Source organism: Triturus cristatus, chromosome 7 (assembly GCF_964204655.1).
Source record: "Triturus cristatus chromosome 7, aTriCri1.1, whole genome shotgun sequence".
NCBI classification, from domain to species: Eukaryota; Metazoa; Chordata; class Amphibia; order Caudata; family Salamandridae; genus Triturus; species Triturus cristatus.
This window is the reverse complement of record NC_140590.1, coordinates 824799033-825916401: the sequence shown is the minus strand read 5'-3', so window position 1 is coordinate 825916401 and position 1117369 is coordinate 824799033. Positions and strand designations below refer to the sequence as shown.

At 46.3% G+C, this 1117369-nt stretch overlaps 1 protein-coding gene and 1 long non-coding RNA gene across 6 annotated transcripts; one reads left to right on the top strand and one right to left on the bottom strand.

Annotated features, from left to right (window-relative positions):
• Nucleotides 1–240005: 240005 nt before the first annotated feature.
• RNF130 (ring finger protein 130) lies at nt 240006–1038970 on the bottom strand. 3 transcript variants are annotated; one of them, XM_085617744.1, is made up of 9 exons: nt 1037999–1038970; nt 823691–823882; nt 658822–659075; nt 596032–596103; nt 551472–551554; nt 393669–393765; nt 391921–392125; nt 383052–383145; nt 240006–242798 (listed from the first exon to the last, which is right to left on the bottom strand). In XM_085617744.1, the coding sequence occupies exons 1-9, from the start codon at nt 1038246–1038248 to the stop codon at nt 242783–242785; spliced, it is 1263 nt and encodes a 420-aa protein (XP_085473870.1). In that variant the 5' UTR covers nt 1038249–1038970; the 3' UTR covers nt 240006–242782. The 3 variants fall into 3 exon arrangements, with proteins under 3 accessions (XP_085473870.1, XP_085473872.1, XP_085473871.1); XM_085617746.1 differs by having other exon boundaries at nt 823691–823879; nt 1037999–1038957; XM_085617745.1 differs by lacking the exon at nt 383052–383145.
• A 136-nt stretch (nt 1038971–1039106) lies between these two features.
• On the top strand, nt 1039107–1052062 carry LOC146810671 (uncharacterized). Of its 3 annotated transcripts, none has more exons than XR_014965712.1 (4): nt 1039107–1039227; nt 1051293–1051388; nt 1051548–1051628; nt 1051837–1052062. It is a non-coding gene; the product is annotated as an uncharacterized LOC146810671 (long non-coding RNA). The 3 variants fall into 3 exon arrangements; XR_014965713.1 differs by having other exon boundaries at nt 1039130–1039222; XR_014965714.1 differs by having other exon boundaries at nt 1039163–1039342.
• The last annotated feature ends 65307 nt before the right edge of the window (nt 1052063–1117369 follow it).

Here is a 1117369-nt window from a genome sequence, read left to right as displayed (position 1 = left end):
TAAACGGGCCATCGATTCTGCCCCTGGTACAGGTGGTTCGTGCAAAGCTACTGCCAACAATTACCTATGGCAGTGAGGCGCAGAAAGGAAGAGTTGCTAAAATACTTGACACTACAGTAACAACTACATGCAGGGTCATTTTCGGGCTGCCCAAATATACCTCGCCTGCGCAAATTAGACTTGAGTTTGGTGTACAGCAAAAATCTCTTGCAAGAAAAGGGTCATACATCATCACCGAGGACAAAGTGCAGAAAGCCCCTCAGGGAACTCTAAATGAACAGCTATGGAAGGAGCTACAACAACATACCGCTTTACCTGCTGCGAATTATCTTAAAAGCAGCTTACATAATATGGGGCTGAATCAGCTTTGGGAAACACCTACAACTACCACCACGTTAAAAAAACTGGTTTGGTAGACAGCCAAACATGTATCATGGCTGGGGGACAAGGCATCTCTCTCGGAAAGGGCTCACAGATGGATGACTCTGAATACCTACACGGAGCCATCTGTTCAAAACTACTTTAACCTGAGCTATGCTAAAAATATAAAAATCAATTTCTTGAAGTATAGACTTGGTCTGTTACCCTGCATACAGCATCTTTCACCCTGGCAAAAGGAGAAAGCAGGCTTTATGTGCCGCTTATGCGGTTCAGAGCCAGAAGATCTGCTGCATTTACTATGTTCTTGTAAAGAACTTTTACAGGAACGGAAACAACTGTTAAAACGTTTATTTAATCAGCGTGGGGTACGCACCAGGAGGAAAGCAGTGCTGGCATGTTTTGCATCTAACGACCCACAATTGAATTGCTCCTTAGTAAAGTTCCTAAGGCTATGCGAAAAGAAAATGCCAGCAACGTAGTTACTAAACAACCTAGTCATATGGAATAAATGAAAGATCACGAGGAGGCTAGAAGAAGTCCTTTCCATAGACCTTCTTTTCCTGGTACTAAAGCACAAAGCACTTTTTCAAAGTTTAAAGTACTTCTAACTGAACATGGGCATAACTAGGGAAAGGAAGTAAGGACTGGAATTAAGTACTGTTTGCTTCTAATGAACTACAACCGAGCTGTTGGCCAGTATAGTTGCTGCAGTTGTGTCAAAAGGAACTGCCAGTACAACAGCTGAAAATGATTACAGTTGGTTATAAACAGTTGCAACCTAAATATGAAGGGCTGAAGAGAATGCTCCCTGTTTGGCACTAATGTACTTTACTCAAGCCGAAAGCACTTTTTCTGCACGTATAGAACTCTGATACAGTCAATAAAGCAAAGCACAGACTGGAATCAAGTACTTTAACCTATCAATTATATGAGCAAAGTCGAAAATGATGTGGCTAAGAAATTTGTCCCCTCACTTGTTTAATTATTGCACAGTTTTTAGAAAGAATTTTAAACACAAGATATATGAAGTATGGAGTTTTATATGTATATTTTGATTTTAAATGAAATATTTTTGTATTGCAAGGGTTTTAATCAACTATGCAAATAAATAAAACTTGATGGTTACATTCCCTTAGTCTGGTCTGGAAACCAGACAACAGGGCCGGACTGGGAACCCAAAGCAGCCCTGGCAAATTTTGTAAGACCAGCCCGATGTGGTGCATAGAGAGTGCAGCTAGCGAGCCTGACCACTACAAAGGGAGGTTTAGGGGTTCCCCCCCAAGAAAATTTGGGAAGAAATGGTGCATTATTTAATACCTTTGTCATTATATATTCAATTGTATTAGCTTTTAAAGCATCATAAATGATGACCTTACTGTGCACCAGGATACAACAATCTTTGGTGGGGCTCTTCAATGATTCTTTCACTCTCACCCTCCAACAGTGCCACTCCTCCCTCCGTAGCCTCTCTCTCACATGTTTTTTGTTTGATTTATAACACTTTTCATACCAGTATAGTGTGTTGAAGCACTTTACATCACACACACATACAGAGACAACGAATCGTACATGTGTAAATCAGTGTACATAAAACGTTACAGAAGGCAAAGGGGGCTACAAAGTGTAGGATTCACATGCTGTCCATACTAATAGGCACTTTTTAAGAGTGCTTGCTCTGGAGAAGCATACAATCAGGATTCAGAACATTACACAGTGGTTAGGGTTGACTTTAATAATAAGAATTTATTTCTAACCAAACAAATCTTCTTTAGCAACAGGTTTATGAAAGACTTTGGAAAAAAACATAACTTTCTAACCTGTACCATGCAGCTTGCGTACAGCTCTTTGATGGCAGTTTATAGCTCACTGTGCTAGATTACGTTTGTAATTTATGAACAACATAGTAACAAAAGAATCTCTTTGACAAAAGCAGTAACCCAATGACCTATGCACATAAAATATTAATCTTTGATATGTATGGTACGAGTTCTTTACAGCAGGCTACCTTAGATAAGTCAAAACTGTCATAAGACAAAACTCCCATCTTACTTCAGCAGGTACATTAATCACCAGAGTACACTTGACTCATAAGAATATTGTTTGTTTATCTTCTCCTTTCGTTCCAAGTACACATTCCACAGAGCGTCAGTATCCAAAGGCGCAGGAGGCAAATTGTCAAATACTGTTCGACTGGCTAACCTCAAATGATTAAATAAAAGCAGCAAGTTCCTAGGAGGTTATATCGGCATGCATCAATAGCTGTCAGATAGGTTTCGAATATTCGCAACAGGTGGTGGTTGGACAACTCCTTAACTAGTTGCCTTTGTAAAAGATGAACTCAGAATAGCAAAAATAGTACTTGGGCAAGTAAGTAAGAGCAAAAATAGTACTTGGGCAAGTGAGCAAGCGAGAAATGTACACAACAGTAGTCACCTAAAGGTAAGTTGAAGACCTTACCACCGAAACACCCCAGAGAGGAGCCGAGGCATGGCAAAACATCTGATTTGTATTGGGATAGAGGAGCACTCCTGTGATTTTCCTACTTTCTTGTTAATTACAAATAACTTACATTTGGTGTGCTACAGGGTCTGGCATGCTGTCTAGTCATGCCTTAGTAAGCATCACAACATTATTCAAGTTTAGAAACTTGACCTCTGTGCACAGTAGCCTATGTGCTGTTGCTGTATTCACATTACAAAGATTACTTATAGATATTCACATAATCAATCCATACTATGATGCTAAAACACCATGAAAATAAACACCATAAAATGTTGACATGTGTTCGAAATGCACACGAAACATTTAATCTGTTTCAATCACAGAAAAATCTTTTTTTAAATGACATTTCTTTTTTTCAATTCAATCCATAAAGTTGTTCTTTTTGATGCCCGCCCAATACATTTCGGGCCCTATTGGCCCTTCTTCAGGGGCTAATTTCTGTAAACAATACAAACAATATTCTCATTAAATATAACCTGCAGGGAAAAGATGTCTTCAAATTTACAAAGAATTCCAAAATTATTACTAGAAAAACGAGTGTACTACATTAGAGGCAAAAGAACATTTAAAAAACATTTCCAATGACAATATCTGATTTGGCCATAATGCAAGGCATCAGTTAATTATCACAAGCACGCCAAGTTGAGCCTGAAAACACAGCGCTACAGTGCTATTACTTGAGGAATATTTGATGCAGCTGTAGTACAAAAGCAACAGTCCAAGATGACAAGCGTGCTAGTTGAGCTCGTAAACGCTACGCTAAAATGCAATTACCTTAGCAAATCACCCAGAACAAAATCCAAGATGGCTGCACGCTACATGTGTGGCGCAGTGATGTCACACGCTGGGGGGAGTCACTGGATAGGATTAGGACGATAATGAGCTCGCGCGACGACCATTGTGACGTCACCTTCTCCAGCGCACTCCAGAACTGCTTCTCACATCAGCGCTTCACTCAAGGGAATCTCGTGGTCAGAGGCAGCCAATGTACACTGATCCTTGCAACTGTGTAGTGCGTGCACCGTTCAGCTGTCGTCCAGGTAACCTGAACAATGACCGTTGGTTCGCCATTTATCGCCATCATATAATTGATGCAGAATAATTGGTAGATTTCCTAAAAGTTTTCAATTTTCTTCTGAAATTTAACCACAAAACCGGGATTTCCCAGAAAGTTGTGGCAATGATGAGTAGAATACGGTTGAGCCACTACGCAGCAACGTCTGTGGGTCCTTCCAATGAAAACGGGAAAAATCAACCCCACTCCTGGTACCAAAATGTGGGAAGCACAGTCCTGATAAGAATGGCTTGGAGGAGGTCCAGGGAAAGATCAGGAGATTATTAGTTTAGGACCCATGACTGCACCAACCTCCAGACAGGTCCTGAGATGACCAGGCAACTGACACAAGCCTGTGCATTCAAGAGCCATCCCAGTGCTCAATTTCATAGTGGCTCCAACAGAATACCAAGCATATTAAAAGCAACACACAATGAATAAGTATATAAAAGAAACACATAACGTAAAACAACCAATACATGTGACTACTACAAGGAGGACCTAAATAGAGGTCCAGGAAGAAAATGCATCAAGAAAAGAACACTTGTTGCTGAATCATCTAGTAGTAAAGGAGCCCAAAGCGGCTCAATAAGAGTTGGGGTCTGAAGCAGCACATAGAAAAGTCTTTTTTACACTGTAAGTGGTTTTGATCCTAAAGAGGAGATGGAAGTGCCAGACGAAAGGTCTATTATGAATGAATATATCCTAGACTTAGATTATATGAAGAGACTGGAAGAGGAAAATGAAAACAGTAATAAATATAAGGAGAATTATACATTAGTAAATACTTTGGGTGAAAAGTTATTTGATCCTATAGAAATTAGACATCTCAGAGGTAAGGAGTGGTGGCTTTAGACCATGTTTCTTAATTACATTGAGTTTAGATTACGAAGACCCTTAGAAAAGGAAGAGAGACATTTTAGGAGGGCAAAATGCTCTCGTCCTATGATTGGTGAGAAAGTGAAAATGACACCAAATCTAGACCCTAAACTAATAACTTTTCTTTTTTCAGATGGGGAGAGATACTGGATATCCTGGCTCATTTGACTAAAATGTTTGTTTCCGTAGAGAATGCTTAGTTAAGGGTATGGATTTGGATATTAACTTACTGAGAGGATGGTGTCAGTGTGCCATTTGTTTTTTGGGCAATGCTAATGCAGGCCAATTGGCGGAAAAATGCAGGACTGGGCTTATACACATAAAACCAAAAATAATTGCCTGATTATGAGTTTGGCGGACAGGGTTACTCCGTCACAAACGTGACAGAGTAACCCTGTCCGCCAAATTACAATTCCATTATATCCTATGGAATTTGTAATACGGTGGATGGAATATCCATCACGTTTCTGATGGAGTATCCCTTCTGCCAAGATCCAAATCTAAGACTAAGACCCTAAGTGATTTAGCCAGGAAGGAATTGCACAGTGAGGCAAAGGGAATGGACTTCGGAGATGGGATGGTGAAATCCTTAACTAAATATGTACAAACTTTCACATTCTATTCGCAGAATGTTTACAGGTGTTTACAGGTACTTTTTATGGCAGAGCAGCAGGAGAGGACATCCTTTCGGACAGACAAACAATAGGTTGCACTATCAGAACGCAGGATACCAGGGGTATGAAAATTACAGAGGGAACCAAGGAAGATCCCAATTTTATCCCCAGAAGAGGAGAGGAGGACAAGGTCACTCTAACAGAGGAAGAGGACAAATCCCAATCAAAATCATGGTGAGTTTTAGGGCTGTTTCTGGTTCTAGCCCAAAAAGAGTGGAAGGAAGGTTGACAATTTTCAAACAACAATGGAAAGAAATAACAAAAGATACATGGATATTACAGGCAATAGATGGTTATCAAATAGAGTTCGACACAGAACCATACCAGTTAAAAGATCCAAACAAGTTACTATTTCAAAAAGATCTTGAACAGATTGTACAGGAGGAAATATTACAAATGATAGAAAAAAGTGCGATAGTAAAGATAAGAGAGGACGAGAAGAGATTTGTAAGCACATTGTTTCTAGTGGAGGAAAAAGACAAAGGTTGGAGACCGGTGATCAATTTGAGTGCATTTGAATAAATTTGTAACATATTGACATTTCAAAATGGAGGGGATACATTTACTGAGAGATATGCTTCAGGATTAGGACTGGATGGTGAAAATGGATCTCAAGGCTGCTTATTTCACAATTTCAATAACAAAGGAGAGCCAAAGATATTTGCAGTTCAGATGGAAGGGGCAGCTGTAGCAATTCCAATGTCTCCCATTCAGACTGTCGGCAGCGCAATGGTGTTTTGCAAAGATACTAAGGCCAGGTGTAGGCTTTCTAAGAAAAAGAGAAGGCAGGATGATTATTTGCCTAGCCGATATATCAATAATGAATCAAAATGCAGGAGAATTGAAGGAACAGATGAATTTGGTGAAAAGCTTATTACAAGATCTGGGTTTTGTGATGAATTGAGACGAATCTATTGTGATTCCAAAGATGGAGTTTCTAGGGTTTGTGGCAGACACAGTGGTGAGTCAATTTCAGTTACCAGAAAAGAAAGTGAAAAAGATAAGACAGGAGGTAAAATTACTGTCAATGATGAACAAAGTAAAGTTGAGAGAGTAGGCTTGAGTGATTGGTCTGTCGTCATCTTCAATACAAGCTGTATGTCCGCGACCACTACATTACGGGGCCTTCAGCATTTCAAGACTTTAGGTGCGGAGAAAGGTTTGTGGGGACATCATGTCTCTGAGCAAGGATGAAAGAAGGAAGTAGTTATGGTGGAAGGAAAATTTGGAAGCCTGGAATGGGCGGTTATTTTTGGGACAAAACCAGATTTTGTTCTGGAGACAGATGCGTGCAATTCAGGATGGGGCGCCACATGCTCAGGTCAGGAGACAGATGGAGTTTGGAATATGTTAGAAAAAAAGGAGCACATTAATTATCTGGAGATGTAAGTAGGTTTGTTTGCTCTTCAAAGTTTCAGGAAAAAATTGAGGGCTAATTGAGTTTTATTAAAGATGGACAACATGACTGAGGTATCATATATAAACAAGATGGGAGGAAGCAGGTCCAAGAGATTATCGGAATTAGCTAAAGAGATGCTGGAATTTTGTTTGGAACGCAAAATAGAATTGAGAGTGGAATATTTACCTGGGTGACTGTAATAGCGGACTGGAATACACGAAACATGACAGATTACAACAACTCCAAAATGAGGGAGAATTTTTTTTCAGAGAATTCTGGAACTAATGGAACCTCTAGTAATGGATTTGTTTGCTTCCAGACTGACTTTTCAGTTACCAAATGATATCATTTGGAGACCAGATCTGGGGGAAATAGCAGTGAATGCATTTACACAGGAACGGAAGGAAATGAGAGGGTATGCTTTTCCCCCATTCTTCATGATTCAGAGAATAGTAGTACAGGTGAGGAGACAGAGATGTCAATTGGTACTAGTCACACCTTTTTGCAAAACACAAGAATGGTTTCCAACAGTAATGGAAATGGCGATAGAAATACCATATTTGACAATGTCATGCAAAGGTCTTTTACTAGGCGTGGTGAACAAGGAACATCTTTTGGTGGAATTGGGTTTACTCAACCTTCTTGTGTGGAGGATAGCAGATGTTCAGGTAGATTCCCAGGATTTTCGGGAACAGCTATAAGCATACTCAATGAGTCATAGGCACCAGGAACAAGGGAAAGGTACAGAGGAGCATGGGAAGTTAGGTTACATTGCTGCGTGGAGAGGGACTTGGATCCCATGGAAGCAGATGAAGTACAGGTGGCAACATTCTTAGCAGGGCTATTTGAGAAAGGGATGTCTTACAGAACAGTGAATTGTTACAGGTCAGCGGTTGCTGCAGGTCATTCATTAAACAAAGATTGTCAGTGGGTAGAAGTCCATTGATATGCAGAGTGATGAAAGGGATTCGGTTAAAGAGACCACCTAAGGCGAAATATCAAACATTGTGGAATGTGGATTTGATATGTACAATTATTTGTAAATTGGCCGGGCAATAGACATTTAGAGCTGAGAGAATTAACTTGGAAATTAGCAACATTATTATGTCATATTTGTTTCAGAAGAGTTTCAGATGTTAAGGCATTAGAAGTGTAACATAGATTCTTTCAGCCAGATCGAGTAGTTTTCAATCAAAGACTATGTCTGGATCTATTTTTTAACCTAGATTTGACAATTCAACTAATTTGCAGTTAGGTGTTTAAAAGAGTATGAAGGTAGAATGTTGGATAAAAGATGTGCTGGAGACGATCAGTTATTCGGGGCGGCTCCTCCACTAAGGCGGAGGAGCAACACCCACTGGTTTTCAGCAGTGAAATAAAATAAAAATAAAATGCTAATAACACAATGGTTTTTTTTTCAATCCTTTATTATTTTCTCGAAGCAAAACATTGCTCCCTTTACAGTCTTCAGCAAGTTAGCCATTATATCGTAACACATATTACAGCATAATTTTTGTTTTGTCGCTTATTTACAGCTGATTCAAGCATCTTGGTCTACGGCTGCAGAGATCATGTTTCCAAACTCCCAGTTCCCAGCTCCTATCCCCTCCCCCCCGCCATTCTCACCGGCTTCCTCTAACTGCTATTCAATTAGATACAGTGGGTGTCTTCTTGATAGTCTTTGTTCGGTTAAGGCTCAAATTCCAACTCTGTCATTCGGTCCCTATCTGGGTGCTTTTAGTTCGTTCGTTCGCTCCCTGGGTGTCCTTTGGATTCTGCCTCTCCTCCTGATTTGAGCCTTGTGTATGCGGGGTTAATCCTACTACTTCTTGAATCATCGACCCCCAAGCCTGGAGCATCTCTGATAGTTTCTCATCCCTCCTAGTTTTCCTCATGTGCTCTTCCTCTGCCGTTGCCCATTCCTTGAGATCAGCCCTCCATTTATATATTGCTGGGCCCGTTGGGGATATCCAATGTATAGCTATCCACCTCTTGGCTACAGTAAGGCCTAGTATCAAGAAACGCCTACTAGTTTTACGTTTAGGGTTCCTGGGTATCAGCCCAAGGAGACATCTCCTTATTTTCAGCAATCCTTCCCCCCCTGTTGAATATGACTCGTTATTTCGCATGCAATTAGTTTGCATGCCATTACTACGCGTTTTTTTCTTAGCATTAACCGTTACTACGCACGTTTTTAGTTCGCATTCCAACCATTGAAAGTGTTAATGTATGCAAACTAAAAACATGCCTAGTAAAAAGAAAAATCAACACTACATACAAATACACTACACTACACATCCAAAAGTTAAAAACACTACTCAAACCCTCAAAAAGTACACTACCCTACACTACTAAAACACCACTACACTACCCTAAACCCTAAATCACTACCCCCTGCACGACACTTCCCCTAGCCCCAGTCCTGTCCCTACTCCCAAACACTACCCAGCACGACCCCAAACACTACCCTAAACCCTTAAACACTACACAAACTCCACAACACTACCCTAAACCCTAAAACACTACCCCAGCACGAACCTGCCCCTAGCCCCAGTCCTGTCCCTACTCCCAAACACTACCCTGCACGACCCCCGACACTACACTAAAACAATACCCTACACTACACAAACTCTACAACACTACCCTAAACCCTAAAACACTACCCCCAGCACGACCCTGCCCCTAGCCCCAGTCCTGTCCGTACTCCCAAACACTACCCTGCACGACCCCCCGACACTACCCTAAACCCTAAAACACTACCCTACACTAACACCAGAACACTACCCTAAACCCTAAAACACCACCCCCAGCACGACCCTGCCCCTACCCCAGTCCTGTCCCTACTCCCAAACACTACGCTGCACGACTCCAACACTACTCTACACTACACAAATACAAGTACAGTACCCTGCACGACCCTACACAGCGCCTCTTACCTCTCTCTCCTTGTGGTTCCTCTCTTCACCTCCACGCTTGGTTCCAATCTTCTCCCCATTCCTGCTTCCTCCGGCTTCCTCCGTCGTGGGCAGGCAGAATAATGAGTCCCGAGGGTAGGCGCGCACCCTCTCAACGACTTGCGCACGCAGCAGACCCTCTTCCTGAAAATGGACGCCCTCTTACCGACTATGCATGCGTTGTAACAGCACATGCAATGTAACAACTTGCGTACTAAAGGCTACGCGTTGTTACATTGCATGCGTTGTAACGATTGCGTAGTAATGGTACGCAGACTAATGGGTGCTAATGCACCCTGTTAAGCTGTTCCATTATTTTCGTCCAATAGTTCTGTTTTATGGGACAATACCGTACCATATGTATAAAGTCGGCCTCCTGGTGTAGACACCTGGGGCATCTTGGGTCCCGCGCAGCATTTCTAACGTGAAGTCGCCTAGGGAAGAGGTAATGCATTTGCACAATATTGTATTGTATCTGTCTAAACCTGGAGCTTATTGAAACTTTAAGGATTTATTCTTGTATTTTGGTCCAGTCCTCAGGCGTCAATGGCTCTTCACTTGCATTTTGCCATCTCTCTTCTATCTTAAGTGGTTTACGTTGTTTGTCCTCCGTTAATGCCCTGTATAGGTGTGTTACAAATATCCGTCCCCCTGCCTTTGTAATCATAGTGGTCAGCGTTTGTGAGTGTTCAGGGGCTTCTGGTAATGTTGGCCATAGATGTCAGGCAGAAGCTGCCATCTTTGCATACTGCAAGAATTGTCCTTCACCCAATGCAAATGCTTCCATTGCGTCCTGGTAGGTTATGAACCTATCCTCCGGGTATAAGTCTGTCAGCATTAGGCAGCACCCCTCTTTCCATTTCTCCACCGACATTGTCTGTGCTACGTGGGCAAACTGCGGGATGTTCCAGACATCTGCATCGGACGCATAGGGTGCTCTCTTTAGGACTGTTCTTACTGCCCTATCCCATATTTTAGCAGTTAATTGTATAAGCGAAGGGTACGTTTTTTGGATTCCTCGCCCTTTCATTAACAGGGCCCTAAGTTGCTGTCTTCCATAGGTGCCTGCCAGCAGAGTTCTCTCCCAGGAGGCGTCTGTATCTAGCCACTGTATTGCGTGCTGCAACTGTGATGCCAGGTAATATAGCTCTAGATCAAGGATCTCTAGTCACCCTTTTCCCCACTGCCGTTTCATCACTTCTAATGCTACTCTGCTACGCTTCCTGTTCCACAGCAGCCTTATCAACAAGACATCCAATTCCTTAAACACTGTTGGAAGGCGTTCCCCGGGGGAGGCTGCGGAATGTGTTCCTGACCACCCTGAGGCCCACCTTTCCCAGAATTAGGCCGAGCAAGAGCAGAGAGGCCCTTCCTGGAAGGGTCTCGCACCTAGGATCGCACGCGCTGCGCTTACTCTCTCTTCGGATAGAGGGACACCACACAGTAGGTCGTTTATAAGGCAATAAGCTTTTATCGGTAGTTGTCAGGGATCTTTATGATCCGGCAGGCAGGTGCAAAAGTAATACCACAAGCGGCAGCGATCTCGTGATGAGGGAAAAGGGGTAGCGGGACAGTCTTTGAATCAGTGTCTCTGCGAGGTATCCGGCGCACAGCTCTCAATCCTCGAGCTGAGGGGATGTTGCTTCTCTCGGCGATCTCTGTCGATTCTCTTGGAGGAACGGGCCGCGAGTCACTCAGCAGGCACCGGAGGGTCTTAGTTCAGGGAGCCGCGACGGCGTCAGCAGGGCTCAGATGGATCAGAGTTCGGGGAGCCGCGACGGCGTCAGCAGGGCTCAGATGGTTCAGGGTTCGGGGAGCCGCGACGGCGTCAGCAGGGCTCAGATGGTTCAGAGTTCGGGGAGCCGCGACGGCGTCAGCAGGGCTCAGATGGTTTCAGAGTTCGGGGGGCTGCGACAGCGTCAGCAGGGCTCCGGTGGTTTCAGAGTTTCGGATAGCGATCTTCTGTTCGGTGAGCGATCGAGCCGCTACCAGGTCAGCAGGCTCTCGTCAGTCCAGGTCTTCTTTGCCTCTCGTCCCTTCAGCACCCCTTGTTATACTCCCCTTCCTCTTTGAAGTCCGGAGTCCTCGCGGAGAGGGGTCTGGTGCCTGGGGGGCGGTGTGTCGGGGTTTCCTGTCGCTCAGCCCCTTGATCTGTTCAGATGTGTCCGGGAGGGACTCCAGACGCCCAGTAGGAGAGGCGCCCGCTCACCGGGGGCCTGGTGGCCGATCGAAACCTCCCTCGGGGAAGAGACCAGAGGTGTGACAGAGTCGGCGCCTCTCGGTCTGGTTTGGGGGGGTGTCGTTCTCCCTCGGCCGGGCATGCGTGTTGGGGATCTGGTCGGCCCTCGGGATGTCGGTCCACGGAAGCCGGAAGGCCGTGCCCACGAGGTTCGGCGTGTTTGTAGTGTGACTTGCTGGTCGGGAGGGCCCACGCCACGAGGCCGGTCTCACACGTGCCCCCCCCAGCTGAAAGGCGGGGAGAACTACCCATCCACTTGGGAGTTCTCCTCGCTGAAGCGGAAGAATCGGGACAGGCCGTCCGCGTTGGCGTGGTCAGTCCCGGGGCGATGTTCCACAGTGAAATCCATCCCCTGGAGAGAGATGGACCAGCGTAGCAGCTTGGGGTTTTCCCCTCGCATCTGCATCAACCACCGCAGGGGTCGATGATCTGTTTGCACTCGGAAGTGTGTTCCGAACAGGTAGGGCCGTAGCTTTTTGAGGGCCCAGACTACGGCGAACGTCTCTCGTTCAATTGTGCTCCACCGCTGTTCCCGGGGCAGTAACCTTCGGCTGATGAAGGCTATGGGCTGATCTATGCCTTTGTCGTCATATTGTGAGAGGACTGCCCCGATGCCGTGTTCCGAGGCGTCCGTCTGGACCACAAACTCCTGGGCGTAGTCGGGTGCTTTGAGTACTGGAGCCGCGCACATGGCGGCCTTTAGGGTGTCGAACGCCTTCTGGCAGGCGGGAGTCCAGTGTATTTTCTTGGGGTGTTTTTTGGAGGTTAGTTCTGTGAGAGGGCCGGCGATGCTGCCATAGTTTTTAATAAACCTTCGGTAGTAGCCGGTGAGGCCCAGGAAGGCTCGGACTTCCGTTTGGGTTGCAGGGTGTTCCCAAGACAAGATGGCGTCGATCTTCGGCTGGAGGGGGGCGACCTGCCCACTCCCCACCTGGTGCCCCAGATAAGTTACGGAGCCGTGCCCAATTTGACATTTGCTAGCTTTGATGGTGAGGCCGGCTCGGCGCAGAGCCAGCAGGAGCTCGGCGCAGAGCCAGCAGGACTTGACGGAGGTGCTGGAGGTGCTCGGTCCATTGGGAGCTGAAGACTGCTATGTCGTCAAGGTATGCTGCGCTGAACCCCTCTAGTCCGGCCAGGACCCTGTTCACCAGCCGCTGGAAGGTGGCCGGGGCATTTTTCATTCCGAATGGCATCACTCTAAAGCGGTAGTGCCCATCCGGGGTGGAGAAGGCGGAGCGCTCCTTGGCTCCCTCGGTGAGGGCAATCTGCCAGTACCCACTGGTCAGGTCGAAGGTGCTGAGGTAGCAGGCGGCCCCAAGGCGGTCAATGAGTTCGTCGGCACGGGGGATAGGATGAGCGTCTGCTCGGGTGACCGCATTGAGGCCTCGGTAGTCCACGCAGAATCTCAGCTCGGGGGCAACACCCGGGGTAGTCGCTTTCGGAACCAGGACTACCGGGCTGGCCCAGGGGCTGTCGGAGAGTTCAATCACCCCGAGGTCTAACATCTTTGCCACCTCGGTCTGGATGCAGGTCCGGACCCGATCAGGGACCCGGTAGGCCCGATGTCTCACTGGCGGGCTGTCTCCGGTGTCCACGTCGTGGACACACCAGCTGGTGACCCCGGGGGTCAGGGAGAAGAGATCCGCGAACTGCCCTAGTAGCTGGCGGCAGTCGTCGGTCTGTTGGGCTGTGAGGGCGGTCGACAGTCTCACTCCTTCCACGGATCCATCGGTTTCCTTTGCCCCCAGGGGGTCTGGGAGGGGCTCGGTGTCTTCTTCGGCCCCATCGTCGGTGGCTAGGAATAGACTTAATTCGGTCCGTACAAAGTGCGGCTTGAGGCGGTTCAAGTGGAGAACCCGGAGGGGGTTCCGCGGGGACTGCACATCGATGAGATAGGTGACTTGGCTCTTCCGCTCGATCACCTTGTAGGGCCCAGTCCATTTATCTTGGAGAGCACAGGGTCTCACCGGGGCCATGACCCAGACTTGTTGGCCCAGCTGAAACTCGACCAGCGTAGCATTCTGGTCATACCAGCACTTCATCTCTTCCTGACTGGCCTCGAGGTTTGCTTCTGCGAGTTCCCTGAATTTTCGGGTCTGGTTGCGGAGCGCCAAGATGTAACGGAACACCTCCGGAGGGGTCCCTCGGGGGGTTGCTTCCCACCCCTCTTTGACCAGGCTCAGGGGTCCTCGGACGGGGTGTCTGTATAACAGTTCGAATGGGCTGAATCCCAGGGATTTTTGGGGAAACTCCCGGTTGGCGAACAGGAGACATGGGAGGAGGACGTCCCACCTCCGGCGTAGGGGTTCCTCGAGGCCCATGATCATCCCTTTCAGTGTCTTGTTAAAGCGCTCGACTAGGCCGTTTCCTTGGGGGTGGTACGGGGTGGTGAATTTGTACGATACTCCGCACTGCTGCCAGAGGGACTTCATATAGCGGGAGATAAAGTTTGTACTCCGGTCACTCACGACTTCGCGGGGGAACCCCATGCGGGAGAAGATCCCCATCAAGGCCCGGCCCACCACGGGGGCCGTCACGGTGCGGAGAGGGATGGCTTCGGGGTAACGGGTGGCATGGTCCACCAGGACGAGGATGAACCGGTGGCCCTGGGCGGTCTTGGGGTCCAGGGGTCCGACAATGTCGATTCCTACCCGCTCAAAAGGGGTACTGACGACGGGGAAGGGTTGGAGCGGAGCCTTGCGCTTGCCCCCACTCTTTCCGCTGGCCTGGCACGTGGGGCAGGACTTGCAGTGGGCCTCCACATTTGCTCGCATCTTGGGCCAATAGAAGTGGGTGACGAGTCGCTGGTAGGTCTTATCCTGGCCTAAGTGTCTGGCCAGGGTTACATCATGGGCCAGGCCCAGGAGAAGACTTCGGAAGCGTAGGGGTACTACTAGTACTCGGGCCGATCCCAACTCGGCCGACTTCTGTTCGCTGTAAAGCAGTCCGTTCTCCCAGTATACCCAGTGGGTGCCAGTCCGGTCGCCGGCTGCTTGGGCCTCGGCCTGTTGTCGGGGTCCAATGAGGGACGGGCAGGTGGATTGTTCTTGGCAGAACTCTTCACGGGAGGGGCCCCCTTCGCAGGGCCACGGGGCCAGTTCTGTCAAGTCCCCGAGTTTGGTCAGGGCTTCGGGGTCGGAAGGCCCGGATTCTTCGCCGGGAGCGGTTGGTTCGTCCAGGAGGGGGTCGTTGGCCTCTGGTGGTGTATTCTGGCTCTCGGGGATAGTGGCGGTGCTCAGGGGCCTGGCCTCTCCCCCCTCGGAGGAAGGCGCCCGGAGAGTCATCGAGCGCGTGGTGGCGCATACCCACTCGGGTAGGCCCATCATCTCGAGGTGGGCCCTTCGTTCCACTTGTCCCCACGGGGAGTTCTCCAGGTCGTTGCCCAGGAGGCAGTCCACGGGCTGGGAGGTTCGGACCGCTACTTTTAACTTGCCGGTGACTCCCCTCCATTCGAAGGGGACTAGGGCCATCCGGCAGAGGCTCTCGGAATTGTCTGATGATATGACGGGGCAAAAGGCGTCAGGTAGGATCTGATCCTCGGAAATCAGGTGACAATGGACCGCCGTGACACTCGCCCCCGTGTCCCGGAGCCCCTCGATGCGGTGACCGTTGACCGTTACCTGCTGTCGGTCCTTCTTCGTGTTGGCGGGCAGGGGCGTTCCGGGGACCATCTCCCGGTCCCCTAGGGAGACCAAGGCCATGGCGGCTGGTTCCCATTCTTCGGAGTCTTCCATCTCTTCCCCCAGGGCTACAGAGGCCATCTGTCGAGCCGGCGGGGTGGTGGTGGCGGTCCGCTGGTACAGGGGACACTGAGGGTCACTGGCATAGTGTCCGGTCTGTTGGCAGCGGAAACAGGTGATCCTCACTCGGGGCCCCGGCCTCCCGGGTGGCCCGGTGCTGGCCGGAGGTGGAGCTGGAAAGGGTGGAGATTGTCCTCTGGGAGGGCTGAGCGGGGATCCCCCCGGGAGCTCCCTTGGCCGGCCTTGGTTCCCTCCGCCCCTCTGGCGGGGGGGTCCCCGACTGTGGCGACCGTAGTCTCCCACGGGGCCCCGGGAGGTCCGGGTGTTCACCCACCGGTCAGCCTCGACGGCCAGTTTCCGAGGGTCTGTGAGTTTGCTGTCCAGGAGGTGCTGGCGCAGCTCTACGAAGCAATTAGCGGCCAAGTGTTCCCATGCGATTAGGTCGAACAGCTCCTCAAAGGTGGAGACCTTGCTGCCCTTGATCCATGCGTCCAAGGCCCGGCTGTAAAAGTTCACGTACTCCACCCAGGTGGTACCGGGTATCTTTTTGCAGTCTCTAAACCGTTGCCGGTACATTTCAGGGGTGAGCCCATATCTGGCTACCAGGGCCTCTTTCATGTGACTGTAGGAGTTCATTACCGTCGAGGGCAGGTCCAGCAGGGTATCTCTCCTCTGACTCAGGAACCGGCCCCACAGCCCAGCCCCCCAGTCTTTCTGCGGGACTCGGTGGGAGATCATGGCGACTTCGTAGGCCTTGAACCATTGCTGAATGTCGTAGTTCTTATAATATTCTTTCACCACATCTTTAGGGATGTGGACCTTCGGTTCCACGGTGGAGGAGATGGGTTGGGTTTCCGAGGGTCGGGCCTCCGCCCTCTTGGCCTTAAGCTCGATCTCTTTTAGGCTACGTTCGTGCTCTAGTTGGAGTTTCTTTTCTTCGTGTTCTCTCTGTCGTTTCTTTTCCTCTAGTTCTCCTTGTAGGCGTAACTGTTCCACCACCAGTTTTTTTTCAGCCAGTTTTATCTCTCCTTCGATTTTTAGTTTTGCTAGTTCCAGTTCGTGGTTGCGACCTCTTTCTCGGTCCGCTAGTTCCTCTGGGGATAGGCCCCCCTCGGGGGCACCGTTCCTCCCCGGGCTGCTTCGTGGTTCGTTGGGGGTTTCTCCTTCTGTTTGTGTCCGGGGTGCTTCTGCCTCGACCCAGGTTTTTAATGCCCCCTGGAAGTCCTCTTTCGTGCTTAGTCCGGTGGTAGCGATTCCAAAGTCTTTGCAAAATTGTTTCAGTTCTCGGTGCGTATAAGATTCTAACTGGTCTTTTTGAAATGCCGTGCTTGGGTTGGTGCCTGCGGCACCTAGGGAAGTTTCTCCTTCCATTCTTCTCGGTAGTGCGTCAGCCGTCTACTGCACGATCTCTAGGTGTTGGCTCGGATCCCGTCGCCTGCCACCAAATGTTGGAAGGCGTTCCCCGGGGGAGGCTGCGGAATGTGTTCCTGACCACCCTGAGGCCCACCTTTCCCAGAATTAGGCCGAGCAAGAGCAGAGAGGCCCTTCCTGGAAGGGTCTCGCACCTAGGATCGCACGCGCTGCGCTTACTCTCTCTTCGGATAGAGGGACACCACACAGTAGGTCGTTTATAAGGCAATAAGCTTTTATCGGTAGTTGTCAGGGATCTTTATGATCCGGCAGGCAGGTGCAAAAGTAATACCACAAGCGGCAGCGATCTCGTGATGAGGGAAAAGGGGTAGCGGGACAGTCTTTGAATCAGTGTCTCTGCGAGGTATCCGGCGCACAGCTCTCAATCCTCGAGCTGAGGGGATGTTGCTTCTCTCGGCGATCTCTGTCGATTCTCTTGGAGGAACGGGCCGCGAGTCACTCAGCAGGCACCGGAGGGTCTTAGTTCAGGGAGCCGCGACGGCGTCAGCAGGGCTCAGATGGATCAGAGTTCGGGGAGCCGCGACGGCGTCAGCAGGGCTCAGATGGTTCAGGGTTCGGGGAGCCGCGACGGCGTCAGCAGGGCTCAGATGGTTCAGAGTTCGGGGAGCCGCGACGGCGTCAGCAGGGCTCAGATGGTTTCAGAGTTCGGGGAGCCGCGACAGCGTCAGCAGGACTCCGGTGGTTTCAGAGTTTCGGATAGCGATCTTCTGTTCGGTGAGCGATCGAGCCGCGACCAGGTCAGCAGGCTCTCGTCAGTCCAGGTCTTCTCTGCCTCTCGTCCCTTCAGCACCCCTTGTTATACTCCCCTTCCTCTTTGAAGTCCGGAGTCCTCGCGGAGCGGGGTCTGGTGCCTGGGGGGCGGTGTGTCGGGGTTTCCTGTCGCTCAGCCCCTTGATCTGTTCAGATGTGTCCGGGAGGGACTCCAGACGCCCAGTAGGAGAGGCGCCCACTCACCGGGGGCCTGGTGGCCGATCGAAACCTCCCTCGGGGAAGAGACCAGAGGTGTGACAGAGTCGGCGCCTCTCGGTCTGGTTTGGGGGGGGTGTCGTTCTCCATGCGTGTTGGGGATCTGGTCGGCCCTCGGGATGTCGGTCCACGGAAGCCGGAAGGCCGTGCCCACGAGGTTCGGCGTGTTTGTAGTGTGACTTGCTGGTCGGGAGTGCCCACGCCACGAGGCCGGTCTCACAAACACTTTGCGTGGTATTTCATAGAAGGACCCTGCATAAAGTAGAGGCATCTAGGGAGGACCACCATCTTGATCAGGTTAACTTTGCCCATCAGGAACAGTTTCAGTGTGTTCCAGAACTGTACGCTTCCTTGTAGTCCCTTTACGACCCTGCCCATACTTAATTCATAGAAACGGTCTTCTTCTCTGGTGATCTGTATACCTAGATACCGAACACTCTCTATCTCCCAGGGGAGTTCTAGTCGCGGAAGCTAAAATGGCGTAAGTCTCCTTGTTCCGCCTACCGGGAATAGTTGGGATTTGAATTTACTAACTCGGCGGCCCGATGCTTCTTCAAATTTACACAATGCATGCATTAGCACTGGGAGAGAGTGTGTATGTCGATTCAGGTACACCAGGGCATCTTCCACATAGAGCGTTACCACGTGTTCAATACTAACACAATGTTATTATCATTTTAGGTTTCCCTGCTGAAGCCAGTTTTGGGGCGGGGCTTGGCTGTCATCACAGCCAGCTGGGGGAGGAGTGGTGAGTGCACTTAAGTGCACATGACTGTTTGGCCGGCTGTCTTGGGCCGGCCAAACAGTCATGCGCACTTAGCATGCTCTCCACCTGGTTGTAATGCACAGCCTGGGTGGAGAACATGCACAGGCTCCCACTCCCTGTCTAAGAGCCGAACCTCTGTGCTCAGACCTATCACGACGCTGCTGTCATGCTGGTGACAGCAGCATCGTGATTGGTTAGGGAGTCTGGGAGCCTGTGTGCTTCCTGTTCACAGAAGGAGAGGACAGAGGAGAGGTGGCAGCTGGCCAGTCGGCCGGCAGGTAAGTGATCTTTTTTTTTAAACCCCCCCTCCTCCCTGGCTCACCACTACTGCCTGGGAGCAGCCGCCACTGAATATAATTTTGCTTTAATCCTGTCTATTCTAACAAGTGTTTTTCCTTTCACGTTTTAGGATATACATCGCAACATTTTGGCCCCTCATTACACTCCAACATTTATATATCTGAAGCTAAATGCCCAGGATATTCATTCAGAATTCAATGCAATACTCATCTACAAAGGCATCAGCATTTTTGCAGGGTAAAGTGCAAAATAATAGTTCACAACCAATAAACGTCATGACAGCAAACATGCCTCAGCCTATTTGTAGCTGCCATTAAACTTTAGTGTGCTTTTGCTCTAATGCTAACCAGATGAAAAGTAAATTCTATATTTCTGCGTTGTTCCAACAAAAACTTACCCCGGAGATATCTCTTTCAGAGAACTTTTAACTGAATTTACTGAGCTCTTTTAAAGTATGCTTGTGACTCCCAATATTACTGGAAACTTTATTGCTTCTCTTTCTTTGTATTAAGCTACTATCTCCTCTGTAAAGCATGTTAATAGCTACTCGGTGCTGCAGACAAGGAATAAATAAAAATACGATACCATATGAATTTTGTGGAGGATATTTTATAGCACATTGAATTACTGCCAAGCAGATACTTAGTGCTGGCTGGAAAAGATAATTGATTAAATCCCACTATTATATTGTGCATTCCAGTAGTAACAGTTTATCTAAGCGTCCGTGATAAAAATGCGCAGGATCTGAAAGAAGCAATGGTTACCCCACATACATTTGGATAAGTAAACAAATATTTTTGAACCCTCCTGTGAGGGGTGCACAGTGAACACCTGCATAGATACTGCACAATCCGTGAATGTCATTTGTATCAATCAAGCAATTCCAATACCTGAACCCTCGTCCTTAGCCCATGAACACAAACACATTGTTCGATGCCTGCGTTTAATACAGAGCCCATCCTGCTGACGTGCACATACACAATTAGAATCTCCCATGGATTGGCGGAAACCCTTCACTTAATTCTTTGTCCCTAAACATCTGATTGGCACGCTGATGCGCAGTGTAGAGCGAGACAGTGAGGCTTGTTGCATTTACGCACTAAATGCATATTGAGGACATACTGAAAGGCTTCCAACATACCTACCAAGGACTGGGAAACCTGAAAGGAAAACCTATTCAATTGTACACTAACCAGTGGCGGCTCCTCCGCTAAGGCGGAGGAGCGTCGCCTCACGGCTTTTGAGCAGTGTAAATAAAGGAAACATAAAATGATAATAACGGGTTGTTATTATCATTTTATGTTTCCCTGCTGTGGCAGCACTGCGGGCGAGGCTGCTCTGCTCACAGAGCAGGGCAGGGGAGGAGTGGTTTGCCCACTCCAAATATGCATGACTGCTTGACCGGCCCTGCCAAACCTGCCAAACATTCTTGCACACTTTGCATGTTCTCCAAGAAGGCTGCATTACAGCCTGCGTGGAGAACATGCCCAGGCCCCCATCACCTGGCTGAGCGCCGAACGACGGTGCGCAGACCAATCACAATGTTGCATTGCAGGGTCATGATTGGCTAAAGGGAGCCTGAGAGCCGGGTGCTTCCTGCATACCTGTACCGGCCTGAAGAGACGGCGGAGGAGAGACAAGGAGGGACGCGGAAATGAGGTCAGTTTTTTAAATTTAATTTAAAATGCCTCATCCCCCCGATCCGTGCCAGTCGCCACTGACACTAACTGTTAAATCTGCCCCACATCCTTGACAAACCGTCAAGTCCCTTTCTACCTCTGGTCCTTGGTGGAAGAGGAATTGCACAAATTAGAAGAGCGTGATGTCATTGAAAAAGTGTCAGGTCCAACTGCATGGCGTCCCTCGTGTTTTTGATTATGAAACCAAAACAACCAAGGGCCATGCTACTGATCTGTATTTACATGATACTGGCCAAGAGGGTCATAACGGGGGAATGCCACTTCACCACCATGATAGCTAGCATACTACATGACCTGAACAGGGCACAGTGGTTTTCTAAGTTGGACTTGAACAGAGAGTACTAACTGCTTAAATCAGAAAAAGTGAGTTACTACATAACAGCATGTTCTACCCACATGTGTTTGTGCAGAGACAAGCTCTTCAGTTTTGGAATCTCCTCAACGGCAGAGATGTTCCAGAACACAATCAGGGAAGCCCTCTTAAGTTTAGTGGGGTTCCTAAATATAACAAGCATTTGCAATGCAATAGGTCTCGCATTATAAAAGTGTGAGCAGTTGGCATTGCTAATAATAATGCAACACTAGCTATTGGCATTGTAAATGATAATGGCATTTATTTATGTGTTTGTTTTATAAAATAGATAAAAAAGGCATTGTCATGAACAATGCCAATAGCTTAATCTTATGCAAATGCGAGACCTATTGCATTGCAAATGCTTGTTTCAGTACTGCAGGCTTTTTAAAAAAAAGTTTTAGTCACTACTCAAAATGAAATCCATTTTATCAGCATTGCCAGTGCTCCTTTATGTTTAATGCCATAAATGAAACACAATGTTCTAAGCAGATTACTAAATAGCATCTCCAGCCCCGATCACAATGTCTCACTTCATGCTGGACAGTGGGCACCCTGATTTCATGCAGTGCCAAGACGGGGTGAACTAATGCACAGACTGAGGTCTGTCAGCCTCCGAGGCTCAAAGCATTCCTTGCAACAGTCCGCTGTGTCAAGGTATTGCCATGTGTACAGCACACACTCTGCAACAACAAGTGGTTTCAAAGTTGGGGGGGACTTCCCAAACTTTCCCGAGGTGTTCATCGTGTTTGGTGACAGCGTATTTATGCTGACAGCCCAAAAAAACGTTTGTGGTTGTGTGTATGTGTGTGTGGTTGTGTGTGTGTGTGGTTGTGATTGTTTGTGTGGTTGTGGTTGTTTGTGTGGTTATGTGTGTGGTTGTGTGTGTGGTTGTGTGTGTGGTTGTGTGTGTGTGTTTGTGTGTGGTTCTGTGCATGGTTGTGTGTGTGGTTGTGTGTGTGTGGTTGTTTGTGTGGTTGTGTGTGTGGTTGTGTGTGGGTGTGTGGTTGTGTGTGTTGTTTTTGTGTGTGTTGTGTGTCTGGTTGTGTGTGCATGTGTGTGTGTGTGTGTGCTTGTGTGTGTGCTTGTGTGTGTGTTTGTGGTGTTGTGTGTGTGTGTGTGTGGATGTGTGTGTGATTGTGTGTGTGTGTGGTTGTGTGTGTGTGTGTGTGTGGTTGTGTGTGTGTGGTTGTGTTTGTTGTTGTGTGTGTAGTTGTGTGTGATTGTGGTTGTGTGTGTGGTTGTGTGTGTGTGGTTGTATGTGTGGTTGTATGTGTGGTGTGTGTGGTTGTGTGTGTGTGGTTGTGTGTGTGTGTGTGGTTGTGTGTGTTTGTGGGTGTGGTTGTGTGTGGTTGTGTGTGTGGTTGTGTGAGGTTGGGTGTGTGATTGTGGTTGTGTGTGTGGTTGTGTGTGGTTGTGTGGTTGTGTGTGCGGTTGTGTGTGTGGTTGTGTGTGATTGTGTGTGCGTGGTTGTGTGTGTGGTTGTATGTGTGTGGCTGTGGGTGTAGTTGTGTGTGTGTGGTTGTGTGTGTGTGGTTGTGTGTGCGGTTGTGTGTGTGTGTGGTTGCGTGTGGGGTTGTGTGTGTGGTTGTGTGTGTGTGGTTGTGTGGATGTTGTGTTTGTGGTTGTGTGTGTGGTTGTGTGTGTGTGGTTGTGTGTGTGTGTGGTTGTATGTGTGTGGTTGTGTGTGTGTGTGGTTGTGTGTGTGGTTGTATGTGTGGTTTTTGTGTGTGTGTGGCTGTGGTTGTGGTTGTGTGTGTGTGGTTGTGTGTGTGGTTGTGCATGTGGTTGTGTGTGTGGTTGTGGTTGTGTGTGTGGTTGTGGCTGTGTGTGGTTGGTTGTGTGTGGGGTTGTGTGTGGGGGGGTGTGTGGTTGTGTGTGTGTGGTTGTGTGGTTGTGTGTGTGTGGTTGTGTGTGGTTGTGTGTGTGGTTGTGTGTGTGTGTGTGTGTGTGTGTGGTTGTGTGTGTGGTTGTGTGTGTGAGTGGTTGTGTGTGTGTGTTTGTGTTAGTGTGTATAGTTGTGTGTGTGGTTCTGTGTGTGTGGTTGTGTGCATGGTTGTGTGTTGTGGTTGTGTGTGTTGGTGTGTTGTTGTGGTTGTGTGTGGAGTTGTGGTTGTGTGTGGTTGTGTGTGTGGATGTGCGTTTGTGTTATTGTGTGTGTGTGGTTCTGTGTGTGTGTGGTTGTGTGTGTGGTTCTGTGTGTGTGGTTCTGTGCATATGTTGTTGTGTGTGTGTGTGTGTGTGTGTGTGTGTGTTTGTGTGTGAGTGGTTGTATTTGTTTGTTGTGGGATGGGAAGGTAAAGAAACTGAGGTTTGTTGTATTTCATGCCAGAGAAGTGTAGTCAGAGCTGATGTAGCACACCTAGAGTAAATATCCTGGATGTATGCATTTTGAAAAGAGTGAAAATGAGACAAGGTAAGCTAGAGAAATTGAAACAAAGAGGGTGAGGAGGGGAGAACACGGGAGTAAATGACGAAGGGGGAACGGAGAAGGAAGGGAGAGGTGAAGAGTGTACAAAAGAAGAAAAAGATTAGGCCATAAAAGAGGGAAGTTTAAAGAACTGGACGTGAGGGTGCATGCATTTAGGAGAGGAAAGGGATGGAAGAGTGCAGAAGGGAAGAGGACAAATTATAAGATAAAGAGGAGTGTAAACTACAGGCAAAAGGCAGAAACGCGCCAAGACGAGTTCAACAAACAAACGGATTAAAGGTAATGAAGGGCGGGTCAAAGAAGAGATAGAAAGGGCGGCGATGCGAAGAAAGAAAACCGGAAGAAGCCAGATGGATAGAAGAGAGATTCCGCGAGGCAATAGGAACGAGTAAGAAATCAGAGGGTGGGCAGTGTCTAGGGTACAGCAGAAGCCAGTAGGGAAACGAATTAAGTAATAAAGAAGGGAAGTAAAAAGACAGTGGATGGGATTAAAATAGGAAACAGGGTTGAACGCAAGAAAATTCAAGAAATGGTGCATAAGTACAGTAGAAGGAATCAAAGAAGAAAGCTGAAATTTAATTATGCAAAGAAGGAAGCGAGCTGGGAAAGGAGTGGGGGTAGGAAGACATTACAGAAAGAAGAGGGCAGAGACCAAGAAAGAGAGGAGGGTGCAGAAAAGAGAAAGGTGCAGAAAAGAGGAGAGAGAAACATAAGAAAGGAACGCAAAGGAGTGGAGAGAGAAGGAAAAAGCGGATGCAGGAGATTTTGGAAGACAACACAAAGCAAACACCCCCAACAGCCGCAATATTAGTCATGTAATTTAAATCGAAACTGTATATTAAAAGAAAATAAAAAAATTAAATGTAAAAAAATAATGATTAAAAATTTACCGATTACATACGTAAGTCAATGTAGTTAAAGAAATAAAATATATATATATTTATATATATATATATATATATATATTAGCTAAAATAATGTAAGTAGCTACACTAAAAATAATGAATATCTGAAATCTAAATTTAAAAAAAACGATCACTTGCACAAAAGACACATTAAACAATGACGTTAAAAGGGCAGCGCGGAGGGGTACGCTAGGGAGGCCCAAGGCATGATGGATGCGCCCAAGGTCCAGCCCTCACCTCTCCGGGCATACCAAGATGGCAGCCCTGACCCCATGACGTAATCGGATGGTACCGGAAGTGCTATTCGAGCAACAGTAACCAGTGGAATAAAAATCTGAAAATATTAGTCAATATAGGTATTAAAAAACTTTTGACAGAAAACCAATCATGTGTCTATCACCATCCTCTTAATAAAAATGGGTGGTGCGTCTAGTTCACACCTCAAAATAAATAATGAGACGACACAGCTTTTCTAACCACCAGAAAGCAAAAGTGTCGAGGTTTAAAGGTTTAAGCTTTTTGCCTTCAATGCATTTAATTGTACTGCTAAGTCACTGACCTGTGTCCCAGCAAGGGGTCGGTCTTATAAGGAGCGCAGACATCCTCGTTGCTTCTAGCGCCCCGAAGCGGCTCGACGCAGCGCTGCATCAGCGGGAAGTCACCAGTTGGTAGCACTATCATCATCGACTGTGTGATAAGAGCCACGCCCCCTGGTCCCGCTAGAGGAGGGGAATCCCCCGAACCCGTTGGAAGGACGGATACCGGGGTAGAGCGGGGGGCAGCACAATAATGGTAGATGAGAAAAGGGGCACCGCCGGTCACGTGTGGCCGGCAGAAGAATTAAGAAAGGGGGAGGGATGAGTGGCATACGTGCCAACATCTGACAACACCAAGTAGGGGAATTTAGAGAAATATTAGCTTAAAAAGCAGGAGTCTCCACTCAAAACAAGTAGGGAGTGGGATAAGGGAGGGGGGTAGGGTTCATCGCGCGCACTAAGGCGGAGAGAGGCACGCAGGCTGGCAAATGGTGTGCCCTTTCGCGGCCGCTTTGATGTTCTCAGTGGCCGCGCGGCTCACTGAGAACATCAAAGCGGCCGCGAAAGTGATCACGCAGGCTGACAAATGGTGCGCGCGCCCGGCGCACATGCACTGTACCTGATCCGCCTGCAGCCTTTGGGAGCACTTTCAAAAGCCCCTTACTAAATGTCTCGCAGAGCATCGCTTACGCGATAGCTCAGGCGAGACCTAAAAAATGACACTATCATTCATGTCAGATCGACTCCAGACCATCACCAGTGTATGGTGGCTGTCCTCCAGATGACTTCTGACTGTAGTCTCACCTTGTACTTCCAAAAATGTGTCATTCTGATAGACAAAATTGACCTCTATAGGTATGTCTTCTCCAGACAAGCTGTAAATGTGGATCCCAGAAGGCAGTTGACATCAGGGAGGCCAAGGCCCCCTAGTATTCATTGGCAGTGAGGAGCTTTCTTCGTTTGGCCACCTACTCTGGGCAGTTCATCCCAAACTTGACGACCCTAATAGAACCTCTTAGATATCTGACCAAGAGCCATTGTTAGTGGAAGACAGAACACCAGGAAGCATTCTTTAGGATCCTGAATGCCCTGCTTAGTGAAATGGCAATTAAATACTTTGACCCGATATTGAAGATGCAACTGTTGGTGCAAGCCCCCTAGGCATATGGAAGAATTGCTTCAATGACAGCAGGAGGACACGTAAGCGGCTGTAGTGTTTGGAAGCAGAGCTATCGTAGATCCAGAGTGTAGCTAATGGCAAATTGTGAAAGAAGCACTAGCCATCAAATGGGGAGGCACATATTTTCACCATTCCTTCCTCCTTTCTGTATGAAGAAGACTTTGACATAATTAAAATCCACACACCACTTATAAACCTCTATCTAATGTCCTCACATTTGTCTCAGCTAAATATATATAAATGGGTTCTCCAACTCAGCGGTGGTTCCTCCATAGGAGCGGAGGAGCATTGCCCCCACACCACTGCAGAAAGCATGAAAAATGAAATGGTAGTAAAATTATTTTATTACCATTTTATTTTGTACTCTCTGCTGAACGGAGTGTGGGGTCGGGACCAGTGTGTCATTGCTGCTGATTGGCAGCAAGGAGGAGTGGCCACTTTACTTTGAAGTTCACATGTAGATTTGGCCAGCTAGGTTACTACGGACAACCTGACGTGCAATTCAAACCTCTCCAACCTGGCTGTTTTAGACAACTGGGTTGGAGAGCTTTGAGCCAGTCTGCTCCAGCCAATCCAGACACTTCACCCATGCTGCTTAACAGCATGAGAGCAGCGTCTGTATTGATAAGGTAGTTGGCTGTGTGATGTCAGGGATTTGTGGGAAAAAGAATGGATGGTTGCATGGGAATGCTCATGTAACACCCCCTTGACGCTAAATAACGCAAAGCAGCACTTTGCGCTAGTTTGTGTTACTTTTAGGCAATTTCCAGAGCAAACCAAATTTTGCGCTGGAAAGTAAATAACAAAAAACATATTGTGCCGATTAGCTCGCTTTTGTGATGTAAACACAGTGCAACATGTTGGTAAATCTGGCCCTATGTGAGTCTGATCTTTTATGAACATTTTGCAACTAAGGGGTCAATTAGAATGTTGGGCGGATCGCCACCGCCCGCATGGCGGTGGCGATCCGCCCGACATTCTCTCCCGCCCGCATTCCATTTCCCCCCGCCATATTACGATGGCGGGTCTTTCCGTCCGCCGGTTTTCCACCCGGTCGATGAGTCGACTGGGCGGAAAAGGTTTTAACCCCTTCGACGCTTATGACGGAACGGTTCCGTCATGCACGTCGGTTGGGCTGTGCTTATGACGGAACCGTTCCGTCATGGCCCCGCCCGCGCTCAGAACCTTCAGCACTGCGCGGAAAATCGCGCAACGCTGAAGGGGTTAATATGGTGGCGGTGTCTGTTAGACACCGCCATTCATATTACGATACATGCGGGGATTTGCCTTTCTGTGGCGGCAACGAAAGGCATGCGGTCCTTGCCATTGGGGGCCTGTAGCGGGCCACCAGGAATTCTGGGGGCTGGGGGTGCACATGGGGGTACCTATGGTACCCCCCTGCATTTGCATGCACAACATGGCAAATGCACAACATGCATTTTTGGCATTGTGGCGGGTGGTGCTGAAAGCACCGCCCGCCGCAATGTTAAAAATGCAGGATGCGCCCACCAGTGTGGCGGGCGCATCCTAATCACCCCCACAGGACCGCCGCACCTATGGCGGGCGGTCCCTTTTTACTTTGTCCGCCCACCATCCTAATGATGCCTTAAGAGTCTTGGCCCCAAAAAAAGTCTCACTTGCCTTCTAAAAACAAGATGGTGGTCTTTGTAGTGCAACCATATGCTAAAATAAATAAAGAAGGAAGTAAAGAAAAAAATATAGCAACTAAATGTGGAGGGGATGTGCGTCAATAAACAAAATTAAAAAGTAAAGTTTTGAAACAGTAGAAAATGATAGAGGATGCAGAATACTTATTCAAGATGGTGGCATGGTTTTTAAGCTGGCAGCAGTGATGCCTGGAGCTCTGCATAAGAAAGCTCTGGTCCAGTAGAAATGCAGCAAAACTTCTGGCACTCGCATTACTCAACAGTATGCATTTGCAGGGAATGAACTAAAGGAAATATCTCTTGAAGTCGGACTCCTTTGGATACAGAGTAACCCAGAGTAAGCAGGAAAAATGCAGTTACTCAGACTACTTGACATCCTAAAGACTAACTGTTGTCTACTAGGCAGAGCCAAACATTGGCTCAAAGCCAGTGGCTGAAGAGGGCTGAAATTCTTCCAAATTGTATGTGTGCTGTTCTGAAAGGCTCTACTAATGTGTGAATGACACTCTGCTTGATGAATAACTGAAGTGGGCTTAACTAAAGCCCATTTTCTCTAAGAAAGGTTATAAAGTTGGTGAGACAATTAAATATAGTCTTTTGGTCAGACCTAAAACATACAGAAATAAATGGAGCACAGGGAGCAGAAGCACAGAGGGTCTTTGGCTCACACGCATAAGACATACTGCATTGGTCAAGAGCATCAAAATCTTCCTTGCTAGGCATGGAACAACTGGTACTGCAGGAGCAGTACAAGTTTCCTTCAAAGATATGAAACAAGTGCAGTGCCAGGCAGTGCAAGCTTCCTTCAAAGACATGGAACAAGTATGCGACAGCAGAGTCAGGCAGAGCAAGCTTCCTTCAAAGACATTGTACAAATATGGTACTATAGGGCAAGTACAAGCGTCATTCCAAATTATGAAGCAAGTGTGACACTGCAGGCTTGCTTCAAATACATGGAACACATTTGATACTGCAAGGCCAGCCAGTGCAAGCTTATCTCGAAGATATGGACAAAGTCTGGTATTCCAGGGCCACTGCAATCTTCCGTCAAAGACACGGAACAAGTGTGGCAATGGGCAGCACTATTTAATGCCTCCTGTAGCTACAACAAACATGCAGCATTTCAGATTTGGTACAAGTGTGAGGAAATGCACTGGGGTGTATGAGTGTAAGCTTGACTCGCACACATAGCTTGATTTCCACACACAAAATAGGTACAGCACTTGGAACGAGTACACGATTCCCTCACAGCCGTTAGCACATATTGAGCTGGTTAGAAACATCTCTAGCAATCACAGCATCTGCAGCAGCAGTCCAAGTGTGTGTATAAACGCACACACACACACACAATGTGAAGCATTTGGCAACAGCGTACGTTTGCCTCACACGCAGCATAGGTATAAGATGGTTATCAGCAGTGCAAGCTAACATAATCTCACATACAAAATAGGAATCACACTGGCAGCAGCATCTGAGCCTATTTCAGTCCCAAAATACCCAAACTAAAGAAAATAGGTGGGCAAGTCATTGAAGACTCGAGCCAGAAACTAGGCTCTAGCTCAGCTCAAGGTCCTCTTGAGCCCTCTATCTCAAAATGAGGGGAGCTTTCTTGAGCTTCTCCCTGCTACCCACACTTTAACCTCATGCACCAAGAATGAAAGACAAAGCATTAAACTTTGATGTCAAACAGGAGTGAGAAAGCCTGGGATCAATCCTGGCATGGTCACTCAACCAAATTGTGTATTCCTAGGCATTTGTTTTATTTTATTGTGTGTCCAAATTCTTTCATTATTGCATATGAGGGAACCTTGATATACGTGAGAATATGTGCTGTACAAAAATCTCTCTTGTGTTTGACTTAATAAACTAAACATATTTTGCTCCGGGTAAAATAAGACTATAACCGGCTGGTTCACTTACAAAGTAAAAGAATATTGATTAAAAAATATAGAATGCAATAATACCGACTCCCTATACTTAAACAGGGAAGTAAAAAAATATTGAAAACAAATATCGATGTTAAAAATATAGTTGTACAAAATATCGATTTTTATACATATATATAGAAAATAAAATAATAAATATTACATATATTAAAAAATAAAATTAATTTAAAAAAAATAAAGTGGATTTAATATACATTTTAACAAATTTAACAAATAAACTTAATTAAAAAAACAAACATTCATAATAATCTATATGTAGATATACATATTTACTTTAAAACAATAAACTATTAATTTTAATTTATTTTATAATTTTATATAAAAATATACACAATGACATAAATCTATTAAAAAAACACATTCTATTATAAATTAAAACTATTTAAAAATCTTTAAACTTAAATTTACCACTCCAGTCAGTGCAACAGTAGGGAAGTGTTGGATAACGGAGGGGTAAAACTTACTATTCCCACTCCAGTGAGTGTAACAGTAGGGAAAGTGTTGGATAGCAGAGAGGTAAAACTTACTATTCCCACTCCAGTGAGTGCAACAGTAGGAGAAATGTTGGATAGTGTCAGGATAAAATGTACTATTTCCACTCCAATCAGTGCAACAGTCGGGAAAATGTTGGATTGCAAAGGCGTAACAATTAATATTCTCACTCCAGCTAGATCAAAGGTAAAAACAAGCAAAATATTAACAAAAATATTTAAAAAACAAAATAAATAAAAATATATATAAATATATAAAAAATTAAAATACAAATATATTTAATATTACAAATTTAAAAAAAGCATATTATAATGTTAAATGCATATGACAAATACCTACAAATATTATATTAAATAAATCTTTAAAAAAATTCAAACAAATAAATATTTTTTATTACAAATTATTTAGCATCAATTATTACATAAACTTACTTTTTTTTATTTCCTACTCTATAACATCACACAATTCACAACCCACATCTAAATTTTATTCCCCACAAACCACTGGTACAATTAAACTGTAATAAAAAAATAATTACACAATTAAAGCTTATTTTCTATTAAAAAACTAATAGCATATCAGAACTAATTATAAAGTAAGTAAAATTAATTCACTCCCCGCCCTTTACCCCTAAAAAAGTAAAACCCACACACAAAAAAATATAAACAACTACCCTAATTAAATATCAATTAATTAATTAACATTAATGATCAACCAATTATTAATTAATTAAATATAAATTACTTCCCACACTTTACCCCTATAAACCCCATAACTCACACCTAAAAGTAATTGCACAAATTCCATATTTAATTTTCAATTAATTAATCAAAATTAATTAAGGACGAATTAGTAATTAATTACGAATAAATTACTTCCTACCCTTTACCACATAAACCCCACAACCCACACCTAAAAAATCACACAATTACCATAAATAATTTTCAATTATTTAGTTAATATAAATTAACAACTAATTATTAATTAATTAAACATAAATTACTTCCCACCCTTTACCCCTATAAACCCCACAACCTTCACCTAATGTTATTTACACAATTTCCATAATTAATTTTCAATCAATCAATTAATGTAAATTAACAACAAATGATTAATTAATCAAAAATTACTTACTTCCCACCCTTTATCCCTATAAACCCCACAATCCACACCTAAAAAATTTACATAATTACCATAATTAATTATCAACTATTTATTTAATATTAATTAACCCCTTCGCTGCTAGGCCTCCCCCCCCCCCCCTGTGCTAAGCCTTTTTTTGGCTATTTGGGTAGTGCGCGCTTAGGCCCCTGTAACTTTTTGACCACATAAGGTATCCACGCCAAATTTGTGTCCTTTTCTTCCAACATCATGGGGATTGTAATGGTACCCAGGGTTTGTGGATTCCCCTGGAGGGTCCCAGAAATTAGCCAAAATACAGCTAAAATTTGGTTTTCGGAGGAAAAATTGCAAAAAAGGGCTGCAAATGAAAGCGTCTCGGTTTTTCCCTGCAAATGGTATCAAAAAAGGGTTTGTGGGGAAGAAATCACCATTTTCCCAGCTTTTAGAGAATGACAGACTTTTGTCAGAAAACCAACATTTTTTACACAGTTTTGGCATTTTTCTGGGACATAGCCTATTTTTGCTATTTTTTGTGCTTTCAACCTCCTTCCAGTTAATGGGAGAAATGGGTATGAAAGCAATAATGGATCCTGGAAAGCTATACACTTTAGAAAAGTAGATAACATTCTGAATTCAGCAAGGGGTCATTTGTGTAGATCCATCAAGGTTTCTTTATAGAAACTAACAGTTAAATATAGGAAAAATTTAAAATTAGTTGAAAAAAACAGCCTTTTGTGTCAACGTTTTCACTTGTAACTTCTTCTAATTATGACAGCTCTTTGAAAGCAATATACCGTTACATCCGCTGGACCTTTCTGGTTGTGGGGATATATAGGACTTGTAGGTTCACCAAGAACCCGACGAACCCAGAGTCAAAAACTGAGCAGCAATTTGCAATGGCTTTTTATTATGTACCGGGTATATATCAATTATTGTGGGAAAATGTATACATGGAAAAATCGGTATGAAAGACACCTATGCATTTCTGAAATGGGAACAAATTATAGAGTTTAGAAACAGTAGATATTTGCACATTTTCGAAATTGGGAATACTCATACTAGCATGAGAATTATCGGTCTTTTTTCAAAATGACTTCTTCTTTACACAATGGTGCCGATTCCGATCGGGTAAAATATTTTCCCGTACGACTCGTATCCGTATTTTTTTACGTACGAGTCGTACAAGTCCCGTACAAACGGCGAAGTACGATTCGTACCGTAAAAATACATACGAATTGCTTCGGGAAAAGTCTTCTAGACGTCCCCTGACAGATTTACGTACGAGTCGTAAAACTTAAGTCCGAGCGCACAAGTCCGATCCGTACCGGCGTCCCGAATACACAAGCGTATGGAAAACGTCCCGTACTGAGCGAACTTTGTACGACCACTACCCCGGGTACACTTGGGCCCGGGGTACGAGTCGTACGGCCCCCCCACCCCACCCGCGCATGTACGCGCTGTACCCCAGCACCCGCGTATGTACGCGCCGGACCCCCCACCCCAGCACCCGCGCCTGTACGCACCGTACCCCAGCACCCGTGTATGTACGGGTCGTACCCCCCACCCTAGCACCCGCGCATGTATGAGCCGTACCCTAGCACCCGCGTATGTACGCGCCGTACCCCCCCACCCCAGCACCCGCGCATGTACACGCCGTACCCCCCACCCCAGCACCCGCGTGTGTATGCGCCGTACCCCAGCACCCACATATGTACACGCCGTACCCCAGCACATGCGTATGTCCGCACCGTACCCCCCCACCACAGCACCCGCGCATGTACGCGCCGTACCACAGCACACGCGTATGTAAGCGCCATACCCCCCACTGCAGCACCCGCGTATGTACGCCCCGTACCCCCCACCCCAGCCCCGTACCTGGACGCACCGTACCCCAACACCGTACCCCACCACCGCGTATGTACGATTCGTACAACACCATTGCATATGTGATCACTGTTCAACAACATAGCCATGGACGCACCTTACATACACAAAAAAGACTCATACTGAACCAGGACACTGTAAAACAGCACAAGGACCGTCAATTCGACTCGCACAACACCACAAAAGACGTCTACAGGATAAAAAACAACTATAAAGACTGACCTGGCACATCCAAACAGTCAAACAGAGGCCCAAACTCACAACCACCTCTTATAACACACCCACCAAAAGTTCAAACACAGCCACACCCACAAATGGACCAATAAAAAGGGCCCACAATCACAAACCATGAGCCTTTGCAACAGACCCATTGCTGACAGACATCACACACAAACAACTGCACCGATACACCTTAACTTACACACCTTCACACAACCTCCTTCACACAGACCCCCTCTACACATACACACACACCTACACATTCACACCCACACACCCACAACCATCCACACCCACACCCCACACCATGCCCACAGACAAGAATCCAAAGTTCACAAGGGAGGAGCTGGACTTCCTTGTCAACGAAATCATCAGAGTCGAGCCACAGCTCTTTGGAACATTGGTCAGACAGACCAGCATATCCCAAAAAACTAGCCTGTGGCAGAGGATCGTCGATCGGGTGAATGCTGTTGCGCCCATCAGAAGGACCAGGAATGAATGTCAAGCCAGGTGGTACGATCTGCGCAGGGCAGTCAAGCGCAAAATGAACAAGGAATACGCCCAGAATAACATCACAGGAGGTGGGCTGCCCCGCAGACCGGTACATTACCATCCCTGGGAGGAGAAGGTGATGGCCCTGCTTCCGCCGGTGGGAGTACACGGAGTTGAAGGAGTTCGAGAGCCTGGTGAGTACACAAACAACTCACGTAACATGGGGGGAATGGCATCCACACCCCAACTACAACAAATGCACTCACCTACCCCCAAGCCCTCACCTGACACAACCACACTCTAAACAATGCTCAGGCCACTAACATGAGTATGCCCCATTCACAAAGCAAGGCCATGCCATGTCCCAGCCTACACAAACCACAAACCCATGACAGGATGTCCGGGATGCTGGGAGGGTGGGGATCACTAAACATATTGTACAACTCATAAACAGACACCATTGCCCTCAGCCCATATGGCCCAGGTACATACCCATGCACTATGCGCAATGCACAGGGACTGGCAAAGTACTGACAAGGTAGCTGACACTTGGCCCTGCTGTAGGCAGCACAAGGCCCTCCTGTGACAACTGCAAACTCGAACACAAACACAACAAGCTCAGAAATCTAGGGCAGGAACTCACACACACTGACATGGCAGCATGCACCATGGTGGGACAGATACATCCCCTGGGAGACCCACAGCCAAATCACACAACACCCACCAGCAGGCAGCGTCAATCAATCAACAATGGATCAGGGTACTTGTAAGGCGCGCAATTTACCTGTCAGGGTCTCAAGGCGCAGAGGGTGGGGGGTTCCATCAATGCCCGAAGAGCCAGGTCTTGAGGAGTCTCCTGAAGGCAAGTAGGTCTTGGGTCAGTCGTAGGTGGGTTGGGAGGGTCTTCCAGGTCTTGGCGGCGAGGTAGGAGAAGGATCTGCTGCAGGCGGGCGTACGTTGGATGCGGGGGACAGCTGCGAGGGCGAGGATGCCGGAGCAGAGCTGGCGGGTGGGGGTGTAGAAGCTGAGTCTGATGTGCAGGTAGGCTTGTCCGGCGGTGTGGAGTGCCTTGTGTGCGTTTCAGAGGAGCCTACAGGTGATCCTCTTGTCGATGTGGACCCAGTGCAGGTCTCTCAGGAGGGGGGTGATGTGGCTGTGGCGGGGGGTGTTGACGATCAGTTGTGCCGAGGCGTTTCAGAAGCGTTGTAGCCGCCGTTGGTGTGTGGATGGGAGTCCTGCGTAGAGTGCAGTGGTGTAGTCCAGTCAGCTGCTGACGAGGGCCTGTGTCACTGTTCTACTTGTTTAAGTCGGGATCCACCAGTAGATCCGGCGGAGCGTGCGTAGGGTGTCGCAGCAGGAGGAGGAGACGCCGTTGACCTGCTTGGACATGGAGAGGGAGGATGCGAGGATCAATCCTAGGTTGCATGCGTGTTTGGTGGGTGTCGGTGATGTCCCCAGAGCGATCGGCCACCAGGAGTCGTCCCAGGGTGAGGGTGTGGGTCCCAGGATGAGGACCTCCGTCTTGTCCGAGTTCAGTTTCAGATGGCCGCTCCGCATCCAGTCGGCGATGGCCCTCAGACCCTCGTGGATGTTTGTCTTGGCGGTGTGAGGGTCCTTGGTGAGGGAGAGGATGAGCTGGGTGTTGTCGGCGTAGGAGATGTCTTTGAGGTTGTGGTGGCGGGCCACTTGTGTGAGGGGGGCCATGTGGATGTTGAACAGCATCGGGCTGAGTGATGATCACTCACCCCTCACACAAGCACACACCCCCGGGGCAGCCAATGGAGCCACACACTCTCACAATGGACATGTGACATAACAAGATCAAGCCACAGCCAAAAAAGCATCCAAGGCCAAATGCGACATGTCAAAGACCCTGGATAACATTTCAATCAGTCCCCTGCAACATACCCATCCACAAGTGAACATTGATGTGAAAGCTAGGCATCATACAACTACCTTGAGGAACTGTGGCAACCAGAACATGTATGAAACATGGATGTCGCATGAAACAGCATTAACATTGTCTCTCTCTCTCACACACAGGGCAACGTCATGGATCTCCCCCCAACACTGGGGGGGATCAATCACAAGCCCAGGCTCGGCAGGAAGATGATCCCACCGGCAGCGACGACTCTCAGCACTCTGTGGATGACCTTAACCAACCTGGACCCTCTGGTGCCTAAGCCCCTGCAGCACCTGCGTCAGGTACATCTGTGCCAACCACCACCCCCATTCTTGCCACATCCCAGGAGACACCCAGGAGCCCTGCCCGCACAGAACAACTGAGCCAGTCTGACCTGGAGGGACAAGGTTCTCCGGCCACCCAGGAGGAGGCAGACAACCCTGCAAATGCCATCCCTCAGGGGTCCCGTAGACCCGATGTGCCCACAACGGCAGGCCAGGCTCGTGTGGGCAGGGGTGGTGGGAGTGGAGGCAGGCGGAGGCGCGAACCTGACCAGTCAGCTGAGGGAACCGGTATGTCACACATACGCCACATCTTGGAGACATATCGGCGTGACACCAGGGGCATCAGCCAGGTAGTGGGGACCCTCAACGAGATTAAGAACCAGCAGGCCGAGCAACACGCCAGTCAACAACAACAACAAGGACGGATGGAGGCAAGACTGGCTGAGCTCCTGGCAGTGCAAACGGACAAAAGCCGTTCACTCCGTCGGATCGCCGACAACATGGGCAACCCTCCGTGTGCCACCAGGCGAAGACCAGCACCAGCCACAGGGAGGGAGGAGGAGGAGGATTCCTCCGACGGAGCGTCCCAAGCATCGTCAAGGCCTGCATCTGAGGGTCCCGCAAGGAAGGTGGGTCGTCCACGGAAAAGACCGTGAGAGGCAGCGGACCATCCACATCTCCCAGGTCACCTGGCCTGGCACCTGGCCCTAATGTGCAACAGCAGCACCTCATCCAATGACATTCTCTGCCACATGGACTTGCTGGTCACAGTCTGACCAATGATGACCAACACTGTGGTCTGGACTCTGATGACTCCAACTGATAAGGATGCTATCTCCCCCTGTGAACTTGGATTCCATGCACACTGTATAGCACCTATTTGTCCACACTAAACAGGCACCCCACCGAGAATAAATCTTATTTGCTACAATTACATGTTGCATTCATTTTGCATGAGTACACAACCTACGTGTGGGGAAATGTCAAACTATGCATGAGTGTTGAACTAACTCCAGCCATCCATACCCTGGAATCTGAGTCTGGGACAGGACACACATGGGTCACAATGTATCATACTATACAGACATGGAGCACAATACTCAGCCGTGATGGCCTCAAGCTGCTGAGGGGGGGCATGCATTACTGTGCGGACAGACCAATTGGGAAGAGTATCCTGAAGGCGTAGAGGTCATGGCACATGTGGATGTTGCCGGGGAGGGAGTAGCAGGTATGTCTTGCCAGGTGGGAGAACTATGTCCTGCATGCTGGAGTATGGTGGATGTGAAGAATGGTGGCCAGGGCAAGGTTGGATGCACGGAGTTCGCACAACGGGGTCTCGGATGACAGACGGGCAAGGTTGGTTTGGGGTCTGGGGTTGTGGCCTGCCTCCTGAGTGTGGGTGAGGAGTCTGAAGGTCATCCTGCAGCACACAGTGATCCATTGCAGCTATCTCTGGTGGACGGTGATGTGGCTGGGGCGCGGGATGTTGAAGCTGAGGTGTGCACATGCAGCCTGGATGTGGACTGGTTTCCCGGGAGTTAGGATGTACTTGCTCCGTAGAGGGCGGGGCAGTAGTTGACACGGCTGGTGTCGTGGGCCTGGGGCATGGTCTGTCTTTCCCTGGAGTGGATCTATCTGTAGATCATGTGCATCATGCAGAGGGTTTCGCACCCTGAGGTACAGATGCTGGTGATTAGCATGGCAAATGTGAGTGACAAATCCATGATGCACACCATCTTGTGTGCGTGGGCACTGGGTGCATGTGCAGGGCTCTTGCGGGTGGGACACAAGCAGTTGACCCACCTGTAAGGGGACAATCCTCAGATGATTACCTCAGTCCTGTACAAGTCCAGCCTCAGGTGGCTGATGTTCAGCCATTCATCAATGGATCTCATGCCTTCTTGAATGTTGGAACTGCCAATGGCTGCATCTTTGGTGAGGAGCACCTGGCTGTCAATGGCATACGAGCTGATGATGAGGTGCTGTGTGCATGTGATGCCGGTGAGGGGGACCTGGACACATTGAAGATTGACACGCTGAGAGATGATACCTGGGCCATGTGCCAGATGATGCCACTATACTACATGCTGAAGGCTTGAGTCCCACTCCCATTGCCTTGCTGGTGTACGGAGCCGGTGGGGAGTAGGAGGGACATTACGTGGTTGGTGTGACAGGGCCTGGAAGGCGGGGCAGCGCTGTGTAGGCAGTTGGAGTTGCACACTCATCATGCAAAGGTGTCGTGTGTGCGCCTAGGGTATGCCTGAGAGCAGGCGGTAGCTCCTTGGATGGACAATGCTTGGAGGGTGGCTGCAACATCAGACTATAGTGTGATGTGGGTCATGTAAGGACATGAGGGTCGTGAAATGTGCACGTTGCATGCGCTGACGGTCCAGCCTTTGGCACCGCGTGGGCGCAACAGTGGCACAGACAAGCTGATGCCAGCCAAATGAATGGGTCGAGGGAGGAAGGGAGGAGCATCTTTGAGGTGTGTGTGTTGCCGAATCTGTAAACTTTGTGTGCCCTTCCTGCAGGGGCCGCAGCAGCAGGCGGCATGTCCTGGAAACTATGCTACTAGTTGCACACAAAGACAAGGATGTCAGAAAGGACTACTGCAACAGGGGTATGTAAAGGAAGGAGTGTCCGGTGTCCCATGGCACACCCAGAGACAATGGATGCACAATCACCAAAGATGACTAACAACGGATCATGAAACTGAAGGACGAGCAGCGCACAGGATACACACCCTCAGCAGGTGTTGCCGGCCTGTTGTGGTCACCAACATGCCCAAATACATACACAACCATGGACATCATGCACAATGGATATTCAAATCCCTGAAGAACTGCATGCATGTTGCTAAACTACACATAGACTCATATGCACAATCTTTGACAACTATGCCAGAGATGCCGCATGCAAAGTGGCAAGAGACCTGCATTGACAGAGATGAGGCACCTTGGAGGGTGAGGAACATCTTTATTACTCAGGTTCACACCTAGGGAAATGCATCAATATGAACAGACTCACAGGTCATTTGGCAGAACATGTGGGACCTACACTGGACACCCCCTTCACAACACAGATGCTGTAAATCCATTGAACTGGCACACAAGTGAAGGGTGTGAGCCAAACACCCCCTGCTGCAATTCCCCATTTATCCTCTCATGGGGATGTCCCACACTATGTCCACCCGTAGCATCCCGTATGTTTCAGAGGGAAGTTGTACACACATTTATGCCTTCATCAGAATCCACAGTCCCATCACAGATGACTGTTACGAAGGGTGACTATCAATACATGGGAGTCATGCAACATGTCATGTGCCCCATGGTGAGTCAACATGTATGTATAGTAACACAACATGCACAGGAGCAGTGCCCACACATTCCAAACACCTACCAACACCAATATGCCGTGCAGCAATCCTTAACCAAAAAGACTTTTCACCATGTCCGTGCATGGGACGCTGATTCAGCACACGTTGCAATACTCATGAGGAATAGCGGGAGGCCAACGATGACACGAGCAGACAGCATGCAAAACTACCTGGGGATGACAGACACACAAGAAGTCAGGGAAAAGATTGTCATCTGCATGCATGGTCATTTAGTCTACAGGAATAAGTGTGTCACCATACTATATTAAAATTGAGTGTCTAAGCTAAAATGTGTGGAAGGACATCATCACTCGATCTGAACACACATCTAAGTCACTTAGCATACAGTCAGCTGGACACACACATTGCAACACATGCCACACAAGGCTCCAGGCGTGCACACTCAGATCCATGGACTCACCATTATGAGAAGAAGTTGCGTATGAGCTGACTCCGGATGTCGTCGTCATCCTCCTCCTCCTCCTCACTTGCCTCGTGACCAAGCCATTCATCCTCCACGGGTGGATGTTCCTGCTCATCCGGATCCAGGATAAGTGGCACAGCAGGCCTTCACCGGTGCATATGGGAAGGACCCGCCTGTCTTGTGAAGGCACCGGAAGCTGCTCTTTAGGAGGCCAAACGTCCTCTCAATCACTCGCCTGGTCTGCCCATGTGCGTTGTTGTAACGGTGATCTGCAGCGGTTCTGGGGTTGGGGAGGGGCGTCATCAGCCATGGCATGTTGGGATAGCCAGAGTCCCCTACATGGAAACATCATGTAAAGAAGTGGGTCAGGAGATGCCGTAAGATACAAAAATAGCGCTAAACAAAGGACAAACAGAGTATACCCACCAACAAGACATGCTCGTTCGTTGTGCAGCCCCAGCATCATTTCTGGCACCCTGCTACGCCTCATGATGTAGGCATCCTGTGCTGACCTTGGAAAACGTGCACAGACATGGGAAATCAGCATGTTAGCAAGACACACCACAAGGTCATTTATGGAGTGGTAATGTTTACGGTTGCGATAGGCGACCTCCTGTGCCTGTGGTGGTACCAAAGCCACATGTGTCCCACCAATAGACCCAATTACATGGGGCATCCCTCCCAGGGCATAGAACTCACCCTTGACACCTGTCAACTGGTCACGAGTTGGAAAATGGATGAATTCATCCAGGTGCTCCAACATGGCTTCTAAAAAATCATGCAGGACATGGCTGAACATGGTCTGTGACATGCCATCCACATCAGCTATGGTGAATTGAAACATACCGGTGGCAAAAAAATGTAGGGCTGCCATCACCTTCATCTTGGGGGTCAGCGCAGTAGGATACCTGTGTCGCGGTTGGAGGTGTTGTTCAAGCTTTGCGGTCAAGTTCTCAATCAACTGTTGCGAGAAGCGGTAACGTCTTATGCAGTCACGTTCACTCATGGCACCCAAGTCTGGCATTGGTCGGGGGAGAGGCGGTGCCCTGCAGAAAATTGGAAGGAATAACGAAGAGTTAGTACATAACAACATCAATGTCAATGAACTGAGCACATGCTCAACTACTACTACACATCTGCTAAATACAGAGTCAGGTCTGTGCAATACATTCGGGACATGTATGCCAGCCAGGTGATACTCCTACGACAAGCCAGCTACACCCGTTGATAGTCAGGTTCTACATGACATGGCCCGAAACTAGCTGTGGGCCAGTGTAAGTGAACAGCCAGAGACATCACAGGAGTGATATACATCCACATATCTGCATTTGAAGGATGTCATCTCATACAGACTGCTGGCGGCAAGCTAGACGCACAGGTCACATGTCATTGGAAATGTACAGATCACACACATAGCGATGAAGGGGTACACGTGAAAAACAAAAACACGGACATGGATACGGCGCAGATATGTCCTCATGTCATAAAATCATCTTTGAAGCATCCAGACACACGTAACGAGTGAATCCACATGTGGCATGGTGTGCGTATATGTGTGCCATGCCCATCTACACACAGACACATGTTGGATGCAGCAACACGGAACACCAACAGCAAGCTCATGGGAACACATGACACACACAGGACATAGTCACATCGGGGCACGCTGGTACTTAGATGTCAGGTGTTAGTGTCCCTGTCCCTGGCATCAGGGGACATTTGCGGGTGTTGGTGACTGTGCCATACCAGTGATGCAGTGCTTGACACGTTTGTACTACATGCACACATGTGCAAAGTGGGAAGGGGAAGTGTGCCACATACTGCCCTACAACACATGACATGTGTACACAGGTCATCACACATCTATTGTGCTAAAACATGAGGAGACATGTGCCATATCACTGCCTGACACACCTAGGCCCTGCACATGAAGGACTGAAATGACAATGACTTGATGTACAGCCGTGCATGAGTCTGACACCTCCATTCCATTAGTGTGCGCCTCCTATCACCTGTGTAAGCTGTGAAACGCACCGTACACACGCTCTGAGGGCGTGTGAACGGTCCGTATCATCACATTGGTGTTCCCGCCGGAGTACAGGTGTGTGTACAGACCGAACACACGTACGTGTACTACCAGTGTGTACACGTACGTGTACTACGGCAGGGTACACACTGGTCGTACACGTACGTGTACACACTGCTTGTACACGTACGTGTCCACACTGCTCGTACTCGTACGTGTACGACCAGTGTGGACACGTACGTGTACGACCAGTGTGTACACATACGTGTACGACCAGTGTGTACACTGCCGTAGTACACGTACGTGTCCACACTGGTGCTGTTCTTCCTCCACTCCCCTCCTTGACATGTGTTCCCTGGTCTGTGTGTAATCACTATTGCACATGGTCATCTAGGCTGGCAGTTAATCCAAGTGCACATTGCTTTCTGCATCATATGGGGGGGGGGGGTTTGAGACATGTGTTGTTACCTTGCCTGTGCCCTGTCCTGTTCAGTCATTTGGGGGTCCATATTAGTTGGCACTGATGCTGAGTCTCAACATAGGAGTGTGAGTTTTCAAATGAACCGACTTGCAGCATGCATGACCGATGTTGTGGCCTCAGACATGATGTGCATGAGTGGGAGATATGCATAGTGCCGGGACGGTAGCTCATGTTACAGTCAGATAATTCCAGGACCATGGAGCAGTGTGCCCACTACAGTCCCCTAAGACACCCTTGCCTCGGAATCATGTGTGTCATCCAACACTGTGCCCATTCTCTGTGTGTTCAGCATAGTTTGGCCTCTGTGGCATTCTTCCCTGGCCTCATTTTTATTTATCTAAAGTGTGCTACATGTGCACATTGTACAGGCTGACCCCATTTTGCTTGTGCATCCTCACACTGGGCAGTGCCTGTGTGTCTATGTACAACTATCTGTTGATGGTTGTTTGTCACAAATATGTGTTGGCAGCCTCACAAGGTGATGTGGAGTACATTTAGGAATTCTTGATGCACATTTTAGTAAACCCAGATTAAGAGGTGTAACTTCTTGATCTGTCTCAATAACATTGTCTCAGGTATGGGGGGTTTGTGCGGGCAAGGCCTACATGTCCAAACCTTATGTCTCCTTGCCAGGTGTGACCTGTGTGTGATAATTGTCTGGACAGACACTCAACATGCAGTGACCCAGTCATGTTGTGCTGGGTTTAATGTTTGTGCTTTGCAGCATGTGTCAAAATTTAGAATACATGGCTCATGCTCATCCATTTTTGCCACCAGTGTGTGGTCGAGATGCTACGTAGTTTGGTCTGTGTGTGCTGACATCTGTGTGGACATTCTTGCTTGCCATGAGGGTATCTCCTCAGTGCAGTTGCTCCTTATCCCGACACATTGCAGGCCCATTAGCTAATGCATTGTCCTGTGTTTGGATATGTGTGCCACTCCATATGACAGGCAGTGGGTCAGATGTGTTGCCAACTGTGTCAACATGGTACGGATGGCCATGTGACAGGTGGCATGATTCAAGTTTTTAGTCAAGAAATATTGTACCTTGGTACTCACTACACTTGTCAACATGTCTCAATTTATCATATGCTTCATTTTGCTAGTTTGTTGTGAAGGACAATAATGTGCCTGCATGACAGATGTCTCCCAGGGAAGTGCAAAATAAAGTACTTTTACACTTTCCGTGGACACGCTGGCACATTTTACAGAAAGGCACAGTTCGATTACCACTTGTTTTCAGATTATACATATCCATGTTCACACAGTGTGTTTGCATTTGGGTAAGTCCTTGGTTGTTGCTGATACCAACTTACGGTCAAGTCATCCAGACCACCGTGGGGCCATGTATATGTACTTACTGATACCCCATTTCTTCTTTACAGTGGCTTATTAGAATTCCGCTGGCAGCTCATACAATGACTGTGTAAATGTATTTGTGTGTGCACCTCATTGTGTGACTTCTGTCATACAGGCAGATGTGTCTTCTGTTCACAACGTGGCACATTCACACATTCTAAACATGTACATTGTGTAAAGTGTTGTGAGTCCCAAGGGATCGCAATGTTTTTGGTTAGGGTTTCCAAAGTACTCACAGGTCTCAGAGTGTGGGGACACCTTCAGCATTGAGGTGTGTTATTTGGCCTTGGGTGCACCAATACAGTTTCGTTCACAGTGAACAAGAGGTGGCATGCCTTCATAGTCTTGCTGTGCTCAACTGTCCCCAGACACTAGCTTCTCAGTATAATTCGATATCAAGTTATTTGCTGTTGTGTCATAATCTCCATTGTTTCCAAGTGGCATGGTGGGTCAACCAACTGGGGAGTGCAGGGTTACATATGTGCGGACTATTCTAGATGTTACTCATGATGTATTTCCTGATATGCACTGTGATATTTTTGTTTGGACTCATGTGTCTGTTGTATACAGGTGACTGATTATTTTCTGTATCTTCACCTTGCCCACAGCATCATCGGAGGACACCAAGGGAGATACCTGAACGGACGTGGAGGAGGGATCCAGCACCGCTGCCACCACTGCTGCCGAGTCTGCTGGAGCAAGTGGCACGGAGGGCGAGGGGAGTCAGGCAGAGGACCTGTCTAGTGACTACACTGACTACGACGCTGACGGGTCCGAGGCTGAACTCCTCGAGGGGGCGGAGGCTGCTACAACACCTGGCAGCAGCACTACATCTGTCACCGCCCCCTCCATTCCCATCGCCGCCCTCCCAGTTGCTCCGGTCCCTTCTGTCTGTACTAGGCAACACCGTGTCTCCTTCGTGCCAGGCACCGCACCCCCTGCCCCTGTCCCCCCTGCTGCCCTCACTGCAGAGTCTGTGGACATTCTGCGGCAGTTGTAGGTTGGCCAGAAATCGATGCTGAATGTCCTCCATGCCCACACCCGTATGATGACACAGATGGTGTCGTACATGGAGGGCATGTCATCAGCGATGTCTGAACAACGGATGTTGCTGAGGTCCATGGACTCTTCACTGACGGCAGCAGTGAGTCTCCTGCAGTGCTTCGTCCCCCCACCCCTGCACCATCCACACTTCCCACTCCCATACCTGTCCCAAGCACACACAGACATTCCCAAGCACGCACCCCACCAGACACAGGCAGCACACCACCACGTAAGGGCAAGCGCACTCCTCCTGGCACGCACACTCAGGGGGATGAAGGCACACCCACTGGGTCTGGGGCACACAGGCATACACGCAGCCACAGTCCGAGTCCGCATGCCGCACTACCCAGTCCCTCCAAAGGCACTCCCCTCGGCTCCCCTACCACACAACCTGACAAGGAGTCCTACTTGGCTGTGCTGGGGCTCAGCCCCTCTGTCTCTCCAGCCCGCAAACGGGAACGGCACTCCATGGGTAGGGGAGTTGAGGCCCCCCCCCAGTAGCGCTGCACCCCATCACTCTGACCCCCCCCCTCCTTTGAGCCTATGTTTTCTTCGGGTGCAGGGGATACGCTGGACAACCTGGCAGCAGTGTGCAGCGCCGAGCTGACCTCCACCTTTGGCGCTGCCCCACCCCCTGTGGTGGAGGCGTCCGTCCCTGCACCCACCACACCTACCCTTACACCTCCTGTCCCTGCGGTGCATGGTCCTTCCCCACATGATGCCCCTCCCCCCAGTCGACGAACCTGAGGGTTCTAATGTGCAGGCAAGCTAGGGGAGACGCGTGGCCATGTGTCCCCCCCAAGGACTTCTGATCTGGACTGGCCATGTGCCTTTGTAAATATTGTCCTTTTATGAATTTTAATTTAATGCTGAATAAAGCATTTTCTTTTCACTATGAACACTATTGCATTTCAGGTATTGATGTGGGTGCTGATGGTCCCGGAGTTGGGGTTGTGGTAATGTGTTATGTTTCAGGAAAAAGTTGTAGTCTGATGCTCATGGGGTGGACCACGGTATCTGCATGCCATCACAAGGTCTCTGCAAAGTATCTTTGCTCGTGTGTGCTATTTGTGTTTAAAGACATTGTCCCAAGGAGTGTTCCTTCCTCTGTGGCACCTGACATCTTCCCTGCAGGGAGTTGCACTTTTGTTGTGCTGACCTGTGTTTACATTTCCTTGGTTGGAGGCGGATCCCTTCAACTATGGCCATGCCTGCTCAGCAATGTCTCCGGCTGCATCGTCTGTGCCATCCTTGCTAGTCACTGTACTTGTGTATTGAGAATGTTGTAATGCCTTAATGGCGACATTCACCATTTTCCGCACTATGCATGTGTGTTATCCCAGCCTAGCATACAATTGGTACTTGTTCTGCAGGGTATTTGGGCAGCTGACTGACAATTGTGGCATTTTATCTGTGGGAACTCCACCCTATTCCTTCCATGAGAGGCAACATCTTGGTGGCTGTCCCAGCACCTGTACATTCCTATCAGTCTTGGGATGTGCGTGACAGTGTGTGTTCCCTTTGGCTCTCTTAGTTTAGTGGGCATTGACATGAGTATACAGTCTTGTGGCATGATCTCTGTGTGTGTATTGTGCTGCATCCGCCAGGGGTGGGTATGCATGTGTCATTTGTCCTCACACCCACATGTGTTGTGTCATGCAGTGGGGGAAAGACATCCATCCTCATGGGAGTGGGACACTGCTGTCAGTGATGTGTTGTTATGGCACTATCAACATAGTCGAACATTAGGGATGCGTACATACACCCATGGAGTTGTGCTCATCTGATCATGATGTACACACCCCCATGGCTCTGTCCACTGCTGGGAGTACTCTGCACCCACCCCTCACATGTCTCTGTCCACTGCTGGGAGTACTCTGCACCCACCCCTCACATGTTTCTGTCCACTGCTGGGAGTGATATGCACCCACCCCTCACATGTCTCTGGCCACTGCTGGGAGTGATATGCACCCACCCCTCACATGTCTCTGTCCACTGCTGGGAGTGTTATGCACCCACCCCTCACATGTCTCTGGCCACTGCTGGGAGTAATATGCACCCACCCCTCACATGTATCTGTCCACTGCTGGTATTCCTCTGCACCCACCCCTCACATGTCTCTGTCCACTGCTGGGAGTGATATGCACCCACCCCTCACATGTCTCTGTCCACTGCTGGTATTCCTCTGCACCCACCCCTCACATGTCTCTGTCCACTGCTGGTATTCCTCTGCACCCACCCCTCACATGTCTCTGGCCACTGCTGGGAGTGATATGCACCCACCCCTCACATGTCTCTGTCCATTGCTGGTATTCCTCTGCACCCACCCCTCACATGTCTCTGTCCACTGCTGGGAGTGATAGGCACCCACCCCTCACATGTCTCTGTCCACTGCTGGGACTCCTAGGCAGTCACCCACCCACCCACCCGCACCCTTAGTGCTGTACACTGCTGTCCTGGCCATGAACACACCCCAGTATACTGGTTATATGCTGCACCAGGCCCTAAGCCAACATTCGTGGCGTGTGTACGCCTTGTATCACTAATGTACTGGTGCCCTAGAGGTACGGGTGATGCGGTCCTTACCCCCGCTCTGAGGGCGTGGGTACGGCGCGTACACCTACATCACCACTCCAATGGTGGTATGGCCCGTACACACGCTCTGAGGGCATGGGTATGGCGCGTACTCCTACATCACCACTAAAATGGTGGTACGGGCCGTACCCACGCTCTGAGGGCGTGGGTACGGGCCGTACCACCATTGCAGTGGTGATGTAGGTGTACGCGCCGTACCCACGCCCTCAGAGCGTGGGTACGGCCCGTACCACGCGTACCCCTATATCACCACTCCAATGGTGGTACAGGCCGTACCCACGCCCTCAGGGCGTGTGTACGGCCCGTACCACCATTGTAGTGGTGAGGTAGGAGTACGCGCCGTACCCACGCTGAGGGCGTTGGTACGGCGCGTACCACGCGTACCCCTACATCACCACTCTAATGGTGGTACGGGCCGTACACACGCTCTGAGGGCATGGGTGCGGCGCGTACTCCTACATCACCACTACATTGGTGGTACGGGCCGTACCCAGGCTCTGAGGGCGTGGGTACGGCCCGTACCACGCGTACCCCTACATCACCACTCCAATGGTGGTTCGGGCCGTACCCACGCCCTCAGAGCGTGGGTACGGCCCGTACCACCATTGTAGTGGTGATGTAGGAGTACGCGCCGTACCCACGCTCTGAGGGCGTGGTTACGGGCCGTACCACCATTGTAGTGGTGACGGGTATGCGTACGCGGGGATTGGTGGACACGCCCCCCGAAGTGACCAGACCCTGGAGGTAACGTATGGCCAGTATATGGTATTTTTAAAATTAGGTAAAGGTTATGTTTCCTGCCCCTCACCCCCCCTTTGCCCCTGGGTGTTGTGCTGACCTTCTGCGGCGTACGCGGCGGTTTCGGTGCACCAGGTCGTAGGCTAGGAGGGCCGGGATGACACGTAGGATGGGGTCCATGGCTGTCCGTCGCGTAACGCTGCTCCTTCTTTGCGTTGTCCTCAATTTCCCAGGAGTTTTTGGCTGCCGTAAAAAATGATCCGTGCGGAGTGACGTAGGCATGAATCGTACTTGCTGGTCCGTAGAACGCTGCCTGACTCCGTCCGGACGTCACGTACGCGATGTCCCGGATCGGAATTGTGGGTATTTTTTTCGTCGCACGTAGTTTTTTACGATTCGTACGGAAATGTTATTTCTGTATGAATCGTACTTGCTGCTTTGTAAGGAGGATTTCCCGGGTACGAGTCGTACGGAGAATACGCTCCGTACGACAATTCGTACCCGGGTTTTACAGGATCGGAATCGGCACCAATGTCTTTCATTTGGAAGGCAGAAATGAATCGAAAGTCAATAGGTAATAACAGTTGAATTACCCTAAGTCTCCCGATAAAAATGGTACCACACTTGTGTGGGTCGGCCTAGTGCCCGCGACAGGAAATGGCGCAAAACGCAATGTGGTCACATCTCTAATTTCGCAGTGAAAAATGACCCTTTTTTGGCAAAGTGCCTAGCTGTAGTTTTTGAACCATAGCTCTGCCGGCACCTAGGGAAACCTAGCAAACCTATACATTTTTTAAAACTAGACGCCCAGGGTAATCAAGGATGGGGTGACTTGACTGCCTCCCACCAGGTTCTGTTACCCAGAATCCCTTGCAAACCTAAAAGATTTACAAAAAAACACATTTTCCCCACATTTCTGTGGTGGAAAGTTCTGGAATCTGCGTGGGTCCACAAATTTCCACCCACCCCGCGTCCCCCAAAGTCTTCTGAGAAAAATGGTACCTCACTTGTGTGGATCTACCTAGTGCCCGCGACAGGAAATGGCGCAAAACGCAATGTGGTCACATCTCTAATTTCGCAGTGAAAAATGACCCTTTTTTGGCAAAGTGCCTAGCTGTAGTTTTTGAACCATAGCTCTGCCGGCACCTAGGGAAACCTAGCAAACCTATACATTTTTTAAAACTAGACGCCCAGGGTAATCAAGGATGGGGTGACTTGACTGCCTCCCACCAGGTTCTGTTACCCAGAATCCCTTGCAAACCTAAAAGATTTACAAAAAAACACATTTTCCCCACATTTCTGTGGTGGAAAGTTCTGGAATCTGCGTGGGTCCACAAATTTCCACCCACCCCGCGTCCCCCAAAGTCTTCTGAGAAAAATGGTACCTCACTTGTGTGGGTCTACCTAGTGCCCGCGACAGGAAATGGCGCAAAACGCAATGTGGTCACATCTCTAATTTCGCAGTGAAAAATGACCCTTTTTTGGCAAAGTGCCTAGCTGTAGTTTTTGAACCATAGCTCTGCCGGCACCTAGGGAAACCTAGCAAACCTATACATTTTTGAAAACCAGACGCCCAGGGTAATCACGGATGGGGTGACTTGACTGCCTCCCACCAGGTTCTGTTACCCAGAATCCCTTGCAAACCTAAAAAATTGACAAAAAAACACATTTTCCCCACATTTCTGTGGTGGAAAGTTCTGGAATCTGCGTGGATCCACAAATTTCCACCCACCCCGCGTCCCCCAAAGTCTTCCGAGAAAAATGGTACCTCACTTGTGTGGGTCTACCTAGTGCCCGCGACAGGAAACGGCGCAAAACGTAACGTGGTCACACCTCAATTTCGCAGTGAAAAATGACCCTTTTTTGTCAAAGTGCCTAGCTGTAGTTTTTTAACCCTAGCTCTGCTGACACCTAGGGAAACATAGCAAACCTATACATTTTTGAAAACTAAAAACCCAGGAGAATCCAGGATGGGGTGGCTTGACTGCCTCCCACCAGGTTCTGTTACCCAGAATCCCTTGCAAACCTAAAAAATTGGCAAACAAAACACATTTTCCCCACATTTCTGTGGTGGAAAGTTCTGGAATCCACGTGGATCCACACATTTCCACCCACCCCGCGTTCCCCATAGTCTTCTGAGAAAAATGGTACCTCACTTGTGTGGGTCAGCCTAGTGCCCGCGACAGGAAACGGCACAAAACGCAACGTGGACACACCTCAGTTTCGCAGTGAAAAATGACCCTTCTTTGGCAAAGTGCCTAGCTGTAGTTTTTTAACCATACCTCTGCCGGCACCTAGGGAAACCTAGAAAACCTATACATTTTTTAAAACTAGACACCCAGGGGAATCCAGGATGGGGTGACTTGACTTCCTCTCACCAGGTTCTGTTACCCAGAATCCCTTGCAAATCTACAAAATTGTCAAAAAAAACATATTTTCTCCACATTTCTGTGGTGGAAAGTTCTGGAATCTGCGTGGATTCACAAATTTTCACCCACTCCGCGTTCCCCAAAGTCTTCCGAGAAAAATGGTACCTCACTTGTGTGGGTCGGCCTAGTGCCCGCGACAGGAAACGGCACAAAACGCAACGCGGCCCACCTCAATTTCGCAGTGAAAAATGGCCCATTTTTGGCAAAGTGTCTAGCTGTAGTTTTTGAACCATAGCTCTGCCGGCGCCTAGGGAAACCTAGCAAACCTATACATTTTTTAAAAGTAGACACCCAGGGAAATCCAGAATGCGGTGACTTGACTGCCTCCCACCAGGTAATGTTACCCAGAATCCCTTGCAAACCTAAAAATTTTTTTTAAAACCCACATTTTCCCCACATTTCTGTGGTGGAAAGTTCTGGAATCCGCGTGTTACCACAAATTTCCACCCAACCCGCGTTCCCCAAAGTCTTCCGAGAAAAATGGTACCTCACTTGTGTGGGTCGGCCTAGTGCTTGTGACAGGAAACGGCGCAAAACGCAACGTGGACACACCTCAGTTTTGCAGTGAAAAATTACCCTTTTTTGGCAAAGTGCCTATCTGTAGTTTTTTAATCATAGCTCTGCCGGCACCTAGGGAAACCTAGCAAACCTATACATTTTTGAAAACTAGACACCCAGGGGAATCCAGGATGGGGTGACTTGACTGCCTCTCACCAGGTTCTATTAACTAGAATCCCTTGCAAACCTAAAAAATTGTCCAAAAAACACATTTTCCCCACATTTCTGTGGTGGAAAGTTCTGGAATCTGCGTGGATCCACAAATTTTCACCCACCCCGCATTCCCCAAAGTCTTCCGAGAAAAATGGTACCTCACTTGTGTGGGTTGGCCTAGTGCCCGCGACAGGAAACGGCACAAAACACAACGTGGACACAGCTCAATTTCGCAGTGAAAAATGACCCTTTTTTGGCAAAGTGCGTACCTGTAGTTTTTGTACCCTAGCTCTGCCGGCACCTTGGGAAACCTACAAAACCCACACATTTATGAAAACTAGACACCCAGGGGATTCTAGGGATCCCCCAATGTTTCCTTACCCAGAATCCCCTGCAAACCTCAATTTTAGATAAAAAATGCACTTTTTTCACACATTTTTGGGTGTGAAAGTTGTGGCATCCCCGGGCTGACACAAATTTCCTACCACCCAGCGTTCCCCCGGTCTCCCGATAAAAACGGTGCCTTACACGTGTGGGAGGCACAAGTACCCGTGACAGGCAAGGCCACAAAATGTAGTGAGGCAACATCAAATTTGCCTATCACAAAACGACCTGGTTTTGCAAAGGGGGTACCCTGGGTTTTTGGCCCGGTGCTCGGCGGCCACCTAGGGAATCCTACCAAACCCAAATATTTCTGACAACTAGACATCCGGGGGATTCCAGGGAGGTATGGCTTGCATCGATCCCCCAACGTTTCCTTACCCAGAATCCCCTGCAAACCTCAATTTTAGCTGAAAAAATCACTTTTTCCACACATTTTTGTGTGGGAAAGATGTGGCATCACCGGGCTGACAGAAATGTCCTACCACCCAGTGTTCCCCCGGGGTCTCCCGATAAAAACAGTGCCTCTCACGTGTGGGAGGCACAAGTACCCACGACAGGCAAGGGCCCAAAACGTAGTGCGGCGACATCAAAATTGCCTATCACAAAACTACCTGGTTTTGCATAGAGGGTACCCTGGGTTTTTGGCCCGGTGCTCGGCGGCCACCTAGTGAAACTTACCAAACCCACACATTTCTGAAAACTAGACACTCGGGTGCTTCCAGGGAGGTATGGCTTCCGTGAATCCCCCAACGTCAGCCCGGTGATGCCACAACTTTCCCACACAAAAATGTGTGAAAAACTGGATTTTTTCAGCTAAATTTGAGGTTTGCAGGGCATTCTGGGTAGGGAAACGTTGGGGGATCCACGCAAGCCATACCTCCCTGGAATTCCCCGGGTGTCTAGTTTTCAGAAATGTGTGGGTTTGGTAGGTTCCCCTAGGTGGCCGCCGAGCACCGGGCCAAAAACCCAGGCGACCCCCGTGCAAAACCAGGTCGTTTTGAGGTAGGCAATTTTTATGTCGCCTCACTATGTTGTGGGCCCTTGCCTGTCGCGGTTACTTGGGCCTCCCACACGAGTGAGGCACCGTTTTTATCGGGAGACCTGGGGGAACGCTGGGTGGTAGGAAATTTGTGTCAGCCCGCTGATGCCACAACAAAAATGTGTGAAAAAGGTGTCTTTTTTGCCTAAATTTGAGGTTTGCAGGGCATTCTGGGTAAGGAAATGTTGGGGGATCCACGCAAGCCATACCTCCCTGGAATCCCCCGGGTGTCTAGTTTTCAGAAATGTGTGGGTTTGGTAGGTTCCCCTAGGTGGCCGCCGAGCACCGGGCCAAAAACCCAGGTGACCCCCCCTTGCAAAACCAGGTCGTTTTGAGGTAGGCAATTTTCATGTCGCCTCAATACGTTTTGGGTCCTTGCCTGTCGCGGGTAATTGGGCCTCCCACACGAGTGAGGCACCGTTTTTATCGTGAGACCCGGGGGAACGCTGGGTGGTAGGAAATTTGTGTCAGCCCGGTGATGCCACAACTTTCCCACACACAAATATGTGAAAAAGGTGATTTTTTCAGCTAAATTTGAGGTTTGCAGGGCATTCTGGGTAAGGAAACGTTGGGGGATCCACGCAAGCCATACCTCCGTGGAATCCCCCGGGTGTCTAGTTTTCAGAAATGTGTGGGTTTGGGAGGTTTCCCTAGGTGGCCGCCAAGCCCGGGGCCAAAAACTCATAGGACCCCCTTTGCAAAACCAGGTTGTTTTGTGATAGGTAATTTTGATGTCTCCTCAATAGGTTTTGGGCCCTTGCCTGACGCGGGCACTAGGCCTACCCACGCAAGTGAGGTACCATTTTTCTCTGAAGACTTTGGGGAACGCAGGGTGGGTGGAATTTTGTGGACCCACGCAGATTCCAGAACTTTCCACCATAGAAATGTGAGGAAAATGTGTTATTTTGGACACATTTTTAGGTTTGCAATGGATTCTGGGTAACAGTACCTGGTGAGAGCCAGTGAAGTCACCCCATCCAGGATTCCCCTCGGTGTCTAGTTTTAAAGAATGTACAGGTTTGCTAGGTTTGCCTATGTGCCAACTGCGCTAGTGCCCAAAATCCACAGGTATGCACATTGCTAAAAAAATTCCGGAGCCCAGTGGCCTTTCTGCCGCCCTGGGGGGAATCGGGGTAGGGGGTTTCATCCTGATATGCCCCTAAAGGGGCAGAAAGACTGTGGCTATTTTTTGTGGGGGTGGGGGCACTGGTATGACCATTTTGGGCAGCCCCCACCCCCACACATAAAAAAAGCCTGCGTACTCGCTGGCGCCTGGTGGGCTTTCTGCCCCCCCAGGGGGCAGATCAGGGGCCACTGCCACCATCTGCCCTCCCGGGGGGCAGAAAGACTGGAATTTCTCTGGGGGTGGGGTGGGGTATTGTCATGCCCATTTTGGGGAGCCCCTACCCCATCACTAATAAAACAAAAAAATCCATGGTTTGTAGTGGGCATTCTGCGCCCCCAGGGGGGGCCAGATTGGGGGCTACAGCTCCCATCTGCCTCCTGGGGGGCAGAAAGACTGTCATTTTTGTGGGGGGGAGGGTGGGGGCATTGGCGTGCCCGTTTCGGGCAGCCCACACCCTAAAAACAATTGCGCAAAAAAAATCCCTCGTGTTTAGTGGGCTTTCTGCCCCCCCCGGAGGGGCAGATTAGGGGCCAATGCCCCATCTGCCCCCCGGGGTGGGGGCAGAAAGACTGTAATAATTGGGGGGTGGGGTGGCGGCATAGGCCAGCCCGTTTTGGGCAGCCCCCACCCCTATTGTTTTTTTTTTTTAATTCACTGGTGTCTAGTGGTCTTTTTGCCCCCCCGGGGGGCAGATTGGGGGCCAATGCCCCATCTGCCCCCCAGGGGGGGCAGAAAGTCTGTAATAGTGGCGGGTGGGTGGGGGCATTGGCGTGCCCGTTTCGGGCAGGCCCCACCCTAAAAAAAACTGAAAACAAATCCCTGGTGTATAGTGGGCTTTCTGCCCCCCGAAGGGACAGATTAGGGGCCAATGCCCCATCTGCCCCCCGAGGGGGCAGAAAGACTGTGATAATTGGAGGGTGGAGTGGGGGCATGGGCCTGCCCATTTTGGGCAGCCCCCACCCCTATTTTTTTTGTTTTTACATTTCCCTGGTGTCTAGTGTTCTTTTTGCCCCCCTTCGTGGGGGCAGATTGGGGGCCAATGCCCCATCTGCCCCCAGGGGGGCAATAAGGCTGTAATGGTGGTGGGTGGGTGGGGGCATTGGCGTGCCCGTTTCGGGCAGCCCCCACCCTAAAAAAAAACTGAAAACAAATCCCTGGTGTATAGTGCGCTTTCTGCCCCCCCGAAGGGACAGATTAGGGGCCAATGCCCCATCTGCCCCCCGGGGGGTGCAGAAAGACTGTGATAATTGGGGGGTGGAGTGGGGGCATGGGCCTGCCCGTTTTGGGCAGCCCCCACCCCTATTTTTTTTGTTTTTACATTTCCCTGGTGTCTAGTGTTCTTTTTGCCCCCCCCGTGGGGGCAGATTGGGGGCCAATGCCCCATCTGCCCCCCAGGGGGGCAGAAAGGCTGTAATGGTAGTGGGTGGGTGGGTGGGGGCATTGGCGTGCCCGTTTCGGGCAGCCCCCACCCTAAAAAAAACTGAAAATAAATCCCTGGTGTACAGTGGGCTTTCTGCCCCCCCGAAGGGGCAGATTAGGGGCCAATGCCCCATATGCCCCCCAGGGGGGGCAGAAAGACTGTGATAATTTGGGGGTGGGGTGGGGGCATGGGCCTGCCCGTTTTGGGCAGCCCCCACCCCTATTTTTATTGTCAAAAAAATTCCCTAGTGTCTAGTGGGCTTTTTGCCCCCCCGGGGGGGGGGCAAAAAGACTAAATGTGCCCAAAATTATTTGGGGGGAACAAAGGCCCTTGCCCAAGGGGCCGCTCCCCCCTCCCTGGTGTCTAGTGGGTGGATCCCTGCTTGGGGATCGCCCTCCTGTGGCGATCCCCAAGCAGGGATCCACTGTGGAGGGGTACCATTGGAAAGGGGAGATTCTCCCCTTTCCAACGATACCTCTCCCATCTTTCTACGTGCTCAGGGGGCTGAGACAGCCCCCTGAGCACGTACAAAGTGAAACCTGAAATGAGCCTCTTGGCTCATTTCAGTTTCACTTTCACTGTAATGACGTCGGTGCGACGTGCGCGCCGATCGTGATTACAGTGAAAGGGGGGGGGGGCCTCGGGAGCTGGGGAAGCTCTTCCCCAGCTCCCGAGGCTATTTTGGTTTAAAGGGATTCCCTAGGGAATGCCTCATGACGAGCTGGACTCGTCATGGGCACAGCGCGACTGTGCTCCATGAAAGCCATAGAAAACAGCAGACAAATGAATTATACTGGCAACAACATAATCGTCACGTCTTAGAAATAAATGGAGGGCGTGGAACATTCACTTCATGCTCCCGTATCCCATTCAATCACACTCTAAATGTGAGGCTCCTTGGCCCAAAGTACTGTAGGACCCTTAAGCCCCGATCCACAGTAAAACAATAATGCCTCCAATACAAATGTCAATATGCCAGTCCCTGTGGACACACTGTGCGAGGCGAACAGCAGATAGAGTGTTCGGGGAGGTGGGAGGAGGAAAAGAATCACTAGACTGAGGAGACAGCGCCGCCCCCCCCCGCAAGAACCAGACAGGACGGCTTCTCCTACAACAGGAAAGTTCCGGAAAGCCATTAACTAAGAATCCAGGACTAAGATACTCGGTGAGCGGTTTGGAGCACCCTTACCTCACCAGTGCAAGATCGATGGTGTTCTTCCTTCGCTGCCAATGAAAAGGGAATTTCCGACTCTGTTCCGTAGTCCTTCGTTCGTTTTCTAGGTGTTCGTCAGCACGCCACCGTCAAGTTACTGAGGCTCATGGGAATCGAAGTCCCGCAATGTTCCAGGTTCCTCGTATCTGTACGGAAGTCAGATACTCTGTACGCTGTACATTAAAGAGCCCAAGATTTGTGGGGCACGCTCGAGCAGTTCGCAACATGCACGTTTTCAATGCCAAATGTTACAATGGCTCAGCTCGTGCCTGGCCTGTTAGAGCCAAGATAGGCTCTTAATGCCAAGACAGACCCTTATCTTGGCTCTCTCTGTTAATTTGTTGGCTCACCCACCTCTGCTACAGTGCTGACTATAACAGCTGCTTGAGTTCCATTTATCTCTGTATCTCGCTCTGGGAGCAGCATATTTTCTGAGGTTCTGTCCGGTTTCCATGGATCTCAAAAGGATAACGATTCCTATTTCTGGTTTTAATAAGGAAGAATTGTGCATTACTGACCTACGAAGTAGTTTTACAGTTAGCTGGGCATTATTTTAGCATAAAATTAAACAAACCATGTGCAAGTTCCAGCAGAAGTCGAAGTGAGTCTATATTATTTTACTAATTGCCATTGTTTGCCCTCCACCCGTCAGGCAGAATGCAGTGATTACTGTGACTAGTGGTGGCTCCTCCGTTAAGGCAGAGGAGCGTTGCCCCACCGCTTCCGCTTAAAAGGAAAAATAAAATGACAATCCCTAATCGTTATTATCATTTTATTTTTCCTATTGAATTCAGCGGCTCTCAGTGCGAGGCTGGCCAAATCAGGGAGAGGAGTGGTTTACACTCCTTAAGTCCGAATGACAGCTTGGCCAGCCATCTCAGGCTGGCCAAACAGGCCTTCGCACTTTGCATCTTCCCCACCAGGCTTGCTTTACACAGCCTAGTGAGGAAAATGCAAAGTTTCCCAGTCCCCGTCTGAGCACCGAACCACGGCGCTCAGACAATCACGGCGCTGCTTCACAGTGTTGTGATTGGCTTCGGGGAGCCTGGCAGCTGTTGTGCTCCCTACTGCTACCTGTTTTCAGCAGAGACAGGAAGAAGAGGACGGAGGAGAGGCGGCAGTCGGCCATAGTAAGTGTTTTTTTTATCCATTTCCTTCCCGCCCCCCTGCTCCACAACTCCCAATGGGTAGCAGCTGCTACTGACTGTGACTGTCTTATCTTCAGAAGCCACCCACCGGGTATACCTTCCTATGTGATATCTGCTAGTGGAAGGCAGCCAGGGCTAAGTGGGGTACTCTGCATTTACAAAAGTGAGTACGTTACTGCTCGGCCATTCAGTGCTCGTACAAATAGGCCTTTGCAGTGCCCCTGTAGGTGCTTCAATAGATACAACCACTAGGAGTCTGCCTCATGCAGCTGATGGAATTGGACAGAGCTAACACCAAGCTGTCAGTGCTATAAGTGCTTCTGTGGCTAGTAGGCAGTGGTGCTTGTAATGAAAGGTCTCAGATCTCCCCTGGACCAAGGTATGTACCGTCATTTTCCCAGGGAGAGAATATCAGTTCCAAACTTATGGAATATAACATATACACAGCACTTCCTAAGGTAGGCAAACTTTCAACACTCCCCAAAAGGCAAGGCAAGAAAACAACATCACGAGTCTCCTCTAGACCAAGGCAACACACACAACACTTCTCTAGAGCGAGATATACTTTGCACATCACTTGCCAGGAGTAGAACAACTTCCTATAACACAATTACCTGCTAGAAGGGAATTCACCCATCCTTCTACACCAGAATACTTGGCCAAGAAGAGTCCACACCTCCTGCTACAAGGAAAAGACGAATTGATATATCTGGGATATATTTATTAGTAAATAGCACCACACGGTAAGCCAAATGCAGCTATCAAAGCAGACTCTAACATATCAATAGTATGATTGAAACACAATCAAGGCAAACATATATGTAGAAATATATACATGTATATAAATGTATGGAACCTGAAAATAAAGTTATAGTAAGCAAGAACAGTAGGAAAACTAGAAATTAATGGAACACCTCACCAACTGTCTGTCCATCCCGTTTCCACTTCGCCAAAGGGGAGTCCGGTTCTTCGGCCGAAACAGGAGACAGTAGTGACACTATATGCCCCACTGTCACAGCTGCACGTCTACCCTGTGATGAACTTCCACCGAACAGAACCCAGACACCTCCTTTAGTACAAGTGGAGACGTAAGACGAAGCTCCTGGTGAGCCTCGCCCCCTTTTCCCATCAGAGTCCGTACCACTCCGCACCAAGGCCACAGCTTCAGCTGGCCAGGCGTCTGTTATGGCTTCAGAGCAGAGCAAGCACATTCCTCTGACAAGATCCAGTTTTTTCTGGTCAGTAAAGTGCGAAAAACAAGTGAAAAGGAAAACATGCCCTTCTCACCTAGTGAAGCTCAGAAAATGGCGACAGCTCAGAAAATGGAGTCACTCAAGCATAAGCCTCTATTCACGCAAAAGAGCAAAATTAGTACGCAAGATGACATAAGATCAGGCCAAAGCCAATAGCTAGCACTGCCGTTAAGCAAGATAAAGTCAGAATCTGAAAGAGACATAATCAAGCCCTACTTCATAGGTTATTCTTACTAGGCAGGCCTACACATCACTATTTTATGTTATAATATGGTAAATGAGACTGAAATGGTGATGGGCGACGGTCATTATCAGGCTATTTATCCACATAAATGGCACATTCATTACATTCCACCCTTGACCATCGTCCAACACCATCAGACATACAAAAACTTTAAACAGTATGCAAACCATCTCTTGAATAATAAGAAACATAACGTATAGACTGAGCATAGGTAATCCGAGGACTGATCATATTAAAAAGATTAGGCACACATTGAATACAACAGTATCAGGATTACAGGACAGAAGAGAAGCAGGCATATGCAAGACCATCCTACAATAAGGCTAGGGTAACATAACACACTAAAATCAGTTAAAATGGTGGTGGTTGAGGGTCATCATAGGGTGTCAGACCACAAAAGTGGCTCATTCACTACAGTGCTGGAACAATTTTCAGACTGGTGGTGCTGCTATCAATGTTAAATCACTGAACACATATGGATTCTAAACATCCATTCATCACAGAAAAAAATTGTGCCACAAATGAGCCATACCCATTCCACAGGAGAGGTTTAAGGGTGTAGTATGTAGCTGGCATTGCATTTAGGAGAATACTGTCACAAATATAGTACTAATGCATTGTGTAGTAGCCACTGTCATTTACAGACAGCACATTTTCCATTGAAATGATCATTACATTTGCACAGACATACAATTTTACTGTTTCAGTGAATATTTGTCATTTGCAAATCACAAAGTAAAGTGTCTTAATTTGTTTTGATCCTATTATCATTTTTTTGTTTCCATAATACTTTAGAATTAGAAAAAAGAGCTTAATTTGTGCTTTCCTGAGAATTTATTTTGAAATATTTGTACAGTTCAATTATAGGTATTTACATGTTGTTGTGTGTTAGAAGAAAACAAGAGTCATCCAGCCTTCACTTTCACTCCAGCAAGATTTTAAAATAGTACACTTTACAAAATCTGATACTTTGCACTAAGTGAAAGAAAAGTAAACAACAGTCTCTATGTTAAAAGAATACGCTGCAACTTCTCAGAAGACAAGACTGACATTTGACCTTTTTCTTTGAAAGCACAGCAATTGTAACAAAATAAAAACAAAATGTAAAGTAATCTTGAATGCTCTTTCACCTTCGGAACTCAAGCATGGTTATTTAGGTGCCATCTCAGGGCTCAAGGGGCTGTTGTATTTGGGCCCCCTCCCACCTTTGGGCCCAGTGCATTGCAATTGATGCACCACTGGTAGTTACACCCCTGAAGTTTACACCAAATATCCAGTAGTGGAAATTGTGAAGACAATGCCCTTTTAGCAGGAACAGCCAAAGATGGGAAAGGTATTTGTGGCATTTGACATCCCCAAATCAGTGAAGATGGACAATGGACCCCTTTTCTTTTTTTTTAGTTTAATAAGCTTTATTAAGTAAGTAACAATTACATAAGAATAGGCCATGAAAAAACAAAATATCTATAGTATAATAGAAATATAAAAATAGACAATAAAGCAGAGTAGAAAGCTGTTTTCATTTGAGCAATAATAAAGGAAAAAGGGGGGAAGAGGAGAAAGGAAAAGAGGGGGTATATAATACAATAAATTAAAGATCATGAGATTAAATTATAGACTTATTAAACCTATTCAACTTATTAAACTTATCCAAGAGGCAGGCAAACACTCAAAACATAAGAAATGCAATATACGAGAAGGGGAAAAGTAGTGTAGGGGAGAAAACAGTGATCAAATGATCTATGGAGGCTGGAAATTCTCAGAACGATTACGTGATACATGAATTTAAATCTTAGTTAAATAATTGGTTGATGATAACCAAAATAAATCCCTATTTACATATGGTTTAACAGAAGAAGCAAATGCAATGTCTAATCTATGGTAATGACAAACGTTGGACCCCTTTTCAATCCGCCGACTTCAGAAGAAACATGACTGAGGTTGGCATATTGCACAAAAATATTACCCCAAGTTGGCCACAGGTGAACAGAGTGGTTGAAGATGTACGTGTGCACTGAACAAAACACTGAGAATAAGGTTAGAACTACAAGTCATTATTGAATGGCCATCCATCACCTCCTGTGAGTATACCAACTCACCCCCCATTGTACTGTAAACTGCACCCCGGTAAATCCTTCGCTCTAGAGACCCATAGGGGTGTGTGTATGCTTGTATGTATCTACGGGAACGTGAATGGCCTCAAAAACAAGGTTAAGTGAGGGACTGTTTTTTATTATCTTAAACAACATGCTCCACACATAATCCTCTTGCAGGAAACCCCTCTATTGTGTAATAAGGGCATGATTCTAACAGCAGCAGCTATAGTATACCTTACCACTCTGGATATACTAACATTTCTCGAGGCACAGTGATCCACATTCCCAAACAATTCCCTGTTCAGGTCACCAACATTCACATTGATGAATTAGGGCAGAACTCCCCAGTGGTGAGCACACTGGGGAAGTCCATATGGATATTTGTTTTGGATATATATCCCACCGCTACTTTCCCCCTCTCCGGTAGACGGCACCTCGAAGTCCATGACTATGCTGTTTCTTCATCTGCCAATAGGAATTACTGTGGTAGGCGGTGACTTTAATTCAGCCATGGACCCTACCCTGGATAGTAGGGGCACCCACGCTACCTGCATGTTCCATAACTGGACTGAATGGGTACAATCGCTGGGCATGACCAATATCTGGCGGGTGACTCACCTACATGATGAGACATTTACACCACTCAGCAGTACACAACTCAGCAGCTAGAATAGATTATTTCTTTCGACCAGCTGCCAATGTTGGTTACTTAGATGAAGCATGTATCTTGCCATATGCCCTGGCGGCTCAGCATCTAGCACGGGGGTCAACTAGAGTGGAAGGTGCTAACAGAGCTCCTAGTGACTTCGCAACCAACACTCAACACTTTGCTGAACACATGCAGACCCTAATCACTGACTAGGTTCAAATAAACACTGGCTTAGTGCTCTACTCAATACTCTAGGAGGCCCTGTAGGCAGTGCTGGGTGAGAAGACTATCTCATACTAATCTAGGATGAAGAGGCAAAAGAATAAAGAGGTCCAGTCACAAATGGGACAGGAGGATGTGTTAACCCTGCAGCAGAATTTGCTTGAGCCCACTGCCATGGCATGTACAGTCTCAGTTTGGCAATAATTCCAGGGAACTGATATACTGGCTTGGCAACAGGGACTTGGAGCTGAGGCTGGTCTGAAGGCCTCGTCGGATTGTGTCATTGCTGACCCTGATCATATCGCTGAGGGGATTGCCTCTTATTATAGCTCTCTCTACACAGCCAGCCACCTCTGTTGGCCAAACGTGACTATCCTATTATACAGGATCTGGTGATCCCTGGATTGACTGACTTAGACTGTCTGGCTTTACAAGCAACCCTGAGCAAAGATGAAATATTGGAACAATTAGAGACCTTCCATCTAGCATGGCCCCAGGTCACAACAGGTTTCTATCTGAATTATTTGAAAAATATGCCTCGTACTTAGTCCCTCCACACAATGTATGATGAGTCTGAACAAATAGGGGCGCTACTTCATTATCTCAGAGAGGCTCTCATATTGGTGAGTTTCAAACAGCGCCCTCCTCTGATTGTGCCTCGTATTACCCCATATCATTGATAAACCTGGAATCCAGATTACTGGCTAAAGTGCTGGCCCGAATGCAGACCGGTATAATTCGTCACCTAATACAAAACAGATATATGCCAGGGTGAGGCACACAACACTGTCTTAGGTGACTGCATGTAGTTCTCACTCGGTACAGACAGGCCGGGACTGACAGGCAGTGTGCTGGAGCAATTTTCAGAGTGGGGTAGCTGTCACGCCATTGAATGCATAGGGATAGTGAAAAATCCAAGTATCACGGAAATAACAAGAGTAGCAAATGAATAGTAAGGGAGTGGAATGTGGAAGTTGGTTCATTTTGGAGCACACTGTTGCAAGTGTATTACCAAAGCATGGTGTGGAAGCGCACTGTCATTCACAGCTCATTTTCCATTGAAATGGCCTTTACATTTGCAGACAGTCATTATTTCTCATTTAACATCTACATGATACTTTTTTAATCATATTTGGTTTACCCCATTAATAAAGTAGAAATGTCCGAAGGTGTATTCCTCAAAATATTTGTATATACTTGGAGCCCTGCAATTGTTCCGTTGATTTCATCTGAAATCCGTACATACCCACCTTGGTGTGGACAGGTCACCGACGATGAAGCATGCCACAATAAGTGAGTGAGGTGGCCTATCAATATCTTTTGAATATCTGCAGTCAACCTATGATGCTATTACATGTCCTTTGTCATAACCCAAGCACTTATGGTGTGATCTATTATTCTATGTGAGGCTGTGGTTTTATATTCCCAGTCTCTCCAGGTGGATATATATAAATCTATCAGACCTCTGTTTATTTTTTGATATATCGCTAACCTACAATTATGCAAATATCTACTTACACATTTTTCTCTGATTCTTATATTAACAAGTTGTATTCACTATTTAACATCATAGTGCATTTCCACATAATAAAGAGCATATATATCAGTACGGCGAATGTGCTGGTCTAGAATTTTGATAATGTTGATATAAGGTAGTCGACAGTATACTAATTATAACAATGTGGGCTCTTTACACTAAGTTTAATAAGATTTTTTTTTTTTTTTTTTTTTTTTGAAACCGTTTATTACAAAACTCAAAAAAATATACAAAGATGGGCCTACAACCTTCCGGCCGGCCGCTAGTAAACAAAAGGAGCATATGATACACATTGTAGAGCGCGCGTTGCGGCTAAGGAAGAGGCACAGGAGTTAGCAGCGTTGATAGCCACACCATCCGGACCCCACTGTACGGTTTCATTTTAAACTGAAATAACAACCAGAAAAAACAAAAACCACAAGGCAATCTACAATCAGAAATAGCAGCATGTGCTCCCCTGAGAGGGGGACCCTACCAATCCATAGGAGTATCAAGAAGGGGAAGAGATCAGGATTAGGGCTGGGTAAAACTCAATGCCCGGAACGGGGAAGATGGGTCGGCTACGGGGATGGGGCAGGCGACGGATCGGGCAATAACGGTGGAGTACAGATTCCCCCGCGGTAGGCGTTCCAGGGGCCCCAGACTTTCACCCATGTCCCAGGCTTACCTCTCGCAACATACACCACCTTTTCCCGAAACATGCACCAATCCATATGTTCCTTCCAGGCCGAGACAGTCGGGGACCTCTGAGATCCCCACAGTTGAGCAATATCACGCTTAGCCACCATATATCCCAGAGTCACCCACCACGTCTGTGGCGCCGAGTAGTCGGTAGGTTCCCACACATTCAACAGGCATCTCCTCGCTTCGGGTAGCAGCGCCACATGCGTAACCACACGCAGGACCTCATGCACACCACGCCAGAATCGCTCCACCTCCGGGCATTCCCACAATATATGCAGAAAGGTCCCCAAAGCGCCACACCCACGCTTACACAACCCGTCCACAGCATAGCCCATACGCAGAAGCCTCGGCCCCGTCATGTAGACTCTGTGGAGTATCTTGAGCTGGACGAAACGAAGGCGGGCCGGTATGGCCACCTCTTTCGGGGAGGCCACCGCAAGGGTCCAGTCCTCGTCGTCCAGCTCCAGTCCATCGGCAACCCAAGCCTCACGAAGGGCAATCAGCAATCCCGTGCGGTCATTGATCAGTTTTTTGTAGATCAGTGAGATCGTACTGTCCGGAACGTGTCCATCCAGCACTCTATCCTCAAGGGGGGAACACTCCGGGATGGATGCAACGTCCGGGAAGACGGAGCCCAGTGCATGACGGATCTGCAAATACCGAAAGTACTCCCTGCCATGCAAGTGGAACTCCGTCTGCAGCATCTCGAACGTTTTAAATCCTCCCCTCGTCCAGAGATCCCCCACCTTGCTAATGCCTATCATGTCCCACTTCTCGAAGCCCTTCGAGGTCCACAGGGAGCCCAACTGCTCGGACGCGTATAGTGGTGACGCCCGGGTCAGACGATCCTTCCACCCCATCGCCACATTAGCCGTGTGCCACACTCGCACCATGACACGCGTGGGGCCGGTCAGCCGAGCGTCGGGCGTGCTGGAGTAGAGCGCTCGATTATAGTCCCCACCCGGGATTAGCATCTTATCCATTTCGAATGCCGGGTTTAAAGCGGGCCCATACAGGCCGTGATTAATCGCAGCCAGCTGGGAGGCCCAATAGTATCGTTTGATATCCGGGAGGGCAATCCCGCCGTCATACCATGGGAGCGTCAGCTTCGCCAGGGCGATACGCGGCCTCCCGTCCCAGAACAAGCGGCGCTTCAAACTCTCCACCTCACGGAAGTAGCGCGCTGGGACGGGGTCCATAGTATTCTGCAAAGTGTAGAGGAAGCGCGGCAGAGACATCATCTTAAACAATGCCGCCCGGCCGAGCGGCGAGAGCGGCAAGCGCCGCCAGCGCGTGACATCTTCCTTCAGGCGCTGGAGTGGGGGGAGCAAGTTCCGATCATACCGGGCCTCCGGGTCCAGAGTAATGAAGACGCCCAGGTACCGAAATCCCTGCGGGGCGATCTGGATCGGACAGCCCCGCGGGAGAATGGGCGCCTCCCCAGAGAGAACATACACGCACGATTTAGCCCAGTTGATGACAAGGCCGGAGTTACGACCAAATGAATGCAAAACATCAACCAGTACTATAAGTGAGTTACGTGGGGAAGCTGGGTACAAGAGGATGTCATCGGCGTATAGGGATACGCGGTCCTCATGCTCGGGGGTCCAACGGAGACCACGGATGGAAGGCTCCCACCGCAGCCACTCTGCCAGGGGCTCCAAGGCAAGCGCAAAAAGGAGCGGCGATAAGGGGCAGCCCTGTCGCGTGCCCCGGCCCAGCTCAAACGGAGCCGATACTCTACCGTTCACCACCACCTGTGCCAATGGGCCCGAATACAGCAATTTGACCCAACTGATGAACCCTGCGCCAAAGCCAAACTTCGCAAGCATCGCCCAGATGTATGGCCATTCAAGCGTATCAAACGCCATGGTGGCGTCCAGGGATGCCAAAATGGCCGGCTCCCGTATGTACTGAACACGTGCAAGCACCCCATGCAAACGCCGCAAGTTAAGAGCTGTGTTACGATGGGGAATAAAGCCGGACTGATCCTGGTGAACCAGTTCGCCCACCACGCCGACCAGCCGATTGGCCAGGACCTTGGCGAGAATTTTAGGCTCCGCGTTCGGTAGCGAAATGGGCCGATAGGATGTAACCCGGTCCCGAGGTCTCCCCTCCTTGTGGATAACCACGATTGTAGCCAGACGCTGGTCCAGCGGGAGGGAGCCCACCGAATGGGCCTCCAGGAACATCGACCGGAGATGTGGAGCCAGCGTATCCGGTCTCAATTTGTACAACTCGATGGGGAGACCATTAGGACCCATGGCCTTGCCGGAAGCGACCGAACGTATGGCGAGGGCGATTTCGTCGGAGGTTGGAGCGGCGTCTAACGACACTCTGTCCTCCTCCGAAAGGGAAGGCAGCGCGATATCCCTGAGCAGGGTACGGGAATCCTCTTCAGAGCAGGAAGACACCGGGGAATACACCCCACGGAAATAGTCCGCGAAGCAGGAGACAATTTCTTCCGGCTCAGTAACACACACACCGTCTGTTTTCTCAATCAGCGGGACTACACGACTCGCTCTCTCCTTTTTGTCCAGCCACGCAATCAATTTACCAGCCTTATCACCCACATCATACAATCTCCCCTGTTGCTCTCTACTGAGGCCCCTGGCTGCCTCCGTGACGAGGGCCCTATAGGCCGCTTGCTTGAGTTGGAGGACATGCAATACGGCATCCGTCACCCCACTTTCTAGATTACCCTCCAACTCGGCTATCTCAGCTTCCACCCGGGTCACCTCATCCCGCTCGCGCCTCCGGGTGTGGGAAATGAGGGACAGGGCCTCTCCTCGTAGTACTGTCTTGAATGCCTCCCACAGTGAGACAGCCGAAGGCACGGACCCCACATTCTCGTCAAAGTAGCGCTGGAGGGATTTAATCAATTCAGCGCGAATAGTGGGGTCGCGCAAGTACCAGGGATTGATCGGGACCACCCTACCCTCACCCCTCGGAAAAAGGTCCAGGTGTAACAGGAGCGGGGAATGGTCCGAGATACCCCGTGCCAAATGGCGCACCTCTCCCACCCTCCCAACATAGGCCACCGGGACCAGGACATAATCTAGTCGTGAGAGACTACCATGGGCCCCCGAATGGAAGGTATACTGTAACTGCGTGGGATGTTTTAAACGCCAGCAATCCACCAATCCCAAAGTGTCTAATAGACCAGAGAGCCACGCTTGGGCCCGGGGGAGGTCCCTAGGGGGGTGACGATCCACAGTCCCGGAAACCACTGCATTGAAATCCCCCCCCACCACCAGAATCCCCCCCGGAAGGCCAAGGAGGAGGCGCCCCAGGTCCGCAAAGGTATTCGACTGCAGCCCCGGTGGGACGTATACTGACACAAAAACCACCACTTTGCCCTCCATCCTTCCCACCAAGACCGCGTAACGTCCCCTGTCGTCATGGAGCACCTCATCAATCTCCAGCGGAAGCGAGTTCTTAACCATGATGCCCACACCCCTTGAGCCAGACGTAAAGCCCGAATGGGCCACTAGGCGATAGCCACGCCGATTCATGGCGCAGAAGGAGTTGCCAATGAGGTGTGTCTCCTGCAGAAAAACTACATTGGGCGAGATTCGCTTCAAGAACTGCAGGACCACCCCACGTTTAATCCTGTCCCCCAGTCCATTCACGTTCCAGGACAAAAGAGTTAGTTCCCTACCCCCCATCATAGACAAGAGCCACCATTCGTCCCCCCGAGAGCACTATAGAGCTAGCACAATGATACTGTTGCCTTGTGGTGAAAACGAACAACACCCCCCCATCCCTACCCACCCACCCCAACAAAACTCCCCCCTCCCTGCACCCCTGCATGAGCCCCAACAGCCCCCCCAACGTGCAGTGTGCCTGTCGCCCCATATATATAATAAAAACTAGCTAAGCCCCCTAGAGGAGGAGGGAGAACCCCCAAGAGACCCCACACAACCTCCATAGGAGGGGAAATTATACAGACAGATGCTTAATCGAGAGTGGCAACATTTTGTCCAGAGTGAAGCCCAACGTCACCCCCTCAGTCCCGATCCAGGGTGCCGTCTCCCCCCGCCGCCCCCCCCCCCGCCCCCCAGATCACGATCCCCAGACAGAGTGTCCAGCCAGTCTCCGGCCGCTTGGGGGCGATCAAAAAAGTGCGTGCGACCCTCTACCTCCATTCGCAGCTTGGCTGGGAAGAGCATTGCGTATTTAAGGTTCAAGTCCCGAAGACGGCGCTTGACGCCTTGGAAGCTCAGTCTCTGCTTCTGGACCGCTGGGGTGAAATCCGGATAAAAGTTCACCTCCATGTTGTCAAGCTTAACCGGCCCCAACAGTCTGGAGGCTTGCAGGATAGCGTCTCTGTCCCGAAAGTTGAAAATCCGGGCAATGAGGGGCCGCGGAGGGGCCCCGACCTTCGGCCTTCCCCCGGGAACCCTGTGGGCCCGCTCCACCGCAAAGAATTTACTCAGCCCCCGTGGCTGGAGATGGGTAGCGATCAGGTCCTCCACAAATAGGTCCGCCGCCGCTTCCTCCCGTCCCTCGGGTACTCCAATGATGCGGATGTTGTTTCTCCGGGCCCGACTCTCGGAGTCCTCCAGGCGCCGATCCATAAGCGCGCTCGCCTGACTAAGCCGGAGCACCTCTGTTTGTAGCGCCGCCACATCAGTAGTGAGGCCCGATGCGGTGTGGGCCAAAGAATCAACTCGGTCGTTGGTCTTGGAAAGATCGGCCCTCACCAGGCCAACATCCACGAGGACCGAGTCGATCTTCTGTGCCAGTGTGTCGAACCGCTGGCCTACCGAGGCCTTCATCTCGGCAATGGCGCCCATGACATCCCGCAGAGTCAAATCCGTGGGCAGGTCCGGGGCATAAGGAGGGTCCTCAGGGGATTTGTGCGGTCCGCCGGGAGATCCCTTCTGGAGGGTATAGCGGTCCATACTGTTGGCCTGATGGGTGGTGCCACGCCGGGTCGGCTTGGTCTTTGCCCGGTCTCCATCTTGTTTGGTGGCCATGGCCACTAGTCTCCCGGTCACACCAGTCACGTCGTGAAAGGCAGGCAATCAGGGCCACAAGCTCCGGGGGGGGCCACCCCCGATCGGCGGGGTGGGTCACAGCCGGCGGGCAGGCCAAGTCTCCCAGCGAGACCACACCAACACAAGGAGCCCCGCGACCCAACCCTGCAGTGATTGCAAGGGGGTGCGAAAGCGAAAGCGCGGGGTGCGCGACTCGCCAGGCCCGGCCCGCCGCTGTTGTTCACTTTGTTACTGGGTCACCCCTCAGCGCAAATGCGGGGTCTGGCGAGGAGAAGGCCGCAGACTTCAATCGGTGCTCACTCCGGTGTCCGAGGTCCGATTTGACAACGGGAAACGGGTGCCACCTCAGCTCAGGCTCACCAACACATTCCCCTCATCCGAGACAGGATAAATTAAGGATAGTCGTGGGAGGTTGCGGAGGTCCTCGGGAGCCTCGCACCTACGCGGCCATCTTGGTTGCGCGCTAGGCTCCTCCTCAAGTTTAATAAGATTTGATTCATGAAATTGTGATGTGGTTCTATATACATGTTTATGTATGCAGTTTATTATGTGGAAATTCACTTTGTTATGTGAAATAGAAAATATCAAATAATAAAATAAGAATTGGAGACAAATGTGTAAGGAGCTATCCTTACTATTCGTCTTGTACTTCTTTTTAAAACGGGTTTGCTGGCGATAAGACAAGCAAAGTCACCAGCAGAGCAGATGAATGATGGGAAAGTAAGGTGAATTCACTTCCTGTACTGATGGATGATGGGAAATTCAGTGATATCACATCCTGTGCAGTTGGATGATTGGAAAAAGATGGGATGTAATACCAGCTCCCCCATACTGTATCTCTGCATAGCCAGACATCCCACACGCACAGCATAAGAGTGCGAGAAACCATGCATATACCAGGCAGGCAGGGGGAGCAGAGGTGACCCAATGACAGTCTGACGGCAGGGTGCTCGTGCAAGACCATTCACCAGGAAGCACATTGAGGACACTCTTTGAATGTGGTCCAGGGACAGTGGTAGTCACACGGGACTGATGGTGATGGTCGTGAGGACATGAAACAGTAACCATAAACATTTCAGTGTTTAAGAGGAAGTGATCTCTGAAGGGCCGACAAAAGTCTCGAGTCAGCAGGGCCGGTGGAAATGAAACCCAGCCCAGGGCCCCAGTCAGCACCTCTCAGCTGATCGACCAAAGTGCGGTGCTGACGGGGGCCGAAAGGCTGTAATACGACGGATGCCCGTAATTTCCAAAGAGATGCAAACTTGGAAAAGGAAGAGAGCGTTGATTAAAAGTAACTGAGCGTGAATGGGTCTTCTTACACCTCTGAAATCATGATTTCTGTGCTGAAAGCTATTGCACTTCCCCTGCTGCCTGGGCCCTGAAGGGAGTGTAATGAGAAACTGGGCCTCATCCCGAGACATCACCTGGAGCCGCAGATGCAGTTTACTGGGCCGTGGAAAAGAATCCACGGAACACTGAACACAAACATGGCTGGTCTGAGGGAGCGTGACAGGGAGGCCTCTTACAAAAGTGCTTCACTTTTGTTCAACTTGAGAAGCTCAGACATTACACGGTCACCCTTCACACACCAGAGCCACCATGAACGCAATCTGCAGAGTCCCTTTGGCCTGCACACGGATACCTTTCTTTTCTGTGAAAGGCTTTATACAATTTTATCTCTTCCTGTGATGAGGATGTAGAGCTCCTGCTCAGTCAGGCATGTCAGAAGCTTTGGTGGGGATGGGGCCTAAATTCTTGCGGGCCCTTATCTGTTTCCCATCCAATTGTAGTATTTTTGGGAAACAAGTATGCTTGGAAAAGGAAACCTCAGTGTTTAGTTAAATTAGCTACATTATACGGGCCAGGCCTATTTTTTATTAGATCTCACCAAATTAATCCATCAATCAATCAGGGAATTGTGAGGCGCGCTACTCACCCGTGAGGGTCTCAAGGCATGGAGGGGTGGGGGATGTGCAGCTCCGAGTAAGCAGAAAAGCCAGGTCTTGAGGCACTTCCTGAAGTTGTGCAGAGTAGGTGCGCATCTGATGTTGACCGGGAGCTAGTTCGAAGCCAGAGCCATGACGTAGGATAAGGCTGTTCCACCCGCTCTGGTTCTGAGGATGCGTGGGGTTTCTGCTAGGGTGAGGTCGGCGGAGCAGAGGATTCTTTTGGATTCGTGGAAGAAGACTCTTTCGTGGAGGTATTTGGGTCTGGTGTTGTGAAGAGATTTGTAGGCGTGGATGAGTAGCTTGTAGGTTACTCTCTTCTCGACGGGGAGCCAGTGGAGGTCTCGCAGGTGTTGGGTGATGTGCTCATGTCGTGGGATGCCGAGGACGAGTCTGGCTGCGGTGTTCTGGATCTTCTGGAGTTTGCTTAGCAGGTATTTGTTGATTCCAGCCTAGAGGGCGTTTCCGTAGTCCAGTTTGCTTGTTAGGAGTGATGGTCTTTCTGGCTTCGGGGGGGAACCACTTGAAGGTCTTGCGAAGGATGCGGAGGGTATTGAAGCAGGTGGAGGCGATGACGTTGATCTGGTGGATCATGGTGAGGGAGGAGTCGAGTGTGAGGCCGAGGTTCCGGGCATGGTCCGTGGGGGAGAGGGGGTTGCCGAGGGTGGTAGGCCCAAGGACGAGGACTTCTGTCTTCTCCGTGTGATCTTCAGACAGCTGCTGCTCATCCAAGCTGCGACTTCTTTTATTCCTTCCTGGAAGCTGAGTCTGGTGGCTTCGGGGTCCTTCGTGTTGGAGAGGATGATCTTGATGACCAAAGACAACAAATGTGCTGTCGCTTGTGAGACATTTTGTTTGCATTCAGGGAGGTTAGATCCCAGCTATTGCTTACCGTTGGTTGGCTTCATTGTTGCTCTCATTTCCTTGCACCTCTTTGGTCAGAGACTGCCGGCTTCACTTCCTCTTTGAGTGTTTGTACCTCCCCGGGAGCATGGCCCAAGTACTGCTTCCTTGCCCAATGTCCTTCCAATGCTCAAACTTTGGGAACTACTTTTTTCTTTTAGTTGTAGCACTCCATAAGAGTGCATGTGTTTAATGGCCTTGTTCCTCCCCTGTCCTGCTCTGTGTTGTTACGTACCCTCTTCCACCCTTCCGTCCTTCTCCATGTTGCTGCTTTCTCCTCACACTCTGTCCTGTGTATTTGGTTGACCCCTTCCACACCACTCCATGTTGTTGCTTGTTCGCTTGTGCCTTACTTCCTCTTTCTGCATTGTTGCTTTTTCACACCATACTGCGTTATTGCTTTCTCTCACTCTCACTTGTTGTTGCAGTTCCTTTCTTCTAACCTCATACATTGTTACTGCTGCTTTCTCCCAAATCATTGTTGCTACTGCCTTTTGACCTCCCTTCTACCCTTCGTGTTGTTGTTGCTACTTTCTCCTTGACTCCCGCTCTCCTGCATTGTTACTGCTGCTTTCTCCAAAATCTTTTTTGCTGCTGCCTTTTAACGTCCCTACTACCATTCTTTGTTGTTGTTGCTGCTGTCTCCATGACTCCCACCCTCATGCGTTGTTGCTGATGCTTTCTCCCTCACTCCCATACTCTTGTATTGTTGCTGCTGCTTTCTTCCTCACTCCCACCCTCCCGAGTTATTTCTGCTGCTTTCTCTTTCCTGCATCATTGCTGCTACTTTCTCCCTCGTGTGTTTTTGCATCTGTTTTCTCACTCCCACCCCACTGCATGTATGTTGCTGTTTTTTGCATCCCTCTGGCTCATGTTGTCCCTGCTTCTTTCTCTCACCCTCCCGCTTTGTTGCTGCTGCTGCTTTCTCCCTACCTCTCATCCTCCAGAGTTGTTGCTGCTACTTTGTTTTGCTGCTACTGGTTTCTGACCAGTAGAGAAGGTCAGAAACCTGGGGGTTCTTTTCGATAGCAAGCTCAACTTTGCTGCACAAGTCAATAGCCTTGTGTCTTCGTGTTTCTTTCTTTTGAAGACGCTGAGAAAAATGTTCCCCTTTATACCTCAGGAGCTTAACAAAACCGTGATGGTGGCTCTTTTTCTCTCGAAACTGGATTATTCAAACGCCCTGTTCTTGGGGATCAATAGGTTTTAATTGTTGAAACTTCAATCACTGCAGAATGCTGCAGCCAGGCTGGTACCGGGCCTACGTAGAGTACAACCCACTTCAGATGGGATACGATCCCTCCATTGGCTGCCTATAAAGCAGCACATAGAATTCAAAGCGCTTACATACGTGCATAAGGCAATTTATGGGGGAGCTGCTGAAGATTTGGAAAGTTTGTTTGTACCTTATGTCCCACTGCGCACCTTAAGATCGCCCACCCAAGGTCTAGTCAGAGTACCTACGATGAGAAGAGAAGGCTGGGGGGGCCGGACGATTACATACTGCACGGCTAGACTTTGAAATAAGCCGCCCCAGTCCATGAGGCTCCAATACAATCTTCAGATGTTCAGACAAAACCTAAAAACAAAGCTTTTCGGTGCTACATAAGCCGCTGACTCCCGTTTCCCCATGCCACTACATCTCCAGCGCCAAGACGCTTCGGCATTCGAGCGCTTTAGAAACATATAAACATAATCAAATTCAATTAACAGTGCAACCCATTTGGCTACAATGTGGACCAGGAATCGGTAGCTTGGGTTAAGAAGGTTTATTGCAAATGTAAAATTAAGTTTAAATACACAACTCTTAAAACCGTGCTATAAAGATACAGAATAAGAACTGGGCAACCCAATCTCCTAAAGAAGTTTAGGTGTTCAAGTATTAGACATACCAGGAATTTAGTCACAGTAATGCAAAAGATAATAGAAGTAGCTGATTCTCAGAGAAAAGTAGTCTCATGTTTTTCTGTCTATGCATAGATAAATCTAGAGTCACTAAAACTTAGGTCCACGCTAAGAGGATGATTCTGTTAACCTAAAGAGTCTCACAAATCAGGAAATTCCACATTGGAAATCAGAGTCAAGCAAGAAAAATTAAGTTTAGAAGCTTGGTCAAGAGTCTTCTATTGGTCAAAGAGAAAGGGTTAGCCTAAGCCACACTTACGGAGGGATCAGAAAGGCATTGAGGTCTAAACCTCTCAAGGTTCAGGGGAAATGCTTTAAGTATTCAGGAGATAAAGTATCAGGAGCTGCAAAGAGGGCATGGAAGGATTCAATAGAGAATCTTAATCTGAAACGGGGTGAACACTAAATTATAACATACAAAGTTCACTAGGTAACACTCCCTTTATTCGCATCATCAGGGGTCTATTTTTCATGTCAGTTTATTATGTGGCAGACTGCAACATCCAGAGAAAATTTTACACTGGACATGGGAACGACATCAGGTTCTCATGTACAAGCTAAGTAGCAACATGGCTCAATAAGTCTTTCAGTTGACGCTCTGATTCCCTATGTTTCTTCATCAAGGTCTTCTTCTCAGGCTCTTTCTCTATCTCTAGTCCAGTAATGTATCTATTCTACAACTAGCAATGCATGTGAATGCCTGCAAGAAATGTCACATTAGCAGAAAATAAAATCAGCTTTATGCAGCATGGTGAAATACAAGCCTACTTAGGATAAGTTAAACATGAACTCAACGGTGCCCATTTAATATGAGTGTGCATATTTAAACACAAATTAATATAAGTTGAAATGCATTAGATTCACACTACATGTAAAATTTAGCAAGTCTTCAAAATAATTATATGTAAGTATGGCTAAGAACTACATTTAAATCAAATATATGAAATACAAATGCACACAATACAATATTACTTTATCATGTTAAGTAAAATCTCATCCTACATAGGTGAGGATGGTTTCTATTTAGTTTTCAAATCAATAAATGTTATTCACAGTATTAAAACACACAGTATGAAAATTGAATTTCATCTTTATAGTGAGTACATTCTCTACTAAATGAGGATGGGTTACTTTCTCATTGGATTCAGTTAAAACACATAATATGAGTAAATTCTCTAATCCTACAGTGAGTGCACTCTTTAATACTGATTGTCTAGTGCAACACTTACATTAGTTTGCTAAATCATATAAAAACATGTGCGAAGTACATGTACATACCGTGTTTCTGTTAAGTATCTGTGACATATTTGTGATGTGGAAAGGTGGGCAATTTTACGGTGCACCAGGGTGGGGAAAATGGGTTCTGTGATATACAGAGATGCCAACAGGGGTGGTAGAATAGACAAACAACAATATCTCAACCGGTATTATTGAGAGAACTAGTTATCAATTATGTACAATACATTACAAATAAAGAAGGTAGGGAGACTCATAATTTGTTTCAAATGTGCTCAAGGCATCATGTATTCGAATGAGTACAAAAAGTTAGTAGAACAATGGAAAACAATGGTTGTTGAAAACAATTGTATCAGCACTGTAAGCAATTATTGAATAGGCAACCCGAAAACATTGTGCACGCAATAGCTCATGACACTCAAAGGTGGATGGCGCGGGTGAGAAGTGGAAATACAGCGGCGCCGCAATGTGAAAAAGTGACAAATATATACAGAGGGGCTTATGGTCCACAGTGGATTATTTACATAGATTTAGCATATTTTCAGACATATTTGGTGAAACATAGTAAAAAGGCGCCGGAAGTTGCGCTGGTATGTCGACGGCGTTTCGATCCTAGTGATTTCAGATCATCATCAGGACCAGGTTACCAATTGAAGGTGCTGAAGGGTGTAGAAAGGTAAAGGCAGCAAGGCATGGGCCAACAGGAGGGATGTCTGTCAATGAAGAGAGGATCTGGGAGTGAAGTGCGACAGAGGGGAAAGGCTTGAGTGGGATCAAGAGCGGCTAAGCAGGCAGGGTCCTACTGGTGAAAGGCCCAGGATTGAGCTGATCCAAAGAATTTAGGGGTGCCCAGTTGATGCGATGATCAGATAAATCAAACGTCCGGTTCAGAAGGAATCCGGAATAGGCAAAGCCGATGTTGGAGTCGGAAGACGGAGGCCTGGGGGTGAGTGTGTGTGTCACCAGGGTCGGAGCCCCGATCCACAGGTAGATGGCCGGAGGTCCAGGTGGAGGTAAGCAGCCAGAATGCCCAACCGGAGTAAAGAAGAAACAGCCGGGGCCCCGGGAGAGGCTGGAGTGCTAGTCTGTTTCGCCTGGGTCGGGTCCCCGATTCTCAGGCAGCCGCCACAGTGGTGATCGGCTGAGCTTGAATGGGTGGTAGGCCATTTCCTTCTTCCTCTTATAGAGACTGCGAAAGAGACGTAAAGTTCGTAATCATCGAAGAACAGTGGCTCACAAATTACAAGTGTTTCTCTGAATGGCACCGCTTCGTGTTCTTTAAATATAGGTATCTGACATATTATACACTGACACTCTTACACAAGCTGGGGCTTAGAGAGGATGACAAATGCTGCAGATGTGCAAGGCTAGAGTCAGATTTTGTAAACCTAGCATGCTATTGTCCAAGCATTGAAAAAGTCAAAAAGTTTAAATTGCTTAGCACAGTGATTGGAGTGATGCTGGCACCAGTGCCTTTCATGGCCTTATTTTGGTGGGTGACGAAGGCATCAACCAACAAAAGAAGATATGCCTGTCTGGCGCTGTTACTGGCCAAGAGAAAAATCTCCATATGTTTTGGGGTTGAGAAACACACTGACCACTACGCAAGAGCTAGCAGGTCTGGTATTCGGTGCGGAGTATATGTAAACGTTCTTGTGGCCTGCCCTATGCCACTTATTTCCAGCACCAGAGATACAAGGGGTCCCCCTTGAGATGTTATCTATTGTCTTGTGAAGAAGTGGCTATCCGGACTACTGATGTGGACCCTAGCATTTAACTCCCACAAACTTGTACTTACCTGCAAACCGTTAACTTCAATTTTCTCCATAGGAATACATTGACTGTTTTCTCTTAATACATTGACTGTTTTTCCTTGAAAATTGTTCTAAGTGTGGAGTTGGTTTGTAAGGACCTTTCAAAAACTGTGTATGTACTAAAAGTGAATTACTTACCTTTTGTATAGGAGATGTCTCAGTGTGATATCTAGACATATCACACTGGCTGGCAAAAGTAATCTGAAAAGTAATCTAAAAAGTAACATATATAGTAATCTGAAATGTAACTGAAAAATAATTTTGAAACAGTGACTTACCTGTAATTCATTCAACTGCATTTGAACCTGCATTTAATTGTAAAACATTGCATTAGATTTGCAAAGCATTTATTTCACTTACCTGCACCAGGCTTGTCTTGGTTCTATGAAATAAAATAACTTAATAATATTTTTTATACAAACAAATAGTTCGGTCTGTGAGTGTGTGACATCATTTGCTTCCTGAGTGTATACAACAAATGCTTAACACTACCCTCTGATAAAGCCTTACTGCTCGCCCACACTACCACAAATAGAGAGTAAGGTGCTCTTTACTTTTACCTCTGCCTACCTTTGGGGTTCCACTGGACTCTGTGCACACTATACAATAGTATATACAGAGCTAGCTTCCTTCAATGCTACCGTGTAGTTGTATCTTCCTCGTGTGATGGTTAGATGCATATACTATTATATATCTCAAGGTAAATGTGCATATGCCTGAAGTTACTAAACGTAGTTGTTTCCTTTACTACTCGTAATATTGAATAAAGCTTAAAAAAGCATTCTTCTGAGCTCTGAATGATTCTCAGTAACTCTGAGCCTTTCCGGTAGGGAATTTCGAGTTTGGCGGTTTAAATGGAGTAAGTAGTGCCCCCAACGTTTTAATTCCTGTATGATGGAATTTTTAGACTCGGTGCCAGTCTGGAACATATGTTCATAGGCTGGAAGTATTTGATAGTTTTTCACTGAAAGAAGTTTGGTTCTTTGCCATTTACTGCTCAGTGATGCATAAGAACTTGAAAGAAGCTCATCTTGTGGTTGGAAGCCGATGGAGATCCTTCAAGACAGAGGGATGCATGTTTGTCTGATAACATTTAAAAGTATTCTTGCTTCTGAATTCTGAGTTCTCTGCAGTCCTCTCTTGAGGGTGGAATGCCATAGTATAGTCTGTTAGAGTCATCCAGTTTAGAGAGGATGAGTGATGTTGTTGCTTGTGCCTTTTGAGGAAATCCGAGATGTGAAAAAATATGTCAAAGTGTTCCCATTGTGCAGAAAGTTGATTTAATCAGCTGGTCCACTGGCCATTCATGGAAAGTTCAGAATTGAAGACAATATCAAGATTTTGTATTCTTTACCTATTTTCGAGGGAGGTCCATGCGCACCCTGTCAGAAAGATAGAGGATCATAACTTTTCTATACACTGCAAGTCAGTATTTAAATTTTTGAAACATTTAACCTTAGTGATTCCATGTCATTCACTGGTCTATGACTATGAGGTAGCTTTTGATATTTGATTTTTCTGTGTCATTAGTGTTTTTCAATTTGAGAATTATTTGTGTATGTGTAGCACGGAAGTTCAAGACTGTTGAAAAGGTCTGGTGGAGGTTACGTGTTGATTTTTAATAGGCGTGGTGAGATAATATAGCCTTGTAGAACTCCTGTTTTTAAACTATTAGTATTTAGTAGAAAATGGAATATATGAATTATGTAGGATTTATTGTGTAGGAACAGAATGGCAGTGAATTAAACCCATTAAACTAGCAATGTAGACAGGCAGTGAGGAACAATGTGTGAAACTAATCATGCCTATTCATCACGGTTTACCCAGACGCACTTTTCTGAAAGTCTTCCATCCATGGTACCAACCTGGAATGGGCATCTTAAATGACTTTGGTTGTGTTTCTCTTTTGTGGCTCTATTGTTCATTTCTCTTTCAATTATTGATGTTTCACTGTTGCGCTACAACATGGTCAGTTTACCTTGAACCTCATACATTGTCATCATGCAGACCATCCTACTCATTCATTTGAAGGTCTCCCATACTGCCAAGTTGTCCTCCACTGAGTGTTGAAATAATGTGCATTGTCTTCTTTCCTTGAATGCGGGGTCCAACAAAGCTCCGGACACATGGGTTTTTCAACCATGTCTCAATCAACATAAAAAAGTACTGTGCCGGTATCATACATCATACATATTCATTGTTTTGGATATATGTATGTGTTCCTTTTCAGTCACTAAATGTATGATTGCCCTACTTTGTGAGCAGTATGAATATACCTCCTTCCTGCATATTGAGCCAACCTAATGTGCGGAGTTTAAACCTTACATCACTTTACCCAACATTCTCAAGGCTCTCAACTAAGGAATTGTGTCCAAGAATGACCTATCTAAGTCAGAGTTTAAGATACAGTTGAATTTGCCCCACCAATATATCCCATACCACTTCAGTAAATATGTGATCATTGTTGACATTGCGGGCATAAACATTAACCAAGCATGACTCACATCTCACTACCTTGCCTGATACAAGCAATAATCTCCCTTTCCTTCATTACATTAACCTCAAGGGAATCCCAATGGCTATCCAGGTTTCCGCTCCCCATGCAAAAGTGAATAAATATGCAGAATAGATTTGTCTCATCACCAACTTCCCATGCTCTTCTCCTCTAAGTTAGTTCTCCTGTAGCACGACTATCTACACATTGTGTCTCAGACATAAGATGCAAATAATATTAAGTCTCCCAGTGACGTTGTTGATGCCCCTCATACTTAATGAAATCATGTAGTATTGTGTCATTAGTCCTTAATTCTTCATTCATGCCAGGGATCTTCTCTATGGACAGTGCCACTCATTCAGAGTGTATCCATATTCGGGGTCCAGGTCCAGGCAAATGAACTCTGATTCATCTTGCATCTGCCTCTGCCACTCTTTGCCCCTCCTCCCTAAGCTTGTCAACGGGACCATTCATTATACTTGGGGAGAACTGCCTAACCCCAACTGCTCACTCTTCCACTTTTACTACTTCTCTCTCACCTACAATATATAGAATTTCATATGAACTTAAATACTCTCAAGCAGGAGAATGGGAGAATGGCCATTACCAAATCCCCTCCTTACTCTTTCCCCTCCCTTTCATTTCTCTTACATGGACTGCCCCCTAATATGGCTTGCAGTAAGAACTGCAGATTCAGCATACTGTCAGCTGCTGGGTGTTAGTCTCATGTGTGCCAAGCTCTTTGGTGGGATGTTTAAGTTCTGCCTCTGTCTCTTGCTGCAGTTCTTCCACTTTTGGCCACAATGCTGCATTTCCTTCACTCTTTATTAAGGTACTGTCCACTGCAATGGTCAAAATAGGCTGGGATGTCGATTCTCCGCTAGCAAACTCCTGATGACCTACTCTGGGATCACCAGTTCTCTTGGTTGCTTCTGTCTCCTTTTCACCTGAGCTACCCTAATTTTAGTTGCCCTCATCTGGTCAATCACTCGCAGGTCTACTTTTGGGTAAAAAAAAGGACTTTCCCTTATCCATCACTTTCGGCCTATTCCGTAGGCATGTATTTAATGTTGAGTGAGTGAGAGACACATTTTCTAAATTTTACACCTTTAGGATGTAGTTCAGAAATGTCATAACTTGTAGTCCAATGCTTATAGGTGCTCTTTGTTAAGACATCAACAGGATCAGGTTCATATTGCCAAATGTAAACATTTACAAGCTAATGGTTCTCAGTGGCGCTGCAGCTTGTGGTCTCCTGACTGGTGCTGTATGCGTTCCCTCAGTTTAAAATAACTTTAACATACCTTTGTGTATCACACGCTTTAGCACGTATTCTTCCAGAAATGGGCCTCTCCTTATTTTCAGACAATCTAACTTGATGGTAGTTTGGCAGGATCTTCCCTCAGTGACGTCTCGCGGTCTTCCAGAGCAATAGTTCTTCCGGTAGGTCTCTTAATGTGAATCCTGCAGTCTGACCAGGGCCATCCCATCATGTCAATTTTATTCTCAGTCACCTGCACCGTGAGCTTTTTGAGGTCGCACCTGATCGCATTGGCTCCAATGCCCAGTCTGTCATCTTTTATGTATTCAAGAGCAGTGCCCATGGGCTCTGGGATTTTGTTAGTGTGGCCACTTTCCTGTCTGTTACTCTGTGCCTATGCATTGTGTACAGAGACTGGACGGTGTGTACTTCTCAATTGTAGTCTGACAGTGTTGAGGGTGCATCTTTCTTCATCCCTTAAGCTTTGCAACCTTCTTAAGGATGTAGGCTTACAGGCCCTGGTTGTTTCAGCCTCCGCTGTTTTCTTTGCTCATAGCTAGCTAGGCAGTTATTCCTCTGTGTTGCTCTTGGACTGCGGCTGCGTGGTCCGTGTGGAATGTGCCAGATGGATAGCTGTGAAACCGTGGGGTGACCGACGCGCCTCACGTGACTAACCAATCTCACTTCCACCAGACAACAGGATTGCTTCAACCTGGTCCAGGCTGGTTTATTTACAGTCTGAGGGCTTGACTCCCTTTGGGTTAGTATCTTCCTGATGCTCTCTACTCAAATGCTAAGCTCTTCCCTGCCTCAATTTCTGCATGCTCTGGAGCCTTTGCCTTGTCTGCACGCGCTCAGCCGGTGCCGCTCAATTCGTGCAGGAGTCCTGTCAGACGCCTTATTCTCGAATGTGATCCATTTTTATTATGTAACACCACTAGAGTCAATTCACATTCTCGTTTTTCCCACTTTTTAAGTTTTCCCCATTGTCTCACAAGGATTCTACTTGTCTAGTCTCATTCTTCTCTCCCAAGCCCTTTATTCTGTCTGTGTCCTTGTTACTTATAAAGACACCAGTAGGCACACCATAAATATTTTACCGATACGCTTTTCGGTTTGCGCTGGTTTACTAGTTAGTCGCTGAAACTTCCTCCCAACATGCTTTGATTTCATCACACTGGCTTGTAAGAGGGTAGGATGTTACTGTTACATGCAACAGGAATCTCAGTACCTAGTCAATGCAATCTTGCTGGTGTCATGTATGCGCTGTGGATACAATTCTCATGCTCCAGTACACTCTTGTGGTCGACACGCCAGCTGCCTGCCCGTTAGCATCAACCAGTTCAGTGTTCATGCCCATGCCCAGAGCATTGCCAGTCTTCAACCAAGGTCTGCGCTTTCCTGGTGTGAAACCATCGGATGCAGAGGGTTATCTTTGCAACCATAACCATAGCTCCTGCAGCACTCACCTTGGCACTACTTATTCTTTCACACCACGTCAGAAGTGATATCATCAATTACACCTCTTTTGGGGCATGCAATGATCTGGGAGATATAGGGTCTCCTCCGGTATTACTATAGGGGGCTTTTGATGCCTCCCTTTGAAGGGTGAAACCTGCAGGAAAACCTGGGGTTTGAGGATTAAACAAATAGGGTTTGTTGAAAGACGTGTGTGTGGATCTAATAGCATATGGTGGTTTGTATTTGTTGGTGCATTCTGTGCAAAAGTAACACTGCTTCAGCTGATGTGGCTATGATCCAGCATTGCAGAAAGATTGTTTAAGGATGTCAGAGCAAGAAGAACCTTCTACTGTCTCTTTTCAGAACCTTCAAGCTTTTTACATTCAGTATATTCATGCTTTAGCATTAATGGAGGTAAACTAATTAATTGGAGTTGAATCTCCAGTCCGCTGCCAAATCTAGGACACCGGGAAAAGAGTCCAAAGGAGGGTTCTTCCCCGCTGTCCTCCACGCTGGTTTCAGCAAGCCTCAAGTGAGGGTGGGAAGGGTCACAGGCGGGCAACAGGAAGCTTCACAATGAGCATCCTCACAACCAGGACCGCCAAAGGCCCCCACAAATCAGAGGTTACGCCACACATCACCACCAGGCCTCAGTCTTGGGTGCCAGTCCCCAGTGGCAGCCCTCAGGATCCACGTGGCACCAGCACTCGTCCAACGCCCCTGATCCAGGGCACTGTGGGCCCCGGCCAGTGTCCCTCGTCAGACAGGGCCAGGAGCAGCTAAGGCAGGAGATCCCATCAGCAGTCCCGCTACATATCAATGGGTGGCCACATCCGGATACCGGCAAAGTAGAAGTGACCAAAGAAGCTCACCTACTAGGCAGCCACCTTCAGGTCTGGCAAGCTCCGCCCGAATGTTTTAATTTTTAGTACATGCATGTTTAGTGCCCAAAAATCAATTTGTCATGTTCATCCAGAATTCACACGTACTGCCACTACACATGGATACAATTTGACTTGCATTATGCCGGGGCTAGCACAATTCCAGAGATGGACATCAATATGCCATAGATGGACAAAATATGCCATAAATACCACCATTACGTGAGGCAAGCAAATCAGTGTTGTAGATGCCAGTACATCATTGGTGCCAATTAAATGCAATAACTGCTGCTATTATGCCATGGCCAGCTGTGTCCCAGGGTAGACATCAATATGTCATGGATGCCCACAATATGCCAATAATTAACATAATTTTCTCAGGCCAGCGTTATTCATGGTGTAGATATGCCAGAATGCCATTGGTGTCCTCTAAGAAACACTACTGATATGCCACGGCCAGCGCAGGACCAAGAACCATCAGATGCCATCATGCGTGGAGGCTCAGTTATGGCCAGCGCTATCCCAGGGGTGGCCACAATATTCCAATATTTCAATAAATAACACTGTTATGCAATTGCAAGCAATACATCAGGTTTAGGCATTAATAACATGGATGATAACAATATGCCAAGAATCCCCACCATTATTCTAAAGCCATCATGGCATCAGGGGTGGGCACTAGCATTGTCCCAGTGGTGGGCACCATAATGCCCAGCATGCCAAATATTGCCTTCATTATTCCCGGGCCAAAATTGTACTACGTGTGTGCAGTAGGCACATCGCTCGCACACGTTTGTGCACTCTTGCACCAACACATCCATCAGCACTTAAGATGATTTAGACTGCGAATGCCAACCCTGCATATCTGAAGTGATCTGAAGATTATAATTTCATATTCTGGCAAGGCAGACTCAGCTCTTCATCCTTCCGAGGTCAGTAAATTGAGTATCATTAAACTAAGCAATTGCAACACCTGTTATTTGCAGTGCTTAGAAATAATTGTTGTGCAATATGAAGTGCTATATAAGCATTCATTTATTATTCAAGACATTTCTTTTAATTTGTGTGGTTTTTTGCCATTTTATGCAAAATATGTCCCAACTACAAAGCCCCCCTCCCCCGCCCAAACCCTCTGGTCAAAATTCAGGCTCAATGTCAACTTACCAACTGGAGCCAGGGAATACAGGGGACTGTAACCCAAGAATCACTGGAGCATTTCATGAGGATGATGTGTTCTGGACAATGATCAGTTCTGTTGAACTTCCAGGATTACTTCTTTGCTAGTGAACTCCGAACTCCGAACTCCTTTCAACATGAATGGACACAGAAGAATCCACACTATATATTTATAAGACTTTATTAACAAGCATTGTGTCAAGAATTCCTGTCATACAAGGGAAACACGCCCTTATGTAAACAGGAGAGCTGTTACATAACTCAAGGGAAACACGCCCTTATGTAAACAGGAGAGCTGTTACATAACTCAAGGGAAACACGCCCTTATGTAAACAGGAGAGCTGTTACATAACTCAAGGTAAACACGCCCTATAAAGGGAGGAACCGGGAGGTACAAGGCTGTCGGATATTGTGTTTACACCGACGTACCTGCTTCGTGAAGAGCAGTGTTCCGGAGTGGTGCTCCAGTAAGGCAAGAACGGAGGTAGGTCGAGTCGTTACTCCCTGGGCCGTGTCTTGCCCCATCGTCACCTGTGAAGGACCCGGAAGCTCTACCGGTCAACCATTGAGCTTCGCTTTTTGACTCGGCTGAGTCCAAGCGCAGTGGCGCTTTTGCTGGTTGGAGTCGTAACTCCCAGCCCGACCAGAGACACAGGGACTGCCAGCTGTAACGCACACCAGGAGGTGTTTGCCGCGTTACAGACTCGGAAGTCCACAGGATCGATCGAGCGGCTGCTCTCGGTTCAGTCTTCTTGCTTGTGATTGGGGTATCGGTGACGCATCACCAGGAGGTGACTCCGTGTCCCGGTGCAGTCTGAGGAAGAGGTTGAGCGGCTGCTCCCTTCAGGTAGAGACCCCGGCTGGGTGTTTCCCTGACTCCTCGATTCTCCCCAACACTCTTCGTGCCCCTCACAGCCTACCGATTGGCATTGTCGGCCATTTCATTTCTGCCCTCTGTTGGCATACGCCGGGATCGGCGTATATGCAGAGGACGGTTAGGACCATCCGTGCTGTGGGCTGGTAACGTACTTAGCCTGGAGGATTCCAGTGACTATAACTTTTGTTTGTTCTTTGTATTTTATTTGCCTTCATTAAAAGAACTAACCCTTCACAAGTGGTTGCGTCCTCATTGTCGTGTCTGTTAAACGATCCTGAGACGTTCAGGGCGTTACAAAATATCCGACCTTAATAACACTAACTGTCTCCCGGTCGATAACAGACATGGCAACACTTGATGATGTGCTGGCTGCTTTAGCGGCCATGCAAGTTGAAGTGGCTGCCTCTAGGCAAGAAACAGCCGATGTAAAAGCCAGACTGGATGCTATCCAATTGGACCCGCTCACGCCCAGCACCTCCCTCACGAACCAGACCCCTGCGGTAGTAGTGGAAATGCCGGTAGCCATCCCCTTGGCAACACCAGAGAGGTACAGTGGGGATCCTAACACAGTGCAGGTATTCCTCACACAAGTGGCGCTACATTTATCGTGCAAACCAAAGGCGTTCCCCACGAGTCAGGCTCGTGTGGCTTTCCTTATATCCTATTTGGCTGGAAACGCGGCACAATGGGCCGTACCTCTGGTGAGCAGGGACGACCCCCTCTTATGTGATTGGGGTGCTTTTCGCGAGGAATTCCTGAAGGTATTCGACAGAAGGGCTGACTCGTACACGGCGGACCGTGAAATGCTTGAGTTGAGACAGGGATCCAACGACCTGGTGCAGTATCTCAACGCGTTCCGAAGGCTGGTTGCGGAAACCAAGTGGCCTGTTGCTAAACAGACGGCGCTCTTCCATCAAGGGCTGTGCGATGAGCTCAAGGACGCCGTGGCTCATATTGACCCTCAACCCAAGACATGTGAGGGCCTTATCAACCTGGTATTACGGCTGGAACATAGGCTAAGTGAAAGAAAGGGGGATCATGGGAGAAAAGGAAAATCCCTTCCATCCTATGTGACGGTGGGAAGTCCTGAAACTTCCACCGCATCCAAGGGAGAACCCATGGACATCAGCGCAATACGAGCGAGCCTCACAGCCACGGAGAAAGAGTCACGCCGTAAACAAGGATTGTGCCTATATTGTGGCAAAAAAGGCCACTACGCACGTGAATGCCCTGCCAAACCGAAGACGTCACGTTATCGGGCCAACCGGTCGGTAACAGCCGTGGTGGACATACCGGCGGAAAACTAGAGGACTCCAAGACCAGAGAAGGGGCATCTCGGAGTCACTCATCCATCCCTTCACTTTCCAACTCGGTCACTAAGGGACAACGACACCTGTTTATCACGGTGCACGTGGGAGTGCATGACCAGTGGATACCCGTTGTGGCCATGGTGGATTCAGGGGCCACTGGCATGTTTATGGACCACAACGAGGCATGCAGGCTAGGGCTAGTGCTTCTTCCCAAAGCAGTACCCGAAGACGTCTATGCGGTAGACGGAAGGCGATTGGTGACGGGGCCCATCGGACAGCACACGGGGGTCCTTCCGATGAGATATGGGAGGAACCATTTGGAACAAATCGATTTTAACATCATCCGAGCGCCCCAATATGGCGTCATATTGGGATTGCCGTGGCTACAGAAACACAACCCCTTTGTGGATTGGCCAACACATCGCATCGAAATGACGTCACCGTATTGCATCCTGCATTGTGGAATAAGAACGGAATCCCTTGACGCAGATGAGAGCGGGAGTCAGACGGTGGCTACAGCGGCAGAAAAAGATGTGGCTCTCCCCCAGGCTTATCACAGTTTTGAGGATGTATTTGATGAGGTGAAGGCGGAAGTGCTACCACCACATAGACAGTTTGACTGCCAGATCGACCTGGTGCCAGGGGCCAGCGTTCCCAGCGGCAGGCTGTATGCCCTGACGGAGCCTGAAAACGTGCATCTCCGGGGGTACCTGGATAAACTCCTCAGGCTAGGATTCATCCGCCCGTCCAAGTCTCCGGCCGCCTCGCCACTCTTCTTCATCCCGAAGGCTAATGGGGAGCTGAGAGCCTGTGTGGACTTTAGGGCATTGAATGCGATAACCATAAAAAATCGGTACCCCTTGCCTCTCATCAGTGTACTTCTGGAACAGGTCAAGAAAGCTCGTATCTACACCAAGTTGGATTTGAAAGGGGCATACCATCTGGTGCGCATGAGGGACGGAGACGAGTGGAAGACCGCCTTTAAGACCAGGTTCGGCCTTTTTGAGTACCTCGTCATGCCGTTCGGTCTGTGCAACGCCCCGGCAGCCTTTCAGTACTTTTTGAATGAGGTATTCAGAGAGGAGTTGGATATCTACGTGGTCGTATATATCGACGACATCCTCATCTATTCGTCCAGTGTGGAGGAGCACGTACACCACGTCAAAGCTGTGCTCCAAAAGCTGAGGGAAAACATGCTGTTTTGTAAACTCAGCAAGTGTGACTTCCACGTCACATCCGTGGAATTCCTCGGAGTGATGCTGAGTCCAGAGGGACAGGAGATGGCAGAACGAAAGATCAAGGCGGTGAAAGAATGGCCGGTGCCCCAAAGCGTGAAGGACGTCCAAAGTTTCATTGGCTTCGCCAACTTTTACAGGCGGTTTATAGATGGATTTTCAGGAGTGGTGGCCCCAATCACACAGCTACTGAGGAAGTCCAAGGAGTTTGTCTGGTCCCCTGAAGCGAACAAAGCCTTTGAGGCCCTGAAAAGCGCCTTTGGTAAGGCGCCGGTGTTGGCTCACCCCGATCCGGATCTCCCCTACGTGGTGGAAGCGGACGCGTCGGATGTGGCGCTGGGGGCTATCTTGTCCCAACGCAACCACGACACAGGGGTGCTTCATCCCGTTGCATACATGTCCCGCAAACTCAACGACGCCGAACGCAACTACCATATTGCGGAGAAGGAGCTTCTCGCAATCAAGGACGCCTTCACCGAATGGAGGCATTGGTTGATGGGGGCAAGACATGTGGTATCGGTGTACACGGACCATCGGAACCTACAGTTCATGACGGCCACTAGACACCTTTCTCCCAGGCAGCTGCGGTGGATGATCTTCTTTGCGGGGTTCAACTTCCGCATCACATATCGGCCGGGGACGGAAAACCGGAAGGCGGACGCCCTGTCCCGTCAATCTGAAGTTAAGGAACCATTGCCTGCAACCGAGCGTTCCATCATTTCCCCGAGGATGGTATTGGGGGTTATCCAACCGGATACTTTCCTGAGGGGAATAAAGAGAGGGATCAGGTCATTCGCATGGCGGAGGTGGCTCCTCAGTCACAGAGAATGGCAGCTGAAGGACGGGATACCCCTGAAGGGCAGGTGCCTATTGATACCCACGCCTAGGCTAAGGAAACAAGCATTCATCTGGTGCCATGACTCTCCATGCGCAGGTCATTTGGGCTTTGAAAAAACGGTGGCTAGCATGGGACGGCATTTCTGGTGGCCAACCATGAGAGTGGATGTCAGGAGGTGGGGACAGGAGTGTCCTACGTGTGCTACCATGAAGGCCGACCATGGCCGAACCCAAGGGCTCTTACATCCACTTCCGACCCCGGATAGACCATGGGATAGCATATCACTGGACTTCGTGGTGGGCCTACCGGTAGACCAGGGGATGACGGCAATACTGGTGGTGGTGGATTACTTGACGAAAATGGGGCACTTCATCCCCTGCAAGAGAGTCCCTACGGCCGGGGAATTGGCGTCACTACTCCTAAAGAATGTGGTACGACTGCATGGATTACCTGGGGTGATCGTGTCGGACCGGGGGTCGCAGTTTACTGCGCAATTCTGGAAGACTTGGTGCACTGCGCTGCATGTTAAGACCGCCCTGTCCACCAGCTACCACCCTCAAACGGACGGCCAAACCGAGCGCCTGAACCAAACGCTCAAACAGTATCTGCGATGTTTTGTGGACCAGGGCAGGGAAGAATGGGTCGACTTGCTATGGGTTGCAGAGATAGCCTATAACAACGCCACTCACAGCTCCACACAGTCATCTCCGTTCTATAGCAACTATGGCCAACATCCCAGGTTCTTGCCATTTCTACATCCGTTCAGAGAGGACAGGATTCCCGCCACAGCGGACAGGGTGGCACACATAAAAGACACGTTGATGCGCTCAAGGGCTGTCCTAATAGAGGCCAAGAGAAGATACAAGGCTGCGGCAGATAGGAAGAGAAGGCCCGGGCCACTGTACCGCACTGGAGACTACGTCTGGATATCCACAAGAAACATGAGGTTTCGAAAGAACAGTGTGTTCCATCCCAAGTACATGGGCCCCTATCGAATTACCAAGTGTATGGGTCCCGTGAACGTGAAGGTGTGCTTGCCCCAGTCATTGCGGATACACCCTGTCTTTCATGTATCATTGCTCAAACCAGCACCCTCCAAGCCGTCTGGGACACCTAGGCCGGTATGCGTGGAGTCGGAGGTGGAGTATGAAGTGTCGGGCATACGGGCGTCCAAATGGCGCAGGGGGAAGCTGTGGTACCTGGTTGCGTGGAAAGGCTATGGCCCGGAGGAGCATTCATGGGAACCGGCTGAAGGGGTTCATGCTCCGCGCTTGGTCTCCTTGTTCCATCGGCGTTTTCCTGCCAGCGCTGGACCCGTGGGGAGCCGCTGAGAGGGAGGATGTACTGTCAAGAATTCCTGTCATACAAGGGAAACACGCCCTTATGTAAACAGGAGAGCTGTTACATAACTCAAGGGAAACACGCCCTTATGTAAACAGGAGAGCTGTTACATAACTCAAGGGAAACACGCCCTTATGTAAACAGGAGAGCTGTTACATAACTCAAGGTAAACACGCCCTATAAAGGGAGGAACCGGGAGGTACAAGGCTGTCGGATATTGTGTTTACACCGACGTACCTGCTTCGTGAAGAGCAGTGTTCCGGAGTGGTGCTCCAGTAAGGCAAGAACGGAGGTAGGTCGAGTCGTTACTCCCTGGGCCGTGTCTTGCCCCATCGTTACCTGTGAAGGACCCGGAAGCTCTACCGGTCAACCATTGAGCTTCGCTTTTTGACTCGGCTGAGTCCAAGCGCAGTGGCGCTTTTGCTGGTTGGAGTCGTAACTCCCAGCCCGACCAGAGACACAGGGACTGCCAGCTGTAACGCACACCAGGAGGTGTTTGCCGCGTTACAGACTCGGAAGTCCACAGGATCGATCGAGCGGCTGCTCTCGGTTCAGTCTTCTTGCTTGTGATTGGGGTATCGGTGACGCATCACCAGGAGGTGACTCCGCGTCCCGGTGCAGTCTGAGGAAGAGGTTGAGCGGCTGCTCCCTTCAGGTAGAGACCCCGGCTGGGTGTTTCCCTGACTCCTCGATTCTCCCCAACACTCTTCGTGCCCCTCACAGCCTACCGATTGGCATTGTCGGCCATTTCATTTCTGCCCTCTGTTGGCATACGCCGGGATCGGCGTATATGCAGAGGACGGTTAGGACCATCCGTGCTGTGGGCTGGTAACGTACTTAGCCTGGAGGATTCCAGTGACTATAACTTTTGTTTGTTCTTTGTATTTTATTTGCCTTCATTAAAAGAACTAACCCTTCACAAGTGGTTGCGTCCTCATTGTCGTGTCTGTTAAACGATCCTGAGACGTTCAGGGCGTTACACATTGGCATAGCCAATAGGTCTCGCTTTTGGAACCTTATAAGTGTTTAGCCATGCAACAGTTGATGTTGTTGCACCAAGGATATTGTGCTGCATAACTAAATACTTATAAGGTCCCAAAAGCGAGACCTATTGGCTATGCCAATGCTTGTTGAATTTTGTTTTAGCCACAATACATTGCATCCACACTGCTGTCCAGCATGGCTAATAAAAACATTGCCAAAAGCAGTAGCTTTCATAGGAGAGAGCTATTGGCTTCGCCAATGCTTGTGTTTTTTTTTTTAGGTTAGCCACAGGGAGATGTGCCTAATTCGTCTAATTGCCCAGAATCACAGGATGTTGAGAAGAGGCCGGGAACTGCACCTGGCTCTCCTACTCCAAAGTTTGCAAGTCGGGCCTTTAGGCCACATCCCCTACCCTTCTTAAGAGCTGCTGCCTGTTAAGGAAAGAATGTGGCCTAAGGGGTAGGGCGGTGGGTCTTGGAGCAGGGGAACCAGGTCCGAGTTTTGGCAGGGACGCTCAACGTTATGTCGTTCTGGGCAAATCAGTTAATGTCCCCGTACCTAACAAAAATGAATGTGTCAGCAAGTAACGTAACTGGTGCTCATGTAAAGCGCTCTGATACCTTCGGGTCTAGTTCGCGCTATATAAAACTCCACAAGATAAAAATCAGTTTCTAGGAATTAAATGCCCAGATGTCGAGTTTACTGGATTTGTAGTACGTCACATCCTTGCCAGAAAAGGTTGGTAAATGTGTTTCTCTATATCACTTTAAAATATGTGTTTACTTACCAACTCTGTTTTTTACAACAATCACGTTTAATGGATAATAATGGCAAACCTACCCGACAGCAAAGGCAGAGAACAGGATCCCTCTGGAGATAGTAATCAGATACTCGCCCACCCCATTTGAGTAAACAACAGGCCGCATTTACAATTCATTAATTGTGCGCTGCATTTTCTGAAAGCATGAAGGGATGTTGCTCAAACAACGATATTTTCTTTACAGCCCCAGAGAGGCAGATGCGTTTGTAAATTGAGCATCGTTTTGTAATTCTTCTTTTTTACAATTTCCATCCTTAAGAAATTCTTACATTTTTTAAGACAGGAAAGACTCACGGGGGGTGTTTTTGTTTGCCTCCCTGAAGCAACCATCATCAAATACAAATGGAACTTTTTGTTTACAGACATTTACTGGAAAGGGTTTTTTTTTTTTTAACAATTCTTGTCCTCAAGTGCTGCTTTGTGTGTGCATGCGTGCTTCAGTGGAATGCAGCTTTGTGTGGCTGTGTGTGTTTCATTTCAATCTGGAATTTAGCACCAGTGTGGAAAGGGCAACAGATTTGATTAGGAAGATGTCTGCCACATGTTGATAGGAAAAATAACAAGCCCGGCGGAGCTTGGCGCGCGTGCGCTTGACGGGGGCGGGGGAGCGCATTCGAGGAAGGTGAGCGGACCCTTTGAAGTACGAGTACGATGCCAAAAGCGGATTGCATGGCAGTACTAGGAAAAATAACAAGCCCGGCGGAGCGTGGCACGTGCGCGCTTGACGGGGGCGGGGGAGTGCATTCGAGGAGGGTGAGCGGACCCTTTGAAGTACGAGTACGATGCCAAAAGCGGATTGCACGATGCACGTGATTGTGCGCGTGCTCGCCATGCAATCCGCTTTTGGGAGCACTTTTGGGAGCCCCTTACAATAGTCTCGCCTTGCGATCGCTTACGCGATAGCAAGGCGAGACCTAAAAATCAACGTCCTAATCCAGTGCATATAATGTGTGTAGATGTAACAAATAAAATAAAAAAATCTAGTGGCAAAAATGCAATGAATAAAAAATATAATCAAAAAGATTTGCATGCGGCGAGTGCTGCGATGGGGTGGAGGGGTCGCTTGACTCGGGCGACGCCGTTGTATGCTTCCGAGCGGCTGGGTTGTTTGTGGAAAACGAAAGGCTTTGAGAAATGGGATATGATTGGTATATGTAAGGTGGGTGACCTTTGGGCGAAGGGGTCTTTTAAAACGTTTGAAATGCTTCAAACTGAATACAAATTAAATGATAGAGAGTACTTCCGGTATGCACAAGTCTACCATGCGCTGTGTTCGGTCTTTCCGGACGTTGCTGCTATCCCCGAATATTCCCCGCTGGAGGATAGAGTGTTAGATGGCTATGTGCCCGACAGCACTATTTCTCTGATCTACAAAAAACGTATTAATGATCGCGCGGACTTGCTCATCCGTCTGCGGGAGGCATGGACGGGCGACGGCTTGGAACTGGACGATGAGGACTGGGTAACGGCGGTGGCCTCCCCGAAAGAGGTGGCGATCCCAGCCCGCTTACGATTCGTACAGCTGAAGATCCTCCACAGAGTGTATGTCACGGGGCCCGGTTTGCTACGTATGGGTTACTCGATGGATGGAATGTGTAAGCGTGGATGTGGCCTGTCAGGTACCTATCTTCATATCCTATGGGAATGTTTGGAGGTTGTGCGATTTTGGAACGGTATCCACGCTGTAATGGAGGAGGTCACGCACGTTGCTCTGTTGCCAGAGGCTAGGAGGTGTTTGTTGAATGTCTGGGAACCGAATGACTATAATGTGGCACAGACGCAGTGGGTGACTTTGGGGTACATGGTGGCTAAGCGTAACATTGCACAGCTGTGGGGTTCCCCGAGGCCGCCCACGGTCGCGGTATGGAAGGAGAATATGGACTGGTGTATGTTTAGGGAAAAGACGGTGTATGTGGCGAGAGGCAAGCCTGGGAAATGGACTAAGGTTTGGGGTCCATGGAATTTATATCGTGGACATATCTGCACCCCGCCTCTGCCGTTAGAGGTCGATATTGCTTTGTCCCCCTAGCCACACATTCTGCGGGATTGTGTGAGGTGTGTTCCATGCTTTGTCTCCCCGTTGCCCCCCGCTACCACTTCCTGTCAAGAACTGCTTTAGACGCTGTCCGTTGTCCCCTGTCCTGGGTAGCGCACGTTGTTATTTCGGACTCTCATTGCCTTGAGTGTGTTTTGTATTTAACAAAAAATAACACTGTTTTTTTTTTTGGATTGCTCTCGGCCTATAGCCACGGCCTGTTACATGTGCTCTCGGACTGCCGGGAGCTTCGCCTCTGGTTCATTTGAATGTGTGGCGTTGCATTGCGGGCCTTCGGGCTCTGTAGCGGCCGGCCTTGGTGGTTGTAGGCCCTTGTATGTATTTTATTGTATAATAAAGGTTTCTTTAAAAAAAAAAAAAAAAAGATTTGCAACATTGTGACAGTATTTAATATGTTTATTTCATGATATGATGGAAACGGAATCAGTCACTGTTCCCCAACCCCTTGCCTTGAAACTCTTAGCTGAGCTGTTTCAGTGCAAAGAAGTGTCAGTCTGAGGTTCCCAGTCTGACTCACTGAGTTTCTGAGTCTCTGTCCCGCATAGCTCCGAGTACTGATCTCCTGTACTTCAGGAAGGGTGCTTATGTCTCCATTGTGACGTTTCCTAACGAGCTGATGAGGTCAGTCTGGCTCAGAGTAAAAGGGGGCCTTCCCTGAGGATGGCTGCAGCTCATCCCGCACAAATCAGTCTCCCAGGAAGTTGAAGTTTCCTCTGCAAAATACATGTCTGTACCAAGCTTAAATAGGCGTTTCTGGTTATTTTGCAAAAATTAGCATATTCATCTTGTTGCACCTTCACTGAATTCTGTCTCGTATTATGAACCATATGAATAAATATATGAATGATTGTTATGCTATCAGACTATTATAAAGCAAATGTTATATGTAATACATGTGCAATGAAACACTAAGTACAACACATGTTCATAAATAAAAATGCAGACTCAAATGAATTTATGGATATATGAAATGAAATGGGAGTACATAAGCAGGAAAAGACAAGCTCTTACCTCCACCCTGCTCTGGCTGCTCACCCGCCTCCTCTGCCTTGCCTCCAGTTCCAGCTGACCTCACTCTATCCCACTGCTCTGAGCACTGAACCCCTAACTTCACATGGCAGGCCATGCATCACACTTGCGATCCATTACAAGTCGGACAGCAATTAGAGGCGGAGATGGTGAGCCCAGAGATAGACATTTTTGAAAGGAATCTCATCCCCAAGTATCAGCCATTAGGAATTATAGGCAATAAATTGGGGATAGCATGCAGGGCCGGCATTTATAGGGTTCAGTTCTGCGTGCTTCCCCAATTCTGGGCCTGCTTCTGTGCATATATTCCTTCTACCTTTTTAGCAAGGGCAACATGTGTTCAGAACCTCATTAGGTTTATGAGATGCATTCCATTAGCTGAGTAAAATGTGTAATTGTGTGAGGTGGTACCCCCATTGATGTTGCCCGAATTGCCTTAAAATGAGCCCCTTAGTATGAGGGTGAGCTCTAGACTTAATTGAAGTCCCAGTCCTGTAAACCACACTAAGTACAACATCGCGCTTGGAGCTGGTTTCTGAACAAATCCTTTTTTAGCGTTTGCTGAGCTCACCTCTGTAACAGGATACTTGTTCTCTGCAAAACAAACTGTGCCCGCCTGAAGTGCCGAGCATGGACCTACAGCCCATCAGGCATGCAGTTTGTTTTATTTGTCCTTCCACTCCAAGGGTCTGGACCAGCGCTAAAGAGGCAGAGCTAGAACTTCAGACCCTCTGAGTAACTAAGGGGCATATCAACAACAACCGGCGATAATTATCGCTGAGCGCATTTAGCGTTTGGATAATTATCACCGGCTAGCTCCGATTTTTATCGCTGAGATAGCGTGCTATTAGCAACGCTTATCTCATCAGCGATAAAAATCCTAGCGCTAACTGGCTAACGTGAGATTATCGCTGGAAATCCAGCAAATAATCTCACGTTAGCTTGTTGATAGGGACAGACAAACTTAGCCATGATATCCTCCTTCCATAGGATATCATGGCTAAGTCAGAAAAATACCAGACGTAAAAAAGCAGCGTTAACCGCGGTTAGCGCTGCTTTTTTTGTCTCCAACAGGGTTAGCGATATTCTTGATAATAGGAGAAATGTCGCTTAGCGACATTTCTCCTATTATTTTACTCTGGAACGCCCCCTTTGCATCTCATTAGAGATGCAAGGGGAAGCGTAGAGTAAAAGGGTGCTAACATGCAAATTTGCATGTTAGCACCCTGTTGTTGATAGGGTGCTAGTTTTATCTCTGCTTTTTGGCTTTTAAGGCCAAAAAAGCAGAGATAAAGCCCTTGTTGATATGCCCCTAAGTAACAAGCATTGGCATGGCCAATAGGTCTCGCCTTTGGGACCTTATAGGTATTCAGTTTTGCAGCACAATATCCTTGGTGCAACAACATCAACTGTTGCATGGCTAAACACTTATAAGGTCTCAAAGGCGAGACCTATTGGCTATGCCAATGCTTGTTTTAAATGTGATCCGGCCGCGGCGCTTGGCACCCACTCACTGTTGACTGATGCTTAGCTGGCCACTGGCACGAGAGTTGCGTAGGTAACAGAAGCCATAGGCATATGCAGTGCGGAGGCCAAATAAATGTCCGGGATCAGTTTGTAAAAGAACTTTTAGAATCAGTGAGTGCCTGCATTCGGGGTGTCGCGCTGAAGCAGTTCATTAGCTCCTCAAGGGCTGATTGCACTGTGTTGTGACAATATCGCAGTCCACGATATATAGGCCTTGAAATTATTTGCATAAGAAGAGTGAAACTCAAACAAAATAGTCGTATTTTTAAAAATAAAATGATTTCTAAAAAAAAATAGTTTTAAAAGTGCATTATCACAATTATTACATATGCCAGTGAAACATTAATACCCATTGAAACGTTAAGGTATATTTCAAAAATGAATAGATTAAATAGTTGAGAAAAAGAAATCTTTCTCAGCCCAAAGTGTCTCTGCCAATACCAGTACTTCTTTCTCATGAGTGTTCGTATACTCTCTTAAGTTTCTTTGTGGTTTACTTTACAAAAAAACAAGGAGAAAATCCTGCAGGACTACTGGGCGATAACTTGTATATCTCAAAGCACATTAAATACTTGGGCTAACTTAATAGCCCAAATCTTCCAATCATGTATTAAAGGAGTCTGCCATTTACTTCTGAAAGGATGATATGCTAGAGAAAAAAATGGTCCACATTTTCCAAACATGTCTACACTGAAAGCGCCTTTTTCATTTCTTATGGCTGATATTTAATTGCAATACCTAGGCAGCGCTGCTCTAGTTTTGAGGCCGCTGCTAGATGCTCCCATGAACTTGGTGATATATTTTAACTCTGCTGTGAATTTTAAATGTTTTAATCTTTTTTATCTGCTTTAGAAAAGATTCGAAGTTGACATTTGTTTGCTCTACATCTTGCCATTTTTGCACATGTTGTACTTTGCACACTCTTTTTAAAATTTAATTGAATCATTGCACTCACATAATTTGTTGTTTCATCCTGGTTTCACTCTGTATTGGCGCCCCTGACCTCGTTCCGTCACGGCTCGTGCCGATTGAGCGGAGGGTCATCGGGGTTGGTCCTCACTTCCGGTAGTTTCCGGAAGTAGAAGGTTAGCGCTCTAGCCTGCACCCCTCAGCCTATTTAGTTCCGGCCAGGGCGCGGACGCGCGCAGCGCTGCTCTAGTTTTGAGGCCGCTGCTAGATGCTCCCATGAACTTGGTGATATATTTTAACTCTGCTGTGAATTTTAAATGTTTTAATCTTTTTTATCTGCTTTAGAAAAGATTCGAAGTTGACATTTGTTTGCTCTACATCTTGCCATTTTTGCACATGTTGTACTTTGCACACTCTTTTTAAAATTTAATTGAATCATTGCACTCACATAATTTGTTGTTTCATCCTGGTTTCACTCTGTATTGGCGCCCCTGACCTCGTTCCGTCACGGCTCGTGCCGATTGAGCGGAGGGTCATCGGGGTTGGTCCTCACTTCCGGTAGTTTCCGGAAGTAGAAGGTTAGCGCTCTAGCCTGCACCCCTCAGCCTATTTAGTTCCGGCCAGGGCGCGGACGCGTGCAGCGGCGCGCCGGCGGCGCGCCAAAGGCGCGCCAAAGGCAAGCCCGTCTGCGCCCGTCCGCGCCTGACCGACGCCAGACGCCAGGACTGCTGCACGTTTGTACTTCGATTTTATTCTTTTGTACCCACCTCATGGCTTCTATTAAATATTCCCGCAAGGAACTCATTGCTATAAATGATAATAATCGTACCACCAATTTATTAAATCATTCCTCTTCCCCCTCCTCCTTTATCAATATCGCAGCCATTGCACCACCATTGCAGAGAAGGTGCCTTCCAGTTGTACCCACCAACAGTGAGCCCCCACCTACTGCATCGCGGCCCCTTTCCTGTATATACTGTAATGCCCGATCACTTCCTAAACATGCTTTAGAAATCTGGGCACTCTTAGATTCCGACAAACCTGATCTCCTCTTTATCACCGAAACTTGGCTGTCTAAGTCCTCATTACCAGATATTGCAACTACCATTCCCCAGGACTTTAAAATTGCTAGATTGGATAGGACAGACAAAAGAGGTGGAGGAGTTGCCATTGTGTACAGAGCTCACCTAAAGTTACACCTTGTCAATTTGCTCGCAGCAGATTGGGGTGAGATCTGTACCTTCACGCTATCATTGGGGAATAAGGAATCCTGGAAAGGAGCCCTTTTATATAGACCTCCAGTAACTAAAACTAATTTTGTTAATAAACTCACCGAAAACATAGCATCGCATGTTTTATCCTCCTCTAACTTCTTTTTATTAGGCGATTTTAACCATCACTTCGAACTTGCACAAGATCCCTACACTGCTGAACTTATTTCCAGCATGAATGCGCTAGGTCTAAATCAATTAGTGACCGGCCCTACCCATTCCGCCGGACACACCCTAGATCTTTTATTCACTAATTCAAACAAATTAAAGATTGACTGCTCTGCATCTGTTCTGTGGTCGGATCATTTCAAAATTCATTTTCATATTCAACGTACCTCACTTTTACCACGGCCCAGGAAAGATCCCATTATGAGTAGACCCTGGAATAAGATCAGTCCTGAAGTATTTCTCTCACACTTTTTTCCTCCTCCCATTGAATCCCATAACGACCCTAACCAGGTAGCCAATAACTTAGACCTAGCCATTACGACAACTCTTGATATAATTGCCCCCAGCAAAATAAACCGATGCCCCGACAAATGGTCTCCGTGGTTCACTTCAGAACTTAAGACCACGAAACGGGCGGTAAGAGTCTATGAACGCAAATGGCGACACACCAAAGATCCCAGTGACAGACTGCATTACAAAAAACTTCATCGACAATACATGTGCGATATAGCTTCAGCCAAAAAAGTTTACCTGGGGAATAGAATTGACCAGGCTTCAAATTCGCACAAAGAACTTTATAAAATAGTCAAAGAGTTCTCTAACCCTTTAACTTGCCAACCTATCACAAATGCGTCTAGGGAATGGGCTGACACCCTTTCGTCTTTTTTTTACAATAAAATAAATGACATTTACAAAGCATTTATTAATGTTTCTGCCCCTCTTACATTTTCTGAGTCGTCCATCGTTATACCCTTGCCCTCCCCCGTCACTACACTAAATCAATTTCGTTCACTTACAGAAGAAGAAGTTATTCTTACTATGAATAGAATCAAGTCTGGTTCCCCCATTGATCCAGCTTCCTCTCCAATTTTATCAAAAATTGCGCCCATTTTGACCCCTCATTTGACCAAAATTTTTAATCTCTCACTCATCCACGCTACAGTACCCTCCCACTGGAAAGAAGCCATTGTCAGACCAATACTGAAGAAGCCCTCTGCTGATCCATCCCAACCTCTAAACTATAGGCCGATCTCCCTTCTCCCGATGTTTGGTAAGATCATGGAATCCTTAATCAACACTCAACTTACCAAACACCTTGAATCTAATAAACTCTTGGACCCGTCCCAGTCAGGATTTAGGGCGTTCCACAGCACCGAAACTGCCCTTCTTGAAATGGTCGATAACATTAGACTGGCTTTAGATGCAAAACAATCAGCCATTTTGATATTACTCGACCTATCTGCTGCCTTCGACACCATCTCACACAGCATCTTGATTGAACGGCTGATGGAGGTTGGTGTCGAGGGCTCAGCTTTGGCATGGATCAAAAATTACCTGACTGGTCGGAGTTCTAAGGTCCAGATTGGCAAATTTACATCGGCCAGTCAGGAAGTTGATAAAGGGGTACCACAGGGCTCTATCTTGAGCCCCACGCTTTTTAATCTTTATGTTTCTCCTCTCGCAAGATTAATTAAAGCCTTTGGATTTGATACCGTGTCCTATGCAGACGACACTCAAATCCTCATCACGTTTGGGCCTAATCCCATTAGAATCAAACATAGGTTCCAAAAATGCATGCTAGCAGTAAAGGACTGGATGTCTAACAACTATCTTTTACTCAACGCGGCAAAGACGGAGATTGTGCTCTTTGGATCTGCTCATAAGCACTGGTCTGACGAATGGTGGCCATCACCACTGGGTGCCTGCCCTTCTCCCAAATCGGCAGCCCGCAATCTTGGGATAACGCTTGACAATAAACTTACCATGGCAGATCATATTTATAACATCTCTCACACTAGCTTCGGACTTATGCGTAACTTAAAGAAAATTTTTAAATGGATCCCTCTCTCTTCTCGTCTACCTTTAATCCAGGGACTAATTATTAGTCGCCTGGATTACGGTAATGCCCTTTTTGCTTCCATAAATGAGAACCTCCTTAACAGACTCCAGGTTCTCCAAAATACTGCAGCCAGAATGGCCTTGGATTTACCTATTCGTACCTCCTCTGCCCCTTGTCTGAAGATGCTTCATTGGCTCCACATTAAGAAACGCATCACGTTTAAAATGTGCTGCCTAGTTCATAAATCCCTGCACGGCAATGGCCCAGTCTATTTAGCCAACAAACTGATAGAATACCGCCCGGTCAGAATGCTCAGATCCTCTAGCTTGCATCTTCTAACGGTCCCTAAAGTGCGAACTGTTAGAAATGGAGACAGATCATTTTCGAAAATCGCTCCCGTAAGCTGGAATACTCTCCCTCTCCACATCAGATTGGAACCCAGCCATCAGAAATTTCGCAAGCGTTTGAAAACCTGTCTCTTCTAAATTCGGCGCGTCTTATCCTTACCATCTGAGCAACTGCTGGCGCCATGAGACCTTTGGGTGATATAGGCGCCCTACAAATACCAATACATAGACATAGACACATAGTAAAACAAGCAACTTACACACTTTCCAGTGTATAGTTCACAGCCATCTATAATCTGTAGTCGTGGATGACATCTTAACCTTACTAGAGGCTCTGATTATGTTCACAGAGATACATAGGGTTATCTTTATCTCTCGTTTGCTTGTTAGTGAAAGATTCATTGAAGTAAACAGGAAAGGGTGGGCTACTAAGGACAGTGTGTACTGTTGGATCAGGAGTTATTTCACAGTTGGCATGAGCCATCAGGCTTAGTTGAGGTATTTATACTTTGTTGTTTAAATCTCAGGTCAGGCTGTGTATTATACGGGGCTCTACTTAATGAAGCATGATTAGGTTGGAGGGGGGCGTGGCTTGGAGCCGCGGATGGCAGCCGTCTAACTCGCGAGCTCAGCAACTGAGCCCGCAATTATCCTGCAAAAACGGTGCCCAGAATCCCCTGACCCACTCAGTCGGTGGTTGAAGGGGCTGAGATCACTCAGTGCCGATCTGGAGGGGATTGCTTGCCGACGGACCGAGTTCTGTCGACTGAAAGCCTGGCCGGGGCAGACAGAGACGTATCTCCCAAGATGGCGGTCTGACGGGAAAATAGAGGCCCGGAGCCGATCGGAACACCAGAGCGCTGGCGCCCTGCTATAGCACTCAGCGGGCGGCAGACTGGAGGATCACAGGTGTCGGGACACGGACATATAGCTCCTAGCGAGGAGGGCGCGCGGAGCGGGACTTACCACCCCCCCTACCTCGCAGCCGCCTTGAGCTGCGGAGTCAAGTGGGACGAGGGGCCCGAGATCGATGGCACTGAAGCGGAAGGGGGAGTGCCGGACAAGCGACCGCAGGTGAGCGCTCCCTCGGGCACGAACGAGGTGGTTAGCCCACTGAAGCGCCCGAAGCCCGGATAAAATCCTGTCCTGCGAGAGCCCGCAAGCTGGCGAGGCCACACCCGCTGTAGTCCCGGGGTGCATCTGTGGCCCTTGCGTGGCCCCAGGCCCGAGGAACATCGGAGCCCTGTTGAGAGCAGTGGCGGTGGAGAGAATCGCAGCTCTACATGAACCGGGAGAGACGATCGGATTCCCTGGGACCCGACTCCCGTACATGCCAGCGCCCACATTGCATTACGCCAGATGCCCATGGGGACCCTCCCAGATGAAAGGCCTGGACTGAGGGCAGAAGCGCAGTGACGGCGAGACAATGCACGGCCGTGGTGAGCTGGTGCCTGTTGCAGGAGCTCCTCGTCCTGGTGTGGAAGCGGTTCCTAAACGCAAGCGAAGGGCCCACTGGAGAGCTGGAGGTCACTGGCGCCCTGCGGGGGGGAGGAACGGATAATTAACTAACGAACCCGGTGCGGCCAGTGGACTGGGGGACCGAGCGATGGACCCCAGGAGGCCTAGAACCAATATAAAGCTGCTAGCCATGGCCTGCACCTAACCCCATTGTACAGCACTGCACGAGTAGGGACTGACAGCCGTACATCGCCCTCCCCCCTTGGCGGTGTGGCGCGAAACGGAACCACGCGGGAGCACACCGGCCCCCTTAGATACTGGCCTGAGGAGCTGGATGGCACCCCACAAGCCCTGGCCCCACGACATGCTGCCCTGCAGATTGGGAGTGACGGGGACAGACCCGGGAGTGGCGGCTTAGTGGCCCACGGTGATCCGCGCAAGAGAGGCATCAGAGGAGAGCTGTGGGAATTGGCCGACGCCAGCAACATAGCGGAGGTGAGGCCTGGGGAGCTTAGAGGACGCAATTGTACGGCATAAGATCAAAATTGATTGGGAGTGAGCGGACCACCGGCTTGCCCACTGGGAGGTGTTTGGGCACGGCCCCTCTTAGTGTGTGTCCCTAGCAACCCTATAGATCGGACGAGGAGGGGGATTTACCTCTGCGGTGACGCAATATGGGGAAGCCAAGAGGCAAGAAAGAGGGGACTCAGCAACAGTCGGACACTGAACTCTCGGGTCATGGCGAACAAGAAGAACAGGACCAACTTCGCGACCCGCAACTGCAACAGCAGCTAGACAAAATCCTGGCGGCGATAGTGGACACCAAAGCAACGCTGCAGCAAGATATAGCGCAGGTGGCGACGGGCCTCGGGCTCCTGCGGGCGGACCTTGGCAAGCTTGTGGACAGAGTTACAGAGGTGGAGAATACGCTTCAGACCATGGGCCCAATGCAAACTGCCCTCAAGGCTACTATGTCTGATGTCCTAGATCGAGTAGGGGCACTGAAGAAAAGGGCGGAGGAGGCAGAAGGGCGCAACTGCCGGAACAATGTCCGCATAGTAGGGCTACCTGAAAAAACGGAGGGAGATGATATGGTGAAGTATTTGGGAGAATGGCTCAAGACTGTGGTGGCTCCGGAGGGCCTATCGACCTTCTATTCGCTGGAAAGAGCTCACAGGGTGCCCGCTAGACCTCCCCAGCAGGGGCGACCCCCACGACCGGTGGTGGCGAGGCTGCTACATTACCGGGACAGAGACCTTCTGCTCCAGAGAGCGCGTATGTATGGGCCCTACCAGGTGGGAAACAGCAAGGTAACCCTGTTCCCGGACTACACATATGAAACCCAACGGCGACGATCCTCCTTCCTATCTGTTAAGAGAGGACTGCGAGAGGAAGGCCTCCAATACTCGCTGCTATTCCCAGCCAAACTGCGAATCATTGTAGATGGCTCATCGAACTTCTTTGATACGCCGGAGGACGCCTGTACGTGGTTGGAACTATACAGAGCAGGAAAAGATGGTACGGAGCGTAATGCACGAATCCCCGCAGATTTTCTGCAGCAGAAGAGATCACGAAGGCCCCGACGCCGACGAGGGAGGATGAGGGGGCCGCTCTCGCAGGAGGCAGAGGCGGAGCGGAGAGATGCGCTTGATGCGGTGATGGCGCTATCAAGCTCCCTTGTTCACCGATCTCCAGGGCGGACAGACTCGGACAAAGAAAAAGATGGCTCGGATGATGAACAGTCTGAAGCAGACAGTACACACCTACCACCAGTCACGCCGGCCACGTCGGACGGAATGCTGGACGAGGGTTAAGGCGGCTGTGAGGCTGTTTCTAGAGAACCACCCTGAACTTACTGGACTCGCCACTGCAGGTTTGGCATGAGAGAGGGGGGTGGAAGGCAGTGGGAGGCAGGTGAGTGCAGGTGGGCATGGCGACAGGCGAGCCGGAAGAGACAACCGGACCACGGACCTGGTAATGACATAGGCCCCTGAGTATAGCCTGTCGAGAATGTTAGCTCCTACGCTGAGGGGGGGAAGGGGGGATAACGGGGGGGCTTGATCATAATGGGCTACGCTGGACAATGCAACTTAGAGGAACTGAGGCGGCTGCCCGTTGGTAACCAGTCCCCCCTCGTTGCCCATAAGGCATGCCCACAGTGTCTGCTGTTGAGCCTAACAGTTGTTTGACAGAAGTCATGGTTTGGATGGGAACTAGATGGGATTTACTAGGTCCTGTTCTTGGGGGGGTGGGGGGATTGGGACTGTTGGAGGGACGTTGGGGAGGGATCTTCACCAACGCAGAAGCTGAGAAATGTTATCGATTCCGCAGGATGCTATGGGAGAATGGCTGATTCAACAAATTTGAGATGTATAACCTGGAATGTGAGGGGGCTTCACACTATGATGAGACGACATAAGGTTCATGCCTACCTAATCCGCAGGGGGGTACACATTGCACTACTCCAAGAAACACACTTAACAAAGGCAGAAGGGATAGCGCTGCAGCGTAGATGGAGGGGCCAGGTATACAACACCACATACTCTGCATTTGCTAGAGGGGCACTGATCTGGATTAGGGCGGGAGTCCCTTTTCAAGTGGCTAGACAAGTGGTTGATCCTGAGGGTAGGTACGTAGCTGTTGAGGGGAAGCTAAGAGGCAGGGACATCGCCTTTTGCAGTGTATACGCGCCCAATGTTGATCAGTTGGGCTTTCTGGCGAGGATGTCTGGAGCTTTGGCCCATTACTTAGCGAGTCCACTGGTGATGGGGGGGGACTTCAACTCCGTTGCAGATGTTTCCCTAGATAGATCTCACCCTCCCCTGGCAGACTCCCCGGTGCATCGCTTGACCAAGGGTAGACTAGATTGGCAGGTGCGCTGGGGACTGATAGACGCTTGGCGTGTGCAGCACCCGGGAGACCGAGACTACTCCTATTTTTCTGGCATGCATGAACTACACGTTAGATTAGATGCAATACTATGCTCCCCGACAGTAATGCGAGCTATAGTGCGAACTGAATATCTAACCAGAACGATTTCAGATCATAACCCCCTGTTAATTACCATGGATTGGATGGCTGGGGTCTCGTGCGTTCCTACTTGGAAACTGCGACCCGAAGCGTTAGATGACCCACTGTTCCATGCCACGCTAGAAGAGGGAATAACACAGTATTTTGCGGAAAACGCGGGCACGACTGCGACGAGGGCGACAGAATGGATTGCCTTCAAAGTGGTCATCAGGGGACTCTGCATAGGGAAACATACGAGTATACAGAAAACACTCCTGGACAATCTGGACAAAGCGGACTCTAGTCTGCGGGAGGCGGAGATGACGAGGCCTGGACACCCTGAGCTACAGGAAGCGGTTAGTGCAGCTAAAGAAGCGGTAGCAGTTGAAGTGGAGCGTTTGCGCAGCTTTGACCATAGAGCCTACATGATGAGGGCCCATGCGGAGGGAGATAAGGCGGGGACATTATTGGCTTGGTTAGCCAACCCCACAAAGAGGAGTTCCCCCATCCTGGCTTTAGAGACGGCAGAGGGAGGAATGGTCTACACCCAAAACGAAATTATGCAGTGCTTCAAGCGCTATTATGAGGCACTTTTTAAAAGTAGATTAGAGGACGGGGACCCTGCCATCAACACTTTCCTGGATGAGCTGGAATTGCCAGGACTGGACCAAGAGCATGCGAAAGACTTGGGGAAAGACAAAGAGCCAGGAGAAATTCGAAATGCCATTAAGCGCATGGCCCGCAACAAAACACCAGGACTAGATGGATTACCCATAGAATTCTATGGGAAATATGCTGACTTGCTGGTGCCGCGCCTCCAAGAAGTCTATAAAGAAGCCAGAGAATCAGGACAGTTGCCCCAATCAATGCGCGAAGTGCTAGTGATCCCGTTGTTGAAGCCAGGGAGGGAGAGTGAGAACACGGCCTCCTATAGACCTCTGTCGATGTTAACCACCGACTATAAAATACTGAGTAGCATACTGGCGGCCCGCTTGCTGCAATACATGACCACGCTAGTCTATGAAGACCAAGCTGGTTTCCTACCAACGCGAAACACAACTGCGACCATCAGGAGGTTGGTGCGACTACTAGACGATGATCACCCAGAAGCACAAAAGCCAATGATACTATCAGTAGATATCGAGAAAGCTTTTGATAGCTTAGAATGGGGATATTTATATAAAGTTTTGCGACAGTTTGCATTAGGAGAGGGTTACCTACAATGGACGAAAGTACTATATACTTCGACAGTGGCCAGAGTGAGAATGGGATCGTTGATATCACCGAAATATCCGGTAGAACGAGGGACGAGGCAGGGATGCCCGCTCTTCCCATTACTGTTCGCCTTGGCGGTGGAGCCCCTCGCGGTTAAGATTCGGACAGGTCAACACTACGGGGGCCTGGATAGCAGAGACGTACAACAGCATATATCACTTTACGCAGACGACTTACTACTATTCCTTGAAGACGCCGATAGGGCAATGGCAGAGCTTACTCTCGGACTTTGGGGACGTCTCGTGCCTGAGAGTTAATTGGTCCAAGACATGCCTGTTCCCGGTAAGACAAGGAGAGACTAGACCGGACATGAATCGAGCAGTGCGCTGGGAACCCACCTGCCTGAAATACCTAGGCATACACATCTATCACACGACGGCAGATATACTGGAGGGGAATGTGGGCCACAGTGTGAGAGCGCTGAGAGGTAGTATGGCCTTTTGGGCGACCCTTCCGTTGTCGGTGACAGGCTGCATATCCCTCTTGAAAATGGTGGCACTCCCTCGTTTGTTATACTATTTTAGGACGCTGCCGGTGTGGATACCCAGCTCCACTTTCAGATTACTGAAATCGATGGTGGTATCCTTTCTCTGGGGTGCGGGCAGGCGTAGAGATGCACAGGCGACGCTTATGCGACCCAAGGCCAAAGGAGGACTAGCGGTCCCAGACTTTGAACTATACTATTTAGCAGCTCAATTGCAGATCTTCACACAAAACGTAGCGAGGGTATTCCGAGGACCGGAACACAGGAGGAGAGGGGGAACGCCGCGCCACGTCCTTTCATATATTGCTTTGCAGCAGAAACTAGACCCCAGGGACCTTCTCACAGAGGAGACAACGATCAGACTCTGTTGGAATCATTCCCAACGCAGGGCGGGAGTGCTACATCCGTATGCGCCCGAGATACCGCTTGGGATGCTGACGGCATTACCGCACGGCGGAGATTGGTCGCAATTACAACTCTGGGAAGAAGCAGGACTGCAAGTGGTAGGGGATCTATATGAAGACGGGGCTCTGCTACCCTACCAAATTCTCCAAGAGAGATTTGATCTCCCAAGGGGAGGTTTCTTGCTACACGCAGCGCTTACTAGAGCGATTCAGGCGCACTGGAGGGAGGGGCTGCTGGAGCCTAAGACGTCGATGGCCTGCCAGTACACCATGGTGGCGGCAGGGACCTTCAAGGCGGTCACGTGCCTATATTCTAGAATGCTTCATGAAAACCTGCCACCCCTGGCTGTATTGAAGGGAAAGTGGGAAACTGGTCTAGGTAAAAATATCCCTGAGACAGCTTGGGCGCAGATAGTGCGACGAGCCTGGAAGAGCACGAGGAACGCAAGGTTTCAACTAGTGCACTTCTATATCCTCCACAGAGCATATTTGACACCTGGGAAAATCCAGAAATATTTTAAGGTAAAAGAGGCAGCATGTCCCAGATGTACGAGAGCGGGGGTGGAATTGGAACATATGCTGTGGTCTTGTCCAGCGATGGGACTTTACTGGAAGGAGGTGGGGGATACCCTGAATGAGGTGACAGAGAGACGACTGGAGTTCGATATGGCCATTAGTATACTACACTGGTTCCCCCACACATCCAAGAATAAGATTACGAGTAAGTTCATAGATATGGGACTTCTATTAGCAAAACGAGAAATTACGAAACGTTGGAAAGCAACAGTGGGTCCCACCAGTAAAAGATGGAAGGGCGAATTTCTCAAATGGGCCACCAGTGAAAGCGCGCTGCGTTATCAGTTGGCGCGCAGGCGAAACGACGATAAGGCGCTAGAGGCGGCGGCTGCATGGGTGGCGCTAGTACAGGCATTGCGAGACTATGAGTCATACGACAATGAAGAGGGGCAGGTCACGGATGGGGGGATAGCCCCGGAACAAGACGGGTACATCGCATAACTCAACATATAGCTACTCCTAGGAATGTATGGTAAAAGAGGACAGAGATGGCTACCTGCGTCGTTGGTGGGGAATGAGGGAGGGGGGAGGGAACTTACAGTTTTCATAGTGTTTAAGTGTAGGGCCTAAGTTACAAAGGTTTCCGTTTTATCCGATGCACTGCTCGTGAAGGGCTTACATATCCTCATACCATATACTGTATAACTGGTGGGGGGCTTTTGATTAATCCTCAGTGAGTATGTTGATAAATATCGAGTAAGGATTTGTATGTGTTTGTACAAAAAACCAATAAACTACGTTTTCAAAAAAAATGATTAGGTTGGACAGTAACACATTTATAATTTCTTTTTGGAAGTGTGTGGAAGTGCAGGGGTTGCCTTGTGAAAGAGGGTCTGGCAGTGGGCCCAAGGATCTGCGAGGGAGGCGCACGTGGGGCTGTTGGTGTTGCTGTAAGACACAGTAGCAGGAAGGGCAGGAGTCGTGCTCAGCACTGGCAGCCTCTAGTGTTTAGAAGCATGTCCGAACGGTGAAGTCGTCTCTGTATCGGACAGTACAGGGGTGCACGCCCGTGTGGTTACAACAAGGCCGATTGGCCGCAGAGCTATGCCTGAGAGGTGTCAGTAGTCAGTGAGACTCGGATGATCCGACAGTGCGGCTATCGGGCATTTTGATTTGGGTAAAGAAAAAAGGACGTTCTGTAGTTTAGAGACCATATTCGTTCAGTTGTACTTTGCAGTCTATAAGGGCGAGGTTAACCCCTTATTAGACAATTGGCTTTTGACAACTGGCAGCTTCGTCAGGTGATTTTAGGAGATTGTGTTTTTAACAAGTGAGGTTGTATTACCTGTGGAATTTTAGAGGAAATTGATGTTTAGTTTGGCAGGGCCTAGTACAAGTGGGCTAACTATGGAAGCGCCTGGGTGCATGGCATAATAGTGGCAAGGAGGGTTAAGGCAGCTTTCGTTCCTAACCCATTAACTAGCGCGCGTGCCTCTGAAAGTAAAATTTAAAAAAAGCGTGCAGGCTGCAGCAGTAGGGACGTCAGAGAGGGAAAGAGAGGCGGAGGGGTGCACTTGTGCTTGTGGCACCATCCGCCTTGCGGGAGCGAGCAACAGCCAATTAGCTTGCGCGCCGCTGCTCACTCCTGCAAGGTGGATGCTGCCACAAGCACAAGTATGTGCTTCAAAAAGTGCAGAGCAGTGGCTAAAGGCCCACCTCTGCTGCGCATGCGCGCTGCGTAGGCGAGAACTAAAAAGAGGTGGGGTAGGGCTCAAGTCCCTTTATAGTCAAGTTGCCCATGCTCGCTATCTCCCTTCAATTTGGCTTTTCTCCTCTGCATCTCCCACATCTGTTCACCCTGATCTTTCTGTCTCATGTCTCTCCCATACTCGATCCCTCACTTCTCCCATGCCTTGTCTCTCTTAGCATTCTGCCTCTTACTTCATGACTCCCTACTCTGTCTTTGTCTTGCTTGTCATGTTCTCTAGGGGCGTGCCAATTTGTGTAATTTGCTTTTGCATAATTACGTGAAATTTTAGAAAAATTATGTGAAAATGCGCGTACTTATACAAAATACAAAACACAAAAACGCATCTGGTACTATATTATAGTGCAAAATGTAACGGTGTGTCCATTTTGAATGTTAGGTGTCATTTTGTGCTAGAAATAGCACCAAAAAAACAAGAGCCACCAACAGGAAAATCTCTAGTTCTGGTTGTTTACATTGTTCCTGTGCGCTCATGTGAAGTTTTTATTGTGAACAGAGCGTAATTACACAGCATGGCGCAATAGCGTAATGCTAAATTACCAAAATTATGTGAGAAACTGCCAGTGTAACAGAAATTCCTCCTGGGCCTAATTTTCTCTTCTCTTCCCTTTGCCTCCTATCTCCGATTGTCTTTCTTCTCTCCCTTTTCTGTTTCACTTCTCGCTCTTTCCCTTTCTGACCTGTGTTGGTATCTAATACCTTTTTCCAAGCTCTCTCTTTATTCCACTGGCTGTCTTTCCCCTCTCAGTTGCTTGTAACACTCTCTCACCTCTGCTTTATTTATCACTCTGGATCTCACACTCATGCACAGAGACCTACTTAGATGTCTCTTTTTTAACTCTCTCTCTCACACTTCTCTGATGGTGGTCTCCTCATTCGTCTTTGCTCTTTTCCCATTGGTTGTCCCCCCTGTTTTTCATATCTGGGTCTCTCACTCGTCTCCTCCGGCTCGGCATTTTCCCACCTGCTGCTTCATATCCTCTTTCTCCTGACGCTCTCTCTCTCCCGCCCACTTTGCCATCCAATTCCTCTTTCACTTACATGCACACCCGACACTATAACCCAAAGGTCTTCAACCTGTGGGGTGGTGTTAGACCCGGCCCTCGTAACGTAGTCAGACCTGAACCCTGCACCTCACACCAGCCCCGAGCCCACGGCCTAGCCGATCCTTCCCACCAGAACACACACACCCGACCCGGACTTCCCCCGTCCGTGGCCTTCCCCCTTCGGCCATCCCGGGCCCGCGTGCCCACTTCATGCACCAAGATGGCCACCCGGCCCCAGCGCGACCCTAGCCTATAGGCGCCACTCCGGCTGGAGGACATCGCGCTCCCCTTGGGATGAGAGAGGGAGGAGCAGTTTCCATCACACCTCTGCGCTTCCCTGGGAAGGTGGGTTTCGATCGACCCGCCGGCCTCCCCGAGGGCTGGCTCCACGCCTGCTGGGTGTCTGGGACTCCTCCCGACCCGGCCCTGAAAGGATCAAAGGACAATGGCAGGAAACCCCCAACAAGCGACCCCCAGGTGACAAGACCCCTGCCTGCACAGACTCCGGACATCAAAGAGGAGTCGCCCTATAACAAGGGGTGCTCTGGGACTGTCCGGCAGATTCGCCTTGGAAACACCTGAGCCCTGCTGAGTGACTCGCGGCTCCCTGAAGATCGTAAGACTCCGACTTTGTGCTTGAGCCCTGCTGAGTGACTCGCGGCTCCCTGAAGATCGTAAGACCTCCGGACTTTGTGCTTGAGCCCTGCTGAGTGACTCGCGGCTCCCTGAAGAACGTAAGACCTCCGAACTTGTGCTTGAGCCCTGCTGAGTGACTCGCGGCTCCCTGAAGATCGTAAGACCTCCGAACTTGTACTCGAGCCTGCTGAGTGACTCGCGGCTCCCACGGACTCTCTTGGTCCCGCCGGACCCCACGACGACAAGCGTATCCCCCAGCTCGAGGATTGTGAGCTTGTGCGCCGGGTACGCTCCTGCATTTGATCCATATCCCCAAAGACGGTCCCGCTACCTCCTAACCCCTCTCCAAGACTTTGCGAGCCCGCGCTCTACTTGTATATATTTTGCCTTGCTGATCATAAAGATCCTACCACTCCGATCTGATAAAGATTTGCTCTTAAGAACTCCTCGTGTGGTGTCTCTCTGTCGTGTGGTGCCGAGTGTGCGATCCTAGATACGAGGTTCCTCCCCTGAGGAGTCTCCCGCCAGTGCCCGGCTACGATACCTCGAGGGTGGGTCTCAGGGCAGTCAGGGCCCCCTCCGGGCCCCTCTGAGGTCGCCTTCTAACATTGGTGGCAAGCGACGGGATTCGGTCCCATAATCTAGAGATCGTACCGTGAACGGCTGTCGCACTACCGACAAAGATGGCAGAAGGAAACACCGTGGTTCTCGTAGAAGACGACGCCAGTACCGTGTTCCAGGTGGAACAACTGGAAGAGTACACTCACAAAGAACTAAAGCAATTTTGTAAGGAACTCAGAATCGCTACCACTGGTCTCAACACCAAAGAAGATATGCAAAAGGCTCTGAAAGCTTGGGTGGATTCTGGAGCCTCCCGCCCAGAAGGAGCGGGGGAGCCCCACAACGAAGCTGGACCCTCCCAAGGAGAACGCAGCAGCAACCAGGTGCGAGGCTTCGTACCAGACGGGGGCCTATCCCCGGAGGAACTCGCAGACAGAGAAAAAAGTCGCCATCACGAGCTCGAATTAGCCAAACTCAAAATTGAGGGCGAGTTGAAATTAGCCGAGAAAAAGCTAGCAGTAGAACAGTTGCGAGTACAAGGAAACTAGAAGAGAAGAAACTCCAACGAGAACACGAGGGAAGGAGACTTCAACTGGAAGATGAACGCAGCTTGAAGGAAATAGAACTGAAAGCAAGAAGCGAAGAAGTGCGGCCCCCGGGGAACCGGGAGGCGGCCGCCCCGACGGAGCAGAAGGTCCACATCCCCAAGGATGTGGTCAAAGAATATTACAAAAATGATGACATTCAGCAGTGGTTCCAGGCCTACGAGGTCGCCATGACCTCCCATCGGGTCCCGCAGAAGGATTGGGGGGCGGGGTTATGGGGACGATTCCTGAGCGAAGGGAGAGACACCCTGCTCGACCTACCCACCTCCATGCAGACCTCCTATGAACACATGAAAACGGCCCTCCTCACAAGGTACAGCCTCACCCCGGAGATGTACCGCCAGCAGTTCCGGGACTGCAGGAAGATCCCGGGTACCACCTGGGTGGAATATGTGAATTTCTTCAGCCGCGCATTCGATGGGTGGATCAAGGGCAGCAAGGTAACCACCCTGGAAGAACTAACCGACCTTATGTTGTGGGAACACCTGGCTGCCAACTGCTTTGTGGAACTACGCCAGCATCTGCTCGACAGCAAGCTCACGGACCAGAGAAATCTGGCTGTCGAGGCGGATCGCTGGACCAACACCCGGGTCTCCCGGGGCCCTGTAGGAGAGTACCCCCGAGCCAGTCAGGGACCACCCCGCCAGAGAGGGGGGGGAAACCAGGGAGGGCAGAGAGAGTCCCAGGCTAGTCCCCCAAAGTCCCAACCTCCACCTTTCCCGGCACCCCCACCAGCTGTATCCGCCCCCCCCCTGAGACGGGGGCACCGGGTAACCATCACTTGTTTCCGTTGCCAGAAGCCCGGGCATTACGCCAACGATCCTGAATGCCCCATGGCCCCACGCACCATCCAGGCAGCACCCCCCGCTAGACAGATAGCCAATGTAGCCCTAGGGAGGAGGTTGAGGAGGCCGAGGAGTGGGAACCAGCCGCTATGGCCCTAGTGTCCTTAGGGGATAGAGAGATGGTCCCTGGGAGCCTCCTGCCCTCTAACACAAAGAAATATGGGCAACTCGTAACGATCAATGGCCACCAGGTAGAAGCCCTCCGTGACACCGGGGCCAGCATCACCGGTGTCCTCAGCCATTTAGTCCACGAAGACCAGGTCCTCCCCAAAGTATTTTGCCCTGTCATTTCAGCCGACAACACAGAAAGCCTATGTAAGGTAGCCCTGGAGCCCTTCGAGTGGGGAGGGGTGGTCGGTAAACTGAAGGTCGCAGTGAGAACCTCCCAGCCCGTCGACTGTCTCCTGGGGAACGACCTGGAAAGTTCCCCCTGGGGACAAGTTGAGCACAAGACCCACCTAGGGATGCTGGGCCTCCCCGAGTGGGTGTGCGCCACCACTCGATCCATGGCGGCTCGACTGACCCCCCTGAGGGACGTCGACAGACAGTCGTAACGTAGTCAGACCTGACCCCTGCACCTCACACCAGCCCCGAGCCCACGGCCTAGCCGATCCTTCCCACCAGAACACACACACCCGACCCGGACTTCCCCCGTCCGTGGCCTTCCCCCTTCGGCCATCCCGGGCCCGCGTGCACACTTCATGCACCAAGATGGCCGCCCGGCTCCAGCGCGACCCTAGCCTATAGGCGCCACTCCGGCTGGAGGACATCGCGCTCCCCTTGGGATGAGAGAGGGAGGAGCAGTTTCCATCACACCTCTGCGCTTCCCTGGGAAGGTGGGTTTCGATCGACCCGCCGGCCTCCCCGAGGGCTGGCTCCACGCCTGCTGGGTGTCTGGGACTCCTCCCGACCCGGCCCTGAAAGGATCAAAGGACAATGGCAGGAAACCCCCAACAAGCGACCCCCAGGTGACAAGACCCCTGCCTGCACAGACTCCGGACATCAAAGAGGAGTCGCCCTATAACAAGGGGTGCTCTGGGACTGTCCGGCAGATTCGCCTTGGAAACACCTGAGCCCTGCTGAGTGACTCGCGGCTCCCTGAAGATCGTAAGACCTCCGACTTTGTGCTTGAGCCCTGCTGAGTGACTCGCGGCTCCCTGAAGATCGTAAGACCTCCGGACTTTGTGCTTGAGCCCTGCTGAGTGACTCGCGGCTCCCTGAAGATCGTAAGACCTCCGAACTTGTGCTTGAGCCCTGCTGAGTGACTCGCGGCTCCCTGAAGATCGTAAGACCTCCGAACTTGTACTCGAGCCTGCTGAGTGACTCGCGGCTCCCACGGACTCTCTTGGTCCTGCCGGACCCCACGACGACAAGCGTATCCCCCAGCTCGAGGATTGTGAGCTGTGCGCCGGGTACGCTCCTGCATTTGATCCATATCCCCAAAGACTGTCCTGCTACCTCCTAACCCCTCTCCAAGACTTTGCGAGCCCGCGCTCTACTTGTATATATTTTGCCTTGCTGATCATAAAGATCCTACCACTCCGATCTGATAAAGATTTGCTCTTAAGAACTCCTCGTGTGGTGTCTCTCTGTCGTGTGGTGCCGAGTGTGCGATCCTAGATACGAGGTTCCTCCCCTGAGGAGTCTCCGCCAGTGCCCGGCTACGATACCTCGAGGGTGGGTCTCAGGGCAGTCAGGCCCCCCTCCGGGCCCCTCTGAGGTCACCTTCTAACAGGTGGGACCCCAGGTGGGCCCTGGAGTCTTGGAAGGGGGTCACACATTTCCAGGCCTCACTTCCAAAACATGTGCTCTTCCTTTTGGAAAAAAACAAATGTCTGGGATGCCTCATTCTGATACTTAAAATGCTTCAGCTGAAGTTAATTGAGTCTCCTGTGCTGTGAAACAAAGAGGCGGGGCAGACAGGTGAAATAATCCTTCGTGCCAGGGTGGCTGCCTGCTTGAATGAAATGCAAATGCGCACTAGGGGGTATATTCACAAGAACGTGCGATAACTACCGCAAGAGTAGCGTAATGCGTCAAATGTCAGCGTCAAATTCGACGCCACGCCGCAAAAATGCGACATGCGAACGCAAAAAATCATGCGATGAGGACAATCGTGGTACACAAATCAGCGAAGACGAGCCACAGGCCTGCAAATCCCACGGGCCTGGCGGGAAAAAGCAACATAAAAGCAAGAAAAAAAAAGCCAAAAAGACATTTCAAAATGCGTAGCAACATGGATAAACCCGGACCGAGTGCAGAGGACAAGCCGAACACCACAAGTCCCACGGAGTACCAGCCAGGAACCCCGCATTCGTGGAAGGGCAAGGACAAGAGGAAGAGAAAAACGGGGTTCAGTCCGCAGGAATATCGGATCCTCGTCACAGAGGTGACTGAACACCATCAACAACTGTTCGGCACCTCCACTGTGGCACGGGTAACCCAAACCGAAATTGGCAGGCCAACGTAACCAACGTCAATGCAGTCCGAGTGTCCAGGAGGTCACCGGAGGAGGTCAAGAGGCGCCGGCATGATCTGAAAGGCAGACCAAACATAAGCTTGTCACCAACAGGGAGGCAGCAACTGCGCATGGAGGTGGGCCTCCTGCGACACAGGAGGAGCTGGATGAGCTGGAGCAAATGGTGGCCACAGTCATCAGTGGGGAGACGGTGGCAGGATTGGTGTGCCTGGACATAGCATGATATGACCTGACACAACAGCAACAGGGTGAGTAACGACCAGGGACGGGGGCGAGGGGAGATGGGCACAATGGCACACATGCCCAAGTATGCGTAGCACACTGCACACCCAAAATGACCGTGGAACATGTCCCTGATTGTCTTGGCACACTGCAGCACACATAGAAACGCCAAGTAGGCCCCCATCCACAATGTGCACAGAGGGGTTCCCCCTATCACCAATATCACCACCGAACCATGCACATGTGCCGAATCCAGCAAAGCAGCGGGTCTGTGTCCCACACTGACTATGCAAGTAACACTGCATGTCCGATAGCATGGCAGCAGCCAAAAAAAATGACATGGCCCACGAATCGACATGGAGGTAACCCAGTGCGGATCACATCCGTAAAGGAGCAGGTCACACCCTGACATGTCCACGTGCACCCACAACCCATGCCTTACAATACACGCAGCAGACGAACAATGCACCAGGCCACAAAATTTGTCTGAGAGCACATATGACCCAAGTCAAAAGCAAATCAGGCCCCGAAAGGCACACAATTCAAAGGCACTCCGCCTCAAAGGCAGTGGCGGTGCGTCCATTGGGGGCGTTGCCCCCCCCCCCCCGCCCGCACCTCCTTCGGCGTTTCTGAACTTAAGTAAACTCTTATTTTATTTAAGTTCAGCGGCTCTGAGGGAGAACTGACAAATCAGGACTGTCAGTCAGCATGACGTCGGACCGCCCACCCCCTTCAGAGTCTGAAGGGGATGGGCGGTCTGGCGTCATGTTGACTGACAGTCATGATTGTCAGGGGCAGGCAGCAGCACAAGCACAAGTGCGCATGAGTGGGGATGGTAGGCGAATTTTTGCACCGTGCCCAGTCGTGCGCACTGGTGCCTGCTCAGGCTGGCGCATGCCCATTAGGAGAGCGAACCTCGGTCTACTAATGGGCAGGCGGGCGAAGCGTAACACTGCCGTGGCCTGCTCTAAGTCAATCCTGGTGCTGCTCCAGCGCCAGGATTGGCTGAGAGGGGTTTGCTACTTCCCAGCAGTGATGCGGCTGTTCCACTGTTGGCGCCAGAACGGACCCGAGGCCGGCGGCGCGGACCTGGTCAGGTAGGATTGATTTTATTTTAAAACTCCCTCCCCCGGCCCCCTCCCCCACGCGACACACCCTCTTCTCCCCTCACGAGCCGCGACTGCTTTTATATACGGAGGTTTCCTTTAACAGAACGTACACATATGCCACACACAAAAATACAGAAACTGTCATCTTGGAAATAGCTATACTATTGGGAATGTAAGATTAAGTAAAATATGTGAAATATAAGCAGGTACTAAATTGCTGCTATGAATTTTTTTACGACGACTTTTCGGACAGCGGTCAGTGTTTCTGCCAGTAAAATTACGGACATAAATACCCGGTTTAAAAATGTCACTTTTTAATTGCTTCTGGCTCTGAGACACGGAGGGACCCGGCCTCCTTCAAGATCTGCCTCAGACAGTCTGAATAATATTGTGTTTGGGGTAATTGCGCCCAGGATAGGAGACATTCAACAGGGGAGCGGGAGGGAAGAAGTCACAACTTCCTTTGTCTCTGATTACACTAATTATTTTCCACATTTCCTAATCGCTAAGTACTCCACTGTGTGACATACAATGTAATGTGTGGTAAAGGTGCTGTTCTGGGTGAAATTCCTGGTTGAGGATCTGTGGGAAGGGCGTGTGAGAGGGGTTGATTGGCACAGAGCACACCTTCACAAAGCTGGCACGCGCTGACCAGGGCAGCAGATGTCACCCCAAGAAAATAGGAAGCGTCCAGCATCTGATGAAAGAGGCCGACCTCCTTTCATCTCAGAATAATTGAAATACAGAGTAAACGGCTCGAGGCTCAAAGAGGCCTCTCTGAACAGCAAGGCTCACCTCACGACGCCCTCTCCTGAACACTTTCACCTATCTGGAGTCTGGAGGTTGGACAGATGCGCTGGGCACGTAGAAAATGTAAGTTAAATTCATCTCTAAAACCACGATTATTTATTTATCGACGGAGAGTAGAAATAAAAAGAATCGAAAATATACACACTCTCTACTACAGTTCACTATTAGAATCACGCTTGGTCTTGTCAACATAGTGAAAGTTTATATTTGACATTTTTTTTGCATGGCGCAGTCTTGACAAGTGACTGGGCTTCTAGGCGCTGTTCAGAGGCTGGCCAGTTCGAGCCTTTTGTGTGTTGTGGATCATTCCAGAAGAAAGTGCAGAAGGTGCTGGGGAGTAGGAAGGAAAGAGGAGGGAAGGAAATAATAAAAGCGATGACGAGAGCACGAAAAAAACTAGAGAGAGTTTGCGAGTCCTGAAACTAGAGCATCATGAAGATACATTCTAGTTTTTGTTAAGTTTGTGATTGGACGTTCCACTTGACACACCAAAGGAAGCACGTATCTCATGAAAACACACTGTTCATGTCAAACACAGACTTAATGTGTGTTTCCATTTCCCAGTAATTTGCATTTAAGTTTAAAGATCTCTTTCAGTTTGGGAAACAATGCATCATCAAGGATGGGAAAAGAGAAGAGGTCAAAATCAATTTGTTTTCTACAGTAGTTGATTCCGTGCTTTATTCGTTTTGACATTTCTTAGCTATGAACCAAATGTTAGCTTTGAAAAGCCATTATCTCCAGCTCTTTCCTCTGCTTTTCGGCCATCCCCCTGACCTGTCGCTTTGGTTGTCTTCCTCAGCTCAGCATGCAGTAGCATTTGGCAAGTGAGTGGGCATTGTTTGCAGCTCAGTTTGACTGTACAATTCAATATTGCTCATGTTGCAGGCTTCACTATGGCATATTTCATTACCTATTCCTCTGTCAAAGTACAGTACGCGCCATGCTTGTTTATGTACAGGAAGAAGGGCAAACATGGTGAGAAACTGCTGCAGCGGCATTATCCAGAACATAACCTCTGTCTGCGATTGTGTCACTATACCTATGCGTACCTGTTTGTGCAGTATGATATATGAGTGTATGCCAACGTGCCACTCACCCTGCAAGTGCTTATTTGTCCTTGGTGCAGTGTGTCATGTGTGATTGTGCTGGACTCTTCCGTCGCTTTTAAGTGCCCTTGGTGCAATGTGCTGTGCGTGAGCGCGTGGTGCTGTGCTTGTGTGTGTGTGCCTGAAGCTGGGCTGTCGCACCCTGGGCCTGGATCTCCCAGGAAGGCCTCTCCGCGACAGGCGGCATAGGACGCCATTGAACCCCATTGAACCCTGTAGAGTACACCGTCTGGCCGCGCCACCCATGGGCGCACAAGCCCGGCTGCAGCTCTGCACACGTCCAATAAATAAGGAGAATTAATATGTGCGGAGGTGCTGCTGTCAAAGCGGGCAGCCTTTCAGATGGCGCTTCCCAACGTCCAATGTCAGGAAACAGGGAACATTTACTGCGCGTAATCTCGTCAAGATTAATGCAGATTGAAAGGCGCAGTGTTGCGTTCTCCGAGCCATGCACTGCCAGGGAATACAGGCGTCCTGGGGTCGTCTCAACCTAGATCACCGTCTGCATTGCATTTAAAAGGTATTATGAACAGCGCATCGTGGTGAATGAGGTGACGTCATATTGTAGACAGTTACTGTAGTGTTCATTGTGGGAAAGAATTCGCCGCATCTTCCCGCTGAAGTCATCGCATGAGTCCCAGAGAAGCTCCTCCAGACAGCCAGCGCCTCGAATATTTGTTTATTTACGTACTTAATGCAAGGATCGCCAGGGCTCTCAAAGCCGAGTTAAGTGGTATTCTTTGTAGCCTCGCTACCAGTTATACAACAAACATATAGAGGTATGGAGCCCACTTTATACAGCCTAAAAAGTTAGCATAACAAATAGCAGAAGGCAAATAAACAGCACTGTCACTCTTAACATTGCTGCATTCAAATAGATGCCTTAATGAAACCAGGGAGATGGGGAAAGAGGCTGCGTTGAAAGCATACATTTCTGCTTGGCATAGTTTATAATCGTGGGGTTTTCACCAAGTTATCTGAGTGGGTTGAGCAAGTGGCTACAGACAGTTCCAACACCAGAAGTGTTCCGTTCACAGACCCTTGGTGCTTGTTTACAGTCAGAGATGCAGCTCTGCTGTTCGGGTTTGCTCACAGATAAAGAGTAGCTTTGACCCCAGTCTCCCGATCACTCCCACCAAGCGGCAACACTGCCAAGCCCAGGGCTGTGACAAGGTGTACGGCAAGTCTTTGCACCTTAAGGGGTATGCGGACAAACAAACCTTTATTCTTCTGTTATGTTCCTTGTTTTATCTGCACTGGATATGAAAAATGTCCTGTGCGCCTTGTGGCTTTTTAACTGTATTTATGGCGGCCGCACCTTTCACAACGCTTGATGTTTAACGTTCATTCTTGTTTTGTGGGCACTAGATGTGGAAAAAGTCCTGTGCGCGATGTTTTACTTTAGTTCTAGTGTCACACGCGCTTTATTTGTTAATATGGCGGTTGTGCAAGGGGGAGTGAGTTGCTGGCTACTCTACTTTCTATTACCTTCTGTGTGGGGCCAAAGCTTGACTTCCTGATCACAATGGCTTTGCTTTTCCTTTGTCACTTTATTTTGCACTTTTTACAAAGAGAGGAACAGAGAGAGATGGAGCTAAGCAGAGCCAGAATGAGAGAGTGTGGCAGAAAGGCATAACGGGTATGTTGAGCTAGAGAGAGAAAAAGAGGGACAAAGGAAGTAAGACAGATATAGGTATGAGCATACGTACACAGTTATCTCTACTATAATCAGACACTGAAACAGACCATTGAATGTTGGAATGTAAAATCCTGTCCCGCTTTGGGGTAACTTAAAATTTTGTCTGCTACAGGAATTTTTAAATATGAGAGAATGTTAATTTGCTTTGGCAAGTCATGCATTGTAGTCTGCACTTAACCCACATGAAATGACACATGGGAGGCCTGCTTTGGCAGTGAATTGGATCTGGAATTTCTGAGTTTGAGTTGCATGGTCAATATTTGTGTGTCACTTTCATAGTTATTTATTTAGACTGTGTTTCTGTTTTATACTGTTTCTGCCTACATATTGAGCCACAGTTTTGGTTGTTTTTGATTGCAGTGGCTCAGTTTATTTGGTGATTCACAATTCCAATCATGGGTAAAACATGGCTTGTTGAACATAGATGAGATGTACTTGCAAATTGTTGGATTACGTATTGCAGTTCAGGTTTTCAATTTGACCAATCTTTTGACTTCTTACCAACGAAATATGAGTGCCTTCCTGGTCGAGGACCACACTGCTTTTTCTCTTATCTGTCTTGTATCAAGACCCTGCTGGACTATGGGGTGAAAGAAAGCTTGAATAAGCAGCTACCTATGTTATTTGACATCTCTTTATTAATGTAATAACTGCACTTTCACAATTGCTTTATTAACCTTCCAGCTTTCTCAAATTTGCTTGAAAATGCACCATTTGTCCACTCGTTTTTTTTTCCCCCCGAACCCCGCTTAGGTTGTTCGGGCTCGCTCGCTCCGCTCGCTCGCTGCGGTGCATTATGACAATAATTTTACGCTCACCACTTTCAAATGTCACCAGCCGCCACTGCTCAAAGGGAGAAGGTCACACAAAATCAGAGCTGCTGGGGCAACTCCCCCACAATGCAGCACACACACATAGCAATCAGAGGACATCAGCAACGACGGTAATGTGGTACAATGTGCAACACCACAGGACAGAGCCCACAACAGGTTCCGCTCGTGTGTAGTAACAGTCCACTCACATCTGGAATTAAAAATTTGCGAACATTCGTGACAAGAATTTTCAATTCTATTAAGGACATGGAGGCAAGGATTATGCTTCTCTATTTCTTTACTGAAATACTCAGCAGCCAATAAAACTCAGTGATAAAAACAAAAAACTACAGTACCCATGAATACCATATGGGTCACATGCATAAACATAGAGTCTCTGCCTATAAAACGTCCATCCACCGGAACTGTGTCCTCTTTCTTTTGCAAACTAAAATCAGATAAGTCTCTGTACCACTGTTTTGAACGAACACATCACAGCAAGAACTCCTCTTACTTGTACCCTCTGAGGACCAACAGGACCTAACTTCAACCAGGGACGTGGCCCGAAGAACACCGACAGGACCCTGTAGCCAGGAAGAATAGTCTTCACCATGGAAATTCAAGCTTTACTTGGAATCTGCACCTGAAAGGAATAGAGAGAGTACCCGTAACACCATTCCAGAACTGTTTGAATATACATCAACAGAAGAAGGGCCGGGAAAAGAGAACATGAATTCAGTGCAATACAGACATTTTCAACACAGTATGTTAAATAAATGATAACAACATTTTGGGTGGGATAATCCTCGCCTCCGTGTCCTTAATAGAATTGAAAATTCTTGTCACGAATGTTCACAAATTTGTAATTCTATGTTAGGACCGGAGGCTCCGATTATGCTTGTTCAAAGCTTAGCCACCACAACAGAAGCAACATCCACAACTGGTTTGTAATAAAAGGCTTTAAATGTACTCTCCCTTGACCAATCGGCCGCACTCATAATGTCTGACAAAGTGACACCAGCTGAAAATGCCATTGCTCCTCAAGCTGAATGGGCCCCAAACTTTGAAACATAGATACCCGCTTCACCCATTAGCCAACACATCCATCGTGACAAAGTGGTTGGAGTCACGGGGCGAAAGGATTTCTGAAGGGCAATCAACAATTGACCCTGCATATCTGCTCGAAATTCGGCCGTACGTACCTCATAATCCTTGACACACTGTACAACGCACAACTTCGGATTATTAGGAAATGCTGGATAGGAGACTGAGGAAGTATTACACTTGGTTCTCCGTGAGATAGTGAATGACACCCCTTCTGGGGAAAAACGACGCCCTGCTAAGTCTAGGGCTCAAACATCTGAGACTCTCTTGCAAGAGACAAGGCAAAGTAACAAGTGAGCTTACCCGATAACTGTTTTCAAGAAAGATATTTGTTAGACGGCCAAGATTCCAGAAACCTCAGGACAACAGAATCGTCCCATAACTGTGAATACTTTGGGCACGGGGGTTTAACCATCTGAACGCCTCTGAGCAGTTTACACACCAACGGAGGCTCACCAAGTGGCTTGCCATCCACGTGTACATGCCCTGCGGAGATGGCCGAACGGAAGTTGTTCACTGTCCTGTAGGCCAAGCCAGAGGATGCCATTGAAACCAGAACATTTGCTGCTAAAGAGACATGTGCTATAGCGGGATCCATGTCCCGTTGAGAGCAACAATCACACCACCGTTTCCAAGAGGAAGCATATCGTTTGTGGGTGTTGGCCAACCAGGCCTCGTTGATGAATTTGTCAGCTTCTTTTGAAAGGCCTGGGACTTTCCATCTGTCCCTGAAACCCGCCAGGCTACCAGAGGAAGTTGGCCTGACTCTACTAATGGATGAGGGTTCTGTAGAGGATCCAGCAACAAGTTCCGTAATCTCGGAAGCAGAATTGGAACCGCTCAGAGCATTTCCCGAACCACTGGGAACCATGCCTGTGCCCTCCAGAGTGGAGTGATTAGAATCAATTCCGCTTGATGACGTCTGGCCCGCGCCAGAACCCTGGGGATCATCATGAACGGAGGGAAGGCATAACACAGGACTGTCGGCCATTCTTGAAGGTACGCATCCGTGGCCAGAGCCTCCGGGTCCGGACACCAGCTGTAAAAACTGGGGACTTGCCTGTTGAGACGGGACACAAACAGGTCTATGTGACAGGGACCGCAAAGGTTGTTCGAGCTCTGGAACACCCGAGGGTATAGCATCCAGTCGCTGAAGTCCTGCAAGTGACGGGAGTGCCAATCCGCGACCTCGTTGCTGTATCCCGGAAGATATTCCGCCACTGCTGAAATTCTGTTCCGGAGGCAAAAGTGCCAGAAGTCCTTGGCAATCTCTGCCAATATTCGGGACTTCGTGCCTCCCAACTTGTTCACATACCGTACCGCCGAAATGTTGTCCATCCGAAGGAGGATACAACAATCTGTTTTCTGTGATGACAAACAACGAATCGTAAATGAACCAGCCAAGAGTTCTAGGCAGTTGATATGCAAAGTAAGTTCTTCCGGCGACCAACGGCCACCCGTGGACAACTGGCTGCAACGGGCTTCCCAACCCCACCGACTGGCATCGAATTCGATCACTATATCCGGCGTCGATCCGAAGAGGGCTCGGCCGTTCCAAGCCTCCATCTGAGTAACTGAGGCCTTTTTGAAGATGCCGTATCTTCAGCCGTTGAAGGGCCCGGTAGTGGAGAGGACCCAGGAATATCGCCTGAATTGAGGGGCCAGTAATCCCACAATCCGGGCTACGGATCTCCAAGACACTATTTGCTTGTGAAGTGTCGATCGCAATTCCCTCTTGATGGACCTGATTTTTTGCGTAGGTAAAAGGAGCAGGCAAGTCAGGAAGTTGTCAAGGAAACCCAGGAACTCGATCGATTGAGATGGGATCAACATTGATTTCTGTTGGTTCACAATAAACCAGAGACTCTGTAAGAGATTGATTGTCCATTCGAGGTGTAGGATGACTAGTTGGGGACAGTTCGCCATTATGATGATGTCGTCGAGATAGACGATCAGACAAACTCCCCGCGCTCTCAGAGATTGTACCACTGGACGGAGGAGTTTCGTGAAGCACCACGGTGATGACGAGAGGCCGAACGGGAGAACCCTGTACTCGTAACAGATCCCCTGTCAAAGGAACTGCAGGAACCATCGATGAGGGGCGAAGATAGGAATGGATAAAAACGCGTCCTTCAGGTCCAGATGGACCATCCTGTCCCCTTCTCGGAGGAGATTGCGTAGAAGATGGATGCCCTCCATCTTGAAGTGACGGTAGACCACCCAGGCATTGAAGTCTTTTAAGTTTAAGACTAGTCTGGAACCACCCCCTTTCTTCTCCACTAGGAAGATATTGCTGCAAAAACCGCGAGGGTGGGGAGTCGAGACCACTATGGCCCCTTTCTGAAGCAGAGAGTCCATTTCTGTGGAGATAAAGGTCTGATCGTTTTGGAAATAAAACATCTTTGGAGGGTGTGTGGTTTGTGAAGGGTGATCGTTCAGTTCTAACTTGTACCCCTGCACGTTTCCAAGACCCATGCATCTTGAGAGATCGTGCGCCAATTGTCTAGGAAAAACATCAATCTGCTCCCCAAGATTACCTCTGAACAGGGAATCAGTCTCACCTGTAGAACCGGAATACTGTTGTCTGCCTGAAATGCCTCCAAATCTACCTTTGCGGAATCTATTTCTGGAGCGACGGGTTGGATAGTAGGAGGAGTTATTGTTTGAGTTGGAGTCTTGATAAACTCCTCGTTGCTGACAGCACGGGGTGCCTTGATTATAACCCCGGCCGAACGAGCGCCCCCAAAATCGTCCGGCCCTGCCGAAAACTGGGCGGTACGCCCATCTCAGGGACCCCTGGGCTTTATCCAGACCACTGAAAGTGGCCACAAATTTCGTCAATTCCTTTAGGAACGGCTGTCCGAAAAGCAAGCCTTGGGCCACTGGTCCCGATTCAGATGTGGAGAGTTCTGTCAATTTGGGATCTAACTTCAACAAAATAGAGCGACGACGCTCCGAAAATAGTGCACAGTTGGCATTGCCGAGTTGACAGACTGCCCGCTAGGCCCAACCAATGACCTCTTCTGGATCAATTCCCAGTCTGGACTCTTTGGCCCTAAAACCTAGCTCGAGGATCTTCGTCAGGGGTCCGGTCATGTCCAGTAATTTATCCTGGCATGACCGCCAAGATCTATCCAGGCCCTTTTTTGGGTCCTTTGAATACTTCTTGAGGTAGGTAAGCATGGAGGGATCAACCTCGGGAGTCTCCGCCACCTTACCTGCTAAGTCAGGTCTAGGGCATTCCGACCGAAGTCGTGCCCGTACATCCTTGTCGAAGGCTTGACGGAGATGAGCTTGGACATAATCAGTCACTTCCTTGGGTGGCAGCCAGGCGGAAGAATTGGGGTTGACAATTTCGTTGGGCTCAAAGTTGAGTACCTTGGGAGCTGAAGACTCATTCGTGTGTTTTTCTTTTCTTGCTTTCTTGGCGGGTCTAGGAGCCTCCTCCTGATCAGTGGAGGGATCCGAGGATGTATCCTGGTCATCCTCCTGGGTGATCTCAGTAATGGTCGCCTTACTGGAGGGGGCGGAGTACTCTTGCTCCTCCATAGACTTTGCCAGTTTGGCGAAATCCGCAGCGTGTGGGTTCTTAACCCCCAATCCCCCAGACCGAGGGCGATTACCAGCAGTGGGAAGCCAGCATTGTTGCTTGGCGTATGTACAAGATGATGTTTTAGGGGTTCTATGGCTTTCACCAAAGCCTTATTAACAGAATGCTGGACTCCTGCGTCCAGGGCCTCAACGAGGTCTTGCTCCATCGACCCTGAGGGTTCCTCTTCGTAACAGTAGTCCTCCTCATAGTAATACTCAGCCATCGTAACACACTGGGAGTGTAACTTCTAGGACCCTGGAGGACCGTCTATGGAATGTATGAGTAAACTTGTAGAATTATAGAAATCAGGGGGAGTGGCAAGAACACCAGGTAAGCTTAGTACAATCCAAAGGATGAGTAAATAAGTATCAGATGTGGAGGGAGGAAGCTTGCTCAAAAGCCACTCTAGGCAGAGCCTATGCCAGATTATACAGCCCCAACACTTATTTATTAGTGCAGGGCGTCTGGGGAGCACAACGAGTGTATTTTCGCTGAATTGCTGTGAAAATTCGGGGTCAGGAGCAAGAAAAAACGCTGCTCCGGTGTTCACTCAAGCCCGATGATGAAATCCGGTCAAAGATGGCCGCCGCGCATGCGCGGTACCGGCCGCTCGCTGATGGTAAAAAGAGGACTGCGCGTCAACAGAGACGCGTGTCCCCGCTCCCCAGCACCTCCCGCTCCACTACGCAGCAACCCGAGCAACTGAGGAGATGCTGACCGCCCAACCACGTCGGGACCTTTGAAGCACGTGGACACCAAGAGGCGCACCGCTCTAGTCAGCGATACTCAAGCAAAGAAACGAATACCAGCGGTAAGCTAACACGCTAGACACAAAGCAGTATAATGAACATTAGCAATAAGCCAACACGCGCGTACAACGTTAACAATGTCCAAATATAAGGCTATGATAATACAGCCGCTATAGCAACCTTACAGTACAATATTTATTAGCATTAAACAATAGACAAATCAAGAGCACTTAACTGGCTACGGAGCAGCAAAGAAAGAGGACACTGTTCCGGTGAATGGACGTTTTATAGGCAGAGACTCTATGGTTATGCATGTGATCCATATGGTGTTCATGGGTACTGTAGTTGTTTTTTGTTTTTATCACTAAGTTTTATTGGCTGCTGAGTATTTCAGTAAAGAAATAGAGAAGCATAATCGGAGCCTACGGTCCTGACATAGAATTGCCTGACACAGTGTGATGATAATGAACGGGTACCACCACACATCCGTCATGTATTGGGAAAACACACTGATTGCCATCGAATAGCCAGCTCCCCCAAAACATTCGTAATGTACATTTGCATGCAGTCTGAATGTAAGCATATGCAAATCAACAACTTACATGTGAAGCCCTGTTAACCTACATCTCCCCTTAACATTGCAGAGGTACAATCAACACTTACTGCAGAGCAGAACACAAACCCCATCATTGATGATGTAGAGGAAACCTGCATATATGTCAAGATACCCTCCAACGGATACTGGACAGCCTCTGCACCCCACCTCCAGAAGCAGGGCAGGCCAATTGCCTCGAGGTGACCCCACCACCTGCACAGACCACACAGCACGAAACACACACCACCACGGCTGTCTCCCAGGACCCCCTTGACCAATACATGGAGCACATACAACGTGTGTGGTCTTCCCAGGTGGAGTTAGCTGAACAGCTGCGGGTAAGTTTCGAGCTCATGGCAGCCAAACTCGATGCCATACGTGGGTGTCTGAGTCCCATCATGGACCACGTACAGTCCGTATCGGACACCCCCTGTCCGCACCATGCTCCGCCACAGACCTTGGCTGACCGCGCTGGTGCCATGAATCGGACACAAGAACTGTGTGGGCAGACAGGCACCAGCCATGACAGCACAGAGTTGGGACAAATGCGGAGGTCAGTGGAGACCATGGAGCGGATGCAGGCTGGAAGGATGTCGGACACGGATGGACACCAGCGAGTAGTAGCTGGGGACTTCAGTGCCCTTCAGTACTTCATCTTGCCATTGCTGCCACTGAGCCATTCCCAGATGACTGAAGCGGGATCATCGACACTCACAGCTCCGACCCCTGATGTGTCCGTGGCACATAGTGATGCTGCCCCATCACCTTTGCAGTCTGATGTATCAGTGGCACACAGTGATGCAACCATCACCCCGCCACACACACCAGACACACCGGACACAGAACCCGTATCAGGGGAGTAAGAAGGTGATGTGAACTACTGTGTGGAGAAGGAGGCAGTAGTAGCCATCACCACTGTATGGCCTGTTTCTGCCTGGTCATGACCTATGCATCATGGCCTGGGAAACACCTCATAGTGACCCCCGGAACACTCTGCGACTTTCACCCGGACCACTATACGGACTGCCATTTCTTCACCGCTAGCCAATTACACAGCTATCCTGCTGCGGACTGCACTCTCCCTCTTCCCAATCACTGTGCAGTTCCCGACGGACTCTGGTTGGCACGCCACTGGGCTTCCATGTGATGTGGGCTTGGATGGCCATGTACAGCCCCAGCTCTCGCAATCACCTGAATGTGAATAAAACATTCTAAATCATACAGATGTGTCATCACTATGTTCACTCACATATGGAGGTATGGCTGGATGTAGATACAATGATTGCACATGAAGGTACACCCTGGTAACTGACATCTATGCACATGTGTATCCCTGAGACACATGGCCAATTGGATGACTGTGAAGGTGAGTACTAGCTGTGTCCCCATTGCACATCAACAACAATCTCACAACCCCCAGAGTAGGCACACATCTATGTATTGAATAGGGCTGTGTGTAGGTCTGACCCAAATGAAAGCAGGCCAGGAGTGGTGTCCTACAGCACATGTGACACCAGAAGTTCACGTCGCCTATCTACTCACACACATCTGTGTGGACACATTCTGTTTTGATATATGACATTGCTCCACATGGTCAGGGGTTGAACACCATACTCACATTGCTGAAGTCACGCAAGTGCACATGGCGTCCAGCACCCATCCAATAACAAGGTATGGCTCATAGAGCTGGAGCTTGCCAAAGGGACACCCCCCCCCCCCCCATTGCACATGCATCAATCAGTTCCTCCCTGTGTAGGGACGATGCTCATTGTGGCGCAAGAGTGGACAATCCAAACAACACACCTCACAGTTAGACACCGGTGGAGTTGCATAGACTTTATTGGCATGTGCGTGTCAGTAAGGGCCACAACAGGCAGGGACATGCTTAAGACGCTTACACGCATCATGGGTACATGTCTAAGTTCAGAAAATGTTGGGGATAAATGAGCAAGATTCATCACGTATGGCAACGCTCTCAGCCCACCTTGCCTTGCTGGATGAGTCATGTGTTGTTTGGCGTCTGCCCATTTCCCCGTGTGAGGGGGCATGACTCACTGCCCATGGGATCTGCATAGTGCTCTGTCTCCGGAGTGCGCCGATTGTCTGCTCTACTGACAGTGATCAGGTGAGGGGGTCCGACAGGTTCACATGTCGTGCTACATTGACATGTGTGTGCTCTCCCCCAGCAGTGTGTCCGAATTGGCAAATTTGCCAAACGACGCTGTGTTGCACTGGGCATGGACCTGCATCACCTTGAACAAGTGTGTGTACACACGCGTTGTTTCACGCACATGCATATAGAGCCCGGACAAAGGCAGACGTATCCTGTGTTGTGGTGGGATGTGTGAGCTATCCCCACAATGCAACATGTTGTTGGGACATGTGCTGTGGGTGCCAATCAGATGTGACTGCAGGAACGTAGTTACTCGTCCATGAATGCCCGTGCAGCTTCATGTGCAATGTGTTCTAATAGTACGTCGTTGTCGTGTTCAAGGAACCCCAGGGTGAGCCAATCCATTAAGTGGTCCGGGCAGGTGTGCTCAGCCCACGCCGTTTCACCAATCCGCAACAAAGCCCAATAGGGGAGCGCCTCGATGTAGTCACTGCACACGAGGAATTGTGCAATCTCCCATGCACAACTACCAATACATACGCAGTATGTCAAGGCATCCCATGCACGGCTGTCTCGGTTACACTCCTGTTCGTGATCCAACAGGGGGCGCAGACACAAGTCATAGTCCACTTCATCAACAGTTGTGTTGGATAGGCAGACATCCATGGGACACTCTAATGTGCATGTCCGGCAGTGGAACCAGGTCTGGACGAATGTGATGTAGGCAATGCGGAAGCTGGGCCGGTAACTGATACGCAGCACTGCCAGTGGCACTGCGTCCAGTAAATGCAGCATCCATGCACAGTACTGTTCCACGTGACGGGGGTCGTGCATGTGCCCGGTATGGCCTGCCATTGTGTTGGTGCGTCTCGTGGAACAGGCACTCTTCTGAACTGCGGCAGTTGTGTGGAGGATATGCCACAGCTCTGAGCAATGATTCGGTTGTGTGTGCAAAGTTGGGGAGAGTGGGTTGCTGTTTCCGTGAGTGTTAAGGGCATGCCATGCGGGGCTACCACAGGCAGGGGCTTCTGTGTGTGGGGTGCGGATGAGTCGGATAGTTCATTTGGGGAATGCGTGGTGTGGGAGTCGTCCCCATCTGCCATGGCATCTCTCTCAGGGTTTTCCAGGTGCGTGCTGGACCAAGGTCAGAGGTGCAGGTGTCCTCCCGCCTTCTGCATTGGAACAAAGGAGCTTTCATCCCTGATGTTTGTCTGACTACTACTTGTGTTTTCGGAATGTGATGTGGCTTTGGCGCTGAGATTGGGCAAGGCCTTGGGCTCATGGTGTACGGATGGCGATACACACACACACATGTTGGCATTTGGAGGCAGATGCCCGAGGGGCCTTGCGCTGCTTGTGCAATCTCACTCCATCTCTCTCCCTCGCTCTCTCCCTGTCTTTCTTTTGTTGGGCGCATGGCACACCTTCTTCTCTTGGATTTGGTGTTCCAGGCTGTGTGTTACGGATTATCCAGTGAGGAGCCGCTAGGACTCATCCTACGGGTTGTCTGGGCTTTTGTTTGTATGGTGTTTTGTGGCGGTGATTGCATTGCTGTTTGACTGAGTCTCCATTTCCTGGCCACACGTCTGTTGATTTTCCGGCTTGTGCGACATCAGGCAAAATGTTTGTATTGGGATTCGTGGTGTTGGTGTGCAGTTTCATAGTCCGGGGTTGGAGGTGGTCCTGGGTGGGGGGGTGTTGCGGGCCTGGGTGTGGTGTCGGAGGGTGTTGTGACCCTCTCGGGTGTCCGGGCCTCATGATGGGTGGCTCCATGGTTTCTGTTGCCCTTCGGGTGTGGTCCTGGGCTGGTCTCCCTTTTGTGGTGCAGGCTGCCGTCCAACTTTACACCAGGTCAGAGCAGGTGTAGATTTCCTGGTGCTAACGCGCCTTATCGCCTGTTTTGTGTTTTTATCGCAGTTGTGTCTGGTCGTTGAGAATGTTGAGGTGTGATGTTGTCGCGGATTTTGGCACGGGAACGCCCACTTTGCATCTCATTAGCGATAGTTGCGGTGGGCCTCTGTGGCGATGTTTTTTGCGGCTGCTATAGTGGGTAAACTGGTGCTGTGGGCTGTTTACAAAGGCTTGTGAATGGGGAGGTATTTTTATCACGACTTTGGCTGCGATAAAGTGACGTTAGTTCGTCGATAGTTTCTTGTGAATATGCCCCTAGGTGTAGTAATCTGCAAATGTAAAGGGTGCTTGGGACGGTTCTGGCTTTAATTACTCGAATCACTCCAAGCATTGTGATGGCAAAGATTATTTTATTTTTTGTTATAGTACAAAGAGTACTAGACTGTGAAGTGCATGCTTTTTTAATCATAATTTACACAGGGCTTAGTACCACTGAGGAGGTGTTGAAGGGACAGTTAATGTGTGTAATGCAAGTTTAAAATAATGACTTACACAATTCACAGTGCCTTCTGTCACAGGCTGTGACCTCGTTGCACTAAAAACTACACAAGTCACTATTCTCCACTGCACCAACCAAATTTTATTTTGTGGCTCTCTGGTTACACACAGACCTCTGCAGTGTATTAACTAATAGAGGTTTCATAATGTACTACAGTGTATTTTCCACTGAGTAACAACTTTTTAAGATATATTTTTCATTTAAGCTACCCATTATTTATAAATATCTACCTGATGGTGAAAGACCTAAAAAACAGACAAAATATTTTGGGACTGATTTATGAAAGGCCTGAGCTGCCAGAGCGTCACTTTTTTTGAAGCACAAGCTTATCAATCATATCTATCAGGTGACGCAAAATCACCCCGCGTGACTTTGCATGGCATCATAGATATGGAATAAGACAAAGCAGCGCAAGTGGCTGCGATGCCTTACTCTGTCAAGTAGGCGTTCCATGGGCATTGCAGTGGGTGTTCCCGTGCAACATCCATGGATTTTGACGCTGCCCCAGATTTACAAAATCATGTAAACCTGGGGCAGCGCCAAAACCTTACGCCTCCCCACAGCAGGCGTAACGAGGAGAAATGTTTCCTTTTCTCCTCGTTTTTTTTCTCTTTCCATGTATGTTGCATTCTGCAGCACACATGGAAAGTGGAAACCCCCTCTCAGGATTGTTTCTGTTCAGGAAGGTGCTCCTTCCTGCACAAAAATATTCCTGCCTCTCTTGGTGCTAGGCAGCAATGTTTGCGCCAAATCAGGGGGAAAGGATAGGGATGCACCATATTTTTAATAAGGTGCATTCCTGCCCTTTTACATTGGCGAAGGGCAGCGCAGTGAGAACACTTGTGGCGCTGCCCTACGCCAATTCCTCATAAATGAGATCCTTTGTTTTTAGCCAAACCTTTGACCACGCCCCCACACTCACTGTCCTTTGGTTTTCTAAACACTGTTTAATATAATTTCCCCACTGTAATAATGATTTGCATGGGAATTGGGGGCGTTTATGGTTGTTGATGGTTGTCAATGATAGGGATTACCGAGTTCTAGAAATTTTTGTCCGGAGGGGATCCTCTGCCTAAAAAAAAGTCTGAAGACCTCTGCTATAACCTCTCCTTTTCCTTGCTCTGTAGTTGTTTATTTCTTGTCCTCTTCGTTTCTATTCCCCTGTTTTCCCCTCTAGTTCACTCTCTGTTTTTTCTCCCCCTCAGGGAGAGAGTCGCAGGGGCACCTTCTCGTCCGGTCTCGTATATTGCAACAATAAATTAAAATTGTGCAACTTTGTTGTTTTTTTGTTTACTGCAGAGGACATCTCACACAGGCTGCAGTCAGACAGCAGAGGCCAACTTTTCATATCTATCCAGATTATACTGTCATTGGATATGTGTTTGCTCCCACCATAGGGAAGACTGCCCTCCTCCTCTCCCCCGACAAGCACTTTGTGGGCACTGTGTGGGTACTGTGTGGGCTACAGGTCCTGCCCCTGCGTTGCCTCTTAGTGTGAGAAGAGTGTTGCCTTCTGCCTGGCAGGCGCAGCACTGTATGACAGGACCTAAATCAGTGAAAAATATGTTGATCCAAGCAAACTAGAAGAGGAGCAGGAGGGCAGCGGATTGTATTCACTCACGCACTAAAATGTACTTCCTGTTTGCGTGGGTCAGCCCCGTTTCCACTGGAAACAGTGTAAACAAGCATCTTTAATGCAATAGGTCTCGCATTTAAGCGAATTTGAGCTATTGCCATCGTAAATGACAATGCCTTTTATTTATATTTTGGTTTTTAAAACATAACTAAAACGCATTGTAATTTACAATGCCAATAGCTTAAACTCTTGCAAATGCGAAACCTATTGAATTTTAAATGCTTGAACCTCCTCCCCTCCTGCAGTAAGAGAAACTCATTAAAAAAATAGTGCTTACAGACTAGAGCAGCCATACAACCAAAGTAAAAGGGCCAGTCCTCAAGGGAGGTTACAAACGAAGACAAGGCGGTACTAAGGAGGGACTAACAAGCCTAATAATGAATCAGAAGCCAACATATACGAAGGACAATGACACTAGCCAATGACAAATATGTGCAGAGAGTGGGCGGGGCTTCAAGTACATACTCTCATACAGCATGGCTCGTAGAGCAGCACATGCACTGCCCAGGGTCGACCTAAAAAGGTTTCACCAAATCACATCAGGCATAAATGATGCCATGAATGTCTCCCGCCCACCTCCGTAGTGTTGTAATGCATTACGTAACCTATATTAGGGAGGGTCGATTCTAGAGGCAGTGGAAGGAAGGAGGCCGCAGAGCCTCGTGAAGGAAGTTTAGGGCCATAGTTTACTTATCCATTATGATATTTCTCTTCCTGATATTAAGTAGTGCTGAATGACTTGGTGCCCATGCGAAGTCTATCGTCCGATTGAAGCTGAGAAGGCCACATGGCTCTAGGTGGGAGGAAAACTGTTGGTGAGTAATGTTTCAAGTGTCTTTGCTGCAAATGATAAGCTTGGGATGGGCCTGTTTGGTTGGCCGGTGATGAGAGGTACAGTGCATTGAGACGTAGGATGATCACCCTTGCATTCCAAACATCCCATGAGTTACCCTTCGGGTAAAAGCACGGTAGTAAATCCAATAAATAAAATAACTACAGATGTATTTTTGAAGAACATCAAGATTTATCTAATATCACAATCAGTGACTGATGAGAACTCAGAGAGGTAGAGCAGAAAGATACTGTTGAGTGAAGTCATCAAACCAAGGGGCGGTGGAAGAGATGCTTTCTCTTAGAGTAGCAATTTTTGGGTGAAAGAAGACAAGGTGGTTTTCACACAACTTGTTTCAGTGAACCCAAATGCTTGATTTGAAATTAGGGCTTACTTTCTTTACAGATATAAAAATGTCCTTTGGTTGAATTATTTGCGTCAGTAATTGCCTTAAAAGTGTTCTTTTTCTAGATCTTGTACAAGCTGATTTGTAGCTCCTAGAGTGTGCTCAGCAAGTGGTACAGTGGGCGTAGCTGAGTTAAATCATAAACCGGGACGGAGGAAAAAAAGTGACCGTTTCTACAATGATATTTTGCCTGTCCAAGTTGGAAGGATTATCTGCCGAGATATTCAGCAATAGCCAGACCAGTGGTTCTTCACTTTTTGACTTCGGTGAACCTCTACTTTACCGTTATTGGAATCCAGAGACTCGCACTGAATCACTATTGGAATCTGGGGACAACCACTGGGTCATTATTAGAATCGGAGGACCTCGCCATAAGCAATTTTGATGATTTAAAATGCATAACAATATACAAAGCTACCAAAAAAATCATTCATCAAAAAAATACATAAATGATAATATATCTTTTTTTACTTCAATCAACAAATATAGATTAAAAACAAAATCTTAATTTTAATAGGAAAGTTGGAGCATTTCTAAATTCAATTGAGGCCACCTTTAGTCCATACTATATTGTGTTTGATGAACTTGAACTGCTCTCATGAATCAATCTTAGGGGTATATTTACAAGGAGGTTTGTGTCACGTTTGCACTATGTAACGTGGTACATAGGTGACACAAAGCTTAAGTAAGATTTATGAAGCCACGCAAAGCCACTTTGCGTGACCCTCAGTGGCTTCATAAATCTGGAGTAACACAATGCTGCACAAATCGCTGCATTGCATTACTCTGCCCTGGGAAGGTGCTCCATGGGCATTGCGTGGGTGTTTCCACGCAACTCTCATGGTTTTTTATGCATTCCCAAATTTACCAGAACTGGTAAATCTGGTAGTGCACCAAAAAGTTACGCCTTACCAGGGGAGGCATATCAAGGAGAAATATCTCTATTTGTCCTTGTTTATTCCTCTTTCTATGTGTGCTGTATTCTGAAGCACAAGTAGAAAGAGGAATATGCCTCCCAAGATTGTCTTTGTGCAGGAAAGTGTCCCTTCCTGCACAAAAAAACAAACCTGCATGTAACGCAGCCAAGCAAGGGTGCCTGTTTTGGAGCTAGGCACCCCACTGTGCGGCAGCACATTGGAAAGTATAGAAATGCGCCGTATTCAATTACATTAAATTCCTGCCCTTTCCCTGTGGCGCAGTACAGGGAGGTGACTTGCTGCTCTATGCTGCACCACATCCTCGTAAATATACCTCTTAGATATCCGCTTAATTTTGGCCTCCGGTTTCAAAATTTCTTAGTTTATTCAGAACATTTTTAAAATTTCAGTTTTCAATTTTGCTTATTTCTTTATATGTACTATATTAATCTGCTAATAAGATTTACTTTTATGAACAGTCATAGACCCCCCCTGAGTAGCCATCAGGAACTCCAGGTGTCCCTGGACCATGATTAAGAACCGCTGGTAAAGACTATGCTACATTATTTGTGAGCCAGTAATGACACACTTTGCTATTAGTGAACTGCACAGTGGCATGGCACGGGTTCCATGGGCCTCGTATAAGTAAAGGGTATCAATCCAACACTGAACTTCAGACCGCCTACCTATCTCTAATGTCATCCCTTAAACCTACTCTTTTACTTTCTTCCCCATTTGTTACGTCTTCTTTTACTTATCGCCATTTGTCACTCTATCTTCTGGGTTCTTACTCTGCCTTCCTTACCCTCATCTCCTCTTTCTCCGCTTCCCTCTGCCATACTCGCATTTAGGATTGCAAAGGTTGTTTGTTTACAAACTACTAGGATGAAAAGAAGGGGAAAGCAGGTGAAATGCTACACCACTGACTCCCTCTTCCAGGATAGCCTGGGCTTTATGTTCATGCCTTAGGTGCCAGAGTCCCACACACCTGGGATACTGACTGGGGAAGTGTCAGTGGGACTTCTCCCCAATGTCCGTGGTAGCCAGCCACGGACAGGGAGGGGAAGACGAATAACAATCATATGGCGGCCTGCAGCATTCTTCATGCAATACGGTGTCCCAGTTCTGAATAAACGTAGGTCATGCTCACTCCCATTGCCACTACTTATCATTTTCTTGGAGGGGGGGGGGGGGGCGAGGTGGCTCTGACAACAGAACATGCATTTCATCTCTAGGATGGTAGCAGTTTTGGGAGCTGTGGTGACTACAGGCCACTTTGACCTGTGAAATATTTTCTGAGAATGAAATCACCCAAATACTATAATACTATAATATCCAGACTCTGGGTCATGTTGTCTTCTTGCTCCTCCAGCCCAGACTCATCATCTGCTTGCCATTTTCAAGGGCTTGCAGAGTTCAGACAACTATGACCTGCTCTGCTCTGTTGAGCAGCTGGTGTCCAGTCCATGTGCAAATGACTGGTGCTGTTACTCCTACACCACACTCGATAAGTTGACATTTTACTACATTCATGTACGTGAGTGAAGGTTGCAGTCTGATTCTAAGAGAGACAGAAGAAGAAAGGTATTGTCTGCTCCATCCACCCACATGCTCTGCCTCTGATTTCCATTTTCTAAAATGGCAGCGGTGGCCCACAGCCACCATTATAGAGGATAAAACAGAGCACATGTCAGGACTGGAGGGCTGTGCGACAGACCTCTTAACCTTGGAAATGTTTCCGTGGGATATCTGACCGACTAGAAGCGCGGTTAACACTCCTTCGGAAAGTAAAATCCCCAGATTAAGCTCCTGGAAGTGACACACACCTTTGCAGCACTCTTTCAATTAAAGCAGTAGGTGCACAATTAAACACACACCACTGCCTACCCATACTTGTGTTTCTACTTACCACTTACTACTACAGGTTTGCAGTTTAACAGCATGACTGCTGCCCAACTCTCTAGTGGTTATTTCATTCACTCGAGATGGATGAAAGGATGAGTTTGCATCACCAACAAAAGAGTTACTGTTACCCAACTCAGTGGTGGTTATTTTATACACCCAAGAAGAATGAAATGCTGAGCTGGCAGTAACAACAATCAAACCTTCCATCTCTAGGTTGACTTCGGAAAATCACAGTAAAAACATTGACCACCGAGGTGTCTCACCAGGTATATTAGCTGACTGAGTGTATCTACTTGGAAGCAGGTTTCAGGGGTTAAGGCACCTGCAGCACAGCTCGTCTGTGTGCATTTAGCGCCTCTTGCTGTATGCTACAAATATAGCTCATGTTGTTAACGCACATCTTAAAGGGATATGTGTGTATGCTTCTGTTCGCCAGTATGAATAACCATAACATATCTTCCTAATAACATGGAGCCGTCACCTCAATGCCTGAGGCAGACACTATCAGTGTAAAAGTGGGACCAGGACAGAGGAACGGAGGGGGATAGACTGAGAATCAGGAAGGTACATGGAGAACGCTATTATCCCTTCCAAGGCAGAGTTGTCAGAGCAAAGGAAAGTTGTGAGGAGAAAAGCAGGGCTATGTTAATGTTTAATATTTTGATAGGAAAGGAGTATAAGGAATTTCACTACTGATTTCCCTAATATTATAATGTGTCAAACATTTTCTGTATCACACACAAATGCGTGCCCCCCCCCCCTCCCCTCCCCTCCCCTCCCCTCCCCGAAAGCATGTCTCAAAACATTCGGAGCTGTTTCGAATTGCAAATGTGCGCCACCATAATTACAACTCGATCCGCACATGGGCCGCTTTTACTTGGTACCCGGGCCTGTTTACTGTCCACGTCCAACGCCGGAGGTGGCGCCGGAAGTTACAGAAGGTGCTTTGTTGTCTATTTCCACAAAAATGCGCTTCCACTGCTAAGCATCATGCTGCAATTCATGCCCATCTCTCCTTCCTTCGATTGCACTGAAGTGTTGCCTGGTAGCCATTTCAGAGCAGACTGGAGTCATGCACATTTCACTATGCAACTTCACCAAAAGGTTCACTTTATTGAAAAGCACAGCAAATAAGCAGTCTTGCAGTGCATGCATATATATTTTTCTACTATTTTCAATGAGAACATCACCAAATAACCCACTAAAATGGCTGTGGTTTCATTGTATTGCATATATAAAAATAATCCACCCCGGAACTTCCGCACAAGATACATTGCACGGTAGCCGCACGGAGCTCTGCAGCTCCAGCTGCAGTGTGACTGACTTCCCGTGCCTGAGCCACGTTCTGCCTGGGATGACGCAATCCTGTTGAATAGTACGTGTCATTTTCTCTGGGAGCATGTGTAAAGTTCACAGTCAACCATTTCCTCTCATGAAAAACAGAAAGCAAAAATAAGCACAATGATCAGTCAAGAAAAAATAATTTAAAAGGGAACAAAGAGAGTTTGGCTGCACTTATGTAACATATGACATTTTCCTGGTGTCCATGGTGGTCCTCTACACAGTAGGGTAATAATTGCAGATGTCCAATGCTTTGCATATGAGCCAGGCAACTGCCGGCGCCGCCTAATGCCCAGGTGCCTTATAATACCAGGTGTTGATTCCACCTCATGACGCTTTCTTCCACCACCCTGCACTTCCGGTCTCTCCGTCTCATTCTTGTAAATTCTTCCACCACCCTGCACTTCCAGTCTCTCCATCTCATTCTTGTAAATTCTGTTTCTTCTCACCTATGTTCCTTTGAAACTGTTTTCTGCTCTTTTTCTTCCTCTTTCTTTCTTTCTTGTCTGCCTTTCTCGTGCTCTGGGTCAAAGTCTGATGTTGGAAAATGAATAAAAGATTTGCTAGCATCCGCACCAAGAATTTTCAATTCTATTAAGGACACGGAGGCGAGGATTATGCTTTCTCTTTCTTTTACTGTCAACACAGCAGCCTATACGAGCCATCAACACGATCCCATGAGCCTTTTCCTTTGCTCAATCAGTAAGTCCAAGTGTGAATAATGAGCTTGTAATTTCAAACATTGTCCTCCAACATAGAAGAATTAACCAAGAACCATAACGTCCTCCAAAGCCTTCAACTCAAAGAGTTTCTTATTTGGATTTCTTTTCAGAACCTAAAAGAAATGAAATAAACAACCCGTAATCTCTGTATACCAGAAAATCCCATCACATACGAGTGGGTAGTTATTACAATCATATTGAAATACAACCGGGTGGGATAATCCTCGCCTCCGTGTCCTTAATAGAATTGAAAATTCTTGGTGCGATTGCTAGCAAATGTTTTATTCTATTACAGGACCGGAGGCTTCGGATTATGCTACTTTAACGCTTATCAAACACAACTGAAGTTATATCACCCACCGGTTTATAATAAAATTGCTTAAACATCGATTCAGACGACCAATCAGCACATCGCATAATGTCTTGAATAGTTGAACCTAACATAAATGTTTTAGATGCCATGGCACCACGTACAGAATGTGCTCCAAACATTTGAATATCAATACCAGCTTCTTGCATAACAGATCTCAGCCATCTGGCTATAGTAGTCACTGACACCGGCTTAAAAGCTTTATGCAAAGCAATTAATAACTGTGTGTCAAGAATTCCTGTCATACGAGGGGAGGAAAACGGTAACCGGCGAAAACGGACTACATCTCCCAGGATGCTTAGCGGTTGAGAGGTTATGTAAACAGGAGAGCTGTTACATAACTCAAGGGAAACACGCCCTTATGTAAACAGGAGAGCTGTTACATAACTCAAGGGAAACACGCCCTTATGTAAACAGGAGAGCTGTTACATAACTCAAGGAAACACGCCCTTATGTAAACAGGAGAGCTGTTACATAACTCAAGGAAAACACGCCCTATAAAGGGAGGAACCGGGAGGTACAACGCTGTCGGATATTGTGTTCACACCGACGTACCTGCTTCGTGAAGAGCAGTGTTCCGGAGTGGTGCTCCAGTAAGGCAAGAACGGAGGTAGGTCGAGTCGTTACTCCCTGGGCCGTGTCTAGCCCCATCGTCACCTGTGAAGGACCCGGAAGCTCTACCGGTCAACCACTGAGCTTCGCTTTTTGACTCGGCTGAGTCCAAGCGCAGTGGCGCTTTTGCTGGTTGGAGTCGTAACTCCCAGCCCGACCAGAGACACAGGGACTGCCAGCTGTAACGCACACCAGGAGGTGTTTGCCGCGTTACAGACTCGGAAGTCCACAGGATCGATCGAGCGGCTGCTCTCGGTTCAGTCTTCTTGCTTGTGATTGGGGTATCGGTGACGCATCACCAGGAGGTGACTCCGCGTCCCGGTGCAGTCTGAGGAAGAGGTTGAGCGGCTGCTCCCTTCAGGTAGAGACCCCGGCTGGGTGTTTCCCTGACTCCTCGATTCTCCCCAACACTCTTCGTGCCCCTCACAGCCTACCGATTGGCATTGTCGGCCATTTCATTTCTGCCCTCTGTTGGCATACGCCGGGACCGGCGTATATGCAGAGGACGGTTAGGACCATCCGTGCTGTGGGCTGGTAACGTACTTAGCCTGGAGGATTCCAGTGACTATAACTTTTGTTTATTCTTTGTATTATATTTGCCTTCATTAAAACAACTAACCCTTCACTAGTGGTTGCGTCCTCATTGTCGTGTCTGTTAAACGATCCTGAGACGTTCAGGGCGTTACAAAATATCCGACCTTAATAACACTAACTGTCTCCCGGTCGATAACAGACATGACAACACTTGATGATGTGCTGGCTGCTTTAGCGGCCATGCAAGTTGAAGTGGCTGCCTCTAGGCAAGAAACAGCCGATGTAAAAGCCAGACTGGATGCTATCCAATTGGACCCGCTCACGCCCAGCACCTCCCTCACGAATCAGACCCCTGCGGTAGTAGTGGAAATGCCGGTAGCCATCCCCTTGGCGACACCAGAGAGGTACAGTGGGGATCCTAACACAGTGCAGGTATTCCTCACACAAGTGGCGCTACATTTATCGTGCAAACCAAAGGCGTTCCCCACGAGTCAGGCTCGTGTGGCTTTCCTTATATCCTATTTGGCGGGAAACGCGGCACAATGGGCCGTACCTCTGGTGAGCAGGGACGACCCCCTCTTATGTGATTGGGGTGCTTTTCGCGAGGAATTCCTGAAGGTATTCGACAGAAGGGCTGACTCGTACACGGCGGACCGTGAAATGCTTGAGTTGAGACAGGGATCCAACGACCTGGTGCAGTATCTCAACGCGTTCCGAAGGCTGGTTGCGGAAACCAAGTGGCCTGTTGCTAAACAGACGGCGCTCTTCCATCAAGGGCTGTGCGATGAGCTCAAGGACGCCGTGGCTCATATTGACCCTCAACCCAAGACATGTGAGGGCCTTATCAACCTGGTATTACGACTGGAACATAGGCTAAGTGAAAGAAAGGGGGATCATGGGAGAAAAGGAAAATCCCTTCCATCCTATGTGACGGTGGGAAGTCCTGAAACTTCCACCGCATCCAAGGGAGAACCCATGGACATCGGCGCAATACGAGCGAGCCTCACAGCCACGGAGAAAGAGTCACGCCGTAAACAAGGATTGTGCCTATATTGTGGCAAAAAAGGCCACTACGTACGTGAATGCCCTGCCAAACCGAAGACGTCACGTTATCGGGCCAACCGGTCGGTAACAGCCGTGGTGGACATACCGGCGGAAAACTAGAGGACTCCAAGACCAGAGAAGGGGCATCTCGGAGTCACTCATCCATCCCTTCACTTTCCAACTCGGTCACTAAGGGACAACGACACCTGTTTATCACGGTGCACGTGGGAGTGCATGACCAGTGGATACCCGTTGTGGCCATGGTGGATTCAGGGGCCACTGGCATGTTTATGGACCACAACGAGGCATGCAGGCTAGGGCTAGTGCTTCTTCCCAAAGCTGTACCCGAAGACGTCTATGCTGTAGACGGAAGGCGATTGGTGACGGGGCCCATCGGGCAGCACACGGGGGTCCTTCCGATGAGATATGGGTGGAACCATTTGGAACAAATCGATTTTAACATCATCCGAGCGCCCCAATATGGCGTCATATTGGGATTGCCGTGGCTACAGAAACACAACCCCTTTGTGGATTGGCCAACACATCGCATCGAAATGACGTCACCGTATTGCATCCTGCATTGTGGAATAAGAACGGAATCCCTTGACGCAGATGAGAGCGGGAGTCAGACGGTGGCTACAGCGGCAGAAAAAGATGTGGCTCTCCCCCAGGCTTATCACAGTTTTGAGGATGTATTTGATGAGGTGAAGGCGGAAGTGCTACCACCACAGCGACAGTTTGACTGCCAGATCGACCTGGTGCCAGGGGCCAGCGTTCCCAGCGGCAGGCTGTATGCCCTGACGGAGCCTGAAAACGTGCATCTCCGGGGGTACCTGGATAAACTCCTCAAGCTAGGATTCATCCGCCCGTCCAAGTCTCCGGCCGCCTCGCCACTCTTCTTCATCCCGAAGGCTAATGGGGAGCTGAGAGCCTGTGTGGACTTTAGGGCATTGAATGCGATAACCATAAAAAATCGGTACCCCTTGCCTCTCATCAGTGTACTTCTGGAACAGGTCAAGAAAGCTGGTATCTACACCAAGTTGGATTTGAAAGGGGCATACCATCTGGTGCGCATGAGGGACGGAGACGAGTGGAAGACCGCCTTTAAGACCAGGTTCGGCCTTTTTGAGTACCTCGTCATGCCGTTCGGTCTGTGCAACGCCCCGGCAGCCTTTCAGTACTTTTTGAATGAGGTATTCAGAGAGGAGTTGGATATCTACGTGGTCGTATATATCGACGACATCCTCATCTATTCGTCCAGTGTGGAGGAGCACGTACACCACGTCAAAGCTGTGCTCCAAAAGCTGAGGGAAAACATGCTGTTTTGTAAACTCAGCAAGTGTGACTTCCACGTCACATCCGTGGAATTCCTCGGAGTGATGCTGAGTCCAGAGGGACAGGAGATGGCAGAACGAAAGATCAAGGCGGTGAAAGAATGGCCGGTGCCCCAAAGCGTGAAGGACGTCCAAAGTTTAATTGGCTTCGCCAACTTTTACAGGCGGTTCATAGATGGATTTTCAGGAGTGGTGGCCCCAATCACACAGCTACTGAGGAAGTCCAAGGAGTTTGTCTGGTCCCCTGAAGCGAACAAAGCCTTTGAGGCCCTGAAAAGCGCCTTTGGTAAGGCGCCGGTGTTGGCTCACCCCGATCCGGATCTCCCCTACGTGGTGGAAGCGGACGCATCGGATGTGGGGCTGGGGGCTATCTTGTCCCAACGCAACCACGACACAGGGGTGCTTCATCCCGTTGCGTACATGTCCCGCAAACCCAACGACGCCGAACGCAACTACCATATTGCGGAGAAGGAGCTTCTCGCAATCAAGGACGCCTTCACCGAATGGAGGCATTGGTTGATGGGGGCAAGACATGTGGTATCGGTGTACACGGACCATCGGAACCTACAGTTCATGACGGCCACTAGACACCTTTCTCCCAGGCAGCTGCGGTGGATGATCTTCTTTGCGGGGTTCAACTTCCGCATCACATATCGGCCGGGGACGGAAAACCGAAAGGCGGACGCCCTGTCCCGTCAATCTGCAGTTAAGGAACCATTGCCTGCGACCGAGCGTTCCATCATTTCCCCGAGGATGGTATTGGGGGTTATCCAACCGGATACTTTCCTGAGGGGAATAAAGAGAGGGATCAGGTCATTCGCATGGCGGAGGTGGCTCCTCAGTCACAGAGAATGGCAGCTGAAGGACGGGATACCCCTGAAGGGCAGGTGCCTATTGATACCCACGCCTAGGCTAAGGAAACAAGCATTCATCTGGTGCCATGACTCTCCATGCGCAGGTCATTTGGGCTTTGAAAAAACGGTGGCTAGCATGGGACGGCATTTCTGGTGGCCAACCATGAGAGTGGATGTCAGGAGGTGGGGACAGGAGTGTCCTACGTGTGCTACCATGAAGGCCGACCATGGCCGAACCCAAGGGCTCTTACATCCACTTCCAACCCCGGATAGACCATGGGATAGCATATCACTGGACTTCGTGGTGGGCCTACCGGTAGACCAGGGGATGACGGCAATACTGGTGGGGGTGGATTACTTGACGAAAATGGGGCACTTCATCCCCTGCAAGAGAGTCCCTACGGCCGGGGAATTGGCGTCACTACTCCTAAAGAATGTGGTACGACTGCATGGATTACCTGGGGTGATCGTGTCGGACCGGGGGTCGCAGTTTACTGCGCAATTCTGGAAGACTTGGTGCACTGCGCTGCATGTTAAGACCGCCCTGTCCACCAGCTACCACCCTCAAACGGACGGCCAAACCGAGCGCCTGAACCAAACGCTCAAACAGTATCTGCGATGTTTTGTGGACCAGGGCAGGGAAGAATGGGTCGACTTGCTATGGGTTGCAGAGATAGCCTATAACAACGCCACTCACAGCTCCACACAGTCATCTCCGTTCTATAGCAACTATGGCCAACATCCCAGGTTCTTGCCATTTCTACATCCGTTCAGAGAGGACAGGATTCCCGCCACAGCGGACAGGGTGGCACACATAAAAGACACATTGATGCGCTCAAGGGCTGTCCTAATAGAGGCCAAGAGAAGATACAAGGCTGCGGCAGATAGGAAGAGAAGGCCCGGGCCACTGTACCGCACTGGAGACTACGTCTGGATATCCACAAGAAACATGAGGTTTCGAAAGAACAGTGTGTTCCATCCCAAGTATATGGGCCCCTATCGAATTACCAAGTGTATGGGTCCCGTGAACGTGAAGGTGTGCTTGCCCCAGTCATTGCGGATACACCCTGTCTTTCATGTATCATTGCTCAAACCAGCACCCTCCAAGCCGTCTGGGACACCTCGGCCGGTATGCGTGGAGTCGGAGGTGGAGTATGAAGTGTCGGGCATACGGGCGTCCAAATGGCGCAGGGGGAAGCTGTGGTACCTGGTTGCGTGGAAAGGCTATGGCCCGGAGGAGCATTCATGGGAACCGGCTGAAGGGGTTCATGCTCCGCGCTTGGTCTCCTTGTTCCATCGGCGTTTTCCTGCCAGCGCTGGACCCGTGGGGAGCCGCTGAGAGGGAGGATGTACTGTCAAGAATTCCTGTCATACGAGGGGAGGAAAACGGTAACCGGCGAAAACGGACTACATCTCCCAGGATGCTTAGCGGTTGAGAGGTTATGTAAACAGGAGAGCTGTTACATAACTCAAGGGAAACACGCCCTTATGTAAACAGGAGAGCTGTTACATAACTCAAGGGAAACACGCCCTTATGTAAACAGGAGAGCTGTTACATAACTCAAGGAAACACGCCCTTATGTAAACAGGAGAGCTGTTACATAACTCAAGGAAAACACTCCCTATAAAGGGAGGAACCGGGAGGTACAACGCTGTCGGATATTGTGTTCACACCGACGTACCTGCTTCGTGAAGAGCAGTGTTCCGGAGTGGTGCTCCAGTAAGGCAAGAACGGAGGTAGGTCGAGTCGTTACTCCCTGGGCCGTGTCTTGCCCCATCGTCACCTGTGAAGGACCCGGAAGCTCTACCGGTCAACCATTGAGCTTCGCTTTTTGACTCGGCTGAGTCCAAGCGCAGTGGCGCTTTTGCTGGTTGGAGTCGTAACTCCCAGCCCGACCAGAGACACAGGGACTGCCAGCTGTAACGCACACCAGGAGGTGTTTGCCGCGTTACAGACTCGGAAGTCCACAGGATCGATCGAGCGGCTGCTCTCGGTTCAGTCTTCTTGCTTGTGATTGGGGTATCGGTGACGCATCACCAGGAGGTGACTCCGCGTCCCGGTGCAGTCTGAGGAAGAGGTTGAGCGGCTGCTCCCTTCAGGTAGAGACCCCGGCTGGGTGTTTTCCTGACTCCTCGATTCTCCCCAACACTCTTCGTGCCCCTCACAGCCTACCGATTGGCATTGTCGGCCATTTCATTTCTGCCCTCTGTTGGCATACGCCGGGACCGGCGTATATGCAGAGGACGGTTAGGACCATCCGTGCTGTGGGCTGGTAACGTACTTAGCCTGGAGGATTCCAGTGACTATAACTTTTGTTTATTCTTTGTATTATATTTGCCTTCATTAAAACAACTAACCCTTCACTAGTGGTTGCGTCCTCATTGTCGTGTCTGTTAAACGATCCTGAGACGTTCAGGGCGTTACACTGTGTGGAACCTTCCGGTTTCAACGACCGAGTACATACTTCATAAGCCTTCAAGCATTGTACTACACACAATTTGACATTACCTGGAAAGGCATTATACTTAATACATCTTGATAAAGTCCTTGTCCTCCCTGTAATGGTAAATGAAACACCTTCCGGAGTAAATACTCTACCTGTAAGTTCCAGTGCACGTTTTTCAGAAGAACGTCTGCAAGGCGATAGGCATAAAAGCATTGCTAACGTAGCTGACAACTGCTTCCTGGACAATAAGTCATTCACCGGCCATTTGTCAAATAAAGATATAACCAATGGCACATCCCATAAACATGTATACTTAGGTTTGGGAGGATTTGCCACTCTGATACCCTTAAGTGATTTGCATACCACTGGATGCATACCAACAGTTTTCCCATCTACCTGAGAGTGACCTGCCGAGTTAGCTGATCTGAAATTATTAACTGAATGGTAAGCTAAACCTTCAGCGGCCTTATCCGAGAGGAAATTCATAATGTGGGGTAACTCTGCCACCACGGGATCCACGTGCCGTTCTAGGCACCAACATACTCAGCCTTTCCAGGCTGAAGAGTATCGTTTTCTGGTGGAAGGTGCCCAGGCTTGTTTGATGAATGCTGAAACCCTATCCAAAATTCCAGGCATTTCCCACTGTTGCCTGAAAGCCTCCATGCCATCAGGGACAACTGTCCAGAGATCACCAACGGATGGTGCTCGCTGTGAGGGCCCAGGAGTAACGTCCGCCACCACGGAAGCATCCTGGGAGGTCGCAACTCATCTCCAATAATATTGGGAACCAGGGTTGCGACTTCCACAGGGGGGTCACTAGTATCACCGCTACCTGTTGTTTGAGAATCTGGGACGTCACTCTGGGAATTAGGATAAGGGGGGGAAACGCATAATTCAGACCCCAAGACCAATCCCGAAGGAAGGCGTCCGTCGCCATTCGCCAATGGGTCCGGTCTCCAGCTGAAGAATGTTTGTAACTGAAGAGGCAGTCTGGATGCAAACAGGTCTATTTGAAATGGACCCCATAACTCCTGTTGCCACTGGAATAATGATGGTTGGAGTCGCCAATCGCTGTAATCTTTGAGGTACCTGGAATTACAGTCCGCTACAAAGTTGGTCTGTCCTGGAATGAATTCTGCTACTACCGATATCTGCCGATTCAGGCAATAGTGCCAAAAGTCCTTGGCTAACTCCACTAGTAGAGACGACCTCGTACCTCCCAACTTGTTGATATACCTCACCGCTGAAATGTTGTCCATCCTGAGAAGGATGCAACACGAGGCCTGCTTGGGAGACAATGTTCGGATTGCGAAGGAACCTGCTAGTAGTTCCAGACAGTTGATGTGGAGTGATAACTCTTGAGGAGACTACCTTCCTCCTATGGAGATATCTCCACAACGTGCTCCCCAGCCCCAGCATCTGGCGTCTGATTCTATTATAACTTCGGGCTGTGATCCTGAAGTTTGTCCTGCCGTTCCACGCTTCCACGTGGCCCAGCCACCATTGCATCTCCTCTCTTACTTCCTGAGACAACGGAACTAGATCCGTGTAAGACAGACCTTTCTGGAGATGCTGAATCTTTAGGCATTGAAGAGCCCGGTAATGAAGCAGGCCCGGAAAAATTGCATGAATGAAGCCAGAAACCCCACTACTCTGGCAATCGTCCTGAGTGAAACCAAATGCTTGTTGAGAATCTCTATTATCTCTTTCTTGAGGTCCCTCAATTTTATCCTGGGAAGCCGCAATTGGGTGGTCTGTGAAACTATCACAAACCCCAGGAAGTCCATTGTCTGTGACAGACAAAGTGCAGACTTGGGTCCGTTGATCATGAAACCCAAGCTCTGCAACAGAGAGATTGTCATTTGTAAATGCCGTTGGGCTACCTCGGGAGTCTGAGCCATGATGAGGATATCGTCCAGATAAATTATCATACAAATACCCTGTTCTTGTAGGTGTGCTATCACTGGTTTCATTACTTTGGTGAAGCACCAAGGAGCTGAAGAAAGCCCAAAAGGAAGGGTCAAATACTTGAACCATTGATTCCTCCATTGGAACTGCAGGTAGCATCGATGGGGAGGAAAAATGGGGATGGACAGGTAAGCATCCTTCAGATCTAGTTTGATCATCCAATCTCCCTTTTTTAGTAAGTCCGCTAACAGATGGATACCTTCCATCTTGAAGTGTTTGTAAATCATGAAATGGTTGAACTTCCTCAGGTTCAAAACTAACCGGTGACCGCCACCCTTCTTCTTAACTAAGAAAACTTTGCTGCAGAAACCGTGAGGCCCCCTGTCACACTGAGCACTCGCGTGTTTCCGCAGCAATTCACCTATTTCTGCGTCTATAAAAACACACTTGTGCTGGGAAAAACTGAGCTGTCCGGGGTGCGTGCCCTGAAAAGGTGTACGATAAAACTCTAGATGAAAACCCTGAACAGTTTGTAATACCCATGCATCTTAGTCAAAATTCTCTATTTGTGTACGAAAAACTGAGTCCGACCCCCCAAGAGTAAGGGAGAGATCTTGGCCACTCTTACCTGCTGAATTCTGTGCCTGGAAGCCTGCTCTGTTTCCGCCTCCATGGAAATGACGTCTGTTGAAGTGTCTACATGTGGGATAGAATGTACCTCCTCTGGTCGAGTCCCATTCTCCTCTACCGCGGCCATAGTCACCTCTCTGGGGACCTTGATAATAGTAGTGGCCTGACGAGCGTCCCCTGCCTTGTCCGGCCTAGGTTAAAAAGGCCTTGCTGGAAAAAACACTTAATCCCTGACTGGGCTTTGTCTAGGGTTGTGAAGGTCCATACTTACTTTGAGACATCCTTGATGAAATGCTCATCAAAAAGATTGCCCTCTGCAAGCAGCCCAGGTTCCGCAGAAGCGAATTCTGTAAGGTTGGAATCCATACGCATGAGCAGGTATTTGCACCGTTCGGTGGAGATGGGGGAGTTGGCGTTGCCGAGAAGGCAGATCGCCCTCTGTGCCCATCCTGCCAAGGTATCCGGATCCTCTGGTGAGGCAGAATCTTTAGCACTAGAGCCATTTCTAATATCTTGGCCAAAGGCCCTGGTACATCCAGGAGCGTATCCTGGCAACCGTGCCAGGCGTGGTCAATCCCTTTCTTAGGATCTTTCGCACATTTTTTGAGAAAAGTGAGAAGACTCACATCAATTTTCGGAGTCTCGCTACCTTATCTGGGAAATACGGACAAGGACACTAAGAACGAAGTCTATTGCGGACCTCCTTATTAAAACCTTTCCTAAGGTTTTCATGTAAATATTCAGTCACCTCGGGGGTAGGAGCCCAATCCGAAGAACGAGGGTGGGTGCACAATATCACTTGGATTGAATGTGAAAGGGGTATTGACTGGCGGCACATCAGATGCCCTAGAGGCTGTCTTCCTCAACATGTTCTTGGGAGGTATACATGCATTACAGAATATTCGAATCGCGTTGATGAAAGGCAGACCTCCTTGTGCATTAATTGAATGACCTTGAAGTATTTGGTAAATTGCTTTATGAGGGTTTATTGTGACTGTCTGAATGTATAGGCATGACCTATAGCTATTTCTGAATGAGCTTTACCATGATGTAAATGTTCTACAGTCCAATATGGGAAGGAGAAGCAATCCCATTTTAGGTCTCGCCTGAGCTAGTGCATGCGCTAGCTCAAGCGAGACCTTTAGAAAGCGGGTTTTTAAAGTGCTACCAGAGAGGCTTTTGCTGGCCTGAAGCTTGCGTGCACGTGCGCATGGCCATCTGGCTTTTGTAATGGCTCATCATGCCCCTCCACCCCCTCTCTCTGCTCTCACTCCCCCTCTAACGGTCACTGAGGATTGGCTGGCCCTCCTCTGTGTAGCTTGTGTGCAGCCACAAGCCGTCCCTTCTCTGCCCACTCGCTGCTTCTATCAGTCTCTCCCCCTCCCCAAATCTCTCCCCTTCAGTGTTTTCTGTTCCTTCCTCCTTGAGTGTCTCTCCTCCTCTTCCTCCCTCACAGTCCCTCGCCCCTCCCTCTGTCGTCCCCTGCTACTCAGCCCCCTTCAGCTTCTCCTCTGTTTCCCAGACTCTGTGCATCGGTCTCTCTCTTCCCCTCCCCTCTGTCTCAGCCCATCTCAACCTCTCTCATCTTGTGGCTCTCTTCTTTTCCAGAGTTTTCTTCTTTCCTGTCTGTCTCACCGCATCCATCCCGCAGTCTGTCTCATGTTTTGTCTAATCAGTTACTCTTTCTCCTCTCTGTCTCTCCCTCTTCCTCCGTCCCACTGTCTTCCACTGATTTGCCCTCACTCAGACTTTCTTACCCAACACTCTTTTTTTTCCCTCTGTACTCTAATGCCGTTCCCTCCTTCAGCCTGTTGCAGGGATTCTGCTTATGCACAGAACTATGCGCAGGAAACCAGGACCTCAGAGAATTGTGGTGTACCAGAAACTCCCCTCAGAACTAAGAACCCCTATCCGACTAGCTTAGTGTCACATTCGTTATCCGAGATTTAGCTCGGCGGTCCCAATGTATAGACAACCCAGAACAAGCGACTTAGATACTCTCAGGAGTGGTGGGAATCCGAAGTACCCGTTGGTAGCTATATATCAGTCCACAACAGAATAACAAAGACACGGTAAAGTTTAAAGAGTTTATTTTATAAACCTCGCGTCCTAAGATGCAGTACTTTGGCTAACACAAGCAGACAAATGGTTAGGATCAGCACCATCAGCATTGTTACAATACCATAGAAAATGAAAGGAGCAATCATAATAATAATGACAGTGGAAAGCAACCACCCTCCTTTCTCTAGCAACTAATAAGGTATTATTAGACTAATAGAAGGTCTCTTAGGCTTGCATGGGGGACCCCATACCTTATAGATCAGCTTAGTGGAATCACATCACAGGATCAGCTAGGCTCTCTCCTGCAACAGCCCTTCGTTTCGAATGTAACAGAAAACATGCTGCTCTGTAATATTAAAGGGCTCGTCTTTCATGTATTGGCAGCTGTATGTATGTTATGGCTAAGAAGTGGTACGATCAACCTGAACACAACAACCTGCCCCGTCTAGTGACCCAGACTCGTTCCTTACACGGTGTACAGACCAAGGTCACAGCTCGCTGTTAAGGATGTTAAACAACAGACGGTTCTCATGTGAAGCAAAGTCGAGTCAGCAGTTCTCGAATGAATAACATGTAACAACAGTGTCGCGTGCAAAAGCAGCAGAAGCGGCAAGCTGGCTTTCTAACAGCCATCGAGGTTATGCTAACTTAGCGTTGTACATAGGGCGTGGTTAACCCACACTACACCCCCCCTTTGATCGGACTACTAACCACTAGGGGCGCACTTATCAAGAACGCAGCGTTCAAGTTAGAAAGAACGGAACCAAGGGCATGAACTATAAGTCCATATAAGGTAAGTGTAAAGTTCGAAAAAAAAAAAAAAATTCAAAAACAGAAAAAGATGTCAGGTGGAAAAAAAACATGAAAAAATGGGAAAAAACGACATTGATCGATACATCAAGGGTCGATCAAGATAAAAAGTCAATCCATAAAAGTATAGGCACAATAAGTTGCAACAGCCTCCAAGAGGAAATCATTGGAGCGTTCCGCAAAAGTATCTGCCATCCAGTTTAACAAGGGAAAGGAACACACGTGGTCACTCACAATAGGAGCTTCCAGCACCACACAGGGACAACAGGTAGGTTCCTCGATATAACTTCGTTCCAGAAAGTCAATCGCAGCCTCTTCAATGGCCCAATTTCCAAGGACTCCATGTGCCGCACCCAAGGCCATAAACCCAACACCAGAACATTCATACTCATGAGCCGTTAAGGGGCCCATCAGTTGACCAAAATCCGGAACAGTTGTGACACCGAGGTTGAAAGACATAAATCCAGAGCCCACTGGAATGGACAATCCAGGCAGTGAAAGACGGGTTGCACACAAGTAAAGAAGGGAAACCGGAAGGATAATCCATACGCAACACTTAAAGTCGCCAGAGGCAACGTGCCATAGTATTCAAGCATCCGGTTACGCAGATGAAACAGCCGGGGCATGTTGTCTCTGTACGCAAGTTGCGCAGCCATTGCGCAGGACGCAAACCAGCAAAAGTATTCCAGCAATAAGGGCAAGAAGCAAAGGAAGACCTCTGAAGACGCTGGAAAAAATAGAATGAAAAAATGTGGGAATCACACCAAAAATAGTCTGAAAGGAGGTCACGAGGCCGGAGCCCACTAGTTTAAAAAAATGAACTATGCCTCGCCGTAGACGAGGCATTAAAGATAGTCTGTATCAATGTTCCAAAATGGAAGGGGAGGTTAGTATTCAAAAGCGCCTGCACCTCCGTGCGGGTGTTTGCCACGTGAAGAAGAAAGGTTTCACGGGACGAAGTTAAAGCGACCTCCCTTTGAGACAAAAGGGCCTTATTCTGCTCATCTGGTTGAACTCTGCGCTCAAGGTTGGAATCGAAGGCCAGATAGAAACATCGAGCCGGCCATGCGGGGGCGGGAAAAGGACATTATTACAGCAAACTACACGCTGGGAAACAGTGACTATGTATGGTATGCCCTTTAGCATCCCGCAGCAATTTTCATTATTTAAAAGCAAATAACTACCGTTTGCAAGCAGTGTGAATGAAGGGGTTATAACTGGCACAGGTACACCTTTCAAAACGCAAGCTAAATTAGGAGCGTGTACATTGCAAGCACCATGTAATTGTATGTGTCTACACACCACAGAATGATCAGGAGCAGAAGTGCATTCCTCACCCTTCAGATAAACCTCTGTGCCCTCCCGCATGCATCTATATGTAAACGGGAGCGACCAAACTTCGTGCAGGAATGCACTACCAAGTTGTTCATATCTGCCAAAAGCATAATGTTTCATGCATGAACTAAATTTAAAAAGCGAAAAAGGTAAAGTGATTACGCCATGGATAAGCCACACGGCTGAATTTAACTCAGCAATAGAAAAAGGCAATGGTTCTAACTTCTCAATGTGCAGTAATGAATAAGTCGCATCCTTCATAGACATAAACTGTTGTTTGGCAGTTAAATTAAAAGGGAGGAACAAAGAGGAAACATTCATGTAATTCCACAGGACCTTCCCTGCCTTTAACGTTTGTAAAGTCCATGCAAACTGCATAACAGAACGCAACTGATTCTGGCCATGGTACAACACAGACAAATCATCCTGCACAATGTCTACGACAGATGAAACAATATTATCTAACGTGTAAATCCTAGAAGACAAGGTGTTTATACTATTATCAATCACAGCCAGCACTTTTTCCATATTGGCCTGGTCAATAGCACGTAATCTGGATGCAGCCTCAATTTGTGACGATTTCCAAACTTCGTTGTAAATAGCATATACCCATCTCTTGGACCTGCCTACTGCATGACCTTTAATAAAATCATTCAAATCAATTTTGTCGTCTAAACGTGACAAATGAAGTTTAACAGACGCTAATGTGGAATGTTGCAGCCACGACTGGCATAACTTACCCACAGAGTAGGTAGTTACAGTGTGAGATGACTCAAAACGAGGATCTATCCTGACTTTGGTGTACCCAGGTGCCAAGGCTAAAAATCGACGTTGACAGGAATCCGAACCAGTTTGCCATACCAACCACCCCTCAGGATTAAACGTCGAAACATTAAAGGAGGTGTTGGAAATGAGGGACTGCAACTTAACGAGGGATAGATCTGTGAAATTACCCCAACCGGGGTAAGCACCCAGATCCGGGACTGTGGGGGAATTCAGTTTTTTAGACGTTGCCAAACCAAAACAAGTCGTCTGAAAAATAGATGAATTCAAAAATAAAATATGGTTTGGGATAAGACAGGCGCGATGCAAAGCCTCTGTTCCCTGAACCTGCCATGGTTTAGTACCCCAAACCGATTTAAGATCAATAGTAGCTTTCCATAGCTCATAGCCTCCGACAGCCAATTCGTCCATAAAGGACTTTGAATATAATAATTTGGTATGTGTCAACCTCACCTTCGAGGCGGTTTCAGGCGCCATCTTAAAATAAAAGGAGGCCGGTTTTGACACACTAAAATCCGAAAAGTATGTGAACTTGTTCACTAACGTTGTAGAACTGCCCTGATGAGGGGCCGGACAATGTTCCCATTGTGTGTAATTAACAAAATTTCGAAAGGTATTAGCTCTATGTAGGAAATGTGTGCCATAATGTTGATAACAAAATTGTTCACCATAATTAGCAGAATTTAAATATAAATCTTCAGCATCAAATGCAGCATAATATTTTAGATCAGAAAATAGTGCTTCTATTGCTTGTACATCCCAATCATCAGATCTGATATTCTGTTTAACTACATCACCCATAGAAACACGAAATACATTTGGCACATTAATCACTTCGGTAGGTCCATGAATTTGAAATTTAACAGCATCCCAAGCGATCCCATCACGCACAGGCCAGGCAGTAATGTTCACAAAAGTCTGGTCCCTTTTCATAATGTGTGAGGAGGGATGGAGGGCCAAAGCTCCAGCAATTGATCCAATTGTAGATCGTTCAGTCAGGTAGTGTCCATTTATAAGTTTAAAAAACACTACCACAAAGCCAATTGTCATGAACAGAAAAATACATATTAGCACCAGCCAGATGTAAGTCCATGGTGCCACTAAAAAATGTCTCTTGAACCAGGCAAAAAATATAGCAATTTTGGAAGGGGCAGTGGAAGTCATTGATTCAGTGTCAAAGGAAGAACGGGACTGGTTAATCGCTGTTGAATGTAAAAGAGGCAACGGGACACTTGCAGGATAAGCATACTCAGGATCATCAGGCAAACCACCATCAATAGGCGGTATAGGAGGGGAAGCAACAGCATGCATCTCAACGGCAACCTCAGGCATGATGGTCGAGGGCGGCATCACAACAGAATTTCGCAGAATGGGAGGGCAAGAAACTGAAGGCGTCATACTATGAAGTATCGGCCACTCGCTGTAGCTTGACATTGTCAATCGAGATGTACCTGTTTTCCTTGCGACCAGGAAGTGGTGGTAAAATAACTGTACGTGTACCCCGGACTCCAAGCACCGGAACTGGTGCACGATAAGAGGGGCCAAACTCTTTCTTGTTCTCCACCTTCTCACGGACCAGATCACCAACTCGAGGTAGCCAGCTGACTACCGGAATCTGGAGCTCAGCTTCGCATGTAGAGGGTACGTGTTCCTTCGCCAGAGTCTCTCTTGCTTCTTGTAGATTCTGCAATACAGCACAGTGATCATCTAGGTCAAAAGGCGCGGCAGCCGCCGCCATCTCTAGACCCTCAAGGTCTGGAACAAACATTCTTACTCCAAAGAGCATCATGTATGGGGTCCGCCCACCCAGAGACCTTCTAGGGAGATTATTAAGTTCACGTTGCACGTCATACAAGTGGGTTAGCCAGCTTCGCCCTGTACCTAAAACCCTTGCTGTCAAAGATTGCTTTAGGTCACGGTTCATTCGCTCCACAACACTATTGCCCTCAGGCCGGTATGGAGACGAAAATTTGACTTGGACCCCCAAACTTCTCACGGCTTCTTTGTAAGCCCTAGAGGCAAACGCAGGGCCCTGGTCAGAATGTAGGGTACCACATGCAAAACTCCCAATAAAGACACGCAAATCCTTGATGACCGTCCGGGCATCAGTACTCCTTTGCGGCCACACCCACAGAAAACGTGTGCACGAATCCACTGCAACCAAGATGTACTTGTACGCAGTATCAGAGGAAAAAGGACCGCAGTGATCTAAATAAACACACGCAAGTGGTTGATTAGATATAAACAGCTGCGTTTGTGGTGGACGCGCGACAGTAGAAGGTTTAATCTGCTTGCAAATGTCACATAAAAGAACATAAGCTTGCGTTTGTTTGTACAAACCATACCACCAGTAACGTTGCTGCAAAAGAGATACAGTCGCCGAAACACCGGCGTGCGCAGACGCAACACCTTCGTGGGCAGCTGTAATCAGAGATGGTCTGCAGTCCGCGTTGGGAATCAATCTGTCACCAACGTCGTTAATCCTCACTAACGGGACGTTATCAGGACTTAAACGATAATGGTAGCGGGAAGGGAATCCTTTCGGAAAGCCCGTCCCTGTCTCAGACGCAGCAATAGCTGCCAAGATGTCATCATCAATCCTAGTTTTGGACCTTGTAACTGCTGCTACTAAATATGTCGCCACTGCGGTTTTTGCTGCCTCGTCAGCCAAACTGTTACCGACAGCATGGACACCAACACGCTGGTGACCAAGAGTGTGAATTACATTCACGAGGGGCAGACCTTCTTTAAGTTCTGCCACTCAAACTCAAAGCGTTTTGTGCTTCACTGTGCTACCTTTCGAATCACGAAAGTCATTGTGACTCCAAAAGTGTAGATTCTCGTTGTACGATTGAACACAATAGAATGAGTCACTCACTATAAGAGTGGTGACTCGAGGATCAGCAAACTCCAGTGCAAGCACCAGAGCTTTCAGCTCAGCCAACTGCGCGGTACAATCACCCAATGACTGCGTATGCACGACATCAGACTGGAACTCACCATTCACGAAAGTACCCACAACAATTGCGCAGGCCGCTGAATAGGCGTGCTTTGATCCAGTTGCGGGTTGCGCAGACCCATCAGTGTAAATGACACAATGGTACTCCTCGAGCGGGCGCAAAGTCAGAGGAGCCGGATGAACAAATTCATACTCCAAGAACTCCTGTGTCTGTAATGCCGCGTCAAAGATATATGTGACGTCAGGCGAAGTCAAGGAGGTTGCCCATTGTATCCACCTTGGATGCAAAGCCTTAGAATTAGGTACACTGGCTTAAGTGACCGCCTCAAGGGCAGGGTATGGTGTTACCACCAGCATGTGCTTCCCCTGTGATAGCGCTCGCTCTTTCAGGATCGCCATCTGAACTGCTGTCAGTACTTTCTCGACAGCGGAGAAGCGCAGCTCAGCCGAAGTGTACAGATGAGATTTGTATGCGATGGGGACGGTGTCGCCTTCATTGAATGTCAAGTAGGTGAAACCCACTGCACCCGGGACGATTCTAATGACTAGGTTAGTGTGGTTATCACGAGTTTGTAAAAACTTTGAAGCAAGAAGATCAGACTGCAAAGATTGCAATGCAGCCGAATGCTCAGGCAGCCAGCAAGATTTGGTAAAAGTAGGTTGTACCAAGGCATAAAGCGACTTGATACGCTGTGCATAATTAGGAATGTAGGTACGACCGAAATTCAGAAAACCCAGCAAAGATTGTAATTTCTTCAGTGTCGTAGGAGTACTGAGGCGTGCGCATTTCTCAAGGAACTGCGGAGCCAAGCCTCGACCCTCATGATTGAGCTCGTACCCCAAGAACAACACTGTGAACTCGGCAATGTGGGACTTGGCAAAGTTGAACTTGTAACCAAAGTCTGCAAACATAGTTATTATGTTATCCACACGAGCAAGGTGTGGAAGCAACTCGTCGTCCGTCAGGTAGATATCATCTACATACGAATATGCTTCCGGGTCAATCATCTCCAAAAGTGAGACCACACGAGCAGCAAAGACTCCGGGGCTGTTTTTATAGCCCATCGGGAGCCTTTTGAATCTCTTTTGTTTGCCACCCGAGGTAAACGCCGTCCACTCATAGCTGTGAGGGGACAGGTTGTGGCTATAAAAGCCATTGGAGATGTCAAGAGTAGTTTTAAAATGTTTTCTCACGAGACTATCGACGAGAGCCGAACTGTGTGTATTCTGTACCGCACATGTCCGGCAGTGCGAATTTAAGTGCCGGTAATCCAAAACTAGGCGGTACGATCCGTCAGGCTTCGTCACAGTGAATAAAGGATTATTCATGGGTGACACACATGTTTCAATTACTCCCTGATATTCCAATTGCTCAAGGATAGACACGACGTGAGATCGAGCTTCACGACGCATCGGGTATTGGGGTTGTGGCTGGGGTTCTGACCGCAACGGAATCGTATGATTGGGAGAAAATTTGTCCCAGCCCACCTGAGTACGGTACAACTTAGGCGCGAGCACCTGCGCCCACTCCCCGGCTAACCTATTAGAATGTTCCAGAGGCACTGTGTGCCCAAAGGACGGGAGGATTACCACCTCCCCTCTAGGAGCCTCTAACACGAAAGCCGGGGGCCAATCCGCCTCCGCCAAAAGGATATCATAGGTGGAGGTTAGATTATCCCAAAAAACCACCTTAATTTTACGTTGTATGTCACCCTCAATTAAAAGGTCAATTTTAAACATTCGTTCAGGGGGAGCTACGCGAGTATCAGCAGTTTCAACACTTACAAATGTATCAGTTGCTGTCGCCGCCAGAAACGGACGCAGCGCTTGTCGCACTACTGTAACTTCCGCCGCGCTGTCTAGCAGCGTTAGCGCCCATGTCTGGTTCAGAAGCTGTGTCCGTACCATCTGAGGCATATCTCGCAGTCAGAGCAGCACCTTTCTTCTTTTGAAACGGGGGTCTTTGACGTGCAGACTCGTCCTGTTTGCCTTTACTGTCAGTCTGACGGGGCTGCTCACGACCTTGAGCACCCCTTCCCTTCCCACGATCTCCGCCACCGGATTGAAAAGCCGATATTTCCTGTGAAGAACGAGGAGAGCATTGTTCAGGAACCTGAAATCTATCAGGTGACTTAATATTAGAACGATCGCGCAAATCATAAGTGCGTTCACTTTGTATCTGCACCGGCGACTCAGAACGAGACCTCCGTTTCTCCTGCTGCTTCCCCTGTTTTTTAGCTCGCCAACTTTGTTTTGGAAAGTTGGGCTTTTCGTCCTTGGTAGACGAACTCACTTTAGGCTGCTGCACTGCAGTCGGAATGATCACGGCGGGTTTCACACCCAAGGCGCTACGACCCACCATTCTGTAGACTTTCGCTATAATTTTAGCGAATTCCTTTGGCCTGTCGCCTGGATCCACAAGTGCCAACATATTGCACACTTGGAATTGCATGGCATCTCCTTTGAGGTTGCCCATAACCATGGAACAAACCACATCGAAGCTATCGACAAGCCTCAATCCCAACTCAATTGCTGCCTCGGCACCATGATTGTCTTGGACCTTCTTGATGACCGAGGGCAGTACAGACATAGACGGAGTGCCGTAGCACTTCGCATAGGTTGCAGCAAAGACCTTGCCCCAATTGTCACAGTCGACAATATCCGGGACCAGGTCCTTCGGCAAAGTTATAGTGAGGATCCTGTGTTTATCCACAGGAGAAGTATTTGGAAACACAGCTTCAAATTGATCAATTTTTCAGCAAGCCAGTAAGGGAATTCATCCCTATTTTGGGGGCGCTTGCCGACAACCGAATTAACCATAACAGGACTGATGATCGTCGCATGATGGTCAGTCGTGTGGCCCGCAACCGCAGGTGCCCCTACCTGCACATTGCGAGACACGTACTGCACTAACGCCCTATGGACCGTAATCAGGGCAGTGTGTAGCACTCGTAAGTCCGCCACCGCCACAGTCATGTAGCGGGGATGGGGTGTATAACCGGCCAGCACCGGCCATGTGGCCTCTGCAATTGACAAAGGGCCCATTCTCGCCGGGACTACCGCATGGGGAAGGGCGCCATTAAACCAAATAGTATGCTGCCAGGCAGTAAGGGGAATCTCGAGTGTCCGATAAGGGGCATAGGCTGCAGGCACCGCGGTGTGAGTATATTCGTGGAACAAATTGTCATTTGCATCCACTTTCTCAAACGTTACCCAAGAGTAAAACAACTCACACGGGAACGCCGCATCAGCACCCACTACTAAAATTACAGCCAAGCCATCATCCGGGACCCCATAGACCCTCAAATGTGCGGTCAGGGGAACCCTACTATGCGCTGCAACATTGACCGCCATCGGAACACTCAGACGAACAACGAAAAGCTATACTGTAGCACTGGGGTTCAGAAAAAGAAAACCTTTTTAATTATCAAGCTTGAAAGAACCTTTAGTCGAAACCTAGGTAGGTTAAGCCGTCACTCCCGTTGTCCGGAAACCAGAGTGAGGGCGTTGTGGACTAATAAAAGCACTACTAAGGCGTTTCAGATCAAAAGACCAAACGTTAGGTGCGCCATGTTGCAGGGATTCTGCTTATGCACAGAACTATGCGCAGGAAACCAGGACCTCAGAGAATTGTGGTGTACCAGAAACTCCTCTCAGAACTAAGAACCCCTATCCGACTAGCTTAGTGTCACATTCGTTATCCGAGATTTAGCTCGGCGGTCCCAATGTATAGACAACCCAGAACAAGCGACTTAGATACTCTCAGGAGTGGTGGGAATCCGAAGTACCCATTGGTAGCTATATATCAGTCCACAACAGAATAACAAAGACACGGTAAAGTTTAAAGAGTTTATTTTATAAACCTCGCGTCCTAAGATGCAGTACTTTGGCTAACACAAGCAGACAAATGGTTAGGATCAGCACAATCAGCATTGTTACAATACCATAGAAAATGAAAGGAGCAATCATAATAATAATGACAGTGGAAAGCAACCACCCTCCTTTCTCTAGCAACTAATAAGGTATTATTAGACTAATAGAAGGTCTCTTAGGCTTGCATGGGGGACCCCATACCTTATAGATCAGCTTAGTGGAATCACATCAAAGGATCAGCTAGGCTCTCTCCTGCAACAGCTCTTCGTTTCGAATGTAATAGAAAACATGCTGCTCTGTAATATTAAAGGGCTCGTCTTTCAGGTATTGGCAGCTGTATGTATGTTATGGCTAAGAAGTGGTACGATCAACCTGAACACAACAACCTGCCCCGTCTAGTGACCCAGACTCGACCAAGGCCACAGCTCGCTGTTAAGGATGTTAAACAACAGACGGTTCTCATGTGAAGCAAAGTCGAGTCAGCAGTTCTCGAATGAATAACATGTAGCAACAGTGTCGCGTGCAAAAGCAGCAGAAGCGGCAAGCTGGCTTTCTAACAGCCATCGAGGTTATGCTAACTTAGCGTTGTACATAGGGCGTGGTTAACCCACACTACAAGCCTCTTTCTTCCCCGTCCCACGTCTGCCCCATTCCCCGTTTCTCTTCTCTCGACTCTTTCTTCCGGATTCTCCCCCCTTCCTGTGTATCCTTGCCTGCATTCAGCAGTCTTTCGCTAACCATTTGCTTTTAAGCTTCCAATTACCCTTCCCTCCTATCGCAGTCTGCCCTTTCCCATAAGTCTTTCTTCTCTGTGTGCTCACTCTGCCTCCTCAGTTTCCTCCTCTGTTTCACTGTCAGTCTTTCTTTTGCGACCTTCTCTCCCTCCCTCTTTCCTTTCAGTCTACACACTATTTACCTCATCCTCATTTCTCTTTCGTCGTGTGCCTCTCTTGTCTCTCTCCCTTCATTTCTTTCCTATTCCTCGGCCTTGAACCTCACTCCATCCTGTCTCACTTCCTCTGCCTCTTTCTTAGTCACTCTCCGTTTCTCCCCCTTCGAATTCTGGAGTTTTGCACTTCTTTCTCCAAGTCGCCTCCACGTAACCTCTATTTAATTTTTTCATTTTTTCTTTCTCTCTATTTCATCTCTCTTGGGGCCTCATGTAGGTGGGCTTGCATTTACCACTTCATAAATACCGAATCATACCGAATCGGTATTTATGAAGTGGTAAATGCTATGTAGGTAATGAGTCGGTAATTATTACCGATTCGCTAAAATTCGGTAATTACCGAATCGGTATTTACCGATTCGGTAATGAGGCATACCTTCCCATTGATGGGAAGGTATGCCTCATTACCGAATCGGTAAATACCGATTCGGTAATGGGGGGAACACATGCAAGGGTGGCAGGGTGTCACATTGACACCCTGTTGCACCCCTGAATCGGCCATGTGTGCACATGTGGCACACATACATGCCCTAAGGGCATGTATGTCTGCCACATTGCACACTTGTAGGCGCTATGAAATGCATTTCCACATCCATTCATTATTTACCACCAACTATTAGTTGGTGGTAAATACCGACTCATAACAACACCCACACACTCCCCCTACATCTCATTTCTGTATTCGGAATTTACCGAATCGGTAAAATTACCGATTCGGTAATTATTACCGATTCGGTAAATTCCGAATACAGAAATTGTCCTCCTACATACCAAAAGCCTAAATACCGGTCGGTAACGGTATAATTAGCGAAAATCGGCCGTTACCGACCGGTATTTGGCTACCTACATGAGGCCCTTGGTCTCATATTTATTTTACTCTTTCTGTTCCGGCCCACTTACGACTGACTCTTTAACATCCCTGCCTCGGTATATTCTATGTTACTGCTTTTACTTATCTCTTTTGGTCTTTCACAATGTTTCACCTTCCACTATCTCCCGCTCCTTCTAGGTGCGGTAGTTATCCTCTATTTCAGTTGTCCATACATTCTCTCTTCCTCCTTAGGACGATGGGCACCAGTCCTGTCACATTAAGGTGCGTTCCTACTACCCTGTCGATAGGCAGCAGCCCTGTCGCAATAATATGCACTAGTTCTATCACGACAATAGCCTCCAGTCTTTTCATAATATGCACTATTCCTCCTATCACCACGATTTACTCCAGCCCCTTGAGGATAAAGTGCACCAATCCCAAGCTGACAGTAAGCGGTACTGAGGGCACAGTGAGGCGTACTGCTCCTAACACAATCATATCCCTGCCAGAGTGCCTGAGAGGACTGCAGTCAAACTGGTGTCCTGTCATTTGCTTTGGCTCTTTTATCACGCTCATCTAGCGTGTATGCAGAGGCCTAGGCGTGTAGTTAGTAATGGGAGGTCCAGAAACTGGTCTGTGACCCGGAGGGATCCACACATCGTGCCCTGATTGTGGGCACTGGACCAGAGACGTTTTAAGGCATGAGCAAAGGGCTCTGGCCTAGGGTGCCATCCTTTCAGGAGGGCACCTGATTGGACCAGCTTTATTCTGCAGAGGGCCTTGCTCTGATTACCTTGAATAATTCGGAAACAGATTGTTTTAAATGCCGTTTTCCTTGAATGTTTTTTTTGTGGGTAATGCATGGGAGTCTATTACAGATATTTTGCAGAGAAATGTTCATGTTTTTTAACATGATGGAACTTACATACAAGCATTGGCATAGCCAATAGGTCTCGCTTCTGGGACCTTATAAGTGTTTAGCCATGCAACAGTTGGTGTTGTTGCACCAAGGATATTCTGCTGCATAACTAAATACTTATACGGTCCAAAAAGCGAGACCTATTGGCTATGCCAATGCTTGTTCTTCCTGGTTACAGGAGCTATGTTTTATCAGGACTACAAGGAGCCATACAAACCTAGTTTAGGCCTGAAAAGAAATACAGTAAGTCAGGGTAACACTTTGTTTCAGTAGTTCCTGTGGCTTTTCTTATAACTGGCTTCGTTCCTGTGTCCCTCTTTGAGCATTCTTGAAAGAGTGTTCAGTTCTGATCTCATATATTGTTCGATTTTGTGTTGCCAAGTCGCTAGTTAGGATCTGCATTCTTAATTCAGCAAAGCCAAGGCTTTATTTCCTTTCTGATCTTCAGATGGGCTTGCTTGCTTCATATTGTGGCTGGTAGAGAGTTCGAAAGTTTTGCCACGTGTATAGTGAATGTAGTGCTCAATCTGTGAAACCAAGGGTACCGGTGCCCGAAGCTGTGCTCAGAAGCCCGCGGCAGGTGCAATCAAACGTCGGTGTGTGGAATACCAAGGCTGGTAGTCTTAAATTCACCTCTTGCCTCTTTAATCCACTACCAGACACTCCCTGCCCCATTATCGTACTATTGCAGGTTCCTGCTTTCTCCCTTCCCCCATCACCTCAAATTAGGCACTGAGTGAATGGATGCTGCACCAATGGCCTTTTATTGTAGAAAGCAATTGGTAGATAAGGTGCTAATCTTGATCACAGTGTTCTTTCTAGACATATAATTTGAATTTCACAATTTTGGTCCTTTTAATAGGATGGATCCGTAGATACAGATATCTATAGGTAGGCAGTGGCGAGCAAGAAACATCAGAGTGTTGCGTTCCCTTGGATTGAGGCGTAGTAGCAGAAAGGTAAGAAGAGAGAAGCGTGAGTCAACCGGTGACACTCAGGAGTGAGAATGGCCTTTGGGTTATGTTATGCTAAATTTCATAAAGTGCTCTTTCAACAGAAAGGTCTCTTGGCACTCTTCTATGCAAGAGATTGACAAAGAAGAGATTCCTAATTTATTCTCCAAAAAACAGGGTCTTAAAACTTTCCTGCTTTATAGTTAATAATTTTTATGCGTAGAGAGAGGAAATTTGAGTGTTTCAGGGCAAGAGTAAAATATTCTCTTTCCCCCATATCAGGACTTCCTGAACGATGGGATATTGCGTAAATGACTAAAGAATGATTGGAAGTTAAGTTATGATTTTAGCAGCTGGTTGTTAAGAGAACAATGCCTGGAGGTGATCCATGTAAGCATGTGTATAAGGCAGAGAACCTTAAAATGCACTTTCTTTTGTGTCGGTGAATATTATATGTATTACTGTAAGCATTTGAGAATGGGTTTGGCTCTGGTATATTGAGGCACTGATTTTGAATAATTTGTAGATGCTGTATTAAAGACTTTTTTTATGCCTAAAAAGAGGACTTTGCAGTAATTTTGCCTAAATCCAACTGGCTGCAGAGATTGTTTGTTGTTTTACTGCCTTCTTTTTTTTTTTTAAACACATTTTATTGGTCAAGCAGCACATGTACAGCAGAGCCCTGTAACCCAGAGGCGTCTGTACAATCTGAGCATACAGAAATGACTTTGACATTTTTCGAAACTATACGCAAAAAAAAAGACCTTATAGTAAATACAATAGCAACCTAACTCCCCTCCCCACCCCCGATTGCACCATTCATCCACTCTAAACAGATCTATTCGGATATTTACAGTCAAACTACCCACTGGGGTCGCACCCCATCACCCCGCACCCGGGATCCCCCCCAGCAAGTCTAACGTTTATAATCGCGGGTCCTGATCTACAGGAATCAGGTGTAGAAGCAATCCCCGATAGTCTGCCCACCAGGCCATTCTTCCATGCGGCCACAGCAGGGGGCCTCGGAGCCCTCCACGCCCTCGCTATGTCCCTTTTTGCCAATGTAAGACCCAACAGTAATAGATGGCGTTTATAGACATTACCACCTATCCCTACCAGGACGTGTAATAAAGCTAGTTTCGGCGAGCGGGGAAGATCTCAGCCCAAAACCTCTGACAAGCAAGAGTAGACCCCACCCTCCAAAACCGATCCAGGGAAAGACACTGCCAGACTGTGTGCATCAGCATACCATCGTCTCTGTTACCCCTGAGATACACTGGGGAGGCAACCAAACCGGCCCTCCACAACCCGCATTCGTGTGTAGTAGACCCGTGCAGATATTTAAACTGACCTAGGCGCAGACGCACCGCTATGGCCGCCCCGAGCGGGGCCGCCAGGGCCTCCACCCAGTCCTCCTCTTCCAACGGTCCCAGATCTCTCTCCCAATCCTCACGAAGTTTCTGTAGCGTGGAGGAGCAATGGGTAACCAGGGTCTGATATATGCTGGATATCTTACGGTCCTGGAGTTCACCCATGAAAACATTCGCCTCCAGGGGGCTGAACTCAGCTACTGACTCCAATCCCACCAGACTGGGCAACAACACATGCCGGAACTGGAGGTACTTGAAGAATTAGGACCGTGGCATATGGAACTCCACATGAATGTCTTGGAATGATTTCAGTGTTATACCCTTCATAACATCCCCCAAGACCGAGATCCCTATACAAACCCACCCTCTGAAACCTTGCAAAGCCGCTAATTGCGGCAAGCGCCAATTATCCCAAAGGGGGGTTTCTCGTGTCAGCTTGTTCCACCACCCCATTCTACGCAGTGCCTGCCTCCAAACCTGGAACACCACCTTGGTTGCCGGAGGCAGTGGGCCCCGCAGCGGTGCCGAATAGAGTACCGCATGCAGTGAATGATCTCCCATAAGTCGCCGTTCCACCGCGTATGCCGTGTCCTCCCGATTGCCATACCACCATTCGTTTAATACGAGTAGGTAAGATGCCTGATAATAGGACAGGATATCGGACGACGCTAGTCACCCCACAATCAGTGGATAAAAAACACGTCCGCTAAGCCACACGTACCCTGCCCCACTCCCACAAGAACTGCCCAAGAGCCGCATTTACCAGCCGGAACCAATGGGGTGGGATCGGATACGGGTGATTCTGTAACTGATAGAGAAGACGGGGGAGTGCAACCATCTTGAATATGACTGATCTGCCATAGATGGTTAGTGGCATACGGGACCAAGTCTTAATATCGTCTCGTACTCGCTCCCAGACCGGAACTAGATTACGCTCCCAGGCGACTGCGGGCATATGTGTTATAAAAAAACCCAGATATATCAGTCCTCCCGTCGCCATCCGGAGCGACGAAGCCCAGTCGCCCAGAACACTCCGACCCCGAAGCCTCCACAGCGTAGATTTGCGGGGATTCATATATAATCCAGAGGTTTCCCCAAAGATCTGCAGAATATGCAGGAGCCGCGGTCCCGTTCTATCCACATCGGTGAGGAAGAAGAGGACATCGTCCGCGTACAAGGCAATCCTGTACGACAACCCCTGAGCCCATTCAAAGCCATGAACCTGCGCATCTACACGCACCCAAGCAGCCAGTGGCTCCATTGCGAGTGCGAACAGATACGGAGACGGGGCAGCCCTGCCTCATTCCCCGACCTATAGAGAACACTGACGAGGCTGCACCCGCTACCCCCACCGAGGCAGTGAGGTCGATATATAGAAGGGTCAAATACGATAGGAACCGCGGTCCAAAATTCAGCCGATGTAATAAAGCAAAGAGGTAAACCCAACTAAGGGAGTCGAAAGCCCTGTCCATGTCTGCTAGCAGCAATGTCGCAGGTGTGTCCAGTTGTTGGATGGCTGCCACCGCAACATTTGCTCGTCTAATGTTGTGCCTAGTCGCACACTGAGGCATAAAACCAGCCTGATCCGGGTGAACCAGTGTCGCCATGTGGGGTAACAGGCGATTTGCTAGAGCCTTCGCCAAGATTTTGGCCTCCACGTTCAATAACGAGATGGGTCTATATGATGCGTGCTGATCCAGTGGTCGACTGGGTTTATGGAAAACCACCACCTCTGCATGCCTCCTGTCCGGTGGAAGGAAGCCGCGTTCCTGCGCCTCCTCCACCGCCGCACTAAAGTGAGGACCCAACTGCAAAAAGTATCGCTTAAAAAATTTGCTAGGAAACCCATTGGGCCCAGGAGCATTCCCGGAGGTGAGTTCCCCTAATGCGGCCCCCAACTCCTCATCCGTCAGCGGGAGTTCCAACTCCTCTCTCACTGTATCCGATAGGGCCTTGGGCGGGAGCTCGGCCAGAAACCGATCAATCATGTCAGGAGACAGACATTCTTTAGGGGCATATAACTCTGCATAATATGTAGCAAAGCTCTCCGCCAGGGCCTGTGGCTCCGAGAGCGGCTCGCCCGCCGCGCCCAAGATGCCCGGAAGGGTCTGCGGATGATATATCCCTTGGCAGAGCCTGTGGAGCATCTTACTGGATTTGTCACCCCATTGATACACTCTACTGCGCGTCGCCAGCCATGCCTGCCGGGCCTCATCCAGCAGGAGCGCGGCGTAATTCTGTTGGGCAAACAGCAATTGCCGCCTAGCCTGCCCGTCCCCGACTCGAGATCTTCAATGTCCGCCTCCGCCTGAATCAGCGCCTCCCCACGAGCTCTGCGAGCAGCCGCGCACCAAGAGATGTCTCTACCCCTCAAGACAGGCTTCATCGCCTCCCACACCGTAGCGGCACCAGCAACGGACCCCAACTTCACTCTCAGGTATTCATCTATGGCGTCACCCATATGTTCCCTATAGTCAACATTTTGCAAGTGCCACACCGACAGGCGCCAGCGAAACGGCTGCCTCCTCCGTCCCATCTGTAGGGTGAAGGCTATTGGGGAATGGTCCGACAAATCTCTTGGCAGAATCTCCGCTGCCTCTACTTTGCCCACATGCATTCGAGGGACAAAAATGTAATTGAGTCTGGAGTAAGAATCATGCACAGATGAGAGGTACGTATACACACGATCGTCTTGATGCAGGTGTCTCCATGCATCTACCCAGTCAAGTCCCGTCACTAAGGAATGCATCTTCATGGTGCCACCACTCACTGGCCCCCCTCTCCCTCCACCAATCCACAGCCATGTCCATCACATCGTTCCAGTCCCCTCCTACCACAGACACCCCGTCAGGCACGTCCACCCAGATGGTCATGAGACGCTCCACTAAACTCCATTGTAATGGAGGGGGGGCATATACGCTGCCTAGCACTAGGGTTTCCTCCCCAACCTTTCCCTGTAGGAATATGTATCGCCCGTGGGTGTCGGTCCATTGCTTAATATGCACGTATGGGACCCTACGATGAATCAATACAGCCACTCCTCGCGAACCCCTCATGAAGCCAGAGTGAAACACCTGGTGGTACCCATACCATTGAAAGCAAAGGGCCTTGTTCCCCAATAGGTGTGTCTCCTGCAGTATGAGGACATCCGCCCCAGCCTGCTTGGCCTGCTGAAGTATGGCCCCACGTTTAATTTTATAGAGGGCCCCTGTAACGTTCCAGCTGATGAAGCGAAGCGAACCCAGGGTCCCACTCTCACCACGGGGGAATTCTGCCAAGTGGTGCTTTGTCCGTGATTGCCAGGATGTCGAAATGCGCCCGGCGGGAAAATGTAAACCTACTGTCCGTGTGACGAAGTGCAATCAACCAACCCAACAACCCCCCACCCAACCAACCCCCCACCCTATACTTCAAGAACAATGAAGCATCTGTCGCGGTGGGAACGACCCGCGACCCCCAACGGGGAGGCCCGACCCACCTCAACCAATGGATCCCCAGCTCACAACCCATTCAACCCTAGCACTCTCTGTTAGCACAGGTCCACTAATTGAATCCGGCCCATCGTAAAGTCTCTCCGATCCGAACAGCTGAAACTGCTTTACTACCACCCCTCATTGGTGTGTCAGTCATGGCGCAGGAGTCCGTCGGCCTGGGGCCGAGCCAGACTGGGACGGCGCATCCCGGAACATGGATCGGTGCCTGGAGCGTGATCTTCTGGTGTTCTTCAATTTCAGCGGGGACCCCGCCGAGGTGCCCCCGACGATGAGGAATCAGACTCCCTTCCAGGCGGCGTATGGGCCCACACCCTTACCGTTTCATCACTCCATTTGAATACCTCTTCTGGCAAGTCAAAAAAAAGGGTGCGGGAGCGATACACCACCCGCAGGCGAGCAGAGTGTAGCAGGGCGTAGGAGAGCTTAAGCTCCCGCAGGCGGGCCTTGGCTGCCAGAAACGACTACCGTTGCTGCTGGACTAGCTTTGTGTAGTCTGGAAAAATGAGGATACGAGCATTATCATATAGTAGGGGTTCTTTGAGCCGTGCTTGCTTCAGGATAGCATCGTGGTCATGGTAGTTCAAAACCTTCACGATTACTGGCTGCAGACGGGCCCCAGGCGAAGGCTTCTGAATAAGCGCTCGATGGGCACGCTCGATCACAAAGCAGCGAGACATAGATTCAGGTGGGAGCCAACTCTCCAGCCAGTGTGTGAGGAACTGTTCCATGTGTCCCCCTTCGCATCCTTCCAGGAAGCCAACGAAGCGGAGGTTGTTGCGTCTCGCCCTCCCCTCCGCATCCTCCACCCGCAGCGCAAGGCCCCGCTGGGTGGTCTCCATGGCTGCCACCTTTTTCTTCAGCGTGGAGAGATCATCCTCGACTCCGGAGACAAGGGTCTCAGTCTCAGTGATACGGGAGGCGGTGTTCTGCAGATCCTGCTACAGCAACATTACATCAGAGCCGACCTACCCTATCTTCGCGTCCAGCATGTCCCTGGACTGCGTGATGGCGGCCATAAGCGCTGCATTATCCGGCATGGCTCCCTGTGATCCCACAGAGGATCCGGCCGCAGCGCCTGGGCCCGTAAATTTATCAATGGGGCCCTGTTTAGATGGTCCACTCCCACCCTTGTCCCGCGTCATAGCAGACCCTGGGCGGGTCTCAGCCCCTGCCCTATCTGATAGCGAAGATGCCAAATATCAGGCCGAACGCAGGGGGCCTGCAATCAGCAAGGCTCCCTCACTGGACTCCCGCAGCCCGACTAGACCGCCTACCGGGAGCTAATGACCGCTGGCGAATAGGTGAGGAGAAAGACAGCTACGCAGCTCGATCAATACTGTACTCATATCACCCCCTTCCCACCAAAGGAACCCCTCGAGACACCTGTAGCCCAGTGACAGCAACACAGTCTATGGCCACAGTATAGAGCTTCGACCAGGATCCTCCTGCAGCAGTGGGCCCTCAATGTTCATGACTCCAACACTGGCAAGCAGGTCCGCTCCCCTCTGAGCAACCGCTCACAACAAAGGTCCCATCCAGTGGCCCCCCGGATTCATCCACGCACTGCTCTGCTCCACTGTACGAAACCCCCTCATGGCCCGACAAGACCGCCGGGTGCCGCACCGGGGGGGGGGGGGGGAGAAGGATATGGAGGGAGCCTAGAGCAACTACCGTGATCGTCGCAGGAGGGGGGCGGCACCCCAGCTTGCAATGTTCACCCCTCCAGAGAACACCCGCGCAGCCCGACACCGCTGCAGGCGTGCCCCCAGGGCCCAATAAGGACCCCCAATGCAGTCCAACCAACCGTAAATTACACCTTCTCAGATTCTATGATGTGGGGGAGGGAGAGTTCTGTGCCACCGCTGGTTCCTCGATACCAGATCAGCCACCGATGCAATGGGTCTCCCTCTGTGTATCGGACAGCGGCTGTGCATCCATTGGGGCGCAGGGGCGGAGCCCCACTTAACGCACGCGGTGTGCTTGCAGCAAATCCAGCAATGAATATTTATTTATTGGTAGCTCTTACTGTGTAGTGGCCGCCGGCCGGGAGTCGGGACATGAAGGGGGTGGGGCCGGGGGCCGAGCACTAGAAGGTTGAGTGACAGTGTGTTCAGTTGTTTCAGTTTCACCCTGCCATGCACTGACACTGACTGACAACGGCTCACAATTTATTTGCGCATGCTCGAGTTTGGCTCACGACAAGCACGGGCATGCGCATTCGCCGCACTGTCTGCCAGCCAGCTAGGCACTACTATGTACTGAGAGGGAGGGGGCCGAGAGGCCGAGGGCTGCCTCATGCAGCAGCCCCGTCTCTCGGTATGGGAGAGCCCTATCCGTGCTCTTTAGCCAATCCAGGGCAGGCGCTGCTAATGCAGCGTCTCTGGATTGGCTGAGAGCCTGAGACAGTCTCAGACCCCGCGCGGCAGCCTATGAAGAAACTGCATTGGGTGCCGCACAACTATGGCCAATCACTGTGGCTTATGTCTGAACACAGTGACAGTGATTGGCCATGAGGTGCGCAGCGCACTCTCTGCAGTCCGTCGCGTCATCACGCACGGTGCCACTGTCTGCATACACACCTTGTGGCGGCGGTGTACATACAGTGTGTGTCAGCTCTCCCGGACCCGTCGTGTGACTCGTGTCGTCGACTCGTGTGGTGGTGACTGACGTGACTGCCAGTGCCATCGTGTTTGTTGTCAACAGCAATTCTTGTGTTGTCCCTGACTCCCGTGACTACGTCGGTCTACGGTTGTCCATTGGTGAGTACTGTAGTACATAAACATCTTTGGAGTAAAACGCAGCGAGGAAGGCAGCTGCTTCCCCTGCCCTTCGCTCCGCTGTAAAACAGACTGCTATCTTGTCACTGAAGAGTTCAAAGTTCCAAAGGGGAACATCTCTGATGAGTGCAGATCCAGAAAATGTGCAAGGTGTGCAGAACTAGGAAGCATGCAACACTGATCGAGGGCTCAGCGAGGTCAGAAGAGTTCCAGACTTTAAAGTGTGCTCTTATATTAAACTTTATAGCAGAACAAATTTCTATCACCTCTCCGCCTTGCATTTCCTTTTGCTACCTCAGTATCAGTGACTCGCCTCAGTTATTATTATTTTTTAAAGTTAAAAGGGTTTTATTAGAGAAAATATCTCAAAATCAAACAGTACAGAATAAATGCCACGAAGGTCCAAATGCAAAGTTAAACAGAATAGTAAAAAATCTGAAATCATTCTAAACCTAAATGAGCAGCAAAATCAGAAAGAAAAATGAACAGCAACCCTAGTACAACAGGAAGTCTTCAAAAATCTCTAAGAAATTGGACAGTATCACTAATAGAATGAGACAGACTTCTGGCTCACCCCCAAAGTCTTTTAATTTTGTTTTACATGCTTTATTTCCAAAAAGAAGCAGTCCCAAAATACATACAAAAATCATCTCAGCATTATAACAAATCATTCAGCACAGCTCATTATCATACATCAATGGTTGCCCAAACACATAAGTGGTCTGAAACATCAAAAATGAAGACATCAATTGAGCACGAGGTTAGTTCATCACAGTTATTGTGCCAGTATATCAAAATTAAAAGGTCAGGCTTACTAGATTCGCCCAATTTTAACACCACCTATGATTAGGCATTCCGATCTGGCCCATTCCGTAGACTCCTTCCCATGCCATGGCACTCAGTTATAAGAACTGAACGTGCTAAACAATACACGACGTGGCAGCACTATTCCAGACTAGATCTTCAATGCCAGAGACTAAGGTTATACACTCTCAGGTTGGGAGTAGTCCCCCAATGGGGCTGTACCCGACCAGCCTCCACCTTGGCCCTTTACAACATTCATTTTAGTCTCTGATAACGTTGGGCCTGACCGCTAGCCAATCAATAAAGCCAGATTGTCGGTTATCCAATCTGTCATTGGCGACAAATCATCCTTCCTGCCTCCTAGCACACCTCCCCTTACAGTTGTAGAGGGTTTTCTCTAAATTGTACATGCTTAATAAAGGTGCACACCACCGTAGTAAAGTAGGTGGTTCAACACTTTTCCATGCTGTTGCTAGGAGGAGACATGCAACAGCCATAGAGATAAAAATAAAATACAGCTGCCCCAAATCCCCTGAGGAACCCTGATCAATGCCAAATAACATAATTTCTGGGCTGATATGAATCTCTGTTGTGAACAACTTCCTCCAAAAGGCCTCAATCCCTTCTTTGACTACCTGCAACCTCCCACAATCATAAAACATATGCACAATGTTTGCAGACCCCCCCCCCCCCCACAGCGGGGGCACTCATCATTCGCTCCCTTACCCTAACTGAACAATTTGGCACAAGTATAATACAAATTAAGCATAGTATTGTAGTGCTGGGTTCTCAAGCTAGAGGTAAGGAGCACTTTCATTCCGACCTCAATTGAGGCTTAAAGATCTATATGCCGTGTCCCCAACTTTTCTGCCCATCTTGCCTCTTGTGATTTCAGATCAACTGGTATCATATCGGTCAAGGTTTTATAGATCTGGCCAATCTTACTTCCTGTATGCTGGGTTATGTCCAAAAGGGGAATTCTTTCAACCGATATGGACTCAAGCCATAGCTTGTTCATAAATTCCCTAACCTGCAGCTTTTTAAAAAAGGTCTTTGCTCCCAACCTAAAATCCTGCAGAAAATCACCAAACGAACAGAGTTGCCTTTGAGAGAAGAGGTCGCCAGCCTGCTCAGCCCAGATTGCTCCCATTGCTTAAAAATTCCATCATGAAATGTTGCAGGAAAGATGGGGGATGGCTACAATGGGGTATACTAATTATACCTTTTGCTTCCCACCTTTCTCTTAACCTTATTTCAAATGTTCCTGGCTGCACCCACGGTTTGAGCCTCACTTTCTTATAGTAGCTAAGCTTGATCTGTCTTAACAGGCATCCCCTTGCCTCCTCCCCTAGGGATAGTTCACTGATGGTTGGAAGTTCAATACATGGTATGGAATTTTCAGTCAAACCCCTCCTTGTTGAAAAAAGATCCCCCATATGTTGCAGGAGGGCTGCACTGTAATAGAACATAAAATTGGGTACTGCCCAAACACCCCAGTGCTCGGGGGGTGTGTGTGTGCGTAATAATTTAGAGCCTGTTGTGTCCTTTTATATTGCCATACAAAGTTGGTGCACATGGCATCAAATTTCCTGAGCAACAGCCCTTCTAGCTCAAGTAGTATGGCTCTGAACAAATATAGCACTTTTGGGAGCACAGACCGGTTTATCACGTTGCATCTTTGCAGCTAGGGTAAGATGTGATCCATTGACTTGCCTAAGGTCTCTATTGACTTTACGTAAGCGCAGGACGATGCTTAACTTGTAGATGGAGCCTACCTTAGGCAATATTCGAATCCTTAAGTAGGTACAATTCTCTACCCTACGGCTCACTAGCATGTCCATATTGACGGAACATACAATCTAGGTGTTTTCCTTATTAAGAAGGTATCCTAAAATTGACCCAAGTTTTTCCACTGCAGCCAACCCAGTTCTGCGGATTGCAGTTAACACAGAGATGTCGTCCGTATATGCTATAACTTTTGTTTCACAGCTGTTAACTCTCGCTAGCTTAATGATCTGGCTCCTTGATAGTTGATTCACCAGTGGGTCAATATGGAGGGCAAACAAGATGGGGGAGCTGAAACATCCCTGCATGGTCCCCCAAGCTATCACAATCCTGCCTGACTCTAGGCCCATGATTTGAAGTTGAGAAGATGGAGAGTGGTACAATGCCCTTATATCCTTAATCATCCCTGGGCCAAACCCCCTACACCTGAGTGCTCCCCAAAGATAACTCCAGGACAATCTATCAAACGCCTTCTCTGTGCCAAGGAGGACCATAGCCACAGGGTTCCCAGTCACCTCAGAAATATCAATTAATGTGATAGCATGTCTGATATGTGATCCCTCTACCGGGTATAAACCTGTGCTTCCAGGGCAGAACCATCCTGGCTATGACCCTCTCCATGAGCGTCGCTAGCATCTTCAAATACAATTTGTCATCAGAATTAATCAAAGAAATAGGCCTCTAGGAGTCCGGCTTGACTGGTGGCTTACCATTTTTTTCTGAAAATCACTATATTAGTACAACCCCAACAGGTTGGTGTAATCCCCTCCTTTCGAACCCCAAGGTGCATTTCTACCAGGGTTCACTGTTCGATCCCCGGCTCCGTCCTCAGCTCAACACCATGATGTGACACTGGCCCTGGGCAATAGCTCACTTAATCCACGACGGTCCCCAGCACCTCGAGAGTAGTTTGTGCTTTACAAATATGGATTTATTTAATGTGCGAGGGTATTTGTATTCGTGCCTGCTTCACCTGACACAAGCTCGGCCTGTCCGGGGGCTGAGCTCGAGCTCTCAGCTGAGGCTCCTCCCAGGCTACTCAGGGTTTCCACAGTAATCAAGCCGGAGATGACTCGATACCGGAGGTAGGGCTTGTTGTTCTGTCACAACAACAGTCAAGCAGAATAAACGCGCTTTCGAAAGGGTTTAGGGCTCTCCCGTTATCGGGCTGGGAAGTGTTCATTTTAAACAAAAACAGAAAGAATTTCCAGAGAGAGCTCAAATAGTGTTGTCAGAAAGGTATCTATCATATCTTGCCAAATATGAAGTGCCAGGGCTCTGACCGAGAGGCCACTCCAGCTCGCACCACCCATCATCGCCCCTTGTCATCTCTGCCAAAACAACTACTAATCGTCTCTCTCGCATGTAAATGCGACAGTTCAGATTATTCCAGGTCCCCAAAGCTAAAGGAATGGCTGGGGAGGCAGGTATTGGCAATGTTAATGTACATTGTATTCCTAAACAACTGTGGTTCTGCTCATCTCTAAATTAGATGAGCAGCGCCACCATGTGGTAGACTTCTCTAGGTATGGTGTTCACACTTAGGTGCCGGTGCCGAGCACTGGAAACCAATTAAGTGCCGGTGCTCGCCTCAAATTAAGCACTTAAAATCGTAATAAAGTAGTGGATTGGTTTTCCTAGAGAGAGGCTTCATCTGTAATCATTGAAGGCGAGTGGCGGGAGTAGCAGAGGAAAGTGTTGCCTTCCCTGTAGCGGTACTTATTGCACACCAGAGGCCAACAACGATTTTTTTTAAAGCATGGTAACAGCATGTCCGTGTAGTTCCAGAGTATTTGTTAACTAATACAAGTAATATAGTTCGTTACCCATAATTATAACGTGAATGAAAGGCTGAGTGCATGTGACGTGAGAAAGTGAGCGCGTAATGCACACAGTGGTTAAACAACTGTGGCAAAGAATGTCCCTGACAGAACTTACTACTGACTGCACAGTTTTTAGCCCCGAAATGAAAGCAAATTATTATTTAACAAAGGTAGGCAGCAAAAAAAGCTCAATCATACGCCAGGCATCCGGAAATTATTAAACTCTTTTTTTTTTAAATTGGAAAAACTATTACGTAGAGTGGAGGCAACCATCATCTTCCAGATTAAAGAAGGCACCCAAAATAAGACGAAGCTGGGGCGATACACCCTGCCCCCGCCAAACTCCATAACACCCCTAAGCAAAGCCCACGACTGTTTGCTTTCATAATAACGACTTTTTTTAACTAAATAATGGCACACCCAAAAAAAATAGAAATTCCACGATGATATCTATTCATATTAGCATTAACGTATGCATTTATTCATTTACAACTCCAAGATTTTCAAGTACTTGCCAACAGGCTGGGCTGTGATTACAGCAAATGTAACATAGATGTTTTTTAAGGAGTTGACAGTTTTTTAAGTTGTGTCTTTTAGATTTAGAGGGAGTTTGTCCTATCCGTTGGAACTCAGAAAGCTTCTGCAGTTTTCTCCATTAACATTCCTGTTGATTTCAAGAACTGTGTGGGTTGAAAAACATTTTTTAAGGAATAATGCTCATGTTTTTGTAGCTGCTGTTTCAAATATAGATGCACGTCCACCACGTTAAAGCCACTTGGCTTTTCTTCCTTTAGTCTGTTCAGTTCTCTGCTCTACATCCCACATCAACGTACTCTGTAACTCAAAGAAAGAAATTGTCAAGTACCAGGAAGAAGCTTAACACATCCATCACATATTTTAATAAATTGTTTCTATTTTTATTTTCAGCACCTTCTAAAGCTTGAAAACCATTACCAAATTGTTGGTCATATTTCCGGCGAAGAACAAGACCTCCTTTGCTGCTCTTTCACCCCGGCTACGACCCAGCAAACACCAGAGTTAAAGGTAAGGAAACTGATGCTATTTTTTTTTTAGATTGGAGTTAGGGCTATCTGTGTGGTCACTGTACATGGTGGTTGGGATAGGCACACATTCTGAACATTGTACCCTCAGTGGATGGAATTTACTAACAGCCTTAGCCCTGTGATTTGGGCAATAACGGTTGTTAACAGCACTATCTATCCCTTGCCTTGTTCAAGGCCCTCAAGCAGTGTCTGTTTCAGTGCCTTCAGCAACCACTATGGCACACAGAGGCAGCAGGCAGTAAGGCTGTATTTTTAGCAGTCATGTTGTGCAAAGGGGAGCTGTTGGAGATTTATTGCGATACTGCACAAGATATATGTATTTATACTGAAATTTGATATTATTGCACCGCACCTTATATGTTGTACTTTGATTATTGACAGGTTTCTTTAATATATATTGGTAAGGCCAGCATCGGCATCATGAATACAGTACAAGAGCGGATTACAAGGTCATTCCAGGCACGGCCACTTGAAGAGAAAATACATTTAAAGCAAGTGGGTCCTCATCGGCCTGACCTAAAACTACAGCAAACTTCCCAGGACAGAGGAAAAATGTCCACAAGTACATTCTCAAACGCCTGGTACACAAAAGCTGATTGGCTTACAGGGTACCCTTTAAGAAATTCTCTGTTCTGCTTCCCCTGCTTGCTGTTTGGTGGTGAGTTTTCTTGGACAAATCAAGGAGTAACAGACTTGAAGCATTTGTCTGAAAAAAATAAAGAAGCATGAACGCACAAGAAAGCATATGGAAAACCTGACTAGACTGGGAATGTTGGGGGAAGATGCACCGATTGAGCAGCAGATAAGTGATGCATACCGCAAAGCAATACAGAAACACAATGAAGCAGTTGATAGGAACAGACAGATTCTATCCAAAATAATTGATTGCATTCGTTTCTGTGGTGCTTTTGAACTGGCATTGCGAGGCCATGATGAATCAGAAGGTTCCCCAAATCCTGGAATATTCAAAGGCCTTGTGCATTTAATAGCAAGCATAGACAAGGATATGGAAGCACATTTAGCAAGTGCTACAGTCTTTAAGGGCACCTCTAAAACAATACTAAATGAACTTCTTGAGTGTATGCTCGAAATTATGAGAAGCCATATTGTGCAAGAATTGCAAAACACAGACTTTGTGGCTATTCAGGCTGATGACACCACTGATGTGGCCACTAAAACACAGTCCGTATTAGTGTTTCGATACATTGACAATGACAGACAAGTTGTGGAGAGGTTCTATGGTTTCACACATTTAAAGGACTCTAGTGCAGAAACCATTACTGCAGCTATACTGTGTCAACTGAGCTTAATTTTTCCAGAGCTGCCTCAAAAAAAAAAACCTTATTGCGCAAAGCTATGATGGTGCGTCCGTAATGAGTGTAAGCCTTAGTGGAGTTCAGAAGAGAATTCGAGATGTGTACCCTAACGCTCATTATGTGCACTGTTACGCTCACCAACTTAATCTTATTATGCAACAGGCAGATCACCGAGACACACATTTTCTTTCAGGATATAGGAGGCATGGCAGCATTCTTCTCACGTTCCCCCAAAAGAACAGAAGCACTTCATGAGATTGTAGACAAAAGCGTTCCAAGGGGATCCTCAACTCGTTGGAACTTTAACATCCGTACAGTCAACCTAATCTATGAACATAGAGAGGACCTTCAGAAATGTTTTGAAGCCATAGAAGACAATGATGAGTTTGATTACAAAAGTCAGATTGAAGCCCGTGGCTTTGCTAGAACACTACAAGACAGAGAGTTTCAGTTCTTACTGTTTTTATTTCATGATATAATGGTAGCTGTTGACCTGTTATACAATCAGTTACAAGCACGAGAGATAGATACTGTCAAAGTGCAAGTATATACTACTATGTTTGTACAAAGCAGAAGCAAAGTGAGAGATGGGGTTGACAATTTAGACAGCAAACTGCCAGAGCAATCTACTTTCTCAAACCACAGGAAAAACATCACCACTCTGGTCCGAATTGCAAAGGAGATCTGTGACATTGTAATTATGCAGGCAAAAGAGCGTTTTTCTTTCACAAAACATTTGGTGAGTGCCACATTATTGCAAAGTCAACAGTTTGCCAAATATGATGAATCCTTCCCGGAGCGTGCTCTGAATGAGGCTGTGGGAGCTTATCTTATGCTCAATAAAGAAGAGCTGAGAGCTGAGTTGACTGTACTGTACGCAATGCCTGTGTACCGGAAGGCTACAAGTGCCTTGTCTTTGCTGGCTTTAATACATAAACTTAATATGGAAAAGTCACTTAGAGAGACAGTGGCTTTACTTAAAATTGTCATAACCACTCCTATGACAACAGTCGAGTCAGAACAATGTTTTTCAGCCTTAAAGAGGATTAAGACATTCCTGAGAAACACCATGCTTGAGGAAAGACTCAATGCTTTGGCAATGCTCTCTGTAGAGAGCAAGCTAGTTCAGAAAATCCCGGACTTTAACATTAAGGTTATTGAAAAGTTTGCTGCTCTTAAAGAGAGACGTGCTGATTTCATTTACAAAAAGTAAACAATGTTGAATGCTGCTACTTTGCAACCAGTTTAGTTTGTTAAATAAAAAACATCTGTGAGTGAGGTACTCAGAAATGCATTGCATCTCGAAGTCTGTTATGAAGCTCTGTGGTTATACTGAATAAGCAGCTACCTATGTTATATGACATCTCTTTATTAATGTTATAACTGCACTTTCACAATTGCTTTATTAACCTTCCTGCTTTCTCAAATTTGCTTGAAAATGCACCATTTTTCTTCTCTTTTTTCAAAATGTTCTCGGGGGGAGAACCCCCCCGAACCCTCCTTGTAGGGGTTCGGGCTCGCTCGCTCGCAACAGTGCAGTATACCAATCACTTTACGCCCCACCATTTTCAAATGTCACCAGCCGCCGACACAGCTGCACCGCCGCCCCACGCTCCCCCGCTGTCCGGTATGACCGCCGGTACCACCCAGATGCGTGAGTAGGGGGTGGGAGGGGAAGGAGATGGGCCCCCCCAAGTCCTTAGGCCATCGCTTCTACTCCTGACGCTGCTTGGCCCTCACTCCAGAAAATCCGCGCCCGGGCACCCGGCCCCATACCAAGCTAAGAGGGGAAGCCAGGAGGGGGGGGGGGAGAGAAGCGTGCGCCCCGTCCTTACCTACCTGTCCGGATACCAGCCACCGCTGCAGAGATGGCGGCGGCCAGATTCTCCCTGCTACCACCGCGGCCCGACACGACTGCCGAATTGCGGCCCTGCACCCACAGGAATCCTCCGTGGAAATTGTCCTTCTAGGGGCGTGCGCCGGCTCCGACGACGCCCCCGCTCCGCTATGTGTGGGCCCCTCTGCCGAGGCTGCGCAACCTCCAGTGAGCGAGGGAGTCAAGCAACGCCCCCTGCTTCACCCAAGGCCGCTCCGTCTACAGGCCCCAAGGCTTCACTCATGCACACTCATTTCCCACGGCACCCACAGAGCCCAGAGTCTCCCAGGTGAGGGGCGCCGATGTCCATCAGCAGTAGGTTACGAGATGTCTTCAGAGAGACAGGATAATGGAGGATAATTGGTTGGGCTGGACGGAGCGCTTCTAACCCATGTCTGCCATGCCGGCTTGCCAAGCCACGCCCCCGTTTTACTGCCTTTTAATGTGAGATGTAGCATAAACACAACATGTATTTGCAAAGTGCTCAATCATCCTGAAGGGTATCTTGGCGCTGAGATAACAAGGGTTTATTGTTACCCATCCAAATGATACTTTCTATCTAATCAGAAGGATGAAAGACTGGGTGGGCCCACTAGGTTTTGAACCTATGACCATGAAGTCATGCACAGTTCTGTGGAGTGAATGCATTAGTCCACTGGACAACTAGGGTCGACATGGTTTACCGATTTGATAGGATTTAACTTGTTCAGATGAAAAAACAAACCAAGACTACTGACTGTGTCCATATTCAGGAGGGACTCAACTTTGGCTTCCAAACATTTTTCATTCTCATAGGGAAATGGAAAAGGGCCACAAGCACTAGACATAATTGTGAAGGACAAGAAACAATATCAATGATCAATAAAGGCTTTTTTTAAAATCAAGGTTCATTTCATATGCACACTTCAAAACTTGTTCCTGTCAAGAATTCCTGTCATACAAGGGAAACACGCCCTTATGTAAACAGGAGAGCTGTTACATAACTCAAGGGAAACACGCCCTTATGTAAACAGGAGAGCTGTTACATAACTCAAGGGAAACACGCCCTTATGTAAACAGGAGAGCTGTTACATAACTCAAGGGAAACACGCCCTTATGTAAACAGGAGAGCTGTTACATAACTCAAGGAAAACACGCCCTATAAAGGGAGGAACCGGGAGGTACAAGGCTGTCGGATATTGTGTTTACACCGACGTACCTGCTTCGTGAAGAGCAGTGTTCAGGAGTGGTGCTCCAGTAAGGCAAGAACGGAGGTAGGTCGAGTCGTTACTCCCTGGGCCGTGTCTTGCCCCATCGTCACCTGTGAAGGACCCGGAAGCTCTACCGGTCAACCATTGAGCTTCGCTTTTTGACTCGGCTGAGTCCAAGCGCAGTGGCGCTTTTGCTGGTTGGAGTCGTAACTCCCAGCCCGACCAGAGACACAGGGACTGCCAGCTGTAACGCACACCAGGAGGTGTTTGCCGCGTTACAGACTCGGAAGTCCACAGGATCGATCGAGCGGCTGCTCTCGGTTCAGTCTTCTTGCTTGTGATTGGGGTATCGGTGACGCATCACCAGGAGGTGACTCCGCGTCCCGGTGCAGTCTGAGGAAGAGGTTGAGCGGCTGCTCCCTTCAGGTAGAGACCCCGGCTGGGTGTTTCCCTGACTCCTCGATTCTCCCCAACACTCTTCGTGCCCCTCACAGCCTACCGATTGGCATTGTCGGCCATTTCATTTCTGCCCTCTGTTGGCATACGCCGGGATCGGCGTATATGCAGAGGACGGTTAGGACCATCCGTGCTGTGGGCTGGTAACGTACTTAGCCTGGAGGATTCCAGTGACTATAACTTTTGTTTGTTCTTTGTATTTTATTTGCCTTCATTAAAAGAACTAACCCTTCACAAGTGGTTGCGTCCTCATTGTCGTGTCTGTTAAACGATCCTGAGACGTTCAGGGCGTTACAGTTCCAGGCTTGTGCTTTCCAACTCTTTGGTGATAAGATCCCCTACCTTTGCTGGCCCAGCTGCAGCCAGCCCACTGTATTTAAAGTTCCCCACCGCTGTTGCAGAGCATTACTGCCAACAGTGCACCTGTCAACGAAATGATGAAATGAAAATACCAGGTAGGCCTCCATGTTTTGGAGGCCAGTTTGGCATTGGTTTTGTTTCTCAGAAACAAAAGTCAAATGTCCCTGACTGCTGAAAGATGTTCCTCATTGGTTTGGGAATAATTTCTGCTTCTTTCTTTTTTGCAACAGCTACGTTGTTCATGGCAGTTGAGAAAAAGAAAAAACAGTGTCAAAAAGGTTTGTGCTGCTGAACAGAGCAGGACTTCCAACATGGGCGGCCCCAGGCCATTTAGTTGCTAGCATGGAGTTTCCACCCTTGGATCCTGCTGATGTTCCACCCATGGTAACTAGGCTGTTCATCCACCCCTAATTGAGGAGGGGAGCGCCAAGAGGTGGACAGAATAAGACACCCACCTGTTTACAGCAGATGTTCCGTCCCCATCCTCTGCTAACAGATCTCCCAAGTCTTTTCTCTCTTCGGATCTACAATCCTCCGGCCATTCCAATCATTCTAGCAAGACTGGGTGATGGTGACTTTCATTTTATTGGCCCTCTTCAGTTTAATGGTGTCCCTCTCTAAGTTTTCTTTTACTCTGTAGGGTGATTGGTTGTGATATGTAAAATATATCACATTACCGCAATATGGGTAAAGTTTCATGGTGACTACTACAAAAATCAATTTCTAATCTGCTGCATGGACTCAGAGATTTTCCACGAGCTTGAAGGGAAATGGGTTTTGTTAAGGGGACAAGGAAGACATTTACTTAAGAGGGACCTACCTCATAATGTTATCTCTATTACATTTGACAAAGCGCACATTAGTTTTAGTATTGACTGCATGAATTTTATTCAATATGGGTGCTTAAAGAAAAGAGCGAAAGACTTCTGGAACACTTTCCTTCACAGCCCATCAATGTCAGGAACTCTGCCTGCACATCTTGATTCAAACATGGGAAGATGTTTAATTCTGCAACAGCAGAAGGCAATAGAGAGGGGCGAAAAATTAAAGTTGCTGCACGTGAGGCAGCAATAGGAGAGAGCCTGAGAAAAGCAATTTCTCAGACAAGGATTGGGTGAAGAACTGTGCCAGGATATTTGTAGCCACCAATGCTAGCTTCAGACTCAATCCGTCCTATCTAGTACACCGGGCATATCTGCTTTGCTACCTTTAAGATACTTGCCATATAATGACCATCAGTATCTGTTAGAGATGATTCAGGGTGCTCAGAGTTAACATAGTTGCAAGAAGCCAAAATCAGCTCTGCCTGGATATCCGACAATTTCAAAAATTTCAAAGCAGGCATTTTAGTATTCCATCTTGAATGATTTTTAGGAAACCTTTAGAAAAACAGGATTACATTGATTTTTCACTGACTTTTCACTATGCTGTGTGATTAGGATCACTTTTCAGTTGCCAACAATAAAGCCCTTAATAAGAGTTGTGGGCTGACTTCTTATCCACATGCAGTAGTTTGTACAAGGATGGAAATCCCGAGTTGTGCGTTAGTCATTGTCCCACAGTTATTTTCCCCAGACAGATTTTAGTAGGTCAAACTTACTTACATTTATCAGCGATAAAGCCCGGAGTCAAGGTGAAAAATGTTAAATATGGTACAATAAATACCAATTCCATTTGTTATCCCCATTTCCAAGTGGAACTTAAATAGGAGGTGTAGATTGCACCCGATAAATAACTCCCCTCGGAGTACAGGTAGTTAATCCCACCTGGGGCACCTGCATATTTTTTCCTACTGTATTTTTATTCCTGTTTAATTTTCTGGATTTGTTTGATAATGATATTTTCCTTTGCTCAAAACTTTTTGTACAACATTTCCCTCGTAGAAGGAGAACATGGCGGCCGCAGGTTAGGCGGTGCGCGCGTCCTTGTTCTCGCCTTCGCCCCTTCTACATACCTCCTTTACCCTTTCATGTTAGAGTAGTGAAGAGGTAATGAAGAGTTAAAGGAAAAAGCTTTTATACCGGCCCGTTTCCCCAGGTTCACCGGTACTCATTCCAATACTTACGCCGCGGATGTGTCCTGGTACGGATTTGCAGCCCCTCCACCCCGCCCCTCTGCCGCGGTGGGAGCGTGCAGCCGTGGAGCTGAGGCGCGGCTGCAGGGTGGCGGCTCGTGGCCTCTTCCGGGGGATCATCGGCGGTGATAGAACAAGCTCTGCAGCCGGCCGGCGCCCAACGTCTTCCACCTCCCTTTTCGACTTCACGAACAGCTCGGAGACGCCGGAGCTTGGGGATGTTGAGGTGGTGACTGGTAATAACACCGTCGTGGATGGCGTGAGTAGGGCTGGGGGTTTAGCTTCAGAAACGGTGAGTGTCCCCCCGATTATTTTCAATTTTCAAAGTAAGAAGCAGACTGTTAGGCAGGCAGCAAGGGGTAAAACGCGGGGTAAGGGCAATAGAGGCTCGAATATCCAACAGGGATTGGGGGAGCTCACCGGTTTAGGAGAGTGCTCTAATTCAGCGGCAGACGAGGATTTGGTGGAAGAGGTGGTCAGGAGGGGTGCTCCCCGAAGGCAAGCACTCAGGAAGGTGGAAGCAGATACAAGCGCAAATTTTTGTCGGGGACCCCAGAGAAAAGGTGCCCAGAGAGGGGAGAAAAAAGACCATACTGTAAGAAACGCAGTTTGTATCACCCCCTCGCTGCGATCCTTCTTTAATGGACTCCCTCAGGTGTTAGACATACACCCCCGGTCCTCCATGGTCCACTCTATTGCCCAAAATATCAGTATGGCTGAGCCTTCCCCTGTTCCTTTAGCCCCTCTGGCTCCTTCGGTTCTACCTGTAGAGGTCATAGATACAGGGGGATTGTCCATGCAGGGTGAAGGCCCCTCTAGTTCCCGACCCAAAATAGGCGACTCAGTGAGTCCTGAGGATGGTATATCGGGAGATGGTAACTCTACGGCCCTAAGTTCTGCCTCCCCGGTTACTCAGGCGGTCTCAGGTGGGATCGAGGTGGTAGAGATGGAGGCAGAGATTGGGGGTGGAAACTCGCTTGAGGCTCTTCTTACTTCTATGAGGGAAGAGATTAGGAGCGGTTTTTTGGTTTCTAATGGAAATCAGAATGAGATAAGGGCTGCATGTGAAATTCTTGAGAGGAAGGTAGATGGTCTCTATGCAAGAACAGAATCGCTAGAGGGCTCGGTGGGGTCTCTCAAGACCAGTTTGGAGATTGCTGAAGTAAAGATCCAAAGTCTTCACAGGGAAGGGGATGCTCTGCGGGAAAGAGTTGAATCATTGGAAAACTACTCTCGACGTAATAACCTTCGTCTCCTGAAGGTCCCAGAGGGGAAAGAAGGTAGTGACTTAAAGTCTTTTGTGTTTTTTTTACTAAAAGACTCTTTAAATCTTGAAGAGGCATCCGATGCCCTGCTGAAAGACATCCAGCGGATACACAGGGAACCCTTTCGACTGAATCCTGGCAGAACTAAACCTAGAAAAATTCTAGTTAACTTTCATACTTATACTCTGAAAGAGATGATCCTAAATTTAGCATTGAAAGCTAAATCATTAAAGGGTCCGGATTTCACTTTTGAAGTTCGGTCGGACCTATTCAAATCCACCCTGGAGCGGCAGTGGGAACTTGGACAAAGGATGGACAAATTTAGATCATTGGGTGCTACGGTCCGAATGAGGTTCCCCGTATTCTTGCGGATCATGTTTAACAATAAAATGTACAATATTAGATCCCCCTTAGTGGCAGATCAACTGCTGGAGTTCTTCAGGGGCTCCTCGGGTGGAGCCAGCTAGTCTACTGTGCAGTATAAGATTGGTACAAGATTGGTACAAGATCGGAATAAGAACCGCATTATAGACGGGGAAACACTCAAAAGCCTCCACCCCTTGTCCCTGTTCCTCTTTGAAGGTGAAATAAAGACTTAAACCTAAAAAAAAAAAAAAAAAGAGAAAGATAGGGAGAAAAGGGGAAAATAATTAAAAAAAAATGGGGGTGAATTACAAACAGACAGGAGGAGAGAAAATAAAAGAAACGAATAGGAGTATTTGAGAAAATATAACCATATAATAAAACAATATGAGAGAAAAAAAACAAAAAAACATGAAATAGGTGTTATAATTATTCCGAAGTGTTTTTTTTTTTCTCTCTTACCAAACTTCCCTACACCTCACTCTCTACTCTTCACTTCCCAGATAGGGATGTTTAGTAGCGTTAGGTGTGTAAGGGGGGGGGGGGGGGTGAGGACTGCCAGAGGGCGTAAAACTGGCCATACATCTAGCCAGTGTAAGAGAGGAGGGGTTCTCTAGGGGAGGGGAGGGGGGGGGCAGTGGATTGGGGACACTGGGTGTATTGGGTAAAGGGGAAAAAGTTAAAAATAATCCTCACATGCTAACCCTCTTTAGTTTTTTGTTAGGGTCGGGCAAGGGTGGTTTTCCACCCTTATATTGTCAGAACTTGCTATTTTTGGAGGTAGGGTTGTGTGATTCTGGGTCGTTTTGCTGGTTGGGCGGGATGGTGAGGGGGATGATCTGATATGGACTCCCTTCATTATTTATCCTGGAACGTCAATGGCCTGCGCGGTAAAGGTAGAAGAGAGTGCATTTTTCAATACCTAAGAGACTCTCCCGCGCAGGTCATTGCCCTACAGGAGACACACCTTCTCAAAGTAGAGATTACGGATATTTAAAAAAAAAACAGAAATGGATTGATAAATTCGTAGCCACAGATCAATCGGTGAATATAAGAGGGATCGTTCTTATATTTAAAAAGCGTGCAAAGGCCCAAATATTAGAGCATATAGAGGACCAGAGCGGGAGAAGGCTTTTATTAAGAGTCTCATTAGGTGAGAGGATATACTCACTTGTCGCCTACTACGGCCCAAATCAAGACGATCCCTCCTACTTAGATATCATTCGGAATCACTTGATAATCACTAATGACCCGATTATTTGGTGCGGGGACTTCAACATTGTGTTGAATCCTAAACTTGATAAGTCTCCAAATTCGAGAGCTTGTGTGGCCTCTAAATCACGGCAAACTTTGCTGTCAATAATGGCACAACTGGGACTAGCTGATATATGGAGGGAAAAGGCGGGGGACAAATTGGGAGTCTCCTTTCGGAATCTCAAATATAAACACAAATCAAGGATTGATTATGCTTTGTTTCATTTTTGTCTTAAAGATCTATTAGTGAAGATATCATATCTCCCCTCTCATCTCTCCGATCATTCAGCTATCTGCTTTATGTTGAAATCCGGCCAGCAGATAGGACACGCTTCCTGGTCATTTGATCAGTCTATCCTATATGCAGACGTCGAAATCAGTTTCTTACTAGCCGAGTCTACGTTTTTTTTAGAAGTAAACCTAGATTCTACTGGAATTGCCATAGTGTGGGATGCTCTGAAGGCATTTTGGAGAGGCAGTATTACCAGCAGACACAAAACCAGGAGTACAGTTCCTCTGGGAAGGGAAAAGGAAGGGGAGGGGAGAGAACTTTATCTCTATATAATGCCCTCACACACCTAGCAAGGTGTCATGCTTCATCATAGGGCTATGCTCCTCGTCGGGCCGGCGCTGCAATGCCCGACGGGCTCCTGCGAAGGGGCTCTTTATCGGAGTTCTTTTTAGAGATAGCCGTATGGGTGCGTGGGGGTAAGTGCAACAACTGTAGTGAGTGTGAGTGAAGTGAGTATAAAATAGGTCTGGTATTGTCAGGCAGAGAACAATTTTATTCTGGTGGTATACCAGCCTAGTTAAAAAGATAGGCTCCCGTAGGGATTATAATGCTCCCTCGGGAAGTAAGACGGTCGACATGTTTCTTGCCGTGTGCCCAGAACGGGTCAGTGGCAATTCTTCAGGACCAGTGACAGACAGTGCTCAGGTGAGTGAATATATAGTTTCTACTACATATTAGGTGAAAGTAAATTTATACTTCACCATGTGTGTCCATAAGATCCCACAAGGGGGAGTCAGGGAATGGACCCACTGTTGTCACACCTAGATAAGGGAAGAAAAACAAAAACAACACAACAACCAGGGAACAAAACGGACAACATTCAGTAAGGACATAGTAGTCAAGAGTACACAATTGGTAGTGATGTGCGATGCTAGGATGGCGGTGTACATCGAAGGCATGCTGAAACACCATGCTAGGTGGTGCCCAATACACAAATAGTAGCTCTAAAGTGCCAAAGGGAGGTGGACTGATATGGGGTATATGCCGGGGTGCCACGGTGTGTGAAAGCCGGACGGATTATCGGTGATATAAACTGAAGGTTACAAAAAGCCCACTGATAGTCACAGTCCACTGCTTTTCAGCAGTTTCAATCCCAAGTCCTTACGTAACAACTTGCCATATGGACAATACCTCAGACTCCGGCGCAATTGCAGCACATTGGAGGATTTCAGAATACAGGCACACGACCTAACGGGCCACTTAACGAGAAGAGAATATCCAAGGGCCATCACACAAAATGCTTATAAAAGAGCACGCAACACTAACAGAGAAGTTCTGCTGACCCCCACAGTAAAAAACATTTCTGAACAAATTACATGTGTTACCACCTTCACACCGGAATCTAACTCCATCAAAAAGATTATCAATAAACATTGGAATCTACTGTCGGTTGGAGATTGGCAAATCCCCAAACCCAGATTTGCTTTCAAAAGAACTGATAACATAAAAAATCTATTGATCAGAACCAGACCCAGACCACTTCCGTCTTCTAGCCAACGGCTGTGGGACCTACCACCGGTAACGGGCCATCATCCATGTGGACAATGCACGGCATGTTCGCTGACAACAACAAGTAAGAATATCAAACTTTCAGAATCCCTAATTTGGCAACAAAAAACACACACTAACTGCAACACGCGCAACTGCATATATTTGATTCAATGCCCATGCGAATTGAAGTATATAGGGATGACGACACGACCAGTCAAGTTAAGAATTTCCGAACATCGAAGCAACATCAGGTGTAGAAAGGCTAACACCAAAATGTGCTCCCACTTTCTGGTAAACAATCATACTGTCAATGATCTTACATGGACAATCTTGCAAGCCTTCCCTGCAATTAACAAGGAGGCCTTGTTCCGCAAGGAACAACAGTGGATTTTCAGAATTTCCAGTCACACGCGTGGCCTGAACGATGATATACCATGGACAACTCTCAACAACTCAATACTCACGCCACGTCCATGAGCTGAACCGTTTAATTTATAACTCCCCCTCAGGTCTGTGTTCTTTAACCAAGACCTATTTCCTCCAGTCCTGCAAAGACTATGAATACAATAAGTGCCTATGAGCTGAATCTTCTATTTTATAACTCCCTTTCAGGTCCGTGTGCTTTAACCAGGACCTGTTTCCTCCAGTCCTGCGAAGACTATGAATACAAATAGTGCCTAGTCCTTAAACCATAAGAAAAGTTAAAATACACTTGCTCCTCCACCCTGGTTTTACCCACACTTATGATTAAGGTGACGCTCCCAATACCTTCCTCCGTTCCGTTTAAAAATAATTTAAAAAATAATTAACCCACCCTTGTTCATCAACTCCCCCCAATTTGGGCAAAAAGTTTTTCTGGTATACCACTGATTGTATGCCCTCATATTCAATCATGACGCTCTATCAGCGTCTTTTTTCACTTTCCTTACTAATAAAGTTACAACCATACTACCAAGATGGCCGCACGACATTACGGTCTAGTTTCGGGTCTAGCTACTAGCGACGACTTCCGTTATTTAGATCTCGTCTTCCGTGTTTCATTCACGGAAGCACAAGCCACAATAGGTGAACGGCAGTGAGCGCGCCCACATTTGTAAGTATTACCAATACGCACGTCGAGATTCTGATTTCTTTATCTCGACTCCAACGGCAGTAAGCTCACCTTAATCCGTAATTATTAAACGCACGTCGTGATTCTAAGTTCTTCATCACGATTCTAATTGCATTTTTTCCTTAGGGCGAGCCCCGTTTCTCCCGGTCTTGATGCTAACCCGTACAGCAAGTGGCTGTACCCTAGGGGTGAGTTCTGGTCATAGGCAGTATACATCAATACTTTCCTGTGTCCACCGCCATGACAATTTCCAGGCCCCCTTTAATATTTAGAGTACACGACCTAATTCAGTTCACCATAGCACCAGGTCCGTGGCATATTACCTTGAGCCCCACCCGGCACTGAAAATCCGTCCGGTTTCCACACCTTGTGGCACTCCGGCACTTGGGGTCTGTAACCTTCAGTTTATATCACCGATAATCCGTCCGGCTTTCACACACCGTGGCACCCCGGCATATACCCCATATCAGTCCACCTCCCTTTGGCACTTTAGAGCTACTATTTGTGTATTGGGCACCACCTAGCATGGTGTTTCAGCATGCCTTCGATGTACACCGCCATCCTAGCATCGCACATCACTACCAATTGTGTACTCATGACTACTATGTCCTTACTGAATGTTGTCCGTTTTGTTCCCTGGTTGTTGTGTTGTTTTTGTTTTTCTTCCCTTATCTAGGTGTGACAACAGTGGGTCCATTCCCTGACTCCCCCTTGTGGGATCTTATGGACACACATGGTGAAGTATAAATTTACTTTCACCTAATATGTAGTAGAAACTATATATTCACTCACCTGAGCACTGTCTGTCACTGGTCCTGAAGAATTGCCACTGACCCGTTCTGGGCACACGGCATGAAACATGTCGACCGTCTTACTTCCCGAGGGAGCATTATAATCCCTACGGGAGCCTATCTTTTTAACTAGGCTGGTATACCACCAGAATAAAATTGTTCTCTGCCTGACAATACCAGACCTATTTTATACTCACTTCACTCACACTCACTACAGTTGTTGCACTTACCCCACGCACCCATACGGCTATCTCTAAAAAGAACTCCGATAAAGAGCCCCTTCGCGGGAGCCCGTCGGGCATTGCAGCGCCGGCCCGACGAGGAGCATAGCCCTATGATGAAGCATGACACCTTGCTAGGTGTGTGAGGGCATTATATAGAGATAAAGTTCTCTCCCCTCCCCTTCCTTTTCCCTTCCCAGAGGAACTGTACTCCTGGTTTTGTGTATGTACCTTGGAGCGTTGTACAGGACCTCATAAAAAAGCTCTTGGTTCCTCCACCCTTTTGGAGTATTACCAGCAGAGCCTCTCAGAGACGGAAGATATATAGGGAGAAGATCACAAACCTAGAATTGGATATGAAAGCTATTGAACAACAACTTAGTACCTCCATAGGTTCTGAAAGAGAGCATGAAAAATTGTCCGACTTAAAAAGACAACTAGAGAGTATCTTACAAGAGAGGGTTGCCAGGAGATGGGAGACAAGTAAAATTTCCCAATTTGAGTTCGGGGAAGCAGCGGGGAAGGTTTTGGCCTGGAAAATAAAATCAGACCAATCAAAAAAATATATCAGAGAGCTAAAGCTGGAAGGCGAACAATCCCCCCGAATCTCAAATTCTGATATCGGGAGAGCTTTTCAGGATTTTTTTCAGGCCATCTATAAGGAGGACATCATAGATGACAACTCCGTAAGAGATTCGTGGTTGGATAAAGTATCATTGCCAACTCTTACACCTGATCAAAGTAGATGCTTGGAAGTTGAAATTTCAGAAGCAGAGATCAGTGGAGTTATTCGGCAACTTAAGCAAGGGAAGGTGGCTGGCCCCGACGGTCTACCAGCAGAACTATATCGTGCGATGAGTGAAGCTATTATACCAACTCTGTCGGTCCTTTTTAACAGCATCCTTCTAAGAAACGATGACCCTCCAAAATCGTGGAGTGAAGCCACTATAGTTTTGATCCTTAAACCAGGGAAGGACCCGACTGAGTGCGGTTCCTACCGGCCGATCTCACTCCTCAATAATGACTACAAAATATTTGCGGCCATTATGTCCAATAAGTTGGGGAAGGTCATCGGCTCAATTATACATCAGGATCAGAAAGGATTTATTAAAGGGCGTCAGTTGGCAGACCTCACGCACGATTTAGTCGGGGCCATTGATATCGCTTCCACCTTCTCCCTTCCCTTAGCAACTCTCACTTTAGATGCAACCAAGGCCTTCGATAGGGTGAGTTGGCCCTATTTGGCTGCGGTTTTGAAAGAATTTAAGTTTGGAGACAATTTTTGTCGGATGATCTCCCTGTTGTATAAGGCCCCAGCTGCTAGACTTTTAGTAAATAATACTCTGACAGAACCCGTTAAAATCACAAGGGGGACAAGACAGGGCTGCCCCCTCTCTCCCCTTCTCTTCGATTTGTACATTGAGCCGTTTGCTCAGGTACTACGAGAGGAGGTCAATATCCCCCCCTTTAAATATGAGGGGTGGGAAAGGAGGGTAGCCCTGTATGCAGACGATATTCTTATCTTTACAGCAGATCTGGTCTTGGCATTCCCCACCGTCATCAAGCGCGCAGAGGAATTTGGGCGGGTATCCGGATACGGGATAAATGCAACCAAAACTGAGATAATGGTGTGGAATATTAATAATACACAACTTGATGTGACTTCCTCCATGCGATACCTCGGTATTCGTATTACCCAAGAAGTTGGGAATATTGCGCAAAACAATCTAGAGCGGGTCTTCAAAGACTGTCAGAAAAAATTAAAAGCTTGGTCCTATCTCCCTTTATCCATATTGGGGAGAGTAAACTCAGTGAAGATGTCTATCCTTCCTAAGTTTACATTTATTTTTAACACCATTCCCCTGGGCTTTGACTCTAAACAAATTGAGAAATCCCAGCGACAGATTAACGCTTTTATTTGGAATTATAAAGCCACTAGATTGGCATGGAAGAAACTGAGAAGGAGGAGGGAAAAGGGTGGGTTGGCTCTACACGACCTGCAGTATTATGCTTGGGCCTTTTTAATTGTCCTATTCCAGAATGCTTTTGAAATCACCTACTAGCTCTTCAATAGGACTAATGTTTCAGGCCATGTTAGTCAGGCTGTACTACCATCGCAATATTTTTTGTTTAAGTTTGGAGATCAAAAGTTCTTTAAGAAAGTTAAACTAAAGAGTCTCCAATCTATGGCCAGACTCTGGGCACAGATTAAAAAGAAAATAGGGCTGTCCTATTTTTCAAACTATGCACCTGTGTGGGACTCCCCGGGCTTACCAATGTGTTTGAGGGATGGGTTGGCGTCTCCCTTGAATTATGCTGGAATTGCTAGATGGGGAGAGCTGTTGGTAAAGGGCTCAACGGTGACATGGGACGAACTATGGGACAAGGTAGGCCCCGGGATATCGAGGTTTAAATATATGCAGCTAGATAGTTGGGCCCGGGCTCTGGGTAGGAAAGGTGTCCCGCTGGGAAAATTTAGTAATTTGGAACATCAGCTTGTGGTCAGGCAGGCGGGTGGTAAAGAGGTGGCTTTTTGGTACTGGAGTATCCTGGAGGAGGTGGATGGAAACTTTAATCTGCCTGATCAATTATGGGGGGGGGGGGAGATGGGTCAGTGCGAGCAATTATGGGTAAATTCATTTACCCTTCTACATAAAATTGTTAAACCTGCATGGCTAAGGCGCAACCACCTGTTTACTGTCCACCGTGCATACCTCTCGCCTCTAAGACTCTCAAAATTTCTGCCAGGAAAGAGGTGTAACAAATGTAATCTCCCTGAAGCTTCCGATATACACATGTTCAAGGACTGCCCTTCTATTTGTATATTTTGGGAGAAAATAAAGGTGACTTTGGACGCTATACTCAACACCTCCGTGTCCATCACCCTGTCACTAGTCATTTTTGGCATAGATGAAAACATCCTTGGCCACGCAAGATCCTTTCTTTTTTATGCCATCCTTCTGGCAAGAAGGCAAATATGTAGGTTTTGGGTTGACGCCGTTGCTCCTTCACACGAAGATTGGTTGCCATCCCTATACGAAACATCTAAGATGGACATGGCCAGAACTGCTAGCAAAAAAAGTCTGGCTTTCTGGGACTTATTGGTAAAGTGGAAATAGGTGTGCCGGGGTTTTTTTTTTTTTTTTTCCCCGGTTCCTATGATTATGCTTACTTTACTCCATGGACCCTGAACATTGGTCTTCCCGCTTAACGATTCGGTCCAACAGGTTGAAAGATACTTTGATGGAGTAACCCTGCCAGCTTCCACCCCTCCCCGTGGACTTGTCTTCCGCCATTCTGTAAATTGTGTCCTGGATCGAGAGATAACTACAAAATCTGGTGTAGTTTTCTCAGTTCGTGACACACAAGGTGGTTGGCGTTTTCCTTTAAGAGGGCAATGGCAAATGAGGACAAAAAAAAACCAAAACAAAGAACATTTCCCTGGTTGATGAGTGCTAACATTCACAACCTTAAATAAATTGGGGGGAAATGTAGAACTATATTACGAATATTACATGTTGTGCACTTTTCTGCCATCTAGCGCTGAATCCGGAATACTACAATTTTTTTATTTTTTTTATTTTAGGCTGCAGATAGCACTAGAACGACTCTTGATGTCATCTCTGCTGCCCCAAATGCACCCGGACACTCCTCCTCAGACTATGTCAGCATGTCCCCATTGTTAGAAATTGGGTCTCTAGTTTGCAGAGGTTTGCCCCCTGTCCAAGAAAGGACCAAACCTAGTCAGGGTAGGTCAGATACACAAGCTAACTGGTAGCTTGGCACAGAGCATTCACTCTTAACATAAGAGGCAATCTCTCTGTTGATCTAGTGTCAGTGTATGGGAGAAGCTCAGACCCTCCACTGACCCATCCTGCTCCTCGGATGATAGGAGGTTGGAGAAAGATTCCACCCCATCATCAGTAAGCAGGAGCATGTTAATATCAGACCTCTTGAAGTGGGGTTTGAAGCGATTAACATGCAGGACCCTCAAAGGATTCCTAGGAGTCTTGAGGCATAGTATTCTGGTCATACCAGAATTTCATGTCCTCCTGGCTAGCTTCCAGATTCTCCTGTGTGAGTTTCTGGAAGCGGACTGTCTGATTGGTGAATGCTTGCATGTAGCTCACAACATCCTGGGGGTTCTTATTGGGAGCTTGCTCTCAGCCTTCCTTAACCAAACTGAGAGGTCCTCTCACAGGATGCCCATACAGAAGCTCAAAATGGCTGAAGCTAATTCCCTTCTGTGGTACTTCCCTGTAGAGGAACCAAAGACATGGCAGAAGGACGTCCCACTTACGCCTTATGGGTGTGGCTCAACCCATAATTATGCCTTTGACACCTGGCAGGTAGGACAGGACCTACAGAATGCATCGGAGGTCTCCTTCATTTGAGACAAATATAAGAGGGTGACAAGCCTATCAAAGGACTGGTCTTGCTCCAAATGACCTGCCAATGGCACAACATAAGAGAGACACAGTAGGAAGGCTCTGAAGCGCTGGGGTACCCCCAACACGCGTGTTGCACCAGGCTCAGGAGCCTTAACCTCACTATACAGGAGATAATTTTCCCAGTAAATCAGGTGCTTGCCAGAGGTGTTACCAGCTGCCAGGGCCTCAGCCTGCTGCCGAAGACCCACAAGACGAGAGCACTCCTTCTGTACCTTGCGGAACTCTTTCCTGAAGGGAACACCCCTTTCCTGTTGCCAGTTGGTCAGCTCTTGCAGGTTCCCTAGTTTAGCTACATTTTCCCCTGTAGGTACCAGAGGGTCCCCTCGGGATCAGCCTCCTCACGGACCATGTGAGTCTCAGGAGCGGGTTTCCTGCGCCCCTGTCTTTAGCAGATACCTGGGTCATTCGTCCAGTCCCCAGGTCCTTCTGACTACCCTCGCAAGCTTCCATGGACTGCGTGGTCAGGCACACCCACTCAAGCAACCCCATCATCTCCAAGTGTGACCTGAGCTCCACCTCCTTCCAGATGTTATGCTCCAGGTCATTGCCAAGCAGACAATACACAGGCATGGATGGAGTCACAGCTACCATCAAGGAACCTGACACCCCCCCATTTAAAGGGAACCAGAGCCACTGGATAGTGGCTCTCACTGTTGTCAACAGCAACAACTTTGTGGAACACATTTGGGACTACCTGCTCTAAAGACACATAACGGTGGTCATGCTGGCTCTTGTGTCGCTTAGAGCCTCCACCCTCTGCCAATTGATGGTGACCCACTGACTGTACTTCCTAGAATTGTCAGGCACGTGAGTTCTCTGCACCATCGATCCATCACCCAGGGACACTAGAGTAACCTCTACACTTGCCCCAAAACTATCTGGGGCAGTCTCCTCCCCAAGCGCTAAACTAGCCGACCCTAGTGTCTGCCAGACTAACTACAGGGGGATATGCAGCTTTTTGTATGGGGACAGGTACAGCTCAATTCAGGTGCAAGTGGCAGCTCCCCCCTCCCATCCTGCCTAGGATGACCCATCAGGAAGTTAATGGCCCATCAGTATGTGAATGGCCCATCAGGAACAGCTCATCTCCCTTTGAGTCTGATTGTCTAGAGGGAATGCACAAGCCCAAGCAGTCACTCATCCCAGATGTGTATTCAGAGACAGGCAGAGGCACAGAATGGTTTAAGTAAGAAAATACCAACTTTCTAAAAGTGGCATTTAAGACTTGCAATTTAAAATCCAAATTCACCAAAAGTTGGGATTTTAAATTGTGAAAAATTGTTTGAAAGAGGATCTGCCTTGAATCAATCAAATGGAAGCATTCAGTTGTCTCCTTTAGGATGTTAAAGACCTCAGAGTAGGCTCCCCACAGCTTAATGCCAGATATTTTAGGGAAAGGTCCTCATTTTTTCCCCAAAATTAGATCTGCATTCTTACCTCAAACCGTCATATTTCACACTGAAACCAAAATATAGGACAACTGACTCTATGTAGGCTTTTCTTTCCACAACCAAATCTCCCTCATATTTACAGACGTTTTCTTACATAGAACTTTTGTGAGAACATCAAAAACGTTTGTCAGAACACTTTAAGAGATGTAGCCATATCTTGGGTCTGAATCCAGACACTCTAAGCCAGAGATCTTCAAACTGTTTGTTGCCGAGATCCACCTGTCAAAATCTTTCACGTGTAAGGACCCCCTCCTGACAAAACTTTCTAGAACTTAGTCCTCCTCATCATTTCCAACTATCGACAACCATAAATGCCCCCAATTCCCACAGCAAATCATTTTTACATTGGGGAAATAAATTAAACAATGTTCAGCAAACCAAAGGTCAGTGAGCGTGGGGGCATGGTCAAAGCTGTGGCTAATAACAACGTGCCTCTTTTATGAGGCATTCGCGTAGGGCAGCACCGCCAGTCTTCTTGCTGCGCTGCCCTACGCCAATGTGAAAGGGCAGGAATGCACCCTATTTATTAAATAGGGTGCATTTGTGTCTTTTCCCTCTGAGTTGGCGCACAAATTGCTGCCTAGCGCCAACATAAGTAGGATTGTTTTTCTGCAGAAAGGGGCACCTTCCTGCACAAAAACAGTCCTGAGAGGGTGTTTCCTCTTTCTATGTGTGCTGCAGAATGCAGCACAAATGGAAAGAGGAAAAAATGAGTAGAAATTAAAAGATTTCTCCTCATTACACCTGCTGTGGCATAAGGTTTTGGCGCTGCCCCAGGTTAACATGGTTTTCAAATCTGGGGCAGTGTCAAAACCCATGTGTTGCGTGGGAACACCCGCCGCAATGCCTATGCAACTTGACATAGAGTAAGGCAATGAAGCGACTTGCACTGCTTTGCCTTAATCCATATCTATGAGGCCATGCAAAGCCACACCGGGTGACTTTGCATCGCGTCATAGATATGATTGAGATGCTTGTGCCGCTGAAGCTTAAAAAATATGACGCTTTGGCGGTGCAAGCCTCTCATAAATCAGCTCCAAAATATTTTTTCTTTTTTTTTTTTAGGTCTTTCACCATCAGGTAGCTACGTATAAAATAATGGGTTGCTTAAAATAAAATTACATTTAAAAAGTTGTTACTCAGTGGGAGATGCACTATATTATGAAAGAGCCACAGAATTAAATTTGGTTTGTGCAGCGGAGAAGAGTGACGTGTATTTTTAGTGCTATGTGGTCACAGCCTGTGCAGAAAGCACTGTGAATGTGTAAGTTAATATTTTATACGTGCATTACACACATTATAAGATAGACTGCTACAAACTGTGCAAATGGTTTTAGGATAAAATGGAACATCCAAAATGTAGATTTGAGTAATATCAGACCATGAGTAATGCATTTTTTTGCATAACTGTCCCTCAACTCCTCCTCAGCGGTACTAAGCGCTGTGTAAATACAGTTATGATTTAAAGCACATACTGCACATTCCAGTTGTTAACCACCATGCAAAATAAAAACCACACATCTTTTCCTTCATAATGCTAGGAGTGATTCCAGCAATTAAAGCTAGAACCCCTCCCAAGCATCCTTTACATTTGCAGATTAACTCCTAGGGCACATTTGCATTTCATTCAGGCAAGCAGGCATCCTGGCATGAAGGCTTGTTTGAAGGATTGTTTTACCTATCTGCTGGGCCTCTTCCTTTTCTGCAGAACATGAGACTCAATTTACTTCAGAAGAAGCATTTTAACTATCACGGTTGTCTTTGTCCAAAAGGAAGAGCACATGTTTTGTATTCCAGGCAGAAGTTAGGCCTGGAAATACAGGACCTCCTTCCCAGGCCTCCATGGCCCCTGGGGGTCGCGCCCCACAGACTGAAGACCTTTGCTCTAAGTAAAACAGGGGCATCATGAACCCCCCACATCAGCAGCTTCAGTGGGGATGTGCGCCCCTGGGTACTTCTGTGTAACATGAACCAATTACATTAATGTTTGTATCTCCTTTCACTTTGATCAGAGGCTCATAAATGCCAACTATTGCAATGGAAGGAAAGAAGGGAGGGATGGAAAGAGAGGGGAATGACAAGGATGGGCAGAAGAATGGCTGGAGGGGAGGGATGGAGAGGCGAATGGAGAAGAGGATAAAAGGGTGTACTGAGAAAAGGATGGATGAGAGATAACTGTATGGATGCAGAGAATGGCAGATGGATAAATAGACAAAAGGCTCAATGGAGTGATGGATGGTAAGAAGGAAGAAAAGATGATGGAAGGAAAGATGTATGGAGGATGGTCAGAAAGAAGGATGGGTGGATAAAGGAAGGAGGGGACATACAAGTGATGAGAAAAGGAAGGCTAGATGAATAAAAAATTAAGAAGGATGGCGAGAAGGATAGATGTAAAAAAGCACAGAAAGGAAGGAAAGGAGGCAGGAAAGCAAGAAAGAAAAAGGAAAATGTTAATTATCCAGTAAGCATCTGTTCTTGGCATGTAGAGCTGTAGATTCATATTCTTTGCATACTCCTGCTATCTAGTGTTGTGTCCGGATGTTTGCAAGTTGTATTTTTTCGAAGAAGTCTTTCCAGTCACGAGGTAGGTGACTCCTCCCTTCGGTGATATTGCGCATGGGCATCGACTCCATTGTTATACTGTTTTCTCGCAGAGGGTGAGAATGGAGTTAGTAAAGGAAGAATAGAGATGTCCATGCGTATGTCGTATAGGTACCCGGGGAGGTGGGTGTGCGCATGTAAATCTACAGCTCTACGTGCCGAGAACAGATGCTTACTGGGTAAATAACATTTTCCGTTTAAGGTATGTGATCTGTAGATCACGTGCTTTGCATAGACTATACAGTAGTATTCTCCCAAAGCGGTGGCTAACCTGTAACTGTTGCAGTTGTTTGAAAAAGTGTTTTAAGTACTGCCTAGCCTACATTAGCTTATTGCCTCGCTAACACATCTACACAATAGTGTTTGGTGAATGTGTGCGGCGTAGACCATATTGCTGCCTTACAGATGTCAGCTAAGGGAATATTCCCTAAGAAGGCCATAGTGGCCCCTGTTTTGCATGTGGAATGCGCTCTAGGGGGTATTGTCAAGGTTCTTCTCAAGAGTCTCCTAGCCATTCCCCGCTTTCGTAAGTTCAGGACGGGGGGGGGGGGGGGATGAGAGCCTTTGCGGTTGGAACCTCTAAACTTTGGAATGCCTTGCCACTCTCCATCTGCTTATCGGAGTCTGAACTTACTTTCAGATGGACCTTGAAAACCTGGTTTTTCACCAGCACCTAGTCTTATTTCTCTTTTTCTACTCCTACCCGTTCTGCCGCCTTCAGTCATCCTCAGCGCCTGGACACCCCCATGGGGGGTAGCTGTGCACTCTACAAACTCCATAAATAAATTATTTTGGCTTTCACATAACATGTTTGGATACATTTCACGATCCATCTTGCAATGCCTAATTTAGAGATGGTATTGTCTTTGTGTGGTGGCGAAAAAACAACAAAAAGCTGTTTTGTTTTACGAAAATATTTTGTTCTTTCTACATAATATAGTAGAGCTCTTCTAACATCTAGTGTGTGTAGAGCTTGTTCTGCTACAGAATCAGGTTGAGGAAAGAACACAGGTAGCTCAACAGATTGATTGATGTAAAAAGCAGAAACCACTTGAGGTAGAAATTTGGGATTGGTTCGATGAACCACTTTGTCTTTGGGAAGTTGAAAGAAAGGCTCTTGGATAGTTAGTGCCTGGAGTTCACCAACTCTCCTTAGGGAAGTGATTGCAATATGAAAAGAAACCTTCCATGAGAGGCATTCTAATTGAAACCTTTGTATTGGTTCAAAGGATGGACCCATTAGCCTTTTAAGGACTATGTTCAAATTCCATACTGGTGCAGGTGGAACTCTTGGTGGTATTACTCTCTTTAGTCCTTCCATAAAGGCTTTAAGCACTGGTACTCTGAATAGAGATAAGTGTTGTGTCTGTTTTGTAAGTATGCAGCTACTGCTGCTAAATGTAGTCTAATGGATGTATAAACTAATCCAGATTGCTGCAAGTGTAAACGATTACATGATGTTTTGTACTGAAGTATCAAGGGGATTGATATTGTTATTGTTACAGTATGTAACAAAACGTTTCCACTTTGCTGCATAACACGCCCTAGTAGTAGGTCTCCTAGCCTCCTTTAGGATGTTCATACAGTCTGGTGGTAATTGTAAATAACTAAACTCTATGACTTCAGGAGCCAAATCGCCAGGTTGTGTTCCTTGGGATTTGGATGCCTGATTTCTCCATGGCTCTGAGTGAAGAGACTGGAGTTGAGATGCATCATTTGGTGTGGAACTACTGAGAGCTGTAACAGGGGGGTGAACCAAGGTTGACGTGCCCATGTGGGAGCTACGAGAATAAGTTTGAGGAATTATTGTCTGTGTTTCGGAACTACCAGCGGAATGAGTGGGAGAGGAGGAAAAGAGTAGGCAAATATCCCTGACCAGTTCATCCATAGGGCAGTGCCTTTGGAGAGCGGGTGTGGGAACCTGGAGGTGAAGCTTTGGCATTTTGCGTTTCGATCTGTTGCGAACAGGTTTATGTGAGGAAACCCCCATTCCTCAAAGTAGGGAAGAAGGATTTGGGGATGAAGTTCCCACTTGTGAATTTGCTGCCTCGGTCTGCTGAGAAGGTCTGAAATTTGATTGTTTACTCCTGGAAGGTGTTCTGCTAGGAGATAAATGTTGTGATGTATGGCCCATTTCCAAATGGCTTGTGCTAGGCGTGACAGTTGGGGAGAGTGTGTCCCCCCCGTTTTTGTATGTAATACATAGCTGTCATGTTGTCTCTATGGACTAGGACAGTTTTGCGTATTAGGTGAGTTTGAAAGGCTTTGAGCGCTAGAAACACTGCTAGTAGCTCTAGGTGATTGATATGAAGGCTCCTGTACTTTAGAGTCCACAATCCTTGGATTGTGAGACTTTGTAGGTGAGCGCCCCAACCAGTGAGTGATGCGTCTGCTGTTAGCACTATCTGTGGAACAGGGCTGAGGACGGGCCGCCCTTTGGACACATTTTGAGGGTTCCACCACTGCAGAGAGCAATAGGTTCGGCCGTCTACCAACACTAGATCGGTTAATCAACACTGCGACTGGTTCCACTGACTTGCTAAGCATTCTTGAAGGGGACGCATGTGAAGTCTTGCGTGGGGAACAATTGTAATGCAACTGAATACTGTGAATCCTGGCTGTATTGTGACAGGCTAGAGCTTTGTGAGTGTCTATTGTGGCTCCCAGATAAGTTTGCGTGTTGGAAAGCTGTAGATGAGACTTCAACGCATTTACTGTAAATCCTAGTTGGTGAAGTAAGTGAATAGTGGTTTGAGTGTGTTGGAGACACATTTGGTAAGTACAGTCGTCCAGGTATGGGAAGACATGGATATGTTATCTTCTCAGATGTGCTGCAATTACTGCCAGGCATTTGGTAAACACCCTGGGAGCAGTGGTGACTCCGAACGGTAGCCCTTTGAATTGGTAATGGTGACACGCTATGATGAACCTGAGGTATTTGCGATGAGCGAGATGAATTGGAATATGGAAATATACGTCTTTTAAGTCTAGACTAGACATGAAATCGCCCTGCTGTAGAAGCGGGAGCACTTGCTGAAGTGTTACCATGTGGAAATGCTCTGACAGTATGTAGAGGTTTAGTTCTCTGCGATCCATAATAGGTCTCAAGGAGCCGTCCTTTTTGGGGATGAGAAAGTACAGGGAGTACACACCTATTCCTTGATGTTGTAATGGCACAGGTACTATGGCTCCTTTGGAGAGGAGAGACTGTACTTCTTGCTGAAGTAAAAGTAAATGTTCTGGTGACATTTTGTGAGAACGTGGTGGTTATGTTTGGAGGATTGTTGGTAAGCTACAGGCAATAACCTTGTTGGATAATTCCATTTGTCTGTGGTGATAGATTGCCAAATGGGGAGGAATTGTAGAAGACGTGCCCCGACAGGTGTTAGATGATCAGGGGGAAGTGCAGGCAAGTCACTGCTCTTTGGGGTAGGGGGAATTACCCGGTGCGGAACCCTTGCCTCGACCTTTGTTGTTGTTACCTCTATATTCTCCTCTAAAGAAACCCCTTGTAGAGGAAGATTGGATGTTGCCTTTGTAAGAGGTGACAGTATTCTCTGAGGACATGGTCTTCGACCCCCCACGATAGAAGGAGCGACTAAAGGAGCCCCGATTAGAGGGAAACTGCAGAGCTCCCATAGACGTGGCTACCTCTGTGAATTTTTCATTTTTTCTAATGATTTATCTACTTCGGGCCCGAAGAGATGTTCCTTGTGAAAAGGAATATTTAAAATAGACTGCTGGACTTCTGGTTTGAAACCAGAAATCCTCAACCATGCATGTCTTCTTAATAACACACTAGTGTTGATCTCTCTAGCTGGGGTGTCTGCAGCATCTAAAGCGCCTCTTATTGAGGAATTGGATATGAGCTTCCCTTCCTAGACTAAATCTTGGGCTTTTACTTTGTGTTAATCTGGGAAGTGTTGTAGCAACTGCTCCATTTCGTCCCAGTGTGCCCTATCATATATGGCAAGCAGGGCCTGAGTGTTGGCAATGCGCCAATGATTTGCTGCTTGGGCAGCTACTCGTTTACCAGAGGCGTCTAATAGTTTTGACTCCTTGTCTGGAGGGGGAGCATCACCTTTAGTCTGTGAATTGGCCTGTTTACGGGCATTAGAGACTACCAGAGTCTAGTGGTAGCTGACCTTTAATAAAGACTGGATCGGAGGGAGCAGCTTTATTACTTTTATCAATCCTGGGGGTGAGAATGAGAGCCTGCATTGGATCTCTGAAGATGTCATCAGCATGTCTCATCATGCCTTTAAGCATAGGCAGAGTGTGGCTAGCCCTATGGGTGGTACTGAGCGTTTCAAATAGGAAATCTTCCTCTAAAGATTCCCTGTGTAACTGCACCCCATGATATTCTGCAGCTCTAGAAATTCATTCTGTATGTCCTACATTGTCGTCAGGAGGGGAAGGCTTTGCAGGTTAAAGATCGAGGTCGTTATCTGTAGGTGAATCTATGTGATAATCCTCCCAGGGTTCTATCGGTACAATATTGTCCCCTCCATCATCATCATCATCATCATCATCATGTGGTGGTAATTGTGAAGAGTAAGTTGGTGTAATTAGTAAATGACGCAAAGGTGGAGAGGTTGGTGTTGGGGAATGTGGTAAAAGAGGAGGAGGGGGAGGGTTAGTACCCACATTCTTCCTCTTGAAAGGAATAAAGAAAGGTTCTTCTTCTGACTCAGGTTTGTGTTTCTGAGGTGACTTAGTAATAACACTTCCTGTATCAGGATTTATGTAGAGTTCCTTCTGTTTTGGGTCCGATTTGAGTGTTGGGGTGTCAAAAATCGGATCCTGCCGCTTTGGAGGCATAGTTTTAGGTTTCGGCGCCGGGGTGGAATCACTTTTGGGCGCCAAAGGTTTTGGTGCCGAATGAGGCTTTGTCTTCGGCGTCTAGAAGTTCGGCTCCGAAGCGGTTTTCGGCTTCGAGCCTGAAGGCTTCGGCTTGATGCCATCTTTGGCCGACTCGATCCCGAGCTGGAAGGCTTAGAGATGTGTTTCTGTGCCGAGCCGGAGGGCCAGGCGTCGGAAACATCTTGTCGGTGCCAACCATGGCCCGAAGGCGGGGGTGGGACTGAAGCCTTTTGTTTTGGCTGAGTTGGATTTTGGGTTAAGGGGCGTTCAGTACTCATGGTATGTTGACCTTGTGGCAAGTCTTTTTCTGACTCGGAGTCTGATTCCGGGATGGAGACAAGTTCCTCTTGTTCTTCCTCTGCCCCTTGTGCGTCAAATTCTTGCTCGGATCCTTCACCGAAGATGTCCGTCGAGCAATCGATGTTTAGACTCTGCATCTCGCGACGTCGAGCCCGACGATCACAGAGCGTTTTTTTCGATCGGAATGATTTGCATGTATCACAGCCTTCTTCGTTGTGCTCCGGAGACAAGCACAAGTTGCACACTTCGTGCAAGTAGGTGCGCGTATACTTGGCACAACACAGAGGGCAGAATTTAAATGGAGTCTGTTCCATGGACTGCGAAGTGGACCGACGTGGTTAGGCCGGATGGCCTTTCCAAGATCTTTGATCGAAATAGAGGTTTTCCTCGATGCATACGATACGCGGAGAAGTGGGATACACATTCGAAACAATACCGACGTGGGTAGAGTGGATTGCGCGCCAAGAGGAACCCGAAGAAACAGTTTGGAAGCGAAGTACAGCAATACACGTCCAAACCCGATGGCGGAAAAAAACAATCTAACAATGGAGTCGATGCCCATGCGCAATATCACCGAAAGTAGGAGTCACCTACCTCGTGACTGGAAAGACGTCTTAGGAAAAAACAACTTGCAAACATCCAGACCCAACACTAGATAGCAGGAGTATGCAAAGCATGTGATCTACAGCTCACATGCCTCGAACATACAGATACAAGCAAGGAGAGATGAAAGGACAAAAGTCTGAAGGAAGGAAGTTTCAGACTATCAGAATTCCCATGGGGAAGCTGCCATTCAAGTGCAGGATTCGCTCGACTCCCTCGCCCTCTTAGTGCCTTTTGGGATATGGTTCGACGAGAGGGCATATTTTAATTTTCTGGTTACTCTCTTGAAGCCAAGCATGTTTGCTTATAAAGGCTAGTGTTAATGTGCCAGCATTTATTGTCAACTCATTTAATGCTTTGCATATGGCAACGTTCATTGATTATTTTTCCAACTTGAACAATTTGTTGGCTCTTACTGGACTACAGTGAAACAGGCCATAATGGAATTTATTGTGTCTACCGATTAGTGCCTTTAGGCTGCTAATTTCTATCCTTAGCTGCCACTTTGGCTACTCTGTGTCTACAGCATTCAATAATTTACTCTCCACACCGAGAGTTGCCTTGTCTGCTGCCCCTGGAATCATGGAGCATTTATGTGCGGTATGAAGAACCATCCAGTAGGACTACACATGCCTGTGAGTATATATTCAGGCCTGCGTTTTCAGCCTTTTATTTAGGTTTCAACTTTTGGAGTTAATTACCTAGTCTTCACAGGGGTTGCCCTATTATCTTTTGATGAACTGATGACAATTTTCAGCATTGTCAAATATTGGTTCATTTTGTTCTTGCTAGTTAACAACGCAACCTAGAAATGCTCATGCTGCATAGTGACATCATGACGGTGTGCAGCTTCCCTTAAAAGTATGTGGCAAACCGATGTTTCTTCCTGGTTAATGCTGAAATCAAATATAAATCCACATCTTTCTAATGGGGTTAGTCTTTTGTAGTTGCTCCAGTTACAGGCCTCTGCACCTCTTTGTATTATATTCACAGTCCCACGGAACTCTCTCCTCTGTCTCGGAATCCAAAGGAGGTGCAGCTGCTGGACAATGAGGTAACACTCCTGCGCCTATTGATACTTGTGGCTTTTTGGGTCACTTTCTTCCTTTAAGGATATTGGGAAATGGCCAACTTTCGTCTTCTTTGGCAATGTTTATGTGGAGTTGATGCAGAACACGTGGGTGGCTGGACTACTGTCTCTGGGTGAGTACGAGCTGGTTTCTGTCCAAGACTGGCTTTAGGCCGAATAGTGTCTGTTTCACTGTCAGCTCAGCTGGTATGATCATAGCATTGCCATTAGCTCTTGGACTCATTTTAAATAATTAAGCCCCCTTTTCAAGATTAGATTTCATTTCAAGATTGATCCTTAGTTCAAGGCTGATCCTTTTTGGAAGTCAGCTCTTTTCTCTCAAGTCAGATTACCTTTTCTAGACTTATTTTTGTAGATGGTCCGGTGTCTTTTTCGATGTTGCTGTGTTAAATGTTGCCGCCAGGCAGGGATCTCCAGTATGGCTCTTTCTGTTGGTGTGGTAGCTGCAAAGTTCAGCAGACTGTGAATTTTTTGGGGTGTCCTGCATTATACAGCACTGGGGGATCGAAGGTCTCAGTGAGTTGCACTGAACATTGGTCCTGGCCATCTTCATCCAGAGACACAACCAAGGACAGGTCCTCAGACAAAGCTTCACCGCTACCTTCAATACCATTTCCACGTCTTTCCTGCGGGTTCCTTGAGGGGGCTCACTCCCGCGCCAGCATGGTGCAATAAACCCACGGCACAGCGGCACACTTGCCTTACCTGTGTCTTTTGACACTGAAAAGTTAGGCATGCCAGACTACGAATCATCGTGACCCTTTCACAGAAAGATGTTGCTAATCTAACGGTCGTTCCAGGGATAACTTGTATTTGCAGTGATGACAACATTTAATAGGGGTATTCCACTCAATGTCATTCTCAATCGCCCAAAGTCCTCATGATACTGGTCTGAAGATATTCCTTCTGAGTAATCCTCTACTGTTTCTGTCTGTTTGGTGCCAAAGAGCTCCAGCCATTCTCCATGTGTCGAACCCCATAGCCTCTGGTATCAGGTGGTTATACCTGCAGTATGCATAAAACATTTTCAGAACCAACTGTGGAAAACAGCTGTGTAAGGTGGAGTTTGGTGTCCCAGCGCATGATGGGCTTCAGGGCGGCACTTGATCGGGAATTGTTCTAGTCACACCGGATGCCAAAAACAAAGACTTTAAAAAGTAGTAACATGCTGAACTCACGGCACGAATTTTGGGGGCGGCGGCCGCCTTCCGCTCATATCTGTCATCTCAGGGGCAGCAATCACCCCCCACACTGCAGCCATCGCTGGGGGGCAATCGGCACTGAATCTCGCAAGCACGCCCCCGCTCCACAATGCAGTCGCCGTGACACAGAGACCACCACAAGTGGCCATAGGGCTAGCTACGCCACTGCTTGCAGAAGACTGCGTAACATCAACTTGCAAAAGATACATGCAGGAAACAGCAGCAGCTCGTCTACTATGGTGGAGGAGCATCAACCCCCTATCACAGCCTCAAAACTTGTCAAATAAAACAATATTAAAATGGGTGTATCATCTTTTTATTTTTCAGGTTCTAACAACCGGTGAGTCTTGGGGGCGGGGCCATCGTGGGGCAGTGCAGTCATAAGAGGGAGTGGTGCACATGTCGGTTTGGCCAGTCGCCTGAGGACGGCCAAACCGACATATGCACTCAGCTGTTTCCAACCCAGCTGTGTTGCCAGGTTGGAGACCGCAAGCACAGTCAGGGCCGGACTGGGAACAGAAACCGGCCCTGGCAAACTGCTCAGCCGGGCCCCCGTGGGGGGGGGGGGGTGGAGTGCAGCCGAGCAGTTTCCGAGGGTCGTTTTCGGATGATTTTGTTACCGGGGGCCGATATTGCCGACCCCCGGTAACAAAAACGGCCCCCCAGGGGGCCAAACCGGCCCCCACCCTAGCGGCCTACAGGGGAAACACCCGGTGCCCTCTATGGCCAGTCCAGCCCTGAGCACAGTCCCCCAGTCTCCCTGGGAGTGCAATTTCACGGTGTTCAGGCCAATTCTGACGTTGCTTGCAAGCATGAGAGCAGCATCAGGATTGGCTGCAGGGGACACTGGGAGCTTGCGTGCTGCAGCGAGGACACGGAGTAGAAGAGCGTTGGGCGGCAGGTACGTTATTTTTCCGCATATTTTTAAAAATGTTTTATTCATTGTACGTCCCCCCAACCACCTCATCTGTCGTCAACCCCCCTCCCACCACGCCACTCTGCCCACAGACCAGCCGCTACTGGTTGTAATAAAGACATGAGAGCTAGTGAGTCTGAGGTGTGAAGCTTCTGGAAGTTTAAATTGGTGTTTTCAATAACTTGTTATTGAAATGTATTAGTTGCTAGACCATGTTATTAATTTTAATTTATCAGTGGTGGCTCCTCTGCTAAGGCGGAGGAGCGTCGCCCCACTACCGCACAGCAGAAAACATAAAATAATAACTTACAGTGTTGTAATTGGCTATCAGAAGCCTGGGAGCCGGGTGCTTCCTGCTGCTTCCTGTATCCTGCTGCAGGACTGGAGCAGGAAGAAGAGGATGGAGGAGGCGGCGGCAGCTGGCCGTCAAAGGTAAGTGTTTTGTTTTAAAGTTTTGTTTTTACCACCCTGCCCCCACTCACCACCCGAGTCCAGTAACAGCCGCTACTGCATTTTACGTGAGCGTTGTTAAAACGGCTACACTCGAAAATTTCATTAAATGATTGGTGCCACATTTCTAAAATATTTAATACTCTCGATACAATTTCTTGGGACTTACATGGTCAGTGATAAATATAAAAGGGCATCTCTAGATAATTAAATAATAGAACATTATTTTTAATACATACTGAATGGTGGGAAGGATAGGACAGACCACCTCGCATGTGCAGCTGTCAAAACAATTATATTTATAATTATATGCACACCTGACCTCCTGTGGAGGCCCAGCACACCTGCCCTCCTGTGGAGGTCGTGCACGCCTGCCCCCTATGGAGGCCCTGCACACCGGCCCTCCTCTGGAGGCCCTGCACACCTGCCCTCCTGTGGAGGCTCTGCACACTTGCCCTCCTGTGGAGGCCCTGCACGCCTGCCCTACTGTGGAGGCCTTGAACGCCTGCCCACTCGTGGAGGCCCTGCACACCTGTCCTTTTGTGGAGGCCCTGCACACCTGTCCTTTTGTGGAGGCCCTGCACGCCTGCCCTCTTGTGGAGGCCCTGCATACCTGCAGTGCCCACTCGTGGAGGCCCTGCACACCTTCCCTCTTGTGGAGGCTCTGCACACTTGCCCTCCTGTGGAGGCCCTGCACGCCTGCCCTACTGTGGAGGCCTTGAACGCCTGCCCTCTTGTGGAGGGCCTGCACACCTGCAGTGCCCACTCGTGGAGGCCCTGCACACCTGTCCTTTTGTGGAGGCCCTGCACACCTGCCCTCTTGTGGAGGCCCTGCACACCAGCAGTGCCCACTCGTGAAGGCCCTGCACACCTGCCCTCTTGTGGTGGCCCTGCAACTCTACCCCTGAGAATACAATTTCTTCCAGGGTGGTTGACTGCTTCAATCCAGCACTAGTTCTCCTAGCTGTACTAGTATGAGCTGGGGCAACTATGTAAAATTACTACTTGCTTTGTTTACCACTTGCCTCCAAGTTTGCCATTTCTCCCTTTTGGGTAAAGAACGCCTATATCTGGTTTGTCACTTTGGGTTACCTTATTCGGTATTTGTTAACTTTATACATAATCTTTTTCATGGACACATAGCAAAGAATACACTTATTTTTGATTACAACAGGCCCTATTTCTGGATTTAATGTAGTCTGCCTGGATAGAGGCAAAGGTGGGATGCACAGGTTACAAGGAGAGGGAGAAAAAGAAAGAAAGAGAGAGAGGGACAAAAAGAAAGAGAGAGAGAGTGTGGGCGTGCCCGATCTTGTAGACACTCTTCATCTGATAGTCACTAGTGGTCACATCTTCAGAGTCAATGCAGCAGTGCAAGAATATTTTTTTCAAAGCAGAATCGGAATTTCAGAAACCGAATCCCGCCTCAAGGAACACCAGCTTTGTCCCTTTTCTGCACCTCTCAGTAATTTGTTTCTTATCCGTTATCGTTTTAGATTTGCATTACAGGGACTCATGAAACCCCACTAAAGAGCTCTGGGATGAGCACCTCCTCCTTCGCACCGGACCTCATGATTTAACTACACCATGTTGTTTTACCTTCTTGGGTTCCCTCAGCTTAGCTATCCGCCTGCATGGGTTTGGGAAGGGTTCCATCTTGGGTGATTCTTTCAAACAACGTTGTGCCACGTCTGCTGCACTGAATGAAGATGCTCCCTCCCGACTCATGCTGAAGCCTCTTGGCATTCACTTCAGGCTGGAAACAGCCAATGATGTCACTGGTGCGTAGGCACTGCTAACCCTCGTTTCTACAGTATCTTGTGTTGTACCTCTACCTGTAAGTGCTATAATGATGAATATTGCATGGATTAACTTCAGGAGCGTAGGTTGCTTACACAAGATAACGTTCTAGAGGAAGAACAAAGAATGGGTTGGACTGGAATTTCAGGCAGTTTGTCAGTCTGGCACAATCAGATGGGTCAGCCTGAAAGGACAAGTGTGTGTGGGCTGTTTTTTTTCTTTGTCCCGTCACGGCCCCCTGGACCGAAGCTGCATCTGCCAAACTAAACGGCATCCTGTAATGTTGGTACATGTGCCCTTTGGTGTCACAAATGCAGTCGTGTTTTGATTATTCTTGCCATTGGATCCAGCATGGTAAAGACAGCAGTGCCAGCTGTTGTAAATTGAAACCACGATGTGATTAAGCATTTACTAAAGACATGAATTCTCCTGCCTTACACATGTCTCTTTCGTTATGTTGACTGAAGTTTGGACTCCATTTTGTATTGTCATGTCTCCACGTGCTCAACACGAGAAGAGTCCTATCTTCGTGTTAGTTGCTCTTGTAATCTGCCTAGTAACAGTCTATAAATAGTTCCTTTGTCCGCCTGGCGCATGCCCAGGCTTGACCACATCTGTTATCAGTTAGTCCCTGCTTGACCATGTTTTCGCGGGCTCAAGGAGTAGGTCAGCTCCGCCCACATATTGATCTTGTATCGAAAATGTCCATAAAAGGTAACATTCCTTGCCTCATGTTGTATCCTCCCACTTATGAGCCCCTCTGTTGTGTATAAAAGGGGACTGTGTACGCAAGTTCTTTGTGCTACTCTATGCAATACTGAAGGGGATTGTAGGACCACCCTTAAGGGTTAATAAACCTTGTCTTTGTACTTTGCAGTTTCCGTGCCAACTTCCTTATAGATTCCATTGCAGGAGAGCGAACCCTTGTGTCCTGCGGGCCTAGCTGGGGCCTGTATTCATCAATTGGCGCCCGTCACGTGGGGCTCATCGGCGACTCGGATGCTCGAAGGATTGGTCGCGACGAAGGTGAGGAATTTGGCCGGGGATGTGATCACTGCCAGAGGCACTTTAGTCCTGGCATCCCGAGGTTTTTCTTCCTTCCCTTCCGACCTGACCATCTGGGTGGCGCCGGTCCTCGACTGAGACCTCTTCTGTCGGTCCTGCCGTGACAGCCGTTTGGGCGAATTTTGGAGCTTGGCAGTTGGAATCTGGACTCTTGATTGGTAAGAACCGTTGTACGGTACTTGCTCCGAGTTTTTGAAGCCTGGTTTGGCTATTTGAGTTTGATTTGTGATGACCGGTCATATCTTGTATTGATTATTGTGAGAATATATGCGTTGCAACACATATAGGCAGGTAATGTGGAGATATTTCTCCGGAACTGTGTAACTTTGAACGGCACAACGTTTAAGTGCCATTTTTTTGATAATACTGCATATTCTGCATTATTTTTGAGCATGCCTGCTTTTAGCGCACTCCGTAAGTGGTGCTGCTGCTTTGGAAACCGGTTAAACCTCGAGGAATCTGCTCCAGCTCCCCCAGAGGGGACTCCTAATAGGGATATGTATGTGAAGCATGGTCTTTCTTCCATAATGTACAGCACAGTATGGAGGAAATATACCAGAAAGGATCCTGAGTTACGGTGGCCGTTGTATGGGTCGTTTGATATGCGTAAGATTGAGTATGTGGAACAGTGTATGTGTAAACGGCGTGCTCGTCAAGACATGTTTGAATGTGTGCGATTATGGGTGAAGGAAGTGCGTGAGCGAGAGAAACGTGAGAAAGCGCTGTTTGATAAAGAGCAACGAAAGAATGATCATGTGAGAGCGCAGGAAGCAAAGCGTCGGGAGGAAAGAGAACAGACGGAGAGGCAAGAGAAAGAGCGTAGGTTACAAGTCTCGGGTCAATATGCTGTTCGTCAGTCACTCTATCCTGTCCTTAATAATCATGACGATGATTTTTATTTATTAGATCGTTCTCCGCCTCCTTATGTCGGCGCGTCTGCCCCGAGGCCACAAGATTCTGGATCGGGTTCGGGTAAGGTAGACACGCGGTCCATGTTTTCGGCTGAGCGAATGGGTGAGCTTCGGCAAGTTTCCTATCGTGCACTTAAGGGCAAGTTATCCCTTGCTGAGTTGTTGGATTCTTGGGAGTTGTGGCAGGATAGAGAAAGGTTGTATTTTTTGGGCCACTTTTCTGAGGAAGTGATTGCTACTTTCCGGAAATATTCCAGTGTCTTTGAACCTGACGATGTGGTATTAGATGCTAAAGCATTGCGTAATGGTGTTTTCTCTCCCTCTAAGGCGCCTGATGCGGTTCGGCGACTGTTTGCGTTGCGGGATGCGGCGAGGGACCTTAAAGAGAAAGCACGCCAACAAGTTGAGGAGGAGAAGCGGTCGGATTCGCGTACCGGAGATGGCCATTCATCCACCTCTCAGTCAGATAAGAGCGACCTAGTGCATGCTAAACCAATGCGAGAGGCGGCGCCTTTGTATGTTCCTCCTAAAGGAGCGGGGACTAGCTCGGATACTACCTCCGCCGATGCTAAGGGATATTTTGTGTATAATTGGGTTTATACTCCCTGGCACAGGGCTGACGTCATGGCGTTAAAGAATGCGTTGCCTGATCCCCGCAAGAATCCAGCGGCCTTTTACGAAGAAGTCGAGGGGGCCTTGAATTCTTGTACTATGACCTTAGCAGATATAGATTTGTTCTTTGGGCTTATTTTACCACCAGATATGTGGCGATCTGTGCGGAAGGTGGATGATGCTGCCGCTTTTAAGGCTCGATGGTCTGAGCTTGAGGATGAGGATAGGGAGAGGAAGCCCGCGCAGAAACCACCTCAGATTATCTTAGATCTCCCTGCTGCTATTCTGGCTAAGTTGAAGACAATCATTCCCCCTAAAAAGATTGACTGGAATATGCTAGCCTCGTGCAAGCAGAAAGTCGATGAATCAGTTGCAGATTTCTTTACGCGCTTTGAGGAGACGTTTCATGATTTTAGTGGTCAGTCACTTACGGACGATACGGGTCGACACCTCTTTGCTGATAAATATGTGGCGAATTTATTACCGGCGATCGCAGCCCGCCTAAAAGCGAGTGAAAGTTCTTGGTCCACTGCGACCCCGACAGCCCTCCTGACTATAGCTCAGTACTATGAGCGCCAGGAGCAAGAAGCGAAGGGGCAGGAGGAGAAGAAATCGAGGGATTTGAAAACGAAGGTGATGTTAGCACAAGTATATGGTCCGCCCCGACGGGGTGTAAATAGAGGTAGGGGAGGATTTTATGGTCCTCCCTCGGGCCGATCTGATTTGAACAGGAATCAATGTGCGTATTGTAAGCAATCGGGACACTGGGCCAGAGATTGCCCGGCGTTGCATGCTTCGCGTCAGGGACACAATCAGGGTGGCCCGAGAGGTAGAGGGGGTTTCTCGAATTTTAGAGGGAATTTTAACGATCACGCTCGTTTTGACCCTGCCGGGCAGCAACGAGATAGGCCTAATGTTTTCGATCGACAAAACCAGTATCAAGTGTCGGGGATTGACCGTTCTGGGTACCATGATTCTCAGCATGCATAGGAATGCGTTGGATGGGGGTTAGAATCAGTTGAGGTGCCGGTTGATCAGAAGGGTCCTTACGTATCAGCTGAGGTTTTGGGTTCTACTGATCAGTTCCTAGTGGATACAGGAGCAACTCGTAGTGCGCTGTCTAAATAATTGGTTCCGAGGGCTCCCCCATCTGGCTTAATGGTTACATCGGTAGGGTTTGATGGTACACTCTCCCGAAGCCCTCTTTCACGGCCCCTCACATTTCAGGTTGATTCCTTTTCTGCACCCTGTCCGTTTTTGCTTGCCCCGAACACGCCGGACAATATTATGGGCCTTGATATGCTGAAGCACTTCAGAGCTACGATCCGCTGTTCCCCTGCTGGAGTGCGGGTGATATTGAATGACAATTACCCCCTGTCTGAACGGATGTGTGTGGTTGCAGAAGATGCTGTGTTAGCTACCCTCCCTTGTGCTCTGTGGGCCACCTCGGATACTGATGTGGGACAGATGGTGATTCCGCCTGTTCACATTAGTGTCCAGGAGGGGGCGGTGTTACCACGCCTTCCACAGTATCGTATTTCGCAGGAGGGGGAAGAGGCTCTTATACAGATAGTGCAGGATTTGATTAAGGTGGGAGTAGTGGAAGAAGTTCCCTATATCGTCTGTAATAGCCCGATTTTACCCATTCTGAAAAAGGATACGGATGCCAAAGTCTATCGGTTTATAATTGACTTGAGAGAAGTGAACAAGATCGTGATACCTCAGTACCCAGTAGTTTCTGATATCACGACGTTGCTTACTTTGGTCCCGCCTACGGTGACCACGTTTTCAGTTATTGATTTGAAAAATGCCTTCTTTTCAATTCCTATTCATCCCGATAGTCGATACCTCTTTGGTTTCACTCTAAATAATAGGTCTTACCGATTTTGTAGAATCCCTCAGGGTTACACGGAAAGCCCTAGCATTTACAGTCAAGCTTTGAAAAGACAATTGGACTCCTTTGTTCTGCCCGAGGGCGTCACCCTCATTCAATATGTCGATGACATCTTGCTGGCGGCCGACACTCCGGAGTTGTGTGAAACGAGTACGTTGTCTTTGCTTTCCTTTTTGGCATCCCACAATCACAAAGTATCTCGGAAAAAGTTGCAATTCTGTAGACCAAAGGTGACTTATCTGGGTCACCTTTTGTCTAAGGAGGGGCGTGCACTCACACCAGATCGTGTCCAAGTAATTCTGGACACGCCGACGCCGTCCACGCAGAAGGACGTGCGTGCATTTTTGGGTCTCGTTTCGTTTTGTAGGCAATGAATACTAGGGTTTTCACACATAGCTAAGCCATTGTTAGCCCTTTTGACAAAAGACACACCTATTCCGCTTCCTTGGACGAATGAGTGTGACACTGCCTTTCAGAAATTGCGACAGGCTCTCTGTTCAGCACCAGTGTTAGGGACTCCTGATTATACCAAACCTTTTTCGCTGTATGTGCATGAGAAAGATGGATGTGCATTATCAGTTTTAGTGCAGATGCACGGCGACAAGCAGCGCCCTTGTGCATATTTTTCTGCTGTACTTGATCCTGTTGCCCGAGCATTGCCTGGTTGTTTTCGCTCGGTTGCGGCGACAGCTGTGTCAATACGCCAAAGCGAGGGAATTGTGTTATCTCATAAGCTGTTGGTATTAGTCCCCCATGCTGTTGATGCCCTGCTTAATCAGACAAAGACGCAGCATTTGACCAGTGCCCGTTTAACGGGATATGAGCTGACACTTTTGGCTCCTCATATTACGTTAAAGAGGTGTGTGACGTTAAATCCGGCCACATTGTTGCCATACCTCGAGACTCAGTCTGAAGCACGGAAAGCACATGATTGTATTCTTGTGACTGAGGAACAAACAAAGGGTCGTATTGATCTCCAGGATACGCCCTTTCCAGATGTAGATGGAGAACTGTGGGTGGACGGGTCCTGCCTGAAGCTACCAGATGGTACGACTTCAGCAGCGTATGCAATTACCACATTGCAAACAATAGTGGAGGCAGCACGCATACCACAGAAATCAGCTCAAGCAGCGGAACTGATAGCATTAACACGAGCATGTGAGCTCAGTACAGGATTGTGTGTGAATATTTATACAGATAGCCGGTATGCCTTCGGAGTAGCGCACGATTTCGGCCTGCTCTGGAAGGAGAGAGGGTTTTTAACGTCACATGGAGTACAAATAATGCATGGGGAGTTAGTTCATAATCTTTTAACTGCATTGACATATCCGAAGAAAATTGCCATCATTAAATGTAGCGCCCATAGGAAAGTAGTCGATAAAGTTGGAGAAGGGAATGCGTTAGCAGACCGGGTGGCACGGGAGACTGCGATGCAGCCTGGTGCTACTGCCATGTATGTAGTGAAGTCGCAAGTAGAAAGATGGCATGATGCGAAGGAAGAAGTGCGAGAAATACAGAGGACCGCTTCTGATAAGGAACGGGAGCAATGGTCCAGTGAGGGAGAATTGGATGATGAGGGTTGCTGGAGAAATAAGCAGATGGATAGATGGAAATTACCCACGGCTTTTGTACAACCTATGGTTCAGATGGCACATGGGCTAGCACATGTTGGAGCTTCCGCAATTGTAAAATTGCTTACCCAAGTCTGGGAGCATCCAGAGATTGCTAGCACGGCAAAGAGGGTGGTGCAGACCTGTATGATCTGCCTGAGGTACAACCCAGGAAAGGGTACTCGAACCCCAGCAGGAGGATTTGTAACACCTACTGCACCCTTTGAGGTTCTGCAGATGGATTACATCCAGCTTGAGCGCTGTAACAATTTGAAGTATGTTCTAGTAGTGGTTTGTGCCTTTAGCAAATGGGTTGAGGCATACCCTACGAAAGACAATACTGCAATGACTACCGCCAAGATGCTGTTGAAGGAGTTCTTCCCTCGATATGGCGTTTGTAGACTTCTGTGGAGTGATAACGGACCCCACTTTATAGCGGATGTTATAAAGTATGTTTTGAAGGGTCTGGGCATCACCCAGAAGTTCCACGCAGTATTTCACCCTCAATCTGCAGGACTAGTCGAGAAGTATAATGGTACACTGAAGCTCAAGATCGCTAAAATCCAAGCTTCAACGTCTTTGACTTGGCCAGATGCTTTACCACTGGCGTTATTGTCAATTAGGTCGGTACCGCACTCTCGAACCGGTCTTACACCGTACGAGATTGTCTTTGGACGCCCAATGAATATTTGGGGTCCACCAAAACCTAAGACTGTGTATGATGTACCTTGTGTAATGATGAATGATTATCTGGCGCAGTTAACGGATAACTTGGTTTCTATTCATCAACAGGTCCGGGAGGCGCTCCCTGATCGGTCCACCGGTGAAGGACATAGTCTCCGGCCTGGCGACCATGTCATGATAAAAATCTTTGACAGGACGAACAGCCTGGAGCCGAGATGGGTTGGTCCTGAGCAAGTCTTACTTGCAACGAGGACGGCTGTGCGAGTTTCCAACAGAAAGAATTGGATCCATTCCCTGCACTGCCGCAAAGTACCGCCCGGATTGGTGGAGCCTGCTGTATTGACCGATCAACGAGAGATTCTGACCACAGAGAAAGGCCGTGCTGTGGAATCGAACGACGCTGAGGAGCTCTTTCTGGACCACGCGACTCCTGGAGGAAAGCGATATCATCTGAGGCCAAGAAAGTGAATCCTTCAGTAGCGGGACATGTTGTCAGAACGGCCCTTGGGTTAGTGAAACGGAGAGCCAATGAGGCAAGGGGGGGGGGATCAGCCCTGCATTAGTTTAGCGACACCCGTCTTGGCCCGTTGGTGAAGAAATCGACCGCTGCCTAAGGGGAAGAGTTCTGACAAACCTTTTTAGTTTCAGGAAGATATTGATTCTTTATCTTGACATGGAGGAAAAGAAGATCCTTTGTGCAACAGGTTTTATGCTCACAGTAGCTATTGTTGGGATAACCACATGGTTTGTGGAGGATGTGACTCCTGCTCGAGAGTTACTTGTGTTGACCACTCCAGTGCCTGAGGAGCACTACTTCTATACCCTTCCGTATCAAGAATTGAAGCATCGTCAGTCTTATTTGAATAACACTTTCATCCAGATGTTGCATCATACCCACGTTGCCACGAATGCTACGAACTGTTGGATATGTGGTATGATGCCAGCTCATCAGAAGAAAGGAGGAACGCCATTCATACCTCTTCCTTTCTCTCATAATGGCTCTTGTAGAGCATGGTACACTTTGCTTTTTGCCACCCGGAAACCCACAGTGGGACGATTACTCTTCAGACTCAATAAAGAATGTCATCAGGATAAAGATGGATATCCGCAAGCGAATGGGACAATTTGGGAATGGGAAGAGTATCGACCAGACAATGAATCGATTCCTTATATTTTCACGAACACCAGAGACACTGTGGGAAAAGACAAATTTGTGATTCAAGTGGCACAAGCTCAAGCGGACCTGTGTGTCCAGAGTGTGGGTTATATTCCTGTTGGTGTTAGTGATTGTATTACCATATTAAACATCGACGGGTTGAATAACAGTACCTTCTTAGCATCCCATAATACATACTTCGTATGCGGGAATAAAGGTTATTACCGTTTGCCAGCCGGTTGGTCCGGAGTATGTTATGTAGCATTTCTATTGCCTCCTGTATTTTTGGCACCTGCATCCTATCATAAGGATTTGAAGTTGTTAAATAATGTGACTGTAAATAGGTATAAGCGTACTCTATCAATTGATGACGTGGATCAGACTGACACCAGTCTGCAGCAGTACATTGATTTTAATTTAGGATTGTTTTTCTTCGTTGGAGCTGCTCTAAATAGTAGGAAAGTTCGAAGATTAACAAGAGTGGTAGAGGCTGTGACAAACCAAACCGCTGCTGCTCTTGGGAATCTTACGGAAGAATTGCAGATTACCAGAATTGTTGCATTGCAGAATCGTATGGTGTTAGATGTTATGTTAGCTGATCGAGGTGGAGCTTGTAAAATTATCGGGAGTAGTTGCTGTGTGTTTATCCCTGACCACACACCGTCAGTCTATAATGCAATTAACAGGTTGCATAAAATTGCAGCTGAAATCCATACAGAAAACGGCACCTGGTCCTTTTCTGGATGGTTTTGGGCATTGATCACTGCTTGGGGTTGGAAGGTTTTAACTGATCTCTGTATAATTATAGCAGTTCTGTTTTCTTGCTGCATCTGTGTCCAATGTGGTCCTTTGCTCTGTTCCTTATGTGTATCATTCTGTATTCCCGATAAGAAAGCTATTGCCAATGTCACTTATCAGAAACGTTTAGCTAAAGAAGTAGAAGAAATGATGACAATTGACATATACGATGATTATCCTAACAAACCGGATGTCTTCAGTAAATGCTGAAAGGGTCGTCTGTTGTAAATTGAAACCACGATGTGATTAAGCATTTACTAAAGACATGAATTCTCCTGCCTTACACATGTCTCTTTCGTTATGTTGACTGAAGTTTGGACTCCATTTTGTATTGTCATGTCTCCACGTGCTCAACACGAGAAGAGTCCTATCTTCGTGTTAGTTGCTCTTGTAATCTGCCTAGTAACAGTCTATAAATAGTTCCTTTGTCCGCCTGGCGCATGCCCAGGCTTGACCACATCTGTTATCAGTTAGTCCCTGCTTGACCATGTTTTCGCGGGCTCAAGGAGTATGTCAGCTCCGCCCACATATTGATCTTGTATCGAAAATGTCCATAAAAGGTAACATTCCTTGCCTCATGTTGTATCCTCCCACTTATGAGCCCCTCTGTTGTGTATAAAAGGGGACTGTGTACGCAAGTTCTTTGTGCTACTCTATGCAATACTGAAGGGTATTGTATGGATTGTAGGACCACCCTTAAGGGTTAATAAACCTTGTCTTTGTACTTTGCAGTTTCCGTGCCAACTTCCTTATAGATTCCATTGCAGGAGAGCGAACCCTTGTGTCCTGCGGGCCTAGCTGGGGCCTGTATTCATCACAGCCAGTACTGAAATCTTGTAGCTTCAGAAGGAGATATAGACCAATTTGAAGGGTGTTATTTAAGCTGTGTAAATCAACTCATAACCTGAGGCCCTCACAACCTTTTAAAGAGATGACAACAGGGCCACCCAACTAGAGGACATAGCAGGTTCAATAATTTTCTCTCTGCATACGTTTTCAAACTTGTTTCAATTTATCCCTAATAAATAAGAGGAACATTCCTAACAAAATGGTGTGGAACCCTCTTAACTCAAAGCAATGTTTGAACCCTTGACTTTCCCTAGTTTATCTCTAAAAAAAAAAAAAGTGCTGAATATATTTTGAGCCTCCTAATATAATCATCCAATACAGTGCTACTTCCGTAGTCTCCAACCTAACCAATATTACCAATGGACGGAACAGGAGGATCTTCCCTAAAATACAATTTAATGCCCCTCTCTTCCTCAAGCACCCAGTCTAAAATGGATTCTCCTTTCCCTGCTATTTAAATCATTCCCCTTGCCTAACTCCCTCTGAACTCCATCTCAGCTCAAAAAATACCCTACAAGGGAAATTTTGAGACTTGTATATCTCCCCGGATGTAAATCTGTGGTGCACAAATGCCCTTAGCTTGTTGTGTAATTTCTTTCCCAGAAAATAAACCAAGCACACAAGTCTACCATGGCTTCCACTTCCTTACCATCCACCAGAATCGTATATTTCAGAAGACGCGTGCATTTGCTCTTCTCAGCACCCACTTAAAAGACAACAGTAGAATTTAGACAAGGATCTTCCTCCGTAATCCCCTCGGCTATCAAATTTACTTTGTTACTCTCTAAAATCCTACATTCTCACTCAAAATAGCCTAATTTCTTACCTTACATCTAGGGCATATTTTTCCACAAAGGGGCACTCTTTTTTTAAAATCTCCTAGATGGCTCGAACTGCTAGACCTTTGACACCTTACATTCCAAGAATGTTTTTCTTTTTTTACTCTTCACACTTCGGATGTAGGTTAACCTCTAATTTCATGTACAAAATGTTCAGATTGCTTCACATCCTTGGAAATGTTTTAGCTGCGTGCAGGGTCAAGTCAGAATCAACCCTGAGCCTTCCTTATATTTCTTGCTCTAGGTGTTCAATAATATGTGGTCCCTTAACCCTGACGCTGGACAGATATTTCCAAAATCACCAGACCTTAGCACTGCTACAGACCCCTAAGTTCTTTCCCCTGCCTATTGTTTTCTTGAATAAATGTTGTACCTATCCATGAATGACAGTGCTCTTCCATTTCTCATCACAAATTCCCGTTTGATGGCCTGAGAGAATACATTCCTCATCGGGGGTTTCTAACAAAGGAAAATTATTGCACTCTTTGAGATCTACTCCCCATAGATAGTGCTTCAGTGAAGATTACTTTCTTTGGGCTAAACATTCGTTTTCATCCAGGATTTCCACATAAAACAAGAATAATCCCGACCACATCTCCCATTCCATGTGGGAATAACCATGAGGTTGTAAGAAAGGGGAGCTGGAACAATATTTGGCTAAACAAGAATAAAATAATTACTTTAAAAAAAAAAAGTGGTCATGATTGTCTCACAGGAATACAAATAACTAAAATGAAGAAGGCAGTCTCCATAGATCTTGAAGAATTTCCTGGGATGACTATTAGTAGAAATTTTCAAATGACTTCCACAAAGAGATCATACTAAAACCTGATGCACGAGAAACAGGAATAATTCTGTTAAATAAAGTTAAATAAACACAACAACTGTGGATTATTCAAGTTTGTCAAGTAAGGGGACATTTCCAGGTTTGGCATTCGGGACAGTAAAGAAAAACAAAACGTGGCTGCTCATGAGCGTCTCTTCTGGCCACGTAGAGACACGTACAAGCTTTACTTCCATTGTTACCCTGCAACAGGACACCAAGAGTGAGAAAACAGACAGCGTGAACATTGGAGTCGTATCAATGCATCACTGGTCAGTCACATCCTCAAAATGACTCACCATGTTGTCATCTTAGTGACGTTGCATGACACAGGGTAGGGACATCACCACCGCCAGAAGGAAGTTGCCCGACCTTCATGTTGCAACTCTAAGCGTTTGACCAAAGGGCTCTATGCTCGTAGACAACCAACTGCCCTATCAACCGCAATGGACAGCAGGATTCCCTGAACAACGTGGTAAGCCGAGAGGATGGTGTCCAGCGACATTGATTTCTCTGTGCACTTTCGGTCCTGCGCTGCCAGTTCTTTGCTCCAGACCAAGCTTGAGGCCTCATTGGTTCTCCGTTAACCTGATCATTACCAGTGTTATAATGACAGAGATCACACTGCTAAACTCCATAAATGCACGTTTATTACATAAGATAACACTACAGGACTAAGAGGGAAGAGGTGTGTTGACTACTGCCTAAACTCCCAAATGTCTCTTCAACCAGTTTCACACTCTGCCATCCAGTGTTCCAACAAAATCTCCTCATAGCACACACCACAATGCATTCTATCCATGCGTGCAAGAACCCAGAACAAGATAACCAGACTAACCAGCTAGTCTCAGACATTCTCTATATCAATGAAGGGTATGCTGCAGTAATCCCTCAGGTGTTAAAGTATTCTCTTTGATCTGTCCCTTTCTCTTTTTTCCCTGTGTACCCTGTGCCATTTGTTGTGGGTATATTCCAACCCAGGTTTACGAGAAAAGAGAGATTTAGGGGACACGTTAATAAAGCACATTTCGGACCCCTCACACTACACCCCAGGGAGCAGATTGACTCATATGAAAATCTGTGCACTTGTGCATTTTACGAGCATTAAACCACCTTTTGTGAATTGCAAATGTGGTAGCAAACTTGTCACAAAAGATTATGTGCACATGGTAACCTTAGCTAACAAGTGTGCACATGCAAATAGCTTTGTGTGTCTGGCCCAACATGCATGAGCCTTAGAAAAGTGTGACTAATGTGAAAGGGGGCACTTGCTCCACAGAAGGGGACAGTATGAGGCAGAAGCCGAGAGTCACTAAAAAACAAGCATCGGCATAGCCAATAGGTCTCGCCTTTGGGACCTTATGTGTTTAGCCAGAACTTTTGGCTATTTTGTAAAGCATTATGGCTGCAGTGCATCATGTTGAAAAGTTATAATAAAAAGTGTTAAGCATTTTTGTTACCTTTATACAAACAAAGACGACATTATATACAACTGAAAAACCTGTTTAAAAAAAGATTTTAACATAAAAAATGTCTTCTAGTTTTTTTTGTACTTGCACTGCTGGAAACTTCTTCCTGCCTGTTCTCATGCTTGTTTGTTATATATTTTTTCTGTTATGGGGAGCGGGACATAAATAATGGGGGAGTGGAGGTTGGAAAACAGTAATTTAATTAGAACACGAGCAGCGGACAGACACTAGGGGAGAATCAACAGTTGCCAGATTCCAAGGGCAGACGGACATGATGCTTAGATGGTGCGCTGATGCAAAATTGTGGTGCTGAATGATGTTTGGTGCCCAGGTGGTGACACTATATGGTGTGGATTGTAGGTACGTTGTGGATTGTGGAGTTCTGGAGTTGAAATATTTTGTTTGGTGTGTAATTATGCGGTGTGTATTGGAAATGTGTGGAGTTGGATTGTGTGGCCTGGAACTGTGGTGAGTGAAATTATGTTTAGTGAAATTGTGTCATGGTGTAGAGTGCATTTATATTGATTGGTGGTATGTGGTATAGAGTGCATTTATGTGGAGTGTATTTATGTTACATTGAGTAGAGTGCAATTACGTGGCGTGTAATTATGTGACACTGAGTGGTATTATGTGGAGTGTATTTATGTTGCATTGAGTAGAGAGTAATTATGTGGCGTGTAATTATGTGGTACTGAGTGGTATGTGGAGTGTATTTATGTTGCATTGAGTAGAGTAATTATGTGGCGTGTAATTATATGGTACTGAGTGGTATGTGGAATGTAGTTATGTTGCATTGAGTAGAGTAATTATGTGACGTGTAACTATGTCGCACTGAGTGGTATTTGGGGGAGGTGTATATGTTGCATTGAGGAGAGTGTGATTATGTGGCGTGTAATTATGTGGTACTGAGTAGTATTATGTTGAGTATATTTATGTTGCATTGAGTAGAGTGTAAATATGTGGCATGTAATTATGTGGCACCGAGTGGTATTATATGGAGTGTATTTATGTTGCATTGAGTAGAGTGTTATTATGTGGTGTGTAATTAGAGTGGTATGTGAGGTGTATTTGTTGCATTGAGTAGAGTGTAATTATGTGGTGTGTAATTATGTGGCACTGAGTGGTATTATGTGGAGTGTATTTATGTTGCACTGAGTAGAGTGTAATTATGTGGCGTGTAATTATGTGGCACTGATTGGTATTATGGGGAGTGTATGTTGTATTCAGTGGAGTGTAATTATGTGGCACTGAGTGGTATTATTTGGAGTGTATTTACATTAAATGCAGTGTAATTATGTAGCATATAATTATGCAGCACTCATGTTGAGTGTATTTATGTTGTATTGAGTAGAGTATAAGTATTTGGCATGTAATTATATGGCACTGAGTGGTATTATGTGGAGTGTATTTATGTTGCATTGAGTAGAGTGTAATTATGAGGCGTGTAATTATGTGGCACTGAGTGGTATTATGGGGAGTGTATGTTCTATTCAGTAGAGTGTAATTATGTGGCGGGTAATTATGTGGCACTGAGTGGTATTTAGAGTGTATGTTGCATTGAGTGCAGTGTAATTATGTAGCATATAATTATTTGGCACTGTGTGGTATTATGTGGAGTGGATTTATGTTGCATTAAGTAGGGTAGATTGTAATGTGGTATATGGGGTAGATTGGAGTTGGCTAGAGTGGGGTGGGGTAGATTGGTGTAGAGTGGAGTAGGGTAGACTGGTGTGGAGTGGGGTAGGGTAGATTGAGGTAGAATGGAGGAGAATGGGGTGGAGTGGAATGGTGGGGGTGGGTAGAGTAAGGGTATGGTAGATTAGAGTGGGGTAGATTGGTGTGAGGTGAAATGGGGAAGAGTGGGGTAGACAGAGGTAGAGTAGATTGGGGCAGTTTAGGATAGAGTGGAGTGGGTTGAGTGGGATATATTTTAGTGGAGTGGTGTTGATTAGCGTGGGGTTGAATGGAGTGTGGCAGATTGGGGTGGAGTGGGATAGATTGGGGTGGGGTACATTGGAGTGACATGGGGTAGACTGGAGTGAGGTAGATTGGAGTAGAGTGGAGTAAATTGTGGTAGAGTCGAGGGGGTAGATTGGGGTCCACGACATACCAAAACATAGGGTAGATTGGGGAATGGTGGAGTAGATTGGGGTTGGTAGATTAAGGTAAAGTGGAGTGGGGTACATTGTAGTGGACTGGGGTGGAGTAGATTGGGGTGGGGTAGAGTAGAGGGGGTAGATTGGGGTACAGTGGGTTAAACTGGAGTTGGGTCGAGTAGATTGGGCTAGAGTAAAGTGGGGTGGGGTAGATTGTGGTAGGGCGGGATAAATTGAAGTGGGACAGATCGTGGTGGAGGAGCAGAGTGGAGTAGATTTGAGTATAGTGGGGTAGATTTGAATAGGCTAGATTGAGGTAGAAAGGAGTGAGGCAGATTGGAGTGGGGTGGAGTGGGTAGAGTGGGGGTACAGTGTAGTGGAGTTGGGTAGAGTGGAGTGGGGTAGATTGAAGTGGGGTAGTTAATAGTGGAGTGGGGTAGATTAGAGTACACTCTAGTGAGGTAGATTGGGTTAGAATGGAATGGGATAGATTGGGATATAGTGGAGTGGGGTAGATTTGGGTAGGGTAGAAGTGGGATGGATTGGGGTAGAGTGGAGTGGGATAGAATAGGGTAGAGTGGAGTAGACTGGAGTGGGATAGATTAGGGGAGAGTGGAGTGAGGTAGATTGGAGTGGGTAGGTTGGAGAGGGGTAGATTCCTGTAAACTGGAGTGTGGAATGGTGTTAAATTGGAGTGGGGTAAATTTAAGAGGGGTATATTGCAGTAGATTGGAGTGGGGTAGATTGTGGTACAGTGGGGAAAATAGGAGTAGGGTAGATTAAAGTGGGGTATAGTGGAGGGGGTAGGTTGGGTGGAGTGGGGTAGATTTGGGGTGGGGTAGATCGGGCTAGATAATAGTGGAGTGGGATAGATTGGAATGGGGTAGAGTGGCATAGAGTGGAGTAGATTTGAGGTGGGTAGATTGTAGTGGGGGTAGAATGGGCTAGATTGTAGTGGAGTAGGGTAGATTGGAGGTGTGTAGATTACAAAGCGGCAGCGGTCACCGTGGAACATGCACATGGGCCTCGTTCTTGTTAACCGTTTTAACTGCATGAAATGGCCAGGTCACATAGACCAAGCTGGTCCTACCAACAGGGTCCCTTCCAGCGACCCTGTTGTTTTTCAGACAGTGCAACGCAGTCTCCATGTCGGGATTTGTAATGGGAACAGTGAAAGCACACGGTTAGCAAGATTATTGCTGCTGTCTGAAGCCCAGCCACAGTGGTGCATTAATGGCTCAACAATTGCAACAATGGGGGACTTTGGCTGAAAAAACGCAAGTCGTGTCGCCTCAAAATACTGTCATTCTGAAAAAATCCCTTAAAATCCCTGCATAACAAATATGAATGTTAACTTGTGCATTGTAACTGGTGCTCATGTAAACTGCCCAATACTTTATGGTCAGGTCGTGTTTGTGCTATATAAAAAAGCCAAAAATAAAATAGTACCTCAATTTACAGAAGGAGTAGTGGACGGAAATTAAGTTAAATCAATCTGTACTTTGTCCATGCTCCACACAAATACAAGGAGGTCATGCAGTAGGTGATGCCTTGCAAGTGCTATGGAATTAGAAGGAAGCAAAGAAGAGTGACACAGATGTCAGTGAAATGTAAGTAATGGGCGAGATTAACATTAAAGAAACTTTTTAGAGATTTTTTTTAGACATTATAGGCCGTTGCCAAGCGACAGCGCATGCCCACTACCCGCAGACTTGACCTAAAAAGAACAATGACCTCAGTGTTGATATGAACTTTGGAAGGATGCATGTTTAATTTGCTAACTCAGAATTACGAAGAACAACGTTGAAAATCAATTTTATGGAATTTAACTATTGATGAAATCAGGGCTACCAGCAGTGACTTTTTATCGTCGCATAATGGACGTCTTGGAGAGGATGGACAGCTACTGGCTCAAGTTAAACTCAGATCAAACACAGAGACAGGTAAACTTTTGGTCGACATCCCCATGGCCTGAGGCCACGGTTTCTATCCTAGTCCTTATAGAAAGCAAGGAATTCAGGAGTTCTGACAGCAACCTCTGCCTTACTACGTGGTATTACCTCAGCACTGAGAATTTGTTACTTGAAAAACGCAGAGAAAAGGCAAAAGAAGACGAGGGGAAAAGAGAAGGAAAATTAAACCAGCATTGACAAATCCTCTAGGTCTCGCCCGCAAGAGAGTTATTGGCTTTGTGAATGTTTTTCAGCCATGTTGTACAGCAGTACAGCTATTTTTTTTTATAATAAAAAAGACGATATGATGCGGCCAGTGCTGGCCATGTCATAGCACTATTTTCTTTGTTTTCAAATGTGATCTTGTACAACGTGGCAAAAAATGACTGACAATGCTAATAGCTCTCATGTAAGTGAGACCTATTGGCTTTGTTAATGCTTGCTATTGAAGCAGGAGCAACACCAACAAAAAGTGTGCGCGTGGCACCTGGTGTCTGTTGAGACCGGATTACAGAGTGCAAACAGGATGTGATGAGGGAAGGTAGTGTACATGGGAAAGCAAAGTAAAACCTGAGTGTTTTTGTTACACTTTGACATGACTGGCGTAAAATCTGAGATAATGAAGAACTAATTTATACTGCAGCAACTTCTACAGGACAAAGAGTGGTGGTGGGGCCGTTTAATGAAGTAAACACGCCTTGAACTGGTAACAAAATACTGCATTGTCTGATCTGTGACATTTCCGTTTAGATAAAAACAACATTGGTGTCAATTATCAACATCTCTGAACGGCTGTACACGAGGCTTCCTGGCGGCCTCTGCAGCAGTGCAGTTGCCCTTGGGGCGGGAATATCAGAGCGCCCGAGGCCATTGCTCGACCGGACGCTTACAGTACCCTACAGGCCAACGTCATAGCTCTGAAGTGACCCCATGTCACACCAGACACTCTTAGATGTAAATGCAAACTACGAGTCCCAGAATGTAAACTGATTCCAGCAGAAAACAAGCATTCAAAATGCAATAGGTCTCGCCTTTGATTAAATTAAAGCCATCTGCTTTGCTAATGGTATTGTATAGCAAAGCAAAGGGCTTTAACTTAATAAAAGGCAAGACCTATTGCATTTTTAATGCTTGTTTTTTTTTTTTATTGCTGTTCGTCGGGCGGGGTGTAATGAAGCAAAGAAGAGCGGGAACACCTTCAATTTGAATTCCTTTAATACATTTCTTCTTTGTAATTTAAAAAAAGAAGTACATGTGGCACCCGATGGCTACTGGATAGTTTGTTACGCGTGGTAAGTGACTGACAGGGATTATGCTGCTCTAATCCCATTTTTCAAAAGATGCTCCAGGCTGCATTTATATTTTACTAAACCATGGATTGCGCTGTTATGTTTTGAGAAAGATACATTCTGAACAGCCTCCAACTCACTAGGCTCCCGCTGCTGCATGGCCAACAGCTCACATTCACATTAAAGGGGTTGTCACACGCTAAATCCAAGGGCTGTGGTACAGTTTGGAACAAGCTACTATGTTGCTGGCGTGTAATTGAATCTAAATGATGAAATATAATAGGAACATCTCCGTTTTTCTAGCCACTGTTCCTAATCCTTCCTCTGTTGCTACACCCTGGAAGTGTTTACCCGCTGAAAGTGGAGGCTGATGTAGCCAGGCTGCTGTTATTATTTCGGCCAGTGTTTTGATGGGAACCACAATATTTAATTAATAATGTGCTAAATTGAACTGAACAGGGGGGGTGTTTGCTATTAAGAACCCACTGCATCGCCCCCACGGCCGCAGCGGGCTGGAAAATACAACGCCTTTACTTGTACCCCCTCGCTTGTTCCAAACAGTGCCAGCTGAGCTACAGAGCTTATTTTTTTTTTTATTGCAGCCTGCTGTAGCCTGGCACCACAGCTCGCCCGCTAATCCAGCTTCTCGTTCCATTGTGGGCTGCAGGCAGCTCTACATGCATGGGAGGCGGCGGCAATAAGCCACGCAGATATACTCCCCCCACCCTACCAGTGAAGGTTTTCGCCCTCGCCTTCAAGGACGTCGATAGTCCAAGAAGAGCTGGCCCCAGACACTATGTGCACTGACTCAGGGGTACTCTATAATCGGTGTTTCTGCATCCATCTACGGATAGGCAAGGCATTTGGGCCATACAAGTAAATTCTTCACAGTTGCCGCATCAATATGCCAGGGTCCTTAACGCTATAAGCATTAGTGAAGCCTTCCCGCGCTTACCTTAACGACGCTTCTCCTGTATTTGTTGCCGCGCGATACTGGACGGCTCTTACCCTCTGCATGCGAGTCAGCCGCCCCAGGTTTGATCCCTGGTTGCCCAACGAGTTGCTTCCACCTTGGGCGGCCCCAAAAGTCACCGCTGTGCTGGTTCCCGCTGCCTGTGGGGGTGCTTTATATCGCGTGCTGTTCTGGGGATCGCCTTTGCTGGTCCCGCTTTGCCGACCAGACTCACGTCGCCAGCTGTGGCGGTCTTCTTCTGTTGGCTACCCATTGGGAGGATCTCAGCCGTGTTCTGTGAAGCGCGAAATTCGAGACATGGAGTGGTTGAGTGCAGCCAGAGAAGGAGGTTCTCGACCCATGAGCATGGAGTCGCTGCAGCAGATGCACCACTGCTCCTGTGGTCCCTTGTTGTTGCGGTGAATTCCTCCTTACTGCCTCGGTGATGCTCGACCCTCGGGGCACCGTGCCCCCTTTCAGTCGCACACAAATCGCTGCTCGTCCGGAGCGTGAGGCCGCAGGGGTGGCCGTTTTACTGGGATCAGGAAGCAGCGTATTTCGTGTCCGTGACACAAAAACCCGGTCTTCAGCTTCCAAGGTAACGCGGACGCTTCCCTCTCAGCACTGCATACTGAGCTGGTAGAGTTCCACCAACATGGCGCAGTTGTTTGCCAGTAAGTTTCCTCCGCACTCGAAGATCCTTATGCGCCGCTCCACGATGTAGTAAAGACGGCACTCGCGATTTACATTTAAATATCAAAGAGCGGGTGCCGCGATAGCTGCAGAAGTAAAGCAATCGGAAAAAAGTGTGCATTTTTCGATTGCTTTACTTTTGAAGCCAACGTGGCACCCGAGCTTTAGCTTTACATGTTTTAAGCCTAAAGCGGGGTGCCGCGGCCACTGTAAAGCAAAGTAAAACAAGCTGTAGCCTCAAACGTCTACTAAAAAGATAGCATATAATCAACAAAATGCATTCCACACGCAACACACCGTCATTGCTGAAGTGTGTGCCGTACTGCTTTAAAAAAATGGACGCACAATGCCAGCATAAAAAAAAACAAGCCGAGAACAGAGAAATGAAAAGCGCATCAGCCATTGTTGAAGGCAAATGAGTAAAACAAAAAAGAAGTGCTTAGGGGCTAATTAAGAGACACTGTCTCCAGCCACAAGTAAAAGATCAAATCACTGTCGGCAGGGCCAAAAGCGGAGAGGGTGGCAACCCTCAGTGTAATGATTGCCTCCGGTGCAATCATTACACTGTGATTTGCATCATCCATGACGCAAAACGACCTGCACCAATCAAAATTGTAGGAGGAGCAGCGACACGACTTCTGGAATCGTATTGATTCCAAGAAGCCCTCGTATGGAGAGAGCAGCACATGCGCGCTGCTAATGCCAGGCGAGACCTAAAAAACTACAGGACTAGCTGAAGAGGATACACAACATACGGGAGCCTTCCTGCGACTATAGCCGGGCATCAGCCAGCGCCGTCTTAACGCATCGGCATTCTGGGCATTGGGGCTCCATGCACAGGGCCAGACTGGGAACATAAACCAAACGTGGCAGTTCTGCCAGGCCGGCCGGGGGGTGGGGAAGGGTTGGGGGTTGGATGCTGGCGAGAAGCTGCAAAATCGTCCCCCAATAACAAAACCAGCCCCCACCACTTGAAAACCGACCCCCACCCTTCCAGCCACTGGGAAAACACCCGGTGCCTGCTACGGCCAGTCCGGCCCTGACCATGCATACCAGAATTTAACACTAATTTTCCATTAAGCTTTTTTATTCCCGTGAGTGGTTGAGTAGCACACTGCATTCCCTGAGTGGAATTATGCCTGTGAAAATTAAGCGGCAGCATGTCCAGCAACCTACAACCTTTTCCGTACTGATGACGGAGGAATTCAGAAACACGTGTCTAGGGATACGTGATAACAAATGAAGGCATTAGCCTAATAGTACTACGAACTTTGTTCTGAACTGAAAATGATGCACTACATCGACCAAGATGCCCAGAGGTAATGACGCTGATGACAGTGTGCTCCTACCCCCTTTCACTGTTTAAAAGGCTCAATGAGCTGCCTGAGCAGACGAGCTTGGGAGCGCCTGCATGCCCTGAGTGGAATTATGCCTGTGAAAATTAAACGGTAGCATGTCCAGCAACCTACGACCTTTTCCCTACTGATGACGGAGGAATCCAGAAACACGTGTCTAGGGATACGCGATAACAAGTGAAGGCATTAGCCTATTATTACTTCGTACTTTGTTGTGAACTGAAAATGATGCACTACATCGACCACGATGCCCAGAGGTAATGACGCTGAGACGTGATGACAGTGTGCTCTTACCCCCCTTTCGTTGTGTAGCCCACTGATCTGCCCGGGGGCCTAGCATGTAGCACGTGCTGACCAAAGAGAAGCAAGGAATGGAGCGTGACCATGAAGCTAACTGATTGTACGCAAAGGGTGGGCGCTTAGCCCCTGTAAGTTAACAAAATGCCTTGCAAGCGACAGTGTATGCACTGTCTCAGGCGAGACCTAAAAAGGAGAAGGACATAGAGAAACAATACAAGAAATGAGCAAAGCCAAGAAGTGGAAAAAAGGAGTTCCAGGGCATTTTATCCAGACAAGGAAAAAACGACAGGTGGGGAAACAGAGGCAATAAGGTAGAAGGAGGCAGGGACAAAAATGTAACGCAAAACATCTTACAAATTCAAATGTACACATTGCAAAGAGGAAACATTTTAGGTAGATAGTACAATTAAACAAAAAAGAAGTAAAAATGCAGAAGCAAAACAAACTAGAAGAAAACATTTAGAATTTATGAAGGTATTTCCCCCCACTCAGGTGTCTGCCACAGTATCCGCCAGCGTGGTCACGGGTTTCAAGCTTGTGTGAACTTTAAGGCTTCTTCTGATATTCATAGATCTATTTAGAACGACGCTCCCCACTTGAATAGGCTCCTTGTACTCTTCTCTTCTGGTCCGACCCTTCCGTTCACTGACCTTTCAAATTTCTGGCTTCCCCCCACTCCAGATTGTACGGCAGCAGGTTCTCGTATACGGTTCAACTCTTTGGAACTCCCTGCCTGCCTGCTAAAAACATTTTTATTTGCATCAATGACACTTGCCTTACCTGGCATTCAGACACACAAATGAAACTGACTCACGTGGCTCTCAATAGGTTTTTATTGAAATGTTAAACATTAGCAAATCCTAGCTCACAGGTATACACACTAGTAACATATTGGCATATACCACACAAATACAATACTGTATTATGCGTAAACCAGAACACTTGGACCAGAAGCTGTCCACGGTTATTTAAAGCTACAAGTTGACAAGAGCCTGTAAGTTCCGATTGTCCAAGAGCCCCAGTCCTCTGCACCGAGGTACAGTTTAGCTCATTTCCTCCACGCCGGAAGTCAGTAGTCCAGCACGTGAGTGACAACAAAATAAATACACGCACCGCTCCTATGCAGAGCGCGTCCTCAAAACCCCTATGAAGTCGGCAAGTCTTAAAACATACACCGCAAATGTTTGCTTTTTACAGCTGTCCACAATGGGCGGTGATGCTACGATTGTACCTTAAGGACCACAATTTAGACATTCTGGGTTTGTGCATGATTCAGAGATTTCCTGCTGAAACTAATAGGTCTCCAGCAGAAAACGTTTCTTAATTAAAACGAAAGCTGGGGATGTCTGGCTAACTGCCCCTTGACCCCCTGTTCTACTGCCCCCCCCCCCCAAAAAAAAAAACCATCGCTGTAGGCCCAGCTAGACTCACGTATCAGTTTCTCCCCTCTGTAAGATGGCGGTATAACAATGTTCTTTGCCTCACTGCTTCAGATGAACAGGGTAAACATGTGCGTTCTAGTCTTTGGGCCACAGGAGGTGCTGTGATGCGCATGTTTGGAAAACCGGACCAATGCTATGGCAAGCATCAACCTATCTATCTCAGGTTTGGGTTTAACCCAGACATGTCTCACTCATCTGGGGCTCTCCTTAAGTTTCTTTACAACTCGTAAACTAAAGAATGCAAACAGCGCTGTGTGATTTGTATACTACCACACCATGAGGCACTGCCACACTCTAGCCTCTGAGCTAAGGGTGTCGCTTTTCTTCCCTAACGATCTCTTTGACCACAGGATTTCCTCAGTTTGACTTCCCTTGCTGATATCTCCTTTACAGCACTGCAGAGTATTTTCACAGTCTGTGCATTGCCATTTGGTGGTGCTCATTACACACTTTAGAGGGCAGCAGATGAAACAGACTCTAACTATCCATCCACTCCCTCACTTGTTCCAGTGCCTTGAAGCTGAAAATTGACTTCCTCTCTCGTTCTACTCCCGCTCACTACCTCTTGGGGACACAAGTAGGTATTGGAGCACGCAGAGGTAGTTAGCTTAGGACTGAGAGAGAACCTCAGAGAAACATGGCTAAGTCAGATAAAAAAACATATATAAATGAGGGTCTGCAGCAGCTTCTGGATACATCAAGTAACAGTAATCAGGCCTGTTTCAACACCTCAAATGACAAGGTGAAGGTCCAACCAGTCCCAGCAGCTTTTCTCAATGTTTTCATTAACCTGTGCAAAAATGTCCCGGGCATTCCCTAGACATGTGTGTCATTTGACAATGAGACACACACATGCAAACACGGTCTTGAGGAACGTACGGAGAACACTCTTATGGCGTGCCCTGTAAACTGTTATGAAGTCACTTAGTAGATTGTGGTATAAGCAAACATGTGAACCTTATCCAATGAACATTTCACAGCCTTCCATTCCAAGAATATGGGAAAGTAGTTTCTGGTTATATCCTCGACTGATGGCTACCTTCCTCCTACACACCATACTCACCAAAGGTAGCCCAGCTATGTCAGTCTCCTTGATGCCTAAATGGCGCCTTTCACCATTCTGTGTGTGAGGACAGAACATTAGGACTAAGTGGCATGGATTGTATGCACTTAGTGGAGTCAGAGTGGAGTGTGCAAGGTTTTGGCCTCCATACAGTCGGTAGACGCCCAGTTCCAACGCCACCTCTAGGACTATTATCCCCCTGCTTTCAGGAAACTGCTTTCTAGCTTGGCAATTTCACCAGGTGGCCAAAGAGAATTTAAAAGTGGGAAGCCATAGATATTTTCACACTATGCATCATAACGATGGCTCTGGTACCACAATGATGTCTGTCAAGCATAAGGTAAAAACAACAGCGCCGAAAAGTTTCAACAAAAAAAGATATTAAGAACTGGATACAGAGCTTCTCCATTCGGTCTCTGCGGCATTTCTCCTCTTGTGGGTACGTAGATAATTTAGGCATTTCAAGCTTTATTTTAGATTGTTTGAATTGCTATTTTATAAGATGCGTGGAGGCAGTTAAGACAGTGAAGACCTGGTTCTAGACCGGTTGGAGGCTGGAGTTGTCATATGGAATAAACATATTTCCTCGTCAGTATCACCTGGCTGCTGATTTCTTTGAAAAGGATCCACCGTCATCCATCATAACCATGTCACAGTATGCTGAGCAGGATCTTGTGCTTTGTAAATCTAAGAGTATCATATACAATGGGTAAAGATGCAATGGCAGGATAGGGGGTAGTGCAATGGCTGTTCGGCCAAGCATAAACAGCTGACACTAACTATTGCGGGCCCAGAAAGAAAGTGAGCTTTGGGTGGAGCATATGGATTCCAAGAAAATGTAGTTCTACAGAAAATCCCCTAGTGCGGCTGTATAAACAAGCAATAGCTGCAAAAATCTCAATGTTACAAGAGTGAACACTGCAGACATCTTCTAAAAGGCACTACGGCTGGAGGTCTTATGGCCTGTCCATCCGAAAAGGAAATCCCAAGATGTTCCAGTTGTTCAGCAGTGGGTCTTGGTCCTGGGAAAAAGAATGTGAATGTATCCAGAGATGCAGAAGTGTGGTGTGGTACAACCTTATTGTGTGAAGAACCAGATGGGTAAATGTTAGGCAATCTTCCCTCGGAGAAAAAAACAAACCCCTTGGTTGCTTATTTCAAATAAACACAAAATAAACAACAAAGGATTGTTTTCTTTTCCGAGGGACGATTACCCAACATTTGGCCAAATGCAGACAATAAGGTTGCAGAATACATTTAAGTGCATTGTATTTAGTCATTTGGGGAGACAGTTAAAGTCCTCAACTTTTATCTCCATTTCCCAGACACGAAAACAAAGTTGTAAGAGGTGAAGTGTGCTGTGGGCCATGTGGCCATCCTTGCGCCAAGGAGGTAGTAGTGATTACCCACATTTTTTTTTTGTCAAGCAAACAACATTTATAATGTGCAAGATGACTTGACGCATTCACATGCATCCTGAGCCGGCTTATCTTGACTTTGGGAGGCCTCGACTTAGTTGAACTCAACTTGGTGGAGAATGCACTGGATCAAACATATGTTCAACAAACTTGCCAACAATAATTGTTCCTCTATTCAGAATGATTTGATTTCTTGTATTTGATATTCTTACAGTGATTTAATCTAAATGTTATTAGGTATAGGGGCTAAATCATAACAAGGCTATGAAACTGGCCACAATACACAAGGGGAGATGGCAACTTACTATTGCTTTGCTTCAAGATGTCGTCCTATCTTTAGCTCCATATGAGTTAGCCGTAGATGGATACATCTTTGGGAGGTGCCACTATATCCGATCTTACCAATGACATTTCCGAGGCCAAGATGTGCTGGCTGATCCAAAGTTCTTGCTAGAGCTGGTTTTTTGCAGCTTTACTGCAAAACCTACCCCAATTCTCCCTTTGTTGTTGCTTTTTTCCAGCGATCATGCTTGAAATTAATGTTTCTTTTACTTTGCCTCATTTTGGTGATGGTAGCCTTCTATAAAAGACAGTATTATCGTCATCCTTCATACAATGCTATCCGTAACGGGCAGTCAACAGCAGGTGTTAGCGTTACTTCAACTCACGGGCACGTATTATCGACCTCAGAAGACTGACAAAAAAACGTTAGCCACATTAAATGTTCAAGCACGGAGCCAAGTCCAGTGGGCAATAGTTTCCTCCAGGATTAACGTTGGTGGTGAAGATCTCACACCACGCTAATGGATTTTAGTGCCTGCTCCAATATTTTAGGGCAAAAGTTAATTAATTCATGCATTTGCCAATCAGAGGGGAACACTAATGCTGTTGGTGAAACCTTATGTCTTTCAATAAGAATAAGGTCACTGATGGACTTTTATTTAAAAACAACTAAAACCCATAATAGCAACATTCAACCACGGGCCTTGATAGCAGCTGTACTCTGTTCTGCGCCAAGTGTTCACTGAGGAGCACAAACTCACTTATGCGCCAATGGAATCATTGATTTCAAGGCCCTCAACTACATTGGCTGACTATTCAAACATGGTCCCAATGCCAACATGGCTTGATACCGAACCATGCTTGCATCCAAACAATGCTCAATGTCACCTCTTCAAAGTGGATGCAAAATCTGGATTTTAAAATGGTTTTCAAGGGACTTGACAACTGTCTTTCTTCCCCATATTTGTTCTGCTCACATCACTTATCTTTACGAGTAATCGTCCATCAACTCCTATTACAAGTCAAGAGATCCATACAGATGAATGACGGATGCAAGCACTTCCCTAAGGTACTGTGTCGATAGTACTAGCCTAGTTACACGTCAAGTGTTTGTAGCAGGTGGATCACCTATGTTAGGCAGATATTGCTACATTTTAGCTAACAAGCCACTGTGTTTGAATCCCAAAGTCTACTCTGCAAGAGAAAGTCACTACTGCACCGCCCACGTCAAATTCCCCGATTGCAGAGATCATGAAGCCCCTCCCTCAATAATGGTAATAAATAGCAACTTATATTCTGCACATCTGTAGATATTGTATATGCCCTAGTATTTTTTCATTTGTACTTGTTTTAACAAAATATATTTATTCAAAACCAGGATGCAGGGGATTAAATTTGTGCAGTGAGCTAAAATCACGCTGTCTATTTAAAGAATAGTTTTCCTGAGTAAACTAAATGATATTTGCTGTCTGTGACACAGTAAAGGGTGTTTTTCTTATGCCAGTTTTGCTGTACTGTGGTAATAAACTCTAATTTGACTTTTGCACTTTAGTAATAAATGCATTTATTAGTGCAATTGTTCTAAATAACACGTTTTATTCAGCCACATTTATTTTCACTGTCATGGCATAGATATAATATACCTGCATACATACTTACAGGCACTTTCATTCAGCCATCTTTATCCATTGGTCTGTGTCAATCATAATTTGGTTCCACCCACTGCAGCATACAACATGATGCAATGGGTCAATCCACTTCCGCCAATGGCTGTCTTAACTGCCAGGGACGGCATTTTGAAAAAATGTGCACATCCACCTAGAATGTAGCCCACTTCAGTGCCAAGGCTCTTGGACCAATCTAAGCGTTAATTTCTTCTTTGATGTCATGTTTGTGTATGTTTTGAAGGGATCTTATTAGCTTCTTTTTTTTGCAAATATATGCATGACACTTATAGACAGAAGCCTTTTTACTTTATATTACTTTTTATGCCAATTGCATGTGTTAAAAACATTAAATAAAACAACATTCTAGACATGGCAAGTTCAGATCTGTTGGCTTTACCAATGCGTGTACTTAGAAAGGGATAAGTGCTGACACCTTCCACAGGCTTTGGGAAGAGGAAACCGTGGTAGCTGTGTGCAGACAGAAGAGTGGGACATCGCTGCATACCACAGGCTCAGTGAATCCACATAAAATGTCTTGACTGCATATTCCAGATGTGGAACATGTTTTTAGAATGTTCCTCTCAGGGCCCCTCTGGGTAGTCACTGTTGTTCGCATGTAGAATTGTGCATACTCATCACTTACAGGCAATGCCGTTAGTGAAAAGTGAATGCACTGCTTACGCAATGAGAGGCGGGGAGGATGTACTTCTTTTGGAGGGACAGGATAATTCAATAGTTTTGCATGGACAGTTGTCTGAAGAATTGACCCGAAACGAGAATGTATTATTTATGTCTAATGCACCCTGTAACAGTCCATAAAATGGGGGAATATACCCCTCCTGTTGAGAGTTAGGGATGTGCCTCTCTTGTGGAGTGGAGGTGTACCACTCCTTCATAAAGGGGGTCTGTGTATACACTGCTACTGCTTTATGGGTGGAGATTAGCCTTATCTCCAGAGTTTCAGCCCACATCTGTAGAGAGGGCAAACACACCTTCCATTCAGAGAGGAGGGATATCCTACTGACATCATACAGAGGCTTGTATCTATGTTTGTAAAGGATTGATTATCAAAGAGAACACCGAGCCGCACCTGTCGAGAAAGGGCCCCACCATGCAGAGATAGGACTGAAACACCAATGCAAAGCCCGGCAAATCCATTGTAACCTTAGGCTGGCATAAAGGAATGGGAGGCATACTGATGTGAAGGGTGGAATGTCTATTTAGTATCAACGTAAGATCCAAGATCATTAAGCCTACCCCAAGCCATTACATGCCACAAACAAATATACAAATGGCAAATGAAGACAACCACAACAGTGAGAGGATTCACTTACCCCATCCTATGCACCACAAAGTGAAGATTCATTCATCCTACCCAATGCCTCCATCAAGTTTGTACACGGTGCTTGAAGATATCAATGACTAGGTATTCCACTAAGCCCCATGCTTGAACCACATTCACACACGCATCAGAAGTCACCATAACCAGGTACACCCTAAACCCACCTCTGCAACATCTCATTAATACTTACACACAACAACTGAAGGCCAGCATGAGAAAGAAACCCCTAAACAATTACTGGATTGCTCAATCAGAAATACATAAGCCATCTGAACTTCAGCGTGCCCAATGGATCCCAATAAAGGAAACCTTGTCTCAATTCAATAGACACGTGGCTTTGCGGCAGTGTTCTCATAACATCTTGCCCTTCCTGCACAGGATGTAACAGCATGGCTAGCAAACACAGGAAAGATGATCTCAGCATTCATAAGCAGAGAGCCAAATGCACTATGAGTAAACTCTATTTACTTCTGGTACAAGGTTATCGGATGAAACTAGACTATGGCTCCAAAAACCCATTCCATCCGTGCCTTGATGGTGAAGTGTTATATAGTTTGGCTTTTCTTTCCAACAGTGCTTTGCTCTCAGAATGAACATTCCTGTTGAACAGTAGAGTGTCAAAGAGCAAGAGTGCTATATAAATTCGCATTCCTTTCATAGCAGAATTAAGAAATATTCAACAAACATAACAATTAGAGATTTGTGTTGGTTTTCCTTTTGCTGTATGTCATTATTTTACTGCCTCAAGCTACACTTAAAGTCAGACAACATAAAGAAATTCAAATGCAAATATAATGCTTCACAGCAGATAAAGATGGAGCAAGCAGGATCCAGGATGTTGGGAAAGCATCAAGAAAGGACGCATTCCTAATGCTGGGTAATAAGGCATGTCCTGGGCAGCAACCTGCTTCCAACAGTGGGCATTTTGCCCAACAGAACTCTGCTTGTGACAAAGCCAGCTGCTCAGAACAAGGGGAGTTATGCTCCCAATGGCAACTTCCTCTGCTTTAGAGGTATTGTCAGGCACAATTGTAAAGCAAGTTTAATCAGATTCTCTGCATTTGGAGAAATATTCCTTTACCGACGTACATAATTAAGAGTGCAGAGCTACCCAGCGTGTCAGAGAACAGACCGAAAACAGAATAAGGAAAATTCTGAGTATGTGCAAAGCAGTCTTCTCACCACACACAAAAACTATGTATCTGTTACGCTTCAAAGTATGGTCTCAATGTAAGGAAATGAGGCTCACTTTTTTAAGAGTTCAAATAGACCTCATGTAGAGACGCGTTTGGAATCACAAATCAGCATCTGGCATGAAAGCAGGACAAATGGTCGGCACACACATGGGTGAGGTTACACCGTCAACCATATATAGTTTTTTTTGTTTTTTACGGAGATCTCAATTTGGACACACACCATTCTTCCACACTTGTTTGTTTCAGAGGGCGACCTTCTTCAATCCTTCAACATATTCTACATTAGCCAACATTGGGGCTTGACTGTGCTTGGGCATTTCCAACGTTTGCTAAGCTCTGATTCGTACACTGGGTGTGCGACAGGAGAATATACGATGGGAATGGTGGGCACTGGAGGTGGACAGAAAGGGAGATTGGGCAGAAAGAGGGATGCAGTCGGTTACATCATGTCTTGTTTTCGTCGAACATGTCCAAGGAAGGCTCAATTGTTGATAGTTCAGTTTCGTAGCCCAGGCTCCGAGGAGACAGCGAGTTGCGGTTAAAGAAGAGGGCACCTGAAAAGAGAACATATATGGTTATCAGCAAATGGGAAGGGCTTAACCAAGCAACTATTTATATTTTAGTCTTTATAAAATAGCCTCACCATTAACAACATAAATCATTAACTCCTTCGTCGAAAAGTAATTTTTTTTTACGGTGATGTGACAGACCTGCAACAAAGGTTATGCAACTTTTTATTTGTTACAGTCTGGTGTGCCATATGTGTCCAGTCATCTAGAGGTTATAGGCGGGATAGTCATATAAAGCTTTCAAAACAACTTATAACTACAAGAAGAAGGATCTCTGAATCAGACTCTGATTCTGTGATGAGCCTGTGAGATTATTTTTCTAGCCAAGTGGCTTCAATGGTAATTTGTTGCTACTATCATCTTTCCCTCGTGGATAGATTTGGTGATTTGTAGGTGAGTAAGAGTAAGACCTCCGTCCCTTGGTCTAGGTCCACTCTCTCCCCGCAGCTCCACTGTGCCGTCTCTTGCCTCCAGACCCTGACCTCCTCCTTGGGAGATTCGAGGCTGCTGCCCGCTCCTGCGCCTGCTGCCCGCTCCAACTGGGACCAGACTGCCTGCAACCACCGTAACCTTTCTCAGACGTCTGTTACTTAATTTTTTTCCTGTTGTGTCCCTGTTATTGTGCCCATCTGTGTCTTGCTCTAATTCCACCACTGTTTTTATTTTCATGTGCCTACCTGTTCCTTTCGCCGCTGCTGACCCTGCCGCCCCTACCCCCCGGAATTTCCCCGCTCCCGCCTCCCAGCCTCTCCTCCATCCCACCTCCCCTACTTAATGGCAGCCGCGTGCAGTGGGTGCGCCAAAGGTACACCAAAGGCAAGCCCGTCTGCGCCCGTCCGCGACTCGACCGCGGCCAGCTCCAGGAACCCGGAACCTCCCACTACCCATCGCTACGACACCATGACTCTCCTCGCACTCAACCCTGGAAGACTTAGAGAATGCCAACAGGCCTCGCCGAACATGACCCATGGCCAGTTCTCCTGCCTCCACTGACGCCAGACCCTCACCGCCACCCCGGCCTCCAACACCGCCGACGCCAGCACCGGCGACACCCTAAAATGCATCCTCCTCAACGTACGCTCAGTACACAAACACGCCATGGAAATCTGGAACCTGCTCGACTCTCTCTCGCCAGACATCGCCTTCTTCACAGAGACCTGGACTAACGCATCTTCTGCCCCCGACATCAGCACGGCCATTCCAGATGGACACAAGATCCAGGAGGGGGCCTCGCCATCGCCCACAAGAGCACCCTGCGTCTCACCACCTCCAGCGAAACCTTCCCCTCCGCCAAACACCTGCACTTCCAGATCCAGACCACCTCCAAAGCCACATTCCGAGGAACCCTCATCTACAGACCCCCCCAGCCCGAACACCCTTCGCCACCACCATCACGGACTTCATTGCACCCTACGCCGTCGCCTCAACAAACTACATACTAATTGGAGACCTGAACTTCCACCTCGACAACCCCAGCGACCCCAACTCCACTATCCTTCGTGACAACCTCGCCGGCATCAGACTTAAACAACTCGTCAACACACCGACCCACAGAGCAGGACACACCCTCGACCCCATCTTCGCTGCAGGAAACAGCGTCCAATTCAGCCACACAACGCAGCCGCCATGGACCGACCACCACTGCGTACATTTCGCCATCAACAAACCCAAGGCACCCAAACCAGCCCCACGTCCACCACAAAGGACCTGGAGCAAGGTTACCGACCAGCAACTTAACTCCACCCTCACCCGAGACAACCTCACTTGGGCACCCGACGCAAACGACGCAGCCAGAGAACTCCACATCTGGATCTCCAACTGCGCAGACGAGCTCGCCCCGCTACACAACCCCGACACACAACGCCCCAGGAAAGCTGCCTGGTTCACCACCGCTCTCCAAGAAGCCAGACGCACCTGCAGACGCCCGGAGATGAACTGGAGAAACACCAACACAACCGAAAACCACACCACCTACAAGGACGCCATGATGGATTACCACAACCAGATCAGAGCCACCAAGAGGAACTTCATCCACAACAAAATCCTGGCCAACTCCACCAACTCCAAATAACTTTACAGTGTCATTCAAGAATTTACCAACCCACGCAGCGAAGCCACAGACATCACCCCATTCCAAGACATATGCGCCAAACTTGGAACCTATTTCCACCTCAAGATCAAAAACCTCTAAAACAACTTGATCGACCATCCACCAGGCGCCACAGAAGGCTCCCAGCCCCCCAGAAACACCAGCCAGCCCACCATCTCCAACTGGACACCGATCACGGCCGAAGACACCGCCTCGACAATGAAAAGCATCCACTCGGGGGGGCCCCACCGACCCTTGCCCCCCTCACATGTACCACAGAGTCGCAGCCGCCATCGCACCCTAACTACAACGGACCATCAACACCACCTTCAAAACAGGCACCTTCCCAGACGACTGGAAGCGCGCAGAAGTCAGACCCCTGCTCAAGAACCCCACAGCTGACCCCATCGACCTCAAGAACTATCGGCCCATCTCGCTCCTCCCCTTCCCAGCCAAAGTTGCAGAGAAAACAGTCAACAGGAAACTTGCACGATTCATTGAAGAGAACGCTGTCCTCGACTCGCCCCATCCGGATTCGGAAGCAACCACAGCACAGAAACCGCCCTACTCGCCGCCATAGATGACATCCGAACCCTCCTGGACCAAGGCCACTCGGCAGCCCTCATCCTACTCGACCTATCAGCGGCCTTCGACACCGTCTCCCACCGTACACTAGTCGCCAGGCTACACGACGCAGGCATACAAGGAACAGCCCTGGACCGGTTCCGATCATTCCTCACCGGAAAAAGCAAAAGGATCAGACTCCCACCCTTCCTCTCTGACCCCACGAAAATCACCTGCGGAGTCCCACAGGGTTAATCACTGAGCCCCACCCTCTTCAACACCAACATGGCCCCCCTCGCAGCCATTGTCCGACAACACGGCCTCAACATCGTATCCTACGCTGAGGACACCCAGCTCATCCTCTCCCTCACCAAAGACCCCCCACTGCCAAACTCAACTTCCAAGAAGGAATGCAAGATGTCGAATTCTGGATGACCAACAGCTGTCTGAAGCTCAAGGCCGAAAAGACAGAAGTCCTCGTCCTCGGTACCACCCCTTCTGCATGGGACAGCACCTGGTGGCCGACCGCCCTCAGAAGCTCACCTGCCCCCTCAGACCACGCCAAGAACCTCGCCATCGTACTTGACTCATCACTCACCATGAACCGACAGGTCAACGCCGACACCTCCAGCTGCTTCAACACCCTCCGCAAGACCTTCAAGTGGATCCTCCCTGAGTCAAGGAAGACAGTCACCCACATACTCATCACCAGCAGACTGGACTATGGAAACGCACTCTACGCCGGCATCAACAAGACCCTACTCCGCAAACTCCAGAATATACAGAACACCGCCGCCAGACTCGTCCTTGGCATCACCCGACACGAACACATCAGCAAACATCTACGAAGTCTCCACTGGCTCCCCGTGGAGAAAAGATTTACTTTCAAAATCCTCACTCATGCCTACAAATGCCTACACAACGGACCCAAATACCTCAACGACAGAATCAACTTCCATGTACCCAAAAGAAACCTCCGATCTTCCAACCTCGCACTCGCCGAAACCCCATGCATCCACAGAGCCGGGGCAGGCGGAAGATCCTTCTCTCACATTGCTGCCAAGACCTGGAAAAAGCTACCGGCAGACATCAGACACGCCCCCTCCCTGAACACCTTCAGGAACACCCTCAAGACCTGGCTCTTCGGCTAAACAGATCTGCAGACCCCCCCCCCCCCCAGCGCCTTGAGACCCTCATGGGTGAGTTGCGCGCTTACAATTCCCTGACTGATTAAATCAGATACCCCACTGAAGTGCAAGTGTTACAGGTAAATAACTCCTGGATTAACTTGCTTTGTACTGGATGGCAAGCAGCACCTTTAGAAAGAGGATGGAACTAAGTAGAGAGAAGTAATAGTGTTTTAACTCTGCACATCTTGTTATCCACCAGAATCTATGATGTGCAGCCTCGTGAATTGAGCTACAGAGCTCTCTGTCTGCTGTTGGCTAAAGTAACCACTCACAATAGTGCCACAACAGCAGTCTTTCTTCTTGTTGGGCGGGGCGAATACACCATACAATTCATAACAACAAATATTACAATACAATCTTAACAAGTGTCACTGGTCCAAAAGCCACAGACGGCCAGAGTTCAGTGACTATTTTCTGTTCTACAAAGCTTTTGTATACAGAGTGTTTTGCTCCTAATCAAGGATGTGAAAATGAACCTGATCGAGATGGACTGATAGATGTGGAAACCTGGAACAACCCTAAATGTAAAACAGGTGTGGCCTGAGCATCGCAACACCCGGTGATGCACAGTCAGTTGTTCGTCCCTACAGGGCTGGCCATGTATTAACGCTACAAAGAAAAGTTATGCGATAGTCAAGGCGACCATTACTGGGTAAAACCTAACGTCATATTTATGGACCAATTCTTTCTCAAGCAGGACCACTGGCAGCATGAATGAACAATGAGCACACCCCTGGTTTACTACAATGGGCTGCCAAGGCTGATCCAAACACTCTGAAACCACAACTGAAGCCTTCAAGCAGCCAACCGAATACATCGGGTGTAATGACAAACACAACAAGAGTGAAATACCCCATGCTTGACACAATACACAAAAAAACACCACCTCAAAGCACAATACTTTATTTATGTAGGCTTCGAGCGCTGCCTGAGACGACCCTTAGTCAGGTGGCAAATTCAAAGTGTATTCCATAAAAGACATGCTGCTAATGTTCGACTAATACGATTTGGAAGATCACGGTTGCCTTTTAATCCAAGAAAGTACGTTTGTTTTTTCCAGCAGCATCCCTGTGCCAGGCCAAGGCTTGCAATAGCGGGAGGGGAGGAAAGGAAAGGGTCTGTCACCACGTGAGAGGCCCTCATTTCCAAGGCCAATCTGTGAATCAGAAGCAAACCATGATAAGCGCGCAAGCACGCACGCACGCACGCACACGCACGCACGCACGCTTGACCTTCCAGTCTTCAGATTGTGTCCCACATCCGTGGGGGTTGTGGCTATCACACTCCAGCGGGAAGGTACTGTGGCTCTGAGACGATTGAACTGGTTTAAGTCGAATTACTGTTGGAGGCATGGAGCTCTGAGAAAACTCTTTTGGACAATCTTAGTTGGGCACTTTCCTTACACCAGCACCGGTGGGGGAAAAAAAGATCCTGGTTTCAAGCTGGTGCCCTGATAGATGTGATCTTTTCTGTTTTCATCATACAAACCCTGCTCACGATGACTCAAAAGGCATGTGCGTCAGTGATGGACTATCACCACAGTGGCCTGGACTATGGCAACATCCGTTATATGGGATTGCCACATTATCTGTTGCACCAGCCTCAGTTTATCCAGCAGCTCTCCAGATATTGGGCATTAAAAGGCTTGAGTTGATTCACAGCATCTCACACTAGTTTCCTTTACGATGGCCCATTCACTTTGCAGATACTCATACTCAAAGGTTGCAGATGTAATGCACGGCGTCAGATTCTACCCTTTTAGGGAATGAAAACGTAAGGGGGTATATGTATTAGCTATCTTGATGATCTGGGTGCCTGGGGCTCTACGGTCCCCTTAAACAAGCATTTGCAATGCAATAGGTCTCGCATTACTGGAAGTTTGAGCTATTGGCGTTGCATTATTATTAGCAATGCCAATAGCTGAAAGTTTCAGTAAAGCGAGACCTATTGCATTGCAAATGCTTTTGAGACGGTTGCCTTGTCTTGCGAAGAGGGTGAGGGAGAGAGAGGAAGCATGAGAGGGAGGGGGAGAGAGAGAGAGAGGAAGCATGAGAGGGAGGGGGAAAGAGAAAGGAAGAGGGATAGAGGGCAAGAGAGAGGGAGAGGAAGAGGGCAAGAGAGAGGAAGAGGGGAGAGAGAGGGAGAGGGACAAAGGGAAGTTGGGAGGGGGGAGAGTGGGAGCGGAAGAGGGGTAGAGGAAGAGGGGAGACGAGATGTAAGAAGAACCCTTTAAAGGAAATGAGAAGGAGGTAGAATTTTGAATGCTTTTTACTCTCCATTGGAGGGTACATATAAGATTGAATTGGTAACCAATCTTTCTTCCTTTGGAAGCACCGCTTAAATTATAATTGATTTGTGTACTTATACCCGTGATAAGAGCTGAGTGCATAAAATTCTTAGGCACTCAAAGTTTTGGCAAGTTTAGGAAACCATTCCATCTTCATGAAGCTTGCAGACCAAGTTCACCCTGTCCTTCCTTTGAAGCACTAGACGATGTTTCTTTCTTAATACTTATGTTTTAGTGAGTACGGTTTCTGAAGAAGAGTCTGCTTTCTTCCTTAAAACGTGTTCACATGCATCTATACTGGTGTGTATTATTTGTTTTGACTGCTAGGTAGCTCAGTGAGCTGAACACCTAGCTGCTGAAACAGGCAGTGACAGCGAGTCAGGAGTTAAAGTTTCAACAATGTGAAATCATTCCTCAGTCCTTTCGAGGTCAGCAAAGGGAGTACCATTAAAATAGATAAAAGTAACATTTGCTGTTTACAGCTTATACAACTGCAGAAATGCGTATACGGTGTTAACATAAAATATATTGTTTTTTTATTTTACTCTAAAGTGAAGCTCGCTGGTGAAAGGGCTGCAGATATTTTAAAGACGACGAGCAAGGCCTATTATCTATTGCAGGCCCATTTACAAAACAGGCTCTTTTCCACCGGTGTCAAATTGTTGTGTGAATACACAAGGTTGGACGAAGGGAGTATGCTCAATGGTGCCCAGCAAGCGTGCAGAAATTCCACAGACAAGAGAGATTTACAGGATTACCTCCGAGGAGTACACAAGTTTCTTTAAATGCAATTTATCTTATGTAGCTAGTATCCGGAAGGTCTGGCATGGATTCTCCCTCTTGGATGCTCGTCGGTCTCCTCTGGCTTAAAAAGGCAAAAAACATCCTGATATGGAATGAATACACAAGACTGCTTGCTACTTACTGACATTTTTCCCTGGATCTTGGAAGTACCGGCACGATCCTTGCTGCCCTGACTGTTTGTTGCCCTTTGTTTCCCCCCGCCGCCGCTGCTGCTGCTGCTGCTGCTGCTGTCATTCCCGCGCGACCGCCGAGTGGGGGAAACTACATCTCCCGGAAGCTCCGCTGCCCACGCCCACACCAACGCGCCCGGTGGCGCATATAGTTGCGAGAGCTCTGCGGAGGAGCGGGTGACTGCTTGCTACTTACTGGCAATTTTCCCTGGATCTTGTAAGTACCTGCACGATCCTTGCTGCCCTGACTGTTTGTTGCCCTTTGTTTCCCCCCGCCGCCGCCGCCGCCGCCGCTGCTGCTGCTGCTGCTGCTGCTGTCATTCCCGCGCGGCCGCCGAGTGGGAGAAACTACATCTCCCAGAAGCCCCGCTGCCCACGCCCACACCAACGCGCCCGGTGGCGCATAAAGTTTTGAGAGGCCTCCCCCGTCGCGGGACGCGCGCGGGCGACGCCAGGCTAAGACCGGGCAAAGGGCGGGCCGTTTGTGGCCGTCCGGGGCTGGCCAAGGCTGGGCTGGGCTACCCCCCTTGGCTCCAGTATCCAGTGGACAGTGAAGGTAGATCATACATAGTTTGTGTATTGGGTGTCGTTACCTTTGGACATTTGGTTATTTATGCATGCTAATCCAGCTGTAACACACAATATGATCACCAGGTTACAAACTGGTAGATCATCGCTGGCGGGTGGGTTTGTGCAAGGGACTCTGGACCAGTTCATCGCAAGGGCCGCTTCAGTTTTAGAACACGAAATTGCGCTCACTGAGTGGCGCTTGTCTGCCGAGCTGTCAAATAAACGTTCCTCACTGGGACACCTCCAGTTAGCGACTACACCACCTAATCATGTTATTATTACAGAACAAACAAGCGCGATAGGTATTCCCCCACAGTTACAAGATTTAACAGAGCCATTTATTAGTAGCAGGGAAATGAACCCCATAGATACCAGTATAGGCTCTCAAATTGACATCTCCAATGAGGAACATACATTAGGGACACTTAATAAGCCTTCTAACAAGAAGGCTACTGCAAAAATACCTGGCCCGGTTTTCCCAATAAAAAGGAAACGTGGTAGGAAAAATTCAAAAGGAAGTCCAGTTAAAACATCTAAATTACTCTCAAACCCCAGTAAAACCACAGGTCCTACAGACAGTAAATCTGCCCAAGACCATTTAACTGCTCAGTTTCAACAAGATCTAACGAGCAATATAGAACAATTGGTTAGATCCCTACTGTTACCTCTCATCGAAATAGTAAAAAGAATGGCGGAGCTATTGGGGTCCATTCAAGATACCGGCATTACCAATACAAACTTACTTAAGGAACTGTCAGCAAATAGGCCTAATTTAACTCACCCCGCCCCGACGTTAGTGCCAAATTTATCTAAATCTGCACAGTGTACAGTTATCACCTTCTGCACACAATAGCACTTTAGCTAAACAGCCTACGATCCTAAATTCGAAGCCTACATCATTCAGGGAAGTAGGTGATAGAGGGCAAAGTAATAAGCAGCAGGAGATTGAACAAGGATACAACACTAGGAGACCTAATCTGGCTAAACATCTTAAAGGCCCAGTTCACCACATAGATCTTCCACCGGAGGCAGTACCTTATGTCATTGTACTCACAGGGGTTCCAGAGTTAACAGAGGGGAAATTTGAAGGTCACCAGAACCTTAAAAATAAGGTAGTGCACTGGTTACGAGCGAATAGACCGTTACCCTCCAATATAGACGGAGAAATCCTTCATGTTAGGCGACTGGGATGGGTGGGCCAAAGACCCAAGGCTCTACATGGGGACATCATTATTATTAATTTTAAGGACTTTAGGGCGACCAATTACTTAAGAGATTGGTATTCTGAGGGCCACGAGAGTGGTATATTCACCCGAGACCTAAGTTATTTTTACCCAAGGGCCCTAGAAGGAAATCCCCTGAGACCAAGACATCAGACGGTCAGGCCTACGGTGGCGCCCACGTTAAACATCGCCACCTCTAATGGCTACGCCTCCCTTTCTGGCTTGGAGGGGGTGGATTGACTCTCAACCAAGACCATAGAGTATGTGAGGGAAAATAAGAGACCTGCAAGTACTGGTGACGATAGAATATATAAGGAAGATTGTCAAACCGAAACCAACTCCAGAGAGGGCCAACCTGATACCCCTGCGAATTTGTCCTATAAGGGCCATTTGATTATTTCCTGGAACTTAGCGGGACTTAAAGATAAGGTGGCCCGCCCAGAATGGTTGGAGATTGTAAATAAACACAACATTCTGTGTTTTCAGGAAACCTGGATGGTCCACGAGATCCATTTATTGGGATATCAAACTTTCAACACTCCTGCCGTTGTTAGTACTCACGGTAGAAATAAAGGGGGCTTATGCACTTATATATCCAATGCATCAGGGACTACAGTGAGGAAGTTTATTTCGGCAGAATGCTACCAGATTTTATTGGTTAACTGGTCGTGCTTAAAGAATATGGCCATTATAAATTTTTATAACAACGCCCATGCTTTGCATTGGGAAGAGTTAATAACTAGCCTCAGAAGAGCATTAAGGGAGCTAGAAAAAAACGGAGATGGGGATCTGGCCCTTTTATGGGTGGGCGAATTTAATTGCCTTCTTTGCACCAGTTATGTTACCGGTGCTTGTCATCTAGCCGAGGATACGGAAGATATACCAACTCATTTCGGTCACACTAGGTTGGGATTTGTTAAACTCCTTGATATGTGATTTTGATTTGTGTTATATTAATGAAAGTTGCTCACCAGTGGCGGAATTCAAACCAACATATAATGGGAGAGGGGCAAACTCTACAATTGATTTTGCCCTTCTATCCTCCAGATATCGATCATTAGTCTTGTCATGAGAGACACTTGATGCGGCCTTTAGTGATCACTATCCCCTTTCTTTTTGCTTGGCAAAAAGGGGATTAGAACCAACTCTCGAGGTGATTTATAACACCTCGATAAACTTGTCTAGCACTAATGGCTATAGCATTAACTGGGCTAAAGTGGACACAAAGGTCTTTACGCATAAACTGGTTACTAAAGTCTTTGATCAGTTCCAAATTTGTCTCTCTCTGCCTGAAGACAAACAGCAAGTCCTTGATGCCTTCGGGGTAATAACATCCGAAATCAAAATATTGTTGACCAGAGAATATAAATCCCGTACCCACAAAGTGAAGAGCTGGTTTGATAAAGACTGCTCTAAGGCGCATCAAAATTTGAAAGCGGCCCTGCACGAAATTCCTAGATCTCCGTTACTGATAAGACAAACCCTGAAACAGTATAGGGCTGAATTAGTTAGAAGGAAAAAAGTGTTAAAAAATGAAATCTGGCAGAACCTCCACGGGGCTTGTATACAAAAAGATAATGTAGCCTTCTGGAGGGCGGTTAATGCCCCTTTCTTGTCAGACAGAGAAACAGATATCATCAATATTGCTATATCTGGGGATACATGGGTTAAGCACTTTACTAACTTGTACAAAAACCCTAATGCCCCTGAGACCGATAACATTGTAGATAAATGGGAATGCCTAAAGTCATTCCCATTGGGGGTTGTTTTCGAACATGTGGAGGTCATCAAGGCAATCAAGGATAGTGCACCCGGTAAAGCACCGGGACCTGACGGTGTCCCGATTGACCTATACAAATTCAAATTATCTTTATGGTCGCCCCTATTAACCAATGTTCTAAATTGTGCAAATGCGTCTGGCTTTATCTCCACATGGCCAGAAGCGGTGGTCGTACCTATTGTAGGAGAGTAGGGTCTGCTATCCTATGGTCACCCCACATTTTTGCTTTTTGCTTCACTGGTTTTCGACGTATTGAGGCTGTGGGCCTGCCAATCAGACCCCCAGCCTGCTGTTCTCTCTGCTAAATTGACACTATGCACTTTAGGTGCATGACCCATTGGAACTGGATCACCCTGTGAGCCCCTGTACTAGTGTACCCTAGGTACTCAGGGCATTGGTGTATCTGAGGCCTACCAGGGGCTGAAGCATGTATTGTGCCACCCATGGCCTGGCCTAGCAATTTGACACAACTGGCTGATCACTCAGCTGGGGTAAGTTGGTGTATCCACCTCTTACTTAGGTGTAGTATGCCTATACCTAACCTTAAATGGGACACATGTTAACCTATAAGTCACTCCTATGGCAGGCCTTAACAATCCTGAAGGCAGAGTGCTTGGTTTCATGTGAGATGGTGCTCTGGCATGAGCTGAGCCTGTCTACAGTAGTCGGAATAACTTCCTTCAACCGTTTCCAGATGTCGCCATACCATATACTCTTAAGTGCATTATGAACCTCGCGGTTAAATGCTATCTTTGGTTTGGCTTTATCTAAACATGTCGAGTAAGGTGTCATACGAATTGGAATACTAACCCCTCGCCAATTCTGGCGACGGGGTTAGCATTCCACCCTCCTAGAGGGACACGACATGTACAGAACCTGAAGCCCGGGTAAAATCAGACATAGCCTCAGCTCCACAAAATGGACGCTGCCACCACAGACACAAGTCTGCCCTCCTGCTGCTGGGAGTCCTTCCAGCTTGGGAGACGTGGACAAAGGGTTTCCTGCCAGGGGAGGTGCGAGCACCACCCCAGACAGGATTTTGTGTATTGGTCAGGTAGGGCTTGAAAGGAAACAGACATGCCTGAGGCTCACAAGGAGCCTCGGTGCATATGCCAGTTCAATCCGGTCCTGGGGCACACCAGCCCCAGACCTGGGGCGAGCTGGACAAAGGATTGGGGGTGTAACCACCCCCCTTCCTGGTCCCACCCTTAGGGAGGGACCTAGCAGGTAGTCCGGCCCCTAGAATCCGCTTAAAGGTAGGAGCTGTGTCCAAAGACTTTAGACATCCTGGAATCAACTTGTAACTAAGAAGAAGACGGGAACTTCGACGTTCTGCTGCACAGAAGACTGAAGGAAATCTCCCCTATGGTCAGGGAGTGACCATCTTGCTAGCGCAAGCACCACCCAGCGAATCGACGTCTGCTTTGCCGCCGCCTCCCGCCGGAGCCCGAGCCCGAGCCCAGAGACCGACAAGGACTGGACCTCCAGACCTCTCACCGCCCGATCCACAGTCCCTGCAAAGAAGGAACCCGTGGAGGCACCGAGACACGTGGAGCCAGCCATCTTGGAAGACACCCGACTAGCTGAAAGCGCGACAACAGAGGCTCCCTCCAAGTTGTGCTTTGGGTCCTGAGAAACCCAACATCCGAGCAGCATCTGCACCAAAGGTGAGCCCTCCAGCATCTCCACGAACTGCGTGGGGCCCCTCTGCACTTCGCGACTCGATGCGCCTAACCGGTTACTGGTCCGTTGACTAGTGGCCATCTTGGCGACCATCTTGAAAAACGACGACGCTGGTCTGGTTGCTCCAGACTGGCCCCTGCTTCCCTCCAAAGGAGCAGCCCCTCTGACCTTGCGGGTCAGAGCTAAAAGCTTTCTTCACTTCCTGCGACTCCTGCTTTTGCCAAGGCTTGTTTGCTTCTTCTCAGTCGCCGACACCACCGACAGCGAGAGCCTGCGTGGGACAGCTCGTGAACCGAATCCTGGACGTCGTCGACCTTCAGGGACCACGTGGCTGCAGATACAAGCTACACCTCTTCACCTGTTTGCACCCGACATCGCCTGGTACCTACCTGGTGCCACGCCGGTCACTGGCTAGTGACTGTGAACACTGTCCCCTCTGCTTACAGGTCTTCTACACTTCCGATCCATCCTTGGATCCACCCCATCTCTTCTGGACCGACCGCCTGCAGCATCTTTGTCGTCAGGCTCCATTGAACAGATAGACGAAACCCGACGCACTTCGAGCCCTATGAACCCGCTTCCTGTGGGTGAGGTAAAGCTGGCACTCCGGTGCACAAGTGTAGAGTAACATCTCTAATGTCTAGGTTTGAAGTCTTGAATTCGTAGTCCAACCAGAAGACCCTTCTAGCAGTAACTTTTGAACAATTACGCACCCATTAAAAACCTATGGGCGCCCGCGTGTAACTTTCCTCACTGCACACGCGACCCGTGGACCTCCTGGTCACTAACTAAAGTTAGCTCCTTGTAGGCCCAGCGATTCTAGAGGCCCTAGGCCTTCTCCCTTTCCTGTTCGTGGTACTTATACCACTATTTTAGTATATGGTTTGAGCGGCCACCAGGGCCTATCCATATAAAGTGCAACTTTCGTATATTGTAATACTTTCTTGTTTAACGATTTGTGCTCCTGTGCTCATAAAGAGTCTAGGGGATGCTTTGAGTAATAAATACATATATATTTTGAATATATATCTGTTTGGTGTCCTTTCATTGGTATAAAGGGGGGTTACATATGGTAAAACAGCTTGCTTAACACGCCTAAACGAGTTTAGCCTCAAAGACTGCTTAGCCTACGCTACCACTAGGGCAGCTGGTCCGAAAAGGTTGACTTACAACCACACCATAAGGGTTGCTTAGCATGGTACAAGGTGGTCACTTTAATTAGTGAACATCATATACCAGGCCAACTTCCCACACCTATCTTCAAAAAAGGGGATAGGAATAACCCCGTTTGTTATCGACCAATATCCCTTCTGGATGCCTTAATGAAGGTCGCGGGCAGGATTATTCTCAACAGGCTCCAGATCTGGGCAGAGGATAAAAATATCATCTCAAACCTTCAATATGGATTTCGTAGTGGTAAGGGCACGATAGAACAGGGCCTAAATTTAGCACTGCTCACGGCAAAGCATACCCAAGCAAAGAAAGAATGCCTATTTATTACATTTGTGGATTTAAGTTCAGCTTTCGACTGTGTTGATCACTCCACGTTATGAACGACGCTTAGTAATATGGGCGTGGACCAGCAGATCCTTCTATTCATAAGAGAATTGTATAGGGAAGCGGGGGCCAGGGTGCGTTATGGAATGGGGGGGGGCTTGTTCTGACAAATTTAATATTAAGAGAGGGGTACGACAAGGGTGTATATTAGCACCCTTTCTTTTCACCCTATTTATTAACAGCGTGGGTCAACATCTTAGTGATTTCCAGTATGATTACCCCGCTTTCGGGGGAACCCCCATCCCCGTCCTTTTGTACGCGGATGACGCAGCAATAATCTCACGCACCATTATTGATCTACAAAGGGCGGTGGTTGAAGTCTCAGCTTATATGAAGACCCGTGGGCTATCAATTAACGTTTCTAAAACATTTTCCATGTCATGCAGTAACTCACAGAAACACAGTAAGGCAATTTTTCTGGGGCAAGATAAGATCAAAAACACGGCAAGTTTCTGCTATCTAGGAGTAATTTTTTACAGCAGGGGGAGATGGAATAAGGCTTCGTTTGCTAGAAAACTGGCCATTAGTAGGGCCAACGGTGTGTTGATTAATTTCTCCAGGAAACTAGGTGGGCGTCCAGTCAAAGAACTTATCCAGATTTATAAAGCTAAATGTATCCCTGCTGGCACTTACGGCGCGGGGATTTGGGGGATTGCCAATGTGGATCAAATACAACGAGCTGAAAACGTTTTTTTTCGTTACTTACTGGCAGCACCCAAGTCTATGTCCATTTATTTTAGTCACAGAGAATTGGGGACATCGTTTGTATAGGATACGATTAAATTATCACCATTGCTTTTATGGCACAAAATCTGGGTAACCCCAGAAACAGCACTAAATAGAGACGTTGTGTTAGACAGCTTATCACTAGATGGAGTTGCAAATATTAAGTGGCTACATTATGTTAAAACTTTGGCATCAGACATAGGGCACATAGAATATTTTGTAAATCCAACGTGCATGGAAACAGTTTCAAAACGTGCACTTAAAAAATTGATTTTGGATTTCTTACTCCATAAAAGGTGACTTGTGGAAAAAAACAAATGTACAATTACTGAAAACCAGTCATCTATTTTTCACCTAGGCATACAACCATATTTATTGCTGGAAGCTAGTTCCTACGCGAGTATGTTGTTGACTAGGTTTCGGGCAGACACTTTTTTTCGTCTGATAACTTATCCGAATTGTAATGATTGGTTAAAACCTTTAGCGAAGTGTCCTTGCGATGACTCATCGGACCAATCTAATATTCACTCTATTCTGTTTTGCAAATATTACGCGATTCCCAGGAGAAGGTTTTTGAAGCCGATCCTTGCAAATTGGGGAATCAGGAGTTGCAGGGCAGCTTATTATAAATTGAAGCAGATAGAAACAGTATTTGTGGTAATAGCTGTCTCCTCTTATCTGAGATCACTAATTGTCATGAGGAACACTATGGGAACGGGGTAACTCAGGTTAAGACGCATTTTATTTATCTTGTTTTATTCCTCTTCACTTTTTTCATTAAACTATGGAAATTTTTCTTTTTAAAGCCATGTAAATAATTTGATTAATTTGGTTCAATCTCTTAGCTTAAGGAAATTTAGAGGGATAGAGATGCGTATCACTCCATTTGCCTTACTCCAACCTTGGGGCCAGAAGAGAAAATTTCGATTATTTTTTAAACTGTGTAAATACGTGGCGTTTGCTTTTTATAAAAAAATAATATATACTTAATGTTTTTACTTATTTATTAAATGTATTTTGTAATTTGTGCTTTTATGATTTTGCAACAAAAGTCGAATAAAGCTAACTTGACTATGACACAAGACATCTCTGGTTTGGGATTTCCTTAACCGAGCTTCACGCTCAGTTGCTCGATCGTTGAAATAAATAAAAGGGAAATTGCACCGACACTATCACCACAAAGGACGTGTGATAGATCACTCCCCACAGTGAAGAGAACACTTCCCTCACCCTCGGATCCTAATGAAAGCAGCCAGGCTTTAAGTTACAGCTTGTTTGATCCGGCCACGAAGAGTGATCCGGCCACGAAGAGTGAAGTTTAAACTCCGGATGCTGCAGTCAAGAAAATCTGACAATACAATCTTGCATTTTTACAGCAATGCTGACAAAGTTGAACTGTAGTTTGCGGCAAATCCATCTGCGAACGAGGACCCCGCAAAATCAACCTCATCTTCTGACTGCACAAAACCGCATAGGTGGGTTTTAAATAGCGTGATATAAAGCAGCATGTTCGACAAACCATTCAGCAACAGATAACCTATTATCAGGGCTGGTGCTAGATTAAGACTACTGCAGACAGCAGCCTTCTAGTGCCACCACAAACAGCCAGAGTACATTAGTTTGCAAATGTCTAAAAAGGCGTTGTTTCTATGGGAACGGGAGTACACAAACAGTGAAGCTATATTTTACCTGCCCTCTTAAGAAATGGCAACGGTGATTAATAGCAGGATCAGAAATTGATTATTGTGCAACAGTTCATGGTGGACTTCAAAAGCAGGTGGCAAACAAATCAGGAGTATGTAGCCTGCGTGCAATTAGAACTGATGTCCCTCACCCCTCCAAATAGAAAACTACATTGGTTGGCAGGGACTGCCAGAATAAGGCACAAAGTTGACGCAGAGACAAAGCTGAGCACCATGTGACTTGAAGAAATGGTTCACAACCTCTTTCCTTCCGTTGCTTCCCTGTGAAATGGGTCCAAAAAGAGAACAATCCCGCGAGTGGTGCGCGCGCGCCACAGCGAGACATGTGCTTTCAATTAGCCTGTGTCTGGGCATGATAATTGAAAGCACATGACGGCCGGTGCTCGTAACAGACACCAATAGGCCGTGGGCGGAGCGAAGCGCCCGCCTTTGGCCAATTGCGTGCTGTCTTTTATAAAAAGACGCACGCAAAGACCAATAGCGGGCAACAAAAGGAAAAGCACACGCACGAGCGTGTGCGATTCCTAGGTCAGCTTGTAAAACCCCATTTTTAGCTACTAAATGTCTCTCGCTGCGCACTGCACGCTAGGCGCGAGACCTAAAAATGAAGAAGTGCCCACTAATAAGGGAAAAAATCCTGGTCAATATTTATTGTGCAACATCTGATTGGCTACAGCCCCAACCCCTTACCGTATCCAGCACTCTTTATCGCGCCCCCCTCATTATCCGTGGAAACTGGTGGGATGGGGGAGGGTGTGGGCGGTAGTCAAAGGCAGGTACACACGGAGGCCCATGCCCTCTCTTGAGAGCCATCACCATCATTGCCACTTCCTTTGACTCCGAGGAGACTTTTAGAGCATTGATACACACTGGGTGAAGACAGATGACTATTTATGATCGAAGGAGATTTAAGGCTGTGGTCGCAGCAGCCAGCTATGGTCTATATTGCAATATGTCCGTTGCTTTTGCAAGTTCATTCTTTTACAGTGCTTCTTGCACTTTTGTCACAAAAAGTCATGGCCATTGACCTGCAGATGTGCTAGATGTGTTCCAGCCTTGATACCACCATTGTTAGCCAGGAAGGACAGAACAATGTGATGCACAATGTCAGCTGCCTGGTTACATGGCCACCCGAACTCAATGCTTCTCCAAATGCTCTAAGTGGACGCTTTAACGCTGTTTAGGAAATAAAGCCACAGGACAGATCCACACGTCGGTCATATCCTGCTATTGGAGTGTGAAGCATTAGCAGCGGGTTGATTAGGCGACGATGCTCCTAATGATACGGTGGCAACACAATTTGAGTTCAAGTTTCATCTTCCTCTACAATGGATCGTTTGATTTTCCTGTGTATTTTTTTTATATTCGCAGAGCGGCAGCTCACGCTAAAATTAGTTAAATTAAAAACAGTATCGTTGGATGGATCAAAGAAATTTCAACAGAAGCAGCATCCACTGAATGATACTCGTGTTTCCATTATAAAGATCTTTCGCCATCTTTAAGAATATTAACCGGTGCCACAGGGATAGGCTGAGTATAGGCCAACATGTCTAGTAGAAATGGATCTGAAGAGAATATATATATATATAACTTTAAAAGGGATACCGTGCTTTTGTTTTCTCATGCAGTATTGGAATCTATGTTCTACGCCCACTTCTCTACACGTTTCTCTTGATTGTGGTGTTATCTCGCTCACTTCCTATCCTTAGTGGTTTGTTTTTTTAAACGTTTTATAACATTTCCACTTTTAGCCACCAGATGGCAGGAGCACGCAATCAATGGAAATCTAAGCAATGTTTGTACATTTTTGTGTGCAGACGGTATGCATTCACTGGCATGGTATTTTGTATATTCTAGGCATCTGAAAAAAACATTTGTATGTAAACATTTGGTCATTCTTGGTGGCTCATCGAGATCGTTGGTGGTTTCTCGCCGAAGTCCGCAGTACCTTCCTTCCAGCGAACCACCGGAAAATAATAAATGTCCACACACAAAAACCCTATATGCAGTTAGGTAGAAAAAAGATCTTGAAAGCAGTTTGGTTGAATGAAGAATGTTACGAACATTACTCTACCCAATACTGCTTCTTTACATTCCCAGAACTCGTATCTCCTTAGAAAGGAAGTGTTTAAATTCGAATAATACACACATTTCTTCAAGACAACACCACCCCCCTTTAAAAGGCTTTAAATGAGCTAAAATATGAACTTATTCACCAGTTGTGATCTCTGACTATTGGAACAAATGAAATGACTCATTTTATGAATTATGATTTGTATAAGCACTTGCACTTTATGAATGTCGATCTTTAATTGCGTTTTGCTTTAAAATAATCTAACGTGCGGACATATTTTATTTTATATTTTTGCGCCCTCACAATTGATTCAAAAAAGTCCTAAACATATAACAGAATGCATTTGTCCAATGAATTTATATGCTATAAGATGGCGCACGAAAATGCAACAGAGAAACCGTAGTTACACTTTTGTTAGTTTCCATGAATTTTTTGTTTGGTCACTTGATATAAACACTAGGAGTAATGGCGCTCACTTGTTGCTAACAAGGTTGTATGTGACAACTGAAACGTGTTGACTTGCGCTCATCCCGTAATAAAATTAAGAACCATGTTGGAGTGCCATGCTTGTTTTCATATATTGGAAAGACGAGACTACTCATATATATGAGGAGTCGCCGGACAAGTTTTTGCAGCGGCACCACCCGCGTTTTGGCAGCATGCCAGCATCTGCCAAACGGAGGACGAATGAATGAATATATATATCACTTTCTTCCGTTTACAGCTGGATAGCACCAAGAACGGACACGGACCCAAGGTAAGTGCAAATAATTTTTTACTCCGTGGTCATCATAACGCGTTTTGGCTCACGCGAGCCTTGTTCACATGACATGATGGTAAAGTTTGAGCGCATTTTTAAAGTAACAGTGCAATTGGTTAAAACATCACATGACCTAAAAAATGATAGACAGACAAAATCTGTATATCTGATTGGAATACTGGTATATCAAAGTAAAATACATCCTAATACACAGGCCAGTAATTTGTATTGATGAACCTGTTACTTACATTCGGTAACGATGTATCTGTAAGTAACATTAGTAGTGATAGATTCCTTACCTTAGAATTACCCCCAGGCGTCAGGTTGGATCCGGAAAGTTTTCATCAGCAGAAACCCTGCGCATCGGTAGGTGGTGTCATGCAACTCTGCGTCTGTCGTCGGCGTCGTGATTGCCAGGATGACGTCGCGGGCCATACTTAGCCGCCGCCCACGCGTGCTGACGTGAGTTCTGTACACGACTTTCCGCGGCAGGAACGCAGAGCCATGCAAGATACTGACCACTGGTGACTTGAAACTAGGGCCCTGAAAGGGATGACCTTAACCCTAGAAATCAGTTCGCAGAACGGGGAGGTTGGGTGGGGCGGTAAGGAATCTATCACTACTAATGTTTCTTTCAGATACATCATTACCGAAGGTAAGTAACTTGTTCAACTAAAAGAAACACGTAGTGATAGATTCCTTACCTTAGAAAAAATACCCTAGCAATACCAACCCCGGTGGTGGGTCTGCGAAACCAAGATCACACCAGAAAGTCCTGGAGAACAGAACGCCCAAAGAAGCCGTCTCTCCGGACTTGGCTGTCCAGGCAATAATGTTTTGTAAACGTGTGCAGCGAGGCCCACGTAGCTGCCTGACAGATGTCTTGCAGGGGAACACCCCGTCCCAATGCAGTAGTGGCTGCAGTTGCTCGAGTGGAATGAGCACGCAGCCCCACCAGAGGCTCATTTTTTAGCCAACGAGTAACAGGCTTTGATGCACAAGACAACCCAGCGGGAGATAGTCCTCATGTGCACCGCCCGACCTTTCTTGGTGCCAATGTACCCAACAAAGAGTTGGTCGTCCACCCGGAACTGTTGTGTGCGGTGGAGGTAAAACTAAAGCGCACGTTTTTGGTCCAGACGGTGGAGCCTTTCTTCCTCTCTGGAAGGATGTGGAGGCGGGAAGAAAGTGGGCAAGTCAACAGTCTGCCCAATATGAAAGGCCGTGACAACTTTTGGCAAAAAGGAAGGCCGGGGCCTGAGCACTACCTTGTCCAGATGAATGAAAAGGAAAGGAGGCTTACAAGAAAGAGCCTGGAGCTCACTCACTCGCCAAGCGGAGGTGATGGCAACCAGGGAGGCAATCTTCAGAGTCAAAAGACAAAGAGGACAGTTGTGAAGAGGCTCGAAAGGAGAGCACATCAGATAAGTTAGAACTAGATTTAAGTCCCACTGTGGCATCACAAACGGAATAGGAGGGAAAAGGTGTGTAATGCCTTTGAGAAATCTGTTTACAACAGGGGACTTGAAAAGAGAGGGCTGATCAGTTAGTCTGAGAAAGGCCGAAATGGCAGAAAGATAGCCTTTAATAGTGCCCAGAGCAGAGCCCTGCCGGGCCAAAGAAAGAAGGAACAAAAGGACCTCGGTAAGAGGGACAGAAAGGGGATCCACAGCCTTTGCTGTGCACCATGCCACAAATTTGTTCCACCTGCAGGCGTATACCACTTTAGTGGAGGGACGCCTGGCTGCCAGAATGACAACACAGACTTCAGGAGGCAAGTCAAAGGAAATCAACTGCTGCTGCTCAATCTCCATGCAAGGAGGTGGAGACTGGACAGGTTCGGGTGCAGGACCGTCCCCCGTTGCTGCGACAGAAGACCCTCCCGAAGAGGCAGACGAAACGGGGGATCCACGCTCATACTGAGTAGCTCGGGATACCAAACTCTTCGAGCCCAATCTGGCGCCACAAGAATGACTTGGGCCCGGTCACGTCTGATCTTCTTCAGCACTCTGGGCAGAAGTGGTATAGGCGGAAAGGCATACAATAGAACGCAACTCCACTCGCGACGAAAAACGTCTCCGAGCGAGTGCCGCCTTGGAAATTCCAACGCACAGAACTGCTGACATTGAGCGTTCTCTTCGGTGGCGAATAGATCTAACCAAGGCTCTTCCCCACTGTTGAAAGAGACCTTGTGCCACCTCTGAGTGAAGATGCCACTCATGATCCATCATGCACCTGCGGCTGAGCTTGTCCACCCTGGCGTTCAGTGAACCTGCCAGGTGTTGAACCACCAGGGAAATGCCCTGATGTTCCAGCCATGTCCAGAGGCGCAAAGCCTCCTGACATAGGGTCAACGACCCCACCCCGCCCTGCTTGATGCAATACCACATGGCGGTGGTGTTGTCCTAGTACACCTGCACTACGCTCCCCTTGACAGAGGGAAGGAATGTCTTCAGTGCAAGACGGATCGCCCGAAGCTCCAGAAGGTTGATATGGAGCTTGGACTTCGCCGGAGACCAGAGGCCTCTGATCTCCGCCTCTCCCATGTGGCCATCCCATCCCAGGAGGGACGCATCCGTCACCACCATGCGCTCCAGTTGGGGAAGGGAGAGGGATCTGCCGCCCACCCAATGTTGGTCCATGAGCCACCACTGCAACTGCTGTGCAGTGCCCTCCGAGATGTGGACGTGTCCTGACAGGTCCCCCTGATGCTGCGCCCACTGGAACTTCAGGTCCCACTGCAGAGCGTGCATATGCCATCTGGCATGGTTGATCAGCAGGAGCCCATGAGGCCCAGCAGCCTCAGGGTCATCCTGACCGAAACCCAGGACAAGGGCTGGGAGATCGGAATCATAGCCCGAATGTCCTGGACTCGCTGTTCGGGAGGATAAACCTGAAACTGCGCCGTGTCCAGAACCGCCCCAATGAAAAGGAGCATCTGATAGGGTACCAGGTGTGACTCGGCACATTGATGGAGAACCCCAGCAAATGCAGGAGGTCAGCCGTAGTCTGGAGGTGGGGGACGACTGCATGGGGCAAGCCCGCCTTCAACAGCCAGTCGTCGAGATAGGGGAAGACTGAAACCCCTGATCTGCGCAGATGAGCCGCAACCACTGCCATCACTTTCGTGAACACCCGAGGGGCGCTGTTAAGGCCAAAATGGAGCACGGTGAACTGAAAGTGCTCGTGGCCAACCGTGAACCGCAGGTAACGCCGGTGGACTGGCAGGACGGGAATATGAAAGTAGGCGTCCTGCAAGTCCAACGCTACCATCCAGTCTCGCGGGTCTAGGGCAGACAAGACCTAAGCCAATGTGAGCACTTTGAACTTCTCCTTCCGGAGGAAGCCGTTGACATTCCGAAGGTCTAAGATAGGATGCAGGCGCTTGTCCTTCTTTGGAACCACGAAGTAGTGGGAATAACAGCGACGACCTACTTCGGGGGTCGGAACGCGCTCGATGGCCCTCTTGGCCAAGAGGGCCGCAACTTCCTGCTGGAGAAGTGCCAAGTGATCCCCCGACATGAGGTGGTACTGAGGTGGCATGGCTGGAGGGGTAGTCTCGAAGGGGAGGGAGTAGCCCCTTCGGACAATTTGCAGCACCCACTGGTCAGATGTGACTAGGAAGGCTTAGCAGTGGATGCCGCGGGGGTGGAGGTGGACTGACCCGCCCACTGGTCCCCTGAACCGCCTCAACGGTTCCCACGTCCGCAGCGCGCTGAGGTTGTTGCTGCGCCGGCCTGTGGGTCTGCGGACGTTGTGGGGCGCCCATTACGCGGCCAAGAAAGGAGCGAAAGGCAGTAGGTGGAGGAGGCCGAGTGGCCGACAGGCCCAAGGACTTGGCTGTAGCCCGTGAGTCCTTAAAGCGCTCCAGCGCACTGTCTGCCTTATTGCCAAAAAGGCGAATGCCATCAAAGGGCATGACCATCAGGGTATTCTGGACATCCCACGAAAAGCCAGTTGTTCTCAGCCAGGCGTGGCGCCTAAGCGCCACTGTCTTGGAAATCGCCCTGCCCAGTGAGTCGGCGGTGTCAAGCTCACAACTAATGGCGAACTTAGCTGCGTCTCTCCCAGCAGCAACGGCTTGGGTGAGGACTGTCTGGACCTCCTCCGGACAGCTAGGTAGCACCTGCGCAACCGTGTCCCACAGAGAGTGGGAATAACGGCCCAAGAGGCATGTGGTGTTCACAGATCGCAGCCCTAAGCTGGCAGATGGAAACAGCTTCTTGCCAAGTTGCTCCAGCTTCTTGGATTCCCTAGCCGGAGGCGCGGAAGGGAACGCGCTTTGGGACGCAGAGGCCTGGACAACCAAGCTCTCAGGGGTAGGGTGTTGAGAGAGGAAGAGGGGGTCGCCTGGAGCCGGGCGATGGCGTCAGGCCACGTTCCTGTCCACAGGAGCCCCTCTGCTGGGCCTGGAACAGGTGCCCAAAAGAACGTCCAAAAGTGCATCATTAAAGGGTAGCAAGGGCTCCAAAGAGGTTGCCGCCGGTTGGAGCACTCCTGTCAGGATGTTCGTCCTGACGGCCACTGTAGGGAGCTCGAGGTGGAGGACCTCGGCCGCCCTACGCAACACCACTGCGTAACCTGCTCCCTCCTCCGTAGCCATGGTAGGAGGAGACAGCATGCCAGGGTTTCGGCAAAGTGTCAAGACCACTGGCTTCCCCCGAACCCTCTGCCCAGTCCGGATCATAAGCACAATCCTGAGCGAGAGGGTCCTCAGACCCCTCCCATGTCTGTGGAACAGGCTGAAAATACAGAGGACGGACATAGGGAATAAATCCCATCGGCGCCGGAACCAGCGTCGATCGACCCCGATCCGGCTCCATGTCCGGTTCAGGGCTGAAACCGGGGACGACGTCGTCCCGAGTAGCGGGCGACGTCGGAAGCGGTGCTGGTGGAGTCAACGTCGGTGGAGGCGTAACAAGGTCAACCGGCGTAGACCGGGGTCCGATCCCGGATCCCATGAGGGCCGGCGACGCCGGAGCCCGCGGCAATGGAACAACAGGACCTCCAGTCAGGCCCGCGGGGCCCAGAGGCGCACCAGCGGGGCCAGGCGGCCCAAAGAGTCAGGCCATGGCAGCAAGAAACTCTTGCACCTGGGCTGGCGTCACCACCGGACCCGGGAAGGATGGGTAGGCCGGCGGCGACGTCACAGGCTCAGCCAGAGCCGCGGGGGTGGCACGGCCCGCACCCTCAGCCGCGTTGCGCGACGGGCGAGGGGAAGCCGAAGAGCGACGACGCTTCTTTGTCTTTTTTTGAATGCTTCAACTAACCTGACCCCGAGTGCGAAGACTTAGATCCAGAAGAATGATGGTGACGACTCCGCGACCAGTCCCTCGGGACCTTGAACGGCACGGAGCTGACTGCCGGACTTCCAGCAACTTTCGGGACCGCTCCTGCAAATTTTCGGCACCATGGCCCGGCAGTCGGGGCACGACTTGGAGTCGTGGTCGCGCCCCAGGCAGTAGAGACAAATGCAGTGTGGGTCCGTCACCGACATCATCATACGGTGACAGTCCCTACAGTTCTTAAGCCCGGGCATCCCTACGGCACCAGGAGTCGATCGACTAGGAAAAATAGGAGATAGAAAGCCTAAAAAAACTCAGTCAAAAAATGACTGGGGGTACTAGCCGGATCTGCGCATGCTGGCGCAGAAAAAGAAAGAACTGACGTCAGCGCGCATGGGCGGCGTCTAAGTACTGCCCGTGATGTCATCCCGGCGATCACGACGCACAGGGGTACTGCTGACGAAATTTTTCCGGATCCAGCCTGATGCCTAGGGGTAATTCTAAGGTAAGGAATCTATCACTACATGTTTCTTTCAGATAAAAGAAGTTATCTCTAATATTGCCTAATTATTTTGCAAAAATTGCTGGCAAAACGTGATTGATATAAATATTGGGATATTCCACAAATAAACAATACAACTTTTTTTAGGATATACAACTAAATGAGTAAAGGCATGTCTATGATTCCCGTGACTTACTGAGGCATATATACTGAAATTGATTAATAATGAGGAAAATCCTCTTCTAATATGTTATATGCCATACAGTAGAAATGGGCTGGTCTTGTAATTCATGAAAATTGCGAGTGCAAAAAGTGCTAAAGTGCTATAAAAATAATATATATGAGTTTCATAGAACAAATTTGAACTGCAAGTAAAGTAATATAGGCAAATCATATCTCAACATAGTGACAACCATCAAATATACTCCGTACTAATCATTTGCCATAACTTTACAATATGAGGAACTGTAGCTTTTTCCAATATTTCTAAAATAGATGGTGGCAAATACCCTCTAGGATACCATCTACTGAGTGGAGGTATATCTGTATAAATAACCAGTAGGGATCAACCATCTCCAAGTTAGGTTTGACTGATCTGATGCAATCGACATGGGCAATAGTAACCTGGGTAATGGAGTTCTAGGGAAAAAAATATGCCAGATGATATTTTTTGTTGGATCATGCGGGAAAATCCAAAATTGAGGTGCAAAATGCTGTGCAAATATGCTGTGCAAAGATGCTCATACCATAAATCACATCAAATATATAAAATACTCTATAAATACATATATAAATATATAATAAATATATCAATAAATACAGCTAAAATACATAAAACAGTGTGAAAATTGGTGTGCATCATAAATCTGTCTCCAAACTTGTATGGAGATCAAGCCTCTAGGTAGTAAACAGCAATGAGTAAATAAGAAAAATAAAAACCCTTGGCATAACTTTATAAAACCTCCTTATAGACACACATACAGATCTTCAGTGACATTGAGACCACCTGGGTATTTGGTATCTAGTTGTAACCAGGGTGAGCTTTCAATAATCTCAGGATTGGTTTTGAATAGACTGTCTCTCTTTGACGGTGCTTTGCTATACGTGATGGACACCCTCTGCGGTAGCAGGGGTCCAATCACGGGGTCATTCAAGACCAGTGGCCAACTGGATTGTACTATCCTGTGGATGGATTTGTGCTGCCTGCTGAAGCCTATAATCATTCTGAATTATTTTATAGCGTGGTCGGTCCCTAATGTAATCTGTTGTTTAGAGACATTATCGATTTGTTTATCCCTCAGGAGTTCTTCTCTGGTCATAGTCATGGATTTAGATATGGCTCGAATTATGATGTTGCGAGAATATCTCCTATCCAAAAACCTAGATTTACTGTGCTCCTGAGCTCTTTTCAGATCAACCTCATTACTGCATATCCGTCTGAGGCGCAGCATCTCGTCATATGGTATGCTGTTGATCAGATGTTTAGGATGTGAACTGTCTGCATTAAGGGTAGAGTTGCCCGCTGTCTCCTTCCTGTATAGGCGGGTCTCTATCATATTATTGTGTATATATACTTGTGTGTCAAGAAAGTTGACTGAGATCTCACTGATAGTTGCCGTAAAATGTAAGTTTAAATCATTAAAGTTGAACTTGGTAACAAAGTCTTGTGCTTGTTCCTTTGTACCATGCCATATAACACGGAGGTCATCGATATAGTGGAGCCACATTTTGATATTGCTTTCAACTAGGTGCCTGTGTTCAGCGTGGAGGACCACCTCCTCCCACCAGCCCATGTGCAGACATGCATAGCTGGGAGAGAAGCTGGCCCCCATGGCAACTCCCCTTATCTGTTGGTATAATAAGTTGTTAAACATGAAAATGTTATTGTTCAGACAGAACTTCACCATAGCAACAAGCATCTCACTGTGCTCTTTGTACTGTATGGCACGCCAGGCCAGATAAAATTGTATGGCATTAATCCCATTTTCGTGTCGAATGCTGGTGTACAGCGAGGTAACGTCTATACACAAAAAATAAGCGTTTTGCACACTTCTGTCATTGGGCTACATGTGGGCTACATCTGGGTGATATTTGTGCTGCATTTGAGCTCTTTTGTCTCTGGTGGCCATCTTGGGAGATTTATTTGTTATGAAGTTTCCTAATTTCCTCATTTACTACAGTCTCCTCAGTAGGAAATACTTTCAGTTTTTTACTTTGATTCCATCAAGAAGGCATTCAGATGTGTCACACATTTGCCATAAATTCAGAATGTTAGCACTCTAGTTGCTTATTATATCACTGTAGTGAAGCTACTGCTCACCAGGGAAGTCTGCTGCTGGTTTTGAAAGTGCATGTTTCAGTCTGCATGTCAGAATTTTGTAATGAAATAGAAGAGGATTTGAGAAGTCACTCAAAATGTGCCCTAATTTTTCTTTCTGCAGCACTAATCATACTTTCTATGGCAAAATGAACCCCCTCATGTTGTTCCTTTTTAAGTTAAATGTTTTAAGAGTTACCACTTTATTCCAATCAAGATGGCTTCAGGTGTGCAATACGTTTGTCATAAGTAGGACTGTTAGCGCTCTAGTTGTTCTTTAGAACACTCTGGGAAGCTGCAGTAGAACACAAAGGAATCAACTGACAGTCTCTGCCCTTGTTGGATGTACATGTTTTACTGAGAATGTCAGACTTCATTCTCACATGACTGAGAAAGATAATGTGAATTTACGGAAAATATGCTCTCAGTTTAGCTTATAGATCACCTTCCAAACCTCTGTGGGAAAAGCATGAGAAAATAGTTTTCTCTCTAACATGATTCATGATATCACAGCAGAAGGCTTTTTCACATGGTAAAATCACCTTAGAACACACCACAGTTCCTAAAATGAGTATGGTACCATCAACAAATGATTTATAATGTAACTAAAGTCTTAAAACCTTCTGTTAACTGCAATGCTTTTTAATGAGGTGCTATCATGAATATTGGTCCTAAGATGGCTGCCAACACTTCTTGGATGAAGTACTGACAGCCAATCAGATCTCACGATGAGATGTGTGGTTAGGCTCCGCCCAGATATATCTATCTTTTTAACTCTAAATTTCTCAGGAACTACTGAACGGATTTAAACCATTTAAGCAAAAGGCACGAGTGTGAACTGAGGACTACCTCTTTGCCAAATTTGGTGTAATTCTGTTCAGCAGTTCGGGCTGTAGCTGCGTCAACAGGTCCTATGGAAAATGCATGGGGAAAACGCATTTTGGGACCCCCCTTTTTTCTCGGCCCCCGCTTGACGAATTACCGTGAACTTTTCAGGATAGGAGCGGACCGGAGCTGGCCAAAAGTTTCGAAAATTTCACGAAGATTTGTCAATTGGCGCCAACGTTATTCCAAATAGAATGTTGTGGATTTCCTATGGAAAATAGGTCCTAACTATAACTACCTACTGGCGACTGCCAGTAGGATATATATATATATATATATCTTCACTGAAAAAACCATAGGTTTCAGGCACGTTATAGTTAGGAATTACATTTGAGATGTCATCAGTGATGTCATGAGTGATGTCACTGACCATGTGATGAGTGATGTAATATGTGACGTCATCAGCAGTGCATTGCGGGCGCGCGAGTTATAGTTAGCTGAACTAACTATAACGGGGGAATTTCAATGGTTTTGTACGAGTGAAAAGTCCAGCTAACTAGAACGCCCCTTGAAACCTATGTTTTTTTCAGTGAATTTCTAAGGTTTTTTAAATGCTAATTCCTAACTATAACGTGCCTGAAACCTATGGTTTTTTCAGTGAATTTAAAAGGTTTTTTAAATGCTAATTTCTAACTATGCCTACAGAGATAGGCCATGTGAAGAAAGAAGAAAAAATGCACAGAAAGAAAAAAAAGAAATGCAGAAAGAAGCAACAGAAGTCCTCAAAGACGAAGAAAAGTGCAGGAAGAAGGATAATGTGCAGAAAGAACAAACAGAAGAGCAAAAAGAAGCCTTGTTGCAAAATCATCCTGTACCCTCAACTTTTTCAGACGGATGCTGGTGGTAACTGAGTCTGACTAACCAGTCCTAGAGCCAGTGCTATGTTAAAAGACACTCAGAATACAGTGAAAACACCTACTTACACTAGGGAACACTATGCGTTGGGGTCTCCCTGTGATCAGCATGACCTCCTCTGCAAGCCCCTAGTATATAATAGGGCAGGGGATTAAAACTACCTCTTAAAACGTGCCACAGGGCGTGTTTGCACACGTCACCTCAGGCCCCGTCCCCTCACTTCCCCACTGTGTAAACACGCCCTGTGGCCGTTTTAAGTTGGGAGATTAAGTCCCTTGAATCCTGAGGGTCCAACTAGACCACTAGGTACCTCCAGTAAGCGCCACAGAGCTGCGTTGCAGAGAGGTGTAAAAAGGGGCGTGGCCTCAGAACACCTGTCTGCAACGCAGCTCCCTGGCGCATACTGGAGATACCTGTTGGGCTAGTTGGCCCTCAGGGACCCTCAGTATTGAAGGGGAATTAATTCCCCAACTTACAACTGGCCAGGGGCGCGTTTGCAGAGTGCTGCAAGGAGGGGGCGTGGCCTCCAGCGCGATGCCGGTCTTTTATTTATTTTATTAAGAAGGAGGGCTGTGTGGCCCCCCTTCTTTTTCTAATTTACTGGCCCTGGGGACCCCAACCCCCAGGGCCTGCACCCTATTTTTTTTTGTTGAAAAAAATAATTTTGGCCCTCCCAAGGCCTGAATCGGCCCTGGGGACCCCAAACCCCCGGGTCATGGCCTTTTTTTTTGTAATTCTTTAGGAGGGGGCTGCGTTGCCCCCCTCCTCAGGCCACTTATGGCCCCGGGGACCCCATCCCCCGGGGCCGGCCTTTGTTTTTTATTATTTAAAAAAAATATATATTTATAGAAACACCTAGGACATGCTGGACAAACCGTATGTACCTATCACCATGACGATTTGCGTGATATTCATTAAAAGGCGACTATGCATAGAATGAATCCACATGGAATGTATTTACACCGCTAGTGAATCTCTGACGTGTCTGACACCCTACCGTGCCTAATTCCGGCGCCCCCCGCCGGTGGGTACTCTCCAAGTAGACACCCTTGTCGTTTATTTCTACAAACATGGGTAGCTACTGACGGGCACATTTAATATACACGCACACCAAGCCATTCAAAGGAGATTCGATAAAAATTCGACCAAACTATGCAAGAAACCCCCCTCACTGTTAATAAAACACACATCCACCGCCGGATGTGTAATACTTTTTATTTTACTCTCTGGAAAGGAGACGAACCTCACTTGAGAGTCACAGCGTGCTCCTGGCTGAGCCCAATGCTGTGTTACACCCACCAGTGCCCGCCGAGTGCCTCACACCTCTGCGTTGTATTCCACCAGCTAGTGCGTATGCTATGACACTCTCTAGCCCATTTGCACTGTAACACCATCCCGTGAATATGTCATGCCACACTTGCCATCGCACGGGTTATATTGCCCCATCTAACGTGCCTTCCCCGATGCCTATGTTATAACGCACAGCGCTATGCCATACATATTACAATCTGGGATACATATCTTTGTCACAGTACATATGCAACGTTACACTCCCCAGCACATATTTTATATTACAACTTTAGAGACTAGTTAGGTTACACAACACTGCCCTGTGCATATTAGACTCCAAGGCGCATATCGCATAGCACGCGCTAGTGCCTGTGCTATCTCGCGCTCTCCAATGAATCTGTCATTGCGCACAATGTATTGCATATTATATTTCACGCCCGGTTCATCTTATATCACACTTTTTGGTGCATAGTTTATACCATATACTATATCTAGTATTCAATGTCAATCGTGCTCTCAGGACTATGTTCTATATAACACTGCGTCCACCTACCCTTTTCACGGGCATTACATTTTGCGATGGGGGTGGAGGGTCAGGGGGTGTTTCTGCCAAGTGAGCCCGGAGTCACAGTCACAAACGTCCTCTTCTTCCTGAATAAAAGTGAGATTATGCTGCATACTTGTTCATATTTTAAGTAGTTCGCACAGACACACATTTTAAAAACAATAAAGTTCTTAATACCCACCTTCTCTGAACAGTTAGCTTGCTGCCCCATCCACCTCCTCCCTATCCTCTGTTGTCTGAATCCATGGACTAGCCTCCTCTCTCCTGTCATGCATGGTCTGATGTGCTGCCACTGCCCTCCATTTAGCATGATGTACCAGTCCACTCCTCCTGCCCTCCATTGCCCAATTATATGGCCCATCATTGACCTCCTGCTTAGCCTCTGTGCTTAGCTTGCTGCCACTATTCTCCTTCCCACTGCCCTCTGATGTCTTTGTGCATGCCCCTGCTCCATCCTTTTTTCCCACCATGTTCCATGGACCTGCCACTCCTATCTACTCTGAGTGTTCTGTTGAGCTGCCACTCCCCTCCCACCTGCCTAGCATTGTCAGATGACTGTAACCTGTCCCTGCCACCTCCACCCTGCCTGTCCACATGCCATGCCCCTATCCCCTTCCTCCTGTCCTCCATGGTCCATTTTACTGCCACACCCTTCTGCCCTCTCTGGTCTGCTGTGCTGCAACTGCTCCTCCTGCCTGCCCCGCGCGGTCTGTTGTGAGGCCCCTTACCCTGAACTCTCTTGTCTGTGCCCAGGTCCTGACCCTCCCTTCTATCCTCCATGGTCCTTTGTGCATGCCCCTGCACCCTCCTTCTTGTCCATCATACCCATTGTGCTTCCACTAACCCTCCCACTTGCCATGCATGGTCTTCTGTGCTGCCATGGCCCCTCCCACCTTCCCTGTGTGGTCAGCTAGCTGCCCCTGACCCCGTCCCACCTTCCCTCTATGGTCTGTGTGTATGCCATCATAGTCTCATTGTTGCTCTCCATGGTGTGTCTTGTTTCTAGTGCCCATCCTGCCTGACCTCCATGGTCATCTTGCTGCTCCTGCCCTGCCCCCTTGCCCCCAGCCCTCTGTTTCCATGTGCAGACCTCTATTCCCTCCCTCCTGGCTTGTCTGTTCCATTGTAATGCCCCTGATCCGTCCCTCCTGCCCTTTATGGTCTGTTATGCTGCAGCTTTCTCTCCTGTCTGTCCATTATGGTCAGCTAGCTACCATTGCCTCTTTCCCCTCTGTTCTCTGTTGTCCATGTGCATGGTCCTGTCCCCTCCCTATTGCTTTCTATGGATTGTTGTGCTGCACTCCCGTCCCGCATGCACTGTGTGGTGTATTGTGCTGCTGCAAACCCTGATACCTGCCCTGTAGGGTCAGTTTGGTGCACCTCTCCATGTCCCTCCTGTCCTCTGTTATCCGAGTCCATGTCCCTACCCCAATTCCTCCTGCCTACCATGATCCAATGTACCATACTTGCGAACATTTTGAACTTGGTAAGAGGGAGATTTTGAAAAAAAACTGGGGTATTGATTTTCCCCTTTGAGTTACATTGAAAAAGAGGAGATTGTAGACAGGAGACAGATCAAATAAAGCCCATTTGAGCGTAAAAACATTGGACGTTTCCTGGCTGAAACGGGTCTGTTGGCATGTATGGTTGTACTACCACTGCTTTCTGCCCACAATGGTCTATTATATTGCCACAGCCTCTCTTACCAGTCCTGTATTGTTGGTTTGTTGCCCCTGCCCCCCTTTCTACTGCCCTCCATAGTCTGTTGTGCTGCCACTGCCCTTCCTGCCTGCCCAGTGTGGTCAAATTGTTGCCTCTGCACTCTCCTACCTGCCTTCAATTTTCAGAGTCCGTGCCCCTGGCCTCTGCCTCTCAACAGTATCTCAATGAACAACTAGATTGCTAACATTCTATATTTATTGCAAAAGTGTGGAATGCCTGACGTCATCTTGATGTAATCAAAACTGTAATACCTAGAGTATTTCCTTTAGAAATTACATATATGAGAGGGTCTTATTTGCATCAAAATTATGGTTAGTGCTCTAAAAAACCTAAAATGAGGACATATTTTCTGAGTAGCGACAAAGAACTTTTAAATTATTTATAATCTTTATGTTTTTTTATCCAGTTGACCACTTGATTAAATGTTGCACCTAGGGGAGAGGATGTGGTGTTACTTCCAGAGCTGCAGACTTTTGCAACTGGGGAACCAGGTTGGAGTTTCTGCTTCAGCTCAACATTCTGTGATTCTGGTCAAATCACTTAATCTCCCCATGTCTACAACCAAAATGAATTTGATCTTGTGTGATGTAACCAATGCTCATGTAAAGGACTCCAATACCTGACAAGTCTGCACTATATAAAACTGCAAATACACAAAAAATAAGTGTTTTACACACTTCTGTCAAGGGGCTACATGTGGGCTACATCTGGGTGATATTTGTGCTGCATTTGGGCTCTTTTGTCTCTGGTGGCCATCTTGGGAGATTTATTTGTTATGAAGTTTCCTAATTTCCTCATTTACTGCAGTCTCCTCAGTAGGAAATGCTTTCAGTTTTTAGGTCTCGCCTAGCTATTGCGTTTACGCAATCACTATGCGAGACTCTAGTAAGAGGGGCATTTCAAAGTGCTCCCAAAAGTGGATTGCATGGCGAGCACGCGCACAATCACGTGCTTCGTGCCGCCATGCAATCCGTTTTGGGAAGCGCTTCAGCCCACTGGCGCGTGCACGTGTAGCCACAGCCTCGGCATCATTACTTCAAAGGGTCCGATCTTTACTGCCGATCTTAAAGCACTTAATTATCTTGTCCTGGTTTTGTTTCTCAGCTGGCGCAAACAGGCTGAAACTTCACACTGTACCAGACTTTCTGTCTTTCTCTTTTTCACATCCAATTCCCAATTGCACGACAATGCGAAGTGGCTGCTTGGGTGTTGTATGGACGCGGGTAGAACACACTCGTGTTATGGTGTACATAGGTGTAGCGCTTTATGCAGTTTTACAGTTGTTTCCTGTCTCTTTATAAATTTATAACAAATGGCACGCCATGTCCTGACTTTGTAACAATAGCAGGGTGATTTAATGTCTGAATTAAGTCTTGTTCTATAGTGCCAACCTAATCAGAAGGCTACGGGCGCTATGAGCTTTCATTATTCTAGCAATCAGTGGCACTTAGGAGCATGGTTTAATGTACTACTAAACTGTACCGGTGGCATAATTCCTTTGGTAACTGAATACTGGCAGAAAATGTTCACAACGAAGATCTAAATTATGAACCTCCCCAAAGAAACTAAAAGACCCCAATCATCTGTAAAATTGCTACACAGAGTCCACTGGAAAAACGCATTCCAGGACACATAGAAAGCTGCCCTACAGCCCACACACCCCTGCAAAATCACCTTCTTTAAACTAAAAATAGCAAAGCAAATACCAATATGCTGTGCCTCTGGCTGAATAGAACTCACAGGAGGGGGGGGGGGGGAAGAGTATGGGATATTTAACATAGAACTCCATGCTGCCAACAACCACTGCAATCTGCCTGTAGCCAGCCGCTACAAAAATAAAGAAGGTCTCACAATGTACTTTGGGCATTATTAAAAGTCATTCATTAATTACCAGGGGTGACAACTTGCAACTATATAATTGTGACAAGTCGAACCTGTTGAAATGGAATGGAATTTCAGGGGGAAAGGCCCAGTAATTACTAGTAGGCGTGAATTTAGAAAGTGGTTAGCAACAAAATTCGCATGTTATTCCTTAAGAAGTCGGAATAGGTGAAAAAGCAACCCCCTTCTCCCCCCGCGATAAATTATATTGTGCGTGGCCAATATCTATTCCAACACATTTTTTTAGGTGAAGGGCCAGGCGCAGAAGCCATTCTGGGGCATGACTATCATCTAGTGGAATTTGCAAATATTGCTTGGAGTTCAATATTTTCCTATATTTCGGGCCCGTGACTTGCAGAAAATAAATTGCTTTTTTATGCAGGTTTGCATCGCGATTTTTCGATAACTGCGAGGTTTCTTAGGTTTCTAGCGTAACGCTTTCTTGAAGATATGGATTTTCACACAACTGCGAAATGTTCAGCTCTTATGGATAACCCAACAGGGCAGCGGACACGCAAATTTCTTCAGCAGAATTATCAGTAAACTGTCCAGTTTATAAAGAGTGACAGATCCACGTGAAACAAGTGCATATGTTTGTAACTTTAGACTTTTTTATGGCTCTCAAACAAATGGCATTCTGGTGTTTCATAAGTGTTTCAGTATACTGAAGATGGGTGAACGATATGCGCATTTCAATGTAGAATTGTGATACGTGCGAAACAGAATTGTCAACACTTTTTGCTATCAGTTGGTTCCCATTTTTTTTTCGAGATCACCCAGTCATTTATATATTTGCATATTTACGTGGTGTGCAATTAAAGTCATAGTACTACGCCACTGCATTTGGGGATGAAAGCCCTTCATTGGATTTCTCACATAATTATGTACATCTCGTGTTTTAGGTGCTGGGCGTTAAACTGGATCCAAACACTCCGTCCAGCGCACTCTACTTTGAGAGGAGGCGCTAACAGGTGTTTATACAATACATTGTCTGATAATGTTAAAAAACAGATTACAAAAGGACACTTGCTGACCATGCCATGACGTGAGTATTGCATCCCCTCATATTTATTGTACGACCTGAAAGTATACATCGTTTCATAAGTGGTCCCGGGCTGGGGAAGGGGAATGGACCACCGCCTCACTTGAACGCTACGGAGATACGCCGTGCTGTAACCATTTGAAATAAACGGGCGTGCAGGTAGCACAGTTTTGAATTTTACGGGTAGCCATAACTGGTTGAACTACTTTCATGTCTTGGCGAACCCTGCACAACAAAACCCGGTTCACAGCACTTGTACCCAAGATGGTGGTGGGGAGAAAGATTACTTTTAAGCACTGTAAAGCCGGGAATCAATGATTGGCGGTTACTCCACACCGCCCACCGCGACGTGCCATGCCTGAAGTCCACCCCAAGCACAGATGAGTAACAAGCATTTGCAATGCAATAGGTCTCGCATTTACAAGACTTTAAGCTATTGGCATTGTAAATGACTATGCCTTTTATTTAGGTTTTGAAAACAAAAATAAAAGCCATTATCATTTGCAATGTCAACAGTTCAAACTCGCGTACATGTGAGACCTATTGCATTGTAAATGCTTGTTTACTTTGATTCCATCAAGAAGGTATTCAAATATGTCACACATTTGCCATAAATTCTGAATGTTAGCACTCTAGTTGCTCATTAGATCACTGTAGTAAAGCTACTGCTCACCACAGAAGTTTGCTGCTGGTATTAAAAGTGCATGTTTCAGTCTGCATATCAGAATTTTTTAATGAAATAGAAGAGGATTTGAGAAGTCACTCAAAATGTGCCCTAATTTTTCTTTCTTCAGCACTAATCATAATTTCTATGGCAAAATGAACCCCCTCATTGTGTTCCTTTTTAAATTAAATGTTTTAAGAGTTACCACTTTATTCCAACCAAGATGGCTTCAGGTGTGCCATACGTTTGTCATAAGTAGGACTGTTAGCGCTCTAGTTGTTCTTTAGAACACTCTGGGACATTCTGTCATTGGGCTACATATGGGTGATATTTGGGCTCTTTTGTCTCTGGTGGCCATTTTGGGAGACTTATTTGTTATGATGTTTCCTAATTTCCTCATTTACTACAGTCTCCTCAGTAGGAAATACTTTCAGTTTTTTACTTTGATTCCATCAAGAAGGCATTCAAATGTGTCACACATTTGCCATAAATTCAGAATGTTAGCACTCTAGTTGCTTATTAGATCACTGTAGTAATGCTACTGCTCACCAGGGAAGTCTGCTGCTGGTATTGAAAGTGCATGTTTCAGTCTGCATGTCAGAATTTTTTTAAGAAATAGAAGAGGATTTGAGAAGTCACTCAAAATGTGCCCTAATTTTTCTTTCTGCAGCACTAATCATACTTTCTATGGCAAAATGAACCCCCTCATTTTGTTTCTTTTTAAATTAAATGTTTTAAGAGTTACCACTTTATTCCAACCAAGATGGCTTCAGGTGTGCCATACGTTTGTCATAAGTAGGACTGTTAGCGCTCTAGTTGTTCTTTAGAACACTCTGGGAAGCTGCAGTAGAACACAAAGGAATCAACTGACAGTCTCTGCCCTTGTTGGATGTACATGTTTTACTGAGAATGTCAGACTTCATTCTCACATGACTGAGAAAGATAATGTGAATTTACAGAAAATATGCTCTCAGTTTAGCTTATAGATCACCTTCCAAACCTCTGTGGGAAAAGCATGAGAAAATAGTTTTCTCTCAAACATGATTCATGATATCACAGCAGAAGGCTTTTTCACATGGTAAAATCACCTTAGAACACACCACAATTCCTAAAATGAGTATGGTACCATCAACAAATGATTTATAATGTAACTAAAGTCTTAAAACCTATTAACTGCAATGCTTTTTAATGAGGTGCTATCATGTATATTGGTCCCAGGATGGCTGCCAACACTTCTTGGTTGAAGTGCTGACAGCCAATCAGATCTCACGATGAGATGTGTGGTTAGGCTCCGCCCAGATATATATGTGATTTTACTTTCGATTTTCTCAGGAACTATTGAACGGATTTACAACATTTAAGCAAAAGGCACGAGTTTGAACTGAGGACCACCTCTATGCCAAATTTGGTGTAATTCCGTTCAGCACTTCGGGCTGTAGCTGCGTCAACAGGTCCTATGGGAAAATGCATGGGGAAAACGCGTTTTGGGACCCCCCTTTTTTCTCGGCCCCCGCTTGACGAATCACCGTGAAATTTTCAGGATAGGAGCGGACCGGAGCTGGCCAAAAGTTTGGAAAATTTCGCGAAGATTCGTCACTCGATGCCAACGTAATTCCAGATAGAATGTTGCGGATTTCCTATGGAAAATAGGTCCTAACTATAACTACCTACTGGCGACTGCCAGTAGGTAATATATTGCCAATATATTGGCTGTTGCGGTTTGGGGACCCGAGGAGGCGCTTTTGTTCCTTCAACAAACAGGAGAATTGGGCTGCAACCCGTGAACTGTACTGCCATTCCCACGACACCATTTCTCCCCCTGAAACACCTACCTGGGCTCAACAGCTTGCATTCTGGGTGCTGTGGTCCATACGCACTGTGTGAACGGAATACAGGTGTGATGACAGCGCAAGGGGGCGGAGCGGGCCCTCGGCCAATAAGAGGGCGGCAGGATTGACACTCGCGATGTTGGAAGCCTCCTGGACACTTGGGCGCTGACGAAGGCTGACAAATTGCCGAAATGCATTCGCCATACAAGGAATAAAGTTTGCTTCCAAGGTCTTCCCCTGTGTGGTCTCTGCTCTCTCGCAAGTTTGAGGTTTGTTGAATCTAATTCCGTGTCGGCCAGAGACACGCTACAGAGATCCCCGCAACGCAAGTCGGCCCTGACATCACTGGCCTTGCAGCTGCGGCGGCTTTCTTGTGCATCCATGATATTGGAAGGTTTGGGCACGCCTTGGACTCTGGGGATAATTTGAGTCGGTTTTGAAGTCATTGACCTCATGCTGGGTGGCATGGATTGCCATACCTACCCCCGCAGGAATGTTCCCCGGTTGCCTGAGGCTGTTGCGGTTTGGGGACCCGAGGAGGCGCTTTTGTTCCTTCAACAAACAGGAGAATTGGGCTGCAACCCGTGAACTGTACTGCCATTCCCACGACACCATTTCTCCCCCTGAAACACCTACCTGGGCTCAACAGCTTGCATTCTGGGTGCTGTGGTCCATACGCACTGTGTGAACGGAATACAGGTGTGATGACAGCGCAAGGGGGCGGAGCGGGCCCTCGGCCAATAAGAGGGCGGCAGGATTGACACTCGCGATGTTGGAAGCCTCCTGGACACTTGGGCGCTGACGAAGGCTGACAAATTGCCGAAATGCATTCGCCATACAAGGAATAAAGTTTGCTTCCAAGGTCTTCCCCTGTGTGGTCTCTGCTCTCTCGCAAGTTTGAGGTTTGTTGAATCTAATTCCGTGTCGGCCAGAGACACGCTACAGAGATCCCCGCAACGCAAGTCGGCCCTGACATCACTGGCCTTGCTGCTGCGGCGGCTTTCTTGTGCATCCATGATATTGGAAGGTTTGGGCACGCCTTGGACTCTGGGGATAATTTGAGTCGGTTTTGAAGTCATTGACCTCATGCTGGGTGGCATGGATTGCCATACCTACCCCCGCAGGAATGTTCCCCGGTTGCCTGAGGCTGTTGCGGTTTGGGGACCCGAGGAGGCGCTTTTGTTCCTTCAACAAACAGGAGAATTGGGCTGCAACCCGTGAACTGTACTGCCATTCCCACGACACCATTTCTCCCCCTGAAACACCTACCTGGGCTCAACAGCTTGCATTCTGGGTGCTGTGGTCCATACGCACTGTGTGAACGGAATACAGGTGTGATGACAGCGCAAGGGGGCGGAGCGGGCCCTCGGCCAATAAGAGGGCGGCAGGATTGACACTCGCGATGTTGGAAGCCTCCTGGACACTTGGGCGCTGACGAAGGCTGACAAATTGCCGAAATGCATTCGCCATACAAGGAATAAAGTTTGCTTCCAAGGTCTTCCCCTGTGTGGTCTCTGCTCTCTCGCAAGTTTGAGGTTTGTTGAATCTAATTCCGTGTCGGCCAGAGACACGCTACAGAGATCCCCGCAACGCAAGTCGGCCCTGACATCACTGGCCTTGCTGCTGCGGCGGCTTTCTTGTGCATCCATGATATTGGAAGGTTTGGGCACGCCTTGGACTCTGGGGATAATTTGAGTCGGTTTTGAAGTCATTGACCTCATGCTGGGTGGCATGGATTGCCATACCTACCCCCGCAGGAATGTTCCCCGGTTGCCTGAGGCTGTTGCGGTTTGGGGACCCGAGGAGGCGCTTTTGTTCCTTCAACAAACAGGAGAATTGGGCTGCAACCCGTGAACTGTACTGCCATTCCCACGACACCATTTCTCCCCCTGAAACACCTACCTGGGCTCAACAGCTTGCATTCTGGGTGCTGTGGTCCATACGCACTGTGTGAACGGAATACAGGTGTGATGACAGCGCAAGGGGGCGGAGCGGGCCCTCGGCCAATAAGAGGGCGGCAGGATTGACACTCGCGATGTTGGAAGCCTCCTGGACACTTGGGCGCTGACGAAGGCTGACAAATTGCCGAAATGCATTCGCCATACAAGGAATAAAGTTTGCTTCCAAGGTCTTCCCCTGTGTGGTCTCTGCTCTCTCGCAAGTTTGAGGTTTGTTGAATCTAATTCCGTGTCGGCCAGAGACACGCTACAGAGATCCCCGCAACGCAAGTCGGCCCTGACATCACTGGCCTTGCTGCTGCGGCGGCTTTCTTGTGCATCCATGATATTGGAAGGTTTGGGCACGCCTTGGACTCTGGGGATAATTTGAGTCGGTTTTGAAGTCATTGACCTCATGCTGGGTGGCATGGATTGCCATACCTACCCCCGCAGGAATGTTCCCCGGTTGCCTGAGGCTGTTGCGGTTTGGGGACCCGAGGAGGCGCTTTTGTTCCTTCAACAAACAGGAGAATTGGGCTGCAACCCGTGAACTGTACTGCCATTCCCACGACACCATTTCTCCCCCTGAAACACCTACCTGGGCTCAACAGCTTGCATTCTGGGTGCTGTGGTCCATACGCACTGTGTGAACGGAATACAGGTGTGATGACAGCGCAAGGGGGCGGAGCGGGCCCTCGGCCAATAAGAGGGCGGCAGGATTGACACTCGCGATGTTGGAAGCCTCCTGGACACTTGGGCGCTGACGAAGGCTGACAAATTGCCGAAATGCATTCGCCATACAAGGAATAAAGTTTGCTTCCAAGGTCTTCCCCTGTGTGGTCTCTGCTCTCTCGCAAGTTTGAGGTTTGTTGAATCTAATTCCGTGTCGGCCAGAGACACGCTACAGAGATCCCCGCAACGCAAGTCGGCCCTGACATCACTGGCCTTGCTGCTGCGGCGGCTTTCTTGTGCATCCATGATATTGGAAGGTTTGGGCACGCCTTGGACTCTGGGGATAATTTGAGTCGGTTTTGAAGTCATTGACCTCATGCTGGGTGGCATGGATTGCCATACCTACCCCCGCAGGAATGTTCCCCAGTTGCCTGAGGCTGTTGCGGTTTGGGGACCCGAGGAGGCGCTTTTGTTCCTTCAACAAACAGGAGAATTGGGCTGCAACCCGTGAACTGTACTGCCATTCCCACGACACCATTTCTCCCCCTGAAACACCTACCTGGGCTCAACAGCTTGCATTCTGGGTGCTGTGGTCCATACGCACTGTGTGAACGGAATACAGGTGTGATGACAGCGCAAGGGGGCGGAGCGGGCCCTCGGCCAATAAGAGGGCGGCAGGATTGACACTCGCGATGTTGGAAGCCTCCTGGACACTTGGGCGCTGACGAAGGCTGACAAATTGCCGAAATGCATTCGCCATACAAGGAATAAAGTTTGCTTCCAAGGTCTTCCCCTGTGTGGTCTCTGCTCTCTCGCAAGTTTGAGGTTTGTTGAATCTAATTCCGTGTCGGCCAGAGACACGCTACAGAGATCCCCGCAACGCAAGTCGGCCCTGACATCACTGGCCTTGCAGCTGCGGCGGCTTTCTTGTGCATCCATGATATTGGAAGGTTTGGGCACGCCTTGGACTCTGGGGATAATTTGAGTCGGTTTTGAAGTCATTGACCTCATGCTGGGTGGCATGGATTGCCATACCTACCCCCGCAGGAATGTTCCCCGGTTGCCTGAGGCTGTTGCGGTTTGGGGACCCGAGGAGGCGCTTTTGTTCCTTCAACAAACAGGAGAATTGGGCTGCAACCCGTGAACTGTACTGCCATTCCCACGACACCATTTCTCCCCCTGAAACACCTACCTGGGCTCAACAGCTTGCATTCTGGGTGCTGTGGTCCATACGCACTGTGTGAACGGAATACAGGTGTGATGACAGCGCAAGGGGGCGGAGCGGGCCCTCGGCCAATAAGAGGGCGGCAGGATTGACACTCGCGATGTGGTAAGCCTCCTGGACACTTGGGCGCTGACGAAGGCTGACAAATTGCCGAAATGCATTCGCCATACAAGCAATAAAGTTTGCTTCCAAGGTCTTCCCCTGTGTGGTCTCTGCTCTCTCGCAAGTTTGAGGTTTGTTGAATATATATATATATATATATATATGTGTCTGATAGCATGATTTCTGACAAATAAATGAAGTTACCAGTAGAGTTTCCAGGAGTGCAGCGTGATGATTCATCGTGGCAAGCAAATAACGAGGGCTGTGGTCTTAGCCCTAACGCTGGCACCAGCAGTCAGAGCGCGCCGCTTTTGAGACCTTTTGCTGTGGGAGATACATATATATATATATTTAACTTGCCATGTGTTACTTTATCATGATGAAGAACAGGAATTTCAGTGGAGGCCCAAGACACCTGGCCGTCAAAGCACCAGATTGTTAAGAGCAAGTGTTTTGCAAACAAACAGAATGCACATGCAATAGAGTGATGAGAGCATAGGCACTTCAAACGAGAATCTGGGTACCACTGTCTTTTATCCCTACCAACCACATCCACGGTAGGGGCAAAAGGACTGATGGTATGACTGGGCAGTATGAGAAAACCACAGAGACCTAGCGGTGATGCGGCTCTTCCAAAAGCGCTTGAACACCGTGTCAGTTTAGTCACCAAATAGACGAGAGCCATCTAAGGGCATGTCAATCAAGGACGAGTGGACATCCACTGAATACCCTGTAGACGGAAACCAAGAGTGACGACGCAGCACCGCCATGGCTCTACCCACGGAGTCCTTGGTATCCAGCCGACACCCGATGGTGAACTTTGCTGCATCCCAACCGCTCACTAAGGCTTGGATGGCTCAGTCTTCCTCCGGAATCTTGGGAAGCAGCTGTGCAGCAGAGTCCCACAATGCATGGAAATATCAGCTCAAGAGGCATGCAGTGTTCAGCAACCACAAGGCTAGGCTGGTGGAAGAGAAAATGTGCTTTCCAAAGGTGTCCAGCCTCTTGGATTCTCTGTCATGTGGCGTGCAAGAGAATACATTTGGGTTGACCTTGGACTGTCGTATGGTTCATACTAGACTGTGCATTTGGACAACATAAACATCAAAAATGTGAGACTGAGTGCACCCACACCATTAGGATATGTTGGCCTTAGTCTTGGATAGTCAACAGTGCACCACCTGGGCCTCTAACTTTACAAGGTACTGGATGGTATGTGCAACCTCAGAACATGACAACTCTAACTCTCCAAGGAAATCGCGGAAACAAATCAGTCCCTTTCAATAGTAACTCATGCATGCCCAAAGGGAGACACAAGAAATACATTAATTGACATTTTCAATCATTTATTGAATCAATATGATTCTTGTGTAAAATACACACGCTGCAATGATTAATAGAAGGAAACAGAACAGAGAAATCAGCATTATGAGAATGGAAAAGAAGATAAACAATTCAACCATTGTGCTGTTACATTAATTATATGCATGCATATATAATCTTATCTATACTCCTACCTAGCACTTCCTAACCTAGTGGACTTAAGTGGTGCCTATATGTGCGTGCATGCAAATGTGTGTCAAAAGTCAGCGTTTAAGATATCACCTTTAAATGTGAACATGTAAAATGGTGGTGTTCCCTATCCGAGGTCTGTTTAACCACATGACAGATCGTTTTGCACCTCCTGCCTCACAAAATAACCGATCGTTTAAGAAACCCTCCGCCCCATGGTACACCCAAAACCTGAAAGAACTATATAGCCACTGCAGGAAATTGGAACGTAGATGGCGACAAAAATACAAACAGGATGAACTAACCAGGTTCAAAGCAGCTCTTAACTACCACCAACAAATTAAAGCTGCCAAGAAATCCTATTTCACCGAGATGCTTAAACTAGCCTACGCAAATCAAAAAACTATCTTTCAGACAGTCAACTCTTTCACCTACCCAATAATCCTTAAACAAGAGATTCCCCCATCACAGTCTCTCTGCAACCGCTTAGCAGACTATTTCGAACAGAAGGTCCAGTCATTACAACAAGATTTCCCAGTACCTTTAGTTTCTCCCGCTACTACAACTACCGATCTAGGAAACAACAGACCATCCTTTCGAGCTTTTCATGCCATTAGCCTAGAACAATCTCATTAGGCTACTCTTGCAGTTAAATCAGGTTCTCCTTTTGACCCGTGTCCCCCCTTAATTTTATATGCCATTATAGATACTGTCAATCCAGTCATCAATAACATAATAAATGCCTCTCTTTCACTAGCAGAAGTCCCCAATGAATGGAAACTTGCAGCAGTCAAACCACTCCAAAAGAAACAACTTGCTGATACCACCACTCTTACCAATCTTCGACCCATCTTTCTACTCCCATGTCTTAGTAAGATTACTGATAAACTAGTTAACTTTCAACTTATGACCTTTCTGGAAGGAGCTACTATCTTACACCCTAATCAATCAGGTTTGAAGCCTGAGCACTCTACGGAATCGCCCTTCCTGTACACCGCTGAATCCACTAAAGCCGCTTTAGACCAGGGAAGGAATGCTGAGTTGGTCTTATTAGACCTATCAGCTGCTTTCGACAAGGTCTCACATGTCATTCTCCTGGACCGTCTCGTGTCATATGGTATCTCTTATCTCGAACTGGCCTGGCTAAAATCATTTCTACAAAACCGAAGACAAGTCATTAGTCTCGGACACTACGAATCAGCAGAAAAACTCCTGCCTTCCAGGGTTCCACAAGGGTCCATTCTCAGTCTAGTGCTCTTCAATGCCTATATGGCTCCCCTGATTAGTCTGATATCGTCCTTTAACATCGAGACTATCTCATACACGGATGATACGCAGCTAATTCTGGTGTTAGATAAAAATACCACACGGGCTGAGGAAATTCTCCGTCAATGTCTCACAGCAGTCTTTCATTGGATGAAAGCAAACCACTTAAAATGTAACTCAGAAAAAACATAAATCATGCCACTAGAGAAAGCGAACACCTTCTACCCTAGTCTATGGTGGCCCTCCGACATAAATTACAGATGGTACAACATGCATAAGCCCAACTACTACTAAAATGTCTTAGGAGCTCATCAGTATCGGCTGCACTGGAAGCACTGCATTGGCTACCCATCCACAAAAGAATCCTGTTTAAGATCTTGATAATTACCTTTAGAATCTTTCATTCCTCAGGCCCCACTACCTTAGGCCCTGGTTAGCACGCTATGTGCCATGCCGAACTCTCAGATCGTCTAACGCAAATCTATTAAAACCCCCTGCTTTCAGATGAGTCTCAAAAGAGGGGAAATCAATTGCAGTGCTTGGGACCAAAGCCTGGAACCAACTCCCCAATCGCCTACGCTTCATCCAATCAGAAACCCTTTTTAGGACAGCTCTGAAAACTTGGATCTTTATGGCCCCCGATGCTCTATGCAGATCACTTATCTAAATCTTTTCCCAGTCTTAGTCACCTATGTCTGTTAGGGATCCGCTCAGCGCCATGATGCTCCTCGGAGTGAAAGTTTGCGTTTTACAAATTCCTAATAACATAATCGCACTCTATGTGTTCACTGTAACTCCAGTGGTTGTTCAAAAGTTATATGCATGAGTGTTGGAATGAGAGTACACAAGTGAGTCGTCAAAACTTCCTTCTCAGCATTTTCTGGTATCCCTGATAGATCTCATCTCTATGGCTTCTGACCTCCAAGTCGATAGTCTTTTTAGATAACATTCACAATTCCGGGTCCCATTTTGGCTAGCTTCCAATCTCTTATCAACATCCATGATCCTGCTGTCTACCATCACCGGTTATTTTTGGAATTCTGTAATTTCTCCTCTAAGGGACTGTACTTTAGTGGTTATTGATGTCACAGCGGCCTTTGCTGAGCTGATGGAACTTTAATGCCTGCAATGTGCAGACTATAACAACTCTGACAAGTCTGACATGTCCGCTATTTGAGTTTTTGACTTTGACTTACAATCTACTACTTCAGAAAATAGGAGATGTCTGACGTGTTTTGCCTTCGACCTGCACCTGGAAGGGATGTAAACTAACCTATGAAATGAATAACAACGAAAAGGGAAAAGTGTGGCGTAATGTTCATGTTTATAACTCTGCAGGAAATATGCCTTGATTAACCAGCCTGACCGGGTTACATGCCTCTAGCCCCCGTTTATCCAGCAAATGAGGTCTTGTTTATAGCACAAGGCCATATGAAGGGCACTACATTAGTAACGACCTGGGTAGGCCATATATAAGATAATAAGGTTCATTTGCATGCACTAAACTTGTATGTGCAGTGGCCCCGTATGGCAGTTACTCATTAAGTTTTTGACTGTTCAGCACCTCTCCCAGTTTATAAAACCCCTGCATGCCACTGCTATAGTGTCTGGTGAGTCCTCTCTCTATTTTTAGGCCTGTCTAATCTTCAGCAGTGTTCCTTTTCGACCCTCCTCACAGCCCCTCACACCCTCAGGTGCTGTCTATATTATCTGACGGGTCTTAATTCAACGGAACGCATTTGCGTTGAGGTTTCAGCCCTTATGAATCTTCCTTAGGAACAAGTGTACCTGTGGTCTCCAAACCGGGCTGGCAGGGCTCCAGGGGGGTAAGACCTTCCCTCTAATGGTGATCATGTTCACCAATTTGTCAACCACCCACCTCGACCCCGGCTTCCAGACACTGCTGCAACACCTTCTATCTCGCAGACATGCAGCAGCCCAGAGGGCCCTTCTGACGCAGTTACGCTGACCCCGCTTTAGCTGCTTCCGACAAAGAATTCAGCTCCCATCTGGTGCAGACGCTCTCTTTCGTCCAATCTGCAGCTCTAGGCCTACTGGCACAGCAGGAGTTTTAGCCCAATGCTTCCATGCTCCTTAGCATCCAGCCACACCCGGAAAATGTCACCTTTTAATGCAATAAAGTCAATAGTAAAAAGTCTGATGTATTTATGATGTATCTGTGTAAATCCACTAGAACATTTCAGTAGAGAATTCACAAAGCCCACATGCCACGCTTTAAAGTCAGTAATCTTCATGCTTCATTCTAATAGGATGGTGCACAATAATTCAGTAAATGATAGTTGGAATGCATTTAATGTTTTCTTTATCTATAAATAAATGTGTCTGACCCATTGCATTAACTATGTGCTTTGACAACCAAGCCTCTAATTCTACTACCATATTGGAAATAAAAAAGGGAACATTCTTTAAATTGCCGCAGAGTCTCCTGATTCTATTTAATACATTTCTAATTTGTTCCTACACTCTTTCTTGCTTAATTGGTTTATGAAGGAGTTAGTCATTAATGTACAGTGTTATGTTAAAAACACAGTTTTACACTAGGTTCTACACCAGAGTATGGGGGTAAAGTTTGCGCATAATTAAAAACCTACAGACACAATATCGACCCTCCTCTATGCCTTTCCTCATTCGGTGAATACTCTTATCATCCTAAATCTTCAGTTGAAAGCCAGTCTGAAAAGCCCAATTCGAAGTCTCCTGAAGCATAAGTAATGAAGTTCTGCACTCAGGACTGGGCTCACAGCCTTCGAGAGCCTGTGACCATGCTCTTCCAAGTCCCAGATCCCACTGATTTCCAAGAAGCATTCTAGGATTACTATTTTTGCCTGTTTAAACAAACCTCCGGTGATTTGAAGTATCTGATTTCCCACTTTTCTTCAAGTTTATACCATAATCTCCAATTATACACTTTTATTTCACTTTAAAAAAAGCTTATGAAATATTTGCTAATGTCTCACTTTTGTTCCTCATTTGGTTATACATAAAGCCTACAATAACTCAAATCACTGATATCCACCATACACAGTGTCAAATGCGCATAATACAAACCTACATACACATATAACCATAGAAAAGGGTAAACGACCGTGAGATGCACCCATGTACGAATGCAAACTAAGATGAGATTCAAATCATATAAGAACACATATCAATGGCATATGCAAGCGAGGGAAGCTTGCACAGGCTGTATTCTTTCTATAAGGGGGAAGACTGCACTCCTACTGTTGGCACTGTCCTGTGTACCTGATAGAGGAATAGACTCTTGCACTGTTCTCGAAAGGCTGTACCTATTTCTGTACATGAATGTAAACCTGCGACCGTGATCTGCTTTATGTATTCATATAATTGCACTGCGGACCATGTTTGAGGGATGCTTGCACAGCTGACATCCATGTGTATGAGAGACACCTGAAGTACTGATGCCTATCTGCTACCTCTCTTGCTAAAGGCTGAAACAACCTTTTCACGATTTAAAACCAAAAATGACAGGCATCATTGATGCTTTATGCGGTGCTTTCGCCTGACAATTTCACAAGTGCAGCTGTGAAAAGTTGGCATCTGAGTATTCCCAAAAGGGGCCAGCCCCATGCATGTCTCAGGTTGGACCCTCACCTCACAAGACACTTATCAGACACATGGGTAAAAAATAATTGACATATTTCCTAACATTTAAGGAAAGAATATAAGTACACCACAGTTCTAGCCCACGAGCCTAAATGCTTTTTAGTCTTCTGAACACGAGCTGAGGTGAGAAAACGAATATCCTCCTGTTAGGAAGGAACTGGGGTAACCGATATGGTATTTTCACCAAAAGAGCAGACTGAAAACCTATGTAGAAGGCATGCACAGTATCTAGTGAATCACAGTATTGAAATGAAATGACTCATTTGTACCCATCGGCAGTCCCACCGCTGATACTGGCGCTGCAGACTAAAGATGGAAAGTTTGATAAATCCGTGAGGATGTATCCAGAGAGAACAAAGCCATACAGCACCGAAGCTGCACAAGCAGGTTCTGTAGAGAATGGGGAACCATGAACCCATGTCTCACCATCAACAAAAGAACACCAGAGACCTGACAAGGAGAAGGCACGTTTTATTCAGTCGCTCTTATAACGTATTAAGTAATACAAAGCTTTGGCTAAATTCATTTTATGAAAAAATACATTTTGTGATTATAATAAGCGCAACATGATCGTTTAACAAGCCAGCACACAAATATGAGACTCCATCCGGCTCTGAGTCCTAGACTTTTTCTTCAGTACGATTCAGCCCTGTACAGCCAGGAGAGAGAAATAAGAGGCGCAATGAAGGCAACATGCCCATTCAAGACCACAGTGCTGCAATGTCTGTCTAGCTGCGATGGAGAGAGATGCCAATCAATCAATCAATCAGTGACACTTGTAAAGCGCGCTACATACCCGTAGGGTCTCAAGGCGCTGGGGGGGGGGTGCCGCTACTGCTCGAACAGCCAGGTCTTCAGCTTCTTCCTGAAGGCGAGGTGGTCTTGGGTCAGGCGCAGGTCGGTAGGGAGGGAGTTCCAGGTCTTGGCGGCCAGGTAGGAGAAGGATCTTCCTCCTGTAGTCGCTCTTCGGATGCGGGGGACGGCGGCGAGGGCGTGGTTGGCTGATCGGAGGTGGCGTTTGGGAGCGTGGAAGTTGACTCGGCTGTTGAGGTAGCTCGGGCCTTGGTCGTGTAGGGCTTTGTGTGCGTGGGTGAGGAGGCGGAAGGTGATTCTTTTGTTGACGGGGAGCCAGTGAAGGTCTCTCAGATGTCCGGAGATGTGGCTGGTTCGTGGGATGTCGAGGATGAGTCTGGCTGAGGCGTTCTGGATCCGCTGGAGTCTCTTCTGGAGCTTGGCGGTGGTACCGGCGTAGAGGGCGTTGCCGTAGTCCAGTCGGCTGGTGACGAGGGCCTGGGTGACGGTCTTCCTGGTCTCGGTGGGGATCCACCAGAAGATCTTCCGTAGCATGCGTAGGATGTTGAAGCACGCCGAGGAGACGTTGTTGACTTGCCTGGTCATGGAGAGGGAGGAGTCCAGGAGGAAGCCCAGGTTGCGTGCATGGTCTGTCGGGTTGGGTGCGGTGCCCAGGGCGGGAGGCCACCAGGAGTCGTCCCAGGCGGAGGGTGAGGAGCCCAGGATGAGGACCTCCGTCTTGTCCGAGTTCAGTTTCAGGCGGCTGGTCGTCATCCACTCGGCTACCTCTTTCATCCCTTCGTGCAGGTTGGATCTGGCGGCGGCGGGGTCGTTGGTCAGGAAGAGGATCAGTTGGGTGTCGTCGGCGTAGGAGATTATGCTGAGGTTGTGTTTGCGTACGATGGCCGCGAGGGGGCTCATGTAGACGTTGAAGAGGGTGGGGCTCAGAGATGATCCTTGAGGGACGCCGCAGGTGACTTCGGAGGCCTCTGACTTGTACGGTGGTAGGCGGACTCTCTGTGTTCTTCCGTCGAGGAAGGAGATGATCCAGTCCAGCGCCTTGTCCTGGATTCCGATGTTGCTGAGGCGCCGTACTAGGGTGCGGTGGCAGACCGTGTCGAATGCCGCAGAGAGGTCTGGGAGGATGAGGGCCGCTGTTTCTCCATTGTCCATCAGGGCTCGGATGTCATCGGTGGCGGCGATGAGGGCGGTCTCGGTGCTGTGATTGGCTCGGAAGCCGGACTGTGAGGGGTCGAGGGATCCGTTTGTCTCGAGGAAGGCGGCCATCTGCTTGTTGACGGTCTTCTCGATGACTTTGGCTGGAAACGGGAGGAGCGAGATGGGGCGGTAATTCTTGAGGTCGGTGGGGTCCGCTGTAGGTTTCTTTAGTAGGGCGCTGAGTTCGGCGTGCTTCCAGCTCTCAGGGAAGATGGTGGTGTCGAAGGAAGTGTTGATGATGTCTCGCAGGTGGGGTGCGATGACAGCGTCGGCCTTGTTGAAGACGTGGTGAGGGCAGGGGTCGGTCGGTGATCCGGAGTGGATGGAGGTCGGTGATCCGGAGTGGATGGAGATGCCGCGTGTCTGAGCTTCAGTGGAATAAAGGAGGAGGAAAATGCATAGGCTACCCTTCTTTATCGAAAGTCTTTATTACACCACTCTGCATCCAATCAGTTTAAAATGCTAAGGAAATAAACATTTCAAAAACTGCAGTAGAAACAAGAAAGTATAGGAAGAAGTGAAGTCAGATACCAGAACCTGTGCCGCATAATGCATTACACACAGATTACAACAAGCATTTGTAATGCAATCGGTCTCACCTTTGGGACTTTATATGTATTTAGCTATGCAGCACATTAGCCTGGTTGCTGAAACATCTACTGTTCTTTAACATGGAGGGAAAGTAAGCACCAAACTGCGTGACACGCCAGGTATGGGAACACATGGAGAGAAATATTGCCTTTCAACAGGAAATAGTATAGTCCAAAGCTCTGTTTAGGTCTCGCCTGGCGAGATTTAGTGTTAACAGGTATTTTTTGTAAGGGGCATTAAGCCCCGCCCCTCTTTTCCATTGGCTGGCGTCACCGTTTATGGTAAACGGTGGCCAGCCATTGGAAAAGAGGTGTTGGTGACGTATGTGCTTGGCTTTCTGAACCGTCCCACTTGGACGGCCTCGCCTGCTTTGCGTTCGTTCGTCGCAAAAGGTTTCTTAAGAAACCCTTTAACAGGCAAGGCCGTCCAAGTGGCTCGGCTGAAAAAGCCGAGAAAATACGTGATGGCGTGCGCTTGTTTTTATTCAAGCTCCGGATGTCCCACTCGGCTCTGCGCCAGTGTCTGGACGAGGGCTTCAAGGCCACATCACTCCTTCGGTGTGATTGCTGCCTGCTCGGTCCTGTTCCGAAGCACTGGGAACAACTTGCAGCAGCAGGAGGACCACAGAGAGGAAAGGGGCGCCTAGAAGCTCCTCCGCCTCGCGGGATGGAAAAGAGCGCGGGCGCCCCCGTTCTTCCTCCAGACAGCCCAATAAACCGGCACCCTGGAGACCGGAGCCGCCTGTACGGAGGAGGAAGGGGTTGGGAAAGGTAAGGGGGCGGGGCTGGGAGGGGGTGAAGAAGTGGGACTCACGAGGCGGAAGAGGAAAACAGTTCTGTCCTCTCCCATTAGAAGATTCTTCCACAAGACCATCCAGTCCTTCTTTCGAGCTTTCATCGACTTCTTAAAAAGTCATGATGTTACATTTGCAATCTCTGCCTTAAGCTGGCGTCCTATTCGAAGCTAAAGGGTTTGTTCCCAGCGATGCGTGTCTGTTCATCGCCTCTACGTACACCCTTGGAGAAAGGCACTTTAAACAAAGTCGATGAATAAGTGGTGCATGAACCACAGAGGGAGACGGGGGCGTAATGTCTAGGAGGTCAGTGACGCTCGGGCCCATCCTCGCATTCAGCAGAGAGGCCCATCATTTTGTATTCCGTCACTGCAGCATAGTTGAGTAGGGAGGGTCTGGGCTTCAGACTAACCAACAATCCCGCTGGGTAACATACATTAGATAAGAAGCAGGGCAGGAGGGGCATTTAAGGAGCAGTAGGAAGGGAGAGCAGGGCGATTCTGAGCAGCCCGGCCCAGGAGGGAGAGGCATGCAGGGAGCTGAGGGCAGGAACCCGGCCTTTGGGTAGTGGACTGAGGACGGGGAGTAGCTGATTACTGGTCTTGAGGGTGCAGAGAGCCGGTGAGTCAGATGGATCCAGAGGCGAGGGAGTAGCTGACAAACTGAGGGAACCAGTAGGATAGCTCAGTGAGATATACACCTGCATAGATTTTCCATAGAAAAGCCATTTTTTTCATAATAACTATGATGCTGATCGACAAATAGGGTCAAAACATTCCAATAAAGGTACATTGATTTGGGGTTTTTCAAGGTAAGTTTAATGCAGATCTGTCAAGCAGGGCCAAGAAATAGGGGAAAGAGGTCCCAAAAGTGCCACAGCCTCTTTAATTCTATGGGGCTCTTTATTCCTCTATACAGTAAACTAATTACACCAAATTTGCCATGAAGGCTGAACTTTACTCAAGGAACTGCCTTTGGTTGGTTTTATGTAAATCCGTTCAATAGTGTTACAGAAATTAGCGTTTAAAAGGGTGGTCGGTTGGGTATGAAGAGGCTGCATTTTAGCAATATCTGACTGTTAATTCATGGATCCTCTGTGGATTTGTGAATCCAGTTCCAAACCTAAATCACCCCATTAGACTAAGGTGCTTTTTCTCCCATCGACCACTGCGGATTCGCATATCCGGCTCCATTTGCAAATCTGCCACATTCTAATTGGCTGCTTATCACAGAAGCATTTCTGTTAAGGCTGCTATCACCCAACTCAGTGCAGTTAGCACCCTGTTGAGAAAACCTTAAACAACAAGCATTGGCATAGCCAATAGGTCTTGTTTTTGGTAGGCACGGGGAGATTAAGTGATTTGCCCAGAATCACAGGATGTTGTGGGGATGCCGAGACTCCAACCTGGTTCCCAGCTCCAAAGGCCGCTCTGACCCTTAGACCACATCCTCTCCCTATAGATTGTTTGTTTTCTGTGTCAAAATTTGGTTTTGTTTTTGTCTCTCTCATAGACAGCTTCTATCCTTTATTTGTTTTTAAATGGCACTACTTACTAGTTTATCATGTGTTTTGCATTTGCAATGCAATAGGTCTGGCATTTACGAGACTGTACGAGCATTGTAAATGACTAGGCCTTTTATTTTTGTTTTAAAAATGACTCCTGGGGGTTGTAAACATCAAGGGGCCTTCATGTCAAGCTCAAAGATCTCATAATAAATCAGGTCTTATCTCCGGGAAACTCATTCCTTAGCTGCCCTCTAGGCAGGGACAGGAAGGCAGGATTACAGTTCCAGCATGAGACAAGCATTTTCAATGCAATGGGCCTCGCATTTACGCGAGTTTAAACTATTGGCATTGTAAATAACAATGCCTTTTATTTCTCTTTTAAAAACAAAAATAAAAGGCATTTCCATTTGCAATGTTAATAGCTCAAACTCTTGTAAATGCGAGACCTATTGCATTTTTAATGCTTGTTTTAATATAAATTCAAGGCCTTCAGTGGTCATATCACTGAAAATACAAGATTTGAAAAAAATATTGTCGTCTACAGGTGCTCGTGGAAGACAATTTCTATGGACTGGAATCTAGAGAATGCTAAAGTGATTCTGGTATTTAACTGACCTCTGCTGGTCGTTTTCTATCAAGAAAGTTAAATAGAGGCAGTTGCCAGAAAAATGTAACAAAGAAAGTCCCTCAGCAGAAAGCAATTCAGGTATTTTACTGACCTCTACTGGTCGTTTACTATCAAGACAGTTAAATAGAGGCAGTTGAACAAGCAGAAAGCAATTCTGGTATTTTACTATGCAGAAGCAGACAAATTCTAGGGCTGATCTTCAGAGCCCACAAAGTACATACACATATTATAAGTATAAACTAAAGTATATAAAAGAGGTCTTGAATGCTCGACCTAAAAACTGCAAGTCAAGACGCTGGATGTAGTCAATGATTTCTATAGTTTTGATACTGTATTATCGAATCCCACATTAAACGATTGAGGTACCTGGTTTGGAAACCAGACACTATTTACTTGTAAAACCAAGTTTACAACCACATTGACCATTTTTAGGGCAGGCAGGAATTCATGAAGGGAATGGAATATGGGTATGCTGACGCTTTGTGGGGTGTAGCTAGCTTTAGAAACTTGGGAAATCTCACAACTATGCTAGCGCACTTTCACAAACTCCTCACATTCCGTCTTCCAGGCAGGAAAGAGTCAAATTTTCACTTCAGCATGGTGTTAGCATAAATCTTTTTCCAGGGTGTTAGGAGAAGTGAATCACCTTCAGATTTGATTGGGGTTTTGGGGAATAGTTTTTTTCTCAAGGAAAAATAATCTACCTGCAAAGAAACAAATGTGCATTTGTAGAGGGGATCCTTTTTTTCCCAGCAGTGAGTTCTCTGCTTAGGAGAACTCCGAACAGCAGGAATGAGATCCCATTGGGAATATCACATGGCCTTCCCACGAATTCGCATGGAAACCTGCACCTGCAGCAGTTTTCCATGCATATTGCTAGTAGTTTTTGTTAATCTTAGAAAGTGGTAAATCAAAATTCAAATGTGTAGGAGCGTAGAGTTACTAAATTATTTGCGAATCAGCCCCAGTATTTGTCTGCTGCTTACACAATGTACATGTCTCCTGGGACTTAGAATATTTTTGTTGCATGCTAGTGGGAGGATATTGGCCGATATTTGAATACCTAGGGAAATTGATCTTCCATACTGCCTACCACACCCCCAATCGTGTCTGACGTACCCCTGAAAAGGCACCTTGTATGTTTACACTCTGCCCAAAGCAAGGCATATGCAACAATAATTACTGTTATGGAGATTGAGCTTAAGTGGTGAGGTCATGAAGCTCCAATCTTCTGAACTGTGGGGTGACGCTTGTGTTATTTATAGGGAATTGCATTGTTTTCATGGCATAAAATATTTGAGTAAATAATTCTGCCACAGATCTTCATGACTTGCATTTGCATCTTTTTAGAAATGTTTTAATGCGCCAATGACATTTTCGCATTTATTACTAAGTGTTTCATTACAAGCTGTCTGGAATAATCCCTGATTCCGCCCCCCTGCCCCTCACCAAGAAATGGTAAATACGGTATAACACGTATTTGGGGAATAACAAGCAAGAATCTACGTTCTCTCAACCCATGCGTTTTTACCCAGGGTTCAGCAGCGGGGAGTCTCTGTAATTCTCCACTACTGTACAACAAAATGTGTAGTAAGCAAAATGCAGTTTTTGTGTCGATTAAGCCAGAAAATGAACTTTTTGTTAGGTTTGTGATCAATTAGCCAGTTGTTTACGACACTTTATAGAGTTTGTTCTGCATAAACTTTCATATGTGTGGTTCAGTTTTTAAGTGGGAATCAATAATTGATAATCTAGTATTGGCTGTACAGTTGCTGCAGTTCTCTCTTTCACATCTTGTGTAACCCCGATATCCCTCTAAGCTACTTCTGTTCTTGTTCTGAAAGCAGAACAGTTCAAAGGAAAGAAAAAGCCCCAGGGGTATTCCAAGCTCATTAAATGCAAAATATTTAACTGCTGCCGTCTGCTTTAGTTACAAATAGCGGCTACATTCGATGAAAAAGACAAAATAGTGGAGGAACTAAGACCATCACAATAGCTGAATTAAAAAACTGAAATTTTAAAATGTCTTTAGCACGAAGCACCACTGAGCTAGTCGGTAACTAACTAAGATAACAAGTGGGAGGGGTGGGGGGAGTGCACAGAATAGAAGAAACGTCTTGGGAATGCTTCCGAATGCGCACGCACGAAGCAGCAGCTGTTTGCTCTTTTTGGAAGAACATGCTCGTGCTTATGGCGCGTCACTGCGCCCTCACGCAAGGTGAATGCCGCCACAAGACCGAGTATGTGCTTCGAAAAAGAGCAGAACGACGGCTAAAGGTCCTCCTATGCAGCGCATGCACGCTGCGTAGGCGAGACCTAAAAAAAGGAAACGAAAATGCAAACAAATAAGATGATAAAAAACAATAAAAAAAGAATAGAATCCAGGGAAGGGAAGGGAATGAGAAAAGAACGAGCACGAAAAAATGAAAAAATGAAGTAAAAACAGAACCGAGGAAAAACAAGAAAATCGCACCATGAAGACACTATAAATGTGGTTGCTGTGAGTGAGTATGATAGAAAAATATAATTCCAGCAAAGAAAACCAATGTGAATGTAAATGTAATCCTCTTTTTACATTACAAATGTGATAATTGCCTGTGCCAACAGTTCCCCTATAGCCACATCATACTGTATTTAAGAAAATTACCAGAGATCTTGAAAACTTTCCAAACATTACAAAATCTTGCAACTTGTACACTAAATCTTTTAGGCTCTGCTAGAGTAAGTACAGCTCCATACTGCCAAGCTCCAAAGAAGCCTCATCAATTCATCTAAAGAAAATGTTACTTACTTGTAGTCCTAGTTCGTCATCACACAAATCTTCATTGAAGTCATAAACCTTTGAATAATTCTGTGCTGTGTGAATGGACCCTAGAGGGCACATAGTTTATCTATATAGGGTACCAGAGTCCATATGAAGAGCACACTTTAGGGGCCTAACAAGGCAAAACGTTTTCTGGAATTTAGGGGCCATGCATCAAGCCTTTTTCCGTTCGCAAATGGTTTGCGAATGGAAAAAGGCCTTTCAAGAAGGCATGGAAGCCGTCACCAAATGGATGAAGAACAGCTGCCTACAACTGTACACTAACAAGACAGACGTTCTCATCATGGGCCCAAACCCTGATGCCTGGAATGACACCTGGTGGCCTCCCGCCCTCGGAAACCCGCCCACCCCCTCGGACCATGCACACAACCTGGGAATCATCCTGGACTCTGAGCTAAAAATGGACCGCCAGATCAACTCAGTCTCGGCCTCCTGCTTCCACACCCTCCGCCTCCTACGTAAGACCTTCAAATGGCTCCCCCTCGAATACAGAAAGACTGTCACTCACGCCCTGGTCACCAGCAGACTCTACTACGGCAACGCACTCTACGCCATAATAAACAAAAACCTCACCGCAAGCTACAGAACATCCAGAACGCCGCCGCAAGACTGGTCCTCAACCTGCAAGAGTCACCTTCAAGATGCTCACCCACGCACACAAGGCCCTCCACGACACCGGACCAGCATACCTGAACAGCCGACTCAAATTCCATGCACCCCAAAGGACCCTATGATCTGCCCAGCTCTCCTACGCTGTGGTCCCACGCACCAGAAAAAACAGATTGGGAGGCTGCTCCTTCTCCTACCTTGTGCCAAAGCCTGGAACGCTCTTCCGCTACACCTCAGACAGACAACACTTCCCATCTTCATAAGAAACCTCAAAATCTGGCTCTTTGACGGACCCCCTGCTTGCTGATATAGTGCACGTTGGAGTTGTTGTATGTCTGAATCCAGATTGATGTCTTCTTGTGCAGGGACAGAAGGGCATAAATCTGTTTCAGCTCTAGGAGGTTTGAGTGATGTATTCTGTGTCAGGACCGGAGGCTCAGATTATGGTTAGCTCTTCCTTTATTTTCCGCTCAGCAGCCTCTACAAATCCCATGAGTCTTTGTCCTAGAAGCAACAGCAACAACCATAGAAGCAGTCCCATATACACAATAGCAAGAAACAGAACAGCACTTCCTCTTTCTTTGCTGCTCAGCTGCCAATTAATTGCCTTTGCTTGCGATTGCTTATTTCTAATTTGTCTGTATGCGTATGTACTTGCCTACTTTGTTGGGTGTTATTATTGGGGCCAGGTTAGCAAATACGTGCTCTCTGTTATTCCGGGATTCCATTGCTTTGAGGAGCCAGTGGTTATTAAACAGGCCGGCCCCATCTCCTCAGGAGAACCTTTGCCGCAATAGTCCTTTGCCCAGGACTACCGTCAATGGCCCGGAGCAAGGCAGCGATTGTTTTCGTTTGGCTCAGGAGACACACCCGGCTGCAGAGGTGACAGGCTGTCTCCCTTTCTCCTCACGCCGGCGCTGCAGGAGTTCTGCGGGCGGGGCACTCGCATGCCCGATCTCGAGGGATGGAGGAATTCCCCTGTCGAATTCCAGACATTCTGCAAATTCCTTGATGGCACGCAGAGCGACTTTTGCCTCGCACGCATTCTGCAGTGGCCGCAAGTCGGAGGCAGCAGTGTTTTTCTTCACCGTAGTACTACGGAGGATATTATTCTTATCTGCTCCAGAGTGTGGTTATTCCACTGAGCTCTTTTTTTCTCTACTCAAGCCCTCACACGTAGTGAGTGCACATAAACCTCTCCAACAAACAAGCCTTGGCTAATTCACGGGATTTTGGGTGTGTTTCCTCCCCTGTCTGGTGCTCAATACCGCTCAACCTTTTACATAACCTGACCATGGCAGGTGAATTTTCTGACTGGGAGCCCGTGGAAGAGGAACATTAACTGCTCCCTATCAACGTGGAACTTGTGGTTGCGATTGATGCTTCCCTAGAGAGTGCGGCCTCCTTGGCTCTTGAACCCTTGAGCTGACATATTATTGAACTTACGGTCAAGAGAACCGTGGAACCCTCATCAGAGGAAGGCCAGAGGGAGCCCTCTTCTGGCACAAGAGGACCCTTGAAGGGCAAGGGCCAGAGCAAAGCGCACTCTGACGCCCCTAAAACTGGTGCTTTTGAGAGGATGTGCTAAGCCTTTTTAAAAAGTCCCCTTTATGACAATGCTCAGGAGGTTTCCCGGCCGGGCGATACCCCCGCCAAAGATTCCTGCTCCTAGAATGAGTCCGGAGACAATACTGGGGGCTATACCAACCCAGATGGGGACTCGCATAATAAGCCAGGTCTGAGCAGACCCTGGCGCCCGGAAGGGGGTGCCTAGAAACCCCAGCTGGATGCACCTCAAACTAACAACACCCCAGATACATCAAGGGTGGTGAATCCCGAAGACATCCAACACCCTCCTCCATGGATTAGATACCGGCGCCTGTGGTGGCGTCTTACGTGGCCAGTCGCATCAGGAAGCCTATGGACCAAGAGGTCTGCGGCCGACTGAAGGCAGTGTCTCCTCGGCCCACCCTAGCAGATAAGGTGGCACACAATCCAGAGATTGACACCAGAATGGCAACTTTTATTACAAAGTTTATCAAAGACCCTAAGAAGGTGCTGGACGTCCTGGGGCCACTCACTAAGATTCTGGACATGGCGGAAGATGCCAGAGAGACTGGCCACTTGATTGACTCTGTGATCCTATAGGGTTGTGCCCAAAGAGCCCTCTGCTTCCTTGGGAGCGCAAATTGTGCGCTATCAATGGAGCGTAGATGTTTTCCAGTTGATTAAGAAGGAGCCCAGACTTGGGGAACTAGGCCCCACGGTAGCTGGCCCGGTGGCGAACGGGGGCCTTTTCGGAGAACAGTTCATAAAAGAACTGTCCCGGTTCGTTAATACTTTCTGCTCTCTAGATAAGGCACAGCAGTCTATCAAGAAAGTTTTCAGTCAACACATTTTTGGAGAGGCCGGAAGAGGTAGGGGGCGCTCCTCCAGCCGTGCATTCAATTCCAACCACCACAGACTCCAGACAAAACGTTCCATGCAGTGGCAGGACCAGTAGAAGTTCGGGAGCTTCTACGCCTCAAGAGGTCGCAGCAAGGGACGTGTCAGAAAGTGCAGTTTACGCGAAGCCAACAACGCACCACTGGTAAGGAATTCCCCTTCTTTCCTACCAGAGGTGGGGGGAAGGCCACAGTGGTTTAAACACAAGTGGGCAGCTGTTACGCAGGATGCTTGGGTACTACAGACCGTCACTGGGTTTCACATAAAATTCCACGGAACACCGCATCAATTGTCTCGACCACAACCTCTAGTCTTTTCATGGGAAAATGCACAGGTGGTAGACAGGGAGGTACTAGACCTCCTCCAAAAAGCGGCCATCGTACCTGCAATCTGTCACCCCAGAGGCTTCATCAGCAACCTATTTCTGGTAAAAAAAAAAGATAAAGGGTTCAGGCCAGTGATCAACCTTCGGGATTTCAATCAATGGGTGGTTTGCTGCCACTTCAAAATGGAGGGTGTACACCTTCTCAGAGATGTCCTACTACTGGGCGACCGGATGGTACGGCTAGACCTAAAATATGCCTACCCGACAGTACCAATCTCCCCCCCCCCCCCACAGATGTTTTTTTCAGTTTCAGTCTCATTTAGGAGTTCACTTGTCTATCGTTCGGTCTGTCCTCAGCACCCTGGTGCTTTACTAAGCTGTTAAGACCAGTCATGGAATGACTCCGAGTCCGGGCTGTACGCCTCATAGTCTACCTGGCCTACATCCATCCGAAGCACCAGGAAAAGGAGGTGTCACTTGCCCAACTTCAGATGACGTAAGCCCTTCTGCAAGACCTAGGGTTTATCTTGAACAACTTGAAATTGGTGTACACACCGGCGCAACGCATGAGGTTCCTAGGATTCAAAGTGGACACCGTGCAGCAATGCCTTCAATTACCCCGGCAAAAATATGCTTGATTCACAGGGAACTGCGCCGTACGTTGGCAAAAGAAAAATTTTCCCTGCAGCACTTGGCTCAGATTTTCGGCCTCTTGTTGTCCTCAATCCAGGGGATTTTCCCCAGCCCTCTACATTATCGGGCTCTACAACACCTGAAAACGCAACACCTACATCGGGGTCTGACATATACCCAACAGAGTGCTTTCTCTCCGGAGGCTCCCTTAGAGCTGCTTTGGTGGCTAGAGCACATGCAAGCCTGGAACGGGACAGCCATCTTCGGCTCGGGACCGAAACTAGTGATCAAGTCGGATGCCAGTCGCCTCGGCTGGGGCGCACGTTGCCGGAACATCATCACAGGCGGGCACTGGTCGGAGCACGAGAAGTCTCTCCATATCAATTGTTTGGAGCTCCTGGAATGATCCTTCACGATTTGGCGACTGGCGGCCAACAAAGTATCCTGAGCCATCTCACTAAAGTTGGACAATATCTCCGCAGTGAGATATATCAATCGTTTGGGTGGCACGAGATCCAAGGTTCTGGCAGATTTGGCCAAAGATTTTTGGAACTATTGTCTGAGTCACAATCTGTCCGTCACAGCGGAATATCTTCCGGGGAGTCTCAATCAGACAACGGACTGGCACTCCAGACACCTGCAGGACTTCAGTGCCTGGAAGTTGGATTCCTTGATCTTTTAGAGCCTCATGGCGCACTGGGGTCCGTGTCAGGTGGACCTCTTTGTCTTGTGTCTCAATTACCAACTACCTCATTTCTTCAGCTGGAGACCGGATCCGGTCATGGAAGAGAAGGATGCATTCCTGCAGGACTGGACACCATTTCGGGGGTATGCGTTTCCCCCCTTCTCCATGATACCCTGGCTCACGGCATTACTCAGGCGGCAGAAAGCGGAAGTGATCCTGGGAACGTGGCTCTAGAAAGCGCAAGTCTGATTTCTAGTTCTACTGGAACTTTCTATGGATTTTCCAATCCGACTACCCTAGACTCCTCATTTGTTGACTAACTCGAGCTGCAACTTGCAATCGCAGGTCTTTCGGCGGGGGCTTCCTCTCTTTTCATGGAAACATGCGCGGACTCTACTGCCAAACTTTACAAATCGTCATGGAGAATGTGGTCACATTGCTGTCTGCGTGGGGTCAGATATAGTTCACATAGTGAATTACTTATCAAAATTGATCGATAAGGGCCTAGCCTACTAGTCAATTAACGGCAGGCGATCTGCAATTTCGGCAGGGCATGTTTAACTTCATGAAGTCCTGGTGCAGGGGTATCCACTGGTTTGTAGACTGATGAGGGGTATTCTGTTGTATTTTCCCCCACGTTTAAAATATTCTTCTTTATGGGACATTAACATTGTCCTCAGGCTATTTCAATACTGGCAGGATAATCGCTATCTTTAACAAAAGGAGCTAACGGGAAAACTAGCCATGTTTCTGTGCCTGATCTCTTGTACACGACGGTCAGATGTACGAGCGCTGGAAATCTCTTCCCGCCGGAAGGCGTGTCTTTTACGATTGCCCAGCAGCCAAAGTTCAATACCAGAGTGGTTCATTATCCGGCATTCCCAGATCACCCAAAGCTGTGTGTGGTACGTTGTCTCAGGGCATATGAGTCAATGATGGAAGAGTATCATCCCCCTGGTACCTCACAACTTTTCCTGTCATTAAAGAAATGTTTCAAAGAGGTCTCGTCCACTACGATCGCCCGATGGGTGAGATGGATACTGCAGGAAGCAGGGGTGGATACCTCGACCTTTGGAGCAAACTCCACCAGGGGTGCATTGCTTTGGAAGCTTTTTCATTAGGGAGTCGTCTAGAGGACATCCTTAGAGAAGCGGACTGGTCCTTGGACTCCAACTTTAAGGCTTTCTATTTCAAGCCTATCTCGAGCATGGCCTCGTTAGTGGTCGATCAGCTTTGAACTAGCATACTCTGAGCCTCTGGTCCTGACACAGAATAGAAAATTTCCTAGCTATCATGAAGGAAAATTTCAATTCTATTAAGGACGTGGAGGTGAGGATTATCCCCCCAAGTGGTCATAGGTGTTTAATTGTACCCTCCCAGGATTTACACGACTTTGTCTGTTGGATAAGTAGAATTGCCTTACGAAAGTTAATCATGTTTATGTCTGACATTTACCGGGGTACATTGATACATCTATGAGTGGTTTGGATTGGTTTCTTCAAAGCATTTTCACTAAAGTGTATTCTTGTCTTATATAAAGTGTGGATTGACGTTTTTTATTTTTTTTAAACAAATTTTGTTTGGTCATATTTCGATACACAGGGCAATGGCCCTTCAATGGTACAGTGAAGCAATTGAACAATGTGTGCATCGATAACCATTTCTATGTGAAGAAACAAACCTTGCAGAACGCGCAGGGAAAATAATAATCTAAACATTGTGCAGACAATGGACCAGTGTCTAAATGAAAATACATAATTCAGCAGATGCACAGCAGACAACCCAGTAAAATAATAAAACAGGCCATCATTACCACCCTAAGGGACGCATGCCGAAGAGCGGGGAGGGCAACTCAGGGTTCGTCCTCAGGGACAGGGGGCAAATCAATTTCGCGGTAAGCTGCCCATCGCGCCCATTCTTTGCGATGTTTCCTTGGGCAGCCCCTAGCCTCAAATACAGCCATCTCAGCACCCATACACGTATACAATTCGGACTTACATTTGCTTATAGTCGGGGGAGAGGATGCCTTCCATCCCTGAGCTATGTCCCGCTTGGCTATGGTAAGGGCAAGGAACAGCAGGTCCTGTTTGTATCTGTTCCCCCCCTATGTCGTCAGTGGAATGTAACAAGAACAGCCGTGGGTCCAGTGGAAGCATCCACCCCAGCACCTCATTAAGACACGTCCTGACTCTGTTCCAGAAGGGCTGTAGGGCTATGCAAGTCCAAACCGTATGGAAGAAGGAACCTTCCTCTCTAAGACACCGCAGGCACTCAGGGGACTGAATGACCCCCATTCGCCACAATCGCACCCTCGTGTAGTAGACTCTGTGTAAGTATTTGAATTGGATGAGTCTGAACCGGGTGGAAACGGCCGCGCCCCGCGGACTGGCGATCGCCTCCGCCCAATCGTCATCCGTCAATTTGGGAATGTCTACTAGTAACAAGATTGGGGAGTGTAGAGGGATGGCCCTTCATGGGCTTCAGAGATGGATGCGTCCTCCACTTCAAATTATTTACTTAACAAAAAGATCCATCTCTTACGGGGAGAAAAGAAGGAAATTCAAACCTGGGTTATATGGGTGTAAATGTCCCACAATGGTTGGACATACACAAAGGTGTTTAAATACCCCTCACACACCAAGAATGACCAGTGGTGTCATGCTTCATCATAGGGGTCTTCCCGCCCCGCTGCGGGACGGGGCGTGCTACGACCTACGAATACGTGGGAGCACTGATAATAAAGTGCTATGTGTAGTGCAGTGGGAGGGTCTGGGATAGGTGTGAATGTGAGTTAAAAAGGACCTGGCCCCTAGGACAAAAAATTTTAATAAGTCGGGGGGGCTGGTACTAGTAAAAGGGTGGTGCGGAGACTTCCTACTCAATGTGTGGTGTTCTCCTAGTATGTTGTCGACATGTTTCGATGCTAGGCATCTTCTTCAGGACAGGGTTAAGATCCCTCCTATGTGCGCATATTGGTACTCATGATAAGTTTATCAATGTAAGAGAAAACATGCGTGAGTATACAGTACCTAATGGTATTCGTATTTATTTCTGTAAGAAAAATAAAGCAAATTACTCGTTCAGATTCCCAGGAATTGTGAACATCGTACCTGCAAACAAAAGAAGTGTGCCACGAAGGTGACAAAAAACGTGATAGTTTTAGCCTTAACTCTAAATGGTTGCAGAAGAAGGTGCAGTGACCTGTAAGAAAAGTAGAGACATACAAGACACTACAAACAAAAAACAGAAAACACACACTCTAAAATAATGGACGTTACTCTTATCAGGATAAGGAACCAACGGTATATTGAAAACATACTTAAGTGTATGTGAGGTATTGCCTCATGGACCTTAGGGTTGATGGAAAAACAATAAGGAGCCTCAATGCTGAAAAAGATAATAAAAAGGAGAGATGCCTGTTATCTACTGACTACTCCTAGAGAAACGCCGTTATCGGTGTCCTCCAGCGGCTAAGCCGTACTCACGTATCCTTTAGCAGCCAATCGCTACATGTGCATCCATCCCGATGTCCGGTCGTACTGTGGGGAAATCCCTACTGTGCTCAGTTTAAATACAGCTGGCTTCTATCAATTTGCGGGGAAACTAGTTGCACCTGGTGAGTTTCAGGAGACTTCCGGTTTAAAGGGTGCCGGTAGACTAGACCGGATCGAGTAAAAGATCTATGTCAACCGGAAGTGAGGACCCAATACGGGTATTTTAAGTGGTACGATCACATGCGCCCACTGGTAAATGTAAAAAACAAATAATAAATCAAAAAATGAGGATAGAGGTCTCCCAAGTGTATTGCCTCAAAGCCTGTTTGACGGATCGAAGAGGTACGTGCTTGACTTAGTGAGAGCGAGAAGCGTCTCTCGTATGTCGAGAGGTGTGATAACTGAATTGGCTCTCGTGTGTCGAGAGGTAGCTGAATCACAACGGGGAGAGAAAGAGCCAATGCTGAGAGGAGGTGGGACTTATCCGAGGGCGGGGGTAAAAGGGTGTCAAAATATGAGGATTGACACATGGATTAGTAATCCATCCTAGCCCTTCCTGTCATTTAAAAAAAGACAGAAGAAGTTCTTCTGACGGTAGAAAGGATGCTTTGGTGGTTTGTTGTAAATACAAGTACAAGCATCCAAATAGTGCCAGGAAAAGAGTGTCATAATTGATCTCGTTGGTCATGAATGACAATGAAAGGGGTGAGGCAAGTCACTATGACAGCTGTGACCATGGTATGTCATCGTTCAGACCAAACACGTGAGTGCCCAGACGGAACACCCAACGTTGTTCCTTCTCGAAGAGTCCATGCTCATTCTGTAGTTGCTCTATGACCGTCCATCTGAGATCATCGACCCCATGATTCTCAGTCAGGAAATGCGTCGCCATCTTAGTCGTGCTTTTCTTGCATCGAATGTTACTCTTATGTTCGCCCATTCGCACCTTTACTGGTCTGGTGGTCATACCCACATATTCCATTTTACAGGGGCAAGTAATAAGATACACAACGTTTTTGCTGTTGCAATTGGTAAATTTTCGCTGTTCCCAGACTGTGCCGTTGGCAAAAGTGATACTGGTACTTTTCTTAGTGAGTGTGCAAGTGCTGCACATCCCGCAAGGATGGTGCCCTTTGACTGGTGGTAGAATAACACTCACGATCTGTTGGGCAGGTGGTTTCCGTGGTCTGGTGTGAACCAGAATGTCCTTTAAATTTCTACCCCTTTTGTGAGAGAACATGGGTTTCGGTAGATTGAGGCCTCCACAATTCAGAATTTTCCAATTCTTATTTATGATCTTGGAAACCTGGTTTGAATGTGTATTGTAGGTTGTGACACAGATAGGCCTGGTTTCCTCTTCCTGTGGTGGTCGATTTTCTAAAAGAGAATCCCTATTGTTGTTCCTTGCTCTCTTGAAACCCTTTTTGACAACTGCCTCTGGGTAGTGTCAATCCAATAATTTCTTCTGCAGGTCTTTTGCCTGGGCCTTGAAGTCTGTCAATTCTGAGCAGTTCCTACGGAGACGTAGGAACTGGCCATAGGGGAGATTATCACGAAGGTGTCTGGGATGGAAACTGTCATATAGCAACAGGCAGTTCTTGGCCGTTGGTTTAAAGTGTGTGCTGGATTTCAATCTGCCTTCATCTGCATAGATGTTAAGGTCTAGGAAAACTAGGTTGCTGTTGGATGATGTATGTGTAAACTTTAGAAAGGTATTTTGTTCATTCAACCAACTCATGAAGGTGACGACTGAATCAGAGTCTCCTTTCCAAATCACTAGCACGTCGTCAATATAACGTTTCCACAAGATGATGTTCTGTTGAAACGGGTTGTGAGGGTTCAGTATCTTTTGAGACTCCAGATGGTGGACATATAATCCCGCTAGGCTCGGCGCAAAGGTACTACCCATGCTGGTACCGTGTTTTTGGAGGTAGTGCACATCATGGTACAGAAAATAATTCTTTTTGAGGGCCAGGGTAATACATTCCATCACGAGGTTGCGAGGGGTATGATAGTTCCAAGGGGTGGAAAAAAGAACCTCCTCAATGATATCCAAGGTGTCGTTGTGCGGTAGACTAGTATATAGGCTTTCCACATCCAATCCTATTAATAGGTGTTGGGTAGGATCAAAAACCAGATTTTCAAGAAGTTGTAATACTGCTTTTGTATCTTTTAGATAGGTATCCGTACCTTGGACTAGTGGTCGAAGGAATGCATCCGCAAATTTCGACAAGGGCTCTAATATTGAGCCAATCCCAGATACAATGGGACGTCCAGGGGGATGTTCCAGGTTTTTGTGGATTTTTGGGATTGTATAGAAGTAGGGAGTTCTAGGTGCCTTCTGTACTAGAAAGTCCGCCTCCTTTCGAGTGATCCAATCATGTGCAGTGGCCTCTTCCACCATCCCCATTATGTGAACCCGAATGCTCTCTGTAGGGTCATCATTGAGGACCTCATAGTTCCTCTGGTCACTCAATAGTCTCTTACACTCATTGTCATAGTCAGTAGTTGTTTGTATAACCGTTGCTCCGCCTTTATCGGCCGGCTTAATGGTGATGTTAGTGTTGCTGGCTAGTTGTTGTAGTGCTTCCTTTTCTGCTCTAGTCACATTCTGGAATGCCTTGTGATCCTTCTGGAGTACATTGTTAATATCCTCCATTACTGCTTTTTCGAAAGTTAATAGTTCGATGGGTAGAGTGGAGTCCGCCGGGGTAAATGTGGATTTGGGTCTTAATCCCGTGTCAGATACCTGGGTGGGGACTGTGATTTGGTCAGAGAAAAAGACTTTGAGTTTGAGTTTACGCATGAACTCCTTTATTTCTAAACAAAGCTTGAATTTATCAACTTTGTTGGTGGGGACAAACCCCAATCCTTTCTCCAAAGCTGTCATTTGTTGATGAGTTAGGGAAATGGTTGAAAGGTTGACCACTAGTTGTCCTTGCGGCTGGTCGATGGCTGGTTCGATGCTGCTGTCATACTCCGTGTTGATACCCTCGTTGGGTCCTCTTGGTCGCTGCTCCAATGGACCTGGTTGCCTCTCCGGTTTCTTCCCCTTTGTGGTCCTGGACGCATCCCTAAAAAAGGAGGTGGGCCATAATAGTTGTAGTCTTGTGGAGGGGGATTCCAATGTTGGAAAGGTACTCCCATAGGTGGAGGTCCAAAGGGATATTGGGCATATAGTGGTGGGCCCTGATAGCCACCCCAACCTCTGCCTCTTGGTCTGTAGGGTCTCTGTTGATAGCCTCTTCCTCTCTGACTTCTTGGACCACTGTTTTTGCTGGAATAGGAATCGTTGGACGCCGTGTCGGAGAGATCACTGTCCGTGTCCTGGTCGCTGCCTGTTTTGCGTTGTATGTAATCGTCCCTGATGTATGGGTATACGCGTTCATGGCTGAAGGCTGCGGTGTCTTTCTTCAGTTTCTTATACTTGCTCTGTTTCAATGAGATTTCATACTCACTCATTTCTTGGTTCAGTTCTTCAAGTCGTTTTTTCAAGACAGAGGTTGATTGATAGCTCTTCAGTTGCACCTCTATCTTCTGTATATCAATCTTCAATTCCTGAGTGAGGCGCGTAGCTGTCTTAATAATCAGGACTAACCAGTCCCTTGTGCAGTGCCATGATATAAGGGACCAATCTTTTTTAAAGGTTTTGTCGTGCTGGAAGATAAATGGTTCATTACGAACTATCAATCCTCTAGGCGCTGTATTGGCCCTGAGGTATTCCGTCATCAGGAGACCGTGTAACGCTGTCTTGATCTGTGTTCTCCGTAGGTTCACCAATTCATCCCAATCGGAACTATTAAGTCCAGGGTCTGTGTTGCTCAAGCCCTCGAAAGGGTTGAGGGCTGCCAGGATCCTGTCGACCTCCTCATCATCAAATGTAAGGCCCGCAGACTCAGCCATTGTTGTGAATTGCTGGGGTTGTGAGTGTATAAAATAAAAATACAAATAAAACTAAAGGTAGAGAGTGTATGTTTTGCAATGTAATCTGTATGAGAGTGATTGCTAGAACAAATTTTTAATTAAAGAAAGCACACTGGCTTTTTTATCCCACAAGGGGCAGGAAAACTCCCACAGCTGTACGCTGTCGAAATAGCTACTAGTAACAAGATTGGGGAGTGTAGAGGGATGGCCCTTCATGGGCTTCAGAGATGGATGCGTCCTCCACTTCAAATTATTTACTTAACAAAAAGATCCATCTCTTACGGGGAGAAAAGAAGGAAATTCAAACCTGGGTTATATGGGTGTAAATGTCCCACAATGGTTGGACATACACAAAGGTGTTTAAATACCCCTCACACACCAAGAATGACCAGTGGTGTCATGCTTCATCATAGGGGTCTTCCCGCCCCGCTGCGGGACGGGGCGTGCTACGACCTACGAATCCGTGGGAGCACTGATAATAAAGTGCTATGTGTAGTGCAGTGGGAGGGTCTGGGATAGGTGTGAATGTGAGTTAAAAAGGACCTGGCCCCTAGGACAAAAAATTTTAATAAGTCGGGGGGGCTGGTACTAGTAAAAGGGTGGTGCGGAGACTTCCTACTCAATGTGTGGTGTTCTCCTAGTATGTTGTCGACATGTTTCGATGCTAGGCATCTTCTTCAGGACAGGGTTAAGATCCCTCCTATGTGCGCATATTGGTACTCATGATAAGTTTATCAATGTAAGAGAAAACATGCGTGAGTATACAGTACCTAATGGTATTCGTATTTATTTCTGTAAGAAAAATAAAGCAAATTACTCGTTCAGATTCCCAGGAATTGTGAACATCGTACCTGCAAACAAAAGAAGTGTGCCACGAAGGTGACAAAAAACGTGATAGTTTTAGCCTTAACTCTAAATGGTTGCAGAAGAAGGTGCAGTGACCTGTAAGAAAAGTAGAGACATACAAGACACTACAAACAAAAAACAGAAAACACACACTCTAAAATAATGGACGTTACTCTTATCAGGATAAGGAACCAACGGTATATTGAAAACATACTTAAGTGTATGTGAGGTATTGCCTCATGGACCTTAGGGTTGATGGAAAAACAATAAGGAGCCTCAATGCTGAAAAAGATAATAAAAAGGAGAGATGCCTGTTATCTACTGACTACTCCTAGAGAAACGCCGTTATCGGTGTCCTCCAGCGGCTAAGCCGTACTCACGTATCCTTTAGCAGCCAATCGCTACATGTGCATCCATCCCGATGTCCGGTCGTACTGTGGGGAAATCCCTACTGTGCTCAGTTTAAATACAGCTGGCTTCTATCAATTTGCGGGGAAACTAGTTGCACCTGGTGAGTTTCAGGAGACTTCCGGTTTAAAGGGTGCCGGTAGACTAGACCGGATCGAGTAAAAGATCTATGTCAACCGGAAGTGAGGACCCAATACGGGTATTTTAAGTGGTACGATCACATGCGCCCACTGGTAAATGTAAAAAACAAATAATAAATCAAAAAATGAGGATAGAGGTCTCCCAAGTGTATTGCCTCAAAGCCTGTTTGACGGATCGAAGAGGTACGTGCTTGACTTAGTGAGAGCGAGAAGCGTCTCTCGTATGTCGAGAGGTGTGATAACTGAATTGGCTCTCGTGTGTCGAGAGGTAGCTGAATCACAACGGGGAGAGAAAGAGCCAATGCTGAGAGGAGGTGGGACTTATCCGAGGGCGGGGGTAAAAGGGTGTCAAAATATGAGGATTGACACATGGATTAGTAATCCATCCTAGCCCTTCCTGTCATTTAAAAAAAGACAGAAGAAGTTCTTCTGACGGTAGAAAGGATGCTTTGGTGGTTTGTTGTAAATACAAGTACAAGCATCCAAATAGTGCCAGGAAAAGAGTGTCATAATTGATCTCGTTGGTCATGAATGACAATGAAAGGGGTGAGGCAAGTCACTATGACAGCTGTGACCATGGTATGTCATCGTTCAGACCAAACACGTGAGTGCCCAGACGGAACACCCAACGTTGTTCCTTCTCGAAGAGTCCATGCTCATTCTGTAGTTGCTCTATGACCGTCCATCTGAGATCATCGACCCCATGATTCTCAGTCAGGAAATGCGTCGCCATCGGATGCATTCCTTCGACCACTAGTCCAAGGTACGGATACCTATCTAAAAGATACAAAAGCAGTATTACAACTTCTTGAAAATCTGGTTTTTGATCCTACCCAACACCTATTAATAGGATTGGATGTGGAAAGCCTATATACTAGTCTACCGCACAACGACACCTTGGATATCATTGAGGAGGTTCTTTTTTCCACCCCTTGGAACTATCATACCCCTCGCAACCTCGTGATGGAATGTATTACCCTGGCCCTCAAAAAGAATTATTTTCTGTACCATGATGTGCACTACCTCCAAAAACACGGTACCAGCATGGGTAGTACCTTTGCGCCGAGCCTAGCGGGATTATATGTCCACCATCTGGAGTCTCAAAAGATACTGAACCCTCACAACCCGTTTCAACAGAACATCATCTTGTGGAAACGTTATATTGACGACGTGCTAGTGATTTGGAAAGGAGACTCTGATTCAGTCGTCACCTTCATGAGTTGGTTGAATGAACAAAATACCTTTCTAAAGTTTACACATACATCATCCAACAGCAACCTAGTTTTCCTAGACCTTAACATCTATGCAGATGAAGGCAGATTGAAATCCAGCACACACTTTAAACCAACGGCCAAGAACTGCCTGTTGCTATATGACAGTTTCCATCCCAGACACCTTCGTGATAATCTCCCCTATGGCCAGTTCCTACGTCTCCGTAGGAACTGCTCAGAATTGACAGACTTCAAGGCCCAGGCAAAAGACCTGCAGAAGAAATTATTGGATCGACACTACCCAGAGGCAGTTGTCAAAAAGGGTTTCAAGAGAGCAAGGAACAACAATAGGGATTCTCTTTTAGAAAATCGACCACCACAGGAAGAGGAAACCAGGCCTATCTGTGTTACAACCTACAATACACATTCAAACCAGGTTTCCAAGATCATAAATAAGAATTGGAAAATTCTGAATTGTGGAGGCCTCAATCTACCGAAACCCATGTTCTCTCACAAAAGGGGTAGAAATTTAAAGGACATTCTGGTTCACACCAGACCACGGAAACCACCTGCCCAACAGATCGTGAGTGTTATTCTACCACCAGTCAAAGGGCACCATCCTTGCGGGATGTGCAGCACTTGCACACTCACTAAGAAAAGTACCAGTATCACTTTTGCCAACGGCACAGTCTGGGAACAGCGAAAATTTACCAATTGCAACAGCAAAAACGTTGTGTATCTTATTACTTGCCCCTGTAAAATGGAATATGTGGGTATGACCACCAGACCAGTAAAGGTGCGAATGGGCGAACATAAGAGTAACATTCGATGCAAGAAAAGCACGACTAAGATGGCGACGCATTTCCTGACTGAGAATCATGGGGTCGATGATCTCAGATGGACGGTCATAGAGCAACTACAGAATGAGCATGGACTCTTCGAGAAGGAACAACGTTGGGTGTTCCGTCTGGGCACTCACGTGTTTGGTCTGAACGATGACATACCATGGTCACAGCTGTCATAGTGACTTGCCTCACCCCTTTCATTGTCATTCATGACCAACGAGATCAATTATGACACTCTTTTCCTGGCACTATTTGGATGCTTGTACTTGTATTTACAACAAACCACCAAAGCATCCTTTCTACCGTCAGAAGAACTTCTTCTGTCTTTTTTTAAATGACAGGAAGGGCTAGGATGGATTACTAATCCATGTGTCAATCCTCATATTTTGACACCCTTTTACCCCCGCCCTCGGATAAGTCCCACCTCCTCTCAGCATTGGCTCTTTCTCTCCCCGTTGTGATTCAGCTACCTCTCGACACACGAGAGCCAATTCAGTTATCACACCTCTCGACATACGAGAGACGCTTCTCGCTCTCACTAAGTCAAGCACGTACCTCTTCGATCCGTCAAACAGGCTTTGAGGCAATACACTTGGGAGACCTCTATCCTCATTTTTTGATTTATTATTTGTTTTTTACATTTACCAGTGGGCGCATGTGATCGTACCACTTAAAATACCCGTATTGGGTCCTCACTTCCGGTTGACATAGATCTTTTACTCGATCCGGTCTAGTCTACCGGCACCCTTTAAACCGGAAGTCTCCTGAAACTCACCAGGTGCAACTAGTTTCCCCGCAAATTGATAGAAGCCAGCTGTATTTAAACTGAGCACAGTAGGGATTTCCCCACAGTACGACCGGACATCGGGATGGATGCACATGTAGCGATTGGCTGCTAAAGGATACGTGAGTACGGCTTAGCCGCTGGAGGACACCGATAACGGCGTTTCTCTAGGAGTAGTCAGTAGATAACAGGCATCTCTCCTTTTTATTATCTTTTTCAGCATTGAGGCTCCTTATTGTTTTTCCATCAACCCTAAGGTCCATGAGGCAATACCTCACATACACTTAAGTATGTTTTCAATATACCGTTGGTTCCTTATCCTGATAAGAGTAACGTCCATTATTTTAGAGTGTGTGTTTTCTGTTTTTTGTTTGTAGTGTCTTGTATGTCTCTACTTTTCTTACAGGTCACTGCACCTTCTTCTGCAACCATTTAGAGTTAAGGCTAAAACTATCACGTTTTTTGTCACCTTCGTGGCACACTTCTTTTGTTTGCAGGTACGATGTTCACAATTCCTGGGAATCTGAACGAGTAATTTGCTTTATTTTTCTTACAGAAATAAATACGAATACCATTAGGTACTGTATACTCACGCATGTTTTCTCTTACATTGATAAACTTATCATGAGTACCAATATGCGCACATAGGAGGGATCTTAACCCTGTCCTGAAGAAGATGCCTAGCATCAAAACATGTCGACAACATACTAGGAGAACACCACACATTGAGTAGGAAGTCTCCGCACCACCCTTTTACTAGTACCAGCCCCCCCGACTTATTAAAATTTTTTGTCCTAGGGGCCAGGTCCTTTTTAACTCACATTCACACCTATCCCAGACCCTCCCACTGCACTACACATAGCACTTTATTATCAGTGCTCCCACGTATTCGTAGGTCGTAGCACGCCCCGTCCCGCAGTGGGGCGGGAAGACCCCTATGATGAAGCATGACACCACTGGTCATTCTTGGTGTGTGAGGGGTATTTAAACACCTTTGTGTATGTCCAACCATTGTGGGACATTTACACCCATATAACCCAGGTTTGAATTTCCTTCTTTTCTCCCCGTAAGAGATGGATCTTTTTGTTAAGTAAATAATTTGGGAATGTCTGCAGTCCAGGCTATCCGGGTATTGGCTAGGGTGGTGGGGGTGTGCGTCGTCAACGTTTGGTATATTTGCCTGATTTTGTGCAATCCGAGGTCCCCCATCAACAGGCGACCCTCAAGGGGTGAAAATTCAGGGAGGGCCTCCAGATTACGGATCTGGGGTGAGAGTGCGTGTCGGAGCTGTAAAAATTTATAAAATTGCGACTTGTGGAGGCTAAAGTCGGTCTGTAGTTGCTGGAAAGATTTTATGGTCGAGCCCTTCATAACATCACCCATTGTAGAGATCCCCACCAGGTCCCAACCCCGGAACCCTCTCAACGTGTCAGCAGATCTCAGGTACGTACCCTGCCACAGGGGAGTCTGTCTAGTAAGACGCCCCCTCCAACCCATTTGTCTGGTCTTGGCCCTCCATAGCTGGACGGCTTGTCTACTAGCAGGCGGTAAATGATCTAGCCTTGTGTAGCTGTAGAGTAAATGGAGCAGGGGGACCCGCTCCATTGAGGCCTGTTCGATAGCATAGGCCAGATCAGTGGTAGAATTATACCAAAGTTCGTTGATTACAAGGATGTGTGATGCGACGTAGTATGAGTAAATGTCTGCAGCCGCAATCCCCCCGCAATATGTAGACTGAACGCAAGTGTGGAGCGCCACGCGAACAGCTCCCCCTCCCCATAGGAAATTATTTTGTATGGCGTTCACCTGGGCAAACCACGCGCGAGGAATAGGATAAGGAACATTTTGGAGGCGGTATAGGATCCGAGGCAGAGAAACCATTTTAAAAATAGCTGAGCACCCATATAGGGATAATGGAAGAGCGGACCATACCATCGTTTCATTTTTAAGGCTGGCCAACAGAGGGGTGATGTTATGAGCCCATGAGATCTTGGGGCACGGGGAGATAAAAATCCCTAAGTATTTAAAACCCTCTGAAGCCCGGGATAATTGTACTGCCCACGATTCGCGGCCTTAGTGCCCATATACTGGGAACAGGATAGATTTAGCTGGATTGGCGTGGAGGCCGGTGGTACCACCAAACACCCTGAGGATCTCCAATATACGAGGGCCCGAAAACCATGGGTCCGTCATGAAGAAAAGAACGTAGTCGGCATACAACGCAATCCGATCCGATCGTGAGCGGGACCACTCGAATCCCCTGAGCACTGGGTCACTCTTGACCCAGGCCGCCAGGGGCTCAATCGCCAGAGCGAACAGCAGAGGAGACAGTGGGCATCCCTGACGTGTACCCCTCTGTATCGGGAATGGGCGAGAGCGGTGTCCTGCGATTCGAACCGATGCCGTCAAGTCGGTGTATAGTAGATGTACATATGACAGGAACAGAGGTCCAAAGTGGATTGCTTCGACCAGCTGGAAAAGGTAAACCCAGCTCAGCGAGTCAAATGCTTTATCAATATCGGCTAGCAATAGGGCAGCTGGACGGCCTAACGTGGGTGCGGCCGCGATAGCATTATGAACTCTTCTGATGTTATGCCTAGTGGCCCTCCGCGGCATGAAGCCCGACTGGTCGGGGTGAATCAAATCGGTAATACACCCCCGAAGGCGGTCAGCCAAAACTTTCCCTAGCAGTTTAGGTTCGAAATTGATCAGCGAAATGGGCCGATATGAAGAAGGATCTTCAGGGGGACGGCCTGGTTTGAGAAAAAGCACGATTTCCGCGTGCCGCCAGTCTCTAGGAAGCCTTGCCTTGTCCGACGCTTCAGCAATGGTCGCCAGCAGATGTGGTCCCAAGAGAGGCATATGGGATCTAAGAAATTCCATAGTGAACCCATTGGGACCCGGGGCTCGGCCTGGCTGGATCGCGCTAAGGGCGCCGGTTAATTCCTCTAATGTAATAGGAAGCTCCAGGCGCTCCCGGACGGTGTCCGAGAGCTTATGAGGAGGGATATCCACAAGGAACTCTGCTATGAGTTCCGCCGAAATCTGCTCCTTCCGGGCGTAGAGTGACGTAAAGTGATTTGCAAATTCTTCTGCTACATCCACCGGCGATGCATGCAAGGACCCGTCCAGGCCTCGGATGACCGGCGTGACGGCCGGGGCACTGTTCGCCCGGCACAATCTATGCAGCATTGTACTGGACTTATCCCCCCACTGATATATCCGATGTTGCGAAGCCTCCCATATCTCTTTGGCTTCGCTAAGCAAATACTGGCGCAATTCCTGCTGGGCGAGGACTAAATTGCGTCAAATAATGGGGCAGGGATGGGCACTGAGTTGGGAAGCCAAGTCCTCCTGGCGATTTCAAGGGTGTTGAGCTGCGCACGACGTGTACGTTTCTCCTGCGCGCGATAGCTAATTTCGTATCCACGGACAGTGGGCTTGAGCGCCTCCCAGAGGACAATATTCGAGGGAGCTGAAGGGCTGTTTTCTGCTAGGTAAGTGGTAATCGCTGTATGGAGCATCTCACGATAAGCCGGATTGCGGAGGTGCCACGGGGACATCCTCCATGGCTCCTCATCCAGAATCACTTAAAAAACCCACTAAAACAAATGCGATAAATTGTGTTGACGATTGAAAAGGTACTTTAGACACTCTAATGGACTGCACAATTTGTACAGAAGCACGATACATGTGCGTGTGTGTGTGGAGACCATAGAGACCAGAACATGTTTAGCAAGCAGCAATGATCGCTATTGTAAAAAAAAAAAAAAAAAAAACAGTGTTGCGCGCGTCACAGCGAGCCATCTGGTTTCCATTATCGCGCCCATGTCTGGGCACGATAATTGAAACCACATGGCCGGCGGTGCGCGTAACTGACACCAATAGGCCATGGGCGGAGCAATGCGCCCGCCTTTGGCCTATTGCGTGCTCTGTTTGAAAAAACACGCAATGAAAGCCCAATAGCGGAAGCCAAAAGGAAAAGCACACGCACAAGCGTGTCCGATTCCAGGCTCCGTTTTAAAACCACGGACAAAAGGACTCTCGCTGCGCAAGCAGTGCTACGCACTGCATCGCTAGGAGCGAGACCTAAAAAGGAAGCACGTATATATGAGGGCAGGTTGACAAAATAGTACAGAAGTTGTGGAGAGTACGACCATCTTGAGCAGAGCACTCTGTCTGGGATGGACAGGGGCAAGGTCTCCCAGAATGTCATCTGGGCACGCAGCAAGGTGACAGCACGTGTCAAATTACCGTCAAGTAAATCTGCAGGTAAATGATAGACTTGGATTCCCAAATATATGAATGTATTGGGCTGAGGCGCGAGGGGGGGTGGGTAACAAGTAGGTCGATTCCCAGGTTAGGAGTGGTCGGGGAGAGTAGGAAAAAGCAAGATTTGGCCAGGTTGACTTTTAGGCTAGAAAGGTCAGCAAATTGGGGGAGTGTGTGGGTAATCTCATAGGAGATAGAAGAAATGTCCCTCAAGTAGATAAGAAGATCATTTGCGTAGAGGGAGACAGAGTGAACGCCATCTCCCAGAGGTATACCCTACTCTGTGTCCCCCATATGCAGGTGAGCTGCCAATGGTTCCAATGCAAGGGAGAAAAGCAGTGGAAAGAGCGGACACCCCAGCGCGTGCCTCTGCCTATGAAGATGCGATCAGAAATTAGAGAACTAGCTTCACCTGGGTCGATAGCAGTGTATATAGCCAGCGGATGAGCCTCAGAAACCTATCACCAAAGCCATATTGGGGCAGCACCTCAAACAGAAAAGGACAATCTAAAGAATCAAAGGCCCTGTCAGAATCAGGACCCAACAGCCTGCTTGTGGCCATACGATAGGGGCATGTTACAGAGTACGGAAAAACCGCCGCTGATTAAGTGAGGTTGTGGGGGCCGGGACAAACCCGTTTTGATCCGGGTGTACTAACTTTGGGACAAATAGCACCAGTTGGTCTGCCAGAATTTTCACCAGGATCTTGAAGCAGGATCTTGTAGCAGTGCTAATGGCCGGTACGAACCCAAGGTCTCAGGATCTTTGCCCGGCTTTGGCAGAGAAATGAGGAGCACCTCGCGTAGAGAAGCTGGGAGCCAGGAGGTCTCAAATGCTTCCGCATACATCGACTGCAGGTGGGGAATCAACAGTGAAGTTTAGGCCTTATAGAAATCCACAGACAAGTGGTCAGTACCAGGGGTCCTGCCAGTCGCCAATACCCGTATTGCCTCCCGCGTCTCAAACGGTGTGATGTGGTTGTCCAGCTCTGCCCTCTGGTTTGGTGTAATGTTGGGGAGAGGCACAGTGGTCAGGAAAGAGAGGATATCCTCTAGAGTAGCCGTGGTGACTAATTGATAAAGAAAGGTGTAGTGACATGCTAGCTCATCCTGATTTCCACGCTGGGTATAGCGCATTGGGCCAGCAGCAGAGCGCAGCACAATGATAGAGCCACTGGACCAATCCTGATATATTAGCCATGCTAGAAGTAAGCCGGCTCTGTCAGCCGTAGCATGGGTCTTTGCTGAGTGGGCGGCATAGTTGTGACACCGTAAGCATTCTAAAAGAGCTGCACATTGAAGTTGTGCTTCCGCCAGTCTGTAGCTGCCAGCCGGGTCCACCACAATTGTATTCTCGAGGCAGAGGGGTGGTGCTCTATGCACAGAACGTCAGTATCTAGTTGCGGGCCAATGTTCCAGCATAATCCCATACAGTGTCCCCGCAGCAAGACATTAAAGGCATCCCACTCAGTGGATCTGGCAGTACTAGAGTCTGCATTTAGATCAAAATAGCCTTCAATAGCTGTGGCGATAAAGGAGCGAAAGGGCGCGTCCTCTAGCACTGCTGGCTGTAGGCACCATGTGGGGATTGGGGAGGGGGGCACTGGTATCTCACTCGAGCTGCAAATATTGGGGATTCTGGTTGGAGTGAGTGCGGCACAGGTAGTCAATGAGGGTGACACAGGGAGCGGCAGAGCTCTTGTCACTGGAGGATCAAAGTTAGTCTTCTTCAGGGCTCAAGTGTTGTGTTTCCTATGAGAAGGGAGGTGGCACGTTCCAGCACACAGTGACGTTCCGTAATGATTTGGTCCAAATCAGGGGTGGACTTGGGGGCCGGGGACTGGCAAGGTCCAGGGTGACAGCCAACAGTCTGTGTCAGACCCACCAAAGCGCGGGCCGCGAAGCGCTACTAGCATGGGGGGGGCCATAGGTTTCCACCAGTGCCAAGCATTGTCTGATGAGTCGAAGAAGTGCATGGCCCCATTTGTGACCACACAACAGCGCAGCAGGAAAAGCACAGAATACTTCAGGTCCAATTCACGGAGGTGTCGCATCACCGCCAGAAAGGTGCTCCATTGCCTCTGGACCGCTATAGTATAATCTGGATAGAACATAACGTGAACATTGTTTACCTTGATCGCAGTACGTTTTCTGGCCTCACATAGGATCAAGTCGCAGTCGTGAAAATGGTGACAAGAGGCCAGATCCAGCTCTGGGCAGTTGCACCAGAGTGGCAAACAAGTGACGTCTCTTAGAGGTGGAGGCCGCTGCGCCCGCCGGGGATCCTCACAGCAACCTGGGGGGGGGGGGGGGTTGGAGAGCTTCAGGCAGTATCCAAGCGCAGAGGCAATCCTGCAGGATCTGGTGCTTAGAGCGGAAAGGAAGACCCAGGATGCACCAAAGGCAGTTGTAGCAAAGGTGGGGGGACCAGGTTCGGCACCAACACAGGGTGTATGTATGTGACCCGAAGCGCAATCAGCGTGTCAATACTGGGGAACTAGGAGGCATGTTGCCATGGAGAAGCAGCTCTGGGCAGGGTACTCAGGGCCAGAAGAGCACCACAACAAACAGGAAGCGCGTTAAGGCACATTAGGGCCTCACCCAACAACTGGGTTCAATCCGCTCCAGGGGCAGCCAGGGCACCCAGCACCGCCAGATGCTGGCTGCGGCAGCATTGTGTCCACAAGCAAGGCAGGCACAGGAGGTAAGCACTGCAATCAAGGTCCAGGGCAGCTGTGAGCAGTCCTTTTGAGGCTTCAAGGTGGCGGTAAGGGCTGGGTCTGAGTCGACCACCGGTTACACCACCCCACCCACCAGGATCAGGGAGTGACAAAAAGGGCCCAGAGCAGTACAGGGAGATCCAAGGGTAGTGAGCCCAGCAGCGACAAAACTGAAGTCTCATTGGTTAGGGGGTACGCAGTTAGCTAGAACCAAGATTTGTATTTCCTCTGTCACTTGGACCCCTTTGTTAACCTTAAGAAGCCAACAATTCAGTTAAGACATTGAGGCAGTGTTTGGATGTGCACATCAACAATGTTCAAAGAATTAGTTGACATCTATAATTTTAAGCGTATTCCTGGTGAGGCTTATGGAGCAGGCATTTGGGGCTACAGTAATATGGATAGTCTCCAACGTACAGAAAACAGCTTTGGCTGTGGATTACTGTCGGTTCCAAGGAGCACAGCATCCATTATTTCCTATGAAGAGCTAGGCTTAACTTATTTGCAAGATATGATTGGTCTTGCCCCTCTAATTTTATGGATCAAATGCTTCAATCTTCAGTTTGGTAGCACCAAGACGCCCTTGGGCATCAGTCGCGCTCTAAAAATCTCAAATCAAATCAATTTGCTAGGGTAAGCCGGAAGGAGGCTTGGGGAGAGATTACCTTGGGGACTGTGACTTGACATTCTTCACCAATTCCCATTGTTCGCTTATGTTAAGAAAATGTTTCATTTGTTGGGCATGCTGGGATTATTTAATAACCCACAGGACATAAATCTAAATTGTGAAGTTAGAATTAGAATTGCTATCAGGAATATCGTATGTTGCAACAAAGAGAAATTGCTGTATCTATGTTTTGTATACTAGGCACTCAGCTATTTGCACATGTCCAGGGCTGGAACCTTATTTAACTTTTTAGAATTAATCCTTCTCATTATTTTTATTTAATCTGTTTAAAGCTCAGCACAGTGCACTTCATTGAAGCTTTTCCACTGCAGGGTACTTTTTTTTAGGACTCTGCCATCCTGCCCTTTTGCAATGTTTCCGGTCAAAGCACATGCCACTTTATGTTGTTTTATAGATTATATTCTAAGCCCTGAAGTTCTTATTTGGTCCCTATTGTACTCCGCGCTAATATTAGATACTTTGAGTTTGCAATGGTATTTTTACAGTGATTAGAGACGCAGACTATCTGCAATGCAACTTTAAATTTTATAAGAAGTGCTATTAAGGAACGGTACGAATCATGATTCTTAAGTTGTCATGACACTTTTTAGACAAATGGTTCATTTCACCCCTTAATTGTTTTAGATCCTGTTCATAGAGAATCAAGATATTATGAGGAATTAACCTGTATAGTTTTATGAAATTTCCTCATGGTTTGGTTTTACTATATGCTTTCAATAATTAATATTATGCTTTTTTGACGATTTGTATCATAAGTGACTAGTGTATAAGCGGTTTTGCTCTTTGTTCTTTTATGGCTTTTTAAGCTGAATATAGATTGATTGACTGACTGACACTGGCACCATGCATTCATATGAAAATAAGGAGTGTGCAGTTCCTGTGTGGGGATCTAGGTCTCCTTGTGTGGTAAATCCAGGGACGTTCAGGGGAGTACTCCTAGTAGGAACAAGGTCCTTCACACACCCCGAAAGGTGTCATGCTTCATCATCGGGCAGCTCCTCGTTGGGCCGGAGCTGCAATGCTCAATGGGCCGCTCGGGGGCTCTTTGCCGGATTTGTTTTCTTTTTAGCATACGTGAGAAGGGGGGCTGGGATGTGGTGTGCAGGTGTGAGTAGAATGAGAGGAGGGTGTGTGTGTTAAAAATGAGTAACAGGATACAAAACTGTTCGAATTGTCGGGTCCTTCTGTCATGGTAAAAAACATGAGTTTGAGCTAATGATAGATATAATGATCTATGTAGGCTTCGATTAATATAAGTCAATGATCGACATGTTTCATGCCTCTTACTGTCCACAAGGATAATGGCATTTCATCAGGACCAATTCAACTTCATCTACCCAAACAAGGATGGATTTGTGAGATATATGCAAACCATGCCCTGTATAACTTGCATAAATATGTAGTGTATCTCCTGGGGACAGAGCCAAAATTAGTAAAGTGTATGGCCCCGGTAGGGCCGGTCAGGGTAAAACGATATTGTGTGTGCCGACGGTCGGTAGTCGTTGCGTGATTCGGGCTTCCGACCTACCTCTTACTCTGCTGGTCCGGAAATCCCTGTGTTCATATTCATGGACAATATATATACAAAGTGCTCTAGGGTTTGCAAAATTATTTAAGTATTTATGAATATCAGTGAAGATCCTATGATGAAGAATTTACAGATAGGTTTGTGCTCAAAAGACGTTTGGACAAGAACTTGCAAAAAAAGTTCAAAGATAAGAAACAACAAATAGAAAAAAATTGAGTAGTCTCTTAAAATACACTTGATAATTTACAATCTGCAACAAAACACACTTTCTATGAGTTCCTTTGCGGACTAACAGTACCAATAATAGCTGCTGTAATTAATTTCAATACCAGAATAGCCAAGTATGAGACAAAGTACGGAGAGTGATCATCTATAGAGCACACGGGACTTGAGTCTTTAGAAAGAGTCCAATAGCAGACGTTGGGCTACTAATCCTTATTCTACCATTTGGTATATGTAATCCTCACTGCCTGTATGATGAACTTGAGTCCCTCCCAAGAAAATCTGAGGTAACCATAAACTATGTCATCAAGAACTGAGCATCTAGGTTCACAGATGAGATTGATGGATGGCCAACCAAGTCCTTGTCCTGAGACAGTGGATCCTCCTCAAATAAGAGGATGGCGGCATAGTTTTTCTGGGATGCTCGAGAATCCAAAGCAACTGGGATAATGTAGAATCTTCAAAATCATGTGGCAATTCTCTCCCAAAAAATAGCACTCGGCAAATATGTACAGAACTAGCCAACTAATTCGATCTACCGGAAGAGTGTCCTCATAATGAAACTGCTCCTCAAAGAGGTGAATAAAGAAAGCTTGCTGTTGACTTCCGACTAGAATTTTTTGTATCCCCTGAACCAACTATCTGTGGCACAAGATAGATAGTAAGATCGGTCTCGTTCAATCAGAAAGTGTGTAAAGAAGAATACCACTAACAGCAATGCAAGTAGCCAAGTCTACTCGAGTAGCACCATTACCAACTGAAATGGAAATGATGGGTATCCAATTGCATGTAGAAGCCATCTTTACTATTGAGGTCTAGTCTAGCAAGTCATCAGATTTACCAAAACACTTTTGTGAAATATAATGAAAACCCAGTAACAATTCAATTAGGAACACAAATCTGCGATGTGTCTCTACATTAGTTATATTGAAAGCGAGAAGAGAACTGGAGCCCTCGGATGAGTCACATAAGTAATATGTGCAATATCCATTTTGAGGAGTCACACTTTGCTGAAGTCCTCATATTAAATCATAGACAAGATATACTATCTTGTGCATTTAGTGGAACATGCATGCACATTTATTAAGACAACCCTTACACCATCTGTGTGGCATTTCCTTACGTCACAATCCTCAGTAGTGTGAAATTCCGGAAGACACAACTCTTTGTTCATCATTGTAAGATGTGTTTCCACCAAAAGGGTAGGAGGGAAAATATCAACAAGATTAACATTTGGAAGACTTGCCTAAGAGGTCTAAGGCAGAAATAAACATAAAATATACTGTCCACCTTCAGGAACAAGTGAATTGGATAACAGACAGCAAACGAAGACATACAACCAAGGCACAATACTCATTTTGAACCAGTAATCTGGTGGGAAATAGGCCTATAAAAACCTAAATAAGCACATCCCTATTTATAGATCCTTGTTCCACAGAGCAGAAATAAACTCAACTGCCAGGACGCTGCATTCTGAGACAGTGGAGGTGTTAGATTCCTTAAAGGAGCAGTATCAAAACATTTATAGCCACTGGGTGCTGTATACATGGCCTATTTCAGCATTTGTTCTTTTTTGTGTTAATAATTTAAGTGAGCTTGCTAGCTAAATGTACGAAGCTGTGATTAAAAGCAATTCTAATCGCTCTATTTAAAAAATATAAATACTGATAGAAATGCTGCCTTTTGTAGGTAGGTTTTATTTATTAGAACAATAGATAATCTATGAAAATGTGTTCCAGGATCCCGAACATAGGTGAAAGACATTCCAATGTTTATGAATATCAGGGAGGCTATCATGACAGAGAATAGTCTATCGTACTTTTTAGGTCTCGCCTGACCCAGCGCTTGCACTGGTCTGGCGAAACTTTTTGTTAGGGCTCAAAAAAGTGCTACCACTGTAGCCTAGAGCTACAGTTCATGTGCCCGGGCGCGCGCCCCGCTTTGATCGCGATCACTTTCACGGAGGCTTTGATGTTCTCCGTGAGCCAGTTTTTTTTTTCCTGTTTATTACTTCTATGTAGTAATGCTGGCACCCGTGCGCCGCCATTACCACAGAGCAGTAATAAACAGAAACAAGCATTGGCATTTTGGGACCTTATAAGTATTTAGTTATGCAACTGTTGCATGGCTAAACATTTATAAGGTCCCAAAAGCGAGACCTATTAGCTATGCCAATGCTTGTTATGTGTGGAAATGGGAAGACCAGAATGTCTGCAAATCGTTGCTGCCTCTGTCTGTGGCAGGTCTGTCATGTCTTACCATGCATTTTGTGAATCTTTCCCATGCTGGAAAACACCTCAATCTAACTGGCTTAGAACGAGCAGTCAAGAATGTAGAGGGCTTTGCTGGAGGTTTGGAAAGATATTGCTATCTTCAGTACAGCTTTTTCTTTAATGATCTCATCAGAGGGGGAGGTTGTGAAGAGCTCCTTGCTATCAAAAGGCAGATCAATTTTTAGGTCTCGCCTGACCCAGCGCATGCGCTGGTCTGGCGAGACTTATTGAGAGGGCTCCAAAAAGTGCTACCAGGCCAGCCTAGAGCTACAGTGCATGTGCGCGGGCGCGCGCGCCACTTTTACCGCGATTACTTTCACTTTCGCGACCGCACGGCCGCTTTGATGTTTGATCGCGATCACTTTCACTTTCGCGGCCGCTTGGCATAGCCAATAGGTCCCGCTTTTGGGACCTTAAGTGTTTAGTTATGCAACTGTTGCATGGCTAAACACTTATAAGGTCCCAAAGGCGAGACCTATTGGCTATGCCAATGCTTGTTTTTTGTGTGCCTTTGATGTGGAAGACCCTTGCCTGACTTCATTTTCCAGCCCCCAAAGCCATCTCTCTGGCACCTGTGATTTGGCAACGAAAGGAGCATGGATAAGGATTGGTTTGCCTTATACAATCCTGCAGAGAACTTTATAGTCTATGGGGAAGGAGAATAACTCCGATATCCTTATGTTTGTCTTCACCTAGAGTGTATCCACATTAGCATGATAGAAGAGCAGAGAAGTGCTATGATAGCTGCCTACACCATCACCATTATTACCTTCCCATTGAGTAGTACCATCGTAGATGCCACCACACTCTTTTTTTACTATGTGGGAGCATGCAAGGCACCATAAAGAGGTTCCCCATGAGTGGTTTATATTTTGCATCCTAAGTCATGGTACAGAATAGTTTAAACCTAATGAGCAGATCTTCAACCAATTATTCCTCATTATGAGCCTTGTCTGCCCAAAGTAACTAGATCAACTACAGATTCTGGTTGTGATGGGGAGGAGAACCTCTAAGGTAACAAGCATTTGCAATGCAATTGGTCTCGCATTTGCAAAACTTTCAGCTACTGGCATTGTAAATGACAAAGCTTTTATCTATGCGTTGATTTTAAAAACAGATAAATAAAAGGCATTGTCATTTACAATGCCAATAGCTTAAAATTTCACAAATGCGAGACCTATTGCATTGCAAATGCTTGTTGTTTATGGTAGGATGCAGGGGTTGACTGGGTTGGACTAGGAAAGAAATTAGACCAGAGCATCAAAATAAAAGAAGCCCCCATTAGGCAATCAAATCAGAGCAGTTCTAACTTGTAAACATAAGCTGTATTGATGTTTCGCAAGGTAGGGGAGAGTGCATGCATTTTTGCTTGCTGCACACAGTGTTTGTGGCAATATCAGGCAAATTAACAGTAAAAACTGTTCTGCAGCCCTAAAAGAAGCACACAAACCGCCAAAAACCATCCCACACACTAACCTGCCAGACCAGCCCATCAGGCTCTGCCTGATTGCCCTATTGTCCAGCCCAACACTGTGGGGGGTTACAAATTCGGATAATATAGTTGTAATGTGGATCAAAGTAAGCAGGTTACAGACCAGCCATATGGATGGAGAGAGATAAATGACAGAGTGCGGAAGGAGAATATTATATACACACACATATATATATATATATATATTTTTTTTTTACTTGTACAACATACGTATTTTGTAGTACTGTAAGTTTGATTACACATTTGTGCAGCAGTAGGCGTGATTTTCAGCAGCGCACAATGATTGTTGTCTGCAGCAGTGTCTGTGAGCTGCACATCGTGGCTATAATACATGGTTTCCCTTTCACGCAGCAAACTTATTCCAAAATCAGACTGCATGACCCAGTGTGTAGTAATTGTTCAGCTCTTCAATCCCTGGCAGCACAGCACCAGGGATAATGTGATGCATGGCTTAAGACTTATAAGGTCCTAAAGGCGAGACTATTGGCAATGCCAATGCTTGTTTGAATCGTTAAGAAACAATCTATGTTCTTGTTTATGTGTCTTCAGTTTTTCTTTCATTAAGCCCTAATTTCACTGCCCCTTTTCCTTAAAAAATATAATATATATGATTTGAAAATAAAAATGAGAAGCACGGTTTGATTCCTCCTTTCTACTATGTTTGGTCGAAAAGAAAATGATCTATGCTGAATTGCCAAGAAACAGAAATCCTGTCAGAGCAGTATATTCACATCTGGATAAATGTGGTGTAATGTGCCCAAAGGAGTCGCAAAGTGTGCCCCTTGGAGGTGGGAATCTGGGAAATAATGGGACATGGCAACCCTACCAGACCCCTAAATGCACTGGGTATGTTCAGATGTGAAGCTGATCTACCAATTATCTTGGTACTCCATTGTTTTCAAGAATCTGATTCGATCTGGGGAGTAAATTGGACGTTTTTTGTTAAATTGGAAGGTTTCATGCATCTCACCCCGAATATTTCCCCAACATTGTTTGCAAAGACACCAAGACACTTTCTCATGATGGTGGCCTTTAGCTTCTGCATGTTTTTTGTGCCGCCTGTGCTTTGCATGAGGGAGCTGACAGTTTCACTTTTTCTTTACAAGTATGGGACTGCGCCAGTGCGACAAGTCCCAGATCCCATAGTTCTGTTGATTGAAAATCCAGCACTTGTGCTGCCTGATCCACAGCCAAAAAATGGGGGTGATCAGGGCAAAAAGAATACCTTTCCTACTATACTCAATATTTAACCAGCAATCAGTGGTCTATACCACATTGAGTGCCTAACATGAAAGACCTCATATAACTGCTCGAAACAGTCGGGAACCCTGGAAAAATAAATGTGACAGGTTGGAAACAATACAGAGTCCTGGATGAGGATGCAAATATAGTTCTAAGCAGCTGGGCTGGCCGGTAAATCAGGATGCAACAACAAGGATGAAGTCTTAGGGCTTCTGGGACCTGAGTCATGAAATCCCTGTAGAACAGAAAATAAAACTAAGAAAACCGAGAGATATCATCTAAATTAGAAAGAAAACGAAAAATTAATACAATAGCTTGTAGGATGATATATATATATATATATATATTACCTACTGGCGGTCGCCAGTAGGTAGATATAGTTAGGACCCTGTTTCCATAGGAAATCCGCAACATTCTATTTGGAATAACTTTGGCGCCGGTCGACGAATCCTCGCGAAATTTTCAAAATAGGTGGGGCGCTCCGCTCCGCTCCTACCCTGAAAGTCTCGGGGGGATTCGTCAAGCAGGGGCCGAGAAAAAAGGGGGGTCCCAAAACGCGTTTTCCCCATGCATTTTTCCATAGGACCTTTAGACACAGCCACAGCCCGAACGGCTGAACAGAATTACTTGAAATTTGGCAGAGAGGTAGCCATAAGGTCAAGGAAGTGCCTTTTGCAGGTCTGGTGTAAATCTGTTCAGTATGTCCTGAGAAAATAGCATTTAAAAGCATATATATATGTGGGCGGAGCCTAACCACACATCTCATCCTGAGATCTGATTGGCTGTCAGCACTTCATCCAAGAAGTGTTGGCAGCCATCTTGGGACCAATATACATGATAGCACCTCATTAAAAAGCATTGCAGTTAATAGAAGGTTTTAAGACTTTAGTTACATTATAAATCATTTGTTGATGGTACCATACTCATTTTAGGAATTGTGGTATGTTCTAAGGTGATTTCACCATGTGAAAAAGCCTTCTGCTGGGATATCATGATTGAGAGAAAAATATTTTCTCATGCTTTTACCACAGAGGTTTGGAAGGTGATCTATAGGCTAAACTGAGAGCTTATTTTCTGTAAATTCACATTATCTTTCTCAGTCATGTGAGAATGAAGTCTGACATTCTCAGTAAAACATGTACATCCAACAAGGGCAGAGACTGTCAGTTGATTCCTTTGTGTTCTACTGCAGCTTCCCAGAGTGTTCCAAAGAACTACTAGAGCGCTAACAGTCCTACTTATGATAAACGTATGGCACACCTTAAGCCATCTTGCTTGGATTAAAGTGGTAACTCTTAAAACATTTAATTTAAAAAGGAACAAAATGAGGGGGTTCATTTTTCCATAAAAAGTATGATTAGTGCTGCAGAAAGAAAAATTAGGGCACATTTTGAGTGACTTCTCAAATCCTCTTCTATTTCATTAAAAAATTCTGACATGCAGACTGAAACATGCACTTTCAATACCAGCAGCAGTTTTCCCTGGTGAGCAGTAGCTTTACTACAGTGATCTAATGAGCAAAAAGAGTGCTAACATTCTGAATTTATGGCAAATGTGTGACACATCTGAATGCCTTCTTGATGGAATCAAAGTAAAAAACTGAAAGTATTTCCTACTGAGGAGACTGCAGTAAATGAGGAAATTAGGAAACTTCATAACAAATAAGTCTCCCAAGATGGCCACCAGAGACAAAAGAGCCCAAATGTAGCCCAAATATCACCCAGATGTAGCCCAAGTATAGCCCAATGACAGAATGTCCCAGAATGTTCTTAAAAACAACTAGAGCGCTTACTGTCTTCATTATGACAAAAGTAAGGCACACCTGAAGCCATCTTGATTGGAATAAACTGGTAACACTTAAAACATTTAATTTAAAAAGGAACACAATGAGGAGGTTCATTTTGCCATAGAAATTATGATTAATGCTGAAGAAAGAAAATGAGGGCACATTTTGAGTGACTTCTCAAATCCTCTTCTATTTCATTAAAAAATTCTGACATGCAGACTGAAACATGCACTTTTAATACCAGGAGCAGACTTCCATGGTGCAGTAGTTTTACTACAGTGATCTAATGAGCAACTAGAGTGCTAACATTCAGAATTTATGGCAAATGTGTGACATATCTGAATACCTTCATGATGGAATCAAAGTAAAAAACTGAAAGCATTTCCTACTGAGGAGACTGCAGTACATGAGGAAATTAGGAAACTTCATAACAAATAAATCTCCCAAGATGGCCACCGGAGACAAAAGAGCCCAAATGTAGCCCAAAATCACCCAGATGTAGCCCAAATATAGCCCAATGACAGAAGTGTGCAAAACACTTATTATTTTGTGTTTTTGCAGTGTTATATAGTGCAGACTTGTCAGGTATTGGAGTGCTTTACATGAGCATTGGTTACATCACACAAGAACAAATTCATTTTGGTTGTAGACATGGGGAGACTAAGTGATTTGACCAGAATCACAGAATGTCGAGCTGAAGCAGAAACTTCAACCTGGTTCCCCAGTTGCAAAGTCTGCAGTTCTGGAAGTAACACCACATCCTCTCCCCTAAGTGCAACATTTAATCAAGTGGTCAACTGGATAAAAAAACATAAAGATAACAAATAATTTAAAAGTGCTTTGTCGCTATTTGAAAACTCAGAAAATATGTCCTTATTTTAGTCTTTTAGAGCACTAACCATAATTTTGATGCCAATAAGACCCTCTCATATATGTAATTTCTAAAGGAAATGCTCTAGGTATTACAGTTTTGATTACATCAAGATGATGTCAGGCGTTCCACACTTTTGTAATAAATATAGAATGTTAGCAATCTAGTTGTTCATTAGGATACTGTTGAGAGGCAGAGGCCAGGGGCACGGACTCTGAAAATTGAAGGCAGGTAGGAGGGTGCAAAGGCAACAATTTAACCACACTGAGCAGGCAGGAAGGGCCGTGGAAGCACAACAGACTATGGAGGGCAGTGGAAAGGGGGGCAGGGGCAACAAACCAACAATACAGGACTTGCAAGAGAGGCTGTTGGAGGGAAGATCTATTACGGGTCAAGGAAGCTAGGGGCGGTCCCCAGATCCCCGGGAGCCACCACAGAACTGAGCAGGAAAGTGAGTCAGGGACAAAAGGGGCACCTTAATTTGAGCCGGGGTGCCTAGGAACGCTTGCTCCAAAAATGAAGAAAACAGACATATGAGACATGGAATTGGAGGCAGAATACAATGGCAGTTTAATGAGAAGATGCAACTTCAAAGAAACCGCAGAATAGAGACATAAAGTACAAAATACAGAATCCAGATAATCATACAGCTGTCATAATATTCTCTGTATCTCAATTAATGTACTGACAGAGAGAGAGAGAAAACACATCTATAAATGCATCATGAGAAACAAGTTACACCAAGGAAAATGTTACCTAGGAACACTCACGTTTACTCTTAGAGCAAGCATTCCTGCAATTACAATACAAAATCTTTTAAATGCAAAAGTAAAGAGAACAATGGTTAAACATAACATGACATTTCATATAGGTAAAATAGAATAAGATACTTCAAGCAAAGCAGAGCAAGACATTTTAAGCAAAGGAAGACAAGAGCTCCCAGCTCTTGGGGAAAACCTGCACTGCCTGTTAACCTACATACAGACGGCGAGGTAGTCCGTCGATATCTGTGGGTGCTCCCTTTTTATATCATTTTGTGGGCTCCTTTGCACGCTACATCTACCTACGTATGCTACCCAAAAGCTTCGTCTGCAGATTTTACCAGACATTTCGTCATTTACCCACTTAATGCTGACAATGGACTGGGTGAAAAGGTCAGTCTCTCAGGCCAATCGCTTATCGTAAGTTCCATAGAGCAAGCAGAAAATAATGGGTATTGTACGGGAATTCAATATATTCATGTATAAAAATCTCCTCAGTTCTCCTAACTTGACGCTCTGCGGTTGCCACTTCCTTAAAAGCGGGAAACCTGCCCAGGAAGCAAGTACCAGTCCAGGATGCAGCCTACTGTATGTCGACAGCTTCAGGGGGATGTTGAACTTTGATACCGAGCACGGAGCACTCGGGTAGGGTGGGGGCTACTAGTTTGGATCAGAAGGCCTCGCAGACCTGCCTTCAGACTGCTATACACTAAAATTGCAGAGCTATGGTCAATTTAACAAAGAGGCCTACATATTGAACAGAAGGGCCTACACAGGGGTTTTATGCTGGCTGAGTGGTAAGGATGTCTCAGGATAATTATATAGCAACACAGGACCCGCTGGTCAATTTAATACGGCCTACAAATGCAGCTGGCAGGGCAAGGACAAGGGTCTCATACTTCAGGTGTGGACAGAACGGGCCAGGGGCCCCCTGTGATACAAAATCTACCCTCCTTCAAGGCTGTGGCAATGTAATAGACCATTGTGGGCAGAAGGAAGAGGCAATGGTAGTACAACCATACATGCCAACAGACCCGATTCAGCCAGGAAACGTCCAATGTTTTTAAGCTCAAATGGGCTTTATTTGATCTGTCTGCTGTCTACAATATCCTCTTTTTCAATGTAACTCAAAGGGGAAAATCTATACCCCAGTTTTTTTTCAAAATCTCCCTTTTACCAAGTTCAAAATGTTCGCAAGTATGGTACATTGGATCATGGAAGGAAATGGGATAGGGACATGGACTTGGATAACAGAGGACAGGAGGGACATGGAGAGGTGCACCAAACTGACCCTGCAGGGCAGGCATCAGGGTTTGCAGCAGCACAATACACCACACAGGGCATGCAGGACGGGAGTGCAGCACAACAATCCATAGAAAGCAAGAGGGAGGGGACAGGACCATGCACATGGACAACAGAGAACAGAGGGGCAAGAGGCAATGGTAGCTAGCTGACCATAATGGACAGACAGGAGAGAAAGCTGCAGTATAACAGACCATAAAGGGCAGGAGGGACGGATCAGGGGCATTACAATGGAACAGACAAGCCAGGAGGGAGGGAGTAGGGCTGGGGGCAAGGGGGCAGGGCAGGAGCAGCAAGATAGCCATGGAGGTCAGGCAGGATGGGCACTAGAAGCAAGACACACCATGAAGAGCAACAGTGAGACTGTGATGGCATACACACAGACCATGGAGGGAAGGTGGGAGGGGGTCAGGGGCAGCTAACTGACCACACAGGGAAGGTGGGAGGGGCCATGGCAGCACAGAAGACCATGCATGGCAAGTGGGAGGGTTAGTGGCAGCACAATGGCTATGATGGGCAAGAAGGAGGGTGGAGGGGCATGCACAAAGGACGATGGAGGATAGAAGGAAGGGTCAGGACCTGTGCACAGACAAGAAAGTTCAGGGGAAGGGACCTCACAACAGACCACACGGGGCAGGCAGGAGGAGCAGTTGCAGCACAACAGACCAGGGAGGGCAGAAGGGTGTGGCAGTAACATGGACCATGTAGGACAAGAAGAAGGGGATAGGGGCATGGCATGTGGACAGGCAGGGTGGAGGTGGCAGGGACAGGTTACAGTCATCTGACAATGCTAGGCAGGTGGGAGGGGAGTGGCAGCTCAACAGAACACTCAGAGTAGATAGGAGTGGCAGGTCCATGGGACATGGTGGGCAAAAAGGATGGAGCAGGGGCATGCACAAAGACATCGGAGGGCAGGGGGAAGGAGAATAGGGGCAGCAAGCTAAGCACAGAGTTTAAGCAGGAGGTCAATGATGGGGCACAGAATTGGGCAATGGAGGGCAGGAGGAGTGGACTGGTACATCATACTAAATTGAGGGCAGTGGCAGCACATCAGACCATGCATGGCAGGAGGGAGGAGGCTAGTCCATGGATTCACACAACAGAGGATAGGGAGGAAGGGGATGGGGCAGCAAGCTAACTGTTCAGAGAAGGCGGGTATTAGGAACTTTATTGTTTTTAAAACATTGTGTCTGTGCGAACTACTTAAAATATGAACAAGTATGCAGCATAATCTCACTTTTATTCAGGAAGAAGAGGACGTTTGTGACTGTGACTCCGGGCTCACTTGGCAGAAACACCCCCTGACCCTCCACCCCCTATCGCAAAATGTAATGCCCGTGAAAAGGGTAGGTGAACACAGTGTTATATAGAACATAGTCCTGAGAGCACGATTGAAAATGAAAACTAGATATAGTGTATGGTATAAACTATGCACCGAAAAGTGTGATATAAGATGAACCGGGCGTGAAATATAATATGCAATACATTGTGCGCAATGACAGATTCATGGGAGAGCGCGAGATAGCACAGGCACTAGCGCGTGCTATGCGATATGCGCCTTGGAGTGTAATATGCACAGGGCAGTGTTGTGTAACCTAACTAGTCTCTAAAGTTGTAATATAAAATATGTGCTGGGGAGTGTAACGTTGCATATGCACTGTGACAAAGATATGGATTCCAGATTGTAATATGTATGGCATAGCACTGTGCGTTATAACATAGGCATCGAGAAAGGCACGTTAGATGGGGCAATATAACCCGTGCGAAGACAAGTGTGGCATGACATATTCACGGGGTGGTGTTACAGTGCACATGGGCCAGAGAGTGTCATAGCATATGCACTAGCTAGTGGAATACAACACAGAGGTGTGTGGCACTCGGCAGGCAATGGTGGGTGTAACATAGCATTGGGCTCTGTCAGGAGCACGCTGTGACTCTCAAGTGATGTTCGTCCCCTTTCCAGAGAGTAAAATAAAAAGTATTACACATCCGGCAGTGGATGTGTGTTTTATTAACCGTGAGGGGGGTTTCTTGCATAGTTTTGGTCGAATTTTTGTCGAATCCCCTTTGAATGGCTTGGTGTGCATGTGTATTAAATGTGCCCGTCAATAGCTACCCATGTTTGTATAAATAAACGACAAGGGTGTCTACCAGGATTAGGCACGGTAGGGCATGAGACATGTCAGAGCTTCACTAGTGGTGTAAATACATTCCACGTGGATTCATTGCATGCATAGTCGCCTTTTAATGAATATCACGCAAATCGTCATGGTGATAGGTACGTACGGTTTGTCCAGCATGTCCTAGGTGTGTCTATAAATATATATTTTTTTAAAATAATAAAAAACAGTGGCCGGCCCTGGGGATTGGGGTCAAAAAAATATAATTAGGAGACTGGCCCTGGGGGATGGGGTCATCAGGGCCAATAAATTAGAATAAGAAGGGGAACCACACAGCCCCCCTTCTTAAAAAATTAAAATAAATAAAAGACTGGCATCGTGCCGGAGGCCATGCCCCCTCCGTGCAGCACTCTGCAAACGCGCCCCCAACAGGCATCTCCAGTATGCGCCAGGGAGCTGCGCTGCAGCCAGGTGTTCTGAGGCCAAGCCCCTTTTTACACCTCTCTGCAACGCAGCTCTGTGGCGCTTACTGGAGGTACCTAGTGGTCTAGTTTGACCCTAGGGACCCTTAGGATTCAGGGGGACTTAATCTCTCAACTTAGAACAGCCACAGGGCGCGTTTACACAGTGGTGAAGGGAGGGGACGTGGCCTGAGGTGACGTGTGCAAACACGCACTATGGCACGTTTTAAATTGGGGATATAATTTCCCTTCAATACTGAGGGCCCCTGGGGGCTAACTAGCCCACCAAGTGCTTCCAGTAAGCGCCACTGAGCTGCATTGCAGAGAGGTGGTCCAGGCCGTGCCACTTTTTACACCTCTCTGCAACGCAGCTCTGTGGCACTTACTGGAGGTACCTAGTGAGCTAGTTGGACCCTAGGGACCCTCAGGATTCAAATGAACTTAATCTCCCAACTAAAAATGGACACAGGGCGTGTTTACACAGTGGTGAAGGGAGGGGACGAGGCCTGAGTTAACGTGTGCAAAAACGCCCTGTGGCCTGTTTTAAGAGGTAGTTTTAATCCCCATGCCCTATTATACACTAGGGGCTTACAGAGGAGGTCATGCTAATCACAGGGGGACCCCAACGCATAATGTTCCCTAGTGTATGTAGGTGTTTTCACTGTATTCTAAGTGTCTTTTAACATAGCACTGGCTCTAGGACTGGTTAGTCAGACTCAGTTACCACCAGTATCCGTCTGAAAAAGTTGAGGGTACAGGATGATTTTGCAACAAGGCTTCTTTCTGCTCTTCTTTTTGTTCTTTCTGCACGTTATCCTTCTTCCTGCACTTATCTTCGTATTTGAGGACTTCTGTTGCTTCTTTCTGCACTTCTTTTGTTTCTTTCTGTGCATTTTTTCTTCTTTCTTCACATGTCCTATCTCTGTAGGCATAGTTAGAAATTAGCATTTAAAAAACCTTTGAAATTCACAGAAAAAACCATAGGTTTCAGGCACGTTATAGTTAGGAATTAGCATTTAAAAAACCTCAGAAATTCACTGAAAAAACCATAGGTTTCAGGGGTGTTATAGTTAGCTGGACTTTTCACTTGTACAAAACCATTGAAATTCCCCCGTTATAGTTAGTTCAGCTAACTATAACTCGCGCGCCCGCAATGCACTGCTGATGACGTCACATATTACATCACTCATGACATGGTCAGTGACATCACTCATGACATCACTGATGACATCTCAAATGACATCACTGATGACATCACTGATGACATCATCCTTGTGATAGAGTGGCAGACCTCCTCTTCCCCTAATATAACCTTTGATACACACATTCAAAAATAGAAATTAAAATTTTAAAAACAATGGACATACCAATACCAGTTACAACAACCTATACAGTAATTCTAAGATCCACATACACATCCACTCATTCACCAACAGTCCTATACAGTCACTCATACATGTACTCACTCATCATATGTACTCATACACCTATACATCCTGTTACACAATGCCACTCATCCATAGAGGTACTCACACACATAGTCACTCATGCTAATAAAGAATCAAACATACATTTACTTGCATATACAGTTATACACACACCACCACACTTACTTCTACGGAAACTTACACATACTTAGTCTTTTAAACAATCACTTATAGAAACACATACTTATTCATATAGGAACTCTTTCAATCTCTCACTGTCACATATACTCGCTTATATACACCAATAGTCACATATACTAGTTTAAAACATATGTAGTTACTCATAAAGACACTATTGAGACAGTCATTCACTCACTAACACACCCATACACTCACTCATCCACCCATAGAGTCCTGCACACATGCTGTCTTCAACACATACAAAGAGTGAGTCATTCATTCATGCACCTATGCACTACGTAATACCCCCACCGAACCATGCAGACACTCAGACTGATACTCAAAAAACCAACTAATAACCTATATAAACACCCATGTAGCTACTCACCAACCCATGCAGCCACTTATACACAAAGTGAGAGACTGATACAGATATTTACATATTTAAACATTACTCACTAAGCCATGTATTCACTATGATACACTTAATCAGTCAGTTACACAATCAATTTTTCAAAAGCAAATCATCCATTTAGACACTTATATACCCATTTATTCTTCCATCGACCTTGAGATATACATATATAAAACATATTTAATTTTCAGAAAAACACACATTCACTGGATGATGTCATCAGTGATGTCATCAGTGATGTCATTTGAGATGTCATCAGTGATGTCATGAGTGATGTCACTGACCATGTCATGAGTGATGTAATATGTGACGTCATCAGCAGTGCATTGCGGGCGCGCGAGTTATAGTTAGCTGAACTAACTATAACGTGGGAATTTCAATGGTTTTGTACAAGTGAAAAGTCCAGCTAACTATAACACCCCTGAAACCTATAGTTTTTTCAGTGAATATATATATATATATATATATAAAGACAGCCTAAAAAAACAAGTGCTTTGCCTACTAAGTCTAGAGTGGCCTGGCCCACGTCCAAAGACAGGTAAACCACTACAGAACGCCCTGAAAGATACACCACACTTATCACCTACAACTCCTCAGAGTCAGGGGAAACATGCAAGCTATGAACAAAATGAAATGGACATGAAAATGAAATGAAATGCGAGTGATACTGGGGGAAGCCTCCAAAAGCGAATGCATGACTGTACTACTAAGAAATCAAACTATGGTGCAGCTGAGGTGGAAGGGTTCAAGCATTAAAGAAACCACCCTGTGGTAATAGCCCCATCAATGTCTCAATATGAAGACTGTAGATGACACGGAGGTGTAAACTAACGCATGGGTGTCACCACCTCACCGGAAGGATATTGTACCTTGAAACGAGCAGGGAAGGCGTTTGGCAATATCCTGAATCAAAATTTAACAAGCCAACACTTATCCTACATAACGCACATACTGCGCCGGAGCCCAGCTGCATGTGGGCAGACCAGGGAAAGCGTACGCGTGCAAATATGCTGTCCACGCACGCACATCTCAATGGAGACAGGGAGGGAACGAGCAAGAGGGAAAGCGAAAGCGTCCACTTGTGGGAGCGAAGCGAAAGCGCGCGTTGTGGGAATGCTGCAAGCCTTCCGCGTGCACGGCTGTCTGGGCCGAAGCGCAAACAGACGCCGTGAGCGTGCACATCGCCTGTCTGGAGGAAAGTGCACACCTCCTGTCCCACTTCCAAACGAAAGTCGACAACAATAGATCTCGCTAGCAACAGCGCTTCGCGCTGCGTCGCTAGGCGAGCCCTAAAAAGGGCAGTAGCAATGAAGTGCATGGCATTGGCAGAACATAAGAAATCAACAGATTCATAGCAGGTCGATTGGTCAAGGTAGAGCTCTGCAGCACAGTCAAGAGTCGATTAGGAGGACTGACACTTTTAAAGTAACAGAACTTATGCAATTAAGCCTAAACAGTAGCCCCTCATAACATCTAAAGATAAAGTTGTGAAGCAACTTCAACGTGTTTAATGAAGCTCACACTTAGTGCAGAGCCACTGACGAGAGAAACGTCGGCGATCTGAAATACCAGACTAAGGAAAGATGGAATGAGTGTCCTAGGTAGAGTCTGCAAATAAGTCACTGAGGTGTATTGACACTAAGAAATTGCACCTAAAACATCCTGTTCCTCTACATCAGAACAGAAAACAGCTGGTGGATCCCAAAACAGCCTTAGAAAACGTACCAGATAAAAGCAGTAAAATATTGAATCCATAGTACAGTGAACATAAGTGGGCGAAAACTATGGGCTTTCTATACAGAAACCTTCACCAGTCAAGTTTAACATGCAGTGGGATAAGCTGCCAAGAAGTGGTGTCGGTCTTAAACATGTTCATGAACCCTGCTATTACATTTACTGGCTTCTACGGTTTCCCATTTCCATGAAGTGGTAGGTGATATGTTTTGAATCCCAGATCACCATTAAAGTGGATTAACAAGGATATACCTTAAGCAGGGTTCTGGAATCTTAAGCCCAGCACTGACCATACTCTAGCAGACTTTGGCCATGGGGGCCAACTAGGCACTCAGTATTTGGCTAGGGAGGGACATCACAGGGAATTCTTGATGATATATATATATTGGTGAATCTTTTCCTTGCTGGGGGCTGAACTATCGGCCGGGCTTAGCTCCGCCGCTTGTTTGGCCGGGACTCTCTTCGTTGAGCCTCCATCCTTGGTCGTATCCTGCAACAGCAGAATCCGGGGCCGGGCTTCGCTCCGCTGTCTCCATTGGCCGGACTTTGCCCCGCCATACCGAACTGCAATTCCCATCATCCCTGTCTGCTGTGAGGTTGCTGTGCACGTCATCTGCAAGCGCCAGGAGACGCATAAAGGTCTGCCTAGGGCCGAGTCCTCTGTGAATCTTTTCCTTGCTGGGGGCTGAACTATCGGCCGGGCTTAGCTCCGCCGCTTGTTTGGCCGGGACTCTCTTCGTTGAGCCTCCATCCTTGGTCGTATCCTGCCTCAGCAGAATCCCGGGCCGGGCTTTGCTCCGCTGTCTCCATTGGCCGGGCTTTGGTCCGCCATACCGAACTGCAATTCCCATCATCCCTGTCTGCTGTGAGGTTGCTGTGCACGTCATCTGCAAGCGCCAGGAGGCGCATAAAGGTCGGCCTGGAACCTCGTCCCACGGGACGCGCGCGGAACGCGCCGGGAGAAGTTCGGGACAAGGGCGGGACCGTCTTAGGCCGTCAGAGGCTGGTGGAGACTGGACTGAGCAACCTCTCTTGGCTGTCTAAACGTGGACTGGTTCAGGTTACGTACAGATACCATTGTGGACTGTTTTGTGCTCTTTGTAGGGTGACTTTATAATCTGTTTTATTACTTTTGTGGGCAACTGTGTTGGCTAAACTGGTACTATAATTGAGGGATGCTATAGTCCTTGTGGGTCTCTTCATTAGTTGTTACCTTGTCTTATTAGGCGTGAGACAATGGGCAAACCTAAGCCAGCGACTAGTCGCCCCCGCACTAGACAAAATGCAGTCTCTAACACTCCTCTTCCTAGTCTCACTGCTATTGATAAAATGTTGCAAAAAACTATAGGGGTGGTGGCAACTGCAATTGAGAATACCGAGAGACGTCTCTCCCTTACTCCAAGTTTACTTTCTCCCCCAATATTTGGGAACGCCTCCATCCTTTCAGATAATCATCAGGCTTCGTTACTTGTGCCCTCATTTACCGAGCTTCCCTGTGCTCAAGTGAATTTGGCAGCTAGTCCAGGGGCCACTTCACCTAATAACATATCACCACTCCAGGTTCCCCAAGTAACTCCTAGGATTCAAAAGCCTCGCGGCAAAACTAAGAAGGTAAAGCCAACTATTAAACCCTCTATAAATAGCTCAGCACTCAGAGCATCTTCAAATTCAGGACTAACCCAATCGTCTGCTTCTCCAGCACCTTCAGTATGGGCTACCCACCTATTAATTGATCTACAAACCCAATTGGAACATCTCATCACTTCTCAATTTAAAAACTTGATGAGCAAAATTGATAGAGTTGTATCCTTAATTAATAGCAAAACAGCTGGGCATTTATTTGATTTATTTGCTCCTCCCGGGAGTGGGATTACTCATACGGTTCCTGTGACTTCTATGCCTAGTCATCAAGACACTCGTCCTACTGTATCTGTATCTAGCCCTAATGACACTGGGGCGCGGGTATCAGCTACTACGAACATACTTCCTCCCACTATAAGCTCTAATGTACTCGATCTTTCCTCATTTCCCAGGCCATCTGTGTCTGTGTTCACCTTGCCCCCACCCCCCTCTTCTTTTCCTATTCTAGCATCTGGCAAGAGGAGAGTGGACTGCGATTTCATACCCCACTCTACTGATGGGAATGACCATAGTATTGGGCAACTATTACCATCACTTCTTCCACAGTTGCCTTTGGAGGCTTCGCCATATGTGGTAGTCCTTTCAGGCGTTCCCCCATTGTCTGGTGCTCACCAGGAATCTTTCCCTGAGTTGAAGAACAAGGTTACCCACTGGCTGAATACCTTTAGATCTTTACCAAGAGGGGGTCATGGGGAAAGTTTGTTGGGGGTGAAGCAAAAAGACATTTAGGGATCCTAGAGTAGTCAAATTCATTCTCGAATGGCAAGGCTCGCACTCCCAGAGCTCGATTTTGCCTGTACCTTTGGGATATTTCTACCAACGGCCGGCCGGTATGGTCAGGACCGCCCCAAGGAATTCTTATTTTGGCCCGCAAACGGCTGTCTACAATGTCCCAGTTACCAACTCTTTTGGCATTTTGGGCAACGAGGCTTGACTAGTCCCTTCTGTGGGGGCTATAGGTTTATTGCATGATGGGGCCAATGCCACCAAGATGGTGGGGGAGAGTATAGAGGCCAGCCTTTCCATTGTCTGTCATTCTAACACACCTATGATTTCCTCTGGCTCAAGTATTGGTATTCTTACCGATGATGCAGGTCTGATCTTGGTGCCCCACCGAGGCCTCTCTTTAGGGCCTGAAGTTGCACCCTGTAGTTCCTTCAGGGCCGTCAACTCTGGCTCTCTAATTGGGTCCTGGAATGTAGCAGGGCTGGGCACCAAACTTTCTAATCCTGACTGGGAAGTATTGGTAGATGACTATGATCTATGTCTCTTTCAAGAGACTTGGATGACGACTTCGCCGGCTAGGGTTGGTTTCGCTTCCTATAGCACTCCGGCGGTGCAGGGCCCTAGGGGGCGACCCTCGGGGGGTTTATGCATTTGCGTGGCTACCCACTTGGGGTGTACAGTCAGAGTGATCGACTCCCATTCACCAGATATCCTTCGTATTATTTTGAAGTTTGGGGACGGTACCTCGGTACTGGTAATCAATATCTATTTACGCCCCACTCCATTACTATTGGGACTTACTATTCTTAATGCCCTCGACGACCTTTTGACCTGGTTTTCTGCACTTGCCTACAAAGTAATTGGGGGTGATCTTAACTGTCACTTTGAACCCCTGGCTGGCATCCCCTCTATTACTTCTGAGGAGGATTCTAACTGGGATATTCAGGATTGCCTTATGTACTCTGCTATACGCTTAACACCATTGGCTATTGAGATCAACAAGCTCTTACTTATTCACTCTCTTCGAGCTTGTAATGGCAGACTTGCTCCTGATACCCCGGGGAAGCGTACTTATAATAGATTGGGCAAAAGCTCAACTATCGATTACATCTTGGTAAACATGGAGTTTTGGCCCCATCTCAAGTCTTTCACCATAGTGGATCGGGTTGACAGCGATCACAATCTCCTAAGATTGGAATTTCTGCACCACTTGGACCCTAAACGAGCTCCAGGGATCTCGGACCCCTCTATAGCACCTAATTTAACAGTGGTGGCAGGCGGTCGCCGCATTAGGTGGTCAAAGTTTTTGACAACTCCAGATAAAATCACTGCATTGTACTCCCATGTGGCTAACCACCTAGATGAAGCGTTTGTTCTTATGGAGGGTAGTCAGGATCTATCATATTTTCAAGAGTTAGAGACTATTCACACTAAACTCATTACTATGGCCGCCAGTTTTTTTTATGTTGCGGTCAACCCCAAGTCAAATGGGGCGAGGAAACAAGCTAACTGGTTCAATTCCAACTGCAAGGATGCTAAACAGGCACTCCTGCGGGAGGTGAAAAGTGGTACCCCGCACAGTATTAGAGGAGCCAGATTTTTGTATAAATCCATAACATCGGAATCTAAAAAAGACTGGGAGGCTGCCAGGTGGGATAGTATAAAGCATGCCCTGGATAGTCATGATTCCACGACCTTCCGGAACTTAGTCAGGTGTGGTAGACAAGAAGGATCTTCTGCTATAACCCCCGGTTTAAGTGAAGAGGTTTGGTTGAGGCATTTTAAGCCTCTTTTTTGTCTTCCGACAAATGATATTGCAGTTGAATTATCACCACTTTTGATGGGTATATCTTCTCAAGTGCTTAATGAAGTACGGGTCTCTGACCCATTACTCTGCACTTCCTGTGAAATTCAGGCTGCCTTAAAGAGTCTTTCCCCTGGTAAAGCTCCCGGTTTAGATAGGATTCCTGGGGACCTATTCACTAGTGAACCGCTGGTTTGGGTACCATACCTATTGCTATATTTTAATGCAATCCTCCTGGGTATGGACATCCCTTATACTTGGAAGGGCGCAGAAATCATTCCCATCCACAAGAAGGCCTCTCCTCTAGATCCAGCAAATTATCGGCCAACCAGCCTTATTGACGTCTTACAGAAAGTGTTTGCCCGCATTTTATTAACTAGGCTTGAAAACTGGATGGTAGATTACCATATCCTATCACCCTTTCAAGCGGGCTTTCGCTCTAGGGTTTCAACAACTGACCAACTGTTCAGGTTACAGTTGGTATACTGGAAGACGGTACTCCTGGGGAAGGGTTCCCTCTACCTGATCTTTGTGGATCTTAGATCCGCTTTTGATCTGGTTCAGAGGGATAAGCCCTGGTCAATCTTGTTTGAGATGGGTGCTCCTCCATACCTCTGTGACCTCTGTGACCTCCATTCTGGAACGTTTGCGAGGGTTCGTTATGGTAGGAATGGTGAGCTCTCTGCCCCCTTCCCGGTAGATAGGGGTGTTAGGCAGGGATGTGTGTTGGCTCCCACCTTATTTTCCCTATTCATTAATGGTTTGATTTCACATCTTTTGGGGATAAAGGATTTAGATTCTCATCCGATTCTAGCAGCATGCAGAGTACCTGCCCTAATGTTCGCTGACGACACCCTTCTACTTTCAAAATCTCCAATGGATGCCCAGCGAACTTTGGAGGCCTTCTGTTCTTTCTGCCGCTCTAGAAATCTGGAGATAAATCTCTCAAAAACCAAATTTATGGTTTTTAATTCCAAACCATCAACTTACCCCCACCCACACCTGGAGGGATGCACTTTGGAGAAAGTCTCCACTTTTGATTACTTGGGAGTCACCCTGAATGACAGGATGGAGTGGGACTCCCATATAGTTAAGGCTAACCTTAAGTTGATTCAATCAACAGGTGGAATCCTAAAGGTTTTTAAAGAATGCTCCTATAAACCTTTAGGTTCCCCAGTTGAAATATATAGGGCCCAGGCCAGGGGTGCGGCACTATACGGTGTAGAGCTCTGGGGCCATGTTAACGCCAGCTCTATGTCCATCACAGAGAATAATTTTATCAGGCGTCTCTTAAACCTCCCCAAGAGTACTCCTTTGACCCCCCCTAAGGCTGGATTTGGGATTGGCCCCTATCCAGGAGATCATCCTACATCGACCTTTGTTTTATTGGAGGAGACACTGGTCCACTCCAGAGCTGCTAAGCTATAAGGAGGAGTTAATCGATCTACTGTCTATTAGGGGATCGGGCAACATCTTGTGGCTTAAACATGTAAAACAGCTCTGTTATGATTTGCATAGGGAAGATTTGTGGACTTTGCCTGAAACATCTTGTCCTCTGATTAGTAAGAGGGCGTTGGGGGACATTCTTAAACAGTATCACCTGAATCTCCGAGATCTGAACTCTAGCTTGGGCAGGTTTTTCGATTTCTGGAGGTGAAAGACCATTAATTTTTTGAAAAATTTCTGGATGACATCCAGCCCTCGTTAGCAAAAAAACTATATCTCCAATTCAGACACGGATCTCTACCACTGCGGGCCCTGTCAAACAAATGGTTGGCCCCTTCCTCCAGGTGGAGTCTTTGTCCCGGTTGGGATTCTGTAGAAGAGACCGATTTGCATGTTTTGCTCTTTTGTCCCTCTTACATCAGGGCACGAACCAAATGGTTTGTTCCCCTTTGTAAATCAAGAGGTCTCAGGGACTACAGGGAGGTCTACAGATTATTAAAATATGATACGACCCCTGTGTTTGTATTCGCCACTTCGAGATTCCTCCTTTCCATGTGGTATGCAAGAAATGCAATAATTAAGCTAAAAGATGTCCAGCCCTATGATGCTTTACACTGAGATTTATTGCATTCAAATTGATTTTTGATTATCTCATTGTTTTATCTTTTTAGTACATTTTATCTCTTTTAATTAATGAATTGTGGTATAGTATGATCTATGAATCCCTACCAATGTGCAATAAGCATTGTATATATGTGCTTTTATGGTTTTTAACCGAAATAAAGCTTATGAAATGAAATGAATATATATTTTGGGAAGCTTCTGTAGCATTAGGGTTCTTGGAAACCGTTGGTGGAGAGCCTGCTACTAGGAAAAGCCTTCAGGGCACCATGGTCTTAAGCCCCACTCCAGAGTGTGGAGGAAGGAGAACTGGAGGAAGGAGCACTTTGCCCATGCTGGAGCCGACTAAAGAGAGGATCTTGACCTGAAGTACCTGAAGTCCGCATTTCTAATAACATATTCCCAGAAGAAGAGTAGGGCTAAACAAATGTAGAGATCTTTATGCCAAAAAAAAGTCTTACCCCGTCTCACAGCACCAGATAGGTGTCCCTTATGTCCCAGTGTGTCAGACTGACATATTGTAATTGCATTCCAGTACAAACACAGGGTTCATTTTGTGACCCCCCCTATAGTTCCCAGATGTTGTCAAACCCGCTGGCGTCAAATAATAAGAGGGCTATTAAAGGAGGTTGGCTAATAATCAGGAGACTGCAGGGGCAATACAATGTACATCAAAACCTTTGTTACTGAAAATACAACGCCTTTTCTTCTAGGAGATACTATTCCTTCTGCATAAAATAAGATGAACCACAATCTACCAAATAAAACCTTATGCTCTGGCACCCAAGTCAAGGTAATACCACTTTATAAGTGATTATATAAAGACCAAGTGGCCACCTTATTAATATCTGGCAAAGCCATTCCTTTCAAGAACATAGCTGTGACTGCTCTACTCCAAATGTCCAATTATTACTTGATGCAAAGCCCAGCTGGCTGCCTCTTGTTCTTAGCAATCTTCGATAGTGTGTGACACTACACACCCAGAAAGTATCTGTTGAGTTAAAGCCAAGACCCCAAAGGACTTCCATAGGCAACACAAAATTGCTTGGCCTTCCCATATGGAGTTAAGAGCCCGATGTGGTAAGATTACATTCACAAAAAGTTGTTGTAAATTCTGCAATGACGTTTTGTGAATGCAATCTGATTTTGCGAACCAACGTAAGTGCTGACTGGTCAGTTTACAAAATACCGAATTGCAAGAGGTTGCAGAAAGATCTGTCTAACTAATATTCATTACGCAGGTTGCAAATTGAGGCCCGCTGTGATTGGTAGATCACAAGGCAAGGTGACCTGAAAGGGACAGTAAAACACCATCCCGGTGATTTCATTTCAAATTGATTAATTTTTTTAAAGCAGCCTGTTAAAGAAAACAGGGACGCTTTAAAAAGAAAGGTTTTGTGGTTTAAAAAAGTTCAGTGAGAGCAGCCAGTGTTCCCCCCGAACCTGCTACCATCATTCCCAAAGTGAAGGTTACTTAATGGGTCATTTTTTGCAAATCAGTTACCGCCTCAGCTTTGAAGTTGGCAATTAGTTGATTGTTTTCAACCAGAATTCTGGTAGCAAACCACTGATACATCAGAGCCCAAATTGTTATTTGGAAGGGATGACAAAAAAACGCCCTTCCCAAATAGCGATTCAGAAATAATTTATATAAACTCAGTAAGCAATTCAGAAAACATTTTCTGAATCACTAAATGGGTTTAGTTTATTAGAAAAAGATTTTAACCGGTCACAAACCCTCTGATTTAGTGAATCGGAGTGGTTGTGACCAATAAAATATTTTGTACATCGTGTCCTATGTCTTTCTCAGATCCAACCCATTTAACGAATCGGACATGTTACTTACCTTCGGTAACACCTTATCTGGTAGAGACAAATCTAGTTGCAGATTCCTTATCTTGGAATCCTCCCAATGTGCCAGACTGGATCTGGAATTTTTTCAGCAGTACCTCTGCGCGTTGGTAGAGGACATCGAGCGACTCCATAGTGACGCCGTCTCCCGAATGCGACGTCAACGGAGTCCATATAAGCCCTCCCCCCGAAGCGCTGAAGTCAGATTCTTTTGTGACTATTTTCATGCCAATAACTCAGAGCCACTTAGGGCAGTGGTTCCCAAACTTTTTTGACCTGCGGCTCCCTTGACCTATTGGCCATTGGCCACGGCTCCCCATTATATTACTTTTTTTTCGGGTGGAGGGATGCAAGCCCGGACTCAGAAGTACTTTCATTTTCCGCCATGAAAATATTTGGGATGAAGCCGATGAACATATTATAATTATATTTGTAGCAAAATAAAAATTAAAGCAGTCGTTTAATAATAAACTTTAAGTGGTTAAGTGACTGTAAGTGCATTGAAACATTCCTGCGTCTTCAGGTGCCTGTGTTAATCTCACTGTGCCTGTGCCGTGATCTTCTTGACTCTGTTAGTGCTTTAATTCACTTCCTTTATCCTCCATCTGTTTTAGTGCATCTCTCTGTTTGTACGTATGTGTTGGTATTTTTAGAGCAGAAACCTAGCTGGAGCACAATGGAGCTCTGAAGTGTGGACTTACCCTCGTGCCTAAGATGTTTTGATTCAGCTCAATATCCCTGAACATGCTTAGGGGCCCATCACTCTTGTAAAGGCGCCTAGATGCTCCGTTTTATCCCTAAAGATGCTTAGATGCACCACCATGGTCCATAAGGAAACGGTCAAAGGTACTCACTGTCTTTGATTTGAAATGGCTTGAATGCCTGACTACTCTGTCCCTAAAGGTGCTCTGATGCACATCCTAGTCTGAGTCCCTGGAGGTGCTCAAATGCACCCTTATCCCTGAAGTCAGAGGTACCCTTCCTCTCTGTGTCACTACCAGCTGTGACAACCACCTCCCCCTGTGCACTCCTTCTACATTTGAGATATCCCCTTCATGTATGCTCCTTTCATATTTGAGACACTCTCTCCAATGGTGCTCCTGCCGCCAGTGAGACTCTCTCTCCCTGTGTGCTCCTGCCATCTGTGAGGTCCTCCCCATCTGTTCTGCTACCACTTGTGATACATACACACTTCATTCAGTGTGACGCTGCCAACGGTGAGAACGCCTCCCTGTGTGCTTCTTCTGTTCGGCCTCTCTGGTGCTCGAGCTCTTGTCCATGGGCAGCTGTGTTATAATATATTATGGGAGGGTGGGTGATGCAGTGCAAGCCTGCTGGGAGGCAGCCGCCGTAGAGCTGCAGTGTTGGTGTGTGAATGGGACACAGTGCTGTGCTTTTCACACTAATTCACTGCTCATTAGTGCCTGCTGTGAGGCGGACGCACTAGAGCTGTGTGTGAGTGAGATGTTTTCCAAAACTGAGTTTTGGGGACTTCACAGTAAGAAGGCAGAGGCTCGGAGACGACTCAGGCAAACCGGCAAAGTCCAGTTTGACGAGATCTCTCCTCATGGATCTCAAGTACAATGGGCGTATACAAGTACTGCTATTTGGCGTGCGGTTCTGAGACTTTCAGAACTGTATAAAAATAGGAAGAGGTGATTCACTTCCCAGATTCTCTTTAGTTTAAATTTAAAATGGCAACAACTAGTTTGTGTAATTGTTACAAAGAATGTTTGGTGTAGAGTTCAGGGGAATCTCACATGATTACCTGATCGTAAGTTTCACATTTCCTTTCTTCTGAACCTTCTTCTAATGACGATGGCCTCGAGCCGCTGCAGAACATGGGCAGCAATAACGCTCGACATCGCTCCTGATTGCGCCTGACCCCACCAAAGTGGAGGCCTTTTGAAGCACATTACGTGCAGGGGCCGGGCCAAACCATGTTCCAGAGTAGACGCTGACAGGGGTTTTTTCTTAACTCCCCCACAACAGTCCCAAATGAGTTATTCAGCGCCACAAAGACAAACTACAAACTTTTCACATTGCAAAAATATTATTCCAAACCTGCTACCTTTTCCACTTTCCCAAGCTGTGCGTGGCGCCCCTGGCTACTTCTAACGGCGCACCAGGGTACCGCGGCACACAGTTTGGGAACCACCGACTTAGGGAAACAGTATCTGGAAACTGTGTGTTCAGAGGGACAAATCGTGTATCTACAAGTACAGACTGAAAGAACTGTAGTAGTATGCAAAGAGTGATCTTGCAGACCACAGGGCCCTCAGGTCGCAGAGCGGGGAGGATCAGTAGGTCGATATGCAATCTGTGGCTAGATCTTGTCTCTACCAGATAAGGCATTACTGAAGGTAAGTAACTTGTCCATCTGATAGAGACATCTAGCTGCAGATTCCTTATCTTAGAATCAGATACCTATGCAATACCATCCTTGGAGGAGCAGCTATGAACTGACCTCACCAAAGATCTCCAATTACGGGAAGCCGGTCCAAAGATAGAAAGGGACCAAACTTTCCAAAAATTATAGGTGAAGCAAGATGTTCACCGAAAGGATTGATCTCCAAGAAGGACTATGGAAAGCCCATAGGGAGCAGAAAGCTATAAGACCGTGAGAAACACGGTATAGATCCAGTGAAAGAGTCAACCCCAAGGGGGATGCAATCAAATATCGGGGAAAGCAAAGGGACCAAGGACAACAGTCCACAGAGTCCAGGCTAAAAACCAAATGGAAGGAGCATACACAGCATGCTCATCTGCAGTAACACATACTACAAATATAGAGCACCCACCGATCGTCGAGGAAACGATCCTGAGAAACAGCTTCTGAAAAAATAGACCCCCAATGATAGAATGATGGAGAAAAGCGAATAATGAATTCTGAAGAGCATCACTAGGAAAACAACAAGAACTGTAAAAGAAACTGCTCTTACACTGAGAACCTTGGAGATATATAAGGTATCCACCGACATAATGTAACGGAGATGCTCACTGAAGAGAAAGAAGTAAAAAGAGGAGTACAACCAAGAAGACTGAACCAGGTCACCAAGAAGGGTATAGAAGGTCAGATGCCTATATGTGCAAAACAGACACATATATATACCTGAAGTAAAAGACATCTACAAGAGATCCATTCAAGAGATAGGTATATACAAGCAGAGACATATACATCCAAAGATAAATGTATACAAGGATAAATCTGCATATAAATAACGTAGAAATTCCAGTAGACACGCGTCATACAGGGTAAGCTAAAGTATTTCCACTCCATTGAAGGTAACGCACGTCCGATGCCAGTGAGCAGGAGGACGAGAAGTGGAGGAACAAAGGCTACTCAAAGAACAGAGGTAACCAAGGAAGGACAGAGATAATACATCCTACTGTTGTAAAAGAAGAAGCTACAACAGTATCTGTGGTGGAGACAGAAAGGCAAGGCGGGAAAACAACAACACAATGCCGCATAAGAGTCGACAGTGGAAGGCTACATTACAGGAAAAAAGGGCAACCGTCCAAGAACCAACGCCACCGGCAGAGCAAGGGTGCCAGCAGGCGGTAGCTAGAGAAGCAAAGAATAAAAAGCATGTGGAAAGTTCACCATGAAGAGAAGAAGAAGACGACCGCCGGGATGAAACGAAGGGCTGGCGGAAACTAAGGGCAACAGATAGCTGATTTTGATAATCACACACTGTCCAACTTATGGAAGCAGAGAAACATGTAAGAAACCTGACCAGCGCATCATGGAAACTGGAGAAAAGATAGGCTACGCGCCAAGAAAAAGTAATGAACTACCCTCACCAAAGAAGGGAGTTAAATGAACCTCTCATATAGAAATAGGGACGCCACGAAGGCGGGAGTGACGGGAGGAAAGATACAGCAAAGAAAGGGGAACTCAGCCTCTTGTGAAATATGGATACCAGACAAGGATCCAAACAGTCAAGGGGATTGGTGTCCCAGGTGAACAAAACTTACAGAACAGCAGACACCAGCTACCCCACTGTTACGATGGTAGGTATGTATAAAAAACCCACGTAAAAGGCAACAGCAGCAGCTGTAATCCAAGTAGGTAAGTAGAACAGCGAAAGGGTAAAAACACATACAAGAACATTAGACTCCCGAAGATAAACAGCATCAGGAGCACAATAAAGTAGAAAACGGCCTGTCTACACAAGAAAGCAGTGCCCAGACGCAGTTCGAAATAATACGCCCAGAAAGATGCCGATACCACAAGGGCATTAGGGAGGTGGAGTAGTGGAACCCTGGCCCGAACCAATAGGAACACACATAAGAGTAGGAGAAAATCCATGTGTCCCACAGAGTAAAATGGAACAAAGAGAAGGTCCACACCGAAGAGGATCGAAGACCGGAACGAAAGTAAACCAGGCGTAGAGTGTGCCTGCCTGTAGTAACAGTTTCCCATATGGAGGGGGCAGAGAAAAGATGATGTCAAAATCCCTATAAGGGACATTACGTGCACAGGCAGCTCAAAAAATGATTCTAAGGGATACAAAATAAGGTCCCTGAAAATGGGGAACAAGGCTATAGTGTATTTGCACAACATAAACAGAATACCCGCCACAGAATACGTTTTCTGGAAGGAAAAAAGCAAGCAGCAAAAAGAAGCTGTAAGGACAGACTCCCACGAGACTGCAAAGCAAGATATGTTCCTGATGGCTGGGAAAAAACCCGTCACTGACAGCATAAATGAGAAGAAAATTACCTGAAGAAAGCAGCAACACCACACCAGGTTTAACCCTGGAAGGGAGAGAGTAGGGGGCGGGGACATGGTGCAGACTCATGGCCCGACACTTCAACAGAAGAGTGGGGACCAGTGGTAGGCAACAAAGGTGGGAGGCGACGCACCTCTGACCGCCAACGCAGAGACTTACCACCAGACGTCAAAGGAGAATGACGCCCACCTGAACGGCTCCTAGAGTGGATGGATGGTCGGTCCGTAGAGTGCGTATGAGACCGAGGACGACAAGAACACTTCAATGACTGACATCCGCACCACAAGGAGCTTCATGTGACTTTCCCTGCGTGCTTTCGGTCGGAGCTGGCGACAGGAGTCGTACTCTTTGGAGTCATGCTGCTCACCCAGGCACCACATGCAAACCGAGTGAGGGTCTGTGGCGGACATTTGTCGTCCACAGGACTCATAAGGCTTGAACACAGAGGACATTCAAGAAGGGTAGAAAAAAGGCACACTGCTTCATCAACGAAAAAACGTCAAGTAGGCTGAAAAATGGCCAGAGGAACTGCAATGTGGATCCGCATTGCTAGTTCAGAAAATAAAGAACTGATTTCAGCGTGCCGGGGGAGGGCTTATAGGAGTCCGTTGATGTCACAATCTGGAGACGACGTCACTACGGAGTCACTCGACCCCCTCTATCGATGCACAGAGGTTCTGATGAAACAATTTCCAGATCCAGTCTGGTGCCTGGGGAGGATTCTAAGATAAGGAATCTGTGGCTAGATGTCTCGATTAGATCTACTCTTTCGATGGCTGCTTGGCGGTGGTGGAATGGGGGGGGGGGGGGGGGGGGGGGGGGGGGTTAAGGGGGAGGGAGCCTCCAAGCAAATAGACTGGATGACAGAAAATTACGAATCCACATTTGGAAGACGAGGTAGCTTATCTCCTCCAGGCACTTTATATGGATACCAACAAGCCTATTAGACAGAGAAATTGCAGTGGCTTAATTGACATTAAGTGAAAACCAAGAAATCAGCTCTTATACTTTAAATTGCCCTACAAACTGAATACTTCTGCTAGGCATAGGTTTTGAATCTGGATGGCTCATGGATGTTTATCCATCTCATGCACTAAACCAGTCATTACTTGAAACGCAAATAATACGCTTACTTGGCTGACATCTTTAAGGAGGTAGTTGTTCTGGTGAGGTATTGATGTGAAAAGGTAAAAGCCTTATATGAAAATGGGTGACTTCTATGTAGTGCAGGTGCTTTCTGCGGGCTGGCAGAATCGGAAAGTGTTATGCATGTCCAGTAAGGCCATCTAGTCTTCCCTGCAGCAGTGCTGCTATAATCTGCACAAAAGAGACCATCCTGAACTTTTTCTTTCTGATTTATATGGTTAGCGCTGATGTGCTCCTCAGGCCAACATACCGGAAGCCTTAACTGCATCTTTGGTTTCATTTGACCTCTGCTCTTAGTAGGTAATATTGGGGGTGGCTCATAAAGGCAGGCCAACAGCACACTCAGGCTTCCATGGTGATGCATGCATTGAAATGCACTGCAGTGTCGAACAGGCTAGGTTAGATGTATCAGACAATCCAAAGACCTGGACTTCTGCATGGACTCTGATTTGTAGGTTCCGCGGAACTTAACATACAAAGGAATGTTCAAGAATTCTGATCTGGGGAAAAATCCAATAACCTTGATTAACAATGTCTCCTAGCTGAAGTCACCATACATCAAACAGCAGAATACACACATTCAAGATAAGGTGTTTAGATGCATCCTAATCAGCAGCTATGATACGTTTCCAAGCTTCATGTCTGAATATGGTCAAGTAACCTCAAGGTTAATGAACTAAATAAAATGAAATGTGGAAGATGCATTACGCCTTGTCCTGGCATAAGGAACAGGAACCACCCAAAAGTCTGCCACTGAGTCAACTAAAAGTGTTACAACTGTAGTTGTTCAAATTAGCCTAATAACAGTGGAAGCTGGCTTCTCGAAAATATCTGCAAAGGGATATTAAAAACACATTACAAATGGTAGAAAAGTGATCTAATCATACAAAATCTCAATTACTTGATTGTGCACATCAACTACCTATGTAGTAGCAGGTTTCAACCCAAGTGAGAGCAAAGTCATCTCAGAAAAGCAATGCATAAAGCATAATATCTGGAGGAGTAACTGGCACAAGCTAATTAACACAATGATCTGTAGAAGTATCTAAAACATTTGTACAGATCTTGGGTCCATTCAGCCAATTCACCTCCAACACCTGCAGCCTAGGTACAAACCTACCTGGGTCCATACTAAGTGATGTTTTAGCCATGGCGCACCTTCAAAGAAGTGTGCTGGTGCAAACAGGGACAGTGCACCCTAATACAATCAATGTGCTGGACGTAGGACAGCCACAAACTCGTGGCTGCCCTGGCGGGCATGCAATAGTGAAAGACAAGAGGATGCCTGAAGCAGTCACTCAGTCTATCATGGTGCGGGTGGCAACCGCCAGCACTTCAAAGGAGGGACAGAGATCCCCCTGCAGCAAGGTGCAGAGAATGGCTGCACCCGCCTTTGAAGGGATTTCTGAGGCTTCCATCTAACCCCCATTCCCCCTCTAGAGGGGTGGACTCTGGGCACCGCATGTTTGTGACAAAATATTTGCCTCTGTGCCCATGTCCATGATATGCGCTACGCAAACAAACCATGGACAGAATGCTGAATAAATCATACATTCACTCCCAGTCAAGAGATCTTTTGGTCACCATGCCACCCCAGTTTAGACCCAGCCATATGCAAATCAGTCTTGACCCTGTGCCTCATAGGAACAGTCCAGACCAAACTGCCAAGTCAGGGCCTCCCTGGACCGGAAACAAGCGTCCTGGGACCGGTTTCTGGGTATTACCCTTCATCAGACAGGCTAGCTTGAATCCTGTGGCACAGTGAGCAAGCGATCCAGGTCTGGGAATACCCATCCCACTTAGGATGAAAAGTGCTACGCAAACAAATGATGGACGGAATGCTGAATAAATCATACATTCACCCCCAGTCAAGAGATCTGGGTTAAATCCATCATTCATTTGCTCACCATACCACCGCAGTTTAGACCCAGCCATACGCAAATCAGTCTTGACCCTGTGCCTCATGGGAACAGTCCAGACCGAACTTCCAAGCCAGGTCCTCCCTGGACCGGAAACAAGCATTCTGGGACCGGTTTCTGGATATTATCCTTCATCAGCAAGGCTAGCTTGAATCCAGTGGCACAGTGAGCAAGGGACCCACGTCTGGGCATAACCATCCCATTTAGGGTGATAAGTGCTGGCTGGGTTCAAACTGGAATGGCATGGTGATCAAAAAACCGATGGATTTAGGCCCATATCTCTGTACTGGGGTGAATGTATGACATTGTTCTGCTTTCTGTCCATCAATTGTTGTTTTTGCATACGTCACCCCGAGTGGGACAGGTATGCCCAGAAATGGGTCCCGTGCTCTCCTTGCCACTGGAGTCAAGCTATCCTGGCTGATGATGGGCGAAACCCCGAAACCGGTCCTAGGATATTTGTTTCCAGTCCAGGGAGGACCTGGCCTGGCAGTTTGGGCTGGACTGTTCCCATTGGGCACAGGGTCAAGACTGATTTGTATATGGCTGGGTTCAAACTGGAATGGCATGGTGAGCAAAACAACGATGGATTTAGGCCCAGATCTCTGTACTGGGGTGAATGTATGACATTGTTCTGCATTCTGTCCATCAATTGTTTTTGCATATGTCACCCTGAGTGGGACGGGTATGCCCAGACATGGGTCCCGTGCTCTCCATGCCACCGGAGTCAAGCTATCCTGGCTGATAAGGGGTGAAACCGTGAACCCGGTCCTAGGATGCTTGTTTCCAGTCCAGGGAGGACCTGGCCTGGCAGTTCGGGCTGGACTGTTCCCATGGGGCACAGGGTCAAGACTGATTTGCATATGGCTGGGTTCAAACTGGAATGGCAGGATGAGCAAAAACACGATGGATTTAGGCCTAGATCTCTGTACTGGGGTGAATGTATGATATTGTTCTGCCTTCTGTCCATCAATTGCTGTTTTTGCACATGTCCATGATATGGCACAGGTGCAGAGGCAAAGTGTGTTCCTCATTTGAATGGGCACATGCATCAGCAGCCTCGTCTGCAATACAACAGTCCGCCTGGGGCACAGAAAAGGGGTGCAGGCAACCATTGCGCCCAGAGTGCATTGTATGAAATATATTCCTTGATGTTAAAAACATAATTCGTTGATCTCCTATACCGTAATAAACTTAAAAAACATAAATGTTTAGAGCTCTTTGAGTAGGCATAACAATCTCTGAAGCTTATCTAATCTTTGATTAAGGGAGCAGTAGTCTGGGTGCAGCTACAGCTGAAACTGCACAAGGAAGAAATCCTATCCTGACTGCCAGACACTGCAGTGCCACCTCACTATGTTAAGCATAAGAAAACCAATGTGGGTGCTAAGCATTACCATGCTGTCTATGCTGAAAAACAGGCTAAGAGTTGTTAAAGAGACCGACTGCTCCCTCAAATAAGTCATAACAGACATAATTTCCTCTTTAAGACACTGAAAATACATAATGGGCCGCATCACCTGCGTTCACGATTCACTTCACAAACAACTCCAGAATTGAAAACATCTTCAGTCACAACCAAGGGAAGGAGTCCTTTTTTCCTCTCAGAGGAAGGTCTGTGTCTTGACAACTGATGTTCACGTCTCAACTTGTAACATGTCCTGTAGTATTCTGCTTTAGAAATGGTCTAAGGTGATGTCAAGACCGATTCCCATGACCCACTATGTGTGGTGTTTCAGAGTTCAGCATAACCAGAGAAAATGGAATGCATGTCTTGGTCCGCTTGATTCAGGATTGCTTGTGTAGAGAGAGAGCATAGAACAAGAAACTGTTCAACTTGGTGCCAAATAGATTACAATTTTATCCCATCTAATAATCAAGAGGGAGAGAATTCCAAAGTCTAGCCCTTAGCATCTGATCCTCCATCACCCAAAAGAAGATCATTTATGGGCACAAGGATCTGTTGTGAAGATCAAAGCTTCCTAGACGGTTGTTAAATAACGTCTTGGGTCTTTTTAGAAAGTGAAACCAGACGATGTATCCAGTTGAAAATAATTCTAACACACATAAATAATACACTATCCTCAACCAATAGACTGCTGAGAACTGAGTGCTGTAGAGACATGTCCTCGCTTGGAAAGCCCTACTGCCAATTGGACTATCACATTTTGAGCCCTGTGAAGTTGAATGATATGCTGCTTAAGTGTGCCCATCAACAGGCTGTTCCCATAACCCATACCTGCATTAATAATAGCAATTTAATGGAACTTGTCTAGTTAAACAATGGGAAAGGTACTGATGAAAGCTACGCAAGAGCCAAACAATACAACCTCCGTTTTACCCCCATTAAGTTGGAATCAGTTCTCTGTCATTCGAGCGCAATAGGAATCAAGTGACTCAAAAGCTGATCAAAGTCTGAACGGGGACAGTCAATTTCAAACTGTATTTGCATAGCATCAGCATTTAAGAGTGAAACCATAGACTATGATTTCTAATGATGTGCATTGGAGACATCATGAATACATTAAAAAACACAGTAAACAGAGCAAAATAATAGTCTGCATTTTAAATCACTATCAAGGAACAAGCACCGACCATTGACTACATTTGGAAACTGCAGAGTATGTCGTGATTGTTGCCAAAATTCAATATGGTAATGGCTACACCGCACGCATGTTGGGCACAGAAAAGAACTGCCCCTCGAATTAAAAGAACAAGAAAACACAGCCATCCGATCAAAAAATAAAGGATTATCCAAGGCCAACTAGAAAATATACATAAAATAAAGGCCTATTTGTCCAAAACAGTCTTTTCTCTTCAAAGGACAACATTATTAGCTGGCTATAAATTGAAGAAAATACAAAAAGAAGAATGAGAAAATTTAACAGAGGAAAGAATTTGTAAAAATCCCCAAAGCAAGTGCAAAGGCCTTGAAAAAAGTCTAAGTAATAATGTGAGTTACCTTACAAGTCATTGTGGGTTTGCATACAGGCAGAGCTTGGAATTTTAAATACCATTATAACTGCACAAACGTCAGGACTCTTTTCGATCGATTCAGTCTCTTAAATGTATAGTTAAATTACTGTTTGAAACGTGCTTTATGACTTTTGCAACTTCAGGGACAATTTTATGAAGGTAATGAGTACTAGAAGAGAAACTTATATTGAAGAAATAAATGACACCCTACTGCCCAAATGAAAACTGCTAAACAGGCTATTGTCTTGTCTTTATTTGATAAAACTTACTTGACAGTGAAACCTCTCTGTCACTGCTGAAAGTATCCCTGTGCTATATTCAAGATCTACAAACAAACACAACCACATCTCTACCATACTGAGAGGCTTGCTTTAGTTATCTTATGAAGCCAGAACAAAATTTACGATTGGATGCCCAATTAATTTAAAGGATACTCCCTACTTAGCCAAACATTGGCAAAGCTAACAGGTCTCACCTTTTGGCTGCCCATGGACAGCTTATGGCGTTGACACTGCTTTTACCAATGCTATTCAGCATCTGCTAAAAAAAGAAGCGAACACCATGCTTTTGCCACTACTGAGCAGCATCGTCCAAAAAAACAGAAAAGTACAATAATGTATATTTGTGCATGTGCCTTGATGGAATGGCAGCCCACTGTGACCTACTGTCCAAGGCATGGATCAATAATTCAGTGTCAAGGAGTTTAATCTATTATAGTCCTCTGTAGTGGGTTATAATGCTTTATTACTGGAAAGCAATGACAACAGGTCTGCCTGTGACATGGCAATCAGCCCCCTAAAGACCAACTCATTTGAAGGCAGTGTGGACTACCAGGGAGTCAGAGGGACATGACCCCTCATGTAGACAGGGTCGCTGGGAGAGGGTATGCAGTTCTTTTCGACCTGTGCTGTCAACACTATGGTTTGACTAGCTTTTTGATGGTATCAGGGGGCAGATTTTTTAACATGTGCTTTAGCATGGGCAGGAACTGGACTCTCCTTTCGGTTTTAGATAGTGTCTCTACGTGGAAACTGTTTTCCTCCCAGATGACATCCATATTCTCCTAATAGAAGGTAGCTGCCCGCTGATGCACCTCATGGTATGCCATGGTGTCATCCGAGGGCGGTGCCATAACAGTCTAGTGGCTGAGATCCGGATTTCCCATAGGGTCAACGTCATAGTCATCCCAAGGTTTATCTGTGCACCCTGTGTTTCAGGTTGCCTCATAAGGGTAGGCAGGGTCAAAGCTCTGCCTAATCCATAAGAGGAATGTGGGTATCCCTCAGGTGACTGTAGATGCAGCTAAGATGGAAAGCGAAGAGGTAGAGGCAGCAGAGTAGCAAGTGGGGAAGTAGGAGGAAGTGGAGGAGGAGTAGGAGGTGGAAAATAGAGGAGAGGGCTAGTACCCCTGTCCCTACACTTTATAGGCTTGGGAGCTGGAGTGGGGTCTGAAATAAGCTCATCTTTGAATGCTAGCTTTTACTTCCGATGCAAAGACTCATGGGTCTCCATGGAGTTAGCTTAGTTGAAATCTTCCTAGTCTGAGAATGAATAAAGAGTCTCTTTTAGCTCAGGTTCAATTCATCCTGTAGTCTTTGGAGAATCAGTAGTCCCAAGTCATAAGCCCCGATCGTCGAGTGAGTCTTTGATTTCAATGGAGGCTTGGAAGCTGGTGATGCCCTAAGTGCCGGCAACGAAGGGAGCCTTCGGATTTGAATAGAGTAGAGGCTTGAGAGAATCTTGGGACTCAATGCTATGGAGAATCAAAGCCCACGGACAGGACCTTTGTCAACTTAGAGGTCAAATGCAGCAGAGGCCCTGAAGGCTGCAAAGACTTTGATTCAGGACTCGACACCGGACCCACTTGAGGGCAGTGCTCTACCTCCGTGTGAGGTCTCTTTGGAGGCTTGGTGTGTGTGTTGGCGCCGTCCATACTCACAAACCTGGTGGAGGTCTTCATTCGAGGACCAGTGGTCACTGAGGTCGAGGGAGCCTCCTCTTCTCCCTCTTGGTGTCAGTCGGTGAAGAATGCTGCTTCAGGACTAGTTTAATGGCTGGAGGGGTAGAAAGGGCCTCAAAGGGATGGTGTTCTCACATTCCTTGACATCAAATGGTGCCTATTCTCCCAAGATGTTGGGTGTGTCATGGAGGATTGCTGCTGCAACTTCTGATGTGCCTAGTGCATTTCTCATCTGTATCGGAGGTTCATATTTGACAGGAAGATGAGCTAGGTTTTGCATTTGATGTCATCATGGTCGGGAGAGATGCAAAGGTTACTGACCTCGCCACTGACGAACCACAGGTACTTCGCTTAGCACTGTGGACTGTACTGGAAGGGTATCTATTCCATCATCCTCTGAACATTCTCTGTGAAGAAGTCATTAAATATGAGGGGCACACAGCCCTAAAGAAAGCCTGGGGCCCTGCTGATTGGGAGTCAATTGATGGGTGTTCGTCTCTGAAGAGCATTGAAGGTTTTGTCCAGACCATAGGTGTTGAAATTAAGTGTGGCAGGAATGCAGCTCCAGGTACAAAAAAACTCCTTCCCACAACTACCCTCCCCCCCAGATACGCCCCTATCCCTCCCCCCTCTCCTCAGGCGTGTCACATACATTCAGGGCTTCAGTCTATAGCAGTGCAAGTCTCCAGTGTGTGTGCGGGCATAATCTGGGTAGTACCATAGGGGATCCCTAGCCTACCAGGGTGCAGGGCATCTTTCCTGGTGTCCATGCGTCAGTCTCCAATCCTCCCACCTCTGTCTATTACTTAGCCAACTACCTCTGGGGAGGCTCCCACGCCGTCTTCATTCTCAAAGTTCGTGGGAGATTTCAGTTCTGCAACTAGACTTTCCCAAGCTCTTGCTGCCTCTAGCACCCTCTCATTTCCTAGTCTTGTAGCCATCTGCAGCCGGACTACACCTTCACACTCAGCCCATTTAAGTAGCTCTGCCTTCCATCGTGCAGTACTTGGACCCTTCTTCGCCTTCCAGTTCATGGTGATATTCAGTTTTGCTAAGAGCAGCCCCAATTTACTTGTGACTTTGTTTTTAGACGTGTGTGAAAACCAATGACGTATGCAGTATTTCTGAGTCTGTGCTACGTCTCTGTCCGTAATGGCAGGCAGTAGTGTCGTCACGTCTTCCCAGTAGTTGTCCAGGAATAAGCAGTCCCATAACATGTGCTTAAGATCTGCGCCTTCTGTGCTGAAGCGCGGGCACGCCCCGTCTATGTCGGGAAGTACTTATTTATTTTTGCCGGGCTGAGGTACTCCCTGTGTAGTATGTAAAAGTGCACTAACTGGAATCTGACATTCAGGGTACTCTTCCACGCTCTCTCAACTAAGTCCTCCCAGGTCTCTCACTTGAGCTTCAGCGCGGTTAAGGGGAGTAATGTTTCTTGCGTTATGCGCTTATACAAGCACGTTACCGCTTTAAATGTGCCTGCCGCCAGAACTGCGTATTGGCAGCCAACTGACGTTGTTGGCTTGTGAGGCCCTCTCCCCAGTGTTTCCGCACGGTAGTAGTCAGGGCTATGTACAACAGAAAGTCTACACAGGCAGGTCATATCGGGCTTGTAGGTCATTAAACGGAATCATGTTCCCATCTTCATAAAGGTATCCCACACAGGTCAGTCCCTGGTCCGACCAGGTCAACAGTCTCTGCCAGTTGCCACCATGAGGCAAGGCCTCGCACATGGTTAACGGAATTTCCGGCGCGTAAGGATGCTTAATTTTGGCCCTCTTCAGGTACCTATTCCAGCATCTATGCGCCATGCGCAGTTCCGTGGTGAGAGAGGCAGCCGCAAAATGATTCGGGATATTTGGTTTAGGTTCACAAAATCCTCCCTCTGCTCTTCGCTTCCCCTACTAGCACTCGCCACCCACTGCGTTAGCCATTGGAATTGTGCCGACAGGTAATAGGCCTCAAAGTCTGGCACCGCCAACCCCCCCTCTGCTCTGGATCTCATTAGGACAGTAAGCGCTACCCTTCGCCTGCCCGTTCCCCATAAAAAGCCTGTAACCAACAAACGGAGCTGAACAAAGTACTTTGTTGGGATCCAGACAGGCAAGGTCCCAAAGAAGTACAAGAGTCGCGGGAGAGTAATCATTTTAAGGAGTGCCACAGGGCCAGCTACAGACAGTGGCAGGGAGCCCAGAAGGTAAAGTTGGTTTTAACTCCCCTGATGGCCTTCCCTATGTTACCTTCTAGTATATCTTCTGGGTCGTGGTATATGTGCGTACCCAGGTATGGGAAGCACCTATCTTCCCATTCCACCCCCTACACCATCTGCGGACCTGCTCTGCCCTTTTGAAGGAAACGGGCAGGATTGGGCCCAATTTACTTTTAACCCTGCAATTCTGCTAAGGTCCTGAAGGAGGTTTTTTTCCCCCACAAGCGCCGCCCCCGAACTAGCCAGAAATAGGAGCAGGTCGTCAGCGTACAGTGCAATGTGGTGGATCCGCCCATGTACATTAAGTTCCTGGCAGGCTCGACGAGACCGGGCTTTCGCCTCTAAGGGTTCCACCGCCAGGACAAACGGCAAGGGGGAGAGGGGACACCCCTGTAGTGTCCCTCTTCTCACATGGCAAACGTCCGATAGGAGTCTGTATGTTCAATGGTGTATAAACTGTACATAATGTTTGGGTTGTTTGTAACAATGTACAATTTAGATAATCATAGAAGCAAAGATGCTGTATGATTAATGGTGCAAGAAATTATTTACATATGTAGAATTGTTTACACTATTGAAAAGCTTTAATAAATGGTTAACCCTTGATGAAAATGAATTTTATATAACAGATATCAACTGTGTGCGAGGATTGGACACAAAGTAAACTATTGATACCGAATAAGGGGGGTGATAAATTATTTAGATAAGGAGATTGGCAATTGAAAGGCCAATCCATTTTTCTTTCCCCATAAGGAGTTTATCAAAATAATTTTCAATCTATCCCTTAGGAAGTACTTTTTTCAGTACTTTGAATTTGATAGTGTGGGCAAACATGGAGTTGGTGCACATGCGCATTTCCAACTAAGGATGGAGTCACGATGCATCCTGTGACTCAAAAGCCTTTTGTCGAAGAAAAACAATCTACAAACATCTGAGCCAACACTAGATAGGAGTATGCAGAGAAAGTGCCGCTCGCTGAATTTCCGCGATTGCTGAGACTCACGGAGGCCAAACCTGCCCAAACTGTGTTTCTACGGACCTGTGGACTCTCTGCTGCTGAATCTACTTGGCGGCGGGACTGCGAGGACCAGCCTGCAGAGCGCTCCCAACACCGCTGCAGCTGGGGCCTCTTCCTGCCCACTCCTCCCACCAGCATATTTAAAGACTCGCGGCCCCCGCTTCGCGGGAGCCGCTCGCTGCATTTCCGCGATTGCTGAGACTCACGGAGGCCAAACCTGCCCAAACTGTGTTTCTACGGACCTGTGGACTCTCTGCTGCTGAATCTACTTGGCGGCGGGACTGCGAGGACCAGCCTGCACAGCGCTCCCAACACCGCTGCAGCTGGGGCCTCTTCCTGCCCACTCCTCCCACCAGCATATTTAAAGACTTGCGGCCCCCGCTTCGCGGGAGCCGCTCGCTGCATTTCCGCGATTGCTGAGACTGACGGAGGCCAAACCTGCCCAAACTGTGTTTCTACGGACCTGTGGACCCTCTGCTGCTGAATCTACTTGGCGGCGGGACTGCGAGGACCAGCCTGCACTGCGCTCCCAACACCGCTGCAGCTGGGGCCTCTTCCCGCCCACTCCTCCCACCAGCATATTTAAAGACTCGCGGCCCCCGCTTCGCGGGGGCCGCTCGCTGCATTTCCGCGATTGCTGAGACTCACGGAGGCCAAACCTGCCTAAACTGTGTTTCTACGGACCTGTGGACTCTCTGCTGTTGAATCTACTTGGCGGCGGGACTGCGAGGACCAGCCTGCACAGCGCTCCCAACACCGCTGCAGCTGGGGCCTCTTCCCGCCCACTCCTCCCACCAGCATATTTAAAGACTCGCGGCCCCCGCTTCGCGGGAGCCGCTCGCTGCATTTCCGCGATTGCTGAGACTCACGGAGGCCAAACCTGCCCAAACTGTGTTTCTACGGACCTGTGGACTCTCTGCTGCTAAATCTACTTGGCGGCGGGACTGCGAGGACCAGCCTGCACAGCGCTCCCAACACCGCTGCAGCTGGGGCCTCTTCCCGCCCACTCCTCCCACCAGCATATTTAAAGACTCGCGGCCCCCGCTTCGCGGGAGCCGCTCGCTGCATTTCCGCGATTGCTGAGACTCACGGAGGCCAAACCTGCCCAAACTGTGTTTCTACGGACCTGTGGACTCTCTGCTGCTGAATCTACTTGGCGGCGGGACTGCGAGGACCAGCCTGCACAGCGCTCCCAACACCGCTGCAGCTGGGGCCTCTTCCCGCCCACTCCTCCCACCAGCATATTTAAAGACTCGCGGGAGCCGCTCGCTGCATTTCCGCGATTGCTGAGACTCACGGAGGCCAAACCTGCCCAAACTGTGTTTCTACGGACCTGTGGACTCTCTGCTGCTGAATCTACTTGGCGGCGGGACTGCGAGGACCAGCCTGCACAGCGCTCCCAACACCGCTGCAGCTGGGGCCTCTTCCCGCCCACTCCTCCTCCTGCCCTCTCTCTCATTAACAAGGCTCCGCCCATACGCGCTAGTGGAACGCGCGCAGGTCACAGCGCGGGGCGAAGACCGGGCAAAGAGCGGGCCGTTTGAGGCCGTTCGAGAACGGGCGAGCTAGGGCCTGGGCCACCTTTCTTGACTCTGGACTCCCCAAGGAACTGTGATTCCGAGCCCGGGAAGATGACCACAAGGGAAACGAGGAGTAAAACATCGATGGCCACCGGAATGCCTAAAGGTACTTTGGATACGTATTTTGCCAAGGCGGGTTCACTTCTCATCGAGGAAATTACCACACTAGAAAGGCGTATCTCGCAAGAAATTGACTGGGTTAGGAGGTCCTCCTTGGGACCCCTCAGTCATGCTACTACCCCAGAACCTATGAGTGGCTGCACAACATCAGACGATGGGGGAACAAATGTTATGCCTGATCATTCTGTCCAATGTAATCTCAGCACTCCCGTTATTGATTGTGATATTTCTGCTCCTGTAGATTTTAGCATTCTACCTTTCCCACCATCTAAGCTCTTACTACCTGCTAATACTCCTAAACCTAGTGTGCCTAATAGGGACGTAATCATCACAAGGGCCCACCAGTCTGTTTAGACACCACAGCGTGAGCGGGAAGGAGCCATCCCGAAAAGGAAAAGAAGGGCCCAAATTACTGGAGGACGAAAGCCTAAGATTCTAAAACATAATCCCATGTCTGAGGGCAATTCATTCGGTACATTCAAAAAGGGCTCAAACCGACCACCACAATTAGGGGCATTATCCTCTAACACTCTGCCCCAGATAACCCCCAGTTCAAACGTCACAGAGAGGGAGGAGGGCTTCACTTTATCGGATATTGGCACCCTTTTGAAAGAAATGCTTATTCCCTTAGAAAACCGGTTAGTAAAGATGGAAACATCTTTAGTGCACCTTCACAAGGGTATCTTACAATTAGCCGAAGCTTCAAATAAAGTTACCCAACTCCCAAGTGGAAGATTGACTCGCAGTGATAAGACCTCTCAATCTGTGCCTCCCACGGAGGAAGGTTATCTGCCATCCAAGCCTATACAAACACAACAGCCCACGCCATTAACCCTACAAATTACAAACTCCGAACCCCCAATGACCACACTAAGTACAAGTTTACAAGACAACCTAGTTGCACCTGTATCGGGGGCCCATGGCAATGTTCCAAATTTTAGATCAATTGACTTGCCACCGGAGGCCATACCATATACAGTCATATTAACTGGCATCACTGAATTAAATTCTTCCACACGAGAACCAGTGGAGGCCTTGAAGAACAAGGTAATCCACTGGCTCTCTACTCATAGGCCCCTCCCGGCAGAAATTCACAGTGAGGTGCTTATGGTGAGGAGAGTCCCATGGATAGGTAAAACCAGGAAATCAATCCACGGTGACTGCGTCGTGATCAATTTTAGAGACCCCCACACTGTTTCTCATACATGTAGTTGGTCACATTATGCACAGGGGACGACCATACAATCGCTTCCTTTATCCTTTTTCTACCCACTTTCTAGATGTGAGCAGGCAGAGGAGGGGTGGGAAACAGTACCCAGGCGGGGAGGCAAGTGGGCCCCAAACGATAGAAGCGCCTACCCTCACCCTAGACTACCACGACACAATTATTTTCCCACACACAATAGGTTCAGCAGCCTTGAAATGGTGGATTGACCAAGCAAGATGGTGGGTGCGGAGGATACTGCCCAAAATGGGACTCTCATAACCATTGCACGACAAATAACTGCCACAGAGAAGGTTAAATCCGGCCAGGAACATCCAAATGGAGTGTCGGGGTCTATGTGTCCTTCCCTCCTGTGTATCACAAATGAGGCGACTGCTGATCAAGCTGACAGTTTAGCCAACATCTCATCTGAAGGGATGGACCCTGAAATGGTTGTGCCTCCAAATCCAACAACAGAGAGAACTAACTGTTCCTCTATCAAGATTCTATCTTGGAACGTGGCGGGCCTGGGCAATAAAGTGAATTGCCCGGATTGGAGTTCCCTCATCGAGGACCAGGATATTTGCCTGTTCCAAGAAACCTGGGCGAGGGAAGAACTCGCTCATATAGGTTTTGCCACATTTTCCACAAAAGCGAAATGGGGGGGTAGAGGGCGCCCATCGGGAGGTCTCGCTACCTGGGTGGCTAGTGATTTGGGATGTAGAGCTGCCATCCTCCCATTAAAAACGGAGGACATTCTAGCCGTACTGTTGGAGTGGCCAAATTCAAACAGCCTTCTGCTGATTAATGTATATTCTAGGCCTACCAACATCTCACAGGAGTCCCGAACGATCGAAGAGCTGGCACTAGCCCTAGATGAAATTCCCTGTCTGGCTTTCTGGAGGGCTTGCTCCTCGAGGAGGACCTGACGTGGTCTGTGCCTCCCTTACAAGCCCCGGCCCCAAGAGCATGGACACCTCTGGCTTTGCAAATTACATCTTTAACATTGAAACATGGGCTTCGGGCCTGTAATGGGAGGATTAATTCTGATATCCCCCAAGATGCACCTACAATAGAGTGGGCAGGGAGTCAAGACTTGACTACATTCTCGTTCCATTAGCCCAGTGGCCGCATATTAAAGACTTCCGGGTTACATCTAGGGAAGATAGCGACCATAATGCACTGGAACTGGAATATGACCACCCTGGTCTCGTGCCCACTGCGAAACAGAGAGGGACAGCTGAGGTGGGGCTTTGTCTTACGAATAACAGACGCAGAGTGTAATGGGAGAAATTAGTTTCTCATCCAGAGAAGATACCCAAGCTCTATGCTCGGGTAATTCCCACATTCGAAAAGATACAAACACTCATGGCGCACGGCACAACCCAGAGTGTACAAAAACAATTAGGGCAGCTTCACATAGACCTTACTAAATCGGTCTCCGAAATCCTTACTAGCAAACTAAAAAGGGCCAACGGAGGCGCCGCTGGTCCCACCTGGTACAATAAGGCATGCCGCAAGGCAAAAACAGACCTAGTGACATCTATTAAGGCAGGTAAGGGAAGCTCGGAAATCAGGGCTATGAGAACTGCTTATAAGTCCCTAATTACTAACGCCAAAAGCGAATGGGAATACCAAAAATGGGAATCACTTACCATTTCACTTGCACGGGGGGACTCACGCAAATTCTGGCGTTGTGTGAACACAGGCTCCGAGGAGCTGGTCCCAGCACTGGAGCCTAATATTTCACCTAGGGTATGGTCAGACCATTTCCAATCCCTATATAAAACCCCTGAGGGGGAAACACCAACTACCACTCAGATCACAAATAATACTTTGGAAATGGTGCGGTTTACAATAATGGAGGTTCGAGGAGCTATTGCTGGGCTGGCATCAGGCAAGGCACCAGGCCTGGATGGCCTGCCGGGTGATCTCTTCAAGCAAGAACCGGACGTCTGGGCACCCTATTTAACATTTTTATTCAACTCCATTTTAGGGGGAAGGAGGTGCCTGATACTTGGCTGGGCGCAGAGATCGTCCCTATATATAAGAAGGGTTCGCCTCTGCTCCCAGCCAATTATAGACCCATCAGTCTCATCGACGTCTCACAAAATTTTTTCGGTAGACTGATGCTCAACCGTCTCCAGGATTGGATTGATGATTGCGAAATCATGAGCCCCTACCAAGCAGGGTTTAGGAGAGGAGTCTCAACCATCGACCAGATTTTTCGTCTGAATCTCCTATACTGGAAGTCTGTCCTAATCGAGGGTGGCAGCCTGTAAACGGTGTTCGTGGAGGTGCGAGCGGCCTTCGACTTAGTGCCCAGGGACAAACTATGGGCCGTGCTCACGGACCTAGGGGCTCCCGCCGATATCATGATAATCCTGAAGAAATTACATCAGGGAAATTTTGCTAGGGTAAGGTGTGGTAGAGGAGGAAATCTTTCGGATGGCTTTCCCGTTGACAAGGGGGTCAGGCAGGGCTGTGTGCTTGCACCGACCCTTTTCTGCCTCTTTGTCAACGGGGTCATTAGCCATCTTAATGGGCTAAGCAACATCGATGCCCCCAGGTTGGCCGGCAGCAGGGTTCCAGCCATCATGTTTGCAGATGATACCCTGCTGCTTTCCAAAACTCCTATGGGCATACAAAAGGTGCTGGATGGATTCGCGGATTTCTGTATGAGCCGCAGACTGGAGATCATTGCCTCAAAAACCAAGTATATGATCTTCAACCCGCCCTCTCCAACACGACCGAGTCCCTTGATAGGGGCGTCTAGACTAGAGAGGGTTTATACGTTCGAGTACTTGGGGGTCACATGCAATCAGTTCATGACTTGGGATTCCCATCAAGTAAAGGCAAATTTAAAACTGACCCAGATGACGGGCGGCATCTGTAGGATGGCAAAAGGTTTGTCCTATAAACCACTTGGCCCACGCCTACACATTTATAAAACCCAGGCTAGGGCGGCTGTGTTATACGGGGGCGAAATTTGGGGGCACACAACTACCCAGAAACTGCAGGTTACGGAGAATAACTTCCTAAGGCAGTTGACAGCCTTACCAGTTAGCACTCCGCTATTACCATTAAGACTTGATTTGGGCTTAAGACCTATTGCTGAGGAGCTTGGACTCAAACCCATAACTTTCTGGCGCAAAATTTGGAGCACGCCAGAACTCCTCAATTACAGAAAGGAGCTCCAAGAGATTCTGCGCCTTGTAAAAGTTGCCCAAGTTCCATGGTTAAAGTATGTCAAACACTTATGTGAGTCATTAGGAATACCAGACCTGTGGTTAGACCCAGTAAAAGCATGCTGCAGGATCTCCCGTGAATCCATCTCCAAGGCCTACTACGAGCACAGTTTATGTGTCTTAATTAAGAACGTTCGGACAGGGTCTTTATCTGATCATTTGCTGGGGTTCAAAGATTCATACCATCTGGAGCTCGCTCTTGATGATATTGCCCCAACGCTAACAAGGAAATTGTATATGCAATGGCGCTATAGCACTCTCCCCCTTAGGGCATACACAGACTGTTGGACACATGCACAGCCCGCAACACAATGCCCAGCCTGTGCTTATTGGTGTGAGTCTGACTTGCACATTATTTTCTTCTGTCCAGCCTACAACAGAGCTAGGAAATACTGGCTCGTCCCATTGCTTAAAAATTTGGGTTTCAGGCACCATATCCCCGCTTTTAGAATTTTAAAAACAGATTTATCGGCTCCCACAGTATTTGCAGTTGCAAAATTTTTAACAGCAATGTGGTTCAGTCGCAATCACTGCATAAAGTTAAATACTGATAACTGAACATTTTTATGTCAATTATGGACTATTGTATATGATTCATTTTTGATTGTACCATATTTTTCTCTTTTGTATATTTGTTTTACTCTTTTATGGTCCGAGTGACCGAAATAAAGCAGATAAATGAAAGTATATCTACAGCAACACATGCTACGTACAAGTATTTCTGAGAAGGTTTAGGTTTATTATCACAGTCTAAAATGTCTTCCACAAAAAGAAAAAATATTTTAAAACTTTCGAAAGAAAAAAAAAAAACTCCTGCACTGGTACCTTAGGACACAGTGACCTAATACCCTATAAAGCAGTATTTCAGCTGTTCTTGACCTAGTGTATTTTACAAACAAACTCCTTATCCACTTCCAGGGATTTACCAGAAAGGTGAGAATGATGTTGTTGGCCACAATGAAGATATCCAAGATAGAGAACCAAATTTACAAATATGTAACTTTGCTTCATCATCACTCTTCGGTTGTGTATATTTTATAGGGTTTATTGCGGTGCGCATGTTCACCCACAGGCTTTGTGGAGCTGGAGAGCATCAGTAAAAATTAAGGGGGAAAGGAGAACTACAGAAAAAGTGTTCATTCCCCCTGCAGAACAAATAGAAACATTTTCATCGTGGATTGCTGTATCAGTACGTTTGGTATCATATATTTAAGTGGAAAAGCAGAGGAAAAGACAGCTACTTGATTTATCAAAAGAGTATTTCCATCTCACTTCTAATGTTGGTATGTGTGCACAACATTTTGGGATTTTGTGCTACAGTCCAACTGAGGTTCGCTCTATTGATAAATTAACTCACAAAGAACTAACTTCCTTGCTAATAACTGATTCAAGATTTTCTGTGACTGATGTCCTAAAGTTATTTCTCTTGACATTCAGGTCCTCTGGAAGATAGAATGTTCCTCTGGAATCCTCCTGAGTGATCAATCAATCTTAAATGACCTGCACCTACATTGAGAGGATACTGAATTTAGTTCCTGTTTGCGGAGTGCAATGCTATTTTGTTGCCTGCCTGAATCCATACCCATTTAGATGTATCAAAAGGAATACGGCTTTTAGGGCTAGCTAGACTTCCTTCAGCATTAGCATTAATGTCACAGGAAGATTTGTTTGTGGACCCCTTTTTTGTTGAAGGAGAGCCGTGAGGGTTCCTAAACCCCATCAAATAATGGCCTTTTACAATGGACTGTTGAGGGTGGTGTGATAGATAACATACCGTGGTAAGCTTTAGACTGGGTCAGTGGACTAAGGAACCCGGGAATTTGTGTTTGCCCTCATGGTGATGGGAACAAAACCCAGCAGGTCCACTCACCTGTAACCTTCAGAGGTCAATAAAATGAGTTGAATAACAATAAACAATGTTATTCAGCACAAAGATGCCGTAAAGGGTGAATATGCAATTTACAAATACATATGCTATGTAATGTTAGATATTAGTCTTTCTAGTGTCCGGGTCTTAGGACGACTGGTTCTACAGAACTTGAAGAGATGTCTCATGTGAAGATGTGAATGAAACACCATAGAATATAAGGAAGAGAACATCAGACACGCTAACAGAAGAGGTTTTAATCAGAGGAAAACATTATTTTGAGTATAGCTCATCCCTCTTGCACTATTACCTTCTGTGTATTTTAATCCTAGAACTTCTGCAGTGGGATTAGAGTAGAAACTAAGTGACTGATTGGATACCCCAAATTCTGAAAACCGATGGTTGCTTGTTGACAGCATTGTCCTGCCATTCAGTAGCCAATCATTTAGTAGTTTCTTTCTCAGGTGTGCTGCCACTACCACCAAGCAATTGTGTAATGCTTCCGGTGCTCATTTCAGTCTGAATGGCAGAACAACTTACCTGAAGTAATTATTATTTACACGAACCTCTAGCATTTTCTTTTACTTTGGAATTTTAATGTGAAAACATGCATCTTGAAGATCTAGAGCATACAAATAATATCTTTAAAGGGAGTATTTGGAATTTCTCCGTACTTGTCCACTTGTTTGCTTTATTTAACTTTCAAGTCAAGTCTAGAAAACATTATTCGGCTTGAGCTATAAAAGTCAATAAAAACACAATATAATACAAAAAGCAAAAGATGTTGTTATACCATAACAAACACAATTAATACAGAAGTAAAATTAGTGCGAATATGCATTTTCAGTTTTGCTTTCTGCCGGAACTAAAAGTAGTTGGGAGAACATTGCATCCCAGAAGACCCCAGCTACAACAATGCAATCTGAATGGAAGGTACCTTATCAGTTAAAATCAAGCATGTGAGTATAATATCTATTACAACAGACGAGAGCCGAAACCTTATTTACAGATAAAAAAATTCGCACTTATTCCGGATTGCCAATGCGTTTCTAATAAAATTAAGTACTGAATAGCAGTTTTCGATGGTAGAAAAATTCTGTAAGAACATCAGACCTTCCCCTTGTGTTCCTAAATTAGATTTCCTGAAAATAGACGTTAAAAAGGCTTGTCCAGGTTCTGCATATAAAGGGCAGAACCAGGTAAAGTGACAGGTGCTTTGTTTTGTTACCTGGTCACATAAGCAAGCAGGAAAATCTGAGACAATGCACACTGTAGTGGGAAAGCAATCCTAAAATGGATCATAGAAAATCTGAAAAGAGAAAGGTAGCAGTGATGGGTGGGATTTGCAACCCAAACAAGATAAGGTTCTAGGTTGGAAGTGGTACTAATTTGGACTTATTTTATAAGTGATGCCATATACTGGGCCTTCTGTAACCTTTGATCCAATTGGTATTTTAAAAAACATGATTTTACTTCCTCTTTACTTCTTCTGGTGATCGAATGTGGATTGGCGAACAGATCTTTCATGCCTACTTTCCCAAAGGTTTCCTTTAAATACTTAAACCTAGGCATTTGACCAAGTACACTGGCCATATTTGGAACAGGTGCTGGGGAAAGTCGGGATGGGGGAACGGTTTCGCACGTACATATTTAACTGCTATAAATTTCCCACCGCAACGGTTAGAGTGAATAGCTATACTTCCTCTTGCTTCCATATTGAGGGAGGCACGAGACAGGGATGTCCTTTATCCCCCCTTCTTTTTGCCCTCTTTATGGAGCCATTAGCTCAAAGAATGCGGCAAAACCCGGAGGTACAGGGGATTACATTTGGGGGGTTTACCCACACTATTAGCTTATATGCAGACGATGTGCTGATATCGCTCACCGAGCCGAGGTCCGCGTTGCCGGCGTGTATGGCAGAACTAGACTCCTTTGCCCGACTCGCGGGATTCAAGGTTAACGCTGACAAGTCTCTGGCCCTCGATCTGTCCTTGTCAAGACCCACGCGGGATTATTTACAGTCCATACTTCCCATCCAGTGGGCGACGGACACGATCCCCTACTTGGGGATTCAGTTGGCTCCCTCTCTCCCAGCATTGGCTGATGTCAACTATACTATATTGCGCGGGAAAATCCGCCGGGAACTGGGCCGGTGGAAACACTACCCCCTGTCATGGTTGGGTAGGGTGGCGGCAGTTAAAATGACCATTCTGCCGCAGATTCTTTATCTCTTCCGTACCATACCTTTGCGACCGCCGGCCGACTGGATTCACCGGACCCAATCCAAGCTGGCTCAATTTATTTGGAATGGCCGGAAACCACGAAAGAGACGTGCCTTAGTAGTGCTCACTCCAGATTTCAGGGGACTGGGCGTCCCGGATCTCCAGCTCTACTTCCAGGCGGCACAGTTACGGTACCTGGTGGAGTGGAGTAGGTGGGAATCCGATAAACACTGGCTATTCCAGGAACAGGCGGTGGCGGCCCACCCCTTGCAGGAAATTCCGTTCCTGCGTAGACCTCATAGACCTCCTAACCTATATGCCTCACACATCACGCGAGTCCCCTTAGAAGTGTGGGATTCCACTAACGCTAAACAAAAACTCACAACCTTTCCATCCCCGCTCACTCCTTTGACGGACAACCCCGACTTTGTCCCGGGGATGGACAAGGCAGCTTTTTCGAACTGGAAAGCGGCGGGGTGCCAGTTTTTGTACCACGTCTATGGCCCTGAAGGGGTTCACTCGTTTACCCAAATGAAGCAGGAATTTTGGTTTCAGGAGGCAGAAAGACATCGGTACTTCCAGGTGAGGCACTGGGCGCTCCCACCACAGATCCGCTCTGGGGCGCATAGGAGTTTTTCCTTCTATGAAAGATGGCTTCTCACGCGTACGTCAGACCGAAAACTCATATCGGGCCTCTACAAGACACTGCAGTTGATACATGCGCACAATTACAACCCCAGCAGAGAACAGTGGGAACGGGAGTTGGGTAGATTTCTAACACACAAGGAATGGGAAGATATACACTATAGAGCCAGGCATTCAGCATACCACATGGGACTCACGGAGACATTTACAAAGATAGCGACATATTGGTACTATACCCCGGAGCGCTTACATGACATGGACCATACCCGAGAGGTGACGTGCTGGCGAGGCTGTGGCCAAGTAGGACACCTAGTGCATCTACTCTGGGAGTGCGCACACATTCAACCATATTGGACACAGGTGTTGGATGAGGTGGATAAACATTTCGAGACGGACATACCGCGCTTTCCGGCCTACGTCCTATTGGGTCTTCCGAATCCCTTGACCTACCCACTGAAATCCCGTAGAGGCAGGCAGATCGCTATAGCATTGGGGTCTGCGACACAAAACATTCTCGCACATTGGCGCACTCCCACTCCTCCAGCTTTCACAGGCTGGCTACATCGCCTGTGGTATGTCCTAGGGATGGAGAAGCTAGCGCTCACCCTGGCAGGGGAGGGAACTAAATATGGGGAGCTGTGGCGACCATTCTTGTCATTGTTGGCTACTGAATTCTGAGAAGTCACATGCCCCAGATATTTAAGGCTGCTTCGGCTCGCGGAGGTGGAACGGGCCGAGGGTTAGAGGCATGGTCGGAGGGTCCATACATAGCTTAGAGGGGAGGCGCGGGGTGGGACAGGGGGAGGGGGGAGATGTTTTATTGTACATTTTATGTATATCATTGCACTGTGGGCTATGTACAGTTGAGTAATATTCCACAGCCACCGCCTACGGTGGTATTCATATCGCATCCCATGTCCACAGATGTCTGTATTTGGTTACGCTTTTTGGTTTTGTAAAATTAATAAAAATATTTAAACCATAAATACTTAAACCTAGGGATTCGAGCCACTCCACTTAGGGATAGACAATAAGAAATGCAGGATCTAACAAAAGATGCTTCTAGATTTATCCACAACTTGATCCATAATACAAGAGGTGCTACGCCAACCCATCTTTCAAATAAGTGAGGTCTAATTCCTCATGGCAAATCAGGGTACCTGTCCCCAAGGAACCATGAGTAACCTTCGCATGAAGTGATTTTCAACCTGCTGTAAAAAGTGACAGATGGCATTCCCCATAGGCCTGCCCCATATGACCCAGCAGATATACATTTAGGTTTATACAAATTAAGCGTTTCTTTAATGGATTTCTGGCAGAGCCTGTAGGAGAATAAAAACATTGCCTCTATATTTATTTTAAGTACCTGTGCTCTAACAATCTAAAGTTGCACCTTCCCTAATAGCACTTATTACTTCATTCACCTCTATAGTTATAGGTTGATTACGCGCAACGTTACTGGGCAGGTCTAATCCTGATGTGGTGATTGGGAGGGTTAGGTGGGGGGGGGTAGGAGTGGTGGGAGATGCTCCAGCTATAGGATTAAAAGTCTGTGTAGAATAGCCACCTAGAGATATATATGTTGGTATCAGAACTTCAATTTTCGGGACATCGTGATCTGAAAAAAATGGGTGATTAATTATTTCGATGCTCCCATGCCTTTCCCGTATCTCCTTTTTTCTCTCCTCCATAATGGCTTTAAAGGAGTCTCTACAGATATGACCTCGCCTTCAGATCACAGTTGTTTTTTAAAGTTGCCTTTGATATTTGCGAACACGCAGAGTTGAACCATCTATGAGCGGCATCTCCCTCAGGGTTCTTTTTAGGGCCACATTTTTTGAGAAAAATCTACATATGGAGTCAAAACCCTCTATTATTGTTCGGGCCTCTAAATTATCAGATAGACAGCTTAAACTCGTGAGAAAATGTTCTGGATTAACTTTCAATATGAGCCTGTGTAGTTGCTTTGCCAATAGGTCTGAAAAAAGGGCACAATCAATCAATCAATCATAGCATTTGTAAAGCCCACTACATACCCGTGAGGGTCTCAAGGCGCTGGGGGGGGGGGAGGGGAAGGGGTGAAGCTGTTACTGTTCGAAGAGCCAGGTCTTGAGAAGTCTTCTGAAGGTCACAAGGTCTTCGGTCTGCCGTAGGCAGCTGGGGAGGGTGTTCCATGTCTTGGCGGCTAGGTGGGAGAATGATCTGCCGCCGGCGGTCACTCTTCGGATGCGGGGGACGGTGGCGAGGGCTGCCTCTTGAGTCTTTGAGTCCAGACCAAGCCGCTATCATTTACAAATTTATAACCTCTTTTTGCTTGCAGTATTGTTCGACCTTGTAGGAGGATTAATATCAATGTATAGCCATTCTACAATATGCAACACCCATTTGTCTTTTGCTTGTCTTTGTCCTTCTCCTTTGTACTTTACAATGCTTTCAGGTATGGAAAGTGGGTAACGGCGAGAGGGAACTGGAGAAGTCACAGTCAATGGCTGATGGATGCCCTTTTCATTGGGTTCTCAGAAATTAGTTTGCTGTTGAGGCACTTACAAGGGTGCTGGTGCCCGCACCTGCTGCTGACCATTGGTACTGACCCTAAAATGTGTAGAAGAGAATTGACGGAAATGTGACATGATGCTCTGCTGCATCCTTTCCTAAAAAAAATTGCAAGGACTTTTTACAAAACATTAGATTGTGACTTCTGTGTTTTTTCTTTTCAATCATGATTCCAAACTCTCTTGTCCATAAAAAACAGAAATCATGAGAAACAACACAGCATACCTTTCCCATGCACGCCTCACAAAAAAGAATGCATTGAGAGGAAGAAGCAAAAAGAGTTGGCAAACAATGTTGCATAGCACCGTTAACTGTGATATCAAATGCAATGTTAATCAGAAAAGGGTCAAAAGTGAAGAGCTCAATGTTGAGGGACCCTACAAACTTTCTTACTGTAGTCTGTACATGCATTCTGGGGCAAGGGGTGAGCCAGAGTACCTTAAAGTGACAGTGCAATGTGTAATCTCAGTGAGACTGACTACCACCTCAGTTCATTCAATGTTTTCCTTTTTTTTTTAAAACATATTTTATTGAGTTTGTACAGTACCACCGGGCTAACTGCCCAATATATTTCAATTCAAGGCAAGATATTGACAAGTTACCAAACATGGTAATAACATCTGGTACGGTTGGTATGTATAACAAAAAATTAAACCAGAACTTCACGCAGATTTTCCAACCCCACCCACATTGGCAAGCAAATTTGGATACAGATGCACATTCAAAAGTAGAACACAATATATCCTACATTATGACCCATGACAGCCCAAACAAATTGTCCCTCATGGGGATTGTGAGGGAAGAGGGGGGAGGTCTATGCCCCTGTATGCAGCCCAGCGGCACCATATTTTCCTGTGTTTTTGGGGGCAACCCCGCACCAGAAACACTGCAATCCCCACGCCCATGCACGTGTCTAGTTCTCTTCGCCATTTCCCTATTGTTGGAGGGGAGGTACCCTTCCATAGTTGAGCAATATCCCGTTTGGCAATAGTAAGAGCGAGAAAGAGTAAGTGTTGCTTGTATCGATTCCCTCCTAAGCCATCCGTGCTGTGGAGGAGAAACAGTCTAGGGTCATGGGGAAGGTCCCATGACAACACCTCCTTGAGGCAGGTTGATACTTTACGCCAAAAGGGCTGGATTGCCGTGCAGCTCCAAACTTTATGGAAAAATGTCCCTTCCTCCCTGTCGCAACGAAGACATTGAGGGGATGCAATTACTCGCATCCTCCAAAGACGTAAACGTGTGTAGTACACCCGATGGGCATATTTGAATTGTATGCGTCGATATATGGAGGACACCGCAGCAACCAGGGGACTAGTTATGGCCTGCGCCCAATCATCATCTGTCAATTCTGGGACGTCGTCTTGCCACGCCTTCCGGTTGTGTTGGAGTGCGTTGTCAATGTTTGGTATATCTGCCGAATTTTGTGTACGCCCAGATCACCCATAAGGAGGCGACCCTCAAGGGGATGAAATTCAGGGAGGTCCGCTACATTTGGGAGTGAGGGAGTTAAAGTGTAGCGCAATTGGAGGTACTTATAAAACTGAGTGTTATGAAGGTGAAACTCCTGCTGCTACAGCTGGAAGGATCTGAAGGTAGTGCCTCGCATCACGTCCCCCAAAGTGGAGATGCCAATAATGTCCCACCTGCGGAACCCCTTCAGGCCTGCCACCTGGCACAGATAGTTACCATGCCAGAGGGGTGTCGTCTGAGTCAGCTGCCCGTGTCACCCCATTCGCCGGACTGTGTACAGCCAGAGCCTAATCGTCGTTCGACTGGCGTGGGGCAGAAAGTCAAGTTTCTGTGCATTATACAGTAATCGTAGGAGGGGGGTTCCCTTCAATGATGTGTTCTCCAAGGCAAACGCCGGGTCGGCCTGTGAGGCATACCACCAATCGTTGACGACCAACAGGTGGGCGGCCACATAATACGAGTATACGTCAGCAGCGGTGATGCCACCACAGTAGGTAGATTGCGCACATGTCTGCAGCGCCACTGTAACTGCCCCTCCACCCCATAAGAACTTGTTATGTATAGTATTTATGTGTGTGAACCACGCACGCGGTATGTGGTACGGGAAATTTGGAGTCGATAGAGAACTCTTGGGAGGGACACCATTGTAAAGATTGCCTAGCATCCATATAACGAGAGGGGTAGAGATGACCATATGGAAGTCTTATCGCGGAGGCTGGCTAGAAGTGGATTAATGTTGTGTGCCCATGTGGTCTTGGGACAAGGAGACATAAATATACCCAAGTATTGGAAGCCTTCTGTGACGTGTTTTAACTGCGATGCCCAAGCAGTCCTACCCTGCTGACCGGAAACTGGGAACCGTACCGATTTAGACGGGTTAGTGTGGAGCCCGGAGGTCTGGCCAAAAACTCGAAGGATCTGAAGAATAGGCGGCTCGAGATCCATGGGTCCATCATGAAGAACAGGACGTTGTCTGCATACAATGCAATACGGTTCGGTTGTGATCGTGGCCAAACAAAGCCTCTAAGCAAAGGGTCCCAATGGACCCATATCGCCAAAGGTTCCACCGCCAGGGCAGTTATTTTTTCTCAAGGGATTCATTTATTGTTACCAATCGGTGTGGGCCCAGCGTGGACATATGAGAACGGAGGAATTCCATGGGAAATCCATTGGGACCAGGAGCTCGACCGAGTGCAACGCGGCCAGTGCGGCAGTGAGATAATCCAGCGTAATTGGGCCATCTAATTGGTCTCTCATCTGGTCTGATAACCTTAGGGGGGAATATCACAAAGAAACTCTGCTATGAGTTCCCCGGAGATCTGCTCCCTACGGGCGTATAAGGTGGAGAAATGATGGGCAAATTCTGCCACCACTTCTGTGGGGGATGTGTGCAAGGCACCGTTGCTACCCCTAATAGTCGGAACTGTGGCCGGGGACTGCCCGGCTTGGCAGAGTCTGTGTAACATTTTACTTGGTTTGTCCCCCCACTGGTATATTCGATGCTGGGATGCTAGCCAGGTTTCTTTTGCTTCCTCTGTGAGGTGATGGTGTAGCTGTTGTTGCGCCATGGATAGGTTTCTCTGAATAGTTGGGCGTGGGTCCTGTCTGTATTGTGTCTCCAATGTTATGCACTAGGTCTCCAATTCCACTTGTTGAGCAGAGCGTTTAAGTTTATTGTGCGTCCTGTAACTGATGTCCACCCCTCTGATTGTGGGTCTCAGGGCCTCCCTTAGAGTCTCTTTGGACGGTGTCAAGTCAGTATTTAAGGTAAAATAATCTTGGATTGCTGTGTGTATGCACTCTTGATATTCAGGAACTCGAAGATGCCATGGGGACATCCGCCATCTAAAGGGGGGCTTTTGAAAATGTAAAAGGAGTGTAACTCTAACCGGGAAATGATCGGACAGCCCTCTTGGGAGATGGGAGGTATGGGCAAATCTATGGATATAATTCTGTGGCGTGAATATGTAATCTAAGTGGGACATGGAGCTATGAACCGTGGACAGATATGTGTAGCCTATCTCGGTGGGAAGATATTCTCGCCAAACATCCGCCCAAACTAATGTACTTGCAAGTATGGATAGTAAAGAGTTAGGGACGGGAAGTCCTGCACTCGATCCCGGCTCCTGTCTAATGATGCCATAGCGTCATTCCAGTCACATCCCAAGAAAGACAGACCCTCCGGAGTTCTCCCCACAAACGGGTGATGCTTTCTACAAAGGTGGTCCCAAAGGTGGGGGTGCGTACACACTGCCTATATTAATTGGTTCACCATAGAGCGTGCCTGACAGGAAAACAAACCTACCCCCCGGATCTAACCAGTGTTTAGTATGAGTGAAGGGGACGTGTCGATGTATAAGGCAATTTTTTCCTTTTTAAAATAAACTTTTAAAAAGATTTATACTTCTAAACCATTCACAATTACTTTTTTTCCTTTATAATTGATTTGTATGTCGAAGAAGAGAACACTGTTTTAGATAAGCATCCTTGAAAAGAGATAGTGTTTTCCTCTGTAAGGTGTTCAGAGATTCTGCACATCGGTGGAGGTAGTATTGTAATTCACGAATATCAATGAAGATACCATAATGGCCATTGTCCTAGTCAATCTCTACTAAATGTGTACACCCTCAAAGGTCTCTGAAGTGGGTGAAAGGTGGCATGATGGAGCTAAACACAACTATAATAAATGCATAAATACTTACTCAGGGGCATGCAGGCCAGCCGTGGCCTTGATGATCATGTAGCAGAGAGTAAGCGCGCTGAGCAGACCAAAGCTGGCAATAATGAACCACTCTTCTGTTGACAAAGGAGAGAGCAGGAAGTCATTCTTCAGTATGCCACTCCTGAGCGGCTGGAGGCAGAAATGAGGGGGATGTGTGCCAGTCATGGCATAAGGAAGTAAAGCAGAAGGTTAGCGACAGCCACAGACTGGAAAGATTTGAAAGACGTAAAGACAGCCAGAAGATGGACATGTGATGAAGGATACAGGGCACGAATGGAGGCCGTAGGCAGAGTCAGAGTCTTGAGTGCGACGAGGTTAGTGCTGATAAAGGAAGTGAGAAGCACAGGGCTTATTGCACAATGGACAAACATTCACTCTATACTGGGTTGTCATATGTGTTTCCTATGGCGCCACCCCAACCGACAACAATAAAAGAGTGGAGGGTGCCCTTAATTAAGGGTTTCATTCACACAAGGAACATACCTGTGCCCATGTGAAGAAGGCACAGGAAAACGCCGAGTTGCTCAGAACAAGGCACTACAGTTTGTTACATGGCTTACAGAGGTGCATGTACATTTCCTATCACAGTTTCAAAAGGCGCAGTTAAACCACTTCCAACTCCCAACTCTGAGCTTCAAGTTGAAGTGGTCCAGGCTGTGTACCCACTGCTACTGAGAGATGTCCATGGAAGGCCAAGAATATACTTTTAAACATTGTCAGATGTTCATATGGCTGGTTTGTAAGAAATGAAGATAGTAGGCTTATCAAGCTATCCTGCACTCTCCATCCAAAACTTACTTTTACTGAGCTTTCAATCGGTGGTCTGCATACTCACTGGCCTACTAATGCCTTGATATGTCCCAGTCCAGACAAGGGAGTGAAAAAGACAGGGCGGGCCAGAAGGCAATGATGCACCTCCAGTCACGGGGAGAGAACGTAAACTCGGGTTTCTGCTAGACTCTAGGCCATGGACAGGAGAGGAAAAAGGCCTCTGCTGCACCACAGTCACGCGATGAAAGAGGCATGCCCCGGTGCTTTAATGCATAAGGGAGAGGCGGTAGCAGTTCCTGCAGCACCGAAGGATAGGATGTTCCAATGCTCAAGGAAAGCAGAAGATGGGTGTGCTGCCTGCACAAATGGTCAAAGTGAAGAGGAAAAGGTAATTTAGGGATGGGGGCAGGGTCTTCCAAACACAAACGAGGAGTGGAGTGTGTGCTTGCTGTAACTGAAAGGCCTCAAACAACGCTCCCATGGGTTCATGATCCGTAAAATGCATTACTGTTCATATCAAACTATACATTAAATCACAAACACCTTCAACTCCTCAACTTTCCCACTGCTCTCTGATTTTCCCTTCTGTGTACTATAAGTTCATGGAAGTGAGCCCTATGGAAACACTAATATTACATCATAATCTCGAAACTACAAATGGCAATGCGTGCTGTATTTTACTTATTCGTAACAACTGTTGAATAGCTTGCATGGCCATAGCTTGAGATTCGGGCACAAAAGGTTACTTTTTTCTTAACGCTTTTTTTTTTTTAAAGAGTCGAGAAAGGGAGTGGCTGGAATGAAGTTAGAGTATGACATCTACTACATCTCGAAATCGACTCATGCACCAAAAGTACTGTTGGACATATTTTGGCCCTTTCTGCTATGTATAAATTGTTAGGAGTTTTAAACTCTTGGGTGGCTCTCATGTGAATCTACAACTATTCAAGATTCAAAACACTTGCTACAAGTAAGTAGCTGGGTTCTTTTCCAGAATTATCCTGTTATAGATTCATGTTCTGTGCATATAGCAACACACATTGTCTTATACTGAGGCAGGGACAGGAAGTGAGGACATTCGTAAATATGCTTTATGTACAGCTCGGTCCACCTGTGACTCTATTCGTGCTTGAATGTCGATATCCTAATCACATATAAATGCATGTTCAGAATGTCCTGCAGAGAACATCTGTTATTAAGTGCCAAGATGCCCCAAGGAGTGAAGGTGCACTTTACAAAATACACGTTATGCTAGTTACTGCAATGGATTTTTTTCTGTAAATGCGACCAAGGTTCCTTGAGCCTGTGTACAACAAGCTCTCGGTCTTACATAGAGTTGTTTTCCTCCACAGTAATGATATAACCAAACGTACACTTCATTTAGCTATTGCCAACTGAGAAACGGGACTTTCCTGGTTTGTGTCCTTGCACATGACAGAAAACTATTTATCTTCCCAAATGTAATTGCCTTTGATAGCTACGAATCCACTTCCTTGCATAGATAAGGAACACAATTAATGCAAAACCATCCAAACAATTTGTGCACTGTCATACGACCTAATACCGGGCTGATCACTACATCAAGTAACAAAGAACTGCAGCAGGCCACGAGGCTGCTGCTTTTATTTGTATTTTCCCTGCTTTGAGACCGGTGAGATATAAAGATTGCGCCGAAGCGTAAGGAACCGTGAAGATCTGGTTGGAGCCACGGGAAGTCTCATTACAGACCCGCCTACACTTTTCCGATCCAAGCACTAGGTGGCAGGATGTGCAAAGGATATCTGTAACTCTATAGTCCAAAACCAGGTGGATTTAGTTTAGAGTAAACGAACTAGACCCTCATCACCCAGCCACAAGCCTTGCAACCAAAGCAGGGCAGCCAAACAATTCTTGTGTCCAGGATGACGGCTCACGGTGTCACAAGGAGTCTCCAGATTATCTGCAGTTTGTGAATCATTCTTCCTTTATTGTTTTTCATTCAAGTTGTCCAATGTTTCATATTGTGTTGTCAACTATTTCTACACCACCTTGATCTTGAAGGCAGAGGGCTTTAGTCGAGAAACGAATTAAAAAATGCTCCTGTCAGGTAGAGGAAGTATCTGATGATGCTCCTAATCTTCGATGAAGGCATCTGTAGCGTAAGAGTGCTCACCATAAATATTATTCCATGAAAAAACAGCGGCTAGGGACAAGCTATAGTTAGGAAAACGGCATTTCTTTCCATAGAAACCATACTTAAACAACGCAAACATTAGAAAGTCCAAAGTTATAGTTATAGCTTAGATTTAGAATGCACACACCACCTTCAAATTACTATAAATCGTGCACCCCCGTAAACAGTGTTCTTTCTGACTTCACTCACCATACTACATGAACTATAACTCGCGACTCAACCATGCACTGTGTTCTGAGGAACCACCTCAATTGAGTTGTCAGAAGTGTTGCTATGAAAGCTATGATTTGGCATGGTATAAGTGATGTCATACGCAAGTGCATTGAGAAGGCGCAGGGTATAGTTAATTTAGTATGGCGAGTGAGCTGGAAACACTGTGTACAACGATGTGCAACTTGCAGTAATTTGAAGGTGGTGTGTCAAGGTAAAATATAAGTTATAAGTAACACTGAATAGGTAGGTGTGCGATTTGTAGTATTTTGAAGGTAGTGTGTAAATTCTAAGTTTATGTTATAACTATAACTTTAGAATTCCTAATGTTTGTGTAGTTAAGTTTGTTGTAGGTTTCTATGGAAAGACCAAATAAAGTTTGCCTAACTATAACTTATCCCTAACCTTTGTTTTTTCATGAAATGTAAATGTTTTTAATGAAAATGTGTTTCAAATTGTAGTATTGCGTGTTATTTATTAAGGTCTTGTTAATTGAGTGTCGTACAGTAAAATTGAGGAGAGTAGTGTACAGTTGAGTGTCAGAGTTCAGTATTGTATAGTGGAATTGAGTGTACTGTAGTAGAACATAGTGGGGTAGAGTCGGAAACAGTGTTGTAGTGTGTTGTAGACTGGAGTTGCATGGAGTACGGTAGTGTGTTGTAGAGTGGATGGTTGGACGGAGGTATACAACGGGGTAAAGTCTCATACAGTAGAGTTCAGTGAAGTTGAGTAACATAGTATGAAGTAAAGGATAATACAGTATATTAGTTTGTTGTACAGTAGAGTGGCATGGAGTGGATTATAGTATAGTTGCGTAGCATATAATCGAGTAAACTCTTATAAATTGGAGTGTTGTCTCATACAGTAGAGTGGAGTGCCTGTATCGTAGAGCAATGAAAAATGTTTTTTAGTAGAATAGTGTTTTGTAAATAGAGTGTACGGCCTTAGATTGGACTGTAGAGTTAGACAGTGGAGTGTATATTGACAGAGGAGTGTAGTCCTAGAAAGTGGAGGTCAGTGTTGTACAGTGGAGCGGCGTAGTGTGCAGTGGCATACACTATAGTAACGTGAGGTGGAAAACCATACAGTGGAGTACACTATACTGAAATAGTATAGGGTGGAATACCATACAGTCTAATAGCATACAATGTATTGTAGAAGAGTGGATTGCCATAAAGTTAAATAGCATACACTGGAGTGTCATACAGTGGAGTAGCGTACAGTGAAGTGACGTAGACTGGAGTGGCGTACAGTGCAGTGTGATAAACTGGAATAACATAGTGGAGTGGCGCCAGTGGAGTGGCATCCAATGGAATAGCGTAGAATGGAATGTCATAGAGTGGTTTGGCTTAGATTTCAGTCATGTACAGTGAAGTTCCATACAGTGGAATAGCGCAGAGTGGGGTGGCGTACAGTGGAGTGGCATAGACTGGACTGGCGTCCAGTGTAGTGCAAACAGTGGAGGTTGCGTACAGTGGTGTGGCGAATACTGCAGTGCAGTACAGAGGAGTGGGGTAGAATGAAATAGAATTTAGCAGAGTGGCAGAGAGTGCAGTGTCGTCACAGGGAATAGCGTAGAATGGAATGGCATACACTGGAGTGGTGTATAGTAGAGTAGCGTATAGTGGAGTAGCGTAGAGCGAAGTTGCTTACAGTGGAGCACACTGCAGTGGAGTACATCGGAGTGGTGTACAGTGTAGTGTCACATAGGGTAGTGGGGTACAGATGTAGTTAACATTTTGGAGGACTGTAGATTATGGTGTGCAGATGTACCAAGCAAAGCAAGGCGATGCATGGTGGCTTTTTTTTTTTTGGTAAATCTTACTTTAAGTATTGCGTTACCCTTGCGACACTATGCGTAATGCAAGGGTAATGCAACAGAATCAAAAATGTATCCCCTAGCGATTTATTGTGCCACATTATACTGTGGTAAGTTAGCAGTATACCGTGGTACACGGTAATGACAAGCCAGTGAATAATTGGCTAATTTCTGCCTTTTCAAATTTAAAAGACAGCCATAATCTTTTTTTGTACACTTTTGGTGCGTTGTGGCTTAGGGCCATAAACATAGGTAAATAGAAGGTTTTATTGTTGTTCCCAACTATTTACCATTTTCTTAAAGTAGAAATAGGTATAGAAATGTTTTTATAATTTTCTATATATTTATTTAAGCAGTATCACTGTAGTACCTAGCACGTACCGTGGTTTTTTTTTACAACATGTACTTTTTTTGTCTAATTTTTTTAAGTAAGGTTGTAATATGTAGGCATTACAGTGGTAATGCGTAGACATTTGTGGAGATAATAAATGTGTGAAAAATTGTCAAGACACTGTAGGACACTATAGTTCTGAAAATGTGTGTATTTGAATTTTTTCCCCAATGTTTTTACATTATAGCGGTACTACCTAGGTAGTACCACCGTGCTCTGTACTATTTTAAAAAAATATATAGAACCTTATAAATATATTTCCATACCTATACTTACATTAAGTGGTAATAGGTAGGGAAATTATGTAAACCCTAATACGTACCTATATTTCAGGCACTAAGCCACCAACAAGGCCAACTGTCAAGTGGGGAGACATGACAGCAGAACACAGCCAGCACCTCACTATACAGTATCTACACGTCATGGGGAGAGGCGACGCCTGATTCGATGGTTCGCGGCGTCACTACGGACACACACGGCGATCACCCTAGAGCAGCTCAGACGCAAGTGGGAACTAGATCTGGGGAGACAGCTGGCGGACAAAGAATGGGAACGAATATTGAAAGGCCCGGTGCGCATACCCAGAAATATGCGCCTCAGGCAGATACAGCTGTTCGTCGTGCACAGGGCGTATCTCACCCCCGCGACCCTCAACAGATACTTTCATCGCACTGACGCAATATGCCCTAGATGCGCTGAGCCGGGAGCTGGTCTAGTGCACATGCTGTGGAGTTGTTGCAAATTACACCCATACTGGTACGCAATCAGTGAGTCACTGCGCATTATCACAGGCCGCGACATACCCTTTGACTGGGCAGTTCACCTGCTGCACCATTTCCGTAGGACCCCGACCACCAAAGTGACATCTAGGTTTCTAGATTTGGGGCTTGCGGTCGCAAAGCGCCTTCTGACCCGGAGGTGGAAGGCACAGGATCCACCCCACCCGCAGGCATGGAGGCACTCACTTACCGCGTGGGCTGGAGCGGAGGGGGTCGCCATTCGTCGGGAGGAGACATTAGGGTTAAGGAAGACGCCCATAGCTGCACAGTGGGAGGAGTTGCTCCAGGCGCTCAGGCGAGCCGAGGAGGCAGACTCGGGGGGCAACCCGAGGGGGGGGGGGGGGTGGTAAGACACCTCTAGGGCAGGAAATGGGAGCTCTGCCAGAGCAGGATCATAGTGTTCCACGCACGACCAATACCTAAAACAGAAATCACGAGAAAGCGCACCTAGGCATATGGCTGGGAGCAATAGCTCATCCACTACACTGTGGTATGGGGGAGGGAGAACAGAAGGGCAGCGGAGACAGGAATATACATAGTAGAGCTGGTCTAAGTTGAGGTTGTTGAGTTTTTACCCATTTCGTTTCATTGCTATCTGTTAGAAGCCTATATGGATCCGGCTGAGGGACCTAAAGTGATATTTTGATGTGCCCATGTTTCATTACAATGTGCTGTAACTTGCTATGTCCAAGGACCGAGCCACATATGGGACTTTCGTACAATCCGACACGGCAAGCGCTTCAGGAACTATTGCAAAGCTACGTCATTTTGCATTTGACATATAATTCCGTCAGTAATGAGTGTTATAATGCATTAGTCAATACAGAAGTAAGCCGAACTCCTGTAAATGTGATTAGAAAAACTAATAAAAACAGATTTAAAAAAACAAAAAAAAAACAAGGCCAAGTGACCTTAAAACAACATGACTTCCTTGAATTTCTTGAAGGCAGTCTTTATCCAATCGGATAATGACTTGTCATCACTAGGTCCTGCGTACAATCTTGAAACTACAGTGACAACAGATATCACGAAGTTTAAAATGCTAATAACTCTAAAAAATACTTACCCTTTTTTTGACACCACCACAAAAAGAATCCTCTGCACACAATCATCTTCAATCCTGCCAAATGTCATCAAAATCCGATGGACTGTTTTTGCGCTACATACAATACAAAAAGTCCATGAACAATGCATTGAGGTCCAAATTTGTTTTGGGACCCCCTTTTTTCTTTGCATGCCCTTGACCAAACATTGCAAAACTTTCCATCCTCTGCCAATGAAACCGGGGCAATAGGTCTGAAAATTTTTGCGGCGATTCGTCAAATGGGTGCAAAGTAATTACGGGACACAAATTCGAGGTATTCCTATCTCTGGTAACCCTAACAATAACGACAGAGTGGCTACTGCCACTATGTAATGAAGGTGGAATTTCATTCACTTTTTGACCCCACTCAGGACAACTCGCTCTCATACAAAGGCTGTTCAATTCACACAGGCACATGCACACAAACACACACCAACTCCAATCACTGTGAAATTGTGGAATTCATTCCTACCACTCAAGATTAGCTCCCACCAGCTCCTGAACATCAGGCATCAGAGATCATTTGAAAAAACAACTCTGCAAACAAGGTTTCAAATCCACTACTTCAAGATCAATACATTTAAGGCCCCTGTCTTCGTTAGGTTTGTGAGAAATCTTCGAAGACTCTGGTGTTACCGAAGAAAAGGGTTGAAGCATTTTCTGCATGTGCATTATAGTACACTTTATCACAAAACCTGCTCTCCGAAACCATCCCTCGAAAAGCTGCGAGCACAACCGCCCACATACTGTAACCGAGACACTCCTTAACTATACAAAGCCCCAGCCAATACATCATGTTTCCTCATTCCCATTCACTCTTCAGTGCTCCCCTGTTCTCAAGCACTTTGAATGAACCAAAGAGCAGCACAAGCAAATACCAATGTCATGACCACCAGATGAAATTCACAAAACTACATTTGAGACTACAAAACCCCAAAGCTCATGAAGCACTGACTGTAAATCTTAAGTGTGCTCAAACCAAGGTTTTGATGTTTGTACCTTTCTGCAACCAATAATAAGTTTACTCTGTCATTGGTTTGCTCTTGTAACCTTTGGTGGTGCACACCATTCGAACATCGCCAGTTGGCCATAGTCAGAAATAAATACAATTTCAGGTTTCAAAAATGCGGCTTGAAATGCGGTCATTGAGGTCAATTGATGTCATCACGCATCAAGGGCATCGGACACAAACTACACCACGATTCAGAGTCGAGGTTAGGTTTCTGAGAAAGCCACAATGTATGTGCAATGATAATTATATTCGTGAACGTGTTGTTTTGCGATATACAAGGTGCTTCTCAAGAATGCATATTTAGCTCATTATTTCCCAGAGTATCAAATAGTTCTTTTTATTTACGGGAAAGCTATAAAGAGAGTCACTGTAGGCTTAGTAGACAGATGTGATGGTGACTTCAGGGCTAAGGAAAACCACAGTGGTGTGAATAATTAATGCTCACAAGGGAGGCTCTCAGTTTAGCGCATTTGTCACGCAACACGGGCTAACTAAAGGCATTTTAATTGTAGTGAAGAAGGTCAGGGTCTCCAGGTAAGTAGTCGTCATTCCTTGCCAATAAACAGGTCAAACGGGCTTGGTCAAGGAAACAAGGTGTGTGTACACTCACTTGTCACTGCAATGCTGATTTCTCCTGTCCGTGGGGTTAGTTCCCCATCCTGAGGAAGCTGTGACATGCCTGTTGAGTGCAGCGGCTCCAGGCTGAGAGAAGCATCATTGGTTAACTCCCCCGGACCCAGTCTTCGATTGGCTGATGGTCCTCTTGCCAGTCTTTCCATGTCGAAGGCCACGTGGTCTGTACACGGTACATTTGCCTGGAAGGAAGAAATGGTTATTCTGAAATCGTTTTTTCCTCAAATGTTGAGCCCTCTTCAATGATCTCCCTTAGGGACACCTACACACAGCACCAGTAGCTTCTGTATGCAACAAAGAGTCTTATTTTAGAGGCTCAAGCCTAACAAACAACATGCACGGTTTGGTCCTTGGGCGATATCAACTTACAACTGTATTGTATATTGCAGATAGTTGGAGACTAGTCTTTTTAGTACTGAGTGATGGCTCAGTGCTGGGTCACCTGGCCACCTCATACTTTCATCTGGAGGCAGATACAAAGAGGTAATATGTGGCAGACCTACAGTGAGAAGGGATACACACACACACAGAGACCATCAGTGTGGCTACTGCCGAAATGGTAAGCCTTTACAATTATTATGGAGCAGGGGCATACATCAATTTGGGACACAAGCTCAGTCTACCATGTACTATGAAGGCATGCAACTGTTGCAAGCGAGGGGCATCACTGCCAGTTTACACAATCGCTGTCCCCACTGACACTATGTGTAAAAGCAGATGGCCTCACCTTCAGTGTTGAAAGCACACACCACCAGTTGCAATCTTGACCTGATCTTGAGGCAACTCTCTCTGACCTGGGATGTTTAACGGTTCGGAAGGTTTTTTGGCGTACAGGGCTAGAGGGGCTGGGAGAGTGATTCACATCTACAGGTGAAGGCAATTCACTGTCTACCCAAAACAGTTCAATTCAGGTACCTAGATATCATTAGTGCAGCAGGTGTAGTGGCACTAAGCTCCCAGGGGTGTGAGGAGCCAACCACACCCCACTTCTGACAATCTTTTCCACGCAACTTGGTGAAAGCGAGTCATTTGCTTACTTTAGGGCTCAGGTTTGCCTTACTCGCCCACAGGTCTTACGTATGTATTGCAGGCTCTTCCATTGTGGTCCTTCATAAATGAACATAAATCTTCTCAAAGAATAGCAAGCATTAGGAACGGGTATTGAGGACACAGACAGAAAGCATTCAAAATAGTGCATTAAGAGTAGAAAATTGCAGTACAGAGATGGAAACGGAACAAAGAGGATATTTAGAGAGAATAATGTGCAGAGAGGATGTCCTGCTGGGAAAAAATCAATACACGGAATGGAAGAACAGGCCCACTCCGCAGGAAAGTACTGCAGGTTTAATCTACCCACGCCAGTCACTACGGAGGCAAACTAACAGTGTCAGAAAGAAGCCAAACACATACACGAAATACCACCCTCCCCCACCCTCCTTTTCATATTACTCGAGTAGACAAATAACTGGTCTGTGACCCATTCCTCGAGACCAAGGCTGAGGGTACCTGAGCCAGACGGCGCTGCAAGGCCGAGCTAATGGCAAAACACCCGTATTCAAAACTCGGTCGCATTACATAATGGAAGGGATCAGGAAAATGCCGCCTTTTGACGTACTGTGCCCAAGCCCAAAGCTGAGCTCTAGAGAATCCCCCACTTTCTTATTGGCCATTTCATCGCAAGCCGATTCTAAGTGCAAAGCCCAGTTGTACAAAACATAAACGTACCACTATTCCCAAGGCCTTCAGGATGTTCAGCTTACACATTGGACAGGTGCAGTGCTCGCTGAGCCACGGGTCGACACAGCCTTTGTGGAAAACATGCCTAGGAGGGAAAGAACAAGCTTCTCAGGAAAAGGACAGAAGTATGTAATGCAATACAGGACTCAACAACACGTTCTTAGCATTGCAGTGCCAACATGACAGGACTTCTAAATGTGCGCTTCACCAACTCTTTCCACACACGCACATAGAGAGAGAGCACTCAGGAGTAATCCGCACTGTCTTTCACCCTTGATTTTTTTTTTTTGATCATCTGTTTTTATTAAGTTTTCAAACACAGTTACAGACGTTCGGCTTAATTGCATATGAGTTCCTTTGTCATAACAGCATTATATATTACACATGATAGGGACATAGTTGGGTTGCAGAATGGCAACTCTACCCAGTTGCTCGGAACCCCTAATAAAGCCCAGATCTTAAGCATTGCCATCTACGGCCCAGCACCCCCATACATGAGCACATCAGGATGTCCCATTGAGTCCCTCAGCCGAATCCATAACTACTTCCCAACAAACAATAATGAAACAAAACATGTAAAACCTCAACCACCTCGAAATTAGACCAGCTCCATTATTCATATTCCTATCTCCGCCCCCCGTCTGCTCCCCTTCTCCCGTGATGATGTGCAGTGACTAAGCTGTGGCACACAAATCTTGTGTCTAGATGCGTAGTCTCACATCTCCTAGTCTAGGTGTAAGTCATGCGTGGAACACTACGAGGTCACTCCGACGGATCTCCTGCTGCCCGTCCTGAAGTCAACCCCCCACCTGTCAGCTCGTCCCCCCATCTACCTCCTCAACATGCCTGAGCGTCCGGAGTAACTCCTCCCATTGCGCGGCTATGGGCGTCTTCCTCAGCCCTAATGCCTCCTCCCGTCTGATGGCAGTCCCCTCCGCTCCGGCCCATGCAGCAAGCGAGTGTCTCCATGCCTGCGGATGAGGCGGGTCTTGCGCCTTCCACCTCCTGGTTATGAGGCGTTTTGCGACCGCAAGCCCCAAATCCAAAAACCGAGACGTCACCTTAGTTGTCTGCGTCCTGTGGAAGTGATGCAGCATTAGACCACCCAGTCAAAAGATATGTCACGTCCTGTTATAGTACGCAGGGAGTCATGAATTGTACGCCAGTAGGAGTGTAATTTGCAACAGCCCCACAACATGTGTATGAGATCAGCCCCCGACTCAGCGCACCTAGGGCACCTTGCGTCCGTGCAACGGAAATAACTATTAAGGGCCGCGGGGGTAAGATATGCCCTATGTATGATGAACAGTTGTATCTGTCGGAGGCGCATATTTCTAGGTATATGCACCGGGCCTTTCAATATGCGTTCCCAATCTTTATCTGTCAGTTGTCTCCCCAGATCTACTTCCCATTTGCACCTGAGCGGCTCTAGGGTAATCGCCGTGTGTGTCCGCAACGACGCTGTGAACCATCGAATTAGGTGTCGGCCCCTTCCCAGGATGTGTAAATACTGTATGGTGAGGTGCTGGCTGGGCTCCGCGGTCATGTCTCCCCACCTAGCCTGTCTTTCACCCTTGATTGACAGGATTCTACATTATACTCTGTATTGTGTGAGGGCACAACAGTTAGTTCAGTATTGACGTAGGTGCATACACAAGCAGCTTCGAACCAGGGCGCATGCAATGTAGGAGGGGGGAACAGACCTAAGTTAAGATGGTGAAAACAAACTGGGTAATAAAAGGTGATTGGAAGATCGGATGACAGGTGGTGGGTACGCAGTAGTTTTGCAAGCGCAGTTGTAACTGGAATAAGAGGACTCGTTATCAAGGTGGCTGAGGTATCCACAACCATGAAGTTCCTCACACAGACAATTATGAATATGTATGATTTGGTTCTCTAGTTCACAGAAATCTAAAAACAGAGACTCGGATAACTAGATTGACAAGTGACCGGTTTCTGAGTGCCAGGAAGTCGTGGAAACTTCGCTCTTCACAAAGGCAGGTGTAGTTTCTAGAATTCAGCAAAGATGAAGCGTAGTCTGCCTGGCTGGCCTGGCCAAGACTATTTTGAGAGTAGGCACATACTGGACAGCAAGACTGAAGAGGTGACTTCCAAAGGAGGCAATCGGAAGGGAAAGATTGTTGGCTGATGTTTTGGGTGTCTTTAGAACTAACTCGGAGTCAAGGAGATTGTGCTGCTTGGCGCCAGTTCACAGTGGTTTTAGTGTGAGATTGTGTATAGGTTGTGTATAGACGGCATCTTTTTCAATTGGATATTTGAGATACATTAGCCGACCTAGGGAATTATGTTCAGCAACTGGTCTGAGAAAAAGTTGAATCAGTGTTTATTAGGAAGACGGTGCTTTACGGAGGGGGTATTGGTGGTTTGAAGGAATAGTTAAGAGTGTTTAAGAAAGGTGGGGGCACGTGCCTCCGATAGGTCTGCTGTGACAAACGTACAACTATGCAGGACACCCGCCATAGGAATTTGAGGTGAGAACACAGAATATGAGGAATGGGTCTCGGGGAGGAAAAAAATTTAATGGTCTCCGAACCGGGGAGCAAACTCCAAGCAAGGCAGGGCCACTGATTCTTTTTCAGTTTCAGAAACAAAACCCCTAAAGCGGGAAAAATGGAAAATGCCGACCAGCCAACTTGTCTAGCGGACTGCAGGTGCCTCAGTTTTGAAGAAAGTGCTCCAGGTGTATGGGCGTAAGGACTTTTACCAAAACAGCCACGTTTTGGTGGTGGAGTGGTGGGTGGTTCCCAGCTCAGCAGAAGCAAACTGAACGAGGAGGTCTAAATGACGTCTAACAACTTGAATTGAAAGTTTGGTTCTGAGTACAAGATCATCACCACCCATGTTTCTCCTTCCATCAGATAAATTATTTAAACATTTTTAAACTCTGTGAAACATTTACTTTTTTTACCGAGAACTCAGGCAGTGAAGGATTCCATTACAAAACTATAAGCAGTCACAAAAAGAAGGTATTAACGCTCACGAAGACCAGCACCAGCGTGGAAAAAGAGATGAGGTATCTATATGCACATAATATTGCTTCTTTCTGGCAGTTAAATTCCCAAACAGCTGCATGCTGCCAGTGACGTTCAAGAGAATTAATCGCCAAGAAAAACGCTCTGGTCTATGGCTTGGATACCAGCCCGGCCTTGCGGTTTTATGGACGTACCATTCTTTTCCGTGGCATTTGTACAGCATATCCTAAAGCAAGAGCATTTCAGCCAGGTAAATTCAGCTGAATTCACATATTTCACCTGCACTTCTCAGCTAATGTCTTCAGATTGTGCCCGATTAAATATTTAACTAGGGCTTAATATCTTGTTTGGTGCCACCTTTCACACTGTGGTGCACATGCTGTACTTACGATTTCAGATACTAGAACTGTGCCCCAAGTCGTTTGAAACAAGGAAAAGAGCCCAGTTGCACAGCGTGACCACGACATGCTCAGAGGCTCATGCACTACCAATTCCGAGCAGGGGGTCAACTGCACAGCGGCCACAACCAAGGGATGCAAGAAGGATAACTGTGGCCAGACTAAGAAGAAAATAAGACTTGAATCCAAGTTGCATCCACCCACAGGCCTTTATTGGTGCAATGCGGCTCTCTACAGCATGTGCTTAGTATGTCTTGAATACAGCAAACCAGAAGCTGCCTGGGAAGCCCTGCTCAGGTGCAGGTGGTCGTGCTGAGTGATGGTGTGCAGTGTGATTCGAATATCCTCTAAGTGGTAGGCCTCATTAGGTATCACTACAGACCCCTTAAACTGTCCTCGAGAACTCATGGGAGGACGACAGATGTATAACAAAAAGTGTATAGGAACAGTGGGCATTGGGTCACCACCGCACCTCTTTTAGTGATTGGCTTTCATCATGTGTCTTTCATGAGTTGGTATTATTTTGATGGGTGTGGAAGGTTACTTTATTCCATTACTGTTCCCATTACGTTTTGGTGATGGGTTTGAAGCAGCCCTAGCATTTCATTTCCCTCCCCCTGTCTCCATAACACCTCATCTTTGCTTATTTTTGCCCTCTTGCGCTCACTTGCTCTGTCACACTGTTATTGTTCTCCCAAGAGGCGTCATCCATTCCCAACCGCTACCCAATCCCTCACCTGAATCCTGGCCCTGCTTGTGGCACACCTTGCAATACCTTCTACCAAACAGCTACAGAGTAGGATTTTCTAGTTATAGAATACATGTAGTTTATACACGCAAGTGACTGGTACTACCCAAGAATATTAGGGTGACTTCTTCCAGAATACAGAGCAGCAGTCAGAGCCATGATAATGGCTATCATCAAGCACTGGCATATTTGTTTAGCGCAGAGAAAACTACCAACCCAAAAAATATTACACTTGCAAAAGAGAGCAAGCAAATGGATATGTTGCTATGATCCAGCAAGCTTAAAACTAAAGCACAGTGGAGTTTTTGTAATGCAACTGCCGTCTCCTCTGTTCACAATTCCTAGTGCACCGAGATTGAGGGACAGTGGTAGACATCCGTGGGCCCTCTGTTGTTGCCATAAGGTACTATAAGCAGCTTTGTAAAGGGCTTGTCTCTGACTCGAGGTGACTCCACTAAAGGCCCAAGTAATTGTAATCTGCATCAGGAAAGTGATGAAATCACACAAACTCATGCCTGCTTTGCCTAGAAAAGAAACCCACAAAAAGTAAAGAAGATGAGAATAATGTAAGGAAGGAGAATTTTAAACAGGAAAATTAATTTACAATTGGGGGAAGTGGGGGTGACTGTGTAGATTAAAAAAAGAAATCATTTTGTCCTCTTTCACCAAAAGGACAGAGAAATAAAATCTTGGACTGCCTTACATTTTTTCCTCCAAGGGGGTTTGGGAGGCTGACGAACCAGGTGAGGTCTGCCCCCCGGGCAGATTGGGAGGGGGTGGGGCGAGCCGATTAGCGGCCAATTTTTGGGTTGGGCTACATTTTAAATAGCCCAATTGTAGCCCAAAGGGAAAAGTAGCCCAAGGGGATATAGGGGGGTTTTGCGCTCTCCCAGCCACCATTTTAGGTTTGGTGACCTGGTGGCTGGGAGCGTAGGTGGTTTTTAGCATTTTTCCCCGCACTCCCTCCCCTTTTTCTGAAGTTTGGGGTTGGCGTATTTTTGGGGTTTGTATTTTTGATCTCAAGACGGTTGTTTGGGACAGGTGCATAGGGGATGGGCTAATTGTTGATTTGTCGCTTGGAACAGGTGCAGGAGGGGTTGTTAAAAGTTGGCCAAGATTGGCTGAAGTTTTTAGTTAAGTGTTGGTAGTTTGTGAGCAGGGGCAGGGAAAGGGTAGGCAGGTAGGCTAAGTTTAGACTAGATTTTTGGTAGTTACAGTTGCACAAAGGCAGGTAGGGGTTTGGGTCATTGGAGGGCAGGATTTGGAAAGGCAATATTGTGTAATATGGTTGTTATGTAATGTCTATTTTGTTATAGGCAGGGTGGGGGGATTTGATATGGGGATCGTAGGGGTGGAGGGGGGAACAAGGGGTCAGTATTTTATGTATAGTGAGGTTTTAGTTTTGTAAGGCAGTTGCCAGTGTTGATCATTGTGATATGCACATGTTTCAATAAAGCGGCCTTTTTCACTCACAAAAGTTGGTCTCGGATTGGCTTGCCCCCCTCCCTCCCAATCCTTGTTTCCTGATGGTTCTAATTCAAGGCCATCAAAGCCAGAATGTGCATTTGTATAAAACAAAAGGGGAGTAAACAATATAAACAGGTACATAATATTAATTGAGAATGGTAAAAAACACTATGAGATAAAAGAAAAAAACTGGAGGTGGTGAACAAGTTACTTACCTTCGGTAACGATATATCTGTAAAATACATATATTAGTTATAGATTCCTTACCTTAGAATTACCCCCAGGCGTCAGACTGGAACCGGATAATTTTTCTTCAGCAGTACTCCTGTGCGATGGTCGACTCCGCGTTCGTCGTCGGCATCGTGATCGCAGGGATGACATTTGCGGTATCTACTTAAGACGCCGCCCCTGCACGCTGATGTCAGTTCTTTACACGACATTCCACGCCAGAAGCGCAGAGCCATGCAATCCACTGACCTCTGGTGCACAAAACTAGGGCGCTGAAAAGGAGTCCCTAACTCTACAAGTCAGTTCCCAGACAGGGAGGATGGGTGGGGCGGTAAGAAATCCATAACTAATATATGTCTCTTACAGATATATCGTTACGGAAGGTAAGTAACTTGTTCATCTGAAAGAGACTATTAGTTATAGATTCCTTACCTTAGAATTGATACCCCAGCAATACCAACCCCGGAGGTGAGTCTGAGAACTAAGTTCAGACCAGAAAGTCCGGGAGAACTATACGGCCTAAGAAGCCGTCTCTCCGGACTTAACTATCCAGACAGTAATGCTTAGTGAACATGTGCAGTGATGCCCACGTGGCTGCCTGTCAGATGACACTGAGGGGAACTCCATGTCCCAAAGCGGTAGTGGCTGCCGTCCCCCTGGTGGAAAGGGCGCGCAGTCCTACCAGAGGCTACTTTTTAGCCAAGGAGTAGCAGATCTTAATGCAAAGAATGACCCATCGAGAGATGGTCCATTTTTGCACAGCCCGACCTTTCTTGGCTCTCACATAGCCAACAAAGAGTTGATCATCCCCTCGGAATTGTTTTGTGCGATCCAAATAAAAGGATAGCGCACGCTTTGGATCCAGATGGTGGAGTCTCTCCTCTTCCTTGGAAGGATGCGGGTGCGGGAAGAAGGTGGGCAAAGTGATGGTCTGTCCTATATGGAAAGAGGTAACCACTTTGGGAAGAAAAGAAGGTCTAGTTCGGAGGATAACCTTGTCCGGATGAACAGCAAGGAAAGGAGGTTTAGAAGAAAAAACTTGAAGCTCACTCACCCTACGAGCAGAGGTGATGGCAACCAGAAAAGCAGTCTTTAAACTCAAGAATCTGAGAGGACAATTATGTAGTGGCTCGAAAGGAGCACACATAAGGTAAGTTAAGACCAGAATCAAGTCTCACTGGGGCATTACGAAAGGCATAGGAGAAAAGAGGTGAGTAATGCCCTAAACCTATTTACAATAGGGGACTTGAAAAGAGAAGGTTGATCTGGAAGGAAAAGAAAGGCCGAAATGGCCGAAAGATAGCCTTTGAGGGTGCCCAGAGCAGAGCCCTGCTGGGCTAAAGAAAGAAGGAAGAGGAGAACCTCTGAAAGAGGGGCAGAAAGGGGATCCACAGCCTTTGCTGTGCACCATGCCACAAAGTTGTTCCATCCACAGGCGTATACCGTTTTAGTGAAGGGGCACCTGGATGCCAATATAACATTACAGACTTCGGGAGAAAGGTCGAAAGCTGTCCACTGTCGCCGCTCAATCTACACATAAGGAGATGGAGGCTGGACAGGTTCGGGTGGAGGACTGTCCCCTGCTGCTGCGACAGAAGATCCTCCCGAAGAAGCAGTCTGATCGGCGGATAGATGGTCATGTTCAAGAGCTCGGGATACCAGACTCTCCGTGCCCAATCCGGAGCCACAAGAATGGCGTGGGCCCTGTCGCGCTTGATCTTCTTCAGCACTCTGGAACGAAGTGGGATAGGCGGAAAGGTGTATAGAAGACCACAATTCCACTCACGATAAAAAGCATTGCTGAGCGAGTGCCGCCTTGGAAAGTTCAACACGCAGAACTGCTGACATTGAGCGTTCTCTTCGGTGGCAAACAGATCTAACCAAGGCTCTCCCCACTGCTGAAAGAGACCTTGCACCACCTCTGAGTGAAGACGCCATTCGTGATCCATCATGCACCTGCGGCTGAGTTACTCTGTGTTAGACCTGGCACCATTGGCGTGAGTCTCCCTTCCTTTTTTCGCTGTGTCTCCTCTGTTTTTTGCTGGTTATAGATGCTCTGGGCGCTGTGCCGCTGCCATTCAGTGCCACAGCGCGAATGCTCCCTTTGTAAAGATGACATATGAATTGGTACATCCATGATTGGCTTATTCAGTTTACCTGTTAGTCCCTAGTAGCGTGGCCGGTGTGTGCCCAGGGCTGGTAAACCGAATGCTGCTGGTGGGCCTGCAGCACTGGTTTGTGCCACCCACAGAAGCAGCTTGTAAAGTGTGCCTCAGACCTGCCACTGCAGTGTCTGCGTGCAGTCCAGAACTGCCATCTTGGCTGTGAAGTGCACCCACTTCCCAGCCCCTAAACCTTCCCTTGGCATCATGTAAGCCCCCCTTATGATAGGGCGCATTGTATGTGTAAGGTAGGACATGCCCTGTTGTATGTAGCATGTCCTAGTAGTGAATTACACCCAATTCCGTTTTTCACTACTGTAAGGCTACCTGTTCTCCATAGGCCAGAATGGGAGGTCTGGGCTATTACATCCTATAGTCCTAACTGACCCACAGAACATGGTAGAAAAACGAATCTAGTATGCCTGAGCTCAGAATATTAAAAGACATCTTTTAGTGAAGGTTATTTTTATATCCTGTGTTTGAAACTACCACTTTTAGAGTATAGGTACTTTCTTGCCTAAGCCTTCCAGTTGCTCTGCTATTATGTGTATTGGCTGTCTGGTTTTGGAGGGACAGGGCAGGCTGAGTCAGACCTGGGTTGAATAGAGCGACCTGCCTAGGTGTGAGGGGAGGGGTAGCTCCTGCACTTGAATAGGGCTATGCCTGGCAAGGTGAATGCTGGCTCCACCTCCCACTGTGCGTCTGAGGCAGACCCCCTCTTTCTGAAAGGAAGGATGCAGCCTGATCAACAAAGTGCTCCAGGGCTGGGCAAAACTGGTTCTGGCTGGGTTCAGAGGCTTGGGACCCCTAAGAACAAAGACTTTGGGGGTATAAATATTTGTGCACAAACCCCTACAATTGGTATTGCTCCTGGATAACAAGAAGAACCTCTGTCCGTGTGGCTACAGGAATCTGCAAGAGAAGGACTGTTCTTGTGCCCTGTGTGCTGTTTCTGGGACTGGCCTGCAGCTGCTACCACTGGACTTCAAGAAGAGGAAAAGAACTTTGATTGGACTTTTATTTTTGCTACAGCAATCACCCAAGGGCTAGAAGAGAGCTAGCCTCCTGCTGGAGTCTCAGGCACATCAGACTCCACCATCGGCCTCCTGTTTCCTCCCAGCGAGGATTACTATCTGCAGGTGAGGCCCCTGTGTGTTCCAGGGCCTCTATTTCTACTGCTGAGAAGGAGAGCGCTGAAAATCGTCGCTAACCCGCGTTAGCGAGCCGCTGCAGCAGGTGAGCGTGAGGAAAATCGCCGCTCCGCTGTCGCCGAGTGCTCGCTATCCCCAAGAAGATCGCAACATTTGTCAGCGGGCCTGAAAACGCCCGCTATCTGAAAATCATCGCAACAGGATCATCGCAGCGCGGACGCAGAAGCGTTCGCCATTTTCCCCGCATCGTATCCGGATCGTCGCTCCCTTGCGGAGCGCCATTTTCGTCATCGCAGCACGATCGCACACGCAACAGGCCCGGTGCGTCATCCTCCCTTCGCGGCAAGGATTTCATCGCATCACCGGCTTAGCGCGAAGAAGTTTTGTCGCTTTGTCCTGCCCGCAACCCAGCGCATCATCCTCCCTTGCGGTAAGGATTCAACGCATCGCTGGCTAGCGGGAGGAAATCTATCGCTACAGCTCCTTAGCGACATTTTTGTTGCTTTGCTCCAGGAACCAGATACTTTGTGAGTAAAAGGGTCGCAGAGACCACTGCATTGAACTAAACATCCTTTTGGTGCACCTTGAACTATTTTTGCAGCATTTCTAAAGTAATTATATTTTTTATCGTATTGTGGATTTTTACTGTTATTGGTCTTGTGATTAAGTCTATATAAAAAATACCTATTTTTCATAACTACTTGAGTGGTGTCCATTTGTAGTGTTCCTCATTGTATTACTGTGTATGTTCATAAATGCTTAACACACTGCCTCTGAGATAAGCCTAGCTGCTCGTGCTACGTTACCACAGGGTTGAGCAGGGGTTGTCAAAGGGTGCAGGCTGCTTACTCTGACTTAGGAAGAAGGGTCCCTACTTGGACAGTGGCCAGCCATTGCCAACTAGAGACCCCCATTTCTAACATTGGTGGTCAGCGGTGAGGATCTGGACTTGCATTTATGATTACATACAGTAATTATAGTGTACACTACTAGTGAGTGCAGACCATAACATAACCACGTACGTTTTTGAGATTGTTGATTCTATTTTTGATCGATATTGCCAGTTATTATTACAATGGCCAAGCCCAGATCCAATGCCTCTGAGGATCTCTCCTGGGAAGAAGAGAAATTAGACACCTACAATGCCAAGCAGCTCAAATATTTTTGCAAACGCTTCACAGTCCCTATCACAGGTCTCACTAGAAGGGAAGAGTATTACAAGGCGCTGAAGGCCTGGTTAGAAGCCAGGGATGCCCCGAAGAATGTAGAAGAGCCTGTGGAGGGGGGAGAGGATGCAGGAGAGCGGCAGGACGAAATTGTAGATTTGGTAGGGGATAAAGCAGTTTCCAGCCCGGGCACTAGTGTGTCCTCAAGGGGCCTGACTCCAGAAGAGATGGAGGACAGGGAGAGAGATAGGCGGCATCATATGGAGATGGCCAAGCTTAAATTGGATGGTCAGAGAGACCTAGAGAATAAGAAGTTGGAAGTTGAGATAATGAAGATAAAATTTGAACATGAGAGAATTTTGAGGGAGTTGGAGATTAAGGCCAAGAGTATTGAGATCTCCCCCTCTGGTGGCAGCATACCGGTAGTGCATAATGAAAGTAGAGTGTATATACCTAAAGAGGTTATTAAGGATTTTCATAAAAGTGAGGATATTGGGCAATGGTTTGCCGCTTATGAATTAGCTATGGTGTCCCACCGGGTCCCTGAGAAGGATTGGGGAGCGGGGTTGTGGGGACGCTTTGTGAGTGAGGGGAGGGATACCTTGTTGGACCTACCCCCAGAAAGTAGAATGATTTATGCCCACATGAAGGAAGCTTTGATTACCCGCTATGGTTTGACCCCTGAAATGTACAGGCAGAGATTTAGAACCTGCAAGAAGATAGAGGGTACCACGTGGGTTGAATATGTGTCTTTTTTTGGCAGAGCAATGGAGTGCTGGGTAAAAGGCAGCAAAGTAGAAACTTTTGAGCAACTGTATGACTTGATTGCATGGGAGCATTTTTCTAGTAACTGTTTTCCTGAGCTACGCCAGCATCTGATAGATAGCAAGCTAACTAACCCTAGGAAGCTTGCTGAGGAGGCGGACCGCTGGGTGAGCACCCGGGTCCGCAAGGGTCCAGTGGGAGACTTCGCCAAAGGTGGGCAGGGTCCCCAGCAGAGAGGTGGGGGGGACCGGGGTAAACCAAGGGAGTTCCACCGAGGGCCCCAAGATAATTCCCAAGGGAACCAGGCAGTGGTGTCCCAGCCTCCCCAGGATAAGAAGCCAATGCCTCCAACAGGTAATCCTGTTCCAAGGAGGCCTCCTACTTGTTTTAAGTGTGGCCAGGTGGGCCACAGATACTTTGACCCCCAGTGTCCCCAAAGGGATACTCCTGCACCACCCCGTGCACCGCCCCGCCAGCTTGCTAGTGTAGCCCTGGGGGAGGAGGAGATGGGTGCCCAAGGTGGGTGGGACCCCGTAGAATTGACCCTTGTCTCACTAGGAGACTTTGAAAGGTTCCTAAGCCTGCACTGCCTGATAACACTAAAAAATACAGGCAGTGGGTAACCATCAATGGCCATAGAGTGGAGGCTCTGAGGGACACAGGAGCCAGTGTAACTGCTGTCAGCTCCCGGTTGGTGTCCAAAGAGCAGGTTGTGCCCCATGCATTCTACCCAGTAGTGTCTGCAGACAACACAGAGAGCCAATGTGAGGTGGCTCAGGTTCCCTTTGAGTGGGGGGGGGGGTCTCAGGAACTCTTCAGGTGGCTGTGAGGCCCGCCATGCCTGTGGACTGTCTGTTGGGCAATGATTTGGAGAACCCCCCGTGGGCTACGGTGGAGAAGAGAGCTCACTTGCAAATGTTGGGACTGCCTGAGTGGGCATGTGCTACCACTCAGTCCATGGCAGCCAAAGAGAGTGTTGAGAAAGACCTGGAGCCTGAGAATATGGCCCAGGTCCCTGCCTTAGAGGGAGGGGGCAGGGGGCGCGGGAAACCGGCCCCCTTGGTTCCCACGGCCCAGGAGGGAGCAGACCCTGAGGGGGATGCCCTGGAGCCTACCGGGGAGCAGAGTACCGACCTGGGGGACCTGCCTGAGCTGACCCAGTGGCAGCAGGAAGGGGGGCCCAACAGGGAGGAGTTTTGTGAACAGCAGAGAACTTGCCCCTCTCTTGAGGGTATGCGGCAACAGGCTGCAGCCCAGGCAGCAGGTGATATGTTCGGTTCACATCTGATTTATTGGGAGAACAGTCTCCTGTAGAGCGAGCCTAAGGTTGCTGAGCCGGGGTCAGCCCGTGTGCTGGTGGTACCCGAGTGCTTCAGAACCTTCCTACTGGGGTTGGCTCATGACATCCCATTGGCAGGACATCTGGGGCAGACCAAGACCTTTGAAAGGCTGGTCACCCACTTTTATTGGCCCCAGATGCGCAAGAGTTCAGATACGTATTGTAGGACCTGTGAGACTTGCCAGGCAAGTGGGAAGAGTGGGGGGAAGATCAAAGCCCCACTCCAACCCCTCCCAGTTGTTAGTACCCCATTCGAGCGAGTGGGCATCGACATTGTGGGGCCTCTGGACCCCAAGACAGCCATGGGCAACAGGTACATCCTGGTCTTGGTGGACCATGCCACCCGGTACCCTGAAGCCATCCCACTCAGGACAGTGACGGCCCCCGTGGTGGGACGTGCACTGATGGGGATCTTCTCCCGTGTGGGGTTCCCCAGAGAGGTGGTGAGCGACAGGGGGACCAACTTCATCTCCCAGTATATGAAGTCTCTGTGGAAGGAGTGTGGGGTGACTTACAAGTTCACCACTCCTTACCACCCCCAGGGTAACGGTCTGGTTGAGAGATTCAACCGGAACTTGAAGGGCATGATCATGGGCCTAGAAGAGCCCCTGAGGCGTAAGTGGGACGTCCTCTTGCCATGCCTGTTGTTTGCATACCGTGAAGTGCCACAGAAGTCCTTAGGGTTCAGTCCCTTTGAACTGCTCTATGGCCATCCGGTAAGAGGGCCTCTGAGTTTGGTCAAGGAAGGCTGGGAGCAATCTCCCCGGAAACCTCCCCAGGACGTATTTAGCTACATCCTGGCCTTCAGGAACCAAACTCGGCGTTTCAGAAAAATTGCTGAGGCAAATCTGGAAGCCAGCCAGGAGGAGATGAAACGTTGGCACGACCAGAATGCCACTCTGGTCGAATTTCAACCTGGTCAGAAGGTTTGGGTACTGGCCCCAGTGGAGCCTTGTGCGCTCCAAGATAAGTGGACCGGTCCCTTTGAGGTGGTGGAGCGCAAAAGTCAAGTTACCTATTTGGTGGACTTTAAATCTCCCAGGAACCCCCTGCGGGTCCTGCATGTGAATTGCCTGAAGCCCCACTTTGAGAGGTCTGAAGTGGGCATGCTCCTTGCCACAGATGCAGGGATGGAGGAGGAAAGTGAGCCTCTTCCTGACGTCCTGTGTGCAGGAGAAAAGGATGGGTCAGTGGAGGGTGTGGTCCTCTCCACCACACTGACCCCTGAGCAACAGTTAGATTGCCGCCAGCTGTTGATTTATTTTCCCTGGTGCCTGGTGTCACTGACTGGTGCGTCCATGAGGTGGACACCGGGGACAGTCCTCCTGTCAAGCACAAGGCTTACCGAGTGACTGACCGGGTAAGGGCCTACATCAAGGAGGAGGTCTCCAAAATGTTTGCTCTAGGGGTGATTTGAGTCCTTTAGCAGCCCCTGGTCCAGCCCCGTGGTCTTGGTACCAAAAGCTGCAGCGCCTGGTGACACTCCAGAACTTAGGTTCTGTGTGGACTATCGAGGTCTCAATTCGGTCACGAGGACCGATGCGCACCCCATCCCCAGAGCTGATGAGCTCATAGATCGGTTAGGGGCTGCCCGGTACCTTAGCACGTTTGATCTAACGTCTGGGTACTGGCAGATCGCCTTAACTGATGGGGCAAAGGAGAGGTCAGCATTCTCCACCCCAGATGGGCACTACCAGTTCCGTGTGATGCCCTTTGGAATGAAGAATGCCCCTGCCACCTTCCAGAGGTTGGTCAATCAGGTGTTGGCTGGACTGGAGGATTTCAGTGCCGCCTACCTGGATGACATTGCAGTATTCAGTTCCTCGTGGGAGGACCACTTACACCACCTCTGGGAAGTGTTGATGGCGCTGCGCAGAGCAGGCCTCACAATCAAGGCCAGTAAGTGCCAGATTGGGCAGGGTTCGGTGGTGTACTTAGGACACCAGGTAGGGAGTGGCCATGTGGCACCTCTACAGCCCAAGATTGAAACCATCCTGGCGTGGGAGCCCCCAAGGACCCAGACCCAGGTGAGGGCCTTCTTAGGACTCACGGGTTATTACAGGAGGTTTGTCAAGGGGTATGGCAGCATCGTTGCCCCCTTCACTGAGCTGACTTCCAAGAAGCAGCCCAAGATTGTGAACTGGACTGACACCTGTCAGAAAGCTTTTGATGCCCTCAAAACTGCCATGTGTACAGCGCCCGTGCTCCTGGCGCCCAACTTTGCTAAGGAATTTATTGTCCAGACAGACGCTTCAGAGCATGGGGTGGGGGCTGTTCTGTCACAGATGAATGAGGAGGGACTAGACCAACCCGTAGCCTTCATCAGTAGGAGGTTACTTCCACGGGAACAGAAGTGGAGTGCAATTGAGCGTGAGGCATTTGCTGTGGTCTGGGCACTGAAGAAGCTGAGACCATACCTTTTTGGGACTCACTTCCAGGTTCAGACAGACCACAGGCCCCTCAGACGGTTGATGCAGATGAGGGGTGAGAATCCCAAGTTGTTAAGGTGGTCCATTTCCCTACAGGGTATGGACTTTACGGTGGAACATCGCCCTGGTACAGAACACGCCAATGCTGATGGTCTGTCCAGATTTTTCCGCCTTAGTGAAGAGAACTTCCAAGGGGATGGGTAGTTCTCCCCACATTTCAGCTGGAGGGGACGCGTGTTAGACCTGGCACCATTGGCGTGAGTCTCCCTTCCTTTTTTCGCTGTGTCTCTTCTGTTTTTTGCTGGTTATAGATGCTCTGGGCGCTGTGCCGCTGCCATTCAGTGCCACTGCGCGAATGCTCCCTTTGTAAAGATGACATATGAATTGGTACATCCATGATTGGCTTATTCAGTTTACCTGTTAGTCCCTAGTAGCGTGGCCGGTGTGTGCCCAGGGCTGGTAAACCGAATGCTGCTGGTGGGCCTGCAGCACTGGTTTGTGCCACCCACAGAAGCAGCTTGTAAAGTGTGCCTCAGACCTGCCACTGCAGTGTCTGCGTGCAGTCCAGAACTGCCATCTTGGCTGTGAAGTGCACCCACTTCCCAGCCCCTAAACCTTCCCTTGGCATCATGTAAGCCCCCCTTATGATAGGGCGCATTGTATGTGTAAGGTAGGACATGCCCTGTTGTATGTAGCATGTCCTAGTAGTGAATTACACCCAATTCCGTTTTTCACTACTGTAAGGCTACCTGTTCTCCATAGGCCAGAATGGGAGGTCTGGGCTATTACATCCTATAGTCCTAACTGACCCACAGAACATGGTAGAAAAACGAATCTAGTATGCCTGAGCTCAGAATATTAAAATACATCTTTTAGTGAAGGTTATTTTTATATCCTGTGTTTGAAACTACCACTTTTAGAGTATAGGTACTTTCTTGCCTAAGCCTTCCAGTTGCTCTGCTATTATGTGTATTGGCTGTCTGGTTTTGGAGGGACAGGGCAGGCTGAGTCAGACCTGGGTTGAATAGAGCGACCTGCCTAGGTGTGAGGGGAGGGGTAGCTCCTGCACTTGAATAGGGCTATGCCTGGCAAGGTGAATGCTGGCTCCACCTCCCACTGTGCGTCAGAGGCAGACCCCCTCTTTCTGAAAGGAAGAATGCAGCCTGATCAACAAAGTGCTCCAGAACTGGGCAAAACTGGTTCTGGCTGGGTTCAGAGGCTTGGGACCCCTAAGAACAAAGACTTTGGGGGTATAAATATTTGTGCACAAACCCCTACAATTGGTATTGCTCCTGGATAACAAGAAGAACCTCTGTCCGTGTGGCTACAGGAATCTGCAAGAGAAGGACTGTCCTTGTGCCCTGTGTGCTGTTTCTGGGACTGGCCTGCAGCTGCTACCACTGGACTTCAAGAAGAGGAAAAGAACTTTGATTGGACTTTTATTTTTGCTACAGCAATCACCCAAGGGCTAGAAGAGAGCTAGCCTCCTGCTGGAGTCTCAGGCACATCAGACTCCACCATCGGCCTCCTGTTTCCTCCCAGCGAGGATTACTATCTGCAGGTGAGGCCCCTGTGTGTTCCAGGGCCTCTATTTCTACTGCTGAGAAGAGAGCGCTGAAAATCGTCGCTAACCCCCGTTAGCGAGCCGCTGCAGCAGGTGAGCGTGAGGTAAATCGCCGCTCCGCTGTCGCCGAGTGCTCGCTATCCCCAAGAAGATCGCAACATTTGTCAGCGGGCCTGAAAACGCCCGCTATCTGAAAATCATAGCAACAGGATCATCGCAGCGCGGACGCAGAAGCGTTCGCCATTTTCCCCGCATCGTATCCGGATCGTCGCTCCCTCGCGGAGCGCCATTTTCGTCATCGCAGCACGATCGCACACGCAACAGGCCCGGTGCGTCATCCTCCCTCCGCGGCAAGGATTTCATCGCATCACCGGCTTAGCGCGAAGAAGTTTTGTCGCTTTGTCCTGCCCGCAACCCAGCGCATCATCCTCCCTTGCGGTAAGGATTCAACGCATCCCTGGCTAGCGGGAGGAAATCTATCGCTACAGCTCCTTAGCGACATTTTTGTTGCTTTGCTCCAGGAACCAGATACTTTGTGAGTAAAAGGGTCGCAGAGACCACTGCATTGAACTAAACATCCTTTTGGTGCACCTTGAACTATTTTTGCAGCATTTCTAAAGTAATTATATTTTTTATCGTATTGTGGATTTTTACTGTTATTGGTCTTGTGATTAAGTCTATATAAAAAATACCTATTTTTCATAACTACTTGAGTGGTGTCCATTTGTAGTGTTGCTCATTGTATTACTGTGTATGGTCATAAATGCTTAACACACTGCCTCTGAGATAAGCCTAGCTGCTCGTGCTACGTTACCACAGGGTTGAGCAGGGGTTGTCCAAGGGTGCAGGCTACTTACTCTGACTTAGGAAGAAGGCTCCCTACTTGGACAGTGGCCAGCCATTGCCAACTAGAGACCCCCATTTCTAACACTCTGCCCTAGCATTCTTGGAACCTACCAGGTGTTGAACCACCAGGGACATGCCCTGAAGTTCCAGCCATGGCCAAAGACGAAGAGCCTCTTGACATAGGGTCCACAACTCCACCCCACCCTGTTTGTTGCAGTACCTCATGGCGGTGGTGCTGTCCGTGAACACATGCACTACTCTTCCCCTGACAGAGGGAAGGAATGCCTTCAGTGCAAGACTAATCGCCCGGCGCTCTAGAAGGTTGATGTGGAGCCCGGACTCCGCCTTAGACCAGAGGCCTCTGATCTCCGCCTCTCCCATGTGGACCCCATCCCAGAAATTATGCATCTGTCACAACTGTGAACTCTGGTTGGGGAAGGGAGAGGGATCTCCCGTTGACCCAATCCTGGTTTGTCAGCCACCACTGCAATTGATGTGCAGTGCCCTCCGAGATCTGAACGCAATCAGAAAGATTCCCCTGATGCTGTGCCCACTGGAACTTCAGGTCCCACTGCAGAGCCTGCATATGCCGCCTGGCATGATCCACCAGCAGGATGCAGGAGGCCACGAGGTCCAGCAGCCACAGGGTCATTCTCACCGAAACCCGGGATAGAGGCTGAAACATCGGAATCATAGCCCGAATATCCCAGACTCGCTGCTCGGGAGGATAAGTCCGAAACTGCGCTGTTTCCAGAACCGCTCAAATTAAAAGAAGCTTCTGAGAGGGAATCAGGTGTGACTTTGTCACGTTGATAGTGAACACCAGCGAATGCTAGAAGTCCGCCATAGTCTGGAGGTGGGAGACGACAGCCTGGGGCGAGCTCGCCTTCAACAGCCAGACGTTGAGATAGGGGAAAGCTGGAACACCTGATCTGCGCAGATGAGCTGCGACCACCACCATCACTTTCGTGAACACATGAGAGGCGCTGGTAAGGTCAAAGGGCAGCACAGTAACCTGGAAATGCTCGTGGCCTACTGTGAATGGTAGGTAACGCCTGTGGGCTGGCTGGATGGGAAACAGGCGTCCTGCAAGTCCAACACTACCATACAGTCTCCAGGTTCGAGGGCAGACAGAAACTGAGCCAAAGTCAACATTTTGACGGTTGACGTCCCCGAGGTCTAAGATAGGACGCAGGCCTTTCTCCTACTTGGGTACCAGGAAGTAGTGGGAGTAGCAACCACAACCTACTTCTGGCAGAGGGATGCGCTCAATAGCCCCTTTGCCCAAAGGGGCTGTAAAATGATCCTCCGACATGCGATGGAATGCAGGTGACCTGGATGGAGGAGTAGTCTTGAAGGGGAGGGAGTAGTTTCTTCCAACTATCTGAAAAACCCACCTGTCAGACGTGATGTTGTGCCAGTGGGGGAGGTGATGACAAATCCTGCCGCCCGCTGGCAACTGGTGGCCCTGAAAGGTCGGACTAGGAAGGCTTAGAGGCAGATGCAGAGGGGGCACTGGTGGACTGGCCCGCCCACTGTCCTCCAGACCCACAGCGCTGGGTCCCACGTCCCCGGCCATGCAGAGACTGGGTAGCATGCGCCGGCCTGTGACCCCGGGTGGAACGTGGCAGGCCACCCCTTCCGTAGCCACAAAAGGGGCAAAAGGCAGACTGCGTGGGGCAAGAAGTAGCTGTGAGGCCCAAGGACCTGGCTGTAGCCCGGGAGTCCTTAAAGCGCTCGAGCGCATTGTCCGCCTTGTCGCCAAACAGGAGACGGTCATCAAAGGGAATGTCCAAAAAGGTAGATTGTACATTCCCAGAGAAGCCAGTGGAACTCAGCCAGGAGTAGCGCCTCAGGGCTACTGACGTAGAAATCGTTCTACCCAGCGAGTGGGCGGTGTCCAGCCCACATCAAATGGCGCACTTCGTTGCATTTCTACCCTCTGCAAACTGCACGGGAGAGTGTGACCCGGGCCTCCTTCGGGCACTGTGGCAGCACCTTCGCAACCGTGTCCCAGACGGAGTGGGTGTAACAGCCCAAGAGACATGCAGTGTTCACCGACTGCAGTCCTAAGCTGGTGGAAGAAAACATCTTCTTCCCAAGATGATCCAGCTTCTTGGATTCCCTATCTGGGGGAGCAGTAGGGAACGTGCCTTTGGACATTGAAGCTTGGACCACCAAGCTCTCAGGAGTAGGATGTTGGGAGAGGAACATGAGGTCGCCGGGAGCCGGGCTATGGCATCAGGCGATCATCCTATCCACAGGAGCCCCTGTGCTGTGCCTGGAACAAGGTGCCCAGAAGGATGTCTGTGAGGGCCTCATTGAACGGCATCAGGCGCTTCGCAGAGGCCGTTGCCGGCTGAAGCACCTCAGTCAGATGGTTAGTCCTGACTGCCATCGTAGAAAGCTCAGGGCCCAAGGCCTCAGCCGCCCTACGCAACACCACAGCGTAGGATGCGCCCTCCTCCATGACCACGGTAGGAGGAGAAAACATACCAAGATCTGGGGAGGTATCCAGACCACTGGCATCACCCAACTCCTCTCTCCAGTCCGGCTCTTCAAGCTGGTCTGCCAAGGGGTCAACAGACCCCTCTCAGTCCTCCTCACCTTCCACTGGCTGCCACTTAGGGCGATAAGGAACGCCAGCATAGAACAGTGGTACAAAAGTACTGGTCGGCGCCGGTCGGGCTCCGTGTCCAAGTCAAAGGGGAAGCCGGGGTCGATGCCGGCTGGGGACACAACCGGCATCGGAGGGTATGGCGTCATCGTCAATCGAGTCGGTCCTGGAGGAGGTGTCATGAGGTCAACCGGCACCGATCCGGATCCAGGCTTGGATCCCCGGGGGCCCTGCGGTGCGGGGGCCAGAGCTGCAGGCATCAAAGGCCTAGAACCCCCTGCCCTGTCCGCGGGGCCCTAAGGTGCTCCGGCGGAGTCGGGCTGCCCAAAAATGAAGTGGAGGGCTTTGTAAAATGTACAAAGTTTTGCTGGGGTCGCTCCGGCTCCCAGGAAGGGAGGGAAGGGAGGAGCCGACCCTACAGGCTCCGCAGACGGAGCAGAAGGACGACTACCTTCCATGTCCCGCATCACGTCGGCCGACGGACGGGGAGAAGGCGCAGAGCGACGGTGCTTCTCCGCCTTCTTTTTGTGCTTCGACTTACCCGATGACGAAGACTTTGAGGAGGAATGATGGTGGTGACTCCGTGACCATTCCCGCAACCTCCCTCTCGACCAGGACCTCAAGCGGCGCGGAGCTGACTGCCGGGCCTCTAGAAGCTTTCGGTACCGCTCCCGCAAAGACTTAGGGTTCATGGCCCGACAGTCGGTGCACGACTTTGGATCGTGGTCGCGCTCCAGGCAGCACAGGCACACAAGGTGTGGATCTGTAATCGACATCAACTTGTGACAGGAGTCACAAGGTTTAAAGCCGGTCCGACGATGTGATTTCCCTGTGCACCAGGAGTCCAACGACTCGAAAGAAGTCGACAAAAGGTTGAAAAAGTATTAGTCAAAAAAATGACTAAGGGTGCCGGTCTCTCCGGAGCTGCACTGGCTGGTGCGGAAAAAAAAGAACTGACGTCAGCGCGCAGGGGCGGCGTCTAAGTAGATACCGCGATGTCATCCCGGCCGACGACGAACGCGGAGTGAACTGATGCCACCTACAGACGCGCAGGTGTACTGCTGAAGAAAAACTCTCCGTATCCAGTCTGACCCCTGGGGGTAATTCTAAGGTAAGGAATCTATAACCAATAGTCTCTTTCAGCTAGAATCGTTCTTTTTGGTTTTTGTTGACTTTTTAGCTTTGACAAATGTTATTGACTGGACACATACACGATCCTGTGGAAGGGCATGCATGGATTTCTTTAGGAATACTTAATTTGTTTTCCATGCACTTCTTATGAAAGGACGAATATGTCCTGATCATTGTGCAACCTATGTCTTAAATTATTTAACCTCAGCGAATGATTTACTTCGGAGGCCTTCCTGGGGGCTTAAATCTTCCTTGCTGAAACCTATACAAGGCTTAGTATACCTGTTCCCATACCTTTTCTGGTTTACCTAGGGACAGTGGCTGAGATGGAGAACAGAGAGCTTAAAGATATACAGTAAGGCTCAAAAATAGAGACAGAATACCAAATAAATTATCAGAAGATTGTCAAGAAAGTTATTCGTTCGTTGAATTTATGCTGATATAATGTAGTTACCATTTTGAAATAGGAAGTAACTCTTATCTTGCAGTGATTCAGCCACTTTTATTTGGGATGTTTTTGGGCACTTACTCACATAGTGTACATACCGCTTCACTTATTTGCCTCATTAGTAGGTGTCAACAATAATCTTCTGCATTGACTGTTGGTTTGATATGTTCCTATTGAGTGCCAGAAACTGCTTTCCCTGCAGCTCCTCAGAAGCTCTGAATACAATAGTGGCCCTATCAACAGTTTGCGTGTCCTATGGCAGATTACAGTTGGCTCCAGCTTGCAATGAAACGTGCAGGCTGACTTGGCATTTTGGCTTTTATTCACAAAATGAGTTCTTTGGAAGTAGTGTCAGCAATATTCTAGTTTTTTCTATGTAGACTAAGAGATTGGGGATTTACATTCAACTTTGAGTATTTTGATACATCTGGAAAAACTTTTCGTGGACTGCTTTTGGTGGCAGCAAGTGTTGAATCTGTCTGTCTTTCTACACCATGCAATAGCCCTGGTCTGTTGGCAGATCCAGGACATACAATACTTGGTATTTTTGCACATAGAAAGTTTGGAGATTATGTTTTCAATGACAAGGCAACCCGGACCCCTATAGATCCAGTGCATTGTCATAACTTCACAAGAATTTCCCCCCGCACCTCCCCAGCGGATTGGCTATAGTCAGGTTCACATAGTATACGTCTAACATACATTTGCATTCACTAGTAAGCCACTGTATGCTGCTTAAATGTTTTTCAACAACACCAAATAGGTACAGTTGACTAAAATGCAAATCTGAGCAAACTAAGTGAACTTAGACAGGATAACGACACTTAACCCCCCGCTAAAGTATGTCATATACTTTCATGTTTACCCCATATCATTTAAATCCAATGTCAGCTTTTCCTTAGCTATTAACGTCCTTAATTTAAATGAACATTCCTGGATGGTCAGGATCACTTTAGTTTTCCATTTCTGAGCTATTAGTTGTGTAGCAGCCATCAACATATTAGTAACCAATCTTGAGTCTATTACAAACAGCTGTCTTATTTCAGATAGTATTAGGATTTACAATATCGCAGTTTGATCAGAATTCAATCGCTATCCCAATATATTCCTAATATGGTTTAAGATTTCCTTCCTGTAAGTTTGCAGGTGTGGGCAAGACACTCAAATATGCAGATCATCTTCGTCTTGTCCACATTCGCGCCAACCTTTCTCCTCTACATTACTGTATATATGTTTCAGCTTCATTGGGTGATGTGCCATAACACCATACGTTTATACATTGATTCTCTATTTTGCACACTTGTACATAGAGACAGGATATCTGTCCACATTTTATGTCATCAATGGAGAGAGATGTCCTAACCAAAAATATGCAGCCATCTTTTCATATATGCCCAAGGAATGCTAGGGCCTACGTCAGTCAGTGTCGCATAGATTTTAGAAATTAGACCTTTCAGCATGGTGTAAGGAGCAAAGAGTTTTCCCACGGAGTAGAGCTCTAAGAACTGCTATCTCTGGAGCCAGACCCAGTGTTGCAATTGAAAGTATTGCATGTTCTCTGATTCTCTAACCTGAAAGTCCTTTTTTATGTTTTAATCTTATTTCCTTAGAACGTTTTCATCTCACTTTCCAAGCACAGGTCTCGAAGCATTCTACAGCCTACCACGAGTTTTGGAATTCACCTGGACCATAGGGTTAACAGATATGTCCATCTGAAACAAACCGTCTCCTTTGGAGTTCTACAGTTATCAGCATCAGCATTCTTTTTTTGTTATAACAATGGGGATCACAAAATTCTGGTCTTTCTTTGATTTGGACCTGAAAAGATTCACACAATTTTGGACAACATCCAACACCATTTCAACTTCTCCTATATTCGTATTGTATGTTGTCCCTGCAGGATCTTTCCTCCATAGCAGTGCATTTACCCCATATAGCTTTTATTTCCTCGTTCATTAAGGCTTGGATCTCTTGAGATTTTTCTATTTTGTTTTTTTATTTTGGAATTTTTATTTCCTCAGTCATTGTGATTATGTCCTCCTCATTGGTTGCCACATGCTGACCCACAGCTTAGACTTGCTTGAACATCTAGGAGAGGGCTGTTGCCATGTCAGTCTTTAAGGATTGCAACAGTTTTGTATCGTTATTTGAGATTTTCTAATGCAAATCTGACAAGCAGCTTTCGAAGACCTCTTTCGTGAGTGCTGGGGCGGCGGCCTCTCCGTTTTTTGGCATCATCGTCCTTCGCCTGGCCATATGCATAGTACTTTCTGAGTTCTTAAGTAATTTACTCTCCTGTCAATTATGGTACATTTTGAGATCTTTTTGTGCTCTGGTGTTTATTTTAAAAACTTTGAGTTGCAACCAGGGCATCATTTGAGGAGCTTTCTAGTCGACCAGGTTTGCACCCCGCCGCAGATCACGATGTCCTTGCCTCACATATAACGAATGACAAACAATGCACTATTGTTTCAAAAATAGTCTCCTTCAAGTCCCCTCCAGGGTTTTGACCATAGACCAGCCAAAATCAGTGCCTTTGTTGTGCTTGTAGCCCTGAGGCGAAGTGTCAATGCCAACTTCTAGCACATATTAAGTGCTCATTAAGTAAAATGCCTTGCTTTTCTAAGGTCTCAAATTGTTGTAGATCAGGAACTTCTCGGTGCTTAACCGGCTCCTTTCTCATAGGCAGCCCAGTAATCAGTGCCTCTATACATGCTCATCGTTCAAATCGAGGCCGACCTAGCTTTAGTTTGCCCCATCAACATAAAGGCCTCGAGATGGCTGGCGTGACCTGATCAAGCCTGTCGGGAGAAAGGTGTCAGTTCTCTTGCAGCACACACTGATCAGTCAAGACTGTAACATAGACGCTCCCTGAATCTTCTGTATCATGGTGAGAGCTTGCATCTTTGCAGCTGGGGCCTGAAAATGGGGGCACAAGGCAACAGCCCCGAAAGAAATATGCCATGCGCGCCTCCATACATGCCCATTTGAATTTGTTACTTGTTAGTAGGAGTTATTTCTGTGATTTGAAGAATGTTACCCAGAACTGGATTACAGTTTTTTCCCATCTGCTGGTCCTGCTTAGGTTTTGTGGAATGGTTTTCCTAAAGACACTAGTGTCCAAATTGTGTTTCTTCACAAACTCCTCTTCGCTCAGCATCCTTCTCCTCTTCATACTCCCATCAAGGATATGCTGGATTCGGCTGGTAATGCCAGTTTGATAGAAGAAAGTTACACGCACTGGTATGGTGTTGCCTAAAGCCCACACAGGTTGGATCCCACACCATCCCCCTGTCTCACACCACTTTTTCCCATATATGGTGTGGCCCCCACTAACCGGGCAGGTCTTGCCAACGAGATGCCTGGACTCTCTTCCAAAGCAAGGTAAGTAAGTACAAGCACTGTGACTTCAGACTTTAACAAGAGAAGCTTTAAAGGTCCACGCTTTAGTGACTGAGCCCAAAGCTGTAACTGTTGCTATGCCCGTCTTGTTCGGTCTGTGTTCAGAGAGTTGCAGTCACTCAAACACAGGCGGTGCTTAATGTGTGAAAAGATTGATGGTACCCTGCCCTAATTCATTTTTCTCTGTTGGTGGGCCTCTGCACAGCTCTTCTTCAACTCAAGTGTTAAGAGTAGAAAGAATGAACTCTGTCAGCCTGTCTTCATTGACCTCTGAACATGCCTTGAGTAGGGAGTCAAGTGGGGGAATGGAAAATGGTAGGTGGCATGCTTCCTGTCCTTAGAGAGGATCAGGCAGATGTTGAAACCAAGCCATGAACTTTGATAACACAGGGATGTGGAATTCCTAGAGCGCCCAGGACATATTCGGGGTCAAGGGCAACAAGTTTCCCTGTGATTTTGTCTTTGGGACAAGTAGGCCCAACCTCCTGCAGCACAAACCCTTTCGCTGCTACTTTGCAGTACCACATTATGGATCAGGGAAGGACACTGTCTGCAGTGAAGATAATATTTTTGTCCATATGTTAATGCTGTTCAAATTTGTATTTATGGTTCATTAATTGAAAGCCTTTATTATTAGGGTAAGCGCTCTTAAGTAAATGTTGTAAGCTCCGACTGCACTACTGACAGTGGTTACAGTATAAAAATATGTACACACGTTTTCAAAGTTTAACAAAATGAGGCTATGTATAATGCTCCCAGAAGGCTCTCTGATTTGATGCAAATATTTGCAGAAACTTTAAAGCAAGATAATGATTATTTGCTATCACAATAAAATGTTCGTAAAAAACATGACAGCAGGAAAAAAAAACATTCAGCTAAACCACTGTAAGGTTTTCGGTACCATTTCTTTGCAGGATCATTTAGTAACGTGTTGATGCATGCTAGTTTTCCCAAAAATATTCATAATGGAAAATCAGTGTAACCAGTTTCAATAGGATTATGGGAAACAAAAATAAACAAGCAATGGCAAAGCCAGTAGGTCTAAAATTGGTTGTCAGCTTTTTAGTTTTGTCATTGTGTGACTTGTTTTGGCATGGTTTTTGTAAAACCTTATTGGTGTGAGAGCTGCCGGGCCCTCACCATTATAACAAACATTAGCAAAAGTTGTTTTTGGTCCCAAAAAGCACACACTGCTACACTAGTTACTGGCATTGAACAAAACTACTTTGTGTGCCGATATGCTCCTAGTGAGAGAGCAGAATGCTGTCACTCACAGTGAAGCCAGACGATACAGAGAGAGAGAGACAGAATTTTAATAAACTCAAAAGGTCCCGGTCAACGCCAGACTAAATTAGGGGCCCAATTATTAAAGAAAGTCTCAAAAGTGCACCCATGGTATATGTCCGTGCATTAAGTGCAGCTATACGGCTTTCGTGAATTCCAAAGAATTCCCAGAACTAGGACAAGAAACAGTACTCCTAGAAAATATATGTGAACTGCAATTTAGCATGAGCAAATGTGCATGTGTAGATTTGCTCATGCGAAAATCTGAGTGTTCGCAAGTTCACTTTCCCTCCAACCACTTTTTTCCCAACTCTGGAAGGTGGTTTACATCTGCCATTGTCAGGAGTATGGGAACAGATTAGAGAAGAGTTGTTGAAAACCCTTAAAACATGGAAGTTAGTAGGTTTGCACAGACTCAAAAGGGCATTCTAACCCTTGAACTATTGCTTACCACTACCTTCAGCCCCAGTATGTAGATCTGCGGAAACGTGGCAACCTAAGGGGATTGCAAGTATTCAAACACTACTATGGTATGAGCCCTGGCATAATCAGAGAGGTTATAGCAGAGCTCTTATATAATGAGATTGCTGCCATAATTTGTCGTTGCACTACATGGCACCAAAGGAACAAGTGGATTTTGTTACAGGACAAGTAGATTTATGAAGCAACCTGCCCCATGGACAAGTAGATATGTTATTAAATTCCACACTCCTGTTAACACAGTGGTGAAGAATTTGAATATCCCCCACTGCAAAACTGGGATGCAAATCAACTCCAGTCCTTGCCCATTTTTAATAATCAATATGGCCCATGGGAACAAAAGGACTGCTTTTTGGTGAACTGGTAGTCATTCCTCTATTGCCATAAAACAAAATGGCAATTAAATTAATCAAGCATTGGCAAAGCCAAAATGTCTCCCCTATGCAAGAGCTATTGGCTTTGCCAATATATTTTAGATAGGTTGTACAGCTGCATCATGGACAACAGGAGGGTGGGACGGAATAAGCAACATACACAAGTTAGGAAGCAACACTTAGAATAAGAAGCAACAGGAATTGAAGAAGAAAAAAAAGAAGCAATACGACGTGAATAAAAAAGAAAAAAAGATAAACAGTACCTCAATCACAGCATGACGAGTGAAAGAACATTAAATCAAGATATGAAGCAATCAGTGCTTGGTCCATGCTCCACACTAAAGAAGAGAAGGTGAAACTGGCACACATTGGCCAATTACAAGACAGCAAGTAAGAGTGACAATGAAGCCAACAAATGGCAAACAGTGGGCGAGCTCAATGCCCCTTGTAGAAAACAATATCTCTGCATGTGTGAGTGCTTGCGCTGACAAGACTTAAAATGGAATGTTGTTCTTTTTCTTCATCAGGAATTTGAGAAAGCAGTATGCCAGAATGTGTGTTGCAGCAGTACAGCATAGAGAAGGAGAGGAGCATGAACGTGGTTGGCACACGAAAAACCAATATTGCAGCATTTCAAGCTGTAGAAAAACTGGGAACCACCCCCCCAAAAAAAACATACCATGTATGGGTTCCACCATTTAAAATGACCATGCGGTATACGAGAGAACTCTCTCGTTCTTACACTGGCGCAATGCAACTACACGGGAGCAGTTCGGTTTCCATGGCAATTCCATAGCACCCGCCGCACACTCCGTGACGTGGTGAACGAGCCCGCACATCACGTTTTGACTCGCTCCTCCTGATGCGGGACTCTGGAACATGCGGCGCCCCCATTTACCACGTGAGGGGTGGCACGTCCAGGTCCGGCTCAGAGTCGCACCTCCGCGCTGCTGCCAATCACCTCTCATCGAGACCAGACGGTCTTGGCACCACCCGGAAACGCCAGCCCGAGCTCCAATTGAGAGGTGTATACTTATACCAAGCATTTTTCCCGTTACAATCATCACAAGCGGGGGAGCTGAGCAAATAGTAGGTTGCGTGAAGGGACAGAACCTTTGATGAAGTAAGTTCTCTCTTACCCTGCTTGCCTGAGGACACAGCTTACTTAAAAGGAATTGCCTGCAATAATTTTTTAAGGACTTCTGTAACAATACTGTGTCATTTTTCCTTGTCTAATCTTTGTGTTTGACTACAAGGCCTTCCTCTCAAGCGCCCGTTAGGAGCAGGTGCCCATGTATATTGGGGTGTGTGACTATTTTCCCCTACACACAACAAAAACTTTTGTTTATAGACCACTACTGTAAATAGTATTTCTGATTACACGAGGAAGTTGTGATTGTTTGATGCAAGTGTGAGCAACCCTACATAGGGAGTTAGTATGTGCTAATAAGACCACAAGTGTGGATTCACGTTCAATTCACTCAACTAGATTCATAATTGAACGTAAATGATATTTATGAATGAGTGCAATTAGTATGACATCACCGGGACCACTGTATTACGCATTTTACTGGTTAACATACTTTGAATGTCACAAATAGGCACTTATTTATTTGGGGACAGCACTGCGAAGTTCCATGGAAATGGTACGCCAGTCATTGGTTTTAGAGCAAAAATTATAGTCTGTATCTCTGTATCTATCTTTCTTTCTACAGCTAATTCCTCTAGGAAGCAGAGGCAAGTACATGCCTTTCTTTAAATTCTTTCACATGCAAATTGCATGCTCACGTCAGTCACGTCTTCAGGGGAAGTGACTTCATCGCTACCCACCCTGACGAAAGCCCAGGACCTCATATAGGCCATTAGGAAGGGCTGAAATATGTTGGTGTTCTAGGGTCATGGGACCATCACATCCTCTAACCCTACATTTTTTTTTTAACCTTCCCTCTCACCCCACGAATAAAGGATACTTTTGGAATGGGATTGGAATTTTATTTTTAAAGTTATGCCCCCATACAACCAGTCTTCATAAGTGCTCCCTGAAACATGGTTGAGCTCACCTCCACCTTTAGGAGCTGTGGAAAACCCGATGAAGAAGCATGTCATTACTAGAGTGAGTGAGGGTTGTATTAAGAAAAGGGTCTCTTTAACTTCCCACCCACAATAGTGAGTCGGCTATCACCTGGCATACTGTTCATCCCCCTTCTCTTTACCTCTTCTATAGGAACCATTTTGGTTCCAGGGGGGATACTATTTGTTTTTTAGGGGAGCATGAACTGCCATGTCTCTTGTAAATTCACAGTCAGTTGTGACTCATGTAAATTGGTGTAACTCAACCCTCCTCAGGCAGATCAGAACGCAGCCTCAGTCTCTTAGTGCATCGGACTGGAGCCCAAGGTAGGGTGACCAGGCTGAAGAGGAAAGAGTATGTGAAAGTTAGAAAATGCAATTAGTTTGAGATTATTTGCATTTGTTATCCAGTATGTTAATTTTTAGACAACTATCGCAAACTTAGTGTGTTTTCAAGTTCCCAAATATAAATATTTCGATGGCACTGCTGCATTTCAGGAGCACAAATAGGGTAGCTTTGATTTTAGCCTCAACCTACAGCAAAATGCAGCCTGCAGTGCAACATTAACAATAGCAGTTTCCATGAATACTCAGTCAGTCAGTCATAAGCTTTTATTCGATATGCAAGATATCTTATAAGCACAATTAAAATACAATCATTACAGTGTACAAAAAAGCATTGCTACAAGAAGCCAGTATAAAATTCATTAGAAAAGATAAAAGGACATGAATTGCCCGTTACTAAATTAGCTAAAAAAGGAATTAAACAGCTACTGACAATCTCTTACAACGAATAAGCCAAAACTGCTTTAAAAATTTTGCTGTTCCACACACTATAGGGGGGGAAGTGTCCGTGGTTAGGATACGCAAGGCTACTAGGTGGCTACGTGTGCCCATATTTCGACAAAGAGGTTTCAACCAGAAACTCCTAGGCCTTGCATAATCCGGGCATTCAAATAGGACATGCGCAATGGACTCAACCCTACTCAGGCAACATGCACAGTTTGGAGAAGTACGGGCCGCTGATGTCCAATTCGATACCACAGCACCTAGGGGAAGGGATCCAACTCTAAATTTAAAATAAAGGGCTCGGTCAAAGGGGAGGGTGATCAGGTCCAGGTAGGGTTCAAAAGCCACAATGTCTTTGATTTGTAAAAAGGCGACAGTGGACTTGCAGTGGTTAGGGTTTGTAATTGACGCTCCGCAGTCCATTTCCAGTAAAGCGCCTTGACAACTTCTTTTGGAGGGGCTGAACGTGATGACCAACAGTCTCCTAGACCGATCTTCTCCAAAAGCTTTTTAGTTTCTCTTAACCATCTTATCTTAGCCCAACCCCCCAGACTCATTATTTCCCCCAGGGCATCAGCATAGGATTTTAATTCTTCACCCCTCCAGATTCGTGTCCATAGCAGGAGCGGGCGAAGCTGGGCCTGATCTTTGATGTTTTTACAACCCGTGTCCAACCACACTGGTACAGATGGTGTGCTCAGTGGAATGGAGATAATGGATTTCAGTAGCTTGCTCTCCGCTGTCACTAGGGCGTCCAATCGGCAGTGGCCCCACAGTTCTGCCCCATACAAGGCTGATGTCACTACTTTGGCCTTGTAGATATCGATTACTGGGGTAAGTGATCTCCTAGGTGAGGCCCTGAACTCCCTCATGAGAGCTCCTCCTACTCTCCTATGGTTGAGGACCATTTTGTCAATATGATTTGCCCAAGACATCCTATCCGTAATCCGAATACCGAGGTAATCGAATTCGGCTACTTTCTCTAAGGGAATCGAGTTAAGTGTAGGTGGACGGCCCAGTTTCTTAGGAGGATTTAGGACTAGGTATTTTGTTTTGTCCACATTTATTATTAAGCCTTTTGCAGCACAGAACTCCTGGAATCGCGTTAGCAATTTCTGGAGGCCTTGTGGGGTCTTCGAGATCAGGAGCGTGTCATCCGCAAAGAGCAGGGTGGGGATACGGACTCCTCCGAGACAGGGGGCGTCGGCTCGTTCTTGTTGAAGATGTTTTACCACCCCATTCACATATAGTGAAAATAGGGTGGGTGCCAAGACACAGCCCTGTCTTACGCCCCTGGACACTGGTATCTTCTCAGTGAGCTCTCCATTTTTACCCCAACGGACCTGTGCAAAGGTATGGGCATGAAGGCTAATGAGAAGGGACAAGATGTAAGGGGGTAATCCCAACTCATAAAGCACCCTCCAGAGCTCTTCCCGGGGGACTAGGTCAAAGGCAGTCTTCAGGTCTATAAAGGCCAAATAAAGACTACCCTTGCCCAGTTCCACCACCTTCCACCCCAATAGTGCCAGCCTAAACAACTGCTCTATTGTCCCCATACCAGCCCGAAAACCTGCCTGAAAGTCTGATAGGATTTTATTCTCCTCCACCCAATGGAGAATCCTTCCAAGGATAGCTTTACCAGCTATCTTTTGGGTGGAGTCCATCAGACTTATAGGGCGATAGTTCCCCGGTGTTTCCCTGCACCCTTTTTTATAAATCGGGACCACCACCGCCCCTTTCCAGGATTCTGGCACAGCCCCTCCCATCATGATATCGTTTAGGAGAGCTGCTATGACTCTTGCCCATTCCGCTGGGTATGCCCTCATAAGGTCCCCCGGAAGGCCGTCTGGGCCCGCTGCCTTGCGAGGCGCTACCCACCCTATAACCCCCTCAATCTCTAAAGGAGTGAAGAGATCATAGGCATGAGGTTCAATTGCTCGTGTAAGGTCCATCCCCACGTTCAGTTCCCCATCTGGGGGGAGGTATAGGGTCCCAAAGTGTTTTACCCAGCTTTGAGGCGGGATGTTGCAGGGTCTCACAGATGCGTCGGGTTTATTCCGTGTGCTTATGAGATTCCAAAAGGCCCTTGAATCCCTGATTTTACTAGCCTGGAGCAGGTCTTCCCAGAATTTGTCTTCCCACTCCCTCCTGGCAAATTTAAGGGACTTATTATAGGTCTTCCTTGCTTCCTGTATCACACTACGGGACTTGGGTTTAACCGCCTCAACTAACTTGGCCTTGTGAACCCTACATGTTTGGGTATACCAACCATCAACTGTTTTTTTAAATTCTTTTTTGCCCGACTTGTTAGGGTAGAAGGTAAACACGTTAGTTATGGCTTCTACCAGGGAGACAAAAAGCCCACTCGCTCTACCCACCCCTTCTAAGGAGGTTCCGAGGGTTGATACCGCATGGTTTAAATGGGATTGAATTTCCCCTACCTTTGCCTCGGATAAAACCAATTTCGCCCATTTTATTCGTCTACCACAAGGGGAGACTTCAGACTCATCCGGGGGTGCGGCTACCAGGTTAATGTTGTCCTTCCTTAAGGGGCGCCACCACTGGGCCATACTTAAGGAGAGTGAATTGTGGTCACTTTCAGTCGAGGGGACCACCTGCATGTCCCTTACATAAGAACATAAGTATACATCTATTAGGAAATAATCTAACCTAGAGGTGTGTCCTGGTCTATTGTACGTGTGGGCACCCCCCCTATCCGAGGATGTCCTCCCATTAGCTGCCCTTAAGTTGAATTCGAGGCTCAGGGAGTATATCTGGAGCGCCACTTCTGTCCACCTTCTGATCGGTGGGATTTCCAGTACCGGGATCCCCAACCTGGTATCCTCCTCGTCTTGGTCGAGGGAGACGTCCGAGCCCAAGGGCTCGAACGTACAGTTCATATCACCTGCAACCAATGTACGAGTCTTATATGGAGTATTATTTAGCAAGGTCTCGAGGAGAGATATTACAGGAGACTTTCTCCCGCCCTTGGTTCCCCGGGCATAAACATTAAAAACATTTAAGACAATTCTTCCCCTTTGATCTATTAGGGTGATGTTTTGTATGTCAGGGGAACCTGTGGGAGACTCCACTACTCTGCAGTCTAAAGAAGCCGCGACCCAGATGAGAAGGCCACCCGAAGGTCGCCCTCTCCCTGTTTCCGAGACTTGCGCAGGGGAGGAATAGGAAGAAAAACCCACCCTATGGACCGGCACCAAGCTCCATGTCTCTTGGAAAAGGCACAGGGAGTGCTCATCAACCCAAGCAGTAAAGTCCGGTAGAGCCAGTTTTCTTGCAATCCCTGCGACATTCCAGCTGAAAACCTTAAAGACTAGGTCCGTCACAGCTGAAGTGTCGCTGGGTGCCAGAATGCCCCTGTCTATGGGCCTCCTCGGAGATGTCTGAGGGGAACAGGGATCTTGTGGGGTGGCTATAGAGACTCCTATCCCACTTGCAAGGTTTGCCTGGGTGGGTGATACTCCTGCTGGCTCTACTCTACTCCCAGTTTCCAGTCAGTAAGGCCCCGGTGCCCACAATTGGTTCTCCCTAGTACCCCCCGAGACCCCAGCCCAGTTTTGACCAAAAATGGGGGAACTTAAACTTCCTCCAGTTGGGCTAACAATTTGCCTGGGGTAAAAATAAGAAAGATCTACCACTTTAACCCCCGGAGCCCCCATACTTTTAATAGGAGTGCAAATCGATGGTACTACTCTTGGGTCTTGGAAATTTATGATTATGCAATCCCCCTCCTGCGTTTTTTGCCCTGCCCTAACCAACCCACTCTGCGGACACTTAGAATAATACCATCCACACCCAACGGGATTGGCTTATGTGCCTTCAGCCAGTGGATACACTTGTTCTTAAGTGATTGGTGGTTTTCCAACTGGCCTTCCTTTAAAGGGGGCACATTAACCATGACAGCAACAAAAGGTTGACAGTCTGGTGGGAGGTTTACTGGGGGGATCCGTCGTACTGGATTACTGGGGGCCGGTGAGGGGGTAGATGGGGCAGTAGGTTGAGATACAGACCTAGGGGCTTTCCCGGTCGCTAACCCGTTGGATTTGCTGCGTGCCCCAGGTTTTTGGGAGTCTTCCGTTTTGCCACTAACTATCTGTGGCTGCTTTTGTGGAAGAAACTTAGGCTTATTTCTGTCAGGCTCTAAGTGTGTTGATGGACCCTTTTCTTTTGGCCCTGCTTTGGGACGGGGAGGAGATTTAAGAGCTGGAATTAATGGACTATTAGGAACAACTTTGTTTAGACATATTGGGGGCTTAGGGACTCTCTGAGATGGTGGTTCATTCCCCTTTGCACCTAAGTCCTTATTTTCAGCCACTCTGGTTATTTGTTTAAATGTTGTTTTGAGTGAGTGAAACCCGTCAAGGGTTAATTGCTCTAATTTGTCTATCCTCTCCCCTAGACCCTTGACTTGTGTTAGTAACGGTTTCAAGAGGCTGTATACCTTCTCAAAGATATTTTCAACTGTTACTGAGTCAGAGAGCTTTGAGACCTTGGCGGTGTTAGCGTCTGGGTGTAGCCCCTTGGGAGAGATCAGAACATCCCCTTCTATGTCAATTTCATTCACTATAGGCGTACCCCTTATGGTTCTCGTACCGGATCCAGAAGGCTTTCTTACTCTTTGGTAAAGAGCGGCCTGTCTCACTAGCCAACCCTTTTTGCGTTTTCGTGGCTTTCTGCTTAAGGGCCTATTCTCCTGCCTAGTATCGGGAGTTTGGGTGTTAGGGGAAGCCCTAACTGACTCCCCTTCTGATATAGCTATGGAGGGAGTGAGCGGGTTTGGGGGCTCAGGATCACTGATGGCTTCGCTTGGGAGATTAGGTGATAATGGTGTGGACAGCTTACTAAGGCCATCGTTTTCCACTATAACTATAGGGAGAAGAGCGGCCAGATTTTCCAGCCTACCTATATTTTGCTCTATACCAGCCAACTGGGGGGGGTCTGTGGAAACACCAGGCACACTAGGTGGGGAAACAGATTGAACCCGGACACTGGCCGGTGTAAGCGACTGAGCGGCGACCCCCAAGGATGAACGTCTTGAGGGGAGGTAAACCTCAGATAAACGCCGCTCAGACATAGCAATCTCCTTTTCAATCACCGCCGTCACCCTGGTGATAAAGCGGTCCATAGTTCCTATAACAGGGCTTGCGGCATTTGTCCCCCTTTCGCCTTCACTCCTAAGAAGCTTTCCAGAACGAGTAGACATGGTTTCGGGAAACAGAACAGGGACACACACCGGGCGTATGTACTCACTGCTGTTAGAGAGGAAAGGGACGTGGCCCAGCCCAGCCTTGACAGCCCCTGACTGCCCCTGACTGCCCGCCCTTGCTCGGGCTTCGCTCGTCGTCCCGCTCGCGCCCCGCAGAGCGCCTGACAGAGCGTTAAATCAGAGAGTGTTGCATGCGGGGGGCGTGGCTGGTGGTGGGCGCGTCCGCCTGTGAGAGCAGGGACTCCTGGATCTTCGAGTCCCTGCTACAACGCCAACGCCAGTTCGATGTTACCCCCCCAGCGCCTCCGGAACCCAGCGCCTAGAAGCAGCTTCCACCTTCCTGAATCCTCGAAGCAGGTGTGCAAGGTAAACTGGACAACAAGCACCCTGGTCCTCGCAGTCCCGGCGATTTTAGCCTCTGAATGGCCTCAGAAATGGCGTCCCCTTCGCGCTGGTGATTCAATCAGGCAAGAGAGCGACTCCGGAGTGTCCCGCTGTCCAAGCGGGGCTTCGTCGGGGGCAACCTCCTGCTGGCTCTCTGCTTCGGTCACACTGCCTCTTCACACGGGACCCCTGGCACGGCAACCTCACTTTCTCCGGCCACCCGGCAACGCGCGGGAGTCTCCCTCTACTTTCTGATTGTTTCTGATTGTGACAGAGCAGCCGAGGATGCAGCGTGGGCGGGCGGCAATCGCTAGGAATACAGTGTCTTACAATGCGCTGTCTCTAGTGTTCCCCAAACAGGATATTTAGTTCATTAGTCCTTTCTCCTCTTCGATATTGTGTTGTACCCCGAGAGTCTGTGAAAGAAATATAACTGTTTGCACAGGCGCTGCGTTGCTTCATCCAATTATCATATAAACACTTCTTAGAAGATTCGGGGGGCGAAATCGTTGATGTGATAGCGTGTTACCACAAGAGTCTCTATACAATGATTTTAAGGCTTTCTCGTTGGTGCAGAAATAATGAGTTCAATAGCGCTTACCTGCGCTGGAAGTCAAACGCAGATCAATTACCGCCTTTTCCACGCTGCCGGGAAGAGGCAGGTTACAAAGTAGCAAGGAAGCCTTTCACAAGCGCTTCCTCACGCTGTAGGCAAGAGTAATCCGGGAGCGCGATTCAAGCGCGGGAGGTACAGTACAATTCCAGCGACACTCCGGTAATCCAAGAACACGTCGAAGTCTTCAAGTTCCAGTGAAACGCTTCCTTGAAAACCGGTCAATGGAGCGGGCGCCGAGTAGCCGTTACGAACAAGATCCAAACACAGAAAAGGGGGCGTGGTCCTGTTAGCCTCAGTGGGTTACATGCCTGCCTTTAGTATACATAACGCTCTGTATACAACAAATGCGTTTAGTCTGAACATTGAAGACATTGAAAGGTTGTAAGAAACCAGGATTAAATGGGTTTAAAGTTCACACACTGATTTCATATGTCAAAAATGCAAGGAAAACACATCTATGTCACCATTACGTTTGTATCGTCTGTAAACAAAAATGGGGTTTATTCAGTACAAATGTTGCTATCTTTTCTGCAAATGAGTGAATGCTTTCACTTCTGCCAAAACACTAGCGTGTTTATTCTTACAAAGCTGTCAACAAGTGAACCTAAAAAGTGTAACCTGTGTTTCCATACACAATATATTTGGATGCAAAAGCGTCTTATGACGGTAGCACGGGGTAGGGTACAGCAAAGACAGAAAGGCTACCCAGCGACTGGGGGGCATGTTTTTGTGGCACAGTACTGGATCGGTAGCTCTATGCCATTTACATACACAGTAATTATGGATATCCCTTTAAAAAATACTAACTTTAGGTTTGGGCATCTGGGGCACAATAAAGGATGATGCTGTCGTTATCGATAGACCTGGCCACGTCAAAGACTTGCGAAAAAAGAAAGAAAAACAACAACAACCGTCATTTTAATATTGTCGACATGTGAATAATACCTATTTAGTAGTTTATCACGGTGTGAAGGAGTCACAACACTCCAAACTTAAGGGTCCCTTCAACCTCATTCCATCCACCACACTCCTGCCAACGGGGCAGCATGTTGCACCATCAGCCAGGCGCACACACTTTTTCCGAATAATGCACTGGGCATGGAAGGGGAAAAGAGCCCGATGATACAGCGGTCATGGCATCACCTTTCTGATCGTGACAGATGAAATAATACTTGATGGGTACAAACACTGAAAGAAATTAACATGAAAGCTGTGTTCCCCACTTCGAAATTGCACTGCCTGTTATCTCCAAGGAGCACTATGCAAACAGACCCGATCTCAAACACAGCCAGCAAAAAAATTCTGCGCTCAGATACAAAGGGTTAAGGAGATCAATAAGCTAATCAATATAAGAAAAAGCTGTCTAAATATAGCAAAAATGAAATAAACCGACACTTAAAACCACCAGTGTATCTAAAAAATGTATCAGTGCATTCAACTAAGGCCATGAGGTCGATAGGAAGATAATGTAGGCTGAAATATCGGCACAAAAATACTTACTGTACTTAGCTTGGGTTGAGTTACTTCCGGTAAACTATCTCCTTTTGTCCGTCTACACAACCAGCCTGTAACAACAGATTAATGAGTAAATGTCACCAGGAGAGACAGCATAAGGCAGGTAGCATATTAACCGGTCCCAGGATGCTTGTTTCCGATCCAGGGAAGACCTGGCTTGGCAGTTCGGGCTGGACTATTCCCATGAGGCACAGGGTCAAGACTGATTTTCAAATGGCTGGATCTGAACTGGAGTGACAAAGTGAGCTAAAGAACGATGATGGATTCAACGCAGATTTGTGGCTGGGGATGAGTGGCTGAAAAGTTTCAGTGCTCCATCTATCATCTCCTTGGGTTTGCTTTGTTCGACCTAAGGTGGCAGGGTATGCCCAGACGTGGATCCAAGGCTGACTTTGCCACTGGATTCAAGCTAGCCTGGCTGATGAGGGGTGTTACCCCGTAACTGGTCCCAGGATGTTTATTTGCGGTCCAGGGAAGTCCTGGCTTGGCAGTTCGGGCTGGACTGTTCCCATGAGGGACAGGGTCAAGACTGATTTGCATATGGCTGGGTCTGAACTGGGGTGGCGAAGTGAGCTAAAGAACGATGATGGATTTAACCCAGATCTGTGACTGGGGGTGAGTGTTAAAAATGTTTCAGTGCTCCATCCATCATCTCCTTGTGTTTATTAACAATTCTCATCAGATGTTCTGACTCAGACTCATGTTTCCCATCAGTAGTTGGTGTGAAAGTTGAGTAATCACCTGTGGATTAAGGTGGGAAACAGCGTTTACAACGCTGTCATTACATCGTGCTACTATTACAACGCAGTCATTACAACGACTGCGTTGTTAGTACCCGATGCATTTACATCGCAAGTCATTACAACGACTTGCACTAGGGGGCGCTGAGGTATTGGAAATGAATTCCAACACCTTCCCTACTGTTGCGAAAACTGGAGTAGGAATAGCAATTAATACTATTCCTAAGTCCGGCACGTCTCCAGTGCAAGTCGTTGTAATGACTTGCGATGTAAATGCATCGCGTACTAACAATGCAGTCATTGTAACGACCGCGCTGTAAAAGCATGCGATGTAATACATAGCGATGTAATAAGCCATATTCGATTAAGGCATGTAGTCCTGGAGGACAATGCACAACTCTTTCACGTGACTGAACAATAAGAAATCCAACATAAATTACTATTCAGATATTACCTCAACATTGATTGCACAGATAAAGGAGAACACGTTTTTTACCCTTGGTAAAGCTCATTTTATGGATCCTATATCGAATATCTAAAAGCCAATTCCTCACCTTAAGAAAACAAATTGCAGGTGACAGTGGGTCAATTCCAACTAGAGACCTTGGCACCCTTATTATGATGTTGAGGAGTCCATACCACAGAAGAGGGAGGACAGTGAGGAATCTGTGGTAAGGTAAGAGTATCCATTAGAAAGAGTGTCAAGGAAGAACTGATACCATAGGAGTGCTAGCCAAATATGTAGGGTCTAGGGAGTGGGCTCAGATCAGAAAGTCCTACAGGACCGAGTGGGCAAATGACCATCCAGCTGAATCGGACTGTTAAAGAAGTAGTACTTCGTGATGTGTGCATCAATGCCCATTTTGCAGCCAGGCAGAAGTCTAAAACTGGTAGCCTTGTACAATGCTGTTGTAGCGGTCTTGAATTTGGTGAAATGAGCCCAGAGGCCATCAGGGGGTTGCTCTCTGGCTAGCCCATAGCAGATTGTGAAGCAGAGGGCTATACACCTTGGCAGGGTTCTCTTCTGGGCCGTTTTTTCTTTCTTCCTTCCAGAAAATCCAAACAAGCATTGGCATAGCCAATAGGTCTCGCCTTTGGGACCTTATAAGTTTTTAGCCATGCAACAGTTGATGTTGTTGCACCAAGGATATTGTGCTGCATAACTGAATACTTATAAGGTCCCAAAGCGAGACCTATTGGCTATGCCAATGCTTGTCTTTAATGAGTTTCTCTTACTGCAGAAGGACAGGAGGGTCTCACATATGCAGGTGTGCACCTCTCCTGGGTAAGGAGGCATGCATTGCAGGCAGCAGCTCTCCAGGGTAAGGAGGCATGCACTGCAGGCAGCACCTTTCCTTGTTAAGGAAGCATGCATTGCAGGCAGCACCTCTCCAGAGTAAGGAGGCTTGCATTGCAGGCAGCACCTCTCCTGGGTAAGAAAGCATGCATTGCAGGCAGCACCTCACCTTTGTAAGGAAGCATGCATGGCAGGCAGCACCTCGCCTGGGTAAGGAAGCATGCATTGCAGGCAGCACTTTGCCTGGGTAAGAAAGCATGCATTGCAGGCTCCCCCTCTCTGGGGTAAGGAGGCATGCATTGCAGGCAGGGCCTCGCCTGGGGAAGGAGGCATGCATTGCAGGCAGCACCTCTCTGGGGTAAGGAGGCATGCACAGCGCCTCTCCTGGGGAAGGAGGCATGCATTGCAGGCAGCACCTTTCCTCGGGAAGGAGGCATGCATTGCAGGCAGCACCTCTCCTGAGTAAGGAGGCATGCATTGCAGGCAGCACCTCTCTGGGGTATGGAGGCATGCATTGCAGGCAGCACGTCACCTGGGTAAGGAGGCATGCATTGCAGCAGCACCTCTCCTGGGTAAGGAGGCGTGCATTGCAGGCAGCACCTCTCCTGTGTAAGGAGGCATGCATTGCAGGCAGCACATCTCTGGGGTAAGGAGGCATGCATTGCAGGCAGCCCCTCAACAGTGTAAAGATGCAGTGGTGAATGCACCGCGTGCGTCCACTCTGCCATCCACCTGTGACCCACTAAAGGCAGGTATCCCCAAACCCCCAGAGTAACAGGAAGATTACATACCCGACATCGCTTGTTTTATTTAATGAAGCACCGTGGATAGCGCCACGCGAGGAAGTGCAGCCTCTAGTTCCTTCCAGCCTCTACAGAATTGTTCAGTTTCATATAGCGCTTAATATTTGAATATATGCTGTTTGCAAGGGTTTTCAATGTTCGCACTTATTAGAACCCAGGTATGTGCCCAAGTGGAGCAGCCAGGATTGATGTATCTGTAACTGGATTGTCTCTAGGCACTATATATATATATATATATATATATATATATATATATATATTTTCACTGAAAAAACCATAGGTTTCACACAAGTTGTAGTTAGCGGACATTTTACTGATAAAAAACCATTGAAATTCCACGTTATAGTTAGTGCAGGCAACTATAACTCACGCGACCGCAATCCTCTGCTGATGCTAATACTGTATTTAGACACTTATTTGCCCATGTATTCTTCCATTAAATTTTAGCTATACATATATTACAAATATTTTTTTTTCATAAAGACACATATGTCATCAGCAGAGGATTGCGGTCGCGTGAGTTATAGTTGCCTGCACTAACTATAACGTGGAATTTCAATGGTTTTTTATCAGTAAAATGTCCGCTAACTATAACTTGTGTGAAACCTATGGTTTTTTCAGTGAATTTGCAAGGTTTTTTAAATGCTAATTCCTAACTATAACGTGTGTGAAACCTATGGTTTTTTCAGTGAATTTGTACGGTTTTTTAAATGCCAAGTTACTTTACGCCGTTCGTGGCGTGCGCGCCCACTTTACGCAGTTCGTTCCGTGCGCGCACGGTGCGCTTCGCGCACCATGCGCGCACAGTAGGTCGCCAGTAGGTAGTTATAGTTAGGACCACGTTTCCATAGGAAAACCTCAACATTCTATTTTGAATAACTTTGGCGCCGGTCGACGAATCCTCGCGAATTTCTCAAAATAGGTGGGGCGCTACGCTCCGCTCCTACCCTGAAAGTCTCGGGGGGATCCGTCAAGCGGGGGCTGAGATAAAAGGGGGGTCCCAAAACGCGTTTTTCCCATGCATTTTTCCATAGGACCTTTAGAACGAGCTACAGCCCGAACGGCTGAACAGAATTACTCAAAATTTGGCAGAGAGGTAGTCCCTAGGTCAAGGAAGTGCCTTTTGTAGGTTTGGTGTAAATCTGTTCAGTAGATTCTGAGAAAATAGCCTTTAAATCAATATATATATCTGAGCCCGCTTACGGTACGCTTACCGTACGCTTACGGTAAGCGTACGGCGGCGTGCGCGAGCGCGATTCTGATTGGCTGTTAGATCTTAGTAAACATTCGAATCGGCCGAAACCAGGAAGCGGCGGCCGCCATTTTGTGTATTTCACTCTGAAAAAAAAGAGTGAAAACAAGGAAAGGGGGCAATGAGGAGAGTTACAGACCCCCTAACATTTGTAAGGGGGTCAAAGAAGGACAGAAAAGTACAAAAAAAACATTTATTGATTTTAAAAAAAATCACGGGGTACGCGTACGGTAAGCTTACGGTAAGCGTACGGTAAAAAAAATAAAAAAAAATAAATGAAAAGCAGATTTAAGAGTTTAGAAATTAGGGAGCTCTAAAAAGAGCTGTTGTGTTTATGAAGTCATTTTTTTAGTGGTACCTGAAAAAACCATAGGTTTCACACACGTTATAGTTAGGAATTAGCATTTAAAAAACCTTGCAAATTCACTGAAAAAACCATAGGTTTCACACATGTTATAGTTAGCGGAAATTTTACTGATAAAAAACCAATGAAATTCCCCCGTTATAGTTAGTGCAGGCAACTATAACTCACGCGACCACAATCTTCTGCTGATGACATATGTGTCTTTATGAAAAAAAAATATTTGTAATATATGTATAGCTAAAAATTTATGGAAGAAGACATGGGCAAATAAGTGTCTAAATACAGTATTAGCATCAGCAGAGGATTGCGGTCGCGTGAGTTATAGTTGCCTGCACTAACTATAACGGGGGAATTTCATTGGTTTTTTATCAGTAAAATTTCCGCTAACTATAACATGTGTGAAACCTATGGTTTTTTCAGTGAATATATATATACACAAGCACCAGTTGCAATACACAAGGTCTGGTCGCGTTCGGTTTGTTTAGGCTCTGGAACATTAAGTGAGATGCCCAGGATCACAGGATGTTGAAACGACGTCGTGACTTGAACATGGTTCTTCAGTTCCAAAGTCGGCAGCTCTGGCCACTCACTGCCTTGTGACAAACATTGGCAGCGCTTTCTCTAAATCATTGTATATGAATATTTGTATAATGCACACCATTGTACCTGTGGTAGAAAATATCGACGCATAGACTAGATCTGTTCCAGTTCCTCGCAGTGACAGTAATTTGAGACTTCCTTTCTTCACAAAAGCGTCCCCGTGCAGGTAGAAGACCCGCACGCCTTGGACGCACAGTGCCTAGAGGCAGCGTGTTTACACAATGCGCTGTGCGCACCCATTCACGCATGCATACGAGCACTCAACAGAACTTAGCCCTTATCTCTTCGATTCCTGTGTCTTACTCATTCATCTAAAGCTTCATTCGCCTCTGGATCAAAGCAGGGTGCACTGTTGATAAAAGGAGTGTCTCTTTGCTCTGTTGAACTCTCTCCGAGGAAGGAAGTTGCCTTCAGCACTGGGGTCCTTGGAGACATCTTGAGAGGGGCTTCGCTAGGGGAAAGAAGAGAATGGGGCATTTTAATGCAAGAACTTGTGTAGGGTGTTTGTTTCCCATCCTTCTTTTTATAGTGCGAGCATGAATCACTTGGCCACTTCAGTGCGCATTTGTCTTGGATGAGAAGAGGTTTATCATAAATAAATGGCGCTGATCTCCCAGTTACAACAAACAGATGCATGGGAAAGGGTATACTTTATTGAACGGTGTTTCCTTAAAATACAGGCATTTGTAGACAGAAACAAGCTATTCTTGACGATTGCAAGCAGTTATTGTTTTTAATAGCACAGATGATACACAACCGGGTTCAAAGCGCTAAGAAATACCGCGCGCAAAATCGCGTCCATGGAGACATGTGGAGCGCTAGGGCGAACAGAGACTCGCTGGGGTCAGACAGTCGTGCGCAATGATTGTCCTGTAGGTGAATCCCGCTGAGGAGTCAGAAATACCCATTAATAAAACACTTTTCTAAAGAGTTTGGTGGAATTATTTCCAGTCTTGTCGACGGTGCCTCAACGACCCTTAGCGCGTGTGTGTGCCTGTGTGTGGGGTGAGTATAGGGCACAGAGCAGGTCTATACAATATTGTGGACAGCTGGGGATCCGGCTTGAGGGCAGGGCCCGGTCGCATCAGAGAACAGCCACAGGCGGCCCCTTCTGCTTATGAACCGGCTGCACTTTAAAGAGGTGGTTGTGGGGTAGGAGCGGGTGTGCCTGGAGCCAGGATGTGCCACAGGAGGCACCACAACCATCCTGGCACCGAATCACGCGCATCTGATCACAGAAGCCATTCAGGGGGTGCTTGCTCCATCATGGATCGGTGTAGGGAGACATGTGATGTGGTTTCTCGGGGCACCAGTGGCCCTAAAGTGTCTCCCGCCAGGGGTGGCCCCAGCAGGGGCGAATAACTGCGTTTCAAACATTGCGCCTCCTTCTGGAGGTGACTGGTCAATGCAGGAGCCTTGAGCACAAAAGTGCTCGATGTTTTATGAGTTTGTTATCTTCCCTTGTGGAGCACTCGACTGCTTCAAGGAGCTAGAAAACAGCGAGACAGCCATTGCCTCCTTTGGAGCAATCGCATGCCCATACAAGTGTGAAAGCTGCTCTGGTGAAGCCTCGTGTTCACATGAATTCTAGACATGTACTGATGGGTTGTGTTTCTGAGTATATTTCTCTAAAACTTCACGAAGTCCTTTGGAAAAGTTTGTAAATATCACCAACTTGAAAGTGTTATGCTCGCCCACATTTGAGTAACAAGCACTCGTGCTTGTGGCGGCATCCACCTTGTGGGAGCGAGCAGACGCGCGCACGGCCACGCTAATTGGAAACAGATGGCCCCTGCACGCCGCTGCTCGCTCCTGCAAGGTGGATGCCGCCAGAAGCACGAGTGCTTGAAAAGAGCTGACCGATTCCAATAAGGTCATCTCCTAGAGCGGCGCATGCGCGCTGCCTAGGCGAGACCTAAAAAAGAGCTTGTTGCCACGCAATGGTCTTTTGTGCGGTTAACATAGAAGCTCAGTTATGTTATGCAGAATTGCAGAGGATACTAACATCCTGAGGGTGTCCCTGCACTGAGCAGATGTGAAGTCTAGGCACACCTAGGGCCTAATGGGAATACTTAAAAAGCCAAGTCCTAATCTTCTGGTGAAATTCAAGAAGTGAAGAGTAGGCTCTTCTATGTAGTGGCAGTTCATTCCATGCTTTAGGAGCGATGTAGGAGATTGTCCGACTGCCAGATCTAGTTTTCTGTATGAGTGAGATTTGTGCAAGTAGGAGTCCAAACGAGTAGAGGTTTGTGAAAGCAGATGAGATTGTTGAGTTAAGCTGGGCCAGTATTATGTAGTGCCTTGAAAGTGTGAGTGAGAAGTTTGAATTGTGCTTGTCTGTGAACGAGGAGCCAGTGGAGCTACTTCAGGTGTGGTGTGATGTGACTGCGGAATGGGAGGTTGAGAGTGATTCTGGCCGCTGAACTTTGAATAGTCTGCAGCCTTCTGGTGAGTTTTTTGTTGATCCCGGGATTCAGGGTGTTTACATTTTCCAGCTTGCATGTGACCAGGGTGTGCGTGATGGTTGCTGATTGTGAGCCATTTAAAAATCTTCCTCAGAATCTTCAGGGTATGGAAGCATGAGGTGGTGAAGGTGTTGACGTGGGTGATCATGTTGAGTTTGCTGTTCATGATGATCCTGAGGTGCTTAGCATGGGGGTACGACTTGGTAACAGACCCAACTCTTTTGGCCAACAGGTCGAGTCCCACAGTGATGTCATCTTCCCAAAGATCATGATTCTGGTCTTCTTGGTGTTCAGCTTTAGAAAGTTGGTCTTGATCCAGTGAGCGATTTCAGTCATGCAGGCATTGAACTTGATCTGGGTATTGTTCATCATGTCCGTGAGGAAGAGAACAAGTTGAATGTTGATATGTTGAGTGCTCATTTAGGATCAAGCCAATGGAGTGTCACCTCCTTTTTCCATGAGTGAGGTGGAGCAAGCACTGTTGGCAGACTAATAAACCGGAGTCGCGACTTTTGGTAAAAAGTTTGCCTAGGTCCTCGGCACCAGTCTGGGTAAAAGGTGGTCAGGGGTGTGGAATTTAATAAAATATCTACTTGTCCAGGGGGCAGGTTGCTTCATAAATCTACTTGTCCTGTAACAAAATCCACTTTCCCCTTTGGTGCCATGTAGTGCAGCGATAAATTATAGCAGCAATCTCATTATTTTAGAGCTCTGATATAGCCTCTCTAATTATGCTAGTGCTCATACCATAGTAGTGTTGGAATACTTGCAATCCCCTTATGTTGCCACGTTTCCGCAGATCTACATACTGGGGCTGAAGGTAGTGGTAAGTATTAGTTCCAGGGTTAGAATTCCCTTTCAAGTCTGTGCAAACCTACTAACTTGCATGATTTAAGGGTTTTCAACGACTCTTCTCTAATCTTTTCCCATACTGACATATGTTGGAAATTTACTCCTGACAATGGCAGACGTAAACCTTCTTCCAGAGTTGGGAAAAAGTGGTTGGAGGTAAAGTGATCTTGCAAATACAAAGTGAAAGGGTTTTGTGCCTTCGGAATTTCACTTGAAATCTCAGGGTTGAGATAATCCCAGAAATGAGGGTGGAACTTGAACGAACGTCACATAGGCAATCGCTATTAATATGATTACTTTTATCATTCCTGCTGTTGCCCTGCCCTTTTCCCTTGCCACTCCCATGAAAATTGGAATTCTGCAACTAGCTTTTGATCAGCTTTTTATTATGATTTTTATGCTTATGAGATTTTGGCTTACTTTAGATATGGATATAACAATATGGTTTTGTATATATGGTCTACTTGAAATGTTATACATATCTGTACAACCATTCATGACTAATGTTGAACCTATGTTGTTTTATCTCCTGACGTTTATTTTCATTTTCCCTTGGCTCATGGCTTGGCTATTATCACTATACCTGATGCGGATATGTCTTGGATTCGTATTGGACATCAATCACCTCTCTGTACATATTACACCTTCGGGGACCTAGTTATTATCACTCTAGCGACCCACCTATCCTCAGGGACCTCCCACCTCCTTCTGCTCTCCCCCTCCCCCTCCTTCCATCCTCCCTTACCTCTCACTTTCACTTAGCAATAACTATCTTTTGATTCTAGCCTTGAAAAAGCCTTGGCCAGCAGGCCGTAGGGCGAAACACGTGTCGGCTATCTCTGTTCTCACTTCTCATTTACACTTTGGAAAAAAATAAAAAGGATTTATCCCAAACAAACTTTTGGACCTCGTCCTGCATACTACCCCCCTCATTTCTGGGATTATCTCAACCCTGAGATCTCAAGTGAAATTCCGAAGACAAGAAACCCTTTCACTTTGTGAATACCATGTTTTGTCTGGTAGCCTGTGGGTGAAAACCACCGAATAGGGTGTGCCAATTATCACAATTGGGTCCTGTCTAGCTGTACCTGAACCCTGCTGACACCCACCTTTTTGCTTTTACGTACTTGATCTTGCAAATACTCAGATTTTCGCATGAGCAAATCTACACATGTGTATTTGCTCATGCTAAAATGAAGACCACAAATATTTTCTAGGAGTACTATTACTTCTCCTACTTCTGTAAATTCTTGTGAATTCACGAATGCCGTATAGCTGTACTTAATGCAAGGACATATACCATGGGAGACTTTTGAGACTTTTTAAAATAATTGGGCCCATGATTTGGTTGGTGTTGATCGTGACCAGTTGTGTTTATTAAAATTCTGTCCCTCTCTCCGTATCGGCTGGCTTCACTGAGTGACAGCATTCTGCTCTTTCACAATCAGCATATCAGCACACAAAGTAGTTTTGTTCAGTTCCAGTAACTACTGTAGCAGTGTGTGCTTTTTATGACCCAAAAACTATTTTTGCTTTGGCCAATGTTTGTTAAAATGGCGAGGGCCCAGCAGCTCCCACACCAATAAGGTTTTACAAAAACCATGCCAAAACAAGTCACACATTGACTAAACTAAAAAGCTGACCACCAATTTCAGACCTACTGGGTTTGCCAATGCTTGTTTCTTTTTGTTTCCCATAATCTTATTGAAACTGGTTACTAAATGATGCTGCAAAGAAATGGTACTTGAAATTTTACAGTAGTTTATCAAAATGTTTTTTTTCCTGCTTCTATTTTTTTATGAACATTTTATTTTGAAAGCAAAGAATCATCAATCTTGCTTTCAAGCTTCTGTAATTATTTGCATGAAATCTGGGAGCATTATACATAGCCTCATATGGCTAAACTTTGAAAACATGTGTACACATTTTTATACTGGAACCACTGTCAGTAGCGCAGTCGGAGCTTACAACATTTACTTAGAGCACTCACCCTAATAATAAAGGCTTTCAATTAATGAAACATAAACACAAGTTTGAACAGCATTAACATATGGGCAAAAAATATTACCTTAATTGAAGACAGTGCCCTTCCCTTATCCATAATGTGGTTCTGCAAACTGGCAGCCTAAGGGTTTGTGCTGCAGGGGGTTGGGCCTACTTGTCCCAAGGACAAAATACACAAGAAAACTTGCTGCCTTTGACCCCAAACAATATGTCCTGGGTGTTGGGCTAGGGTGGCTGCACTGAATACACCTGTGGTTCACTCACGCAACACACTGAGGTATTAGCAAGGAAGAATACAGTCTTCAGTGTCTAGGGGGCACATGTATCAAGCCCTTTTCCCGTTCGCAAACGGGCCGATTCTCAGAATCGGCCCGTGTGCGAACGGGAAAAGGCCTTTTGGGATGTATCATCCCAAAAGGGCATCGCACATTAGAGAATCGCAAATTTGCGATTCTCTATTTTGTGATTGCATTTAAGGAATTGCAAATTGCGATTCCTTAAATGCGATGCAACAAGCACCCAAGTTGTGTGATTTCTCCTTAAGAAATCGCAAATTACCACCAACTTCAAGTTGGTGGTAATTTGCGACTTCTTTGAAAGATGCACTTTTTGGCATTTTTCAAAGTGCCATGTGGCGCACATACATGCCCTTAGGGCAAGTATGTGCGCCAAATGCGCACACATGCTCATTTCAGGGGTGCATCAGGGTGTCCTTATGACACCCTCGTACCCTTGAAATTATTCACAATTTGCGATTCTCTAATTGCGAATCGCTAATTGAGAATGTCTTCCCATTCATTCCTATGGGCCTCCTGGCCCATAGGAATGAATGGGAAGGTATTCCTTAATTGTGATTCGCAATTTGCTAATCGCAATTAAGGAATGCCAAGGAATCGCTAACAATTTGCGAATTTTTACTTACATCTCGTTTGCGATTCGCAAATAGCGATTCTCAAAAAATCGCTATTTGAGAATCGCAAATAGAGATTTTGATACATATGCCCCTAGGTCACAATGAGCAGGATTGAATCGTAATGCCTTATTTGGTAGAAAGTATATCTAGCCGCATACTCTAAGTTTTGAATTTCCCCAGGCATGAGACTGGATCCAGAAGATTTATCCTGAGCAGTACCCCTGCTTGCTGTTAGGTGGTGTCGGTTGGCTTTGTGTATGTCATCGGCGCGGTACCTATATAGGCACCACCCAGGCGTGATGACGTCAGTTACTTTTCATGACTTTCCATTGCAGACTTGTGTACCCATGAAGAACACTGCCCACTTGTGTGTCAAAACTAGGGCCTTGAAAGAGATCATCCCTGTCCCTAGAAATCTGTTCACAGAGCAGGGGAGAATGGGGGGAGGGGGGTCGGTAAGGAAGATGCCGCTAGATATAGTCTGTATCAGATAAGGCGTTACCAAAGGTAAGTAACTTGTTCATCTGATAGAGACTTCTAGCTGCAGATTCCTTCCTTTTGAAAAGATACCCAAGCAATATTACCGGAAGAGGGTCTGCAAACTAATTTCAAACGAGAAAATCCTGCAGGACGAACGGACAAAGTGTCCATCCCTGCGGACCTGACTGTCCAGAGAGTAATGTTTAATGAACGTGTGCAGAGAAGCCACATTGCTGCTTGGCAGATATCTAGGACCGTAACTCCGCATGTTAACGCAGTGGTGGCCGATTTAGCTCTGGTGGAATGAGCCCGCAAAGAGTCCGGAGGCTGCTTCTTGGCCAGTGCATGGCAGATTTTAATGCATCTGGAGCTGGTCCATTTTTGCACTGCCTGGCCTTTCTTGGCACCAATATACCCCATGAAGAGTTGGTCGTCCACCTGGAACTTTTGTGTAGAAAGACAACGCTCTTTTTCGGTCCAGACGATGGAGATGCTCCTCTTCTTTAGAGGGATATGGAGGAGGATACAAGGTAGGCAAGCTGATCGATTGGCCTACATGAAAAGGGGTGACAACATTTGGTAGAAAGGAGGCCCTTCTGCGAAGCACCACTTTGTCAGGATAGACTGAGAGGTAAAGTGGCTTAGAGAATCAGTCCTGCAGGTCACTTACTCTGCAGGCAGGTGTAATTGCCACAAGGAAGGCTGTTTTCAAGGTGAGAAGCCCGAGGGGACACTTGTGTAGAGGTTCGAAAGGAACACACATCAAAAGAGTCAAAACCAAATTAAGGTTCCTCTGAGGTATAATGGATGGTGAAGGAGGAAAAAGATGAGTTAGACCCTTGAGTAACCTATGTACAATAGGGGACTTGAACAAAGAGGATTGATCAGTCAACCAAAAGAAGGCAGAAATGACAGATAGATAGCTCTTAATAGTGCCCAGAGCAGAGCCCTGCTGGGCAAAAGAAAGAATGAAAAGCAGAACTCCAGAAAGAGGGGCAGAGAGGGGATCAACTGATTTTTCTGTACACCATGCCACAAATGTGTTCCAATGGAAGGCATACATCACCTCAGAGGAGGAACACCTAGCTTTCAGGATGACATTACAGACTTCGGGAGGAAGGTCAAAAATTGTCAACTGTCGCTGCTCAATCTCCACGCAAGGCAGAGGTTGGATAAATTCGAGTGGAGAACCCTCTCTTGCTGCTGTGACAGAAGATCTTCTCGAAGGGGCAGTCTAATTGTTGCAGTACCACATGGCAGTGGTGTTGTCTGCAAACACTTTACCAGCCGTCCTCTGATGGAGGGTAGAAAGGCTTTCAATGCCAGTTGGATCCCACGTGGATCCAGCAGGTTGATTTGGAGTCCAGATTCCGGAGACTAGAGTCCTCTGATCTCCACCTCTCACAGATGCCCCCCATCCCAGGAGTGATGCATCTGTCACTCCAGTGAGATCTGGTTGGGGAAGGGAGAGGGGCCTTCCTCTAACCCAATCGCGGTTCGTTACCCACCACTGCAGATCGTTTGCAGTTCCCTACGAGATCTGGACCAGGTCAGAGAGATTTCCCTGATGCTGTGCCCATTGCTACTTTCAGTCCCTCTGTAGAGCCCGCATATGCCATCTGGCATGTGTCAACAGTAGGATGCAGGAGGCCATGAGGCCCAGCAACCTGAGAGTCAGTCTCACCGAGACCCAGGATAGAGGCTGAAATATCAGTATCATAGCCTAAATATCCTACACTCGCCACTCTGGAGGATAAGCCTGCAACTGCATTGTGTCCAGAACAGCTCCGATGAAAGGGAGCGTCTGAGAGGGAGTCAGGTGTGACTTCGGCACATTGATAGCGAACCCCAGTGAGTGCAGAAGGTTCGCCGGAGTCTGGAGGTGGGAGACAACAGCCTGGAGCAAGCCTGCCTTTAGCAGCTAGCCATCGAGGTAGGGGAAGACTGCCAACCCTGACCATCGCAAATGAGCTGCAACCACCGACATCACCTTGGTGAACACCCGATGGGTACTGGTAAGGCCAAAAGGAAGCATGGTGAACTGAAAGTGCTACTGGCGTACCATAAACCTGAAAGTGCCACTGGCCCACCGTAAACCGCAGATAGTGACGGTGGGCGGGCAGGCAGGAAGGGAATATGAAAATAAGTGACCTGCAAGTCCTACACTAGCATCCGGTCTTGTGGGTCCAGGGCAGACAAGACCGGAGCTAAAGTGAGCATAATGAATGTATCCTTTTTGAGGAAGAGACTGAGAGTTCGAAATTCTAGGACAGGATAAAATCCCTTGTCCTTTTTGGAAATACCAACCACAGCCTACTTCTGGCACCACAACCCTGTCTATAGCTGCCTTGGCCAAGAGACCTCCTTGTGGAGAAGGGACAGACGATCCTACTGGAGCCGGTTGTGAGATGGAGGAATGAGGGAAGGGGTAGTCTCGAAGGGGAGGGAGTAGCCCCTTTAGACAATCTACAAAACCTACCTGCCAGTGGGACAGGCGATGGCGAATCCTGCCAACAACTGGGTGCCCATGGAGGTAAAGGGGCAGACTAGGAGGGTTTGGAGACTGTTGCAGTAGGGGTGGTGGCAGACTGATCAGAGTGCTGGTCACCTGACCCACGAGGTCAGTGGGTACTGTGCCCTCTTCTAAGCAGAGGCTGGGGAGCCTACACGGTGGCTGGGCAGGAATTAGTGTGGCTGGAAGCCCCATCTGTAGCCAAGATTGGAGCGAAAAGCAGATTGAGGTGGATGTGGGGCAGCAGAGAGGCCTGAGGACCTGGCCGTAGCACAAGAATCCTTAAAGAACTCGAGCGCCAAAACTGGCTTGTCTCCGAAGAGATGGATGCCATCGTAGGGCATGTCCATAAGAGAAGCTTGGACATCCCTCGAAAAGCCAGTCGTCCTCAGCGAGACAGGGCGCCTAAGGGCCAATGTTGTGGAAACCGCTCTGCCTAGTGAGTCGGTGGTGTCAAGTCAGCATCGAATAGTGAACTTTGAGCACCTCTTCTGTCGGTGACAGCTTGGAAGAGGAGTACAGCCCGGGCGGACCTGTGGCAACCCTTGCATAACCGTATCCCATAAAGTGGGGAAATAACGGACTAAAAGGCAAATCACACACAAAAGGGGATTTCCATTGGACAATCATTTCAAAAGTAGATCGAGATATTAGAGGAGGCAATATGGACCAGATATTAACCCAGTGTGAGGCAATGCTTATTGTAAAATTTGATACAGCCATTACAGGACTAAATTAATTATCAGAAATCTATAAACTGTAATTATTCGTCTGCAGCAGCGCGATTTTCTGAGCCGCGTTTCCACCCTCAGTCGTCCTCTGAAATATTTTGCATATCTACGCTCGGCCACCCAGGCTGATTATTCAGTTTCTACTAAGAAACAGGATTATGCTACATCTCCCAGAAAACATAGTGAAGGACCCACAACCCCTAGCGACTGCCATATATGATTTCTGCCAATGGCGGCACCTTTCACCGAATCTTCGGCTGATTGAGGCGCAGTGAAGTCAAGAATCCCCCCGAACTAAGAGGAGAGCGTGCAACGAATAGGTAGGCAGCGCGCTTTTGCTTTTCTTCAACTCACTTCGTTCGTGGAATATAAGCTTTTACAAGCAGTCCCTCTTTTGGCTTTTTCAGAATTAAAAGAAACGCCAACTCGGCGAAACAGCGGTTAACAACGCTAAGCCGCTTTAAGGTATGTTGCGCTAACGTTACGCATTGATATAATTCATCACATCTTTGTGCAAAGGATGTCCCCTTAACATAGTCTGCCTTACTTTTACTAGGCACTGTCAAATATTTGAAGCCTTTTCCTCCTCCAGCACCCGTGAGACTTTCATTTCAGGCATTTCCTGACAAACACCATCACGAACCTTGACGGCGATATCCCAGCAAGTGACCTCAGCTGAGTTTTAAGTCTAACACGTTTGGCCATTGAAACCGCTCTCTGACAGTTTCCTCTTGTTCTCTTTTGCTCCCCCACTTTTGTTTGATTTTTAGGTCTCGGCTAGCGAAGGCTGCGCTTGCGCAGTCTCGCTCGCGAAATTTAATGACTTGGAGAAGAGGGGCTTGAACCCGCCCCTCTTCTCCCCTGTTCTCCATTGGCTGGCCTCTTGAATGCTGGCCAGCCATTGGAGAAGAGGCTTTGTCACTCCGAACAGGCCCCGTCCTTTTCGGATTCGGGGGCGTGTTTTTTCGTTACTTTTCTAATTATCTCCTCAAGCCAATGGCAAGAGGAGAGAAAGCAAAACACGCCCCCGAATCCGAAAACGCCACTGCGTTTCTCCGAGGCATTTCTGCTTCGCCTCGGAGAAAGGCAGTGGTGTGCTTGTTAGCTCATTCGTGCTCTCTGGCCGACCCACAGGGCGCTCCTCCTCTCTTCAGATGCCGCCATCATGCTCCTCGCACTTCAGTCTGCCGCCGCTCAGCTCGAGCCCCCTCCATGAACCAAGATGCTTACGGGCGTTAGGGCGCTCCTCCTCTCTTCAGATGCCGCCATCATCCTCCTCGCACTTCAGTCTGCCGCCGCTCAGCTCGAGCCCCCTCCATGAACCAAGATGCTTACGGGCGTTGATCTGAACCAGAGACAATTTTCTACCAGCTCCCGTGTTCTTTTTCTATCTTAAAGCCGGATATAGCGCAGAGCTTAAATAACAGAACTCATCTGTTCAAAGAGAATATTTTGGTCCATAATGTTCGAGTTTGTCGTCATTCCCTATTAGTCTTGAGTCAGAATGTGGCGTTAAGGCCAAAGCTGCCGACTTTGGATCTGGGAAACCGGGTTCGAGTTTCGGCGTCGGCTCAACATCCCGTGATTCTGGGCAAATCACTTATTCTCCCCGAACCTAACAAAAATGTGTTCTCGTGTAATGTAACTTTTGCTCATGTAAAGCTCTCCTATACCATCGCGTCGAGTTCGCTTTATATAAAACTGCAAAAAAAAGACAAGAACTCAGAGACAGAGAGACAGAGCACCGACTTGGCATTTTGTATTTTAATTTTTTGTTAGGTCCGCCCCTTGCATCCATCGGCTTAATTCCGCCCCTAGTTTGTGACTTCATCACGTCTTTCCTCGGACTCGTTAGTCACCTCTCTCCTAAAGATATTTAGTGGCAGCCCTCTGCCTCCGCTCCTACCTTACAACTAAACTACAGCTAAAGCCCCGTTTGTCCACTCCTGCTGACTCTCTCCTGTCTGTCTCGCTTTAATGCGCTACTGCCGTATGGGTTAGCCAGCACATAAAAACAAGACCTGTTACCTTTACCAGTGCTTTTTTAATAGCCTCGTATTCTTCATTTTCCAGTGTCTGTTCTCCTTAACGTACTATAGTGTTAGTGGGATTCACCCAGGCTTAACAACCCCATTTAATGAGCAGAAATGGCTTTCTTAATGCCGCAATGTCTGGTTCTGGTTCTTTAGGGGATACAGAGTCTGTCTGTTCGATGCATCTGGTGGCCCGAGTTCCGAAGCCTCCATTTCTGCTTGCCTTGAGCTATTAGCACAAAGTATGAAAAAAGTGATTAAACTGCTTGCTGTTTTGGGATGGTGCACACTTAAGAGTAACTGTTCTCCCCTTTAGGAATATCCCTTTAACCCTATAAAATGTAGCCCAGTGATCGTGTGATTGGTCGTTGGAAATCAGGCACCGCTCTGTACATACGACCCCATCTGGCTACTGTCCACGTTTATTATGCAGAATGGCATTTATGGCGTGTGTTGGCTGCCCTGCCCTTGCATAACATGGTTAGTCCTCACATATGCAAAAAAAAAGCTAATGCCAATAGAAATGACAATGCCATTTATTTAGGGATAATGGTCCGCTGTACCCAGCAACCCAAAGATACAGGAAAAAGTATTGACAGGAAATCCTGATTTAAAGATAGTGGATGAAATAGCGAAGATTGTGGAGCAGACCACATAATGTATGTATAAAATAAATGAAACAGAGTAATATATATGGCCAACTTTTTTTGCCTTATAATAAAGGCACTCACTCAGTGCCTTACTTAACCAGCCTAGTCTGCACTTCGTTCCCCAAAACGGACGACAGGCAGGTTTTCATTGCACATGCGCTAGTGCGCTTGTGCCAGTATTATGGCGGGCGTTGCAGCATTGTAACGTAAGCAGTCTTTCGGCTGACATGCTGCCAGCCCAGGTCTGCAGTACTTAGGGTCCTCAGGGACCTCCTAGCTATGACGCGATGCAGCGTCACATTTTAAAGCAGCCCAGGGTGTGTACCGTATCAGCCCTGTACTCCCGAGGCTGCTTGTAAATCAACTACAGCAGCCTCTCACCACCCCAGGTCATCACAGGGTGACGAGTTGGGAGGGGAGGGGTTTGCTTTGAAATTCGGCCAGCGTGAGGATTTCCGGAGCCGCCAACTTCTGAAACAGAAACGCTGCAGGCTGTTGGTGTGGTGTTACTTCGTCTGCAACACCAAGTGGACAACACAATTGTTTGGGTAAGTATTCGCTCCCCTCCCCTCTATCTTTACTCTTTCCCTGCCCTCCGTTATCCCTTGTCCTTACTTTTCTTTTTTCTCACTGTCCTTCTCCTGTTGCTCGCTTCTCCTTTTCCTGCTAATTGTGTAATGAAAGCAGCAGGAAATAAATTAGGCACTTGCTGAGGCTTTGTAGGCAAAAACATTGCAAATTGTGCCAGACTGAGAAGAAGTAAATGATGCTTCTTAACATCATATATCCTGGACTTTTACGTTCTGTTTCTATAAAGTACGTTACCTAGTTGTGCTGGATAAATTAACATTTTTCAGAAACATCATTTTGGTTGCTTGTTTTGCAGTCTGGAAGATTTTACAATGCTGCCTCCTAACGTGACCCCTGCTCCAATTAAATGCCCTCTCCCTTGAACAAATCAATTGGAGAAATACAACATATGAAAATTGCTGAAGCACAGGTTCCTATGTTGGCTTCCCGAAATGTTTGGATTAAAAAACCTTTTCCTGTGTAGTGTGACAGCCCGACATCAGCAAAGTACATGTGCAAGAACTCTTTTTTTATAAAAACAAAAACGTCAGTTTATGTTTTGTCTTTCGTGTCTCCACAATTGTGACACCTCCCCTACATCACATAGTCCAAACTTCAATCGTAGAAATTGTTTTTATCTCCAATCAGAGTGCAAGATCTAAGTATTTTGGCATTCTGACTTCTGTGCCTTTGTACCTTCTCACGATTTAGTTTGCTGTGTTGCTTGGTTTTAAATAGTTCAGATCTAACTGCCTGGATTTGCTGGGTACTGCCTTCTGCAGTATTTGCTTGAAGCTCCCTATGGCAGTTGGAACTCTCTTTGTATAGTCATATATCCTGGACTTTTGCGTACTGTTTCTAGAAAGTACATTACCTAGTTAATTAGGCAACTTACTTTCTAAACACATAAAGTAGGAGCTGGGGAAATGAACATTTTTCATTAACATCATCTTGGTTGCTTGTTTGGCAGTGTGGCAGATTTACAATGCTGCCTCCTAACATAACCCCTGCTCCAATGAAATGCCCTCTCACTTGAACACAAGCATTTACAATGCAATGGTCTCGGCATTGGTAAAGTTAGAGCTATTGGCATTCCTCATGACAATGCCGTTTCTTTAAATGTTTTAAAAACAAAAACATAAACAAAAATAATGTCATGAGCAATGCCAATAGCTCTAACTTTACCAATGCCGAGACCATTGCATTGTAAATGCCTGTTTTTGCTTTAGATAACTTTTGGATTCCATGGATTGGTGACTTAAGGAAACGGTAAGAGCCGTCTTTGAGGAAGATAGAAATGATGGTAGCGTTTTTTAGTGTGGTAGCATTTAAGTACGAATTTTTCTCTCTCTTTTTTCCACAGTTGTTTGGTCCTGAAGAGAACCCCTGACTGAAGTGGGTTCGAAACACGTAGACCCCTTTTTAGGATTGCTAAACAAATGTAGCCCTTAAAAAGTTTTTTGTCTTGTGCACTTCTAAAATCCTTATGTGAGAACTGAAAAGTCATTGTTATTATATGTGGTGCACATCTAATTTCAGATGCAAAATTGTTCTTTGTTTGGCGCAGGTGCCTTGGTTTTGTAACTAAAAGAAATAAGGATCTGGTTAACCAAGGGTGTGGTTTACAAATTGAAAGTCTGTGGTAGGCGACGTGGTTTTGAATGCGGAATGGTGTATGGTTGAATTGGTATGAATGAGTGCGATGAGAAAAGCCCCACTTGAGGCCAGTCATTTTTTTATTCTTCTAGAGTATTTTTCTTAAAGATATAGTGGTGTTGTGTATTTTTTGTACAGAAAAGAATTGGTTGCGAAAAAAGAATAAAATCATATTGAATCTTCGTTTGAAATGAAAAACTATTAATTAGTGACGGTTTTGTATTGATGTCTTTCTTGCACCGTTTTTTATTTGATTTGAATAGAATATCAGTATTGGCAGTTCTGCTGTTTCTCTTCCACAATGAAGTGCAGAGCATCCTAAAGGGTCTTCGAAGAGCCAAAGCCCGAGCACAGGCTCAGGGACCTAGAACAGAGTGTCTTTTAGTAGGTTTTTATTAGGGGGAGATTATATTGGTCACACTGCTTTGTTAAGGCTGGACCACAGTCTCACACATATGGTATAGGTGTCGGGCACAGGTAGGCCCAAGAAGACCACCAGTACTCTAGCCTACCCCGTGCATGGTCTCTCGGCAGAGCAAGAGGTGCAGCCACTGGAGAGTGAGGTCACCTGCAGGCCTCGCACTGTGTCCAGCTAGGCGAGAGTGCCCTCACGTGCCGTACAGACAGCACGCTGGCCCCTACGGAGCCCCCTGGTTTCTGTCCGCTCCCACCTCCACTGCCCACAGGAAACAGCCAGGAGCCTCACCTATGACACCAGCTAATGATTTGCTGTTTCAGGCCTCAACTGGTCAGCGCCTGCAGTCTTCAGGTCCATGCGGGTCTCGAGCCCCAGAGCGACACCATCCATCTCCCACAAGATCCACCCGCAGCACAGGTTGAGGAGTAGTGTGTACAATGTCCTGGGCTCGCCGCAGCCCCATGCAGGATCAACAGGTGCCAATGGGCTCTTCTCGTTGTATGGGCACTGCTGCCATCTTGGTTCTGGGGTACAGGGAATGCCAGTCTCCCTTAATCACATGTATCACTTTATTTGCTGCGATATTTAGCCATTTTCCAGTACCTCTGGCTAATTATAAGTAGGTCTGTCACTGAGACATCAATTTCAGGTATGCCATTGGGCAGATTATTGTCTGCTGCATTGGCTATTTCTCAATTTTTATGGCATTTGAACACCCTGCAGACCTCTGTTTATTTTTGCTCCTCCACGTTTACGTCAGCAGATCAGCCCCATGAGGACAGTCAGATGCTGTTTTGTGAGCCATGTTTACTGTGGATCACGTCATCTAACCTGAAGCTCCAGGCAGACACATGTTGCTCCATGTCAGCCCTGTTATAATGCTATAGTGAGGCACCCCCTACACTTGTATATTTGAAAGGTCTGGGAGGAAGGGGGGGGGGAGAAACAGGCTATAATTGCAAGTGCAACCTCTCAAAAGTTTGATAAAAATGAAGAAAGAAAAAATAATAAAATATGAAATAATAGTAGACTTAAGTTGTGTGGATATCAATACTAGCAGAGTCCCATGTTTGAGCAATTCATAAGCCAATGTTGAAGAAATACAGGTCGTGTGGGAGGTTGCACTTGCAAATATAGTCTATCCATGTCATCCCTGGCCACACTCACTTCAGGGTTAGCTTTAAATTATGTTCAGAGTAAGGGTCTTTGGATGATTTAAGTTAAGGTGTACGAAAAAGATGAAGAAGAGAGGTTAACTAAGAATGTGGTGGTGCATGGATATCCCCCATGTAAAGAGTCAACATTGTGTAATTAAAAAAAACAGCTTAGAGGTTTGAGTAAGGGTTACAGTGAGTCAATGTTTAATTCACAAACGCATTAGTAATAAGTTAAACTTTTTTTAGCTTTGTATTTTCGCATTTTCATACAAGTTAGGCACAACATTTTAACCTCTACTTTTTGAAATGTATTCTTCTGTATTTTGTTTGCAAATTGGAAGAACGAGACCTTGATGGACACTTTAGAAGCAGAGAGTAGAACAATATTCAGGGACTCAACATGCTCTTAACACAAGAATAAAATGCAGCAATGCCCAGTGCAAGCACAAATCCAGTCCACAGTGCAAGTCACAAAGGGTGCCCTGGCCAAATCATAATTTGAATGATGACCCTCACTGAAGGAGTATGCCAGAATGAAAGTCTGGCACAATTTCTCAACAGCCACCAAAACAGGAAAATGATGTAAATGAGAAACATTGCCCAGCCAGACAGTAGTAGGTGTATCTTCGGCACATGTCTCAGAATATTGGCTTGGTCAAGGCTTAGTACTAGGTCTTGTGGAGTACCTCAAGAGTATACACCAGAAATGCAGCTTTTAAGTGAGGCTGCTAAGTCAGGCAAAGCAACTCAGGAGCAAACTATCTATGCAACTCTAAGAGTGCCGTGGGTAAGATCCAACATTAGGCATTTCTTATAAAAACATGTGATGCATGGTACCTTGGATGAGGCACAATGGTAGTCTCAATTTGTCCATTTCAATAAAAACCCAGTACTCAGTTCCAAGTTTGACTACATACGAGCAACAGAAACCCACCATGCAGTCCAAATAGAGCTTGAGGAGAAGGCTAACACACAGCTCTCGAGGGATCCTCAGGCAAAACCCATTGATAGGCCTATTTGGAGACAATGGGTCAAGAGACAACGTTAGAAAAGAGTCCACAGACCCTCTCTGGAGTACCTTGACAACAGACCTGTTGAGGTAGACTTGCAGGGTACCGCAGGCTAACAACCCTGGAAGGAGACTTAGGCTCCTCAGGAAAATAGCGGTGTTAGGCCCAAAGAGAATCCAAGCTCTGGTGAAAAGCAAGGTACAAAGTAGCACAACACTCATTTAATACAGAGAAAAAAACAAGCAAGTTAAGAAATCATCACAGCAGAACTTTTCATGGTACGCCCCCATAAGCAACAACGTGAAAGCAGATGAAAAGTCCTGCACACACAACAACATGTAAGCATTTAGGAAGCTGGAGGTCATGGAAAAGGGCAGAAGCTGAAAAGGTATAGGACTAACATTTCAGCTCAACCTCCTTTTTATGGTTTGGCTTTACAGTGCAGCTGTCACCAGACAATCATGGGAGAACCACCAGGAGAGGGGCTTTGGCTTCGCCCAGATTTTGGGAGCCAGGAGTACATGTTTTGATAGGGCAGAAGGTGTGTGCTTCCAAACAAAAGTGCTTGCTGTCCACACAGCGGAGATCGTTTTATTTATCAAGCTGCCTGAGGTTGAAGTTTCAGGGGCACACACATGACATTGTAATGCTATTCAAGTGTCTTAGATAACTAGATAATTTGTTTTTTTTCTCTGGCAGCAGCACAGATGAGGAGGGGAGTCATTAACCTTCATTATTGACTGCCATTGATGCGAAGGCTACGTTCTTTACAGTTATTGATCTAAAGAACGCCTTTTTCAGTATCCCAATACATCCAGACAGCCAATATCTTTTCGGTTTCAGTTTAAAAGGCCGCAGCTTCAGATTCACAAGAGCACCACAGGGCTTCACGGAAAGCCCTAGCATCTACAGTCAGGCGCTCAAAAGACAACTAGACAGTATTCATATGCCTACCACTACAGCACTGATACAGTATGTAGATGACATTCTCATTACCGCACGATCGGAAACTGACTGTGAAAGTGCATCACTCACTGTTTTACATTTCCTGGCTGACAAGGGGCACAAAGTGTCCCCTTCGAAGTTACAATTCTGTGAACAGCAAGCGGCGTACCTTGGGCACTTGCTATCCAAGGAGGGTAGGCGACTAACACCAGAACGTATTCAATTGATTTCTGGTCTTTCACAGCCCAAGACACAAAAGGAGGTACGTGCATTCATTGGCCTCACTTCATATTGCAGGCAGTGGATTCCCCAGTATGCTCACATAGCCAAGCCCCTAATACAATTGACGACACAGGAGGTAGCTTCTACTAAAGTCCTCCCTTGGACACAAGAACACACTGTGGCATTTGAAGGATTAAAAAGAGCTTTATGTCAAGCACCAGTTTTAGCAATCCCTGATTACAACAAATCTTTTATGCTTTTTGTGACAGAGCGGGATGGAACAGCACTATCTGTCCTCACACAAGATCATGCAGGAAAACACAAGCCCTGCGCTTATTTTTCTAGTACATTGGACCCAGTAGCACAGGCTTTGCCTGCGTGCCTAAAATCTGTTGCAGCAACAGCCCTAGCCATAAGACAAAGTGACTCGATAGTGCTGGGCCACCCCCTGACAGTACAAGTACCACACGCAGTAGAGGTTCTCTTGAACCGAACACAAACACAACACCTGACTGTAGCGAGACTGACAGGTTATGAGCTGACGTTATTTCAACCACACATAGAGATCAGACGATGCAACATACTGAATCCTGCTACTCTTTTGCCCTCCAGTACAGAAAACGTTTCCCCACATGACTGTGTTGAAGTAATACATACCGTGACGAAACCAAGACAAGACTTGACAGATGTTGCACTCCCAGACCCTGACCTAACACTCTATGTTGACGGCTCATGCATGAGGACGGGGGCGGGAGAATTAGTGGCAGCATATGCAGTGACCACTGCTACTGAAATCATAGAGACTAAAAGAATAGACATACTGTCAGCACAAGCAGCAGAGCTCATCGCTCTGACTCAAGCGTGCATAAGAGCTAAGCACCTGAGAGTAAATATTTACACTGATTCACAATACGCATATGGGGTAGTTCATGACTTCGGCGTCCTATGGAGGGAAAGAGGGTTCTTGACTTCTCACGGGGCCAAGATACAGCATGGCCCCCTTATTCATGCCCTTCTGGAAGCAATACATTTACCAACAGCCATAGCTATCCTGAAATGCAAAGCACATACTAAAGCCACAGATACCATTTCTCAAGGCAATGATCTGGCAGACCGAACAGCTAAACAGACAGCTCAGACCCCATTAGACATGACGAAATCACAGGTACCATTAAGGTCCAAAGCCATGACAGTTAGGGATCCTTCCAAGGATGTACAAGACATACAGACACATGCTACTCTAGACGAATTAAAGAAATGGTCGGAACAAGGAGGGGTACTGACTGATCAGGGTTGGATGACTAAGGGCAAAGAAACATGGTTTCTTCCTGATTCAATGGTACAAGTGATTATAAATACCGCACATAGCCCTGCACACTTAGGAGAGAGAGCAATGCTAGACAGCTTACAGAACATATGGTTCAACAAGCACCTGCGTGCAGCAGCGAAACAAAAAGTCAGAACATGTATGATCTGTTGCCAATTCAATCCAGGTAAAGGCATTCCGATGGAACAAGGTGGTTTCCATCCACCTGACCATCCTTTCGAAGTCCTTCAGATGGATTATATCCAAATGGACAGATGTAGAGGTTACAAATATGTCCTAGTAGTAGTATGTTCCCTATCAAGATGGACAGAGGCCTATCCAGTCCCTGATTATACTGCTGTAACTACCGCCAGACAACTGGTGCGAGAGTTTTTCCCACGTTATGGATTACCGCGTGTCGTATATTCCGACAACGGTCAGCCTTTCTCTTCTGAACTCATGAAACAAGTGTCCCTTCTGTTAGGGTATACCTGGAAGTTCCATTGTGTACGACATCCTGAGGCAGCAGGCCTTGTAGAAAGACATAATCAGACCTTAAAAATAAAACTAGCAAAAATTTGCGCAGACAAAGGTGTGGATTGGATGGTAGCCCTGCCGGTTGCCCTCTTTTACATGCGAATGGTAGCCCATTCTAGAACAGGCTTATCTCCCTATGAAGTGGTCTTTGGTAGACCACCGAATATGTGGGGCACTCCAATGCCTAAAAAGATCACTGATGTGGATAGTAACATGCTGACAGATTACCTGGCTTCCTTGATGTCTGCACTACTCTCTTGTCGTTCGCAGGTTGCTGCCGCCTTCCCTGACAACACCCAGGTCAAGGAACATTCCCTTGCTCCTGGGGACTTTGTTCTTATAAGGAACTTTGACAGAACGAGCCCTCTTGAGCCAAGGTGGAAGACGCCTAAACTAATACTATTGACTACGAGGACCGCTGTTAAAGTTGAAGGACGAAAAGGATGGGTCCATCTACATCATTGCAAACGCTACTTTGGGAATAACGATTCGTTTAAAAAAGACATAAAGACTTCAGACTTTGAGCCCCCTTTATTAGAGGAGACTCCTCAGCAGACTTACAAAACCAAACTTAGATCTAACAAGTCAGAACCCGTTTGATCAATTAAGTCCACTAGGTGGTGAAGCGGTTGAACATGTATTCTGGCTCGCATAAGATCTTGGATACCGGAGATGAGAAAAAGAGCAAGATGAAAACCAAATACTGTAAAATATAACGTGGTAGATGTATAGTGACTCTGATATTGTTATTTCTTCTGTGCATCACGATAATATGTATCAGCTTAATACTACATGCTATTTTTCCTCCTATTGCCTCACTCTTACACTTTACCAATGATACCATAAAGCACACATTCAGTGATCTGCCATCCCATGAGCTATCGTATCGACTTGCCTTACGCAACAATACTTTTATCCAGATGCTGCACCATTCGCATCAGACTAGCAATGCTACAGACTGCTGGGTCTGTGGCCGACTTCCCCCGTATCAGAAGGTGAAGGGAGTGTTGCCTCTTTTCCCTTTTCCATTCTCCCATAATGGTTCTTGCGGAGCATGGTTTGCCTTAATGACATCCATCAACGGTGATGCCAAAGAATGTCAAGACAAGGAATGTAGGGGCGACTGGGTATGGGGTAACTTGAACAGAGTCATGAATAAAGCATGTTTCCCAGATGAAGAAGGTCTTCCCCAAAGGAAAGGTACCGATCTAGAAAATGAAGAGTATCTGCAAGGAAATGCGACCCTTGACGTTATAGTGTTGAATGTCAAGCCCATACACAATTTAGGTCCATCCTCAATCACAGTCCTGCCAGTAAAGGGGAACTTGTGTATCAGAAAAGAAGGCTCTGTACAGTTGGGGCACAGCGAGTGTAACACTATACTAGTGTTCAAAGACAAAGGAAAGTCTTACTTCAGAGCATCACGACACACCTACTTTATTTGTGGCCAGACAGCCTATGTACAACTGCCCTTAGACTGGGGTGGGACGTGCTATATATCATTTCTCCTACCACCCGTTTTCTTGGCCCCATCGAACTATCATCAAAATCTTCAACTAGCACTTATCAGGCACAGACGAGGGCTCGATGCCTCTGGCATTGACCAGACAGAAACAGCTTGGGAACAATATACAGATTTCAACAAAGGATTCTTTTTCTTCATAGGTCCCGTCCAGAATAGTACACTTATCCGCAGACTAACAAGGATTCTCGAAACAGTTGCTAATGAGACTGCATCAGCCCTGGGGAACTTGACCCAGGAACAGTCTGCTATGAGAATGGTCGTTCTTCAGAATCGTCTTGTTCTTGACGTCATCCTAGCGGATAGGGGCGGGGCCTGTAGGGTCATCGGTCCAGCTGCTGCGTTTTCATACCTAATAACGCACCGTCTGTATACAAAGCAATAACAAGACTCCACAAGATTGCCCAAAGCATACACCAAGACCCAGGCACGTGGACTTGGTCCAGTTGGCTCTGGGAAATAATATCAGCAAGGGGATGGAAAGTGTTGACGGTCTGTGGACTAATACTACTGATGATATTCAGTTGTTGCCTATGTCTGCAGTGTGGCCCGGCCATTTGCGGCCTGTGTGCTACTGCATGTGTCCCACATCCCCATTTACAAAGTATTGAAAATGGAAAAATAATGCTGCAAGAACAGATTGACTGTCTAATGAGAATAGATATGACGTAAGGGTCCACTAGGGGACAAGGAGGGAATGAGGAAAATAAAATATCATGAGGCCTATGTGTCCCCGTGTGTTCCCCCACACTCATGTGCACATACATGTAACCTACGTATTTCCCCTCCGTGGCCTGTCTATCATGATGCTCATGCTATAACGTGGCCTGCCATAATCCAGTCTCCCATGAGAGAAACGACAAATCTGCTCTGAGGCCTACACGTTTTGCATCATGTTTTCCTGCATTTCCATTATTGTGGCCCAGCCAGAGCCGAAAAAAGGCTTCAGGCCTCAGAACGCTCTGAAAGCTGTAGCTGCGTATCCTTGGCCTTGTACACTTGGGCCTCAGCCAAAGGGGCCCTGTCCGAGACAGTATTGAGCACGGTTATCTGCTTACTCCTACCGAAACCACATTCCTGCCTGGAGAAGGAGGGATAAACATGACATCTGTAAAGGAGAAGCCTGGCCTTTCTGTTTTTTTTTGTGTGATTACAAAGCTCACGTCAGTGAAAAGCCCATAGCCCCCGTGCAAGACTTCAGCAGTAAACGAAGAAATAAATGCCACATTGGCCCTTGGTGATGGGCAACCTATGTCACGAATTGGTCCCTGCTCCAAACTATAGATATCAGATAATACGAGATGTGCTGGTCACCCTGACACTGAAGGCCTCACTTCTAGACTCCAGACTCCCGGTTGCATAGCAACCCTTCCCCACGTCAGTTACACGTCATGCTTGAGTTGAGCACAAGTAAGGCAAAGTTCCAGTAAAGTTCCAGCTGATCACGCAACCCCCTCTAGGCATCCACCCACCTATGACACTCACCTATTATCATCAAGTGGACGCCCACCTTCACGCCTACTTACACGCCCACATGCTCTTATCTCATTCTCTCTTGCTTCGCCTGAAGCGCTCTTGCTTACGCATATTATTACAAACATATATATACTGTACTCTGTGAATAAAGTTTGAGAATACCTTTTTGAGAACCCAGGTCCTGATCCCTTGTGGTGATGGAACTATTCTCCCTATAACTCGAGTTATTTGAATAAAGCCCTTTTGAACCTGATACCACGGACTCAGCCTTTTGCTTCATGTATAATTGTATTGATATCTTGAAATTCTGAAACTCGTAATAATTTATTTACGACAGTCAAGCACCCACTTCTGCACCGGACTCCTAGTTAGGTAGTGTTGCAGAAGCAGTCAAGGCTCCCTCAGAGGGAAGTGTAGATACAGATCAGTGAACACAACTCCTAGCTCAATGTGAATGCTGACCTCACAATAAATCAATGTCCAATCAAATACTTATTTTGTCTATAAAAGAAGCATTTTAATTCAAATTCTACACATGCAAAGGTAAATGACATTCAAAAAATAATAACACAGTCCCCTTTGAGGTAAGCACACTAGTAGTGGTCAGGCCACCCCACCCCCGGCTACTAATTTCTCATGTAAGGAGTGTGCTGTTATTCCACACTCACATGCAGCAACATCCAGGGAATGTAAGCTGCTAGGCCTTGTGCAGGGGGTTTCCACCTCTTGGACTCAGTCAATAAGGTGCAGTCACTTAGAGTCAAGTTGGGTTGCAAAAACCAAAGACGGTATATCTCCTAGGCTAAGTTCTCAGCTTACCCGCTCCGGCTGTACGAATCCTGGCAGCAATGCAGTGCCCGGATCGGATGCATTTGCATGCACAGCTCCTGGCAGGAGCCGTCTCTCTCTCTCCTGAGCCATACTTACCAGTGTCCTGACGATCGGAGTTGCTTTGGGCTCCAGCCACAAGAAGTAAGTCTTTTGTTCTTCCTTGCTTGAGTGTGAGGGCAGTCTCCTTTCTCCGGCGGGGGCTCTGACTGCTTCTCCTCAGATACAAAGCCTCCCTCATCTAGGTTGTAGCAGTGGTTACGGGTCACGGGCAACTACCCGGACCTCCGTCCTCAGCACTTTGAGTGGTCCTTCCTGGCATATGGGGTCACTATGACGAACCTCACTGTCGGGTCACGCTGGCCTCTGTTTGCCTTTCCTGTGGCCCCTCCTGTCATACAGGATCACGGCAAACTCCCGCACCCGGCGACGGCCCGATCGATGCAACACAGTTTCTAGGCACATGATGGCCCCTCCTGGCATCCCAGGTCGCCAAACCTCACAATGCGGCACACAGGCAATGGCCCGATTGATGCAGCACTGTGCTGGGTGCATGGCAGCCCCTCCTGGCATACATGGTCCCCAAACTGCACAACGCGGCACACAGGCATCAGCCTGATGGATGCAGCACTCTCCTTGGTGCAGGGTTGCCCCACCTGGCATACGGGGGTCGCCAAACTGAACAATGCGGCACACTGGCAACTGCCCCATTGGTTCAGCACAGCTCCTCACACCTCGCTCAGGATCCCCACACCTCTTCTGGGCTCCCCTGTGGATCTCGCTTCCTCCAACACGCTCCTCTCACTCACAAGAAGAGGTGTGGCACAGCGGCCAGGGTACCTGACTCCAGACCATGGGGTTCACGGTTCGATCCTCGGCACCGGCGGCAGGTTAGCCCAGCACCATGTGACTCTGGGCAATAGCTGTGAGCTTTGCAAATGCTGGTATTTCATAGGCCCACCGGTCTTGGCGAGCAGGCAGGTACTGGTGCTCCAGATTACAGAGAAGGGGTCTTGGTTTCCCTGGGTGATATCCAGTTACTCAGCAGGGAGGCTAGCTGGCTAGGCCCCTAGTTCTGATCACAGGGAGCAGTCTTGCAGAGCTTTCCCTCCTCATGCAGCTCAGCTGGCTGCTTGTCAGATGACAATGTATGGGGTCTCAGACTCCCCTACCCATAGTTCTTTTCCAGACACAAAATGTGATTTAGGGTCTGGATCTTTGAAGTTTCTGTTTCTTTGAAATGAACATTTCTCCCCTTTTTTCTCACTGCTGAAAGGATGTCTGTCACAGCAGGGAGTCCCCAAAGCTGATTAATCCACAACAAGATTCATGAGAGTTACCAGAGTTCACACCTGGATGTCAAAGGTTAATCCTGGGCCCTCAGCCCTACCCTTTATGAATCTCTTATCAGCCCCATCTCACTCTTCTTGAAATGTGTCCAGGCTCCTTCCTTGTGATCTGCCACTGAATCAAAGAGCCCATTGAAATGCACAGGAAGAGCCTTGCTCCCACTCACCAAGTGTTTGTCCCACCCAGCTTACAGGTATGAAGCAATATACAATTCTATCTGAGGGAGATTCATCAAATCCTCATGTTTTCACCAGGCAGACCTCAATGTAACGTACAAGTGCAGCCACTTCTGCACTCAGTACACATTCACAGCACACTCCACTGTCTAATACCGTTGTGCCCATGTGCCATGTTACAAAAAGCATTTCCACATGCAGGAGCCATACTCAGTACGTGCACACTGTTCAATACTACAGTCTCTCTGTACTGCACCAGAGTGTGCCACTTTAAACACCCTCTGCCAGCTCCACATATTTACTATGTGCACACTGTTCCATACTGCACCTTCTGTGGTGTATATCTTGCATGCTCACATCCACTCAGCACGTTTTCACAATGCACGCACCTCTACATCAAGCTGATGTAGGCCAATGGTGAGCTAAACACAGCAGCAGAAGTTTTAAAAAGGTGAGAGAGCCTGCAGGTATCATTCCAATGACACAGGGTAAAAAGGACCTGGTCACTACTACTGATAATCACACTGTATGCTGCCACCATGGCACTTGTGCTGTTTAACTCATAGTGAAGGCAGTAGCCTTCCACCCCTATGAGGGTAGAGCTTTGGGCGCCCCTCCTGGTCCAACAAGACTGCAATTTGTAAGACAGGCCGATGTCATGGTGCCTATGCATGATCCGTGATCGCCTATGACAAAAGAAAATCAGCATTAGGGAGCCAAACATCAATATAGTTGGTTACTCAGGGCAGGGGTACACGTCTTTACCATGCAAAAGACTTTTCTGTCCCAACATTTCTGTATTAAAAACAATCTGTTAGCTCAGACACGTATATGCCTAACAATAACATTAAAATGAACAGTGAGATGTTATATACAGAAAGCAGTAAACGTACCACCTCATAAGCAGTGGTACTGTCCCACTTGGAGAACCAGATTTGCCTAGGTTTAATTGGGGAGCCCCCTCCTTATAAGTCATTTCTTCCTCTATCAAGCAATAATCCATCCCACCTATTCGTTCTCCCTCCGTCAGAACGTTATCATTTCTCCAGTGACGTATAATGTTCCTTTTGACCACCAGGAAACGTACTGCCAACAGCAATCCTGACCAGCTCGGCCACCTGCAGCCCTCAATTATACGGAGTACAACAACTTTCGGATCCAAGTCAACTGGACACCCCAGCACCCTGCTCAGTGCGGATCTTCTCCCAGTACTGTAAGATCACTGGGCACGTCCAAATCGTGTGCAGGAAGGGGCGTCCACAGATCTGACTCCTATGTCTCCTGTAGAATTCTAAAGTGTGGGAGTATTAATCATCCATGCCTTGTATATTCTAGATATGCCTTTCTTGCAGCAGTGGCTCATCAGGGGGTTCAGGGTGCAGCCCCCATGTCTCCTGTGAGGACCCTGGCCAGTGTTTAAGTAAGCACGAGTTTCGTGTTTTCATGAACACTGCCAGTGCGCAGGTCAGCCCCTTCTGCCTCGTCTCCAGACTCCTGATGACTGGAATAAGAGGAGGGGCTGAGGCATGATCCAGCTACAGAGTACTGTTTCAAAATAAAAAAAACTCTGCAGCTGGATGTCTGGATTGCGCATGTCTGAAAAGCGTAGTTCAACTACGGTCCCTTCACACACACACACAACTCATTTCATTTAGCAGACATCCCTGAAGCCAATGAAAAGACACACACAGCAGCAGGGGCAGGACACCAGATACTACCCCAACTTCTTACAGGGCGGTGCTTCCAGTCCTATCAAGAGGCTGGGAGAGGGACTAAGGTGGTCTCCCCTTTTCAATCCTGCCCTCGCTGCTCCACCTGGCTCTTCGTTGGGAATCCTGGATTTCTGCTTCCATTGCCCAGAACCAGACTCCTGCTCTGCTGCTGCCATGGTGCCTCCTAGTTGCCAACTAAGAAAGCTATGTTAGTAAAAAAAATTGTATTTCTCCAAGTATGCGTGTATGTGATTGTGAGTGTGTTTGCGTGCGATCAAGTGTGAATGGAATTGAGTGAGTGTGTTTGAGTGTCAATGAGAGTGAAAGTGTGTATGAATAAGTGAAAGTGAGTACGAAGGACGGAGTGAAGGAGTATCTGTGTGTTAGAACAAGAGATTGATTAGAGGTTGTGAGAGGGAGTGGAAGTGAGTCAGGGGTGTTGCTATTATTTGCGCAGCAGGTGCGGTTGCACCAGAGCCCAGTAAGTGAGTGTGTTAGTAAGTTAGAATGAGAACCAGTGAGTATCACTGCATTTGTGTGTGAATTGCAGTCAGTAGGTGTGAGTATAAGCAAGTGAGAGAGTGAGTAGGAGGAAGAGATAAAACGTGTGAAGAAGTGAGTATGAGTGAGGCAAATAAAAAAAATAAAAAAAGAGCACACTCCTAGCTGATACTACGCCTCACCACTTTCAAAGATCACCATCTGCCACTGCTTTCTTGTTTATTTGTTCCATAATTACCTTGAGCTCAATAGAACTGAAATATTTTGAGGTTTTACAGTTTGTCCCGGTACAACTCAAGGATATGTTGCAGCTGTAGGTAATTAAAGAATTGTGTCTGCTGCACGTAAAAGTCTGCAGTGAGCTGTTTGAACGATTGTATATTATTAAGAGTTCACACATCACCCAATGTCAGTATATCCATCAAGTACCAGGGTCGGAAACCAAACCTGGCACTAAGAGCATCCCATGTACCCTGCCAAAGGGGGTTTCTTGTGTCAGTGTTTAAGGCTCTGTGACAGCACAACAGATGTTTTCTGGCGATGGGTGGCAATACTGTAGAAAACGTGTAATATTTTACTTGGCATAAGCGATAGCCATTTTGGCTGTCGTGTCCATTTAAGTTTCCTTCGTAATTCTTTCGCCTATTCACTCTGCCTGTGCTATCTATTTTAGTTGACTTCCTGACTCAGCTAAAAGCAATGTACGTGCTGAGAGTTTGTAGCTGCCAGTACATCTGTCAATCATTTACTGCTGCCATAAGCACTCCTGCTCCCCCTCCCACTTTGCTGACAAAGTGATTATTCATCTGCCCTAGTTTGCTGAAAACTATTTCAAAAACTTGTCCTTCCTATTTCTGTTCACATGCTTACACTGCAAAAAAACCTGTATAAAAACCCTGTGTTCTGTGACTTCAGTGTACTACCTCAGGCAGCACTTGAGAGTGCTGTGTGGATGTGGTCCCACTCATGAGTGATTAATAAACTTGTTATTTATTCCCAACTCCAGTGCTGATCTCTACTTTGTTGGTCTTTGAACCCGTGGACAAAAGGGTGACCCTGCACCAGTGTACCCCTAAAAAAGGGTTACATTTCCACAGTTGGCGCCTGTCGTGGGGCCCCATTGGAGAAGCGGACGTCAGAAGGAGTGGTCTTGACGGAGGATTGGAATTTTGCTGAGGAAGCGCACTGCCCGAGGAGACCTTTGTCTTTGCAGGCCGACGTGACTTTTCCGGTTTTCCCGATTTGACCCTCCAGGTGGTAGCCGGTCTCAACTGGGGTTTTCTTTGGCGCAATTTTGGAGAGACCATTAGGTCGACCAGAGATCAGCAGGTGGGAGTTGGGGTCTTCTGTTTGGTAAGGTCACTAAGCCTGGGCTTTTTTGTTTAAATTTGTTATTTAATTTTTGAAAAAAGTTAAGGCAGGTAATGTGGAGATTTTTCTCCTTTTGAAGTATTTTTAGTAGTAATATTTTACATATATTTATGAAACATGCCTGTTCTCAGCACACTCCGTAAATGGTGTTGCTGCTCTTGTGGTACCAAAACTAGGTTAGAACAAAGTCAGCCGGCTCCTCCAGAGGGGACGGCTAATTGAGATATGTATGTCAAATATGGTATTTCTTTCATAATGTAAGATCCACTGTGGAACAAATATACCAAAAACATTCTGATCTACAATGGCCAGTGAATGGGTCATTTGATTTTAAAAAGGTTCAATATGTAGAGCAGTGTTTATTTAAAAGAAAAAGTAGACAGCATATATTTGATTGTGTGCGTATGTGGGAGAAAGAAGTGTGAAAGAGAGCGAAAAGAGCAGAAGCTATAGCAGAATATGAACAACGAAAAAAGATATATCAAAAAGCGCTAGAATTAAAAAATAAAGAAAAGAAGGAAAAAACAGAAAAAGAAGATAGAGAATGTCGAATATAGATAAATGGCCAGTATCCAGACCTCTCTATTCCCTACTTGATACATCTAAGGATGATTGCATCCTATTAGAACGTCCCCCACCCCGTATACATTTCCCACTCCAAGTGCCCCTGTTGAGGTTTCTGTCAACGAGCATTTATCTTCAGACGACAAAGAACAAGATAAACAAGATGGGCGACAGACTCACTCTACTTTGACTAGAGCAGAAAAAGATAAATTAAAAACCGCTGCTAGTGAGGAGGCTCATTGATCTCACGCGGCATCGCTCCTTGTTACTATGGTTCAGCAGTGGAACAGTGCAGAGCAACTTTATTTTGTAGAAAAATTCGTTTGGGAAGTAATATTTGATTATAGACAAATTTCTCAGGAACTAGAGCCAGCTGATATAAATACTGATTACAAACGATTAACAGAGGGGACTTTTCCTTTTTCAAACCTATCTGATATGACGAGTGGTTAAAATAAGAGACGCAACATTACGTTTACGAAAGGAGCAAGAATTAGCTAGAAAACAGACAGGTATGGAAGCAGTTCCATCTCAAGCACAGAATGTAGATGCTTCGGTGGAAGAGGCTGCACCCAGTTGTACTACAGTTACTGTAAAACCTATACGTGAAGCTGCATGTATGGTCCTTCTAAGGGTGCGGGAAAAAATGATGATAAAACTTCAAATGATGCAAAGGGTTATTTTATATATAATTGGGTTTACACTCCTTGGAGTAGAGCTGATGTGATGGCTCTTAAAGCTGCTTTGCCCGACCTCCCCGAAAAATCCTGCCGCCTTCTAAGAGGAGGTGGAAGGAGCCATTAGCTCCTGCACTATGACCTTGTTAGATATTGATATGTTCTTTGGGCTTATTTTGCCTCCTGATATGTGGAGAACAATACGTAAAATAGATGACAATGTAGCATATGGTGATACCTGGGAACATTTAGAACAAATACATGCGGAAAGGGAGCCTGCGCAGAAACCTCAGAAGGAGATATTAGATCTTCCTAAAGCTATTGTGACTAAGTTAAAGACTCTCATACCCTCTAAGAAAATAGATTGGACTATGTTAGCGTCCTGTAAACAGAAAACGGATGAGTCAGTTTCTGACTTCTTTTCAAGGTTTGAGGAAACATTCCATGATTTTAGTGGTCAGTCATTAGCCGATGATACGGGTAAGCATTTGTTTCTTGATAAATTTGTCGCTAATATGTTACCGGAAATAGTTAGTCGCTTAAAGGCCAGCGAGAGTTCTTGGACCACGTCTTCCCCAGTTTCCCCTTTTGACTATGGCCCAATATTATGAGCGGCAGGAACAGGAAGCAAAAGGCAGGGAGGATAAGAAGGTTAAGGAGTTAAAGACAAAAGTTATGTTGGCTCAAATATATGGTCCACCGTTTAGGGGAGGTGGACGAGTCCGACGTGCAATGTATACACCTGGAGCACCCCCTATCCCTCGAGCAAATTTGTCCCCTGATCAGTGTGCTTATTGTAAAAAGACTGGGCACTGGCGTTCTGAGTGCCCTCTTTTACGAGGTCAGCGGGGAAGGAGCAGTATGAGAGGACGCCCAGGGAATTCAGGAAACAGGGGAGGTATGGGAGCTCGTCCCAGGTTTGAGGCAGTTGAACAAGGACCAAATTACTCTAATACTTTTTATAGACTAAATCAATATCAAATGTCTGATTATTCTGCTGATGCCCTTGTGGATTCAGATTATGAATAGGGATGCCTAGGGTTGAGGTGCCAGTGGATCAAATGGCTCCTTACATTGACGCAAACGCCTTGGGATCTACTGATCGGTTTCTGGTTGATACAGTGGCTACTCATAGTGCTCTGTCTAAAAAACTGGTTGCTAGGGCTCCCCTGTCTGGCACAATGATAACGTCAATAGGATTCGATGGGACACCTACACCTAGCCCACGTTCACAGCCACTTGAATTCAGGCTTGATAAATTCACTGCAGCATGTCCATTTTTGCTTTCCCCTACCACACCTGACAATGTTGTGGGAATCGATATGCTTAAATATTTCCGTGCCCTTCCTCTCTTGCCTTCTCGTTTTCCCATTCAGGCGTCTCACTCCAGCTTTAAGTACCTGAGGGTGTACGTCTCGTTGGACCCGGCTGTCCGCTACGAGCATAATCTCCTCTCTCCACTTCGGAGATTGAGGATAGACGTGGCTCGTTGGCGTAAGCTGCCCTTGTCTCCCCTCGGTCGTGCGGCACTTTTTAAAATGATGTCTCTTCCCCGATTCCTTTACGCACTTCAGAACTCCTTTGATATTATTCCGGCGGCCTATTTCCGGGAAGTGGAGAGCCTACAGAGGAGACTTGTTTGGGACGGTCGTGCACGTATTGCTCTTGCAAAACTGACTCTCCCCTGGTATGACGGGGGCATTGCGCTCCCGGACATCAGGAGGTACTATTGGGCTTCCCAGCTGTCTGCTATTAACCATGCAACGTACGCACCTGGTCCGAGTCCGGCTTTCGAAATGGATAGATTTTTGTTGCCTGGCGGCAATTTTAACAGAGCACTTTACTCTTGATCGGCTGGGAGGAACCTAACAGGTCCCACTAAGATTGCAGTATGCTTGTGGAAGGATGCGAATGTGGCCATGGGCTGGAATGATCGTTTGACGTGTGCAACCCCTTTGTTTGCGTCTGAAAGATTGGGAAGCCTCTGGACGACGAAAGGTTTTGAGCATTGGGACACGATTGGCATTAGCAGAGTAGGTGACCTCTGGGTGAAGGGTGCGGTTAAATCCTTTGCGGCGCTGCAGAGTGAGTACGAGTTGAGTGAGAGGGAGTTCTTTCGGTACGCTCAGGTTCGGCACGCCTTGCTCTCGGTCTTTGGGGCTGAGACTGCAGTCCCTGTGTCTTCGCCACTCGAGGACCGTATACTCGACGGTCACTTGCCCGACAGTACTATTTCCCTTATCTATAAAAAACTAATAAACAATCGGGCGGTTCTCCTCGTGCGTCTTCGGGAGGCGTGGATCGGGGATGGTGTGGAACTGGACGATGAGGACTGGCAGTCTGCGCTGTCCACCCCTAAGGAGGTGGCCATACCCGCGCGTCTCTGTCTTGTCCAGCTTAAAATTCTCCACCGTGTCTATGTGACGGGCCCTCGTTTGGTTTTGATGGTTTTTTCTGAAGACGGGCTCTGTAAGCGTGGCTGTGGGCTCAGCGCCACTTTTCTCCATGTTCTCTGGGAGTGCCGTGAGGTGGCGGAGTATTGGCGCCGGGTGCATGCTGTCATGGAACGTGTCACTGGGGTAGCTCTGTTGCCTGAGGTTCGCCGATGTTTGCTGAATGTGTGGGAGCCTAATGATTATAATGCGGCTCAGACTCGGTGGGCGGCCCTTGGGAACATGATTGCCAAGAGGGACATCGCACAGCTTTGGGGTTCCCGGCGGCCTCCCACCGTGTCAGTTTGGAAGGAGAACATGGATTGGTGCATGTGCAGAGAGAAGACTGTGTATGTGGCTCGGGGTAAGCCGGGGGCGTGGGGTAGAATCTGGGGTCAGTGGAACGCGTACCGAGGGAATATCTGCACACCCCCCCTCGTGGACACATCTGATGCTGCTTTGTCCCCCTGATCCTGCGGTTCCCGGACTATTACATTTTACCTTTGCATAGTTCTGGCTTTCCCGTTGCCCCCTCCCTCCCCCCCTGATCATCTTCATGGACCACCTGAGGATGGATTAGGTATCGTGTGGTCCCCCGGCTGTGGTTAGACGCCTTTTTTTCGATGGTTTCCGCCTTGTTTTTTTTTGTTCTATTTTATTTCTTGTTGTTTATATTTATAAAACTTATGTATCCTGATAATCTCTGAGGTGCATTCAGTATTTTGTTAATTCAGCTGAGCCCCAAGGGGCCTGTCGCTGCCTTGATGTCATTGAACATGTATAACATTAGCGGCCGGCCCTGGTGGTTGTAGGCCCATGTTTGTATTGAGGTTTTTTTTATGTACAATAAAGGTTTAAAAAAAATATATATATATTTCCGTGCCACAATACGTTGTTCTCCGGAAGGTGTGTGTGTTATTTTGAATGACAATTATCCAATGGTTGTGAGATCTTTTCTCATCAATGAGGATGTTTCTCTGGCATCCTTACCCAGTACTTTGTGGGCTAAATCAGATAGTGATGTGGGTCAAATGGTTATTCCACCTGTACATATTCAAGTAAAGGAAGGTGTCTCATTGCCTCGACTGCCCCAATATAAAATTTCCCAAAAAGGTGAAGAAGCATTGGCACACATTGTTCTGGATTTGATTAAAGTGGGGGTAGTGGAAGAGGTCCCCTATAACACTTGAAATAGCCCTATCCTTCCTATTTTGAAAAAAGACACTGACACTAAAATCTACAGATTCATTATTGATTTGTAAGAAGTTAATAAAATTGTAGTGCCCCAATATCCAGTAGTTTCTGACATCACTACACTTCTCACTATGGTCCCTTCTACTGCCACTACTTCTCGGTGATCGATTTGAAGAATGCTTTCTTCTCGATACCCATTCACCCTGACAGTCGTTATTTGTTCGGGTTCATCCTAAAAAATAGATCATATCGGTTCTGTAGAGCTCCAGAGGGCTATACAGAGAGTCCCAGCATTTACAGTTGGGCATTAAAAAGGCAGCTTGATTCCTTTCCTGTACCCAAAGGGGTGGCTCTTATCCAATACGTCGATGACATCTTGTTAGCTGCAGATACCCCTGAGCAGTTTGAAGACGTAACACTGTTATTGTTATCATTTCTTGCCTCTCACAATCACAAAGTCTCGCGAAAGAAATTGCAATTTTGTAGACAGGTTACCTATTTAGGTCACTTCCTGTCTAAGGAGGGACGTGCACTTACACCAGACCGCATTCAGACTATTTTGGAAACTCCTGTGCCCCGTACTCCGAAGGATGTTTGTGCACTGATTGGCCTCACTTCTTTTTGTAGGCAGTGGATCCCTAATTTTTCACATATTATTAAACATTTGTTGGCCCTTTTGACTAAAGACTCTCCGATGCCCCTCCCATGGACTACTAAATGTCAGAATGCCTTCCAACAGTTACGCCAAGCTCTTTGCTCTGCACCAGTATTAGGAACTCCAGACTACACTAAGACTTTCACACTCCATGTCCACAAGAGGGAAGTTGTGCCCTCTCGGTTTTAACACAAACACAAGGTGATAAGCAACGTCCTTGTGCATATTTCTCAGCTGTCCTTCACCCAGTCGCCCATGCGCTGCCTGGATGTTTCCGAGCAGTGGCAGCAACGGCTGTATCAATACGTCAGAGTGAAGGAATAGTTTTGTCACATAAACTGCTTGTGTTAGTACCCCATTCTGTTGATGCTTTGCTAAATCAAACAAAAACACAGCATTTGACTAGTGCTCACTTGACAGGATATGAATTGACACTTTTGGCCCCTCCTATTACACTGAAAAGATGTTTGACACTAAACCCTGCCACATTGTTGCCATTTCCATTTACTCAGCCACAGTCACAAGATTGAATATTCCTTACTGAAGAGCAAACAAAAGGCCGCATTGACCTACAAAATATACCTCTCTCTAGTGTTGATGGGGAGTTATGGGTTGACGGCTCGTGTCTAAAATTGCCTGATGGCACCACATCTGCTGCCTATGCCATTACAACACTTCAGACAGTAGTTGAAACAGCTCGCATCCCACAGAAGTCTGGCCAAGCGGCCGAATTGATTGCACTAATGAGAGCGTGTGAGCTTAGTACAGACTTACTTGTTAACATTTTTACCGACAGCCAGTATGCTTTCGGGGTGGCACACAATTTTGGTCACTTATGGAAAGAAAGGGGATTTCTCACCTCACATGGGACACAGATAGTGCATGGAGAATTAGTACATAATCTCCTTACTGCCCAAACCTATCCTAAGAAAGTGGCAATTGTTAAGTGTAGTGCACACAAGAAAGTGACTGATAAAATAGGAGCAGGTAATGCCTTTGCAGATCACAGAGCTCGTGAAACCGCAATGCAGCGAAGTACCACATCTATGTATGTAGTGAAGTCACAAGCTGAACATTGGCATGATGCCAGGCAAGAGATTCTGGACAGGCAACAATCTGTCTCCACTGATGAACTAGACCAATGGTCTAAGGAGGGAGCACTGGATGATGCGGGCTGCTGGAGAAATAAGGATATTACCAAATGGAAGTTACCCACAGCTTACTTATACCCCATATTTCACATGGCACATGGGCCGGCACATGTTGGTGCATCCTCAATGGCAAAACAACTCATGCAAGTTTGGGATCATCCTGATATTGCCGACACTGCTAAAAAGATGGTACAGTTTTGTTTGGTCTGTCTTGAGTATAATCCTGGAATAGGAACACGAACTCCAACAGGAGGGTTTGCGACACCAACTGCACTTTTTGAGGTCCTGCAAATGGACTACATTCAGTTTGAGCGCTGTAATAACTTAAAATATGTCTTGTTAGTGGTTTGTGCCTTCAGTAAATGGGTGGAGGCGTATGCTACAAAGGATAATACAGCTCTCACAACAGCGAAGGTTCTCCTAAAAGAGTTCTTCCCTCGATTCGGCATTTGTCGGGTCTTATGGAGTGACAACAGACCTCATTTCATTGGGCAAGTTGTCGAATATGTCATGAAAAGGTTGGGGATTAAGCAGAAATTTCATGCAGCTTTTTATCCACAATCAGTAGGCTTGGTGGAACGTTATAACTCCACCCTGAAATTGATATTGGCTAAAATACAGGCTTCCACGTCTTGGAAATGGTCTGATGCCCTGCCTCTAACACTACTTTCTATCAGATCAATACCAAATACACTATCTGGCCTTACGCCATATGAGGTTGTGTTTGGCAGGCCTATGAATATTTGGGGAATCCCTAAGCCTCACCCTATACATGATGTACCCCATGTGTTGATGAGTGACTATTTGTCCCAGCTAACTGACAGCTTGTCGTCTATTTATCAGCAGGTACGGAAAGCCCTTCCAGACAGGTCGCAGGGTGATGGCCATGATCTGCGGCCTGGCGACTTTGTCTTGACAAAGTCATTTCAATGAACCAGTTCCCTGGCACCCCATTGGCGTGGACCAGAGCAAGTTCTCTTGGCTACCAGAACTGCGGTACGAGTGACCAACTGGAAGAATTGGGTGCATGCTACCCACTGTTGTAAAGTACTGCATTCCCTCGTGAGCCCAGCTGTGCTGACAGATCACTGCGACATCCTGGTCACCGAGAGAGGATGAGCTGTGTCACCTGAAAGACCTGAGGAAGTCTTCCCGGACCACACTATCCCTGGTACATCTAGATATCTGCTTCGATCCAGGAAGAAAAACCTTGCAGCGCAGAAAGAGACTGTTTGAGCCACTGTCCTGGGTGGTTAAAGACTGACTACAAAGGGGGGTAGCTTATTAGTGACTACTCGTCTCAATGTTAGTGAAGAAACCAACGCCTGCCCAGGACCTTAAGGCACCATCTGTTTTGTTGTTTACCGACAAAATGAACATGCCGGAGGAGAAGAAATCTAATGCTGCAAAAGTCTGTAGTAAAAACATGATGCTGGCTATTGGACTAACTTTGACTGTTGTCATCATTGCTGTCAATGTGGGTTGTAGAGGAAGTACCTCCGACTCGAAACTTACTTACTTACTGCTACTACTCCTGTCCCCACCAAACATTATTATTTTACTCTTCCCTATCATGAAAGAAAACACCGAATGTCGTACCTCAATAACACTTTCATACAAATGTTGCATCATACTCATAATGCTATGAACACTACCAACTGCTGGGTATGCGGAATGATGCCAGCACATCAGAAGAAGGGAGGAACAGCTTTCATTCCCTTGCCATTCCCGCATAATGGCTCCTGTAGAGCCTCGTCCGCACTGATGTGGGCCTCTGAAATTGCTAATATCACTCTAGCTGATGTAGGAGGATTTAATGCAAAGCTTAATAAAGTTTGTTACCCTGATGAGGAAGGGGACCCACAAGCCAAAGGAACTGTATGGGAAATGGAGGAGTATCGCAGAGGAAATTCCTCCACAAGTTATGTTTTCCCCAACACTCAAATGGCCAAGGGTAACGGGCCTTTTGTCATCGCTGTTACTAGAGCCTGAGCAAATCTTTGTGTGAGCAGTTTTGGTAGTATCCCAGTGGGAAAATGTGACTGTACCACAATATTGTGGTAGAAGAACAATGGTTCTGGTGTGGCCTAAAAGGTCCAATTATAAAGTGATCCTAGGGAGAGCACTATCACTAGAGAAATAAAAAATAAATTTCCTTAAGGGAGCTGTGACGGGGAGAACCAGGAAAGCCAACAGGAGGACCCCGGGGGCACCAAGCCGTCTCCACTTGTGCTGACTCTGCTAGCAGCTGAGGGGCGGAGCGTGGCAGGACTGAAAGAGCCAGAAGCACACACAGGTGGTGTGGAACGCTGGGGAAGCAAGGAGCTGAGCGGAGAACGACAACGTGAGAAAGACGAGAGGACGCCGAGAGAGCAGGCCGGAGAGGTGGACCCGAGGAGGGAGCGAGACGACGATGTGTGGACCTGAAACAGCACCGGGACGAACCCTGAGGAAGGACCTGCGGACGAGGCGGCCGGGACCCTCTCATCGGGTCCCGGCTCAAGGCAAGTTATCGGGAAGACCGGGCGGACATTGGTGGGGTTGTGGCACGCCCAGTTGGCCTTCTCGGGCCTGTAAGGGACCACTCTTGAGAAACCTAGAAAAGGGGCACACTTGGGACGGGCGGGTTGGAGACCGAAGCCAGGGAAAGCCAAACCTCCAACGGGAACGTACCTGACTAAAAGGGCCCAGGGACGGTAGAGAAGCCTTGAGAATAGGGAATCCAAGGGAGGTGTCTGAAACCACATTGGTAAAAAGAGAGGGGGAGCTAGATCAAAGCCCAAGCACAGGGAGAAGTAGCGGAAGGAGAAAAAGGGATACTGACCGTCTCGTCTGTTCTTTCTACCGAGGGGACGACCAGCAGGACCACCCGTGAAAGAAGAGAAGTGGCAGAGACGGCCACCAGGAGGAAAACCTGACGTCACCCGAAAATACAGAGCACGGCCAAGAACCTTCCCCCCTCCATTTACCCAGCATATCCAATCCCGTACCTGTGAACTGCAATAAAAAGCATACTCAACAGTCCTGTGCCTTGTCTGGTCTGTGGGGCGGGGCGGGGCGTGACAGGAGTAAAAACAATGTACATAGGGACGTAGGTCAGTTCATGTGAAAGATTTATTTCTAGAATAATAGTATTCAGGTGCTCACACAATAAGTGAAAAAAGCATGACGTGCAGAGTGATAGTGAAGTTTAAAATTACAGCATCGCATTGACAAAAATTGTAGAAAACTCCTCAAAGAACGTTTTACACAACAGGAGGAGTTTATGTTGTATGGGGTCAATGGCGTTTCGATCTCAATTGTTCGAGATCATCATCAGGACATATAACAGGTGAGCAAGCTGAATTGGTACAGTTATCGGTGGGGCGAAAAGGACAGAGTTGCTGGCATAAGAAATGTAGTCAAGAGCTTCAAGTAGCAGCAGGGGGTGGATGAATTCACCAGTGTTTTAGCGCTTAAGATTCGCTAGTGGTAATTGTCATGTATGAGTAGGCTGGGATGGCAAGGACAGCTGTATTAATTAGGCGTTGTGACTCTATGCCGTAATTATTATAGTTAAAGTCAGACCCAGTACATTATTTGGGAAATCAGGGACGAAGCGCGTCTCACTGCTCTGGCTGTCTGCATTGAGTGCCACAGTATTGAACATTACTGGAACGAACAATAGCAGTTTTCTATCCTCACACAACACTTATTTCATTTGAGGGAGTAAAGGCTACATCATCTACCAATCGGATGGTCCGGAACATGCTACGTGTCCTTCTTGCTTCCTCCTGTGTTCCTAGCACCTGCATCTTATCATAAAGATCAAAAACTGTTTAATGACATTTCCTTGAACCGATTCAAAAGAACTATAAATAATGATGATGAAGCGGATCAAACTGACAGTGCATTACAGCAATATGTTGACTATAATTTGGGACTCTTTCTTTGTAGGTACGGCTTTAAATAGCAGGAAAATCAGGCGCTTAACCCCTGTAGTAGAGGGTGTGACTAATCAGACAGCAATGGCGCTTGGAAATATTACAGAAGAACTCCAAATTAGGAGAATTGGGACTTTGCAAAACCGAATGGTGCTAGACGAGGTTCTAGCTGATCGTTGTGGAGCAAGCCGCATTATCGGTAGTAGTTGTTGTGTCTTTATCCCTGACCACGCCCCCATTTCCTCAATGCATAAAATAGCCACTGAGATACATCAAGATTCAGGAACATGGACTTGGGCTGGATGGTTCTGGAGCGTATTTTCTGTATGGGGATTGAAAATACTAATCGGCCTTGTTCATAATTATAGCTTTTCTCTTCTCTTGTTGTTTATGTATCCAACACGGGCCAAGGGTTTGTTCCCTCTGTATTTCCACTTGTACTACTTGTCTACCATCTAAAACAAATGTCCAAAATGTAAATGCCCGTTTAGCAATAGACCGAGAAGTCAGCGATATGATGCTGATTGATATCCATAATATTTATCGTACTCCTTTTAAAGCATAAGTAAATGTCTTCGCTTATGCCAAAAGGGCCGTTTGTGGAAAACGTGTAATATTTTACTTGGCATAAGCGACAGCCATTTTGTCTGTGGTGTCCATTTAAGTTTCCTTCGTAATTCTTTCATCTTTTCACTCTGCCTGTGCAATCTATTTTAGTTGACTTCCTGACTCAGCTAAAAGCAATGTACGTGCTGAGAGTTTGTAGCTGCCAGTACATCTGTTAACTGTTAATCATTTACTGCTGCCATAAGCACTCCTGCTCCCCCTCCCACTTTGCTGACCAAGTGGTTATTCATCTGCCCTTGTTTGCTGAAAACTATTTCAAAAGCGTGTCCTTCCTATTTCTGTTCACATGCTTACACTGCAGAAAACCTGTATAAAAACCCTGTGTTTTGTGACATCAGTATACTACCTCAGGCAGCACTTGAGAGTGCTTTGTGGATGTGGTCCCACTCATGAGTGATTGATAAACTTGTTATGTATTCCCAACTCCAGTGCTGAGCTCTGCTTTGTTGGTCTTTGAACCCGTGGGAAAAAGGGTGACCCTGCACCAGTGTACCCCTAAAAAAGGGGTACATTTCCACACTACATGGGGGGGGGCGGTAGTCCGGCATAGGATGGAGTACAAGCTTGGTGTGTCCAGAAGGTCAAGTTCCAGTCTGGAAGGGGGCCTGCACACATTTGTTGTATGTGACCTGGGGGTGCCACCAGCCCATAAAAAGTTACTGAATATCGATTGCAAGTCTGAGAAAAATTGGGAGTGATTGGATGTGGGTAGTTCTGTAGACTATATAAAACTAGGACAGTGGTATAATCTTGAAGAAAGACCCTCCTCCCCATTATAGAGATTTACATCTCACCAAACCAATTCAGCAAGTGGCTCGATTACTAGCACAGATAGGAGGGGAGAGAGCAGCCATCCATGGCTTCTACATCTCCACCAGGAAGAAGATGAAATTCCATTTATTGTAACCTGGGCTCAAAGAGCGGTGTAAAGCACCCTGACAAACTGAAAAAAGAGTCCATCCTTTCCAGGACTGACAGTTGCCCCTGTGAAGGCCTTTTTAAAGTCCACTGACATCAAGTGGGCCTTAACCCTCAACTTGACTGTTTTTGCAACGGCTGTGTGAAAATGCTGTAGGTAGTGGCAGAGGCACCTGTCCAACATAAAGCAATTTTGGTCATTGTGGACCAGCATGTGTATTACTCTGGCTATTCTATGGGCTAAATTATTTTCAAGTATTTTGGCTTCTAAACCTTTTAGAGAAATGTGGCGGCAGGAAGGGCAGTCAGTGTGCAATTTGTCATGTTTCAGTATAACTCTTTCAGTGGCCCCACACACATCCATTGGCAGGAAGCTGTGTATAGTTTTCCCTCCAATGCGGCACAAGCAATGAGGCATCTTTTTTGAACAACTCTACAGGGAAGCAGTTCAAGCCAGGTGATTTGCCCGTGGGGATTCCTGGGATCGCAAGATGTATTTCATCTTCTGTCAGTGGGGACTCTACTTCCCTTCGGTCTTCCACTGACAGGGTAATTATAATCAGGTCTCTGACTAAGGGATAGTCCATTTCCATTTGTGGTGGAGTCTGTTCTGTGTTTAATGACCTACAGTATACTGAAAATGTCTCTGCTATTTTAGCACTCTCATAGACACCAACTCTCAATCAATCAATCAGTGACACTTGTAAAGCGCGCTACATACCCGTAGGGTCTCAAGGCGCTGGGGGGGGGGGGGGGGGGGGGGTGCCGCTACTGCTCGAACAGCCAGGTCTTCAGCTTCTTCCTGAAGGAGAGGTGGTCTTGGGTCAGGCGCAGGTCGGTCGGGAGGGAGTTCCAGGTCTTGGCGGCCAGGTAGGAGAAGGACCTTCCTCCTGTAGTCGCTCTTCGGATGCGGGGGACGGCGGCGAGGGCGTGGTTGGCTGATCGGAGGTGGCGTTTGGGAGCGTGGAAGTTGACTCGGCTGTTGAGGTAGCTCGGGCCTTGGTCGTGTAGGGCTTTGTGTGCGTGGGTGAGGAGGCGGAAGGTGATTCTTTTGTTGACGGGGAGCCAGTGAAGGTCTCTCAGATGTCCGGAGATGTGGCTGGTTCGTGGGATGTCGAGGATGAGTCTGGCTGAGGCGTTCTGGATCCGCTGGAGTCTCTTCTGGAGCTTGGCGGTGGTACCGGCGTAGAGGGCGTTGCCGTAGTCCAGTCGGCTGGTGACGAGGGCCTGGGTGACGGTCTTCCTGGTCTCGATTACTATTGTGCACTGAAGGAATAATCCTAGCCTGACCTCACTATTGGCTACCCAATATAGGAGTTTCCCCACTTTGTTTCCATATTCTTACATTCTATATTGGAATGACAAGCATGCTACCCTGCACGGCCTAGAGGTTTTTGCCTGATCGCCAGCTTGGCTGCTTTAAGACATCTGAGAGTGGAATCAGCAAGCGAATGAAGCAGGGGAGTTTCTAGGCAGGAAATTTGCTCCTCAAATACATCTATATATTCCTGTCTATCCTTAGATTTGCCACTGATGCAGGACATGGCCCACCAACGGATGAACGTCTTAAACGCCTCCCATAGTGTGCCAAGTGAGAGACCCGATGTGGCATTCAGTTCAAAGTATTCAGTAATCTCATGCCAAGTAAATCAGTCCTTTTTTTCCCCTTCAGCCACCAAGTGTACAGCTGTCACATACTTTCTGAGTCATGTGTGCGAATGTCCAGTGTCAACTCCACCCGTGTGTGGTCAGAGAGATCCCTTGAAAGGATTCATACTTTTTTTGCATTCGTACTCTCTGTCATTGGGATAAATATGTAATCTAATCTAATCTAGAAAAGGATCGGTGTTGGACCTAATAGTAAGTGTACTACCTTTCAAGTGATTTTTACCCCGCCATGCGTCCCATAGCTCCAATTAACAAATCCATTTTGGCAGAGCCATTCTTTTTTACACATCCCAGTGGACCAACTTAAGCCCAGGGGTCAATACATTAGAGAATGAAAGTCTCCTCCCACTATCAGCACACAGAGAAGGGTGTATGGTACCAAGTCTGCTACATGCCCAAGAGTAGCCTCACAGAGGCCAGACGGGGCTTATACACTAACTAGATTCCATGGATACCTCTCCAACAATCCTGAGACGGCCACGTAGCAGCTCAGCTCTTTTTGGTAGACCCTAGACACTACCAGTGGGATGGGACTTATGAAGGAGGATAGCCACCCCCACGAACCCGGGGTGAAGCCCGAGTCATAAACCCTGGTGTAACCGAAATGGCCCGGATAGGTGCATTTAATACCCAACAAGTGGGTTTCTTTCTGAATTGGTTTAGAGGATATGTTTTTTGGGCATACTGCATGACTGCTCCCCTCGTAATTTGACTACTTAGGCCATTTATGTTCCAGGATATGACATGGTGTCAATCCACTGCAATGTTGTGCAAAGTGATGGTCTAATGCATCTGTTTTCTTTTGTCAAGTTGGTCTGTGCCAGTGCAGAACATATAAAAGTAATACTCCGCTCACCCCAATATATCACAAAGCCTCCAGCTCAACCTGTATTGCTTCAACTTCATCAAAAATAATCTGTCGGAGGAAAGGACTATGGGGCCCCACGGCGCACACAGTACGTATCTGGACGGTTGCACAGCGGGCGTTAGGCTGGGAGGGAGTGATGACAAAACATACGCCACTCTGGGACTCTCCCAAGCTGGGCAGGCTACGCACCAGTAAAGGTTTTTCCCGGTGGGACCAAATAGGCATTTCTGTGGTCGGGGACCTATGGAAAAATGGGGGGGGTGGTGACATTTGCCCAGCTACAAACCACATATCAAATGGCCGGGACGGAGTACTTTAGATACATACAAATTAAGCACGCTCTCACAAAAACGGTACCCCCGGGAACAGACCTCCCTGACGCCTCACCGCTGGAGGACCGACTACTGACAGACCACCTCACCAAAAAAGCGACATCCCTGACATATCGCAAATTGATTAATAATCAAACAGACCCTAGCCAGACCCTTAGGGAAAGATGGCAAACTGAAATAGGCGAACTGGACGAACAAGACTGGCAGGACGCTCTCGCTTCCCCGCGGGAAGTGGCGATCCCTTCACGGCTAAAATTGGTGCAACTTAAAATACTGCATAGAATCTACTACACCAGGACCGCACTCTATAAGATAGGAAGGGCGGAGTCCCCGCTTTGCCTTAGAGGCTGTGGGGCAGAGGGTACCTTTTACCACACACTGTGGGACTGTCCCCACATCGCTACCTATTGGAAGGCCATACTCGACACACTCACCAAGGTTAGTGGTCATGTGATCGCCCTTGAACCGAGGAAGTGTCTACTTAATGTGTGGGATCCCACAGACTTGAACCACATAGAGCAAAATTGGGCAACCATAGGTATGGCATATGCCAAGAGAAATATTGCCCGGAAGTGGGGGGCTCCAGTGGCCCCCTCTCATAAACAATGGTGTGCTGACCTAGACGGAGGCATGGTGGCAGAAAAGGCAGTCTTTATTCATAGAGGCTGTCCTCAAAAATGCAAGAGGGTATGGGGCAGATGGAACGAATTTCGAGGGAATTTGTGTACTCCACCACCAAGGGACTCAGATCCAGACCTGAGTGACTAAAAACGTTCATGGGTGGTCGTCACGCAACGCATTTATAATTCAAGGGACTGGGTCAAAAAGCAAATCCAATTGCATAAGCGGTGAACTCTCCATGACACAAGAACGGGTAAATGATTGTACGGAATCTAGAATGGTATAATTAACTGTATCGGACTGTGAATCATTGTTAACCTCAATAAAATGTTTAATAAAAAAAAAAAATAATCAAAAAATAATAATAAAGTATTTACCTGCCACTGCCAAAAAAAAAGAAAATATAAAAAAATAATCTGTCATAAAAAAATATACATTTCATTATAAAATTCATATACATGTATATTTTCTTTGTATTTTTTAAAAATTATTTTGTTATCCCTAACTTCATAGCCAAATCCCAAACATACATACCAGTCACACCTCTCACATATCCATTAAAAATCTGACCAGATCCAAAACCCTTTGATGCAGAGTCAGGAGTATACATATACATTTCTTCTATAAAACTAGGTCTATGTCACTGGGCCACATTGTAAAAAGTGGTTGAAGGACGTTTCAGAAGTTATAATTGCTTTGGTGCTACCGTCTTCAGGACCAACACATCTTAAAAGGATTTCTTCTTTTACTGGAGAGGGGGCTTGTAGTATCGTTTGGACTTTGCAAAATACAACACTTGGTTTGACATTTCTATTGTCATCTGAATAATTGCTTTGCCTTGACAAATTTCTAATGGCACATATCCTCACTGATACTGGTCTGCAGTTGCCTTCAATAACAACATCCATTCACCAAAGACTCAAGTAGACTGAAATATCTTGTTGGATTATTCCTTCCCAAACTGTGTGGCCCAACTTTTAGTATCAGTCACTTACCTTAATTTGCAAACGTATTACTCAATCCTAATAGATTGGAAAGATCAAACTAGACAGGGGCCCCACCCCTGTACTTCTAACCTGGAAGCATGTCATCCTCTTATTACCCCTATATGCTTAAAGCAAATACTCTGGTACTTTACGAAGTTTGCTCTCAAACAGGATGTGTGTTGTGCCCCTCATCATTACTGACCCCCTTACCCCCACAAGCCTGAGACAAACCCTCTGTTTAACTTGGTCGGCTGCGGCATCTCTGCCTCACTAATGCATTTTGGAGCCCGTTACCCGACGTCCCTCATCAAATGGTGCACCACATTTCAGCCACATCCCACCCCTTCGAAGAGTCTCTATTAGAAGTGTTTTTGCCACATTCCGCAGACGGATCTGATCTCTGCACCTCTGAGTCCATGTGTTCTTTACCTCTGCAGGCATCCATCTGCCTAGGGGGTGCCACTCGTGCCCTACCGGGGCTGCCCACTACCCCTAAATGGTGGGGGCTCTCTCCTTCACCCACGAGCAGGCCTATTCTGGCCTTTTAGAGAAACGCACTGTATTTTGGACAATAACTTTTAATTTGGTACTACAGGCCCGTTGCTCTCACTTTCTTTTTTACTACTTCAAATGATTTCCTTCGCCTTTTGACCTGCCTAGTGTAGTTTAGTGTAATCTGGAAAGACTAGGATCTTTGCCCTGAATGTTTTCAATAACAAGTTTCTGTCTTTGTAGTTCATAAGTCAAGCCATCACAGGCTGGGCAGGAGACTGAGGAGGGGGATTTGCAACTAGGGAAAGCAAGACAAGAGTTTGTCTGACAGGAATAGGTCCCTCTGCCATGTCTCGAGGAACTTTTCAAAACTAGTCCACTCCAGTCCCTCGGGGATGACGAGGAATTTCAGGTTATTGAGGTAGGGTCAGCCCTCAGTGTCTTCCACCCGGGCAACAGATCATCAGCAGTAACTTTGAGTTGCTGGACCGAGGATTAAAGTTCCGTGATCATGTCCTCCAACACCAAGATGCAGCCTTCAGTAACCTGGTCACCCACATTTCTGAGATCCTGCTTAAGAATCTGTATGCCAATTTTAGCATCCAATGCCTGTCGAGAAATCTGTAGAGCTTACAGGATTACTTCAGTCTGCTAGGCAGGGTCCAGCTGCACGTGTCTCCCATGCTGAGTGCAGCAGTCACAGCACAGTATCTGCTACTAAGGTGGTATCCTTCTCTTGCACTGTGCCCCAGTGTCCTCAGGGACCTCAATGACCTCGCAAGGCCAGCTTGTGTTTCAACCTATCACCCACTAGGTCAGCCACTGAAGTGCTCCACTGTTTCAGGGCATAGTTAGCCCTCTCTTTCTTCACCCCCCGTTAAGGGTCTGCACCGGCAGCCTCTTTGCTTCCAGGGCTTCAGACACACGACCCCTGCTGCCATCTTGTCTTTGGTGAGGCCCGCTGTCTTGGTGTCTCACTTTTTTTGCTGCCTCTCCTCACAGGAACTTCCTTGTGTGAAGGATTATTTTCCATCGGATAAGTACGCTCTGTAATCATACATTTCATTCTTTGTCTCATCCATGGATTGTATGCAGAAAGCAATCCTTTTTTTAAATGTATGTACACTGCAGTGGGCCTTTTTTATTGTTTTGTTCGCACTCATTGGTGAGTGTGAAATCTAATGGCTTCACGAATGTCTCTTACCTATTCCTTTAGAGGACAAATAATCATTATAGCACAGCTTGGTGGAGTGGCCTACTCGGCAGTTTAGAGGAAGGGTGACTGAATGTACCAGTATTCATAGTCATGGACCACATCTACAATAATTCAGTCTAGGGAGGAGAACTAGCTGAGATGTATACCTCATTAGAAAAGCTGAAAGTGAATTTGCAATTGTGACAATTCTGCTTTTCAAGGAATGAAAGCTTTGGCTTTGACACTTCAGGCAATGTAAAAAGTATGTGCTTCCAAATTAAGAGTGAATCATTTATCATTAAGTAAGTATTAGAAGTACTTTGCCAATGAAAGGGACACAAACACCATGGTTGGTAGGTGTGCAGGGTGCATGAACAGCTTTGCCAAAGCATGCATTATACATACTGCAAAAGGACCTGGCCACGAGCCATGGTGATAACAGCCCTTCAATCTATGGTCATAGCACAAGTGATTCAAGACATGTAAGTATATAGTTTGTACTGTATTGTAACATGTATGTAGCACTTAATACCCATATATGAGTTCTAGAGCACTTGCTCACAATGTCAGCACGCTACACTGTGCTGGGAATGTGGCTGGAACTGTGTTGTTTTGCTTTAGTCGTAAGTGAGAAGTGTTTATAAGTGATGACCACCGAGGTGCAGTTACTGTGTTATGGAACGCAGTGCTGAGCAGTGTGATGGATAAAGAACAGGGACAGACAAGCGCATAGTTATGTTTTCAGTAAGCTGGCAATTTTGATCAGCTCTGCTGGTTCCTTTATAGTATTTCTTATGATTGTCTCCAATAACCTAATTACTACACAGGGCTATCCATTCTGAGATTTTTGTTTATTTTTAAGGTCCTGAGCAGAGGCATACCTACCAATAGTGCAGAAGGTGCAGTGACACGTGAGCGAGGGGCCCTCTGGACTCCAATCATGATTGCCATTTACTATCAAACTATGGATAGAGGGCCTATTTTCCTTACTCGAATTAGGGCCCGTGGCACTCTCACTATGCTGCTGGTTCTCATCAGGCAGGGGCTGGAGGGAGGTTTAGAGTGACACCGCAACTATGAATAAATACATTACTAACAGGCAGGCAGTGCAAATACATGTTTTAAGTGCAAGGGAAAAGAAAATGCAGGACAGGGTCATATCAAAGGAGGAGTGGAGAGGTAAAGGTGGTCGTCACAGGAAGAAAGCAGGGATTAGAAATGGGGAGAGGACCACTCTGACCTAAGCTACGATTAATCGAGTTGTGGAGGGGATATTTTGAAAAGGAAGGGGGCATTGCAGTAAGGGATGGGTTAGACATATAACATCAGGAAGGAGAGAATAGGAGTGAAGGGGTGCACAGATGTAATATCCATGGTCAGTTTGGCCATATGCTTCTATAACTAATACAAAAAAACTATTTACAAACTAGGTAGAGATGCCTTTATCAGTCCCAATTTTAGAGACAGAGGCAAACAAATTAACAAATGCGGCTGTGCGCAACTGTGAACTTCGCACTTTGAAGCTACTTGCGTTTGACAACAGAAGTTTAACAACAGCTGCCAAGGCATCTTCTGGAAAGATTTTGAGCATTCAGCAAAGTCTGAAAAACAGAGGTGTCTTCGAGGGCACTCGGAACACAGCCATGCCTATCTCATCTCTGAAAAATGATTACGCTTCCAAGGGCACTTGAGTTGAGTGTGCACCTGGCACAGCATTGAAGGAAGCTCTCTTAATGTGCTTAGTATCATGTTTTCTATTGATCTGGCTTCTTTTTGTTGCAGTATGGATACTTCACTTGCATCATTCTACCTTCCGTTCTTAGAAATTGTGTCCAGTGGATGCTGGGAATTGGTCCAGCAAGCATTGCATGTTCTTACAGGTTCTCCTACCAAGGAAATTGGATCTGCCCAACATTGCCATGGGCATGAATGGAGCTGATGTCCTGGCTTGTCAAGCTCTTAAAATTAACCCAAAATATACACTGACAAAAACCAATTGTATTACAAAACGACACCATTCTCAGATCTCATTATTACATAGAAAGGCTGTTAAAGAGGGTTCCTCTTTTAGAGAATGCCTGATATTCGGGAATCATCAGAGGAATAGTCTGTTATCCTGGGGTCATTTGCTCAATCCCCTTGTTCTCTGCCTCCAAAGATACAAACTCAGCTGGTCCTCCTAACACCTCTGAAACAGATCCTCTAATTCAACTAAGCGTATCAGAGGGTATTTGCTGTTGACGGATGGCTGTCTGCCATGTGCTGCTCTGAGGCCTCTTGGGGAAGCAATTTGGCTGACCCCAGAGAGCAGTGAAGTAAACTTTTTTAGACTACGGGGGTTATGTGAACTTTTCAAACACCTCTCCCAGTCCAGTTCAGGTTAACAATCCATGAATTCACTACTGCTCAACTTAAAAAAGATTAGTTAATAACCATCAAATACGCATCCACCCTAGTTGAATTATATGTGTATGCACAACTCAGAATTTAGAAAGAATGTAGAAAAAATGTGTGGAAGGCTAGAAAGCACCTCACGTGCGCAAACTCATCGGGCTGTTGGCTGGTACTCACCAGTATTCCCACGATATCATCATCAGTTACTTTCTAGCCATGAAAAAATAGATAAACAAAGCAAGATAGGTGTGTGTGAAAATTCATTAGAAGTGGAAAGTCAAACAACAAATACAAGTGTGTGACAGACAACACTGAAATTCTATGGCTTTCTCAGTGTTCTCTCAACCCCAACTGTGCAAAGAGAATACGTTTCTCAAGTTAAAATTGAGGTACCACTCACATACAGCACGTCCTTCATTAGGTTAAAAAGCAGGCACGTCACTGGCCACTTTTAACTGCAAAAGGCCAACATGTTTCGTTGCCATACACTCTTGGCAACTTCGTCATGGCTGTTGGGGAATCAATCTTCACCTCAGTCCATTCTTCACACCCAATCTAGTAGTTGCTTGTGTCCAGCGTACCAGCAACCACCATCAATAAAAGAACATGCGCCAACTGGTCGCGTTCCACCTTATGAACTGCAAATGTCAGTCCCCATCCCTCTACGGAGTCTTCTCAGCGTTCACTCGTCCGAACGCTGAGAAGACTCCATGGATATCTGCCTCCTACATTGGACATTTACAGGTGTCACTTTCATTCAGGAAGAGTGGAGCCGGAAATTGAAACAAGACTGCTGGAAAAAGGGCGCTTCCACAAGTGGATCAGAGGAAATTAGGAAGATGGGAGGGGAGGAGAGTCAATCTGAAGAAGAGGGGAAGAAGAAATGCGTAACCTATGGGTCTCACTCCTGCAGTGCAAAAAAACACAACCTACAAAAATTAAAAAAAGGTTCACCAATGACTTGCTTGTATACACTCATGAACATGTGATATGCCACTGCAAGACTGAGACACATCTGCAGTGCTGAAATGGAAGGCACAGCTCCTACTGCAGCACTACGGTCTAGAGTCAAATAGTTTACCTTGAGCATAGAAGCTGGTAATGATGGCTCTTTGGGATAATATCTACTTGGAGCACAAAAAAAAGTGCAGACTCAAATACTCTAGCAAATATGAGATGTTTGGTTACTGGTTTAAGATCAAGGTTGTGATAAAAAAAAAGGTATGGTATGAGTCAGGAGATTGCCATGTGAAGCATTTCTGCTTTTGAAATATTGAGGCTAAGCAAGTCCTCAGAAATCTATACCTGAAATTATGAAAGGCATTATAAAAGTTGGAAATGGTCTACGTTGGTGCCCAGATCCTTTTTTGGCCGAGCTGGATGTGTATGTCACTGCCATACATCTTAAAGTTTAGGGTATGTAAACAAATTATTTCACCCGCTGATTATATGCAGGCACTAGTTAGGAACAATGGATCACGGACCTTGGAGTACTATACATGAGATGTCTGCAATGAACTCGTATAACTGTATTGGTTCAGTTGTTCTGACAAGGCGTGAATCCAGTTGACAGGAGAGTCAATAATGCAGATGTATCGTGAGGCACTCTTGAAAATGTGATCATGTCTAATGTGTTATGGGTCACAGAACATTAGGGCTGCCACTCTACCCTTTGCAGATTAAGAGACCTTCTCCAATGATAAGAGGCACTAACTACATGGCCTGAAACCCACCTCGCAGTCATGGAGAGTATCATTAGTGTTGTGGGGTCACTCTTACATCCTGAATGTTCTGCTGGAAACATGACAACTGCTGTCATGGTCTTCAGCATGCTTTATTCGTGGCCGGATGATCGGTTCTGATATACCAATTTTGTGACCAGGGCTTTAAGCAAGCGATACTTTTAGGATACGTCTACATCTGGTGAAAGGGTTGAGATATATCCTGTAGTAATGTTGGCTTGGAAAAAAGTAGTGGAGCTGCAAATACTCTAAAACAGTTAACCATTGGAATGATGTTTTTGATGAACAATGTTGCAACGTCTAGGGTTTTGTGAGTGTTGTGGCCAGGCAGCTAGTGCCCTAGAATAACAATTGTTTGAAGGCTGCAACAATTTTATAGTTCTTGTACAAAGCTCTAACGGTATACTGTTAAAGATACTGCCAAGTGACACACGCAGCTTTGTCATGGTTGAAAATCACTATCTGGAGAGTTAGGGTGATCGGTGGCCCACATAGGTACATATAAACAGTATTTTGAAGATGTATATGAGGTTGCATTCAGCCACGAAACTTCTCTCTATGGTAATGGTAACACAAGAATTCAGCCATGATGTTGCTTTGGGACACCACTGCCATCAATGTAATGGCTAGCAAACGACACAAAATTGAAGGACGGAATGCAGAACAAATCAAAACATTCACCCCCAGTCAAGAGATCTGGGTTAAATCCATCATTCTTTTGCTCACCATGCCACCCCAGTTTAGACCTGGCCATATGCAAATCAGTCTTGACCCTGTGCCTCATGGGAACAGTCCAGCCCGAACTGCCAAGCCAGGTCCTCCCTGGACCGGAAACAAGCATCCTAGGACAGCTTTGACTGATTTGCATATGGCTGGGTTCAAACTGGAACGGCATGGTGAGCAAAAAAACGATGGATTTAGGCCCAGATCTCTGTACTGGGGTGAATGTATGACATTGTTCTGCATTCTGTCCATCCACTGTTGTTTTTGCATTTGTCACCCCGAGTGGGAAGGGTATGCCCAGACGTGGGTCCCGTGCTCTCCATGCCACTGGAATCAAGCTATCCTAGCTGAAGAGGGGTGTAACCCCGAAACCGGTCCTAGGATGCTTGTTTCAGTCCAGGGAGGACCTGGCTTGGCAGTTCGGGCTGGACTGTTCCCATGAGGCACAGGGTCAAGACTGATTTGCATATGGCTGGGTTCAAACTGGAACGGCATGGTGAGCAAAAAAACGATGGATTTAGGCCCAGATCTCTGTACTGGGGTGAATGTATGACATTGTTCTGCATTCTAACCATCCACTGTTGTTTTATCAATGTAATGGCTGGCATGTGCACAAAACCTAATGTACTTTGTTTTTAGTGTGGCACTATATCAATTCTATGAACAATATATTTGTATGGATGCCTAATTAAGTACTTTCAATTTAGATTTTCACCACTTTAAAGTCCAACCCCATTCATGAATACTTACTGAGGTTTTAAAGAACTTACCAAGAATTTCTTGTCAGAAGGCCAAGATCTGTACTAATGTAACCATTTACCACACATTTTTGGTCGAATGTGCAGATTACATAAATATCTCGGCTGGTTTGTTCCAGTATTTGTTCAGGTAAGACAACTGTGTAACTGTCATCACACTGTGCACCTGGCCTGCTTCAATTTTACGTGGCTGAAAAAAATAGGAGGCATATTTATTTGTATTTCTTCCAGCCCAGTGAGCTACTGTCAACAGCAGAAGCTGGGCGAAAGGCTGTGAGACCTTAGACACACTGCTCCCAGTAGCACTATCATTTTCAGTTAGTCCCAACAGAAGCCATACAACCTCAAGCATCATATTTCTATTCTGCCCCAAAGACCAGTATGTTTTGTAATCTATCCAGATGTCAAAATTCATATACAGTAAGCATGTCATTATCTAAGGGTTTGGAGGATAGACCCATATAGCTCATTTCATCAACTTCATATTCCTAGTGTTAAGAAGGGTACAGGGTAAATCACGAGCATTAAGGACACAAGCAAGTTGCTGGGTCTGAGCATAAATGATAACTTGTTGCATGCTCAAAAAATATCTGTGCGTCACTAATATTGAAACAGTTTCAAGATCTGCTTCAGTTGATATTAAACTGAAAGCACAGCAGCCTTTAAGACATATGCTTTGACCGAGCATAATGGCGACAGAAGCATTATACTGACCATCTTTGCTAATGATATTTTGAAGAAAACTATTTTTGAGACAGGAACAGGAATGTGGTGAATAATGAGGAAGCCCCAATTTAGGTCGGTGATACTCAACAGAACTGTGTAAAACTAAAAGATGCTGTTGAGGGCTATCATGAGCTAGGTCGGTGCTGGTGAGAATTCTCCACTGTGTAGAGACATCGGTGTTATGATAATGGAGGACAGAGGTCTGTAAAAAGAACACTGTGGCTTTGGTGGGGTCCCTTCTTGGGAGGAAGGTAGGCTTGGTTAGTGCGAGGTAGGATATTGAATTGGGAAAGGGTTTGGGATACGCCATTAGTAAAAATGGATGGTATACTGGAGGGATTTCCAGAATCAGGCAAGGGGAAAGTGATGGACTGCTTACCCATGCTACGTTTTGCTCTCGGTTTGTGGGAAGTAGTATGGCTTACGCTCATGCAGACCCACAGCTAATGAAGTTGGTGGCTCAGTGGCATAGGAACTGGCTGGTATAGGAAGAAGAATGTGTCCATCACAAGAAGGGGTGATAGTGATTAGATCTGCTTTGTCTGCTCTCCAATTTTCTGAAGTGAGGGATGAATGGAGGATAAGATCAGCTCTCTTCTGCTCTAGAGAAAAGGTTCAACAGTTGCTATTCCCGCTATCCCTTTCACCGCAGTAATGGAAAATGGCATTTAAGATGAACTCTCTCCTCCTCTAGAGTAAGTGATGGAGAGTGGTTGTACCTGCTCTGCCTGCTTTTTCAAGAAGGGGTTGAAAAAGGTTAAGATCAGCTCTCCCCTCTCCTACAGCAAATGCTGAACTGTGTTTGGGCCTACTCTTCTCTTTTCTACAACATATAGCAACAAGGGCGCAGCAGAGACCAAGATCAGTTCTCCCCACTTCAACAGCAAATGCTGGATAGTGGCTTTGCCCATCTTCTCCTTTTCTACAGCGAAGGCTTAACAGAGATTAAGCCTAGATTAATTTATATTACTGTGACCCATGCTCCGTTGTGGCTTCAAGGAACTATTTTTAACACAATTGTTAGAATTCAGACACACTTTTTTTTCTGTTGTATGCCTTTTGGTGTTTGGTCTTTAATTTAAAATTACCAGTCAACTCCCCAGCAATATGGATCGACCACAAAATAATCACTTTAGGAATTAATACGCCCATCAATAACGACACTTCAATGACAGCAACAACCACCCATTAATAAATGCACACACAAACGCAAAGAGAGGGAGGACAATGGCACAAACACCAGTATATCGCCACATGAACCTAGAAATGTAACGCCCCTCCAACTACATCATGAGAGGTAGGAAACCTAGATATAACCATGAAGTTAATGTATCCTTGATACTACATGTAAACAAGGTCAAAAAGAGCACCTTTTGCACAAAGAAAATACAGACACAACCCTCCTGGCCCTCACTAATGCTAATGTTATAACACTCAATTGTAATGCAGCCACTTGTAGTTTAACCAGGCTGCATAATTATTCCCATATACTATTTTGCCCTCTTTTACTCACATACAGAACTAGTACAAGTCGTGTCTATCACCCAATACTGTACCAGTCCATAGTAAGAAACAAAAAAACTGTCACCAACTAAACAGGTTTGAAATAGCTGAAGAGATGTCACATACCGCTGGCCACCGGAGGACTCAAATTTAGTCCGTCCTTGCAGGTCCCAACTAACTACATTCACATTGCATAAAGACAATCATAAAAGGGATGATTGCAGCAAAGTCCGTTCAAGCAGATGATCATCTCTCCATCCAACCCAAGTCTGCTCAGGACTATAAACAAACCACTCTGAGAATGGACAACCCTGTGAAGTACCAAGCCTAATGGACTGTGTCCATAATGGCATAAAGGGAACTGCAGAGCTGATCAAAGCTGCCAGCTTACCAAAAACCATAAAAGGTGTGCCAATCTCTCACACTTCATCCATCACACTTCTAAGAGTTGTCCTATAACACAATAGCCACACTTCTGTAGTCATCATGCACAACATGAAAACACTTCCCACTTTAATCCCAAATAATCTTGTAACCTCACATCCTACACAGTGTAGTGTCAAGCCCATGTAGGCAAGAGCATCAGTGCCCAACATAGGGGTAATAAATGTTATAATGTATTAAACATACATGTCATTCTTCTCCCTCATTTCAATCCTGATCAGTGTGCAGCTCTATAAGATCCATTCACTTTCCTCATCACATAATAATACCAGGTGAAAAGATCATCTAAATCAAAAAATGAATTGGAAAAATACTACAGCATTTTAAGAATACAGAATTAGGTGCGAGGAACAGAATAACCGAGGAAGAAAAGATCTCCTGAAGTCATTCTTTGATCAGCAGCAATGAACGTGAAACACAATTAGAACATCATAATCGCAGTTGCTAGATCTTTTATGGGAGGCTAACTGCCCTCCTTACAGCCAAAGGGTGTTACCACCGAAAGCATAAACTACTGAAGTGAATTCATGTAAACTGTGATTCCCAGTGTTCATGGCCAGACTGGGAACAGAAACGAGTCCTGGCAACTCCGCTCAACCAGCCCCCCTATGTGGCGTGGGTGTGATGCTACTGAGAACCTATGGCACCCTTTGTTAAGAGTCAATCACCGCTGTCGCTTTTGTTGCAAGGGGCTGATTTTGCAGCACCGCTGCAAAACCGGCCCCTGGCTGGCCAAAAACCATCCCCCACCCTTCTGGCACACCGGGAAACCGCCCGTTGCCTGCTAGGGCCAGTACGGCCCTGCCAGTGGTGTATCGTGGTGGTGGTGGTGGGGGAGGGGGGGGGGGGGGGGGGGGGGGGAGGGTGTTTGACCGGTGAGGGAGGCTGTTAATACAATAAGATTTCAGTGGCACTATATGAACTCTTAAGAAATGTCAAGTTAATTTATGTTAACTAGTTGGTGCCTTTCCTTCTAATATTATTTTGAAGGGGCTCTGGGCAACCAGCTCTTGGTGGGGGGCACAACAACGACAGGCAGGATGGTGCGGTGCATAGGCTGTTAGTCGTTCTCTCTACGTTTTCAGTCTGGGTGTCTTGTATTGTTACATGCTGTTAGTTATTCAACAAAAAAAGTGTAGCTGCTTGTCCTCATTTGGTCTGTTTGCACCATCCAGTCTTGTCTGCTGTTTTTAATGGCTTAGTCTCCCCTCTCACCTCCACCCAAGGCCTTGTATGTCACTGGGGGTGGCCTGCCTAAACAACTGTTAATGCCCTCCCCTACCTTGTCTGCTGTTGCTAGTCCTAAACTGGAGCAGGTCTGCGCTCTTTATGCTCTGTGGCAAACATTGCTGTGCCAAGAAATTGGACTGAAGTGGATACAATCATCCAGCATTTCAGACTTGGAGTCATGTGCTGACTGGGCATCTATTGAGAGTGGGATCCAAGCGGTGCCTGGCTTCTTGCTGGAGCAGAGACCTATCGGTTTGTAACCCAAAAAGGAGTCAGATGTTTATTTGACTTTTCTGAGGCAAATAAAAATATCAAACACCGTGTGGTTCCTAGCTGCGGCACAGATGGCTCTTTGGAGTTTTTCTTGGGGCCTGATTATGAGTTGTATAAGGGAGAAAGGGTCCCAGGATATACAGACTTATTAGGAACTAACACACAATCAATAACAATGAGTACAAAAAGAGTGAATGACAAAGTGTTATTTAATCACACCTTGGCAAGATACACATTTTTCATAAATACAATCGACTGTGATCAAACAGTGCGGGGTGCCATGGAAGGGAAAAGGGGGTAGTGAATTGAGTGAGGTAAAAGGGAAAAGTGACATAAAAATTGTATGAAACTGTCACAACTTAATTGTAAGGCAAAACAATTTTGAGCCACAGAATCCAGATCAAGTTCATTGGTTTGGAAAATAGATTATTTACAGAAACCATGTACAAACAAGAACACAAGTGTGAAATGCACTGTTGGAAGTAGTGCATTTCACACTGTGTTCTTGTCCATGCCCGCCAATGCAGCTCCACCAAGGGTTCGGCTCACCCATGGACCGCCAAACTAAAATCAGGCCCTTAGTCTAAGAAAAATTTGAAAGAAAGTTTAGAACCTTGCTGGGGCACAGACATGCTGACATCATTAATTTTTTTTTAACCAGATTTTATTGCATTTTTTAATAGGTAAACATCTTACATCAGCAGCTGCCTCTTCATCTTACATTTTCATTAATAGAGCAGCTTTATTATGCTTCATCGGTTATGTGACAATAAATTAACTGTCATCCAACGTCAGTATTCAATTTTACAAATCCCCCGCCCATTCCCTCCTGCTAGAGTTGTGTCCTGTTCTCTGCTGTGTCCGTTTCTGTGTGGCTGCTGGTTGCTCTCTTTCGACCTAATTGGCTTCCCTCCCACTCAAATTCTGCTCTTAAGCAGTGTGGTTTGCATGTGTGCCAGACCAGTCTGTTACTCATCCTCTCTCGTCTACCTCTGATCGCGTGCCTGGGGGTTGGGTGTATGGTCCTCAGCTTGGGGTTCTGGATGCCTTAGGTTGTCGACCAATACTCTCCAGGCTCGAGATTTGTCTATCAGGATGATGCCTCTTTGCGTGTCTCGAAGTAGTACCTCTCCCTGATATTGCGTCCATCTCTCAAATTCTTTCCTCCACGTTGTGACTCTTGGTCCCCCTGATGCTTCCCAGTTCTTTGTGATATCCTGCCTGTTCAATATATAAGCCAGATCTTAGAATTTGCTCATCACTCTTGATTTAGAAGTGTGGGGGAACCAGCCCAATAGGCAATGACCTGGTGTGCAGGGGAGTTCCTTTTGCACTACCCCCGCCACTGTTGTGATTTCCTCCCAATATTGGTATAAATGCAGGCAATGCCAGTGCATGTGCATTAGGTCTGGTCCAACGAACCTGCATCTGTCTTATAGAAATATCTACTATTGCGTTCTGGTGTGAGGTATCCTCTGTGAAGAACGAAAAAGTTGATGAGTTTGAATCAGGCGTTTTTTGATATCTTGTGTGACCTCTCTAATAAGTCATCTAGCTTTTCTCAGGGATCTGTACCTTTAGGTCTCCATCCCATTTGGTTCGGAGTGTGTCTAATGGTAGCAGCACATCCCCTCTGATTGCCCTCTATAGTGCCGAGATCACCTTATAATTTTTCTACGCTGTCACTACGTACTTGCAGGTCTTGTGGTGGAGTGGTATTCCAATCTCGCATTCCAGTGTTTGTGGATAGCCCTCATCACTGCTCTGTGTACCAGGAAGTGGACCAGTGGCACATTAAATTCTATTCTAAAGTCTACAAAAAAGAGCAGATCACCATCCCTGAAATGGTCTCCTACCCTAGTCGCCCCTGCCGTCGCCCACTTGGTGAGTACCTCCAGCCCCCTTCATGTGGCAACGAGGTAAGCACAGAAAGGGGAAGGTCTGGTGAATACGGGAGCTTCCGCCTTGTCTTTTGGAGGCAGCCAGATCAGGATTTGCTCATGACTTGCAGTTCTCTTGTATCGTCTACCGCCCAGCGCCGTGTTAATAAAAGTATTCCCAGCAGCCTGTCTGATGTAGGACTGAAAGGTCCCATTGGCCTCTCGGGTTGAGTCTTTCTGCCACCCACTGCGTGAACCACTGCAATCGTGATGGCAAATAATAGGCTTCGAATTCTGGGGCGACAAACCCTCCATCAGTGACCGGTCGCTGCAGTGTGGTCAAGGGTATTCTCCTACTTCCTGCGCCCCATTTAAAACTCAACAATATTAAGTCTAATTCCCTGAACATCGATCTCGGTATCGATAGTAGGAGTATGTTGAAATAATACAGCAGCCTTGGCAGTGCTACCATCTTTAGTAGTGTCACTCCACCGGCTGCAGATATCGGGAGCGTCCCCCAGAACTCTATGTTCTCCCTTAGTGTTTTTATATCTAGGCTTATGTTTCCTTCTAGCAGGTCATTGTGATTGATGCACAGCCCTAGGTATTGTATGAGCGAGGTTCCCAGCGCAGGTTCCCCATCCCCGGTGGGGGATATGGGTGCGCCACCGTTTGTAAAATACTGGCTTTCTACCAGTTAACTCGGAGCCCTGATAGGGCTCTGAAGTTTTCTAGCATTTGTTAGGCTCTCCTCAGGTCCTCTCCTGTTTTTCTCAGGAACATGAGTAGGTCAGCCTTATATAGGGCTATATGGTGGTAGTGTTCATTTACTCGGGAGTCTTTGGTATCATCATCCCTGACGGACTGGGCAGGCCAGTGGCTCCATGGCTAGCACGAAGAGCAATGAAGACAGATGGCATCTCTGCTGTGTCCCCCTTCCAATAGGATATTTGTCTCAGATGGTGTATCCTGTGTGTACTCTCGCCATGGGGTCCCAATACAGAAGCCTAGTCCAGTTCATGAAGCTTCTTCCTAGCTTCATCTGTTCCACCACACCGAAAAGGTATGACCACTCAAGGCTATCAAATGCTTTTTCAATGTCAATTCTAAATATCGCCACCTCATCTCGGTCATTTGTAGCTACATCTAGGATTGTCAATAGTCGTCTCATATGCTGACGACACTCAGCTAGCGGTTACGATCAGCGGGGATGCGGACCGGGATGCCCCCAGGTTTCAGAGTGGACTTAGGGCGGTGGCGAGCTGGATGAAGAACAACTGTCTCCAGCTCAACGCCAAGAAAACAGAGATCATGATCGTAGGCAAGAGATCGGAGCTATGGGGGGACAGGTGGTGGCCTATGGAGCTGGGGCCGGCCCCCCTTCCGGTCACGGAATTAAAGAACTTAGGAGTATGGATGGATCCCTCCCTCAGCTACGTTGGCCACACGAAGAAAATCGCGGCCTGTTGCTTTGGTATCTTACGGTCGCTTCGCCCTGTTTTGAAGTTCTTTGACCATCGCACCAGGCAGCTGATAGTCCAGGCTACAGTGTTATCTCGCCTGGACTATGCCAGCTCTCTTCTGGTAGGGTCCAATGTGGCTGAGGTTACCCGCCTCCAACGTGTCCAGAACGCTGCGGCGAGAGCTATTGTTGGCCTACCCCGTACTTGTTCTGCCTCCAGCACATTGAGATCACTGCACTGGCTGCCTATCAGGGCCAGAATTCAGTTTAAAGTGCTGTGTATGGCGTTCAAGATTCTGAGGGGGGTAGGTCCCCCTATTCTTGCGGACCTTTTGTCTTGGTATGTGCCTACTCGGCCCCTGAGATCCATGGGTCATGCACTCACTGTGATTCCCCGATACAGGCTGTGTCGGGTCGGTGGCCGTTCTTTCCGGGTCAGAGCAGCCGAGCTCTGGAACTCCCTTCCTGTAGAGTTGCGACTGCTAGATGATCTTTTAGTCTTTCGTAAAGCCTTAAAAACCTTTTTGTTTTAATAAATTCACTTTCCTCCTTTCTGTTGTGTTTCCTGTGGTGTTGTATTTTTACCTGCCATGCGCCTGGACGCCCCTTAGCTGGGGCAGCAGTGCGCATTACAAATGTATGTAACATAACATAACATAACATGTTAATGGCAGTATTGCGACCAGCGATGGATCTCACATGGTCTTGGTCACCAATTTGGGAACAAACTGCAGGAGCCCAGTTGCTAGGATTTTACTGAGGTGTTCATACTCTATGTTTAGCATAGATAGTGGCTTGTTAGCCATCCTACAGTCAGTCGCAGGTTTACCCAGTTTTAGGAGTGGATTATTGCTTATGATGTGGAGCTGGGGAAGGACCCTGCTATCTTTGCAGCCTGGAACAGCTCTTTCAGGTTTGGTGCTAAGAACGTCTGGTATTTGGCATGGAATTCCACTGGGAGTCCATCAAGTCCCAGCGTCTTCCTATTTGCTGAGCCCTTCACCACTCCCTGTATTTCTTGGATCGAAATGTCTGCCCCTAGTTCCTGTGCTTCTTCCACCAAAAGGGCCACCAGTGGGAGAGGCTCCAGATAACACCTCACTAGGTCGTCATTTGGGCCTACGGTGCTTGTATATAGTTGTGAATAGTAGGTAAAGAAGAGGTGGTTTATCTCGGTTTGCCTGTATAATCTAGTTAGTTTGTCGGTCTGGATTTCTATTATAGTACTCTTTGCAGGGTTAGCCAGCCATGCAAGATGCATGCACGTGCGGTCCCTCTCAGCATGTGCCTCAACCATATAGTTCCTGTAACAGAAGCACCTAAGGGGCTCTACTTGGCTCGCCACATGCTCTTTACTTTCCATGAGCTGTATTGGAGCTCAGAACACCGGAGTCTATTCTTCTCAATCTCCCTTAGGGCTTGCTCAGCTGTGTGGGTTCCCGCAGATTCTGCCCGACATTTGCCTCGTATGACTACCTTAAATGTGTTCCATTTGACAAATGGAAAGGAGGCCCTTCCAGTGTTCTCAGTAAGGAAATTGTGAATACTTTCTCTGATTCCTGCTTCGAAGGGAGATCATCTAAGGATTCAGTTTTTAGTTTCCAAGTGGGGAAGCTTGGTTTCAGGCGTTTCCAGGTCAGATGAAGTAATACCGGGTTATGATCTAAAATGTGCAGGATAGGTACTCTACTTCTTGAGTGAGTGCATGAATATCAGCACAAAAAAAGATGTCCAACCTTAAGTGTACTTCATAAAGGTGCGAGAAAAAGGAACTGTCTTGTTACTGGGTTCAATTGCCGCCACAAGTCTACCTGTCCCCATCTGTCCTGCCATTCTCTGAAAGTCTAAGCTATGCGGGCCACTAGAGCCTCCAGCAGCAGGGGATGCGAGTGGTCCAGTACAGTATCCGCCACACAATTTAAGCCCCCTTCAATGAGGGTCAAATGGATATGGTAAGGGGCTAAAGGTCCGGACAGGGCTGTGAGGAATGTCCCCTGGTCAAAGGCGTAAACGTTCACTATTGTGATGTCCTGCCACTCCATCCGCCTGGTAACTACCACATATCTTCCCTCTGGGTCGATGATATGTCCTGTGTGCTGGAAGGGTACCCCCGCCCCGATCCATGAGTGTTCCTCGTGCGTATGCAGAGTATGTTGTAAAATAAGCCTATCCTCTCCAGTGCTTCTTCAATGCTGCCCCTTCTTTGGTTGTGAGATACGTCTCTATCGAGAAAAGCAAACACCTTATATCTCTTTGCCATGGTATGAATACCCCTTATATTCTAGGAGAGCAGTTTATACTTAATACGGGATCGCATTGCTGTATTTTTTACCCTACACCCGCCTCCCCCGTGCTGGAAGGACACTGTTATCTGGGGTCGAGTTCCCCTGCGACCCAGTCATCAGCCTAATATATCCCCTGGAACGACTCCGCAATGTACACTTTTGAAACTCCCAACTAGAACCCTAACTCCCTCTTCCCAGGATAGATGGGCAACGGCCTCCCATACAAACTTTCATTCTGCCCATAACTTGCTGCAGGCACGCCTGTGTGTGTCATGAACTAAGAGGGGTGTCTGGGTGCTATGCCCCTATGCTGAGTTTGCCCTACTGACCCTTCATGCGGAACTATCGATTCACAGGTCCGGACCAGCTGGTTCTCGGCACTAACCTGCAGCTGACGCCATCTGCTGCTCATGCCGGGCCTCTTCTGTTGTAGGGGCCACCGCTATAAAAATGTTTACTCTTGCGCTTAGAGCGAAATCTCTGAGGGCAATTTTTATGAGCTTGCCTCTGGAATCTGGCCGCAAGTGCTGTTCTAGCCAATCCCATACTTCCTGTGGTGTTTGAATGAATTCCATTGTTACCCGGCGCTTAGCTGGGGAAAGCAAAGCGTATTTTATGTTCTTTTCGTGGAGCGCTTTCTTTGCTTCCAGTAAGAACTGTCATTTTCTGGAAGATTCTGTCCCCGCTATTGTCTACCATTACTGAGCCTTGGCTCCAAGCCTGCTGCAGAATATAACCTGTCTTTATAGAAAAGCAGGCGTGCTAGCACTGGGCAAAGTGGGACTTTGCGGATAGGAGGGCCTGCTGGAACCTGGTGTGCCCGCTCCAGGGCAAAGAACAAAGACAGTCCATCACCTGTTATCTCCTCACAGAGCCATCGCTCCAAGTACGCTGTCATATCTGTTCCCTCAATGCGTTTTGGTAGGCCCACTATTTGGATGTTATTTCACCGGGGGCGTTTTTCCGCTTCTTCTGCCTGTGATTCCAGCACCAGGGCGGAAACACATTGTTGTCTTCGATATCGCTGAAGGAAGCTCTTTTATCGTTTTCTCAGCTGTGGCCACACTCTCTCCCAAGCGTCGATGGTCATCTCTCAGCAGTCCCATGTCGGTTACAAGATGGTCAATTCTGGCTTCTAGGGCTCCGTGGGATGCCGCTATGGCTTGGATGATGTCTTGAAACGTGGGTTCCTGAAGGACTTTGTTATCACCATTATCTCGCTGGTCAGTGGGTGGGTTGTCCTTGTCAGGGGGGTCCGTAGACATTTCTTTCTGCAGGCCTGGTTTCCCCATCTTTGGCTCTATTTAGTGAGTTGGGTGGAGGGGTCTCTGCCTGTTGCCCATCCCAGGTGTTATGGTGGGGTTGTCAAGAGTCGCTGAGTGGTCTCCCTTCTCTTAGGATCTGTTAGGTGCTCTACCTCCATCTCCGCGGTCCGTTTGTCCAAGCAAGCAAGCACAACTGGCTGGGTGTCCAGGGCCTGCTTTTGAAGGTGTGGTCCCCTGGTAATCCTCTGCACTCTGTGTGCTAACTGTGCAGTATGGAGGCGCGGGTAAGGGTGTCCCCAGAAATTCCTCTAAATTTCTCGTTCTAATTGCATAGTCTGGACTCTGGAAGCACAGGGGAGGGGGTATTCCACCCCTTACTCCTCTATCTATTGCCCCTCGATGGTCGGTTTTCTGGGAGAGGCTTTTTCATCTTACAGGGACCACTTCTCTTGTCCCATGATCCACTGCCGGTGTGAAGTGTGTGCAGCTAGTGAGCACTTTATTGCTTCTCTTATCGCCGGGCAGAGTAACGAGTCTGTCAAGCCAGTCACACCCCTGCAGCTGTGGTCTGGCCAGTTGACCATGCAGTCCCCTCATCCCTCTGCCTGCAGCTCCCTCTGGGTGCTGGTCCTTGTGTGTGCTTCGGGGCTAGGTCACAACCTTCCTCTCCAGGTAGGTGCGATGTGGCTCGTCTTGGCTTCTGTTTCTTAGGGCCCAGTCCAGCCTCCCCCCTTGCGGCCGCAGCAGGAGCAGGCAATGCAACACGGTGTGGGAATTGTAGAGGGGGAGACCAAAGTTCGGGAACTCCGGCGAAGCCCCGTCTGCAGGGTCGATGTGCCAGTCCACCACCATTCCACTGCCGAACTTCCAGCCCCCATTCACCTTTCTGTTTGATGGGGTGGGCTGCCGTACTCTACCTCGGCGGTGCCAGCCAGGCAGGCTGCAGTTATTCTCCCAGAGGCCCCAGGAAGTCACGCAGGCTGCAGTCCCGGCCTTAGCATTCCACACTCCGGCTCCTCAGCTCTGCCGACCACTGGCCTCCTCGTTCCCCCCTTGAGTCAGGACTCTGTGCGAGGGCCGACTGATGTCGCAACACGGACCTCTGCCGTGACTGCCTCTTCAGCGCAGGCCGCTGGCCCCTCTCTGAGAGCCCGCGCTCTCTCTGTTCTCCGGCAGGTCAGTGGGCATGCCCCCTCAGCCCCACGGCCCTGTTACTTACTGGCGCCATTTTGCGAGGGTGCTCGCCACTCGTTCCAGGCATCAACTCACCACGTCCGCCCCTAGGTCTTCGGCGTTGCAGAAGGTCGTGTCTGCTGATCCACTGATGATTCTCCGCAGTTTCGACCCCCCTGGCACCCCTCAAATTTGTCAGGTTGCAGTCAGATGAAAATCGATCAGCAGTAGCTCTAGCCTTGGCCTCTTACTCCACTGGCGTCTAGCCACCCCCCCCCCCCGCTGACATCACTGATGGCATCTCACCGAGGGCACCCACATACCATCTGTTGGGGGCTGCAGGGGAGTACAAGGGCCCTGGCGACTCCAGCTGGCTCCCCGCATGGTGCTACTTATGCAGCTCCCTCCGGGTGAGAGCAACATGTGTTTTGTTTCTCTGCCCACATCAGTGCAGGCAGGGAAACAGCACACAACTCTACTACCAACCGGCAAGAGTATTTTAAAATCTCCTGCCCGCTGGGAGCAGACTTAGTGTTGGTGGGAGGTTTGAAAATGCTCCCACCAGACAGGAGCAAACACCTTTCCCTGCCTGTGCTAGTGCAGGCAGGGAAACTACTGTGTCCCAGGGTTGGGCTCCCCGGGACACAGTAAGTAAGCCGGGCACGGGGGATGGGGTTCCTGGGACTATGAAAGGTAAAAGGGGGATGCACGGCCCCCCCTCCCTTCTGTTTAGAGATGGACTGGGGGGTGGGGTACCCGGGGCTTATTAAGGCTTGGGTGTGTGTGTGGGTGGGGGGGGGGGCACGTGGCTCCCTTCCCCTTTACTTTTTGAATATGGATCTGGGGATGGAGTCCCCAGGGCACGGCCCCCTCTACTTTCATTTTGAAATGGGCCCTGGGCCCACCTTAGGCTCGGGAGAGGCGCCACGCACCCCTCCCCTCAATTTATTCAGTGGGCCCAGGGGGACGATGTCCCCAAGGCCAAAAACGGCTCGGGTAGTAGGACTGCGTGTATCTCCTCCCCTTAAATATTGTAACCGACCGCTAGGGATGGGGTACCTGGGGCCCAAAATGGGCTAGGAGGTTGGGGGGGGGGGGGGGGGAGGGCTACTTATGCCCCCTCCTCATATACTTTTAAAAATACAAAAAAAAGGGCAGCAGAAACTTTTTATTTTGCTGCGAGCCCTTCAGAACAGGGGACTAAGTCCCTGAGTCCGCTAATGGCTGCCAGCAACAATTTTCTTATGAACTGTACCTTCCTTTTTTTTTAAACCAGGGTCCGTTCTAAAATATTCAATTAAAAAATGCAAACCTGAATCAACCAAGCCAAAGCCGGGCACACAACATAGAACAGAAGTGGAACAATGCCCTGCCTCATGGGCATAAATGCTAGTGTTGCCCTGTGAATGCAGCATTGCTTTGTTCGACTTTATAAAAGTTGCACTGTCATGGGCTTGGTTTATAAAAATATGAAATTAAATGAAAATAGAATTTGTAACGCGCACTAATTAATACCCAAGGGTGTCTGTCCAGGCGCGAGAACTCCGATTTCAAACGATAGAAAACAGACTAAAAAATAGAGGAGCGAAAACCCCAGTTAGCATTCCTGTTTTAGTGTTTTTTAACTAACCATGTTTTTGAAAGTTTACGAAAAGAGAGAAGTCCAGTTTCTTTCTTTAATGCCAGAATGCCAGCGGCAGTGAATTCCACAGCCTAGCCGTGTCTTCCACGAATCTTATACGCCCTAGGAATCACCAGGTTAAAAGAAGAAGACCCAGCATGTATTTAATAAACAACCGCTATGATTCTATGTTTTTAATAATGCTACTCAGCATGTTCCTTACTTTTCCAAATACCAATCTAATTTTCATAGCTCAATCCTACCACAAACCATGCCCAGCCCGTCCAGTGTCTTTTATCGGTGGCTACAATATGTCGCTTGCTGAGAAACCTCAGTCTCTCGTTCTATTACTATTTACTGAGCCACGCCCCTGGTCCTACCTCAGTGAGCAGTTCTCACTGCTCTGCATAACCAATGTGCACAGGCTCAAATCCGAGCTGTGCAAACCAGACATTCATTCTTTAGGTCGGTAAAAGGAGAGGTTCATTTTTTTCACAGTGCTGTGAAGTAGAAAATGCGTACTAGCAGGTATTTGCACAAAGAAATATCTCTCTCTACATATTCGCTAAACCTTTATCTACTTGAAAGGAGCATGCCATTATTTCAGGATGCCACACTGATGGCTTGTTGTTCTTGAAGCTTCTGAGCACTACTGCGGTATGTTGGCCTGTCGCGAAGGAGCTAATTGAACCATGGGAAAAGTCAATCCAGCAGGCGTGTTTTAATGCGAGTACATTTGAATGCAGAAAAAAGAACAGTTTGCTTCCCAAATGGCCCCTCAACGGACGATAATCTCATCAAACGGCTACACGCACAGACATCCTGACTCCACGAGAGTGGCTTCGGTGCTCTCTTCGAGTCCGTGATCGCTATCTAGCACGAAAAAACATCTGCGATCAGATTAGGCCCCCGGCAGGATGTGACGCCCACCGCAGGCCTAGTAAATATTTTATTATTACCCCGACCGCTGCAACAGAACTTGCCATCTTGATCACACGACCCTCAACACGGAAAAACATTTTCCGGCAAACTCATCTCCTACCAATGAATACATCCTCAACTGAATTTCTTCATTTTGTGTGTATTTCTGCTCGGGTTGCCCTTGTTTATTTATTTATGCATTTTTATAAAGCGTGAACTTTATCCGAAGGTGTCAGAGCGCTGTACAATAGAACCAGTTACGTTACATGAGAGAAATGTTACAAAATAGACGTACAAAAATAGCAGGACACAGAATCAAACACAGCAGGCAAGAGGAACACAATATCAAAAACAGCAAGCAAGGAATGTACAAAAAATAAATAAATATAATAAATTTACAATGACTATGAGAACGAAGGAATTAGTTCTGAAAGTGTCTTTGGAATAGAAGAGAGTTGAGGTCCGCTTTGAAGATCCATGTTCATGTATCCCTTTGCAATGTGTTTATTTAGAGAGTTTTCATATGGTGCGCTCCAGGCCCGAGAGCTACAGAGCTCTTTACAGTTATTATGACGTGTGAGGTCTTACACGCAACAATTGTGATGGGCAAATGTACTGTGAAGCGCAAACGACTAGGCCAGGATATGCACGATATGTACACATACAGGTGTTTACAATTCACGACAGCCAAGGAGCTGGAACATCACAAATAGTGTCTATTCAAGTCCCTTCATTAGTATGCCCTGTGTGCCCAAAGGAGAACGGGAAGCCACACATTTCCGCAAACAGGAAACATAAACAGCTCTCCCAGTGAGCTAGAAGTACTTTGAGACAACCATCCCGCAAAAAAAATCAACACTGGTGTTACAATCTAGGTATGTCAAACAATACTTAAAATGAACGAGAATCAACTTTTCCACAGAGTGAGCCAGTCACCTGGAGCTTCGGAAGCAGGGCATGACAAATAGCCATTGGTTCCGTAAAGTGGGCGGTGGATTGAGCCCGAGTCAAAGGCAACAAATCACTAAAGAGATACTGGCAAGAAATATAGTTCAAGGAGCAAACAGTTTGGTTCCTTACAGAAGAAAGGTGAAGAGGTAGTGTTAAGAATGCTTGGACGCAGGAGTTCCAGACCTTGAGTCTGGGAGCAGTAAAGGATTAGTGCAAGGTGAGTGTTTTACTGAAGGCCTGTGAGCTCCAAAGATGACTTGACCTTCAAAGAGGGTCAGTTTCTTGACTAGGTAGTGTTTGTGATCGGGGCGCATGAGTTTGCAATGATGCATGCTATTTTGTACTCGTTCAACCTTCAATTGGAAGCCAGCTGCGAGAGTTGAGGACTGGGCACTAATGCCATACAATTGACCATTAGGATAAAACAAGTTACTTACCTGTACACTGTGGTTCATATCTTTTATAGATTCACATGCTTGAATCTTCCCCGTCGTCATGGTGGGCGTCCCACGGTAACATAAGAAATAGCAGTTTCACAACATTACCATAGACCTCCATAGAGCAGAAAAACTCACTTAAGTAACTTTTCAAACTTCAGCCAATCACAGCTGAGACCTCAGAGTTCCCCTACCCCACAGAGCCACCATACCTCAGATTTCGAGCACAAGTGTAAAGGTATGTAAACTCTGAAGTAATTGGTGAGCCTAATCGGGGAGGAGGGAGAGTCGCATGTGAATCTATAAAAGATGACATAAAAAGAATTGAACACGCACTGCAATGTGGTTATTTAAAGAGTTTGATAGAGGTTGTAGTGTGCCACGAAGGTTTCACTCTCTGATCAGGGAGTGTTGCGAAAATAACTGTGTTGGAAGCGTTCTCTAGATTTAGAGAATGTCCCTCTGGGCGCAACTTAAGAAGGATCACTCAAATGTGATTATCACGTGATAATTAACGGTGTAAAAAAATCTTCAAAACGTTGTACGTGAAGTTCAAATGATCATTTATTCATTCATGTGGCGATGAAATTGTACAGATTAAGCGAAAGAATGCACATCAACATGAGTTAAGTGTTAAATTATTAGACAAGCAATTCGCTTAACAATCTAACACCGATTTTTTTAAAAACGTTGTGGACCCTTGTTAAATATATGTACGTTTCCACTTTTTTGGTTTATATTTCCCCTGATGAAGGACTCAATAAGAGTCCGAAATGCATTGGGATGTTTGAAATAATTATAGTCAAACATGAAAACTGAGAATATAAAACTGCGAATTGATTGAAATGAATACAATTTCATCGCCACATGAATGAATAAATGATCATTTGAACTTCACGTACAACGTTTTGAAGATTTTTTTACACCGTTAATTATCACGTGATAATCACATTTGAGTGATCCTTCTTAAGTTGCGCCCAGAGGGACATTCTCTAAATCTAGAGAACGCTTCCAACACAATCTATAAAAGATATCAATACTCGACAACCACAGTGTATGGGTAAGTAGCTTGTTTTTTTCTCCAGTATTGAATCTTTTATAGATTCACATGCTTGAATCAGACTAGTAAGCAGTAAAAAACACAATAAGCAAAAAGACAATGGTGGCGGGAGGCAAACCATCCCACCATGACAAACTTGTAGCATCACAAAAAAACGAGAGGAGAATTATAAGCATACAAATTTACATACATTTTATAAAGAAAATAGCGGACTAAAAGCCGCCTACCTTAAGCAAAGAAGCATCGGAGTGTAGCTTGTCCGAAAGCGATAGCTGCCCTTTTCCAACCATCAAGGCAGTAATGCTTCGTGAATGTGTGAGAATTCGCCCATGTTGCTGCCCTGCAAATCGCAGAGACCGCCCCTATGGGGTCTCGAGGGGTGGCGCCATAACCGACGCCGAGCCCTGCAAGGATCCGGTTCTGGGTGCCCTAGAGCACCCAGAAGCAGCATTTGGGTAACCCCGCGCCCCCTCATGGGCGCTAGAGCGGCGCCGGGCCCCTATCCAATGGGGGGCCAGGCGCGGTACAAACCCCCCAATGGGGGCACACCAAGACAAGGTAGGGAAGTGTTGGGGGGGATATAAGCCACCGCTCCCCCAGGTAGCTCCCATCATCGTGGAGCAGGGGAGTGGCGCTCCGTGAGGAATTTTGTCTCACTCACCCGCACTGAAGGAACAGTAGTGTTGCAGTGCTGGACAGCAATCAAGCGTTTGCGGAGAAGTAATGGTACAGTGGTGGTTTATGGAGACACATCAACAGGGAGGGCCACTCACTTTGGGATGCCGCTTGGCAGGGTGAGTTGGCCTAACAAGAAGGGTGTAGCAAACGGAGACGGCACTCGCAGCCCAGACCCCGCCAGACGGCAGGGCACAAATGAGTCGGACACAGTAGCAAGTCGGTGCCTAACTCCGGGGAAAAGCTATTCCCCACAAGCAAAGGGTGTGGAGAACAACTAAACAATGGTCCCAGAAGGGACAAGGAAAGAGAAAGGGCTACAAGGAACGAACCAGAGAACTTTCGGTGCCATTTACGAACTGATGAAGCATACAATGTATCGCGTAATAATATGTATGAAATGCTGAGCAGATGATTTATGACCCAATATATGACAGTTCGCAAAATGATAATTTATGACCAGGGGTCATACAAATTATGACCGAAGTGTTTTTGTGCATACATTCCTAATAAACTGCGGCCAACAATGACCACTATAATCACAACGCTTGTTGGCTGTTTATTAGGGAACACAATATTGCTTTGGTTGTAATGCATGTTATCTGGAATGGGCACAGTGCAGGGGTTATGTCCGGAAGAGAAGCTCCCGCAAACAGGGCTGAGTTAGTCGCCACTTTCCTGGTAGAGTGAGCTTGTGCTTTCGCAAGAAGCGGACAACCAGCTTTTTCATTGCAGAAGGAAATTGTGGAGGTGACCCAACGAGCAATACTGGCCTTTGTCAAGGCCTGTTCTTTCCTGTGTGCCGAGAAAGAGATTATTAGCTGAGAGGATTTACAGAATGACTCAGTTCTTTTCAGATAAAACTTTAAGCATCGCTTGATGTCCATCCAGAGAATGCAACACCCTTACCGCTGCTAAGGATGGATTAGCATAAAATGTCAGTAAAACAATCATTTCATTGAGGTGGTAAGTTGAAGGCACCTTAGGTATAAAAGAAGGGTTAGTGCATAAGATAACTCTGTCTGGCAAAAACTGCAGATACGGTTCCATTTCACTGATCCATCTGGCTGACGTAATGGCCAAGAGAAAAGCTACTTTTCAGGAGAGGAACTTTAATTCACATTTGTGTATTGGCTCAATGGGTGGACGCATCAGTTGAGAGAGAACGGTGTTTAATTGCCACAAAACTGTAGGAGGCCTAACAGGTGGAAAAACTCTAAAAAGCCCTTTCATGAATTCTTTGACGAGTAAGTTAGACCACAGAAGTTTGATTTGAACGTCTTCTATATCTAGAAATTGCAGACAGATGAACTCTCATAAAAGAGTGAGAAAGTCCTGATTTCACTAAGTGCAATAGATAAGGCAGCACTTGCTCCGGTGAAGAAGAGAATAGATGCAATGCTTGAGAGATACACCAAGTACAGAACCTTTTCCATCTGGCTGTGTAGCATTTCAATGTAGATGAAGCTCAAGATTTTCTGAAGTACCTTAGTACACTCCTCTCAAAGCCTCAAATACCCAAATTCAGCGTGGTGAGGAGCGAAGAGGACAAATTAAGATATGGAATTTGTGGATGAACCCCCTGGCCCTGGTTCATGTAGAGAAGATCCTCCTTTGGAGGGAAGAGAATCGGGGCACACTCTGATAGGCGATGCAGCTCAGTGTACCAGAACGGTCTTCGCCCACCCTGGAACGATGAGAATGATCCGGCAAGGCTCTTGCTTCATTTTTGGGAGAATAAGAGGAATGAGTGGAAACGGGGGGAATGCACATACGAACATCCCCATCCAAGGAAACTGGAAGGCATCTCCCCAAGAATTTTGATGAGGATATCTGCTTGCAAAAAGAGGACGCTTTTTGTTGAGGAACGTAGTGAACAGATCTAATGTTAGGTAACCCCAGGATTGAAACATCTCCTTCAGGTGTTGGTGGTTGAGCTCCCATTCATGGCACTGTTTGAAGGCCTTGCTGAGAGAGTCCGTCTTCTCGTTGTGAATCCTTGGCAGATGCTCCACTCACAAGGAGATGTGATTGGCTAGGAGCCACTCCCATATCTGATGAGCAAAAAGGGAAGGTGCTCGAGATTTCGTTCCGCCTTGCTTTCGGAGATAAAACATTGTCGTAGTATTGTCCGTTCTGACGAGCACTGACGCACCTTTCATCCAAGGTAGAAAGGCCTCCAGACCTAGAAACACTACTTTGAGTTCCAGAATGTTTATATGAGACTCCGATTCCTGTTTGGACCACTTGCTGTGAACCTGCAGTTCTTGAAGGTGAGCCCCCCCATCCGTCCATCGACGCATCCAAGGTCATCACCAACTGTGAAGCCAAGTGAATGAAAGAAAGACCTTGCGACAGGCTGTCCTTGATCATCCACCAGACCATGGTGGCCGTCATTGATGCAGAAATCCCAACCGTGTCGTTAAATAAGCCTGGAGACTGAACCCACTGCGCATCAAGCTGTTTCTGCAGCGGGCGCATGCGAAGTCGGCAATTGGGAATGAGCAGGATGCAAGAGGACATCATCCCCAGCATGGTCTTGTACTGCCTCACACAAGCGTACCTTCTTGATGAGAGAATTTTTGTTGTATCCAAAATGCGCATTATTCTTTCCTGGGTGGGAAAGGCTTTGCCCAGATCTGTGTCGAGACGTGCACCCAGAAAGACCAACGATTTGGCCAGGATAATGGACTATTTTTCTACATTGATGCGAAGATCTAGAGACTGGAAGAAAATTCGACAGGCTCTCATTGAAACTTCTGCTGCTTGAAAAGACGGAAACTTTATAAGCCAATCGTCCAGGTGTGGGAACACCTGGTGACCTGAACGTCTTAAGAAGGCTGCTACCGGTGCCAAGCACTTCATGAACACCCTGGGCGCTGACTTTAAACCAAAAGGGAGCACTCTGAATTGGTAATGGCGCCCTGCCACTCTGAATCTGAGAAATTTTCAATGTTGAGGATGACTAGGGATATGAAAAGAGGCGTCGAGGAGATCGAGAGACGTTAGAAAACCCCCTTTTTCCATTAGAAGAAAAATCTCCTGAAGGGAGAGCATCCTGAAAGATTGACTCTTTATAAACTTGTTCAGCATTCTGAGGTCCATGACTGGCCTCCATTTCCCATTTTTCTTTTTGATGAGAAAGAAGTGGGAATAAAACCCCCGGTTTTGCTGGTTGAAGGGGACTCCCTCTATGGCCTGCTTGAGGAGAAGTAAATCAATTCCCTTCACTAGATCTTGAAGATGATGGAGCAGAACTTTGCACGGGAGAACATTTGGAGGATGCTGACTGAATTCTAGCGTGTGGCCATGTTGGAAAATGTCTATCAATCAATCATTTGTAGAGCGCACTACATACCCGCGAGGGTCTCAAGGCGCTGGGGGGGGGGGGGCGCTACTGGTCAAACAGCCAGGTCTTGAGTAGCCTCCTGAAGGTCAGCAGGTCTTGGGTCTGTTGTTCCAGGTCTTGGCGGCGAGGTGGGATAAGGATCTTCTGCCGGTGGCTGTTCTCCGGATGCGAGGGACGGTGGCAAAGGCGAGGTCGGTGGAGCGGAGTTGGCGGTTGGGGATGTAGATGGAAAGTCGTCTGTTGAGTTAGGCTAGGCCGGTCTTGTGGAGTGCCTTGTGTGCGTGGATGAGGAGCTTGAAGGATATCCTCTTGTTGACGGGGAGCCAGTGCAGGTTTCTCAGGTGGGGAGTGATGTGGCTGTGGCGTGATACGTCGAGGATCAGTCGTGCAGAGGCGTTTTGGATGCGTTGCAGTTGTTTGATGAGCTTGGTCGGGGCTCCCGCGTAGAGGGCGTTTCCGTAGTCGAGTCTGCTGCTGACGAGGGCCTGGGTGACTGTTCTTCTTGTGTCTGTCGGGATCCACCTGTAGATCTTGGAGCATGCGGAGGTTGTAGAAGCAGGAGGTGGAGACGGCGTTGATTTGCTTGGTCATGGAGAGCGTCGAGACGAGGATGATTCCCAGGTTGCGTGCGCGGTCGGTGGGTGTCGGGGCTGCCCCCAGTGCCGTCGGCCACCAGGAGTCGTCCCAGGCTGAAGGGTTGGAGTCGAGGATGAGGACCTCAGTCTTGTCCGTGTTCAGCTTCAGTCAGATGATCTTCATCCAGTCGGCGACGGCCTTCATTCCTTTGTGAAGGTTGGATTTGGCGGTGATGGGGTCCTTGGTGAGGGAGAGGATCAGTTGAGTGTCGTCGGCGTAGGAGATTATGTTGAGGTCGTGCTGTCGCCCGACGTGTGCGAGCGGGGCCATGTAGATGTTGAACAGTGTCGGGCTGAGGGAAGAACCCTGGGGTACGCTGCAGATGATCTCGGAGGCTTTGGATCGGAATGTGGGGAGACGGTCGCTCTGGGTTCTGCCGGAGAGGAAGGAGGTGATCCATTCCAGAGCCTTGTCTCGGATCCCTACGGCGTGGAGGCGTGCGCGTAGTGTGCGGTAGCAGGCGGTGTCGAAGGTGGCGGAGAGGTCCAGGAAGATGGGGGGCCGCGGTCTCACCATTGTCCAGCAGGGTCCTGATGTCGTCAGTGGCGGCGATGAGGGCAGTCTCGGTGCTGTGGTTGCTGCGGAACCCTGACTGGGAAGGGTCCAGGATTCTGTTTTCTTCAAGGTATCGGGTTAGTTGTCTGTTGACGATCTTCTCGATGACCTTGGCCGGGAACGGAAGCAGAGAGATAGGCCGGAAGTTCTTGAGGTCTCTTGGGTCCGCCTTGGGTTTTTTGAGTAGGGCGTTGATCTCCGTGTGTTTCCAGCTCTCTGGGAGGGTCGCGGTCTCGAGGGAGAGATTGATGACGTTGCGCAGATAGGGTGCGATGGAGCTGCTGGCCTTGTTGAAGATGTGGTGCGGGAAAGGGTCTGACGGTGAGCCGGAGTGGATTGTGCTCATGGTCTTGAAGGTGTCATCGAGGCTCACGTTGGCCCAGGCTAGGAGGGGGTCGTGGTCGATGGTGTGGGAGAGTCTGTTGTGTTGATGTCTGCTGGGGCTGTCTGGGTCTTGAAGCTGTCTAGAACTCATCTGTCTGAAGTAATGGATTTCCAGTTTTGAAAGGATGCGGAGAAGAAGTGATCGTGGTGTGGGACTATAGCAGCAGGGACCTGATGATCTTCATTGCCTTCTATTTGAGTCTTGGGACTTTCCAGCAGATTGCTGCCTCTTGCGTCCTGCTGGTCTCTTTTAAGTTTGAGCGGTGTTGGACTGAAAAGGCCGGTTGTATGGCTGGTTGGTAGTCTGCGTATATGGCTGGTACTGCTGCTGAAAGGACTGAAAGTGCCGCTGTTGGAAATTGCCTAAGGCTGTGACCGTATCAGTTTTCTCCTTGATGGATTGTAACTCATCGTCTATGTGCTTACCAAACAAGCACTCCCCATCAAAGGGCACAACTAAAACCTTGGCTTGCACCTCAGGTTGAAAGGTGGTTGCTTTTAACCATCCCTGGCGATGTGAGACCGCCGCTCCTGCCATTTGCCGAAATGCAGTGGATGAAACATCCATAGGTATTTCAATGAGCTCTGAAGATGCTCTTTCTTCTTCCACAAGAATATCTCTTGCTTCTTTCTTTTTGTCTTCAGGTAGATATTCCAGCAGAGGGGAGATGTCTGACCACATCTGCCGGTCGTATCTCCCTAAAATAGCCATAGCATTAGAAGCTCTGGTGGCAGTAGCCGCCAAGGCCGAGAAACTCTTCCCAATATTGTCAAGGCGACGGCCCTCCTTGTCCGGGATGGCTGTGCAGGGAGATGCTGGATTCGTGGCTCTTCTCTGTGCTGCCTGCATGATGACAGACTCGAGTGACCAATGAGGCACACAGGCGAGTCACATGGAGCCTTATTTTCTTTATCCAGTTCCAGAATAACAGCTGCAACTGAGGCAGGTGTCTTCATCAATTTTAGCCCTTCTTGCCATAGAAAGGTAATTATAGGAATTGCTCTCACTGAACGTTGAGTGCCTGGTTTAAAATCATATAGAAAACACTTAGTCTGTTTTGTTGGCATTGGTAAGTCGAAACGTTTGGAAGCCTGCTCCAAAAGGTCATGGAATCCACCAATATCAGCTGGAGGGGAATTCGCAGAGGAGGGTTAGGAGACAGTGGCATAGAGGCTATGCAGTCATCCCATTCATCATGGGCATCTGTGTCTGTATGGATCTCTCCTTCTTCCCGCTTAGCATCCTGAATGACCTCCGTGATGAGTATAGGAGGAGGAGGAAGGGTCTAATTCCTTTGTGGATTTGGGAGTAGTTTGAACCGGCAGAATAGTGGGTACCTCTTGGAGAGGTAAAGGCCTCTGAGGAGCGCTTGCGTCTAGAAAACGCTTGTAGAAACCATTAAGCATGTGAAGGAGATCCGACACAGGAGACATTGGAACGTTCATTGATGGTTCCCTGAAGTGATGATGCTCCTCCTCTCTATCATCAAAAGGATAGCGTTCCTAGAAGGATTCCTGCCTCTGCATGGCAGAGGTATCCCTTTCCACAAATGAAAATTTTTCTGCCAAATAAGAAGATGGATCATTGCTCTCAATGTCCTCCTCATCAGACTCTTGGCACTTGACCCTTAACTGTGATGGACTGTATGCAGGGTCAAACATACCTTCATCTTCTGACTCTTGGAAGTCCAGAGGGCGAGCAGGAGGTAAGGAGAAATCTTTGAATAGTCCTGAATTTGTCTGTGCTGAAGGAGACTAATACTTCCCTCTGTCGACGGTCCCATCAACAGGCTTGTCTACTGTGCAACCGTCTATGTGGTTATCTGAGGTACCGTCGACGGTGCGTGGACGGCTTGCATCTGCAGGGACGTCGTCTCCGTAACGGTTGACGAATCGGTCGTCGACGGCCTCGTTGTCTGTGACGGCCTCATTGAAGGTGACGACCTCGTCGACAACAACATTGTTACCGCTGTCGAAGCTTCCGTCGTCGACTAACCATCATCGTAGATTAAGCTGTCAACGGTGCAGGAACCTCTGGTTTTCATGAGGAAAGTGAACTCTTCGACGACGACGCCGTCGACGGTTGAGAAGATTGGTCTCTTACAGGAGTCAATGAGGCAGATGCAGGAGCTGAAGATGGTTTTGAAGCCTCTGACTGGGATTTTCTGTGCTTATGTTCAGCTTTGTTCTGAGATTTTGATCTCTTAGAGTCCCCATGATGTGAAGAGGGTCTGTCATCCTTTCTTTTCTTTGAGGAAGAATGGGCCTTTTCCTCAGGTTCAGACTCCAAATCTGAAGCAGCCTTTTTCTTTTGCAGCCAGAGTAACAGTCTTCCCTCCCTATCTTTGAGGAGGTTTGCTGAAAAAGTGCAGCAATGTTTGCATTCCATTGGCTTGTGGTCAGGGTAGAGGAAATACAAAAACTGTTTGTCTTCAGAAAATAACCTACACTTTCCACAGGTCCTTCAGGGCCTAAACAGCCCTTTTTTAGGCTCTGGCATTTCAAAGCCAAAAGGGTCAAAAGTATAATGTCCAAGAAATGCCTTGATAGTAGCTAACTCTGAGACTGGAGGTCAAAAGTTGAGAAGAAAATACTGTAACTGAGCAGAGCTCAGGGAGACTCCCTATCACATGACGTGTGGTGAGAAATCTGAGGTATGGTGGCCCTGTGGGGAAGGGGAATTCTGAGGTCTTAGCTGTGACTGGCTGAAGTTTGGATGTTCTAAAATTAGGCTGAAAAGTTACTCAAGTGAGTCTTTCTGCTCAATGGAGGTCTGTGGTAATGTTGCAATACTGCTATTTCTTATGTTACCGTGGAACTCCCACCATGACGACGGGGAATATTCAAGCACGTGAATCTATAAAAGATTCAATACTGGAGAAACCACAAGTGACAATGGTTCTGTGATGCAAAGGTTTCAAACAATCAGTCTTGACATCTGGTATGGCATGGTATTTGGTTGAAAGAGGCAAAGGGGCAGTCCATGGACAAGGATTTAGGGCAATTAGTGAAGTGGAAGGTGGCCCAAAAAGGAAGGCTGAAGGTGACTGGAAAGAGTCAGGACAGCAGCTGAGCAGCAGGAAAAGGGGAAAAGGGAGAATGGTGGTGGCTGGGAGAGGCAAGGGTGGGATTAGTCAGGGATAAGGCTACAAAAACTGAAGGAAAGAAAGGTTGGAAAGAAGGGAAGGTGAAGGCTGGGAAAGTGAAAAGTCGGAGGAAAGTGGAGAGTGACAAGTGGATCTGGGGAAGAGGAGAAATGTGAGGAAGAGAAGCTGTGCTCTAGAGATAGGAGAGTTGCTTTGTGACAAGAAAGGTGGGGATCAGTATGAGGGCAAACTGGGGAAGAGGAGATTGAGAATAGATGCTAAAGAAAAGGGTTAAATGGAAGAGGGGATGTCAGAAGAGATAGTGGCATTCAGCAAGTGGGAGGAAGAGAGGGACAGATCAAAATAAGGACAAGAGGAAAGAGAGCAGACAGACTGCGGTGAAGGGAAGACTGTAGGTATGTTTGGCTATCTTGGAAGGTGCGGGGAGCAGGGAGTTCCCAGGTAAATGCGTGAGTGCTATAGGAGAAAAACCACTGTTGAGAAGAGTGGCACAATGGTGGAAAATAGTCTAGGCAAGGAAAGGTAAGGTCGCTGAGGACAGAGCAGCTGAACAAGGAGGCATTCTCAGATTTTACGAACCAGAGTAGGGACAAGCGGTACTCTCCTGTGGATAGGTCGGGTTGGAAGTTAGCTTGACAGCACATTTCCGATGAGTTCGGGGAGAAAGTTGTGATGCTGGAAAATTCCCTTTTTTTACTTGTTGACATGAGAGGGCAGATGAAAGCTTACCCTCAAGAGAAGATTGAAGTGGATCCCTAAAAAACCCCTCTGCCGTGTACACCAGCATCATCCAGAGAGAACTGGCACACAGCGTTTTCATATCATTCATTGAGAAGAGGCACTGTATTTGACTGAGGGCATGGTCTCTTATTAGCAGAAGTTGGATGACCGGTGTAAAGGTGAGGCAGGTATTGCTATGATCACAAATGTTGGCTACATATACTACAGAACCCTAAGACCCACTGTGGCGAGGTAAAAACTGATATTATGAAGGAGAACAGGAATCAGCCAGTTAGCCAGCAGTTTTGGTTTTGCCACTTAATTAAAGGAGTAGGGCTAGAGAGGAAGTGGGTGTTACCAAGGAGGGTTGGCTGGCAGTACGAAACAGGTTACTAAAAGTCCAGATAGAGTTGCAAGTTCTTGCATGTTTGTAGGAGACCATCCGAAGTCCCAATACATACTGAGACAAGCAGTTTATTGGTATGCACGCAGCTAATATGGCTTACATTGTCTCTAGGGGAGTTTAGAAGGAATCAGACTTCTCTCGAACTAAGACGTGAAGCAGAGGAGAGGTGTGCTGAAAGTAGGATTGGACGTCCAACTCCAGTGGTGATCCCACAGTCATGCAGTGAGTTGAGGGACTTCAACAGGGGGAGAAAGACAGATTTTTATTCAATTGGCTTATTGAAGGTTTGAAATCCTATATTGTAGGCACAGGGAGGCTGCAAGGGCTAACAATTTGAAATCAACAAGGGACATGCCTGGAATGTTAATGGAGATGGTGCAGATGGAGAGTGACTTGTGGAGGGTAATGGGTTTATTTGCTTCTCCTTTGCCAAGGTTTCACATTTGAGTTTGGTGCTGAAGGAAAGCAGGGAGTTTAGTGTGTTACAGCATGTAAATCCCTGAAGTGAACTCACTGAACGACTATTTGGACACAGTCCCTTGCCTGAGGTTGTACGCTTCTTTGACAGCGATGTAGGCCTAGTGTGAGATATAGACAAGCAGGTGTTGGCCAAAGCAGACATCAAATCGGTTCATCCACCAAGTAAGAGTTTTCCAGTGGAAGGGCAATTCTTTAACAAATGCTTGCCAATGTGGTGCGCTATTTCCTGTGCCTACTTTGACAACAACAAACTCTTGGAATGGAGGTGCAAGTATGAGAATGGTTAGAAGGGAGTGATCAATTAACTGAATGGCGTCTTGGTTGTGGGGAGGCCTAGAACAGCACAATGCTGCATGCTCATGAGGAACCAACAAAGTGACTGAGATTTCCACAAGTGGCTAAGAACAGCAAGGGCCCAGTTACCTGCAACTCCTTCTTGGAGATCAAACTGACCGCAGTGAGGCAAGAAATCAGGTTACCTAGGGAGAAGATTGAAGAAGTTGGAAAGGCGGTTAAAGGATGTCTGCTAAGCAGGAAGGTTACAGTACATTGCAGAAGTTTCAATTCTTCTGGGCCAAGTGAACTATGCAATGTAGGAGAAACCTGTAGGCTGTATGTGTTCTAGGCGCCTTGCCAGAGCTAAATTGGACAGTAGCAGAATGCTCAGCAAAAAGATGTAGCAGAACCTGAAAGTCTGGGGTGAATTCTTAACAAATTTTAATGAGGTGTCAATCTGGAGACATCAGACACTTTCTATTATTCCTTGGAGCTTTATATAGATGCCGCTAGCAGTTTGGACTTTGGAGCTTTCTTGGTGACGAGTGGTTTGTGGCGGAATGCCCACAGGAATAGGAAGACAAAGACAATGGGAATAACATCAGCTTCTTAGACCTTTTTTTGATAGTGGTGGCACTCAAGATTGACAGCAAATATTAGGCTAGCAGAGCACTGTATTTTGATCTGACAGATAGTCGATATTCCAAGTGCTAATCAAGCATGCTGCGCAATGTCCACATATCCTCATGTTGCTCAGGATTTTTATCCTTACTCGCCTAAAGAAGATAATTAATTTCCCTGCAAGGTTTCATGAAGGGTTTAAAAATTACATAGTAGATTCTCTTTCTTGTTTGAAATGGAAGGCTTTCAGATGACTGGCACCTGAGGCAGCGAAATACCTTTTCAGTAAGGTCTGTGGAGAGTTGAATGCTCTAGATGAATATACTATTGGTGAGGTCACGATCATAAGGGACCTTGCATAAGAGTATGGAGGGCATCAAGGACATTAAGAATCTTCTTACAGTGGTACAAGCACACTGGCTGTCTAAAAGCTCAACTGCATAGTTTATGTGTGGGTCAGTGGAAATCTTTGGCACAGTTGAGGGTGTCAGCTTTAGCGTTCATGGTTAAGAATAGAGAAAATGTGAGTTGCCAAATGGTTTTAAGTTGAGGAAAATCTTAGCAGGGGGAAGCATATCCATAGTCATACAGGTTGACAGTATGAAAGTACGTCATGATGGAAACTTTGTTTTGAATTGTAATGAACCTGGGAAGTGTATGCACAAGTATATTTGAGAGTTTCTTGTTCAGGTGTGCATTCTTGAGGTCTTTTTAGGGGGGAACGCAAGTGTGAATTTTCTTGAAGAAAAAAGGCATAAAAGAAGTGAGGGTGATACAGATGGGTGGATGGACCATAACAGAGTTGGATTTAATATGCCAATGTCTAAGACAAGGCATGACAGTAAGGGCAAAAGCAAGAATGGGAATGCCATTTTAGGTCAAAATAAGGATGGAAGTGTTTGTCCAGCAACCACATTGAAACAATATAGGGCAGTAAAGCCACAGGGACTGACAGCCTCCTGGCTCACAGGAGAAGGGATCCACTGGCCGAGGAGCATTAAAGGAAAATGCTACTTACCAGTATGCATCTGTTCTTTGCATGTAGAGCTGCAGAGATTCATACTTGTGCATAGATCGCCATCTGGTGTTGGGCTCGGATGCTTGCACCTTGTTGTTGTCTTGGAAGAAGTCACGAGATAGGTGAGTCCTCCCTAGGACGATAGTGCGCATGGGCATCGACTCCATCCTCAGATTGTTTTTCGCCATGATGGGAAATGATGGAGTTCGTAAGAAACAGAAAAGATGTCCATGTGAATGTATCTAAGTAAGATAACACTGGAACAGATACAGGTTCCGGGGAGGCGGGTGGGCGTATGAATCTCTGCAGCTCTACATGCCAAGAACAGATGCATACTGGTAAGTAGCATTTTCTGTTCATAGCATATGAGCTGCAGAATTCATACTTGTGCATAGACTGTACAGCAGTGTCTCCCCTAGCGGTGGTCACCTGAATCAGTTGCAGTGGTTTGAAAAAGTGTCTTAAGAACAGCCTGGCCTACAGAAGCTTGTTGCTTCGCCTGCACATCTACACAATAGTGTTTGATGAAGGTGTATGTAGTAGACCATGTCGCTGCCTTACAAATGTCTTCTAGGGGAATATTCCCTAAGAATGCCATGGAAGCCCCTAGTTTACGTGTTGAATGCGCTCTAGGGGGAATTGTTAATGTGCGTTTTGCTTTCTGGTAGCATATTTGAATGCATTTGACTATCCACCTGGCAATCCCAGCTTTGGAGATGGGGTTGCCTTTATGAGGTGGAGAGAAAGCTACAAACAGTTGTTTTGTCTTTCTAAAGGCTTTAGTCCTGTCGTCTTTTGACGTCAAGCATGTGAAGAGCTCTCTCTGCTACAGAATCAGGGTTTTGGAAAAACACTAGTAACTCTACCGATTGATTAAGATGGAAAGCAGAGATTACTTTTGGAAGGAATTTTGGATTTGATCTAAGAACCACTTTATTACGATGTATTTGTAAAAATGGTTCTTGTATGATTAAAGCCTGGATCTCACTTACTCTCCTGAAAGAGGTGATTGCGACAAGGAAAGCTACTTTCCATTTAAGGAACTGTAATTCACATTTGTGTAAAGGCTCATATGGGGGACCCATGACTCTAGTAAGAACAACGTTTAGGTTCCACACCGGAGAGGGTGGCAGTCTGGGTGGAATTATCCTTTTAAGGCCTTCCATAAAGGCTTTGATAGCGGGTACTCTAAACAATGACAAATGTTGTCTGTTTTGTAGGTAGGCGGCAAGGGCAGCCAGATATAATCTCATGTATGAGTATGCAAGATTACATCTTTGTAAATGTAAATAGCAGATGATGTTTTGAATGGTAGCATCTAGCTGGTCAATTTTGTTGTTATTGCAGTAAATGATGAATCGCTTCCATTTGGCTGCATAGCAAGCTCTAGTAGTAGGGTGTCTGGCCTCTTTGATAATGTTCATACAGTCGGGTGGGAGGTTAAGGTAACCGAACTCTAGGACTTCAGGAGAAAGATTGCTAGATTCAGCTGTGCTGGATCTGGGTTCCTTATCTCTCCATGTTTCTGCATCAGTAGTTTTGGGGAGAGATTTAGCTTTTGGTGTGAAACTACCGAGAGTTCGAGGAGTGTCGTGAACCATGGTTGCCGTGCCCATGTGGGAGCAACTAGGATCATTTTGAGAGACTGTTGCTTGAGCTTGCGTACTACTAGCGGAATGAGCGGGAGTGGCGGAAAAGCGCAAGCAAATCTGCCTGACCAGATCATCCATATCGCATTGCCATTGGACAATGGGTGTGGAAACCTGGCGGCGAAGGTTGGGCATTTTGCGTTTGCATGTGTGACGAACAGATCTATGTCTGGTTGGCCCCACATTTGGAAAAATGGTTGAAGAACTTGAGGACTTAGCAGATCCGCAATCTGATTCTGCACCCGTGGAAGATGTTCTGCCAGAAGATATATGTTCTGTGGAATGGCCCATCTCCATATGCTTTGCGCTAGAAGACACAGTTGCAAAGAATGTGTTCCTCCTTGTTTCTGTATGTAATACATTGCTGTCATATTGTTTGTGCGGCCTGGGACAGTCCTGTTGAGGAGATGTGCTTGGAATGCTTTTAACGTTAGAAATATTGGCAGTAGTTCTAGGTGACTGATGTGGAGCACTTTTTGTTGAGTGGTCCACTTGCATGTATGGTTTATGAGATGAGCTCCCAAGCCGGTGAGGGATGCATCCGCTGTTCGCACTATCTGTGGAAGTGGCTCTAGGAACGGCCGCCCTATGGAAAGGTTTTGTATGTTCCACCACTGCAGAGAGCGAGGTGTGCGGCTGTCCACCAACACCAGATCTGTAAGTTGACCTTGAGCCTGGTTCCACTGACGTGCTAAGCATTCTTGTAATGGGCACATCTGTAGTCTTGAATGAGGTACTATGAAACTACAAGATGCCATCATTCAAATGAGCTGCATAAACACTCGAGCTGGAAGGGAGTGTTGGGGTTGAAATTTTGTGATGAGGGTTTGCATACTGGCTATCGTGGCTGGATTGGGGTATGCTATAGCTGTGGAAGTGTCTATTATGGCCCCTAGATACTGATGTATGTAGGAGGGCTGTAGATGTGACTTGGTGTGGTTGATTGTGAACTCGAAGTCGTGTAACAGCTGAATTGCTTGGTGAGTGTGGTGAACACACTGACTGTGTGACTTGGCTTTTATCAGTCGATATGGAAACACATAAATCTGCTGTCTTCGCAAGTGTGCGGCTACTACTGCAAGGCACTTTGTGAAGACCCTGGGTGCTGTGGTTACTCCAAATGGGAGAACCTTGAATTGATAGTGTTGGCCGTCCACTGTGAACCTTAGATATTTCCTGTGAGCAGGGTGTATGGGAATATGGAAGTAGGCATCCTTGAGATCGAATGTGGCAAGGAAGTCGCCTTGTTGCAACAGTGGAAGGACCTGTTGGAGAGTGATCATGTGAAAGTGATCCGACTGTATGTAGAAATTGAGAGGTCTGAGGTCCAGTACTGGTCTGAGAGTACCGTCCTTCTTGGGGATTAGAAAGTACAGGACGTAAACTCCTGTCCCCTGATATTCTAGGGGAACTGGTTCTATTGCATGCTTTTGAAGCAGTGAGAGACCTTCCTGTTTGAGAAGCGTTAGATGTTCCATGTACATTGGACGCTGTTTGGGTGGTATGCTGGGGGGAGTTGCAGTAAGTTCCAGGTAGGAACTGTGAGAGTCTCCCTCCGACCTGAGTGGAGTGGTCTGGAGTGAAGTCACTGTTTGTTAGTGGGGGAGGTGCGAGTGTTGTTACCTCGGCCTCTCCCTTGGTTGTTATTTCCCCTGTACCCACCTCTGAAATATCCCTTGTTAGGGGATGTTTGTGTGGGGCTTTTATAGGAAGAAGAAGCAGTGTCTGTGCTGATGTTTTTGGATGCGCCCCTATAAAAGGAGCAACAAAAGGAGCCTCGTGCTGATGGAGACTGTAATGCTCCCATAGATTTTGCAGTCTCCGTGTCTTTCTTCATTTTCTCTAATGCTGTGTCTACAGCTGGGCCAAAACGTTGTTCTTGATTGAACGGCGGATTCAGGATAGTAGTCTGTACTTTGTTTGAAACCAGAAATGTGCAACCATGCGTATCTTCGCAATAACACACTAGTGTTAATTGATCTAGATGCAGTGTCTGCGGCATCGAGGGCACATTTAATGGATGCGTTTGCGATTAACTTTGCCTCCTGAATCACATCATTGGCTTTGGCCTTGTATTGGTCAGGCAAATGCTGCATTAGGCCCTCAAGCTCGTCGTAGTGAGCCCTATCATACCTGGCAAGCAAAGCTTCTGCTTTAGCTATTCTGCAGTGATTAGCTGCCTGAGAGGCAACTCGTTTGCCTGAGGCATCTAGTAGTTTAGACTCTTTGTCCAGAGGCGGAGCATCACCAGAGGTTTGAGAGTTGGTACGCTTCCGTGCATTGGTGACCACTAGTGAATCTAAAGGGAGCTGACCTTTAATGTAGGTGGGATCAATGGGGGCGGGTTTATATTTTTTATCAATCCGAGGATTGAGAATCCTGGTCCTGACAGGGTCTCTGAAGACGTATGGTGCATGTTTAATGAAACCTATGAGCATGGGTAGTGTTTGTACTGTCTTTTGTGACTCTGCAAAGGTATCTACCAGGAAGTCTTCCACGGTGGGGTCTGAATGCATTTGGACACCATGATACTGGGCAGCCCTATCAATGAGCTGACTAAACCCAATGTTGTCATCTGGGGGAGATGGCTTTGTGAGGTATGCATCTGGATCAGGAGGGTGTGGGGGATCTACAGGGGTATCGTAGTCATCCCATGTGTCCTGTGGTATGTTTGTGTCATCATCAGGATCATTGAAAGAGTCATCATGTGGGTCCCCACCCCCTAAGTCATCATCATTCTGTGGTGGTGGTGAGTATGGAGGAAGTATGGGAGACTTTCTAGGAGAAGAAGGCTTAGTAGGAAGAACAGGAAGAAAAGGAGAAGAGGGTCTTAGTGGTGAAGTTGCACAGTCCTTTTTCTTCACAGGTACCTCAGGAGTGTCTAATTTCCTCTTCTTGGCACGGAGACTGACAACATGGCCTGTTTTAGGGTCCACATGCAATGTCTTTTGTTTTGGATCGATAGGATCTGGTAGAAACAGTTCTTCCTCAATGGCGTCTGCTTTCGGCGCCGATTTTTTCAGTTCCAGACGCGGTTTGGATTTCTGCTCTGGACCCTTAGAAGGGTTTTTTGGGTCCTTCGGCTTCGATGTCGAGTGAGAAATCTTTTTCAGATCCGAAGGTTTTCGAGGTTTGTTCGGATCTGAGGCCTTTTTTGTCTTTCGGTGCCGATGTGCTCGGTGCCGAGGCCTTTTTGGAGACAGCAGGCGTAGGATGCATTCCTGATTTCGGTGCCGACGGTGTTTTTTGGACACCGGCGTGCGGCTTGCTCGGTCCCGAGCCGCCAGCAGGCTTCTCCTTTGTTTTCGGAGCCGGGCCCGGAGGCGGGGCTTCTGAAGTTTTCTTTCGGTCGCGACTAAGGCCTTCAGGCGAAGTCTTGACCGGAGCCTTTTGGTTTTCGGGTTGGGGCAGTTGTACTCACTCGTTGACCTGTAGTGATCTGGTCATCGGAGTCGGAGTCATCTTCTTTGGATACGATGTCGAGATCCTGAGAGTCCTCTGCCTCTGGAACGTCGGGGCCTTCATCGAAGATGTCTTCTGGCACCGGTGCATCCTGTTGCACCATAACGTGTTGTCGAGCCCGGCGATCCCGGCTAGTCTTCTTGGACCGGAAAGAGGCGCAGGCTTGGCAATCTTTTTCTTCGTGTTCCGGTGAGAGACAAAGGTTGCAGACCTTGTGTTGGTCGCTGTGTGGGAATTTAGCTCCACACTGGGGGCATTTTTTGAATGGAGTCCTTTCCATCAGCTGAAGGCCCGAACGGCGTCGATGGGCCCAGTGGCCCATGTCGATGACTGGAAACAAGTATTTGAGCTAGCGCGTCAAAAGGCACGCGAACGAAAACAATACCGTCGAGTTTGTGATGGTTTGCGCGTCGAAAAGGTTTGGAAAACACGGTACCGAACCGGAGCGCTGAAGTTACATCCGAACCGGATGGCGGAAAAAAACAATCTGAGGATGGAGTCGATGCCCAGGCACACTATCGTCCAAGGGAGGAGTCACCTATCTCGTGACTACAAAAGACTTCTTCCAAGACAACAACAAGGTGCAAGCATCCGAGCCCAACCCCAGATGGCGATCTATGCACAAGTATGAATTCTGCAGCTCATATGCCTTGAACATAAGCTTTTAACAGATGCACAGTACATTGTGACTCAGATGAGGAGCGATTACACATCCATTCATTCATAATAGGTGCAGTGGCACAGAACGCAGCTGGTTTTCCCCAGGTAACCATAAACAAGGTTGGATGTTGGAAGTTCACCTGTTTCAAGTGCTATGTAATAACGAGGAACTCAGAGCTAAACACTGTGCTAACTGAAAAGGAAGGTCATCAGGGATTTTCCAAAAGGAAGATATTGATTCATTTGTCTTTAAGCAAAGGGAAGATTATTCCATAACTTGGCTCCTAGATATCTAAAGGATCTACCCCCTCTTCAGGATTTTTTTAGAGAACGAACTTGAAGGAGAAGTTGGCTTCCAGAATAAGATCAAGAAGGTGTGTTGTGTTTTATCAGAGCAGATAGAGGAAATTTGTCAGGCTGGTAAACGTCTTATGAATTAGAAAAAACATTGAAGGCATCCTCTGCTCCACTGCTAACCAGTGCAGGTTTAAGTAAACATCTTAAATATGTTCAAATCTCCTCTTTTGCAAACACAATTGAATTGTCGCCTTTTGGGACTTTGCAAATTTTATTTGCTAGTGAAAGGCAGTTCTAAATACAGACTATTAACATAGTCCAATTTAGAGATTACGGAAGGAGATATAATAGGAGCATCAGATTCCGCAATTAGAAAAGACGAGGTATGTGTTAACACTCTCAAAGCATAGTAGTTGCATTGTAAATCATGTGTATTTGGATGTGTAATGACAAGTCATAATCTAGGACAATTACAAGAGATCTGAATTTACTTGAAGGGGAGTGGCAGATCCTAACCATTTAAGTCACACAGTCTCCACTTACCAACCTTTGTTATTTTCTCAAACCAGTACTTCTGCCTTGTAAGAGTTTAGATGGAAAAAGGAAGCCATCCAATGTTGAACCACTGTCATACAGTTATGTAGACAATCCAGCAAAGCTGAGGAATTCTGATAAAGAGGGATGACAAACTGGGTATCATCAGGAGGAACAACCAAATGACTGAATAAGATAGACAGTAGCTTAACATATAGGCTGAAAAGCATGGGAGAAAAGAAAGATCCCTGGGATACACCTTGCATTAACTTTAACGAAGGTGAGAAATGATTAGGATTGACTGATGAAAATATGTCTTCAAGAAAGAATGTAAGCCAGAGCAATACCAAAACTGAAATTTCCACCACTTCAAAGGATGTACACAAGGATGTTTTAGTCAACTGTATCGAAGGAAGCAGATAGGTCCAAAAAGATTACTGCTGCTAAAACACCTTCTTCTAGGATCATACGGAGTTTTTCTGTGACACGCAGTATAGCTGTTTCTGTGTTTCTCCCACAGCTAAAACAAACTGGTCATAATTCAATATCTTATTTGTTTACACATTTTTGGTTAGCTGGATTGCCACAATATTTTCCAGATCTTACGAGTGCCAGCAGAAGAGGGATGGAACAATAGCTGTAAATATCATCTGTGTAACCATTACATTTCTTTAGTAGAGTGTTTTCTAGTTGCCAGTGACAATGCCAGAATACAAGGAAACCATAAACAAATATGTGCTGCTGTACCACTGTGGTGATAAGGTTCAAAAGCTAGCAGGGCAGAGATTTTCAGGGAATGCTTGATTTTATTTCTCTCATCAATAATTCCACCATTTACAGATCAAAATGGTAAAACAGTTAGGGATGCCATTAATATTACTGCATCCCCTAAGGGAATTGTCCCTCCTTTTGCAGCGGGTGACCTAGACAACTCTAGATCTCTTATTGAATTCAACAGATTTGAGAGGTTGTAATAGCTTTGTAAATTCCCAGAACTTGATTATAGAAAAAAAAGAGAATAACTTATCAAAAAGATCCAGAGATGGATGCATATTAATTTCAGTCCCTCTCGGGTTAATGCATGGTTTTAGCACCTCAAAAACTCTTTTCGTGGTGAAAACCCTTTTCGTGGTGTTGTTTGCAGCAGGAATTTGTGTGTTTAAATATGATGATAATGTCAGAATACTGGCAGATTTGGTTTTAAAATATGTATTTGTAAACGCCAAGATGCTCCTCCTTGTAACTTTTGCACTCTAGTTGTTTTGTTTTTCATTTTTCAAATTTTAGGGATTCATCAAACCAAGCATTCTTAGGATGGATGCTTTGCAATTTACCAAAGGACAAGGTTAGATGTTGTTACCCAAGTGTCTCTAATAAGATTATTAAATAGATCTATAATTATGACTAGGTCTCCAGGCTAAGGCAGGGTGGATTGCATAGAGAAGTCAAATAGGGCAATATGAATCTTAAGTCTGTTGCAGTGCAAAGCAGCAGTAGCCTCTTTCATGCATTTGGGTGTTGCCTAATTTCCAGTCTCAAAGATATTTTTCACTAAATGACACTCTGTCCAACCCTGAGGAAGAATTGAGTTTCTCTTTACTACATGCTGAAGGGGCCAAAACCATGTGTAGGAAAGTAGGTTCTGCTTTTATGGTTACCCCCACTTTTTGACAGGTGCTATGCTGTTTCTGACTAGTCTGACTGGGATTCTGCTAACCAGGACCCCAGTCTCTGTGCTTTCTTCCCTAAACTGGTGGTAAGTACTTAGATACATCCCAGATTGGACACTGGTGTACCCTTATCAGTCCCTAGTATATGGTACTGAGTTACACAGAGCATAGGTACACTAGAGGTCCCCCATGGGCTGAAGCATGCTTTATGACACCCATGGGGGACCACTCAAACTGTAACTACAGGCCTGTCATTTCAGGCTGCGTAAGCTGGTGCCAGTACCACTTAAGAAAGATATAGGTTTCCCTATATCAAAGGTTACTGCACTTAAAACCTAGAAGTTACCCCTAAAGCAGGCCTTTCAATTCTAATGGCTGGGTGCTCGGTTCTAAGTGTAAGGGTGCCCCTACATGAGCAGGACACCCCTACAGCCTTCAGAGTCCATTCTCCCGGGCTGTAAGTGCATCAGCCATTACGATACATAGAGTGGCCATGCATCATTACGCAATGACAATCTCTAAACTGGCTGTAAGGAACCCGTTCATGTTTGGTATCAAACATGTAGGAATCATGCCCCACACCGCAAACGGTGTAGGAGTTATGATGCCATGCACTGTAAAGCACCTCCGGGAGGCCCTCAGTGCTCCCGGTGCCAGTTTTCTAGACTCGGACAGCACAACATGGCTGCTACCGACTAGAGACATGATTCTGCCCTCTTGCTGCTGAGCCAAGTTCTAGCAGGGAAAGGCAGAATAATAGGTATCCTGTCACAGGGAGGTGTGACCACCTCCCAGACAGGGTTTAGCGTATGGGGCCAGATGGGAGCGCTTGCCAGTACCATTCAGTCTGCTGGAAGGGCACATTTGGTGCCCTCCTTGCATAGTCCAGTTCAAACCAGCTCAGGGAGTCACTGGCTTCCGCTCTGGTGCGAAACTGGACAAAGGATATGGGAGTATCCTCCCCCGTCCGACTCCTCCCCTGGGAGGGAACCCTGAACCGTCCCAACACTTTCCTTAGTGTACTTAAGGGCTTACCTGAGGGTGGGTCCCTAGATTCGACGTGGGACAAGGTTATTTCCAAGACACCACTTCTTCAACCATCTGGGCACTCTGGACTTCGCTCTGGGCATCAAGACTGCAACTATGAAAATTCCTCCTGCTTCTGGACTCGTCGCCCTGCTTGTCTGCGGCAACGTCCATGCCTGTGCTCCATACAGGAACCTTCGAAGGCCGGTTGACATCCAAGACACCTATAGGAATCTTCCTTTAATAGAAGGAGTCACATCCCTGCATCTGCAGGTACTGCAACGAAGCTGACCGGTCTGCTGATCCTGGGCTCCCACGGACTCCGAAAGGCTCAGCTCAGTACACAGGTGGTGGTTCTTCACATCCCTCGAGGCCAGGATCCCTCGTCGGAGCCACAGGAACCGAACCACTGTGCACTGCGTCGACTTGCTGTTGCAAAGGCTTGTTGGCTTCCTTTCTCCAAGATCTTCTGGCTCCAAGTAGCCCCAACCTCAAGAGCCTCCTGTGGCCAAGATCTTCGTCCTCACTACATCACTTGCACCGTGGGCCTGCATCTTTGGTGAGCTGTTCGAGGTCCTCTTGCAAATCCAGTTCCTCCGGCCAGTGGGTCCTCCTGAGAGTCTACTTAGATTTCTGCGGGCTCCCCTGATTGCTCAGGCCTGCACTGACTCCCCTGCTTGTGGTGATTCACCTGGACCTTGCTGGGACCGACACTGTACCTTTTTCACTTTCCACATTGGGTGCAGTTTCACAGGCTTGTTAGTGCTTCCGACGGACACCAACCCCATAACTCTCGACATCCGACATGGGACAGCCTGTGCATGGCTCCTGGTCTTCCATAGCGTTGCCTGGTCCACACAGCTGCAGTTTCAAGGTCACCGTCAGCTCTCCTGCAACACTCTACTTCGGTGAGCATTCGTCTTTCGGGCCTCCTGGTCACTTCCACATGGCATAGACTCTGTCCCCTCTACTTGCAGGTACTTCTCATCCTGAATCCACCTTTGGGTTCCACAGGACACTTCACCTTCTCCAGCAGCAGCATCTTCCTGAAGTCCTCCATTGAGTTCGATAGGTGTTTGACGCCACTTCTCACCTATGCACCCAGCTTCCCTGGTGTAGGTATCCTGGTTCCTAGGGTATCCACGGGTAGGGTGGCTCTTCAACCTCCTGTCTTCATAAGTGTGCACCATATTCAAGCCAGCTTCTCACACAATGTCTAAGCTGCAGCTGGCTACATCAGTAGGTCACTCGAGAAGATGATCCAGCCCATGTGTTTCCACAGACCAAAGAAACTCCTGTGCTAGATCTTCAGAGTCAATATGTACGTTGAAATTACCCAACTCAAGTAGCGATCAGCAGTGTTTCTAGTGACATTTGGTGGAGGGTGGTACATCACTAACAACAAACCTGTGAGCCTCTAGGAGAGAGGCAGCACACAAGCCAGGATATCTTCACCGCAATCTTCCCAAAGTTTAATATGGCAGATTCAAAGACTGGAATGAGCAATGACTGCAACCCACCTCGAACAGTGATTCCAGTGAAAGATTTTATATCTTTGAGGTATAACATTAGCCAGCACTGGGGACTGGGGGTTTATTAGTCAGCCTGGCTTCAGTCACACCATGTAAGCCCCATTTGAATAAGATTAAATATCTCCCATGGGTGTTTAACTAAGGATTGACAGTTTAGGAAAGCCCCTTAAAGAGTGGCTGAAGATGGGGTGCTTCCTTTGACCATGCCTTTGTTGCTGCACCTCGGACCAGAACATTTCCCACACTCTCAGGAAAACTGTTGCACTGCACTGTTCTGCTCAGTGGCGGCTAGCATTAAAATATTATGATGAAGCACAATGGCACACAACTCACCATAAATACAGAGCGGGAGCCTGACTGGTGCAGAAGTTCTCTGTCGGGATCCTGGTTGGCCATGAGCAGGGAAGGGAAGGACTGCTCAGTGTGACGTGATCCAACCAATCCTGGAGCTGCTCTCATGCTGACAGCAGGTCTAGGATTTTTTGGAGCAGGCTAATTCAGGAATCATTTTGAGGTTGGGGGCCTGTGGCAGCAATCGCTAGGCTATTCATAGCCATTGGATTGCTGGGCCTACTGGCTGTTGCAAGACAGCCAGCCAATATGACAAGCGCAATGTAGACCAGTGCAGTCACCCTGCATTTGAAAGATTCAGCCCCGCCCCACCCTTGCGCTATACATAGCGCGAGCTGGTGCAGTGGCAAATAAATAAAATGGCGTTGACATGCTATTTTAGGCGGGGTGCCACTCCTCTGTTCTTTAGGAGGAGCCACCCCTGGTTCCGATATCATGAAAATCGAACGTTAAGGCTTTCCTGTGCAGGTACTAATGTGATTGGCTTAAAGAAAGAATATCTAGGCCTGAAACGGATAGTGATATGTAGTAACAAGAGGAAGGATGGGAGGATAGATGTAAATGAGGACAAGAGGAGAGAGAACAGACTTATTCAAGCACAAACCTGTATTTATTCACCCCTTTTCCCCCTATCAGTAGGTAACATTTCCCAGTGACCGGGGGGGGGGCGGGGCGATGCACCGTTCACAAGCGCTGCCATATAAGATGGAGCTTCATTTCAAGAGCAATGACAGCAGGTAAAAATGTTTGTCAAGGGATTCTGACGACTGCTGTATGTAGGTGTGGTATAGGGCAGAGGCTAGGCCATGCTAGATTCTATTAGGAGGCTGCAGAGGAATTCTCCTGCCTGCGGTTTTCATCCAGGTGTTTTTCAGGCACGAGGGTTTTTCTGTGTTGGCAAGCTTGCTTATACTACATCAGTTGTGTGAATAGTGCCATTTAGGCACAATCAAAGTGTCATGGGGGAGACTAAGGAGGGGTGTTGGTGTGCCGCATCTCAGTCAAAGGAGCAGAGCTGAGTCACCAATGACTTAAATCTCCTCGGGCCAACCTTGTAACAGACATCAGGTAGTTGGCAGGTGCAATTAGGTGTGCTTTACTGCTGGTAGGGCAAGTACCCTGCTATGATAACATAAATATTCAGACAGGTTGCTGCCAAAGCCAAAGAGTAGCATCTTTATTGTCTACGAAGTCCTGTTATTAGTCTCCAAACTATAATGTTAATATTATATTGCTTTTCCATCAGCATAAAAGGAGTGGGGTCTCTGCCAGCTGAATGCTCTCTTCCCAGCAAAATTAAAATTCAAAATTCCATAAATATCACTACAAGAGTAGGCTAGTTCCTATGCCTGAAATGCTCCATTGCTGAAAAATATCAGTCCTATTGTGGGGTGATTATTACCCTCACCGTGTGGAGGGATTTCTTTCCTTACTCATTACATCAGCCATACATGACAAATTACAACTCACTTCCTAGGGTGTAGTGTCTCACTATTACCAGAAATAATTAACTTTTAAGGTATAAGCCCCTACGGTCTAATGATATTATGTTGTAAGCCTACTGTCTTAAAGATATGGCACGACTAACATGTTTTCTTACAAAGAATATATATGTAGATTGTGAATGGCTATACTAATGTGCAATTTACTAAAGGATTTCAAGCTGAGTTACTGCGTGAAGTCCCAAAGATAAGTGACTGTCACCTAGCCCAGCAACATTTCACTAAGTGACTAAGCACAGTAACTGGTCACTAATACCCTCACTTGCAAAAAGTTACCACGCACCCAGAACTGGACTACCAGGTCATTCTTACCAGATAACCACCATATCTGGGCACAAAGTCTTTATACCCCTTTTCTACCATAAGAGAGGGATTAATCATATCCATGTGTAGGAACCATGCCTACCAATAAGTCAGCAGCTAGTTATGTGGATTGTACAAAGGTTATTGGGTAAAGTTTTACACAGTTTGGAAGAAGTGAGAATAAATGTAGGCTAGGATTCTAATGAGCCAACTATGTTTTTATTCTTTTTATTCTGGTTTTTGTTTGGTTACGCTACAGTCTATAATATCATCATGAGAATTCATTTTTTTTTTTTAATTAAACAATTTTTATTGTCGAAAACAAAATATCGGCATATTACATGAATCATCACTCTGTTGTCAGTTCCCACACATTATAACCAGTGCTCTATATTCCATACATTTCCCCCCACATTGTCGACCTCTGTGGTTCCTCTGGCCCCTGGGCAACTTTCCACGGGGCACATTACTAGGGGAGGACGCCTGCACATAAACAGCAAAAAATAAATAAATAAATAAAAAGTAAAATTATTAGCTTATGCAAGGTATAGTTTCTACTCTGGGGTGCGAGAGGCCACAACCTCAGAGGCCAACTGGTCCAACCTCTTTAGCCGATCACGCCGCAGCTCTATCGTAGGTATGTCGGTATCTGTTCCACTTCCCCCACCGGTGGTCCAATCATGAGAATTCTAATCGTCATTTTCTACATTAGGTTAGGCTATTAGAAGTCCCCACTAAAATAACTGCTATTGTGAGTTTCCTATCAGATGAAAAGTTGCAGAAGAATTGTTAGTACCTCACACAGGACACAAAGCGTACTACTAACCCTGAGAAGGTCCCACACAACACTACACTAGTGTATAAAACCAGCTCTAATGCTAGAGAACCACTGGCCCTAGTCTTGGCTCCTCTCACCATCCACACCCAACACATAATTCGAATTCAATACGTTATAGGCAGTGATTACCATATGTAACCAAATCCTTTGATACTCCAAATCCACATTTGGACTTTTGCAGCACATGAAACTGCACTCTGTAGCCAAGAATAACACCACACATCATTGTTGGTTTCTCACCTATAAATGGTCATAACGGAACAGCACACACTACGTAGAATCACAACACGTCACCAAAGCCATATATTTGGGAAAATGAGAGCCTAATCAAAAGCACTGTCGCTAGAAGCACGCGGTTAACGTTGGATAATGTTAGCATAAACATCACACACATTCATGCGCACATTGCATCATAAGACACAACCTAGCTTCTGATTCTTGTATAAAAAGTACTATAACTCAAGATAATCAAAATATATTAGATCTGCCACCCCCTCTCCACAAATTGAGAGAAATCCTGAAAGTCCTTTTGTCTCACATAAAATACCACAAATATCTACTTAGATCAAGCTAGGGCAAATATTAATACTGTATATACTTTCGATTACCCACACACATCCAAACACAATACACCAAACGCTACCAAACAATTACCCCAGTTCGACTGACTGCCTTTCCAGATTGAAACTGTGCTATGCGATGACTACAGTGGCTGCATGATATACAAATGTGAGTATCATCATGAATAACTTATGACTAGTCGTGCTTCCTACCCCCGAATATTGCATGCGGAGATTTATGTGTGAAGGCCTCAGTACAACAGATTAAACAACTGGAAGGCGGAAGAGTACATGTGCTGAGTGACAGGGTAGTAGATGCCTAATAGAATGGACTACACTAATCCTCACGCGTTCAAATTATATGTGGGGGGTGGGTGTGGGGATTACAGATTCTGCTGAACGAGTAGTGCTCAGTAGAGCTCCCATCCTGCTCAACAGCAATGGTTTTAAAAGGTGCTGGATGTTATCAAGGACAGCTCGGATCTCCTTCTGCTTGACAGAAAGAGCAAACCTTGTGATCCGATTTTGCAAAACCCTAACCTATCTTAGAGGAAACCAAATTTGGAGGAATCTCTAATAATCTTGGCAGCGATCTGTGCAGTGACAGATCCTGGACACTGAAAAAAAGATTTTGAAGATGATACTGTGCTCCCAGGTGAAAAGGTACTCGGAACAAAGAGGCTTAGGCGGAAGAATTATCACCCTGGCTGGACTGAAACAATTTTTCAGGATTTCTCCAGAAACATGCTTGTCAAATGACCTATGTATGTCGAAGTACTACAACTCATTATCAGATCACATATTTCATAACAGCCGTCATTTAAAAAATGTCACACAGAACAACCACTCTAACAGATGGGGAACCTGGGACGCTTGTCCCGTCATCCAGATGAACTGGTAGCAGAGGTTGTGCACCTCTCGCCAATACCAATAGCATTTGTCAACCTTCAAACTATGTTTTGTAAACGGTCTACCTTTCCTTCTGGAGTCAAGGGTAGGCTAAAAGAAAGCGTGGTGACCTAAGAACATGATCAGGCTTTTGTATCCCAGATGGCACGACAAGGCTGAAACGGTATTTGGTTATTTTCCCATTCGTGGGGGTATGACCTAGCAGTCGACAGGGGGTCGTGGGTGCTCAGTAAAACAAATGCAGGCCTTGTATTAAGATTGAGTCTTGTGACCTTCCGTAAAAGCCATGTATGTATGGACATGTGATGATCATATTTGCTCAGTAACTTAGAGTCTTGCACTCTCTCGAGACTGAGTCTTGCGACCTTTCTAAACACCTTTGCATATGCAGATAGCTGGACTTGTGTGCTCAATAATGAAGAGAAATACCGTGCACAGAGATTGGGTCCTGTAGCCTTCCACAGCACCTGTTTGTGTGTGCACAGGTGGTCAAGTGTGATCAGTACTAGACAGTAGAGCCCTGTATTGTGATTTGATCATTGGGATTCCTCTATCAACTGTGTCTGTGTAAACAGGTGGGTATGAGTGTTCAGTAAAGTTGCTCCCTCTTGCCCTTCGCTTCCCCTCCTTAACCCCTCTTTGTTGCGTCCACCCCCTCCGTGTTGTTTCCCCCAAACCCCGCCCTTCGAGTTACTTCCTTCATCTGCACCCTCCCTTTCTCTGGCATGTTGCTTCAGACCCACACGTCATATTGCTTACCCCCAACCCCAGCCTCACCACCGCCAACACAGTAAAAAAAAATCAAATTGCTGCATCATTTTAGAGGTCTGTACAATGATGTGACTGCTGCATCATAGCACCTTTTGTTTTTTAGGTCTCGTGCCTAGCGATACACTGCGCAGCAGTGTTCGCGCAGCGAGAGTCCTTTTGTCTGGGTTTTGAAAATGGACCTGGAAAATGCACACGCTCGTGCATGTGATTTTACCTTTGCGGCCTGCTATTGGCCTTTCCGTGCGTGTTCTTTTGTCAAATAGACACCAATAGGCCAGAGGCGGGCGCATAGCTCCGCACCTGGCCTATTGGTGTCTATTACGTGCATTTCCTGCCATATGGTTTCAATTATCGTGCCCAGACACGGGCTCGATAATTGAAAGCATATGGGCGCGCGCGCACCACTCGCGGCTTTGTTTTTCACAAAGGCGATCGGTTTCGCGATCGCATGTTCTTATACAGCACTGGCAAAAAAACTTGTTTCTCCCTTGTGCTGCATTTTCATGCAAAGACCTACTGGCCTTTAGGGACATTTGGAGATGTGTGGACTACCCACAAAATTGGGAAGTTGTTAGGGCTATGGAAAGTGTATAATGTAAGCCAACACTGCTATAGTTTCAAAACTCCCTGACTGACTCCTTCCCCGCCGTCATCTCAGTCACCGTCCTGTTGTGCAGTGTCTCGGAGGCCCCGTCCTTGCGAGAAATGCCCAAACCGCCTGATATGTGGTAAACTGTACTCAAAACTATTGTTTCATCGGACGCGCCGGCCTGTTGCATGAGTCCAATGGGCTAACAAGTGGCAGACTGCCCGTGCCCCCAACACTAGTGGCACCAATTTGTAGAGAAACTGCTCTCATTTCCTGATGTGATTGACAGCGCCCCAGCCCAACGGTCCCTTCAGAGGGAACCTGGGTGTTTGGAAATGTCTAGATTACCTTTCATGTGCCCGACTCCTTCCCAGCCATACTGGTCTCTTAGAACCACTTGCTTGTATGAAGCCCCTCAGATTGTCCAACACGTACCCTAGCGAGAATAGCCAGATGTCTGTGTGACAGATCAAGAGAGTTCTCAGGGGCGGGGCGCTACTGCTATCGGGGGAAGCACGTGCCTTGCAGTCATCACTTTCTTACAGCGCTTTACCGGCATCCGGCGCTCATTCAGGGAAAGCCCGCTCATTACTCAGCGAGTCACGTAGCGCCGCTGGAAAGGAAGTTCACTGTATCAGCTCAGCACTTAGAAATTCATCAAGGCGCTGAGCTAAGCCGTCACGTAACCGCAGTCACAAGAACAGTCCGTCCATTGAGCGCCTCCCCGGATATGGCAGATTTGCATCAGCCTTGGCTACCCCTGCACGCGGTGACTCAACAAACACACCTTCCACGCGGTGTCACTTGATACAATATTGGAGGATGTGTCACGTCCTGCTTCCCTGAAGTGGCGGCGTCTCCACCGCACCCTAAATAGCACCACCCTCCCTCGCACTCGGTCTATAAATGTTTGGTGCCTCCGGCTGGCACTGTACAGACGGCTCCACGCTGTTTGTTTTTGGCGAATGTATTGAAATGTTATTTGTCAGATGTACCCTTTAGGGAAATTCGGTGCTTACTGTGGCCACAGGGAGGTGCAGCAGCTCTCTGTCCCCACCGGCGAGGTCCCAACCCCCATGGCAGTGTATACTTTAATGCTAGATGTATGTAAAAAGAGCACACGCGCTTTAAACATGCTGGCACCTTCCTACACTGTTCGCTGAAAGATGTCGAAATAATCGGCGGTTTTGGCGATTAAAATGGTTTCTTCATTTGTTTGTGTGGGAGATGGGCCGGTAGAACATAAAAACAGCCTTGCTGGCTCGAAGGCAGTGGATGTATTTGAACATATAGGAGTTATTCTATATAGCGCATTATGCTCCCAAGCTGGCCTAAATCTGCAGGGTGACAAGGGTTGGGAAAGAGGGGTGAGGAAAGGCCTGGCGACGAGGCTGCATTGTAGGGGGTGTTTCAGTCGAGGGAGGGACAGACCAGGGTAGGAGGTGGATGTCCGGGACTAGGGCATGACACTAGTCAATCAATATCCTTTTTGTGTGTTGTGTTTGTGGTTGTGTAGTTGTGTGTGGTTGTGTGTGGTTGTGTGTGTGTGGTTGTATGTGTGTTGTGTTTGTGGTTGTGTGTGTGGTTGTGTGTGTAATAGTGTGTGTGTGGTTGTTTGTGTGGTTGTGTGTGCGTGGTTGTGTGTGTGTGGTTGAGTGTGTGTGGTTGAGTGTGTGTGGTTGTGTGTGTGTGGTTGAGTGTGTGTGGTTGAGTGTGTGTGGTTGAGTGTGTGTGTGGTTGTGTGTGCGTGGTTGTGTGTGTGTGGTTGAGTGTGTGTGGTTGAGTGTGTGTGGTTGAGTGTGTGTGTGGTTGTGTGTGTGGCTGTGTGTGTGTTTGTGTGTGTGGTTGTGGGGGTTATGTATGTGATTGTGGTGGTTGTGTGTGTGGTTGTGGTTATGTGTGTGGTTGTGGTGGTTGTGTGTGTGTGGTTGTGAGTGAGTGGTTGTGGGTGTGGTGGTATGTGTGGGTGTGGTGGTATGTGTGGGTGTGGTTGTGTGTGTGGATGTGTGTGTGGTTGGGTGTGGTTGTGTGATTACACATCACATAATTACACTGTATTCAATACAACATAAATACACTCCACATACCACTCACTACTGCATAATTGCACATCACATAATTACTCTCTACTTAATACAAGATAAATACACTCCACACAATACCACTCTGTGCCACATAACACAACACAAAATTACACTGTACTCAATGCAACATAAATACACACCTTTCACTCAAGTTCGTGCTATATAAAAAAACAAACAAAAAAAAATTGCAATACAATAGGTCTCACATTACTGAATCTTTGAGCTGCTATTGGTGTTGCATTATTATTAGCAATGCCAACAGCTCAAACTTTAATAATGCGAGACCTATTGCATTGAAAATGCTTGTTGCCTTTAGCCATGGTGCACAGCATCGGGGATGCTATACAGCATGGCTAAAAATCATTGGCACAGCCAATAGATCGCAAAGGCGAGACCTAGTGTCTTTGCCAAGGGTTATATCAGTATTGATCAGCCCAGCAGTCTATGCAAGTTTTGTGCATTCTATTTTTTACGCTGCTGGAAAACAATTCAAAGCAGGATAAATCTCTGCAGCACAACGACCAAGAAGATCCATTCCCTGACATATCCTTTTACACCGCCTGGCTGTATCCGAGTATTATTCACAATCCCATTACTGTTAACTGATATGGAAGCGAAAGAAGGCCGGCCAACCCGTCAGCTGCATCAGGCTCCGAGAAGAGAGGCTCGGTTAGCTAAAGCACTCTTGCGTAATTAGAAACCTGAAATGGACAGAATCCTCAGAAAAGCAGCCCTGATTCAGCCATGTTCCGACCATTAATCTTTCTCCTTTCTGCCCATTAGAGAGAGAAAAAGGCTCATTAAAGGCACACGAAGGGAGGTAATGTGGAGGGAGTGTTTCTGCCGGTGGGAAGAGCTGAAGGCAAGGTCACATCTGGGACTAAGGCTGGAGCAACAGAGGTCGGCGAGGCAAAGACACAATACGCCTCCACAAAACCATGCAGCGCGCTGAAGATGGGTTAACAGAAATGCGGAAAAATTAGATGTATGCCTCCTGCTAAAAATGCATATTCGACAAAGAAAGGTCCACCAAGCTCCTACCTCTTGGGAGTGGAAAAGAGGCTGCAGAAGCTGACAGGAAGTTGTGGATGGCAGAATGAAGCAGGGTGTGAATGAAGGAGACGAAATGAAGCAGCGGAAGGGGTAAGATGGGCAAGGTAGGAAGAAGAGGTGCAATGAGAGGGACAGATGTGGACTGACAATGGAGAGATGTGGGCAGAGGTGTGAAGGTGAAGCACAAACATGAAAATGGGTAGAGGGTGATAAACAGAATACTGAGGGAGGCGCCAGGAGCCCTCTTGCTAAGGATGCATGGTCAAACCACTCAATGGTCAGGCTTCTAACTTCTGCTTCACAATGGCATGCATGTGCCGCAACCTCTGGGAATCAAGTGACCTGAGGATACAAGCTTCAAGTACGACAGTTGCTACAGACTGCTTCTGGGACAGATAGATGGATGTAATTGACAACCATCCCGCACTTTTATGCGACCATTTGGAAACAGAGGTATAATGCAAAAAAACACAAAAGACACTCAGCCATGTACATCTACTCAATGAAATCAATACTCTGTACATTGAAAAGCTACCAATGAAGGCTACCTTCCATCTGTCTTTACATTACATTACATATCAATACACACGCACATTAGAGACCGCAAGGTGGACCAGTGCTATTGGTCAATCCACAGGAATAGCATTTACTGCTCGCTAATATCATTTCAATATTCCACCAAGCTTTTGAGGATAAGGGAACAGATAACTCACCAGTTGGGAAAGAGGAAGGAGAGCAGGCCAATAAAGGATTCCCAAAAACACCTATAACGGTTTCGGTAGACTTCACCATTGTTCCATCTTTTCTTCACAACAACCACTCAGCCATCTCCTCAAAACATGTCATTGCCCAACCTCGCATGCCGGGAAGTAAAATTTAGGCTCTGGGTAGAGACGGTTGGTGAAGGACACGTAATAGCGTGGCTCATGTGTTTTAGAAAAACGTCCACAGAAGTTGTGCTCCAAATGAACTTTTAAAGCAGAAGTGCTCTTTCGTAGGTGCTTGCTGGCCCTGCCTGCAGCATACAGGAAGGTCCCCAACCGCCTGAAGGGAGATGGATCAAGGAATGTTGCAATCATCATGAAGAGAATTCATCCATTAATCATTACACATATTTAAGTGATGTACCTAGCCCTGGCATATTAAGAACTAAGGTCCTCATGAAATCCCACTCTGTCCGATTCCAAACAGGTTGGTTTTTCCGGGTATGTGGGAAACCAGACCCCCACCCGCCGGAAAACGTCCTCCAACAAAAACTTTAGCATAGTCCTAAAATCAAGTGAAATAGCACCCAAGCAACTCAAAGTTATCTCAGAGACTGGATGGAATAGACTGAAGAGGACATAAGAGATGCATAGGTCTCAACGTTATATGCAGGTTATTTTAGACGTACCTTATGGCTCTTTTCAAATGTATTTATGTTTTATGTAGGGCATGCCTACATGGGATTGCCTGTGATTGCACAAGTTGGGATGTCTCTGTTCGATTTGAGATTAAAAAAAAAATGTTTTTAAATGTTTGGTTGCAATTTGGTTAAATGATCAAAAAGCAATTGATTTGACTGATTATTGGTTGTAGTGTACCATTGCTAATTGAGGAAATTTTAAGAATGAACTGTAATTTTCTGGTATGATATCATGTCTTAAATTGTACAAAGTAGTTGTACTATTGTAGAATATAATACATTAGTTAGTTATGGCCAGTTTGGCTGAAAACAATGAAAATTATGTTAGAAACTTGCCCCTTCCCTCTTCCTCATTTCCAACCTAATTCAGAGGATCAGTGGTAAATGAATAAATAAATGAATGGTTTATTATGTGATTACTTAAAACTATTACAAGTTTGTGAAGTATAAATTTAAGAAACCATATAATTAAAATACCATGTGATATAAAAAAAAAGTACAATGTGTTTGCAATTCTTAATAAAAGGATATGATGAAATGGCAAAAGTGTCATTACTACTTAAATAGAGATAATATCAAATACAAGCCACTAGATGGTGCATAGAGGAATAAGCTCAGAGTATATAGTCTTTGATGGCACCTATAATAGTGGCTGATATCCTTGGCAGTTGGGATCTTTAGTTAAAAACAGAAAGGGTTATGGTGTGAAGTACTCTGTGGCAGGCTGCTACTTAGTACAGTACATTAAGTAGTGAATGTAAGAATGAAACCCCACAGAATTGGGAATTCCATGCGGCCTCACATGATAATTTGCGATTCCATGGGATTAACCTGTACTGCATGGTAGGTGTACTGCTTGGTAACAGTAAAATCAGATTTTACTGTGTCTCCAGTACCGGGCAGCGCAGAATGAGAGTTTAAGTGTCAACAACTCATGTTATGCTCATGGTATGACACTCACATTATATGCTGTATTTCCTGCAGTAACAAAAAAAAATGCTTTACTGTAACAGTCAATCAATCCAATTATTTATTCGGCTGTACCCAGCCATAAAAGTCATATCATAAAGTACACAATACAAAGAGGCTCATGCATGATTAAAAAGTCAGGGGAAAAAATACACCATTAAAACTTCAGATAAGGTCCATTAAATAGTGTGATAGCAGCAAGATACCGAAACGTTGCAATATTTTGATCGTAATCTCAAGGAATTTAAGATGTAATTTAAAACAGCAAAAATAACAGTTTTATTTCTCAGGCACTGCAAGTAAGAAAAAGCTGCTATGTGGGATCTAGAATCCAAAGCACGCAATATGGGGCGCTGGAACTGCCTACATTGATGTACGTAAAATTTGCAGACTAAAGTTAAGTGCAAAGTACTTTGTTTGGCTGGGAACTCCTAATGACAAAGGAGTAAAGATGAAAACCAAGTACCTTTGATGGATAATAATAATAATAATCCACATTTGTAAAGCGCGAACAATCACCCATAAGGGTCTTTAGGCGCTGGGGGCCATCAGGAAGATTAAGCAATCTATTGCCCAGAGTCACATGGTGCTGGGCTAATCTGCCGCCGGGGATCGAAACGTGATCTCCAGATTCCGGAATCACCAAAAAGTGTAAGGTTTGTAGTCGAAACCTTGTAAGTAAGAATTTCTGTCTTTCATCTATAATATTCTGTAAATAAAGTGCTAGGCGTAGTAGTGGAGCCCGAAAGTTGACTTCGCACTCTTTATCACCCTGCTGTGCTTTTACGCACGTTGATAAAAGAGATTTTGTATGCGTGCTGAGCAGATAACAGTCGTTTTGTAGCCTTTCTTGTAGATTCAAATGCAGTGGTCATTTCCATATATAGAAATTATACATGGAAAAAGCATCCTTGCTTGGCGAAATCAAAAGGCGGACATCAGAACAACTGGCATTTGTATGAAAGATCTACTGAATGACCCTGCAACTTGCTCACCCACCAGAGTGAGAGGCACAAACAACTAAGAATTTGACCTTTAAAGTCAATTTCTGTACGACACAACGTGCAAGGGTTAAACTGTAGATTACATTAATCAATAAGACACAGTGAGTGAGATGCCACACTGGTGATGTGAGCCGACTGGTTGAATCACACTCTTAAGGCATTCTATGAATACTTTAAGAACTAGGCCCTTGCATATTGGTTTGTACTAATTATGTTCATATAAGCTTCCAGGGCTGCAAATTATACTTTAAAAGAGGCATACTCAAAACGGTCATTTATCATCTATAAAAAGAATCAAAATGTTTTGATTGCTGACTCAAAATGAGGCAGTTTTCATGTGCAGGCAATACAGGATAAACCCTTTCTACTTAGCTGTGTAACATAAACCTTTACAACCAGCACGTCCATCCATCTGCGTAGCATCTATCTGATCTGTAAGTCACCAAACTCTTGGATCCCAAAAGTTGGGGGGCCAAACTTGGCTTTCTGGGACCTTGGTGTGATATGCGGCCCGGGAGTACTGTCAATAGGGTTTCAAGGATTCAAATCTTTCAATGTGGGATCACAGACATCTCCATGAAATATGAGTACCTTGGTTGTATGGCCCATGTCAGAGCAAAAAGCATCACTACCAATGCCCTGATCCGTTGCATGAACAAAGCTACAGCGGAAGCAGCGAGGCACACATAAATATCCTGTTTCAACCTATTACAGTGCATTACCACTGGAATGCTGTTGTGGGTGCCAGGGTGCATAAAACCGACATTTCTTCTACTGCAAATATGTCAATGTCTGGTGTTTCAATGTGATGGAAAACATCGCTGACGACAATAGTATATTTCTTGTTTGTGTATGATTGCAGCACCTCACGTAAAGCCTCCAAAGGTTGTTGTAGAGCACTATGGGATGCACAGTCATAAGTGTTACTCTTGAAAAACAAGCATTGGAAATTGTATTAGGTTTGGCTTTAATGGAATGTTGCATGGTAATGAGAAGCATTACAATGAGATAGAACCGAAATGGATAGGTATTTGTGTGCAAAAGCAATGACCTGTAGAATAATATTGGTATAGGTTAATGACTGCCCTCCTCCCATATGTGCTGCTGCCAGAGAAAAACACCATCAATTATCTTATAGTTAGCTAAGGCACTTTAATAGCATTATATTGTCATGTTAGTGCCACTTAAAGCTGGAGCTCATGCAGATGGCTAAATAAACAAACTGATCACAGCTGTGTGGAGGGCAAACACTTTTTTTGTGGAAGCACACAACTTCTACCCAATCAAAGCATGTACTCCCAACATGTAGGCTGAGCCAAAGCTCCTCTCCTGGTGATTCTTACCGAATCCTCTGGCAACAGCTGCCCTATCAAGGCAGACCATAACCATAAAAATATAGTTTTCGCCATCCATGATGGTTTAAACAATGTGTGCCTACATGTTTCAGTAATAAAAGTGGATCATCACTACCTTGCTTTGTAGTAGGCTGTACAATGTCTTTTTCTATTTTTTTAGAGTGTTATTTAGCGCAAACAAGACCCGAGACATCGGGTATCAGAGCGCTTTACTTGAGCACCAGTTTCGTTACAGATGGACACATTAATTTAAGTGATTTGCCCAGAATCACAGGATGTTGAAGGTTGTTGCTGCGACTCACAACCGGTTCCCCAGCTTAGAGGTCGATCACTCTAGCCATGAGGCTACATCCTATCCCCAGTTGGCAGCCTTACGGTTTCTAGTTCAAGTACATTAATCTGTTGGGTGATGAGTGTTCCACTTCACATGCACTGTTACAGCCCATCAAGTGGTCTTGCCACCCATGAGGGAAGTGTCTGACATTATGGTCACCTGAACAGGTTCTCCTCTCTTTTTTGAGCTCATTAGAGTAGACTCCGGTGAACCTCCTCTGTTACAACAACTGGTTCCTCCCAATCCCCAAGAATCTATGACCATTGACGGCTGTGTCACTTCTGTAACAGACTGGTATGAGTTCATATATAGTCTGATATTTGAAGCAAATTACACACCCATCTCAATTCTTCCAAACAACTTTATCACCATTTTCACTGTCAAAAATGGAGACGTTTGGAAAAAAGGAATGATTTGCTGGGGCATTGTTAACCTTTCCTGCTAAGATATAAAAAATGCCTTATTCAAGTCCACATCTGCAGGCAAGGGATATGGCTCGTTTAAAACAAATTATATTAAACCCCAAAGAAAACAAAAGCTGGATTGTTCCCCTACCGATCAGCTTACATTGCTGAAAGAAATTCCCATTTAATAGCCAGTTGTCAAGATAAAGGTTCATTTGAATAGAGTTCTCTTGCACAAAGAAACAGACACCACTGCTCAGCATTTTGTAATTATTCTAGCAGCAGACTTGATACGCAAAAGTAGAACAGTTTTCCAATTACCAGAAAGTGCAAGTACCTCCAGCGATGTGTGAGTAAAACCATGTATCCTTCGAGCCGAACCATGCCATGAAGAATGTATTTTGCAGTACTGGGTTTACACTGCCTAAGGGGTGATATTCTGCCACAATATCTTTGTGTTTTGAAGAAAAGTTAAGTGGTGGCCTAGCATACCTTTTGTGATAACCATGGGTGGTCTAAAACCCATTTGCTTGGAAGTCAACCATATGTGACATGCTGACTTGGGAGGAAATGTAACAGACTTCACTTTTTGGAAGGCTGTAACTCCCGATACCTCTGCCTCTTGACTTTATACTACCACAAAAGAACTCTTGACAGCGTAGCAGCTGGACTTCACATTGGGGAGTGTTCTAAATTATTATATGACAGATTATATCCTTGTGACTGTTTTGTTTGAAAAGCGTCTGTTTGTGGACTTCATTTGCGTAACTCAGATTTCAGTTTCAAAGCCCTAGTGGATTGGCTGATTCAGTCTCCTTTTAAAACATTTTCCAGCACCTCAACAATTGTTTTTAGGTCTCGCCTAGGCAGCGCTTGCGCTGTCTCCTTAAGACATGCTGTATTCAGGCTATGGGCATGAAGCTCCACCCACTTCCTGCCCATCTTTTTAACTCGCTCTTGCCACTGTCTTTTGTAAATATTGGCTTTTCATTAGTCAATAGGCTTAGTAGCCCCGCCTTTTCTCTTCCTGCAACTTCCCACAAGGACACCCCCCACTTTACATGTATTGCTACTTGGTACCTTTTAATTATTGCCTCCGGACCATTATTTTCTTAAATGCAGAAAGGCTGTCCTGCAACTTTTTTGTTTTTTAATTTAACCAGTGCAGCACGCCTCAATGGCGGGCAGGACTTTCTTTTATTAGTTGTTAATAATATCGCCAAAGCGGCAGCATGCCTTTTTTCCCAGTTTTTTTTACTTTTGCAAAAGTATGGGTGCCGCGAGTGCTTCAAAATTAACGCAATTAAAAAAAATGCATTTTTCTTTCTATTTCTTTACTTTTAAAGCAATTGCGGCTCCAGCGCTTCGTGTAAGACATTTAAAGCTAAAGCACAGGTGCCGCCATTGTAACAAAAGTAAATAAATAGGAAAAAAAGCATGCGGTTGCCTTTTTTTTTCTATTTGTTTAATTTAGTTTCAATTGTGCCACCCGTGCTTTAGCTTTAAACACCTTAAGCTAAAGTACTGGTGCTGCGATTGCTTCAAAAGTAAAGTAAAAAAAATGCATTTTCTATTTCTTTACTTTTGAAGCAATCGCAGCACCCGCGCTTAAGCTTCCCAATGTTTAGAGCTAAAGCGTGTGTACAGGGATCCATAAATAAGGAACTGGGGCTGTGCTGCAGCAAAGTGAAGCGAGGTCAGCCTGTCACCGACTGGGACCTGCCTCTAAATATAGCCCGGCCCACTTTTAGTACTGTACATTACTCTTCAGGCAGATGGTCTTATCACGAAGCAGACCCCGCTTTGAGGCTTTGTCAGTCTCAGCGTGTGGCCCGGGCAAGACGGGCCAGTCTGAAACTTGCATATAAAACAAGCATTTACAATGCAATAGGTCTCGCGTTACTGAAAGTTTGAGCTGTTAGCGTTGCATTATTCTTAGCAACGCCATTAGCTCAAACTTTCAGTAATGCGAGACCTATTGCATTGCAAATGCTTGTTCAAATAAATTATTCCCATAGAAAAGACTGGTGTTGCATGTGAGCGTGCAATACCGCTTGAAACCAGATGTCCTCAGTCATCAGTGATTTCTCTGTCTACTGATAGTGTTGGCTGCAACCAATGATGCTTTAATCACCACATTAGAGCTCAACTTTCTTTCTCGTATAATGATGCCGCAGCATCCACTCTGTGATGAGTTTCTCCATGTTCTGTCAATGTTGTCTGTCATACTTACATAGGAGTGCTGTGAAATCAGAAGTTCTCCCACTCACTGCAGAAATAGATTTTTATCAATGCCATGAAGAGTTTTTAATGTTCTTTTCATTAGCATTTTAATAGAATACTTGTGCTTCATCAAATTTTGAACAGACTTAGCAACACACAAAAAACAAAAATTAAACCCCATCCTTAAGTAACCACCCAACCTGAAGTACTGGCCACTTACACTCCTATCAGACTAGAAAAAAGTACAGTCATATATTAATATGTTTCATGTATTCCATCCCCTTCCTGCCACCAGATTTCCATACAATGCCATCAAGACTTTGCTTATCTGTATGTATGTACCTGCATTCGTAAAGTGCAAACCTAGTTAGAAAGCAGCTCAGAGCGTAAATTTGGGCAAGGTGACAAATTCAATATTGTATGCAATAATCTGAAGGGAAATTGGGTTTCATTCTGCAGGGCCTGGGTGGGTTTTCAGAACCCTATTATTGTTGAGGGATTAGACGTTCCTTGAAAAGGTGTTACTTCATGTCAGTTCTTTTCTGAACTACAGAGTTAAGATGCAAGCTGGATATGATTTTGGTGCATGACTGGAGAGGACTGGTCTATGTTATTTTTTTTATTTATTTGCACTTCACTTCCAATCTGGCAATGTACTGGAACCTTGTGCTATACTGGCCCTTAACTAGTTAAACTGTTTTCTCCAAGTAAGCCGATGTACTGTTTGCAACTGTCACGGCTATGTAGGTGACTGGGCCAGGCGGGGACCTTGAAGGACAGTGTGACTACAGGCGTGCCTCACATCTGTGGACCTATGGAGCACTGTTAAGAGTTTTGTGTAAATGTTTCTTTAGGCATGCAGAGTGTGTGATTGGTATGCACCTTACACTTATGTAAGGAGTGATCTCAGGGAGTAAGATTTACGGTCCTGACGAAGCTACAGGGAAGGGTGGCAGAAACATGTAGACTAGGTACAAAGGAGAAATTAGGGCAATTGAACCCCTCACAACTTCCCAATCCCTTACACAGATTGTAATCATACCGTCTGGGGCATGTATTAAAGTAATAGAAGCCACTGGCAAGGTATTTTTAACTCAGAAGAAACCCCTCCATCGCCTCATTTCTGAAAACATTTGTCTGATATCGTTTAGTGCTCCAGTGTAACAGGAAGGAACCTAATGATGAAGCATGCCAACAAAGGGTAACCCTAGTGGATTAGAGTTCACCTTACAAAAAGCATTTGGTTTTTCTGTAAGGAGGTCTGGTCAGTCCACTTGGCAGGGTAGGGCTTTCTATTTTAAGTACAGTTTGCATTTGAGGAGGATGAGCCCTCCTCTCTGTTACCTCTTCCCCCCTCATTTTGTATTGGTATACCTTAAGGCCATGACAAAAGATAAAATGTTGCAGTACTACAACACAGTGGAGGAGCGTCACCCTACTGCTCTTGGAGCAGTGTAAAATAAAAAGATTAAATGATAATAACAGAAGTTATTTCTGTTCTTATCTTTTTATTTTTAGTACCAGCCTGGTTGGGCGGGGTGCGGCTGAGCTCCTGTGACATCCGGGTTGAGGAGGGGTTGCTGCATTCCAAAGTGGGACTGACTGCTTGGCCGTCCCTCTGGGGCTGGCCAAACAGTCATGCACACTTTACATGTTCCCCACAAGGCTGCATTACACAGTATGGTGAGGAACATACCCAGCCTCCCATTCCCCGTCTGAGCGCCGAGCCAGGCACGCAGACCAATCACAACACTGCATTGCAGCACTGTCATTGACTTAGAGGAGGGAGCCTGTGTGCTTCTAGGTTCCAGCCACAGAGAGACGAGGAGGGACTGCGGCGGCGAGGAGGTGAGTGTGTTTTTATTTTTATTTTGTACCCCTGACCCTGCCCCCGTACTCCACTCTCGTTCCCTGCCAGTTGCTACTGCTACAACCTAAACAGCAAAAAAAAAAGGAGTCAGAGACTCTTTCAAACTGACAGACCTGACTGACAACATCCCCCTATGATAGAGGAGGCCAATGATGCCAGGTTCAGTGTGATAAAAGATGTTTGCCGGGAAAACATATACAGTAAGAGTAAATCCGGTGACTGCTAAACCTGATATATACTTAAACATGTCAACCTCAGACGATGAACATAAAGGTGCCAGATGAGAAGAGGATCAGGATATATCTTCCTTAGTCAAGGGGGGTTGTGAATTCCAATATTCCGCTCTCTTGGTAGGGACTCAAAAAACGGTACAAGTCTGACTGCAAATGTTAACCCTCAAGTAAAGATATGCTGCCCTGCCCAGGCGGTTTTCGACGACATATCTACATTTTTATAGGATCATTCTTCATCCAAATAGTAAAAAAGCTACTATCACTCAACTACAGAAAACAAGCACTGGCAAAGTAGATAGAGCTCACCATTGGAACCTATTGGGTTTGCTAATAGTTTTTAGCCATACTGCACAGCAACCCTGATGCCGTGCTGCCTGGCTAAAGAAAAAGCAGATTTTAAAAAGAAGCTGATCCATTTTGGAAGCACACCTTACCATGCATATGGGCATCTACAAAATTTTGTTGAAGGTTGTTTTTTCTTTTTACTGATACAAGTTGGATCGATACTCAGAAGAAAAGAATGTGAAAGTGTTTTTTTTTTTTTTTTTTTTAAACGAATGGGTAAAAACAAAAAGGGGTGGTGGAAACAACAGAGGCGAAGTTACAGGGTGGAGGGAAGCAGAAATTATACAGGGAGGTAACACAGGGGCTTGAAAGGGGGTTGGAAGCTTCACGGGGGCATGGGAGGGGGAAAGGATACAGAAAGATTTAGCATAGTTGAGTGCTGTGAAGGGAAAGCAACATATAGCTGGCGAGGAGAAGCACACAGGCAAGAATACAAGACAGGGGTGTGTGGGAGATGCACACAGGCGAGAAAAGAGGAACAGCAGAGTGCGGCTGGGGTGGGAAAAGAATATAAAGTAGACAGATGGAAAACATATGTGCTCTCGTGCAGTGCTTAAACAAAAAGAAAAAAGTAGCTCCTCAAAAGTGAGCAGTGGAGGGACACAAGAAATGCGTTCATGCTCCAGGTTATGGAAAAACCCAAGAACAGCAAGGAAAGCCTACACGCGTTAACGAATAAGCAAGCAAATATGAGAGACTATGAAGCCAAGCAAAGGTAAGCAATGTCCAGATTTTAAGCTCACTGTTAGCTAACAATAGGTCTCGCAAAAAACAGCACAACATGCACTGTCTAGGAGGCAAGACCTAAAAAACCTTGCAAGATCAAAAGAAGCCATTACATTATAGACAGTTAGTGGACACTCACATAGTCAGTAGGCACCTGCAAAGAAGGCAGTGACAGTTCAATCCCAGCAGCATGTAGTGAAGGAGGCACTCCATGCCTCCTTCACTTCTGCCCCATATATTTCTGGGTACAGTGCAACCTAGCTCCTGTCAGGAATATGGGACATAGAAGTAGATACTGTGCAATATATTCAACTCATTGCAGATAAATCTGACCATGAGTACCTTGTGCTTCTGGATCTCTCTGCAGCCTTTAAACTGTGGACCATGGTGTATTCAGCCCATTTAACAAGCATTGGGGAGGTAACAGGTTCTGAACTATCATGATTTTGTTTCTTGCCCAAACATAGCTAGACTGATGTGCTCTGAACTTTCTGTGCAGTCCCAAAAAACTGAGATGCAGAGTCCCACAAATATCACCCTTACCTTCATAGACTTTATTGCGTATATTCGGCATTTGTGGAACATAATAATCAATCACCTGGTCCAATCATATGCTGATCACACCCAACTTATGACTGAAATGACACTTAAAGAAATGTTAAAATCAAATTAGGACCTGGAGGTGGTCTAGCTGGATTCAGTTAAAGGCAGCCAAAACAGAAATCAGACAAGATCAGTCTCAATGGCTAGTCCTTATTGGAAACCCTCCTCTTTCAATGATGGTTCCTGGTCTACTCAACTAAGTAATACCGTCTTGACGACCCCATCTCGAGTTTATTCTGCAAAATAGTGCTAAAGCACAGAGACACATTTTTGTAGTGTAAATTATATAAAAGCCATCAATAATTTCGATTCTAATCATGAGTTCACGTGAAACAATAACCAAACAAAACCAATGGGGGCACAGAGGATATTCTCTGAACAGTAACAGATGGACAAGTGTTATCCTCCTGCACATCACACCTCTCTGGCATTACAAATGCTTTTACATATCATGCTTTGGTAAAACAGACGTTTGTTCTTTGTACCTTTATGCACCAACGTTAGAGGTGGGAAAAACATTTTCCACTTCTGTGGTGGTTAATGTTCAGAGTTTGTCGTAAGTATTCCCCTGTTATTCGCATTGGGTTTTCAGAAATGCACTTCTTCCCCTATGATGTATGTGTTTCTAATAAGAACACAGAGAAGCCATTTGCAATGTAGATTGCAAACAACCACTTCTTTTTATCTTGCTCTAGATCCTCTCTGCATTCCACAGAAGTGAGTTAGGGATTTCCACATTTGAAGATAGAAGGTTTCAGTTATACAAGTGAATCATCAACTAAAAAAGTAACTACACTTCTGGAAAAGTTAGAATACAAGCAGAATGATCACTTGCGAAAAACCAGAAACCCCACAAACATCTTTACATATTCAATTGACATTCACTTTCACGAGTTTCTTCTGCACGTTTTCTTCATTTGAAGAAAAGAACTGTGACATCTGAAGCATAAACATGCAGTAGCATGCAAGAGGGCTCAATAGCATGCCCTTGGCATGCTCTGTGGACATCCCTCTCTTACAACGGTCTGATGAGGAGCAGAGTACAAATGACTATTCGACTTTGCTACAAAAAGTCGTACAGAAGTAAAACGAGATGAGATTGTTCTTACTTGCATGGCAGAACGCGGACCACATCATTCTGTTTGTAGCTCTCGATGCATACGGCACAGTGATCAAAGTCGGCGTTTGTTTCCTGGAGGCAAGGAAAGGGAGAATTGAACTGAGACCAGAGCACGAAAAATCAAATCTATACACATGCATACTGCAGACCACAACATATGCATAGTTAACTCTGGCCGGGTACATTGAACAAAAGTTGCAATCAGGTAAAAACGCCAACGCAACGAAGACTACTGGTTATACTGTAAGACCAGAGCACTAATGCCAAACTTTGTAGCACACTTGAGAGGAGTCTTCCTTCCCATTCTGTGGCACTCTCCACATCAATCCGAATACTGAATCTCTCAGTCTTACCACAGAAGGTCAGCTAGCCAGATGAATCTGTAATCAATTTGCTGCCCTAGAAACCAAAGGGGAGGAAAGCAGAGACAGTCTGTCCTCCTATCTTGAGTGGGGGCTTGTGGAAAGAGCCTAAACTCACCGTGAATATTCCCAAACAGCTGTACTAGACTGGGCCTCTTGGGAGACTGTGTTGGAATGTCAAGAACAGGAACTTAGAACCCCCTGCAATGATCGGGGTCAAAATCTTAAGGATTAAAAAATAAAAAGCGCTGGCCAGAAGGAGAAAAAGATGGAGATGTAAAGGAATTTGAAGCATAGCATGGGAGGGGATCGCCCACCACATATTCTTCTAATATTCGAAGGCACACTTCGCTGGAAGAGAACTGGAAAAACAGTAGTTAGCAAAAAGAGGAGCTGGTAGGGTTTCTTTGTGAGGAAAGCCTCTGAGATGGGGGAAACACACATAACCCAAATATCATACGGCCATGCAAGCCAACTATCCCTTCGTCCTCTGGAAAGAAATGAAAAACAAACATTTACAAGCGACAGTCTTGTTTGCATGCCTGTCATACAAACAGTGGACACATCGTGGAAGCAGAATGTCAAGGCATACCCATATCACTACTGACATAATGGGAAGTGAATAGCAGTGCATCTGTCTGCGAGATGCTGGGCCCACTCCTGTATCAATCTCATTAGTGGTGTCTGTAGCAGGTCAGGTGTTCAAAAACGAGCCTCACTGGCAAAGGGTCTATAAGAAGGATGGAATGCAGAACGCATATTTGACAGTCCCTGCAGTTGTAGCCGAACAATGTGGCTCTAAAAGGTGATAAAATCCTCACTCGTGGCTGTGGTGTTTTGGCTCTGGTAGTAGGTTATGTCTTACCACTCAGTGATATACGTGGCCTGCTCACTCATGTGATGATGGTCTTCTTGGAAGGCTTGTGAGTTACTGGTAGTGTGGAAGCACATTAAGTGGCTGAGCAGAAGTGCCTTGGTTCTGATGGGCTGTTATGTAACTTGAATGTAGGGTACGTCTATTCCAATGCCTGACTAAGAAAGCACATTTGTGTATAATGTGTTACACAGTCTTAGATCCATTGCCTTTTCTTTGGGAAATATGAAAAGACCCAGATTTTGTACTGTGAAGTCACTCCCTTCCTGGCACAGCCTAATGTGTGTAGATTTGTGCGAGTGTATGTTTGAGTGAGTGTGTGTTAAGAGAGAGAGCATGTTTGTGCGATGTCCCACAATATCACGAGTTCAGGGTCGTTTAACAAAAGTAGTGGGTCAGTGATGACTGCAAAGCTGAGATGAGCAGAAAATGCTTTGCGAAAGCCTGTTCCCTTCTAACCTGTAAATTCTTATCCTAACAAAACAAATGTGCATGTAATCGTCCTGCAGCTCTTATAGAAGGAACATTCTTAATTTCTACACCATCTGCTATCCCAGATGACACAGGAATATATGAAGTGAGCGGTTTGCAGTCAGGCATGCCATGGGTTTTTGCGGGAGACCGGATCAAAAAAATCATACCGCTGCTCTGCACCACAGCATGAGGATCTGTTTCTATGATAAAAAAAAAATTCTCCAGGGGACATCTAGTTTCATAGTTGTGTTAACTGTCTCATCACACATAAACATGGCTGGCTTGATCCAAAATGTATACATTGTGCAGCTCTAGAACAGGTTATTGAAAAAGAGAGGGCTTTGGTGAATAATGTCTCGACCCACCCCCATTTGACCTGTTTGTAAGAGGCTTTACCTTTAAGAGTTTAAGTGTTTATTCTATAACCCTCAACAGAAGGAATATCTGTGATAATTGGAAAAAAAGGGGCTTTTTTAGCAACTGTAAAGGAATTCGACCACCATGCCCTGTTTTACAAATATGCAGGCCTATTCAGATAACTCATTACATTAAAGGAAAAGTTCATAAAGCATAAACTAAGACAAATCGGTCTGAAACAAAATGTAGGAAGTAGAGGTTTTAAGGCATGGGCAAAGTGGGCTCTGGCCCCAGCCTTTCAGACCTCGTTCCCTCCCCCCACCTCCGATAGAGCCAGCTCTTTTCTGGAGAGAGTCTCGACCTGATGGCCTTGAATAATTCGTAAACAGATTGTTTTAAATGCCTTTTTCCTTCGATTTATTTAAAACGTAGGTGGTGTGTAAGAGTCTAAAACAGAAATTTTTCAGAGAAATGTTGTTTATAGTCTATGCCACATCCATAAAAATCGTTTCTTTTAGCTCCAAACAGAACATGAGATATGAGAAATGGGAGGGTGTCACACAGATTATTTGTAGTAGCATTAGTGAGCTGCTGCTGTGGTACAGTATTGAAAACACGCGACACTATCCCTGCATACTAGATGTAAAGGCATTTAGAATGTGGGCGAGTGTGCCTGTGCACTGTCAGTGACCTGGCCAAAGAAGGCATGAAAGAGCTGAAACTGGACCATAAATTCAAAGCTGTTCTTAACAGAAGTCCCAAGACCCGTTTGGCCCAGGGCCCACACAATTCTAAAGATGTCCCTATGCCGGAGGACGCTCGAGCTCATCACCCTCACAATCACTTCTCTGTGAAGCAAGACAACAGTTCATTACAAAGTTTCAATGAGCTACTGCATTTGATGCAGATCATTCTCTGAAGATCACAGATTTGAAAGCGGCAGGGCCCAACGGGGCCACTCATCCTTCTGGGTCCTTACCGATGGGTAGCCTCAGCGAGTAAGTGCTCTTAAAAAGACCTATCCCGGTTTTCTAACTCTATTATTATTATCCCGCCAATTGCACATCTAGGAGACAGGACAGTAGATAACTGCAGGATATAAATAGCAGCGCAGATTGGCTGCCCCAAGAAGTCAATATTTCATGCAACAAAGGTCTCCACAGCCTGCCCTCGGCACACAGGCAGCCTCACTGCTGCCTCTTAAGGGTCCCTCGTCTGTCCTGTCAAGGAGACAGCACTTTCACTGCAATGCGAAGAGATGCTAAATATACCCGACCTCAGAAACAACTCCCCCCTCAAGGATGGTGCACAAGAGTCCAGGGAGAAATAAGACGGCGCCTTTGTTCATTTCCTCCTAGAGCATGCCGCATCTATTCCTGTGCCGTAACGGGCCCGCACGGCTCTGTCACTAAAAATAGAATTCATATTCGGGCCCAGCCACATAAACCAAAACTTTAATCAGCAAGAGATAGACCAGAAGTGTCTGTTTGAAAGCCTAAGTGATGGCGCAGGTCATTCGAAGGCAACCAACATCTCTAGTCATTGCACTCATCTCTGGCAGGAACACAAAAAGGGCTTCAAGGCACTGCTTTCATCCTTCAAAGGAAGACGAGTGTGGTCTGTCTATCTGAGCTCTAGTAATGCTTTGTTACATTCTTTGTTGAGATGATAAACAGCCCCAGAGGAGGGGGAGTGCACAGCACAGTAAACAAGTAAAATCCTAGCAACAAGTACTCTTAAAGCGCAGAGCAATATTTTAACGTAGATTGTCCACAATGGCAAATATTACTGAAGACCAAGCTGGGCAACAGAGGTAAAGAAGCCCGTACAACAAGAAATGCAAGTACACTGTGATGTTGATATACAAAGTACCAGTATAAATACAGGGTAGCAATTGCAGGCTGACATCCCCTTGCCACTTGACACCTTGAGGTTTGATCCAATAACTGGAACAGAATAGATGACATAATATAATTGTGTGGTTTCAAAGTCGAAGTATAATGTTTCTACCTCAAAATATGGATGGTATAGCCATCAAGCGCGGGTAGGAAAATACAAAACTCATCGGGATAGTCTACCTAAAACCTCTGGAAAGAGGATCCGATATGTTCTCCTCTTTATCTTACACCGTTATAAATAGACTCAAAATTATAAAGGGAGACATTTTTATATTCGACAGATTATGCTGCCCACCTGACGTTTCTTTGTTTATCACGAGTTTGAAATGCATGCAGTAAGTGAACAGCACATTTCCCTTTTCCTGTCACAACTTTAAAGCACAGAGAGCACTCTTTGACAACTAAAGGGTCTTAAAAACTGCTGAGCACTGCTGTGTTCTGTTTCTGCAGGTGTACTTAAATCCTGTCAGACGTTTTGCAAGCAAATGTGTTTGTGACGATCTGTTTTGAGACGTACGCCTTTATCAATACCCGAAGGAACAAGATTAAACGATTAAGCTGAATAGTGAAAGAAAAGAGCTGAAATAATACACTTCCATTAGAGATGTTCCTAAATCCGCAATGAAACGTCACAGATTCTATGATCCTCTCCGTAACTGCTTAGCAAAACTGTTCCACGACTTAGCTCTTTCCCCCTGAACGTTTCAATTTCCCTTTGTTACTCTTCACACGCGTGACTCATAGAACATATTACTTGGGCCAAAATGGCCCTGCAAAAATGAAACTACAGCTTGCGCTTTAAACACGGTTAGAAATTAATTCATCAGTGCCTCTTGTAAAACACGTTTACTTACAGCCCTGCCTAGTGTCAGGCATTCTGGCTCTTTACAGCATTGTCGCAATAGTTGGCGACCTGAAACTAGGAAATATTCTGCCTTGATTTCAGTCAGAGGCCTGTAGAAAGCGAGTAGGTTTGTAGCGCATAACTTAATGCTACTGCCTCTTCCCCCACCACTTTAGCCGCCCTTGGTTTACCGGCCTCTCTGTTGCCTCCTGCTTGCCCTGATGCCAGCGTTAGGAACACGACCTAGAAGTGCTGCATGTGCTTCCAATACTCACAAGTTTGCTAGAACACCAATCAGATGTTTCGGAACCCATCTCACACACTGAAACCATTTCCAATTGTAGCTGCAAACAACGAGACCGACTGATCACAGAGTACAAACAAGCACTGGCATAGCCAATAGGTCTTTTGTATGGAACTAGTACTTATGTAAAGTGCTTTGATAACTTCATTCGCGCTACATAATGCAAAAAATAAAAAGGAATGAAAGGAGAAGTGCTTGCAGATTTCTGAGGTGGGGGAAAGAAACAATGCACTCTGTAGAGTTACGCTGTGCCTACCTGCTGTAGATGTTTGTTTTTTCTCCACAACAGTTAGGGTAAAATGCTGATTGCTAACGTTCTTCTGTTTTGTTTAACCAGAAGCATGATCATCCGGTCAACATATGGTTAAGCATCACAATGTAGCTATTTACTGAAACCCCACGAGGATCGTTCCCTTCCTCCCCAAGACATGAGTGGTCTTTAAGGAGCTTTAACTACTGTAGCAGCTGCTTGTTGCCTTCAGGGTAGGCTTGTTGGCCAAGGCCCGCTCATTAGACGGTGCTGACGATTCCGCTGAAAAGTAAGATGTCACCGTAATTTCGTTTCTGTTCCTTTGTGTTTTAGAGAAACTGAAAGCGCACTCTTGTGGAGGTGGGGTGGAGGGGACGCGCCTTCTAATGAAAGCAGCAAGGTCTGGAAATGAAACCCGACCCAAAACAGATAGCAGCCTGATGAATGTTAATAAGTCCGTCGGCCTCTAGTAGGATGAAAGGCTGGGCAGACGCGCTGGGGTTCGAACCTGTGGTTGTGAGGTCAAACATAGGATTAATAGGGTGCTTGCCTTACAGTTAAGATTGCATTATATGATGCCAGTACCAAATCAGAAAGCGAGCACAGTAGAGAAAATCAGGAGCCGTGTGTGTAAGCAGAGACCTCGCTACCTCTGCCTCGGCCGCCCCTATCAAAACACGATTCTGCTGCCTTCCTCCTTCTACAAGTCAACAGCAATGAGCCTAGCATAACAGCGAATGCACAAGTTTCTTATTGCAAACAGAGCATTGGCAGGGCTGTGCGTAGGCATGTGTAGGGAGGGTTGGTTAAAAAGAATGGCGCGAGAGAGAAGCGGGGGCGAGTGAGCACGGCAGCGCAGTAACGCGCTAATTAAAAACGGATGGTGACATGAGCCAGAACAGATGGCGCCCCTGCTGGTAACCGCAAGCCGTAGGCCGGATACATTTACTGGGAAAGGTGGGACATGCAGCCGCCTTTGCCCAATTGCGTGCTGTCTTTTTAGTAAGACACACACAAAGACCAATTGAAATAATGCAGAAAAAAACCACACGCACAAGCGTGTGAAAAGTCCAGAGGGATTCCAAAAGGTCGTTTTCCTAGAGCAGCGCATACACGCTGCGCTAGGCTTGACCTAAAAATGCCTGTTGAATACAATGTAGGAGTTGATTGTTGGGTCTAGGAGGTGCTAGCTTTGCAGAAAGAAGTGTTATCTAAGACACTCCGATAGCATAACAATGTTATATGAGGCACAGCGGAAGCTGGGGGAGTGCGACGGGCTGGTCGATGCCTTGGTCTACATTGTGCAGCCGGAGACTGGACAGAAGGATAGTGACAGCAAGGTGAGGCCCACTGTCCAACAGGTGTAAGTTGGGTTTTCTGTCATGAATGGCTCTGCCCCGGACATTTTCTGTGGCTACTACAGGCATGTCAACACTCGAGAGACTGTGTTCCCTTCTCGCACATCTTGAGCTTTGTCACCCCTGCCTGCGTCATCCATGCCTGCTGTTTAGGTCTTTCGAGTGCAGACTCGTGGCAGATGTTGAAATGTCCTAAAATTCTGCTAATTTGCCCTGCACTTCCTTTCCGGCAGCAGGGGGAAAGTTCTTCAAAGCAGAGTATTGCCTCATGAAAGCTATAAATAAAAGGCCTGCCTTCCATTTTCCGCAGTGCTGCTGTCTTATTCTCCTGAACCGGAGTTTAAAACACTGCCTGCTCGCCTCTGCTTACCCTCAAGCACTTGGAGTACAGTCTTCTGCCCTTGGGCTCATTAAATCACTGCCTGCTTTTCTGCTGCCCTCAGCTCTCCTGGGCTGTAGCCTGCTCTCCTCCCTTATGCCTACCTGAGGGTCTCCTGGAGTACCGCCTGCTTTAAGCTCTAAACCGTGGCTGCAGCTGCAGCTGCATCTGCCAGTGCTTTATCTCCCTTTGTGCTGTCCAGCAACACAGCCGTTAAATGCACACCACTGTTCTCGTTTCCACATCATGTCTTGTCTTTAGCTCTTCAGTGCTTTCATACCTCATTCACTCTCTATAGTACATCATCACCTACCTTCCAGTGCTTCGTCCCCCAACCCCACCCCCCAGGATATCCTGCCGCACAGACTGCTCTTCTCCCTGCTGCTAGCATTGAACGCACACCACTGTTCTCCTTTCCACATCATGTGTTGTCCTAAGCTCTACAGTGCTTTCATATTTAATTCACTCTACAGCACATCATCGCCTGCCTGCCAGTGCTTCGTCCCCCATCCCTTATCCCACCCCCCAGGGCTGTCCTGCAGCACAGACTGCTCTTCTATCTACTGCTAGCACTGAACGCACACCACTGTTCTCCATATCATGTCTTGCCCAAGATATTCAGTGCGTTCATACCTCCTTCATGCTCTATAGCAAAGCATCACCTGCCTGCCAGTGCTTCGTTCCTCCCCCTCCACCACTAAAATTATTTTCATATTTCACCATACTAATTCACCTCTAATCCTTTATGGGTTCCGGAGTAGCATGCTACTCACCGAAAAAGCCCTTCAACACCCCATAAGGAGTTACAAGCGATATATATATATATATATATATATACACCTCTGTCCCTCTTCTATCCGTCTGCTACCCTTCTCAATCTATATAACCAACTAACATATCATCCACCACTCAAATTACTTTCATATCTCACTATACTAATTCAACGCTAATCCTTTAATGGGTTCCGGAGTAGCGTGATACTCGCCAAAAAAGCACTTCAACACCACAACAGGGGTAACAAGCGCTATATAAATGCAAGCCTTTTTCCCTCTTCTATCCCTCCGCTATCCTTCTCAATCAAAATAACTGACTAATATCCACCCTTCAAATAACTTTCATATTTCACTATACAAATTCACCGCTAATCCTTTATGGGTTCTGGAGTAGCGTGCTACACAAAAAAAAAAAAAAAAAAAAAAAAGCGCTTCAACACCCTATCAGGGGTAACAAGCGCTATATAAATGCTAACCTTTATCCCTCTTCTATCCCTCCACTATCCTTCTGAATCCAAATAACTGACTAACCTATCCACCACTCAAACTACTTTCATATTTCACTATACTAATTCAACACTAATCCTTCTTGGGTTCCGGAGTAGCGTGCTACTTGCCGAAAAAGCGCTTTGACGCCTCGTCAGGGGTAGTAAGCGCTATATAAATGCAATTACAATATAATACAATACAATATGTGTGCCCCTGAAAGTTCAAGCTCAGGAAGCTGGATAAATAAACAAAATGATCATAGTTGTGTGGAGGGCTATCTATCCAATCAAAATATGGGCTCTTTGCTCCCAAAACGTGTGGGGGAGCCAAAGTCCCTCTCTAGCAGGGGCGTAACGTCTATTGGGCTTAAAGGGCTTCAGCCCCCCCCGTTGTGTGTGGCAGCCCGGCTGAGACAGCTTCCCGGACACACACACACAGCCGCACCAGAGTACTTCACAGGTGTTTAAAGGACCATTTGCTTGTTAATGAGGCTTTGTTGTTTGTTCGCCCCTTCTTAGAGCCCCTACATCTCCCCTCTGCCTATTGCTGGACGAATTAGCCCCCCTCCCCCCGGAATTTGTTTCTTAGGCCACCCCCTCGTCCCCCCGAAATTTGGCTCTAGTTGTGCCTCTGCTCTCTAGTGATAATCACACAATTGTCTGGCAACAGCTAGACTATGAAGCCAGACAATAACAAGTAGGTGTTGGGGAAACAAGATACACCGGATAGGAGTTTCAGAGGAGCAGCTTGATTCACTCATTTGGAGATGCGGAGAAGGACGAGATGCAATAATCAACCAGTACATAGACACTTGGCGAAGACTCTTATCTTTGCCTATGGCTGTGCCAAAAGCAGTGAGTGACTTATTTTCCGATACCGGCCCTGTGATTCTAAATGTTGCATAATGTGAATGGAGCCAAGCGTTTTAGTAAATTCACCAAAAAATAGAAAAGAAAAATGAAATAATTATTAGTATTAAAAACACACAGGTAATAATTCTGCTCAGATGTGACATATTATTTGCCAAAGATGGTAGCAGTTGCTGCCCCACATCCTGCTCAGTCTGAAAGTTTAATAACTTTGCTATTTTGTGCTTATTTGTATCTATCTTAGTTTAGCAGGTTCTACTAGGGATAAAATGTCACTCAAAGTGTAACATATGAAGGAATGAAATGTCATACCCGAGTACACTGAAAACCATGGACATGTCACACAAGGAATCCGAAAACTTGGCCAAAATGTACTTACACTGGTCAACTTCCAAGCAGAGAGACTTTCAGTTAACCAACATGTGCTTCTTTGTTTCCCGAGGGATCTTCCAGGTCACAGTAGTCGCATCTCAAAAAAGGGATATTTGATACAAATATTTAATATATTTTTCTAACTGGCCACAAACTAGAACCACAGGTAGCTGTGATGCCATTGCTCAATCAACTATTGTCATTTGAAGAGTCTTCCTGTAGATCAACTCTATCAATTGAAAAAACTGAGAGAGCTCAGTCAGAAAAAGGTGACCGACCAGAAAAAAACGGAACTATCATTATCCTCATGTAAATGAAGGAAGACTCCAAACTGATCCCACTTTCCATGTGCAAGCTGCAGGTCTCAAATGTTCATGCTGCTAGCCCAGCTGAAGAGGATTTGAGGAGGCTGGATATACTGGGTGGTTGCACAACGCTCTTCATCTTGTCCCCTGACTTCTGTCCTGTGTGTACAGTGCCTTCCGACTGCAGACTCGCTTCTGCAATATAACTGACCTTGGGGTCAGACATTTTCAAATTCTTGAGAGTCACATCTGCTTTTTTGCAGGGCACGGAATATTTCACTAACTGATTACTCTGAATTTGTGTTATAGTGAGGATTGGTTGGAAAGGCCTCCAAAAAGGGACATTTAATAAAGGGTCCGTGATATACACTTTTGAGCTTCACCAACCAAGTTCTTCCTAATTTAGACAATTAACACACATTCTAAGTTATGAGTAGAATATTATGAAGCCGAGTCAAACGGGTGCGAATGTCAATCCTTAAGACATATTATTTTCAAAAGTTGTGTTAAATTGGCCAATCGTTGGCATCCCAACTGAATGGTTTTGATGTGGTGTGACCAGCAGACCACTTGTCCCTGGGATTCTATGAAGGAGTGGGTGCTACTGTTCACTGGGAGAATGAGGGTTAGTGGCTAAAATGTCAGCTGTGGATCCATGAAAATGAGTTGTAGCACCAATTTCTCCATCTAGTAAAACTGTAAAATTGTCTGTAAACCGCTATATTCTTGCACCCCAGCTCACATATTAACAAAAATGGAAGCATTCAAACAGGGGTTCACCTTAGTAACAAAAAATCAAACTTTTGAAACCATCTTAGTTCTGTGATCCTCTAGATGGTGATGAATGAAGCAAAGACAGGCCTGTCAGTCCTGCAATTGGAAGGTCACTCGAGTCAGGTATGGGACTCAGCGTAAGGCTCCTATATGGAATATCAAGATATACTGAAATATACAGAGCCGTAGAAAAGCTTGATATGTTTTTGCTGCAGTACACATCGACCTAAGAGTTCTGATCACAGTTTGATTAGCATTCAAGGTATTGTGAAGTGATGAGCACCTTTTCACATAGCCCATGACATGCAAAAACCTTTCTAGAGAGTGAGATGTATTTAGCTACGTACTTTTAAGTTCTTATGTTTCTAAAATAAAGCGTGGCTGTAATATTACACTGAAGCGGGCAAACCCCATTAATTACTCACCAAGAAAAGAACTGCTGAAAGAATGCCTGCGTGTCTCAACCAACAACTGCAGTCATTCACATTCTATCCCAACATTCTAAAGCAGCACCAGGGATCACGTGCACAGACTAAAGGCAAGGAAGGGAAAAGGCAGGTGGAATCACAACAAAGGAGCATTGACGCTAAAACACTTTGCTGGTAAATACGTAAATGATATTAAATCTTTGCACCGTAATGGGAAAGATTGATCCATTAAACAATCTTCGAATTTAATTGGTAAGCCCTCATTACAAGAATTGCAGCCATCCAACTTGCCCTGGTTAAAACCAAGTGTGCCCAAACATAACCTGTTCTAGACACTTGCTGACCTAAAATCAGAACATGCATCCTTGCTCGCACCACCACTCACAGAAGGGGGATCCACTCTGCTGGGCGAAGATTTGAAGCACCAACATGGTCTAGCACGTCCTTTCACAATCCCATTTCTTTTGGAGACTGCATGTCATGAGACGACACCAGCACAAAACAAGAATAGTTGCACCCATTGGCCATTCACCAACAACAAAGCAGCACTACTCCTATCAATCGCATTGGACCACTAAACGTATAACCATAGTGTTTGTGGCTGTCTGAATTTAACCCAGTGACCTACGGATACCTGGTTACCAACCAATGCCTTTCTTTTGTCGTAATGCTGTTTTATTTTCATTTGTTTGACTGCAATAGTTTTAAGCCACGTTTCACCACTATCATGTTTGGTGACTTGTTCCCGTCTCTCACTAACTTTGCACCCATATCTCAAAGAGGGTCCGGTCAGTCATGCTATGAGGCGTGATGTGGTATGCCCATGTGGGTCTTTAGCTCACGCCTCAGAGATAAGCCCCACTTAAGCATCAATTGTATAGTCTCTTATCAACCGGTTGTCATTTACGACCGGACGTTACCTTCAGCCTGGCAGTTCATGGACTGTTCCCATGAGGAGCAGGGTCAGTATTGATTTGTATAGAGAAGGCTTCTGTCTAGAGTGGCACAGTGGGCAAAAATCGATAGACTGGCATGCTACCCCGTGCGATTCTCAGTGGTCACACTATTTGGAAGTATTCCTCACATTCAACCCCCTTTTGTGTGTTTGGTGGTATAAAGACGCCTAGCAGTCAGAAATTCCATCATCCCTTAAGAAGGAGGAAGCATGGACAGAAATAAATTGAGTATCATTGTTATTGTCTTTCTGTTTAGGGAACCATTCCCTTGAGAATACCCGTTTGAAAAATCGCTAAGGCCCACTTTGCGGTGGAATGTTCTAAACATTCCAATTAAATTGACTTGTTGTAAATAACCTACCATCACTAAGGCATAGCACATGTGATGAGGTAATTTGTTCACTGGGCCTATTATTTCTACATATAATTTCTATGCCACTCAAGTAAGGCCACAGGTTTGCTCGAACCCTTCTTGCCATGTCTGAATCTCTACACATTCGGCACTCATACACATAAATGTCGCTATATGTCCATAGCAGCACATATGCTATGCTTCTTTTTCATACCTGTCATGCCAAGATGGCCTTTGTGACCAAGGGCAATAAGTTGTGACCTTAACTCGACTGGTACAACGAATGGGTTATTCCTTCAGGGGATCTCATCCTCCAGATTTAATTCCCCTATTTAATAATATGGCCACATACTGACATCTTTCTTTTGGCAAACCCTATTCAATAAAATTAAAGATGCTGAAGTAATCAGAATCATTCCAAATTGCACTAATCCATTCATCTCGAGACAAAATGAGTTCTGAACGAAGCCATTCAGAGAAGCATGCACCTGCAATGTCTTCATCATCCTCATTCCACTTACTGTTTCCTCAGGATCACAAAGCGTGCATGAACAGAAGTCTGCTGTAACATTTGTTTTGCTTGGAATGCATTGCACGGAGACGACATACTTGTGTAATTTGCATGCTAACAGTTTCTCTGAACCACCCTTCTTCAATATACCCACTAACGGTTTGTGGTAAGTACAGATGAGGAATGGTCCACCCCACAAAAACAAAAAAATGAAAATTTGACCACTCCCAACCACACATTCTAGGAGCTCTATGGATCCTTCAACCTATGTGACACAAAAGCTATCAGACGGTCTTCACCTTGCCCAATCAGCCTCAGTACACTGCCGAGACTAGCCTAACTTGACTCAATAGTCATAGATTGTTTGGTTTCATCAAAAGACGTCAAGTATGGTGCCACTTGCATCTTCTCCCTCTTCAACTCTTACATTCTACTTTAAAACTCTTCTTCACATTCAAAGTCTGTGTTCTTCCAGGTTAGCCTCCTTAAAGGTTCCACTTTCTCTGCATAGTTTCTTATAAGCCTTGCATAAAACTCATAGTCCAAGGAAAGGTATAAGCTCGTCCTTAGTGCTTGTTCTTGGCTACTTCACAATGGCAGACACTGAAGCTGTTTTCGGGAGGACACCATCAGCACCGATAATGTGTCCTAACTACTATATACTGACTGCAGGAACTTTCAGTTCTCCTTCCCGTGTGTCAAACTGCTGTTCAGAATCTTCTGTAATACCTCACCCAATTTGACGATGAGTTCCTCTTTAGAGGAAGAAAGGATAAACACATCATCTTGTAATGTGTGCAACCATTCCATTCTTTCCAAGAATGTATTCATTACTTTCTGGAAAACGGCAGAGGCAAAGTTAAGTTTAAAGGGAATGAAGAAGAACTGAATGCTCCATAAAGCTCGATGAAAGCTACGAGGTTTCCTGAGTCCTTATGTAGACTGGCCTGATGTTATGCTGCAGGAACGTTGAAGATTAAATAGTTTAGTACTGCCCAGGGTAGCCACTATCTCTTGAATGAGGAGTGAGAGTCAGCTCTGCACTACCACTTAGTGGTTGAACTGATGGAGGTGGATGCACAAGATCACTGTTATTTCTCTTCTTGACCACAATTACAGGAGACAACCACTAGGATGCAGAAATTGCTTCAATTACACCACTAGCGTGCTGCTTCTGTAAAACCTCCTTCAATAATTTTAAGGCTGACAGTGAAATATTGTGCATGTTCTGTCTGACTAATTGCCCCCGCCTATATCAAGGATGAAGTGCTAGAACTGCTTGAGAAGACACGCCCATATTCTTGTAAAATACCTTCAAGAATGGTTTTTAGAGGGGCGTGGCAAACAAGATGGCCGACTAGCAGCTTTCTTCGCAGGCTCCACCGGCTCGTTTTAATATTCTGCTAATATCCTTCTTCTTTTGCACCTGCCGACCCCTGAATCAGACCTACCAAAAGGAGATATCGACAAAACGGCCTGTTATAGGGTGACCAGACGTCCCGGTTTTGCCCGGACGGTCCCCGTTTTTTGTGAAATGTCCCCGTGTCCCGACACTGTACTCCAATGGAGTCAAATGTCCCCGTTTTAGAAGTGTCCGGGTTGAACAAAGAAATGTCCCGGTTTTTCACTGTTCCGGTTGCGCGCATGCTCTGTTTGCACAGCTTGGTGACGTCACTGAGGTGGAGGTGAGCGCTGTAGCAGGAAGGGAAATCCTTTGAAGAGAGACATGTTCTCTCGGGATTTCCCTTCTCTTTGTCTACACAGCGCCACCTACGTCATCATGCAGCTGGTTAGAACCACCTGTGACCGGCATGACCCTGATTTTACAGCCTGCAGCAATCCACCGTGACCCTGCTCTGCCTTAAAGCGAGCGAGGGTCGGACAGTCTCAAACTACAGCAGAATCCAGCAGCAGCTTCGTGACGCCTCCCCAGCCCTTACCAGCACCGTCGGGACACTGCCTTGCATCAGAGCTGCATCATCCAGGAATCCTTGCCCTCCCAGCCTGCAAGCCCGCAACGTGTATTTTAACCCTGAGAGTTTTATCCGCACCAGTGCTGGCTTCCTGGGGGCGCCGTGTAGCATTTCTTTCCCCCAGCAATAACCAGGCCTCACATAAATGTCAAGAGTGTGATTAATTATCTTCCTGAGACAGATCAGCATTTTGTATAGTTGAGGTTTTGACTTGGCTGAAGTTAGTGCAGAGGGTTAATATGCCTGCTGCAAAGAACGTGTACCAAGTAGATTACAGAGTGTGTATGATGTAAACAGATCAGCAGGGTTACTGCTTTCACAAGAGACATTTTTTTGCTACTTGCAATTTATAACTTAAAGTCCTAAAATAGAATAGTGAGCTATTAACTTTCATCCTAGAACTGCATACACACTGCAAGGTATACATTATTAGAACATTGATTAATGTTTCAAAAAGGGTTAATCTGGCTAGAAATCGATTCTTAATATTAAAGAAAACTCCCAACTATGCTGTTTCTTTTTCGACTCTGCGTTTGTGCTTCTCCACACCAAGCACTCTTAAACTATACTGCCTACCAGTATGGATGACATGTGACTCCTACACTTTCAGTCCTTTGGCTTATGTAACATTTCCTATACACTGATTTACACACGTATGATTGATTGTCTCTGTGTAATGTGTGTGTGATGCAAAGTGCTTGGACACCCTACACTGGTATGAGTGGCGCTATATATAATGCATCTGATAGAGTGTGGTTATGGTGACTTGGTCACTGTTAAAGGGTGATAGTGAGAGAATCCGTGGTGGAGGTGGTCATTGGGGGGGGCGCCAACAAACATTGTCGCACAGGGCGCCACCAGCACTAAAGCCAGCCCTGTCTTATATGTTCTAAACTATTTACTATGCTAATGTGCGTAAATGTTTCCACGTAAATAAAGCAAACATTATTTATATTTCAGTCAACTGCGCTGAACGTAGGGGGAGTGCTTTATGGGAAGGAGTATTCTACAAACAGCAGTATCTGATTTTGACGATGACAGAATGTGTGTGTGTGTATATGTGTGTATATATATATCTATCAAACTCGCTAGCGATGCACTCGTTCACTTTCTCGTGGCAAAAACAAGAGCACAAACTCCTCTTCGATTGTGCAATTTTCTTTATTGTTCAGTTAACAATCCCAATATATATACTTATCTAATAAGAAAACAAACTTGGACTAAAGCAAATGTTGAGGCAAAGTCTGTTTAAATGGAATTAATGCTTACTGCCGATAAAAGACCTCTGATTTGTCATCTGTAATGCTTCATCTCGGTCTTGGAGGGAGCTGTCGTAGTCCTTTTTCTATGTTTATCACAGCTGTCAAATAGTCCTACTTTTATGTCGGTGCTTACTGCAAATCGTAGTCCTACTTCTATGTCTATGACCTGTCCCCGTTTTTTGTTTTGAGAATCTGGTCACCCTAGCCTGTTAGCGATTTAGTCCGTCATATAACCTGGGCCAGCTCTGTGGCGGAGATCGGGGCCGAGAGGGCCTCCTAGACATTGTGGCGTGACAGAGGGATGCCGAACTAAGGACCGGTGCACTGGGCCTGTGGGCCATCAAAGTCTTGTACATGTGAATGCGGAGCCTTCACCTGAAGCCTGCGTGAAGCTCCCACCACCAATCATTACCACCCCTCAATAGCCTGAAAGCAGTGATCTCTTCACTGAAGCCCCGTGGCACCAGCGCCGGTGGAGACATACCTGAAGAAGCACGTGCCTGGGAGCAACCCTGGGCGACGGACAAGCGAGGGTCGAGGAGTGAGGAGTGCGGATGATCCAGTCCTGGCCCTGATCGACAGAGCGGATATGCCCACGGACTATGGCAGCCGAGGCTGAACGGCGGAGATGTGTGCTCTGCCTCCTAAGCGGGGCCCGTGCAGCTGAGGCAGAGACAACGCCCTAGCAGAGCAGCGAGGCCGGCCCAACCATGCACGAGGATTCCCAAGGAGGGGGTTCAGACGCAATGTGGCACTGAGGACCGCCTTTGAAACGCAAGCACCCGACGTACGTGTCTGATTCCCCCACATGAGGCCTTCAAGATTCTGGGCTTAAGGACTGGAACAGAGGGCCCAAGGCTGTGACACTTAAGTGCTTCTGGGACGCGGGGCCAGACGGATGGGCTCGACTCCCTAACACGAAGCCGTAAACAACCTGCCCAGCGAACAGTGCAAGTTCAGATATCATGGCTAAAGATAAGGACACTAAGAAGCCGAAACAGGGCAAAATAGACCGCTACATGAAAACGATGGCCCCGCGGACCAGCCCGGAGGAGCCAGACAGTGTGACGCTCCTGCAGGCGAGAGAAACTCTGGAATGGTGAGTAGGTGAAGTTCGTTCAGAGGTTACCCTGCTCAGGCAAGATATTCGAAAGCTGTCCAGAAGATTCACACAGGCAGGAAGCAGAATATCGGAAGTACATGAATACACACTCTCAATCGAACTAATGTGGAATTCCGGACCACCTGGAGAGTTAATGATGCCGAAAATCGATTGAAAAGGAACACTCTGCGATTTGTAGGTTTCCCAGGAGTGGAAGGCTCCAACATGACTAAGAGACTCCCTACCCCTGGTGCAGTTCTCCTGCTCCTGCATTGTCATTACAAGGGCCCATGGCGCCTAAAGCACCAAAACCCTAACGGGAGCACCTCCTCGTCCTGTCATCGGCCACTTTCTGAACTTTCAAGACCAGGACATGATACTAAGACAGGTTGGCAAACGAGGTGATTCGCCATGCCCAGTCCAAAATAATGATATTCCCAGGCTACTCTAGGGAAATACAAGGGCAGAGACTTACCTTCGACTCAGTTAAACAGAACCTGCGGGCAATGAATATACAATACAGGCTGTTTCCAGCTAATCTCAAGGTCCTGTTTGAGGGGACGGCAATTTTCTTCCAGATCTGGAGAAGACCTGGATAGATGAACATCCACCTCGACGTATGGGCAACAACAATGGAGAGAGACCGCGAAGTCCCCCACATGGGGAGCCAGACCTTTAAATCAGAGGATGAGGCGTAATCGGCATGGAGTTGCAACTCGCAAACAACTGATCAAGACTCCCATGCCACCACAGCAACATAACCCATGGTCAGGCCTCTCCACAGATACTGATAGGGAACCCAGCCACAGATGGCCTAAGAGGACAAAGCAAGACAGACTACAGAGGGAGAATACGTCAGATCCCTCTGACCTTGACCCTTCCACAGACTCAGAAGAACACCACCCATTTAACAAGTTACTTACCTTCGGTAATGATGTTTCTGTAAGAGACATAGATTAGTAATAGATTCCTTACCTTAGAATAACCCTCAGGCGTCAGACTGGATCTGGAGAATATTTTCTCTTAGCAGTACCCTTGCACGTCGGTAGGTGACATTGGTCGACTCCGCGTCCGTTGTCGGTGTCGTGGTCACCCGGATGACGTTGCAGTGTCTACTTAGATGCTGCCTCTGCGCCCTGACGTCAGTTCTGACACGACTTTCCATGCCAGATCATAGGGGAAGACTTCAATGATGTAGTAGATCCATGCCTACACCGCAAGAGTCAGCCCCGGGAAACCAGGGTGCAACACCTTTGTAGGAATTTCTGACAACACTGGGATTGGCAGACATCTGGCCCCACCATCACCCAAATGACCGCACATATTCCTACTTTTTGGGCACCCACAAGTATTCTCCAGGTTGAATTAAATCCTAGCCCTGGCAGAAGAGAAAGAAGATATAGAAAGAGTGGACTACTAGGCAAGGGGTCCGAGGGACCACTCACCCCTCTCGCTCACGATTGGGGCGAGACGCCATGAACTTTCAGGGGGATGGAGGCTAAATTCATGGGAGATTAAAGATGACAGTTGCTTGCGAAATTAAAGTTGATACTGAGCTCCATTTTACCGAAAATAAAGATTCTGTGGCCTTTGCTGTCACATTATGGGAGGCATATTAAACCGTACTCAGGGATAGGGCCCAAAACATCATTGCCCATGAAAAGAAGAAAGAGGTCAGAAAGATAGAGGCCTTGGAGGAGAAAATGATAGATCTGGAGAGAGGCCTGGGACTAGGCACAGACCCCTTTCTTACATGCCAGATTTTAATTCTTCGTAGAGAATATCAGGCATTAGGACATGAAGAGGCAAAGTCCCAGATGTTAGCCACCCAACGCCGCCTGTACGATGCGGGCAGCAAGACGGGGAAACTATTGGCGTAGCTGGGCAGAATAGAGGTGGAGGCACGGTGGGTGCACAGGATATCACAACCGCATTCCCACAATACTGCACAGAATTTTCTAAGGCCCATGCATTGGCCGATGAGCCCCAGATCAGTGACTTCCTAGGGGATGTAGAGGTCCCACCACTGCCACCTGACTACCGAGTAGCAATAGAAGAAGACTCTACACTGGCAGACGTAGTGGTCACCACAGACCAACAGAAATCAGAGAAGAACCCCAGGGCCTAATGGAATACCAGCAGAGCGTTTTAAGAGATATGCCTAACTGTTGAGTCCTTACCTACTCATCATGTTTGAGGAGGCTAAAATGGAGAAAGTTCCCCCCCTGGACCTCTGTAGCACCACCACAGTGTGCCGGGTATGCCCAGACCTGGGTCCCGGGCTCACTGTGTCACTGGCTTCAAGCTAGCCTGGCTGACAAGGGTTGACGCCCCAAAAAACGGTCCTAGGATGCTTGTTTCCGGTCCAGGGAGGACCTGGCTTGCTCATGAGGCACAAGGTCAAGACTGATTTGCATATGGCTGGGTCCAAACTGGGGTGGCATGGTGAGCAAAATAACGATGGATTTAAACCAGATCTCTTGACTGGGGGTGAATGTTTGATTTTCTCTGCTATTCCATCCATCATCTGTGTTTCTTTTGCTTTCTTTCCCTAAGTGCACCCGGTATGCCTAGACATGGGTCCCGGGCTCACTGTGTAACTGGATTCAAGCTAGCCTGGCTGATGAAGGGTGATGCCCCAAAACCGGTCCCAGGATGCTTGTTTCCGGTCCAGAGAAGACTTGGCAGTTCGGGCTGGACTATTCTCATGAGGCACAGGGTCAAGACCGATTTGCATATGGCTGGATCCAAACTGGGGTTTGATGGTGAGCAAAAGAACAATGGATTAACCTAGATCTCTTGACTGGGGATGAATGTTTGATTATCTCTGCATTTTGTCCATCATCTGTGTGTCTTTTACCACTACAGGGAAGCCTGTTAAGGACTGTATGTATTAAATGTATGTATTAAATGTATGTATTAAATTCTTATTAAGCGCTACTGCCACCCCAAGGGTATCCTGGCGCTTGACCTTCAATGAGTCATCAGATCTAATACACTACATTACTTTGGAAAGAGATAGGTCTTCAACTCTTTTTTAAAGGAGGAGATTTCTTGCTTACTCCTTAGCAACAGAGGGAGGGTATTCCACAGCTTAGCTGCTGTAAAACCAAAAGCACGACCACCCATCCTCACTCTAACAAATTTAGGGACTGTGATCAAAAAAGCCGAGGAGGATCTTAAGGGTCTAGCAGCCTGGTACCACGAGAAAAGATGTTGGAGTGGCAGCGGTCCCAGCCCATGCAGCGCTCTAAACACAATACAGGCAGCTTTGAAGAAAATACGCTGCTGGACAGGCAGCCAATGGAGATCAGATAATGCTTCTGAAGATGACGCGGAACGAGGTCGGGCCAAAGCCAGTTTGGCCGCCATGTTTTGAACCCTCTGCAGCCTACCTACTAAAGACTGTGGTTCCTACCATCCCATTTCATTGTTGAATGTCGAAACGAAACTCCTGGCCACAGTCCTGGTCATGCAACTACTGACAGTGATAACATCTCTTATACACAATGACCAATCAATTTTCATGCCTAAACTATCGACACGATTTAACTTACATAGGCTCTATAATTGGCTAGCTACTGTAAGGGACAGAGAAGACCCTCACGCATTCCCATCTCTAGATGCTGAAAAGCATTTGTTGCCATCCACTGGCCTTTTATGTGTCAAACCCTACTGAAATTCTGATTCGTTCCTAAGTTCTTGGCATGGAAAGAGCTACTATATGCAAGTCCGGTGACATGGGTACAAGTGAACAAAGCGATGTTCGTGGAATTTCCCATTGAGAGGGGCACGAGACAGGGGTGCCCTCTATCCACCTTACTATTTGCGCTCAAACTGGTGCCACTGCCTTGTATGGTTAGAGCACACCCTGACTTAGTTGGCTTCAGAGACAGACCGGGCGCATTAGAAGAAAAACAAATTTCACTCTATGCAGACGACATCTTTCAATATGTCACCCACCCAATCACAACTCTACCGGGGGTGTTCCGAATCTTCGAAACATATGGTGCTCACGCAGGTTATAAGATCAATTGGGTCAAGTCAAGCCTATACTCGGTGGGGGGACATCTACATACAAGCACCTCCTAGGACGTTTGTGTATTGACAATGAGTGACTCAAATATCTAGGCCTGTACTTGACTACAAATGTAAAGATAAGTCTCGTATACAATATCTGAAGGATATTAGTGGAATTCCGTAATAATGTAAAAAGATGGAGAGCATTGCCCCTAACACTCCTAGAAAAGGCAGCGATGTGTAAGATGGTAGTATTGCCAAAACTCCTTTACATCCTCCAAAACACATACCCCAAAATCCTGGATGATATCTTTGCCACAGTTGAGAGAGAAGTCCGTACACTCCTATGGGACGGAGAACATCCGAGAGTGGCACTACAGAGACTTCAGAGAAACCAATACAATGGGGGCATTGCACTCCCAGACATATGAGCCTATCATCATAATGTGAAATTGGTAAATTATGCTGATGATACTCAGATCATTCTATCTCTTGATGGAACCCAACCTAATGCCTTGGAGGATTTTCATGCGTGCATGCACGACACTGCGCAGTGGTTACGATACAACTCTTTACAATTTAATTCGGATACGACCGAAATTTTACACTGCGCAGTTGGGAAGGTCCCTCTGCCCCTTCCTCACAACTTATAGCCTTTTGGTACATCTACTCCCTTGGCGCCGTCGAAGACGGTGCGAAACTTGGGAGTCATGTTCAATGCCAATCTGTCATTGGAGACGCAAGTGAATAAGACGGTGGGGAGCGGTTTTGGCCTTATTAGGGCTTTGAGAAAGATCCTTCCGTTGCTTCCAATCTCGGTCAGAGCCTTGATTGTTCGAGGCACTATCTTAAGCAGACTTGATTATTGCAACGACTTACTGTTGGAGTCCCCCAAATATCTGATTCAGAGACTGCAACGTGTTCAGAATACGGCAGCGAAACTTGCCCTGTCTAGACCACGAGGCTCTTCTGCCTCAATGTACCTAGCTGAGCTACATTGGCTCCCCGTGCAGCAAAGAATACATTTCAAATCCCTTTGTATAGGGTTTAGGGCTCTGCATGGACTCGGTCCTAAGCCGCTACAGAAGAAATTGGTTTGGTATACTCTTATCCGAAGCCTCTGTTCCTCTTCTGCCTGTCTGGCAATGGTCTCCAGGTTCAACAGGGCTAGACGGGGAGGAAGATCTTTTAGTATTGCCGCCGCAAAACTCTGGAATGAACTTCCACTCGAAATCAGACAATGTAGTACCTTGCCCCTGTTCAGGAAAAGGATCAAAATGTGGCTGTTCCCCAGAAACTGATTCTGTCATCTCCGAGTAATGTTTATTTTAGGTCCTGTCCTTCTCGCACCACGATGACCTGTGTTCATGTATCTTTAGCGCCAGGGTACCCGTAGGGTGTTTGTTGCACTTTATAAATGTCAAATACAATACAAAAGAGCAGCACACTTAATAATGATCGACTGGAGGTACTTACCCGGAGATCACCGGACTTATTCCCCAGAAAGGCACCAGTGTCAATCCTGCACAAACTTACACTACCTTTACGGTGGCATGGGGGTGACTCAATTGCAGCCAGCAACTCGAAGGACTATAGAGGCATGGAAAGGGGCAGAGAGACGAAGGGGGTGGGATGGGATAAACAAATCACCCGACAAACTCCACTGTGGGATGGAACGCATCTGACTGAGATTGGGAAGCAGAGCGGATACTGAACTTGGGATATTATAGGGATTTCCACAGTAGGTGACCTCCTAGAAGAAGGAGACCTAATTCCCTTCAGCTACCTCAAACGAGACTACAAATTGAGTGCAACCCAAAACTTCAAATACTAACAAGTTAAACACGCAGGAAGGGCTGAATACCTGGAGACGGTCAATATCCCCGAATATGCACCACTAGAGGTATGATTGCTCCAGGGGGAAATCGCGGAGAAAGCGGTCTTGTGGACCTAAAAGATGCTAATCAATATTATGCTTGACTCATGTAGTTGAGTGCACAGTGGGAAACTACAGAGGGCAGCATGGATGACAGTGACTGGGAAGCAGCTCTAATGCACCAGAGAGAAGTAGCGATTAAATCTAGACAAAAAACTATCCAATTCAAGATGCTACATAGGATATATTACGATAGGACCCATCTACACAAATTGGGTGAGGCAAAATCTCCTAAATGTCTACATTGCAAAGCGGACAGGGGCTCATACATACAAAAACAGTGGGAATGCCCTACGATACACTCCTATTGATCCCTCATAATAGAAGAGCTCAACAAGATTCTAGGGGGAAGACATACCGATAGACCCCAAGTTTGTTCTGCTGAGCATATCCAGTGTAACTTGGGCCTAGTGGTCACTAAAAGGGATGTGGCCAAGCAGTTGGGCTCCTCAGATCCTCCTGCTCTCAAGGAATGGAAAATTGGGATGAACCTTTACATGGGCGCTGCAAAAGTTTTGTATGAAGCAAGAGGTTGCACGAAAAGATTCCACAAGGTTTGGGGCCACTGGATGAAATATTATTGTATAGAGATGGGGGAACACCTGAGCAATCTCCATTGTCACGACCTTTGTGATACACGAGGGAAATTATGATTTACTGTTTACGGACTGCCTGACCGACCTTGATTTCACTCTTATGTATTTATGGTTCACAATGCTTTGTACATTGTTTCTTAAAGAATGTTTTCTACTACACTGAAATCATATGGTGCTTAGCACTGGCTGATTAGCCTACACAGGTGGTGGTGTTCAGCCCATTCTAGAAAGTTTACGCCATGGTCCACCATGTAAACCCTGGCCATGACCCACGATCCTTCAAAGCTCAGCTCCGGCATGAAACCACCTTCAAGTTTAATTTGATCCCCGTCATAGGCACAGGGGACAATGTGACTAAAGTGCAGTTTTTCAATGATGTTTATATATGTCTCCATAGAGAGGACTGTGATTCTTAATCCAGTGTTCCCACAAACACTTGAGGTGTATCACACTCCTGGGTTGACTGTCCTCATTGTTCTTGTCAAAGATGGCTACCAACAGCACCAAGTCTTTTATGTGCTACTCTATATCAAAAGCATCTTCATCATCCTCATTGACAATGAAGACTCGCTTGGATTGAATTATTGCCTAGCAAAACCTAGAAAAATGAAGAAAAAAAAATCTGCAACTTGCGGCAATCCTTACCTGAGCAACACAGCTTCTATATGATGTCGTATGAATCATGGCTCCGCACTGGTAACCCACGTTTACTGTTTCTTCATTTGTAACTTTATGCAGTGCTAACTTGACTCTAAGCCTTGGTGCTTTTATTCTTGGTTCTTACAAAATTAACTTTGCTGACTTGCAAGCATGGGCTTCTTAGCAGCATTATTCCCTTGGCTGAATGCTCCATACTCATTTTCTAATGACTTATTCCCAGCTTGGAGCCTTGAGGCACAGCAGCCTCTTCTGTGCTTTAGCACATGCCATTCTCATCACTTTTTGATCACATATCGATTTTAGAGTGTCTCTGAATGTGTACATTGATGGTAACATGGGCAAGGTCCTTGCATAGGCTTCAACTGAGTCTTCCAGTGCTTGATACTTGTGATAAAAGTTGTGCTTTTCATGATGTCAAAAACTTTCTTACATCCTTCTGCTGCCTGCCTCAATACAATTATTCCCTCATCCTCATGTTCTGGTTTCTCCACTGGTGTGACATTGTTGAACATGCACCTGCTCTCGGCTTCCAAACAACTGTACAGTAGTGCTTGTTTTCTCTCAGTGCTATACGGAGTTCCATCGATAGCAACCAAGTGCATTTCAATGGTATTTATCAATTGACTCCAATACTCCCTAGATGCTCCAGGCACTTCAAGAAAAGTAGGAGGCATCACTACAGCATTCACGACCCTAGCCTTGGTCGCACAGAATGTCCAGAGTAGAAGGGAAGTGACAATGATATTTGTTAGAACTGGCACCTCTTGGTTAGCATATATTTTTTTGAATAAAAAATGGCTTCTTGCTGGAACGATTAGGCAAGGTGAGTGCTGGCACTGAAGACTTGCAAGTGCCAGAAGTAAAGGAAAAGGCATGCAGGGAGTTTTGGTTATGTACAATAATGCCGCCTGGAATAATAGGAACATTTTAATGAACAAATAAAGCCACCACAACTGTACATAAAACAAAGAGAAGACTCTTACCTCTTTACATATACCATAAGTACAACACGCTAATAAAGTACAAAACAGTACATAGTGCTCCCAGTGCAAAAAACACAATAGAACCAATTGCAGAAATAAAGGAATGCCAGTGTGTTTGTAACAAACAACCGTTAGAGATGTAAAGTTAATCCATTTGTCAAGACTGTCTGCCAACTTGTTTGTTTGTTACTCATGGGTCTAATTAATTTCATCATAGATCATCTACTGAAATCATAGTTAAAGCACACCAGCATGCAATAAATAAAAGGAACTACCTGCCTAGTTATGAAAAGTCTGTTCAGACAACAAGCAGCTACAGGCAGTGCAAGCATGTGCAGCAGTAGAGAAAGCTCCCAGAGACACCCCGAGTGTCTCCCTAGAGACATCGGATGTTTGAGATCTTTTGTCAGAAAACAGGAGGAGGAGTAGTCGGAGCATCCTTCCCAACGTTCAGGACCAGGCAAGCAGGCGGGCTGCAGCCGGCCGCTGGAGCCGAGGCTGGTGCCGGACGGGAACTGTGGTGACCTGTGGCATTCAGCAGCCCCTTGGTTGTCTCCGACTCCCGCAGTCCCTGGTAGACATTGGCTCCGCAGAGAACACTGTCGGAGCCTGAGCTGGTGGAACTTACTGGAGTAACCCTTGGGCGAGCATTGCGTTTGTGGCTCTTCCCCCGCCCGAGGACCCAGGAATAGCTATCTGGCCGGTATAGTGTAACATAGTAATTAGAACAATGTATAAGGGCAGGCGAAAAAAAATTCTTTCACGTTTTATTGTGTGGGAGGCAGTGGCTTCATTGCATTGGGTATTCTGGCTAGTGATGAACCTTTACTACCGTTTTACTGCAGCTCTAGCCTACTGCTGCAGTATTACCAGCTTCAAGCAGAGTGATGAGCTCTTGAAGCGGAGAGGTAACATACAGAATTGGCAAGAAAGTAACAGAAGGCGAATATTCTCCTCTTCTTTCTTGGCTCCCTCTGTTGCAAGGGGACTTGAGTAATTTCTTTTTTGTGTTCAAAGAATTGTATTACATTTTGCAAAAGAGTTGTACAGTGGTAAAAGCAAAAAATTGTACAGACAGAAAGGAGAGGTACATTAATGGGGAGGGGAAAGGCTTTACACAAAGTAAGACATAAATTGGTTATGTATTTGATACATATCATTTCTCAGATATTGAATATTGTACAGAAGAGTTATGTGTGAATATCATCTTGGATACATATGAGAGGATTACATTTCCGGCAAAGTGTTACATTCATGGCCTTCCTATATGTAAAACAATTTGCTACTAATAGATAAAAGAATAAGACTCCGCAGAGTAAGCAACTATTTAATTCTTTCTAAGACCCGGTGCATGAATCAGAAGTGCACAGGTGTGAAGAAAAGGAAGTGTATGTCTCTTGTGAATAGGGGAAGATGGTTATGTGAGTGACCTTGAGGAATGGTAACATGTCGGCAGACGAGAATTTTGTTAGCCGTAAAAGGAGTTCTCTAGCAGGAGAGTGACTTTCTCAAAGGGGAGATCATGGAGGTTTGTGCAGAAAGGCACTATTGTCCAGCGCCCGTCATATTGAACAACGAGGGGTTCTCCATGGTGACAGATGTAGTGCAATGTTATCAGCACCTCTGGGAAAAGTCAACCATTCTTGTCACATGTGGAATGAGACCGCTTTGAAGTTTTTCCAGTTGTTTAGTACCAACTTGCAAGCTAGAGTGAGCATTAGGTCTAGCAAAAAGTGGTCGCTATCGTTCTTGATTTGGGGGTCCAAAGGCCCTAAGATTATATAGAGGAACTCTTTTGTTGGTAGAATATCAAGAGTGTGCCTGATACAGTCTACGGTTTTATTCCAAAATTCTTGGAGAAGGGGACATTCGAATAACGTGTGCTAGGGAACCTTCCTGTTTGTAGCAGCACCAGCAGTTTGGGTCTTGTTTGAGACCAACCTTAAAAATTCTTACGGGAGTCCAAATGTCCTATTTATAAGCATACATTTAGTTTCTGATAAAATAGGTGACATTTTGTGATTAAAGGGAGATTTGTTGATGATTGTCCAGTCAAAGGTTATGTCACTTTTGTTTGCTTCAGCTTCCCATTTACGCTGATTGCAAGAGAGAGCCTTATTTTGGTTCGGAAAGAGAGTTTTTCATATACTTGATACCAGGTAACCTACTTTGATTAGGTAGTTCATAAGGTGTAATGAGAGAAGGAGTGGCAGCCAAGAGATTCTTTTTGGCGAGTTTTACTAAGCTGCAAGAATTTATAAAAGTCAATATTCGCCAGGAAAAACCTCTTTTGTAGCGTTGAGTATGGTAACGGAGAAGTACCTTCAAAGATATCTTGTACTAGATTGATGCCTTTGTGTGACCAGTCAGCCCAGAAAACTGAGGAGCCATCAATTTTGAGCTTTGGGTTATGCCATAGAGATGACAATTGGGACTGATGTAATTTGATCTCCATTCGTGAGTCAAGGGTCATGAGAGCTCTTTTAGTGTTCTGTATGATGTTTCTGGAATGTGGTAGATGGAGTGTGTCCATCGTGGCTAGTGCAGTATGAGTGATTTTTCAATCACCACCCAGGGGGGTGCATAAGTTGGGTTTTCAATAAACCAATTGGTGCCCTGCTTACACAAGAAGGCTGTTTGATAATTCCTGAAAATGGGAAGAGAGAGGCCCCCTTTATCCTTGGCCACCTTTAATTTTTTCATGGAGATTCTAGGTTTTTTGCCCTGCCACAGGAATTTACTAAAAGTCTTGTCAATCTTCTTTAAGAATTCCTCAGTTACAGTCATGGGTAGCATGCTAATAAGATAATTAACAAGAGGAGTGAGCATCATTTTTAGAGTCTTAGCTCTACCCCACCTCGATAAAAACGTAGGGGACCAAGTATCTAAAAGGGCATCTATTCTTTTGGACAGTATTCTTTCATTTGTATGAAAGGTCATGATAAGTTCATTGGTGAACTCTAGGCCTAGATATTTGATGGTATCCTGTTGCCAAGTGAGACCTGAGGAACCTAGGATACTTTTGTCACCACAACAGCTGAGGAGTTTCACCTCAGATTTGTCTTTATTGAGGGAGTATCCTGATACTTCCAAAAATTAATGTATGTTATTCATGAGAGCTGGAATGGCTGTAGGGGCATTTTCAGTGATAATTAGTATGTCGTCCACGTATGCAGCCAGTATTATGTTTGTGTTACCGAATGAGACACCAGTAATGTCTTTATTTTCTCTGATGTATTGGAGGAAGGGTTCCAATGCTAAAAGAAAGAGGGGGGGGGGGTAAAAGAGAGCAGCCTTGCCTTTTCCCCTGTTTCAGGTTAAATGCAGAGGAGATTACACCTCCAGCTCTAACTTTGGCAGATGGGTTGTGATAGAGAGGCATTATGATTTTGATCAGGTTATCGCCCAGGTTAGATTTTCTCCAGAAGAGCCTTAAGGTATCTCCAGTCAACTTTGTCAAAGGCTTTTTCCGTGTCTAGTGTGATGGCTACAGTTGGTGAGTCGAGGAGTCTAGCCTTTTCTATGGTATGACATGATAGACGTGTGTTGTCACTGGAGAGTCTACATTTTAAAAATCCTACCTCAGATGGGTGTATTAGTTTGGAAATATGTTGTTGAATCCTATTTGAGAGAATTGCGGCACAGATTCTACAGTCGAGGTTAATTAATGAGATTGGTCTGTAGTTTTTAGGCACAAGGGGATCTTTACCTTATTTGGGTAGGACAGTTATGATTGCTTCAGATGGTGTGCCCGATACCTGACCAGTTTCTGCGAAGTGGTTAAAGAGTTTCAGAAGTGGTGGCAGAAGTAATGATGTAAAGGTTTTAAAGAATTTGGCATTAAACCTGTCAGGTAACCTATTTTCAATTTTTTTTATCACCATTAGTATTTTAATCTCTGTAATCGGTCCGTTAATTGAGGAGTTTTCTGTATCTGTGAGGCTAGGGAGGGAGAAAACACTTAAATAGTCATTACATTTAGTATTTTCCACATACAAGTCCTAATAGAAGTCCTTGAAGATATCAGCTATCTTCTGAGGATTGTTATTAACGTTCCCCTCCTTGTCCTTCATAGCACTGACGGCGTATCTTTGTAGTTTGAATTTTAGGTAGGATGCAAGAGATTTGCCAGCTCTGTTAGATTCACACAACTTGATGCTTTTTTGCTTATTAATCCATTCTCTCGCTCTATTACTGATGATTTTATTATATTTGTACCTCTTGTTGCCTCAACAGGACAGTTCTATACTGTTGCTTCACTTAAGGAAGGCTTGCTTATTATTTTTGGGCATATTTATTTTTATTCTTGTGATACTCATCCCTGGATGCTGAGATTATTTCCAGTTTTACTCCTGATAGTGCGTAATTCTAATTGGTATCATAGGTTTTTTGTCTGCACAGTTATTTGACAACTACTCTAATTCCTCTTTTTAGGTTTTATGTTTGTGTGAGGTCACGTGGATCGCCATGGTGCTAGGTTTGGTACAAGTGGTTATGTCTCTGTGTACAAGACAATTGTGGAATCGGACTGTTTGATATAAACCCTCTAATATGAATCAGTCCGTGTCTTTGGTGGCCTCTCAAGAGATTTAAAGCACTATTTCAACCCCTAAGAGGAGGACTATTCCAGATTTTAGCTCCTCCCTTGAGGGCAGAAACTTGAAGAAATCGAGGACAGACCTCAGAAAGTCGGCCCAGATCAGCACAGGAAAGAGACAATGCCACAATAAAGGATTTGAAATCTTCTTTCCCACAAAGGGAATTTTTGGAATAAAATTAATTGTTAGATGTGTCTTTCTTGAAATCTTCAAATGTGAATAGGCCTGTGAGGGCAAGGTCTACGGGTTTGCCACTTTATTGATATAAATGACATGAATGAAAAAAGTCAATTTTGTAACTCTGAGAGCAAAATGAAAATATGAGGCTTTTAATTAATGTGATCTCTGTATGGAGGGCCTGCTTTCCTCAGATCTACTTTTAATGAAATATTCATCAATTTTAGAGAGAAGAAACACGTTCTCCCAACCACTCTAGTCACCATGATAAACCTGATTGTAAGGTCTTTTCATCCCCTGTCAAGAGTTCTAGGTTCGGGATAATGGGGAGCCTGAATCCACAAGTGGCTGCCCCTCTTGGGGAAGGGACAAAAAATAAGTTCAAACCAAATACTGAAATTAATTATGTAAACTCCTCCAAGAAATTGTTTGCTACTCTGAAAGAGATTTCATCCCTTCAAAGAACATTGACTACAACTACCTGCTTTGAGGATCGGTGCAATCTAATTGCTGATTTCTTCCTTCAAAAAATATCAACCATATATAACTATTTCCCTGAGGAAGCACGAAATAGCCCTACCAGATTAGAAGAGAAACCTATTGAGCCGGGTTTATTGACCTTGACAGAGTTCCTTCCCCCCTCATGACTGAGCTCAAGGAAGTGGCCTTAACAATTAAATCTGGCTCCCCTGCCGATCCAGCGGCACCTAGCAGAATAAGGGAGGGCATTGAATTGATAACACCCGTGATACAACAACTAATAGACGCATCCTTCAAATATGGGGTGGTCCCTAGATCATGGAAGCATGCAACTGTCATCCATCAAAAAAAAAAAACCTCAGTAACCCTGAGCTGTTGGATAATCTCCGCCCCATCTCCCTAACATCTCTAAAATCATAGAGAAGGTTGTGAATAAACTATTAGTGACACATATCAATCCACACAATTTCTCCACCCTACACAATCAGGTTTTAGAGCATCCTTCTCAACTGAGTCAGCACTCCTTTTTGCAACAGAGTCTATACAGAGACGGGTGTGCGGTGGCCATACGGTGGTCTTAGTCCTGTTAGACCTAAGTGCCGCCTTCGATGCAGTGTCCCAAAGATTACGCCTTCAGCATCTGCAGGCATGTGAACTTGATGGGTTGGCACTAAAATGGATGGGGTCCTTCCTGGATGACCGCAGTTTCCAGGTTGTACAACACCCTTATCAATCTAAAACTCTGCCACTCCTCCAAGGGGTTCCACAGGGCTCTATCCTGAGCCCGACCCTCTTTAATTTGTACATTGGCCCGCTGACTGATATTATGGATAACTACAAGATCTCTATGGTGTCATACGCTGACGACACCCAGCTTGCAGTGACTCTTGCGCAAGACTCGGGTGAATCCGCATCACAGTTCTCTTCTTGTCGCAATGATATGGCATCATGGATGTCCAACAACTGCCTAAAATTGGATGGCAGTAAGACAGAGGTCATGATCGTTGGGAAATCTCCCTCCATATGGGGTTCGGCCTGGTGGCCCCAGAGATTGGGGCCTCTCCCTAAGCCCAAAACAGAGGTGAAGAATCTGGGAGTGTGGCTCTATCCAAAACTGACTTTCGAGTCCCAAACCAGAAAGGTAGCGGGGAGATGTTTTAGCACCCTCAAGATGCTAAAAAAAACATAGACAATCTCCTCGTATTAGCAAGGAAAACCATAGTCCACACGTTGGTGACTTCGCAATTGGACTACGGGAATGTCCTCTACTTGGGTGCACCAAAATACTGCATACAAGCCTCCAACGTATCCAAAATGAGACAGCGCGCCTTGTCCTTAACCTTCCAAGACGTGCCTCAATGACGAAAGCCCTCGATGCTCTTCATTGGCTGCCAATTGTAAAGAGAATTCTTTTCAAAGCCCTGTGCTTCTGGCACCGGAGCATACAGGGTAAAGGCCCCAGCTATCTGCTCGATTTTCTTACACCACACAATCCCAGCCACCAGCTTAGATCAACAGGAGCACACCTACTCAAAGTACCTAGGATAAATAAGGCAAGGATGGGAACACACTCATTTGGCTACCTAGCGACCAAAAACTGGAACACACACTCACCTCTGCTACGTGCAGAGAAATCTGAGCCCATCTTTTGTAAAGGCCTGAAAACCTGGCTATATCAACTCTAGTCCGATCTCCTTTTCACTCCTGCTTATATGCTTCTAGCGTGGCTCTAGAAATGACCTATTATTATTATTATTATTATATTGTGCAGGTTGATACTGGAAAGTCTGACAACAAGTCTGATTCTTCTAAAAATACACTAATATTTGAAGCATCTAAGTGTCAGAAATGTCTTAAAGTACGTAGAATGAAGGAAAAAAGGAGAGAAAAATAAGGTTTGCTCAATGACCCGGACCTATTATTTTGGAGAATAGGAGGACCTCTATGCAAAAGGTGCTTGTGTATCCCATGTCTGTTCAAGATAGTTTTGCTATGACAGGAAATGGTGCAGTGAACGAGGTATTGTCACCTCGCTGAGTACATTTTGTGAGAGATGGTAAGGGGAATATTGATGGTGTTGCTGTGGCTAGAATTGGGGACAACTCCAAACTGAACCCGAATGAGGTTGTTTTCTCAAACAATTGAGTTAAGATCAAGAAAAGGTGATCTGGTCACCTCCCAGGAAACTCTGATTTCTGGTGCCCACTCATGTATTTTAAAATTTGTCAAATTGTTTCAAACATATTTTTTAATGTATATGATTTATCGCTTATTATCTCCAGGATATTGCCTTAGTTGAGTTAAAGTTGCATATTAATACATATGCCTGGGGCACTATGGTCTGGGTGGCTCCGGGACACCATTTACTCAAATATGCAGTTAATCCAATGTGAATGGCAGATATGTAATCCTGCGAGGCATGCTAGATGGCAGGAAAATTGCTATTTTAAACACATAAGCACCAAACACAGACAACCCTACGTTCTTCCAGGTCATTCAGGACCTACTGTCCAACTAATTGGACGCCCCATACATATGGATGGGTGACTTTAATTGTGTTCTAGACCCAGCCCTTGATAGACATCCGCCCAAGGCAGGAACGAAACTGATAATGTCCCAGATACTTCAGAAGGTTATGCATGAACTGGGGCTTATGTGCGTAGAGGGAGGCCCATCTTACACTTACTATCTTCACATGCCATTCACTTACACATGGAACACAGAGTAGACTAGACAGGGTTCTGGTGTTGGGTGTGCTGGCCTTCCCAGAGGTAGAGGTGGCCCACTTGGTGCGATTTCTGCCGGACCATTCCCCGGTAAGTTGTTTGGTGAAGTGGGGGGTCTCCTATACTAGGGCCGAGGCGTTGCAGATCTCCACCCGACCTGATCGAGGAAGAAGCAGGAAGGGCTGCACTATCTAAGAAGGTAACCGACTACCTGGAGACGAACTGGGGGGGCCCACTACTGAGTGAGAGGCCTTAAAGGCAGTGGCACGTGGGGCGAGCATGGGACTTGTGTGAGGTGTGAGGAGACAACTACTTGGGGAGCTCGACAGTGATGAGAAAACCTTACCTGCCATAGAGGCGGGGAGCCCGTCTGACCCAGATGTGGGCAGAGGGGAACGGGAACAGCGCGGGCGCATAGCAGACATCTGGGATAGGCTGGATAAGTATACACAAACGTGTTACCACCAGAGACTACACGCCGTGGGCAATAAGTCAGGGTGCCTACTGGCTCGGATTCTCCGAAGGGAGCAGGCTCCCACATTGACCACCACTGTGAAAGCTGAGGGAGGGAACCTAGTCCACACCAGGGCTGGAATACTGGAGGTGTTCCAGCACCATTTACAATGGGTCTATACTGAGGACCCCGGAGAGACAGCAGAGCAGTATGTGCTGATTGTTGAGGGTTTGGCCCTCCCACAGCTCTCGCCCAAAGGTGTGATGGAGATAGATGCTAAGATCACTGCCGAAGGAGTGCGGGAGGCGCTTTGGGCCATGCTGGGAGCCAAGGCCCCTGGGGCTGATGGGTTCCCAATGGCCTTCTTGCAGGCCTTTTCAAATCAGCTTGTGCAACCCTTACTACAAGTATACAAGGAGGCCTTTGAAGCAGGGGTACTACCCCCATCAATGAGCAAAGGGGAAATAGTCATGCTCCTTAAGCCAGGGGGGGGGGGACGACCAGGATTCCTCAGCATACCGGCTCTTACGATGATAAATTCAGATGTTAAAATTTTGTGTAAGGTCCTGGCGGCTAGGCTGGCCCCCCCTTTATGGTACACCAGGTCCACGAGGATCAATGCAGGTTCATACAAACCTGCATCACAGGCATGAATATTAGGCGATTGACACATTCTGAACAAAGCACGGCAAAGAGACAAAGACTTGGCCTTGGTCTCCACAGATTTGGAAAAGGTCTTCGACTCGGTGGACTGAGAGTATCTATTGGAGGTGCTCAGGGTGGTCGGGTTTGGCCCGCAGTTCAGACGGTGGGTACAGATCCTATACATGGCACCCAGTGCTTGAGTTTGGGTGGGGCACAGTAGGTCGAGCGAGTGGCGGTTAGGGAATGGGATGTGCCAGGGCTGCCCAGTTTCTCCACTCCTGTTTGCATTGGCGATAGTGCCCTTGGCGATATGGGCACGCAGGGACCTGGACCGCTGGGGAATCAATATCGGCGGGACTTCTCATATCATATCACTATACACAGATGACACGTTATTCTATGTCTCCTCACCGCAGGAGGCGGTACCGTGGCTTGTACAGGTCTTGGAGGAGTTTGGCGCGTATTCGGGAGTCCAACTTAATAGGCAAATATCATAGATTTTCTCCCTGGCTCGGCTGGCGGGCATGCCATGGACACTTTTCCCCAACTGGGCCTAAGATGGGAGACGGAGCACTTCAGGTACTTGGGCATACAGGTAGCGGGGGGAGGACTCGCAGACACTACATCTTAACATCTATAAGACGATAGATGCACTAAAGGGGTCGGTGGGCTTTTGGAACACTCTCTCTCTCCTTAATGGGCAGACCTGCAATAGCCAAAATGGTGGTGCTGCTCCGCTGTTTATACATGCTTCAGAACGCCTTTTGCCACATACCCAGGCGAATATTACGGGCACTGGATTCTATACTGATAGATCTATACTGGGTGGGCCGTCGCAGCAGTGTAGCGCTCGCCACACTGAATCGAATGTATGAGGGTGGTGGACATGAGCCACCTAGACTAGATCTCTACTATTATGCTGCCCAACTTTAGCACACCGAAAGATGGTTTGCTGAAGGGGACAACTGGGAGAAAAGGCTACTACAAGATAGAGTACCGGTTACTGACCTGCCCTCCCTGCTATGTGGTCAGACAGACCACGCACATTTGGCAAACCTTTGTGGTACGAATATTGAAGCATGCTCCGTTTCATAGGGAGTTGTTAGTCTGGGATATTGAGCCAGTCAGGAGGGTGATGTCCAATATGACATATCGGGCGTGGCAGAAGGGGGGCTGTAATGTGCTTGTGGATCTCTACCCGGGAGAGAGCTTTATCACATTTGAGCAGGCCTGCGGCGATTTTGGACTGAGGCAGGAACAATACCTACAATACGCTGGATTAACCAATATATTCAAAGAAATTTGGCCCACACATTAATCGATCCCACAGCCCACACAGACACTAGACATCTTACTAACACGCGGGGCTGGTGGGCGCATTATATTACTGCTGTATAGGGCCATGAGGGCAGACGTCATTGCTCCCCCCCCAGGGGCATTTGCCGCCTGGAACACGGACATGGAGATGCCCTTGGAAGATAAGGACTGGAAGATGGCGGGCACACTCACGCACACGTTTCCTGTAATGCCTGCTTCTGTTTAGTCCACTACAACTACACACATCCCACATATATCACCCCGCAGAGATTACATCGCATGGCCCCCGATAGGACAATCTCCTGCCCCAGGTGCCACAAAGAAGGGGCCCAATTTCTTGCACTTGGCTTGGGAATGCCCTGAGTTCAGTAGTTTTTGGTCAGAAGTAGTGGAGCGGATAATAGACGGTGTTAACAGACGAGTACAGTTGACACACACTTACTGTCTGTTGGGTTTAATACGAAAAAAACAAAAAGCAAAGCAAAATGGCATATAGTGTCCAGCAACTACTACTGGTACAAGCAAGACGTCGAATTGCAATTGTTTGGATGTGGGTGGGGGCGCCCGAGATTTCGGCATGGATAAGCGATGTGCGGGAATGGACCCTGACTGAGGAGATGCAAATGAAAAGGTGCCACAGAGATGAGAAATTAGAGGATGATTCAAGGGTTTGGAGGGAGCTTTGTCACGAACTACTGGCTGACAGGCTCCAGGCGGGTTCCCGACGCACGTCTGCAGGGAGTAACCATGCAGTTCTGAAGGGGAGTAGGACTAAATATCTTTACAATTGGCACAATTAATTTCCAAGATAATAGCTTATAGGTGGGATGTGGAATATAGGAACATGATGATAGCTTCTCCAACGCTATTTGGAACCTATCAGAACTAGCATTTAATTAGCCAATAGGTTACGCCTTTGGACCTACTGGATTTACCAATTACTTTTGGCAATGCTGCGGAAAAAAACATTTTTTACAGATGCTGCACAGCATCAGCCAAAACGCAAAAAAACTAACAAAAAAAACCCTACAGTTTGAAAAGGTTCATATCTGGGAAAGCCCCCAAATCGTCTTTGTAAGCAACAAGGACATGGTGGAGCTGCACTTATCAGTAAAACTAGGACTTGTACAACTCAAAATCTCTGCTACTTATTCAAATGTTTTACTATGGTCATGTTTCCACACATTTCCAAAGTGCGAAATTTCAATAAGGTCCCATGATCTGAATCCACGCAGCTGTCCCACTTGCACCAGCCTTGTTCAGGCCATATTGTGGTCTGGTTTGTGAGCATATCTAACCATTTGATATGCCTCTCGGACCTCTGGCCACCACAAGGTTGGGAGTCTCATAATTTGTGGTAGCGAGTGAGAGGCGTCTACCATACAGCAAATGTAGAGCTCCTAGTTTCTCAAGGGTGTCCAACTCCAGCCATAGGGAAGAATCCTGTCTGTTCTCACACAGTCATTCACAAATCGGAAGGAGCTGTGTGGTAGTAAAGCCTAAGGTAAGGGACTCCTAGCCCTCCTTTGTATGTGAACATGGTACATTTCAAGAGGGACAGTCTAGGAAGTTTGCCTGCCTACAACTATTTTGTGACCAATTACTGCAGATTTGAAAAGAAGGTAGATGGAAGAATAAAAGTGTAGTTCTGTAGCGCATATAGGAAGTGGGCAGTGTGATCATTTTAAAAAGTTCTCCCATATCCATCATGAAAATGGATAATGAAAACCATGCTTCCAGATCTTTACTGGTGCGTCACATGGAAGCAATATTCAAATCCCAGGCCCTCTGTTGAGTTCAGGTTACGATCATGCCTAGGTATGAAAAAAAAATGGCATTCAGTTATTTGAAGGTGATTATGGATGTGTTGAAGCAGCAAAGTGCCATGTATCTGCACATAAGTGGATTTGTTCCAACTTACAGTCAGCCAGAGGCATCTATGTTTACTTTTAGCATTTGCCGCTGTAGAGAGCTCGGTGGGTGCTAAACATGAAGCAAGATATCATCCACTTGTAAGACACTCTGTCCTCCATTCATTTTTTAGCCAGAAAAATCCCTTAGTCTGCACATCCCTTCCAATCCATTCGGAAAAGGGTTTGATGGCAAGGGCAAAAAGGAGAGAAGAGAGGGGGCAAACCTGACGAGTTCTTCATTTAATAAGGAATGGGGACAATAGCACGTCATGCATTATAATCGAATCTGTAAAGGTCATGACATAAGCAAGAAATTGAGGACCAATATTAAGTTTCTGGAACACCTGGGTATAAACAGCTAAAGAATGGTGTTGAGGGGCTTCTCGTTGTCTGCTGAAAGTAATGCAGAAGTGCCACATAAGTCAGCTGGTGTAGCCATTGCCACCGGAACACGGCGTAAACAATTCTTTGTGCTCCCATCTGGCATAAACCATTCTGGTCTTCATGCACCAATGTATGTATAACCCTTGCTAGTCAACAGCCCGCAATTTTGGCTAGGAGTTTGATTTCCACATTAAGTAAAGATCTGGGCCCGTGTGAAGTGTACTCCTCTGGTGTTTTGCTGGATTTTAGAATGGTGGTTATAGTCGTGCTACAGAGGTCTTCTGGGAGGGAAGTGGATCACCCTATCTCTTCAAAGAGGTTTAATAGGTGCTATGTTTATTAAAGTTCTTCTGGGATGCTACTAGGACTGGGTGTCTATCCTAAAGGTGCCCATGATATGGTCGACTGAATTTACTCTGGTTTGAACAGAGAGTCTAGGTCATCACACGGCAGAGCAACCATACAATTAAGTCATTCATGAGTGGGTGGGGCAGTTCCAATTGCTGGCTGGGGTGAGAGTGGGGAAGGGGGGGTTCATTTATGAAATAACTACTGATAGTAGTTTGCAAATACTTCAGCGATTGCCCGTAAGTCTGTGATCCTCTGCACTTTCCCATTATGGGTCAAAAGGATATTTCTAACCTCAGTGTCCCTCTTGGCTAGCCAGTATAAGAGCTTGACTGCCTTATTACCTACCTCGTAAAATTTACTTTGGGATAATGTCCAAGCCATCTTGGCTGCATCTGTAAGTTTCTGCTTCAGCACTAGGTGGAGCTGATCAAGCTGCCTGCGCTGCTTCTCCTTGTGCTTGCTTGGCGAACTCCATTCAAACATCAGGGTTTGACTTTCAAGTATATCAATAGCTTGCTTTCTGTCTGTTTCTTTACCCGGATGTGGGAAAATTCCCTTTCTCGGATCACCGCCTTAATGACCTCCCATAAGGTAACTGGTGATGACACAGGTGTTTACCTAAAAAACAATCTTCTATCACGTCACAGAGGAAGTCAATGAAAACTTCATCTTTTAGCCACCAGGCATTAAGACACCAGATGGTGTTTTTGTCTATGGTTTGCTCCAATGCGCAGAGATTTTGTTTTAGTAGCTTGTAGGATTTCCTCTGTTTCTGTAATAGTATAGTACAGTACAGTATGGGAAGATTAATACCTTGTGTGAATCATGCATTACCTTGGCCAGGCTTCTTAATGTCTGCAGGATGAGATCTCTTTTCCTATAGTTCAGGAAATAGGTGAATATAGGCCTGCATCCGTGCCTCATCTCATCAGTGGGCTACGTACTCCCAGTCTGAGGGAAGACCTTGTGAAACCTGTACAACTTACCTTGTTTAGGGAGAGCCTTGTCCATGGTCATTATTGTGACTATCAGGGAAGGGGGACTGCTCACTACCTATTATCTCCCAGAGGCGACAGCTTTGTTGGAACCCATGAATACTATATTCACCTGACCAGCCTTTCTCCACCTCCTAGGGGCCACATGCAGCAAGGTAAATTGGTGGGAAATCTAGTCTACTCCTGTAATGTCCTACTCCATCTCTCCTCATCTGCTCACCGAGCATGTAGCATTTGTTGGGGGGGTGCGGGGGAGAGGGGGGTGGAGTCAGTGCACGCCTAGGGCCTAAAGCCACTAGGTTCCTAGGCCGCGCCTCTTCTGCACAATCTGCAGGTGCATGGCAGAAACTATCTTTCGGTATCCCACTAACACTCTGTCACCAGGCTACACTGCAGCCAATGTTTCAGTTACTGCCATCTAAATCTCGCACCTGGGAGACCTGTGCGTTGTTCTTATTTTGGGGGTGTTTTTGTTACATGTGCCCTCTAGATCTTAGTTTCTTATGTCATGGTGTGGGGGGGGGTCTGCACTCGATCTCTGTGAACACCTTGCGCAGCCCCTCCCTCAGGCATTCAGGTAAGTGTCCCAGCCCACTCTGTATCATACAGCTGACCCCCCGCCCACAGATTTAGTACTTCGATATCTTACAGGTAGTAATGTGTGAGGCCATGTCTGAACTGGGGTGGCGGAGTGAGCTAAAGAATGAAGATGGATTAAACCCAGATCAGTTGACTGGGGGTGAGTGCTTGCAATGTTCAACACTCCATCCATCATCCCCTTTGGTTTTGCTCAGTAATGTGTGCTCTCCATGGGCATTGGCTGACCAGTTCTCAAAATTCTACTCGTATAGTGCTACTGGGCCATATCTGAATACTGACATGCGACCCGCCATCTCACTGTGTCTCCAAAGCCATCTCAGAGCCTGCGCTGCTTCCCAGCCAGGGCGATAAATTTGGGCTTGGGAGGGGTCTCCACCCACAGTCATTCTCCACCCTGCTGCAGACGAGGTCCCCATTCAGGCCCCACCTCTTTGTGGACCTTCTCTCTAAGGGACACGGTATCTACTCCCGACAACCCCTCACCTGCTACTAGGCCCCGAACTTACTCTTTGGGGATCTGTTGTGTTTGTAGCCCCAAGTCCAGTCTTCCTGTGGCTGCCAGCTCCTTAGCCTCTTCCTTCTTACGCTTTGCACCTTCTCCCGGGCCCTAGGACCACCACACTGTGGTATTGGGTGCAACTCCCATTTCCAGCTGCTCCTCCACTTCTTTTTCCACACTACTGCGGCCGGGACCGCAATCACAGGCTTATCATGGCTGCCCCATGTTCGACATATGCCAAATTGTTGTGAGTCCCATGAGTTGTGCTCTGACTTCCTCTCTTAATGAGTGCTATCATAGTTGTGGTGATCCAGCAGCAACGTTTATTAAATGCCTTTGCTGCTTGCAACGTGCTTTTGGTGGCAGGAAAATGTAGTATGGAAGGTGCCGGTGTGGGAGCACTGAGGAATGGCATCCCCCATCTTGCGCCGCCGGCCACGCCCTTATGGCTCCATTTCATGGTGTCATAAGTTGTGTCACTATGATCCTATCTTGATTTTCTTCAGGCTACAATAGTATTCAATGGAATACCCAGAGCTTCATTTGTAATAAACTAAGTGCCAGGGCCCTATGTATTTCATAGGAGTAAACATCACAGCTGGCCCACCATGGCTCCTGTCACTGCTGTCAAATGCCAGTGCCAGCATTACCTACTAATGGCCAGACTCAAACAAGTGTGACATTTGCACTATTCCAGGAGACCTCAAACTGTAAGCATAGCCTGGAATTGCTACTTTTATCCTTATTTAAAAAGCTTTGATGGTGCATGATTATTTAAGAATGATTTTGCTTGGTCAAATCCTGCTCATTGTGTCTAATTATTAAACACACTTTAAAGAAAACATGACTAACGTGTCTCGTTGAATACTGAGAGTAATAAAACTGCATTGTAAAAGAATGCAGCAGGGTCGCAAACTGGTGAAGCTGAGAGATTTACGAAAAAAAAATTAAAAACTACATATGCGTTATTGAAGATGATCTGAAAGATAATGCAGTGATTAATTTCTAGCAGAATATAATTTGAAAACATTTCTCTTTTGAAATGTGTCTTGCTACGTTTATTTCAAATGTAAATCTGAAATTTCAAAGAGAAATTGTTTATTAATGAAATGTGATTAGACTATATTTATGAAAATAGTATAAAGGTAGTTATATAAGATTTTTTATGCATTTACATTTTCTTCAAGTGTTCAAACATTAACACTCTTGAATTTTTATGTAGGCCTCAAAAATGTGTTATGTCTTTTCACCACAGGTTTTAGACAAATGTTATTTGCCCTTCATTATTTCCTTTGAAACAGAATATAATGCGGATATAAATTGTTTTAGTTACAAATATAATTACAATATTTTTTCTTACAGTCAGAATATTCTCACTCTATGAATATGTGTCAAAATTTGTTGCAAGTCAATTCGGAAGCGAGAGCGTGGACATGTTGAGTTGCAAATGTATTTCCTACTTCCAAGGTGAAATTAGATATTGTACATTCTTAGAAAATTGAGAAACAGAGAACAAAGGTATTATGCATAGGTTCTGAATGATTTGGGCTGGAGAATGATCAATCCACGATCACACCATGGATCTCAACCAATAGAATATTGAAAATTGTGCAAAAGGCTACACTTGTCGGAAAAAGTATGTGCGGCGGTTATTTCCTTACAATTCTTGGAGGAGATATGCTGTCGGTCCAAACACTGATTACCTGAACTGATCTCTCCTGAGTTCCCCTGCACTTCCTTGGTTGGTGAAGTTGAGCAGGTTAAACCTTTCGACTGAAGGGTTTATTATTCCAGACTATTGCACGCTGTGCATTAATCGATCTTGCGTTTCACTTCTGATCATCTACATCTGAATTTTGGTTCGTATTATTCCTGAAATTGCATACTGAATTGCAATGAATGTTTCTAATATTTCTAAGTGGTTGTAGATTTTCTATGGGCCCGAACTCTCTGTTATTGTGAATTATATTACTGAGGTTGGAGTTTATAGTGTGGTGGATAATCTGTGTCAATGCCCACAAAAATGTACAACATTTCCACTGGATCAGTTAGTTCGGAGAAAAAAATTAGACCACGTCATAGACTCTACTACACACTTGTTGGTGCTGAGCACTGGAAAACACCAGCACAAATTAAGCACCGGGCTTACCTAATTATGTCTCAAGTCAATATGGGCAAAGGCCAGGTAAACTAGAACTGGACAATCCAAAAAATGGTTTGGCCTTTAGAGCTTTGATCATTTAACAAGCCACTGTGAATTCATGAGTTGACTTAGAAAAAAGAACGTGATAATTTTTCTGACGTTAAGCCTCTTTTGGAAAACACTAAACGCACTAGCTCCTGACTACCTTAAAAAAAGACTGCAGTGTTACAAAGCTGCAAGAATGTTACGTTCTCCTTCTGATCCAATACTGCTTTCCTCTACAAGGAAATGCACAAAGATTGGTGGACGAATGTTGCAGGTGGGCAACATTTAAGAGTGGAACGCTCTTCCTTCAACACTTCAGCACATCACTATTGCTTTGAACATTAGTTGAAATCGTTCTTGCGGAAAAATGGACACGTGGACTTGTTCTTTCAAACTTTCATCTTACTTGTTTGATGTATTTTTTATCATTACTTTCTGGCACGCTTCATTATTGTCTGGTTTGGAAGTGTGTCTATAAGCTTGCAATGTACAGCAATGCTGTGTGTTTATAAACAAATATTACTAGTCCTACTAGTGCTATTATACACATGCCAGTGAATCAGTGCCTTGCTCATAGTAATATGCATTACAATGCACTCTTTTGGCTAGGACAGGATATGAAGTGAAAAATGCCACTTCCTTGAGTACCTTCCATTCTTCTTTTATCACTAGAGCAACAGTTTGCCACTAGTGTGCTTATAGGCCTTTATGCTAAGGAGCCAGGAACCCTATCCTCACCTCAGCAATGCCAGTTCAGCACAAAAGTGAACACAGTGAATCTTCAAATGCCCTGGTTGTTCAAGTCAGCCCAGGGAGTATATGTGTTGGGATAGAAAGAGGATACTGGTCAGTATTCACGTCTACATAATATGCTCTAAAGTCTCCACCGTCTCCTGGACAGGCAATCACACTACTGTGGCTCTCCATGTAACAGGCACCTGGTTCAGTAAGCTGGAACAGTGGGTAAAAATAGTGCTTAATTAGTAACAACATAAGCATAGAGGTTCACAGATTTTCTTAAGAGCCCACAGCAGGAATCACTGAATACTGGGGTTGCCAATTACTAAGCAGAGATGGGTCAGCCACTGAAAACGTGAGCCAGATGCATGGGTTTGGCTTATCTCAAGGTCGTCTTGGAACCTCGATACCAAAACGAGCCAAGGTTTCACAGGAGGCGATGCGACCTCGTCGCTATGGCTGCCGACTGTGCAACAGGGGGAACCATCGAATCCTGGCCTGGCGCAGCATCCTGGAAATCCTGGCGAATCTCCTCTGCCGAAAAAACGTGCAAGGTAGTCTGAGTCTTCTGTGAAATGCTCTTATGGTCTTGGGCATGGTTCGCTTTATGTGAAAGAGCCAAAAAATAAAGGTGAATTCTGTCTCATCCACGCTCTAATCTCTTCCTCCTCCAAGGATAAAGGACTAATTCAAAAATATTTTTGCTTATTATCTGAGAAATGTAAAATGAATGGAAGTCAGAAGGGGGCCAACATATAAACACAGTTTTACATTTCTTTATGTCTAGCGATTATGAAATGCAACATGTTGGCGCAATACAGAAGTCCTCAATACATTAATCAAACGAATAAAGTGTGTAAACAACAGTTGTAACTGCCAGGTACAGCTGGGCTCTGCCACAAAAACACACTAACATGCCCGCAGAGAACAATGGGCGATGCATCAGGTGAGATCATGGGCAAATGGAAGTGAGCGAAAGAACAAACTGCTACATTTGGCTGGCACACTTATACCAATGCTTACCTTGTCTCCCTTCCTGACTGTTCTGGTGGTCAACTTCCCGATGGCTTTTTTCGCTGCATCTCCCAAGCGGCGCTGCAAACGAAACCACAGGAAAAGGGAGATATTAAACATGAGGTATCTAACAGATGATTAAATAGACTTGTTTGATTTGGTGTGAACATTTATTGCTGGTTAAATTATCCTTCTCAAAAACGTCAGAACTGACCAATACCGTTACACTCCATGAGCCTTCTTTACATTTTGTAAGCCTGAAGGCACAACTCAGCCTGCCCAGTGGAAGAACAGTGCCAGTTATCCTGTCAGAGGTTACCAGACTTGTGACGTTATTATTTAATACAAATACACAACAAAGTTGGAAGGCCAACTTTGGACAATATAGTTCTTTAACTTGTTTAGAATGGTGCCTTTTGAGGTAAAGTCTTTCCACTCATCACTAGATATTGCTGAAATATTTACTTCAAGCACCGGATATTAATTTAATCCATAATTGTCTTTCACCTCCAAAGGGTACCTGAGGCGAATGCAACCATTTTTTCTTTTCCTTGGGTCAATTGAGATAAGGTTGCTCCTACACCTTTTTTGCTTGCATCTAATACAATTGTTTTCCTGCTGGAATCACAGTTCCCTAGTATTGTGGCAGATATAATAGCATTTTTTTTATGTTTTCAAAAGAATTTTGGCATTCTTAATCCCCGATAAAAACCTTTCACTTTTCCTTATTTCACTCAAATTATGTTATCTTCGAATTATTCTTGACATATTTGGACATCTACTCCACAAAACCTAAGAAAGATTTATGTTTTTCTTTGTTGGTTGGATGGGGAGCTTTCTTTACAGCATCCAACAAACATAATTTAGGTTTGAAACCATCTTCTGAAATAGTGTGCCCAAATGATGTCCTCACCCCAATCTGACATTTATAATTTTTCAGTGTTAGGCCTGCATCCCTTAATTTCCTTAACACCAATCTAAAAATGTCATTGTACTCTGAAATTGATGACCAATACACCATAATTCTGCCCTGAAAACATAACGTGTTGGAGATATCAGATAACATTTCCTGCATAATCTTTTGAAACACTGCTGCTGCAGAGGCATACCCAAATGCCATTCTGTAAAACATGAATGCTCCTGCAGGTGTGGTAAATGTTGTCATTGGTCTAGGATCAGGATGGAGCACCACTTAATTATGTGCCATAGATAACTCTGATGCTAAAAACATGAAACCTGACATATAGTGTTTATGCGGGACAAGGGATTCCTTTCCACCCAAATATTAGCACTGAGGTCTTGTAAATCCACACCTTTTATTGATTCCTGATCTTTCTTGACTACCACCATTAGGGCAAGCCACTGGGAGCAATCAACATTATGAATTATACCAAGTTCCATACGACAGTCAAGTGCTTTTTGTAAGGACTCTTTCAATGAATGTGGCACACAACGAGTTTTATGTACTGCTGGTCTTGAATTGACCTCCAACTTTATTTTATGTTGGAAATTCGTCAATAACACAGATTACCATTAAACAATTCAGGGAATGCCTCACAAATCTGGTCTCCTGTTAAGTATCTGTAGATTATTAACACTTGCTCTGGATTATTAGGATCTAAGGTGATCCCCAAAACCTGGCATTGTCAACCTAATACATTTGATCGTTCCTCAACCACATATACCTTGCACACTTTTGATCTATCTTTGAAGGATACGTGAGTTTTAATCATACCTCCTAATGGAATTGGGCCCCTAATATATCCAATAGAATTTATATCAGGATTCTCTAATACAGTATTCATCTTTTTAACTATAGAATTGTAATATTTTTGGTTCATAATGGTAAACAGGGAACAAGAATTAGCATACTTCTTTAAAGGTTCGCCCTTAAAGCAGACCTTGTACTCTGGAAAACTCACCAGTTGATTTCAGTTACGTTGTTATGTACTTGAAAATAAATATTTTTTTAATTCCTGACTCGCATCCGCCACACAATTAATTTGTTAACTATTCCCCTCTCAACACAACCAGGCAAAATGCCCTCTTTTATTGCACTTTTTACATACAGCCTGCTTTGCTTGGCAATTATTGACATTTGCAAGATCTTTGCTACTTCTGCAATGGAAACATTGGAGTTTCAGGGAATTTTTTTAAATCTATGACTTGACAATGACTCGACTTTAGTCACTTTGTTGCCAGAGATATCTATACCTAGCTTTGAAACTTGTTCAGTAGTTACATTTTTTTAATGCATATCGCAGTGTGCTAAATGGATTTTGCAATCTCTAAAGCTTCTTGTAAATGTGGAATTTAGGCTAACAAGTTTTCTTGTATTCTTTCATTGTTGGTACATTGTACCAGCTGATCTCTTATTAGGGAGTCATTCAATGTATTGAATTCGCATAACTTACTCATGCCCCTCAGAACTGCAATATAGTGACACTTTCTTGTTTCCCTTGTGACCTAAAAAACTATTTGTGCCCTTCCAAATCCCCATTTACTTTCTCACCAAGTGGGTCTCTAGTTTTAGAACGGTAACTATATACACATCCTAATCACCACCTTCTTCTGGTGTAGATATAGAATCACTGGTAATGTTTGGTAGATCTTACATTCTTGAATTCCTAAACGGTGTAGTAAAACAGGTTTTCTGAATGCACTAAATGTCCCCCCTCCAACTGCAATAAGATATGAATCGATTAGCTTAACCCATTCCTTTCCCGGTAGATAACGGTCACATGCTTCATTTAAAATGGAGGAGGTTGGGTCATGTTTGCAGCTGCCATTTTAGTAAAGTGTTATGGTGTACCCCAAAACTTTGAAAGTATTAAATTATTCTGTTATAACTGGGCACAGTATGATTTCATGCACTGTCATACATATATAACCTATTTGACTATTACTCAATGTTGTAAAAAGCAACCAAAAGAAAATAATTAAACAGTAGACCTAAAGATGATTAAATGTCAACCCCACATCACTTTAAGGACAATATTTATATCTATCTATCTATCTATCTATCTATCTATCTATCTATCTATCTATCTATATGTATCACAAAGATTCACACTTGGATGAAAAAGATGAAACCGGCACTCATGTGGACTTCACAGTTTATTGTTCAAATATATATATATATTGAATTTATAATGAAATTGGTCGAATTTAAGGACAATATTTATATCTATCTATCTATCTATATATTATCTACTGGCGGTCCCCAGTAGATAGTTATAGTTAGGACCGTGTTTCCATAGGAAATCTCAAAATTCTATTTTGAATAACTTTGGCGCCGGTTGACGAATCTTCGCGAAATTTTCAAAACTAATGGGGGGCTCCGCTCAGCTCCTACCCTGAAAGTCTCGGGGGGATTAGTCAAGCGGGGGCCGAGAAAAAAGGGGGGTCCCAAAACACGTTTTCCCCATGCATTTTCCCATAGGACCTTTAGTCGAAGGTACAGCCCGAACGGCTGAACAGAATTACTTGAAATTTGGCAAAGAGGTAGTCCTCAGGTCAGGGAAGTGCCTTTTGCCTTTTGCATATATGGAGTCAATCTGTTCAGTAGTTCCTGAGAAATTGGAGTTAAAAGCACATAAATATCTATAACCGCGCACCGTGCGCGCACCCTAATCGGTCGAAATCAGGAAGTGTCGGCCGCCATTTTGTTTGTTTTGAGTGCGAGAGTGAAAAAGGAAGGTGGCGAACGTGAAAAGGGGGCAGGGTAGAGAGTTCCTGACCCCCTAGCCTTTGTCAGGGGGTCCCTGAAGGACCCCGAAGGCAGAAAAAAACATTGTAATTTTTTTCAAAAAGTTATCTGAACTAACTATAACGGGGGAATTTCATTGGTTTTTTTTGACGAGTGAAATGTCCACCTAACTATAACATGTGTGAAACCTATGGTTTTTTAAGTGAATATATATATATATATATATATATATATATATATATATATCACAAAGAATCACACTTCGATGAAAAAGATATATATATATATATTGAATTTATAATGAAATTGGTCCAATTTAAGGACAATATTTATATCTATCTATCACAAAGAATCACACTTCGATGAAAAAGATGAAACCGGTACTCATGTGGACTTCAGTTTATTGTTCAAATATATATATATATATATATATATTGAATTTATAATGAAATTGGTCCAATTTAATTCAGTATTTATAATGTCTTGAAGTTGCATGTCTGCGTAATACATATGGACTTATCGCAATTCTTTTGCATGATGAATGAACATGTTCTAAGATGGCCAACTTTTGTTTTGAAGGGGTATTGAATGTGAAATGCCTCTTTCCATGATCATGATAACATCCACCTGGGAAACACAGTAAGGTAGTGAACAAGGCTGCCTAAGCCGAAACGAGTAGACGTTTGTCCACCACAAATAAAGAAAATATTTTCGTTTCTACAGAGTGCTGTCTATATATATATCTCCATTTGATGCCCTGCAATGAGGACGCACTCCAACAAAGGACGATTACAAATGACGGGGTCCTGCTTTGGTCATTGAGTGCGTCTCCAAGCAAGGGGCAACTCTTTGTTTGATTATTAAAACGGCCAGCCCAGGTCGTGGAGTCCGCACCGCCATGGAAAACATATGGTCTGCTGCGAGATACTGGAATCTACGCAAATAGCGGAATGACGAGGTTTAGTAGTATTTGGAACCGGATTCCTTTTTGAAGACCCACTGGAGGGTAAAAACAATTGCGCACCAATTAACTGGTGATGGCAGAGCCCAACGAAGGGTGCAGGAGTATGGCGAGCACTACAAGTCCCAGGATGCCTGGTTATGATGCACCGAGCCAGCCCACCAGGGGGCGGTTAAATTGGTATTTAAATGCGGTGACTTGTAAATGCCTCGTACAAACTGCCAGAAACCGGAGGTGCCAGCCCGTGAACAAGGAGCAAGAAGCTCCGAAACGCGTAGGGCTTTTCTTACAAGCTTTGAAAATGAATGCTGGTTCGTAATTGAAATAAAGGGACTTTGCTACAAATGACGGGGTCCTGCTTTGGTCATTGAGTGCGTCTCCAAGCAAGGGGCAACTCTTTGTTTGATATATATATATATATATATATTAATCCACTATTTCCGGACCCGATTCCAGGCTGTCACAGGGCGGTCCAAGTGAAAAGACGCCGGACATCTTCTATATCAACCACCAAAGTTTCTGTAATAAACAGGAACCACTCGGACGCCTTCATGTGCTGTCAGTAATAACGTATTTAATGGCACAGAACTACGTGTTTCGGCTTTACGCCTTGGTCACGTTAATCAACATTACATGTCAACATGATTAAATACCTTATTTACAAAAATAAACAAAGGACACTTAAACACCCAGTGAGGACCCAATAATGTGGCGGCCATCTTGTAATGTATACAAGTAAGAATCAAAGTAAGTGAATACCACTCATGAGTGTATCTCTGACAGCCCTATCTGCCAAATGTATCAGCTGCCTATATAATAGTGACATTACTGAATGTAAAATAATATGCAGACTCATTAGTTGTGACGAATTCTTACAAAAACCCAAGTGGGTTTAGAGCAATAATACTGTTAGTCATTTTTCATAATATTAAATGCAAATAGATACAATGACACGTAATACCCATGTGGGCTGAAAAATGCAACATCACAAATGAAAAATATCATAGGTCCACTTATAGGTGTAAGACGTAAGACAAAAAAGCCCCAGTGGGCTAAAGAGCAGTTGTCACAAATCATTCATAATTGCTGCCCAAATGGGAATACTTGAAACATGATTCTTAGATCCAAAATTCTCAGTCTTTCCTGATAAGTGAAAATATCTGTGGCCACATATATTTCTCACAAATACATAAGTGTCACCACCTGGAACAAAAAAGATAAAATTATAATTACTAACACCTACTTTTCTTTCATGACAATCATCAGATCATTATTTCTCCTGTAAGTGAATTGCCAGCTCCTCACTCGAGTTCAGGCCTCTCGGTACCAGACTTTCAAAATCAATAATGTACCTAGACTCCAATTGTCTAAGTGACAGTTCTCTGTTTCCACCTCTGACTCCTAGATCTACTGAATCAATGACAACCATACGAAGTAAAGTTACATCTTGAAGGTGTTCTGAATGAAAGTGACGGGCTACTGGGTATTGTCTGTTGTTATTCTTAATAGACCGCATATGCTCCAGTACTCTCTTTTTTGCTGGGTGTTTGGTACTTCCCACGTACCACTTCGAACAAGGACAGACCAGTACATAAATGCAATATATAGTATTGCAAGTCAAGTTCTTCCTTATAGAAAACTCTCTTCTTGAGTTAGGTATAGTGATTTTATCACAATCAAAGCTGCCCTTACATGCTTTGCATTTTTTACAGCACGTAAAACCCGGTTTGCCTCTGACAACACTCTGTCCTGTCTCAGTTACATAGTTATGGCTAAGTTCATCTCTCAATGAACGACTCTTCCTAAATGTAATTTGAGGATTACTGCCAAGATTTCTCTTCAGATGTTCATCTGTAAGCAGTACATGCCAGTGTTTGTCAAGGACTCTGCGAACCTCGGTCGCCTGCCCCGAGTATGTGGTAATGAATCTTATATCATTGCCCTCAACTGTTTTTCTTCTGGGATTCAGAAGTTCATTTCTAGTAACTCTTTCAACCCTAGAACAAGCTTCCCCGATGGTTTTATCACTGTAGCCTCTTTCTTAAAAACGTTTACACATGATACCCTCTTCAGTTTTATATGCCACAGTAGTATTGCAATTTCTTTTGGCACGCAAATGCTCACCGTAGGGAATACTGTAAATGAGATGAGTGGTATTCACTTACTTTGATTCTTACTTGTATACATTACAAGATGGCCGCCACATTATTGGGTCCTCACTGGGTGTTTAAGTGTCCTTTGTTTATTTTTGTAAATAAGGTATTTAATCATGTTGACATGTAATGTTGATTAACGTGACCAAGGCGTAAAGCCGAAACGCTTAGTTCCGAGCCATTAAATACGTTATTACTGACAGATATATATATATATATATATATATATATATATATATATTTCTTAACCACTCGTAAAAGAAGCTCCCTGGAAGGGAATCACGAGCGCAGACCTCTTGTAGTGCCAAACAAATTGTTTATTTATTTGCAATCCCCACGAAGGATATCAGGACGCGTTTCGGCCGTCACAGCGGCCTTGATCACCTGACCACGCATTAATGCAAGCCCACTATTTAAAGTGCAAGTACAAACAGTTTTTTTCTTTTTTCAATAGACATAGAAAACATGTAAACATCAGGAATTACGATGTAAAGACAATGCGTTTGAAATGGAAATTCAATTTTCACAATTCCATACATTATATTGCATTGTAATTGACAGACTTAAAGCCTAAATGCATATATTTATATCAGTAGAATATACTTCGCATATATCTTTTTTTCTCCCCCTCCTTAGCGTCAAAACACCTGATGTAATATGTCATATTGATATTTGTATAAAGTGCTCACCGTGTTAAGATAATAAAAAAAGAAACCCAACATGTGGGTAAAAAAAATTTCCAAAAAGAATTAATATTATTCCACGATAGTCCAACTAAAAATTCAAACAAATAATGTGTTATGATGCATAAATGCAACAATAGTAGAAGGACATAAAGTGACTGGTGCTACTTGGAACACAATGAGGCAATCAACAATATAAGATCAAATAAAGTGCAAATGCAACAGTACTTGATAATCTAAAATGACAAATGCTAGTAGTACTGGTCCAACTCTATTAGATAAAGTGCTTAATGCAACAGTACTTGAAGACATAAAAGTGACAAGTGCTACTAGTGCCAAAAAACAACACATAGGCGATCAATTGATGGAGACTAAGATTGAAAGATACAAAAAAATCCTATTATATAAATATATAAAAGGATAAAAAATTCATAAACCATTCAGCATTGGAATAAGATTCATCAAAGTCAAAAAGACAGTTAGATATAGAGACCAGTGACATAATTAAAATGATCAATAGAAGGAAATAGGTGTATAAAATAATTATTGCCTACCCTACAATGTCCTAAAACCAATCATTAAAATTAACACATAAGGTCCCAAGGTACATACTGCCTGTGATCTTCATGATAGAGCTGGGAGATGAGGAAATATCACTGGCTAAAGACGTGTAGTTGCCTAGCTGGGGTTCAAAGAAAGGTATGAAGATCCTCCGTGGCATTGAGGCCGCCTGGCCATTTCGAATCAAACTCTAAGCTATATTGAGTTTCCAAGCGGCGGAGTATTGCCTCCCTATTGCCGCCTCGTTTTCTCAAAGGTACAGATTCGATGGCAAAGTATTTAAGGCATTTAGGGTTGCTGTTGTGTACCTTTTCAAAGTGCCTGGCCACGGGGTAATTCTGATCCTTGTTATTAATAGCTCTAATGTGCTGCAGGATACGTTTATGCACTGCCAACTTTGTGCTGCCAATATACTTGAAAGTGCAGTCGCATTCCAGGACATAGACACAGTGGTCCGTTTTGCACGTAAGATGTTGTTTAATTTCCCTTTGGGTATCAGGGAATGTCGTGCAGTACATTTTGGTATTTATGCCAAATTGGCAGGCCTTGCATGTAGAGCATTTAAAAAAAACATTTCTTGTAGGCAACCACGTTTGTTTGTTAAAAGTATCTTGACTGTTGCCAGTCAACATATTACCCATACTCTTAGCTTTACGAAAGGTGATAGAGGGATTGAGTGGCATGTATCCCCCTATCACTGGGTCTTCACGTATAAAATGCCAATGTTTTCTCATGATATTCCTCAGTTCCTTTTCCTGTTTGGAATATGTTAATATGAGACGTACCGGTTCATTATCAGTGTTTGATGTCTCCTTTTTGTCTCGGTTTCTATATTCCAAAATTTCCTCTCTTGGTTTCAGTTGGGATCTTTTCATGGCTGCTTCCACTACTTCAAAACTATACCCTCTATCTAAAAACCTCATCATACATTCTTTTTGTTTTGTTTCCATATCCTGAGGGTCACTGCATATGCGCCGGATACGGAGCATCTCCCCATAGGGTATGCTTCTAATAAGATGTGGGGGATGCGCACTAGTTGCATGAAGGAGTGTATTGCCCGCCGTAGGTTTTCTAAAAAGGGTAGTAGTTAAAATGTTGTTATTTACTAAAACCTGTACATCTAAAAATGTCACTGTCTCTTTGTTCACATTTGATGTAAAAGAAAGGTTAAAATCATTACAATTAATATCCTCTACAAATTTCAGCACACTTTCTTTGGAACCTTGCCATATGATAAAAAGATAATCGATGTAACGAAACCACCGCATCACATTATGAGTAAAAACATGCTGATATTTTCGCCTGACCACCAGCTCCTCCCACCAGCCCATAAATAGACAGGCATAGCTGGGGGAGAAGCTGGCGCCCATCGCTACTCCTCGTAGTTGCTGATAAAAACAACCATTAAATAAAAAAAAGTTGTTCTCCAAGCAAAAGGATAGCATATTCATTAACATTTTAGTATGATCAGCATATTCAATAGTCCTAGTACTCAAATAAAACTCTGCCGCTCTCAGGCCATCTTGATGTTTGATGCTAGTGTATAATGAACATACATCTAAGGTAACTAACAGATAATCCTCTTTCCAATTAAAATTATCGATCTTTTTAAGGAAGTAACCTGTATCTTGGATATATGAATCCAGCTTTTTCATATGGTCTTGCAGGAAATAGTCAATGTATTTTGAAAGATTCTCAAAGGGGCCATCACAGGCAGATATAATAGGTCTACCCGGAGGTAAAGTCAGACTTTTATGGACCTTGGGGATGAAGTACATATAGGGCGTTGATGGATATTCTTTTTTGATAAATTTAAATTCTTCCCAGCTGAGGAGACCCAAACCTTTCCATGCCAATAAATTTTTGAAAAGAGTCTCTTGTGCATATTTGTATTTGAAAGGAGTACTTTTGCTGTAACATCCTACTTCATCCAGTTGTCTGTGGGCCTCTTTGAGATAATCTGCTGTGGGCCAGAGTACAATATTTCTTCCCTTATCGGAGTTGCGAATTATTAGGTCTGCCTTCTGTAGTTTAGAAATCAATTGATTGAATTTTCTTTCTTGATTGCAATATTTCTTTTTCCTTGCTGAATTGCTCATGTACATAAGTTTTTTTAAAAGAACTGTCACGTGGTCGCTGAATGTATCCAGCCCGTCGTGAGAAGATAGAGGGATACATTTGGATTTGGGTTTGAAGGGAGTATCAGGCTTCTTTTGATTAAAAACTGAGATTGGTTCACCTGCTTCCACATGATCGCCCATTGACAGTTGGTACATATCATTGTATAATACTGCATCAGAAACCTGTAGATTGCTGGGGCTGGTATTGTTGTTGGACCTTTTGTCGATTTCCAATATAGGTTTTTGCAGATGTCATTTTTTGAGTTTTAATTTCCTAATAAATAGGTTTACATCTGCCCTGGTACGAGTATAGTGAAAATTCGTTTCCGGGCAATAGCTTAGCCCCAGGCTCAGTAATTGATTTTCTGCTTTCGTGAGGTCAATCTGCCCCAGATTGATGATTGCCTTGCTTTCCTGAGCCTGAAAATCACCAGTCTCTGTTTCTAATACCTTCGGGAGCGTCCGCGACCTCGTCCTCGCTTCCTTGGTTCGCCGTTGCTTGTTTGCCCGACGTCTCGCCCGTCTTCTTTGGCATTTTGTGGTGCCTTCATGTCTTGCGGTCTTGGTCTCAATGTCTCCCTTCTTCCCTGTTTTAAAACGACCAACTCTTCCCCCACCGTCAGCTTAATTCCTGATGCATTACGGACCCCTTCATTTTCAGATTCACTTTCCATCGCTGAGCTATAGGGTGAGGAAAGCTCCACCGGTTCTTTTTGAGATCCCTTATTTCCATGTCTTTTGTTGGCTGTGGCTGCTCTGAGGGAATCATAGCGCCGTGAGAAAGTGAAAATTTGACCATTCGCGTAGTCATCACGGTCCCTTTTAAATTTCCATATCTTCCGTGCCTTTATTTTCTCCTCCTCCTTCCCCAGTCGGATATTCATCTCTTCCCTTAGTTTGGTTTGTAGTTGGGGATCATACCCTTGCTGTTGAATATGTTCTTCATGAGCGTCTATTTTTATTTGCAGAGCCGCCCCATCTATTTCCGCATATTTCACTAGAATCTGGACTAAACGTCTAGAAGAGTCCAGATTGCATTCTCCCCATTCGGCCATCATCAAAGGATTGGGTGTCTCATAACTGGGGGCCAACATGATACGGAGCCCCCTTGGAATTCTTCCGACGTCTAGATATCTTTTAAGGGATCGGGCTTCCCACCACTTAGCAGTTTCTTGTTTTTTCATTTTTTCCAATGTTTTAAGTTGTTCTCTTAAGCCACTAGGATCTTTATTAATCTCCTTTGATGCCTTTGTTTGTGCGATCGCCTCATTCTCCAAGGCATCAGAGAATATCTCATTAGCAGCAAGCTCACGGGCTGCACGCATGTCAACCGACATCCTTCCTTGGGGTTTTGACTTGAAACAAATTGTTCTTTACGCACTGGGGAAACAATACAACGAACGGAGCAAAAAGAACACTCTCCGAATACGTTTCTCCTCCCAGTGCGGGCACACCTCCTACCCGGTAACCTCAAAACCAGAGTCCGACGCAATTTCTTACCGGAAAAATAGAGGCAGAATACAGCACTGGATGCCCCTCGCACGGTGCCAGCTCAGCCGAGCGTTCCTCACCAGCAGTTGAAAGAGCACCTTCTCGTACCTCGCATTCATCCGGATAGCGTCGTACTGGTTGCTTTGTCGGGTTCCGAGGGGCTTCGCCTGGTTCCTTTTCCTGGACTCTGTGTAGTGCCCCGGGGGTCCCCGCCGTCACTCACCACAAGCCTGTGGTTGTATCCGCTCGGGAGGCCCTCAAGCGCAATCAGCTGATTTCGTAGCAAATCCTCTTGCATAGGAGGGGGTCTGCGAACCGGCAGCAGCCGTCTGCCGGTAATATTTCTTAACCACTCGTGAAAGAAGCTCCCTGGAAGGGAATCACGAGCGCAGACCTCTTGTAGTGCCAAATAAATTGTTTATTTATTTGCAATCCCCACGAAGGATATCAGGACGCGTTTCGGCCGTCACAGCGGCCTTGATCGCCTGACCACGCATTAATGCAAGCCCACTATTTAAAGTGCAAGTACAAACAGTTTTTTTCTTTTTTCAATAGACAGAAAACATGTAAACATCAGGAATTACGATGTAAAGACAATGCGTTTGAAATGGATATTCAATTTTCACAATTCCATACATTATATTGCATTGTAATTGACAGACTTAAATATCCATCCATCCATCCATCCATCCTACTGGCAATAGCCAGTAGGTAGTTATAGCAAGGACCAACTTTTCCCATAGAGAAAGCATTTTACTAATAACTTTGGCGCCGTTTGACGAATCTTAAAGAAAATTTCAAAACTGGCATGCAAGTTAATTGTGCTGCTGTCTGGTAAGTCTCAGTGTGATTCGTGAAACAAGGGCCGAGAAAAAGGGGGTCCCAAAACGCTTTTTCCCCATGCAATGTCTAACGTAATTTTGCAATTTTTAGACTGAACTGCTTTATGGAATTACACCAAATTTTGCAGAAAGGTAGGACTTGGTTTAGAATGCGAACTTTTCATAATTTTGTGCAAATCTGTTCAGTAGTTTGGTAGTTATTAAAATAAAGTTATAGATATCTAGGGACGTGGATGCCGCTGATCTGATGCCAATTGGAATGAGGAAGAAAAACGCACCCATTATAACTTTACGTTAAAAAAAAAGAAATTCCTTGAAAATCACAAACATACAGGGACATTATAGCTAGGTTGACCTTTTACCCACACAAAAACATAGAAATTCAGCAGTTATAGTTATACTTCTCTGAGGATTATAACTCATGCCGTTAACTTTAGGCCACGAGTTACAGATTCTTAACATACGTATAACTAGAAGTATAACTATAACTGCTGAATTTCTATTGCTTTTTGTGGGTAAAACATCAACTTAACTATAACATCCCTGTAACCAACCACACACACCCACTTTTACAGTCTAATATGTGTAGGTGCTGTATATATAACCTGTAGCCCTGTGAACACCATTAATATCCATGTCCTGCTTGGAAGACTTTCTGCAAAAGGAGGGCTTTCTACTACTGGCTGAGAAGAAAATGGAGATTCACGCAAAGAGTTCCGCCCTCGAAAGTCACTGCAAGCAGGAAATGTGGCATGCCTACACTCTGAATCCAGCAAGTCACCTACAGGGATCGGCTCTAGAAGGTCATCACAGGCTCAACGATCTGATTCGCCAGACCAAACAAAGCCTTGACCCCGCAGGTTGCAGAGACTACCTCCTCTAGGTTGTCTGCTGAACAGCTGAAACGAGAACTTAGGAACCCACAGTAATGCTGGGTGAAGTGCTTCCTTCAGACGCTGTCAACTATTCTAAAGAATTCCTCTCTTAAAGTTCCTAATTAGTGATTTGTAGATCCCAGGGAATTAATTTTAGACAGCTTGCAGAGAGAGGAGGAGACAGAGGATGGAGGCTGCCGCCTTCGCAGCTTGAAGTGGTCACCAGTGTTGTAAAGAAGCAACATCGACTTGGGTATTAAAAACAAGTCTTTATTTTCACATCTTCCAGGCTTTCTGACAGAAAATGCTTGTTACAACCTGAGCATTCTAAATGGACAGAATGTTCCATTTCAGGATAGGCAAAAGGGGAACGGAGAGGTTGGCTCCGAATACAATTACATCCTTTAATGAATCTCTATTTGGAAAGGACGCTATTAACATGCTCCTTCCAATTAGTGAATCATTATGGGTTTCTAAATCCATTCTGCGATTCAGTAGCTTGTTTCCAGATCACACAATAGGTTTGGTAGATAACAAACAGCCATTTACAGTAGCAAACTCTCTGATTTTGTGAATCGCAGTCTTTGTGACTGCGAAAAGGCTTTGTAAATCGAGCCCTTTTTCTCTTCATAGAAATTCAGCAAGTGGTTAAACAATGTCAAAGGGAGAAGGAACATTGCACCTCCCAGTCTTTGCGTCGTTAGATGAAAAGGCCATTAAATTTTCAGATGGAAGGGAGCTTTAGGTAGCTCCTGTGCTTCATTTGTAAAAAAGTGCCATGGCCTTTTCAGCAGGCCACTGCAGCTTGCACTGCCCATTGCCCCTCCAGTGCTGCCAATGACAGAACCAACACAACTACTAACCATCACACTACTATAAGTGTGACAATTCAGACCATTCGAGGCCCCCAAAGATAATAGATCTGCTTGGGTGGCAGGTATTAGTCATTTTTAATGTATACTCACTTAATATACACAGTTGTTCTCATCTCAATATTAGACAGACAGTGTCACCATATGATGGACTGTCACTAGAGCCGGTGCTGACAATTAAGTGCCAGTGCTGAGCACTGGAAACCACTGGCTTAAATATAGCACTGGAAAAGATGGGCATTTACACCCATGTGAACCCTTTAACAGTACACTCCAAATAAGCATACCCACTAACTAGCAGAATCACAAAGCAATATTTCGACAAAATCATCCTCCAACCTTGGTACATTTGACTTCAAGATCCATAGACGAAAATGAAGACTCGAGATCAATTAAAATGGATAATTTCACTTTCACGTGTAATTCTCACTAGTTAACAGTTCTTAAGCGCTACCAATGGAAATTATTTGAAAGTGATGCACAGGAATGTCAGGTAATACACCCAGGATCAAACAATTCAGGTCCCCAGCCTCTGCAGATAGCAACTTAGCCATTAGTCCCATCTCATTCTGTAAAGGTGATTTTTTATTTGTGCTTGTTTTATGAAGCTGACCTACCACAAACTGGAAAGTATGAAAGAAACAATAGAGAAGACTCTGCAAAGCAACCCAAATATATTTGTTCAGAGAGGACAAACAGGAACCCATTTACTACCAAAAATATATATTTTGTTAAGTTACAGACATAAGTTCAAATGAAACAAAATGCTTGACAAATGCAGTACTGTAAATTTAATTGTTTTTAACTCTGGGTGCAAATGCATTGGGAGTAGGGGGGTGGAAACAGTCAGCGGACTGAGTCACAGGGTGTGGAGTCACGTGGAGATGAGACTGAATGTCATCTTATGCCTTAAAAAATAAAATCTGCCATTCAAAGAAATTGGCAATACGCAGAAATGTGACAGGACAGCTGTTCTGGATGACTGTACTGGTCTCAAACAGATTTAAAATAGCTAACTGGTTTAAAGCACCTTCTGCAGCGATACTTGTGTTTCCAGCAAGGTCACCAGTATACTAGCAGTAAGATAACTCTGGTGGTTAGTGCACTTGCTTGAGAGATCAGTATGTGTTTAGTCAAAGGTTTGACTCATCATGAAATAGTATTGAGGGTTAATGCAGGCACATGCTGTGCAGTAGGGTGGGAGAGCACCCTTCAAGGCCCATCAAGTCAGCCTAGACATGGAAGATACAGCGTCATGAGCCCTTCAGCACAATCAGCATGGGATGCCCCTCACTTTGCCTTACACCAGTGGTAATATGACTGCTGCAAAGCTTAGGGTGAAACCTGCAGGTCACATCTTTGTATTTTATGTAGGTGGCTCAATGGTTATTCCTTTCGTTACACCTACCCTAGTGTTACCTGTAGGTCACAAGTTACAATTCCTTTTAATATAGCTTAGTGTGGATAACGAATTATGAATTGGTACCAAGAAGTTGCATGCATTCTACAACACTTAAATTTACAAACCTATTGTTCTTTTTCCTATATCTTTCGTTCTGCAAAGCTTACCAAACATTATTCCTTTCAGTAGTAATACATTCATATTGTAAGTGCTTTGTAAATGGTTATTGGTATTATTACTCCTTCATTCAGATACATCTGTCCCTCTTATACTGCTTGTGTATCCCTTTCATACAAAGCTATGAAAAGTAAAATATCTGGCTGGAATCCACAGTTTATCCGTTACACATTTTGGAAGGGACTAAACTGAGTGTCTTTGTTTCCCTGATGCCAACAACATCAAGATATTAGGCTCCACCCACTTCTTGGCAAAGGACCTCTAGTTTTGTTTGTCTTGGGCAAGGTTCTATATGGTGCTCCAGCTATGGTACAGGGTCTTCAGTTCTGTTTCCACAGTTCCATCCAGGTGTAGTTTGGACAAACAGAAGTGAAAGTCCTTCGTTGTTGCCCTAGATGCCAGCTGGCAGAACAGGCACTAATAGTAGCGGGAATAGTAATAGTAGTTCTTGGCCATGTTGGGCCAAGATGGAGTTTAGTAGTAGTAGTAGTAGTAATACTTTATTTTGACATATAGTCTTAAAAGTTCCATTAGAATATACAAATCCCGACATAAAAATTTAAATAAAATGCATATATTAATCGCAGACCTAATAAAATCAATAACATGCATTTGCAATGCAATAGGTCTCGCATTTACGCGAGTTTAAGTTATTGGCATTGTAAATGACAATGCCTTTTATTTATGTTTTAAAAACCAAAACATAAATAAAAGGCATTGTCATTTACAATGCCAATAGCTCAAACTCACGTAAATGCGAGACCAATTGCATTGCAAATGCTTGTTTTACCTAGCCATGTTGCAGGGTGCAGAACCATTTGTGTCCAAAAGAGGTCGCATGGGACCTCTTTTGGCCACATATAGTACAGCACCCTGCAAAGTTGGAGTTGTTGGCATTATAAATGCCAGTGTTTTTTGCCTAGCTATGTTATATGGTGCAGTACCATATGTGGCCACAAGAGGTCCCAGGGGACATCTTTTGGCCACATATGGTATTGCACCCTGCAGTAGCTATGGTAAATCCACCCTACCCATAATGCATTGCATGCAAGACAGTACCACGAGTACATTCAAATAGCTATATTCATATATAAAATTGGTAGCTTTGATATGTGACAAAAGAATTATTTTATTAATTACGGATTAGGTGTGTGGAGCTGTAAAGGGAATTTTTATAGAAGGTCTCATATAAATGTGAGATCTGCTTGTGAGTAAAGTAACCATTGCAAGCTTTCTTTGGGGCTAAAGCCCGTGTTCTAGCTAAAGCCCATTAAGAAAATTGGATTATGTTCTGTGGCTGTACTTAAAACTTAGGGAATAATTCACATAGAACAAGGTTGTACTTAAGACCTAAGGAGTAATGACTCATATAACAAGGGGTGTTCCCATGGGAAGTTACAAGAAGATACAAGATGGTACTAAGAAAGGACTATGCCTATTGATCAATGAAAAATTACCATTTACCAAGGACAGGAGCCAATTAAAAAGATGGGGGCAGAAATTTTAGTTTTGTTTTTATTTGCAGTGGAATTAATATATTTGCATAGCACTAGTATCAATGGTATAAAAAAGCAAAAGTAAAAAACACTGTATCTTCAATGCCAACAGCTCAAATGCAAGACTCGCATTTGTTGGAGTTATTGGAATTATAAATGCCAATGTCTTTTTTTACCTAACCATATTGCAGGGTGCAGTACTATATGTGGCCAAAAGAGGTCCCGTGGGCCCTCTTTTGGCCACATATAGTACTGCACCCTGGAAAGTTGGAGCTATTGGTATTATAGATTTCAATGTTTTTTACCCAGCCATGTTACAGGGTGCAGTACTACCATATGTAGCCAAAAGGGGTCCCAGGGGACTTCTTTTGGCCAGACCTGGTACTGCACCCTGCAGTAGCTATGGTAAATCCACCCTACCCATAATGCATTGCATGCAAGACAGTACCACGAGTACATTCAAATAGCTATATTCATATATAAAATTGGTAGCTTTGATATGTGACAAAAGAATTATTTTATTAATTACGGATTAGGTGTGTGGAGCTGTAAAGGGAATTTTTATAGAAGGTCTCATATAAATGTGAGATCTGCTTGTGAGTAAAGTAACCATTGCAAGCTTTCTTTGGGGCTAAAGCCCGTGTTCTAGCTAAAGCCCATTAAGAAAATTGGATTATGTTCTGTGGCTGTACTTAAAACTTAGGGAATAATTCACATAGAACAAGGTTGTACTTAAAACCCAAGGAGTAATTACTCATAACAAGGGGTGTTCCCATGGGAAGTTACAAGAAGATACAAGATGGTACTAATGCTGATGAAGGGAATTTTTATAGAAGTTCTCATATAAATGTGAGATCTGCTAGTGAGTAAAGTAACCATTGCAAGCTTTCTTTGGGGCTAAAGCCTGTGTTCTGTCTAAAGCCCATTAAGAAAATTATGTTCTGTGGCTGTACTTAAAACTTAGGGAATAATTCACATAGAACAAGGTTGTACTTAAAACCCAAGGAGTAATTACTCATAACAAGGGGTGTTCCCATGGGAAGTTACAAGAAGATACAAGATGGTACTAATGCTGATGAAGGGAATTTTTATAGAAGTTCTCATATAAATGTGAGATCTGCTAGTGAGTAAAGTAACCATTGCAAGCTTTCTTTGGGGCTAAAGCCTGTGTTCTGTCTAAAGCCCATTAAGAAAATTATGTTCTGTGGCTGTACTTAAAACTTAGGGAATAATTCACATAGAACAAGGTTGTTCTTAAGACCTAAGGAGTAATGACTCATATAACAAGGGGTGTTCTCATGGGAAGTTACAAGAAGATACAAGATGGTACTAAGAAAGGACTATGCCTATTGATCAATGAAAAATTACCATTTATCAAGGACAGGAGCCAATTAAAAAGATGGGGGCAGAAATTTTAGTTTTGTTTTTATTTGCAGTGGAATTAATATATTTGCATAGCACTAGTATCAATGGTATAAAAAAGCAAAAGTAAAAAACACTGTATCTTCAATGCCAACAGCTCAAATGCAAGACTCGCATTTGTTGGAGTTATTGGAATTATAAATGCCAATGTCTTTTTTTACCTAACCATATTGCAGGGTGCAGTACTATATGTGGCCAAAAGAGGTCCCGTGGGCCCTCTTTTGGCCACATATAGTACTGCACCCTGGAAAGTTGGAGCTATTGGTATTATAGATTTCAATGTTTTTTACCCAGCCATGTTACAGGGTGCAGTACTACCATATGTAGCCAAAAGGGGTCCCAGGGGACTTCTTTTGGCCAGACCTGGTACTGCACCCTGCAGAAGATATGGTAAATGCACCCTACCCAAAATGCATTCCATGCAAGACAGTACCACGAGTACATTCAACTAGCTATGTCCATATATAAAATTAGTAGCTTTGAAATATGACAAAAGAATTATTATATTAATCCTGAATTAGGTTCTACTATGTGTGGAGCTGAGGAAGGTAAATCAATAGAAGGCCTCATATAAATGTGAGATGTGCTAGTGAGTAAAGTAACCACTGCCAACCTTACAGAGTACATAGATTGTGTTCTGAAAAGCCACCATTTACAAAGGACAGGGACAGGCGTCAATTAAAAAAGGGGGCAGAATGTTTAGTTTATATTAAAAAAAGGGCAGAATGTTTCGTTTATTTGTTATTTGTAGTGGAATTATTATATTTGCTTTGCACTATTGCCAATGGTATAAAAAATCAAAAGGAAAAAACATTGTCATTTTTAACACATTCGAGACCTATTGCATTAGAAATGCAATTGGTCTTGCGTTTGTTGGAGTTGGAGTTAATGGCTTTATAAATGCAATTTTTTTTTTAACCTAGACATGTTGCAGGGTGCAGTACCATATGTGGCCAGGTCTGGAAACAGTTATTAGGGTGGGTATACACTGCCAGGGGTGTAGAGAGGGAATATTCCATTACCAAGGTCACCGTGTATGGAATGAGATAAGCTGAGCAAATTGCCGCTGTTAGATTCTGGGTCCAGTTCAAGCTGGCATGGCAGAACTCATTATAGTTTTCTAGGCCACGGTGGGAGATTGCTGTTAGTTAAGGGAGTTTGTGACCTTCTGTAATAAGACACTCTCCATCTGTTAATACACCTCCGTCTCGCCCGAGCCTGCTCTTTACTCCTGCGAAAACGATAAAAATGCTGAACAGATGTTAAGTGGCGAACGTGGGACAGGGAAGAAAGGGGAGGATGAGGGAAAGAGGTCAAACTTTGTTAAATACATCGTAGACCCACGATGAGAGTGCTATGACAGGCCATCAGTCCAGGAGGCAGAGGCAGACAGCGGGGTGTTCACGTGCAAGACCAAGGCATGTGGGGATGCGGCGCTGGTCAGAGGAGGGGTGCCGGTGATACCAGGAGTGTTAATTGACAAAGTGTGCTGGTGAGAGTAGGGGTGCTGTGGAGGAATAGTGCTACTGTGGGGAGAGCTGCTGGCGGAGGAGCGGGTGATGAGCAGAGGAGGTGCTGAGGAAAGCAATACTTGGGGAAGGGGATTGCTGGTGAGAGGGCGGGTTCTGTGGGAAAGGGGTTAGTGGTAAGTAGAAGGGGCTGGAGAAGATGGGGTGCTGGTGATAGGAGTGGGTATCCGGAGGTAGAGGGGTGTTGCTAGGAGGAGGGGTGCTTGATAAGAATTGCTGCTGTATGAAGGTATTAGAAAGGGGCGCTAGAAGAGGCGCTCCTCGGAAGTGACAGTAGGTGTGGGGGGGAGGGATCCTGGAAAAGAGTGCTGGTGAGAAGAGGGTTGCTGGATAGAGGAGAGTGCCTGGGGGGGGGGGGGGGGGGGGCTGGAGGTGGTGGTAGTGAGAAAAGGTTCTCGTAAAAGGGAGCAGGCTGTGTGCGCTGCCCGGTGTCAGTTCCTTGCCTGAGGTTTCTGACCCCCGCCCCGTGTGATATGTCAGGCTGATCCTATCTGGGAGAGCGGGACAGGCAGTCTGTACATCCCACCGCCAGCTCTAGAGCACCACAGTCCAGCTCCGGTGCAGGCGGAAAGCTGCGAGGCACTAGAGGAGGAGGGAGTAAAGAACCCGGGACAAGGCGAGGTGCGGACTGAAGCAGGACTCTTAGCGCCTTCCAGGGCTCGAGATGCAGGTCACACAAGATGGGAGTAAGCGAATTGGAGCCCCTGGCACTGTAGCTGCACAGGCACGATCCTAAGCACTTCCAAGTAAGTGCCAGTGACATTGTGCACACTGGATACTCCTGCACTTCTGAGATGTTGCACCCATTGCACTGTGCATAGTGGATGCGCTCTCACTTCCCATGTGTTGCACACACAGCGCTGAGCACACTTGACTTGATTCTTCTGAGATGTAGTACACACTGCACTGTGCACGCTGGATACTTCTTCACTTCGGAGATGTTGTCCATGTTGTGCTGCTCGCGCCGGGTGGTTCCGCACGTCAGGGATGTTGCGTGCACTCTGCACTGAATGCCTCTGTGTTGCGCACAGCGACCTGCACTGCACAAGGCTTACAACGCACACTGGTTGTAAACCCTGTCCACACTTCAAACCAGCCCGAGTTTATAATCAGTGACGCTGCAAGGCCGCCATCTGCCGTGGTGCAAGCAAGGAAAACAAGCATGCGTGTGCGCTGCAAGGAATTTACGGAATGCAGCTGGCACACTGCGGGCCGCTGCTCGCTCCCAAGACCCCTAGGCCATGGGAGTGATAGTTTAGAGGAAAGGCGGGACATGCACCCGCCTTTGGCCATTTGCGTACTTTTATTATTGAATGCCACACGCAAAGGCCAATGGAATGTGTGGGAGAAGTCCGACCCACACGGAGAAGTCTCTTGGAAGTCTGAAGTGATCACAAGAGGCCCTCTCCTAGAGAAGTGCATGCGTGCTGCTCTAGGCGAGACCTAAAATGAGCAGCAGTATTATTTAAGTTAGTGGCTATACATAAGGTTAAAGAGGAGTTTAACAAAGAGGCCTCCCTCACCCTCTGGAGGTTACTGCTCAATGGGTGCTGGTTAATACGTACTGGCATTGGAAGACAGCGCCGGGGCAGAGTTCACACATTTCACTGGGGCTGGCCGCATCTGGCTCGATAACTGCTGCCAGTTTTAAGATCCAAAAGCATTCCTCCACATGTCCCACATACCCAAATAGACGCAAAGAGAAATTTTCAAGCTACAGCACCATTCATGCTCTACTGAATTTAATGCAAGGAAACATGCAGAAAACACATGATCGCCAACATAATAGGTGCCTTTTAGACAGCAGTACTGTGGTTTTTAGACTAATGATCAACTGCAGTAACTAAGTACTTTTAGTTAGTGATGGTAACAAGACAACTGTCTATGCTCATCTAATGCATACAGTGTCCCTAAGTACAGTGCATCCATTTGTTGAGACAATCAATCAATCATAGCATTTGTAAAGCGCACTACATACCTGTGAGGTTCTCAAGGCGCTGGGGGGGGGAGGGGATGCTGCTATTGGTCGAAGAGCCAGGTCTTGAGGAGTCTCCTGAAGGATAGGTGGTCTTCGGTATGCCTATATATATAAAATATACTTTCAAACAAACGCCCCCACCCAAAGTCAGTGCCTAATGCAATCGCACCACCCTAGAGCAAGCCCTGGTAAACAGTATTTACTATATACAGAGAGTTTACTCTGTACCACACTGTTTGTAGACAGTGACATTCTTATTAGAAGTACACCACAGAATATATTAAATAGTATTTACAAAGAACAGTGTATACTCAATGCCAAACTTGTTCAAACAGACACTATTCATTGAAAAATACCCAAGGTCTGAAGAAAGGTCATACTACCTCCAGCCTTCATTGTGTAGTGAAACCTTTACAGATAGCCCATCTTCTGAAGCAAAAGAAGCGGATGCACATTGGTTACTACCTGGTGCACAATTGAAAACATATACTTTTTTTTTTTTTAAAAGGACTAAGCAAAAGGCCAAGCATTATGGGCCAAAATGTGGGCACCAGCAACATGCCGGACTCTGTGCCCATTCCCCCTTGAGCACAGCCAACCGTCAAGTGAAGAGGGGTTGGGAGCCCAGAACGAATATATTGTACGTCAGGCCCTGCACCCGACCACCCTGTGCATGACTAGATGCTGTGTGCAGCTGTCATAGTTAAATAAGTACATCATAAAACAAGCATTTGCAATGCAATAGGTCTCGCAAATTATGAGTGTTTCGTAAATGCGACACCTATTGCATTACAAATGCGGCACTTTAATGTCAGCCGCGCCCCTTTCTTTAGATGAGCCGTATCTAAATAAAGGGGTGTGGTCGCCATTAAAGTGAAACCGCAGTACGGGGAGCCCAGGCTCGACCTAAAACCAAGATTCAAAGAATGCAGCACTGTGTTGCCCGAAAAACAAGGACTCGAGGAAGGTATTACACACAATGGGCTGCTTAATATAAACATTAAATAAATCAAGTTTCAGATTGTGATTTTCAGGCTTTAGAAGAAATTACATGTTAACCAAGGAAGTAGTGAAAGGGCAGAGATTGTGGCTCACCTGCCTATGTTAGATTGGGCAAACATTAACGCTCCTCTGAAAGTACAGCCTTATTAAAATCTTTAGTGCCCATTAGACTCAGAGCCCCTATGGGATGTGGGCCCTATGTCATAGCACCACCTGCAGCCCCCACCCCATCTGTGTTCACGAAGCTTAGCAGCAGCTACTGAACTAGCCTGCAATGAGATGATGAAAATGGTGCTTCTGTTAGCCCAGGCGTTGACACTTACAGAGCCCCTCAGCTGAAATATTACTGGGGCTAATGTCCTAGTGCACCAGTGACTGTGGCGGACTGCTGCACCATTAGGAAAGAGATGTGCACAGGATGTAAACAAACCTGACTTCTAGTCCTAACATTTACACTTGAACACGCTTTGTGATCCCAAGCATTGACCTCATCGGCCTCGGTTTTATGTTGTCTTTCAAAATCGCGAGCACTTTGAAACGGGAGGTAAGAGATACATACGTACACATATTCATAGAAATAAACAAAAAACTAGACATTCACAAAAGGAAAGAAGGGAAACAACCCAAAAAAATATAAAGATGATTGGTAATCTGGGAGGGAAAGTGGAAAATTTACATAAATGACTAACGAAAAAACACAGGAACAAGCACGGCACGAAAGTGAAAGCGACCGCGAGACAGGCAAATGTAAACAAGCGCGGCCGCACTAATTAGAAACAGATGGTCCCTGCGCACCGCTGCTCGATCCTGCAACATGGATGCCGTCACACGCATGAGTGTTAGAAAAGTGCAGTTATTGTTCTGCCTCAAGCATGTAAAAGCACTGAAATTCGCCAGGTATGGACATTAAAGCAAACACAACACACACTACCAATTTGTCAAAAACTCAGAAACACAAAAACAATTACCAGAACAACATGGTGGGCGGTGCAAGCTAAGGTAGGTGTTGTATGTGCACTGATAACCATAATTGATGAACTTAAATTGTTTTACACTTTTCAGCCAGAACCATAACTCAGTTTTTAAGTGAGTTCTTTTCAGGGAATAACTCAGCAGTTAAAGTGGCGGTGTACTTGGGTGTTGGAATGAGACAAAACCTAATATTAAAAACTCCGGAAACCACTGTAATAAAGCACTTAAAGTTTAGAGAACTAACGACAACTTGCGCCCACATCATACACTGCTTATGACCTCACATATTACATCATTCATGACATGTTAAACAACATCACTGTCAATCATCTGGTAACAATAAATTGAGGATTTGTAGAGCACACACATCATCCGAGGGGTATCGAGGCACTGGAGTAGGTAAATAGTCCGATCGGGCTCCTAGTCGAATAACCAGAACTTCAATTTCTTGCGGAATACGAGAAGAAATGGGGCAGTCCTGATGTGGTAAGGAAGGTCCTTCTAGGATTGGCAGGGTTCCATGTAGGAAAGGTGCGTCCTCCTGACTTGTTGCTGCAGATACAGAGTACATGCTCGAGGAGCAGTAAGGCCGAGCACAGTTGCCTGGGGGGTTGGTAGAAGTTAAGGAGGTAGTTGAGGTAGGCAGGTCCGGCTTGACGAGAGCTTTGAATACCTACATGAGCAGTTTGAATTGGCACTGCTTTTGGATTGGTAGCAAGTGTAGCTCTCTGAGGTGGGGAGTGATGCCTGCATTATGGGGGATGTAGAGGATGAGTCTGTTCATAGATCTAGCAACATAGCAAAATCTAGTTTTTCATTCGGACCATTTTCATTTGTCCTAAGATGAAATAAATAAAAGTGCTCAAGAAGCAGACATATTTCGAGGTCTGTCTCCTACCACCTGTTTTTACATGCTCTTTATGAAATGTAACCCAAATACATCATTTTCAGCATGTCCACAATCAATAAAGTGTTCAATTAACGAAGCTTTAATTTTTTTTGTTTTATATGGATGATTTATGTTCCAGCATTCAAATATGTTATCGCCCCATACCTAATCCTCGCAAGCATATGATTGCCTCACAAAAATGCTATAGTCAATCGATAAATGGTGGGATATTTTTTTAACAGTTGAACATCTCGGTCTTTAAAGCAGGACTTGTTCTCCTTTCCTTAACTCTGGCTCATCTTGGGAACTCTCTGAAGTGCTTATAAGAGAAGGCAGGATGAATGACTTTCAACTGAAATCGGACATGGAAAAAGCTTTCTGTCACTTTACCTTCAGTGACAAAGCCAAGATGAAAGGACCAGCTACCATTATTATTCTGTTCTAGATGACAATCTCTAAGGAACCAAATCGTATCACATTGCCCTCTAAGTAACTTAGAGAGCAATGTGATAGTTTCAATGGCATTAGAAGAGTGCTAAAAGAGAAAGAATCGTCACAGGATTTGTTTACTCAGTTGCATAGGTGGAAGGCAGGGCCTCTGAGATCTAGGTCAGACCGAGGCTACATCATGAAAGTCGTGCTTATGCTTGAAGGTGCTGATGGTAGCGGCAAGATGCTGTTTAGCAACGTCAGTCTGTAGAATGGATCCTTAGGTCAAGCAAGTTTGCAGTCGCTAATTGTCACTCAGTTTCTTTTTCCATGGAAGTTTTCTTTGGAAGGATTTATTTTAGATGCAGTTTCTAATTAGCCGAAGATGTTTTAAGTTTTTTGATCCCTGTGGCTAGTGCCTGCTTTTTCAGGGGAACTGAAGGAATCTGTAGCTGTTAACGTTGTTCATAGCACTTTGTACTGAAGTTGCAGGTGAGTCTTAGTTTTTTGTTCCCTAGACTCTTTATGGACGGCCACACACTATTCCCTTAATATTGTTTACTCTTAATGTTTAGACCACTCCTGCAGTGTACTGTTTGCTAAGAACTGCCTGACCATTTTGTATCTGACTTTGACAAGATTCGCTATAAAATATTCCTGTTCTTTGAATGTTGCATATCTTCTCAACAAATGAAATATCCCTTATAAGTTTGGCAGCTTTGACATTCCCTCTCTTCTGTCTTTCCCATTGGACTTCTCCTGAGTATGAATGCTCGGGACTCTGAAGGCATTTACTTTATTTAAACGCTGGTAGTCTGTTAGGCCCTACGGCATGAATTCCAGTCAATCTGTTTTAGGCTATCACAAGTCCTAACAAAGATTCAAGAGTTAAAGGTAGCACATCAAGGATGTGCTGCTGTCCTATCTTTTTAAAAAATCATCATTTATACGTTTTGAACATCAGCATCTACAGAAGCCAATCATACTGATTAATCATTGATATAAGTCATACAATAGGTCTCTAAAATGAAGAGAATATCAACACAAGACAAATGGGAAAGAAAAAAGAAAAATTGAGTTGGACATAAAATCCCATGTAGAAATGCAATGACATGGTAACATTTCAAGGGGTATAATTCAGCACTGCCGTACATAAAAAGGGGCACCTCCATTAAATAATAGTCCATTTAGCTAGCCGAATCTTCATCAGAGTCAACTGCAATAGATAATAAATAGTTCTTCAACGATTGCCAAAATATACCTGGGTCTAGAAGTAATTGGCTGACGCTCTCCTTGTAAACCGAGCTGGATCCAACTTCTGTCCTAGGACACAAGCTGGCACATCCACAGCAGGAAATCAAGAGTCTGGTCCTTCTAGACGTACAAACAATCAGCAGGTAAGGCGGCCTCTTTGGTTCCTTCTAGCCATGTCTCCTATTTTAGCAGTCCCAAAGACATTTTTTTGCAGCTCAGTGTAAACGACGTTTCCTGTTTAAACCAGCACAGTTTCAGCCAGGCAAAGCTAATATTATCTCATTTATTACCTTATTTATTGAAAGATGTTCTTAGGTGATGGTACCTTTAGTAAATGATAAATGCCTGCTATGAATACAACACTTGAAGCCTTTAATTAGTTAATTTACTTCTCCCTAACTTCCCAAACAAAACTTCCCATACAGGGTTACGGATTTTGAAATGTTTATTTTGTCACAAATATTAGTGATTTCCAACTAAATGCAAGGAGCAGTTGCAGCCTTTCATCAATAAATACACAAAGAACTCAAAAAACACCCTGTCATTAGTGGTAAACTAACCAACAATCAAAAATACCCTCACAGACCAAACCTTACAGATCGAAGCTCAGCAAAAGCAGAGACGTCCAGACAAAAACGGTCTGGTGCAGCAAGAGTGAGTGTGTCTTCTATGCCTGAAAAGGAGCAGAGCAAGTCAGGGGGACTTAAGCCCTCCAAATATGCAATATGCATTAACTCACAAAGGAAAGGAACAATGGCGTGGGGAAGGTATGTGCCCTTTTAAAGCTGCTCATTTGGTGAGACAATGTCTGCAGTTGGCAAGAAACAGAAATGTTCGACATTGATTGGCTAACCGGAGTCAACCATGACAAAAAGAATGGAGTTTGCAGAATAAACGTGTCATTTCAATGCATTGCCTGGATTAACTACAGCAGATGGATCAGTGAGGATACTTGCTTTCATAGATAGTGGTGCATTCACCCCGATGATTCCACCCCCACTCCCAGCAGCCATACCACCCTAAACACAACCATACACATTCAACAGCCATATGCCTTGTAACTAACCGAGAAGCTAGTCCGACAGCATCCTGGTCCCGAACTCTCCCTATTTATTCAGCTCTCTCCCTCTACAAGCACAAGGATTCACCACAATGCTACTGCTACTAGGGTAGTTGCGCATTGGCACCGTTCCCCTAAATAATATTTGCAAGAAGCAGACCCGCTCATTAGATGCCTCGCTGCCTTGCCCACCCCTGTGGCCATGTTGACACCAGACACGAATACATGTAACCCATGAACTATTGTGCACCTGTTATTGCTCATTCAAAACCTCAATAAAAACACTTGGTAAAACAAAATAGAAACTGGTGCATTGCAATGCTCTATGGATATGCCTTCTATAAATCTGTGGTACTTTATTGCAAGAAAAGTTACACCATCGCAGTTAAAAGTTGAAACCTTGTTTGTTCCCAGCGGAGCTGCCGTGAAGAGCACTGCCAAGCCGCTTCGCCCGGTTACAAACTGCCGTTCACCAATGCGTTCCAAGTTCTATCGAACGCTTAGGTGGCAGCATATAAAATCCTAGGTGTTACCCATCTGAAGAAAAGTGAAGCTATTCAAGGAATAGAAGGCCCGTCTTTGACTTCCAGGAAGATGCTCTGGCAAAGACCTTTGATGGTAATCATGGTACAGAGCCATACTGAAACGCTCCTAATTTGTTTTTATTTATTAATTTCTCTGTACTCCCTTGTTTAGGAAACTATCTGAGGGAATACGTTGTACAGATTACATTTGTTTAATGCCTAAACCACTGTTTCTATCGGCCAGGATTATCGTCAGAACAACCGTTATTCTGTTTTTCCTTGAGTGCAACACCAGATACTGACAGGATTCCTCAGTTTTTGAAAAGTTTGCAGATGTCTTTAGTAAAACTGCAGATCTTTTGTACTCTCCGTTGAGATTTTGACTGGGTCAGAAAGAACCGAATGGTGCTCTGCATACTGCACAACCCACCACATATGCCATCTGGTGTACTTGATCACCAGCGTCACAGTCAACCTCACTAAAATCAAGGCCACAGATTGACACAACGGGATCATACCCAAAATTTCCTGGGCTCTTCAGTTTGAAGGATAAGCGCAAAACTGCATAGTGTCCAGGATGGCTATGTGAAAGGGGAGCACCTGCAGATGGAGGTGTGAATTCAGAACGTTGATAGTGAACCCCAGTGATGTTAGGAGATCTCCCAAAGTCTGCTGGAGGAAGACCACTGCCTGGGGCAAGTCCACCTTCAGTAGCTAGTCAGCAAAGTAATGGAAGACTGTGACCCCTGATCTCCAAAGATATGTTGCAACCATCGCAATCATTTTCGTGAACACCCAAGGGACACTGGTGAGGCCAAAGGGGAGCACAGCAAACTGGAAATGCTCCATTCCCACCGTGAACTGCATAAAGTGTCTGTGGGGCTGTAGAATGGGGATGTAGAAATAAGCGTCCTGCAGGTTCAACACTCTCATCCAATCTGCAGGGTAAAGGCAGCCAAGACTTCGGCCACAATGACAATCCTCTATTTGACCTTCCACAAGGCACTAAGAGGGTGGACATCTAAAATGGAAAACCAAACCGTGGTCCTTTTTCGGCACCAGAGAGTAGTGGGAATAACAAGCACAGTCAAACTCCGGTGCCAGCACCGTCTCTATGGCTCCTTTGGCCAAAGAAGCCTGCACTTCGTGCTGCAATAGGAACAGATGGTCCTCTGGCAGCCTTTCTGAGGATGGTAGAGATGCTGTATTTTCTCGAGGAATAGTAAGGCATAACCATGCTGGACAATTTGCAAGACACATTTGTCCGAAGTTATCATTTGGGAGAGAGTGTTGGATCCTGCCTATGACAGGATTGATTTGTGCTGACAAGAAAACACTAACGACGCTTGGTGGCTGTAGCAGTTGGAGGGGTGGAAGATTTGACTGCATGCTGTACCTGTTGTCCAAGTGGCCTGTGGGTACTGCCACAAAAGTACTAAGGGATTGCTGTACTGGCTGCATTTGATGGCGGTACTAAAAGCCCCTACCATAGCCATGTAGAGGGAGAAACTTTTTTTTATTTTTTTTCTGTTTTTATTAACTTTTTTTTTTTGCACATTTGTCGATAAAACATACAGTTGGAACAGCACTCATGTAATAGATGGAAAAAGGAGGGGGAGAAGAGTAAGTGCCAGTAGCAAGGTACATTTTGACTAACAATATTGAAAAGTCAGAGTGCATTAATTACATCAAGGCGTGTGACAATTTTCCAAGAAAGACAGAGTAGTGCTGACAGATCCCAGCATCGGGTAGTATGCAAGGAATGCAGGCAGTAAAATATACAGTCAGAGCATTACTCATGTAACAGATGGAGAAAGGAGAGAAAATTGATTGTCAGCGACAAGGTACTCCTGGACTAATAACTACATAACAATGAAAATTCAGAGCGCATTAATTACTTCAAAGCTTGTGGCAATATCCCAAGAAAGACAGAGTGATGCTGACAAATCACGGCATCGAATAGTATGTGAGTAATGTAGGAGCAGTGCTGTTCAAACATGACATAGGGCACAACAAAATGAGGACAACGAAAGTGAAGGAAGGGTAGGGTAGAGTCGCGCAAGACCTGCCACCACAGCCAAATTTGCCGGAATACCTCAAACACCTCTAAGACTCAGTGGCAGCGGGGTTCTGTGGCAGAGGGTCAGCGGTAATCTGGGTGTCAGCGTTGGTCCGCAGTCGCGTCAGTGGAGGAGGTACCCTGAGTGATAATCATCTGTGATGCAGGTGCGGATCCCGTGTCTGTCCTCAAAAGTTTGGAGACCATCTCATCCCATTGAGGTGCCAGGGGGAATATACGAATGCCAAGCAGGTTTTCTCTGCGTAGCGCCGAACCCTCCGCCCTCGCCCAGTTGGACAGGGATCGATGCCAAGCAAGAGGGTGAGGCGGTAGGGTGGATTTCCATCACCTGGTGATCAAGAGCATGGCTGTTATTAGACCTAGGTCTAGAAACCACGTGGCAGCTCTATATTTCTTATTTCTGCTGAAGAGGTGCAGTACATGGGCTTCCCAGGTCGGGGGAATGGTGCGGGATCTGCAGCTTATGAGGGTAGATGTCACAGTGTTCCAGTAGTCAGTTAGGACTGAGCAACCCCAGAGCATATGTATCAAGTCGGCATCCAATTGTCGGCCGAGGGGGCAAGCCGCATCTATGCGGAGGAAGTACCTGTTTATTTGGGCTAGGGTAAGGTAGGCCTGATGCAATATGAACCGTTGATTCCAGGGGATGCGGGTCGGACCGCTACGGGCAGCCAACCGTTCCCTATCTGTAAACGCTCTACCCAGGGCCTCCTCCCAATGAAATCGAAGTCGCGTGAGATCTGTTTCCGTGTGTTGTCGAAGCGAGGCTGCGAACCAGTGCGTGAGGTGTCTTCCTCTCCCCATCACGTGAAGGTATGTAGAGGGAGAAACTGTTGATGCAGCTGGCATGGAGAAGCAGACAGGCCCAAGGAGCATGCTATGGCCCTGCTATCCATAAAGCGCATCAGAGCAGAGTCTGCTTTATCCCAGAGAAAACGAGATCTATCAAATGACAGGTCCATTAGGTTAGCCTGGATACTGCCCGAAAAACCAGTGGAACGCTTCCAGGCATGCATGCTTAGGGCCACACTGGTGCTTATGGCTCTACTATGAGAGTCCATAGTGTCCAGTCCACAGGGAATGATGAATAGCACACAATGTATGGAGGTGTTTGTGATTGTTTGTCCCTCTGCTACCAACTGCTGACCCAGTTTTTTATGCTCCTTGGGGAGATACTGAAGTAACTCCTCCATCTCATCCCAGTGGGCTTAGTTGTACCGCGCCAAGAGAGCCTGGGAATTGGCAATATGCCAGTGGTTAGCAGCCTGTGCTGCAACTCTTTTCCCCACAGCATCTATCCGTTTGCTCTCCTAATCTGTGAGTTGGCTCTTTTGCATGATGTGGTGGCAACTAGAGAGTCTGGTGGAAGCTGACCTCTGATGAAGAGAGGGTCAGATGGTGCAGGCATATATTTTTTGTCCATTCTTAGCTTTATGACCCTAGCCCTAATTGGGCTCTTAAAAATCTCTTCAGTACGTCGCAGCATGCCATTTAATACGTGCTGATATTTTGTAGTGTTTTGTGTGGCGGACTAGTGTCAAAAAGGAAGTCATCCTCCAATGACTTCCTGTGCAACTCCACATTGTGGAAGGCTGTTGCTCTTGCTAAGACCACTTGATCAGAGGTTGCATCCTCAGGGGGGGAAAGGGCGGGCAGGGTAAAGGTCAGGATCATGATCTACAGGGGGATCTGTTTCATACATGTTCCCTTGTGGCCCCCTGTGCCCGCCAGTGTCTGAAGGTGGTGAACTGTTCAAGTGGTCTTAAGGTGGTGATAGTGTTGGAGGAGAATGAGTTAATGGTGGAGGTGAAGGTGGTGTGGAAGAAAGGCAGGGCTGGAAGCCATGTCCATAGTTTTCTTCCGTGGAGGAAGGGGCACTTCCAGTGCTTCTTCAAAAGTCAGCTTCCTCTTGAGTGGTGAAGGAGAGGAAGGCTTTTCAAGTATGAGGCCAGTCACTACCCGTATGTGGATTTTCTTTTGTCGAATGTCCAATTTTTCCAAAATGGGTTCGACAGTTGAAGTAGAGGTAGAAGGAAATCTTTGCAGTTTTCGGCTCCGAGGGTTTCGGGCCCGAAGCTTTGGACTTCGAGGCGTAATGCACTGTCGCCGTGGACTGGTAGGCAGGCACCAAAGGGTGACCCGCTGCTGAACACTGGTCTGGGTCCAAAGAGGTCGATGCTGAAGAATTTAGCTTGGCATGTACTTTCGGTGCTAGGCTCGGGGCAGAGCTTCCAAGATAGGTTTCCGGATCCGACCATGGCCAGATAGCAGTGGTGGACAGGGGGCCTCAGAGTCTGCAACCATAGAAGTAGAAGGTCTTTTGGTAGGCTTGGGGTGGAGGGGGGCAGGTGCTGCAGTACTCACTGATTGAGTAGATGGAAGTTCCTGCATTTCCAAATCCCCCCCCACCCCGAGGTCGGAACCAGAGCCTTCAACGAGAACGAAGCTCTCCACTTCTTCGATGGCTGGTTGTTCCTAGGCGTGCTCCTCACCAAAAAGGTTGGGAGTGTCATCTGTAGCTCTGTGAGACATCTCGAGGCGACGAGGCTTGCAGTAACGAAGTGTTTTTTTCGACCTAAAGGATTTGGACTCGTCGCAGTCAGATTCCTTGTGGTCTGAAGCCAGGCACAAGTTGCACACCGAATGTTGGTGTGTGTGTGTGCGGGTACTTCACGTGGAAAAACGGACAAAACCAAAAAGTGTGCATTCCATTACAAGTGGAGCATTTTCGGGAAAACCTGTAACAATGTCCAAGATAGGCCCCCAAAGGGCGGAGCCACGAAGATCTTCGGTCTAACGGAGTCGAACCGGCGGCAGCATTATCTGAAGAGGCACCGATGTAGAAAGAACGAAAGATAATGCAGTAGAAGGAAATAGTCAAAAGAACTGTATGTCGAACCAAAACAGAGTTGCAACATGGAGCAGAGGCAAACACGTCCAAACCCGACTGCAGAGAGATAACAATCGAACAATGGAGTTGATACCCTTGTGCATTACCGCAGAAAGGAGGAGTCACTGGACCTCGCAACTCGAAAGACTTTTTCGAAGAAAAACAACGTAGACAACTCAGGACCCAACACTGGATGGCTGGTCCCAGGATGCTAGTTTCCGGCCCAGGGAATATCTGGCTTGGCATTTTGGGATAGATTGTTCCCATGAGGAACAGGGTCAAGACTGATTTGCATATGGCAGGGTCTGAACTGGGGTGGCGAAGTGAGCTAAAGAACGATGATGGATTCAACCCAGATCTTTGACTGGGGTTGAGTGTCTGAAAAGTTTCAGCACTCCATCCATCATCTCCTTGTGTTTGCCATGTAGATCTACAGCCACACATACCATTGAACACATCAGTACAATGGCCCTAGAAAATGCTAAAGGGTTTAACATTTTTTACCTTTCGCCTTTTTAATCAAGCATATGATGTGCAAGAATCTGCTCAGGACAAAAACAATAAAAGGTGAAGTAGCCATTAAGAGGAATCTAAGCGCTGTCTGAAAAGTGTGGGAACCCAAGGCAAGACACAAAGGTCTAATCCATTTTTACACTGGAAGAAATAATAAAAATGCCAACAAAGTTTGTCATCAATCTTAATTCCCAGATACCTTGAGCTAGCAACTCTATCTGACACCTTATCTCCCAGTCTAACTTTTTTCTTGTAGCGCTTGTGTGGGTTAAAGATATTTACCTTTGACAAAGAGATGATTATTTCCAGGCCCTTAATTCTACAATAGAATTGAAAAAGAGGCCAATATATTTTCCAGGTCCCCTAGGGGTCCGGGACATTAGGATGGATGAAAAGTCTCTATCAGAAAGGTCCGGCAGTATTAAAGAACACAGTGGGCCTTTTTAAGGATAGTAAGTTTGTAATATATGGGAGGCCAAGATAGCTCTGTAAAAAGAATCTTGTAAGCTTACAAACCCAACCTCATTAAATTTCCTTTCCATTTGGGAACTGTTGCAAATTGTGACCTAATGCGCAAAACTTTTGGGATTTTTGCTTTCTATAATTTCTGGATACCTTTGAGTAATGTCTATGTTTGAATGACACCATTATATTTACACAGCTGTTATATCTTGCCATTACCATGAGCCTAATGTTAAAACGTAACTATTACCTGTGAAAAATGTGCATATGCCACAGCTTGGTTTGTGTCCTAGCCTCTAGATCAGGAGATAAGGTTCTTCCCAGGCCACAGATAAATAGAGTACTGCACAGAACACATCCCTGTAAAATGTAAGATCCGCGTACACTGTAGTGGTTCTTCATCCTAAGGACACGTAAGGCATCTCAAAATGTTAAATAGGAAAAATCTGAGGGCTTCGGAGAACTCACATATGTTATACTTGAAGGTTGACTGGACTTAATGGGAGGGGTCCTATTGCTTAGAGTAAGGGGCAGGGTCGGATTGGCAACGCGGGCACTCGGGAAATGGCCAAAGGGCCGGTAGCCGAGTTCCAGCTGTGGGCTGCTTTTGGGCAGCCTGGGGGCTGTCTGCGCTGTTAGGATGCCGCCAGCGGCCCAGTTGGTGCCTGAGTGGCCTTTCTAGAAGCAGATGGGCGGAGGTATTACTAACTTTCTCTCGTTGGGCCGGCCCATTAATGTATGCTGATTTGAGCGGGGACGGAGGGCCTAAACAGAAGTGTTCTCACTTGCATTCATGTGTGGCTCAGCAGTGTAAACTAATCTGTGCAATTTTTTTAAATCTAAGTGAAGTTAATAAAACATGTCTCCCACCCACTTTTTTTTTCATAAAAGTTCGCTGAAGCAGTGTTTTGCGGAAAGGCAATACGCAAATGTGTGACACTTTTTTTTGGGTGTGCCCGGGCTGATCTTTGATCCCAATCCAACCCTGGTAAGGGGTTGACCATGCGTCTGTAGACCAGGGCTGTCTCACATTGGTTCACTAAGGGACAATTTAAGCCACACTTTCAGTACTGATACACGAAATGCATTTGCATGCAATTTCCTTTTAATTACACAGTCAGCAGTATGGATTGGCCCGACCCACACAACTCTGCTGCCTGCATTTGCAGGTTTTCACCCAGACAGGTACCTTGAGAAGGCATGCCCAGGCTTCTGTACATTTACAAGCGTTCTGCCATAGCAATCCCTGGCACTGAAGGAGACTATTTTGTGTGCGATGTGCTCCTTGTAAAAGAGTAGAATGTCTTCACTTGCCGTGAAGTTAGCCGGCCATTGAAGAGGGCTGACTGACTCTCCCATGCTGCATGCTGTAGCGGTCAGAAGAAAATGTGAACAGACCAATGGATGAAGAGGGCTGGCTGAAAGCTCCTATAAGTAAGTCTACTATATGTGTAATTTTAATATAATGAGAAGGTCCATCTTGGCTAATGCCATTCTTTAAAAAAAAAAAAAAAACACAAGACTGAGATTGGCGAATGCACAAAGGTGATGTTCAGCAGACTGCAGGGATGTGGAATTCCTATAGCCCGACGCCCGGGACATATTGTTTGGGGTCAAGGGCAACAAAGTTCTCATGTGAATTTTGTCCTTGGGAAAAGTAGGCCCAACCCCCTATAGTACAAACCCTTTGGCTGCCATTTTACAGTACAACTTTATGGATCAGGGAAAGGCATTGCCTGCAGTCGAGGAATTATTTGTGACCATGTGTTAATGCTGTTCAAACTTGTATTTATGGTTCATTAATGCAAAGACTTTATTATTAGGGTGGGCCCTCTAAGCAAATGTAAGCTCAGACTGCACTACTGATAGTTGTTAGAGTATAAAAATGTGTACACACGTTTTACATGTTTAGCTATATGAGGTTATGCATACTGCTCCCAGAATGCTTTCTGATTAGATGCAAATATTTGCAGAAGCTTGAAAGCAAGATTGATGATTCTTTGCTTTCAAAATAAAATGTTCACAATAAAATGCAAAAACATTTAGCTAAACAACTGAAAAAATGTAGGTACCATTTCTCAATCAATCAATCAATCAGAGTACTTGTAAAGCGCGCTACTCACTCGTCTCGAGGCGCTGAGGGGGGGGGGGCGGGGAGGGGGGGGTGCCGCTACTGCTCGAAGAGCCAGGTCTTGAGGAGTCTTCTGAAGGTGAGTAGGTCTTGGGTCTGCCGTAGGTGGGTAGGGAGGGTGTTCCAGGTCTTGGTGGCGAGGTAGCAGAAGGATCTGCCACCGGAGGTCGTTTGTTGGATGCGGGGGACAGCGGCGAGGGCAAGGCTGGCGGAGCGGAGCTGGCGGGTGGGGGTGTAGAAGCTGAGTCTGCTGTTCAGGTAGGCTGGTCCGGCGTTGTGGAGTGCTTTATGTGCGTGGGTGAGGAGCTTGAAGGTGATCCTCTTGTCGACGGGGAGCCAGTGTAGGTCTCTCAGGTGGGGGGTGATGTGGCTGCGGTGGGGGTCGTTGACGATCAGTCGGGCGGAGGCGTTTTGGATGCGTTGTAGTCGTCGTAGGTGTTTGGCTGGGATTCCTGCGTAGAGTGCCTTGCCGTAGTCCCGTCTGCTGCTGACGAGGGCCTGTGTCACCGTTCTTCTTGTTTCGGTCGGGATCCACTTGTAGATCCTGCGGAGCATGCGGAGGGTGTTGTAGCAGGAGGAGGAGACGGCGTTGACCTGTTTAGACACTGAGAGGGAGGAGTCGAGGATGAATCCCAGGTTGCGTGCATGGTCGGTGGGTGTCGGTGCTGTTCCCAGTGTGGTCGGCCACCAGGAGTCATCCCAGGCTGTGGGGGTGGGTCCGAGGATGAGGACCTCCGTATTGTCCGAGTTCAGCTTCAGACGGCTGCTCCTCATCCAGTCGGCGACGGCCTTCATTCCCTCGTGGAGGTTGGTTTTGGCAGTGTCTGGGCCCTTGGTGAAGGAGAGGATGAGCTGGGTGTCGTCGGCGTAGGAGATGATGTTGAGGTCGTGGTGGCGGGCCACTTGTGCGAGGGGGGCCATGTAGACGTTGAACAGCGTCGGGATGAGCCCTGGGGGACGCCACAGATGTCGTCGGTGGCTTCGGATCGGAAGGGTGGGAGGCGGGCACTCTGGGTTCTGCCGGAGAGGAAGGACGTGGTCCAGTCAAGGGCCTTCTCTTGGATTCCGGCTTCTTGGAGGCGTGTCTTTAGAGTGCGATGGCAGACCATGTCAAAGGCAGCTGACAGGTCCAGGAGGATGAGGGCTGATGTTTCGCCATTGTCTAGTTGGCGCCTGATGTCGTCTGTGGCGACGATGAGGGCTGTCTCGGTGCTGTGGTTTCGTCTGAATCCGGACTGGGACGGGTCCAAGATGTTGTTGTCTTCGAGGTGGCGGGCCAGTTGCATGTTGACGATTTTCTCGATGACCTTCGCTGGGAACGGGAGCAGGGAGATGGGCCGGAAGTTCTTGAGGTCCTTGGGGTCCGCCTTGGGCTTCTTGAGGAGGGCGTTGATTTCGGCGTGCTTCTAGTCTTCCGGGAATGTCGCTGTATCGAAGGAGATGTTGATGACCTTCCGTAGTTGGGGTGCGATGGCTGCTTCTGCTTTGTTGAATACGTGGTGTGGGCACGGGTCTGACGGAGATCCTGAGTGGATGGAGTTCATAAACTTGCGTGTCTCGTCGTCGTTGACGTTGGACCAGGAGGTCAGGCGGTTGGTGCTGGTGGTGTTCGCAGGGGGGGTGGAGTCTGGCGTAGTCGGGGCGGTCGTGGTGTTGAAGCTGTCGTGGATGTCGGCGATCTTGCGGTGGAAGAAGATGGCTAGTGAGTTGCACAGTTCTTGTGAGGGCGGGATGTCGTTGGCGCTGGCGCTGGGGTTGGAGAGTTCTTTTACGATGCTGAAGAGCTCTTTGCTGTTGTGTGCGTTGTTATCCAGGCGGTCTTTGAAGGAGGATTTCTTGCCTGATCTGATGAGGTGGTGATGTCTGCGGGTGGCGTCCTTGCGGGCTGCGTGGTTGTCCGGTGTGCGTTCGTGGAGCCATATCTTCTCCAGTTTCCAGCATGCGCGTTTGGAGGTCTGGAGTTCGTCGGTGAACCAGGTGGCTCTCTTGCTGGCGTGACTGTTGGAGGGTTTCTTGAGCGGGGCGAGGGTATTGGCGCAGTCGACGATCCACTGTCTGAGGTTGCGGGCTGCGGCGTCTGGGCTGGTGGGGTCGGTGGGTGGGTTCTGGGAGAGGGTGGTGATCAGCTGGTCTTCGGTGACTTTGCTCCAGCCGCGGCGAGGCAACTGTTGGGTGCGGTGGATCGTGGTTGGTTTCTTGAATGTGAAATGGATGCAGCGGTGGTCGGTCCAGTGGAGTTCGATGGTGTGGTCGTAGGCGACGTGGGTGCCTGTGGAGAAGACGGGGTCCAGCGTGTGGCTGGCGGCGTGGGTGGGTGCGGTGACGAGTTGTCTAAGGCCGAGGTTGGCGAGGTTGTCGATCAGGGTGGCGGAGTTGGCGTCGTTGTTGTTCTCGAGGTGGAAGTTCAGGTCCCCGAGGAGGATGTAGTCCGTGGATGCGAGTGCGTGGGTGCTGGCGAGGTCGGCGATGGAGTCACTGAACTTAGCCCGGGGTCCGGGGGGTCTGTAGAGGAGTGTTCCTCTGAGGGTGGTGTTGGGGTCGGTGTGGATCCTGAAGTGCAGGTGTTGGGGTCGGTGTGGATCCGGAAGTGCAGGTGTTCGGCGGTGTTGAGGGTGTCGTCTGCGTGGGTGGTGACCTTGAGGGTGGACTTGTGGATGATGGCTATTCCTCCTCCGATTCCGTTGGCCGATCCCTGCGGTGATCTTGTAGCCGCCCGGGATGGCTATGGCGATGTCGGGAGCCGAGGAGTCGTTCCACCAGGTCTCGGTCAGGAAGGGTACGTCTGGGGCAGAGGTGTCGAGCAGATCCCAGAGCTCGATGGCGTGTTTGCGTGCGGAGCGGGTGTTGAGGAGTATGCAGCAGAGGTGGTTGGGTCCAGTCCTTGGAGGTTTGGTGGCTCTGTCGCAGGTGAAGCTGCAGGTGTGGCAAGAAAAGGGTCTGTGGGTCCGTTTCGGAGCAGCCTGGAAGCAGGTGTGGTTTCGGCCGGCGTTGAGTGCGTGGAGGGTGCATGCGTCGTAGCAGAGTCTGGTGTCGTGGTGTTCGCGGGGGCCATGGGTTCTGGCGCTGGGCGCGGCCCAGGCCCGTCGGGCGCAGACGGGCTTGCCTCTGACGCGTCAGCTGCGCGGTCGCGTAGCAGCTGCCATTTAAGGCGGGGAGGGAGGGAGGAGCAGCTGGGAGGCTGGAGTGGGGAGGCAAATGGGCTTCGAGGGGGCGGGGCCGCAGGGGAGCAGCGGCGGGGAACGGGCTGAGGGGAAAACAGAAGAGAAGAGGGGGAGGGGGGGCACGGGCCGAAGCAAGGGCAACGGTACAGTACAGAGGCACAAAAAAATAAATACAGGCACAAGAGTTAAATACAAATGCAGGAAGACAGGTACGGAATACTAGACCAGCGGGGCACGGCAGACAGCGGGGACGAACTCACGGTGGAGCGGCAGCGAGGGAGGTGCTGACACGCAGGTGGAGCTGTGCGGCAGCAGGGGAGCGACCTGGCCTGCAAGCAGGGTCAGGGGCCACTCCTGCTGTCGCGCAGCGGCCACCATTTAAGGCGAGGAGGGAGGGAGGAGCAGCTGGGAGCGGGGCGGCGAATGGGCTTCGAGGGGGCGGGGCCGCAGGGGAGCAGCGGCGGGGAACGGGCTGAGGGGAAAACAGAAGAGAAGAGGGGGGAGGGGGGGCACGGTCCGAAGCAAGGGCAACGGTACAGTACAGAGGCAGAAAAAAACAAATACAGGCACAAGAGTTAAATACAAATGCAGGGAGACAAGTAAGGAATACTAGACCAGCGGGGCACGGCAGACAGCGGGGACGAACTCACGGTGGAGCGGCAGCGAGGGAGGCGCTGACATGCAGGTGGAGCTGTGCGGCAGCAGGGGAGCGACCTGGCCTGCAAGCAGGCTCAGGGACCACTCCTGCTGTCGCGCAGAGGCCACCATTTAAGGCGAGGAGGGTGGGAGGAGCAGCTGGAAGGCGGGAGCGGGGCGGCAAATGGGTTTCGAGGGGGTGGGGCCGCAGGGGAGCAGCGGCGGGGAAAGGCTGAGGGGAAAACAGAAGAGAAGGGGGGGGGGGGGGAACGGGCCGAAGCGAGGGCAACGGTACAGTACAGAGGCACAAAAAAATAAATACAGGCACAAATGTTAAATACAAATGCAGGGAGACAAGTACGGAATACTAGACCAGCGGGGCACGGCAGACAGCGGGGACGAACTCACGGTGGAGTGGCAGCGGCAGCGAGGGAGGCGCTGACACACAGGTGGAGCTGTGCGGCAGCAGGGGAGTGACCTGGCCTGCATCATTTGGTGAAATGTGTTGATTTACACTAGTATTTCAAAAAAATATTCAGAATGGAAAATCAGTGTAACCAGTTTTAATAAAAATATGGGAAACATACTAATAAACAAGCAATGGTAAAGCCAGGTCTGAAATTGTTTGTCAGACTTTTGGTTTTGTCAATGCGTGACTTGTTTTGGCATGGTTTTTGTAAAACCTTATTGGTGTGGTTGCTGCCAGGCCCTCACCACTATAACAAACATTGACAAAAGCAAAAATAGTTTTGGTCTCAAAAAGCACATATTGCACAGTAGTTCCTGGCACTGAACAAAATGACTGTGTGTTGATATGCTCCTTGTGAAAGAACAGAGTGTTGTCACTCACAGTGAAGCTTGTCGTTAGACAGTCAGACAGAGAGAGGCAAAACTTTTAATAAACACAAAAAGTCATGGTTAACGCCAGACCTAATTAGCGGCCTAATTAATAAATAAAGTGCACCCATGTCCTTGGATTAAGTGCAGATATATGACTTTCGTGACTCCACTAGCCTTTACAGAAGTAGGCTAAGTAATAGTACTCCTAGAAAATATTTGTGAACTGCATTTTAGCCTGAACAAAGATGCAGGTATAGAGATTTCCTCATGCAAAAATCTTAGTGTTTGCAAGACATTCCATTCCCTCCAAACACTTTTTTCCCCAACCCTGGAATAAGTTATATGTCTGCCATGGTCAGGAGTAAATGGCCAACCTTTCTCAGTATGGGAAAAGATTAGAAAAAAGTTGGTGAAAACCCTTAAAACATGCAAGTTAGTAGGTTTGCACAGACTCAGAAGGGCATTCCAACCCTGAAACTGTTACTTACCATTACCTTCAGCCACAGTATGTAGATCTGCTGAAATGTGGCAACATAAGGGAATTGCTAGTATTCTAACCCTAATATGGAAGGAGCCTTGGCATATTCAAAGAGGCTATTTGAGAGCTCTTATATAATGAGATGGCTGCCATAATTCGTCGCTACATTACATGGCGCAGAAAGGACAAGTGGATTCTGTTACAGGACAAGTAGATTTATGAATCAACCTGCCCCATGGACAAGTAGATATTTCATTCAATTCCACACCCCTGAGCAGATAATTTAATTCCAAGCCTTAAATTACCAAATGACTATAGCGTTATATGGTTGACAGTATAAATGTGGAGACTTTAAAGGTAGCCTAAGTGCTACAGTAAGGATGGTAATGGGCAGCAGGGCCGGACTGGTATGTCCGGGCACCGGGCAATCCCCCGGTAGGCTGGAGGGGGTGGGGGCCAGTTTTGTGACAGGGGGCCGGTTCTATTGCTGGGGCCGATTTGGCCGTGTGGAACCGATCCCTGCGTGTGTCAGAGAGAGACAGTCATTACGAGCAGCCAGGCATTACCTTTACTTTGCTCCTTTCGTTTTTTTGCTTCTCTGTGAAATTGATCCAAAAAAGAAATAACAGTCCTGGCAAGTTTCACGCATCAGGCGTATGCGTATTTCACCACGCATGCGCACTTTTGCAAAAAAATAAACCTTTCGCAATCGCATGTCTTTCTGAGCTCCCCGGCACAGTCGTGGCGTTGTAACTGATTTACCCGACAAGGGGCACCAGCGTGATTAATCATGGCTGTTGGTTCCTGATGCTGCAGCACAAGTGGTGAACAGACTGACTGCAATTTCAATAAACTAGTGGCAGGCTACAGGGGTGGTAATGGGAGCGGCGCCGTGACAGAGTTCTGTGCCGTGGGTATTTTATTATCTCCCTCAAACACTTGAGGGTCCTGACCGGCGGCGGCCTCTGGAGTGGCTCCTCAGCAGCCTAGAAGCACACCAGCCCCTCCTGTGCAGCTGCTTTGAGCCACACAATTATGCCGATGTTTATAGCAGAGGTAGTCATTGCGGCGAGGTCCGGCCCGTACAATTACCGCTCCTCGAGTCAACTCACATAGTAAGTTGCGCATCAGTGATGTATCAGTTTTCTACAAAGTGTACTTTACATTTTATTAATAGTGCTAGCGCGCTGCCTGTGGTTCCGGTTCTAATAATTTCAGTGCCAGTTTGTGACCTGAGTTTTTTGGACTAAATAGTAAAGGTTGTGCTGCTTATTCACAGCGAAACCCTCTGCTGTGCAGTCCCAGCTATGTTTTTGCTTACTGGAGTGGCATCGTTCAATCAGAATGCAAAATGTCTTCAATTTGTAGCATTCCTTAAAAAGTAAAAATGTCTTTAATTGCAAATTGTCCTTGATTTATGTGTGGTACGACGTTCCCGTTGTGCGCTCTCTATCAACATGTAACTAGCGTGTGTGGCAGAGTTGTTTTTTTTTACAAGACATGCGAATACAGTGTAGGTGTCTTATTCCATTGTTGTAAAGACAGAGGCCTAATTTGTCACAATTGTCTACTCTAAGCTATTAACCTAAGTTGTGCCAATGTAGCTTTGTTTTAGACTGAATTAATCTATTTAGTAAACGAGTTCTCTTGGTTTCTTCTAGCGAACTTAATTCAGCACAGCTCACGTGTTCAGTTTCTATATAGTAGCTCTCCGTGACAGCAAATTCTGAAAACAAATGTGTGCAGGGGCCCTTCTGTTCATCTGGGCACTGGGCGCATTCACCTTATAATGTTATGCAATTATTTCATAACCTGTTGCAGAGGCCTTCTTGGGAATTGTTTAGCAGTGACACAAGTGTATTTTAAACCGAACCCCTCTTGTTTTGCACATACTCCGGTTCTTATCTATATGACTGTGTTTTTGTCTTAACGATTGCATTTTATTTCCCATGGGCTGTTTCTTTAGTACATTGTGGCGTCTTGAGGTCACCTAAAAGCGATCTTGGGAGTTCTGTACTTCGTTTTCATGTTACACCTGACCTAGTGCTGTCATCCGTACCGGAGTGTGCACGTGCCCTACTCTCCACATGCGGCCTAAGCAGAATATTGCTTGTAAGACCTGAACCCTTCTGTTTTTATAAATGACAAACCAAAAACCTTTTTTTGAAAAGCAGAATGAAGACGGAAATGGGAGAAATGGTCCCTTAAAAATAAAAACGTGCTTGGACTAGTTACAGTTCACATTTAATGGTTCTAAAAATAATTTCTTAATTACCATGATTGATCATCTGTGTGCAATTTATATCCCATGAAGTTTTAAAACACAAGCCTTTTGCTAGCAGGTCCCCTTCCTGTAACATTCACCTTAGAAAGGGGCAGTAGGTTAGTAAGTTTGCAATTCAGGGGCTCTGCAGCAGCTTGAAAGTCTTTCCAAAGCTTATTACTGTTTTTAAGGGCGTAAGTTCTGATATTTAGCTTTTTCCATGGACGTATGTGTTTGGTTTTATTTCAGGGGAAAATGTCTACGGTTAGTGCCCTTCCATTTCTGGTGCTTTGCTGCAGTTTTAAGACCTTGTTATAGTTTCTTGTTGCTCAAATGGGTGTAATTTCTGATATTTATCTGTTTCCCTAATCTTCATTACTTGATTTTGCCCGCCGCGAAACAGTGTCACTCATAGTCATTGAAATGTCACTCATAATTTCACTGAAATTATGAAAAGCAATCTGAAACCTTGGCAGCTATGAAAACATGTTTGCTGGAAACGTCTCTTTTTCTGATATTTTTCAATTTCTAAGTGTGCAGCCTCGGGGTGGAGAGAAATAAAATATTCAGAATATGAAAAATAACTAACTAACAAACTAAAGCAAGACAGGGTGGTTGCAAGGTTGCCAGATTGATTTATTCACACCTAAACCCATTAGCGCCACCTTACAGTGTATGCCAGGGAAGCGCTACTTTTGTTTTCTCATCTCTCAACATTGCTTACCCTGGATGGGAAAGTGCACAATTTCTGGAGGCACCGAAATACCTGCTTGAACGGTGAATTAGAATTGGAAAACAAAATATGTACAGCGGCTTTGTGTTCACAAACGTGGTCTTTTTAAACCATACTGCTTATGTTTTGTAAGGATATAAGCATGGGCACTGAAACGGGTCCCTTCCGGCCCTGTAGTCTGGCCTTAACTTTTCAGGCAAAATCACTCACTAATTTCTGAATAATGAGTGTAAAAAGAAAAAGGCAACCATGTTGTTCCTAGTTACATTTCACATACTTTACTAAATCTTGCATTCCCTATGAGAGTTTGCTTTTTCTAGGATGGCAGCATATTGCTCTTGCCTAGTGCGTGATTTGAATTGAGTCACATCCAGGTGTTTATAGCGGGTCAGTGCAGTGCAAGTTTCTCTCAGTGGGGCAGTATGGTGTTCAGTGGGGGAGAGGAGGGGGCACTATTGTCAGAGCTGCTGAATTTGGAACTGGAGAACCAGGTTCAGCCTTCATGACCAGTCCGCCAGACCACTCTCCTGAGGGAGCACATTCCCATGCTAGACCTTAGAAGGCCCCACAAGACCTTAGAAGCCCTGGTGTCTTAGCACCAGCAGGTGGATCCCAGCAGTGGCAAGTGTGGGTTAACCTAGAAGGCCTGTCCACCACAATTTATTCTGAAGTTCACCTTCAGTCTTGCAGGCAGGCCTATGAAGCAGCACAGCCAAGAGCAACAGTGACTCTGTCACTGAGGTCACAGGACCCTTGAGCAGGGTGGCTCTAGGGCAGTGCGACCGCACCAGGCGCTGACCAGCCACGGTCCGTGCAGGTAACAGCAGTGGGGCAGAGGGGCCAGGTAAGAGGGGATTTCGAGGGATGATGCAGAGGGAAAATTAAATAAATAATTAATTTCCCTCTGCATTGTCCCTCAAAAGCCCCCTTTACCCGGCCCCACCACCCACCGCTCTTACCTGCACAGACCGCGGCTGGCGCTGACTTAAGGTGGGGGCGTTTTGCAAGTATAATATGGTTTTAAAAGCACTTGCTGCCTCCTTCCTGGCCTCCAACAATTTTCGTCAACAATAAAAATGTCATGTTAACTCCAGTGATTCATGTTCTTAGTAGAGACAGAAGGTGTTTAGTCTAGTGGACGTTTTGACTCATGGAAAGAGGGTTAATGTGCCTGCTGCTAAGAACATGTACCATACAGATCACAAACTGCACATAATGTAAATAGTGTAACTGCAACAAATGAAACTGGTCCTAGGATTCTTGTTTCCAGTTCAGGGAGGACCTGGCCTGGCAGTTCGGGCTGGACTGTTCCCATTGGGCACAGGGTCAAGACTAATTTGCATATGGCTGGGTTCAAACTGGAATAGCATGGTGAGCAAAAAAACATTGGATTTAGGCCCAGATCTCTGTACTGGGGTGAATGGATGACATTGTTCTGCATTCTGTTCATCAATTGTTGTTTTTGCATAATGTAAATAGGTCAGTGGGTTCCTGCTTTTGCCAGAGAGGCCCTATTGTTACTTGCAGTTAATAAGTTTAAATCCTAACATAGAACAGTGAGCTGATAACTGTCATGTAAGAGCTGCATGCAAACTGCAAGGTATAAATTAGAATGTTATGGTTTTTCCCCCAGTCTTTGATTATCCTAATGTTAGAAAAAATGGTTCATTTGGGTTGAAATCAATTCTGATTATTAAGGATAACCCCCAACCATGGTATTACGTTTTAAATTCTGAGTTTGTGTTTCTCCAGACCAATCACTATTAAGCTATGCTGTTTACCAGTATGGTTGTCATGTGACTCCTACACCTTGTAGTCCTTTTTCTTATGTAACATTTCCTATACAGTGATTTACACACGTATGATTGATTTTCTCTGTGTAATATGTGTGACGTAAAGCGCTCTGACACCTACATGGGTATAAGTGGTGCTGTACATTTTCTGATACTTTATTATTTTGACATTTTCACACATGCTAACAGCCTCTGCAAAGATTTTTAACTTTTAGTACCAGCGGAACATACAACTGCAGCAGTGAGAAAGGTGACCAGTCAATCTTTTCATGGGGCCCTCCACTTCAGAGCAGCACAAGTCACATTTCTTAGTAACTTCTGATACGTTTGAGGTATAAACAATTTATTTGTTAAAATCGTCCAATTATGCAGCAGATGATGTATTATGTGGCGCTGGGCGGCACTGTATGGGGCCGTTGCAATCAGGCCAGAGAAATGAATTAAAAGCAAAAGGGAGCAAAAGGGTCCTAAAGGGGTAAGGGGCAGCAGGGTTAGGCCCCGGCCCGGTTCCGCAGCATAGTGGTTTTGTTTGTTGTGAGCAGGGGCGGAGCAAGGTGGTGGCTGGCCTCAGGCTCTAGGCCAGGCAGGCTCTGTTTGATGACTCGGGGAGCGGCTATCCCGGACCCCGATCTTCCATGTAACTTAGCCAGACATGAGCATCACCACCCCTCAGAGGTCGAAACATGCTACATGCATCAACCTGGAATCCTGGAGGACCTCGAGGGCATGTGGTAAGCAGGGGGCAGGAGGAGACTGGGAGCCTTCGTTATTTTTCGGCTAAAGCATCACTCGGGCCTTTTCTAGAACTCATTAGAGAATACATACACAGCAAAACTAATTGGCAAAAAGTATATTGCCTCACTCAAAGGAAACCTAACTGGTCTTCTGTTACTTTAAAAAAAAAAATATTATTATTATGGGCCTTTTTTTCCTCAATGAACTGAGAAATTCAGACACTTCCCTTTTCAAGAACTATTCAGTGAGTGCACCCTTATGGCAGAACAACTCACCCCAAAGGGCACCCAAATTTTGCAGTTGCACCAGACCGCTACAAATATCAGTCATTCTTTATAAAAAGCAAACAAAAAATGCCTCAGCCCACACACAGCATTGCTGCAAACAGGTTACCAAATGTTTAAAGTAAATAAAGTGGGTGCTCATTGTCCCATATTGCTGCATTCACCTCAGAAGTGCAGTCACTGACCTATCACTGTTATTACACCCTGGCAGTGACGTGCTGCACCAAGAAAGAAAATCAGTCCTCTTTAGAAGTGTTACTTTCGGTCGCAATAAAGAGTAGCAGCTCTTTGCAAAAGTGTTGGTACCACAAGGGTTGAAGTACATACACATTGTCTTGTAAACTTTTTACTATTAACCTTTGCACAATTGTTTGAAGTTAAGTGCGTTTTTAAATGACTTTATGCTATTTTATATGAAGAATAAATTGGTTATATTTAAATTCATGTTTCGTGCTCGACATTTAATTTTTTAGTGTTCTCTGTAGGAATGTCTGTGATTTATGACTGGGTATCCTGGTGTTCCATAAGGTAATCATTCATTTGATAACTTTATTTCGGTCTGAGACCATAAAAGCACAAGTAAAATACATACAAGAATGCACATATCATTAAAACAATAAATAAGGGCAAGTTAATACAAAGTTTAAGAATGGATTAAACTGATTGTTATCAAGGAAGAGAAAATTAGTGGATAAAAGGCGAGAATATTTACACAAAACTTTTCCTTCTTCGCCATAGGCCATATAAAAAGCGGGACACAGCAAAGACAATAGGGGGATGAGTGTTGTTTGTTAAGACTCTGCATGCCTGCATACAGTGTCTGAACCCAAGATTCCTACAAAGGGGAATGAGTCACTTTTTCATTATTGATTGATACGCAGGGCAGAAGAACATAACATGGCATACATCTTCTTGATTGTATTTACAAGCCGGGCAGACAGTATTTCCTGAATTTACCCAGTTGTGGGTAAATGCCCTGAGCGGTAAGCTCCCATGCCTTAACTGCAAGTAGAGCTTCCTTGCGAGAGATGGATAAATTACATCTAGGAAGACCTCTGCTTGCATTTCGGCTTTTATTAGGAGAAACTCTTTGGTAAGTTTCCCGAGAGAGCTTAAACCGTGGAGGGCATGTAATTTCTGTTGCCTTGACTGGCTAGTAAGTTCCGATTTAGATGTCCTCATGCAGGACACCTCCGGGAATTCCCAAAGCTCGGTCCTGCCAATCTTTATGCTAAAATTCTTAATGTGGGATAACCATGCGATGTTCTTATTTTTAATTTGGGCCCAGACCTCTATGAATTCCTCTCTGTAGGGTGCCAATTCTGGCACCGACCAGAGTCTTTTCCAATAGAGCATGGGCCGCAAAGTTGCTATATCTTCGATTGGTTCTAGCCCCAGGTCAAATCGTAAAGGGATAAGCGGTGTGCTTATTGGCAAACCCACAAGACTTCTCATAAAGCCCTGCTAAGCCATAGTTAGGCTGGAGATGTTTTTATGACCCCAGAGTTCGGCTCCATACAATGATGCAGTTCTAGCTTGCAAGCGGAATATTTCTACAGCCGGGGCTGCTGGTTTAAAAACCGAAGCTTGCTGAACCTTACTAATCCCTCCCGCTATTTGGGACAACCTAAGCCTTGATTTTGAGATTTGTGGGCCCCAATCAAAGTTCTCGGTCAGAGTAATCCCGAGATAAACAAAAGTCCTGACTCTCTCAAGAGGGGAGCCATTAAGGGTGGGATTTGGGCGAGTCTGCTTTGGGGGATTAAAAATCATAAACTTGGTCTTATCCAAGTTAATCTCCAAGCCTCGGGCGATACAAAATGCAAGAAAACCATCCAAGATGCGTTGAATGCCCGATGATGTTTTGGATAACAACAAAGTGTCATCCGCGAACATCAGAGCAGGCACTCTTCCAGTAGCCAACCTAGGGGCATCGTTATCAGTTACGTCGGCTAGATGGCCCACAAGGCCATTAATGTAAAGACTAAACAATGTTGGGGCCAAGACACACCCTTGACGCACGCCCTTCCTGACAGGAAAGCGTGCTGACAAGTCACCATGCCTCCCACACCTAACCTGGGCATAATTGCCGTTCTGGAGTCTGGTTAAAATATTCAGTAGATAGGGAGGAAGACCCATATCTGCCAAGACTTTCCACAACTTTCATTTACTATGCTTTAAAAGTTAATACAATCTAATATGTAATGAAAAATGTGCTGAAAAATGCTTCGTTTTGGCCTTTCTGTCTCAAATTTTCTTTGTGGGACAACCCCCTAAACTCCCCCTAGTAGTGGTTGCTCACTGCGCTTGCTCGCTACACACCACGTGGGGGCTGGTCTCACTTTTACTTTGTTCTCTCTGATTCACTACTTGTGTCTATTTTTGGTGCTCTCTGAAAGAATGTCTATGGGTACATATGACTGGGTGGGTAACCTGATGTTCTTTAAGGTCATCATCTACTATTTACTGTGCTTTTAAAATCGATACAATTGAATATGTAATGAAAAATGTGCTGTAAAATTCACCATTTTGGTCGTTTTTTTTCCAAAGTTTTCTTGGGGAGAACCCCCCAAACCTCCCTAGTAGCGGTCGGGCTCGCTCGCTGCGCTCGGTCGCTACGGGCCGGATGGGGGCTGGTCTGGAAAAATTTGCCAGGGCTGCTTTCAGTTCCCAGTCCGGCCCTGATGGGCAGAGTTTCGCGCTCGTCGGTTTTTAAGCCTGCGCGCACGGTGCCTCCTAGCTACACTCTTACACCATAATGCTCGCAACCCTGTCCGTCCGAAACCTGGCATTCATTTAGGATTATAATGGCTAAAAGGCTTTGAACGTGCCTGAATGTGGCATCATGGCGATACTAAATACATTTTAACAATGATTAAAAAACAGATCGCTGTGAAGGTGGAGCCCTGCGCAAAGGCCTGAGCCTTGGAGTTTTGGAAGGTGACTGACAGCTCTACTTTTACTTGCAATTCTTTAGCTTCAAAACACAGGGCCAGTTAACAACCACCATGACTTGAGAATCCGGAAGCACAAAGTGCAAAGCAGAGAGGCCAGCGCCGTTGGCACTAATCACTCCAGCGTCTCCCCTTGCAGCCCTGCAATGTTTCCAACAGAACTGGCAGAGCTGCCTCCACCTCCTCATTAAAGTTTCATCCGCTCAGGCTTTTAACCACATAAAAATTTCATCACATTTCTGCTGTCCTATAATAAAATGTGCGGGCGCACAACAGGAAAGCGTGCCCCTGTTTGTTTGCAGTGCCGCTGGAAGTACGGGTGCACAGCAAGCACCCCCATATACCTTTGACGGAGTCCAGAGGGAGAACTAAAAATAAATATGCCTTTGTTTCTTAATCTTGAAGTGTTCAAGTACACACTGGCTCATGACAGGGAACTTCGTTTGACAAAGTCTTGCTAATTCTTTTAGCATGGAAAGCTGTGTTAATTATTCATTTCTGTGACTGAATAATTAGAGTATTTTGTCATTTTAGCTATTAACTATTGCTGAGTACAGGTAAAAGGAGAAGACACAGCACTACAGAGGTGTTCTAACATATACATAGTGGCAGCTTTACAAAGCAAAATACAAATATCTCAAAATATAGATCAGCAGCTTTGAAAGTACATTCGAAACACGCAAGTCAGTAGATGCTGATGGTCAGCACCCCCACTCTGAAAATTGTTCCAGCACCAATGTTGTGTGGAGAAGCTGGTCGACACCCCATATCATGGAGAATCGGAATGTACAGTATTTGACCACATCCCAACAGCATGCAGAAGGCAACTTCATTATCAGACTGCACCCCATCATAACGCACAATCTGGCTTGTGTAAGTATCAGAGTGCACCTCCGCATCATAGAACAGATGACTCCGAAGCAGAGTGCAACTCCACATCATAGAGCAGATGACTCCGAATCAGAGTGCACCTCCGCATCATAGAGCAGATGACTCCGAAGCAGAGTGCACCTCCGCATCATAGAGCAGATGACTCCGAATCAGAGTGCACCTCCGCATCATAGAGCCGATGACTCCGAAGCAGAGTGCACCTCCGCATCATAGAGCAGATGACTGCGAATCAGAGTGCACCTCCGCATCATAGAGCAGATGACTCCGAATCAGAGTGCACCTCCGCATCATAGAGCAGATGACTCCGAAGCAGAGTGCACCTCCGCATCATAGAGCAGATGACTCCGAAGCAGAGTGCACCGGAGCATCATAGAGCAGATGACTCCGAAGCAGAGTGCACCAGAGCATCATGGAGCAGATGACTCCGAAGCAGAGTGCACCTCAGCATCATAGAGCTGATGACTCCGAAGCAGAGTGCACCGGAGCAGATGACTGCGAATCAGAGTGCACCTCCGCATCATAGAGCAGATGACTCCGAATCAGAGTGCACCTCCGCATCATAGAGCAGATGACTCCGAAGCAGAGTGCACCTCCGCATCATAGAGCAGATGACTCCGAAGCAGAGTGCACCGGAGCATCATAGAGCAGATGACTCCGAATCAGAGTGCACCTCCGCATCATAGAGCAGATGACTCCGAAGCAGAGTGCACCGGAGCATCATAGAGCAGATGACTGCGAAGCAGAGTGCACCTCCGCATCATAGAGCAGATGACTTCAAATCTGAGTGCACCGGAGCATCATAGAGCAGATGACTCCGAATCAGAGTGCACTGGAGCATCAGTCAAGAGCGTGGAGTAGCTGACCATCCAATTTCTGACCACCCACAAACATTACGCAGCATCAGGCATGGAGAAGCTGGTCACAACCCAATATCCTCCTGAAGTTGGCCACCAGATTCACACTAAAAAAAAGCATTGGCATACCCAATAGGTCTTGGCTTTGGAACCTATTGGTTTTGCCAAAGGTTTTTAGTGATGCTGTTCACTATGGGTACTCGTCAATATTTTCCCAGGGGCCACAACGTATGTGTGTGTGGTGGCCAAGGGCTGCACTGATGCCACCAAGGTGGGAGTCAGGGGAGAGTGGGTGTAAGGTGAGCATAAATGGAGCTAACCATGTACGTGTCGTGGACTGTGAGCCGTGGAGTTATTTTGAGGATTTTATTCCATAACCAATACTGTTTTAGGCTGTATCTTTGTCAGTATACATCTACCACACCCTGGGGTAAGCCTTCTCTGCTTGCTATGGCTACTTGTAGAGAGTGAAAAGTACAAAGGAAGATACTTGATTATTGAATTGGAATGAAATAGATTCTTGGCACATCATTCCGTCATTCATTTAGACTTTTATCTGTACACATTAGGAATGCTTAGAAACAGGCTCAGTTAAGGAAGCAAGTGATATAAAAACTCTTTGACACAGACCCGCTGCTTTGATGAGACTGTAAGTGTTGCTGGTAAAAGAAGCATATTGGGTGGTTCTTCTAATTGCAGTTTATAATGTCCGCGCACACACTTCCTTTATCGCTTTTGATTATATCACGTCTGTTTTTAGATTCTTGTGAAAACTCCTCTGAATGTGTCCCTGCACTGTTTTCAGCAGATCCTATAAACATTCGTTAAAATGTTTTGTTGAGATATGAGTTACCAATGGTAATATTTTGTATCTGTAGTTCATTGATGGAGGCTAGACTTTTCAGTGTGTGTCTCTTAACAACCTAATACTGAAGTAAAATATGAGAAGTCTTTGACAGATATTTGAGCAAATGCGATTTAAATTATATACACTAATTACTTCTAAGCTTGAAAAGGATGGTTGAAAAGAAGTGTACCAACAAGGGTTCATGGGTGAAAGACATTTCAATACCAGCATAAGCCAATGGTGCTGGAACAATTTTCAGAGAAGGGGTGCTGCCACTAGTTAGATCATAGGGACTGTGAAAAGTCAATGTGTCACACAAAGAACAAATGCAGCAAATGCATTCAGCACGTGTAAGTGTGTAGTATGTAGCTGGTAGTGCATTTTGGAGAACTCTGGCACAAATATATTATTAAAGCGAGAAGTGATAGCACACGGTGTTAGACCTGGCATCCTTAGCATGGATTGTCTGCCTGGCAAAGACCTGGAGCACACCATCTAGACGGAGGTGGAGATCAGGCCCCACTTGGAGATGGTAGGGTTGCCTGAGTGGGTGTGCCTCACCACATGGTCCATCGTTGCCTGAGAGGGAAGTCAAGAGGACCTAAAGCCTGGAAGAACGGCCTAGGTGCCTTCCAAAAGAAGAAGGGCAAAGGGCGCAGGAAACCCGTTTCTGAAACTCCCACGGCCCGGGAGGAGGCTGGACCTGAGGGGGAAGCCCCAGAGCCCACAGGAGAGGATGTTGCCACCCTTGGGAGCCTACCTTAACTGGCCAACTGGCAGCAGGAAGGGGGTCCCATGAGGGAGGAGTGCTGCAAGGTCCAGATGGAGTTTCCCTTCTCTTGTAGGCCTACGGCAGTAGGCCAAGGCCCTGGCAGCTGGCGACAAATCTGGTGATCACCTGATTTACTGGAAAAATGGTCTCCTGTATAGGGAGCCTAAGGTTCCTGAACTTGGGGCAACACGTGTGTTGGTGGCCCCCCAGTGTTACAGTACCTTCCTACTGGAGCTGGCTCATGATGTACCCCTGGCAGGTAATTTGGGGCACAACAAGACCTTTGATAGGCTTGTCACCCACTTCGATTGGCCTCAAATGAGGAGGGCCTCAGTTGCTTTCTGCACGCCCTGTCCTACCTGCCAGGCCATTGGCAAGTCAGAAGGAAAGAGCAAGGCTTCCCTGCAACCTGTTCCTATCGTTGACGCTCTCTTTGAAAGGGTGGGCATTGACATTGTTGGGTCTTTACACCCAGAGACAGCCATGGGCCACCCAGTACCCGGAGACTATCCCTCGGAGGACAGCGACTGCTGAATCCCAAGAAGAATCACTAAATAACAAACATGTTCTAAAATAATGCCATGAAAAGAAATGTGTTATATGTGGCTGTACAGAAAAGAGGCAGCCGGAAACCTCTAATACGCAAAACTAAGGAAGAACCAAATTGAGCCCAAAAGGGAAATCACTACAAGCACACCTGAGAAATGCAACATTTACAGGCTGTCTGACAAGATGAGAGCCAGCATCAAGGAGGAGTTCTCCAAGATGCTGGAGGTATGGGTTATTATGCCCTCAAACAGGCCTTGGCCCAGCCCAGTGGCATTGGCCCCCAAGGCTGCCCCTTCAGGTGCCTCACCAGAACTTTGATTTGGTGTGGATTACAGGGGGCTCAATGCATTCACCAAGACTGGCACACAACCCATCACAGAGATGATGGGCTCATAGATCAGCTAGGAGCTGCCAAGTTGCTCAGAAAGTTTGATTTAATGTCTGGGTACTGGCAGATTGCCTTGACGAAAGGAGCTAAAGAGGGGTCTGCATTCTCACCCCAGAAGGGCACTTCCAGTTCCGGGTTATGCCATTTGGCTTAACCCCTTCAGTGCGGCGCGGATTTCCGCGCCACGCTGAAGGTTCGGAGCGCGGGCGGGGCCATGACGGAACGGTTCCGTCATAAGCACAGCCCAACCGACGTGCATGACGGAACCGTTCCGTCATGGGCGTCGAAGGGGTTAAAGAACGCCCCTTCCATATTTCAGAAGTTGGTCAACCAGGTTCTGGCTGGGTATGAGAACTTCAGTGCCGCCTATCTAGACAACATTGTGGTCTTACCTTTTAGCTGGGAGAACCATTTGTGCCACCTCAGCGAAGTGCTTAAGGCTCAGTTTAGGGCAGGCCTGACTTTCGAGGCCAGTAAGTGCCAGATAGGATAGGGTTCCGTGGTCTACTTGGGTCATCAAGTGGGAGAAGGCAATGTCATAGCTGCCAAGGTTTTGGATTGCTATGTGTGACATTTTCATAATTTCAGTGTAATTATGAGTCACGTTTCAATGACTGAGTGACACTTTCTCGCAAGCACAATCAAGCAATGCAGACAAAGGAAACGCAAATATCAGAAATTATACATATTTGAGCAATGAGAAACTCTAGGGTAACTGCTGCAAATCATAAGAAATAATTGTTAAACGGCTTTCATTTATTAAACTCTAGCCAAAATTGCAGAAAATATATAAAGCGGTCTGGAATACATTCATCATTTAATTATAATCAGTGACTCGCAGATTCCTCGAATGCCGCCGGAAACATGAGCTGTAAGCACCACTGCATTGGAAACAGTGTGAGAGGCACTTATTTAGGTCACAGCTAGGCAGGCTTAAAGCAAATTTTATTTTTGTGTCAGATTAACACTCTCCAGATTAACACTGTTCTGAGACTGAAGAGAGATGAGCTTATAACTGTGCGCACCACCACAACTAGCTAGCCCCAACGCCAGGTCCAAGCAAAGTGCAATCCCTACTCCTAGCTGGGTCTGGTGGCACAGTGTCCAAATACATCCACTATTCTGTGATTGACCTCATGGTCCGAGCAGCGCCGTTCAGGACTCCGATTCAACACATGGCAGCACCACCACTCTCCCGCAGGAGCTGCACGGGTCATCTCCGAATACATGCCGGCCGGCTGCGCAAAGCAAATTGAGCTGCGGGATCCTGACTGTGCTAGCTGCAAATGTGGCCCGGCAACTAGCCAGGATGTTCATTGGGCAAATTAAACCCTGATACTCAGTCTCAACGTGACGGTGAGGTCAGTAAGTTTGCTGCGTGGTGGCAGTGATTGAAACATTGTAGCTAGCCCTGGCCAGAGCGAGCTGCCGGAGCCAGCCTCTAAGCCTGCCACACCAACAAAGGATGCCTGCTGATACCAAATAGTCACTGTCTGGTACTTAACGAACGCTCTGGCTTGAAAGCTGAGGAGGCGCTATAAATGTGTGACAGTGCATTTCAGTGCAGAGATGCAGACCACCACATTGAAATGAGTTAGTCTAAAACCTAACACGTGGTACTTGGCAGCACCTCCAGGCCAAAAGTCAAACCATTCTGGCTTGGGACCCCCCTTCCCCACCAAGACCTAGATAGAAGTGAGAGCCTATTATGCCTCACTGCTTACTACAGGAGATTTGTCAAGGGATATAGCACCATTGTTGCATCCTTGACAGAGCTGACTTCTAAGGAGCAGCCACGTCAGGTGAACTCGACAGAGGCCTGCCAGAACGCTTTTGACACCCTGAAGGAGGCATGTGCACAGCACTCATGCTCAAGGCCCTTGCCTTCTCCCAAGAAATAATTGTACAGACAGACCCTTAGAGCATGGCATAGGGGCTGTGCTCTCACAGCTAAATGAAGATGGCCTGGATCAACCTGTAGGCTTCATCAGGACAAGGTTACGTCCTCAGGAACAGAGGTGGAGTGAAAAAGAGAGGGAAGCTTTTGCAGTGGTCTTGGTGATGAAGAATCAGAGACCATACTTGTTTGGTGCTCACTTCCGGGTTTTATACAGACCAGAGACCCCTCAGATAGGTCAAATGAGGGGTGGGAATCTCAAACTGCTGAAGTGGTCCGTCTCTACAGGGAATGGACTTTATGGTGGAACACTGTCCTGGAACAGACCACGCCAATGCTGATGGTCTCTCCACATTCTTCTGCTTTAGTGAAGAGAACTCCCAAAGAGGTGGGTTGCTCTCCCGACTTTCAGCTTGGTGGGACACGTGTTAGATCTTGTATCCTTGGTGTGGTTCCCCCCTAACCTTTTACCTTCAGACCTCCTGTTTTTGCTGACCTAAGGACTATGCACACTTTACCACTGCTAATCAGTGCTAAAGTACTTGTGCTCTGTCCCTAAAACATGGTAACATTAGCTTATACTTAATTGGCATATTTAATTTACTTTTATGTCCCTGATAAAGTGGCACCACATGTGCCCAGGGCCCGTAAATTAAATGCTACTGATGGGACTGCAGCACTGGTTGTGCCACCCCCTTGAGTAGCACCTTAAAAATGTCTCAGGCTGCCATTGCAGAGCCTGTGTGTGCAGTTTAGCCTGCCATTTCAATATGGCAAAATAAACCTTTTACCAGGTCCAAACTTTCATTTTAAGTACATACAAGTCAACCCTAGGGTAGACCCCTCCACACAGTACCATGGGCAGGATGCACTGTATTTAAAATGTGGGACATATACTTTTAAGTTTTACATGTCCTGGTAGTGAAAAACTCTTAAATTCGTTTTTCACAACTGCAAGGCCTACCACTTCCATAAGATAACACTGGAATTACCTTATATAATTTTGCAAGTGTTATTTCCAAATGGGAAAAAGTAACCAGTTCATGTTTCGTATTTCTGGAATCATAATTTAAAAATCTTAACCTATGGTGAGGTCAAATTTTCAATTACAATTCTGAAAATGCCAATTTTAGAAAGTTGGCGTTTTCTTGCCTTAGCCATTTAGTGCTTGTAGCCTGTATCTAGGTCACAGGACTGAGTGTGGGTGACAGTTGGGCTTTGTGCATTCCTCTTGGTCAGCGACACCAAATGGGAGCTTAGGTGTGACTGGATGGGCCATCACTGACAGAATGAGAGGGAGGAGCTAGGCACAGCCCCACTTACACTTGAACAGGCTGTGTCCTGCCTCCACACAAATTGCTGCATACCCACTGTAGTTAGTCTGGAGCCAGGGCCAGGAAGGCAGAGCATCTGTGCATGTCAAAGGCATGTCTCTATAAGTTTCTCCCAACCTCAAAAGCACAACTGTGTATAAAAGAAGGAGCTCAAACAAAAACTATTCAGTACACTTCTGGATCTGTGGGTAATCTGCCAAGAAGAAGGACTGGAGTGCTACTACAAGGGATGCCACTCTGCTGAACTTCTGCTCTAAAGGAATCGCTGCCCTGCCATGCTGACCTACTGCCCTCTTGTCTGGGAAAGAAGAACTAGACCTGCAGCTTCATCTTGAATCCAGGACCCTACAGTGACCCTAAGGTCTAGTCTGCTGGCCTCTTGATCTGAGCCTCAGGGACATAAAATGCCCACAAATCAGCTCCTGGACCCAGCTGCAGAGAATTCCTGACCCCAAAGTGGTGCCCCTCAGGCCCTGGATGCTTGGTGTGGCTCAGTGCTCTTAAAATCATGCTTTTGGGCTCTGCACGAGCAGGCAAGTTCACACAGAGACTGCACCACTTACACTGATAATCAGCGCGAGCCGCCGCCAGCTCGTCTCTTCACACAGCAGCATCAACAGCCCGTGAGGGATCGCTAACATGAAGCACCACCCCGCCCGTCAGCTCAACCTGCTCGTCGTGCCACACCAACAACCACCCGTGACCCTATCCGTGCTCTCCGCGACCCTCTCTGACGTGAACGGAACTCTTGGAACAAAACTCGAGAAGGTAAAACTTCAGCAGGACTGATCTGAGACTATATTAAATCCATGCTCCATCGTGGTCAGCCCGAACTTTTGATTTTGACCCGGTCCAGTGCGACTAGATATCCGCGGTTGTCGTTTTCTGCTTTTAGGCACCATTTTACACTTTATTCTTTAAAAATTCATAACTCCGGTTCTACGGATTGATGTTTTGTCGTTTTGGTCTTGGTTTATTTATTACTTTTGCTCCGTTTTTCTAACCTGGTTAATTTGGGGTTTGCTTGCTTGTGTCTTACCCAGACAAGGATTGTGGTTGCTTCTTGACCAGGGCTCACAAACCAATTTCTCACAACGGTTATGTACAGACAACACATTTCTACTGAAAAATATAATAAATATGCACAGATATATCGTTTTCCTGCTCCAACCATGCAGCACATAAATGATAATCTGTGGAAATCACTTTCACAAATATTTAATTTGCAAATCTCTAAATGTAGAGGTTTGTTTTCCTCTATTAAAATCTCTATTGCCACCACAGCTGATATATTCTGAAATACTTGCACACTTTATTTACTGGTATTTTAAGTTTGTTGTGTGGTAGAAAAAAACGTGACTTCTTGCAGCTTTTCCTTTCACACACCCAGTACCCAGCAAGATTGTTGCATAGGTCACTTTACAAAATCCTCTCATTTTACAGTCAGAGAAAGAAAAGTAAACCACAACCTCCCTTTTTAATAGAATAAATAGCAATTTGTCAGAGATGTAGCTTGACATTTGATCTCTATCTGTGAAGTACAGCAAATGTGCAAAGATAAAAACAAAATTTCAAGAGCCCTTTATTGCTCATTCGCCTTAAGTCCAGCATGATCATAGGTATGCGTGATTGATGAACTCTAATGCTACAGATAAGTAGAATCAATCATGCATAGGAAACCTTTTAAAAGAAATACAGTATGTGAACTAGCATACAAGGAAGGAAGCTGAAAACACGAGCACTCTCAAGAAGTGCTTTGTGAAATTTTTTAAAAAAAGAGTTCCCGGAAGGCCAGCACTCAAAAAAGAATACAATGAGCTTGTCGGAGAGGTGGTAATGAGGCTATGCTCCATGCCTAAAACAAAGTTAAGCAAACAGAATGCGAAGCATGTGGAAACTGCAAAACACAAAGCCAATGTTAGACAATGGGCGGAATGCATTCCTAGGTAAGCTTTCAGCATGTCCCCAATATGCCTTTGCAACCAGGCAGCTGAGCTGTCAGGTAGATTGTGACTTAACAACCTAACCCATCTGCAACTGCCTTTCCGCACCCTACCATAATAGCAAAGTTTGCCTCTAGTGTCAGACTGCATCCTAACATCATTGCAGCTGGCTCCCTATCAGTGACACCAATACGTAGCTACAAAGCAGGGGTTCCCTATTAAAGTGCATGCTTTGAGCTAAGCTGTACTCTCGCTGCCTTGGGATCAGGGCCACAGCTCGTCATGAATTCAGAAGTCAATGGGCCAGCAAATATCATATCTGGCCAACTGGTAAATCATAAGTTGGAAATTACTTCCAAAAGTACGTCTGCTGGTTACATGCTTTCAGGTTCCAATTGCAATGCTGGTTGTGCACTTTACTACTGGTGCTCATTATTTAGCTCATGATAGGGCATACTGAGTGGCAGGCAGTGACACTTCCTACTCCTTCAGATTCTCCATCGGTGGTGCCCCCACTGGCGGTTCTTCTGGAGTTGCCCACACGATTACACGATTATTCATGTTTTACCAAAAGCCTAAACTTAATTCTGAAATCCAAGGCAAGCACCAAGGACAGTGCAATTTTCTGCCCCGGATCCCTTTCCTGCAGTACTACTTTATTGGACCTGCCCAGGCCTTTTGCTCCGAGCCCAATGCTCCCTCTTCTGGGCTGATCCTTGTGGATCCCAATGTTTTGCTCTCCCAGAGCCTATTGGTTTTCTTTGGTTCTGCAACTGAAAGCCTGCTTTGAGACCACAGTTTGCCATTACACCTTGGTGAGCTCACACTCTTAGTCCTTGGGCCTGGGCTCTCAGATAGCTGGCACTCACCCATACGGGCCCATTCCAGCAGCCTCACAGAAGGGATCACTTTAGCAAAGATACAAGCAATGCAAACTGCTGACTGCAGCAAGCCACACTGCCATGCTGCACACGGTCCTGCGATACAAAGCACCACCAACATACATAATCAATTGATCTCTTTAACACTGGTCACAGAGAATCTCCAGACCGTTAAGAGTGCCTGGTTTTTAAAATGTATCTTTACCTCGCCAAGGATGGGAATGCGCCATGCAAGTGCACTTGTACTTAACCATACATGCAGGGCATTGAACCCAGTGGCGTAGGCTTTATTTAGAACATTGCACCCTTATTCTGAGTTACTTGTGGACTATTACGTAACACTTTGGATGTCACATTTTGGTACTATGTCCAGTTTCGGGCAGCCACTGAGGCAGAACTATGTCCAGTCTTGTGAGGCCTCACATCCTGAACGATAATGGCAGGTTAGAGCCAGTTCAAAGGATGATAAGATGGTTTACTGTCAGCTCAAGAAATCAAAAGAAGACAAATACAAGGGTTTACATCTGTACATTCTAGAGAACCGTGAGGGAAAACATGACAGACATTCAACTATATCAAGGGGAATATACAGAGGAAGAGGCACATAAAGCGATAAAACGGTATAAATAAAACTGAGGAGGGAAATAAGGAAATAAGGTAAATGGGTTTAGGTACCACAAGAGTATATAGCAAGAGTAGAGGTGGAAAGGAGAAACTATAGATACAAATGCCCCGGGAGTAAAATAGAGATCAGTGAGAGGGGAAGATAAAACAAGTGTTTCAATACAACAGTGTTTTAAATGCATGACATGAGGCAGAGTGAAGATATGGTAAAGGCCAGAATACACTCTGCTGTAAGAGTTCTATAGGGAGTTTAAGGGGTCCAAACCAATGGATTATCTGGGCCACAGCTAGCAAGCTAGTCATTGGTCTTAGCAGAAGAGAAATTAACAACACTAACACATGAGTGTTATTTGAAGCCATCCAAGAACCGTTATACCAATAGTAATGGGTGTATTGAATACCTGTGTGTGCCAGCCCAGTGATCTTGGGCACCTAGCAGTTAAAAAAAACAAGCATGGATGAGAGCTAGTGGCCCCAATGCTTTTTAGAAATGGATTGGCATAGTCTTCCTTTTTCCTTAAATGAAGGAGTGGGGCATTAGACCCACATATCAATAGAAGCCTAGACCCACCCGTTCTTCAATATTTGAAATAATTATAACCTTTTAGATACACATCAGCCACCGGTCTGTCTAGTTCGATGTAACGGGAACAAAATCAATTACGAAAAATCACATTAAATTATTTTTCATAAAAGTAAACTGGAAACTTGCTTAAAAGCTAATATTGGCATTTGGATAATCACTCACCATAACTAGAATCCATGACATGCAGAGCATTTACACAAGCCTTTATACGGATTTATCAACCTTCTGTAATATTAAAAGGATAATCCACTTCCAGAACAGTCACTACATGCAAAGCAAAGGGCAATTACCTACAAAAGGAAGTTTATGCAAACCTTTGACACTACGTTTTGCTCAACTCAGAGGCCATCACTTAGCTGCACCTGCAACACAACGGTAGAGCGAACGAATCATCTGCTCCCAGATGCACCCGAAAACAGGGACCGAGTTAAAATATAAACACTGAGCATCGACGCTTCAAAGATATATAGCCTTAAAAAAACATTCCCTTGTAAAGGGTGATAAAAACACCCACATGCAGACCTGAAGATGTGCCTTCAGTAGGCAGAGGGAATTTGCTTCTCTCAAATCCAATGGAAAATACTAACAGCATTCTGAAAAATACTCCCAGGTTTGTTTCAGTCAAGATGAGTATAAAAAGAAATGGCTTAGTGGAAAAAACATATCAAATAGTTACTGAAATATATTCGAATAAGGGCAAAACATAATCAATTTACACTGCAATGAATCAGCAGATTTGCAAAATTTTACCCCAACTCTGTTGCGGTGTGGGTTTGAACTAATTCTGACTTTTTTCATCTAAATGAAATTTTACACGTGACAATCTAGAGAGAGAAAGTAGGCCTCAGGGACCATGGCACGTGACTGTTTTCTTCTCACCTGGTTGCGGTCCCGTGCACTTGTGTATCTGATCTTCTGGATGAAGTAGAAAATAAGCCATGCAGAGGAGATGATCATCAGCACAATGAAGGAGATGGAAACAAAGACCAGGGAGCCTCGGCTGAAGGTCTTGGTGGAGGTGCTTCGTGCGCCGACGGCGATGGCCATGAGCACAGAGATGTTCCTCTCTACATAGCTCATGATTTCTTTGCCCTTCACTTCCGTGATCATTATAGCAACAATATCACCGGTTCCTGTGGATGGAAGCAATATGCAAAAGCGATTAAGTTAGGTTAATTACTCATCCCACCATCGTAAACACAGATGCCTTGATAACTGGCAAAAACTTTTGTTGCACATAGGGCATTGAAAATATAGCTCAACAAAACATAAAATCTATTTCAAATGCAGTTAGTGGCTCTCATAACACCTCTCTGTTTTGAATGACAAAAATAAAGCCACAGAACACATCTCCAAAAGCTGCTTCTAAAGGTACCAGGTTTATTTCAAGAGTGCACATTCACTTCCAAGGTGTCTCTTTACAAATAATAGACACCTATTGTGGTGAAACACAATCCCTGCAGTAGATGCATTAGTCCACTGAGCCACCAGAGCCGGCTATTCCTCTCTGGTATGGTCTACTGATGAACACCACACTCTCTCAGCCATTACTATTTGCTAATGATCTATAGCACACCTTCCTAATTTTCTGAATTAGTACATCAATCTTTAACAGATAACGCTAGCCTTTAGCATTGCTCATTGCTTTTAATGGTCGGTCTATCATATCAACTGATCTCTACTGGACTGTATATTCTTTCAGACTTTTCAGTTTACTTCATTTGGAAGTCTTTCTGTAACCGCATTAATTAATATAGAAATCTAACAAAAGCGGTCATTTTCTATTGACCTGTCCAGTTTTATGCAAGAGCTCTTACGCTTTTGCTTGCACCCTGGCATAATGCTGCAAATATGCTCACAAACACTGACAAATGGAGTGTTCAAAGTTGATGGACAGTGGCTTTAGTTCCGATTACCCATTGTTACTTATCTACATGTCCGTGTTGAGAAACACTGGGCATTCATTCCTTTTCCTTCAACACATTTACAGAACGGCGGTATTTAAAGGGATTTGTGGTAATCCGCGTATGTGAATCTCTGCCATTACCAAAGAAGGGAGACATGCAGCAATTCTCTATCAGATCACTGAAATTCTGTGATTAGTTCCTATCAGCAAATGTCAGTGTCAAACGAATAAAATGTGCGGTAAAAAGTGGTACGCAATGTGCCACGTTCTTCCTAGTTTGTGGTTTTTTTTGCACCTTAATGCTAACTCTTGCTGCAACACTTATTACACATTATAGTATTACATCAGGATATAGGTGGAGCCATCTTTTTATTTAAAAAAGCTGTAATAAAACTGAATCAACCGCGATAAGATAATAATAAGATAATTAAGATAGTGGCTAGTTAAGACAGCTATCAGAGAACTGCAAATACTTGCCAGAAAACACTTTTTCGGTTAAATATGTGCATGAATCGCTGTAATGCAAATGCAGGGATGTGAATGCAGGCCACGGCAAATGGGAGCTATTCAGACCCCCTAGCTTTGAACATACAAATGCAGCAAAGCACAAAGAGAGACTTAGAATAAAACAGGCCAGATTTGGGATTACTATAGAACATCAAATATTTCTCAATTTCCAGGTTTCGGGTCACTCTTCAGATAAAGTCATAAGAGTGATGGACAAAGTCCACAGAAATCTAGGTTATGCTAAGAATCAAAAGCATCTTATTCATCTACCAACAACTCCCAGACCCTGGAATAGCATAGGCTGATAGCGGAAAATAATCACCTCCTATAACTTCAGGGAGCATCTAAAACATGATGTCATTAGAATCCATAAGAAACTGACACTGAGAAGGAGCTGAGCAAGACCATCAAGCAGCTGAGGGTGCAGAACTATGGAAAGTTGCAGAAAAGTGCTGAACCGATAATACTTGCAAACTACCATTCATCAGGGGAGAAAATTAAATGACAGAGTGACATGGCTGAGTCCCAGCCATGCCATTATAAAGTCAGAGAGCTGATCCCAGGAAGGACAAACGACTACCTGCCAAAATAAGTTGCATCCCCAGATCACTTAACACAAACAAATGACTGGGCCCAGAGTGGACAGCATTCTAAGGTACTACAGCAGAGAATGTGAGTCAGTAAAAATACCCACTAAAAGAAACAACACAATATAACAAAAAGCTTTTTTTTTTTTTAAAGCACTGGAAAGAAAGGCTTAGCCTACCTTTTGGCTTTTGCCAATGAGTGTTATCAATGCTGAGCATCATGGGCAAAAAGAATAAAAAATGTCTGCTGCTGATGCTGAACAGAGTCGGCAAAACAACAACAAAAAAAAAGAATGGCTGATTCAAGAGAAATGACTTATGTAAGCAAATGAGATTGACAAGAAAAGCTACCCACAATGTACAATGGCCTCACCACAGACTACTGTAAGAATTGGCACAAGAATTGGCATTGTACACCTCAAAAGCCTAAAATACCCTTATCACCTTTTATCCCCACCCACCACTAAACATTCCTTACCATACCCCTTCCCACCCCTAAAAACACTCTTACCACCCAATTCCCTTACCCATCCCTAAACCCTAAAAATACCCTTACACACCACAAACCCTAAAAATACCCTTACCACCTAACACCCTTACCCACTCCTAACCCTAAAAGGAAAATGCTACTTACCCAGTAAGCATCTGTTCTTGGCATGTAGAGCTGTAGAGTCACATGCTGTGCATAGATCGCCATCTAGTGTTGGGTCCGGATGTTTGCACTTTGTTTTTGTTCGAAGAAGTCTTTCCAGTCACGTGGTAGGTGACTCCTCCTTTCCGTGATAGTGCACATGGGCATCGACTTCATAGTTAGATTGTTTTCCCACAGAGGTTGATAATGGAGTTAGTAAGAGTAGTAAAAAGAGATGTCCATGAATGCATGTATCTAAGATGTCACTGCAACAGGTATAGGTACCAGGGGAGGCAGGTGGACACACGTGACTCTACAGCTCTACATGCCAAGAACAGATGCCTACTGAGTAAGAAGCATTTTCCGTTCGAGGCATGTGAGCTGTAAACCACATGCTGTCCATAAACTACAAAGCAGTCATCTCTCAAAGCGGTGGATAACCTGTAGCTGTTGCAGTGGTTTGAAATAGTGTACGTAAAACTGCTTGGCCCACACAAGCTTGCTGTCTTGCTAACACATCTACACAATAGTGTTTTGTGAATGTGTGAGGTGTAGACCATGTTGCAGCTTTGCAGATATCATCAATGGGTATGTTCCCTAGAAATGCCATAGAAGCCCCTAGTTTGCGACTGGAGTGTGCTCTAGGGGGAATTGTTAAAGCCCTTTTTGCTTTTGCATAGCATATCTGAATGCATTTGACAATCCTCCTTGCAATTCCTGACTTTGAGATTGGATTGCCTTTATGTGGTGGAGCAAAAGCGACAAATAGTTGTTTTGTTTTGCAGAAAGGGTTTGTCCTTTCTATATAGTAAAGAATAGCTCTTTTTGCATCTAAGGTGTGTAAAGTACGTTCTGCCACAGAATCTGGTTGAGGGAAGAACACAGGCAACTCAACAGATTAGTTGATATGAAAGGCAGAAATGACTTTTGATATAAATTTAGGGTTGGTCTGCAGAACCACTTTGTTTTGATGTATTTGTAAGAATGGTTCTTCTATAGTTAGTGCCTGAAGCATGCCCACTCTCCCCAGAGATGTGATAGCTATGAGGAAAGCTACTTTCCAAGTGAGAAATTGTATTTCCCATCTATGCAATGGCTTAAAGGGTGGACCCATTAGCCTGGTGAGGACAATGTTGAGATTCTATACTGGAGCAGGTAGAAGTCTTGGAGGAATGATTCTTTTAAGTCCTTCCATAAATGCTTTGACGACAGGCACTCTAAAAAGAGGCAAATGTTGTCTGTTCTGTAGGTATGCAGCAAGATGTAAGCGTATGGAAGAGTACGCTAAATTGGAACGCTGCAGATGTAGTAAATAGAAAATGATGTTTTGAACTGAAGCGTCCAGTGGATCTATTTGATTGTTATTACAGTATATCACAAATCGCTTCCACTTTGCTGCATAGCATGCCCTTCTGGTAGGACGTCTAGCCTCTTTGATAATATTCATGCAGTCTGGAGGAAGATTAAGGTAGCCAAACTCTAAGATTTCAGGTGCCAGATCGTAAGTTTAAGATGGCTAGGATCTGAATGTATTATCTCTCCATGGCTCCAAGTGAGAAGATTGGGAGTGAGGTGTAGTTTTTGGTGAGGAACTACTGAGAGCTAGAACAGGGTTGGGAACCAAGGTTGTCGGGCCCATGTGGGAGCAACTAGGATTAATGTCAGGGACGCCTGGATGAGCTTCCGAACCACTAGTGGAATGAGTGGGAGAGGCGGAAAAGAGTAGGCAAATATTCCTGACCAATTCTTCCATAGTGCATTGCCCTTGGACAATGGGTGTGGATGTCTGGATGCGAAGCTTGGGCATTTTGAGTTTAGGTTTGTGGCGAACAGATCTATGTCCGGAAAACCCCACATTTGGAAGAATGGGAGGAGAACTTGAGGGTAGAGTTCCCATTCGTGGATCTGTTTTTGACGACTGAGCAGATCTGCAATCTGATTGTTTACTCCCGGAAGGTGTTCTGCAAGGAGAAACATTTTGTGACATATGGCCCATCTCCAGATGGTCTGTGCCAGTTGTGACAGCTGGAGAGAGTGCCCCCCCCCCCCTGTTTTTGTATGTAGTACATTGCTGTCATGTTGTCTGTGCGAATCAGGACAGCTTTGCCTACTAGATGAACTTGAAACGCTTTGAGCGCTAGAAAAATCGCTAGCAGCTCTAGATGATTTATGTGAAGCTGCTTTTGCTGCCTGCTCCACATGCCCTGAATTATATGCGTCTGGAGATGAGCTCCCCAACCAGTGAGCAATGCGTCTGCTGTTAGTACTATCTGTGGAACCGGGTCTATGAAGGGCTGCCCTTTTGAAAGGTTTTATGTATTCCACCACTGCAGAGAGCAATGGGTGAGGCCATCCACCAACACTAGATCGGATAACAGACCCTGAGCCTGGTTCCACTGACGTGCTAAGCACTCCTGAAGGGGATGCATGTGAAGTCTTGCGTAAGGAACTATCCGTATACAAGACGCCATCATCCCTAGTAACTGCATGAACACTCGAGCTGGCAATGAGTGTTGAGGCTGAAACTGGCAGAGTAGAGTCTGCATGTTGCGGATTTTGGTTGGATTGGGGTAGGCCAAAGTTTTTTGTGTATCTATTGTGGCTCCCAGATATGCCTGTGTGTTGGATGGCTGTTGATGGGACTTGGACAGGTTTACTGTGAATCCAAGATCGTGGAGCAACTGCACTGTTTTTTAAGTGTGACGGAGACAGTTTTCTTGCGAGCTGGCTTTTACGAGCCAGTCCTCCAGATATGGGAAGATGTGAATGTGTTGTCTTCGAAGGTGAGCTACGACTACTGCCAAGCACTTGGTAAAAACTATTGGTGTGGTAGTTACTCCGAATGGGAGCACCTTGAACTGATAGTGCTGGCCTGGTACCACGAACCTGAGGTATTCGCGGTAAGCAGCATGTATTGGGATATTGAAATAGACGTCCTTTAAGTCCAGAGTGGACAGAATGTTGCCTGGTTGAAGTAGCGGGAGCACCTGCTGGAGAGTCACCATGTGAAAGAGGTCCGACTGAATGTATAGATTTAGTTCTCTGAGGTCTAGTATAGGCCTGAAAGAACCGTCCTTTTCAGGAATTAAAAAGTACTGGGTGTGTACCCAGGTTCTTTGATGTTTTAATGGGACTGGTTCTATCACTCCTTTCTCCAACAGAGAGAGAATCTCTTTTTTAGAAGGGTAAGATGTTCCTGTGACTTTGTTTGTGTGTGATCTTGGAAGAATGTATGGGGGAGTGTCTGTAAGTTCCAGGAGGTATCCATATTGGATAACTAGTACAACCTATTTGTCAGAGGTGATGGTGTTCCAGACAGGGAGAAATTGAGAGAGACGTCCACCTACAGGAGTGGAATGATCGGGGGATAGCGGTAGTAAGTCACTGTTTGTTATTTGCGGGGGAAGTGCGTGTGGAGTTGCCGCTGCCTCTTCCCTTACCATCGTTTCCTCTAAAACCATGTCTAAAACATCCTCTTGATGAGGGTGATTGGTTGTTGCCCTTATAAGAGGAGGAAGGATTTTCTGTGGTAATATTTTTGGAGCCACCCCTGTGAAAGGAGCAACAAAAGGAACCCCTACTCGAAGATAACTGTAAGCCCCCATGGACTTTGCGACCTCAGTGTCTTTCTTCATTTTTCCAGTGAGATGTCAACTGCTGGACCAAAGAGGTGTTCCTTATCAAAAGGCTGATTGAGTATGGAGGCCTGAACCTCCAGTTTGAATCAAGAAATTTTCAACCATGCGAGTCTACGTAGCTATACGCCGGTGTTTACTGCACGCGCTGCTGTGTCTGCTGCATCTAATGCGCACTTGATGAAAGTATTGGTGATAAGTTTGCCTTCCTGGATGAGATCATTTGCCTTAGATTTGTGCTCGTCAGGCAGAAATTGCATACATTTTTCTAGCTCATCGTAATGAGCCCCATCATATCTGGCTATCAAAGCCTGAGCATTAGCTGCTTACGAGTCTACCCTTTTTCCAGAGACATCAATTAACTTGGACTCCTTATCAGGAGGCGGGGCCTCATCTGTGGTCTGTGAATTAGCTCTCTTGCGAGTATTAGCCACCACAAGAGAGTCTAAGGGCAGCTGACCCTTGATGTAGGCAGGGACAGTAGGTGCTGGCTTATATTTTTTCTCATCCCTGGGCATGATGATTCTTGCCCTTACATGATCTTTAAAAATCTCATCTATATACTTAAGCATCCCCTTAACCATTGGTAGTGTTTGTGTAGTTTTCTTGAGTGGAGCTTAAGGTCTCAAACAAGAAGTCCTCCTCTACGGCCTCCTTACGTAGCTCCACCCCATGGTAATGAGCAGCCCTATTAAAAAGCTCAATGTAGCCTATATTGTAGTCAGGTGGTGATCGCCTGGACGGGTATAAGTCAGGGTCAGTATTTGTGTGTTGTGGCGTATTCTAATCTCCCTCCCGATCCCCTTCATCCCATGGGTCAGGTGATAGTGGTGGTGGTGAATTAGTGGGTGTGATGAGTAGTTGAGGATTAGTAGCTGAAGAAGGTGGTACATAAGGTGGTGAAGGGTTTGTACCCATATTCCTTTTCTTCAGAGGTATGCAGCCGCGGCCCGTGGAAAGAGTTCCGTGGGGCAGAGAGGCGGGGAGGGGCAAGGTGAGGGGTACTAAAAACCGGAATATGGATTATTGGAGGTAACTAAACAATTAAAGAAATAAAACGAATTTCGTAGCGCGCGCTACATCGCAAAATGCAATGCAGCGCACGCTACGAAATTCGTTTTATTTATTTAATTGTTTACTTACCTCCAATTATCCATATTGCGGTTTTTAGTACCCCCCACCCTGCCCCTCCCCCGCCCCGCCTCTTTGCCCCACGGAACTACCTCCACGGGCCACGGCTGGAGGTATGTGGTGGTCATCCTGCTGGTCCAATTTCCTTTTTTAAGGCAACTTAGCATGAATATGTCGAGTATCTGGGTTAATAACCAGTTCTTTTTGTTTCGGATCCGAAGGTGGAACATCGGACTGAGGCTCTTCTGTGGGAGTCTTTATCTTTACTTGCAGTTTTTGGCGTCAAAAGTTTTGGCTCCGAACTCTTTGGTACCGAAGATTTAGGCTTCGACAAAGATGGAACATGGACCAGATTTGGATTTCGACTCGGTGCCGCCATGGGGCCGACTCGAGCCTGAAGGCTTTTCTTTGTGTTTTGGTGCCGGGCCCACGGGCGGGGTGCTCGAAACTTTTCTCGGTGCCGACCTTGGCCCGCAGGCAGAGGAAGGACCGGAGCCTTTTTTGTCTTTGGCTGTTGGGGCAAGGGGGTTTCTTTACTTCCGGTACGCTGACCCGGTGTAACTTGCTCCTCTTTTTCCATAACAGAGTCGGGTTCGGACTGTAGGAAGGTGGAATCTGACTGCATGGTTACCCCCACCTTTTTCTAGTGTTCTGCTGGTTTTTGACTAGTCTAACTGGGATCCTGCTATCCAGGACCCCAGTCTATCTGCTTTCTCCCTTAAATTGATTGCATGTACTTTAGGTACACTCCAGATTGGATACTGGGCTACCCTTATCAGTCCCTTATATCTGGTACACCATGTACCCAGGGCATAGGGACCCCAGAGGCCTCCCAGGGGCTGCAGCATGTATTATGCCACCCCTGAGAGGCCATTCAAAATGGCACCACAGGTCTGCTACTAAAGCCTGTGTAAGGTGGTGCATGCACCCCTTACTTAGATATAGGTTACCTATATCTATTCTAAATCACTGCACATATAAACCTATCAGTCACCCCTATGGCAGGCCTTATCAATCCTGAAGGCAGGGTGCTGAGTTTTGTGTGAAAGGATGCCCCTGCATGAGCAGAGCCCCTCTGCAGCCTTCGGAATCTATTCTCCAGGGTTGTCTGAGATGCAGCCAAACCATATATACTGAAGTGCATTATAACCTCGCGGTAAATGCTAACTTTAAAACGGCTGCTTAGAAACAAGTTGTGTTTACTATCAAACACGTTGGAATCATACCTCCAAACCAGTAACTGGTGTGGGAGGTATGATTCCACCCTTCTAGAGGGACTTATGTGAAAACACCGGTACACCCGGTACCAGTTTTCTCGACCTGGGCATCACAAAATGGATGCTGCCAGCCACAGACACGAGTCTGCCATCTAGCTGCTGAGCCAAGCTCAAGCAGGGGAAGGCTTGACAGTAGGTTTCCTGTCACAGGGTGTTGTGACCACCTCCCAGACAGGATTTAGTGTATTGGGGCTGGGTGGGTGCACTCTGAGAGTGTTTGAAAGTCTGCACACGGGGCACATTTGGTGTCCCTGTGCATAGTCCAGTTCAAACTGGTTGCAGGAGCCATTTGCTCCTGCTCTGGCGCGAAACTGGACAAAGGACATGGGTGTAGCCACACCTCTGTCCTGACCCTCCCATAGGGTCCCCAGAGTTTGTCCTACCCCTTCCTTGGGTATAAAGTAGGAACCCTGACTACAGGACTTTAGATTTTACCTGGACAAAACTCTGGCACAGAAACCAAATACTTCGACGATCTACACTACGCTGGATGACTGAAGAATCTACCTTGGAGTAAAGGAGTTACTTCCCTGCAGCAGCAGGCACCTAAACGCATCTGACCGGTTTGCATCTCCCGAGCTCCTGAGGACTCCGAAGATTTCTGCAACACAGGAGGTAGGTGGGTTCCCGAGGTCTCTGAGGTAGATATGTTCTCTCAGCAATTCTGAGACCAATATCCCTCGTGGGGACCGTGCAACCCGAACCCCTGTGCACCGTGTACTTTTGCAGCAGCCTATGTTTTTCGGCGATCCCGGAGGCTGTGCTTTGGGCTACTTGCAGTCCTGACCCCGAGCAGTATTTCCACCGAAGATTCCCGGCCTACAGTCCACGAGTGTTCCGTGGGCTGGTATTTCGTGATTCAGCTTGAGGTCCCTTCGCGATCCCTGGTCCGTTGGCCTGTGGGTCCTTGTGAAGGTAACTTTGACTTTCCTTGGGCTTTCCTGGTTGCTCCAGACGTGTCCCGACTCTCCACTGCTTGGAGAGTCCCCAGGACCTTGCTGATCCTCCCCGAAGCTTATTTCCTCTGCCCGCGTGGGTTGCAGTTGCCAAGACTTTTTGGTTTTCAATCCGGACACTGACCCCCCCCAGCACTCGACATTCCTTCCTGGGACAGCTCACCTCCGGACTTTGGTCGTCCTCGACATCTCCTGGTCCCCATGGCTGCAGAGTCCAGCATCGCATCTTCTCACCTGAAGCAACCAGCATCGGTGGGCATTCGTCTATCGTGCCCCTGGTCACTTTGAAGTGACCCAGACTCTGTCCGCTCTGCTTTCAGGTTCTTCTCACCTCGGATCCAGGCTTGGATTCCGCCGGACACTTCATCTTCCCGGCAGCAGCAGTTTTTCGCATGACGCCATTGAAAAAGACAAAGGTTTCCGACATCACTTGACCCCTATGCACCGGGCTACTCTGGAATAGGTAACACGGGTATCTCGGTACTCCCAAAGGTGCTGGCCTTAGAACCTTCTATGTTTGAAAGGGTTTGCTTAAAGTCCTCTTCAAAGTGTCCTTAAACTCTAAAATTCCAACCGCGACATTCCCATAGAGTTGTATGGAGCTCACGCCTGTGTTCACACACTGCACCCATCCTCCGTGGGCCCCCTGTGTCACTACTTTGGGTGGTTCCTTGGGGTCGCAGCGATTCTAGGTACTCTAGGCACTGTGTCTAGTTAAGTCGTGGTTGTTATACCACTTTTCTTAGTATATGGTTTGGTCTACCCCTGGAGCCCACTGCGTATTGTGCTATTTACTGTCGTTCTAGTGATTTAATATTGTGTGCTTTGTGCTCTAATCTCATAAAGAGGTTAGTAGAGTGTTTAGTAATAAATACATATATTTTATATATCTCTTGTGTGGTTCTCCTTTCATTTGGTCATTCAGGAGGTTCTGATCTGGTAAAACAAGCTGCTTTACATTCCTTCGAGAGTTAGACTGAAGGCTGCTCTCCATAGCTACCACTAGGATAGCTTTCAATAGAGGTTGTCTTTAACCTAATCATCAATAAGGGTCGTTTGGACTGGTACAAGGTGCCCACTATAATTAGTGGACAGCATACACCAGGCCAACTTCTCACAGAGACATGTTCTTCTTCCTCGGCTCCTTGAGCGGGTTCTTGGTCGGAATCTTCTCCGAAGAGGTCAGGTACGGACGGAGCCACCTTGTAGTTGCATTTCTTGAAGTCGAGCCCGACGGTCACGGAGCATCTTCTTCGATCAAAACGATCAGCACGCGGGTCGCAGTTTTTTTCGTCGTGTTCCGGGGACAAACAGAGATTGCACACCAGGTCGGTGCGCGGAAACTTGGCGCAACACCCAGGACAGAGCTTGAATGGAATCCGTTCCATTGACTGCTAGCGAGCCTGGCGTGGGTAGGACCAACGGCCCTCCAAGAGTTTTCTGATCTAAGATTCTTGCTTCGAAAAAATACATGGAGAATAGGAAACGCGAACGAGAAACCTTACCGTCGAGGGTAGTGGATTGCGCTTCAAAGGGAACCTGAGAAACGGTGCCAAACCGGAGCGCAGCAATTCACATCCGAACCAGATGGTGGAAAAAAACAATCTAACTATGGAGTTGATGCCCATGCGCACCATCACTGAAAGGAGGAGTCACCTGCCGCGTGACTGGAAAGACTTCTTCGAAAAAAAAACAAAGTGCAAACATCCGGACCCAGCACTAGATGGCGATCTATGCACAGCATGTGATCTACAGCTCACATGCCTCGAGCATACCCTTACCACCCAATATACCCTCCCACCCCTAAAAACACCCTTATCACCCAATTCCCCTACCCACCCTGATTGCCCCCATTTGATTACGAGGGGAGAGGGAGCATTTGGGTGTTTGCCCTCCTGCCTTGCTGAAGTGCTGGATGGGACATTTCTTTCCAACCCTACCTCTGCACAAGGGTCAGGCGGGACATTAGGGAATTTGAAACCCAGAATTGCTTTTAAAGCCCCTACTTTTACCTAAGTCTGAGAGGTACGATTCCATTTCCGCCCTGCCCAAGGATGGAGCGTATGGGGCTGTGACAAAACAAACAAATAAATAAGAAGAAGAAAGGTAGGGGCAGCTACTAGCTGGCTTGTTGCTCTCTGGCCCACAGCATTTTACAGTCTTCACATTTCTAACAATGGCATTGGAGTGTCTGAGAGGTGCTTTGGGTCCTCCGTAGACGGGACTATATTGCCACACACCTCTTTGTGCAGCTACTCACAACTGTATCTTTCCCTGTTAAAAAATTAGAGTATGGCACTCCAGAAGCTTGGATCAGCCCACTTTTTCTGCGGCCCACAAAATCTACATGGGGCGATCTGTTTGCAATTGCTAACAGTGCTCGCGGGCAGGTGAGAGTTGCCTGATCCACTGCGGCCCGCAACATGGCCACAAGGACCAGGGCACCAGTCAGTTGCTCTGGCTTCATTTTCAGAGATGTAAAGACAGCATTAGCGCATCTGACAGCGAGCACACACTTCATTTATTCATTTATTTTACATTTTTTTTAAATCTCTTCGACCTCGGGAAAGGTCACAACTGCAAGGAGACCACATTTAATCGCCATTGGCAAGGCACTGGGCTGTAATCAAGCCCTCCAAGTTTTCGTCAGCATCAGGCAAAAGAGATATGGCAAGGCAGAATAGGTGTATGCAAATAACCCCTGCACTTCGTCAATGTTAGTGGGTGGGGGCCACATACTGAATCGCACTCTTCGGTTAGGCAGGTTGTGTATGAGCAAATCCCACTTACCATTGAGTAAGGCAAGGAAAGCACGAAGAGGCCTCAAAACGCTAAAATCACCACCCCGACCAGCAGTAGTATGCGAAGGCTTTTTTATTCAAACCAACAAATGAGCTTTGATAGAATTGTCCTGCACGACCACTAGGCAAGGCTGTTGGTCTTGGTTAACCCTAGGTCAGGTGGCAGGGTTGGGGGAAAAGGCATTACTACAGGGAGAGAAGTATACACACGTGGTTAGGCACAAGGCCATCCTTCTTATGCAGAATACTTTTCTATTTGCAGTATATGCTGCTGCTGTACACATGCTGCGCATAGACTTAAGAGTTGTACCAAAACCCTTAAGGTGGTGTCTTGTGTGCAGAGGCGGAGAATGCTTGAAATAAGGTTTAAAGACTGTCTGTCCAACCTGTGCTTCTTTGTGAGCATTAAAATCCACACAATATAGGCTGGATGGAAGTCCTGGTATGATACATGGACGTTTACATGCATGGCATATGGGAGTATGGTCTGGCCACTGTGTCCCACTAGAAGGACAAAGGGTGTGGATCTCCGATAGTCTGACATCAAGGACATATGGTTTTAGGTTAAGGTTTCATATTTATTTTGACCAATGGATAAGTAGACCAGCCCCAACCCCCGCAACACAAACCATTTGGCTGCCAATTTAAAGTACCAACGTTTGGTTGTGGAAAGAGTATTATCTAAAACTAATAAAAGATTTGTGTACATACTTATAAGTTATTCAGAAGTGTATACTTTTAAAACCTTTACTAGAAAGGTGAGTGCTCCAAGGAATTACAGTGATCTCAGCCTGTATTACTGACAGTCCCAATATACAAATCTTTACGTCTTTCGTGAAATTTAACAATAAGACTATTTAGACTGGCTGGGACAAACAATGAACTAGTTGAGGGTATGGGAAAGAGGCAGCAATATAGAGTGCATGGGAGGGGGTATGCAGCATGAAGGAGAGAGAAATAAACCACACGCACTCTCATGGAGTGCTTAAAAAAGAAAAAATAGAACTCTGAACCGGAGGAGTGGAAGAAAACAAATCATCCAATCACAAGGATGGTAAAGAGGCTTTTCTCCAGAGGGACGAACACAAAATGAGGAAGAAGAGCTGTAGGAAAGTGCCCTTTTAGCATGCCCCCACTCCGCCCCCCCACCCCACACACACCTGTTGCCCTAGTGCTGATGGTTAGGTCTCCGAAAGTGCATTGGAGCCTGCTGCCCAGGCCCAACTGCCTGTGCTCGCTCGCTAAAACTGATATATGGGAATTGGTAACCCCAATTTAAAAAGGACTTTAACGCCCTTATAAGTCCCTAGTATATTTTAACAGTGGTACCCAGGGCATAGATGTTAAAATGGGTCACCAGGGCCTAAAGCACTGTTGGTGCCACCCCGAGTGACTCAAGTAAACTACTGACCGCAGGCTTGCCATTGCAGACTGCAGAAGCAGTGTAAACTGCTCAAACTCTACTTTGCACTAACCATGTGTAGCAAAGTCAATGCACTATTTTTAATATATACCAGTCACCCATAAGGAAGGCCCCCTAAAGCCCAGGAGGCAGGGTCTTTTATATTAACCCTTTCGATGCTTGTGACGGAGCGGTTCCGTCATGCGCGTCGGTCGCGCTGTGCGCATGACGGAACCGCTCCGTCACGGCCCCGCCCGCGCAAGAACCCTTCAGCACAGCGCAGTAATCCGCGCCGCGCTGAAGGGGTTAAAGGTGTGGACATGTAAAGGTAAGCTTATATGTCCCTATAGTGGCCTTTGCTATTAAACTCACCACTTATGATATGCTACACAAACCATAGCTTGCGCTCCGTCAACAGAAAAATATACTCACTCCAAACATGGATGGCTCATGACCTCAAATACACATTGTGACACAAAAGGACATTAATCTCTGGTGACACTACATAACTTAACCATTGGTAGTATTGATGACGTCACTATGAATACAGTCTAAGCATAGCTCCCACCAGCCTTCAGCACTACCCATCACCACTGACTGAATAATCTTTGCGTGGCGTCTGTTCAGCTGCCAACAGAGGCGGATGAAGTTCCTTTTAATATTTTAGGCCGTGACGCGATCCACAAGGCAACACCGCTGCCTCTAGCACATCTCGGATGCAGTAATTACAGTTAAACTGACATTATATGGGGCAGTGATTAAAGCCAGCAGTTAAATATCCAGCTGCATAAATGGAGTGCCCTTACTGTTTGCAAAATTGGAAGGCAGTGTGCTCCGGAAAAATGACAGAAATATTGTCCCTGAGGTGCCAAGACATGCCATGCTGCTCTCAGTGTGCCAGGAGAGAAGACGTTTTCAGACCTATCGATCCATAATGCCCTCAGAACGAACAGCGACTAAGAAACTGTCAGAACGTTAGGCAGCCAGTTGCTTTAGAAAATCTATTCTTTTACAGGGTCTAGGCAGAGTCAGCTGCAAGCACTGACATGTACCGGCAAAACCAATAAGTCTCGCCTATGTAAGAGCTATTGGCTTTGCTAAAGTTTTTTAGCCATGTTCTAAACCAGAGTGGCTAAACAGTTAGTAGCATAGAGGAGAGCATCGTGGCATGGAGTGAAGTGGCATAGAGTGCAGTGAAGTGTCGTTGAGTAGTGTAGCGGAGTACAGTGGAGTGATGCAGAGTGGAGTGATGTAGAGTGACGTTCACTGGAGGGACATACAGTGGAGTAGAGCATTGCAGAGTGGAGGGGCGTAAAGTGGAGTAGAGTAGTGTGTCGTAAAGTGGAGTAGAAGGTTGCTGAATGAACTGTTTTGTCGTAGAGTGGCGTGTCGTAGAGTAAATTGTCAGAGTAAAGTGTCAGAATAAAGTGTCATAGAATGGTGTGGAGTGTCAGTGTCGAAGAGTGAAGTGTTGTGGTGTGATGTAGGATGGCATAGAGTGGAGGGACACAGAGTGGATGACAGAGTGGAGGGACACAGTGAAGTAGAGTGTCGTAGAGCGGAGGAGCATAGACTGTATAGTGTTTTAGAGTAGAGTGCAGCTGAATGGAGTGGCATGTCAGAGTGGAAAGTCATAGAGTAAAGTGACGTAGAATAGAGTGGAGTGTCTTAGAGTGGCAGATCATAGAGTGTTGTTGAATGGAGTACAGTGGTGTAGAGTGGAAAAGGTGTAAAGTGGCGTTGAGTAGAGTGGCGTAGAATAGAATGTTTTACAGTAAAGTGTTGTGTACTGGAGTGTGGTGGAGTGTCGTAGTTTGGAGGGTCGTGGACTGACCTCAAGTGGCGTAGGGTGGAGTGGCATATTGTGAAGTGGCAAAGTGAGTGGCATAGAGTTGTTAACTGGAGTATAGTAGAGTGCCGTAGAATGGAGTGGCTTAGAGTGAAGAGTGAAGTGTCATAAGGTGAAAGAACGGAGTACAGTGTTGTAGAGTGGACTGTCTTAGAGCGCAGTTAAGTGTCGTGGAGTGGACTAAAGTGTTGGAGAGTGGACTAAAGTGTTGGAGAGTGGAATGCCGTGCAGTAGAGTGAAATAGTGTGGAGTGGTATAGAGGAGAGAGGAAAGTGTCACAGAGTGGAGTGGCATAAAGTGGAGTAAAGAGGCATAGAGTGTTGTTGAGTAGAGTGGGGTAGGATGGTGTCGTAGAGTGGGCTAGAGTCAAGTGGTGTAGAGTGGAGCGGCAGAGTGAAGTAGAGTGGCACAGAGTGGCATAAAATGAAGTAGAGTGGCATAATGTGTAGTAGAGTGGCATAGTGCCTCATGGAGTGGTATAGCATGTGGTGGAGTGTTATACAGTGGAGGGTTGTAGAATGGAGTGGCCTAGAGTGGAGTGTCAGAGTGGAATAGTGACCTAGAGTGGAATAGTGATTTAGAGTGAAGTGGAATAGAGTATCGTAGAGTGGAGTGGCATCGAGTGGAGTGGTGTAGAGTAGAGTGGCGTGGAGTGGTGTAGAGTGGAGTAGAGTAGATTGGAGTGGTGTGGAGTAGAAAGGCATAGCATAGTGGGGAATAGAGTGGCATGAAGTAGAGGGTGTGGTAGCACACAAACATTATAGACAACACATTTTCAACTGTAATGACCATTACATTTGCACAGACATTCAGTTTTACTGATAAAACGATGCAGCGCACAAACTATAATGTGTGGAAATAGAATCACCTTTTTTCTTTTCATCATATTAAAATATTTATTTCCACCACACTTCAGAATTACAAAAATACTATGCTTCATTAGTGCTTTCATGATTTTGATATATTCTGAAACATATGCACAGTTCATTTACACAGCAAATGTGACAAGAAAATAATTTAAAGGCCGGTTCCTGAAAGTGAGCACTCGTGGAAGAATACAGTTAATGCTATGTCCATTGGAATAACAAAGACAAACTAGAAACAAATAATGGCAGTAAATAGAAAGCAAGCAACTGAGTTACAAAATACAAAGCCAAAAGGCAAGCAGCGAGCAGAATGCATTTCAAGGGGAAGATTTTGTTATGTCCCCAGAGGTCTTTGCAAACCAGACTGCACAATCTGGCAGATTCCGACCTAAAAAAGACCACTTTGTAGGTCTAGCCTAAAGACAGTTTTAGCTCTCTTTGGCTGCTAGTAACCCACTCCAATCCTCCTTCTGCATTTTCTTTTTTACTTTTTTTTCTTCAAGGGCCCAGTAGCTGCAAAGTGCTATTGGGCCACTCACTTCAGCTCGAAGTGCACCCACACACAAAAGGGTGCCAGTACATCACGACACATACATGTGCTGTGATGCATGCACATGCATGTATGCACATGGCAGTAATCTTGGAATGATTTACAAGATGGATGTATGCACACATGCATGCATCTTGATGCATGCACATGTATGTGATATGATGCATGTATACACATGTAACATGATGCACTGGAAAGACATAGCGCACTAATGAAAATGAGCATCGGCAATGTTATAATACGGAGTGCTACTTTATTAAATAGACATTTATTGTACTCGGCACATACCACTGGGATTTTGCACAAATGGCACCATGGTTATAACAGGGCAAACACATTTTGCATTATTTTGCTACTTCTGGGATACATGATGGAGCAAACAAATATTGACCAGGTCCATAATAGAGAAGGATTTGCACAGAGCTAGAACAGAGAAAAAATATTGTAGAATCTAAATATTTATTAAAAATAATTCGTGGATCAATGATCTACTTGCATAACATAGTTCAAATGGATTTGCACTTTTAGTACCATAGCAAAATATCTTTAATATGACCCCTGGACATTCCAGCAAAATGGCTGCCAACGTCCACAGCAAAGAAAGCCATCTATGATAACTTGAGGAAAACTCAGAAAGGGAAAATGGTCATCGATGTGAAGTCACAACTGCAGAGCTCCATGAGATATTCAAATTCCAAACACAAGGCTTCCTAGTGAATCAATGAGCTGAATTTCCGTACCGCTTACAACTTCTTAGACTGCACTTTTGTTCATGTGATATCCAATGTCTTGAGCAAGTTGAAGCAGACTTGCATGCTTGCAGTTATCAACCATAAGAGCAGTTGCTGCATCTCCTACATGATTATGGCATGTATGGGAAGCTGTCACCGATGCAGCCTCATAAAAGCTTAACAAGATCCCACACAAAAACAGAAATAACCAGGGTTTTTAAAGACATTTCAATGTTTAGGACCCAGCAGTAGGTTTTATGCATGAAGTATAATTATCACAAAGGTTTCTAGATGTCTGGCTCTGCCTTCTGGCCTCCAGGACAAGGAAACGGCAGTGAATATTGTTTGGGTGTTTGAGGCTGACACAAAAATATCCACAAATAAAGCAGCAGTTGAACCTCTGACAAAACTGATAAACCGGGTGGGCCAATGAACTCTCATGATGCCACAGGCAATCCAACTGCAGGGTAATCAATTTAAAACGTTGTTGGGGCATGAGACAGAGCTCGATTATTAGTTGCGGAAATCATGGCAGCAATAGTTGAAGGATGCAGTGGTTAGAAAAGATTAGAGACAGTAAAGAAGAGAAATGCCTATGAAAATTCAGCATCTCTCTCCCGAATGGACACCAAAAGCTGAAACACAGAAAAAGATGGGGCTAGTGCTTTCAAAGATGTTGGAAATGCACAGAGTATGCGAACTATGGAGTGGCCATACATAAGCTGCTAACCTAGGCCGGCCATGGAACAGTCAGCAACAGCATTACTCAGCTGACTGAAGGACTGTGGAGCAAGTGCATGAAGCATATGCTGAGCCAACTCTACATGCCTATGCAACAGCTAATGCTGCTTTAAAAGCTGAACCAGACAGACCGCAACACAGTGTGAAGTTGTATCCCTCCAAGATCGAGCCAGCAGAACATCCATAACAATAGTGAATTAGAATGGGTGCCTTTGAAGACAACAATAATACTGTTGTGGTTTTGTTGCTAATTGTGTATTGTTTTTATTCTGCTTCTATAGTACTTTCACGCTAAGTAGTTTACTAAATTACACAAACACCCTACATATGGGCACTAAGTAACTAACATGATGAATTTCTAGTCAAAAAAGGAAAAAAAACTCAAGCAGCATGCACGCACATACAAACGTAGAAAAGAGTTTGAATAAACCAATTATTTTTTAAGAATTAAATCATATGAAAAAGTGGTATATGAGAGCAGAGGCTGCCTCAACAAATTCGAGAAGATTTGAGGGAAGGGGAAGGTGGAGGGAGTTTTATGGTCTGGGAATTGATGAAATAATACAGTATGATATGGGACTGTAACAGTGTACAGGTCTGAATACTAGACGGAGGCCTGGGGGGAAGGCCAGTTGTGTAATTAGTATTATTGCTTTCACTGTCTGAAATATGGAAAGTCCAAACATCGGGGAAAAGGATTATGTTACCCTGTAAGCATCATCTGTTCTTGGCATGTAGAGCTGTAGATTCACAAGAATTGCAAACTCCTGCTATCTAGTGTTGGGTCTGGATGTTTGAAAGTTGTTTTTCTTCAAAGAAGTCTTTTCTAGTCACGAGGTAAGGCGCCTCCTCCGTTCGGTGATGTGCACATGGGCATCAACTCCATTGTTAGATTGTTTTCCCACAAGAGGGTGAGACTGGAGTAAGTGTAGTACAGAGCTGTCCATGCATAAGTAATGCGAATAATAAGAACTGCAACAACTACAGGTGTCTGGGGAGGAGGGAAGGGGCATGTGAATCTACAGCTCTACATGCCAACAACAGATGCTTACAAGGTAAGTAACATAATCTGTTCGAGGCATGTGTGCTGTAGATACACATGCTTTGGTTTGCATAGATTGTAAAGCAGTATTCTCTCAAAGTGGTTGCTAACCAGTGGGAGTTGCAGTTGTTTGAGAAAGTGTTTTTAGCACTGCTTGTCCTACATTACCTTGTTGACGTGTGAATGCATCAACACAATAATGTTTTGTAAATGTGTGTGGTGTAGAAGATGTAGCTGCCTTACATATGTCAACTAGGAAAATGCTACCTTAAAAGGCCATAGATGATTCTATTTGCGAGTAGAATGTGCTCTAGGAGGTATAGTTAAAGGTTTTTAGCTTTTACATAGCAAGTTTGAATACATTCAACAATCCATCTAGAAATACCGGATTTAGAGATAGGATTTCCTTTATGAGTTGGGGCAAATGCAACAAAAAGTTGTTTTGTTTTGTGAAAATCTTTTGTTCTATCAATATAGTATAATAGTGCTCTTTTGACATCAAGTGTGTGTAGAGCCGGGGGGGCACTAGAGGGCGCCTGGCAAGATGGCCGCACTCTAGTGCAGCTCTGCTCGGCTGATCTCCCATCCGCCCAGAATTCGCTGCATACTGCGGCATCCAATTATCTACACTGCCACCCTGCATGGAGTGTCACCCCTGCTACACGAAGGGGACATTGGTACGACCGGATAGGCTCTGCATTAGGGCAATTCGGCGAGAGCTGTTCCAACTGCCTCGAGGCCAAGATGGCAGCCGAGGATGCGGCAAGTGGGAGCTGAGCTCCGGCTGGGGCTCTGAGGCAACAAGAGTGGGCTGAGCCGCATCCTCTATCCCCCTGCTATATGCGCTGTCGGTGGCTGCTGGCACCTACCTCTCCGGCGAGCCTCTGGTGGTGGACTGACCTGGTCTGCTGCTCTGGAAGGCCTACGCGACTGGCTCCTGTTCCGGCTGCCTGAGGACCGGCGGCAGGAATCTGTACCCTGCGATGAGTTGGGAGCCCATCTGGAGCCGAGGAGCCTCGCCGTCGCCCGCCGTGGGCTGTAGTAGGTGGGGGCGGTCCAGGCCTTGGCCCGTGACTGTGGAGGTGGGAGCGGGCCCGGGCTGTGGGCTGTGGGCTGCCGGCTGTGGGCTGCCGGCTGTGGGCTGCCGGCTGTGGGCTGCCGGCTGTGGGCTGCCGGCTGCGGCCTGCCGGCTGCCGGCCGGCTGCGGCCTGCCGGCTGCCGGCCGGCTGCGGCCTGCCGGCTGCCGGCCGGCTGCGGCCTGCCGGCTGCCGGCCGGCTGCGGCCTGCCGGCTGCCGGCCGGCTGCGGCCTGCCGGCTGCCGGCCGGCTGCGGCACGCGCGACCCTGGCTGTCTCAGCCTTCCCGCTGGATGAGTAGGGAGAGGGACCTCCCGAGTGTCCTTGTATCCGGGGGCCCCTCGAATTAGTGGATTGGCCCCTTCGAGTCTCGTACTGCTCCCCGGGCCTGTGTCATTGCGGAAGGGCTACTTGGGGGCTCGCTGTGCGGCGGCTGGTGGACGCGGCACTCCCCCCTTCGCTGGGATAAGTGGGTGACAACGGAACTGGCGCTGGTCCCCTGAAGAGCTGTACACATCTCCTTCTGCGCTGGGTGTCACTGTGTTGCCTGAAGGGCAGCCGACTGCTGGATCACACCTCGCCCCCGGAGTGGGGTTCCTGAAGCTGTGAAGACCCTCTGTGAAGGGGGATTGGCCCTGTGGTAACTATTAACGGCCTGTGGTGAGGGCCCGGCTGTGTGGCGGCACTACCCGACTGCAGGCCCCTGATTCCCCCACCTAACTGATAGAACCTGGCCTGACTTTGTTTGTGGAAGCAACATGCTGCATGCTGTCTGAGTGTTGCTTACTGGCGGGAGCTCCACCAGGATAGTTCCTGTTCAGCAGCCATTTCTGTGTCATTGGACAGTGTGGGAGTGTCCACTACGCGACTCCTAGTGTTGGGAGAGAGCCACGTTGTATGTGACTTTCATTGCTGGCGTGGTTCTGCTGGACGGCGTGTCTAGGAAGGCATAGGTTCCCCATGTTGCAAGAACAGCCTCCTGTACTGTTTGGAGTTGCATATTGCGCTTATTGCTGGGCACTGTGTCTGGAGGAAGCTGTTATACTGCTGGGGAGGTTGTTCAGTACCCACGCTATCTGTCACTAATCATGGGGAAGCCTGACAAGTCACAGCCCCGCTTCACGTTTGAGATGCGAAAGTCGGGCAGGGCCCACCAAAAATCGGCTTCTGACTCTGAGGCGGATGGACAGGGAGAGGGCCCGCCTATTCGGGAGTCTACACTGATGGCAATGCAAAAGAGTCTCCAGGTTATTGAGGGTAGTATGGCTACTATAAATCATAGGCTTGACCATATGTCTTCGCAAGTGGAAAAGCAGAATACAAGGAGAGGGTTTCCAACATGGAAGATGGACTCAACGATGTCACTAGCAAAACCCTCAAAATGGAAAAGATCCTCGCCCTAATACAGGCCAAGAACGAAGACTTGGAGGCCAGATCTAGAAGGAACAACATCCGAATTATGGGTCTTCCCGAGTCAATAAACACTGGCAAAATGGAGCACTTCATTGAGTCTCTTCTTAAGGAAATATTTGGCCCTGTGCAACTGTCCTCTTTGCTCGTAGTGGAGCAGGCCCATCGCTCCCCGGCAGCGCGACCGGTCCCTGGAGCTCCGCCTCGTCAGATTATAGCTAGACTATTAAACTACCGGGACCGCAATGTCATCTTGCGGCTGGCCAGGGAGAAGGGCAACCTATGTCATCAGGGGAACACATTGTCCTTTTTTCCCGGACTTTACTGTTGCAGTTCAAACTGCCCGACGTGAGTTTGGGGAAGTTAAAAAATTCCTCCAGTCTGAAAACGTCCCTTATGCCATGTTGTATCCCGCACGCTTTCGTGTGGGAGCAGAGGGGAATTTCTAAATCTTCTCTACCCCTAAGGCGGCGATAGAGCATGCAAAGCAATTGAAGAGACTCAGGCGTGAGACCGGAACTGATCAAGGGGAGGAGAACTGATGATGTTCAGGGAGTGTTGGGTTTTGGTTTGCTAACAGTGCCCTTAGTATGTCATGGTTTGCGGGGGGGGGCTGTCTGCTTCCTGTTTATTATCTACATGCTCAGGGCGAATGTTTCTATGTGCAATGCATATTAGATTGGATGCCTTAAATTCAGTATTTGTTTTTTGATCGTAACACAGGTACTAGACCTGATCAGCCACCTCCTACGAAGTGGGAGGATAGTAGCACTCTGACGCCCCCTGCAATGGGTGTTCCCCACACACTGCTATTTGTTTGTTGTGTTCTCTGGGGTCTGATAAGTTTTGACAGGGATGGCTTTGGCAAGTTGGAGATGCCGAAGAGGGTGGGGGTTTACGGTGGGGGGTGGCGGCACTTGTGCAATGTATTATATGTACGCCTAGCCAACATGGTATAAGGGTCAGATCTCATCTTGCTAATGCCTGGCTGGCCCGCATGCACCATGGGTGGTGAGCACCGAATTGTAACCTGGAATGTACGCGGCCTCAACAGTCCGAAGAAAATCCGTACTGTCTTAGCGGCTCTGGATATGTGGAATGTTCAAGTGGCCTTATTGCAGGAGATGCACCTGACCTCACTAACTGAGAAAAATGTAGGTACCCGATGGGCTGAAGTTAGAATGACATCTTCGTACTCATCCTATTCCCGGGGAGTGATGACTCGTTAGGAAGGGCACACCGTTCCAGGTACATGGCACGGACAGGGATGAACAGGGACGACTGTCGATTGTACACAGCACGCTTGGGGGTACAAGTGTTCTCTATTGTCCGAATGTAGATGACGCCTCCTTTTTCGCGGATGTCTGGCATAGGATATCTAACTTTCCTAGTGCTGAAATTATTTGGGGAGGGGATTTTAATACGTGCTTGAATGTTCGAGGATAGAGGGGCCCCGCGACACAGACAGTCCACAGATACACTGATGAGGCTGATGGATGCTGGCTATGTGCATGATATCTAGCGCTTGCAACACCCTGGGGTCAGGGAGAGTACTTTTGTCTCCACTGTACATGAGTCTTAGTAACGTTTGGACTATTGGCTGGTGTCTGAGGTGATTTGTGCGTGAGCTGTGGATGTTAAACATCTGGCCAAAACGCTCTCAGATCACTCACCTGTGCTGCTGGCGTTGCAGGTCCCGGGAGGAGGTAAGCCCCCATTTCCGTGGAGGCTGCAACCGTCATCTTTATCGGACCCAGTATTTAGGCAAACGGTTGGAGAAGCCATTCATAATTACTTCCGGGAAAATGTAGGTACAGTAGACAGCGCGAGCGTCCTCTGGCAGGCGTTCAAGGTGACAATTCAGTGGGGGGGGCAGGGGGAGGGGGGGTGTATAGGAGTGCAGGCCGGGGTCCTAAAATATCTGCGCCGTAGGATTAGGAAGCTGGCGGAGGACATAGCTGCTCTGGAGCGGGACTATGATAGATGCCCAGCCACTGCCAAATTGGCCGGAATTCGGGACCTAGTGTCGGAACATAAGGAGACAGTCAACCAAGAAATGCGGCACAGCTCGCTATTACGGGGAGGGGGGACGACCCAGCCGCTCACTAGCTCAGAAATTAGCAGCGCCTCGCAGTTAGGCCTACATTGCAGAGCTGGTGGACGAGACGGGTGAGGTGCACTACGGCAACGCGGATATCAGTCAGGTGGTCTTGGATTTTTACTCTCAACTGTATGGGGAACGTGCTCAGCCATCCCCTTCTGCGATACAGGATTACCTTGATGATGTCGCATTGGGCTGGTGATCCCTCAATCAACGGGAGTATCTCACATTGCCATTTGATGTGGAAGACGTGAAACAGGCAACTAAGTCCCTTCAAACTTGCAAGGCAGCAGGCCTTGATGGCCTTCCTAGCGAGTTTTATAAGGCCTATGCTGAGGTTCTGGCGCCGCAGCTGTTGGAGGTCTTTACTGAGGCGTACGACTCAGGTATGCTGCCTCCATCCCTTACGGAAGCCTTAATTGTAATGCTCTTGAAGCCCGATAAAGTGGCGAATGCCTGTGATTCCTATCGACCCCCCTCTATTATTAATATAGACGCCAAAATACTGGCAAAAATGATTGCCACTAGGTTGCAACATCTTGTCCCCAAATTGGTCCTTCCGGATCAGCCAGGTTTTGTGCCTTCTAGATCCACAACACACAACCTCCGTACTATTTTCTCTACTCTGCACTATTTCAACCGGGATTTTCAGGCGGTGGCTGTGCTGCTTGATGCAGCAAAGGTATTTGACTTCCTCCAGTGGGAGTACATGTTTACCATCCTACTGCGCATGGGCATGCCCCCGTTCTTCCTAAAGTGGATACACCTCCTATATGATGCACCGGTGGCACGAGTCCGAGTCAATGGATGGGTCTCTGAAGCATTCCCCATTAAACACAGTACACGACAGGGATGCACGCTGTCGCCAATGCTTTTCGCACTGGCATTGGAGCCGTTGGCCTGTAAGCTGAGGCAGCTGCACGCCCCAGCAGCGTTGCAGTTCCGCCAACGACCCCTAATGGTGTCATTGTATGCTGACGACATGATGTTATATGTGCGCGAGCCCGCCACATATTTGCCTGAACTTTTGAGAGAATATGTCCGGTTTGAGCGTTTTTCCGGGCTGGGCATTAACTGGGCTAAGCCCACTGTGTTTCCTCTAACGGCCGGTACACAGGAGATCGAGATGGATTTCCCCTTGCAATGGTCAAATGACCCGTAAAATATCTGGGCGTCTGGCTACATCGAGACCCTGCGGTGGTCATTTCCACCAATTACGGTCGCGCCGTCGATAAGATTATGGACCAAGCTACACGGTGGGCTAAGTTACCTCTCTCACTAGCAGGTTTCACATTGCGATAATCAAAATGACATTTCTGCCCAAGCTGTTATACTTGTTTATAAACATCCTTATTCGATTAAAAGTTGCACTCTTTAGTATGCTGCAGTCGGTCCTGCTTGCATTCGGCTGGGGGGGGATGGGGGGGTGGGGGTGGAAAACCCCGATGCAGCTGGAAGGTTCTGACACTGTCATTTGAGCGCGGAGGCTTCGGGGCCCCAGATTTTCGTTTATATTATTTATGTGCTCAGGCGCAACACGCACACTTCTTGTACTTCCCGCAGCGGTTTCAGCCACACACGGCAATCAAGGCGGACTCGATACTTCCGGTACCCCTGGGTGCGGCAGCCCGAATAGGTGTGGTGGGGGGGTGGTTCCCGAGGTGAAATTAGCCCGGTCCATTGTACGGCATGGGCGTGGCATGCACTAGCTAAAAGGGCAGGGTTGCCCTCTTTATATGCCCCCAAACTGCCAATCGCTGCACATCTGTGCATATCGGCTGCACGAGAACCGGCTGCTTTGCAAGCACTGGGTAGGGTGGGGATCCAATGCTTAGGTGATTTGTACACTCAGGGTAAGTTTCCGGGCGCTTTCGGAGTTGCAGAGCCGTCACGGTGCAGGCCTGATGCTGGGGTTTACCTATATACGAGTGCGACAGGCAATCCGTGATATTTATCCAGAATTCCCGCCTGAGCCGCATACTTTGCGGGCACTGCAGGCGGTGCTGGTGGGGGAGGTACGAGGGCCTGATCACAAAATTATACAACGCCTCTCCTAGGGAGACTGAGCTAGCAGAGTCCCTCTCATATGTCCGATGGACGGCAGAAGTGGGGACCTCTATGTCATTAGTCGAATTGAAATTCTGTTGTGAATTGACAGGACGGCTAACAGCGAACTGCAATCTCCGAATCATCCATTTCAAATATTTGCACCAACTCTATTATACCCCGCTTCAGCTAAAACATTTTGGGCTCAGAGACAATGCGCGATGTGTGCGTTGTGGGACATGATGATGCAGATTTCCTACACCTAGCCTGGCAATGCGCTGGTATCGCTGAATTGTGGGCAGGGGTCACGCAAGTGCTTACGGAAGTTGTGTTGGAACATGTGGCATGTTTCCCAACTGTATGTCTGTCCGGGTGGGTTCGTAAGCTTAAACCTTGTTACAGGAGACTGGTTGCCATCTCCACATTATTTGCAAAACGAGCAGTTGCACAGAAGTGGGGGGCTAGGGCTGTTCCCACAGTGAAACAGTGGATACGTGACTTGTTGTACTGTAGGGACCAGCTGGACACCTATGCTGTGGAACTGCCGGAGGCATTTCGCCCCAAGGATTTCTGGGCTTCCCTAACGGGGTATTTACTAGGAAGGCCAGACCTAGGCTAAGTTACAATACACAATGCTAGGCTGCATATGGATGGTGTAGAGCCTGTTAGAACCTATGTTATCTGTTAGTTTGTAGGGCTATTCAGGTATTATTGAAATGCTATGCCAAGTGCTGTGGTGGGGGGAAAGGATGACTGGGAGCGGGCGTTTGTTTATGTTGCATTGTGTGGATAACAGGGAAAACGGCTTGTATTGATATCCTCGAAGGCTGAAATGATACACCTCATGTCGGGGTGCTCTTTATTGTACTTCTTACAAGCTGATCAATAAAGGGAAAAAAAGTGTGTGTAGAGCCCTCACACAGGTAACTCAACTGATTGGTTAATATGAAAGCAGAATGTACTGCAGGAAAGAATTTGGGGTTTGTACGAAGAACCACTATCTTTATGAAGTTGAAAGAAAGGTTCTTCTAAGGTTAATGCCTGTAGCTCACAAACACGTCCTAATGAAGTGATAGCAATTAGAAAGGCAACATTCTATGAAATAAATAATAATCAACAATTGTGTAATGGCTCAAAAGGGGGACCCATAAGTTTATGAGAACAATGTTAAGGTTCCAGACAGGTGCAGGTGGTACCCTGGGTGGTATTATTCTTTTAAGGGCTTCCATAAAAGCTTTAATTACTGGAACTTTGAATAAGGATAAATGTTGTTTGTTCTGCAGGTATGCAGCTACCCACACAAGGTGTAGTCGAATAGGTGTGTAGGCTAAGCCGACTCACCGATCCAAAACATAACAAATAATATTTTGTAAAGATGCATCTAGCGGATCAATTGTGTTATTATTACAATATATAACAAACCTTTTTCACTTTGCTGCATAACATGCTTTAGTGGTAGGTTTTCTTGCTTCTTTAAGAATTGTCATACAATCTGGTCGTAGATTTAGGTATCCTAACTATGACTTCAGGAGCCAGATTGCTAGGTTGAGCTCCTTGGGGTTTGGATGTCTGATTTCTCCACGGTTCTGTGTGAGAAGGTTGGAAGTGAGGTGCTGCTTTTGGTGTGGACTCACGGACAGTTCTAATAGTGTGGTGAGCCATGGTTGAGGAGCCCATGTGGGAGCTACTAGAATCAGTGTGAGAGATGTCTGCCTGAGTTTCCGAACCAGAAATGGAGGGAGAGGCGGAAAAGCCTAAGCAAATATCCCTCACCAGTTCATCCATAGGACATTGTGTTTGGATAGATGGTGTGGGAATTTGGAGGCGAAGTTTGAGCATTTTGAGTTTTCTGCTGTGGCAAATATGCCTATCTGTGGAAAAGCCAATTTTGGGAAGAATGGAAGAAAAACCTGGGGATGAAGTTCCCATTTGTGTACTTGTTGCCACATCCTGCTGAGGAGGTCGGCAAACTGGTTGTTCATGCCTACAGTGTTCTGCAGGAAGCTGAATTTTGTGATGTACTGCCCAACGCCAAAGGGTCTGAGAGAGGCGTGACAACAATAGAGAGTGTGTCCCCCCCGTTTTTATACATAGTACATAGCTGTGATATTGTCCGTCTGGACTATGACAACTTTCCTTATGAGGTGAGGCTGAAAAGCTTTTAGTGCTAGATAAACAGCTAGAAGCTCCAAGTAATTGATGATGAGACTCTTGTGTTTGGGGTCCTATAAACCCTGAATTGTTAGATGCTGGAGATGGGCACCCCAACTTGTGAGAGATGAATCTGCTGTTAGTACGACTTGTTGGATCGGGTCAATGAAGGGCTGCCCTTTTGATAGGTTTTGTGTGTTCCACCATTGCAGAGGGCGATGTGTGGCTGTCTACCAACACTAGATATGTTAATTGACCCTGTGATTGATTCCACTGATGTGCTAGGCATTCCTGTAGAGGATGCATGTGTAATCTTGCATGAGGTACTATTGCAATGCATGACACCATCATCCCTAATAGTTGCATGAACATTTTGACTGTTAGGTATTGTAGTATTAAAGTTTGAAAGTTTTGAATTCTGGCTGCACTGGGAAAGGCTAGAGATGTGGGTGTTTAGCGTTGCTCCCAGATATGGTTGCAGTTGTGACGGTTGAAGATGGGAATTTTGTGCATTGACTGTACATTGAAATTGATGGAGAAGGTTTATGGTAGCTTGAGTGTGTTGTAAACACTTTTGCTGTGTGTTGGCTTTGATGAGCCAATTGTCCAGATATGGGAAGACATGAATTTGTTGCCGTCTTAAATGAGCTGCTACTACTGCTAGACATTTTGTGAATACTCTGGGTGCAGTAGTCACTCCAAATAGGAGTACTTTGAATTGATAGTGATTTCCTGCTATCCCAAATCTGAGATAATTGCAATGTGCTGAGTGGACAGGAATATGGAAGTATGCGTCCTTTAAGTCTAGTGTGGGCGGAGAGGGGCCAGGCACTGAGCAGAGAGGGCCGGGCACTGGGTGGAGAGGGGTGGGCACTGGGCAGAGAGGGGTGGGCACTTGGCAGAGAGGGGTGGGCACTTGGCAGAGAGGGGCAGGCACAGTGTAGAGAGGGGCAGGCACAGTGTAGAGAGGGGCAGGCACAGTGTAGAGAGGGGCAGGCACAGTGTAGAGAGGGGCAGGCACAGTGTAGAGAGGGGCAGGCACAGTGTAGAGAGGGGCAGGCACAGTGTAGAGAGGGGCAGGCACAGTGTAGAGAGGGGCAGGCACAGTGTAGAGAGGGGCAGGCACAGTGTAGAGAGGGGCAGGCACAGTGTAGAGAGGGGCGGGCACAGGGCAGAAAGGGGCGGGCACAGGGCAGAAAGGGGCGGGCACAGGGCAGAAAGGGGCGGGCACAGGGCAGAAAGGGGCGGGCACAGGGCAGAAAGGGGCGGGCACAGGGTAGAGAGGGGAATGGCACTGGGCAGAGAGGGGCCTGGCACTGGGCAGAGAGGGGCCTGGCACTGGGCAGAGAGGGGCCTGGCACTGGGCAGAGAGGGGCCTGGCACTGGGCAGAGAGGGGCCTGGCACTGGGCAGTGGGAGACCCGTTACTGGGAGGAGGGTGGCCCGGTACTGGACGGAGGGTGGCCCGGTACTGGACGGAGGGTGGCCCGGTACTGGACGGAGGGTGGCCCGGTACTGGACGGAGGGTGGCCCGGTACTGGGAAGAGATGGGCCCGGTACTGGGAAGAGATGGGCCCGGTACTGGGAAGAGATGGGCCCAGTTCTCGGCAGAGAGGGATTGGTACCATGAGTGTGCTCATATTAAGTCCTCAGAAGAAAAAATATTATTATACAGAATACGTTATAAAAAGACATGATGCGGAGGAGGAGCCTAGCGCGCAACCAAGATGGCCGCGTAGGTGCGAGGCTCCCGAGGACCTCCGCAACCTCCTACGTTTATCCTGTCTCCATCCTGAATCGGTTGAGGGGACTGTGTCGGTGAACCTGAGCCGAGGTGGTACCCGTTTTCCGTTTTCGAATCGGACCCCGGGTGCCGTGATGAGCATCGACTGAAGTTTGCGGCCTGCTCCTCTCCTGACCCCGGACTTGAGTTTGGGGGTGATCCAGTGGAGAAGTGAATAACAACGGCGGGACGAGCCTGGCGAGCCGCGTACCCCACACTTTCACTTTCGCTTTTGAGTCCCCTTGCCGTCATCGCGAGTGGGATCACGGCGCTTCTTTGTGTGGTGGTTGCCTCGCTGGGGGATCCTGCCTGCCTGCGGGGACCTGCTCCGCCTTCCTGAGGGGACCTTCGGGGTCCTTGGCCTCGATTGCTCGTTCTCCGCTGCATGACTCGTGGGGGTGCGAGATACAAGACGATGGCCACGAAGCAGGAGGGAGATCGGCTGAAGGCCAAATCGACCCGGCGTGGCGCCGCACTTCAAGTCAATATTATGGATCGCTACACCCTACCAAAAGGTTCTCCCGGCGGGTCGCATAAGTCTTCCGAGTGCCCTCCGGATGCCCCGGATTTGCCGACGGATCTGACTTTGCAGGACGTCATGGGCGCCATAGCTGAGATGAAGACCTCGGTGGGTCAACAATTCGACACCCTGGCGCACAAACTCGACGCGGTCCTCATCGATGTCAACCTTGTTAGAGCAGATCTATCCAAGACAAATGACCGGGTTGACTCTTTGGCCCATACCGCGTCGGGCCTCACGACTGAGGTGGCGGCCCTCCAGACGGAGGTGCGCCGGCAGGCCAGTGCGCTCACGGATCGGCGACTGGAGGACTCCGAGAGCAGGGCCCGGAGGAATAACGTTCGCATTATCGGAGTGCCTGAGGGACTGGAGGATTCGGCGGCGGATCTCTTTGTGGAGGATCTGATTTCTACTCATCTCCAGCCTCGAGGACTGAGTAAATTCTTTGCGGTGGAAAGGGCCCATAGAGTTCCTGGCGGCAAGCCGAAGGTCGGAGCTCCCCCGCGGCCTCTTATTGCCCGTATCTTCAACTTTCGGGACAGGGATGCGATTTTACAAGCTTCCAGACTGCGGGGGCCGCTTAAGCTGGAGAACATGGAGGTGAACTTTTATCCTGATTTCACGCAGGCGGTCCAGAAGCAGAGACTGAGTTTCATGGGCGTCAAGCGGCGGCTTCGAGATATGAACTTAAAATACGCAATGCTTTTCCCGGCCAGGCTGCGTGTGGAGTCTGATGGTCGCACTCACTTTTTTGACCGTCCTGAGACGGCCGGGGACTGGTTGGACACTTTGTCTGGGGGACATGATCGGGATGGGATGGGGGCAGCGGGAGGAGACTGCCCACCGGACCGTGTATGAGGTATTGACACTGGGGCTCATTCCTGATGATGCCACTTTTCGGCCAAGCTCAGGGTTTCTTGACTGTTGTATCTCGTTCCCCCTCCATTGGAGGTTGTGCTGTGTCTCGAGGGGGTTCTCTTTCCTCCTCTAGGGGGTCTTTGTAGTTTAGTTCACACAGGGGCGACAGGCACACTGCAAGTTGGGGGGGCTGTCTGGGCTCATGCAGGGGTGCAGGGAGGGGGGAGTTTTGTTTGGGATGTTGGGTTGGGGTTGGGTATTGTTTATTTGTACCACAAGGCAGAAGTATTGTTGTGCTATATCTAAAGTGCTCTCTGGGGGGAGACTGATCGGTTTTGGCTGTGATGGGGGGTAGGGGACTGAGACTTCTGTCCTGGAATGTTAATGGACTGGGGGACAGGATAAAACGGGGGGTGGTCCTGCAGTTCTTAAAACGGATTTCACCTGATATTGTATTTCTGCAGGAAACACACCTTATTGGCAATTCCTTTCGTGCCATGAACAGGCGGGGCTATCGCCTTGTAGCCCATTCGGGCTTCACCTCTGGTTCGAGGGGTGTGGGCATTATGGTTAAAACCTCGCTCCCGTTGGAGGTTGATGAGGTGCTCCATGATGATAGGGGACGGTATACGGCTCTAGTGGGTAGATTGGAGGGTAGAGTGATTGTTTTGCTTTCTGTTTATGTCCCGCCGGGGTTGCAGACGACTACTTTCGCGTATTTGGGGCGCCTTCTTCTTGGACTGCCGGAGGGGACTCTAGTGGTTGGGGGGGATTTTAACGCTGTAATTTCCGGAACTGAGGATCGTCACCCACCCAGGGATCTCCCCTTTGCCCAAGCTTGGCTGTCTGGCCTCTTGGATACCCTGGGACTGGTGGATTGTTGGCGGCTGAAACACCCTACGCAGGTACAATACACCTTTCATTCCGGGGCTCATGGCAGTCTTTCGAGGCTTGACTATGTTCTGATGCCAGCGGCACAGGCGGGGAGGGTTGGGGAGGTGCGGCATCTAGCTCGGGGTATTTTCGACCACTCCCCGCTCTTGTTGCACTTCGATATTGTCCCGAGGGGGGAAGAGAGGGTGGTCCCGATCAACCCCTGGTACCTGCGTAACCCCACAATCCGCGCAGATTTGGTTAAATCCCTTGAGCAATATTTTGGAGATAATGTGGGATCTGTGTCGTCTGCTGTTTCTCTGTGGGAGGCGTTCAAGACGGTAATCCGGGGGGAGGCCCTATCCCTCATTTCCCATTCCAGGAGGCGAGAGCGGGAGGAGGTGACCCGTATCGAAACTGAGATAACTGAGTTGGAGGGTGATCTGGATTGTGGTGTCACGGACGACAAACTGCATGCTCTCAGACTCAAACAGGCGGACTACAAGGCCCTAGTCACAGAGGCGGCCAGGGGCCTGAGTAGAGAGCAACAGGGGCGACTGTATGATGTGGGTGATAAGGCTGGTAAACTGATTGCGTGGCTGGATAAAAAGGAGAGAGCGAGTCGAGTTGTCCCGTCGGTTGAGAGACTGGATGGTGTGTGTGTCACTGAGCCGGAGGAAATTGTTGATTGCTTCGCTGAGTATTTTCGCGGGGTGTATTCCCCGGTATCTTCCCGCCCGGAAGAGGATTCCCACGGCCTGCTTAAAGATATTGCACTGCCTTCCCTTTCGGAGGAGGATAAATTGTTGATGGACGCGGCTCCGACATCTGAGGAGATTGCCCTCGCCATACGTTCGGTCGCCTCTGGCAAGGCCATGGGTCCTAATGGCCTTCCCATCGAATTGTACAAATTGCGGCCGGATACACTGGCTCCGCATCTCCGTGATATGTTCCTCGCGGCCCGTTCGGCGGGTTCCCTCCCGCTGGACCAGCGTCTTGCCACTATTGTGGTTATTCATAAGGAGGGGAGGCCGCGGGATCGGGTCACGTCTTACAGGCCCATTTCGTTGTTGAATGCGGAGCCGAAAATTCTGGCCAAGGTGCTGGCTAATCGGCTGGTCAGCGTGGTGTGCGATCTGATCCATCCGGACCAGTCCGGCTTTATCCCTCATCGCAACACCGCGCTTAACCTGCGGCGTCTGCATGGGGTGCTCGCGAGGGTCCCGTTCATACGTGAGCCAGCCATTTTGGCATCCTTGGACGCCACTATGGCGTTCGACACGCTCGAGTGGCCGTATATCTGGGCGACGCTGGCGAAGTTTGGGTTTGGCCCGGGATTTATTGGCTGGGTGAAATTGTTGTATTCTGGACCGCTGGCGCAGGTGGTGGTGAATGGTAGAGTATCAGCTCCTTTTGAATTGGGCAGGGGCACGCGGCAGGGCTGCCCGCTGTCGCCGCTCCTCTTTGCGCTCGCCTTGGAGCCCCTGGCGGAGTGGCTGCGGTGGCACCGTTCGATTCGTGGTCTCCGATGGACTCCTCAGTATGAGGATCGCGTCTCCCTTTACGCGGACGATATTCTTTTGTACCTTGCTTCCCCGCGTGAATCGTTGATTGTGTTAGTGGATGTATTGTGTTCATTTGGCCGCAACTCCGGCCTAGTCATCAACTGGGCTAAATCCTGTGTATATGTCCTCTCAGGGGAGGCTCCTATCCTTCCGCGGGATTGTCCTATTCAGGTTGCTCCGCAGGGATTTAAGTATCTGGGTATCTTTATTACCCTGGACTCTGCGGCCCGATATAAACAGAACCTGCTCCCCCCCCTCCAACGCCTGAAGGAGGAAGATGATGTCGTTGCCACGTTTCTTATACGCTCTACAGAACACGATGGACGTCGTCCCGGCTCACTACTTTCGGGAGGTGGAGGGTTTGCAGCGCCAACTGTTTTGGGATGGGAGGCCGCGTATCGCCCTCGCGAAGCTGACGCTCCCGTGGTATGACGGGGGGGTCGCCCTCCCAGACATCAAACGGTATTACTGGGCTTCCCAGCTGGCTGCGATAAACCACGGTCTTTATGGGCCCGCCCTTAACCCGGCTTTTGAAATGGACAAATTGTTGTTGCCGGGTGGCGACTACAATCGTGCGCTCTACTCTAGATCGCTCGACGCACGTTTGACGGGTCCTACACGGGTCGCGGTACGGGTGTGGCACGCGGCAAACTTGGCGATGGGGTGGAAGGATCGGTTGACCCGGGCGACGCCATTGTATGCATCTGAGCGATTGGGCTGTTTGTGGACCACAAAAGGCTTTGATAAGTGGGACACGATTGGCATCAGCAGGGTGGGTGATCTCTGGACGAAGGGGGGATTTAAAGCGTTTGATGTGCTGCAGACGGAATTCCAGTTGCAGGACAGGGAGTACTTCCGGTATATACAGGTTCGTCACGCGCTGTGTTCTGTATTCCCGGATGTGGCGTCCATCCCGGAGTGCTCCCCTCTGGAAGATAGAGTGCTAGACGGGCATGTACCGGATGGCACTATCTCATTGATTTATAAAAAGCTCATCAACGATTTCTCGGGACTGCTGACTGGCCTTCGTGAGGCATGGGTTGCCGATGGATTGGAGCTGGATGACGAGGACTGGGTATCTGCGATGGCCTCCCCGAAGGAGGTGGCCATACCGGCCCGCCTTCGTTTCGTCCAGCTCAAAATACTCCACAGGGTATACGTTACGGGGCCGGGTCTGATGCGTATGGGATATGCCGTGGATGGGATGTGTAAGCGTGGGTGTGGTTTGTTAGGGACCTTCTTCCATACTCTGTGGGAATGCCCGGAGGTGGCGCGATTCTGCCGTGGTGTACATGCGGTGTTGCAAGCGGTCACGCATGTGACGCTATTTCCCGAGGCTAGGAGATGTCTGTTGAATGTGTGGGAACCGACTGATTACACGGTGCCGCAAACGTGGTGGGTGACACTGGGATATATGATGGCCAAGCGTGACATAGCACAATTGTGGGGCTCCCAGAGGTCACCAACGGTTTCGGTATGGAAGGACAACATGGATTGGTGTATGTTTCGGGAGAAGGTAGTGTATGTGGCGAGAGGCAAGCCTGGGAAATGGGTGAAAGTGTGGGGCCCCTGGAACTCCTATCGTGGCGGGATTTGTACCCCGCCACTGACGCCTGACTTGGCAGCGGCCCAGTCTCCCTAGTCTGCTTGTTACCTTGATTCTGTGTCATCATGCCCACTTTGTTTCTGTCCCGGCCCGTCCCCCCCCCCTATTCCTGTGGATCGGTAGGGTCCTCCCGAGGGGAGCACATAATGCTGCTTAGACTTTTGCTGCCTTGTGGGTTTGTTTGTAGTTTTTCATTAAAAAAAGGAACCGCCATTTGGGGGTCTGGACGGTGTGGCCGCAAACGCTTCCTTCGACTCCGGGGACCTTTACCACTTGCCGCTTGTGTTTTATAACTGTGTTTTATGATCCCACTGTTTGCTAGCGGCCGGCCTGAAGGTTGTAGGCCCATACTTGTATATCTATTGCATTCTGTAATAAAGGTTTCAAAAAAAAAAAAAAAAAAGACATGATGCAAAAAGCAAGTCTACTGCAAGCTATGGAAGCCAACTGTGCTTTCTATAATTTATATATTGGTATTACCAATACCTCAGTTTGCACAACAAAAGGTGGCCAGTAGAGTAAGCACCATGAAACCTGTCACATAGCTCACAGTGTCATAAATTGCCTTTAAGTAGTTGGGCGGAAGTGTACTCCAAAGGTGATGGACTGCGGGTATTGCAAGCAGAAATCGGCCTTTGTATTGGAAGCTCCTCATCCTGTCCAATCCATGTGCTCATCTATTTAACCTTTCAAAAGGAAATCATCTACTGTGCATTGCCAGTTTGATGCAATATCCAGCATGGGTTGGTGTACCAAGCCCTTCTTATGCTTCTAAAGATGGATGATTCCCAGTACAGCACACAGACACACGCAGAGACACAGACACCCCACACACTCACCGAACCATAGCAAAATGCTAGTCAGGCCTGCCATAGACTTGACTGCAATACTCTCCTCTCTCCAATTCTCCTTTTAAATCCACAGCTCTCAATTTTTTAAACCCCCAAAACAACCTTGTAACTATGTATATGGGATAGCATTGCACAGCCCTTCTTAAAATGTATCCTACATATTGAAATATGCCAAAACCATTAGTGACTAGGACGGAAATTATAAATATTTAAATATTGCCTGGACCAACAGCATGGCATGGGCCTGGCAGAAGGTTTACATTCAAACCTGAGGGTAGAAACAACTATTCTCTGGAAGATTTAATGCACAACTTTCAATAGTTAATTAATAAGCTCAGGTGGATTACAAGACTTGCAGCTAACGTTCCCCCGAACCTCTCGCTATCATCTGTCACTTAGACTTCTGCATATGCAGCCCATTCCCTGCCACCTCACCAAAGGTCCTTGGTCTAAATAATTTAGTCAGATGCTGTCCTGAGATATGGATGCCCGGTTATAAAAACAAGCAAAGATCTTGGGCTGGAGCTACACCTCACCAGGTGGGTTCCAATCAGGTAAGTCAATTATTTGAAGTTTATTGGTATTGCTACTTTGAATACTTTTTTATAACCCAAACCCTTACACAATTTGCCTTTCATCCCCAAGCTCATGAAACAGCCTATGGTTGCGTGCCTAGCTCCTCACACCCTCCATACGCTCCAACCGCCGAACACGGTTGCCAAAAGAGCCCCCAGCTTCTTTTATTGTCAATCAGCCCAAGCCCATCTCTCCATTGTTAATTCACTCCAAAATCCTCTGACTGTAAATGTACCACAAGGTGCTCTAGCTGCCTGCTCCCATGCCAAGAGCTCCTTCCACTTTCAATGTGCTCCAAGCAACTCGCCCAGACTTCCCAAGTGCCTCTGCAGACACGCTGGAAGAAACGGTTCTACAACTCTGTTTGCAAGCCAGTGTTCTTCCGACGAAATAGTAGATGCATGCTACTTTCCCCATGCCCTGCTAATTCTGAATCAGTTCTCTATCGACGCCTCAGCTGGACGAGAGAACACCCTTGGAAATGAGGGTTAGCTTCTCTTTGGGGCCTAGAGACTTAACTGGAATTGTTTCAACAATATAGGAGTGAGCGCCACATAGGCCGGTGCTGGATAGCGTCTTAATCCTCTCCTTCCTCCTGTATGCAGATTTTTCAAATACAAAAGTGATACATGATGCGGTGCATAGTAGGTGTGTTAAGCGCACTATCATCTCCAGTCAAAGGTACAAGTAATATTACATTTAAGAAACAAGCAAGAACCCCTTGCAGTCGCATCCTGACACAGTCTTCAGTTCTGAATCTTCTTGGCAATGTGCTCTCAAGGCAAAGCCCTTGAGGTGAATAGAGCCTAGATCAATACTTTAAGGGTAACAGGACACTCAGACTCCCCAGTGCCTGACTGGTGCCAAGAAGACACAGCTGCCGCAGAAGTAATGTCTCTACTGTAGGGTCTGTAATGTGAAATCCCATAGAGGGCAACCTGCAGATCGCTTACTGTAGGTTCGTACCAACACGTCAGTTTATAGCAAACATCAGCACTTGCATACTTATAACTTCATTTTTCTCTTTTCAGTTTCCATTATCCATCACTGGTATTGCTTTAATACCAGAGGTCAGCAGTTTCTTTTAAGGAAGGTTTCTATGCTGCAGATCACAAACTTATTGAGGCACAACACCATGTAACCGGTTTGAAATATTCAATATACATTATTTTCTATGCCGACTCCCTCGTGTACTGTCACAATTAAAACTGAGCATACGGCTTAATCTAAAATACATTACAAAAGCCTACTACCGTACTTGGATAAAACGCCACCGACAAAGAAATTCATTTCTTGTCTGACATCTTGGAACCATAACACCATAGTGGAAGAGGGTAGCAGTCAATCAGCAGACTGTTGTGAGTGCAGTGAAACCTATTTAGTCGTAACTTACCAGACGGTGCAGCTGTCTGGTTGCTAAAGACGTCTTGAGGACACTCTGAAAGCTGACCTAGGAATGCATACAGCCCATTGCTCACCATTGGCTTTGTGGTGCAATGGTTTGCAACTCACATTTGCTTGTTTTCTATTTGCTGGCTTTATCTGTTTTAGCTTGTCCAGCAGTCTTTGTCCCTCCCATGGAGCATAGCCTGTTTACAGAAAGCAAGGACTGGCGGAAGAATACAGTAAACAGGATTTTAAACGTTATTTTATCATATTTCCTGTGCATTCAAAGACAGAGGTCAAATGTCAGGCTCAGTCTTTTGAGGGAGCTTGTGATAACATTTCTCTCTCCTACTTCAAAGTGAAAGCATTTATCTGACAATCTGGGGGTGTGAAAGGAGTGGCTATTTTCCAGCACACAACAAAATGTAAACGTCTGTAAATGAACTGAGCACATATTTCAGAATATATCCAAATTAGGAAAGCACAAATAGACATTTTTCTGTAATTATGAAGAGTTCGAGAAACAAATATTTCAATATGATCAAAACAAATCAACAAATTAGGTGATATTTCCACACATTATCGTGTGTGCGCTGTATAAGTTTTATCAGTAAAACTGTAGGTCTGTGCAAATGTAATGTTCATTTCAATTGAATTTTTTTTTTTTAATAGCTGAGCACGACCACACCATGCATACTCCGTTGTATTCCACCCTATGCCCCTCTACTCTACGCCACTTCACTCTAATCCACTCCACTCTATGCCACTCTAGGACATTTCACTCTATCCCACTCCACAACACTCTATGACACTCTACTCTATGCTACACCACTCTACACCACTTCACTCTAGGCCACTCTAAGACACTATGAAACACCACTCTACGACACTCCACCCTGCCATACTCCACACTACCCCATTCCACTCCACTCTATGACACTTTACTGAACTCTACACCAATCTACGACACTTTGCTCCACTCTACATCACTCTATGACACTCCACTCTACACCCCTGTACTCTATGACACTCTATGCCACTCTACTCCACTCCACACCACTTATTGGAGGCCACTCTACTCAACTCTGTGACAGTCTACTCTAAAGCATTTTATGCCACTCTAAGCAACTCCACGCCACTTTACTACATTCTACGCCACACCCCTCCACTGTACGACAGTATACTCCACTCTACGCCCTGCAACTCTAACACTCTACTCTACAACACTGTACTCCAATCCATGCCCCTCCACTGCACGCCACTTCTTTCTATGACACTTTACGCCACAACACTTTACTCCACGTCACGACACTCAACCCCCACAACACTACTCCACCCCACAACCTCCACCACCCCACCACACTCCGACCCACGATCTCCACCATACTCCAACCCACAACCTCCACCACACTCCAACCCACAACCTCCACCAACCCATCACAATCCACCCCACCACTTTATGCCAGGTCATGCTACTCTACTCCACTTTATAACATTCTACCCAACTCTATGCAACTCCTTCTACACCACTTTACTCCACTCTATGCCGACCAACTCTACCCCACGCCACTCTAAGCCACTCCACTCTATGACATGCTACTACACTCTATGCCCTTCCACTCTACGTCACTCCACACCACTCTGTTCCACAACACTAATTTATAGCCATGTTGAATGGCAGCCACACTGGTGTACAACATGGTTAAACACATTGGCAAAGCTAGGAGGTCTTGCATAGGTGAAACCTATTGGCTCTACCAATGCTTGTTAAAAAACAAAAAACAGGCAAGAACTGCCTTTTAATCTCATTGAGAGGACCAGTGGAGCGCAGATAATATCTTTTCAGTTTCACTTTTTCCGTGTTTACATCTGCAAAATGGTGCAAAAGGCAGATTTCGAAACTTATCATAAATAAAATACAATTTTCAAAGAGTAACCGACTATTATTGTGGCAGTACCCCCAGGCTTGCCCTGTGACTTGTACAGGTATGATTTCTTAACACTGCTTATACCATGGCTCTGCAAGATACATTCATAAAGGATGCATCTGGCTTCTCTCAATGGAATCTATAGTTACATGGTTACCTGCCGGCTCTGTTTGTGTATCGAAATCAGTAGATCAACATGAAAATCCTCAACTGCTCTGCCACATTTTGTCTCTGATCCAGTTTTAGAAACTTAGTCTAAGGGCATTTTTTCGGAAAGTCTTGGTCTTTCAGAGTCAGTTACATACCTGAATGGACCAGAAAGGTTATAGACCAAGAGGATTATTTAGTGCTTCCTGGATGTGGAACATCTGCCTAGTCCACTCTATTAAAAGTGTACTGATCTCAATGCACTCTAGAGCGGATGAGACATTAACCCTCTCCTATTGAGTCTTTTCTCCTTCATGTAACACTGAAAGCCAAAAAGAGTTATAGGCTGAAGGACTTAATTGAAGAGAGCTGACCTAAAATGTGAGGCGTGGGATTCAAAACCATCCCTAGTTCTTTTAAGAGCTTAAGAAGAAGCCAAGACTAGTTGTATTGCACTGAAAACTGAGAGTTATCACTGATTACCAGCTTCAGGGTCTCAATGTTATTGTGAGAAAGGTTGTGTTGGATATCTGGCGCAGTGGCGTAATACAAGACCATGTGGTGCGGGGGACCAACCAACAGCAAAATCGAGAGGTGGTGGGCCAGGAATAAGGGGTCCCTCCCTGCACTTTGCAGAGGGGTCCCCCTCAATTTTTGTTTTGCCACTGATCTAGAACACCCAGGAAGAAGAGCGTCTATGTGCCTCGGTTTAAGGGTGGGACAGCTGAACCCTGAAAGTTCAAGTCTCAGGCATTTGGAATATTCGCCCATTGCCATTATGCCACGAAACAAACCTTTTTTGACCGGCTTTCGCACTTCACCAAACCTCATTACGGAGGGCAATTCTGGGGTATATATATATATTATCTTTTAATGCATTTTGTTGACTGTATACAATCAAATGCACTACAGTAGTAAGTTATGAATTCCGAAGACTCAACTGAGGTGTATGCTAATGTGTCATTGTGCTGTTGTTTTAAAGTGGAGAAATGAACGCCAACCAACAGAAATCTAAAAAGGTGTTTATCAAATTTGTGATCACATTCCTCATCATTAAGTATGCACATGGAAACAGTCTGAAAGGTGCTTACTAGCCCAGAACCTATGGTATCAAGACATGTTAAAGATACGATGTACCATTTCCCCAAAATGGAGAAGGAAGTTAGTTCGGACCAGGGCCTGTATCCAAGCTGAAGACCTTGCAACCTGTAGATCAAAAGTCTTGCGAGCTGAGGTTAAGGCCACCCCTTTCTGTAAAAGTATGGCTTTCAGTCTGCTCAGTGAATTAAACTGTATTAGGGAAGCCACAGACAGCCATGGCAGCGCCTCCCTGACTGTGTGAGTCGGTGGAAACAATACTTGCATACAACAAGTAACCCTGGAACTTACTGTGACCAGATATTTTTTTTTTAAACAATTTTTATTGTTTTCAAAACAACAACTCAATACATGCCCCTCTACCTCCACCGTCGAAAGGAGAACTGTACATTTATCATTGCTACCAAACATCCAGGAGCTTAATCATCCTTCCCATGTGGACCCTCCCGCCCTCCCTCTCCCACCCCATGTCAGTGTGCCCCCCTCTGTTACTGTGACCAGATACGCGATGCCTGGCAGCATCCTGCAACACCTTTGATCATTCAAAATCAAATAACTCCTGTTTGAGAGTAGTTTGAACACTGGATGAATCACGGCAGATGGAGACCCTTTCAAGTGACAAGATAGGTTTGCAACTGAAGCGTTGCAAGCTTCGAGAAGCCTAATATCCTGACAAATTAAAGACCTACTTAATGAATTCTCGCAGTCTGAACCGCTGAACAAGACTTCAGTGTCATCATTTCAGCATCTAAATCTGTATGGTAACTCCTAAGATTCATGAATGTATTCCTCACCCAACTCTTCATACCTGCTTACCTGGTTGTACTGTAGACAATATTGAAATTGGAATGTTGTCACTGGCAATGTTGTCACTGGCCATGGATTGACCATTCTGTGGAAGGTGATTCAGCCACGGTGAAAGGTAATTGGTCTAATTTTTCAATGTGCAACATTGTATACTTCGCCTCTCTTTGTGCCATTGTAATCTGCCTTTTTGTTAAATTATAAGCAGAAAACAGAGACGTACTGTTGAATATATCGCCAAGGAACATGACTGGAGCGCAACGATTGCAGCGTCCAGCTTAGTAACCATAGCTGTGATTGCCCATGTTGAAGAATGAACAAATCTGGTTTCATAATATCTATTGCAGAAGAGACAATGTTGCCCAGTGAACAGGGGATGATTTATGAGAGGGTTGCGCAGCAGTAGTGTCACTTTTTTTTAAGCTCCAGCGGCACAAGTGTCATGATCATATCTATGAAGCGATGCAAAGTCACCCTGCGTGGCTTTGCATGGGCTCATAGATATGGAGTAATGCAAGGCAGGGCAAGTTACTGCGTTGCCTTACTCTCCACCAAGTATGCTTTCCATGAGCGTTGAGTGGGTGTTCCCACGCAACACTCCTAGATTTTGATGCTGCCCCAGATTTGCAAATCCCTGTAAACCTGGGGCAGCGCAAAAACCTTACGCCTCCCAACAGAAGGTGTAATGAAGAAAAATGTTTGCACACATAGAAAGAGGAAAACCCCTCTCAGGATTTATTTGCAGGAAGCTGACCGTTTCTGGATAAAAACAATCCTGTCTAAGTTGGCGCTAGGCAGCAATTTGTGCGCCAACGCAGGGGGAAAGGACAGGAATGCACCAAATTTCATAAATAAGGTTTATTCCTCCCCTTTCACATTGGCGTAGGGCAGCGCAGCAAGACTTGTGGCGCTGCCCTACACCACAAGGTGTGTTCAAGTCCTTAATCTTGGCTAGTCCAAGACAGGAAGTTTGTTGCACTGTACTGTTCAGGAAGACAATCTGTTGTGATATGAGACATGCTCTGAATAATGCCTCAGTTCCCTCAACTTGCCAATCTAGTCCCCGAGACAGATGTCATGTATATTGTGTCCCACCAAAAGTCAAACCCTTGTAAAGACAGCTGGGAAATAAAGGAAGCTATCTGTTTCGTGTTAGTAAGCATATTTTTCCTTGCAGGTGTAGGTGGAACCTTGTAACAATATGAGGTAGGTCTGATGTGTTAAACCCAAAAAATAAGCAAATTTGTGTGCAAACATTTGTGAACTACCGTTCGGTGGTGTCGGGCAATGTTCCCATTGATGGTAAGTAAACACATTACGTGGGATACTTGCTTTGTGCAAATATTGATGACCATAATGTTGATAACAATACATGGTTTCAAAGTCAGATGTATCATCATAAAATTGATTTTTTGAAAAAGCAGCACTTTGCTCTAAATCAGACAGCATGCTATTCACAGTTTCAAAGTCCCAATCATCAGAGAATGTACTGGAGGTGATATCATTCAAAGAAAGTTTGAATACATGTGGTATTTTCAAAAGTTCAGTGGGACCAAATACATCATATGAAACCCTATCCCAAACCATTCCTTCAGGAATCGGAACCGCTGCAATGATCAAAAAGGGCAGGTCTCTTCATTCACGATGAGATGATGTATGTGGTTTCAGGACCATGTTCCCATGTGGTACTGCAGAGCGTTCTGAGAGATAATGTCCATTCAGAAGTCGGAAAAAGGACAGCCACTACACCTGTCCAGAGGACTAGGTACAGTAGACCAATTGCCATCCAGAGCTGTGGCCAGGGAGAAACAAAGTAAGTATTTTTCAGCCAAAGGTAGATAATATATATTTTTTCTTTTGGGAAACAGGAGCAAGCGGTGACTCGGGTTCAATCAGATCCAGAGAGAAGGTGTCAAAATCACTGAAGTAGCCAGATGCTGTTCGATCTATCTTTGGTAGCTCAGCAGGTTTAATTGAACTGATAGTGGACTCATTTTGAGACATATTCAAATAGATATCAGTATTAGGCTGAATTGAGATCTGTGTTTCATTTGAATTTTGTTGTTGTTTAATTTCAATAGGCATGAGTTCCATTCTACTGTTGGCAACTCTGTCACTTTGTAGAGTAGATTCTGTGAATGTTATTAGCCTTTCTGTCTGAACTTCCTGTATGGGTAGCGAGAGGAGATCAGCAGCTACCCAGGAGCCCACGCGGCCACATAGTGGGGTTTAATCAGATCAATGGAGACAAATCTTTTTTCTTTCTTACTGGCAATAGGTGGAAGTACTGTTCTTGTTCCTTCGACAGCCAGGACAGGTATAGGCGTTCTGTACAATGGCCCAAATTCTTTTTTGTCCACAAAATAATTTCTGACCAGGTCCCCGATCTTTGGGACCCAGGCAGGTCTTGGTCTAACAGGCGTTCTGTAGGATGGCCCAAATTCTTTTTTGTCCACAATCTTTTCTCTAACCAGGTCCCCGATCTTTGGGACCTAGGCAGGTCTTGCCGTAACACCTTTAACTTCCACAGTGGTGATGCGTTTTACTTGGACGTTGCTTTGTAAAGCCCGGAATTCACTGAGTTTGTGTAAAACAGCTAAACGATCATTGATGTCCAAAGCTTTTTCATCCACCACTGTGCTGCCACAATTGAGGTTGGGTACCCATATTCTCGTCTCAAACAGGACCTCATAAGGAGTACGGCCTCACAGGGAGCTTCTTGGCATGTTATTAAGTGCCCTCTGGACCCCATACAGGCGGTTGACCCAACTGCCACCGAGCCTAATACCCTTGCTGTTAAGGATTGCTTTAAGTCCTGTTTTTCCTTTCCAAAATCAAAATTCCCTCACTGACCTTGCTGGGAGTGCTGCTCCTGTTTGCCTGTCCGTTTTCTGGCCACTTCGCCACGCCTCGCGGCCCCCGCTTCGCGGGAGCCGCTCGCAGGCAAGAGACCTTGTTGGGGATCCAGCCCTTGGGTTTCCACTCGTGCATTGGAGCACCAACGCGCCTTCAGGGACATTACAGCTGACACCAAGGACAGAGGCGGGACTGCGAGGACCAGCGTGCTCAGCGGCGCTGATCGGCCGCAGCTGGTCCTCTTCCCGCCCCCTCCACCCGTTAAAATCACCGCGGAGTAAGAGCTGCTTGGGTTACTTCACTGACCTTGCTGGGAGTGCTGCTCCTGTTTGCCTGTCCGTTTTCTGGCCACTTCGCCACGCCTCGCGGCCCCCGCTTCGCGGGAGCCACTCGCAGGCAAGAGACCTTGTTGGGGATCCAGCCCTTGGGTTTCCACTCGTGCATTGGAGCACCAACGCGCCTTCAGGGACATTACAGCTGACATCAAGGACAGAGGCGGGACTGCGAGGACCAGCGTGCTCAGCGGCGCTGATCGGCCGCAGCTGGTCCTCTTCCCGCCCCCTCCACCTGTTCTTCTCCCTAATAATCAGTGACAGTAACGCGCACGCGGGACACGCGCGGGGCAAAGGCCGGGGCTAAGACTGGGCAAAGACAGGGCCGTTTTAGGCCGTTATAGACCGATTAAGACCGGACCGGGCCATCCCTCTTGGTTTTTTTTTTTTTTTTTTTTTTTTTTTTTACGTGAGTTGTCTAGTTGCGCTTGTGTTTTAATTCTAAGCAACCTATAGTTCAAATAATGTCTGTCCGTGAAACTAGGAGTAAGTCTACCAAATCCGTGAAAAAGGCTACAGGTACCCTGGATGATTTTATCACAAGGACTAGCCTTTCAATTGATAATGAGATTACTAAACTCCAGCACAGAGTATCCTTGGAGCTGGAGTCTGCAAGGAGGCTCTCTACCGAACTAGTATTAAGGAAAAAATCCTCTCTAGGTAGTATTGCCTTCTCAAAAACCCCTGAGCGCACTACTGGCCCCACACCAATTATCACCTTGGTCGAGGTTCACTCTACTGCTGAGGAAACAACTCCCTCTATTAATCAAGACTTTGTTCCCTCGGGCCCCTCTGTCAGTGTTGTATCTGAAAGTTTTCCATCTTCGGATCCACTGATAGGGAATATCGTGGGTAGTAAAAATGGTGAGAAGCAAAAGGTATTGGTGGAAACAGACCCGACCAAAAGCCAGGTGCCTGTTAAGACATCACTAAAACATAAGAGAAAACGGAAACATATATCTGCGTATGCTAGAAAAAAGGCGAAGGTAGCCTTTAGTCAAAACATTATAGGGGGGGCCCCGCAAACACCCAATGTAAGTATTGCTAATAATATGTCTGCCCAAGTGCCTCTAATTGTTCAAAGCGTCAATGATAGCACAGATGAGCAAAACTCGGTCATAATGGCTGACCACTCTGTCAATGAGGGCCAGAGAAATTCTTTGAACATGGTAGAACAGGAAGGGGGAAGGGAAGACTTTTTAAAACTGGTATGGGAGACGCTTAAGAAACTACTCAGGCCACTAGAAGTGAGGTTAACTGGCATTGAGAATCAGTTGCTTGAGGTAGAAAAAAGTGTTATTACACTATCTAGCTTAAGTCTCAATTGCACTGATGTACCCATAGTGTCTATGCAAGCACCAGCTACTGCTCCTGTGATACCTCTGAATAAAAATCCAACTAGCATACAGCAGCAAAAAGAGGGAATAGTAAAAAGTACAAATATAAAATCGATAACAAATACATCAGCCACATCAAATCCAATTCCCTCGACCTCGTCATCTGTAAATACCTCTAATAAATCTTTGCTGAAGGGTCATGTTCAAAGCAAAACGCCTCAATTACCAAATGTTGCTACTACCCATTCTCCTATCCCCAACACCCCTGTTCCACAGAAATCCACATGTAATCTACCTGCCAGTAATAAACCCTTGACTGATAGATCTTTTGTCAATGTTCCTAATAAGCCAAACTATCAATCTGGCCATGCTTATAACAACTTTAAAGGAGGGTATATAGATTTACCACCTGACGCAAGCCCATTTGCAATTGTTCTTACAGGGGTACCTGAATTAGAAAACCAATATGAGGAGAACTTTCAATCTCTAAAAAATAAAGTGATCTAATGGTTAAATTCGAATAAACCCATTCCGAATCACATGAAAAGTAAAATCCTTATGGTTCGTAGGGTGCCGTGGGTAGGACCCATGGCTAAATCAATCATGGGTGACTGCATAGTCATTTCTTTTGAGGAACCCCATAGTGCTGAACAGATTTGCAAATGGAAATCATATGGAGACACACCACCCATTGAAGCTAGGCCCCTATCGTTTTTTTACCCCCCACCTAGGCCCATATATTATGGGTCCAATTGGAACACTGTCAAACAGTATCACGGTTATGTACCCAACTTGGCTAGACAGGCAGATCGAAATATGTGGTCTGGTATTCCCACCTTTAACAGGTTCAGTTGTCTAGATGCTGTCGATTGACTTGGGACTATGCCAGATTGTATTCCCAAGTTATATGACACTTACTGTATACTAGGTAATAAGTCTTATCACCACCAGAGCAAGGAAAGGTCTCTAGCAGCTGATAAAGTATGTCACGATCTGGATGTGGGCTGTTTAGATGGGGGAACCAATACTATAGTAAGAGATGTGGTCATTGAGACAGAGAATCAAACTGCCGATATACAGTTAGGTAATGTTCATCACCAGCCGGTACTTATGCCGGCTTTTGATGACCAAACCTGTTCCAGTAATAGACTGACCCCACGTTTTCTCATTTTGTCTTGGAACATTGCTGGTGTTGGTAAAAATCTTAAGGATCCTGAATGGGCTGATTATGTTGATACTAGTGACCTTTGTTTATTGCAAGAAACATGGGCATTAGATGTTCCGCATAGAGTCGGATACAAAACCTATGGCACTGAGGCAGTTCAGTCTGATAGGGGGAGACCGTCAGGGGGGTTGATCATATGGCTTAAAATCACCTTGGTTAGGAGGGGTGAATTTATAGATACAGGAACACCCGATATTCTGGCCCTAAAAATTGTACCCTCAAATGGAAATGAATGTTACATTGTCAACGTCTATAATAGACCACTTGCCCATTCCAAGGTCTCACCTACTCTGGAAACACTGGATCTCTTTTTGAAAAAGGTGGTTGGAGATACTCCGGTAATTCTGGGAGGCGACCTAAACTGTAATTTCGAACTGGTTTCTGGTATTAATGACGTCTTTGAGGATGAGGACCAGGTGTACAAAATTCCCCAGCTTGAAACCTCAAACTTTGTTAAGTGCTCCACTTTGGCCGTTCAATTGCTTAGGCTAACGGCAGATCATGGTCTTAGAGCATGTAACGGCCGCCTCCCTTCGGACTTGACAAAACAACCAACTTTTGCGAAATCCAATAGTAATCTAGATTTCATACTTGTCTCACTTAACCTTTGGCATTATTTGATTGATTTAAAAGTGACAAGTAGGGAGGAAAGTGATCACTACCCTTTAGAACTTTACATTGATGTGCAAATGTTTAGTGATATTACTACCAACCTAGTTACTCTATCATCTGAGACTACCAATGGCAAAATGTGTGAGGATGTACACATAAATAATAATAGACGTGCAGTAAAATGGCCCTATATTTTGTCTGATGGCAAGGCCCTAGCATCGGTGTACTCTCTCTTTGGGGAAATGTTCGGACCTATAGCTGGACAATCTTTTCTACCTGTCCACTTTGATCACTTTATCGAACTACACAATGTTTTCTTCAGTGAACTAAAAACTTGCTTGTCAAAAATGCCAAGGAAAAAGCAACAAAATATAAGAGTGGGAAGTCACGGAAAACTATGGTACGATCATTCATGCAGGCTGGCCAAGAGAAACCTCTTGCTTGCTATTAAAAGCAAATCAAAAGAAGGAGTCAAACTTGCAAGGGAGGTATATAAGTGTGCCCAAAAAACATCAAAAAAACTATGGGAAGAGTCGATTTGGTCAGAAATGCTAGTTGCTGCAAAAACTAATGATAATGTTGGGTTTTGGAGGTTGGTGGCAAATGGGGGGCATGCAGGCAGAGCTGTAAAAGACACGTTTTTGGATGAAATGACATGGGTGACCCATTTCACATCCCTTTATAAACAATATGATGGTGATGACAACAAGATATCATGGTCCCCCCCTCTTATTGAACCCCTTGACTTCACACTGGAGGAAACAACAAGGGTGATTAATGAACTAAAAAATAGTAAAGCACCAGGCCCTGATAAAATACCGGGGGATCTATATAAACACGACATCGAAGTATGGGCTATGTAAATCGTTTGTTTAATGTTCTGTCTACAAGCTGTCGCTTTCCAGATAGTTGGCGTGCAGCGGAAGTTGTGTTAATCTTTAAAAAGGGGAACAGATTGGTACCCTCAAACTATAGACCAATTAGTCTAATGGACACCCTGCAAAAACTATATGCCAAACACTTACTGTTTCGGATTAATGATTGGCTGGAGGACTCAAAAATAATCTCTAAATTTCAAGCTGGCTTTAGGAGCAAGACTAGTACCATAGATCAAATATTCAGATTCTGTTGTTTGATCTGGAAGTACGTGCATATTAGGAAAGGTCATTTGTATGTAGCTTTCGTAGATCTGAGAGCCGCATTCGACCTTGTCCCTCGCAACTTGCTCTGGAGGACCTTAAGTGAAGTAGGCTTGCCAGGGTGTCTTTTGGCTCAAATAGTTGAGCTGCATGCTGGAAATTATGCAAACATTAGGTGGGGTCCAAATGGCGAACTGACACGTAACATCCCCATTGAACGTGGGGTTCGCCAAGGGTGTGTCTTGGCCCCTACCTTGTTTTCCTTGTTTGTTAATGATGCTCCCAATTATTTGAATGGTTGTACTAATGATTCCCCGCAGCTTAATGGAGAGAGGGTGCCTGCGTTGCTCTTTGCGGACGACACCATTCTTATATCCCAGACCAAGAAAGGACTCCAGGCACTCTTAAACTCCTTTAGCTGTTATTGCATGACCAAGGGCCTGGAAATAAATGCTGACAAAACGAAATGTATGGCATTAAACCCCAGCAAACCGGACAGAGGGTTTTTGACTTTGAATGGCCAGAAATTAGGAACTGTGGAAAACTTTTCCTATTTGGGCGTTGCACTTGATTCAAAACTAAGTTGGAAGGCCCAAATTGAGAAAAGTAAGGTATCATATGCCCACAACGTTAAACCAATTATATGTAGACTGAACGCTAGCACAAGCAAGAGTGTAACCCCTGTCTTAGAGCTTTTTAAATTTAAAATTCAATCTGCTGTGTTGTATGGAGCAGAGATATGGGGACCTTGGGCCAGAGATAGCTTTCAGGGCTTGGACAATAAATTCATGAGAGCTATTGTAAGGGTCCCGAATAGTACACCTTTAATACCCCTCCAGCTCGATTTGAATTTTAAAAGAACAGATTACTTTGCCATTATAAGACCATTAATGTTTTGGGTTAGGTTATGGTCCACCCCAGAACTGCTCGAATACAGAAATGGCCTTCAAGAATTGTTGATTCTTGATTCTTTTAACTCTATTCAGTGGCTTGTGCATATTAAAAAATGGTTCACGCTTCTGGGCTTGTACTCAATGTGGGAGAATCCTGATAATTTACCGGCTTTTTCTAAATCTATAGTAAAACGAGCCTTTTGGTCTTACATGAGTGACAGGCTCGTACATGAAAGTAGAGTTGGGTCTCTAATTCAAGATTTTTTATCCTTTAAGGACGAACCCCGCTTCGAATCCTTTTTGGATGAAATTGAGCCACCTATTGCAAAGTCCCTTTACTTGAAGTTTAGATATGGGATCCTTATGCTGAACTATAATACAGAACGCTGGTCACAGAAAAGACTGGGAGGCCTGAATGACAAAAGCGGGTGCTGTCCTATGTGCTTAAACTCCTGTACGGAGAATGAGATTCACATGTTGTTTGTATGTAGTGCCTACCTGAAGGCTCGAAAGAAATGGCTAAAACCCATGTGTACTCTCCTAGGAACCAGATCCTGCTCTACAGCATACAGGATTATAAAAAGCAATACAACCCAGTTTATTGTATTTAGCATAAGCAGGTTCCTTTACTCTGTGTATATTATTCGCAGGAAACTTGGTCAGATACTCTGAGTAGGACCTCTGTATATGCTTACAAAAATCTGTTGCCAAAATGAAATGTGTTTTAAAATGAGGAGATGAAAATTAATTCTTGTATTACATTTTTAAACTTACTGTTCTAAAGTGTTGCTGTATGTATGCTATTATGATTCTCTGTTTTTTTATACATGTGTCTTTTATGGCCAAATTGGCCGCAATAAATAAATTAAAATTCCCTCAGGATGGTACGGAGAGGAGTAACGCAATGCTACACCCAAACTTCCCATGGCTTCTTTGTAACCCCGAGAGCTAAACGCAGGGCCACATCAGAATGTAATGTGAAAATTGTGTATGTCCCTAAAATAAGACTCGCAAATCCTTCATAACACTTCAAGCGTCAGCCGAGCGCGGAGGCCTAACCCACAGAATCAAGAGCATGAATCCACTGCCACCAAGATGTAATTGCGAGCCCCGTCAGATTGTAGGGGGCTGCAGTGGTCCAAAAAGACACATGCGAGAGGTCTGTCTGATATCAGACCTGGCCACCAAAAATGTTGTTTCAGCAACCAAACCGTTGCAGTGATACCTACGTTTGCCTAGCCCGGACCCTTGTGTGCAGCTAGTATTAAACCTAATGCACAAGTTACTTACCTTCGGTAACGATATATCTGTAATAAACATTAGTTAGTTATCGATTCCTTACCTTAGAATTACCCCCAGGCGTCAGACTGGATCCGAAAGTTTTTTGTCAGCAGTACCTCTGCGCGTAGAGGGTGGCGTCAGTCGGCTCTATTTCGTTGTCGGCGTGGTGGTGGTTCGCCGGGATGACATTGAGGCAGCTACTTAGACGACGCCCTCGCGCACTGACGTCAGTTCTGTACACGACTTTCTGCACCAGAAACGCAGAGCCATGCTGAGCATTGGTGAACAAAACTAGGGCCCTGAAAGGATGTCCTTAACCCTAGAAATCAGTTCACAGAACAGGGAGGATGGGTCGGGCGGTAAGGAATCAATAACTAACTAATGTTTCTTACAGATATATCGTTACTGAAGGTAAGTAACTTGTGCATCTGAAAGAAACACGTTAGTTATAGATTCCTTACCTTAGCATAGATACCCCAGCAATACCAACCACCGTGGTGGGTCTGCGAACCAAGATCACACCAGAAAGTCCTGGAGAACAGAATGGCCAAAGAAGCCGTCTCTCCGGACTTGGTTGTCCAGACAGTATTGTTTCGTAAACGTATGCAGTGATGCCCACGTGCCTGCCTGACAGATGTCATTTAGAGGCACTCCCCTTCCTAAGGCAGTAGTGGCTGCCGCCGCACTGGTGGAATGGGCACGTAGCCCGACTGGAGGCTCCTTTTTAGCCAGAGAGTAACATACCTTAATACACAGCACGACCCATCGAGAAATGGTGCGTTTGTGTACGGCCCGACCCTTCTTTGCACCCATGTAGCCAACAAAAAGTTGGTCATCCACCCGGAACTGTTTTGTGCGATCCAGATAGAAGGAGAGCGCATGTTTTGGGTCCAGAAGGTGGAGCCTCTCCTCTTCTTTTGAAGAATGCGAAGGTAGAAAGATGGTGGGCAAAGTAATGGTCTGCCTGATGTGGAAGGCAGCGACCACCTTACGAAGAAAAGACGGACGGGTCCGGAGAACCACCGGATGAACAGACAAGAAACGAGGCTTTGAGGAAGGAGCCTGGAGCTCACTTACCCTTCTAGCAGAAGTGATGTCTACCTGGAAAGCAGTTTTTTAAGGGTTAAGTGACGTAAAGGACAGTTATGAATCGGCTCAAAGGGAGTGCACATTAAGTAAGTCAGCACAAGATTCAAGTCTCACTGAGGCATAACGAATGGAATTGGAGGAAAGAGATGCGTTAACCCTTTCAAGAAACGGTTAACTAACAGGGACTTGAAAAGAGAAGGGTGATCTGGCAGCCGAAGGAAGGCAGAGACGACTGAAAGATAGCCATTGATAGTGCCCAGAGCAGAGCCCTGCTGGGCTAAAGAAAGAAGGGACAAGAGAACTTCAGAGAGAGGGTCAGAAAGGGGATCCACAGCCTTTGCTGTGCACCATGCCACAAATTTGTTCCACCTGCATGCGTATACCGTTTTTGTGGAGGGACGCCTGGCTGCCAAGATTACATCACAGACTTTGGGAGGCAGGTCGGAAGACGTCAACTGCCGCCGCTCAACCTCCACGTATGGAGGAGACAATGCCCAGGCCCCCCAACCGAGTCCGCGGGCCCGAAGGCGCACCGGCGGAGTCGGTCCGCACAAAGATGGCATGTATCGCCTCGTAGAACGTATGAAGCTGGGTGGGGGTCAATCCGGGTCCCGGAAAGGGAGAGAAGCTTGGAGTTGACCCTTCAGGCTCCGCGCGTGGAGCCGCAGGAGTGGCACCACCCGCGCGCCTCGTCGAGTCGGCCGACCGACAAAGAGAAGGCAAAGAGCGACGATGCTTCTTCGACTTCTTTTTATGCTTTGACTTACAACACCCCAAGTGCGAAGACTTCGATGACTGATGACTGATGGTGGCTCCGCGACCGGTCCCTCGACCTCCCTCTCGACCGGGACCTTGAACGACGCAGAGCCGACTGCCGTCGTTCAAGCAGCTTTCAGGACCGTTCCCGCAAAGTCTTCGGCATCAGCAACTGATAGTCAGAGCACGACTTGGAGTCGTGGTCGCGCTCCAGGCAAAAGAGGCAGATGCGGTGCGGATCTGTCACCAACATCAATCGGGTACAGGAACCATAGGCCTTAAAACCAGGCATTCCTTGTGCACCTTTTCAGAGTCGGTGACTCGAAATAAGACGTCGACAAAAGTAGAGAAAAACTTAGTAAAAAAATGACTGAGGTACCGCTTTTCCCGGATGGGCGCTGGCTGGTGCAGAATAAGAAAGAACTGACGTCAGCTCGCGAGGGCGGCGTCTAAGTAGCTGCCGCGACGTCATCCCGGCGACTACAACGCCGATGATGGACGCGGAGGTACTGCTGACGAAAAAACTTTCCGGATCCAGTCTGACGCCTGGGGGTAATTCAAAGGTAAGGAATCTATAACTAACGTTTCTTTCAGATCTGTAATCCATGTTTGGTATTACTCTACCCCCCACTCCTGGAATTTGACCATACAGTATATTTTCTGCATCTAACTTCTAGGATTACTTGAGTGCAAAACCCTTTGGCAAGTCTGTGCTGTTTTTTTCGAAAAGTGATGACTGCTACCATGATCTGTCCGTCAATTCTTGTGCTAGAACGAGTGACTGCAGCAACGGCGCAGTTCGCAGGGTCGCATTGGCTGCTTCATCAGCCAATGAGTTCCCTTCAATGTGCATGGCAACACGCTGATGACTTGGCGTAAGAATCACGTAAGCCCACGGCAAGCCTTTTTTCAGCTCTGCCACTATCTCTAAATCCATTCTGGCCCCAGTAGTTAAGATATTCATTATATGGCTAGACACAGTAAAACGAATCGCAAACAATGAGTGTGGGGAATTCTCGATCCATATTTCCTAGAGCCAGTACTAGGGCTTTTAGTTCTGCCAGTTGAGACGTGAAAGCTCCTAGAGACTGTGTCTGTGTATTGCTAGGACAGACGTTACTGTCCCGCATATGTCCTGTACAATCGCACAAGCTGCGCTGTAATGCTGTTTACTTCCTACGGCAGGCTGAGCAGAAACGTCAGTGTAAATTATGTATTCATACTGATCTAGAGGCATTATTTCATTTGGGAGAGGATATTCTTGTTTGTACTGCAGGAATGCCTGTGTTTTCAATGTGGAGACAAACTCGTAGTCTACATCTGTTGCAGTGAGAAAATTAGCCCACTGTATCCATCTTGGATGCAGTGCTTTTGCATTTGGAATGCTTGCTTTTGTAACAGCCTCTAAGGTTGGGACTGGAGTTACGACAATTATTTGTTTCCCCTTAGCCAGTGCTCTTTCTCTCACTACAGCAATCTGTACTACTGTTAAAAAAAATTACAGTTGATGCAAAGCGCATCCCAGCTTTTGTGTACCAATGAGATTTGTATACAATGGGTACAGTTTTGCCTTCATTGAAAGTTAGGTAAGTGTACCCGGATTGACCCGCGATTGCACGGATCACCATATTCATTGTGTTTACACAAGTGTGTAGGTGTTTGGTAGCTATCATGTCAGCTTGTAGGGAACGTAGTATTTCTGTATGTTTCTGTGTCCAATGTCGAACTGAAAGATCAGGTATGATCAAATCGTAGAAAGGTTCGACTCTTTCTGCATAATCCAAAATGTATGTTCTGCCAAAATGTAGGAATCCTAAATTGATTGTAGAGTTTTTGGAGGTTGGAACAGCGCATATTTTTCTAAAAAATTGGCTGATTCACTTGAGAGCTCATAACCCAAAAATAGGACATTGAGGTGGGAAATTTTTGATTTTTTAAAGTCAAATTTGCCCATTAGATAGATATCATCTACATAGGACAATGCCTCCTCAAAATTTTGAAGTAACTCTAAGACTCTTTTTTATGGATTTGTCTCAACATCAAATTATTGCAGAATCAACGGTTTTCAGCTTTGTGCTACAAAGAAACTTACTACTTTCATGTGAGTAATAATCTTTCATACAACTCTGTGAGCATCGCCACATGCCTCACTCTGACAAACTTTAATTTGAGATTTAAGAGCTGGGAGGCTTCGATGTGGGTTCACTTAGAGTGCATGGAAAACAGTTAGTTACTGTATTACTCGGTTCCTCTAAAGTTTCTTTAATTTTGTAGTAACAGCAGCACTTCAAGTAACTTAGTCTACTCTTTGACTTTGAATTATCCTTTTGTGGAGTTGTTTTTGTCAATTTAAATGTTCTGGGAGATTTTACTTGGCAAGAATTGTCTGAGACAGCGCTTACTTTGGGAGGCTATTTGTAGCTTTGTTCAAGCCAGCATGTCGACTGAAAGCTAACAGTTGTAACAGTGAACGGAATGCCTCTTTAAACAAGATGCAAATATTGCTGATTCCATTTGTAAATAAAGGGAGTGTTTAAAGAGAGTGCCAAGGAAAACTGTTAGATGTGAACAAAATCCACCAGCGCGGAGTGTGACACCTCCTGTGCACGTGAACTTTGCATATTCTCAGGAGTTCAAACAATTGGGAAAATGCGAGTATGTGCGAGCAAAGCCTGTTAATCTGTGTTGTTCCTGAATAAAGCGCATCAGTCCTGCGCGTGAGAAGCTTTCTGCGAAGTAATTGCTGTATTTCATAAATAAACAAAGCGCACGTTGCTCTAATCTACTGAAGCGCATCAGCATTGAGCGCGAGAAGCCTACTGCGAAGTAATTGCTGTATTTCATAAATAAACAAAGCACGCGTTGCTCTAATCTACTGTCCCAACCGTCTCTTTCAACGTGAACGAGCGGACATATTGCAAATCAACATTAACAAATTGCCTCACCATTGAATTCCACTCATTCCATCTATGCCGCATTAGGAACAAACTTCTTCGGAGTTCTCTTCCTGCATCTCCAGTGAACTTCTCATTCCACTGCGCTGCATGTACGTGCGTAACGCCACATACGCGCCATTTTTTAAAACTTTATTATCGTAAGCGGACTCAAAGCAGACAAAGCTTCAGTCTTCAAGGGGCTTGCAAATCGAGGAGTTCCAAAGACTTCTTTTGACTTGGAATTGCTTCGAATTGCTAAGGAGAGTGCTTTCCTCATATTAGTCTAATGTTTCATTATCGCTTCCAAGTAAGAAATATTCATTTAAAAAGAACAAAGGAAAGAACACCGTTTAAGACTTAAAGATTTCATATCGTCTTGGAATCACTTGTAGGAATGCTTCATGTAATACTACCCTAAAGCTCCATCTAGTGTTTTCTCTTTGTGTTAACATTTTCAATTATGCTTCAATACATTTTCTTAATGATTTTCATTTTCAGCTGGTAATACGAGTTAAGAATATGAAGTTGGTTAACACTGTGTTCGTGTTTTACAGTGCCATTCAACTTTCCAGTGTTTTTTTTTGTGTGTTTATGAATAACAATTTCATTCTTTTCCAGTTGGGAATTTTAGCACTCACATTTAAAGTTTTTGAATGTTGCCACACCACCTTTTTTTCCTTTCAACGCCAGGAGATCCACCCATAAAGTGGCAGAAGTGGAAAAAAGTGTTTGAATGGTACGCTAAGGTGTGTGGTACCAACTTAAGTGCAGAACGTAGAACAGCACTCTTGCTACACTGCTTAGGGTCCGAAGGGCAATAAGTGTTTGATCACCTTCCAGATGTAAATGATCAAACATTGAATGAATATGAAATATGCATCCTCTAGCTAGACAAACATTACTTACCTAAAGTAAGCACGATCCTTGAAAGAGATCACTTTGGGCGTAGAACCCAAAATGAAGGTGAAACCGTAGAGAACTATATCACAGCTCTAAGAAAATTGGGCTCTTGTTGCAAATGTGATGCCTTGCTTGAAGAGAGAATTAGGGACCAATTTATGCTTGGATGCAACATACAGAAGGTGAGAGATGATATCTAGCAAAAAGATGATCTCACTCTAGAAGAAGTGATTAACATAGCCAAGCAGATAGAACACTCAGTAAAGTGCGTTGAGATAATCACAAAACAAGAAAATAAAGGCAATGTGATACATGAAGTTAAGACCTCTTCCAATGGGAAAGGCTTTAACAAAAGTGTTAAACCGAGTGGTAGTGATTCACTTTTGGGTAAAAAGTCTGGTTTTCAAAGTAAATGCTTCCGTTGTGGGAACTTTGGTCACCTAGCCAATGATAAGAAATGTCCTGCATTAAAAGCCACATGTAGTAATTGTAAGAAGGTTGGGCAGTTCACCTCCGTTTGTAATGCGAAAAAGAAAAAGGTAAAAGTAAGTTCAGTGTCTCAACAAATTATGTCAGATAGTGATTCGAACTCAGATGTTGACTGTGGGCAAATTGTATCACAAGTATCTGAAAATGATAAGAAAGGACCTTTTGACGATATACTTGTGGATGGAATGTCTACTCGTGTATTATTTGACTCTGGGGCAAAAATAACGAACATATCCAGAAATTTTTACATTCATCATCTAGGTAAAGTCAAAATTTTGAAAGCGGATATCAAGCCTTATGCTTATGGTGGAGAACCTATCAAACTCATTGGGTATTTCCAAGGTTTGATAGAATATAAAGGAAGATTAGTTTCTGGGAAGGTTTATGTTTCTCACAGAGGGGACAGTATCTTAAGCTGGTTCCACCAACGAGACTTAGGGGTCATGTTGGATCCCAACAGTAATCCCCCCATTTTATTAAAAGAGAGACTGAGTGTGAATGAGGTCAATGATAGTGAAAGTGATATTTCGTACAATGAACATCTTAAAAGCTTGTTTCCCAGCGTTTTTAAAGACAAGTTAGGTTGTTTACGCGATTACACGCAAACAATTAAGTTACTACCTGATGCTAAACCTGTTGCTTGTAAAGTTCGAAGTGTACCCTTCTCAGTGCGGGAAGAAATGAAAAGTCAATTAGACAAGTTGAAGGATGAAGGCATTATTGAAGAGGTTGAAGGCACGCAGTGGTTGGCCTCAGTGGTCACAGCCTGAAAATCTGATGGCAGTCTGCGCTTATGCATAGACTTGCGCTCTCTCAACAAACAGGTCGTGGTGGACAGATATCCCCTCCCGAAAATCTCGGATATGCTTACGTTATTAAAGGATGCTAAGGTTTTTTCCACTGTAGACCTAAAGTCAGCCTATCATCAGATAGAGCTAGATAAGAATTCCAGAGATCTAACCGCATTCATCACCCCATTTGGCATGTTCAGGTTCCTTAGACTGCCTTTCGGTTTAGTCTCTGCAGCTTCAGTTTTTCAGAGGGCTTTAGAGAAGGTGTTACAGAATCTAAGCGGTGTTAAGAAATATCAGGACGATGTTTTAAATTTTGCTCGTGACAATGAGGAACATGATAAAATTTTGAAAGAAGTTTTAGGAAGATTCTGTAAAAATAACCTCACAGTCAAGTTAGAAAAATGCTAATTTAGGAAATCGTCTATTGATTATTTGGGTCACACCATTTCTGGTAAGGGGGTAGAACCGAAACGTGAATTAATTGAGACTATTCAGAATCTAGCATCTCCCACAAATAAGGAGGAAGTTATGAAAGTTCTGGGAATGACAGAATACTACAGCAAATTCGTGGAAGGGTTTGCTGAGAAAACAGTTAACATAAGGAAATTGCTGTGCAAAGGTGTTGACTTCCATTGGTCTGAGTTGTGTGAGAATGAATTTATTAACTTGAAAGATAGCCTGAAAAAGACACCAAAACTTAGGAGTTTTGACCTGTCAGTGAAATCTGTGCTGATCACGGACGCGAGCATGAAGGGCCTTGGTGCTCTCTTACAGCAAGAGCATCATGAGGAAGTGAAAGTCATCTTGTTTCTCTCTCGCAGTTTGAAAGGAGCCGAGCTAAGGTACTCCGTGATAGAGAGGGAGGCTTTGGCAGTTCATTGGGCCATCAAGAAGCTCAAAAACGTACTATGGGGTACCAAATTTCTGGTAAGAAGCGATCACAAACCCTAATGTGAAGTGTTTAATAAGAAAGGTTTTGATGCTATATCTAGCAGGATTTCCAAGTGGATTGTGGGTCTGCAAGCTTATGATTTCCAAGTTGAATATCTACCAAGGCTGCGTAACTGCATCGCTGATACGCTCTCCAGATTGGTCAATCTAGAGGAAGGTGAAATGGCCTCAAAGGAGGAAGACAGGAATGAATGGGTATGTAATATCCAACATGATGGGATGAAGGAGGAAAAATGGCGTGAAGCGTGTGAATCTGATGTAGAGTTTATGGAGTTACGCGCTCTGGTCAAAAAAGGGTGGTCATGCAAAACTGGTGGGAGAGTGGACAATTATTGGAATGTGAGGGATGAATTATCCTTAAGTGGAGGTTTGGTGTTTAGAGGTTCTAGATTAGTTCCACCTAAGGTGCTGCGTGAGGAGTTGATACATTTAGCCCATGAAGGCCATCAGGGAATATCCAAGACTAAAGAAAGAATTAGGCTTAGCTACTGGTGGCCAGGGATGGACATTCATGTTGAGAGAATTGTTAGAGACTGTTTGCCGTGTACCTTAAGTGAGAAATCCTTAAAACCTAGAGTTCAACCCATGATAATAAGAGAACGGCCAAAGGGTCCATGAGAGGAACTCTCCCTTGACATATTAGGTCCTGTTATGTCCAATGGTTGTGAAATGTTTGTCCTCAATGATATGTTTTCAAGATGGCCAGAAATCAAGTTTACAAAGAATATTGACTCTAAACAAGTCATAATCTTTCTTAAAGAAGTTTTTACACTGGAAGGTTTACCAGGATCTCTCTTGACAGACAATGGTGTCTAATTTGTGTCTCGTGAGATGAAGGAGTTTTTGCAACGCTATTCAATTAATCACAAGCTGTGTGCTTTGTACCACCCAGAGTGCAATGGTATGGTGGAACGTTTTGTATGGGTGCTTAAAGAAACCATAAATATGTCCAAACAAAATGGTCTTGATTTGAAGAGTGAATTGAATAAAAAAGTTGAAGCGTATAGGTTCACTCCCCATGCCACCACTGGGTATAGCCCGTTCATTTTATTGAAAAACAGGCACCCCAACACTTTAGTAGCTCCATTTTGGGTAAACGTTGCTGAATCCAAAAGGAATAAAGCTGTTCCTTCTCAACATATGCGGGAGTCTAATGGGAAGAGAAAGGCATTTGCCAGGAAGGAGTATTTTGATTCCAGAAAGGGTGTGAAATCTACGACTGTCAAAGTAGGAGATTTGGTCATGATAAGGGCACCTGTGGGTAAGAAAGCTTCGGGTTTATTTTCCAAACCCCACAAAGTTGTCAAGATTTTAAGAAATGCCATTAAGACCGAAGACTCTCGCATATGGAATTTAAATAGAGTAGTTGTATTGAAAAATAAAATATTATTAGATGACAAAAACAATGTTGATACATGTGACCCCAATACCATATCTGATGTTCCTTCTCCGACTCAAAAGGAATGTAGAAAAAGAATTATACCATCCAGATTCAAAGATTTTGAAATGAATTTTTAAGAAATGTTACATAGAGTATTATATGGCTTTAATCTCTTGTTTATTTTGTTTTTTTGGGGTGTTTGATTTTTTATTGTATGGAAGGAAGGTGTGTAACATTGTGCCTTTAACTTAAATGTATCTAGTTGTCCCTTTAAGGGTTTTAGTTATTTTTCTTGCAGCACCATGGCAATGGAATGTATATGTATGACTAGCAAGTCAGATGCACCTGACTAGATCAAGCTGATGGATGGCACATTTCCTTCTTCTGAATAAACTTATCTTTATTCATCCTCTTGGAGATTATTCTTAATTTTACTTTGCTTTCAGTTTTGCGATCACTGTACTTGTGGCTTTGCGGCTGCAATACAGTTTGTTGCTTAATTGGGAGGAATGCGTGGCTAATCTGTACGCGGTTACAAGGTAAAATAAATGAAGGCGGTTACAAGGTAAAAAAAATGAAAAATGTGCGGCAAATATTTACGCGGTTATGAGGTAAACAATGCGTGCCTAATAGTTGCACTATACTTCTCTTTTTCTAATGTCGCGTCAGGCTTACGTGTGATTTTGGATAGAGTTCTTTCTCTTTCCGTTACCCGATTCCCTTAATCTAAAATGGTGCTTGCTTACAAATAGAGTTATAGACATATAGACAGAAATACACAGAGCTAGACCTAGGTACAGGAAAACAGATGTACACACATATAGAAGAGGAGATTAACAAGCAAAGAGATATACAGAAACAGAGGCACATACACAAAGCTAGAAACTGAGACAGATAGACAAAGAGGAACAGAGGCAGAGATAAAGACAGAAACTTATAATTTTCTAATGTCGCGTCAGGCTTACTGAAATAATTGACTATCTTCTTAGCTACAAAACAAGGACTCGTTGGGGCTAAGTCATACTTTCTGACTGGAGTGAAAACGTGTGATTTTGGATAGAGTTCTTTCTCTTTCCGTTAACTGATTCCCTTAAGTTGTGTGTGTGTGGTTGTGCTCGAGGGTGGTTGGGTGTGGTTGTGTGTGTGTTGTGTTTGTGGTTGTGTGTGTGTGGTTGTGTGTGTGTGTGGTTGTGTGTGTGGGTGGGTGTGTGTGCGTGTGTGTGGGCGGCTGTGTGTGTGTGTGGGTGGCTGTGTGTGTGTGGTTGTGTGTTTGTGTGTGTGGTTGTGTGTGTGGTTGTGTGTGTGTGGCTGTGTGTGGTTGTGTGTGTGTGGCTGTGTGTGTGGTTGTGTGTGTAGCTGTGTGTGGTTGTGTGTGGGGTTGTGTGTGGGGTTGTGTGTGGGGTTGTGTGTGTGGCGCGTGTGTGGTTGTGGTTATGTGTGGTTGTGATTGTGTGTGGTTGTGTGTGTGGTTGTGTGTGTGTGTGGTTGTGTGTGTGTTGTGGTTGTGTGTGTGTGGTTGTGTGTGTGTGGTTGTGTGTGTGTGGTTGTGTGTGTGTGGTGTGGTTGTGTGTGTGGTTGTGTGTGTGGTTGTGTGTGTAGTTGTGTGTGGTTGTGTGTGTTTGTTTGTGTGTGTGTGGCTGTGTGTGGTTGTGTGTGTGGTTGTGTGTGGTTGTGATTGTGTGTGGTTGTGTGTGTGGTTGTGTGTGGTGTTGTGTTTGTGGTTGTGTTTGTGGTTGTGTGTGTGGTTGTGTGTGTGGTTGTGTGTGTGGTTGTGTGTGTGTTGTGGTTGTGTGTGTGTTGTGGTTGTGTGTGTGGTTCTGAGTGTGTGGTTGTGTGTGTGTGGTTGTGTGTGTGTTGTGGTTGTGTGTGTGGTTCTGAGTGTGTGGTTGTGTGTGTGTGTGGTTGTGTGTGTGGTTGTGGTTGTGTGTGTGGTTGTGGTTGGTTGTGGCTGTGTGTGTGGCTGTGGTTATGTGTGTGGTTGTGGTGGTTGTGTGTGTGTTGTGGTTGTGTGTGTGGTTGTGTGTTGTGGTTGTGTGTGTGGTTGTGTGTGTGGTTGTGGTTATTTGTGTGGTTGTGTGTGTGGTTGTGTGTGTGTGTGGTTGTGGGTGTGGTTGTGTGTGTGCAGTTGTGTGGTTGGGTGTGGTTGTGTGATTACACATCACATAATTACTCTATATTCAATAAAACATAAATACACTCCACATACCACTCAGTACTACATAATTGCACGTCACATAATTACTCTCTGCTTAATGCAAGATAAATACACTCCACACAATACCACTCTGTGCCACATAATAACACAACACATAATTACACTGTACTCAATGCAACATAAATACACACCTTTCACTCAAGTTCGTGCTATATAAAAAAACTAAAAAAACAATTGCAATGCAATAGGTCTCACATTACTGAATCTTTGAACTGCTATTGGTGTTGCATTATTATTAGCAATGCCAACAGCTCAAACTTTAATAATGCGAGACCTATTGCATTGAAAATGCTTGTTTGATATGTTAAGAGTTCCTTCAAGCTCAGTTTCCTCTGCTCCAAACCACTCGTGCCAACGTCTCCAGTCTGAGACATTGTGAGAGGAAGTACAGAACGTAGAATATGTTTGTGCACAATGTAGGCAACTGTAATCCTTCAAGCTTGAACAAACCCACAGCCAATACATAGGGTATACTTACTCCGCTGCGGTGGATTGTCTCTCCTCACTCCAGACGTCTCTGGGTAAATGTGAGTAGAGGGTCTCTGAGAAAGCATGACTGAACTACTCAGATTTGACCATTAAATAAGAACCAAACCAACACTGGCACCATGTCGTGTAGTTCCTACAAATCTATATAGGATCTGCATGTTTAGACAACATAAACTAAGGGATTGGTGTCCAGACTGATTCCATACACCCCCGAAGGATATGTTAGTCTGTAGAGCAGCTAGCTCACAGTGCCACTATGAGGTCCTCTTATCAAGGAGTGATTAGTTTCTGGCAACTATCTAACATAACAATACCACCCCTCAGGGAACGTGGTAATAGTACAGTACTTATCGCTCAGTCACTCATGCTTACTTTGTCTCAGGGAGATACGCAGAATAAACAGTGGGGCTGATTTCAGTAAGTATTTATTGAACCAGTGTCATTCTAGATTAAAATACGTGTGTTGCAACAACCATTAGACAAACAGATATATACTGTTATGAGCACCAATAGAGTAAAGAAAATGTAGAATTCTACCATACTGCTAAAACAATGAATATATGCAGCCAAATAGATACACAACAGTAAAAATGCGTACTCCTACTATGCAAACCCTAACTAGATGTACCTCACATGTATGTAGGTGTACAGCCAAGAATCCCCTTAGGATAGAGCCAACCCCATTACCTGATGTGAGAGATTGAAGGACCCCATCTTGGTCTCGAGATGTACACCCCACAAGGGATGTCAGACTACTGCGTGCTGCAGTGTCTGCATGCAGGGACCTCAGCGTCTTGAGTCAGCATGGAAGTCTTTCTCCTCTGGTTTGCCCAGAGAAGATATAGTGCTTATAACCCGAAAGGTACCCTCAGGGGTTCTACCTAGAAGTGTACTGTGGGCATGTCAGGCAAGGATGACGATAGAGGTGACCCTTATACAGAGTTATTATGTAGAAGATGGTAATCCTGCTGTGATACTGAGAATCCTCATGCATAATACATGAGGCTAGTTTCCAGAGAAAACCACACAACAGTCATGTAGCACCTAACTAGGTAAAAAGTCAGCGCCAACCCATTATGTAAAACAATGGTAGGACAGATGTAGGCAAAAGGACGTGTAACTATGTAGATTTATATTGGGCTGCATTGGGGATCATAACAGTGGCACGGATACAAAACATTTGTTAAATGCATAAACTCTAAATGTCCCTTTCCAGTAGTTCTTCTCCCTAGTGGACCCCTGCTTGGGGACTGGCCCAAGAGGGTCCTCTCCAAGATCCACCCACTAGACACCAGCGAACGTGTGCAAGGGGAGGGCACCCCCACAGCATTGGCAAATGCTTTCCTATCTAAACTATATTTTCTATATAATCACATTTTATTGAATTTAAATAAACATATCAACCCACGCAGCATTCACAATGTAAATATTCCAGCAATTGACTTACATCATAATATTACGTTCATCATGCTAAACCATAATAATCCCACCATTTCCACCGAATTTTCCTGTGTTTGGGGATATTCTGTTGCCATATTTGTAGGCTCCTCTTGTTTTGTGCACCAGTCCCTAGCCGAACACCAGTCAGCAAGGTTAGGGGGAGTTCCAGAGCCTCAGAATGTCTCTTTTGGCAATTATAGTTCTGATCTCAACTTGGGTACGTTCTCCCCGACATCCTGCCAAGTCCCCCAGGAGGCCCCGAAGCTCAATAGCTGAATATGGGTTGAGGGTCTACCCACTGGCAATGAATTCTTAATGAAGTAGGAAAGATACCTCACCACTATGGCACATGATGGGACACCTCTATACCACATGAGAAACTCCCCTTCTACGTCTGTGCAGCAGAAGCATCCTGGTATAGGGAGCTTCTCTGCTTACCACCGCCTCTTTGGCAAGAGGTAGGTAGCATGTAAATATTTTAGCAGTATGATGCGGAGTTGTGAAGAGACAGCAAGCACCTGTAGGGCATTCCTCCAATAGGGGGCCCAGCTATGTCTCTCACCTTGCCTTCAGTCGCAAACAGAGGTCAGGAGATGATGACCAGGGATTTATAAATTCAAGATACCCCCCGCACCTCTTCCTTAGGGGACCCATAAGGATCTTTGCTTCCAGTCAGTTGAAATCGGGAACATCAGAGAGGATGCTCTGGTGGTATACGAGTCTCCGGCCCAATTGCAAATATCTATATAACTGGGATTTGTGTAGCTCAAATTCAGTTTGAGGGACCTGGAGGACTATATGTGATTACCCTACAAGATATGCCCAACATTAGATATATCACTTAGGTGCCAGTTGCCAAATCCCTTATGCTGTACACAGTGTTCCAACCGCCTGCCTTGCCATAGTGGTTTTTGCAGTATAGGTCTACGTTCCCACCCAATCCACCTCAGGACCGATCTCCATGCAAGCAGTATTACCTTGGTGATATAAGGAAGGACTTGGGAAATAGGGGACCCAGAGCAACCCCACAATATTATCAAAGCCCACCAGAGCCACTTCCCCATAGAAGGAGGGTTGTATCACCTTCTGCTTAGCCAATCGTTTGGCACCAGGGTTTACAATGCCGGACGATAGGGACGTAAATCTGTCATGCCCATCCAGCAATTGTAATTTAACTGTATACATTTGCCGAAAGGTATGGTGGTGGCCTGACAGGAAAGATCATATCCTAGAGAGCAGTTCCCAAAACCACCACGGAGTGATTATTAGTGGGAAATTCTGCAACACATATGAAGTGTGGCAAGACCAGCAATTTAAACAGGGCTACCATGCCCAGGTTGATAAGCATGAGTTGAGACCACCTAAAATGTTAAATAAAGTTTGAGGTTTGCCGGACATTCTGGGTAAAAAAAAAACATAATGGTGTCCATACCCATCAGACATCCTGGACTCCCCTGAGTGTTTCGTTTTCAGAAATGTCTGGGTTTAGTAGGTTTTACTGGATGGTGACTGAGTCCAGGCCAAAATAATCCAGCTACCCACATCACCAAAATGGGTGAATTTTGATAGTTAAAATGTGATGCACTCTCGATGCTTTGTGTGGCCTATCATGTCACGGATGATAGGCCCAGCTGATTAAGGGGAGTAATGTGTAATCGGGAGAAGTGTGGGAACACAGAATATTTGTTAGAGTCTCTCCATTTCCAATTACTAAATGTAAGCTAGTGTGCAGAAAGAACTCATTTAACAAAATGCCCTTTGAATCACGATAGTATGTGCAATCTCAAATGCAGAGTTAAACAAATAACCACTATTCCGACCCTCAGTAATATTTGAACATTTTCATAATGCATAGATTTTCTTCGTATTCATTTCTCATTCATGAAATGTTACCATGTGAATGGCTGCATGGTTGAAGTACAATGAAATAACATCACAAGCTGTTGCTGATCCTGTTTCGGATTCAGATGTGCTTGTGATGTATTAGCAGTAGTCCTTTTTAAGTCGAGCCTGTAGCAGTGCGCTTGCGCTGCTCTGGCGAGACTTTATGAAAACTGTAAAAGGGCTTTGGAAAGCTCACCACTAACTTGTGGGTGTGGTTTGTTTTCGTTCAGAGGCTATTTGCCTTTGCGTGCGTCTTTCTGAGAAAGACAGCACGCAATTGGGCAAAGGCGGGTGCAGTTCCCGCCTTTGCTCCGCCCACGGCCTATTGGTTGCAGTTACCCGCACGGGCCACATCTGTTTTGAATTATCGTGCACAGATGCGTGCGCGATAATGCAAAACAGATGTCTCGCTGTGGCGCGAGCGAGCGCACCACTCGCGTGCTTGTCTGTTGTGTGGTCCGGGCATGGAGACTGCGTGAACTGTCCGAAGGCGCTTAGGGCACCGCTTGTTAAACCAAGTTTCTCTAGTTATTAGTAGAGGTTTTGCTTTGTGTTTGTGATGATTAACTTCATTTCCATTTAATAACTATCACGTTATCTGCTCTTCCATTTCTCTAACTCGTGAGAAAGGAGGCGACAATCTAGTCGCCCTGAAAACATGTTTAATCCCCACAACAGCGCTTTCGCCTGGATCTGTGATCTGCAGGAGGGGCGGGGCAGGGACCGCATTGCACGCAGATAATGTGCACAAGGTTTTCTGCTTGGCATGAGGACAACAAGCTACAAATGTCACCCGGGGGTCCGCAGTGCTGACAGCATGGCACATGTGCTTGTAAACTGTCTCATGGAGGAGGTTTGATTGCCGTTTTTTTTCTCTGTTCTGGTCCCAGACAAAGGTGGGCTGACCTCCTGCTTGGCCTGGCAGGTGCTGGGATTCCCGAAACACATTTCCCAGTTGTGTCCCGGCGCTTAACAAAACGAAAAAGAAGCGGCCTCTGTACACTTGAATGATGAGATGAAAATAACTGCTGTGCCCGGCGGAGAGGGTGCCGAGTTTCACCTCAAAGCACGCCCCGGCAGTTTTTCATGCTGCCCGTGTGATTTTTGCTGGTTATTTTTATTTATTTATTTTTACGGGGGGGGGGGGGGGGTGTCTGTAATTGCCTGCATGTGCACCGTGTTCCCACACTGCTATTGTTTGCGTCTTCGTGTGTCCGATGCCTGTCACGTGTTCTAATTAGCTGGCGTTGCTAGATGACTGTTGAGACGTGTGTCCCTTCCCAAAGGGGACAGAGCGCTTGCTATAAAAGAGCAGGGCAATTTAAACAGCGTGTTTGTGTGCATGTGTGGGTGCACGTGAGTATGTGTCTGCATGTGAGTGTGCTGTCAAGTGGCCTCCCTTGCCTTCCTGCCAGCTTTTCTTTGCTTTTGTGGGGTGAAGGGATGCAGCTTCAGGAGAGCAAGTGGTAGCAGTATGTTGGCCCCTTCTCTGTCGGGGTGAGAAAAGGCTCAGGTCACTGGTCATGGCCGGAGGATAAGCGTCAGATCCAGAGGCGTAGCTAGAGCTTGTGGCGCCCGGGGCTATCCCTCAGATTGCCGCCGGGGGGGGGGGGGGGGGGGGGGGGGGGGGTTCTTGGGGAAAAAGGAGAGCAAGCACTTGAAAGAGGACCGAGAGACACGTAGTATCGCTGCTAATAGTTACCTCGGTCATGCAAGTTACATGCACATACATACATGACACGGTCCAAGGCTACAGAGTTGAATACACCGGTGACTGGCAGTACAAAAAGGAACACACAGACTGCATGATCTATCTGGGGACTCAGAAAAACCGCATGTGACATCCATCAGAGAGCTGCGTGAACAATTACCTGGTAATCCCCTCAGCACAATGCAAACATGCACATGCATGACACTGTTCAGGGATCCATCATCTACGGCTGACATTAAATGACTATTCATCATGGTCCCCCCATTAAAGCAGTGCACTTTGTGATCTGCATGGTACATGTTCTTTGCAGCAGGCACATTAACCCTCTGTGCTACCTTTCCAGGAGTCAACCCTTCCACTAGAAAAAACTCGGATCTCTCTCTAGGAAGAACATTAATCACCGAAGTTATCATGACATTTTTATTGTTTCTGAAAATTGCTGGAGGCCAGGAAGGAGGCAGCAAGTTTTTTTTAAACCATAATATACTTGCAAACACTACGCACCCACCCGAAATAGGTTCCCAGTGAGGTCACACCGTTCACACTGCCCTAACCTGCTCAAGATTCATGCGACCTCAGTGACAGAGTCACAGTGACTAGATCACTGTTGCTCTAGGGTGTGCTGCTTCGTAGGCTTACCCGCAAGACTGGAGATGAACTTCAGTATGGATTGTGGTAGACAGGCCTTCAAGGTTAACTCACAATTGACACCACTAGGGTACACCTGCTTGTGCTAAGACATCAAGCCTTCTAAGGTCTAGTGGAGCCTTCTAATGTCTAGCATGGGAATATGCTCCCTCAGTAGAGTGGTCTGGTGGACTGGTCATGAAGGCTGAATCCAGTTCCCCAGTTCCCCAGTTCCAAATTCGACAGCTCTGGCCCTAGTGCCACATCCTCTCCCCCACTGAACACCATATTTGCCCACTGAGAGAAACTCGCACTGCCTTCAGCTATAATAAAAGGGATCTTGTCATGCGCGAACATAGCCCAATGGGCGTCAAGGCGCCTAATTCCAAATCCAGCTCATAGCAAAGCTCCTGCAGCTCAACCTGTGTAAGCTCTAGAGAAGCACCAGGTTTTTAGGGCCTTTTTAAACAGAGCTAAAGAAGGCAGAGTCTTCAGCTCTATCGGCAGGCTATTCCAAAGTTGTGGAGCAACAACTGAGAAAGCCCTGGCTCCCCATCTGGCGAGCTTAAAACGAGGGACAACAAGTTGAAGCAGCCCTGAAGAACGCAGACTTCTTGAAGGGCAGTAACGAGTAAGCAAGGAGCTGATGGCGCCTTTAGATTCATCCTCCATTGCTCTGTATGTCAGACACAGAATTTTAAAGTTAATTCCGTGCTGAATAGGCAGCCAATGAAGGTCTCTCCTCGCAGCAGTAGCAGAAGAAGACCTGGAGAGATCCAGGACAAAGCGTGCAGCAGCATTCTGCACGATTTGCAGTCGATGTATAAGGCCCTTGTTGGCTTCCATGTAAAGAGAGTTGCAATAATCCAACCTGGAGCCAACAAGGGCGACTGCAATCTGCTTGCGAGCTTGGAGTGACAAATAGCTGCGAATTCTATTGAGTGTCCTGATCACGCCCCAGCAGGTCGAAACAGTCCGATTCACCTGTAGGGACATTGAGAGTGAGGTGTCGAACATTACACCCAGATTTCTGGCAGATTGAGATGGAGTCGGGCAGATACCCAGAGAGGAAGGCCACCACTCACTTGACCAAACCTCTTGGTTCTTCCCGAAAATCAAAACCTCAGTCTTATCGCCATTTAGCTTCAGGGAGTTTGCAACCATCCAGTCTGCAACATGTTGCATGCAAGACCGGAAGCCAAAGGCAGATGTTATGACAGAGGATTGAGTCAGCGAAACCATGATCTGGGTGTCGTCGGCATATGATACCACCTCCATCCCCTGCGATCTTACTAGTCTAGCAAGGGGGGCCACGTAGATATTAAACAGGGTGGGACTTAATGCCGACCCCTGTGGCACTCCACAGTGCAAAGACTTTGCAGGGGAGAGGTGGTTGCCGAGCATTACTCTTTGTTCCCTATCAAGGAGAAAGGAATTGAGGAGACTCAATGCCGAACCAGTGACACCTGCCTCTCTAAGCCGAGATGTTAAAATGGCAGGGGACAGAGTGTCAAAAGCGGCTGTGAGATCCAGTAGCACAAGAACAGTTGTTTGTCCAGCGTCCACCTTGCGTCGGATGCTATCGACTACAAAGGTGAGAGCGGATTCTGTGCTGTGGTGTTTTCGAAAACCATGCTGGGTAATGTCAAGACACTCAGAGACTTCAAGAAAAGAGGATAAGTGGCGATTCAGGTGGGCTTCCAAAATTTTTGCGGGTGCGGGGAGCAGAGAGATCGGCCTGAAATTTTTCAGGAGGCCTGGATCGAGTGAAGGCTTCTTTAGGAGCGGCTTCACAATGGCCTTCTTCCATATTGATGGAAAGATGCCTTGAACAATTGCCTTATTCATCACCTCAAGTAAGGGAGGGAGAAGACTGTTCCTACACTCTTTTAATTTTTTGAGCGGCAGTGGATCAAGAGGAGAGGAGGATTTGATCTTATCCAAGAGGCCGTTGAGACCCTCCAAAGACATTATAGGAAATGCGGAAAGAGGGCTAGGGGGTACTAAAGGAGGACTGAAAGGGACTGATAGAAGATTTTCCGGCAGGGCAAGACGTTGTACTTCCAAAGAGGTATGAATATCTAAGATCTTAGTATGGAAGAAGTCTGCAATATCGTCACAGAGACGCTGAGAACTGACTACGGGGTCTGGAAGTTGGAGGGAGCACAACGAGTCAGCAATTTTAAAGAGCTCCCTAGAGGAAGTGAGTGAGCTGGTAAGGCTGGAGAAGTATTTCTGCTTCTCCATAATCACTTTCTTCTTGTACTCACGAAGAGCAGACTTATGGGCCTCCCTGTCCATGGGATCCCAAGATTTCCTCCATCTTCTCTCGCTGCTTCTACAGCCCTGTCGTAGTCCTCTGAGATGGTCCGAGAACCATGGTGCTGATGGTTTGCGCCGGGCTACATATCGCAGGGATGCAGGAGCAAGTTTTTCCACTGCATTGGCGATGGAATCCTGCAGATCATGTGCTGCCTCAGCCGCATCCTTTAGTGAAAGAGCCTCTGGTGTGGAAACAAAGGGGGCCAGAACCTCATTCGAGAGATTTCTAAAGTTTCTTCTAGAAACAAAAGGGGTAGTCCCTTTCCTAATCCCATAAGAAAGAGAGAAGGCAAGCTGCAGAGGGACAGCAAGGTGATCAGTCCAGACCAGGGGTAGGGGTAAGCCACTGGAAAGTCTTGTATCATTGGAGAACACCCCGTCAAGGATATGGCCAGCTATATGGGTGGCATTAGTAACAAGCTGGGTAAAGTCACAGGATGCAAGAGATTCGACCAGTGATATGGTATCCTTAGAGTGAACCTCATCAAGATGGAAATTGAGGTCACCTAGAATAGTAAAGGAGGGCTTTCCAAAATATGGTTCGAGGATTTTCAATAAATCCAGGGCAAAGTTAGCTCTATACCCAGGCGGCCTATAGATCAGTATGCCCGTGAAAGAGACTGAGGGGGCACAAATGATACAACCTAAACCTAATTGTGCCCGCTATAAACACTTGGATGTTGCTCAATTCAAATTATGCACTTGATAAGAGTAATATGCTGCCTAAAAAGAAAAAGTAAAAGCAAACACTCATAGGGAATGCAAGATTAAGTAAAGCATGTGAAATGTAAGCAGAAACAACATGGTTACCTTAACGATCTCTCACTCACTATTCAGAAATCAGCAAGTGATTTTACCTGAAAAGTTAAGGACATGACTACAGGGCCCTGAAGGTAACCGTTTCAAAGTCCATTGCTTATATCCTTACAAAACGTAAGCAGTATGGTTTACAAAGACCACATCCATAAACACAGAGCCATGGTACACATTTTATTTCCAATCCACCCATCAACCAGGTATTGCAGTACCTCCAGGAATGGTACACTTTCCCACCTGGGAACAACAATGCTGTTCAAAGAAAGACGAGAAAACAAAAGTAGCGCTTCACTGGCAAACTCTGTAAAGTGAGGCTGATGTATTTGGATGTGAATAAAACCAATCTGGCCACTTTGCCACCACTCTGTCTTGCTTTATTTAGTTATGTATTTATTTTTCATATTTAAAACCTTCTATTTCTCTCCATCCCGCTGCACTTTGGAATAGAAAAATGTGAGAAAAGGGGCCGATTCGCAAAATCGGCCCCTTTGCGACTGGTAATAAGCCATTTGGGATGCATCAAGCCCAAACCCAATCGCAAAATAGGTAATTGCTAAATTTGCGATTACCTATTTTGCGAATGCATTTAGGGTATCGCAATTTGCGATTCCTTAAATGCAATGCAAGAAGTGATCTGAGATTGCGACTTAGCATTAAGGAATCGCAAATAACCACTAACTTCAAGTTGGTAGTAATCTGCAATTCCTTAGAAAAATGCTAGAAATTGCATTTTTCTAAGTGCCATGTGGCGCTTTGCCAGTTTTGTGGATAAATCAGGGTGGCCTTTTGACCTCCTATCACCCTTGAAATTGCATGCGCAATTTGCAATTACATTTTTGGTAATCGGAAATTGCAAGTGGTTTCCCATTCATTCCTATGGGCCTCTAGGCCCATAGGAATGAATGGGAACACATTCCCAATTACCGAATCATAATTTGCGATTCGCTAATAGGGAATGTGTAGTAATCGCAATTTATTTAGCGATTCCTACATGCGTAGGGAATTGCGAGTCCTTAAAAGCGATTCCTTAAAAATAGCTTTTAAGGAATCGCAATTCCTTACATTGATGCACGTGCCCCATTGTACTTTACTATAGGAAAAGACATTCCACAACTGAATTTTAATAGTCATGATCGTATGTGGTGTCACTTCATAGCACTACAGCCAGTGGCGTAACGAAACTTGAGGGGGCCCCCCTGCAAAGCACAATGAGGGGGCCCCCCAGTGGCCCAGCCCACCACCTACCACTTTGCTCCACCGACAAAAATAAGCAGTCACCTAAAACCGTATTTTCAGCACTTATCTGTGCATACTTCGAACAGCAAATATAAATAGAATGCACTTTAATTGTGTTCTAGGGCTGCATGAATGATGAGATCCATGACTGATAATTAAAGGAAACAAAGACAGAAAAATCACATTACAAATGAATACATACTTTTTTATTTATAACACTATTTAGTGCCAAGACAAGGTCTTTTCAGGCTCTTTAAACACATGGCTGGCATTTTTCTTTTGGCAACCCTACTCTATATTCCTTTTCATGAAATGCATTCTCACACTACAGCAGTAAATGTAAATTTCAAATGCAAGGAATAAGCAGAGTGGGGGGGGGCAGGGGGTACTGGAACCAGGAAAAAACTTAGCCTTGGTAACCAGTTCACAAAGGTATGTTGACTGTGCACCTCAGATATAGCGTACAGCTGATGGTGCACTGTAGCACCCAACAACACTTTTCGATAATGTACATCACATGCAGACATGGAATAGCACACACTGGGTAGAGCTTATATAGCACATAGCTCAGAAATACCATATAGATGGATGGCACACAGCTCCCAAGAGCATTGTAAGTAGTTTAAAACACACGCAAGCATCGAACAGAACGCTCTGGCCAGACCTTGCAGGCACCCCACATAGCGCAGATATACTATTCAGCTGGCTGCAATGTGGCCCCGAAGAGCACTTTTCAATAGCATGGAACACACACAAACTTCCAACACAACACATTAAATAGAACATTTTGCTTACATCTAACTAAGCACAGACATGGCATTTGGGCCGTGGGCCATATTTTCCATAGAATGCTTTATATAAACATAAATAACGTACCATAAAATGTAATTGCTCCCCCTATAGTTGTGTAGCTCTATCTATAACTTGGTCATCAGATTGTGCTACAACAAATACGATGATGCTGGGCTGGTAAACTGGAGAGAGAGGGCCAACCCATCTTCACTACTGAGAGGCTCAGAAGTGCATCATTTAATTTATGAGGCAGGCCGCCTGGCCGCAGGACTGATTTGAGGCAACTGGTGCAACCATGCTGCAGCTGCGAGCTACAACTACTGCGCTGATGGCCTGACTTTACGCCACTCTACTCTATGCCACTGCACTTTTGGGTAGAGGTGCATCAGTGCATGTGCTGTATGTGCCATGCCTAGAGGTGGATCCAGGAATTAAGGGAGGGGAGGTGGACGGGACCTCAAGACGGTGTAGCGATTGGTGGAGCATTAGCTTCTGTACAAACTTCATAATAAGGTAGAGATTTGTTATGAGGTCGGATGTTGTAAATAAAAATATTAATCTCCAGGGTTGACTTTTGAAACTGCCAGTAATAATTGATTCCAGAAAAGATTCATCTGTTAAACACTGCATGGATGGTCGAGCTATGACGGTCACGTGTCCCAGCCCATGCTGATGGCAGTGGAGGAAATGGGTTCCATTGAAGACATGGAGGTTAAAAATGATGCTGTGTGAGACAATCAACTTTTCAAACTTGAGAATGTGTAGGCGACAGACTGATTCACCTGAGGCCTGGCCTGCAGCTTCAGTGGCAGGCGCGAGCAGGCAGCAGAAGACAGGGAAACGTTAGCATTGGCAATAATTAAATTAAGGCCGCACCTATCCGTCCTGGGCCGCACGGTCCCTCTCAGCCGCCTAACCTCACGCTCACTCTAAATTGCGCAAAGTGACATGCGCATGAGAATGACCAGCCCAACCATAGTATGCACCACCCTAATTTATGATGAGGCGGCCGCGCTTGCAACTACAGGGAGCATAATGTAAGTTATGTAACTCCCAGCATTCGAGAAGATTCGGATGTGTGGAGTGCTAAGTGGTTGCTGGCTGCGCCGCAGCCGCGAAGTGGGCCCCTGGTGCGCGGGGGCTGCAGGGGCCTGTTACGCCCCTGGGGGCAGTGGAAAAGGAGAGCAGTGCAGATTGTTAGGGATACTCAAAGCACAATATGTTGTAAAGTAAAAACATTTTCAAGAACTTCAAAACAGAGAGGAGAGAGAGAGTGTGTGTGTATGTTTTTGTCTGTGTGCCATAGTAAAAAATCCTAGGTGAAATTCGACAGACACCTCACCATACCCAACTGAAAGTACCTGTACCCAAATATTTAATATAGAATACATTAATTGGGGAGTAACACCCCCCCACCCGAAGCTGCGCCCTGGTGGGTTATGCGTGCGCCTGTAGCAAACACTGGGTTGTAATGTTTAACAGGCAGGACCAACTCGGCTCTTTAACCTTCGAAGTGGATGTGATGGGTAACAATGTCACCTAATACTGAAGTAACATGATACGGTTTGCGTGAGACGCTGCATAATCGTTCAATATTTCCATTAATAGTGACAATGGACAGTCCTTACCCATGGTGTTGAAAGCCACAACCCCATGAGCTCCACAAACTCCTTTCTCCGAGTTTACGACCGACCATGAAAGCAGCTCCGGCAGCGCCAAGAGGGATATTCCTTCTGCGGGCTGCTTCCTGGTTGCACGCCTTCTGCTACAAAGTTTGCAAATACCGAGGCTTTAAGCGGAGGGAGCGTGAAGGGCGGGCGGTCAGCGCCAGTCATGACATGCTAATGGGACCGGCCAGCCTGTGGAGAACATGTGAGGTGGGATTCCTGGAGCGTAGGTACGCCAGGGGCGCCCAGAGCGGGGAGAGCGAAGTGGCATTTACGGGCCAGGGGCAGAACGTCACCAGACTTCGATTCAGCTGAGCCCAACCATAGTATGCTCCACACTAAGGGGGAAGGCCGCACATCAATTCATTTATGATGAGGCGGCCGCGCTTGCAACTATGGCGAGCGTAACATAAGTTACGTAACTCCCAGCAATGCATCCGAGAAGGTTCAGATGTGTGGAGTGCTAAGTGGTTGGTGACTGTGCCACGGCCGCGGAGGAGGCCCCTGGAGCACGAGGGCCCCCCGCACCGTGGAGGCTGCAGGGGCCTGTGTTACACCCCTTGCTGAACAGCAGCCAAACTGGTGTACAACATGGCTAAAACACATTGCCAAAGCCAATAGCTCTCATATAGGCGGGACCTATTGGTTTTGCCAATGCTCATTTTTAAAATGCTTTATTCTTTATTGGAGTCTCAGGCATATTCTCAAAAGTACTCATCTAGCCAGGTCCACATTTATTGCCCTTTGATGTCGCTCTGGTGGGTCATGCCCTTCATTCGCTTTTGTACAAATCCCATTGGGTGCCTGTCTTTCTGCTTTCAGAATTGGAAACCCATAAAGTTTCTCACTAGCATGTTACCTCAAGTATTGGCTTCCAATTCGAATTTGTCATGGGACGTAGTCACTGCTTGCCAAATTGCATGCATGGAAGAATTAGATGTGCAATAAAGTGAAATGACATCTCATACTTGAGACATGTCCCATGTGTTAAGTGAAGCTAGGCCCCCGCACCCTTGCTCGCTGATACCTGGGTCCAGGGTGGTTGGAGGTGCCGATGTCCAGGGGTGCACTGATGAAATCAGCGTCCAAGCCCTTCGGTGACTCCTGGAAGGGCAGCTTCAGCATGGTGCGGATTCCTGCAGGGCAGGCCACGGTCTCAGCACTCGGGGGCACATTGAGGGGAGTGCCCGAAGCGGTGCGATAGGGGGCAAGAGGCCAGAGACCCCTTGGGCTCAGGAGGCCCGGTCTGTCAGAAGAGGACAGTGCAGTCTGAGGAACGGGGTCCCCTGCAGCACGCGCTGCTCCTCTGCCCCGACACATAGCCGCCAAGATTTCAGATTGCTTATGTGTGGCATTTTTATAATTTCAGTGTAATTATGAGTGACATTCAACGACTATGAGTAACACTTTCTTGCGAGCAAAATCAAATAAAGAGGCAAAAATGGCCACGGCACTTGCCCCTCTCAACCATGCACACAACTCTTTCTCAGAACTTGCAAGGCTCCAATTTTTACCTGCGTCAGACTTGCAATGTGCATATTCTAGTGGTCGGAGTCGCAGATGGGACATTGGAGCAGTAGAATACAGAAGTCACTATCCACCACTGCGCCAAAAGGACAAATTTTAGAGATTGTATTAATCAATCAAAAATTGAATGAGATTAATGTAAAAGAATGCCTTTCTCATTTATTTTGCTTGAGCTGTGTGTTCTTTGGCCAGGCTGGGAAGGAGGGTCACGGGCTGCAGAAGCATGCAGGAATTGAAAGATGTGTTTCGATCCAAGGTCGGACTGTTCTACAGGGGCAGTTAGCCAGTGCTGAAGGCCTGGTCTGCCAGGTCAGTGTGTGCGCTGGTTTTTTTGTCTGTTTGTGGCCTGTTTTGTGGTCTGCTGTGCCGGTTTTCACTGTTGATTTGCCTGTTATTAAAACAAACATAGCAATGTTTAAATTCATTAGGTTGTCTATTCCTTGCAAAATACTTGTATGACGTATATGAGTGAAACCTGGCACTATTTGGAAGCACTTTTACTTTGATGCCTGTGCCTAATGTCTGTCCCAGTCTGACTCTGGTCGAAATGGACAGAGAATCACTGGCAGTGTGATCTCTCCTCGCTGGGAAGTGTGAATTAGTGTTAATTATCCAGTTTCTGCAGGCCTAGACAGATAGTGGGGAGAGGAGTTGGCCTAATGGCGCTCGACCTGGGTTCGAGTCTCGGTAACGACGCTGAACATCCTGTGATTCTGGGCAAATCACTTAATCTCCCGTGCCCAACAAAAAAAAAAAATGAATGTGTGTCCTCATGTAACGTAACTGGAACTGTTGCTATGTAAAGCGCTCTGATACCTCACTGGATTCGGGACAAGTTCGCGCAAACTCTGCAAAAAATAAAGTAATAAAATAGTGACACTCGCAGGCCCACGTGTGCCCCCTCCAAAAACACCCATCCACAGCAGCACGACCTTTTTAATAGCGGAAGACACAAGACACTGTTAAATCCGACCCCTAATAGGAGAAGCTCCACAGTAACACGTTATTGAAAATGCAGAAGGAGGCCTGAGCCTGCAATGTGAGGGGGTTATTGTTAAACAAATAGGCATTTTTATTACAAAAAAGAATCATATCTACCAACTAAAGGGGGTATAATGAGGTCAGCACACCTGCTGCCGGTAGCTCTGTGAGTGGGACGGGGAGGGGGCGGACTCACCCAGCTCGTCCTGCTCTTTGCTTCTCTCTGAGGGTGTTGTCTCGATTTTACTCCGTTTTTTAAGGCTCGAGTCTGCAGGAATAATGGGCCCTTTTTCTGTCATCGAACAGAGAGCTGGACAGCTGCGAAGAGAAGCAGCCTCACTCTGCCTGTATCTCCGGCTCCCGTCACAGGCTCCAGCACTCTCCTTCGACCGGCCCGGCTCGGAAATAATTATTTGCTGGCAGGGGGCTGCCATAGATAATTTAGCCCCACAGCAACAGGCGGCCTGGCAGCCGGAGCAATCAGTAGTGTTGCCAGCCAGCCGAGCACCATGATTCTGGTGCAGCCCGCAAACCAGTGAGCCCTGCAGCCAGCCTCTGCCTCCAATTTCCCTACAAAATGAAACTCTCTGCGCCCTGGCAGCAGGACGTACCCTTACGTCCCCACTCCCCCCTTCCGGCGCCAAGGCCAAGTTGTTACACGCAGCTCCACCCCGTAGGTATGCGTAAAAATCAATTTGTGCATCTCGACTCTAAAGAAGTGCTCTTTAATTGTCAAATTTGGGCGTTCAGAACGCTCGAGTTTGACAATTAAAGATCACTTCTTTAGAGTCGAGATGCACAAATAGATTTTTACGCATACTATCGCTGTGAGCAGATTATGCAATGACGGACTGGCTGCTCAGAAACTGCCGCCGCACATGTGTCCACCGCCCCCAAAATAGTGCCGCCTGGGGCGGACCGCCCCCACCGCCCCCCCCTAGCTACGCCAGTGGTCAGATCCCGGTCACCTGCCGGGTTCCTCTCTGAGGTGAGACTTTCTGAGACAGCTCTGTGAAAGGGAGTAGCCAGAAAATTAACCCCCTTCTTTGAGCCAAACTGCAGATGACAGAGTGAGCAAAGCAAGCATGCCCAACCTTTCCTACAATATTTTCATTCACCCTTTGCATCCACCATCTATCCATTCATCCTACCATCCACCTTCCACTTTCATCTTTCCATCCTTCTATCCTTTCATCTCACCATCCATTCGTTCACCATTCCATTCATCCACTGACCATCCATCATCCATTCCTACATTTGTCCACCATTCTTACAACTTTCCAACCTTCTAGCCTCCATCCTACCTTCATCCATCCGTTTTTCAGCATTCCATCCAGTGACCATTACGTTTCAACACTGACCCATCCACCCCTCATCTAGCCTTTCACTCATCCCTTCTTCCTTTAGTCCTTCCATTCATCCTTCTATCCACCTAGCCATCCTTCCATTCGACTATCAATTCACCCTTTCTTCTACCCATCCTTTCACCAATGAAACCTTTCACCTTTCCAGCCATCATTTTACCTTTGTACCATCCTTTGTTCTTTTCACATTTCCTTCCAACTTCCCTTTCTTCCTTTCATGTTACCTGTATACCTTTCATTAGTCCTCCCATTTACCATTGCGTCCTACCTTCTTCCCCCCTTTCCCAGTACGTACCTATCCATTATTCTTTCTTTCCTCTTCTTATTTTCCTTTCTACACTTCTCTCTCCAACTCACTCACTGTTTTGGACCTCTCTGTCCTTTTTTCATTTCTTTGTCTTCTTTGTATATAGGTGTTTTGTAGATTATATTTTTGTGCATCATTCAAAATGCGCCATATGCATTTACAGCCACGATTTCACATCAGTAGACTGACTTAATATAATTGCATTTGAAACAAATTTCCTACGATGTGTTGAAGTGTGTATTCTAATGTGTTTTAGTTGTACCACATTTTTGTGTAAAACACCATCTTGAACAAGATGGAAGTCATATCTGTCACTCATATATGATTTCCCCACTGCACACACCCTCTCACACAGGCAGCACACAGTCAAGCTGAAGTCATAATAGTTTATTTTCAATGCATTTATTGTTCTGCTCACAATGAATCTTCCACCGCTCGGATGTAGCAACATCTTCCGTTTCTTCACTGAATCTATTCAATCAAATAAAGTTTTATTGTCAGTGTTCATTACATGTTCGAACATCTCTGGTTGACATTAGCATAGAGTGTGCTAAATAAATATTCAAGATAATCACATAGTTTCATGTGCTCTGATTTTCTGAACAAATGATATATTTGCTCATACCATGGTGAAGCTGCAGAAATGTTGATGTGATATGCAAGCATTGGCATAGCCAATAGATCTCGCCTTTGGGACTGTATAAGTGTTTAGCCATACAAAACTTGATGTTGTTGCACTAAAGATATTGTGCTGCATAACTAAATACTTAGAAGGTCCCAAAGGCGAGACCTATTGGCTATGCCAATGCTTGTTTTGTTTTGAAACACTATGGTGTGTTACCTTAACAGTCACGTGTCTCCACCAGCCTCTTAGTTAAGCATATACTCACATTAACACCAAAGACCCAACGACTTGGACTTAGTACCCATGTCATATAAATCGCTGTTATGCTGGAAGAATTCATTAGTTAACACAATAAATTAATTAACAGCAGTAAAAAGACAGAACACCGTGGGTCCGCCTTTGTTCTTTAGAGTAATGGTACCCAAGGTTATATATGGTGCCCTATATTATGTATAAACATTAATCACTGTAATAATGTTATGGAAAGAGAGGTAGGGTCTCACAAGGTGTTAAAAAAAGAAGCAGAGGTGTTTCAGTTTAGAGGAATTGGAGTGGAAAAAGTGTCCAATGCAAGAAGGCCAGAGAAAATACATCCAGCCTAGTAGTTGAGGAACAGTGCTTCAGTTATGTTGCTGCTTACCTAGAGGAGACTCCTGCAGTGAGAGTGTATGACCTTCAAGCTGAGAGAGAAGGGATGGGCAAAGATGTGAGAATGGTCATTAAGTCTGAGCAGGTACACAAGGTGAAACTGAAAAAACGTATAGAATAGGTCTGTTGGATATAAAGGATCCTAGAAGAACAAGTTACTTACCTTCGGTAACGATCTATCTGTAAGAAACATTAGTTAGTTAGATTCCTCACCTTAGAATATCCCCAGGCGTCAGACTGGATCCGGAAGATTTTTCGTCAGCAATACCCCTTGCGCGTCGCTAGGCGTCGTCTGCGGCTCCGCGTCCGGCGTCGGCGTCATGCGCCGGAATGACGTCGTCGGAGTACTTAGACGCCGCCCTCGCGCGCTGACGTCAGTTCTTGTACATAGCTTTCCGTGCCAGGAACGCAGAGCCATGCAAAGACCGACACTGGTGCCAAAAAGAAAATCTAGGGGCCTGAAAAGGATAACCTTAACCCTAGATGTCAGTTCGCAGAACGGGGAGGATGGGTGGGTCGGTGAGGAATCTAACTAACTAATGTTTCTTACAGATACATCGTTACCGAAGGTAAGTAACTTGTTCATCTGAAAGAAACACGTTAGTTAGATTCCTCACCTTAGAATAGATACCCAAGCAATACCATCCCCGGTGGTGGGTCTGCGAACCAAGATCACACCAGAAAGTCCTGGAGGACAGAACGGCCAAAGAAGCCATCCCTCCGGACTTGGCTGTCAAGGCAATAATGCCTGGCAAACGTGTGTAGCGAAGCCCACGTTGCCGCCTGACAGATGTCCTGCAAAGGGACACCTCGTCCCAAGGCAGTAGTAGCCGCCGTGGCCAGAGTAGAATGGGCGCGCAGCCCAACAGGAGGGCCCTTTTTTGCCAAGGAGTAACAAATTTTGATGCACAAAACGACCCACCGAGAGATGGTCCGTTTGTGCACAGCTTTCCCCTTCTTAGCACCCACGTATCCAACGAAAAGTTGGTCGTCCACCCGGAACTGCTTTGTGCGGTCCAGATAAAAGGAGAGCGCACGTTTTGGGTCCAGACGGTGGAGCCTCTCTTCCTCTTTGGAAGGATGCGGAGGCGGAAAGAAGGTGGGCAAGGTGACAGACTGCCCAAGATGAAAGGGGGTCACCACTTTCGGAAGAAAGGAGGGACGAGGCCGAAGGGCAACCTTGTCCGGATGAACAGAGAGAAAAGGAGGCTTTGAAGATAAAGCCTGGAGCTCACTCACCCGTCTAGCCGAGGTGATGGCTACCAGAAAAGCAGTCTTAAGCGTCAACAGACGAAGAGGACAATTATGAAGAGGCTCAAAGGGAGCGCACATTAGAAATGTGAGAACAAGATTCAAGTCCCACTGAGGCATTACAAAAGGGACAGGAGGGAACGTGTGAGTAATGCCTTTTAGAAAGCGTGTAACGACAGGGGACTTGAAAAGAGAAGGCTGATCAGGAAGCCGCAAGAAGGTAGAGATGGCAGCAAGATAACCTTTCAAGGTGCCCAGGGCAGAGCCCTGCCGGGCCAAAGAAAGAAGAAAGAGGAGAACCTCAGAAAGAGGGGCGGAAAGGGGATCCACAGCCTTTGCTGTGCACCATGCCACAAATTTGTTCCACCGGCAGGCGTATACCGTCTTTGTGGAGGGACGCCTGGCTGCCAGAATGATATCACAGACTTCAGGAGGCAAGTCAAATGGCATCAACTGCCGCCGCTCAATCTCCACGCATGGAGGTGGAGGCTGGACAGGTTCGGGTGGAGGACCGTCCCCTGCTGCTGCGACAGAAGATCCTCCCGAAGGGGCAGACGTATCGGAGGATCGGTCAACATACTGAGTAGCTCGTGATACCAGTACCTTCGTGCCCAATCCGGAGCCACCAAGATGACTTGGGCCCGATCGTGCCTGATCTTCTTCAGCACTCTGGGCAGAAGTGGTATAGGCGGAAAGGCGTACAACAGACCGCAACTCCACTCGTGACGAAAAGCGTCGCCGAGCGAGTGCCGCCTTGGAAATTCTAACGCGCAGAACTGCTGACATTGCGCGTTCTCTTCGGTGGCGAATAGATCTAACCAAGGCTCTCCCCACTGCTGAAAGAGACCTTGCGCCACTTCGGAGTTCAGACGCCATTCGTGATCCATCATGCACCGGCGGCTGAGTTCGTCTGCTCTGGCGTTCAGAGAGCCCGCCAGATGTTGAACCACTAGGGTGACGCCCTGGTGTTCCAGCCACGTCCAGAGGCGCAGAGCCTCCTGACAAAGGGTCCACGACCCCACCCCGCCCTGTTTGTTGCAATACCACATGGCGGTGGTGTTGTCCGTGAACACCTGCACAACACTTCCCCTGACAGAGGGAAGGAAGGCTTTCAGTGCAAGTCGGATCGCTCTCAACTCCAACAGGTTGATGTGGAGACGAGACTCCGCCGGAGACCAGAGGCCTCTGATCTCCGCCTCTCCCAGATGGCCACCCCATCCCAGGAGGGACGCATCCGTCACTACGACATGCTCCGGTTGGGGAAGGGAGAGGCTATTGCCCTTGACCCAATTGCGGTCCGTGAGCCACCACTGCAACTGCCGTGCAGTGCCCTCCGAGATCAAGACATGGTCGGACAGGTTGCCGTGATGCTGGGCCCACTGAAACTTCAGGTCCCACTGCAGAGCCCGCATGCGCCGCCTGGCGTGATGCACTAGTAGGATGCAGGAGGCCATCAGCCCCAGAAGCCGCAACACTAGCCTGACCGAAACCCAGGATAGAGGCCGAAAGATGGGAATCAGGGCCTGAATATCCCGGACCCGCTGTTCCGGCGGATAGACCCGGAACTGCGCCGAATCGAGAACCGCTCCGATGAAGAGGAGCTTCTGAGAGGGACTCAAGTGTGACTTCGGCACGTTGATGGAAAATCCCAGCAAATGCAGGAGATCCGCCGTAGTCTGGAGGTGGGAGACGACTGCCTGGGGCGAGCCCGCCTTCAACAACCAGTCGTCGAGATAGGGGAAGACTGGAACCCCTGATCTGCGCAGATGAGCTGCGACCACCGCCATCACTTTCATGAACACCCGAGGGGCACTGGTGAGGCCGAAGGGGAGCACGGTAAACTGAAAGTGCTCTTGGCCCACCGTGAACCGCAGGTAACGCCGGTGGGCCGGCAGGACGGGGATGTGGAAGTATGCGTCCTGCAAGTCCAACGCTACCATCCAGTCTCCAGGGTCTAGGGCAGCTAGAACCTGAGCCAAAGTTAACATCTTGAACCTTTCCTTCCGGAGGAAGGCATTGACGTTCCGGAGGTCCAAGATAGGGCGTAGGCCTCCTTTGCCCTTCTTGGGACCCAGAAAGTAGTGGGAATAACAACCACGACCTACTTCTGGGCTCGGAACGCGCTCGACGGCCCCCTTGGCCAAGAGGGCCGAAACTTCCTCGTGGAGAAGATTCAAATGATCCCCCGAGATACGGTGGTGCTGCGGTGGCATGGCTGGAGGAGTCGTCTCGAAGGGGAGGGAGTAGCCCCTTCGGACGATTTGCAGCACCCACCTGTCCGATGTGATGGACCGCCAGTGGAGCAGGTGATGGCGAACTCAGCCGCCCACTGGCGTGGAATGGGCCTGAAAGCTCGGACTAAGAAGGCTTTGCGGCGGATGCTGCCGGGGTGGAGGTGGGCTGACCGCGTCGTCCTCCATAACCGCCTCGGCGGAAACCACGTCCGCGACCGCGCGCAGGTTGGTTCTGCGGCTGGTGGCTAGGCGCACGTGAGGAGGCACCCCTTCCTTGGCCACGAAAGGGGCGAAAGGCGGAAGTTTGCGACCGCGGGGCCGAGAGGCCCAAGGACTTGGCCGCAGCCCGGGAGTCCTTAAAGCGATTCAGCGCACTGTCCGCTTTCTCGCCGAAAAGGCGAGTGCCATCAAAGGGCATGTCCATGAGGGTGCTCTGGACATCGCCCGAAAAGGACGTGGACCGCAGCCAGGCGTGACGTATAAGCGCCACTGAGGTGGAAATCGCCCTACCCAGCGAGTCCGTAGTGTCAAGCCCACATCGGATAGCATGTCGTGCTGCATCCCTCCCATCGGCCAGAGCCTGGGTAAGTCGTGTCTGGACCTCCTCCGGACACAGGGGCAGCACGTCCTCCACCGTATCCCACAGAGAGTGGGAATAACGGTCCAAGAGGCAGGCAGTGTTCAAAGACCGCAGACCCAAGCTAAGGGAGGAGAACAGCTTCTTGCCGAACTGTTCCAGCCTCTTGGAATCCCGGTCCGGCGGAGCGGTCGGGAAGGAGGTAGAGGCCTGGATAACCAGGCTCTCGGGGGTAGGGTGTTGGGACAGGAAACTGGGGTCGCCCGGAGCAGGGCGGTGGCGCCTGGCGACGTTCCTATCCACAGGAGGAACTGTGGAGGGCTTGGACCAGGTGCCCTGCAGAACGTCAGTGAGGGCCTCATTGAATGGCAGCAGAGGCTCAGTGGAGCTTGCTGCAGACTGAAGCACCTCAGTGAGGACGTTAGTCCTCACAGCCACGGCAGGTAGCTCGAGCCCAAGGGCTGTGTCCGCCTTGCGCAGCACCACAGAGAAAGCAGCACCCTCCTCCGAAGCCACAGTCGGAGGAGAGATGAATCCAGTGTCCGGAGAGGTATCCAGACCACTGGCCTCCCCCAGTTCATCTGCCCAGTCCTGTGACAGTTGAGCCTGAGCGGCCATAGGATCCTCGGATCCCTCCCAGTTGTCCCCATCATCCGATTCCTGGTATGCAGGAGGAAAGATCGGAGCCGGGCGATAGACAAAATGTGTCTCCAGCGGCGCCGAACGCGGCGTCCATCGACGCCGTATCGGCGCCGGGCTCGGACCTGGATAACTCCGCGTCGTGGTCGAGGCCCAAGCAGTAAAGGCACCGGCGGTGATGGTCCGCAACCGACATCAAGCGGCTACAGTCAGCACAGGCTTTAAAACCAGGCATCCTACCGGCACCGGAGTCGAGACAAGATCAAAAAGGATCGAAAAAGTTAGTCAAAAAATGACTAAAGGGGTAGCTCTCCCGGATCTGCGCATACTGGCGCGGAAAAAAGAAGAACTGACGTCAGCGCACGAGGGCGGCGTCTAAGTACTCCGACGACGTCATTCCGGCGCACGACGCCGACGACGGACGCGGAGCCGCAGATGACGCCTAGCGACGCGCAAGGGGTATTGCTGACGAAAAATCTTCCGGATCCAGTCTGACGCCTGGGGATATTCGAAGGTGAGGAATCTAACTAACGTGTTTCTTTCAGATGGACATTGCAGAGAAACAGATATTGTGTTAACCATGTTGAAAGCTGCAGAAAGGTATAGAGGATAAATGCACTAGTGGCATGCAGAGATTATCATGGACAGATATGAGAATAGATTACGTGCATTTTGCCTTTAACAACCAGAAATGCTCTGACATTTGAAGTATAAAACTTGGTCCTAAATAAATGACAGCAAATAAATCTATCAATATATCTGCGACAGCCCAGAATTACTAAATGACAAACAGGTACGATTCAGGACAATATACAGTTGAAAATCAATAGGGCATCTATACTAGCCATAGATTAAGGCGAACTCTCAGTCATGATAAATTACTATTATAACATTTCTTCGCACTCAAACCACCCACAACCAAATTCACAAATTCCTCCCGCAGTCAAGGATTTTTAAAAGAACTGGAAAAGTGCCAATTGATGTACAACTAATAAGCCTTTTGGTAGAGACCGACTATTTCACCTCCTCATTCGCAACCCTTGCAAACATATCAGTTAAACAATCCCGTATTTAAACAAAATCTTAAAGTGGAGATCACAAGCCAAGATCTAAAACGGGATCAAGCACCACATGAGAAACTCTCCTTACCTTATGGCATACAAACAGAAAACTATCACACAATATATCCCAACAAATATCAATGCCTCAAGAGAGGCACACATCTTCCAATTTGCTATTGATCACATGTAGCTTACTATGGATAACAGAATTGGAAAAGACTATTCACAGACCCCAATCCTACTCCCACGCACTACTCCCCCAATATAACCTGGATGCAACTCTTAAGGTAGCATAATGCAACCCATCCTACTACAATACAGATGATTTGACCACTAAAAATCCTCACAAAGTATTTCGACTGCCCTGCAAATTCTCCAACACAATGTTAAACTATCAACTGAAGAAGTTTTTCTATCACGAGTACACAAACAAGAATTCCTTAAGAATCAAAAACTTGCTGGATATCTTTGCAACGATTTAACAAACCTATAGTTGCATGAACAACAGGATCTGGAACTCTCTGCATATGCCATCTATTTCAAAGAAAACCATTTTATACATAATCAGTAAACTTTATTTTAGAGATATAAAAGAATGCAAATGTTTGTCGCATCCACCACATCAACAATTGTTACAATATCACATAGTGGTAAGAATATCACCCCCACAAGACACACTGCTCATTTAAAATTATCTATAATGTAATTACATTGTGTGCCAAGAAATCATACTAGATGTCTGCTAATATGTTAAAAAGACTAGCTCATTACATGCTGTCAACACTTCCTCGTTTGCCTTTCTGCATTCTGATTGACCAAAACATGCGTAAATGTCTTTATACTCCTAATAAACACAACAGAAAAGTTAATTTGACTTTACACGAAAAGGCTGGCTTGGTATTAGGGAGGGGTGAAGTTAACAATACTGACCAGTTTTTGTCAGCACACCTGCCTTCGGTTTATGGCAAAATCGGATGACCATGTTTGCCGACACATTTAGCACGGAGGTCTCTTCCAAAGCAAACTGCTAAAGCCTCATTTAAACCACAGAATCCGCCTTTAGCTCCCCCTCCCCCAGTTTCCAAGTGAAGGAAAATCTTTCATTTCCCCTTCTTCCTGTGGGACACGTAAATCATTTCCCTTATCAGTGCCCTTATTTTCTGACTCCGATTCCGGCACAATGCATGTTTTCCGTGGTGGTGTTCCCATATACAAGGTACATGAATACTTATATGGTGGTGTTCTCACATTCAGATTGCATAAGTACCTTAGTGATGCTGTTCCCACATAAAAGGTAGGTATATACATCGGTGACGCTGTTTGCACATACAAGGTTCTCCACTGAGGTTCTTCTCACACATCTTGTGAACGGATACTTACATTTAGGCGATCAGATACAATATTAATAACTCCACTGTAGTTTTACACTAGCTTTATAATTTAGGCAGAGAAAGAGAGAGTGTGTGGCGGTCTGGCTTATGTACAAAGTATAAAACAAAAACAAAAAACTCCTCCAAGTGCCAAACTTTGGTCTTATAGGCAACCAAATCCCCATAATTGACCAGAACAACTCCGAAAGGTTCCTAACAGCATTTCTGCACTAACAAGACTCGGAGGTTAGGACATTTGAAATTAGTGGAGACACAGACCATCATCTGAATGTGCCCACAGACCCAAGCAATTCACCAACATTTAAAACCATTGCCCCCTTCAGGAGGTCACCAGAAGCTGGTCAATGGGGCCAACTGGGAGAAGCACCTCCTGTCAGTGTAGAACGTTTCAGAAATCTCACTCTGCTCGCTGTAATTGCCTAGATACAGCTTTGCAAGTTCATTTCTAGATGATTACATGTGATTCAGTGGCTTTGAGGCAGCTGCAAGGAGGCATGTTAGAGTTATACTGAACAACTAAATAACCAAATCATCAAATACAATGTGCGTGAGACTGGAAATATTCGGTTGAAAGATGTTAACTCCTATTTGTGTGGCAGAAAGCATAACAGGTTCTGTAGAGGTTGTTCAGTCTGCCCCAGGTCTTTGAAGTTGCATTCCTTTTTACTGTGCACGACCCTAAGCTTTACAGGCTGGAGGATCCGGGCATTGCTTTCTTGAAGAGGAATCCTTTCCTTGACAACTGCATTCTTAGATCTCTTCACTGTCTTTTGTATAAGATTTGAGAATAGCAAAATCCCATGTCCTTTCCACCAAAGATCACTTTTCTTCTTGGCTGCTCCTAAAACTGTCTTGTAGACTGGTCTCTCAGAATATTAATGTTAGACCACTCCGGTCTTCTTATCCACCATTACTTTGCTGCTTTTGATTCTTTGGCATTTGTCCACATTTATGGTAACATCCTCCTTATGCAGAACTAGCAAATTAATTATCCAGTTAACTAGGAAGAGAGTTGGGTCAGAAATTCCAACCTCTATTTGTAAACCAAGGACTGAAATATGATTCCCGTGGACTAAAATTGTCTAGTTTCTTAATCATGGAGGCTATGGCTGTGTTGTCCTTAACCACCAATACAGAACTGTTTACCCGAGGCAAGCTCACAGCTGCATCACTAGTTACATAATCAATGTTATCAAATGTCAGTGCAATCCACTATGTGTGGGACGCAAATCACATATGAAATAAGGCTTAGCATATCACAACATAAAAGGAACATGTATTACAGAGTGAAAAATCCCCCACTGGTGCAACATTTTGCCCCACTCAAGTTCACATCCAACCAATGACTTATCAAGGCTGTCACAAAGGAAGTAAAACCCCTCATAAACAGCAGGTATTTGTCCAATGTGCTGCAACTCAAGGAACGCCACAGGCCTATCACCTTGATATGGTTGAGAATGGACTGAATGAAACCTTTGAATGCAAGTCACTGGCAAATGTCTACATCTGAATCCGATTGGTTTTCTTTATTCTTTATGTAGGCAACCATGTCTTTTTAAATTACAAAGTTTATCCAACTTGCTAACATATTTACGTAGCTTACTAAATAATACATATAAGCTTGTGGTCACTGTCTGATTGACTTTTACTAAAAATGTGTTACTTTTTTTTCAATGTACTTGATATAAGCTGTGCGTCTTCTCTCTTTGAAAAGAGAAATATTTTTTCTATGTCAAGTTCTCTTCTTTTGTTCATCATTCTAAATTCATGACTAGCTTCTTGCCCCACTTTTTTCCCAAGGGTATCCAGGACACGCTCAAGCAACTAGGCTTCGAGATGTAATGCCTTTTATATCAGTTTAACCAATGCCTTAAACTGGCTAGTAGTCTCAAATACTGAGTACCTGCACTTCTGTAATTTAAAACTGACAGTACCAGCACTTGTCAGTAGGATGCAATACTTTTAATGGGAAAGTAATGGCATTTGTCAGTAGCAAACAGATAGCCTCTGACGGGGAGTACCTGCACTTCTATATTTCCATTTAAAGTTCTGAAAATTGCAAAGTCTGCAAACTGACTAGGACTGTGTTGTATTATGTCGTCTGTCCTAAGTATGGCTGCTACCTCCAGCAAAATGCCTGTTATCTTTCACTATTCAGTCCTGCGGACAGGTGAACAATTAACCGGACCATCATAATGATTGCTGCCGACTCCTGTGTGGGACAATCTCCTATAAAACAGATTTCTGTCCTCCAATACCACTATGTAGGGTCTCACATAAGACCAGGCCTGTCTACAAGGTGCATCTGCTACTGCTCTTCAGCTGGCTTAATGCAACCAATTGTCTGCTGACTTACTGCTATTTTATTTTATAGATTTGTAGAGCGCGCAGCTACCCGACAGGGTTTCCCGGTGCTAAGCAGGACAACCTCAAGCCACAGATTGCAACGAAAACACATAAAAAGGATTATACTTGGCTGTAGAGGAAGGTCTTTAATTTCTTATGAAAGGCTAGAAGCGATTAACACATCCTAAGGTCCATTGGAAGAGAATTCCACAGTTTGGGGCCTCCCATATGAGTAAGAGGGAATCTGGGCTCAGAAAACATAGAAAGGCTAGCTGATCTCAGCTATCGAGTGGGTACGTAAGATTTGACCAGGATTCGTATATAGGTTGCGCCAGACCATGTTTGGCTCGAAACATGTAGCATAACGCAGCCTTACACTCGATGCATTTGTACATCTTGAGCCAATGGAGTTGATGAAGCAAAGGTGAGACAGAGGCATATTGAGGCAGCCGGAAAAGGAGGCATGCAGCCGCATTTTGTATGAGCTGCAAGCGATGGAGAGAGGCTTTATCAGGGCCCAAATACAATACGTTTCCGTAAACAAGTCTGGAAATCACCAGCACCTGCAATATCGTTCTCTGGACTGCAGGTGGAGTTAACTAGAGGAGTTTATTTAGCCACTTGAGAGTCGCAAAGCAGTTCGCCGTGACCCCAGCCACCTGGGCTTTGAGGAAGAGGTTGTTATCAATAGTAAAACCCAGGTTCCTAGCTTTAGGAACCGGAGTAGTAAAAGGTCCCAAAGGGTCAGGCCAGTGGTTAATACCACAGAGTTCGGGGTTGTTTCCCAGAATAAGGACCTATGACCTCCTGGTCCGAGACTCTGCCCTACGCCCCAGCATCTCCGCTGTTGTGCTGCGGCCGGTGACCCCTTCACCTCTGAGCTGGTAGGTATTCGAGGCCCTCCACCACCCGCAGGCTCCTGCCTGCGCCTCATCCATGGTGGTCCAGTGGGAGAGCTTTGCTCTTCTGCTGGTCGGATGTTGTCTATCTTGTGTTTGTGCCCGTTTTCTGTCTTTTGTGTTTCTTTTATTTGTGCCTTGTAATTGTCATTCTTATTCTGTTTATTTTGCCTGTTTTTTTTACTGTTTTTTATACCTGTGCAGTTGTTGTGTCCTCCGTGCCTGTTTCGCCGTATTTTCCTGCCGCTGCTGCCCCCGCAGCCCTTCCCCCCCTGCCGGTTACCACCCGCCTCCCAGCTGCGCTTCCCTCCCCCCTTCTTTTTTAATGGTGGCCGCTGTGCAGCCACGCCGCTGACGCGCTGAAGTCCGCGACTCGACTGCAACCAGTGCCAGGGACCCTGGTTCTCCGACCACCCACCGCTACAACTCAGCTGCCCTTCGGGCACTCAACGCCCTGAAGGAACAACAACTGCAAGCTGTCTATGCAAAACACCACCCATGGCTAGTTCTCCTGCCAATAATAAAACTGGGTTTTGGCTAGTGGCAGTAAAGTTGAGCCAGACTTAAGAAGTAGCGACAGGTTACTAATACTGCAGGGAACTTTTTTTCTCAAACAATTGGGAGAAAGGATTTCTGAACAAAACAAAAACCCTAGACAGAAAGCTTTGTCGATTGAATCAATCAATTCTTTAATTTATTATTCATATGGTTGACCTTCTAATTTTTAGATCAATCGGAAATTTAGAAAAACACTCAGTGAACAATACTATATTATCTTTTCAAACCATCACATTCAGTCATTCGAATCAGTTCAACTCATTTATTCTCATTCATACATTCATCCGTCCAGAAACATACATGGGATTCATTCATCAAATACATAAGACATTTGTATAAAAACCACAGAAGAAGAAGTCTAAACAATTTAGTCTAACAATTTTGATTGAAATCAGGTTCTTGTGGCCAAAAAAGCAAGGTCTACGCGTTTCGAGTCCCCATAATTACTAGGGCTCTCATCAGGACCTGTAGGCTAGGAAAACAAAAAGGAAAGAGTGATTCAGTATATCTAGGAGCTCAGCACCATCTTTTTGCAAATCTGCGCGAGTACACCAGGATTTATTACCTCTAGTGGGTGGAAAATAGATCAGCCGATCTATATCACAAGTGATTCTGAAAGGTAAAATATTGAATAAAGGTGTGTCAGAAACAAATAAAGATATTGTAAGCTGTTAAAGTTACACCAGTCATCCTCTTAAGTTACTTGTTACTCACATGATGTTGTATGTTTGACTTTCGTCTTGTTTTAGAAAACCTAAATGAGGGTGAAAAAATCTTTTAACTACTAATCCGGTTGAATGGAAGGATTAAATTGGGAGCACTGCAGAGGGCTGAGTTTACTTACAAAAGCGAGTGTGAAGTCCAAGCTGAGGGCAGTATAGCGAGCAGATTTCTTTTTGTGCTGTTATAAGAAAAATTCGTACAAAGTGTAAGCAACTTGAGGCTGCCAATGTAACGAGGTGTTCAAATAATCAAGCTTATAGATTACCTTCGAGAGGAGAGTCACGGAAATGAATCAGGCGCACTCGCTTGTTTGAGGTTTTTTTTCTTTTGGCGAAGCACTGTAGGAAGAGTACTGTCATTTAGTTTGGAGGAGGGGCAGTGTAAATAGCATCATGAATTCTTTTTTCTACGCTTAGTTGTGGAGTTGATACAAGCAGAGTGTAAAAATAGTCATGCTGACGGTAACACGAACGAATTAGTTACCTTAGAGAGCGGAGTCACGGAGGTGAATCGGGTGAACTCGCTGATTTTTGATATTCTTTAGCGAAGCTCTGTGAGAGAAAGACGACCGTTTAGTTGAGGTGACACACAGTCAGTAGGATCTTAAGCTTTTTGTATATGCGCTACAGGGAGCGAAGGACATACCGTCAGCATTCAGTTTGCTACGTCTTCTCTGTCTCGCGATTTGTGAGTCCGGTCATGTGACCTCGACGTTGTTTATGTGCCCGGGGGAGTCGTGGAAGAAAGACTATGCTTTTAGAGTATGTGTATTACGGAAAATACGTCGCCGCAATCAACAATTGCAAGGATATTCTGAGAATGACATGAAATTGTTTTGCAGCCTGCAACATGAAGTCAATCAACACAAAAACTTCCAGAGTTATATTGACCGAATTGGTGTAATCTCAATGGTGTGAATGATGGTGTAACAGGGGAGTGGCCAACAGCACCAATTCGTTGCTAGTTCTTCATGTGTTGTAATTTTGTGTAGGTAAAAAGCGCCTTCATAGTGGTTGATATAATATGTTGACACCTGGAAAACTTTATCGAGACTCCTGTAGGAAAAGCTAGATTGGGTCCCTCCGAATACCAAAGGGCGAATGGGCAGAAAGGGTCCGCATGTCTCAAGTCAGGTTGAACAGTTCTGAGAGTTCATTTAGTCCCGTAGTTGCTGTATTGAATTTCAAAATTAGCATAGCTTCACGTCTGGACAATTTTAGTTCTAAATTACCTCCTCTCTCATCTTGTTCCACTTTGGAGATAACTGTCCATCTTAAATCTTTGATTGAATGGTTATTACTTTTCCAATGAGTGACCAATGGCGCTGTTTCAACATTTTTGTTAATCCTTGATTTATGTTGGGATATTCTTAGTCGGATTTCTTGACTTGTTTTCCCAATGTATAATAGATCACAAGGGCATCGTATCCCATAAATAACGTATTTGCTTTTGCAGTTCGTGAATGAATCATGTTTCCAATAGATGGAATTGTGTTGGAAAAGAGAGCCTTCTTCTGTGGATGAACAGCATATGCAGGTGCCGCATTTATGATGGCCACATAATGGTGGAAGCCCAACATAGTCTCGTAAGGTGTTTTGTTTTGTGGTGGGCATTGCCGCCCTCACAATTTGATTTGCAATGTTACGTCCCTTTTTGAACGCAAAAAGGGGGTTGTGTCTAAGTGATTGATCGATGTTCTTGATCAAGTGCCAATTCTGATTTATGACTTTTTTGAGCATGTTTGAGTTGGGACAAAACGTAGAGACACAAACAATTCTGTCGAGTGGTGGTTTTGTATTCTTTTCAAGGAGCACATCTCGTGGGGTGAACCAAGCTCTTTTTAGAGACCTTTTGAGCAACTTTTTTGGATATCCTCGTTGTTTTAGATTGTCTAACAGTTTGGATGCGTGTAGCATATATTCATCCTTGAAGAAACAGTTGCGTCTGATACGCAAAAATTGCCCGTAGGGTAAATTCTCTTTTAGGTTCCTGGGATGATTGCTCGTGAAGTGTAACGCTTTGTTACGGTCGGTTGGTTTTTTAAAGAGAGTAGTAACCAAGCCGTTTTCTGTAGGGTAGACCTCTACATCTAGGAATGGAATCTTGACTTTTGAGTAATTCAAACTGAATTTTATGTCTTCTGTGCGGTCATTTAGCCAGCAATGAAATTTGTTTAGATTGTCTTCTGTACTAGTCCAAGTCATAAAGACATCATCAATATACCGCATCCAATTACCGATGTTTTGAAGAAAGGGGTTGTTCTTGTAGATGAATTTTTCTTCATACTGGGCCATAAAGAGTACCGCTAGCTCTGGTGCGAACGGACAGCCCATCGCTACTCCTTTGACTTGGTAATAGAACACGCCATTGAAGTTGAAAAAGTTTTTCTTTAAAGCGAAGTTGGCTAAATCCATGATGAAATCACTAGGTACTTTAGTGGGTCTGTCTCTACTTTCCAAATATGAATACACTACAGCCAGGCCCTCATCCTGGGGTATCTGAGTATATAGAGAGACAACGTCTAATGTGACCAAATAATGAACATTTTGGTCAAACTTTATTGATGTCAGTTTGTTGATAAAATCAGTGGTGTCTCGCAGGAAAGATGGCACTTCGTGAATGAACGGTTTGAGAAAATAATCCACAAACTTGGAGATTGGTTCTATTAAAGAATCACATCCTGAGATTATAGGTCGTCCCATGAAGTCATGAGGCAGTTGGACGATATAGCTTGCTATAGAAAGATTAACAAGGACCCAACATCTGAACTAAAAAAAATTATTTTTCCAAAACTCGAAACAGGATTACAACAAGGTTTCCTCACTAAAAAGGAACAGGAGTTCTTAAAAAACAACAATCCAAGAACACCCCTGTTTTATGTCCTTCCCAAAATACACAAAAACCAAACAGCGCCCCCGGGATGACCTATAATCTCAGGATGTGATTCTTTAATAGAACCAATCTCCAAGTTTGTGGATTATTTTCTCAAACCCTTCATTCACGAAGTGCCATCTTTCCTGCAAGACACCACTGATTTTATCAACAAACTGACATCAATAAAGTTTGACCAAAATGTTCATTATTTGGTCACATTAGACGTTGTCTCTCTATATACTCAGATACCCCAGGATGAGGGCCTGGCTGTAGTGTATTCATATTTGGAAAGTAGAGACAGACCCACTAAAGTACCTAGTGATTTCATCATGGATTTAGCCAACTTCGCTTTAAAGAAAAACTTTTTCAACTTCAATGGCGTGTTCTATTACCAAGTCAAAGGAGTAGCGATGGGCTGTCCGTTCGCACCAGAGCTAGCGGTACTCTTCATGGCCCAGTATGAAGAAAAATTCATCTACAAGAACAACCCCTTTCTTCAAAACATCGGTAATTGGATGCGGTATATTGATGATGTCTTTATGACTTGGACTAGTACAGAAGACAATCTAAACAAATTTCATTGCTGGCTAAATGACCGCACAGAAGACATAAAATTCAGTTTGAATTACTCAAAAGTCAAGATTCTATTCCTAGATGTAGAGGTCTACCCTACAGAAAACGGCTTGGTTACTACTCTCTTTAAAAAACCAACCGACCGTAACAAAGCGTTACACTTCACGAGCAATCATCCCAGGAACCTAAAAGAGAATTTACCCTACGGGCAATTTTTGCGTATCAGACGCAACTGTTTCTTCAAGGATGAATATATGCTACACGCATCCAAACTGTTAGACAATCTAAAACAACGAGGATATCCAAAAAAGTTGCTCAAAAGGTCTCTAAAAAGAGCTTGGTTCACCCCACGAGATGTGCTCCTTGAAAAGAATACAAAACCACCACTCGACAGAATTGTTTGTGTCTCTACGTTTTGTCCCAACTCAAACATGCTCAAAAAAGTCATATATCAGAATTGGCACTTGATCAAGAACATCGATCAATCACTTAGACACAACCCCCTTTTTGCGTTCAAAAAGGGACGTAACATTGCAAATCAAATTGTGAGGGCGGCAATGCCCACCACAAAACAAAACACCTTACGAGACTATGTTGGGCTTCCACCATTATGTGGCCATCATAAATGCGGCACCTGCATATGCTGTTCATCCACAGAAGAAGGCTCTCTTTTCCAACACAATTCCATCTATTGGAAACATGATTCATTCACGAACTGCAAAAGCAAATACGTTATTTATGGGATACGATGCCCTTGTGATCTATTATACATTGGGAAAACAAGTCAAGAAATCCGACTAAGAATATCCCAACATAAATCAAGGATTAACAAAAATGTTGAAACAGCGCCATTGGTCACTCATTGGAAAAGTAATAACCATTCAATCAAAGATTTAAGATGGACAGTTATCTCCAAAGTGGAACAAGATGAGAGAGGAGGTAATTTAGAACTAAAATTGTCCAGACGTGAAGCTATGCTAATTTTGAAATTCAATACAGCGACTATGGGACTAAATGAACTCTCAGAACTGTTCAACCTGACTTGAGACATGCGAACCCTTTCTGCCCATTCGCCCTTTGGTATTCGGAGGGACCCAATCTAGCTTTTCCTACAGGAGTCTCGATAAAGTTTTCCAGGTGTCAACATATTATATCAACCACTATGAAGGCGCTTTTACCTACACAAAATTACAACACATGAAGAACTAGCAACGAATTGGTGCTGTTGGCCACTCCCCTGTTACACCATCATTCACACCATTGAGATTACACCAATTCGGTCAATATAACTCTGGAAGTTTTTGTGTTGATTGACTTCATGTTGCAGGCTGCAAAACAATTTCATGTCATTCTCAGAATATCCTTGCAATTGTTGATTGCGGCGACGTATTTTCCGTAATACACATACTCTAAAAGCATAGTCTTTCTTCCACGACTCCCCCGGGCACATAAACAACGTCGAGGTCACATGACCGGACTCACAAATCGCGAGACAGAGAAGACGTAGCAAACTGAATGCTGACGGTATGTCCTTCGCTCCCTGTAGCGCATATACAAAAAGCTTAAGATCCTACTGACTGTGTGTCACCTCAACTAAACGGTCGTCTTTCTCTCACAGAGCTTCGCTAAAGAATATAAAAAATCAGCGAGTTCACCCGATTCACCTCCGTGACTCCGCTCTCTAAGGTAACTGATTCGTTAGTTCGTGTTACCGTCAGCATGACTATTTTTACACTCTGCTTGTATCAACTCCACAACTAAGCGTAGATAAAAGAATTCATGATGCTATTTACACGGCCCCTCCTCCAAACTAAATGACAGTACTCTTCCTACAGTGCTTCGCCAAAAGAAAAAAAACCTCAAACAAGCGAGTCCGCCTGATTTATTTCCGTGACTCTCCTCTCGAAGGTAATCTATAAGCTTGATTATTTGAACACCTCGTTACATTGGCAGCCTCAAGTTGCTTACACTTTGTACGAATTTTTGTTATAACAGCACAAAAAGAAATCTGCTCGCTATACTGCCCTCAGCTTGGACTTCACACTCGCTTTTGTAAGTAAACTCAGCCCTCTGCAGTGCTCCCAATTTAATCCTTCCATTCAACCGGATTAGTAGTTAAAACATTTTTTCACCCTCATTTAGGTTTTCTAAAACAAGACGAAAGTCAAACATACAACATCATGTGAGTAACAAGTAACTTAAGAGGATGACTGGTGTAACTTTAACAGCTTACAATATCTTTATTTGTCTCTGACACACCTTTATTCAATATTTTACCTTTCAGAATCACTTGTGATATAGATCGGCTGATCTATTTTCCACCCACTAGAGGTAATAAATCCTTGTGTACTCGCGCAGATTTGCAAAAAGATGGTGCTGAGCTCCTAGATATACTGAATCACTCTTTCCTTTTTGTTTTCCTAGCCTACAGGTCCTGATGAGAGCCCTAGTAATTATGGGGACTCGAAACGCGTAGACCTTGCTTTTTTGGCCACAAGAACCTGATTTCAATCAAAATTGTTAGACTAAATTGTTTAGACTTCTTCTTCTGTGGTTTTTATACAAATGTCTTATGTATTTGATGAATGAATCCCTTGTATGTTTCTGGACGGATGAATGAGAATAAATGAGTTGAACTGATTCGAATGACTGAATGTGATGGTTTGAAAAGATAATATAGTATTGTTCACTGAGTGTTTTTCTAAATTTCCGATTGATCTAAAAATTAGAAGGTCAACCATATGAATAATAAATTAAAGAATTGATTGATTCAATCGACAAAGCTTTCTGTCTAGGGTTTTTGTTTTGTTCAGAAATCCTTTCTCACAATAGTTCTCCTGCCAACAAACCATAACCACCCTCCACACACCCACGGCTCTCGTCCCCACACCGGATGCCAGCACCCCCGATGCCCTGAGGTGCATCCTCCTCAACGTGCCCTTCCTGAACAGACATGCTGTAGAGATTTGGAACCTCCTCGACACCCTCTCGCCAGATGTCGCCTTCTTCACGGAAACATGGACCAACCCCACCTCCGCCAGACATCGCCACCGTCATCCCCGACGAATACAAGATACAGAGGTAGGACCGTCCCAACTGCCCAGGAGGAGGACTCGCCATCACACACAAGAGCTCCCTCCGACTCCCCGTCCACCACCTAACACCTCCATTTCCAGATCCAGAGCAGCCTCAGAACGACCTTACGAGGCACCCTTGCAACAGATCTCCCAGAACTAGAACAGCGTCTCCACAGACCACATACTCATCGGAGACCTCAACTTCCACCTCGCCAACCTCAGACTGAAAGAACTCATCACCACCCCTACTCACAAGGCAGGGCATACTCTTGACCCCAACTTCACAGGAGGTAACAACGTCCATTTCAGCCACACCACGCAACCCACCTGGACGGACCACCACTGCGTACACTTCCACACCGACCTCCAAGAATTCAGACGCACCTGCCGACATCTCGAGAGGAATTGGAGAAACAGCAAAACTTTGGAAGACCGCTCCACATACAAGAACGCCATGACAGAATACCACCAACTCATAACATCCATTAAGATGACCTTCATCCGAAACAAAATTCACGCCAAAGCCAGCAACTCCAAGGAACTCTTCAACATCATTCAGGAACTCTCCAAGCCGCCCAGCCGAAGCCACGGACGTCACGCCCTCCCAGGATCTCTGCAACAAACTCTGCTCCTACTTCCACCTGAAAATAAGATCCTTCTACGACAACTTCGACAAACAGACCCCAGACACTGAACCCACTCCACCCCCCAGCAACGACAGTCAGCCTACCATCTCCTCCTGCACCTCAGTCACAGTCGAAGACAGCGCACCGACCATGAAAGGCACTCACTCAGGAGCTACCATGGACTCCTGCCCTCCATACATCTTCCACAGAGCTGCTGCCACCACTGCATCGAAGCTACAACACAAAATCAACGCCTCGTTCGAAGCTGGCCCTTCCCCGAGGACTGGAAACGCGCAGAAGTCAAGCCCCTCCTCAAGAAACCCTCAGCAGATCCATGGACCTCAAGAATACCGACCCATCTCTCTCCTCCCTTTCGCGGCCAAAGTCACCGAAAAGATTGTCGACGTCCAACTAACGAAATTCATCAAAGAGAACTCCATCCCTGAACCCTCCCAATCCGGATTCTGCAGCAACTACAGCACTGAGACCGCCCTAGTCGCCGGTACAGACAACATCTGCATGCTCCTCGACCAAGGCTTCACCGCGGCCCTGATCCTGCTCGACCTCTCTACAGCCTTTGACACCGTCTCCCACCGCACTCTCACCGCCAGACTCAACCGCACCAGCATACAGGAAACCGCCCTTGACTGGCTCAGCTCCTTCCTCACCGGCAGAACCCAAAGAATCAGACTTCCTCCCTTTCTTTTCAAACCCACAGAGATCAACTGCTGAGTACCCCAAGGATCATTGCTCAGCCCCAAGATCTTCAACATCTACATGGCCCCCCTCGCCGCCATCGGCAGACAGCATGGACTCAGTATAGTATCCTATGCCGACGACACCCAGCTCATCCTCTCCCACACTAAGGATCCCTTCACCACCAGGCTCAGCTTCCAGTAAGGAATGAAGGACGTTGCATCCTGGATGAACAGCAGATGCCTGAAGCTCAACTCTGAGAAGACAGAAGTCCTCCCCCCTCAGACCTTGCCCTCTGCATGTGACATCTGGTGGCACACCGCCCTCGGCAGCCCCCCCACCCCCAAAGACCACGCCCGAAACCTCGGCATCATACTCGACTCCTCCCTCTCCATGACACAACAGATCAACGCGGTTGCCTTCTCCTGCTTCAACACCTTCCGCAAGACCTTCAAATGGATCCCCCCCGACTAAAGAAAAAACATCACCCACGCACTAATAACCAGCAGATTGGACTATAGAAACGCCCTCTACGCCAGGATCAACAAATTTCTGCTCCGCAAGCTCCAGACCATACAGAATACAGCAGCCAGACTCGTCCTCGGCATCCCTCGACACAAACACATCCCCCCACACCTGTGAGACCTCCACTGGCTCCCCGTCAAGAAGAAAGTAACCTTTAGGATACTAACCCAGCCATACAAATGCCTCTACAACACCAAACCCAATATTTAAATGAATGAATCGCCACCCAAGAGAAACCTCTGATCCGACTAACCTAGCCGAAACACCGCACATCCGCAGAGCCAGAATGGGTGGAAGAGCCTTCTCCTACGTCGCGACAAAGACCTGGAACGAGCTCCTGATCAACATCAGACGCGCCCCCACTCTGCGCATCTTCAGGAAGACCCTCAAGACCTGGCTCTTCCACTGACCAGAGCTGCCCCCCCAGCGCCTTGAGACCCTTACGGGTGAGTGGAGCGCTTCACAATTCCCTGACTGATTGATTGAAGGACTTCTGTTTTAATACTATTCAGCTTCAAGGAATTTCTGGACATCCACAAAGAGATGTTACTCAGTCCGCGCTAGAGCAGGGAGGGGTCCTGATGCTGAGTGGCTGAAAGAGAAAAGATAATCTGAGTATCATCCGCAGAGGAAAAAATTGTCAGTCCCGGCTTCTCCGCAATGTCCGTCAGAGGGCTAACATAAAGGTTAAAAAGCAGAGGGCAGAACTGAACCCTGCAGCACTCCTGAAGATAAAGCTACAGGATTTGATTTTGTGGTGTGTGAAAAGACTTGGAACGAGCGATCTTTTAAGAAAGAGATCAGCCACCGCAAAGCCACACCCTAGATCCCTGAGGCTTCAAGACGACCAGCCAGGATGGAATGTGAAACCGTGTCAAATGCCGCGCTCAAGTCCAGTAAAATGAGAGCTGCCATGCCACCGCAATCAAGCGGCTGCCTGAGATATTCAGGGACCCCAAACAGAGCTAATTCGGTGCTGGAGCAAGGTCGGAAGCCAGACTGTGAGGGATGAAATAAATTGTGAATAGCCTCGAGAGAGGAAGGTTAGGAGTTAATGTGTCTTTCCAAATCCTTAGAGAAAACAGAAATGAGGGATGTAATTTGAACAGCAGAGAGGGTCAAGAACGGTCTTTTTCAGTAAAGGAAGCACAAGAGCGTGTTTCCAGTTCTGAGGAACAAGACATGAGCTTTGAGACAAATTGAGAAGATTAAGAATCACGCTAAGGACCGACTCATCCAGAAGTCTGATCTTGGAGGGGGAAGAGGGTCAAGTGGGGAGCCGGACTTGATAGTTCCCAGCAAGGATTGAAGAGTAGCCAAGTCCAGCAGCAATCGGGCCCTGATTTGTCGAGACTCATCAGACGAGGAAGCCTGGGAAGGTGTGTCAGCCTGATCAACATTAGAATTAGCAGGGAATGTAAAATTACCTTGATGGGATAAGTCTGAATCAAGTTGGCGATGAATGTATTTTACTTTATTAAGGAAAAAGGTTGGTAGCTTGTTACACTGATGTTGCGAGAGTGAGGGAGGAGGCAGAAAAGAACTAGCTGCTGAAAGTTCTTTTACCACTTTGAACAGAGTTTTCTGGAGGTTGGGTATTCGTGTTCCTTTCTGTAAAGAAGGTGGCGTGAGCTGATCTGCACAGAACATGATATTTTTTCAGTGCTGTGTGTAGTGCTTCCTCCATTGCCTCTCTAGGACTTTGCAGCATTTTTTGTCTTGTTTGAGGGAGTCGGTAAACTAAGGGGCAAGGGGGTGCATTCTGTGTTGAGGTTTGGCTAATAGAGGAAGGGTCTAATCAATAGCCTTCGAAAGCCAATGATGCATGAAATTTGGTCTGGGTCTGGTTAGAATGTAAGGATAGGAATTGTGTTTAAGAGCCGTTTATTAAGTGCCGACATATCAAGTTTAGACCAGTTCCTAGATTTTTGTGTTAAAGTCAGTCGGGTAAGAGGGTCTGGGAGAGATTTGATGGTAAAAGGAACTGCAAAGCGGTCAGTCCAGCAAGTTGAATGGAAGTGCAACAGACCAGGTTAACAGATTAGAAAAAATGGGGTCCAAAAGGTGCCGGCTGAGTGAGTAGGTGAGGAACTAATAAGCCGAAGGCTAAGAGTATTCATATTTTATATGAGAGCTAATGCGGATTTATTGTTGGAGTCCTCAAGATGAAATTTGAGGTCACCAGCACAGAAAAATTGCCCGCCCGTAAAATATGGGGGGCCAGTGAGTCGGCGAAGGCTGAGCCCCAGTTGTTTGTAGGCCTAGGGGGATGATAAATGAGAGCACTTGAGAAGGTGAATTTAGGGGGGAAAGGAATGGAGAAGAGCAAGGCTTCACAGTTAGAGATCTGGAGTGCCTCAATTTTACAGTTGTGGAATTTCTTAAAAACAGTTGCGATACCACCACCTATTTTATGGGGTCTATTTACACCTAGCAGCGTAAAGTTGTCAGGGAGTGCAGCAATCACATCAGGCAAGGACCAATCATGAAGCCAGGTTTCGGTTAAGAAAACCACATCAGGATCAACATCAACGAGAAAGTTAAATAAATGAAGCTGATGTTTGGGTAGAGAGCAGAAGTTAAGGCTGAAACAGCGGAATTCATAGGGTATGCGAGAGTCCGCCTCAGCATGAGCAGGGGGGCATGGAGCATCCACCCCAGCCAGATGGTCGGAACCCGTCCACTTTTGGGGGTTAAAAGTGCTATCAAACTGGCAACTAGTGCCGTACATAGGACAAGTTGAAGGATCAAAAACCTGGCAGCAAGCATTAGATATGGGTCTAAGCTTGGAAAGGGCTTGAGAGGAATAGATTCTGAGTGTTAGCTGAAAAGGAGCAGGGGTTCTGGCCCCCGGTCCCGGACTGACACAGACGGGCACAGACGGCTTGCCTTTGGCGCGCCTTCGGAGCACCAGCGGCGCAGCGATTACGGCATAGTTTAAGTAGTGTGGTTGCGGTAAAACACTAGACCGGGCACCACCAGAAATGCCGAAAGGAAGGGCGGAAGTAGATAGAAGTGGCTACAGTGATGTCGCAACGCTCTCCGCACAAACAGCACATAACCGCAACGGAACAGGGGGGGAGCCACGTCAGACAAGAAGTGTCACCGAGAATTCGAGCAAGAGCACTGAAATGAAGTGCGGCAGGCAAATAGTATGGGTCACAAGGAAGAGGCAGAGTAAACTGATTAACACAATAAAAACACAATAACACAGTAACACACAATAAAAGGAGCTCCAAAGGGAAATAAGGAGCAAGTAAATACCGGCGTTAAAAGTAAAGTGTACCTGTGAACCACCGTCGGCAGCAGGCTTACCAGAGTCCTACCACTCTTCAGACAACCTCCTGCTTTGCTAAGGGCTCCATGGTCCCATCTCCTTCATAGTCCTTAAATAGTTTCTCAGACCCACTGTTACAATTTCTCACTTTCGGATTCAACAGGGGACACGATCATAAAGTCGCCAATTACAACCAATATTCCTCCCACTTGGTCAGGAAGCTTCACAATACTGTCAAAGCAGTAAAGTTTAGATTCTGCAGCAACAAAACACAGAAGTAATCTCACATCTTTCCTGAACGTTCACTGACCTCCAACGAATGCATCCATTTTGAGGCTGGCAGGCCATGCAATTCACACACTATACCATCTTAGTACTCAAGTTCATTTGCTTTAAAATGTATTATGAGCCAACAACATACCAGAATTCTGAGCCGCTGAAAAACTCTCACATAATCTTACTGTTCTGTAGCACGAAATATTCAAAGAGAATTCACATGGAGGCCCCCTAGGAGTATTTACCATCTTAAGTCACAGCCATGCTGTATATGTGCCCACCATATAACCATAAGAGATCAAAATGGGAACCAGTCATACACCAGAAAATAGAATGTTGTATCAAAAGCCTGGCAGTGAGCATTTGGGCACTGCTTTCACTATGCACAACATCCACTTTACACACATCTGCACTGTCAGTCATCAATACAGTTTACAGTTTATCAGTGGCACAGCCTCTCTCCTGAAGTAAAACACATCTGGCGTTGCCTATTTCTTGGAGTTTCATCACAAAAGTTCTCTACTTGGCAGGAGGCAGACTTAAGTTACGCAATGTAGTGGATAATGCCTACGCCATATGTATTAAAAAAGAATAATGCTCAAACAGTGTCTTTTTTTATCCAGGCATGATAATAAGCAGATCTGCCAAAGCCTAAGTTTTCACTTCTTTTTAGCGTCATTTTGAAACTACGCTTGGTGAAAGTTTAAAATACACCTCACAACCACAGATAAAGGTGTTTCTTGTACATTATTATAACATGCAACACAGACATACAAATTGTGCATAAAACACTGGTTAAATCCAAGCCTTCTGACGGGCAGGTTACAGTAGCCTGGTATACCTTACCTATGTTGCCAAATAATTCATTTTTAAGCCAGTTTCAAAACAGTTTAGTTGAGTTCCAGACAAAGTGAAAACCTAAATCATCTTAACGCATTATGCCATTCATTAAAAATACTCAAGTTATTTTATCTGAATGTAGAAGCACAGTAAAACTGTAAAGAAACACTGGCAAAACCAAACAATTTGACGGTTTTATAGCGAAAAGGCTTTCATGCCTCACCTCACCACTGAACCTCAGTTTCGGCCCAAAAGGCATTTTACAACCATAAGGGCTATTGGGCATTAGCTTTTACCTTATCAGAGTTGTGTAAGCTCCTAATAATGACATGCTAGTATAGCTCAAGGTTACCATAAAATAAATTGGCCAACACCGATGAAAATCTTAGGAAGGAAGGGGTTTCGTTTTAAGTATAAATGTGGGTCGAATTAGGTTGCATCATAAAAGTCTGACACTTGAGATCTATGAATAAATGGTGCGACATTAATACCTTGTGTGTCTATGGGATTTCTCATGTTTAAATTCAACTCAATCCATCAAAATTATATCACTTTAATCTTCTAATTGGAAGTTTTGTATTGCCCATCTTTTGAACAGAACCATATTTTATTCAAAATAAAGCAGCCTAAACCCCTCCAGAAACTGATACACTTTTTTAAAGTAATTGAAATACTTTAATAAGTTACATAACAAGGTAAAAGCTCTTGAACTTGCAGATTAACGGCCCTCGGGGCAGTCTGGCGCACCCTGTACCTGGTGGAGACCTCCAGGCCCTAAGGAAAGCCAGGGACTCCTGCACTTCTCCACAAGGCATTGTAATCCTTAGGATCCTGGAGATTACTGTTTAGTGGTGCTTGTGCACCCAAGGGAAGGTAATACCCCGGATTACCTCTGTACTGAGGGTGACAGAAGCCAGCGGTCTCCCTCCCACAGGGGTAAAGGGAATCCTCTTGACTTCCCTATATGGAATGTGTGGTCGGCTCAGTGCTGGAAGACTCCGGTCGCCACCCTCCTTCCCAGCAAGACAATGATAAAATGAAGAGGTGAGCACTGCCATCAGATTTTAATATGGCAGGTGATCGGTGTGCCACTGGCAGGGACAGGGATATCACTTACGGAATTGTGAAAATCCATGGTTCTGACTCGTAACTAGTTGCCAGGGGCAGAACTTGGTGGAGGTAGGCTACTGCCTCCCTCTGCCAAGGTTAAAATAGAGGCCTTCAGCTTTAGTACGTCTTAATCGATTCTTAAACAATGACCTGACATGGTGAAAATGTAAAATTCATTCACAATGAGTGAAGTTTATGTTGTGCACCGGATCTGGAGAAAGCAAAACTAGTATTCATGCAGTTGACCAAAGGGGTGCAAACAAAAAAAACAGTCCTTTAGAGCTGAAAATTGGTCCGCAGGGCGGGTATCCCTCCCCCCTCTCAAATTACAACTATGGCCCGTATGGATAAAGAGGACAACAATTCAGTCAGTTCTGAAATTTTTACAAGGCATCTACTGCTCATTTTGCCAGGAAAAATTACTGGTACAGGAAGTTTGGAAACTCAAACTTTGCTGCTGACCCCTCGTTAACCACAAGTCTCCACCAAAGGTTTAAAAGTAGCCACTTGGAATGTTGCTGGGGTCCGCAGCTAGCTGGACAATCCAGATTGGCTAAATTGCATGTCTTTCTTTGATTTAATTTGTGTGCAAAAACTTGGATGACATGCCCCTTTCACTTATATGGTTTTCATGCATTATTTTAAGCTGCTGTGGCATCACTCGCGGGGTTTAGCTACTTTGGACTACGTAAAAATTGCTAACATACGGGTTGTTCCTAAATGGTTGTCACCATAGTTTCTAGTAGCACACATTTTTCTCCCTGGTGAATGGGATATTTTGTTAATACATTTTTACAATATTATCTTAAATACGCAGGCATACAAGGCAATAGAAGACTATGAAGCATTTTGGACAGCTTTTTTATGCACTTAAATAGGAAAATAATTGTGCTCTGAATTGACAATTTCGACCTGACACTTTGTACCTGTAGTGATATCAAACTATGCAGTTTTTCAGATGAAGATGAGGGCTTGTATAGGGCCCTTTTAGACATAACACGCTGGCCGATGCATTAAACTCGGCCAGTGTGTGATCTCCAAGTTCTCTCGGAACCCCGGGCAAATGCAGAGGAAAATATTCCTACTTACAATAGAGGCCCTCAAGGGAGCATAATAGACCTAATGCTTATCTCGGCTGAGGTTATTCCCTTAGATATAGATCAAAAAATGTGTCTAAATTGCTTGAGTGATCACAATCCTGTTAGTATTACTCTCAACCTAAACATAAATAAGAAACCTCCCGGTTAAGGGCAAAACCAGGTGTTTAACAAAAATAGGGTCTCGAGGATGAAATGGGAACATATTGACCTGGTTAACTTTACACACAAAATAGTCAGGGAGAATATGGAGTCCATAAACACTTATCTGTTAGAGGAGCCCCTGCCTCAGTTGGTACTAGAAGGTTTCCATGATTATGCACAGCAATTAGTGAAGATCTGACAGCCAGGAAACCATCACAAGATGCTCCCCTGCATCGATGGTTCAATAATGCATCCTCCCCGAGGCCCATAAATGACTAAAACAGACCCTAAATAGATTCCCTCAGTGCCCTATGGAGGTAAGAAATGCCAGTCACCTATATAAGGAAACACCAGGTGAAAGGAAAAGGGAGTTAAAGGTCGAGAGTTTGGGAAGATTTGTCTGCAGCTGCCACCTATAAGAACACAAAATGTTGGGGAAAAATACACCACCCATTTTTCTGTGATCACAATACAATACATGGAAAACAAAGATGAAATGAGAGAACAACTTGAAATGATCCTACATAAAACCTTGAAAGACACTACATCAAATACAGCGATAGAGCAATGGGAAAAATTGATCGGCATCCTAACTAAAACAGAAGGTCAACCAAGATCAAATAGGCCAAATTACAGGAGGGAAAATAAAAAGGAAAACGAAGTTACTTTGAATATGCCGGTAACAATAAGAGCATTGATGAAAGAACGAAACAAGATTATTAGACGAGCTAACAAAACAGGGAGAAATGCAGAATACATGGGAAAAATAAAGTCATTAAACCAGAATTTGAAAAAACTAATATGGGGTGAGAAAAGCAAAGCTGAACAAGAAATTTGGGCAAAAATATTTCATGCCAGTAAGCAAAAGAACTCAAGGGACTTCTGGATTATAATCAACGGTCTTGCAAGACCCCATAAGCAAGTAGTCTCATCACCTCTGTCTGAGCAGGAATGGGACAAGTACTTGAGGAGGCACCTGAATCAAGAGACTCCGTATACATCCCCAATAGAAATGCAGCAGGGGTATAAAACAGTCAATGTAAATACCACTTTTTATCAAGGCAGTGATATAGACTCATTCATAGCCATAGATAAAGAAGTGATAATTAAATTTATAAAACAACAGAAGAACGGCGCGCCGGGTCCAAACGGGCTGCCGTTTGCACTCCTCAAAGAAAAACCAGAATTATGGGCACCCTTCTTAGAAAAATTATACTTCGAAGTTGCTCGGACAGGAACGGTACCTAAGTCATGGCGTGGCTCCCTAATAAGCCCCATTTTTAAAAAAGGTGATTGGGCTCTGCCTGAAAACTACAGACGGATAACATTGCAAGATACTGACGCTAAGCTTTTTGCCAGAATAATACTTACGAAGTTAACAGAATGGCAGATGGAAGAAAAAATAATGCCTGTAAACCAAACAGGCTTTATTCAAGGACTAGGTACCACTACCAATATAATGATTCTTGCACTTTTAATAGATAAGTCTCTCCGGTCAAAAAACCCCTTGTATCTTTGTTTTATAGACTTTAAATCGGTGTTTGACTGCGTCAACCGAAAACTGCTCTGGAAAAAATTAGAAAAAATGGGAATTCCAACTCCACTCCTTAAGTTAATCTGCCTTCTATACTCAGAAACATGGGTAAGCGTGAGGATGGGTGATGGTCGTACTTTATCGAGGGAGATCCCAGCAAATGAAGGTCTGAAGCAAGGCTGTGTGCTAGCTCCCCTCCTTTTTAATCTGTTTCTTGCTGACCTACCTCGAATCTTAGATAAAGAAAATGCGCATCCCCCGAAACTGGCAGAAAAGAGGCTCACAAACTTGATGTATGCGGACGATGTCATCTTGATGAGCCACACAAAAGTGGGCTTACAGCGGCTAATTAGAAGGACTTGTACATATTCGAATGAGAATGGGATGGTCATAAATGAGACCAAAACCAAAATTATGGTGGTTGCCAAAAACGCTAGGCGTAAATATAAAAGCCGTTGGTTTATGGAAAAAATAGAACTTGAACAAGTCGAGGTCTACAGATACCTAGGCGTATTATTTGAAGGAAAGGGCACCTACCATCTACATAACAAAGAGTCACAAAGAAAAGCTAACACATTAACTTCAGCTTTTAGAACTATCCAGAAGTCTTTACCCACTCTGACCTATGGCCCCCTTCTAAATATAGTTGGTGCAAAACTTTTACCCTCGATTACATATGGCAGCGAAGCTGTGATGGGTAATGACAGCGTCAACCTGAATAAAGCCATAACAAGAGTCTACCGAGCGCTTTTCCACCTCCCAGCGAATGCGTCCCCTTCGCAAATAAGGTTGGAGTTTGGCCTTACCAATCAAGAGTTTGCAAGGCAAGGACATTTCATAAAAGTCTGGCACCGAATAAAAACCGATCAACATAATGAGATTTCGCAGCTCTTATGGTCAGAATTAATAAGGGACACTAACTCGACAGCTGCTCGCTATCTTAGTGAGGCAATTAAAGCATTCGGAATTGCATCAATATGAGAAATGGACATAACTAAGTTATCATTTAAGAAAATTATTAATAAAACTGCAGCCCACTTATCTGTCATAAAGGATAAGGCCTTTCTTACAAAGAGAAACCATGCATGGATGGTACTAAATGGATATAAAAAGAAGGAGATCCAAAAGTATTTGACGACCCCGTGGACGGAAAAAAATAAGCAGGTTCTGCTTAAAGCGAGATTCGGATCTATGCCTGGGCTATGTCATCTTGCCCCATGGGAATTTCAAGAAACTAAAACAAAATGTAGACTGTGTAAGTGGGGAGAGGAAGACATTTCTCATTTACTATGTATTTGTCCTGAACTACTCCAAGAAAGAAAAAGTCTGCTTAAGGCCCATTTTAACTCTCGCAGCATACGGTCATACAGGCAGGCGGTGATTAAATGTATGGTTCCAGATGATATTATTTTAAATGCTTCTTTTGTAAAGTTCTTAATTTTAGTTAAAAAGAAACTCGGTGAGGCAATCATTGCAAATATTTAATTGACTAAGTTAGTCCATGTAATGTAATTTTACGTGTTTTTATATTAGGAATATAACTTTTAATTCTCTCTCTTTTGATATGTACTGTTGTAAGATTTTAAATAATCAACACAATAAGTTACTTACTTACTTACTTACAATACAATACCCCCAATGTGGAAGCCCTGATCCCTAAAGATAATTGAGATACTTATTTTGCAGGTATTTTCCAGTATCATGGGACATGAAGGTCATCGACTATTAAATCCAGAGAAGTCCTGACTATGGACTTAACTCCTGTCCCACTATCTATCCCCATAACTTTGGACGAGGTAAAAAGGGCTCTAAAAATGTCAGCACCAGGGAAAGTCCCCATCCCGGACGGTGTTCCCATAGATTTATTTAAAACAGACATCAACCTGTGTGCCCTAATTTTAACAAATATCTTGAGAAGCACTGTCGAGAGTGAAATCCCTGAATAACGGAGACGGGCAATCTTGGTCACCATTTTTAAACACGCATTTACAATGCAATAGGTCTCGCATTATTTAAGTTTGAGCTGTTGGCTTTTAAAATGATAATGTTATTTGTTTTTGTTATGGATGTGCAATTATAATTAAAGCTATTCATGTATAATGTCCAGATGTTCTAAATCTTAGATATGAGATAATATTTGTAGAAACAGTACTTTGTAGTAAATGTGAATAATGTGGTTAGGTATGCAAATTTTTGTAAGAATATTAGAGTGCGGGGCAGATGAAAAGCATGGTGAGGCAAGAACATAATATTAGGTGGTAGGATTTAGTGCGTGGGAGAGCGATACATATAGCGAGCTTAAAGCATGAGGAAAAGTGGCAGGACAGAGTGTGGGCGAGAGTGGAAAGGAAGGTGATTTAAGAATAAGAGTATAGGTAGGAGGACAGCACGCGGGGCAAAGTAAAAGGCACTGTAAGCAATAAACCAGCAGTAGCTTATGTAATAAAATAAAAATCACATTACTTATGCTACTGCTGTGTTTTTTCTTTGAAAAAAAATTAATCTAACAAACATTATCATTTGCAATGCCGATAGCTCATACTTTTACCAATGCAAGACCTTTTGCAGTGCAAATACATGGCAATTGGAGAGTAACACGAATGGCGGGGGGGGGGGGGGGTTATAGTGTGCTGCCCCTATAGCCATGTTAAAAGGATGTTGTAAATACTAAAGTGTAAACCTTCGGTGACTGACACGTTACTAGGAAGCAGTGCTGTGCATGTTGCCTATTTCCTTGGATGATGCCTGTTCTGAAGGTCCCTGTGTTTAGCTCTTACGAGTCCCTACCTGGCGAACTGAACAAACACATTTTAGTTTGATAGACTAGGAGCAGGGGACTGGACTAAATGGACAGGTAATTTTGGCTGCTGGAGTGAGATCAGAGTTTTATCCAGTGGCTGTTTCCACTCATGCTAAAGTAGTGCAGAGGATTAAGATGCATGTTGTAAAGAACAAGCGCTTGTGTGTCCTGAGGTTCCCAGGCAACAATAAAAATGTAAAGGTAACTTTGACAATAAACAGAATGGTGCAAAGAGGTTCTCAAAGTGGCACGATTCCAGTGGATGCAGCTCCTAAAGTGCAGGGCTCAGACAGCTGCAGTTCTGCCCCACTTTTCTAGTGACTGTCCCATCAGAGAAGGTATTGTTCACAAGGGCAAAGCGGAGATGGGATGAGCTTCACGAAAAACTCAAGAAACACTGCCTGGGGGGGGGGGGGGGCGACATTAATCTGATGTGACGTGGGAAACCCAAAACAGGCTTAGCCGCTCCCTGCAGATCTTGTACAGGAGAGAGGGGTCAAGCACCTGTCACTGTGTCTGCCTGCCTGTCAACAGCCGCAGGAGTCCGCAACGTGACTGGGGAAATCAGGGCATGGCTAGGTGACGGCCGTCAACCTGCTTCAAGAGTACCCCTAGCTTGCTGCCCACCAGGAAACATGCAGAGTGACGGAAGGGCCAGTCCAGCCAAGGAGCACTAGGGGGACTGAGAGGACTCTTCGCCGAAGCGCCCACTGATCCGGATGAGTAGCTAACCTTCATACGCAAGCTGTGCACCCGTACCACTGGGTAAGAGTTGGAGAGGTAAAGGGAAACTTGAGGGGGTCCGCCGAGGAGAAAGAAAATATTTATGAGAAAAACAGGCTGCAGCTACACAAAGCCTACCCACCCCCCGATTGCTTTCTAGACAGCGACGCCAGCACCACTGGTCCAAGCATACCAAAGACGCTGCACTCATGGCAGTGCACACTGCATCCCTCTACCACTTTCACTGCACTGCACATCCCTCTGGCTCTTGCAGTGCACTTTGCATCACTCCACCCCAAGCAGGGGCACTTCGCATACCTCTGGCTTTCACAGACCACTCCACATCCTTCTGGCTCTTGCAGTGACCATTGCAGCGCTCTACTTCTCACAGAAAACTTACCATACCACTGCCTCCTGCAGTGCACACTGCATCTCTCTGCCATTTACAGCACTCATCACATACCTTTCGCTCTTGCAGAGGCCACTGCATCGCTCTACCAGTGGCAGCTGAAACCACTTCACTCTTACTTTTACGGTCCCCACTGTATCCCTCGCCACTGCCAACAATCCCACTGGCTCCTGCAGTGCACTATGCATCTCTCCATCACTAGCGGGAAACGCAGTGTACCTCTGGCTGTCACAAAGCACATCACGTCCCTCTGGCTCTTGCAGTGTCCACTGCAGTCCTGGCCACTGGCAGTGCAAAGCACACATCTCTGGATCGCCAGTGCACACTGTAGCTCTCTTACCACTCACAATGGCTGTTGCCGTGTGATCCTGCATTCTTCCATCACACACAGCGCATTCAGAAACCAATCCCTGTGCCCCTCGCATTGCAAACTGTGCCTTTTGCATAAGGGGCGTGGCTAAGGGAAGGATGCCCAGGATCACAGTATGTGTCACAGGAAAGCTACCCAAGTTGGAGTATTAGACATACGTAGAACCTTCTAGGCCAGACTTCGCTGTCTTTTCCCTGCAGGCTGCACTGCTACAGAAAAGTGATTTGAGTCAGAGGCCCTCGGACATGCTCTAGGCAGTTGGACTATCTCTTACAAGAACCTTCCCACTTCACAAATACAAGTCATTGCTAATAATTTTACATAACTGCGGTTGCCCCCTAAAACTTCTGCACCTACTTCACACGTCATTCTGCGCACCCAAATTGGGGCCTTCCACATATCTGTGGCCAGGTACATCTCGGACCATAAACGTTATTTTAGGTGGGGCGCTGGAGGGTAACTTGCACTACAACAATAAAGTGAGGGTGGCGCTGTCAGTCAGGAGGCACAGGAACAGGGGTGTGACCAGCTACTGAGCACAGGGCTGTGCACGGAGTACATTTTGTACAATGGACAGACCCAACTGTCAAGTTAAGTCAGAACAACAGAATCTGAACCAACCCCGCATTCTGTGGTATACGAGGACACCTTCGTCAATTACTTTGGTGTTTACCACTGTTAGCAGGAGAGAGACATCATCTGTGTCGAAAGATGTTCGAAGCCGCAACGACAGCTGACAAGACAAATATTTGCAATGCAATAACTTAAACTCTCGCAAAAGCGAGACTTATTGCATTGCAAATATTTGTTGGTTTACTACCGCCCATGCAGCGCTTTCACATTCATAGAGGCCACGCCCCTTTCTTTAGACGCGGTTTGTGTAAAGAAAGGGGTTGCAGCCTCTATGAATCTGAAAGCGCTGCATGGGCGCTAGTAAACAAGATAAATAAGTAAGCGTGGCCACTAAATGCGAACCTTGCTGCTAAAATAAATACATTAAAACAACGCGGACGCTATAATTAAAGCGGACCGCTATTAGTATAAATGAAAATAAAAGTAGGGTGTGCTGCGAGGTAGTGGGTTGGCTGGTGTGAAACATGAGAAGTGCAAGCCATGCCTTGGGAAAGTCCTAGAGCCAATCCAGTCACCAAAATAAGGTCAGAGAACATGGGCAAAGCCAGGCATGTTAAGAAAATAAGTGGCTCTCGAGACCGAGATGAAGAGCTGGGGAAGCCTCAGTTGAAGTTTCAGGACCTGGTGTCTCCGAAGACCAGAAGGGCTCGATCAGAGTGTCGGAAAATATAGGGATTTAGGTGGCGGCTCCAAAAGGCCACTGGGCTGGGGAAAAGTGAGCCATAAAGTAAATTAAACTGTTTCCTGAAAGAAAGGCCAATGACTTGAAAAAAACCAGCAAAGTAGGGAAGAAAGCACAGACACCAGCTTAGAGAAGCCATGCTTGCTGCCTCAGAGTGACAAATCTTAAGTGAGGATTAGTTTCATTTCCCAAGTTTTCTGAGTGAAAAGCGATGATTGCATTTCAGATTTAACACTTTATTACCACCTCATCCAGTTCCTTATTAGTTTTAGTGCTGAGGTCCTGCCTCCCGATGGTTACCCATCCCGAGTTTTTTCTCTCCAATTTCCAATGAAATCCCCAGGACCCACTCCATATACTAAGTAAGGGATATTGAATACCTATTTCTTCATGTTTCATTTCGGAGTCCCCTTCAGGGTGGACTTTTTTCATTAACATAGTGCTTGGGCCTGTGTCAAGTTATTTTGCTTTACCGGAACGTGGACCTCCTTATTGTGATGGTGGTGCAAAGGCAAGCGTTAGTGAAGATCAGGCTCTTCTGAACCTTGATGCCACATCCTGCACTGTAGAGCGCCAAGTACTGCATTACAAGCTCAATTTGTGAAGTGCTTCTAGTATGAATTTCTGCGATGCATTGACAAGCTTTTTTCGGAAGTAGGCAACGCTATTGTGGGCAGTGAATCTGCATTGAAGATGGAGATAAACCCTTTTTTGCTTTACTTTTTACAGACCAACTAAGCAGTTTCATGCTAGGGTGGCCTATGTGGTGCCTGATTATATATTTGATCACTGAGGACAGTTATTAAGGAGGATGGATATGTGGATAAGTGTGTATGGGCGTGAATAAAAGAAGTATGCAGAGGTAATACCTTTTTTGCATGGGAAAGATTAGAGGTCCATTAAAAAACAAGTGACAGAGCTACGTAAAAAAAAAAAAGAAAAAAAAACCACGGCCGCGAGTGGTGTGCGCCCCACTGCAAGCCATATGTCTTCAATTATCGCGCCCGTGTCTGGGCACGATTGTGGAAATAAAATTGACAATTGTGCCCCATCATTTCCCTGTTTCTGCCTGGTAGCCATTTTCCTCAGACAAACACCCATTTTGTGTGTGACATGCTCTCAGCAACTTGTCTGAAAACTGTCCTTCACATCCCCATTGAATCTTGCACAACCCCCTGCTCCTTGTGGTCGAGCCAATTCCAAGAAGCCTGCCTGTGTGCCTTCCCCCAGTTGTGCCAGAGACTCAGCCACATCCTGTCCATTGTTGGTGACTCAGCCTGTCACACCAGCTGCCCTGTGACCACCCTCAACTGAAAGAGGAAGCACGAGGTTAGGCCCTGAAACCACACCAACTAATAGAGGAAGCACAAGGCTGTACACTGTGAACACACATTTCTGTGGTTCTGCCAATTCCCAGATACAGCAAGATAGTTCCTGTGTTACACAAGATGGTTCCTGTTCTTGACTCTAAGCCAGAGATAAACCCCCGAATGAGTAAAGGCCTTCAACTGAAAGAGAACACATTTCCACACATCACATGCCCTCTCACGAGACACAAGACACGCCCCTACCTTGACACATCTGTTGGAAATTACTGCTTGTCACTTCCCTTTTTCTTGTCACTTCTCCTTTCTTCTTTTTCCTATTGACTGAAAACTGTATAAATATTCTGATGTGTGAATAAAACTGCAGACCACTCCTGTACCCGCTTGGTGCTGGAGCACTCCCCTTAACTCGAGTTACTGGACCCTTTTTTTACTCGAACACCACGGACTCCTCTCTTTGCTTTTATTAATTATAGAAATTCTGAGATGAGGTAATATTGAATTAATTTACCACATTAATTGGCGCCCGAGCAGGGACATTCCCTTTTCCCCACGCGCCGGCGATATTGGACCCGGTACTGTCCCCTCCTGACCTTTGACGGACTTCAAAGTGCACAACGCGGGGAATTCCCGCTAACTCCCTCGAGGCAAAGAGGGGGACCAACTGCGGCCCGGCATCCACACGAGGCGGTGAGGAAAATTGCGGAACGTCCTGAACCAGAGCCCAACCTGTGAAGAGACGAATCCGAGGTTCTGCGAGTCCCACCTTAGAAGCTACGCGCATTTTTAAGATCTTCAAGAGGCCTTTCAGTTATTTTTTTTCGGTGAGTACTGCTGAAAAGTATAAAGACGGACTCACCACTTTGTGGGTGCGGTAAAGATACAGGTTTTTGTTGGTTTCTCACTTATTTTGTGAGGACTGCTAAACTAGTATAAAAGACGGACTCACCACTTTCGTGGGTACGGTAAAGATATATGTTCTGTTTGTTTTTCTTTTTCTCTCAATTCTAAATCTTTTAAAAATCTTGCCATCATGCCTATTTTCTCGAAAATACATAAGATAGCAACCAAAAGGAGTATTCTTGAGAAGGAAATTCCCCTTCCTCCTCGGGATACTCCAGGACACTTCATGTATGCAAAACATGGTGTCGGTGCAATTATTTATTGTGATTTATGGGTGGATTATACTAAAGACCTAGAACACAGATATAGATGTCCTGAAAATGGTACTTTTGACATGGAATGTATTATAAAATTAGAGGAACAGTTGTGGAAGAAAAAGGGAGTCCGCCAGTCACAAAGTGACTCAGTGGAATTATGGAGAAAAGAAGCCCATAGGAGGCAACAGAAGGAATTGCATAAAGTTGAAAAGGGTAAGAAAATTTCAGAGCAGGCCAAGAAAGAACAGTTACAAGAAATAGGGAAAGAAGTAGTTAGTGAAAGGAATAAAAGGGAACAATCAGCCATTTCTACTGGTTTTTATCCTGTATTGCCATCTGCACCTGAAAACCTTAACATTGCACCACCTAAGACACAACCTACCGCCCCATCACCGGAGGATACTTTCACCAATTTCCTCTTAGATACTCCACCTCCATATGAGGTTCCAGTAATTCAATACCCTCTGCCTCCGCCACCCTTTTTACAACATAACACACTACCTCTCACTCCAGAAGGGGGTGCCGTAGGTCCAGACCCAGGTAAAACAATTCCCGACTGCCCCTATGACCCAACTCCGAGCAACACAGGGGAGGCGGGCCGAATAAGTAAAATACTTCATGACTCCTGGGAAGAAATAAGACATCTACCAGCAATTGACACGTTTCTTCAAGTGGCCTCTGAGTTTCTTCGTACTTGAGAGAACTCACGAGCCATTAACACTATGACTACAAGAAGATCACACCCTGTAAAAATGCACATGTATAGGTTCCTCCTTTGCTGTTTCATAAACCACGTACAAGCAGAGGAAAGAAATGTACCAGTTTCACTTTTTGACTTATTAGATTCCGCATCCGACCACACTAGTCTAGAACTTATAAATGATGCACTAGATAGGTTCACCAGTAACGTGACCCGTATTCTGCAAAACTTGCAAACAAATGAAGAGAATAAGAAACTTGAGGAGGAAATTACTGAACCTACTGAAAAAGTCCTACCCATTCGTTCTTCCGCCCCTAATTCACGAACACCCCCGCCTACATTCCTCCAAGGTCACTCTGAACGGTCATCTCCAGATGAGTTATTTGAAAAAACATCCAATGCATTAGACTACTGGTTAGACCAGGAACCTCCGCTTACACCGGAGGAGGAGGAAATAGCCAGAACTGCGACCCTATGGGTCTCTCAATATAAGATATATGACAATGATCTCATAGCCCAACTTTTTCTAGCATTACCACGCTCACATCAAAGATTAGCAAGTCTCTACATGGTACAACATCTCATCACACTCAATGACACTCATTTTAAACATGATCCAAGACTCGAAGATTTTCTGTCTGACTGCGCTGATAACATGTTCCTCCACAATAGTTCAGTTTTTCTCAACACACTTATAGATTTTAGACAGAAATACCAGAAAACGACTGAATATAAATCTTTCAATAATACTTGTGGACCAATTAATAGACTTCCTCAAACACGCCAGTTCCCCATGAGAGAGGTCCACCCCAGAGCTGACACGACTGGCGCGCTACAACGCGTTTTTATTTATGTACCCTTGACAAAACTTGAGTTACTAAGGATAAAAGAGATGGTTCCCTCCCACTCAAAGGATCCTGCTGGATTCTTTAAAGAATTAGGAGATGTATTAATGATGGGAACATATACTCTTTCTGATATCACAGCAATTCTGAAATTATTGTTGCCATCGGGTATATATGACAAACTAAGAGAGAAAGATTGGGAAGTAGCAGGTGAACACATTAGATGGACCGAACTTCAGAATGACAAAAATACTAGAGTAGCAGGTCAAGGTATAGGAGACTGACTAAAAGCACTTCCTGGCACTATTTTAAAGGTGCTACCACCGTTACTGACAGTGAAAAAGGAGGACTGGGATACCATTTCCTCCTGCAAACAGAAACATGGTGAAGACATAGGAGATTATTACACCAGACTTGAAAAATGTTTTGCGGTAAATAGCGGCCTTACGCCGACAAGCGAAGCTTACCCGCATCTGTTTGTTTCCAAATTAGTAGACAACGCCTTGCCAGCTATTAAGGAAAGAGTACTAAAAGTAGAAAGTACCTGGCAAGCACATACACCACCACAGGTGTTACAAATGCTACAATACCACCAAAATCGCATTAGGGATGAAGAAGAAAATGATAAGAAACCCATGAAAGACACCAAGATGAAAGCGTTAGTAGCCCAAACTGCACCCCAGCGCCAACAGACACCAGGTAGCCAGACAAACGTGAAGAGCACTTGAAATTATTGCAAAAAGACGGGACACTTCGTTAAAGACTGCCCTGTCTTAAAGCACAATTTGGCTACTGGTAAGACACAGCCTCGTCCATATCAGCCAAAACAGAATGTTTCCCAAGACAGTTCAACACCTTCAGTTCCACCGACAACACAAATGGCCCAAATGAACATTATAGACAGCGACTACACTGAATACTACCCAGATTTTTCATGATGTTGCCCAGGGAGAGAAGATGACAAACTGCCCCTAATCCCCATCCCAGTAGATCAGAAAGGCCCATTTATAGAGGTCCGACTTCTTGGGGAGGATAGAAAGTTTCTACTAGACACTGGGGCCAGTAAAACAACAATAAGCCATCAAGAGGTCCCAGAGGCTCCTCTCTCGGGTTCAAAAAGTATTTCTCTGAGTTTCTCCGGACAACCTGTGACAAACGCCACGTCAAAACCACTGCCCTTGCAGGTTGGTCCCCTCACGACAACTACAGATCTTATATTGACAAAATCATGTCCAGAAAATTTGCTTGGTATAAAAACATTGAAAAAATTAGGAGCGGTTATTGTTTGCTCACCTAAAGATGTCAGATTATTTCTACGAGATTTTAAGGGCCACTACCCAAGTAGGGAATTAGACGAGCGTTTGAAAGATTTGCCACACACCCTTTGGGCCACTGATTCCACCACAGTAGGATGTATGGAAATAACACCTCACAAGGTTACACTGAAAGAGGGAGCCCAACTACCACGTATAAGACAATACAAAATTCCACCTCAAGCTGAACAAGCATTAATGTTAATTATTCAGGACCTAATACAGTCAGGTGTGATTAAAGAAACAACTTCGAACATTTGCAATTCCCCTGTTTTACCAGTTCATAAAAAAGTGGAACCAGGAACACCACCTGTCTACAGACTAGTGGTGGATTTGAGAGAGCTCAATAAATGTGTCATTCCACAACACCCTGTGGTCCCAGACATCTCCACTTTACTCACAGCCATAGATGCAGAAGCAACGCATTTTTCTGTCATTGACTTAAAAAACGCATTCTTCAGTATACCCATTCACCCAGACAGTCAATACCTTTTCGGCTTCTCCTTACAAGGACGAAGTTTCCAATTCACAAGAGCTCCTCAAGGTTTCACCGAAAGTCCAAGTGTATATAGCCAAGCGCTGAAAAGACAATTGGACACTATTCAAATGCCCACGGATACAGCCATACTACAATATGTTGATGATATCCTCATTACGGCCAGATCTGACGCAGCATGTGCTGAAGCATCACTACTAGTACTAGAATTCCTAGCTGCAAATGGCCATAAAGTTTCCCCTGGTAAGCTCCAATTTTGTTTACAGCAAGTGGCATACTTAGGGCACTTGCTGTCAAAGGAGGGTAGGCAGCTTACACAGGAACGCATCCAGCTCATACAACAAATACCACAACCAACAACACAGAAACAAGTTCGAGCATTTGTTGGTCTCACCTCATATTGTAGACAGTGGATCCCGCAATTTGCACTCATTTCTAAACCATTAGTGCAGCTGACAACACTCGAAGCTGGCGCTACTCCACAATTACCCTGGACAGATGAACACACGCAAGCTTTTCAGTCTCTTAAAAAGGCTATGTGTCAAGCCCCAGTGTTAGCAACACCTGATTACACCAAAGATTTTACCTTGTTTGTAACAGAAAACTCAGGTACAGCACTATCAGTCCTGACCCAACTTCAAGCAGACAGACATAGACCCCATGTGGTTATTTTTCAAGTACATTAGATCCAGTAGCTCAAGCATTACCTGCATGTCTAAAATCAGTAGCAGCTACTGCACAAGCTATTAGACAAAGCGATGCTATTGTATTGGGACATCATCTGATAGTCCAGGTCCCACACGCTGTAGAACTTCTGCTAAACAGAACGCAAACACAGCATCTGACAATAGCCAGACTCACCGGATATGAGATGACGCTTTTTCAGCCACATATTGAGATTAGACGATGCAACATTTTAAACCCAGCAACACTGTTGCCACTGACCTCTCCTACTGAACAACTTCACGATTGTATTGACATAATTGATTTAGTGACCAAACCCAGACCAGATTTACAAGATACTCCCCTTTCTAAGGCAGAAATGACACTTTTTGTTGATGGTTCTTGCATGAGACTCCCCACTGGAGAACTAGCAGCAGCCTATGCCGTCACAAATGGTACAAACACCTTGGAAGCACACAAGCTAGAGATACTGTCGGCACAAGCAGCCGAACTCATAGCACTAACACGAGCATGTCACTTAGCAAAAGGAAAATCAGTTAACATTTACACTGATTCACAGTACGCTTTCGGGGTTGTACACAACTTCGGCACATTGTGGAAAGAGAGGATTCCTCACATCACACGGGTCTAAAATACAGCATGCTACACTCATCACTGCCCTCTTAGAGGCCAGTCAGTTACCAGCGAAAGTTGCAGTATTAAAGTGTAAAGCGCACACAAAAGGAACCGATGAAATATCAAAAGGAAATGATTCCGCAGACAGTGCAGCCAAATTAGCAGCAAACACAGAATTGAATATACTACGCCGCCAATACGCAATACGAGACCCCTTTTCTGACATCCAGGATGTCCAAAGTCACACCACACCACAGGAACTGCTAGAATGGAAGGAAAAAGGAGGGGTCCTTACAGATCAGGGTTGGATGACACCTGAAAGAGCAGTATGGTTTCTGCCGGATGCTATGGTACAGGTTATAATAAACACCATACATGGACCAGCGCATCTGGGAGAAAAAGCAATGTTAGACAGCATACAGAACATATGGCACAACAAACATTTGAGAGCTGCAGCCAAACAAAAAGTTAAAACGTGCATGATTTGTAATCAGTTCAACCCAGGTAAAGGCACAAAGGTGGAGCAGGGTGGATTCCAACCCCCTGACCATCCATTTGAAGTTCTCCAAATGGACTATATCCAGATGGAGAGATGAAGAGGTCACAAGTATGTGCTAGTTGTAGTATGTGCTCTGACCAGATGGACAGAAGCCTATCCCGTCCCAGATTACACTGCAACGACAACTGCTAAGCAACTAGTAAGAGAATATTTCCTGAGATATGGGTTGCCCGCTGTCACTTCATTACACCCGCGTCATCTACTCAGACAACGGCCAGCCCTTCTCCTCTGAACTCATGAAGCAAGTGTCTCTTCTGTTAGGGTACACTTGGAAATTTCACTGCGTAAGACATCCTCAAGCAGCAGGTCTAGTAGAGAGACACAACCAGACTTTGAAGACAAAATTGGCCAAGATATGTACAGACAAAGGCGTGGACTGGATGGTAGCCTTACCGGTTGCCCTCTTCTACTTGCGTATGGTAGCACATTCCAGAACTGGTCTATCTCCGTATGAGGTGGTCTTTGGCAGACCACCAAATATGTGGGGTACGCCAATGCCTAAAAGAATTACTGATGTAGACAGCAGAATATTGACTGATTACCTGGCTTCCTTGATGTCTGCACTCCAATCTTGTCGTTCATAGGTCGCTGCAGCCTTCCCTGACAAAACCGCCCCTGGAGAACACACCATCCGACCCGGCGACTGGGTGATGAAAAGAAACTTCGACAGGACCAGTCCTCTTCAGCCCAGGTGGAAGGCTCCGAAGCTCGCGCTCCTAACCACGCGGACGGCGGTGAAGGTCGAAGGCAGGAAGGGCTGGCTACACGCGAGCCACTGCCGGAAATATTTTGGACAAAGATACACTGTTGCCGGCGACGCTGCCAACCCTAGTGACATTGTAACAGAACAATCTTTTGTGCCTTTGGAACTGACCCCACAACAAGAATATAAATCAAAGTTGAGGTCTGCCATCCGGACTCTGGCTAATTAAGTCCACTGGGCGCAGGTCCAGTGGTGAAGCGGTTGGAGCATGGGGACGGATTTAAACACCTTGACTATGTGGGAAAATGATAGAATGAAACGCAGAAACAAGAACTTTAAGAAATTGCGTAGTGGTTCTATCATATGTTTAATGATATTGTTTTTCTTCATAACCATTATGACGTGTCTTGGTTGGATCCTCCACACTGTTTTTTCTCCAACACCACACACCTCTCATGCACCCAACAGCACTCAGGAACACACATATCATGACCTACCCCCTCATGAGCAAGCCCATAGACTAGCCTTGCAAAACAATACCTTTATACAGATGTTACACTACACTCATAAGGCCAGCAATAGCACAAATTGCTGGATATGTGGCCGCCTCCCACCTCATCAGAAAAAGGGAGGGATGCCTCTTTTCCCCTTTCCATTTTCCTATAATGGGACTTGTGAAGCCTGGTTCGCCCTAATAACAGCTGACGATACCACCCCCACCTCCTGCCCTGACGGAAATAATTCATGCAAGAATGGGTGGCCTTGGGGGAACTTAAACAAGGTACTTAATGCTGCCTGTTACCCAAATAAGGATGGAAGTCCTCAGGCGACAGGAACAGTCCTAGAAAGTGAAGAATACAAGCAAGGGAACATGACCATGTCCTACAAGATGTTAAATGCCAAACCTAAAAAGAATGCTGGTCCCCCTTCCATCTCGGTCTCACCAGTAAAAGGACACCTGTGCATCCAGAAAAATGGCTCTGTTCCATTAGGACACAGTGACTGTCATACCACTATAAGCTTTGAAGACAGAGGAAAGTCCTCATTTCAAGCATCTCGCCATACTTATTTCGTCTGTGGCCAAACGGCCTATGTGCAGCTGCCCTTAAACTGGGGGGGGGGAACTTGTTATATAGCATTCCTGTTACCCCCTGTCTTTGTGGCCCCATCCACTTACCACCGAGACCTCCTAGTGCCCCATGTCAGACATAAAAGAACGATCGATACCTCCTTGGTTGACCAAACAGAAACCTCATGGTACCAGTATACAGATTTTAACAAAGGGTTCTTCTTCTTTGTTGGCCCTGTACAGAACAGCAAGCTTATACGCAGGTTGACAAGGACCTTAGAGGCTATTGTAAACCAGACGGCGTCTGCCCTGGGGAGCTTAACCCAGGAGCAGTCCGCCATACGATTGGTTACTCTCCAAAATCGCCTTGTCCTTGACATCATCCTGGCTGAGGCGGAGCCTGTAAAAATATAGGCTCTAGCTGCTGTATATTTATTCCTGATAATTCCTCATCTGTATACACGGCCATAACAAAATTACACAAGATAGCCGTAAATTTACATCAAGAACCTGGCACCTGGACGTGGTCTGATTGGTTCTGGAAGATAATATCGTCCTGGGGATGGCAACTGCTGTCAGCAGCAGGTATAATATTCCTGATAATAACTGGATGCTGCCTTTGCATCCTATGTGGTCCTGCCCTGTGCGGTCTATGAGCTGCAAACTGCATTCCTAAACCACTTGTCCAGCAGAGAGAAAGGGAAAGAATTATGCTACAAGAATGTATAGAGGATCTCATGCACATTGAGATATAATATAGGTACACTCTGGGGCAAGGAGGGAATGTGGAAATAAAATTGACAATTGTGCCCCATCATTTCCCTGTTTCTGCCTGGTAGCCATTTTCCTCAGACAAACACCCATTTTGTGTGTGACATGCTCTCAGCAACTTATCTGAAAACTGTCCTTCACATCCCCATTGAATATTGCACAACCCCCTGCTCCTTGTGGTCGAGCCAATTCCAAGAAGCCTACCTGTGTGCCTTCCCTCAGTTGTGCCAGAGACTCAGCCACATCCTGTCCATTGTTGGTGACTCAGCCTGTCACACCAGCTGCCCTGTGACCACCCCCAACTGAAAGAGGAAGCACGAGGTTAGGCCCTGAAAGCACACCAACTAATAGAGGAAGCACAAGGCTGTACACTGTGAACACACATTTCTGTGGTTCTGCCAATTCCCAGAACCAGCAAGATAGTTCCTGTTGTACACAAGATGGTTCCTGTTCTTGACTCTAAGCCAGAGATATACCCCCGAATGAGTAAAGGCCTTCAACTGAAAGAGAACACATTTCCACACATCACATGGCCTCTCACGAGACACAAGACACGCCCCTACCTTGACACATCTGTTGGAAATTACGGCTTGTCACTTCCCTTTTTCTTGTCACTTCTCCTTTCGCCTTTGGCCTACTGCATGGTCTGTTAAAAAAAAAACATGCGCGCAAAGCCCATAGGGATACTGTTCCTGTTAATTTGGATTGGCATAGTAGCGGTCTTTTTCCTACTACTGAATGGATATTACCTCCCACAACGCTCTGCAGTGTAACATGTGAACTGGGTCATGAAACCACATATGTCATTACACCGTGGCAGCGGTGCGCGTAATGGACACCAATAGGCCATGGGCGGAGCAATGCGCCCGCCTTTGGCCAACTGCGTGCTGTCTTTAATAAAAAGACGCACGCAAAGGCCAATAGCGTGGGCCAAAAGGAAAAGCACACGCACGAGCGTGTGCGATTCCTAGGTCCGTTTTCAAACCCCCCTACATGAGGTCTCTCGCTGCGCACTGCAACGCTAGGCACGAGACCTAAAAAAGTACTTCTGCAAGTGGGTGGCCAGTGGAAGGACACTGATCACAGACAGGAAACTGTGCTTGGTCCAAGCTCCATAGAAGACCGGAAGAACTGAACAGAAATCAGAAGCAGGAGGAGCTGCCCAATGAAAAGCAAAGAAATGAGCGACGTGGAAGCCAACCAATGATAAGTAAGGGGTGGGCTCTAAGCTAGTTTTTAGCTTTGTTTACAAGAGATTTCACAAGGACAGTGCATTAATTGCATGCACTGTTCAGGGGAAACTTAAAACATCTCAGTTCTGAAGGCTCTGTTCACTCCAGATAAATGCATGTAGCGGCCCCTTCTTTTGAAACCTGTGTCTGGTGAGTGTTTGCAGGTCAATTACCTTCTCCTTTTACAAGTCTCGTATTTAACATCATCCAAAAAGGATTGAGAGTCCTTTTACTCAAGGTGAACCATTCCCTTACTCCCAGACAAACCCACTTTATCTGCCCTTGTATGACTGTGAGGTTCTGATAGGTGAAGAAGGCCATCAACAGTAAATACATATAGAAAGGGAAACCTAAAGTGACCATTCATAAAAATAAAATAAAAATCTAATAAATGTTGTTGCGGAAAATTGTGTGCTTCCATTAAGTCTTTGGTTCAATCATTAACTCTGAAGAGAACATTGTGAACTTAGTAACATTCCCGCAAGCCTGTCAGCATTGTGTATCTAGTGGTCAATTTATTTGTGAGTTTGGTGACAAAATCATGACACTGGCGAGCACAATACAAGATTATCTGCAAAAAAAATGGCACAGTGAGTGAAAAGCTCACTGTTGACATCTGCTGTTCTCTGGCGGTTATTGCTACTTGACATCTGTGTAATGCATCTCTATCACGAAAGCAGTACTGTATTCTCTGCAGTCTTGTCCAAATAGTTGCCAACGGGTGGGAGAATGCTCTGTCCTATTTGGCTGCATGGAGGATAGTTATTTCTTGCCCATGGCTGGTTACAAGCCATAGGTAGCATGTACGGTTAGAAGTATGCGTCAGTGAAATATGACTTCCACAATTTTCAAACGTGCATGTGTTTTTGAAGGTGAGCTCTAGTGAATTTTGAATCCAGGAAAAGCCAACTTAGCCTACAAGTGTGGGTAATTTGAGTACCATTAAACTGTTGTAGTAATCCCAGTTATTTACAGTGCTCGGAAACAGCAAAAGTATAGTATGAAGCGTTTCAAAAAGTAAGCATTATTATTTAAAAAAAATTACGTACAATGATCAAGCTGCATCTAGTTATCCCATGATCGTGGTGTTATAAATCATATGACAGGCCAATTACCTAATGATAGCACAATAGATCTGAGATAAAACTATAGTGGAGACAAAGAAGAGAGTTCTCCAACTAGTTTGCGTATACCAGAATTAAGCGTCAAAAGATAAAATTACGACCCAGGCAATTCGATCCCCGTTTGACACAGTCATAATAATATTGAGAAAATCATGAGCCTAGTCAAAATCTATAATTGGTACATTTTGGATGGGAGTGGCAACAATGTTTTATCGGACTCAAAATCGAAACATTTAATATTTGGACGGGGACGCATATTAAAATAACGTTAGAAAAAATAACTTTTCCAGTTTTAGGATAGAGTTCTCAGAGCAATTAGTATTATACACTATAAACGCTTTCTTTTTAAAGTGGAAAGTTAAAATTCTGTGCTGTGCGATAAATCCATCGCAGTTAAAACACACCCGCAAGTGGTGCGCGCGCCACTGTGAGCCATACGTCTTCAATTATCGCACCCGTGTCTGGGCACGATAATTGAAGACATATGGGCTTTGGTGCCAATATGGACCATAGGCCATGGGCGGGCGCATTGCTCCGCCCATGGCCTATTGCGTGGTCTGTTAAAAAAAAAACACGCGCGCAAAGCCCAATAGCGGAACCTAAACAGAAAAGCACACGCACGAGCATATGCGATTCCAGGGTCCGTTTCTAAACCCCTACAAAACGGCTCGACTGCGCGAGCACTGCTGCGCAGTGCATCACGAGGGGCGAGCCCTAAAAAGGAGAAAATTCATCCCTTACCTGTTACAGGCTAATCTCCTTAATAGAAGCTACAGCTAAAACCACGGGGCGGAAAATTCTGTAGTGCTTAGAATCATGGGAAAATTTGAATAAGATTTTAACCCCTGTACAATATTGGTTTCGGCCCGGTATTGGGTCTACTGAAAAAGTACTCAACCTGCACCTTATTATTAACAAGTATGTTAAGGCCAAAAAAGGGGAAATCTACATGGCTTTTATCGGTCTTTCATGCACATTTGACTTGGTCAAGAGGGAAAAACTTTGGGCAATAATGCAGAAAATGGGCTTGGAGTTGGATCTCATCACCCTGATAAAACATCTACATTTTGATTTAAACGTTACAGTGTGCTTTTGCCCCCACGGAGAGCACTCAATCAATTGAATCTCAGAGGGGTCAGACAAGGCTGTATTTTAGCACCGTTCTTATCCCCACCCCCCCAGCTGTGCGATCATCTCATGGGCCCTCCCGCCGTTCCTTCATTCCCATCAATTATGCACACCAAGACTCTTGTGGCGTTAGAACGGCCACAGTTTATTCACATCATAAGTTCGTACACACTTCTCATGATGGCATTGGTCATCAACATGCTCATTTCTGGTTTAACTCAGATTACAATGCAAGCCATCTCATCACAGATTATACAGTATACCTCCTATACTTTATTCCATCGTAATTATTCATAATTATTCTATTTATTCCATCGTAATAACCACAATTTGCCTAATCCCACGATGCATCAAGCCTGCCTCTTCAAGGTTGTCATAGCTCGCTTTCAACTGCTGTGACAGTTCTACTTCTGTCACTTGGTACAGCGGATAGCGGCTTCAAGGCTTCAACTTGCTACAGAATGTGTGGCATTTGTGGCCCTATGTCCATGCCTGGGCTGCAAGTGCTGTGTCCGCCCGTGCTGACCATTTTACCTTATGCCTCAAGTATCTCTGCGGTGAGGCATCCAAAGGACCTTTTTCAGGCAAGTGCACTTGTCTCAAGAGTCCCTGCAGTTACGCCATTCCAAGGACCTTGTTTGGGCAACTGGCCTTTTTACGTCCTTCTGTGAAGATATTTTAACCTTGCGACTCCCTGCCCCTCGTCTCACTGCAGCTGCGATGCCCACATTCTCTGGTGTGGGTGGGTAGGATCAATTTGCTCTGGCAACAAAGCTGGGGACTGCTTGTCCCGGTCACCTTAATGGCCATGCTTGTGACCATACCCTTCCTTCTTGATTGGGTCCTTTGAACCCAAACTCCCCTGGTCATTCGCTGCCCTTTTTAGGTCGGGCCTGGGCAGCGCATGCACTGCTCTACACGCCATGTTGTATTGGAGTATGTACTTGAAGCTCCGCCCACTCTCCACCCATATTTGTAATTGGCTTGTGTCATTATCCTTCGTAAATGCTGGCTTCTGATTTGTTATTAGGCTTGTTAGTCCCTCCTTAATACCGCCTTGTCTTCATTTGTAACCTCCCATGAGGACTGGCCCTTTTACTGTGGTTGCAACACGGTACGTCTTCTTTAGTCTGTAAGCACTATTTTCTTTAATGAGTTTCTCTTACTGCAGGGGGGTCTCTCGTGCGCAGTTGTGACCACCGGCTTGTTTATTTCACTTGTAGCAAACAGGGAGCTATTCAGGGGCTATGGGTGACAGAAGGGGGCAACTCAGCGATGCCTTCAAGGATTTGGAATGCAATAGGTCACGCATTTGCAAATGTTTAAGGTATTGGCATAGTAAATGACAATTCCTTTTATTTAGGTAAAAAAAAAAAAAAACATATATAAAAGGCATGGTCATTTGCAATGTCAATAGCTCAAACTTGCGTAAAAATGGAAGACCTATTGCATTGCAGATGCTTGTCTTTTGGGGCACTCTCTCACCTTGCTGCAGTCATGCCCTTTGTCTGCCGCCCACGGGGAGTTAGCCGCCCTCCCTCTAGGGTCAGCTGCACCTACCGGTCAGCATTTACCCCCAACCCCAGTTCTGTGAGCATCTCATGAGACCGCTTGCCTTTCCTTCAGTCCCATCAATTTTGTACACCAAGACCAATGTGGCATTAGAACGGCCGCAGTTTATTCACATCATAAGTTGGTACATACTTGTCATGATGGCATTGGTCATCGAGATGCTCATTTCTGATTTATGTCAGATTACAATGTAAACCCTATCATCACAGGTTATACAATATACCTCCTATACTTTATTCCATCTGAATAACCATAAGTTGCCTATTCCTACAATGCATCAACCTTACAGTCATGCCTCTTCGAGGTTGTCATAACTTACTATCAACTGCTGTGACAACTCTACTTTAGTCACTTGGTACAGCGGGTCGCGGCTTCAACTTGCTACTGAATGTGTGGCGTTCGTGGCCCTCTGTCCATGCCTGGGCTTCAAGTGCTGGATTTGTCCCGCGCTGACCATTTTACCTTATGCCTTAAGTATCCCTGCCGTGAGGCATCCCAAGGACCTTGTCCGGGCAACTGCACTTTTCTCAAAAGTCTCCGTCATTAAGGCATCCCAAGGACCTTGTTTGGACAATTGGCCTTTTATGTCCTTCTGTGAAGATATTTTAGCCTCGTGACTTCTGCCACGCTAAACGTGATTTACCGGCCACGGATAGCTCCCCTCAGGACCATGAGAAAATTTGTTCTAGGGCCCGTACGTGTTCAGGAGGAACCTAACGCTCTCTGCCAGGCAGCTGAAATCTTGTAATCTATGTACCCCTGGATTCCCTGGGGAAAAGGGTTCTCTGACTCTGGCCCTTTCCTGTGCTGCCTCATCCATCCAGATGGTGAGGTTCGAGTCACCGCCACCTCGCAACAACCAAATCTGGTTTCCAAACTTCCTGTATTAGTGGCAGCTGAAAGGCAATGTTTGTACTAATGGGGAAATTGAAAGCTCCCTTGACCAGGTAGCCCCTCAGGGGCTAAGTGAATGCTCCTGGCCCGTGCAGAGGCATATCCGTAACCCCGTCATTCGCCTGATTCCACGTGGGCAAGTCCTATCCAGCATCAGTCCCCAGTCAGTCAGTGTATGGTTAAGTATCACATGCTTGGGGGGGCGTGGCCGACTGCCGAACATGGCGGCCGCCTTTTAGACGAGCTCCGGACCCGGGCTCCAAGATCCTGAGAATTTACCGACACACGCTGCGCAGAGGGGTCCACTGAGGCGTGTCCTGGCAGTAAACTGTGGCGCCGACGATCGGACCTACTTTTCAGCCCGCTGCCACCACTACCCAGTGAAATACACCATCCGGAGCCTGTACGCTGGTGGAGAGGGGGAGACGAGCCCAAGACCGCGAGCCCGCTGTTCGCCATAAGTTGGCAGGGTATGCTCAGACGGGAGTCCCTTGCTCACTTTGCCACTGGATTCAAGCAAGCCTGGCTGAAGACGGCTGAAATGCCAGAAACCGGTCCTAGGAAGCTTGTTTCCGGTCCAGGGAAGGCATGGCTTTGCAGTTCGGGCTGGACTGTTCCCATGAGGCACAGGGTCAGACTGATTTGCATATGGCCATGTCTGACCTGGGGTGGCAGAGTCGGCTAAAAACGGTGATGGATCAAACCCAGATCTGTTGACTGGGTGTGAGTGTTTGATTGGTTCTGATGCTCCGTCCATCACCACCCCCCTTTTGTACCGCTTTGTTCGCCATAAGTTGGCAGGGTATGCTCAGACGCGAGTCCCTTGCTCACTTTGCCACTGGATTCAAGCAAGCCTGGCTGAAGACGGCTGAAATGCCAGAAACCGGTCCTAGGAAGCTTGTTTCCGGTCCAGGGAAGGCATGGCTTTGCAGTTCGGGCAGGACTGTTCCCATGAGGCACAGGGTCAGACTGATTTGCATATGGCCATGTCTGAACTGGGGTGGCAGAGTGGGCTAAAGAACGGTGATGGATCAAACCCAGATCTGTTGACTGGGTGTGAGTGTTTGATTGGTTCTGATGCTCCGTCCATCACCACCCCCCTTTTGTCCCGCACTGCTCTGACTGGCTGATGAACTTGACCACGGGCAGAACACGGAGGAGATCTCGTGTGAGCCCTCCGCCGGTTGGGGAACGCTGTACCGGCGGAAGTGACTCTTGCGGTCCGATCCGGGCCAGGACGGTGAGTGAGACTGCACCCCCGGGGTAGGCCCTGGGATTGGAACCAAGCAAGGCCAGTGGGCACCCGGCGGCCTACGGCACTCGCCCCGGAGAGCACCTCAGTGAACACCGGGGCCCATCTGTGAGAGCTGAATAGGCAGAGGGGCACGAAAGGCTGTCGCCACCGTGACGGGTGGAGCGCGAGGAGAGACAATAGGACTAGGTGGCTTCAGATACCTGCTGTCCTTCGCCATGCTTCCATGAGTCGGCCTGACAAAGGAAGGTGGGCAATCAGATCGTGCAAAGTGCCTGGAGCTAATGCCACCGCTTGGACGGAGGAGCGCAGAGACCAGAACCCTGACACGAGATACGCACCCTGGAGTATAGGCCTGCTGTACACCTTATTGGCCACCCTGGTGATGCATTTGCACCGCGGCGGACATCAACGGGCTGAGAAGCCCTGGGCAACGACACTCGCAGGGAAGCTCCTGAAGGCCCCGTGGCCTGTAGTGTGCCCCGGAAACACAGACTTGGTGATAAAGGGAGCCACGGAGGGCGATCGGTTCCGCGAACACCCCACCTACGGCGAGACACAGTAGGGGCCAGTAACAGCGATAAGTGGGTGCCTTGCATGAGTGCACGGCCGTGGCGTGGCCTCATTCCACGCGGTAGTGACGCACTTCGAAAGGGCCTCCGACAACGATCTGGAACCAAGGTACACCAGACCTGCCGCCCCTTTATTGCACAGAGTTGCAGCTGTTAGCTCAGTTCACAAGGACAGGACCACCGTGATGGGCCGCAATAAAGGGAAACAACAGGACGCTGGCCCCAGTGTTGATCCATCTTCAGAGCAAGCAGAGTTCGATGTAAACTCGCAACCGCCCAGCTGCATACCACCTACACTTGAGGAAGAGCCCATGGATAAATTGGCTCTCATCCTTCAGGAGGTGAGGGACTCCAGAAAAGCCATTGAACAGCAAATTTGCTCCCTCACGACCGGATTCATGTTACTCAAGGCGGACCATGCCAAGCTCGCTGATAAGGTGAAAGATAACACGGTGGTGCAGGCAGAGCTGTCTCCACAACAAACCCATAACACGACTCACATACAACAGCTCCAGAAACAAGTCAATACCCTGATGGACCGAGTTGAAGACGCAGAAGGAAGAGCAAGGAGAAATAATGTACGTGTCATTGGGCTGCCAGAACGAAGCAAAAGGAATTGATTCAACCCGATATATGGAGCAGTGGTTCCGTGAGCATGTCACCTCCGAGGGTCTTTCTGATCAGTCCTGCATGGAACGGGCACATAGGATACCCACTGGCTGGCCTAAAGCAGGTGCTCCCCGATTTTAGGCGGGGACTGTAACACAATAATGGATGTTGCATTAGACAGATCTCATCCCCCTCTGAAAGGTGCGGGCGTGATTAAACAGGCCAGGGCACTTTGTAACTGGGCGGAGGGTTCGGCACTAAGCGACGTGTGGAGGATGCGACACCCAACACATAGAGAATACTCATTTTATTCCCCGGTACATATGCTACATACAAGAATAGATAGAATATACTGCTCGAACACAATTGCGATGCAGGTCACACATGCTACGTATTTAGTGAAAACTTTTTCTGATCATAACCCACTAGAGATAACAGTCACATGGGGCAGGATACCTACTCCGGTACCCACCTGGAGAATGTAGCCAGAACTGCTAGAAGATACAGTGTTCCGTGCCGCCATAGCTGACACTATCACTCATTACTTTACGGAAAATAGCAACACAGTTTCTAATGGCCTAATTGAGTGGGACGCCTTCAAGGCGGTCATACGCAGCAGGGCAATCAGCACGGCAGTGGGTGCTAGGCAGTAAGTCCATAAGTCACTTATAGAAACAGAACGTAAGATGGACAGGCTGGAACAGGAAGCCACACATGACAGGGGGAAACAGGCACCACTCCAGGAAGTACGTATTCAACATGCAATTGTTAGAATCTCTCAGTGTCATAGATCACCAAAAGTACACGCAGATACGCCATTCCGAGGAGGACAAATCTGGGACACTATTAGCTAAATTACTGCGAGATGACCGCCCTGCCATTATAATCAACAAGGTCACTACCCTGACAGGAGAAAAAGCACATACCCAAAACGACATTAATGCGGCTTTTTGCCAATACTATGCTTCATTATACAGTAAACCTATTGGCAGAGAGGACACTTTTTACACGCACTGCCATACCCACAACTGACTGCAGCAGCCCTGAAAGAATTAACAGGTCCCATTACCAAAGCTGAACTCAAGATAGCAATCAAAGAGCTCCCACGGAATAAAACTCCCGGGTTAGACGGGTTACCTGCCGAATTTTATGACACTTTCATGGACTCTCTCCTGCCCCACCTGGAGCTCCTATGCAACACAGCAATGAAAGAGGGAGCACTGCCCCTCACCACGGCACAGGCACTGGTGGTCTCGCTCCCGAAACCGGGAAGAGACCCCACTGACATGGCAAGTTATCGCCCACTATCGTTGTTGGCAACGGAATACAAAATACTCAGTAAAGTGCAGGCAAATAGGCTCTTGCCCATCTTGAATAAGCTGATACATATAGACCAAACTGGCTTCCTGCTGGCCCACAGCACGTCGCTGAATACCAGGAGGTTACACCACCTCATGTCGGCCGCCCCAGCAAGCTACAATTATGCGGGATGTATATCGCTGGATTTACGCCAAGCGTTTGATACGCTTAATTGGGAGTACATGTTAAAGGCACTGAAGAAATTCGGGCTGCCGGATGATTACATCAAATGGCTCCGTTTATTATACGATGCCCCCACTGCCTGCGTTCGTACAGGGGGTCATATATCAGCTGAATACCCGATATATAGAGGAACGAGGCTAGGATGCCCAATCTCACCACTCCTGTTCATATTCGCACTAGAACCCTTAGCACTCAAGCTGCGTGCGGACGCACAGGAGTTGGGCATACAGATACGGCCCACAACACATCTCTTCTACGCTTATGCGGACGACATTATTCTTATTAAAGACCTTCGGTCTACTTTGGCCCCTCTCGCTGAGATTTTTGACACGTTTGAGCACATATCGGGCCTAGCCATTAAACCAACAAAGTCACACGCCTTCTTCTTTCGCGAGCATGCCTCGCCAACAGAAATTGTATTTGGGCCCACAGTACTACAGGTAGCACCGCATACGTTTAAATATCTGGGTGCCCATGTATATCGGACTCCCACCGATATGCTGGAGGGTAACCTCAACAGAGCGATTAGAGCCATATGCTCTAGCATCCCCTTCTGGATCACATTACCATTGTCGGTGATGGGCAGAGTAGCTATAACAACAAGCATTTGCAATGCAATAGGTCTCGCATTTGTGAGAGTTTGAGCTATTGACATTGTAAATGACAATGCCTTTTATTTATGTGTTCTGAAAACCTGCAAGCAGTGCGTAAACACGCACTTTGTACTTCTAGTCCTTGCTTACGAGAAGCAAGGCTGGCAGTAACCACCTCTTTTACTGCCAGCCTTGCTTCTCGTAAGCAAGGACTAGAAGTACAAAGTGCGTGTTTACGCACTGCTTGCAGGTTTTCAGAACACACAAATAAAAGGCATTGTCATTTACAATGTCAATAGCTCAAACTCTCACAAATGCGAGACCTATTGCATTGCAGATGCTTCTTTTTAAAGGTTCATTTCAGTTCGATTGCAAATGGCAAACCCCATGAGAACTTCTTGTTCTTTCGCAGTAGGCATTTTTGAACTACTCCATTGTGGCAACCAGAGACCATAGCCTGCCAGACATGCGGTGTGAATTATCATGTCCTTTATTGACTGGGCTCTTTTTTTCATATTCAGTAAATTATGTGAAATACGTGCATGTCAGGCCGTCATGCTTTTAATAAAATACCTAATTTCTAAAGGCAAGATAGAGAAGAACCCAGCAGTGCCGCTTCCTACAAAATCGAAAGAGATTATTAAACTTTAAAAAATGCAACCTAAAAAGTGGTGCGACAGAAAGGCGAACAATGCTGGGGAGGCACAGTGGAGCCTTTCACAGCTCAACCAAGTCTTTCAGAGGCTCCTTATCTTGGTGAAATGTATCCATTTCCAGACAGTACAGTCTGTTTCTGTTTTTATTCATTTGTATCTTTTGAGAAATTAGAAGTAAGGCAACACGAGGAGTCCTGGAAATTATAGTAATCTGTGGAATTGTAGGGTGTCACACTAGAACTAGGTCAACTGGTCCACTAGCCTTTTGTGTGTCATCTTGACTGCCTCTAAGTGGTTTGCCCAGAACTGTAAGGGGGACACTAGTAAGAATTATTATATATTTTTTAGGGTTAATGTGTCATGTAATTTTTGTTTTTGGCTGGCTGGATGAGTGGATGGATGGGTGACTGAATTAGTGGATGGATGAGTGAAATGATGGATGGATTGATGAATGGATAAGTGAAAGGGTGAGTGGATGCACGGAAGAGTGAAAGGGTGGATGTAAGGATGGATGAGTGAGTGAAAGGGGGTTAGATGGACAAAAGGATGGATAGATTAGTGAAGGAGTGAAAGGATGAGTGATAGGATCAATGTATGGATTCATGAGCGGATGTGGAGATGGATGGGTGGAAGGCTGGGTAAGTGAAAGGGTCGATTGAGAGAGAAAGGGAAGATGGATGGATGACTGAAAGGGTGAATGGGTGGAAGGATGAGTGACTTGGTGGATAGAAGAGTAAATAAACGGATGGCTGAATGGTTGAAAGGCTAAAAAAACGGATGGATGAGTGAATGGATGGGTGGAAGAGTGAATGGATGAGTGTACTGATGGATAGATAATGGATGGATGAGTGAAAGGGTGGATGGATGAGTGAAATGATGAATGGAAGGATACATGATAGATAGGTTTGCAAATGGTTGAATATGTTTGCATATGGATGGGCTTAATCATAAACTATTGCGCGACCTCCTCTGATGTGTCTGTAAAACGTACCTTTTGTCCCGAAGTTTTGTCCTGAATTTTGACCTCCTGTCCTGAATTTTGACCCTTTGTCCTGAATTTGTACACTGATCGTCCTGAATTTGCACCCATGCCAGTTGGTCACCCTAACATTCTCCCGACTATTTTATTTTTTAATTCTGCCACTTACCTTTTCTAAAATGAGTGCATGGCTAAGATGGCGGTCGGATGAGACTTATTTCTGTGTCTCTCCGACTCTGCCGACATAAGCCTGTACTCTAGCTGCCTCCCCACCGCATTGTACCAGTGGAGACTCCTGGGGACCCAATACACACCTCAACGGGGCGTAGAAGGGAGCAGCTGAGCACCGCCGAACCTGTGAAACCGAGCCCCTCCGTGGATCGACCGGAGGTGGAGTGCCGGTGCTGGAGTACTTTGAGCTGCGGTGTCCAACCCGGCCTCAGGACGTGTGACGCATCAGAGGCGAGATCCGACCTGCGGCGGTGACCCACGGTCAGCACCTGGAGTCCCGGGCGGCCGAGTGACTCCCTCCGCCTATTGAGAGCACCCTTGGTTCTCCCTCCCGCTGGAACAGCGAGAGATCGGATTCACTGATCGGGCCGGGCCTGGAGAGATCGCTGTGGCCTGGCGGCCCACAAGGAGATATCTTAAAGCAAAAGCGTGTGCCTGCACTGAGGGGGCGTGCTGCGCTGACCCCGAGGTAGAAGATGCGAACACCCGTCTGCCACCGCCACCAGAGAAAGAGGGGCCTATGCAATAGGTGGAGCAGGTGCATGGGGCAGGCGGCGGGGGAGGAGAGGCCCACGAATGACTAGCATAGGCTGCAAGGTAGACGCAACTGGGGGCGGAGAGCACTAAAGAGCCCGGCCTGGCTCGTGGAAGCAGGCCCATTCACAGCACCAGTGGATGGCCACCAGCACCTGGGGGGTGTGGATTGAGAGTGTGTAAATGCCCGGACATTGCATAAGGGACTCCACTGATTCGGCCCGTAGTAGGAGCTATCCCCGAATGAGTAGCCCGACAGAGGGGAACTGGGCCTCACCGCTGGCGCGACTGGGCACTCTCCCAGTAAACGGGCACAGTGCTCTGGTCCCAAGGATTTGCCTGGGGTAGGCCTCTACGTTACGCCTCTGGTCTGCAGCGAAATAGGAACTACATACCGGCCACAGTTATAACACACTTCGGAGGTCCTGGGGGGACCCTGCGGCTACGCAACCTGCCAGGTGTATTTCAGACCTCCCACTGAGCCAAAGGAAGTACAGTACCGGCCCTGCAGCATAGCACGCACTGACAGCAACGGAGGATCAGACTCTCGAGGGGGGCATACAAATACCTAGAGTCGGACCTACGCAGGACCAGCCTTGACCCGACCCGACCCGAAAACAGACTGGTCTGGACTCGACTGCGTCCGCCGTGCCAGAGCTGAGACTTGAAGCCCTACATAGCCTTCCACAGCGCGCACCCGGCAATATGGCAACAGCTCGAGCCAACTAGTCTTCAAGCCGGAAGTCAGGTGCCCTTGCCCGGGACATGGGCGGGGCCTGCTCCGGCAAAAACAGAAACCGGCGTGCCGTGCTAACGCGGGGCTCCCATGCTGAAGGGAGAGCCCCGCGGTGGCGGCCGGAGTGAAGAAAAGCCCCGGGTCCCAGGAGGGGGCCCGGGTGAAGAATGCGGCGGCCGAGGATGACCACAGCAGCGCGGGGCTCCCAGGAGTGCAGGGAAGCCCCGCAACAGAAGTGTTGCAGCCGCGAGGAGGAGACCCCCCAGAAGAGCAGCCCGGTGAGTGAAGAAGGGCTGGGGGGGCTCCGTGTGGGCTATTGTTGCTCAGCGCGTCCGAATTAAAAAAAAAATATTAAATAGCATGAGGCTGCCTAGGACGTGCGTGTTGACGAAAGTGAAACTGCATGCTGGCTTGCGAGGGAAGGGGGACAGGAGATGTGCACGCCGCGTGGCTGTAGGCGCGTACACCAACTCAAATCCGCCGAAAGCCTGCGCGTGCACATCTCCTGTCGCACTTCCGAGGCAAGTCAGCAACAATAGATCTCGCTTGCGATAGCAGCGCTTCGCGCTGCGTTCGCAGGCGAGACCTAAAAATGGTGGTCCTCCCACGACTGATTTACTATTTTACTAATCTACCCATAGTAATACCGCAGAACACCTTCAAACTTTTAAACACCATGCTTATTGACCTCATATGGGGACCCGGCAGGCGGAGGATAAGCCTAAAAAAACTCCAGCTTGGTACGGACAGAGGAGGACTGGGAGTGCCTGACCTCAGGGCATACTACTATGCCTGCCAGTTGCAATGGCTATCCTTCTGGACGGCTGGGCGTAATTTGCAGGAAATAGGATATACTGAGTACGATCTGGAAGAGGAGCCTTGCAAACACGGATATTGCCGCGCTGCAACACTCCCCAGCACCTTCCACCCCTATTGCACTGCAGTGCTGGAAAGCAGCACTACAATACACATACCCGCACCCTACCTATGCCAGCAACATCCCCTTATTGGGAATACCATGGACGGCTGGAAGAATAACGAGGCGCACTATTGCCCCTTGGCTAGAAGAAGGGGTTAGCACAGTGTCGGACTTATTCAAAGATGGACAGCTAATGGATCGTGGAAATTTCGTTTGGGAAACGGGGGTGCCAGACCACTTGTACAAATTACATGCGGCATTAACCCAATATGTAAAAACACACTGGGCCCCACAACGGCAGGAACCCCATACACATGAATTGGTTAAAGCACTTTATTATATGGGCAGAGGTAGGCACTTAATAAAATGGTTATATGTAGGGCTCCATTGCTCATGCGCAGGTTGTCCTCCTTACGCTACGCAATGCATGGTCAGACGATATAGGACGGGCTCTAGAAGACAAGGAATGGGCGAAAATCATAGAACACCCCAGAAAACATCAAGAAACGCAAAATTTGAATTAATCCAAACCATGATACTTCACAGGGCCTATCTCACCCCCCATAGAATAGACAAAATGTTCCCACAGACTCAACACCACTGCCCAAGATGCCAACGGGAGGGAGCTGACCTAGCCCACATGATATGGTCCTGCCCACATCTACAGGGTTTTTGGGACTTCGTCAGACGATCCACACAGGCAGCCACGCAAAGAGACATAACTAATACCATGGAAGAGTGTATCCTAGGCCTCCATAAATCCTTCTCCAAGCACAAAGTACAATATAAGTTCGCAAACCTGTCACTGATACTAGCGATAAGGGCATCACTATGCGGTGGAAATCCAAGAAACCGCCTCCCACACACATCTGGCAAAGCGAACTGATTCGCTGGGGTAGTGCAGAAAGTGCGGCCATACGGCGGGAGGAGGCCAGAGGACTACGTAAAACCCCAATAGCACTGGAGTGGGATGTCATGTTAGAAACCCTTAAAGCGCAAGACCTAGATTCCAATAGCACCCACGACAACTCGCAAAAAGAGTAGGGTTCCAAAACCACCTCGAACGTAACAATTGCAAACGCAAGGCTGAGTTCTACCTATCACGTGAAGCTGTACATGTAATTCAATTTTAGATAAGCTGTTTTTACAGTGTTGATGCATGCCGCGATTCGGACAACAGGTATATCCGGAAGTTACACACTGAACACAAACGGACTGGAGGGAGGGGGGGGGCGATGTTGGGGGCTTTTTGTTATACTGCAGACTGAGTCATGTTGGGCTGTGTTTTGATAACTGGTTTGGATGTTGGGAGACTTAGCACAACAGCAAATGGTACTCACTACTGGATTTGTAGATTATTTGATGTGCCGACACTATGTATGAAACTGAATTACCTGGCTTTCTCTCATTCACGGGATAGAACGTATTGAAGTAATGTTAATGACTGTACCATCCCGCATGCCTACTGTACTGCATCAGTTTTATTATGAAAAAATGGAAACTAATAATAAAAATTTGTTTAAAAAAAAAATATCACATGCTTGAAAGGTGGCTAGTACAAACCCCTGATGACAACCCTCTAGACCCACGTTAGATAACATTTGCAGCTTACCTGACGTATTAGTCAAGCCAAGTCAGTGCTTGTGATCACACCATTCCTTCTTACTTGATTGGGTCCTTTGAACCTGCTGCCACCGTGCCCTTTCTCTGCCGCCCACGGGGGAGGGGTGGGGGGGGGGGGGTTAGCCGCCCTCCCTCTAGGGTCGGCTGCGCCTCTCAGTCAGCGGTAATTCCGGATTTATATATAAAGGGTATAACAAAAATCAATTAAAGCTAGGACAGGGTACTACCCATTATCTTATACACAGATGATGCAGTTCTCCTTGGCCACACGCCCATTAGCCTCCAGAAACTACATGATTATTTTACGGAGTTTATGGAGGGACAGGATCTCTAAATAAACCAATCCTTCACAGTGACATGTGGACCTTCAAATATGAAATCCATTGTTTTTTTTGCATGGGGGACCACGCTCAGTAAGGTCAAAGTTTTTAAATCTCTGCGGATTACTTTTAGTTCTATCTTAAGCTGGAAGGCACATATTCAAATGAAAACCCAGCAAATGGAAAGAAACACAGATTTAGTTATCAGTTGTCACTGATACTAAAGCAAATACAAGTGTCAGTGATGATTACTTTATTTAAAACAAAATTCATCTCAGCCGCTATTTACGGGGTATTATAATTCAGATTCTCTACAGCGTATTGAACAAGCATTTACAATGCAACGGTCTCGGCATTGTTAAAGTTAGAGCTATTGGCATTGCTCATGACATTATTTTTGTTTATGTTTTTGTTTTTAAAACATTTAAAGAAACGGCATTGTTATTTACAATGTCAATAGCTTAATCACTCTCAAAAGCGAGATTTATTATGCGAGCATTATTTGGGAAGTTTGGCAAATCCATAATTATGAGGAAAACGCTGCAGCATCGCAAAATGCCAGTGGCCCAGACTAATATGCATGATTAGTATTTGGATTCCATGCCCATTCCTTCTTTGTCCTCTCTGCTGAAACTGCTGTCTGAAGTGTCAAATTTTATTAATACTAAACAAAAATCGCACTACCGTGCCAGGGCCAGACTTGGCGTTGATAATGATTGTTTGAAAAGGGAACTTTGAAAGGATACGAACTTGACCAATTCTGGTTTCAAAATAGAAGAGAACCCTGTAGAGGCATGCGTCTACCGACTGTTATATATAATTTGGGATATATTTCTTAATCTGTCGAGTTCAGCCACTGCATGATTATATTGTTGTCTCTTTTTGAAACTCAGGAGCAGTAACATTGTCGTGGTGTCACTAGGGCTTCAAGTGGATGCTTTTTCAATATTATATACAAGCCACAGTTACTGCTAATTTATCTTATGCAACTAACAACGATTGACAAAGCCAATAGTCCTAACTTGTTGTAGGTATCATGTTACTTGTTGTATCATTATGCCTGGATGCAATGACAAAAGAGACAGCAAAATACAAGTCGTATAGACCCCGCGCAACACCGCCCCCCACCCCCACCCATTTTTTTTTATCCCACTTAAAGCCCTGGGTAGGATACTCAACAACAGGGCCGAACTGGAACCCCAAAGTAGGCCTGGCAATTATGTCGGACCAGCTGGAGGGTCATGGGGGAGGTTAACTGTGAAGCACTTTTGCTACAGGAAACGCCCGATGCCCGGGCAAGCCAGCCCGGCCCTGCTCAACAACCCCGTTCTCTCCCGCATTTACCTGTGATCAGGCGCGCAACACCCATTGAACTCAAAGGGCTTCAGCCCCCCCCCCGTCGTGTGTGGCAGCCCGGGATGAGACCGCTTCCCGGGCAGACACAAAGCCGCGCCCGAGCACTTCACAGGTCTTTAAAAAGACCATTTGCATGTTAATGAGGCCTCGCTGTTGGTTCACCCCTTCTAAGAACCCCCGCAGCTCCACTCTGCCTAGATTCAGCCCCCCCACCCCCGAAACCAGCGCCACTCTGCCTGCTGTTTAAAGATTCAGCCCCCCCCGAAATTTTTGCTTAGCCCCCCCCCCCCGAAGATTAAATAGCAAGTGATTTCGCTGGTCGCTTTTTCACAAGCTCTGAACTTTGGCAGTGATGTTTCCCCTTGATAGAGAAGTTTCAGTTTCTGTTTGAGATACACGCTTACGCTTTCTATTTGCAAGAATCGCAGGCTCCAATGAAAAATACCACTGGGAGGTAGGTCGAAGGGAAAGCCCGTTCAGGGCGGAGGAAGCATGCTGCATGTTGACAAAGGTTAGCAAATAAGGAGAGCAGCAGTACAATGGAAAGACAATTTTTATATAGATCTCTACAGCATGCTATTATTTTTAACCAATTCATGTCAACGGAGCTTCTGACTCTCATCCTAATTATGAGAGCGCGGAGTGCGGCACGAGCCCTCGGCGGAGGCACAGGCGCGCGGCACATCTCTGAGGAGGGGGCCGCCCGACCCATGGCTTCAGCCTTCATGTGCGGCGTGGAGGGCCTGCTCTTCAACGGCAGCCGCTTCGTGTGGAACCTGACCATGTCCACGCTGCGGAGGTGGTACGCCGTCCGGCTGGGGATGGGCACCTCCTGAGGACCTGGTGCGGGCTCAGAGAAGTTTACCAAGTAAGAACCAGGGGGCATTTAGAGAGTTATAGGCTGGCATGGCGAGAGGGAATATCGACAACTAATTAGATATATCCACAACACTGCACCATCAGCAAGTACACTTATTGCACCTCCGCTGCTGACGCATGTATATTTACATCAAACTCCTTTTACCGCCACTCAGTGCCTTGCTGCAACAGAGAATCTTCGGTACCTCAGTACTTGCAGCATTTTGTAAAAAGCATATTTCCAAGCAGTCATCGAACACCGCCGCCTTTCTCCGAGGCAGAGCAGAAATGCCTCGGAGAAACGCAGCGTCGTTTTCGGATTCGGGGGCGTGTTTTGCTGTTATCTCCTCCAGCCATTGGCTGGAGGAGATAATTAGACTTTCTGCAAAAAACACGCCCCCCGATCCGAAAAGGACGGGGCCTGATCGGAGTGACGGGACCTCTTCTCCAATGGCTGGCCAGCATTGAAGAGACCAGCCAATGGAGAACAGGGGAGAAGAGGGGCGGGTTCAAGCCCCTCTTCTCCAAGTCATTAAATCTCCGACTTTCGGTTCTGCCTTCGGCAGACCGGCGGTCCTCGACCTAAAAACGGCTTAGTACACAGGCTGCAGGCTGCCCAGAAAAAATAGCACATTTCATCTGTCATGAAGCAGTGGCCGTATCATTTTTAGAGGACCAAATAAAAGTGGCGCCACTTTTGCTCTGGTTGAAATGTTGGCTAAATCCGGAGGCAAGTTTGACAAGACAGTGTATATCTGATTGTTTGTCTCTTCAAAACATGTCCAAGATACCTTGGCTGGTATATGTAAAAACATGCTTTGCTACTCTAGACCTCCAGGAAATGTTCACTGTACCATCACTAATTGAAGGCCATGCAAAAGACACAGTGAAGTTGCGCTTTCAGGAATTTTGAGTCAACGAAAGATTATGGAAGATGTTGACTATGAGGAATGGTGGAAGTTTATATCCCCAATGTGAAAGTTAGACGCCTTGAACCATACTTGTGCTGGATTGAAAACTATTTTAATAGTTTGCTTCTAACCCTTTTTAGACCTAATCTTATATATTTTAAAGTGGCCTTACCCACTCAATGTACCTGGAGCCTCGAATTGCCACCATGTCATCGCAATCATGTATCTAGACAATACACATTTCACTTTATCCTGTTTTGTTGTCTGTATACAAGCCCTAGATTGGTTTTCTTAAAACCTTTACTGCGCCTATCTGGTTTTAAAAATGATTTGCCCGCTATGGAATTTTTACAAAGGCTACCATCTGTCGAAATATGTACTTGAATACTGCATTTTTTTAAGGATGCCTTGAAAATAAGAAACTATTCTGAACATCTAAATCTTTAAAACAGATCCTTTTAGCTTTACACATTGGACGCGGTTGCTACATTTTTTCAAGTTTTCAAGACTGTAATGAGATGTAGTTTTAAATTATTTTGACATTTTACTGGATCTGTCCTATGTATGCATGTGTTCCATAAATGTATACTTTTATGACATTTTTAAGTGTTGAATAAAAATTTTGGACTTGGGTGCAATGTGTCTAAAGGAAATCTAAGGCTACTCCAGAGACTAAAGCCCCCAAAGCCTAAATAGCATGGTCGGAGTCACATCCTAGTACAGCACCTTTGAGGCTTGCAAACTTAATGGGAGTGGGGCAGAAGAAAGCAGGATTAGGTAAAAAGGGAGGTTAGAAGAATATTAATCTCGTGCTTGGAGGATCTGGCGGTTTTGAAGCAATGCGGAGTAGGCCCTCTGTGTCAGTCTATCATGATCACATTTTTTACTTTCCCTAGCTAGCTCAGCTTATTTTCCCACTCAGACAGCTGTACTCTTAATAAGCATAATAAATGTAAATAGGAGGCAGAAGACGGATAATCCACAGTGTAATCAATAATGACTGTACACAGCTATTTTTATACATTAAAGCACCCTTTGTACACCTTATCTGCAGCATCATCAAATAATTCGCATTAAAACTGTGTGGTCTGTACTATATTACACATTGTGAGATGCTGTCAGTTGTCTTAGGCGTTCCTAGGTAGGAACCTCTTTTATGGGTAAAGCCCTGCGGCTAAATATTTGGTGCAGAGACAGGGACTTGTCTCTAGCATTACAGCTGCTCAGTCAGCTTTTGCAAAGTGCAGTTCTCTCGAACAGCTAGTGCACCTCCACATTCGTTTAGTGTGACACGTTAGACCAGAATTTTTTGGTTCTGTGTTTTATCTTTGGTTTAGCCCACTTTTCACAGCATGTGAGCAAATAATCTTGCGATTTATTTTGTTATATAGAGTCCGAAATCAGCAAACTTTAGGATTCATCCCAAATGTTCTTTAACTGGTAGACCTTTGAGATAATCACAATTGTTGCAGGGGGGTCGATAACTATTGTAAGTAACAGTCGCTTGAAGGAGTTGCTATACAACGCAAAAATTGTCTTCTTGCAATATCTGAACAGCAACTGGATCTCGATAAATCAGTGTTAAGCAAGTAAAAAAATTACGCAGTTCAACAGATATACTGGCTTACCTTAACTAAGCAGACACCGTCTTCAAAACAGAAAAAGTGAATGTTTGACAACTACCTATTGCTTCTTTGAGGGCATATGTTGTGGTCCTTCTGCATCAAATGAACTGCCCGATAACATTAATGCATTATAAACCAACATAGCCACATTAGTGTCAGTTACTATAAAGTAGGAACTTTGAGTGTCTGCGTATGTTCATAGGGGTATTTGTTTAGCCAGAAAGCAATTGATAAGGGTCAAGGCATATGCAGGAGTCAATTCAAAGCAGGACCTTTGTTGAGAGTGTTATCGACTTTTCTCGTTAAATTAGACATGACTAAGAAACTGAAAGTTTCGGTATGCCATAGTACCATTTACTTTGTTCAAATGTTTTAATCCCCTAGAGGTCACACATGTAGTCCACCCGCTTATAGCCGGCGGCCTTCCATTCTGACAGCAGGGTATGGCCAAAGCCAGGGAGAAATCCGGATTGCCTATGATGGGGGTAAAAAGTGAAGAGTAAGTGAACAGTCCCTTCCTGATCATGACCGTGTCCCAAGAGGTAAGTGTGGAGGCCTTGCAAGCAGGATCATTTAGGCAGCCAAGGAATCTTCCAAATATGATCCCCTGCTATTGCTTGATCCATAAAACCCCAAGCTTTTCCCAAAGCTGCACTCCCCATTCCACAATGTATCGGAGCTGGGCTGCGTGATAATAATTGGCTAAATGTAGTATTTCCAAACCTCCTTCCAAAGCGTGGCTATACACCCTGCTTTTTGGTCTGGCTTTCTTAACCTTGCACCCCCCCCCCCCCCCCCCCCCAAGATTAAGTTATTAAGTCATACTTATTTTATTTTTTAATTGATATTATTTTACATTTTCAAAAAAGAACAGAGAAATACAACACATTGTATAATTTGACTAGGAATAGTAAGTCTTACGCAAAAAAAATAAACAATGATGGGGAAGGGCGGAACTTTACACCCAGACAGTATGGAAAAATCAGTATTACCTTTCACCTCACAAATGTCATACACATGAAAGTTATAATTCGACAGAACCCTTCTCAGGGTCAGAAGAGGACATGTGGATGTCAGATGTGCGTAGAACTGTGAAGTCCCCATGTCATGCCCCCTGCTCGTTGTTGGTGCTTAAGTGAGTGGTAGAAGTGCAAAGGAAGTGGTTGCTTTCACAGCTGAGCCACGCAAAGTTGCACCGCTAGAAGCAAGTGAGAAAGCAGGCTGCCTTGAATGAGTCGATGTAGGGAAAAGCCCGACAGCCCCTGGGTCACCCAAAAGAATTGTTAGTGGTTCAAGTGCAAGATGAACATTGGTTATGGTCTGTATTATATGCGGAATCTCAACCCAGAACATCCGGATCACCGAGCATGATCACCATGTGTGTAGGAAGGTGTCCCTCTCCCCGCACCCCTTCCAGCACAAATCTGAACCCACAAACATCTTGGCTAGTCTAACAGGTGTGAGATACTAATGGGTAAAATTGTATATACATTTTCCTTATAGCAGACACAAATCGAAGACTTGGCTGCCCTGAGTCAGAAGCTCACCCTCCTTCCCCCCCAGGTGTCGTCAGATAACTCAGTGGCTAACTCTCTTTCTCATTGTAATACATAAGCATGTTTGCGAAAAATAGTCAACTGTAAGAGTTATCGGCAGGGCCATGATAAGCCCTTTCGGCTCACGTGATTGAGACAGAGGGACTCCATGTTTATATCATTGCGCTGGAGAGCCAGACGCGCGAGAGGCCTACCTGCTCAATGAAGACACTGACAATCTGAAGCTGTCGCATCCAGTGAGGGAAAATTTGGTCTCTAGGTCACCTCTTTACCATAGGTTGCCATCGTCATAAAAGTCAGGATGAGGGAGCGTACCTGAACTCAAAAGGAGGGCGGGTGATTCATAACTGAAGGAAAGTAAGGATAATGGGACGGGGATGAATCTGAAGGTGTACATTGGGAATGCCCTAAGCTGTCGTACCGCTCTCCAGAATGCTGAGAGCAGTGATGTCAGTGGCAATAGTGGGGGAGGTGTCGCTTCAAAGGAAGCCAGGAGCCATAAAAGCCCCAACAAGGGGGGCAAAGGGGGGGAGGTGAGGAGAAAACGCCTGTTCGACTTGAACCCAAGTCTTCCGATCAGGGTCATGATTCCAGTCCAAAGATGGGCGGAGTTGTGCCACCGAGCTATAAGTGGACACAACAGGGAAGCCCAGGCCACCCTCCAAAACCGGTTGGCTCAACTTTGCTTTCACCACTGCAGGGACATGCCCCGCCCCCCAACAAAACTCCACTTTTTCATGCAGATGTGTTGACGAAGCGAGGGTGTAAGGACTAGCGGCAGAGTCTAGAGGGCATAACAAGCAAGACATAAAGTTAATTTTCAAACTATTAATTCTGCCCAGCTATGAGATCTCGAATTTACCCCAATGATACAAGTCTTTGAATAGGGAGGTGAAAAGGGGGGTATGTTACAGGAGTATAAGTCTTTCATTTGCGGTGCCAAATAAATTCCTAGATAAGAGATGGCCGTCGTCTCCCATTTAAAACCCCCTTAGCGAATATGGCCCCCCCAGGCTGTTTTAGGGATCGGCAACACCCATGCCTTGCGACTTAGTGAAGTTGATTTTACAGCCAGATACCTGAGAGAAGGCGTCTGGCTCCTCCAACAACGTGGGAACTGTGGAGGCGGGATTCAAAGAAACAAAGGATATAATCGGCGACTAAGGCAACTAATGTTCTTCTCCATCAACCATCATGCCTGTAATGCACGGCTTAGCCTGAACTTTAGCTACAAACTGTTCCATTGTGCGAGAAAATATGCTTTGTGCTCCGTGTGAGCCGAATGGACTTGAAAAAGGAGCCATTGATTTTGAGCTTAGAGGAGGGTTTTAGAAAGTTAGCCAGGATAAAAGTCTTCATTTTAGGCTGTAAGAAGGGCCATAGGTTGACATTGCCACTTGGCTATTTCCATAAGGGCCACCGCCAGTCGCGTGTTTTCATTGTCCAGTCTGTTATGAATAAAGCCAGACAGCGTTGTGGCGATTATAGAAGGCCAGATATGTTGTAAGCTGGCAAAAAGGATGGAGGAAATAAAGCTTCATATGACAGTGGAGAAGATCTATAGGCCTGTATGAAGGGCATTGAGAAGTAGGCTTACCTGGGTTCAGGAGGAGAGTAATGTGTGATTCTGCCATAGTATCCGTGACCACACCAGCTGTCAAAAATGAATTAAAGACCTACACCAAGGGATCAATAAGGAGAGAAGCAAAGGCTTTAAAAAATGGGGTTTTATAGCCATCGGGGCCAGTTGTTTTACGTAAAGGGAGGGCGCCGGTGGCCATCCTGCTCTCAGCAGGCGCAGTTACTCAGATCTATCTAGGTGTGCTCAGGTAGTCCTCCTGACGCTGGGCATCAAGCCATTGAGCTTGATAGAGAGTGGAATAGTAGTTGTTGAAAAACTCAAGGATCCTCTCTGTCTTCCAACAGCAGCAACAATTATATATCGCTTCCCCGATATGATTACGGATAGCTCTGATGCGTAAAGTATGCGTTAAGAGTCTGTCGGCCTTGCCTCATTTTTCATAATATGTTAGGTTGACATAGACCAGCTTTTTTGGCAGCTGATTTCATTAAGAGGTGTTCAAGTTCGCCCTAAAGCTGCTGCAAGTCTCACAAAGACCTGCAGGAGCCCCTTTCTCTTTGCAATGCCTCTGCTTGACGCATTTGAGTCTTTAGCTCCTATTGGCTAAGTTTGTTAACCCTTTTAAAAGCCGCCGTATGGGAGATAAGTTCTCCTCGGAAAACCGCGTACGCAGCATTACAGAGAGTTGCAGGCGAAACATCGTCTGTGTCGTTTTCAGAAAGTAGTGTTTGATAGATTCTTTGATACAATGCGGAGAACTGGATTTATAAGTGCTACATCATCGAGAATTCATTGTCGAGGGAAAGGGCACTGTGGGGCCGCCAAGCTAGGCATCAACCACACATGGGAATGGTTAGAAATAGCGCCAACGTCGATTTTGGTGTAAAAAAGACTGGGCAATAAAGACCGGAAGTTAAGAAGTAATCAATTCTAGAGTATGTCCTGTGGACATTGGAATAGAACGTGGGGTCCCTCTCTCAGGGGTGATGCTGGCGCCAGATATCCATCATAGTCAAGTCCAATATGCCTTGTCAGAACTGTTGGAGGGCAAGGTCGTCTCGTTGGAGCTGAGAACGGTCTAAGCAGGGGTCTAGGGAGACGTTAAAGTCACTCCCAAGTATTATTTTGCCTCTATGGAAGTGGGAGATACTTGAAAAAGCTAATTCTAGAGAGTTCCGATCTCCATTTGGACCATAAATCGAAGCTATAGACAGTCGAGTGGAACCAAATGTGCCTCGTATGCAGCCTCTCATGATCCATGTGGGTGCTATCTAAAGTAAAAGGGAGGTCACTACGAAGCAGAATTGCTGCTCTCCGGGTCTTGTGGGTGGAGCATAAGTGGAATTGTGTGGGGTATCAGTATGAGCGAAGGCATTTAGTGTCTGTGCAGAGGAGATGCGTTTCTTGTAAGAGTGCCACGTCCAAATTGTTGCGACGTAACATTTGTGTTAGAGCCCTGCTTTTGAGTGGGGTTTTAAGGCTGTGTATGCTAAGGGATACAAAGTGGAGGATGGTCATAGAGATGCACAAGTAGAAATCCCTTGTGTGTCTTGAATGCAACGGTATGGGTGTGGCTCCAGCCCCCGACATAGCGCAGTATGTATACATGTGTCAGCAACAATAAAGAGTTAACAAAATATTTAACTGTGAATAACAGACATTGGGAGAAGCAGGAAAGAGTCCGCCATGCCAGCTGTTAACAACCAAACAATAGTTAAACCAGAAAAACAAAATTTAGAAAAATAGAAAAGATATTCGAAAAGACCGTTAAAGACAGCAAAGGAGAAGGAGTGAGCTTGTGGTTAGCCCCATATGTCCCCCCCCCACGACGATACAGAATCAGAACAAGGAGGAATAAGCAGTTATTGGCTAGAGAAAAGGAATAGTCCCTCCACACCCTGGACAGTTCCCAAAGCATCAGAGAAGTCAAACTACATACCCACGGGAGAGGCAAGGCATCATCATCTGACAAGGGAGGGCGCTGACCCCCAGCGACCTGCTGCTTTTGTTTGCGTGCCTTCCGCTTGGAACAGGCCTGAGGACTGAAAGTGCCAACCACTCCTCCATCAATCAAGGCAAGGTCCCGTTGTTCAGAAGAATGGTCTTCGTCAGACAGGAAGGCCAGGCCATCAAGTGTGCTTTTGCGATCCCTTAGATCGCGGTCACAGTGGAAGGGATTGGCCAAAATATTGAAAGCTCTAGGGAGAGCCGTCATTTTGTTCAGCTTTTGTAGGTCGTCTTGCATAGAGCTCAGCAACACCAAAGAAGTTTGTCCAGGCTGCATCTTCCATGAAGGAGAAGATCTTGATCCCCAAATATGTGATCTATTTCTCAGCCCAGGCTAGTGGGTAGTGTACCTGTATAGTCTTTACTGAATGTCGCGCAAGGGTTAGGTTTGGGAGTGATAGAGCGCCAAGTTATTCAGAAAATTGTAGGGGTGCATCATATTCACTGTTAGTCCGCACCCACATATTAATCAAAATTGTATTAAGGTGTGACTTAGAAATGTATCACTCAAATCTGCTTATAATAGTATGATCAGACATGTAACCATGCTTTTCATGAAGAGCAATGTCGTAGTTCACTGCAAATGTATTTCAGTCAACGCATAATGATTGGTTTTCATGTAATGCGATGCATTAGGATTAAACGTGCACCAAATTAAAGTCTGCACATGTAGTTTGCTTGTTCATATATAAAGAGTAATGACGTTAATGCTTATAATGTGACTTTAGAAGTGTGGGTTTAGAATGTGTAAAGGCCTGATCGCATATACGTTTGAAGAGAAAGGTCTGTTCATTTCTTATGTTAGCTAAATGTTGTAGGCCGAAAATGATTTCCCTTGGTAAGGCTTTGGGTTTCAGTACATTGGAAAATCTCAGAGAAGTGGCAAGTTTCTCGTTCCCATGTTGCTGTTGCAGGTGCAAGGACACTTAGCTCGTTAGAGAGACTAACTCTTTGTTTTAGGAGTTAGGATGGTACGAGAAGCCAATATGAGAGTATACTGGAAAGTAGGGATGATCGTTTCGGCAGAGAAGGTGCCTGGGACCCAAGGTCAAGCTAACAGTCGCTGGATGGGATACAAGTTTCGTTGGAAAAGTACTGGAAGAAGACCAGGCTGAATAGGTGTGCCGCAGGGCGTGTTCTATGCTTTTGGGATTTTGTATTAGGGACAGTGCGCCGAGGGTTGGGCAGTTAAGGCTTAGATGAGAAGATAGAAGGAGCATCTTAGAGCGAGCTCAGACTAAGTGAGTGCACTTCTCAGGAACTCTTCACTTCTGACAGCTTTTTACTCTCTTGCCTGGAAGGGAAAATGCTAAGTAGGGATGTCACCATAAAGATAGGGTAGGGATAGACAAACTGATTTTTCTTTTAGGCTAATGACTTCTAATGTATAAACTGGAGTAATTATCGCATTTCTGATGTTATTGGAACTGATTATTCTTCTTATTCGGATGTGGCTCCTGCGTAGAATCTCATTTGTATTAGTGCCCATTTATTTTCTTCACCTTGTACTGAGGTGCTTGCATGAGCAGTTATTCTTGGTTGTAATAAATTCCTAAAATTTGAGATTCGGAGTCAATGGTCCTTTGAAGATTAAACTCAACTTATTGATTATGTGTTAAAATTTGACTTCCTCCCCTCTACTCTATTTAGCAGATAAAAAGATCCTGGCGACCTGAGAGGATTCTTGGCGATGGTAAGGTAGATAAGAATCCAGCGTCATGAGGAGTAAGGACTTCTGTAGGTTTACATCTTGATACCAACCACCTTTCCAAATTTGGATAATTCCTCTACGAGGGGAGGGTGTGGGTGAACAGGATCTGTTCGCGCTAACAGCTCATCACTGGCGTAAAGACAATCTGTGGACCACTTTGCCAAACGATACACAATGAATATCTGGATTTGTTTTGATTGAGATTGCATATTCAATGTAAAGAGCAAACAGAAGGTGGAGACAAGAGACAATCCTGTTGAGTCCTTTTCTAATTCGGAAGGCATAAGAGGCTCGTCCATCTATCTGGACCTGGACCACATGGTCTGCACATATGCTAGCGAGGCACGCCTTATATTTGGGCCCAAGACAGACCCTTTAGAGGATCTTGCACAGGAATGGCCAGTGCACCCTTTTCGGCATCTTGTGATCTGCGTATTTTCTTGATAAAGGCAGCGCTCCCAGAAATGTTGAGACTTTCATGCTTACTTGCTGCAACTACTGGTGATGATACCAGATCATCTAAGAACTGGACAACGCATTTAACCTGGACATGTATGGACTAATTTGTATGCTCAACCGACACTACATTAACACTTATTTGTCTCTTCATCTGCGACTCTCAGAGTTTTGGCCTCTATAACTCTAGTGTTGTCAAGTCTCTCATGCACCAATGGGTTGTATACTAGTCTTTGGAGAAACCTAATCAGTAAATTACAACAAATCCAGGATGGTTCAGCAAGACAACTGCTAAACTAGAGTTGGTGTGCACACATCACCCATACTCTCAAAGCTTAGCAATGGGTCAATGTGGCCCGAGGAACTTCATTACCCACTAGTTGATCCATAGAACAAGACCTCTACTACTCCTACAGTCAAAATTCAGACACTTCTGGCAAATGAGGAACCTCAGAAACAGCCTGGCTCCACTTGTGACCATATCCTTTTAAAAACACTCATGGAGTTTAGAAGAGGTGTAAGATCTAGCGGTTTACTGAAGCATTCCTGCTGCATAATTCAGTTTGTATCCCTCACATTAATTGTATGCTCCTCCAATAAAACTACACTGTGACACGAGTCTCTCAACTCGACTGAGCACAGTTTCAATTCTTATGCATTATACAAAGACATGTCCTCAATAACTCACACAACAATTAACACCCTTGTAACCATGCTTAACAAACTGAGTAGAATTCGATGCAATACTCCCTGAAAACATAGCCTTGCTTACAAAGGCATTAATCCTCGGTCGCTCCTTGGTGAATTTCATTTAATAGGCCCTTGAGACTTAACAGTGTCCTTTCGTAGGTTCAGGTCATGTTGCGCCGAGTTAGACATCACAGTGTGCTCCATTTGTTTAGCAGTGCCTCTAATGGGGTGAGTGTTCTGTCCCTATAGCTTATACCCTCGAGAAACCCACTGATGCATATCAAAGGCAGTATCCACATATGCTAGATTCCATTTCTACAGATGAAAAGCACCTATGTGCAATACTTCATACTTGTATGCAGAAACATTTGATGCCCCATACGTTTACCAAGTATCCAAGAGCTACACACCTCTCCCAGCAGGTTCTACATAGGCAAAACTTCGAAAACACTCTTTTATCCATGCACTCCAAAGACTGTACTGGAATCGAATGAAATTTAGAGCGCTTCTCAACCTCATCAGTAATACAAAGCACTATATGAATTATAAAAATGGAGTAGCTATTCACTGAATCATCCAGAAAGTGGTTCAGGATACCTCAGGGATAACAAAAGCCCTGTCCAAGTGTCAAAACAAAACCCAAACTATGCTGCTGAGTATGTACTCTCCGAGGTCAATGATAATTAACAAACTGTGGCAAATCACATTTTCTGCTTAGCCTCGCCCAGATTTTTGCCATTCGTGTGTATATTACCTTGGGCTGCCATTATGAATCTATGTCCTGTGACACTGCCATTGAGTGCCATTGCTCATGAGCTCTATCCCTAAATATGTACTGTAAAATTGGCTATGCACAATCAGCTAATTTTGCATTCCAGTAACACTACTGTAAGTTTGTCACGGAAATGCACTAACGGCATGAAAGTTAAATATCATATGTGGACTGCGTTGTGTATGTAACCCACTGACATATATGAAGAATGTGTATGGCTCTTAATAGAAAACATACTTTAACACATTTAGTACGTGATCCCTAAGTATGCCCTGTATTTTTACGTGGCTTGGTGTTTAATGTATAAAAGTGGAACATAACAAACTTAAAGAAAAATTATGGTGTTGCAGTGAAAATTTGCCAAAAGAAGGCTGACAATGTGTTTGGGAAATTTACATTTCCCATGTGCAGGCCAGACTGTGAATAAAAGTCGATTTTTACAACTAAACTTAAAAGTTATTTTTGACTATTTAAAAAATCTACTTCAATGGTGAAAAAGTGTTTGATAAGTGTAGTGAAAAACAAACTTTTAAAAAGTGTACTTAGTGCAGCCCAAAAATAAACTGGATTTAAAATCAGTTTGGTTATCTGCCTTCCCTGGAGTGACAGTAATTAGTATTCAAATTAGGTGTGAAGTGCTGGCCTCCTGGAGGACAATGTGGCCACTTTTAAAAACAAGCATTCACAATGCAATAGGTCTTGCATTCATGAGAGTTTGAACTATTGACATTATAAATGACAAGGCCTTTTATTTATGTGTTGTTTTAAAACAGATAAATAAAAGGCATTGTCATTTACAATGCCAATAGCTTAAACTCTTGCAAATGCGAGACTTTTTACAATGCAAATGCGTTCGGCGCCCACGCTATTAAGATTTTTTTTTTAAGCGTTAGGAGAGAGAGTGTCCTGCCTGCAAAAGCAGGCAGGACAAAGCTATTTGAGAAAATAGTGCTCGGAGGCTGTAATTAAAGCCTATTGATTAAAAACACACATAACACGGGGGTGACCTCACGGGAGGTTACAAACTGAGACAAGGTGGTACTAAAGACAGATTACTAAGCCTATTGACCAATGAAAAGCCACTGTTTACAGTGGACAATGACACAAGTCAATGAAAAATATGGGCGGAGCTTCAAGTCCATACCTGAATACAGCATGCCTCGCAGAGCAGCACATGCGCTGCCCAGGCTCGACCTAACAAGAAGACCAAAGTGGTGTATACACCGAATACTTCCAGCTGAGAAAACTGGGCGGGTACAAAACCATATGGTAACAAAAAACACTTCCACAACAACGTACACTTTCAGGTGGAAACCTCAAACGGGGATCCAGGGCACAGACAGCTATTCAGCCTCACAGCATTGATAGGAGGAAGGAAAACTGATTAAAGAACAGGGCAGAGAGGGTTCCTTGATTCCCATACTGGTGGACCTGAAAGGGGATACAACACTTCCATAATGGGAAGAAGGCAGTGGTTATCTTAAATGAGACTCTTGGAAGGTTTAGAGAAAACAGAGAGAAAGCGCTGCAAAAGGATGTTGGATTTCCAAAGAAACCGTAAGAAACAAGACATTTTCCATTACAAAAGTGCACAGGATAAGAAAAGAAACCTGCTACCACCTATTAAAGAAAGAAAGAAGAACTCTTATTGCTGGGGAAAGACACTTGGAGGATTCTCATCTTCACTTGCACCCATGCCCTGGAACGGCTGTCCAAGAGTCAGTTTGCTGGACTGCTGTTCACGGACAAGGACACAAAAGACAAAGAAGGGCTCCTTTATTTGAAGAGAATCCAGCTGGTCGGTTCGGAGTGGAATGCACTGTATCTTTTGAAAGCCATGGTGGCAGTGAGAGCCAAAAACCTGGCATGGGGACATGAAAGAGGGACTTAGCCAGTATTAAGAACTATTGGGATTCGTGTTTGTAAGAGAAAGCAGAGGCAGACAGGTCTATCTCACACTTGGAGTTGTTACTGGAGAGCCCAAGAGCCGCCACGGAAACAGTAAAAGCATTGGAGTGCACCAACATGGAAGATAGTAACTATGCCCCTGACCACCTGGCATGTAGAAGCAGTACACTTTGCTGGTAACTCTTCCTCGTTTTTGTTTTCTGACACAAGTACAGCTTTTGGTGGCTGCTTTTGAGAAATGGGACATTTACATCTGAAATTGCTATTTGAGCTTTTTGCTGACATTTCTTACTTAAAACTTTTAGTTCTCCAAATCCATTTTTAACAATGTTCGAATCTTTTTCCCTATTGATTTTTTTCTTGAGATGCAAAATCCCTATGGGAACTTTATTGTGACGTGTTTTTAACTTTAATGTTGTTTGGTGCAGTATGAACGTAGCACATATTTCTCAGAAGACTTTCATGTCGCTTGTTCCATAAATATCAATGGTTAAGGAGGCTCACATCCAACAATTTTGTGACCTAATCAGATTGGTTTATTAAGTGGGTAGAAGTATCCTTTTCCAAATGACTAATCTAATTACACAAATCCACCATTTTTCATTGGTGTGTAAACAACAGTAAAACACTTTCCCGCTTTCGAGAATGTTAATACTTAACAAAACTTTAACGATGAGGAGATCACTGCTGTGATCTCAGACATTCCGACATACAAGGTTCCCGAGTATGATTAAATCCCTATGGAATTTTGCGACGTCCGCTCTCCGCTTTTAGCCCCAGCTTATTGCAGGTGTATAATAAAGCGCTGCCAAGCAGAACAGTACACTTGTTCAGAGAGGCCATATTCGTAACCCTCTTAAAACCGGAGAAGCACCCCCTCACTCAACGGGCTCCTATCGCCCGTTGTCCCTTCACAGCACAGATGCCAACATTTTTGCCAAAGCGTTCGCTAACTAGCAATTGCTAGCGCTTCCAGAGCTCGATCTACCCAACCAGGCAGGCTTCATCCTGTGGCGAATGACCTCTGGCAATCTTAGATCACCATTTGTAGTGATGCACCAATTAAATCCGGACCTGAATGCGGTGGCGGTATTTCTGGACACCACTAAGTCATTTGAATACCTGGAATGGGTCTAGTAATTTGCCATCCTGTCTAGATCGGAGTTTCCTACTATTTTCATAAACTGGGTCAGATTACTGTATAATAAATCATCAGCCAGGATTCAACTAAACGTTCTATTATCGCCGCACTGGACAGTCAAAAGGGGGACACGTCAAGGTTGCCCACTCTTTCCACTTTTATACACACTGGCATTGGAGCCTCTGGCATGTGCAATCAGACAGATGCACACTGTCTGAGGCATGTATTTTACCCGACGTAACCTAATTGTGTCCCTCTACGTGGTCAATATTGCTGTATATCGCCGCACACCAGCTCGAAACCTGAGTCCAGTTATCATGGAAATCACTCTTTTCATGACCCTTTCAGGGATCACGTTCAACTAGAACCAATTGACTATATCCCCCATAACTCCCAGCACCCCCATCTGCCCTTTGGAGGTTCCCATCCCCTGGTGTTTGTCATCAGTAAAATACCTAGGAAGAAGGATAAAACAAGATAAAGATACTGTTTCTCTGAAAATTACGGGGTGGCTTTGTCAAAAATTGGAGACCAAGTTGACAGATGGAAATCCTGGACTCTCCCCCTGATGGGCAGGCTAGCTTTAATGAAAACAATTAACTACCCAGATCATTTGATCTATTCTACAAAGCACCCATCACATTAAATCAAGCATTCTTCAAAACACTCAATTCACACATTTCCCTGGCTGGGCGGGCAAACCACCCAGAATTTGCTGGAAGTACTAGCTCTGAGTATGAGCGGGGGAGGGGGGGAAGGGGTTCAGAGTACAACAGACTTTGAACTATACTATAATTGCGCCCAGGCACACTTTGCTCACTATTGGCTACACCCACCCCCCTCACATGACAAACGTGCCAATGGAGCATGATGCAATGTTTCCCCATGCACTGAGTGCAATGCTAGAGCGAGTATCCAGATGTAGCCGCACTGAGATCAACATGGTGGCTAGTACACTACTGGCTTGGGACAAAATCCCTTGACGGATGTCACGTTCTACACTTTACTCCCCGGAACAGTGCTTAACACACTATCCACTTATCTACCTGACTAGTGAGACACCGGTTCTCCGCAGACTACAGACATAGGGGATACAAAAGGCGGGTGTTATGTATCTAGGGGACCAGTTTCTTAACTCCTCAACAATGGTGAGGGGAGAGCACCGCTCTGCAATGAACACCCTCATATACCTTAGACTCCGGGCATTCTATAAAGAACACAACCTTTTCTTTCCATCAGAACCCCCTCCCTGCAAAGAACTGGATCTTCTTATCACTAATGCATCCAATAAGCACTTGGTCACTTCTCTATTTTGTACCATACAGGCCAAAGAGCCACTGGTCCAGCACACTGCCAGACTGAGGAGGGAAGTCACCCTGGGTGTTGAGCTTCCGGTCAAAGAAAGGGCATATTGTTGTGAACAAACTTGCAGGTTATCCCCAAATGGTAGGCTGCGCCTCATCCACTTCAAATACTTACATCAGTTATACCGCTCCCCCCCCGGGTATGGCCAAGTGCGAGGTTGAAGCTGACACCTGCGGCCGCAGATGTAGAGCTACTGCTGTGGATTGTTTCACTCTGAATGACACTGCTCACACATTAGTGAGTACTGGTCCGAGGTGTTTGAGCACTAGTGCTATGGAGCTCATCATATGTGTTTCGAGGCGTTCAGAGAACAGTAACACAAAATACCATGATAAAAAACAAAGACATAAAATAATGTGTAGGAGTTGGAAAATGTTTAGAATTTTTCTTAAGGCAACTGAAAGCTTCTAGGTCATATACAAGTTTGTTCAGGCAGTAGGAAAAAGTGTAATGTGTTTTGCATTTCATCAAAAGTAGAAAACATTCAAAAAGTAATTCAACCCTATTAAAAAATGCTGACAAAACAGCCTCGCCTGTTGAAACAGGCGCCGGCTAAACAGCCATTTTATTGACCAACCCCAATCATGGTTTTCAATAAAAACAGATTCATCGAAACAACATTCTTAAGATAAATCAAAATCAGTATAACATATCAAACACGTGGAAAATTAAAACTGCGTAAAGTCTTTTGGAAAACAGAGTTGCTAAATTGAAAAATCAACTGAAACTTTGAAAACTGTCAATAGGGAAAACGAGCAGGATGGTAGAATGAGGGAATTAATACACTATGTCTGATAGTGACAACAAGATTAAAAAACCAGACAACGTTATTTCTGCAACTATGGCAAATAGATAACATGATTGCTTACTGAATTTCCCTCAAACCGGAAAGTTGAACTGTCGCAGTTGTAAATATTAATGGTGCGAGGACCTGCATACACAAGACGCCTCTCTTTTTGCTTCTCCTCCACTGGCTGGCTTCCTAAACGGAGGCCAGACATTGGAGGAGAGAGCCGTCCCTCCAAATAGGCTCCGTCTTTTTCAGATTCGGGGGCGTGTTCCGTGCTGTTCTTTCCACTTTTTAGCCACGCCCCCGAATCTGAAACCGCCGCTGCGTTTCTCCGAGGCATTTCTGCTTCGCCTCGGAGAAAGGCGGTGGTGTTCAGGGCGATTCCCTCAACGACGATTCCCTCAAGCACGTAAGACTTGTTTAAATTAACTCTTCATCCATCTGTTTTCACTTTCCTTATTCGTCCTGTGCTGGAAATCACTGATGTAAATGCCGTATCTTCATAGAGTGGCTTCAGAGAATTATGTTCCTGGGTGGAAGGCAGGCTCCCACAGGGCTTATTATGATATCCGTCTATCAAGCTCTGTCTTTCAGTCTCACTAATCGTGTTTTTAATACTATAAACATAATTACTTTACATATATTACCAGTGATATCCTTTGCCTCGCGCTACGTAGCCCTGCTGTTATGTGGAATGTGCTTTATACCTGTGTTATGCGGTATATCACAGCTGTATGGCCATGCAGCATGGCAGTATGTGGGGCTCCACCAATCAAGAGGGAGATAACATGCCCCCACCCATTTCAGAGCAACGCACAGCGGATTGGTGGAATTTAAGGTGTTAACACAATAACACATGGGCCACTTGCGAATATATGCTGATGCGATTTGTGAAAGTTCACAAGAGCATTCTCTTTGAGCCCCAAAACATACAGCTTAATTTCCCAGCCTAGCTTTCTGAAATGTTTCCTTTCCTATGTCCTTTCGTTTTCACTGCTTAAGGGTTTGGAAATATGCTCTGTTCCGGAACTCTGAAAGAAGCGTGCAACAAATGATACATCAAATATGTATACCACCTGTTGTAATTTCCGTGAACCGCTTTGTAGAAAGATGCTGAATTTCTAAAGTAAACGCAGACGCTGCTGTTACAGAGCCCCCTCATTCTGGTGGTAGCGGCTGCCAGTCTAAAGGACAGTCCTGGCTGGGGGTTGTCAGTGTGTGAGTGTAAGTGCACGTTTACACGCCCAACAGCCCACCTCCTCATTACACGCCTGTTACCTGTAATCACAGGGTTCTACCCTGACGCCAGTCTGTCATCACCAGGCCCCGAAGGGACAGCTGCAGAAGAGTCTGTCTCCAGCTCGGCTGTTCTTTCAGGGCTGGACATATAAGCGTCTCAGGTGAGGCTGGAAGGAGTGCACTGACTGGAGCTCACCTTTAGAACGGCACCGACCTCTGAGCTCCCAGGACGGCGGGCCTGTAGGTACGGTAATCACTTTAGCCCGTAGGCTTTGGACTTGTTCCTCCAAACACTAAACGTTTTCTTTCAGAATGGCTTTTATGGTTCAAAAAAACAGTTTGAAACCAAGAAAGCCATTTCCTTTTTAATTGAAAAGTGCATACGCTTATCGAGCGTCTTCTTTCCTCTCTTATAAAGTGAACATGTTTTCACCAATTGGAGGATGGCTCCAATAGTAGTCCTTTCTGTCTTTGTCACGAATTCCCTTCATTAGGGCCACCCATGAACTTTCAATAAAAAAATGTTCTTCACTTTTTGTGGGAGGAGATGCTTAATTTAAAGTTCCCCTTTCATCCATACCATGTTGAAGGATGTGTGGTGGTTTAGGTGAAATGGGGCGTGGCATGGGCACCGAAGTGAGTTTTTTCCAATTCCAGCTCATAATGTTTGATCTCTGTGGATTGACTGACAGGTTAATTGCAGGAGGTTCAACCCCCAGCAAAGGGGCATTTGAAGATCGGGAGTATTTATTTCCTTGCTAATGCCCGCCATTTGCATAGCTCACCTCTTCATCTGCAGACAAAGGTAGACGCCCCCTCTAAGCCACTGTGTCCCCCTCTCCCACCCACTTACCCAGTGCTGTTTGGGACTCTTGTTTAACATGTCAATCCGGCCAAAACGTCTAACTCCTCCGAACAGGCTGACGGGGCTGCCTCCTTCCCCTCCTGGGACGTTTAGTTAGCTATAATTTCTACAGATCCAGGTTTTTTTTTTTTATTTCCTGCAGTTTTCTATAGCAAGGACTCGATCCGAAGGCATAGGGAGCGCTTAACATGAGCACCAGTTACACTACACAAGGAGACACTCATTTTTGATAAGCAAGAAGAGATTAGTGATTTGCCCACAATCACAGGGTGTGTATGTGCTTTCCAGTATGGAGCAGCTTTGCTCATTCATTTGCTGGTCGCTGAAGTAAAACGCCTGAAGGCGTATTCTCTCACTCGTGACTTCTTCAGAGCGCTGCCGTGACAGAGTGTTATCTATTTCGGTCTCACTCTGGTGCATGTACCTTTCTCTCTATCTCACTACATCACAACATCACTCTATGCTTATATATCACTACCTCACAACATCCCTCTCCCTCACTTCCTCACTCTCTATCTACCTCACTCTCTATCTCACTACCTCACTCTCTATCTACCTCACTCTCTCTCACTACCTCACTCTCTATTTCAATACCTCACTCTCTCTCTCTATCTCACTACCTCACTCTCTCTCTGCTAATGCAATAGGTATCACATATGCCAAAAAAAAGCTAATGCCAATAGAAATGACAATGCCATTTATTTAGGGATACAAAAATGATAAAAAAAATAATGAGCAATACCAATAGCTCTACCTATAATATTGCCGAGACCATTGCATTGTAAATGCTTGTTCCTTTTGTAACATATCGTCAGCTACCACTTGTATTCTGTTTGCTCTTGATACTTGCACAATTGTCACTATTGCCTCATGTAACGTAACGTTTGCTTTTATAACATGCTCACTTGTAATTTTTCTCCTCATGTATCATCAATGCACCTATTGTGAAGCGCTCTGACACCTTCGGGTAAAGTCCACGCTATATAAAAACGCATTAAATAAATAAAATACAGTTTTGACCATAATTCAGCATTTTCGGAAAAGAGCATTCTCTTTCCACAAAATATTCAGACTTCATACACGTGCCAATACAGCAACTGGAAAAAAACAGTATCCCATCTCTAGAAAAATATCATCCCACTCCATGGGAGCATTCTTATAGACAACATGATCCAAGAATAGAGTGCCCCATGCGTAGCTTTACCTTGGTGGGTCATGGTTACGGCCTCGTCTTTTGTGACGTTATCGTAGATGACCACAGCTGTGGCATTGTGGGAAGCTGCTCGCAGGATCTTCTCTTTAAAGGTGCAGTTTCCACGCTGCAATAATGCAATCCAGAGTTTTGTGTTCGGTGGCACATGGAAGCGTGTTTGTGGGTCACAGCCCAACCGATCTGCTGCCAAGAAAAGAAAACATGTTAAATCAATTTTTAATCACGAATAGTTTATTTGTTAATGCATATTCAAAGATAAAGCAACAACCGGTACCAGATCCCTGCAGAAAAAGCCTCCCCTGTATTCCCATTGAAAACTGACCTTGACTTAAAGCTCCCAATTGTGGCCTCTCCTTTTCTTTCCAATGATCCTCTACTTACTTTGCCTCTTCTGAGTCAGCTGACTCTAAGTCACTTGCATGTTTGTCTTAGTCCCTATTACAGTATATCTGCAAATTGTCCACACCTCATTATAAAGATCACAACCTATCCTTTAAAAGCCATACTCCTACAACTTTAATATTGACTAATTTCCAGTTGCTCTTCTATTAATACCGCCAACCATTTGCATTAATTCACAAACCCCCTCTCCTACTTAAGATCGCACATAACTCCTATTAATTCAATCTACTGCATAGAAACTGGAGTAAATGCATGGCATGGTTTCCTTAAGAACACAACAATAATCTTAATAATCAACAATAACCAGTGGAAAAAAAACTTTAGTCCAGTGCAGGGGTACTCACAAACTTTCTCTCGGGGGCCAAATTTACAGTGTGGTTTGTGGCCGAGGGCCGCACCTGTGGGGGCGGGGTCAGTGGTGGAGGGGGCGGGGCTAGAGCAACTAAAAAAAACTGACCATGAGGTTGAACACAGACCCCTGCAGCGGACGCATTCGTCCACTGAGCCACCAGACCCAGCATACACACACACACATATGTATACAGTTCATTGGGGATTTGTCCATCAGAAGAACCGCACTTGAACACAAGCTGCTTTTCCCCACAAGCTTTTATTAGGTATGGTTCGTCGCGCTTGCCTATAATTATTCACACCTGACTGAGCCCGACGCGTTTCGATGACTCTCTTCCTCAGAGGCTCACACAGTCAGTAGTATGCGAATGTAAGTTCCCCGAGTCCTTGTTTGGCAGTATATCGTACGCAACGTGCTGTCTCATATAGAGCAGCCCATTTGGTCATACGACATACTGCCAAACAGGGACTCTCTCTCTCCCGGTCTCACTCTCTCTCTCCCGGTATCCCTCTCTCTCTCTGTCTCCCTCTGTCTGTGTCCCTTTGTCTCTCTCCCTCTCTGTCTCCCTCCCTCCCTGTCTCACTCCCTCACTCTCTGTCTCCCTCTCTGTTTCCCCCTCTCTCTGTCTCCCCCTCTCTCTGTCTCCCCCTCCCTCTGTCTCCCCCTCCCTCTGTCTCCCTCCCTTTGTCTCCCTCTGTCTCCCTCCATCTCCCTCTGTCTCCCTCCATCTCCCTCTGTCTCCCTCCCTTTGTCTCCCTCTCTCTCTCTCCCTGTTTCCCTCTCTCTCTCCCTGTTTCCCTCTCTCCCTCTCTCTCTCCCTGTCTCCCTCTCTCTCTCCCTGTCTCCCTCTCTCTCTCCCTGTCTCCCTCTCTGTCTCCCTGTCTCCCTCTTTCTGTCACCCTGTCTCCCTCTGTGTCCCTCTGTCTCCCTCCCCCTCTCTCTCCCTCCCTCTCTCCCTCCCTCTGTCTCCCTCCCTCTCGGTCTCTCTCTCTCTCTGTCTCCCTCCCTCTCGCTGTCTCCCTCCCTCTCGCTGTCTCCCTCCCTCTCGCTGTCTCCCTCCCTCTCGCTGTCTCCCTCCCTCTCGCTGTCTCCCTCCCTCTCGCTGTCTCCCTCCCTCTCGCTGTCTCCCTCCCTCTCGCTGTCTCCCTCCCTCTCGCTGTCTCCCTCCCTCTCGCTGTCTCCCTCCCTCTCGCTGTGTGGCAGCTCGGGATGAGACAGCTTCCCGGGCTTGGGTGGGTTTGGGGAGGCCGCATTGTGAGGCCGCAGGTAGGGCAGCACCAGCGATGCTAGCCTGTTCGCCACAGAGGGGTAGGAGCAAATCGAGGCTCGTGGGCCCTGGTGAGAGGCATAAGAGATGCCTACGGTGGTGTGCGGCCCGCAGAGGAGAGACTGCTGAAAAAGCAGGTCCTTGCGCTGCTGTTCACTCGTCTTATCTCCCATCGAGTTTTAAGGGCAGAGGATCTGCGAGAGGTTGCTTGGGTAACACAGGCCATCAGGCGCGCAACACCCATTGGACTCAAAGGGCTTCAGCCCCCCCCCCCCCCCGTCGCGTGTGGCAGCCGGGATGAGACAGCCTCGCTGCGCACACACAGCCGCACCCGAGCACTTCACAGGTCTTTAAAAGACCATTTGCATGTTAATGAGGCCTCGCTGTTTCACCCCTTCTAAGAGGCCCTGCAGCACCACTCTGCCTATTGCTTAAAGATTCAGCCCCCCCCCCCTCCCCCGAAATCAGCTCCACTCTGCCTAAAGCTTAAAGATTCACCCCCCCCCCCTCCCCCCGCCGCCGAAATTTAGCTCTAGTTGCGCCTCTGCTTGCGAGGCACTGGTTTTGCGGATGCTTCTTTACCCAGTGAATGCGGCCCCCGAGGAATAACAACAGGCGGAATTGCAGTTGATTGCCAACTGTCTGTTGTTTTACTCGAGGGCCGCATGGAAAGGGCTGGCGGGCCGCAACTGGCCCGCGGGCCGTACTTTGAGTACCGCTGGTCCAGTGCAATAAGCACCCAACACCAACTGACTTTATTTAGTCCACCACTGCAGGTCCCGACAAGCGATATTCTATGACTGTTTCTTGGTATCTCCCAATGACAATCAGATATGGAATTACATTAATAAAGTCTATCCCAGCAGCTCTCTCTACCAATTCTGGTCCAACTTATGCCTGCTCTGGACCATAAACGTTAAGAAAAATATCTCTGAACGGATAACCCAGTGATGTAAACTATATTTAAATGAAATTCTGTGCACACATTTAATCAGAAAGACAATCCAACTTCATCAAAATTAAGTGTGCTACTCTTGAGCACCTACTAACTGGACGGAGGATGCATAGTGCTGATCCGGCAAACTACAATGCTGAAGTGAGTCACACTGTGCACAGCTATTTGAACGCGTAATGCATTTGGTCATAGTTGGGTAAATTGATGGGTACACTGAGGCACCCAGGAGGTATGTTTCTACAATATCAGGTGCTTTAGAAATGATATTAATATATCAGCCTCCTGATAAGAGTATTCAACACTGGATTGGGGCACTGGTGAAAAACGGATAATACAACTGATCTAAAGTATACTCTTACATTTATTTGAACATAAGAATCACATTGGTCGTCTCATTGAGAAATTCACTCAAGATGGATTTAATGTATTAAGCTTCTGGATAGGAGTGCACCCTTTGAGACACTACAAGGCTGCAGCGTGCCAGATCAAACCAATGAAGTAACAAGCTATGAAGACTAGGAGCTTAAAAATGCCATAAAGGGACCTGCAGAGATGCTCAAAACTGTCAGTTTATTTTAAACCATCGACTGCATGCCTCCATATCACTTTTTCATACACTGCACTGCTAAACTCTGCATCCCACAACACGATAACTGCACATCTGTGGTCATCGTGCAGTGGTCATCAGGTATGATATGGAAACAATTCCCACACAGGATCAAAACAAAGTCAACCAATTTCCAACCACACACCGCATGCTACCCAAGTAGGCAAGCATTTCATCATCCCACATAGGGATAGTAAGTACTGCATAAATGTTTCAATAACATGCAATTCAATGCCAGTGGCCCCTGCAGGTGGCATTCACGTGCTCTTTGTTTGGCTTACGAGCTCCACCGTATAGTTCCCAGTACACGGAAACCGCAAGTCAAGCAGTCAACTGCAAACGGATTCCTGTTTTGCAAACAAAACTGCTCAGCAACAGAACATTGCTTTACAAACGCGGTCAGAATTGCAGCTGCTACGGTATCTAAAAAACGTTGACGCTTAAGGTGTACGGTTTCTCTGAAAGGGATGATCAGAAGATACCATTTCCAGCTAGCCATCAGGAAATGCAATGTACCAGACTCGAGTAGCCCCTGAGGAATGACAACACTGGTAACAGACCACCTTTGGGTGTTTTATTTTCCTTTTTTTTTATGATGCAAACACAAGGAAACCCTAATTTCAAGGTGCAGGAAATAAACAGAATAAAAAAACTGCAAACGTACAACATATAAAATGTACCAAAATACCAGTTAGAAAACAAAACAACACTAAGATCGATAACCCAGTGTAAGGGATAACCACTAAGACTAAGTAGCTGCTGTTGAAGGATTTTTTTTAAGCTTGTCCGATCTTATTCCATTCTGAAGTCTGAGTCATTCCACATTTTGGTCCCGCTTTCAGCATTTTCCTCCTAATCTGTTGTGGTGCCATGTGGGAGTACAGTTTTGGCTTTTAAGTGGAGAGAAATCTAGTTAGTTAAAAGAACAAGGTCCGTGACTTATTTGTGCACTTTTTTAGGTCTGTGTTTTGACAGCACACTGCCACAAAGCCATGTTGCCAACAATAGATACATGGGGCCACCCCTTTCAACTATTGGCTTTCTCCAATCAGCCGATTTCAGCCGATGGCTTGATACTGTGTCAATCATAATTTGGCTCAACCGAGATGAGTATTCATCTCTTGTTGAATTCTATTGGTTGTTGTTGCATATTCTTTCCCCTCCACTCTAGTGCTTGAATTGAGCTGCACGAGGGGCTACTTTTTAATTACAGCCCTCTCACCTGTGCATCTCACTTTAAAGTGCTGATGTTCCACGTGTTAGCATATTAAACTCAGACCTACTGGTTTTGCCAATGCGTATGATTAACTGCTTTGCTGTCCATATTAGACTGAGGGTGTTGTATTGGTTTTTATTTTCAATTGCCATTTATCGAAGCTCTATTCTCCTTTCTGGCATACGACTGTGGTTTTTCAGACATAGCTTTCTTTATCTAAGGAAAATGGTTCACCCGCACATACTCGCACATCCTAAGATGTCCCATTTGCCACAGGGTACACAAACGGTCATGTGGACCGTGCACATAAGAAGGAAGGAGGCCTTGCTGTCATTCATAAGTACTCCAGGTGCTGCACTCCTTGGCAAGTAAAGGACACTCCTCTCCAAGGAGCTGCTGACATGTCATTTAAACTCTCTGTAACTCAGATCACAACCTTCCATGTCATCTACAGGCCTTAAGGGCAGAACTAGGACTTCAGTGAAGAATTCTCAGATCTCCTTGCTTTCTCATCCACCTGACATACCCACCCCACCATCTTAGGTGTCCTCAACCACCCAAGCTCAGAAATTCAAGAGACACCCTCTGCAACCTTATTGACATACTCAGCGTGATGCAAATTTCACACAGTCAACACACTTCAAAGGCCACATCCTTGGTGTTTTCTTCTTACTATCACCAACAATCTTATGCAAACAAAGCATAAGCTTGGGATGGGCCAATTACTTTGTCAACCCTATGTTCTTGCTCAGCGCCCTACCAACAAACCAAGGTCAAACCAAAACAGAAGAAAAAATCTTCAAATCCTTCAAAGACGTCTCCATAGACAACCTAATGCCTGAACTCATATCTCACCCTTTCAACTCCACATCTGAAAACTGAGCCCTTCTAATCAACTTCACTTATTTTTACTCTAAACAACCTGTTGATGATAAACAATTCTTCCGAAAAAAGGAAACAAAATGAAAGCAAAACGGAACTCCTTATGACATCTTGATACTCAAGGCCCTCCTCGCAAAGTTCAGACAGTTCATCACATCAGCCAAAGCAAAGTACTATACCAACACCATCAATGAAGCCATCAACCGAAGCTGACCATGTTTTAAGACAATCAAGCACTACTTTAACCGCCTGCCGACCTGCCTATACCTCACTCCACATTAAAGTGCAAAGCTGATCACGCTGCAGCATAGAGTCTGCTACCTCACATATCGTACACAATGCCCTCCTGACCAAATATGAAGCTGACCCCTGCCTCTTGATATTGCTGAATCTTACAGCTGCCTTTGACGCTGTCAACCACCCCATCCTGATCTTGTATCTTCCAACCGGCACAAGTTTGTGTATGTTGGAACCTATTGGTCCCAAAAGCTCTCAATCATCTACGGAGTCTCCTAGGGGTCCATACTGTCCTCTGTTGCTCTTCCATATACATGGTGGCTTGGTGTTCTACTACTAGTTAACGGCATTAAGATTCAGGTCAGCTGCCATTACCTGAGGACGCGGACAGCGCGAGTTCTTCACTGCCAGCGAACCCCCACCCACTTTCAGCTGCCGCACACGCCCGGCTCCTGCCGGAAAGGAGCCCTTAGGCGCTCGAGCTCTTGGGGAACCTTCTGATGCCTCCCGGATCAACGGGACGGATTTGGCAAGCGGAGGGCGAGAACTCCGCTGGAGCCCAGAGCAAACCAAGATGACGGCCCGCTTTGTTAGTGGTGGCCGTGCTGCAATCTACTTCAGCCCGGGTGCCCCTAGCCGCCAAAAGGTAGGGGGTACATGCTAAAGGGAAGAGAAAAACTGTTTGTTCTGGTTGAACGCCTGCACCACTTTGATTCCAGAGCTTATGTAGCCAGGGCATACACTGAGTGAGATAAATCGGGAAGAATGCTTGTGTGCCTCTTACGGGAAGAGGGCCATGGGCATACCATTCGCCAGGTGCGGGACGCTTCAGGACAGGATGTCTTTATACAGGCGGGGATTAACACAGCATTTCTCCAATACTATTGAGATTTGTACTGGGCTGGGAGTGGAGGTAATGAGGCTGATATGTTACATTTACATAGTAGACTCCGCAACAGTGACCATCGATTCCACAGTGGCAGATCAATTGGTTGCGAACGTTACAGAGCAGAAAGTATGGGGCATGATTAAGGAAATGACGAGAGGGACGGTACCTTCGCTGGATGGGCTGTCGATATAGAATTCTACACAGCATATGCCTCAGACCTTGTCCCTCGATTTGTAGCCTTCTTTAATGACATCCCGAAGTGGGGTGTGCTTTCGTCCTCACTATGTGAGGCCGCTATTGTACCTCTTCCAAAGAAAGATAAGGACCAGCTCCTCCTGGACTCCTATCATTCCCCTCTCAATGCGCAATACTGATTATAAGATTCTGAACAAGTACTGGCAACCCATCTACTCCCCAAATGTGCACAATGGTTCACCCGGACCAGACTGGCTTCATCCCCACGTGAAGCACCATGCCCAATATCCATTAATTTGTCCTGGTCTTGAACAAGTGAGAGTGCTTGCCGGCCACTGCACTGGCCATATCAGTGGATATTGGGAAAGCAGTTTGTGAAATTGCAACCTTGTTCAGCAAGGGTTCTGAATTGAAGGACTTTAAATGGATGAAGCTCATATACATTAACCCATTGGCTAGGATTGCACTGGCTCGCTGATCTCGGAGGCTTTCGGGGTGGAATGGGGAACCAGACATGGATGCCCCTTGCCACCACTGTTAATCGCTTTGGCCATGTAGCCCTTTGCTCACACGGTCAGAATGGGACTGACTATCGGAGTCTGTTCCTCGCTTCTGATTGTACGCATCTCTCCTTATAAGCGGATGCGATGCTGCTATGTTTGAAGGGGAAGGGGGAGGGAGACACTGATTTGGAGGGAGCTGTGACTGCATGGACGGACTTTGGCTGCCATTCGGATCTGGAAGTCAACTGGGACAGGTCCTGTGGCTACCCCCTCCGGAGTAATATTATGGGGCCGACACATCCCAACTGCCCCGACACTGCAATGGGAATAGTACACTATCCGATATTTTGGGGTAGCCATTTATCGCTCGAAAGACTAACTGTACGCAGGAAATTACAGCCGCGCAATCGCCAGCTTGCATGCTCTGTGAACACATTACCGCTGTCAGTGAGTGGCCAGGTAGCGGTCTCGAAAATGACCGCCTCCTTTACTTGTTCACTGCCCTCCCGTTGGAGCTGCCCTGGAAGATCTTTTGGAAACTTGATGGTTTACTACTAATGTTGTACTGGGGTGCTTTGCGCCCCCATGTGATCACTTTGGAAGTTGCGCTTATCGGTGACAGAGGACGGCCAAGCGGCTCCTAATCTTGAGCATTATTACCAGTCAGCTCAACTGCAGTGGGTGGCTCTGTGGAGATCATATCTGTGGGATGGCACATGTGAGGTTGGCTTGTCATCCAAAGAATTGTTGATTAGTGTTTTGATGAGACCGACACCTGCTGCTACTAGGGTGCGGAATATTAATGTTTTGATAAGAACGGCAAGCTTTGTTTGGGCTAAGGCACTCAAAAGGACACACACCACAACACCATAGATGTGTGAGCTTCTACTGTTGGTTGCCCAGTGCTGGGAGAGACCGGGAGATGGTTGGGGCGCCACAGGTGGATATCGGCTGGGGTCACTGTTTTGGGCGATTTCTTTGTGGGGGTGAATTATGTCAATTTTCGGGACTCCAGGAGACTTATGACCTCCCCGTGGGGCATTTCTTATTCCATGGTGCCTTGGTCCACGGGATACATGAATGGTGAGAGTCAAAGAGTTGCAGAACCACCGTAACATGAATGCTTACGTCATCTCTTCCTTCTCACGGTCCAGACTAAGGTGGTCACGCTACTTTATAGGGCTCTCCTGAAAGGAGTACGACCGGACTTGATACAACTTGGTTCGTGCTGAGAGGAAGACTTGGGGACACCATTGCCTGACTCAGCTTGGAAGAGGGTGCTGGAGTTCAACCCTTGGGTGTCTAGAAATGCTTGTTTCAAGCTCATTAGATTTTACTATTCGCACCAGGCTAATACAGGCTATGTTTTCAGCCGCAACCTCGGACTGCCCTAGATGCTATGAGGAGGGTGCAAGCTTTTTTCACATGGGGTAGGACTGTCTACTTTTGCTCCCATATTGGACACTGTCCTTCAGGTGGTTTAGAGGGCTACTGACAGGAACTTCATGCTCAGCTCCCAGTTGTGCATACTGGGCCTCCACGAGCATGGTGCAGCTATGAAAGTAATAGCAGAGATGCAGCCCAGGCATTGATTCTCGCTCGCAGATAAATAACCATGAGTTGGAAATTTGCTCGCGGTCCAGACGTATATAGATGACGGCTAGAACTGATAGCGAGAAAAGAAGCAATTCGAAGAAAGGTGGCTAGGGGAGTTTGGAGGGTACAGATTCTGCCTGCATGGGATGCCATTTTCTGACTTGTCCTCAACTGGCCCACAGGGGTCACATCGTGGAGGATGAGCCTCACTCAAGTATCCCCTTGCCTACTGCCACGCAACGGGGAACGATACCCACTATAATGTACCCCTGCCTAGGTGTGATTGGCTTGTGCTTCTGAATGAGTATGTACTTGGTGCAGGATGAGTGGGCTCGCGGCTGCATCAGATGGAATGCAAATCCTTGGCCCAACTAATGTAGGGGGAGCATGCCCGCGGGGACCGCACCACCTGTTCCTCCCCTTTGTATAGCGCACAGCTGCCCCAGCAAAGGGGCGTCCCTGCGCTCCTTGAACAAGAAACCGGCACACAAACAACCCAGTGAACAGGCCATGACAGTGCTAAGCATCCAGGGAAAAAAGGAAGGTCTTGACGGCCTTCCTAAAGATCAAAAGTTCATCGATGGCGCGGATATGGGCAGGAAGTGAGTTCCAGAGCTTGGCAGCGAGCACACTAAAAGAGCGGCCCCCGGCCCTAACCCTTTTAAAGCGAGGAACTGTAACCAGATGAAACCCTGAAGATCTTAGAGGCCGCGATGGTACATACGGTGAAATAAGATGTTCCAAAATCTGAGGGGAAGAGTGCTTCAGGATTTTAAACGAAAGGCAGAGAGACTTAAACTTATTCCTCTGAGAGACAGGGAGCCAGTGAAGTCCATAGATAGATTTTTTGGCCGAACAGAATTTCGGCAGGCCAACCAGGACCCTGGCGGCAGCGTTTTGAATGCGTTGGAGTCTACAAAGTTCGGCCTGATTAGCTCCAAGCAGAAGGGAATTCGCATAGTCCAACCGAGACAGAATAGTAGCTTGTACAATAAGCTGTCTGGTTGGGGCATCGAAAAATTTAAAAATAGGTCTAAGCCTACAAAGAATCCCGAAGCACACGGCAGCAATTTTCTTAGTATGAGAGACAAAACTAAGTTTGGAGTCTAGCCAGATGCCTAGGTTTTTTACCTCAGTAGCAGGAAGAGGGGTAGGGCCGAGCTCAGATGGCCACCAATGATCACCTCACAAATGGCTCTGTTTGCCAACAATAAGCACCTCAGTTTTTTTTGCATTCAGTTGCAAACAATTGTCTGTCATCCAACAGGCCACTGACCTGATTCCGTCACGAAACTTGGTGGCCTCTAGGTCGGACGCCCCACTTATTGCAACCGCCAGCTGCGTGTCGTCAGCATAAGACACCATGGTCAGATTACAGCGCTTGGCGACAGCAGCCAGCGGCTGCACATAGATATTGAAAAGTGTGGGGCTGAGAGCCGACCCCTGTGGAACACCCTGTGTGATAGAGTAAGGTCTAGACTGGAAGGGAGGGGTAGCAACCCTGAAAGTAAGGCCCGATAAGAACGATCGAAACCATTCAAGAGCCACGTGATCGACACCAACCTCAACCAAAAGCTGTAATAACATTGCGTGGGAGACGGTATCGAACGCGGCACTGAGATCTAAGAGCACTAAAGCCGCCGTTTGACCAGAGTCCAACAAAGTTCGCAGGTACTCAACCAAAGAAAGAAGTGCGGTCTCAGTGCTATGACCCAGACGAAAACCATTCTGAGAAGGATCTAGGATATTAGCAGAATGGAGATGGTTACATAAAATAGTATTAACATGGGCCTCGGTCAGTTTTGCCACCCAAGGAAGGAGGGAGATGGGACGATAGTTCTCAAATTTTAAAGGATCCAGAGCAGGTTTTTTTAGAATAGGCATCACCTGCGCTTGTTTCCAACTGTCTGGGACAGAGCCTGACATCAAAGATAAGTTGACAAGATCACATAATGGAGGAAAACAAAATGTCGCAGATTCTCTAAATTGGGCAGGTCGTAGAGGATCCATAGGAGAACCTGATTTGACTTTCACCGCGATTTTATTAAATTCCTCCATCGAAAGCTCAGGAAAAGAGCGCAAGGACATAGTTGTTTTCAGGCCGGAGTCAAGTTTCTCCTGAGATACAGATGAACCAGGGAAAGAACGGTAAATGGCCTCCACCTTTTCCACAAAAAAGGCTGCCAGGCCCTCCCAATGAGTGGCAGAGCAAATGTCGGCGACTGGGGCTCTACTGGCAGTAAGGTCCTTAAGCACCTTGAATATTAATTTAGTGGGATTGGTGCTAGTATTAATTTCATGAGAGAAATAGGCGGCACGGGCTTTACAGACCGCTCTATGATATGTTTTTATTCTGGCAAGATACAATAGTTTTTTATCAGACAAATATGACTTACGCCAGGCTCTTTCCACTTGTTTACAAGATTTCCTTAGGAGCCGAAGTGAGTCATCATACCAGGGACTAGGTCCGGTGCGGCGACGCTTACTCTCAATCATAGGGATCAAGCAGTCTAAGGCTCCGGTCAGCCATCTGCAGAAGAGATCATAGCCCGCCTCAGCATCGGTGAGAGGGCCCATGGGGTATAGACCAAGAAGCCGATGAAAATCAGCTAACTTAAGTTTTTTCCACGGGCATCTGAGGGACGCAGGCACGGCTGCTCTAAGAGGAGAGTCATCGATCCAAAGGTGCAATTCTATGAGATGATGATCAGTCCAGGCCATAGGCCTGGGGGGCAGCACTTTCACCATAGGTAAATTGGAGAAAATAGGGTCTAAAATGTGCCCACCAGTATGAGTGCAATGTTTAACCAGCTGGGGTAGCTGAAGAGCTTCCAAATCGGCAAGGATGCTACTTGTCGCAGGAGAATGAAAAGCATCAAAACGAAAGTTTAAATCACCAATAATGCTAAAGTTAGCAGCCCTTAGGGCAAAAGCGCTAACAGCTTCAGGAAGAGCAGATCTGAAAGCCGCATCCGGCCCTGGTGGCCGATAGATAAGTAGTCCGGAGAAGGTAAAGGGCGGACTAACAGCAATACGAAAATGGGAAAATGGGCACTTTCACAGCCAACTATATCCAAGGTCGTCCATAAACATGAGTAACAGGATTTGACAGCGGCCGCAATACCACCCCCTCGCGAGTTACGATTATGTGTATAAATCGCATACTCAGAGGGAAGGGCTAGGTTGACCGCAGCCAAGGCTTCCTCATGCAGCCATGTCTCTGACATGAAAAGAATGTCAGGACTTTCCTCCACGAGTAAAGTGTGAATGTCCAGATGATGTTTGATCTGAGATGACAAACTTTGAAATCATAAGGGGCTTGTAGATTTGCAGGCGGTGGAGCTGGACAGTCTGGGCACTCAGGGGGGGCTATCCTATGGCCAGAAATAAGAGCAGGAGATGTAAGCCCAAAGACACACTCCTGGCACTGGAAAGGGCCAGAAAGAGGGTGTACCTGTACCGGAGTACAACGCGAAAATTTGCGAAGACTAAACAGCTCCGTTAGAGAAAACATTTGCATTAACCAGTCCAGTCACAGCACCACTTTAAAGGGCTCTAGGGCCCAACTCGATCCCTGACTCGGCGCGGATGAGCGCAGACGGGCAGGACTCTGGCACGACTCAGGCGCAGGGAAGGCGCTCCCGCTGCGCGTCACCGCTGCGCACTTGAAGGGCTGGCTTAAATAGGGTGGCAGCGTAAAGGCAGCACCGCTGGGACGCTAAAGATGGCACCCAAAAAGCGTCACCGCAGCTCCCAGTCCAATATGTCCGCCAATTCACCCCGATTATCGAACCCCTAGGACAGGACCCGCTCTAACAGCGGTGAGACGACAGATTTAACGTGCAAGTAAGAGGGCAACCCCCAGCAATAAAAACAGGGGACAATAAGTAAAATATAAACAAAATACAAAACGCGGGAATTTTAAAATAAGTAGGCAAAGTGCACCTTCAACAGCGCTAGGCACGCGAGTTCTAATGCGCGCTAGTGAGCAGGATAACTTGTCAAGGCTGACCCCCTTGAAAGACCGCCTTAAATAGGGTGGCAGCGTAAAGACAGCACCGCTAGGACGCTAAAGATGGTGCCCAAAAAGCGTAACCGCAGCTCCCAGTCCAATATGTCCGCCAATTCACCCCGATTATCGAACCCCTAGGACAGGACCCGCTCTAACAGCGGTGAGACGACAGATTTAACGTGCAAGTAATAGGGCAACCCCCCAGCAATAAAAACAGGGGACAATAAGTAAAATATAAACAAAATGCAAAACGCGGGAATTTTAAAATAACAAGTAGGCAAAGTGCGCCTTCAACAGCGCTAGGCACTTGAGTTCTAATGCGCGCTAGTGAGCAGGATAACTTGTCAAGGCTGACCTCCTTGAAAGACCGCCTTAAATAGGGTGGCAGCGTAAAGGCAGCACCGCTAGGACGCTAAAGATGGCGCCCAAAAAGCGTCACCGCAGCTCCCAGTCCAATAGGTCCGCCAATTCACCCCGATTATCGAACCCCTAGGACAGGACCCGCTCTAACAGCGGTGAGACGACAGATTTAATGTGCAAGTAAGAGGGCAACCCCCCCAGCAATAAAAACAGGGGACAATAAGTAAAATATAAACAAAATACAAAACGCAGGAATTTTAAAATAACAAGTAGGCAAAGTGCGCCTTCAACAGCGCTAGGCACGCGAGTTCTAATGCGCGCTAGTGTTAGACTGGATGCTATTTGTTCTACTTATAGACATGTATATTGCTCATACTTTACCTTTTGCCCTCCGTCTCCCCTGCTTTGTGATCTGTTCTACTGGTTTAAAATGCTAATAAAAATATATAAATTTAAAAAAATGCATCAATATTCACCAATATGGTGGCGATACACAACTCTACTTGAAAGTCCCTTCTTCAGGCATTTAACACCTCAAATAATTCCTGTACATCATCTAGATATGGATGTCCAGTACCTACCTGAAACTCAAATCAAACAAACCATAGCTTGTGTAATTTACTAACAACAACCAAAAAACAGTACAGGCCTGGCTTGATGACATGAACCTGGACAGCTTGGAATCCCAACTTTCAATCAATGTCAAGCCACTTAGATTCAACCTGGATGTCAACATTATCCTCAAGCAACATCTGTACCAGGGGTGTTGCTTGGTCATTAAGACTGGAGGTGTGGGAGCTTCAGATTTTCCAACAATCACACTGGCATAAAATGTTTAAATATATTATAGGACATGCAGGGTGCATGAGAGAGGCCTAAGGGACAGTTGAAAGGGAAAGGAATGCTACTTGGTAGGAGTACTTTGAGCGAGATCACAATATTTTGTAAAAATAACCAATTTTTTTAGGTCTTTCAAAACAGTGAGGGAGAGTGTGTGTGCGTTTTAGGTTGAGTCTGGGCAGCACATGCGCTGCTCTGCAAGGCATGCTGTATTGGAGTATGGATTTGAAGCCCCGCTTACTCTCCGCCCATATTTTTCATTTGCTTGTGTCATTGTCCTTCATACACTCTGGCCTCTGATTCATTAATAGGCTTGTTAGTACCTCCTTAGTCCCGCCTTGTGTTAATTTGCTACCTCCCATCAGGACTGGACCTTTTACCCTGCCCTTACTGTATAGCTTGCATTAGCCCTTAGCAAGAACTCTTTTCTTAATTAATGTAAACACCAGTGGTGGGACGCAAGCTTTAGCAATGGGGGCCCCTTTTTGTTTGTGTTTGCAGCACGCTATGCTCGCTTCCACATACACAACTGGACCACACCCACCACTTGAGGTACGGGCGCGTTTTTTATTTATTTTTACATTAAATCATGGCTTCTGTGCATTTTGTTTTTTAGTGCAGCTCATTTTTTATTTATTTTTTAACATAAAATCATGGCAGCCGCATGCCTTTCACCCGATCAGGATTTCACCCAAACCAAAATGTCAGCGCCATCGCTCCCAGCAACATCATAAAATAATAATGTGATGTTTTTTTACGATGGTGCTGGGAGCAATGCCATCAACTCTTTGCTTTGGGTGAAATCCCGGAGGTCAGCAGTGGGCATTAGCAGCGGCAGAGGGGGCTGGAAGAAGGAGCCGCGAGGCATGGACGGCGCCCGGGGGCAGAGGCAGCAGCAGAGCAGCAGCGTCAGCCAGGCCAGCTTCAGGGTTTCTGTGCTTCGCCAAACTTCGGTCTCGCATTTGTGAGAGTTTAAGCTATTTTATTTAAGTTTTAAAAACCAAAACATAAATAAAAGGCATTGTCATTTACAATGCCAATAGCTCAAACTCGCTTAAATGCGAGACCTATTGCATCCAACTCATTGTCGAAAAATACATGAATTAGGAGGAGTAACACAACTTGAACGATGCCACAACTTTTTCTTACCCAGAATTCCCTGCACAGATCAAGCATTGATCAAAAAAATAATTTCCCCACATTTTTGTGATATAAACACATTCTAGATCTTTCTAACAACACAACTCCGACCATCCAGTGTTCCCATACTTCTACCAATAAATACAGTCCCTCAAGTGTGGGTGGGTCTATTAGAACTAAAAGAAAAAGGTCAAATATGTGACTGTGTAGTCAAAACAGTGTCAAAGTGGTCATCATATGGTCCCAATTTTGGCATAGTTGTATCCTGTGCAAAAGAAACCATTGATGGACGGAATGCTGGACAATGCAAACATTCACCCCCAGGCACAAGGATCTGGGTTAAATCCATACTTTTTTTGCTCACTACACCACCCCAGTTTGGACCCAGCCATATGCAAATCAGTCTTGACCATGTTCCTTGTGGGAACAGTCCAGCCTGACCTGCCAAGCCAGGTCCTCCCTGGACTGGAAACAAGCATCCTAGGACCGGTTTTGGGGTTTCACCTCTCTTCAGTCAGGATAGCTTGATTCCAGTGGCATGGAGAGACCGGGACCCACGTCAGGGCATACCGGTCCCGCTCGAGGGTGACAAATGTAAAAACAACAGTTGATGGCCACAATGCAGAACAATGTCATACATTCACCCCAGTACAGAGATCTGGGCCTAAATCCACCGTTTCTTTGCTCACCATGCCATTCCAGTTTGAAGCCATATGCAAATCAGTCTTGATCCTGTGCCTCATGGGAGCAGGTCAGCCCGAACTGCGAAGACAGGTCCTCCCTGAACCGGAAACAAGCATCCTGGCACCGGTTTCAGGGCATCACCCTTCATCAGCCAGGCAAGCTTGAATTCAGTGGTGTAGAGAGCACGGGACCCACGTCTGGGCATACCCTTCCCAATTAGGGCAACATATGCAAAAGAAACAATTGATGGACGGAATGCTGGAAAATGCAAAAATTCACCTCCAGTCACTAGGATCTGGGCATCCAGCGAGGACCTGGCTTGGCAGTTCGTGCTGGACTGTTCCCATGAGGCACAGGGTCAAGACTGATTTGCATATGGCCAGGTCTAAAATGGGGTGGCATGGTGAGCAAACAAATGATAGATTTAACCCAGATCTCTTGACTTGCGGAGAATGTTTTGATTTGTTCTGCATTCCGTCCAACAATTATGTGTCTTATAGTTGTGTCCTGTGCAACAGGCCCACCCAAACATGCGGTGTACTGTTTATATCACAATAAGAGTGGGAATATTGGAATGCAGGTCTTTTGTCATCTGCCTGAACTTCTGGAGTTTTGTGGTGCAGAAACAAAATATTTTTTATTTTTTTTACCCATACTTGATGTTTGTATGGGATTCTTGCTAATAAACCGTGCCAGGATTCATGCAAGCCCCAACCTTATGGATTCCCTTGTATCTCTATCTGAAAAAAGCCCTAATACTGCAGACACTCCCCATTAAAGCACAAGTTATTTACCTTCGGTAACGATATATCTGTAAGAAACGTTAGTTATCGATTCCTTACCTTAGAATTACCCTCAGGCGTCAGACTGGATCCGGAAAGTTTTTTCGTCAGCACCTCTGCGTGTTGGAAGGTGGCGTCGGTCAGTTCCGCGTTCGTCGTCAGCGTCGCGGTAGCTACTAGACGCCGCCCTGGCACACTGATGTCAGTTCTGTACACGACATTCCGCACCAGAAACGCAGAGCCCTGCAAGACACTGACCATTGGTGCACAAAACTAGGGCCCTGAAAGGATGTCCTTAACCCTAGAAATTAGTTCGCAGACCGGGAGAATGGGTGGGGCGGTAAGGAATCTATAACTAATGTTTCTTACAGATATATCGTTACCGAAGGTAAGTAACTTGTGCATCTAAAAGAAACACGTTAGTTATAGATTCTTTACCTTAGAATAGATACCCCAGCAATACCAACCCCGGCGGTGGGTCTGCGTACCAAGATCACACCAGAAAGTCCTGGAGAACAGAACGGCCAAAGAAGCCGTCTCTTCGGACTTGGCTGTCCAGGCAGTAGTAATTGGTGAACGTGTGCAGCCATGCCCACGTGGCCGCCTGACGGATGTCATTTAGGGGCACTCCTCTTCCCAAGGCAGTAGTGGCTGCCGTCGCCCTGGTGGAGTGAGTGCGTAGCCCCACTGGAGGCTCCTTTTTGGCTAGAGTAGCAAGCCTTAATACACAACACGACCCATCGAGAAATGGTGCGTTTGTATACAGCCCGACCCTTCTTTGCACCCACGTAGCCAACAAAAAGTTGATCATCCACCTGGAACTGTTTTGTGTGATCCAGATAGAAGGAGAGTGCACATTTTGGGTCCAGATGATGAAGCCTCTTCTCTTCCTTTGAAGGATGCGGAGGCGGAAAGAAGGTGGGCAAAGTAATGGTCTGCCCGATGTGGAAGGCAGTGACCATCTTAAGAAGAAAGGATGGATGGGTCCGGAGAAAACACCTTGTCCGGATAAACAGACAAGAAAGGAGGTTTTGAGGAAAGAGCCTGGAGCTCACTCTATCTTCTAGCAGAAGTGATGGCCACCAGGAAAGCAGTCTTAAGAGTTAAGAGATGTAAGGGACAATTATGATGCAGCTCAAAGGGAGTGCACATCAAGAAAGTCAGTACAAGATTCAAGTCCCACTGAGGAATAACGAAAGGAATTGGAGGAAAAGATGAGTTAAGCCTTTCAAGAAATGGTTAACTACCAGGGACTTGAAAAGAGAAGGCTGATCTGGCAACCGAAGAAAGGCAGAGATGGCTGAAAGATAGCCCTTGATAGTGCCGAGAGCAGAGCCCTGCTGGGCTAAAGAGAGAAGGAACAAACTTACTTCAGAGAGAGGGGCAGAAAGGGGATCCACAGCCTTTGCTGTGCACCATGCCACAAATTTGTTCCACCTGCAGGCATATACTGTCTTAGTGGAGGGACGCCTGGCTGCCAAGATTACGTCACAGACTTCGGGAGGCAGGTCAAAAGAAGTCAACTGCCGCCGCTCAATCTCCACCCAAGGAGGTGGAGACTGGACAGGTTTGGGTGGAGGACCATTCCCTGCTGCTGCAACAGAAGATCCTCCCGAAGAGGCAGTCTGATCGGAGAATCGATGGCCATATTGAGCAGCACAGGATACCAGACTCTTCGTGCCCAATCCGGAGCCACAAGAATGACTTGGGCCCGGTCGCGCCTGATCATCTTCAGCACTCTGGGCAGAAGTGGTATAGGCGGAAAGACGTACAACAGACCGCAACTCCACTCGTGACGAAAAGCGTCGCTGAGCAAATGCCGCCTTGGAAATTCCAACACGCAGAATTGCTGACATTGCACGTTCTCTTCGGTGGCGAATAGATCTAACCAAGGCTCTCCCCAATGTTGAAAGAGACCTTACACCACCTCCGAGTGAAGACGCCATTCGTGATCCATCATGCACCTGTGGCTGAGTTCTTCCGCCCTGGCATTTAGAGAACTTGCCAGGTGTTGAACCACCAAGGAAATGCCTTGATGTTCCAGCCATGTTGCAATACCACATGGCGGTGGTGTTGTCGGTGAACACCTGCACCACTCTTCCCCGGACAGAGGGAAGGAATGCCTTCAGTGCGAGATGAATCCCCAGGAGCTCCAGGAGGTTGATGTGAAGCCCGGACTCAGCTGGAGACCAGAGGCCTCTGATCTCCGCCTCTCTCATGTGGCCGCCCCATCCCAGAAGGGAGGCATCCGTCACCACAGTGTGGTACAGATTCCCCTGATAATGCGCCCATTGGAACTTCAGGACCCACTGCAGGGCCCGCATATGCCACCTGGCATGATTGGTCAGCAGGATGCAGGAGGCCATGAGGCCCAGCAGCCTCAGGGTCATTCTGACCGAAACCCGGGACAAGAGCTGAAAGATCGGAATCATAGCCCGAATGTCCCTGACTCGCTGTTCGGGAGGATAGACCCCAAACTGTGCCGTGTCCAGAACCGCTCCGATGAAGAGGAGCTTCCGAGAAGGAATCAGGTGCGACTTCGGCACATTGATGGAGAACCCCAGCTGATGCAGGAGGTCGGCCGTAGTCTGGAGGTGGGAGACGACTGCCTGAGGCGAGCCCGCCTTCAACAGCCAGTCGTCGAGATAGTGGAAGACTAAAACCCCTGATCTGCGCAGATGAGCTGCGACCACCTCCATCACTTTCGTGAACACCCTAGGGGCGCTGGTAAGGCCAAAGGGGAGCATGGTAAACTGAAAATGCTTGTGGCCCACCCTGAACTGCAGGTAATACCGGTGGGCCGGCAGGACGGGGATGTGGAAATAATCATCCTGCAAGTCCAACGCTACCATCCAGTCTTGCAGGTTGAGAGCAGATAAGACTTGAGCAAGTGTCAAAATTTTGAACTTCTCCTTCCGGAGGAAGCGATTGACGTCTTTGAGATACAAGATAGGATGCAGGCCCTTGTCCTTCTTGGGAACCAGAAAGTAGTGGGAGTAGCAACCACAACCTACTTCTGGGACAGGAACGCGCTCGATGGCTCCCTTGGTCAAGAGAGCCGTAACTTAATACTGAAGGAGTGCCAGATAATCCTCCGACATGCGGTGGTAACGAGGTGGCATGGCTGGGGGGGGGGAGAGGAGGTTCGAAGGGGAGGGAGTAGCCACTTTGGACTATCTGCAAAATCCACCTGTCCGAAGTGATGGTGCGCCAGTGGGGGAGGTGATGGCGAATCCTGCCGCCCACTGGAGTTTGATGGGACTAGGAGGGTTTGGAGGCTGCTACGGAGGGGGGGGGGGATTGGTGGACTGGCCCGCTCGCTGGCTCCCTGAACCACGACGCTGGTTCCCACGTCCCCTGCCGCGCAAAGGTTGGGTAACTTGCTGCGGCTGTGGCCCTGGGTGGGACGTAGCGGGGCACCCCTTCCGTAGCCACGAAAGGGGCGAAAAGCAGACTGTGCCAGACGGGAGGAGAGGCTCAAGGACTTGGCCATGGACATCCCCTGAAAAGCCAGTGGACCTCATCCAGGCGTAGCGACGAAGCGCTCCCGACGTTGAAATAGTCCTGCCCAGAGAGTCGGCAGTGTCCAGCCCACAACGGATTGTAAACTTAGCTGCATCTCTACCGGCGGCCACAGCCTGGGAGAGTACAGCCCGGCTCTCCTCCGGACACTTGTGCCACCGTATCCCACACTGAGTGCGAATAACGGCACAAGAGACATGCGGTGTTTATTGACCGCAGTCCTAAGCTGGCGGAAGAGAACATTTTCTTTCCAAGATGGTCGAGCTTCTTGGATTCCCTTTCCGGTGGAGCGGTAGGGAAGGCGCTTTTGGAGGTGGAGGCTTGGACCACCAAGCTGTCTAGGGTGGGGTGTTGGTAGAGGAAAGTGGGGTCGCCCAGAGCTGGGCGGTGGCGTCGGGCGATCATCCTGTCCACGGGAGCCCCCGTGTTGGGCCTGGACCAGGTGCCCAAAAGGACGTCAGTGAGGGCCTGATTAAACGGAAGCAGGGGCTCCGAAGCTCGCCGCCGGTTGAAGCACCTCAGTCAGGAGGTTAGTCCTGACCGCCACCATAGGAAGCTCGAGGTTGAGAGCCTCGGCAGCCCTACGCAACACCACAGCGTATGACGCTCCCTCCTCCGTAGCCACGGTAGGAGGAGACAACATGCCAAGGTCGGGTGAAGTGTCAAGACCACTGGCTTCCCCCAGTTTCTCTCTCCAGTCCTGTTCAGACCCTAGCTGGTCAGTTAAAGGGTCACCTGACCCCTCCCAATCCTCCTCATCTTCCTCTGGTTGCCACTGTGGTTGGAAAGGGCCCCCAGAAGTTAACAGGGGCACGAAAACCCCACCCGACGCCGGTCCGGCGCCGTGTCCACATCAGGAAGGAGGCTGGGGTCGATGCCAGTCGACCCTGCCTCCTTCCTGACGTGGACGCTTGTCGGCCCCCTGGTAGTGGTGCCGTTGGAAGCGGCGCCGGTGGAGGTGTAATAAGGTCAACCGGCGCTGATCCGGATCCAGGCCTGGATCCGAGGGGGGCCTGCAGCGCCGGAGCCACCGGCAGCGAAGACCTATGCCCCCCCCACTGATTACGCAGGGCCCAAAGGCGCGCCGGCGGGGTCGGCCCACCCAAAGATGGCATGCATCGCTTCGTAGAACGTACGAAGCTGGGCAGTGGTCGCTCAGGGTCCCGGAAAGGGAGGGAAGCTCAGAGTCGACCCTTCAGGCTCCGCACGCAGAGCCGCAAGAGTGGCACCACCTGCGCGCCTCGTCGAGTCGGCCGACCGACGAGGAGAAGGCGAAGAGCGACGATGCTTCTTTGACTTCTTATGCTTTGGCTTACCCGACCCCGAGTGCGAAGACTTCGATGACTTCAAGCCGGACTGATGGTGGCTCCACGACCGGTCCCTCGACCTTCCTCTCGACCGGGACCGCGAACGGCGTGGAGCCGACTGCCGTTGTTCAAGTAGGTTTCGACACCGCTCCCGCAAAGCCTTCGGCGTCAACAACTGACAGTCGGAGCACGACTTGGGGTCATGGTCGAGCTCCAGGCAGAAGAGGCACACGCGGTGCGGATCCGTCACCGACATCAATCAGGAACAGGAACCGCAGGCCCTAAAACCAGGCATACCTTGTGCCCCTGTTCGGAGTTGGAGACTTGAAACAAGACATTGACAAAAGTCGAGAAAAAAGTAGTCTAAAAATGACTGAGGTACCGCTCTTCCCGGATCTGGGTGGATGTAGTTCTTATGGAAAGAAAGAACTGACGTTGTGACGTCATCCCGGCTACCACGACGCCAACGACGACGAACGCGGATCCAACCAACGCCACCTTCCGACGCGCAGAGGTACTGCTGACGAAAAAACTTTCCGGATCCAGTCTGACGCCTGGGGGTAATTCTAAGGTAAGGAATCTATAACTAACGTGTTTCTTTTAGATTCACCCACATCAAAAACAATGCCTGGTGTTTAGAGTGTGAATCTCTACCCAAGTGAATGGAAAACTTACAATCTGATAACCTCACTCTCAGAAGATCTAGAGGAACAAACATTTGCATGAAAGCCATATGTGCCTGATTGACAAAGGATGAAGGAATCTACCATGTTCTGGGGAACATTTTTTGTACATCTCACAAATGTCTTCTTCAGTTCACTGTCTAGCCAGCCAATCAGGGTGTCACCGGCACTCAGCAACAGAAATCTTATGAAGTGCAGATGCTGAAAATGTATGTTTGTGGTATGTTTCCAGACAGCCCACAGTTGATACCTCTGACCAAAAGATGGGTAGCCTGAAGCCAGATTGGGCTGGTAGCTGCTTTCCAAATTTTCGAAATGCACTGCACCCAGCTTATCAATTAATCAGTAGATGTGAAGAGCCAAGCTTGTCACTCGTGAGGGTGTGCAGGTGCTAGCAGGGTCCAGTTGATTAGCCGAATATCTAGGTCTTCAGGGATTTACGGAATTCTGGGAGAGATGATGAGGTCTGGAGGTAAAAGGGTATCTCATTCTATGTCTTCGCTGCTAGGCAGAAGGAGAAACCTCCGCTTCTGCTACATCGGAGGCGAGGGGTGAGGAGAGAGGGAAGCACAGCGAAGGTGTCTGGTGAGCTGATGGAAGTTCAGGCAGTGGTTCAAGTAGGCTGGTCTGTAATTGTGGGTCAGTAGCTTAAACTGGCATCTTTTCTGTACTGTGAGCCACTGGAGTTTCCTGAGGAGGGGGGGGGGGGATGTGTGTTTGTCTAGGGAGATCCAGTACAAGTCTGGCAGCAGGAGGTGAGCTGTGATCCCTACGTAGAAAGCCTTGCCGTAGTCCATTCGGCTGAAGATGAGGGCTTGGGTGATGGTGCATCTTGAGGTTTGGGATAGCCATCAGAATATCTTACAAAGCATGCGGAGGAGGAAAAAGCAGGCGGACAGATGGAGATGACCCGAGTCATCATGGTTAGCTTGTTGTCCAGAATGATGCTTAGGTTCCTGATGTGGACAGTGGGGTTAGGAGAAGGTCCGAGTTCAGAGAGCCACCAGGATGCGTCCCATGGGGAGAATTTGCTTTTGAAGATCAGTACCTCTGTCTTCTTTGTGTTGAGTGTCAGTTGTCCTTTATCCAGTTGGCTACATCTGTCATGCTGGCGAGGAAGTTGGTCTTGGTGGTGTCTTGGGAGAGGATGACTTGTGTGTTGTCGGCGTAGGAAATGATGTTGAGTCTGTGGGTTTAGACGAAGCTGGCCAGCGTGCTGAAGAGGGTGGGGCTGAGCGAGGATCCTTGGGATACTCCAAAGGTGACTTCCTTGGGTTCGGAGGTGAAGGGGGAGGGTCAGATTTTTTGTGTTCTTCTGGTGAGGAAAGAGGAGAACCATTTGAGATTGGCTCCTTGGATGCCTATGTTGTGCAACCTTGTGATGAGTGTGTGGTGCGAGACCGTATTGAATGCTGCAGAGAGGTCTAGGAGGATCAGGGTCGCTGTCTCTCCTCAGTTGAGTAGGTCTCAGATATCGTTGGTGGCTGCAATGAGGGTTGTCTCGGTACCGTGTTTGCTGTGGAATCCAGATTGGGAGGAGTTGAGTAGGATGTTCCGCTCCACATGTGAAGAGAGCTGTTGGTTGATGACTTTTTCTAATACTCTGGCCGGGAACGGGAGTAGGTAGATCGATTGGCAGTTGTTGAGTTCACTGGGGTCTGCTGATGGATTCTTTAGTAGAGCATTGACTTCTGCGTGTTTCCAGTACTTGGGAAAGGTGGCTCTGGACAATAGAGGTGTTAAACAAGGTGGTGAGAGTGTGGCGGATTCGGGCTCCACCTTGGTTGAAGATGTGGTGGAGGCATGAGTTGGTAGGGGCCCCTGAGTAGATCGAGTTCAAAATGAAGGCTGTGTCTTGAGGGGCGTGCTGGCTCCATTCGGATAGCTGAATATCTGTGGTGGTAGCAGGGATGCTGCGTTGCTTGAAGAAGTGGAGGGCCTTCGTTTGGGGTTTGAAGTAGGTGTTGGCGATTTTGTCATGAAAGAAGTTTGAGAGTTTGTCGCAGAGTTCCTCTGAGGGGGGCATGTTTGTTGCAGCTGAGGGGTGGAGAATTCTTTGATGATGTTGAAGAGTTCTTTGATGTTATTGAAGCTTGATTCGATGCGTGAGGCTAAGGCTGCTTTCTTCAATTCTCTCAACTGTCTGTTGCAGAAGTTGAGGGCTGTCTTGAAGGTAATTTTGTTGGTCATGTCCTTACCGGTGCACTATCTCCTTTTCAGTTGTTCACAGTGTTGTTTTGCGGGACTGAGCTCCTTGGTGTATCAGCTAGCCTGCTTGGTGGACCTTCTGTTGTTGTTATTGCCGATGAGAACGACACTGTTGGCGCAGTTGGTGATCCAATTGTTTCTGACATTCTGGTCTAGGTTGTTTGAGAAGATGTGGTGGGTGGTTTTGAGGATGTTGATCCAAGTGTCCTTTGAGACTTTGCTCCAGCTGCACTGGGGGGCGTTGGGCAGATTAGGGGCGGTGGTCCCTGAGGTGGTGTTGTTGAAGTGGACGATGGAGTGGTCGGTCCAAGTGAGTTCCGTGATGTGGCTGTACCTGATGTGATCGCTAGTGGTGAAGATGGGGTCGAGTTTGTAGCCTGTGGGAGGTGGGTCGTGGACGAGACAGGCAAGTCCGATGTTGTTGAGGATGTTGGTAGTGTTGATATCATTGTGGTCGTTATGGTGGAAGTTGAGATCGTAGAGGTAAACTTAGTTGTTAAGAGTCTACGGCGAGGGTAGGCGATGAAGTTGTAGAAGGCTGGATGTAGTTCTTGTGGAAGGGAGTAAACTGTGCCCCTGAAGGTGGTTTTGTCATCTGTCGGAAGTTGAGGTCCTCCGTGGCTGGGTGCGACGGTGGAAAGGAGGTCACCAATTTCAGTGGGGTGTTTGCATAGTGAGCGTGTGTTGAGAAGGGCGCATGCGAGTTAGTGTTTTGGTTAAGGTGGTGTCTGTGGTGTGTTCGGGGTGGGGCTGGTTGGTTGGCTGGTGTATGTGTGGTGGCAGGTGAAGTGGCAGTGGGTGTAGGTGAAAGGTCCTACCATGCAGCGTGGGTCAGCATGATGGCAGTGTTTGTTGCGGCGTCCGGGGTTGAGGATTTGGAGCTCGGCGATGGTGTATCTGATGGGGCAGGAACGTAAGGGGTCGTGGTGCTAGACGTGGTCCATGAACGAACAGATGCAGACGGCTTGTCTTCGGTGCGACTTCAGTGGGCTAGCAGCGCACTAGCATCAGGGTTACGCTTGTCGCCGCCATTAAGTAGGTACAAGGAGTTGGGAAGGGTGTAGTAGGAGTGGCTTCCGACGGTGGGAAATAGAGGCGGGAAGACACGCAGGAGAGCAGGTAAGTAGCAGGAGGAGGCAGGGGGCAATGGGTGCACAGAGGAGGGGTCTGTGGGCTGAGAGGGGGTCAAGAGAGAGCAACAAAAAGGTAGGAAAAGTAAGCAACGAAGGTATGCAGAAAAAGGTAGCAACATTAATCCGAAAAAAACAGCAAAAGTAACAGAAAAAAGGAGGCAAAAGTGAGCCGAAAAAGATGGCGGAGTGAGCAGAAGAGCTGGGGCACCTGCTCAATGGGGTCGCGCCGCAGCAGCCATTAAGTGCGTCCTGGGAGGGGTATGTGGGCGGGGCTTCCAGAGGCAGGAAGAAGAGGCAGAAAGACACACAGGAGATTAGGTAAGGAGTGGGGTGAAGCAGTAAACAGCTGAACGGCAGAGGGGACTAGGGTAAGAGGGGGTCACGAGAGAGCAACAATGGTGACAAAAGTAAGTAGCAAAAATACACAGAGAAAGGTGGCAACAGTAATTAGAAAAAGGAGGCAAAAGTAGCAGGAAAAGTAGCAAAAGTAGCAGGAAAATATGGCAAAAGTAATAAGAAAAAGGAGGCAAAAGTAACAAAAAGACAGCACCAAAAGTAGCGAAAAAAAGGAGGCAAAAGTGAGCCGAAAATGGTGGCAGAGTGAGCAGAAGAGGTGGCAAAAGGAGAAAAAGTGGGAAGACAGAAAGCGAGCACAGAGGTGAAAAGAAGCAGAGGAGGAGAGAGGAGGCAGCAGTTGCTGGTGCAGCTGAGCACTGGGTCCAGAAGGGCTTGACTGGTCTTTCACAAAAGGGAGACTGGAGGGGATTGCCCTTATCTGGAAAAGAACATTGCAACAAATATGACAAATCCTATGATCAGAGAGTTCCACTGGGCAAAGGAGATCTGGCTCACACCAATAAATTCCTTAGGTCATGCGAAATTAGAAAATATGTACTTTTTATACATTCCATAAATTTTGCGTGTGCTATCTGCCATCAGATGAACAGTGCCCATAAACAATGAGTCTGCCACCATTTTGTGATCTTTGCCTGTATTACATAATTAATTGTCTAGACCACTTTGTCTGTGAAAACCCAAATAGATTTGGTATGACATTCAGGGCAACATTTCTCTGGTAATCATGCTGGAATTTATGTTTGACCATTTGAAAAATGCATTTAAACATTGAGAAGATAAAAAAAATTAAACAAAATCTCATTTTCTATTATAGATTTAGTGTGCAGTCAGATAACAAGCATTGGCAATGCCATTAGGGCTCGCCTATGCAGGAGCTTTTGGCTTTGCCAATATTTTTTAGCCATGTTGAGTAGAGTGGAGTATACTAGAGTGGCGTAGTGAGTCGTGGAGTGCCCTAGAGTTGAGTGGCGTGGAGTGTCAATGAATGGCATAGAGTGGAGTAGCGTAGAGTGTTGTCGAGTGTCGTACAGAGTCGAATGTTGTCGAGTGGAAGGACGTAGAGTGGAGTATAGTGGTGTGGAGTGGTGCACAACAGTGGTGCTGCGCAAAATGTATTGCGTAAAGTGGAGTAGAGTACTGTCGAGTAGAGTGATGGAGAGCGGAGTAGATTGATGTAGAAAGAATTGGCATAGAGTGGAGTAGTGTAGGAGAGTGGAATGGCATAGAGTGGAGTAGAGTGTCGTACAGTCGAGTGACGTAGAGTGGAGTGGCATAGAGTGTCCGAGTGGAGTGGTATAGAGTGTCCGAGTGGAGTGGCATAGAGTGTCAGGGTGGAGTGGAATAGAGTGTCAGGGTGGAGTAACAAAGTGTCAGAGTGGAGTAACAAAGTGTCAGAGTGGAGTAACAAAGTGTCAGAGTGGAGTAGTGTGCCAGAGAATAGAGTGGAGTACAGTGGCATGGACTGCATTGAGGGAGTTGCTTAGAGCGTCCTAGAGTGGAATAGTGGGTTGTAAAGTGGAGTGGTGTAGAGGTGAATGGAGTTGAGCGCTAAAGGGTGTAGTGTCGTAGAGTGGAGTAGAGTGGCCTAGAGTAGGCTGGCCTAGAGTACTGTGGCGCAGAGTAAACTGGCATAAAGTGCATTGGTTTTGAGTAAAGTGGTGTATACTGCATTGGTGCAAAGTGCAGTGACGTACAGTAGAGAGGTGCCAAGTAGAGTGCAGTGGCGTAGATTTCAATTGCATAGAGTGGAGTGACGTGGAGAGGAGTAGAGTGACACAGAGTGCAGTGGTGTGGAGTCCAGTGGCTTAGAGTAGATTGTTTCAGAGCAGTGTGGAGTGGTGCAGCGTAGAATGCAGAGGTGTAGAGTAGCGTAGAGTGCCATGGCATTGAGTAGAGTGGTGTAGAGTGCAGTGGTGCAGAGTATTGTGCTATTGAGTTCAGTGGTGCAGAGTGAAGTCTTGCAGAGTAGAGTGTCATAGAGTGCATTGACAGAGTGCATTGACGATATGTGTAGTGTGCAGAGTACAGTGGTGCAGAGCAGAGTGCTGCAGAGAAGAAGGGTGCAAAGAGCAGTTAGTGTAGAGTGGCATAGAGTGCCGTGACGTTGAGCGCAATGGTGCAGAGTGGCGTAGCATGCAGTGGCGTAGAGTATTGCAGAGTAGAGTATAGTAGAGTATAGTGGCGTAGAGTGCAGTGGTGCAGAGCCGCTGGGGTAGAGTACAGTGGCGTAGAGTGCATTGGGTTTGAGTAAAGTGGTGTAGATTGCACTGGCATAGAGCGCAGTAGAGTAGAGTGGTATAGAATAGCAGAGTACAGCGAAAGAGTAGATTGTTTCAAAGTAGAGTGAAGTAGAGTGGTGAAAGGTAGAGTGAAGTGGCATAGAGTAGTGGTGTAGAGTGCAGTGGCAATGAGTGTAGTGTTGCAGAATAAAGTGCCATAGAGTGTAGTGTGGAGTAGTGTAGAGTAGAGTGAAGAAGAGTGCACTGGCATAGTAGAGTGGTGTAGAAGAGAGCAGGGTAGAGTGCAGTGTCAGAGAGCAGTAGCACATAGTATATTAGAGTGACGTAGAGGGGAATGGCATAGAGTGTAGTAACGTAGAGTGCATTGGCGGTAGAGTGCGTTGACAGAGTGCAGTACAGAGGCATAGTGGTGCAGAGTAGAGTGAGGTGGCATAGAGTGCAGTGGCGCAGAGTAGAATGGTGCAGATGAGAGTGGCAGAGTTTAGTATCGGAGAGTGCAGTGTTGCAGAATAGTGTCGTAGAGTGCAGTAGTGTAGAGTAGAGTGACGTAAAGTGCAGTGGCGTAGAGCAGAGTAGAGTAGAATACAGTGGCGTACAGTGCAGTAGTGCAGAGTAGATGAGAGTAGAATTTAGTGGCATAGAGTGCAGCAGCGAAGAATAGAGTAGCGTAGAGTGAAATGATACAGGGTAGATTGCAGTGGCGTAGAGTGCAGTAGAGTGAGATTGCACAGAGTGGAATAAAGTGGCGTAGAGTGTATTGGCATAGAGTGCAGTGGCGCAGAGTGGAGCGATGCAGACAGTGCAGTGGCGTAAAGTGCAGTATAGTGGCGTAGAGTAGAGTGAAGCGGCAAAGAGTGCAATGGGGCGGAGAGTTCAGTGGCGGAGAGTGCAGTGATGCAGAGTAGAGTGGGGTACAGTGAAGTGGCACAGAGTGGAGTGCTGCTGAGTATACTTGAGAGGTGCAGGGTAGAGTGCAGTGGCGTGGAGTGATGCAGAGTAAAGTGGCCTAGAGTAGAGTGTGACAGAGCACAGTGCAGTGGTGTAGAGTGTAGTGGCATAGAGTGCAGTGTTGCAGAGCAGACAGTTGAAGAGTGAAGTGGTGTAGAGTGGAGTAAAGTGCATTGGCATAGGGTGTAGTGCAGAGTGGCATAGAGTAAATGGCATACAGTGCAGCTGGCTTACAGTGCAGTGGCGTGGAATGTTGTAGAGTATAGTAAAGTGGCATAGAGTGCCGTGGTGCAGAGTGCAGTAGTACCAAGTGCAGTGGTAAAGAGTAGATTGTTTCAGAGAAGAGTTGTGCACGGTACAGTGGAGTAGAGTGCAGAGGTGCAGAGTAGATTAGAGCATATAGTAGATTGGCAAAGAGTGCACTGGCGTAGAGTGAAGTGGGTCAAAGTAGAGTGCATTGGCTTAGAGTGCCGTGGCATAGAGGGGAGTGGTGTACAATGCAGTGGCGAAGAGTGCAGTGCAGCGTAGAGGAGTAAAACATTGGCACAGTCAATAGCTCGGAACCTGCATTACAAAGGAGAGACCTATTGTCTTTGCCAATGATTGTAAAAAAAAAAAAGCTGTGACAAAGAGATGTGCAAACAACACAGGAACAAAAGGGCTGGAGGTGAAACCTATTGGCTTTTCTAGTTCTTGGTGAGGTCTGTTTTTTGCAGCCCCAAACAGCCAGACATGTAATACTGAACTCTAGATAGAGTTTTGGGGAAATGTGACATTTCACCACACTGGTCCACCACCTGATAAATCCGACAAGCCAACAAACCAGAAAGTAATGGCAGATACATGTTAGGTACATGGGTAATCTGATCTGCACCCGCCTCTACAGGATCTTTTGAATCTGAAATACAGAGCCACCACAAACTCCATAATGCAGAAAGTACGAATTTAACAAGTACTGTGCAAACACGCCAGCTCTCACTGCCAGGTTTCCAATGTATCAATTGGCAGAGATAGATTATGAAAAACACAGCATCCTCCTTACATTATGAAAGTGGGTAGATTTTATTTGCTTTTCGCAAATCCGTTTCTGAAACACATATTAAAAATATCAGCTTGTAACTTTATCAACAATGAAATAGCAATTATGAAATTCAGCAATAGTTGTCAGATTCAATAGTCTTCCATTTAAAAGGCTGCTAAAGAATTAACTGAAACAATTTAAAAAATAATTTGCTTTGCAGTTGGTCTGACTAAATTGATTTGGATTACTTCCACAACAGCACTTTATGGAGACACGATTAATGGAGCAATAAGTCTGATCTGTGCATGATAACTGGGACAACTGCGTTCGGTATACAGCCCAGTAATTATCCAATGGGACAGGATTATTAGTAGGGCTCCTGGTTTTATGGTATTTATTTTTTTGACATTTCAGTCTGTATTTATCCATATTTATTATGGGTTTTGTGACAAAATAAAGCTGAAACTGGTATATTTCCACATTTATTTAACCAATAAATATACAGTCATGCTAGAATGCCAGCCAGGTTTCAGTAATATGAAAACCCGCAGAAGATAAATCAATGCACTTGTATGAAAATATGCACATTTCAGTATTAGCCTTCTGCATATCTACTGCTGTTTAAGCCGCTTTACTAAAATTCCTCTCTTTTTTAACCCATTACCTATCAATCCACACAGTTATTGGACTGGCAGTCATGGCAAAGTGTATTACGAATCACTCAAAAAGCACCCGATTTCCGTTTTTATCCACATTTAAAAATAAATACAGACAAGACAATAAATGTTTTTTTGTCTGTATTTATCTGTAAAAATCAGTAAAAACATAAAACAGGGAGCCTTAATTATTAGCAAACTAACCAAATAGCGACATGTTCATTAGTTAAATAACGGTCTGGTAGCACAGGGTTAAAAGCACAAAAACTTAATGATGGAAGCATGGCCTCACTGGTGGCAACAAACAAGTCCCCAGGCTTTTTTACTGGTGCAAAAAAAATTATCTAATGGAGAAAGACTGCAGACGCTTTCTGATGGAGCTGAATTACTCACAAGTTACCGGTCTGATCGGTACAGGTTTTATGGCTTACCATCTGAAAGGCGTGGCTTTCACTACTGAAGTATACCAATTTTAGCTCCTCCTTGTGCTGTAGCATCTAAGCATGATGTACAGCTTTGAGGGTTAGAGCGATGGAATTTTTTCACGTTGCTTTCCCTGACATGAGAAGCTGGTTACCAGATCTTCATCTTCATGCTACGGCAAAAGTCAACTATATGTAGATTCTTTTATGTGGGGAAACCAGCATTGCCAAAGTCAACAGGTCTCGAGAGGAATTGGCTTTGTCAATGTTTTTTAGCCATCTTTTACAGCAGGAGGAAAAAAAACGCAATGACTCAGGCAGTGGTGTTTGCATCATAGCACTTTTCTTTTGTAATAATGGTGGGTAGGGAGGGGGCCTAACATGGACAATGGAGGGAAGGCAGGGCCAAAACAGACATTGTATTGAGGGATGGTAGGGGCAGCCAACACAGACAACGCACAGAAGGAGGGATGGCGTGTGGGGGCAAGTCTACACAAACTATGAACAGAAGGGAGGGGAGGGGAGGTGGGTGGGGGGAAAGCCAACATGGACAATGAACAGAAGAGAGGGAGGACTGGTGTGGGCAAGCCAACACCGACAAGAAACTGAAAGATGAGCGCAAGCCATGATGGACAACGGACGGAGGGAAGGTGGGTGGGTTTTATTAAGCAGAAGGACAGGGGAGTAACACAGAGTGGGGAGAAGTACACGAGGGAGGCAGGTGAAAAAGATTTTTGTTCTGAAGGCGTACTAGTTGGTCCTAGTGACGAGGCTAACCATGAAGGTGCTTTGCATCTTCTGACCTGGAAGGCGTTTAGAAAATTTTAAGCAGGCTTTAATAGTAAGAGTACCAGAAGCATTCAGCGGTAAAGTGCTATATATGGTTTGTTTGTTTATGGAGGTCAAAATGTGGGTGAAGCAGAGTATCTAGAGCAGGGATCTTCAACCTTTTCTGTAATAAGAGCTACTTGTACCACTAAAATCATCAGGAGAGGAGCTACTTATATCATTAGTGTTGTAATAGTCACCACATCAGACAAGACTGGGTTAGTGACTACCTCATGCAAAATTACTCGCAGTGTTTACCTCAGCGCATCAGGCATTATTGCCAGCAGTAATGTAACAAAAAGGCTTTGTCAATTTGGAATGCCTTTACATGGGTAATACATAACAGCCATAGCTTTAATGCCCTAGGCAGCAAGGTGATAATATTAGTAATAAACCTCCCCTACGTCACATGATTGATCATTCAAATATCAATTTGAAATTAATTTTGGAAATTCAAACATCCGCTTATCAGTTACGAAAATACACATTTTCGTCTTCAAAATAAACTTTTAAAGTTTGGTATACATATATTAATTCAGTCAAGCAAAAGCTTCTTTGGTAGGAAAGACTGGGCACAGCAGCAGCACAAGTAGCTGGAGGGCTACCAGCAGCTCACGAGGCACTCGTTGGAGAAGTTGGATCTACAGTGTCATGCGCTCTGACAAAAGCCACTGTGGTGATTTCATTGTCAGGGTCCCAAGGCTTCCTCATGGCTATCAGTCTGATTTTGTAATTCTGAAGACATGGGGTCGATTCTACATAATTGTAGCCCTCTGCAAACGCACCTTGCATCCTCCAAAAGCCCACTGAAGGTCTTCAAAAGGCAGTGATTCCCACACTGTGCACCGTGGCTCCATGGGGAGCCGTCAAACCTAGCCAGGGGAGCCGCACACCAAGCACTTTAATGCATTTAATGTTGAAGTGCCTGTTGGCTTTAGTTAAACTAATTAGACTTAAACGTATGATGTAGCTAATTTGAAAGTGACATGCCTAAAGTCGTAAGCGTAGTGCTTAATTGATGGCATGTCGAGGGAGATGTCCTCCATATTTCACTGGATCCCCACGTTCCAACACTCCCAAAGTAAGCGGAAGATGCCCGATTTCTTTTGTTGGACTCGTTAATAGTTTAGTTTTTTTCCAAATGCGTTTTACATCAATGTAAGTTATCAGGAAAGTACAGTTGTCCTGTCTATTAAACACACTAAGTATTATTAAGTATTGACATTTGTACTTGAATCTTAGGTACTTTCAGTACACATTTCTTTCAGTACACACACATTTCCAGACAAGCCTGCTCTCTCCTTGAGCACAAGGAAGTAAAACACCATATACGGCAAGTGGCGGCTCGCATAGGGCGTGCTGCGGGGCGGGGAAGGAGCAGGGTGGGGTGGTAGAAAACTCATACATACGACGGTACGGAGGAAAGTAATTATTACTTTTGTCCGTTCTGTAGTGTGTTCGTGTTTGCTACCCGCCCACATTGCCCCTGCCTCTCACTCGCCCCGCCCACCGCCCCGCAGCACGCCCTATGCGAGCCGCCACTGTATACTGCCTAATGCCAACATTTGCAAGCAAAAAAGAAGGACGTTTTAAAAAAAAACTGAGGATTTGATTTTACTTGCATTGATTTGGAGGCAATTTTAGGGAGGAGACACCAAAAATGTGGTTTAAAAAATCTTGACACAGCAAAACCAAAGGAAATGATGGACGGGGTGTTGAACATTGCAAGCACTCACTCCCAGTCAACTGATCTAGGTTTAATCCACCACCGTTCTTTAGCCCACTCTGCCACCCCAGTTCAGACATGGCCATATGCAAATCAGCCTGACCCTGTGCCTCATGGGAACAGTCCAGCCCGAACTGCCAAGCCATGTCTTCCCTGGACCGGAAACAAGCTTCCTGAGACAGGCGTGTTGGTACGTATGACATGGGTAGTAATGGAAGTGCATGAAAATATTGTTCAAGTGCAGAAACACTTTGGGAATGGGGCCTACATGTATAGGGGTGCTATCTAGCACTGTAAATGGGATAAAAAAGTTTGAGAGGGTACTCTAAAAAGGCATGGGCAAAGAAGTGTAACTACAAATATTTTATTAGAGGCGCCACCTTAGTAATACGAAACACCCTGAGCATATGATTATAATACCTTCATCAGCTTCATCCCAATTATTTTGAGGGAGAAAAATGCAAGTACTCCAGAGGCCGGGCTTACATCCACCCCACCCTCCCTAAAAAAGTTGGGAGCCGCGGGCAATGGCCAATGGGTCAAGGGAGCCGCAGGCTGAAAAGGTTTGGGAACCACTGTCAAAAGGTCTTCAGGAACAGGAAGCACGTTTGCACCCACATGTGCACATGAATAGGACCAAATGTCAACAAAGTATCGATTTTGAAAGCCCGAAACTATCCAGTTGTAGGGTGCCCTTGTTTGTTTCGGATTTCTGATTACAAAGATCACTTACAGAACACCCTTCAAACTTAACTATATTTGATGCTTAAATTAAAGGTATTAGCACGCCAATCAATGCATTGCATCCACGCTGACGAGAACTAGCACACAGCGTTACAACAAACAAATGATGGACGGAATGCTGACAATGCATACATTCTCCCCCAGTCAAGAGATCTGGGTTAAATCCATCGTTCTTTTGCCCACTACACCACCCCAGTTTAGACATGGCCATATGCAAATCAGTCTTGACCCTGTGCCTCATGGGAACAGTCCAGCCCGAACTGCCAAGCCATGTCTTCCCTGGACCGGAATCAAGCATCCCAGGACCGGTTTCTGGCTATCAGACGTCATCAGCCAGGATAGCTTGACTCCAGTGGCGTAGTGAGCACGGGTCCCACGTCTGGGAATACCCATCCCACTTAGGGCGAAAAGCGTTACAACAAACAAATGATGGACGGAATGCTGACAATGCATACATTCTCCCCCAGTCAAGAGATCTGGGTTAAATCCATCGTTCTTTTGCCCACTACACCACCCCAGTTTAGACATGGCCATATGCAAATCAGTCTTGACCCTGTGCCTCATGGGAACAGTCCAGCCCGAACTGCCAAGCCATGTCTTCCCTGGACCGGAATCAAGCATCCCAGGACCGGTTTCTGGCTATCAGCCGTCATCAGCCAGGATAGCTTGACTCCAGTGGCGTAGTGAGCACGGGTCCCACGTCTGGGAATACCCATCCCACTTAGGGCGAAAAGCGTTACAACAAACAAATGATGGACGGAATGCTGACAATGCATACATTCTCCCCCAGTCAAGAGATCTGGGTTAAATCCATCGTTCTTTTGCCCACTACACCACCCCAGTTTAGACATGGCCATATGCAAATCAGTCTTGACCCTGTGCCTCATGGGAACAGTCCAGCCCGAACTGCCAAGCCATGTCTTCCCTGGACCGGAATCAAGCATCCCAGGACCGGTTTCTGGCTATCAGCCGTCATCAGCCAGGATAGCTTGACTCCAGTGGCGTAGTGAGCACGGGTCCCACGTCTGGGAATACCCATCCCACTTAGGGCGAAAAGCGTTACAACAAACAAATGATGGACGGAATGCTGACAATGCATACATTCTCCCCCAGTCAAGAGATCTGGGTTAAATCCATCGTTCTTTTGCCCACTACACTACACTAGCACAAGCCTTCAAAAATAATCCAGTGCCTGCAGTTCCAAACTGCAATAAAATTACCACACTGAGGTTTCCCTGTTTTGGGACGAACACAGAGTTCCAAGTCTAGTGTCATTTGGGATCAAAACATCCTTGCTATCGCTTCTACAGTCCTCAGACCAATACAGTGTCATGTGTATTACATTTTCAAACTGGGAGATTTAAAAAAAGAAAGAAAAACAGGGGAATGTATTTGCCCCACTGCCCTACGCTGAAGCAGATGCAATTTTAGGTGGGAGACATGAAGCCATTTTGGCTTACAAAATGGGGAGTGTCACACCTAAATCGGGTCTATTGGCGAGAATATGCTACAAGGGTTGTGACCAAGTACAAAGGACATAGACAAAATAACTCGCGTGTGTTTTAATTCAGACTCGAAATGAAACCCTAACAAAGGTGGACCACGCCGTACTAGTCCGACAGCCCAGAAAATACGCCCACCGAGGAAGCGCTTCGACAACCCCGCTTAGTGAGAACAGTAGCGGCTGAAAGCTGAAAACCGGATACGATTACCGACATGACCGAACGTTCTTAAAGTCTTAGGAGACCAGCGAGCACTTACCGACTCGATTACCTCAGATCCTAGCAGCTGCGAAGAAAATACATGCCTCAGGGTCGGAAGAGGAAGTCAGCTCACCACCACAATCTCTTAAGAGGGAGCAGTCCCGCAGGGGACTCGCGTTAAAAGATCGTACACAGTGGGTAAGGTGCCCTGTGATCGCGGATCACATTTTTTAGGTCGAAGCCTACCATACAGCGCAGGTTCCTATTATGGCTTCCAAATATTTTAGATGTGTGTTGTCCTGTATAAGGCATACTTCTGTACAGTTCTTTTATCAATGTATCACCCCCCTTCTCCTAGCTCTATTATTTTCGCATTTACCACGTAAAACTTCGGTTGCGCGTCGAATTCCGGCGAAATCTGTCTCACGGTAGCTTTTTTTGCATAGTCCTGAAATCCAATATGACATGTACCCGTTCTGTGCAGAACTCTGGCTAGCCGAGGCCTCTGCCATCTTTAAGTGTTCCAGGGTATTGATCCTCTGTTTTACGGTCCACTGCACCAAGCAGCGCAGTTTTTTTGGCTACATTCTTATTTTTTTAGGAAGGATATACACATACCACAGCCGTGTGTGGTATTTGTTTGTTTTCATATTGTGCAGCAGCAATTCATAGCTTGCTCCCTGGTTAGAGGCAGCCGTGAACCTACAGCATGAGGTACAGTTTTTACCAGCATTACCAATTCGTCGTCCGATTGCAGCAGCCATGGCCAGACATATCTAAGCTGAGCTGCATAATAACATAAGAAATCGGGGACTTGCATACACGTTCCCAAGTCAGTGACCAGAGTTTTTCGCGATAGTTTATTTCCCCATAATAATGTTTGCAGTAAACAGCCCAACTTCCTAAACAGTGTTCCGGGATGCACATAGGCATGTTTTGTGATAAATATGGAACTCTCGGTTACATGATTGACTTTGAAAGTGACAAACGCCCATTAGGGCCCAAGGGAATTCGAGTCATTTGTTTATCGAGTCCTCCAACGTCCTTAACATTCTTTTCACATTTTCCAAGTATTCTTCCATCATGTCCTGGCTTATTTTGACCCCTAGGTATCAAAATGGTGTTGTAGTTTTACTGAGGGGAGGATCGGTCAGCACCTCTAAATTTGTACCACCAATTAGGTACAATACTGACTTTGTCATATTTATTCACTACTCCGAGACGTGCCTGAGATCAGCTATAATTCGGCACATTGCCGACGGTTTCGCACAGGTTCATGGCATACTACAGTGGTTAACTTACGTATAATGAAACTATATCTCTGGATGGTGGTAATGCCCTACTCCAGTGGTTCCCGAACTATTGACTTCTGGGGACCCCCACTTAATCATTACTGGAACCCGGGGACCCCAACTGAATCATTATTTGAATCCGGGGACCCCCCACGAGTCATTACTGGAAGTCAGGGACCCCGGCCTAAGCAATGTTCATGATTTGAACCACAAAACAATACACAAAAATACAAAAAAAGCATTCAAACAAATACACAAATAACACATTTTATTTAATTAGAAAACATATAATTAAAGTAGAAATCAAAATGTAATTTTAATAGAATTGCTGGAGCTTTTCTAAATTCAATTGAGGCCGCTCATCATCCATACTATATTCAGTTTGATGCACTTGCACTGCTCCCGCAAATCAATCTGAGGATACTAATTTAATTTTTAGCCTCCAGTTTCAAATTCCTTCACATTTACAGTAAGTTTTAAAATGTTCAATTGTGCATTTAGCCTCTTTATATATCTACACTTTATTGATCTGTTATTATTATTCGATTTTCAAAGTAGTCGCGGACCCCCTGAGGAGACTTCAGGGACCCCCAGGGGTCCCCGGACCCCAGTTTGGGAACCACTGCCCTACTCCATGGCCTCCTAGATTACACACTTGTATCCTACACACCACACAGCACGCCTCATCAAGGCCCTGAAGAAATATGATCAAATCCACCCCATTTTAACAGAACTCCTTTTAGCTCCACTTGCCAGTCGGAACCATCTTCAAAATCAGCTGCATCATTTACTAAGCCATCACCACCAGCCCCTATGTCCCCTTAAATGGCAGACAAGCTCGCCGTCCCTGGTGGTTTTCAGCATACCTGCTGCCAAGACAACATCAGACTGCAGATTAAGAAGTGTAAAAAAATGTAAAGAAAAATACATCAGGCCTTTTCCATTTAAGCATCCTGTATCTGGAACAACATCCCTGCTGTATCAATCAGGACCATTCCAATGCTACTCCAATTTAGGAAAGGGTTGAAGGCTTACCTCTTTAAAAGAACACTACATCACAATGCATTAACCGTCCGCAACCAAGCTTCCTCTCCTTTTACTCGTCGACTTTAACCCTTTCGCTGCTAGGCCTTTTTTCCCCCTGTACTAAGCCTTTTTTTGGCTATTTAGGGTAGTTTGCGCTTAGGCCCCTGTAAAATTTTGACCACATAAGGTATCCACGCCAAATTGGTGTCCTTTTCTTTCAACATCATGGGGATTTTAAAGGTACCCAGGGTTTGTTGATTCCCTTGGAGGGGACCCAGAAATTAGCCAACATACATCCAAATTTTGTTTTTTTTTGTGGAAAAATAAAAAAAAAGTGCTGAAGATGAAAGCATCTGGTTTTTCCCCTGGAAAGGTTATCAACAAAGAGTTTGTGGTGCTGAAATCACCATCTTCCCAGCTTTCAGGGACATGAAGTTTGTCAGAAAACCACAATTTTTTTACACAGTTTTGGTATTTTACTGGGACATAGCCTATTTTTGCAATTTTTATGCTGTCAACCTCCTTCCAGTTAATGGTAGAAATGGGTATGAAAGCAATAATGGGTCCTGGAAAGCTATACATTAAAAAAAAGTAGACAAAATTCTAAATTCAGCAAGGGGTCATTTGTGTAGATCTTTAAAGTTTTTTTTATAGAAACTAACAGTTGAAAATAGGAAAAATTTCAAAATGAGTTGAAAAAAACAGCCATTTGTACAGACGTTTTCACCTGTAACTTCTTCTAATGTGAAGAAAATCATCGTCATTAGGGTTCTGTCTTGTTCTATGTACATATATACTTTTGGTCATGTTACATGTCAGATTATGTATATCATTCTGTGTATTATTTAAATAATATAGTTATTTTAGAAATTATCATTGTCCATGTATCAAATAAGAGTTACTAGGAATATTTATTGATTCATAATAACTACTACAAACAAAAAAAATTATTAAAAAATATATATTTTGTCTATAAAACTTGTTAGCTTCTTTTTTACCTATATATATATATATATTCATTTATACACCACTGGGATATTATCTAGAGCCAATATATCATTTTCTGCACACTCCTTTTTATTATCCTTGCCCTCCTTTTTACCCTTACTGTTCTTCCCTGCTAGGGTGCATTATCATTTCGGCAGGGGCCCCTTATTTTCAAAATAAAAAAAAACAAAAAAAAAAACTTCTTCCAAGTATGACAGATTTTTTAAAGCAATATACCATTACATCCACTGGACCCTTCTGGTGTGGGGATATATAGAACTTGTAGGTTCACCAAGAACGCGACGAACCCAGAGTTAATAACTAAGCAGCGTCTTGAAATGGTTTTTTATTGTGTACTGGGTATATAGCAATTCATTCGGGAAAATATAAACAGTGAAAAATCGGTATGAAAGACACCTATGTATTTCTTAAATGGGAATAAAATACAGAGTTTAGAAACAGTAGCTATTTGCACATCTCCGAAATTGCATGTGAATTATAAGACATTTTTCAAACTGATTTCTTTTTATACACAGTGTCTTACATTTGGAAAGCAGACATGCATCGAAAGTCAATAGGTAATAACAGTTGCTCTACAATTCCGAATCCCCCCAAGTCTACCGATAGAAATGGTACCTCACTTGTGTGGGTAGGTCTAGTGCCCATGACAGGAAACGGCCCAAAACGCAACATGGACACACCACATTTTCAGAGTGAAAACCAACCCTTTTTTTGCAAAGTGCCCAGTTGTAGATTTAGCACCCTACCTCTGCGGGCACCTAAGGAAACCTAGCAAACCTATACATTTTTTTAAACTAGACACCCAAAGGAATCCAGGATGGGGTGACTTGTGTGTCTCTCACCAGGTTCTCTTACCCAGAATCCCTTGCAAACCTCAAACTTTGTAAAAAAAAAAAAAAAAAAACATTTTCTCACATTTCTGTGTTGGAAAGTTCTGGAATCTGCATGGATCCGCAAAATTCCACCCACCCCACATTCCCCAAAGCCTTCCGATAAAAATGATACCTCACTCCTGTGAGTGGGTCAAGTACCCTCGACAGGCAAGGGCCCAAAACGTATTGTGGAGACATCAAAATAACCTATCACAAAACAAACTGGTTTTGCAAGGGGGGGGGCACCTGGGTTTTTGGTCCCGGGCTCAGCAGCCATCGAGGGAAACCTACCAAGCCCACACAATTCTGAAAAATAGACAGCCTGGGGAGTCCAGTGAGGTATGGCTTGCATGGATCCCCAACGTTTCCCTACCCAGACTCCCCTACAAACCTCAAATTTAGCCGGAAAAAATCAAATTTTCCTCACTTTTCTGTGTGGGAATGTTGTGGGACCACCGGGCTGACACAAATGTCCTACCACCTAGCGTTCCCCCAGGTCTCCCGATAAAAATGGTAGCCCACTTGTGTGGGTAGGCATAGTGGCTGCAACAGGAAATGACCCAAATCGTACTGAGGAGACTTCAAAATTCCCCATCATAACACTACCTGGTTTTGCAGGGGGTTTTTTGGCCCTGGGCTCGCGGCCATCTAGAGAAACCTACCAAACCCACACATTTCTGAAAACTAGAAACCCTGGGGTGTCCAGTGAGGTATGGTTTGCGTGGCTCCTCCAACGTTTTTTACCCAGAATCCCCTGCAAACCTCAAATTTAGCAATAAAAATCACTTTTTGCGTCCTGCTTTCTCTTGAAGTACTTCATTCTGAAGGAGAAGGGTATGCACCCCAAATAAGTGCTGAACCTTTCAGCCTAATCCTTTTAAGTAAACAATATAAGATGTGCTGAATTACAGAACATTGGTTGGTTTTCTCAAGCCTTTTAGAGTGTGAATTACACTTACAATCTGATAAAGATGTTGCTCACTTATATATTTTCTTTAGATAACACTAAAGGGAAAATGTATGTTTAAGCCTAACTATAAAGGTCTTGAAAGAAAATGTTATACAACAAACTTCTACAAATAGCAGATAATGACTCTCAGTGTTTTTATCAGTGAGTTGCAGTGCAGCTGCTTGAGCAGCTCCCATATCCCATTTCTTAGTTTGAAGGCACACAAGTCCTACTAACATTATGATGACTCCATTGTAGCTTTGACCATCTCCAACTCTTCAAAGCAGATGGTGAACTCAATATCATCCTCTACAGACTGCAGAGATTGCCGCTTTCTTTCTGCCTTCAGGATGCAGGATTTACCCTAGGACTTTTATCGACGTTTAGCCTGAAACTTTTGAAGACTATCGGAAGTATCTTATTATGACTTACTTGCCTTGAAAAAGCCTTGACCAGCAGGCCTCGGGGCGAAACACGTGTCGGCTGTTTTCTTGTTCGTAGTCCTTCTCTACACAATACATGACAAATTTTGAACAAAATATGGAAATTTAAATAACCCTTGGTCTTGTTATACATACTATCAACCGTAATTCTGGGATTACATCAACCCTGAGATTAGAGTGAATTTTTAAGGCACCAAACCCTTTTTACTTTGTGAACAATTGTCTTTTCTGGTGGCCTCTGGGTGAAAACCACCGCTTAGGGTGTGCCTATAACAATAATTGCGTCTTATCAAGCTGTGCGTGAACCCTGGTGGCACCCACCTCCCCCTCTCATGAAGATGTGCACTGCAACTGGAGAGCAAGGAAGAGAGTTATGAACGATTGTTTGCTGATGAAGGCTAATAGTCAACAGAAGATGACCCACTGTGGTGAGTCACTGGTCTTCATGCCTGAACACAGGAGAGACCCTCATGACCACCTTTCCTAATTTTTACGTATGGACTTACGAACACAGGAGAGACCCTCATGACCACCTTTCCTAATTTTGACGTATGGACTTACGAACCTCGGTATTGCAACAACAACAAAATATCCTAATCAAAATACATACTTCTAGCCATACATACAGGGACTTTTGGTCAGCCCTCTTCCTCTGTTGTTGTGTTCAACTGTCATTCACATTTCACTTCTATCCACCACAGCACACAGCATGCAGGATTGGATCAGTCCTTTTTAGGCATTGGCTGTATTCACTCTGAGAGACAGCATTTTGCTTTTGCATATGTATATATCTGCCTAAAATGTAGTCACTTTAAAACAGTATTTGAATAGCGCTGCTAATCAATCATGAGGGTATGCAGGAGCTAAGTTGCTTGGCTCAGACGAAAAGCCAGGTCTTGAGTTTCTTTCTGAATTCTGCCAGCGAGGGTGATATCTGGAGGTGGAAGGGAAAGCTGTTCCAGGACTTGGGAGCGAGGTAGGAGAAGGAACGGCCTCCGCTGTGGCTTCGGCGGATGCGCGATGTCTGTGCGAGGGCGAGGGAGGCGGATCAGAGGTCTCTGGATGGTTTGTGGGACTTCAGGCAGTGGTTGAGTTATGCTGGTCCTAGGGCGTGGAGGACTTTGCAGGCATGTATTTATCTTTTCTGGCTGGGGAGCCACTGGAGGTTCCTAAGGTGTGGAGTAATGTGTGTCCATTTTGGCAGGTTGAGGATGAGTCTGGCTGCTGAGTTCTGTATAGTCTGTAGTCTCCTCATGAGTGGTGGTTCCTGCACACAGTGTGCTAACAAATTCCAGCCTGCTGGTGACTATGGCTTAAGCGTCGTATTTCCTTGTGCCGATGGGGAGCCATTTGAAGATTCTTTGGAACATGCGAAGAGTGTGGAAGCAGACGGAGGAGACTGCGTTGATCTGTCGTTTCGTGGTGATTTTGCTGCTCAGAATGATGTTAAGGTTGCAGGCATGGTCTGTGGGTGTGGGAGTAAATCAGAGTTTGGCGGGCCACCAGGTGTCGTTCCAAGAAGAGGCATTGTTGCAAAAGACCAGCACTTCAGACTTGTCAGTGTTGAGCTTCAGACAGTTGGTCTTCACCTAGTTTGCAACATTCTTCATGGAGTTGTGGAAGTTGGTCTTTGTGGTGGTGAGGTCTGCTGAGAGCATGAGGATGAGCTGGATGGCGTAGGATATGATGCTGAGGTCGTGAGTTTTGACGATCTCGGCTTGCGGTGTCATGTAGGTGTTGAAGAGAGTGAGGCTGAGGGATGAACCTTGAGGGACGCCACAGATGGTGCTCTTGGGTTCTTTGAATGCCCGATACTTCTGTGTTTATTTTGTATTTGTTAATTTTACTCTGCAAGGATCCAACAGCTTTCATGACAGTGCTACCGGGCCCTTGCTGCTGCCTGCAGTGTGCCGCATTTCTGGCCGGCAATGCAAGCATCACACAAAGCATGCATGTGTGGCTATCTTGGCAAGGTTTTTGTCAAACTACAATAAAAATTGTAATAAGACCGCCACAAATGCATGCGTACTCACTCACTGCCTCCACTTGCAATTATACTTTATTACACTTTATTCGTAATATACTGTGCCAAGATGATGGATATGAAGTATGAGGGGAATGACCCGCAAATGGGTATAAGCAGCATTCCCGTGGAATGGTGTAACTGCGGTGCTCTTGCAAAAAGAATGAAATTAATAAAGCTGGGTGAAGCAGATGAGGAAATCTAATTAGTGATGCATTCCCATAAAGTGCAGAAAAAGACATATAAAAGCCCCCTTACATTTACATCATCAGTGAAAGGCTACAACTCATCCAATCGGAAAAAAGTAAAGAAGCGAAGCTCGAGGGGTGGGACAAACACAAGAATAGGAAGGAAAGACATTGAATAAGGAGGAGGGAAATGAGAAAAACAAGAAAACCATTGAATCATGAGCAAGGGGCTCACCCAGTGTAGACAAAAGGTCTTTGACAACAGACAGCGAAAACAATCTGTAGAAGAGTCAATTTCCTGCAGCTCCTAACAGAACAACAGCTCCCCTATCGACTCTAAGGAAACACAGGTTACCAGCAGTCTACACAGCACTCAAGAGCATGGCCCAGAGCCCATTAAATTTAGTTCTGTCCATGAATCCATTACCACCAACCTATGGTACCAGATTAGAGGGCTGAAATCCACTGTAGTTATTTTCCTAGTTAGGGCTATGGGTAAGGCTGTTAATGGACAAAAAACATCTTTAACATTTACATTATTTAGTTTTAGAACCTTGTTAAAAAAGAGTATGTTACGTGAGGAATATTTGTATGGGCTGACTGGTCTCTAGGTAGTTTGGAGTTTCTCACTGACCATAGTCATCACAGAAGGGTATCATTTTGCAAGGTTTGTTTGAAGATGGAACTGTTTAGTGATCTATTTAGGGATGTTCCAATGTGGTTTGCAAGAACAGCTTTTGAGTGGTCCAAGATTGAATCTTTGAAATGTGAGTAGTATCACAGTGAGCATGCCAGAGGACTCTGCCTCAAACTCATTTCTCATTTTTTTGTTGTGTTAGGGTATGCTGCTTAAAGGTCTCCCCATTGCATAAATATGGGTATGATGTTGTGTTGTGTGTGACGCATAGTCTACCTAACACGTTCCATCAGTTCTGTGAGGCATAAAAGTGAGCGAAGATGGATGTGCTATTGGGGCTCAATTGCTTTGTCAATTATATTAGTTAGGTGCTGTGTTGTAGGCTCATTTGTATGTCTGGACCCCGTCTGTCTTGACACAGTTAGCAAGAAAAATACATCTCTTGGCCAATATTATGTGCCTTTAGTGCTATACTGTGCTGTAATTGTAAATAATGCAATTCCTCTAACAGCAGCTTATACATTATTTCATCAATACTGCAAGTGATGGCAAGTAAGCTCAGCCCTCTGTTTTTATCCCCTCAACTTTTTCCGTTTAGAAGACTCTACAGTGAAGGGTCTTTTTTAGGTCTGGCATTAGCCAAAAACTACTGCTGTGTCATTCACATTTTTCTTCAGCCCACTACGGCATGGGACAGTCCACTTAAGCCACTGGCTAACTTCGCTGGGAGTGATGGCATTTTGTCCTCTCACAAGGAGCATATACACACTTCAAATAGTTCCCTTCAGTGCCAGTGACTACAATGGCAATGCATGCTTTTTGAGACTAAAACATATTTTTGCTTTAGCCAGTGTTTATTTTTTATGCTGGTGAGGGCCCGCAGATTCCCCAGCAACAAGGTTTTACAAAAACCATAGCAAAGCAAAACAAGCATAGTCAAATCCAAAAGGCTGGCAACCAAAACTGGGCCTATGAACCATCACCACTTGTGAATGGGGTTTGAACCACAGCAGGTGGAGGTGAAAGGTATGCAACACGGTGCTAACACTATCAGTTGTCCACTCAAGGTCAACAATTTGACTAAATCTGAGAAATATATAACATTTTATTCACAGGTTTAGACATGGGGGTGCTGGATTCTCCAAAGTGCAGAATTATAGGTATTTTCTCTGACTCCTGCATCATATATGGACAGAATGCACCGGGGGTAGCTTCAGGGAGGGGGTATTTGGGGTGTTATACCTCCTTAATAAATGGGACTCCTGGTAAATAGTTGGGTACAGGTGATTTCAGTCTGGTACGGTCAGGTGTCTTTTGGATTTCACAAGGAATTTTTACATTCACACAGACATGAAAGTACACACACTCTCTCCCTCCGTTTTGAAAGTCTTAAAAAATGTTGGGTATTTTAAAAAAGATTGTGTTTGCTCTCGGCTACTACACCTAGTACCCCCACCAATCTGTATTCTTCTCCCTTTGCACTACCCCTAAAGTCCCTCTCAATGTGCCCTGCTTGTTTATAATGTATTTTAACATTATATCCAGAGTGACTATGTGAAAATCTAAAGCTAACACCCCCTCAACCTTAAGGACCATCCCTGAGAATGCATAATGGAGGACATGAATTGAGAATGGAAAAGGAGGTGCCCAATAGACGGTGCCCTTACATTACATTACTCTGGATAAATATTGCTCTACCCTCCCTTGGGCAGCAGCCACAGATTCCATATTATTTAACGCAATTAGGCCATTTCTGAAGAACAACCGACTTTGGACCTGCTCTCACTTAGCTAAGTGTATTTTCACTCAGTTACAAAATTTCGGAGGACGTATGTGTCAAGCTGCATTCCTTTTACCTTTCCAACCAACATAAAGATTTTACAGCTGAGAATGAAGATCTATTGCGTCATCTGATTTTTCTTGTGAATAAGGGACAAGCTGAATCTTTTCTGGCGAAGCTCGCTGCCAAGAGCTCGCCATTATCATTAGTGACGCCGGCTAACTTATTCATAATCAATCTGGGAAGCCGCAAATCTCTCATATCCAGGACCGAAATGTATCAACTGGAGGCTTTTAGGACCTAATGAAAAGCATGTGGAGACGAGAATGGGGAGCGATGGCCAAATTTTGAGCCGCTTTGATGTAAAACACGGATATCTGTTCAAAGTTAAATGGCTGACACTCATCTTTTTGGGTCGAGCCTAGACAGTGCTTGATTTTGTATGTACTTCTTGGGGTTTGCCTCCTCCCATCGCTTGTCATTGGTCTAATCAATTGTCTTGGTAATTTGTCTTCCTGGTCCAACCTTTTTGCTAGTGGTTCATTCCCCTTAGTATCACACCAAGACTTGTCAGCTTCCACTTTTTTAGGTCTCGCCTGGCGAAAGCAGCGCATGTGCTGCCCTCGCCATGCGAGAGCCTTTTGTAATCAATTCTCCTGAGGGCTTACATACACGCGTCTGCATGGACAAAGATGGCTGCTCTCGCCATTTGTCCAAAGCAAAAAGCACGCGCGTGTCCGTACGGCCTGTGGACAGTATGAGGTCATTTTGTTGTCATGGCAACGAAAACGCCGCTTCGCATATGCAGCTTGCCGCGTATGGGTGGACAAAATGTGCGCGGGCGCATACGGCGGGCTTTCGATTTCCCTCTCTCCCCCCCTTCTTCCATTGTGTGCGTGCTTTCGCATGGCGGCTTGCCGTGTATGTGTGGACAAAATGTGCACTCGCGCATGAATGACGGCGTGAAGCAAGGCGGTCTGTGGTGCCGGGGTTCGTGCTGGAGCGTGGTGGGGTTTAGAAGTTTTGTGGGGCCGTGGGGTGTGATTCTCTGCAGAGTCCCCGAGGGCTGCCAGGGAGTGCTACGGGGAGTGGCTCCGGAGAGGCAGCGCTTGGAGGGAGAGCCGAGCACAGAGGGCTGCATGGAGGCTGAGCACCTGGGGCACGCAGGGGAGCCCGCTGGGCGCTAGGTGAGTCTACGGTGTATTTACTTTCCGTCTCTCTTCCATTGATGCTCCGAAACTTTCCCAGGGTGTGACAGGGTCCAGATAGTCACACAACCAGAATCATGATCGCCACTATATGGCATAATATTTTTATTGATATTATCATATCTATTGCAGTATATGTTATAAAATCATTGTTCAGATATGTTTATTCAGGTTAAGAACTATAGGTTTCAATGTTGTGTTTGCGTTTCATAGATCTCACACAGGAAAGATTACCAATAAATGGAGAACAGGCTGTCTTTTCACACAAAGAAAGAGTTAGTACTTTTCTTTGTGGATGGCATGGCCTCTGACTGCTGGACACTTGCTCTTTGTTCAGACTCATGGCAATTGTAGTGCTAGATGGTTATAACGTTTCAATGTTCCTGTTAGGCTGCTGAGCGAATCAAGTAAATGCATAATCCTCTCCTCCGTGTCCTCAATAAAAAGTAAACTTTTCTGCAAGATCGATAGAGTATGTTGTTTCACTGGATAAAATGCTGTGAAAGCATATACCATTTACAGTAATTCAGCACTGAAAACCACTGATATATTTTAAGTGGGTTTCTGAACATGGTCAAACTATTATTTAATAGCAAAAAAATTGTATTAAAGTACAATGTTGATGAATTAATTTTATTTAGACGCTTCACTTTGTTTACACAATTCAAGCCTTTCCAAATCATTGCCAGATATTTTCTGAGAAAGTTAAATATCGAAACAATGCAGCTGTTCCTCATCCCGATGTGGGGATGTAATTGTTCATGACATTCGGCGTGCAATGATACACTTAAGTCTGGGTTAGAGTGACGCAGCCTGTGTTCTCATTTTCAATGCAAAACATAAAATTAGTGACCGAGCAACGCAAAATTATCTAAAAATCAAAAAATCGGGTTTGGTTTTAGTTACTTGCAGTGTGGGTTGGAGACTTTCCCTTAGCTGGGTTCCCTGGAACAGTTGACTGTACAAATGTCCTGCGCCTCAGTCCAACCCCCACATACGTAAACAAGCATGAAAATGCAATAGGTCTCGCCTTTGATTAAGTTAAAGCTATTTGCTTTGCTAATGGTATTGTATAGCAAAGGAAATGGCTTTAACTTAATGAAAGGCGAGACCTATTGCATTTTTACTGCTTGTTCTACTTTACTTTCTGCTCAGGAACAAACATTTTAATTCAGAACAGCTCTTCACATAGCGCAGCACCCGATTCACGGCCGTCACACTTCCTCTGCTCTTTGCTGGAGCAACTCCCCTGCCCTTACCTGCTCCCTTGGCACTACCGCTCGCTCCCTCTCCTAGGGCTGCAGCTACCTCCTCCTGCTTGTCGGGCACTTTTCTCCCCTGCAGCCCGCACGGTGCTGTAGATTCCCTTCCCCTTGTTTCTACTGTAACTTGTCTCTTTCGCCTTCCCATGTCACACGGATGTACTATACAGGTGGTGCTATCACATTGCCTGGGGGCTTAGATTTCCAAAGCTAAGTTGTTGGGAAAAACAGAGCTCAATTCACAGGCGCACTCTCCAATCTACTTCTCGGACAAGAGCGATTGACTAGTGCAGCTGCCATGGCCTCATGATGCTATCACACTGCGTGCGTTGTGTTGGGGGAGATTCACTTGGCGCCCTCGATTTCCGCACTGGTTTCCCTGGATCACTCCCCTGAACTGGAGAGGGGGTTAACACGCGATACCTAGACGTACTGCGAATGCTGGCGGCCAGGGGCTCAGTGGCTCACGGAGATACTGGCAATGTGCAGGTGGGAGCAGCCTGGGGGTGGGGTGGGGGGCGGGTGGTTTCAGGAGTGACTGACAGTCTTGGAAAGCGTTGGCCACCCTGTGCCAGTCTCTCTGCAGGCTGTCCATGTCCTCCCAGAGCTAGTTACTGCTCACTTCTACTGTCAGGGTATGTCATAACTCAGTGCCCTCCCTGACTCGCTCCAGGCATCCAATGCGATTCCCTGCTACGGCAACGAACATGCTTTGGCACTGAATGAGCAGCAACAATTCTGACAGCAGATTGATGGCCAAGGGCATGCTGGGCAATGGGCACCCGGCTTATCTACCTGGAGGGATGTGTGGAGGCCAGGCTGGCAGTACTGTTGCAGAGAAGTCATAGGCCTTGCTGCAAGAAACAGAAATGGTCCAGGTGACTGCTGTTGGGGTAGTAAACTATAGGAATTACAAGGATTCAAAGGATCCCTCGGGGCTGTGAGCATTGGTGCCACTTCACCTGCTGCACCAATTGTAGCCACAACCCTGCTTAGCTATGAACCAAGGGGTGAGGAGGGATGTCTTCTCAAGCTTTACTTTCACACAATTTTCAACATCAAACATCCGCCTAACAATGCCACATGTGCGCGCACTGCTGGTGGTATGTTTTAATATTTAAACAGGCCTTGTTCACAGCCTGTAAGATGGCTCAGTGAAGCAAGTGCTCAATGCATATAGCATGAGCTTGAAACTCAGCAAAGCCAAATCGGCTTCTCATGCTTCGGAGTCGATAAATCATGCAATATTATATTAGAGGATAAAGACTGGTAATTTATAGTGCTTAGAAAGGGCACTCCGGTATTAAACGCTAGATGAATATAACAGGTTAGAATGCCTCCAAAACAGAATTCATTGAAAATTTGCAATCGAATATTGGAATTTGGTAAGACATAGCTCAAAGTACAGAATGTACTATCAGACGTCTGTGCAGGCTTAAAAGCACCTGTTCAAATATGGACACTGCTGGCTCTGGCTTTTATTCTTTAAAATCGAAAAAATATATGTGCCCTTGAGTTGATTAATAAAACCGGTTTGTTTTATGTAGCATGAGAAACTTGAGTTTTTGAGATGCCCTTAATGAGTCGTCAATATCCTCATATTGGCAGGAGTCCGCTCTGTGTAGCTGCTGCGTGCCGGTAAAACAAGCGTTTTATCATCACAACTGGCCATAGTAATCCGTATAACAAGAGGTGGCGACCTTTCTGTAACTAAAGGTACAGGCCTGTCTTTGTGGAGGCCACCAGACCCATCACAAACCAGTCCATCAAGACTCCAGCTTTCCTAAGCCGATAATGGGATGAGGGCAAAATACAGATGTAGAAGTTTATACCCGGTAATTAACAGTGGCATTGACGTTGCCCCCGCCTACCAGACAACACGTGTCTTCTGTGGTCACTCAACCACCAGCCACAGCCACAAAGGAAGCTCTTGGTATTCGCAGGGCTGGACTATCGCTCCAAGCGCTTCAATTCATGAGACGGATCTGCAGGTCAAAGATCTTTAGGAATCTCCAGAAACAAAAAAAAGTAAAAAATGTTACCTTCAAAAGCAGGTCTCTCTAAGGGGGAAACAAAACAAAGGTGGATATTATAGGCTGCAATTCTCGGGCACATTTACTTAAATACTGGCTTTATTCTCTTCCCAAACCAACTTTATGCTGGACGGTCACCTAGCCACTTCTAGTGGATCTGGGTGAAGCTCGCAGAGTGCAAGGAATGGATGGCCTTTGCAGTGTGCACAATAAAACTAAAGAAAAGCATGCACACGAAAATAGACGTCAGCTCGATAAGGTTTGAAAAGAAAAAGTTTGGATGAAAGGCAATGGCTCTTGAAGTGATGTTAAGCTACCGGTGAGGCGGTTCAAACAACATTGCTGGATTGAATGCTCAAGTTTCATCTATCTATTTCACTGCTCCCCGCTCACTCCCAGTTATTCAACAGAGGTGTACTCTATGGTGTAATGCTAACTGATGCACCCCAGCTGGGCCGGCCTTTAGCATGGGCAGGATGGGCCCAGGCCCTGGGCGTCAATATTCTGAAGGGCGCGTGGTGCTGTGTGGATTAAGGTAATGCTAACAGCGGTACACCTGTCGCCTTGCTCCAGCCTTGTCAGTGTCGCTGAGAGCTCGTTTCTGTCTCATTTGCTTCCAAGTGGTTTTAATCCTACACTATCATACTGTGGACAATGTTTTTAACACTCTATTATCCCCCACCCTAGCCCTCCCTCACCCTCTCACCCTTGCTGTCTCACATAAAAAAAACCATCCTCAGCATGAGGCAGCTAAGCTATCGGTCATTTGGGTGCGCTAAGGGAGGTCCAGAGAAATTTGTGTTCAGGGGGCAGTCCATGCTCAGCTAGGGACTGACCTGTGACCGCCAAAGGGACCCCTTGCTGCCTCTTATGTTTAGGTCTTGCCTGGCGTTAGCAGCGAGCATGCGCTGCTAACGGCATGAGAGGGCTTCTTGGAATCAATACAGATTTCGAAGCTTTCAGAGGCGGACTTGAAGCCCAGCCCATCTTTTTCATTCGCTGGCGTATTCCTACATGCTAAACGCTGGCTCATAATTGAAAAGTAGGCTTCTTAGTACCTCCTTGTTACCGCCCTATCCACTTTTGGCCCTGCCCGCCGGGATTGGATCGCACAACGCAAACAGCTTGTTTAAAATGCGCGTCGGCTTAGCCTTTCTCCAGGACGAAGAGTCTGGCGTTAAGGGTTCTTTAACACTGAGATCTCTGAATCTCACCCTTCTCTGGCTCTCCGGGTCTTTAAGATAATCAGAGCAGCTACTGGGATCGCTGTCGTACATGAGCGCCTTGCTTGATATTTTCATGGGCGTGCTCCCTGCTCTTGTTGTGAGGAGCAGCTACAGATATGGGAGCTCTGGTGGCTGCGGGAAGAGGTGCTTGCGCTGGCCCTACATGCTTGCTCCCTGCTCCTGTTGTGAGGAGCAGCTACAGCTATGGGAGCTCTGGTGGCTGCAGGAAGAGGTGCTTGCGCTGGCCCTACATGCTGCTGCTGCCTGGGAGATCATATCTTTGCAATTGTTTATTTCAGGTTTGATGCCGCAGGGGAGAGGGGTGCTGGTGCGCACAAGGCAGAGCAGTGTTAACAACTTGCGGTGATTTACTGGATACACAGGTGATTTCTGGCTTGCGGGCGCGTTTATAACGGATTACACACAGTCTAGGTAAAACTTAAGAGGGAGAGCAGTAGTGTTGCTGCGTGCCCACGATGCTGCTGTGAGTTCACCCGAAGGTCACCAGTTAAGGACACATTCCTTATTTAAAAGGCATGGGAAGATTAAGCGATTTGCCCAGTACAATCACTTATTTCATGGTGCTCGGTCCTGCCGCAGCTCTGCAGTGCTGCTCGCACCCATGGCACGTTGTTTCTTTGTGCCTGAACGCGCTTTCATTGCAAAACACATTCATGCGATGTATTTATCTTGTTTGTTTTAGTTTTTTTTAATAACCATAACGCCGGCTTCACTGGCCGCCATGCAGATTGGGAACGTAATTCTGTCACCGCGGTGTCCAGCCCATCGGCCAGTTGCATGTTTTTGTTGTTATTTTTAAATGACCATGGCGCCTGCCTCCCAGGCCGCCATGCAGAGATTGGAAATGTATGTTTTTTTCCTAAATACTTTCTGCTCGCGAATCCAGCGCTTGCCTCCCACTGTTGGTGCTAATACCTGGGTCCGGGGCGTTGGTTCAGTCACAAGGATCTTGGTTCGGGCCACGGGTGTTAAACCTGTGGACTCTCCCAGCATGGCGGATCCCCACACTGTTGGATGTTTCTGCACCCTCGGCCCCTCCTGTTCACTGCTAGCGGTAGGTATTGTGGGAAAGAGTTTTACTAATCAAGGAGTCTTACCGGACTTGTTTATGCGTGGGTGGACGTTAAAGCTTTCCGACAAAGCCTTTCAATGCAAAATAAATAATGGCATTACCTGTTAGTCTGCAGCCTGCACCTGATCTATTGGCCTTGCCCATACCTGGTCTTATTTTTCTTTTATCATTTCTTTCCTAAAATACATATCTATAACACATAAGTAAAGAACATTGCTATTTACAATACCAATAACTACAACGAATACAACACCTATTGCATAAGTAAAAAGCATTGCTGATAACAATGCCAGTAGCTCCAACTCCAACAAGTGCGAGACCTATTGCTTTCCAATGCTTGTTTTTTTACAGCATCGGCACCAAACTTCCCTCTGCACAGGGTGCTATCTTAAAGGCCGGCACTGAGCCCCCAAGCAGAAGGTGAAGGGTCCTGGGTTTACCGTACCTCACAGATATTCGTTGGCCTTAGAGTGAATGGCCCCCGCCCCCCAATCGCAGGGGCCTGCATGTACTATGCAAACACCATTATCTGTTACTACCACGTGTATGATTAGAAAATATACAATCAAACTAATATTTGATACATATTCCAAAGACTAGGGCAGTAAAACAATTTTTATACAAAAACAAAAAGCATCAACATTCTACTTGTCTTTACCTTTTCTCCATCTATCAAAATGGGCTGTTTTATGAGAGAACATGTGGCTAATGTAACGAGTGGCAGTTATGGCGAAGAGACACTACGAAGGCCTGTCTAGAGAAATACAGTTAAGCTGCACCGTGCTTTACTAGCCCCTGTTCAGAAGCCATCAAGCGAAAAGGAAACATTGTGAAAGAGGTCAGGGTCCCAAGCAGGTTGCATCAAGAGCGGAAACCATAACTTGTCAGACTGGAAGATTCAAGAACTTGTAGATTTCAACGGTACCAACCTGCCTCGAGGAAGAGGGTTTTGCAACGCCCCCTCGGCACATGGCCCTAAAAGCATGCGGAAATTAAGTGTTAAAATCCTCTAGCACACACTTTTTTTTATATATATACCAATCCTCACAGCAGTTTAATTCTCTTTCGGTTTGTTTGTATACGAACCCCTTTCAGAACATTCTGGATTATGTTACCAATGTCTGACACTGCCTTGGGCACTTCCTGTCTTTCAAACTGAGTTTTATTGTTGAAGCGCTATGTTGTTGCTAATAGAACATATTTATGTATTTAAAAGAATTTAGCATTTCAACAAAAAATGGCAATGGTTGATAGTTGAGCACTACCAGGACATTAAATGCTGTAACTAGTCAAATATTGTCATATTTTTACCCATTGCTGCTAAAGAGCGTGCATGATTCAGCAAGACCTGGGGATTTGGAAGCCATATGGCGAAAATTGTCACAGCACTGAGATGGCGCTCGAACAACCACAGTACTGATCATAAGTCCATTCACGATAACAAAGAATGATACATCTAAGAAGCAAGGTGCACTAAACTGATCATGTAGCGTGTTCATCAAAGGTTTCACTCAACACAATGGTAAATTCTGCTGATAAACAGTACTAATGGGCGGAAGGGGGGGGGGGTCAAAGAACACTACATTATGGACAGGTTACAGTTTGTGTCTAGCACATAAACGTAAACCTGGGAGCATTCCACTTATATAGAGCACTAAACCATGGCCTAAACCCTCTAACTGTTGCCTCTCCTTTTTAGGTCTCGCCTAACAGGGCTGTTGCTGTCAAGGGTATTGTATGCAGTAAAGGACTTGGAGCCCTGCTGTCAACGATCCTTTTAAGACTTGATTGTCAATCACTGTAGCTGCATTCTAATTGGCAACCATACGTCTGATATCACTTCCTTTTCTGAAGCAGGGCCAAAATACTAATTAATTTAGTTTAATTTGTGTCCCTCCACTTCTGGCACTGTACTTCTGCCTCCATTAACACTGTTTCTTATTGTTTCATTTAGGCATTTATGTCACTTCTTTTTAGGTCTGGCAGACCTAGCACTGGAGCGCGCTGCGCGCTCCTCGCTCTGCAAGGTTTATTGTGGTTGAGGAGCCTTCAGAAGGGGACTTGAAGCCCCGCCCATCATTCCCATTGGCTGGCGTCATCATTCATGTTAAATGCAGGCCTCCAATTGGAAACAAGACTTCTTGGTGAACGCCCGGTCTCCTTCTCGGCCAGCCCATCTGGACTGGATCGTGTGCTGGCGGCGTTAGACTGTGTCCTTTAATTACTGCCTAAGCACTTTTTGTTTCCCCTTCCCTCTGTCTCTCTCCCCGAGCAGATGAAGATCTGCAGAGACACAGCTACACATCTGCCCGATCGTTCCGGACGCTTCTGAAATGTTTTACAGGCAGCAATGATCGTTCCTGGAGGCTTCTGAAATGCTTTACAGGCAGCAATGTATGTGCCTGGTAAGCCCATTTTTAGGTCTCGCCTAGGCAGCGCGCATGCGCTCCTCTAGGAGATGACCTTTAGAAATCGGTCTGCTCCTTTAAAGCACACTCGTGAATGTGCTGGCATCCACCTAGCAGGAGCGAGCAGCGGCGCACGTGCTAATTGAAAACATATGGCTCTCGTGCCGCCACTGCTCGCTCCCGCAAGGCGGAGGCCAGCACAAGCACAAGTGCTTCAAAACAGCTGCTGCTTGTTTGAGTTCCAGCAGACAGACCCAGCACACCTCCCCCACTTGGGATCAGGTTACTGTGGCCGCATCATTAAACACAGCGTGAGCTGTGCTTTTTATTTTTTAATACCCCCCTCACTCTCTCTCTCTCTCTTTTGCTCGCACTCTCTCTCTCGCTCTCTCTCTTTCGCTCGCACTCTCTCTTTCACTCTCTCTCTCTCCTTTGCTCGCTCGCACTCTCTCTCTCTCTCTCTCTTTCACTCGCACTCTCTCTCTCTTTCGCTCGCACTCTCTCTCTCTTTCTCTTTCACTCGCACTCTCTCTCTCTTTCGCTCGCACTCTCTCTCTCTTTCAAGGCAGTCCTGTGCTGCACGAACGCTCTACTGAAGCTAGTTGCTGCATCTTCCATGCACGAGAGTCTCCAGGTGCAAGGTTGCAATGAAGGGATACAGTCTCTCCGGCAGTCTCGTCCTTTATGTCGCTACCATGGGTCTTCCTCTGTCCTCTGTCAACTTGCACTGTGAGCTGTGGTATCCATTAGCAGCATCACTGATGGAGGGGGCATTTAAGAGCAATAAACTAATACAAATGCACAACCCCTTCTTATCCAGAGAATCTGCAGCTCCTGTTGTGTTCCCACCAATCAGGCTGTGCTTTTTGGACACCTAACTGCTGTATAACACTGATAACACTGGAATCTCAGTTCGAGCAGTAATTCCAGTTACTAGTTGTTAGACCTGTCAGCCCTTTGGGTGGTCCCTCCTCATCATTATTTCTTTTGTCCCACTTTTGCCTCAAACCCTGTTTGAATTTTTCCTTTTTGGGAACCACCAGACTTTTTAGTGTTGCTGCAGATTCAGGGAGCAATTTTACCTACCCCTGAAACTTCTGTCTGAGGGCCTGGAGCACAAAATGGTGGCCACCTGTGACATCACCAGCATCCACTGGAACCTGCTAGCACCTTCCAGAACATTCCAGAACCCTGTGACAGTTGGAGGCGGTTTAGAATGTTGGGAAGCTAAGAGAGAGAGTTGGCAGTTGGAGCTGGCAGTTGGCACCTGACTGGTGAAGAGTGAGCAGCAGAAACTTGAAGGAGGAAGGAGTGAAGCAGCAGGGGTGGAAACTTGTGCCTGGAGTGGGGTCCATAAACCCACCCTTGATACTAGTCCCTACTGACTGAGCCCAGCCTGGAGCCCTGTGTGGGAAGAAGCCAGAAAAACCATCCTAAGGACCTGGACAGCAGGAACAGGCCTTAGAAACAGAGAACAGCAAGATCCTGACCTGGAAACTGGTTTCCCTGGAGTCCGACGTCGAGTAGCCTGAGACCGGGAGCCCGAGGTGGAGAAGCGGCGCCGACTGGAAAGCGGACGTCGTACCCGGAGCCGCCAGAGGTCGAGAGAGGGCGCCGTCAGAGGTCGTGAGGAATACCAGAGGTCGAGGAGGAAGTCACCCGAGGTCAAGTGAGCGGCGTCATCGGAGGAGTGAAGTCCGCCCTCCGGAGTCGCCGGAGACCGAGGTGAAGCGTGCCGGAGGTCGGGAGTGGAGATCGCACTCCGGAGTCGCCGGAAACTTAAGGAGAGGAGCACCGGAGGTCGGGAGTGAGGATCGCACTCCGGAGCCGCCGGAAGTCGACATAGAGTCAAGGCCGGCCGACGTCATCGAATCCGAGGTCGCCATCGGACCGGAGCCGCCCGAAGTCGACATCGAGTAAAGACTGCCCGACGCCATCGAATCGGAGGTCGAGATCGAGCCGAGGCCGCCGACATCGATCCGGAACCGCCTACCGGCGTCGTCAGGAACTGACATTGTGCCGAGGCCGTCGACATCGAACCGGAACCGCCTCACGGCGTCGACACGACTCCAGCGGTGTCGGAGCATCAGAAAAAGGGCAGTAAGTGGAGTAGAGGGCGCCTAAGGCCCTGTGGAGACCTGAGAGACTGCTCTAAGGGGCTAGGGAGGTGCTGGAACCAACCTGACTGTGCCAGGGGTGAGCTGGGACTAATCTAGAGGGGTTGTGTGGAGGGAGAGAGCCAGGTCTCTGGTATTCCCCCCTTGATCTACCTCAGTTTAGGCCTCAGCCTTGTCCAAGCCAGGGAGTAGACACCCTCAAGCCTTCCACATCCCCACAAGCTGTGCCTGGGCCAAATCAGCCCTTAGGAATTCAAACGTGATCTGATTCTATGAGTGTCACTGTCAGCTTTTAAGTATTTATTAGGGGCACTGTATTTATTGTATTTAACCTATTTATTGCTTCACTGTATTTATTGGTCCACAGTATTTATTGATGCACAATATTTATTGGTTTACAGTATTTATTGCCTCAGAATATTTAATTGCCTGTATGTATTGCACTTATATTTATGCCTTCATTATTTATGATCACCCCTATTTATTGAATCATTAAGCCAGTATTTATTTGACCTGCACTATCTAAAAAGTTTGTATATTGTGATTGTTATTTATTTATCTAATCAGCAACTAAGAGAAAAAGAAGATAAAGAAAGATATTTTCATAATTTTTACGGTGTAGAGTCGTTTTTGGAACGGATGCACGCATGGTTATTGTTTGGGTATGTCGTATGCTTAGCACGGAGCCTGATTCCTGACCACTCGAGCCAAGCTACCACCGTGTGTCCGGAAGACCACCACCACCCTTTCAGAGTGGGAGTGTGGATTTTCCAACATTAATTGGTGTTCAGTGGTGGGATAGAGCTGTGCCTACGTATACTCAACAATAACTGTGGGTAGTCCATAGGCCTACACCGGGAGTTTTCTCAAAGCGGCCTTCCTAATTGTGGGTTTTTGTTTTTTTCAAATTTACTCTGGTGGTGGGAGGAGGTATTATTAAAGGTACCCCCCTGCATAGTACTGCACAAAACCTGTCCTCTAACCTGAGTGGGCGAGATGGAGTTTGTACTAGAAAATCTAGAAACGTACACTGTGGCCCAACTCAGGGAGTTTTGCCAGCGGGAGGGGGTGTACTGTCCCCCAGGAGCAAAGAAGGGTGCACTCCAAACCAGCTTAAGGGCTTGGGGGGAGGCACGACGGGAAAGCAAGGCTGAGGAGGAAGACAGGGAGGGAGAGCCTGACCCCGAGGGGGCTGAGATGTACCAACCTGAGGTGGGGAACCTGTCAGCGGGGCCCAGAACCATTTCCAGGAAGGGCAGCAGTGCCTCTAGCGGTGGCTTGTCTGAAGTGGAGTTAACAGACCGGAGGGAGAAAAGACAGCTCACATGGGACTTAGCAAGGCTGGAGAAGGAGAAGGAGGAGCAGAGGATGGCCCATGAATTACGACTGAAAGAAATAGATCTTCAGATCCTGAGAATCGGGGCACAACCTGTTCCTAATGGTGGCAGCCAAACCCAAGAGATCACCAGGGAACCTAAACCCTACCTGCCAAAGGACATAGTAGCTAGCTATGGGGCGGGTGACGACATCGCCAAGTGGCTAGCGGCCTATGAGGTCTCGTTGAGGGCCCATGGGGTTCCAGAGAAGTACTGGGGTGGGGGATTGTACAAGTACATGCCTCCAGCTGGTAGGGATGCTTTATTGGCCCTCGAAGAGGATGAGCAGACCCACTACCCCACCATGAAACTGGCGCTCATAAGAAAGTTTGGACTAACACCCGAAAAGTACAGACAGAAGTTCAGGGGTAGTCACAAACTGGGCACACAGAATTGGGTGGACTTCCTGGACTATGCAAAGAAGGCACTAGAGGGTTGGATTCAGGGCAGTGAAGTGAGGAACTACGAGGGGTTGTTTGACCTAGTACTGAAGGAACACCTGCTCGAGAAATGTTTCCCTGAACTGCGGCAACACCTGGTGGATAGCAAGCTGACCAGTCCCCGGAAGCTTGCTGAGGAGGCGGACATTTGGGCTAGTACCCGGGTGTCCACAAGGGGGACTGGAGGGGATACTCAAAAGGCCGGACAGGGCGCCCCCCAGAAGAAAGAGGGAGGGGAAAAGAAAAAGGAGTTCTCCAAAGGCCCCCAAAATAACTTCCAAGGGAAGGGAACAGGATTCACCCCTAGGGCTAACCCACCCAGAAACCCTAATCCTGGCCAGAGTCAGCAGCCAAGGGTTGTCCATTGCTATGAGTGCGGTGGCGTTGGACACTATAACGGAGATCCGAAGTGCTTGAAACGACCACCCCCTCCCACTGGAGGAAAGACCCCCGGAGTAGCTAGTGTAGTGCTCGGGGAGGAGATGCCCTTAACTAAGGGAAGGGAGTGGGCGGGTGTCACTTTAGTGTCCCTGGGAGAACGGGAGATGGTTCCTAAGATCCAGGTGCCCGCAAAAACTGTAAAGTATGGGCAGTGGGTCACCATCAACGGCCAAAGAGGGGAGGCTCTGAGAGACACAGGAGCCAGTATGACTATGGTGCGTAGTCAACTGGTGTCTCCAGAGCAGGTAATTCCCGATGTACTCCACCCAGCCGCGATGGCTGACAGCAGAACAGGCCACTATCCAGTGGCCGAGGTTCCCTTTGAATGGGGGGGGGTTGCAGGTTCACTTCGAGTTGCCGTAAGCCCTGCCGTGCCAGTCGATTGTCTGCTGGGGAATGACATGGAGCACAACGCTTGGAAGGAGGTGGAATACCGGACTCACACTGAGATGCTGGGTACACCTGACTGGGCCTGTATTAGTACAAGGTCCGCGACTACCCGAAGAGGGAGTTCATTTCGGCTGGAGCCTGGAACAAAGGCCCAGCCGGCTGCCAGTCAAGGGAAGAACCGAGGACAGGAGGAGCCTGCCTCGGCGTCCCCACCCCGTAGGACGGATAGGCCACCGGAGGTGGTGGACCAGGAGTCTGCGGTGGGGGACGTTACCAACCTGGAGGACCTACCCATCCCGGCCGAGTGGCACGTGGAGGGAGGCCCGTCCAGGGAGGAATTCTGCCAGGGCCAGAGGGAGTGCCCTACCCTTGAGGGGCTGAGGCGACAGGCCGAAGCCCAGGCAGAAGGGAACTACAGTGTTTACTGGGAGGATGGCCTCCTCTACAGTGAACCCAAGGCACCCCTACATGGATCGTCACGAGCCTTGGTAGTCCCTCAACGTTATCGAGCCTTCCTTCTGGAGTTGGCTCACGAGATACCATTGGCAGGACACCTGGGGCAAGACAAGACCTTCGCCCGTCTTGTCCCACACTTTTATTGGCCTCAGATGAAAGTGTCGTCCGATACCTACTGCCGGACATGTGTGTCTTGCCAAGCCAGTGGGAAAACAGGGGTGAAGCTGAAAGCTCCCCTGGAACCACTTCCTGTCGTTAGCACCCCCTTTGAAAGGGTGGGCATCGACATTGTGGGTCCGTTAGATCCGCCGACTACAGCTGGTCACAGGTTTATCCTGGTTCTGGTGGATCATGCCACACGGTACCCAGAGGCAATACCTCTGAGGACCATAACAGCACCTGTTGTGGCTAGGGCCCTGATGGGAATCTTTACCCGAGTGGGTTTTCCCAAGGAAGTTGTGTCCGACAGGGGGACCAACTTCATGTCAGCGTACATGCGGGCAATGTGGAAGGAGTGTGGAGTGACATACCGGTTCACCATTCCTTACCACCCCCAGACCAATGGTCTGGTGGAGAGGTTTAACAAAACCTTGAAGGGCATGATCAGAAGTCTGCCTGAAAGCCTGCGGAGGAAATGGGACGTCCTCCTACCCTGTTTACTTTTTTCCTACAGGGAAGTGCCACAGAAGGGAGTGGGCTTCAGCCCCTTCGAGCTTCTGTATGGGCACCCTGTACGTGGACCTCTCAACCTGGTGAGAGACGGATGGGAAAGAACTCCCAGAAAGCTTTCCCAGGATGTGGTGAGCTACATGCTGGCCTTCCGGAGCCAAATGGCTAAGTTGTGGAAGCAAGCTTCTGACAACTTGGAAGCCAGCCAAGCAGTGATGAAGGCGTGGTATGACCACAATGCTCACCCGGTGGAGTTGGAGCCTGGCCAGAAGGTGTGGGTGATCGAACCGGGAGAGCTTAGTGCCCTCCAGGATCGCTGGTCAGGACCCTTTGAGGTGTTGGAGAAGAAGGGTAAGGCTACCTACTTGGTGGACCTGAAGACCCCTCGTCAGCCCCTGCGGGTGCTGCATGCCAACCGCCTCAAACCCCACCACGAGAGGCCCAAAGTCATCTTGATGATGGTGACTGACGGAGGAGAGGACGTGGAAAGCGAGCCTCTCCCCGATTTGTTTGCGTCTCAAGAAAAGGATGGGTCGGTGGAGGGAGTGATTCTCTCCCCATCTCTAACTCCTGAACAGCAGGAGGACTGTCGCCAGGTCCTGGGGCAGTACTCTTCGTTGTTCTCCCTTGTCCCGGGTAGGACTCACCTGTGCGTCCATGACGTGGACACAGGAGACAGCCCACCTGTGAAGTCCAAGATCTACCGGATGTCAGACAAGGTGAAGGCCAGCATTCATAGTGAAGTCACTAAGATGCTGGAGCTAGGAGTGATCGAACCTTCTAGCAGCCCCTGGTCCAGTCCGGTGGTACTAGTACCAAAAGCTGCACCACCGGGTGCCCAACCGGAACTGAGGTTCTGTGTGGACTACCGGGGACTGAATTCAGTGACCAAAACTGATGCTCATCCGATCCCTAGGGCGGATGAATTGATTGACCGGCTGGGAGCTGCCCAATATCTAAGTACCTTTGACCTTACTTCAGGGTACTGGCAGATCTCTTTGACTGATGGAGCAAGGGAAAGGTCAGCCTTCTCCACGCCCAATGGCCACTACCAGTTCTGTGTGATGCCCTTTGGGCTCAAGAACGCACCTGCCACGTTTCAGCGCCTGGTAAACCAGATCCTCACCGGAATGGAGAGTTTCTCTGCTGCTTATCTGGATGACATAGCCGTCTTCAGTAACAGCTGGGAGGATCACTTGCGTCACCTGCAAGCTGTTCTCCAGGCCCTGAGACAAGCTGGATTGACGATCAAGGCCAGCAAGTGCCAGATCGGGCAGGGGTCGGTAGTGTACCTTGGACACTTGGTGGGTAGGGGAGCGGTGCAACCCCTCCAGGCGAAGATCGAGGCCATCATGGCCTGGGAACCCCCCAAGACACAGACTGAGGTCCGAGCATTTTTGGGTCTCACGGGATACTACCGCCGCTTCGTGAAGGGGTACGGAACCATCGTAGCCCCCCTCACGGAGCTCACGTCCAAGAAACAACCTCGACGGGTAGTCTGGACGGAGGCTTGTCAGCAAGCCTTTGAGAAATTGAAGAAAGCCATGTGCGAGGCCCCGGTCTTAAGGGCCCCAGACTTTTCCAAGGAGTTCATTGTCCAGACAGATGCATCAGAACATGGCATTGGGGCAGTGTTATCGCAACTCAACGAAGAGGGTCTGGATCAACCCGTGGTCTTCCTATCCCGGAGACTACTTCCCAGGGAACAGAAGTGGAGTGCAATAGAGCGTGAAGCCTTTGCAGTGGTATGGGCTCTGAAGAAGTTGCGGCCATACCTGTTTGGCTCGCACTTCCTGGTTCAGACCGACCACAGACCCCTTCGTTGGCTGATGCAAATGAAGGGGGAGAATCCCAAGTTGTTGAGGTGGTCTATTGCCCTACAGGGAATGGACTTTCAGGTGGAACATCGGCCTGGAGTGGACCACGCCAATGCAGACGGTCTCTCAAGGTATTTCCGCCTTAGTGATGAGAACTCCCAAGGGGTTGGGTAGCTCTCCCCACTTTCAGCTGGGGGGGACGCGTGTTAGACCTGTCAGCCCTTTGGGTGGTCCCTCCTCATCATTATTTCTTTTGTCCCACTTTTGCCTCAAACCCTGTTTGAATTTTTCCTTTTTGGGAACCACCAGACTTTTTAGTGTTGCTGCAGATTCAGGGAGCCATTTTACCTACCCCTGAAACTTCTGTCTGAGGGCCTGGAGCACAAAATGGTGGCCACCTGTGACATCACCAGCATCCACTGGAACCTGCTAGCACCTTCCAGAACATTCCAGAACCCTGTGACAGTTGGAGGCGGTTTAGAATGTTGGGAAGCTAAGAGAGAGAGTTGGCAGTTGGAGCTGGCAGTTGGCACCTGACTGGTGAAGAGTGAGCAGCAGAAACTTGAAGGAGGAAGGAGTGAAGCAGCAGGGGTGGAAACTTGTGCCTGGAGTGGGGTCCATAAACCCACCCTTGATACTAGTCCCTACTGACTGAGCCCAGCCTGGAGCCCTGTGTGGGAAGAAGCCAGAAAAACCATCCTAAGGACCTGGACAGCAGGAACAGGCCTTAGAAACAGAGAACAGCAAGATCCTGACCTGGAAACTGGTTTCCCTGGAGTCCGACGTCGAGTAGCCTGAGACCGGGAGCCCGAGGTGGAGAAGCGGCGCCGACTGGAAAGCGGACGTCGTACCCGGAGCCGCCAGAGGTCGAGAGAGGGCGCCGTCAGAGGTCGTGAGGAATACCAGAGGTCGAGGAGGAAGTCACCCGAGGTCAAGTGAGCGGCGTCATCGGAGGAGTGAAGTCCGCCCTCCGGAGTCGCCGGAGACCGAGGTGAAGCGTGCCGGAGGTCGGGAGTGGAGATCGCACTCCGGAGTCGCCGGAACCTGAGAGAATCGTGCCGGAGGTCGGGAGTGGAGGTCGCACTCCGGAGTCGCCGGAAACCTAAGGAGAGGAGCACCGGAGGTCGGGAGTGAGGATCGCACTCCGGAGCCGCCGGAAGTCGACATCGAGTCAAGGCCGGCCGACGTCATCGAATCCGAGGTCGCCATCGGACCGGAGCCGCCCGGAGTCGACATCGAGTAAAGACTGCCCGACGCCATCGAATCGGAGGTCGAGATCGAGCCGAGGCCGCCGACATCGATCCGGAACCGCCTACCGGCGTCGTCAGGAACTGACATTGTGCCGAGGCCGTCGACATCGAACCGGAACCGCCTCACGGCGTCGACACGACTCCAGCGGTGTCGGAGCATCAGAAAAAGGGCAGTAAGTGGAGTAGAGGGCGCCTAAGGCCCTGTGGAGACCTGAGAGACTGCTCTAAGGGGCTAGGGAGGTGCTGGAACCAACCTGACTGTGCCAGGGGTGAGCTGGGACTAATCTAGAGGGGTTGTGTGGAGGGAGAGAGCCAGGTCTCTGGTATTCCCCCCTTGATCTACCTCAGTTTAGGCCTCAGCCTTGTCCAAGCCAGGGAGTAGACACCCTCAAGCCTTCCACATCCCCACAAGCTGTGCCTGGGCCAAATCAGCCCTTAGGAATTCAAACGTGATCTGATTCTATGAGTGTCACTGTCAGCTTTTAAGTATTTATTAGGGGCACTGTATTTATTGTATTTAACCTATTTATTGCTTCACTGTATTTATTGGTCCACAGTATTTATTGATGCACAATATTTATTGGTTTACAGTATTTATTGCCTCAGAATATTTAATTGCCTGTATGTATTGCACTTATATTTATGCCTTCATTATTTATGATCACCCCTATTTATTGAATCATTAAGCCAGTATTTATTTGACCTGCACTATCTAAAAAGTTTGTATATTGTGATTGTTATTTATTTATCTAATCAGCAACTAAGAGAAAAAGAAGATAAAGAAAGATATTTTCATAATTTTTACAGTGTAGAGTCGTTTTTGGAACGGATGCACGCATGGTTATTGTTTGGGTATGTCGTATGCTTAGCACGGAGCCTGATTCCTGACCACTCGAGCCAAGCTACCACCGTGTGTCCGGAAGACCACCACCACCCTTTCAGAGTGGGAGTGTGGATTTTCCAACACTAGTGATCAGCCCTTTGGCATCATGCAGAGGTGCGCATACCTCGGGATAGAGACCAGGCCCTAAAGATTGAGCTACGAGCACATGTACCAGCTAGTGGAATCATTTGAAGATTATTGTATGCCACTGTTGTATATGCTTTGTTCCACAAAATACATTCCCTTTCAGGAAGTTTACCACAAATTGTGCACTTACTGTTGGAGATCTATTCAAGCTGGCAATTGAGAAATGAATGTATTACTTACCTGTTACAACAGTAGTGCAGTTTAAGGCAAGTCTATATGTATATACTGTGCATTGATCAGGAAAACAATGCTTCTGTAAAATTGTTATGTTTGGGCGCCAACTATTGATGATGTTGCCCATAAGCTCTCAATGTTTCAGCATGTGACCACAATTTTCTGGCTTTTTTATCTGGTGCCCCACTTCCTTATAATCACTAAACAACTTTAACTAAACACTTATAAGGTCCCAAAGGCGAGACCTATTGGCTATGCCAATGCTTGCTTCACATTGCGCCCCTATTGAGGCCGGCTCTGGAGACAAGAGCCTTTTCTGTGGCTAAATAAACTTCCAGCCAGGCGGAAAAGGGGGTCTCCATAGAAACCCCCCCCCCCCCCCCGCACCCCTCTCTGCTCACACCACACAACCTCGATTTACATCGCCTCAGCGGGCCTGGGAGCGAAGAAACCACCATGCCCATGCCACTGCCCCATGCCAGTGCAGGCCTGGGGCCGTTCCAGGCACCCGAAGGCTCGCGGGAACGTGTGCCCAGCGCCATGTTAACTCAAATAAAACTAAAGGGGCTGTGGGCTACAGACCACAGGCGTGGGGGTACAGATGCATGGGAGAGGTTGATATTTGAGGCGGGGTTCAAAGGCACAAGGTATGAAAGGGGGGGTGGGGTGGGGGCAGTGAAAGGCCGAGGAGGCAGGCTCTCGAAGAGTGGAGTCCCCCAGAGCTGCAACCTCTGACAGCAGGAGTGTATAATGTACCGCAGTAAAGGCACTGACAGCATAGGTGCATAATTTATAGCAGGTTGTTACAGGCGCTGGCAGCAGAGGTGGATAATGTATGGCGGGCGGCTACAGGCGTTGGCAGCAGAGGTGCATAATGCAACAGGAATTCACACTGCACAGGGGGCTGCAGAAACTGATGCTGTAGCAATGCTGAAGGCTCCGACTCTGTAGAAGGGCACACAACACGCAATGCTGGCTATCACAGGCGTAAGAGTGTATACTGTCCTCTGTGGAGTAGTACACATTACACAGGGGTTATGAATTGCCCTGGGAACTCCAGATTTACAGCAGTCTTGGTGCACACGGCACTGGAAGGCCGCCGCTCTGCCAGGTGGGGTGAAGGCGTTGAAGGCCCGATCGAAGAGTGCACGCTTTACGTATAGATGCTGGCTCTGGTACCAGGCCTGTAAGGGTTAAGGGAGTGCACGCTGTGGTTGCAGTCTCTGACTGCAGGGGGTTCACTCTTCATAGAGGCCGCAGAGTTCGACTGTAAGGGAGTGCACACGTGGTTTCAGTCCCTAACGACAGGGGGTGCACTCTGCACAGAGGCCACAGCCTTCCATTGTAAGGGAGTGCACGGTCTGGTTGCACAGGGACTGCACAAAGCATGGAGGCTGCAGTGTTGGACTGTAAGGGAGTGCACGCAGTGGTTGCAGTCTCTGACTGCAGGGGGTGCACTCTGCACAGAGGCCGCAGCCTTCGACTGTAATGGAGTGCACTGTGCACACAATGGTTGCAGTCTCTGACTGCAGGGGGTGCACTTTGCACAGAGGCTGCAATCTCCGACTGTAAGGGAGTGCACACTGTAGATGCAGATTCTGACTGCAGGGGCTGCATGGAGGCTGCAGTGTTAAACTGCAGGAGGAAATCTATGGCACCCGAGGAGCGAGTACCCTCTGCGACAGGAGGGCAACACAGTGCCAAGAGGATCCTTAAACCTGGCAGGGGACTGCAGACCAGATACATCTATATAAACTCTGCTTGTTGTGAACGGCATATCCGTGGCCCTACTAGTTCAAAAGGCCCTTCATTGTACACATCATGGCGGCCGGTGTGCTGGTAGCTCATCTAGGAGGTAAAGATGGGACCTACCCCTATCCACTATGCTGCGTGTCATTTGGGTGACCCTTCATCTGAGGGAAACCGACATTTAGGGCATTCCAGGCCATTCTCAAACAGGATTGGCGGAGCCTTACCTGTTTATCGGCCCCACGATTCCTAATATATGCAGCAGGTCTCAGGTATAAAAAAGGCCCCCTCCCTGATTTCATTCCAATCTCCCCTCTGTTTGACTTTGCAATGTTGAGGATTCTCAGTCACAGAAAAATTTACATTTTTGTACAGAAAGTGCGGCCTGGGCTTCATTTTTATTAAGATATTGGCCAGGGTTATTTTCGTCCATGGCCTGCACAAAAAGCAGGGAATGCGATCGAAATGCACTGCAAAAATCCCAATTTTTGACTAATTTATGTATATCACGTGAGAATTTATGAACGTTTAAATTAAACTATGCAACAAAATGTGGTTTAACTGGGCACAGAGTGCATTTAAATAAAATGACTAGGATTTATTTAAGGTCAACAAAATGTCCTTGGGGCACTAGTAAAACGCACTCTGCCTAAAAAAATGCAGAATTTAACAAGAAATCCGGATACATAATGCCAACTCTATTATGTATGTGGGGAAGAGGATCAATGGTGAAGAATGATCGTTATTTAACGTTTAATAAGTATCCACGATAGATCAAGCGCAATGTTTGCTTTTTAACAGGACAACTAGTGCAGCTTCTGTGCATTTATAAAGACATGTGCATAAATAAAGCAGAACCTGTCCCATTTACGGGGACAACAGGTATATTGTTTTGAAGAATGTAGAAAGTGTGTTATTAAAAACAGACATCTCGACACAGAGTGTAGATTTTGAGATATTTAGCAATTTCTGGTGTTCGCTCACCCCATGCAAGACAAAAAGTAGTTCCCTGAATATGAGCAGTGCAATAATACAAGTCATCCAACCAAAATTTCGCTTAAGGTTCACAATGGGTCTTTCACAAACATGTATAAAAGCTATGTGGAAACTGGCAAGCAAAACCCCAAAAAGTAGTTCCCTGATGTGGAACTGTTCAGATATACCAGCAGATCAATCGAAAGGTGGGTAAAAAAAACAGATGTGCACCAGCAGATTGACAAACACAAGAATAGGAAGGAAAGCCATAGAACAAGATACACGCAAATGATACTGACAAGTAACTCAACCAATGGTAAGCAGTGGGCTGAACCAAAGCCCACTTTAAGTATTGGTATTGTTCACAATAAGTCGTCGCAACAGACAGCTAAAAGCTGCGTGCCGGCTTGAGCTAACAAGCATTTGCAATGCAATAGGTCTCGCATTTACGCGAGTTTGAGCTATTGGCATTGTAACCAGGCGCGCAACACCCATTGGACTGAAAGGGCTTCAGCCCCCCCCCCCCCCGTCGTGTGTGTCAGCCCGGTATGAGACAGCTTCCAGGGCACACACACAGCCGCACCCGAGCACTCCACAGGTCTTTAAAAGACCATTTACTTGTTAATGAGGCCTCGCTGTTGTTTCACCCCTTCTAAGAGCCCCTGCAGCTCCACTCTGCCTATTGCTTAAAGATTCAGCCCCCCCCCCGAAATTTTTCTTAGCCCCCCCCCGAAATTTGGCTCTAGTTGCGCCGAACAAGTTACTTACCTTCGGTAACGCTTTTTCTGGTGGATACAGTATCTGCCTGTGGATACCTCATCTTGTGAATATCCCCTGCGCCAGCATTCTACGGAACTTTTTTCCCCAGCTCTCTACGCTGACGTGGACGACGTCATAATGCATCGGCTCCGCTCGCAACTCCGTATGACTTCACCGGAGCCATAAGAGAGCCACGTCGGCGTGATGACGTCAGTTCCAGCCATTTTTTCCGTGCCGCACAGGTGGACCAACGACAGATACAAAGTATACACAGTATACAATATACAATCATATACACAAAGTATACAAGGAAAAGGAAAGCTAAATAAAACAAGCATTTCCTACCAATATACAAGAAAGTATAACAACATCTCAAGCAAGACAACTTTTAAGGTATACAAAGGTGGACAACGGGGAGGCGGGTGGGCCAGTGAGGAATCCACAGGCAGATACTGTATCCACCAGAAAAAGCGTTACCGAAGGTAAGTAACTTGTTCTTCTGATGGATACATCTGCCAGTGGATTCCTCACCTTGTGAATAGATTCCCACAGCAGTCCCCACTCCCGGTGGAGGGTGTCCACCTTCCTATACCAAAAAGTCTTGCAAGACAGAGCGCGCGAAGTGGCCCTCCCTCCTCATCTCAGAGTCCAAGCAATAATGCTTTGCGAAAGTATAGAGGGAGGCCCAAGTCGCGGCTTTACAAATATCTGCCACAGGAACACCCCTGGCCAAAGCATAATTTGGACGATTTTGCTCTAGTTGAATGAGCTCTAATACCCTCAGGAGGAGTCTTACCAGCCAGGGCGTAGCAGATCTTGATGGCAAGGATAATCCATTTCGATAAAGTGCGCTTGTGCACCGCTCTTCCTTTCGAATGACCAACATAGCCCACGAAGAGCTGATTGTCCAGACGAAAGTCTTTCGTTCTGTCCAAATAAAAACTCACAGCCCTCTTTGGATCCAGGCGATGGAGTCTTTCCTCATTTTGGAGGGATGAGGAGGTGGATAAAAAACAGGGAGAGTAATAGACTGCCCCAAATTAAACAGAGTAACAACTTTGGGCAGGAAAGCAGCCCTGGTTCTGAGTACCATCCTTTCAGCATGTAATGTTAGAAAAGGGGGTTTAGAACTAAGAGCTTGAAGCTCACTCACCCTCCTTGCCGAGGTTATGGCCACAAGAAAGACCACCTTAAAGGACAACAGCCTCAAAGGACAGCTATGAAGAGGCTCAACCGGGGACCCAATCAGAAAAGTCAAGACAAGATTAAGGTCCCACTGTGGCATTACAAAGGGAGTAGGAGGAAACTTGTTTGTAAGACCCTTGATTTTTTTTTTTTTTAAACAACTTTATTGGGATTTTCAAGTGGGGGTACATCGTAGTACACATTACATTGAGCATTTTAGTTATACAGAGAGCTCAGGATACAATGCAGGCATTATACTACCGCTGTGCCCCATGTGGTGTTGTCATCGAAGCCTATCCAGAATATCACAATACAAATAAGGAGGTCATCAGTTCAACACAGTGTTATGCAGTACATTCCTAGCCTCCAACCTATCGTGCCCAAAGGGAGCAGTGCCCGCTCAACTGACCCCCATCCCACATCCCACCCGGAACCCACCCTCCTTATTGTAAGACCCTTGATAAACCTCAGTACAACCGGAGATTTAAATAGTGACGGTTGATCAGGAAGACATAGAAAAGCAGATAAGGCAGATAGATAGCCCTTAACCGTGGCCACAGCACAGCCCTGCTGAGCCAGGGAAAGAGCAAACTGAAGCACATTAGAAAGATGGGCCTTTAAAGGGTCAATGGATCTCTCTCCACACCATTTAACAAATTTCGACCACCTGTAGGAGTAAATGGACTTGGTGGAGTGTCGCCTGGCCGATAAAATAACATCCACCACATCAGGCGGGAGAGAGAACGAACTCAGGTTGCCCCATTCAATCTCCAGGCATGAAGGTGTAAGCTCTGGAGGGGGGGTGTAGAACCTGCCCCTCCAATTGCGAGAGGAGGTCTGCCCTCAGAGGGAGACGGAGCGGAGGGCACGAGGAGAGGTGGAGAAGATCTGTGTACCACACCCTTCTTGGCCAATCCGGGGCAATCAATATGGCTTGGGCCCGGTCTTGGCGGTCTTGGAGAATCTTCCTCAGAACCCGAGGAATCAAGGGTATGGGAGGAAACGGGTAAAGGAGTTGTGAGCTCCAACTCAACTGAAACGCGTCCCCCAACGCCCCCTGCATCGGAAACTAGAGACTGCAGAATGACGGGCAGTGCGCGTTCTCGCGGGTGACGAACAGGTCCACCCGAGGTGTCCCCCACGTCCGAAAGACGTGCCGAACCACCTCCGGATGGAGCCTCCACTCGTGATCGGCGGAGAACTGCCGACTGAGACTGTCCGCACGTACGTTCAGCGCCCCGGCCAGATGATTTGCCATCAGACAAATCCGATGGTCCTGAGCCCAGGACCATAGCCGTAAGGCCTCTCTGCAAAGACAAAGAGACCCCACTCCTCCCTGCTTGTTGACATACCACATCGGGTAGTGTTGTCTGTCAGGACTTGAATCGACTGACCGCGAAGGGAAGGGAGGAAGGCCTTGAGCGCCAAACGAATCGCCCGGAATTCCACAAGGTTGATGTGAAGCAACCTTTCCTCTGGAGACCAAAGACCCTTGATCTCCAGATCCCCCAGATGAGCACCCCACCCTAGGGTAGAGGCATCCGTTATCACTGAGGCCACCGATGCGATGGAGGAAGATAAAAGGGCTTTCCTTGAGACAGGTTGCCCTCCACTCTCCACCAAGATAGATCCGCTGCAGCTTCTCTGGAGATCCTGATCGACTCCATGAGATCTCCGTTGTGCTGATACCACTGCTTGCGGAGGCACCACTGGAGCGCCCTCATGTGCCAGCATGCATGGCTGACCAACAGAAAGCAGGAAGCGAACAGACCGAGCAGGCGAAGGACCTTCAGAACTGGAACAACTGCTCCATTGTGGAATAAAGGGACCTTCTCCTGAATGTCGAGAATTCTTTGAGGAGGAGGAAATGCTCGACACACAGTAGTGTCCAGTACTGCCCCTATAAAGTTGCGTTGAGAGGGCACCAGGTGAGATTTGGGCACATTGATCGAAAAACCCAAGTTGAATAACAGCTGAGATGTTACCTGCAGATGACGCTGCACCATCTCTGGGGACTCTGCCTTCAGAAGCCAGTCGTCCAGGTAGGGGAAAACTGGAATCCCCGACCTCCTGAGATGAGCAGCCACCACTGCCATCACTTTCGTGAAGACCCGAGGTGCGGGACCGCTAACTGGTAATGTTGCGACCCAACCGTAAAACGGAGATACTTCCTGTGCGACTTCAGGATCGGGACATGGAAGTACGCGTCCTGCAAGTCGAGCGACACCATCCAGTCTCCTTGCTGCAACGCCTGAAGAACCTGCGCAAGGGTCAGCATCTTGAATTTCTCCTGTTTCACGTAAAAGTTCAAGATTCTGAGGTCCAGTATCGGACGCAATTTGCCGTCCTTTTTGGGAATCAGGAAATACCGGGAGTACCATCCCTGACCCCTTTCCTGCTCCGGAACCACCTCTATCGCCTCTTTTTGAAGCAAAGCCAGAACCTCCTTCTGCAGAAGAAGCAGATGGTCCTCTGAGCAGTAACCGTGGCAAGGAGGGTAAGGGAGAGGAAACTCCCGAAAGGGAAGGGCGTACCCAGTCTCCACGAGGTTTAAAACCCAAAGGTCGGTCGTAACAGATTTCCAACCCCGCAGAAAGTAGGACACCCGACCCCCCACAGGTCTTACATGGTCCAGGATGAGGGATCTAGGGCTGCTTCCCTGAAGCCTCATTGGGAGCAGAGGAGGAGGAAGAAGAAGAGGGGTTACGTCCAGAACCTATCAGACCCTTTTGTCTCCCTCTATAGGACCTATAAAGGGGATTCTGCTGTTGCTGCTGCTGCTGCTGAGGCTGTCGGAAGGAGCGAAATGAAGACCTTCCGAAACCCCTAAATTTTTTAAAACCAAATCCTTTAGCAGGAGCTTGCAGACCCAAAGATTTAGCTGTTACCCTGCTGTCCTTAAATCTTTGTAGGGCTGAGTCAGCCTTTTCTCCAAACAATTTCTGTCCATCAAATGGCAAATCCACCAATGTGGCCTGAACGTCCGTGGAGAAGCCAGATGAACGGAGCCATGCCTGCCTTCTTGTGGCTATAGACGAGCTCATTATTCTCGCCACTGAATCTGCTGTATCAAGCCCCGATTGAATCACTTGTCTAGCAGCAGCTTGAGTATCTGCAACCACCTCCATGAAGGACGCCTTATCACCCTCAGGCAGCTTAGGGGCTAAAGACTTCATTGAGTCCATTAAGGCATGCACATAATGACCCAGCAAGCACGTGGCGTTGGTAGACTTAAGTGCCATACTTCCTGAAGAAAAAGTTTTCTTAGCCGCCTGGTCAGCCTTTTTGGACTCCCTGTCCGCAGGAGACTGAGGGAACGCTCCCGAAGCATGCTTAGAGCAAGATGCCTGCACAACCAGGCTCTCTGGAGACGGGTGCGTAGAAAGAAAATCCGGATCCCCAGGCGCCACCCTGTATCTTCTCGCCACCTGCCTGGAAACCGCCGGAGAAGAAAGAGGTTTCCGCCATACCTCCAAAACAGGCTCCAAAATAGCCTCATTAAAAGGCAGTAAAGGCTCAGATGTTGAAGTAGGTGAATGCAACACCTCTGTCAGCAGGTTAGATTTATACTCCGCAGAAGGTAACTGCAAATCCAACAGCTCTGCGGCCTTTTTTATTACCACATGGTAAGGAGCCAACTCCTGCGGTGGAGAGGATCTAGACCAGAGGTCTTCAAGCTTTTGTAGGTTGAGCCCCCCCAACTGAATTTTTTGAAATGTCGGGCCCCCCCACCACCCGACAGAAATTTCTGGAATCTTGTACACTACATAATTGACTGACACCCGCATATCCCGGGCCATATCCGGCAAATAATGTTCAACGCAATGGGAGTTTAGTGAACTGTAGATTTGTGAGTGGGTGTGGTTAATGACAGGCTTATTACACAGCTCAAAACAAACAAAATGTTCCAAGATAAAATGTGTGCAAATTGTTTTTACTAGGATGCTTTGTTTTACACATGACAGATTGATAATAACACCACCAACATTAATGTGACGGGTGTGCCTGTTTTTCACCACAGAGACGGTCAATCTGTGGATGGATTTTTGCTACTGCCAACGGTGAGTGTAAAAATTCAGGACAACGGGTCAAAATTCAGGACACAAATTCAGGACAGAAGGTCAAAATTCAGGACAAAACTTCAGGACAATAGGTACGTTTTACAGACACATCAGAGGAGGCCACGCAATAGTATATAAGTAAGCCCAGCCAAATCCAAACATATTCAACCATTTGCAAACCTATCCATCACGTATCCTTCCATCTATCATTTCACTCAACCATTCCTTCATCCATCCTTTCACTCATCCATCATCCATCCATCCACCCTTTCACCCTCTCCATCTGTACACTCATCCATTCACTCTTCTACCCATCCATTCACTCATCCATCCAGCCATTTACCCTTTCACCCATCCAGCCATCCTTTCACTTACTCATCCATCCACCCAGTCACTCATCCTTCCACCCATCCACCCTTTCAATTATCCATCCATCCTCCCTTTCCATCGACCCTTTCACTTAGCCATCCTTCCTTCCATCCATCCATCCACCCACCCATCCATCTACTCATCCACTCATTAATCCATCCATTGACCCTATCACTCATCCATCCTTTCTCTCATCCATCTATCCTTTCACTCCTTCACTCATCCATTCACCCTTTTGTCCATCTACCCTCCCTTTCACTTACTCATCCATCCTTATATCCACCCTTTCACTCATCCTTCCATCCATTCACCCTTGCACTCATCCTTCCATCCATTCACCCTTGCACTTATCAATTCATCAATCCATCCAACATTTCACTCATCAATCCACCCACTCACTCATCATCCACCTTTTCACTCATCCATCCTTTCACTCATCCATCCTTTCACTCATCCATCCTTTCACTCATCCATCCACCCTTTCACCCATCCATCCACCCTTTTACCCATCCATCCACCCTTCCACCCATACATGCAGCTATTTACCTTTTCTCTCATCCATCCTTCCACTCACTCATCAATCCATCCATCCTCTCTCATTATCCATCTATTCAATCTTTCATTCATCCATTCACCCTTTCACTAATTCATCCAGCCATCCACCCATCCCTTCACTTACTCACTCGCCCACCTTTTCATATTAATTTTGAGCTGAGCCTTTTTGAGAAGAGGCCCATCAAGAACTTCACCCTCGCTGCAGGAGCCATTCCAGGACTTGGACAGGATCCACCAGGGTGGGCACAGGGGTGGGCATGCAGTTTTCAAGTATTCCAGGGAGGGGTAGGGCTCCTCACCCCCTCCTGGACAAGACAACGAGAAGACAGGCTCTCTTTCCAAAATGTTAGTTTTGCCATCCCCCACTGTGATGTACAGTACTTAAAGGAGATACTCCAAGATAACTGATTTAACTGATTGTCCTCCATACTTTGTTTAATCAGTGTGGGTGCGATTGTGCCATTTCTTTATTTTATTCCAATTATAGACTGCATGTTTGCAGAACCGAGGTTTGCTTACAATTTAGTGACAGTAATTAAGCTCTGTGAAGAGAACAACGTGCTGCCTCGGGGTAATCAGGGCCGGTTCTAGGATGTTTGGGGCCCTGGGCAGAAAGGGAATGTGTGAGGCCCCTCTAAATTGCAGAGACGCATTCAGGGCTGTTTGCATCTGAATAGATGCCCCTGCGCCTGAAGCTGCAGCCCCTCCCTCTCAGTCACCTTCAAGCACCTCTTAACAGCTCATCAAGGGCTGAAGGTGTGAGGGTTGCCATCCCGCTGTTTTCAAAACCTCCGTTACGGCCGAATATCAGCCATCAGATTTTCTTGTGGAGTGCGCGCCCCCCCTGGAATGGTGGCGCGCCCCCCCCTGGGGGGCGCGCCCCACAGATTGAAGAATACTGATCTAGACGAAGTATGCTTCCACTCAGGGGTCGTATCCACACCACTAGCCTCTTGTATCCCCTCAAATTCATCTGAGGACGTGTCCACTTCACCTTCCTCTACCTCCACTCTATACCTTTCTTCACCCAAGACCCTTTGGGCCTCCCTCCTTGAACGAATCCATGGAGCCCGCGTCGTCTACGTCGTACGCGGCGTCGGTGGAACTAGAGGAGATGGAGTCGGCGGCGCCATAGACAGCGCCATAGACGTCGGCAACGGCGTCGAGGAAGGCTCCGAAGCAAGACGATCCAGCCGAAGTCGTGATGGATCCCCAGACGGCGCCAGAAACTGCCACGAAGGCGCCATCGACAGAAAGGGCATAAACGGGGCCTGAGCGTAATGCTGCGGCACCCCTAAAGTATACGCCATAGGACCCACGGGACCAGTCGGTGCACCGGATGGGAAGGCAGCCCGATTGAAGATTCCATACATGGCATTTAAAAGATGCGAAGAATCAGTACCTGGAGCCGGGAACTGCGGATAAGGAACCAAACCTGTATCCTTCTGCGGAGTACCTGGCAACGGCGCCGCAGTGTCCTCTACCGGAGCCGTAGGATCCTCAGGTCCTGGAGAAGGCTCTCCCCTTTGTTCCCGCTCACCATCCGAAACAGGCGACTCCACTGGAGCCGGAGACGACGCCGGTGAAGGCGCCGGTGACTGCGCCGGGGACTGCTCCGGAGACCGCGCTGGAGCCTGCTTCGGCGAAGGAGATCCTTCCGGAGACTTCGAAGGAGAAGGAGACAAATCCTTACTTTGGCGTAGTCGAGACGAAGTCGACCTCGACTTCCTGTTCTTTGAAGACCGGCGCCGAGAGGAATGCTTCCTTTTTAGGTCTCGCCTGACCCAGCGCATGCGCTGGTCTGGCGAGACTTATTGAGAGGGCTCCAAAAAGTGCTACCAGGGCAGCCTAGAGCTACAGTGCATGTGCGCGGGCGCCACTTTTACCGCAATTACTTTCACTTTAGCGGCCGCACGGCCGCTTGGCATAGCCAATAGGTCTCGCTTTTGGCACCTTATAAGTGTTTAGTTATGCAACTGTTGCATGGCTAAACACTTTTAAGGTCCCAAAGGTGAGACCTATTGGCTATGCCAGTGCTTGTTAGGTCTCGCTGGCGAGACTTATTGAGAGGGCTCCAAAAAGTGCTACCAGGCTAGCCTAGAGCTACAGTGCATGTGCGCGGGCGAGCGCGCCACGCTTGACCGTGATTACTGTCACTTTCGCGGCCGCACGGCCACTTTGATGTTTGATCGCGATCACTTTCACGGCAGCACGGCCGCTTGGCATAGCCAATAGGTCTCGCTTTGGGGACCTTATAAGTATTTAGTTATGCAACTGTTGCATGGCTAAACACTTATAAGGTCCCAAAGGCGAGACCTATTGGCTATGCCAATGCTTGTTTTATGATGTTTTTTCGACTTCGATGATCTCGAAGTCGACGATTCCAGCCTCGACCTCTCCTTCTTTCTACCTCTCTTCACCTTCCCGACCTTAGCCATAAAAGCTTCGCCTTCCTCTCCTTTAACGCCTTCGGATTCATCCTCCTGCAGCTTGAACAATCTTCGACGTCGTGGTCAGATGAAAGGCACCACAGTCATCATGGGGGTCCGTCATAGACATGTGGCCCCCACATTCCCTACAGGGCTTAAAACCCGACTTCTTCATCGAAGACATAACAGATTTTCACCAATAGTAACACCTAACAACTACAAAGTAGCAGGAGAGTACTGGAAAAACCGTTGCGCGTCGACGGCGTGGAAAAAAGGGAACTGACGTCATCACGCCGACGTGGCTCTCTTATGGCTCCGGTGACGTCATACGGAGTCGCGAGCGGAGCCGATGCATTACGACGTCGTCCACGTCGGCGTAGAGAGCTGGGGAAAAAAGTTCCGTAGAATGCTGGCGCAGGGGATATTCACAAGGTGAGGAATCCACTGGCAGATGTATCCATCAGAATCTGATTGTAACTGACAATGCCTTTTATTTATGTTTGGGTTTTTAAAACATAAATAAAAGACATTGTCATTTTCTATGCCAATAGCTTAAACTTGCGTAAATGTGAGACATATTGCATTGCAAATGCTTTTTATCGTTTCAGATCACATTTAAAAAAAAAAAATCTGCATTGCTTTTAGCTTCGGCATTGCATCGCTGTACGTGTGCTTTCGAGAACTTATTTTCAGCAATAACTTTTTCCCGCACACAACCGCATTGCTTCACTTTCTTTTTATCAGCATATTTTTTCCGTACACATCGGCAAAACACATTGCCAAAGCCAATAGTTCTCCAAAGGCGAGACCTATCTGTATTACCGATGCTTGTTTTTTTTTTAACCGTTCTCTCATTCGGGTCGGTCTTTGCGTCTGTGCCACAGCACGGCACGACTCTGACGTTTATAAATAACGTATTTAGACAACAGAGAAACGGTTTGGACAAATATTTGTGCATAGCTAAGCTAATAAGTGCCAAGTACACACAGGCGGTATTTCCATCTCCAGAGTAAATATCAGGAAACCCTTCTGCACAAACAATCAACTGTGTCCGTATAGGTGGGCTCGGAGGGAAAAGAGCTGCCGCTTCAATGTTGATGTGAGTAGCATGACCTGTCCGGGCGGTAACCCACACGCGACTCAGGGAGCTGGGGCCAGGAATCACAATATAGCCTAATACTCCCAATGAGGTGTAGACTCTAAACTCCACAATCGCCAAATAGCAAAACCCGTTTCCGTGGCCCAGTCATTGGCACAATCGCTGCCACCTGTGACCCCACCTTGTTGGTTTGCACTAAGTGCAATGATCGACGGTGGAGACACTTCCCCTCACTAATCTGTGAAAACACACACACTTTGAATATGTAGACTACCCTCCCATATACGGTGCTCACCTCTCAGAGGCCATCCTCTCAAATGAGCAGTTGTAAACTTTGGGGTCGAATGTGTAAGATTTCTTACAACAGACAAGGGCTGCGAGTTTAAACAACTCTGTAAACATACTTCAGATTTCACACTACACTGCACTGCTGGACATCGCCACCGAAATCACCATTCAGACTGATTAATCACACTCCCGACCCCCTTGCCCAGCGCCGCAGGAAATGGGAGACGGACCTGGACGACGAGGACTGGATGGAGGCGCAGGCCTCACCCAGAAAAGTCGCGATTTCCTCCAGGCTTAAATTGGTACAATTAAAAATATTACACAGAATTTACTACTCGGGCTGGCGCTGATCAAAATAGGCTACAAGGCAGACTCAAACTGAAGGCGAGGATGTGGAAATGAGGGCACATTTCTCCAGGTTCTTTGGGAGTGCAACTATGTTAATAGATATTGGATAGAAATTCACCACAGTATGGAAGACACCCTGGGACAGAAGCTGGTCCTGGAGGCCAAAAGCTGCCTGCTAAATATTTGGGAACCGACGGATCTAGGCAGCAAAGAGAAAATATGGGTCACACTGGGCCAAACAAATATTGCCAGGCTATGGGGCTCGCAGGAGGCACCAACACCGAGTGCTTGGAAAACAGACATGGACTGGTGCATGTTCAGGGAAAGAACAGTGTACGTGTCAAGGGGATGCCCGAAAAAATGGATACAAATATGGGAAAAATGGAATGTATATAGAGGGAATATCTGTATCCCACCTCTTGTACCCCCCCCCTCTCTTTCCCCTCTCAATTGAGAGCTTGTTGGACAATGATGTGGTAAAATTAAGGTATTTGACAATGATGGGATTTGTATAATACTTGGGAAATACGGACACATATCCCTTCTTTCGCATATGTGAAGCCTTCTTTCGCATATGTGAAGTGTGTAAATTATTTGAATATGTTTAATAAAAAGATTTATAAAAAAAGAAATCACGATTCAGAACGATCTACCTAAACTGGCCCTACACCCTTCACTTCTACTAATACGCATTAATCTACAGTGCTGCGTCCTGAACAAGAAGGGCGATTTTCAATAACGATGCTTACAAAAATGAATATGTGGCTTTATATGAACATGTAGATCATAATGGTGGTCTTGCACAGTGTCCGCTACAACTAATTTCCAGTCTGTTTTTGCTCTTACTATGCAATTACAAAAATTAATTTATTAGTTATTTTTCGTTTGAACTCAATTTTGTCATCCCACAGCTCCTAACGAAAGGTTGTTGGAATCATTTATCTTTCTTTGAATATTAACTTCCCTGTTTTACTTCCCAGTCTCAACCAGAACCATACAAGTCTCATCTCTTGACCCCTTGCATTAAATCCACAGCTCCAATGAATCCTCTTCCAACCTCCTCGGTATTTTTACTCCCGGGATAGTTAAATATCGATCATATTTCTTCTAATGTACTTGTACTCTTGGGATAGTTATGTGTCTATAATATTACCTCTAGTGCATCTCTACTCCAAATTTATTGATATGTGTTTCACATCCCCTCACCTGCTGCATTGATACTGTTCAGGGATTAAAATGTATACAACATAACTTCCTCTCTGCTCTACTACCGTCGTACTCCAGAGATATGTACATCCCTCCAACATCATATCAGATCAGATTTCCACTAAAATTACTACCAAAATCTTGATTGTTGCATCCTCTCCCTTCTCTACTGCACTTACATGGCTGTGGATTCAAAATGCCTTAATCCACTTTTCCACAGGCTGCACACCTGTCCCTCCATCCCAACTAATACAATATCTAGAACAGAAAATGCACCATTTTGCCAATATCACAGAATGACATACTCAGACTCTACTAGGATATGATCCGTGCCTACCTTTGAGTGCATTCATCAGATGACTAGAAATAGCTGGTCTGTGATACAGGAGTATACAGATCCTCGCATCCTGGCACTAGGTCCACAATATGCATTCATTTGTCAAAGATCTGGTTCCGACACTGAAAGAAGGGCTGAACACTTCAATGTTTATGAAACAGCAAGGATACTAAACATAGTGGAGAAAGTACATTTACGGAGGTAGTGGATACAACTTTGAAAACTGCAGACCATTCAAGCCAGTCAATCCAATAATTTTGTGGGTCTAGATTCAAGTCTTGGCTCACATATCTTTGTGGAACTCCAAACCATGAACCCAGAGGCCAATCACAGCATGATATTAATGAAAAACCACGCTGGCTTGCAATCCTTTAGAAAGGAGTGGCGGTATGGGATGAGAAGAGTCTAATAAAATGGTAACCAGTGCAAATTCACATCCCAAAATAGCTAAAAGGAGTTGCAATGCCATACTAATAATATATTGTGCGCTACAGAAGCGCTAATAAACAATAACAATATCAGCGTAGAGTTATTTAGATATGCCTAGTACTTGAATGTCACTGTGCACAATGTATACTTGTATACTACACAGCTGAACACATTAGGCAGAACACCGAACACCCATCCAACATAGCTCAGATATAACACGGATGGGTATTACTGAGCTCAGAACAGTATTAAATGTGAAAACAAACTTAAAATCTGTGTATCATGTTCATATACTCCTATGAAATTGAATGTTAGCAACTGCATATGTAATCCTGAATGTATCAACAATTTAATCAAATATGTAGGACATTGAAAATGCTTGCGAAACTTCCATGCTCTTGTAGGCCGGAAGCCATAGAGCTCAGTGTTGTACATCACACATTTTCAACAGCTTACCCTAGTTTTCAAACTTGGAAAGTGGAACAGGATTTTGTGGTAATAATAGGGCTAGTATTGTGTACATGAATCATATATTCTTCTCTGGGCCGTTTTGCACTTTCTTAAGGGAAAGATCCTGACATCTGCACATCTGATAAGTTTTCGCTGCGAGCAACAAGTTTCTGTCAGGGATCATGCTTCATCAGTGACGCGTATTGGGAGAGAATGTATATATACTAGGTTGATTTTATATGAATTTTAGTTCTTAGGTCCAACTGACTTTAATTTTTACTTTGCTAGTTGCTTCTTTGTATTAAGTGCTAGTTGGACTTTAGGCTTTCCGAAGTGCTGTGCTTTATTTTTAACAGATGCTCCAGGAAGCAATTAGCAGTCGACAAGAAATTTCTCTGGGACAACTATGGGGAGAGAGAATGGCCCAGTACTGGACCTGGTAATTAGTTAAAATAGGAGTGCAGACTGGACATAACAGTTTTAGCAGGCCTAGACGTAACATAAGCATTTTACCAGTCCTGGGGTTCTAGTAACTTGAATAATCTACTCGACCTAACAGTGACGCTCTTGACCTTTAAACTGGTCTCAAATTGTGTAATCCTAGGCAAATATTATATTTCAGAGCCTATCACATATATGAGCACCTTCAAATATACGAGTACTGCATGTGTGCTGTACAAGCAACTCTTTTGTTTGATTTATTAGACTAAACTTTTGCTCCATGTAGAATAAGAATCTAGTCTGCATACAGGGTATACATGACTCCTCACTTTCCTCTTTAGTTCACTTGTAGGATTGTCATTAGGGCGGGGGCAGGAGGAATGTTTCTCAGGTCATGTTTCAAAACTCTCGCTTTTAATAAATACTCTCAACGCAGAGATGATATCTGATGTGTTTAGATGAAATGCTTCAGTGTGTTAAGAAATTTGAATTTTTGAATTTAAAAGCATTTATTAAGCGCGCTTTTACCAAGCGGTTTCATGGCGCTTTATGTGATGCAGTGGTCATCAGCAGCGAAAGGCTAGGCAGTGTAAGCTCGCACAAATAGGAAGGTTTTGAGATCCTTCCGAAACTGTACATAAGAAAGCGATGTGCGGAGAGCAGCAGGAAGGGAATTCCAGAATACTGGAGCGAGAACAGCGAACCTCGCTCCACCAGACTTCTGTTTCTTAAAGCGGGGAGTGGCCAAGAGAGCCATATGGGTGGAGCGAAGTTCTCTGCCCGGGAGGTAGGGCTTAATGACTGAGCATATGAACTCAGGAGCGGTGCCCGACCTAGCCTGGAAGGTGAGGCAGCCAAGTTTAAAAAGGGCGCGCTCTCTCACCGGAAGCCAGTGCAGTGCTTTGAGCAGTGGAGTGGCCCGATGGTATCTAGGTAGGCCATGAATCAAGCGGGCAGCCTGGTTCTGTATCAGCTGTAAGCGGTGAATCGCATAAGCAGAAGCCCCATTATAGAAATACACTATTTTTGAATTTTGAAGACACTATCATATTCCAACATGATCTCTAGTGTATAATTTACATGGCAAATATTTTTAAGGCTCTGCTCGTGGTCATGCTCTCAGAGATAGAGCCAACCATTGGCTTGGCTCCCCCTGTTAATTTGTTGGCTGACCCGCCTCCACCGAGCGTAAGGTGGGTGAGATGCAGTTAATACACCAGAACGAGAGATTTCGGGTTGAGGAGAATGGAATGAAAAATCTCAGCTGTCATAACTTATGGGGAACCAATAATGACTACATCAAGTATTTACGACACAAAACAGCAATGTAGCATCATGTCACAGCAAATAACAGATCTTACTTCACCTTGCCCAACAGAGACATTCATTGTATTCACTTCAGAAGTAAAAGTGGCGGAGCAGGCCAACCAACAGTCTGACTTATGACCTTAAGATTGCATACTCGTCTACAGTCTGCAACAAATTTCTTTAGCTTGGACTGATGTCCCTGCACCATCTAAGTGTTGCACCGGTCTTGTACATGTGCTCGGAACAGTACCAGATTTAAACATTTCAACAGTTGTAACTAATCTCTGGGGGCAACCACAGTGAGTGAGATTGTTTTAAGACTTGGCCTTCACAGTTGCACTGCCGTACCTGCACTAACCACCTTACTTAGCCAGGACATACCTGTTCAATGTTGTAAATGATGATGATGAACTTGGCTTCGGCTACATCTACACTGCACTTGTATTACCGGATCTTTACCAGTCTCTTTCATAGACAAGATCAGAGTGCTGCACCAGTTTAAGGCATTTCATTCATGGCTAATATAATATTCAGCACAGCTGGACTTTTCTCACCATCCCCGCCCCCCCCCCCCCCCCCCCCCCCAACTCACATTTCTTACAACTCAACCCCGAAACCAGTCACTAGCTATGGACCCCACGCTGGTGTATGTGTACCTAAACCATAGCTAGGGCTGCCTGGATGCTCGGAGATCCAGAGCTCTGGGGCCAGTTCATTCTCCTATAAGTGACAGCAGTAGCTGCCTATGAGATAACAAGAAAAACCAATGCACGAGCAAACATGGCAGTTTCACATGGCATTATTTCAACTTAAATCGCCTAATTAGCAATGTTCCTCAAGTTCCCAAATACGTTGCCTACTTTGGCCTCTCACTTTTCGATGGCCACTCACCCGTGTCCCTTCCACATGCACCACAAGCTTCTATGTGTTTATGTTAAGTTAGACACACAGAGTCCCTGAGGCTGGCCCACAGCACAGAGCAATGGAACGATGCACTGCCAAAGCAGGAAAAGTTGTGGACTTGGCTGCTACGTTTGGGTCAACCAAGGGATCATTAAATGCAAACAGTCTTTGAGGTGAGAGGCCAGCTTTAATAATCTCTGCAAAGAGATTCGTCTCAGCAGCTTCAGCTGCAAGGGACAGCACAAAACACGGTCCTTCTTAATACTTCAGTCGAAGAGATCCGAGGTGAATCCAGGGCTGATTCAAGTGAAGTGCCAAGTAGTCCAATGCTGTAAAGGGAGGCACAAATCAACATCAGTATAATGTGAACTATCTGCCTCCTCCACTCTATCATCATGGCCTCTATAATGGAGGCTGATGACACTACCATGCAGGAGCCTTTTGCATGAGTTTCTAAATCCAGTCTGGCACCTAGTGAGATGCACAAAGTGAGTAATCTGGTGAGACGTATTCATCACAAAAGGGCTGTGCTCAACTGTTACTGACCATTAGGTAGGCTTCTGTCCTGCCATGCATCATGCCCTCCTGTGTAATTCTTGGGCCAGGAGAAACAATATGCAGTAATGTGGCTCAAGAACATACATTATCTTTTATTGTTAGGAATTATCTGTAAAAAGAACAATTGATGGACAGAATGCAGAACAATGTCATACATTCACCCCAGTACAGAGATCTGGGCCTAAATCCATCGTTTTTTTGCTCACAATGCCGTTCCAGTTTGGACCCAGCCATATGCAAATCAGTCTTGACCCTGCACCCAATGGGAACAGTCCAGCCCGAACTACCAGGTCAGGTCCTCCCTGGACTGAAAACAAGCATCGTAGGACTGGTTTCAGGCTTTCAGCCCTCACCAGCCAGCATAGCTTGACTTCAGTGGCATGGAGAGCACTGGACCCACGTCTGGGCATACTCGCCCCACTCTGGGTGACAAATGCAAAAAGAACAATTGATGGACAGAATGCAGAACAATGTCATACATTCTTGGGTGGCATGGTGAGCAAAAGAACGATGGATTTAAACCAGATCTTTTGACTGGGGGTGAATGTATGATTTATTCTGTCCATCATTTGTTTGCGTAGGAATTACCTGAACACAATTGAGAAAAGAAAGTGCAAGCACATCACTGCACGAAAGAGAAAGTCACTGCAGACCTTATTATTAAACAAGGCATGTACAGTAAGTTTAAATACACACAATAGATACTAAAGTGATAACTAGGGCATGTTACAGAGCAGAAAGCAAACAGGCCTCAAGGCCTGGTGTTAAAACCAGACTCGTGACTTCACAAAATAGTGTGGCAATGAGCAAATCACGTTAAAAAAAAAAACCAACACTTTTTTGTTATTGCAGTGCATAATTAATACATAACAACTCAAAGTCCGCTCTTAGAATAAGTAACACTGACAGTAACATAGCAAACAAGCATTGAAAATGCAATAGGTCTCGCCTTTCATCAAGTTAAAGCCATTTGCTTTGCTAACAGCAAAGCAAATGGCTTTAACTTGATGAAAGGCGAGGTCTATTGCATTTGTAATGCTTGTTTTGTTTTTGTTGCAATTTTATTTAGCGTAGCGGGAACTCGACCTGAAGGTCTGTTGTGCTTAAAATGAGCACCAGTTACACTACTCAAGGACACATTCCTTTTTTAAGGCGCGGGGAGATTTTGAGTAGATGCCGAGACTCGAGCCAGGTTCCCTAGCTCCAGAGCTGGCAGCTCTGGCCCGAACTCATTCAGAACAAACGGAGAAAAACTCTACCCTATTTATCAAAAAAGTACACAGTATCAATGGATATCTTTAGATGCCAGCTAGAGACACACAAATAAAAAAAGAAACAAAACACAAACAAATATATACATATATAGGACCACACACAGCAATAATTGAGATTTTATACAAATATTTATTGTATTATTTTGGATGAGTGTTGTAAATAGAAATGATACATAAAGACTATTTAATAAGACAATTCAAAGAAACAATTTAAATACAAAAAACCAAATTCAAAAAAGCAGCTTCAAAAAGCACACAGGTTCCCACTTCAAGAAAAATCCAATCATATACACATTCATTCACACCCAGTCACACACATTCATCGAGATATATGTAACTGTGCTGTTAATGCAAGAACTGAATAAGTGGTAAACACCAAGGGCCCGGCCCTCAAGGGGGTCTTCACAGAATTACTCAAGAACACAAATGAGTATAGAGACTCTAGATGGAATAAAGATTACAGAGGTAGATGATATGTCTAGATGTCAGGACCAATATCAAGGATCAAGGGGGCGGGGCTCTTGGGAAAAACGCCGACGCGCGTTTCGGTGAAAGAACTCCGAGGAGCGGAGAACCACCTTCTTCAGGGCGAGAAACAGAACCACACAAATCAAAAACGGGACCTGAGATAAAAACAGAAGAAAACAATATATGTACAATGAAAAATCAAAAATATACAAATGAAAAGCAATTCCAGTGTGTGATTCTCACAAAGAGAGTCTCTACTGCATCAAAGGAATGATATATACAATATATACACAATAATGCTATTAAAATCAGGAGATTAGGCGTGCGCACTGAAGAGCAGAAATAAGAAATTAGAAATTAAAAAATGAGACAGATGAAACATAAGAAACTGGGAGAAAAACAAGGAAAATGTATATACTAGTAAAATAAGAACAACACAATGCTTCAAAAAAGCAATGTGCAGACAGACATATGTTTAGAACAGAAAGTTACCTGTGTTGATAGCAGAAACAAATTTCGGAAGATAAGCTTAACAAGATTAGGATGACTTTAACGATTTGCAGGCTGAAACATCAAGAAAAATAAATAAAGATAAAGGTAAATGTAAACCACGTATAAATAAATAGACGAACTAATAAAGGAAAGGATACCGAGGGTATTTACCAGAAAGAAATACAGATCCAGAGCTGCCCAGGGGTGATAACAGCGCTAGGTCTACACGCCAGAAGCTTCAGAAAATCGATACCGGCGGAAGAGCTGCTGCGAAGAAAACTGTTGCTTGCTGAATCGCCGCTAATGTAGAAAAAAGAGAGAAATCGATAGAGAAATCATAAGGTTCAAAGGTAAAAATCCAGGTCTAGGGGAACAGAGGGGTCTGAACTCACCTAAATACAAAAACCACCGAGGAACGTCATAGAGCTCCATGCGGGAGAAAATAGAAATGTTCCACGGTGAAAACCAGCGTCATCGATGGATGCGTGAAGCTGGCGAAAAACGGCCGAGAACCGATGATTGACTAAAGAGGTAAAACAAACAAACACACATCAGCAATACTATGCAAAAGCCCTCAGGGTGCTGACGCCACGCAAAGCAACATAGAAGAACTAATGGAGCAGCAATACCTCAGTCCTTCGGCGGGAGTCTCAAACCGATAGACCAACGTCTCTGAAGTGGCGTCCGGAATAGAGCAGTCGCAGGCGAGTGAAAAAACCAGCGAAAGCCAGGTAATTTAAACCCTCCAATCGGAAAAGCATCAATTGGGGGTCTGGACAAAAAGGACTATTACCTCAGATTTAAAGGGGAAGAATTCCTAAAAAGATAAAGGTAAAAGACGAATAAGGAAGGGAAAAACCAAAAGGGGGCAAGCCTACAAAAGGATAAGTAAAAGAAACCAAAGGACTAATGTAGAACAATTAAAGACCCAAGAACAATAATAATAAAAAATGAATAAACAACAGAATAAAGACACCAAATTTAGCGGTTAATGCCAAAAATTTGCACATATAAGCTCCAGAAAGCACAATCAATGGAGTAGAGAAGGCCAGATGTGGTTACAGAAGCGCATTCTCCCATGGAAGGGACTCATTTAGTCCCCTTTCCTTAGTGTTAAGGATAAAAATCCAAAACACTTCGCGTTTTTTGCGAACGCTATCCGGGTTCTATCCCTTTTGGGGACGCATTCTTTCAAGGATAGACCAACGCAGCTCGCTTTCTGTATGATTTTTCTCCATCCAATGGGTCACAATAGGTGCAGTATGTCTGGAACATCTTATATTGGATTTATGTTCCCCTATTCGGACCCTGACCTCTCTAGAGGTTTCACCCACATAGGAGAGTAGACAAGGACACTGAATCACATATATGCAGTTCGATGTTCTGCAATTCGTCATCTCCCTCAAGTCAGCGGTATAGCCATTAATGCAAATGGAGGAACCAATAATGGCATTAATGCATGCATGGCAAGAGCCACATTTGTGGTTGCCTATTACAGGCGATGGGCCATCGATGGATTTTTGTATCCAGGTATTTCGATCCGAGTCTTTGGCTCTCACCAACAGGTTTCTGAGGTTTTTGTTTTTGCGAAACGCAAAGATTGGTTTTGGGATAGGGGTAATTTGCTCACCCAAATTTAGCAGATGCCACTCTGAGTTAATGATTTGCCTTACTTTGTTATTGAGTGGAGAATGTTTAGTGACACAGACCAGTTTATCAACTTTGTTTTGTAATTTAGGTTCAAACATAGCATCGCGGTTGTAAAAACGCGCCCTTTTGGAGGCATTCCTCACCATTCTGGGAGGATAGCCTCTACTGATGAACTTAAGCTTCATTGCTTCCGCATGAATAAGATAGTCTTTAACGGTAGTACAATTTCTGCGGAGGCGCAGAAATTGACTAAACGGAATCCCATCTTTTTGACTCCTAGGATGGAAGCTTTCGAAATGAAGCAAGGTGTTTCTCGCTGTGGGCTTCGTATATAGCGATACAGAAAGCTTACAATCGTGATGTTCAATCCAGATGTCGAGAAACTCAAGCTTGGTAGTGCTGACATGGGCAGTGAACCTGATGTTATGGTCCGCTGCATTCAGCCATTCGATGTAGTCATTTAGAGATGGTTGGTCGCCTGTCCAAATGAAAAAAACATCATCGATGTAACGCGACCAATGTCTGACATTCTCGAAAAAGGGGGCTACTTCGTTAAAGATGTTATTCTTCTCATACTCGCCCATGTACAGGCATGCAATGCTCGGTGCACAGGCAGCGCCCATGCTAGTAGTTAGCATGGGCGCTGCCTGTGCACCGAGCATTGCATGCCTGTACATGGGCGAGTATGAGAAGAATAACATCTTTAACGAAGTAGCCCCCTTTTTCGAGAATGTCAGACATTGGTCGCGTTACATCGATTATGTTTTTTTCATTTGGACAGGCGACCAACCATCTCTAAATGACTACATCGAATGGCTGAATGCAGCGGACCATAACATCAGGTTCACTGCCCATGTCAGCACTACCAAGCTTGAGTTTCTCGACATCTGGATTGAACATCACGATTGTAAGTTTTCTGTATCGCTATATACGAAGCCCACAGCGAGAAACACCTTGCTTCATTTCGAAAGCTTCCATCCTAGGAGTCAAAAAGATGGGATTCCGTTTAGTCAATTTCTGCGCCTCCGCAGAAATTGTACTACCGTTAAAGACTATCTTATTCATGCGGAAGCAATGAAGCTTAAGTTCATCAGTAGAGGCTATCCTCCCAGAATGGTGAGGAATGCCTCCAAAAGGGCGCGTTTTTACAACCGCGATGCTATGTTTGAACCTAAATTACAAAACAAAGTTGATAAACTGGTCTGTGTCACTAAACATTCTCCACTCAATAACAAAGTAAGGCAAATCATTAACTCAGAGTGGCATCTGCTAAATTTGGGTGAGCAAATTACCCCTATCCCAAAACCAATCTTTGCGTTTCGCAAAAACAAAAACCTCAGAAACCTGTTGGTGAGAGCCAAAGACTCGGATCGAAATACCTGGATACAAAAATCCATCGATGGCCCATCGCCTGTAATAGGCAACCACAAATGTGGCTCTTGCCATGCATGCATTAATGCCATTATTGGTTCCTCCATTTGCATTAATGGCTATACCGCTGACTTGAGGGAGATGACGAATTGCAGAACATCGAACTGCATATATGTGATTCAGTGTCCTTGTCTACTCTCCTATGTGGGTGAAACCTCTAGAGAGGTCAGGGTCCGAATAGGGGAACATAAATCCAATATAAGATGTTCCAGACATACTGCACCTATTGTGACCCATTGGATGGAGAAAAATCATACAGAAAGCGAGCTGCGTTGGTCTATCCTTGAAAGAATGCGTCCCCAAAAGGGATAGAACCCGGATAGCGTTCGCAAAAAACGCGAAGTGTTTTGGATTTTTATCCTTAACACTAAGGAAAGGGGACTAAATGAGTCCCTTCCATGGGAGAATGCGCTTCTGTAACCACATCTGGCCTTCTCTACTCCATTGATTGTGCTTTCTGGAGCTTATATGTGCAAATTTTTGGCATTAACCGCTAAATTTGGTGTCTTTATTCTGTTGTTTATTCATTTTTTATTATTATTGTTCTTGGGTCTTTAATTGTTCTACATTAGTCCTTTGGTTTCTTTTACTTATCCTTTTGTAGGCTTGCCCCCTTTTGGTTTTTCCCTTCCTTATTCGTCTTTTACCTTTATCTTTTTAGGAATTCTTCCCCTTTAAATCTGAGGTAATAGTCCTTTTTGTCCACACCCCCAATTGATGCTTTTCCGATTGGAGGGTTTAAATTACCTGGCTTTCGCTGGTTTTTTCACTCGCCTGCGACTGCTCTATTCCGGACGCCACTTCAGAGACGTTGGTCTATCGGTTTGAGACTCCCGCCGAAGGACTGAGGTATTGCTGCTCCATTAGTTCTTCTATGTTGCTTTGCGTGGCGTCAGCACCCTGAGGGCTTTTGCATAGTATTGCTGATGTGTGTTTGTTTGTTTTACCTCTTTAGTCAATCATCGGTTCTCGGCCGTTTTTCGCCAGCTTCACGCATCCATCGATGACGCTGGTTTTCACCGTGGAACATTTCTATTTTCTCCCGCATGGAGCTCTATGACGTTCCTCGGTGGTTTTTGTATTTAGGTGAGTTCAGACCCCTCTGTTCCCCTAGACCTGGATTTTTACCTTTGAACCTTATGATTTCTCTATCGATTTCTCTCTTTTTTCTACATTAGCGGCGATTCAGCAAGCAACAGTTTTCTTCGCAGCAGCTCTTCCGCCGGTATCGATTTTCTGAAGCTTCTGGCGTGTAGACCTAGCGCTGTTATCACCCCTGGGCAGCTCTGGATCTGTATTTCTTTCTGGTAAATACCCTCGGTATCCTTTCCTTTATTAGTTCGTCTATTTATTTATACGTGGTTTACATTTACCTTTATCTTTATTTATTTTTCTTGATGTTTCAGCCTGCAAATCGTTAAAGTCATCCTAATCTTGTTAAGCTTATCTTCCGAAATTTGTTTCTGCTATCAACACAGGTAACTTTCTGTTCTAAACATATGTCTGTCTGCACATTGGTTTTTTGAAGCAGTGTTGTTCTTATTTTACTAGTATATACATTTTCCTTGTTTTTCTCCCAGTTTCTTATGTTTCATCTGTCTCATTTTTTAATTTCTAATTTCTTATTTCTGCTCTTCAGTGCGCACGCCTAATCTCCTGATTTTAATAGCATTATTGTGTATATATTGTATATATCATTCCTTTGATGCAGTAGAGACTCTCTTTGTGAGAATCACACACTGGAATTGCTTTTCATTTGTATATTTTTGATTTTTCATTGTACATATATTGTTTTCTTCTGTTTTTATCTCAGGTCCCGTTTTTGATTTGTGTGGTTCTGTTTCTCGCCCTGAAGAAGGTGGTTCTCCGCTCCTCGGAGTTCTTTCACCGAAACGCGCGTCGGCGTTTTTCCCAAGAGCCCCGCCCCCTTGATCCTTGATATTGGTCCTGACATCTAGACATATCATCTACCTCTGTAATCTTTATTCCATCTAGAGTCTCTATACTCATTTGTGTTCTAGAGTAATTCTGTGAAGACCCCCTTGAGGGCCGGGCCCTTGGTGTTTACCACTTATTCAGTTCTTGCATTAACAGCACAGTTACATATATCTCGATGAATGTGTGTGACTGGGTGTGAATGAATGTGTATATGATTGGATTTTTCTTGAAGTGGGAACCTGTGTGCTTTTTTGAAGCTGCTTTTTTGAATTTGGTTTTTTGTATTTAAATTGTTTCTTTGAATTGTCTTATTAAATAGTCTTTATGTATCATTTCTATTTACAACACTCATCCAAAATAATACAATAAATATTTGTATAAAATCTCAATTATTGCTGTGTGTGGTCCTATATATGTATATATTTGTTTGTGTTTTGTTTCTTTTTTTATTTGTGTGTCTCTAGCTGGCATCTAAAGATATCCATTGATACTGTGTACTTTTTTGATAAATAGGGTAGAGTTTTTCTCCGTTTGTTCTGAATTAGTTTCCCCATTGTCTCTACCTCTATTTTTGCCTTTTTGGGGGCCCCTCTCTGTTGATTAGCTCTGGCCCGAACACCGGGGTGACTGGTGAACAGTGCTTCACTTCAATCAGCGCACCCCTCAGGTTCGGAACTAGCCTTAAACCCGTGGGAGTCAGGCTGCCCTTTCAGGCATGTCAACTTGTGCAAAACGTTCACCTTTGGAGGACGGGACGGGGCTGTGTGCCTATCACAGCCTGGGGCACGTTAAATTCATCACACCCCTCACTAACCCCCTTCCTAGGGAGATCTCATACCTCCTGTGCACGTTGGCTGCACCGAGCCTCGAAACAATGAGCTGGAGACCGGCTCTCTGCAGGGGTTTGCACCTCATTGTGTGCACACCCTGTGATAGCGCCTTCACCTTGAAAGCGTGGTTTAAAGTCTTTTTACTTGGTGTGCCATAAAGCAGGTGCTCCCGTTATGTTCGACAAAGGTGAAGTGCAGAAGAAAGTTGCCAATGTGGAAGCCGAGGCTTACGAGCATAGTGAGTACAACTTTGCTACAACACTACGCATTTTCACATTGCATTTATGGGAGAATTGAATCTTACATGGAACAATGGTTGTTTTTTAAATACCAAAACAAATCTGGTGTGATTTACGGTTGATTGTGGTTGCAGTTTCTTCACCATTACCCACCCTTGCCACCTTCAGTCTCTCATGTTTCCTGTAGTGGGAGTATGTTGACGATTGGGGTGAGTAGGCGTACATCACGTTAGTCTAATATGGTTTCCTGCATGTGGATAAAGTTAAGGACAACTGCTCAAATGGTAATCAGGTCCGTGACAAACCGCCCTGCATTTCTGATTTACGGTACTGAAGTGCGTCACAGATGCACTTAATAATGCAGAGAACTGCAGTCTTATAACCTGATGGCCCTGTTGAGTATTTTGTCCTTGCTTTGTAATTTGGAATTCCAGCGCCTCTCCTGCTTTGCTATTGTCTAACACTTTGTTTTAAGCCCCAGAGAGGTTGAACAGCCTCTTGTCTCCTTGCAGCCAACCTCTGCTTGGCAGTAACGCCGCTCACTCAGTGCCGGGCTGCTGCCCCGCCATGGCGGTGTCATTATCGGTGCCCGCATGCTTGCTAAAGGCCGCTCTGCAGGAGCAAACGTCTCATTAGACAGAGTTCACCTTTCGGACTTTAAACGGGTGCGCACAAAGTCGGGCTGCAAACTTAAGGTTGGACAGAACTACACGTATTAAACACGCTTCAGAGCAATTATGTCAGGAAAAGGGGCAAATGCCATGGATACAATTTTGTTACCCACTTCTAAATAACTGTCACGAGTCCGATAACGGACTGCGGACTTTGTTGCCATTCGATTCTGACCCTTTGTGCAGGAAGGACAAGAGCCCTTTAAGGGAATCTCTCAGGCGGAATCCCCAGGGGCGTGGCCCACAACGTCATACCCAAGCGGCCTATCGGAGGAGCAGCGGGCACAAACAAGAGGGCCGTCCTTCTTTCAGGAGACGGAAGCGGGTTTCCCCAGAGCAGGAGAGGTCGTGGCGTGGACAGAGAGGAACAGCGGAGGCGGAATAGCAGCAAGAAGAAGCAGAGCCGAAAAAGAGACCGAAGCAAGTACTGCTGTGGCGTGCAGAGACGACAAGCCGGGAGGCCAACGGGACTACGTTTCGCCCAGCCACCCCTCTGGAGGAGGGTGGCTTACTAAGGTACGGGCGACGCTACAGGGGCCTATGGGACACAGGAGGGGGGGGAAGGACGTTGTATAGAGGGAGGAGGGAGGTCACGTCAGGGCTCACTCGGTGCAGGTCGAAGGTGACTTGTTCCCTCACTCCCCTTCCCTGAGAGAGAAACGCCAGTTTTTCCCTGCGACTCACTCTGGTCTATTTCTTTTGTTGTTTTATCCCCATCCACCCACACCATTTCCATCAACGCTGGGGAGGTGACATACCGAATATCCAACCCCAAGTCTAGGGGAAGACCTGGTGAAGACGGAACCTTTTCCTACCAGGAGTTCGGACCTCTGAAAGACCAATGCTTTGACTTTATCTTTGTGCTCTTGACAAATTGAATTTTGGAATAAAACAAAAAATCCTGAACTTTATCCCTCTCTCTTGCAAATTCCGGGTTGCGACAATAACATACTTTGGTTATACATCTGGTACGTAGGTGTATTTAACTTACTTCACCACAAGGTGGCGCGATTCCACTGTCAGTAACAAATACTTGGCCGCGATCTTTCTTTACCCATCTACTTTAAGAATCTATGGTGCTTTTCATCAATAACCGAGAGGGACAAACAATCATCTAGTGATTGATATTACATAGATATTTTCACGTACATCTTTGTACTTGAAAATATCGGGTGCTGAGCCGACGCCGGGACTCGAGTCTGATCGCCTAGTTCCAAAGTCAGCAACTCTGTAATGACCCATCCTCTCCCAGCCAATAACATCGAGGGCTTCTAGGCACTGAGTCTGAGCACAGGCGGCGCTCACCACAGCAAGAGAAAACAAGCATCGATCTCTTGTCTATATGGGGCCATGTGTTTCTAATTAGAAACACATGGCCCCATAAGGATAAGAAAGTGTTTTGCGACAAAAGCGGGCGACCCAGTCTGGATCGGAGGCGAAATGGCGTCAACCAAAAAGCCTAATTTCCAATGGCAGGCCACTGTTTAGCATAAACGGTGACGCCAGCCAATGGAAATGAGGGGCGGGGTTTCCAGTCCCTTTCTGAAAATCCCTCATCCACAAAATCTCTTGACAAGCGAGCAGCGCTTTGCACTGCAACGCTACGCGAGACCTATAAACAGTACATTAGACAGTACTAATTTATGTTGGGTGATAATTCAAGAAAGAGAGGCAGTGCACAGGGATGCAGAATATGCAATGGCGATCCAGGGGTATGCAATACGGGGGAGAGGGAGAAAGGGAGAGAGGGACAGGGAGAAAGAGAGAGAACACTAAGTGAAAAGTCCATGGTTTGCGGTTTAGATTCACCAAGAGGTGGTGACAATCTACTGTGCAGTAATAAAATTCTACAGTGCAGAAATATATCAAATTTGCAATTAAATAAACTAGAATTAGAGGAAAACACCTCTTGGAGAGTTGCTTTATTCAATCGGCATGAAGAAACACAGGCAAGCAAGGCACAGAGAGGACAGCATATTAAAAAAAAAAATGGAAACTTTGGAAACAACTTCACCCTCAATTCTTAGAAAATTCCACTTAGCTTTAAAAATGCTTCTGTTAAAAACTTGCATTGGTAATTCGCAGAAAACAGTAGTCATTTTAAGAGGGAGTTTTCGGAGCACCAATAGGAGGCTATAACCCTGCAGTTCCTTACACCTTCCGTGATCATCGCCATCCTGTTGATGGTGCACTATAGTGTTCTCAGAACATCACACAGAAATCAGCCTTTGATGCCAAAGTGATTCTTAAAGGTGTCGTGCCTCTTATGTCACAGCTTAGAAAACATCATTGAACAGTAGCAGATCAGGCAGTCGCAGTGCTCAAGCTTGCTTAGCATTATGTAAAAGCAGCAGCTAAAAATGAAACTGCATTCTATGTTACAAGGTGCTTTAGTATCCTTGGAAAGAAGCAGTTCAGATAGTCACTCATGATTTGTCTAGATCTCAGCTTTATTGTTCAGAGAAAGGAGCAATTCAGCCAGTGAATCTCATGAAGCAGAGTTGCTGTGCTTGCTGCACCACAGCTTGCATTGCTCCCTAGGACATACCTAGCTCTGGAAAAATCAGCCACCCTACTATGTGACATCTTTGTTATTAAGCTCAATAGTAAAGTAGAAGTACACATTTAAGGACCATAAATTAACGAGCCTGGTTTTTGACTAGTACACCAAGCCGAAAATGTCAAGTCAAAGAAAGCTTTATTCGAATGTTTTTTTAACAATTATAAAAGCACATAAGATAGACCATATTACATTAAATTTCATAGATTGGAAACAGTAGAGAAAAACAGTTTTAAAATTTTAAGAATAAAAGTACCTGAATTTGATAGAAACCCTTTGAAAGAAGGGGAGGTTACCATAAAGTTAAAATTCATCAATAATAAAACTTTTGCTCCGGTGGAGTGCTCAAAAACATAGCTAGCCTCCATGCGGTGTGTTCATTCTCTAAGAACAGCAATTTAATTAATGCTGGACGACATTGCCTCAGTCCCTGGGACTTTAAAAGCGGAATTAACCACACTTTCCTTAGTTCTATATCAAATTTACAAAAAAAGAGTAAATGAATAGTGGATTGGGTGGACTGATTGTCATAAGGGCACATTTGCAGAAGTTGAGACAAGTCATTCATTTTGGGGAAGGTCACAAGTCTATGGACAATATTGAGCCTAAGCCTAAGCCCAGTCAATAACAATCTGTCAAAAGAGCTGGGTACATATGTCAAATATGGCTCCATTCCTATTGTTGTTGATATTAATTGGTGTTGATTAAAACTGGGTTTTAATAGTTCTCCCGCCAATCTTACTGAGTCTAGAAACCGGAGGCCCTCCTTTTTTAGGACCTTTCTAGGAAGCACCTGCATGGACCCTGGGTCAGTGAAATATTCTGGATGGCCTAGGTCATTCATAAAATCACGAACAAACCTGACCTGGGAATCTTAAAGGCCCCATCCAATTTGAGACCATCCTGCAAATTCTCCCTATTTAGCTGGGTCTGCTCCTTTGACCAAATACTATGCCACAATAGTATCGGTTCCATTTGATAAGATCAGAAATAAAAGGGAGACCCAACTCCTCATGACACACATAGGAAGATGTACTGGGTGGGACAGATAAAATGTGTCTTAGAAAGGAATTTTCCACAAGTTGAAGCGAGAGGGTGTTTGCAAAATCCCACACCCCAGCTCCATACATAGCACTTGGCTTTATAAATTTGTAGGAGCTCCGCAGGGGGTTTCCTGCCTAATTTCTTCGAAGAAGTTACAAGGGCAGTGGAAGACCAGACGAATGCCAAGTTTTTGGTAGATATTGCTTGGGCCCATGTGTCTTTGTGGTTAAATAATACACCAAGGTATGAGAAGCTTTTAGTCGAAGCGAGCTTCTCTCCCTCCACAAATATGTCTTTAGACCACTGACTCCCTTGGCCACATCTCATTACATAGGTCTTTGATATGTTAATACTAAAGCCGAGATCCTTCATAAAGACAAATAAGCCAAGTTGCGTTTGTGCCATTAAAACTGCGTCATCCACATACAGGAAAGCAGGTATCGCTCGACCACCAACTTGGGGAAAATCTTGTCCACTACTGAGTAGTACATCGCCCAGTCTATTAGTATAAAGGTTAAAAAGAAAGGGGGCCAGCACACAGCATTGCCTAACCCCCCTCCTAATGGGAAATGCAGCTGTACAATCCGCCCCTACACCAAAACGCACTCTGGCAGAAGCGCCACTATAAAGGCGCTTAAGGAAGGCGATAATATGTGGGTCGGCCTTCAGTACCTCGAGGACCTCCCATAATCTGTCATGCCTAACTGAATCGAAGGACGCAGTGAGGTCCACGAATACCAAGTACAATCTGCCCTTTTTCGCCCTGGTATATTTCTATACTAGAATAGCCAAGTTTAAACATTGCTCCTTGGTGCACCAGCCCCTCGCGAAAAACCATACTGCAGGTCTGAAAAGTCCTGATTATCATCTGGCCAATCTTGCAGATGCTCCTGGCTCACACGCCCGGCACTTTTACCATGGAGTCAAGCAATGAAATGGGTCTTTAGCAGCCTGGGTCTTGGCGGTCCCCTTTTTTTAAAACATTGGGATGTAATAGACTCCGCCCAGGTCTTAGGTATTCAGGCCTGGCAGCTAGCATTAATAACATGGGTTACGATGGGCCCCCAGAGAGTGATGTTAGACTTAAACAGATCCACTGGGACACCGTCTGGACCGGGAGCCTTACCGCCCTGGCTTAATGCAAGGGCTCTATTGACTTCCTCTAAGGTGAACTTCAGGTCTACATTATCGTAAGTTCTATCTACACTATCACTGCCTGCCAATGTAGAGTTATCTGAGCCGTTATATACCTTTGAGAAATGTTTAATCCAAACCTCTTCGGAGATAGCAATTTCTATCGAGGAACCATTTCCAGGGTTTTAAAAAGGGGCCTTAACTGCTCTCCAGAATGCCGCACTATCTTTCAATTGTGTTGCTAAGTGAGGAGATTCCCAAGCTTCATCTCTCATGGCGCTCTTTCTTTCTTAGATAGCCTGCCTGTACTCGAATTTCGGCATTCTGGCATTGTTCACGATTCTAGGTTGCCTATGTAACTCAAGCTTCAGATTAGAATATGCTCGCGTACACCTTGTATTAAACCAGCCCTGATCTTTGGGTTTGTTACGTGTTGAACAATTAGTATTTTCCTGACCTCATCAGATATTTCACTAAAAGACGCTAAAATACTATCATGGCAGGCAAGTTCACACAGGCAGATATCAATGGCAGATTTACAATTTGTCGCCAATCCATTTGTCACTTCCACGGGATCCACTTTCGACCATTTTAAGGTGTATCCATTAGTCGTATCAAGTCTGATTTCACCTATGACCTGCGTAACATTATTAGTCCTATTTGTCCTATACAGAGGCATTTTAACCGTTAGGCATAAAGGAAAATGGTCGCTCAGGGAATTATCTCCAACCTTGAAAGAAGATAATCTAGATGCATGATTGCTAGAAACTAAGATGTAATCTATGGTTGAAGATAAGCCCTTGTCATTAAAAGTGGGAGGCATCGGAACAGGTGCTGTCAATAAATCATTTGCAAAGTCCAAATCAGTGCTAGCAAGCAGCTTGTTAAACAACTCCCCCACCAGTGAGTGACAAAAATGGGTGTTGCACAGACCTTCTTCGTGTATAAAACCGCAGATTCTGCTATGCTCCAGAGGGCACATTGCGCAATTAAAATCTCCAGCCACGATTATCATGACATCTTTTAAACTATCATTACAAATGGTATTCAGATCCCCACCTAAGTTTTTTAGCACCCGGCCCAATTCACCAGGTACAATATTATTATAAAAGTTAACAACTACCATACAATTGTTAGCACCAAAAGACAGTTTGACTAGCTGATAGTGACTCTCCCCCAGATATGACTCGGTTTTGCTTGTTTCCAGTTTATTAAAAATATACGTGCAGAGACCGCCCTTTGGCATGCCCCCTAAGCCCTTAACTGCTTGAGTGTCAAAGGTTTTAAAGCCGTTAATATGAGTTGGTTCTCCGGACCAGGTGTCCTGCAAACATGATATGTCACAATTCATAATATAATCAGACCAGACTGGATTATTTATCTTTGAGCGCAGTTCTGAAATATTCCAGGAAATAATGTTACAAGGGAGCCATTCTGAGTTGGGAGAGGGACAGGGTGGAGCAAGCCTAGAGTTATTAAGGTTGACATTGTGGGTTGACACTGATGGTTGTACAAGAAAATGAAAGGGTGCAGGCAAAGAACCCGCCCTCCCTGCGGTGTCTCCCATCGCCAATGCTTCCCCTTCGCAGTAGTGCTCTGTTAAACTTATCTCTATGACCATATATTTTGATCTACTCTCCTGTGCTAGAGTTCCCAGTGCACCACTTCCAACTGGCCCCTCGTCCTGATTTAAATACTGGTCCGGGGGATCCAGTCAATCAATAGGACACCAAGCTGGAAATGTTTGAACTGGAGACAAGTAAGGTTGTGTAGCGTGGGTTTGTCTTTTGCAAGTGGACTTACAGAATGACAAACTTTGGGACGTACATACCCAGTTGAGCTGCTCAATAACAATCTGCGACCAGACATTATCATTGATTCACTGGAGACTTTGTAGCACCTCCTGCAAGCAAGCGGATGCTTCATGCCCTGGTGACAATGCAATTATGTTTGTATCATAAGAATTGGCGACCTCTCAAGAAGGTATGGTCTTCAAAATATGAGGACCAGGCTCTAAATCGCAGAGCACTTTACATTTCAGTGTGAAACCTTAAAATCTGAATCTCTCATTTTCTTAATTTAGCTGTGCTTTATTCATACTCACCTTTGATCTGTTTTCAGCCTGATTCTGTCCCTGACGCTACCTGCATAAACATTAGGGCACAAAGCTAAAGTTGAGACATTGTAGGCTGCGTAAACATGCAGAGTCAGCTTGCTCTGAGATTTTCAGGCAATAGTTAATCCTTAAGTAAAGTCTACTCAGAATAGCACATTTTGTTGTTCAGCCTTAAACCTTAGAAATTGCACAAAACACCGAGGCTGTCAGATTCTTGCCTTAGTTCATTTCATTTGTGTGTTCTTTCCAAAGTTCTATTTACCTCTGGGCGTTCCTTGTTTGTCATCTTCCCTATAAAAACCCATGTAGCTATTGTTCAAGTGTGCTCCATTCCTTGAGTAACTCCATGGTGCTCGTTGGATGGAGACCCATTCTGAATGCTTAATAAATTACCTATGGTTTGTACTTCGCTCCACTGTTGATTCCTCCTTGCTTGATAAGAACCCGTGGCGAAGTGGTGTTCCCTGCACCAGCAGGTTATTAATTAATCTGCTCCACATCAGTGTTATAAAACAACATAAAAAGGAAAAAGATTTAGAGCAAAGATTGTTCTCGGATATGTTAGATTAGGAGATTTATACCTAGATTACTTCTCACTTGCAAATCGGGGTCTTACACATCCACTTTAGTCTAACGCGGACTGGCCAATTAGTAAAGTATTTAGAAGGTATTTTTTTTCCAGTCAGTGTGTATGCCTTGTGGCAGCAGAGTAAAAATAGTGTGTAATATTTAACTCAACTAGGCTAGATCAACCAAAAATCATGCAGCCTCCACTTTTTCTCACACATTTAAATATTTAGTATCTCATAAAAAATAGGTATTTCAGAGGAAAAGAACAGGGTTAAAGCACAACACCCACTTTATACAACAAGCATTGGCATAGCCAATAGGTCTCGCCTTAGGGACCTTATAAGTGTTTAGCCATGCAACAGTTGATGTTGTTGCACCAAGGATATTGTGCTGGGTAACTAAACACTTATAAGATTCCAAAGGCGAGACCTATTGGCTATGCCAATGCTTGTTTACTTATTACTTGCAAGGACGTATGCGCGAGGGTGCGCTTGAGATCTCTATGAGCTCCTTCTCTCGAGACATCCCATAAGCTCCTTTATTGACTGGTCAGCTACGTCACAGTTTAGGAGCAGGAGCTAGACCTTAATCCTGCAAAAGCCATTTTGGGGAGGAGTTGCCGCGAGCGTTTATTTAGTAGGAAGTTAATTTGTCGTATGCTCTGACTATTGCAGTGATGCGCTCACCTTATGGCAAGCTGGAAATACAGTGCTAGTGTTCACAGGGTTGGATACCATAGCGCACTCCTCCTTTAGCGGTGACATGCACACCTCTAGTTCAGCTGTAACTTTTGTGTGCATCAGACTCCTACCTTTGTCAGGACGCGCTATCTGCGCCACAGTGATTTGCACAAGTCAGTCGATTTAAATGAAATGTTTTAGTGTTGCAATGGTGAGTCAATAAATTTGCTGTAAATGTTTGCATTGTAGTAGTATGCATGGTGACTGTATGTGTGGTAATGGCATTTACAATGTGCCCCTATGAATGTGCATTGTGACGACATGCGTGATAATGGGGTTTGTGATAGTGGGTCATGAGTGATAGTATCCTGGATGTAAAGGCATGCTTGGTAAATGAATGCGTTGTTCCATCATACAACCCTCCCCTGCACTCAATGGTGCCCTCATTACCCCCACCCACACAATCCATTGCTTCAGCCTCCAATCCTCCATGCTGCATACCTGTACCTGCTATAAAAAATGCTTGTTTTTTTTTTTAAATTAACTTATTATTCCAACTCAGTTCACTAAACAAAAATAAAAAATAGAGTGCCTGCGTAACTTTGTAGACGAGCACATGATTCGTGTGCGCACTGACAAAAAGACAAAGACACTGCATCATTGAACCTACAAAAAGACAAAGACACTGCCATCATTGCACCTACAAAAAGATGAAGACACTGCAACATTGCACCTTGTATTTTTCTGGGGTGGGGGTTCCACTTTAGCCATGCTGCACACCATCACTTAAAACATTGGCAAAGCCAGCAGGTTGGTTCAAATGCGAGACCTATTGCCTTTGCCAATCCTGGTTTTCTTATTTTGCGTCTCACCGTCGACTACAAGCTGAGAGGTCAGCCTGCTCCCACTCTCTTCGGGGACTGTGGGGGAACACCTGTGTCATCGGATACGTCACACAGTTCAGCAGACCGAACAGGTCAGGCATGTATTTTCGAGTCACGTCACATTGCGTGCCCCTCCCCTCCCTGCGTCTTATAGGCCTCACTGACTAGACTCTACATTGAACACATAAAAAGGCTTGGCGCAGTGGTTGCTATGTAGCGGCGTCGGGTGTCCTCTGCTGCGACAGCTGCGGCCTCGGCTCGTTCCCGTGCTCTTTTTAGTCGAAGAGCACGAAAATCACAGAGGATGTATGGAGGGCGGCGGGGGTGGGGCTGTGCAACACAGATTTCATTGAACCGTGGTAGGATTGCAAGAGCATGTGTAAGCTAGTTCCAGGCATACCTTGCAAGTGCAACATGATTGCACTGCAGACAGAAATGCATCTTCATACTTGCGTTATGTAATGCATTTCCGCTCTGCCGATTGCACGAGATGTATGCGGAAATGTTGATTAGGGTGCTAGTTTAGGATCAGGAAGGGTGTGACGACATCAGCAGCCACGATGAACAGGTGATTTAGAGACACGTTGGTGGGCATGCTTCCAATCTTGGGTTTTCATTTAGCAGTTGCGGCTTTGGTAGATTTCATTTGCACGGAATGACACTATGGCCTGAGCCAATCCTAGCTTTTTAGTCAAAACTCAAAGCCTCGTTGTCTAAAAGCCGGTTCGAATTGGGGGTGTCACTCATGACAAGGGGTGCTGGTGGTGTCACTCGTGATAAGGGGTCGCTCAGCAGATATGACCCAATCATTGCTGTGAAGTGGTCTCATGACACGTGTGACACTTTCAACCACTTACTGTTTGTAGACAATAACTTGCTAACATTTTTCGGACTACAGTTACAATCTTAGGTGCAAAACTACACGTCCCACAATGCACTCTTCTGTTTGCTTAAAGAGTTAGACCTGACTGAACACATTACATGGGTGCACTTGGCAGCTACTATGATTGGAATAATGAACCTGATAAATTAGATTGATGCAGGTTAAGCACAGAACTAGATATAATGGTTTCCTATCCACATGGAGCTATCTGCTAATCTTGAGACAGAAAATTAGGATCAAGCAGTAGGAGACATTGACATGAACAGTAAGGTATAAGTAGAAAAAGGAGACATGTGGAATGCAGAGAGGTGGGGTTAATTAAATAGCATTATATTTCCTCGGTTCATGTGTGAGTAACTTACCCAGTCCGGGTTTTTATTTTGAATTCTGAGATTTGTAGTCCAGGAAACTCGACCACTCTGGATGGGACGAAGTAGGAAGACAAGAGCCATGACAACAGATATCCGAAGGAAACTGGGTCAGGGAGAGACACGAGAGGCAGAGAACATCGAGAAATGAGGATCATTAGAAAGGATGGAGAGACGTGGATCTCTGGGAACAAAATGGGGTCTGAGATGTTGCCGAAAAAGGAAGAAAGAAAGACACTGTGGTTTGAGGTGGCTAGCCTACACGCAGGGTATAATTCTTAAAAATACAAGAATACATGAGTGCACAGGGAAGGAGGGGTTAGGGGGAGGAACGACTAGACTCGTTACTGGTCACCATCATTTGTGGACCTTCCACGCTCTGTGCAATGCAGTGTCTCTGGACTTGCTCCCGCTTGGCGCACCAATATTGATGTTGATGCCACCGAGGGGGGGGGGGGGGGGGAGTAACAAGCAGCAGCTGTTTTGAAGCACTCATGCTTGTGTTGCCCTCCCCCTCGGGAGAGCGAGCAGCGGCAGCGCGAGAGCCATATGCTTTCAATTAGCATGCGCGCCGCTGCTCGCTCCCGCAAGATGGATGCCAGCACAAGCACAAGTGTGCTTGAAAAGGAGCAGACCGATTTCTAAAGGTCATCTCCTAGAGCAACGCATGCGTGCTGCCTAGGCGAGACCTAAAAAGTATGATATGGCTTGTGAAGTTTACCATGCGTTCAGTATTAAAAGTGGTATCGCAGTGTTAGGCATTCCTGTAGTTGGCAGGGTATTTTGTGCAGACAGTGAAAAGAAAACCAAAACCAAGGATTGTGAAATCAAATAAGTGTTATCTAAGTGAGGTATTGGTTTTGTCAATGCTTTTTTTTTAAGCATCAATCAGGATTTGTAGAGCACGGCTGCTTCACCCGTGAGTCTCGAGGTGCTGTTGGATAATTCTGCCTGTGCTCCTATAGGTTAAACATCTATGTCTTGAGGTCCTTCCTGAATTGCTGGAGCTATGGTGAGGGTCTTTGGTGCAGGAGGAGCATTTATGGCTAAAGGTAAAAAAATAAATAAAAAAAAAAGACATTAGGACATAACCAGCACTGGCTGTTCCAATGCTTTTTTCGGTTGAGCCTAGGCAGCGCTTGCGCTGTCTCTATGAGAGATGTTGTATACACTTTGTGGGCTTACAGCCAATCACTTTTTATTTCGGAGTTTGATTGTCCTTTAAAAAGGCTGGCTTGCTCGTGGTTAACCTTTTCTCTTTGATTCTCCTTTTTGTCATTTCTTTCCTCCCAAGGATCTGCACCTAAGTACGGGTATCGTTCCACTTAGGTGCTTATCTGTTCGTGTCTGGGCACTCTTTTTAGGTCTCGCCTGAGCCAGCGCATGCGCTGCCCTGACGAGGCATTTAGTGAGTGGGCTTTAAAAAGCCCGACCACAGCTTTTTGGGTGGCATAGAGCGTGCGGTTACGCGCACAATGACGAGCAGAGGCGCCATCTGGTTTTCCTCTCTCGTCATGGTGCGCGCACACCACTCGCCAGACGTGCCTCCTTTTTAAAAATCTTTTTTTTTCTTACTTGCAGCGCGAGGCGCGCGCACTTGTTTTTTTTTTTACTTAAGATTTTTTTGGTCAGTGTGTTATGGAGTTTCTGTGTCTACAGCCAATTTATTTCAATGTGCTGATTCCGTTGATGTCCCTGAAGGAATTGCAGTTTACTTGTCGCAGTTTCAATCGTTCAAAGTGAGATTGCGTGCATTTTATATCATTTTCTAGTCAGAATCAGCATCCTTTAATTCAGGTCGGTGAAAGTCTTCGGTATCTCGCCCACACGAAACTAGCGATTGGCGGCATTCTCTGCAGATGAACCAGCGGTGACAGCACTGACCCACCGACAGCTTTCCTGACTCACGGATGCTAAGCTGGCCTCCAGTGCCACACTTCAAAGACCCCCAAGTGTCGCGAGCGGCCTCTGGCTGGCAGAACGCGTGCCTGTCTGAGTCACAGACCGTGCGGTGCCTATGCATTACTAATGAAAGCCAAGACCTCAGAAATCACATTAGTTCCGGCTCATTCGAGGACATGAAGAAATGCTCATAACCACTGAAGCAACTGCATAACCCGACTCCCACTGATGTTAAAAACTGCAAATAGTTCACCGGAAAGGTTTCATTAGGTTAGTAATGGTTCAGCCATGAAGCAAAGGGCATTTCGGGTTCCGACTGGAATGAATCAGCGCTTCCTTCGGCAACCAGAGAGCGGGTAATCACTGATTATTCATTCATTCCATTAGATTCCGGGATTTTAGATGCAAAACTCGCAGTAGACGTTGGATTGGGAGGGGACGCTTTACAAACATTACTAAGGCTGCATATTTTTAAATAAAATGTGGTAAAGAAAATCCTGAAAAATTAGTTTGGCAAAAAAGGAGAGTTTGCTGGAAAATGCTACTTGACAAATCATTGCAACCTTTGGAAAGTATAAAGTTTGTAAATGTAAATTTCAGCTACCTGTGTAACAAGGGCTTTAAGTGGGATGAGAACGCTGGGAGGTCGCTCTAAGGGCCGTGGCCGATCTAATCAAAGGCATGGCTTAAAACACAAACTAAAAATCTGTGCTCAGCACAGTGTGCCGCCCGATTGGTATTTTGCTTCTTCTGTAATTGCCTCCACATAAGTAACATTACACCTACAAGTCAGGACTATTGGCTTTTTCAATGGTTGTTAGTTGCATAAGAAACATAAGAAACAACTATGGCTTTTTTGTATATAATATTGAAAATTCTTCAGTTCTGAAATGATGAGACTGTGAAAGAACTATAACGAGTCTTCTTTGAGTTACCTCAAAGGCAGGGAAGGGTGGCACTGCTGTAGAGTTAAAATTAGTTTTTTCACCCTGATGCAGAGGGCAAAAATCAAAGAGCCCAAAAGGGACCTGTCTCAGCACCTGCTATTGAAGTCTCGCCTAGCGATGCAGCGCATGCGCTGCTCGCGCCTTGGAGAGGCCTACTGTTGTTGGTTTGTCAGCGCCGCGTGCAGAGGACAGGAGTTGTGCACGCGTATGCACATCCCCTGTCCGCGCTCGCAGAGTTTGAGCGGAACGCTTTCACTCTCACGGCGTCAGCTTGTTGAAATTGCAGCTCAGAGAAGCCCACCAAGGTGTTTCGCAACTTGATCACAATAAAAACAAGCATTGGCATAGCCAATAGGTCTCGCTTTTGGGACCTTATAAGTATTTAGTTATGCAGCAGAATATCCTTGGTGCAACAACAACAACTGTTGCATGGCTAAACACTTATAAGGTCCCAAATGCGAGACCTATTGGCTATGCCAATGCTTGTTTTCTTTGTGTCCTGATCATCTTTGTCGCAGTTTCCCTTATGGTGGGTTCCTCATGGCAGCTTAGTTCTATAAAAGGATTTGTTTCTTATCGATCATCATCGCCGTAAAGCTGCCTTCTTTCGTTTTTTGCATAGCCATTGTTTATTTTAGGGTTGTTACAAGTGATTGTGTTTACAATTTTTCAAAATTGCTTCTCGAGCACACACATCCATGACTCATTCGCAGTCCCTCCTGGCCTCGTTTGCAATGTCTGCATTCTTGCCTCTTAATGGAGTTTTAATGGGGCCCGGGTTAAGCTATCTCATCTTTATGGCCTTTGCCAAGGAAAATCTAAGTACTGGTGGCATGTGTTTGCTCAGTGTGCGCATCCCCACATTTGCTGCTGCATTAAGGAGTTTGTGTGTGTAAGAGAGATTATTCTTATTTTAAACAGTGTTCCATTTCTTTCCTTTCGTCCTTGTTTGTCATTTTCCCTGCACTCAATCTTCATTTTCAATAGCTTTTCTCTTCCTGTTAATTTAACCACTAATTCTATGAATAATAAATTTCTTTCCCTGTGTGGTTCTGTAGGTGTTCTTCTCTATTCAAGCCATTTGCTGTTTTTTTTTGTTTCATTTTTAACCACGGTCTGCGTTTATTAAGAACTAACAGGGGCGTAACACAGGCCCCCACAGTCCCCGCGCTCTAGGGGCCCGCTAACGTCTTCATGTCAATCAATTTAAATGGGCTCCAGTCCCCATAAATTAAATGGTGCGCGACCGCGCGGTGCGCGCACGCCACGGCCAGCGCCGCACTGCTCTTCATCAATTAAATAGTGCCATGCACACGCCCGGGCCCCGGCCGGGCCTCTGAGGCTCTCGCGCTCATAATTAAATCAAATGGTGCTTGGCGGCGCGCAGTTGTCACCGCCGAACCAACGCGTGACGTCACATGTGCGCGGTCTTCAGGGTGAGGCATGCAGCTAAAAGTGCGCGTGACTCAGGACTTGTAATAATTTCATTATTATAGTACTAGTAGCCCCTGCCTGGCTAGGCTAGCCTTGCCCTGTCCTACTGCCCCCCCCCCGCGTCTGCCTCTGAAGGCTGAAGCTGCAGCCAGGCCAGGCCCCAGGTGAGTGAGTCTGTCTGTCCGAGACCAGTCAGGTCAGGCAGGAGTGACTGGTCCATGTGTCTAGGCAACCGCGTTACAAATAATGAGAGATTTTCTCGGGCTCACAAAAACCACTGGAGTCGGAGATCAAGAACAGCTCCTGGCTGCGCTGCCACCTGCTAGCAGGCTGCAAACAGCATTCTTCACAGTGGTAAAATATGTTTGCTGTGATATTTCGGGGGGAAGGCAGGTAGCAGGGAAAGTAGGAGAAGTCCCAAGGTTTTACAATGTAATTTCACCGCGCTCTTGTGCTTACGTACTTGAGGAAGTGACGTGGAAGCTCAATCAACTAAGCAATTGTTACTTTATAAAAAAACAATAAGAAAGAAAAAAAACATTCAGCCTCTTAAACGTGGTACCAACATGTTTGCAATTTAGGTTTTACACAAAGTTTTAAAAATACCATTTTAATTGTACAGTATGGCTATTTAGAACAGATATGGAAACCTTTTAATTTTAATACATATCACAGGAAAATATTATTCATATTGGACCAAAACATGTATTACTGGTTTTGAATTATTGTAACATAAAGGGATTCATTAAACACATAAGGATGATGACTACGAAATAAAAAGGGTAAAAACAGAAAGAAAAAAAAGTATTGGCAGAGGAAAGTATTGGCAGAGGAAAGTAGTGGCAGAGGAAAGTATTGGCCACCATCCGTTGTACCTGAGAGCACTACATTTTAGGCAGATATACAGTCATGATCTGGAAAAATAGCAGAAATCACAGTAGAAAAGAGACATTTGCTGAAGTGAGTTGGACCCATTGCTCAATGCTGTGTTGAGGGGCAGCAAAATGCGCATCTTTTCCTTTTTAATTTCAAAGCCATTGCAGCATCTTTTGTAATTGTTATCAGTGCCCTCTGAGGCATCAACCACCTATATCCGCCTCTTACTGTTTATCAGGTCATGGGTGCCCTTACATAGTCATTACAGATGGACATATGTCCGTTTACTCCTAAACATTACACATTGTAAATCACAGACTGTGCCGTCTGGTTTCACGTTTCCTCCTCCATACCATACAACCTGGTGGTATTATACTCTTTAACTCTCGTTTTCCCCCACGCTGTTTTTTTTTTTTTTTTTTGCTTCTGCCCTCCTGCTCTATACATATTTGACATTACAAAACGGAGCCTTCCCCTTGTGGTATCGAAGTTTTCTTCCACAATTTTTAATCTTTTCTAGTGCCATCTTTTCAGTGTTCTCTTCACTACAGCTGTTAAGAGACACACAAGTGGTTTCTCATGCTTCCTCATGCATACAATCCTACAGCCTTTCACATGTATTTCTTTCGTATTTTTACTCTGATCCATCTACATTTTTTACAATTGTGTGCACGAGTTATTTTTCATCCTAAATATATTATTTCGGAATGTACACATGGTGTATGAAATGTGACATTGTTCTTACGTTCACCACAGTTTTCTATAGTTTTGCCCGCCACTGATTCTTTACCTTGAGGTTTTGCTAACAAAATTTACATTCATTACTATAAGCCTTGATTTTTTTTCTTTCTATTATATAGCTATCCTTTGATGTGGAGTCTTCACCTAAGTAGCTTCACAAAGGTGTGAAATTGAACGGGGGTTCGCCCTTGCTTCCAAATGTTCTTGCAGCAGTTGAATCTTCACCTTAATGATGGAGCGATTAGCTACATGTCAGTGAAGTTCGACATTTCTTCCAAGACAGAAAGATAGCATAAAGACTTTCGCATGTACAATGTGATGATGTTAAATACAGGAAATGCAACCTTTTTTTGGCAAAAAAACATTTGCAATGTTACTTCTTTTCAGTAGACTTTATTCATCCCAAAACTACCATATAGATTACATTTGTCAGAAAAAGCCTGTTGTCTTTCCTCTCTATTTTCAACATTCACACATTCTTTATATTTCAATTTCAATCCCTTCTTCCACCTTACTTTTTCAGTTCTTAGGCCATGCTTTTCCATTATCACAGGTTCCGTTGACATCTAGTCTAAGAATTTTAACTATTTGGTATTTACAAAATGTAGCGCCCCACATGGCCTCAATGACATTCAATCAAACCAAAAGGTTAAACATAAAATAAACATAAGCATATTTAAGGTAGGACCTATTGGCTTTGCCAATGCTCGTTTAAATTGCAGGTGTGAGGGAGGCAGGGCAGGGTACAGGGAGGAAACAGAGAGTGGGAAGGGAGTATGGGGAGAGCTACGACATGGCCAGCGGTGTCTGCAGCATAGGAATTTCTTTTTAAGGACGATGGGAGGGTGATGTGTAAAGGTGGGGACAGGCCAATACGAATGGGGAAGGAACATACAGGAGGGAGAAGTACACAAGGATGCACTTCAATGTATGAAGTAGGTCAAGAAGATCACTTTACCCAAGACTCCGCTTGCAGAAACTGGGTGGACTGATAGAGAGCTTCAAACTGAATTGTCTATGTTCGTACAAAATAAAGCAATGTACTAAAGCACTTTATTTACTGGACACACTAAGGACATGAGGAGAGTCAGGAAGGAATGCTCAAGTGGTGACGTATCTCAGATTGTGTGTGGTTGTATTCTGGTGCACAATTTGGGAGTGGACACAGGTGTTTGGAGTCTCCCTTCTATTTTTTTGGGAGGGGACCCCTTCCTTTTTAGGTCAAGCCTAGCGGCAGCACGCATGCACTTCTTGCTCTGCGAGGCATGCAGTAGTAGAATATACTGTGTTAAGCCTCGCCCACTCTCCTCCCATATTTTTCACTGGCTGGTGTCATTGTCCTTGTTAAATGCTGGCTTCCGATTAATTATGAGGCTTGTTAGTCCATCCTTCTTACCGCCTTGTTGCCATTTGTTACTGCCCATAAGGACTGGACATTTTACTTGGCACGTTACACGGGCTGCTTTATCTAGTGAGTGAGCACTATTTTTGTTATTAACACGATGGGGACAATGGCGGCTGCTTTATTTTGTGGTATTTGCATGTGAAGCGCGGCGCCCGTTTCAGGGACACCGCGCTCCGTTTATTATTATTATTTTTTATTTAATACCCAGCGCTCGGTTTATTTGATTTTTTTAATGTTTATTTAATACCGAGCGTGGCACCTGCTTCAGGGACACCACACTTGGGTTCATTCTTTTTTTTTTTTAATTAACTTTAGTTATGAGCGCCCGGATTACGCTACGCACAATAACAAGTGCTATTTTTATCCTCTGACATGAGTCCCCGACATATTGTGTCGTTTGTGTCGAGGGCAGTGCCAGCCGCCCCGTTTCCTAGACATCGGCGGCAGCTCCGCCTCGGCCTGCAGTGACTCCGGCGCTAATGAGGAGCCTCCGAAGGGGTGATTAGCACTGGTGACTGGCAGTCCAGACATGTTCACTCACCTGCTGCGGGCACGGGCAGGTGTGCCACAGCCCACTGCAGGATTCCATGACAGAGTCAGTGGCCTGGCGCAGAGCCATATGGGCACCATGCGTTACAACCGTGCAGCATACCTGGCGGAAGAGTGTGCAAGCACACACAGACTGTGGCCTCAGTTCATGTACACAACCTGGCCCTAGACACATGTGCTCTAGTGTGTCAGTAAGGTAGTTTTATAGCGTGCTACAACTCACCTTCAAGTAGCTGTAAAATTATTCGTCTGTATGTTATGTATGAGAGGGAATGTGTGTCCAGGCGGGAAGTGGTTGGTCTCAATCCAATATACTTCATTAACAACACTCAAAACAATTCTATTTTAAGACTTTCCCAGAGGCACATATCTTTTAATGCTAGTTTTAGGCTTTAGTTTAGTACAATCTGCAGCCCTGTACTTTAGAGTGTCTTGGCTCCGTGTTTCATCTTTTTGAAAACTTGTTACTTGATCAGGTGCACAATCAGTCAGTGTAGGATATTCCCGGGCACAAATTGGTTGTTTTTTCAGGGGTCCTGCTTTGTGCCCCAGATGACCTTGTGTACAGTGTAGGTAACTTGGAGCCAGGTGCCTGCCTCAGAGTAGGTTTATATCTTCACCATTTTGGGGTCAAAGGCACATTCTGGGTCTGTAATTGTGGAGACTGCAGTTTCGCCAGCTCTACTCAGTGGTTGGTTGGATGAACGGGAAGATTTTACGGAGTAGTGATAGTTGAACGTTGCGCTCATGATAAAATGCACATACAAGTTGGGGCAGGAGGGCACTTCACAGTTGAAGAGGACACCTAGGGTTCATACTGGTAGTGGATGGATTATGAGCCCCCCCTTCTCGGTACAAGCACCTGTCTTGGCTCACTTCAAGCACAAGTTGATGCTCTTCATCCGGTGGAGCAGGTGGTACTGTTCCAAGAAGGCAGGGTCAGAAGAATCCTCAGCTCGAAGACAGAGGAAGGCTGTCACCCATTCATTGTGTTGCTCCTGTACCCAAAGGGAACTTGTTAGCTCCTCTGCGCACCCTCAACTTTTCATCCTCAACTTTTGATTACTTTTTTAGGTCGAGCCTAGCGGCAGCGCGCATGCACTGCTCGCTCTGCGAGGTATGATTTAATAGAGTAAGCTGTGGAAGCCTCGCCCACTCTCCTCCCATATTTTTCATTGGCTGGTGTCACTGTCCTTGGTAAATGCTGGCTTTTGATTCATTATAAGGCTTGTTAGTCCCTTCTTGTTACCGCCTTGTAGCCATTTGTTACTGCCCAGAAGGACCTTTTACTTGGCACATTAAACGGACTGCTTTATCTTGTGAGTGGGGAACCAGAAACAAGGGGGACCCTTCTCACATGGAACCATGGTAATTAAATTATTATCAGAAACAATGGCTCCTGTGGACTGATAACAACGTAGTCCTGCTATAGTGATGCACGATGACAATGTAATGGGTTAGTGTGATATCAAAAGGAGAGAACACCGAACACACCTTAATTTTGCATTTCACAAACAAATATTTATAAAATATTTTTGAAACAAAATATATACATGGTATTCAAAAAATAATCTAACAGTAGTGAGTGGTGTCCCAGTGAAAAATGGAACCTAAAACAGTGGTGACATATTTGTGACATATGTACAAGGTTTCCTATGTATCATAAAGACGACCATTATAAGGTATGCAGTATATGAACCGCGCTTCTTATACAAAGATAAGTGCTGGTTTTAATGGTTCGCTTTTGTTATCAGTCGACGACGTTTCGACCCTGTGTGCAGTGTAGGGTCTCTTCAGGAACTAGAAGTGTAGGGACACCTGAAGGATACTATGCGCGAACCATTAAAACCAGCAATTATCATTGTATAAGAAGCACGGTTACATCATTGTTTGAATACCATGTATATATTTTGTTAAAAAAAAAATTGTATAAATATTTGTTTGTGAAAAAAATTGAGGTGTGTTCGGTCTCCTCTCCTTTTGACATCACACTAACCCATTACATTGCCATCGTGCATCACTATACCAGGAGCCATTGTTTCTGATAATTATCTAGTGAGTGAGCACTATTGTGGTTATTGACACGATGGGGATAATGGCGGCTGCTTTATTTTATGGTATTTGGAGGTTGAGCGGGGCACCTGCTTCAGGGACACGGCGCTCTGTTTTTTTTAAAATTTAAACTTTAATAGCGAGTGCGGTGCCCGCTTCAGGGACACCGTGCTCAGTTTATTATAATGTATTTATTTAATACCCAGCGTGGCGCCCGCTTCGGAGACACAGCAGTCGGTTTATATTATTTTTTTTATGTAATACAGAGCGCAGCGCCCACTTCAGGGACACCGCGCTCTGGTATTTTTTTTTTTTAATTAACTGTAGTCATGAGCGTTGCGCCCGCTTCAGGGACACTGCGCTCTTTTAAATATTTATTTTTATTTTTTAACTTTAATAAGCGGTCCGCACGCACACCGTGCTCCGCAATGCAATAGGTGTTGCTTTTGGTATTGTAAATGACAATGTCTTTTAACTTTTTATAAAAGGCATTACCATTTACAATGCCAATAGCTCCAAAACACGCAGTTGCGAGACCTATTGCATTGTAAATGCTTGTTTCAGAGGCTGACAAGTGATGCCTTGAGCTCTGCACAGCAGCTGCTGCATTAACAAACACTGTACGAATGTAATTTAGCCTCAGGTGTTTCAATCCTCCTTCCCTCTGGTAGCATATCCTTTACTTGTGAGAGAGGGGTTATCTTTGAATGTCTTATCTGAGAAATAACAGGAAACTTCACACTATTAACCATTCTATTGCCTAAAGTACTGCAAATGCAAAGAGCTTTTGTGATTTGAAGCTAGACATAGAAAACCAGCAGAAAGCAAACATGCATGAACATCAAGTTTGAATGTTTAAAAATATACACCAAGCACATTTTACTTGTTCTTTAAAAGCAGTTTAAAATGTAATCCGTGTTTCACATGTTTGCATTCCTGAGCTCACTGATACACGGGTATGTAGAAAACATACATTTATGGAAGTTAAACAAACAAAAAATATTCTCTTCACATTTATGTATGACTATTTTAACATGCGATTGTCAAATTTGCCTGTTCCACGATATAAGAAAGAAATACTGTAATGGCATGTTATAACTTAGCGTGGCCTTCTGTGGCGTCATTGTGATGTACAGATGCCAATTAGTTATCCCACAGGATTATGTGAATTATGCAAAGGAGGAGTCCAAGATTTAGTCCTTGTGTTACATATTTGTCACAATAAAAAACTGGTAGAAGCTAGACATAGTTTCTAAAAGCTATATATTTGAGATAAAACCATCCTACTATTAATGACCTGATTGTTGTAATCAAATCTTCCCCAAACACATTTCTGCTATAATTTGTATGCATTTTCAAAAATCTTTTCTATCAATATTTTTTTTAAAGATATGTATATAGTTGTCCATGTTTTTAATAAAAATGTATGGAATTTGTATTCCTCTAAATTGCTTATCTATGTGGAGTTCTAAATCAATAAATCGAAAATTACCCCACAGTGTTTTCTTAGGGCTTGTTCCCTGGTTGTATCGTTACCCACGAGCTGAACAAATACACTTGGTACTAACTGTGGCTACATGAAATTTCTAGAGAGGAAGATGGCAGTAAGTGTTTAAAAGGAGTAGCTTGGCTTGAGTTTACAGACGGTAGGAATTAACCCCTTCAGTGCCCGCCCCTTTCCCCGCCCTGTGCCGGCCGTTGCATTAGCGGGCGGGGTTTATGACGAGCTGGTCTCGTCATGGGCACAGCGCAACCGCGGCCCATGACGAGACCAGCTCGTCATGGGCATTGAAGAGGTTAAAGGTACACACTGCTCACAACAAACAGTGAAGACGAACTGGGAACAAGTACAGAGGGGCATGAACGGAAGGGCCACAAAACACCCTTCAAACCCAGCGACACTGTTTGCCATCCATTTCTAAAAAAACAAATGTTTAAGAATCCCCAGCTCACACTCCTAAAGAGCTCCGGCAAAAGTTATGCAGGATCAATTAAGTTCGGTCACCTGTGCATGCAGATTGCAAGGATATGGATCTTGCACCTCGGCAGGACCTCGTGTTGGTTTGGTCTTTTGCACATCTGCAATGGCGAGAACAAGCCATGGCATTGTAAGATTATGTTCCCAGAGCCTTTTCTCTTGTTGCTTTGGTGGCACATTCAAAAGAGGTACAATAGCCGGGGGAACATTTGCATACTACATACAGTACACCATAGGCAACTCACTGCTGAGATTTGGTAACTTGTTTTTTACTGGTGTGGTTCAGAAAAATCTGAATATCTAAGTGTCACAATATCATGACCAGAATAGGGACAAAGTATCTAAATGTACGTTTGTATAGATTTTCTATACTTAACTCCACATCTATGTACCTTGAAGATATATAGGCCACCAAGGTACATATATTTGAAGTTAAGAATATTAAATACATACCTCCCTCTGCGAACTTACCTCTTCGATAATTTGTCCTTTGATATTTTGATTATTATAATGTGACCCTTAGTATTTGGCATTCGATAGGCCCTATTAAAGTACATTTTACTAGTAAGTTCTGTCCTGTTATATCCCAGAGTGTCTCAATCACTCCTGTTGTGCTCACTCTATGTTATACACGCCCTCAATACTTGCATAGGTTGAAGTAATTGTTGTTGGCTTTAGGACTCTGTTCACATTACTTTACCACTGCTAACAAGTGCTAAATGTGCTTATGCTCTCTCCTTCAAACATGCTACAATTGGCCCACACCTAACTGGCATATTTAATTTACTTGAAGGCTTTACAAAATGGTACTACATATACCCATGGAAGACTGGACCGGCTCTCTTTGCTCCCAAGCTACTCAGAGTCATCTAATGGGTCAGTTGGTCCTGTGTGAAGCATATTGTACCGTGTAGCTCAGAGGCCTACCCGCAACTGCCCAGCTGCAACTGGAAATACCCTGAGCTTTGCTGCTGGCCTCTGATGGAGTGAGTGCTGATCCCCAAGAGGGGTCCCTCAGGTCCTGTACCCATTGCTGGCATCAGAGGAAGCTCTTCCAAGAAGAAAAAGGTGAAGATCCTGAAGCTTGGGCTCCTCTCAACCATGAATAGGCCCGTTCACTTCAAAACCCTGCTGCCTGCGACGACCACGAAGCTCTGGTGAGAGCTGCTCCTTGCACCGACGGACCGTCCAGGAGGACCGGCAACGCAAGAACTATCCTTTGACCTACAGTAATGACAACCTACAACAACTGCTAACTCAAAGCTACAGTAATGACTGGATCTTCGTGCTACTGCAATGACCACCCACACCGCGCAAACTGTTCTTCGTGCTGGACACCTCCTCCTCGCAGCTTTCTGCAATGTGTCTGGAACTCTTTGCGCCAGATTTGAGAAGGTAACTTTCCAGCCAGACTAACCTGGTCCCTGTATTCGATCCGGGCTCCATCGCAGTCGGCCTGAACTTGGTACGACCAAATGACCAAGAGTGATGCTTTGTGCATTTAGGCTCTATTTTCACTTGAAATCTTCTGGCGTTCTAGTATCATTTTGTTTATTAACATTTACTCAATTTTTCTAAATTGGGTTGGGAGTTTTCTTGCCTGGTGTTTTCACCTTATTACTGTTTGTGTGTTGAATAAATACTTTACATATTGTCTTTCAGTTAAGCCTGATTTGCTTTTGTGTGCCATGCAACCAGAGGGTTAAGCTCACGTTAATTTAGTAACTTTTGTGATTCATCCTGACAAGCATTGGGGTTGTTGTCCGAGTGGGGCTTCTACCCCTCAACAGAATTTCTTACGGTGCCACCTCTAAGTTGTCCAGAAAATATTTTGCTACGTCTGTATGGAAGAAGATCTATAACTTGCCCCAGTGGGCACCTTCAACCTAGTGGGGATTCTTCCACAGAAGCAGTAGCTCCTAAAGTAAAAAACCTTTTCCAAAGAGCTTGTATTTTTCTAGCGCGCAACCAAGATGGCCGCGTAGGTGCGAGGCTCCCGAGGACCACCACGACCTCCTGAATTAATCCTGGCTATATCCTGTCCTTGTTGAGGGGACTGCATCGGTGAACCCGAGCTGAGGCGCCATCCGTTTTTCCTTTTCGAATCGGACCCCGGACACCGGTGGGAGCACCGATTGAAGGTTGCGGCCTTCTCCGCGCTGGCCCCCCGGATTGGAGTAGTGGGGCGATCCGGGGACAAAGCGAACAACAGCGGCGGGCAGGGCTGGGCGACTCGCGTCTCCCGTGCTTTCACTTTCGCTTTTGCGCTCTCCTTGCCCTCAAGCGAGGTAGGGTTGCGGAGCGGGGTGCGCTGGTGTGGCCTTGTCCAGGTGTCCGGCTGACCCGCCGGCCGTGAGTCGTCCTGCGGCCCAGTGGTCGCCCTCCCCCCCCCCGGAACCCGTGAACTGGTTTACCGGCCCTTTCGAGGAGATTGGCACGACGGTGGGAGAGCAGGCATGTCCACCAAACAAGATGGCGACCGGGCGAAGGTGAAGACGACCCGCCGCGGCCCGGCGCCTCAATCCAACAGTATGGACCGTTACACCCTCCAGAAGGGATCTCCGGAGACATCGCGCACATCCCCGGCGGGCCCGACGGAGGCATCTGCTCAACCGGTGGATCTGACCCTCCGGGACGTCATGGGCGCCATCGCAGAGATGAAGGCCTCGGTGGACCAGCGCTTCGACACCTTAGCGCAAAAGATAGACTCGGTCCTGGTGGACGTTAGCCTTGTGAGGGCTGACTTGTCCAAAACCAACGACCGGGTCGATTCCCTGGCCCACACCACAACGAGCCTCACGACGGACGTGGTGGCCCTCCAAAAGGAGGTGCGCCGGCTTGGCCAGGTGAGCGCCCTGATGGACCGGCGACTGGAGGATTCCGAGGGTCGGGCCCGGAGGAATAACGTTCGCATTGTGGGAGTGCCGGAGGGACGAGAGGCGGAGGCGGCAGATCTTTTTGTGGAAGACTTGATCCTTTCCCATCTTCAGCCCCGGGGGCTGAGTAAGCTTTTTGCGGTGGAACGTGCTCACCGGGTCCCTGGGGGCAGACCTAAGGCCGGTGCCCCGCCGCGGCCTCTCATTGCCCGGATTTTTTATTTTCGGGACAGAGACGCTATCCTGCAGACCTCCAGGCAACAGGGACCGGTCAAGCTTGATAACATGGATGTGCATTTCTACCCAGACTTTACTCCGGCGGTCCAAAAACTGAGATTGAGTTTTCTCGGAGTTAAACGTCGCCTACGGGACCTGAACCTTAAGTACTCAATGCTTTTTCCAGCTAAGCTAAGGGTGGAGGTGGATGGGCGCACGCACTTTTTTGACCGACCCGAGGCGGCTGGGGACTGGTTGGACACTCTGCCTGGAGATCGGGGCCGAGGGGGTGGGGGGGGGGCGGTTGGCGGGGAGGGCCCGCCGGATCAGAACTGAGGGGTGAAGAATAGGCCTTGCTCTGGACAACATTCCTTTACCATTTACTGATCGTTTATGTTCCCCTCCGATGGAGGTCGTGTGGGGTCTGTTGGGGGCTTCCCTCCTCCTCTGGGGGACTAGTTAGTTTTTCATCTATGGGGCGACAGGCACACTGCACTTTGGGGGGGCTGTTTGGGCTCATGCAGGGGTGCAGGGAGGGGGGAGTTCTGTTGGGATGGGGGGGTGGGGGGGGTGTGTCGTTTGTTTGCACCGCAAGGCAAGCCCTTTACTGTATTGTTGCTCTCGAGATGCTCTGTGGGGGACGACTGATTGCTTCTACGTATGATGGGGGGTAGGGATTTGACTGTGTTGTCATGGAATGTTAACGGCCTGGGGGACAGGATTAAGCGTGGTGTGGTCCTGCAGTACCTGAAACGTATCTCACCAGATGTTATCTTCCTGCAGGAGACACACCTCATAGGTAACTCCTTTCATGCCATGAATCGGCGAGGCTATCGTTTGGTGGCCCACTCGGGCTTCACCTCGGGCTCGCGGGGGGTGGGTATCATGATTAAGAACTCGCTCCCGTTGGAGATTGATGAGGTGCGCCATGATGAGAGGGGACGCTACGCTGTTCTGGTGGGTAGAATGGAGGGTAGAGTGTTTGTTTTTATATCAGTGTACGTCCCGCCTGGGTTACAATCTACTACATTTGCGGACTTGGGGCGCCTCCTCCTGGACCTCCCGGGTGGCCTGCTGGTGGTTGGGGGGGACTTTAATGCGGTAGTTTCTGGGTCTCTGGATCGCCATCCCCCTAGGGACCTCCCCCGGGCACAGGCCTGGCTGTCCGGCCTTTTAGATACTCTGGGCCTGGTGGATTGCTGGCGACTAAAGCATCCCGCGCAGCGGCAATACACCTTCCACTCGGGTGCCCATGGTAGCCTCTCGCGGCTTGATTACATCCTTGTCCCGGCGGCCCATGCTGGGAGGGTGGGAGAGGTGTGCCATCTGGCGCGGGGCATTTCAGATCACTCCCCAGTACTGTTACATTTCGATGTCTTCCCTAGGGGGGGGGGCAGGGTGGCTCCAATCAATGCTTGGTACTTGCGTGACCCCACTATTCGTGCCGACTTGATCAAATCCTTACAGCGATACTTTGATGAGAATGTGGGGTCTGTCCCTTCGGCCATCTCCCTGTGGGAGGCTTTTAAGGTAGTTCTCAGAGGGGAGGCCCTCTCCTTTATCTCCCAGGCCCGGAGGCGCGAGCGGGAGGAGGTAACCCGGGTGGAGGCCGAAATTACGGAACTAGAGGGTGACCTGGGGAGCGGGGTAACCGACGCCAAGTTGCATGTTCTGCACCTCAAGCAGGCGGCCTATAGGGCCCTCGTCACGGAGGCGGCCAGGGGCCTCAGTAGAGAGCAACAGGGGCGACTGTATGATGTGGGTGATAAGGCTGGTAAATTGATTGCGTGGTTGGACAAGAGGGAGAGAGCGAGTCGTGTGGTTCCTTTGATTGAGGGGATGGATGGTGTGCCTGTCACCGAGCCGGAAGCCATTGTCTCCTGCTTCGCGGATTACTTCCGCGAGGTGTACTCCCCGGTTTCTCCCTGCTCGGAGGAAGATTCCCATGCCCTGCTTCGGGACATCGCGCTGCCCTCCCTTACGGTGGAGGACAGGGATTTGCTGGACGCTCCTCCCACCTCGGACGAAATTGCCCTGGCTATTCGCTCGGTCGCATCCGGCAAGGCCATGGGCCCCAATGGTATCCCCATCGAGCTCTACAAGCTACGACCGGATGTACTGGCGCCCCACCTGCGCGCCATGTTCCTGGCGGCCCACTCGCAGGGTTCCCTCCCGCCGGACCAGCGTCTGGCCACAATCGTGGTGATCCACAAGGAGGGGAGACCCCGTGAGCGGGTTACATCCTATAGGCCTATCTCGCTCTTGAACGCGGAGCCCAAAATCCTCGCCAAAGTGCTGGCCAACCGGCTGGTTGGCGTGGTGGGCGATTTGGTCCACCAAGACCAATCTGGCTTTATACCCCATCGCAACACGGCTCTTAATCTGCGACGCTTGCATGGGGTGCTCGCGCGTGTCCCGTTTGTGCGGGAGCCGGCCATCTTGGCGTCCTTGGACGCCACCATGGCGTTTGACACGCTTGAATGGCCATACATCTGGGCGATGCTGGCGAAATTTGGATTTGGACCGGGATTCATTAGCTGGGTCAAATTGTTGTATTCGGGCCCATTGGCGCAGGTGGTGGTGAATGGGCGAGTCTCGGCCCCCTTCGCGCTGGGGCGGGGCACGCGTCAGGGTTGCCCCTTGTCACCGCTCCTGTTTGCATTGGCCTTGGAGCCCTTGGCGGAGTGGCTGCGGTGGCACCCCTCCATCCGTGGTCTCCGCTGGACCCCCGAGCATGAGGACCGCGTGTCCCTCTACGCCGATGATATCCTTTTGTATCTCGCCTCCCCGCGCAACTCGCTGATTGTCCTGGTTGATGTTTTGCGCTCCTTCGGTCGTAACTCAGGCCTTGTCATCAACTGGGCGAAATCCTGCGTGTATGTGCTCTCCGGGGAGGCTCCGGCCCTACCACGGGACTGCCCGATCCAGATTGCCTCCCAGGGGTTCCGGTACCTGGGTATATATATTACTCTAGACCCGGAGGTCCGCTACGAGCGGAACTTGCTGCCCCCCCTCCAGCGCTTGCGGGAGGACGTTGCGCGCTGGCGGCGTCTTCCGCTTTCGCCGCTTGGCCGAGCGGCCTTGTTTAAGATGATGTCCTTGCCGCGCTTTCTGTATGCGCTTCAGAATACTATGGACTTGGTTCCGGCGCGCTACTTCCGTGAGGTGGAGAGCCTGCAGCGGCGCCTGTTCTGGGACGGGAGGCCGCGTATTGCTCTGGCTAAATTGACGCTCCCGTGGTACGATGGGGGGGTCGCCCTCCCGGACATTAAACGGTATTACTGGGCCTCCCAGCTAGCTGCAATTAATCACGGCCTTTACGGGCCCGCCCTGAACCCGGCATTTGAAATGGACAAGATGCTCCTGCCCGGTGGCGACTACAATCGAGCGCTCTACTCTGGCGCGCCCGACTCCCATCTGACGGGACCGACGCGTGTCATGGTGCGTGTCTGGCACGCGGCTAATGCAGCGATGGGGTGGAAGGACCGTTTGACCCGGGCGACACCGCTATATGCGTCTGAGAGGTTGGGCTCCCTGTGGACATCGAAGGGCTTCGAGAAGTGGGACACGATCGGAATCAGCACAGTGGGAGATCTCTGGACGAGGGGGGGATTCAAAACTTTTGAGACGCTGCAGACGGAGTTTCAGCTGCAGGGCAGTGAGTACTTTCGGTACTTACAAGTCCGCCATGCGCTGGGCTCCGTCTTCCCGGATGTCACGTCCATTCCGGAGTCCTCCCCCCTGGAGGACCGAGTGTTGGATGGCCATGTCCCAGACAGCACGATCTCCCTCATATATAAAAAGCTGATCAATGACAGATCGTGCCTGCTGACTAGTCTCCGCGAGGCCTGGGTTGCCGACGGGTTGGAACTGGACGACGAGGACTGGATCTCCGCGGTGGCCTCTCCGAAGGAGGTGGCCATCCCGGCTCGCCTTCGCTTCGTCCAGCTTAAGATCCTCCACCGGGTTTACGTGACGGGGCCAAGGCTTCTACGTATGGGCTTTGCTGGTGACGGATTGTGTAAGCGTGGCTGTGGTGCTTTGGCAACTTTCATGCATATTCTGTGGGAGTGCCCAAAGGTGGAGCGATTCTGGCGTGGTGTGCATGAGGTCCTGCGTGTGGTTACGCGTGTCGCGCTGTTGCCTGAAGCGAGGAGATGCTTGCTGAATGTGTGGGAACCAAATGACTATTCGGTCCCGCAGAAGCGGTGGGTGACTCTGGGATACATGATAGCTAAGCGTGACATTGCTCAATTGTGGGGATCCCAGAGGCCCCCGACGGTGTTGGCCTGGAAAGAACATATGGATTGGTGTATGTTTCGTGAAAAGGTAGTGTATGTGGCGAGGGGTAAGCCTGGGGCGTGGGTGAAAATCTGGGGCCCCTGGAACGCCTATCGCGGGGGTATTTGTGAGCCGCCACTGCTACCGGCCGCCTCACCAGCTCCGTCCCCCTAGCCGACTCCCTCCCCTAGCCGCGGGCATGTGGTTCCCCTGTCCTTGATCTATTCCCATTCCCCTCTTCCGAGTTTGGCTGCTGGTTGGGATCCCCCACTTAAGGAGCACGTGCCGTCACTTTGGATTGCGGGTTGCCTTGCGGGTGTGGTTTTTTGTGTTGTTCTGTTTTGAAAAAAAGGAAACCGTATTGTGGGCTTGGAGCTATGTGGCCTGCGCCATTGATATCTCCTGATTTACCGATCTGCACCGCCAAGAGACTTTTACTGTAGGTATGTCATATGCTTCTGCCACTCTAGCGGCCGGCCGGATGGTTGTAGGCCCATACCTGTAACCTTTTTTAACATGTAATAAACGGTTTAAAAAAAAAAAAAAAAAAAAACAAAGAGCTTGTATTTGCCATTTGCTGTGTCTCCATAGTGAAATCCAGAAAGAGATAAACTTCTTTGCGATCCACCTGAAATGAATGTTTCAATGTTTTCCCTTTTTCAAAAACTGCCTTGTATATACGAGTACCAGAGTACTGTGATAAAGGCACAGGGTCCGTGGAGGTTGCTAAGGACCTGGGAGGGCGCACATAGGCCTTCTTCACAATGTCAGGTCCTGTGAGGCCGAAATGGAGTGGGGTGAAGACAGGAAATGCTTTCAGAAGAAGGACTGGATAGCCTCATTAACTGTCATTCGAGATGGCATTAGAGAAAAACCCCAAGACGATGATGCTCCCTGCCTTAATTTTCCAGCACCTCCATCTTGGTGTTGAACATGAGCATAGCCACAGTTATCTCCTTCTGAAAAACAGTGAAGCTCTGTAACCATGACTCCATGTTATCCATGCCGTCCTCCACAAATCGCATTTTATATTCCACTGAAATTTTGACATTGACCACATGCATGCACCCCAGCATTGGATTTCTCAACTTTCTTATTAATGATGGGATCTAGGGCTCCTATCAACTTCTTTAAGCTTCATTCTAAGCCTCTATTTAGCATGTAATCACTACCATCATTATAAATCCCCTTAGTTCTGCGTAGACGTGGGAGGAAAAAAAGGAGTAGTTTCTTACCTGTAACTCCAGTTCTGTAGTAGGGGTATCTCTGTTATAGTCATAATCTATGAATAGTCCCGCCCATGTGCGGGGACCCCGGAGCAATCAAAATATCTCTTAAGCTGTCCTGCATTTGCAAACCTGCAAAGACACTTAAGAGACAGACAAAATAATACAGCCTAATAACAATATGGCTGCACTGGCCAGCACTTCATCTGAAGTGAACACAAAAGCCAAAATAAAAGTTTAAATGTCATTTTTATTCACATCTGACATGTTCCTTTATTGTATCACACTCCCTTCACTAAAATCCCTTTAAACAATAGAGAGGAAGGGGTGGACAGACAAGCCCTATAGGCTGTCATTATGTGTCTGCTAAAAGGATACCGTGCCTTTAAGGAACTCTCCAGAGACCCCCGGTATCCCAGGATGCACAGCCAAAGCAAGTTACTTTCAATTCTTTTTGAAGGTGTATAACAACAGACCTGATACTGTCAGTTTACTCCACCGGGGAGGAGGGAGGGTCGCTTATGACTATAACAGAGATACCCCTACTACAGAACTGGAGTTACAGGTAAGAAACTACTCCTTCTGTAGTAGGGGATCTCTGTGTATAGTCATAATCTATGAATAGAATGGCAAGCCCATCCCAACCAATAAACAGCGGTGGAGTAAAAACCGAACACCAACAAATTACTGTGCAAACAAATTCCTCAGCGAAGCCTGTCCAACCTGCGCATCTGCCCTAGCATCAGAGTCCAGGCAGTAATGCTTTGTAAACGTATGGACCGACTTCCAGGTGGCAGCCTTACAAATGTCAGCGATTGGAACATTCCTAAGCAAAGCTGTAGTCGCTGCTTTGCCCCTAGTCGAATGCGCTGTAGGCTTACCCCCTAACGTCTTATTAGCTTTCTGATAACAGAGCTGAATACAGGACACAATCCATCTGGAGATGGACTGTTTTGAGGTAGCTAGACCAGTTCTTACCGAACCATAATTTACAAACAGTTGATCCGACCTGCGGATGTCTTTTGTCTTATCTAGATAGAATTTCAACACTCTACGCACATCTAGTGAATGCAGAGACCTCTCCGCCGGAGAGGAGGGATGCTGAAAAAATGTAGGCAAAGTTATCATTTGATTTACATGGAAATCAGATATCACTTTAGGTAAAAACTTAGGATGAGTACGCATTACCACTTTAGAAGCATGGAATACAGTATACGGCTCTTGACAACACAGAGCCTGAATCTCACTTACTCTCCTGGCCGATGTAATGGCCACAAGGAAGGCAGCCTTCCAGGACAAATGCTGCAAAGAAGCCTTATGAATAGGCTCAAAAGGCTCCCTCATTAATCTGGACAACACCACGTTCAATTCCCATGGTGGAGAAGGTCGTCTAACAGGGGGAAACACCTTACGCAAACCCTCCAAAAAATCTTTAATCACAGGGATTTGAAAAAATGAGGTTTGGGAAGGGCCCTTTCTATACGCAGTCAAAGCTGCGAGATGAACTTTAATAGACTGAAGGTTAAGCCCAGATTGAGCTAACTGCAGCAGATAAGGCAGAATAACATCTTCTTTACAGGATGTAGGGTAAATGTCCTTTGCCGTGCACCATAAGCAGAATCTCTTCCACTTATAGGCGTAAGAAGTCCTCGTAGACGGTCTCTTCGCCTCTTTCAAGATCTCCATACAGTCCTGAGGTAGGTTCAAGTGTCCATACTGTACTAGCTCAGGAGCCATGCTGCCAAACTCAAGGACGAGAGATTGGGGTGAACCATCTGTCCTCCGAATTTCGTGAGTAGGTCCGGCCGACACGGCAGGCGCCGGTGTGGTAGAACAGACCGGTGAAGAAGGTCGGTGAACCACCATTGCCTCGGCCACTCCGGAGCAATCAGGATCATCCTGGCTCTGGATTGCGACAGCTTGATCAGCACCGCCGGAATCAGGGGAATGGGTGGAAAGGCGTAGAGAAAGCTGTTCGACCAGCTGATCCATAGTGCATGGACGCGAAGTCGCGGCATTTGCTGTTTTCTGCCGTAGCGAACAGATCGATATCCGGAGTGCCCCACTCTGCGGAGACATCTCTTAGCACGTCGTCGTTTAGCACCCACTCGTGATTTTCTTGAACGAGCCTGTGGTACTTTAAAATTTGGGACCGCGTAGGAGGCAGGGCCCTACCCCTGTCTATTCCGGTATTAGCGAACCGCGAATGGCCAATGCAGTATGTACAAGTGCTTTGCATAACATTTCATCAATAAATGCACTATGTATACGATGTTACACATTGACTTCGTGGGTTCCATCTCGGAGCGGTGGCCATCTTATGGTTGCCCTCACATAGGCTACACATTACGAACAAGTACGGACCTTTAAAACACATGTGCCTTCCATTTGACTTCTCTGTGACCTGTGCAGCTTGGCTCCGCTGCCCCAGGTCAGTCCGGTCCCACGAGCTGCCCGTCCTGCGGCCACCTGTGATTAGCATCAGGGTTTGACACACCATAAAGCCTCTTCATGAACACAATCCTCCGGCTAATCTCTTTCACACCTGACTCTTCCTGCTTTATGGCTTGTTTTACAAACAGGAGATGCCCGTGTTTATTGGGGCCTGTTGATATCTGATGTGGGACCTGAGCCTCGCTGGGTAAATAATTGTGGGCTGGCTTAACTGGAATGTGGGATGGTCATCATGACTCTGCCTTTTCGTTTGTAATGGATACATGTGAATGATCATATCGTAAAACGAGGAATGTGTGCCTGAAGCATGATATTTTGTATTTAAGGAGAAGCCCGTTTCTGTAAGTTTAAGCAGTCTCCTGAGAACATACATTGTGTTGTACTTCTCGGACACCTGTAATTGGTCTGCAGCCAATAAATCGATCTTTGACTTCACCTAGAAGACTCTGTGTTTCTGTGGGTCTGAAACAGGAAGAACTCGAAGTCTTAGGGTGTGTTCCCCTGCACCGCTGGGTTCTAAAAACCCAGTACTTCAGTTGGCGCCCAACTCGGGGCGATTTCAGCGGTACCAGTCCAAGCCAGAGGTTCGTGAGGAGCTTCGTGTGGAAATTCCGGAGGAAGGCCGCCACTTCATCGACCCCTGCATGTCGACGTGGTCCGAAAGTCTTTTCTGCGAGGTTCTCCGCGTCCCGGCGGCTACGAAGGACTGCTGCCCTGATTAATCGCCCTGTTTTGGACCCTTGACGATTTGGTAGAGCGAAACAATCGAGAGAGTCTTCTGGTGACGCCATCGATCATCGATATTCAGTTAAGTATAAGTGGAGCGTCTCCCAGTTTGTTTGGTATCCTTCGGGAATTTGGTATCCTTCGGGATCGCTTTGATTTGGAACTTGCAAGTGCCAAAGCCAGAGGACTCGTGTATTCACGAGACTATCGTATTCGATAATCCTTTGAAGTTTGAAACTAGACTAGTGAGCGAAGATGCCTGGTTCTAGTGTATTTGGAAGATTGTTTTGTTTGGGTTGTGGAAGGGATTTCCAGTTAGAGGATTCATGTCCGGTTCCTCCAATTGGAACTCCAACTTATGAGCTTTATGTAAAACATGGCGTGGGCCCCATTGCATATAATGAAGTATGGATCCGATACACCAGAAAGGACGGTGTTTTAAAATGGCCCCAAAATGGTAGTTTCGATACAGATATCTTGGATAATTTGGAAGTTAAATTGTTTAAAAAGAAAGCCCGGCCGGCGATGTTTGATTCTTTCCGCCTATGGCGAAAGGAAGCCAAACAGAAGGAAATTAAGCTAGCGAAAAGGAATAAGAGAGAAAGAGGTATGTCAATGATGCAAGCAGCTGTGCAATTTAAAGATAATGAGGAGGAACAAATGAATGAGCAGTTACATAGACAGCGTAAACTAGGGATTGATAAATGTTACCCAGTTTTGTCACCCCTTCCACAAGATGAGACGAAAGAGAAAGAAAAAGATTCCCTAATGTCCCATCTGCTAAGTTCGCCACCCCCGTATGCGCAAAATGCCACAGCGCCTCCGCAGCTCGTGAATGTGCAGCCTCCAGTTAATATGCCGCAAGCCTTCCCACAGCCGCCAGCTCCTCCTCAGCTGGCTCCTATCCCTACAGTGCAGCCCTCTCAAGGGCCGCCAGCTTTGTTACCTGTTGCCCCTGCGCTTCCTGCGACTTTGCCTGGCACATCAGCTGCCTCCTCTGGCGCTCTTTCTTACACTACCCAGGTACCTGTATCTGCATCCTCTTTTCTTCCCTCTGTCTTTCCCCCCGTTTTCGCCTCAACTTCTCCTTCGGCACGACAACGTCTAGCTAATGTAGTTACTAGTTTGATGTCGCCTCTCTTTGGGTCATCTAGTGTGACCCCTGGTTTACAACGTAAGCAACTGCGCAGTCAGCTGCCTGGTCCTGAAGAGAAAGAGGTGTTAGATCATCTGGCGCGTAGGTGGATTGGTTTCCCTTCACTCTATGAGGTGGAATCAGTTGTTAACGTTTTTCACCAATGGGATGCCCCGAAACAGAGGTATGTCTTTGACAAAATGTGTGAATGCCTCTGTGAGGAATTGGAGGATCATGGTTCAAACACAATCCCGCAAAAATTGTGTCGAGTGTGATTTGATTTTGAAACAGGTACAATTGTGGGTCCCGATGTAGATAAAGCAGTTACGACTTTACTGTCCTTCAGGAATAGCGATTGTCAGCAATCATTGTTCAAACAGGAATTCCCTGTGGGGAAAAAGGTAAAAGCGCGCCAATATCCGATGCGTGAGGTTCCCCCAGTTTGGAGACCTGCTGAGCCAAATGCTGTTCCACCTGTCTTAGCACATTTTCAGCGTGTTTGGGTGCATGTCCCTTGGAAACGATCTGAAGTAATAGCCCTTAAACAGACATTGCCTGACCCCCGTAAAAACCCTACAGGATATTATAAGGAGTTATCACAGACTGCAGAATCGTGTGTTATGAATCTGGCCGACATAGATATGTTGTTCGGGAATGTGGTTCCACAGCCTTTATGGGGATCCATTCGTAATACGGATCATGCTGTAGAACTAGGGGGCACATGGGCTAATATCGTTGCTGCAGACGCTAGACAAGTTGGTGGCGCGAAGCCTGACCCTTTGGTAGCAGAACTCCCTGGTAGAATTATTACATACATGAAAACTTTAATGCCCGCGATGCGCGTGAATTGGGATAACCTATCTGCATTCCAACAGAAGAAAGATGAGACAGTGTCCGATTTCTTTACAAGGTTTGAAGAAACGTTTATCGACCACAGTGGTCAAGACATGAGTACTGAAGGTGGCCAACAGTTATTTGTTGATAAATTTGTGCAGAATCTACTTCCCGAGTTGTGTAAGAAATTAAAAGATTCAGAAAGTTCTTGGGCTGTTTCCTCTTCAGCGCAAATACTGGCTACTGCACAGTATTATGAAAATAGAAATAAAGACGAGAAGGATAGAACAGACAAGAAAACGAAAGAACTGAAAACGAAGGTCCTTTTACAGCAGGCTTATCCGCCACGTGGAGGACAGAATAATTATAGGCAAACCCAAGGTATCTATCAGCAACCCCAACAGTTTCAGAATAACCAGCAAATGAATGGGTATCATCAACCACGTATTCCTATAGGTCCCAATCAATGTTCATATTGCAGAGAGGAAGGTCATTTCAAGTATAGTTGTCCTAAATTAATGCAGCGTACCAGTAATGTGTATGGCGCAAGAGGTAGAGGTGGTCAGCAAGCTCCTAGAGGTAGAGGGCGTGGAAATGTTCCACAGAACGCGCGTCCTCTTCCGCCTCAAAATACGATAAATAGCTTTGATCAGCAAGCCAACGCTACTGGTAATACAGCTCAGTACTATAATAATGATTATTATGCAGAAGACGACAATGTGGAAGGTAATGATTACTAGGACAGCCATAGACAGAGAGAGGGAGTTGCTTCAGTGCCAGTGGATCAGAGTGGTCCGTATGTTAAGGTGACTACAGCGGGTGTAACAGAGCCCTTTCTGCTGGACACTGGTGCTGCAAAGAGTTCAATTATGCATTCAAAACTCCCTGGCGCGCCTTTGTCTGGCGAAATGAATGTTTCAGTAGGTTTTTCTGGCGCCCCAGTTAGGAACCCGATTTCTAGTCCTATGCCCCTTTCTGTTGGACCTTGTGAGCTAAAAGCACCCCTCATCCTAACGACAGGTTGTGGTGAAAATCTGCTAGGATTAGATTAGTTAAAAAGATTGCATGCAACGCTATATTGTTCTCCCTCAGGGGTACAACTTACATTAGGTAAGAAAGTGATTTCCCCAATGTATTTGTCAAAGAATGCATTGCCGCCTGAATTGTCATCCCTGCCTGATGTCCTTTGGGCTACTGGTCCCAATAATGTGGGTCTCTTGGAAATACCGCCATATGTGGTCACTTTAAAAGCCAATGTCAGATTGCCATGCATTCCCCAGTACAAGATCTCCAATGAAGGTCAGAAAGCGTTGTTAGCAATTGTCAGCGATTTGATTAAAAAGGGTGTAATTGAAGAAACAAGAGGCAACATTTGCAATAGTCCGGTTTTACCTGTCTTAAAACGAACGGACCCTTCACAGCCACCTGTTTACAGATTTGTGATTGATCTTAGAGAGGTTAATAAGATTGTTGTGCCACAGTTTCCAGTTGTCCCTGATATAACTGCCTTGTTAACTATGATTCCAGCTTCCGCTGCATGGTTCTCAGTGATCGATCTAAAGAATGCCTTCTTTAGCATCCCAATTGCAGAGGAGAGAAGAGACATTTTTGGCTTTAGTTTAGGAGATCGAAGCTTCCGTTTTAAACGCGCTCCACAGGGCTACTGTGAAAGTCCATCAATATACAGTCAAGCTTTAAAAGCGCAGCTTGATGCACTTGTTTTACCTAGTGGCGCTATCATTATTCAGTACGTTGACGATTTACTAATCGCCGCGGACACTGAAAAGATTTGCAAAGAAGCTACATTGTCATTGTTGCGTCATTTGTCTGCCTTTCATCACAAAGTGTCTCTCTCAAAAATGCAATATTGTCGACAAGAAGTGACCTACTTAGGTCATCTCTTATCGAAGGAGGGAAGGAAACTGACCCCAGAAAGAATTCAAGCCATTGCACAATTAAGTGTGCCAAGAACACAGAGAGAAGTGCGTGCTTTCTTGGGCATTACTTCATACTGTAGGCATTGGATACCGAATTTTTCTTTGCTGGCAAAACCTTTGTTAGCATTAACATGTAAAGACACACCGAATCCTGTCCCATGGTCTGAAGAGTGTCAGAAAAGTTTTTGGGAATTGCGAAATGCATTAGGTTCAGCTCCTGTGTTGGGTACCCCTGACTACAGCAAGCCTTTTACATTGTATGTTCACGAAAAAGATGGTTGCGCATTATCAGTGTTAACACAGCCTTTTGGCGACAGACCGCGCCCATGCGCATATTTCTCGTCAACCTTGGACCCGGTAGCGAGGGCATTGCCAAGTTGTCTGAGAGCTACAGCCGCAGCAGCTATGTCTATTCGACAGTCTGCTGGACTAGTGATGGATAATACATTGATTGTAATGGTTCCACATGCTGTGGACACATTGTTAAACAGGACCAAGACACAGCACTTAACTAGTGCGCGATTGTCAGGATATGAATTGACACTGTTGGCAAACCATATACATATAGAGATGCAACACGTTGAATCCAGCTACATTATTGCCGATTCCAGCAGACATAGATGAGATTGAGCAGCATGATTGTCTGTTCAGAACAGAAGAAGAGACAAAAGGGAGAATAGATCTTAAAGATACTCCCCTGACTGAGTGTGATGGTACCTTATGGGTGGATGGTTCGTGCTTTAAGCTTCCGAATGGTGATACGACTGCTGCATATGCTATCACGACTTTGCACACGATCGTTGAAACTGCACGTGTGTCACATAATTCGGCTCAAGCAGCAGAATTAATTGCCCTTACGAGAGCATGCGTGTTGTCTGAAGGAATGAAAGTAAACATATATACCGACAGCCAGTACGCCTTAGGCGTGGCTCATAGTTTTGGGCGATTGTGGAAAGAACGTGGGTTCCTGACTTCGCATGGAGATAAAATTCAGAATGGCAAGTTGGTGAATGATCTCCTTGAGTCACTGACCCTACCATTACGAGTTGCGATTATGAAATGCAGTGCGCACAAAAAGATCACTGATGATGTTGGTCGTGGTAATGCGTTTGCTGATGAAATCGCGAAAGAAACAGCAAAAGATGTGAAGACTCGAATGTATGTTGCAGGCCCTGCAAGATGGGTTGGTGATGTTGGAATGTGTGAAGACACGATAGAGAGTGTGAAGTCCCTTCAAGCTGAAGCCACAGAGAAAGAGTTGAGCAAGTGGAGAGAAAGTACGGGTAAATTGGATGAGAATGGTTGTTGGATTGATTTGTCAGAACACCGGCGATGGTTGTTACCTGATGCATATGTGCTTCCAGTAGTTACTATGGCACATGGAATGGCACATATCAGTGTGAAAGGAATTTGTAAGTTGTTGGCTCCAGTATGGCAGAACGCTGGAATTCCCAAGTGTGCAGAGAATGTGGTCAAGAATTGTATGGTATGATTGAAATACAACCCTGGTAGGGGAACCCCAACTCCAGCTGGTCATTTTGCGCCTCCATCATATCCATTTGAGGTTTTGCAGCTAGATTTTATCCACATGGAAAGGTGCAACAACTTGAAATATGTACTGGTTGTTGTTTGCGCTTTTTCAAAATGGATAGAAGCATATCCCCTAAAAGACAACACTGCTTTATCCACAGCCAAAGCCCTTGTGAAAGAATTTTTCCCTAGGTTTGGAATGCCAAGAATGGTGTGGAGTGATAACGGGAGTGAATTTGTGGGTCGAGTGATGAAGAATGTGTGTGAGGGGTTAGGGATAAAGCAGAAATTTCACGCTGCAAATCACCCCCAATCAGCTGTATTAGTAGAGTGTTACAATGGCACTCTGAAGCTAAAACTGGCCAAAATCCAGGCGAGCTCCGGTCTTAAATGGCCTGATGCCCTGCCTTTAGCACTCCTATCCACCAGAATGACCGTGCACTCACGAGTGGAACTTAGCCCATATGAGATTATTTTTGGCCGCCCGGCCAATGTATGGGGTGTGCCAAGACCGACAAAATTCAGCGAAATCGAACATCCAGTACTGCTTGACTATCTGTATGAATTGACGGCTAAATTGCGTGTTTTACACCAACAGGTGCACGATACTCTCCCCCAGGCCTCTGAAGCTCCAGGACACCATATCGACCCTGGCACGTGGGTTCTCGTAAAGAACTTCCAGCGAAAGAGCAACGATGAGCCCCGTTGGATTGGCCCTCACCTCGTACTTTTATCGACAAGATCAGCAGTTCGAGTAAAAGGGAAAAAGAATTGGATTCACGGCGCCCACTGCAAGCGGATCCCTTTGCCTCTACCATATGACCACTGGGTCCAGGAGGGTATCGCTGATTCTGAAACAGACACTGTACCTCGTTTTGAACCATTCAGTGACGCACGCATAAGAGGCACAACTTCAGCACAAGAAAGTGACGATATTTTGCAAGAAGCTGTGCCACCGTAAATTCGATTGGACACCACAGAGCCTGAACTCTTGTTTCAAGACCAGACAGTACCTGGCCGTTTCCGCTACAACTTGAGACCAAGGCCTATGGACAAATAAATATTCCTTTCCCTTACTACCTTTTTGATATTATAGCTCTCCCATCTGAAGGACTTTCTTGATTTTTGTTTTTTGAACCACCATCCGGGTTCAGCCGCAGGGTCGCGGTGCCAAGACTTTGGGGTACAGGCCGAAGACGCTAGGTCAACGGTTCTGGTTGGTCTAGGGCATTCCCTGGACTGACAGGCGTACTCCTTAGCAGAAGATACTCACCCGCCGCGAGCGGCACGATTAGAGGATGGAGTTTTTCAAGATGGAGAGACCCGTTGAGGAAATGAACTTTAAGATGAAAATATGTAAAATAATGAAGAGCAAACGTTTTGTATTTTTATGTCTGTTTATACTATGTAGTATGATGGTGTTTACTGTAGGATTTGTATTCTTCTCCTCTCAAGAGCCCTTTGCACCCACTGAACAGCCTATACCTCCTCCTACTGCCTCCTTGCACTCTTTTCACCCTCTGCCTGAACACGAATAAGCTAGACGTTCCGAATTTGTAAACAATTCATTCATTCAACTCGTGCACCAGCACCAACTAGTCATGAATACAACCAATTGCTGGGTGTGTGGGTTAATGCCACATACCATTAACAAGGGTATTCCTTATCTAGTGCTGCCGTTTAGTTACAATAGATCGTCATGGGCATTCCAGACCATGTTTCTTTTTGCATTAGATGCCTACTCCCCGCGACAACCGCGTTCCATCAGACCTAGCACTAATAATAAAGCTTTAATGAAAGGAGTTGCCGATATGAGTAGAGATATCGACGCATACTCATCTATTCCCAAGGATGAATTACGAGCTTATGTAGGGTGGAACGCGACGGGGTATAGCATTAGTCTGGGTGAAAGGCAGCGAAAAATCTCATCCCCAATTTGGGTCGTACCCCACATAGGTCGGTTCTGTTTACAAGGTAATGGTCAGAACCCAAGAGCTCAACTGGGGAAAAGTGACTGTACTGAAACGCACACTTTTCCATCACAGTTTTCCCCTGCGTTTTTGGCTGCCAAGGGTACATATTTTGTCTGCAATGACCGAGCATATACATGGTTGCCCCCTGATTTCTCGGGCACATGTTATATTGCAAATTTGCTACCGCCAACATTTACTGCTGCCTCTGATTATCACAAGACCAGAGTTGTGAGAGGAGTGGTTAGTAAGGAGGATACTGCCAGTCAGGAAGCGGGAGACTTCTTTTTGGGTTTCCTGCCGTTTTGGGGACCTATGGTCAATAGTAGGAACCTGAGACAACTGACTCGTGTGGTTGAATCCACTGTTAATGTTACAGCTGGTGCCCTTGGTAATTTGACAGCTGAGCTCCAAGCGGATCGCCTCATGACTTTGCAGAACCGGATGGTTCTAGACGTCATACTTGCAGACCGCGGTGGGGTATGTAAGGTTATCCAATCTAGCTGTTGCATTTTCATACCAGATAACGTTCCAACAGTTTATCAGGCCATCTCCAAACTGCATAAAATATCTGAATCTATACACGTGGATAAAGGAGATTGGTCACTGATGGGGTGGTTCTGGGAACTGATATCTGCCTGGGGTTGGAAAATTCTGATGGTCATTGGAATGATCTTAGCCATCCTTTTCCTGTTCTGTCTGTGCATACAGTGTGCTCCTGCGATATGTGGCCTCTGTGCTACATTATGCGTAAGGAAACCTGCATCGAGGGACGAGCTAAGTAATAGGATGATGCTACAGCAACATCTCCATGACTTCATGAATATTGACCTAGACTCGGATTGATATGAATATAGGTATTGCCTATGTAAGGGCAAAAGGAGGGTCTGTGGTACTTTAAAATTTGGGACCGCGTAGGAGGCAGGGCCCTACCCCTGTCTATTCCGGTATTAGCGAACCGCGAATGGCCAATGCAGTATGTACAAGTGCTTTGCATAACATTTCATTAATAAATGCACTATGTATACGATGTTACACATTGACTCCGTGGGTTCCATCTCGGAGCGGTGGCCATCTTATGGTTGCCCTCACATAGGCTACACATTACGAACAAGTACGGGCCTTTAAAACACATGTGCCTTCCATTTGACTTCTCTGTGACCTGTGCAGCTTGGCTCCGCTGCCCCAGGTCAGTCCGGTCCCACGAGCTGCTCGTCCTGCGGCCACCTGTGATTGGCATCAGGGTTTGACACACCATAAAGCCTCTTCATGAACACAAGCCTCCGGCTAATCTCTTTCACACCTGACTCTTCCTGCTTTATGGCTTGTTTTACAAACAGGAGATGCCCGTGTTTATTGGGGCCTGTTGATATCTGATGTGGGACCTGAGCCTCGCTGGGTAAATAATTGTGGGCTGGCTTAACTGGAATGTGGGATGGTCATCATGACTCTGCCTTTTCGTTTGTAATGGATACATGTGAATGATCATATCGTAAAACGAGGAATGTGTGCCTGAAGCATGATATTTTGTATTTAAGGAGAAGCCCGTTTCCCCAGCCCTGGAGAGACGCATCGGTCACTATGGTCTGGACCGGAATATCCTTGTGAAAAGGAGTCCCCTTGCAGACATTCTCTGAGGAGCACCACCGTTTCAGAGACTGTAGAGCGTGTTGGGACAGATGAATCTTGTCCTCCCAACGCCTCTGGTCCCATTGATCCTCCAGACATTCCTGCAGAGGCCTCATATGCAGACGTGCATTGGGGGTGAGAAAGATGCATGAAGCCATCGACCCCAGTAAAGAGGACACCGTCCTCACTGCAGGAGAGTGGGCTGAGAGGAGGTGCAGGGCCTTCCAACGGATAGATAAGCGTCTCTCCTCCGAAGGACACACGCTTGCGTTCAAAGTATTGACTGAGGCCCCCAAGTACTGGAGACACTGCACAGGGATCGGCACTGACTTCGTCATGTTGATGTGCAGTCCCAGGTGATGAAGCAAGGCAGCTGTCCTGTTGAAATGGCACTGGGCTTCCTGGTACGTGGAAGCTTTGATCAGCCAATCGTCCAGGTATGGATACACAAACACTTTGTTCTTCCGCAAGTGTGCTGCCACCACCGCCATGCACTTGGAGAACGTCCGTGGTGCAGACTTCAGACCAACCGGGAGTACTGTATACTGGTAATGGTTGTTGCCTACCAGAAACCTCAGGAACTTGCGATGCTTTTGTGCGATCGGCACATGAAAGTAAGCGTCCTGCAGATCTATGGCGCACAGCCAGTCTCCTCGATGCAACTGAGGGTAAATCTGATGCAGGGACAACATACAGAACTTTTCTCTGCGGATCCACTTGTTTGCTTGACGCAGATCTAGAATAGGCCTGAACTCGTTCTTGTCCTTTTTTCTGACGAGAAAGAACCTGGAGTAAAGACCTTTTCCTTTTTGCCTCAAAGGAACAGTCTCTATCGCCTTCTTCTTTAACAGAATGTCCGCCTCCCACTGGAGCTCTCGCACCATGTAGGGAGAGCGCACTGGTGGAATCTGTGGAGGCGGGCTGGTGAAACGAAGACTGTACCCATTGCAAACAATATTCAGCACCCACTTGTCCTGAGTTATTGTTCTCCACTCTGCCAGGTAGGATTGAATACATCCCCCCCACCGGAGCGGGTAACGGATGAGGGGGAAGTGACCTTTCAGGGCTTCGACCCGGCCGGGCCTTTGTTCCCCGACGAGGATTGATGCTGTCCTATGCCCCTCTGGCGCTTTTGAAAGGACTGCCTCGGGAACTGTTGTTGTTGACCAGACTGACGCCCTTGGCCGTGTTGTTTAGAATAACGCCTGCCATAGGAACGGAATGATCTCTTCTGTTCCTTGGGTTTTTCCAACCCTACGGCCTTCAGGGTTTCTGCTTCGGCCTTCATGCGGGCCATTTCGTCATCCGCATGAGACCCGAACAACGTCGTGCCAGAGAAAGGTAAGTTAGCAATCTTTTGCTGCGCTTCAGGCTTTAGAGAGGTAAGTCTCAGCCAGGAATGTCTCCTCATGTGTACTCCATGACAGTACCCATGGGCCGCCAGCAATGACACATCCCCCGCAGCACTGATGATCTGGTTGGAGACCATCATGCCCTCATTCAACACCTCCTGGAAGTCCTCCCGTTTATCCCTAGGCAGGGAGTCAGCAAACCGTTGCAGGGAGTCCCATAATGATCGGTCATAGCGACCCAGCAGAGCGGAGGCGCTAGCAGCCTTCATAGTCGTGGCCGACGTAGAGCACATCCTCCTCCCCAAGGAGTCCATCTTGCGACTCTCCTTATCCGGAGGAGCTGTTGAAGAGGGCGTCGTGGTATGTTGTTTCCTAGCCGCAACCACAATGACAGAGTCCGTGGTAGGGTCCACCCTGAGGAACGCCGGGTCCGAATCAGGGGCCCTGTACTTCTTCTGCAACCTTGAGGGAGCAGACTTCACCACGGCTGGTGTCAAGAAGACCTCCATGGCTGGTTCCTCCAGACCTGGAACCAAAGGGAGGAGGGGGCGTGATAGATGCGCCTTGTGTAATGTCTCGAATATCACAGAGGTAGTGGGAACTGGTACTGTCACTGAGATTCCCAATTTTGCCGCCCCTCTCATCAGTACATCTTGGAAAGTGGCAATATCATCCACTGGCGAGATTCTAGTAGGCGGTGTTTCCGATAACGTGGGGGAAAGCCGTCCAGTGCCAGAAGAGTCCGTATACCTCATGCCTCTGGATCGAGATCTATACCTCCGTCGTCCATGCCTTGTGTGAGTGGATGGTCTGTGTCTGCTCCGTGACATCCGGCGAGATCTAGAGCGTGATCTCAGTCTGCGTGGGGTCTTAGGAGCCACTGGTAGCCGAGGAGAAGGCGGGAGCTGTGGCACCGGAGGCGGTGGTGGAGGAGGGGGAAGAGGGGGAGGAGGAGGAGGAGGCGTAGGAGGCTTCTGAGGCAGCGGCTGAGGGAGAGGCTGCGGTTCAGGCTGAGGTTGCGGCCGTGGTAGAGGCAGTGGCAGGGGGTCCATTGGAGACTCTCTCCGTCCATCACTCCTTACAGGAGAACCCGGACTAGCTCTGTCCGGACTGCCGTCCACCTTTCTCTTCTTTGCGGGTCTATCCCGTGAAGAGGCTGAAGTGAACGAGGGAGAGCGTCCTCCTCTCCTAGATCCATGACTGGATATCGTAATCACTGAAGAAGTGTTACGAGGTGATCTCGTCCTCGATGTCGAACTGTATGTCGACCTCGTACGGCTTCTCCTCGCCGTTGAACGCAAACGGCGACCCCTCGACGTCGAACGGCGTCCCTTGTCTTTCCTCGACGTCGAGCGCCTTCGTCTCGACGGTGAGCGATGTCGCCTCGACGGCGATCTCCTTCGCCCCGACGGCGATCTCCTTCGCCTCGACGGCGATCTCCTTCGCCTCGACGGCGATCTCCTTCGTCTCGACGGCCTTCGCCGGTGTCTCGGCGTCGATGTCGTCGATCTATGAGTCGACGGCGAAGGCGACGAGCGGGCTCGCCTCGACCGCGAGCGGCGCTGTCTGCGGGGCTCAGTACGACGTCGATGGTGTGTCGACGTCGACTGTGAAGACTTCGACGGCGACCTAGTCCTAGGTCTCGCCGGCCCCTCTCTCGACGTCGAACGTCGAGGACGCCGAGATCCAGAGCCCTGGATCGACGGCAAACACACCGGTGCTTTACCTCTCGCCGTCGACGTCGAACGGGATCTTCCAGCCGGCAGGCGTCGTTTCTGCTCCTTTTTCTGCCCGGAGGTCCCTCCAGTGGCTGAAGCATGGGCAGCGGATGGGGAAGGAGATCCTCCATGCCCAGAAGTCCCACCTGTTCTCTGCTTCTCCTGTCCCTGAAGGCGAATCTTCTCTCTGTCCCTCAGGGTCCTCTTGGAGAAGGCCTTGCAGATGTCACATGTAGCAGGGACATGCGAAGACGATAAGCAGAGAATACAGACATCATGTGGGTCCGTCTTGGCCATTTTCCTCCCACACTCAGGGCATTTATCAAATAAAGCCATGTTAAATAAAATAGAGTGGGTCAAACTGCACCAAACTACCGGATGCAGCAGAGAAAGGCTCCAGACGGCGAATGAACAACTTTTATCTTCAAAAAACCAATTTTAGTCCAAAAAATCCACCCAAAAGGGTAGAGCTCAATGCTCCCGGGTCCTGCTAGCAGGAGCCGGAAAAAAGAACTGAAAGTAACTTGCTTTGGCTGTGCATCCTGGGATACCGGGGGTCTCTGGAGAGTTCCTTACAGGCACGGTATCCTTTTAGCAGACACATAATGACAGCCTCTAGGGCTTGTCTGTCCACCCCTTCCTCTCTATTGTTTAAAGGGATTTTGGTGAAGGGAGTGTGATACAATAAAGGAACATGTCAGATGTGAATAAAAATGACATTTAAACTTTATTTTGGCTTTTGTGTTCACTTCAGATGAAGTGCTGGCCAGTGCAGCCATATTGTTATTAGGCTGTATTATTTTGTCTGTCTCGTAAGTGTCTTTGCAGGTTTGCAAATGCAGGACATCTTAAGAGATATTTTGATTGCTCCGGGGTCCCCGCACATGGGCGGGACTATTCATAGATTATGACTATACACAGAGATCCCCTACTACAGAACCTGTTTTCCTTGCTTACTCTGCTGAGGTCATCCGTATACCATACAGGTCATGAGAACCGAAGTAGACCAGCATCGAAACCGGCAATTCAATAAGCAACTCAAGGCCGCTCATTTGCCACTAGACAGCACACTTTTCTGCGGATACCCCATGCAGCTTCAGTGTCCAGCATCAACCCTGTAAAGTGATCACTCTCCATGCAACACAGCAAAGGTCATCCACACAAGTATGTCTGAAAACGCCACCTTAACACTACAACACGCATTCAATTCCGTGGAGCTCACACTTGCCACTCACACGAAACACTGCACAGGAAGTACACACCCTCTATGCTGCACACCAAGTGGAGTAGGGACTCTTCAAGCACAGAAATACAGTAACGCTCATGGCCATAAATGTAAAAGTATCACTGGCTATATTAAGCATAAAACAAAGAAATGGCATACAATGAAGCGTGTTTGCCTAACTTCATGTGCACTTGGTAAATGTAAGCCAACAACTCTGCGACATCAAACCCCAAACTGTGACCTCAATTTGAATTTCGAACAGTCAGCAGCTAAGCAGCAGCAGGCCCTTGCAACACTAGTTCCGCTACAAAGTGAACTCCGTTTCCGGAGCATATACAGTTACTTAATCCTGTTGACAGATGGTCTGCCTAAAAAATGTCTCGTAAAGATCTTGTCAAATTTAATTGTAACGTAGCCAGCAAAAGTGACACCTAAGACTCCATAAATGGCAAGCCAGGGACAAATAAGGTGTCAGTTCCAAGCAACAAGGAAAGGATGCTGAATGTACATTCACCCAGCAGAACCCTTGATATAAACAGAGGAAGCACCATAAAACTGTTTGTCTGGAACAGTCAGAAAAAGTGAAACCCACTAGAGAAAATTTCGGGAAGGTATCTGGAGAGATACAGGGAAAGAGAGCACAGGAAAACAAGTCTATATAGGTTTTAGAGCAGACTTTAGTTGCGCTCGGTATCTTACCTAGAACTTCAAGTAAAAAGATCGATTAATGGGTTCTCAAAATTCGTAGTAAATTTGAAAGAGAAATTAGAGGGCGATATCTGAAAGCAGCAGCAGAAAAGAGATCTATCATACATTTTATTAATGCATGCATATATGCCAGGACACCTTTCTTAACAATTTGTTTTAGATGGACAAGTGGAAGTCAAGCAATTAAAACGTTTGAAACACAGATATATGTTCGGAAAGTGAAAAATAAGTGTAAATCTATAAATGCAATTATATTATTACAAATTAAAGACTTTCTGGAGTGAAATCTTCGAGAGGATACAATCGCTGATGGGATAGGAATTAATCTAGGTGTCAAAGATACTATACTGAAAACAGATTATGGCATTCTGTTCAGAATTGAACAGCTCAATAGTTAGGGAAGGCCATAGCAACTGTCAAGATTTTCATTTTTCAAAAATTGGAGTAGGAGACTTATTAGATTTTATATAGAAAGATATGTAGATATGTCATTTGCTTGAGATGTTTGTAATGGAACATTTGTGGTATGTGTGATAATTATATAGTAGAGGAAAAGTGACTACTTGATAATTTAAAGAGAAATATTGTTCCATATCTTAAATAAACATGTATGATAAACAAAATCAACAGATGGAGTTTCATATCACCCAACAAATGCTCACTTTCTCGAGACCAAGACTTGGCCACCTTGTTCTCTCATGAGACTTCCCAGCACAGCAGGCTAGTCCCTCTAAACAGGTCTGTCTGTTCACTGTTTCTCAGCTTAACAAAAGGGCAGCATGCTCTACTTAGCCAGTCGGCACAAGAAAGAAGGCAGAATAACTTAAGGGCATTCTCACCTCCAAAGTCTCTACCTAGCACGCAGTCAATAACAAGCTTCAGGCATCTGACCACACCTCTAAGCAATGACCCTACCAGACCACCTAACATTGCCCACCCACCTGTCTGCTCTTTCAGGAACCTATCCCTAGCTGTCACTGACACTTTGTGTGTGGTGCACTCCCATCTTACATAAGTTCAAGCCCTGCTAATGAGTCAATGAGGCAGCTTACCCAGGAGATGCTCCAACCCCAACTAATTGAGGAAATAACGAATGGAGAGCTTTGACCACTCGGAGCGAAGGGTGGAGGGGTGTGGTGTGTGTGTCATTTTTGGTGGTATGGTCCAGGTTTTTCTATACATTAGGGAAACAGTTCGCTAATAAAGATTTCCCAACTCCCAATATATCTTCAACTGCGGTATCAAGAACCTTCGTATGAAGCTGGTTGTATAAAACAACTTCTCAAATCAAGGTCTTTTGATTGTTTGATAGATCAACCCTTTGAGCTTCACCCTTGCCAAGAAGTTTAGGCTTCTTGGTAAGGCAGATCTAATTTTTCATTGTTGCAATATTGATAAACCTGTCTTAGCGAGTTGGGAATTCATTATACCGATTATATACATACCAACAATAATTAGCATGAGACACATGATGAAATGAGCATCCCCTCAGTGCTCTTGAGCAGATCTAAGGCACCATAAGCATCACAGACACAACCAATGAGTGCTTCACTCCTGTCTCCTCCACCATGTCCTTTTGCCTTCCTATTACTTGTTTGAACCCCCTTCTCTTTCTCTCATTAATACTACAGCAGCACTCTGGAATAGCCCTATAGTAGCACAAGCTGACCAGCCGTAATTTAAAGATGTATACATGTTAAAAAAAAATTTAATATGCACATTGAATAAGCACTGCTAAATTGTTCCTATTCATACATCTGATATATGTTTAGAGAGTGTCTGATCTTGTTACTTTAAAATAAATGAATACCTTATTACATCTTTGTTTCAACCTTAGTAGACCATGTCCTTTCAAATACCAGGAGTGAGTTCACAAGTGATGAGAAGCCTGGGCCGTGATATTGACCATCTTGGTGGCTCTGGAGACGGGTCTCCTCCTTTTTTTCAGAATGGTTTAAGAGTGGGGGTTCTGCAGATTATTACTGCTAATGTTAACAAAGCTATTCAGAAAATTATTAATGGGATAATATTGTGCCCTAATGCATCAATATAGAAGTATAAGCATCTATCTGATTGGGACCTTTTGTGTTGCTTCAGTTTGGATGGTGGGTAAGGTAAGGTAAAAAGTACTTTACTGTTTGGTTAATTAAAACCTTTGCATATTATGTTGGTTACTTCTTCTACTGAATAGGTCAACAAGATTAATTTGTTTACGAGAGGGGTGCTCTTTCTTTTTTAAGGTTGTTCATCCCCCTCGCCCCCCTGTTTTCTTGATCGTCGGTACGTTCTTGTTGTGTGGTTGTCGGTTTCTGTCATTATGCTTTCTTCCAGCCTCCTGGCCAGGAATTAAGCCCAGTCTTCCTCCTAGGCATTTGAGTTGTTTATATTTTCACTGGCCTGCTCAGACTTTTTACTATTTCCCAGAAGGTAATTGAGTTGGCTTGCTTTGCGCTAAACACTAATTTTGTCCAGAACATCTCGTTCCTATTTCTTTTTTCTTTCCATGAACATTTTTTATATTCTTGTCTTAGGCGGCATACTTTCTCCCAAGTGGTTTGATCAGTGTCAGTTGTTTTTGATTTCCTAACTGCTTTTCTAAATTCTCTTGTCAGACCTTGCATTTTCCGCAATGTAGCGTTATGGCCTTTCCAAGTACTTGCCTGTGACCGCCCGCTATTAGTGATGTCAGTTTTACTGTAAATTCTGTTCAGGAGTCTATTAGATAGTTTTTTGCATTCAGGCTGGCTACTGCTAGTTCCTTTACTGTGCTATGTAGATTCTGTAGCGTATCATTATCCAACTCAATAGTTTTAGATATGTTGAGTATATGTGCCCGACCAGTCCTGGAGTGATACAGTGCTTTAGAGGGCTTATGCTAAAGTGCATGTGTTGGTATAGCGATCACTCAAGGTGATACATTTTATTGTGAACTGTGATAAGTATGGCATCAACGAAAGTGAGACAATTGTAAAGTCTAATATAAAGTCTAATATAAATTGTACGTTAGCTCCATGATGGGTAAAAAGAATTTGGGGGGTGGGGTTTCTTCTGTCTTTCTGCCATGGATTACCCTTTTTCTCCCCCAAGTACTCTAGAGCTGTTACTAATGATTGATTGTGCGATCTGGATGGATTGTTGATGGTTGGTACTGCGGTTCCACATTCCAATGTGCTATCTATTGTTAGTTTTTCATCCAGTGTGGATTAAATTGGTGTTACGTCCCAAGATGTGGGAGCTAGTCTTATGTCTGAAGTCGATGAAATGATTTGAGTGGAGTTCTTTTTTTTTCTTCTTAGATTTTGGGGGAACATATATATTGATCAACAGAGCTGGGTTTAAGTCCAGAGTACTCCAATGAGTGAATTAAATTAGTTGCAATCAGGGATCAAGGAATTTTAACTGTCCTGATTTAATATTTAAGGCTGTGGACAAATAGACTGCTAATCCCCCTTTTGGATGCTCATAATGCTATTTTTTTTCCTGCCCCCACACAGTAATGGATCAAACCCTCCAGTGGTAGGACGTCCAGTGACCGTGTTTCCTACAGGGTATTATGTCATACTTATCCTAGTTCTGAGGTAGCATACCTTGTTCTTGCAGTTTTTTGGCTCCTGCTATATTCCATGATAGCAGATGTAAATAATTTTTCTCAGACTTCTATGCTGAATGCTCCCTAGGTCATTTCTCCTTATGTACGTTTAGGGTAGCCGAGAGCCTGCTCCACTGCTTTTGGCTTGTCTCTATATTCATATATTCATATTCTGGTTGATGCTCCTCATGGATGCACTTGAGCTCCTTCCTCTGGCTATTTGCAGCAATGAGTATACCAAGGTATTTTATGGAGTTTATTATTATTATTTTTTTACAATTGCTTAGATTGTTGAAATGATTGAGATCAAGAATTGGGGGAAATGTGGTTTGGTTTGTTTTGATAACTTTATGCCCCCATACCTTGCTCGAAATGTGGTGTATGGTTCAAAATGAGGAACGCTGTTTCTTGCGTTTGCCATGTTGCAAGGGTTTGTTCCATACTTTTTGGGTCTTCAGCGGTAATACATTCTACTGATAAGAGATCCAATAATTCTATGTGCATTAGCCTTGGGATTTCTGCTGTCAGTTTTAATATGTTCCTCCTATTAAAAATATCGTGCCGACCCTGCAAATTGCATTATTTGCTTCATTACCTTTTTGTTCAGGGGAGAATTTATCTGGTTCGGATGTAGAAGGCTAGTACAATTTGGCAAGTTTGAGTTTTTGTGGGTGTGTATGATAACCCTGTGAGTTAATTGGGGCGGGGTACCGTCCATTGTCAAGTTGACTTCTAGCATACCTTCTTCTTGGTTAGTTGAAGGGAAAGCCGCCTGATGATTCTCTTTCTGTTAAAGTATTTTATTGAGTTTTCCAACCGTCTTATCAATAACTCACAGTTACATACAGTAGCATCTTATATGAGGCCCAATCAGCAATGCACATATCAGGAGAAGCCAGTTCTTCAACATTTACTACCCTAACTACCCCCCCCCCTTCCTCCCTCTCTACCCCCCCCCCTTCCTCCCTCTCTACCCCCACCCCCCCCCCCTCTGTCAGCGTGCCCGCATAAACCCCTGTTTAGCCATTAAGCATCCCGAGGTCTAAAACAAACTAGCACAAAGAAATGGAAAAGACATCAGAAATGATCGCAGAGGGCCTGAGGCTCCATGTCCCCCGCCATGTACACTTCCTGTTCCGACCCTGACCCTCCCAGCACTCCTCAATACATTGTGCAGACACAGACCCCTCCCAAGTATGCTCAAGTGGCCTCATCCGGTGCAGTCTCCCCAGCAGTCCCAGAGGGCCCCTCCCCGGATCCCACAATCCGGTCAACGTCTAAGGGATCCCTGTCCACCTCATCCAACTCCTCCAAAGAGCGGAGCCCCTCCACCAACGCTACCCACGCCCTTGCCCCATCCAGCGCCTTGTCATTATCCGCCCGCCGGGCCAGCTGCAGCCGAAGCGTCCCTTCGCTCACCGCCCAAGACAAGAAACTCGCCTTCCACCTCCGAAAGCTCGGCCCAGCCTGTGCCTTCCAGTGCTTGGTAAGCTCCCTCTTCGCCATTATCAACCCCAAGTCATAGAATTTGCTTGGAATTTTAGTACTGGGAGTGTGCGGAAACCAAAGCAGGAGGCAAGTCCCCATCTCCACGTCCAACTCACGCTCAGTCACTCGATTCAGACACGCCACCACATCCGTCCAATAAGAGCCCAATCCCAGACAAGACCAAAACATATGACCGAAATCAGCCCCTTCCGCTCTGCACCGAGGGCATGAGGAGTGGGAACCTCGAAAGTAGTGCAAAATTTTTACCGGAGTTAAGTAAGCCCTGTGAAGAGTGAAGAATTGAACCAATTGAAATCTAGCGTTGCGTGTGCCCTTCCAGGCCCGTCGCAGCAGCTGCGGCCAAGTCGTCTCTGGGATGGGCCTACCAAGATCTCCCTCCCATTTACCCCGCAAGGCATCCAAAGGAATAAGCTTCACTGTAGACAATCGCCTATAGAGACAGGTAATGGCCTTGAACGTACCCGCCACCATAGTGACGTATTGGCACCCCAAAGAGGTCGGGGGCTCCGATAAGCCCATCTTCCATTGCTTCTGAATCCCCGACACCAAGGCGGCGTGTAGAAGATAATCCCCCCTCGGTAGATCATAAGCCTGCTGTAAAGGGCAACAAGGCACAATCCCTGTATAAGTCCCCAATCATTTGAACGCCACATTCTTCCCAGCCAGCCAGCGCCGACCAGTCCCCACCATGCGGGAGGGCCGTGCACATGCCCAGAGGAATTTCCGGGGCATATGGAACCGCAAAACCAGCCCGTCTCTGACTGCGAGTCCAGCATAGCTGGAGGGTGCGCTCCTCGAGGGTAAGCTGGTCCAACCTGAGCCGCTGCCGAAGCACAATAAAGGACAACACGTGACGAGGGATGACCCTACCCTGAGGGCCGTCAGGGCCTCGAAACTCACGTGCCACGGCTTGTGTAAGCCATTGCAGCTGTGCCGCCAAGTAGTACCACTCAAAATCTGGGGCAGCCAACCCCCCCTCCTCTCTTGGTCTCATCAGAGTGGCCAATGCCACCCGCCGTCTGCCAGCTCCCCAGATAAACCCTGTCATCAGTGTCCTAAGCGTCCTGAAGAAGGGGGCCGGGATCCACACCGCCAAAGTACGGAAAAAGTAGAGCAACCGCGGCAGCGCAATCATCTTCAGCAACGCTACCCGCCCGGCTACAGAGAGAGGGAGAGTGCGCCAGAACGCCATACTACCCTTGAGCCCCCTCAGCGCTCCGCCCACGTTCCCCTCAAAAAGGTCGGCAGAAGCGTGAAATATTCGGACCCCCAGATACGGCAGGCAGGCAGCCTCCCATCTCAGGTCTGCCAGCGTCAAGGGCACCGGAACACCCGGGGACAAAGGAAACAGGCAGGTCTTAGCCCAATTCACCTGCAACCCTGACAAAGCACCAAACTCCCGGAGCAGGGTTCTGGCGCCCCGCAGGGAATCCCCCGCATCAGCCAGATACAACAGGAGATCATCTGCGTACAAGGATATGTGATGTAGCTCCCCACGCAGCGAAACACCCTCAAATAACCGCCCCTGCCGGGCATGCGCCGCAAGAGGTTCGATTGCCAGCGCAAACAAAAGTGGGGATAGAGAACAGCCCTGACGAGTGCCTCTCCCCACCTGGCAAGCTGCTGAGGTGATGATTCTCTTTCTGGTAGTGTGTTTCTTGCAGACTATGAAACGGTCTCCTGGGCACTGGATTTTTGGGCTTTGTCGGCAAAGCTTGCTGAGTGGATTCGAAGTCCATTGTGTGTTTTTAATCTGTTCCCATTGATCTGGTTCAAATATGTCACTAGGTTGTTTCTTGTGACTTTTTCTTCCCGAGCGCTGGAGCTGTGCCCTAGTCCACTGGCATAATTATTACTGGGTGATAGGCTTTGCTGAATTGTTCTTTTTGCGCTTTTGCCGGGTTTTTCCCAATTGTATTGGGGTTTTGATGATTTATGTGTTCCGCTGTCGATTTCACCTCTGGCTGGTGTCATTCTTGTGTCTTTTGCTGCCTTTTTATCAACTCCTAGGGCTATATCCGTTTTTGTCAAACCGTCTAAGGCTTCTATGGACGAGGATTGTAGCCCAAATACTCAAGCTTGACTCTTGAGATGTGTTTACCTCCTCCATTTCACATTTTGCTTGGCTTGCTCTGACCACTAAGTTGGTACTTGAGGACTTTTTGGATGCAGAGGATTCAGCCTTGTTGTCCAGAATTGTTTCAAATATTGGTTATACTCTGGGTTGCTGATGTTTTGCCAGTTGTCGTGTTTTATTTCTTGCTTTTCTTTCATTTGCCCGTCTGTTTTGGGCCCTTCTGAGCTTGCTCCTACAATTGGTGCCTGCAGGACCTCTCCCTTTAATGCTCTTCTTGTTTCCTGCTTGTTTGGAAGATTGCTAACTTCCCTTGAGTTTCCCTTCTATATTTGTATATTGTTTGGTGTTTTCTTGTAGTTGACTGATATTAGGAAGATTGTTAACCAGATTGGCTTTTTTAATGCTCATCTCTTCCATTATCACTGGTAGGGTACTTAATTTGCTGATTATTGGGTCACATGCACAGGTTGCGTGCAATGGTGAGTGAACAGTTTGGGCTCCAATTATTAGGTCTGTGATTTTTTGCAGTTTGGAGTTAATACACGAAATGCAAGTGGCCATCATTTTCATCTATTTGAATATCTAGTTTGTAATACTGCATTTTAAGTGTCTTGTTGAGCCTTGCTAAGTATGTAGTAGTCAGATATAGAGGCTTGAGTGGCCGTCCAGATCGCCATTCGGCTGCCCTTGTGCCGTTTTTGGGCCAGTACTTGTTGGTGTTTTGTGGGTTATTTAAATGTGGGTGCGAGGAGTAAATAGGTAGCGCAAAATGATTGGATGAGCTTATCAAAGTTAGGGTGCTTATCCTGTATCATCAACTCTTCTTTTATTGCTGTATTATGAGCATTTTCTCTCATATGCTGTTTAGCATCACTCGTCTGATTGATCGTTTTTACTTCCATGGTCTGTAAGAGATTCCCGTTACTTGAAAGGGAGACTGATCTCAATCAGGAATTTTTCAGGTCGTCATGGAGGGCCTATACTGTGGCTTTTATCCCCCGGGTGACTTCCTGTTTTGTGGTGACTCAAGGCGTAGAGTGTGAAAGCTTTATCTCATCAGTTTGGATGTTTGTTTTTGAAGTTTTTGTGCCCATTTTCTTGTCTTTCTTGTTTTCATTATTTTCATATGGTATATTTTGTGAAGAGGGGACTACCTCGCACTCCTCATTAGTAATTCTGTCACTGACTGCTAGAGCAGGTTCTGCGGTGTGAATCTGGGCCTTTGTAGTTATGGGTTTAGGTTTTCCTTGTCAGCTTTGTTGACGCCTTCTTTTGCTGGTACAGCGTCTGAACCCTTGCCTCATCGGCTCCATAGTTATGTCCTTTATGCTCTTGATCATGTGATGCGTCTACTTGATTCACTTGTTGTCAAAAGAACTGTTATGTTTCCAGGTATTCAGTAGATTACGGCCCCCTATGTCTTTGAAGAAAGTGAACATAAAGTTTCTATTCGCTTTACCAAACAAGGTTAATATCAGTGATATAATAGGGCTCCTTTGTGTGTTGCACGACTCCCTTAGTTTAGTTATCTTGATCGTCTTGTTAATATTTTATGGTTTTTGATACCCGCATCAGATTAGAGCTCTTCTGCCCCTGCAAATGCCTTATTTTTCCTGATCTTATTTCGTTTGTGGCTTCTCTTGAAGTGGCCCTGATGTTCTACTTATTCACTTATTTATTGTGAGCTTCTTTTTTTTTTTTTTAAAAGACTTTATTGGAGGCCAGAGGCTGGTGGTAGGTGGCTGGAGGAGGAACAGCGGCAGGCAGTCACAGGATGGACAGAGGATCAGAATTGTAGGGGGTAAAACGACGGACTGGGGCTTGCCCTTCGCTAAAGCTTGAAGTGAAATGCCTCTGCCTCATCCGATGCACTGCTCCACTACAAGCGTCTGCGTATTTGATGAGTTTCCACTTCCGACCTTGGTTGGAGGGTTTCCAAGACGTTTCCCCTCTTGCATGTGGATAAAACACTAAAGAACTGTCCCAAAGTCAAAGTTCTAGTGCTATAACGTGGCTACCAATTGCTGGCAGACAGTGAGAAGGGGCCACTGAATACAGTTCAATAGAGATCAACTTCAACTAGTCTACAAGTCACAAAGAAGAATACTAATGAAGCTGGAAATGGAGTATCATTCACAGTTTAAGTCCCCTGGGGGCAAGCATCTCATGAATAGCTAAAGACAGTCAACATTTTCAGGTGTCCAGGGCACCAACAAGATATGGGATAGCAAGAATACTTAACTACATGACACACAAACTTTGCTATCTTTTAATAGACTTCCATTTGTAGTAGGCGCAATGATAAACTCTCTATTTGGCTATGGATATGGTCAGCACCCAAATGGTTACAGGCTCTACAAAAGCAGTGGGCATTTGACATTTGGCCTCTGCAATATAGACTTGGAGTCGCTGTTGCAGAAATTCAGGCACTGGTTGCCTTTAAAAGCTAGGATTACTTAAAGATCTTGACATTAGTGCATAGATGTCTTAAGAGAATGTCTCTACAATATGTCAGTCAAAAAACGTAAAGATAGGTGTAACCCCCAGTTCCATTCATCCAGCTCATCTTTGGCTGCTGAGTGTTCTTCAGGCAAGTTTCTAGGTTATCCAAGATTCTCTAACAAAAACTTTTAAAAAATCGAATTATTAATTATTACTTTGAATGGGAGATAAACTACTTCAAGGAATAGTCTAAACTCTTGTAAGGATGAACCCTCCAAGTCACTAAATTAACCTCCGTTCAACCCCTTGGTAGCTATGCCACAAAGCAGACAGGCTTAACTGAGGGCAGTGTGTAAAGTATTTACACACAGCACCAAAACAATAAAAATCTCATAACGAATTAGAAAACAGTAAAATGTAACAAACAAAATGATACCAAAATGCCAAAAATCCAATAAAGGGAACTGGAGATATAATTTACTAATGTTTAAAGTAGAAATAGCACCAAAAAGCACAAAGTGCCAATAAAAGTCAATGGTTGCGGTGGAGTGGAACCTAGGCACACTTTGATGGCAACCGGGATGGACAGAAGGACAGATGCACCAACCATGTCCGTCCTGATCAAAGATTTTACCTTCTGACTCAGTCTTAAGTCCCAATTCACCACAGGAACACAGTTCTAAAGCACCGAAGTACCTCAGGAGTGGCACAAAGAGATTCACTGGGTATCAGGCAGAGGCCAAAAGCAGGGTTCAGTCCAGGTCGAGTTGCCACTGGTCAGCAGAGTACTTCCAGGAAAGGCCTCTTGCAGCTTGCCATCTCCCTGTAGCCACACTATTCACCAGCCAACTGACTTTTGGAGTCCACTTCTTTGTCCTGGGCAAAAGAAGGAGCAGGTCCAGTTGTTAGGCCTCCTCTTAGGTCCCAGACAGCCGGTACCATCCTCTTCTGATCTTTCGCAGGGCCAGAATGAGTTCTGAAGTAGGAACCTGAAAGTGTCACATGTATGCCTGGCAACAGTTAGTGGGTGGGAATGGCTACTGGACATGCCCTTACCAATGAGTAAAAGTTATCTGGGGTTATCCTACTCATGTTTGCAGCAGTTCATGTTTGCTTTACTACAAACAGGCCCAAGATGGCAAATGTCTCCGACCACTCTAAACTTGGGCTCTGAGGGCTTGGGATGTATGTGAGGAGTGTACTATGGCAATCCTATTGGTTTCCCACTAAAATCTAGTTTGAGGCTATCATTGTCTCCATAACAACCTCTGTATCCAGAGTGAGCAGTCTGGTAGGACAAAAGCAAGGTCCTCCAGCAAACAGACCGTGGATAGATAAAAAAATGTCTTGGTATCCTGTTCTTTCCCTTTCAAGTGTGTCCCAAGTGTTATATGCGGCTCAACAGACCTGCCAAGCGGAATTAGACACTGTAGTGTCAAAAACAAACTGACCACAGCCAGACGCATTGAAAATAGCTTTCAGGGCCTTATCATTGAAGGGTATGTTAACGTTAACTCTCTACATGGCCTATTTTTAAATACTATGCACTCTACCTTGTGGGCTACAAGGCTTATAAAGGGGTCATTTACTAATAATGGGTGGCTTTTACTGATCATAAAGGGTTTATTTTGAAAGGTTGCAGTGCAGGTTTTGCACCGTTACAGTCAGGCTGCAGTGGTAGGAGGCTGCGGGAAGCTGCACACAAGGAACAACAACACATGGGTGGGGTAGAAGCACACCAGCTAGAAAGCAACACCGAGTGTGAGGAGGAAGGGAGTTTGGTGGGGAAAAAACACATAGGACAGCAGCGCTGAACATGGGAGCAGGTATTTAGAAGGGGGAGAAACGCACAAGGGAAAAAGACCTGGTAATCATATGTACTCTCATAAAATGCTTAACCAAAAAGAAAAAAAAAAAAAAGGAGGAAGCAGTGGAAGATTAGAAGCCAATCAGTCAAAGAGACAATAAAGAGGCTATGCTCCAGGGGAAGGTCAAACGCAAGATGGACAAGGAAAGCCATTTAATAAATTGTAGGCAAATAAGTTTGACAATAAAGGCAAGTAATGGGTAGGCTGTAAGCTCCTGCGAGTTGTTGGGAATCCCACAATGGGTCGTTTGCAACCAGATAGTGCAGTCTGGAAAGCTTTACCTAAACAAGCATTGGCATAGCAAATACGTCTCGCTTTTGGGACCTTATAGTATTTAGTTATGCAGCACAAAATCCTTGGTGCAACAACATCAACTGTTGCATGGGTAAACACTTATAAGGTCCCAAAAGCGAGACCTATTGTCTATGCCAATGCTTGTTATTTATTGTTGTTCAGCCCTCATCGTCCTCAGATGCCAGTGTTCCGTTGACACATCAAAGATTTACAGCTGGAAAGATTTGTGCAGCAAGTTGGGTTACGTGGTTATGTTATGCTGTTGCCATTTGTACAGCACACAGTCTGCCGTTAGTATCCTGGCCTGCTTGGTTACAACAGTAAGGGTCTGATTTGACTGGTGATGACGTGTTTCAGATAATATCTTTGTCTCTGTCTCCCGGTTTGATGGTAATTCCAAAGTCATTGACCTTTGGGCCCATGATGTGGTGTTTGGGAGGACAGGTGGGAGTGCTTTACCTATTGCTAACCCACCTTCTCCGTCGGTTGTGTGGCCGTGTTGTTGCTGGATATATGTCATGTCTGGTATATATCAGATGATTGCAAAAGGAAATCGGTCACTGTCTTAGTGTTGAATCCCATCGCTGCCTGGTCACAAGATCACAATTGCATGGATTTATTAACTTTTTGGTTGCAGGATTTTCAAAGTGCCACTGTTGTCATCCACCTACTTCCGGACACATCGTTATGCAGACACTGCATACCAGTACTGATGCTGATGTGTTCCATTGTGACCCTGGTTCTTGCAGCGCACACTCGACCACCTGCCCCCCCACCTCCCCATATGAAGCTGACTGCAAGGAGGAGGAGCGCAGAAGTGACAACCTGAGGATGTGGCCTAACTACTAGAGCTGTCGACTTGGACGATGGGGAAGCGGGTTCATCATCCTGTGATTCTAGGCAAATCACTTACTCCTCTCCGTACCAAATAACAAACTAATGTGTCCGTTTATAATGCAACTGATGCTTGTGTAAAGCGCTGATACCATCGGGTCATGTTTGCGCTGTATAAATCTTCCCAAAAATAAACAAGCTATTTTGTAGCAGTCCGAATCGGAGATGGAAATCTTCGAACCGTAGCAGAGGCAAAATTAGAGAGGAGGAGAAATCCCTACAATACTCTGACAGCAGAATGGTGACATAACATGGCTTCAAGTAGTGTATGCCTACAAGTTAACGCTGCATAGATAACGTAGATAGGAAGAGCAGTGTGCACTAAAGCAAGCAAACAGCCTGGAGGCATGCTCCTGGGACAGTACGCATCTGCAGATAAATTCGCTATTGTGCAAGATAAAGAAAAACATACAAAATTCATGGCAAAATGCCCAAATAGGCAAAAAGTAATATTTATGACCTAAAGAGTTCTTAGAGCGGCAGCCAATCAGGCTAAAGTTTTTTGGATCACTATTGTTGAAAACATTACTAGGAGAAGCAATTATCTCTGAAGTGACATTATTTAACAAGACTGACAGTAAACACGTTACATTCCCCCATCAAGCAAATCAAGACCTATAAGGGGACTGTCTGAACGAGAAGGTAGAGAGAAAATGTTGCGCCATCTCAAAATACACAAAAACAGTTAGAGGACACAGAACACACCACCTTAGAAGAGACACGACACCTTTGGATTTTGGGCGGGGGTGGGAGGGAGGGTTGGAGGTATGGAGGTGGCAGCATCAACTCAAATGTGCGAAGGGGTACGAGGAGGAAATAAAAAAAGGGCGGAGGGAAAGAAAGAAAACGAGGGTGAAAGATGTTAAGAGTAGTGTGATAGAATGGAATAGCGAGAGGAAGGAAGAAAGAAAAGAAGGGAAGATGGAGGAAAGTGGTATGGAAGGAAGAAGAATGGAAAAAAGAAAAAAAAAGCCCACTTACATGAAACAAGATGCGCGGCCGCAAGACACGCTCTGTAGTGAGCTCTCTCTGTGCTGGGGGAGGGGAGAGCAAGACAGAGGCGGAGTGAGGGGCGCGTGCTTGGGAGAGTGAGAGGAAAGCCAGATGGCGCCTCTGCTCGTACCTGTGTGAGTAACCACACGCAGAATACCACAGAAAAAGCTGTGGTAGGCTTTTTAAAGCCCACTAACTAAATGTCTCGCCAGAGCAGCGCATGCGCTGGCTCAGACGAGACCTAAAAAAAGTAACAAACAAAAAACCAAGCATACAAGCTTCAACATAGGCGTCTGGATTTGAGGAGGGGAAGCAGGGCATGGGGAAGAGAGTAAAAAAAAATGCATGCACTCCCATAGAGTACTAAAGGCAAAAGGGAAAAATGTAGTCCCCTGAATGTGAGCAGCTGAGTCTTGCAATCTAATGGATTGGAAAGAAGACTAGTTCTAGGAGACGTACCGGCTTAAGAAGGGGGAAAAAAGTCATTGAATAAGAGACAAGCAAATGAGTGACAAGACAACCAGCCAATGGTAAACGGTGGGCTGGCCTTAACGCCCAAAATAGGTCTCCAACAACAGCTTAGCTGTCTGTTGGAGAGACCTAAAATTTAAGCTTCGTCTTTGGACTCGAAGACTGTCAAGTTCAATGAGGTAAAGCGCTCGGGATAATGGGGGGGGGGGGGAGGGGGGGGTGTGAGTGTGTGTGTCCGTCCTACCTAGGATATTAGAACATGTTAATCCAATGAATCCATCTCACTCAGGAGACATGTTTAAGTTAAAACAGACAGTAGCTCCCACCCACTATCTTAGTTGCTTTTTTTTTCTTTTTTTTAGGCATCGCCGATACTGGAATCTCTCTACTCTTTATTGTAAGTCTACACTTCCCTTTCCCTAACAGTATCATATATCATTTTCTCATATAATAAGTATAGAGCAAGCTAATCAAACGACTGTACATAATATGCATACAACTTTTACATATGCAGTATCAGGAATTTTCTTTCGCGCACTTTTGCAGCTTCTGGTGTTCTGATCACTTTCTGCTCAGTTCTCAGTCAACACTCGTTTCTTCCCTTAACAACTGCTTTTTTTCAGGGTACAATGTAATTCTAAAGTCAACAGTTCGAATTTCGCCTTACACTTACCTTATGTGAAAATCACTTAGGAAAGAGGTCAGCCTCAATCTCCTAATGTAAAAAAAATTATCTGGCGGACGACTCAACCAACGTCCTTAACTTTAAAAATTGGGTGGAAACCAATCCATGAAAATGCTACTAAAAAGAAACTTTGGACACGCCAAATTGCCAAATTTGAACACTTATTGCATATGCCTCCTTCTGGCAACTCCTTATAAAGGCATTTCACACCAGAAATCAAGGCCTTAGTAGAAGCTCTGGTGTGCGTTTTCACTGATAGTGCCTGGCAACAGTGTGTAAAAAAATATCCAGGTTTCTTTAGCCCATTCTGCATCATCAACAGAAGTGGGAGAAGATTTAAGGTAGCATACACAAGCAACAACCAGGTAGAAGCGGACTCTTCTGGGAGACAGTGGTGGAGGGTTATGTGGAATCTTTCAGCATCAGAACAGAATTGAAAATAAGCATATTTAAAATTGAAGCATTTCTTTATACAGTGTCAGTATGCAATGCTTAGTATATACAGTGCTTTGCTCAGCTAATAAGAGTTTTGCACACTTATGTTTGCATGAACCCCGTATTCAGTGCTAGACGAGGGTTAGTTCTAACAGTTTACAAATCAGTCTTATTATTGCACTCACAACGTGCCAGTCTCTAAGATCCCAAACAGAAGAGAGGATACCTAATAGATCACCAACCTGCCCTTTATTTCAATTTCAACCAACTACAAACAAAAAAAAGAGTCATTCACCAAGCGTGTGCGGTCTACCAAGAGGTAGCTATTTTATCACATGAAGTAACAATCAACAAATGGAAGGGCAGATACATAAAGCCAAGATATGAAAAGCAGGAAGGCACCATACATAGTAGATTGCACAGCAAGAAACGCAGCAATATGTAAATACAACATACTGGCATGAATCAGCAATTATAAATAGTTCCATAATGAGGATCAACTAGTCCAGTTCTTCACACTGCAGACATCAAATTATCACCCATTTACATCTGCCGCAGGGGCAGGCACCTAGTACCAACAATTTATGCTCCCCACCAAGGATTCATTGGCAAAAAATGTCATCAACACTTTTATACAAGCTTCTCCTTTTTTCTAGGCGAGGGGTGGAAAAGACACAAAGATGAATATGAAAGCACACAATACCAGGGAACCGAACAACACACTGTCCCTGCCAGGGCACATGTGGCCAGATCAGCCTCCAAATGAAGCCCCAATCAATAACCAATCCCAGGCAATCCAGGGTAGGGCTGAAATGCCCAGGACCACCAGCAGATCAGCCCCCCTCTAGCCATCCCTGGGCGCCCATAAAGCCATCACCATGTCAAGGGGCCAAATCAAATTTCTCGCACAGGCCAGTTCTCTTCTGCAAAACGTTCCACTCGCTTTGCCTATGTGAGGGTGGGTAGGGGTTTTGCCAAGTAGACCCCAGCCATCGGATCTAGTTGTATGGAGAAGCTTTCTCTACCATCGTATGAACATCGCATTTATAACTGCTGTTGATTTGCCCCCCGATGACATCACTATTTGCGTGGGAATGGGATACACTCGACCTGGCACCCTTCACTTGGCCAACCAATCCGCTTCAACTCGTAGAACAATTAATAGTGACCCTCTGCCAAGTGCAGGGTTCGCCGTCCCAAGAGAACTAAAAGAGGAGTTTTGACTAACCCCAGTCCCCCGCCTCCCTCTCCCACTTAGGCCCCCCATTAACAGTAGTGTTATTTCACCTTAAGTCATAACCCCAAATGAAATAACGCAAATCTAGATTATAAGTGTTTCAGGGCCCAGAATTATTGGGTCTGAAAACAACGGTCCTCTCACACAAGCTGCATAGGCTGTGGCTGCAGGCAACCCCATGCCCAGCCCCTGTTCACCATTCACATACACGTCACAGAGATGTGTTGCTAAACCAGTAGCCATAGACTATCTCCACCCCTGATTTGTAAGGAGAATCCTCCTATCCATCCGGTGTTACACAGGCCATTTTTCAGGCATATTTCACCCGCAACAGACAAGCAGGCGTTTCTCTCTGAAAATGGTGTCCTAACTCACAGACCGAAAATAAACATAGGATGAATGGCTACAAATAAGGATTCCAGAATCCCGAATGTCCAATATCTGTTTGGAGTTCAAAAGTGTGGTATGTGCCTGTCATAACATACACTATTTAGATGAACTGATTAAAGGCAGAAGTTATGGATAAAGTCACAGGCACCAGTCTTAGCGAGGCTTTGTGTACCAAAGAAAGGGTCAACCTCACACCATTTTTTAACCAAGAGCTTTGGGAATCACAGATGTTTTAATTTCCATTGAACAGGCGCTTACTGTGAGCCGTTCAATCCTTGTAATCTGTAAAGGGAGTTTCCAAAATGTCCACACCATGCTTTTACTGTGGCTTGAGAATCGGGTGAAAGCATTTCAGAAAAGGCTTCAGGAAAAGGTGGTGTGCGTGCTGTGTAGAAGCATAAGGAACGTATCACCTGTATTTACAGAATTGTTAACCCCTTCCTACCATTTTCCCATTTCATGCGACCTATTTCTGTGGTTGTTTGCGGAGACCCTGTCTGGGAAAAAAGACAATATTGGCTGTGAAGTAAAGCAATTTCTGAGCGCTGTCGCAGCAGCTTCCGGCATGTGGAAAAAAGATAGGCGGCTCCACGGTCATTTCAAATGATATTGATTACAGCCTGTCGAAATGGTTGTAATTGGGAGGCTGGCAATGTCAGACAGCACGGCAACCACGCACTGATACGAGCGCTTATAAATAGGTCTGCCTTCACGCATTTATGCAGACTTGAAATTTGTTCACGGTTTTCACGATGGTGGCAAAAAGACCTGCAAAAAGAATGCACTCTAAACAGCAGCATATTGATCAAATCGTGTGGCCGACTAGTGCATGGCTTATCCACAGAAAAACAAAGCAAATCTTAGCAAATTACCAATGTGCTGCACTGTCTATCGGAACATGTTTTTAAGTTAAATTAGATTCGAAGCTCGATTCGTTGTGGGCATTTTTTTTTCTCATTTGGTCACACATCAATTCACTTTTGCAAGACTATATGCCACAAAGCAAGGAGGTACTTCGTTCATAAAGAATGAATCTGGCTGCGATACAAGTTGGCTCTGCTCAGGGCTTCCCTGAATTCAGCAGCAAGGCTCATCACAGGTTCCAGAAGAAATAGCTACATCTCACCAGTACTGAAATCCTTAAACTGGCTGCCTTTGGAGGCTAGGATTCATTTTAAGATTGCGTGCATGACTCACAAGGCCCTTCACTTTAACACCCCTCTGTACCTAGCCCAAAAACTGGAGCTCTCTGGTGGGAGCTGATTTTCTAGGAGTTCAAGCACTCTGCTACTGGAACCTCAAAAATTCCAGAAAAGGAAACATCATAATCGGGCGTTCTCGGTTATTGCCCTGAGGATCTGTAACTCCTTCCCTCCGCACATCAGACTGGTTCCCTCTACGGCTTCTTTAAAAAGAACTGAAAGCTCTATGGACGAATGCCCTTGTTTGACGGCACCTGGGGGTCCTTTGCTTTTGACTACGTCTACAACGTTGGTTTGTGTACAACCTCTCGATTTGTCTTTTGCGCTTATATGCTACACTATTTCCTCTTGCCTTGGCATATTTTACTGCTCCTCTATCGTCTCCATTACTTTGCTTAACATTGTTGTTTTTTACATGCAACTCTGTTTGTACTTCTGTACATCTGTAAAGTGCTCTGATACCCGCTTGGGTCACGTCTGCGCTACATAAAACTTTATATAAATATAAAATGAATAAATCTGATTTTGAAGCAACATCGAGGTTAGAAATGTTTTCAGCAATGGAAGTTGCTTGAAGAATGGACCACAAATGAATTTAACTCATTACTCAAACGCCCTACATGTGTCATTTTAGTCTAAATTCTAATTGCCCCAACATGAAACACACCTTTAAAGATTCCTACGGTTATCAGAATACTGCAATATTTATTACTTCAGTGCAAGGGTTAGCATACACTGCTGTGATCGGCCAAAGATTTAGTAAGATAAGGCATTTTATTGCTTGAGAGGTCATATAGTTTCCAATGAATATTTTAGGTGTCTAACACAGAAAAAATACTATCTGTGTATGTTCTACATTTATGCACTGATGTACAATACAAATGGAACATGTGAATACGATTTTTGAGCTTGATTTGCAGAGAACAGTGCCCCATTTTTAAACTTTTTGTGCCCAGTTACCAACATCAAAATTAACAGCAGGGCAGTTCCCTCTCAAAATCCAGATGTCAAATATGTGTTTCTGTTGCAAGCTGGAATATATCATGGGAAAAATATCTGCAACAACTATTAAACTGGGATTGGATACTATATTTTTAAAACCATCCGTGCAGTGTTGGAGGAAGTTAGGGACTATTCTTATCAGGCCCACCATTAACACCCCTAGAGTTCACATTAGCCATAAGGTTAATAACGCCTGGTACAATTCCTGTGTGAGTCTATCAAAAAAAGTATTTCTGTTAGAACACTTAAGTAATTGACAAAAAGAACCATAATTCAAAAACAGTTAATAGTCGTCTCAGCAATGAATGGTGGTTTGACACACAGGAGGACCGCGGCCTTCACATTCAAAAAGTGGGCGATGCAGGAAGTTCGAATATTGCCTTTGCTTTTGGCAGCGGGGGGGGGGGCAATAGATCCCACACTCCTCTTAATTTCAGATGGAAAAAGGCACTAGCAAAGAACTGAGATGGGGACAGAGACTAACAAGAGAAAAGCATCTGTGGGTCTAGAAAAGACAGCCAGGTAGCGGCGTAAAGGTGATTTAAACAATGGAATATGATGGGGATCTCTTGGTGGGTGATATGATGTCAGAATTATGCTAAAATCATTTGGGGTTTCTACATAAGGGATATAACCATCAGCTCAGTCATGCAATCACTCCCTATGTGTCGGAACTGGAGAAGCTCCCTGACTTTAGTACTTTAGAGGCAAAATGATTGACTGGTGAGCTGAAAGATCATAAGATAACATGGATCTACTGCTAACTTATCATTAATACGCCAGACTCCTATGATCGCTACCTCATGCTTGGGAATTAGATTTTGATCCACTCTCTGAAAAGGACCGCATAGAGGCAAGGGTGTCCCACACTAGAGTCTGCCATCGCATCATAGTACAAACGAATCCAACTAAAGTATCTATACTTAATGTACCTTACACGGCACAGGTTGTGGGAGTTTGGCACAATAACCTCACTGCTGTGCCTAAGATGCGCTGCATATGTTGGTGATCTCATAAACACAACAGGGGGCTGTAGAGTGAGAACCCCTTACTGGGAATGCTTTCTTCTCTGTGTACAGTGTTGCGTTGGAAATTGCCTGTTGATCTCAAGCTCACCATGCTTCATATAAACTTGGACTTGGATTCTAATATACAGAAGATGTCCATGGTGTGGTTTCTCATCATGATAAAAGATGCTATTGGTTGGTGGTTGAAAGCGGACCCCCCCCCCCCCACACTGGAGGAATGGAGAAAAGGACCTGACCAATACACGAGTAACGAGAGACCTATCTACCTAGCTAGAGGATTTCCACAGAAGCACTATGCAATTTGAAATTACTAGAACCAATATCTGCGGATTAGTTTAAATTCATCAAGAGGAGAGAGGAGGACGCGTGTAGGTACAAGGGTAGGGTATGAAATAGAAAATTATAAATGTAGTGGAGTTTGTTGGTTTCTAAAACTCCTGAAATTACTATTGTCCATTGTCATTGGTGCTATCGAGATGCACTGCCTGGGGAAAATAATGTTTTTGTTGTATTAGGTTATTCTTTGCTCTATCTGGTTGGCAAAAAAGGATCAAACGTTTTATAAAATAAAAATACAAAGCAAATGATTTTATGGAATGCATTCGAACATTTAGTCCGTTCTGAGCTAAAGGACTCAACCACACTTAAGAAAAGTACATTTCTAGATTTATTACAAGGAAAAGTTTCACGACCTACTATTCTTTGTCTACACCCTTTGGAGATAAAGCTTGAGGTCCCCATTTCCAGCATTATAATTTCTACATAGGAAGTTCACAAGCATTGGTTAGAGGACTGTATTGCAGGAGTGATCGTGGGGTGCAAAGCCAAAGCTACTGGGTAACAAAAGACCTGGCATTAATACAACCAGGCCTCATGGTTCACCAGAAACTTACATTCTTACTAAAAAATAAAGCAGCTAGATGTGAAATTGCAAAGAAATATGGACAGTGAAATGACTGTATTTAAAAATATCTAAAATAAAGCAATAGTTATCAATACACCTTGTGGCTACTGAGCACACACTGCTCCATCAGGTAACTACTGATTGAGCTCAACACATTGTGGAAACACCAATTACTACTCAAAATAAATATTTCAGAATTCTTATATCGAGTTGTTTTACCTCAGGAAAATCTCGCCACACTACCCACCTAGTGGGGCCTAAATTTCCTACCAATTCTTAATTTTCCATTTAGATTTTTGAAGTACCAAATACTGTTTTTTGCCTCAGGTTAGTGCTGGGGTACCCTGTCCTCCTTTCTCAGTATAACCCTTGAAAAGGGTCCTCTTGGAATGAAAAAGGTGTCGGCTGGTCTTTAATCAAGTTTTGATCACTTCCCAAAGTTCCAATCACAGTGTCTCTATCTAGTCTAGTAGAACTATGTTATTCATACTCTGTGTATACAGCTGTTGTACCTTAACTTCTTCAAACAAATTGTATAACTGCCACAACTGGTCAAATAACTAACTTCATTTCCACAAGATTCATAATCAGTTTGTCTACTCTTGGAGGACTAATGTTTTCTAGAGGAAAAATGTACATCGTTTGGTAAACTGTATATGTTCCTTAACAATTCTGAACTTAACACATTTAGTAAATAAACACACCTTTTTAATTGACTTGATTATATAACAGAAAAGTGCACAATAAGGGAAAGTGCAAGGTCACACAGTATGCAAGTAACTCACAGTAAGGTCATACAGTAAGCCCAAACCCAATGGCATATACAAGTTCATAGCATACAGGTATAAACCAGCGTCACAGTGTATATTGCTATAACATATAGCCTTTCGATGCAGATGAGACTGATGTGAGGTGGTATCAAAGTGGGCTGAGGCCTGGGCTCAGAGACATCGCATCAGTAAGTGCTGCGGCCCTAAGGGAGCACAGGTGGGGTAGGCTAAGGATCACTGTTCTGAGAATCAACCTGTCCTTGGGGCGAGACCATGTCTTGCTGCGCCACCAGGTAGGTCACCAGCAGGGCCCATATGTCCTTTCGTCTTGAGCTCACAAGCATCAACTCCCAATAGGTCTTGAGTTGTTCTTGACAAAAAGTAGCATCAAGCAGCTAGTGCTTAAGTCTGGGTTCAAAAGACACACGATTGATGGAGGGAATGCAGAACAAATCAAAACATTCACCCCCAGTCAAGAGATCAGAGTTAAATCTATCATTCTTTTGCTCACCATGCCACCCCAGTTCAGACATGCCCATGTGCAAATCAGTCTTGAAATAAGTCTGGGCGCCAAAACGCCTGCCCCAGTGAACAGCAACCCCACTTTTGTCCAGCAGAAGCAGTTTGCAGTTCGTTTAGCGGTGTCTGATGAAATATCCTTTACATAGTCTAGCAGAGCAACCATTGGCTACCGCCTGGACACATGTTCCGTAATCAACTCAATAGTGTCAAACACCCCAGGAAAAAACTGTGCAACCGCGGGGCACTCCCAAGTCAAATCCTGTAAAGTGAAAGGCGCAAAGCATTGCCTATCATCAGCTAAACCCTTCCTACAAAGATGAACAGTACACTCTCTGTAAGTATTTAAAATAGATTAATCTGAGCCTGTAGTTTGTGGAGAGGGCTTTGGACAGGGTGCAGCAGGTGCGTCACTATTCCTCACTAATGGAAGATTCCATGTCTGCAGACCAAACAGATTGTGCGATGGGGACACTTCACGGAGCCCTTTCAGTCAAGTCGTAGCATAGAGGGTAATGAGTTTATGCAGAGTGGGGTTGGCGAGCATCAATTCCAAAGCATGGAATGTTGATGGAGCTGCAGGGAAAGTGCGAAGCTGATGACAGCTAAGTAAATCAACAGACATGTGTGGGTCGGGTTGTCACGAATGCCTTATGGTGACAGGAAGCAGCGTTCTAGGTATATATCTCCAAAAGTGTAGAGCTGGAGATGCAGCATGTGTCTGAGAGCACTGGTGTCAGCCAGTGCGTGAATTAGGGAGTGCTGTACAAGCGGCATGATCGGTGTGTACATGTGCTCAAGCTCTGCACGCTTTCGTAGTCTATTCCACACCCATACTGTGCACGCTACAGCATCAATCTCAATTTGGGGCCGCTACGGGGGTAGAAATAACGCAACACTCTGGGGTAGGGCGCTATTTGATCAGGCTCTGCAGCTGGGTGAGGCTGGAACATGGTGGGATACAGCCAATAGTAAGCTTACTGCGCCTGCGCACAGAAAAAGTAGAGGCTCATGTCTGGGGCACATAAACTACTCTGATCAAAGGGAAGGGTCAGGACTTCCCATGCCACCTGGGGCGGTTTACCTGATCACGCTACAGTAATTAGGTCGGATCAGAGGCATTGAAGCAAGTGTGCCATGAGCGGAATGTTTTTAAAAAAAAAAATGTTTTTTGATTTTTCAATTCAATTCAATTCAATTCAATTCAATTCAATAATTCTTTATTTCGGCCATTACGGCCATAAAAGCACATAGAAGAAGATGCAGCACAATTTGTACAGATGGTTATTGCAGAGATAAAGTGCGCGTGCATTACAATATTTAAAAAAATAATTCTGAATATAAGTATAAAAGGTACTGATTCGGAATTGATATTTTTAAAACATCTATAAAAGGTAATTAAAAGGTATTGATACATTTTGTTTGCATAAAAAAACTACAATTATCCAAAAGACCCAGCTTTTAATATAGATGACCGTACACACCACATAGAGAATAAATAGCGAGTACCTGAGTACACTATGGGCAGACTAGTATCATATTTTAGGATACTATAGGCCTCTGCAAAATACTTTGTTCCAAGATTTCGGCACACCTGTTGTAACCATCGGTATCTAGCCCTCTTGTATGCCGGGCAGACAAATAAAACATGTTGGTCCGTCTCCGGATTATTCGCACAGACTGGACAGCCCTGGGTCAAAGTATTTCCCCATTTACTTGTAAATGCGCGCAGTGGTAACACGCCATGCCTAAATTGTAGGTACAGTTTTTTTGCAAGGGGGGGCTGTATGACATCAAGAACAGGTTCTAGCTTGCATTGGTCTTTTGCCTCTAAAAAAGATAGGGTCAATGCACCTGTGTTGGAATTGGCCTTTGTCTGATTAAGTTTAAATTCTCTAAAGATCTATGACAAGGCCTTCTTGGGAGTTGTCATGCAAGTTGCTTCAGCATTAACCCATAGGTCTCCCATCCTTATAGCAGCCAAGATGTTTTTAATATAGGACTGCTATGGAATTTTGTCAACTCTCTGTAGATTTAAGACCTCTTTTAGCTCTTGTCTAAAGAACTCAAGTTCTGGAGTACTCCAGATACGTCTCCAATAAAGAAGAGGCCGAAGGGCAACTTCCTCCGCAATTGGGGTAACCCCAAGGTCCATATGGAGCGGCATCAATGGTGTACTTTTAGGGAGACCTATAAGCTGCCTAATAAAAGAGTTCTCATTCTTGGATAAGTGATCACATGGTCGATGGCCCCAGATTTCTGCCCCATATAAGCCCGCTACCCTACCCTGGGCCTTGTAAATTTCCATTGCTGGACCAACCATTTTGTGTGTTCACTTCCCAGACATCTTTGCGATCCCTCCAGTTGTCTGTGCCAGCTTTAAGCTGGCCTTCTTGATTTGTGCCGTCCACTCCATTTTGTTGGTGAGTGTTAGGCCTAAGTAGTCAAAAACAGACACTTTCTCTAATGGTTTCCCATCTAAAAGAGGGTTTGGTCGCGTGATGTTACCTCCGTTGAAAAGCATATATTTTGTCTTTAATGAATTGATTTCCAAACCCCTGATTTACAAAATAGATGGAAGATATCCAAGGCCCTCTGTATTCCCATTGGGGACTTGGATAGTAAGAGGGTATCATCGGCGAACATCAGGGCCAGAACCCTGTAGTTCGCCAACCTAGGGGCATCTATGTCCCTCCCAGCATTCAGAGCCTCCACCAGACCATTAATAAATAAACAGAAGAGGGTCGGGCCAGGACACATCCTTGTCTTACCCCTCTGTCCATTGGAATGGGGTCAGTAAGCTCACCATTTTTACCATACCTAACTTGGGCGTAGTTGTTTTCGTGAAGCCGTTTTAACTGATAACAGAGATATGGGGGAATCCCCAAGTCTAGTAAAATGGACCACAATTTGTCCCTAGGGACCAGGTCAAAGGCTGATTTTAGGTTCACAAAGATCAGAAGCACTGTCTTCCAATACAGAAGTTGCATCCTGAGTATCTGATCTATTGTGGACATCTTGGCTCTAGTATAGAATGCTCCTCCATCCAGCTTTCCATTCCATCCAATAGTACTCTTGCGTATATTTTTTGAGTAACATCTATGAGGCTTATTGGACGATAGTTGGCAGGGAATAGTAGTGGGCCCTTTTTATAAATTGGAATAATGTCCGCCCCCAGCCATGACAGGGGAATCGAAATTCTATGTATGATGGCCTTAAACAGGGTCCATAAGTAGGGGGCCCAAATATTAGGTTCACTGCATAGTAGGTCACCCGGAATTGCGATTCTCATATTACCATGACTAACTAGAGAATCTGGATTTCATTAAAGACACGGAGGCTGACATTATGCAGATCTTTTAATGCAGTCTCTAAGCAGCCGCATACATCACAATACAGAGGTTCCATAAAAGAACATTGAAGGAACATAAAAGCCATGAGCTGCCTCTTTTAAATGACGATGAGAAAATAAGTAAGTTCAGAGATATAATAAAAAATAAGAAGTTCAGAGAAATAATAAACATCTGTGAATCCGGTTTGAATACTTTAAAGGTACCAAGGATCCAAGTGGAGGCTTGAAGAAGGAAGTAACCAAATAAGGAGTGAACCAAAGCGACGGGCGGTTATGATGAAGGGTTACCTGAAACAGAGAGAGCAGTAAATGTCTCCAGAAGAAGTAAAAAATATAACACTTAGATAAATAATGAAATAAAGAGTTATTGTTACAAAAGCATCAAACAGGTATCAACATAAGCAAAAAAAGCATAGTTAACGAAAAATTACCAAACACTAGGGAATGGGATGGGTGGGATAATGTCAGCCTCCGTGTCTTTAATGAAATCCAGATTCTCTAGTCTTGGTAATATGAAAATTGCAATTTTATTACAAGAACGGAGGCTACATTATGCATGTTCGTAGCTTTGTAACACTACATTAGACATATGTCCGATAGCCTTGCAGTAGTGCAGAGCAAAGGTGCTAGCGTTCGACCAGTCGGCCGCTTTAAGAATGTCATCCAACTTACCTCCGGAACAAAGATTTACTGGCCATAGCACCTCTAACAGAATGAGCTTGAAATTTTGTTAAATCAATACCAGCCAAGTTCATGACAGATTTAACCCATCTAGCAATGGAAGTAGAGGTTATACCTTTATGAGGTTTAACAAAGGAAATGAGAAGTTGTTTCTCATCTGCAGGGCATAGAGTAGACATTCTCAGATCATATGCACGCACAGTTTTGGCAAGGGTAGAAACGAGGATAGAAGATTGAATCGGACATGGTTTTGGTTCTTCTGTAAATTTCGAATTTGACCCCAAAGATGTTATATGATCTGTTAGAGATCTCCAGGGCTTTGACGTCAGAGACCCTACGACAGGAGATAAGACAAAGAAGAGTTGCAAGTTTGATGGAGAGGAATATTCTATTCAGAAGGGAGTTATCTGGCCATGAGTTGAAAAGGTCCAGGATTAAGTTTACATCCCAGAGGGTTACGTATTTGGGTTTTGGAGGTCTTTTTAGTCGAATACTTTTCATTACTCTGCAAACAATGGCATTTTTACCTACCGTTTTCCTGTTGACGAGTATATGGCCAGCAGAGATGGCCGATCTATAGCAATTAATAGACGTACAGCTTAAACTCTTATCAAATTGTTCGACCAGAAAGTTCACTACGTCAACGATAGGTGCCTGTAGGGAATCCAAGTTCCTTTCCAGGCACCAACAAACCCAGCATCTCCAAATGTTGTTACACCTGTAGTGAGTGGCTGGGGCCCAATACTCTCTGAGGAGAGATGCAGCTGATGACGAAAGTCCTGACACTTCATTGGATCTCCTGACACTCTCCAAGCAAGAAGGTTCAAACTCCCTGTTTGGATTAGGGGGTGAAGATCTCCGTTTACGTCTGTAAGGAGGTTTTCTAGTGAAGGGATTAGGAAGGGGGGGTTGCATGCAAGTTCCAGAGTGGTGTGGAACCATGCCTGAGAGGGCCAGAACGGAGTTATTAGGACAAGTGAGCATTGGTCTTGTCTCACTTTCTGCAGAACCCTTTGGATCATGGCAAAGGGAGGAAATGCGTATGCATAGATTCCTGACCAGGGTTGGAGAAAGGCGTTCACTGCTAGTGCACTGGGGTCGGGCATCCAGCTGAAATAATTTTCGAGTTGGGACGTTAGTCTGCTCGCAAAAAGGTCTATCTCTAGTGGGCCCCAGATCTTGTTCAGGGTTCTGAAAATGAAAACATTGAGTTTCCAATCGCCGTGATCTAAAAGGAATCTTGAATTCCAATCTGCAGAGATGTTCCACTTCCCGGGAAGGAATTCTGCTTTGAGATCAATTTTGTGTTCCAGGCAGAACATCCAGAGTCTCCTGGCTAACTTGGAGAGATCGGCAGATTTGGTACCTCAGGCGATTAATGTAAGCAACCGCGGACATATTGTCCATCTTTAAAGATGACTGATCTCCCTTGGAGAGAATGTTTGAAGCTCATCAGGGCATAAAGGCCAGCTGTTAACTCCAAATAATTTATGTGGAGAGAAGATTCTTCCTGGGACCAGATCCCGCCCGTGTTCTGATTGAGAAGGCAAGCACCCCAACCATGGAGTGACGCATCTGATTCCAAGATAAAATCTGGCTCTGAACCAAAGATTGCTTTGCCATTCCATGCCTCTAGGTTGTCTAGCCACTAGGTTAGTTCTGATTGGGCTTCCTGGTCCAGGGTAATCAGATCTTCGTACCAAAGACCGGATCTTAGGGCACTTCCTTTTATCCTTTGTAGGGCCTGATAATTTTGAGGGCGCAGAAAAATCGCTTGAATAAAGGAGGAGAGAAGGCCGAGAAGTCTGGCTAGTTCCCTCAGGGGAAGGACTTGTTGTCTCAAGACGTGTCATCACTTTCTTGATCTCTGTAATTTCGGCAGAAGGGAGAAGAAGGAGGCACTTGCAGGTATCCATGGTGAAGCAGAGGAACTCTAGAGATTTGGAGGGAGTGAGGATAGAATTTTCTATGTTTATAATGAATACTAGAGTCTCTAGGAAGTCCACTACGGTTTTCAGATCCTGGATAATTTGTTGAAGGTCCTGCGACATTATCAAAATGTCATTGAGATATATGATAAGGCGGATACCTCTTTCTCTTAGGAAAGATGCAATCGTTCTCATGACCTTGGTAAAACACCAAGGGGCAGAAAAGAGCCCGAAGGGGAGGGCCTGGAATTGATAAAGATGATTTTTCCACATAAATTGGAGGAAAGGTTGGTGGATTTGGGCTATAGGAATGGTGAAGTAGGCATCCTTTAAATCCAGTTTGACCAATCAGTCTCCTTCCAAAAGGAGGTCTCTCAGGAGGTGGATATCCTCCATCTTGAAATGTCTGTAGACTAGATATTTGTTAAGTTGTTTTAGATTTATTATGGGTCTCCAACCTTTCCCTTTTTTCTCCATGAGAAATAACGTATTATAAATGTTAAAGTATCCAAGGGGACCTCTATTATTGTGCCTTTTTGGAGCATTGAAGATATTTCCTCTTCTACTATCTTTTGTTTGTCTTGAGAGAGAGGTATGTCTCTTGGGAATGAGCTTTGTGTTGGTATTTGTACGAAATCTATCATAAATCCCTTGACAGTGTTTAGGACCCATGGATCCTGAGTTATTAACTTCCAATTTTGGAAAAAATGTTTGAGTCTGCCTCCCACCTTTAAGGAGAAAGAAGGGGGAGGAGGGAAGGGAGGGACACTTACGTGGTGGATTGGGGCTGAATGAGCCATGAGATCTAAATCCTCTCAAACGTGTTCCTCTCCCACATTGGGGAAAGAAGGTAGGGGTGTTAAATTGCTGGTATCAACGTCCAAAGCCACGTAATTTTTGATAGGGCCTCTGGTTGAAGCGGCGGGAAGAAAGGCCCCTTCTTCCGGCCTGTCCAAAAAGGTTATTGTTAAAACCCTTTTTCATATTCTGCTGGGCCTCGTCTAGGGCTGTAAAGGTTGAGACATATTTGCCAAGCGACTTGATAAGGTCTTCGCCGAAAAGGAGGCCTTTAGGGTTATTAGATGGTTCTTTCTCGGCCATATCACTAAGCTTGGGATTGATTTTATAAAGAATCATTCTGCGCCTTTCGGCATTAATGCTGGCGTTGCCTAATAGAATTAGGGCTCTCTCCAGCCTCGTATCAATTCAGTGTTGAGGGGAGTACCACGGATGTGGCTCTCCTCGGCTGAGTCCTAAATTCTGGCAAGAGGACCCAGGACATCAAGAAAACGGTCTTGGCAGCCTTTTAGGGATTTCTCCATTCCTTTCCTGGGGTCCCGCCTGAGCTTGAAGAGAAATTTTATGAGCTCGGGGTCCAAGTTAGGGGTTTGACAGGTTTTATCTTCGATGGAAGGTCTGGAGCATTCAGCTCTCAGGATATTCCTAGTTTCTCTTTCGAGGAGGTTACAAAGCCATTTTTTAATGAACTTTGCGACTTGTGCTTGCGGCCACCATTCTGAGGATCTAGGATGTTTAAGGTTTAGTGGGGAGAACATGTCTTCCCCTAGGGGGTCAATGATATTATCTTTCGAGGATGTAGGAAGTTCTTCCTCACTTTTATATAAATCATCATCCTCTTCATCCAAATCTAGGACGTACTCGTCGAGGACGACCGATAAATCATTGTTGTTAAAAGAGTCATCTCCCAAGTTATTTTGAGCACTACAAAATGTTGTGCCACGAAGGACATCCATAAAATGTGTGCCGCTATGGGCACCCGCATTAGTTGTGCTGCTGAGGACACCCATGGAGTTCGAGGACCTCCAAAAAGTGTTGAGGTGCTAAGACCGCCCAGGTTTGAAGTGTGCTCATAGGGGTAATATTATCTACATGTTTTGGTTCTCTTACCCCTTATTTCAGATGTATCATCAATAATAATTTTGTTAGTCTCGACCTCTTGAGAAGGGAAAGGTCTCTTAGAGGGGATGAGCTGGTTAAAGGTTTCCATCATACATGCTCTCATCTCTCTTTGTAACATTTTCTAAAGGTTTCTTTGTCAATGGTGGGGGTAGTGGTGTTAGCGTCGTCAGAATCATAGTCAGACATTTTGTCACTATGATAAGAACTTGAATAAATGGTGGAGATGCTCTTAATATATATATTAGAGAGAGGGAGAGACTGTTTAGATGTCCAATAGATTTCTCTCCAAATTCTCTCTTTTTAATCTATATAAATAAATAGCACAGTTTACTCTCTTTTTAATCTATATAAATAATAGCACAGTTCTCCCTTTTTAAAAAAAAATTGATAATGTATTTTTTAAATTGGCGTTGTACAGCTGATATTGAAATCGGGTTGCCGGGAAGAGTTGATCGTCAACTGACGATTGCGAGCCTGGTTGCCATGGGGATGCTCGTAAGCAATCTCCCGAGGCCCATGAACAGCCGTGCAGGAAGAGGAAAGGACCTTGGCAGCCTTAACGCGCAACGCGCTTGCTGCCAAGGTACTTTTCTTTCATTTCTTCCGCGATGCATCGTAAGTTTAAATCGATGCATCGCAAGTTTAAACGGGTGGAGGAGGGAGTCGAAGGAGCTCCTTCGTGTGATTTTTGGCTGAAGAGGCGCTTGAGGGAGAATAAAAAGTGGGGTAAGGCACGCGTTAAAAGTGCAGCGAAAAGGGTACTTAAAAAAAGAGGTACGGCAAAAAGGGTACTTACTTAAGGCTGGCTGTGAAAATAAAAGGGTTAATAATCACAATGAACAATTCGAGAAAATGTTGAGGGGAACTGGGAAAGAGATCTCCGTAAATTGGAGATCGGTAAGGAAAAGGGGGATAAAGGGGAGGGTGGGGGTTAGCCCACACTAACAGGAAGAACAGTAGATATTCAAATCTTTAGAAAAAGAGACAAGCAAAGAAGAAGTTATTAATTCAATTTGAATTAGTAGCAAAAAGACGGAGTTACTTATCTGCTCAGAGCCGCATTTAAAAGATGCAGATTACTGTCAGCTCATGGCATTTATGTTCCTTCAATGTTATTTTATGGAACCTCTGTATTGTGATGTATGCGGCTGCTTAGAGACTGCATTAAAAGATCTGCATAATGTAGCCTCCGTTCTTGTAATGAAATCTTATCTAGACCTGGCGTCTTTAAGGGGGGATACCCTTCTCAGTGCTCCTATTCTCTCTAGCAGGGAAATTTCAATGGCGACGAAATTATGGGGCTGCAGGGAGACGCACTCGTTGATGGCTTTACGCTCATCTTCCTCTACCCTTGTGTAGAGGGCTTCAAAATGGATCTTCCAGATTTCTGCCCCAAAATTTGGCTCTATTGCCGACTTGCCCTCTGTAGAGCCAGTGTTAACTAGGTTCCAAAAGGACCGCATGTCCCTGGAACATAGGGAAAATCTCAAGCTTTCCCATGTGTCTACCTCCCACCGTTTTTTTGCCATATTAATTATATTTTTATGAGCTATCCGTTTGTCTTTTATCGTGGGATGGTTTTTATTTTTAATAGCTGAGATTAGTGCTTTCTTGGCCCTCCGGCAGTCACCAATAGACCAAGGATGGCCCGTGGGAACTTTTTTCTTAGGTTTTTACTGGAGGGAAAAAAAGTTTGCCAATTCACCCATTAAACCTTGATGGTCCTTCCCAATTTCTGTTCGGGCTATATCGCAGGCAACATTCTGACTGAATTGATCAGCAGCCACTAAATAAGGGATGATGGTTTTGTTGCGAGATGATATCTTTTCCCGCGAGTTACAGAGGGCCCCCCATTTTACTCTCCTCCTACAGTTGGATAAAAGTGGCCTAAATCTAATTGAATATTGATTTGCATGAATGACCATAGGACAGAAAGGTACCATCTCTAAAGTTAAGGCATTATGGTCACTGTCATAACGGGGGATGACCTTAAAATCAATCACCCGGTGCCAGGTTTTGGTGTCCAACAGGATATAGTCCAAAATGGAAGAACAACCTGGTTTGTTGTAGGTATGGTTAGCCGGGGAGTCATATTTGGTTCGCCCATTACAAGCCCTGATAGAATGAGTCAGTGTGAGGGTATTCATTTGGAGTACCAATGGGGTCCAAGCCCAGTTGGCTGGTGCATTCGGTTCTGGTATGGCCCAATGTCTATCTTCCTCGTTGGGCTCACCTCCGATTAAATCTTTCAGGGGTTCATATTGGCAATTGAAATCTCCAGCAAGAACTGTTGGGGTATTTTCTGGAATAGTGTGCAAAAAAGTGGACAATTGTTCGAGGGTTGACGACTCCTGGCCGTAGCTGACTGGGCGGGAATAAACATTAATTAAGGCTACTCTGATCTTGGCAGAAAAGGTCAGAATGACACAAAGTATATTCCGTGGAGATGTCTCGACCTGTTGTGCAGTACAACCCAGATGCACAGCAATCCATGAACAGAGTCCTTCCGCGGGTCTACCACTGCCTCCGCTGGTGGCTGCTAGGCATAAGGTCGCATAGCCTAGTCTATGGGTGCCCTCCCTTGCCCAGGTTTCTTGGAACATGCAGCTGTCATTTGCATGTATGAGGGCTCCCCATTCTGGATTTTCTAGTTTAGATGCAAGACCCGCAATATTCCACGACAAGACATGAAATGTGGATAGATTTCTGGGTGGTTGGTTTGAGCTATCAATAGCTACTCCCGCCGGCTTAGGGCCATTCCTGTTCCCATCGGACTTAGTGGGTATGATTACTGTGGTTGGGTGCTACTGGGCTATGGGTATTAACGCAGAGTTCAATAATATGTCAGGTGTAGTATAGATGTTAGCATAAGAGTGCCCCTCCACCCCCTCATTTTGGGCACCTTCCTCCCCAACAGCTTTCCTTAATCCCTGGATTTGTTTCTGTCTAGGGCCAACGGAAATCTTATGCAGTATCCTCCCATTCGGGCAGTTTCCCCAATGATCCCTCTGCAGACTTGGCTCTGGTTTGAGTGGCTGAAATGATTTTAGTCAATCACCTTGTTCTGGGGGTGCAAATCTATTTGCAAGTGGAAGGTTACGAAACAACAAGTTCGGTTGGTCCTGCCCCACCCTGGAATTTTGCTTGGGCCAGTGTCTAAGACCAGCGCCACAAACTATCCATGGGGTGCTTTCTGGGATGGGTCTCGGTGGGTAGAAATACCCCAATGGGAGGGGTCTGATCCCCCCTTCATCTCTTTGACTATTACGCATTAGGAGCGACCTTACAACATGGTGATTTCTAAAATTGATTACAATGATGTCACCAGGTATGTCTTGTTTTTTGGCCCACCCATCCCGCCCTACGCATAAGTAGAATCTCGTTTGCATCTCTGTAAGAGAATTGAAGATGATTTGACAGCCACAAAATACATTTGTTTTTTTAAATCACAATGCGATTCCCTTTGTCTTAATTTGAGTTCTGGAACTTTAGCTAGAATCAGAACATATGGCGTGGATTCTGGGGGGAGATTAATACATGGTAAGGCTGGGCTACACTCTACTGCCTCTGTTCTTGGGTCCTGTCCCCCTATTGCTCTGTGCCCAGGTTCTGCGCCTTAGATTCAGCTAGGATTGATCCTGCGATGGGTCTTAGTTTCCTACCATCCTCCCTACCCTTTCTAGGCTCATGGTTTTGTAGGCTAGAAGCCTCACTTGCCTTACTCAGTATATTGGTGTCAGACGTCCCATCCTCCCTGTTCTTCTGTATTTGTAGGGGCAGGCTAAGAAAAGGATCCGATGCATGGTCTTTTTCCTGGTGGATTCGGCAGGCTAAGGGCATACATTGATAATGTGGGACATCCACCCTATGGACTATTTTCCCAATATAAGCTTCTAGTAGGGACGTTAATTTATCAACCCGAGAGGTCAGGGTAGTTGATTTTTCAAGTATACATAACAAATGAAACTTCAGTGACATCATGTTAACCAAAAAATATTATAGCTCTTAAATCACCATGTAATGCCATATACAGTGAAATTAAATAGATTGCTGTTGTGCTACATTGTTTTGAAGGCGTAATCTCCATATCATATTAGTTCTTGGCTGATGTTGGCAAAAAAATGTATGCTGTAAACAGGCTCCATATATCCTTTAGTCTCGAGGGCTGCGGGAGTTCCTCAGAGTAAAATTCCAGCTGATCTCTGCAGTACACCATGTCTTGTAGCCATTGAGCAAGGTTAGAACTGCTCTCTTACCTCAGTGAAAAGCCACGCTACTCTTCGCTAATAATAAAGCCACTGCCACCAGCCTGCAATTAGCCGGTCGCACAGGCTTAACAAGGCCAAGTAGACGTATATTTTGGGAGTGCATGCTACCTGCTCCATCACCATATCCGAGAGGGACCTGAGTCGCTTGCACCCAGAAACAGAGAGTGGGACCACATGCCCAGGCCAAGTGAATGAAGTCAGCATCCCTGGCCAGGCAGTGAACACATTGTGCGTCTGTACGGAGTCCATATTTGTACAATTGAAGAAGAGTCTATACATTTGTTGCAGTACTTAAAATGTAGAATACTTAAATTACAATTAAACGCAAGTCTCCTCATTAATGGGAAGCAGAAACCCCAGTACCTTAATTAATAGGTGGGGTCTCCAGGAGGTTGTTCTATTTTTCTAGTGTGGTATTCAAGCCTGTAATTCTGTATTTTTTTAGAGGCATTGTATAACCTGGTGATAAGACTTCTATGGGTGCTGCATGTAAGTTGTGTCTGCAGTGTCCCCAATGTTGGTGGTTCACCTGGGAATTATGGGTAAAGTGCCTTCATGGCCACTCGCAGTTGACGAGACGTAAAAATCAGCAACGGAGTCCGACGCGGAGTTTGCAATATGTCATCTAGCTCTATAAAACGCCCTACTGGGTAGATATCTCCCATTGTCCTCATCCCTGCCTTCACAAGTATGGTCAGGGCCTTGGGCTCTTGCGTAACTGAGATGGCCGGGAGGTAGAGCAATAGCAATGCTGGTGGGTATAAAGGGGACTTCTTCGCCCGAATACTAAGTGCACGCCAGGCCCCTGTGCTACTATGTATAGTGTTGATATCCGCCTGCGTCATGTCCATGCGCGCATGCGGAAGAATGGCCTCGAGAGGTATGGGGTGCAGATCATCACTTTCTATAGCTAGATGTAATGTGTAGTTTGGGGGGGTAATACCAGTAGTCGGTGAATTGAGCCTGCGTGCATAAGTAAAAGAAATGCAGATCTGGGGCACCGAACCCACTTTGTTCATAAGGGCAAATGAGTGTGCTTCAGTTGATTCTAAGCTGTTTACCCACCCTTGCCATGGTTATCCTGTAGGACTTGAGGGTTTTAAAGAAGGCCTGCATCAAAGTGAGGGGATATTGATAAAAGTGTATAAAAACTTGGGCAACACTATCATTTTCATGACTGCGACTGTCAGCAAGTGACAAGGGCAGCCATGGCCACCAGATCTTCCAACTTAGAGTCTGCACTGCCATAGTTCTGTCTAATGACTAATTCTGGGTCCCTCTAGAGCCATATACATAAATATTTAGAAGGCTCCGTACATCAGTCAAGAGGGAATTCCAGGAATTGGGGCTCAGTGCCCAGAGTCAAGGGAAAAATAGTTAACTTGGACTAATTAATACTCAATCCAGAATACCACTCATATCCAAAGTACGCGCAGATAACCTGCGCTAAATGCGTAGCTGGGTCATGCACATATAGCACCATGTCATGTGCATTTAGGGGTATAGCCAGAGGTTGTTGGCGGAATCATAGGGATGCTTCTGCATGCCTCTGCTGTATCACAAATGCTAGGGGCTCAAACGCCAAAGCGAATAATATTAGTGACAGTGGGCACCATTGTCTTGCTCCTCTGTGTATTTTTAGTGTGTCTTATATGTTACCATTGATATGCACCCTCGCTGCTGATTCAGAGTACAGCAATCGGATCCATCGCAGAAAAGCCTGTGGCATTCCTGGAATGGACAGTAAATTAAAAATACAAGAATTTAGGGAGCACCACCATTTTGGTAACCGCAACCCTTTCCGCCAGGGACAACAGCAGTCTTCTAACCATGTCATGAGTCTGCCATAATTGTCATCCCAGAGTTTGCCTATGTCCCTGCTGGGACAAACTCCCAGGTAGCGGACCAGTGCCTCAGACCACTGTAAAGGGTACTCTGAAACAAAGGTTTGTGCGGCCGGAGTGAGTGGAAATATGACCGATTTAGACCAGTAGATGGTTATCCCGGCACATCCGCCAAAGTGTATAATTTCCCGAATGATGGGAGCGATATTAATTTCGGTGTCACAGATGTATAGGATACAAGGTCAGAGTAGAGGTGGTGCCTCCCAGACCATCAATCAAATCCCACTTAAATAGAAGAAACCAAAAAATTGTTCCGTCTATTATCTTTGATTTGACCTGTTATTATTTCAATCTTTCACCCAGGTTATACCCTTTTATGTATCACACCTTTATGTGTGATTTTTACATCATTTGTTTGAAATGAATCACTGAAGCTTTTCATGAATCAAAGCATTTTTTCTTAGCTTGTTTTTTTAAAAAAAGGACATTTTTTAAAGAGAACATGCTATACGTTTACAGAAATAATAACAAGAGAAAAAACTTATAAGAAAAACAAAACTGACATGACAACATTTCTTGGATACATGTGAAGGATTAATCCAAAAGAATTAATTTACAGCACACATATCATCACATCCTAAATACAGTTCATAGTTTGCGGGCATGCAACAGAATATATACAGTCCACATCCACAATATGTAATCACGAATATCCCCTATTGTGAAATGATCCGTTTTCTACGGAACTGCAGCACGGAGGAGGATTATGTGTCTAACCTCAGGGAGACAGAAAGGCTCTTCCTGGAGAGAGGATACCCTGAAAATATATTGAGTAATGCACAGAAAAAAGTGAGAAAGATATCAAGAACAGCCACTCTAACTGTGGAACAGAGCACAGGTTCCAAAAAAGCTCCGGTCTCTTTCAGTACACAGTTTAATGATCGTAGCAGTAGGGTATACAATGTTCTTAGAAAACATTGGCACCTACTGACGGAGATACCAAGTCTAAAAGGTATCCTGGACAAGAAACCGAAGGTGACATATAGAAGAGAGCAGAATCTACGAGACATGTTATGCCCTAGCTAGGTCACAACCTTCAAAAAACAAACTTGGCTTACCCCTACCGTGACAGGGTTCTACACATGTAGGGAGTGCAATGTTTGTAAAATAGGCGGAAATAAGACCAAAGACTTTGGCTTTAACACCAAACACAAATATATGATAGAATATCTAATAAATTGTAACTCTAAATACATAGTATATATACTAGGTTGCCCATGTGATAAGATCTATGTGTTAACCAAATGAGTCTGGTGGTCTACATACTCAAGAGAGACACAAGAAAAACATGCAAGAAACAGAAAAGAGATGAAAAAAAGCTTTAGGAGTCCTGTTTGACTAAAAAGGATTTCCATCAATAACCAGTGAATGGTCAGTATCATCATCTGGATATCCAACCTTCCCACCACTATAAACCTCTCCAATAAGAGGTATTCAATGTGGTATAGGTGTCAACCAGATCACCGAAGATAAACCCGGGAAGGGGAAAAAAGGAGGACAGCAAAGATCACTGGCTCAATCAGAAAATATCTCAAAAATGATATAGAAAAAGTGCAGTGCATAAACGTGAAATCTAAAAAAGGATTTAGAGGAAGAAAGAGAATTTTATTGGAGGTATTCCTACTAATCCTTGAAATAAAAAATGGTGCAAAAACAGCTTTTAACAAATAGGCTGTGTTACAATACGGTCGACATGTTTCAGCCTGCTTGACCCAATGGTCAAATGGCTTTCTTCAGGACCTTATACCATGCTTGTATTGCTACTGCAACAATGTAAGTGACAAAAAATTAGAAAGTGAGTGCATAAAATACAACCTTCGTGGTGTACATCCCTTCGTGCAACCGGTATATATGAATTACCTATACACGATAAAGGAGAAAGACAAACAAAAAGAAAAAGAGAAAAAGAATGCATGTCTGAATTCAATAATTCACTCTCTTGATGTGACAGTATATATTGGATAAGACCAATATCGTATTCCCAAGTGCTTACCTGTTCAGCACGAGGAGTAAGCCTCACCTCACCCGGTACTGACTCAGGTTGAAGGAAGCCCCGCCCTATGAAATAGAGGGAGAGGTTGCGACAAAGTGGTTATCAGTGAGAGGAAACTCTCGTTAGTACTATTCAGTTAGTATTGGTTTTAACGAATCGCATTCTGGATCCAGAAATGGGACATCCGTCCCAACACTCCACTAGACAGCTCTTCAAAGCGAAGAAATAATTAATGTAATATTTCAGTACAGAGCAGATAAACCGTCTGTTCTTCGTCCCAGCAGTTATGAACCAACGGCTTAAAAAATGGTGTCTGTAGTAAAAACACAGAAAGCATGCTCTTCGTTTGTAGTGACAGCGCTAAAGATATTATAAGCTTTAGGTGAGTAGTGAAAAGAGTGTCAACCAAGGGCCAGCACTCCGTCGCTAGAACGCAGAACACAGGGGAACCTATTGTCAAAGGAAAGGCACTCGCTTACCTCTCCGTCGGTGCCTCTAGGTCTGCCTGAGCCGTTTGGGAGGTAGCAATCGGTCTGTATCGCGTTCATTTAAACATCAGCGGAGCACGCAAGTTTGCGTGCATCTCTAACGGCCAATGACCTTCTTGTGACGTCATCAACAGGAAGTGTGTTACCAACCAGTGTGTTGTAACGTTTCGAAACTACAAAATGACGTGTGCGGTATAGGAAGCGGTAGTTTCAGAAAATGCTCTCTTTATCAATCCTGGCAGGGGATGGATTTGACAACCTCGGAAATTTATATTATAGAGGCTGATCATAATGTATTTCTGTAGTGTCTGATGCTCGGTATCTCAAAACCACTCCTTCAAGAAAGTAGGCGTTTTACTATTTTGATTTTTTTTATGTAAAACTTTATTGAGTCAGCCACGTGAGTAAATGCTAATGGAATTCACAACCTCAGAGATTTTTATTGTAGAGGCTGATCATGATGTATTTGTATGGTGTCTGATGCTCGGTATCTCAAAACTACCTCTTCAAAAGCCTCCGATGGACCGATTAACTTTTGTCCACACTTTTAGTACCTTAACTAATGGTATTCAAAAAAGTGTCAAAAAACATTGGCGACTTTTGAATTCATGTAAAGAAAAGATACAGTTACCCCTTTTTTCTTTAAAGAGAGGAGTGAATCTCCGAGACAAACTGGTTCACACGAGACCACAAGAAGCTAGACCACGCCTAATTGGTACATTGTGGGATTTACCAGCGGTCCAGGGACACCATCCGTGTGGTACATGTTCCATTTGTCCACAAACTAAACATTCAAAATCTATAGACATTGGCACAAAGACACCTTGGGAACAAAGGACTTTCTCCAACTGTAACAGTGAAAATTTGATCTACTTGATTGAGTGCCCCTGTAAATACCGATATGTAGGCATGACCACCCGCAAAGTTAGACTACGCATGCTTGAGCATAAGAGTACATTTAGATGCAAGAAAACAAATACCAGGTTAACACGACATTTTCTTGAGGCCAATCATCAAGCCAATGATTTCACATGGACGGTCTTGGAAAAACCTTTCGTACCGTCCCATGTGAGTGATGTATCTCAGTTTTTGTTCCGAAAAGAACAAAGATGGGTCTTTAGAATTCACAGTGATTCAGAAGGCCTAAATGATGGTATTCCATGGTCTTCCTTATAATGCATCTTCCCTTCAGCTATGTCACATTTGTGTTTAGCTGTTAGCATATGCTCATTAGCTGAAATAACATAACACTATAATTTCATGCCGCTTTTTGAAGCAAGCCAGTCAGTGCTGGTTATTTCCATGTATTACAAACCAGTTATAAACCAGTCATACCAAGTAGGTCCAATGAGAACAGATACTCGAAGTTATTTTTACATTCGGAGTATGTAAATTCCAGTAGCATTTACTCACGCTCCTGATTCAATAAAGTTTTACAAAAATTCTAAACAACAAGTTCAAAATAATAATACATCTACTTTTTTGAAGAGGTAGTTTTGAGATACCGAGCATCAGACACCATACAAATACATCATGATCAGCCTCTACAATAAAAATCTCTGAGGTTGTGAATTCCATTAGCATTTACTCACGTGGCTGACTCAATAAAGTTTTACATAAAAAAAATCAAAATAGTAAAACGCCTACTTTCTTGAAGGAGTGGTTTTGAGATACCGAGCATCAGACACTACAGAAATACATTATGATCAGCCTCTATAATATAAAATTCCGAGGTTGTCAAATCCGTCCCCTGCCAGGATTGATAAAGAGAGCATTTTCTGAAACTACCGCTTCCTATACCGCACACGTCATTTCGTAGTTTCGAAACGTTACAACACACTGGTTGGTAACACACTTCCTGTTGATGACGTCACAAGAAGGTCATTGGCCGTTAGAGATGCACGCAAACTTGCGTGCTCCGCTGATGTTTAAATGAACGCGATACAGACCGATTGCTACCTCCCAAACGGCTCAGGCAGACCTAGAGGCACCGACGGAGAGGTAAGCGAGTGCCTTTCCTTTGACAATAGGTTCTCCTGTGTTCTGCGTTCTAGCGACGGAGTGCTGGCCCTTGGTTGACACTCTTTTCACTACTCACCTAAAGCTTATAATATCTTTAGCGCTGTCACTACAAACGAAGAGCATGCTTTCTGTGTTTTTACTACAGACACCATTTTTTAAGCCGTTGGTTCATAACTGCTGGGACGAAGAACAGACGGTTTATCTGCTCTGTACTGAAATATTACATTAATTATTTCTTCGCTTTGAAGAGCTGTCTAGTGGAGTGTTGGGACGGATGTCCCATTTCTGGATCCAGAATGCGATTCGTTAAAACCAATACTAACTGAATAGTACTAACGAGAGTTTCCTCTCACTGATAACCACTTTGTCGCAACCTCTCCCTCTATTTCATAGGGCGGGGCTTTCTTCAACCTGAGTCAGTACCGGGTGAGGTGAGGCTTACTCCTCGTGCTGAACAGGTAAGCACTTGGGAATACGATATTGGTCTTATCCAATATATACTGTCACATCAAGAGAGTGAATTATTGAATTCAGACATGCATTCTTTTTCTCTTTGTCTTTCTCCTTTATCGTGTATAGGTAATTCATATATACCGGTTGCACGAAGGGATGTACACCACGAAGGTTGTATTTTATGCACTCACTTTCTAATTTTTTGTCACTTACATTGTTGCAGTAGCAATACAAGCATGGTATAAGGTCCTGAAGAAAGCCATTTGACCATTGGGTCAAGCAGGCTGAAACATGTCGACCGTATTGTAACACAGCCTATTTGTTAAAAGCTGTTTTTGTACCATTTTTTATTTCAAGGATTAGTAGGAATACCTCCAATAAAATTCTCTTTCTTCCTCTAAATCCTTTTTTAGATTTCACGTTTATGCACTGCACTTTTTCTATATCATTTTTGAGATATTTTCTGATTGAGCCAGTGATCTTTGCTGTCCTCCTTTTTTCCCCTTCCCGGGTTTATCTTCGGTGATCTGGTTGACACCTATACCACATTGAATACCTCTTATTGGAGAGGTTTATAGTGGTGGGAAGGTTGGATATCCAGATGATGATACTGACCATTCACTGGTTATTGATGGAAATCCTTTTTAGTCAAACAGGACTCTAAAGCTTTTTTTCATCTCTTTTCTGTTTCTTGCATGTTTTTCTTGTGTCTCTCTCGAGTATGTAGACCACCAGACTCATTTGATTAATGAATTATTGAATGGGGGATTAAGTCTGTTGTTGGTCTTTAAACAGTCCCTTGGACCCTCCTCACTCCAAACTTGTTTCATAAGATCTATGTGGGCAGCACTAAGAGACCCTTGAAGATAAGAATCCAGGAACATGTAAGAGCATGCCGTAATGGTGATCTGAGATATCCCCTCACCTTTCACATGCAGGAAAACCATACAAGTGAGGAGGATTTTTGGTGTATAGGGATAGACCATGTTCCAGCCCATCCAAGGGGTGGAAACAGGGAACTAGCTCTAAGAAAGAAGGAAGCAGGCTGGATATTTGAATTACGAAGTGTGGAACTGGGTCACAATAGTGATGATGAAATGCACTATTTCTTGTAAGATACTGACCCTGATACCAGCTGTTGACTTTGATCTAATACTAATAGTGTCACCACCCCCATATTTGGGTTAATGGTCATGTGTATACTGCCTGCCCTGTATAATTACCTTCCACCGATCCCCTTTTACGGTTTCACCTATAAATAGAGACTCCCTGATATAGAAGGCATCTTGGGGGTCCTCTCTTTTTTGGGGGGTTTTTGAATATCATAGGAAGAATAATGATTGTTAGTGCAATGAAACAAATATGGGATGATATGCGAATGTGAATGTTTACCTTCACTCTTCCCCTCTTCAATTTGGCTCGTCTCTTTATATGAAACAAATATGGGATCATATTTGAATGCTCACCGAGATTTTTCCCATCTTTAATTGTTTCTCTTTTTCAAATTATTAACAGGTTGTGATTGACTGTTGTACAGGGTACTCTAGATGTATAATTGTTACAAATGGATTAATGTTCTTGTTATATTATCCTCATAATGACTGTCTAATGCCTAATGTTTTTAAAAAACTGCTGTTTTTTATGTTAAAAAATATGGGCTCATATTTTTTACCTATCGTAGATCACCTCATCTCGTTTTTGTAAATAATGAATCCTCCCATGGCATATATGTCATAGATTGTTTTTTAATATGGAGGTATGACACTGTGTTCTCTGATGTAAAATCAAGACACAGTGTTGGGTATTCTGCATCTGTGACTAATCATTTTATTCTCTCGCTCTGGTCTTATCCCTTTCTCTCTTTCCCAATTTTTCCTTTCTATTAATAGAGTAAAAAACTCTTCTCTTATTCCATCTGACTTATATAATGACTTGACCATCATGACAAGAGATCATGAGATTTAGAAGGTAGCCAGAATAATGGACTAGATGCTTTCTGGACAATAACATGGAATGGGATCTGTATTCATTTTTTCTGCATGCATGTTGATAACAAGGTACGCTGGGGACTCTATGGGCATGTCGGTTTTTATCCTTACATCTTGCTGTCACGGAGATGATGTGTATTTTGGGGGTAGTTCTGTACAGGCAAGAACGGTTTTCGTTCATTTTTAGTGAGTTTTTTTTAGAGTATTGGATGCTGTCGTTGAACGGATTGGGAGCATGTTGTACGCTGGATTTGTGTTTGTGCTTATTTGTGAACACGGTGGATTTTCGTGTTCCTTCACTTCACAAACATAGTTTCTATGTCATCGTTTCTAGGTCCACTCAGAACTCTAGACCTAGCTAAGATGGCCGCCATGTATTTTGGATGTTAGGACGTCACGGCTACATACGAGGTACATCCCATAATGATTTTGTTACCTCGCCTCATATATTATCATATTTTTAGCATGATTGTATGGTCTAGGAGGAAACATATTTGAGTCCTTATTGGGACCATTTGAGATGACTGATTGAGTTTTGAGCCGATCGGAGATACACGAAACAAGAAACAAAATGCATATGCGCTTGATTGTTCTTATTTACGTTTTAGTTTTTACCTCTCATTTATACTTGAGGCTCTTCATTTATTTATTTAGTTTTAATTTTTTTTTTTTTCTGTGATTAAATTTGGGTGAAGCACACATATTACAAGATGGCCGCCATGTGGGCAGGACGTATCATGTGATCCTAGGGGGGCGTATTGAATTGGCCCGACACAGGTGTCTTGGTTTGAGTAGATGTCCCGCGTTATTTAAACAGAACCACAACAATCGCAGGGATACCGTGCCAGATGAAGTTTTGTTGCTGTATTCTCTCGTTGTCCGTGACTAGCATATCACGGTGAGTGTGCATTTAAGGTGGTGAATGTTGGGACTATTGATAGTTATTAATTTTGACTAGGTGGGGCAAAACTTCTTGTTTCTCTCCGTCACTCAACTGCTCAAAGTTATATACATATCGTTGATTCATATCAGTATTTAAGAATACACGATTCAACGTATACAGCTTGGTTGGGAATTGAATGCATTTAGCTGAACTTGATTCGCTCTCCATTCCATTTCAGATCCAGCCATATTGGCTCTAATAACTTAGATATTGGTTTGTTGAACCTAATGATCGTACAGAGATTCTGTGTACACTTGACTCGGTGAAGGTATGTTGTAGCTTGGTCTAGGGGGACTTTGTCCATAATAAAACTTTTTTGATGGAATATAACTATTGGGCCATCATTTTTTGATTTACAAATAGACCTATGTACATTTAATTGGACTTTTACCTAATGAAGGTCCAATCCTGGCCAAAGACTTTCTTGTATTCTCTCCTCTATAATAAGATGGTGGTGAACCTAAGGATAATATACATGGTCTGAGAAGGCAGAATTTAAATATATTCATGTTTTATAATTGGGTGGCCCCGCTTTTGTAAACTGTAGTTCAATTGGAAGCGTAAATGAATGAATTCATGTTGAATAATCATGTCCTGTTTTGATATATCGGCAGTGAATTATGAAGATAGGTATATGTATGTGCTACTATATAAGGTTCCTTTTTTTTTATATACCGTAGATATCTTTACAATGGAATTATGATATAGAGATTATCATTTCTCTTACATCTTCCTGAATTCACGAAGTAATTTCTGATCCTCATATACAGTGGTAGGTATAGATTCCACCATCCTGTTTTATATTGAGCAAAGATAAGTGTTGGATACATTGGGAATATTCTATATTCACTGAAAAAACCATAGGTTTCACACATGTTATAGTTAGCAGGACATTTCACTCGTGAAAAACCAATGAAATTCCCCCGTTATAGTTAGTGCAGGCAACTATAACTCACGCGACCGCAATCCTCTGCTGATGACGTCAGATATTACATCACTGTATTTAGACACTTATTTACCCATGTCTTCTTCCATTAATTTTTAGCTATACATATATTACAAATATTTTTTATTCAGAAAAACACATATGTCATCAGTGATGTAATATCTGACGTCATCAGCAGAGGATTGCGGTCGCGTGAGTTATAGTTGCCTGCACTAACTATAACGGGGGAATTTCATTGGTTTTTCACGAGTGAAATGTCCTGCTAACTATAACATGTGTGAAACCGATGGTTTTTTCAGTGAATTTGCAAGGTTTTTTAAATGCTAATTTCTAACTATAACCTGTGTGAAACCTATGGATTTTTCAGTGAATTTCAAAGGTTTTTTAAATGCAATTTTTTTTTTTAGATTTTTGTTAAAAAATAATATCCAACCTATGTATAAAATAATATATGTACTATATCCTGCATTATGGAATGGTTATTTTTTTAAAAATTAATGTTTACATACAGTTGTACATCACAGTTATTATCTTCTACAACCCTTGAAACTTTTTTTTTTTTTTTAATGGATTTTTTGCCGTGCGCGTACGGTGAGCTGACGCTACGCGCTCCGTACGTCATAAGTACGGTGCGCTTACGTGATACATACGTGACGTATGCGTACACGCATGCGCGGAACCAACGTCGCGGTTACGCGAGTGCGTGTAATGCGCATGCGCGAGTGCGTCCTACGTACGCGCTCCGTAAGCGCTCCATAAACGTCACGTTTGCGCATGCGTACTTGTTTACGAGCGCGTAGCGTAAGCTTACGGAGCACGCACGGTAGGTCATGTGATCCACAAAGAACACTTTTCATTGGTTGAAACTACTTTCAGTTCCAGAAACTTCAACACCACACCCATTCCCCTCATTACTGCTTGAGATCCCCTAGGAGAAGGAGCTGAATTGACATTGAGATACAATGGCAGAGCAGCAGTCCTCTTCTGAGAGTGAGCCTAGCAGCACCATCATCAGACAGAGAAGGAGGAAACAAAAGGATTCTTTTGTGTGAGAGTATTTTACTTTTCCAGAGGGGCAGAAAAAGGTCAATGCTCCATTGGTCACTTGCAAACTTTGTGACCGTGTTTTATCTAGAGGAAATCCAAGGAAGAAGTATTCCTTTGGAAATCATTCTATGATGAGACACCTTAGGGATAAACATCCCAGGACCTTTGCTCGACATACTGAAGAAAACTCTTCAGTAAGTCACCGGAGCCCAACCTCAGAAGCTCAGCCGAGTACATCATCGGCAGCTCAGCTGAGCCCTTCCTCTGAGGTGGGAGCATCACCTTCTTCAGCTCCTCTGGACATTAACCCTCGATTTGGGAGGGTTGCAATGAGGTGTACAACGTGTTGTGGTCTTATTGTTTTTGGGGAGACCAGTGTTTCCCTTATTAACAATAAGATAGACCAGCACGTTTGTAGACGTTCATAATATTCCCATTCTTTCTTTCCTCTATCCCTGTATTAACACAACGGCTCTTTTAAGAGCCAACCTTACCTCACAATTTTTTTAATTTTTTTTTAATCTCTCCTTTTTGAAAAAATTTTTTACAGTGCGTGTACGGTACGCGTAGTCGCGGAATCGTTACGCGAAGTTCGTGTAATTTTTCCGTTTACGCCGTGCGCGTACGCTACGCGCATTCCGCGATTTTTCGAAAAAAAATTAAAATTAATTTTTGCCCTTGGGGGTCCTTCTGGGACCCCCTGACAAAGGCTGGGGGGTCAGGAACTGTCCACCTTGCCCCCTTTTCACGTTCTCCACCTTTGTTTTTCACCCCCTCAGACTGCGAGAGACAAAATGGCGGCCTACACTTCCTGGTTTCGACCGATTCGAATGTTTACTAAGATCTAACAACCAATCAAGAATTAAGCTCGCGGCCGGCACCGTACGCGTACGGTAAGCTTACAGTACGCGCTCGGAGCGCGCCTATAGATATATATATATTGATTTAAATGCTATTTTCTCAGGAAATACTGAACAGATTTACACGAGACCTTCAAAAGGCACATCCCTGACCTGAGGGCTACCTCTCTGCCAAATTTCAAGTAATTCTGTTCAGCCGTTCGGGCTGTAGCTCGGACTAAAGGTTCTATGGAAAAATGCATGGGGAAAACGCGTTTTGGGACCCCCCCTTTTTCTCAGCCCCCGCTTGACGAATCCCCCTGAGACTTTCAGGGAAGGAGCGGAGCGCCCCACCTAATTTGAGAATTTCGCGAGGATTCGTCAATCGGCGCCAAAGTTATTCCAAATAGAATGTTGCGGATTTCCTATGGAAACACGGTCCTAACTATAACTATCTACTGGCGACCGCCAGTAGATAATATAAACATAATTACAAAATCTGCTAATTAGCATACTCTTTACCAACTAGCTCTACCGCAATGATTGGATCTGAACCTGTACATGACCCCAGTAGCTCTCAACTATGCTTGTCATTATATGGGAGCTAAACCGTGGATATGGTCAGATCTAAACTCTAGTCTCATGTATTCTTTCTTGCAACCCCTTTGCTTTCCCTCTACGTATATTTATATATACACCTCTTTTCTCTCTTCTTTTCCATCTTTGTCTCTGTTACAGCTGTAACTAGACATGTTTGAAACACAAAATACTTCATTTATGATTATGTTTCTTTCTGTGGCCCCTAAGGGATCATTGGATTTTATAAAATCTTTTGGCAATATTGTTGTAATCTCCATCATTGTTATAATGGTATAGCCCATTCTCCCTCCCTGCTGACCCTGTTGGTACGGCCGGGCAGTGGGAGCTCACTATAGAATGTTGTGAAACGAAGGTTCTGTATTCAGTGTGGAGAGCGGATGACCAGAATAAAGAGAGTCACACTCACCTCGTGTGTGGTCCATACTTTTCATAACACTGGCGACGTCTGCGGAGGGGGCAGCTGGTCATCTCCCCTTTTTATGTTGTTCTCTCCTGTTACGTGCTCAAGTACGAGTCAGACTTGGGTCGAAGTTGCTGTTCTGCTTCTCCATGCGGTGACTCAGCTCTGCTACAGAGGTGTTGTGTGTCCCTCACGGAGACTGACCGACGTGTGGTGACACTGAGACGGCCGGCAACCTGTGCTTCGGAGTGGGCGGAGAAAGATGGATTTCACACTCCTACCCTGTGGAAAGTGACATCTTTTACCTCAGCGTTCCTGTGAGGGATGCGTGGTCAGCCCAGTCTGCCGATATCCTGGTGCCCAGCTGTTCGTCTGTGAAGTTCCTGCTTGGTGGTCTTGTCGTGCTCTCTATTCGAAGCGGAGTGTAGGTGCCCATCGAGATCAGTGTCGGAACGGCAGCCTGAGAGGTGTCAGCTCCGGCGCTTGCTTCCTCCTGGCTACGGCTGTTTCCTGTGGAGCTGCCTTCCTGCGGAGGCTCTTCGCTCCGCCCTGCGGTATCGTCTGCCGGCGCACCAGTCCTCTTTGGGCCGGTCAGCAGTCTCCTTTTGGCTCCGCCCTGAGGCATCGTCTACCGGCGCTCCAGTCCTTTTGGGCCGGTCTGAAGTCTCCGGATCAACAAGTAAGATCCATCCTGTTCTCCTTAAGTTTTCTTCTGTTCGTCTGTGACGCGCACACAAAGTTCGTTGTGTTGAAATCCTATCTAAGCAATATTCATCGTATGCTCATTTCTTCTCTGTGACATGCACACAGGAGGTGTGCATCTCAAATGCTGTATGCTTTTGCGTGTATTTCTGCACTGTGGCACGCACACATTCTAGACAGTCTAAGCTTTTCGTGCTTGTTTAAATATTTCACTGTGATGTGCACACATTGCGTGCATACCCTACATATTTTGGGTGCCTAATCTACGGTGACACGCTCACCCTTGTGCGCTTTGTTATCGGTGTCACATCTGGCATTAGTTTGGGTGTGTAACCCTGCTCCTGATCTTGCATTGTTTTTCGCATAGTTTTGTGGGGCCTCAAAGTCTGCACTTCCTCTGTTTAAGTCGAGGTATCCAGTAAAATAGCCATATATCTTTGTGAGCCTCACAGATACGAAATGGGCACTCCTGGCATGAGTCAACCTCCGTCTTTCCTCAATGACTGTGGTGATCCAGAGATTCATTGGAAGGACTGGACAAAGCTATTCGAATCCTATTTAATCGCTATGGGGGGTGAAAGGTTCTCCCCGCTGCGCAAACAACATATCCTGTTACACAATTTGGGCGTTCATGGACGGAAAGTCTATGAAACTTTACCTGAACCTGAGTTGGAAGAGGAGGATAATGTTGATGTGTATGACATTACTTTGATGAAGTTGGAGTTACATTTTGGTGACAAGGTCAATGTGGTGCTTGAACGCCATAAGTTTTTTAGTCGTACCCAAGGAAAGGGGGAGTCGATTAATAATTACATAGCTGCCCTGAGAGGTCTTACACAATTGTTCAGCACGGGGGGTTTTGTGTAAAAAATGCAATAGAAGAGGACATTTAGCCAGGGTATGCAGGGATGGGTCAAGTTCAAGTAGCTCTGCTAGGACTGTCAACACCAGTGGGGAATCGCAAGCGAGATTCATTTTTCAGGTGAAAGATAGTCAGGAAGTGGATAGGCCAAATTATCCTAAATGTGTCATTCTCATTGACAACAAACCCCTTGAGGTGTATGCGGACTCGTGTTCACCGTTTACGTTAGTTAACCTAGCAGATTTTGAGAATTTCCTGGGGTGCGACAAGGGTATGCTGGCTCCCCCTGATATATCGCCTGAGGGATACACCAGGGACCCCATCCCTTTGGTGGGGATGGTTAGTAGTCACATAGACTTCAAGGGTAGAACCATTGTAGGCAAGGTGTATGTAGTTGAGAGGGGTGCAAACCTGTTGGGGTGGAAACACCAGAAAGATCTGGGTATTATCCTTGACCCCAACAATGAGAACCAGGTCATCTTAGTAGACATTCCTAATGGCAATAAGCTCATACAAGATGCGTTTCCTGATCTTTTTACCGAAAAATTGGGAAAGTTAAATGATTTCCAACACAGAATTAAAGTGAAGAAGAGCGCTAAACCTGTGGTCCACAGAGCGCGACCAGTTCCTTTCCGGTTGAGGGAAATCCTCAAAAGTGAGTTGGATAAATTGTGTGATATGGGTGTCATTCAACCGATAGAGGCATCTGAATGGTTGGCCCCTTTAGTTATTGCTTCTAAAGCCAATGGTAATGGTATCCGTGTTTGTGTGGACCTGCGCAGTCTCAACGACAATATCTCGGTGGAGAGGTTCCCACTGCCCAACATAAATGAGATGCTGAGCACAATGGGAAAAGGTTGTTACTTCTCTGTCATAGACTTATCGATGGCTTACCATCAGGTCGAGTTACATCCTGATTCAAGACCCCTGACGGCATTTTCATCGCAGTTTGGGGCCTACATGTTCATCAGGATGCCTTTCGGCTTGGCTTCGGCCGCATCTGTTTTTCAAAAAGTCATGCAAAAAGTACTGGAGGGCATAAAAAACACTTTGTGTTTCCAGGATGACATACTAATGTATGGGGCGACGGAGGAAGAACATGATGTTATCCTCAACACAGTGTGCCAGAGATTGTCTAATGCAGGATTAACTGTCAAACTTGATAAGTGCAAGATCAAAGTGACCTCGGTGGATTATTTGGGTCACACCATATCGAAGGAGGGGTTCAAACCAAAGCACAGTCTGATTCAAGCTGTCAGGGATGCGGCGAACCCTTCAAGCAAAGAGGAGCTTAAATCTTTTCTAGGCCTAGTTGAGTACATGTCGAAGTACGTAAAAATTTTTGCAGATCTTTGTGATGGTCTACGTGAACTCTTAAAGAAAGACAGAGAATTCGTGTGGGAGGAGAGACACAGTATGATGGTGAAGTCCATAAAAGATCGTATCCTTGGATCACCTGCGCTAGGGTCGTTTGACCCACGGAAAAAAAACATCCTCACTACGGATGCATCCAACAAAGGTTTGGGTGCGATGCTTTCGCAAAAGGACAAAGGCCAAGATACCATTATAGCTTTTGCATCACGGACCCTCAATTCAGCGGAAAACAATTATTCTGTCATCGAAAGGGAGGCGTTGGCGTGCTTCTGGGCTGTCAACCATTTTAAGTTTTTCCTGTGGGGGATGCAATTTGTTATACACACTGACCACAAGCCTCTGACATTTATGTTCTCGTCAAAAGGTGTACATAACAATTCTCCGAGAATTTCTAAATGGGTCCTGGGCCTAGAAAACTACTGCTTTAAAGTGGAGTACCTCCCAGGTCCAGAGAATGTGATTGCGGACTATTTATCCAGGTCTCCACTTGTGGATTATTCTAGCGAGGAACAGTTGGATGTCCCCATCTTAGCCATGCATCTCCCTTCTTTAACTAAAGAAGAATGGGATGCTAGCGTGAAGGAAGACAAAGAGATGAGCATCCTTAAACAATTCATCCTCAATGGGTGGCCTGAGACTCGCTCACAAGTTCCAGATTCTATCAAAGACTTTTGGGAGGTGAGGTACGAATTGTCTATACAGTCGGAGGTGGTACATCGAGGGAACAGAGCTGTTCCTCCCAAGAGTATGAGGAACAAAATTATCGACCTGGCACATGAGGGTCACTTAGGGAGGAGCCTCACTAAGAACAAAGTTAGGAGCTGCTTCTGGTTCCCAAGAATGGACTCCATGATTGAACTAAAAGTAAAGGAATGCATTAGTTGTGCAAATAGTGACAAAAGCAAAATCACACGCAATGCTCCCTTATCCCCGGTTGAGGTTCCGGAGGTTCCCTGGACAAAACTAGCTGTAGACATTATTGGTCCTATGGAAGTCCTGGGTACACAAAGGAGGTTCATGTTCGTTCTTGTTGATTATACCTCTCATTGGGTGAATTTTAAATTTACGTCATCTAACACGACGAGCAACCTTATCTCGTTTTTAGGTCGAGGACTACCGGTCTGCCGAAGGCAGAACCGGAAGTTGGGAGATTTAATGATTTCTAGAGTGGCTATTTAGCCCGCCTCTCTTTTAGCTTCTCCTCCATTGGCTGGCTTCCTAAACGGAGGCCAGCCATTGGAGGAGAGAGCCGTCCCTCCAAATAGGCTCCGTCTTTTTCAGATTCGGGGGCGTGTTTTTTGCTGTTCTTTCCACTTTTTAGCCACGCCCTCTTTAGAACAGCAGGAACACGCCCCCGAATCCGAAAAAGTTTTGGAGCTTCCATCCGCCATTTTTCAGGTATCGTCTCGTCTGGCCGTGAGGATCTTCTTGCTGTTGTGCACGAGTAAGGTAAGCCATCTGCGCAGATCAGAGGCTGCTGTCCGCAATCCGATGCCATTCGCACACCGCCGCCAACAAAATCTCAATTGCTGGTGTGCTACACGAGGTCAGTGATCCCCATGCAGTTTTATTACATCGGACCACCTTTCCAGCGATAGTCCGCTTTATAGTGATGCCGCGATTTACCCCGCCTGAACATCTCTAGGGACGCTGCACCTGGACAACGCATGGCTCTCGGTCCTGGGGGTTGTGAAAATGTAGGTTTAAATTCACTTGTTGAATACTCCCTGCCTGCTGTGCCACACGCGACCCTGGGTTTACTAATGAAGCATACAACGTTATGTATGTGACACACTTTCAAACTCAGGATAAGCTCTGACATTGACCGTCGGACTGCCGACCAGGTTCCCTTCATTGTATAGTGGTGAGCATCAGGCTACTTGGATACAACCTCCCTGGGGTCTGGTGCACGCTATGCCTACCGTCTAGGCGGCACTGTCGGGAATGCATGAAACCCGATAGAAATAAACAGTCACAAAGCACTTCTGAAATACATTGCAGGGCTGGTGCCATCGACGTTTCCCTGCATTTGGCTTGGGATCGCCAGGGCTGCTGGACCCCCCACTCCCCTGCTTCTCATAGCATCGCTATTGCTAGCTGCAGTCTTTAGCCCGGCCGCCAACATCCAAATCTTGGCTTCGTTGATGCAGTCAGGCTGGGTGGCAACGCACGCACAGGCTAGTCCAGCAGGTAACCCGATACATCCCGTCCTCCACAGATCCGGAGGCAGCAGGGGCGTTCAGCCACAGAACACCCATTACAGGTCCAACGCATGTCCAAGAGAGCTAAATCTATGGCCCATGTTCAGGTAGATACAAAATTAAATAAATGAGTCGTGTTTAGTTTATATTATTTACCACTGCATCTCGTTTAAATATGTCTTCAGCCTGAACCAACACTGGGCACTCCTGACTTAAAAAATGAGGGGAGACTGCAACCGGTTGTATTTTTTTCTTTATTTTTAAAATTTATTTACCATCCGCGAAAATCTAAAGTGTTTAACCAGCACCACACAAGCGTTCCTTGCACATAAATAACTCTAGTCACCCTAGCAGCTCTGTGGAAAACCTTTAGATATAATTTGCAACAACTGCTGTTGTCATTTCGAAAATAAAAAAAGGTTAAGGGTGGTGCACAATGCTCGCTGCATTTTGGCACTGTAGACCTTGTTTTCAGACAGTGCTTTTCTGGTATCAAGCATCCTTAATAATGTGCCTGCTGCGCCACTTGTTTTAGTGGAAGCAACCCAAGACTACATTTCCCAGAATGCATCCCTCTGACCGGTCCAACAGAGAACTGACTGCACAGAGGCCCCTTTCCCTACCCTGGCTCCACAGATGCCCCTTTCCCTACCCTGCCTCCACAGATGCCCCTTAGCTCCACAAATCCCCCTTTCCCTACCCTGGCTCCACAAATGCCCCTTTTCCTACCCTGGGCCCCCAGAGCCCCCGTTCCTGGTTCCACTGATGCCCCCTTCCATACCCTGACTCCACAGATGCCCCTTAGCTCCACAAATGCCCCTTTCCCTACCCTAGCTCCACAAATGCCCCTTTTCCTACCCCCACAAATGCCCCTTTCCCTACCCTGGCTCCACAGATGCCCCTTTTCCTACCCTGTCTTCACAGATACCACTTTTTCCCTGTCCTGGCTCCACAGATGCTTCTTCGTTCCTGCATGGACCGCTTTGCCCGTCCCTCACTCTCTATCTACCTCACTCTCTATCTCACTACCTCACTCTCTATTTCAATACCCCTCTCTCTCTATCTCACTACCTCACTCTCTATCTACCTCACTCACTCTCTATCTACCTCACTCTCTCTCACTACCCCACTCTCTATCTACCTCACTCTCTCTCACTACCTCACTCTCTCTCTCTCTATCTCACTACCTCACTCTCTCTCTGCTAATGCAATAGGTATCACATATGCAAAAAAAAAAGCTAATGACAATGCCATTTATTTAGGGATACAAAAATGATAAAAAAATAATGAGCAATACCAATAGCTCTACCTATAATATTGCCGAGACCATTGCATTGTAAATGCTTGTTAAAGAGTGTCTTTGTATATGAGGGCATCCCAACAACATTGGTGACAGACAATGGGGTGCAGTTTACCTCAGAGACAATGAAGTCGTTCTTGGAGAATCTCAACATAAAGCATGAAAAAAACTGCAACTGCTCTCTATTGCCCAAGAGCTAATGGGTTGGTAGAGAGGGCCAATCGGTTAATTAAAGAGCACATCCAATTGGCCATCACCAGTGAATTTGATGTTGAAGATTCTTTAAGAGAATGCATCTGGTCTTACCATACCACGCCCAATCTTGTCACAGGGGTGTCTCCTTTTGTGTGTTTGAGAGGGAGGGAACCTTGTACTAAAATGAACCCGGGTTGGTTGGGAGGAGGTAGAAGGGTAGTCCCCGACCAGGTTAAGAGCAGAGTGAAGATTTCACAACACCAACGGAAGTACAAGGGGTGGTACGACCAGATGCATGGTGTCAAAGCTCAGGAGTACAAGGTTGGCACCACTGTGCAGGTTAAGAAGCCCACTCATGTCCAGCCAGGATGTAGCAAGTACCATACACACCAGGGTGTGGTAAAGTGTGGTCGCAATGTAGTTCGCCTGGAGAATGGACAGACTTGGAGCAAAGACAGAGTGGTGATCTCACCCCAACCGTAAAGCTTTTCCTTTCCTTCCCCACATATGGAGATGTGTTGTAATCTCCATCATTGTTATAATGGTATAGCCCATTCCCCCTCCCTGCTGACCCTGTTGGTACGGCCGGGCAGTGGGAGCTCACTATAGAATGTTGTGAAACGAAGGTTCTGTATTCAGTGTGGAGAGCGGATGACCAGAATAAAGAGAGTCACACTCACCTCGTGTGTGGTCCATACTTTTCATAACAAATATGTTTTTAGAAAATTTGGAACTATAGTATATATTGAAACAATATACAAAACTGAATTGAGAAGGGTTTGTTTTTCTGTAGGCTTCTGTATTAATGATGTACAATCAAATAATAAGTTTAAGTATATTAAGATTTAATGTCATGTCATAGTAATTCTCTTTCTTTGTTGATTTAAAATTTGATCCTTTTGTGTGATTTTTTGTGATATTTTATGTCTGTCTTTTAATTGTTGTATGTATATTTATACATGTATGTTTATGTGTTTCTAACAGCCCTGAAGAAGTCCTGAATTAGGACGAAACGAGTAGGCTGTGTTGTACTTTTATGTCCAATTTTACATGAATATGGAATTACATAGACAACATCAAGGAACTTTCATCCGTTTATTGATTGGATTTTGACTTTTTAACTGTTCCAATTGACTTGTTTGCTATAGTGTGGTGCACCTGTGCTTTTGTTTTAATTTGAGTTCCTGGAGGAACAAGCATTGTGACAGTGGGTGCTGTTCGGTGTGCACACACACCCTTGAAAACAAAAAAAGGATTTGAATTTGGGAGCAATATCTGGTTAGGTGCTGGCAGTGAGAAGGTTCCACTGTTATTCTTAGAATTGTAGAACTGTAACGCCCTGAACGTCTCAGGATCGTTTAACAGACACGATAATGAGAACGCAACCACTTGTGAAGGTTTAGTTATTTTAATGAAGGCAAAAATAATACAAGGAATAAACAAAGGTTATAGCCACTGGAATCCTCCAGGGTAAGTACGTTACCAGCCCACAGCACGGATGGTCCTAACCGTCCTCTGCATATACGCCGATCCCGGCGTATGCCAACAGAGGGCAGAAATGAAATGGCCGACAATGCCAATCGGTAGGCTGTGAGGGGCACGAAGAGTGTTGGGGAGAATCGAGGAGTCAGGGAAACACCCAGCCGGGGTCTCTACCTGAAGGGAGCAGCCGCTCAACCTCTTCCTCAGACTGCACCGGGACGCGGAGTCACCTCGTGGTGATGCGTCACCGATACCCCAATCACAAGCAAAGAAGACTGAACCGAGAGCAGCCGCTCGATCGATCCTGTGGACTTCCGAGTCTGGAACGCGGCAAACACCTCCTGGTGTGCGTTACAGCTGGCAGTCCCTGTATCTCTGGTCGGGCTGGGAGTTACGACTCCAACCAGCAAAAGCGCCACTGCGCTTTGACTCAGCCGAGTCAAAAGGCGAAGCTCAATGGTTATCCGGTAGAGCTTCCGGGTCCTTCACAGGTGACGATGGGGCAAGACACGGCCCAGGGAGTAACGACTCGACCTACCTCCGTTCTTGCCTTACTGGAGCACCACTCCGGAACACTGCTCTTCACTAAGCAGGTACGTCGGTGTAGACACAATATCCGACAGCGTTGTACCTCCCGGTTCCTCCCTTTATAGGGCGTGTTTTCTTTGAGTTATGTAACAGCTCTCCTGTTTACATAAGGGCGTGTTTTCCTTGAGTTATGTAACAGCTCTCCTGTTTACATAAGGGCGTGTTTTCCTTGAGTTATGTAACAGCTCTCCTGTTTACATAAGGGCGTGTTTTCCTTGAGTTATGTAACAGCTCTCCTGTTTACATAACCTCTCAACCGCTAAGCATCCTGGGAGATGTAGTCCGTTTTCGCTGGTTACCGTTTTCCTCCCCTCGCATGACAGGAATTCTTGACAGTACATCCTCCCTCTCAGCGGCTCCCCACGGGTCCAGCGCTGGCAGGAAAACGCCGATGGAACAAGGAGACCAAGCGCGGAGCATGAACCCCTTCAGCCGGTTCCCATGACTGCTCCTCCGGGCCATAGCCTTTCCACGCAACCAGGTACCACAGCTTCCCCCTGCGCCATTTGGACGCCCGTATGCCCGACACTTCATACTCCACCTCCGACTCCACGCATACCGGCCTAGGTGTCCCAGACGGCTTGGAGGGTGCTGGTTTGAGCAATGATACATGAAAGACAGAGTGTATCCGCAATGACTGGGGCAAGCACACCTTCACGTTCATGGGACCCATACACTTGGTAATTCGATAGGGGCCCATGTACTTGGGATGGAACACACTGTTCTTTCGAAACCTCATGTTTCTTGTGGATATCCAGACGTAGTCTCCAGTGCGGTACAGTGGCCCGGGCCTTCTCTTCCTGTCTGCCGCAGCCTTGTATCTTCTCTTGGCCTCTATTAGGACAGCCCTTGAGCGAATCAACGTGTCTTTTATGTGTGCCACCCTGTCCGCTGTGGCGGGAATCCTGTCCTCTCTGACCGGATGTAGAAATGGCAAGAACCTGGGATGTTGGCCATAGTTGCTATAGAACGGAGATGACTGTGTGGAGCTGTGAGTGGCGTTGTTATAGGCTATCTCTGCAACCCATAGCAAGTCGACCCATTCTTCCCTGCCCTGGTCCACAAAACATCGCAGATACTGTTTGAGCGTTTGGTTCAGGCGCTCGGTTTGGCCGTCCGTTTGAGGGTGGTAGCTGGTGGACAGGGCGGTCTTAACATGCAGCGCAGTGCACCAAGTCTTCCAGAATTGCGCAGTAAACTGCGACCCCCGGTCCGACACGATCACCCCAGGTAATCCATGCAGTCGTACCACATTCTTTAGGAGAAGTGACGCCAATTCCCCGGCCGTAGGGACTCTCTTGCAGGGGATGAAGTGCCCCATTTTCGTCAAGTAATCCACCACCACCAGTATTGCCGTCATCCCCTGGTCTACCGGTAGGCCCACCACGAAGTCCAGTGATATGCTATCCCATGGTCTATCCGGGGTCGGAAGTGGATGTAAGAGCCCTTGGGTTCGGCCATGGTCGGCCTTCATGGTAGCACACGTAGGACACTCCTGTCCCCACCTCCTGACATCCACTCTCATGGTTGGCCACCAGAAATGCCGTCCCATGCTAGCCACCGTTTTTTCAAAGCCCAAATGACCTGCGCATGGAGAGTCATGGCACCAGATGAATGCTTGTTTCCTTAGCCTAGGCGTGGGTATCAATAGGCACCTGCCCTTCAGGGGTATCCCGTCCTTCAGCTGCCATTCTCTGTGACTGAGGAGCCACCTCCGCCATGCGAATGACCTGATCCCTCTCTTTATTCCCCTCAGGAAAGTATCTGGTTGGATAACCCCCAATACCATCCTCGGGGAAATGATGGAATGCTCGGTCGCAGGCAATGGTTCCTTAACTGCAGATTGACGGGACAGGGCGTCCGCCTTCCGGTTTTCCGTCCCCTGCCGATATGTGATGTGGAAGTTGAACCCCGCAAAGAAGATCATCCACCGCAGCTGTCTGGGAGAAAGGTGTCTTGTGGCCGTCATGAACTGTAGGTTCCGATGGTCCGTGTACACCGATACCACATGTCTTGCCCCCATCAACCAATGCCTCCATTCGGTGAAGGCGTCCTTGATTGCGAGAAGCTCCTTCTCCGCAATATGGTAGTTGCGTTCGGCGTCGTTGAGTTTGCGGGACATGTACGCAACGGGATGAAGCACCCCTGTGTCGTGGTTGCGTTGGGACAAGATAGCCCCCAGCGCCACATCCGATTCGTCCGCTTCCACCACGTAGGGGAGATCCGGATCGGGGTGAGCCAACACCGGCGCCTTACCAAAGGCGCTTTTCAGGGCCTCAAAGGCTTTGTTCGCTTCAGGGGACCAGACAAACTCCTTGGACTTCCTCAGTAGCTGTGTGATTGGGGCCACCAATCCTGAAAATCCATCTATAAACAGCCTGTAAAAGTTGGCGAAGCCAATGAAACTTTGGACGTCTTTCACGCTTTGGGGCACCGGCCATTCTTTCACCGCCTTGATCTTTCGTTCTGCCATCTCCTGTCCCTCTGGACTAAGCATCACTCCGAGGAATTCCACGGATGTGACGTGGAAGTCACACTTGCTGAGTTTACAAAACAGCATGTTTTCCCTCAGCTTTTGGAGCACAGCTTTGACGTGGTGTACGTGCTCCTCCACACTGGACGAATAGATGAGGATGTCGTCGATATATACGACCACGTAGATATCCAACTCCTCTCTGAATACCTCATTCAAAAAGTACTGAAAGGCTGCCGGGGCGTTGCACAGACCGAACGGCATGACGAGGTACTCAAAAAGGCCGAACCTGGTCTTAAAGGCGGTCTTCCACTCGTCTCCGTCCCTCATGCGCACCAGATGGTATGCCCCTTTCAAATCCAACTTGGTGTAGATACGAGCTTTCTTGACCTGTTCCAGAAGTACACTGATGAGAGGCAAGGGGTACCGATTCTTTACGGTTATCGCATTCAATGCCCTAAAGTCCACACAGGCTCTCAGCTCCCCATTAGCCTTCGGGATGAAGAAGAGTGGCGAGGCGGCCGGAGACTTGGACGGGCGGATGAATCCTAGCTTGAGGAGTTTATCCAGGTACCCCCGGAGATGCACGTTTTCAGGCTCCGTCAGGGCATACAGCCTGCCGCTGGGAACGCTGGCCCCTGGCACCAGGTCGATCTGGCAGTCAAACTGTCTATGTGGTGGTAGCACTTCCGCCTTCACCTCATCAAATACATCCTCAAAACTGTGATAAGCCTGGGGGAGAGCCACATCTTTTTCTGCCGCTGTAGCCACCGTCTGACTCCCGCTCTCATCTGCGTCAAGGGATTCCGTTCTTATTCCACAATGCAGGATGCAATACGGTGACGTCAGTTCGATGCGATGTGTTGGCCAATCCACAGAGGGGTTGTGTTTCTGTAGCCACGGCAATCCCAATATGACGCCATATTGGGGCGCTCGGATGATGTTAAAATCGATTTGTTCCAAATGGTTCCTCCCACATCTCATCGGAAGGACCCCCGTGTGCTGCCCGATGGGCCCCGTCACCAATCGCCTTCCGTCTACAGCATAGACGTCTTCGGGTACAGCTTTGGGAAGAAGCACTAGCCCTAGCCTGCATGCCTCGTTGTGGTCCATAAACATGCCAGTGGCCCCTGAATCCACCATGGCCACAACGGGTATCCACTGGTCATGCACTCCCACGTGCACCGTGAGAAACAGGTGTCGTTGTCCCTTAGTGACCGAGTTGGAAAGTGAAGGGATGGATGAGTGACTCCGAGATGCCCCTTCTTTGGTCTGGGAGTCCTCTAGTTTTCCGCCGGTACGTCCACCACGGCTGTTACCGACCGGTTGGCCCGATAACGTGACGTCTTCGGTTTGGCAGGGCATTCACGTACGTAGTGGCCTTTTTTGCCACAATATAGGCACAATCCTTGTTTACGGCGTGACTCTTTCTCCGTAGCTGTGAGGCTCGCTCGTATTGTGCCGATGTCCATGGGTTCTCCCTTGGATGCGGTGGAAGTTTCAGGACTTCCCACTGTCACATAGGATGGAAGGGATTTTCCTTTTCTCCCATGATCCCCCTTTCTTTCACTTAGCCTATGTTCCAGCCGTAATACCAGGTTGATAAGGCCCTCACATGTCTTGGGTTGTGGGTCAATATGAGCCACGGCGTCCTTGAGCTCATCGCACAGCCCGTGATGGAAGAGCGCCGTCTGTTTAGCCACAGGCCACTTGGTTTCCGCAACCAGCCTTCGGAACGCGTTGAGATACTGCACCAGGTCGTTGGATCCCTGTCTCAACTCAAGCATTTCACGGTCCGCCGTGTACGAGTCAGCCCTTCTGTCGAAGACCTTCAGGAATTCCTCGCGAAAAGCACCCCAATCACATAAGATGGGGTCGTCCCTGCTCACCAGAGGTACGGCCCATTGTGCCGCGTTTCCAGCCAAATAGGATATAAGGAAAGCCACACGAGCCTGACTCGTGGGGAACGCCCTTGGTTTGCACGATAAATGTAGCGCCACTTGTGTGAGGAATACCTGCACTGTGTTAGGATCCCCACTGTACCTCTCTGGTGTTGCCAAGGGGACGGCTACCGACATTTCCACTACTACCGCAGGGGTCTGGTTCGTGAGGGAGGTGCTGGGCGTGAGCGGGTCCAATTGGATAGCATCCAGTCTGGCTTTTACATCGGCTGTTTCTTGCCTGGAGGCAGCCAATTCAATTTGCACGGTCGCTAAAGCAGCCAGCACATCATCAAGTGTTGCCATGTCTGTTATCGACCGGGAGACAGTTAGTGTTATTAAGGTCGGATATTTTGTAACGCCCTGAACGTCTCAGGATCGTTTAACAGACACGATAATGAGAACGCAACCACTTGTGAAGGTTTAGTTATTTTAATGAAGGCAAAAATAATACAAGGAATAAACAAAGGTTATAGCCACTGGAATCCTCCAGGGTAAGTACGTTACCAGCCCACAGCACGGATGGTCCTAACCGTCCTCTGCATATACGCCGATCCCGGCGTATGCCAACAGAGGGCAGAAATGAAATGGCCGACAATGCCAATCGGTAGGCTGTGAGGGGCACGAAGAGTGTTGGGGAGAATCGAGGAGTCAGGGAAACACCCAGCCGGGGTCTCTACCTGAAGGGAGCAGCCGCTCAACCTCTTCCTCAGACTGCACCGGGACGCGGAGTCACCTCCTGGTGATGCGTCACCGATACCCCAATCACAAGCAAAGACTGAACCGAGAGCAGCCGCTCGATCGATCCTGTGGACTTCCGAGTCTGGAACGCGGCAAACACCTCCTGGTGTGCGTTACAGCTGGCAGTCCCTGTATCTCTGGTCGGGCTGGGAGTTACGACTCCAACCAGCAAAAGCGCCACTGCGCTTTGACTCAGCCGAGTCAAAAGGCGAAGCTCAATGGTTATCCGGTAGAGCTTCTGGGTCCTTCACAGGTGACGATGGAGCAAGACACGGCCCAGGGAGTAACGACTCGACCTACCTCCGTTCTTGCCTTACTGGAGCACCACTCCGGAACACTGCTCTTCACTAAGCAGGTACGTCGGTGTAGACACAATATCCGACAGCGTTGTACCTCCCGGTTCCTCCCTTTATAGGGCGTGTTTTCTTTGAGTTATGTAACAGCTCTCCTGTTTACATAAGGGCGTGTTTTCCTTGAGTTATGTAACAGCTCTCCTGTTTACATAAGGGCGTGTTTTCCTTGAGTTATGTAACAGCTCTCCTGTTTACATAAGGGCGTGTTTTCCTTGAGTTATGTAACAGCTCTCCTGTTTACATAACCTCTCAACCGCTAAGCATCCTGGGAGATGTAGTCCGTTTTCGCTGGTTACCGTTTTCCTCCCCTCGCATGACAGGAATTCTTGACAAGAACATATACAGTTGTCTGTCTTGTGTCCTGAAAAGTGTTATCATAGGGACCTTTGCCACTTGCGTCCTCTTATGTGTAGTGATAAACACTATTGGAATTGGGGTCAGAGCACGAGTCTATACCAGGATGGGATTCCACTATCTTCCCTGAAGAAGACCTTCCCGAAAATAAACCATAGGCCCATCTTTGAAGGTCGAAACACGTCGGCGCAAATATAAACGGGGCCAAGAGCGACCATAAATTGATGCATTGCATGCACAATAGTAGCCCACCACAAGACATGGAATCCGGGATCCCATCCTGGTATAGGACTCATGCTCTGACCCCAATTACAATAGGGCCCAGTAGTAGTGTTTATCACTAAACATAAGAGGACGCATTAAAAAAGTCAAACTTACCTCATAAGCATTAGACTTTACACAAAAAGTTGCACTTCAAGTTACCCACTGAATTTGCTGCCATTGGCTTGTAATTTTTAATATATTTAAAAAATGTGAGGGGCTAGCTTCCACGTGCAGCAAATAAACGAAAATCCAGAAACCCGATGCCCCCAATGGCGCACCTGGTGGGATGTCATTGTAGAGCCCTGCCCCCATCGCTCCCTGGAAAGGCTGCCCCGTTCAAAATGATGGCATTACCCAGATCGCAGATTTCTCTATGCACTCCAAAACACGTTCTACCCAGTCCCCACATCCTACTTTCAGGAAATTGAGAGCACAGTCCGCACGCTTCTCTGGGATGGGAGCCTGGCGCGACTCGCCACTCAAAAACTTATGAGAGGCTGGTATGATGGGAGCATAGCTCTACCGGACATGCAAAAATATTGTTGGGTGGCACAACTCAAAGTAATCACTGGGTCCATCTCCCAATAGAGGAGCCAGAGTATCACCTCGGCAGGCCATGCAGTCTGGGAGTTAATTCAGGGTCATCTAAGCGCGGCAGCATACTGCACCCTCAAACCCTGCCACAGTAACGCTCACCATCTGCCACAAAAAAACAACATGCTTTGGGTTTGCGGAGTAGGATTACACAGTCCACGCCCTTCTGGGAATCTGTACAGCTGGGAATCCTAGGGGCCCACCAAGAATTTGACAAGTGGGATCTAATAGGCCTATCCAGTGTGGAGATCTGTGGGCACAGGGCGATCCCCTTTGAGGGTCTGCAGAATGAATACCAACTGTGCCTCACACTGACACCCATTGTTATCTGCAGATCCTGCATGCATTGCAAAAGTTGTTGCCAAGGGGTGAGGAGCTCCCTGACTCATCGCCACTAGCAGATAGACTGCTGCCGATCATATTCCTAGACAGGCAATTTCCGCACCTATCAAAAATGGCTTAAAAATTCTCCTGATGCTCTAATGTAATTGCAAGAGCAGTAGGACCAGGACATTGAGGGCCTAGAAGATAATGAATGGCCTGAGGCCTTGGTATCCCCCGTGAGGTGACTATAAGCTCCAGATTCAGACTGGTCCAACTAAAAATTATGCACAGGAGTTAATATGCATGCACTACTATGTTGAAAACGGGTAGGGCATCAACTGCATTAGGTCACAGAAACAGTGGCCAGATGGGTACGTTTTTCCACATGCCCTAGAGTAGTCAGATACTGCAACAATACTGGGAGTCAGTTACTGCCCATCTGAATGGGGTCTGTGGTAGCGATAAAGAGGCTTCTGAAAGGTGGTGCTTGCTGAATGTTAGAGAAGCAACTGAGCTCTCTAGATCAGACAAACTATGGATGATGGTGGGATTTATGGTGGCCAAACGTAATATAGCCCAGCTATGGAGGGCTGCATTGGCACCGCAACTGAGTGACTGGAAGAACGACATGAACTGGTTCATGATCACGGATAAAGTGGTCTTTGAGGCCAGGGGGTGTCCGGGTGAAATGGTCGAAGATTTGGGAAAAATAGAATGACCACCGGGTGGGATTTGTGGCCCTTGTGACAGAATAGGTTTTGATGTTGGGTTACGAGAACATTGTGCCTCATTTAATTTACTATTTTATGAATTATCCATGGGATTATCCATGAGGGAGGGGATTTGGGAGGCTAAGAGAAGTTCGGCTTTGTATGACAGTGTTGAGATGCTACAGTACATTGTTGTTTTAATGTTCCTATTTGCTTTAATTGCAATAAAAAGGTTTATATAAAAAAAAATCAAGAAACATCATTCGCAAGAACAGTATTCAGGTTAAATTATTATAGCAAGCAGGTATGCACATTTTAATTACAGATTAGTCCAGGACAGGAAGTTTGAGGGTGGGGTTCACTGTTTTGAATATTGAGATAGCAAGTCATCTTGCCATTTACTACAGTAGCTTCAGCAGATATGGTTTTCATTTACAGTTGAAGCAAGTTAAGGTGTAAATAGCCTATCTTAATTGTCTTGGCAGACTATTAAAGAGTTTTGCTATCTCCATTTTCAGTGATATGCCTCCAAATATGGATTGAGCCAGTAATGGCTGAATAATTTTCATTCGGAGCAGATGTGCCTGGTAGGGGAAAATGGGAGAGATCTGACACATTTTTTGAACTTTCATATTGATGGCTTTCAAAAACACGCACTGAACTCTGTGTGGGACATTGTGCTCCACGGCCACCCTGTTAAGTGAGATCTAATTTTTGGCCATTTTTGATGCGACTATAAGTGATACGGTTAGCTCTGTAGGTCATCTGTATATTCTGCATAGATTTTTCGACAGACTTAAAACACGCACCCATGCAGTGTATAGACAACACTGCTGCCTGTATTGCTCATGTGTGGTATACGACTGTTAACATGGCGCACATTTTTAGGTCTCGCCTGACCCAGCACATGCGCTGGTCTGGCGAGACTTTAATACGGGCTTAAAAAAATGCTACCGTGGCGGGCCTGCAGCTGGCGTGCAGGTGCGCGGGCGCGCGTTTACGAGTAGAGGTGCCATATGGCTTTCCTCATGCTCATTAAGCGCATCGCTCGCCGCGGCACCACTCGCGTGTTTTAAAAAAAATAATTTTGGTTTAGCACGTGCGCACATAACTCTCTTCCTCATTAAGCAGAACACCGCGCGGCCAACGCTTGTTTCAATATGTATTACCATTATGTCCATTTGTAGACCTGTGTTTGCAAACTTTTTGCTACGACCTATTTGCTTACACAAATGCCTTTGGGGCTTTTTATCTATCCTCACTCTTGTTTATGGGCGCTTTCCGATCTCTCATCTTGTTTGAGTCTCAATCTATTCCACTTTATCCTCTCGAACCCCGGGGGCACTGGATAGTTCTGTTTCTCACCGGCCTAGCCCTCTCACGTAGCACACGACCCCCAGCCCCAATCCACAATAAGATGCAAACATCTTAACGGATCCAGGCGCGATTCACTCGCCCTCGGGACCCAGACGCTTGCTGGGTTCTGCCTTACTGAATGCCGGAAACCTGTCCAGTCAAGCTGTCTCCGCTAACCCCACGGAATCGTTCCATTATAGGTAACTGTCTGCACACCATTCAGGATTATCCGACCCTTAATTACATCGATTCCTTCAGCTTATCCTCATGCCTCCCATCCCCTTCCCATCTGATGTCCCTCCACACACGTTGCAGACCTCTTCAATTCGGTTCTGCCCTACTAAACCGGGAGACTTGTCCTCTTCACGCATTCACTGTATACGCCTTGAACTACACGTGTCCTAGCTGGTAAGCATCCTTGCCTTTCGTAACCTCCCTCAGGCACCACTGCTACCTACCTTGCTGGAATTGCTCCATTCACCATTTCCATCTCCCTGCAGATTTTTGCTGTATGCCTCGACTTGATTCATTCCTACCCCCTGGCTCTTCGCAGCCTTCCCAGGTACTTACTTTGCCCCTTAGAATTTACCTCTTTTCAACTGGTCCTGTGCCCTGCTTCATGCACCCTCATAACTCTTACTCCTCCCCCACAGACCCAGCTTGGACTCTCCTGACTTGATTCGCTCTTCACTGACGGGCTCTACAGTCCCTTCTCTTTTCTTCACTGTCCTTCAACGTTTACCTTAATGGTATTTCTTGCCTCTCCTTTTTCCCACTGTACAAAACTTACCTTATTCAAGTAACTCGATCCTGAGGATAACCTGAAATTGTATAGGTCAAAACGCCGTCAACCCTTCAAAGCAATTGTGGGCGTTACTGTGGTCTCCTTAAACAGTTGAATCCCTTTCTGTAAAATTAACTGCTAACTGTTTTCATAACCTCGAACTCAATTGTATTTTTGCACAGTTTAAGCTGTTTCTTCACCTTGCCTTGCGTCACATACGCACAATACTAACATCATGAAATGTATCATCTAACATGGCGGTCAAAGAATCAAGGCCTGCGCGAGACTGGGAAGCATATTCTCCATTACGAAGTATCAGGTAAGCTTCCTTCCATTCACTGGGACGTTATGATTAGTTTAATTGGCTGCTGTTTGATTCTCGCCACCCGGCCTGTTTGTGCCATGGCATGCAGTTACTTTTCACGTTCGCAGCTCTGACCTACATTGACAGGACCTATTGAAAAAGAGAGCGCACTTTGAAGTGGGGCTCTCAGTGAACTCGTACTAAAAATCGAAATGAGAGTGGCTCAGAAGTAGATTGTTAAACTGGGGCCCTATAATAACAAGCATTGGCATAGGCAATAGGTCTCGCCTTTGGGACCTTATAAGTGTTTAGCCATGCAACAGTTGATGTTGTTGCACAAAGGATATTGTGCTGCATAACTAAATACTTATAAGGTCCCAAAAGCGAGACCTATTGGCTATGCCAATGCTTGTTGAATAAGCATATAGGTGGAAGATTTCACACTGGGTCAAACGATATCAGAGTTAAAGAAAACATCCCGATTCCGAGACACTTTGATGAGTGCATGCTGAGAGGGGCAGAAAAAATCCAGTTTAATAAAAGGTTTTCCATTATCAAGATGGTGGTTTTATCATGGTAATGCAGAGGGAATTCATTATCACCCAGTGTTTGATTGCCAAAAGACAGTCAGTCATTATGGTGAATATTCTGAAATTGCTGCAACGTACATCCAAAAACTAGGTGTTGTCAGTCAACATCGAATAACGGAGTGCACCCTCTTTAATCTACGAGAGCTGAGGGCAAGCCATAAAGGTTAAAGAGGAGAGGTGACTGGAGAAAGCCCTGTGCATCAAATGGTTTGGTGTGGGAGGATTTAAGGCACAATATCCCTGTTTGACCAGCAGCATTTGCTGATTTAGGAAGATTCTAAACCAATCCCCCCCACTTGCCCAAAGTTGTTAACTTTTCAATTAAAACATTTTTCTTGGTCCTGTGAATCAAAGTCCAATAGAAATAAGGCACTCCCATTTAACGTCTGAGATCAACAACTTACTCTACTCCTCTTTGCAACAACTGCGAAAATAAAAATCTAATACCAGCTATTGCCAAACAAATTCATTTTAATATTCATCCAATTCCAGCAACTGCCCACAGATAGCAATAAAAAAGTGGCAGCAAAACAAATACACATTCACACTGATCAACTAATTCTTAGATACAGTTCATTCTGGTTGCCCTAAATAAGGCCCTCCTTGAAACGGTTTCAACCATTTTTAAAACAAAGTTTACTTTGGTAATGAACGAATCATTCTCCCTCACAAACACCACATAATATAGCAGTATACCTTAGCCCCCACCCCCAGTCGTCATACCTGTTAAATGTGTGCCTATACATCTATGATTTGTTGGTGGAATTTACGGTATTAGAACTACGATATCCAGATGCGCATCAGATTCTGGTTTTTGTGAAGGAGTCAGAGGAAAAATTGACTACATTGAAATCTTGCCAAGACACTGTAATCTGGGTGATGATAGATGACGTCAGTTAAACAACGAAGACCCTGAACTCTTAATAGCAGGCACTTAAAAATAGCCTAAAAACTAAAGGCTAGATATGCCCTCCGATGTGTGGTCAAAGAATACAAGTAGAAAACAAACTAAAACATCAAAGGGTGTAGTTAGATAAATGTCTTGCATTACATCAACAGGCCAATAAAAGTGTTGAGTGAAATATTTTTTGCTCATTTATTATTCAGCAAAAATAACAGATTAGAATTGCGAAGCACTTAGACCTACACTAGGTGGGTCCAATTTTAATGTGAGACAGGACTAAAAATTCAGGTTTTTGACTGGTGAGGTTTAAACAAAATGTTGATTGCTTATCCCAATCCAGGACAAAACAATAGTGGCTGGAGTTTTAAAATATTCCAATTTAATATCTTGTGAATTTCACACACTTTATAAATGGATAGGACCCAAGTTATCACCCTGCCACAGAATGCCCGAATGCTCTGTTTCTCTGGTCACAGTTTACTAGTCCAATTTAGGCTCCCTTCAATGGGAAGGCGTCGGATTATTTGTATGGGAAAATCAAGTTTTTCAATGCTTTGCTGGAAAAACCACATCAAGAACACTCATTTATTAGATTTTAAACAGGATTTAAAGCCCAACTTGACCATGAAATATTTCTCAAAGCTGGTCTGCGAGTAATGTTTTAATGTCAACTGAACCTCTACAGACATGTAAACTTGCACGCTATCCAAGTGTGCACTCTCACCCTTTCCAGGTCTGTTATCAAGTTCCACATGTATACCACACATATATTTTGTTAATTTAATTTGCACAGAAATTGATTTGATAATTCATTATTACATCTATCAGCGATGAGAATGTAATCCGGGAAAGTCACTACCTCTTTGATCCACTTCAGAACCTTGTACATTATTCTACGGAACACTGAAGCAATGGGAACTATGAAGGGCAATTCTTAAGGCATTCAGCAAAGGTGTTTAGATTCAGATTCGACTCAACATTGGGGTAGGCAAAGCCCAGGTCCAGTTTAGGCAAGAACTCTGCACCTCCAAAACATACAAATAAGCAATCAATGCTAGGTGAAGAATGAGAGTCCACCCAGATTTCATTGTTAAGGGTCCCAAGGTTAATACAGACCCTCAAGTTGCCATTTTTCACGAGTGCAATTATTAAAAAAGGGCAGCCACAACAATTCACTGGGTACAGTGACAACACGATCTTTTGTGTTTTCAGTTCATACTCTATGTCGTCTCTTGAACTAAAAAGGTACAATCCTCAATGTGTGCTTAATTGGTTTGGTCCCAGATTTAATTTTGATTTCCCTAGCTTTTAAGTAAACACTTTTTCAAAATATTTTAAAATACTATACCAATGTTAAAAATCCCCTTTACCAACCAACAGGATTTGGGTTTTTTAGCACATGGTCTCAGTGTTATACCAAACAACCTGTGGGGATACCAACCAAAACTGTTCAATTTACTGACTGGCAGACTATGAGGATGGGTTGGAGGATGAATATTTGATTAGCTAGCAAACCACAGGTGTACATATTAGTGAACTGCTAAAATCAATAAAACGTTCCTACCCAGATACAAGCGTCACCAACAAACAGTAAGTAAATATCAGGAGTAGAGGGCAGTAAGCACGTTGCTGCAAGGGTATAGGTGTCACCAACAAGCAAGAAATAAGTCCTAGAGGTACAGAGAACAATTGGAGATCAGTGTGAATATCACTGACCAGCCATGCAAAGTGTGTTATAACAACACATAAAGAAATATATGACATCCCTATCAAAGATTATGTTGACCCTTTTGCGTCCCTAGTCACAAACAGGGTATGTACTTCATCATCAGAAGTACTCAGCACTGCAGGATTTAAAATTAAGCCTATAAACCGTTCGTTAAATATTTTCAAGTCAAGGAACGACCTGTGCCTGCCAAAACGTTTTTAAATCAATTAATATAAATAAATAAAGCGCACATGAAAAGCCTCAGACCTCAATTGAAAACTATACGCAAGTCAAGGTTAGAGCAAGACAACAAAACAGCCTGCAGAGAAAAACAACTAGGTTTGTGAAGCTCAAAAATCACTAACACATTTAACATAACACTACGCAAATACCATGTAATGCTATACAAAAGCCAAAAAAATAAAACAAACACCATAATCGTTGAAATAACAAAAGCGCATCTACTAGGCTCAGCTGAAGGCGAGAACGCTAAGAAGCAAAAAGCCAGCAAAGTCCAAGGGAAGTCGAGAGGCTTGCAGTGACATTTCACTTTGAAATTTAAGTAAATAGTCACCCTATGATCTGACCTGTGAATTTTTTTTAAAAGAGTAAACTGTCTCCCATTAGTTTTAATTTGATTGTAGGATTATATAGCACACGATGCCCAGGCGCTCTGCAGAGGAAAGTGCCATAGTTTCAGTTGAAGATGGATTAAGTTAGTTTGAAAATAGCCATGACTTTAGTAGCTTTCTGAATCCGAGCAATGTTGGGCAGCGAGTTCCACAGTTTCACTGCACCCAGGACAAAGATTCTTCCTCCCCAGCAAGCTTTTTCAAATGTTGGTGTCTGGAGAAATTTGCTCTGCGCTGAGCGTAGGTGTCTAGGTGGATGGTACCAGGTGAAGTGTTGTTTCAAAAACGCTGGTCCATTTAGTGAGGATGACAGGTGTTGCGCATGCAGCAAGATGATCATCATCACAAAGAGCCAGATCACTGAGCAATAGCTACATATGAACATACCAGAAAAGAAATGAGTAGCTCGGACTAATTTTGGTTAAATATTTGGTGAGCGCTGTTTCAGAAGGGCCAAAATGTCAAGTCTAACAAACTTTAAGATCTACTGTTTCTTATCTACAGGGTCACTTCTGCCAAATTTCTTATATACATAATTGAAAACTGTGTAATATTGACTCAAAAATTATCACAGGCACACAATCATATTATAAATTAATAAAACGTCACGACACTGATGTTGACAAAATAGGGCAGAGGGGTTTACTTCATTTTTGTTCACTCAACTTGGTTAAACGAACAAGTAGTCAGAGCTGCCCCTGTCCCATACACAGGTAGGTCATCCATCTAATTTGAATCGTGGGACTTGTCCTGGTTTTCATGAATGGATAAAGGGACTACAAATTACAATGTGGAACGGAAAAACTGGAATGGATGAGCTACTTAAGCATGGAATTCAGTAACTTGAGAGCTCTGAGAGGCAAATTAAGGGGCCTCCATAAAGATCGTAATGTTGCATCTGCCCTATACACATTATAAACACACGGGCCACAATACTTAATCTCGCTCGCTACATATTTTTACGGATGCAGTAGTTCTTTACTGGACCTTTCCTTTTCTGTTATGCTTACGACTGCGCCATATAGTCGAGGAACAGCATAACAGACACACATAGACTTTAAAACTGCAATATTTACCTCCATGGATGGGCAGTGGTGCCAATACCACGCCTTTGGTCTCTATTTTGGGCGAGTCAAGCCCATAGCGCCCATCAATCCTCAAATGCATGGGACTACCGCCTGGGAACAAGAGGGTCACATTCACCACAGCGTTGTAATATTCCACATTCGGGTTCTCTGCTCTCGCCAGCTGGATACCCAAGAACATCCACAGTAGGCACACAGACAAGAGGCAGTACGAAGGGCGTAGAAGAAACCTCAGATTCATTGTCAGGAAATAACAGTGCGAAGAATTCAAAGGCAAAAATCTCCCCTGTAAGGGGCTTTGGAAAGCCAAAACACAGAAGTGCCTTAGAAAAATCCTCAGGTGAACCGTGAGAACGTTTTATGTTTTAAAACCGAACATAACAATTTCCTGTTGAACTTTACATCTTATACTCCATGGTACAAAGGTGACCCCTTGCGGAGGCTGGAAATTTGCCCAATGTCTTCAGTGGTGTCAGAAAGATCAACAATATTTAAAACCAAATGTTATTAAGTAAAACAGGTTGCAGAAAAAGCCTCGGCAAGTGGCAAATAAATATAATTTGACCATCAAAACTCGGGAAAAGAAACCTTATGTACATCACATTATCCAAACTGCTTTAAAACGTATTTTCATGTTTGAAGAATGGCTGAGCCGAGAGCAACAACGTTCAGAATTATGATGCAGAAGAAAGCAATCTTGGTCCAGGTAAAGATACATCATTTGTTCAATGGCGCTGACAAGAGAACCATGACCGAGTACTGAAGGTCTTGACTATAGGAAAAAACATTTCTTCTCCGTTAAACATCTGTCGGCTATTTCCACGGACGTCCGTGAAAACAACCTAATGTCCGCTGTCTGCCGTTAATCTCTTAACAGATGTCGTCTGCCCGTAATGACAGTACTTTCCGGTCGCACAACAACCGATTCCACAGCTGAACATATTATGGGAGTCGGCTCGCAGTGGGAGGGACCCGTAATGTGTAAAATAACCTATGATTGGAGCAGTGGCAGCTTATCGGCAAAGAATTAGAGCATTGGCGGTTCTACAGCCAACCCTAGTGCACAGCACAAAAACCCGAATTGCTGATTGGATGAGAAGTCCGCACATGTCTCTCTCGCAGTCCTAGAAGTGCTGCTGGCTCCGCCCGTCGACTGGTGTCGCACTGAGAGGAGTGGGCTGTGGCTGGCTGGAGGTGCACGTGAGGCGAGAGACAGTTAGGTACTGGGTCTGGGTGCTATAAACCACTCTTGGCACGGACAGGCCGTGCTGCTTCTGCCCGTGATTCTGGTTGTGAAGGATGGTGGAGACAAGGCAATGAGGAACAGGGCTGACCGTGAGTGGTCGTAGATAGTTGCATTCTGGTTCTGGTCTGCTGGCAGATGACTGGTTTGTTCATGACTGCCGCTGAACGGACAGGCTTTGTTTACGCTGTCCACACCTTGGGGCTCCAGTTGGGCCCTTTACTGTTAAATGGGCCAGTAGCCAGAGGTATACGTTTTGGCAGCATATGGCTCAGCATAATGATTACAGGTGGTTCGGTGTGGGAAGTAACAGTTTCTATCTACGGAATCTGTTTGGAAAACGTATTTTAATGTTCGTGATATTTGAAAACAGCAGTTGTGTTGTATAATTATTTACTACATGATCCTCAAGGGTGTTTGGAGGAAATGGGTGGTAAATTCTTAATTTTCGAACACGCTAATCAACACTGAACATAATGTAATAAATCATATTGGAGCAATTGCAGTAATCACGTTAATCAACATAGGATATGGGGTCCTTTCATTTTTTAGCATAAATTATGGCAAATGGTTCAGTTAAGTTTGTTTGAAGGATTTATTAACAGTAATTCGTAGGTATGGTTGCTGTTGGTCCTGTAAGTAATGGTAGGCTAAAATATGTGTGAACTAGTACAATTTAAAGCACGTCTGCCCAAAAGCATCAGTACACTGCAATTACATTTAAAGTACATTTAGTTGTCAAAACACACACCCCCTCTCCACCCCCCCCCCCCACACACCCCTGTACAGAAATGGGGGCACATTGTAGACGGGTTATTTACATGCTTTGAAAGCACTGTGTTCCTAATTTTAGCTTACCAATGCCCTTGCGGATCTGAAGGGCAACCAAAAAGTACGTGCTCCATACAAATATCAATGTAGGATGGCGTGAGATAGAACAGAGGAAGGCGGTCTTCGTGAGAGCAGTGAAAACAGCAAATGTTTAAATCCATTATGTCGGAGCAGATGTGTCTGGTGATTATTTAAAGTACTGAGAATTGGACTGAGCAAGCAATTGAAGTTTGCAAACCTCAATTCCTCCAGCGTATTTGGAGGGTTGAGTGGTTATGCCAGATAATTTCTCTGAGGAGTGGGAATTAAAAATGTCAGGCATCTCACAATCTTATTCATACATAACATACACAGCAAAGCCAAGTTTTGCAGACTCTTACAGTGCTACTACTTTAGCGCACTTGCAGATCTGGAGAACAAATTCCTCACTTCCCCCCCCCCTCCCCCAAAAAGAAAAAAGATGGGCTGGTAGCAGCTCTCGCTTCTATTGAAAGTGAAACTGTTTCCTCCAGAGAGCAACTTCAGAACTGCTGTTCAAGCCCTTGTGCTCATGCGTCTGGATGGTGGTAATGTCCTGCTTCGTGGTCTACCAGACTCCACACTGGCACTCCTTAGGGCATCCTACAAGGTATGGCATGTCTCATCCACGACTTCAAGAAATATGATCACATCCTCTCCAACATGAGGGAACTACAGTGGCCGTACTTGTCGGCACACATCATCTTTAAAACCAGCTGCATCATTTACACAGTCATCACAACCAACACACCCACTAATCTTGCTGCTCAGCGCACCTTCTCTGGTGGGTCTCGCACAACTGCAGCAATGACCCCATCAGACTGCAGAGTAAGAAGTATGAAAAAGAAAATAAAAGCAGCAGGTATTTCCATTGATGCACCCAGGATCTGGAACAAACATCCCTTTATCCATCAGGACTGCAACAACACAACTCCAAAATAGGAAGGAATTGAAAACTCATTCTTTAAGAACACTACACAACAATGGATTAACCTTCCACAACCAATTTACCTATCCTATCACTGGACTTAATTCTGCTGCCTTTCAGCTAGGTCTGCGCTACAGAAATATATACATACACAAAGGTTACATAAATCTTTAAGCCTATATTCTCAGACTGCAGTAGCGAGTGTTATTCAAATATCCGATTTAAATATATTGTTGAAAACGCAAACATTTTGTCCCCAAACTAAAGTTTTACAGTTTATAACAAAATTATACGCACTTTTTACTATTGAATACATGCTTTTCTTTTCCGGAAAATATAAACAATCAACTGCACTTTATTCGGTTTCTGCATCAAACCATAAAAGTATTAAAAAACCTTACATAGTATAAACTATGATCTAATACAATATATTTGTACAAAAATCACATGAATAACAAGTCTAGCTTAAAGTTCTCATACAGCACATTAAAAAAAGTTATAAAATGCTTGGACAATAAATATTAGAAAATAAGAGAAAAAAGGGAGAATAAGCACAAGAACCCTAACTGAGCTATATGTGTCAACAGCAAGCCTAACAAGGCAATACAGCGTCATTTAAAAACCACTTTTAATTAATCGCAACAGGCTCTAAGCTGTCCATTAGGATGTAGGGTGGATCGCCACCGCCCGCATGGCGGTGGCGATCCGCCCTACATCCTTCCCCGTCTGCCACCCATTTACCCCCCGCCATATTAGTATGGTGGGGGTACCGCGGCGGACGGGAAGTCTGTCCGCCGCTTTTCCGCCCGGTCGACATGTTGACCGGGCGGAAAAGGGTTGAATATGGTGGCGGTGTGTGCTAGACACCGCCATCCATATTAGCATGGGGGCGGAAACATGCCTTTCCGTGGCGGCAGAAAGGCATGCGGAATCCTCTTCCGGGGGCCCGTTGCGGGCCCCCAGGGTATTTGGGGGGTGCACATGGGGGGTACCAATGGTACCCCCCTGCATTGTCATGGAGGCAGGCACCTTGCGGTGCCTGTCACCTTGTGCATGACAATGCACGCAGTGCATTCCCAGCATTGTGGTGGGCGGTGCTGTGAGCACCATCCGCCACAATGCTGGGAATTGAGGGTGCCACCGCCACGGTGGCGGTGGCATCCTAATCGCTGGTGCGGGACCGCCGCACCAATGGCGGTCGATCCCAGCACCGCTAGGGTGGCAGGCGGACTAAAGTCCGCCCGCCATCCTAATGCAGGGGTGTGGAATTTTTAAAATAATCTACTTGGCCAAAGGACAAAATGCCACTGACATCTACATGTCCTGTAAAATCTACTTGTCCCACCTACTCCTGTCCCTACATCAATTCTTGCCTTTCACCTTTAAACCGGGAGTCTGCTTCATCTGTGAAAGGAAAGCACCATGCTTGTAATGTGAGCCTGGAGTGGGCGTTTATTTTTTGCAAGTTTTTATGTTTAAAACGTTTTAATTGAGACAAAAACAAACCATGGGGGAGGGGGATAGGAGGGCAGGATACATGGAATACAGTCAAAGAAAAAGGGTGCAACTCCAGAGGGTTGGCAATAGGTAGCGCGGTGGGTCAGGGGAAAAAACACAGTAAATGAGAGCTAGAAATACAAGCTGTGGAATCCCCGCACGCGTATCCGACACCCCAAATCTAAGCAGTAAAACCCCCCCCCCAATCAACACCCCAGCAGAACACAATCCCCCCCCCTTCCCATCCCCCATCCTCCCAGTGACGAAACAACAACACCCCCCCCCCCCCCCGTCCTATGGTCCCGCATCAGAGTGATCCTAACCAGGAAGCCCCGCGCCCCCCCCCCTCCCCGGGGGGTCCCCGTCTCACATGTAAGCTAGTCCGCCGGGGTCACCGGCGGCGTCAGCCTAAGAAGCCTAAGATACCTCAGGCAGGTGAGCTCCCGGAATTCAGTGGACAGCAGCGCTAGAAAGGGTTGCCACAGCTCTTCAAATTGGTCTATCTCCCCCGCGACCGTCAGCGACAGCTTCTCCATCCCCAGCACATGCCAGAGCCTATGCAACCAACCGGTGATGGAGGGGACGGTGGTTGTGCGCCAGTGGATTAGAATGTTCTGAACCGCAGACCCCAGCGCGATTGCGATCTGCCTACCCCTACGGGACTTCAGTGGATACATTAGGTCATTGGGGAGGCCCAACAGGACATACGCCGGGAGTCGCGGCAGCTCTATCTCAAAGTGCTTATCCACCTCGTCCAAGACTTCCCTCCAGTAGGCGGTCAGCACTGGGCAATCCCACAGAATGTGTGTAAGGGTACCTTCCTGCCCGCAGCTCCGCCAGCACCCCTTGTCAGTGTGTTTATGCATTTCATACAGCCTCTCCGGGGTGTAGTACCAGTATGTGGACACCTTAGTAAAGGTCTCCGTAAGGCCCGTGTGATATGCCGAGTGCCGCGCCCGATACGCAATCTTGTCCCATTCCTTGTGGCTAAGTGTCCTACCCAATTCCCTGTGCCAACGCTCCCTCCCCGGGTTGTAATAGTGAAACGGCGGAGGTTGTAGGTATTTGTACAGATCGGTGATCAATTTAGCGTCGGAGGTCCGCGTAGCCAACCACCTCCCATACGGTGTAATTGGACGGGCGGCGGTGGCACGCACCTGGGGCTGGAGGGCCCAATGCCGGACTTGCATGTAGCGCAATCTGTCCAGCTCCGTCAGGCCGAACTCCTGGCGGAGCTGCTGAAAAGGAACCACTCCTTCCGGGCCATAGATCTGGAAGAGTGCCCTGCAGCCCGCTTGCACCCAGTGGGAGAAAACCCCCGGCTCCATCCCTGGGGAGAAGTCCGGGTTGCCCGCAATGGGCGTGAGCGGCGAAGGGAAGGTGGTAAGGCCCCGGGCCTCACAGACCGCGTCCCACACACGCAGGGGGACCCGCGTAACAAAGGAAGCGTAAAGATTGGGGGGGCGGTGCGCGCGGCGCAGGAATGGAACCTCTTGTAAGGTGCGACCCGCCACTGCTTGGTCTTGGAAGAGCCAATGTTTATCGGACTCCCACCTGCTCCACTCCACCAGATAGCGAAGCTGTTTTGCAAGTTTTTGATATAGCGCAAACATGACAAGGTCATCTCCATGTCTTCATGTTATTTAGGCAAGGGCAGATTAAGGGAACTGCCCAGAATCACTGGACGTTTAACAACGCTGAGACTCAAATGTGGTCCCCAAGGTCTGAAATTGGCAGCTCTGGCTGTAACTCGTGGGGGGGGGGGGGTTTGCTTTCGGGAGTAGGATTGCTATGCATGTGTGTGGGATTGGCGTAGGGATGATGGTTGGTAATATGGTGATGAAACAGCCCCACTCTCTCTTCGCAGTAAGTGACTATTTGCTCCCTTTGTCCAGTCTTGAGTCTGTGACAGAAGGCCCTGGCCCTACTCCTTCTCATGCCCTGTTCTGAATACTGTATGTAGGGGGCAGTGTGAGCGTAGGGGTGGTAGCAGGGGCAGTGTGAGCGCAGTATTAGTAGCAGGCACAGAATGTGAGGCTGGAGAAGGAGCTGTAGGCACAGTGGTCGAAGAAGTGCATTATAAAAGAATGGAAACTGTTAGTTATGCTGCACAAAAAGGATGCAGGGTGAATGAGTCTGGGGGTGCGGTCAAAGCAGTAGCAGAGAAAACCAAAATATTGTTTAACCCTTTTTGGTGTGTCACCTTCAGGTAGTACTATAATGGACAGCTTTAATGAAAATGAAATGCAGGTTATAAAAGCACCTGCCAATTTCTGCACTTATCCTCCAGTTTTATCACATTCCCGTGACATGGTAGCACGTGTTGCTGCTAACAGAGCAGAAGTGTGAAATGTGTCACTTCTACTAATGTTGGTTGGGTAGGGCACACTACACTGAAGTTTGTGGCCAGCCTTCGGAGTGACTATGAATCGATCTGGAGGTGGGAGACACAGGAATGCTGGTACATAATTCTAAGGATCTTGACACGCAAGACGTGAACACAGTTTGTGCAAATGTTAAAGTCTTAGTATCCATGATAACGACTTCTGCTCAGGGAGATAACCTGACACAAGATCACTTTTCCGGTAGTTCAGTTATTGATCCCCACGCTACCATAACTCATATAGGCCTTCACCTCCCTGGATTCTGCGGGTCATTTAAAAAAAGGCTGGCTGGGAGCTCTATTATCTGAGGGCTCTTTTTGGGTATGAGAGTGCTTCTTCCTGCCCTTTCTTCAAATTAATCCATCTGGCTGGAAACCCTCTTACTTACTAGGAATTTCGTCATAGAAAAAGTCAGAAGATGTGGCTCAGAACAAGAATAGCAACACCCCTGCACCACCATGGCAGCACAACATTTCCATTTATTGAGCCTTCAGCACTCGTACCTGATGAACAGGCCACGCACACCAAACTGACCTTTTTACTTGAGGGCCTCGACTACTGGGGAAGGGGAAACCTTACAAAGGCACCAGAAAGTAAAAGCATGCTATTGCCACAAATCCCCATATTTTCACATTTGAAGTGGGAGACCCTTTTAACAAACTGGCTGCTGAAGTCTGTCCTTTTTGTGAGGGGAAGAATGAATAGATAAGCCGGAACATCTACAAACATTCTAATGACTTGCGGGCCACATACATATTTCTGCATCGGAGTTTAGCACACCAGCGAGCAATATGATCTTTCTGGTAGTACATTACAGTCCCTTAAAACTTTACAAGGTAAGCAAGGGAGGAGCAATGCTAATGCTCACAACAGCAAGTCGATGCTCCTGTGAAACCATGACCTCATCTGCGCAAGACACACACCCGAATGGATCACCGATGCATGCACACATATCAACACAGTCACACAGTGAGCAATGACTGAGGCCTTCATGCGCCCTCCAGGCCTTGGCCTCTGGTGGGAAATAGTAGAGGTAACACCGTGGTGGAGTCAGACTCACTGGGTAATGTTCACCCCTTGAACAATGTAATTTTAAGTATTTCAGAATTCTTTGTTTTTGGTGTAGCACTTTGAAGCATACGACGCAGCTCTAGGAAACCATATACATACCAGATCGCTTCAGCTGCAAAACAGCAATAGAGTATGGCATTGTGTTATTATTTCTATGATTTGTATATAACATCTACGTTCCAGTACCGGAGAGTACTGCCCTACTCGATCCTATGCTGGTTTTGACCACTAAAGTGTGCGCAGGAGTCGATCGGCGAGGCTTTGGTGTCCATTTGGGAGCTTCCCATTTTGCCACCACTGGCTTTGGGGGGCTATGCAGTAATTAGCCCCCGGGGATGCCGCTGTGTTGATAATCACCACTGCTGTGTTTGATGTCGGTTTAACTGCTTTTCAGGTCTTCAGGTCACGGGGTGACAGGTCACTACTGACAGCTTCTCGTATCTTCCATTACAAAGGAGAGGGGTGGAGAAGGGGGGTGGCGAGGCAGGAGTCCTCTTAGTAAAGAGTGGGGGCAGGGAAGCGGCAAGTGCAGATACTTCGAGGGAGATACCCGCCCCGGCATATTTTCAACATGAAAGTCTCGTAATTGTGTACCTTAAGTTCAAGTTCGGCTCTGCAAAGCACTGATGACATGACGCACAGGCAGGCCATCCCGCGGCTGAGGAGATGACGCACTAAAGAGCTGGACACGGGCTGGCGATGCTCGTAGTCTGCACACCAGCACTCCCAGGCAGTGATGCAGTGCACACACACTGCTGGTCTCCTCTACTGTTCCTATTTGCTGCTGTCACTCGCCATGATACCGGGAGAAGCACTGGCTGCACTGCACACCGACCTGCTCAAAGGCAGCCTCTCAGCCTTCGTTCCGTTATGATTGTTGCAGCAACCATGCCGCGAAAGGGGTGTTTGAATCTGCTCTGCGCTGACCAATTAAAAGGTGCAGTCAGCACGGTTACGGCACTTCTCTAATAGCAGCGATTAGGTCAATGTAAGCACACCCTTCCTGCAGCCACAAGGACGCCTCACTAGATGCTTTCCGTGACAGCAGGCAGTGAGTTTCTATTAATGTTTAGAGCGAATTGGTTGCAAGAAGATACACCTTCTTAGCGGTCATTATGGCAGTGCTTATTTTGAATATAAATGCAAGCCTCGCAGCGGCCGGCTACAAACTACCACTAGCTGAGTCAGACTGATGTATCACTCCCCCAGCCAATCACTGGCTAGGCTCGAGCCCAGTCATGGGCTGCTATCCAATCACAGGCCTCTAACGGGTCTCTGGCTCTCTTCCAGCCTTTCTGATTGGCTGTGGGTACTCTGGGCTTGTATTACTTACGTGATTTAATGTCTACTTGTCCATCGGACAAAATAGACATTAAATCTTCTTGCCCGTCACAAAAAACAACATGGTTCGGGCGTCGGGCGATATGATTCCCCCACCCCTGCTAATGGGCCTCTAGGTGTCACTGCTGATTTTAGAAAATTAAGAACAAAAAGGACAGTATCACCAGACAACAATTGTAAATAAATAAAAGCTGGTCGCACATGCTTAAACTCCAGCCTTTTTAAAATTGGGATGATAAAAATGTTCTGAGGAATTACATAGTACTTACAAAACATTAAAGAGTGAAGCATGTCCTGTGAAGACTTGCAGTCGCAGTAACAGGACTCTAGGATCTGACCTCTGCTACACCGGTGTGGCTGGGCCAACTGCAGGTGGAAGAGATCAAAGTTAAACCTGGTCAATTAAAAACGTTCATAGGTACTAAGCGGCCCTAAAAGATATGGCTCTGTCAATTGCACAGTTTTCAGATTAATTAATTTACGGACACTAAGAGGCCCATTAGAATGTCGGGCGGATCGCCACCGCCCGCATGGTGGTGGCGATCCGCCCGACTTTCTTTCCTGCCCGCATGCCAATTCCCCCCGCCATATTATTATGGCGGGGGACCCCGGTGGATGGAAAGACCGTCCGCCGGTAGGCAATCTGCCCGATTGCCTACCGGGCGGAAAAGCTGTTAACATGGTGGCGGTGTCTGGTAGACACCGCCATCCATATTAATATGCAGGCGGGGACATGCGTTGCCGCCACAGAAAGGCATGCGGACTTCGACATTGGCTTCCCGTAGCGGGCCCCCAGGGATTCTGGGGGGTGCACAACGTGGCAGGCACGGCGCGGTTCCTGTCACGTTGGGCATTGAAAGGCACAACTTGCTTTTGTGGCATTGCGGATGTCATGAATGCAGGATGCGCCCGCCAGTGTGGCGGGCGCATCCTAATTGTAGTTGCGGGACCGCCGCATGCATTGCGGGCAGTCCTGTTTCCCGGGGGTATGCCCGCCATACTAATGACCCACTAAGTTCCCTCAGTTCACACTCTTCCCTATCTAGTATCCTCTGATAATAGAAAGCCTCTCGCACCCAACCCAAGTCTTTCTTAATCACTAATTCTGGGTTGGTGAATAAGGCGGCCCTTCCCAGTCTTCCAAAACAAATCTTTATATGCCACAGAATATGGTGAGCATGATCAAGAGCCATGCACTCCTTCAAGATCAATTTAACTAGAGACGATCCTTCGCTCAGCCAGATCTTCAACCATAATGTTAAGGGACAAAGAGCCAACAGGTCTGAAAGGTAGGGTACCCCCAATTCTTTATGTACCATCATATTAGATGTTCCCTGGGGCACACTTAAGAGACGTTTCAGGAAAGTATTCTCAGCCACTTGTAACTCATCCTTGGCAACATAACCTCATATTTTGCTACCATAAGAGGCTTTAGTATCAAATTTAGCCTTCTATAACTACTGGAGTGCAGCGATAGGTCTTCTGCCTAATCTTGAAGCAAAATTAGGAATAGATGTATTAGCGCGCACCAGGTCTCCCCTCTTTCTCTGTTTTAATGGCCCCCATTTAATCTTGTCGTCTATCAGGGCCCCGAGGTACGAAAAACGTCTGTACAAGGGACCTGAGCAGATCAAGCTGTAAACCGATAAAGCTTTCTGGAGCAATGTCCCACCTGCATCACATAGGATTTGGAGTCACTCATTGACAGGTCCAAATTCACCATAATGGAGGAAAAGGAGTTGAGCAGTGATTGCAGCCCTCTTGCGGCCCGACACATAAGGACCGTGTCATCCGCGTATAATAAAACCGCAGGCCACGCCGACCCACCTGAGGGTAATCTACCTTTGTCTCCAATAAAACTTTTTCCAATTTGTTAATATACAAATTGAACAGAAAAGGGGCTAAAATGCACCCTTTACGTACTCCTCTCTTTATTGAAATCTGACTGGAAACCCTAAGATCTTATGGATATCTAACCTCAGCCTTTGTGTCTCAGTGGAGGTCGTCCAAGAAATAAAAATGTCACTATCCACCCCGATGGCCAACATGGTCTGCCAAAGCTTAACTCTGTTCACATGATCAAACGCAGATGACAGATCCATGAAGGCCAGATAGATAGCACCGGAACGGGCGACAGTATATTTATTGAGAATCATAGACAAGTTAAGAAACTGGGTACGGTAGACCACCCAGGACGAAACCTGTACTGGTCTGCCAAAGCTTAACTCTGTTCACATGATGAAACGCAGATGACAGATCCATGAAGGCCAGATAGATAGTACCGGGATGGTTGACAGTATATTTATTGAGAATCATAGATAAGTTAAGAAAGTGAGTTACGGTAGACCACCCAGGACGGAACCCGTACTGGACGTCAGTTAGACTGGCTAGCTGGGCAGAGGATAATGATATTCTATCTAGGAGAACTCGGCTCACCACCTTAACCACAGAGTCCAACAAAGATATTGGTCTATAGCAGTGAGTGCTATCTTGATTGCCCTTTTAAATACTGGCACTATGGTCGAGGTGGCCCAAGATTCAGGAGGGCCTGTTTTTACCACTGCATTAATGACTGCTGTGATGATGGGTGCCCAAAAGTTTGGGTCAGATTTATAGAGATCCAACGGGATACCATGGGAGACCAGGGCTTTGTTATTTGACAACCCGACAATACCTTTCTTAACCTCTTCTACCTTACAAAAAAAAAGTGCTGAATTCCCCACCTCACATTCAGGGAAACTATTTATATCAGGGGGACACTGGAACATTGACTTCAAAGTGGAGCACCTAATCCTCCTCTGTAATATGAACACCCACCATGTTTCATTCAAAAAGGGACTATTTATTATATTCCAAAACCTAGAACTGTTCTTTAGAGTACTAACCTCAATTAACTACCTCCATATATCTTCCTTTAACGTTGCCCTATGTCTGGCCAATTCTGTCTGAGTGATGTCTCTTAGGGTCTTGCTTAGTGCTGCCCTTAATTTCCTGGCCGCACGGGAACAATCCGAATTAAACCATCTATGAACCTGAATAGAGGGTCGCCATACAGGGGCACTGAGAAGGTCTCTTATTTTAGCAGAGATGGTCTTAAAAGCTTCGATATCCTCACCCGACCGAGGCTGTTAATGGTGCTAAACACAATGCTAACTTATTAGAACACGTGGTGGTTAATGACTTATAGAGTAGCTCTGGAGTTCAACACCCCGCTCTGCCCAGCCCCCCTCCCCCACTCTATGAACTAGTAGAGGCCACTAATGTGAACACAAAGGATTATGGTCACTATGTATACTAGCCTTGATTGTAAATCCCAAGATTTCTTCAAGGAGTGGCGTTGAAAACAGTATAAAGTCAATAAATGAACCTCCTCCCAACCCAACAAAAGACGGAGTGAGGGCCTTACTACCAGGACCTATTGTGCACATGGGCGAGGATAAATCAAATTTGTGTAAAAAATCATTAAGTAGATTACCTTGTGCGGTATGGTAAAAATAAATCCCCCTCACACGTGGGCAGCCCAAATCAATCAAATTAGTAATCCTTGGATCCTCATATAACTTAGTATTAAAATCCCCAACGATGGTGGAGGGGGCAAATTTACTATTCCAACTCCAACCTGTATTTGCCTCAGGGAAAGTGTGGGATGGTGATGGGGGCAAATTTACTATTCCAACTCCGACCTGTCTTTGCCTCAGGGAAAGTGCTGGATGGTGGTGTGGGCAAATTTACTATTCCTACTCTGACCTGTGTATGGCACAGGGAAAGTGCTGGATGGTGGTGGTTTCAAATTTACTATTCCTAATCCGACATCTACTTTCCTCAGGGAAAGTGTTGGATGGGAATGAATGCAAAGTTTGAGTAGCCCCAAACATTTCTAAATTACTAAAACAGTTAAATTAGCTTTGTTATGTGAAATATGTACAAAAAAAACCAGTAAAACGTTAATAAAACTCAAAATTTTCTCCACAGAATAATGATTAAACAACACCAGCAGAGGAGGAAACACCCTCCAACTGAAACAAAAGACCAGCATAAATTGTCCTTTAAAATAAACAAGAAAGCAAGGTAACCATATTCTCTTTTTTTATATAAACATATGCATGTTATAAGTGCACAAGCAATTTGCAGAAAAGTTTATGCAACTTTGCATCTCAACAATGAAAATCACTTGCAAAATAAAAATGTCTTCATATATATTTAAAATTGCAATTTTTTTTTCTACAGACTTTTGGAATATCTGAACATTTCATACAGAACACTTCCAACAACAAATACAGCCCCTCAGATGAAAACCATCTTTACAAGGTAAAGAATTAAGCATATGTTTTTATAAATACAGTTTTAAGAGCTCCAAAAAAAAACATCAGTCAAACCAAAGCAAAATGTCCCAAAAAAGCAAGCCAAACTTTAAACTGCACAAACATTACAAACTACTAATCTTTTAATTCACAGAGTAATCAAAAATATTAGAAACTCCCCAAAATAATCCTTAATTACATATATTTTTTTTCAGAACCAACATATCCACAATAAAGGCCAATTTGAAGCACAGCCTCAGAACAACCAAAACAAGACATCAGAAATTCCTGAACAAACACTTAAAAAGCTAAGATTTGCAAATAACTCTTGTGTATTAAAACCTAACCATTATGCATTTTTAGGTAAAAAATAAGAACAAACTATTCAAATGCCACATCAACAATGTAAACCAATAAAATAAAAGTTCATACTGCATAATATTTGAGCGTCGAAAAATTGTGCATTAATGTTTTCACTAACAAAAAAAAAAAAGGAAATCACGAACACTTCTAATAAATTAAACAATATTTTTATCTTGTTCAATTCTTTACAGATAATGGCATCCAATAAAGAAGCTAAATATATAAAGTCCAGCCGAGGAAACCATCTTTTAGGTCATAGTGGGTAAGTTTTTGTGAGGAGAGACTAACTGAGCTCAGGTGTCATTGGAGGTGTGTGCAATATTACTCATCCCATTGCACAGGCAGAGCGGTTACTCTTGGTGACTCTGTTGAAAGAACCACAGAGCATAACCACTCTGCCTCTGCAATGGAGATAGAGGTTCGAGAAAACATCAATGAAACAAAAGTACTTGCATCCAAGGCGAAGGCCCAGGGCAATCCTGACGTCTGCAGAGGACAATGGGGCACCTGCCTGCAGTGGGCTTGAGGCCAAGATGCTGAGGGTCCAGCGCCTGCAAGGAAGGAATATGGGAATTATGCAGGGCCAACTGGGAACAATGGCAACATACTTGGGGGAAATACATGACTGCCTGAGAGGGCTAACAACTGCGGTAGTTGAAGGGTTCAGGGCGAACACCGAAAAACTAGACAGTGTTGCAACAACCATACAAGATATGTACAGGGTAATCCAGGCTGAGCATGTCTCACATGGCAGGAGGCATCACAATTCAATGGGGCGCATGTACAGTTACACCAGGGTAATAAATAGGTTGAGTACCACTACAGCTCAGCTTTCCAGGCATGCTGTCAGCATGCAGGTGGAGATGAGCCACTGCTGCAGGGATGGGGCCAGGGGCCTCATCAAGGTTACCACTGCAGTGGAAGGACTCCAGACTGCAGCAGCTAGTGGAAACCTCATGCATGCAGGGGGGGACAGTGAGGAGGCCTCCAGCCTCAGCAGCCTACTGGAACCTGTGGCACATGCCAGGAGGCGCAGTACCAGGAGTCACGCCGGCACAGAAGGCTCAAAGATGGATGTAGCTGAGCCTACTGAAAGGGCCAGAGGAGTGCGTGGCAGGAAGAAGTAGAAATTTGGACATGTACAATTCTGGTGCCGTAATCAGAATCGTTTAACTTGTTCACACTGAAGTTTCAGTGCCAAGGCAATGACATTTAATTGTCTGTACCCACACTGCACTTGTCTGTACATGGTATGTGTGCATTAACACAACCACACAATTCTCACAATATACCTTTGAGCGGTGACGATCCCCCCGCCAAAGCAGGGGGGTACCGCGGCAGACGGAAAGACTGTCCGCCGCATTTCCGCCGGTAGGCAATCGTCACGATTGCCTACCGGGCGGAAAAGGCCCATAATATGGTGGCAGTGCCTTGCAGGCACCACCATCCATATTATGATGTGTGCGGTAAAATGCCTTTCCATGGCGGAGACTCTGCCATGGAAAGGCATGCGGTTTTTACTTTGGGGGCCCATTGTGGGCCCTCGGGGGGGGGGGAGGGGTAGGAGGGCTGCACTTGAGGGGTACCCATTGGCATGCACAAGGCGGCAGGCACCGTGCGGTGCCTGTCACGTGCATGCCAATGCACAACATGCATATTCAACATTGTGCTGGGTGCTGCTTACAGCACCGCCCGCCACATGTTGAATATGCGGGATGCGAACGCCACGATGGCGTCGCATCCTAATTGGCTATGCGGGACGGCCGCACCACTGGCGGCCGGTCCCAGCACCGCTAGGGTGGCAGGCGGACTGAAGTCCGCCCGCCATCCTAATGGACCCCTAAATGTCCTCTCAATCACATTGCGTGTCGCAATGTGTACCTCATTGTATCGCTACTCCCTTTGTGTAGAAGGATTCAGATATGGAGTGAGGATGAAAAACCTCACAGCGTATGCGTTATCAACTACGGGATGTGAAAAATAAATATACATTAGTCACTGCTATGTGTCTCCATGGCGGACAGGTGTGCAAAACAGTATTACATGTATTTACCCAGCAAATATCCTTCTCTAAATTTACACGCAAGTAGACATCAGTGTATGCCACTATGCCGGAAGATGTAGGAGTCATGTGCACTGCCAGGGTAACTAGCTACTATGTCTGTGATTTATTGTTTTTGAATTGCAGATTACTTGAATGTTCAGTGAATGGTAAGATTTCCGGTTTCGGTAGATATACTCATTCACTGAGGGGGGACATATGGGTACATGCGTCCCATCAATGCAACCAATGACATGTGGAAATTGTGCAACCTGATAAAAATCAAATTTCGTTTGCAGCAATTCCTGTGGCGTTGTGGGGAACCTAATGTGGTGGTGTATCCTCTGCAACATGGCGATTAGTAAAGAGTTAAAAAAGCGCGATAAGGCACTTTGAGAGACACCTCCAGCTGCATCAATTACTCCCTGGAAGGTCCCTGAAGCTAGGAGATGCAGAGAACACAGGATCTGCACATGGGTGGGGATGGCATGTGTCCTGCGAGTCTAACAGAGCAGTATTGGGTCTAACTCAGCAATGAGATCTAAGACTGTGGCAGTATTCAGCCTATATTTATCATAAATCTCTTCCTCCGTATGCCCTAGCAAAGTGACACGCACTCTGAAAATTCTCTCCGGTATCCTCCTCCTTCTCAGTGCTGCTGCTCTTAGCCTCATCCTCCTCGTAATGACGTAGAGCGCTACTATTGTGAAACATTCTGGGACTGTTTAAGTAGTTAGCTGATGATTAACACCTGATTTTTTTGAATGTGAAATTTTTACCACCTGATATAATTTGTTCTTATTTAAGAAATGTAATTTGCGATTTTTAACTTATTCTGTATTCGATTTCTTGTTGCATTGGATTTTGCGATTTTCTTATTAGCGATTATCTAATAAGGAATCGTTATTACAGAATCAGTATTTTGGTAATCGCTAATTTTGCGAAGAACAGAGATATTCTTCGAAGTTGCTTCATGCATAGGAACAAGCTATTCTGGGTTCGCAAACGGCATTTTTTTGCAATTCACAACGTTTGCGATCGCAAATTAGCTTGATGCATGTGGGCCAAAGTCTTTCTCCAAGTACCTACAACCTATCCCGAAAACCGCGACACAGCAATTACTTAATTTCAATTAAACCTGTCGCTTCAAAAAAAAGAAAAAAAACGATTACTTTTATAACACTTTTGTTTAATAGAATTAATAATCTATATTATTTAATATATTTTATTAAACAAAAAGTGTTACGAAAGAAATCAACACAACGTGGGCCTACAACTTCTACCTGTTTTGAAATAAATTGTTATGTTAATCCACACAATATGTATAGAAAACACCTTTCCTATTTCTTTCTACCGCCCTCCTCTCTCCTTACAATAACATTTACCAATATTAAACTATTTTTAATAATTAAAAATCGCCTTACCTGGACGGAGCTCTCCCTTGCATCTGATCTGGTGCGCGACGATCCTCGCAATGACAAAAGTTCCGTATGCGCGACAACGTCATGTCTTTCTGTAAAAACTAAAAAAGGACAATTTACCCATTGACTTCAATGGGAAACCATGCAAAACCTACAAGGATTTTAATAAATATGTTATATTTAATTGTTAATTCTATAAAGACTTTTACAAAATATTATTGTAAATAAAATATTTTTTGAACATTTTGTGCCTATTTATGTTTTATATTTTTAATACATTTACAAAATCTTTAATCTGTGTATTGTTTTTTTCTTTTAAATATTTTTTAAAATCTGAAATGTCATTTACAAATGTTTTATGTGTACTTTTACATCCCTATGTAGTACTATTATGCATAAATAAGTTTTAGTTTTAAATAAAATATATTTTTTTTATATATGTTTAATTCTATATTCTAACATATTTTTTTTTTTTTATATATAAAAGATTTTTATTGAGTTTTTTACACCCAGAGTCCCGAGGACTAACATTACACACATTAGCATCATAAAAGGCAAAATACACATTAGGAGAAAACCACTCTGCTATGTTCCCACCTTATATTCCCCACCCACCGCCCTCTCTACCCCCACCCCCCCCCCCCCCGTCAGTGTGCCCGCAGCAACCCCCTCATCACCCGCTGCCAATCTGGCCCCATGGTCTGAGATATCCCAGCTCCGAACAAACGGGAAAACCCTGTCAGTGGTCTCCTGAGAGAAGGGGCCCCGCAGCGACCTCCCTCCGCGGCCCTGTTCCCACCCAGACTCCTCATCAGCTGTCAATGTAGAGTGCAGATACCGAGTCCTCCATGAGTGTACCTAAGTAGCCCCGTCCTGCATGGACTCCCCCCCCCCCCCGTAGCCCCTGCCGACCCTGTCCCAGGTTCCACTCTCCGGTCCATACCTACAGAATCCACGTACTCCTCACTCCTCGTCTCCCAGGATCGCAGCTCTTCCACCAACACCCCCCACGTCCTCGCCACTTCCAGCGCCTTATCGTTAGCTGCCCGTCTGGCCATCTGAAGCCGAAGCGTCCCTTCGCTTCCCGCCCAGGCCAAGAAACTCCCCCTCCATCTCCGAAAACTCGGACCGGGCCTGGCCTTCCAATGCAGAGTGAGCTCCCTCTTCGCTAGTATCAGTCCCAAATCGCAAAACTTGCTCGTAAGTTTGGTACTGGGGGTGTGTGGAAACCACAACAAAAGGCAAGTCCCCATCTCCGCTTCCAGCTCACGCTCAGTCACCTGATTCAGGCATGCCACCACGTCTGCCCAGTACGAGCCCAGTCCCCGGCAGGACCAGAACATATGACCAAAATCAGCCCCCTCTACCCCGCACCGTGGGCACGGCGACTGAGAGCCTCCGAAATACCGCAGAATTTTGACCGGGGTTAGGTAAGCCCTGTGAAGAGTGTAAAATTGGATCAACTGAAATCTAGCATTGCGCGTGCCCTTCCAGGCCCGCCGCAAAAGCTGCGCCCACGTCGTCTCGGGAATGGGCCTGCCAAGATCCCCCTCCCATTTAATTCTATATTCTAACATAATAATTCCCTTTTTATTTAAAAATAATATTTTTCCATCAACATCAAATATTCCCCCTCTCCCAAATCACCTTTTTTGGATCTTTTTTTTAAACACTTTAATAAATATTATTTTAATAATTTATTAATGTATATCTTAAAAAACATAATTAATAAAATATACCCTAGTATTAAAATTATTACCTGAGTATTAAATTACTACCTAACCTTAAACCCCTGTTTTTCTTGCATCCCGTCCCATTGGATAGGTTTAGGCCTTTTTTTAAATATATTTACATAAAATTTAATAAATGTAATTAAATTTATAACTAATTATTTTTTCGACCTGAATATTAATACTTTGATTTTTGCCTGCGATTTTATACTTTAAATGAGTATTAAAATACTCCCTCCTTCAAATATTTTTTAAAAATGTTTTAAAAATAAAACTGATATAAAAATGTAAATTATATTTACTACACTTCATTCTATAAATAATCATTATTTTTAGAACTCTGCCCCACTGATAATTTAATATACATTTTTAAATTAATATTGTTCATTCTAAAATATAGTTTTATTACTCACCCCTCTTATTATTTTTATTTTTTTGTTATTCATTTTTCTTCATTTTTGTATATAATAATTAAAAAAAAAATCTATACATCACTTAATAAATAACATTAAATGTAATATTATCTGAACATTAATACTGCCCCATAACGCCAAATTCCCATACATCCATACCCCTAAATGTTTTTTAAATTAAATATAAAATTACGAATACTATTATACTATGTTAAAAATTACAACATTAACAACTTTCCTCAAATAAAATGATAACTTACCTTTCAATGTGTTGTAATGGCATGCGTTGTAATGGCACATGCGTTGTAATGGCATGCCATGTAATGGTAGTTGCATTGTAAAAGTTGCGTTGTAAGGGCATTACGATGTAGTGTCTGCATTGTAATGGACGTCGCCCATTAGAGGCCTCCCTCCTGGAAGAGATACAATGAAGAGATACATGGATGGAAGACAAAAATCTTCCATCCATGCTTGTGCTGTTAGACTTGTCTGCGGCCTTCGATACGATATCTAATCCAAGACTGATACAGAGATTGGAGGAGATAGGCATCCAGCGCCTGGTGCTACAGTGGTTTAGAAACTATGAGGGTCATTAGGATGGCGGGCGGACTTATTCCGCCCGCCATTCTGTTGGTGCGGGGGTCCCGTTGGTGGTATTAGGATGCGCCCGCCAGTGTGGCGGGCGCATCCTGCATACTTGACATTGCGGCGGGCGGTGCTCTCAGCACCGCCCACCACAATGCCAAGAAGGCATGTCGTGCATTTCCATGCACAACGTGGCAGGCACCATGTGGTGCCTGCCATGTTGTGTATGGAACTGAAGGGGGTGCACCCACTGCCACCATATAAACTGCTTTTCCGTCCGGTAGGCAATCGGGCGGATTGCCTACCGGCGGACGGTCTTCCCTTCCGCCGGGGTCCCCCCCCGCCATGGTAATGTGGCGGGGGGAAATTTGCAGTGGGCGTAGGTTTTTGGCCCGCTATCCAAATGAGCCCCTATCTGTCTGACCGAACTCAGACCATCCATCTGTGACCTTTTCGGTCACACACCATAATAATTCATAAAGGAGTGCCCCGGGGCTCTTGTTTGAGCCCCACACTGTTTAACATATATGTTACTCCCCTTGCAAACATCATAAGAGCCCATGGTTTTATACCTCTCTCATATGCAGACGATACTCAACTTCTGCGTGCCTTTGATAAAGACCCGTCTGAGACTAGAGACCATTTTACTAAAGGCATGAAAGCTATTGCAACTTGGATGGCCATTAACCTTGTCCAGTTAAATAGTAGAAAAACTGAAATCATGCTCTTTGGTGCTGCTCAACTGTTATGGTCCCCTGAGTGGTGGCCGCCTGAATTAGGATCACCACCTATTCCAAAATCCTCTGTAAAAAATCTGAGCATAAAACTTAATCAGAATTTAACCATGAAAGTCCAGGTGACCTCTACCTCTGGCTCCTGCTTTCATGTTATGAGGCTACTACGAAGAGTTTTTTCCAATGCTCCTACTGGCTGTACGCAAGACCTTAGTCCAGGCACTGCTGATTAGCCACCTGGACTATAGAAATGCTCTCCTGGCTGCGCTCAACAAATCTCTCCTGGAAAAACTCCAGGTGTTTCACAATCTTCCAGCGAGATCTGCATCGGCCCCTTTTACTATGTTCACTACACTGGCTGCCAGTACGGAAGCATATCACCTTCAAAATATGTTGCCTAGTGTACAAAGCGCTTAATGCTAAAGTACCTAGCTATTTGAAGGAAAAACGTATCCTCTAACGACCAGCAAGGTCTTTAAGATCTACGAATAAGTCTCTTCTCACATATCATGCATCAATAATTCCTACTCAGGTGGCCGTGCTTTTACATTTCTAGCCCCCCATCTTTGGAACAAACTTCCCTTTCACATATGAGAAGGTACTGCCCACTACAATTTTAGGAAATTATAAAAACAGAATAATTTTAAACTTCTGGGCTTCTTGCCTGACTTTTTGGTCCCGCTGCGCCGTGATATTCCTTCGGGTATGATTCATGCGCATTACATAACAAATAAATTAAATAAATGTTTGAAGTCAGAAAGCCCCTTTTCTACGGAAGTAAGACGTTGGAGAAGTGAATCAAATTTTGAGTCTAATATAGCCCTTAATGAGTTGAAAGGATTCCAGGATAATCGCCATATCCTCCTTTGTAATTGCTTGGTCATTGGGTACCTTCTGACATGTCCCATCAGCTCTAGGCCTTTTGGCCTTATCCCCAGCCATTTGGCCCTTTCTTTTCAAACCTAATCATATACTTGCCATCTCTCCTCCCCTTGTTCTCCCTTGTGTGGCAGGTGCAAAGATTGTTGGTTGCTTATCAGGGCTGTCAACCACTTGATTCTTGATTTGGGGTAATTCATTGACCTCACTAAAGGGTGAAAGAGGTGCTGACCAGCCATAGAGCTGACCAAACCCTCTACTTCTTGTACTACAGATCTATTTGATAGACCATTGATGTTATCAGGTATCGTATGGGTCCTGGCTGTATTAGGAGGGAAGTGGTTAACGGGGAACCGAGATAAACGCAGAGTTACCAGCTCTATCTCTTTGTCACTTTTTTACACTCCTGCCGCCCTCTGTAGACAGGAATCCATTGTCACTACTGTGCCTTTTGCAGCCCTCTCTGATTCCATGGTCACCTTGTGTTTCCCCATGTAGACCCAGACAAATATCCACTCTGCACTCTTCAACTGTGGACTTACAGTGAGATGTAACCAAAGACGTACTGCAAATTGATACGCAAAAATACAGCAGGGGACTACAAGCATGATGGCATACAGTAGAACAGAAAAGACAAGCCTTGTGGCCAGTTCAAAAGGTTCACAAGTCACCTAGGCGCTGTGACACTACAACCGGCGGCAGGTTAATGAATACGAAAACTAGCGATGTAACACGAAGGAACACTGCCCTCCCTACCTGCTCCTCAGATGTCATCGCCAAAAATGAAATGGATGGTCCAGGTGCGACACCCACTGCCAACCTCCACCTAACGATGCGCCAAGTAGTAGGGTGCTGCAGAAAGATGCCAAGAAAGAGGAAGACCAAAAGGGTAGACCCAGCCTGACCTCCTCCTGTCTCTGACTGGCACGGATGGGCCCGCCCTTGGCCCGGTCTTTGCCCGGGTGTGGCCCGTGCGTGTGCCGTGAGCGGACTACTGCTCTTTTCAGCACGCTGAGTGGCAGAGTCCGCCTCCTTCTCCCTTCCGCCTTCTGGGACAATGAGTCCCTCTTTGCAATGGCCACAGCAGCAGGGCAGACCAAAACAGGGAAACAGTGTTTTGCTTCACTTCCCTTCACTTTAAAATATACTCAATTCCCCAAAACAAAAGCGAATCAGTGTTTTAAAAATGAACTTTTTGTCCCAAAGTGCCAGTCTTTAATTTTTAGCAAATGTGTATTTCGTGTCTCAACACTGGTTTGTCATTTTGATCAAGTTCTCACATGTACTAGCGCTACACATGGATATGTTAAATCAAGTCAATATGTTAATACTGGCATGTCCACTAATCATCATATCATGGATGCAAATAATAAATTTAAAAAATCAACAATATTTTGCCAGGGATAAAATGACACCAGGTGTAGACACATAACACAATCACCCTTACACATATTTTCTCATGCTCACCCCAACCCTCAAACACACACAGACCATTCAAGAGATACATATGGGAAATATTTTACAGTTCTCTGTGAAATATGGTTTTCAGCCTCATAACGACAGACCCCCAGAGTTTTAACATTGTCAGGAATACTAGGATTATGTGAAAGGTTATCTAAATTATACGTCAAGGTTATCCAAATTATGCAGTTCCAAGAAAGATGAAGAAATTACTCTGTCCAAAACATGAATATTTCATACATTTCTGAAATTATCATAGGCAACATAGTTGCGGAGCACAAGCCCTCACCCACCAAATGGTTGGATGCTTCATTATCGGGCTGGGCTCCTCATTGGACTAGTGGTTCGAAGCCCAATGGAACCCTCAAAAAGGGTCCTTTGCCAGAGATCTTTTTCACATATGCCTAAAGGGGAGGTTAGTATACCCTGGTATTATTATATAGTAGATTGTCCAATTGAGTAATACGGAAATGGAAAGTGGGAAAGGTTAAAATTGACAAAAGATGTCCTTGAACATTTATTTAATTATGAAGTCTTTTTTAAGATTAAAAACAAAGATACACCTCAGGGAGTGTCAATGTTCCCAAAGGTCTAAACCGGTCAACACGTTTCTTGCCTTAAACCATCCTCAAAAAAATCGATGACTATTCTTCAGGACCAACATGTGTGCCTAATCTATTAAAAAAGTTCTTATGTTCAGAATGTGAAGGGAAAAACAATTGAGTGTGAAGTCATGTATGCAATTCTGTAACAATGCCCAAAGTTGTCTCCCCTATTCAGCCAACTTCCATTAATTTCACTAAAGCCTATGAAAAGACAAATAACTGGTTACCTATATAATAATATTGACATACAAGAAATTAGTGTACTTTTCAGTGTATTGACATGCTGAACACATGTACAGGGAAATCTGCTTCACATTCTCAATGCATGCTGATAATTTATGTCTCACACAGGTGGGCAGGCCATTATTGTGTGCAAAAAGTGTCCCAAAGCAAAACATTATTAAAGAGTACATTGGTCATGTTTCTCAGCTTCAAAGAAGTCCTCCCCCAAATCCCCATTAGAACAGGGCCCCATGGGAACTCATGGGTGTTCGGACCTTAAATTGCTCACTTGTATAGAAGTCAAAATCAAAGTAATAATGTAAAAATTCCCAAAGAGTAAAAAGTTGTCTGTTGCGACCGCCACAGCATAGGAAACTCTTGCTTGTAGCGTGAAGGGTCATAGCCTATTAGCCTACCCTTGTTCCGTGGTCCCGGACACAAACTCTTGCAACATGCTGTCTTAACCTACACACGTGGAGGTGTGGTCAACAGCAACACTACGTTAGCGTGCGTAACAGCATAACATAAGGAAACTTGAACACTAGTCCAGCCATCTCTGAATGAAGGCGAATTGGAGTGCGTCTGAGGAATCCCTACTAGAATCAACACAATATTTTAATATAATGAAAAAAATAGGCTTTATTTAAAATGGAATGGATTCATTTGTATATGTGCTTTTTTAACAAGAAAATAGGGGGAGTGTAAAGAGACAAGGAGGGGAAGCCCATTTGAGGGCTTTGCAAAAATTATATCCTTATCTGAATGGTGGAAAAAATAATACTTTGGTGTGAATATTAAAGTGAGGAGATGGGAATATGGTACAAAATTACCGCCATTAAGATGAAGAGATGTGCTGTCTAGAATTGCCAGTACCACTTTCTGGTTGTGAAAGCCAAACAAAAGAGACACTACCCTATTTGGAAGATTCATATGCTAAATGTTATGTTAGGAGATGACACTAAGGGCCCCATTACGATGGCGGGCGTACAAACTGTAACGGAAAGCGGGACCGACCACCAGAGGTGCGGCGGTCCCGCTAGGCCTATTAGGATGCTCCCGCCACACTGGCGGGTGCATTCTGGTATTTAACATTGTGGGGGGCGGTGCTGTAAGCAGCACCCACCGCAGTGTTAAATTGGCATGCTGGGCATTGCAATGCACTACGTGATAGGTACCGCGCGGTGCCTGCCACCTTGTGTATGGCAATGAAGGAGGGTACCATAGGTACCCCCCAGTGTGGCCACCCACCCCCCAACACCCCTGGGGGCCCCCAACGGGCCCCCAATGTTATTCACAGCATGCCTTTCCATGGCGAAAGGCATTCCACCGCAGGCATCATAATATGGAAGGCACCAACACCATATTGTGTGCCTTTTCCGCCCGGCCGGCAATCCGACCGGTGGGAAAGCGGCGGACTGTCTTTCCGTCCGCCACGGTGCCCCTCGCCATACTAATATGGCAGGGGTGAAACAGGAGCATATGGCGGGCGGATTGCCAGCGCCGGCGATCCTAATAGGCCCCTTATTGTCTTATTTTCTTCAAAGTTGGGCCCAGGGGATGTCAACATTCAGTCCCACAATATCTGTATGTAATCTAAAGACCCATCTTTGTTCCCTATGGAAGAGTCTCGCTTACATACCCGAAAGATCTCACCTGGGGAGTGCGCGAATTCCAAAAAATGATGGGATAATTTAGTAGAAATCCTCTCACAACAGATATTACTTCTGTGCTCATTGATTCTTAGCTTCACCGCTCTGGTTGGCATGTGCACGTAGTGGAGTGAGTACTGGCATGTAATCAAATGTACAAATGTTTTTGTATTGCAGTTTGTATGTCTCATCAAATGCCATATTTCCTGAAAGCCAATGTCAACCTTATTTATCTGTACTGTGAATTTGCAAACATTACACTGGCCACATATATAATGTCCCATTACTGGGGTAAAACCCCACAAGTGTGTAATTCGGTAGTCCGATGTGTTTTTTCACTGGTCTAGTGTGGACCAAACAATCCCGTAAATTCTTCAATCTTTAAATAGAAAAAAGAGGGAACAGAATAGAAAGATTTCCAAAATTCAGAACATCCCATCTCTTCTTGATGATTTTCATGATGTCTTTGAATATAGGGGTGAAGGTTGTGACACATGTAAGTATTGCTTCTGTGTCCCCTGGAATTGTTTCAAGTATGCTGCCCTGTTGGTGTTCTTGGCCCTTTTCTGTGCTCTCCGAATAATTTTTTCAGGATAATTCCAATTCCATAATTTTATTTAATCAAATCAGACTGAGTTTCAAAATAAGTCATATTACTGCAATTTCTCCAAAGGCGTAGGAATTGGTAATAAGGTAGATTCCTTCACAGTGCCTTTGGGTGGTGACTTTCATATATTAGAAGACTATTCCGATCAGTCTGTTTTTTAAATGTTCTAGTTGTCAGTGAGCCATCCTCAATCCTAATCATAAGATCCAAAAAGGAGATCACTTCAGTGGAGATAGTATGAGTAAACTTAAGATATGGATCAAGAGAATTCACCCAGATTGCGAACTCCTCGGCACGGTCTTTAGATCCTTGCCATATATAATTAGAATGTTGTCAGTGTACCCAACGCCATAGATGGATATCTGCCTGATAGGAAATCCTTCTCAAAGTGGTATGCATAGAGACACGCTAGACTGGGGGTGACGGTGCTGCCCTTTGAAGTCCCTTGAATTTGGAGATACAATGTCTGCTTACATTGAAAATAGTACTCTTTTAATGCCAAGGTTGCGCAGTACATAGCAAACTGTATTGCGTCTTGTGGAATGTATACTGGTATAAAGTGCTTCCACATCCTGTGTCATTAATTATTATTATATAGATTTGTAGAGCCCATGGCCAGCCAGAAAGGTTTTCGTAGCGCTATGCTCCTCCAGGCACCGCAAGTCACACCTTTGCTACACACAGAATTAGAACAACCAGGTTTTTAACAGTTTACAGAAAACCGAAAGAGAACGACATGCTCACATAAAAGACGGTATGGAATTCCACAGCTTAGGACATTAACAGGAAAAACCTCGACCTCCTTGACGGGATTTCCTCACTCTGGGAATTATGGTAAGATCGGAGTTACTGGAACACAAAGAACGATTAGGCTTGTACAGTGATGGGGGCTTGGCCGAGCGGTCGACAATCGGGGCCGCACAGCGATGAAGCTCTGGAACCAAATGCTCTCAATCGGAGGGTAACGGCTTCCATCCTCGATTCTAACATCCATCAATGAGGTGATTATATGTTCGCACAGCCCTGGATTGTAGTGGTCCCCTGCGAGTCAACCCCGACTGCAGCTGACATTTGCTGAGGGGAGGTGCGGCTCAGCCCGCCTCGGAGGCCCTAAGGCAACAAAGGCTAGAGTGAGCCTGAGGCCGAGGTTGCGGAGCCTAGCTGGGCTCCTCCCCACCCTATACACCGTTACCGGGGCTGTATCCTTCATTAACCGAGATGGGCTACTCCTGCCCACTTTGAGGGCCTCGCGGCTGCAGCTCTTGGCTGAGCCGTTTCTGAGCCTTCCCCCTGGAGCCTTCCTATATTCTACAGTGTCTGGACACTGTGGAGGAACGGGTTCCCACCCAGGAGGGCAATAGCATTACTCTAACCTGTAGGCTGGAGAAGACGGAATGCCTCTTGAAGGTGGTGGCCATCAAAAACGAGGACTTAGAGGCACGTTCCCGCCGGAACGATATTCGTATCATCAGACTGGCAGAATCAACCAACGCCCTGAACACTTCGTAGAAACTTTACTCACAGACTTGCTTGGCACCCAGCATTTCTACTCCACTTTTATTGTGGATAGAGCTCATAGATCTTTGGGCCCCCGCCTGGAGCCCCACCTCGCCCCATAGTGGCCCGCATCTTAAAGTACAGGGATTGCGACACCATTCTTCGTCTGGCCCAGGAGAAACACCCCCCCCCCTGCAGTACCAGGGCACCAGGCACTCGATCTACCCAGACTTCACACTGGCGGTGCAGGGGACAAGGCAGAAATTCTCTGAAGCAAAGGTACTGCTTAGAAAACGCGGACATGAATATGGCATGCTGTACCAGGCCAGGCTCGGTGTGGTGGTGAACAAGAAACCCCACTTCTTCGACACCCCGACCGATGTGCTAGCACTCTGCAAACAGCTGGGCAACAGTGGAAACTCTTCCAGCACTACCTCGGATCGCTCTTCACCAGACCTGAATGTTACAGCCAGTGCTGAACTTTTTCTGTTTCCCTGTTGAGCTGTGGCTCCTACTCGAGTGAGACCTCCTCTCTCCACCATATCGTATATACCCTCAGGTTATTTGTATTGTTATCCAATACCTTGCTGGATGTGGAACTGAGTTCTGAGGCATTGCTTGCCTCCCACAGATGATTCCATATCTAGCTATGATGGATCTTTGTTATTGGGTTTGGTCTTGAGGGAATTCGCTAGGCACTTTTCACCTGGTGTGGGAGGGGGGGCGGGTTAATTGGGGACATGTTGAGATTGTGTTTGCACTCTGTTTTTCTATTCTTCTCGTTCCCCTTCCTATAATGCACAAGGCAAAGTTAAGTATGGACAGGTTTGAAGGTCTTGACAGGATTGACTCAACATAATCTAATATTTTGAAGTTAATGCAGGGTCTGTCAGCTAAATCACCACCCCCTAGGACGCCTTCAAGGCATATGTCTGCGGGGTTTGGATTTCAAAGCACACCGGAGTGTTGCGAGATCTCTGCAACAGTTTAACTCGGGTGGAAACTGAATTGGCAATCATCGACAAGGACAATGCCCCTCTACCCCCCTCACTATCACTACACAAACGTTCAAAACTTATGGAAGAATTCAATAAACTGGCTGATAGAGAAGCTACTCTACTAGGTAAACATGCTGCAGCGCGTAGTTACAAGGGCGAATGCCTGAACCAGACATTGGCTCACCTCTTGCTCCCACCATGAGGAGCTGGACATATTACAAACATTAGCCTTGATGACGGCTCTCATGTAATGGCAATTAAGATATCCGTGAAATTGTTTCATATTATATATCTTTGTATACTACTCGTTAATCCCCAGACTCACGGCTTGCCAGGCTTACCTCGACTGGCTCACTACGGGCCAGGCCCACTTCTTGGGTGAACCTTTTTCTGCCGAGGAGGTTGCCCAGGCAATTGACTCCCTAGATGGCACGAAGGCCTTTTATAAGACATACAAGAATGTGCTGATACCACACTGGCTAGACGTCTATTCCAAAGCCCTTAAAGGGGATTCTTCCTCCCACAATGTGTGAAGCTGCGATCTCCTTTCTGCTTAAACCTGATAAAGACCCCATACACTGCTCATCTTATAGACCCCTTTCTTCACTCAATTTCGATAATAAAATCCTTGTCAAAGCAATGGCCAACAGGCTATCGCTGTTTGACCGAATACTCTCCCCTATTCAGACCAGGTTTGTACCGCACATGTCCACCTCACTCAATCCTTGGATTGTCTTCTCTGTCCTGAATAGGGTTTCCCCTGGAATTCCTGTGGTGATCACCCTACTGGACGAGGAGAAGGCGATCGATTCTCTTGAATGGCCCTTTCTTCACGCAACATTGCTTAACCCCAGCATACCGAACGGATTCACTGCCCTTTCCCTGTTTTATTTAAGCCCTATGGCTTGTATTCGGATTAATGGCTCTATTTCCGAACCCTTTCCCGTGTCTTGGGGAACCAGGCAAGGCTGCTGTCTCTCCCCCTGCTATTCATTATTGCCACCTGCAGGAATGTCATACGCACGAGAGCCTACAATTCAAATCCAGCCCCCTCCTTGTGTCAATGTACACCGGCAATATATTATTATTTGACAGGCACCCTCTGATAACCTGGACCCTCTGATACAGGCGATCATCCGATTTGGTGGCTTGTCGGGTCAGCGCATCAACTGGGCAAATTCTGAACTATTCCCTCTTACTGAGGCCCCCTCCCCTCCATTGTGTGAACACCCTTTTAAGTGGTCTCCCGACTCCACTAAATATTTGGGATTATATTACACAGGGACAATGAGCAGGTTATTTGCTTGAACTACGGCCCTGCCATGGACAGACTCTCATCACAAGTAGATCACTGGATGCAACTGCCCCTTTCCATGGCTGGCCCGAATAGCCATTGTAAAAAGGACTGTTCTCCCTCGCTTTTTGTACCTATTCGTCAATATTCCTATCACATTAACAAACTCTTTTCACACTGCCAAGCAGCCTGCTCCTGAAATTAGTCTGGGCCGGTCGCAAACCCCAAATACCCTTACTCTACCATATGAGTGCGGCGGGTTCGCTGTTGCTGATTTCCGCCTTTAATATTTGGTCGCACAGGCCCATTTCCTTATCATTGGTTCTACCCAGATGCACTCCTACCCTACAATGAACCTTAACGGGCACCTGGCGGTTCCTACACCTCTTAATGCTCTTTCACCGCAAGGTCTCAGGCTGGACCCAACGGATATCCAAACCCTGTCTGTGACATGTTGGGCTTGACAAAAACTCAGTGGAGCATTGGGTTCCAATCTTTTATATTCCCCTGCGCTGCCCCTCGCCTCGAACCCCTGGCTACCACTCACAGCAGAAAATCTGGTACAGCACACACTGACTGGACTTAACCTCCACACCCTCGGGTAGGTCTTACCAGATGGACATGTCAGGGTACACACTACTGATACACAGGACACCACAACTTCGTATATGGACACATTTGTTCCTAACAGGCGACACAGCACGTTGCTCTCCTGCGTTCTGTCTTATCCCCTCTCCTCTGAAGACTCACTCTTTTAATAACAGACTTTCAGGGCTCCCACCTGACCGCCAACCTCTATCATGCATGCCTGACTCTTAAACACACACACAGGGCTGGCTTTAGCGCTTTTGGCGCCCTGTGCGATAGTGTCTGTTGGCACCCCCCTAATGACCACCTCTGCCATGGATTCCCTCACTAGCACCCTTTAACAGTGCCTCTCAAGTCTCCATAACCACCGTCTCTCAGATTCATTTAGTTTTATAGCACCACTCATACCAGTGTAAGGTGTCAGAGCACTTTACACCACACACACATTTCACAGAGACAATCCTATAACTCCATAACAATCCCGATTCTATCCGGCTTCTTGATAATTTAGCAGCTTACGGTCTCCATCAAATGGTGGTGGGCCCCACACATCAGGCAGGTCATACACTTGATGGGATTTTCTCCGCCTACCTGGGTGTCACACTTAGTAATCCTGCACCTCTTCCCTGGACTGACCATTTTGTAATTAATTTTAACCTTCAGTATTCATTTCCTGCGCAGCTGGCTAGAAAGAAATCATCAAGCATAACTATCAGGCAGTGGAATAAAATCCAAGGCACTGAATTGGAGCAGGTACTTAATAGCTGCCCCCCGGTTCAGGTCCCAGATAACAACGAGGCTGCTAACCAATTTCACAGTTGGCTAGCGAAGGCTATAAATAAAGTGGCCCCATTGAAAGAAATTAAACCGAGAAGAGCGCTGGCACCATCTCCATGGTACGGTCCGGAATTGAAAAAGTTGAAAGTTCTATGTAGGAAAGCCAAACATACTTGGAGAATGGAATATAGGTAAGAAAACAGCACAAGGTGCACCACTTCATAAAGTACAGTATCATTTAAATCAGTCCATATCCTTGATGTCTTTTCTTTAAAAAAATTCTTCTTTATTTTTCATTTGTCACATAAACATTAAAAACATCCAAAGCAGCCAAAGCAACCGACGCGTTTCGTCCAACTTGGGACTTCTTCAGGGCTGCAAAATTTTTTTTATATAAAAAAGAAAAAAACACATGTAAATAGCACACAAACGGACATTACACAAACAATTTCTAAGAACGAAATAAACATAACAATATACACACAAAAGTAAACAATACAAATGGATACAATTCCTATAAAATTTACAAAAGACATCACTTAACAGTTATAGATAGATATACAGTGATTGCAATAACCGCCATACCAGAACTTATTAAAAACTAGTTCAAAGAACATATTATCTGCACATTGACTGGTTAGAACTACGAATAAGTTGGCCATATAAGGATAGCTCGATCAATTGACAAGTAGGGATATGTGATAAAGTATAAGATTTCGTTAACAGGCTCAAACCTTTGTTAAAGGGCCGTATTCTTTATTTTAAAGTATTGCAAAGGGCCTCCACAGAGAAAGAAAGCACTATTGGGATGTAAAATCCCAATGTTATGACTTGGTAGAGTGCTCAAATTTTACTGAAGGACGTGTTTTAGGTCAGAGTCTGGCACCTGGCCACCACAAACAGAAATCAGCTTGTATCATTCTTTAGGTTTGAGTCTCAGATGCGCGAATAGTATTCATAACTTAGTTGCAAGACCCATTATATTTCCCTATCAAAGCCAGAGAAGCAGAAAACTGGATATGTACCCACCGTAGAACTGATACACCGATATGTGTTTTCAATAGTAGTATTTCGGGGAACACAATTCAATGTCACTAAAGGAAACCAAGAGAGCAGATAGGTATAAGAAGGCTAAATGCATGAGTCATCCATAATAATAAACTGTGAACATATTAATCATAGACAATAAAGAGGAAAACTATACCCTTATCAATCTCCCAGCTATTAAAATTAGAGATCAGTATATAACATTTTAGGGGACTCAGGTGACGAAACACAGTAAGGATTTCTTCAAGATAATATGTGTACTCACATTCACGAAGTGAATACGTCGATTCAGATAATTGAAAGTATCTGCTAAGTAGCGCCAATTGGATCACATTCTTCCAATATAATTCATATTTCGACTTCGTCCAAGAGTACGGACAGGAATAACAGTCTTTAAGATGCCTATAATTCGGTCATATATATAAAGAATCTAGTCAAACACAAAAAAAAAAAGATTTATATTGAGGAAAAGGAGAGAGAGAAGTAAGCGCTCCACCACATTGTATGAATGAATATAAGTAAATAATATCGGCCAGTCCCGATTTTTCCAAAATCCTGTTGGGTTCGTATATATCGGTAGTGTTACCCCTATCAATCCAATTAATGATAGTATAATCAACCAACCGTGTAATCTTAAAAGTTAAGTAATAACGAAATAAGAATTTTCGTCATAGTATTAAACTACATTCACATAATCCCCTTAGCATCACCCAGCAAAAGAGGATTCTAGTTTCTAGGATAATCCTGACTGCGATACACATAATAAAGAGGGGAGATAATTCGGTACGCAAACCTACCCGATTCCGCATCCTTCGTGTTCCGAGAAAGCCACCACCGTCAGAAATCAACAAAGAAAGTGGTTTACCTTTCATGTTTAAATAGTGCAAACCGTGAGTTAAAACTAGAAACACCTGGGTTTCCCATCTCGAAAGCGCGGAAATGACGTCCAGAAGGTATCGATAGGGATAGGGCGGCCGCTATCTTTGAAGGGTAATATCACCCTTCGTCAAGTGAGAGGCAACCATACTTGTTAGCTACATGTGGTGCGTATATGTTTTTAAATCACAGATCAATTAACACTGCAGGTTTATCTAAGGGAAAATCATTAAGCCCGGCATGTTAAAAATAGAAACACCTAAGTTTCCAGGCACGTTATCCGAGGGCCGCCATTGGCAGGGGGTCAATGCGGGTAAGACGGCATGAATAATCGCCATCTTGGGAAGGTAATAGCGTCAATAACCGGCAAAACGCATATGACTTACTCATCCAAATGCCACAGAACTGTCATAGGTGAAAGGACAGTGAAAGAGGAGTCGACATGAGTGGTCGTCATCTAAAAAAAGCAATATCAACCATAAGAATTCAAATACAACGACACCAATAATCGCCATATTGAAAAGGTAAAATCATCAGAGGCCCGCCAGGCGCACATGACTTAGCGAAAGGCCAGTAAGATAAAGGACGGCATAGGTGATCACCATCTTAAGAACATCAATATCAGCCAAAAATAGACAAAGGCAAATAAAATAATTGCCTACGTGAGGAGTTGACTGTGAATTCTCAAGCCAGAACCCGATTATGCCCACACATATTTCCATTCCCTACAGCACGAACATATTCGTCCAAGAAAATTTGATTAAATTCCATTACCCACATTGTAATCCAATTCCCAAGTTGGATAAGTACATGCATACTAATTAAATTCCATTACCAACATTTTAATCCAATTACTAAATTGGGTACCCAAATAATACAAGTTTGAATTGAAAAACAATTTGTACCTAATTGTCACTTTTTAAAAATCTGTAACATTTAAGTGATACATTTGAATTTACGAACCCTTTTCTGTTTGTACGGACCTAGTAGTTTACTTTCTCTTTAGCATTTGTTATATGATCTATTGTTGAATGCTGACTTACAATTCCTATTGTAATACCATTAATCTGTTACGTTTTCCCTTTCTTATGCATGTACTTACCCAATTTAGTAATTGGATTACAATGTTGATAATGGAATTTAATTAGTATGCATGTACTTATCCAACTTGGGAATTGGATTACAATGTGGGTAATGGAATTTAATCAAATTTTCTTGGACGAATATGTTCGTGCTGTAGGGAATGGAAATATGTGTGGACATAATCGGGTTCTGGCTTGAGAATTCACAGTCAACTCCTCACGTAGGCAATTATTTTATTTGCCTTTGTCTATTTTTGGCTGATATTGATGTTCTTAAGATGGTGATCACCTATGCCATCCTTTATCTTACTGGCCTTTCGCCGATGCCAGTAGTGTGGCATCGGGACGAGTAAGTCATGTGCGCCTGGCGGGCCTCTGATGATTTTACCTTTTCAATATGGCGACTATTGGTGTCGTTGTATTTGAATTCTTATGGTTGATATTGCTTTTTTTAGATGACGACCACTCATGTCGTCTCCTCTTTCACTGTCCTTTCACCTATGACAGTTCTGCGGCATTTGGATGAGTAAGTCATATGCGTTTTGCCGGTTATTGAGGCTATTACCTTCCCAAGATGGCGATTATTCGCGCCGTCTTACCCGCATTGACCCCCTGCCAATGGCGGCCCTCGGATAACGTGCCTGGAAACTTAGGTGTTTCTATTTTTAACATGCCGGGCTTAATGATTTTCCCTTAGATAAACCTGCAGTGTTAATTGATCTGTGATTTAAAAACATATACGCACCACATGTAGCTAACAAGTATGGTTGCCTCTCGCTTGACGAAGGGTGATATTACCCTTCAAAGATGGCGGCCGCCCTATCCCTATCGATACCTTCTGGACGTCATTTCCGCGCTTTCGAGATGGGAAACCCAGGTGTTTCTAGTTTTAACTCACGGCTTGCACGATTTAAACATGAAAGGTAAACCACTTTCTTTGTTGATTTCTGATGGTGGTGGCTTTCTCGGAACACGAAGGATGCGGAATCGGGTAGGTTTGCGTACCGAATTATCTCCCCTCTTTATTATGTGTATCGCAGTCAGGATTACCCTAGAAACTAGAATCCTCTTTCGCTGGGTGATGCTAAGGGGATTGTGTGAATATAGTTTAATACTATGACGAAAATTCTTATTTCGTTATTACTTAACTTTTAAGATTACACGGTTGGTTGATTATACTATCATTAATTGGATTAATAGGGGTAACACTACCGATATATACGAACCCAATAGGATTTTGGAAAAATCGGGACTGGCCGATATTATTTACTTATATTCATTCATACAATGTGGTGGAGCGCTTACTTCTCTCTCTCCTTTTCCTCAATATATATATATATTTTTTTGTGTTTGACTAGATTCTTTACATATATGACTTAATTATAGGCATCTTAAAGACTGTTATTCCTGTCCGTACTCTTGGACGAAGTCGAAATATTAATTATATTGGAAGGATGTAATCCAATTGGCGCTACTTAGCAGATACTTTCAATTATCTGAATCGACGTATTCACTTCGTGAATGTGAGTACACATATTATCTTGAAGAAAACTTTACTGTGTTTCGTCACCTAAGTCCCCTAAAATGTTATATACTGATCTCTAATTATTAATAGCTGGGAGATTGATAAGGGTATAGTTTTCCTCTTTGTTGTCTATGATTAATATGTTCACAGTTTATTATTATAGATGACTCATGCATTTAGCCTTCTTATACCTATCTGCTCTCTTGGTTTCCTCTAGTGACATTGAATTGTGTTCCCCGAAATACTACTATTGAAAACACATATCGGTGTATCAGTTCTACGGTGGGTACATATCCAGTTTTCTGCTTCTCTGGCTTTGATAGGGAAATATAAAGGGTCTTGCAACTAAGTTATGAATACTATTCGCTCTTCTGAGACTCAAACCTAAAGAATGATACAAGCTGATTTCTGTTTGTGGTGGCCAGGTGCCAGACTCTGACCTAAAACACGTCCTTCAGTAAAATTTGAGCTCTCTACCAAGTCCTAACATTGTGATTTTACATCCCAATAGTGCTTTCTTTCTCTGTGGAGGTCCTTTGCACTACTTTAAAATAAAGAATACGGCCCTTTAACAAAGGTTTGAGCCTGTTAACGAAATCTTACACTTTGATCACATATCCCTACTTGTCAATTGATCGAGCTATCCTTATATGGCCAACTTATTCGTAGTTCTAACCAGTCAATGTGCAGATAATATGTTCTTTGAACTAGTTTTTAATAAGTTCTGGTATGGCGGTTATTGCAATCACTGTATATCTATCTATAACTGTTAAGTGATGTCTTTTGTAAATTTTATAGGAATTGTATCCATTTGTATCGTTTACTTTTGTGTGTATATTGTTATGTTTATTTCGTTCTTAGAAATTGTTTGTGTAATGTCCGTTTGTGTGCTATTTACATATGTGTTTTTTTTCTTTTTTATATAAAAATTTTTTTGCAGCCCTGAAGAAGTCCCAAGTTGGATGAAACGCGTCAGCTGCTTGGGCTGCTTTGGATGTTTTTAATGTTTATGTGACAAACGAAAAATAAAGAAGAATTTTTGAAAAGAAAAGACATCAAGGATATGGACTGATTTAAATTATACTGTACTTTATGAAGTGGTGCACCTTGTGCTGTTTACTTACATATGCTCCAGAGACTGGAACAGCACTGTGCTAGCGGGTGCTAATCGAGAGTGCACACTTGGGGTGAATTTAAAACATCACCAGCAAATATGATGGGGTAATGAAAAATCCAGTGCTGTCCTAGAGGGATACCGCTAGCTTCGTTTTTTAGAATGGAATATAGGATCGAACATAAGATATCTTACAATTCTGCGCTTCATCAATATAAAGAACCCATTTTTTTTAGCTAAAACCACCTATTACTCAGCTAAAATAGCGGAGGCTACTAACTCTACTAAGCAACTCTTTTAAAATGTTGAATTACTATCGAAATCACGTCAGAACACCCGCTTTAGCCCTGATTCAGCTTTTTGCAATAAAATGGCCAATTTCTTTAAAAATAAGATCACTATGATTTATGATGAACTCCGGAAAAATAGGCAAGGAGGCGATGACGGTTCATATGACACTACGGAGGACACGCCGTTGCATTGTCAGCTGAACTTGTTTCGCTCACTTACTTCTAGTGAAGTAACTAAATCTATATGTTCCACCAAGTCAAGGTCACCTTGGGATCCCTGTCCTCCAATTGTGATACATCAGGTGGCCCAGACCATTAGTAAACATCTAACTCCCATTCTTAATCAGGTGATCACTTCAGGGAGTTATCTGATGGTCTGGAAAAAGACCTGCTTTAGACCCATTCTGAAAAAGCCAGCACTAGGCCCATTAGAGGTTAAAAACGATCGCCCCATCTCTTGCCTACCGATGGCTGCTAAAATCCTTGAGAGGGCAATTAACCAGGAGCTGACATCTTATCTAGTCAGCAATAACCTGCTGGATTGCAGTCAGCATGGCTTTCGGTCAGGACACTCGACTGAGACGGCATTAGTTGTAGCAATGAAGGAGATTCGGAGACAGGTGGATGGGGGGGGGAGAGCGATCCTCATCCTCCTCGACCTATCAGCAGCATTCAACACCGTGAATCACACGGTGTTGGTGCAAAGGCTGAAGGCGGTGGGGATTGGGGAGGCGGCTCTGTCCCTCCTCTCCTCTTTTTTAGTAGATAGGGAGCAAACTCTATACTGGGAGAGTCTGCAGTCAGAAACCTTCCATCTGCCATGTGGAGTCCCACAGGGTTCGGAATTGTCACCAACGCTCTTTAATATCTATGTGACCCCTCTCGCCAGTCTCATCAGACAACATGGGTTCTCGTTTGTGTCGTACGCCGACGATACCCAAATTATCATCTCTGTATCAAAACAGTCGCAGCCGATAGCAGCTAGATTCCATGAGTGTCTGAGGCACATCATCAGCTGTATGTGCAATAATTTTCTTAAGATCAATACTGATAAGACTGAGGTAATGGAGTTTGGTGGCGGGCCGTCCCTGTGTGATCACACTTAGTTGGCCGGTAGAGGCGGGCATTCGCCCAAATACCATCCCCGAAAGTTAAGAACCTGGGGTTTATTTTTGACAATCAACTGGGGTTTTCTGCTCAGATCAATTATGTAACCTCCACTTGCTTCTACATTCTGAAGCTATTGCGGCAGGTGTTCCCTTTTGTTCCTCAGGAGCTTAGAAAAACTGTTGTGGCGTTAGTCTTATCCCAATTAGACTATTGTAATGCTCTTTTCGTGGGTACTGACAAGGCACAGAGGGCCAAACTGCAGTCGATACAAAATGTGGCTGCACGAATTCTCTTGAATATCCCAAAAGGTCAACCCACTTCGGCAGCTATTAGGTCGCTACATTGGCTTCCAATACAGCAACACATGGATTTTAAGGCCTTATGCCTAGTGCATAAGACATTATACGGCGGAGTTGATTCCGATCTGCGAAAAATCTTTCGGTGGTATATCCCTAATAGAAGCCTCAGATCGGCAAACGCCGGCCTTATTTTTGTACTACCATTGTGCAGCTCAGTTGTGGAACCAATTGCCCATTACGCTGAGACTTCAACCAAGTATGACCGTTTTCAGGAAGCAAATATAAACATGGCTATTTCCAGGGTTTTAATCTGATTAGTTTTATTACTCTTAGATCTCTTTCTCACTCTTAGCGCCAAGACGACTCGGCATTCAAGCGCTCTATAAACTGAAATCCTAGCCTATATGTGTGTAAATCAGTGCATAGGAAATGTTACATCAGACAGTACTACAAGGTGTAGTATAGGAGTGACGTCATCAATACTGGTAGGCAATATAGTTTAGGTTCTTATTCAGGTAAAGCACAAATTCAGTATTTAAAACGTAACATCATTGTTAGGGGTTCTCTTTCATAATAAGAATTGTTTTCTACCCAAATGAACCCTTTTCACAAAATTAGGACGATGAAAGACTAGGCAAAAAAAACATATAGCTCTAACATATTACTTGCAGTTTGCATGCAGCTCTAGGATGACAGTTAATAGCTCAATGTTCTATATTAGGATTATGACTTATAAATGACAAATAACAAAAGGAGCTCTCTTACAGAAGCAGTAACCCACTGACCTAGTTACATTATGTGCACTTCCTATACTGCATGGTACACGTTCTTAGCAGCAGTCATTTTAACCCTCTGCTCTACCTTAGGATGAGTCAAAACTTCCACTAGACAAACCTCCGGTCCTTTTCCAGGAAGACGATTATTCACCAGACTTCTCTTGACATTTTAATTTATGTCTGAAAGTTGCTGCAGGCCAGGAACGAGGCAGCAGGTGCTTTTTAAATGATAATACCCATTTAAAAAAATGGCGCCCCACCCCAAGTCAACGCGTGGTGCAGTCGACCGATCGCACCGCCCTAGAGCCGGCCCTGCACACACAACAGCATGGTCTGCCGACGCTGGGAGGAAGACCTAAGCCATTCCATCTCCGACAAAGACTGGGCTTTCTGTTGTGCACAAATTAATCTAGTGTCCCCTAGCCACCGCCATAAACTCCTCAACTTCCGCTTTTTATACAGGTCCTATGCTTCCCCACTTGGGTTAGCCAAGATCAACCCTACCCGATCCTATTACTGCTGCAAACACCGCTTTCCAGAGGCAGACTTTGAACATTTGACCTGGACCTACCCAATTATCGCCGCATACTGGATAGTGGTGTTCAGTATCCTTTCACGGATGATCCCCTAACCTTAGCTCCTTCCCCTTCATTAGCACTATCAGATAACATCTCATCCATCCTGGTGAACGATCGTAGATTCACGGCCATCACCCAACTGCTGGCAAAAAGAGAGATTGCTCTTCGCTGGGGTAATGGTAAACGCCCCACTGCACAGGCTTGGCTCCGTAGGCTAACGTATTGCGACTTAACAAGTGAGGTCCACTCCCCATTGCAACCTCCCACTGCACGACCTAAAGACATTTGGCAACCTCTTGTGTGTAGTAACTATCTTTAGATCCAGGCTCCCCTTTGTCTTCCCCTCACCCACCCGGTGCTGCGTCCTCCTCACGCCATACCAGCCAACTCTCAGAGCTGTAACACAACACAGTTTCCCTACTCTCTTTTTCCTCTAAGAGCACATATCTGTCACCCTTCCCGATACAGGCACTGATGAATGTCTTCATTTTTATGCGGATGTATAATACAGCAAAAACCAAAGGAAATGATGGACGGAGTGTTGAACATTGCAAGCACTCACCCCCAGTCAACTGATCTGGGTTTAATCCATCACCGTTCTTTAGCCCACTCTGCCACCCCAGTTCAGACATGGCCATATGCAAATCAGTCTGACCCTGTGCCTCATGGGAACAGTCCAGCCCGAACTGCCAAGCCATGTCTTCCCTGGACCGGAAACAAGCTTCCTAGGACCGGTTTCTGGCATTTCGGCCGTCTTCAGCCAGGCTTGCTTGAATCCAGTGGCAAAGTGAGCAAGGGACTCACGTCTGAGCATACCCTGCCAACTTATGGCGAACAAAGCAAAAACCAAAGGAAATGATGGACGGAGTGTTGAACATTGCAAGCACTCACCCCCAGTCAACTGATCTGGGTTTAATCCATAACCGTTCTTTAGCCCACTCTGCCACCCCAGTTCAGACATGGCCATATGCAAATCAGTCTGACCCTGTGCCTCATGGGAACAGTCCAGCCCGAACTGCCAAGCCATGTCTTCCCTGGACCGGAAACAAGCTTCCTAGGACCGGTTTCTGGCATTTCAGCCGTCTTCAGCCAGGCTTGCTTGAATCCAGTGGCAACTGGGGTGGCAGAGTGGGCTAAAGAACGGTGATGGATTAAACCCAGATCAGTTGACTGGGGGTGAGTGCTTGCAATGTTCAACACTCCGTCCATCATTTCCTTTGGTTTTTGCTTTGTTCGCCATAAGTTGGCAGGGTATGCTCAGACGTGAGTCCCTTGCTCACTTTGCCACTGGATTCAAGCAAGCCTGGCTGAAGACGGCTGAAATGCCAGAAACCGGTCCTAGGAAGCTTGTTTCCGGTCCAGGGAAGACATGGCTTGGCAGTTCGGGCTGGACTGTTCCCATGAGGCACAGGGTCAGACTGATTTGCATATGGCCATGTCTGAACTGGGGTGGCAGAGTGGGCTAAAGAACGGTGATGGATTAAACCCAGATCAGTTGACTGGGGGTGAGTACTTGCAATGTTCAACACTCCATCCATCATTTCCTTTGGTTTTTGCGATGTATAATACAGTCCATTATTGCAACCATGTCAAGCTGTATTCATATGTAACTCATGCAACATTTTTGGGTCTCGCCTTCCTAATCTCTTCTCTCTCCTTCCTACTGTATTCTGTTGTTTAAAATGCTTAAATAAAGAATATAAAAAGAGTATTGCACAGCGACACCAAAGATCTAAGATAGATGGAGCCGGATTTTGATATACACTTATGCACGCAGTATAGTGCATTAAATTCCACTCATTCAATTTATAGCCAATGAAGATAATGTAGAGGGCTAGCCGTAGACGTGAATTTGGGGGTGTGGGGGGTGCAGTAAAAATCTAGTGGCAGCATTTTGCACTTTCTGAAGTCGCTTGAGCAAGACCTTCGGGATGTCTAGGTAAAGAATATCACCATAGTGTAGCCTGGAAATAATGAAGGCCTGAATCACTGTTTTGTGGGCTGAGACAGGAACACATCTAAGAATGTTCCTGATCCATCTTAGAATTCCAAAAGAGAGGGATGCAACCGTGGTGATCTGATGACTCTTAGACGGCTTGTTGTCAAGGCAAACACCAAGACTCAGGACAACAGGTACTGGAGTTGGAGATGCGCACAAAGCCTCAGGCCACAGATGGAGTCCCCAAAGGTGGGGGCGATTGCCCACCAACAGAACCTTAGTCTTATCCTCATTTAACTTAAAGGAGTAAGTGTTCATCCAAGATGAAACTTTTGTAAGGCAGATATGCAAAGCATCGGCACTCCGATTTTCCTGAGATGATAGGAAGGCAACAACCTGGGTGTTGTCAGTTTATGAAAAAAGTATGAGACCGCAGCTTTTCACAATATCCGCAAGTGGCTTTACATAAAGATTGAAAAGGGTCGGACTGAGGTTCGCCAGATGATAAAGGGTAAGGCTTTGAATGATGCTGTTGAGTGTGTACCTGGAAGACACGGTCCTGCAGAAAAGAAACTAGTCAAGTCATGGCCTTGCCATGCACACCCACCTCCTCTAATCTTTGGGGAAGAATGTTCTAATTAACTGTGTCAAACGCAGCACTAAGATCTAAAAAAATTGTAGCAACAGTGCCACCTTTATCTTCAGTGACGCTGAGAAGAACGGACTCCTTGCCTTGCCTGCTTTAAAACCTGATTGCTAGTGGAGGAGCAGATCATTTAGTTTTGCATACATCGTAAGTTGTTTATTCTCGTGTTTTTCCAGAACTTTGGACAAAGTAGGCAAAATGGAGATTGGCCTATAATTGAACCAGGTAAAAGGGTCAAGATTCGCTTTCCAACAGGAGCATGACCACTGCGTGTTTCCACGTCTTAGGGACTCTGCCTTCTTAGAGTGATGCATTCAGAAGCTGAGTTAGCATATCCAGAGATTGTGGGACAAGTTTGCAAAACACCGAAGGTGGACAGAGGTCTAAAGGTGAGCCTGATTTGGTGACATTGAGAAAGAGTGAAAAAGTCGGGATGTCCAAAGGCCGAAAGGAGCTCAGAAAGCAAGGCACGGAAGGTCAAAACTGACAGCAGTTAGGTTCGGGGGTAGAGGAAAAAGAAACCTGATTTTCCACAACTGGTTTGGGGGGAAAAGCACACTAATTAGTCACACTGAAATTTCAAAAGGGAGGTATCTGGAGCAGTAGTCCAGGGATATGACAATGTTTTTACTACTTGAAAAAGGGGTTCAAGGCAATTTTGTGCTGAGGTTATTATTTAAGAAGAAGGAGGCTCTAGTAGAGCGGCAGTTTTTATGATGATCCTTTAGAGCCGACTTATACTTTTGTTTATCCTCTTCACAGTAGGACTTACGCCAGACTTTTTTTTAAGTGTTCACAAATCTTTTTGTTTTAGCGCAAGGCATCATTAAACCATGGTGCCAGGGGAAGGGTTCTGTGATGCTTCCTGCATGTAATAGGAACTAAAGAGTCAAATTAGGACCAAAGCCAATTATCAATTGAGTTGCCCACCTTTGGGCGATTTGACCCGAGAGTGAAATTCAAAGCGGAAAAATTGAGTTTCAGGAGATTTGCCAGTCTTCCTGTGCACGGGGTGCCAAATGCATATAGAGGGAGATAGGAACAGCGAAGAGATCAGACCAAGGTAGAAAATTGAACGGTCTACCTCCAGGCCCTTTAGATTGGAGGATAGGGTGTCAGGCAAATGCCCTGACGCATGAGTAGGAGAGTGATGAATGAGCTGGACATCCAGGGCTTTAAAGTCCTTTATTGGGGAGGATGCACTTATACAGGATAGATTGTCAAAATGAATGTTAAGATTACCAAGAATGGGGAAATTAGCATATTTTAAATGAACAGTAGAGGACCTCTGAGATGCAAATTCTCCAATTGCCAGTAGCTCCAGAAGGGTGATAGATAAGACGCCAAGTATGGCGAAGTTATTAGGTAAGGACAGGGAGAACATCAAGGCCTCACAGTCGGATATTACGGTTGTCCATTTTGCATTAATACTGCGCTTTGAAAATAATCGCAAATTCTTCCCCTTTTCTGCCCTGGCGATCCACTCTGAATATTCTGAGGGCAGTGCAACAACGATATCTGGCACAGAGGCCTGTTTGAGCCATTAATAGATTGTTTGCTTCCTCCGCGTTGATGTTCTTAATCAGGTTAAGTACATTTTTTGTATCTTTCAGACATGTGGGAGTATTCTGTACAATCAGGCATAGGAAAACAGTTCCAAATTTTAGACAATGGTTCCAGAACAGAGTTAACTCTATACAGCGTTCACGTCCAGGTGAAGGTATCTGCCCTTTATGGATTTTGGGTAAACGTAAAAATACGGAATCCTAGGATGTTGGTTAATCAGGAAATCTGCTTCTTTTTTGGTTATCCACTCATTTAGTTCTGCCTCGTAAACCATACCACGTATGCATTTACTTAAGGAGTCTGCAGGGTCCTGTGTAATGACTCTTTACATTTTTTCATTGCTCAAAAGGCAGAGGCATTATTGTCTATAATCCTTCATATCCAGAATCACCACTACACCCCTGCTTATCTGCTGGTTGTATGGTGATCGATGTATCCTTGGATAAAGAAGATACGGTCTCATTCACAGCTAAAGTAATGTTCTGGTAAGATTGTTAAGTTTTATGCTTCAGTATATCATTTAAAACTGCCTGCTCTAAGGTACAGCTGATATTGGAGGCATAAGAGATGATGGGTTGCACATGCCAGTGTTTTGTGTCATCCTTGTTTGGTACACTGTATTTAAAAAATATCTGTAGTCTGATCTTTCGAAAGAAGTTGGGCAATTTGCTTTGCAATCTAAAGGCATCTTCATCAGGTGTTGGGACAAAACCTAGTCCCTTATTAATTAATGCTTCTTCTGCAGCTGTCAATCTACTTTGCGACAAGTTGACCACTAAGTTGTTTTCTTCTTCTTCCCCTTGCTCTGGATAATCATCTGCAGGTCTTCTAGATTCCATCTCACACTCTTTTCTTGTGTTTTTTTTGCCTACCTCTTCCTCTGTCCCGTCCTCTTCTGAAAAAAGGTTGCGGAAATTTGAATACAATTAGGGTGGTTGGGACCACATAGCTGGATGGTGTTGTTAAGAAAAAGGTCCCAGTTGGTAACCAAGGTGTCTTTGGGGTCTGTGTTGTTCCTCATCACTTCTCCACTCATCAAAGGTTGAGGACTTCCCGAAGGACTTGCCTTTCTTTGTCTGGGAGGAGGATTTGTTTGTCATTTCTTAATTGCAGATTGACCTTAAAGTCTTCTTTAATGTAAGGATAGACTTTCTCATGATTGAACCTCTTCATATCTTTTTGTAGCTTTGAAATCTTTTGTTGTGTAAAGAATTCTTTGTGTTTGTGCATCTCAACATTCATTTCAGCTAGGTGGGTTTTGAATAAAGTCCCCTGTGTTGCACTTTTGAAGGCATTTTCTGCAACCTGGGTGTTTATTGTGAGAGCATCTGAAAGCCTTTTGTCCATATTAATTATTAGTATAAGCCAGTGTCTTCAGAATTTCCATGCAATCTGTGACCAATCCTTGCGGAAGACCAAGTCCTCAAGGAATGTGCAAGGTACATTTGTCCCCAGCAAGCCATTTGGAGCCATATTGGCACGTAAGTACTCAGTCATAATAGCTCCATGTAGGTCTGTTTTGACATGGTTCTTCTTTAATGTTGATAATGAATCCCAGTCTTTTTTCAGGCTGTTCTGTGGAATACGTCTATCATCTCCGAGTAGGAACAGAGTCTTTAAAATAGTGCCATCATAACATCATCAAAACCGAGTACTTGAATTTCAGCCATGTCATAAAAAAAAATACAACACTCCAATACTTCCAACAAAAGTTTTAATCGGGTGAGGTAAAGGAATGAATATCCCTTTAAAAAATGTTTTTTTATAAAGTTTTATTTTGTGTCTGAGATATTGCAGGAATAGCATAGAGAAGTGCATTGCAGGATATCATTCCCTGCCAGTGGCTCCTGCTTTCTTCCAATACCTCCAAAGAATAGTATTGTATCCAGTTACCCCACACGTTACTGAACTTTCAGGGGCAACCTCTGCTAATATAAGTGCTAATATAGGTGTTTTTTACGGCCACCATGTACATGTCCATGCCCCTTCTCCACTCTGGTAATGTTGGGCAGTCTTGAGCCCCCCAATCGTTAGCAATGTCTCTTTTGGCCACATCTAGGCTAAGGCTGCAAAACAGGAGCTGAGCTCGTGGTAGGTCGATATGATTAGGGATCTCCAAAAGAATGAATTTAGGATCAAGCGGGTTTGATGTCAAGAGTATCTCATTATGTTCCTTGATAATTGCACCCCGGTAGCCCTGGATCAGGGGGCAACTCCAGATTGTATGAAAGAAGGACCCATCCTCCCTGTGATATTTTAGACAATTTGGGGACTGCTCGCTCCCCATGCCGTGCAGTCTCCCTCTATCATAATATACTTAATGGAGTATTTTGAATTACACTAAGCAGAGCCTTGCCTTAATTGCCACCTCCCTCGGGTGCATCAAAGCTGCCTCCCTGTCTGTAACTTCCATAGTGCCTATGTCCTCACCCCATTTCCCCCAAAGGTTGAGAAGATTGTCTGGCATATTATAATTGTTAGTTTTATAGGTTAGGGATATCGAACCCTTACCCAGCTCCTTTGTTAGTAGCTGACCTTCTAACCAGGCATTATCCAGGAGGCTATCCCCGGGGAGTCCCTCAGCCCTCCATGCATACTTCACTTGTGCGTATTTTAGGAATTGGTTAGTGTTCAGCCCAAACTCACATTGGAGTGAGGAGAAAGCCATAATTTCTCCTCCTTCAATTAAGTCTCCTCCTTTAGATATCCGAATCAAATCCCAGGCCTCAAACACTTGTAGCTTCTGCATTTCCAGTAGCCACTGTCCATTCCACCGGGAAGTTACCCGCTTAGGCCTTATGCGCCATCCTATGGTTTTCGTAGCTTTAGTGCAGACGGCAAGTGCAACCTGGGTGGCTGGGAGAAAAGATTGTGTCCCCGCGCCTCCGTATGAATAAGGTAGACAGGACCGTGTCCCCCATTGGGTCTTCTCAAGTCTAAAAGTGGAGTGGTCTACTAGACAGAAGAGCCAATCGTTAACGTTGATAAGGTGGGCTGCCCAGTAGTAGGCCTCCAGGTCAGGCAGAGCAAGACCATTGTTATATTGATTATGTTGTAGAGTTTTTAGGCTATTCTGTGGTGGTGGCCATCCCATAACAGAGACCGTATGTCTCTTTCAATTTTAGTAAAGATCTCTGGAGATATTCCGTAATACTTATTCTGCAATACATTTTGTAGTTTTGGTAGGGAAATCATTTTTAACATGGCAGCCCTCCCAATTATTGTGAGGGGCAGTCTTCGCAAGTTCGCCATCTCCTCCTGGCAGGCTCTCATCACCTTCCCAAGATTACATTCAAAGAAGAGTTCCCTGCCCTCTGTCATAAATATAATGAGATATTTGAATCTGTCCCTCTTACCGCTCAGGCGATAGGGGAGTGAAGGCACATCTTTCTCACCCTGTGGAAGGTAAAGAACCAATTTGTCCCAATTAATTTGATGACCGGAATAACTTCTGTATTCCTCGAATAATTGGAAGGTTAAGGGGAGTGTCAGTGATGACTCTGTGATAAATAAAAAATATCAGCTGTGTAGAGTGATATCTTCTGCTCTATAGCTGTCTCTCCCGGCATCTCGAAGCCATGTACCCCAGGATGATCCCAGACCACACACGCTAGCGATTCTAAAGCGAGGGCAAACAGTAGAGGGGACAGCATGTACCCCTGTCGATTGCCTCTGCCGATCGGGAACTCTGTGTATGTCACCTCATTCACCCTCACCACCACCACTTGGGCCTGGCATACTAGTTTGACCCACTTCCGAAAGAAAGGGGACAAACCCAAACTTTACCTGGGTGTGATCAAGGAAAGGCCAGTGCACTGCATCAGATGCCTTCTCTGCATCAAGTGCAAGAAAAACGTGGGGATCTGGCTGGCCTTTCATTTCATTTAGCCAATTATGCGCACGTCTAAGATTAAACTGTGTTGACCTACCAGGCATAAAACCTGACTGATCCCTATGTATCACGAGCGTAATGACTTGGTGGAGTCTAGTGGCAAATATTGTGGCCACGGTTTTGACCCCGATATTAAGTTAAGAAGCGAGATTAGGCGATAAGAGTCGCAACGCTCCTGTCTTCATTATGAATGACTATTATGAACACCATCCTGAGTTCCGGCAGGAGGGTACCCTGCTGGACAGCTTCTACAAACATATTTAAAAGGTGGGCTCCCAGCAAGCCAATATAACGTTTATAGAATTCTGCGTGGATCCCGGTAGGTCCCGGGGTCTTAGTGGAATTTAGCTTCCGGAAGCGGGCCTGAATCCTGAGGAGCAAGGAGGTCGAACTGTGGGAAAAAACGAGGACACCGTGCCAAGAGATTCTGTCTGGGAGCAGAGAAAGATCGACTAGACCTATGTAGTGGAGACTCCAGGAACCGTCACCCCTCAAGACCAAGATGCAGACAGAGGTCTGGAGACCTGGTCCGATGAGTGGTGGATACCCCAGGAGGATGCCTGTGACTAGCCGCAACTCCGTAGAGTTGCGGCTATTGCGGTACGTGAACCGGGAGGGGGGAGGGAATGAAGGGAGGGGAGCGGGCCACACCACTTTGTGCACTATGTGTTGTCACTAGCCTCCTGCACCATACCTGAACCTTCACGTACCCCGCACGTGTCCGGTGTTTGCACTCCCCAAGTCCTTTTGAGCACCTTAGCCTCCTGAAAATCAGTCAGTAGGATATCGCCAAAACCCCAACTTCTGCCACCCCTATCCTCCGGTGCTTAAATACCAAAGGTGCTGGATTCCGGTCCATCCACAGTGCCCTGAAGCTAAGGGACTGTTGTAAACAGAATAACACGCCTGTAGTGCTGGCGTTTTGAGTTGTCTTGTGTACAGTTCTGTGTACAGAATCTTTTTTTCGGGCTGTTGCATGCATACCTTTTCACTTTTGGGAACGGTGGAGAGCCCTGTCTGGACAAGAGCGTAGAAGACAGAAATAACTTACCGCCCTTCTATTTTCTCTTTTTTGACCCACCTGGGGTGTCCCTCTAACAGAACCGATGTGCCACCTTGGAGGAAGACCACGGACAAAGACCCAGAGAGGAAGAAGAGAACCTACCACCAAGTTTTGCTGGCTTTTTGGTTTCTGCTTCTACTAATAATAAAATCTTGTCACGATTGACCCCCGAATTCGGCCTCCTAGATTCTTCTTCCGCCCGTCCCTCTCACAGGTCAGCATATCAAGTAGTCCATAAATCTTAAACGGAGCTGTCTTTATATAAGACAGGGTAGCCTAACCCTCTCCCCTTCTACAGAAGCAAAGTGATTATAAATCAGAGGATCTCTGTGAGTTGCTGCAGACCCGGTACCTTAGCATGCACAGATGAAAGTTCTACATTTCAGGTGCTGTCACAATCTCTTTCCTGGAAGATCCCTCTCCAAGTGTGTTGTTACCTGTTCTGTACATATCTACATGAGAAAGTATGTGTTCCCAAACAACAGCTGCATTTGTATGTTTTGTCCGGGTACTGAGGCCTGACCAGAACAAAATAACAAGGGGCATTGTTGTTTGACCTTGTCTACAGTGTGCAGGAAAGAACAGAACACAAAAGCAACAGCAGGTCCTGTGTGAAAGTACAGTGTGACACAAAGAAAAATACGTTTGCATAGTAATGTGCGCAAAGCCGATGGTAGTCTGCAACGTGCTCATGCTGACATAGGGAAAATGACAATTGGCCCTTCCGGGATGTATGACACCCCTCCCCTGCACGTCACCTCCCCAGCTTCACCAGCAGAGAGGAGTGGTCGGAGTCCTCGAGCCCAGAACTCTGCTTGCTGCACAGTGCCCACCTTCCAGTCCAGGGAGTTCCTGGCTTGGCAGTTCGACTGGACTGTTCCCATGAGGCACAGGGTCAAGACTGATTTGCATATGGCTGGGTTCAAACTGGAATGGCTTGGTGAGCAACAAACGATGGATTTAGGCCCAGATCTCTGTACTGGGGTGAGTGTATGACATTGTTCTGCATTCTGTCCATCAACTGTTGTTTTTGCATTTGTCACCCCGAGTGGGAAGGGTATGCTCAGACGTGAGTCCCTTGCTCTCCATGCCACTGGAATCAGGCTATCCTGGCTGATGAGGGCTGATAGCCCGAAACCGGTCCTAGGATGCTAGTTTCCAGTCCAGGGAGGACCTGGCTTGGCAGTTCGGGCTGGACTGTTCCAATGAGGCACAGGCTCAAGGCTGATTCGCATATGGCTGGGTTCAAACTGGAATGGCATGGTGAGCAAAAAACGATGGATTTAGGTCCAGATCTCTGTGCTGCGGTGAATGTATGACATTGTTCTGCATTCTGTCCATCAACTGTTGTTTTTGCATTTGTCACCCCGAGTGGGATGGGTATGCTCAGACGTGGGTCCTGTGCTCTCCATGCCACTGGAATCAAGCTATCCTGGCTGAAGAGGGGTGAAACCCCGAAACCGGTCCTAGGATGCTTGTTTTTCCAGTCCAGGGAGGACCTGGCTTGGCAGTTCGAGCTGGACTGTTCCCATGAGGCACAGGGTCAAGACTGCTTTGCATATGGCTGGGTTCAAACTGGAATGGCATGGTGAGCAAAAAACGATGTATTTAGGCCCAGATCTCTGTACTGGGGTGATTGTATGACATTGTTCTGCATTCTGTCCATCAACTGTTGTTTTCGCACCTTCCTGCCAGGGCAAAGATATAGTCTAAACGGGAGTACACTGTTGGCTCCGGAGACATGTGAGTAGCTTTTGTCATTAGGGTGTGCTCTCCTCCTTAGGTCCAAGAGGACATGGGTGGAAGTGAATTGTGAAAGTGGAGTGGGCTGTGAGGGTGAGGCTACTCACCCCAACCTGTCCTGCTCCATTACCAAGATGTCATTAAAGTCTCCTCCCAGGATGTTTAATGGGGAGTTCACCTCCTATAGAATCTCAGCTAGTTTCTCCAGTGTTGGGGGCCTGCAGTCGGGTAGGTGCATAGCCACTAATTAGGGTCACATCCATTTGACCCCAGAGCCCCTTGACTCCCACATATCTACCTAATGGGTCTAGCCACTATTTCGTCACTAGGAAGGGTGGGCTCTCCCTGATCAGTATGGCCACTTCTCTGTTCCCTTATGTGTATCTTAAGTGTGCTAATGTGGAGTAAGACCCTCTCCCCAACAATGAGCGCTGTGATCCTTTGAGATCTCTTGTAAAGCAACACATCTGGATGTACTTGTATGATGTATTGGGTCACCAGGCCTCTCTTAACCTTATCGCCCAAACATTCAAATTCCAGGACAAAACTGACAGATTACTATCATGTAAAGCTGGAGAACTTGTATTTTTTGCTCTAGTGATGGTAGCATAAGGTACGGAGAAAGGGGTATTTTCCAGGCTTCTAACTGTATCATGGTGTGATGCATGTGGCTCCATTTAAGGCCATTTGCTGGCCAACATTTTGGTGTCTTCCCCTTTTGAACTTTATCAACTGTTAACACATGAACTTGTATTGAACTATCCCTCCACCTCACCCCTCAAGACTAGTTACAAATGGCCCAAACATGGTACATTTCCTGGATGGGTGGTTGAGGCGTATTCTGCCCCAAGACAAGCTTCATTATTGAATGGGCACGTTGAGCACTGGGGGGCAGGCCACTGCCCCAAGATTTGTGATAGAGCGCTACTTGAACTTTCAAGATAGAGATACGATCCTTACCGAAGTATGCCAAATAGGGGAGGTGCACCATGAGAACTCTAAGATCCTTGTCTTCCCAGACTGCATCTGGGAGGTACAAAGCCAACGGAGCACTTTTGACTCTGTGAAGGCCAGATTGCAAAGCCTTCGACTTCAGTTTAGTGTGAACTCTGGTCACTTCCATAGGGGACTATCGGCTTCGTAATCTCCGCTGCTGTGACAGAAGGCTTTTGAAGAGGAAGAGTGAGCAGTGACGAATGTACTTAAAAGGAAGCAGAACCGCAAATTAAAATTTCAAAGACCCAGACCCTAAATTGCATTTGGTGTCTGGAAATGGATTATAAGAAGGAAAGTTTAAGATCCGAAAAATTATCACCTGCCAGGCAGCCAGACAGGCTGTGTGAGGAGTTGAAGCTCTTCAAGACTTATGGCTGTGACCAGAACAGGGGGGCAAGGCCTGCTAGTCCCCCTGCTGGGTGAGGGGACATCACCTAGGGAAACTAAGACTACTTCCCCAGGAACCTTGAGCTCAAGCGCCTGCCTGCTTGCCAAGACCAGTGTGCACTGTGAGGAAGAGAGCGTTGGAGGGAGTGAGGCTCAGTAGGGAGTCCTGTTGAGTGGACTCCCAATGTGAGGAATAAGGAATTAGCTGCTGCACCGATCGAGTCATTGTGTGCAGAACTGAGTCGTTGACCTAAGTATGCCAGGAGAGGGCCTCCATGAAGATAGCCGTTGAAAAGGACTATCATGCGATAAAGGTGGAAGCCATCGCAGTACTGTTGCAGCGACCCCGGGTGCTAGGATGGCCCTCCACGGAAAAGACTGCCTTGCGGTGGAGGGCCGAAGCCTGCGCAAAACTGTTGTGCCGACCTAAGGGCACTCCAAGACTCTACACATTTCAATCCTACCAGAGTGGGTAAGACTTGTTTTGGGGTTATCAGCCCCTGGGGAACTCACAGCTAAAAGTTCTGCGGCACTAAGACACTTTTTCACTTGACTTTAAGAGTCCAAGTGGACTCTTGAGAGATAGACTGCTAGTTGAGCATTTCCTGGATGTGGCCAACAGTGAATGCAAAATAACCCTATCTCAATGCAAGGAGGAAGTGGTACAGGGAATTGCCATTGACACACTAGTGCTCTGTTATCAAGGGGAAATGTGTTATTCGTTGTGAATGTCATATTCTTCCTTTGAAGGTTTAGAGTTAGAATTAAAATACTTTTCTCTTTTTTTATAAAAAGTGAGCATTTTACTTTACATTAATTTATTGCTTCTACTCGCTCTTTGATTTGTGAGCCCATGTTCACTAATCTGTATACACCCATTCCCCCTAAGGTAGCCTTGGACTGCTCGTCCACCTCTACTGCTGAGAGTCAAGTACAGAAGGGGTACTTGTAAAAAGGCCTCAAGGGAGGTAAGGCAGGCCATTACTAAACTCAAGCTGCACAAGGCACCGGGGCCGGATGGCCTCACGGCACAATTTTACAAATGTTATGCTTCCGAGTTGATCCCGCATTTAACTACTCTATTTAATGTCATTGCGCTGGATGCCAAAGTTTCGGCCTCAATGGCCGAGGCAGTCATCTCTGTCATCCCAAAGCCGGGGAAGGGACCTCAGGTCTGCGCGTCCTACAGGCCCATAGCCCTTCTCAACCTAGATGCGAAGCTTTACTCTGCGATTCTGGCTGCCAGGCTTGAGGACTTGATGCCCACTCTAATCCACCCTGATCAATCTGGCTTTATAAAGGGGTGGCAAACACATGATAATATTCGTCGCACTATCCACCATGTAGAAAAAGTTTCCAAGTTTGAAATTCCTGCAATTTTGGTGGGGCCGCCGAAAAGACCTTTGACAGGGTGGATTGGTCCTTTCTTTTTCTTACTATGCAGAGATTCGGCTTTGGTGAAGGGTTCCTCAATATGGTCTGGGCCAATTACCATCTTCCACAATCGCGGGTACTAGTTAATGGCCACCAATCACTCCCTTTTGCCCTTAGCAAAGGCACACGTCAGGGTTGCCCGCTCTCCCCCCTCCTATTTGCCCTCAGCATCGAACCCCTTGCGTCACAATTTGAAACCAATGAGGCGATTCTAGGCATCCGCTTCGGAGGCACAGATCATAAAGCCTCCTTTTTTGCGGATGATGTCTTGCTTACGCTTCTGGAGCCGTCCACTTCCCTCAGAGCGGTGCAAGAGGATCTGCAGAACTTCGAGTGGGTCTCAGGTTTTAAAGTGAATCTTTCCAAATCCTCCATATTAAATCTTACACTCTCTGATGCGGATGCAGCGAACTTGCGGGGCTAAACGTCGCTTCACTGGGCCAAACACTCTCTACTACATCTCGGGGAGCACCTCACACCCAAAATCGGCGATCTCTATAAGGCAAACTACCCCCCGCTGGAAACGCAGCTTAAACGGGATTTTAAAATATGGAAGTCGCTGTATATTTCCTGGCTGGGGCGGATCAACGCCGTCAAGATGGTGGTCCTGCCGAAGCTTTTGTATCTCTTCCAGGTACTTCCCATAGCACTGGATCGTAATGTCTTACCGCGTTTGCGCTCATTGGTCATCAAGTTCATTTGGCAGGGAGGGAGGGCACGCCTTTCCTTTCACGTTTTGCGCCGTCCCAGGAAGGACGGGGGAGTTGCTCTCCCTGACTTCCAACTATATTATCAGGCGGCTCAGCTGAGGGTGATGACAGAGTGGACGGTTAGGGAATCCGATAAACACTGGCTCCACATGGACAGGGCGATTGTGGGGCGGACCATCTGGGTCGTCCTGTGGAAACCAAAGTCCGACAGGCCGATAAATGCATACCTCAGCACACCCACCTGCACCACTCTCACAGTATGGGACCAGGTCACGAAGCGGGAGGGCTGGACCACTTTCCCCTCACCTTACACCCCAATCCACTTTAACCCGTCCATTTCCATCGGCAATGAATGAGGGGGCTTTTGACAGGCGGGGCTGTGGGTTGCAGGGGGACTTCCGCCACATCTGGTGGGATTACCTGGGTATTCGGCCTTTTTGGGAAGAAATCCTTTCTCATATCAAGACCATATTGGGGTATCCCGTTCCGACTACTATAGAGGGGGCATTACTTGTCATTAGGGATCCCGACCTGGAACATCAAAGAAAAGCAGACAAAGCTATACTGTGGGCATGTCGGGGGGCGGAAAAACTAATAGCATTTGCCTGGAAGAAGAAAGCCATGCCGGAGATTTCATTATGGCATGCCCGGTTGTGGAGAATTCTCTCTTTGGAGCGCCTTGCAGATATCTTCCGCGATGACTTCAAGAAATTTGAAAATAAATGGGGCCCATTAGTGACCTATCTGTCTAGGGGCCTACCCTCGGCGGTTTGCCCTCCCTCATTAAGGTCTATTCATCTATTCTAATTCTAATTTCTCTGATACGAACTGGATACGGCGCTCACCACTCCCCTTACAGCTCAGGCCATGCTCTTACAGTCACACCTTTTTGACATACCCGTGCGACTTACTTTACTTTTGTATGGCACCACCCCACCAGGGTTCGGGAGGGGGTAGGGTTGGGTTGGGTTGGGGTGGGGATTTCTGGTTTCTATTTGTTTTCATATTGTTTATGGGGTTGTTTCATAGGGTTGAAAGCTCCAAACAAAAACAGATATCAGCTTTGATGATAGTAGGGGGGTTGTACCAGACCTAGTGCTATGTGCAACTGGACTTCCTCTAACTGAAGTGTTTGACTCTAGATCTTGTTCACCCTACTGTACTTTGAGTGTTGTATTTACTTATGATGCTGAATAAAAATATTTTTGACAAAAACGGGCCTCAACCCCCTGGGTGGGGCCCAGTAACCCCTGTGTGCCCCCTAAGCCCCCTAAAAGGGGGTCTGACAAAAATATGAATTTCACACATCTACTGAAAGGATGAGTGGACCCACTAGGATCTGACCACACAGCTGTACAGATACTCCAATAGTAGACAACCTACTGCATTGCACTACCAGACTCTGACCCACTCCAGGGCAATAATTGTTTTTATAGTTCTTAATCTCAGAGTTCTTTCGAAGTTCCAATAACATAGGTTAATAAATGGGACAAAATGGTGTATTCTCCAGCATTGTATTTGAAATGCATTGTTTAAAAGCAGATTGCTCTTAAAGGAAGTCATAAAATATTCTGATTACTCCTCCATTTCCCTTAGCAGTCGGCTGTAGGTATCTGCACCAGTCACCCAAAAGTCATCCTAAGAATTTTTGCGGCCCCAGGCAAGCAATATTTTGGGGCTCCTTGTTGGAAAAAAATTGAATTTATTACCCATTTCAGCTAACTCAAGCCCTGATGATACCAAAACATTCTGTAAGATACTTTATCTTTCAGAAAAGGAACTACGCAAACACAGCCAAAAACCCAAAATGCCAGGAGCCCATCATCTAAATAGTACCAAATGAAAGCTTTAACAAGCATTGATAAAGGCATTTCTTTATGCACTTGGATCTATATTTTTTTTTGTCTTGCAACCTTTCACATGAAATTCACTATCAAACCAACCACTTATTTTCATTGTAGGGACTACAGAGTAAATGTTGATATGGTGGATGTTTAGAGGACCAGTGAACACTTTTAAAATAAGACACATGAGCAAGCTTATGTGCTACATTCTCATAAACACAATTAAATCCACTTTCACAATAGCCATTCTTGATACAACAGATTATAGCAGAGTACTACTCTGAAGATTCTCCCCAATCATTAAATAAAATCTGGTCATTTTCTCCTTAATTCTCCTCCCTGCATTGTCCAATCTGTCCTCTTTCTCTGTTACTTTTCTAGCTAGACAATTACTTCCGACTCTGTTAAGTAAGCGAAATGAGAGGGGATGGGAGACAGGAAAAAGTCAAAGTGGTAGAGAGAATGGCGCAGCAAGAGAGGTGAAGTAGAGGTAGAAGTAAATAGAGAAAGGTATGACATAGAGATGTAGGTGAGGTGGGGAGAGATAAGTGAAAGGCAAAGAAGCCAGAAAGAGAAGAAGTAGTTAGAAAACGAAAGGTTTTACAGTGAGGTATAGAAATAGCTACAAACGGAAAGTTAGAGAGTTGCCATACACAAAGGGGTGACATGGAGAGTGACTGAAGGAAGAAAGAAAGGTGAGCTAGACATAAAGGCAGAGATGGAGAGAGATAAGGGTAGACAGGCAGCTAGATGAGGTAGTGAGATATGTATAAAGAGAGACAAGGTAGAGAGAGAGTGAGAAAAGGAGAGGGGCAAAATAAGAAGAGATGTATGGAAAGGCAGGTCAAGAAAAGAGAGCAGTGACATAGAGAGAAGTGAAGAAAGGAAAAGGGGTGAAGGGTAGAAAGGGAAATGAGGTGTTGATATAAAAAAGGTAAAGTAGGGAGACGGTGAGCCACAGAAAGAGAGGTGACATTAATACAATGATAGAGAAAGAGAGTCAGAGAGGTAGAGTTTGAAAACTAGAGTGTGTTGTCGAATAAAGAAAGAGGTAGAGACTGATGTGAGTTAAAGAAATGTACAAAGAGCGGTGGGGGCGAGTGGATGAACTTAAATTGAGGTACTGATAAAAAACATAGCGAAGGAAAGGTAGAAGAAAAGAATAAAGTATTGATGGAACAAGGTTAGGAAAGGAGAGAGAAGAGGTGGAGAAGTTGTGTAGCAAACAAATGCTGAGAGGTTAGGTAATGAAAGTGAGAGGGCATTTGTGTAGAGAGAGATGAGATGGTGAGATAAATGAAACAGAAATGAGGTAGGGGTGAGAATGTGAGAGGGTAAAGCGTGGGGTCAAAGTGTTGGTCTATAGAGAGACTGAGAGATACAGAGTTGAGGTTAAGAGTGTTACAGTTGAGAGAGAGTTAAAGTAAATGGAGGAGAGACAAGATGGAAGGAGAACAGTAAGTGCAGAGCGCAGTTTGAGATGGATAGTTGAAAAAGAAACGTAAGGAGGTAGAGATGTGGAGGTAGGCACAGAGATAGTGAGGTCATGAGAGGGGTAGGCAGACGTGGGAGTGAGAGGTGTATTTATAGTGAGGTTGGATAGATCTAGGTGAGGGAGAGAGTTCAAATAGAGTGAGAACTGTGATAGGTACACAATGTAACAATTGGTAGGGAGGCAAAGAGAGAGTGATGAAAAAAACGTCATGAGGTGACGATGGTACAGAAAGTTTATTTTTTAACTTAATCGCCCCCAAAGGCCTGGGACCATGAGGGTTAGGTGGGTATGCGGTTTAAAATTCTGTGATGTATGCATGCCCATCCCCAAAAAAGGAATATGATTTTATGCACATTGTTTTACAGCAGTTCTTCTGCCTATCTTTTTTTTTGTTTGTTTGTATTGCCATTTTCAAAAAACAAATACAAAACACCTACAAAACAACAAGCCAGCATAGTAGTGATACATGTCCAGGAATAAAATCAGCACAGTTAGTTCATTACAGATGTTGTATATTATGCGCCCAACACAGAAGCCCATCTCAAAACCATGATGGACTGGTATCTTCACCCTTCCAAACTTAAACAGATTTTTCCCAACACCTCCGATAGATGCTGGAGGGGATGCGGATTCCTCGGCGACTTCCAACACATATGGTGGGATTGCCCGGTTCTACGCCCTTTCTGGGAAGAAATACTAGCACACATCAAAGATATGTTGGGCTATCCTATCCCGACATCCATGGCAGAAACTTTACTAGGACTTCGTGACCCGATACTCGAACATCAGACCCGAGCAGATAAGGCAATCATGTGGTTATGTATAGGAGCAGCCAAGGTAACCATAGCGGCCTCTTGGAAACAGAGGGAGGCGCCGGCAATCTCCCTCTGGCACTCTCGTCTGTGTTGACTACTCAGCCTTGAGAGAATGGCTGATATCTTCCGAGATGAGTATAAGAACTTTGACTATAAATGGGGACCATTGGTCGCTTTTCTCTCACGGGGCTTGCCCATGGCTGTTTGTCCTTCTTCTATCAGAGCGTTGCATCTCTTTCAATTCTGACCTGTCTGAGCTTAGATACCAGTGATTACACCACTTGACTAAGCCGCTGCCATCGTGGGAGGGGAGGGGAGGGGTTTGTTCGTTTAGGAATGGAGTTTTTTTTCTTTTTTTTTCTCTTTTTTAGGGTCTTTGTTCACTGCATATCGCCCCTTCCTGTTGGAAGGGTATAATTGAAGCCCATCGCAAAAGAAAGATGGGTGGATTAGCAAACTATGTGCCCTGCTTGCCTTTTATAGAAGCTAGATTATGGTCGATCCCTTATACTATTAACAAACTGTATCCTAGATAGTTGCATCTTCTACACATTAAGGGCAGGGATAATGGCGGGGCAACAACCTGTAGCTTCAACCCTTCTATAGAATTTTAAAAGCAGAAATTCGCTATGTTGAGTGAGGTGTTGGGTATATTTTTGTGCTGTACTGGAAAATATTTTCAATAAAAATACGTTTGACAAAAAATAGTGTCATTCACAACCACAGTACGACTTCAATCAAGAGATTAACATTTAGGGGAAGTGCTTTCAAAGACAGAAATCCGTCTGATGTTACATGTACCCCAGGCCGGTTAACAGTAAAGAATGGAGAGCATTGACATTTCACAACAACCCCTTGGCCGAACCTGTACATGTCGGGCGTCCCCATCCGTTCCCTGCTTCTTCTGGGCCCAAACAATAAACGGTTCCCAGATGTCACGAGGCCTCGAGGTAGGAGGCATTAGTTCCCAGAACGTGTTCAATTGGGTGTGACCGTAGGTAACGTCCCTTATCCATTCCTTAACTGATGGCAACCTCCTCCACCCCCAGTGGACGGCAACCTGGCGTTAAGCGAATAAGAGAAGCAATGCGTGCAGTCTGCGCATCTTGTCTGGCGTGTCCTTGACGTAGCTCAGCAAACCCAACATGGGGGATGGGGTAAGAGACATACCAATGATCTGATTAATTGATGCAAAAATTGTGGACCAGAATGCGGTGAGCTTAGGACAGTCCCACGCCATGTGTAAAAAGGAGGCAGGTTTAAACCCACTGCGTCAACAACTCTCATCCTCCCTTAGTCCCATACGGTGCAAGCCTGTAGGTGTTCGGTAATACCTATGAAGGAATTTGAAATGAATCAGGTGGAGCCTATAATTGGGGGACAACTTGGTGAGCTGGCAACAGCAGTATGCCCACTGATCCTCAGTTAACGGGACTGGGAGCTCATCATTCCATCCTTGTAATGCTCTGGGTCTCACCAGTGGCGCAGTGTTTTGCTTGTGCGTGTAGAGGCGTGTAATAAGTTTGCGGGACGATTGTGAACGTAACAGGTTCTCTAGGGCGGGAAGGGGTGGTGGGGGCGCTTGGAAGCCATCATGTAGGGCGCGACAGGCAGCGTGTAGCTTATAATATATGAAAGGTTCAGCAAATGGCACCCTCTGCCCCTCGGCTGTAACTGGAGGGGACCTGAACGTGTTCTCTGGGTACAGGTCCGCGAACGTGTGAAGGTTTAATTTCTGTGCCATTGCCTTACTGAGGCCATCTTGAATGCTTGGCAGCATGGGGTTGTGTGCTAATGGTATAGAAGGGGCATATGGTATTGGGTGCCCGCCCGCTTCTGCAACTCGTCCCATGCCCAACGCAGTGTCTCTGAGGTATCTATGCCTTTGCGAGGGCAGCAAAAGGACTGGTAGAGTGCCACTCGAAGGGGAACCGGCACAACTGCATCAGCCTCCACTGCTACGTGGGGTTGGAAGGTGTCGGGTGAACCCAGTAGTGCAAGAACTGGGCCTGAGCGAAAAGGGCATATAATTGCATATCTGGAGCACCCAACCCACCCTGTTTCAACGGGAGCGTCAGTAAATCCCAGGAAACTCTGGCCTGCCCACACGAGGGAGACTAGCTGTGATCTTAAGGATTTTAAAAAATTATGCGTGAGGGGGATCGGAATGTTGACAAAGTAATAAAGAAACTTCGATAGGATAACGATTTTTGCTAGGGCGATTTTCCCTGCCAAAGATAACAAGAGCTTAGACCATATGTTAACCTTCTCCTCCAATCAAGTGACGGCGCGGCCATAATTCAAATTCCACACCTCCTGCATGTTGTGACTGATCCAAATGCCCAAGTATTTAACCGCCTCGGCCTCCCACTTCAAAGGGAACTCAGAGGTCACTGGGAGTGTGTTATCGGTCAAAGGAAACACTACAGACTTAGCCCAGTTAATGGAGACACCGGCCAGCCCTCCAAAGCGAATGAATTCCCTCAGAATGGGGTCCAGATTTGCCACTGGGTCTGTGATATATAAAGTGACATCATCTGCATGAAGCGAAATAAGAAGGTTCCTGGTGCTGAATCCGATCCCCCTAGACTTGTGGTGTTGCCTAATACGTGCAGCCAGGGCTTCCATCGCAATCACGAAAAGTAGGGGGGAAAGAGGGCACCCCTGCCGAGTACCCCGCTAAATGGGGAAGGGTTCCGATAGTAGGCCTTTTACTCTAATTCGAGCCGTGGGCATAGTGTATAGCAATCGGATCAGATTGATGAAGAGCGGGCTAAATCCCATGCGACCTCGTATAGCAAATAGATATGGCCATTCGAGCGTATCGAACGCTTTAGTAGCGTTGAGGAAAACTGTTGCGGCCTGCACGTCAAGGTGGAGGTAGTGTAATACCGAAAATACAGTCCTAAGGTTATGAGAAGTAGACTGCCCAGGGATGAATCCCAACTGGTCAGGACAAGCGATAAGGGGAAGTAGGGGCTGCAACCTATTGGCTATCAGCTTAGCCAGGATTTTAACATCTACATTTATCAATGATAATGGCCGATATGAATCTAGCTCGGCTTCAAGTTTCCCGGGTTTTAACAGAGTGACAGTTATCGCCTCCCGCATGGTTGGAGGCAATATACGAGTATTTTGGGCCTCCTCATATAGTGCCAGCAGACGAGGCGCAAGTTCCTAAACGTACGTTTTGTAGAAGGTGGTGGTCAGGCCGTCGGGCCTTGTCGAGGGGTAAACTCTTTATGACCTGAGAGATATCCTCGACAGTGAACGGGAAATCCATGTAATCCCTGTGCCTTTGATGGAACCAGAGCAGTTCCAACGAGTCAAGGAAGAACTGCATTCCCTCTGGGCACGTCTCTTGGGTGGCCGTGTAGAGCTTAGAATAGAACAAGGAGAATTTGCCTAGGATACCCGTCTGGCCCCTAACAATGTCACCCTGTGTGTTGGTCAGCTCGGGGACGTAAGCGGTAGAACGCGGGGGTCGAATCATGCAAGCAGGCGTGCGTCCTGGCCTGTCACCCTCCCCGTATCTTCACGCCTCTGCATATTCCCGAGGAATTTGACTTTGCGTTGCGCCTCCTCAGCGTAGTCCAGCAATTTGTTCTTCAAGAGAGCCATAGTTTTGGGTTCATTTGTGGAATAAAATTGTGTTTCAAGGCCTTTTATTTGGGACTCGAGTGAGGCAAGTGTGCCTTTGATGGCCTTCAACACTCCCGCCTGGCGGGCGATACATTGACCTCTGATGACCACCTTAAACGCTTCCCAAAGAGAGGCCTCAGTGTCCACTGAACCCGCATTGAGAGTGAAATATTCGGTGATATCTGTTCGGATTTCCTCCTTGAAGGCCTCGTCTAACAGGGCGTGTGGTGGAAGCCGCCAGGAGAACGCACGGGGAAGGGAATCGGGAAGCATCATTTTCAAAAGGCACGGGACATGATCCAACAGGGATCGCAGCAAATGCGACACATCAATGGTCCAGGTGGCCACGTCACGTGAAACCAACGAGAAATCTAGGCGGGACCAGACGCTTCAGTGGTCGGTGATGCAGGTACCTTCCCTAATCAAGGGTTGTCTCCGGCACCATATATCCACTAGGTCACCATCTGAGAGTATGGCGTTTAAGGCAGCACTCGCAACGGGATGCAGGGCCCGAGCCGCCCCTCACCTGTCTATGTCGTCGTATAGAATGGCATTTAAGCCCCCCTCCCAGAAAATGGTGCTGTAACCAGTGGCCCTGATCCTGGCCCAAATGTCCTTGAAAAAACTAGGGGAGTCTACGTTGGGGCTGTATATCACTGCTATTGCAATGGGAACACCACCCAGTGTACCCACTATGAGGATGAACCTGCCCTCAGTGTCTTTGTGTACTTCCCCCTCTCTCCAGTCTAGGCCCCGCTTCACCAATACCACCACTCCCCGAGAGTAATTAGAATATATGGAGGAGTAGACGTGACCCCACCTGTTGTGCCTGAGCCTCGGGTAAGGCATGACATTAAGGTGGGTCTCCTGCAATAGACATATATCTATATTATGTCTCGTCAGGTAAGCATGTACGAGCCTGGACTTCCTGCCGTCATTCAGTCCCCTAACGTTCCATGTGAGAAAACTCAGGGTGGTGGCATGGTGTCAAATAGTATAAAATTCAAGAGAGGATAGGAACTAGGGCAGCACAGTATCTTCCTGAATCGAACCGTGCATTCGGACAAATAGCATACAGGTACACTGGCAAAAAACAGAACAAAAACTCCTCCCTCCACCCACTCCAACCCCCCAATCAGGTTGTAGAGTACCCTCCAGTAAACCAATAAAAAAACATTGAATATCCAGGAAACCTCCCATGAGGATGCGTGAACGCCGGCATCCTCCCCTGTCATGACAGGGTGGTCAAGTTACTGCAGAGAGCCAAGTCAAGGGCATATGTGGAGGGTGAGATAGCAGGCATCTAGCAGAACAGTCTGTTCAGGGCCCCAACAGGTACCACAGCACAGCCCATCTCAACACGGCGATCCCATGGCTGACATATCGCAATAGCTCTCTAAGGCATAGTTTAGACATCTACAATCCCCCACAAAAGCAGGCACCGCCAACCCATCATAGGGGAAACCAGCTAGGAATTAACATGTGAACTCAACAGTATGGGTTATAACCAGCAGTGGCCAACAGAAATTAGAAGGGCAAAGTGGTCTTCAAACAGTGCAGACCATGTGTAGCATCTAGAACCAGGATCGTGGTTAGTGTGGAAATCCCTTAGTCATTGTCACTCAGTTAGGTTTCCGCTGTATCCGCGGATCTGGAGCCATGCCTCGCCTGTTTACCTCCTAAGTGTTTGGCAAATTTGAGCGCGGACTTGGCATCGGTAAAAAAGTGGGTAGTACCTTCATGTGTAACCTTAAGTTTGGCGGGATACAATAAGAGAATAGGGGACTTGAGCCTGCATAAGGAGTCGCTTTGCAGGCAGGAACTCACGTCTCGCCGTTTGAACCGCTGGTGTGAAGTCAGGGTAAAAAGATATCTGATTACCCTTGTGCGTGATTTTCCCCATTTCCCGCCCCTGGCGCAGTATAAAGTCTCGGTCCTGGTAGTTGAGTATTCGCGCTAGGATGGGCCGGGGTGGGGCCCCAACTGGTGGTTTAGGACACAGAGCGTGATGAGCTCTTTCCACCGCAAAAACAGGGGAGTGGTGAGCACTAAACAGTTCCCGGAGTAGATCAGCCATGTACTGTTCCATCTTTGCAATGGCTGTGGTCTCCGGTATGCCCGTGATACGGAGGTTGTTACGGCGGGACCTCGCCTCCAAATCCTCGTTCTTGGCGCGTATTAGTCCCAATATTTTATCCATTTGCAAAAGTTGTTCTTTCGTTTCCACCTGAAATTCATGGAAATCAGATTGTTTGTTTTCAAGCAGGTCCAGTCTATGCTCGTGGGTTCCTACCTGGGCATTGACTGATTCAAGTTGTGTAGTGAGTGCGTTGTTTTGTGTCGATGTTCCAGAGGCTCAATCGCATTTCAAGCATGAGTGATCGGAGGTCTTCCCCTTGGTTGTCTGCCTGCAACTCAGCGGCTCTCCCTGCGCCGGTCTTTGGGTCAGACTCCGCAAGACGAGTCGTCCTCCGTTGGTCAAAGTTTAACTGTGGCTGCTTGGCGTCTTGTTTACCCATGCTGCGTGTATTCGTCCCGGTCTCAGCAACACAACCTCTTCGACCAGCGAGGCGCAGGGCATGGCCTCTCCTCCTGTCCCCACACACCGTTCAGTCACTCTCAAATGGTCGGGTGTCAGGGCATGGTCACAGGTTCCAGAAGAGCGAGGGGCCGCGCCGCCCCAACACCAGCACACGAGCACCCCTGTGGGGAACTCTGCCACTCCTCAGGTGCGTGTCACTCCACTACAACAGTTCAGGACGATAGTGTGAGTTAGAGGGCAGCCAAGGCGCTGCGAGTGTCTCCCTGGCGCCACCTGTGCACCCCGTTCCAGCCTTCACATCGCTTCTCCATGCGTGTAATACACACAAAATGGCCACCGCACGAGGTTCAAGTATGGAGGGCTCAGCCAACGTGTGTCTCAGCACTAGGAACAAAATCCAAGGCCAGAAGGATTGACAGCGGCGCGGGGTGAGGGCTACATCCCGCTACGGTGTGGAGATCAACTTCAGTCGCGGCAGGCCCCACCCGGGAGAGCTGCGTCAGGCTCACATGCGGCGCAATCACAGCAGCGGCGCCAAGATTAACAGGGCGCCGCACCGGCCCCTCCGTTTCTCATCTCACCTTCAAAGTGCAGGGAAGGATTATAGAGGCGTGCAGTAGGGTTGCGCAGCACCACAGCCGCGTCCAGCACCGCCCCGAGTGTCACCAGGGTACGAAACGCTCCCCCTGCGCTCGCGGCCAGGGCCCGCACCACGTCCGAAGCCGCGTGCTCGAGTTACAGGAGCCGCCAGTACACTCAGCCCTCAGCATCCGGCCCAGCCACTGCAGCCAGCCACCTCTCACCGGGTCACACAGCACAGCGTCAGAGCAGGGCTCATGGTCGCAAATTACAACGATCGGCACAGAAAGTACTCCGCTGCTAGGGCGCTGATTTCAGCCCGACATTGGCTCCCCTTCAGCAAGCATAATCGGAGGATTACTTCTCGGCCGGCGGAGCTTGCTTACAGAGCGGACATTCCGCAGCACGGCAAGCCAAGCCCCGTTCTTCTGCCTATCTTGATCACTTTACCAGGATGCTGAGGGTCTTGGGCAAATGCAAATGCCCAGTTTGTCCATGTAGTGTGCGCTCTAGTCCTCGCACGCTACGTGACTACAACGCGGAATAATGTACTGCGCATGCGCGAACCGCGGGAACGCCACAGAGCGGAGCCGCGGCAGCGAGTAGGTCGTGCTTGGCCCGGCGCTCTCTTGTGTAATGACCAATAAAGTATATTGGAGTTCTTTCAACCCCAGGAGTCCTGTGCTTATTGTGGGAGACAGTGCAACATTACAGTGGCGACGAGACTGGGACGTATCTACAACCAGGGACTACAGAGAAGCCCCGACCCACCGCCCGTGAGCACAGGCCAGAGCAGCAGTAGCCAGCCAAGGGGAAGACAGGAGTAAGACGACTCCCAGGAAGAAACACACACAGAGAGCGTGGCAGAGGCAGCGAAGAAGGTAAACCAACCACGTGTAGAGACCAAGAGGCGGTAAGAAGCTGTAGGAGGCAAATATAAGGCCCGATCACTAAGAACCTGGTGGAAGCGGCAGCACGCGGCGAAGGGGGGACGGAAGAGGCGCAACAGGAGCAGGCGCAGCCAGAGAGTGGAGACACACCAGACAGCCCAAGAGGCCCAGGGGCCGCGCCAGAAAGACGGGGGGAGATGAGCACCCAAGGATCTTCGCTGACGGCGCTCATACCATTTCTGCCAAGGCCAGGAGAACCCCAAATGAGGTGGGAGGATTGGCGGGAATATTTCAAGAACTACCTTGCGGCGCTTGAGGATGAAAATGGAGAAGCGTTCCAGCGCGAGGAAGAAAAGAATACTCCTGCACAATTTAGGCCCGGAGGGCATAAGGGTGTACCAGAACCTGGTACCGCAACCCCGGCCAAACGCTGACGATGACGTATTTAAACACGCCATGGAGGATCTCGATGCCCACTACCGCCCAGCGGTGAGTGTTTCGATCGATAGGTACAATTTCCAACAGAGGAAACAAGAGGCGGGAGAAACCATTGATGAATACGTAGCGGCATTGAGGAAGCTGGCAGTGACATGCAAATACGGAGCATTGCACGATGAGTTCATCAAGGACCAAATCGTCATGCATACTACCAACAAGAGCGTACAAGACAAGTTGTGGGCGAACAGTGAGGCGCCACTAAAAGAGGTGATCGCGATGGTGAAGAAAGCGGAGTTGACAAAAAGGTGTGCGGAAGCGGCAAAAAGGGAAGCGCTCCCGAAGACCATGGTGAACAAAGTGGATGATGCCGAATCGCAGGGAAGAAGCAAACCCTCGCCCCAGGAGAGTAAAGGACCTCCAAAATGGAAAGGGAAACAAGGACAAACATGGAAGCAGAATAGGGACAACAACGGAGCTTGCTACAGATGTGGCAGCCTAGCACATACAGCTCAGTACAAACGATGCCCAGCGTTCCGTGCGAAGTGTATGTTCTGCGGCATAATGGGCCACTATGAGAAAGTCAGTCGAAGGAGGACGAAGAGGCCCATGGTGAAGTACGTGGAGCAAGAGCAACGGGAGGAGGAAGAAGAGCAAGAGGAAGACGTGGAGGTACTTTGCGTCGATGACCAAGTACTGAGGATAGACGGGAAGAGAACCCGCAAACCACAATGCGACATGATGATAGGAGGGGTGAAAATACAGATAGTAATAGACTCGGGATCCCCGTACACCATCATCCAGAGAGCAGTATGGAAGGAACAATTCGAACCCAAGTTGGGAACAAGATTAGAACCGCCAGACATACGTCCAGTATCATATACAGTTGAACCAATACCCATGGTGGGGTACAGGAAGTTGACCTTCGAATTCAGAGGTAGACAAGCCGACTGCAAATTGTACATAGCGGAGAAAGGCCCCTCCGTACTGGGATGGATGGACCAAGGCGATCTAGGGATCAAGCTAGACCCAGGAGGCGACACACAAGTGCTTATGACAGCGCCAGGGTGCTGGCCGGTATTGAAAGAAATGAGGAGCAAATTCCCGAAGGTGTTCGGAGGGAAGGTGGGGAAGCTGGAGAAATTTACACACCAGATAGTACTCAAAGAAAATTCCAGACCAGTGTCCCACAAAGTCAGAAATATACCCCTAGCGGTGAAAGACGCAGTGCAGACGGAGCTACACAGACTGGAAAAAGCAGGGATAATAGAGCCGATCGACAGCGCAGAATGGCTCGCCCCCTTGGTAGTGGCGATGAAACCAAACGGGAAAGTCCGTTTATGTGTGGACCTTCGGGAACTGAACAAGTGTCTCATAGTGGAAAAGTTCCCGTTACCACGCATTGAAGAAATGCTGGCCAAGACCAAAGGGGTAAAGTGGTTCTCCACCATCGACCTGACGTCTGCCTATCACCAGATAGACCTACACCCGACAAGCCGGAAATTGACATCTTTTATCACACCCTTCGGGTGCTACCAATTCCGAAGAATGCCGTTCGGTCTCGCCTCAGCAGCGGCGGTGTTCCAGAAATTGATGCATCGCTTATTTCAGGACATCGAGGGCGTCCAGTACTTTCAAGACGATATACTGGTAATGGGAACAGATAGAAAAAACCACGATGAGAGGCTAGAAAAGGTACTCAGAGTACTAGAGAACAACGGACTGACTGCGGAATGGGAGAAGTGCCGGCTGGGGATGACATCTGTCCCGTATCTAGGTCATGAGATAGGAGGACAAGTCATCACCCCTAAAAGAGCAAATGTAGAGGCGATATGCAAGGCGATGGCCCCCAACAACAAAGAAGAAGTGAGGTCCTTCTTAGGGATGGCAGAGTATTACAGCAAGTTCTTGCCACACTTTGCCACCAAAACACATCACCTAAGGCAACTAACGAGAGACAAAACGGCATACAAATGGACTGATGACACACAGAAGGAATTTGAAGCCCTGAAGAAAGACATCAGCCAAGCGGTGCCCTTGCAAGGATATGATCCACTCGGCCGGTCAATACTGACGACAGACGCCAGCAAAAAAGGACTAGGGGCAGTACTCATGCAGGAAAGGAGAGATGGAACGGTGGAAACACTCCGCTTCGCGTCCAGAACACTATCGCCCACCGAACAGAAATACAGTGTGATTGAGAAAGAGATGTTAGCTGTGGTGTGGGCTATGGGAAAATATCGCCAATTCTTATGGGGCACAAGATTCCTACTTAAGACAGACCACAAGCCCTTAGTCAAGGTACTCACCTCTAGCGGGCACGCTGGCGCCACACCCCGCATAGCGAAAATGACGCTCAAACTGCTCGAATACAGATACGATGTGGAGTACCATACAAGGAACAAGGTAGCGGATTACCTTAGCAGGGCGGCAGCCATGGAAGGAGCCCCGGACACGGCTACAGAGGATGAAGAGATGGTGGCAATAATGGAAGACCCCGAAAGGGTAATAAGCAAACAAGACTGGATACAGGCGTATGGAGAAGATGAGGAAATTCGCGAAGTCAAAGAGCACATAATACGTGGATGGCCGGAGAAGAAACGTCTAGGAGAGGCACTCCGAAAATATTATGAAGTAAGAGAAGAATTATCAGTGGGGAACGATGGCATATTCTTGTACAGGAGAGACAAAGTGGTTCCCCCGGCAGCAGTGGTTCCCCGATTAATTGCAATACTACACGAGGGACACTTGGGAATAGTAAAATCCAAGGCGAGAGCGAAGCACATGTACTGGTGGCCAGGAATGGACGCTCAGGTGGAAAGACAAGTGAGAGAGTGCAACCAGTGCCAAAGAGCAGACAAAACACTGGTTCCCCTACGACCAGCGCTGGGGAAGTTCCCTCTACCGAGTGGGCCGTGGGAAGACGTGGCGGTGGACATACTGGGGTCAGTGCTGGACACCCACGGTACGCCCCAATACCTATGTGTCCTGGTCGACAAGTATTCCAAATGGCCGGAAATACACATACAGGAGGAAATGGAGGCAGAGACAGTGATAAAATTCCTCACCTCGGTGTTTCTAAGAGAAGGCATTCCTAGAACAATCTTGAGCGACAATGGACCCCAATTCAGATCCGAAAAGTGGAACAAGTATGCAGAACGCAATGGGATAAAATTGCTACATACTGCAGTGTACCACCCGTCGAGCAATGGACAGGTAGAACGTTTCAACAGGGTACTCATGGGATCCATCCAAGCAGCCATCATGATGGGAAAAGATTGGGAGAAGGAGATACAGAACACGATGTGGGCTTACCGCATCACCCCACAGGCACGGGGTATAGCCCATTCCAAATCCTGAGGGGGAGACACCCCTTCACCAAGGACAACGTAATGTGGAGGGAGAAGACGATCACCAGCAAATGGTCTCCAGCGGTAGTACAACACAACCTGGAGAAGGCCCAGAGAGTGTACACGGAGTACTACAACCATAGAAGGAAAGTCAAAGAAGCCACTCTTGAGAGAGGGGAGTGGGTGAGAGTCAAATTAGCGATACGAAGGAAGAAGGGAGACAGCAAGTACAGTCCACCTCTACAGGTAAAGGAGGTGTATGAGAGAGCCGCCTTACTCAGCGACGGGAACGTGTGGTCCCACGACCGCATGGCGAAATGCAACAAGATCCTAAAATGGCCAGAGGAAGAGAACGAGACAATACCACAAGAAACTTATGCTAAAGACAATGAAGGGAGTAAACCTCCTGAAGGAAGAGATATAAAGGAGGGAGAGAACAGCGAGGAGCAGGAAGATCCGGGGATGAAGGAGTTGGAGGAGTTACCGACGGAGGAGGGCCGCAGCCCGGACAGAGTGGGGCGGAGTGACACTCGAGGTATGGAAGGGAGCCCAGCTGGAAGCGGCGATCCTGGAAATTCCTGCACCCCGGTAAGGCGCACCCGAGCAGGCAGAGCGATCGTGAGGCCTAGCCGCTTCAGAGACTTTGAGCTAGAAGGAGGGTGTATACCCTAGAGACTGTGAGGACTGCATGTTCGTTGGGCCATGGAAAAGGAGGGAGATATGTAGTGTGCGCTCTAGTCCTCGCACGCTACGTGACTACGTAGCGCGCAAGGGCAGAGTGTAAAATAATGTACTGCGCATGCGCGAACCGCGGGAACGCCACAGAGCGGAGCCGCGCCAGCGAGTAGGTCGTGCTTGGCCCGGCGCTCTCTTGTGTAATGACCAATAAAGTATATTGGAGTTCTTTCAACCCCAGGAGTCCTGTGCTTATTGTGGGAGGCAGTGCAACATTACAGTCCATGCCTTAAAACGGCCCTGCAACAAGTACCAGCAATCCACGAAAGAGCAGAACTGGTTCAATTTCTTGTATAATGACATGGAAGAACATGAGTGCATCCAAGAATATGGTTGATAGGGAACACGAGGCAAAAGTTATCTGCATCAGGGGAGCATAAGGTGGTGTGCAACAAAGGCTACCATATGATATGCAGATATGGCAGGATGGAAGTGCAGGATAATGTGCTTCAGTTTAGGGAAGTACAAGCCGATGTACATTGGGAGCTCAGAATGTTCTACATCTGGGAGGGCGGTTATAGTAAGGGGCACAGACTGGTATAAAATGGAGTACTCGATTTTGTGCATTAGAGGACATAGTGTGATGTGCAGCAGTGATCACAGGATGATGTACGCATACTTGATGTCCATTGAAAGATGAGCACATAGTGATATCAGAGCCCTCTGTAACACTAAAGTATGTATGGGTGTTGGTCTGTGCACATGGAGTCTGTGTGTTTGCCTGCCTGTGTGCATGAGTGTATGTTTGTTGATCAACAGCAAGCATAATAACCCTCTCTCATTGAGTGGAAAGCCTGCACCCACCATCCCTGACATTTGTTAGATTTTACCAGATAGGATATTTTGCCACTGAGTGTTTGTGAGATCTAAATCTGTGCATGGACAGATGGACCTCTAACTGTAAACCCATATTCCCCATTACTAGTAGGGCATGCTTTCAAAATAACAGCTCCCTATTTTCAAAACAATGACTATTAAAGGTTTCAAAATGCTGCTTCCAGATCCAGAAATTATTGACTTTGTGTAGGGATTGCTACCAGAGGCAGTCAGCATACAGCCACACATTGGTCAGACTGTTGGCAGGTTGTGAATAGGGCCTGTATCTTTTAGTATGTATGCATGGGTGGTATTGGTGACTGTATATACTGCATGTTGGTCTAAGTGCACGGATACCTTTATGTTTGCAGTTCTGTCTGTACAGGTGTCTTCATGTCGGCGTGCATGGTTGTCCATATGTTTGTTTTTCTGTGTGTAAGTGTCTATATTAACTGGTGTCCAGCGATAGCTGTTCTAAGGTTCCATGCGAGATAAGGAAGTAGAATTAAAAGATGTCAGGAGTGTAACATATTGATCTGTGGCCTGGGCCTTTCCTTTCCACATTGCAGGACTATTGCTGATGAGCAACAGGAGTGATCAGGGCAGGAACAGTTAATTTATTTTATATGATTGAATTGTACTTTGGTGAGCAGATATGAATGCTTTGTTGGGGTGGCATATACTTCTACAGATATATGGCATTGAGATGGGTTGTGTGCATTATGGCGCAAGGAGTTGTGTCTGATGTGTAATGTTAGTGTAGTGTCTAGTATAGTTTTTAATTTGATAGGGATTTGCCATTGAAGAGGCATACACTCAGCCAATTATGTCCTCGAGTAGTGTTATTTGATGCTGCTGTTTTTTTTTCTAATTTGTTCTATTGTTGTAGGGCGAGGTAGGAGTATAACTTGGTAAATATGGGCTCTCCGTCTAGGTTGTAAAGGCTAAACTAGCTATAAAGCTTAGAGGTGTGTTATGGTTTTGATGGTTTCTCCAAATAGGTTGCATGTGTTTATATTTTTATTCCCTTATCTCTATTATTTACCTCCCACTCCCACGTCTTTCGCACTCCCGCCTCCCAGCTGTCCCGCCCTCCCCGACCTTTACTTAATGGAGTCCGCTGCGCGCTGAGTTGAGTATAAGCCCCTGGATTTCTGCTCTCCTGGCACACAGCCCCGCAGCTCCCCCAGGCCGTGCTCTCCCTTTGACTCTCACAGACCATGGTTCGAGGCCTCGTGCCCTGCCCTGGACGGCTCTTGATATTTTTTACTGGTGACTTGTTCAGGTTACTGTACTGGTGACCTCCTCCGCGTCCTGACCCTCCTGCCGGGTCCCGCCGCTGCTGCCCCCGCAGCCCCTTCCGCTCTTGCGTCTTTCCTGCTCCCGCCTGCCAGCTGTCCCGCCCTCCCCCGACCTCTACTTAATCGAGGCCGCTGCACGCTGTGTTGAGCCTAACCCCCTGGGTTCCTGCTCTCCCGGAAGCACAGCCCCGCAGCTCCCCCAGGCAGTGCTCTGAAAAAGATGTTATTTAGCACTGTGATCAGATTTTACACATCGCAAAAAGCCCAGGTGAAAGAAGTCCATTTTGAACCAAACCCTTTGGAGTGATTTACACTTGAAACATAACTAATTTATAATCTGTATTTCTATAGAAGACGTCATCTTGTAGAAGCTAAATGGGCTGAATAAGTTCAAAGTGTAATAACCTGAAGCTTCCCTGCCACTTCTCTGCTTCTCCTCCCCTGCTAATATTTATTCCCCGGTATGTTATACTCTGCTACTGCTCCCACCTCTACCATAATCACTGTTTAACCCATATTCACTTCTATGGTATGGGACAGTGCTCTTTCTCCACCCAGAGAGTTCACCTCTTTCGTTGGGTCTGCAATAGAGTAGTGAGTGTTGTAGCTGTAAAAGTAATTATAGTTTACATCGCCACCATAATTCCATCCACCTCCACTACAAAATAGGTCACGTCCTCCACTGTTGTGGTAGGCTCTCACAATTTTGTTGTTTCTATGGTGGCATTACATCTGACATACAAATCAGTTGTTCCATTAGAACCACACTTTCCTTTGGTTTTAGCTCTAATCCCCCTGCCTGCATGTCCCTATTGGTCATTTAGCTTGGACATCTCCAGTCTGATGTTTGGGAAGCCGTCATCGGAATTCCACACTCATTGGTTCAGCTACCTCATCACATCTCACCCCTCGTGCTTAAAGAGAAACAGAATCACTCCTCACTCACAAATGAAATAATATGATAACACAATATACTCATTTATCCAACAACGTCAAGAGAGCTCCAGCTGGGATTCCCTTAATGCTTCAGAGAGACCTGAAACGTGCTTCCCATCCTCACCAACTTATTGACTGCCTGTAGGACCCAATCAGGGGTGACTGGTAAAAGACCAAAGTCTCACAGCCCAGGAGTGTAGTGGAGACAGGGTTTTGCCTGCACACATTGCTATGTTAGCATAAGCGTTTTAGATGTTAACGCCATCTTGCCACTTTGCTGCTTTTGCACACAACACTACAGGTAGCTGTTATTATAAGTAAAACTGCTTGCTTGCTTTTTCTTCACATGAGAACGGTCTGTTTTTCACATCCCTAGACTTACACGGTGACCTTAGTCTGAACGCTGTGTGCAGAAACCGTCAAGGTCAAATAACAATGTATGCTGTTGAATTCAGGTTGATCGGCCCACGCTCCAGACACAACAAGCACACAGCTCCAAATCTCTGAAATTCAGGTGCCTTTAATATTGCATTGCATGCATGAGACTGGCACTCTTGGAGAAAACCTTTCCAGACACAGAGAGCAGTGCTGATCCAGTGATGTGATTCACCCTAAGCTGATCTTTGAGGTATGGGGTTCCCCATTCAAACCTAGAGACCTTCTATTATATAAAACTAGCTTATTAGCCAGGGGATCGTGGTACACAAGGTATTATAGGACCCGTTTCCACTATCATTATAATATGATTTCTCCCTTTGTTTTCTATGGAATTGTAACAATGCTGATGGTATTATTTTTAATCATTTGTTTGCTTATGTTAGCCAAAATACCGCATCTTAGAGCACGTAGTTAAAAATAAACATTTTAAACTTTTCCGTGTCTCTGATTACTCACGTTGTGGACTGATATGAGAATAACAACAAAAAGGTGTTCTTGATTCCCACCATTCCTGAGAGTATTCTAAGTCGCTTGTTCTGGGTTGTCTAATCATCGGTAGCTTTGATATGGTACAGAGAACGAATGAGACGCTGATGCTAGTCGGATAGGGGTTCTAGGTACTGAGGTGAGTTTTTTGGTACACAACAATTCACTGAGGTCCTGGTTTCCTGCGCATAGTTCTGTGTAGGGGTGGGCGGAATTTGCGAAATTAACTTTCGCAAATTTTCGCGAAAATGTTTAAAATTATCGCAAACAAGCAGAAATATCGCGAAGATGCGGAAGTTTTTTTCCCGCATGTTCGCGAGATTTTCTGCATGGTTGCGGGTCGCCAACTTACCCATGTGGTTGCTTGCGGGCGCGGCCATCTTGTTTTGAGTTGTCTCGCGGTGCATGATCGCGAGAAGAAAGACGTGATCGCGTGACGCATGACTTCACTGCGGGCGCGAACTGTCGCGAGACAGCGCAAATGGCTAAAAACAATACAACATCTCATGGAGAACGCGACCAGATCAAGAAAACTTGTCGGCGAACGCAGGGATTCAGGTAAGGCGATCGCGCGTCGCGAGAATGTATTATTTTACAGCGCGAGCAAGAAACAAATTATCACCAAGCTGCGGAAACCGGAAATTTTGACATTTTCGCGCTCTCCGTGGAACGCGAAAATGTCAAATTATCGCAATTTCCGCGAACGGAACGAAATTTTCGCCCAGGCCTAGTTCTGTGCATGAGCAGAATCCCCGCAACATAGCGCACCTATCGTTTTGGTCTTATGATTGAGGCGCCTTAGTAGTGCTTATATTTGTCCACAATACCCTCACTCTTGTTTCCGGTTGACGGGAGTGACGGTTTACACCTACCTATATCGTTGATTTATATGTTTAATCAAGCTTGAAAATTAAAAAGGTTTAAGTTTGAATTACTGACCCTTTTAGTGCTACGGTTTAATATAGATTGTTTTTCTTCTCTGCATCCTTATGGCTGATTTTGCTATTGCAGCGCATAGTTGTGCACCTCTCCGGCGTCATTTGACGCAGTTCGGGGTGCCAGATGATGGAATTTCGATTATGTTTGTAGTGAGTGCCGATGCATCATTCCCCTATGAGCTTTTTTACTCTTGGGTTACTTTTCCGGGTGTGAATGCGGATGAAAAGACGTTCCACTCGTACACTCCTACGGCAGTTCCAGCGAATTACACACCGTATAGGACACAAGACATTCCTATTTCTGCTTGGCAGCATCGCATTTGGTTTAATGGTGCCCTCCCCCACACCATGACTCCGGTTCAGTTAGGTCCCTTGTCCATTCCTGGGGCCACTTGGCCACTCTTGGCCGGGTTCACACCTCATCCACGATATTTGCAAGCCCCAGTGGATGACTTACGTCAACTACATACCGCCTTGATTGCGGCACATAGGGCTTTGGTGCAATACGTCTCTCATAATGTGCAGGTGGGGGCACCTGGAGTTGCGACGCAACCAGTTGGACCGGCCGGGATCACTATTAGTCCCATCATGGTTAATTTGGTAATGGGCAAGTGCACCATAATAAGGACGATATGCCTTATTGGCTTGCTGAGAAATTTGACCAACTGGAAGCAGTATTTCCTAATTCCACTCCTGTGAAGAAACACAGGATTCTTACAATTAGTTTGAAGAAAGACTTAGTCCCAGAGGTAACAGATTGTGAGAACTGGGGTAAAGTGTTTGCAGCAGTCTACGCGAAGTGCTTCGGCACTCCGTCTATTGCTGTGCTCCCCTCCGTGATTAAGCATGTTCAAGATGAGCACGGTCCGGAGGCGGCGGTCGAGTTGGGAATGAGGCTTGTCGGTGTGTTCGACGAAGTTGCTGATCTCATCCTTGCTAACGTCAAGGGAGGTGCGGTTAACTTTCAGGTGTTGAATGCGCTGCGCCTCATCGACGACGTCGATAAACCCCGGCAGTTACCAAAAATTATTGTGGAGGCTTATAAGACCATTGGCCAGAATAGTTTGGGTGTTAAGCCTTTTGCAAAAAACAACAGCGCAACCGCAAAGTCAGACGGTTAAGTCTACAAAAGACGACCGTCCAGCTTTTCCTAAACAAAATTGGAAAACTAAGAATCAGGGAAAGCAGCAACAGAAACAGGGGTCTCGTCCCGCGTCACCAATACCAGTGACTACTGAACGCACATATGAATTGCGCGATCGCACAAGAATTAGGTCTCCTCGTTCTTCACAGGAAACATCAGTCTCGCAAGCCGTTGGAGGTGAACGTGGCAGAGGTCGGGCGACGGTCAAGGACGTGAGCAGCCCCGCCCGGCTGATGGTAAAGGCAAACAGGATGAATTTGCACTTCAACGACAGCCGTTTCAGAAAAAGAAAGTTGCTGCTCTAACAGCGAAGTATGCCACAGATAGTGAGAACACAGCTTCGAAACCTGACATGGGCACTAACGGTGCTAGACAGCGCAGCGGAGGTTACAATAGTGCGGCAAGCACTGCGTCCATATCTGAAGGCGACAGCAACTGACACATTTATTACTGTAGAAACTGCTGACACTAGAGTGGCTCCCCCTGACAGACTATATGACATAGTCCTTTTAATTGAAGGTGACATACAACATACCATCAAAGGGATTTTTTGGGAGAATCTGACCTCTACATATGACATTTTGTTAGCAGAGGCGGACTGGCCCCCAGCTTTCGTTTTGGTAATCCTCCCATCTTTCACGCACACAGTACCGAAAAAGCAAGCTCAGAACTTTGCAGAAGAGTGGGCTCAAGTGCTTGCTCCGGCGTTGTACCGTACTCAGGTTGGGTGGGATAAATTAGCACCAAGTCATGAGATTCCATTACGGTCTATGCCACAGCCACAACCCCAATATCCCATGTGCCGAGAGGCTAGTTCTCACGTCGCAGAAATCCTTTAACAATTGGAATATCAAGGTGTAATTAAAACATGTGTGTCACCCATGAATAATCCTCTTTTCACTGTAACCAAACCTGATGGGTCGCACCGCCTAGTTTTGGATTATCAGCATTTGAACTCTCATTGTCGAACGTGCGTGGTACAAAACACCCACAGTTCTGCCCTCGTTGATAGTCTCGTGCGAAAAAGGTTTAAGACCACATTTGACATCTCCAATGGCTTTTATAGCCATAACCTGTCCTCTATTCGTAGTCAATGGACAGCCTTTACTTCAGGCAGCAAACAAAAACAGTTTAGAAGATTGGCCATGGGCTACAAAAACAGTCCAGGAGTCTTTGCCGCACGTGTAGTCTCTCTGTTAAAGAGCATAGACCCTGATGCGTACTCGTATGTTGATGATATTTATCTCACAGACGACGAATTATGGCCGCATCTGTGTCGCGTTGACCGCATCATTGTTATGTTTGCGGACTTCGGTTACAAATTTAACTTTGCAAAATCACACATGGCAGAGTATACAGTGTTGTTTTTGGGCTATGAACTCAACAACGAAGGACGAGGTTTAGCACCTCATTTCCTGGAGAAATGCGCATGTTTGCGCGCTCAGACAACTCTGAAAAAACTACAATCTTTGCTGGGTTTTTTGAATTTCGGGCGTACTTACATTCCCGATTATGCCGCTATATGCCTTGTTACAACCTACTTTTACCAAATCTTGCTGGCTGCCAGAACATTCAGCTATACTGCACTCTTTGCAGGCTGATTTTCTTGCTTCTAAATACTTATTGACACGTGATAACCACACAAACCTCGTAATCAGAATTGTGTCTGGCGCAGTGGGGGTTCACGTACTTGACATTTAATGAAGGGGACACGGTCCGAATTGCTTACAAGTCACACTTGTACACTTCGTCTTAAATGCGCTTTTCCACAGTAGAGAAGGTGTTAACTGCAGTACAGATTACGATTCTGAAAAAGAGAGCGCTATTGTAGGGGAAACGCATGTTGGTTGTCACACCGTATCATGCCCTTGAGACAGTGACGAAGGCCAGTGTACCGGATTCTAAAACTTTGCATCCACGTTGGATACAATGGGCCACTTCTTTGACCTCTCCGGATGTCACATTCATCTTTGATGCCACATTGCAGACTCAGAAGTATTTGCAGTATGAATTTGTTCATACAGCTCCTCTGTCCTTGCGCCCGCTTGAGGATTACCATTGTATCATTTACACTGACGGTTCGGCGCAACCGGCGACAGGATCTAAGGATGCTTATTCAGCGGCCTGCGCAATTGTGGCTGGGACTTTTGTGAATGGAGAATTCAAGTCTGATGTCGTGCATACGCAGACATTGGGTGATTGTACCGCCCAGTTGGCAGAGCTACGTGCTCTGGTGCTTGCACTGGAGTTTGCTGATCTTCGAGTTACTACTCTTATTGTGAGTGACTCATACTACTGTGTACAGTCTTTCATCGACAATTTATTCTTTTGGTCTCAAGATGAATATCGTGATTCCAAAGGTAGCACAATCAAACATAAAATGCTTTGGGATCGAGTCGCAGAACTTAAACAACGTCTGCCGCTT

Bases quoted from the DNA above. Each gene is read 5' to 3' on its own strand.
- RNF130 (XM_085617744.1), bottom strand. From the start codon at position 1,038,248: ATGAATCTGAGGTTTCTTCTACGCCCTTCGTACTGCCTCTTGTCTGTG. The intron at 659,076-823,690 runs GTAAAGCTACGC...TTCCATCCACAG, and splicing joins CGTAACCATGACCCACCAAG to GAACCGGTGATATTGTTGCT. The intron at 392,126-393,668 runs GTACGTTTATGT...TCTTCCTTCCAG, and splicing joins TGAAGGCCTTGGGAATAGTG to GCAAATGTACCGTGTACAGA.